Source organism: Camelus dromedarius, chromosome 13 (assembly GCF_036321535.1).
Source record: "Camelus dromedarius isolate mCamDro1 chromosome 13, mCamDro1.pat, whole genome shotgun sequence".
Taxonomy (NCBI): domain Eukaryota; kingdom Metazoa; phylum Chordata; class Mammalia; order Artiodactyla; family Camelidae; genus Camelus; species Camelus dromedarius.
In genome coordinates, this window is record NC_087448.1 from 61,315,736 (window position 1) to 62,321,372 (window position 1,005,637).

The 1,005,637-nt window shown below is 36.9% G+C and overlaps 2 protein-coding genes across 8 annotated transcripts; one reads left to right on the top strand and one right to left on the bottom strand.

The window, feature by feature from the left end:
- Nucleotides 1-32,933: 32,933 nt before the first annotated feature.
- On the bottom strand, nt 32,934-569,232 carry NBEA (neurobeachin). Of its 7 annotated transcripts, none has more exons than XM_064493203.1 (58): nt 568,497-569,232; nt 508,735-508,966; nt 505,138-505,238; nt 504,796-504,891; nt 499,861-499,982; nt 498,025-498,151; nt 493,040-493,159; nt 490,373-490,519; nt 474,109-474,306; nt 473,350-473,483; nt 459,886-459,994; nt 450,172-450,324; nt 447,797-447,965; nt 443,936-444,015; nt 443,180-443,242; nt 442,987-443,084; nt 439,268-439,360; nt 429,495-429,603; nt 425,522-425,603; nt 425,187-425,310; nt 424,144-424,336; nt 421,344-422,360; nt 419,439-419,656; nt 417,040-417,193; nt 408,929-409,109; nt 407,074-407,204; nt 403,862-403,969; nt 399,791-399,959; nt 398,249-398,344; nt 386,023-386,461; nt 375,744-375,880; nt 373,381-373,507; nt 359,404-359,531; nt 332,535-332,596; nt 316,759-316,823; nt 300,567-300,675; nt 297,041-297,207; nt 244,419-244,543; nt 229,911-230,054; nt 227,048-227,080; nt 209,786-209,922; nt 138,141-138,258; nt 137,707-137,809; nt 134,303-134,418; nt 124,141-124,253; nt 106,562-106,702; nt 98,310-98,429; nt 87,217-87,369; nt 74,887-75,054; nt 57,422-57,511; nt 54,769-54,961; nt 52,693-52,764; nt 50,675-50,830; nt 49,971-50,141; nt 39,587-39,688; nt 37,467-37,663; nt 36,624-36,775; nt 32,934-34,781 (listed from the first exon to the last, which is right to left on the bottom strand). In XM_064493203.1, the coding sequence occupies exons 1-58, from the start codon at nt 568,788-568,790 to the stop codon at nt 34,691-34,693; spliced, it is 8,847 nt and encodes a 2,948-aa protein (XP_064349273.1). In that variant the 5' UTR covers nt 568,791-569,232; the 3' UTR covers nt 32,934-34,690. The 7 variants fall into 7 exon arrangements, with proteins under 7 accessions (XP_064349273.1, XP_064349272.1, XP_064349275.1 ...); XM_064493202.1 differs by having other exon boundaries at nt 375,726-375,880; XM_064493205.1 differs by lacking the exon at nt 398,249-398,344 and having other exon boundaries at nt 375,726-375,880.
- On the top strand, nt 205,809-207,939 carry MAB21L1 (mab-21 like 1). Its single transcript, XM_010993996.3, has one exon. It carries the CDS (start codon nt 206,091-206,093, stop codon nt 207,168-207,170), a length of 1,080 nt encoding a protein of 359 aa, XP_010992298.1. The 5' UTR covers nt 205,809-206,090; the 3' UTR covers nt 207,171-207,939.
- Nucleotides 569,233-1,005,637: the final 436,405 nt, after the last annotated feature.

A 1,005,637-nucleotide genomic window follows, 5' to 3' on the forward strand; every position in this document is an offset into this window, starting at 1 on the left:
AAGGATCATGAAACTTTGATGAGTCCACCAGAGAGGCAGCTAAGCACCATTTCCACTGGCCTAGATTTAGCAGCGGGATGATGCCACAGAGACTAACTTGCTGCTTTGGCTGAATGGGACCCCAAGACATGGAGGGCCTTCTCCTCAGGGGCCCTACGGAGAGGTTAAAGCCCTGGGGGGAGGAGGAGGCGGTGGGCAACACAAGACCCTCAGTCAGTCCCCTCCCTGAAGCCAGATGGTGCTTGCCAGAGACTTCCAGAGGCAACGGTGCGAACAAGCAGCAGTGCTGCTGTGCGGACATGTAATATGTCTTGAAAAACAGCAACTGTTTCAGGAAACTGGAAAGGCACTAACCTGCTGAGAAGCCAGTCCTGATGTGCGGGAACCTGTGTGGGAGTCGCAGGGGCAGGCTTGCCCTTCTCTTGGGTCTCAGCCAGGCCCAGCCAAAGGAGCTACTGGACAAGCAGTTGAGTTAGTGTCACCTGTGTGTCCCACTCTGGTCCTTCCTTCGGCTTTCAGCTGTGCCTTCTAAGGGGTAGGCACGATGCTCCGTCCTATGGGGTGTCCAGGATGTAGAAATGGCTTGTGTTGGTTTTGCAGCACCCCCATTCCTTTGGGCGTTTGTTCCTTCGCCAACCCAATTATGTGATGCCGTGGGGCTATCCATCACAGGTTCCTAGCCTCCTAGTCAAGAGATGGGCATGACATTCAGGCTTGATTTTCTGCCCCTTCCCTGTGTGGCAGAGGTTGGGCTTGGGGTGGTCATGTGGCCTGAACTGGACCAATTAGAGACTTTTACTGCGACTTGTTAATTTGCAACCGCAGGTGTGATGGCTTTGTGGTGAACTTCTCTGAACTACATTTCCTAGAATTCCCTTCCCAGTATGTTTTCAGACAGGGTGGGCTATAAGGGATATTCTCTTGGGGCCTAGGGGACAGAAGAGAAGCAACAGCCATTTTATAGCACACACACACCTTCTCCCAGTTATTCAAACACTAACATGGGTGCTGCTGAGAAGGGATTTTGCAAATGTTCTTAAAGTCTCCGATCAGTTAGGGAGACTGTGCTGGGCTGGCCTAACTGTATCAGTCAGAAGGCCTTAAAAGAAGGCTCAAGCCTTCCCTGGACAATAGCTTCCACCTGTGCCTGCTGGTCTAGCTTACTTCTGATTTTCCCTTCCTAAAGGCCTCTGTATGGGCTTAGCCAGTCGATTCCTCATGATAAATCTCTAGGGTGTGTGTGTGTATGTGTGTCCATCCCCTATCGTTTCTCCTTGACAGAGTTTTGTATGGGTGATTATTGCAGAATCTGCTACTTGTCCCATGTATCTATTCTTTTCTATCTTTATACTAGAACTCCTGAATTTTAGCAAGGCTCATACAGCCAGAGGTTAAATTCAAAAGGATAGTACTAACCCAAGAAAAATAAGAATATATAGCTTTAGAAGGATGTCTATGCTAACATTTGTATAATTGCATAATTGCTAAGAACTAGAAATAACCCAGTTGTCAGGTAGTGAACAGATATATGGACCAGGAACAGCTGTGTAGTGGAGTATTATTCAGCAATAAAAAGGAACAACTGCTATGCACAAAACACATGGGTGAATCTCAACATCATTCAAAAGCTAAAAGAAGTGAAAAAAGCCAGTCAAAAAAGGCTCCATATTTGTAAATCATATATCTGATAAGAAATTTGTATCTAGACTATCTATGTAATTCTTACACTCAAAAATAAAGAAATGTAACCTGATGAAAAAGTGGGCAAATCATTCTAATAGACATTTCTCCAAAGAAGATATCCAAATACCAATAAGTACATAAGAAGGATGGGCAACATTATTAGTCATTAGAAAATGCAAATTAAAGTCATAATGAGATACTCTTTCATATGCACTAGGATGGCTAAAAGAAAAGAGAGAGACAATAACAGGTGTTGACAAGGATGCTGAGACACTGAGAACGGAACTTCTGCGAAATGAGGCCCTTCCCAAGGCAGAAAGAAGTAGGTTACCAATAGAGATAGGGAATATTCAGAGGTAGGAGATCCTTTACACTCCAGAAGAGGAAGGACTCTGGAGAAAATGTCCACAGGCAGCTGCTTCAGGTGCTGCCAAGTGGTCAAGGAGGATCCAGACCAGTAAACAAGGGCACGAACCAACCAAGTCATCAGTGTCCCCCAAGACAGCCCCACTGGCTATACTGTGCACCACCATGACTTGCAGAGTTGAGGGGACTGGGAGGGAAGGAAGGAGAGCTTGAAGAAGTCATAGAATTGAGGAAGCTCTATAGGAAGACCTGAATGTATTTCTGGGAACAAAGGGCCTCCCCAGAGTGAGTGCAGTGGGAAGAGGCCAAGAGCCAGGAGGACTGGGTGGGCTGAATGGGGAGTAGGTCCCATGATTTTTCCCAAGCTACAACCATTTCTCTTCTTTCTCTGGTAAGAGTTAGTAACAGACATCCTTGCTCAGGACATTAGAAGGCTTAGATTCTCAGAATTAAAAGCCCTTTGGTGTGATAATAATAATAATTTGATTTATTAGAGGTATGACTCACTGGGTATAAGGATGAAATGATTTTATTCCTTCCAATAACTTCCTATTGATAAGGTCCATACTGAACCCTCCTTTCTCACTGAGGGCCTGGTCTCTTCACACCATTTTGACCAGATTCCATAAGTTTCCCTCATTCTTGGTTACTAAAACAGTTTAATTTTGGCATTTAAGATTCAGTCTTTATCATTAAAATGTCTTCATTCCTAATCTGAGGCTGCTATGGCGGAGGGGTATGATCTGGCTCTGAAACAACTGCTCTCCAGTAAGAGCTGGCTCTCCCACAGCCAGGGCAGGAAGGAGGCAGAGCCTCCCCTGGTGACTGTCACAGGGATGCCCCCCGGCCTCACATGACTCAGTCGGCTTCTGTGTGCTCTGCGGGCAGCCTCGCTGTGGTGGTTACCTCCAGGTAGGTAGTATGGGGGTTCTTCCTGGAGAGCTGTTTAGTTTCACCTCCACCCCTCAGACTCATTCGGCCTCATCAGTAACACCTGTTTCCCATTCGTTCTCCAGATGGGGTGTCCCACTGACCTTGAAACGCCCTTGGCTCTTGTGCCTTCAATCACCTCTGTGCTCCTTCACAGCACAGAAACAACTAGGCTCCTCTTCCACAACCTATGAGGGCCATGAATGTTCATTCTGTTAACTCAGGCTTGGCTCCCTTAAGAAGCAGCTTCGTCAGACAAAAAATATTTGAAAATTTCAGAAAAACAATGCATAATTTTTTAGTATAAGTATATCCCATGCAATATTGGGGATGTACTTATACTAAAAAATTATGCATTGTTTATCTAAAATTCAAATTTACCTGGGTGTCTTGTAATTGCATTTGCTACACCTGGCAAACTGAGATGGAGACTGGCATGCAGGAAGTTTCTGGTAGGAAGGATCGGGGGGCAGGGGGGTTGTTCTCAGGATCAACACCCATGATGGGGAGAAGCCAGCGGCACTGGGCAGAGAAAGAAGTTCAACTGTGATGTAGCTGCAAAAAAGACCTCAGCCAACGCTCCAGGGAGCTCTGGAGCTAGGATGGTCCTTCAGAATTGCCCCACATTGAGGGGAGTTGGCTGAGGCTTTATCCTCCCAAACTGACTGTGTCACTAGCTGTGAGCTGACCCCGGAAGGAGGTATAACCTTGGGCAAAGCTGTGCTCTGCCACAGGAGCAAATCCATGCATGAGAGGCTCATCTGAGAGCTGTAACCTGCTCCATACTTCCCACATATGTAAGTTTCACCTCCATCACGTGGAAACCAGGTGCCTTTGGAACTCATCGCACAAAGGGTTCACGTAGATCAAACAGCAACTAGTGGCAGAAGAATTCGAATCATCACAAGGACAAAGGGCAAGAACAAAAGTAAGAAGAAACTGCGCCGCGGCACACTGGACCATATTCATGACAAAACCAGTGATTTAGTTTCAGCGCACCACCCGTATCAGTCACATCACGGGAATAAAATGTATATGAGGACTTTGATTTATCTTAGTTAAAACCTGTTAAGTCTAACATACTTGCAAGCAGGAGTTTTATTACCTCTTTACACTGAACACTGGGGCTCCAGAGAGTCCTCTCTCTTTAACAGGGGTGTGTGCTGAGCTCACATTTCAGAAGCAAGGCTGGAGACCACAGTGGGCTTCTGGGGGGGGGGATTGCTTCCCCTCCCCCGCCAGCGCTTATTTGTCCCCACCTCTGAGCCTTCACCCAGTCCCCCTTCTGCTCCCTCCTCCCCTCTCCCCCTGTGTCAGCCCTGCCCTCTCTCTCACTGGCTCCTCCGCCCACGGGCAGGATCTGTCTTCTGACACGCTGGACACAATTTTGGCTGCCTCTAGCTAAGGTCTCCGAGGTGAGGCCACCCCCTCTGGTGTCCCAGAATGACCTGCTTCACTTCCTACACCCCTCCTGTCTCCGAGAATTTGGCCACTCACACCCACAACCACACCCAGGTCTTGTCATCACCAAACAGCTCCTCAAAGACACCCTAGACGCCATCATCCCACCCACTGGCCGCAAGCCCTCACTTCTCTCCCTCCCTTCCTCCCCAGGGCCTGTTCCCTCAGCCTGAAGCCCAGGGTCCCTCCCTAGACCACAACCCCTCACTTCAGCCACTCTCACCTCAGCCTCCTCACGCCCCTCCCTCCATCCTGCCCCCCTGGGGCATCTCACCCACCCATCAGCCTCAACCCTTCCCTGGGGCTGCTGGAGGCGGTGGGAGAAACACAGACCAAGGTCTCCTTGCAGAGTCAGAGCCCCCGTGGTTGGCTGCTCTCTGAAAGCCACTCAGCAGCCATCTTTCTCCTGAGAAGCTCCCCCTCACTCCTTCAAGACCCTTTCTGCCTGCTCCTGCCAGCCACCCCTCCCACCCCCAGCAGACGGCCTCACCTGCTGCCTCAGAGAAAACATGGAGGCCCTGGAGGGAGCTGCCTCAGCCTCCTGCCGCGCATCCTCAAACTCACCCACCCCTCTGCACCCTCGCCTCCTCCCTCCGGCCTCAGAGGAAGCTGGGGCCTCCCGGGGTGAGATTCTGCCTTCCACCCGGACTCCAAACCCTCTCTCCTCCCACGCCTTTGCTCTCCTGCTAATAATGATTTCCTGTCCTACCAAACCACCTCCTTTCTGCTAGCTCTGTGTTGTACAAGCATACTCAGGAAGCTCCATGGCTTTAAAACAAATGATCAGTTGACCTTAAGCTTCCAAGAAGTACCACCAGGCCTCTGTCCTGCTGGCATTGGAATTCCCTTGGAGGATGACAGACACTTCAAGTGTCCACTTCCCCATATTCTATCTACAATTTGAGTCTTAGAAATATGCCTCCAGCCCCCACCACTTCCCAGCAATGCCCAAATCCTGGCCCGTTTCCAACTCTGTCTCACTGGTCTTGCTCCAGTTCTTGGTTCCGTTGACTGTTCTCCCTTGAAACTCTTCTGAGGCTGCCCTTCCTCAGGTTTTTCCACGGCTGACCGACACCTCAGTGTGGTCCAGGTTTCTCTGCTCCATTTTCATCCCTCCTCTCTCTGCTTGTGAGCTCATTTTCCTGGGGCTTAATTATTCCCCAGCAGGCCCACGACTCCCAAAGCGTCATCATCCCCAGTCAGTGCTCTCCTAGGAGCTCCAGCCCAGGCACCCAGCTGCTTCCTAGACTCCCCAACTGAGCATCCCAGGCAGGGGGCATTTCCTTAACCAAGCATGGGCTAAACCCACAGACCTTCTCCAGACAGGTCCCAGGCTCAGTGTGTGCACCACCTGCCACCAACGGGCTCATCACCAGAAACCTTGGGAGTGTATTTGATTCCTCCCTCTTTCTCCTTCTGTATCCAGTCCAGACAGAAAACTAATATACCAGTCAGCTGGCCACCACCTGAGGGCAAACAAGATGACACTGAGTTTCTTAAGCAATATTCCTCTACCATGACTTGCATCTGAGCACTCATTGTAGGGTTTGTTCATTCCTTTATTCTTTCCTTCACTTGTTCACCCAACCACAAACCAGAGCTGAGTGTCTTCCAGTGCTGGTACTGTGCTCCGCGTGAGCTGCTGCTTTTAGGGTCCTCCCTGCCAAGGGCAGAGAGACCTGGAAACAAGGTAACTGTGTGTGTGGACAAGCGCGAGGGAGTTCAACGGACGTCGACAAGGGAGAACACCAAGGATAATGCCTTTATAGACTCAGAGATTAAGGGTGCTCTTCAAAGCAGAGTGGACAAATTGTCTTGTTCCGCACTGAGGTTTAAGAGTCTGGAAGACTGGCATGTGGTAGGTGCTCCTTAAATATGTGATGAGTCAGTGGCTAAAAAAAGTGTGTGTGTGTATGTGCATGATTACTCTTAGTCTTGATTCTATCTTTGTAGTAAGTTTTAAAGTTGGGAAGCGTGGGTTCTACAATGTTTTTCTTATTTTTCAAAGTTGTTTTGGCTATTCTGGGTAGCTTGAATTTTCATATGAATTTGAGGATCAGGTTGTCACTTTCTGCAAAGGAGCTAGCTGGTCCTAGAAGATAATACAGGAGAAAACCTACATAACCTTGGGGATTTTAATGACTCTAGATACAACACCAAAGGCATGAGCCATGAAATAAATAATTGATAAGCTAGACTTCATTAAAATTAAACACTTCTGCTTTGCTAAAAAAGCAAATGTCAAGAGAATGAGAAGACAAAAACAGACTGGGAGAAAATATTTACACAAGACACATCTGATAAAGGACTTTCATCCAAAATATCTGAAGAACTCTTAAAACTCAGCCATAAAAAACAAATAACCCAATTGAAAAATGAACCAAAGACCTTAACAGATACCTCATCAAAGAAGATATACAGATGGCAAATAAACATAGGAAAAGATGCTTCACTTCCTATGTTACCAGGATAATGCAAATTAAAACAATGAGATACTTATACATATCTGTTAGAATGGCTATAATCCAAAACACTGATGCCAACAAATGCTGACAAGGATGTGGAGCAACAGGAACTCTCATTCACTGCTAGTGTGAATGCAAAATGGTACAGTCACTTTGGAAGACAATTTGACAGTTTGTTACAAAACTATACTTACTCCTGCCATACTATGCAGCAATTTTACTCCTTGATATGTACCTAAAGGAGTTGAAAACTTGTATCTACACAAAAACCTGCACAAGGCTGTTTTAGCAACATTATTAAGAATTGCCAGAACCTGGAAGCAACTAAAGTGGCCTTCCGTGAATGGAAAAATAGGCTGTCATACATTCAAACAATGCAGTATTATTCAGTGCTAAGAAGAAATGAGCTGTCAAGCCATGAAAAGACTTGGAGGAATTTTAAGTGCATATTACCAAGTGAAAGCAGCCAATATGAAAAGGCTTCATACTATATGACAGTCTGGAAAAGGCAAAACTATGGAGAAAGTAAAAAATCTGTTTAGCAAGGGGTTGGAAGAATGGGGGTGGCAAATCATGAATAGGCAGAGCACAGAGGAATTTTAGGGCAATGGAAATTCTCTGTATGATACTATAATGGTGGATACATAAAATTATACATTTGTCCAAATCTGTAGAATGTACACCAAGACTGCACTATAATGTAAACTACAGACTTTGAATAATTATGATGTGTCAACGTAGGGTCATTAGTTATAACAAATGTACCACTCTGGTGAGGAATGTTGATAATGGAAGAGGCTATGTATGTGGGGTAGGAAGAGGAACATATGGAAAATCTCTGCATCTTCATCTCAATTTTGCTGTACATCTAAAACGCTAAAAAATAAAGTCTTAAAAAAAAAAAAGAAACCATGAGGGACTTGGTAGGTAGGTTTGCATTGAAACTGTGTATCAATTTATGGAATAGAAAGTCTTAATAATATCAAGCCCTCCAACCCATAAACATTTCCTTCCATTTATTCTCATCATCTTTAATTTTTTCAACATTTTGCAGTTTTCAGTGTATAGGTATTGTACTGTTCTGTTAAACTGATACCCTAAGGATGTTATTGTAAGTGAAATTATTTTCTTAGTTTCATTTTCAGACTGGTCATTGCTACTGTATAGAACTGCAACTGATTTTTGTACACTGAGTACTTTCATGATGAAAGAGCGTTGGATTTTGTCAAATGTTTGGTCTGTGTCTATTGAAATGATTATACAATTCCTGTCTTTTATTCTACTATGTGGTTTATTACACAGATTGATTTTTATATGTTGAGCCAACCTTGCATTCTTAGACTAAATCCTATTTAACCATAGTATATAATTATCTATGTTGCTGGATTTAGTTCACTCATACTTTGTTAGGATTTTTGTATCTACAGTCGTAAGCAATATTGATTTACATTTTTTTTTAAACTTGTGATAGTTTTGGCTGGTTTTGGTATTGGGATAATTCTGTGGCATTCTTGCCAAAAATGCATAACTAACTCAATGATGAAGTAACATCAGACATTCAGAATGAGTCTGCAAAAAACCTTGCCAGGGCTCTTCAAAAGTGTGAAGGCCATGAAAGATAAAGGAAGCCAGAAAAAAATGGTCCACAGTAAAGAAGACTAAACTCACATAACAACTAAATGCAACATGTATTATTAGATTGGAAACAGGAACATAAAAGTGGCCTTAGTGGGACAATTATCGAAATTTGAAGTAGGTATGTTGATTAAATAATAATGTTAAATCAGTGTTATTTTTCTGATTTTGATAATTTCACTGTTTGCGGAAGATGTTAACATTTGGGGAATTCTCTGTACTACTTTTGCCAATTTTTTATGTCTGAAATTATTACAAAATGAGGAGGAATAGCAGGGTGTGGTGCAGGGAAGTTTGTTTACAGAGGTCTAATATGGGACCACAAGCTGAGGATGTGAAACCAGGGACATAGGTTATTTTTGAGGAGTTTGGCGAACGTGAAAGCAGGAACAAAAAGCACAGTCGGGATAAGGATGAGGAGCTCCAGGCTGGTAGGAATGGATGTTCCCAAAACCTGCGGGAAGGAGCCCAGCCCTCAGCCTTCCAAGCTAGCAAAAACACTGATGGACAAGTTATGGTCCTGAATACTTCTATCCTTACTGCTAAGATAGTCTACTATCTTCTGTTTAGAGTCTTAAAGCTCTATAACCAGAGCACACAATGACCAAGATAATTCTGAGCATTTTCAGGTCTTTTGTGTGGTTCCCTCTGCACAGTCCCGGACAATTAGGAAACAGAGCAATTGCAAGCATGGCCCCCAGAGACGGGATGAGATGACTCTCTTTTCTCTGGGGCAAAGAACTTAGTAAGTCAGAGAAGGGCTGTTTCCAGAATAAAAGCTTTTGGTGTGCCCCTATGTGGGCAAAACACCTTTCTTTCTCCTTCCAAACATCTTTGCCTTTTTTCAGTTGGTGAGGGCACAGGACAGATGTTTGAAAGATAATAGGATATGCGACGTCTCTCATTAATCAGGAGAAATTACAATTTGGTCTTGCCTTTCTGGGTTTAGTTTCTTTGTGCCTTTTAAAAACTGAAACAACTCTCGTTTTTTAGTTCTACATTCCTTTCTCTTCCTCCCCAGGTTTGTTTCTCTCCCTGTTCTGGGAGAGCTCTTCCTTGGGTTGTGATGGTCTGTATTGTAATTTCACCGTCTACTGCTTTGTTCTGCTCTCTGTATTCCAGCCCCTCCCACACACCACCCCCAGCCCCACTTAATGTTCTTTCCTATCCCTCACTTGGATAGGGAGAAGCCGCTCCCTAAATATCTGAGACTGTCTTCTGAGCAAGAGCCCAAGACACTTCCGGGGAGACCCCCGGAGTTCCTGCCTTCCCTGGGAAGGAAGCCCCAGGCCAGCCCTGGCTCACGCCCAACACAGACAGGGCGGCAACCCTCATCAGCCAGAGGCTGCAGAATCCCAGAAACACATTTGGGTCTGTCTTTGTAAAAGAAAATGATACTTCTGCAGGCAGGTGGTACTATTTTGGGGAACATTTTTATGTGCAATTTAGAGTGCACATTCTACACACAGCTCAGACAGAAATAATCAGTTTAATGTGTGTCTGCACCATCATGTGGTCAAGCTTTAGGTGAGAGCAGATTTACACACCGAAATCAAAAGGAAATAGCGGGAGCCGTCTTCTGCTACATTCCTTGACAATAAATGGTCACGCGATGGACGGCTGCCAACCCAATTCTCCACTCCTTTTATTCCTTCCCAGAAAGTGCATGAGTTTGAAAGAAAATTAGTTTCCAAGATGCTTGAGTGCATCTGTTAAATACAGATTTTATTAACAGGGGGCACATGTAAACAAAGTCTACATAAACAGAAAGACGCCTGGCAGCAACGGAGAAGTATGCTCAGTGTCAGGGAGTTTTTCTTAAAATGAAGTGTAAGGAAGTTTACAGGAATTCTTGAGCCAGTGTTTCAGTTCAAGAAGACATCCTGCTTCTCTGATGTCTGCTACAGGAGATAGTCAAACCCAAGGCTTCCTCTCTAGGGCACTGGGCATTTGATATTGCGTGTTTTTGTTTTAAAAAAAAAGCGGTTTGTCCTCTGAGGGGCTAGGATGCTAGAGGAACCACAGTAAATACAAAAGTAAAAACATAGTAAGGCTCACAGCACAATTTTCAGAAAGTTCAACTTTCAAATGAAAGAATCGTATTGAGGATCGTTTTCTAAGTAAAAACTCCACTGAAAGTGTCCACGTGTGAACACGTCAAGAAGCAGACGCTCCTTAAGTCAAGCCACAATGCAGATCTACACACAGGGTAATATTCAAAATATGTATGTGTCACCTTTGGCTCCCCAAAGCATGACTCAGTGCAGACTCTTAAAAAAAAGCAGCTGCACTGAGTCTGCGAGTCACCTTGGCCACAGCCTTCAGAGTTGGAGAGAATAAACTTTGGAGATTAAAGAGTAACATTCTCCCTCTGAAATGGAATAATTGTGACATGGGATTTGCTTTTTTTTTTTTTCTCCCCCTTCCAGTTTTGAAGAAAAACAATGTTCTTCCTGCTGTGATGAATTCATTCTGAGGTTTGAAAGGAAACCCGTGTCCCGCGAGGAGGAGGGCCCTGAGTCAGGAGGGCGAAGGCCGCCCTTTCCGCACATGTGTTCCCGTTTATCAAGGGGAGGGGCTCGGGTGTGAAGGAGGAAATACCCAGGGTGAAAAGATTCAAGGGGATCAAATTATTTTTCCATTTGTCTCAGAAGGAAAGAAGGAGAGGAAATAAAAGGGTGAAGGAAAATCATTTCATTATGTGGCGCTCCAATGAAACCTGGGCCAGCAGGCGAGTGGTGACTTTATTTTTCAGAGAAGCTCTCTCTGGGGTGCCCCGAGCCTCCCAGGGCGCGGGCCGAGGCTGTGGAACCTGCAAGCAGCAGGAGCAGGAGAACAGAAGTTGCACGCATGTCTACACTTGTCATCTCGCGCATGACCTCGGGGCTACCATCCTTCCTCGCCCCGCCTGGGCGGATGGTTTCCAGGGGAAAGAGGAAAGAGCAAACTGTTACACTGAATGTTCACCACAAGCTAGGCATTTCACACGCATGTTGTCCCTCCACCGTAAGTCTGCACAGTAGATATCATTGTCCCCATTTTGGAGGCAAGCACTAAATTTCAAATATTTCGTGGGCCTTGCTCAAAGGCCCACGGCTGATAATGGCGCCAGCCTCTCTGTTACCAAACTCAAGTTCTTTCTCGTTCTGCCGCTCGCACTGCCTTCCCGACAGGTGGCCCTGATCTGCGAGCTGGAGACTGCAAGGCCCACTTAGCATCACGGGATAGAGGCCTTGACGACCTCCCTCCACAGCACACACCCTACTGAATAAGGGACATCAACAGATTCCATGAATGTACTCAAGGGGCAGGAGCGAAAACAATGCATCCGGACTCGTTTAGGGGGTGGGAATGTGCCTTCCAGCTGCTGTGGGGTAAGGCAGAACAGGCCAGGCTGGGGACTCCCTAGTTCACTGTGGAAAAGATGGGGAGATGATTACTCAGCACCCACTGGTGATCAGCTCGGTGAGCCCCTGTTACTTGGTTGGCTTGGCTGTCCCATAACACTTGCTGGGGATCAGTTGTTCTGCCAACGTTCGAATACACCTGCACAGTGAAAAGCTCTGAAGCTTTTCAACCTGCCCGTCTCCTCCCTGGCCCCGTATCGTGGCTGCAGGAGCCTCATACAATGAACTCAGCCCTCCAAAATCTGCCTTGCAGGTTCTCCCGCAGAGCCAAAGACACTCATGAAATTCCTGTTGACTGCCGCGACTTTCTAGAATTCCTCAGGTGTGTCACAGACTGGGCTTCCCTCTGACCTTGAGCACGGGGTTGGGGAGAGATGTGCTCTGTACTCGGGTTCCCAGAAGAGAGGGTGAGAGAGTTCTCCAGGAGCCCGGGCCTCTGTGGCATCTTGAAACAGGAGTCTTCTTTGAAGTTTAAATGTGGTCCTATTGTTTTTTCCTGCTAAAGCAGGGTCAGGAGGGAGAAAGAACAGGAAGAGAAGGGAGGGCAGGCAGCAATCATGTCAAAGAAAAAAGTCATCCAAACTCTGCTCTGTAGGGGCATCGACGCGGCTCCGTGGCTGCCAGTGGCCAGGCCTCGTCATGGGAGCAGATGTGTCCTGCAGGCCACTTCTAGCCTCCACCAGCTCTGGTCACCGAGGAGTGGATGGGGTGGATTTTGGAAAGAAAGCAGGAGAGTCCTGAAATGCAGTCGCCAAGGGATGGGGGAAACCAGACCCTCAATGTGGAAGCTCAGGGCCTCCGGAGGAAGGTGACCTCTGCCGACCGGCCAACTGTGGTCAGGTGTCCCGGACCTGCAACAACTGACCACAAACCACAGGCTTATTTAGTCTAGAACCCTGTCCTCAAAATAGCAGAAATAAATGTTTGGAAAGAAAGGTGAAATGAGAGTGGCAGCTGGTGACCTGGCTCAGCATGTGTCACGGCCAGGTGGCCTAGCAACACTAGGGGGCCCTGGGTCGGGTCAGAGGGACAGAATCTTCCTGAAGGATGACAATGCATGCCTGGGCTGAGGACACCACGAGCCCAGGGAAGCAGAGCTGCTCCCCGGCAGCAAGAAGAGCAGGGGCAGCATCGGGGTGAAAGCTCGTCCCCAGAGCCCAGTGCTTCCCTGGGAGGGGAAGCTGGGAGGGGCTGTGGAGCCCAACACTCTCCGTTTATACATTACAAACGTGGTACTCAGGAAAGAGGCAGACCTGAGTCCAAGACCTCCTGAATATTAGCCAGCCGCTTCCCACCCATGAACGTGGGAACAGGAGTCCCTGCCTCGGGAGACTGACGCACGGGTCAAGTGGGACAACGTATGTCATCATTTGAATAGTCAATTACCTTGCAGTTATTAGCTGTCATTATGCAGATAAAAACTAGCTAAGGAGACCCACAAAGGTAATAGCCTTGCCCAGTCCATCAGTGGAAGGTCTGGGAAGGTCAGCGGAACGCAGCTTCCAAGACGGCCCCCATGACCCCCTCTCCTGGTGTGCACACCCTGAGGAACCTCTCGCATTGTATCCACAGATACAGCAGTGACTTTATACCACTTTGGAGATGAGGATGTTAACAGTCTGCGGCTCAGAGTAGAACAGTGGTTGCCAGGGCTGGGGGTGGGGGAAACGGGAGGTGTTTATCCACGGGCACAACGTCTCAGTTAGGTGAGATGGGCAGATTCCGGGGAGCTGCTGCATAGCCCGGGACTACAGCTGACAATACTGTATGGTATACACTTGAAATCTGCTACAAGGGTAGATCTTAAGTGTTCTCATCACAGATAAACACACACACACACACACATGCACACACAAGTTTAATGGAGATGATGTTCATTAGCTTGATGGTGGTGATCATTTCACAGTGTTTTTGTTTACCAAACATCACGTTGTACACCTTAAATATGCGCATTTTAATTTGTCAATTATACCTCAGTGAAGCTAACACATGAAGACAAACCCCAAAACAGCCTGTGGCTGCCATCTTGGGCTCTGCCTTGGGTCACCTGCTCTGGGAGAAGCCAGCCACCATGCCCTGGGGATACTCAGGCAGCCCATGGAGGGGCCCACAGGGTAGTGAGGAGCTGAGGTGACCCTCAAGGTCAGCGAGGACTGAAGCCTGCAGCAACTACTAGAGTGAGCTCGGAAGCTGATTCTTCATATTTTTTAGCCCGGCCCAGTCAACAGTTCGCCTGAGACCCAGCTCTCACTTCCTGTCCCACAGAGACTGTCAAAAGAATAAACTGTAAATTTGGGGGTAATTTGTTACATAGTAATGGATTAATACCTCTGTCTTTACATTACACCTTCAACATTACTTTCCATTTATGTATTCTTTCAAAGAACACTGAGTATCTGATACATGCCAGGCTTCGAGTTGGGCGTCCAAAGGAGACAGAATCCTTAGAGGGCTGGCAGGCACCAGCCTAGGGAGGGGTGAGAAGGCTCTCAGGAAGGCTTTCCTAAAAGGGAACTGAGATAAAGCCTACAAGGGGGAGAGGGGAAGGCATTTGGGAGGAAGGGCATTCCAGAGAGAGGAGCCAGAATGAGGGGTGGGGGAGACTGTACCATCAGGTACAGTCGGGGTGGGGGAAGGGGGAGAGATGATTCTGAAGGGGCAAAGGGGCAGCTGGACCCCTGTAGACCAAACGTGCCAAAGTATCAAGCCTCACACCTGACAAGCCCCACCCCAGACCCTACTGGGACCGCAGGAGGTGATTCCATCCAACAGCCGCACCTGGAAGAGAGGGCGGCCACAACAGCCACTCACCGCAAGGCAGAAACACGGGCGTGTGCTGTCTCACAGCTCTGCGGGCCAGCGGTCTGGGATCAAGGTGCCAGCAGGGTTGGAGCCTTCTGAGGGCTGGGAGGAAGAATCCGTTCCAGGCCTCTCTCCCAGCTTCTGGTGGTTTGCCTGCAACCTGTTAGAAATGTGGGTTACAGAAACATCACCCTGCTCTCTGTCTTCACCCTCACGTGATGTTCTACCTGTGTGCGTCTGTGTCCGAATTTCCCCTTTAGAAGAACACCAGTCACACTGGATTAGCGCTCGCCCTAATGACCTCATCTTAACCCGATTACGTCTGTAAAGACCCTATTTCTAAGTAAATTCACTCGCTGAGGTACTAGGGGTTAGGACTCCAGCAAACCTTTTTTTTTTTTTCGGGGGGGAACACAATTTAATTCGTAACAGAGATGTTGCAGATTATTGGAATAAATTGAAGGGAAATCTTTTAGAAATACCCAGAAGTCCATGAGTAATTACACAATGTCCAGATAGATTTTACAGTGTGCCCTGGGCAGTTGAGGCAGAAACTAAGCAACTGCACTTGTTAGAGAGAGAAGCCACATTACTCTCTCCAGGTTGGTGCTGGCAAGACAACAAGCCACCTTTAATAGGGACTGTGGGAGTGGTTTCCCTCAGCACCAAATTAGCTTCCTAGGGATGTCCTAACAAGATACCATGGGCCGGAGGGCTTAAACAACAGAAATTTACTTTCTCACAGTTCTGGAGGCTGAATGTCCAAGATCAAGGTGCCAGCAGAGCTGGTTTCTCCTGATGCCTATCTCCTCAGGGTGCGGATGGCCATCTCCCCCGTGTCCTCACTCTGGCTCAAACTGGATTGAGGCCCACCGTAAGAGACTCATTTTACCTCAGTCACTTCTTTCTTTCTTTCTTTTTTGTTTGTTTTGTTTTGGAGGCAGGGAGGTAATTACGTTTATTTATTTACTTAGTTTTGTTTTTAGTGGAGGTACTGGGGATTGAATGCAGGACCTCGTGCATGCTAAGCACATGCTCTGCCACTGAGCTCTACTCTCCCCCAACTCAGTCACTCCTTTAAAGACCTTATTTCTAAATATGGTTCCATCTTCTATACTGGGGGTTGAGACTTGAATGTATGAATCTGGGGGAGGGGAAGAGAGGGTGGGGACACAAATCAGCCCATAACATGTAGCTATAGAGGATGTCACTGTCCTGACCTACTGAGGAACAGGTCAGTAGTTTTGGGTTGTGTTTAATATGAGATGAATGACTTTCCCCCCAACTCCCCAGCGGAGACCCTGGGGTCCCAGACGGACACGTCTTTAATCCAGGCCATCCCAGAATGTCTCCTGACCTTTCAAAGTCCCATCCCGGCACCGCGCCTTTTGGTGTGAGGGATTCCCTGCCTTGCAGGTTCCTGCATCCGCCCCCAGGTCTGGAGGGATGGCTCTGAGGCTGTTCTGCCTCCCCTAACAGGGTGGAGTGACTTCGGGCCCCTAGGGCCAAGCAAAGAGGACTTCTGTTTTGACTCTTCGTTTTCTCACATTTTCCTTTTAAACATAGCCTGTCTTGTATCTCTTTCTTATTTTCGTTTCTAACCCCCTCTGTTCCTCTGCAATGTAATTTTAAAGTGAAAACACATGGCCACAAACCCGCGTCTCCCCATTTACTCAGCTGCACCTACTTATTCAATTTAAACTGGAAGGCTAGTTTACAAACTTTCAAAAATAAGTCCTGAGCCAACGTGGAGAACTGTATAAACACAGGTCTAATTTCATTTCTACTTGCTTCTTTCTTTTCTTTTTTTGTTCTCTCTCTTGCAAATGACCTTCCTAGTATAAAAGCCAAAACATATGCGTACACACACATACACACTTTTTTCTTTCCGGAAGTTCCTCCTTGATTTCTAATTCTGTAACAAAATAAACAGGTCTTGAACAGAAATTGAGGGTTTTTAAGAGACAGTTTCCAGCAAACTGTCAATTAACATTAGTAACATCATTCAACACAGTATCAGTTTAAAGGGCTTCAGGACGGAGTGTTTGATTGTTAGAAAAATGACTAACTGAGTAAGTGAATTCTGCTTTCTTTCCACGAAAGACATATATACCCTAGTTTGTTTAACTGTTACTCCTAATCTTTTACCACTTTTGGAAGGAAAAGGAAGGCAGCTTTGGGAAATAGGGCAAAGGACATGATTTCTGGCTGTCTAGCTATTCGTATTTTGGTGCAAGGGAACCAAAATGAGAATATTAATTAACCTTGAAAAACTCTTCAACTACAAGTTGACTCAAGTCACTTTATCCTAAAATGACCAGTATTGTAGCTATATGAGTTCCTTATCTGACCCCACCCAATCACATTGTATTGATTGTACATTTCTGGAACATAGAGAATGATCAGAAAGAGTCCCATTGAACTACAATGTGCTCATTTTCTTCCATTTGTAGAGCTCAGGAGTATACATATTCATGTAGTAAGTGTCCCTCACAAAGACCCTGTTAAGGAACTTGCCAAAGATCACTTCAGCAGGTAAAGTGGTTAGAAGATGCAAAGCCATGTCTTGTGAAGGCAAAGGCTTTTCCTCTCAACTGGGAGGTATATACAAGTCTGGGGTTTTGTCATCTTCCCAAATGTCACAAGTGACCCTCTCCATACAGCAATATTCTTGATTTGGATGGAACTGTATCCTCCTCAAATTTAGAGGTTGAAGCCCTAACCCCTAATGTGGCTGTATTTGGAGAGAGGGCCTTTAAGAAGGTACTTAAGGTTAAATGAGGTCATACAGGTGGCCCCTAGTCCAACAGGACTGGTGTACTTGTAGGAACAGGAAGAGATGCCGGAGACTCCCTCCCACCCCCACAACATGCAGAGAGGAGAGGCCACGTGAGGACACAGCTAGCAGACGGCTGTCTACGAGCCAGGAAGGAAGTCCTCACGAGAAACCACCCCTCACGGCCCTTTGGCATTAGACTTCTAGCTTCCAGAACTGTGAAAAAATAAATCTCTGTTGTTCAAGCCCCCCGTCTGTGGTGTTCTGTTATGGCAGCCTGAGCTGATGAGTGCAAAATGTGTTGGAGACTCTTGGTCTGGGGCTGCTTCCCCGGCTTTACCCCATCTGGAGAACCAAACCTTGCCCTTAATAGTGCCATAAATTTCTCTGTACAGAGGTCTCTATGCAAAACTTGGAGAATTTCTTGAACGTAGGACTTTACGTAAGAAATGAGAGATTAGATGGCTGGACCCACACTTGGAAATGAAAACCATAATCATGTAACGTAAAAAAAAATGCTACTAATAAGACACAGTGGAATTATAAAATTCACCTCGATTTCTTGCTTGATTTACAAATGTGTGAAAATCCTTCCCCAGGTGTGAGTTAGGGAATGAGACTGACATTCTGGCCACCTTCACCCCCTCATACGGTCCCCCTGCTCTTGTCCCAGCCCGGCCCGTATTGCAATGGCTGGTCTGTACATCAGAATGTGTTTTCTTGCAGAAGAACTCAGTCCCTAGTTGTGTAATTGTTAGGGATCATTTTTAGAATGTCATCTTACAAACATTATTTCTAAGGAGATTTCCTCCCTGCTGTATTTTCTGCTGAACATGTGAAACTGGCCACTCATTATTCCCTTCGCGAGCAGGACAAGTCTCTGCTCTTGCCTGTCCGTCGTCTGCTCTACCTCACCAGCTCTTCCGCACAAGGGCAATTCCTGATTGGGGTCCATCAGAAAACAGACGCCCCTGTCTGACCCCAAGCTCTCCCTGTGTGAGAGCATGTCACATCCTTCCAATGCAGACGTTCAGGGGTGGGTTTTTTTTAAGCCATTATGTGCCCGTTCTTACACGGGCCACCCCCTGATGAAGTCCAGAAAGACAGCTCTTCTTTCTAACTTCTGCTTTCCAAACAGCCGTGGAAAATAGAAGCCAAGGCCACTAATGCTTAGTCCCTGAGCGCTCTCCTTTCACTGGTCCTGCAAGGACTTCCCTCCACGGAGGCAGGTCTCAGTCCTCCAGTTCTTGGCTTAGTAACACCTGGAAACAAAGACAGGCCTTAGCAGGTTGAAGGTAACACTTCAAGTGTAACACCCATGAAACCTCTCCTGAGTTTATTACATCTAAGTTTTACTTTTCCTTAAGCAGAACATATAATGCATAACAGATGGCAAAGGGAAACCTGGGGTGTGAGGTTTTCAGCTAACAAACAAGATGGCATTAGGGACACAGTGGATTGTGATACAGATTTAAATGGAGGTTGTGGAAGGAGATTCCCCACTGACAATCCTGATGGTTTACTGATCCAGGACAAATGTCTGGTCCAGGACCTGGTCACCTTTCCCCATCTGATCAACCACCTGAAACTGAACAAAGTCCCAAAGAAAAATTTTGTATTTAGACTGTTCACTGGCTTGCTTGCTTTTTATTTTATTTTTTTAAAGCGGGCAACAAAAACCAGCTCTTGAACGCGTCCGTGTTATAGCTCTGTGTACTGCAGACCGAGGGTGGGGTCAAGGAGAGTAAGGGGTGAGGGCTTTCCATGCCTCCAGGCAGCCAATGGCTCCTTTTGATGAGGCAGGGAGATGGGCCTGGTTTTGGCCGCTTGTGGGTCCCAAGAAACTGAGTCTCCTTGACTAGCCTTTCAGAAGACAACGCAAGGATCCTAACCTGCTTTTACCACTGTGATGAACTGAACTGTGTCCCCCTCCCTAAAAGTCATATGTTGAAGTCCTAACTCCCAGTCCCTCAGGACGTGTCTGTATTTGGAATCAGTCCTTTTAAAGAGGCAATTAACATACATGGAAGTCATTAGGGTGGACCCTAATCCAGTATGACTGGTGTGCTTCTAAGAAGAGGAAATTAGGACACAGACATGCACAGAGGGAAGACGACATGAAGACATAGGGAGAAAGCCACCAACAAGCCGAGGGGAGAGGTCTTGGGGGGAACCAACCCTACAGGCACCTTGATCTCAGATTTGTAGCCTCCAGCACTGTGAGAAAATGAACTCCTGTTGTTGAACTTCTGTTGTTTAAGCCACACGGTGTGTGGTACTTTGTTATGGGCCCCAGCAAATCAGCACAACTGCCAATCTTCAGCCTCCCCACTTAACGAGAGCTTGGTTTCCACCTTAGCATTTACCCCTTATCAGTACTGTTTCACTCATGTGTTTGCATTGTCCTTTCACAGGATTCCTTCCTGCACGTCATACTTTTCTGTCTGTGATTCTTTCCCTCCTTCTCGAAGAATATTAAGTCTATCTGTGAAGGTCTATTGTGATTACGCACTCAGTTTTTGTTTACCTGAAAATGTCTTGATTTCATTTTTTGAATGATAGGTTTGCTATATATATCATATATCATATTTCATTAGTTGTAATTTTCCTCTCAGTATTTTGAAAAAGTTATTCCTTTGCCTTCTGGTTCCTTTGCTTTTCTCGTTGAGGAGTCCCCTTTCTGTCTCATTGTGATGGTCTTGTAAGGTGATCTGTCTTTTCTCTTTTGGGATCTTCCAGATTTATCAAGATGTGTATTTATTTATCCGGCTGGTGATTCATTTTGTTTCCTGCCATTGCAGATTCATGTCTTTCATCAATTTTGGAAAATTCTCCATCATTATCTCTTTGAGTATTGCCTTCTTCCCATTCTTGGAATTTCAGTAAGACATATATAGAAGTTTTTATTCTATTCTCCATGTCTTTATATTTTTCATCATTTCATTCTTTGCTTTCTGTACTGCATTCTAGGCAACTTCCTCAGATTTAAATTTCAGTTTGCTAATTCTTTCTTTTGCCAAGTCTAATCTGCTGTGTAACTTATCAGTTAAATTTTATATTTTACTAATTACATTTTATTTCCTTGAGGTTTGGTTGGGTTGTTTTGGAAATCAGCCTGGTCTTTTGGATAGCGTGTTATTCTTTTTTATATTTATTCTCCTTTCCCCTTTTGGTGTCCTTAAAAATAACCAACAGAATTTCAGAATGTAAAAATACATATTAAAAATATAAAGCATATTAAATAGTTCTAACACACTTTGATTCTGACAGTTCCAATATCTGTAATTTTTAGAAGTCTAATTCAGCTTGATTGATTCTTGCTCCCAGTGGCATTTTTCCTGCTGTGTGTGTGTGTGTGTGTGTGTGTGTGTGTGTGTCTGTGTGTGTGTCTGTGTGTGTGTGTGCGCGCGCATGTATTTCATACAAATTTAACCATGGGAAATTGCTAAAGTCTAAGAAATTGTTTCTCCAGGGACAATTTGCACTTATTTTTTTCAAGTGCCTAGAAAAGTCCCAAACTGGGGCCTCTTTGAATTGAAACCTTGGTTTGGGGCTTTCAGAATCATGCAGGTAGCAGGCTGGGCTATGATTAAGAACTGTCAATGGAGACAGTTTTTTTTTTTTTTTCTTTTTCTTTCTCTACATTGAGCTAATGCAAAACAGATAAATTACTTTGTTTTTTTTCAGGTCACTTTAAGGATAGCCTTTCATTTTAAGAATAGGAATTCTGGTTTTATACTTTATTGGATTGGGGAGGGCTGGCTCTGTTCCAACTCTTCACTCTGGTTCCAAAGTTTTTGTTCTGCACAGGGTCTTGGAAACTGGAGATTGGCAAAGGACCTTAGGGTAGTACTATTTTTCATAAAATTACCTCTCTGGATTCATGACTCAGTTTTGTTTTTGGCTTCTAGTGACCTCCCTTAGGTTTTTGTCAACTCCAACATTTTTAGATATTTTGTAGTAGGATGGTTTTTGAATAGCTAAACCTCCATATTGCCAAAAAAAAAAAAAAGAATTTAAATGATTTGTTCTGGTTTTTGCCAAAATGTTTACTCCTTCAATTATATGTTTTTCCTTATAAACTCAAAGTGTAGTCAACCCAGTTTTCTCAAAGGGTTACCCTGATATCCCTATGCCAATCTCTCATGCCTTTTCATTTACTTCAACAGCTTTCCCTCTAAACCTGTGCCAGTTTTCTCCTTAGAACTTCGGGTCTGGATTTCTCATCACCACATATAAGGAACAACTGGATTTCATTCCCAAATGCTGACCACTTCCACACTGCCTTTCACCTACTGCAGAAATCTGACAAGGATAATGCAACAACGATTTGCGTTTCTCCTTGGCCTGTCTGTGGACCAAACATCTATGCCCTTCTAAAATCTGCATTTTATATACAAACATCAGTGTAGACACTCGTGATCCTCTGACTTTGTAGATAGATCTTTGAGGTTCTGTGAAACATGGATTTTTTTTCTCTCTACTTTTAGATGAACTGATTGGAGGCCCCTCTGTCAAATCAAATAGGAAGATGATATTCTCCTATTAATGAATGAATTGTGAGAGTTTTGATGTTGAAGTCTCTCCAATAAGTAACAGATACTGTGTAAGGGAAAACTGGAGCTCCTGGTCCCAGTGGGATTGTTCATTTTCCCAGTGCTAGTTTGTTCTGCTTCCAGGGGCAGAACCAGGGGTATGGTCTTCAGTTTCAACGAGGTAGTTTTTTTTTATAACAAGAATAGCAAAGCAGATCTATCAACTGAGACAGGAGAGAAGGGGGCAGGACATGGCCATTAAAAGAATGACACAGCAATCAGCCCCAAGATGGCAGAAAAGCAAATTCCCAGCAGACCCTGAGGCCCAAGATGGCGGGAGGTTCGCCCTCCAGTGGACCTTGAGCTACATTATATACATTGTAATGTACTAGCATGATGAATGACACACCCACAGGCGCCATGACAGTTCCGAGGCTACCCATGAAAGATCAGAGAGAGGGCAGTGGCCCAATTCCTGGGAATCCCTGCCCCTTCCCCAGAGTAGTTGGGATAATCCTCTCACTTGTTAGCATATAAAAACTAGCAACACCACACCTTGCAGTCTCAGTCTCTCTTGCCTTCTGAGATGGCCCACATTCTGTCTGTGGAGTGTGTTTCTACCTTTACTTTAACCTTTACTGTTACCATCTCTGTCCCCCAACCCTCGGACATCTCTCTAAATGAACCTACTTTTACTCAACTATGGCTCGCTCTTGAATTCTTTCCTGCGTGAAGCTAAAGACCCTCACTTAGGGCACGTCCTAGGGATTTGACTGGGAACTGGGACACCGTCATCTTCACGGTCCCCCAACTCTTGTTCCTGTATCACAACCACATGGCAAGCTCCCTCAGAAAGCTCTGTGCTCAGCATCCCTACAGAACCGGGGAGGAGGCCCCTGTCTGGAAGCCGATAAAATCCATGCTAGTGATGAGGAGGAAAGCAGGCTTTCATAACCAGAAAGATATCACTTGTTCCTTCTTCATTAAAACATACTTACGAAACTTAGGAGTTAGGAAACCCACGACTCACCACCCTACACAGGTGGCTACGTTTTCCAACACTCATTTCTGAGTCCATAGAGAAAACCCACATGCTCAGAGCTGGGGGACACAGCAGAGACTTTGCTGCCTGGACCAGATGTGCTGTGGGATGCCCCTCAAGTTCTGAAGGGCGGAGTGCGCACTATGTAATATCCACTTCCAGGATCATCCGATTGGAACCACGCCTTCTGGGCTGTACACTCGTTCTTCTAAGAGCTAAGTGCTCGCTGAAGAGCCTGCTAGCTTTGTTTGCCGCACTTCCTGTGTGAAACCATGACACCGAAGGAGTAGCAATTCCCCCAAAGTGGGAGGTCACCACCTCTCCTCCCTCCCATCCTCTTCTTTCAAGAAGCTTTCAGGTCGCAGCTTCCTGTCACCACCACTTCCAGGCAGCCCGCTCCAGCCTCAGCCCTAGGCAGGAGTCCCCTCTCTGCTCCCCACGCTCAGCCCACCACTGTACTGAAGCCATGACCACAAGATCGGCTGGCTTCCGAGGCTCTGGCTTACCATGCGCTATTTAAGAACAGGGTTGCTGGTACTTCTGTTGATGCAATACTGACTTCTCAGAGTACGATCTTGATATTCACTTACATAAAATAAAAACATAGTGTCTTTAGTCTCAAGCTGAACAAAGGTGCACATGTTTAGAAAGTGCTCTGGTCACTTCCTCTCTCAGTTTCAAACCCTTCCCAGAAGACCTCAATTTAATTCCCATCTTTTTAGTTTTTTCATGTCTCCTCCAAGCAGTTTTAGGTTCCAACCTACTTTCATAGGCTGGAGAGTCAGAATGAGGGTGCGGCAGAAAGACCCAGTAAAGCAAATGGGAGGAGGGTGTGGTGAGGGGATTAGGAGAGAGAGGACATTGAGGGAAGAGGAAAGGAGGGGACGAGGAAGCAGGGAGGGAGAGGGGAGGGGAGCAAAGAGGAGGAAGTTCCCTGATCCAGTTCCCAGCCCTTCACTTGGAGCCAGACCCTGCCCTTCTCCCCAAAGGGGTCGATCCCCTCCCCTACCTCCCCTCCCTCCCCTCCCTTCTCAACTCCACCGGTCAGTTTTTCTTCAAACTGAAGCCAGTCCCTGAGGCTCTGATCTCTCCTGCCTAGGACAATTTATTTCAGCCTGGAGTCTCTTCCCTGATCATCCCGTGTGAAGAAAGCCACTGAAAGGACACAGGAGCCTCGGGCTGGACCTTAGACTTCTCTTAGCAAGAACAGAGACTGCGGACTAGTTTGGAATATTGTTATTTAGCTATAGTTTGGTTGTAGCTTATTTAAGAATAAAGTATCAACATCAACACAGCTTTTGTGGTATTGTTAGGTAGTTTAGATAGAAATGAGCACTGAGAGGGGGAAGGGGAAAGGGAAAATCCAGAACACAAGGAACCTGAGCTGTCAATTCACCAGAGCACAAGGAACCTGAGCTGACAATCAACCAGAGCGCAGGGAACCTGAGTTGTCAGTCAGTCAATCAATCAATCAATCATGAAACCAGGATATAAAAACAGGAAAAACAAAGGAACGGCGCCATTGTTCCTCTCTTAGATTGGCCCGCTCCCGATTCTCAGAAGTGTACCAGCTTTCACAATTTTTTTAATTCACCAATAAAAATCTCGCTTATATCATGACTTTTGTCTCTTGTAAAAAATTCTTTTTTTTTCCGGTGACTAAGAACCGAGGCAATTCTCATTTCCTTTTTCCTGGTAACAGTATCCCATGCTGTAACACCACGGAATGGAGACCTGGATTACCCAGTTCCTGCACTCCTTACAGCCATTGTACTTGGGACTGAAGTGAGTGGCCCCTTAGTCTCCCCACTGCACTGTCACCCCTGAGGAATTTGCTTGCTGCTCTGAACCCAGAGCCTCGCACAGAACTTGGCTACTATAGGAAAAGTAAAATAAAAACTGCATTCTCCTGTGCTGTAAAAACATTGAGCCTTAGACTTCTCGGTGTCCCATATATAAAGAGGAATTAATTTCAGAAACTTTTGTATGTCACTTTCGGCAAGACCCTCAGCCTCTCTGGGCCTCTGTTCCCTCCATGAACAACGGGGGTGACGGTGCCTACCTTGTGTGGCTGTTGTGCGTTTCAGTCACAGACGCACAGGCGCCCAGCAGGCCCTCAACAGGGCTGTTCCTGGTCAGTCACTGCAGGTGTGGGCGAGCGTCCCCCTTCTGTTTCTTCCTGGCACTGCCCAGAAAGTTCTGAGTGAATCTGCATTCAGTCACAGCAGCCATGGTCATGATTTTGGTTGGCATAGTTGCTTTTCTTTCTTCTTCCTGTTATTTTCCATTTTTAAAGCCCTGCGGTATGGACAGGTGTTTTGTGAATGTTATCATACTCACCCTCGGGCCCTGTCGTTTCAACAACCCCGTCTCTGTAAGGAAGCCACAGGTCTCCCATTTTCTCACACGAAACAAAACAAAGCAAGAACAACAAACCAGCACCCCAACAAAACCCTGCAACGCCTGTGTCCTCGGGCAGAACTACTGCTTGCTGGCTCCTGGGCCTCTGGGCCACCCCCAGGCCCTGGGCACGGCTGCCTGGTCATCTCCTTTCTTCTGGAAGCCACCCTTTGCAGGAGACCCAGGCTTCCACTTGCCCTTGGTGCCTACCTCTGGGGGTCTTTCCTTTGGTGCCAGCTCAGCAGTGCACTTACACCACGGTGTTCATATTTGACCCGACATTGGGAAGGGAGGTCCCATCCAGCCTGAACTGGAGGAGGCTACCCGGTCCCTCCCACAAATCATGCTTCTGTTTCAATTGCCCAGAACTCCCTCTGCTCATAAGTAAGGAGTCTGCTGATGGAGGGGACACTTCTCTAGGACACTTATGTGTTCCTTCTCCTTCTGTGACCCTGGGAGGGAAGTGAGGGCAGGACTTGCTTGCAGGGCCAGGATTTGGGGTGCTTGTACCCTCCATCCTGGCTCTGCAAGCCCTTTCCTTGCCTCTCAGGACTGGATGGGGGTGTGGACAGGGAGCCCTCCCAGGAGCAGCAGGGGATTTTTAACGAAATCTATGTTCGCTGCGGGTGAGGCTAAGCCTCCAGGAGACAGACATTTGGATCTCAGTGCTGCTTAACCATCTGCTCAGAAAGGAAGAGTTGGTTTGGTTTGGTTTCACGCTGGACAGAAGCTGGCACCCCTGGCTGGTGCCCACTGTGCCTCTGGCCTCTTCCGGACTTCAGGTCTGCTCTGCTCCTGAGGGAAGAGGTCAGGGCTGAGTCAAAAATGGGTTTTGGGATTTCAGGAAAGAGCTTCTCAAAAATGTTTCAGGCGCTAACTTTATTTGACCAAGAAGGGCATGAAACGTGATTGTCTACAGATTCCACAATTTCCTTTGAAAGGAAATGTTTAGCATAAAGAAAAGGCATCACCTGAGGGTAAGAATATTTGAGTGACTTTAGCTTTAGGACAAACTCAATCTCTGGCCTTTGATTTTGCTTTAGACCAATGGCATCTTCATCCTGGGCCTTCAGATCAGGCATGGGAAGAGCTAGTCTAATTACATGGCAGTGGGGGCAGGGCATGAGGCCTGTCATCTCCCCTGCCCTGTGGGGGAGATTGACCATGGTCACCTGCAGCTGGTGACACTGGCAGAGTGCCCAGGGCCTCCCTCATCCCAAACTCTCCAGCCCTGGGTGTAGGATGGAGGGCAGGGGAGCAGGATGGGAATCCACAAACTGTATGGTCAACTGAGGGAGAGGTCATGACCTCTCTGGCCATCAGCGTCCAAGCAGGACAAAGGAGATGAGCAGACCAGCCCTTCGACAACAACCCCAAGGGCCCAGGGCCCGGCACCCCAGCTCTCCCAGGCGTGGAGAGAGAGCTTGATTCTTCCTGAGGTCACTTTCAGCCGGAGGGGTGCTACCTTCAGAATGGCCCCCTGGGGACTCTCTTGTCACCAGAGCACCAGAGGGGAGGGAAGTGAGCACAGAGGTGTCAGAGCTTCAAATTACAGCTTTCCCTACCAGGGTTCTGGCCCTAGATGCAAACAGGAAAAACATCTCATTATCTGAGAGAACGATCACTCAGAGAAGGCCCTGCTAAGAAGCTGGCTCCCCCAGTGACGCTAAGTGGCCCCCTGTTTTTGTTTCTGTGTGATCGGGAAGGGGCACCACAAAGGAACAGAACCAAACCAAACAAAATCTTTCCTTCTTACTAGGTGCTGATCAGAACCGAAATCCAGATTTCTGTCTGCACGTGGTGGCGGGAAGCTGTGGCTCAGCCTCTCCCACAGAGAGCACAGATTCCAGCAAAAACCAGGCGCAGCCCCTCCTGTGCGCTTTGGCCTTGTCAGAAAAACACTCGACCTGGTGCCTGAGGGCTTCATTGTTCAGGGGCGAGACCTCACCGATAGGCAGTGCTTTGTGATCTGGAAAGCACACAGCCTGCACAGGGCTCTCTCTCTTGCACACCTGAAGAGCTGAGCCTCAGAAAGTTTTGACAGCCTGCCCAAGGTCCCAGAGCTCAGGAAGCAGGGGAGCTAGGGCTCAGACCCAAGTGCCCAAGTCTCAAGTTTACCATTCCTTTTTCTCACATGATTCATCCATTTACTTATTCATTTGTTTTCATATTTTCAAGGGTTTAGCATGTTGGTTCACAGTCCAGTGGGAAATACAGACACATAAATGACAGTGACAATGTGGTTTTGTGCTAAATGTCTGCAACACCAAAAAGAAAAATCCTGGCAGTTGAGTTGTCATGTAGTGGAAGGGAGATGTGTGTCAGTGAGCAGTGAGGATACAGGGAGATGGCGCCAAAGGAGAGGTGTGTGCAAGCAAACCCGTGCGCAGAGAGACGGGCACCAACTCGGCAGGGAGCAGGGGTGGGGAGGGGGCTTCCTGGAGGAGAAGGCATGGAGCCAAGGCTGTCGTTAGAAGAAAAAGAGAGCTCATCAAGGCAGGGCAGCCAAGATGGCAGACCTAAAAACCACAGGGGAAAAGAGCAGGTGGTGATGGTGGTCACTGGCTCTGAGAACAGGACCGGCTCAGGGGTAACAAACTCAGAGTGGTCACAGGAGCCAGTGTGAGGCAGGGCATATTTTTAACTTTTAAAAGTACATGTTTTAATTGAAGTATAATGTACACACAGAAAAGGACACACATCTTCACTGTACGGCTCGGTGAATGTTCACAAAGTGAATGTACCTGGATCACACACGCACCTCATGAGGAGCCCAACACTCCAGGATAGAACTCCAGTGCCCAGGAGCCCCTGCGTGGCCCTTACCAGTCACTATCTCCCGCCAGAGGTAATCACTATTCTGATTTCTAACAGCATGTATCAGTTTCACCAGTCTTTGTACTTTATATAACATGGAGTATGTACTCTTTTGTGCTGGGATTTTAAATCAACACCTACATTTGGTTATCAGGAACAAAGCTGCCAGTGGGGAGGGTATAGCTCAAGTAGCAGAGTGCATGCTTAGCATACACAAGGTCCTGGGCTCAATCCCCAGTACCTCCTCTAAAAATAAATAGATAAACCTGATTACATCCTTCCCCTTAAAATAATATAATAATAATAATAATAATAATAATAATAATAATAATAATAATAATAATAATAATAATAATAAATGTAGCAAAGCTGCCAAGAGCATTCTTTTCCCATGACTTGTTGATGGAAGGAAGCAGGCATTTCTTTTGGATCTTTACCTAAACTGCGATTGCGAGGTCATACCTAGACTAGGAGTAGGCTTAGCTTTACTACCACATCTGGTTTTGTCGCAGTTTTCCTGGCAGACCTAGGGAGCTGAGGGCAGGAACTGTATTAATTAAGGATGCTTTGATTTGTTCTCAAGCTCCAAAAAATACAGCTTGGATCAACTTGGGGGTGGGGAGAGTATTCACTGGCCATTGACTAAAGCAGGGGACCAGAACTGGGACATCTCTAAGAACGAAGGCAGTTTGGGTGCCTGGGAACTCTGGCTGGCAGACACGTGCTCCTGTTCCATCCGTCATCTCTCACAGCTTTATTTTCAACTATTGCAAATGGGCTTTCTAAATGGAGTAATGGAGAACTGGTTGCTGACAGCTCATGGCTTCTCAGTGACACCAGAGGAAAGAGGCTTCTCTCCATCACTTCAGAGTATAAAAAGTTCAGGGAAGGTCACTGGTAGATCTACCCTGAACAATCACTGAGGTCATCAGAGCGGGGGTGGGGGGAGTCACGGGGGGAAAGAATGGGTCCAGGAGGTCCCAGGGATTGGGTCCCAGTAAAACAAAACAAAACAAAACCAAACCAAACCAAACCACATGACAGGAAGGGGAGGAAAAGTTAACCCAGAAAGATACATAGCAGATAAACAGGGCAAGGGATGCCAAGAAGGCGAAAATGAAGCACGCCCACTAGACTCTGGAAGGCGATGGCCACATTCTGAGCTCTATGAAGCCTGACCTATGCTATAAACAGCACAAGGCAGGTATTACTGTCCCCATTTTCACTGAGGAGAGAACTTAAAAGTTACTTCGAGTGTGGAGCTAGTTAGGGGGCCCCTGCCCTTCAGTGGCTTGAATCGGCCAGAACATCAAGAGAAGCTCTTACCCCAAATCATCTGTCAGCTCCTGCTTCTTCCCACGGGATTAAGGTGGGGAAAGAGCAGCCACTTAAACATTTAAATGTTCCTTCTTTCGTAGCCTTGGGCATTAGTATAATCGGTAACTCGCTCAACCTTGATGGGAAAGGCCCGCGGCTGTGACCGGTCGGTGTTGGCCGTAAACATCTCTGCCGCAAACACCTTCCTTACGGCACTAGTTGGCCGTAAGGCAATTTGGCCGTAAAACATAAGCGAACTGGTTGGCGGTTTGGTTTAACACACATAATACAAAAATTGTGACAGGTGATGACGATGTGCCCAAGGGCTGGTTTCTTATTCTGAACCATATTACATCAGAGGAGAAAGAGGCTGAGGACCTGGAAGATGTGGAATTGGACCCACATCTCCCATAGAACTTTGTAAAGTCTATCGACAGACGTGGGACATGTGACAATATGCTGCGAACACAGGGCAGCGTCCACGGCTTTCACTACCCTTGTAACAAAGCTCAGTTACAAATATGCATCCTACTACTTGGAAACTGATAGCTGATACATCTTTTAAGGTAGGAAGACACTTCAGCGAAAAACTACGGTGCCAAAAGAGGGGATAAATCAACGAGCAAAAAAAAAAAAAAAAAAAAAAAAAAAAGTATAAAAACTACGAATGTACGAATGAGAGACTTAAAATCCAAGTGTTTAGGTAAAACCTCCAAAATAAAATCAGGTATTTGAGCAGTATTGCCATGAATCTATGAACGTTTTAAATGTATTCAAGTATCTGTGTTTCGCAAGTCTTTTAAATTTTGTTGATGATAGTTCGTGTTTCATTATGTCCTTTCTAATGCCGCTTTTAATTTTTCATTATCTTCTATGGCAAAATTGCCTTATGACCAATTAGTTATGTGGCGAAAACATCCCTGGAAAAGATGTTTACAGCAAATAAGCCTAAGGCAAAAATACATGGAACCACCTGTGGTGGTAAATGGAGAGTGGAGCTCTCTGGAAGGGCCACAGTGCAGGGCAGGACAGGGCAGCCTGAGGCTTCCAGTTATCAGGGCAGTGGGAAGAGGGTGGGCCCTTGAGCATTCCTGCCTACTTTGCCCAGGGATCTCGTATTCATCTGTTTATCCATAGATTTAGCAAATTTACATTTATTGACAATCTACTCTGAATCCAACACTGTCCTAAGGCCACAAGATAGAAGAGTCACATTGCTAAGAAGCTCACAGGAACGAGAGGCAAGTAAGCTGTGACAATGCACTACTCCTCAGTGACAGGGACAAACCAGGTGTGAGGAAGCTAACCCAGGGGTCAGGGGAAGCCTCGCAGAGGAGGGATGGGACCATGACAATCGTAGAAGTTTTATGATGTAATTTACCAGTATAGACAATGTGACAGTATGTGTTAATGGACTGCATGCTAGGGGCCAGTCAGTCGCCCTAATCAGAAATTTACACTCCAGATCATTTAGTCAGTAAAGTCAATGTGAAGTCAAGGACCAGGGCTCCAGCTTCCTTATCTCAGAGGAGACTAGAAGCGTTATGGCTTATGGTAGTGAAAGCTAAGACTGAGTATTCAGTAGGGAAATGATTGGCTTCTTAATTAGCACCACTGATGAAATTAGTGGTATTTAATGTATGTGAATTCAATATACACAGGCTGCAGTATTGTAGAGACCTTTCCCTTCTCCCCATGACCAAGGCGTAGAAATCTACTGAGGTCCCTAGCCTGTGCTCGTGGGGTGGTGGCCAAGGCTTGATGCGTAAACGACTAGGGTGGAGGATTCTGGCTGCTGGTGGCATTACAAGGCTAATGGGACCCTGCTTCTAGAATATTTGTGCATGTGTTTTCAGTGTGTCTTCTATGTAAACGGTTGTCAGATCACCTAGAAAGACACTGGTTTCCCACGCTCACAGAAGGGTTCTATGAATGAGCTCATGCTTGCTTCCTAAAATGAGTTAGATGAAATGTGTTGGATGAAAATATCTCCAAATGTGGCAGAAATTGGACCTGAAAATTGTTTTCCTCATAACATAGTGAGGATGTGGGGTTTGGGGACTTACCTTTACCTGCCAAAAAGATTGTGTGTGACCAAATTGGTTTAGGTCAATTTGCAACAAGGAGTTCCACCAGGTAGTGCCAGCTAAAAGGAGCTCTCTGGGCGGAGATGATACTAGGGACCAAGGTACAGGGTGGTGATCAGCCACGTGTAAGGAGGTGGGTTTGCCTGAGGTGCAGGGTGCCAAGGGAGGGACAGGTGAGAATGTTTCCTCTACTGAGTTTGGACTGCACCCCTCACATTGTCATTGTTGACAGCGTGCCCAGGGTGACCCACATCAGAATCACCTGGGGGATGGGGCCCTAGATTCTGCTATGAGAAATAAGCTCCCCAGGTGATTTTTCACCCACCAGAGTTTATGAACATGTGCAAGCCACTGCAGGGTGCCTGGTGGTGGGATGACTGGGCTGGGGTGTAGCCACACCCTCCAGTAGCAGTGTGGAGTATAGTGGGAGGGGTCCGATGTGAGGCCCAGATTCTGGTCAGGTGGTTTTGGTGTCAGTCGAGATGATGGTTCTGGAAGAGGGGCAGTCGGTTTAAAGAGATCTCTAGGTAGTAACACACCGATGAGTGGCTGATGGGCTGTAGGACGGGCTGGGATGAGGGAGCCACCCGGACTGGTGGTGACTGACAGGTGTCTGGTCTGGGGATGGGATGGAGAGAGATGGTAGCAAGTCCTTCTTAGGCTACTGCTGGTTGTGTCCTTCTGTCCCGAGAACGCGGATGGAAGCTCACCTGCAGTCTGTCACGCCCTGGGCCGGCCCAGGCTGCTGTGAGCCACCAAAGCCCCCTCCGCACTGCTCCTGCCACCCGCCTGTTTCGGTCTGCAGCTGCTCCCGTCCCGCCTGCATCATGCCTGGTCAGTGATCAACTCTAGAAAGCATGGCTCAAATGAAAACAGCATTACTGGGTAACTTTCACATAATAGGTCTTTACACCCTTCACCTGCATTTAGTTCCTTTTACATGAAACAAACCCCCAGAGTGGACCATGCAGAAGAAACAACAAGGGCTGCTTGCCTCTGGTCACTGGTGCCCCGAATCCCTGCCAGATGACCAAGCAGAGCAGCTCATGTTTCAGCAAATTACAGGACCTCATTAGGACTCTATTTCATGTTCTTAGATGCTCTCGGCCTTTATACGAGGTGACGCTGATTTCTTAAACTTGTATGACAACATAATGAATGCATGGAAGTGAAGTGTCCAACGAAATGTGAAACAATCAGTGAATTCTTTGCATATTTTATTTTTCTTTTTTTGATTTCCAACTCACACACATCTGGCATATTTTACATCTTTGCAATAAAACATGGTTACAATAGCTTAAGGAATTTATATATCCAAAATATTTCACCATGATCTCGAGATGAAATGAACTTGTCTTCCAGATGTTCATTATCTTCCCAATTCTAAGCTACAAAACTCAAGATATTGCTTACAGCCTGGTGATGAATAACTTAATCATTACGCCGATTCCCCCAGAATTTCAGAATCTCATAAATACAAACAACAATGAAGAAGGAATTCAGTGCTAAAACTTACTAGTACAAGGTGGATAACAAATAAGTAATCACATCAATAAATAATGATATGTTTCTGGTGCAAAGTGCCAATACAAAGAACCCATTATCTTGTTTTATCTTTTTAAATAAAGGACTGCAAGTGAGTGTAAATTCTGAGAAAATTACATTCCTGTAACATGCCTCATAGCCCTACCGACACAATATGTACATCTATGACGATACAGTCACCAAATATACAAAGAAGAAACATGAATAAAGTGTATATACCCCTGGGTGTGTAACTTGATCAGTACAATGTATGGAAAATCATTTGACAGCCATCATTGTATATCAGAAAAGATGAAGTGCCTTAGGCTTAAGAATGTGGCGTTAGGTGAGAATTTCACAAGAACCTAAAAGAATAACTTCAGTTATTGTTATAATAAAGTCTGACTTATTAGTAAAGAAACTAAGCTATTCAAGAACCAAAGAGAGAGAGAGAAAAAAAAAATAGCAAACAAAAGTTAGCATCAGATTCTCCTCCCCTAATGTACACATACTAAGCCAGCAGGATGACTCTGGAAGAGTTGCCCAGGAGTTAGGAAGTCATTACTACAGAACTAACGATCGGGACTCCAATTTATACAACAAAACCAGGACCTCATCCCTAAGCCCCCTTTCTGCTGTGTCTTCAAATTATGAAGGGTAAGGCTGAATTTTCTTTGTATAAAGTACCCCAAATGGCAAGTAATGGCTTAGTATCCAAATGCTTTATGAGCAAATTTCACTTAGAAGGGATGAATTTAGATTAAAAAGTGCAAACCATATTTTGGTGAAAATGTCAACAATTACTAACTGAGTCCAAATTCAATCCTTTCATACAAGCTGTGTCCTTGGACAGATCTTACGATTTCCTAGCATGAATGCACCTGTTCCATCAAGACATCAGGATTAAAGAACATGCAAGTTGTAACTCCACAATAAAATTAAGAAACGTTTTGTTCTTTATACAAGGTTTCACTTTTACAAAAGTATCCCTTTAAATAAGATGCATCTGATGTACAAAGTATCAAACGTGGGTTTTTTTTTTTTTCTCAGCTTGAAAAGAGGCTGGAAATGGGATGCCGGTTAGGTTCAAAGCTTAAACTTTGTGACAACTGGACACAAGGTTCCTCAGAATTGTCAAAAGTCTCTTGTGACACGTCCTACTACCTTTTCTCAATAAACAACAATATATGAAATAATTACCAAAACATCTCCTAATTCATATAATTTACATGATATAAGCTTGCTTGATAGCAGCTGGTGTTCAGTCGTGAAAAAACACACAAAGTAAAATGGCTGCTGACTACAATGTACAGCTATTGCTGGGTGGGATGGAATGTACAAACGGAGGTCGATGTAGACGAGTTTTTTCCACCAGAGATATTGCCTTTCCTCACAGCACTTGTGCTCTCAGCTTGAACTTGGCTTTTGGTTCTTCATTTGTCTTCAGTACCTGTTCTGATGCTCATAATGCCACCGATTAAAATCTATATTAAAAGCTACAATGCTCCCAGAAGCCATGCCAGTGATCAGAGTCCTGGAAAAGCAGAGACAGTAGTTAAGAGAGACACAAAATCCCTGACATGGTTCTACTTCCTACTAAACAACAGCACGATCTCAAAGTTCACCAAGTTTTAATCCTGTGCACTGAGAGAGGATGAAAATTTATTCTTGGTTCTCCTGAGAGAGGCTGAATCAATCCCACCAACACCTGGACGGCCAGACCAACTGCTGATTAACTTTCAATCGGATAACTCATCAGATGAACACTTTTTGAGTAGCCTCACCATATGTTGCTCTGTCAATCTGTAACTTATGTGCATGTCATGTGCTACTGTTCCAACATATATCAGGGACATCATAAAACAGTAAGAATGACTGAAATTAAGGATGAGATTGAAAAAGAGATAGAAAGTTGGTCAGTGTCTTTCCTCACTCCTCTGGAGACTGCTAGCATGAATGAGCTCTGCCTACCATCTCTCTTCCACTCTCTCCCCACGCCAAGTGAAGGATAAAGAGCTTATTACAAAGACTTTCCTGCCCTCTGCACCCCTCAAGAAGAGAGAATCACTTCCTTCTTTTGCTCCTGCCTCCCTCATATACAGTCATAATGAGTATTTGAGCTCTTTGGGTCAGTAATCTTGTCATGTACCCTCAGGACTGTGCACAGTACTTAATCCATGATGGTAGCAACAAACGTTTGCCATGTGAATATGGGAATGAATAAGACTATCAGGGAGAATTTTTAAACACATGTAATATCAAACACCTTCGAAACACCCCTGTATACACAAGTAATGACACAGCAAACCATTCCCCTTTATCATGAATATGGACTATAGCATTTTGGAACACTCTAATAATAAGCTGCTTAAATCTTCTTTAAAACAGGCTGGGCTGCAGATCAAATATCCCTTCCCCAAACTAATTTAAAGTCCATTGTTTTTCTCGATGACTTCAGTACCATTTTACTATACTGTGAAGATGCTTTGTTAAATTTATTATATAAGCCTTTATATTTATAATATTTTAAAACCAGTACTCTTATAAAGAATATACAAATAGTGAAATAAGTTGGTTAATAAGCTTTTCTTATTTGTTAAAATATAGCAGAAAATGAGAAATTACCATATTCAGATTATAGTTTTATTTTTTAAATTAGAAATTTTAGACTTTATAGTCCAAATACTCTTTTCACTTTATAATAAACCCAAAGGCAAATTTTAGAAAATAACAAACTCCTGTTGAAAACTGAGGAAAACTGGAAAATCATATCACTTAGTTAACATCCAAATCAACTCCTCCCAAGAAAAGATTACAGTGTATTAGGGAAATACGTAACATACCACCCAATCACATAAATGAGAGATACGTGAGTAAGAAAGTGGGGGTTTGGGACTGTTTCAAGTAACGAGCGCCTCCTATTTTTAAAAGCAGAGGCCAGCTGTGGTCTGCGCTCTGCCTTTGGCTGAAATTCATTAGTCAGACTTATGCCTCAAGCTGAGACTCACTTCTGTTTTAAAAAATGTGTCTCTTCCACATAATGTAAACCAAGGAGGCCTGTCTGAGACCAGGCAAGGATCTGAGGACAGAGCAGTTGGTGGGGATAATTTCACATTTGGGGCAGCATCTGGCTGTGCCTGGCTTTCTTCAGACCCATTTCTTCCCCCCCCCCCCCTTATTCTCTTCCTCTGTTCCCTTCTTACCAGAATCCCTTCTTAGGGTACTTACTCCTCTCCTCAGTTTACCCTTTTCTGCGCTTGTCTTTCTTTCATCTGGATGCTGGATTCTTATTCACAGCACATTTCACCCTGGGTAAAATATAAAGAACTTCCGAAGACAGTTCTTAAGTGATCACATTCTCCCTGACGTGGCTCACCTCTGGTCATGGGATAAGTCCATTGCTCTAATGCCAGCGTCACATCCGGGGTAAATGTACAGCTGCTTGAAGTCACAGGCCTGCCAGACCTCCACCACACCATTGTCCCCTCCGGTCACCAGGTTCTGGCCATCGCTACTCAGGAGAATGGCCTTCAGACAGGGCAGAAAAGCAACCGTTTCTCTCCGTGGTTCCCAAATGACCAACAGTCACTACTGAAATGCACTTACTACAGGTCCCTTGTCATTATTATCTGCTTTTAGCCATCCATCTAAGTTTTATAATAGACTTTCCAATGTGCAATTCATCAAAGTTCTTACGTAAACAAAAGATCTTATTAAAACCAATTTAGATTATAAAATAACAGAAGTCCCAAAGAATATTAACAGCATCAAGACTTTTAGAACAAATGGCAGAAGCATATTTCAAAACAGTTTTTAATAATGATAAACCAGCAATTAAAATTCATTTGTGTGTCATGGGCAATTGGGTACGTAATTTTGGTCTAGGTTTCGAAAGTTAAGATTCATTGACAATAAACTAGCTTTTAATGTCAGGGGGTGCAGTGCAGGAACTGTTTGTAAGAGGAGCCTAAGAAAGTCTCCCTAAGTCAGACCTCTAACCAAACAACAGCTGTCATCTCCAAAGTCTAATTCATTGCGTTAATTACTTGATATTAAATGAGCTTTGAGTTTTTCAAAGCATCCATCCACATGAATCTATATGCTTTTACAAACCACTGCACATTTGTCTGGACCCCAGAGAGATGTATTATGAGTCGTTTAGTGTAAAACAGCCGCGTCTCAGCCCGTGGATCCGGCCCCGCGCCGCGTGCGCACGTACCCGTGTCGCGTCGCTGACCTCCATCTGGGCCAGGAGCTTCCCGTTGATGCTGAAATTGCTGAACCGCCCGCGCTCGTAGTAGATGATGCAGTGGCCTTCGCTGGAGACAGAAATCAAGCGCGGGAACAAGCAGTTTTCCGGTCCCTCGAGGGCTCTCAGCAAGTCTCCAGTGATTGTGTGGACGAGGCAAGGGCCCTCTGCAGAGCGGGGAACATCAACGGGCACAGTCACGGGCGATGACCGGTCACATCGCGCCCGCACACCGCACCTGGACACGCACTCAGGTTTGTCGAAAGCAGGCGGAAAAGAACAGAACGATGCTGGCAAGAGCCAAGCGCCGAGGTTACATTTCATCAGAACCAAACAGTACAAATACTGTTCCGTGACACACACGTATCCTCCAAGCGTTTACCTAGGTAAAGACGTGCTTTTTCCCTTTATGAGAAAATATTCACTAAAAAGGATGTAGTTCATACATTACATGGGAATAAAAGACTGTATGTCCCAGTTTTCTCTTCATCTGCTTTTAGAAAATTTTCTTTAGAAAGTTTAGGACGATTTTCAAAAGAATTGCTAACTTTCTTTAGTATCATCAAAATTTTCACATTGTACCACATACATACATTACTAACAAATAATAAGTTTTACCTTTTCTATAGTCTATGCATAAAATGTAAAAGGCAAAATTAAGAAAATTAATCAAGTAATTCAGACTGTAGAAAACACTTTTTGTCTTTTAAATAAACAAAGAGTGAGGCAGGAATGTGAAAGTAGTCCGGAGAGTGACTTATTCTGCTCCAATTGTTTTTTTGCCAGGTAGAAGTTGTGTTAAGATAAAAGATTTATTAGTCAAGTTCATATAAATAATTGGTTGATACAGTTTGGTATTATCTGTCCCCCTACTCACTCCCCCCAAAAAACTGCACAAAAACTATGTATGAATTACATTCTTATTTTTCAATAAATTGATTCAAGGAAATATATATTTTACAAAACAAGTGACATTATAATGCTATACATAAAATTCTTCCTGATGACTAAAGTAGTAAGTGTGCATTATAGAAAATACAAAGAGTTAGACAAAAAACTAGCAATCACCTCTAACATCAACCATCATCTACAGAAAATTGTTTTCTTATATGTACTATGTGTCTTTTATTTTCCTTTCTTTTTTTTTAAGCTTTACATAATAGAATAATACTAGACATATTATTACCAAAACAGACATTAAAAGATATTTACTGAGATTATCCTGTGTGTCCATTCCTGGGCTATTGACTCTTAAATACAAAAATGAAGAACACAGTGTCCTACCTTCAGACATGATACCCATTATCTATCAAGCAGCCAGAATGAGCGCCTAATCTGATCATCTTATCACCTGGCTAAAAACCTCAGCAGTTTCCCACTATACCCAAAGTAAAATACAAATCGCAGATCCTCGAGCCACGGGCCCCACCTCTTCCGCTTTCTCTCTCCTTAACTCTGTGGTGTCCTCACCTCAGCCCCTTTGGTTTCCTTTCAGTTCCTCCCAAGCATTACGCTCCTTCCTGCCCCAGAACTTCCCATGGAGAACTGGAATCTGAGCCAGAATTAGAATCCAAGTTCCCTGACTTTGCCCCAAACAATACTTCTACCACAAAAAGTCAAAAGAACTAAGTAATCGTATTTCCTTTCCCACCTACCTCTACACAGCCCCAGGCCTTGAGAAGATGACTCGTGCAGCGGGTGGATCCAAGGCTGTATCTGATGCGCAACCTGACCCCCTCATGATCCCCCCACCGCCGTGACTGCCCCCCCACCCCGCGTTCTGGGTATCTTTCCCTTATCTTTTAAATGTTATTTTTAATGACTGCATCATACGGATATGCTGCAGTTTAATTTACCAGTGTTCTGGCTAGAGTGCTGGTGACCACAAGACACTACATAAAATTTTATGTGTATTTTATGTTAGGACTAGCAAATGTTATAATAAATAATAAAACTGAACAGCTGTAAAGAACCTAGGGATTACCTTTGTCTAGGAAGAGCCTCCTAAAGGAAATAAATCATAAATCACGGTTACCTCATGAGAATAGTACAGTTTTTAAAGGCCGAAAATGAAAGAACTGTCTTCTGACCTTTAGCACCACTGATAACAAGTCCAAGTTCTGCACAGACAGAAACACAGACAACTTCATGGTCGTGGCCGGTGAGGACAGCTCTTGGGGCAGGATAGTCACCTGCAAGGAAACAGCAGCAGTGAGTCACTACAGACCAAGAGCAGAAATGAAGAGCTACACCATTAAACCAAACATTTAAAATAAGAATCACTAATGTTTAGTAAGGACACTTACTAGCTGTGTGACCATGAGCCTGTTACGTAACCTCTCTGCTGCTTCCTCATCCATAAAAATGGGGACGACTCCTGTACCTCTTACACAGGTTGCTTAGATGACTGGGTAAGTCAACAAATGTGATGTGCTTATGACACCATGATAGGGGTGAGAGCTATTCTTTTCTTCCTGATTATTATTAAGAAATAGAAATCAAGCCTGTCAAAGCATTTACATGAGTAATCTCATTTAATTACGAGATTCATATGAGGACGGTACAATTATTATTTCTATTTTATAGCCTAGAGAGCCACGGCTTTGAAAAGTTAATCAATGTGTACACTTTCATAAAGGAGCAAGTGTTAGAACTGAACTCAGAGCTAGGTAGTTTTCAAACCTGTGTTCATATCCATTTAAAAATGCTCCTTAAAAATCTTCAACAAAACAGCCTGTGGTGCTTTGCCTTTTGGTTGGGGGAGGGGAGGAAAGCAGTGAAAGGAAGAAGAGATGATCAGATGATCATCTTAATTCTCCACTTGACTTTATTGGTGTGAACCTAGCTCAGGAAGTCCAGCTGCAAGCATTCTGCCTGCCGCGTGCTGTCACCTCTGTACTAAGTGCACGCCTTCGAAGTGACAGGCGTGCTTCTCAGCGGGCTAGGATTTGGGACCCATGAAACAACCACAGCACATCTTCCACAGGCTGACCACCAGAGGCACTCAACAATGACAAGTGGGAAGAACAAACGTATATGCACAGAGTGTAAGAGGGATCAAAAAACCCGCATACAAATGAACAAGAAAAGCAGAATATTGGTGAATAAAATGCATGCATGCAAGCCTGCAAGAAGGATCAACAAAGCTGAAAGGGCACATGCTCAATACTGTCTTATTTGGAGAAGCCACTTTGAGATGGAGATGAGGGATGGCTACCATCTTGGGGTGCAAAAGTGTGGAGGAAAGAAAACAACAGAAAGTCAGAGACGAATTCTGGAGGTGCATGGGGGTGGTGCTAGTCTGCTTTGGTAGATGGGAAAAGAAAGCCAGCACTGGCCATACTGGGCAGGATATGAGGGCCTGAAAGACTCTTAAGTGAAACTCCATTGAAGGCGGGTGATCGCAAAGAAGGACATGAAATGCTTATTTACAATGTCATTTGGAGCTGGACCACTCAGATCAGATTCCACAAATATTTATTAATACCGTGTTGTACCCAACTATTTCCACTTTCCATTAATAACATCACACTTATCAATGTCTTATATTGCCTATTTCTCTTTTTTAAGTTTTAAACAGTTCTAGTGGACTCATATTGTACGACACTGGTTTATCTGGGATGTATGTAACTGTTCAGTTGATTCAACAATATCATCTCAGCAAAGAGCAAGTATTAATATATAAATATATAAATATGCCCTTGTGTGTATATAAAAATATCATTATTTCATTTTAAGTTGCCAGTATCACTGATCATTACTTTTTCTGCTTGGAAAGGCATGTTGTAACTTGGTCTGGTGACTGCAACTCTTCCAGAATTCTTCCTATTCATCAAATTATGGCCTATGTACCCTGGGATCTGTGGATATTTTCTTGGGGGTGAAAAGTTCTATGAAAAATGTTACATTTCAGATTTGCACTTTGATGATACTCTACTTTTAACCAGTTGTAAAGATGAAATCTCTCTTTGCTGTCAAAAATCTATGCTGTGGCAATTTAAAATGGAAATATACTTAAAAATGAAGAAAAGCTAATTAAGTCAGTGTTTCTCAAACTAGATCCAAGGAGTCCAAGAACACATTCTAAAGAGTCAGAGATTTTTTTGGGGGGGGGGGTGGTTAATGACAATTTTGTTCTCTTTAAAAGGGGTCAGTGTATTACTCAAGTTTGAGACACATTATTATAGACTAATTTATTTTTTATCGAAATTCACAAACTCAAGTTGGCAGCTTCCACACCACTACCTGTATTTTCCTGTTTTTAGAATTAAATAAAAAACATTAATTACATGTTAAATATTTATAGCACATATAGAAGACTAAGCGAACAAAATGAACTCCCTTGTATTCACCCCCTAGCTTAAGAAATAACATTACCAGTAACTTGAATGCCCCCTTATATTTTAGAGAATATTACGCTTTAAAAAAAAAAGTTCTGTATTTTTCTCTTCTGTTCATTCGCTTGACCTGGTTGTTGAGTTTGTGATTTTGCCTGTGTAGTGCTTGAGTTCCTGCATGCTGCCTGTTTTCCTCTGTGAACTCATGTTCTGGATGGGGTTGACCCCCCCCTTCCCCATCTGATCTCTCAGAGAAACGCTCTATGCTTTCTGAGCGCTGCTTCCTCTTGCAATCCCGTGGCCCTCCCTGTGGAGGGGCAGTGGGAGGAGAGAACCTTTGAGGACTGGCACTTGTGCCTGCCTCCTGGGCAGCCCCTCCCTTGGCACTGACAAGATGCACAGCCCTGAGCAGCTGGATTGGTGCTCCAATTCCCTGCCCCACAGTGGCAGAAGCAAAGGCAACAATAGGTCATGGAAAATTCTGGGAAGAAAGCATGTAACTAAAATGCCCAGTGAGGTGCCCAGCGAGGTACCCACCACTCTTCCCCTCTGGTCCACCAGTGTCTCCTCCTGCAGACCCACTGGTCTCCTGTCTGCTCGGGACCTGCTCACAGTTTTCTGAGTTCTCTCAGGTGCATCAGCTTCCAGTTTGCTTTTGGGGAATTTCTTATTTGGATGGCATGTGGGAGGGAAGCTGAAATCCCATGTTAGTGTGTCGTCTTATTCTAAATTTATGCACCTTGTTAGACTGTGTTTGAATATTGGCAGAGTACCCACTTATATTTGTCAGCAGTACTGGATTTGTCTGAAACATATTTATATAATTGATAAAATTATGCTTCAAAGATGCCCTGAATTCCCCAGCAAAATGAAGATTAACTATTGATAGTATTTTATGTGTAATATTATCCTTAATTTTTCTAAGTGATTATTTTACCTTGGAGAGACTGATGAATTAAAAATCCTACAATTATATGCTTAATAAAATTCATACAGAGTTTTGTAAAGCTTTCCCTTATACGCTACAGAAAAAGTAAAATGCATCTAGTTCCACTGCAGGGAATTTTAAAGATGTGTAAAAATATTTCTTATGCATGTAATATATTTTCTATAAGGAAATACATTTTTCAAAGGCTTCTCTCTGATTTAGAAAGTTAAAAATGTTTAAAGTTTCATTACAATTCCCCCAGATCATCTGAATAAACTATGAAACCTAGGGGATTTTACAGGACCTCTGAAAGCACTGTTTCCCTCTTTAAACTATAGAAAAGTAAACAAAATGTTATTTGGGGGTTTCTGAGTTGGGGAACTGGCAGCAGGGAGAAAGCATATTTCCTGCATTTCATTTCACTGCCAGGGACAGATGTCACACACCCCAACAATCATTCAAAATCCTAGGAATATTCTGTCACTGTCACATCACAATTGATGGATGTAGCTGAGGGTTAAAGGGCCCCGCACAGAGGGAGGTGCAGGTGAGATCTCCCCTCCAAGGACCACAGCACCACTGCCCTCCTTCCCCAGCCATTTCCTCAGGAGAAGAGCTTTCTGTGTGATGGAATTACTATACATGATAAAGAACAAACACGTCCAATTTTGAGATTCCTTACAGGCAAGCAGTTGGAAGCCCCAAATGTAAAAGGCTTACAATACACAGATTCCATCTCATTTTTATCATAAGCCATTTCAGTATTTTTAAAATGGATGATGAGAAAAGTACAAAGGTATTAGATGCTGCCCTTTACACAGAACTGGCAAGGAGAGCTTCTTCCACGTGATCGTCTATGGCGTTCAGAGAAATGATCAAAGTAAAGATTACTCATGGTTCTTATTATTTTGAACCTCATTTATGGGACTACTAATGCACAGGGGAAGCTTTGGTCCTTCTGAATTAGAGCTAAACAAAACCAGCAGTTTTTCTATAGTCCTCAGTGCGGTTCCGCTGGAGTCAGAAAATGAACCTCTTGATGATATACGACATTCAGATTTTATCTGTGACCTTTGCTGAGTTACTGCAGAATCACTGCAGAAGGTATTTTCATTCATGTTTATACCTACGTAAAAATGATGGATTTTTGACTTGAAATCCCAAAATAAGAGATTTCAAAGGGTGTAGTAGTTTCATCACTACTCTGATTGCAAGATTTATTTGTAACAAGTTATGTTTGACACTTGCTGGGATAGCTCAGAAGAACCCCATTGGTAAGGAGTCCCTTACTGAGATGCTGGTCCCCAGCCACCTGAGGGCTGTTGCAATGGTTTCTGGCCCAAGTACCAGAGACGCTGGGGCCTGCATTTTCCACAGGTCACAAGCTAAGCCACATAAAAACATTCCACGGGTTGGAAAACGTCCCATGATGTGGTTTCACTTTATTGTACACTCACAGAGTGCTTGATGAGAAGTACGAGATAGAGATAAACCTATTTATTCATTCACCCTAAGTCGTTTTTTCCCTTCTTCAGAGAGGACACTGACCACACCTTCCTCTGAGCACTGTTGTTTCAGGGCAGATCTCTTTCCTTGAAGTCCTAAACCTGGATCCAGGCCACAGTACATTACCGCTCCACCTTTCCCACCCCCACATAATCAATAGTACAGTCTACTTGCCTCTCCCAAGGAAGTAGGTTCTGCGTGATGCCGGAGAGCCTGCCGGCAAAGAGCTGAGGCTCTCCGATCATGCGAACATATTAGGCACTCTTGTTTCTTATACTGCTTCTGATCCAGGACAAAGACCCTTGCACCTTAGTTCCATAAAAGGAAAAGAAAAGCAGAAACTGAGCGGCAAGCAGCCCCCTTCTTAGTCAGGAACTCTGTAGTCTCCCGACGTGAGGCCAAGGGGATGGGCGGGCCGTGGGGTGTCCTGTGGAGCGGGCCCCGTGCTGGGGATGTTACATTACAGACGTTATCAGAAAGCCCTGTGAGGTGAGAATTATTACACACCTGACCATGCTCCCTCTCAGGGTTAATGAGAAGATGGTTTAACGTTTCCTAAACCCCAGCTAAGAGTCTTTGCTCTGAGAAGTGAGAGAAATTAATATATACATATATATGTATTTTATATATATATAAAATTAGTATCTCTAGGCTGTTCTTTGTCCTGGCTTTCTTCAGCTCCTGTAGCACCACTAGTTAGTGGTGGCTATAGAGCTGGGCACCAGGATGGTCGTTTTAAAAGAAGGCTGGATGCAGACAAAGCGAGGGATGCGATTTGGCAGATGCTCAGTGACAGGTTGTGGCTGGCGGGAGGGTGGGTGTCCAGAGCTGAAGCGCACACAATGGGAGCCCAGGGAAGGGGTGTGCGCACAGCTGGAGTCTCCTTCGCCACAGGCTTCCCGTTTCAGAGCTTGCATAATGCTCACACAGGAGCTAAAAGACTTGTTTTCAAAAGTGAAATAGAAAAAGCACGACAACAACGTCTTACACATACTACTCAATGAACATTTGTCGGTTTGATATGAAAAGATGAACAGTAAATTCTCTTTCAAAGTTTCCTGCTGCAACGACTGTAAACATTTTCAACAAGCTTTCTATCAAGCACCTCTCATCTGGTATAAACATTCAAACCACACTCTTTCAATGCAGACCGGATTTTGAGCTGAGGTCCCCATGTATTTTAAGCGTCTGTTGAGACAATGTTGACTTGCCCCTCTTGTGACTATCTTGTTGGAAGCTACAGCACGTAATGAGAAATGTCAAGTCCCAAGATCAATGAAATTTGGGGCTCTAGGGATTCAACAGGAATAGCATTGATCCTTTTAAGAACACCAGTCAGAGACGGGCTGTAACATATTGCAGAGAAGGGCTCAGGAGGATAAGCGGCCAAGTCCAAGATACCTGCCTGACAAAAAATTCAATCAGCTTTTAGCACAAAGTGCCTGCTCTGCTCTCCCTTCTTTCATGTGATAGCCTGCTTCCAATTAAAGTGCGCAAATTAATTTTTATCACTTCCAAATTAGTTTCAGAATTTGTGTAGAAGTCTGTTTCAGATGAAAGCAGCTGTCCCTCACATCTCTGCAATTCTCTTATCTAGTTGGGGACCCTATTTCAATCTACAAGAAAACTGTCTGTGCTCAAATCACAAGTTTGAAAGAGTAACAATGAATATCTGCATTAAATATATTAATAAAACAACTATAATTCAACTGGAACCTACGCCTGACAGCCTTTGCTTATTTCTTTTATGGTCTGAGACTCTGTGTAATAATTGGTTTACACGTTCTTATTGTCTTTGCAGCAAATTCATTAACACTATAGAAATAATTAGAAAAAGGCTTATTTATGACATGTCTAGTTAGTGACAACAATATGTTTGACACAAGGAAACCATAAACTCTATGCCTACCTAAAAAAATTCACAAACATTATTTATTTTTTCCCCTCTATGGCACTAATAGAGCTACCTGTTAAAAAAATAATAATGACAAAGCAAAAGAAACATACATATATTAAAGCACTTGAATTTATCTCGGGAAAGTTTCAGTGATGTGAACATAAGGTGAGTAATGAATCCTATCACGTTATGGTGTTGTGCTGAATATATATGATTCAGCCCCTGACACACAAAGCGAATTCAGTGTCCACACCAAGACCAATTTCTGAATTCTAACAGCTATGAGGATATTATGTTTCATGCTAGGACTTCCCCCTTCAAGTCTAGGTTAATGTATACAACCCTCAAAACCTAAGGGCATTGTGTCACACACTGTAATATGAATTTAGACGTAACTAGCTTTTTTGGTCTTGAGTAGCAATGCATTATGAGATAGAAAACACGTATAGCCTGATTCTCTGACCTGTGAGTTGGTAGCTAGAATAGATTAAACTGAATCAGGGAAAAAAAAAAAAAAAGAAAAGAAAAAAACCCTTTTTCTCTCATATTGTGAGTTTTCTGATGGCAAGGACTAAGTCTGTGTTAACACCCAGGGCTGATCCCTGATGTGACGGTCAGTTCAGCGTGTGCTCTGCCTGTACAAAAAGTGAACTGACCAATATATATGGTCTCTAGGCAAGCACACATGTGCTGCCAGGTGGGCCATTTTAACAGATTAAGTGACTCATCAATCAGTCGAGTCAAAGCCATACTAAATGTGACTAATTATTTTTTACTATTACTATATATGATAAAAAGCTGAAACCAGTTTTTACATAATCTTCAATTTGTGCCCAAGAGGTAAGATTCAGCATTTTGGGGATACCCAAAGATCTTATGATACAAAATATTATCTGATAGCAATTCATGATTCATGTAATACTCAATACACTCAGCACTTCCAAGCAGGAAAAGCAGTTTTGTGCTCATTATAATATAGACTTTGTGAAGCCCAGAAAGGCAGAGGATTTCACTACCCAGCACTCCCAGCTGCTAAGACAGTACCAGCACACAGCAGGCATTCCACATGCTTGTCACTTGACTATTACTTTAGGTACCCATCCAGTTTGTTCTAGAAGAGTATTTTTTCCCTTTATGTTAAGGATAATGGATAAAATGGAACCATACTACACATGCCCACATTAAACGCCCAAGGAAGTCTTGGCAGGGTGGGTTTTATGGAAGTCCTTTAGATTCATAATGATGACAACAGTTTTTGATAAAAAACAAGTTCCTATAAATGGAGGTAATACTTTATGGATAATATTTTGCAATAATTTCTTAGGGATAATCTTGTCTTTAAAGTTTAAGTGAAATGCTACATTTAAATAAATCCAGTATTCACAATTCTGTTCTTAAGCATTAACATAAACATTTCCATTTCCAGAGCTCCTGTTGTAAGGGACTTTAAATGCACTAAATATTACTACATTTAACGTTTCTTGCTAAGTGAGGGAATATACCTACAATCAATTGTTAATCATCATTTGGCTTAAAAGATCATTAGAAAATAAAGTAGTTAACAGATAATTACTATAATTGACATTTTTCTTTAAAATTGTTTACCTCATAGCAGTACATTATATTAAGTATCTTCTCTGCTACCAGCTGGTAGTTTTTAAGAAATGAATTCTCTTTTTGGAAATATCATTTTCATCATTTCTGAGGTTCACTTTGAAGATGTTAATTAATTGGATTTTAAAAACTATTCTGTTTCTTTAGAAAAATTTTCTCTATCCGATAACTTCTAATTTTTGTCAATAACAGATGGAAGATACCACACAGCCCTGTTGCTTAGTGCTGGGTAGTGAAATCCTCTGCCTTTCTGGGCTTCACAACTTTTCTTCTAATTCTAATGAATGATACACTACTCTGGAAACAGAAATTTGGAAACATGTAAAAATACATTTAGATAAAACACATGTGATAATGTACCATGCTTGAGAATAATAAAGTCAACACTGGTAGATCAAATGTCTTTTACAAACACACATACACAAGAATTCTACTAAAAATGAAGTTTCTTTTTTTACGGGTATGGTTTAAAAAAAGAGTAAATTAGGAGGTTAACTTATCAGTATTCAGAGTATGATGTTTGCTATAACATATAATTGGTAGCTAATTATTTGAGTTGGTTGGAAATCAAGCAACACTGAATATGTGTTTTCTTCAGACCAGTATCAATCACATTTTAGTTCACAGCTCAGAGCAGAGGCTGAAACGTACAATCCACACACTTTCTCTTATTCAGTGTCCTCACTGTTAAGAGACACCACTTCCATACTGCACTTTTAGTTTCTTCATCTACTGTTCCTCCCCTCTAGCTGTGGGCAACAGGGCCGAAACATCACACATCACCTGGCCACCTAGCTCACTCTCTCACTACCTTCGTATGTGTATGTATCATACTCATCAGGACCTATGATAGGGCCTTTGCTCCTATCAACTGAAAGCCATTTATTTCTTTTTCAGTATTCCTGTCAAAACACGTAAGAGCTGGGGGTGGGTGGGACTTGAAGGGTGGCTGGACAGCTTGGGCTCTGCGCCCAGCTCTCTCAAAGGCTGAACAGACCAGGCATGCAGTTGCGACACGGTATTTTTGTCCATCTCTCACCTACTCTTACAAAGTTTCACTGGCAGATACACAGCATTCCTGGGAAATTCCTACCTCTGTTTTGTCATCAATATGCCCAAACTCATGTTTCAGTTTATTCTGGAGCACCATTGAAGCTGTGACCACTGTATGAATTACGATCAGAATAACCCTGGTTTAGGTATTTGCTATTATCAACACTTTACAGAAGTCATTCTCTATTTTACAGGAAATAGGTGCATTTGAACTATTGAAAGTTTGGTCATTAAAAACAGTAATTGTTTCTAGGAAATCTCGTATGTAGTTCTTTGGTCATTTCACCATATTTACTGAAAACCTATTACGTGTGTCTCTGTGCCGGGCACCAGAGACTTAAGACGGGAAGAAGGGACTCATGGTCCACTTCCGTGTTTCCTCAGAATGGCAGCTCCAAGGAATAATAATGGCTCTTTCATGAACAAAATGTTCCATGGAAAACACGTTTGAGAAGCTGTGAGTGACACAAATGTCAAAAGATTCATTTGCGTACAACGTTCAGAGCTCACCTTGAGGGCGAGAGTGTGTGGGGTGTTTTCTAAAATTACTTCACTCTGGATTCCCTCCCATTGTTTCCTACAGCACATTTTAGGGAGCACTTTTGAATAGAAAACACTCAGGAAATCATCCCAAGCAAAGAAATCATCATATTCAGTTTTTGCCTCCCCAACGCTTAATCTGAAGAGGGTACTCAATCATTGTTAAATAAACAAACAGAGATATTTACGACACCCTGTGGTAGAAAGTAGTGAGTGTCCTCATGGAGGCACAAATAAAATCTTCCGGAAATTCACAGAAGGGAGTGACTATACTCAGCTGAGAGAAATCACAGGAAGTTGAACAGACTAGGTGACACGGAAGGAAATTTCTGGAGGATGAGGACATCTGGAGATAGAGGAAGGCAGCTGAGCAGAGGGCCCGTGTGAGGGGACGTGAGGGCTTCCTCAGGCTGAAGGGCATAGAAGTTGCTCTGTTTTACACTTTGGACATAGCTACATTCCAATGAGATGTTTGCCACTTGAGCTTTCATATTTTAAAATTCTTACAACCCCGGGAAAAACTATTAGGGAAATAAAAAAGGCAAAATATATTTAGATGAATTTACAGTCTGAGAGGACAATTCTAGACAAATACTTACTGCTGTTTGGGTTGTCTCCTATGATATGGTGTCGCCCACTCCAATACCAGAGGAGCAGGGTCGCATCCCGCGACCCAGACACGATGTAGCAGTCCCCACCGATGTATGACTCAGACCTGGCCAAGCACGTGACCACATCCCAGTGACCAAATACAATCTGAGTTAGCTTCCCTGAAACACAGAAATGGCAGGTTGAACTCATTTGTTATTTTTCATTAAATGGTAATAAGCTTAACTTTATTTTAGATTTGTGAAAAGTGATTCTATAGACCAGTCCACTTATAAGGTAATTCAAATCTAGCTACAGATTTGGTTTCTTGAATGGCTTCTAAAAAAATGATACAAGAATGTCACTTGGGATTTTTTTTTTAAGGAAAGAACTTATAAAATAACACAATCATGATTCGTGATTTTTTTCCCCAGGGTTTGGGCCAGACTAAGGGGAGGCTTAAGGTCTTTTACTGGATCTGATTTGGGGAAGGAGATAGCAGTACCACTTGTCCTGTGAACTCAGGGCTCAGCTCACGCTAAAGTTCACAGTGGATGGAATTATAAGTAGTCAGTTACTTACAATGTGTACATTTAATTTGAGTCTTGGCACTCAAGATAAAAATGCCTACATTATTAAGTAGGATTTCATATGAAGCTTTGGGTGTAAAAGTGGACATTTTGAAGAGGATAAGGCATTTCATGCTTAAATTTACCTGTTTCTGTAGAATAAACTCTGAAACTCTTATCCCAGAATCCACAGATAAGAATATAGCGATTATCTGCTGTGACCACAAAACAATGGGCATTGATTTGTATGCTCTGGTCAACGAGGTCTGTGATCTGCCGCTTGTTCACGCCAGAGTTATTGGCTAAACATAAACAGAGAAAAGAATTCAAGGGAAGACCCCCCAAGAGTTCCAGTAAGCTCTTATAGAAGGAATATTTTTATGCTTTATTTATCTAGGAATGGGTTTTCAAGGCTAGAAAAGTTGTTAAGATCTTACGATTTCCCCATGAGGAATAGAAACTTTTTAGTAGCAGTGATTATTTATGAACCATATTATATATTTAGAAGTTGTTGGAAGTTTAAGTTCTTCCTCCACTGATAGGAATTTGAAACATAATAAAAATATTAAAATGCGTTTAATTCAATAGATGTTCACCACGCACAAGTTCAGTGGTGTCCAACAAATTCAATAATAATGAGGAATAAATACTGTATGAAATATGTTATAGAAGGAAAAAATGTCTTACTGTTTGCCCCCACCTGTCATTTTCTGATGGCATTTACAATTCACGTGAGAAGAAGAAAGCAGGGGTTTGAGCAAGGGGCATGTTATGTCGGCAGCCCCTCAGGGAGCTTTAGGTCAGCAACTTTAAAGACCTGGATTGTCAACAAACAGAAGCCTTTCCAGAACGGGCTGGCAGGGGAGAAGAGGAATAAGAAAGATGGGAGAGGGACTGGGGAGCAAAGAGACAGGCAGAGAATCAGCGGGTAGCCCTGGGATTGAATCTGAACAAAGTCAGGAACTCAGAGACGCCAGCTGATTTCCCTAGTGCCTGTCTGTATGCCAGCCTGTCCCTTACTCCACAGCGTCCTTTCAGGCTAAATCCCTGGGCTGAATTCTTAAACAGAAAATGCAGATGTAGGAGATCACCATCGCTTTCTAACACCAATTAAATCTAAGTGCTACTCTGTGGATATCGACTGACACTGTAATAATAATTACAAGAGAAAGTAAAAATAAAAAATTACTTAAAAAAAAACCAGCAAAGGAAGAGAAAATGAGAGGCTCCCGAGTCACTGGAGAACTATGTCATTGGTCCTTGATTAATTAGAGAACAGCTATTAATTTTTCCATGGTTACACTCTAGCTGTATGTGATTATTAACATCTTTTCAGCAGAGGAACAGCTAGACTCGGCTCTAAAAATATTCCTCGTCCTAAGGGTGTATCCTCCCAAAAGCATGTAAATGCTAGTTTGTGTAGGAGGATGAGTAACCAAACTAAACGGCTGCCTCTCATCTTACTTCTGGGTTCAAAGAGGAAGAGTGAATTAATCTAAGAAAAAATACTATAACTTGTACATGGCTTTATAACTTTTCATGCCGTTTTCAGTTTTTTTCTAATTTAGTTCTCTCTACGAGCCCATGAGATAGGCAGAGCAAACATTATTAGCAACCATCTCACAGATGTGAACTAAGGCCCAGGAAGATGAAGGTGTTTGCTCTGAGTCGTACAGCTAATAAATAGGTGTGATTATTCAAAAACACTTGGAATATCTGCTGTGACGAGTTACAGCTCCTGAGTTTACAATTCATATGAACCCTAAGAAAAATGTTTAGCCCTACTGGAGATTTCCACCAAATATATTCTTCAGCATTAGTTTTCTCTAATAATAGCTTTGGGTCCTTATATAGTTCAAATAATATGAACTTGTTAAAGAAGAGCTGAGGCTGGGAGAAAGAACACTTTGGAGTTCTTTGCCTAGTTTAGTTTGCCAACCTAAGTGACCTCCTAAAATACCAAGAAAACGCCACAAATAATTGTCTTAATACCACAGAGTTCTTAGATGGCTTCTTACGGCTCCTTGATGGTAATTTGACGGTCTTTGCACATGAATTTTGTGGCAGAAGAAAAATACTATTCAACTATCACTGGTGATAAGTAACCACATAGGAGTCCGTGGCTAGGCAGCAGTGTGAAAATGCACTTTTGTTGTTAACATACCGATGAGCGGATCCATTTCAATGGGAAGATGATGGGCCTGATCCAAGGAGTAGCCTGGAGCTCCTCTGAGGCCTGATGATGAATTAAAAGAGAAAATGACCATAAAATTCTCAGAAAGGAGAAATTTCCTAATAAGCAGTGTTTTATGATTACGCAAAATACAGATTTGCTTAAAAATTATTTGGTAAATTACTGTAAGAATGATTCAGTCCCACAACATGTTTTTGTAGACGGTCTTTTTTTTTTTTTAACAGTTTTTATTGATTTATAATCATTTTACAATGTTGTGTCAAATTCCAGTGTTCAGCACAATTTTTCAGTCATTCATGGTCATATACACACTCATTGGCACATTTTTTTCTCTGTGAGTTATCGTAACATTTTGTGTATATTTCCCTGTGCTATACAGTGTAATCTTGTTTATCTATTCTACAATTTTGAAATCCCAGTCTATCCCTTCCCACCCTCCACTCCCCTGGTAACCACAAGTCTGTATTCTCTGTCTGTGAGTCTATTTCTGAGATCGCTCATATGTGGAATCTAAAAAACAAAAACAAAAACAAACAAACAAAAACAAAGCGTAAATACAGGACAGAAATTTTGTAGACGGTCTTAAGCAAAAATCACAACAAGACTGCTGGTATGGTTTTCACTTAAGATGCAGAAAGCGAGGAAGAGTGCTGTTATCCTAACAACAAGAAAAGCTGAATAAAATGGAAGATTGTAACATTTCTCGAACCCATCAGAGACCTAAGGCTGCTGGGCAATCAGTGAGCCTGAAATCTAAGAAGAGGCCATGCCTGCGAGTAGGTGGGTGAGAGCACCTGCCCACCTGGGCCAGGGGAGGGGAAGACGGGGCGCCCAACCAAGCTGACTTTCTTTCAGTAGTTGGCAAGTCAACTGAAGATATAAAACTAAGCTACACTTAAAATCTTAAAATAAAATCTACTTTCGGAGGATTAATGTTTAGAGCTTGATTGAGTACACTGATCATAATTTTTTACATGTATATGCATATGTATAACATATAATACTTTTGACCAATTCTAAAGAAAAAAAATTAATTCTTTCCAGCTTTCTCTCAATGTAAAATGTTTTTAGAGGCTAAGATTCCTGTGAATAATAAAGTCATATTTTTAAAAGATGTCTGCTGCATATTTCTGATAGAATGGAAGTCGTTCTACCTCATGTTGAAAACATCACCAATAACCATAAAATAGGGGCATTGAGAAACCCTTAGGCGACTAATCTACAAGTCACTCTATTTTTCAGTGCGATGCAGAAGTCAGTAGAATAGAAAGATTCAGGTTAATTCAGCATGGCTCATCCACTCAGTCTTAGAGACAGTGGGAGTCCAGGGGTTCCAGGGAGATTTTAAGTGGTGAACTGGGCCAACTAAATCACTTAGTCACATTCACTCCTGTCCTGGTTAAACAAGTATCAACATGCCTAATTTTTATAACAGAATTGTATCACTTCAAGATGTACTGGCTGGAAACTTCAGGAATGAGTTCGGAGAAAACACACATGAAATCACCGAACAATTCTGATTTTGTTTGTTCTCAAAGATTCTAAGCTCTACAAAGAGAGAGATGTCGTTTGTCTTGTTTGTTGCTACCCTCCCAGCGCCCAGGAACACTTGACGCAAAGTGGTCCAATATTTGCTAAATAACTTAATGAAGTGGATGAAAGAGGATTCGAAACCGTTATCTAGAAAATCCAAATTCAAACTCACTTTTGTTTAATATGTCATAAAAGTGTTTGTTCTTTTTCTTTTTCCTGGGGGGTTAGCACTCAAATAGGGTAGGGAGACCTGAGTTATTTGTAGAATTGCTTCAGTTGATCAAATATTTATTTGATTCTTAACCATTAGCCAAGCGTTCTGTGAGGCACTAAGATACAGCAGCCGTGAATAAGACAGACTGGAGGTGTTTAGTTAGGTTTAGCAGTTATTCACTCTGCTGCTTTTTGTAGCTAATTTGGCAAACTCGTGAGCTCCCAGCACACTTATCTTCCCTTAACTTGATCCCAGCTTTTAAGACCCTGTTAGCAAGTGACTCACTCAGGCACACTTACCTACTGTGTTGTGCCATCGATTCACCGCAAACAGTCTGCTGCAGGTCACAGTCACCACCGCAGGGATGGTCAGGTGGGGGAGGGTATTGGCTGCCACATGGGTTACTGGAGAATTTGATGGAAACTTCAGCACCATGATCACATCCTGTTGCATCTGATCTTTAAACATGAGTGGACTCTGTGGAAGGAAACACTGTTGAATAGAAAGGGAAGAGAGCAGGAGAAAACAAAAGGAATAACACAGTTAGTGAAAGCTCTGGGAGAACGAGGTTACAACAGGCTAGCACGAGCACAAACAGAGCAGAGCCATCGGAACGCTAGTCCTGAGGGATGGCGCAGAGACGTGAGCAGGGACTCTGTGGAGTCACTGAGAGAGGACCCCCGATAATTAACGACCAGCCGCAGTTTAGGTATCGCCACACGGCGATAGGAGACATTAGCTTATAGATACATCCACGTGATGTTGCATAATCACTCAATGCAGTTACAACATCATTTTGGTGAAAAAATCAGTCCAGTCAGATACTGACACTGTGTACATGAAATATAAAGCAAATTGATGGATACTTTCGTTTTTCACCTGGTTGATCCGGCCGGGGTCGGGGCTACAAGACGGAACAATTCAAGTACCAGAGCCTGCCTTGCAGTGCTGTGCACACGCTTCTGCTGTGGCTCTGATGACTGCGGTTTAGGCTTCCTTCCCCTCTGCTAGACTGTCAGCTTCCTGAGGGTAACACTTCTCCTCTTTTCTCTTCTAATCTTTGTTTCTCAAACATCTAGCATATGACTTGATAGAAAGTCAATACTACACACACTGCTATTAAGTAGCATAAAGCACTAGAAAGATCATCACACAAAACACACAAAATAGGGATGGGGGAACAACCATTATTTAGCTTTCATGCATGTTTTGTAATTGTTGGAGATATATATTTATTTATGAATTCTCTGTTACATGAACTTAAAAAGCTTATTTTCTTTATGAACAGTTCCATGCCAATTTAGTCTCTGACAATTTCCCCTAGGAAAGTAATGAGTCCTGACTGGGCATTTCTCCAGGATAAATATTATTATTATTAAACAGAGAAACTGAATGCAGGAATAAAACTCTTCTGCCAAAGCATTTCATAAAATAAAGTGTAAGAGAGAGTCTCCTGGACAGTTGATTAAAAACGCTCCATCTCAGGTCTGGAGACTCCAAGGCCACAGCTGCACGTCACTGTGTGCCCAGGGGTCTGAATGGGGGCGGTGCACTGGGTGGAAGCCTTCTGCCTGGTCCCACGCGAGGACCCACTTCAAGCAGCAGAGTCCATGACTGACTCATCAAGGGGGCTGAAACTGGCTGAGCTATTGTACAGGAAAAACATGGTTTCAAAAACATATTTACATATGTGTTTCAGTAGGTGTCTGACTACCAGTTCCTTGAAGGGATGGAGTAGGCATCTCCTCTGGGTTGCCAAAACGCAGTGTCGTGCCTGGTGCACAGAAGGGGCTCGGGGCAAATTTGTTAAGTAACTGACAGAATAAATGAAAGGTGCGAACAATACCTCCATCATGAAACAACAACTTATATGTTTGTTCCTGCATTGCTCCGGAGCGTTTTACTCCAGTCCCAGGGTAGCTGGTGCCTTGATGACTGTCCAGAAAAACCGACTGCTGGACTCTAACTCATTTTGCAAACACATTTTTACTTCCTAGCATGTTTTTCCTTCAGTAAGAAATTTGTCAAAAATTACAGTTTAAAAAATAAATTCTAAAGTAGTTTCTCAGAAAAATTTTACCTTCTCCAGATTAGATAAAGAGGGAAATGTTTACTATTTGCTAAAAACTGAAAAAGGATGGTTTTGTTATGAAAATAGATTTTTAAAATTCAGACTAAAATGAAAAGAATATTGCCTTTTCCCTTGCAAAATGAGAATAAAAGTTTTTATATAAGGAGTTTAACCATGATGGTGATGACACCAGCTAAGATCTACCAAGGACCTGTATGCTAGGGGCTGGTCCAAGTGCCATGCACAGTGTTGAGTCCTTACGTTTTCAGAGTTGGTACTATTTTTACCCCCAGGTTATTGATGCTGAAATGTAAGAGAGAGTTCAGATGCCTTGCCCAATTCATTCATTAGTTAGTGGCAGAGATGGTGTTTGACCCAAGTCGGGCTCTGAGGTCCCTGCTCTTAACCCCTCTTCTCAACCGCCTCCCTGCAGTGGCTATAAATTATCTTTCTATTTCTTTTCTTTTCTTAAAACGAATTGCTCTCCCTACCTGTCCCACCTTGCCCCAAAAGATTAAATTGGGCAGCATCATATTGTGTTTATATTATATTTTTCATTCTGACTTATAAATCTATTCTAATTTCGGTGCTGGCATGTGTCTGAAAGGTTGTATGTGTATGGAGTTTATGCAGAAGCATATATTGTCAGAGAGGACGGCGATTTTTGTGAATCCAAAATTGGTCTAGCTTAAGCCAAACTAAGAGGTAAGAACTGTGTTCTTTTCTCTCTCCTGAGGGTGATAAGTCTATACTTAGGCTGAAGAGTTAACCAATAAACTGAGAAGCCTTTTAAAATGCTGCTAAAAAAAAATCACTATTTGATTTGATTTATACTCAGGTACAAAGAAAGGGAAAAATGTTCCCAAGCTGCGGTGTCTTACCAGGTGCATGGCAGAGCTCCGAGGTGGATGTGGCTCGATAAGCAACTGAGATGGCGTTTGTCCAAAGTTCTGTATCTGGGCCTCCATGGCCTGCGGGGGAAGGAGAGTGACTGTCACAATCAATATGCATCAACAAGAGAGGTCAACGCACTCTTTGACAACGCAAGTGTATCCCAAGTCAGCCATGAAAAAAGTCCAGAAAAATTCACCGGGCGCTCTTCTCCCCGGGTGCAGAATCATCCAAGTGTTAGTATTTTGTAGACAAGCTTTGCTTCTCCTTCCAAACATGCTTCCATTAACCAAGTCACTATTCTTATTTAGAAGCTGAGGTTAAATGTGGAAATGTTAACCTGTGCATACATGCATGCAGCTAGAAACCAAAGAATATTTTGAACACTAAATACAACACATATACCTTAATAAAGTCCTTTGTAAGAAGGAACGTATGGGGATCTCTAATGAAATAAGCTTCTGGAATCTTAACGGGAAAAAAGAATGAGACGTGAAGTCCACTAAGAATACAAAACAAAATTAAAAAAAAAAAATCACGTTCTAATCAATTCAGAGGGCAACCAGTAGAAAGAATACAAAGACTTTCGTGTAATAATTTAATACAGCAAAACTCTCACTACAAAAAATGTATTTTACTGTGCCAAGCTACTGTAAAATGATTCTGGAATCTTATTTATAAGGTATGAATTAATTTCTATCGAAAATTTTCTGAAATTTTAGAGAGAATTAACCCAAAGAGGAAATAATTCTTGGGGCATCCTGAGCTATGCAATGTCATTAAAGTCTATGCAGGTGGAAATATTAATGAGGTTTTGTGACTTCAGTGAATAGAAATAATTTTAAATCTCTAACTGTACGGAGTGTATATAATATGCCTTTTTTGTGTGTAGGTCAAAGAGATAATCTCATAAGAGATTTAAGTATTTCCTCTATACATAAATTTTACAGATGAAAATTTTAATATCTTAAGCTAGACTAACAAATATTTTTCTGAAATACTCTATGTATGTAATTTAAGTCAACAAGGAGAAGCACAATATTTATTATGATTGTTACTCTGTCACCATGCTAATTTTTCCCCTAAAATTGTGTGCTGTTTGGTTGCACATAAAAGTGAAATATGAAACTCACTGCTGAGTACTTGGGAGTGCAGGTAAGGTGGTAGATGGCTCTCGACACAGCACTGCCACCAACAGCATCACCATCTACAAGTCTCATTTATAAAGTCCTTAAATTTAACAATCTGTCCTCCTAGACTGCATTTCAAGAAAATGTTTATCAATAAAAATGTGAATTTTCAAATTTATTAGCAATATTAAACATGAATGCATCATTATCTGCCATATTTTAGCAACTGCATAAATGGGGTTTTTGTTCTTTTATCTGCAGAGGCTACAGGATGAATTACTGACTCTCTTAAAGTGCTGTCCAATTTTAATGTATACATTTATCTGCATGGTGTCCACTCATACACAAAGGGTGACTACTAAACTAAATCGTACTCATGTAGATACCATCATATTTTATCTCCCCAATGCAAGATTTATGATTAGGAAGGGGAGACACCATTTCTGGTTAGGTTCACATTATAAACAGTAAACTCTTGAGAATTATATGAGAAACACACAAACAAAAAAGCAGTAACTATATTGTTAAAGCTGCCCTGGTTAGAAAATGTCCAATATCTAGGTTAATGTACCATAAACTAAATCTCTCCAACAGCAAGTACTATTGCCTGTGTTTTTACTCCTCCAGACAGAGGACCAGGGTGGCGGTAGGGAAGACAGAAGTAACATCAAACACATTTAAATCTCTACATCAGTGCCTTGCACGTAGTAGGTAGCCTTTAAATGTTCACAGAATGAATTAGCAAACTTGGTTTGCTTGACTTAAACTTTTTTCTGAAAAGGAAATAAAAATATTAGATTCAAATATGTTAGGAAATGGATTTAATTTCCAGAAATCTTCTCTACAGTTCTCTTTAGTGGGTCCCGCCTCTGATCCTTTTGGACCGAGGCAGAATGTACACCCACATATCTTAAATGACTCTCAATGGCATCAGAGTAAATCTTAAATTGTGCTCAATCTCACCGTTTCATTAAGACAAGCTATTCCCAGCATTCAACATTTATTTAAGATTAAACTGAATCCCTGTTCCTTGTGATTCACATCACATGCCTTCATGACCTAAAGGTTCTTACTCCGATATTTATCTTCTAGCTACCTTGTAACCCTGCCTTCCAATAAGTCCTTACCCTCTGATGTTAAACTGAACAGGTCTTTCTGATCTTGAAAAAACATGCTGCCTTCCCAAAGTCTATTACAGTGTTTGAATGGGAAGGGAGTACCTACTGATTTTCTTGACTGGTTCTCCCTGTCATCTGTTTTCTGTGCTCCCTCACTTTTAGGACTCATCAATGTGTTCTTTCTCATCAAGAAGGGAGGTACTCTGTATGGGAGCATGCCCAGGGATATACACAGCCCATTCTGCAACCTATGAAGCATAGCAACTGAGTAGTTATTCTGATGTAGGAGGTAACATTTCCCTTCATGCTAACCTTGGGCAGGGTTCTAAATCCTTCCTAGATGCCCTAAATCATAACAAATGTTCACCATATTCTCACAGGATATTTTTCCCCTTTTTCCATGGAATTCAACAAGTAATACTTTATGTGTGTCTGTTTGCTTAGACTGTGAACCTCTGCCAGTCAGGGCTGTGATTTAGCCCTACAGAATCCAAAAATGTTTGCTGAATATAAATGTGGGGAAATGGTGGGGCATTTGGGCAAAACTGAAAGGTAGCCTGAAAAAAGAAAAGCATAGTTGCAGAGAAAACTTCAGAGTTCTTTACTTTTACAATTCAATATCACAAAAACAACTAAGTCAACAAACATCTGTTGAATGTTAACTCTACACCAAGGGATACAAAATCAGATATCAGACTGCCCTCCAGATGTTTTCAGCCCATAAGGACATGGGATGAGTACATCGTTGCCCACGGCAGGTAGGACCACGGTGGAGGCCAGCCCGGGGTGCCAGGGAGCCTGGAGGAGTGATGTCCAAATCAGACTCAGAGTGGAGGATGGGGTGGGGGGGATCGTAGGGCCTTTAGGGAAGAGACTTCCAGAAAAAGGACATGAGCTGAGGTTTGAAGGTTAAGTAGAAATTAGCTGGTCAACAACATGAAAAGAGTTTTTGCTATATGGACTTTTTTGCTGTATCATGGAATTTTTCCATTAATACAATTTTTCCAACTATATCAAGTTAAAAAAAAAATACCCAAACAACTACTTACAGTTAATTATAAGGTGGATTTTTTCCTGTATTATCAGAAATGGGATCTTAAAAATTTGACATCTTTCTTTTTCTCTATATATTCTGCATTGACCAGAGAGACCATGTTATTTATAAAACATATACTTACTGAGCACCTACTATGTACCCGGTACCATTCTAGATAGCTCTGATACTCACCAAACAAACAGATAAAGATGCCTGCTTTCCTAGAGGTTATATTCTAGCCAGGACACCACAGGGCTTACACTCAGCCAGATGTCACACATTGGAATCTAGAGTCAGCTCACAGACATGAGTCTAGTGGCCAACATTTATGTGTCAGGAAATTTCATATAGTAAATTGGATTTTTTGGCTTCTCTTGGAAAAACCAGAAGATCTGGCATTAACCCCATCAGCATTCCTGCATGCAACACGTGTCTGGAACCAAGGCACAGAGACTCTTTTTTTCATGCCCACCACTCATGTGACCCATGCATGCACTGCCTGCTGGCTTGCTTCCCTAACTCACTCCCTGCCTGAATGCTATAGACTTCAGTTTGTGAATCCTTTTAAAATCTAGTACCAACACTTCAGTTTGTGTTACAAGAAATCTATTGCTTTGTGTATCTATTGCACTTTCAAATGAAGAAAGAATGAACTAACATTGTGTGTGTGAGAGCCCATGAATTGTGTAATGCGTATGGCAGAAGCCTCAATCTGGGGAAATAGGTCTGTAAAGCTAGCTTACTTCATTGAATCTAAGATGTTATCCATTATTAGAAGCATCATTATTTTGTATACTCTCAAGAAGTGAAAAAAGTTGCCAATTAAACAACAATACATCATTGACTGTAAGGCACTGGGATTTGGAATACTGAGATATAAAAATGACATACATCTTAGAATCAGTGAGTTATAGTACTTTTTACATATAATAGACTGTGATGTTACAAGTCACATATTTCATACAAATCTAACATAGGCTTAAAACACTAGAGTTCTGAAAACCAATGTGACTGACAAAACCTTTGGTATTTTACAAATATGGAAGACCATGTATTCATTACTAGGTAACCTTTTGGTAGGATAACATCAAAATATAAATCTGCTTATAATTAAATAATAACCTTGTTTCACAAGCCATTGTAATTGCTGAATTTGCTATCTATTTTTTGAGGTTTAAGAAAGATAAAGTTCATGAAGTACACTAATCTTACGTGTATAGTTTGGTGACTGTATAGGTATGTGTGTGTGTGTGTACCTTTTTCGCCTTATACCACCACCCAGATCAAGACAGAGGGCTCTGGAACGGAACTGGAAAGCTCCGCACCTCGACCTGGGTGGCGGTTACTGGGACCGTACATATGTCAGGGTTGCCTCTTTTCCTGCCAGGCACTTATTTCCACTCCTCATCGTCTGCCAAGCTGATCACTATTTTGATGTTTATCATCATTGATTATTTTTCTGTTCTTGAACTTGTGATAAATGGAATCGTATAATATCTTTATTGTATCTTTTTCTGATCAACATAATGTCTGTGAGATTCATCCTTCTTGTTGTGTGTCAACAGGGTTTTGTTTTTCTTTTGCTGCTTAGTATTCCATTATGTTAATCTGCCACAACATATCAAGTCTCCTGTTGATGGATATTTGGGTTGTTAACAGTTTCAGGTTATTGTGAATAAAGCTGCTTAGAAAATTCTTGCACATGGCTTTTGAGAGGGGAGAAGTCACTTCTGCCAGGTGTATACCTAGGTATGGGGTTGCTGAGTCACAGGGAAGGAATTGTTCCTAAATTGTTCTTCAAAGTGATTGTGCTGATTTTGAGTATTTGTAAGTATCTGTGAATGAAGAATGAAAATGTCAAAGCTGTAAACAGAGCAATGATTTAGGCCGTGTGGCCTTTTACGGTACTGATATGCTGAAACTCTTACGTATCAAACTCAATGGTGTCTGATAAAATAATTATATAAGGAATACTGCTTTATTTCTTTACCAAGAATTGTGCAGATAGAAAGGGCAATTAAGTTAGTTTATTAAGAGATTTAAATTTTAATTGTTATATCAATTCTTACTTATTCTTATAAAAATTTTGTTGAATATTTGTTGAGCAGTCACCTTATATTTAGCATTTATTTTTCTTTCCAGCTAACATCTGTCAAGGAGTAGGTAGGTTAAGGGAGGGAGGGATAAATTAGGAGCGTGGGATTAACAGATACACACTACTGTATATAAAACAGATAAACAACAAGGACCTGCTGTATAGTACAGGGAACTATATTCAATATCTTGTAATAACCTATAATGGAAAAGAATCTAAAAACAATGTATAACTGACTCACTTTGCTGTACACCTGAAACTAACAGAACATTGTAAATCAATTATACTTCAGTAAAAAAATAGGTAGGTTATAAAATTAGAGGGGGAAAAAAAGACCTTTTCAACCCCTTGGGGGAAGTTTTAAAACATGGAATTCTGTAGGGGAAGGCAGAGAAGTGAAGGAAAACGTGAACTGAACTATGCTTAGGAGAACAACAGAAGTACATTTGCACGGTATGTGTGGTTTTCAGATTTCATACACAAATAAGACCCACGACTCAGTTTTACCTGCTTATCTGTAATATAAAGTTCCCACTAGGGAAAGTTCCTATTAGTTCCTATTAGGACAGTTTCCTTCTTGTCCCTTCCCTACTTTCTGACCGTCCCAGTCCTTGGTCTTGTTAGGCTCTCTTTGACAAATCCTCCAGGACACACCTGCCAAGTTCCAAGATTACCCACGCCTTCATCCAACTCTCCTCTCTCCTCACTTATTCTCAACAAGCTCTCTCCAGTCTTCCATCTTCCCCACAGATGAGGGCCACTGTGTGGCTGTGTCACTGATGCCATATGCAAAGGTGCCCAGTTAGGGGGCAAATGAGTGATGGAATTGACCCCAATTGCCAGAGGAAGCAGCACCTTTTAAAATTCATCCTCCTAAAGAGAGTGTCTTTTTTTAGTTTGCACAAAGAGGCCATATGTGTTTGCTATGCCTGTGACATGTGTATGCCTCATTCCTCTGACCTGTTGCACCTCTTGCTTAATTGCTTTTTTTTTTTCCTTCTTGCCTTCCCTCCCAAGAAAGTTCTACCTCCTCTATGAATAAAGATACAAGTCTGGGATTAAATCTTCAGAAGAGGAAGTGAACATGCTGTGGTTTATGTGTCTTATTTGTCTGCCTGTTAATGCAAAGACTTCACAGCCAAGGTGAAAGTAAACATTGCAGCAGCTAAGTCATAGTTTAGAATGACGTTCAAATTAATGATACATTCAAAATACTCTAAAAGAAAGAAATTACTGTTTAGGTGAACAAATGTGCTTTCTCCTTCCCTTTGTGTAGCCTAGTTATCTATTTACACTTTCTCTGGTATGCACCAGATTAAAAACTTAGATTAATCTTGTCTTTTCGTCAATGCAGGTAAATTTAACCCAGGTCCTTTTTTCTCCCATAGAATCTTCACAACTTCTAGTCTTTTTTGCAAATGCAGTTTAGTATTGCCTTTCAGATGAAACGCCATCAGGTCTGAGTGCCATGGGAGAGACAGTGTGAGGAGGCTAATGAGGTAGGCTGTCAAATGACTTGCTTCATCCATTTCTGTTGGTCTGTACAATCTTTTAAATGGTTTTCCAGAAAAACTGGCATTTTATAAAGCACCACAAGCTACACTACCCACAATGCAAAATACCAGACTCTGTCCAAACTGCGAGTCAGTTATTGACAATTTTCTGACAATTTAAGAAAAAAATAGTAAAAGCTTGGGAACACAGAAAAAGATTTTCAAACAACGTCCTTAGTATTGTGTTTAATCTCACTCCGCAGTTCTTACTTATAATGCTTTTATTTTAATGCTTGAGAGTGGATAAGCTTTTTTTTTTAACCAGAAACATACAACTTAGACATGCAGCTAAAAAGCATATGTGATTTTTTTTATCATCTTTGTGTTCTACCTCCAATTCTACCAATTCTATACCAAGTAGGAAAAAATATGGAATTTTGAGAAGTCTGAAATGATAAAAAGAAAGATTACTTAATGGAAAAATGTATTTTAACTGATAAGCTTTTGCTTCTGGTTTATTGTTATAATAAAACAAGATCATATAAAGCATTACTTTTTAATGCTGGAGAAACAAGCAAAATAAATCAAGCAAATAATATCTGTACTTTATTATTTCTTGCCTTATAAACATTTAACTATATAAAAAATTAAAATGCTATTTTATATTCAACTGCTTCTAGTTTTTCATAGAAACTACAAAACAGAAGAACCAGGATGTTTCCTTTGTTTTAACAATCAACTGCATTAAGGCTGCAAAATTATTTGCATAGTATTATGCAAAAATTGTTAGAATATTTAAGAAAATATTTGGTAATTCAAGTGAAAAAGAGTCACATTTCTTTAGCTATCAGATGATGTCAGACCATACTTGAGGAAGGGGGTTTGGATTTGCTCTTCTACCTGCCTGAGTGCTTGGTTGTATTCTTTTGGTATAAATCTAAAAAAAAATGAAGATGAGACTTATCCTCCTGCTGATTCCTATTTCCTCCTTGGAATGATGAATTGTAAGGATATTATGTAATTGACTAACGAAATGAATGTGAAAAAATAAGCACCATATTCTCTACATATGAGAAAGCTCTGTCCAGAACTTTTTTTTTTTTTAAATTAGGTCAGTGCCACTGGTGGCCAGCTCACTCAACCTTTCTACCTAAAAATAAATATAAGTCAAGTCAGGTTGAAAAAGCACATGTATTTTAGTGTAGCAGGTAGTGGCTGTCCTACCCTGGATGCCTTAAGTAAGTCTGCTCATCCTAGAGTGGTGACTAACTCAGAGGGGCAGAGAAGTGAGCTGGGTCAGCATCCTGGTTCCCAGGAGCCTGGTCTCCATGGACTACATCACTGGTACTCCCTCCCCCTCTGGCTTCCCACTGGCTTCAGCAGCTGAGAAGTCAGGACAAAAGAAAGGTGAATTTTTATGGTGTGTCCCTCATTGCCAAGTCCCAGTTTGGCAGTGGCTGGGTTGCACTTCTCTACCTAAGGCCACAGGTCCTGCGGGGTGACCACCTTCCAGGGCTACTTCTCCTGCCAAGCTCAGCCAAAAGCTCCCTCCTCTTATGTCCTCAGGCCTAGGTGTGGCACCTAGCTGTTAATCCCTGGAGGCTTTGCCTTCCTCGTCATCCACTATATCCTGCCCATATTTTTGTAAATAGGACTATAGTTAAACTTTTCATTATCCCTTTAAAGTTTTCTAAAATTGTAGTAAAATACACACAACATAAAATTTATCATCATAACCATTTTAAGTGTACAGTTCAGTAGAGCTAAATACATTCATACTGTTGTGCAACCAATCTCTGGAACTCTCTTTATCTTGAAAAACTGAAACTCTGTACTCATTAAATAACTGCCCATTTCAACTTCCCCTATCCCCTAGAAACCACCCTTCTACTTTCTGTCTCTATGATTTTAACTGTTCTAGGCACCTGGAACCATACAGTAATTTGTCTTGTTGTGACAGGTTTATTTCTCTTAGCATAATATTCATCCTCCAGGTTCATCCCTGTTACAGCATGTGTCAGAATTCCTTTCCTTTTTAAGGCTGAATAAAACTCCATTGTATGCATATGTCACATTTTGGTTATCCACTCAACCGCTGATAAGGCCCTTGGGTTGCTTCTACCCTTTGGCTATTGTGAATAATGCTGCTACGAACATGGCTGTACAAATTATTCTTTGAACTCTTGCTTTCAATTCTTTCAGATATATACCCAGCAGTGGAATTGCTGGATCATACAGTAGGTCTATTTTTCATTTTTTGAGGAACTTCCATATTGTTTTCCAGAGAGGCTGCACCATTTGACATTCTCACAGTAGTGCCCAAGGGTTCCAGTTTCTCCACATCCTTGCCAACATTTGCTATTTTCTGTTTGTTTGTTTGACGGTAGCCAGCCTAATGGGTATGAGGTTGTATCTCACTGTGGTTTTGATTTAAATTTCCCTAATGGTTAGTGATGTTGAGAATCTTTCCCTGTGCTTGTTGGCCATTTGTATATCTTTTTCAGAGTCTTCATTATCCCTTTGAGAGAGTAATGTGCTGAGACCCTGACTGATACAAGTAGAAATGGTATTTGTATAATATATAACAAAAATGCTGGCTAGTTTTTAACTTCATTTCCAGGTAGGACTGTCCAACATATGATTATATCCAAGTCCAAGACATTTCACTGAGGATTTAGAATATTTTGCAGGAAAACATGGTTATAAGCTTCTTGGGGGAGGCCATGAAGTCTCTTTGCCATGTATACTTGTTGATCCTCAAGAAGAGAATTAAAACACTCTTTTCTAGATGATTTAGAGACTGACCTACCTGAAACAAGGGTTTTAGCAGATGATCTCTTAAGGATGCTTCCAGGTTTTTGGTTCTTTGCTCACTTTTGGCTTGATCGCTTACTAGTACATAAGCAGAATACTCAACCCAGGAATGCTTAATGATATGTGAGAGGAATCAGTATTATGTCCCTGCCAGATTCTCCCTGGCTGAATGGATTTAGATGAAGCAAACTCTATGCTGGCTGATGCAGGAAATGGAGGAGGGACTGAAGTTGAGGAGAAGGCAGTGATGGAGGAGGAGGAATGAGAGAGAGACAGAGGTACAGGTGGTGACCCTTCTTCACTATATGAAATTAAGTTCACTTGGAATGTCTGATCATGCAAAGAAGATAATAATGAAAATAATAAAAGCTGAAATAGATTTGTTTGGTATGTGGGAAGACATCAAGACAAAGGTTCACCAGGTGCTGGCATAAACATTACAAAATGAAATCATGCACTTTTATTAAAGTAAATTCAAATTAAAAATAGTATTGCATGTATTTGGCAGATCAAAATGCTCTTCTTTAATTTGGCATAAATGGGAAACAATAATTTAGATATACTATATTGAGATCAAATGGCTTTAAATAGGCTCATTATCAGTATGTTTAAAACCTTTAAAAATGAGTCCTAAACATCTAACTGAAATGCTTAGGTACTTAGCTTGAGTAATATCTGCTTCAACAATCTGAAGCACGCAATGTGTTTTGAATCACTGTTAATTTATGCTAAGGTAACAACTGTGTAACATAGCTGAAATCTATGTTAATAGAAGATAAAGAAATTCCTTCCAGCAATTTCTACTACAAACAGCAGGCTGCAATTGTCATCCTTCTTCCGTGTGTAAAATATGACTTTAGATGCTTGCAAAAGCATTTGCTGTTAATTTCTGAAAATCGATAATTAGCACTTCTCAGCACCAAACAATAAAAATAACACAAAGAGGAGAAAAAGCACACCTCACATAAATGACACACATCCCACTTTGACTAGCTGCATTATTTATGCTTTTCTATGGACGATTGATGACCATGGACTAGCAAAGGACTGCAGTAATTAGGAGGAGAAAAGATAAACCTAAATTAAAGATTTATTCACTAATCAAAATTAAATGTGTGTCATTAATTTCCTTGATACAAATTCCTACGTAGAAACTCCTTTTGCTGAATCACCCCAATGCATGTCTTACTGCTGGACATTAACAAGTACATTTGAACCTATACTCATTAGTTTTAGGGGTCATAATACTCTTCTTGTTCCCAAAATGATTCTTTAAATTCAAAGAATACCTAATGTGTGTTTCCAGTCCTATAATTTAAAATATTGGCTTTTCCCTTCTGTTTTAATTTGGCTTTTGAATTTGTTAGCATTTTTAGCTCAGGAAAACTTCTATTAATTATAGGGGAAAAATTAAGGTGGTTTTAGGAAATCTTTATCAGCCTTTCTGTTGATCAATTGTTGGAATCATGTCTCAGAATAATTGCCTAGGAGAACATCCCTCCTTTGAAAACAATTCGGTATCATGGCACCAGTAACTAGACTACACTGTACAACTGCCCACTCAAATGACCCAAAAATGGGTGATCATATCTTTGGTCAGTTCAAAGAAAGAAGTCAGAAACAGGGAAAGGAAAAGACCAGAGATGACAAATTCACAGAAAGAGTAAGCAATGATTGTAGAGGCCATCAATGTTCTCACTACAAATGCCTTCATTTACATCATTGGGACTTTTGTGGGTCAATTTTGTTTCCTTATAAATTTTGTAAGTTCATCTTCTAGGAAAGCCAGCATTGCAGCTGTTTTTATTAAAGACATATCTGTCTTGTTGATTCTTGACAGCCCTATCATGTCGGTTCTCTGTAGTAGCAAGGAATGTTTCAGCAAGAAAATAAAAACTGAAGTGATCTATTCTGCTTCGTATGGGCATATTTTTACCATAGCAGAGCCAAAGGAATGCTTTGTTATCCCTGTCAGATCAAAGAATGAGACAAATGAAGAAGATATACTCCAAGACTAAGAAATATTAGTAACAGAAAATTAGACTAAAAATACCATATATTTATGACTATTGGCAACATTGAAATGTATTTAATGTTTTGATATTCAAGCATAAGTTGATAAATGTGTATATGCATATAAATAAATATTGCATGGCCCATATGTTTGAATAGCTTGCCAGCCAAACAGCCTTTTATGGTAGGCTTATGTGTATACCTCTTACAGTCAAAGAGAAGTCATCTAAATCATATTTCGGTTTGGCAGTGTCAACTATAGACAAGACAATACAGAGAAATAAATTATTAAAGCAGAAGTTCTTACAAGATACTTCATTTAATTATGCTTTTGGGTAATAACACACAATGTCTGTGTAATGCTTTCAGTTTACAAAGCATTTTCACATAGCTTTTCTTGTATGGTCCTCAAATACAGCCTTATGAGTTAGGTATCATTTCTGTTATCATATTTTAGGTGGTTAAACAAAGGTACATAAAAGTAAAGCGACTCAGTGTCACTCAAATAATAATGACGGGGCTCTGATATAACCTATTATCTGATTTCCACCTTTCCATCATCTTTTATTGCCAAGTATCCTATAATCATACTCTGAGGCAGACAGGCTTGAGTTATTCTATCCATGATTGTAAGAGCGATAATTTTTAAAAACAATTTTAGAGTAAAATATTTTCACCCATTATAAGCGTACAGTAAACGATTTTTGTGGCATTTAATTTGTAATCTCTACTAACCAAATACTAACTATGGCATAAACCCCTAGTGCCTTTGGAACTCTCGAAGACTGATAAAACCTACATTTTCTGGGATGTGATTAAAACAAATGATAAAATAAATGGCTGATAAAGGTTTCTTAAAGCTATCTTAAAATTTTCTCTGTAATTACTGGAAGTTTTACTGAGTTGAAATTTTTAACAAACTTAAAGGCATAAACAAAATAGAAAGACAACCTTATGGCTTAAGTTAGTAAAATGGAAATGCACATTATATGTCCCTTACATTTTTAAGAATCATTTTGGAAGTAAGAAGAATATCATCTCTAAAACCAATAAGCATTAGTAAGTATTCTGTTATTTATAAATTCCTAGAAAATAATGGGACTAAGAAACCTTGACTTGAGAGCCAGGAGACCTCATTCAACTCTTGCTCTGATGCTACGTATCTGTGTGTCCTTGGAAAAATTATTTAAAAGGGTGTTAGGCTAGATTAATGGTTTTCAATTGGGATTTGAATTGTATATAAAATGCCTGTAGAGAATATTTTTTCCAAAATAAACCTGACTGAACCCTCTCCCTGGATATTCTGAGATGCCCATGGGATACAGGAGGGGGCGGGGATGGAGAGTTGGATGGGGCTAGATGGATGTGGCCTGGGGATGTGAAAATAGAAGAGAGGGTAATGGTGAGGATAAAGACCCAAGAAGAGTTACAATTTTTGAAATTGGGTGACAAGTGCATAGGAGTTCATTCTGCCATTCTCTCTACTTTTGTAGGGGGTGGGAAAAAAAGCATTCTAAATCATTCTAACACGTTTAGTAGAGGGCTCCTTAAACTGTAGTGTCTCAAACAACTCACCTGAGGATCTCCTTAAATGCATGTTCAGATTTACTAGGTCGGGGAGGCCTGAGAGTGGAGTCTGAAGTTCTAACAAGTTCCCAAGTGATGCTGATATTGTTGGTCTATGGACCACATTTGAGTCGCAAAGAGTTAGAAAACCATGGGGCCAGATACTTACAAGCCAGAATAGCCTACTTCCTAAGCAGGTTATACGATGGAGTTCCTTCACCATCATTTGGAAGGGAAAAACATAAAGTAAATCAAGTACTTTTTATTAATATGTAAAAATGGATAAGGAAGATACTCATTATCATGCTTAAAAAAACACTGCTCAAATAGTCAGATGAGCTTGTCTACGAGAAAAGTGCCTAGAAGATTATGATATAAGCCAAGACTTAAGACAATCTAAATAATATCTAATATCCAACAGATCTAGTGTTTACATATTATGAAGAGCTTTGTACCACAACTGTTCTGTCATGTTTCTGCCCAGAGGCTGTCATGAAGAAGTTGATTATCAATTACTGCTTTACAAGTATAAAATAAGTTAAGCTATCATATTTCCTCAGCCAGAGATCCTAAACTGTCAAAGAATGTCAATTTTAAATCTGACAAAAAGAAGAAAATTATCTGTTATTCTGACCTCTAATTTCTTGACATTTTAATGCCATAATTGCTGTGGTTAGTGCTGCTTCATGATTTCACCTGTCAAGGGAGAATGAATCAATAACCCTAAGCTATTTCTCAAGTTTTAGCACTACCTTCAAAGCTCAAAGTTCTAGGCAGATTGTGGGATATATATATACACATTTACAAAAGTGACATACGTAGATTTTCAAATAATATTTCTCCTTTAAATCAGTGTTTAATTTAAGCATTAAAAATTCATCTTCCTAAGGCTAGCTGGAGTTTAGTGTAAGACAACTGTAGCCTTCCTTTGGTTTTATCTTTGTGAGATATAGTGATCTTCACATTTTAAAAATACTAAGATTAACATTATCAAATAAAAGGAATGCACTGAGCTCAACAAAAGACTTAACACTGTGAACCCTGCTTTTTTCAAGAGCCTCTGTCTGATCATTTAGGTAGATATTGACTCTCTCAAGTCATAGTACCACAGGGCAGAGCTCTGGGAAAATGCTGATTTTTTTAAAACATTTTTTTTGTTGAGTTATAGTCATTTTACAATGTTGTGTCAAATTCCAGCGTAGAGCACAATTTTTCAGTTATACATGAACATACATATATTCACATTTTTTTCGCTGTGAGCCACCACAAGATCTTGTATATATTCCCCTGTGCTATACAGTATAATCTTGTTTATCTATTCTACATGCCTGTCAGTATCTATAAACTTTGTACTCCCAGTCTGTCCCGTCCCACCCCCCGCCCCCTTGGCAACCACAAGTCTGTATTCTATGTCTATGAGTCTGTTTCTGTTTTGTATTTATGCTCTTTATTTTTTTTTTTTAAGATTCCACATATGAGCTATCTCATATGGAATGGATGTTTTGATAGAAAGAGCTGTGCCTTACAGACAGCCTTCTTACGGGGGGATGCATATGTAAAGGGGCATAAATGACAGCCAAATAACAAATATACTATATACTTCATTTCACTTATCCACAGAGTTCTTTTTTGTGACAGAAGATGCTAAATGCTTTTATGCTGGCAAACGTATGTTCTGTATTATCCCTCCTTTATAGAGAAAGCAGTAGAGGTAGAGGAACATTAAATGAGTTGGCCAGATTAGAAAGCTCACAGGATTCAGGTGGGTTCTCATCTTTTGCAGGTTCTTAAATGTTAATGCAGAACTTTTTTTGTGGAAATACATTAGTCATGGGGTGGAGGAGGTAAGGGTGGGGTATGGAGAGAGGGAGAGTTAACTTATATTCCTTGCAAGATCATTTAATCTATTAAGTCTACGACATACTAAGTGGTTCCCTCCTGGTCTTAAGGAAATAAAGTATCTTCATAAACAATTTTGAGTTGACAGAGGTCTACTGGGTCAGGACGAATGTCTCTGCTTGTGTGTGCATGAGCCTATGCTGTCTGGCGGGAGAAGGTAACAGTGTTCCAGGTGGGAGCTCTCTCACCTCGTATTCTGAGAACTGGCAGAAGAGTGTTTGAGTGAGAGAGGCAGGTGAGAGGTTTAGGAGGGAAGATATACATGTCACAGAATGACTCTGGAAGTTTCTCTAGTGGAAACTCAGCATTCAGCAATCTGTGCCCTCAGAATGGGAATGCTGGAAGGAGATTCCTGAAGTAGGGCACTCAGTCTGCATCACAGTGCAGTAATCGGAGCAGCAATGTATTACTGTTCAGATTGTCTATATAATAACAACATTGTGGCTGAACCGCTCTTACCCAACAAAACATTTTTAAATTACACATTTTCATGTAATGTTTCATTACGAAGTCCTACAGTTTGACGATTAAGGCCTATACATAGTTTTTGTCACTGTCCAAAGCAATAGTATAATATGTTGTAGGATCAGGTATTTTTATAGGATTCAAGTACACTATATGCATGTAAAGAAAGTCTCAATTCTAATCCTACTTTCTCTCTATTCTCCCATTTATATCTTTATTTACTCTCATTTAAATGTGAAAAATCTGCTATTTTTCTGTTAATTTTAATGCTGCCTTGTACTCTCATTATATGCAATATATTTAAAATATTTTCATTTTGCCCAAGAGGATTAACTTGCCACTTTCTTCATAAGGACAGCACTTTACAAGGGACAAAAAAGTATAATAAAATATTCAGAAGCAAAAATGTTTATAATATTTAAAAGTCAAAAAACAATTTGGAGTTGGTCTTAGAATAAAAGGGTAAGCTCTTCCAGGAGTTTTCTTTTTTTTTTTTTTTCCCCTGATACTAAAGGTATTAGTTCTGAGAAAAAAAAATGTAGATTGTAAGACATTTATAGATGTGGCATGTATTAAGCAAAAGTAGATTATTAAGAGAACAATTAAGCTCAGAATTAGAATCCCAGTTGTATACAAACCAATCAGATTATTCTGTAGAGAAAATCCTTTATTTCACCAACCAATCTTACAATATCTGGTTTCTCTCTCATTCATTCATTCTCTGTCCCTGTCTCTTTCTCCCAGCTTCAGGCAATAATCCCATTTACTGGTGCATACAACATGGTATAACCCTGCACCTAATAACATGCTGGCAATGTGTTCTTGCAGTATTTAGCCCTAAGGGTCCAATGATCAATGATCATGAGGCCCTTCCCTTCCCTTTCCTCTTCTCTGCTTGAGGCCATACAAATGGAGTCATTTTGTTTTTATAGACGTCTATAAGAAATAACTTTATGGATGCAAATTTTTCTAGTAGAGCTTTATTTCCCAAATCTATGAGTTTTCCACCTCTAAAATTAAAAATAAAAAAATAAAAAAAACATTCCACTGACTAGAAATGTAGAAATGATGACTTGTTTTGCATAGAGCAGATGGCAGATGTCTGGTAGAATGGAAGACTAGGGTACAGCTTCCTTGAAGCAAGACTCATCTAACAGCTGTTGCATCTTCACTCTTTTCACCTATCCGAAATAATTTTGCGCAATGTGGAAGTGATTTAAATAATATATTTTGTGAATACTTTCACAAAAAATACTTATAACACTTACTATAGTATATAATTTCCAACTGTTAGCTATAAAATTTCAGGGTGAGAATATACAGGAATTAAATACTATAACCTCATCTATTTTACTGATACATTTTGAGAACATACTGGAATAAAATATTATAACCTCATCTATTTTATTGATGCACTTTTTGAGTATTCTGTCTAGAAGGTTGTAATTTTGCTTTTATTAAAAACCCAGATACTGGCAGATTATTTAAATGTGAACTATTCATATCTAAATACTCAAGTAGGTTTCATCAATTAATAACATACATAAGGCATTAAGCATCTTAATGAAGATGCTGAAGTAAAACAAATAAAACAGGGATGCTGAAGTGCATTATGTATGTCCGCAATTCAAAAAGGAACGACATGGTGTTCTCATTATTTGTTTATGACATATAACACTAAGTTATCCACATTTGTCAAGAATGTGAATTCCATGTTTTATATAAAAATTTACCTTGAAAGGAAACTCACACAGAAAGAGATGGAAAGCCACATTTATGTTTACGAGATGACAAATTTTTAGAGTAACATGCAACTTATTACCTACCTCCCTCAGCACAGGGTCAGTGATACTGTCCAGGTTCACAGAGCCTTCGTAGGTCAAGTAGTGAAAAACATTCAGAGCACGGACTGCTTCTGGCCCACGCTGCTTATAGCCAAATATAAGGTCAATCCACTGATGAAGTTGGCAAGAAACAAATTCACTTTCCAGGGCCTGAAATGAGGCAAGATAGAAATAAGAGACCATATAAACTTAGTAAATCTCTCTTTTTCTTATTTTGATATATTCTATATAAATTAGTAGAATGATCTTTGCATCCCTGTATTTTATCTGTATGTATGAGACCTTCTACTCTTAGAAATGAGAAAACATAATTTCCAATAAAACATAGACCAAAAAGAAAATTTTCTTTCTACAATACTTAATGTTCTCTTGGCTTCACTGTGTATGTGATGTGAATTTTAATACTAAATATATTTCTCAAAAAGACACATTCATGTTTAAGAGAAAAATAATCTGAAATGCCTGCTTTTTAAAATACCATTTACAATAATTTAATTTCTAATTTTCAAACATCAGTTTGAAACTAGACACTTTTATTAGAAGCTTTGATATACACTTATTTTTCTGCCTAAAGTCTTCAAACTTACTTCTAACACTACTAAAGGGAACGCCTTCCTTCTGCTATGAATTAACTCTGCTATTATACAGGTTAGGAACCATTGGGTAATTTTAGATGTTTGCTAGCCAGTGGGAAATGAATGTAAATTACTAAGAGTCAGTGGCCATATGAAGCTTCCATAAAGAGTCAGGAAAAAAGAGGCGTTCTCATTTCTTAAGAAGCCATCATAAGCTTCCTAGAGGTGTTCTGACAGGTAGGCACGGAGTTCTGCTCACAAGTGTGGTATAAGCAGTGACCATCACGGTGTGGCTTACTATGCCCTGCGCTGCATTCATTTATCATCAATTTCTTATTCATTTTGAGGGCACACTGATTTCAGCAACATGAACAAAAAGCTGCAGAGCTAGCTTCTTAAATTTCAACTATGCAAAGCTGTATGAAACAATTTTCGAAATTACAGCTGTAACTAAATATGTGAATGAAGTCATTCTCTAGCTGCATGTCCCTGATTTGTCAGGTGTTGAAACCAGCTTGGAATTCACTTAATTAATACATGATTTCTTAAATTAGCCCTCTGATAGTTATATTTCATTTTTTTAATTTACAAAATATCTGAAGGGTACTTTTCAACTTTTCCCATAATCACATTTGACTAGTAATTTATTCCCCTCAACCTCTTTTTTGATTTACTTTTCAAAAATTTTTTGGTATTTTATTTACATCAGTTATTTGTGGGTGTTTCTCATTCAAAAATATAAACTATTAGATTTAATGAAAGGATAGTTTTCATACTAAAACTAAACAGAATTTCTATACTCTACATCTCATTGGTCTTGACATAATAGTCCAGACCAGAACACAAAAAAAGGGACTAAAAAACAAAAGAGATGTTGGTTCAAATTCTGTATTGCTTATGTCCATCATACTGGTTTGGTCAATTTGTATAAATGGAAAGTCAGTCACTATTCAGCACTGTTTTCAGTGCTTGGTGCACTAAATGAAAGGATGAAAAAATGAATAAGTGGCACTTCATTATAGAGTAGGCATTGCCCAAGTCTGTTCACTGGAATTCAAAATAGTAGTGAAATCAGATACATCACTTAAAGGGAGGCTTTACCAACATAACACATAATCAGCTAAGAGCAACCATTTCAAACCAATCTTATAGATACGACTAGACATATTTGGAAAGAAAGCGTCAATGAAATTTACTATTAAATCTGTTAGAATAAAACAAATTACTGAACTAAATGCCTAATGCAATTATGAGAGTCGGAAGGAATGATTACTTTTCACTAATTTGAGTTTTAAAACATTTCTTTATTCTTTTATCTCCATCCACTACTTTGATTTTCCTCTGCCAAGGGCAATGCCTAAAATGTGTTTAATGTTTCTCCTTTTGTTTGCATGTGTTTTTATAAACCATTACTCATGTAATGTATTTCTGCGTATATGCATTTTTGATTTATGAAAATGGAATACGGTTACAGATTTCATTTGTTTCTCACTTTTTTTCACTTAGCCTTGCTTTTTAGGATCTACCTATGTTGCTATAGGTAGTCCATTGCTTCCAGTGGCTGCTCAGAACTCCCCCAGTAAGGAGCACTACTCTGTCTCGAACTCGCCATGACACAATTGCGTGATTATGAATGTCCATTACTCTTTGCCCATTTTTTAATGAAGTTCCTTATCTTTAGTTGTCAGTCTGTAGAAGCTCTTCATATACTTTAGATAGCAGTTGTTTGTTGGTTTTAAATATTGCAAATGCATTCTCCCAAATGTCACGTGTCTATTAGCTTTATCCATGCTGTTCTTGGTTGAACAGGAATTCTTAATTTTGAGGTAATCAAATTTTTTTCTTTATGTTTATGCTCTCAGGATTTTGTTTTGAAATAGCAAAGCTAACTTTCTATAATCTGATGCATCAGCTTTATATTTATGGCTTTACTTTTCATATATTGCCCTTTAATCTATCCAGAGTCTACTTTCACTTACGTGTGGTATAGGTGGAGATCCTGCATAATTTCTGTTATGTATAAGGCAGTTTTTCCAAAACCATCTATTAAAAAAAACACACTTTACCTCAGTGACGTGTGCTGTCATGTGTAGTGTGTGAATATATATTTGAAATAAAGATATAAAACTGCTATTGTTACAGAAAATATAAGAATCTACCTACAAAAAGCAATACAATCCTTCCTTCCTTCCTTCTTTCCTTCCTTCCTTTCTCTCCTTTTTATCTTAATATCTGGTAGATTTGTAACCGAGCAGGACCCTGCGGGTCTTCCCAGGACAGACCCCTCCCGCCATGTCCTCTGCCTGCCTCTTGTTTGTAGAAAAGCTGTAGTCTTCCAGGCCTCCCCTGAGTCACAAAAGCCTGACTCAAGAATTAATAATTGAAAGGATGTGAACATGTAGTGACAAAAGCAGCATTTGGGCCAGGAGAACTGGTAACAATTTAAACAGTAAATTATGGCAGTCACAGAAATCTTTAGTTCCTCCCTGAAGTATCTAAATAACGGTTTCTGATGTGCATTCCCTGAGTTGTTTCACAGATCCTAAAACTCCCACCACATAGAAGAAGTTAACTATTTGATTGTGAGCATGTGGCCCCCAGACCTACTGGAGCCGGATGGTTGCTAATGTTAACAACCCCTGCGACACTGCCCTGTTACCTCACCATTAACCAAGCAGAGAATTGTGCACGAGCTGATCACACACCTTTTGACTCCCCTCCCTCACTGTGCCTTAAAAAGTGCTTCCCTGAAACCCATCAGGGAGTTTGGATTTTTTGAGCATTAACTGACCCAGACTCCTCTTCCAGTGTCTTACAATAAACACTGCACTTTCCTTCACCACAAACTGGTGTCAGTAGGTTGGCTTTACTGCCAGCGGGTAAGTGGATCAAAATTTGATAACAGATTTATTTTTCTTTTCAGAGTCAATTAGACTATTTGTGGACCTTTATTCTTCCCTGTAACTTTTACAGTAAGTGTATAGATACATAAAAATAATTTTGATTGAGATTCCAATACATTTATTGATTAATTTTAGGAAAATGGAAAAAATGGATATTAGGTTTTCTTATCTAAGGTCTCAGAATGTCTCTTTATTTATATAGATCATTTTCTCTGCACTTTATTTGAGTTAAAATTAATATAGTCTCCATAAAGGACACTGGCATTCTTGGTTAAGTTAATTCTCAGACAATTCGTAAGTTCTGATGTAATTATAATATTTGAAAATCACATTTTATATTTGGTTACTGATGATGTAGAAAATGCTATGCTATTGATGTCTGAAAGTTGATTGTGATCTTGGTGACTCTTATTAGTTAACTTCTTTATGTTTTTCTTATAAAATTGTTTTTAACCTTGAAAACTACATGAAACAACAGTGGTGATATGGAACATCCTTGTCTTTCTCCTGATCTTAAAAGGGTCGGTCTTGATGCAATACACAAAAATACACCATTCTACACCCATATCCACCCCCCCACCACCATTTTATATATAACACTGTTGGGTTGTTAGATAACATTTTATTTAGATTTTTTTTGTATTGATATCCATCCATGAAACGGCCCTATTTCTTTTTTCCTTTTCTTTCCTCTGGAAACATTTTTTGATTCTTTGGAATCAAGATCATACTAGCTCCCTAAAGTAAGCTGGATGGCTTGCTAGATTTTCTAGAACAATCTGCATAAGAGATGAATTCCTTATTGCTTGAATTTGGTAGAGCTCATTTGTAAAACAATACAGTTTTAGATATTTTTGGGGTTGGAAAATTTACTACTTAAATTTCTTTAAGGCTTTTCTCTATTTCTTCTGGTGCAATTTTGACATTTTATATTTTTCTCCATTTAATTTCAGTTTTAAAACCTATTAGTTTATAGCTGTTTATAATAATCTTTAATTAAATTAAAAATTTCTATGTCTATAGTTACTCTATTCTATTCTGTGTTAGGAAGAAGAGTGAATCAATAAACAATCAAAAAAATAATTTTGCCTCAGTTTTTTTTTTTTTGGAAGGGGTTATAAAATTAAATGACAAAGAAACAATAAGGTAGTAAATTAAACAGATAGTCTTATAGCTTGTCTTACTAGTTACCGCAGAAAGAAAAGAAAATCCAGTTAAAACATTTAAAAGCTAAATCTGGTTCTAAATCAAATGCATGTCTAAGAATTGAATTTTGGATGTCACATAATTAAAGCATGAAGACCTATCTAAAGCTGAAGCCTGACACTGAACTGAACTGTACTCTTAACAGTATTAATCTGTTACTAAATACATGCTATCTGCTTATTTGTTCTTTCTAAAACTATGTTTTCATGCACAAACCCATTTTGCACTTTGAAACAAGATTTTACTGCAAATACTTACAACTGAACTTTGAAACAAGATTTTACTGCAAATACTTACAACTGAAAAATATACAGAAATACTTGATTACTAAGCTATTAAGGTTATAATGGTCTTAATAGCTTGCTTTACCCTCTACTTGAATATCCAAAAGCAGAAGCAATTGCTTTAAGCCCGGATAAACCAATTCCCAATCCATAATTCTACCCTGGGGATCTGGGAGGAAGGAAATAAAGAGTGAGATTTAAACCAGAGAGGATATCTCTTAGATGAATAATAGTTACCTAATTCTAATTTCCATATTGTCCCATGGGCATTAGATCGAAGAGAATTCTTTCTCTAGCAGGTTTAGGATAAAGCAGCTCAGAAACTTATGAAAAAGGAAACCAGGTTAGTGAAATTAACTGTGATGAGAGAGAATGTTTATTTTTCTCCTGAATTCTTTTATTTAAGAACAGTGAATTTCTCTCTCTTCTTCTAGACTAGACCAAGAACTTTTCCAAGCCCTTTCTCTTATTGCCTCAAAAATCTGCTTCTGATACTGAAAAAATTCTCCAAATAGAGTTGCATATGTTCCAGGGGACAATTAGAAAGTCATGTTGCTGCTTGTCTGTCGTGTCTATGCTGGTTTCTTTCCATGATTAAGTTGAAGTTACAGATATTACCCAATGAAAGATTTAATTATTTTAAACAAAGGTAACAGTTGTTTTAAATGTTTATTTGGGGGGGCTTAAAATATTCTATTACTTGATTGCTTCTGGCGGATTATTTTCCATTCCCACCAGCACCGTCGCAGTCTCAGCTCCCACTGCTCTCCACGTGGGTGACTGCAATGGACTCTGACCTCTTCCTCTAGCCCAGGTCTTGCACCCTGCTGCTGGAACAGAATTCTGAAACCATCATGCTCGTACTGTCCAACTCTGCTTCAAATCTGCCAAGGTTCCTAGTGGTATAACTTCACTTGCCCCCTACAGCCTTCCAAACCTTGATCCCACCCTCCCCCTACTATTTCTTTGTGCTTCTTGATACAAATCCTTGGCTCCAGTAGCGTAATTTACATCCCTGGCACATAGCAACTGCTACGACCTCTGAACCTTCATTGTTCCTTTCTCCTTAAGGTGAAAACACTTCATCAGTGCTTCTGCTTCTTTCTCAAGTTCTAGCCATCCTCACTCAAGTCCAATGTTTGCCTCCTGAGTTCTCCTGTTCACACCCTATGAGGTCCTCTATGAATGTCTATGCCATCATCAGTACTCTCCTGTTTAATGTAGTAAATAATGTATACAAATTCACTTGTGAAAACCAATTTGCATATAAATTATAAAGTACTTGACAAAGGAATGGGGTTATTACCAATTAGCACTTAATTGTTTTAAACTTGCCATACTGTATCCTCAGTTGGAATATAAGCATTTTAAAGATAGGGACTATACCTAAAGCTTCTTTAGCATTTCCCGTAGCTCCTAAATAATACATGTTTAATAAATATTTACTGGTTGATTAATTTCACAGTGGGAAAGATGTGTTGGTCACAAGAGGAAGGAAGAAAAAATGTCAGGAAGTAAGGGTGGGTGGGAAAGAATTCATTCATTCATTCATTCATTCATTCATTCAACAAATGTTGATTGTCCATCTGCTAAGTGCCAGACACTATTCTAAATCCTAGGATTACAGCAGTGAATAAATGAAACCAAAATCCCTGTCAGAGACTTTACATTGTAGTGGTTTTGAACCGACAAAACCCAAGATAATTACTAATATAGAGAATGTGCCCGAAGGTGATAATTGCTTATGAAACGAAAAGCAGGAGAGGAAGTTAAGGCATATGGACAGATGCAGAGGGGACTGCTAATTTAGAGGAAGCAGTCAGAGAAGGCTTCCTAGAGTTTGTGACAAGTAAAGACCACAAAGAGGAAGTGAACTGAAAGGACATCTGAGGGAAGAGGATCCCAAACAGAGGGGATAGTCATTCATTAATTCATCATTCATTCATTCACTCAATATGGCACACCTCTACGTGCCAGGATGCATTCACGGGATACTGTGCTTCGCAAGACAAATCTCCGCTCTCCAGGAGCACATCCCACTAAAAAGCAAATAAACAAGTTAAACAGCCTAATGTCCCCAAATTACTGGCCACCTACCTACAACATGTCAGACTCTAGCCCTACAGGATATACAGACGCATAAGTATGCCATGTCCTCAAAAAGATCACAATTTGGTGGGAGATAAACATGTTGACTTGCGCTTTTCCTGCTGCTAGAATTTCCACTAAAAGTCCAATGTGATGATCAGCACTAACACCACCTTCCCAGCTCATTCCTAGGAGAAATGACTGAAGTGTAGTGGATCTGCCTCTGGGCTCCGGCCATCCCCAGTCTGCATACTCGCCCCCACCCTTTCTCTACCTGGCTCTGTAGGACTAGGGATATCTGAGGGAAAACGGTCACTATCAGGATGCTGCAGAAGGAAACTGCTGGCTCTAACTTTAAAATGTATCTACAGTCAACTGATTTCTACTACCTTCACTGCTACCACCCTGGTCCAAGCCCCCATCATCTCTCACAACACTTCCTAACAGATATGCCTGAGTCTACCCTTGTGCCTCAACAGTTCTTCCCCAGCACTGCAGCTGGAATGAGACTTCCAGAACACAAGTAAAAACAGAGTACTCTTCTGCTTAACGCACTGCAATAGATCGCCAGTTCACTCAGAGTAAAAATGCAAAGTGCTTCCGTTGGCCTTCAAGGACGTACATGACCTCAGTCCTCTCCTCCTTCTGTGTGCCCCATTTTACTCCACCCCAGCCCACTGGCTTCCTTGGCCAGCACATCCCTGCCACAGGGCCTTTGCTCCAGATGTTCCCTCTGCCTGCACTGGTCTTTTCCCAAGAGAGTCTCTGGTTCATTCTCTCACATCCTTAGGCCTTAGTTCACGTCTCCTCTTCACAGTGAGGGGATCCTGACCATCCACGTTTGTATTTCTGATCCCTTTACTTTGCACTACTTCCTTTTTCCACAGCACTGATTACTGGCTAACACACTAGATACTTTACTTATTTATTTCCTGTTTACTGTCTGTCTCCCTTTGATCAAAAGCAAGCTCTGAGAGGGCAGGGATGTGTGTCTGCTCACCCACCGGAATGCGGCAGGGAGGGCACTCACACACAAGACACCTACCTCAATATTTCAAGTGGCTGCCATAGACTCCCAACAATTCTTGTGTCATGCTCTTTGCTTAAGCTTCTTTTTTGAGCAAGGTGTTTTTTTTTTAGTACAATATACCCCAAAGGCAGATTTTTACCTATCACAAAAGAGACTTTTCCTTTACAAAGTGACAGTCTCATAAAGGATGTAATACCAGTCAAAGCGCTGTGCCCTGCTCGGCAGACTGAGAACGTTCTGCATTTGGTCCAGCGGCACCAGGGATGTGCTGAGCTGAGGGCTGGGGGAGATTATCAGTGCACATCCGTGAAAGGCCTTTTTCTAAAACAAATTTTTAAAAAAGGGCAGAATATGATTGATGAACCCAGCATTAGGGTAATGTTATCACAGATACTTTGTATTTCTGCCCTTTGTGAGGAGGTCAGATTATAATCATGTTAGAACTGAACACAGTGCTTTATTAATGTTTCATGAGTGAGTCGGATATAATCAGCCTAGCTTCATGTGGATAAATTAAACCAATTCTTGATGTAGGAACTCAATGCATTGAAAACTTATTGAAATGTCTACTAAAAGTGTCTATATCACTTTTCCAGGTTTGCTAATGAGACCAAATTTTGAATTTCACAGTTCTTCAGTGAAACACAATCTTTGTCACTGTATTTACAAAACACGAATAACTCTAACCAATGACGTATATTATTGTTCATAACTAAAAAACCAATGAACTAAAAGAAATATACCATTAAAAAAATCAAAGCACTGTTTCATTTTAAAAAATGAGAAAAGAAAATGAGGTTCTCAGCATGTAAAGGCTTCTACAAATGCATCAAATGCCTTTTTAACTGCTGGCATGGAATAATGAAACCAATCATTTATAATCAATGATCTCATCCCTTTTTATAGCATTATTTTTGTCTTCTTTGCCTTGAATTTCTTAATGACAGTTTGAGAGAAGAAGGACGAATATGCCTTTGTATGGATACAGAATACTAATCTACACAGGAGATGAAGGGTTTTCTACCACTGCAAATGTCATTTCTTTGGGATATATGACATTTTCATTTTATACTTTAGGCTCATTATAAAGAACTCTTTCAAATAACTGAAGATAATCCTGGCCAAATTAGAAATACACTAGAGCACATTTTCTCTAAACCTGCTTCATAAGCACTAAATCCTGTATGAGCTACCCAGCCAGTATGAAGTTGGAAACTTTCAATGTTACAAAATAATATTGAAAAGTGGATGTTGTACTCGTGGAACTCATGGAAAACTTAAGGAAAATATAAACACTTCCATATTTTATATTACCACCCAGGCTTGTATATTACAGAAATATTCATCAAAAAATATTTCTCCAGCAAAAAAAGAAGAAAATAGGTAGATAATTGGTCACATTTTCTATTTTTAACACAGATGGCTGACCTTACTTCCATGTGATATCTGTATGGTCATTTCTTACCAGGATGATGGGAAGATGGACCGGAGGTTGGAGCAAAGGAAACTATGAACAGGGTGCTGTGAAGGAAAACTTCAAGTTGAAGAAAAGTAGTACAGGAGACACTGAGACAGGAGAACTACAGACAAGCACAGCTACATTTTGTAAGTTGTCTTTTGATAGCTCTGATGCTTTAAGACTCTTCCCAGTGGCAGCAGCCTGGGTCTGCCCTTTTGCTCAATTTTGATGCACCAGGAATGGCGGTTCTAGGTAAAGAATCCTGTTGATACGCATGCTCGCTTTCCCTTCCTGTTATTGTGTAGAATCCCTTTCAGGAAAACCGAAGGAAAGAAGATAGAAAGAATAAACACTTCTCAAGCCACCAATTACGTGTTGGCTAGGCACTTCCTACACAGGATCGGTTTACCCAGGCACTGCGCCCTGGTGCTGCAGAGAACCAAGACTGGGGAAATTTGATTTTCCCAAATAAGCAGAATTTTGTGGGAAGCCTTTCATTCCATGAAGTAAAGGTTTAGTTCACAAGTCTTACCAGATTCATTTATGTCTATAAGATACCAAGAAACTGGTTTTGAATAGAGAAAAACCCAGTGCCTTGACTTTTATGATAAATAACATTTTTGGGGGAAAGATTCATAAGGTATACCCACTCTACAGATGAGAAATATGAAGACCAGAGATATTCCATAATTTATTCCGGCCAATGAAGCCAGCAAATATCAAAGCTCAGATTCAAGAGCAGGAAACTTTTAAACTCCAAGTCATAATCCTTCCAATATAACCACCTGGCATTTATTAATTATTAGCACATTAGCACATGAAAACCTATGCTCAATCAGTTGAGTTCAACAGCGTGCGCAAGAGAAAATTTGGTCCAACAGTTTTTGGCTACTTTGCATTCTGTTTCACTAGCTTGGACCTAACTAGACACCATGATGAAATCATTAAGATTATTACCTCTGTGTGATTCATTCATTCACTCATTCATTCACTCAGCAAATATTTAATGACTAACTACTCTTGCCAGGCCCAGTTCGGCGCTCTAGAAATACACAATGGCTGATGTGGCTGAGAGACACAGCTCAGTCACTCAGCCCAGACACAGCTCAGTATGTAGGGGTCTCTCGGGCTGAATTTGTAGGTCTGGAATCCTGACACTGACATTACAGCCAGTACTCGAGCGTGTAAGGATAGTCTGGTAATGGACTACCAGTTCTAAAAGTCAGTCTAGATTTTTAGAAGTATGCATTACTAAAGGATAAATTCTTCAAACTAAAAAGATAAGAACTAATCTGTTTTTCAAGGAGATTGTATGAAATTACTCTATAGATCTGAAAGTGCCAAGTTACAGATTGAGAAGTGCGAGAAATTGTACATAAATGTATGTAATACATGATGTTACCTCGGGGGAAATGAGATTGCAGATTATCTCTACAGAGCCTTAAACATAGGTCTACTGGCTCAGTAACAGCTTTCTAAAATAAAGGGTACTGAAAGTAAAATACTTCTTAGAGACAGAAAACAGAGCCTTGAAATTGAAGGAAGCATGTGACTGACAGCGAAAAAAGAGACACAAAATCAGGGGTTTGAGGAAAGAACCACATATTATATGATTCTATTTACTTGAAATGTCCAGAATAGGCAAATCTATAGTGACAGAAAGCAGATTAGTGGTTGCCTAGGGCCGGTTGGGGAAACAGCGAAAAACGGGGGGAGATGCTAAAGGGTACTGGGTTTCTTTATGGGGTAATAAAAATGTTCCACTTGATTGTGGTGATGGTTACATGACTTTGTGAATAGACTAAAACCCCCTGCTTTGTTTTTTTTTTTAATTTTAAATGGCTGAATTGCGTGGTATGTGATTTAGATCTGTGTGATATATGTGCATTATACAGCTCTTAACAGAAGGGACTAAGGGGGATGCTAAGTCCATTGTGATGTGGACCTTATTTGGATTCTGACTCAAATAAACAAGCTGTAGAAAATAAAATAAAACATTTATGAGACAGCTGGAAAAAACTGGAGGTAAAATAGGGGTAAAAACATATTTTGGATCATTGGCTTTATTGATATAATTCCTCACTTGGCCAAGAACAGCAGTACACCTGAGAGGCAGTTTGGTAAAGCAGTTTAGTTCCATATACCATAACCACACTGAGATTAAAATCTCCTTAAAAATGGATAGAATATATTAAAATCTATAAAATAACCATATGTAAACATTCTATTTACACATTTTTTATTTGAACACCCAGGCATCTGTCATAGAGATTTAAAAAGTAATGACATTTTCTTCCTATGAATGCTTACTAGATGGGCGTTCTCTTAAAGTCAAGCATATTATATTTTGAGGTATGTTTCACAGTTTATATTCTCCTACTTACAAATATATTCTGAATGTATGTTATTTTATTTTGAATATTTTATCAGTGAAAAGAGAGTGCAGATTTAGCCAGCAGACAAAAATAAGGAACGGGCATTTATTTCAAGCATTTTAGAATGCTGTATTCGTCAACAGAGGCTCATTTGATTTTTTCCTAAGGGAGCAAATGTAACTGAATTACCATTCCTTTATTGGTCCTCATGAAAGGAAAATCCACTCTACAGTAGAGAATGCTTTAAAAGCCATGCTTTTTTTTTCTTAAAATTTTAACCTTGCATTTACAGATGTTAAATGACAATTTGTTAATAGTTAAAAACAAAACAAACCTATGGAATATTTTTTACTTCCTTGTGACTACTCAAGCAAAAACAAAATCTCTCTTACCATCCTGTTGATCCGTACAAAGTCTTCAGGTTTCTTCGCCCAAGGGGGAAGATCGACATCATTTACCACCACTTCATCTTCTCTGACTCCAAGATTATATCCGTTACTGTTGACAAACATCTCTGGTAGGTAATAGAACTCTGGAATTAGTTCCTGCCAGGAATAAAAATGGAGAATATTAAACCACTTTAAAAATCAGTTGAAAAAAATACTAATTTATAACAACTATAAGCAGAATTAATTTCTTTACTCAAATCCAGTATTTTATTACTTAATTCTATTCTTCATTTAATTTTCCTTAAATAGTCTAGGAAGAGAAGACAAACATTTTTCTTGAACATTATGCTTAACAAATCAATTTATAAGATTTTCAATCTTACTTTGCCACAAATTAGTTTTAAGAAATGGGTTATAGGATCTATAGGATCAACAATAGTTCCCAATAGTATTAGTAAACAAAAATATAAAGCTGTATCTACAAGTCTATGTTGTTCAACAAACTTTTCCAAATATTACTAGTAAAATACCTAAATTAAAAACACTTGTTGCCAGTATTGGTTAAAAATCATGAAATCTCTTCTACTTTTTTTTTTTTACTCCACTGGCAATTATAACACATGATTTTTATGAAGAGACTAAGTTTCATTTTGTAATTTGGCAAAATAAGTTATTTTTATACCTACCACTTAGCATAATTGAGATGATATGTAACAAAACAGGTTTTAAATATGTGATACATGCCACCTAATAGTAAGTTCTTAATTTGAATGCAAAGACAACTTGTGCTACTTGTATGTAAGTATGGTATTAATAACTGGGTTCAAGGCAAACTTGTGTTTGATGCACAATGTCTAATACATGGTTTATATAACTTTAGAATGAATATGATATAGAAAAGAACTGATTTGATGACCTTAAAATTTTTATTTGTTCTCTTTTTAAATGAAAAAAATGAAAACAAAAAACACTAGTTTTTATGTATACCATCAATACGAAAAATACTGATCTTTTCAAATATCAAGATAAGGGTTAAATTAACTTTAAATTATATTGTGAAAGCATAAGAACATTTCTTTGTGTAACATGTCCAACACTGATGGCACAGAACCTGAAATTTGAGTCTTATTGTGGGATACATAGGGATACATAGAAAAACTTAGGGGAAAAAAAAAAAAGCCAGACACTGAGGTCTTCAAATAAACTGGATTCTTCAGCCCAAGAAAAGCATACACAAGAGTTTTTCTTTATGGGTTCTCCTACTAAAACCAATGTTTATCTGTTATAGCATAAGTAGGTGTTTATCTAGTAATACTCTGCAAGAATTTGATCATTACCCATTCTTTTGATGATAAATGTGAACCATAAGAAGAATATAACAATGTTTATTTTCTCCAGCATTATGGGAGCATGAACAGACTCATGTAAATGAATTTTCTGGATAAATGGAGCTTAGTTTTTTAAGAATCATCAGTTTTCTTCTATTTAAACCGTTTAAATAGAAAACTTTCTAGAATCCATTACGTAAGTCCCTGATATTTATTTATTCATGTAGTAAAATTGGAGTACCAGGCACTGTGATGGGTACTAAGAAAACAAATAATGAGCAAACATGGCCTTACTTTTGAGTAACTCATAGTTTGGTCTATGCGGCAGATGTGTAAACAGATGATTATAATACACAACAATAATAGCTGTGAAAGAAGTATAAACAAAGCACAAGGGAGCAGGAAGCACAGAGCAGGAACTCTGGGCAAGTCAGAAGAGATTTCACTGGGGACTGGACAGTGAGTTAGACCACGGCTAAGATAAAGATGGGAAAAGGGGCAGGGGGACCATCAGGGAGTGGTAAGAACTGAGTACAGGTGGAGTGCAGGACGTATTAGATCAAGACAGGGGAGGGGGGATGAGATGGTGGGAAGTACACGGAGTCAGAGGATGAAGGAAGTTTTATGCCAACCCTAAGCTGTCTGGATTTTTGTTTTACTGATAATAATTTTAAAGAAGAGCTACTGACATGTTTTAAAGCAAGATATTGGGTGTCAAAGTAAAGGATGAATTGGCGAGGGGAGAGACTAGGTCTATGTGTTGGAGGCGGGGGGAAGGGGCGCCGGCAGCAGCACGGAGGATGGGAGGGGAGTGGGAAGGACAATGGCTGGTTGTGTCGAGCAAGGGGACCTAGTGTTGGGCTGCACCAAAGAGGTCATCTGCAACCCACGTGAGGATGAGTGAACAAAGATGTGGATCCAGTGACGCAAAAGTGAGCGGGAAGTGGATGGCTCACACTGAGAAGCAAATATATATTAACAATAAACTGTCTGCAAGACATCAAGGGCACAATGAACTGTGGGAAAGAACTACAGTGAAATTAATATGTTAATGAAAAGTTTCAGTGACTAGATTGTGAAAGTGAAAGTTGAGAAGGGGCTGAAAGAAAAGCTAATAGGTAAACAAACATCCTTATTTGCAAATAACGATACAGCTTAGTTGGTGGCTAAAACAGAAGCTAAAGGGTGCTTTAGCAATATTCTACCAGCAATGACTATGATGAGTGTGATTTCTGGGCTGGGTAAGCATGAATGTACACCATATTGCACTGAGGGGGCAGTCTGGTAAAGGTGTGTGATCACTGATAATAGAAGGTAGAAGTAAAGAATCATAGCCAGTCTCATTTATTTGGACTCAATCAGAAATGTGTATTTGTTTCGGACTGAATATTTCCATTCCTCTAAAATTCAAATGTTGAAACCCTATCCTCTAATGTTGTGGTATTAGGAGGTGGGATCTTTGGCAGGTAGTTAGGATTAGATGAGGTCATGAGGGTGGAGCCCCCAAGAATGGGATTAGTGTCCTGATAAGAGTCCTAAGAGAGTTTGCTTCTCCTCTTTGCCATGTGAGGACACACAAGAACACCACCATCCATGAGCAGGAAGCGGGCTCTCACCAGACACAGAACCTGATTATGCGGGCACTTGGATCTCGGGCTTCCAGCCTCTAGAACCGTGAGAAATAAAATTCTGCTATTTACAAGCTACCTGGTTTATGGTAAGATACAGTAGCCCAAGCTGACCAAGAAAACAACAACAACAACAAAATTTTTTTTTAATCTTGCTCTCACTGTTTGGGAAAACATGGGAAATTAGTGCAGGAGATAGAGGAGATAAAGAGCACTGCTGTTTGCACACTGCCTGTTTTACACATGACACTGTGCAGCAACGGCATCCCAAATGGTCCAAAACGGGGAAGGGAATGCAGGCCCAGCTGCCTCGGTGTGGAGGGTGGTTTATATGTAAGAGGCTCACGTAAGTCGGGGATTTCCCTTCTGCCTTTCATCCGTTGTTTGTGTCTGTGTTCTAGCTTTAGAACTAGACTATGTAAGCTTCCTTGAGGATGGAGAGGGGCACGTATCCACTCAGATACAGCAATATGGATTTTTCTTTTTTATTTAAACAGCCCAAAGAGCTTCAGTTTATCTTCAAGTGTCTTGGTGCTCTAATGTTTTTCATATATACTCTTTCCCATTCTTTCCTGTGCAATAGGGTCACATAAAATATGCGGTTATTATTAACCTACTTGCCACTGCAATACTATTTCATTGAATGTCATTAAATTAGATTCACAAAGGCATAAGAAGCCCAGGGTTTTACATTATTAATAATTTGGGCAAAGCAGATTTTTGAGCCTGATTTTATGAGGTTTATATTTTGTTGAATCCCCCATAGTTCTTGGTGCAGTACTTTGTATGCAGCAGGTGCTCATTAAATATTAAACTATTGAAGACTTTAGATAAAGTTATCTTAATATCACTAGAAATCTTCTGGGGAGTATGCAGATGATTAGACGAATGCTTCAAGACAGGAAAAGAGCCAATGAAGTACTTTATTAAAGAAACTGGAGGAACCCAGAAATAACATTTGTACCTTTTGAGAGGAAACTTTTGCAGCTTAAAAAGCGTTATCTTGCTTATTCTAGTTATGCAAAGAGGTTCAAAAGTGTAGAAGAGTTCAGTTTAAATTTAGAAAACGTTGGTTTTAACGTTTGCCAGCAAAACTGTACCCAAACTGAGGAAGGGAAGGAAGCAGGTCCTCTTCATGTTACTTTAAGCACTCCAGAGAGAAGAAAGTCACCTGCCACGGAGGAGAGCAGAGCGAGGCTGAGGAACCTCTGCCCTGAGGGAGGGGGGAAAGTTCAGTAGGAACTTACAGGAAAGCTTGAGTCAGAGTCAATCATGTTTAAGTGGGATTATCAGGGCCTTCAGGATGACCCTTCAGTGAGACATTTTCTTCACTCTGGTCCTCACCTGGTCATAAATCAGGGTGTTGATTAAGATGTTGGTGTAAACTGTTGGAGGCTTGATGTTTGAGGGGGTGAAGAAATTCTTTCAGGTTCACCCTATCAATATTTTTGGATTCTTTAGGATGTAGATTAAAAAAAAGACACAATTTTAAAAGAAATACGAAGGAATTCCTGAAGCACAGTACATTTGCAAAGCTCCTTGAAGCTTCAAAAGCCCAGAGCTATCTGAACCCTGAAGTCCTGAGCTGTGGAAGTTTAATGCTTTTTGTCTTGTTTTTTTTTCCCCATGAAGAGGAGGGAAGAACAACTAAAATCATCAAGCATCGAGGGAGAAGATGCCAAAGCAGTAGAGTGGGTGCAAGTTGTTATGCCTCAATTTAATGTTTTAAAATCTTGTTTCAAATGGTATTTTTAAAGTTAGCATGTAAATACAGGGTGTTAGTTTATAATTTATAGTCACAGTTTTGTTATTTAAAAGATTTGCTTATTTAAAAAAAATTAATGAAGAAGAGAGTTTCTTCTCTGAGATTCAAATGTTAGGTCCGAGAAGATGACAATTGCTGTGTCTGGGCTGCAAGACAAGGGGCCAGCTGAAATGTCACGTCTGGCCCTTCAATCTTCAAACAGCAGGGATTATTTATTTGTCTCTTCCTGTGTCATGGCACTATTCTAAGCACACTTTAATCTTCACAAAAATGTCATAAGTAGGTATTCTCATCATTACCACCTTATAGACGAACACTGAGGCACAGAGAGGGTAAGTAATTTTCTAACAACTACACTGCAAATACGTAGTAAAGCCAGAAATCAAACCTAAACACTTAAAAGACAGGGACCTCGCTCTTACATTTTCTGTTTTTCCTTTTGAAGCAGCAACCTAGTCACTCTACATGACTTCATTATTTTAATTTTCTGCACAGTAATCCTTCTTTTCTTTTCTTTAAATTTATTTATGCTCCTGTGTCTCACTGCAGTGTAAATCCCATGACAGTAGCAATCTTGTCTATCTTGCTCACTTGCTCACCACTCACTTGCTCACAGAATGGGGCTTGACATAGAAACAAGTACTCAGTACATATTTGTGAAATGAAAAAATGAATCGATCATTGCTATATACTTATTGCATCCTGAATTTCAGGCATGAGATAGTGATAAAAAAATATTGAAGGCTATGGTTTTCAAACTGTGTTAGTTAAAGGAGAGTTACTTCAGGGCTACCAGTTGAAGTTGCAGTGAAGGGGGAGGCTGGCAGGCTGGCAGTTTCAGGATTGTCCCTTCTACCAGGGAAGTGCTACTTTCTGTGCACTGGAATCAAATAGTCCTGAACTGAAATCCAGAATTCTTGCTAGCTTGGCAAGTTTCTTAAGCTTTAATCCCCATAAAGGGATTCCAAGAATCTTAGAAGCATTATAAAGGGCATCCTAATCACAGCCTGAAGTAGGGAGGACCCTGTCCTGGAAGAGCTTGTGAGCACGAGTTTTTTGTGATAGTGAACAATAATGTTATCATGGGAAATCCACATATTTTTAAAGTTTCTGTATGAACTTGGGCAAAGGAGGCCTTGGCCTTGACTTTCTATGATGAGGAAGCATGTGGGGAAAAGCTACTCAGTGATTGCTGTGTACCTTCCGTACTGCCCACTTTTTGAACAGAGAGTATGTTGAGGTTTACCTGTTTCTGTCTTACCACTGGGTGCTGAATATACATGGGGCAGATAACTTGTCTTTTTAGCCTCCAGGTCTCCAAATTAGGAATTTATGCACCTTGTCTGTATCTGGACCTGTTATAGATTGTGAGATACTAGATTTTGAGCCTGATACAATAATGTGGGGAACAAGCTGAGTACATTTTGCTTGTAGGAGGAATGTGAATTGTGACCAGAGAGCAGACTTGAGTAGATTGTTTCCAAAGATGACCATGCAATCCCTGCAACTTCCATGTCCTTTTGAAATGTGCCACTTGCCACTCATGTCATCGGGGAGTGGAGTCCATTTCTCCTCTCTCTTAATTTGGGCTGGCCCTGAGACTTGCCTTGACCAGGAGAATGCCGTGGAGGTAACACTATGTGACTTCCAAGCCTAGGCGTTAACTGGTTTTGCAGCTCTCACTTTTTTATCCTCTTGGTAGGCAGGCACCTTGAAAACAAATTGTGATGATCTTCCCAGAAAGACTACAGAGAGAGAGAGGACCAGCCAGTCTGCAGCTGTTCCAGCCACTGGTGCTAGGGCACTGGACGTGTGAATGAAGTCATTCTGAATCTTTCAGACCCAGACAGGCCTCTCCAGTTGACCCCATATTGATCGGAGACAAGCTGTACCTGATGTACCTTATTCTGATTGCAGAACCCTGAGAAAATAAATGGTTGTTTCTTTTTTTAAACCACAAGTTTCTGGGGTGGTTTGTATACAGCAGTAAATAACTAGAGTATAACTTGATTGGTCAATTATTCCAAACTAGTCAATGTGGATCTGATTGTGAGATCATGAGAATTAAAGCAGCGAAACATCCAATTGATAAAGCCCCAAAAAGAACTGAATAGCTCTCAGGGCTAGCTCTGGCTTCCTCTTTACTTGCTGTGTGAACCTAGGCCAGTCATTCAATATCTGTGAACCTCCTTTACAGAACAGGGGTAATGATCACTATCTCAGGGGCTGTTTTGAGAACCATATCAAATAACCAAGAAAAAAGCAGGTTTGAAAACTGTTGACAATTATTCAAGAAGAATGAATTCCACTATTATAACTTATAAGTGTGTTCCTACAGAGGAACTTCAGGCACTAGCTTGCTATTTAATATAATAGCTCTTGGGTTTACTCTCTTCCCATTGATAGATTTCTGTTAATCAGCTTCTCTTTAAGGAAAGAGTCCCAAGTAGTTTAAAATTTCCTAAATGGAAAACAGTGCAGACACCACATATTATTAAAGAAATGGCAAGATAAATATTATTAACAGGCGTTTTGTGTCTGTAAATGTGATTTCTAGTTTATTTTAACAGCTATAGCAAAACCCCACAGTACAGTTAATAGTATTATACGCGTTCCGTCAACAATAAGAAAATATCCTCAAACACAATTTCTAATTTACAAGCTTATGACAAGTTCAAGCTGCTGAGAAATTGGACTTGAAAGTATGTCTTAGAATGATAGAAGACCACTATTAACACTATCATAATTGTATACCTATTGCATCAAATCTGACATTTCAGTTTAATATATTTTGCTCAGAGAGCATACCATTTTATGGCTTCCTAGTGAAATCAAATCCAACCCAGACGTTTTCACTTTTCTAATATAATTCACTGCAAGGTTTTAAAGCTGCCATCTCTTTTCTTCCTTTTTTCAAAAGATTGATGCCCTGGCATTCGTTAATGCCACAAGAGCTCATAATGGGTCAATGAGTCAGTGGCGAGCACCTCCATTAACTGTATTAATTTACACTATGTCACCTTAATGACATTTTGTCACAGCTACCTTTTCTGACATCTACATAGCTATTCAAAAGTAATATAACAACTTTTGAAGGCATTAAGGAAAATTAGCATAAGAACTTCAGTGAGTTGAATGTCATTGTTACCAAGACGATGCTAGAGGAGAAAAATAAAAAAATAAAATAAAGTAAAAACCAACTGGTCTGACTTAACTCGGGAGACCTCTCTCCTGAAAGGTCATTTCACCAACACTCCTGCTCTGCCCAGCTTGAATTCATTATCACAGGAACAGACTGACGTTAACAAAGAGAGACAATAAAACCATCTATTCTGGTCTAGTTCCCTCTTACATGAGAACTTACCTGACAAAGTTAGTAGATATTGCAGAGAGAGTTTTCTTCAGAAATATAAAAACATTCCATTAAAAGTATGTATCAAATGCTTTAACAGCTTAGGATAAGAAATCAAAAGCTTAGGTTTTAACACACAGTAAAACCGCTATTACTCTTGGTACCACATTCTTCCCTGCTAAATCAGGTATTATTGTAGAGGGAAAAGATACTGTACCTGTTAATCAATATTTTTAAACATGAATTTAGAAAATCTCAATTTTAAAACCATCAGGATTACCCAAAACTTTTAACATTCCCTCAATGATGACCCCCAAATCCTGATACTATATAGAGAAAGAATGATGTGTTTGGACACACACACACACAACCACAAAAACATAACTGAAACACAGCAAAGCTGAAAGACTGAGAAATCATACTTGCAATGCAACTTCCTGCAATTTCAGAAAAGAAAGATCTTTTTCACGTTGATAAGACAAAGACATATGACCCAATTGAAAAACAGGCAAAAGATATGAGCAAGCTAACAGGTCAATAATTATAGGGAAAATGCTCAGCTTCACCCATAATTAATGAAATGCAAGTCAAAACAAAGACAACTCCATTTTCCACTCACCAGATTTGTACAAATTACACTGTTTATAATACAAGTGATGGTTGGAGGGTAGGGAAGGAGGCATCCTTTCACACACTGCTGTAGGGAGTGAATTAGCAGCTTTGGGAATGATGGTTTGGCAATATCTTTCAAAATTAAAGATGTATATAGCCCTTGAGTCACCAGTCCCATTAACAGGAATTATCTTTTACATATACACACAAATTTCCTCAAGATGTCTATGGAAGGATGTTTACAGCAGCCTTGTGTTTAACAATAACAAGCAGAGAGAAAGACAAACTATCCATCAATAAAAGATTGTGTAAATAAATTATTGTATATATATATACACACACACACACACAATGTATAGCCTTCAAAAAGAAGGGGTCTACATGGGAGGATATTCAAGGTATGTCATCACAGAATATGAAAAGTTCAGGGTGGTGGTGGGAGAGAACTGAAAACGAGAACAATCCATGCAATATCAGGCTGAGGAAGCGAGTGTCTTGCGAACTAACTAAGGGGGTAATCTGGAGGGTTGGTGCCTGTTTGTATTAAGTACAGCTGCCTGGGATTTAAAAATAAAAATCTCCCAAGTTAGTGACAGCCGCACTGGTCTCTGTCCTTGATGATGTGCTCCCAAGAGCCGAAGAAACACAAGTAGTAACAAAGTGTTAATGTTTCTGAAAAGTTTCAGAACAGGGAAACTGCTGGGAGAGATTTGGGAAAAGCCTGGGATGGACATCAGTCATCAGAGACTGACACTGGCAAGGTATCTGGTGATCAGAAGCATCAATAACGTTCTCAGGATAGAAAGTACAGCCTGAAACTCTGTCTGCATACGTAAATCAGGATGACTGACTGTCGCACGTGTGGGCTTGTGGGGGTGAGTCTTTGAATTAAGCTGAAAAACCAAGTTTCTGTTTTGTGATGATGTCGAGAGTGAACAGGCATTTTCACTTGAAAGAGTTGGATATAATCCGGATACAGCTCAGAATTAAGATATAATCTTACATATGATAGGAAGCCTTAAAATACAGATGAGACTAGTTAATTCACATACGAAATATTTATTGAATGCTTTTTAAGAACACTGTGCTAATTCTAGAAGCCTACGGACTCCTTATTTTCTGTTAATTCTTAAATAAGAAATGGACCCCCTCCTTGATTTCACTGGTACTAAATGAGTTTAAATGATGGTTTATGGATCTTTTAGAGTTTCATTCCTCAGTGAAGTTATAAGTTGATTAGGAGAAAAATACGGGCCTTAAGAGTTTTACACAGTAAGAATGCATGTTAAATTATCTTATTTCCAAGTGTGAATACATTGCATGTATAAATTAATATTTATTTATGCAAACTTTGATGGCGATGGAAAAAACACATAGATATGCTTACACACTTGGATTAATTTCCTTTGTTTTTTGCTTTGAAAAAGAACAGAATAAAGGTTGTATTCATCCAATTTCTTACACTTCAACAACACTGTAACTGCCTTTTAAAAATGTTTGTAATAGCTCAGCATAAATATGTAAATGACAATTTTGACTTTAATTCATTGCCTTTTGTTGGATTAAGACCCTAAATGAAATGATACCATGACATTTGTATATTCAATACTATGAGTGGCAGTGATGGGAAAAAGCTGAAGAAAAGGGATTAAAATCAGAAACACATATACCTACGTAATAACCTGATCATAACATTTTTCTTAACAGGAAAAAATGGGAAAAATGAGAAAACAAACGTATTTCATTGTTTTGAAAACAACCACTTTTAAAAACAAAAGCCCAAATAAACGAATAACAAATCTTTATATTTAACAATAGTTAAGTAGTACCAACTGTAAAATTCACTCTGCTCTCAAGCTGTTCCTGGATATTGTGTGTGTGTTGGTTTAATCTAATGTGTATTGTTGCGTATTATCCCCAGGCATAGTCAAGTAAAAGCTAAGGCTGTACAGAAAAGCCTACATTTTAAATGGGTCTTGTCATTAATGCTTTATTAATTGCCCCAGGCTACGTAAACCCAAAGCTGGGCAAGCTATAACAATATGACACATTAAGGTCAAATCCAATTCCTGCTGTGTTTTATGGAATGGGCCAAATATTGAGTTAACAGCAGGAAAGGCAATTTATGGGTTTTTCTTTCCATCTCCTGATTATTCGATCTAAATTAGTTAGGAATTTTTTGAAATAAGAAAAACACCTTAACTGAACAATATAAAAGAATCCTGAATCATTTTCTGCGCGGCTCAAAATTCTTTCCCTTAGTTTTCTTTTAGGTGAGATGCACCACGTAACCTTAAAAGACGACGGACCAGAGCTGCAGAATAAAATGTCTTATATACCTGTTTAATTGAAACAAATCAAAATTTGACATATTTTGAAATTAACAAATATCAACAAATAAAAGAGCCCACCTTTACATCTGAAGTATCTCTCTGACTAGTTCTCCAAGACCTCGCGACTGATGAGAAGGTTCGATTAGGATGGTCAAATTTTCCGTCATTTGCATTGAGGAAGAAGGTTGTGAAAGGTTCCTAAACAAAAACAAAAGCAAAAACAAACAACCAAACAAAAAGAATTAAGGATATGACTCTTCTGAACACAATTGCTCTTGTTCCTTTGTAAAGTATGACTTTAAAATAAAAAAAACCCTTCTGAGGCAGAAACGGTGCAGGGTCCTGGAAGGATGCCCACACTAAGGAGTCAGGGGGTACTGGTCTGGGCCTGTCTGGGCGACTGGGTCACCTGTCACTCTGCAACCTTGGCAGATCATTTTGCTTCTTGGCCTTTAGTCTTCTGATTTGTAAAACGATGGTGACTTTATGATAAATGATTTTGCATGATTGTCAATATATAATTTAGAGTTTCTTTCTCATAACTAAGGCCATACATAGTAACACTGTAATAAGAAAAAGTTTAAACTACTTAATTTATCTTAAAAGAGCCTGAATGATCTAGAATCTGCTAAACTCTCATCTCTTACCGTCCTTAGCCCTCTACCCCCTCAATCCTGACTTGGTTAAGTTCTTTTTACCCTTTAAGTCTCAGCCAAGATGTAATTTTCTCTGAAAGGCTGTCCTTGATCTGCCAAGCTCTCCAGGGTGCTCAAATAGCAACAGGTATTTCCTCAAACACACCACTGAAGCATCTGTCACACTGTTGCTGACTTCTAACCTATTTTCCCCACTGCATGAAGAGGTTCCACATCTAACATATTCTCTGTTTGATGTCCAGCACTTAGAATAACTACCTCCTGGTACATAGAAGTTGCTTGATATATAATCTACTGAAGGAATGAATGAAATAAAGTTAGCATAAATCAGACTAGACAAACTCTAGTCCTTTTAGTTTTCTGTGACTATCACCTTACGATAACATGGTATAAATATTACCTTATGATAACACGGCATCTGTCACTGAGTATATGTTCCCATAGCAGGAAACCTAGGAAAATAACTTTATTACAGGGTCCTTATGCATTTCATTTTAATGCTTTTTCTGTAGTTTTTATGTTAGGAGAGAGGCATTATTTCTGATGTCATTAAGTTTGCCTCCAAATTTAAAAAGGATTAAATAACTGTCATTCTTACTAAGGATTTCTTAGAAAACATCAAGTATAACAAAGATGAACGTATATTTCCTTTCCCATGGTTCAATCCTTCTCCCTTAAGTCTAGGACAAATGATGTGTCACTCCTAGGTTCAATAATGCTAAGAAATCTTTCCTAAATATTTACTTTTTTTTCTTTAATATGTAAACTGTTCATTCTTTTATATCCATACAACATTATTTTGCCTTTTTAAACTACTCTTTTTGCCACTAGTCGTGAGGTCCAGCTGACAGGCAATAGCTACAAAAATTCATCTTCTCAGTATCTTCCTGAAATTCAGTGTGGCTAGATGTCATCAACTTTGTAAGTTTGTAATGTATCATCAACTTTCATGTTTAGTGTTGAATGACAGAAAAGTATGATGAAAGAGATGAGATGAAGGATGACGTAACACTATTCAGGTAAGTGGGGCATTACTGACTTACCTGAAACTCAGATATGCATCCAGGAAGTTCATACTGTTGTTTAAGATTTTAAGTGATACGAGAGACAAACAGATGTCACCAAAATTAAGTTAGAAAAAAATTATGAGATGTCTTTCACTAATTAATTTGCTTTGTAGATTTTTGACTCACTATTGAACATAAGGTAGTTCATGCAGTATATCTTATCATACTAAAGTAAATTAAAATAACAATTTTAGAAGTAGCAAGGGTAAATCGAATGAAATATGGCAGATCTTGGTGGAACCATTTACCTTTCTCAGGCTAGTTACTTAACCTCAGGTAAGGAGTGGTGTTAAGTAACTGTATCTCAGTTCCTTCATCTACTTAATTGGGAATGACAATACGTTGGGGGTAATTATGGGAATTAAATAAGATAAAATTATTTTGAGAAAGCTTGAAGTATCTTACCCAACACAGAGTTATGAAGATGGCTACCAGCCTCACATACTATATCAAGTATTCACTGCTGGGCTCCACCCCAGACTACCAGTTGGCTAGACCCCCAACCAGACTCTAAGGTCTTTAGGTCTTATTGACCCCTCTATCCTTAGTACCAAGCACAGTGCTTGGTTCATAGTTAGTATTTAATAAATTTCTGTTGAACATACCTAAACATAGAAGGTACTGTTGGGAGAAGGGGTGTGGTTGGATAGGAGTAAGATACAGTTTTTCTTGTCAGTTCTTAACCACTAGTTTGACCAAAAAGTTGCATCTTCAGAATCTACTTCTTCATTATTCTAGGATGCTGATGACATTTATTTATTCTCTGTAGTTGGTAGGCAGAGAACAATTTAGAGGGACCAGACTTGTCACCATGATTTTTACCCTATTAAATAGATGTGAGTAAAGACCTATTCATACATGCAAAGTCTTACTTCTTATCATCAGCCATTAAAAGCTGATCTTTACCTCAATCTAAATGATAAAATCCTTCCTTAGTTTTCATGCCTTAATGAAGGCTTGCCAAGAAAAGTGCAGATGGGCACAGAAAGTAAATCTGAAATTGAAGAATTACTATTTCTGGTCGTGAAGTTTATGAATTTGGTGGTACCTAAAAGCAGAGAATATTGGAGAATTCCAGAGTTAACTGTTTTATGTAGCTTTTAAAAAGATCTGATTAACAGCTGTTTTAGAGTCCCCAAATTACTTTACTGACACATACTCTCACTATTCCTGAAGGCCTCCAGCTGCTACAGTGGTAGAGAACTAATAGAAATGGATAACCTATTTGTTTATAAGTGGGTATTGATCTTGCAAGCTCTGATTACTGTGGAGATTACTTTTTTCCATGTATCTTCCTATTACCTTCAAGGCATATGCAAAGACTTTCTGTTGCATTTGACTCATGCCTGACTAACACAGAGGGTCAAGTGCTATATTAAGTTTAAGAAACTTTTATATTTATTCACCTGACATATGTTGATAAATCGTTTCCTCTGTGTACATTACCACATTAGATATTTTATCATTCTACTAGAAGAGCTTTTGGCTTAGGAGATAAGATAGACAAATACATAAATATTAAACAGAAATTTCAGAAATTAAAATACTTACACTCAGTGGGCTTTTAAGAACTTCAGGTTAGGCCCTGCAGTATGAATGAATGTTGATGGCAGACTTCCCTCTCCTGACTAGATCTACCCCAGCCTTCGGACCCTGAGTGTTATTCATCCTGGGCAATCAAAACCCGTGCCTCCGACCCTCTTCTCGTTGGCCAACGCCTTTATTCTTCTGTCTTTTATGACTTTGGCTCAGTCATCTCATAAGACTCTCTTCTTACATCCCTCTCCCCTTATAGTTTTCTTCTTTTCTTTCTCTTCATTTCATTTGAAACAACTCCATCCATGAGTGACAGGTAGTGCTTGGGACATAACTTTATTAAACAAAAGATGTAAACTTTGAAGCATTATGAAGCATAATAAAGACTAATGGGATGGGAAGTAAGAATTACTGAGCACCTTTCTATGCTCAGCACCTCATTATCTCAGTTCACTCAATCCTCACCATTATCCTTCTAGTAGGTATTAATCATTCCTGTTTTATACCTGAGAAGGATCACATTCTAGGAAATAGAGGAACCATTATTTCTACCATGCTTAGTCTAACTTCAGAAGTTTATTTTGCTTTTAAAAGAGACCAGAAGTATCTTTTAGAATCTTCAGAAAGTCTCCATTAACCTATGTACCTACTATACACCAGTCCCTTGGTTGAGAATCTTTCATCTTCTAAGTAAACATGCATTGTCCATAAGCATCAGTGAACAAGAGAAACACGACCACAATATTTCATATTCAACAGCATTATCTTTTCCTTTTAATTACAACACCTGCAAAAGTGTTTCTACTGTTTTTTTTCCATTACAAATATATACTGTCAAAGATCTATTATGGTTTAAACAGGCTCTTGGGTAGGCTTTCAAAGCAATCTATAATTTATAAAGTCCCAGATTCTAAACAACTGATTTATAAATTAACTTTTGCTGTACAACCTACTTAACTTCCTAAGAACTATGATCAAATGTTTGACAAATTTTGAATCGGTATTTTGAATATACTGAATTTGGAAGGTGAATAGGTTACTAAAGATGTAAAGGTCAGAGAGTTAAGATTTAATTACTTTTGTGTATATGTTATATATTCAGGGTAGGATTTAAAGCAAAAACATTCCAAGTAAAATGTGTTCTTTTATACTAGTTAATATCTGAAGAAACTCTATAAACTCTGCTATGATAGTTTATTCATCATTTGTCCAATGGCAGCTAGCAAAGAAACAGCCTTTTCAGAGTCTTGTAATTTAGACAAGTGACTCACCGGTAGTGTGTCTAAAATAATATTTTTAATTTAAAGTAATGAGGTATGTAGTTAATTCGCATTTTAAATCAATTATTATTATTGTCATACTAAATATATTGACTGAAACTCACAATGCGTTTGAAGGCTTTGGGTCTAAAAGGTTTGAAAGGTAAAGGGCAGATACTTATTTTAATCTGTATTTTGTTTTTATGAACAAATTCTTAGTGACAGAAATTTTAATGCATTTTCTACTTCATAAACTCCTTGGGATGGGAGTGAGGAAATCACAATTCCCTGGGCCATTAGGTTAAACGCTTAGTAAGCTATTAGCCCACGATACTTCTATTTATAACAGCATGACATAAGATGACATAAGACGTGTTGGCTAAATGAATCCCTATAAAAGCAATCCTATAGATCTGTTCTGTCAATAGAGTGGCCACCGGCCATGTGTGACTACTGAGTACTTGGAATAGAGCTAGTGCAAACTGAATTCTGGATTTCAGAGAATTAATACCTAAAACATCTAAAATACCTCACTAATAATCATTCTGTTGATTACATGTTGAAATCATAACATTTTGGATATACTGGGCTTTTTTTTCTCCTTTACTGAAGTATAATTGCTATATACTATTATATGTTACAGGCATACAACATAGTGACTTATAGTTTTATACTCCATTTATAGTTATTATAAAATATTGGCTATATTTTATGATATGCATGTGTTGTACAATATATCCTTGTAGCTTGTTTTGTACTTAATAGTTTGTACCTCTTACTTCCCTACCCCTGTGTTGCCCCTCCCCGCTTCCTAACAAATATATTTATAAAACTCATCTCACCTTTTTCTTTTTACTCTTAAATGTGACTACTAGAACGTTTAAATTACATACGTAAGTGGCTTGCATTAAATTTCTACACAGCACCACACAGACAATACTAAAAGGGCATGTGTGGGATAAATATGATAGCATTTCTGTCCTGCCCTTTAGAGTTTCAAATTTGTATTCCTTTTCACTGCAATAGGTCATCAACTTAGGGGTGAATTATGATTTATTACTTATAAAATGTTTAACTCATCAGGGATAGGAGAGTGTTCATGTAAATCAAGTTGCTGATAACAAGTATATGAACTCACACTTGAATTCTTATAAATCTAACTTCAGACTAATTTAATTACACAAAATCCATTGAATACCATTTTCTATATTTATATATAAATATAAACAAACAAACAAACAAATAAAAAATATACATATATAGCATGTAACCCACTTGATAATGTTTTTAAGAAATGGTTCTGACTTTTTTAATCCCCTAAAAACCCGAGAAAGGTGTCTTACACCCCTTGACCATGCTGGCTCACTATAGCAGTGATTGTTTTTTGCTTTTAGTTTTCTTGCCAGTATCTTTGTGAGAGCAAATGAAATAAGAACATACTTTATGCCCATGGTAAAGGACATCAGCTGTTTCAGATCCTGACTGGGAAATTTTTGTATTTAGTTTTGACCTGTGGCTGAAACTACAGGAGAGAAGCTATAAAGTTCTCTTTATGTACGTGTGTCTATAATTGAGAAACGCCTTTACCTCTTGCATGAGTGTGAAGTATTTTTTTTATCTGGAGTTTATTCCAACCCATAAACTACAGGGGCTCTGCTCTGATTGGCTTATAATGGTAAACAGGCATTTATATAAATCTAATATCCCCCCAGATTAACATAAAATAAATAGAACCTCTCATTCTTTAAAAGTGCTAAAGTTAAAAAATACTTCCTAAGAAACTGCTAGCTCAGAAACATTTTTATAAAAGAATCCAAGTTGACATAATTAAGGTGAGTTTCTGAACAAATCAGACCAGTAACTTTTGCCTAAAAAAGAAAGTTTTATGTCATTTCCTTTCGTTTACAGAGTTTTTTTTTTTTTTAAATAAGATTTCAGTTTGTTTTCTCACAGGGTAGCTAATCTAAACTTCTTTGATTTCTTATGTTGGTTTGGGATTATGAAAAATATAAAATATATGTTCAATTAAACTGAATCATAATTCTGACAGTTTTTTGGATACCAGTAATTGATATCAGTGATTTTTCAAGTTACCTAAAACATAACACATACCGCACATTGGCAGTAAGTTCAGTTTCTCTCCACTGTGGAGAGAATGCTTGAGGAAGACCTCCAAACCAAAGCTGTCATTCAGGCAGTGGGAAAAAGTACCTTGAAAAGCAGGAGGTGCCCTCCTGTGTATGCACGTTTTCATGGATGCTGCTTATCAATGTGTTTCTGAGGCAAAAAAGCCCCATGCAGCAGAGTGGTCTGAAGTCTATTTTGGTAATAGGCGAAAATATTGATGGGATTGATTTAGAAACCTGATTTAGCATTCTATAATACTTCTCAGTTGCTTACAGTTTGACAAAAACCAGACCATCTGACTCCAGTAGTTGCTCTCAACTAGGCTGGATCGGAGAAAGCAAGACAAAAGGCAAACAGATTTGCTAAGAGCTTTTGCCATATTCTAGATGAGAAATAATGCGAACCTGAACTAAGGAAGTGCCAGCATTAACAGAGAAAAGGAGATGGACTGTAGCTGGTAGGACCTATTTCCTGTGATGTCGGATTGGATTTAAGGGGCTGATAACCTAGAGAAAATATCTAGGTCAGGTAACTGGGTGCGAGATCAAGCCGATCATTTAGGTAAGAAATCGGTAGGAACCCCGGCAGGAGGGAGAGGAGGAGTTCATTTTGGAAATGGTCTTTACGGTATTATGAGACGTCCAGGTAGAAAAATCCAGTGGGATATAGACATAAACAAACAAACAAACAAGACCTAGGTCAGGAGTCCAAGAGAAACGTCTGCAACAAAGATAGAAGCTGGAAGTCATTAGTTTTTAACCGAATGACAGAGTCCAGATTAAAGGACATGGAAAAATCCTTAGGAATCGAAATACTGAGGAAGAAGACATCTGAGCATGAGACTGCGCAGGACAGTGAGCATGATAGGAGGGAAACCGGAAGAGGATATTGTCAGAGGAGCCACAAGAGGGAAGAATTTCAAGTAGGAGGAAGCGAGCAATGGTGCCAAATGCTTCAGATACATCATGGTAAGAAGTGGGAAGCTCTGTCACACGACCTTTGACCTCTACAGGGACAACTCAGTAAAGTGATGGGTGTGGAACCTAAGTCAACCAGGCCAAAGATCGCATGGGAGGTGATGAAGTAGAGACAAGCAGAGCAGAGCAGCACACTTGCCAACGCGGGGGGAGACATGGGAAGTCACTGCAGAGTGGGCGGGAGCTGCAAGTTGTGCGTATGTACATACATTATGTATGTATGTATGTATGTATGTATGTATGTATGTATGTATGTATTTAAAAGATTGAAGAGACTTGGATATAGTTATGTTTCAGGAGAAAGAGAAAGTAAATGAAACTAGTCTTCAAAACCATTTAGAAAACTGTTTTTAAAATATACCATCCAAGATGCAAGGTTGAGAGGGCTGAGGAGACTGCCAGCCTGTGACAGTGGGAAAGGAAACTTCAGATATTAAGGATGCACTCCAGGACTTTGGTTCCTTTTATAACTGGTTCAGGTTTAAGAAACTAACAATAATCTACCTTTCTAACCCGACTTTGCAAATAAGACAACTCATTAACAAAAAGGATTCAGGTTCTGCTAGAGGTTGGAATCTCTCATTTCTACTTCACTGGCCTCTAATCTTTGTTTAAAACAAATAGCAAGTATACTTGATTTTTATTTAATTTACTTATGTTAAATACTTTAAGATTTAAGGCAAACCACAACTTGATGAAGACACTCACAATTCGAACAAGCCAGGATAAGGTGGACGTTGCTGTTGAATAATGTGTGTTATAATGGTAGGGTGGACTTTGATCATCTTCCCACGTCTCGTAACGCTCTGCGTAAAACACAGCTCTCTTTGGGTTCAAAGCACCAATTGGCTGAAAAAAAGAAAAAGCAGCATTCTGTTTAATACAGTCATATTAGCTTTTCTACAGTATGACTCTTTACCTGAAAGTATTTACTGTTAATTCGTTTAATTATAGAACATAAAGAACTTATTTTGTATTACATTTTTATCTAGTTCGGTTCTGATACTGCAGTCAAATGCTCTACCACTGAGCTATACCCCTTCTGCTTGGCTCTGATACTGATATTTGATTTTGATAACCACTACACTTGCTAAAAATCACTGAAGATGATTATTTATGTATGCAAGGTTTCTAGGTTTTACTGAAAGTTTCAGTAAAGTAGATTACAGAGATGATCTAGTATAAACCGTTAAGGCAAAATCAGTATTTGATGTTATTTTCCTGTCTACTTAATCACAACCATAATGAACATTTAGCTTGATCACAGCAAATACAGTGAGGAGAAAGTGAAGCAGTTGACCACATGACAGTCACTTTGGAGAAAACCTTGTCTTAATAGCCTGTCACCCAGAGTGTGAAACACAACAATCACTCATATGGAAACCCTGTCGGAATGTTAATCCCACTCTGTCATTATACAGATGATGTAATATCCTTTTTATGAAGTTAAACTGCAAACCTAAGGCTCATGGGAATAATCCAGACAATTCAGATTCCCTGGGAAGCATTCCGCTAAGGCCACCAAGCCTTGTTCCATCAATTCCATCACACCACCATTATAACATTAATCCCTTTAGCTGAGCATACAGTAAAATGCTCAGGATACAATATATGTATTTTTTTTTCAATAAAGCATGTCTTAGTTGAATCATTGTCTCAAACTTCCAGCACACATCATTAAGAATTTCTAGCATATAGTCCTCATGATTTCAAACAGCAAATTGCCTTAGCTTAGGTTTTTGTCTGATTTTGGTTTAATGACATATGGAATACATTCATATGATACCTAATAGCAACATTATTTTGTTTTGGAAGGCATACTACAAAAAATAAATGTTTCTGTAGAAAACAAAAGATGAATACTAAACATAATATATAATCCCTTTACTTCAAAATTTAATATTACTAGTTAGCTATGAAGTTCCCCCAAGGCTTAATTTTAACATGAGAAGTAGTAGAAAATTAGTGTTTCAATGAGACAAATAATATTACACAAGAGAGAAAGATTCATTTATAAATTGCTTGCAAGCTTTTTCTTTTGGTCCCAGGGGACTAATTCAAACAATACAATGATGTCAGCAATTGTTAGTACTTTCCATGATAAACTCTTATTTGCAAATATTCTTATTCTAAATATTAAAAGTATTTACAAATTATGTTAATTTTCCTTAAACTTAATTATGACTTAACAAAGACTAAATTATTGAATTACTTAATTTTTTAAAACTTTGGTTTAAATGTATTTTTAAATATTCTAAGGCTTAAACTTTATTCTGTGTTAAATGTCACTGATCATTTTTCAAATGTTATTACTTGCATATAAAAAGGCAATGTGATTTCATTAAATGTCACATAAAATGTTAATAATATTTAAAACAAATACATAATTACTTTTTTGGTAAAAGAATAATTACTATAATGAAATGAATGTGAGTTCTGTTACTGGATTGATATAGTAAGTTTTTCATTTAAAATGGCCTACATATTTTATACTTTTCTACATGAGCAGGTATTTGCTCTTCTAACTCAATATTATTAAGTAAATTTTTTCAAAGCATTTAAAATGTTTAGTGCTTCATTCTGTGCTGAATACGCTCGAAGATCCTTCACATGCATAAAATGTCTGCACAATCCCTCAGGACTGCCCTTACCTGATATTGCTTGTTCTGTAAGACCTCACAAAACCAAAACCCCAAAAAGGGCCTCATGGCCCTTTCTCTTAATCTTTTCCAGGCTTCTCCTAAACTACTGGAAAAGGGATAAAATAAATATTTACAGTTTTTATTTTACTCAAGTTTCATCAAAGTCATTTTATTGGAGTGTTTTACAGAATAACACATTGTAGGAAACAGCTGCCCTGTATTAAAGTCTATGTATGCCTCCAAGAGTAACTCCTTAAAATACATGTCTAATTTTGAATTTTTATCTAGTGCATTTAAAAATAAATTTTATAAAACAAATGTAAATAACTTGGTTTGTATTCAATATTTTTCTATTATTTTGATCTGATCAAGAAGCAATAAATCATTCAAAGGAAAAATTCTAAAAAATACCTATTTGGGAAGTGAGAGTTACATCACAGATGACATCTTTCCTTATGAGATCCAAATAGATGTAATATCTAACCATCTACCTACCTATCTTATCTCCTACCTACCCTAGTAATTAATCATCCACCTATCTACTTAACCTACATATAAACTGATAAGGTTATAAGTTTGTTACTATTTTAAAAACTGAGCAAATAATACAATGTCAATACCATCTGGATTTAGTAAATAAATAAGGTAGAATTCTGGCAAAAAAACACTAAAACTACACTTAATGAAATTTATATTTATTTTGTTGCAATCTTTTTTAGTTTTTATTTTAATTACTGTAGCAATAATCAGTTTCATTTTCATTTTCGCTAAAACAGTAGGCTTTTAGACACAGCCACCTCTGTACTTTCAAAGGTTCCCACGTGAAGAGTGTAACTGCAGGTTTAGAACTTGCTATTGGATTTGTTGTTATTTTGTCCTTGTGAGTTTGTATGTTACAAGTTGACACTAACAGGTAACAGAAAATGATGCAGATAGCAATGCAAAATTAAAAAAAAATTCTACCTTTACAATGCTTTATCATTATAATTCAATTTCTAAAACTGCTATAAAGCTTATATAGATTGCAAAAAGCTCTATTTTCAACATAAAATTGATGGAAAATTACATGTGTAACATTACTATATCTACATCAAACTACTGAATTTATTGAAGAAATGATGTTGAGGATTTTCTGTTATCAGCTGATTTCTCCTTTTCGAATACAAATACATTTGTCTCTGCCTTAAATACCACAAATAGCTTTGTTTTCCTGATAAACTGTGATTTTATTATATGGAACAAAAATCCTGATAGATATTTATGGAGATTTACATTATATTAAAGGTTCTGAGAAATATTATTGTAAACAGCATTATTTCTGTTCACTCCAGTGTTTATCTGTCTGTCTGTCTATCTATCTATCTATTTTTACTAGACCCTCATTCTTCCTTTTGTTTTCCTGTTAACATGCAATAGAATTAGTGTTCCTTGTTATGTCCTTTGAAAAATTCTGGTTAGAATCATAGTTCATATTTTTGAGTGCTAAGTTTTTCTTTGGTTTCATTTTCCTATTTTCTTTCCCTTTCTGTTCTCTTAGTTTTGATCTATCAATGTTTTTCTATTTAATAAAACCATCCACGTTTTATCAAGTCTTTTCTATGGGATAGGTATATAAATTAAATAAAATAGGTAAAAAATGAGCAATAGAAATTATTTAAAAATACTTATTGGGTAAATGGTACTATATGAGACACTAAAAGGACTCTAGAAAATATCAAAGTCTGAGCATAGAGTTGGATTGATTTGAATAAATAAACAAAAAATAAATGTGGACTGATCAGAGATATGGGCAATGCCATTAAAATAGATTAAAAACTGTAAGAATAAAAAGAGTTTTCAAGGAAAAATCAAAGGTCCGATTAAATTAATAACACTGAATTCTAGCATATCAAAAAACTTGAAACTATGATATTCATGGCACTGGGATTCTATTTATATACATATAATGTTTAAGAGTTCACTATTGCTGCTGCAACTGCTAATGATACTAGATATTTGTGTAAGATATTGTCCACAGCCATTTTCTAGATTGATTTTCAAAAGTCTGTGAGGCAGACACAGCATTCATTATGAACCTAATTTCATGACGAGGAAACAGGAGGTACACCTGAGTCTCTGCTCTTTCCACAACACTGCACTGCTTTTTCATTGCTAAATATGAAATTCTGAACCTATGTCATTTTTTTCTTCTATAACTGCCTACAAGATTCTTCATCCATCATGGATCCTCAGAAATGGAACGAACTTTACAGGTTCAGCTCTCTTACGTTTTAGATAAGGGTAATGAAGAAAAGGAAAATCAAATCAAGATCACAGTGCTGGTTGATGGCTACACACGTTACAGAACCAGCTGAGGCTTTGTACAGCTGCTTAATTTGTTTGACTTCTAAGGATTGCTTTTAGTTAGTTCAACACCCACTACCTCTGAGCTTCTAAAATATCTAAGTTATCTTGTTATCTTGCATTATAATAACAAGGGCTTGGAAATCCTTAGAAGATGCTTCAAGAATTCTTGCCTTTCTTGTTTTTTCAGTCATGAGCTACCTATCGTCATTCTTAAAATCCTCAGTTATGACAATACAGAAATCATACCTACAGATGCTTCTGTGCTCAAGTAAATTCCCTGCTTCTCTTCTTATCTGACTGGGGAATTTCAACTCATTCCTCTGGAAGCAGCTCAAATACCATCTGTGAAGCTCTACATGTCACCATCTGGTGATAGTTAGGCAAGTTTATAACTTTTTTTATCCAGTAGACAAACCCTTCAAGGGAAAGCCCTACATTTTGTTCATCTCTGTACCCTCAGTATCTGGCTCTTTTTAGATGCATCATAAATCCTGAATGAATGAAGACTGATTGATCTGATAGTATAATACTCTAAATTTCCACGTGGAAATTTTAGACAACATTTTTAGGCAAAATCAAAAGACAACACGATGAAAAATATTTATAGCACATAAGATAAAAGGCTAGTTTCCTTAAAAAAAAAAGAGCTCTTACTATTCAATAAGAAACTAAGAAATGTTCTAATTAAATAAATGAGCAAATGAGATGTATAGGGAATTCACAGAAAAAAGAATGCAGATTTCCAACATGTGTAGAAAAAAAATTACCAGCTCATACAAGGTACTGGGTATCTTGTTTTTCTGTTGAGCATCCATTATTCCTTCTTCCTTTATGAACCACTCCTTCTCTACTCTTGGTCTACCTGGTTAGGGTGGGCTGAGTCTATCTATTTTCAGACCTTTTTGGTAGACATGTGATCCAGACCTGTCAGTCAGCATATTCTATTCAAATGGCCACGAATATCGTTACAGAAATGAGTATGTGATTCTCGTTATTCCAATGAAACCTTGCTGAGACAACCTGGGAAAGAAGCATTCTCTGTGTCTGGTGGGGTTACAAAGGCATCACTGCTATAACATAGGGAAGCCTGCCTGAGAATGATGCCAGTGCAGAAAAGTAACAGCGATGTGGCATCCTATGACACTGGTGAGCCCTTGGATCCAGTTTTCCTGAACTGACCCATCCCTGTATTTCTCAGTTATATGAGCCAGAACAACTTTATATTTCAAATTAAACCAGTTTAAGTTGATTTCCTGTAACTTACAACCAAAGATCAGAAGTACACTCAAAATGTGAAAAAAAATTATTTTTATTCATTAGATTATCAAAAATGATTAAGTTTCACAATATTCAGTGTTGGCCAGGGTATAGCAAAACATGACATCTCATGATGCTGTTGGTAGGAATCCAGTTGGTATGAATTTCTTGTGGTAATACTTTTTACAAAATGCATGTTTTTGATCTAGCAATTCCTTTTTGAGGAATTTACAAAATGGAAAGAATAAAATACAGGGATACTTTCACAGACTTGCTTGAAAAGGCAAACAAAAACTGGAAGTAGTTTAAATTTCCAATAGGGAACTGGTTACATAAATGATGATACATCCACAGTACTGTATATTATTCCACTAATCAAAAAGGCTGGTTAGAAAAAATTCCAAGATAAATTGCTCTTATAAATATTGAGTACCTACTATGTGTCAAAAATTGTGCTAGACCTTAGAATAAGACAAACGAGGTTGCTGTTCTCATGAAGTTTGCATTCAAATGCATGTGTGTGTGTTTGTGCATTTAAGTGTTTGTGTATATGTCTGACTGCCTGCCTGTAGAGACAGAGACAGACAAAATCTAAATAAACAATTTGGTAAATGAGAAAATACCAGAGATAAGTGCTCTACTGACAATTAAAACAGTAACAGGATAGCAGCAACTGGGTGATAGGGAAGGCATCTCTCAAGAACCTCTGGGAGAGACATGAATGACCAGAGAAAGCCAGTCATAAGAAATTCTGGAGTAAGAGAATTCAAGACAGAGAAAAGCTAGTGCAAAGGCTCGAAGGGGGACCTGTGACATGTTCAAGGAACAGAAAGAAAAGCAGTGTGACCTGAGCATAACAGACAAGTAGAAGACTTTATGAGACGAGGTGAGAAAGCAGGTATTGTTATATCATATGGCTTTGTAGACCAGAGTGATGAAATACATTTTATGGTAAGTGCAGTGGAAAGTCACTGAATGGTTTTAAGCAGGAGAGAAACACGATCCGAGTTAGGCTTTAGAAAGGTGCCTCCATGGTTCTGTGGAGAATGGATTATAGATAACATTAAATTATCATGACTAGTACCAGGATTGAAAAAAGTCAGTTGCAAAAACAGCATCATTTAGCATTATCAATGTTTTTTTAAAAATCCTATGGTATATATGTAATATATTTTTGCTTAAATATTGAGAAAAAATCTTGAAGAGTATACATGAAACTACAACAATAGTTGTCTCTGGGGAGTGAAAATAATGAAGATTTTTAGTTTTCTGTCACCCTTTTATTTACTGTTTGGTTAAGTATTTGGCTTATCACATGTATATAATTTTAGATGGCTCTTAAAATTATATGATCCAGAAATACCTTTCAAATGTGAACATTGCACCTTTCATAAATTTTAATAAATTATAATAACTTTGTATTTTAAATAGAAAACAATAAAGATCATATATTTCCAAATATAAATTCCTTTCATCCATCTTCACTGATATTTGCATATATAAACCATATATCAAAACTTTAAATGAAAATATAAAGAAAAACGACAAATTCAGAAGGTGGGATATTCTAAAGGAGAACTGGCATGGTTTCTTCAATCAGTCAGTATAATGGGAAAAAAAAGGGTAGTGGTTAGGAACTATTCTAGCCTAAAGGACACTTAAGAGACATAAGAATCAAACATACTGTGTCATCATGGGACTTAATGAAAATTTAAAGCTTTTGTATAGCAAAGGAAACCATCAACAAAATGAAAAGACAACCTTTGGAATGAGAGAAAATATTTGCAAATGGCATAACTAATAAGGGGTTAACAGCCAACATACATAAACAGTTCATACAAATCAATATCAAAAAGAAAACACCTCAATTAAAAAATAGGCAGAAGATCTGAAAAGACATTTTTCCAAAGAACACATACAGATGGCCAAGAGGCACATGAAAAGATGCTCAACATCGTTAACCACCAAAGAAATGCAAATCAAAACCACAGTGAGATATCACTTTATACCTATCAGAATGGCCATCATCAAAAAGACCACAAATAATAAGTGTTGACAAGGATGTGGAGAAAAGGGAATCCTTGTTCACAGTTGCTGGGAATGTAAGCTGGTGCAGCCACTATGGAAAACAGTATGGAGATTCCTCAGAAAACTGAAAATGAAAGTAACACATGATCCAGCAATTCCACTCCTGGGTATACATCCAAGGAAAATGAGAACACTAATTTGAAAAGATACATGCACCCCAATGTTCACTGCAGCATTATTTACAATAGCCAAGATATGAAAGCAACCTAAGTGTCCATTAACAGATGAATGGATAATGAAGATGTAGTACTTGGATGGAATACTACTCAGCCATAAAAAGAATGAAAATTTTCTCATTTGCAACATCACAGATGAACCTGGAGGGTATTATGCTTAGTGAAAAAAGTCAGACAGAAAAAAACAAATACTGTATGTTATCACTTATACGTGGAATCTAAAAAATAAAACAAAAGAGTGAATGTAACAAAACAGAAACAGACTCATACATACAGAGAACAAATTAATGGTTACAAATTAACAGTGAGGAGAGGGAAGCAGGAGGGACAAGATAGTTGTAGGGGAGTAATAGGTACAAACTACTATGTATAAAGTAAATAAACTACAAGAATATATTGTACAGCACAAGGAATATAGCCAATATTTTTATGAGAACTTTAAATGGAATATAATCTATAAAAACTTTGATTCACTATGGTGTATACTTGAAACTAATATAATTTTGTATATCAACTATACTTCAATAAAAAAGGAAAAATAAAAAAATGCTTATTTAAAAGAAATGTACTGTGTGATCTTTGACTGAATCCTGGCTTGAACAAACCAATTTTTAAAAACATACGGCAGGTAACTGAGAAAACTTATTATGGGTACAGTGTTAGATAATATTAGAAAATTGCCATAAGTTTTGTTAGGTGTGATGATGGTATTTCATTTATGCAGGAAAATGCTTTTTTCATACTAAAGGATTTAGGGATAAAGTATGATAATTTTAATTTACCTTAAAACACTTCAGTAAAACAAACCAAAAAAGCTAAAATGTTAATAATTATAATATCTAGATATTGAGTAAGTGGGTAATAATTCTTGTTGGTGCTTTTCTTCTGAAAATTTTTACAATTAAAAAGTCAAAATAAAGTGGAACGTAAGAACAAAGAAAACTCTTTCAAATTCCAACTAAAACATAAGGTGCTTCAGTTCTAGGTTGTTCTTGTTGGTGAGAAGGCTTTTAACTTGGAAATTTGTGTTTGTAGAATGTGTGAAAATTTTGTTCTTTTAAATAAATTAAACCTCCCCTCTGCAACTTTACGCACACTATTAATTTGCTTAATATGGATTTTCAGCATCAGGTGAACTTCTGCTAATCATAACACAATTTCCACATGTATCCTTAATAAATGAAACCTGAAGTAAAGAAGCACGAAGAAAAGAAAGTTTGTATTTTTATATAAATCGTGTATTTATATTTTGTTTATATTTTACTGGCTATATAATTGAGTATATTTCTTTTTATACTTTTTCACTGAGTGAATAAACACAATTAATTAGATTATGAAGAAAGATAAACTTTGAGCCAAAGTGGCATTTTGTATCTTGTAACAACCTCTAATGAAAAAAATATGAAAACGAAGATATGTATATATATATGCATGACTGGGACATTGTACTGTACACCAGAAACTGACACATTGTAATTACTGTACTTCAATTAAAAAAAGACCAAAGTGGTATTCTGATAAGCAAAATTTAGGATGACAGTCATAGGTAAATGGGACAGAAGTCTGCCTCTTCTGCTCATATCTGACGTGACTGTCCTTAGGGAAGGGCATATAGGAAAGGTGAAGGGAATCTAGAAGATAAGCCAATCACTAGGCTTCTAAAAAATAATATATTCTACCTACCTATGGTAGAGAAATAACAGGTAACAAACGAAAGGAAATACAACCAGTGCAATTCATCAGAGTTGTGAGGATAAAATGAGAAAATCTATGTACGATGCTTAGCACAACGTCTAGCATAATAACAAGTCAAATGTTGGCTGTTATTGTTCTCATTATCCTAGAATTATTTATAAGAAAATTGGTTTTAAATATCTTAGTGAGAAGTAACCGTTTTTACATAAAAACAATGGAGATATAAATAAAATATCTTAAATCTTCTCGTGTCAGTTCTAAAAGCTTTCTAAGTGTTAAGTAGCAGGATAATGAGCCTATGCCATCAGTTTCAAGATCGTCTCTACCGAACACTTTGTTTCTGCTGGGAGCAAGGTTAAAAGAGACTGACTTCAGCCTAATTTTGCCACAATAATGCTATACTTTCGGTGTGTCACGGGGCTGGTGAAATAGAAGCACGTGGGGCAGGCTCTCTTCTCCTTCCCCAGGAGTATTCTCCCAAGAGCACACGCGAGGAAAGCGCTCCCGTTCTTCCCAGTTCCTTCTTTAGCAGCTCAACGTTTGTCAAAGTGGGACAAGCTGCGGTATTTTCATCCCTCTAGCCCTCTTTCTGAAAGGCTGGGACGCTTGGCTAAGTGGGAAGACACGAGAAAAGAAGCTAAGCAGACACTGCAGACAGGAAAAGCAGGACTGGTTCAGGACTTCTGTGTAAGTCCTCTAAGCTCCCTGCCACCCTGTTGTGTGTCTCCAACAAACACCAGTGGAGAAAAAAATCAAACAAATAAAAAAAAATCTCACTATTTCTGGTTACCACAGAGAATGTGAATCAACTTCTTCCTTTGCACTTTTGATTAGAGACAAAAGAGCATAAAATACCCTTGGGGAAACAAAAAAATGACTGTAAACCCCTACAGGTAGGGGCTAGTTCTTACTGTTTTTCTCTCCAGTGCCTGGCACAGAGTAGGTGTGCAATAAATGCTTGTGTAATGAAAGAACAAGGGAAAGAGAGAATACACTTGCTAATTTAAATAAGTCCAGTCCTGAAACTGGTGCCCTTCTGCACTTCCCCCTTGCAATTATACCCTCGGCTGGGATTATTCCATGAGTTTAAGACAGTACCCAGATGCTGCCACTAATACCTTGTCTTAAAATAGTACTTATCCTCTGCACTGCAACAGAAGCCAGATTAACAAAAATGATTTTCAAATTGCATTGTATGTTGAGGAGACCCTCAACATACATTTAGAAAAAAATTTCATATTTAGTAGGATTTTTGGCAGATGGTAAATAATTAAATTTAGACATTCACATTTTGTCTTCTAATAAATTTTGTGTCATCATAGTTAGCAACCAAGGCACTTAGTAGTTTTGCCCATTTTTCACATTTTGTTGCTGAAACTCGAGCACTAGGTAGATTATATACTGAAGTAAATCAAACTAATTTCATTTTAGGTATTGTTACTTTATGATGAAAAAGCTGTAGGAACTTGCGCCATATTGCCAAGTTGAGCATTCCCCACCATAACAGCTTAAACTCTGTTCTACGTGGTACGTAGACACTTGGCAGTATCAAGGGTGGACGGCTGAGAGTTTTCACACTTCAGTGCATCCATTTGCATTATCATATTTCGAAGCCTCCAGGCATTATCACTTCCTCTTTTAAGTGGCATAATAATTTGGGAAAATGGTTATGCTTATCATCATCTGTCAGTCAAACAACTCCTGTGTTAACAAAATATATTTTTTCTACTCAATGAATGTGTGTGTGATGTCTTACGCTCATGTCAATATTAGTAGGACTTGGCCTTGTGATGAAACTGCTTCATTTATCAGAGGGCATGACTGGGAAATAGGAAAATTCCATTTATACTTTAATGAGCAGGGGCTGTCTTCATGTCAAAGTCATGTAACCACTGTAATTTCAGAGCAAAGTTCACATGAGTGTATGTAAATAAGTGAAGGAGTAGCATGTTTCATGTTTTAAGATAGATTTCACCACAATGTCACATCTCCACGAGGAAAATCTATATAAACTGGGAGAAAAACCTCTACACCCACTGTTGGTTGGGTATTGAAAAGATAAGTCAATGACAGATTGTTTCACGAGCTGTCCATCATGTCAAACAATACACATGACCTCTAACCTGGACATGTAGTGAATAAAACTTGAACCTGTGATGTCTAATCAGATGAGGGGGGTCTAATAAATTTTACTGATAAGGAACTTTCATTGCTTCTGTGCTCTTCAACTGTTTGGTTAAGTCAGCTAAGGAAAGAGTAAGAATATTATAAATATAATAAAAGATTTCATCTAAATAAATGTGCATCTTAAGTTTCCATAAACATTTAATTTAATTTCAGTTATTTGATGCTTAAGGTTTTGGTAATTTGGTAATTTAAAGAGATGAAAAAGCAATTATCACATGAAAAATATTACATATTTTATAAAAAGTTGTTGATTTTTATTTTATTAGAACAAAATTAAATAAATCTTTCACTAGATTTTTTTCAATCATACCAAAGATGGTGAACCCTCAACTGACAATTTTGGAAATCTTCTGTGTAGCTACCAGTCACTGAATGCCCCTGTGTGTTGGGCATTATACCAGGTGTCTCACCTACATTAGTGCATTTAGTTCTCTGTTATGTAAATACTATTGTGTTCATCTTAAAGAAGGGGAGACAGAAGTTCAGGGAGCTTAGGAAACACGTCTAAGTCTGCCCAGCATGCGAGAGAGCTACATCTGAACGGAGCCTACATTCTCTCCATACTCTATTTACTACCTCTCATTTTTTCCCTCTCAGGTTTAATGCTTATACAAATAAAGGAAAACTGAAAAGGTCTGACGATTCCAGGATTAACCTTTCCCAGCATTCAGTACAGAGAACAGAAACCTCTAGGATTCAACTTCCTCTGTGACTGAGAGCTGAGTGCAGCACGGACTTGGTGAAGAGCCAGACAGCCAGCTCCCACTCATTTTGTAATCCTGTCCATGTCATCTAAGCCCCAGGGAACGGACGTCTGGACAGGGACACTGTTTTTATTTACTTTCTCATTTTTGGTTCTTGCTTGCATAATCTTATACAAATATTGTTATTAATTTTTCCAACATGCTTTTGTTAAATATTAGATGCTACATAAAAGTGAAATAGAAAACCACTGTTTTGTCAATATTGTCAGAACACTTTGAGGAAGTATGTAAGAAACACATGTAAAAGTTGAATTATGGACCTAGATCAGATGTGGGAAGAAACAGATCCCGGTGTACCTGGATGTTTAAAACCCTCATGGACCCTCTCATGTGCTTCAGTGAAGCATCCAGGCCTCCTCAAGAGATAGCTCGTTCCTTTGCACTGAGGACAGATCTGGGTTTTATGAGATAAGCAATTTGCAGGAGAAGGGTTATTTAAGAAAATGAACATAAGACTATAAACATAAAATTAGGGACAAGGGATAAAAAGAATCCCCTGAAACTTGAGGGGCTTTGAAGCTTAAGCTGAATTAGCTTAATTAATCATGGTAAATTTACTTTGACTCCACTGAATGTCATATATTATAACTGTACATATGTACTAATCAACCTGCTGCCTATTGTTTTTTTCCCTTAATAAACAGTGACCATTCCTTGAGGGTCAGTACTATACTTCAACACCCTCTGAGCACTTTGCAAAGCTCCTGTTACATCATAACCATACATATACAAACCTGTAATTTATTTGCATTTCTCTAGATCATATAAATTATAAAGAAGAAATGTTCAGATATAGTATATTTGACACTTTATAATAATAGTTGTTTGTTGCCCATCGACCAGGCCCCCTTTCTTCAGGAAACAGGAATCCAAAGTTCCTCTGGCCAACTCTCAGCTTCTTGTCTGATCATGACTGTATTTACAACTCCAACCTTGGAAAATAACTGGCTTGTCTCCAATTAATAATACCCCGTCCCTCGTAAGCTGCACTAATGACATATGAGGAGACAATTTCTGGGATTGCTGGGAAAGAAAAGTTTCTTTGTCTTTCATGAGAGCTACTTGGGGAGATGCTCTCTTTCTCTGGATGGAATGATGTGAGTTCTGAAACTTGCAGCTATTTCGCTCCTAAAAAGGGAGTGCATGGAGCCATCCAGCAGAGGGTGAGTATGAAGCCCACAGTGAGGAAGGCAGAGTAGAATGGAAAGAGTGGAAAGAATCAGGTGTTTGGTGGCATTATCTGCATTACTGGAAAAATCTGGCTGAAAACTAAGCCTTCCTCTGAATTTTTCACTTATAAGAACCAATAATATTGATTTATTATTCAAGCCAATTGTTTAAGCTGGGCTGTCTAAAACATTCATTTAAAAGTCATGATAGAACACAGAATTTCATAAAGCCAATGTAATGCAGGGGTATAAAGAAAGAAAATAAATTATTAATTTTTTTAGGATTGCTCATTTCATAGGTTCTTAATTTTTTATGCAGTAAAGAATATAAAAAATTTGGGGCTCCAAATGTTGTTTACTGAAACAAATTCTAGAATTATTCATTGCTAGAAATTGTTACCTGGGTCCCAATCTCTGTTTAGGAACAACTTCTCTTGTTGTTAGAGATCGTCTAGAATGTTTCTGGTTAATTATATCATTCAAATATTCTAAAGGTTCCTTGAGCTTTTGAAGAATGAACAAACTCTCCATTAAAATTTTAATTTGTAGTACTGATTACAACTACAAGAATTTCATGTACTTCTCAGTGGCCATCTCTTCACTACAACAATAGTGTGTTATTAGCAGTTTTCCCTTCCAATTATATTATTATACTTCAAATGTCATTTTCCCATTAGGCATATAAAATGATATATTTTCACACATTAAAATCTTGTTTATTAATGATTTTTATACAGCATAGTCTTGGGTTTCTAGCCCATTTATAAGAAGTTCCTATTAAGAAATTCAATGAAGCATAGAAACAATGCAAGGGTAATTTATTAACATATCAAGAGGCTTTAATTTGCTACCATTTTCCTATCATGTTAGCCTGATAGAATATAAAGAACAAATTGCTAAAGCATGGAACATAGTAGAATTGGAAGAAAGAGCTATCTTTTAAGAACTATGAGTTCAAATGTTCACAACAGGAAGGACTCTGCTTGCAAAAGTACAGTCAGTGTTCACGCTGCCTAATTTATTTGGGCTGTCTGTTTATCTCTTCTGTTTATCTAACACTAAATAAACTTAGGAGAGCACATGTGGGTCACAAAGGGAAAAGTTCTGCCAAAAAGAATACAGATTAAATAGATCAGCTTTAAAAATTTGAAGAACGTTTACATATTCTAGTTAACTTAGAAACAATGACTTCCTCATTTATCTCATCTTTTCCACATGGATAAACTAAAAATCTATAATTACTAGATAATATTTTCCCGTATACCTTCTATAACCCATATTAGTCATAATGGAAGGCATGTTTTCTTTGGGAAAGTGTCTCAGGAACATTTGAGTCCAAATGTCTTCACGTACTTAAGCTTGCAATTTCCAATCTGCTACAGTCCCCACGTACCTATTGTCGTAATGCTGGCCTCACAGATTTCTGGTAACTGAGTTTTCATCTCAGCTCTAGAAGGGACTCTACCGAGGTGGCTGAGACCCTATTTTAGTAACTGCCGTCCCCTCTCCCACCTAGTACAATGCTTGACATACGCATAGTGAGTGTGTGGTAACTAGTCGTTGACTGAATGAAGGACTGAATGAACACATGAGTGGAGGAAGGAAAGGAACTCTGGTCTATAAACTTCCTTTTACCAAGATATCTCAGTTGATTTCAAAGGAAAAGGATCTTCTTTCCAGTTTAAAAAATAATCCAAAATAGCCATATTAGTAATCAGTTTATGATATTTTAACACTCTTTTTTCTGCCACATGAGAATTTACACCATACATTGTTATTGTATATATGTTTTACAATGTCTAATACACAATGACCATTCAATTAATGTTGAATAGAACATATGTAGATAAGCTTTTGTTAAAGAACTAGTTTAACAGTTTTCACCCTCATTTTAATAAGTTAGTTTGGTTTTGCTTCACACCCAAAGATTCCACCTCAGCCTTAGCAAGTCATGTCAGAAATGCATGTCACTCAAACATTCAAATTCCAGTAAGGATGTAGCAGCATATATTTATCATCATTATTTGAAAGACAATTCGAAGTCTACAGCATACAGCACTGATTCACTGCATTACCTCTACATACACGTATTAACTAGTGCTGATGCCCCAGGCATTCTGCTAAGTTCTTCATACTTAGTAACTCGTCAAATTCTCACTACAATCCTATTATTACTGTCCTCGTTATATAGGTAAGGAAACTGGGCAAAGTGAAATAAATAGTGGTTTAAGGCCCTGTTAACAGTGGTCTAAGGCAGGATTAGGATCTGAATTCAGGCAGTCTAGCTCCAGAGTTCCCGTTCCTAACCACTGGTTGTTGCCTCTCATGAAGTTCTCTAATATAGTACGTTCTTAATTTTGCAGAGAGCGCTTTTATCATTCAGATAATCTGTAACCAGATTTCCTTCCAGAGGGAGGGCCTTGTGAATTACTGTGCTTCTACCTCCCTGAGCTTAAATACTTACTTGCACATAGTAAATGGTTAAAGAGTTTTGTTCAGTTCAATTGTACTGCAAATAATTACTATATTTGCAATCATATTGAAATTCAATTGCTAGCATTATTTTTTACCAGCTGTGTGACTCTCAGTAAGATGTTGGCTAATTGATCTCTTAGGTCTCTTGAATACCTATAATATCATATGCTAAAATTAGCAATGAGCTAGCAAGTTTGATAAGGAAGTCACATAAAATATAAGAACCAGAGAGTGAATGACAGATAAGAATATGCAAAAATTAGTACACAGGCTCCAGAAACAAGCTAAGAAATATCCCATGTGTAACCAAGCTAATATCCACGATGTGCTCCTATGTTGCAAGTACTGCGTTACATTCTTTAATTGCACATGTCATTTGCTCTTTACAACTGTATGAGGTTGGAGAGTATTATTATTCTCATATTATAAATGGGGAAACTGAGGCTAAGAGAAACTGGCTTCTGGTCACACAGCTAGTGAAGAGTGGCATAGAGAACTTCAACTTAGGTAGAACTAGTTTTCAAAGGCAGGAAAAAGGCAAGAGAAGGTGTGCTGAGTTAAAAATCATCTATGAGATTAATTTTAAGTTGGTTTCACTGCATGCTTCCCTTCCTTGCAGGACTTGCGCTCCCCTGTCTGTGAGCTCCTCAACCCACCGCGTTCCAAAACCAAACGTATATACACCTGCCCACGTGCCTTTTCTCCTGCTGTGGAATGCTAAGCCAGCTAACCAACTATGATAGAAAAAGGAACAAAATGTGAAAGGGCTGAGGCTTCATATGGCTCAAGTATTACACACTTCAGGGCCTGGCTCTGACATTGGCTGAGGCTACAGAGCAGCTCTGGGGGCTTTGTTCCTAATTCTTCACTGAGTTTCAAAGAGTTTAGTATCCCACTTAAACTTCCTCTCAACAAATGAGGTGAACTAACCAAAAATCTGCTTTCTATTCTTATCACCCATTATGTATTTTTTTCTTGCCATTTTTGGGCCAAATCTTCTCTCATCTTAGCAGACCCTTGATAAATTATTGTGGCCTACTTTCTTTGCAGTATTAAGCTCCCCTACAGTGTGTGTGTGTGTGTGTGTGTGTGTGTGTGTGTGTGTGTGTGTGTGTGTGTGTGTTATGGTCAAGATAAAATGTCAGATGACCTAAGAAGTACATGGCAGAAATTATTCGCCATCATATTTATACTAATTTCAGGTTTCTTGCCTTGACTTTTAAAACCTAGGATATCAGAGCAACCTCTCCCTACATCTGCTTTTTCTCAACTATCCATTACATTTTACCTATATTTGTGCTAACTTATCTTCTTGCAGCTTGATTCTTATGCTAAGAATTGACAAAATTTAGATGCTGACTACAAAAATCGAAGACATCCAGGTTTACTTTCTTATAAACATTCATTGACTGTATATACTCTGGTAGAAATGCTTTTAGAATATAGTCTTTAACGAAGAAAATTGACTTCTATGTATTTAAAAGTTACCTTTGATAGATCCCTGAAGTTTCCTGGAAGAGTCAAATCCAATTCTTCCGATTCATAGTTTGTTAATACCCATGGAAACACGGGGTATTGGTTTAGATCATTATACGTCCGTCCTAGTAAAGAAAAAGAAATGAAAATCTGTGTACTAACTGCTTGTGAAAACAGTCCTACTCTTACAACAGATAAGGCAATGATTGCATTTCAGAGGAAAAGTAACTCCTCTGTTTATTGAAGTATGTCTCTTTGATCAAAAGCACTCTCATAACAATGTGTTTCAAGTGAATTCACTCAATAAAAATGAAGATGTGAGTAAATTAATTTTTTATGATATAAGCTTGTGGTAGAGATTGCTAGCTGTTTGTCATAGTCAGTTTCTCCCCATCCTGAGCTGGACCACACTTCTCAGTCTTAATTCTACACTACAGAATGTGAGCAGAGATGACATCCGCCCCTGCAGGCTTGGGCCCCTGCAACTTGCCACACGGGTGCTCCAGGCTCCAGCTCCCTTTTGCTGAGGATGCTATCGTCACCCTGGAAGCCACGCCTTGCAGGCCAGTGTCCCTGAGAGCGATGATGGAGGAGACTCCCCTGCTGGCCCGAACGCCTGCAGACTATGTGATGGTGTTCTACTATGGTAAGTACGTATCTAGAAGTTACACTGCCAGTATACAGACTACAATATTGTGCTTCTAATAAGAATCAATGCAGAGAATGTTCAAGTTACCAGAAGCCAGCATGAAAAAGCATGGACGCAGACGTCAGGCACATTTCTTCCACACCCTCAAGTTCATGAATTTTCCTTTTGTATCATGTTGTTTCAGTTTACTGGAGAGCTGCTGGATCTTAGGTTGACTTTTTTTTTTTTTCTGTTTTTTGTTTGTTTTGATAGAATGTTTAAGCTTTATGGGTGGGATACTGAAGGCCATGGGACTGTCAAAAGCTTAGAGAGAGCACAGCACAGACTCACCCTGATAAACTGATACTGAAATAACACATGGTCAGATGAAATTAACAGGGACACTATTAAAGAAACGGGGTCCAAAGGTCCAAAGAAAACTTTCTTTGGACAAGATTATTTTTATAAAAATGTGTTATGATCTGATCATAGGACTTTCTAAACTTCTATTCAAATCCATGCAAATAGCTGTTTCTCTGATACTCAGTGATGTGGATTTCATCCTGGGGGCCTTGCTGTGCAGACCGTGTTAGCAGAGCAGTAGCATAGATATGCCTACGTTATCTCGTCCGTCACCAACAACTGACATTAAAAGATACCTATGCTTGTAGCAATTGGTAAATGTGACTGTGAAACAGAAAAAAAACCAACCATAATCTGAGGAAGGCCTAAATCTGCTATTACAAACATCAAATCAAATTAATTAATTCGTTGAGTAAACATTTTATTGGTTGACTATTTTATCTGTTTCTTATAGGAATCTGCATTTTACAACAAAATTACATAGTTTTAAATGCATAAACTAATGTAGGTATGTATTATATATGTAGGCAACTGATAGAACGCAGAATATTGCTTCCACTTTGCATTTCCCGGAATGAGGTGAGAGAGCAGGGTTAGTGTTTGCTCTTTGTTCTCTCGACACAGCACTGCTGCAGACGTGTTACAGCCGATACACAGCACCGTTTCCTTGCCTGCCTCTCCACTCGTCTGTAAACTCAAGAATGGAGGGTCTGGGCTTAAAACAAACAACTCTGTGTATTGCCACATTCTCTTTGCCCAATAGATGTTTGTTGAAGGAATGAACACATGTGTGAACATACATACTACATATGTGATAAAAGTGGGATAAAATGAGCCAAATTTTAAAAGATGAACAAACAATGGCCAAATAAAGAAGGAAAATTGCAGGATAGTCTCTTTGGAGGATGAGGACCAGGCAAAGGCACAGAAGTGCGTATGAGAGAGCACGGCGTTGTCAATGAGCACAGTAAACCACCGGAAGGAAACATCTGCAGCTCCACAGCTCAGCCAATGACTGCACCTGCTTCATGTTTGTAAGTCTATTGTGAAGAATCATAGTGATGAGAATAAACAAGAATTTGGGACCTTTTAATTAAAGTCTTTCATATATGAAAATATTCTGCTAAAGCAGTATCATTGTAAAATATACGGTGTAAAATTCTAAAATTGAAAATTTATTACTGAGGGTTCATGTTTATGTTAATCTAGGACACCTGATTACTCTCAGCACATACACAGAGCGTCTAGGTTGGCTATGTAAAGCTATTTCTGGGATTCTAAGTAGGTCCATGGCATATTCTGTGCTCTGCCATTTTCTGGGTTACCATTCTACTTAAAAAATTAATAGATTTTAATGATATATGTGTATTTTCTAGAGAATAACTTGATGTTATTTATATAACATTTATATTACTTCTATAAATCAATTAATAGCTGAAAATTAGATACCATAATTGCTTTTAAAATTTCTGTAGTTTAACACTTGTATAGTAAAGAAAAGCTGTCAAAATAAAATCAATAAAAAATTAGTTTACATTAATTCAGTACTTAAATGTGTAAGTACAAACAACGTAAAAATAGAGACCATACTGGAAGATACCAGCCTTTTACTGGACGTCATTTTCTAGTATAAGAAAAGATATAATGCTATTTTCAGGAAACTATAAAGAAAAGAAGGCATCATCCTTAAAACACACAAACAAATTGATTGATGCCAACAGTCACAGCTCATGGCAATTAATCTGTCCCACATTTTTTGTAATTCATTTTTAGTAATCTTTGGAATGTTCTTTAAAAATAAATGCTTAGGAAAATTTAGTTAGTTTTAAATTACTAAAACTTTATAGCATATTTTAATTCTAATAAATACAATAAACTATATAAATAGATGTTCTGACATAGTTACATTAAAACCCTTTCTAAACAAAAATTTCCACATAAAAGCTTTGCAACATGGACAGTTATAAATGTTTTTGATTTGAATTAAAAATTCACAATGTACTTAAAAATCACGTGGATGAAAAAGAGTAAGTAGTGGTACTCTGGGATTTTGCATTTATTAAGTTTCAGCCATGAATTAGCATTATTACTTTAATTATTTTACTGAACACCTCTGTGAACTGAAAAAAAAAAATCCTGCTGTTTACTAACTTACCTACTAACAAAAAAGTGAAATATTTCCAAAGTAATACCTGTTAGGTTCTGGCACATGGAGGTACTTATTTATCAATTTTTAAATTTAGGATAATTGAAATTTAGTAAATAATCTTGTGCTGTAATTGGTAGGGTTTCTTCCTTTTCCAGCAGTAGTAAGTGCAGAATTCTTTTTACTTACTGTACTTTAAGGATTTATCTTAGAAGATGAATATTAAATATTGCAAGCCTGTGACACTAATCTACTCAAACAATAAAAGTGAAGCACAGTAAATGAGATCTCAGAAACACCAGATATGTTTCTTTATTTAAAAAAAAAAACCTTTTTAATTAAACCATCCAATTTAATGTTTTTATATGGCACTTTAGTTTTGAAGGTAAAGTGATCTAGAGACAGCTGACAAAGAAATTATAACTGCAATTCCTTGGTGAAAATGTTAATGACAGCAAAATATTGTTTAATTAGACGATTGCAGCATCTGGATTAACACTCTTTAAGAGCGATGTTCCTGTGCTTGTCTGCTTCTTCTCACTTTACAGACATTTTGTCATCTCTAGGTCATTAGGAAAGAATTTTTAATGATTTTTCTAGAAGCAAGCAGTTCAAGTTACATCTAATTAGATGACAATAATAAGCCCAACACATGCAGTAGCTAAATATATACATAATTAACCAGGGAGGGCTTGTACATCACAGAGTAAAAAAGTGGAAAATGCTAAACAGGAGAAAAAGGTTGGCGTTGGGGAAGTAGTACTGAATTCATTAGCTGACCATATGAAAAACAACTCAAAAATCTTAAAAAAAAAAAAAAAGCCCCCAAACCCAACAGGATCATTTACATGAAGCTAGTAAGCAATCACTCTATTTTTTTTTAAATACTAGAATGTCAGATTTTAATATCTTGTTCATAGTATTATTTAACAAAGTATAAAATGAGGCAGAAGTTGTATCTTTTGGAACACAATGAACAGAAACTAGGTCAATCTGGGAATCAGAGGTTGAACCCATATATCTAAATCAAACTCTAAGCACCATTAAAAGTCTTCCAAAACTTAGTGTTCTTTAAAAATTAAAGATCAATTGTTTCAGAATAGTTAAATAAATTACATCACAGTCCTAAGCCGACTTTCATGCAGTTTTAAAGGTCATGTTTTCAAAGAATATTTAATGGGATGAAAAAAAGTAGAATGTGAACCTGTATATGTAACAGATTCCCAAAGACTGCCACACATAGGAAAAAAACAAAACAAAACAGAAAAATCACCAAAGTGTTAACTGTGATATTTATGGCTAGAATTACAAGTGATTGGGTTTTTAAATTATACTTTTCTATGTTTCTAATTTTCTATCACGAGTATTTATTGAATTTATAAATACAACAAAATAAAGGCCATGAAAATATTTGTTGGCCTTTAGGTGTCTTTTAAAAACAGTATGTTTTCTGAGTATTTGACAAGCTTCTTTTACTACGTAAAGTATCTTTACAAAACTTACATACGTATAGGAAAATGTGTCTATTTCTATGTAATTATGTATATATACATGTGTCACATGAGGGTCTAAAACTCTACATACTGCATTAATTCTAGGACATTGCTGCTGTGTGCTTTATGGAGAGTCTTACTTTTAAAAGCATTTTGAAAGGAGGAAAATACAAATTGGCCAAGGATGAGAGACCTCAGAGGAAGAAATGCATCACAAAATGTACTTCGAATTTCATGTAAAGTGTAAGAGAAATACTGAATATCTTTGCAGAAAATGTGAATTTATTAGGTCACATTGACCTATATTTTTAAAAACATGAAGCCAGAAAGGGTTGTTTCATCTTCTCAATCAGACTGCATTTTGCAACTCTTCTTTTTAATCCAGGAAATTTAAATTTAAATTTAAATATAGCAATTCTAGTCAACTCACATAATAGACCATAAAATCATGCAAACACAGAGCATAAATATTAAATCAGTTCAATCTGATGGGTATTTATAGTGCAAAACTTTGACCTCATAATCCCAATGGAGAGAAGAAGACATAAAATGCTAAGGACACATTACTATAAGTGCCAACACGTGTGGCACATACAGTGCTGTGGAAGATGTGAATCCTATGGGACATTAACACAATTATGTTAAGGTATGTCTTTTAAAGAATATAGGTACAGGGCAGTGGTTCTCAAAGTGTGGATCTTGGACCAGTAGCATCAGCATCACCTGGTGACTTGTTAGAAATACAAATGCTTGAGCCCCACTCTAAACCTACTGAATCAGAACCTCTGGGGTGGGGCTCAATGCTCTGTTTCAGCAAGCCCTTCAGGTGATTCTGAGAACTACTCTATCCTGGAGTTGGGTTGGTGGCTGAGTTGCTCATGTTGTGGCTGGTGGTGTTCTCTAGGAGCCGCCACCATCAGGAGAAAGCCCTCTCACTCAAGGCCCTTTCCTTCCCAGGAGTCTGCATCCAGTGACCGCAAAGTGGAGGTAACGAGGCCGGGTGCCCTTGCTGCAAGGGCAAGACATCTCTGAAAGGTCATCTCAGCTCTCGCCTCCCTGTAAGATCTGCTGAGGTCTCTGCTGCACCTACTTTGAGGTTCAGTTTTTCCTTCTGCCAAGTTCTACTTTCTTTACTCCCCCACAGATGTTGATCCCAAGGACACTCTCCAATAAACTTCTTGCAAGAAAGTCTCTGTCTCAGAGTCTTGCTTCTCTGGATCTGAGATCTCGCTGAAAACAGTACCAGCTTGTACATTAGAGATGATAATTCTAGACCCAGATCTAATGGTAGAATATCCCTGTGTACAAAAGTCATAACCATAATAAAAATGAAAACAATTGTCTAAAAATCATTAATTGCTTAGGTCTTAAAGCAGTTGATAGATTAAGGCTGGTGACTGGAGGTGAAACTGAATGTCACTGTGAATATCCAGAGGCAGTATGCTATTGTAGTTGAGTGAAAGTCTATGGCCAAACTACCTACATTAGCATCCTGACTTCTTCACGTACTAGCTCTGTGGCTTGGGCAAGTTATTTACTTCTCCGTACTTCATTTGCCCATTGGTGAAATGAGAATAAGAACTTTTGGGTTATTGTTAGGATTAAATGAGTAAATATGCATAAAACACTTAGAACCATGATGGAACATTCGGAAACTGCTCGGTAAGCATTATTATTTACCATTTGTTCTCAATGTTGATATTGACATAAAAGAAATGTTTCACAAAGAAATAATAAAACTAGGCAAAAATAATAAAAATATTATTAATTTTTAATATTATTAATATTTAATATTATTAAATATTATTTAATTTATTTAATTATTTAATATTATTAAATATTAATAAAATTATTATTTTAATATTATTAATATTTAATATTATTAATTTATTAATAATAAAAATAATAAAAATATTATTTTTCCCTGAACCTTGATATTAAGAAAAATTAAAGAAATTTCCAGCTTACATGTTGCCTATAAGAAGCCTATGAAAATACTATGAGAAGCTTTTCCTGTAAATGTAATGCCTTCTGGATCTATGGCTTCAAATAGCTTTGTATATTTTCCTACTATAATAATTGTAACTTTTTACTGGAATTGCTGGTGTACGTACGTCTGTTTTCCTGACTATACTATGATCTCTTCCAAGGCAGAAACCATACTTTGCTTTCTTCTGAAGTGTCAGTGCCAAATAGAGTGTGTGGCACATAGCAGAAGCGTTCAGTAACATTTTATTAAAACGAGGAACAAGTCAATTTCATATCTAGAGTCCTGTAATGCTCTCCTGAAAGCTCTCCCCAGCTTTAGGAGATCTAGTTTCTGATTCATGCCATCCATAGTTATCAGTTTAATTTTCCTAAAACTCCATACTGCATTCTCTTCTACTATAAAACACTGATTCCTAGATTCAGGTTCTTTACAGTCTGGTTCTTACCTACAACTCCAATGTTATCTCCTATTATTCTCTGCTGTAGCCAAGATATGACACTCATGTCCACTGAATGCGTAACACATATCCAACTGGCAGAAATTTGTAAGGCTCTGTTCTTTTTTTGTCTCCCCCAAAACATTCTTAAAATTCTTCCACCCTGCTTAGCTCTTGTCGCATTCACTATTTATAGCACTCATTCAGCACTTACCATCAGCTGTCTCAAAATGCTCTTATGTATATTTCATTTACTCATCCAGTTGTAAGTGCTCTGAGTTTCGAGTGTCTATTTATACTTCTCTTCATCCCACTGTCTACAGTAGACAGACTTTAATATTTAGTTAGAGTCATTGCAAAAAAAATACCCAATAAATTCTTTTAAAAAACTCCCAGTGGTCTGTACATTCTTTGTGACACCATATAAAACAGACCTCAATTATTCAAAAAAAGATAGAAAGACACTCAAATTCTCCTTACAATCTGCATGCTCTGGCTCAGAAACCCGAAGATTATCCCAATCAGAAAAACAGCTGTATCTATATCGCTTAGGGACAGCTTTTAGGGATCACAGTGCTATCTCTATCCAGGCTGCAATCTTTCTAGAGCTAGACAGAGAAACAAACTCCCAGAAAGTAACAGGCATGAAGTGGGTGGTGGTTACAGGTGGAACTGAACCACACTGTGGGAAATGTATCTGACAGGAGTAAAATGCAGAGAAGAGATGAAGACCAGTAGAGGGGAAGTTATAGCTCACTGGCAGAGCATGTGCTTAGCATGCACAAGATCCTGGGTTCAATCCTCAGTACCTCCATTATATAAATAAAAAATAAACCTAATAGCCCCCCCAAGACAAATAAACAAAAAGAGTCCTTTAATACAATAAACCAGATAACGTTCCATCCAGAGGACAGAATCCCATCGTAGAACAGAAGAACCTTTCAGTAAGCATACCAGCTTGACTGGAAACAGAGTGAGATCACCCTGTTCTTCAGTTTTAATTCCAAAAGCTCCAAACAGGGAGCACAGTCAAGGGAAAAAAAAATCACGCTTATGTACGACATATGGTAGACAATGACTCGATAGATCTTTCAAGGACAATAGGAGAACCTAACTACAGGAAACATGAAAGAATACTGCAGAAGAATGTAAAGAGAACACTATCCTGAAAAATCAGGTAAAGATCCACGTAGTTGAAAATAACATACTGCATTAACGAGAAGAAAATTTTAATAGAGTTGAAATCCTTCCTAAGATGTAAAAATATGTGGGCTTCAAAAAATAAGTGTTTAATAATAATATGGATTCTGGTATTAAGTTACATTGATGAAGATAAGCAATAAATGAGAAGTAAATTGAGTTAATGTTCTTATTTTGCATAGGAGTGATTAAAAATGTTGATTCATTTTTGAGTTCAAAAGTAAGAGAAATATATTTTAGAAGGTTAAAAAAATTTAAACATATTAATTCTCGAAGAAAATTAATAACAAAATATCCTATGTTCTGAATTCTAAAATAGTGGGCAAAATTTTATTTACATGCCTGAAGAAAGACAAAACAATATGAAAAGCAAGAAAATATTAAAAGCAATGGTATAAGAGAAGATTATATAAGACCAAACAGATTAGTTATTAAAACAGATGCAAACATATCAAACATGGCTATTGAAAGATTTAAAGTCCAAGACAGAGTTAAAACCTGCAATTCCATCTATGCCCTAGGACATAAAGTTGGCAGATCTGGGATTCTATCCCCTTCACCTTGGCAATGAAGCTTATGCTACATCATGCTGTTTACATAAATATGCTAAGGAAATTAGGTTCTTTACATTTCAGATGTTTAAGTTCATTCTATCTTTATATGTAAGTAATGTGTTAATTAAATAGCATAACACATTTCTTTTATCTTCAAGGAAGTAAGCAGGTCTCTTTAAGATATGTACATTGTATATACTGGCATACAAATATATATGAAATATGTCATAAAGGTATCTTGAAGGTATAGTTATATAGTGGAGATACGTGCATGAAATACAGAATAACATTTAATATATGTAATAAATAGTTCTTTGGTTGCACTTCTAGTATACTATTAGCAAAGGCATTAAAATTACAATGTGTGTATTAAATAATTAAAATGCAAAACCATTTCAAATAATTTTTTATCCCTTTTTGTTGACAAATCAAGTTCTCTTGTCTATTTAATATATATCTGTATCATTCATATTTAATATATGCCCATAGCATCCATATTCACTTGTATATGATAGATTAAAAAAGACGAATATTACACAGTTACCCTTTCAAGCAATGAATCAGACCACAAGGCTCTAAACTCATGGTTCTGAGTATTCATTCATGAAAGAACAATAATCATAGGTAAGCATATATATTTAAGTAATTATTTAAATTCATCTGATTGCAAAAATTTTGGTGGAGCCTGGTTTACAGAAGTAAATTCTTTGTAATTCAACATAAATTAGGGCTTTGGAGCTTAATTCAGGACAAAAGAAAGAGCTACTTAAATCTCATAGACATGTACAGCCACTGACAACCACTGATTTAGCTGAAAAACAAAGCCACTATCTTCTTTTAATTTACAAGCCTGGTACTGCCGAGGCTGATGGCAGTTACTCATCATTTAGAAATGTAATCTGATTTTATATTTTCATTGGAAGATTTTAAGAAAAAAAAAAGATGCTGTAACCCAATCATGCCATAATCCAGGTGACATCTGTACTAGGCAGAATCCTGTTGTTATTCTCCTGTCTAGCTGCTACTGCTGAGAATGACAAAGTAGTGAAATTACATTTTCCCATTATTATTTCCAGACACTCTCTGGCAATGGTTTGTTGATTCTAATAAACCTTCAGACAAAGCTGTCAGCAAAGGAAATGGCAGAAGGAGAGCAAGGAAAAGCCTCTTCAACAATAAATGCATCTAAACCTTGGTACTTACTTGTGTAGTCTCTGATAACAATTTAATGTGAGTACTTCAATATTTATTCTAATGCTGTATTTGAATTCCAAGGAGAACGATGTACTCCATCAAGTCACATTACCAATGATTTTGATGAACAGAAACATATTACCTGATTAGAGAATGAGATGTCTTCTTACCTGCTATAGTGTTAAGAAACATCAGATATTCGAAGTTTGAAATTTCCCTTCTTTGCCAACGCTGAGTCATGTTGGAAGATTTATAAAGCTGTCGAGGAGTGGCCAGTGAGATCCTCCTAGCAATTAAGCAAACCATAACAGACAGTCTCTTTTAACTCATGACTTTTAAAAATTCAGAAATAACTAATATAGTAATTTGATTTTATTCAACTTAAAATAATTCATGGTTTTGATAAATGACAAAATATATTTTAATTGTAGATACTCGTAATATTTGAAAATTCTATTATAGAGAAGATACATTTAGTTACTCAGGGTAAACCACGGTGAAAGCTTCTATTTGGATGATATGGCTTCAAGTGGGTATTTTACAAGTCAACAAGAACAAAAAAGGTGAAACATTACTCAAAATAAGTCAAAGTAGCTTTTAAACAATACAGCAAATCTGCTGCATGCTAAGAAGCTAGGCAGACAGTCAGGCACCAGCATATGAGCATTTGACTTAAATCTTATATGATAATGCTGCCACTGAACTTTTTACATCTGCCCCACACACAGAGTGTGCGCATGTGCACAGCCTCTAACCACACGATACACATCCCTCTTATGAGGTAAAAAACAAACAACTGGGAACTTTGAAAATGTATGAATTGAGAAGAAGGGACCTAGGAATAGCTTAAGGGAGTGAATCAAGAAATTCTGTAAAAATTATGAACTTTTCAAGGTTCAATGTGTTTATCTAAAAAATAATGAAAGCTGACTGTATTTGTCAAAGTATGATAAGGCTAACTGAGTTTCCAAAACCACCACTTAAGACAGAGATTCCCAAACTTTTCAATTTACGCCACCCTTAGGGTCTCAGGAATTTTTTCATGGTGCCCCCAGCCCAAGAGAAATACCTAACAGTCCTGTTTATTAAGTAGTTAGGCCTAAATAGATTAATAAATACTTGAGTCTTAATAACTAAGTAGCTGTTTGAGAATATAATATTCATAAAATGAAAAAAAGTATTTTATTTCATTCTTAAATAACCACGATTGGTGGGAAGGTAGAGCTCAGTGGTAGAACGTGTGCTTAGCATGTGGGAGGTCCTGGGTTCAATCCCCAGTACCTCCATTAAAAAAATTAAAATAAATAAATACACCTAATTACCCCCTCAAATAAATTTTAAAAAGTTTTAAAAAGTGGCTTAAAAATAACAATGATTACTTACTAAAGGAATGTATTGTCCACCTGTTGGGCACTGCATAACTTCTTAAGCCTCAGAATCCTATCTGACATCACCACCTTCATTTCCTGTTCCTCATTAATTTTCATGCAGTGCTTTTATTTTTTTAAATCACCAGCAACTCCCTAAAACTTACTTTCACAGGCTAAGATATCATCAAAAAGAATGCAGTGCTAGCACACATTGAAACTTAGAACCAACCTAAGAGTTTGAGCAGTGTCTGACAGATGCTGCTGTGTTTCCCTAAAAAATATAAACCACCCTGCAGCAGCCCTGAGATGTTTACAGTTATGTCTCAAGGCTCTGCTTCTGCTTGATTTTTCTGTCAAGAAGAATCATCTTCCAAAAATCAAGGAGAGATCAAGTGTGGTTAAAAGTAAAATAATGCTCATAATAGGTAAGGAGTATAGTAAAAGAGCTTCTGGTTGTTTTCAATGAACTCAGGTCCCAACAAGTCCAAGAGTACTGAAGGAAATTACACATGCCATTGAGAAAACTCTATTGGTACTCTCTGAAGAATCATGGTCATTGAGAAATATGCCAGGAGGCAGAAGATTACTTTTAAAAAGGAAAAAGACCTATCAGTGAGTTCTTAATGTCAATTCCTGGAAAAATTCTTGAATTGATGATTAAAAGATTTGTAAGTACTTAGGAAAGGAAGTAATGATTACTATGAGTCAGCTGAGATTCAATAAGAACAAGTCTTGCAAAACTAACCTCATTTTCTTTTTTTGACAGATTAAATGCATTTTTCTTTTGACCTGTATTTTATATAAGTACCTCATTATCTACAAATGTCTTAATTTAATCTTGTCATTCAACTAACAAACATCCTGAGCATGTGCATACCTGTCAGTGAATTAGCCTTACCCTGTAAGCTTAATAGGAGAACAGATACCTCACAATGCAAGGTAATGCTAGTCGAGCAGCACTTATAAAGCACCTTTGCAATTAGGCGGTGTGCTAGGTGTCGTAGATTAAAAGATAAATAAGACACAGTCCCTGTCTTTTAAATGTCTGTAGCCTATTTAAGAGAAGATAGACAAAGATTAGTTTTCCTTTCCATGCATGCAGTGCTCTGCAGTGATTCCCAGGAACATAATGATCTATGTGGAAGAAAGTGTTGCTTGTCTGCCCAGTGCCGATAATATCTCTTTCCTCCTGAACAATAGAAAATATATTTTGTCCAGGAAGGAAGGGGCAGAGTTCAGAGGTATATTTTCCCTTGAATTCTAGGGGATGATTTCACATTAGTGTTCAGTGATGATTCTAGGGGCAGAAGGGTGACCCCCATTCTGGCCAGAAGGAACTGCAGTAAAGACTGCTGGAGGCGTCTAGATACATTCCTTCTTAAAACATAGATGTTCAAGGAGAAATCCTTTGTGTATTTTTCCTACTTGAATGTAGTTGTGTGAAGATGTGGTACCTGGAGCAGTAGTGGTTATTTTGTGAACATGAGACCAACTGAAAGTTCTGACATCACCAAACCTCTGAGTCAGTACTGGCAACTCCTCCTTAACTCCACATCTTTCATAAAACAGAACCGCCAAAGCAAAAAAAACCCTATTGTTTAAGCTACTTTTAATCAGGTATTCAGTTACTTGGAGCCAAAAACTGACTGACATTAGTGATATATATACATAATTATTGGCTATGTTTTCTTAGATTAGTATCTTTCAATGAAATAAGATTTCAAAAATGCTTTTAAAAATACCAAGATGAAAGAATTAGGAAATGGTTAAAATCATACCATAATTAATGACTATTAATCTCACTAAATTCTGAGAATTTTACTACTTTAATGAAGAAGCACTTATACATAGCATTTATAAAAAACAAGTTATATGCTACCACAACAATTAATCACAAACATCATGAAGCTTTTGGTATGTTTCTTGTAAGATCTTCAGTAAAAATGTCTTAATTATGTGTTAGCTGTAAGATGCTATCAATTTTTTAACTTCCTCATTCTATGTGTTAAATAAAATTATGCCCCATTCTGTCATCCTTCAAATAGCTATTTACATAACCTCCTTCCCTACAAATGACCTGCAGAGGGAGAAAATTCCTTGTTTCTTAAAATAATTATAATTTTATAACCCTATTTAGATTTCTGTCATATTGAGATTAAAATATGTTAACAAACCATAGATAATGTGTAATGCGATATAATTACCTGGCTTGTGGCAAACCGTAGCTGGTCCCTACTCCAACCCGAGGCAAGCCATAGACAACTTTTTTCACTGTTGCTTGATCAGGGAAATTAAACATAACCGAGGCTGTGGTAAGAAGAAAAAACATGATTTAGAAAACCACAAGAGAGCTAACCATCAATTTCAGAAATCACTTTCCAGAGCCTTTCATGATTTATTTGTAAAGGCAATGAATCAGCATGGAAAATCAGCTTTCTGTGTAACTTTATCCATGAGAAATCTAGGCTTAACTTTTTCAAATTAATTCTTTTTTATTTTTATTTTTGTTTTAGCGAGGGCAGATCAAAGAGAGAAATACAGCAAAAAAAAAAAAAAAATCAAGACAGTATCCGACCATGTAAAAGAACAACATCCAAAAATAAGTACATTTTCTTTCAAAACATTCAAGGGGACTTACTTCGGTTTGCCATAAATACTTCCAAAGCAGTATTCTGTAGAAGATAACGTCTTGAAAATACAGCCCGAATCTCGCTGAACATCCATTTTCCATGCAGTCCCTCAGTGTATGCGAGAACCTAAATTGAACAGTTGAAAGGGAAGTGTCAGTCAGTTGAATATGTGTTTCAGATTCAGTCTGATTTTGAAATGGGTCTTTTTTGGGGGGTAATTTATTTATTTTATTTATTTACTTTTAGAGGAGGTACCAGGGATTGAACCCAGGACTTTATGCATGCTAAGCATGCCCTCTACCTCTTGAGCTGTGTCCTCCCACCTCAGACCCAGTCTGACAATACCTTAGACAGTGCTGTATAAAAGCAAGTAAATTAGGGATTTTCTTCCTGAACTCATGATATATCACAATACTGCCAATCATCTGATTCTGAATATTTGCAAAATTTCTACCGTTCTAAATTTTCTTAGTTGGCTCATGAAGAAATGAAGGAGCAGAAAAGTTCTATGTTCAAGGTGACCCTGTGACTTTAAACAGAAAACGTACTACAATTTTTTGGTCTTGTATATGATCAGCTAGATCAGGTGACCTGACATACTGTTGGTTCTTTTCCAGTATCACTTTTCTTCCTTATTCTTTGCTTAATGGAAGACCAGTGAGCCCCAAAGTGCCCACGTGGTCAGCTTCAGGTGATGGGTCACGATTGATCTAACGTGGTCCAGGGGTCAATGAACATTTTTGGTAAAAGGCCAAATAGGAGGCCATCTGTCCTTCTCACAACCACTCAGCTCTGCCATCATAGTGTGCAAGCAGTCACAGACAATGTGTACACACCCGGCTCCCACAGTGTGTGATTGTGTTCCAGTGAAGCTTTATTTACGACAACGGCCTGATTTGTTCCTGAGGCCAGAGTTTGTCTGACCCATGGTCTAAGCCAATCATGAGAAAGTTATTCCTTGTTTTTCCCAAATTCCCTTGCAACTAGCGGTAAGGACATTTGACCCAGAACTGGCTAATGAGAACAAAACCAAAGTCACTCGGGATATTTCAGAAAAGCTGATAAAATGAGTCATATGTAGCTGGTACACTTCTTTCTCTTCCTTGCTTGAATGGAGATGAAATGGCAGAAACTGTAGCAGCAACTGTGTAACTGTAAGAGGAAGGTCAAGGGAATGTCAGCAAGGTCGGCCCTAATGTTGAGTTACTGAAACAGTCTCAGCATCTACTCGTATCTGGACAACTTCTTCCATAACGCAGACAAATCCATACTTGATTATGCTACTGTAGTCAAATCTGCAACAAGCACATTCTTTCCTGAGACACCGATATATATTAACAATTCATAAACACATTTTCTACTTGCATTGGTGTACCCTGTATAATCTGCTACACGTGTATTTGCTTTGGTGAAAACAGAAACTAGTTATTGAGTTTAACATACATGATATCCATGAAAACAAGTTATGAAGTCCTTTTTCACATTTCCTTCCTCTAGGAAACATACACACACACACACACATATATCACATATATATACACACACATATTATATATATATATATATACACACACACACATAAATACACGGTATATGATCTATTGGTCTTTCTATTTTTTGAAAATTCTATTTTCTAACCCCTTAATTCAGTTTTTGTCTTTCTCCAGGCACTGGAAGGTTTTTGGAGCCAGTCAGACATTTATTTAAATACTGAAGGATTTTGGAGCCAGTCAGACTCCGATTTAAATTTTGGCTCTGCTATTTGCTAGCTTTGGAACTTGGAAAAATTATTTACCTCTATCTAATTTTTGTAATCTGAAGAACAGTGATAATAATACTTATTACTGGTTAAGTGGAGACAATGAACGTAAAGTGCATGGCCTAGCTATTATTTACGTTCTGTTTGTAAGTTTATGTGTCCTTGCTGTTGAGCATAAAGTGACAACTGCTTTTCAGGTTCTAAATGCAAAACTTCTTTTTATACATTTCACAAAAGGATTATAGTGACTTGCCACAATTCCTATTAATATAGTCTCACTTCGTTGCAATGGTTTCCAGATTTGAATTTCACAGACCAGCACATTTTTTTTTAAATGGAAAGAGCAGTAATACAGCGTTGATAACTCTTATTTTGTCAAGTAAGAAGAATTTTAAGACAAATTAAGCAGCTACACAACAAAAACTATCTTTCACTAAAATATATATGTAAAACCCAAAGAATAAAATGAGCATAATCTCAGAAAAGGGAGAGACCTTCCCAATAAACCTGTGTGCTGTGTTGACACCCTTATACTAAAGCTGGTATGCCAGGAGGATGGTGGACATTACGTATATGTGTGTGTGTGTGTATATATATATATACACACACACACACAAACATACTAATATTTTTACTTATTTTTCTCTTTGGGAAACATAATGTGATGAATATTTGACCAAGTATTCCTTTCCGTTAAGCATGTCATCAGTTTATCAGCAGGCAGGTGGCTCACAAACACAAAGAAGTTGGCTTGACTCTGTACGTGCTCAATGCAAAACTGTCTTATCAACTGTGCCAGTTATCAAATTATTGCTTCCTGCCTCCAAATTCACCATTAATTGCTTATCCTGTGAAAATGAATCGTGCCCTTTATTTTTCCTTTGCTAGTGGACATGATGCCACACTCTACCAGGAAAGGACATTGAAGAGATGATGCAGAAGAAAGGGGTTTTCTTTCTGGTTCTGGCATGCTCAGCCAGCAGGTCCCTGCAGAGGACGGGGCTTCTCCAGTGCCCGGCTCCCGCAGTGTGTGATGGCTGACAGCACCCAGTGACTAGCAGTTTTCTCCAGAACTCCCCTGTCCCAGGCAGTTCTGTAGCAGAGTGCCTCTGGTAAGAACCCTCCCATAAACAGCTTCACCAACTCCTTAGAGGGTGGTTTTCTGGAAAGTTCCAAAGGACAGAGCTCCAGCAATCTCTCCCAGCAGGGCACCAGAGTGACTCTGCACCACTTAGGGAGCTACAGCCATGCCCTCCCCAGTAAGGCTTGAAGGGGCTCTTCTTGGGTTCAACGTCAGCTCAAAGACAGTGTCTATATACTGTTCCCCTACTCTGAAGAGTTGTTTTTACTTTTTACTAACCATTCCCTTGTTACTTCAATATCCTGTTATAATTTATAATTATTTCTGCTTTTATAAATTATAACACTTTTCCTGTTTAAATTGCTGTGTGGTTTCTTTCTCTTGACTGGCTCCAAAATGACACATGAACCCCCCTCAGTTCTCCTACCACCGTTCTCTTAGCTCCAGGCTGGCACCACGAGAGTCCTCAGGGACCCTCGGGAGCAAGAAAAAAGGAAACCAAGATAATCAGACGAAAGCAGTAGAGCCTGGAGGCAGAGTAAAGGGAGAGAGAATAAAACAAAAAGAAAATTATTTTGTTAGTAGCTAGTAAACAGCTCAGGAGGCAAATTCCAAAAGACAGACCCAAAGGTGCAAACTATTTTGACAAGGGCAGCATCATCCGAATGAGCATACAAGGGGCCATGGGAAGGAAAATTTTACTTCATAGTCACCCATGTTATATTTGAGCTTTTGAAATCCTTAAAAGGGGCGGATAAAAGACTATGTACCCTCTGAGCTGTTCATAATTCCCTGCCTGGAAACCCAGCAGAGCCTAGAGTCCTTTTTTTCACAGCAAGCCACCTCCTGCCTTCTCTTCTTATTTCCTTCAAGATTGATTATGGAACAAAACTCTCCTAAAATTTTTAATTAATTTGTTTAGATCCTTTCCTGTGAACTGATTTTCCTGGCATCTGATTTACAGCTATCATGTACTAACTCCAGTATCTCTTCCATTATACCTTCTATTATAAACATTTTAATTCTGTGCAAGACATTTTTTTGGTCTGTTTTTTGCCTATCCCCTCTGTGACATGAAAGTTCCATGAGAGAAGCGCCCTCATCTATCTTATTTACTATTCAAAACACAGTGCTTAAAACAGTGCCTGGCACATATGTGCTCCATACACATTTGTTTGTTGTATAAATCACTAGGAGAAACAGACAGAGATACTACATACGGGGAAGGTTACAAAGAGATCTTATGAAGTAATGCATATCTGACGCCTTTGCTGAACTGGAAAAAGCGTTCCGGTTTTGCCTTCAGACTACTCATGTTTATTATCCTAATGGGGGAGCCGCCAGAGGTCTCTCCTGACTTTAGATTTAATCAAGATCTAAACGAGCAACCTAAATAGAACAACTGGTTTCTCTTTTCTAGTAGCTTAATTTGCACCCACAGGCGACTCTAGACGGGGTTACACCCCATCGTGAAAGACCTTGTCCTGCATAAAAAGGGCTCCTTCACTCGAGAGGCGTTGTGGACGGTCTTCAGGTGAAGAAGTTTGACTTTATTTTACAGACTTGTGCCTCTCACTTAAGACAATGTATACTGAGGTGTGTCACAGAGTATCACTTGGCACCCGTCTGGAGCATCAAGCTTATTTCTGGTGAGCAATTACAAAGTTTCTGTAGTGAAATTAACACAGATAGGATGAAAAAGAAAACGTAAAAAAATGAACTGTTGAGATAAACCACTAGCATTCAAAGACATTTTCTGGCTGTCATAGCTGCCTGGGACTGTACCCCAATCCCCTTTGCTCTCCTCTGCTCATATGCAACAAGAAAACACTGGAACTCAGCATGAGGGGCGCTGAGGTGAGATTCCCAACACACACAAGCCGGGGCTCTCAGAGGGTGAAGTGGAAGGCTGTGAGACTGCAGGCAGAGGGAGCAGTCAGGATGCTACTTCAGGTGAGTGATGAGGCGTTTAACCAATCTGATTATACTTCAAAAATGCAAAGGAATATCATTTGAAGTTGACTAAATACTAAGTTTATGGCGTATTCCCTTAAAAATCTGGGCATCCAGCCTAGGTCTGAAATATGACCCGAGACTATAAAATTGCCTGTATTTTATTTCTACCTCTACTGATTACGTAGTGTTCTGTAAGTTTCAGGACCTTCTATAATAACGCTTTAAGTTAGTTTTTCATTGTCCAAGATATTTTTCTAAACCATATAAGTACTTTCGTCTATACTTGATGTTTGTGGCTTTGTTTTCTTTCCTGAGTCAACCTTTCCAGATCATCTGGTTTATGCTTGCTGGCTTCTCCAAATTATTTAATATACTGTGAAATCTAATCAACAAATGCTGACCAGCCTATTCAGTTTCATTTTCTGAAAACTGAATAAACGTAACTGTTATTACATCATAAACATCATAAATAAGAACAGTAAGGTGTCTTGGTCACAATTAGTATGGAACTTTGTGATTTTCTTAAGTGACCACTGAACTGTTTTGAGCAAAGGACTTAATAGCCAAAAGAAGTGAAGGGAGAAAGAGATCATGCTGGCCTTACACCTTGAGGTCTTCCCCACTCACTTATGAACTGAAACACACAGGACGCAACATAAAACAAATGTAATGGCGACCCCTTGTAAACCACCTGGCCCAAATGTGTGCTTAACACACTTTACTTGATAATCGCGGGGAAGGAAAATAGGGTTGCCGTGCACTCATGTGTATCAGACACGCATATGTTGTCAGAAACATGGGTATAGCTGTCAAATCAGTTTCGTCTTTTTTTCCTTTTAAGGCAGTTAATACTATGTGACCTCAGAGTACTTGGTTAGTGATAGCTTTGCTGATCTCAAATCATCTGACACATACATGAGAACAAGTATTTGGATATGAAAAAAACTAAATTTTGCTTCAAGGTCTATTATCTGTTAAGAATTGATGAAAACGCTGTGGAGGGCTGGAGAGCTGTGGCCTGCTCAGTGTTTAGGAGGCCGTCACATCCAACAGACACTTGCAGCTTGAGCAGTTTAATTAAAGGGCTGTTAGTGCAATGTAAAGCTGTAAGTCCACATTACTTTTATAAATCTGTACAAACTATCAGTGATTCTGGGTGTAACAAATATATTCAAGATGGAATAGTTCCAAAGTAATTTCTGGTTTACATGCATACATGATCATCCATGCTCTGTTCCCTTTTGTTGGCTGAATGGAGAGCATTCTAAGGCCCAGAAGGACAGCAGAAGCACAATACGGAAGCAGCTTGGTTTCTAAAACGACCGTGTGGGAGATCATCTCTGACTGGTGACTGCTGTCATGGTACACGGGCTGAGGATGTGGGGAGCAGGAAAGACAGCAGGATGTCTGGAACTCCCTCATCCCAGTTCTCATCATGTGTCTTGGGGATGTTGTTTCCTTACCAAAGGCATGGAGAGTAGAAGATATAAAAATAATTAGAGGTGTATGGAAAAACAGAAATAGCAACACAATGGATTATGCTGTTTTAATTGGGCAATGAATAACTTTCCAAGAGGTAAGTTAGGTATGCATAATTTAAGGGTAAGTTTCCATATTCTCAGCTGCTTAAAATCTATCTGCCTGAAAATGAACATGAGAGGGAAATACAGGTTCTCTTTTCCACCTACCTTTTCCCATTGCCCTTCTCCAATTTAGAAAAAAAAAAAAAAAAAGACGTGGGGAGGGAGCTCTCGCTGGTGTATTATCTGGTGTATAAGATCTGTTGAGGGGGTAGAAACCTCAAAAAGGGACAATTCAAAATACTGATGAAAGTGTTGGAAATGGTATGCCCTCAATGACTGGATTAAAAAAAAAACACTTTTTGCGAGTTAAATTGTTTCCCAATTCTTTACTTTCAAAGAGCTGAAGTTAATTTAACTGAGCTGCCAGTTGAAAGGAATTAAAAATAATTTTTGACCACAGATCACTAGATGAGCTTTAGCATACAACTTAGAAGTGGTACAAAAAAACTATGAATGTTGCCATAATAAAACATCTTTCCATTTATTTACAATTTACAATTATGAACAAGATTTTTCAACATATTTAGAAAAAAGAAAGTTAGGAGTAGCTTTAATATCGACCCCCTGTATTGTTCTAGCAATCAGTAATATTCATATGTGGATGATAATATTTGTAATAATAATTTGTTCCTGAATAAAAATGTTAAACACTTAGAATTTTATGGTCTTTGGAATTTAAAATGTTAATATTTTAATTCATTTGTGTACATGCTTTTTGCAGATAAGAATACAGTGATCAATATAAGACTTTCAAGAATAAAATATTTTTAGATTAGGTAACTTTTGGAAAGCGAATTAAATGGGAATATTAGTTGAAAGAGAAAGAGGAATTATATAAAATGTCCATTTGAAAAAAGAGATTATTTGTACATTTTAAAATAGAAGATAATAGTAACCAAATCATTATTCTTTTGGATATATTCAATTCTACTGAGTATATTTGAAAAGTGTGTAAGAACTTTATTTTAAAATATATTCTTTTGGATATATTCAATTCTACTGAGTATATTTGAAAAGTGTGTAAGAACTTTATTTTAAAATATCAACAGTTAGAACATACTAGACAATACATCTTTAAAAAATTTTAAACTTATGAAAAATTTCAGATGTTAACTTAGACATTAGTAATATGGTATGTAGTTTTATAAAATTATTTTATGGGGCAGGTGAAAAAAAAGTTAGAGGACATTTCCATGGATCGGCCCTGCACAATAAAGAAAACCTCAAATATCTGATGGAAAAGTCTCACTTTATCCTTTTATCCAATTAATAATGAACATTTTATCAAAATAAAACAGTCAGGGGTAGGCACTGTAATCAGTAAAATCTAATATGAACCAAAAACTGATCACTGAGTCAAATCTTTTCATTAAAATTTACACGAAAAATAATTAATCCCGATGAAAATAAATAATTCATGTAACATAAAAATGAAAATGAAAAAAACTGAAAATGACTTAGTGAAGTAAATGAAAATGATCAGTAAATTAAGCTGGCAAATGATGGTTTCCAAGAAATACATTTTCAATGAAAATTAAACAATGTTGTTACACAATGTTGTTATACTTCTGAGGTTAAATAGTCACAAATACAGCCATTATCACTATATGGGTTAAAACTGCCAGGTCAAATAGCCGATAATTGGGGGAAATTTAGGGAGCCCGTGTATAGGGAGCTTTTTATTGAGCAACCTTACATTTTGCTCTAGTTCATCAACTTAGGCACCAGCCTCTCCTAGACTTCAAGCCTCCCTAGGGTCTGCCTCTCTTACTGTGAGACCTCAGGCAGTTCACTTTCTATTCTTCAGCTCCCTTAGAAGATGGGGGAACTAACAGTACCTAACCTCACAGGATAGTTGTGAAGGTTTGAACAAAATAACTCTTAAAAAAAAAACAGTGCCTGCCAAACAGGAAGTGCTTAATAAATGTTAGCCTCCTACTCCAATTACTGCCGACTTCCCTGTGTGCATGTGTACAGACACACATGTCCACACACTGAGCAGATCTCTGGTTTTAACCTTCATTAATGACACTGCCACAAGGGATTAGAAAACTTGGACACAGCTATTGTTTCCTTAATGGAAGTCTGCGTTCTGGAAAATTTCTGAAATCACAGGACTAACCTCAAACTAGGAAGTTCAGCTATTTGGGACATCAGCTCCCACTCCCACTGCTAGTACTGACAGCTCCAGGAAGGCTTCTTCCATTCTCAGAAACAGCCTATACTTAAGCCAGCTCTTTGCTACCAAGCTTGTCCTCATGATTTATCAATTTTATTATTCTTTCCATAACTTTCACTTAACAAATACTTATCAATTGATCACCGTGAGCCAGGTATGAAGAGAGGCGGAGTCCCTGACCTCAAAGAGTTCACAGTCTGGTGGAGACTCACCAACAGTGGGGGAGGGAAAGCAGGGAAGGGAGAGTGTCCCAAGTGGAAGGAACACGTATGCAAACATGGTGCTTTGGGGACTAGGTCCAGGCAGTCTGGAATATGTACCGTAAAGAGGAGAGAGGTGCAAAGTAACATTAGACTAATAAAAGGTGGGCGGGGAACCAGGATGTGGGGCTGCATCATGTGATTCATTTTAAAGAGTTTGGATTTCTGGTCTGAGAGCGATGGAGATCCCCTGTGTTAAACAAAGAGGCGAGATGATTAAATCTGCACCTTAGATATCGCTGCTGTGACAGACTGCAGTGTGAAGGCTGTTTTGATGGGAGAAGGGCAGTGCTGTTCCAATAATCTATGCAAACGTTATGTTATACTCATTAGTAGAAAACCATGAATGCTTTCAAAAGAGTATTTTCATACCTCTCCAATAGTATCTCTCACACGACGGGAAGCATTTTTAAGCTGATCTATTTTATTAACTATATTCCCCTAGCTGTAGCATTCATGAGGGTGGAGACCAGCTGGTATTCTATTTTGTATTCCTCATAGAACCAGCACATGGAAGGAACTCAATCAATTTTTGTTGAATAAAATATTTTCAAATTTAATTTACAAACAAACTTTAAGATGCAGCTGGAGTCCTCTGTGCCTACTTCATCTTCAAGTGCATGTAAGCTCTCAAAATTAGAGTCAAACTCTCAAAATTAAAAAAAATGACATTGGCAAGGCTGCTTCATTTTTGTCCCACTCATGAATGTCCCCATGTGTAAATATTGTATATTTGGCTGTGTTTCCTCATTTCCTCAAATTTGGCAAACTCTAACATCTTGTGTTTGTCCCTCTGCTGTTATTTTACAAAGGGAAGGGATGGGGGAGGGAGAAGTCCACACCACTGGAAAGAAACTAATTTCTAGTTTCTAGTATTCACTTTCATTTCCACATGGAGTATGTGAACTTCTACTGCATTATTCTACATACTGACAATTTTTAAAGTTGTTATATTTATACATCTTTGAGGACCCTGCCCATCACAGCCATGCTATCATAGATGCTGGCTGGCTGACCCCATCAGAGAATCTTTCTCAGTGATTTCAATGTGAGATATTCTGAGACAACTGTAGCAGGAGGGTGGGAAGAAGCCAAAAGGCAGAGAAGGCAGTCACCAGAAACCACAAGGCAGCAGGAATTCTGAGGAAGCGGGGGCCAAGACGTAGAGATGAGTCTAGTGGTAGATGTAACCAACTTCTGCTCCAGACACATCTGGAACCACTGTGCTCTCCTGGCTCCAGTCCCACTGCTCTTCCAGTCCCTTGTCCATACCATGTTGTTTCCTGTCACAGAGCCAAGGTACAGATCTCCCATCTCTGGAAAGAGCTCCCCTCCCTTATTTGCCTCCTTCACTTCTACTCACCCTTGAGCTCTCCTTACTTTGTTTTCTCAACTGACCTCTCTTGCTAGGAAAATTGCCCCATCACTCCCTCTCATGGCACCATCCACAAGAGAAGTTCTCCTCACAGCATTACTACATGTGTTATTTTGCAAATTTATTATGTAATTTATTAATATGGTCTCCCCCACTCTTTGACCATTTGTTTCTACTCATTACTGTATCTCTACTGCTTGGCACAGTGCCTGCCACATTGTAGAAACTCAAAAATATTCTGATGAATGATTAAACTTAAGGTACATTTAGAGGCAGTTTGTAATAGCAAAAATATAAAGACAGAGAGTAACTGTTACTGTAATGTTAATGGATGGCAATGACTGAAGGGACATTTAAAAGATGGGGTCACTGAACTTAGATGATGTTCCAGTTTTTCAGAAGACTTGATGAGAATTCCCGACTCATACTTTACTGTGCTTTCCTACCATAAACCCTGTAGTAGACACTACTGCTTACCCACTCAGAATCCACTCCTGCATTCCTCTACCCTCCGCCTTCCTGATTAACTGACCCCTGACTGTTCAGTTACTGACTTCTCTCCCCTGCACTTCTGAGTCAGGGCACACTGACCCCATGGCCAGTCCCAGAGATAGATCAGGTTTGGAAAAGTGTCCCCAGTCTTAAGAGGGAACCAATGAAAGAGATGCTCCCTCCTTCCTCTGGACATTCCTGTGCTGTGTTGTTTTGGGGAGTGCTGAAGCCACGTCGCTATTGGTGTGAGGATGAGGACAAACGTAGGATGACAGAGTGAAGATGGGGAATGAACCTGGGTTCCTGAAAACATCCAGAGGCAGCTGAATCAACCAACCCAAGAGACTAGTATAATTCAGGACTTATACTATTTTATGATGTACACACATAAACATATACATATAAAGCCATTAGAATTAGGGTATCTATTACTTGCAGCTGAGTTTTCTGATGCAAACTTTTATTACCTGATGTAACTTTCATGCCTCTGTTATCTGAAGAAGGAAAAAGCCTGATTAATACACACACACCCACGCCCCAGAAATAGGAGCTCTCTGTACTATCTGCTCACATTTCTGTAAACTTAAACTAAACTAAATTAAAAAATAAAGTCTACTAAACATTTTAAAAAATATGCAGGCATTAAACATTTCCATACTTTGTATATGTTCTAGAATATCTTCCCTTCCTTGTCTGCCTGGTAAAGTCCTACTACGTATTAAAAGCTTACTGCTCAAAAAACATTTCTTCAAAAGGTATTTACCATTCATCAAGTATCTGTCAGGTAGGTGCCAGGCTCATCAGGAACCAGGAAGACAATATGAATGTAAATCATTTTTCAAGTTTTAAAGATATTTCTTTCTCAGTGAAAATCAGTAATGGAAAGCTATTTTCTTACAATACCAGTTCACAGTTCTCAAAGTGTGTTTTCAATTGAAAACCTGAGTACTCCTGAGCACTCACAGGTGCATCCTTGGAGTTTATAAGAATTTGTTTTTCTTTCTCTAAAAGCTAGAGCTCTTCTCGAATCTCTTTCCCAAAGAGCAGCTCTAGAATGAAGCCCAGTCTTCATGCAGGGAATATGCATTCGTAAAGTCCTTCAGATTGGGTCTTATTTAATGTGTGTCTGCTCACCACAGTGTTACCCTTGACACATTTCTTCACACTACCAGTACGTACCAATACGTGCGCACTTTATTAGCATTTAGTTTGGTGGGCTAAGATAATTTTTTATACATCTGTATGCCACGCTGGAGTAGAAAGAACTTGGACTTTAGAGTATGAAAAGACAGACTGATGTCTGACTCAACCACTCCTGAGCTGGGTAACTTGGGGAACATTTCCCAACATAACAGATACAATGTCCACCTACACGGAATGAAAATGATCATATCCATTGTACACAGCTGTTGCATTAAATGAAATAACCCATAAAGTGTCGAGCGGAGAGACTGGCACAAAGGTAGTGCTACCTAATTGTGTTGAACCGATGAACTTACAACCTTCCCACCAGGACCCTAGTGAAACCCAGTCAGGAGTGACGAGAGCAGTTCCTGCTGTGGTCTTGGCACAATAGCCTTTTCCAGGATGCACTGTTCTCTGATCCAAACCCTGCTTCTGCAGCTCATGTTGGTTCAACTAAATCTGGTTATTTCCAAGAATCTGTTCTTATATACCACTTCCTAGATGGCTTTGAGTGTTTTGTCTGCTGTGTTTGTAGTTTAATCTTTAAAAAAAGCAATTCTTACTGCTTCAGTTAAAGACAATTCAGCAACTAAATTTCTTGGGGTATTTTTACTTCTCTCAAATTTCTATATTAGGGGATAGTTAACAGCTCTCCAAAAAATGCAACTCAGTTTAAATGTAAACAGCTCAGTAAACACCGCTTGCTTGTACATGAATGTCTTCCACAAATATCTGTAGTTGTAGGTAAAGACAGGTTTCAGAGACCTCCCAATGTTTGCAGGCAATGAAAATAGTATTTATAGGGTGCAGAATCCCCAAAAGACTCTTCTACATCACCGTAATTCCCCAAGACTACTTTTCTTTCCTCTGTTTACTTTACACTCCTTGTTCATAAAACTGTTGATTTGTAGACAAAGACTACTTTGGTGAGAATTTGCCATTTATCTGTTCTACCTGAGCATTTTGATCAAGTACTCTGTCCCCAGGCAAAGGCTGTTAGCATCACATATCATTTGTTCACCAAGCAAAAATTTAGCACCTACGGTGTTCCAGATATGCTAGGTGACGGGAATACACTGTAAACAAGACAAGGATGAGCTCTCCTTTTATGAAGCTTATACTTCCTATTCATGTCTTTATAACTGATTGATTATAGTAGTTCTGTTTTACTGGGATGTTGAAAAAAATTAAAAGAATTACTGTATTTAACAAGTGTCCCCACTGTTAGTACTGGAGGTCACCTTTCAATAGCCAAGAGGCTGTCCAGAGCATTCCCTGCAGAGGATTAACTGAGACATTGATTTTAAACTTAGTGCTCAACGAATGAATGGTAGCTCCTCTGATGACAGTGATGCCATTGAGGCCACTGAAAGGAGAGTAGTTAGAAAATGAAAACTGCACTTTAGAAAGGCCCCTCTGGAAGCAGTGGAGGAAGGACCTGGAAGGGTGCTAAACTGGAAATGTGAATTGTGCCAGTAGGAAGTGAAGGGAGTCTAACTAAGAAAGCTGCCACAGGTAGGAGGAGAAAGAGACAGAGTGTCAAGATAATTATGAGAGAATTAACAGGACCTGAATATTTCTGTTTTGTTTTCTGTTGAAGTAAAGAAATGAAAGGAATTAAAGCTGTTGTAAGAGTTTCTGACTCCAGTGACTAGGTGAATGGTGCTCTCCACTATATTCTGGGCTTAGGATTTCTGGCAGACGACAAGTATTGTGAAGAAGATAAGAGGTACAGTCCAGACTTCAGATGTGACACCTGCTCGTTACCACCTATATAAACATACACTTGTGGGAAGAAAATGTGTTAACCACAAAAGCAATTAACCCATCTACACTAGGCTAAAAAATAACCAGTGAATAAAAATAAAATTAATAAATTAAAGTAGCTAATGTGTTATTAAAGTTTTGATCCCTACTAATAACATAAATAAATCTAACAACATTATTTTCTCCAGATACGGAAGTTACTTGTAAGTTTCAGTCTTAAGCCCACATTCACGCTGAGTGTTTCCCTTGGTGCTTGCTTCCATAGTGTCTGGGACACAGTGAGTGAGTGTAAGTCCACGGATGCCACTGCATGTTTCTCCAGTATTCTTTTTTTAGTAAGTAAATAAAAATCTACACTAGAGACATCCACATAACAAACTAATCTATAAAGAAGGTAGCCCTTGTGTACAGAATTCTATATAGCAAATACAAAGCATTACTATACTTAGCTAATTATAAGTGTTAATATATTTAGCTTATTATAAGTATTAACAATTTTTTTTTATGCCAGAGCAGAAAGATTCTGATTGGGTAGGTAGGTTAATTAAAAAATTAATTCTTATCCTCATGACTAATGCCATTAAGATTTGGCGGGGGTGGTGGGGGTTTCCGTAGAGGAAAACCAAATTAATCAAGGTGGGAGGTAGGGAGAAAAGGAGATACACACACATATATATAATTTTCATAATATGTAAGTCTCTACGACATCTAATATACAAAAACAGATACATGAGACAAACTATTATTTATCAACAATCTCCTCCTATAGACACTGTGATACAGTAAAATTCTAAAAACAGAGATAAATCACAGAAAACATTATATTTCTTGATTAAAAACATGATTAACTTCACCCAGAACAGAACTAAAACTATATGAAGATATTATTTTTATCCATGAGATTGGTAAAAATCTGGAAGTTTAATAATACGGAGTTTGCTGTGAGGAAAACAGGCAATCACTATATTGCTGGTGGAAGTGCAGGTTCATCAAGGAAATTTTGTCATTATCTATCAAAAATTTTAAACACATATGCCCTTTGACCCAGACATTTCATTTCTAGAAATTTATCCTGTGGATATACTCCCGGGAAAGCAAGGTGAAGTATGCAGAGATTATTCATTGTGGCATTGCTTTTAACAACAAAAGAATGGAAGAAAATGTCCATCAGTGGGAGGGAGGGGCAAGGTGCTAATTCAATAAAGTAAATTAAATAAAGTATGGAATAAGCTTACATTATTTGGAATGCCTTTTTAAAGAAAAAGAATACAAAGTTACAAATAACAATTATCTATGTAAATGAATAATTATTTAGAATGAGAAAAAAGTGAGGACAAATACTGACAACTTAGAAACTTAGTTTTTGTTTTTGTTTTTTTTTCCCCATGAGGTCTGTTAAGGCAATTGAGTAAAGTGAGACCATCATACAAATCTTGGCAGCTCTGATTTCTCACAAGGGCCTGTGGAGGAAGGGGCCCTAATGCTGGAGCTTCATTGGCTTGTAGATTCCAGTAAACCTACAAGTAAATCTAGGTGTATCTATGATGACGCAAGTCCTCAAACTAATATTTAATTATTATCAGAGTTTTACTTAATTTCTCAATATGTATTTTTGATTTCTTTTTTAAAATGTGCCAATACAAATGAGAAATCTCAGATATATCCTAAAGAGGTAATAACTTCCCTTAGTTCACCACATCTATAGCAAAGCAGAGATATCCATAAGCATTATATTTGGTGTTCACTTAATTACTTTAATAAACATTGTGGTTTTATTTCATTTTTATTAGTAGTAAAATACCTGATGTATGTTTAACATTATACTTCAATGTATTTAAAAGGTCTTTGGATATGCATGAAAAAATACCTATTTTCTTCCCCATTGAAAAAAAAAAGATTAATGCATTCTCCCCTAAGGATTGATGTGCCTGTGTTCAGCTGCTTTAAACTGGCTTTGCCTGAAAGGTATTTTTCACATGATGAGGAAAAGATATTTTAAAACATCATGAAATAAAAATTCTGACCTCTAATAAATACCTGAGCAACTGAGTATTAAAATGAAATTCGGTGGTAAATCAAAGCTAAATAAAAATTACATTTCCTTCAACTTTTTAGCTCCAAGATACGGTTTTACAAAGTAATATTAAAAAGGAAGTTTAATATACGATAGCTGACAATTTCAAACTAATCCCTCCTGTTTTCTTTTTCTTTTCTGAACCGCAAAAGCAAAGTCCAACAGACAGCGTTCAGATGAATCTCAGGTCTAGTACAAGCTTTTCAAGCCTAATCAAATGGGTGTTAAAACATATATAAAAAGATGAAAGTGCTCTGCTTTTACACAAGGCAAAATAAATCAGCGAAAGGCTGAAAAAAGAAGTGAGATGTTCCATAGGGGCAGGTTAAGTCTGATGCTAATGCTTACTTAAAATGGTGACAGTCTGGAGTGGTGAAGCCTTGCTGGGCTGCTTTAATTTCTCCCTGGAATAGCTCTCTCCCAACCTTCTGCAGCACATCAAAGTCTCAGGAGCTCAATTAAAATTGGATTATATTGAAATGCTCTATCTATGGGAACTGTGTGCTCACTAACACTTTTCTCTCAGTAATACTCCAGATGACAGTTGCCCATCCCAATTTAAACAGTTGTCATAGAGACGGGGAACTAAAGCAGCAGAAACTAACAATACAAAGGAAAGGTAAGGGCTAAGATTTCTGTGAATGAGGAGCTTGCTTTTTTTTTCAGCAACACTGTTTATTAACACCAAAGACAAAGTACAAGAGACACAATTAGTATTACATTTTGTGTGTTGCATGGGGATGTAACGACAGCCGATGGGAGCACTAAGATTACGTCAACATATACGGCCAAATGTTTTCTACCTGGGCATGTTATACTTACTAAAAATTAGATTAATTGTTTCTCCCAATGGAAAGCAGCTATCAGACAATATGAGAGTAAAGAGACCATGGCCAGCAAGTCTAAAAGTAATGATGTCAGTATGTACTTTTTAATTGTAGGTACAACCCAGAAAGAATAATTTCTTGGCTAAAGATTTTTTATTTCCTTTCCAACAACACAGTTTTCAAAGGTTAAATTTAGGGTTGAAAATGATAAATCATGACCTGTAGGCATGAATGTTTCAAATGTACACCAATTTCTGGCAAATCCAGTTACCTTTAAAAGGGGCCCGATCATTGACAAAGAAACATTTCTAAATTTGACTTTGGAATTATTTCTGGCTTTAATTAGCTGGTATTCTATAATCTTCTATCATTTCTCTTTCTGACATCAAAGCCTAACAGCACAGGGAGAGAACTCTGTCAGCTCCCTAGAACTCCGAGAATGAAGACAGCTTACATTCCTGGCCGTTCCGCAGAGCAGTGTCTGCGAGTGTGTAGACTGCTGGTAATGATGCTGTGTTCTCATGTAGATGGCTTGTTTCTGGCACTAGAAAAACTCTTAAACTTTCTTGTAATTGGCTTATCGCAAGTCCCAAGGTTGCTTTTCCAACCAGTGTGCAATCGCCACGGAAATAAACCAACTATCGCTATTGTACAGAGGACTGCACTGCGCTTTTGCTTTTCAGATCTCAGTACCTGTGGTTCTTTTTCTATTGGGAGGACTTTGTTAGGATTTCGAAGCAGCAGCAACAAGGCAGAGGGCACATAGTGCAGGCCAAGGGGGGAGGAAACAAAAATGTGTCAGAAAATCTAAAAACAGCACAGATCAAAATTTGTCAAAACAAGGCCCTGGTTTAAACCAACAAGAAGGGCCCCTTCAGCTTGGGCCTGGACAAAGCACGGGCTTATTTATTTATTTATTTATTTATTTATTTATTTATTTATTTATTTTTAGCCCAGCTGTAGAAAACACCATCTAATGAACCTGTCTGGGGCGGCTGTCCCCATCCTGTCAGGCATGTCAGGAAATGACAAGCACTGGGGACAGGCCGCCGCCAGTCATAGACAGGCCTGCCAGCTGGAGAGTTCAGCCCCAATCTAATCACACCACCAGAAAATAACTTTCACGCTTTCAGCTTGACAGGATGGACTCGAGGAAAAAAAAAATTAGAGCTGGAAACAGTGCTTTTCGTTTCAATTACATATCATTTTTACACAGTAATTAAAAGGAATCTACTAACAGACGCAATCCGTGTTTCTTCATTTTAATGCGACACAGTGTAAATGTCATTATTACAAACAAATATGAAGGTTGCTTTGATAATATGGACACAGAAAAGGGAAGTAAGACAATCTCTGTCTCCTTCCACATGTAAGCTGTATCACAGCAGAAATTCAGCACTGGTTTCAGCTCAGTGTACTGGTTTCATCATCAGTTATCTTCAAAGAATTTTCTTGGAAGGATCACCAGGTAGCGGTAGTGCTGGTTTTCGTTTTTGTGTTTTGAGGCCTAATCTGTGTGAAGAGAGTATAGGATGAAACTAGCACCTCCACATGGCAGTGAGACCACTTCCTGCATGTGAGCCGTTGGGGGAAAGCGTCGTCATGAACAAGTGCGACCCAGTGAGGGCATTACGACTTGATTGTGTTTAAACTATGTAACTTGACACCGGGGACTAAAAAGTGAAGAGTTGTGATAAAAATCACATTCTGATTAATTTCTGTGAATTGGGTGGCTGTTTCAGCAGGAGGTAGATCATCCTATAATTATGTACACTTTACACGTGACTATTCAAAGTTACACATAAAATGTGCACGTCAACACTTTGTTCATGATATGCACACATAAAAATAAATGATTATATAATAAAATGTACTTTAACACTCAGTAATGTTTTTTCACTCACATTTTCCATAGGGTGACTGCAGGTATTGGCACTGAAACCAAAAAAGCCAAATACAAGTTTCTTTGTGTGTTTGTTAGTGTATAAATGCACAGAACAGGCTGCAAGTGTTATACTCTCTCATGGCCAAAAGTAGACTCCCACTTATTTTTAAAGTTACAAGTTGCAAGATTCAATATAAATGGTAGCAATATTACACCAAATATATTTGAAATATATTACTGAAAATGTCACTACTAAAAATATGGAGTTGCGTATAATAGCTGCCACTTAACTAGTTTGGTCAATTTGGTCAACTTAAGTAACCTCTCTGAGCCAGTTTCCTCGTCTATAAGATGGTGAAAATGATGTCTGCCTCACAGGGTTGTTGTGGATTAAACAGCGGGCATAGGGCATCTAGCCCAATGTCGAGAACACAGTACATGATTAGCCAAGTTACTACCACATTTCACCCAAGAGTCCAAAGATCAGACAATTCAAAATTAGATTTACACCCAGCCAAATAATACTCCCTCTGGAGATCATACGGGGCTGGATATTGCTTCTACTGTACAAAGAACAAGTCTTTCATAATAACCCAGTCACACTGAAATCAAGGTCAGTAAACAGAATGCAGCAACCAAGACGGGAATATGTCCAAATCCTGGTTACCACTCCTGCTCCCCCAAAAAGGACCCTGAGAACCTAAATGAACAGGAGAGAATAATAACTTAGTTTCTCTATCCTAAGATAATTGAGGTGAAGTGCACAAGAATTTAAAATTTCATATTTTCGGTGGGAGGAAGGTATAATTCAGTGGTAGAGTGTGCTCAAAGTCCTGGGTTCAACCCCCAGTACCTCCATTAAAAAATATTAATTAGAGCTAATCACCTCCTGCCCCAAATATTAAAATTTCATATTTTCTTATACATATACATGTTTCTACCATATAATTTCACTTAAGCTTTCATGTATAATTTTGTCATTAGCTTGCACAGTACTGCTTTCTTGGTACATTATTTAATTCATTTCAGTCATGTAGAAGTAAGGAGAGCTATGGCCCACTGACCTCAATTTTCACTTGAAGAAACAAATTTCCTTTTTGCAAACTAAGACAATTTTTCTCCTGTCAACCTTGTTTTAAAATATTAACCTTATTCCCATTACAGTAAATATTCATATTTGTCATCCAGATTTGCTTACAACTGCAACTTTAATCAAGTTGTGAAATTGCTTCTGTTCTTAGTTTACCTATCCCAAAGAAAAGATGAAAAATCAGTATTTTCAATGAACTATCTTTGTGTAAATACACTTCAAAGAATGCCTTCTTTATTTCTTTTTGGCATCAACTAACATCTAGAAAGAGAACAAAACAAGGCAAATAGAGTCGGATTATAGGTTTTCTTGATGATGACTAGACAGTGTTTCTGGAAATACGTGGTCTGCCATTCTGTTAAGAGCCAACATAATGGGTGTACTCATTCTTGGAGTAAAATTGTTGGTTATATGAAAAACTGTGAAAATTCAGTAGGATGTCTAAATTGAACATTATTAAATTACTATAATGCATCCATAAAATAACGTAAAATTTCTAGGGAAAGAGGGAAGAGAATGGAATCATGGTAGAGTATAACTTGTGTCTGTAATGTTTTATTTCATAAAAATGATCAGAAGCAAATATGGCAGGATTTTATAGTATGTTAAAGTTAGGCATTGGGTACATGGCATTGGTTATGTTACTCTGATTTTTTTCTGTTGATGTGACTATTTCATAATAAGATAATTTAAAATATTAATAAAATTAAACGTACTGAATATATGCTGTTGTATCTGTATCTCCATAGGTTTGCCAACCATTTTCAAATGTTCAACTTTATTTAATTATCACAAAGTTACTGTGTGATGGGTAGGGACGGAATTTTTGTCCCCATTTTACCAGTGAGAAGGAAAAGACTTGGTGATGTTGACTTACTTCCATCAAGGTTACAGAAAACCTGAACGCTGGCAGAGCTGAGACTAGAACCTACATACCTTGTCTTAGAGCTCCCGTACAGAGTACACGTTCCCATAAATGTAGGCAAGTTTTTTCATTTGTTTCATTAATACAGTAATTTTACCAATGATTCCTGCAATCAATTAATGCACAGCTTGGTAAACATTCGATGATTTGATACACAAGGCACTAAAGCAAAGTAAGTAAATATACTAAGCAGTAACATTTTATGGGCTTTGACAGTAACTCATTTCTGATAAGCATTAATTTGCTTTAAATATCTTCTCAAACATGGTAGGACATGAAAAAAATAGAGAAGAATAAATTTTGCGATTTGTCGTAATTCTAAATAAATGACATCAATTTTAGTTCTCTAGATAAAAAAACAAAACATAACAAAACAAGTGCACATCAAGGATCGCAATACATTGTACTCTGCCTTTAAAATGCTGTCTAGATAAAACCCTCCTGATCATTCATCCAGGTAGGCTGTTCCGAAAATCATACCTTGCATGCTGACTAGGAACCTCCAGATATGTGCCTACAGTTTAACTCTAATATTGTGTAAACAAACCTTTATAAGCAAGGGAGTTGTTTTACACTTTTCTATGACATATAAATCAATAATTTTAATTATAAAAATCATATTTACATACACTAATTAATGCTATTTTTAATAATATAAAATAAAATCCAAGTGAGGTATTACGGCATTTGTGTTTTCCTTTGAAAATATTTAGCTTTATTGGGTTTGATGGCTATGTATGACAAACTCAGTGTAATGCACCAGGTTGAAATAAAAGAATTAAAAAATGACAATATTGTTCAATGACATAGCACCTGATACAGAATTTAACTGGAATAAATAATCTATGAATTTAGCACGTTGAGAATGGTCCAATAAATGAAGTTTACAGGAAACACTACTAGGCATTTGAGAGAGTGGGAGGAAGTGAGTAATAGGAGACGGGAAAGGGAGGGGAAGGGCTTTGGGGGCGCTCCCTGTACCCCTTTCCTCACTCACATTACGTTGTTCATTGCTGACTAGTTCTTTGGAACATATCCAAAGGATTTGATTTGTTCCTTTGGAGCATATTCACAAGAAGAAGGATCTTTCTCTCTTTTCTAACCTCTAGCACAGTTCTTCCTCATGGATTCTGAGGTGGCTGGGCAACTGGGTTGCGGACCTGCAGGGAGCAAGTGGGGCTCCCTGTTCTCCTTCTTCCAGTGCCCCAGGGAAAGAGCTTATCCCCAAAGACATCCCACCAGTCAGGTTCATCTGGGTGACTGTCACTCTTTCAGGAATGAGCCCAGAAACAGATCATTTAGGAAACAACAAATATTAAAACATGACCATGGAATGTGATGAAAACATACTGGTAATTTAGGTTTGTAGTTTTACATGTTTTCATCTATCAAAAAAGAAAAAAAAATGCATGAATCAAGCATTCAGTTTAAATCTTAAAGAAAGAACATTTCAAAGGAAAAGAAGCAGAAGGAAGGAAATGTTAAAATAAAAATAAAATAAGTTAAAAAGTAAAAATTTTGAAAGTCTTAAGAAAATGATTCTATGAAAAGACAAAGACAAATCACTGGTAAATATCTTTTAAAAAGAGGGAAAAATTATACAAATCTAAAAAGTAGAGCTGTAACAATGGGTACAGAAAGATGGTTAAAGTTAAAAATGAATACTCTGAAAAACTGTGTGTATTTTAAAATAATTTCTATTTTACAATGTTAAGCAGCTCCAAGGAGAGGCCAGTGTCTGCTTTGGATAGTAACTAACTGGGTTTCCACGTCTGGAGGGATTTCCTCCACCTGCACAGTTCCCACTTAAAGCGACCATCTCTCCAATCTGAGGGGCCGGCCCAGACCTTCCGTTAAGTCACAGACCCATCGCCCAGCGTCCACTAGCCCTCTTCAGTGAACTGGCTAACAGGAAACTCAATGCAATATGTCCAAAATGAAACTTAGGTTTTCCTTACTACTTGATCTTTCTTAAGGAAAGTAAACTTAAGTGCTCGATCATTCTGAAGTCAGAAGGAAATGGGTGTGAAAATTAACTTTGCGCTTTATGAGTTATGTGAGTACATGCAAAGTATCTAAATTCTTGAGGGCTTGTATTTCTTATCTATAAAATAATGAAAATAATATAAAATTCATAGAGACATTATGATGATTAAATAAAACAACGAACAGGAAGGTCTTCAGCACAGTGCTTCTGAGTAACGTAATTACTCAGAGACAGTGGTTACGATGACAGTGGTAAATTTCCATTATTATGGTGAGTGGCACCACTATTCATGAAGCAAAGAAAGCTGAAACTTTGGGACTTACTGTAAACCTTCTTGCTACTTCACTCCCTATCTCCAACTGGTGGCTGAATCTTGATTCTAGCTCCAAAGTACATTTCAAACTTGCCCTTTCCTCTCCATTTCCAGGGCTCAAGCCCTCACTTGGCCTGATGCAAGTCTCTTCACTGGATCTCTCATCTGTTCTAATGTAGCCTTAGCAACACTGCAGCCTCCAGGCTGTCCTGGCCCCCACCCCTGGCACGGCTGACATCCCATGACTCTGCTGCCGCTGGATGTCAGCTTCCTTCTCCAGGTTCCCCTCAGGCCACTGCTTCCCGCGCTCCACTGAAGCTTTGTGTTCTCAGAACCCCCTACGTGTTTCGCCCTCCATGCCTCTGCATCCTGTTCCTTCTATCTGTACAGAATGTCCTCCTCTGTCTGACCTCCTGTTGACTGGTTCACATCTGGGAATCTTCCTGTCGTCCTCCAAATTAAGAGGGTGTCCCTTCTTTCCTCCTGTATAGGATACCGAGGGAAGGAAGCAACAAAATAGTTGAAAAAGAGAGGGACGTTTTGGAGTGTTATGTCCCAAATGTCTTCCTTTTCTCTGAGAAGTTCCCCCTATTCTCAGGGGTGTACCCTGCAAATGATGTCTATGGGTGCCCCCCATTCTCCTTCATAACGGCTGATTAAGACCAGGGTGAACACCTGTTGCAGGCGCTAGCCAATCATATTCCCTCTCCTTGAAATTTGAAACTGAAATTCTAGCTGGTATTGGAGCAGCAATGAATTGTAGGGAGCCAGAGTGGCTACTTTTGGGTTTGGAGCAGAGAGATTCAGGGAAATCTAATCTGTAGAGAGAAACAACGATGAAGCAGAGCAGCGACAAGAGACCATATGGCCAAGAAAGGGAGAAATCTAGAATTTCCAATTCTAGAAATTTTAGGTTTTCCAATTCTCAGGTCCGAGTCACTTGTTGGGTTCCAGCTGTTCCTGTCACTGGATTCTATGAGCTACCCCTAATGGCTTAAAATGAATGGTCTTTCAGATTGAGCTAGCTGGAGTTCCATTTCTTGCAACCAAGTGATTCCTGAAAATCCAGACCTGTGGCAATAAAAGCTGCAGGCTTAGAACCTGAGGGCAGCACCTGCTGCTTAAACCCCATTGTATCCCATTTTCCCCCCTCAGGGTTCTCAGCTAATAAAATACACAACCGAATGGTAACAATCAGATGCGAAACTAAGAACTTTAAAAAACAGTATCCTCTCCCGTTGCTAGGCTATTCTGACAAGAGCTGGACTGAAGAATTTAGTGCGGATTTGAAGATAAAACAAGGCCTCTACTACCCAGCGTGAAGACAGCTTTGGGGGAATACATACCTGGATACCCCTGTGGGGGAAAGTGGCTGAGCTTCAATAGGGACCTAATTCAATGTGATGATTCTACAGAAGAAAACAGGCTGGCAAGCCTACCTTGAGGGATCAGTTCTGTCCAGATGTGTTTACCTCATGGGAGCACTGACAATTTAACATTATACTGCCCCTACCAACAGTGGATTTTTATGGGCCAATGAATACTTCAAATTCTGGAAAATCAGAGTAGAAATTCCTTTCCCGTGGGAAGAACAACTAAAGCTTAGGCAGTAGCTTCTTCTCTATGGACAAAGCAGAGATGTGAGGAAATAAACAAAAGGATCTCTCCTCAACAGAAGTCTCCTCAGGAAAAATCGTCAGAAAAAAAGTTGAGTTTATGGTGTGTCATAAATAAATCATGAGTTTCAAGAGCAAGCTCTCCAACTGAAGTAATGAAAACACTTAGAAACTTCCAATGGACTTTACTCTGGTTTAAGGAAGAGGGGAATTGTGAGAAGTAGGAAGACTGTGTTGTTTTCCTCTCTGGGGTCAAAAAGGAAAGAAAACCAGGGTGAAGGTGACAGATGATAGTATTGGAAAAGGGGCAGCCAGTTTCCGAGCTGTCAGGGGAAAAAGAGGCAGCTGGTCATTTGGTCGGTGTCCCTGCGAGTCCTGTTAGGATGTCCCAGGCTGACTGGCACTGCGCTCTTACAAACCCGGATGCTCTCACCTACTCCTCCTTAGTGTCACCATTGGCACATCTTTCCTTCCTACCTCTTCCTACCTTATTCTATTAAAACTCCCTGTCCTCAGTGTCACCACAGCTAAGGGGACAAAATGTTCCAGTCTCACTGGTATAAGGAGAGACATGCTACCTGCTGCATTTTTACTACTGAAGCACCATGATGCATGGTGATTTAGCCACTGGAACACTGCTATACACGGCGACTGTATCACTGTGAGGCACCCGAGGCATGCCGTCTACCTAGCCAAACCAGCAGATTATGTCAGGCTCTTCGCTTCCTCCCTGAAGCACATGGACTCCTGTCTGCATTATACTGAGTGCTATTTAAAAGGCTGAACTTATCTTTCAAAATAAATGAAACTAATATTTCATTCATGGATGCCTAGGAAATCTGAAAGTTCAGTGAGATAACATCATTATCAAAAGCTCTCCTATATAAATATTTGGGAAGGCCACTGTGACGGGCACTAAATAAAGCTGATTAAAGAGACGTGAGTGATCCTACCTTTAAGAGATCACACATTGAAATATAAACTAATCTCGTAAGTGCAAACAGTTGACTAAAACTAAAATCTTAACATATCTGATACTGAGGAGCGTCATTCTGTGTGCAAGTAAGTCGACTAGAATTTTGAAATTTGGGTAATGTGAGACCATGAGAAAATGTCAACATTTCTTCCCCTCCCCCCAAAAGACTGGATTCAAAAACAGCTTATAAGAAAAGACAAAAGAAGCTCTGATAGTTAAGGGAACTTTGAATTTAAAAAGAAAGAAAAATAAATCCAGGCAGTTTGAGAGGCTATAGTAGAGCTGCACTGCTTAATCTGTTGATGTTCGTTCCCATCTCCACAATCATCAAAACCTGCTCATTATACAAGTGAGAGAGGAGCTAATTCTCCTTCTTTTGTCATCTGCTATGCTTGATTTGGGCCAATGGTTACTGAAGAATTGCTCTCTTAGAGTCTTTCGAGCGGCAGCATGTGTAGTGGAAAGTGTCAGGCTCCGTGAGCCATCCCACAACATCCCCACCCAGATGCAGGATACAGGATGCATTCTCCCTGACTCAAATTACATCAGTAGTTGGAATCACGTGACTAGCACTATTGAGCAGGGGAACCACGTGTGCTCATCCTGCTTGGGCATCTGTGCATGAAAGTAGTATGTTGTTTTCATTCCTCTCCTAAAACCACAGGGATGTGCTTTCTGTAAGCTTAGTAAGTAATACTATTCTACCCATCATCTGGCGTAATTATGACTAATGCTTCCCGCCTTCTCTAAACTGAGGCGACTGGATAAACAGATAAGTCAAAGTTAAGATGGCCTGTCCTATAACATCTCTCTCGCTAAGTCAAGGACATGTAGAGCCACGTGGCACAGTGGAAAGCCTGGACTTGGGCATTAAATAAACTTCAGCTGCACTCCTGGCTCTGTCACTTTACTGCTTTTGTGCTTTGGAGCAAGTAGTTTGGACTCTAAGGGTCTGTTTTCACGTCTGTAAAATGGGGGTAAGTAATACTGGTTGTTATGAGAAATAAATAAATATAACATAATAAAGTGCTCTCTATATTTCTCTCTTTCCTTATACACCATAAATATAACTGTACGAGAATGCTGACATGTTTAATACATTTGATTTAAATGTTATTTGACAAGAGCACTATCCTCCCAGCCAACCACACAGGCAACTTCATGAAGGCAGGGACCTGTTCACTTCTTTATACCCAGGACGGAACAAAGGGCCTGGTCCACGAAAGGCACGCAGTAAGAGCACGTCCACGAATGGTAACTCTCTGATAATGAACTGGAATGTACAAATGTAAATAAACTAAGTAAGAAAAAATGCTCTGAAATGTTAAATAAATAATCAAAAGGTTAACATTAAATTTTGACATGGAAAAGTCAAAGCCCAGTCATGTCTAAGGAAAAATGATATAAATTAAAAATACTTGATTGAGATTGTTAGAGAATTTGATTTAATTCAATTCAACAAATATTTATTCAGCTTCTTGTTAGGTTTCATCAGCTCTGGCGGCAGGAAAACCTGGGTACAAATTAAGAGTTTGGAGATTCAAAGAAGAGAGAAATACACACATTTGATGGGTTTGGGGGAAATTTCCTATTAAAGATGATATTTGATATTGGCCTTGAAGAATGGCTGAAGTGCAAAAGATGAAGAGGGAGTGGGGGATAGAATTCAGCAGCCTAAAAAGACAGGGGAGGCTTTTAATGTCAGATCCAAAAATGGCAAACTAATTCAAATTGGCAACAAGACCTAAGTGATTAAGAAGAAGAATGGTTTCTTTTAAGATCAGGAAGTTAAGAGAAAATTTAGGAAGAAAAGGAAAATGGTAAGTTTGGTTTGGGGTAAGTAAAGCATCCGGAGAGGGCTCGTGAGCAGAGCAGGCAGCTAAGAATATGGAGCCACAGAGAGAAGACAGGACTGGGAGATATTTGGCATTATCTGTCCAAAGAGAGTTTAAAGCATGGAAAGGGACTTTGGGTATCTCCATTGGGTATATATTTAAGCTTGTAATTTGATCATATGATTTTCCTACCAGCTCAGTACACAGAAATATAGTATATTTTTAATGTTTCAGCAACATTTAAGGTTAACTCTGCAGCCGGAGTAAATTATAATCAGAAGGGAGTTCATGTCCCCAAAGGTTTCTTAGATTCCAGCAAAACACCTGTGTTACTATTCTGCAACCAGGATAGTGGTTGCTATATTATAGTTGCATCTTACTGTGCGTGATATAAAGTGTACTTTGGAATAACTGGCTAAGTGAGAAGTTATAAGAAACAGATGAAAACATAAGTGAAGACATAGTATTTAAAATTTTCAATTACTTACGCCTTCATTTGATAAAAGGAAATATATTTATTATTATCTAAGAAAAATAGGTGAAAGGGAAATGTGCTTAGAAAATGGAAGGAACAGTTAAACTTGATTATAGAATGTATAGTTTCCTTAACCTAATGATCTCAGGATGATCAAAACAACAGTCTGATGGATTTGGAAATGTTTCATCACTGAATGTGAGTCTTTAAATTTAAAAGAGCAATTTTGGGGGCAATGCATGGGAAAACACATCTTGATATTTTATAATCTTAGTTTTTTAAAGGTACAACTAATAATGAAAGCTGCTACAGACTAAAAGAAAAAATATTCTGCTGGATTTCTGTTGTGGCTTCAGAACATTCAAGAGGTAACAGTGATGATGTGGTTTTTGATAAGAAGGGAGGTGACTAAAAAGTGCCTTGTCAGTTTTCTACTCCTTGCCAGCTACATTAAAATGCAGCTCTGAGCACCTTTTTTTCCCCTCAGTCTGGAATTTCAGGAGCAGAGAGTACAAAAGAGCTGATGAGCAATGAATGCTTCACCCTTCCTCAATTAATCTTGTCTCTCTACCTTTGCTTTTGCTTTCCCTCTACATGAAGGTAATAATGACACCCTCATCCATTATCCTTTTATCCCTGTTATTCTCGTGAAATTGCTTAATAATATGTTACAGATTCGTCTTCACTCACATAATTCTTCCTGTCATTTGCAGTATATCATCCTACAAACATACAGCCCACTTTCACTGGCCGTTCTTTGAAGATTATTGTCAGTGACATCTTCAGGATGCGCTTGGAATCTGGAGCATCATTTCCGTTGCAATGGGGAATTACAGTGACTTATCTGTCATTGCCAAAAGCACAACAAGCAATTCAGTGTTAATGCAAAGGTAACACAGGTTTTTATCCTGCTGCCAGAACAAGAGCCCTTGTAAATTTATGCTAATACGGCCCTTTTAGAGTTTAATAACCTCTTACCGTACTGGAAAAAGACCCCCCCATACACAAACACATATGAACTCACACTCCCATATACTGGAAGGATGGCTGATCAATGTGTAAATATTTATTTTAAATCTGTTCTTCATACTCATGTTAATTTCACTTGGAATATTATATAGACATGCTACAGAAAATAGCAGGAATGAAAAGATTCCATTTCAAGCACTAACACGAAATTATTTTTGATGAAAAAATATTTTAACCTAAAGAATTGGTAAAAGTTCCTCCACGACTGCTGTGTTAGGTAGCTTTTCTATCAAGAGTTCAAGACCACTACAAATGAGCAGTTTTCCCTGATTGAGGGTGGCATTCCAGAGGGACCCAGGCAGTCCAGTGTGCGTGCCAAGTCTGACAACACATGACAAGCTGGTCGGCGTGCAGTAATTTGACTAATTATACCGGATTAGAGCATATTAATGCAAGCTGTTTTCTCCAGAGTTAATGACCTGCTGACTGGGTTCTGTTAGGCCCCACTAGGTCTACAGGCAGCTAAAAAACAAACCCTGTTTTGTAAGCCCTCGTCATTTCACATCAGCAAATGAGTATATCAAACGGTGGAGCAGCAGAATGTAAGCGACATTTCGTCTGCTGTAAACTCAGGCAGCCTTCCCTAACTTTCCACCTCAAGGGCTTCTTTTATATAAATTTGATGTCAGTTGTCTTTTTTTAAAAAAGGAGTAGCCGAGAAGTAAAGTCTAGGAGAAAAAAGAAATAATTTTAGGAGTATGTTATTGTTGGAGGGGTAGAAGCTACTGTTCTGAAATAGGGTTTATGGGGAAACAATTTAAAATGTATATTAATTTTATTACACTGCTACCTTCTCCATGACAAGAGTATGTTACAAATAATTATGATGAATTTAAAAAAAGATGAATGTATAATAAAATCTTTTCTATCTGAACTTTATTTGAAAGATATTTCCATTCCAAAGGGATTTTTATGTTTTAAAAAAGTGGCTGGATGGTTTAAAAATCACATAAATACAGAAACATGTAAGATATTAACATTTTCAAATTATTTGTCCATTTCTTTAAAATTAGGTCACATTTAACTGAAAACTAGGTAGGAACTTTAACAAGTCCTTGAGTGTGTTAACATTTATATATATAAACTTTGCTTCTGAAAAGATGTAAAGTGATTTACAGAAATATATAAAACATTATTTGAATTAGAAATACTTGAAAAGAGAAGGTCAAAAATGGAAAATGGATCTAGATGTAAGGTTAATAATAAAAATGAAAAAGCACAATAGAGTCATTTAAACTTCCACTGTTTGGGCCACAGATTTGTAAACTCCCAACAGCCAATGTGAAAAAAAAGAAGTAATAAATTCACCATAAAGTTAGTAAGACAAAAACAAGCAGTTCAGGAATAATTGCACAATTATTTCTAATCCTAAAGCTAGAAATAAATTAACGCCAAGGCTTTTCACAAAAAGGGTGCTGCATAGTGTTTAACAGTGATTCCACAATATCCTCACACTGAATTTGAGGCTTCCAGTATTTTCCCAAAGCACAACTCAAAAAAATGACTCCCACAGAGAGGTTGTGTGAGAGCCACCTTTGCCTTCTGAGAGAAAAGGGCTCATCAGTGTTTCCGTGCAAGGGGCTGACTTACGAGGACCAGGATGCGCCTCCTCCAGGAAGATCCATAGGTTTGCCAATAATCTGTGGTTTGGCCTGGCTCAAAAAATATGAGCTCAGTGAATTAGATGTCTGTAGAGAACCGGACATAGTAAACACAGAATGAACTATATAACTGGCAGTAGGAACTGAAGCCAAAATGTCATGACATAGTGAAAGGCCAGCGGAGCCAAAATGAGGTATGGGCAAGCTGCAAATTCAAGTGGAGCAAAGTTATGAACAAGTCCAGGAAGCTTATGTGTCGAGGGAGAAGAAAAGAAGTCTAGAAATTGGCAGACCAAGTGGTTTATGAAAGAGGGACAACAGAGCAGTCCCTAGAGTTGACTGAGTTCTTTACTTTTAATATTCCAGACCATAAATACATTTTCTTTACAATAAAGTCCCTATTTCTTGAGGTAACTTGAATAAAGTCTATTCCATGCAATCCAAGAGTTTAACCAGAAAAGAGGTCAACGTGACGGTCCAGGTTCACAGTTTCTGCTAATCAGGTTTCATCCAGGAGTACAGAATATTTAGGAATGAGTGGACTCCTTAACATTCAGGCAATCTTCTATAAATACAGTTTCACCCAGCCAAATTTTTAATTGATATTGAGTGGTGTGTGAAGATTTTGCTTTCTGTCATGTCCCTGTAGAGTTGTGTTAGAAACTGAAAGCAAAACCACATGCTTTCAGCAACAGTTCAAGACAGGGGTGAATTTGGCTCTTTTGGAAACCTAAGTTTTTTAATGCCTGCCTAAATAGAAGACCATCTCATTTCTGCTATGGGTAACCAGGAACAGAGCTAAGATAGTTTTGGGAAAATAAGTTTTGAGTCCCCTCTAATGCACAGACTGATAGAAAAATCTCATCTTCAAATTTTCACTCCATAGCTAATAGTTGTAAAATTCTTTGTTTTAAAAAAAACTAATGAATATCAAACTAGAGACAGATAAAAATATCAAAATATCTATGCTGGGCATTAAGATAATTTTCACCAAGGTATCCACAGATGGTGCAACTTCAAACATTATTGCCTTTTAGTCACCCTAAGAGAGTAACTATTTACAAACACAATCCTTTAGGCAACTCCTATTCAATGCCACTATTCCAGATTAGGCTGCCCAAAACTCTTTTGGTACTGTTATCTTTCAATTCATTCTCATAGTAAAGTCAGAGTAATTATTATTTGTAAAAGTAAATTTGCTTAAAATATTTTAACAGCTTCTTCTTCCCAATGCTTGACAATAAAGTATAACCTTCTCAGTATGGTCTATAATCTCCCTCAAAATTTGGCACTGCCCTTTCTAGTCTGATTCTTGCCAGCCTCCTATCCCTCATAACCTCCCAATATACAGCTTCTTTCAAATCCTTGAATGTATCATGGTCCTGCTGATCTCCAGGCCTCCCTATGTAGTGGTCCAAGGATGAGCACTGAAGTCAGACAGATCTGAATTCTATTGCCAGTTCTACTTATTTTTAGGTCTGTAATTTTGAGCAAATTGCTTAACTTTTCTGAACGTCTATTTCCTCATCTACCAGTTTGAATAATAATGTTGATCTCTAAGAGATTGTGGTGATAACATTGTGTAAGTAGGTGCTCAACAATCTAGAGTCACTATAATTACTTTAGTGGGGATACCAATCTATCAGCAATTAATAGTACAAAACATCAGGGAGTTTTGGTTGACTATATTCAACATTGTGATATATATACTAAAATGGTCCTTGCAAACCTAGGATAAATTGTTATGATGGAAAAGGGATATCACTGTAATAAGTTCAATCAGGCCATCTCTGAACATTACACTGTAAGGAGTCCATTTAACATGAAAGCATACCCAGAAGAGGCTAGCCCATGTGGTAGTTGTGGAGGTGGTGAGAAGAGGTCAAGTTATGGATATATTGTGAGGTAGAGATAATGATTTGCTAAGAGGCTATGTATGTGAGGTATGAGAGAGAGACAGAAGAGTCAAGGATAACTCCAAGGTTTTGGCTTGAACAATTGGATTGATGAGGTTATAAGAAACTTAGATAAAAAGACCATGGGGTAGAATAATTTTTTTGGATCAGGGGCAGAAGGAAAGAAAAACAGGAGTTCAGAATTGGATAAGGTACATTTCATTTATCTACTAGACACCCAATTAGAAATACCTAGTAGCCAGTTGAATGTAAGAGCCTGGAGTTCAACACAGAGATCTATGCTACAGATATACATCGTGGATCTCTCAGCACACGATGATATGTAAAGCCAGATGACTGAATGAGATTACCAAGGGAGTGATTGTGAAAAAGAAGGAGAAGTCTAAGAACTAACTATTGGGGTTCTCCAAGGTAGGACGGTTGAGGAAAAAAAGAAGACTCAGCAAAGGTGATTGAAAAGGAGAGATGAGTGAGGAAAGAGGAGAATCAGAGTAGGGTGTTCTGGAAGCCAAAGTAAGAAAGTGAGTCAAGGATGAGGACGTGAGAAATTATGTTGAACTGAGCTGAGGCTGGCCTCCAGATTCAGCAAAATTGAGATCACTGGTGACCTTGAAAAAAGCATTTTCAGTGAAGTGGTGAAAGCAAAAGCCTAGGTTGAGGGGATTTAAGGGAGAAAGGAAGAAGCCGCTGGAGACAGAGCTGTAAGGGGGGAAAGTGTATAAGCAGCTAGAAGAGGGAAAACTAACGGGAGATCCTTATTGCTACACACATTCAAAATGGCTGGGGGGATATTAAGAAATAGAGTCCTGAAAGGTGAAATTAGGTCAGATGACTTACAAAGTCCTTTCCAGTTCCATCGCAATGGTTCTATCATTTGAGAAATTTGAGTATTTAACTTCAATTAGCTGGAAACATTCTATAGCTGAGATGGTCCACATTCTGATTTTGTAATCTAAAATATTTCCTTTAAAATGAAGACTCATTCAGGACTGTATATAAAGAATGTGACATATCCCAATATCCAATTGAATATTCTTATTTGTTGTCTTCTTCCTACATAATATAGTTATAATATACATCTTCCCTGCTCTTTAACTGAAAGTAGTCCCATTTCTTTACTTCAAATGTTCACATTTTAAATTGGTTCTTGTTTCTTTCTCTGAGGGAGTAACTATAATTGGACAATGTGTCAACACTTCACTGGACAATTTCAAGGTTAAATCTATACAGTAAGGAAAAATTTTAAAGATTTTAAAGTATATCATTAAAGCCATCTGACAACAAATCAGTTAACAAAAATTAGTAAGAATGATAACATCTGAGATTGACAAGGGAGCAATGACATGTATAGTTGTAATGCTACTTTATACATGTGCATAACCTTTCTGGAACAAAGTTTTGAAAGCAGTACACATGAAAGCTTCAAAAACAAAAACAAGATAAACTCTCAATACCAGCAACTCTACTTCTAAGACCTTATGCTAAAGGAATCAGTGAGCAAGTGTACAAAGGGGTATTTACAAAATTATTTTTGTATGAACACTGAAACTATTCATTGTTTAAAGTAGAGAAAAATGTTTATTTATAGGTGATTGGTTATTATATTATGTCTATGCAATGAATATTAATTAGGTACCTGCTAAAAAGAATGATGAAGATTTATACTTAATGAAATATGTCCATATTACATTGTTGCGTGAAACAAGTTACAAAATTATTTGTATACTAGCATCTGTAAAAATACGTCTACCTATAGGTGGATACATACACTGAAAAAGTATGGTGTTATAAATGTTAATTTTTATCTCTGGGTTGTTGGATTATGGGTAGTTTTAATTTTACTCTTAATAGTATTCTAAATTACCTACATTTTAACATTTTGCAAATATCATGTACAGTAAAAGCAATAAATGCATTAGCTTTGAAAGCAAAATAAAAATTTGATTTATTATAGAGAAAAGATAAAGTATGATAAAAGTCACCAGTTCAAAGGCTAACAATATACCTTTAAATTTATATTGTCTACTATTACACTGGAAACTAGTAAATATTTACATGCAAAAGAGAATTATTTAAAAAAGGGAAGCATCACTGAATCCATGGGTAAGAGTTGTTACTCATTGTTATGTTAAAAGGTAAATGATATCACTAGCTGAATTTTTATACACTAAGAAACTGAATTTTGTTAACGGTAAGTTTTATACACTCATAAAACTTTAAATAATTAGAAAAATAACCTAAAACGTGACTTCATGTTTTCTAATTTCCACTCCCAGTTCCTATAGAGGAATAGAGGGAAATTTTAAGACTCTATGGACTCTTCCCAAATCTATCTGTAGGCCCAGACCCCAAGAACTGGATCAGATATAACCAAGAGTATGCTGATAAAGCAGCTGGGGTGGCCAGGCTTATCTGCAGGGCCTGCCACTCCTGTTGTATAAATCCTCACACAGTGGTGGATTTCAGGCTCCCAAGGCGTGGTCACTGGTTATGTAGCTGAGAAGAAATAAGCACATGTGACTCTCATAGCCTGTAGGAGCTAGCTCCAGAGAGCCGCTGGTTCCACACTGGAGATTTCCAGTCTGTTCCTACATGGTAAGCAGATAAATCATGTAATACACCTTGTGGCAAGAAGAAACAAACAAAAAACATCGGAGAAATGTAACCAACAAAAGATAGAGTTCTAGAGAAGTCACTTCACTTGCTTGTTTCCCATCCATGAATGTAGCCTAAAACTAGCCTAAAGTTTTCCTTTGATATTAAAATTATTTATAACTCATTCCAGATGATTTTTTTCTACATGTTCTATCATTTAATGTATTATCAGTAGAAACTTTCATTATGGTTGTAAATTTTGAATCAGAAGTATATGTGCAAATATTTTTAGTTCTTTGGAATAAAAATTAGTAAGTACAAATTTTTTTTTATTTTCATAGCAATGTGTCTTCAACAAGTCAATTCAAAGTCACTTTCTCAGGAAAATCCTCCCTGAACTTGCTGACCAGATCACATTCCCCAACAAGAGTACATTCACTGATCATAAATTTACATGTATTTGGGTGCTTATTTGATTTCTTCCTTTCTCCCCACTGCAGGAAAACTTCAAAGAGCAGGGAGGTATTGTTTTAGCTCTCTCTACTGTTCACCAGCACAGTCTCTGCACTAGCAGGGGATTTGAAATATTTTTTAAAATAAACACATAAACATGTTACATAAACACATAAAAATAAACACATTTTTCCTGCGGGAAGATATTTACATGCATATACTGATATGCGTGATCATGAATACACACTGCCCTTTGGAAAATGTGAACATTAAAATTCAGTGAAGGAATCTGGAGTTTAAAAGAATCAATAAGTTTTTTTTTCTTTTTCTTTTTTCCTTATATTGGAGGCTCTGTAGATGTACGAGAAATCGAGGAAATGGAACTTGGCAGGGAAAGCATGGGTCCCGTAGTAAATGATTTGTAGACAGTAAGAATTACATTCACCATCTACTACGTTTTAAGAAAGACAGATGTGTATTCAAAAGCTACAAAACACATAGAAAGGGTAGAGTGGGTTGCGAGTGCTGGAAGCTCTGTTTTGAGGCCCTTGTGGTCCAAACATAAACAAAGATGTAACCAACTGCATATAATCTAGCCTGATTGCTATTTACCAGGCTGACTCTTAATTTTCAGCAAATCAGAGATAAAAATACAGCTTTGAAAATTATCAACATTAAGAATACACTTATAATTAAAAAATTAATGGAGAACCCAAAACAATATTCTTGAGGATGAAGAATTACATCACCCTGACAAAAATTTTTTAAAATTAGAAAACTGTATTATTAGAAAGCAGCAAAATGGTTCACATTAGACACTCTACTAAACATTTAGCTGGAATTTTCTGCACATTGCTCCAGTGAAAAAGGGTAAGCAGTAAAAATGTGCTTCTGAGAGTTTTAAACCATATTGTACAGAAGTCACATCAAATTAATACTGAGGACCATTTAGAGCTTTTATTCTGAAAAGCTTTTGAAAGGGGATTAAACTATGAAAACTCATGATACTAAAGTACCTATTAATGGGTTGAAGAGGTAAGAAAGGAACAATGAAAGTGTTATTTTTAGATAAATCTTCACTTTTTGTGTAGCAGCACAAAGGTTGGCTGGAGAGCAGAGCAACATTCTCTAGCAACGTCCCACGCAAGCAGGCGCTGACTAGCGGGGTTCCGTGGCCTTTTCTTTTTAGAAATGGGTCATTTTCTTTACAGTGACGTAATATAGTTAGAGCACATTAACAAATATAAATGTAACTCGATGGTATGGACAAACCGAGACAAAAAGTGACTCTAAGCATCACAATTCTGAGAAGACTCTCACAGGCTCTTTATTTTCTTGAACAGCGGGGAGCTGATCTTTGCAGGGCCTCTAACAAGCCACTCTCCTACGAAATGAGCTTCCACTCTCTCTGATAATATTTTACAGAATGAACAATTATGTTTTCAATAAAAAAAAAAGAGAGAGAAGAAGCAGGAAACAGCTCCAAGGAGTGAGAACATGAACCTAGACAGTTGTCATCTCATCAAAAATAATGAATGTGCTCAAGACGTTTCAGCTTCCTGTCTTCCCAGCCATTGGTCCAAGCACAACAGGCTGCCCGAAGAGAAAAGAGTAGGCGAATACACAGAGTCTTCCCCCTCCGCCCCAGCGAGCACCTGTAACCTCCAAACAACTAAACACCAGCAGGTGTGACAAGGCAACAACCCCAAAGAACTGGAAACGTCGCTGCCGGCCCGCTGAGCCTCCATCAGTGAGGGGCGCAGCCCCGGGTGGGTGATGGCTTTGCACCTGTCCCAGCCGCGCGCAGTTTTCCCCCTCTTCCCTGACACACAGTCTTGCACTCACATAACAGTCTTACGGCTAATGATGCAAACATGAAGTGTAAAGTCTCCTTAATTTGACCCTTGTTAAACTCCTAATTGGATTGAAGCAGGCTCTGAGTGGAAAGCAACCCTGGATTATTCAGGAAAGCGCTTACAAAATGAAGCCCAAATGACAAAAGGTTGCTCTGGCTGCAGGACTTGGCAAAGAATGGGCAATGAACTGCAGCTGTCACTTAAGTTAAAAATCTAATCAATTGCTTTTTTGAAACAGGTAACTTTTAGAACAGTTTCTTCATTGTGATGCTCTTCAGAGTCCGCTTGACCCAAATTTAATAAGCTGCTATTACAGCAGAGGAGCAGCTGTAGAGCAAACACTGTCGAATGATACTGTGCATTCAGAGCCTTAATGATTTTAAAATGACTACTACCATGGCTTCATTCATGAGGAACAAAGCTCAGGCTCTCTGCTCCACAATGTCTTAACACAAACTGTCTGAGCAGACAGCGTTCGTTTGTCCTCTGTGAACCCCTGAGGTCAGCCACATTGCTGAGGATATCTCAACAGTTTAATTGTGTTTCTTCTGCAGGAGGATGGAGTGGAGAAACTTAGGATTCCTTGTGTACGAAAACTAGCTTTTCTGCAAGGAAATATACAGCTTCAGGACAGAGACAAGGGGGTGCCTGATATGCAGACAGGTGTAAAACATGAAGTAATTATAGAAGCTCAAATTAGTTCTTAGGCCTGAGGCAAAAAAGAGAACAAACAGTGCCTTGACAAAAGGGAATAGCAAATAAGGGTAGCAAACAAAAAATGGCTTGAATGTGTAAATTAGCAAGAAAAATGAGACAGAAAAGCAGCTTTACTCTACTATTATTCCCCACATGAGAACAGAGCAGCTGAACATGATCAAGAGAGCTTTGGCGGAGAGAGGCAGGCATCACCACGGACTGAAGCCAAAGAGTGGCAGCTCGGAGCTCGCTCGTCAGTCGCTCATTATGTGCTGAAGTGCCCGTGAGAAGAGCCTCGTATACTTGACCTATCATATTACTTCTTCTGTAAACACATAATCCCTGCTTGTTAGGTGGTGTCAACACTAGCATTCATTCATTGTGGTCGTCTTTTTGTGAATAGACACTTTAGAAGTGCTGCCAAAACCCAAGAACTGACACCATAATAAAACAATTTGAATTTCAACCAGGTAAACAGATCTTATGCTTTTCTGTAAAAAGCAGTGTAAAGGGCATTACATCAATTTTCTCTCATTTGGGGAAAAAAAAAAACAAACTAAAACAAAACTGCTTGCTTATGGCAAGACTTTTTTTTTTTCCTACAAGTGATTATGATTCACTCGGGTTACAGATCCAAACCAGGAATCATACCTACTCTTAAAGCGCTTGGTGTGGTCACATAAATTCCACAAAATTCTCTCTTTAAACAACGAAACAACACACTAATCTCAACTGAAAGGTCATGAACAACTCATTAATAATATCAGAAAGGTGTATGTCTGTATGTCCTTTGTACCAGGCGTGGCTGACCATAAGGTATTAGAGGAAAAAAATTAGAGGAGCATTTGGCATGCTGTGTTTCCATGAGTGAAGACAGGTATTTAATTCAACTATAACAGGAAGTAAACATTTAATGTAGCTAATAAATTTTTTAGTATTTTAAATATAAATATCCTTGTGGAGATTCAGATTTGAAGCAAAAATATTCTCAGGGTGCATTTGCATAAGTTAAATAGTCAAGGAGAAAGTACAATTTATTAAAGAGATGAGAGCACTTTGTTTTTGAACTTCTTTTCTTCAAATTATCTTGAAGGATGTTTCTTAAAAATGCTAAGTGTAATCTCTGCTCTCCTAGTGCTTTAAGAAAAGTATTTCATCATCTAACATTGCTACCACCATATCTGAAATAAACGAACCGTGATGTCTTCCCGGGTATAGCAGTGATGTGTCACTGTAGCTTATTTCACCCCATCAGCACCAAAGACTCCTGCTTTGGCCCCTTTACTCTGGGTGCCAGATAGGAACCAACCTGCCTGGGGGAGGAACAGACTGAAGGGTAACTAGCGATTATTTGCCATACCTCATGGAAGATATTTTGGTAATTTTTACTGGACACATAAAAGACAAGATCAGTAATGAAAAGTTTTCAAACCAGGCAGGCCTGGGTGTTACAAGTTAAGTATCTAACTCCTACATAAACAATAAATACCCATATAAGCAAGTAATTCTTAATGACCAGGGGAAATGTCTGCTTAGCATCTCCAACGCGTTTCCTTCATGAAATCTTATGTATATGACCCTCAAAGAATAGAGCTTTTGTACAAATCAAAACATGCTAAGATCTACAATGTTATAAAGCTATTATTAAATAATTTTGTTCCTAAAATAACAATTGTGTGCAGGAAAAAGGGTGCAAATATATAAAACAACATATGCAAGGTAAAAAATGAGCCAATCTTACAAAAGGAAGTTTAGTTAAGCCATAAACATAAATATTCATTTCAATATTTGGTAGAAAATTAATGGAAAAGTATACAATGTTTATATAATATTAGATAATATCATAAATAACCTGAAGTCTCCCAGATATATCTAAGACTTCAGATTTTCTCTTTAGAGAAATCTAACTGCCCATCATTAAATGAGACAATATACCATTTGTGAGGTTCAGGATGCTATCTAAATGGATGGACCCATATTTAAAAAACAGAAATGACTTAAAGATGCTGCACCACAGATTTATACTCATCTTCCTGGTATGTAAGTTAATCTCTCATACGTACACCAAACAATTTGGAAGCTCATTTCTTCAGCATGCAAAGGACATCAAGCAGTCACTGGAACAACAGATGCTAAAGGAACCCCAGGGTAGAAAAGGATATGTCCAACTCACTTCAACAGTGTAACTTACATTCTAGGAGAATATAGTAAATGAAACAATTTTTATTATTAAAATCTTTTTGAAAACTCTACTTCTCAGTAATAAAAAACATTGTCTTAATGAAGAGAAACACAGACGTTAAATATGGCAAAACAGACCCCCACTTTTCAGTCCGTTTGTGTGTATGTGTACATATACTCATACACAGAAGGAGCACCTTCTCGACTCCCCTGCAGAGGGTTCTTCAGAATTCTGGCTGAGTAACTTTGAGTAACAATGTTCACTACTTACGAGGAAACCTATTGCAGGTGATCTTGGTCTTTCATATTGTTACTTTCTGTCCAATTTGCATTTTGAAGATTTTACATGAACACACCTGAGTAACTTATTTAAATAATTCACAGTCTTAGTAACTGGAATACAGACTCTCTAGAAATTTAGGTAACTAAGGACTGGCTTGATAAAGTTCAAGAAAAGTTCCAAAACATGTGGAAATTATACAAGAATTTATTTTTAAATCTGTGAAATTTGTTTGGGGGGGCATATTATTTTGAGAAGGATGTGAAATGGGCCAACTCAGGTTCTAAGCTCTAGATCTGACCTTGGGAGGAGCAGAGGCTGCCTGCTGGTACCGCTACTAAGGATTTTCTTTGACTTTTCGAGAAAAGACGTTTTGCAAGAATCATAGTTATGTAATGCTTTAACCTTTCTGAGAATGGAGTCCTTTTTAAAGCACTGTAATAAATTATTGCTTAACTTTCTGATATAGGGCTTTTAAAAACACATTTTAAGGGACACAAGATACAAAAGTATAACACTGCCTATGTCTTATTGAAAAGTACTATTAGAATATTCTTCCTGCACTGTAACTTCCACCCACTGGTTCTCCTGTGTCCTCTGGAAGATCAAATATAAATATACTCCTTATTATAAATGACAGACTTTTTAGAGGAAGCTTCGATGTCCTACCTATCTTTACCATACAAATTAGTCTCTTATTACATAGGCTAAACTAGCCTCAGTTCCTTCAAGTCACATGATACGGTTTTCATGTAATTTATGACTTTTGATGTCATGTAAAGTATTCACTAACTCAGGTTTGTGTCACCTGTAGATTGATTTTTAATTTGATTCCATTGTGTCAGAGAAAATTCTTTGTGCTATTTAAATCCTTTTAAATTTAGTGACTCTTTTCTTATGACCTAGCATATGGTTTAGCTTGGAGAATGTTACATGTGCACTAGAGAAGAATTCTGCTGTTGGGTGGTGTGTTCTATAGATATCCATTAGGTCTCGTCTATAGTGTTGTTCAAACCTGTATGTGGGTTAATTTACTGTCTAGTTAGTTGATTCATTATTGAAAGTAGAATATTGGAGTTTCCATTATTGGTCTGTTTCTCCTTTCAAAGCTGTTAGGTTTTGCTTCATGTATTTTGGGCTTTGTGTTAGGCACATAGACATTTAGAATTGTTATATCTTCTTAAAACATTAAGTTTTTTATCATTATAAAATGTCTCTCTTTATCCCTAGTAAGTTTTGTTTTGTTTTGTTTTGTTTTGTTTTTTTTGTTTTAGTTTAAGAGTCTTCTTTTTTTTTTTTTTTGGTATAGTATAGCCACTGTAACTCTTCTATGGTATGTCTTTTTTCACCTTTTTATTTTCAACCTATCTGTATCTTTGAGTCTAAACTGGGACAAGGCATATAATTGACAACATAAAATTGCATGCAGACAGTACATAGTTGGATCTTGTTGCTTTAAAAAAAATCAGCCTGACAGTCTGTTTTCTGATAGGATTGTTTAATTCATTTACATTTAAATGTTATGATGGGTATAACTGGATTTACTTCTGCTATTTTACTTTTTGTTTTCTATATGTCACAGGTCTTTTTTCTTCATCTGTTCCTCCTTTACTACCTTCATTTGCATTAAATAGTCTTTACTACAATATTATAATTCCTTTAATGATGTTTAAAACTATTCATATTTTAGTTATTTTCTTAGAGGTTGCTCCAGGCCTGCAATATACATCTTAACTTTTCAGAATACAAATTTATTTTTTAAAAATTTAGATCCTATTTGGTTACCAAAAGGATTTGAGACACCCTTAAGTTTTTCCCCTAAGTCTTCATCACATCTTTGTTAATAATGTTGAACAAGAAGGTGCCAAGTAGAAAATTCCCTAATATTTTACCCTTATCTGGTCTTCTGACACATCTCACATTCTCTGTAATTTCTCAACAATGATTGGTTTTTCAATTAAACTTGAGTTCTTCTACTACCCTGAAGTCATGAACTCACTTAAAGTGATTAATTCACTTTCTTACTATTTTCTTATTTATCATGTTTTGTTTTACTCTTAATCATATTCATTACGTCCTTCCTGAAAGTATAAAGAAAATATATAGAATTCTGTTTTTTAAAATATTTAATAACTAAAGGTTTAATTTTAAAATTATACACTGTAAAGAAATAAAAGTATAAAACAACAATTTCTCTATAAAAGAATCATTATACGGGTCCTTGAAGAATAAACTCAAATAGATTTGAATATAACTCAAATGATAAAAATGTGATTTACTGGGGGTTGAGCCAAGATGGTGGAGTAGAGAGACTCGCAGCTCGCCCTCTTCCACAAATACACCAAGAATTACACCTGCAAACCCAATGAATCACACAGAACATCTACTGAACTCTGGCGGTGTCTCTCATTTCAAAATACAGGAGGATTCTCACAAAATCCGATAAACAACAAATTTATACTGTTTAGCAAAGGAAACTATATTCAATATCTGGCAGTAACTTACAGTGAAAAAGAATATAAAAACGAATACATATATGTTCCCGTATGACTAAAGTATTGTGCTGTATACCAGAAACTGACACAACACTGTAAACTGACTATACTTCAATAAAAATATACTAAAAATACGATTTACTGCTAACTTTTCAAGAATATATATGATAGAGTATACCTTCAAAGATCTGCTGATGTTTTGTGCTGACTTCAAAATTAGTTAAAATATAGAGAACTGAATGACTTTGGAAGTGAATGGGTATAAGAGGCTTTAGAAATCATCTATTCCAATGCTGTCATTATACAGGGTAGGAAACTGGACAGAGAGTTAACTAAACCCATTAATAAAGGTCAGATAGTTCATCTGAAAAAGACCAAGCCCTAGAACCCAAGTGTTCTTATTCCTAGTCACTCTACTGTGAAATTAAAGGAAGTTATGTGATAACCAAAGACTTAAAGGAAAAGTATCTGGGGGCAGTTTTACAAACCTAAAATGAGCAAGATATGATTGACTCCTATAAAAATATCCTGAGAGACACTTTGGTAGTACTGGAAACAGATATGACTAGTGGATTAAGACTTGGGTTGACCCCCTTAATAGACTTTCATATATATCAGGGTCTTTTAAAAGCTATGATTGCCCTGGCTATGGGAATACATTTAAATAAACTCCAGTATCATCAGCTGTTGATAAAACTTTTTTTTATTAAATATCTTAAAAGTATTCATAGCATCAAACCAGAAATGATTTTGTGCAGTTGACTTTGGCTTCCAATATTCCTGCCACCCTTCTTGGGCTCATTTATTTCCTTCTGTATAGCCTGTTTTTCTTGCCATTCACTCATTTTATTCCTTGTGTGTTTTCTTTCCCAAAGAAATCCATCCAAAATCTTTTCATCACTTTTAAAGAATTCAAGATTCCATATACTCAATATTCAATACATTCCAAGTTTAATCTTGAAATTCCTTGATTTCTCTGAATTCCAAGTCTCTATCTATAATCTATGGCCATATTCTGTTCCATGACCTACTTGGCCTCCTACCTTTAAACTATCTCATTAAGTCTTCTACTGAGGAATCTTCATCTACTGCTGATACTCATCTAGGGCTGCCAGATCAAGTACAGGAAGTTTGCTTAGACAGATAATGAAATGTTTACCTGAAATATAAGTTTAATTGGAAGTGCTGTATTTTCATAAGCTGAGACTTTGGGTGGAGCTGGAAAGAAGAACCTTTTCCTAAGCTAAGTGAGAGTCCTGTATTTCCATATGTTAAACCCACCCGACTTCCAGTTTCTTCATCATTCTATTTACTTCCACTTTATCAATCTGACTACTCATTTCCCCCTCCAGTTTAGAACCAGTAGTCTATCAGTCTAATTGCGTAAGTACCTTTGATTGTTTCACATGCATATCCTTCACCCATTAGCTCTCCGCAAATCCTCATCCCAATATATTCTCTAATTTAATTTCTCCCCTCTTCCACATCTGGATGGCTGAGTGCTATGGATGATTTTGACTCTATGTAAACTGGTATCATTACAAATTCATGGTTTCTACCATGGTGGACCTTGAATGTTCCTCTTCAATCTTTTACTTGTTGGATCAATGTATTACTGCCATTCCCTTCAGTGATGATATAAATATTCTAATTCCTCCTCAACCCCTACCTAAGTCCCAGTGCTCTCTACTGCCCAGGGAAAACTGAAGCCTAATTTATTTACTCCATCAACTGTTTAAGCCACCAGCTATACACTTCTCTCTCTTCACAATTACCCTCCACAATGCAACAGCTTCGTCGTCATATATTTCTAGACCTTACCTGTCCATCTCAAACCAACACCCTCATTCTCCATCATCATTATTATATATGGAATATAGAAAATGCAATGCAATATTAATAACTGTGCAGAGTTTACCTTCAAGGAAAACTGAACCATCTCTCAATTGTAGCTTCAAGAGAATGATCCCATTTCCTGCTGTTAGTCTTGGAGTTGGGCCTCCATTAGTTATCCCTCCCTTCTTCAATTCTGATCTCTCTTCTACTTCTCCTCTAAGTCTTAATATGTGCAAATCTCTCTTAAACTTTATCCTGCAGCACCCCATAATTGCCACCATATCTCTTATATTTCATTTTTATCTAATTTTCTTGAAAGTGTATTTTACACTTCACTTCTTCCCTCTTACTCTTCAACCCAACTGTAATCTGCCTGTCTCTACAACTCCACGGAAACTGACGTGAAGAGACAAAAAACTTTTCATTTTATGTGACCTCCATGTGGTAGCTAAACTGTTGTCCACTACCTTTTTATTTAAACTCTCTTGTTTTTGGCTTTTAGGACAGTCTTATCTTTTGGTTTTCCTTCTTCCTTCTCTGAACATCACTTCTCATTCATCTCTCCTGGGTCATCTTCACCGGTTGGTGATCCTGAGAATACTGTCATTGCACCTGTTCTCATTCTGTACTATCTCCTGGCATCTTTCAAGTGCTCATGCTTCTAACTATAAGAAATATGATGAGTCCTAGATCTTTCTTTTAAGCTTTAGAGAAAGCTTCTATGTCTCTCTCTCTACATATGTATGAACTGCCTTCTTTACTCTTCCACCTGGGTAACCCAGATTTCTGTGGTTAAAACTAAACTCATCATCTTTCCAGAAAACCTGTTCTTGCTCCAATATTTCTGTATCTCAATTGGTAGGGCTTCTGTACACCAGTCACTCAAGGTAGAAACTTGAGAATCATCTCAGGTGTACCCAAATACTCTTTTATGATTTCTCTACCTTTCTCATATAAATGCTTTTCATAGTCGATGTATGAGCTAGATAACCACTGTATTACAGTGCTTGAGAACTGGATAGAAAGAGAAAAAATGCTCAATAAATGTTTGGTGACAGGACCAATATATTCAACCTTCAGTTTTTCAATCAGCAAGACTTCTTGGATTGCATTTATATGCCCCTCCTTTTATGATCCCTAGTAAATCACTTAGTACTTAGCCCCCAGAACTGTAATTGTGTGCTCAGTTGATTATAATCTCCTACTAGCCTGAAAGCTCCATGAAGGCAGGGAAGGTATCTCCAGGGCATAGTAGAGAGCTCAAGAGATACTCAATAAATATCTGATAGTTGAATGATGTAAGAAGTTCTTTGCCTGAGCCCTCTGCAAGGAATTTTAAAGGAATGTTTTCCACATTCCTGATGTAATGTTGAGAAAGCATTACAACTGCATTTTTCTCCCGTGCATTCAGCAGCCCGATGATTATAACTGTATGATTTTCAAATTATTGCTTACACATATATCTATACTTGAGATATCATAATTCATGAATTGTTAAGATATTTATTTCAAATCTCTTTAAATTCTCCTGAATGAAGACACTTGAACAATTCACCTGAATTGTTTTGAGGAATGAGTGTCTTCAGGAAAGACTCTTTTTTTTTTAATGACAAAAGAAGGTTCAAGACCACCACTTGTGGAAATATAAGGCAGGAAAGAAATTCAGGAATTGTTTCTTTGTATAATATTATGACACCAAGATAACAGTGGCACCTTGAGATGGCTGTGCAGAATCTCAACCTACTTACCAAATTTTGGTTTTTAATAAGTATCAGGAAAGAAAATAGAAGCCAACCAGTTTGTTCAATGTACCAAATATGTCATACTATTATAGTACTCATGGATGAAACACAACGTATGAAGGCTTGTCCAGCTTATTTGTAATCAGTCTACAGATGAAATAGCTACTATGACCTTTGTCACCAGGTTTTTGTGATCACTAAACCTGCCCTAATCCTCTTCCTCCTTTTTGATACCTGAAGATTAAGGTATGTTTTATCACTCAACAATATGTACTGATCATCTACTATGCTTGTAGTCCTATGCTAGGCATTTGGGGGTAAGGGTAAAAAGAAGAGTAAAAATCTGCTTGTCATCAAGGAATTTTGAATCCACTTTGGAGACAAAAGACATTTACAAATTTAAATTACTCTTTTTTATAGCACTTATATACACTATACCAATGGTAGAAAAGTCCAGTGATAATGAAGATTAATGAGAAGGAAAAGACCATGTTTAATTAGGAAAATCATAGATAGGATACATTTGATTTTAAGGAGTGGATCCAATTCTGATTGGTGAAGAGTAAGAGGTAAAAAGGCAGAGAAGGAAATGGAAGAACTGTGTTAGGAGAACAATCAGTGTACAGCAGAGAATGCAAGTAAGGATGTCAAGAAGCTAATACTGGAGTATTGCTTTTGTCAGATAATGAAGTACTTTGAAAACCAGAAAAGGCTTCTTTCCTTCCCTCCATCACTTCCTCCCTTTCTTCCCATGAGAACCAGGAGTCAATCAAAGGTTTCTGAACAGGGGTGTAACATGATAGAAGTTGATCTGTGAAAAAGTCAACCCAGCAGCATTTTTTATGATGGACTAGAGAAGGGAAAGACAGAAGCAGATCCACAGTCTAGTAATGAAGTGACAAAGATCTTGAACTAGGGTGATGGTGGCGAGCATGACAAAAATGCACGTGAAAGATACTAGGTAAGAACGAGAATCCACAAGACAGGGAGATTAATAGAGCCAGAGAGGTGGCAGAGAAGGAGCAAAGGGCAAGAGAGGAGTCAATAACGACTAGGATGCCAATTCTTTGCAATTATAACAGTGACTCAAATCAACGACAAAAACAAAGGAAGAAATGAGAGAGAGCAATCCTTAAGAAAAGCTTCTGGCTTCTACTTGAGAGGAAGAAGGAACAATAATATGGGGAAGACAGGGGCATCAATTTGGAAAATGTCTGCTAGGATGTAGAAAATGACGATGATGAATTAACAGAGAGGTCAGGATTGGCGATACAGATTTGTGACACATCTACACAGAGATGATAACTCAAGCTGTATAACCATAAGACAACAAGAAATTAAGCAGCATACAGTTAACTCTTGAACAACGTGGAAGTTAGGGGCGCCAACCCCTCAGTGCAGTAGAAAATCCATGTAAAACTTTTTTATAGTCCCTGTATAAATATCAAATGGGTGCTTAGAGTCGTTCAGCAATGAGATATATTGCCTGTCATTTATAATAATTGCCAAATGGGACGACTTGTTCCCAATCAAGCTTCAATATGAATGCAGAGCACATGTATAGGGAATCTATTTTGCATAAAGAAAGGGGCTAGACCACATTTGCAATGGTATCCCAAATAAATGGATGTTTATTTGGTGCCCTTACCCCACCACCAAAATCATCTTATGATGAGCAAACTAAAACCCCTGAAAGATTTTTTAAAAACTTGCCTAAAAAGCCTGTCTTTGTAAAACCTGGATCAGAATCCAGATGTCCTACCTTCCCATCTAAGTGTTACGAATTTCTGACTCACAGTCCTTGACAGAAAGGTATTTATCCTGAACTAGAAACTCAATGAAGTATACCTGTCTGGGTATTAAGTAGTTGTTATATTATGTTTATACACCTGAAAATTTAGCTTGAGGAACACGTGATGGGCTAAACCTCAGATCAAGCAAAAGTTCATAAATTTACTCAAAAAGAAGTATCCGAAGTAGGATAATCAAGATTCTGTTGTACGTATGTATGTGTGTATATGTACATATTTATATATGTATGCATAGATTGAATGGGGGCATACATTATATATTCCTAATACAGTCTTTAGCTTGCTGGCTTACAAACACGTATTTTAGCTTTTCCTTGAGTTATATTACTGTAAAAAAAAAAAAAGGAACTGTGACTGATAGATTCCTGATTTTGCTGTGCTTTTCAATTTTATATTCCTACCAAATTCCTGAGTTTTTTAAAGTAAAATGCATTATCATTATTGTATTATCAAATTATAGCAATATACTGTGCAGGGTTATTTCACCATTTCTAAAAAGGATCTACTTCACTGAACATATAAGCAACCAGCCTTCTATTAACAAATGCTGCCTTGGCATCCTAATGTTCTACCATGGTCGTTCTGATACCATCCTGGGGTCCCATCAAGATGTGTTTTTCTCCATGGCAAATACACACACAAAAAAGTTGTTTGCTTGCCTTCTTTACTATGATCATCAAGTCACATTTGGCCATATGACAGGGATATGTGAGAAGCCCAGAAATATAAATTACAGGAATGAGAACTCACCTGGTGAGTCTCTGAGAAAGCCAGTGATCTAAATGCTAACTTCCTAACTGGGTGACTCTTGGTATTCTTGATTTATTAGAGGCCCTGGCATATTAAAAGGTGTGTGATTTCCCAAGCATATGTATGGCACTGCTTATCTTTCATGAATTAATGATCAGATAGTCCAGAAGAACATTTCCAACGCTGAGACTTGAACCCAACTTTACAAGACTTCTTTCAATAATAGAGACAAAGGTTATCCGGCAAACCATGCACCAGTCCAAAATAAATAAGCAAAAAAACAGAGTGGACTCTGTTGAGCATCCTTAATAACAGGCCCAATAATTTTCACTTGTTAAATAGAATTAAGTGCAAACGGTTCAACACAGAGCAAAATGAAATTTGCCATTGTGTCGGCTACTCTCAATGACTGATAGCTATGAATAAAGCACAACTAGGTGAACATGCAGGGAAGAAATCTTATTCCTTATCCCTTGGTGCTTCCTGAGTTAAGAAATAAACACCCTGAGGGCTGCATTTCCAACAGGACATCCTGAATCTCCACATCAATTCCAAAGGAGCTCCAAAGCAAAGCAGAGAAGAATACCCTCAGAGGATTCCAAAGGCCATGAGAGGAACCACTAGGCCCCAGGAGATACACCAGAAGCAAGAACTATTAGGAATTCTTCTCCAGGACCACCTTGCAACATCCTGTTGACATCCCAGAAAAAGAGGCGACCTCCTTGCTTAATTTCCCCTACCACCCTCAACTGCTACTTCTCTTCCGACATCCAACTCAAGCAATGGCATAACTGCAAGAGCTGGGAAGGAATGATGACTGGCCAGCTTTTCAATAGAGCTCCAGCATGTGCGGCACACCGCCAGGTCCTTATACCAGACTGCACACTCCTCGAAGGCAGGGACTTTGTCTTGTTCTCAGGTATATTCACAGAACCTAGAATACTGCCGGATGCCTCGTATATAGGTACTCAATAAATACCTGATGAGTACATGAATGAATGAATCAACACATGTCAGAGGGCAAGGGGCAGTAAGCAAACGGGAAACTTTACTCTGTGCACCATCTTGTGCACCATTTTCTTTACAAGTTCAAGCAAGCTGGAAATCAGAGGAAAACACAGTTGTTGATTCCAATGACTTCATTCACCAAGGACTAACCTGTGTCACCATCTTCCATTAGCCCTTTCTAGTTGCACAATTCCCTCGTTAGCCACAAAGTCTTAAATGACTGGGTTTACCTCATAAGCAAACAGCACATCAGCCACACTGCTGAATAAGGCATCTTTCTCATGGCCACGGGCTACAGCCCTCATCCTCACTGCTGACAGGCCACTGAGAAACCAGGCGAGAGAATGGAGAACCTATCATGAACCCTAATCTCTATGAAAAAAGTCAGCTTAGTCTCCTTTCTTTCAGACATAATATCAAAAAAATTTTTAAAAGTCTGACTACCTCAAGATTTCCACCTCAGTGTTGCTGAGTGTTGGGCTGGTAAAGGACCAGAGGTCCAGAAATTACACCCTAGAAGCCACTGGACCAAATCCAGCCTGCAGCAAAGTTTCATCTGGACCACATAGAGTCTGAAAAAAGATAGCCAACATTTTTTTAAGAATCAGGAGACTACAGATGAAAAATGGATTTTGACTTCTCTTTAAAATCTGAATAAGTGACAGTGCTGTTTCTGGAATGCCTTAAGACAACCACCACGTGGAACAGAACTATACCTGTCACCTCTGGACAAGCATGTGTTCACCACGGTCCCTCCTCTTCCTATGGCTTCTAAAACTCAACCTACTTTATTCATTTCTTTTTTATGTCTTCTTTAATTTTTTAATTTTTCTTGAAGTATAGTTTATTGACAATGTTTTAAGTGTACAGCAAAATGATTCTGTTACACATCTATAAACATGTATTCTTTTTCAGATTCTTTGCCATTATAGGTTATTACAAGACCTTGAATATAGTTCCCTGCGTTCTACAGTAGGTCCTTGTTGTCCACGTATAACTTTTGACTCCCCTCAAACTGAATAACTAATTGTCTACTGTTGACCAGAAGCCTTACCAATAACATAAACAATTAACACATGTTTTGTATGTTATATGTATTATATACTGTATTCTTACAATAAAGTAAGAGAAAACAGATTGTTATTAATAAAATCATAAGGAAGGGAAATACAATTACAGTACATAAATGTATTTATTGAAAAAAATCCACATATAATTGGACTCACACTTCAAACCTGTGTTTTTGTCCAAGCATCATCTGCACCCATATTCAGGAGTATGACCTTAAGAGGAGAAGAGACTAAACAGTATACTCATATTTAGGAAGTTAGAGGAGAAAGAGAAAAGAGAAGCACGTTAATGGTGAAAAATCAGTCAGTGGGATAAGAGGCAAAACAGGATAATGGATGGAGACAGCGAGCAAAGCCCAAGAGTTAAGTGCACGGATGCTCAAGTCATAAGGGACAGTTTTGAGTCCCACTCCAGCCAGAGGCCCTTAAATAATAAAAATAAGACAGTAATGTCTGTCCCTCAAAGCATTTCCCACTATCTGACATGTTAGATTTGTTTCCTTGCTTATATGTTTGTTAAGTTGGTGTCTCCTCCCTAGAATATAAGCTCCGTTGTCTAGTCTCAATTGTTTTCAGCTCTTTAGAAGATGAAACATTGGATGCTTCTTTGCTCTCAGCTCTGGACCCCAGATGTCAATTCTGGAGCCACGGAAAAACCCTACTCAGTCATGTGCTGCACACATCAAGCTTTTAGCACAGGGACTTACACAGAATAAGCGTTCAATAGCTGGTATTACTCCTTTTGTCAAGAGAAGAAATTTCCCCCCAAAAAGGAGGAGGTCAATGATGTCAAGAAGCCAATATGATTTGTGAATTAAGAGGTTATGGAACTTTTAAGTACCATTTCCATAGCATTATTACAAACATAATAGTCATCAGAATTAAATGATTGTCTCCTTTGATTCTTTCCTTCTTTCTAGTTTTTTCCCTCTATCCATCCCTTCTTTCCTTCCTCCCTTCCTTCATTTAAACAGGTATTTACTGAGCACTCATTTTAAGCTGGGCACTGTTTTAGATTGGGTATAGTAGCAATGAAGAGACCAAATCCCTGCCCTCATTAAGAGTTCAGATTTAAATTGTGGGAGAGAGACATCAATCATGATAAACAAGTAAAAACATATGTAACACAGTGATATGTGGTAGAAGAAAAGAAGACAGAGAGGGGAACAGAAGGAGTGCAGGTGGGGTGCTGCACTTTAGGTAAGTTAATCACCTGGAGAGCACAAGGGGAAAAGTCATGTAGATCCTGGGAGCAGAGCTCCGCACAGAGGAGCCAGCACACACAGGGGCCCTAACGTGAGTGGGTGCCAGGGCGCCTGGTGAAGACACTGCGATGACGACATCAGTAGGCAATGAAGTCAGAAATGTGAGCGCGGAGCAGTAGGGTGGGAAGTGCTGACTGTAGAGACAATAAGTCATTTTAATGATTTAGACTTTACGCTGGTATGAGAATTGTGAACTTAAGGGTGCCACCTGAGACAATCCAATAAACTTGATGTTTAGGGCAGTGCTTCCCCGCAACAACAGCAAAAAACTAACTGATCTGACTTCCTTTTATTTTTCATGGATCTTTCTGGCTGCCACGTTGAGGAAAGAGTGTAAGGGTACGACAGGAATGGGACAAGGAAGGAAACCAGGACACTTGTCGGATAACTAACAGTACAGAGAAGTGATGATGTAACTTCAGTAAGACCAAAGCTATAAAGTTGGTAGGAGGTGGTCAGATTCTGGAGGATTTGATTCTGAAGGATCTGATTCTGGAGGATTTGCTGATGTCGCTGGCTGTGGGGTACAAAACAAGAGAGGAGTCAAGGATGGCAGCCAAGAGGAGTCAAGGATGGCAGCCAAGTCAAGGATGGCAGCCAAGCCAAGGATGGCTGCCATCCTTCCCAACTGGGAAAAAGGAGTTGCCATTCACTGGGGTATAGATGATGGCAGGAGGGGCGGGATGGGGTTGACGAGCAGGGGCTCAGTTTGAGTTTGGCGTTGAGGGGAGAGGTCTTGGCTGAAGCTCTACATTTGGGAATCATCAGTGTATTTTCGAGGGGAGCACAGCATGAGTAATCATCCACTCATTCAGCCATCATTGAGTATCTGCTGTATGCTCTCAAAACCACCAGCAAAATTAACACGTTCTGCCATTGGGAAGTACTGGACAGATGATACTCATTTAATTATTTATTCAACAAATATTCACCCAAGTACTATGCTAGCTCAAGGGTCTAGAGGCAAAAAGAGCTGGGCTTGAAACCTAGCTCTGCAGTTCCCGTATGGACTTGGGTAATACAAGATAAAACTACCGTAAGCTTTTTACGTTTATTAATTTGTTTAATCTGTGCACCAAACCTATGATGTAGATATTATTATCCCTGTTTCACAGAGGAGAAAGCAAACAGAGGAAAAGCTTAATGTGAGACTAAGAAAGTGGGCTCCAGAGTCTGGATTCAGAAGGGCTGGCTGAAAATCCTCAGCTCTGCAAACTCTTAGCTCTGTAAACTTGGAGGAGTGATTTGACTTCTGTGTGTCTCAGTTTCCTAGCAATGAAACGATAGCAGCAGCAGCCACTCCTGGTGCCACGGAGGGGATGAAGGTGCAGCACCACAGATCACGGACCCAGCACAGTCCTAGTGTATGATGGGAACGCAATATTAACTAGCTTTATCAACTCACTTTCTGTCTCTCTTACAGATGTAAACAATTAAAAATAAAAAAAAAAAGATGTTCTTAAAGCCCAAGCAATAACAATGACCTGCAACTTTTCCCTTCAAGGTTCCAGAACATGCTGCTTGAATGTTCAGCTGGCTTCCAGGCAGATTGTTAGCGATAAGGAAGACTAATAATGCCTAAGGTCAAGGCACACAGTGAAGACTAGAATTTACAAAAGGCAGCATTAAATATCTTAATGAGTTGCAGGGAATCTCCAACTGGTTCCTAGGGCAGCACTTAGGCAGCAGAGTTGGTTTGTATTTGAGGTATTTCGGTACATCTAATCAAGTGGTACTTGCCCTTAAGGTATTTATTATCTGGGCTCTAGAGTATGTTGAATATTAAAGATCAATAGATATAAGTAAAAATTCTTAAAAACAAATTCTGCTACAGTTTCTAGAAAACGAGAGAATGAACAGAATATAGGCTACACGAACTACCTACCTGAAGAGACTTGGGTATTGCATTTACTGAGTGTGAGGCTTTAATAAAGCTGTAGCCTTCTTGTGTTGGCAATTGTGTCTGTCCTCATTCTAGTGTGCCCTCGGTAAGCTACCAGATCTTAACCTGCACAACAAAAGTGCCACTCATTGAAACAGTTATAACAGGAAAGGAAAGCAAGTTGATGGGATTTAAAGTGTTACAGGCCACTGAATCACTGACTACTTGGTGAGGGCATGTGGAGAAATGTCATTCTCAACAATGCGGTACAGTGAAGCCATAGTAATGAAACAGTTTTGAAACTTGAAGGCTATTCTTAGGATTTTAAAAAATCTTCTGATTTCCTTAGGAGATCTAATCCAGACACTGGAATCTTCCATTACTTATTTTCCATTATTTTCTGGGTGGGTTTTATTCCCCAGTGGTACATTTTTTAAGAGGCTCTTATCTCTTGATGTTTTCTCTCCTATTATTTACCTACAGACACCACAAACAGTCTGAGATATAAGCAAAAACAAAAAATGGCCAAGAAATGGGATTCCATTCAATGCTGGTGACTAACGAATAATATAAACTTTTACTATGAAATATGTTTCTCAGCATTTCAAATACCTGATTTATTTAATGCCCATCAAACATAGAGTAGCTGCATCAACATGGTGCTAGGAAAAAAAATAAGCAGCATAGATTATGATTTGGAGAATCTTTTGGAATCAGACAAAAGCATGAGAATAAATCATTTAGAGAATTAGCTGTGTTCCAGGCTTCATTAGTTCTAATTATCCCCCAAATATGCTCGGCAGAATGCACTTGGGTCAGCTGGGACTGACACACAGTAGAGCAGGGAACTTATAAACTCCTCAAAGCACAGGAAGAGTTCATAAAACAACTGCTCGTGCATTTAGATTCATGTGATAACACCTCTGATTGCATAAGCCACCAGATGAAACAGATGGGGCAGCTCTGCACTTGAGAATGTTTCTTTTGTAAAAGCACTGGACTTTCTTATTCTCCATTCAAGACACAAACCGCAAGAGAACTCAGCCTCAGGCGGGCTGTCTTTGTGTTTTACTGCCTACGTGTCACAACAACAGTACGTAAGGTATTAACAAAAAACCCTCATTCAGGAAAAAAAAGGTGGTAAACAAAGTCACGTGCCTACACTTAGGGAAATCTCAGGCTGTAAAATAACACGCTCACCCAAAAAGCTACTAGACTTTTTTAACAACCCATAGTGAAATAAATTAAAAGAAAGATATTTTGTATTCTATCAATTACTTACTTAAAAAATTTCTTAATATTGGTTGCCTTTTACAACTTAATCTTCTGAACATGGTTTTCCAGCAATGTATTCACTATTTAATGGAGGCTTCTTTACTCGGTATGATATTCACCAATTCACTGTGGCTTACTGTACATTCAGCTACTGGCACTGCTTTTGAAGAATGGTTTCTGACTGGTGAGACTACTTTAGCTTAAGTTTTCACATTGAGTTCGACTTGTTAAATACTTCACTTTTAAAAAGCATTTTTCCTCAGCTTATGGTAAATTATTTAGAAATTATTGCTATCATCAAAAGGTAAATATATTAATGGATAATTATGAACATTATTCCAACAATATTGTAAGACTCTATGAACACATTAATTTACATTTAAAGTTCACTAGTTTTTCTGTGCATTGTTTAAGCATATGGGAAATTTGCAGATTTCATTTGTAGACAAAAAATCTAATCACAGAGCAAAACTGATGAATATGTCAAAATATACAAAGTGTGCACTTCATACCAAATGGGGCTTAGCTATGTATTTTGATAAGGCCATGAAAACTAGTATTAGAATTTCAGGTGTTTGGCAAAAAACTATATAAAGGCTGTGGAGTATTTAATCTATTAATCTGTCTACAGACCTTATTAAGTAGTAAGCCTCTTAGTATACCTTGGCTGAGCAAAACCAGTAAATTCACTGTAGTTAAATTCTGTTTTGCTATGGATGTTCTACATGTAGCCTATGACAAATTTTAAGAAAGAACTATTATGCTCATTAATGCTTATTCAAAAGAACAACACATAACTTAAAAGTCAAACCATGGAAAAATAGCTAAAAATAGTAAGATAAAATGAGCTGGGAAAATAAGAAAAAAGTCATTTACTTAGGACCCCAGTAACATGTGTTTAAACAAATGAGACAGTTGTTGACACATAGCTCTGCATCTGTAAACAGAGCTACAGAGCTTCCCCCCAAAAAAGGGAATGCGGTCATGTTTCACTTAATAGGGGTCTCTCTCTACTGAACTTCCCCCAGTCCACTATGGGAGTAATGAATTCTAGGCACCACAGTTGAAGAAAACGATGTACGAGAGTGGATCCTGAATGATGAATTGACATAAAATATGCTACAGGTGTGATGGCTAAGGCCCGAGAGTATTCAACTTGACATTGTAAATGCTAATTTAAGGGCTTATTTTTGTTAAAGGGACAAGACTATAAAGAAGGCACCAAAAGGTAAAAGTGCCAAGAAGAGAGATTTTGGGTTCAACATTAGAAAAGCTTTCTAACAATTAGAACTGTCTGTAAGTGCAAGTATCCATCTGAGTAGGTAATGAACTCCTCATCAAGGGGATAAAAGTGGAGGCTGGATGACCATGCCTTAGGAATGCTGTAGAGAAGCTTCAGACAGTTAACGAGGAGGGTTACATAATATAATTATTCTCCTTGAAAGTTCTCTCCTGCCCTGATAAAAAATGTCTACTTATGAGGCAGGATTCCTTTCCTCCTTCCAGCACTAATTGCAGGGTACGTTTTAATAAAACACTCACAGTAAATTCTATATAATTTTTATATACAGTGGAATACTTACAACTTATTAGGCATTAGTAGTGACTAGTAATTATAAGTAATTCTATAATTAAAATACATGAGGATAGAGCATTTATAACATAATCAGATGTATCACTGATAAAAATCCTGATACTGTAGTATCTGTACCAAGAAAAGTTTAGTGAGGAATAAAAACAGTTGGTGTTCAAATAGATTTCTTGGAAATGATTGTATTTAAATTCTTGATAAAAGGGAGTTTTCAATGTGTCTTGAACTGAAAGATGTACAATACTGTGGCTTGTATAACTCATTGATGTCACAGAATAAAACTATATGTATAAAAAAGTATACAGATACTGTATTTAAATGTATTAGTAATTATTTTCACTTGTCTAAAGGTATATCCTTTTAATCTTAGGTTTTACAATGAAGTGATACTTTTGGTGAATTAGTCCAATTTGATATTCATTAAGTAGTATATACATCTCCTAAGTTTGTCCCTATGAGGTAGATGGATATATTATCATAAAATAAAAATTCATAGCATAAAAAGTGTCTCAAAATTTACTTAATTAAAAGGCTACAATAAAGAATGCAATCTTTAAAACTCATCAACTGTATTTTTAATGTAAACGTAAGCCTGTAGTTTCTTTTCAGAATAACTCTTACATCCTAGTAGCTGTCGCTAAAACTATATCTGGGTGCAGACAGGACACGCATGCGGGCATTCAGGCACACACACACACACGTATATGTAGCTCCACGATGCACAGTATACACACTCTGGTGCTGAGAGCAGCTGCAGTCAGACAGACTTAGTTCTGTAATGACTTATGTGACCCTTGGTAAGGCACTTAAGCTTTCTAAATCTTAGTCTCTTTATTTGTAAATGGGAATTAATATTTGTTGCAAAGATTGAAAATAGAAAAGACTGTTGCAATTGTAAGGTACTATCTCATTTAATAGGCAACTTATTCCCCTGAATTACATTATGGTTAATGGTGCTTATTATTGTTCTGAATAATCTGGGTAGGTAAAGTATATGGATCATAATATAATACATTTTTATAGCACAAATCAACAACTTAAAAGCTCAAGTTTGAAAGTACAGAAAACAATCATCAGTAACAATTATTATCTAAGTCACTTTGGAATAATCCATAGAATTTTAAAGAAATAATATAACCATTTATTTGGAACAGGCCAGGCCCATACACACAGCGAGAGAATAAAGGCTCTACCATACAGGTGAAGAGAAGAAAAAAAAAATTACATTTGCCCTAAAAATTTCACCAGCCTATTTTCTGGCCTAAATATTCTGGATGATTTTCTCAGGGATCACACTACCTGAGTTGAAGGCAGGGTTCAAATACACGCTCTAGAGTATCTAGACTTTCTTATTTAAGACTCACAGCATTCAAGGGTAAAGTAGTATAAATTATACAAAAATTGGAACATTTTTTCAAAAGTGAGTCAGTGTAATTTGATATTGTTCTGATTTTTTGTTTTTAAAGATACAGATATTGAAACTATCACAGCTGATAATTTCATTCTGACACGAGTTTAAAAGGTTAAGTTACTATCTGAAGAAAGGTAATCTGGTTGCCTTTCACGGCAGCCTGCAAGCTCGGCAATCTGCATAGAGAGGGGCATTTGTCATCATTAGCTGAGCTGTGACAGCTGGCACCCAGGGTGTCCCAGAATCAAGGAGTGGCAGAGACACTCTTGGTTTAGGCTGCCGTTAAGTCTAGTAGGTTTCTCGAGGATCAAGTACACTTTATGAAAAGCTTTGTGATATAACTAACAGCAGTGAACATATTTGAATTTTCCGTAACATGGATAATACAAGATAGCACATAATTAGCGGGTTGCCTCTAGACAACAAGATGCCAGATTACAAGATGAATAAACATCTACTGCCTGCTACTTAGAGAAGGAGAATTGTTTTCAGCACTCAAATTGCTCCAACAGAGTGTTTTTTTTCCCAAGGCTGAATTAGGGTGATCAATTGATTAAGTATGTTTAAGGAAACAGATTGAAGGTAGAAAGAATAGTTCTCAGATTAATTTTAAAATTGGTTGTAAACAATGCATAATGTCTCAGGAGTGAGCTCAACTGCACACACCCAATAGACTACCCATCCTTTGGATAACATGAATATGAAAATTAAAATCATTTGCACAGATGCAATCCTCCAACCGTTTGAGGCATATGCAGTTGATAATAAGTATTTAAAAATATTCCTCGGCAAAAGTTTAAAATCAGAATCAATTTACCAAATGAGTGCTACGATGTCTGGTTCTGAAACAGTTGTGGTTAATATAGCTAGAAAATAATTTTTCAAATTTTAGCATTTTATAAATATGTTTGTCTTGTATAATGCAAAAGTATATAAAGCGAAAAAAAAGTTCAAATTAAGAAATAGGTTGAGCAGACCTTTGAAAAATAACAAGACTACGATCCCTTTAAAAAAATCATCAATGCTTGGAAACATAATCAATAACACTAGGTTTTATATTATTATGTAAACTAGTTTTCCACAAATAAAACTAATTTTTGTGTTAATGTAAAATCTATGCAAATACATGCAGTCATTTATCAGGAAAGCTGACAAGCATTCCATATTGGAGGGGGAAATGAAACTGCCTCAAGAATAGAGGCAATTAATTATTTCTGTATTTTTTCTTCCTCTGTCTTGAGGCACAAAAGTTATCCATCCAGTTAAAACAGCAAATGAAATAAAGAGATTTTTTTTTTATTTAAACACATATGGCTTTTGCCTGCAATACTGATCACCACAAGGTCTACAGATGCCCGTGGCTAAATTGTACACTGGCAGATGCACTCAGGGGAAAACTGTGCTAATGCAGCGTGGAGAGCAAAACAAATGAAGAACTGAATTTGCTAGTAAAAAGGGAAAAAAACAACAACAAACCCCCCAAAACCCCCCCTTAACCAAAAAAACCCCCACGTTCCCCTCCCCAGTGAGTTATGCAATTTGCTTATCAAACACAGGTTCATGTTGCAAAAAACTTAACCTTGGTCTGTTGCAAAAAAGTGAAAATAGTTTTAAGTAAGTGCAGGTGTTTTTATGTATACACACACACATGATGTATGTGAGTGACTGAGTAATATATTTTTATTTATATGGACAGAATGGCTAGTAATCAACTGCCCTAGTGTATACTACCTAAACCGGGATAATAGTATAAAAACTGGATAAATACTGTTGAAACTTCCAGTTGTTATTATTTTAAAATTCCATTTAGCTGCAACCTCTTAAGATATTTTTGAAAACTGTAAAGGTTGTTACAGAACAATCTTGCAGATGTGATATTAAATCCCGGTGGTGACAAGAATCCTATATTTAGTGCCTGTTTTCCTTTTAATAGGTTAACATAAAAAATGTACACAGACCAATTCAACCTTTTACTATTTGAAACACTGGAGTGGTGTGTGTGTTTGTGTGTACGTACGTATAGTCTGCATGCATGGGCTATCTTGCAAACCATAAAAAGAGTGTACTTCCTAAAAATGGTTAAGATTATTAAGAAAGCAATAACTTGTTTCTTAATAGGCCTGTAAGCATGCATAACATTAAAATTTCTATTGTAATTGCCAAATAAAAATATAAAGCAGAAAGTATTTAAATAATTTTATGTCTTGGGGAAGAAAGAGAAGACTAGTTGTACTATTCCAAGTTGCAAAAAGGCAAAATACTTGAAAGGGCATCATTATCAATGAATATATTTGTACTACTACAATTTAATAATTCTTTGGAGTATTTCTAACCATCTAAATTTGAATGATAATGCATATTTATACAAAACTAGAATTTGAAGCTTATGTTCCAAGAATGTGTATATATCAATTAATATTAGCTCTAATAAACTCCTTGGCCTCATCCCCTACCACTCAAAGGGAGGATTAATCTACCAAAAATGCAAAGTAAAATGTAATTCAAATACTTAGAGGAGATTTATTTCTCTGATGACATAAAGCTAGTAACATTACATATATGCCTCAAATGCTGCTAACTTATAAGATGAATCCCTGTTTCTTAAACATATTTTGATGAGCCAACTGTAAACTATATTCCTCAGTCTAACACACATATTCATGCTAGCATAACAAATATTAGCAGTTCCCTTGAAAAATGAATCCTTTACCAATGTCACACATTAAAATTAAATAACTGTTATGTAAAACAAAAGTTATAAACCTATTGCTTGTATATCTGAAATAGCATTTTTTATCTTGCTGCTATTTTGGTGCTCTCTGACTAAACTGGTCTTAAATTAGAAGCATAAAGAAATAATAAATTCTAGAGGAATAAATAAAGGTGTTTACAGTCTAAGGATTTTTTGATATAAAATCAAAACACCCAATTTTTATAAATTAATCATAAATTTTGCAAGTTAAAAAATAAAATAGGGGCACAAGGAAACTTCTTTTGTGGCCAAGGAAATGTTCAATGTGCCAGATGTTATATGACTGTATATATTTGTCAAAGTTCATAGAATGGCACACTCATATGGAAAAATCACAGACTAGAACAGTAATGTCTGCAAAATATACATAATAAATCTGACTTTAATAATAAAAATAGATTTCACATAAAAATAAAATAATAATGCTATAACTTTTTTTCACAGGGTCCACAAGTTTTTATTAAGAGACACCACATCTTACAAATGCCTTATGCTCATCATGCTTTTGATTTGATGTAGATGGCTAGATAAAATGAATAAACATGTAGATTAAAAAGTATTAATAACTTCTTAGTACTTTTGACCTGACATTTTTGACAAGTCATATGGAAAAATTGTGCTTTTAAGAAGTAGTACACATAGGTACACTAAAGTGTATATTATTACAATAGTGAAAATAATTACACATAAGTGGAAATTAAATATTATTTAGGTGTTCTCATCTCAGAAAATGCTTATAATCTATTTCTATATGTAAACCTGTAAATTCCTATTCATAAACTGATTTCAATTTTTTCTATAAAGCATTTGTTTTATTGCATATAATATATGTGACAAAAGGTAATAGTTTTTTATTTAATGTGATTATCCTTTTAATTATTACTCCAGTTACTGATCATTTAAAAAATAAATCCTAGTTTAGAAGAATTGCTTTACTCATTAAAAATAAGCTCCTAAAATTAGGAATAGGAAGTGTTATTTTAGACATGCAATCACTGGAAGTTGATTATCTACATACCATACCCTAGTCTCAAGGTAACATTGCATATTTTCAGTGGTTTAATCACACATGGTCTGAGACAGTAATGAGAGCTGTGCAGTCCTGGATGACCCACTACAGATGTACAGATTAACAGACACTAATCACATTTGATTCCATTGTTTTCTTCAAGTGCAATAAAACTGCAGGGTACTAAGAGTACTAAGGATGTAGTCATATACGCAAATGTCTATAAATCTACGTTAGTTATGGGTTAAGGAATACCTAGTTTTCATACATTCATATAGAAAAGAATCACACGAGCCCATTTTTCCTGTCAGAATATGTCTACAATATCCAAATTAAAAACATAAGATGGAATCTTGTAAAATGAATTTAAATTGTATAGATTATAAAGATAACAGTGACTTTCTAAAGGGTCTATGAGGAACTGGAATCTTGGAATCAATGCTTCCGCCATAGTACTCAATAAATGAGAGATTAACCCCCAAATCCTTAAATGTTTGGAAAGGGTTAGAGACCACAATGGATTGTGAACAGTAACAAAGTCTTCTGGTTGATAACCCTGCCCTTCAAATTTGGCAGTTTGCAGATGCAACTTAAAATATCCTGTACCTTTGTGTATACATTCAAATGAAGTGAGGAAATTGAGACAATTATCTAAATAACCCAGATTTGAAATGTCTTTTTTCTACCAAAAGAAAGGTTTTGGCCAGAGTTATCCAGAGTTAACCTCAAATCTGCAAATCTAGTAGTGGTGCTAATTCTGGTAGAGTACACTTCCAACTTCCATCTTTAGTCTCAAAGTTACTTTCTTTTCAACATTTTTTAACACCAGTAACAAATTTACTAAGCAACACTATAAGAAAAAAAAGTATTCCCTACTACCAACGTGACTGTATGATCACGTACTAGAGGGATGAGGAAAGCTGAGGCAAAAGCCTTGAACATCAAGTGAAGAACTAAGGAAGTAATTTTTAAAATTTAACCACAATCACCAGGATGCTCTGGTTAAAGGAATAAAATAGGGTATTGTGCAAACAGTGACCTTAATTCTCTATATCGTCATAAGCCTGATACTAAAATATGAAATAATTATTTTAGGAAGTCACTGAAACTTTTGAAGCTCTCAAGCTATTTTGTTTCAAGTGTTCTTATACAAGGAGTCACAACAGGAAGAAAGGTATAGATGCCATCAAATTAGATTACCAGAAAAACTCCCTCTATTTTACTTTATTTAATGTGACACATAAAGAAAACCCTGCACAAATATCTGTCTTTAATTTCTCTGGTGTAAAAAAAGAAATATATTGTGTCTGGCAGAATGAAACAGATGAAATAGCCTGGGTGCATTTTAAAAAAGAAGGGGGGGCTGGCTAGAAATCAGACGCATACAATGAGCCTTCAAAGCCACTCCAGCAGTAGGGATAAATAATTTAATAAACTCAACTTCATATTCTTTTTATCTCCCCAGTGTAATAAGCACATATTAAAAAAATAAAACTTTAAATTCATGAATGCTTGTGAACAGAATAGCAGCCAGTAGATAATGAAAAAACACAAAACAATATCTATGTGAGCATTTAACATGTGTATGCATATCCTCTAACAGATATATTTTTCCAGATGAAAGGTCACAATTGCTTAAATTTATGAACATGTAATTCAGATTTAAATTAGGTTTTTCTAAAAACACAGAAACTTCACATTCCTCCATCTCTCAACATAATAGAGTTTTCCTTTAAACCTAATAAGGTGACTATTTGCACATTACTTTGTGTATCTCATAAAGTTAAGTAGGCTTACAGAAGGGAGAATAAGTTACCTAGGAAACAGAACTTCAGGAAAAATTATTTTGCTGTTGTTATTTTGAATGGTTGGAAGTGTTAAGGATCAAAATATTTAATTATTATATATTCATTAATAGTCCTAAAATTTATGATAATGGTGTGCTTGTGACTTTCTTCAATTTTTTTCATAATAGCACATTTTAAAGTAAGGCTGCCTAGTAAATTAAGTGAAATGAAAAAGTCAAATCCTTAAGACTTAAAATTCCAAATACCATTCAAATACAAGCATCTCAAATTGTCATTAAATTGTGAGATTCTTGTGGGTTTTTTTTCTTCAATTAGGTCAGTTTTCTTCAATTATCATTCTATTCTTAGCTCATGTCAAAGATGTCTGCACAGCATACCAATGAAAACAATTAAGCATTTATATCCTAAAGCACAGGACACACACACAAGCTTTTATTCTAGTACTAACTACTATGATTATATTTATAGTAAAAAAAATAATACAAGTAAGATTGGTGTCATTAGAGTTGTTTTATGAACTTTTCACCTAAGCAAATCAATTTATTTTAAGCTATCTCCATGTATTACACAATCACATGAAATAACTGGTTCAATAGGTCAAGTGATAGTTTTAAAAAATTACCATAAAACAGTTAAATAAATTGCTCCCATAAAACAAATCTATCTCCAAAGCCTGGGTGAAAATCAGCAGAATTACAGAAAATATACTATATATTTTAAATTCCTCTCCATTGGTCATTTCAATAAAAAAAAAATTAAGGGGTAGAAAACACTCCTCAGAATAGTTTAATTTTTCCCTTCAACAATGAGAGGTGTCTGAGATCACTGAAAGGATCAGCTACAGAAGGCAATTCATTTCACGTGTTCAGTGTAATAGAAAATCACTGTGTTGCAGCAACAAGAAGTACTTGCGCTGGAGTATTATTCCAGGGCGCCCAGTTCACCCACAGTGATAAGAGCGGATGGGTGAATCCTATGTTATGTAAATCACTGTCAGCTCCCCGCTTGAAGGGTGCTGAAGGAAGCAGCTCAGAAAACAGTCCTGGCGTACTTGAAACCGAATGACTTCACTTCCCCGCAACACTCTAGGACTAACGAGTTTCTTAGTCCTTTTCTCACCATCCATTTTTCTTCTTCAAAGTGCAAATCGTTAGTGAAAAGGCCCTGGTTATACCAATTAGTTTGCACAAAGTGCCTCGGCGTTTAGCTTCGCTTTAACCCAATTAAGCCGCACAGTGAGCCCCGAAGATGCGCCACCTGCGCGCCTGGCTCCAGCGCGGCTGCCCGGCGCCCCTCGCGTCCTTCGCGTCAGGCCCACCCGGACGGCCGAGCCAGGGTCCCCCAAACGGCCCCGGGGCCTCCGCCTCCCAGGCTGCCTCACATTCTGGACAATCGGGGGCATCTGCAGGTAGACCCCAAAATCGAGAGACCAGGTCTCAGCCAAGCAACTCTGACCTGAACGCCAGGGAAAGCGCAGGGGCCGGCGACGGCGACCAGGAAGCGCGGGGCTCGGCCGCGACCGCACGTGGGCCCAGCGATTTTCGGGCGGACGGGCGCCGGGGCGGAGAACGTGGCCTAGCGGCCGTGGAGAAACTCCCGACACCAAGTAAGGTTTTAAAATAACCCACAGGCGCGCGCGCACACACACTAAAGCTTATGGGACATTGAGCAGAGAGAGGAAAGAAGGATGGGCCGGGAGTGCGGAGCAGCGGAAGAGAGGCACCAGCGGGAAGCGCGCAGAACCTGCGCTGGGTGGGGACAAAGGTGGCTTTTCCTCAGAGACCACGACACATCTTCGCCTTCGTGGCCGCAGGTTCTGGGGCTCTGATTTGCCTCCTCTTCCTTCTCTTCCAAATGCCAAAAGGTAGCAGTGCGTTCACCCGCATCGCTGGCAAAGTGAGGACGGGCTGGCGGGTGCTCCCAAGCCCTGCTCCTAAGGGAATGAAAGGTTCTTGGGGGACAGAGTGGACAGATGCTATGAGCCCCGAGTCTAATGTACTATTTTAAGCTAAATCGGAATCTACCACTCTTGGATAACGAGAAAGTATGATGCTCTACCTGTGCAAAGAAGGAAAAAAAACATCAAATGCTTCAGTAAAAAGTGGAAGCCCTAAACAAGATCTTATTACAAGTGGCTCTGAAGGAAAGTACCTACAAACCGGTTCCAAGAGTTATAGGATTTTGTTGGAAAGATTCTTAATTTGAAAAAGACAGCATCTAATTTAAAGGTAGGCAATTAAAAATCTGCCTAGGTTTAAAAACCACTACAGAATCCCTAAGTCGTATTTCTTCTATTTCCTGTATATTAAGGAAACAATTGGTACCACCAGGAAAAAAAAAGTTCCACATAAATCCATTTCTCACTCCTGCTTCTAGGTTCCCAAATTTAGAAATGACTTCTTTCAAAGGTTTCAAAAATGATATTTAAATTAAAAAACCCTGGATGACTGTAAATTAATTTTCTTTTAAAACCGCAACCATTTTCCTGTAATCAAATCTATGAAATAATATAAGATTAGAAGTCTACTGTCAGGTGACCACTAAGGACACTTAGGAGAAGAGATATAGCCTTAATTATACATCTGTAAACAAGCCAGAAACCCCAAACCTGCAAATTTTCAGGATAGTTATCTGCCAGTAGGTCTCATCTCTATGATCTCTCCTAAATGTTCACCTATTAAATACAGCTCATTATGAACTCACACTAAAATAATCTCTCGATCACAGAGATAGTTTATTTCTCAAATATTTCTGCCAGTGCATACAAAACTTCATGTCCTGGTTATAATGTTGGGCAAGTCTATCGAAGTACAAAGAGGACTGCAGATGGGGGGAGGGGTGTACTAAACATTTTTTAAACATCCTAGCTTAAACTGGGGTAGACAACATTTAACAGCAGTAATTGTCAGATTCAACAACTACAAATGAGGAAAAAACAAACTAAACACTGCATAACATAAGAAAAAAATCATTCTAATATCGGAACATCCAGATCACACAGGTATTATTAGTCCATCTAAGCCAACTTGCATATACATGAAAGAGCAAACTCTCTGCCTGCATTCAGAAGGACCTCGAGGATTAACAGACATTAATTATCTTACTCTAAATGCAAGTTAGTGACTTTTGTTTTAGAAAATCCCATCTAGTTCACCAATTGATGGATGAACATTAGTACACCTGTATTTGCATTTCATCGGTAAAAAGACAAGCAGGGTTTTCAGCACAGAAGAGAACCACTTTGCCAAGTCTTTTCAAAACGTCAATATGCTTCAATTAATACCAAAGCCGAGAGACTCCTCTTGATTTCCAAGACTGTCTAGGTGGCCTGGGTGGTTTTCTGCCGGCAGCAGCCTCCTACCTTCAGTTTGTGTGCCTATATCCATGAGGGGGATTAATTAGCCGGGTTGGAGCTGACGGAGGCTGTCGTGACGAGCCCAGTGGCGATTGGCCGCCAGCCTGCCTGGCCCTGCCTTTATAATTTCCACACGAGTGCATCTGGGCTCTTAGACAAACCAACAGCAGCTTCTTCTGACACATACACACGCACACTCACCCCCGACACACACTCAGCACACTTTTCCTCCATCTGATTAACAGTCCTGCACACACAGTGATTACAGGAATGCGTAAATAAATACGGAAAGGGTTGATTATTTTGACTACTGGAAGAGCTTTGCTGGGTCTCAGCGCAACTTTTGTTTTTATTACTGAGAAGGTGATCTCTCCTTGCGTTTCTCTCACACAAGGATTCTGTAAAAGAGGAAGAGAAACAGAGGGGGTAGAACAATCTTTCACTTTAAGATCGGCTGGGCTCAAAGATAAAAGGAAGGGGAACGCGGCCGCTAGGAATCCACCGCTGCAGCACTTCGGAAAGACGTTTCTGATACATTTCTGAGCGCGGCGGCCCGTTTCTCCACCGAAGTTGGCTCCAGCTCTAGCAGCCGCATTGGATCCCACAGCTTACTGCGAGACTCCGGTGTACAATCCGGATCTCTGCCCCAACATGATCGCGGCTCAGGCCAAGCTGGTCTACCATCTGAATAAATACTACAACGAAAAATGCCAAGCCAGGAAAGCTGCCATTGCCAAAACTATCCGGGAAGTCTGCAAAGTAGTTTCCGACGTCCTGAAGGAGGTGGAAGTGCAGGAGCCCCGGTTCATCAGCTCTCTCAACGAGATGGACAACCGCTACGAGGGCCTAGAGGTCATCTCCCCCACCGAATTTGAAGTGGTGCTTTACCTTAACCAAATGGGGGTGTTCAACTTTGTGGACGACGGCTCGCTGCCTGGCTGCGCGGTGCTGAAGTTGAGCGACGGGCGCAAGAGGAGCATGTCCCTCTGGGTGGAATTCATTACCGCCTCCGGCTACCTCTCGGCGCGCAAAATCCGGTCCAGGTTTCAGACGCTGGTGGCTCAAGCGGTAGACAAATGTAGCTACAGGGATGTGGTAAAGATGGTGGCAGACACCAGCGAAGTGAAACTGAGAATCCGAGATAGGTACGTGGTGCAGATCACCCCGGCTTTTAAATGCACCGGGATCTGGCCGAGGAGTGCTGCCCACTGGCCACTTCCCCACATCCCCTGGCCGGGACCCAACCGGGTGGCGGAGGTCAAAGCAGAGGGGTTCAATCTCTTGTCCAAGGAGTGCCACTCCCTGGCCGGCAAGCAGAGCTCAGCCGAGAGCGACGCCTGGGTGCTGCAGTTCGCGGAGGCAGAGAACAGACTGCAGATGGGGGGCTGCAGAAAGAAATGCCTCTCCATCCTCAAAACCTTACGGGATCGTCACCTTGAACTGCCAGGCCAGCCCCTGAACAATTACCACATGAAGACTTTGGTTTCCTATGAGTGTGAAAAGCATCCCCGGGAGTCAGACTGGGACGAGTCTTGCCTGGGTGATCGGCTTAACGGGATTTTGCTGCAACTTATCTCCTGCCTGCAGTGCCGGCGGTGTCCTCACTACTTCCTACCAAACTTAGATCTGTTTCAAGGCAAACCTCACTCGGCTTTGGAGAACGCTGCCAAACAAACGTGGCGACTGGCAAGAGAGATCCTAACCAACCCGAAAAGTTTGGAAAAACTTTAGAGGACAATGTAATCGAGAGCCGAAATGTGATGACTATTCTCAAAGTTCTCACTGAGTGTAAACTTCCTGTTCGATTCCAACCTAGTGTTCCACTTGACAGTGCAAAGAATCTCTTCCTTAAAAAGGAGTACTCATACAATGTTGAGGCATCATCTCACCCACCCCTCCAAGGGAAGAAAAAGAAGCAGGGAAAGCGGATGGAGAAAACCCCAAACCCACAAGTATTAGAAGACTTCTTTACAAAGGATTTCATATCTCCCTTGAAAAGTACACAGTAACACCCGGAAAACAGCCTGGCTGTAATGCAAGACCACAATGAACACTGCCTAACTATCAAAGGATTATAGCAATCCTGGTGATTTAGATGCATCTGGCTGTGAGTAAACACGATTTGGATATGCCATCTGAAGGAAAGTGTAATGTATATTTTGATTTGTAACAAATATTGTGATCTCACATTGTCTTTGAAAGTGTGGATGTTGGTGTTTTGTGATTTGGTGAACAGAAGTTAAATTGCCATTTTGGATACTTCCAGACATTTTCCACTAACAAAGATTTAAAGGTAGATTTCCTCCTGGTACTTTGACCCATCTTTGGAAGTGTCTGAACTTTAAAAAGTTTACATTTTGTTTCAAATATATTGCTTGTTCTATTTCTAACATTCCATAAATATACTTGAAATGTTATTTAAATATATTCAAAGAAAGTTGAATTCAGCTTATATAATAACGCTTGAATATCTGAATTATATATTTGAAAAATGCACTTGAAATACACTGGATAATTACTTTTGTGATTTAGATTTTAATTTCTGTTGCTGGTTTTTATTTAATTAGAAGCTAATAAATGAAGTAAAATAAAAGTTGTTGTGTCTCACTTTAAATTGTTTTTCGGTCAGAAGATTAATGTTTCATTTTGAAAACTGAACCCACTTGACTATTTAAAACATTGTGAGAAATACGCTAATGAAATTATTAAAAATAAAATCTAAAATATTAGAGAAAAGCTTTTTGTATAGCTCCAGAAGACAATGATCTACTGTCAGTTGCTGACTTTTTATGAGACTATTTCATGCTACAACAGACACAAGTTAAATTTATCTCTGAAAGCTTGCTCTTCTGGGTTAATATTTCTGTAGAATCTTTGATAAATATAAGGATGACATATGTCATGACAGTCAAGGTTGCTGAGTTAAAAATCAGACTAACTCAGAGAAAATGAACTTAACAAAGTTCCAATAAAACTTCTGAAATTTGGATATGAAAACTAACTATGCTAATAAAATGAAGATAATTTCTGACCTATTTTATGTCAAACCTTATTTTATGCAGGAAGGGTTCCACTGGCAGGATAAATGAATCAGAAATCCAAAATTACTTTTTACTTCATAGAGCAAGCCAATGATAAAGGCATAAAGACAAATTTTAAATTATCTAAAATCAAATATATTACATTTAAAACTCATTTTCAAAATTCAATTCTTTTGGATCCAGAAGTGAAAGAAGTCCTGTGACTGTCCTTCAGAGTATTTTAATTGTCAACAAGTGCAGGAAGGACTAATCACCTATGGGCCTTAAGGTAGTTAGTTAATTCAGGTGGGGGTAAATTTTAGAATTTCAATTGCTATTCTACAAATAGTGTTTTATGCTGCTTTATTTCTCTATATAAATTAAATATAAATTATACAGTTCTGGATCTATGGGAGCATTTGTCTTTGACTATTTTAGAATAACTGCCTCTGAAAAATACTTTAAAGGAAGATCTTTGTAAAATGATGCTTGAATATCCAGCATGACAGGTTCTCTGAATTCTTATTCTCAGGAAAACAAGTTTACAAATTGCACAATAACAAAAGTTAAAACAACAGAATTGATTTTCAGAAGAGAGTGCAGAGTAATAGAGCTGCCAAAACCTCACGTTTTAAAAGTTACACAATAAGATATAATAAACATTTATGCATTTCAAATCATCCAAATATGAATTGTCTGGCATTATACTCACAGAAGAATACAAACTTTAAACATCTGAGTGCCAGTATATACTGTGTATACACATTTTAAATCAAAGCTTCTCAGAAAATCAGTTTCTCTTCCTTTTAAATTCACATATAAAATCCACTTTTATTTCAGGAGGTGAAAAAATGGATGTAATAAGAGAGATGAATTTATATCCAAATCCCTGCCCTTTTTCTTATAACCTTTCAATAAATAATAAGTCATATTGCAATGCACACTTTTAGAAATCAAAAGTGATTTTGGTAAGAAATTTCAAGAGACCTTTCCCAGTCTTCCCCAAGAGCTGGAGATGCTGTACCCCAGGGACTTGGGAGCAATTGGTTCAACTATCAAATCTGACCAAGTGCACACAAAGGCACTCATGGAAAGACTGTTAAAATGTACAAAATGTGCATGATCTGGTAATACAAGATTTTAAATCGCTAATATATTCTTCAATCCCATGAAATAGAACATGTGTGTTATTTCATTCATTTTACTTTCTGCAAGAAAGATGGGAATGTGCTCCCCTCCCCCACTGTCATTTAAAACCAAGCAAAATTGAAAACCACTTCCTGCCACAAAGCCACCAGCACTGCAAACGAAATTACTTTAACTCACTTTCGTGTCGATCTTCTTGAAGGGAGGATCATCCTCATCTACCTCGAAGTAGATTTCTGTCGTGGTGATGGAGAGAGTCCCTTTGGCCACCACCACGGGAGCAATGAGCTGGGCAGGGGTGCTGAGAACCACTGGGCCTGAAAGAGAGGGCACTGGAGTCAGGCTGCGCTTCTGTGCCCCTGACACTCCCTCCCCGAAGGGTACCACAGGTTTTGATTTTTAAAGATGCACTAAAAAAAAAAAAAAGTTGTCTATATTATGCGGCAAACTCCTTTCATGTGAGATGGGTCTGCTTTGCTTTTTATGCATTACCTTATAACGCGACTACAGATAAATAATTCTATAAAACCCCAAAAGGTCAGCATACCGAATATGTGACTTTCAGCAAGCGAGTCTGCACCCGCCGCCTAGAAATCCTGTATGGTTGGTGAGGCGCTGCCATTAGCTAACTTAAAAGTGCAGAACAGACTCCCCAAGGCCCCGATTCTCCATTGAGCGCCAGCCGCGTTTCCAGAGACCCTGGGCAGTCAGCACTGGCCCCCAAAACCACTCGTCGTGTAAAGCCCGTCAACTGGGCAACAGCATTCCCCCAGGATGGGCGGGAGGACGTGAAGGGGTATAGGGTCTAAACACATAAATTCCACTGCACTAACTAACGGGTTTGCATCTTGCAAGAAAAGGAATACCGGCGTCCTAAAGCGCACTGCACATCGACATACGCGCAAACATGGACATCAAATATTTCTTAGGCAGAAAAGAACAAAAATTGCAGCACTTATTTTTCTCACCGAAAAAAAGTCAAAAATGATGAAATTGTAAGACGCTTGAACAAAACGATTCTCAGAAAAGCATTAGAAACGTGCTGTTCCTCAACTTTTGGGACTAGAGGAACTAACCTTCCGTAAAAGATGTTCAAAACGTGTGCATACTAAGGTGCTTACTTCGAATTTCCACCACTTGAATTAAAATCGAAAATTACAAATTTCATGTATTAGAATATTAATTCAAAGGAGGATTACTTAACTGCCCTTTAAAATTTCCCGAAGGGGAGGCATTCTTTTCTATCATAGACTTAAAATTCAGACTTAGAAATCAGAAAAAAATGTATTCGTTTTTCAGCAGCAAGGGCGCATTATACTCCCTTCCACTTTCCCCCCCTCAAATGCACACAAATGAGTCACAACAACAGCAGGAGAAAGGCAATGAAAAGGTAGGTCCCCTGCGGCCCCTCAGGCCCGGGCCCCTCGGCGGCGGCTCCTCGCGGGGAGACCGGCCCTCACCGCCGCCGCCGCCGCCACCGCCACGGCCGCCTCGAGCAGGCCCGGCCCGGCCGCGCGGGGACTGCAGCGGACTTCGCGTTTCCAGGGAGCAGCACACACCGAATCCGCGACCGTCCAGCACAAAGCCGGGCGTTTCTGCTGCAGGAGGACCGGAGAGGAACTGGCCGCTTCTGTCGCGCTTAAAGGGGTGGCTATGAAGCACACTGTGTCAGTCTGCACCCCTGATCGTGACCGCCCGGGTCAGGCTAAGGCTAAGGCCCAGCTTTTATTTTACTGCTTTCTATCCCGGAGAAGCCCGCACTGGGGTGCCCGGGCTCGGGGCGCGCGGATTCCCGCCTGGGTCTCGGGCAGGCAGCTTCCGCCCGAGTCGGGCGGAGTCGGGGTCCACCTCGGCTCCATAAGGTTTTTCTTTCCAAAGGGCGAGGCGGTCGATCTGAAGCGCCACTTTAAAGGCTCATCAATCTTAATCTAGGTTGCTCAAGTAATTATACCCGAATCTCTTGTACGATTACAAGTGGATTTGGGTTTCTATTCCCCAGGCCCTCCTTTGTGTTTATTGGAGGGTCTGTGCGCGCGCTCGGCGGCGCCTCCTGCCTCCGCGCCCTCCTCCGAAACCCCCAACGCTCGGGCCGGTTAGAACCGCTCCCTTAACCCTTAAGCCACCGGGACGCTCTTCTAGATGCCACTTTTCACAGTTCCCTTCAGGAGAAATCCAGGTTTACTTGTGACTGGGGCGAGGTGAGAAAGGTGACCTGATTCACATCGGAAACAAAGTGTCTTCTTAAACATCACTGAACCTTGATAAAACCTCAGAAAAGTCGTCATTCTAAACACAGAAAGCTAGTGATTGCTGGTTTAACAGAGATTTCAAGCATCTGGAGCCAAGAATGGCCAAAAACATTAAACATGGCGAACTACTTCTTTCTCTTAAAAAGTAATTTAACATATCCAAACAAATTGGGAAAGAATTTAAAAATCACGATACAGAAACATACAAACTGACTTACCGAAATAAACAGTGTTACGAATTTTAAGTACATAATTCCGTGAACTTTTAACAGGGAACACATTTTCTCTACCTGTTTTTCTGCGTTTCTGAAAGGCGAGTGCGTTTCCTTTTGATTTGACTCCAATTCTCATTCTATTGAATGGAGACTTTTCTGGGGGTTCATACAAGGGCTACGAACCGGTCTTTCTTTAAGAAAGACACTCATGAAATATTCAGCTTTAATAGTGTGTCATTTTTACCCTTGTCCTTTGGAAATCTCCAATTACAACTTCCAATTCCATAGCATGTTTAAGAGCGCTGAGTCTTTTTGTTGTAGCCTTCAGGGAGCAACCAGCCGCAGAGAGAATAGAGTTAATCCACTACAGCAATACAGAGAGGGGATTATGTTTTAATCCCCTTTGGGGGAGCCTCTGGATTTTAGGGATCCGATATTAAAATGTTTACATAAGGCACAATCACAAACCAAAAAAAAAAAAAAAACCCCCCCAAAAAAAACCAAACCAAAAAAAACCCCACCTTGGATCCCTTTCCCAATGAAAATAGTTTAGAAAGGGCAGCATGTCTGGATGTCAGAGAGATGGTGATCTGGCAGATTCTGTCCTAGAAGATAACTAGGTACAAATTTAATCTCCTAACTTTGTTTCATGTAGTGAGTTTGTAGATATATTCATTCTAATGACTTCTATGGCAATACAAGGATAAATTATATCAATGTCTTTAAGCACATACAGAAGTAAAGTGATGGTTATTAAAAGATAGTTAAACAGATGGATGGGACAAAACCTCCTCCCCTTGTACTGCTGCATACAATGGTTTAAAATTCCACCATCTAATGTGGTAATTAAAGGAAAAAATAAGTGTTATTTACCTTTTGGAATTGGCACTGTAATGTTTAGGAAATATTGATCCATTCCTATATTTGAAAGAAGGATAGGGATATTACTTGCCATTAATTTAAATGCTAATTTAAAATCTGAACTAGAACAAAAATCACCCAAACATGATGGAAAGAGTCTTTAGAAGAAGGAACGTCTCTTTAGAGCCAAGGGATCTTTAATCAGTTAGGATGGTAAATGTAGAGCAGAAAATACATATGCTTTATATTTGAGAAGGGAACTGTTCATCAAACATATTTTAAAACTATAATGTTAAAAAATACTTGTGGGTTTGGAGGATTCTACTGACAACAAAATTGTAAGTCGAGAAATCTTAATAATAATCAACTTTTAAATAGAACTTTACAGTTTACAAAGTTCTTTTACATTTTTACTTAACTACTGGTTCAATATTCACAATTTTGGACATATGGATGTGTCAATACCCTCCTGCCAAAGACCACCAGGAGCACAACTGCAGTTGAGAAAGTTGGGTTTATTGCTCAACGCAGAGAGGGATATATTGGAACTTCGGGGCGACTGAGTGTAAAAATGGACTTATTGTAGGATCTGGGCTTTGGTTAAGTGATTTGGGGAAGTATTCAAGGACGCAGGGCTTTGCTCTGGACCGGGCTCTGTCAGGGAAGAGCGATAATTCTGTGACTTGGTGTCTCAATAAATCTTATCTAGGACTAGACCTAGGCTAAAACTAACTGGCAAAGAAGTAGCAGTCATTCGTACAATCAGGAGAAAGGGATGTTAATATTTAAGCAGTGTGTAAAGAGACCTTGTTTTTGTGCTTAGACAAAATTAAGAAGTTGTCTTTTGCCTCACATCATTACGTGACCTCGTCTGATGTTCTGTGAGGTTGTTTATGTCCAACAGGAGAACACCCTTGTCAAGCTGTGAGCCCCAGGCCAGCTCCCAGCAATACCAAGGCCTCCTTGTGAGGGTCAGGCCGGTTTCCTGAGGTCAGGGGCTGCTTTTCTTTTTCTCAGATATAGGAATTAATCATTTTTTTGGGGGGTGGTCAACAGCTTTCCTGCTATTAAAAGGCAATTATGGTGATTAAATTCTCAAACAATGCTAAAATTCTTTTCAAATTTCAATATAGAGTATGACAAAGAATATATATAGGGACAAGGAGTTGAAGTAATTAAAATTGGCATCGTTACAATTATTTGATGAACTTTCAGTTGGCAAAAACTATATTTACATGAAATTATGAAATTATAATGTATTATAGAGTCATCTGAATATTTGCTAAACTTAGTTTAATATTAATAAAAGTTTTATTAGCTATATGGATTAACTCCAACCTCAAGTACTTTGAAACCACATGTTCAATTTGCTTTTGGAACATGAAAAAGACCACTACTTTGGGATAATAAGCATTGACTAATCTTTGTAAAATTACTAAACTTAAAATCCTGAAATTATTTAGAATAAAACTAATTTGAAATCCTTTGTGTTTAGTGAAAAAGGCCATTATTCCAAAAAATCTTTAAGACAGAAATAAAATAAATAAATTTTTACAATGACTCCTATAATGTGATAAAATTTGTAGGAAAATAACTCACAGCATGAGTGACTGAACATATCTAAAATATTACCACTGCTTTGAACTTTAAATTAATAGTTCTATACTTAAAAATAATTTAAGAAAATGTTTGCCCCACAGAATTAGAAGAGTAAAATGCTTTAATCTCAAAGTAATTTAAAATAAATTATTGAAGAATATGAGAAAGTTGGAACTTTGTTTTGGGATTCTAGGAAAACTTCAGGCATTAAGAAAATGGAGATGTTTGTGCCTAGGGGAGAGGAGAGTTCGGGGGAAAATACTGCAGAAGATCTTAGATTCCCTTTATCCAGCACAGTTCCCTGGGTTTCAAGCATTTGAAATGCCTCAAGAAAAAAGAAAGCATAACAAAATCTCTACACAGTGCTGCTTTTCTTTATATAAAGAGAATATTTATAGTGGTCCAAATACATTATCAGAATAATGATCCTCTGAAATTTTCAAAAACTTCTTGCAATGAAAATAGTTACAGAATATTTTAGCTTGACTCAGAAAAATATAACTTGAACAAGTAATAGAATACATACTCCAAGAGTTAACAAATTTAACTTCCAGCATTGTTACCTCCTTCCCTAACACACACACACACACACACAGAAACTACCCATTATAAATACTCTAGAAATCCAAATTTCATACAAAGCTCACCAAGCCCAGGAAGTGACCTCTTTACACTCTTTGGTGACTTTCTGCACATAATCTACCCTTAGACTGAGATTAACAATAACCAATCATTCCCCCAGTGCAGTGGTTTCCTTAGATTATCACCATACAAAATGAGACAGGTGCTTAAGAACACATGTGAACCTTTTCGGACCTGAGCAAACCTACCTCTGGTAAAATTCAGCTTACCAGAGTCTGAAACAGGAACAGAAAGAATGGAGCCCTCTATATAAGAGCAACTGAAAACTGCATTTTAACAAAATACCTGTTCATCATGGTAGAACATCTATTTTTGCATGAATAAAATCTCATTTAATGTGTTGATAACAAATAATTTTTAAAAGTCCTAAAAGATAATCTGATAGGCTCTAACTTTAATGTACCATTTGTGTTTTTTAATTCCTTTGTGGAACAAATAATTCTTTATGTTAAAAAGAAACCAACAAAAACTAGTGCATTTTCTGCATAGGCAATTTTATGGAACAAAAAGCTTACAAAGCATATATATTTTAAGTAAAATATTACTGAGTTATATATACTAAATAATATATATATATATATTTTAGTATATATATGTATATATATACTAAAAAAGAAGGATGTTTTTAATGTTCATTGTGGTAATTTGCTCTGCCTTTTCATTTGCTAGGTGAGCCAGCTGAGATTTGTGTTTCTAGTTATATCACATTTAGTTCAACATGTGGAATCCATTTTTCACTTTCTGGAAGGGTATTGACTCTTTTATGGCACTAGGATATCATTTAATGATAAAGAAGAGTAAGTTCCTACTAGACTAGATGAGTGAATAAACCAGAGGAGATGATTTAAATCTACCGGACCAGGAGGACTTCATCTTTGCACCCCTGGCTGGACTAGTGCCTTGTCTTTATGTTCGCATGGTTTCCTCGGCACATCTTTATTGCAGCACTTATCGTATGTTGAATATATGTGTTTAGAAGTTTGTTTCTCCCATTTGGCATGAGCTACTTGAAGACAGGAGTATTATCTTCTTCATCTTACACAGTTTCTGTCACACAGTATGCAATCTGTGTTTATCGAACTAAATATAAAAAACGATACACACCATTGCTGCATGTATATGTCACAGTAAAAAGGCCAATTAAAATAAAAGATTACATCTTTTATATTTCTCTGGAATTGATTTCAAATTGTTCTTTAAAATTATGAAAGACACTGCATTTTGTAGAAAAGATAAATTAAAAAATATGCTGAAAACCAGTAAGAGTTATATAATGTAATTGGTCATTCCAGCTATATCACAGGCATGCTATTATTTTTTTAAATGGCATACTTTTATAACCGCCATCTTTCCTAGTGTGTAAGTTGTTCCCTTTTTGTAAATTAAATGCTTAGAGAGATATTTAACTCAGCATTCTTCATTCATTCATTCATGTAGTCAACAAAAACTATTCTTGGTTTTGTGCACTAAGAGATAACACAGTAATGTATAACACATCAATTTTTCCCACAAAGAGCTTATAATACAAAGTAAAGATGAGACATATACAGGGGTAAGTATGCCATTTGGGAGAAAGGGTTTAGCTAATCATTATTAAAACACCTGACATATGTTAATCTCATTTACTTCTCGTAACACTCCTATGAGATCAGTACCACTATTATTTCCATTTTATAGATGAGAAGGTGAGACTCCAAATGCCACTGCATTTGGAGTGAGCTGTGATAGCTAGGTAGGAGCTGGAGAGATGTATATGTGGGGGAAGAGTGTTGTAAGCAGGGAGAAGCGTGAACAAACAGACAGATGCAGGGGATGAACAAGAGTACGTAAGACTGGTCAGCAATTAGGATGTGGCAAAGGGGAGCAGTGGGAGATGAAACAGAAAAAACACACGAAGCCTTGAATGTCAGACTTTTTAGGTTAAGGAACCGAAGATGAAAGCTCAGGTATTACAGTATGAAGTAGTGGTGTTTATCCTTTTTTGTGCTCACACATCTCTTGGAGAAGATGATTAAATATATGGCCCCTTCCTAGAAAAATTCACATTTGAACATTTGTCCATCCTAACTGTATAACAAATGAAGTATTTATATTTTGGGGAAAATTAAATTTGGTTATTTATTTTGATGTCTTCCTCTATCTAAAGATTTTTCTGCCTCTGCATTTATTATTATCTCTTTTTCTCCAGAAAATATATTTTTCCTCCTGTTCAAGTCAGGTACTCACTCTACCTGGCTTTCCGTCCCCTCCTTTAGCTACTCTCTGACCTTGTACTCCCCTCCTCTGTTCAGCTCCTAGACTTCAGTGCCTACCTCTTAGTCCCTCACTCCTTTGGCTTCCCCCTCAGCCTCAGCCCAGGTGTTAGGGAAGCACATGTCAATATGCTGAAGGTTTGGAAAAGTCCTTCCATCAATTTAAATAACAAAATCTGTGTCATATTTTATTTTTAAACCCAGAATTTTCCAAACACATTTAACTATACTTTTTCCCTGTAGAATATTTCAAAATAATTGTTTTCCAAGGGGTATCAGGTTGAAAAATACTGAGCAAGAGTTCCTTGATTTCCAGGGCATGCTACAGACATAACTCGTTTTACTGCACTTTGCAGAGTGTGTTTTTTTTTTTTTTTTTACAAATCGAAGCTTTGTGGCAACCCTGTGCCTACAAACTCTATGGGTGCCATTTTTCCAACAGCATTTGCTCACTTCAAGTCTCTGTGTCACATTTTGGCAATTCTCATAACATTTAAAACTTTTTCACTATCATATTTGTAATGGTGATGTGTAATCACTGATCCTTGACACTACTACTGTCATTATTTTGGGGTACCATGAACCCCACCCATAGAAGGCTGAGAACTTAACTGATAGACGTTGTGTGTGTTCTGGTTGTTCCACTGATCAGCCTGTTCCCCTGTTTCTCTGCCACTCCTGGAGCCTCTCTATTCCCTAAGACACAATATTGAAATTAGGTCAATTAATAAACCAACACTGGCCTCTAAGGGTTCAAGCGAAAGGAAGAGTCACATGTCTCTCACTTGAAATCCAAAGCTAGAAATGATTAAGCTTAGTGAGGAAGGCATGTTGAAAAGCAAGACAGGCCAAGAGTTAGGCTTCTTGCACCAAAGAGTTAGCCATGTTGTGAATGCAAATGAAAAGTTCTTAAAGGAAATTATAGGTGCTATCCCAGTGAACAAACACATGAAAGATAAGAAAGGGAAACGACCTTGTTGCTGATATGGAGAAAGTTTTAGTGGTCTGGATAGAAGATCACACCAGCCACAACTTTCCCTTAAGCCAAACCTAATCCAGAACAACACCCTAACTCTATTCAATTCTCTGAAGGCTGAGCGAGGTGAGGAAGCTGCAGAAGAAAAGTTTGAAGCTAGCAGCGGTTGGTTCATGAGGTTTAAGGAAAGAAGCCATTTCCATAACACAGAAGTGCAAGATGAAGCAGCAAGTGCTGATGGAAGACCGCAGCAAGTTATGCAGAAGATCTAGCCAAGGTAACTAATGAAGGTGGCCACGCTACACAACAGATTTACAATGTAGATGAAACAGCCTTCTACTGGAAGAAGATGCCAAGTCGGACCTTCATAGCCAGAGAGAAGTCAATGCCTGGCTTCAAAGCCTCAAAGGACAGGCTGACTCTCTTTTTAGTGGCTAATGCAGTTGGTGTTTTAGGTTGAAGCCAATGCTCATTTGCCATTCACAAAATCCCTTAAGAATTATGCTAAATCTATTCTGCCTGTGCTTTATAAAATACACTAACAAAGCGTGGATGACAGCACATCTGTTGACAACATGGTTTACTGAATATTTTAAGCCCACTGTTGAACCTACTGCTCAGAAAGAAAGATTCCTTTCAAATTATTACTGTTCATTGACTATGCACCTGGTCACCCAAGAGCTCTGCTGGAGATGGACGAGGTGACTCATGTTGTTTTCATGCCTATTAACACAACATCCATTCTGCAGCCTGTGGATCAAGGAGTCATTTTTACTTTCAAGTCTTATTCTATTTATGAAATGAATTTCATAAGGCTATAGTTGCCATAGATAGTGATTCCCCTGATGGATCTGGGCAAAATAAATGGAAAATCTTCTGGAAAGGATTCACCATACTAGATGCCATTAAGAACATTTGTGATTCATGGGAAGAGGTCAAAATGTCAACACTAACAGGCATTTGGCAGAGGTTGATTCTAACCCTCATGGATGACTTTGAGTGGTTCCAGACTTCAGTGGAGAAGTAACTGTGGATGTAGTGGAAATGACAAGGAACTAGAATTAGAGGCAGAGCCTCAAGATGTGACTGAATGGCTGCAATCTTATGATAAAACTTGAATGGTTGAGGAGTTGCTTCTTTTGGATGAGCAATGAAAGGGGTTTCTTGAGATGGAAACTACTCCTGGTGAAGATGCTGTCAAGACTGTTGAAATGACAACAAAGGATTAAAAACGGTACATAAACTTAGTTGATAAAGCAGTGGAAGGGCCTGAGAGGACTAAGCCCAATTTGAAAGAAGTTCTACTGTGGGTAAATGCTATCAAACACCATTGCCTGCTATAAAGAAATCGTTTGTGAAAGGATATCTTTTTAGGATATTGTCACAGCCACTCCCGCCTTTGGCAACCACTACCCTGATCAATCAGTAGCCAGCAACATCGAGGCAAGACCCTCCACCAGCAAAAAGATTACAACTTGCTGAAGGCTCAGATGATGTTAGCATTTTTAGTAATAAAGTATTTTTAAATTAAGAAATGTACATTTTTTAGACATAATGCTATTACACACTTAATAGACTACACTATAGTATAAACATAACATTCTATGCACTGGGAAAACAAAAAATTTGTGTGACTTGACTCACTGCAATACTTTTGTTGTTGAGGTGGTCTGGAACTGAACCCGCAGTATATCCGAGGTGTGCCTGTAATTCTCTCTTGTTCTTTTACTGCCTGACTTCCATCTTGGTACCCTGAGGAGCTCTCCTTCACTGGCCAATTAAACCTTGTTCTGCAGGAGATTTGACTTTTGCCTACTGATCTTTCCTTTCTATTTTGTCCATTTCCTTGGGTGATCTCAGAGGTTTGAATTATGAACTCCATGCCCAACTTGGCTCTCAAATTTCAAAACTTTATATCCATTTGAACAATCTGGATACCCAACAGTCCAAGCTGACTTCATTCCTGTCTCCCCTAAAGCCCAGCATCTTCACGTTATCAAACATGTTTAACAGCTTCTACATCATTTCTTCTCCCAGGTTAGACTCTCCTCATTCTTACTTCTCACAACCAGGGAATCATCCTGGTCCTTCACATTGTATCTCCTAAGTGTGTCTGAAGTTGCTCCCTTCTCCTTCCTGCCACCACCAATTCAGTTCAGGCTCCCATCACCTCTGATTTGGTCAACCACAGCCTCTTGCCTCAAGTCTGTGCATTCTAAAACCATAATCTGAACATTGGGTGAATAATTTGTTTAAAAATATAAACTGGATCTTTTCATTGCCATACTTAAAAATCCTTCAACTCACTGTACTTTTCAGGATAAAATATAGGCTCCTCATGGCACAGAACACTCCCTAATAACACTGTCAGTCTCAACCGTAGAGATCTTCTGCCTCATGCTTCTACCTGAATAATTCAGAACTACTGTAGTTTCACGCAGAAGGTGGTATTTTAGCATCTGATGTTTACCATTGTCTGTAACAACTCCAAATCTTTCTAAATATTCTTACTTATGATTCCAGACTCAAGACAGGAAACACCCATTCTAGGAAGGCTTTCCAGAACCCACATGGTGTATTTTGTGCTATCATGGCTTACTTTGTATATCTAGGATTTTTTTTTTCTTTTCATTATCTGTTCTCCATCCAGATTATAAACGCCTTAAAAGCAGGAACTTTAAGCATGTGTCTTTTTACTCCAAGTACCCACCTTAACATCTTGCATATAGTAGATATTCAACATTTGCATTTGTTTTGCTTGAATAACCACATCCAGTCTGAGTCAAGCTGGGATCTGGCAGCAGAGAATAAGGACCCAACAGGTCCTTCCAGTTCTTATCTTTATTGTGTGATGAATTTTGACATTTTCTATTTGAATCTTTTCTCTTTTATTTCATTTACAAATAATGCTGGTCATAATCCAAGTAACTGATATGCTAACCCTCCAATGGGTTACAATTTAGAATTTAAAAAAACCAAACATGATGTAGTGGAATGAACAAGGGCTTTTGGAGAAAGACAAGTGGGTTCACATCTTGGCTCATATCTTCGTTATGTGATTATGAATAAATAGCCCAATGTCTGACCTTAAGTTTCCACATCTTAGAATAAAGTATAATACCTAATTCATTGAGTTGTAAAGTTATCAGTCTGCAGAACTGTTTTCTGTCAATAAATATGGATTATATCTCCTGGCTTCATCTGCCCATCCAGACTTATCTCTTTACTACGTGTATAGTCAATTCCCCACCCCCACCCCAAAAACTAGCTGGTGAATGAGGACTTATCCTCACAACCCGATCTTTGATCCAAGAATTTTTTTTTTTAAGTTTTCTGTGATATTGGGTTCTTAGTACTCCTGTTTTAGATACAAATTGAACTGAAATAGTACTGCAACTCTATTTAGCTGCTTCATCTGTTAGTAACTTAAAATGAAGGAAAAACATCAACAGAACTTTTGAACAAAAAACACACAAGACATTACAATCAGTCATCTTCTGATCAATAAAACATTTTATCTGGAAAGAAGATAATTTAAAAATATTCAGACAGCAAACTCAGTCTGACTCTCTCTTCTTTTTAGCTGATAAAAAGTTCTAGATCTGTACCTACTGGACGGATGATTTGAACTGATGAAGCAGATTCTACTTGAATAACTGCTTAAAAAATGGATTTCCCTCTAAAAACTTGCCCTTAGTGCTGTTTGTTTAAGTACCTTCTGCAGTTTCTGGGCTCTGTAGCACTGAGCCATTGAAACAAAATAATTAAATAAAAAAATATTTTCGACATGCAGAGACTTATTTTCCTTTCTGTATAGCACTGCTCTAAATGTAGTGGCAAAAATCAGCTTTTCCGCTAGTTGTGAAAGAGTGCCGAAGTCTCTGAGAGGGGCCACCAGAGCTCCCGGCGGGGAAGCAGTGATGCCAGGATGCATCCTCACCCCTCCCTCTTCTCTAAGGTGCTGACACCCACAGTTTGGCACCGGGAAAACAGTTTTGTTATCTCACATTTTTTTTCCTCCAAGTATGACAAATGAGGTGACCCATACATTTTCCATAGGTGATTAATATCCTTCCTCATCCATGTACTTTTTAAAAAAACATGGCATATGAAAATTTAGCTCCCTACAAGAGGAGAGAGATAGTCTATTAATAAGTGAGTCGGGCTGTTCACTGTCCTTATTTTTCAAGTTGGTAGTAAGTATAACTATAAATCTTTAGAGGGATTACTTTGTGAGAAACTTTCCGTACAGAGAAAAAAGTGAAAACTAAAAATGGGTTTCAACTAGAACATTTATTAGAAAGAATCAACCTCATCATTGTGGTCTGTGAAAGATTTGCAGTATAACAAAGAATGGCTTATTCTTAAAATAAAAAAGATGTAAGAACATTATGTATGATTTGAATCATGGTTGATGTCTAATAAACAAGACTAGAATTATGCCCTTTTATTATATTCTAAATTTACAAAGGTTGGTTAGCAGGGATGTTGTGATACTTAAAAGTATCTTAACATTTCTACAGACTACAGAATCCTTGGTTGGAGGGGAAATACATTTTTGGAAATACAGAAAGATGGATACAGTAAGATATTTGCAGACTCTAAAATGGTCTTGTAGACATTGTAAAAATAATGAAGATATGCTAAAAAGGCTAAATATTTATGGTGAAGCTTTTATTGATTTTCAAACTCTTCAACTGAATTAAAAAATTAAGATAGAAATTTAAATATTTTAGCTTTTGTAAGAAGTGGGCATGTGCTAATGTTGTCTCTAAGAGCTTTGTGATTTCTGTTTTTGAAGCTGTACATGAACCCTTTGAGTATACTATTTATGACTGCAAAGCAACTTCCTAATTCAAAGAGAGAGAAAAAAGACTTATAAAGGCTCATAAGGCTTTTTCAACATCAAATAGCTTTTACTAAACAACATTTTGATGAGTTAAGTGTGAGTGAGTCAGGGACATATGGATTAAATTTCCCTTAAAATACACATGGGTTTAAAAATTAAGGGGAAAATCCTGAGCAAAATGCATTTCAGAGAATCCAGAATGCTTAGATATTTCCCCCTAAATACTAGTATCAGGTTGAGGCCAGTCTACTCAGACTTTGTAATTAAAGGCATAAATGTGGAGGAGTCTTTAAAAAAAAAAAGCTAGATTCGCCAGGAATAGTATATTCATTAACCATATTAGAATTGCGTTGTATGGAATAGTTAGGCTTAACTTAAGCAGACATGATCTGAATCAGAGTTTATCTGCATCTATGAAACACTGACTGTGGTCGCTTCTACAGTATTTATTCTTTTATTCCTTTAAACAATTACAATAAATATTTTCTGTGCTTTTGGCTCATATTCTTTTTTCTTTTGAAAATAACCCATTTCTCTGAAAACCTTAGCTTTTAGAATTCTGCTGTTCTTTTAATTTCATTATAATTTCCTAGACTCTTGAGTTCTCCCTTCTTGTATGCTCCATCTATTGCTTTATCCTCCTTTCTTAGCTGTTTTTAGGTAACATTCACTCTCTATACAAACAACTTTGCCTCTGGTATATGAACATTCTAAGTAAGAACATTTAAAAGACTAAATTAAGTGATCATCTTAATTGTCTGCTTTCATTTATTAGGGTAGACATGTTTTCTGCCATAATTTCCTGGTTATCTGAGTTACTGAGAGGTAGTGTTAGCAGAGCTAATCCTCCTGATGACTTTTTTTTTTCTATCAGTCTCTGAATCCTAGAGTTCTATATATTCACTAAGTATTCAATATATGTTAATGAGTAAGTAAATGACTATGTGAAATGCAGTCAAACAGAGATTTAGGGAGGTAGGAATGGTCAACCTTGAAAAAATTCTAAGCAAATGGGTGCGGGCGTCAACTGTACAGTGACAGATGTAACTAGAACTGTGGAGGTGATCACTTCGTAGTGTGTACAGATGTTGAATTATAATGCTGTACACCTGAAATTTACATAATTTCAAAAAATTCTAAGCAACAATTTCCTTCCCTGCCCCCATCATTTGCTACCTGCCTTCACTTTGGATTGGTAGAACAAAGACTGTACAAAATGCAAACAATTTGACCAGTTAACAGCAAGAAAAACAGTCTTCAAAATCATGTCCTCTAAACATCAGAGAAAGTGCACCTGGGAACTATGATGAGCATTAAAGGTGAGTCACAAAGGGAAGGTGACTGTCATTTAGGAGAACCTCCCGTTCAGTAGATTCTGCTTCTCGTGGTAGACCTTCTCCTTATTTCTATATTTTTCTCATTCTTAAATTCACATAATGCATTTCTTCAAAGTTTCAGATTCTTTACTTCGATTAGAGTGTGCATGTGTGTGCATGTCTGTGTAAAGGACTGTAAACCTACCACTTTGAAAAACCTACACACAAAAAATCAAAATCTTATATTCTAATAGTTTTTCCCCTTGTTGCCAGTTTCCTATACTAATAAGTCTTTTTAAAATATTCAAAATAAGATTATAATCCATTGGTTATAGGACATCTTTTCCACATGATAGAGAAAAAAAAATTTTTTTGGATCAAGAGTCACAGTGGTATCTCAACTCTAAATAAGGGAACCTTAAAAGATATTTAGTTAAAATGACACAACTAGTGCAAGTTGGAATGAGACAAAGATTAACTAACTTTAGGTGTTCTTACCATGGAAACGTTGAGTGATGAGTAATTATTTGAATAATTCAATCATTATGAACAGATGATCTGATAATTCAAGCACCCCAATACTTAATTTCAATAGGTCAAAAGATGTTTTGTTTTGTTTTGTCTCCTGGTTTTGGTATAAGTTAACTAGATAATTATCTCAGCTCTCCAGTTCACTTTACCTACATGAACTTTTCCAATGGGAACGTTTTAAGGGCAAGTAATTGTGTTAGAAGATTTCTTCATGGTTCAAAGTTATATGGGATGTGCTTGCTAGCCTTAGGAATTTACAGTCTAAAAGGAGAGAGAAAACATACAGAAAAGCATCTACAATACAAGGCTTTATGTGGCAAGTGACTTAAGAATGATACAGTTAAAATTTTATAGGGTGGCTATAATAAAACAGATAGAAAATAACCAGCGTTGCAAAGGATGTAGAGAAACTGGACCCTCACATGCTGCTGCTGAGAATGTAAAATAATCCAGCCACTTTGGAAAACAGTCTAGCAGTTCCTCAAAAAGTTAAAAATAGAGTAACTATTTGACCCAGCAATTCCTGCCTAGGTATATACTCAAGAGAAAAAAAAAATATGTTCACATAAAATGTTGTATATGAATGTTCATAGCCACATTAATTATTAATTATAATAGACAAAAGGGAGAAACAAACGAAATGCCCATCAACATCTGAATAGAGAAACCACAGTGAATGGATAAGCAAAATATGGTACATTCATTAAATGGAATATTATTTGCTATAAAAAGACATACATGCTACAATATGAATGAACCTTGAAAACATTATGCTAACTAAAGGGAGTCACAAATGACTACACATTATATGATTCTATTAATATAAACTGTTCAGAATAGGCAAATCTGTTGAAACGTAAAGTAGACTAGTGGTCCTCTAGGGCTGTGGAGGGAGGATGGGAAATCTGGGGGGAACAGCCAAAGGGTGTGAGATTTCTTCTGGGGGGTGATGGAATGTTCTAAAATTGTGGTGACAGTTGCATAACTCTGTGAAGATACTAAAAATCATTAAACTGTGCACTTCAAATGGGTCAGCTGTATGGTATTCAATTATATGTCAGTTAAGTTGTTACCAGAAAAGTGTTATGGGGTAATAAGACTGGCCAGTGAGTATTTCATAAAGTATTTTAAACAGGTAGAAAACACGGGTAGAGGATGAGATGAGGGAAACAAGGGAGGAGGAGAACAGAGATGTGGAAGGATATTTCAAGGAAAATCAGAAGGTTGGGCGTTGGCGGTGTGGGCTTGTAGAAAATCTTTTATCTGACATTAAAAATTCAGGTGGATTGTTGGTGATAACAGCTTATATATACATAAAACATTTGTTTACAATTTACAGAACTGATAAAGCATGAAGGACCATCTTAATCAATATTAACTTAGAATTCCCTAAATTATCAAAATTACTAGCATTTAAAGTGAAGAAAAAAGGAATCTTTACGAATTCTGATTCTATCACGTAAATATTTCTATTGTCACTCAGTGTATGTGACAGAACTACCTCTCTAAAAGAAATGAAATACATTTCATTAGTGGGACACACGTCTTTCATCAATTGAATTAACTCATTCACTTGTCAATTCACATAAATTTGAGTTAATTTCAAAATTTTAGTCAATTATTTGAAGAGACAATTTGCCAAGCAAAATTGCAAATTAAAATAAATAACTGAGATTTTAGATCAAAATCAGTTGAATTACACTAATTAATTTTAATGTTTTAAGTAACAATATTATTAGTAAACTGGTATTTTTAGTTACATGTGAAATCTTAGACGCTAATTCACTGCGGTCAACCATTACAAAATAAAAAAAGCAATTAAACTGAATTAAGTTAGGTGTTATCAATATAATAATTACTTGATTGGCATAGTTCTATATTATAATCATATTAGCCATTTGTTATAATACATAATCAATTGAGTAATTAATAATCACACACATTTAACTTGCCTCTTGAGACGAACAGCTTGGGAAGAAAAGGAACTAAAAGTGAAACAGAAAATTGTATGACATTTAAAGTTGCAGAACTTGGTGGAACATTTTATCTTTATTAAAACTAGAAAGCTACAAAGAAAATGGAGAAAACACGAGAAACGGCCAATATTTAAATATAATTGTGTGAAAAAATATTCTATCAGAATTTAACTTACCAGATGATTTGGGGGAACACATACATAAAACTAAAATTAATTATTATGCTTATTCATAGGCTTGCAAGTATAGTATAGTGGAGCCAGTGTAAAAATTGAGTTATAAACTGAAGATGTTGTTTTTACATCATTTTAGAGGAATTTTTAAGTATATACACGTATTTATTTAAAGATACTATTTGGTATAGTTTAGTACAAGCCATATACTATGTATTTTTAAGGAAGTCTTTTACATACTTCTTAATCTTACTCAAGCTCCTTAAATCTCTCTTGGCCTCTATATCTTCATTTGTAAAATTAAGGTAACAGCAGTATCCACCTCACAGGGCTGCGGTAAATATTAAATAGGCTGCTGCACATGAAGCCCTCGGAACACTGTGGTTCCTAGAGAGGCACGATGGCTGTTCTTCCTCTTTCTCTTCTTTCTCTAAACAGAAACTGATCCTAAGAAAGACACTATTACTTTACAAATTTTATTTTCTGAGACAGAGATAGCAATTATTTGGACAAGAATTTGTTAGAGCAACAAAAAAGTTATACATGAATGTGCTCTAAAACTTTATTAAAAGCTGATTTTTTTAAACCTAAGAACACTGGCTGGTAATTAACTCACACAATTTTTTTTATGTGACACTGTCACTATCCTGACAGTCTAGATTAATAAACAGACTTCAGCATTTACAAAATGACTCTATTAGATACCTTCATATTATGTAGACTATTTCTGTGATCTCTACTTCTCCCGCTAGAAAACGCCCACCCCCTACTTCTTTTCTGCTGTATTCCAAGGCCAGGGTCACATTTGCGCACTGCTGATTTAGAAATGAACACTGCAGACTAATATTTCAGGACAGTTTGTAAGATTTTTCAGACATGAGAATTCCACAAAAGGAGTGTGAGTTAAGACCAGGTAGAGAGGAAAAGGAGCAAATCTGCTCAAAGAAAAATCTGTGTAAAAGACAGAAGTTGGAGGAGTACTGATAGAGTGAATTGATTAAGAGCAGCACAATTCGATTCCTAAACGATTTATTTCAAGCATACTTTCATTGTTCTTTAAATATTTTAACTTAATGTTATTTTGAGAATTTTGCCTATTAACATAAATTAATATGAATAATTACTCTAGCTATCATTGTAAGAGAGAAATACAAAGAAGGTACTTATCTTTATCAGATTTTGCCTCTGGTATTACTGGACAGATCTTATTACAATAAACTCCAAGACACTAGTCAAACTCGATCAACTAATTAATTTCCTTTAGTGGAAATTACAGACCAGAGATTCTAAACTAAATTGTATAATTATTGGACATAACTGTTAGGATATGTGAATTGAGGAAAGGCAAAACGTAATCTAAAAAGGCCAGGAATTATGTTTGTGAATTTCCTCTAGTTCTTTAGGATCAAGAATAAGACCAGAAAAAGAGAAAACAGTCTGTGGCAAAAAGAAACAATGAACTTCATTTGTCTACACTGCCAAATAGCCTCAGATAAAAATCTCTGAACTATTAAAACAAACCACAAAAACAACAAAACCGAAACTTGAATATTTACTTAGCAATTTGAGGCAAACATTTGTTCATAGATATAAGATTAGTTTTAAATAGGAAAAATAGATTTTACGATACAGTAATGCTAATAACATTGGCATATCCAGGAACCTGTGTTAGAATAAGCTTATTAAACATTTTCTAGGAGAGGGAGGATAATGTGCCATCTCTAGTTTACAGTTTACAATAACAACTAGTCATTGGTAAAATGACAGATTTCTAACTGGTAGAAATATCATTGGAGGCTTTCCAAAAGAATGCCAGGTAATTTTCAGCACACTTCTGGAAACAGGAGTGCTATTTTGTAAACAGAATAATGAACAGAAGTCCACTTCTATAATGCCATCTGCTAACTCTAAAGCAGGAGTTTTTAGCCTGAGATCAAGGATATGATTCCACAGACTGGTTTCCAGGGGTCCGTGAACCCTCTGATATTATGTACAAAACTGTACGTGCACCTTCTGGAAAAAATCTGCTTTCATCAGATTCTCAAAAGTGGTTTAAAAATCAAAAATGGTTATGGGCCAAAATTCTAAGATATCTATATCCCATCTGGCCACTGCAGATGCTGCTCTGAATTGACCACAGACGAGCACCAGGACAAAGTGGAAACAGAGTGGGCAGGTGAAAGAATGTCTCCTGACACTGGGGATTAGCAGCGTGCAGAGAGAGAAGAAAACCAGGAATTGGGAGGGACGTTCCCAAGAGTGACAGCAGGAAGGAAATGGTTAATTCAATGGTCGCCTGGCTGAAGTGGCTATTTTTCATAGCTGTCAGCATGTTAAAGTCACATGTAAGTCTACTACCCTGCCCACCCCCCTCAGTTATTTAGGCAGTTAAGTGGGAACAATTTATGCTAACCATTATTTCTCCTGTATTAAAAAGTTGCTCTTCATTACACAAAAAAGTAGATATTATTCATTCATTGTTAGTTTGATATGTATTTTCATCTTTTCAATACTAGAAATGAGATAAAGTCAATTATTACTGTTCACAGGATTGAGCATTGTTCCAACCACTGGCACAAGCTTATTTATCAGAAGATAGATTTTAAATTTGGTAACTTTTTGTGCATTTATCAGTTACAACAAATAGAAAATATTTAAAAACTTACCTGCAAGATTGTCGATTTCTTTCTCTTGGAGCAGACTGACTGCATCGTCATCTCCTTCCAGCATAAGTTCTGTCTCTGCATTCTGATTCACTATTGCCTGACTTCGGAACGTTTTCTTTGACTTTACTACATCTTCTTCAGTGCCTAATCACAATCAAAATATAATAGTTTAGGTCACTGTGATTGTTTTGCTTTCAGTGAATATCAGAAGAAAAATCTATTGCTTTTTATAAATATAAGCTGCATTTACATATTACTTTCAAGTTTAGAACATTTTTACCTTCTTTATCTTGTTTGGTCTAAATAACTCTGTGAGAAAGGCAAGGGGTATAATCACCTATCCTTATGTTACAGATGAGGAAACAGGCTGAGAAAGCAACATGCCTTATTGGGGAACCTAAGACTTGGCTAGCAGTAGACAAAGAACTCTGTAACCCATGTCTTGGGACTCTAAGACCACTGCAATTTCTACCCAAAACCTGCACTTCACCACAAACTTGGTTTTCTGATCCACAAAGTTATACACTTTAACACAATCATACTTCAGTGTGCATTAGATAATCAGCTGATCAGATCATTTTTGAAAGTAGGTAAGTATGAAGAAAACAAGAAAACATTCACATTTCTGCAGCCCTGGTGCCTGGTACCAGCGGGTGTGCCACCAACCCTTGCTGAACTGAAGTTCAAGTCTACCCACCCTGGGTTCCTGTCTCTGATTTCTTAAGCTGGGTGTGCTCTTTCCCTTATGCTTCCACCACATCTCACGAGTCCTGCTACTAGAGAAGTTGTAGGTGTTATCCCTGTCTGTGTGCTTGTTATCTCTGCATGGCCGGGAAGCTCCTTCCTTGATGACTAGCAACATCTTTCTGCCTTTGTATTCCTGGTTCTTAGCGTACTGCCTGGCACAGAGCAAGTCCCCATAAATACTGACTAAATGAATAAACTGAGACATGAAAGTTACCTCTGGATATCCCTTAACCTGAAGATCCCAGGATAGCTCAGAATTTCTTGGTGATTTACCTTCAGTTTGAGGGTAAACTGAAGAATCTATGTATTCACACAAAAAGGAACTTGGGTCTTTACATGAAATAGTCAATAAAGCCCTTTATGCATGAGTCAGTCTAATAAAGCAAGTTTTTTTTTCTCATATCACAACCATGTGCTGCTTTGTCTTCCAAAAAAAAAAAAAAAAAGCTTTACACTACCCTTGTGTTATTAAAATTAGAATCTACCAATAAAGAAAATGAATTCAAAGGAATGTAAGCTCTCAAATGTATATTAAGTTTTCAATTTTATCCCCTCTAGTTTTAAAGCAGTAAAACAATTATGTCTTTAAAAGATGTATAGTAAACAAATCCCTATCAACACAATGAACTTACTGTCCATGTTGCAGTGTTACCAGTTAGCAGCTCAGTAAACTTCCTGATTTTATGGTACCGCACCAAACATTTATCTAAATTAAAGTGTACGAGATCCAAAGGTGCTTTTCAATCACAATATCCTTTATGAATTAGAGTTTCATTTATCAAAATTACAGGCAAAAAGAGGTAAGGTCTCAAAGGGCTGTCTCATTACAAGGCTTATAAACACTGTCCTTAGAAAGAATTGGTTTAACACCCAACAAATCACAATCTGATTGGGAAGAGAATTTATTTGAGATCATCTATCTTTAGAAGACATGTTGGACTGAGTGCACTTCTTGGCCTTTTTAGCCATTCATCAAGAAATTAACAAGCGAGTACCACAAACCACCAGAACACATTAGACTTGAAAATGTGAATTATGTGTAAAGCCGGACAGGATAGACATATATGCTTATTTTCTAAGAAAACATTAAAATGCCATAAAATTTGAAAGGTTTCAGAATAAAGTAATTCCATAAAATTATAGATTAATGAAGCCAAATCTAAAATTACACTTACATTATTTTCCACATCATGTTACAAATAACAATACAGGAAAGCATCCTATACATATTAGATTTCCTTAAGCAACAAGGACCTACTATATAGCCCAGGAAACTATATTGAATAGTTTGTAATAACCTATAATGAAAAAGAATATGAAAAATAATATATATGGGTATAAATGAATCACTATGCTATACTCCAGAAACTAACACAAAACTGTAAATCAACTATACTTTAATAAAAAAAATGTAAAAAATAGATTTCTTAGTAAGTATGCTTGAAGCTCTGTATGTGGAAATGTTACCTAGTATAGAAAATTGCCTTACATGAACCTTTTATATAAAGCTTCTCTTTTATAATATTTCTCTTAATAAATAAGGATCCATGTAAAACAAAGTATGTTTTAAAAGTGAACTAACAAAAAAAGTGAAGTAACAAGAAAACTAAAGTGCTTCTAATTTTAGTACTGTTACTATACCTTAGCATTATTACTACCATAATTATTATTATTATCATTTTAAAGTTTTATTGCTATTTCAAATAGATATAAATTAAAATACAAAAATGACAAGTTGGAGACATTAACTTATCTTAATAATATTCAAAGAATATGTCTAATTGGAGAGTCTGGACAATCAAGGCAAAGAAATTATTTCATTTGCCCAGTATGTCCTTTTTGATTGATAAATGTAAACCATTACCGTAAAGAAAAATATTATGCAGTAGTTTATTTCTGTTTAAGAAATTATTCTATAGTCAACTTTAAAACATCTATGCCAATAAAGAAAAAAATAATTTATAACAATAGGTAAGCCATAAAGCATGTCTGTGTGGCTAATGCACAAAGAGAAAAAATATAAAACCGTAACAAGCCAATTTTAGTGTAGCACAGCATAGTGTACTATATTACTTATTTTGTATTGAGTTTGGAAATATGGCTTTAATTTTCATTTATTAAAAATAATATATGAATGTATACATGTATCTATCTATCCACCTAAATTATATATATCTACTATGTAAGAATATATTTTCAATGTTATTTTATTGGTACAATTTAAGTACATGGGCCATGACTCACAATTTGGCCCTGCTTATTTAATCTCATTAATTTACCGATTTTGACTTTTTCACACATTATAGTCCCCAAGAGCTGAATGCTTTTGCTCCCAAACATGCCACACTGTTTCAAAACTTTATAAGTTTGACAAATGTAATTTCTTTCACATGGAGTTCTCTTACTTGCCCTGTCCTTTAGGATTCAGTTTAATTGATTACTCCTCACTGTATAATTTTTGAATCTTGTAAGTCATAATATATTATCATTATATTTTCATATTTTTGAAGTCTTTTATTTAGGTATTCTTGTATTAGACTTTAATTTCCAGTGTATTAAGTATCAAAAGTGGCCATCAATAAATATTTGTTGAGTGAGCGCTTGAAAATATAAAGATAATTCACATATTAATCATTTTATATGCACAGTCCTTAAGTTACTTTTTTCGTTATGTCCTTTACAGTTTCCTCATAAATAAGCAAGGTGGACTGCATATTTTGCAAGTCTTACTTTATTTTTCCTGCAAACATCCGTTAAGAATATATTAACAAATATATCCAGACCAATCTCCGTTTCCTCGCGTGTTGTAAGAGGACTAAGAATTTATCAACTGAACTCTCACAGGATTATGGCAATGTTAAAATGAGACAATGGATGCTAAAATACTTTGAAATGTATGAATATTATTTATATAGTTAGCTCTCAAAAATGTCTGTTAAAATGTTGATAAAATAAATTTTAAAAAAAACAAGAGTATTGAAAAAGTTAATTTAAAACTGAACAAGATCACAGCCAGTGCTTTAGTGCTTACAATTACGCTTCTGAAGATTTATGTAAAAGAAAAAAAGCAGGCTGATGTCAGGATTAAAAAACTCAAGATAATGAATGTGTCTAAGGTCTCATTAGCACAATACTCAATGATGGGTATTCAACAAATAATGGTTTCCTTTCCATCAGTTGAGATTAATCTTCTTCCCTCCACCATGCTGTCTTAACACTGTTTAAACTCATTATAAGGCAGTATGACTCTTTGACTCCTCTAGACTGAATGCTTCCTGAAGACAGCAAGGATAGCACGTTGGCAGGGGCCATAAAGTGTCTGTAGAGTTGAATGGAATGTAACTAGCTTACATTAAAAATTGTTTTCCCTCAAAAACCATATTATTCATTTAAATATATTATTAAATACAATTATATAAGTATTAATGTATTTGATACGCATTTTTGATTTTGTTTATAGGCATCTTAAGAATGTAAATATTCTTAACATCTTAGATAAGAAAAAGAACAGCTTTCTCAACAAAGTTGATACCATAATTTGTTTTAGAGGATTATAAAGATGATCCATTGAATATATACTTTCCTTTCATCATTGGAAGGAGATGGGAAGAATGGAAATTTAGTTTCATTTTAATTTCATCTAAATGTAATATTAGGAAATTCTAATGTTTTTAAACATCCTAAAATCAGTTTAAGGTGGCATTCTTTTTTGAAGGAGAAATTCTTTTCAATATATAGCATTTCACAACATTTTTAGCCTGGAAATGTGTTTTGACAAAATCTACCCCCGTGTAAGAAAGAGAAAATACTGCAACTCACTTTCAAATGTAAATACTTTCTCTTAGAAGTATTAATGACACATGAATACTTTGGGAAATTTTTAAATAAAGATTACTTTTCCTCATTAAAGCTGAAATCAGGGCAACAAATACCTTTACAGAACAGTGTTTTACTAACCCCAAATGATATTATTTAATTTCCACTAAAAGGAAAAGATTTTAAGATAAATATACCTCTCAACTAATTACATTAGATATGGTGACATGATCTTGTGTAATAGTAAGTATGAATCAATCTATTACTAAGAAGTTTACAATTTTGAGCATTTCAAAAAAGAGGAAAGAATGCTTTTTATTATACTGAGAAACCTACCATTCAAAAATATTTTATGTCAATCTCAATGTGAGATAAAAGCAGTAGATACATACACAGAACAACTTTACTGTAACAATAGAGGTTTACTAAAAAGTATTTTTCTTTGTAAAGAATTTAGATTCAAAATTAAATTTTGCTTTTGACTTTATACCACAGACACAATATTTCCTTTCTTAAGAAACATAAAGATGATGACATAAAAGGAAAGACCTTCTGAAGATCAAGGAATGAAAAAAATAATCTGTATGGAACAGGATTTTTTTTTTTTTAAAAACAGACTTTGCAATAGAAAAATCCTAATGGTAAAAACTGTTAGTGATACTGAATAAAAACACTATTGTAAAGAATGACTGGAAATCTCAAGTCTCATTTTCCCTCTTTTGTACCTGATGCTGAGTCAGGAGGCTCACTTCATCAATATAAATTCATTTTGTGAAAGCAAGTGTTTCCATACATGAAATAGACTGTTTCTACTCAAATAGTTTCTATTTGTTGTTTCAAACACACTTTAAGTAAAAATCTGAATAGTTATTGACCAAATTTAATAAATACAGATTAAAAAACCCAGACTTCTTAGATACTAAATTCTTTCTTAGTTGTGGATATTTTAGTCTGAATGCGCTGGGTTTAACCACGGTTCTCACTTTAATTCATTTTTGTTGACAGAGAATATATTTTATAATTCAAAATAGATATTATCTATACCATAAAATTACCAAGATACCAGGTTCACATTTATAATGGATTTGATTCAGGTATGGTAAGCCTTTTTTGAATCAACAACTGATGTTACTATTTATGATCCATTTTAGCACATGATTATATCACATAAAATTAGAGCACAGCATCCTTTGTGTTTTTGCCAATGAAGAACTTGTACTGATTTTTGATTGTTTTAAACTAGACGTCAACATTATATCTGCAGCTAGGCTGTTCTCTGAAAAGCTCGAGGGAAATATTTCAGTGGCAGAGTAAACTTGCAGAATTAGTAATATGGGCATTAATTAAGATGGAATGTTCACAGATTACTATTCTAAGTGGTAAATTCTTATTCAGATTAGTTATGCTTGTAAACGATTTACTGGACTAGGAGAAATACAAGAAGATGGCTACCCAGCATCAACAGTCATTGCTCTCTGGGAAAGGGCATCAAGGACACTTGCAAGTAAAAGAATTGGATCAATATTAACGTGATTTTCATTTCATGCTTCCCCAACTCCAGTAAGCTGACAATATACTCTGATTATGTGAACTGTCTCAGAGTAACACAGAAAAGGTTATTAGAGCAAGAGGTGGAAATGGAATGCACTTTTTATATTGACAGGCCTGCTAATAGAGTATACTGATTTTCAAAGACATGCAATGCATTTTTACAATTTGGTTCTGACAGCAAAAACAGAATTTCATTTATTCTTAATTCAAAATATTCATATGTAAGCAATATTTCTTAGAACAGACCAACAAAGGGGATATTCATAAACAGCACTTTTAAACAGAAAAAAATGCAATTAAAGAGGTGCAAGAAAATGTTATTGAATTTAAGTGCACCCCTATATACGTACGAAATGCTAACTTAATAATCTTCTTAATGGAGTGGATGTAGAAAACTGCATTCTATGCTTTTTAAATGAAATTTGATAAGCCGTATTTTAAGAATATACATGATAATAAATGTAGAATCTCTGCATTTTATACTGAATATTGTGTGGTAGGATTTTGATTAGCCATTTAGTTTGGGTGATTTTAAGATATTTTAAATAGGATTTCATTACACTAAAAATCACATGGCACATTTGACTTGTGGAAAAAAATGATAAAACATATCAAAAACTTGGGCCAGTTTGGACCCTCTAAATATCATAAAGAGCAGAGATAATGCATTATTCATCTTTGTGATTGTTTGAGTACATAGCATATCATCTGGTCCCTAAGATTAAGCATGCTTAGAAAAAGACTAGCAAGAAACAAATACATCAAAATGATAAACCAGCTATCTTTACATGGTTGTCTATAAGTGACTTTTCCCCATTTCTTTAAAATTTTTTTTTTTTGGCATTTTCTAGATATTCTACAATGAACATGTTTCTTTTCAGGAAGGAATGAAGAAAGGAAGGGAAAAACAAACAAAGGGAAGAAACCTTTCATCATGAGTCAAGAGGGGTAGATGGCGGATGAGCAGCAGAATGGAAGGAAGGATGTTTTGGAATTCCTAGAATGAAAGCAAAGATGAACTGGACAACTTGAATGAAGGCTGACTGGGTGGGGACACTTCTCTGAAAGTGGATGGCATTAACCTGGGGAATGATGCTTGGTGCTTCTTTTTAAAGCCTGTTGCAATATTTAGTGTGGAAAATTTACTTTAAAACTCTGAGAAATGGGGGAGGAGATGTTTTGGATAGGTAAGCAATCAGCTCAAAGACATGGAAGGAAGGGGTAATTAACAGGAATTTATCTCTAATGATAAAAAAAAATAGAAGAGTTAAGAGATGATGCTGATATAGGTTATCTAAAGCACTTAAAACACCAAAAACATTTAAAATTACATTTTTATAGATGGCGTTGAATGCACAGTCTGTGAATGACACTACATTCACCTGTACTGACATAACCCTGTGACGGACAGGCTATACGAGTGGGCTAAAATTTATCAGGTAAACTTTAGAGAGGGGACATGTTCACTAATGCTCTTGCACTTAGGAAAGTTCCAAATGCATCTGTATGTACAGGAGGAGAACGGTATTTAGATTGACTTTCTGTTCTACCTACCATTTATTAGTTATCATGCCACTTAATATCTATGGTCTGTCACTTTCCCAAATAACAATCCTTAATGGCTCTGTCTATTGACAAATCCCTTTATGGTATGGCTCCAGTCTTTGCAGCCTTATCTTCATATGATCTCCTCACACTATCTTGTGTTCCATCACACAGCACCATCTTCCATTCCCCGGACATAGTGTATTATGCTGTGTGGTCCCTTTCTCTGCATTGCCACCATCCCACTTATGGGCTTGGGAATGTTTCCATTCTTCCTTTCAAGTCCAGCAAAAATTCATTTCTTCAGTTAGGCAGCACCCTTCACTGAGCTCACATAGTATTTTTTAATACACCTTGGTGAAAATATCTATCAATCATACTGTATTGCAATTTTTAATAAATGTAACATTGTGCACACTTCATAAAAAATTACTCTGAAAGAATATAAGTAAGATTATGAGCAGTTCTGTGCCACTAAGTAATAGACTCATTAATATAATTTTGTTAATTTCTTATCTTTAATAGCTTTTGGTGCTTTAAGTAGAAATAAGTACAGACATAAAAAAAATTTCAGAATTTGAAAATACCATACTTATAGACCTATTCCATGGCATATCATCCTTCAGTGCTGCTACTGCAAGAGATAAGTGAATGTGGTTAAAATACTGTGTGCATACCTTGAAATGAACCAATTATCAATTAAATAAAAAACATCAACCATAAAAGTATTTAAAAGGGTATAAATGTGGATGCTCTAAATGGAATAGATGGAAGGGGGTGGGGTACAGCTAAGTAGTAGAATGTATACTTAGCATGCACAAGGTCCTGGGTTCAATCCCTAGTACCTCTGTTAAAAAAATCCAATTTAAATGGAATAGATGAAAGATACGATTCCTGCCCTCAAGTGTTTTTTCCTTTATCTCAGGATATGAAATGTCTAAAATCAAAATATTTTGTGAAATCTCTACAAGGTGACCTATAACCAAGTGCAAAATATTGAAGCCATTCAAAAAAGTGAGTTTAGGCCCTTTTATGCCTCTACGTCTTGGTAATTTCTGTGACGTCAACTGTAATGCACTAGGGCCGAGTTAGTCCTCTTTCCCTGTGTTCTTTTATGCACTACCTCCCTCTACGGTAACTGCTTACTTCTTTCCACTAGACCAGGGTTTCTCAACCTTGGCACTACTGACATTTTGAGCTGGATTTCTGTTGTCATTCTGGGGAGCTGTCCTGTGAGTGGCAGGATATTTTAGCAGCATTCTTGGTCTCCACCCATTAGATGCCAGTAGCACACTCTGCCTTTCACCCTTCTTGAGAGGTACTACCCGAAACTATGTGCTGTTAGAAGGTAGAAAATTTGTCTCAGTCTCTGAATCCAACATGCAGCACATGCATGGCATGTAGGAAATATTCAATAAATGCTTTTAAATTAATGAAGCACTTGATTCCTCTGAATCAGTTTAAAGCCTGCCATCTGAAGCTTCAACATAAAAACAGAGGAGTGGTTAAAACCTTTGTTGGTATGAAAATGCTGTTATATAAAACCTGTAAAATGCATTTATAAACATATTTCATAACTTAGCATTTATATAATCCATTTTAATTATTTTAAGAAGAGTATAAAACCACAGGGTGAAGACAAGACTATGATATAAAAATACCACACGCATCAAAAAGAGCTGACAGATGACTCCATGTATGTCCTCTCTCTTAAAAAATTTACACCATTAACTTTTCAATATATTATTTAACAATAATCAGATCATCTATTTTATTTCAGATATGAAGATGTAATTAATAATACACCAGCTAAAATGGATTTATCAATGAACAATAGTAAGATGTTTGCTAGAGATGCTACATGGTACAAATAATAGATTATTAAGGAAAAAAATCAAATCATCTTTCCCAAATATGATAATTGTAAACTCTTAAAAAATTGAAGGCAGAGAAAAAACGAAGTCAGATAATTTGAAACTCCTGTCTCAACTGTATATAGCTGCATTAGTAATTTTTATTCTCAGTGCTTTTCTTATTTCTTGATGACTGCAAGTAGCACATTACAGTAGCCATGCATATACCATCAAAACTAATTTAATTCCAGATTCATTACAGAGCTGCTTTTTATTCATCAAGGTCATATCTTGATGGCTTCACAAGCTTAGATAAATCAGGTGTTAAGCAGACACATCTCTGAGGAACCTAAGGATGTTCTCATTTGCAGTTCTCAGCATATCTTATTATTTATTGCCAAAGAAATGACTGATTAACTTTGTCATCTTTGCTCCATGTGTTTTTTTTCCTCCAGTTGAAGCAGCCTGCCCTCTTCTGCGATGCCTGATCAGACCTATTTAAGGTGTTGTCTTTGATCACAGACATGGGGGAGCTTGAGATTTTAGCCTTTGATGAAACATTGTTCCACTATAATTTCATGGAAGGGAAACAGAGTCCTAAATGATAATTGACATTCAACAAAGACAACCAAACTTATTAAGACTTTATACTATTCTTTGACAGCATAATATTTCAGCACCAGAAATGCACTAGAATTTAACTAGTCTAGGTTTTATTTAAACATACAGACAAATACAAAACCCTCCTTTTCAATCATTTCCTATTAGCTAATTTGCCTTGAAGAAGAAAACCCTGCAGGTCAGAAGATGAATTTATGAGCTTTAAGACATTTTCTTTATATTCTTCCATTGCTATGGTCTGTAAAATTCCTGGTAATCAATTAAATTTACACTTGTATGAGATTTTATTATTAGAAAATACCTAAACAACACATTCAATACACATGAAATTAGAACATTAAACATTAGGAAAAAAATTACATGCCTCCAGGTTTTTATTAATCACATTCTAACACCAGAGGCAGAAAGTATATCAAATCACACCAAATCTTGTGCACATGACAACCTCATAAATTATTCAACTCATTAGTATTACTAAGAAGCATGAAAAACTCCATCAGTGTTAAGGATGTTTTGCAACTGAAAAAGGTCAACCAAAAGTTTTAATAATGAAGAGGAACAGAAAGCTTTTCAAAGTAAATATGAAATAAAGTAATTGTCCTTTACATCTCCTTGAAAATATTTCCAATTCTGATTATTTGCTCATTTAAAAGAAAGCATTATAAATACACTTGTTTTGTGGCTCCAAATAAATTGCCTAAAAAGAATGTCACGAAATTTAAATCACAGCTAAATGTTTCTGCCCATCACATGAAAGTTTGAGTATAAATAATCTAAAATGTTTGAATTGAGGGAAAAGTCAAGTGATTCAAAACATTTTTATTAAAACACTAAATTTGCAAATTCAGTTTCACTTCTATTACATTAACAGGCTCGCACTCTTGAAACATAGTGTACTACAGGAACAGACACACATGACCAGTGATCAAACCTCAGGGATGGTCATGTAAATATTCCCTATTTAAGTACTTATAGGTTATTCCCTTGTACAACTTATTTAAAATTCTGAAAACTTTAATTACTGATTCAAATACTTCTAGCCATACTGAAAGTTTCATTCAGAAAATATTCTTTTGTTCCTAAAACAATTTTCTTGCCATAATATAGATGAATAAAAACATTTTTGACCAAAGACTATAGCAGAGTTTTTATGCACTTAATGTTTTAATTTTCAAGATAGAATCTGAAATACAGTAATTATTAAAAATAGAGGAAGGAATACATTGAATTTCAATTTGTTCTAGAAGCTCTCTCAAAATGTATAGGTTTGTGCTATAAATATACCCTTTGTCTACGTCTACACAAACCAAAACATTAAGTCATTCGGATGTTAGTCTACACACCGTCAGACTTTAAGGTACTTAAAACACATTTCAATGCTTCATGGCAGGCAGAGCGGCCAGATGATGGTCTGAGTTTCGTTACTTTTATATGAATATTCTGGCGGTACGTGAATACAAAAGTTTTCTCTAAAATATACAAAATATGTTTTCAATTAAGTCTTTCAACATCTGTTTTTATTGAAGTGCCTTGTAATAATTACTGACACTTACTTCCTATTTCTTCTGAAGAAATACTTTATACATAGGTTGGAAGGCACATTGAGAGTCTGGAAGAGGAGAACTACAGTTTTTCTCTTGGTCTGTACTTCCTCCTTCCGCTTCTACATACAGATCCCTCCAGGGAGCGCTTTTCACTCACCTCTCCACGTCCTCCATATTTCACTCCCTACTCTCTATCCACTTCTGAAAGTCCACAGATGTGATGTTGAAGAGGCGTGCTCTGGAATTGCTTTTGGAGGCAGAGTTGTTTGAGTTCTCTTTTGTCCTCCACTACATGACTTTAGCCCTGAGAATGACCAAGGAGTAACTCCAGCATAGGTACCATGTAGATTTCCTGAATACTGTATGGCATACACGTGGTCTTTGTTCTAAATATGCATAAACTAGAAACATACCCTAGTTTCCTGTTATCAAAGAATCAAACTCAGGAGGGATAATAAGTTCTGAATACTGCTGATGATCCAGTATTTAAAGTCCAGAAACCACTACAGATTGTTAAATACATTTATATCACACACAAAGGACGTCTAGTATCACCTACATCTTTCCTCTATTTCAAAATTAAAATATTCTTTTTTAGTTTAAGTTCATTAACTATGGTTATTGTGTTTCTAAAATATGACAATCAGCCTTAAAAAGATGTTAATATCAAATTTTTAAAAATGTGTCTCTGGTAGGCTTTGACACTGGTTTAATTAATAGAGATACTATACAAATTAAACATACAAAATATGGCATCAATTTTTATAGAGAACCAAAAGAAATATTTTTCTAACAGATCCTTTTTAAGATAGCAACCTGCAGAATGCCAAATGTAGTATAATATGGATCCTACATAGTTAAAGTTTTGGCAACTCAGTATGACTAATGTATCATTCTTGCCTGACCTCTGTTACAAATTGCCTCTAGATGTTTCTAATTTCAAATGAGATGAATTCAAGATGAACTGGCAAAAAAGCCTAAATTGTTGGGTGTAAGAAATGTAGTTTAAAAAACTTTAAGTTCATCTTATAAAGCACGCCACTTTATGTAGATAGTTCAAAGAATCTCTTCTGTAGACCATAAATAAAGTAACTAATTTTAAGTTGGTGTGCTAAAATCCTTAAGTGTTTTCTTTGAGTTGATTAAAGAAACCCTCTACAGTATAGGTCAACTGCGTGTTTTTTTTTTAGCACATCCTCTCCTGTACCTTCTTTTACTGTATAAAGTTACTTTGAAGCTTTACCTTAGGGATAATAGCTTCATATGAAATCCTCACCTATTTATGTTTTGAGCCTTACTAAATTATATCAATTCACAGACTATTTACATAATAAATTTTAAAAGCTGTGTACATTTTCTTTTCACTAGGATTAAATATTTCCCCTGTTCAATCCATCAAGAATATGAATGGCATTCTATGTTATAAACTATGGTAAATTTTAAAAGATATGGCTCAATGATTATTCTCAAATAAATAAAACTAACTTAAAAAAAACCAAGTAATTGTGAGAACAGAAGTAGTTAATAACAAAAATATACGGACAGTGTCCATCAATGGTATTTTCCAAGTGTATTTGGTATATAAAATTTTGATATGATCAATGAAGCTGAAACTTGTTAGAGCATTTAAAAATAGGTGAATTATGAATTCATCTTCAAAACACAAACAGACTCGCACACTTAGTAAACAATCTTATGGTTACCGGGTAAAGGGGGTGGGAAGGGATAAATTTGAGAGTTTTGAGTTTTGCCAATGTTAGCCATTATATATGAAAATAGATTTTTAAAAAGTTTCTTCTGTATAGCACATGGAACTATCCTCAGTATCTTGTAATAACCTCTAATGAAAAAAAAATGGAAATGAATATATGCATGTATATGCATGACTGGGACATTGTGCTGCACACCAGAGACTGATAAATTGTAACTGACTGCACTTCAATTAAAAATAAAACAACAACAACAACAACAAAAATAGGTGAACAGACAGACTAGTCCTAAGCATACTTCTTGGTGGACAGCAATCTAAAGTAGTGGCATTTTTAATAAATTACAAAAAATTTTTTGACATTTACTATTTATTGTACATTTTATAAAGGACAATATAGGGTACAGTTCTACTGCAGTGTGACAGTTGATGGTGCCTTTACCATGGGATAGTCTTTTTCAAACTTTATTTGCAATCCATTGTAGGGTTGGGAACTTAAATGGGCATGTTGAGACATGACTTTTAATTTTTTTTAGACTGAAAGTAATAGAATAGAATAGGGTTAAAATAGAAAATGTCATGTAATGAGATTATTAATAAGACATTTGTTTCAGTTAAATACACAAGTATATGCATATGTATGTATATATACAATAGTATACATACTTGTATATATATTTCATGTCTATATGTATATTCATGCAGTGTACATAAGTGTGTGGCTTGCACACATTTACACACACAAATTATACATACAAATGTGTAAGTCTGAATATGCAATTACATCAGTACTTTTTTTCACTTTGGTTAAAAAGGTTTAAAAGATCAAAGTCTGAAAGACACTGAACTGATTTTACTCCTGTTTTATGCTGTATGAGAAGGATGTTGGGTAATAACCTACTATGTAGAGTCTTTTAATATATCATGAAGAAGTTGAAGAATCTGAAATACATCAAGTAGGGGAAATACTGGACTGATTAAGTGTAACCTAAATGATGCCTTTGAAGGTTAAGCAGAACATAACATTTTTGACTTATTACACGGGGAATTTTAAATGCTAGTGAAACAAATGAATTATCAACCACAAAGAGTCACCTCACGTCCAGGAGTGTTTGGTACTCACCATACTCGATTGCAGCTTTGAGCAGTGCTTCAGCATGAGTGGAGCCAAATGCATTACGGACAAACCGCCTCCTTCGACGAAGGTCATCTTCCCAGTAATCCAAACGCCAGAAATCATGCAACTGGCTAAGAATGGGAACATAAAAAACAAAGTAACTATTAGTAATAACATATGACTGGAAATACATTTTTCAAGTTATATCAATTCACAGACTGTTTCCACAATAAATTTTAAAAGCTTGGTACATTTTCTTTTTATTAGAATTAAAATTTTCCTCTATTCAATCCTTCAAGATTGAATGGCATTACCTATTATAAACTATGGTAAATTTAAATATTTTACATGAATAAATAATAAAATTAAATCTGTATTTCTTTGGTCTCATTGGAAAATTAAGATTATTTTTGAGATATTTATATTTTACAACCGTGTTTGTATACATATGTTTCCTCTACAAATGAACAAAACTTAAAATAGTAACATTCTCATATTTTACACATTATAACACTCAGCTCTGCTCTCTTTACAATGTTCTTCCTTCTACTAAAAACATTAATCGTTGAGAGTTTGGTAACAAAAGCATCATCAAGTTACAAGTATTAATGGCACAGTTTGCATTCTTTTACACTGTTTTTAACAAGGCTTGTAAATCACAGGATAGACCTCACTCCAAACAGTTTGCAATTTAATGACCATGGTTTCTTAGTAGACTGAATTAAGAACTATAAAATATTGCCCACTTGGATTTGGTGGAACAATGATTAAAATAATGTACTGAAATATTCATTGAAATAATTCCCTGCTACCCACAGCAACCTGAGAAAAGTGCAATTTTATCCATTATTAATAAAACTGAATTAGAGCTGCAAAAAATTCCAGTATGTGGTAATTGTCTTGGTAAATTATTATTCTAACACCAGCAGAGTTCTTGGATGATTTTACGGCTTTCAGCTAATATAAACCATTAACAATCACAGCCACCATTGGGTAACACTGTCTAAACCATGTTATACTTTAAACCAATATTAAAAATCTGTGAGATATTTTAAAAATTACTGAAATATGTTCATTGTATATCAATGGAACATTTCATGGTATCATTTTTGTTTTCAATTGAATTTTAATAAACATTAGTGACAAATGCTACTTGAGAAGTCTGTTTTTCTCTGTTGGTGTAATATACTCAAAAGATAATATTTTAATTTTTCTGAGTTGCACTATTCATAAAAACATATAAAATGCTTTCAAAGAAGATCGAATTCATTACTTATTTTGGTATTTTATTGCAGGAGAACACCATGTTTGATTAAGGCAGAACTGTGTATTTTGTTCAATAGACCTCTAGCACAATGTATGGCACATACTGTTTTTAATAAATATTAAATGAATTAATTATAATACTTTTTTTACTTTGAACATCTACAGATATATATAGTCACTGAGAAGAATAATTTACTTTTGAAAAGTTTTTGGATTTTATGTCTATTTAATTTGTTTTTTATAATTCAATTGTAAAAGAACATAGCAATGTAGGGGATATATAAAAAAGAACATTGAAATCATAATTATTTGAAATTTATTTTAATATAATTGCTTTTCTAAACATTATAATTTAATTTTTCTGTCAAAATGATTACCTGGTGATTAACTGCTACAAGTAGTGTACCTCTGTCATTAATTTAAAATAGAATGATTTCTATCCCTACAAATATAGAATAATCCTAGTGGCTTAAGGAAGATCAAACTAAAAATCTTAATACAATGATTTTCTTTAAAAGTATATTAAAATCAAGTAGCTGAATTCACCAGGAGAGAACTAAGATCTAAGGTTTTCTCAAATTTCCAACCACAGACTTACTTTCCTCTATTCCTCCCATTAAGTACAACTGGAAATATTCGGACACTATATAGAAAACAAACATAACAAAACTCTGCAAGTGGAGAGCAGAAGGCAGACTGGCTAAGGACTGGCGGTGAGTTCCTTGGGTTATCTTTTTGTCTCATGTATCCTAGATTTGGAGGCAAAGAGGCTGGCAACCCAGATAGGCCAAAAGGTGCACACCTGTTTCTCTAGCCAAAGGACCAGGAAAAGGGCATCCTAGGAAGACAATTACTGCACTCCAGCCAAACACTACAGATAAATTGTGCCCCCTGCCCTCCCCCTGCCCAACACACAGTAGTAAAGGCTGAGTGGGAAGCCTAGATATGAAGCCTCATGAAGGTGAAATGAGGTGTCCTAACATCCTCACTGGGGTGGTTCAGAGAAGACCAAATAGGGAGCCAGGACTTTAATCTCTGCAGGCTAGTGATAAGATGCCCCACCCTCAAGGAGTCAGTGGAGACCATGTGAGGGGCTGGATTTCCATCCCCATTGGAGGCATCCTTCTCTCTTCTCACTGGGGTGGTGTCAGGAGGAAGCATGGTAGAGAGTCAGGACCTTTACCACTGACCAACAGCAATGAGGACACCCCACCAGTGGACCCGACAGGGTGAGTTGGCACTCCCACCCCTGCCAAGCAGTCATGAGGAGCTGCCCATTCCTTGGATGTCAATGGAGGGAAAGTGGAGAATCTAGATTTCTACTTCCACCTGGCAGTGAAGAGACAGTGCTCCTCACTTCTCCTGGTGATCAATGTCAAGAAAGTCAACGTTAAAACAGAATATTTAAATGAGATTAAAAAAAATCAGAAAATAATTTTTATAAGTCCAGATTTCAGTCTCAAATCACTTGTCATACCATGAACCTGGAAGATCTCAAGTGGAATGTAAAAAGATCATCAATAGATGCCAATGCTGAGATGATAGGGATGTTAGAATTTTCTGACAAAGATTTTAAACCAGCCACAATAAAAAATGCTTCAGTGAACAATTATGAACATGCTTCAAAGAAAAAAAAAAGAGGCTCAGCAAAGACACAAAAAGTCTCAGCCAAAAAAAAGAGAGAAAAAGATGTAAAGAGGTACCAAATGGAATTTAATAAATAAAAAATACAGTAATCAAAATAAAAATCTCAGTAGATGGGTTCAACAGCAGAATGGAGAGGACAGAAAAAAGAACTAGTTAACTGGAAGATAGAACAATAGAAATTACCCAATATGAACAACAAACAGGAAATAGACTAAAAAAACTGAACAAAACAAAGCTCAGAGATTTACGGATAATAACATCTAACATTTGGGTTACTGGAGTCCTGGAAGAAGAAAGAGAGTAGGACTGAAATAGTGCCTGAAGAAATAATGGCTGAATACTTCCCAAATCTAGCAGAAAACCATAAGTGCACAGATTTAAGAAGCTGAGTGAACTCCAACCATGATAAACCCAAAGAAATTCATGCCAAGATATGTTATAATTAAACTTCTGAAAACTAAGAGCAAAGGAAAACCTAAAAAGCAGCCAAAGAAAAATGACATCTCACCTACAGAGGTAAAACAATTAGAATGACAGCATATTTCACACTCAAAGCTATGGTAGCCAGAGGAAGTGCAAAACTTTTGTTTCAAAAGAGAAGAACTGTCAACTCAGAATCCTACAGCCAGTGAAAATATCCTTCAGGAATTAAAGGAGAAATAAAAATACTTTCAGATGATGGAAGAGAAAGTATTCGTCACCATTAGAGCTAGTCTAAAAGAATGGCTAAAGGCAATCCTATAAATCATAAGGGAAGCAATAAAAGAAGGAACATTAGGGCACCACGAAGGAAGGACATAAGCAAAATATCAGTAAATATAATAGGCTTTCCTTTTCGTCTTGAGTTTTCTCAATTACGATTTGCTGCTGAAGCAAAAATTGTAACACTGTCTGATGTAATTCTAAGTGTGTGTAGAGGTAATATTTAAGACAAATATAAGTGAGGGAGGATAAAGGGATGTAAAGAGAGGTAAAGTTTCTATACTTCACTTGGATTGGTAAAATGACACCACCAGTAGACTGTGATGAGCCTTGTAGATATCATGTAGTAACTAGAACAACCACTAAAAATCCTATACAAAGACATATACTGAAAATCACTATAGCTAACAAACTATCAGAAAGAGAAATTAAGAAAAAAACCCCATTTACAGTTGTATCAAAAAGAATACTATACCTAGAAATAAAATTACTAAAGAGGTGAAAGACTTGTACAATGAAAACTAAGACACTGATGAAAGAAATTTAAAAAGACACAAATAAATGGAAAGATACTCTGTGCTCATGGATTTGAAGAATTGATACCGTTAAAATGTTCATACCAAAGCAATCTACAGATTCAACACAATCTCCATTAAAATTCCAATGGTATTTCTCACAGAAATAAAACAATCAATCCTAAAATTTGTATGAAACCACAAAAAACCTAAATAGACAAAACAATTTTGAGAAAAAAGAACAAAGCTGGAGCAATGCAATGCTTCCTGATTTCAAATTATATTATAAAGCTATAGTAATCAAGACAGCATAGTTTTGCAATTAAAAACAGACACATAGCTTAAGGAAACAGAATAGAGAACCTAGAAATAAAACCGTTATTTTTATGGTCAATTAATTTAAGACTAAGGAGCCAAGAATACACGATGTGGAAAGGACAGTCTCTTCAACAAATGGTGTTGGGAAAACTGGATAGCAACATGCAAAAGAATAAAACTGGACGAATCTTACACAACACATGAAAGTCAACTAAAAATGGGTCAAAGACTTTAAAACCTAAGTCCTAAAATCATAAAATTCTTAAAAGAAAACACAGGCAGTAAGCTCCTTGACATTTGTCTTCGCAATGATTTTTTTTTGATTTGACACCAAAAGCTACGGCAAAAAAATAAACAACTGGGAATTTCAAACTAGAAGATTCTGCACAGAAAAAAAAAATCGACACAATGAAAAGGCAACCTACCAAATGGGAAAAAATATTAGCAAATTATATAACTGATAAGAGGTTAATATCCAAAATGTATAAAGAAGTCAAAAAATTCAATAACAACAAAAAACCCAAACAACCTGATTAAAAAATGGGCAGAGGATCTGAATGGACATTTTCCCAAAGAAGATATTCAGATAAATGAAAAGGTGCTCAACATCACTAATCATCCAGGAAATGCCAATCAAAACCACCATGAGATGTCATCTCACACCTATTAGAATGCCTATCATCAAAAAGGAGAAGAGATAACAAGTGTTGGTGAGGATATGGAAAAAAGGGGACCCCTGTTCACTGTTGGTGGGAATGTAAATTGGTGCAGCCAGTATGAAAAACAGTATGAAGGTTCCTCAAAAAATTAAAAATAGAACTACCATGTAATCCAGCAATTCCATTTCTTGGTATTTATCTGACGGAAAACAAAACACTAACTTGAAAAGATATCTGCGCCCCCATGTTCATGGCAGTATTACTTACAACAGCCAGAACTTGGAAGCAACCTAAGTGTCCATGATGGATGAATAGATAAAGAAGATGTAGTAAAAATAAACCAAATCAATCCCCCCCCAAAAAAGAATAACAAATCCACCACACAGACACAAAAATAACCCTCCAAATTCACAGATACAGAGAACAGAATGGTGGTTGCCAGAGGTGAGGAATGTGTGGTGGGTGAAGGGGATCAAAAGGTACACTCTTCCAAACATAAAACAAATAAGTCACAGGATAAAATGCACAGCATGGTGACTACAGTTAATAACTCTGTATTGTGTATATGTAAGAGACTAAGAGTAAATCTTAAAAGTTCTTCTCACAAGGAAAAAATTTTGTAACTAGATGGGACAATGAATGTTACTAGAGTTATTTTGCAGTATGTATGAATACTGAATCATTATGTTGTACATCTTGAAGCTGTATAATGTTATATGTCAATTATATCCCCATAAAAATTAATTCAAAAATAATTAACAAAAATTTTGCTGAACATTTAATTCTGATTTCAGGTGAATAATTTTATTGATTCTCTTTTGACTTTTAAAAAGGAACTAATTAAAATTATGCATTTGTTAAAAATTTCTACTATATTAGCACCTAAAGAAGAAAAACCATATGATCATATAACCAATATAGAAAGAATCTGACAAAATTCAATGCCCATTCATCATAGAAAAACATTTTCAAAAAAATAGGAACTAGGGGCAACTTCAACTTCATAAAAGCATCCACAAAAAATCTAAAGCTAAAATTATACTTAAAAGTGAAAGACTGAATTCATTTCCCCTAAAACTGAGAACAAAGCAAAAGTGTCTGCTCTCACTATTCTTATTCAACATGGTACTGGAATTTCTACCCAACACAATAAAGAAAAAAAACAAATAAAATGAATATAGATAGCAAAGGGAAAAATTAAACTGTCCCTATTTGCAGATGACAGATGACATAATTGTCTATGTAGAAAATCACAAAAAAAAAACTATCAAAAAGTCCTAGAACTCATTACTGAGTTTAGCAGGTCACAGGATACAAGATAAACACACAAATATCAATTGTGTTTCTATATGCTAGCAATGAACACATGGACACTGAAATAAAAATACAATTTAAAATCATTCACAAAGAGAGAGAGACTTAGGTATAAATCTAACAAAACAGTACAGGGCTTATGTAGTGAAAACTATACGATGTTGATGAAAAGAATAAAAAAAAATCAAAATAAAAGGGAAAGGCATACTATACCATGTTCATGGCCTGGAAGACTCAATATAGTAAAGATATCAATTCTCCCCAAATTAATATATAGGTTTAATATAATTTCTTTCAAAATTCCACTAAAAGTGTTAGTAAATACAAACTAATTAGTCATAAAATTTATATAATAGAAGGTTAAAGCAAGAAGAATCTGTCTTTCTGATATCAAGACTTAATATATAGTTACAGCAATCAAGATCTCATGATTAGGTCAAGGGAAAGACACACAGATTAACGAAACGGAAAAGAGAACCAAGAAAAAGACTCACACCAGTATGCCCAACTGATTTTAATAAAGGTGTGGGAACCAATTAAATGGAGGAAGGATAGTTTTTCAATGAACTGTGCTGGAACAATTGAACATTCACAGGCAAAAAAAAAAAACAAAAAACAAACAAAAAAAAACCCTGACCTAAATCTCACATCTTGAAGAGAAATTAACTAAAATGGATTAGAAACAAACAATTCTAAAACTATAAACGTTTTAGGGAAAAAAGAAGAAAATCTTTGGGATAGGGTGAGGTAAAGAATTCTTAGACTTGACACCAAATGCACAAGCCCTCAAAGGAAAAATGGATAACTAGATTTCACAGAAATTAAAAACATTTGATTTACAAAAGAACATGCTATACTTTACAGTAACTTTCTATGGAACATATCGTATGAAAATATCGAATTACTATGTTGCACACCTGAAACCAATACTGTAAATCAAGTATAATTCAATAATAAAAAAAACATTACAAGGATGAAAAGAGTGAGTGAAAATATTTGCAAGCCATATCTGACAAAGGACTAGTATCTAGAATATATGAAGAATTTTGAAACTCAACAGTAAAAAAAAGCAAACTATATAACTGGAACATGGGAAAAGACATGAAGATACATTTCACTGAAGAAGATATACTGATGGCAAATATACACATGAGAAGATGTTCAACATCATTAGCCATTAGGGGCAGGCAAATTAAAACCACAGTGAGATATCACTATGCTTCTGTTCGTATTACTAAAATAAAACATAGTGATAATACCAAATGCTGGCAAGAAAATGGAGAAACTGGATCTCCCATTCATTGCTAGTGGGAATGCAAAACAGTCACTCCGGAAAACAGTTTGGTACTTCCTAAAAAAGAAAAACCATGTAACTACCATTTGACCCAGTAATTGTGTACTTGTTTATAAATGGGCATTTATCTTAGAAAAATGAAAACTTACGTTCACACAAAAATACGTACACAAATGTTTATAGCAGCTTTATTTGTAACAATCGCCCAAGCTGGAAACAACCCAGATGTTCTTCAATAAGGTAAATGGTTAAACAAATGTGGCACATCCATACCACGGAATAGTTCCAAGAATAAAATGAAACAAAATATTGATACAGCCATCTGGATGAATCTCTGACAAATTATGCTGAGTGAAAAAATAAACAATAACTTTGTATTTAACGTTCTTAAAATGACAAAATTATAGAAATGAAGAACAGATTAGTGTCTGCCAAGGGTTAAAGGAAAAGATGCAGTCATGAGGGGGATGGATATAGCAATAAAAAAGCAATGTGATAATGGCAATGTTCTGCTGTCTTGACTGTATCACTATCCTGGGTGTTACATTTTACTATGGTTTTGAAAGATGTTACTATTGTTAGGAACTGGATAAAAGGCACATGGGATCTCTTTGTCTTATTTCTTAAACTGCATGTGAATCTACAATTATCTTAAAATAAAATTCAATTAAAAATGTCATCCTATCAGAACCTCAATATATGTAAAATTTCCTATACTCACATATATAACAAAGTCAAACAAAATAAATTGTTAATTTCCAAATTCAGCACTCTATACTTTCATGATATTTACTTTTAATGATGAAAAACGAATATTTCCTTCACTATTTATATTCCAGAAACCACTCTGCATAAATACTAATCTTAGATCCTTAGTCCTAGGGTTATTTTATCTTAATTTGGGTATCAAATCATGTACCAGTACTCAGTCAAGCGGCAATATTTATGGGCACTTATGGTAGGGAATACTGCCTATGAGACAACTGAGGTCAGAGAGGTTACTGGGGGAACAAATGATAAGGGATGCATCACTTTCTCTGTGTTTGTTTTGGGGAGGAGGGTGCACAGGAGAGCAGTCAGTTTGGATTGCCAGCTTATTCCCTTCTCTGCTGGAGAGACACAGCACTTAACAGCTATTAGCCAAATTCAATGAATAAATGACAGAGTAAATGATGCATTTCAATGGAAGTCATTCTTCCCTCGAATATCATAAACTCTTCTAAACTGTGATTGGGAAACACTGTATTCTATCATGCCTACCTGAAAGAAATCATCACTGGTAATGTTAAAATCTACCAGTATCTTGTTCATTTCAAATGTATTTTCTATGTTTTGTTCTATTTAAAATATGTTTCTCCTTTACCTTTTAGATCAAAAACAGTCTTTGTGTAAATTAACAAGTAAATGATACACTTCTTGGCTCATAACACAAAATTAGATTTAAGCAGAAGTAACAATGAAAACTCTTCATCTGCAGTTTCTTTTTTTAATCTTTTATGGAGGTTCTGAGGATTGAACTCAGGACCTTGAACATGCTAAGTACATGCTCTACCACTAAGCTATATCACTACCCACCATTGTTTCTAAAATCTGAAATCCACCGTCCTGTTGTTTTTTGTTTTTTTTTTTTTTTGAGGGGAGCAGGGATTGGAAAATTTAAATATTGTTCTCTGATTTCTTCTTCTGGTATTTTCTCTGTCATCTATGTGGAAATTACCTTAATATTACTGATAGTCAGGCTTTGGTCATATTTGGGATTTTCAATATGCAAATAGACATAAACTTAAAACAAAAAGCCCACACTTCTGTTCCTTCCAATTCATGCTTGCTTTTCTGTTTACAGTTTAAAGATAGTGGGACTGAGTATAGATGAAATAACAATAGGTATTGAGAGTCATGCTATTTTTGGATCATCTTCTAAAATGACTGTTAGTCCCCAAGCAGTAGGGCAATCCCATGGGTATCATTCAGCTAGACTGATAGGAATGGTGTCCCCGAAATTACAAAGTACGTCAGCAGTACCCTTCTTGTCCTCGTTCCACATCCGCTATCATGTGGGAGGAAGTGGTTTTCCAGCCTCTTCACCACTGTTCTTTTTTCCCTTCCCTTCTTCAACTCTAGTAGAAAAAGGACTATTTTTCCTTTTTTAAAAAATGTAATTAGGTACTGAGAGATAGTACTAGCAAAAAGAATACTGGTTTGTTTTGTAGATGCTCCATTCTCATGAATCTGAAAATCCTAATAAACCAGGTCCCTAGAAATGTGGAGATTACAGCGATCCAAGAAAACTCTTCCAACAAGACACCAGTGGAAGCATCTCTGTGGCTCTAACCTTTATATAATCCTGGAGGGTAGAGGAGAAGGCAGAGGGTAGAAAAGAGGATAAAGACTAGGGACAGATGGGACTAGAGGATGTTCATGAGAGGTTGATTATATGCGCTAACAGCATACTTTGTAGGAAAAGTAAAGCGATATTTTGCACTTGTGCACTTTCTGTGGCCTCCTGGATCAATGCAGAGGGAGAGTGTGTTGTCCTGGCCATTGTGGGACCTGATGAAGGAGTTACATTAGTTTGTATACTACAACTTAGCTCATTCCAGATTTTGGTCTTTCTGACATCTATCTCACAGGTTTGTGTTGCTCCTTTGCATTTATGCTCCTCTTGACATTTTTCTTTTGTGCATGTTTTTCACTCATAAGTTTCCTTTTTGTTGGTATTTTTCTTCTATTGTATTTTCACAATTTTATTTTTAAAACCTGTCATAAACATTGAAAGTTATTTTTTGTTGAATTTTTGGTCATAGAACTTGTACGTTTTCCCCTTGTTTCCAAAATCTGCTTTCCTACATGATTTATATCTAGCATTCCTATCACTGAAAAAGAAGTGTGTGGTAATTTACTCACCACTAACTCATGGATGAGTTTTATGGGTCCACACAGCTCCTGAAATAGTATGCAGAATTTTGTGGGATATGTAAATATGAGAGGGAGAGGTCCACAGTTTTCATAAAATTTTCCTCAAAACAGTTTCTGGTCCAAAGATATTCAGAAATACTGTTAGAGTATATAAATAATTCTCTCTTTGCGTCCTCATTTTTTCTGATGGATAATACTGTTTATCAGCAAGTTAAGAATTATCAGAGGTTCTGCAGGCAGAACGATATGCCTACAAAAGGCTTATGTTCCAACACCATTATATCAGCATCTGTGCCAGGTCACCAAGCTAGAAAATTGTCATTCTGTTTTCTATTCAAACTCCTAGTCATTTGTTTCCTTCTCTCTTCCTTCAATGTTTCCATTCAAAAAGATATATACTGAGTACTTATCATATGTTAAGCAATGCTCTTGGTGCTGAAGATACATTCTAGCAGCATAATATATATAACAAGATAAAATTCCTTTCCTTTTATTCTCACTCACACGTTCTTCACTCTGCTTTCCCACTGAAACTCATCAGTATATAAGCCCGCAAACTCAAACTAAATTGCTCCTCCATCACTCCTCCTATTTAATATTTCAATGTAATAAGATACACCTTGCCATATTCTTCTGTAACATGTGAGCCATTGCAGGAAGAAAGATAATAACAGAGATGACTCTGAAGAGTTTTTAGTAAGTTTAAACTCTAGATGCAATTCTTATTAATAATTTGTAAGCATGATCCAGAATTTTTAGTCTGTGATATGCCTATTTAGGTCAGTATATTTTGAGTACTCTAAGAGTTTCTCTAAATATGCTAAGTTAGGTTGACAAGTACTTCTTTCCATGAAGGAGGGCTAATTTAGATTCCTGTCCTTGGAGAGCAGCCAGGTGGACACATCTGGGAACCACTAGGCCATCACCTCCATGGTTGTATAGCCATGCTGCACTGAAATTCTGCTTGGAATTGCACGTTTATAGCAGCTAATCTCATGTGTGATACCTCTAATGATGTCAGCTAGGAGGGTGAATGTACTATCATATGTACTATTTCTCATTATTTATTTATTTGGGTCTTCATAGCTTTGTTTTTGACCTTCATGGCTGAATTATACAAACATTGAGTATCATATGTATGCTTTGTTCAGGAGTGTGGTTTTATAGGTACAGTACATAATTGCTGGAAAAGAGTAGGTAAACAGCCAGTAATTAATACAGGGAGGGTCCCCAGTTAGGTTGTATTATGATAACTGATGCTACTATTGCTATAATGGTGTTCATTAATTGGAATTTGGTGTTATTTTAGTATAAATAGGGTTCAGGAAATCATAAATTTTCCTCCAAGAAATTTCTGATAATTACATTTTGGACTTAGGAGAATGCACTTAATTTTCTGAAAAGGGATCCCTCCTCCCCTCCCAGGATCAACCACCTTCATAAGCCAGGGGGAAAACTCATTTGCCTGGTAAAGTATGACTGAACTGTTCACTGGTTACTTGATATTTGATAACAAAAACTATCCAGTGGTACAGAAAAAAGCATGAAGGGAACAAAGGATCGTTTTGCTGAGCACACACACAAAGTGCAGTGAGAACTTTAATTTCTGCTTGACTAAGGAAACGGTGGTGATCGCTGAGGTCAAGACTTCTGTGCATGACTTCTAATCCATCTTTGTTCTGAGATGGAACAAACACACAAATGCTAACCGACAGACTAACAGTTAAAAATTGTTATCCTCTCTTCTCTGGACACATGCAGACTGTACTTCTCCATCTGTTTTGAAATAAGGCATGCCTACGTGACTTTCCTCAGCTAATAAAATGTGAGAAGTGAGTCACTTCCAGGCACAAGTTTTGAGAGCCAACGAACAATCTGCCATGTTCCCTTCCCTCTCCCGCAGCAATCCAGAAAATAAGCATTGATGTGCAGCCTCCACCATTTCGCATCCCTGAGTGACTCTGATGGGCAGAGCTTCCCTGCAGTTGCAAGTTGAATATGGGTAAAAGTGAGAAATAAACTTTTCTTGTGTTGAACTTCTGAGATTTGAAGGTCACGTGTCACTGCAGTATACTCTAACCCCAGAACTGAGTAAATTCCAGGATAATAATACTTACAGAAGGGCTAGTATTACTGAGAGCTCATTGTGTTCCAGGTACTTTTCTAGGCATGGTGAATGTATTAAGTCGTTTATTCTCCCAAAATTCCCTTTGAGATAAGTTATCAACTCATTTTACAAATGAAGAAATGGAGATGCAGGGAGGCTGAGTAACGCGCCGGTGATTAAGTAACCAGTAGGTGGCAGAAGCAGCCCCTGTCCCCAGGCTGTCGGGCTTCTAGCTCACGCCACACAGCCTCTCACTGTAAAGAAAGTGACCAAGGAAATGGACTATCCTGCTTCTCTGTAACCAGAACTGATTATTCTGAATGAACAATGATAACTGAAATATGTAGAATGCTCTGTGTGTGTTGTGTATGTTCATTTATTTAGTCAACACATAGTTACTGAACACCTGTGAGCCAGGCTAAGTATCTAGCTATGCCTGGATGAATAAACTGACATGATTCCCGCCTCTGTGCAGCTTTCAGTCTGTTTCACAATGGAAATAAATAAATGTATAGTTAAAATTTTTGTGAGTGTTAAGAAGGAAAGAGATGAGATACAGTAATAAAAATGGGGGAACCAACTTACTGAGTAAGTAAGTGTACCATACACAAGCGTGAGGATGGTAATGAAACAGGATTACCAAGTATGTTGGCCAAACCAATTCTGTATTTACTGATGCTCGTAGTTCTCCTCCATAAGAAAACTCATCAGACTTTTTTTTTTTAACATGACCTGTGCTACTTAGTCAATTTCTAGTGATACACACTACCTAAATGCTGCAAGTACATGTCTGTATATGCACTCTTATCTAAAGTATACATCTACACATATACATTTGACATATGTCTTAAGCCATTAATACTGTTCTGACTCTCCTGTGTATTACTGAGTACTTCTTCCAAAGTCTTCTTTCTCTGACACTCTTACGTCCTCTCTGCCCTGAGATTGTATCTGGTAATTTAAATGACAAATTGACTGGTAAAGCTCCTGAAAAATGCATCCTTCCTACCTTTGAAAAGTGAGTCTCACTTCCTGAAACTGTAAAGTCATAGTTCACAAAGCCAAATCCTAGTCCTCAGTCCAGTCCTTTAAAGCCAGGCTAGTTTGTTCTCTCTCCCAGTATTGCTGAACCTGGAAGAAGGGACAGGATTCCAAATACACCACTGGGAATGCATTCCAACCATCTGTCTATACCATTTACTCCCATGAATATCAGTGGGGAGTAGTTACTGGGAATGATGATTCTTGAGAAAAGTCTCTGAAACAATTTGGATTTTCAGAGACGGAGACAGTGATTGATGAATGTATGTGAATTAAATGGGGTTTCCAATTAAGCATAATGAAATTTTAGATGAAAAAACAGTGAATATTATTAAAGTGTATGTTACACTGCACAGGCTCTACTTAATAGTGAGAAATGTTTTGTTAGCAACCAAATCAAACACCTAAAGGTATGAAAAAGAAAGCGGATAGGAAAGTAAACTTTCTGTCTAAAATTTGCTTCTTATTTTTGCCTGAGTTATGATCTACTTTTTGTGTCTATTCTCTCTAGATGGTCCCATGTGTAGCTTCTGCTACCTTCTGCCCTTCTTTCTCCTTGTACTGTTTACGGCAGTGACAATGCATTGTACTCTTTTGCATCCCTTATGCTCATAATTTGCTTTTTTATCAGAAAGAGGAAAAGGTAATATTCTTTGGTTAAAGTATGACAATATAATCTTAGTCATATAACATGAAAGGTAAGTCCTTTCAGCACAAAACTACACAAGAAAATTCTTAGCTTATTCAAGGTGACCTCGGAAAAACCATGTTGATGTTGTCCAGTAATTTTTAAAGAGGGATATATTTATATTGTAATTTTGAAGGCAGATACATGCCTATTTGATAAAAGGCAGAGCAAATCATTCAAGAAAAAGCTTTCATTTTGTCCTTAAAATAATTAATCATATTTCTTATATTTCTTTTTTTTAATGTTGCTGGGAAAGAGGGCTTTTATTTCTTTTTTGTTTTTTAGTGTTGCAGAAAGAAAAGTCTCCTAACAGTATCTGATGTCTTATTTGCACTTTCTTTTCTTTTCTTTTTTTCAGGGAAAGCATTTTTCTGAGGACAAAAAATATTTCGGTGAATCCTTTTGCTTCATGGTGCACCACCACTCCTTCTGAGCCTGGCTTTTTGGCAGCGTAAGGAATCCAGTGGTTTTATAGTTTTAAAGGGATAGTTTTCCATGTGAAAATGAGAGATGCGAAAAATAAGCCCATAAGCATCTGGCCGGGTTCTATATGACACCAGCGCAGTTATTTTAAGTGTGTTACCCAGGAAACGGGCTGAGTTCTTACAAAATATTTATTTACAACGTTTGTAAATTCTGAATCTCAACTAAAAGAAGAGGAACAAAATTAGGAGTTGAGTATTCAGACATAGCAGGGGAGTTGGATCTTGAACTTCATCTAGAGCTGAAGAGGCAGCACCTTCCTTCCTGGGCCAGAGCACTAGCTCATTTCTTATGAGGGTTATATTTCCTAAAGGGGTTGCCAGGTGAAGCTGGGGAAAAGTTTGGTTCCAGCAAATGGAAAGATTTTAATGATAAAACAGTTTAAGGGACATTTTCATTTTTATAGCTTTCACTTTTTATGCTTTTTCACTTCATTAACATTTGCCAAAACAAACAAACAAAAAAAAACACAATGGTTCCAGCATCATTAACAATTAAACAATGAGGCAGGGCTACAGAGTAGAAAAGATGGTTTCTAAAAAGGAAAAAAAATTACATTCAGTGAGCTCTCTATTACCCACTGATCAGCAAATACTGAACTGCATTTTCACTCTTTGCCTTTGCATCTTTCTTTTTTTTAAACTAACTATTCTTCTGACTCAGTCTTTATTTATTTACTTATTTTTGGGCGGTAGCATACCAAGCTTTTTAGTGCATGTCTACAATCCCCTCCTTTTTTCCCTCCCTTTTCCAGTGAAGCTGGAGTCTCAATTTAACGCAATCTTAGGGTAGGAATAATTACTTTGATCTTAATTAAGAAAATTATAAAATTACTTGTGAAGCATTTAACTCTATACAGCAATTATCCCACTGGAGGAAAACAGATATCCTTTCATCCTGACAATTACTGCTATTGTGAATAGGCTTAAATATTTTTAGAAATTATAATTAAAAATTTCCCCTTAAGACTTCAAAAATTGATCACTATAAGAAATCACACAGAAATGGATTTACTTAACTTTGAGAAATATCCTCATGATAAATTGTACAATTTTCAATTATCTTAAAAATTGTATCTATTACTACAAAGTAAATTTTTTTTTCAATAGCATTTTAAATAAAAGGTATCTTATCAGTTATATAACATATACAAGCCTGGTATTATTTAAAATTAAGTTTATGATTTTCACTGTTGCATTTTCTAAACCTCAGTTCCTTCATGTATAAGACGGGAATTGTGAGGAACGCATGTAGTGTGTTCAGCCCAGTACACGGGACACAGAAGTGAGCGCCAGTGGCAGGAGGCAGGGTAGTCAGAAACAGGTTCAAATCCCAGCTCAGCCATTCACTAGGTGAATGACGACTTGTCTGAGTACTAGTTTTCTTATCTACATGGGAGTAATAGTTCTCATTAACGCTCTCTGCTCTGTGCTTGCTACAAGTCCGCCAGCTGCTATACAAATTAAAGTGTATATAGTCGTGCACTTATATCAAACTAAACAGGAAGTTTTCCAGAAATTCAGATATATTTTTTACAAGCCTAACATTTTTTTAATGCAACATCTGACTGAAGTGACAGACATGGAGAAGTATATCTTCTATCCTGCTTTGTGTGGCCCACTGAGTGGCCCTCTTTCCAATATCATCACCCCTACTGCATAATTTAAAATCTCTACTCCCCTCGACTGTCCCCCAGATTTGTGCTGTTCATTCCTACTGATGTGCTGTTCCTCTCATGGAAATGTTCATGCTTATCAATTAGCATGTATTACTCTTTGCTATGTTTCTACGTATGTTTTGTATCACATGCTTTTTTTCTTCTAAAACATCCTTGCTTGTAACTTTGGCAATTAAACATTTGACCATATTCTGGTAGATCTCAATTCTTCATTTAATCAAGGATTTATGCCTTGACTCTCTTACTAGATTGGAAACAAGAGGCCAGGGTATGTGCTTTATGCAGCTCTGCAACCCCACAGTACTTAGAACAGTTAGCAAATAACACGTATGCCACAGCATTTGTTGGTTTAATTGTCCTCTCATGGTGTTTTCATGTAATAAAATTAGAGTTAACTCTTAAAATGAAATTATGACAGAGACAAGTCTTGAAAGGCAGAGCAGAGCTACTAATTATTAAACATGCTAATAAATTTTAACAAAGCCATATATGGCCTATTTGGCTTTCCCACTGATTTCATATTAAATGGGCTGGAAGTCGTTTTCAAACTACTGATGATGGAACTAAAAGTATCACTTTCTTAGCAGCTTATCCTGCCTTTGTAGAAGGGAATGACTTGCCAGTAAAATATTTAACCCAAATAGTTTGAAAATATAACAACAAATTAAGAACACAGTGACAATTTATTCTGCCTTTGTGAAGTTTGCTTTAGGCAAGATGATCATTTCAGTAATCAAATGCAAGCTGGTCCGTTTCTACTTGATTCTTTCTGTTATTTATGAGGTATGCCAAAGAAAAATATTTCCATCCCAGAAAAGTTATCTAACACATTTATTTTAAATTAATTGAAAAAGTATGCTTACTTGTTTCACAATTAACTTTCTCTTTATAAAGGCTCTCAATGCTTTTGGGACTTTCAATTTTGCCAATTCAGAAAAACAACAAATCCTACACACACTCCCACCTTGTTTTTTTTCCCACAAATACGAATCCTAAAAGAAAGAAAGCCATTTTTAAAGGTAATCCCCCCCTCCCGATTTATATAATTGTCACACTAACAGACAAGAACGAAAGTCCCCCACTAGTTCAGTACCCACACAGCAAACACTTCATGATATGTTTACCCCCTAATTCTCATTAATGTAGTTAAATATTTTTTAAAAACTGTATTTACAATAGAGGAATGATTTTGTGATTATTTTAAAACTGATATTTAAATACAACATTTCATTTTGAATTCATTTTTAAGTGTTCAGGTATAGAATGTTTTTCCAAAGGGAGCATAACACGTGCTTATATAATTTAAGTATATTTAAATATTTACTTCAATATTCATGCCTCAGTTATTAGATTACATTTAAATTAAGTTTTCTATTAAAATGTGATATCTGAAAACTTTCTTGTTCATTTTTAGAATGGTTTTAAACTACCTTCCCAATTTAGATAAGTTTCATGCATTAAATTTCACTTTTGTTTATTTTGACTCAATTTTCAAAATTTAAATAGTTCATGTAAATTTAATAATTAGGACATATTAATAAAGTGAGATGTTCTATGCATCCTTTAATTACAGATGGGCAGTTTGTATTCAGTATTTAATCAGTTTCATATTTCCTCTTTTACACAGAGGCAGCTTATATGCTTAAACCAATGACATAAAAACATGAATAGAAAACTCAGCACACAGTTTGCAATTCATCAATCCACGTCCATGGATTTGATCTTCAATGTAAGTTTTCCTGAATTTAAATATAAATAATGAGGATAAAGTGATGTACAGTTTAGCTAATAACAAATGACCTCTGTCTTCTCTGAATCCTTTCTAAAGCAATACAGATATGACTGATTAATGATCTATTTAAAGATGGCAAAAACTTCGCAAAATACCAAAAAATTTTTCTCTTACAATTGCCTCAAGACAGAGATAGAGACTATTAACAAATGTTTTAGAATACTCTCCCATATAGAAAAATTCAATAAACAAAGACGTTTAGGGGTTCTAGTGAAGAATTTTCTATGTAAGTGGAAATCTGCATTAAACAAAACTGTTTAATTTTCTTTAATTCAACATCCCAACTCACATCCCAAACTCATCTGACCATGTAATATACGCAGATGGAGTCCCCAAAACAGAAAGAGTGCAGCAGAAAAATATTTAAAGAAATAATGGCTCTAACCTTTCCACATTTGAAATGATATAAATTGACAGATTTAAGAAGTTGAGTGATCCTCTACAGGGTAGAGGTAAAGAAAACCACACTGAGGAACATCAGAGTCAAACTGCTGAAAAACCAAAGATAAAGACAAAATCTTGAAAGCAGCTAGAAAGAAGGACACATCGCATACAGCGGAAAACATAACAGCACAAAAAACAGTGGGAATACTTCTTTAAAGTGCTGAAAGAAAAATAATACACTATCAATTTAGAATTTCATATCTAGTGAAGATATCCTTCAAGAATGAAAAGAAAATAATCACTTTTCTGCAAAAGTATGAGAGTTTACGGATAACAGATTTGCACTATTAGATATGATAAAGGAAACTGTCAGTCTGAAGGAAAATACCAGATGGAATCTTGAACCCTCTAAAATGAACAAAGAGCATTAGAAATGGTAAATGTAATATAGATAATATATTTCTCTCTTAATTTCTTTAATGTATCTATGATTTCAAAGCAAAAATTATGATATGTTCTTGTGGAATTCCTAAGGTATGCAGGTATAATATATATTACCCAAGAAAGACAGCACAAAGGATTCTGGGTGGGGAATGTGGCAAGTAAATGGATCTATATGGCTACAAGGTTTTTATATTTTGTATGAAGTGGTAAACTATTAAATCTATGTAGACTGAAAATTAAGGTGTATAAAATAACCCCTCGACCAACCAGTAAAAAAATTAAATGCACAGAGGTAAAGCTAAAAAACCAATATAAAAATTAAAATGAAATTCTAAAAAAATTCAAATAATCCAAAAAAAGGCAGAAAGGGGGAACAGAGAAACAAACAAACCAAAACATAAGAGACACACAGAAGCAAATATTAAAATTACAGAACTAAATCCAATCATGTCAACAATTACTAATTATTAAGTGCTCCAACTGGAGAGTAGAGATCAAAATGGATTAAAAAGCATTACTCAACTAGATGCTGTGTATAAGGGATGTACTGAAAATACAAAGACATAGATGGGTTGAAAGTAAATGTATAGAAAGGATATATAAACAAACATAAGATACTGGAATGGCTATATTATTAACAGGCAAAGTTTGTGTTAAAACAAGGAATATTACCTGAAATAAAGAGGGATATTTAATCTTGATAAAGGAGTCAATCGTTCAAGAAAACATAATATTTCTGTGTATTTAGCTAACACCAGAGCCTCAAAATATGTGAAAAAAAACACAAAAGGAAGAAATGGATAATCTCACAATATTAGGGAATTCTACCACCCCTCTTTCAAGAGACAGAACGAGTAGACAAAAAATCAGTCAAGACACAGACCATATGAGCCACACTTATAACCACTATGACCTAATTTAAATTTACAGAACACTATGCTCAATGACTTGAAGAATGCACATCATTTTCACATGCACATGGTATGTTCCCCAAGATATGCCATATATACTGGGTCATAAAACAATCTTTAAATTTAAAATAATTGAAATTATATGGGATATATTCCTTGATTACAATGAAATAAACAATAAGATATCTACAAATACCCCAAATACATGTAAATTGAACAACATACATAAATAATACATAGGTTATTAAAGAAATAGCAGTAGGAAATATTTCAAACTTGATGATAATGAAACAAATGTGAGGTGCAGCCAATGCAGTGCATAGAAGGAAATTTACAGCTTTAAACACTTATATTAGAAAAGAAGAAAGGTCTAAAACCAATAACCTAAGCTTGCATCTCAAAAAACTAGGAAAATAATAGGGAAATAAACTTAATATGAGTTAAAAAAAGAAAATAATAAAGGTAAGCGCAGAAATCACAAATTACTATCTAGCAGAGAATCTGTTACTCTAGTTAGACCCAAGTCTAGCAGGGGTTTGCAAATCTCCCAAGACTGAGTCTGTGTTCTGTGTTTATGTGCATGCATATGTATGCAGAGAAGACATCAGGATCTAAAACACTAGCACAAAGAAAATGTCCATTTCTACAGCAAGTTTGGTTAATAGAAGCTCTTGCATGCATAGCAAGAAAAATAAATTTATATTAATCTTAGAGTTTATTGGTAAATGGGAATCAAACCACTTTTCATTTATTTGGAAAATCTTTATAATAACAACTTAAAAAACTCAAACTTTTACAATATTATAGCTTTACTGTGATATATACATTTTCATCAGTGATTATATACATACTTCAAGCTCTACTATAAGACCATAAAGAAAGAAGGAAGGAAGGAAGGAAAAATGAAGGAAAGAAAGGAGGGAAGAAATGAGAATATAGAATTATGTCCTCCCTTGTGTCCTGACAAGATGATCCCTTTCTTCAGAGGTAAAGAAATACATAAGTTTCTGTTCCTAGAAGCAGTGCTTTCACTTCTGTATAGTGTTCCCCTTAAGTGCTCCATCATACGGTAGAGAGAGACCAATCCACCAGGGATGGGGAGGAAGATAGAAAATAGTTAAGACAATTTCTGCAATCAATTCTCTCGTCCTTGGCTATACAAAGACACATGCACAAGTTAAACAAAGAATCTCTTCCTTTTTAGAAGGTCAAATGTGCTATTTCCCTACAGTTAATACGTCTGTCTAGGTGTGATGATATAAAATAGTTCAAGTAGGAAGGTAAGCCTTCGTTACTATGATATGCTGTATATGACATTAGAATACTTACAATGGGCTCATGGTCTGTAAGATAAAACTCCTGGCAGCAAAAGTGGTAGGTGTATGGTTTAACAAATATCCACAGGGACCATGAGCCACGTAAGAAGACTTCTAAAGGTGCATAGGTTTGCATTAACTGAAAACAAATCGAAATGAAAGGGAGGCAGAATTTGAGGATAGACAAGGTATTTTTATACCTGTTTCCTATAACTTTGAAAAAGAAATTAAAACTGTATTTTTAGTTGTCTCAGTGTTTTAGTGACTTCAAAGCTGCAAATCAGCATTTCATTGGTAGAATTTATATATAAAATTTTCAAACGAGGAAAATGGTATTTTAGAATTTTCCAAAACTGCTTGAATCTGAATCAACAAAAAGGACATCTATGTTTAAATTATTCAAATATGATCATCAGAAAAATTTTTGAAATAAACAATTGTTTTAATGATACTTTGGATTCCAATTTTTTGACTAAACATGTTTCAAGAGGAAGTGTCCACCACTGCAACAGGTTAATGCACTAAGGTGCTGTCCAGGGCTCAGTTACCAACCGCAATGACCATCCTTCAACTGGACAAACTGTACTGATTAAATACAATTTGAAACCAATCGGTCATAGTGACAGGGCTAGTCTAGTGAGGCTGTAAAGAAGCAGCTTCTCAGCATGTGTGCTATCATCACGAATAGGACTCAGCTAGCAGTCCCAGCTAGCTAGAAGTACTAGCTCTGGAGAGTCAACCAGTACAACTCTGACAGGAAATAATTCCCAATGAAACGCTCAGTGGTCACCTGGAAGGTCAATAACAGTCACAATGTACCTATCAGGACTCCCCCTTCTGAACAGTGCTGACTTACTGTCTTTAACTTGAAACATCTCTGGTTATGGGCAAGGTTACCATTCTTAATTTAAATTATCTAGGGAAATCAAAGTTCCATTTATCCAGACACCTAACTTTCTTATTTTCCTTCTGATCTCTCCAGGTTTCATGGCAACTTTAATCTGCTATTTGCACTGTTAGTATGGTTCCTATCTACCCTTGGGATTGAATATGTTTCCAAACCATAGTTTTCTGGATGTTAGAAAAGTAGTATGGTGCAGTTACTTTGCATTGCATATCTCTCTTGGGTTAGTATTCCATCATCAAATAAATTAGTATTTCTGTAAAGAAATGTGTAAAGATTTACACTAACTTGGATGAATAAAGACAGTAAGTAGCCACATATTAGTTTAAATTAAGTTTTGTTGGCAAATGTTTTCCACAAGCATATGAAAAATTCATAGTTTTCATGGCTTTCAAAAGGATTAGACCTGTAACAAATCCTAGATGTGAAGCTCTTACTCCCATTTGGTCCACATGCTAAGCAAATGCAAAGTATCTTTAATTTATTTTGTTTATCAATATTACTCAGTTGCCATTTTATAGTCTTAATAGGTGAATGCAAACCTTAATTATGTGTGCTTTACTTTACAAATGACAAAATCATAATCTTATTAGCCTACTTGAGTTCCTCTAAATGAAATTAATAAAAATATTGGATATAAGATATGAATGATGGCATTTGCAGAAAAGTTCGTTTTTATTGATTTGGTATATAACATCCGAGAGAAACAGTGTGCTTGTGGTGCCTCCTACCAAACCGATTGCTATTGCCCTAATGTCTCTCCTACATAAAGATTCCAACACCAACGATGGCTAGAGCCAGAGCACTGAAAGTGGCATCAAATTTACGTGGATACATTCGAGATCTGCGGAGAAACTAAATTCAGTCATGTAGAAAATTGATTTACAAAACGAACAGATTTAATTATATTTGAAAATTTGGTAAGAACTAAGAAATAACTTCCTGATGGCCTAGTTTGACAATTAATGACAGAAATAAAGTCTTCAACTAATACACATAAATTTCTTGATTTCATTTTTCTGGATGTTTTAAGTATAACTCTTATAAAAACTATGGGAAGAACAGAAATTTCCTTTTTGAAACCCTTTCATGTTCCACATTTCCATAACTCTTACATATTTATCTGTATGCACCCCATGCACCTACAATTTTTATTTATCTGTATAAATCTACGTAAAATATTAGCACACACACATAGATACACACAATATTCTTTTAAACAAAGCTTAATATTAAATTAAAATTGAGCTAAATAAAAAAACCGGGTAAACTTGTAGAATGTATAATGATTTTGTACATTTTTAACTATCATTATTCCCAAAGTCTTTCTAAATTATGTCTCTCATTTATATCTCTAGAAACCTTCTAACTACACATAAAGCTTTTTATGGTATTTAACAAGTGATTTAAGGCTTTTCAGGTAGGTTTCAGGAATAAAACTATTGCTCCAACTTTGTATAGCAACAGTATTAACAAAATAACAATATGAACATTAAACACATGGGATATAAAAAAGTAGAGATAATATGATTTGAAATTCTTCCAATAAATCTAAAATCTAAAATTTAAAAAGTGGTGCTTCCTTTACTACTTTGATAAAAAAAAATTTTTTTTCTAAAACATATTCTTGGAGACCTATTATGATCAAGATACGTATCAGTACAAGGTAGTTGCCGGGTTATTTTTGCTTTTAGGAAGTTTGTAATCTCTAAAACAACATTACCACTCCTTTCCCGAGTCTCCTACTTCACAAGAACGAGGTTTCCTGAACTTCAGGTTTCTCCCTACCCTGGCATCTCATTTAGTGCCTTAGTGCCTTTTCTCTGCAGGCATGGGTTCCCTAATTGCTTACTCTAGTATTTTAGCAAATATTGTAGTTCTACTAGTTGCTAGTCTGGAAAAGGACAAAAAAATCTACTTTACTGTATTTTTGCATCTTTCTAAATATTCTGTCTTGCATTTTTTGCATCACGCTTCAAACGGACAAAAGTCTCAAAAGAAAGAGTGTTGTTAAGGCCTGTAACTTTGCCTCTGAGGAATTAGGAAAGATCCAAAAATACATCTACCCTGAGTGATAACTGTACTGATTTTGATATAAAGATATTAGCACTGAATAGGTCTTAAATCTGACAACTCCCTAGGTATTTATTTCATTAAGATGGTTTCTACTGTAATTGGAAGAATAAATACATATGAACTAAAAGCAATAAATTAATGGACTCATACAGCAATAGTTTTAAACATAAAAATATAGATTAATAATAAAAAGCCATCTAAAAAGAAATACTGTACAAATGTAACTTCTAAAACAAAGACTATATATCCGAGTATTGAGTGCTACTGATTTGTGAACCTTCCCTCTTTCAGAAAACACACACGCGCGCACACACACACACACACACACACACACACACACAGAGATCCTACAAAAGACATAAACCATAGAAAAGACTAGAGGACAGGTTATTTATCAGAAAAAATTGTACCCTCAGTCACAAAAACTACTAAAGCAAATGAACTAAGATAGAATAATAAAATTAGTATACTTAGCTAGCAGTTGAACCATTTACCAAAAAGGATCACTTTATCTGTGCTCTTTTCTTCTGCAGAATCCAATAAACTGCCATTATATTCCTTCTAAATGGTTCCATTACAAGGATTCTATAACAACAGCCTAATCTCTTGATAATTATAATAAATGCTTGTAATCAAAGAAGGAACCATTTAAAATAGGAAGGAGAAAGGCTGTTTTCCATCAAACTCATTGTAGTTCTGTGACCTTTGAAGCGTTCAGCTACAAAACAGCTTCTATCCAATTTTGTTCAAATAAATATTTAAGCAAATACTAGCTCGACAATAATTTGGATTGAGGTATTTTAACATTTTTTGTTTCAAAATTTTAAAATGTGTTAACATTAAGAATAAAGAGGCACCTTTGCTTAGAGTATAAATTTCCAGAATTTAAATGATAAATGATATGGTTAGATTTGTATTATTTCCTTTGGGGGAACAAAAGCAATAGTTATTTTAGAAAATATAATGATGAGCTACTCACAATGCTTATGGCTTTAAGGAAGTATTATTTTCCTAGAAGACAGCACATCTCAACACAGAAGTTGGGCCTGTATTTACTTGAATAAACAATGATTTCCAGAGAGCACATAAGTAACTGAAGGCTGATAAAGTTACGGGAAATGACTATATATGATCAGAATGGCTTTCATCTGCATTTTGTTAGACCAAGCATTGATTTCACTTTTCAGCTGTGAACAGCAAGAGGCCAGCTGTGGCCAGAGTGGGAGCAAACTGTGCACCAGGGTTACACTAGAGGGGGAATTGTTTAAAAAAAAAACAAAACAAAAAGTAACACTTTTTAATAAGTCTCAGCAAAAAACTACTCGTTTTAAACGTTGGGAGAAATATATACAGGGGCTTCCACACACTGTCAAAAGTGGTGAATCTAATTTATGACAAATGAGACCTTTGTGCTCGGTTGTGGGAATAAACAGAATTATGAGGCGAAAATAAACAAAGAGAAGGAAAATATAAAATATACTGCCTTCAAGGCAGAAACAACTCCATTTTACTTGGTATTCCCAGATGTGCTAAGAGGAAATTTATGACAGCACACTGAAAAGCAAGATTCCCTTTGTGAAACCTTTCACATTTATTTAACTAAGCACAATCATTGAAAATGACCTTTATCCAAACCCTTCACAGCGGTCTTAAAATGATCTAAAATGACTGCCAGATATTCTTTAAATAACATTACTTAAGTAAAAGTCATTACCCAAGGGCAATATTAAAGTACTGGCAAGTAAATACAGATCTATTTTCAGCAAAATATAACATAGGCTTAATGAAAAATTGATAGCACATTAAACATCTTTGTCAAAAAGCTAACAAATAACACAAATTATCTCAGTTTTTCAGAATTGGTAGGGAATATATGCTTCCCACATTCAAAGCATCTTTTTTGTCTCTTAATGAAGACAAGCATCATAGAAAAAGAATCTAAAAAAGAAATGTTGTTTAATACTTGAAGTTGTAAAAAATAAGCATTATATCCAGAGAAGGCTTTCCAAAACATGTTTTAACTAAATAAACTAAATTTTTGTATTTGCCAAATGTAGAACACTTCAGAAAACTAATAAAGGTATTTATTTAATGATTCTTCCTGTTATCAAAAAAACTGTAAGATTTGACCATCTCTGTCCTTTTCTTTTTAAATATACATTCAGTGAAAGATCACAGGCTACCTAGTAGACTGGGAATGGGCGGATGAGTAAAGAAATAGGTCAGGAATAATTGACAGTTGATTAAAAGTATATCTTGTGGACCCTAAAATATGAAAAAAATTCCAACATTTCATAATGCATTTCTGTTTCAAAAAACTGGACATACTCTGGTGGGGGGGAGAGCATTTCCTTTATTAAGAGGATGATTAGTTCAGTAAATCATGGCTTTGAGATTAAGATGATTACTGTATCTCCTTGATGGGAAAAGGAGAAGGGTATAGGAGGTTCATTTCACCACAAAGCAATTATGCTGAGCCAGAACGTTACCATTTATCATGGCTGAAAGATGACACTCACTGTTAGCCAAGGGAAACTGCTACGTACATGCTCCCATCTAGATCAATATGCCATGGTTCTTTTTTTTTTTTTCCTAGCAAAAAGTAATTATACAACAGAAACTTCACAATCAATACCTTCTCAGGCTAACTTAAAGTCGCCTATATAGGCGTGAAGGTATGGCAGTGTCAGCTGTCACTGAAGTCTACCCCATTAAATCCAAATTAAGTCTGTTTTTCTGTGCTGCTAATCGAATCTTTCCTAGTGTTATTTCAAGTTCTCAATACTGGTTCCTTAGAAATAAAGTCTGGTCAGGTTTTGTTTTTGTTACAAAAGCATACCAAGTTACTATTGGCCACATAACAACATAGGAGGGTTGCCATTAATTAACCCATTAGTACTTTCCAAGGAAATAAAAAAAAAAAACAACGGAAGAATGAAAGAAAGGAAAAATCAATTCACTGGGTAAAAACAATCAATGTCCCTACTCAGTGAAGACTAAAGTACCTTTCTGTAAGCATGTTTCCTAATCTTGCAGTTGAGGTTCTAACCTTTGAACTTCTGAGATCCATATACAGCACAATCTACAATTTTGTAACATGCAATTGAATTTTTTCAAGATAAACAATCTTTGCAATTAGAGAGTTAGATCACAGATGAGTATACATATGCTTATTTTATACACATGTATAAAAATAGGTGGTACAGTATTTGAAAATCTATCCAAATGTCAATTTGACAACTGCCTTCTGTAAGATAGAGCTTAGTCTTATAAACCAATCTAATATATCAGAAAAGGTTAAAGGGCATGGAAAAATCACTCCTTCGTTGAAAAAAATTTTGACATCCAATTTTCAAGCTGATTTATCAGTGGAAAGCTAAAATTGATAGGTTGCCATTACTGGGGAGTAGCCTGTCTAAGAAAGCCGTTACAAAACCTCTCATTTTGATTTAGCCACATTAATCAATACAAACCTATACTGTTTCAATTTTTAAAACATTGATCTTCTGCTATAAGCTTAGTGCAGCCACATTTATCAACAATCATAGAAAAACTCAATATATTTTTAAACAAAGGTTCAGAAAATAAAATGATCAAATGAAATTCAAGTTTACTTGACTTGTTTGTTAATCACTGTTACCAAAAAAATTGTTTAATCTAGTCAATCAAGATACTGAGTTAATTCTTTTTTTTATACTTTAGGAAATAACTATTACTTTTGTTCTTTGTTCTCAATTTTAACTAGTCCAGTAGTATCTCCTAGGGCTCTCAGTGATTTAGTCCTAGTATCAGATTATCCTAGAGTTATTCTAAGTTATTCTAAATATTTACAATTAAATAGAGATAAAAATTAGTGTGACTGAGTAATTATTTAATATAAAGATAATATTATTTGTTAATAGCTAAAAGTGACAGCAGAGTGACAAAAAACATTTTGAAAGAATTTCAGACTGAGTAGTAGAAATATGGGGGGACAGAAGACAAATATTTCTTAATTTAAAATTGTATGAATGAAAATTCTGCTAGTAAAATGGGAATTTTGCTCAAAATCTGTCACTGTGTTCTGGAAGATACAAAATAGAAAAAGTAAAAATCAATATGCTTTGCAAACAAAATGTCAGTATTTGCTGTCATTTTTACTAGTATTATATTATAAGTGCTGTTAAGAATCTAGAGAAAAATGAGCAGAAGGAAATATTATTATGGAAAAATCCTTCCTTTAAAAATTTTTCCAAAATAAAAGCATTCAAATTCAAGTTACAGCATATATTTTATAAATATATTTATGTTTCATGGTTAGAAGTACATATGTTCTATTTTATATTTAGAAAATACATATTCATCTTATAAACTTGTCATATTAATGCAATTACTTACGCATATATGAAATACCATCACGTTTACTGTGGATCTCTATTGAAAAGTATACAAGACATAATAAGAAAAATGGAAAGGAGTGGGAAGTGATCTAAATCATACATGCCAACTGTTATTAGGATTTCCTTTCCACATGTGCATATCATCGTGGTGAGTCTTATACTAAGCCAGATAAATGGATTCAGTCCCTTGCCTATTCAGTATGAAACCAGTAACATCAAAAGAGATTTTACTGTATTAGACACATACAGCAGATAAAACATGTCCAACTAACATGTTAAGTAAAGAAAATATTAATGTCTTGAAGTTGTTAAACCCAGAAACATATGCTTTGTATTTTTTAACTAGGTAGAAGTAAAATGGTTAAATAAAAGAAAAGCAAGACAGAAAAATCAGTTACTATAAAAAAATTGTAAAATTAAAACAAAAATATTTAAAATTCACACCATAGATAATAAGAAAGTACTCTGTAGATAATATGTAATGAATGCCATGCTAACCTTAATTTACCAAAGTGTAAATTAATAAAGCTGACCCACTCACTGTACAACCTGTTAAAACTTTTAATACAGCAAAGACTCAAAAAGGTTTACCTAGAGAACAAAGAAAATGCTTGAAGAAGAAAAAAATGTAATCTAATCAAAGCAGGCTTTCAAATCTAGGATATCTGAGCCAACAGTGACACTTTTTTTTTTAAATGAAGTATACCTGATTTACAATGTTGTATTAGTTTCTAGTGTACAGCATAGTGATCAGTTTTATATATATATATATATACACACACACACACATATATATTTTCATTACAGGTTACTATAAGCCATTGAATATAGTTCCTTGTTGATCCTTGTTGTTTCCAGTAGAACCTTGTTGTTTATTCTGTACATAGTAGTTTGTATCTGCTGCTCCCTAACTCCCAATTCATCCCTCCCCCACCTCTCTGCCCTTCCCTGTAACCGTAATTTATTTTCTGTCTGTGAGTCTCTTTCTGGTTTTTAAACATCAACTTATTTACAAAAAAGTATACTTCCGAAAGAGAAAGGTAAAAAAAGTGGGAAAATAAAATCTTCAAATTGAATTCTATTTGGTGACCCTTAAGCAAGCTCATAATTAACATTAGGAATGGTGCAATATTATATTCCTATTACTCTAGAAAAAGTAGTCCATTTGCAAAAGTAGTTCAAATTGCAAAAAATGAATAGGTAATTTTAAAAATTTACAATTCTAGTTTGTAGGTGCTAAAATACTCTGATTTGTTAAAAAGCATAAGAAAGGATTGACAAAAATAGGCTGAAACCTGCTGAATGATTAAATTATCACTCCTTTGATTACATATCAGGCACTTTTGGAGATGTATTACTCTTACATATATCAAGGGTACTACTTAATGCTTCTGAGATGTAATGTGTACCACTCAGAAATTTTTACTAAAGGCAGGAAGAATCTATTTAGGCATAAAAGTCTAGAATAAGTAAATACTCTTTAGAACATGACAAATGATTCAATAATAAAGTGCTAATATAACATTAACATTTAAAATCGATACTCACAATGTTCATGGTTTTTCTATTTTCTGGCCTTTTCTTTGGTGTTAATGAATAAGCCATTGCATGCTTTTCCCAATCAGTATGTTTCTGACTGGGCCTGGGTATTAGAATCTCTTTTCTTTTCAATCTTCACCTTAGTTCTTGAAATCACCTGGGCCTCTGTGCTAGATTTACCTTCCCAGATGGGACTGTCATATGACCAGCCAATCACACCACAGGCCAATACCTATTTGCCTGGCTATTTCATTACTGTCCCAAACATGGAAGAAAATACCTATTTTTCTCCAACGTATGAGATATGTTTAAACATGCACACACGCAAATTTGTATCTTTTCCTGAAATTATTTTCTCCAATTACCATTTAATACACTAATAGAAATTTTATCACCGTTATTTTTGTCATTAGGTCAAATTTTATTAATACTTTTAGTAATTTTCCACTTTTAAAACTTTTATATATTTACCGGTCTCTTTCCATGTCTTTTTCAGCAACAGAGGTATGTAAAAGATGTCCTGTTCACTGCCCATTGTCCCTGGGCTAGAAGAATGCCCACAGTGAGGCAGGTCATAACTCCTGGCCATCCCTGACCTGCTCACCTGCAATGATCTCTCAGTGTTTTTTCCCTGTCTTTTCCAGTCAGCCTAGAAGTTCACTTAAAGGTCTTCTTTTCAACCACACACTCCGATGACTGCCCTGAGCACGCGGAGCCCTGTAACTCTCTGAAATAGACTAACTTCTTACTTCTGCTTTAAGGAATGACCTCTGTTTTACTTCCTCATTCCCCCTAAGTAATGCTATTTATAGTTTATACACTGATTAGGCATAACTTGTTTCTGACTGACATTATTTTATTCTGACTTTAGACAATATATTTCCTTTTATTCCCAACTGTGATTGCTCTTAAAAATTCTACCAGTCCTCTAACCTCCCTCATGTTAAAGTCACCTAATTTTCCTAATTAAGGAAGTCTTTCTAGCTGGGCAATTTTGATGAATGCTTTACTTGTCTCTTCCATAGGCTATGTTTAAATTTCTCTTCTACTGAATTCTTCTGGAATTCAAATTTTCCCAAATCTCTAAGGTACTGGTATGTATGATCACTTACAATGAGATGCATATTCTGACAGTATTACTGTGTTTAAGGACAGAAGTCAAAGCAACTATATTATGCATCAGTATCTGCTGGTCCCCAGATTACATAAAGGCAGATGGCACAAGAGAACCACATGCTAAGGTGGCATTGTTTGTACCAGACCGATGACTCATTTGTTTCTAGTACAAGTTCAAATTTGAAATACAGCCCGTAGAAGTCTAATCTAGGAGCTAAACTGAACTAAATATTCCCTTGTTGCCAAAGTTAAGCATTTTCATTTTCAGTTTAATTCAACTTAAGAATTTTTAGTTCATGTTATAAAATTTAGATATTTTTATTGTTATAAAAGGGATAATATTATAAATAACCATAACACTTTCTGAAAATGTAAGTCTATTACAAAGTTGAGAGTGAATGAGAAAAGAATAATGCCTTATTTATTTCCAGGCTTATGAAGGAATGATAATGACAATTCAGTTATTTTATACATTGATTCATTCATTTTACAGTCATCTATTGACCATTTTTATGTGCACTAATGTTTTCTGAAATACATAATTTACCACCCAAGAGCCATTATGCTACATAAAAATGACAACAAAATTATTAACTCCAAAATCCACTTAATATTTTTTTCTCCTTTTATGTTTCCTGTACTTCTGACTATAAATTAAGGCTAACCTTTGTGGGGCTTAAATATGTGTTAAAGAAAATAAAGACAGATGATTTGCTCTGAATATTAAGATAAAAAGGACAGTACAAAAAGGGAATAGGTAATGGCATTTTCATCATTCCCAATGAAACTTGTGGCCATTTTCCTCTTGTTTAAGGAAGCATTGAGCTAATGGTGTAAAGAACTCATCACGAAGAGATTCTATAGGATTCTGGTATCATGACTACTGCAAAAAAACCTTGTTATCATGTCACCAGACTTTTAGCACTAATTGATAAATATCCTGGTTAGTACCCTACATAAGATGTTTCCCTCACATTCATCAGCCAGGGGTCCTATATGGTTTGTTTCCTTTTCTCAAGTGCCCTGTGACCTCATTTGAACATTCAATATCATATGACATGAATGCCTATTATATTTGTCATGGCTAAAGAATAATTGCTTTTTTTCCCCCATTTCTCATCAATTTAGTTTTACAACTGAGTTTAATTAAACATAGAAGAATATAATTTAAAAAAGACAAGGAACAATATTTTATGAGTATAAAGTAACACCATTGTAATAATTAGTCAGAGAAACTAGTTTGGAAGGGGTAGAAAATTTCATTAAGGATCAAGAAGATTACATTCTTTTTCTTATGAACTTCAGTTCTGATTTTATGTCATACACAGGCAGGTCATGACCTTTCAAGACATTCTCTTATCTGTAAAATTGAGTTGCCTACACAACCAGGTCTAATCTTTAGCTGGGCATTCAAGACCTTTCTCCATTGAACTTGAACTCTCTTTTGCAGTCTTATCTTTAACTACTACCATTCTTATACTTTATTCTGGAAAAGTTAATGTAATAAAACAAGTCTGGCTGTTTCAATCTTGTGCTATTCTTTGGGACTGGAAAGTCTGAATATTCATCTATTTCTTTATAAAGCATACAATCCAGTTAATGGTTCACTCAAATATTATTAAATATTGCTTTATGTTAATATTATAATTACCTAAGAATTGGCATGATCTCACAAACTAGACTATAGCTCCATGGATCTTTTTCATTATGATATATGTACTTTTCATATATGTCATACTTTAAAGTTAAAAAAAATTGCTATTCCTCTCATGCCTTTTGTTTGCCTTCTTCTCTTGTGCTACAGTAATCTATGGTTCATTTCACTGTTTATTTGAAATTTAAATCTATCAACTTGATTTACCTATGGAGTAAAATCTACCCTAGAACCCAAAATCCTTACCTTAACTGCATTCTTTACCAACATCCAAAGATGACAAAGCTAATTTTATAAGCAGAGGATGTTAAAAGGCCAGCCAATGTCATGATGTAGTTTACATGTACCAGGAAATCTCCAAAATGTATTTAGAATGATCAACTGCATTTTCTGGAATTTGACTACAGACATTGATTCCTATAAGTTATAAACCTTTCTCTATCTTATAGCTTCCACTAGCAAAACAGACTTGTGTCTATGAGGGAGAGAGATTTTATTGAAGTTTTGTTTTTCAAAGGCCGTGCCAGCCACCTCCGAAATACAAGTTGCAATGAAACAAAAATAGATTGACCTTAGTTTCTGTAGGTCTATTCCTAGATACACACACAAGCACATTCCTCATTCTGTATACCTAAATTCCTTTTTTTCCCATGACAGTAAGATTCAATGATATATCAATTCAAGGCTGATATATCATTATCAAGATTATCATTATTATTGATACAATATCACTATACCATAAGAATGAAATTTTATCCTTCTAATAGTAAAGCTACACTGTAATCAGAAAAACTATGATGGTTCTTTGGAAAAAAATACTATGATAGGGCATTATCTCTTCTAAGTTGCTTTCTTAAAGTGATTAGTAAAGAGCTTGAAAAGGCCAGAGTAAGAATATAAGATTTCAATGAAAAGACCCAAATCAGTGTTTTTGTTTTTGGTAGGGAGTGAGATTGTGTACTTGTGTATGTTTGTGGTGTATTTATTTGTTTTGATTGGATAAATTAAAGACAGGTATAACAAAAGTCATAAAGACAGAACTGTACCGATGGAAAGTATCAGAATTTAAATGAAGTGACTATGAAGGCAGAAGTCAAATGGCTTCCAAGCACTGGGTCCAAAAAACAATTCAAAATCAGTTAGAGACAACTGGAAGGCTAAACAGGAGGATGGATAGTTGAAAGACCAATGGAATCTGAGCTAGAGAATTACTCATTGGAAGAGGTAAATTTTAACAAGGTTATGAAATGAGAGGCAGCACCTTGCTGCTTCATGACAGTTAGATGCTTCAGATGCAAAAGTTTGGAAGCATTTATATTTGGGGAAATTAAATTAACCATCAAAATTACAGAAAATAAAGATTACTATTATACAAGAAGGATAGCCTGTCAAACCCTAATCCCCAAGGGATAATTCCTTCTCTCCGCCAGCCTCATCAGTCCAACCTAAATGGACATTTCAGTCCTTCACTGGCAGGGGACTGGGTTCTTCCATGTGTCTTCCTCCACAATCACAGATCAATATTTGAAAGAGCTTCTTTTTCTACCCGATGTTTCACCATATCTGCTGCTGGTCCTTACTGTTCATTAGTTTGATTCTCTATTTGATCAGCATCAACAACCTGTTACCAATGTAGCTCACTCCCATAGTTGGTAGGGAAGTCTGTCTCTTCTCTTAGTCTCCATTTAGTAAAAATGCAAAAACAAAAAGAAAAAAAAATGCACTCATGCACACACACGAAACAACCACAAGACAAAACAACTCAACCTCAACCTGGCAACAAACAAAACATCTCACAGCATAAACGTGGTTCTTCTCAGCTCTTTCCCTATTGCTTAGCTCTTTAAAGAAACATGAAACAAAGGGTATTTGATTGTCACAGTCTTTTCATTACCATAGAATTTATCTTCTCACCAGGAAGCAAGGAGGCCTGAACATTTGCTAGGAAGAAACACTGGACAGGGCTGAGGAGAATACAGGAACTCCCCAGCCTGCTCATTGGGGAACCACACCGGTAACACTAAGCAGGCTAACAGCAGCTTTTCTGCAGTCTCCCTTTCCTGGAGCATGTGCCCACAACTTCACAACCCCTCTTCCTAACCACAACTAAATCCCCCCTCTCTTTCAACAGCCTAACTATCCACAAGGGAGGGTACCCTATTTCTTCCATCATCAGTCTCCCCCTAAGAGTCTAACCTCCTGGAGACCATTCCTCAGGTCCCACATCATTCTAGACAACTGGGATAATTTATAGAATTAACGAAAAGAAGGGAAAAAAAAGTAAAAAAGAACTAAAGGACATATGTGACAGTAAAGTATTTGCTTTTTTTCTAAAATAAGATTTGTCTTTTGCAAATCTGGATTTTATGAATACAAGTAACACTATAATTACATTGTCACTAAAGTGACAGAAATTCTAAATAAGGAAAAAGATTCAGGCTTATAAAAATGTTTACAGACACTTAAACCACAGCAGTGAAGTGAAATTTAAATTCAAAATGAAAGAAATAACATTCTTAAAAAGTGACGAAAGCTTTCATTCTGGAATGACTGCAACATTCAAATACAGCAGCCATATCAATGAACAAATGCCAGACAGCAAGTTCACAGTGCTTAAGGGCTCTGTATTTTACAGCAGTCCCCTTAATGGAAAAGTTAATGTAGCATTGAATAAAAGTGAGCTGCTCAGCTGCTGCACTAAAACCTTCAAATCACGGAAATAATGGGTCATTTTTCTTTCCCTATTCTTGACCAAAAACAAAAGTTAAAAAAACCAAAAGAACTTAAAAAAATAAAAAGTAACAACAGTGGGGAGGGTGTAGCTCAGTGGTAGAGCACGTGCTTCCTATGCATGAGTCCTGGGTTCCACCCCAATATCTCAATTAAAAAAACAAGAAAAAGAAGAAAAAAAAAGTAACAATAACAAACAATAAAGATTTATAGTTTATATTATCCAATTAGTCTCTGACTAATTATATCCCAATTTATATATATTTCCCCTTAAAACACTTCTAAGGTAAAAATATTTAACACAGAAGTATTGCTTTTCAAATATTCAAGAATCAACAATTTATTAAGTAACTGGAAATAACAAATATTCATATTAATTCAGGTAACTATGAATAAAAAAATTCACTTAGGAAACATGTCTAATGGTTTTCCTAAATTTCTTAATTTTTATGAGTTAATATATTCCAGATAACTTATTACTGCAAAGTCAACATTCTCTCATTTAATATAAATTTCAGCCCCCTTAAGTGTTATAATCTCACACAGTTTCTGAGAACATAAGTTAACTTGCCACCTTTCTAGATATTTGCAGAACACTGACACAATATGGTATTATATAAAAACACTGTTGCACATGCCTTTTATGTAGTGGAAGTAAAGAATGAAACATGAAAATGTGTGTGCTTAACTATGATTCACTTAAGACGGAGGGAGGAAAAACAAAAAGTCAAAGTCAAGAGGATGAGGCTTGACATAATCTCATTCTTTGAATAAATAGGAGAGGATTTCCTAAGTCTTCCATTTTTTTAAACAAGTACACAAAAATATCATAACCATCTTAAACGTCACATGGCAAATTTAATAAAAACTTGCCGAACAAGTAAAAGAGCACATGACAAACGGATATGAAATGGCCTAGAGGTGAAATGGCATGACTGACAACTCTTGAATCAAAATAGATGTTTCAGGTTCTAATTCAAAATCAAAAGAAATGAATATACATCATGAATTTTGAACCAGATTTTAACTAGGTAAACAAACATCATCTAGAAGTATCTGAAAGTTGTATATGCACTTTTTTGAAAGGCCAGGAAAGTAACACCAAGGTGATTAATAATAGTTAATTACCCAGAAATGAAAAAACAAACCTAAACACATTTTAAGTTTAATAATTTTTTAAAAAGCTGCCCAAAGGTTTTAAAACCAAAGGCTGAATTTCTGACTTTACAGCACTGTAGGTGATACTGTTTTTCTTGAAAAAATTTACTAATGAACAATACTCTGCCACAACTTTATTTAGGAAAGTTATTTCTACTAAATATTCTAGCCATGTATTTCTATACAGTTGTAGAAATGCAATGCCAATTAATAATTGCTTTCATTTGGGTAACAGTGAGAATTATAAAAGAAGATCATAAGGTAAATTATTAGAAATCAGAACAGTAAAGATACTATTAAGCTTATACAGATGTTTTGAGCTTAAAATATGCTGATGAATATTCCAAGAATTAAATATAATATGGTACATATTTAAACTAGAAAAATAAACCAGTAAAGATGCCAATAAGTTATTCCTTAGGTTTCCTTCTACATTATTACCAATTTGAAGTACTCATTTATTTAATAAACATTTGATAAAACTGTAGGATTTTGTTTTCTAATTTATGTTCCACAATTCTATAAAGTATTTATTATGCCATATTTTACAAATGAAAAATATTGAGGCTTGGAGAAGCTTAGAAAACTTACCAAAGCTATAGAAATCTGAAGCTTTGGAGACGAAAATTGAATTCAAGTCTGTCAGAATCCAAAGCTCGAATATAATACTATCCATATAGTTACCTAATACTTATAATTAATGTTAATACACTTAAAATTTACACTTATCAATTTAATTTACTTTTCTTATGTTCAAAGTTTGCCAAATGATGTAATGAAAATTAGAATTCTACCAAATACATAAAATATTATAGTTAATATATTCAAAATATTCTGAATAATAGTATTATTCATTCTTTCCATATCTCAAGGTTAAGCAGAAAGAAGTGGAGGCAGAAGTAAAGTGTATTCTTATTCAGTTCTTTATCCAAACTTAAAAATTTCTGAAATGTTAGCAAAAATACCTAAATAATATTATTATTCTTTTTTGGTACATCTGCTAATGTTTCAGAATTTTTGAGGACCAGTTACAGGTACTTTGAAGTCTTGCGTTCATTCATTTTTTCATTCATTCACTTTCTTACTTAGTAATATTTATTTACAGACCACCTCTTACATGTCGGTCACTAAGATACACACTAACAACTTCAACTCCTGAGGAACACAGAGTTTGGCAGTAAAAAGAATAAATATACAATATACAAATAAACCAAGTAAGAAAGTATTAAAGACAGAGAGAAGGAAAGGGCTAAACCAAAAGTGTAACAATTAAGGTCAGCTTTATTCACTTTAAGACCTCATAGGATACCTGGTTAAAGACGTCAAGTAAACAGTTGTAAATTCTGATCTGACCACGAGGGATTTTAACAAATTTCAGTCAGTGGACATCAAATATGTGCCTTGGATGATTCAAGTGTGTTTGTGTCCAGGCAGAGCTGGGTTAGTGGACTCTTCTTAACAATGCTTTTCTAACCCCAGCATCCGAAATGCAAAACACACTGAACTGAGTTGATATAGCACACTTTAAGTGTAATTTAAATACTTTTGGATTTTTATATAGTTAAGAAGTTACCTCTTTGGGGAAATATAGAGTAAGGAGTGATATAATCATAAGGTTATAATAACTAAGATCTGCACTTAATATGTTTTTAATCTTCACAACCTACTTAAGAGATGTGTACTGTGTATTAACAATAATGTAAATTTTAAATGTTAAAAATATCATCAGAGAGGTACATTAAAATATCTGGAGTTGTAGATTGTTTCAAAAATGAAACAAAGAATACTGGTGTTAATAATGATAAAGGGATTTATAATAAATATCCAGAATAGAAACAAGTAATCTTGGGTTGCAGGAACATAAATGAGACTGTAATTGGCTTCAACTGGGACAGAATAGATACTGAAGAAATTCAAGAAATATAAAGTGACAAATCTGAGGCATTTTACTCCTCTAGGTCCTAGATTATACACCAGTATTGGAAGAGCAGAGAGCAGCCACAAAGTTTGAGTCAGGAGAGTATGTAAGGTTGTGAGATGACTCAATTTATAGATGGAATCTGAGTTGGCCAAAGTTGAAGTCTCACGAAAATGATGTGGAGAGTAATGGGTTAAGGCAGAGTAGAAAACCTTACTTTTGATACAGACTGAAGGATCTATATGTGAAGAGAATTACAGAAAAATGAACTAATTTATCAATTTTACTTTAAACTAAACTAAGTATATGTTCCTTCAAGGGAACAGTCACAAGGTTCTCCATCAATTAAGTGCCCCTGAACTAGAAATACTTGAAACCAATACTCACATAACTCTGACCATGACACCATCAAATCTACTGGAAGGTAAAAATTTTAATTATCCACTTAATTATCAAATTCATAATGACTGCTTCTAAAGAAGTTAACAAGGTATTTTGCTAGCTGTATTTTTTATGTTTATTTATTTACTGCTTAATAATGTATCTTACTGTGCCCTAGAACACACTCAGCTTCTCAACTGGATGAATCTAGCTTATAAGATTTAAAAATGCCTATGTGATAGTTTATATTTGGCATATTTTATTGCCTAGACCTCAAAAGTCTTTCTTCATACAAAAGCCAGGCATACTCAATTTTTAAGATTTATGTTGACTCCAAAGGCATAAAAATCCTTCTCATGGAATGCCCTAGTCCCTGGCACTGAACAGTATCTTCATCTGTAGTGTCTGACTGCAATTTGGTTAACTCTTAACTGAATAATGATAACAGAAAAAAATCCCACTTAAAAAAAAAAATTCTGTCTTAACACTGTCCACAAAGAGACATTACAATTTGTAGCTTCCACAAAAATCATATGAATCAAGTTTTTAGGGCATATATTAGCTTGAAAGGCTATTAAAACAGAAGAAAGTCTTCTTAGGGCTCAGTTGTCTACATCTAAAGTAAAGGAGCTGACCATTCACTTCATGATACACATCAACCTTCTCTTCATGGAAGACTGTTTTGCAACTTGATGCTAGTGGTCTAAGATTCAATTAGTAAAGATACATGATTCATATTATTTTTCTGGGAACGTGTATCATATTAGTAATTGGCCTCCTTTGCTGACAGGCTTCAGAGTTTCACTTTCTGTGTTTCCTGCCTGGATTGCCACTAAAAATGCTTATGAGGGTATGTTTTACAGATTTGTTTTGTTTCTATAATAATCTTTGTATAAAACCATAAATATTATAATCTTTCCCATAGATTTTACATTTTACTGCATACATTTGGTGTTTAGAATTTATCATTACCATGCAAACTGGATTAATAGTAGCCAAAGTATGAAATCCTATTTGAAAAGAGGATTAGAGGTTTTGCCACACCAAACAAAACTGACAAAAAGTTTTATACATATGGAAATTGGTGGGAGACAAATGTAACATGCTTTAAGATCATTTCATCCTATAGGTCTATTGTCTAAGCAACGAGAACATTAATAGCATTTACTTTTACAAAATGTTGAACCAAAGTTGGATTTTCTTCCGGTTTGTGGAGATGGTCTCTGGCATGTAAGTACAGTGACAAGTGAGTGTTAGGTTAGGTTCTTTCAGCTTCTTCCATTAATTTATCCTAATGCTGCAGGTTATTTATTTATTTTTTTCTTGAGTGCCTCAATGCCCTCAATTTTTCCCCCAGAATACCTTGCTTACAAAAAGGTTGAGGTTAAAAAAAATACTGATGTTAAGACTTTATGCTTTAGGAACTACATAATCTTAAATATTAAAAAGAGTGCATACATAAAAGTTAATACAGGGATGTAGTACAATGAAAACATAATATAAAATAAAGCTACATTAAAATATCCTTGTAAAAGCCAACTTAAGTGTGTCAAAAAATTTAAACTTCTTTTAAAAAATAGTCACATTATGTATATTATTTGTATCTATTTTCTTTCTCTTAATGACTATTAAAACTGCAAATACTATCTGAAAATAGAATATAAATTATAACAAATAATTATTTTCTAGTATTATTTGTTAGAAAAAGGGAGAGGTAAAATGCTTCTGTAATATTACTATCTGGGCTATATTTATTCCATCACATAGTTAATTCCTAAAGCTGAAACAATCATTACATTCTGATGTTCATCTGTTTTACTGAACTACCCACAGGGAGATTTATGGGAATGCTATCATGTCAGGGTCACAAGATTAAGCGAACAGTGATGACAGTAAATAAGCCATTTCTCTATATTCCAAAGGGTTTAACTCAGTTACTTAAAATGCCATAAACATAAATAGTCTTCCTTCTCTACATTGTATCCCTGACAGATGACTTCAGAATACAGCACTCTAGGGCAATGGTGCTTTCCAACTAAACAGGCAACCCTTCTTATTGACAAAAGACACTAAACTACTTGTGAAAACAAATATAAAAAAATATTTCACATCCTAATGCATAATATTTTAGTGTGCATAGAATACAGAGCAATCTCATTGTAAATGAATTTATTCATTTCATTTGTAAAAACAAAAAAGGAGATGTTATAAAAAGAGGATATAAAAAGAGGAAAATGAAAAACACTGCTTCAATTCAAATTCCTAAATGTTTGTAATGTTTTCATGTCTTTTGATGAACTTCAAAAAGTCAATGAGTTGAACATATTATTTTAGGGAGTGTAGTGATATTTAAGTAAAAATGTCTAACCCAAAAAGCAAGCTTATAAAAACAATCACATCAAAGGAGTCCGGAGAGTTTCCTCAATAGCCTAATAAAGTACTATCTTCAGTGATTCCAACAAAATTGCCATCTGCCAAGATACCAGATGTTACTGCTTGAAAAACATTTTCTACAGTTTGGTATGTGAATATTTTAATTAGCAGCCAAATAAAGGACTGAGGGACTGTGATGAACTCACTTTAACTCTAGGCACTTGTTGCAAATGGTCAAAAATTTTAAACTTTATGCCATTTGTAAGCCAAGGAGAAGTTTCGCTACTGTGGAGATCCAAAACACAAATTTTTATTTTAAAACTAATGATTTCCATGGCTGAGCAAGTACTCTAATTTTTGTGAGATTTATTGTTGTATATGTGCATATTGATTTTCTTCATTATCATCATTTGTGTATTTTAAGCATTTTACAAACTGTCTTACTTTGAAGAGACTTACTATAATCACTCTATTTTTTAAACCTAATTACCTCCCCCCAAATATATAAATATAATTATACTATTTTTTAAAAATCTATATATTTTAGGAAAAATGGCAGCAGAAATGATGTTGATAATCATTTGGGTCATAGAGGGTTCATCTCGTCCACTTACACATCCAAATAACAGGCATTTCTGGTCCTCATCCATGCAATCCCTATTGATCTAAAATGACCCAGTCCTTTCAAATTATTGCACTTACCTTTATGACCTGCATTAGAGTTCAATCAGGGAATATGATCTGACGGGGGGGCTGTTAAAGCTTTATCACCTTGTAGTATATTTTCTACACTATTCATTTTTGGACCTGATATATATATATATTTATATCTCTCTCTATATAATACATATACTTTTTTTTTTTTAACAGGAAGATGAACTTTGAGACTCCTTTAAGGCCCTTGACGAATCTGAGTAATGCCACTTTTGTCCCTTCCCCATTTGGAGTACTCTACCAGCCTCCCAAGCTGTTCCTCTTATTTACTGAAAAATTAGATGTTGACAATCTTCATTTCCATCCCAAATACTGGGATTATCTTGCGTAATTCAACATAAGTGCCACATGCAAGATTCCATCCTGTCAATTTCTTGATCTTTACTATGATTTTCAACTCAGTTCCACTTAACTATTTTCATGACCACATTCTGGATTTGTCAACTTTGTACTAACGTATTTGTGAACTTTTAAATTCAAACATCCTAGAACTTCCATCCTTTCAGTTCACTATTTCTGTTTTCTTGACTCCATTATTGTCTGTGTATCAACACCCTTCTTTCTTTACTTCCCTTCCTGAATTATCTTAGATTAAGTCTATCACTTATTACTCTAACACTTCAACCACTTTCTTACTTGTTATCTTAATATTCTGGCTCCTCTGTCTTGATGAAACTATCCAGTATTACATAATCCTGGAAGAATTCATATTCTAAATATTTTCAGTGTTTGGAAGAACTAAGCATATAGAGGTATTCCTGACAGGAACTAGTGAGGGACAATTTGTGTATGTGTTGTATGGGGAGAGGGAAGGTTGAAAGAAAGAAGTAAATCAAGGAATAGGAGAGACAAAATTTGTTAGGGACTGGAAAAATATGTTTTGGCCATGTCTAAGGTTAACACAGACATAAGCAGTGACCTGCTGTCATATGGAGCTCTATTTTCTTCTTTCTGGTGGACATTCCCACTAGAATATGCCCCAGGCAAGGCAGACTCAACAATCATCTTTCCATCTACACCACTTCCTTCAATGTTTTTCAGTTCTACAGATGGTACCACTATTCCCCCCAAGGAACGATGACAGCAACTTGTGCAACATCCTTGATTCTTCCCTAACTATTTAATCATCAGGTCATAAAGACTCTACCTAATTTTAGACTTATGTTTTCCATTAGAGTAGTTAGAACTAATAACCTCAATCAATTAGAACACAATGAGTTGAACATCAAAGATTCAAATACCCAAGGAAAAACAAAACCTGTTCCATGGTTATAGAACCTACAGATCAAACAGATATCCAGGATGACTGCAGAAAGGTTTGGGCCAAGTAATGAAAATGGATCAGAGAAATAAACAAAATCCCCACTAAACTCTACACCAACTTCTTCAAAACAAGCAGGGTTTTGAATCTAGGAGATCTGAGGCAACCCTAATCTTTTTAGCAGATGAGATGTTCCCTTTAAAAAGTAGCTGAATTATCCCAGGAGAGATGATGGACATAGAGACTTGAGGGGTAAAGAGATTGAGATATCCAGGGTTTGGGTAGTTTATTCCAAAACTAAGAAGATGATGTAAGAAGAATGTCTTGAAAGTGGACGATACATATACTTTCAATGAAATGAAATAGCAGGAACATGTATGGCTGGTACCCTAGGTACCACAGCTCCTTGAGTTAATATAGAACCCAATGCCTAATTTTTCCCAGAAATATCCCTGCCTTCATGAATCAAGCATATTTCTAGAGCCCAGAGGGAAATGAGGATCCTGAGCTTTATATTAATAAGATTACTAGAATCTGTGTGTAATCCTGAAGTGTGTGGGAGGGTTCCTATTAATAACTGAGATTGAATTTTCTAACAACCCCATGGAGGGAACTCAGGGCAAATTAAGTTGGACTTAAATACCTGAGTACAGTGGTTGCAGTTCATAGCTATTACAGAAGACAACAGTGAATGCTTTAAGATAAAGGAAACAGAAATGGAGCCAGGAAGTGAAAGTTAATATGATCGTTTCAGAATATTCCAGATCTAGAATTTGTTTCAAAAGCATACCATTTTCACTTCATAACACTACGTACTCATTCATTGCTCTATGTTTCAGTGTTTAAATTTATGGTACTTTATTATTTTGTGTTTGTAACACTTATTTTGTATTACTTTATTGTTTTGGCCTTAAATTCTTGAAACAGTGAACAGGTGAACTCTTGTTTTGAAGTGTAGAATATCAGATTGAAATCCAATAGGTATGTCATCTTCTCATTTGAACCTACTGTTTATTTATATAACTCTTATTACGGTAGAGCATTCTACGAAGCCTCATGGCCATTAAATTAATATGAGCTATGATGCATATATATTTAATTTCTATGCAGGTTTTTTTGGGTCCTCTTAGATCTCACAGTGTTGACGAGATCACAATTAGTAGATGATTTAGTCTACCCCAGTAACTATCAATATACTTGGTAACACAAATTGTAACAACCACATTCATTGAGTATACAGCACATTCCTAATTTAAATCTTGACACTTTAAACTACTTGAAAATTGCTGGAAAAAACTTTCTTTTTCTGCCTCTGAGTACTTCATGATCTATGTAGAGAACAGTATATTTAGTACATTTACATAAGGATCTTGAAACTATATAATTAAAAAATACATGTAAAATTAATCCATTTACAAGTAATTAGTTGTAGGGAAATGCAATTTTATTCTGCAGAGTATATGACAAATATACTTGTGTTAGCATGGAAATAACTAAGATAATGAGTTGTTATATCTTTAGCTTCTAAATAATAAATAATATTTGATTGTAGTTCTCTATAGTAAAAATGTAAGTTTGTTAAATATTAGTATTAACGGCTCAAGAATAATCTATAAAGCCTTCTCTAGCCCTTTTTTTAAGTTTTAAAAAATTTATGAATTTATATACAGTAAAATTCAGTCTTTTTGGTGTACAGTCCTATATATATTGATAGTAGCACAGTCATGAATCCCATACCACAATCAAGATACACAACAGTTCAACCATCCCTCAAAAACTCCCTCACGTTGGCACTTTCTAGTCAAATCCTCCCTCTACTGTTAATCCCTAGAAACCAACAATGTGTTTTCTTTACCAAAGTTTTTGCTTTTTCAAGAATGTCATGCAAATGGAATTATACAAGGTATCCTTTTGAGTCTGGCTTCTTTTATTTCGCAGAACGCATTTGAGATGTATTCAGACTGTTGCATTATCAACAGTCCATGCCTTATTATTGCTAAGCAGTATTCCACTGTATTGATGGGCCACAGTCTGTCACCCACTCACCAGCTGAAGAACACTTGGGCTGTTTTCAATTTTTGGCAATTATTAATAGAGCTGCTATAAACATTCGCATACAAGTTTTTGTGTAAATGTAAATGTTCACTTCTCTTCGGGTAAATACCTAGGAGTAGGACTGCTGTGTCATATGGTAACTGCATGTTTAACTGTAGAAGAAACTGCCAAACTGCTTTCCAAAGAGGTTGGACCATTTTGTATCTCCACCAGTAATGTATGAGAGTTCCAGCTGCTTCACATCTTTGTTAGCTCTTGCATTACCAGGTTTTTGTTTTTTTTTAGTTTTACTCATTCTAATGGTAGTGGTATATGATTGTTTTAATTTTAATTTGAATTTCCTTAATAGCTAGAGACATGGAGTATCTTTTCATGTGCTTATTTGCCATCTGTATGTTATCTGTGGTGAAGTATCTGTTCAAATGTTTGCTTGCTTCCTTACTGCAATGTTAGTTTTCTTATTAGGTTTTGAAAAGTTTTTTATACATCCATATATACATATATTATATACACTTATACTTGTATACTTTATACTCATAAGTAATTTATAAGATATGTGACTTGCAAACACTTTTTTCAGTCTGTGAATTTTTTAAAAATTTCAGATATCACATTTAAATTTTTTAATTTATTTTTATTCAGACATTACATTTTTCATTTTCATTCGGTTCTTTTTTATACTTTCAGTTACTCTGCTGAGATCTTCTATCATGACATTCATTTAAAGAATACTAACTTTACTTCAAGGAAGATGGTCATAATTGTTGCTTTTAAATATTTATCTAATAGTACCGACATCTGGGTCATCTTGGAATTGGTATCTGTTAGTTGTCTTTTCTTGAGAAACATTAAGATTTTCTTGGTTCTTTGCATATTAAATAATTTGGAATTGCATCCTGCTAATCTCCTATGGAGAATGTCTATTTGTTTTTCTTTTACCAGTCAATCAACCCTGTCAGGTTCAGACTGCAAGCTATATATCATGACCTTTCTGAGTAGGAGTTCCAGTATCAATTTAGTTTGGGTCTTGAACTTGTAAAACATTGAAAATATTTTCTAAAGCCCCAGATTTTTGAGTCTTATTCCTGTTTAAGAAGTTCTTTTATTTCTTTATCCTAATTTATAATTTTTATAATTAATACAATAATTAGTAATTAATTTCAACACTGGAATGACCATGGGCTTTAGGGTTAGAGAGATTCAGATTAAAATCCTGCCCCTACTATTTAGCTATGTAACACTGGGCAAGCTATTCAACTTCTTTGAGATTCATGCCTACCTTACAGTGTTGTCAGAATGAAAATAAGACATTCGATGGAAAGTATGAGGAGTTACTACCAACACATAACTGCTCTCAATAAATGTGAGTTTCCACCAACATTCTATCAGAAAACAAATCTCAATAGTAATGTTTATATGATAATGCACACTGAAAATTGGGGGATATGTGTGTGTGTGTGTGTGTGTGTGTGTGTGTGTTTTACTAAAGAGCCTATTACAACCTCTTGATTTTAATTTAAGTTGTTATGGCTTATGTAGCTTTCCCTTTTACCCAGTTTTATTGAGTTATAATTGACATACAGCACTGTTTAAGGTATATGGCATAATTAAATTACTTGACTTAACACATACTGTAAAATGATTACCACAAGTTTAGTTAACACCTATCATCTCTGATAGATACAGAAAAAAAAAAAACAAGGAAAAAAGTTGTTTTTCCTTGTTACAAGAGCTCCTACGATCTACTCTCTTAACTTTCCCATATACCAATCAGGAGTGTTAACTGTAGTCATCATATTGTACATTACATTCCTAGTACTTATTAATCTTTTAACTGAGTGCCTTCATCCAATCCTCCCTACCCTCAAACTGTTCCTCTGGTAATTATAAGTCTGATCTCTTTTTTTTTCTATGAATTTTTTCTTCTTTTTTTTTGGTTCCACATACAAATGAGATCATACAATATTTGTGTTTCTCTGTCTGACTTATTTCACTTAGTATAATATTAGGTCCATCCACATTGTTGCAAATAGCAGTATGTCCTTGCTTTTTGATTTGTGGATAATATTCCATTGTATATATGTAGACCCACAACTTCTTTGTCCATTCATCCACTGATGGACTCTTAGGTTGCTTCTATGTCTTGGCCATTGTAAATAATGCTGCTATGAACATGAGGGTGCAAGTATCTCTTTGCCGTAGTACCTTTGTTTCCTGCAGGTATATTCCCAGAAGTGGAATTGCTGGATCATATAGTAGTTCTATTTTTAATTTACTGAGGAACTTCCATACTGTTTTCCATAGGGGCTACACTGATTTACAATTCCACCAGCAGTGCACAAAGTTTCCATTTTCTCCAGGTCCTCACCAGCACTTGTTATCTCTTGCCATCTCTTGCCTTTTTCATGACAGCCATTCAGACAGATGTGAGGTGACATCTCATTGTGGTTTTGATGTGCATTTCCCTAATAATTAGTGATGCTGAGCACATTTACTTGTACCCAGTGGCCATGTGTATACCTTCTTTGGAAAAATGTCTATTTATGTCCTTTGCCCATTTTAATATTTCCTCTATGTAGTTTAAGGAACAGGAAATATGACCCAAAAAGATAAAACAAATAAGGAAACACTGTTTGTAAATACTAAATATCATGTAACAAATTTAGGTCTTGAATATGCATTTTAAAAAGCTCTCAAATCCTAGTTTTTCCTCAGGGAAGAAATAAAGGTCAGTAAAATTCAAAAGCTAAAATATGTTACAGCCAGCAGCACCACCGAGTCAAAAGATAAAAGCAAAAGGAATTATATGTTAAAATTAAACACTTTGTTGTAAAACAGGAAGCCGAACATTATACAGGTGAAATTCTTCAGGTTTAACATATATTTGATGATAGGGATGTAACTGTAAGTACTCTTTAACCCCTCCTCTTAGGAAGCAACAAGTCTACTGGAAAATTCACATAGCTATAAAACATTAAGTGATATATCATAGATAGCTGCAATAGTAACAACAAAACACGAGGACGTAGGCTCAGGAAAAATAAAGAACCCAGGAGATGGTATAGAAAGGGTGACATCTGAACTCAGCTATAAACAGGGTGATTGTACTTTCCTATTTCTTCCACCATATGTCTTCATAAAGCAGCCAGACTAATCTTTTTAAACATAAATCAGATCATGTTACTCTTCTGCTCAAAACCCTTCACTGCTTTTCATGCCACTTAGGATAAAGTCACAAATCCTTAACATGACCTACAAGACTTTAAATCATCAGGCTCATCTGTTACCCTCCAGCTTCATCTCAAGCCACTAACCCACTGCTCACTGAGCTCTAGACATAACTACACCCTTTCTGTTCATTTAATTATTTCTAAGCTCCGAGTCTTTGTAATAATTCTCTCCATAATGTTGGACACCCCAGCGTTTGCTGACGATCTTCTCATCCCTTCAGGACTCAGCTTAAATCCATCTTCTTCAAAAAAAGTCTTCCCCAAATCCTTAATCTAAAATAAAGATCCTCTTCTATACTCTCTCTTTCAGAGTACCCTATATTTTTCTTTCCTAGCATTTGCCAAAGTTTGTTATTAACACCTTTTATTTCTACAATTGTTTAATATCAGCCCCTTCTACTAGACTATAATTATGTGAGGGCAGGGAACAAGTCTGTTTCGCTCACCACTAGGCTAGCACAAGTAAGAGCTCAAGAGCGATCTATTCATTAAATGAATAAAATAAATAAATTGTAACTGTATATTGCAAGTTAGATGGTGACTAAGTGGCATGCAAAATTACTTTAAAAGACTTTGGAAGGAGAATAAAAAAGCTGGAGGACTAGTGCTACCTGACTTAAAGAACTTAAAACTATAGTATATGTACTGCACTATACAGCTACAATAACCAGGACAAAGGGGTGAAAGATTAGACAAATAGGTCAATGGAGCAGAACAGGGAGCCCAGAAATAGACTCCTATAAATAAGTCAACTGATCTTTGACAAAGGAACAAAAGCAACACAACAGAGCAAAGACAGTCTTTTCAACAAATGGTTTTGGAACAACTGGACATCTCCATGCAAAAAAATAAATCTAGACACAGACTTTATGCCCTTCACAAAAATTAACTCAAACTGGATCACAGAGCGAAGTGTAAAATACAAAACTATAAAGCTCCTAAAGATAACACAGGGGAAAATCTAGATGAATTTGGGTATAGACCTCTTAGATACACCACCAAAGGTATTTTCCATGAAAGAAATAATAGATAAGCTGGACTTTATTAAAACTAAAAGTTTCTGCTCTACAAAAGACACCATAAAGAGATAAGTCACAGTTTGGGAGAAAGTATTTGCAAAAGACATATCTGATAAAGGACTATTCTCAAGATATACAAAGAAATCTTAAAACTCAAAAATAAGAAAACAACCAAACCTGGTTAAAAAATGGACCAACACTTTAATAGACACCTCACCAAAGAAGACTAATAGATGTAAAGTAAGCATAGGAAAATATGTTCCACATGATATGTCATCAGAGAAATGTAAACTAAAACAACTAGATACCACAACACACCTATGAGAGTGGCCAAAATCTGGAACACCAATAACACCAAATGCTGGTGAAGATGTGGATGACAGGAATTCTCAGTCATTGCTGATGGATTCACAAAACGCTTACAGCCATTTTGAAGACAGTTTGGTGTTTGGTGGCTTCTTACAAAATAAACATATTCTTACTTTACAAACCAGCAGCTGCACCCCTTGGTATCTATCCCGAGGAGCTGAAAACCTATGTCTACACGAAAACCTGCACATGGATGTTTACAGCCATTTTATTCATAACTGCCAAAACGTGGAAGAAACCAACATGCCCTTTACTAGGTGAATGAATAAATAAACTGGGATACATCCAGACAATGGAATATTATTCAGCACTAAAAGAAATGGGCTATCAAGCCATTGAAAGATATGCACGTTACTAAATAAAAGAAGCTAATATGAAAAGGATACATACTATATAATTCCAAGTATATGACATTCTGGCAAAGGCAAAACTACAGAGATAAAAAGGTCAGTGATTGCCAGGAGTGGGATGAGGGGAAAGATGAATAGCAGAGCACAGAGGATCTTCAGGGCAGTGAAAATTCTCTGTATAAGATTATAGTGATGAATATATGTCATTACACGTTCGTCTAGACTCACAGAATATACAACACCAAAAGCGAACCTTAAGATAGACTATGAACTTTGGGTGATGATGCCATGTCAAGTTAGGCTCCTCCTTGGTAAAAATGTATCATTCCAGTGAGTGACACTGATAAGGGTGGAGACTATGCATGTGTGAGGGAGGGAGCATATGGGAAATCTCTGTACCTTCTTCTCAATTTTGCTTTACTCCTAAAATGACTCTAAAACCACAGTCTTAAAAAAGGCTCTTTGCAAACAGCTAACATAAAAAGAAAAGAGAATGACAAATATGAAACAGCTACTATGTGTCAGACACTGTGCTAAGCATTTTGCATATAACATCTCATTTTACCATTAAAATAACCCAATGAAGTAGAAATTGTTCACTGCATTTTCTGGATGAACTTGACCTATCATTTCATGCAGGGGTAAGTACTTTTTGTCATTTATTAAAATTATTTCATTTAAAATATAAAACTGTCCCAGACAATAGACTAAGTTGTTTTTGTATTCCACTATCAGTGTCATCCCTGTAATTAAAGGGTATATACACCAAGTACTCATTTATTAACTTATTCAAAAAACATTTATTTAGCACCTACTGTGCATCAGGCATTATTCTAGCTGCTCAGGATACCAGTATCAACCTTAATAGAGATGTTCTGAAGATTAAACAAAATAATATATGTAATGTTCTTAGTATGGTGCCTGGTACACAATAAATATTCAATAAACGTTAGATGTCCTGGTATGGCTATTACTATAAGAGACAAATACTGAGCGTTGACTATTTTTAAAGACATGATGTTATAATTCTACTTTAAATTCAAATAATACAGTTTGCTTAAATTGATCTTATATTTGAAATTCCAGGACAGTTGGTCAAATACTATCCTGGCGATATTCTAGACATTCTTCCCTAACTAACAGAATCAATACTACCAGAATTCTTCTTAATGTCCTGTTTACATTTAACCAATCCCTAAACTCTGCCAGTTTAGAGTGACACTGAGATCAAATAAAATGAAGATGTATTCATTAGTAATCTAAATACAGTGACCTCCTTCACTACTCTTTTTCTTAAAAACTTTATTGTGAGGGAAAAGAAAAACAATTTTATGTCTATAAAACCCTAGGAAGAAAAACACTTGGAATGCAAAAACAACCAATTTTGGCTTTATTTGTATTATAAAACCACAGATACCCTAATTTGAGATGAAAACTTCTCCTGACAAAGACTGAATAGAGAAATATAGAAGAAAAATTTTTAAAAGAATGTATTACTTTTCCATCGTGAATGATTATATGATTACTACCTGTGTATAAGAAAAATTAAGAATGATATAAATTTAGTATGTAGAAGAGTTGACTCTGAAAGATCAAAAATGAGATAGTTCTTATAACTAACACCCATGTGAGTTATATGGGTTATAGGAGAGATAGTAGTCTAAAATACTTGCCTAAACAAATTTCTTATTATTTTACATATTATTACAAACTGGAAATAATTTCCATTCGATTGTTTCTAAACGTTTAGGTTTTCTTCTAAACCGTTCTAAAGAGGCATTTCTAAAGATTTCAGGAAAAAATTAAGCAATTTTTTATACTTTAAAATCATAATTTCTAAGTAATTTTTAAATTTAGAGCTTTTAAAAACATAACTATTATAATTAACCTGTAAGTTATTATTTACCTGCAGTTTTTAACAACTCACCTATGAGAAACGGCTCCCCAAGCACCATGCTTATTTGTGAGAATGTTCAAGATCTTCTGTTTCAGCTGATTTGCAGTCACGTGGTCTCGATGTTTTGCAGCACCAATGAGGTGGTCACACATCTTTTCCTCCTCTCTCCTGTCAGCAGCATACTGGGCACACTGCGACTACAAAGAAGCACACACAATGCATAATAATCTACCTCTACCGTGTGTAAGAGTGGAATGATAGCTAACCTTAAGATCAGGGTAATAAGTATCAATTTAAATTTAAAAACTCAGATAATGTAATCTGTTGAAAGTTTATTCTAAAAAAAAGTTTATTCAAACTGGTAAAATTGTATTCTTTCTATGTTTATATATAAAGTATATGTAAAATAATTTGGATGTTATTAAGTAATATTGTTAAGCAATTAATGACTTTTAAGGTTCCTTCCATTTCTGAAATTCTGGTTTCAATATATTCTAAAAATAAGTATTTTAGAAACAAAATAGTTATTAAAAATGTAATTCTATTTATTATTTTAACCACTATCATGTATATCTGACTTAAAATAAGAGTTATGTGGAATATATGTATATGTATTATATATTATACATAAGATAATTATATATAGATCAAAACTTGCCATTTAATTTATAGTTTTCCAATGAGGTGTAGAAGAAAAAGCAATGGTTTAGGAATTTAGATTTGGATTTAATTTCACATCTTATACAAATTTTACTTTTTCCATTGTATTCTTTTATATTTGTAAAATGAAGGCCTAAGACAAGCTTTTCTCTGCAGTGTCCCCCAGCTCTAGAATTTAATATGTTCAATGGTTCTCATGATAATTACTATCTTAAACTTATCTTCCCTAATAACCAGTTGTCCTGTCACCTATCTGTATTCACGCTCATTGGCATTAGCAACATTGCTAATTAATCTCACTATGTATCAAAAAGGTTCAATACAAACATGAAGATGAACATTTCTTAAATCATAAGCTTGATTTTTTTGTATAGGATAAAGTAACTGTAAATTTTAATGTTACCAAGTATGAAATACAACTCATATAACTAGGAAGAAAAGAGTTTCAGTCATCTAAAAAAATATATGTAACGAGTTCACATTCATCATTCCAAAGTAAAAATCTGTTTCATGGAAAGTGTGGACATATTCCTTCCATCTAGCTGTTGACACAGACTACCACCACTAGTCATCTATTTCAGGGAAATAACCCTACAGTAACCTAAGAAGGATTAATTCATCTTCCCATTTATGTTTTTGTACAGGGAATCACCAATTAGTACAATCATCTGCCTCCATAATGAGGTTAATATTTCATTAGCTCATTGGAGAGTAAAATTAAATTTTCATTTTTCTTCCTTAACAGTTACAGTGGTTAACAACAACAACAACAAAAAGCCAAAAAACAAAAACTTAATTGTGAAGTATCCATCTTAAATTAAATATACTTTTTCTCTTAGTTACAGGCTTATGCAAGCGACAGAAATTCCTCAAAAAGTCCTAGTATAAAATGTCATGACTTCTGTAAAATCTTTGTAATTTAAAAGCAGTACATGTGTAGTAAAATACACAAATCAATGTATTGATTAACATGGGTTTAACCTATAAAAAACAAAGAGAAACACTTGGCTTTAAAAGCGATGCACATTCCTTAGTAACAATGGTAATACTCTCAACATTAGGTTTATATTAGTATTTCAGTATGTGTAACATAGTGTAAAAAACCACTGAGTCTTCATGGTCCTTTCACAGCGTCTCTATCTCCCTTAGCTGTGCATCCTCAGTAGGAGTCATCTCATCCCCAAGGGGGTGAACACTGGCGTTAGGGGTGTGTGAAAAAAATCTTACACTTAATGTATGAAGCACAGACGCATATTCAGTACACAAACAGATATCCAGCAAGCTGGTGGTAATAGGATTTCAAGGCAGGGGAGCTATTAGAATGACGACTGACTAAAGTTTTTTCTCGGGGGGCAATAATTTTTTAAAAAGTGGAGAAACACTGCCCTTAGCTTAATATCATCTTGGTTAAATATACGTTAGAGCTTATAACTAATATTTAGATGCTTGAAAATCTATTGTAAATGTTTCTGCATGACAAATATTGGTCTGCTTATATCGCCACAAAACATCTTGATTTTCTTAGTAGAAATATGAGCGACTGAAAACTGATTCTGCAGGGAATTCAGTTAATATTCTAAATCTTATTTACTAACAAAAGTTGAGTTACTTGAACATTCTTATTTTGTCTAGAGTTCTGATATATCTTATACCTAAATGTATTATTCAAAGAACAGGTAACTCAGTCTCTTCTTGCCATCCAGATCACAGCACGGTTCCCTGATAAATACCCGACATTATTTACAGTTGAAGGGACACGAAACTTCACTTTGAGAAATGCTCAATTACTGAAGTACTTTTATCAAAGTTTAAAATATTTGTTTTTGTTTTTTTTTCAAAGTAAAGTTGCTGCAATCCCATATGACAAGTGTGTGCTGCCTCGTCTGACAAACCAAGCAGAGGCCACGGGTATTAAAGCAACAACAGCTATTTCTCTGCCTCATGCTTTTCAGCTAGTCAGGTCAGAGATCACGAGACCCAGGACATCAACTTGCATGGCTAGGAGAGCTGCTACACCGAGATAACAACCTCATCAAAACCGAAACTGTGGGCTCTCGTTTCCAGCCACGCCACCCTTGTTCCCATGCTGCATCAGGAGAATAAACTGGTGGAGTTACTTATTATTTTCAAGGCCACTGAAGCCCAACCTAAGCCAAATACCAGGTTACCTGAATATTTCTGAAACCAATGTTGTTGAACTAAGGCAATACAAATAATGGCAAATAATTATTGACACGTTAGAAATATAAAAATAATATTCTTAATTTAAAAACTATTAGCATGTAATAATACTACAACATCCTTTAGTTTTTGAAATAGAAAGGTAGTTAATTTGTTCTTTACTTAAATGATAGTTAACTTGTACTTAGGATTTTTAAACTATTATATTCCTACATATACATATAGATCTACATATATGTCATATAATCGCATTGCTTCACTTGTCAATAAAATATTAATTATAAAAATGAAATGTGAGCTAAAATGATCTTTGGTCACTCTGAAGATGGATTCATTAATAAATAGTAAATTACTGGATGTTTGGTCAAACTGAGTTTCTTCATATAACCCCTGTGATACCCGTATCTAATGGTGTGTAAAAATATGATTAAAAATTACTAACATAGTTGCATTATAAAATTGTATGTGCCTTCAAGAGTAAGTTAGAACATCAGTCTACCAAGTGGTTAGGCACATGGCAGGAGGGATCTCTTCACACTGCAAATAAGGTAAAAAGAAAAAAGTGCTCTGTGTTTGACACTTAATAAAGTTTTTAAAAACAACTGAAATGCCTTCAGTGAAATTTTCTTCTTAAAGAAAATTTTGTAAGGTTATCATTGGTGATGACTGACTAATAATACAAAAACAGAATTTAATCCACTCCCCAAAACCTTACCTCAAACTCTGCATGTTTATGTACATCCTCTGCTCTCTGTCTGTTCAAAATAAATTCAGCTTCATTTGCAACGCGAACTATATGGTCCTTCATGGCATGGCATAGCAATCTAAAAAGGAAAATACCTTTGGAATTATTATTCCTCATAGCTTTGCTTAATCCAACTTTTTTCAATAATCAAATTTCAGTATGGCAAATTATTAGTTATACATAAATTTTAGATAAATTTAGCTACCTTATACAATTCATATAGTTTAAATTATAATTCACTGACGTTTGAAATAAGCAAGTGTGCATAAAACCTTACAGCAACGTCTCTTAAATACAGTATCTTGTGAACAAACGATTCCGTTAATTCAATAAAGGTAGTTAATGCAATAAAAATCAAGGATTTTTGACACTGTTTTAAAATGATTAAAACAACAGAATTCACTATCATGGAAGTAAATTTTCACACAAAAACTGGATGACCATACATTAGGAAATCTGCAGACTGAATTCTTTAATTAGTACAGATGATACGACTAAATGACATCTGAAATTCACTTCAATGCTAGGATTCTTTAAGACGGCACTGCCTTGAAGTAAGTTCTAAGCAGCACTGATTTCAGGATCGCTCTCAGTAGAAATCTGAGATTTCATTATTTACAGAAACCTCCTCTGTAAATAATGTTGGAGGGCAAACAGTCACATAGATAGTCTTAAACTCAATTACTGAGGGAGCCTAGGAAAAATAAGCTAAAGACTATAACTTAGACTCCAAATACTAACTTCGATGACATCATTAGTCTATATGTTATAGATAGGCTTCAAAAGAGAAGAGAGCGTGAGATATAAGAGTATTTCAATCAGTGGCTTTGTCTAGTGCATGAAGACTGAAGAAAGCCAGAAAGAAATCTGATATGTGCAAATTAGTGCAGATTACAAAATTTAAATAGATTAACAGAAGACAGCAGGAAGGGAGAGACTCATGGTCTGTCTGGTTAATAGTAACTATTGCCGGGATCGAAATAGTGGACTGACTGGCAAAGCCAAAAGACATGGCGGCAGAGGAGGGGTTGGGGTGGGGGAGATTCATGTCTCAGAAACACAAGAGAAATTGTATCAGTTGTCTGAAAGTCTGTCCTAGCTCTGACACTTATGAGTCATAGACCAACTAGTGTATGATGTTTTATATCCATGTATCTTCTTACCTGACTCTTAAGAGTGATTCTCGGTGACCTCATTAGCCATGTGGAAAACCATTCATCACGGTGCCTCACAATTTCCTGATCTTTTTAAGGCGAACTACAAATCCCTAAATCCAAGATTCCCTGTAGAATCTTCATTTCTACCTCACTTCAGGAAATTATTCTACCGGCCATAATCAGCTTCACTCCTTAAATCTTTAAGTCCCCACAATCTACTCTCTGGTTACAATCTCCTACCCTCACAGCTCTCTCCCCTGTTCAAAATTATTACAATAAAAACAAAACAAAAATAAAACCCAAAAAATCCCCATGTCTATTAGCGGTTAGTCCCAACTTCCTCTCCTTCCTTCCCTTCAATCACCTGGCAACCAATAATCTACTTTCAGTGTTCACAGATTTGCCTAGTCTGGACAGTTCATATCAAAGGAAACACGCAATATGTGGCCTTAGTTTCTGGCTTCTTTCACTCAGCGTAATGTTTTCCAGGTTCATCCATGTTGTTGCATATATCAGTACTTCATTCCTTTTTATGGCTAAATAATATTTCATTGCATGTTTATATCATATTTTGTTTATTCATTCATCAGTTGGTAAACATTTGCTTTTTCCTACGTTTTGGCTATCATGACTAACTCTGTTATAAACTTTTGGGTACAAGTTTTGTGTGCACAGATGTTTTCAGTTCTTTTAGGTATATACTGAAGAGTGGAATTGCTGGGTCATACAATAATTCTATGTTTAACTTGTTTGAGATTGCCAAACTGTTTTCTATTGGATGTATCATTTTCCACTCCCACCAACAACTGTGACAATTACAGGTTCCAGTTTCTGCACAACCATCCCAATGTATGTTACTGTTCATTTAAAAAAATTATACACATTCTAGTGAGTGTGAAGTGGTATCTCATTGTTTTGATTTGTATTTTCTTAATGACTAATGATGTTCAGTATCTTTTCATATGCTCATTGGCCATTTGTATATCTTCTTTGGAGAAATGTCTATTGAAATCTTCTGCTTAATTTAAAAATATTTGTCATTTTATTGTTGAGTTGTAATAGTCCTTTATATATTCTGGATACCAGACCCTTATCAACACATGATTTGCAAATATTTCCCCCAATTCTTTGGATCATCTTTTCACCTTCTGATAATGTTCTTTGATGCACAAAAGTTTCCAGTTTTGATGACTATCAATTTATCTTTTTTTTTCCTGCTGTTTGCTTGTGATTTTGAGGTCATATCTAAAAAAAATTACCTAATCCAAGGCCACGCAGATTTTCACCTATGTTTCCTTCTAAGAGTTTTAAAATTTTAGTTCTTACATGCAGATCTGTTACATATTTTAAGTTAATTTTTGCATATAGTGTGAGGAAAGGGTCTTGACTCACTCTTTTGCATGTAGGTATCCAGTTGTTCTGGTACTATCTGTTGGAAAGACTATCCTTTCCCCATTTCAGTTAGTTGGCACTCTTTAAAGTTGATTGACCATGAATGTATGGGTTTATTTTTGGACTCTTAATTCTATTAAATTGGTCTGTTACATATATCCTTATTCAATATCACACTGTCTTGATGACTGCAGCTTTTCTAGTGAGTTTTGAAATCATGAAGTGAGTCCACTGATTCTATTCTCCTTTTTCAAGAATGTTTTGGCTATCCTGTGTCCTTTGCAATTCCATATGAATTTTAGGATATGTTGTAAATTTTTGACAAAAAGACAGCTGAAATTTTGATAGGATTTTATAGAATTTGTAGATAAATTTGGGAGTATTGACATCTTAAACATTAAATTTTCTAATCCAGTAACATGGGAGGTCGTTAGATATATTTATAGCTTTTTTTCCCCAAAGATATTTTGCAGTTTTCAGTACACAAATCTTGAACTTGTTTGGTTAAATGTACTCATTAGAATCTTTAAAAAAAATTTATAACTAGTCAAATAACATAACATACAATTTACCATCTAACCATTTCTAAGTGTGCAATTCAGTGGCATTAGGTACATTCATATCATTTTGCTATCATCATCATCCATCAATCCATTCATCATTCATCTTGCAAAATGAAAACTATGTACCTATTAAACAATAACCTCCCCATTACCCTATCTTCCACCTCTATGGCCCTGGCAACCACCATTCTACTTTCTGTCTCTATGAGTTTGACTATTCTAGGTGGCTCAAGCAAGTGAAATCACACAGTATTTGTCCTTTCATGACTAGCTTATTTCATTTGGCATAATGTCCTGAAGGTTCACTAATGTAGCCCATGTTAGAATTCCCTTCCTTTTTAAGGCTAAATAATAGTTCGTTGTATGTATACGTCACAATATGTTTATTCGTTCATCTGTCAACAAACAGTTTGCTTCAGCCTTTTGGCTCTTGCAAATAAATGGGTGTACAAAGATCTTTTTGAGTCCCTGCTTTTAATTCTTATGTGTATATAATTAGAAATGGAATTGCTGGATTATATGGTAATTTTAATTTTTTGAGGAATTTCTGTATTCTTTTCCATAGCGGCTGCTCCATTTTATAATCCTACCAACAATATACAAGGGTTCAACATCTTCACAAACACTTGTTATTTTTTGTTTTTTGTTTGACTGTTATTTGTTTTACAATAACTATCATAATGGGTGTAAGGCAGTATCCCAATGTGGTTTTGATTTGCATTTCTATGATTAGTGATGTTAAGCACCTTTTTATGTGCTTATTAATATTTTTAAAATTTTGTTATTATAAACAGAAACATTTTCATAATTTTACTGAGTCTGTTTTAGCACTGTTTATGTTTCTAAATTTTTTTTTTCATTTCATCTAGGTTACCTAATTTGTTGGCATATAATTATTTATAATACTCCTTATAATCCATTTTTCCTTTTGTAAGGTTGGTAATACTGTTCCCACGTTCATTCCTGATTTATTTATTTTAGGATCATCTTTTTTGTTTTTTCTTGGTTATTCTAGCTAAAGTTTTATCAGTTTTTTTGCTCTTATCAAAGAACAAGCTATTGACTTCATTGATCTTTTCTATTATTTTGATATTCTCTACTTTGTTTATTTAAACTGTCATCTTTATTACTTCCTTTCTAAAGATTGCTTTAAATTAGTTCTCTTTTTCTAGTTTCTCAAGGTGGAAGTTTAGGTTACTGATTAAAGATCTGTATTCTTTTTAAAAAGTACTTTACAGCTCCAAAATTTCTAAACTCTATACTTCTGGATTATATGGTAATTTTAATTTTTTGAGGAATTTCTGTACTCTTTTTAATAATTTCTATTTTCACTGATACTCTAAATTTGGTTAAATAATGTTCTCATATGTTCTTTTCTTTCTTTAGACATATTTCCTTTAATTCATGGAATATATTTTAAATAGTTAATATCCTTGTCTAGAAAGTCTACTGTCTACTTCCTTAAGTGCAGTTTCTGTTGATTTTTTGAAAATTTGACATTTTTAATATTATAATATGGCAACTTTTGAAATCTGATTTTTCCCTCTCCCCAGCACTTGTTTTCTGTTATTATTTGTTGCCTGTAGTTGAACTGACTTTTCTAAACTAATTTTATTAAGTCTGTAGTCTTATTCATGTGTGGTTACTGAAGTCGCTTTTTCATTATCTTAGTGGCAGCTAATGATTAGGCAGAGATTTCCTTCAATGCCTAGATCCAGAAATGTCTCCTAGACTTTCCCCAGGAGCTATGTATGTGTCTGGACAGCCCTTGAACACTCAGCCAGGCAGGTTTCAACTCTACCTTTGCATTTACTTTCTGCTTCCATAGAGTCCCAATGTCAGCAGAAGGTGAGAGTTTAGAGCCTTCTCAGGTTTTTCCAAAGCATGAACACAAAGTTAAGCATGTGCATGGCCCTTTAGATTTCCAGGAATATGTCAGAGCTTTTCAAAGCACTTGGGTACATCTCATTCCCCTGTTGTTCCTCTCAGGTTTTTTGGATTGTCTATCATTTGCCTCAACTGTTATCTATCAGCTCTGGGAGTGGTAACCGAAGACATTAGCCTATAAGTATTTTCAATAAAAGCCCTCAGGACAGCAACTATTTTTTTTAAACTATAGGACAGTTCTAAATTAGGCAAAATAAGACAAATCTTTTTCTGGGGGGGGAGAGGAAGGTAATCAGGTATACTGATTTATTTATTTTTTTTACAGGAGGTACCGGGGAGTGAACGCAGGACCTCGTGGATGCTAAGAAAGCACTCTACCACTTGAGCTATACCCTCCCCTAAAAATAAGACAAATCTTTTAAGCCATTCTTCCAGGGAGTCACCAGACAGATCAAAATAAGTAAGTGATTAAAATTCTTTGCTGATGATGTCTCTTTTGCTCTCTCTGGTACAGTGCTTGTAATGTGTGCTATTTTTTATGGTTTCCATGGAGTTGAGGAGCAAAGGATGGGACTAGAGTAAGTCAAAATGTCACAAAATTACTCCACCATCATCCCTCATAATTTAAAAAAAATATTTCTCTTGCATATACAATTACTGAGAATTCTTTTTTTCAACACTTTGAAAGTAGTAAGTTACTTTCTTCCAGCTTTTTTGGTTGCCATTATTCTAATTTTTTCCTTTTTATAGATGATCAGTTCTTTACTTCTGAGTGCTTTTACCTCTTTATCTTTGGCATTGTCCAGTTTCAGTATCATGCATTTAGCATGGATTTCTTTGTATTTATCCTACTTGAGGTACATTGTGATTCCTGTATCACTATATTCATGCTTTCAATCAGCTCTTAAAAATTCACACCATCTTTTAAAGCATTTCATTTCCCCTACTCTGTATTTTTTGCCTTCTCAATTCTGATGATTTGTAAGTTAAACTCTGTATCTCTTAATTTCACTTTCATTTTTCATTTCTCTCCCTTCCTGCAAACAGTACTTTCTGAACAAGAGGCAATATGTCCAATTGTTTTTTCCATTATTTACTATTTCCTATTATTAAAAATGCTGATGAGAACTTATTAACTTGATTTTGTGTCCTATAATTGGTCAAGATAATAGTTTAAAAAATATTGGTGAGAAGAATCCTTCCTTTTAGCTTAACCATGGGCCAAATAATCAAGCTCCTAGCTTAAGTTTGAGAGTCTAATTAAACAGCTCAGAGTTGTAATGTCCAGGAGAATAACAACCAACACTAAGAGGTATACAAAACTCTGAAAAGTGATGGAATAGGGATTGTGAGTTGAGAAAAAGTGGCTCAAAATCAGAGATGTGGCAGTGACTAAAGAGAAGAAAGCTAGCTAAAAGCTTTTTTATTCTAAAAGCCATTTTACTCTATTTAACTTCTAATAATAGGAATGAAGAAACATGGATTAATTATATGAAAGAACATTTTGGACAAAAATTTGGAAGCAAATGAAGCATAACGTCGTAAGTAGCCACAATAAAGCACAATGATGCCAGGAAGAAATGTGTGCTCTATGACCTTCTCTTTGATAAATTTCCCAAGCTCTTCTGTGCTCCTTCAATGGTATGGGTCCTTTTCCAAGGGAAAAGGACAACAGTGTTGCAAATACTATAAATAGAAGTCCCAATAAGAGCGTTTTCCTTGATTAAAAAATACAATTTCTACGGCTGAATCTACCAGTATAAATTCTAGGAACTAGACAATAAAGCAATCTAAAACACATTTCCTTTGGAAAAGAAAGGCGACACTAAGTAACACATGGCTTTTATCTTTACTTTTCCCACTTGTAAGTAGTGCAATGCCCCAGGAAGCCTCTAAGCAGGTCATTATCACCACTCTGTCCTACTACTTGTGTGCATGTGTATGTTAGTGTTCTGCATAAAACGTGCTATAGACAGAGGGAGCAGTGACACACTGTATTGCGAACACAGAAGACTCACTGGTGCTTCTAATGGGATGTGTAAAGTAATCTAGTTTCTTCAACCTCCTTTGTCCATAGCCTTCAAAACCCAGCCCAAATGCCACTTAAATAAATAATAATCAAGGCAAATGTTCATTTCTTGAGTCCTTACTATGTGCCAGGAACATTGAGAATTATTTACCAGACTAAGTGCATTATAGGTATCATTTTATTGGATTTTTCCTTCATTTGATATCTTATTAGATAAGCATAATTAGACCCATTATACATATGAAGAAACTAAGGCTTAGAGAGATTAAGTAACTTGCCCAAAGTCACACAAACAGGCAACTGTGTTTAACTTGTTTGGGAAATGTGGCTTCTGACAGGGCATTCCAGAGTGAGAAAAGGCAAGGGACACACAGTTAGGCAGTCATTCACTCAACAATATTTCATCGAGGGCCTTCTTTGTGGTGGCAAATGACAATGGAATGTAAGTGTGACATAAGGGTACTTTAGCAGTAAACAGAGGGTGCCTAGTTCAGTGCGGGGAGGTAGGGAAGGCCAGGTAAGCAAAAGCCTTGCAGGTTATGGTACAGGACTTTACAAGTAATGAAGCACTACTGTAGGGTTTTGTTTTGCTTTTTAAGTCAGGTTTATTGAGGTATACTTTACATACAATAAGGTTAACTCTTTCTAAATGCAGTTTGATGAGTTTTGACAAATGCATATTTAAGGCAGCCATCATCAGAATCAAAAACATTACCATCACCCGAGGATATTCCTTTGTGCCTTTTATCTGCCATTCACAAGAATGAGGGGACTGTTTTCTGTCCCTGTAATTTTGTCTTTTCCATAATGTCATATAAATGGAATCATATAGTATGTCTTTGCGCTTTGGCTTATTTAGCTTCACATAAATACTTTTAAGTTCTATGTATGTTGTGTGTTATCAGTAGCTCAAACCTTTTTATTGCTGAGTAGTATTTCATATAATGATATACTTTTATCAATTTACCAGCTGATGGACATTTGGGTTATTTCCTGTCTGTGGCTATTATGAGTAAAGCTGTTATGAACACTCACATATAGGCCTTACTGTGCACTTATATTTTCATTTATTTTAGGAAAATACCTAGACTTGAAATTATTAGGTTACATGCTAAGTGAATGTTTAACCTTATAGGATACTGACAAATGGGGTGTACCATTTTGCACTCCCACCAGCAAGGTATAGGTGTTCCACTGGCTCCACATCCTCACCAAGGCTTAGTGTTGCTGATCTACTAAATTACCCCAGTGTAGTAGATACATAATGTTATCTCACTGTGGTTTAAAAGTGAATTTCCCAACAGAAAACTATGTGGAGCATCTTTTCATCTGCAGATTGGCCATTGGTGTACTTTCTTCAGTGCAGTGTCTGTTCAAATCATACACCCAATTTACATTGGGTAGTTTGTCTTTTTATTATTGAGTTGTAAGATCATCTCTCTTCCCTTCTATTGATCTATTTGTGTACTTTTACAAAAATCCTCCAACCCTGTTCTTTTTCAGTTTGTTTTGGCTGTCATAAATCCTTTGTATTCTCACAGAAATTTAAAAATCAGCTTGCTGGTTTCTACCAAAAAAACAAAAAGCCTGCTGGAGTATTGATTAGGTTTGAGTCTATAGATCAGTTTGTGGAGAACTAACACTTTAATCCTATTGGGTCTTCTGATACATGTACACAATATATTTCTGTATTTATTTGTTTTTAATTTTTTTGCAGAAATATTCTGTAGTTTTTAATTGTACAAGTCTTTCACATATTTTACTAAGTACATCCCTAAGTATTTCATGTTTTTGATACTATCATAATGGTTTTATTTAAATTTCCAGTATTTCACATATATTATAAGTGTTACAATTTATTTCTTAATATTGACCTCATATCCTGCGGCTTTGTTAATTCACGTATTAGTTCTAGTAGCTTTTTTTTCAGGCAACTTAGAATTTTCTACTTGCCTGATTTAACTTGCTAAGACATCCAGCCCGATGTTCAACAGAAGCAGTCAATAAGAACATCCTTGACGTGTTTTTGTTCTAGAGGGAAAGAATTTAGTCTTTCACCATTGAGTAGGATGTTAGCTGTATGTTTCTTGTAGATACCATCTGTTGCATGGAGAGAGTTTAATTTCTAGATTACTGAGAGTTTTTATCATGAATAGATGCTGAATTTTTCAAATGTTTTTTCCTACATCTAATAAAATATCCATGTATATTTTTTCTTTTTTAATCTGTTGATACGGTATTTCACATTGATGAATTTGTTTTGATTATCAAACCAACTTTGCATTCTTGGGATAAACACCTCTTGCTCTTGATGTAATCTTTTTCATATATTGCTGAATTTGATTTTCCAAATGTTGTCAAGGATTATGACACCTATATTTATGGTTTGTATTGGTCTGTAATTTCCTTACTTGTAATGTCTTTGGTGTTGTTATCAGGTCTCATAAAATGAGCTGTATAGTGTTACCTACTCTTCTGTTTCTAGAAGACTTTGAGTGTAATTAGTATCATTTCTTCCTTAAATGATTGGTAGAAATATGTATATTTTTAACATCAATCTGCTCTTAAGTGAGTGAAGTCCATTGTTTTTCTTACATTGTGCTAAGAATGAAAAAATCTGAACTTTGGAATAATGGACTGTTTATTTTGGAGTCTCATTTTTAAGTATGAGTAATTCTTTTTAAAAAATATGTCAAAGTTCCATATTCTTTGTGATACAGAAATAAACTTTATAAAATAAGCAGTAATAAGAAGATTATTGGTCATCACTTAAAAATTAGGAAAACTTTGACTCTATTTAAATAATATAAAGCTCAAAGAGAGATTATAATGTTTAAAATAAAATTATGTCCATATTTGCTTTATTAGATAATAAAGAATATAAATGTATTTTCTATTGTTTTAAATCTTAATTTTCACACAAAAAGCTAGGGTTGATTTTTTCTTTTTATCCCACACAGTGTGTCTATACTTATTTAGGTCCTGTCTCCTAAAAGACGCCTTCCACTATCATTGGTGTCCACTGAAACAGGTCCTTCTTCTAAAGTCAATGCAGTTTTTATATCACTATTTTGTACTTGGTTATACATTGTCTATGACATTTTGAACTGTTTAATTTTTTTCTGCATGTAAATCCTAACTTCTCAATTACAAATTACTTGGAGATGAAGATCAGATATAAAATGTATTTGTATCACTGCTAAAACTAATGAATATTTCATTAGTATTTTTTCAGGGTTTTATTTTCTGTATGTACTGTAATTACATAGGTGTTAAGTACTTCAGGAATGCCTGTACAGGTATTACACTACCTTTGGTAATTAGAAAATAACAACCATGTCCAGCTTGGACTGTGACTTTTTGTAACAGTCATGTTATAACATAAGTAATCTGATTTTTCACATGTTGGTCTGTACACAGCAACTGAGGGATATAAATCATCTTTGTATCCTTACTTTACCAACATGGGAACTAAACAGCCTATAATCAATGCTTCAATTCTCTGGAAACCTTGGTAAGAGTTTCTAGACTTACGGCTCAGGCCATGACTATATTCTTGTCTTATCTGGCTTGCTCAACCAATTCCTTTTCCTTTCACCTTTAGTGTATGCTTGGACTGACCACATACACTATACCTTCATATTAGCATTGGTTCTCCTGTTAGTTTACTTCTCCCTGTATCTGTTCTTTAAACAACATACCAGCCACCCAATGCAAAGGCCAACTCTACTTTCCTCGTTGCCAACTGATCCTGGTTGTGTCAGAATGGTGCAGAAAGTAAATTAAAGTTTTCTAATATAGACATGGATCATTTGAATCTCAGCTGGCATTTGTTTGCAATAATAAGCTAAGAAAAACAACAACAACAAAAAACCTATATGTCTCTAAAGAAATGAGGGAAATAAGGCACAGAAATTATTATACCAAAGATAGGGTTCTCTCTGCCCTTTTTTTGTTCTTAAATGCAAAGAACTATGAGTGTTTTATAAAATATTACTTAACTCTCACCAAAGTTAAAATAATGGTGCCCAGAAGGAAACTATATTTAAAGTTCTCAAAGAAAGAAAAATCTCAATACACATGCATATGTAGTATATTTTAAACATGGTTAAAAATGTAATTCAAATAAACTTACAGTCACTAATTTTGAAATGTATTTCCTTTTTACTTGAAATCTAGCCATTATCAAATGGGACTTGGTTATTTTAGTTTTAGGTAAATAGCATTTTATTTATTATCAATGTCTAAAATTATAAGTCTATAAATTAGCAATTTTGTTTAAAATCTATATAATTAATTTTGTAAAAGCATAGTTTTTTTAAACCTATTTGTTTAGAAAACTTAACATGTTTAATAACTTACTAAATGTGTAAAATGAGTAACATAGTAGTAAGAAAAAGGTATAGATCAAACATTTCATGAAAAAAATACAGAGGAAACTGTTTTCTAGGAGTTCCCAGGTTTCTTGGTTCAAAATTTAATCAGAATCTCAACTCTAAGAAAAAAGTTTCTTTATCTTTCAGTTTCGGTTCTATTTTTTCAACACAGTTTTGGTGAAATCAAGTTGAAACAAACTCAAGGAATCCAAGCTTATTTAATTATTAAATAGCATTTGTTAAATTAAAGAGGATATTCAAGTTTGGGCCACATGATCACTGAAGAATTATACTTGGATGCACAATGCTTCTCTTCTTCAAAACCTAAGAAATTCAGGGTATATATTTTTCCCTATTTTAAAGGACGAAACAAAAAAGTGTATTCTTGTGAATCACAGATTAAATTCAGCGCTACACAAGAATACATTCTGGCTGGTTATGAATATTCATTACTTACATCCTATATGCTTCCATAAGAGTGATAAAGGTTTATTTTAGGCAGATGATTAATTTATTTCCAAAGATCACTCAAATTCCATAATTTAAAAGTCTTTCTTATTTGCTTTACAGTTCAATTCATATTTTAATAATTTAAAATCCAATTATTATTGCCAAGATATTATAGGCAATTTTACATCCCATTAACCTTGCTTTGTTTTAATTATAAAGATCCTTTGTTAGATTCCTCTAAATGATCCAGTTTATAATTTCAGCCTGTCCTAGGGAGTACTTTAATTCAGCTGCACATTCATCAACTGTTTTTGTCCTGTTAATTGTAGACAACTGCACAATTGCTTTCTCCAGCTATGATTGATGAATTATATTTGTGAGTGTAGCTGTTAAGTAGGATAAACATTTATAACAATTTCCACTTAAAGATTTTTATCTTCATTCCCACAAGGACATTGGTAATTAAAGACTGATATTCTAACAACCAAGAGGAATATTTTTTATATATTTCATTTTACACTATTAGAAAAAGTTAAGAAAATGTATGTCCATACAAATGAGATAGAAGTGTGTGTAAAGAATCTAATTTGTTTCTAACACAAAGTTGGCATCAACAAATAGAAGCCAGATAAACAGAGTAATGTGTCTTTACTGTAACTACACTCCAACTATCTAAACATGGTATTTTTTTTTGATCTGGAATTCCCAGTTCAAATTTATAAAGAGAAGGGTCTAAACTGAAAGGAAATGGACTAAGGATGAGAGTTAGCAAAATCCTGAATATAAATTATATGCAGTAACAAAACATAACCAAAAACCTTCCATTTTTAAGTGTCTATATTGTAGCAGTTGTAATCAATGTCATACATTACTTGCAACCTTCAGAGAAACAGGGCAAAATGTGAAACGATGTCAGAAGGAGATTGTGTTACATGCCTAGAGTCTGACAGTTTATCAACAGAAGAACTGGTATTTGAACTTGGTGCAAATAATATACATATGCTACATATTATAATAGGCGCTGTGGAAACAGCCTTAAAAATACACTATAAATAAACAGGCACTAACACTGACATTGTTTCACATCTTGCCTCATTTCTCTGAAGGTTGGAAGTAATATAAGGGTTTGGACAAATGTAAAATGATACGTATCCCACTATTATAGCATCATACAGAGTAATTCCCTGCCCTGAAAATTCTCTGTGCTCTGCCTAGTCATCCCTCCCTCCCCCTAATCCTTGGCAAGCAGTAATCTTTTTACTGTGTCCACAGTTCTGCTCTTTCCAAAATGGCAGTTAGAATCATATAGTAGCCTTTTCAGATTGGCATCTTTCATCTAGTAATATGCAATTAAAGTGACTCCATATCTTTTTATGGCTTGACAGCTCATTCCTTTTTAGTGCTAATTAATAAATATTCCATTATCTGGATGAATCACATAAATAAATATTTACTTATCCATTCACCTACTAAAGGGCATCTTGGTTGCTTCCAAGTTTTGGCAGTAAACATCCACGTGTAGGTTTTTGTGTGAACATAAGTTTCTAACTCCTTTGGGTGGATACCAAGGAGCACAACTACTATATCCTATGGTAAGAGTGTTTAGTTTTATAAAAAATCACCAACCTGTCTTCCAAAGTGGCTGTACTATTCTGCATTCCCACCAGCAATGAATGAGAACTCCCACTGCTCCACATCCTCACCGGCATTTGGTGCAGTCAGTGTTCTGGATTTTGGCCATGCTAATGTATCTGTAGTGGTATCTGATTGTTGTTTTAATTTACATTTTCCTGATGACATATGATGTGGAACATCTTCTCCTATGCTTATGTTTCATCTATTTATCTTCTTTGGTCAGGAGTTTGGTAAGGTCTTTGGCTCATTTTCTAATCTAATTGTTTGTTTTCTTATTGCTGAGGTTTAAGAGTTCTTTATATACTGTAGGTAACAGTCCTTTATCAGATGTTTCTTTTGTAAATATTTTCTCCGGGTCGGTGGCTGTCTTCTCATTCTCTTAATATTGTCTTTTGTAAAGCAGAAGTTTTTCCTTTTAATGAAGTCTAGCTTAGCAATTCTTTCTTTCATGGATCATGCCATTTGTATTATAACTAAAAAGTCATCACCAAACACAAAGTCATCTAGACATTTTCCTATGTTATCGTCTACAAGTTTCATAGTTTTCCCTTTTACATTAGGTCTGTGATCCACGTTGAGTTAATTTTTGTGAGGAGTATAAGGTCTGTGTCTAGATTACTTTGGTGCCTGTGGATGTCCAGTTGTTCCAGCACAATTTGTTGAAAAGATGATCTTTATTCTACTATATTGCCTTTGCTTGGATACACATTTTGAAAACCCTGATAATCCCACCAATGGAAGAATGCACCCATCCAGATGAGGCTAAGTGCCCTGCCTTCTACTTGCTTTAACACCTATCCCAGCTCTATCACTGCATCCTTGTGTTACTGTACGTGCTGGTCTAATGTTTGTCTTTCCCTCTAAACTTAGAAACATATTTGTCTTATTCACTTCTCGATTCCCAGCTCCTAGAATAGTATTTGGTACGTAGTACTGAATAGACACCTGCTATGGTAATGTACACATGGTATGTTCTTGTGTATTTACAGCTAACCAAAATTCAGTGTTTGTTTAAAAATTATCTTTGTTGGAGGAACAATTAGTATAAAAAATGAAAACAAATCTAGAATGGCAGAAGGAACATTATGGTAAGCATTTTTGAGGCTTTTATGAATTTTTTTTAATTATAACTCTTTTCTATAATTCCAATTTCTTTCCTAAAACAAAACAAAATAAACCCCAAACACTATGACTGATCAACAAAACAGTTTCAAAAGCTAAAAAATCTCTGTTGGCAAATTTTTCACTCATCTCCTTTTCTAAGACAATAACTATAATCTTAACCTTAATGCTGAAGGTTCAGTCTGCTAACTCTTCAGGGTTACTGATGACAACAAAATTTTTGTTTTTTACTTCACAGTTGAAACAAATTAGCAAAACTAGCATGTATGTGAAGTGAGAGATTTCTATACGTCAATGAGCTAGCTGCCTGGACAAAAAAACTTTTTTTCTATTTTATCATTGCCTGAAGATGGGTAATAATAATTACCAATTCTTACCACAATAAAGTTTTCTAAGAACTATAGGGTATTATTATTTTTTATTTATTTTATTTTTTATTTTATTATTCTTCTTCCTGTTATAAAAGAAAACTGATATTTTCCTGTATCATTTTCTTGGCAGTGAATGCAAATTTATTTTAATATATAGAGTTATAATATCATGATTAAAAATAATTCAATCATGAAATATCTAAATAAGAAATACAAAATAAAATGAATTGTTATGAAAACAGAGACTATTTCTCAGAATATAATGCAGTGATGGAAAAAATACTAAATTGCACTTAAGTTAATTTTTTAAAATAGGTTTTTATAGCATATACAGATGGAGTATCTTGCAAAATATTCTTTCACAACACCTCCCTTGAAAAATATTAAGTTTTATATAGAGTAATATTATTTCCTTATCAACTTAATTAAACATGGTTTCAAATAAGAAATAGATTATGTCAAATCTTCCGTCATTATTTTCCAAAGAATGCACAATATCACAGAAGAAACTCAAGTTTTATAGGATGCAGGTCTTTCGCTATAGAAGCTGTACATGTTACATGTCAAAATGGTGACAGTAACATCTGTCTTAATGTATCCATTGCCAATAAATTATTAGAAACATCACAGTGAACAACAGTCTATCATAAAGTGATAAATGCAATAAATAGGTTCAAACATAATTTCACCTACAATATCATTTTAACAATGGTATAAATAAATTCCGAACCAGACATACAGTTCCTATATTTGCCGTCCCTCACGGTTTTAGTTGGATCCCAGCTAGCATGACATGTTGGAAAACTATTTCACATGAACTGAAATGGGCTGAGGGAGCAAAGACAGAGTACGGCTCTGAAAACAGATGGGGTGGCAGATGGGACTGCAAACTGGGTTCACTTGATCTGCGTAAAACAACTTTACTACTTGGTAAGACGTGGCTCAGATCTCATATAAATCTTATAAACTTTGTCCCTTTATTTCATACATGCTTCCTCCCCAATAAATATATTTAACATTTAAAGCTTTGTTCCTTTAAAGCTTAAGTGTCTGTGTGATAAATTATTTAACAAAAATATATTTTCTTACACATTTTGGGAACAGATGGCAGGAAAGAGCAGTTGCCCAGTGGAATAAAATGTACACTGACTAGTTGTCTAAAAATTGTAAAATTAATTACCTTCCTTCATTGATGAGTTCAATAAATGCAAGTCCTGCATTCTTCTGAATAGAATTTTGCCATTCCTAAAAGGAGAAAGCAAACCAAGTGTAAGAAAAATGAGCATGTACATGAAAGTAACATCTGGTTTAAGGATCATGTTGTTGCTAATAACTTCCACGTGATAGTATTTATAAGTCTTTCTAAAAAATTTTTAACAAATGTTATTTTGTAAGAAATCACATTTTTAAAAGCAGCCCTGTAATACTTAGTTTAAAAGGTGTTTTCTGAATTCCTAGTAAATTCCAGGCTTGATGCAGACTGAGATAGAAAGTGCGATCACAGGGACAGAGGGCTCTCAGCTCAAAGCTTCCTTCCAGAAGAGACCAAATGATCAGTAATGGAATGACCCAGGGACCAGAAGCATTTGGGATGGAAAACTCCAGTCTCTAATACAGAGATTTTTCTTGTGATTGTAAGATGAAAATGAGAAATATAAACAATGTATTTAGATTGATTTGGCAATAAAAGGTTCCAGTGACATGCATTCCAAATGACTGAAGAGTACATAGAAAAAATGTTACAAATTAATTCTTTTGAAATCTGTAAAAAAAAAAAAAAAAAGAAAAGAAAAAACTTAATATTAAAATTTTATCCAAATGCCATCTCTCTTTGCTGATTTAGATTAAAATGTATTTGTGCATCTGGCAGTTTCCTAGTTTCATCCTCATGAATACAAGTGACTGTTATATAATATTTTGAATTAGGAAAGTATATTGCTCAGTTTACACTCATTCTATGGCATATTTAGCATAAGTTTTAAACAATTTTTGTTATTAATTTATTATAGTGATTTCATTTTTGGGGTCTTTTAATTAAGCTGGTAAATCAAAATTTTTTGGATTAAAACATATCCCTTTCAATAGTACTATAAATAAAAACTTGCTTACTACATTTTTATTAAAAATCCTTCTTGATCACTCATGCCCCTCATCTATAGACTTTTCCTCCATGCTTTTCTACTAATAAAGTGCTGGCCATGAATTCATCTTCATGAAACACAGTCTCCATGTCAACCCGTCACTCTACTCCTGATCACATTCCCTTTGAAGGCTCTGCACACGTGCTGGGAATAAATGTGGTTCCCAAACTTAGGTACTTGGTAAGTAAATAATCCCTGTTCTAAGTAAATTTTTGAAGAAATTAGAAGAACAAATCCCGAATCTACATTTTCCCAGGAAAAAGAATCAACAATTTGGAAAAAGGGATGTGGTCGTCTGGGGACAATAATGACCTTTAAAAAGGCCTAAATAACTCTGTTTTTAGCAAAGCCATAGTGTTTTAGCTACCATAACTTTGACCTGAAATTAATCCAAATGACAAGATCATTACTGCATTTTACAGGCCTTATTAAAACTTCCAAATAATTTCTGTTGAAAACAATTATAGGCAGTACTTTTCCCCACATTTTAACAAAGTAACTTACTACCATCCTCATACGTTTTGTATATTCCCATTACATACAATCTATTTATTGAAAAACAATATCCCACACAATATGCAAATTTCTCAGGAATACTTGACATTAGCTATCATATTAGCTAAAGAGAAAACTGATTCTTATGTAACAAGAATCATGCCACTCTGAAGAGCAGGTTCTCACAACTTTTTAAACATGATATTCTTTATGATGCTGTTGTACACCAAGTCTCTTTTATCAATACAAACTTCTCACGTGAATAGGATTTTCAAGAAGATATTTCACAAAGGACATATTCAGGTATTACATACCCATCCCAAATTATTCTGTGTCTAAAAGATCACAGTCTGACATGTTTTAAAAACCTCTGTTCTGATCAAACAAATAAGCTGTGGCGGTGCCTTCAGCCCATGAGATGCTAATCTGAAACTGCTGATAGAGGAACTTGGAAATAAGCGTGAGCTAAGTTACAGGTACTAGAGGTTAAAGACTGTGAAAGCCAACGGAAGTGTATGACTGCAAGACTTCATTCAAGAAATTAGTTTTAGAAGCAAAAAGAGGAAATAATAGGAGACTGTTTTATGTATCTTTCCAGAAGAGAGACAACAAGCACCTAACCTAGTATTCAAATAGGGAAATGGAAAGTAAGAGACATTACAAAGGAGAGAGGCCAGACTGGATGAGAAACCAGATTTTAGGGCTAACGTAGAAGACTGGAGTCTAATGAGGTTACCATGGTTTTGACATGGATGACTGGGAGAACGGTAATATTATTATGAAAATATTCAAGAAGAAGGGTACACATTTGGGAAAAATTGTAAGGTTGCCTTAAGTTTATGTCTCTTGAATTTAGAATGATGTTAGTATACCAAAGAGGACTGTAGAATTTGAATTATTTACAAAGAAGTATTAACCGAGGCACAGCATTAGGCAAAAGTCTTCAAAGAACAACAAACAAAATGAGGATCAAAAGACCTAGGCTGATTCTTGGGAACCATTCACGTTTTTAAGATTAGAAAAAGAAGCAGTTGAAGGGGATAAGAAAAGATCTAGCCATATTTAAAACCAGATGCAAAATATTACAGCATTGTTCAGAAGAAAATAATCCACGTGTGCATATTGCTTGGGAAAATTTTAAAAATACAAGATTTTAAAATCTCTAATATTATTTTCTTTTTTATTAATGGTAAGAAGTAAAAATTTTAATGTAACACACCCAAACAAGGCACATCATCAGAAAATTTTAGAACACCAGGATTAAGGAAAAGGCTAATAAGAAGAAAAATATTTATACAAAGAATAAAGAATCAAGAATCAGAAAGACACTAGACTTCTCAACGGCCACACTGGAAGACAAGAGAAACGAGAACAACGCCTGCAGCATCATGAGGAACGTAACACTAAGTACGCTATTTCCAGCCAAACTATCCATAAAAAATGAGGACAGAAGAGTTACATTTTCAGACATGAGTAAACATTTATTTTTCATCCACTCTCTTTCAAGAATCTACTGATGGTATGCTATGCCAGAAAAACGAGTAGATCAAACAGGAAAGACAAGATTATGTTGTGACAGCCCCCCAAGTCTCAGGGGCTTAAAAAACAAAGGTTTGTTTCTTGCTCTAGGTCCACGTCCACTGCCTGTGTTCAGCTCTGCTTTGCCATCACCCTCGCCCTGGGAGCTAGACTGACAACGTGACCACTGTCTGCAACATTACAGGCAACCTAGGTGGAGGGGAAAGAACATGGATTAAGGGTCACTGGCTCTTGTAGCTTTTGCCCAGAAGTAACACATGTCACTTCTCACATTTCTGGTCAGAGAAAGTCACATGACCAAGCTTCAGTTCAAAGGAGCAAAGGTGTGCGTACCCACCAAGTGCTCAAGGTATAGGAAAGAACCAAACATGGGAACAACCCTAAACATGAGTCCAAGGGAAGGTATCAGATAAAAGGCAGACACAGATCTAAGAAACAGTTCATAGAACTATTGTAAAGTTAATCCAGTTTCTGTGAAGAATCAGGAGAGACCTGGACTATATGCAGACTAACAGACTGTCAAAAAGGAAAAAATTTTTATCAGGTTACAGAGAGGTTTTGAATACAGAAGACGTCTTTTGAATGAAAATTCAGCATTGCAGTGCAGATCTTTTTTTTTCCTCCAGAACTAGTTTTGAAACTAAACAAGCAATGTAATTCTTAAATTTCTTTGACAGCAGTGTGATGCTACTGAAAGGCTTTGTATTTGAGTTCAGTTCCTTCCTCAGAAGACCTAAAATTACAGAACAGCTATTCTCTCAAAGTTTCTTACCTAAAGAAGAGCTTACATTAGAGAGGAGGGCTGAAGTCTTGCCCGAGAGAATTTTCTTGAACCTTTTTGTGATGGTTGAGACTGTTACTTTCTCACTTTATTCTCCCAAGTTGTTCAGATTTTTTTTTTTAAAAAGTAAGCATTAGAAACCAATCACACTGTTTGCACCTTATTACACTGTCAATTTCACCACCTGTCAGAAAGGTCAGGTATGACAAAAACACAAGAGAGTTCCCTGTCTTTGGTGACTAGGATGCAGTGGGTGGAAGCCTGATTGCACTGGGTTGGTGAATAAAAGGGAATTGAGGAATGTACTCTTTCAAAGAATTCTGTGGTGAAAGCTAAGAAAAAACAGGATAGGCGGCTGAGAGAAAGACAGGTTCATAATTTTTAGGGTAAAGAGTTGTAGATTACAGAGAATGAGAGAGTCAGAGAAACACTGATTACAAGAGAGAAATGGTGACAGGGAAATCTTGAAAAGGCATTAGAGAATAGGGTGTCTTGGAAAGGAATAAGGTCAGTCCTCACTTCAGAAAAAGAGTAAAATAAGTGTAGATGAAGTTTTTCTTTACTTGTTCACATAGAAAGTAGTCCACATTAGTATTCAGGAAGGGACTCTGACTTAAGTAATACAATTGTCAACTGTTCAATAATTGTCTTCTAAAAGAATGCGAACTCCTTGGTCTTTCTGCTTTGGTCTTTTGAAGTGAAACGTGGTTTTAAATCCTAATATTTAATTTTTAGCACCTGCTACAGCATAAGACACCTAAGTACTACTCACTAAATACAATGATTAGTGATTTACTGGGTGAGCTGCAATTCATATGCAATTCACCTCTCGTCATTATCAGAGATGTGAGGTCATATGATAGGTAATAAAACCTCTTAAAATGTTCCTATGAAGGACACTCATAACTAACTGAACATAGTGTTCCCCTACACCTATGGAAGCATGATCTAACTGGGTTCTTTTTCTGGGGAGACCTGAGAGAGCATTCTAAATGGCAAAAAGAAGAAAGGATCTCTCTCTCTCTCTCTCTCTCTCTCTCTCTTTCTTCCTCCAACCATAGGAAGAGAAGATACTTTCTGTTCTCTGCGTCCAGGCAAGAAAGCTTACAGGCTCTGTGTATCCTGCTCTTCCGCCACCTCTAATATACTGCTTTTCCTTCCTCAGACCTAAGTAGTTTATCTAACACTTATTACAGGATGTTAAGACAACAAAAGCTGAAATACCAATTCTCCAATAAAAGAGTTTAATTTAAAACTTGCTAGCTTAACAGTATTTTCCACATGCCTCTACAACTTCACTTTTATGTTCTATGCCCAAAATATACTATTAGATTTTAGATACTGTAACTTTGAGGGAAGAGCTGTATTTTATTCATGTGGTAACCACAGAACCAGAAGACAGACGATGAAATTTTCAGTGACTATACTACATCATTGAGGCAATCAGAGTGCCATTATAGAAGTTTAGTGACATTAGACTGAAAACAGAAAAAAATTAAATTTTATCCTTATATATAAAAGTTAAGAAATATCTCCTGGTATTTTTTCTTGGTTCTAGCAGCTATTTGCTTGCCAAACATGAATATTTTCTTTTCTACCACAGAAGCCTTCTGGGTATGCTTTACGATGTGAAGGCTGCGTGGACACGAGTAGTTCTGCAGGCCTGGACCTAAGCAAAGATCAAAGTGGATGCCACCTAAGTTAAAAGAGTTTATGTTATCCTTAAATCAGTGGGTTCTCAATTCTGACTGAACAAAAGACTCAATAGGAGTGTTGTTAAGAAGCACCAGTAGTATCAGAATAATCTCTAAAGATGGAGCCCAGACATCAGTATTATTTTAAAGCTCCCCAAGTAGTTCTGATGTGAAGTCAGTGTTGAGAACCACTGAATTAGGTCACTTCTCCCTCTCAACAAGACTGCACACGCACAACCCTCAGAGTTCCTAACTTGCCAGCATGGAGTAATTTAGTGTTATGAAGCAATGTGTATATTTCTCTTTAAATTGTTCAATTACTTAAATTCCTTCTACTCATTTGTAAAATAGTATACTACAGCATTATAATTACATCATAATTATTGAAGCATCCACATCTCCGAAATAAGGCCATTACTGAAGTTCTTTACAGCTCTGACATGCTATTTCATTTCTATAAATGTAAGACTGAAAGTGCTACCTTATAACAAAGATGTAAAAAATGAGTAATGAAAGGTTATGCAGTGATTATATCCCTTGGCACTGATACACACTTGTTTTTGCATTTCAAAAAGTATTTCTTTAATGCATATTACTATGTAACTGATTCTAGGAGTTCAAAAGAATAGTTAGGTAAAATATTGAAAGGGGAGTTACACAAAGCTTTGTGACAGGACAAGTGCACAGCACAGAGGAGGAAATGAGTGTACGCTGAGAGTTAAGAAATGGGATATAGCTGGACAGGGAAAGGACACTTTAATCACTGTCCTCGCTCCCTAACAATTCTGACATGTAGACTTAGAGAAATTACTTAAAACAAGGCAAATGGATACATGAGAATGTATACAACGGGATAATAATAATAATTTATCATCATTTCAACAAAGACAGTCTCTTGGCAATGACAGGGAAAAAATGTATATTTAAAAACCTTACCTACAAATCATTCCAAAGTCTTTTTTCGCCTCTTGAGAAAACACACAGACACACACATACACTCACTTGCTCCACTACTGAAGAAAACGAACAGCCATACAAAAAGGCGTAAATTAAAAGTGGCCATAAGATTTTTATCTTCATGGGGAAACATACTAAACTGGCTTCGAATGCCTGCAGAGAGCTGCCAAGTCTTTGGACAATTTTGTCACAATTCTTAACTCTTCTACACGGATGCATAAAATTTCCTCAAGATGAAGGACTTTTTCAGAGAATTGGATATCAAGTTAAGGACCCTTTGAAACTAACACTTTGAAGACAAATAGGTTCCAGAAGGATGACAATGAAATCCCTATGTTTTCTTCATAATCATTTTATGGTAGTTAGATAACCCAGTAGAAATATTAGACCCAGCCCACAGTTTTTCCCCCATCAGTTTTTCCTCTTTTATGTCAGTTTAATGCACATTTCTCATTCCCTTTTGCTTTGTAGACAGTTAAGTAAACCAGTGTAATGTCCTTAAAGACTTAATTCTTCTCATATTTTTTGAAAACATGGAAATATTTCAAGGTAAACATGGGAGGTCATATTGAGATCTTAAGTCTTCTGGAACTCCATAATCATTTATTATTTCCTATATCCTTAATGTCTACTTATCATTAATTGCCACTAAAAGAAGTAGGTACATTCCTCAAAAGAGTTTATACAAATGTTCATTATAACTGGCATGTTTATAAATTCTGTGCAATAAATTAGAGAAGTTAGTAAGTACAGGGACTGAGATAAATAATACAACGCAGAGCAAAAAACAGGGATGAGTAATGTTTTCAATGTATGCAAAAATAAAAACTAATAAAAAATGAAAATATTCAAAGTATGATTTTTTTCACTTTCATTGCTTATTTTTATAAACATCTTACTAAAAGCACTGTAGGAAAAAACTAAATGTAAGAAATGAATAATCAATGATCGGTACAAAGAGATTATCGATATGAAGGTCAACCATAGAAAAATGATTAGGCAATACGCAAATATATCTAGTTGATTACTAAAAGATGAGTTAGTGCATCACATAAAGATAAACATAATGAGGTTTCCCAGGATCTCGGTAGATTGTTAAATTGTGTAAATAAATTTAACACAATTTTTTATTGTGCATATTCTTATGAATATATAACAGATACACATATATTTATGTTTGTATTTATAGTGAAAAATAATCTAGGTTGTTTTACAATATATTTTTTAAACAGAGCATTTTCTATAACTATGAATATATGATCATATTTATATTAGACATATGAGCATATTTATATTAAATTGAGCTGTTGAGAATACTTCCTTATTAAGAAAAACTTGCTACTAGAAATGATCAGAAGAAATCAAGGAAATGATAACTTTATTAAATAAAAAAATAAAGAAAATGTTTCATGTTTTAAGATCTATGTAGGCAGGAAAACAGTAAAAGCTGGAATAGGGTTTTTTAAATGTAGTTTTGAAGAAAAAGAACTTTTAAAACTTAAAAACAATAAAACAAAATCCTATTCTAGTCTATAATCAGGGAAGTAACAATGACTGTTTTTCTCTAATTTCTATGATTTATCATGAAAAAGATAATTTACATTTGTTTAACTGAACACATTTCTTAAGACTTTACCGTGTATCTGAGTCATGACCAACGTTCAACTACTTTGTCTTAATTTACACTGTACTGTTGGTATCACTCTTCATGATGGCCTTTAAATGCCATATTTTTCTAGAGCTAAGAACAGGTGTATCAACAGAATGATACTCAAAACTTTATAACTTAAGTATAAGACACAGTAAAATATAAATATAAGGAAACTATACCATTAGCATCAAGAACTCTAGCCTATATATAACTATCACAAAAGTGCTCAGTATTATTAAACTGCTATGCAAGTTTAGCTTGTCAAAAAATGTCCATAGATAACCTAAAGAGAAAATAGACATTTAATATTTCTCAAGATGTACTTTCTGACACCTTTTATGTACTACTCAATTATTTTAGTTGTATAAGCCTAAATGAAAATAGATTCAAGTAGACATTTGTAGGCCAATGTTACGAGCAGCATTATTCACAATATCTAGAAGGTGAAAACAACCCAGTGTCCATCAAAAGATTAATGAGTAAACAAAATGTGCTATGTACAGTATACACAGAATGGAATATCATTGACCCATTAAAAAGAATGCGGTTCTGATACATGTTATAACATGGAAGAGCCTTGAAAACATGATGTTAAGTGAAATAAACCTGGCACAAAAGGACAAATATTTTATGATTCCACTTAGGTGATACAGAGAGAGAATAAGCAAATCATAGAGACAAAAAGTGGATTAGAGGTATCAGAGTCTAGGAAAGGAGACAGGGAAAATTGCTATTTAATGGGTAAAAAGTTTTGGTTTGGGGTGTTGAAAATTTTGGAAGTAATTTTGGTGATGGTTATACAACATTGTGAATATAATTAATGCCACTGAATTGTACACTTAAAAGTGGTTAAAAATGCACATTTTATGTTGTATATGGTTTACCACAATAAAAATAAATATATCTAATCATCTTGGGGACAGTGTTTTTCTTTCACTCATGAATTAACTCAATTAGTAATGAATAAATATCTATACTAAGTGCTGGACACTGTGCTAGGTGTGGATGACACAGTGAGGGCAAAACAGAAGACATCACTGGCAACAGAAAAATGAAATGAATTTTGTTTTGGTGTAAATCTTAGTAAAATTGAAATGAATAACACTCATAATGTGACCTTGAAGACTCTAAGGCTTTGTCATCCTTAAGTAGTCTTTCTTTTTGGATAGTTTTAAATAAACATTGTATAATTCAAAACTCATTTCATTAATGTTAAGTAACTGATGAGACTATACAACATTTATTTTCTCTAAATAAATTTCGGCTAAATGAAATGCTTCAAAAATGGAGGAAATACTTGACATGATGCTTACTCTAATGGAAATTCCAATGTAATGGATAAAGAAAATCATGTATTCATCACCTATAAGAGCACCTAATTAAGCATGTAAACAGGTATCTATATTTACTATCTAGATACATGGACTTCAAATGCTAAAGGGAAAGATGGAGGGATTATAACCATATCATAGTAAACCAGAAAAGCCTCATGAAAGAAGAAAGTTTGAAATCGTTGGGAAGATGAGAGGTAACAGCAAGAATTTTATATTTTGATAGTAGTATTGGTTACATCAATGTAAGGAATGAAATTGCATAGATCCATATACACAAATGAATGCACATAAAATAGTGAAAACTGAACAATATATGTATCTAGTTAAAAGTATTGTACCAATACCAATTTCCTACTCTTGATTCTGTATTACATTTATATATTATTGTATTATTAGAAAAAGTTGGGAAAAGGGTACATGGGACTCTATTATTTCTGCAGCTTCTTGTTAATCTGTAATTAGTTAAACAACAACAACAAAATCACAGGAAAGTGTCTGAAGAATTTATACAATATAAACATAGAAAAATAAAAATAGGGGGAAAACAAACAAACCAAAGTAACTGGGAAGACAGGAAAGGGGTGGGCATTGTAGCAAAGGGTGGCATGGGTCTTAGGGCAGGAGATGGTCTGCCTGTGATGCAGGGGAGTCTGTTTACCTCAGAATAGACTACAGGCCCTCTCCTCTGCCACAGAAACCGTAGCACTCTTAAAGATTATCCACAGGTGGCCAAGGCTTACCAGCTGCTTTTTGCCCAATTTTAGTAGAATTATGAGAATTCAGACATAAGAAAAGGCTTATTGTTTCTCCTATATATTTTACTATTTTCACACAGATGAGCTCAGAACTTTTGTTCACCCATCATTTTCTTTCTCCGTTTATACATTTGGGTTGGATATGAACTAACTAATATAAGGATGAAAGTGTTGCATCATGTATGAGTAATATACATATTAAGGTAGCAATTTTATAACACAAAAATGATTGACTCACTGAATTTATTATACCTGCCGATTTCTCCAGAAGTTGAAATAAAGAAATCAACACTAAGAGGCCTCATGGAAGTGATCAAAGCAATCGGAGTTACATGCTCTTTAAATCTTGGATTAAATTTTCATAGGGGGATGGTGTAAATAATCAGGTAGATCGCAGGTACCTGAGTCTGCTCCACTGCTGCAAATGTTCAACAGGCATTTGCCCCAAGACACTTTAAACAGACGTTTTCTGATTATTTCATACTTCCATCTTCTTTTTTCTTTAAAATATGTACATTTTTACTGTATAATTTACTCCATATTTTCTAATAATTTAAAGTCTTTCTTATGACCCTTGTTGAGAATAATCTCTATGTGTCACAACATTTTCAATTTCCTGCTTTACTTTTATTTATACTTAGGATATATCACAAACTTTCTAGCAAGAAAGATGATATAACCATAGCAACTCCAAAAAACTTTAAATGCATAATTTGCCCCTTTAATTTTGAGATGACTTATACCACAGATGAGAGTTGAGGTCAGGCACTGTCAGAAAAAAAGGCAGGGATTTCTTAGATACTTAGGAATAAAACAGTGACTTTATTCCTTCTAAAAACAGGCAGAACCTGTAAAAGCAAACACCATGAACTACTGAACACGATTTGCAAGTTAGAAATTTCTTATCAATTTCAATTCTTGGCTATTAACATACTATAACATTTATCTTAGAAAACACCCTTGAGGAAGTATTGTTTCATGTATTACCTGGAAATGAGTAGTTCCCTACGTCACACATAAACCCAGATAAATATATTGTCTGGCTGCTTGATTACTGATACGATCCAAATGAGGCTGGCTACTGGTCTGAGCATATAGCAGGTTCACTTCTCTCCGGATCTTTGCTCAGACTGAATCTCCTTCCCTGCTTAGGCCATGTAGAAAGTCTATTAGCTTCAAGGGGTCCATCTTTAGTTCACCTTAATAAAACTTTCCATGAAAATCTAATTTTTGATTCACAGGGTCAATTTTCTGAACCACACATGGTTAGCAGTTGACTATATTCAATTTCAAATATCATGCCACAATTTTTTATTCTTCCTCGATTTCAAATTCAGCTACACAACAGGCAAGTTCCATAGACAACATCAGATTCTTTAAGAATAAATCTTTAGGAAATACTACAATGCTAAAATAAAAAGCAGTCACTAAATAAAAAGTAACATTATTCCATTATGATAATTAGGATTTCGTATTTCCAAAGATGCTTGAAAAAGTTTAGTCCATTCTTAGTTTTCTTACATTTACAATCTTCCTATTTTAAACACTAAAAATCCTTTTAACATTGAGTACCTATTCTTTAGTAGGCCTCCATACTCATCTTATGTATGTCTTTGTGTTTCAATCTTAGGTTTATTATAGTTAGAAGAAAAGCATCCCTTTTTCTTTTGTACCATCTGAATAAACTGTATCAAATTGGAGAAAAATGAAAAATTTAAATGTTCAAAGGCCAAATCATTTGAAAAAGGAAGACTGTTCTTCAGTTGTGGTTCTTTTGTAACTGTTGTGTTTAGAAGTCCTGGGTTATGGCCTTGATCACATCACTGAAGTCACTAGAATCCTTTTTATTTAAGTATATGAAGTATTTAAAAAAGCATAAAGGCAAGCAAAACCACAAAATAATTCATGTTAGTAACTTCATATACAGATTCTAAAGAGACATGCAAGGCTGACTTCTATTTTATGTTATTTATATATTTTTAGGTTTTTAATGAGAATAAAAATGATTTATTAAGCACACATTTGCTTAATCAGTGCTTCAAGTCAGAAAGTCTTTAAATACTGAAAGACATTATTTTTTTTACATAAAAGCTTCTCAATTTATAAAACATTTTTATTGACAGATAAGGCACAGAAAAATGCAAGTGACATCTGCTAAGCTTTACTTATGAAAACTTAAAGAAATCCTATGGGATAACATCACTCAATTTTTCCTGGAGTACCTCTGATGGAGACTTCCTAAAAAAAATCTGGAAATAATTAGAAACTATTATAGTACCTTAAAAGTTTACTTGAAAACGAAATCTGCTCTTCATCAAAGAGCACAATACACTCAGAATAATGTAATCAAAAAATAAGGTACACATACAGGATAATGAAAATCACCTCAACCACATCTGATTGTAAAACTTAAAAAAAAAAAGTCAGAGGACAAGAGCTGACCTGTGAGATACTCAAGAACTCTGGGGGAAACACTGTATTAACTGATTAAGGACTGATTTTTCAAAACACTATATATTAGTTATTTTGCTTCAGTTCACTTTACTCCTATTAAAAAAAAAAAGATACTACCAAATGCATTTTCATACAAATTGAAAGGCGAGAAGAATAGTTCATCCTAAAAATTTATTTCTATGTCATAAGATCTACATAGAAAAGAAAAATATCCATACACAGTAAAAAAATGCTTTGGGTATTTATGGAATAATAAATGCAATATAATGATAATGCTAATAGCATCTTAAAACTTAAAATATGTTTTCCACAGAGACCTAAAATTCCACGGGGGGGGGTGTAGACTGGATGGCATGTCCCTTAGAGTTTAAAAGACTGTCCATATGAACTGAATTATCCTTGACAAGTACCTTCAGACACTTGTAATATGATCTCATGTAAATTTAGACCATATTTTGCACACAAACCACTGGCAACAGTAAGTTTATTCAGGAGCTCAGATTAAAAGGAAAGAAAAGCTGATATCCTTAATAATATGTAGTAGTTAAAATGAAATTTCCGAAATGAAAAGCATAAAAATAAAAGCATCTAATGTGTTGTAACAAATGAAAGAAAAACAAATTCTGCAAGAAATGGTGCATTTTCCTTTCCTTTTTCAACTCTTAGCTACCTCTCCAAACAAAATGCTATCCTTCTATGTTTTATCCAGATTTAGAAAAAGAGGACATTTTAAGCAAATGAATAAACCAGAAAATTCCATTTGTATTGAAAACTTATTTCAATTAAGAATTAAACCAAGATAATATCTCAGTTCTATTTCCCACTGTGGGAAAAATATATACAGTTCATCAAGATAGTTACTTATTCAGATTTTCAGCTATCTTATTAGCACTAAGAACTGCTGATCATAATAATATGGAGGTATCAATAGTTACAAAGGACTGACTGTAGAATAAAACAAAAAGACCACTCAAAACTCTGCATCTTAAAGATTCTTCAGCACTGTGTCTGCCTTGGCACAAAGGCAGCCTATAGAACCATGCTGAGTCTACAGGGACCAGCTTCACTGTTGAAGAGATGCATTAAGGCCTCTAGAAGAGAACTCAGCTTTGGAGGGGCTGCTGTGTCAAGAAATCTTCACAGCATCAGCAACTGTACGTGTTTCTATTTACTGGAAGTCTGCTACTGCTATGGTCGCCTGGCTAATGGGTGGAAACAGGATATAAATCACCATGAATTTGAGCAGTAGAGAAAAATGACAGATTATTTCAAGAAACTTTCAAGACACGTCCATTTTTTGTGTGTCCTCAAAACCAAGGTTTTATACATCTGTGGAACAATTAATGATCTGCAAAAGATGTTTTTATAAGCTAATTTAAAAGTATAATAGTAAACTCCTCACACTTACATTGCACTGAAGGAAGACCAGTCATTTGTTTCTTTAAAAATATTTTGTGGAAAGCAAAGTTTCAGTTTAAATCGAAAATAAAACAACTGGAATTTCTTTGTTTTTTAAACAAACACTTTAAAAGTCACTTAAATGAGGTATATTTAATCAATTAACCACTTGAATATTTAAAACACACTGAATTATTTTAAAAACTCAACTTAAAAATCAAATTGAGAGACATGTTTATAATACTGCTTTGCTGAAACACTGAAAGAAAGTGCACTGCATAGAGAGCTTAAATTTCTCACTCTTCCTTTCAATCAATATCTGAGGCAAAGTTTCATCTCTAGGGCCCTTAATGGCAGGAATTCCTGGAGCCAGCAAATGAGTAATGTTAAACCTATGATTAGATGATGAGGCCATCAAAGACACTAAACCCTAATGCTACATTCTTCTTTATTTCTCTGAGCTGCAGTGAAACCAAGAGCTAAGGAAGAAGCAATTTTACACTATTTTTTTCCCCAAAAAAACATTTTTTAAAAAATAGGCATCATCAAGAACCTCAAAGGTCCAGAGAGAGCTCACAGAATGTCTTCTGAACTCAGGACTCTGGCATTAGGTAACAATTTTCAAACGCCCTGCAGATGAACTCCTGTTTTCTCTAACTTCTTCCTTATTAATATTCTTCCTGGATGAAAAGGGGAAAACGGACCTAATGATTTCCTTATGAATATATTCTTGAAGAAAGCAAACCTGAATACTGAAAATCAATAGGTAAGTTTTTGGTTGTTTTGTTTTTGCTGATGCTTTAAAGGGTCAATTGAAGCCATATTGTTGTTTATTTGGAAGTTAGTTGTGGTTTTAGCCAGACCTTGGGTCAGTAACTAGAAACGGTACCTCTCTACTGAGGAAACTAGGGATAAATATAATAACTACTTATTACAAACATACATAGAATCTTTTTTCATTCTCATATTACAAAATATTTAATACTTATGTGAAAATCAGCATCACTAGGAGACTTGGCAAAGCTGGCAAGAAGAAAGACGATTAGGTCCCTATTTTAGTTATCAGAAAAATGTTACATATATACAGACATACGTATGGTTTCTTATAATTGCTTTAAAAATACCCAACAATTACAATTCTATTTTTAATTCTGATTAGTAAAGATAAATGGTATAAGATTTTTAGAATTTAAACTGAAATGTACAAATTACATTAAAAAGGGGAAAGCAGTAAGGAATTATATCAAAAACCACTCACTAATGAGCTGCATTTTATACTTTGGCTATTGCATAAAAAAACTCTTGTTTTCATTATCTCTAATAGTGAAAAAGAAACCATGAACATCAATTTTATGAGTATCAATGAATATCATTTATATGAATATTAATGAACATCAGTTATAAATATTAGTGTACCATCTATAAAAGGAGGGGTGTAAAGAAGGGTATCAAAATATCTGTAACAAAGTACATATTTTTGCAGACATTAAAAAATAGGGAACAATAGAAGGCTAGGTAAAGTGGGAAAGAGTAAGATAGCTAAAGAAGCGGAAGGGAGAGGGAGACTAATTCAGTATTTGCGTGGTAAGATCATCTGCATAAAATATACCTCAGTATGATTTGTTTTATCTATGAGATGATAGATAGAAATGTTTAAAAATATATAAACACATAGATAGATATTCATGTCCATCCTCTTTGTGACACAAAACAATCCTCATATAGTGTAATGTAATCAAACAAATGAGATTTCATACCTGAGAACAAAGCAGCATAACAAGCTCAACCACAGACGTGCTGGACTTCATACAAACAAGGCCTGCAGCAAAGAAAGGTGAAAAAAAAATGAAATTACAATGGTAGAAATCATCATTCCAAGTCAATTCATAATATAGTTTTAACTTATAAAATCTTACTTTAAAATCAAATTCCTAAAATAAAATGAATGGAAACATTCAGTAAACATATTTGTATAGGAACACATTTTCACACCATTGATTTCCAAATATTCAGATACTCAAGAAGATGTGAAGAATACTAAAAAATTGACTTCACGCTTGGATTATCTATTTGGTGAAGGCATTTCCTATATTTAAACAAGGTGAGGGTAGTTATCAGAACTGATGAGTTGGTTAGAGCTCCTTTTATTCCAATGGCATTTGCTATATGATTGTCTCTTGGAGTACAGGGCAATAGTCACTGAAGATCTACCTAAATTTTCCTCCAAAAGACAAAATTAAAAATATTTACAAACAGGTAATCCTTCATAGGTTGTCAATTGTTAAATAAATTTTATAATATTAAAAAAAGAATTTCACACACAATTAACATATTATGCAATGCTTTATAAAATCTTCCATTGTTCTGCTTCCAAAGTCTCTGACTAGACATCAGAAGAAAAAAGAATTAAATGTAATAATATATACATAATAATGGCTGTGACTCACTGATTACTTCCTATGTGCCTTGTTAAGTGCCTTATGTACAAGAATTCATTTAATTCTCACTTACATTCTGTCACCTACTGTTATTATTTCCATTCTACAGGTAAGAAAATACTCTTCTTAAAAACATTTTAAACACTGATTATTCAGCAAGACTTTTTCCAATTAAAAGGATGACCGCTGTATAACACATAATAAGAAGGCAGATCATGATTAGCAGTATTTTTGAAGTGCCAACGTAGAGAAAGCTGTAACCAAGGATTAATAACAATCTCTGGAGGAGAGTATGTTAATCATGATGTTCGCTAATTTATGATATTTTTTTTAAAGTTTTTAACTGTTTTTTAAATTAATAGACTCTTTTTTCTTTTTATATGAAGACAAATACAATCAGTAAAAGCACTGTATAGTAAGAAATGCCAAAATCCTACATTAGCTGTTGCTAAATGGAAAGTTGAAGCAAAACCAGTTTTCTTCTTAAGGTGATTTCAATAAAGAGTCTCAAATGTCTTCCAGACACTAGCATGTATATTTATTGTAAGGAGTGAATAAATACCCTTTTGTGCCCATTCTGCTAATAACCCTATCCTTAATGTACAGACCCACAGAACAAGTTGTAAAAAGGCACTAGTATCCCATCTTATCAGATCTTTGGGCAGACAGTTAACTAATGAAATAAGAGGCAGATGTGAAAAGCTCATTTAAGAGACAATTGTTGTAATTGATCAGCAATTCTCTTGCTCAGGAGTTAGAGAGTCAGAAAGATTAATGGGACATTTATCACCTGTTGGCTAGTCAACTATTTGAAATTCTGACAAAGAAAAACTAAGCAAAAGGCCAAAGGCCTATGCACAGCAAAAGGATCATAATTAAAATTTGTACTCCATATCAATTTAGATTTTAGACTGTAAGGCTATATGAAGAATGATTAGAATACATGGCTATACAATTTATGACTATATAAAGAATTATTCACCATATATTCTGTGTACTAGAGATTTTTAATACATAACAACTTGAAGTAAAAATTAGAAAAACACAATTACATTCATTTTTCATAGACTATTTCTTAAATGAACTTCTAAAAAACTGCTGTGTTGTAAGAATATCTGTATTTTTTCCAAACACTGTCATTCCATCATAAGGAAAACAAAACAAATGCTCCACCAATGCTTTGTTAAAAGAAAGTGACAACAAAATGATAGGACAGCAAAACTGCATTTTGCAAACAGCACTCCAGGTTTTTTTTTTTTTTTTAATTCTTCCTTTCTTTTTTAATTGAAGTATAGTCAGTTTACAATGTTGTGCCAATTTCTGGTGTACAGCGTATAACAGTTCAGTCATACATATATTTGTTTTCATATTCGTTTTCATTATAGGTTACTACAAGATATTGGATATAGTTTCCTGTGCTATACAGTATAAACTTGTTTATCTGTTTTATACATAGCAGTTAGTATCTGCAAATCTCGAAAAAGGCCATCATGATTTCAACTCAATAGACCCTTCACCTTTAGTAATGTGATTTGTCTGATTAGTTTTGAACACAACGAACTGAATGATAATCTATCCTCCTCAAAAAACAAAATGAAACAAAAACAAAAAAACAACGACAATGAGAACACAAGCAGAGACGATTTTGGAACACTTACCAACCTTCAAAAATAATCATTCTGGTTGGAACTATTTCTAAGTGTTAACAAAAGTATTACTAAAACAAATAGATTTTTTATTTGAGATATAAGAGATATTGAAGATATTCAGAGATATTAGTGATACTGAGATATTAGAGATATTGAAAATACAAGCATTGTCTGATGAAACCACCTTTCACATTCCAAATAAAAAGGCACATACATTTGAAAATTTAAGGTGCAGGAAATATGATTAATGTGATTAATGTGATTTTGTATAACTTTAATCTTGTAAGCTCAAGAAAGCCAAATTTATCTAGTGATGCTATAGGTAACTCAGGCTGTATATGCAAAAGACAAATATTTTACAAGTGTATATCTTATCTTAAATAGGTTGAGTTTTTCTTTTTTGTATCTAGCAAGACATTCGTAATCAAATCAACTTATTTGATAGTTCCTCGTATGAGTAAGGATAGTGTTAGCACTCAGGAGTTTACAGCAGTAAGACATTAGCTTCACCTTCCCAAGTGCTCCACTTTTAATTCAAATCTAAGATTATCTAACATTTACACAGGGCTTTATCATGTACAAATCACCTTTATATATGCAGTCTCATTGGGATTCTCTTAACAACTCTTTGAACTAGTTACTATTACCTCATGTGACATATAAAAAATGAAGGGATTCAGTGAGTAGCCCAAGGTGTTTATTCAGTAAAAGTGGTGGAACTGGGACCTGAACTCAAGCTCTCTCACTTGAAAACTCATTTCATGTTTGCTGCAAAGCTACTTAAATAATTTGACATTAATAGGATGGCAATATGTGACTACAAGAAAGGTCATAATGGTTTATTCCCAACTTGGGTCATTTTGACTGTTTTCTTGGAGAAGGTAGCATATGCTGGCCAGATGTGGGGACAAAAAGCACTAACTTGAGCAAAAAGTACAGAGGCAGCCGGGGACCAAAAATCCCTGAAAAGACTTTTATAGCTTGGGGAATGTATGACTAGAATATAGGGGGTATGTGAAAGTAGGACTAGAGGGCTAGGGTAAAACTCAAAGACAGATAAAGATTAAAAGGAATGAAATTATATATGTGTTTGAAAGTCAGGAGGAGGAATACAGAGCAGGCTACACAGTGGGAGAAAGGATACTACGGATCAGTTATGGCATTCCTGCTCCATGAGGACTTGTCCCACCTCGTCAATTAAGAAGTAGCCCCCGAAGGGACTACACATATGGGCCCCGGCAACAAAAATCAGTTAGAAGTGCTGGCCAATTAATAAAACATTTTCACTGGCAAATATATATTCACCAGGAGAGATATTCTGACTAGAGATACTAATCCAATTCTGTGTACCATACTAGCTCACCAGTGTAAGATGAACCCACGGAGTGTAGACAGTAAACATGTAAGAGAAAGACGCTTGAATATGCAGGAGGTGCTCCGTCGGTGAGGAGACTGGCTAGCACAAGCTTTTGAATATATTATGAACTATGCTGCTGAAAGATAAGGTTGGCTAACTGACTGCCCAAGATACAAGCACTTGAGAAGATGAATTAGGCGGCCAAATCTGAGGTGGTCCAGATCCAGGCAGCAAACGCAAACTGGGAACAGATGAGTAACCCACCATCCAAAACACTGGCATTTTTTTTGAGCTTCCACTTACTAGGGGTAAGAAGTCAGCTTCTACTTGCAGAACTACATTCCCTTGCCAATAAAACAAACACATAACAACAACAACAACAACAGAAAAGCCCACCAAATCCCACTAAATCCCACTAAATTGTAAAATGAGCATGAAGTTAAAAGTTTGACCTTAAGAGTAAAACTATCTTTCTTTAACACAAGGAATACTTAAAGGTATTATGATGCTCTTTTAATACAGAGCCGTTAGACTTTTGATTCAATGTGTGTGAGTCTGATCTCATGTACCTACAGGATCAGAAGATCAAGTTAAAAGACCCTTTACACTTTAAAATAGTGTGGAAAAATTCCATCTCCAGCTGGGTGCCCCTTATGGTGGGAGGTTAAGGGTATGAAGGGTTACACTGACAAGCAAGGAATCGTCCTTAAAAGCTGCTGAGTCCTGCCTCTAAGTAACATCCAAGCTCTCCTTCCGCAAGGGCCCTCTTCCAAGAGAGGAGACCATACAACACACCCATGACTAAGGCAGGGCTCTGAGTACATTCTCCATACATTTTAATTAAATGAGTAAATCTAAAAACTATCATTCACTGAGTAACTACATAGTTGACATATATTTATACAAATAAATATAGTTGACAGAGAAAAAAGATTTTGAGAAAAATTAAGAGTATTTTTTAAGAACAAGAGCACAATTCATTCAAAAAGCATTTGCTGAGTATTCTATCTTATGTGCCAGATCCCATGCCAGGTGCTGAGTTTAAAGAGAAGTGAGGAAAGTAGGGCAGTTTATATAAACAAATATTCATGACATAGATTCTAGGAGGTACACTGAGAGTACAAGGTGTCAGACACACAGAAAGTGGGGTGAGCAGCTCTGCTGAGGAGAATGTACAGGGAGTGTGACATCTGAGCTGGATGATGCCAACCCTATCTAGGCAGAAAAAGGGAGAAAGGAAAGTCATCTGAGGCTATAGTGGTATTAAGGCTTTATAAGCGGTAAAAAGAGGCATGAAATAGCCAGTAAAGTGCAGGTGGAGTGTTACACTGTGTAGTGCAGAGGGTGGAAGGGGTGAGTGGAAATGAAGAGGGAGGTGACAGGAAGCAGAGCCATACGTGGCATCTGGTTCCTACTGGCAACAGGGAAAGGCTGAAGGATTTTAAGCCCCAGAGTGGGGTGGAGGTGGCAAACAGAATTCAGTCTATTTTGGGAAGATCACTTTCTGTCAGTGGACCAGGAAGAAACCCTTAACCGCAAAGTCTCGCCACGATGATGAAAGCCTGAACTGAAGGCAGTGGCAGTGTGAGCAGAGATAGTTTGAAAGACATCTTGGAGTAAGACAATAAAACATTTTAGACAGCCGAATTCTAGATTAAAGGACAAGGTAAAGGAGCAAAGTGTGAATGATGAAAACTCTGAGACAGGAAAATACATGAAGAAGCAGGTTTGCAGAAAGAAAGTGAGTTTCATTCTGGACAAAATTAGGAATATAGGCAAAAAAATTAATTTTGAGCTTTAAGATTGTTTGTTTTTTGGGTATAGATATTATAACTCTGACAAACCTGATATAAATAAGTGACACAGATAACACAGCACTGAAGAAAATATAACTGTGGAGCCCCACTAGCAGACAATCAGTACTAATCTTACCAGTACAGTTTTAAGATTTAGTTTTTTTACTTCTCCTCACAATAAAATATGCTAATTTATTTTCCATCAAAAAGGCATGACTATGCTGATAATTTGAATTTGAAATATCAAGTCTTCCCAGGACAATTTAGTTTTTAAATGAGTTTCTAATGATTTTAACTTTTTTAAAATTCTAAAATTAGTAGACATTAATGGCACTGAAATAGTTGAAACAGTCTCATTTTAATAATAAATGCTAAATAAGAACCATAGCCCTTGAAAGACATTTTGTATGCTCCCTATTCTTCATTTGCTTTAGTTTCAGTGATGTGCAGCTGGTAATTTGAATTTCTCTGCTTTGTAGTTTTCACTTTGTGTTAAGAAGCATTCTAAGACATAGTGTATCACTATAAAGTGTATATCTCATGACTTCTGCAATGCTTACACAACTCTATCAGCATAATAGCAATTTCCTGTGTTTTTTAAACCTTTCTTTTACTTTTTTATCTGAAATGTGAAATTTATTTTCCTATTTCATCAATGTGATACTGAATTTACTTTCAGTATTACCATTGAAGACATTTCAATTTATTAAAGTCAAAAACTTCAAAATTAGCAAACTGAGAAATTAGTGTGGCTTTCTAATTTAAAACTAAAAAACCAAAACCAAACAAAAATCAATAAACATCATTTGAAATAACAATAATGGTTTAAATTGTTGTTATTATTATTAAAACTAACATTAATATCTGTATGGGCAGTATTACATCCTATTTTGATTGGACATTTCAAGATTTCCCTACACATTGTTTCAGATATTTTACTTTAATTTAAAACTGCACTACAGATAAAAACAACTGTAATGAATCTTCAAGAACTAAAATAACATTAAGTTCATTTACTAACACAAAGCTTTTAAAATGTAATTAAATCATTATAGTTTATTATTACATTTAGATTTTAAGTTTTAACTGAAAGACACCTTCAAAATATTGCTGAGATAGGATGAGTTCATTCTTTCATTGATTTACTTTAGTTGACTAAACTAGGTTATCACAAAGTTATGGCAGTCTCACTGTCTTTAGAAAAGAACAGAATTGAAGTCCCTGGATGTATCATATATATCAGGGGTCAGCACACATTTTCTGTAAAGGCTCAGATAAAATATGTTAGGCTTTGTGGGTGGGGGCCAGAGGACAATGGTAACTTTCTGTCACAACTACTCAACTCGGCCATTGTAGTGCAAAAGCAGCCAGGTAGGACATAAACAAATGAGCTTGTCTGTCTTCCAATAAAACTATCTCCTCTTCCCAAGGTGTGTGTGTACATGCACATATGTGTGTAAGAGAGAGAGAGAACATACACATGTGCACACATACTCACATATACACATCTACAGATTTTTTAAAACTGTAGGGGAATCATTTTAGATGTATGTCTATGATACTTTATAATTCCAAATCCAAAAAGCTCTGAAAAAAGCTTTCTTGTACGACTGTCGTAAATTCCATCAGCAAAATTTCACCTAAATAATGTATGCTATTTACAATCTTTATTCTATGTAGTATGACTACCCCAAAGTATTACTGTAGACGTATAACTGTGTTTGAGTAATGACCTATCCTAGACCCCCCTGAAGATGCAATAAAATATACATAAAGCCACATATTACCTTTCTTAAATCTCCAGATATCTGAATTACAAAATACATTGGGCTCTAAGGTTTTGAATAGGGATTTTAGGCATTTATTAAAATAAAAGAAATGTGACAGCTTCTAAAAGTCAGAAATTAGCAGTATTCACTCACATGAAATGCTTTGGAAGATTAAGAATTTAATACTAATATAAATTATAATCTCAAAGTAATTTGATATTGCACCTTTTCCCATGGAAATTCCATATGTTCAGAACTAAAAATCTATTTCCATGTGAGAATGGCTGGATAGGTGCTTTTAAATTGTAAATCAAGAATATTTAGATCACTCACAAACAAGATTAACTGTAACTGTAGTCACATAATACCCTGAAGTTTTGACTGATTTACTAAAATAAACTGTAAATTCATATTGTTTTGTTTTGTTTTGTTTTTGTTTTGGATTTTGGTCGTTCTATTGATGTAACCTAGGAATTGGCTCTGGATGGTTTTTCTTTTTTAGTTTTACTTCTGCTAAGAATTCTTGTGCAGTGGTAGAGCTGAAGTTCAAAAGACTCTTTAGTAGGTCATTTTTCCACAAAATGATAGATTACAATAAAAAATGAAGCCACAGTGATGGTTCCTAGATGATATTTACTAGTGCTTTGACTGAATGAGCTGAGCTGAAGAGAATATTCTCGTGGCATTATTATTAACACCTATTAAATGTGCAACACTGATGTAGATTTACTCTTTTTAAACTTCTGCTTTAGAAACCATGTTTGTGCTAGTACATCAAAAATGTCGTATCAAGGGAAATAGTCCAGCAAATTCTTGGTATTTAATTTCACTTTTTTTTGTTTCTATGTGACTTTCACTTCCCTTTGCACATTCCATGGAAATACCATTTTTCATTTACATACACTGAACAGTAGATTAAAATTTCCAAATCACTTGGAATTAATTAAGTTTTAAGTTGGCTGTCTCTTGAGATATTTTCATTTAAATAATTTAAGGAATTCTAAGTAAGCCACTGCTATATCACAGAGACGACTCTGTCTTTGACCTCAAGGAGCAAAAAGCCCTGTTACAAAAATAAAGCACAGAAATACATATATGAAGGTGTCCAGAGAGAGTACAATACTGAAGAAAATTACAACTAGGCATTATGCCTCTAAATAACTTAAAACAACTACTGTTGAGGTTTTTATTAAATACTTTTATCCACAGTATTTGACTCAAGTTTCTAGTAAGAATGATTGACCTGAGTGTCTTGCCCTTTCTTTGACTTCCTGATTTAATCACAACAGCAATGAATAAGGATGAAATAAGGGAAATAAAAGACATATTCACTATCATAAATCATCTGGATCCCTCAATTCTCTTTGGGTTAAATTTAATTATAGAATCAATTGTTATTCCTGTATCACTCTCCTGCACCAACTTTCCTCTCTTCTCCCTGTGCTCCTTCAAATTCCAAAAGCCTCAATTAAATTCTAAAACTACTGAACTGTGTCTGATTCAAATTTTGACATTATCCAAGAAAGACTCTGATACTGAATAATTATTAAGAATTAGATATGTGTTTTAACTATGTATTTTATTTCAAGAAATATTAATAATCAAAAGAGAAAATATATACCAAGATAGTCATACAATTAAATCATATGAATAGAGTTGAATAAAAGTGGCTATACTAAAGCCTTATTAAAAATAAAACAATGATTTATATTCTATAAAACATGGGATCTTCCTTTTAAACACAGTATGTATAAACGAATAATTGGTATAGTTATAGTTCCAAACTATCCAAATTCTGACTTCCATTTTTTTACAGTCTCAAATTAATATATTTAATAATTTTAAGTTCTCAGTTTTGAGTAAACTTAAATTAAAAATTGCTTTTATAGCAATATACATCTTTAAGTTTTTTATTTTTGTTTTCAGAAAAATATTGCCTCTTTTAAATAATGCACAATGGAAATACTATGTATCACTTTTCTTAAGAATGCATTCATAAAGTCAAAGATAAAAATCTAAAAACATAACTAGTAAAAGGAAATTATTTGGTAAGTATTGTGATTAGGGCATAAAAAGCAAAAAAAACAAAAAAACAAAACAAGCTACAGGTTAAGGTAGGCTCAAGTAGAGGTCAGGCAGGTGAACCTCACTTATTTTCAGGAGCACATTAACTTTTTATCCAATAATTACAGGCTTAAATTGTTGAAGCACTCTGAGCATTGACCTTCAAAAAACTCCTTATCCATGCACAGAGCAGTAAGTTCTCCAATCTGACCAAGGAAGAGTTTTCTTTACTGAATTCTCCACTTAAAGCAAAATGTTAAATAGAGATGAGTCATCAATCCATTTTTTTTTTCGTTCTTAAGAATGAAATAGAAAGTTTTTAGAATTTGGAAGAACTTGGAAATTGCTTCCATTTTACAACATTGAAGATACTGTCAAAAGTGACAGAAATTATTATAAGCATATATTCCATCTAAGCATTCATTTATAGTGATTATATGTCAAGGATTATATAAGCAAAAAAGTATAGATCACTGAATTAACAAGATTACTTTGTCTATCCTAGAAAATTCTACATCAAACATACAGCTATCTGCAATTCAGAGTGATATCTTGGTATCAAATTATATGGTTATATATGTACCAGAATACTATCCAATAATGATACAGTAGAGAGGTCAGTATGTGAATTGCTTTGCAATAAAAAATAACATTTCAGCATAAAATATTAGCCCTATTTATAAAAGTAAATGGTGCTTTTATTTCTTCTAATTCTTGTTGTAATAACAGATCTATTATAAATAACAGCTATATTTTGAAACAGTATGAACTGGGAAATCTACAAAATGGAATCAAATAAATGGTGATAAAAAATGTCTGACAAAAATAAGGAGCCAGTCATTCCCAAGAATTAAAGACATTTAATGATTCAATTCTGAAAACAGCATTGCATACTTCCTGTATGCCAGGGCACAAATTTGAAACAGGTATGTTCCATGTCCTAGACAAGCCTGTATTCTAATGGATGACACAGCACATAAACTGATAAGTTTAATGTGAAGAGAAGATGTGCTATCTCAGAACCATTACAGGATGCTGACTTGGTAAACAAGATAAATAATTTCATTAAAGTAATTCCTATTGTGATTACAGGAACATGGTAAAAGTAACAACAGGAAATATTTAACCTGCAATAATGTTGTACAGTTATTAATTTCTTGGGAAAAACTGACTTAGAGATCACTCCAAGATCAGCAATCGCAAATGGTATTTCGATTTGTAAATCAGAATCAGTTTGTTATAAAAAAAAAACTATCTCTACTGAGGGTATCAAGCCCCAAGATTTTTCCATATAACAAAACAAACACATTAACTGAAAACACAAAGTGAGAATATTTTCTAGTTTAAATGTTGCAAAGTACAGCTGTTGAAATAACCTACGTAATCTTTTTAAGTAACTATTTCAAAGTCAAAATAATATTCTTAATCAGAAGGTTATCTTTGGTTGGACTTAGGTAATTACAACAACTCTACTGAGTACAGAGAGAACAACATTTCAGGAATAGGTAATAACATGTACGTCATATTTTCATATGGAGAAAGAGGAGAAAATAATCCTCTAGCAGTTAAAACTGGTATTATAAGACTAAATTGGAGATTTCATGGATTCTGTTATGCACAATAGAGTTTATGTTTATTTAATATGCAATCCAGTAAATTTTGTTACTGGATATCAAGCAAAAATAGATCAAAAGCACTGATTCTACATGTAGGGGCAATGTATACACAAAAGAAAGTAGTGGAAACAAAGAATTTATCCAGGAAAATAAACTTTAAAGGAGACACAGAGGGAAAAGCTTAGTCCTCTGGGGAAAGTCCACAAAGGTAACAGTTCTACACACTGACTTAAACAGTTGAAATGGAAAAATAGTTGATCAAAATCTCACCATGTTTAAAAAATTAAACAATCTTGGCTTGCATATTACATAGGAAAAAATTAAAGACAGAATCATTATCACACTGTCCTTTGCAATAATGGGACCAGAAATAGTAGGTCGATGAAGTACTACAATTTCCGAAGGATATAATGAAATAGTCTATCTGTAGGAAAAAAAGTATCAGGATGGCAGAAGGTGAATTCTAGGAAATACAGGAAACCAAAGATGCTCACTTGGCAAATGAGAAGGTTTCTGAGGAAAGAGTTACTGCAGAAAGGGCTTATTTCTCTTGTGATCCAGGGTCCACCTAAATTGTGGCAACTCTACCTAATTAAAGGGCATCTGTAACGTGGAAAATTGTGTCTTGATACCTGAGAAGGACAGACTGGAGACTGATGGTCAAGGGTGACATGCCCTGGGCCTGACCTCAATCTCTGAAACTAAAGACAAGGAAAAACGTATCTGGACAGCAGAGATCGTGGTCCAGGAAAAGTCTGCCTGTGTGTATTCTCTTTAGTTGTAGTGGTGTTTAAAATACTATATACGCGGATATTAGTAATTATCTGAATGTTAGTAACAAACCAGTTAGTTCTTATAATTTTTTCCAAATATTTTAATACTAGTGTTTAGCCTGAGCTCTCAGAACTAGGCAATTTTATTAGCATTACAAAATTCTTTATTCTGGGTCTAGTCTTTAATTAAGTTGAAGAAGCTCTAAACTGAAAATCTGAAGACATGGTTTTAGTATACAAACTAAACAGCTGTGTAACCTTGAGCTAAGACACTTGCCTTTCTTGATATCAAACAATCTTTGCTGATAAACAACAGATTAATGATTTTGAAACTTTGTTTTTACCACAACCTAAAGGAATACATTTTACATCATGATCTAGTATATATAATTAAAATAAATGTTTGACAAAACAGCACTCCCTCTCACCGAGTGCAGATATTCCGGCCTACGCTATGCTATGTCATGGCATGCTTTATTGATTACACTGTGTCATTAACGGGTCACAATCGGCAGCCTGAATACCACTAGAGCCGGCCAGCCTCCTGGCTCGAAAGCTAACAACAATAGTTTTTACATTCTGAAATGGTTGGAGTTAAAGGAATGAAAAATATTTCATGATACTTGAAACTTATAAAATATTCAAATGCTGAATAATCAATATTCAAATTTCATAGTCAAGCTCATTCCTTTACATATTGTCTGCAGCTGCTGCCTCACTACAATGCAAAAGCTGAGAAGTTATGACAGAGTCAAAGTTGAGAAGCCTAAAGTATTTGCTTTTGGCTCCTTAAGGAAAAGGCTACTGACTCCTACACTAAAGGACACCTATAGTTCTTTCTTGCTTGCATATCCATGATTCTGAGTCCTTCCTTCACGTCTTACTGGGCTAAACTGGGACCAGATGAGTAGTTTGCATGATAGTGGGCAAAATGATATGGAAAATTATGGGTTCTTGGTCAGATATTTAGGCCTGAGATTTCTATTTCATCCTGTACTTGAAAACAAGAATGAGAAGTGAGTAATCTGACGGGTAGTACTCGGTGTTGGTATAAAGATTTAAATCCTTTACAGTTTATAGGGCTTTAACTTACAGCCCTTAAGTGTTTCCATTTTATAATGGGCCTAGTAAAGGATGGTAGTTGTTGTAACAGGGATTAGTTTTACACATCAAATGGACAATTATGCTGCAGCTTTTTGGTATGTACATGTCAAATTCCCAAAGACAGAAGAGACACTGAGTAGAGAAAATGAAGCCAGAGGCTTTTATATACTTTATCTGAGTTGAAATTGCCTTTCAACCGTCTTTTTGAAAATTTTTGGTTCACATTAGAATTTCATTTAAACACTATCTTTATTCAATAAAATCTTATTTGCTCTATCTGCCTCTAAACTTTCCTATTTAAAACTTGCTGTATACAACTGAGAGACTGTATTTTAATCATATTAGATTTTTCTCTCTTTCTGTTCAAAATCCTCCCATGCACGTAGGATCTAGGTTTTTTTTTTTTCTGTCTAGAATATATGTATTTGGCAAAGTCAGTGTCTCTGCCTTTCCACAATTTTCAATAGTAGTCATGAACAAATATGTCTTCTTCTGGCCCTGGTGTCTTCACTTTCCTTACATACATGGTTCCTTTGTCAGGTTTAAACCTGACCAACGTGCACCCAAAGTTGTGTTTTGTGTATGTTGTACTGTTATTTCACAAAATTTTGCTTTACAAATTTAGTTGAAAATAAAGCAAGGATAAATATCAGCTTTTTAAGGCTATACATAAAACTTAAGAGTATTGTACTGAAATATATTATTTCATGGGCAATATTTAAAATTGGTTACTATCACCATCACTCATGAAATCCTCAGACAACACTGGAATAAAGTAAACAAGGGATTTTTGCTTTTTGCTTGCTTCAAAAAATTAGACCCTTCTCTTTTATCATTCAGACCAATTACTGAAAGCTACTTGACTATGGAAAGCAATTTCATTTGTTCTACCATCCACTTACCCACCCACAAGTGTTCTTTGGATACATAATTAATGCCAGGCACTCTGGCAGGTCCTAGAGTCCTTGTGGAGGTTAAAGGCTGGTGGGTGACAGAGACCAAGTAATTATACAAATATGGGTTACCAATTACAATTTTCATACATGCTCTGAAGAAAAAGTATACTATGTTATGAAAGGTTTAACAAGGGAAACTAACTTAGTCTAGGATATTGGGTAAGTCTTTCCAGAGGAAATTTATGATACAAGAATACAAAGCAGTCAGCCAGGCAAATGGAGGTAAATAGAAAGCATTTATGATCATTAAAAAAGAATTCAATAACGTAAAGACTTTTCTGAATTCCTCATATTCTTCTATGACTAGAAATAAACTGATTTCATTGAATTTCCTAGCTATAACATATAAAACCTATAAATCACTAACGGAAAATTCTAATTTATCTGATATATATATATATAAAGTATTGTTGAAATGCATGTAAGGCTTTACATTTGTTGGTTCTATAATTAAGTAAAATGAAGGATTGTATAAGTAATCCATGAATTAACTTCTGTTTCATTACTTGGATCAATCATTCTACCAAACAATACACAGGATATGTACATGGGGCAAGCACACTGTCCCTGCATTGCTAGCCCCATTCCCAGATGCTGCTGTTCCATAATTTAAAACAGCAGTCATTTGTTCTTAGGTAGGAATTTTGTTCATAACTAGTTGAGTTTTATACACAGGTGTCTCCATCATCCTCATGTATCCCTGACACCATGGGCTACAGACGCTTTAGTTCCACTGTAACTACTGGGAGTGCATGCTTTCTATAAATCTATTAAAATAGAAGGAAACAATAAGTAATACTCAAGTTTGTTCTCAGTATGTAATTTAATATTCTAAAATTTAAAAAAAATTTATAACAGTTCATACCTAAAATGATCAGAATTCAATTTTAAAAAAAATGTGGATTTGCCTTAGAGCAACTTAAGGAAGGACAAAGAGAGCTGTCAGCTACTAAATACATTCAGGATAATCTACATTTTTTAAAAAACTTCTGTTTTAATCCAAGACACAAAGATTATGCACTACATTTATTTAGTTGTCATATCTTTTTAGTGTCCCTTGATCTAGAACAGTTCACAGCTTTCTTGTACTTTAAAACTTCCTAATTTAAGTATCCAGGGTGTGTTTCTTCCCCAAAATATTCTTCTACATGTTTAAAAGGTGTCCCCATGTTTAATCTCGGGCTATGTGTTTTGGCTAAGGATACTCAATTTCCTGGTCTACTCTTGATTTATACACTGTTATTCATATCTCCTATTTCTGAAGAGATGCATTCCTGTATGCTCTACTTCTAACTTCTCTTCTGGGAGACAAGGGGATGATGTGTTACCTCTGACTGTATTTCTATAGTATACCACAGAACACTTAATGTAGTATAGTATATATACCAGTATCCTTGACTTACTACATATACTATATTAAGTAAATCCTTCTAGTAAATAAGGTTTCTCTGACTTTTCATCAGTGCTTGATTTTACATTAGACTGCCGGAATATAGTTCCAGCTCAGTTGGTCAATGAGTATATGATAAGAATCATAATAATTTTATGAATGAAAAAATAACATTGGTTTGAGGGCGTTAGTAAAATCATTCTTCTTGACGGATCATGTTCTTGTGTTAATCATCTTTATTGGCTCAAAGGAGATTTCCATATTGAAATACAGAACTGTGCAGTTTGAAAATGTTTTATTTATGATGGAAAAGTAAGATTTCTACTTCTAGAGGATATTGTTTTCATGTTAGAAGTTATCTGTGATGGAAAAATCTTTGTTAACATCTATCCTTAGTAAACATTTCTGAGTTTTTTTCGACAACTTAACTTCCACTTATTTGTAAGGAAGAAAGTAATTTGGACAAGATGCTCAGCAATTAGGTCAATACAAAAAGCTATTCCTACTCAACCTTCTCTATACCCCTAGACCCAAACAACCTCTGTCCTGTACTCTACACTATAAAAAAGATTTCTTCTGTGACAGTGCTTTATAAAAATGAAATCATACAATATGAACTCGTGTGAGCCAGGCTTCTCTTGCAAAATGTTTCTGAAATCCATGCGTTTGGCTATGAGTATCAGTAGTTTTATTTATTTATATTGCTGGGCAGCAATCTCTCATATGAACATAAGCATTTGTTTATCTTCTCATTTTTTGATGAATAGTTTTTCCATTTTGTGGTTATTATGAATATTGCTGTGAAATTTTGTATAAGTCTTTATGTATATATATATATGTTTGCATTTTCCTTGAATAATAACAGTAGTGGAATTTCTGGGTCAAATTTTAGATGAATGTTTATTAATTATGAAACATTGCCAAACTGGTTTTCAAAGTTGTACCATTTTATGTTCTGAATCAGTAAAGCATGTGACTCTTAGGATTTTCCACATACATGATAATTTCAACTGCAATTAAAAAGTTTTACTTCCTCCTCTTCAATCTGCTTCTCTTTTATTTTTATTTCTTGCCTTACTGCACTACTTAGATCCTCCAGTAAAATGTTGAGTTCAAGTGGTGTGAGGCAAAATCCTTCCCTTACTCCCAATCTCATTTGCTTTTTCATTAAGTATGACATTAGTTTTAGGTTTTTCATAGATATAAATTTTAGGTTAAGTTTTGTTCTCTTTGGGACCTATTTTTCTCAAAGGCTTTATCATGAATGAGTACTGAATTTTAATAAATGTTTCTCCTGCATCAATTTATAATGAGAAAATATTTCATATGTATCCATATATTAACTATTTTTTGCACCCTCTTTTGTGTGAATTTAAGTTTTCAACTAGTATCATTAACCCCCTGCTTAAAGGATTCCTTTTGACAGTTCTTAAGGTTCAGCTGTGGTGGTAATGAATTTTATCCTCTTTTGTTGTCTGAAAAAGTCATCATTTACCCTTCATTTTTGAAGAATATTTTCACTGGATAAAAATTTCAGGTTTAAAGTCTTTTCTATCAACACTTGAAAGACATCCCATTATTTTCCAGTTTGCATAATTTCTGACTAAAGGTTGATGATAATTTTATTTTTGTAAGTAATGTATTTTTTCCTCTGACAGCAATTTAAAATTTTTAATTTAAATTTTAAATAATTACAAGTGAACACACTTTTTTACTTTGTGAACTCTATGAGATTTAGCACATGTACTGATTTATGTATCATCATCATCCCAAGGAATCCCTTGTACTATTCCTTTACAGTGACACCCCCTCCTGCCTATAAACCCTGGCCACCACTGATCTGCTCTGAAAATGTCCCCAAAAGGGAAACATAACAGATACCACCCTTGATATGAGCTTTTCTTCCACACAATAATGTTGAGATTCATCCAAGTCGTAAGGTTTATCAATAGATTGCTCCTTTTTTCTGCTGTCTGAATGCACCATAGTCTATTCTTTTACTCACTGAAAGACATTTGAGTTTCTCCAGCTTTGGGCTATCACAAATAAAAGCTGCTATGAACATTCAACTACAGCTTTCTGTGAGAAGATAAGTTTTCATTTCTCTAGGGAAAGTATCAAGGAATGGGATTACTGGGTCCCATGGTAAGTGAATGCTTAACTCCATAAGAAACTTCCAAATTATTTTCCTCAGTAACTGTCATTTTGCATTCTCAAAGCCATGGATGAGAGTGCCAGTTGCTCCAAATTCTCCCGAGCATTTGGTAGTAGTAGATATATATTTTTTAAAGTTTAGCCATTCTCATTTGTTCGTGATGTTGAGTCATGATGGTTTTAATTTGCAGTTACCTACTAGTAATGGTGTTGACCATCTTTTTCTGTGCTTATTTGTCATAGTAGTGTGATCTTTGGTGAACTATCTGTTCAAATCATTTTTAAATGAGCTGTTGCGTTGCTTAACGTTGCTGACTACTTTTTGAGATTCTTCTCTTGAATGCTGGTTTTGAACAGTGTGATTATGATGTTCCATGGAATTTTTTTCTTTGTGTCAATTCTGCTTGTGGTTAGCTGAATTTCTTGGGTCTTAGGATTTATAGTTTTCAAGTTATTTGGCTATTATTTCTTCAAAAAATACTACACACATATTGTCTTAACCTCCTTCTTGGACTCCAATTCCATGAATGTTAAACTACTTGATTTATCATATAGACTCCTGTGCCTCTGTTATCTTTTTATTTATTTAATTGGTTTTTCCTACTTCAGTTTGTAAAAATGCCATTCTGTACCTTCTAGTTCACTGTTACTGTCTTAATCACTGTATAATAAGCCATTAAATCCATCAAATGAATTTGTCAATTTAGTTACACTTGGAGGGCAAGTCCACTCCATGTTATTCTATCATGACAAAAAGTGGAAAAATAAATCCATTTACTAAGGAAAACCTTGAGAATAAATGTTCCTTCAAAACATTATGCCACTACCCCTTAATTCCTGTTCCTGTTAATAGCCTATGCAGACATCATATTCAACCTAGATTATTAAAGAAATGTTACTCTTGACTAAACACTCTCGTCATCTCATGGATTTTAATTTGATCTCCCCATTTTTGGAAGCATAGAGAAGGCAAATGGGATCTTACGCATTTAAAATAAATCCTTAAACACATACAGTATACTATGTAACAGATACTCAAGGATGTTCTGTTCTTCATGTTAGATCGTAATTTTTATATGAAGGCCATCTGGCTGTCACAATTTGTAAAGCACAGACTGTCATGATGAGTCAAGTGATACAGCTAATCAATCAGGCATCCCTTTTCCACTCTGCTGATTCATATGAAAAAATCCTTTTTGAAGATGTCATTTCTGAAAGATTGTTTCTTTAGTTAAACTTATGTTATACTACAATCTGTTCACATTCTGACAACCCAAATAACTCAAGTATCTAAAAATTTTCAGCAGCTATTTGAAAATTGTAATGAGAGCCTTTGATAAAACATCATTTAACTATCATATTTGTAATAGTTCAGGTGATCATCTGTTTATATACCAACAAATACCTCTAAAGAATAATTTAGAAAGATAAAAAATTTTAAATTACACACAAAATATTTTACTTGAGTAAAAATGGTTGATTATAAATTCCTAAATTTTTTGAGATTCAGCACAGTATGTGAAGTATTTTCCCCCTAATGCAAAAATGTACCTATCATTTGCAAAAATGTGGAATGTGAAACAAAATATCACTGGTACACGTTTGTGACCATTTTCTTAAAATAACATCACTAGTAACAACTTTAGAAACTAAGGACACACAGTGCTGCTTAGGCAAAATTATGCAAAAAAAATGGACAACGGCTCCTAAGTGGCAGTTAAATAAAATTTACCAAAAGTAATCATCAAAAACAGGAAAAGAAATGCTTTCTGCAGTCAATATAGATCAATCTTAAGCAACAGACCATTGAATCATGGTTGGTTGGAAAATTATACCAGTTGAGCCTGGTTCGCAGCTAGAAGAAATGAAACCTGTTGTTTTAAACAAAGTTTTCAAGGAGAACAGGTATCCAGGATACCATGTAATGAATACAATAAGAGAAAAATGTCTTCCTATAACCATTTGCTAAGGAACACCTTGAGAGTAATTAGTATAGAAAGGAATTACCGATACTATATGAGACTTTCAACTTGCACCATCATATAGAAAAATAACCACAGTCAATTAAGTGGGAAAAAAAAGACTACTGTTATCAGTAGTATCTAAATTTAATTGTTCTTTTGATGATGCCATTATCTCTTAGTCTACACTGGGGTGGCAAACTACAGCCAGATACAACCTGCTGCTTTCTTCTGCATGGCCAGTAAGCTAGGAACAGATTTTACACTGTTAAAGAATTGTAAAAACAAAACAACACACAAAACAAAGGACAAGTGACAGAGACTGTTTTTTTGATCCACAAACAATCTAGATTTTAAGGAGAATGTTTGCAGAACCTTGCTCTAGAGTACTTCTGGATTTAAGATAAATCCAGAGAGCAAAGAGAAATGCTGAATTCCTTAAAACAAAAATTTGCATTGTATATGAAATTCACTAAAAATAAAAATATTAAGTATGAAAATCTGTAGAAGTTGCTCATAATTCAATTTTGTAATAGATAAAACTTAAGAATATAGAGCTTGTGTACCTTCCTGCATAAGGTAACTGGTGTTAGACTCTTAATTCACAACTTGATGTTAGGTAGCAATAATTAGTCAAATATGAAAGAAATGGAGAGCACCCATTTTACATGGTAGACTTTATTCAATTCTTTTTTATTAATCAGATCTCTGTAAAACACAGAGAAAACTGGTATTTATCCATGTTAGCATTCAAAGGGCCAAATAACTCAATGAAATATACAAAGTTGGAGTGTGTCACATTGAGAACTACATTTTTTTTTTATTCTTTAAGAATGAGTTTCAAATTATGGTTAACTCCTTATGTACAATTTCTCCTAAAGTGTTGTTGTTGTTGTTGTTATTGTTGTTGTTGTCAGATTATTCATCTATGCCTAGAGTAGGACTTACCTAAATTCTTTTTCTAATTCCTTAAGGTGAGACCATCATCTTGTGCATTAAAACTTAGTTAAATTTGTGTAAAAATTGAAACTTTAAACACACAAAGTATTTTTCAATGTCTCAGGTAGTCACTAAACATAAGCACAGTTATCACGTCCATTGCTACTCTTATAATGAAGTTTTAATAGCAGTGACTTTTAATAGGTGACTACTGCTCTGTCACCTCTCAGAAGTGATATGGAAATTAATCATATATATAGTATTTTAAATACATTCACTATAGGATACTGTCAGGAGTTAGCAAGACTGAAACTGAAAAATCAGAACTGTTAGCATAAAAAATATAATATTTTTACATCAATAATCTTTAATGATCATTTGACTTACAGAATCCAGTTCACAGATTTATTCTTATCGATTAGAAATTTAGGATGTAACACTGCCATAGCACCATATTTTCATGAATGAGATATACTTACTACATCTATTTAAATAAGAGAATTTAGACTAAAAGTAATTATTTCAACACTTATGAGCAAAAGAGATAATATAAAGATAGTTAACTAAACCGTTATTTTTTATTTTGGAAAAGTGATTTGTTAGTCTGATTTCAAGAACAGAAAAAAAGCCTAAGTATTATTTATATTAACACTGCTTTCAAAAGTAAGGAATAAAAGTTATAGAAACTTAACAGTAAATATTTTTGAAGACTATAATATAATTTTAATTGTTTGAGAATTTTATAATAAAAATACCACCCTTGAAGATTTTGGCTAGAATTGGAACAAACATCAACCAAATGCTTCTATACAAGGGTCAAGAATTTTGAAAAAAATCTGGAAAAAATTTAACCCCTATATAAAAACTGTTTGAAAAAAGTCACCTGTCCCAGTCTTTAAGAACTGTCTTTGTATAGGGGAAAGATGGTCACTAACTAGCCAGGCTTAAAGGCTGAGGGTCCCTCAGACCTTTTCCCATAAATCCCTGCTCCCAATCACCCACAGGTCTGCAGGCCTCCTGCAGCTCTAATAGGTCACGCTGCCTGCCATTTCTTTCAGCAGCCTTCAATCTAGCATTGAAACTCTGCCTCCATTCTTATTAGTACTTTGAGATAGGCAAGACAGAAATTAGTCCTTCGGGCAACCAGTAGAAAACCTAGAATGCTGCAAGGAACTTGCACTTTATCTCTTCCATTCCAAGGGAGGAAGTGGAAATTCAGTGATTTCCTCCTGACCAGGTGTACCATACTGCACTGGGGAAGAGATGGCACAAGGCAAACAAAATGTCTTAGAATTTCCAACCATTTTCAGGGTTTGCCTGTTTGCTGCAGGTTCTTAACTTGTTTCTAGAGTTTTAGTAAAGCTCTTTTTTATCAATATATTGTGGTTTATTCAGTATTTCTGTGGGGGAATGAGGGTCTGGAGCTTCCTAATTCACTATCTTGCAGACGGCACTACCTTTTCACTTTTTAATGGTTTCTTTTGATAAACCAAAATAATTTTAATATCAGATTTATCAACCTCTACATTTTATGCTTTTGTGTCTAGTTAAATATTTCCTGCCTCTGGCAGTACAGATATTTTGCTATATTTTCTTTTTCTATAACTTTTGAAGTTTTGCTTTTGCAACCATTTTAGTAGTGATGTTTTATGTATTAAGGAAGGAAGGAGTTCCACTTTTTCTTTTTTAATTAACAGCATGAAACCCAATTAACCTACGTGCACTCATCCCATTATTTGTCTCTCTTTGCAAAGGCAACATGATCACATGATGTTACTGTGTGTGTGGGATCTGGATATTTATTCTTACACAGTCATCTGTCTATCTCTCGGCCATTACAACACTTTTTAAATTACAGCAGTTTGTCCATCTTCAAAATTATCTTGGTTATTTTCAACCTTTCATTCAACTATAGAAATTTAAGAGAAAACTCATCAAGTTCCTTAAAAATAACCTGAGATTTTTTTGAAATTAAAATTTTTTGGAAATTGATGGGTAATCACGGACAGAATCTACTTCTTTGTGACACCATCTTCCTATCACGAACAAACAGTTCACCATTATTTATGCCTTTAATACCATTAAAATTTTTATAACTTTCTCCATAAACACATTAAAAATAATTTTACAAAATGTAACACAGATATACAAAATGTGTCTATATATGTATGTATATCTGTAGAAGTAGACATATAGTCAGTCTGGATGGATGACGGTGTTTTCCCCATCTGATTGTCTAGTGTCTCTCTTTCTGTGATGTTAACAGCAATTGATGCCATCTGTTAATTCCTGAGTGGATGCTAAAAGGCACTAAATTAACTCAAAAATCCCTCCACCATTTATCGGATATATTTATATTTCTATAAAGAGAAAGCATCCTTCACTAGTTTCTTTTTTTGTTCTTTTTATTTAGTTTTTTTGTGTGTGTGGGGCAGATAACTAGGTTATTTAATTAACTTTTTTTTTTCTTTTATGGAGGTACTGGGGATTGAACCCAGGACCTCATGTATGCTAAACATGTGCTCTACCACTGAGCTATACCCTCCCCTATCACTAGTGATTTGATAACAGAAATGACAGAGCTTACATGGGAATGGCAAGATAAATCTTTCCTTTTATTGATGAGTTTTCAAAATAATGAGTTGGTTCTCTATCCTTGAAATTCAAACAAATCATTTAAAAACCTATTCTTATGATTCATGGAATTAAACATGTCATGAGTTTAATGCATTGCAGTTACTATACTCGCTGAAGCTCTAATGCTCCATCTTTAACTAATAAGGGCATCTTAAGTTAGCCCCTGAGCCTTTTTGACAGTATTTGATGTCTTCCTTGGTTTTACAGTATCACCAAGTGTTGCAAGCAAATCATGAATACGTCTTGCCTTAGCCTTGAAATCATCCATTTCTCCAACGAGCTCTGGTTTCTCTCAGTGGTAAATAATATTTCAAGACTGCAATCTGGACTGTAGGTGTGCTCACTGCTATTGACTTGGTCATCGTTTCTATGTAAAACAGTAGACAGAGCTAGAGTATATACGTGAACGTGTGTCTACGTGTGTGTGTGCATTGTACATAATAATGTAGCTTTTATAATGTTCAGTTCAAATTCAGAACTAAATGCTTTCACTTAATCTTTTCTACTTTACATCTGGACCTCGTTCGTTCAGTGAGAATCCTGATTTCAAGCACATGGGATAAAATAATTAGAGTATCAATAATTACTAACTGATTTTACCCATCGTTATGCAATAGTTTTATAAAAAAAAAGTACCAATAATCACTACAAATATAAATCAAGAAAATGGAAGGACATTATTTTAGTATGTGTTTTAAAGGACACAGACAATATAAACTACCAATAATTAATTATTCTGGAAGAAAAAACAAATGGATACATGTGTAAATTAAGAAAAAACTAAATATAAAACTACAAATAAAGATGCAATTCAAATATATTTTATGATTACTTGAAATTAAGAGTAATTGCCTTCTCTTCTCATAAGACATTAAAATATCTTCAGTTACATAAATCCAGTTTTGTTCCTACCATACGTAAATGTATGATAGAATCAAAAGCAATGAGATTTGTTCATCAGCAGCACTATTTTTAAACAGAAATATTCCACAGCTAGTGTAAAGATATTTTTCTCATGTCAATCTCCTGATTCTTCACAACAGTTTGACAATTTTTCTTCTCAGAGAAGAGGAACAGTGCATCAAATTATGGAAAGAAGGGAAATGGAGCAGAGGGAAAAAGAGAGAATGATCAAGAGTACACGTTCAAGAATGAGAACATGACAGGATATGTACTTCCAGAGGGAGGGGTGGAGGGCAACAATGCTCCTAGGATGAGGACAGCAGCCAACTCATGGGTATGGATGATTGACTAATTTGGGGAATTCTCACCACAGAACACAAACATTTTGGCTATCTTCCCTTATTTTCAAAACTTACCTCTATCAAACATCATCAGTAACACAAATAATGTTCTATTCAAGTACAAGGAAAAAATACTCAATATTATGTACCAGAATCGAAGCTAGACAATGTTAATAAAAATGATAAAATACTTCCTATTTATAAGTGAAAAATAATTTTATTAATATTGTATTTAAAAAATGGCACAGGAGCACAGAGGAGAAGGCATTAATTTAGCATAAGGAACCTGAAGCAGGACTCAAAGGATGAGAATAATTTGGGGGAGAGAAAAAAGGAAAAAGATCCAAAGCAGAAGGAAGAGTGGTACAAAAACAAAGAAATGTGACAATGCATAACATCACGTGTTAAAGGAATGTCTTCTATAGCAAGATTCTGAAGACTAGCTGAGTCCAAAAAGGAAGGGTTATGACTAAATTGTGAGGGATACTGAATGTCATTCTAGTACACAGCTGAGGTTTCTAGATTTTTGGACTGTATGGCCTCGCAAAAACATAGAGGACCATATCCTAAGGTTGTCAACTTTCTATTTTGCCAAGTAATGGCATTTAAAAAACAAAATTCAAAACCTAAAAATCTACCATTTGCATCATCATTGTATTAAGAAAAACCATTTTAACACAAAAAGAAGGGGTATGAACATTACATCAACATAGTTTTAAAAACAGGTTATGTTAAAATTCTTTGGATGTAGAAAAGTGAAAAAAATTAAATTATATTCTGCCAAGCAAACAGAAAGTGAATTTTCAATATATAACTTGTTCTAATGTTTCATTTTTAGCATAGTAACCTTGCTAAAAATCTAAGAGGAATATTTTTAATTCTCTTTCAACTCAATTCAGAGTATTTGAGGCAAATTTAGGGAAGCCCAAGAACAACAGTTCTCAATTACCAGGCTATTTCTCCTGCCTTCTCTCTGCAGTGCTGGGAAGAAATAAACAGTTCAGATGTCTGGCCACGGAGAATTTTGGAAAGAGGGTTACATATGCGGGATTCTGACTGAGCAACACAGAACAGTTAAAAAGTCATCTGACAATGATTCCTTAGAATTTAAAACTGTCACAAACAATTTTCAAATAATTCCTTCCTTGGTTTCGCTGCTGGAAAACTTAGCGCTGAATTTGTGGCCCAGTTTTAGTAACAGTACAGGAGCCATCACTAACATCACTACATTACTAACTGTATTCCGTGTTTATTTTAGCATGTCTCTGTCCACTACTTATGAATTTCTTCTGTAAATCTGTCAAATCATTTCTGGAAAATATACACATAAATATAGGGAAAAAACACTTTTAGGGAATAAAGCAATATTTGAGATATATTTTTTTGATAATGTTTATTGAATTTTTCTTATTATAAAGGTAGCGCATGCTATAGAGTCACTGCAGTAACTACCCTCTTGGCCTCGGACACTCTTCTAGTAAGCTGTATGGCTCACTTCCTTTAAGTCTTTGCTGAGATGTAACTTTTACTATTGGTTTATTTAAAATTAATCACCAACCCTGCCATTTCTATAATCCCCTGTGTTTTATTTACCCTTTTACCTAGCATTTATCATCTTCTAACATGCTATATAATTTAATTATTTATTTTGCTTGATGTTTGTTTATGGTCTCTGATAGAATATAAGGTTCCCAAGGCAGGGATCTTTGTTATTTACTAATATATTCCAAGTAGCTAAGATAGTGCTTGGCCTGGAGCAGGAACACAATATTAAAAAAAATGGATAGCCCACCATGTGTCACTGTTCTAAGAGCTTTCTATGTATTATACCATTTAATCCTCACAAGAACCCTTGGAGGGAGGCATTATCATTGACATATCTTACTAGAAACTAAGCTACAAAATGGCTAAGTAACTCACAAAATTCTAGAACTAAGAAAGTAATGTAACAGGGATTTAAATTCAGGTTATTCATTATTATTGTCTCCCCTAACAGAAACATATTTGTAAAAGCAGTTGAGAAAATAAAAGAACAGACACAGAAAAATTTCTACAGTAAATAGGAAGTGAAAAACAAAAAATACATATATATATAAGGCTGCTAAATCCAAGAAATGGCACCTAAAGCCATTACTTACAGGATCATCTAGATAGTGATTACCCCTTTCTGAAGCTCATGATTATTTATAAAACAAAACTTCTTTTTAAAGAAATAAGGCTTCAGATAATCATTTTCGAAGCTCCTAATAGAGGTGTATATATTAAATCTTCACAACAGTTAATTTATCTTCTTTGCCTTCTCACTCCATTTAAGCTGCTATTGAGTGGAGGATAACAGTTTCATCAATTCCCAGATCAGTATTCCTTTACATGCTCTCAGTTAAGGATTCTCACATTACACGAGTTATGTGTGAGTAAGAAAAGTCACTTAAAGATGCATGGCTCTTAAGTTAGTTTAGAGATCACTGCTTAGTAAACACGCCACCCCACTGAAGGATATATAGCCCACCTAACGGACTGGGATTACAAGGGCCAGAGCTTCCCATTCCAACACTTGTTCAAAGTTCTTCATTCTGTTATTAGTATTGACTGTGCAATTATGCTATTTTTAAAAAATGAATAAGGAGAAAGCATATATGTATATGTTACTAGAATTTGTGGAAGCAATGTCTTTATATTCTTTTGGCAATACATATTCCTCTAGTAGCACAAGTTATGCCATGATTAATAGATACATTATAAGAAACTAAAATAATTAGAATAGAGAGAGAAATCATACCTTCTATCAATAGCTCTTGTCCATGACTGCCAAGAAGTGTACGAGATAGGAATGGGGCAAAGTCTACAAAAATTTCACGAAGAAGAGGAGCAACTTTTTCTAAAGCTCTTTCAAGTTTTGCAGTGATGCTGTTGAAATTAAGACATAAAGACTAGTAAATATGGTTCCATAAAAAAATCAAATAAACTTTACTTCTAAATTAAACCCTTTAAAAATCATAAATGTCCAGTTCTAATCCAATGAATAATAATAGCTTCATGTAGAAGGGACACTGTTCAGATTCACATCAGTCATAAGACTACTCAAAAGATTGCAGTTAAATCACAATGATTATCCTGTGAAAAGGAATCGGGAGCCTGTTACCCACAAGGGCCACAGATTCTGTCTGTAACTCAAGAAAGACGACCTTGTACATCCTTCTACCCACTTACTACTCAAGTCACTGTGCAAGTTACAAAGAATTAGCTCTTGTTCTCAAGAGTTCCCTGAAAATTTCCTTGCAGGACAAATAAGGGAATAACTGGAATTCAGTTTGATACAGTCAAATTACTTTGCCAAAGTAGGCGTTTTCTATTTCATAAGCCCACTTACTTTTATTTACCAACCATTGCATCATTATTTACATTGTTGAATATCAAATTTCAAGTTATATGGCCTTACATATATGACATTCTTGAAAGTACCTCAAGTAGTAGATGTAGAAGTAAAAGCATGGATAGAGAAAATGATTCTGCTCAAATAAGTAATTTGGTAACATCTAACTGTCTCTGTTAGAAGTAAGTACTTTAGAGCAAGACTGCTCACTCTGGAATGCTTGCTCCATCATGTGCTACCTAGATGACCTTGGGAAATTCGGCTTCCTATGCCTGCAAAAGGAAGATGATAATACTACCTTCCTGGTGAGGGTTAATGAGCTAAGGTGGTCAAGTGCATAGGAAAGTACCTGGCACACAGTGAGAGGTCAACAGTGATAGCTCTTGTAACTGCTACTTTGAATAAAACAAACCTATATTTACTCTTACAAAATGTGACTCTGATATATTTAAACAGAAACAAAATCAATATAATAATCTTAGACGAGCACACATTCTTCTACACAGAAGACAATACAGTCAGGAATTAAACAACACTTCAACATGAAAGTTCTGCAACAATGCTAAGTAACATTTTTGTTATATATGAGGAAAACATAAATGGCAAAAAGGCAATTAATCACAGAATAATTTGCAATATAAGACTAATATTTAAAACTAAACTATTCCATGTTTTTAAAGCGATTAAATAGGGATTAGGGAATAATCTTGGGTACCTTCTTTCCTAACTTGGAAACAGCATGATCTGAATCCTTTGTGTACACAAAGCCTCAGCATTAGCACTTCAATTTGTCTACTTCATCTGGGTCAACAGCGTTAGAGAAAGAACTCAAAAAGGAAATTGAAGTTTAGGAACTTACACAAACACTTAAAAAGAATATTCTGGAGGGACTTTATTAGGCAAGAAAAAGGGAACTGGGTAGGCCTTTGCAGACTTGCAATACCCTCTCCCACTCTTGTTACTCCTCCAGCAAGAAACCTACATTAAGGTAATGGTTCTCAGCCCTCAGCATCACCTGCAAGACTTGTTTAACCCCAAACTGCTAGGACCCCAGCCTCTGAGGTTCGGCAGGTCAGGGTATACTGATGGAGTATGCACTTCTAACATTCTCAGGTGATCCGATACTGCTGATCCAAGAAGCACAATTTGAGAAAAAACTGTTTCCACTACTAGTAAGTTGTAATAAAAGAGGTAGCAAAGGAAAAGATACCTGAAGTCATAAGCATCATCATAATGAGTTAGCTCTGAATTTTAGTGAATACAGATAACTTCCTTTTTAGATTCATTATTTCATTCATTCCTTCTAATTTCCAGGATCATGTTTGATCAAGCTTCTCAGCTTAAGTAATCCTAGTTATGCTACTGGATTGTAATATACACTACTATCTAATTAAAGCCAGAAGCATTTTCCCTAGTTTAAGATTTTTCCATATTTTACAGGTTTCTGTACAATTTAGAGGCTTCAGAATTGTGTAAATACTGTTCTTGCAGATTAAATTTAAATTAAATAGAAACTTTAATTAATCTATTCAACTAATTACATGTGTGTATGTAAATATTTACTAATTACCTTTACTCAAGAGTAATGGACCAAAACAGACATTTCTCAGTGAGTGAATCCCTATAAGATATTTTGCAGCTCTTTTCTTATAAAATGTAATAGAGCACTAAATGATGCTCTTACACAGCATTCTGCAACTATAATTTAAATATTCTAATAAAGGGCAAAAATGTAACATTTTAACCAGCAAGAGATCAAAGGTTTTATATACAAAAAGCATTATCAAATAATACTGCTAGATTTCTCCATCAAACAACAAAAATATTCTAAACAGAAAAGTTTTGTTGCTACATTTTTACAGTGAAGAAAATGGACGTATAGATTCCTCAAAATGTGTTTTAAAGTAAATTTGTATAAAGTATGTGATCTTCATTCTTATACAATTTAAATTCTCAAAAGAAATGATAAAAACATAAATCTTAGCTTTATATCCTCCTCTCTCACCTGGCAAATAACCACCAATTACAAAAAAAAAAAAAAAAAAGCATACTATGCCTGTATTGCTAATTCAATTCTCATCTAAAATAAACACACAGTGTAAAACTAATTTATTAAATTAATTTCTCGGTTATTTGCAAGTTTTCATTTATTCAAAAAACATTAACTTAGTCTAAGACATTTTGTGCAGAGAAATAATACAAAGGTAGACAAGATGGAGAATTTGCCCTACATAGTCTCAAGTGAAGTTTATAATCCTAACACTCTGTCTAGTAACTTCTTAATATTCTGAAAAGTTCTTGGTGCCTAAATAGAGAATTTCTCAACTCTAGGCAGAAGTGCATTCTCTCAAGTGACTCATTCCTCTCTTCCTCCTCTATTCTTTCTCGTTCCCTTCAGTAACACTAATTATACTTATGACGCTATTTTGACTTTGGCTATTTTTCTTGATAGTAAATGCAAATTCTTTTAAGAAAGAGTTATTTATTTCCACGAACAAAATTACAGTTACAACTTGGGAAATTTATCAACCACTCTAACAAAATGACCAATGAAAGGAAAACAAAACATTCAAAGGAAATAATAATGCTTTAGATAAAGTCCTATAGCTGCAATCTGTGGATTAAAACAATATGACTTAAAACACAAGAGTTTATTATTTTGGTTTAAAAAACACAATTATGTATTGGCTTTTACTGATATTAAGGAAGTCACATTTAGAAAGATTTAGATAGCCTAAGAAATTTATATGAATAAAAATATAAATAATCCATGAGAGAAAAAATATATGAAAATTCATGGCTGCAAGTATTATCGAATTTTACCAAATGTAACTGACCTTGATACATATCCAAGGCCAAGGCAACTGCAAATACATGAATGAATAGGAAAAAAAGTAAGATTTTTGTCTCCTGTTTTCTAAATGAATCTCCTTAAAAGCATGTTTCACATCCAATTGTTGATTATTTTTATTTTAGAATTATTACTTTAGAATTATGGAAAAACATAATAATTCTTTTATTTAGGACCCTCCTTACAGAGTAAGGGGATGAAGAAGTTTAACTGGATGAGATATTAGGACTTACATTACATTTGACAAATTATTTATAACTTAAAAAGTATAAGAAAACTAAGTTTTCCCATGATGTAATTAAAGGACAGAGTAAATGGGTCTGAGAGTTCAGTTGAAAGAAGTGATTTATAAAACTAAGCATTTCAATGCCTATACTCAAATATAGGATGGTAAGCAAGCTAGCTATATAAAATAATTTGGATTGCCACCTTCAGGAATAGGTTGATTCTCCTGCTAACAACAACTAAGAAAGCTGGATAAAAAAAACCCCAAACTAAAACATATCTCTGAGGACAGTGGAGAGTTAAGACAAAGATCAATTGATCTTTACAGAGAAGAAGTCCTAAAGAGGTGATTTGGATATTTGAGCCACTTTTCTCATATGCACATTGGAAGAAGCAGTTCAATGACTTGGCAGTTGGAAAAAAAAATTTAACAAACTTATGGCAAAAAACTGACATTTAAGGTTTACTAAAAGGGAGGAAAGCTTAGAAAAACCACTGTGATTCAAGTTGTAACTCTGTAGAACTACACCCTAAAGTAATGATGAACCCGAAAAAGACCAGCCGTATAACTTTGACTGCATTATGGTCATCCAGGATTGCTACTGCCTACCAAAAGCAAATGCAGTTTTTTTTTTTTTCTGGGGGGAAAAAAGCCACCATTTTTTACCTTTAACATCTGTCATATACTAGGTTGTTCACACTGTAATAAAAGCAAAAGATATTAAAGTAGACAAGAATATATTACTGAATATCAAGAGAAACACAAAATCATTGAGGTAGGCCTAAGAGAAGTCAAATAATGAAACAAAGACTAAAGCATCTATATCTCATACATATATGAGATTATATATATATATATATGAAAGTTAAAGACAATACAGAAAACTGGAAGAGAATATTATAATAAAAAATCAAATGTAAATTCCAACACTTACACAAAAACTGAAATTAAAAACTCAGAAGATTAGAAGCAGCTAAAAACAGAATCAGTGAAGTGGACTAAGGTTAAAAGTAAATACTAGAATACTGGAGAGAGAATATAGATAGATAGATGAGAAATACAAAAAATGTCTAATATTTGTGTAATTAAAGTCCCAGAAAAGTATAGACTGGTTCTGAAGCAATATTAGAAGAGATAATGGCTAAGAATTTTCCAGCCACTGATGAAAGTCATCAAATTTCAAAAATGAAAAGCTCTACATATCCCAAGCTGGATAAATACAAAGAAAAATCAAAGAGCCTGAGTATATCATAGTAAGATATACAAACACCAAAGATAGAGAAAATCTTAAAAGCAGGTAGCAGGGGTAGAAAAGGCAGGGGAGGAGCACAGAAACAGCAATAAGACTAGAAGTTACCTTTGTTTAAAAAAAAAAAGGCAAAAAAGGAAAGAAAGCACCAGAAGAAATGAAAGGCAAAAGACAACTAAGTAATATCTTCTAAGTACTAAAACAAGTATCTGCAAACCTATACACTATATTCGTTCAAAACATCCCTCAAAAAATTGAGGTGAATTTCAAAGATTTTTAGCCAAGTAAGAACTGAGAGAATTCATGAGTGGCAGGCTAAATAAAATACTAATGGTGTTCTTCAAAAAGAAGGAAAATGATAGCAGATGGAAGTCAGACATTCAAAAAAGGAATAATGAGCAACAAAAAATGATAAATATTTGGGTAAATCTAAATACATGTTAACCAATAAAATAGTAACTACACTCTCTCGTGGCATTTACAATTTTACATGCACACACACATATATACGTATGTACGAGTGTGTTTGCAAAATTTGGAGTAAATGAAGTTAAACTATACTTAAGACCCCTGCAGTGCCTGGGAAGAGGACTTATATAAATCAAGAATTAATGTTGCACTCTAGAAGATGATCACTTAAAACATTATTTCTCAAAGTGTGTCCCCCAAATCAGGAGCACCAGGATCACTTAGTGTAATGGTTAATTTCATGTGCCAACTTGATTGGACAACAGGGTGCCCAGACATCTGATTAAATATTATCCTGAGTGTGTCTGTTAGGGTGTTTCTGGATGAGATTAACATTTGAGTGGGTAGACTGAGTAAGCAGACTGCCCTCCCTAATGTGGATGTGCCTCATGCATTCAACTGAAGACACGAACAGAACAAAAGGCTGGATAAGAGGGAACTCCTTCTGTCTAATAGTTGGTCTTTGCCAGCCTCAGATTCAGATGAAACATCAGGTCTTCCTTGGTCCCGAGCCTGCCAGATTTCAGACTGGAACTTACACCAACTTTTCCTGATTCTCAGATCTTTAACTGGAACTACATATTGCCTTTCCTGGGTCTCTAGGTGCTGACTGCATATCGTGGGCCTTCTCAAGACTCAGGAGATTCACTGAGTCAGAACTCTGGGAGTGGGACTTAGCAATTTGTTTTAACAAACCTATGTAACTTTGCTGCATGCTGATGTTTAAGATCCACTGCACTAAGGAAAAGATAATAAGGTATAGCCTTCAACCTAACAATGGCTCTAGTGAATGTTTGTTTCTTAATGGCAATATGAATGAAATTGATTAGTCACTGCCAAGAATTAGAAGGAAGGAAAGAAGAAGGAAGGAAGAAGGGAGGAAGGGAGGGAGGAAGGAGACATAATAAATATCAGGAATATAAAGGAGGGACTTTCTTACAGGTAATATGAATGTTAAAAGAATAAGAAAATATTATAAGCTACTCTATGCCAATAGAATCTACCAAAACTGATACAAGACAAAAACAAAATCTGGGGAGACCTGTAACTCTTAAATTGACATTTTAATTTAAAAACTTTTCTCAAAGAGGAAATTCAGGATCAGATGTCTTTGCATGTGAACTCTACCAAGAAGTTTAGGAAAAAACAAACACAAACAAACAAAAAAACCCACTAATCTCACATGAGCTCTTCACAAGATAAAACAGATTTTATATCACAAAGAAACTGGATTTCTTCCAGGAATTAAAGGTTTGTTTAGCATTTTTAAAAAAGTCAGTATCATAGGTCATGTTAGCAGAAAAAGGTGAAAAACCACATGGCATCTCCGTGACCCTCACAAAAAAGAGATAAAATTCAATACCGATAATGACTGCAACTCGGTTTATTATAAGAACATGAGAATTACTACATTTGACAAAAAAATATCTCTAGTAAATAGACAGGAAACATCATAGTTAATGATAAAATGTTCAAAGCTTTCCATCTGAGATGAAGAAAAGAATGCCATTCTAACCACTTCTATAGAAAATTGTATTGGAGGTACTAGGCGATACTTTAAGTCAGCAAAAAGAAATAAAAAGGTACAAGGATTTGTGTAATGGGCGATTTAACTGTCAATATTTACAGAGCAAATAACTGCCTACATACATGTTTATTTACAAAGTATTATAGGTAAGTTAGGAACAATAAGTAGTTACAGGTTTCAGGATATGAGCCCAATATATTGAAATGAATTATATATACCAGCAAACAATGAAAAATGAAATTTATAAAATAAAAATTTGTAACATTAAAAAATATCAAATTCCACTTTTCACCTAGACGGGGTAAGATGGTCTAGAATTACCTACTGTGCTAACAACTAGAAAATTGTACAAAATAACAAGAACGACTATTTTCATATAAAACACTCAGTAAAATATCACAAATTCCAAGGAAAGAGAAACAAATGAGGTGAGTTCTACCATCACTAAGATTTTCTACCTGAGGCATTTCGCATATTAGGGCAGATACAGAATCCAGCAACCTTTCTGAGTCAACAAGACTAAAACTGTAGTTCAAGGAGGCCAGGGTGAATAGAATTTGGAGATACAGTACCCAAGAGGAAGGCGCTACGGGGAGAGAAACAGTTCTAGTAATTTTTGGCTCAATAACAATCTATGTATGTGATACCTGAAAGGTCCTAAGGGGGGAATAAAACAACTTCTGAGGAAAGAACAATTTTGGAGAAGTTGTAACAGACATCTACATCTCACACAGGGTCAAGAACTGTCTGTGTTCCCTCTGGCCAAAAAAGAGAGGCCTCGTTAGATACACTGAGCATTCAGGAGAAATTCAGCACACTTTCTCGGTGTGGCAAAATTAGCCCAAGAAGAAAGGCCACCCTACGTCTGCCTTAAAAGATACTTCATGAAGAAGAATAGTCTTTTGAACAAACGGTACTGCAGCAACTGTACACTCAAAGGCAAAAAAGTAAACCTGGACTTAAACCTCATACCTTACATAAAAATTAGCTCAAAATGGAACCTTGACTTTAAACTATTAATGAAACCACAGAACTCTGCAGGTGACTTAGGAGAAAATCTTCAGGACTCAGGGTGAGGTGAAGAGTTCTCAGACATGACACCATGATAAGTTACATTACAACAAAAATGCAAAGTTTTCCTCTGCCAAAGACTCTATTAAAAGGAAGAAACACACAGGCTACAGTCTCAGAGCAAATACTTGGAAACAGCAATTCTGAAAAAGGACCTGTACTTAAAATACTGAATTCTCAAGGCTCAAAGTTAAAAAGCAATCTAATTATAAAATGAGCAAAAGACATAAGCAGACATTCACTGAATAGAACATACTAATGGCAAATAAGCACACAAAAAGATGTCCAGAATCATCCATTAGGAATCGCAAATGAAGACCACGATGAGATATCACTGCATACCTACCAGAATGGCCTTAAAAAAAAAAGACAGCACCAAATGCTGGCAAAAATGAGGAGAAACTGGACTATTCATTCATTGCTGGTGGGAGTTTTTTTTTATAAAACTAAATAGGTACTTACCATATAAGCCCAGTAATTTCACTCCTGGGCATTTATCGCAGAGAAATGAAAACTTACGTTCACATAAACAAGCGTCTATTGCAGCTTTTTTTTGGTAAGAGCTAAAAACTGGAAAAAATCTGAATGTCCCTTAGTGGGTGAATGATTAAACAGACTGCCATACATCTATACCATGAAATGCTACTCAGAAATACAAAAGGAACAACGCATTAATACACACAACACTCGGATGAGTCTCATGGCATTATATTGAGAAAGGTCAATCTCAAAATGCACCTTTGAAATACTTAGGGATCAAAGAAGAAATTGTAGAGAAACAGAAAAAATACTAAATGAGAATTAAAAACAATATAACTAAATTTGTGAAACACAGCTAAAACAATGCTTAGTAGAAAACTTATGGATTTAAATGCTCCTAATAGAAAAGAATAAATCTAAAATCAAAGATCTAAGCAAGGACTGGCAAATGTTTTCTATAAAGGGTATGATACTAAATATTTTATGATTTTAGGTCATAATATCTCTGTTGTAACACTTAACTCTGCCATTGTAATGTGAAAGCAGTCACAGGCAATATTTAAACAAATGATGTGACTGTATTCCAATAAAAATTTATTTACAAAAAGCTTACATATAAAGTTTATGATGGCAAGCAGATTTGATCCCTGGGCTGCAGTTTGTAGAATCTTGATCTAAGTTTCTCTCTAAGAATCTAGAAAGAGAAAAATCAAGTAAAACTGAAATAACTAAAAGGAAATAAAAAGAGCAGAATTCAATGTAATAGAAAACAGAAAAAAAAAATTAATGAAACCAACACCTAATTTCTGGAGGGGAAACTATAACACTGAAAAATCAATAGTTATTCTAATAATGCTAAAATGAGAAAAGGCATAAATGAACAAAATCAGGAATGAAAGAGGGAACACCATTAGATATCCTACAAGCATTTTAAAGTAAAAAAATTATGAAAAATTTTATGGCAATAAATCCAACAACTTAGATAAAATGGCTGAAATCCAAGAAATCACAAATGACCAAAACTGATGCAAAAAAAAAAAAAAAAAGAAAGAAAATCTGAATGATCACTTATCCATTAAAAATTTTTAATTTCTAAAACTTCTCCAGTAAAAAAATTCCAGGAAGAAGATGGCTCCAATGGTGAAATCTCAAACATTTAAGGATAAGTGACACTAAAGCTACAAGTAACATTATCTTTCACTAGATAATATTAGTATGAGTTGAGAAAAGTCTACCAAATCATAGCTTTTGGCATGATCTACAATGGCTACTAAAATCAGGTGGATTAAGCAAAGTTGCAAGATATAAAATCAATATACATAAGTCAATTGTCTTTCTATATACTAAAAACACATGATTAAAATCTTTCCTTTTTTCTCAGTTCTACTGAGATATAATTGACACAGGCAGTCATCAATATGCTCTCTGTTAAGAAAAATTTATTTGCATATTTTATCATTTTATACAAGTGGAAACATGCAGGATTTACTCATTTCTGTTTGGCTTCCAAGTAAAATGCTGAATTTAGAGAATCATCAAAGGCATGAAAAAAATAAATTAAAAAAGACAAAACTAAGCACAAGACCTTTACAGTGAAAGTTACAATGAGTTGCTGAAAGAAATTAAAAATCTTAATGAATGGAGTTACAGACAATGTTTGTAGATTGGAAGACTCACTATTATTAAGATAGCAAATCTCCCTAAATTTAATTAAAGATTCAATACAATCTTAATTAAAATTTCAACAAAATTTATTTTTTAAAAAATTGTCAAGCCAATTCTAAAGTTTATATAAAAATGCAAATTATCTAGAAAAGTCAAAGCAATTGTAAAAAAGAACAGAGTTAGAGGGCTTATTCCACCTGACTTCAAGATACACTATCAGCTATAATAATAAAGTCAGTGGAGTATTGGCATAAGAACATCCACATAGATCACGAAATAGTATGGAGTCCAGCAACAGGTCTACACAAAGACGGTCAATTGATTTTAAACCAATGTGCGAAGATAATTCAGAGGAGTTGAAACACTGATATACATACTGATTAAAATAAACCCCAAACTTTACCTCATCATACACACCAAAATTAAGTGAAAATGGATCACAGGCCTAATCATAAAAGTTAAAACTACAAAGCTTTTAGGAAAAAATACAGGAGAACATCTTTATGATTTGGGGGTACGTAAAGTTTTCTTAAGACATAAATTCACAAACCATAAATGAAAAGACTCTTCAAAACAATGGACTTGGTCAAAATTAGAATCTTCCTGTTCTTAACACTTTTAACAAAATAAAAATAAAGCCTCGGAATGGAATACCTGACAAAGGACATATATTCAGGACACATAAAGAATGCTTACATTTTATAAGAGAACAACCTTATTTAAAAGAAAAAAAGCAAAAGATTTCAACAGTACATTAACACATTAAAGAAACATTCATCTTTAATCATTAGGAAAATGGAAAATAAAACCAAATGAGATATGATTATGAAGCAAAGTTTAAAGTACAAAGTTTTAAATTAAAATATTTGACAATACCAAGTGTTGACAAGAATGTGGAACAAAAGAAACTTTCACACGTTGTTGACAGGAATATAAAATGATAGAACCACTTTGCAAAACAGCTCAGCAGTTTTTATAAAGATCATCCTATACCTCTATTCAATTTTACTCACAGTTATTTACCCAAGATCATATGTATGTCTACACCAGACATGTACTCAAATGTCCATAGAATCTTTATTTATAATAGCCCCAATCTGGAAAAAACCCAGATGTCTATCCACAATTGAACAGATAAATAGTGGGACAGCCATGTAATAGAATAACACTTAGGAATAAAAAGGACTGGACTACTCATGAAAAGAAGACATGGATGAACCTCAAAATCTCAAAAGTTGAACAAAAGAGGGCAGAAACAAAAAGAGTATATTTTATATGATTCCATCTATGTGAAACCCTAGAAAAGACAAATTTAAATTGATATTAAAAAGCACATAAATGTTTGCCTGGGGAAGGATGGGGTGAATTACATATGGGGCACAAGGGAACTATCTAGGGTGATGGATATATTCTACATCTTGATTGTGGTGGTGGTTATATGGGCACATAGACTGATCAAAACTCATTAAAGTGTACACTCAAATGAGTATTTTTTATTGAGTTACAACAATATAAAAATGGTCTCAATAAATTTAATTTGGAAACTAACTACAGAAATGAAGATACAAACACAAAATATTAAAGTTCTGAGAATACACCACATAAGGAACATGTAAGACTTTTACATAATAAAACAAAAATCATTACAGGGATATGTTTTTTTAAAAAACTAAAGAAATGGAAGGAATATAAGATGTTTATAGTTTGTAAGTCACAATATTGAAAGAGATCTATAGATGAAATATAATTCCAGTTGCAATAGACTTATAAATTCCATTCCTTTTCAAAACCCCAGCAAGTTGTTTTTAATATGGACACTGACAAACTGATTCTAAAATTTAAAGGGAAATGCAAAGCATCAGTAAAAGCTCAGGCATTCTTGGAAAAAAAAAAAAAAGAACAGTATGGGAAGACCTTACTCATTCAAATATTGATCCATATTAAATTTCAAGCTAATGATGACAGTATGTCACAAGGGTAGACAAACAGACAAACTGGGCAGAACTGCGTGGCAAACCAGAATCTAGTACACAGGGACACTGGATTTGTGACAAAAGTGGCAAAGCACTGGAGACAGAAGAGTTTTTCAAATAAATGCTACTAGGTCATATTGACATCCATCTTCCTCCTACCTTCATAAAATTCACAAAAGTCAATTCTAGATGAACTATATAGCTAAATATAAAAAGTAAAAACAAAGCAGTCATAAGATGAGGTAGGGAAAATGTAGGAAAAAATTTCATCTACAACACTAAAAGCGCTAAAAAAACAAAAATTTGATAAACTGAGTCTAATTAAAATTTACAACTTCTATTGATCAAATCAGATCATATAGATAATAAGAAAAGCCACAGAATGGGAGAAGATTTACAAATGGCATATAATTATCAAAGGGCTCATTTTCAAAATGCATAAAGAGCCTTTACAAATTAAGAAGAAAACAAATAACTCAAATTTTTTAAATAAATGAGAGATTTCAACAGGCAAATCACAAAAGAAGAAAGAAAAAGAACAGTAAATAAATAAGAAGGTGCTCAACCTTGTTAATTATTAGGAAAATGCAAACTTAAAGTATAATGAAATGCCCCTATACTTCCACCAAAATGGCTAAAATGTAAAAGTGACAATATTTAGTATTGTTAAAGAGATAGAGACTTAGGCACTCTCATCTGCTGCTAATGAGTTAGTAACATTACATTTAATCACTTTGGAAAACAATTTGGCATTATTTAGTAAAATTGAGCATGCACAAACACTATGAATCAGCAATTCCACTCCAAGTTATTTACCCAACAGACATGCATACAAATGTGTAGTACACCCAAGAGTAATGTACAAGCAGCACTGTTATGTAAAAAGCATCATTATTTGTAATAGACCCACATGGGAAAATTCCAAATGCCTATTATCAGCAAAATAAATTAATAAATTGTAGTATACATCCACTAAGGAATAAAAATGAACAAAATTACTGCTACATGCAATATAGATAAATTTCATGAACACAATGTTGAACAAAAGAAGTCAGAGACAAAAGGATACATACTGTGTAATTCCATTCACATAAAATTTTAAAAAGACAAAACTAATCTAGTATTAAAAGTCAGAGTGATGAATTTGAAAATGAGCAAGAATACTGACAGAAAAGGAGCACAAGGTGGGGACTTTAGGGTACTTGCAACATTCTATGTCTTGACTTGGGTGATGGCAACATGACTGTGTTCATTCTTTCATTACGTTTTTACACTGTAGTTGTGTGATCCTTCAATTCAGAATGTGAACACACACACATACTATGTGTATGTGTAATTTAACTCCAAGAATGTGGGCCAATCTTTTATAGGAATGCTCTTTGATATGCTACTACAAATCATTTTTATCTGTTAATTGCAATAGAAAAGATAATGTTTGGGTACTTAATTTCCAATTATATATGTTATATATAACTTTGCAAAATTATTTTGAAAGTGTTTACTTTAAACTTTTCATTGCCACCCTAAAGTTGCCTAATTTTATCATGGTGTCATGTGTGACTGTTTTTAACATTATAGGAAACGGTAATATGTGTTATATGACAATGGATTATAAACTCAGGAAAGTCAGATCTTGAAAAATCTTTCAAGAGCTCTTAGTTTATAGACTCTGAAATATAATAAATAATTTTTATATAATGAATAGCTAAAATATCAAAACAATGGAAGTATGAGATGCAATCACAAAACACATAATTAAACATTCTTAAGAATTTCTTAACTGTATCTTTGTATTTATTGTATACTGTGTTACTATTTTTAAGGGGGAAGGAAAGGGGTTAAATAAGTGAAAAAACAAATAGTTATATATACCTCATGTTTTCAGCTGAATCTTCTGGCATTGGAGCAACAGTTTGCACAGCTGGAAGGTTTTTGCTGGTAGCACCATTCACAAAACTAGAAGAGGAGGAAGAGGAGGAGGACCCTGAATCCACGGCACCTGTTTCCAAAATAATAATTTTTAGCCTTAAATATATTTATTTAAAAAATATTTTCATTATATCATTATTCTCTAGTTTTGAAATAAAATCATCCAAATTTCAAAATATCATTTGGCAATTAAAAAATCATATGGCCATTGGTACACTAATAACTCTATATAATTATAAAAAATTGCTACTGCATTAAAATCCAGTTTATTTACTTATATTACTCTAACAAAACTACATATTACAAATGGAGTATAAATAAAAGACATCAACAAATGAAAATAATTTTAGATAAAATGAGGCTGATAAAACAATGCAAATTTAGATGTGAAAATTTATCTGTTTTTACTGCTATGTTGTAATATTTTTAGTTTTCATCATCCAATATATAATTTACAATAAACTATCTCAGCATAAATTTGTGGCACTGCAGCATCAAGTGCTTGTTTTGATAAAATGCTTGTTCAAGGAGGGCTATAATAATGAATACAATTGTACCTGACTTTAAAATAAGGAGTTCTCCTCAACAATATGAAGATGCTGTTTTAGAACAGATTTTCTATAATACACCACACTTACATGGATATGAAATAGCCATGGAGTTGAGGGACACCTAGTGTTCCTAAAAATTATCTTTATCTTATCCTACACTAATTCTTATAAAACTAGGATTTCCACAACACTTATACAATGTGTTATGTGCCAAAATCTAAACTAGTCTAGGTCCCAGTTTACATGTTGGCCCTCAATTTGTGTGTGTGTGTCTGCATGTATGCATTTTTAAGGAGAATGTTCATTACTTACATTTTTCATTATAATATATGCTTTATACTATCACTTGCTACCACCACTTCCTATATCTATTACTAATTCATAAAATAGAAATTAAAGGAAAATATTATAACTTGTTCCAAATAAAGATAAAAAAGGGATGATTTGCTTTTTTATTTACTTATCTTTTAAAAGTTAAGGATTTAGTCAATAAACATCAAATGTAGATTTTTTTCCTATTACATGCATATATTTTTAAAATCTTAACACTTTTTTGAGTATACATTTTGGTAAAAGAAAAACATTTTGATTCCAAATTCTAGAATGCAAAATAAAGAGTAAGACTGTAAAGAGGATAGAAAACACTTTATATAAAGTCTTCAGACAGGTCAGATACAAATATTTGTAACGCATATAAATCAAAGATTATTTATATTCTTTAACACAATTCTATTAATGATGTTTACTTGTTAGTATAAATATGTTTGATAGTACATTCTACTTACTACACCCCATATATATGCTGTTCATGGTATGTCAGACTCAGGTGGTATGATAAACAAGATAAATACAGAAAGTACAAAGAAGAGCTATGAAATTAATAAAAATGGGAATAATCTAAGTAATGATATTAGATGGAAAAGTTCAAGGCTATACAGTTTGGAGAAGAGAAGGCTACTGCTACTATAGTCAGGGAAGAAAAGTCAGGTATCATCTTGCGTTGTATAAATACCTAAAATGGAATCACAAAGATTTGGGTAAGGATTTATTTAGCTAATAATCAACAGGAACATTTCTGGAAATTTACAAAAAAAGGTTATTTTAAGCAGGCTTTAAAAATTTGTAGTGATTTGGAATTTTTTGTTCCTAGAATCATGAGGAAAATGTTGGACAATGAATTGGATATAATTGTAATATAAGTATACAAATTAATTCAGTGGCAAACAGTGGTTCTTATTCACATGCACTTTTATCAAATTGAGGCTGTAGCATATCATCAAGGTTCTTAGGGGAGCTTTGTAAAAAATATACATTAAGTTTCAACCAGTAAGTGTCACTAAATTTATTTTCTCTCATTAACATATTCAGTATACCTTGATATTCTTGATACAACTTATTAATTTCTAGATATCAAATTTCAGTGTTCAAATTATCTTTTGGTTTTGCTCCCCAAATATCTTTCAGCAATCTGAGTTCAGTCTGAAAGTAAACAGCATTGTGTTTTGAGAAGACTCAAAACAAAACCCATTGTGTTCTCTAAAATGACCAAAAAGTACACCCCAGAACTAAAGACAAATTCTGAAAGATAATATAAAGAATAACCTTCTTAAAGATTAAGATAATCTCATATGATCAGGGTATTTTTAATTTTTAAGATCAAATAAGCAGAAAAAAAATGAAGATATAGAGAACAGAAAGAAAAAGATGAGGTATCACAAAAATAGATAAGGACAATACCTGTTGTATTAATCATACTTTTTGGTGTAGCTCCAGTAGCAGCAAATATATTAGAGGTACTGCCTGTTGGCAGCCCACTTCCAGCAGCAGTGGCTCCTACAGTGGTTACAGCTAAACTACCTGGAGGTGGCTTCTTAACAGGCACAACAACACTCCTGCAAAGAAATGATTAAAAAAAGAAAAGAAATTGACACATTGTAATTGATTATACTTCAATAAAAAATTTTAAAAAAAGAAATGATAAAAAATAACAAACACAAGGTCTAAGATGAATTCTAACCCTGCTGTAGCAAATAATCAGGATCATATTTTCTTTTCTTTCTTTTTCCTTTTTTTTTTTTTAAACTCCTGATTCCAACTGCATTGGTGAAAAGGATATAGACTTTAAGGATAGAATGTAAAGTGTATTGACTACTATAATTTATTTGGCAAACATTTATGTAGCATTTGGAGTTTGCAGACCTTTCTTAAAATGACGTGGGCTATAATCATGAATCCTGGAAAACTGGAAAAATGTGTGCTCAGGTTAGAGTATTTTCCATATTCATATAAGGATTTTTGTGCAAACTGTATATAAAATGTCCATCTTATCTGTATTATACTCTCCATGTGGAAAACAATCATAAAAACATAAGATTTGAAAGCCAAATTCTGAAGCTTCTTTATAGTAAAGCTAAAAATTAAACTAAGAAATACTGAATAACATCTACAGGCATAATAGAATTAAACTTTGTTTTCCTGAACAAAATCAAGCTGCTTTTCATGGTAGGAATGCTATTACAATGAAAGACTGAGAGGATACACTAGATACACTATATATTTGGTTTAAGTTCTATTTAGCTTTTATACCTTGACTTTGTGAATCTATGAGTTGAACATTTTCCCATGTTTCGTTAGCATATTTAAATAAATTTCATAAAAATATTTCTGAACTTAACATTGTGTTATCTTTAAATAATAAATCGATGTGAAAAGTAGTCAATTTAAAATAAATATTTTTATTTCCTTTCAGTGAAGTTTTATTTTTCTCAAAATTTACAGCACTCCAATTCCATCTTTCCAGCTTTACTCAACCATTATTGAACTTATCTAGAAAATAGATGTATGAGATATTTTAAGTTCAAATGTTAGTTATATCTGAAAACTAGTGACTGACAGTAAAAAATATCCAATCTAAACTAGGTTTTTTAAATGTATCTATATTTTATAATTTTCACATTAAAATCTCTACATAAAGAAACCTGTATCAATGGCTCACTCTCAAATAAGTCCATGGCTTAACCTTCCTTAATACTAATAGTTTTTTTTCAAAGAAACACTTTTCTGAATATCTTCAATGACTTCATTAATGTCAATAATCTAAATTTATAAGAATTATTATGTTCAATTTTAGGAGTATTAGAACTTTTTTGTGACCAAAGTAATTATAATCTCAATTTCACTCATACCAAAAATATTCTTCATTATCTCTTTCTGGATACTTCCTTTTTTTTTTTTTATGAATGGAGTCAAATTTATTGGACTCAACCATGACCTTTTAACTATCTTATTAAATTTTTAAAAGCATGCATTATGCTTTTTGCCTTCATTGACCATTCCTCATTGAATACCTTCATTTATTTCATTGAGAAGTGGTGTGGCCATATGGAGAGAATTCAGGATGTGAAATTAGAAGATGAAAGCTTGAGAACTAAATCACTCTCAAGCCGTGTGATATTAAGTTGCAGTTTTTCAGTAAAAATGGCAAGACAAAAGGCACTTATTTCACATATAACTGGGGAAAATGAATGTGACTGTGTTTAAAAGGACATCGTTAATTATGAGATGCTTTATAAATGTTAATAGTTGTTACCACTGTCTAAAGTGAAATAATTCTCTGCTCACAAGATAAGGTATTTAGTTATAACGATCTACATCAAAATCAATAGAAAAAAAACCTAACATTTTGGGTTTATCATCAAAATTCTTTCCTAAACTTCTAAAATATTTCACTGACTAGCAAAACAAACAAACAAATCCAAATTATCAATTCTTAATTTGAAAAGAAGTCATTAGTAAAACTATAATTTTTCCCCCAAATCTCTCATTAAAATTGTTATGGATAAAATAAAGAAACACAGGCTGATTGACAGTGCTGCGAGACTGAGAGACAAATTTCTAGGTAGTAGAAAAAACTATTACCAAAGGTTCCTGATTAACAGATCATTACAAATTTTGGACAAAACATCTCTGAAACAGGTTATTACAGCCTTCTTGTCAAGTACTGAGGGTATGAGATACATATTATAAAAACTAGTTATATGGATGAGGGAAAAAAATTTTCATCTCAACAGCCTGTAATGATGACTTGTAAATAAATGCAAACAACATTAAATGCCTTTCTACTTAAAAAACTTCTGAAAGCATCTGATTTAATAGCAATTGATGTGAAAACCTCCAGACACTTCATTGACAGCAAACTCAGCAGTCTGATAGTGCAGCATGGAATATAAATAGAGTACACAGTGGCAAGAAGTCCAGTTTTTAATGTCAGATAGACCTGAGTTAGAATTCTACCTCTAACAATTACTAGCTGTGTGATATTAAGCAAGCAAAACTCTCTAAGCCCCATTCTCCTCATATTTAAAATAAGACTCCTAATAGTTTGTACCTCATAAAATTGTTATAAAGATAGAAGGATACACTGCATATAAAGTGCTCAGCACTTTACCTGGAATATTATAAGTGGTCAATACATTTTAGCTATCATTAGCATTGCTATGGCTCAAGGAAACAAGATGAAACTTCCATGTATCTCCAAATACCAGATTACGATCAACAGGAGAAAGAAATCTCTAGTAATTTTTATGAGCTCCAGTTTCCAACCACTGGTATACTCAAGGGCTAGGGTGACCATGTCACAAGAGTGGTGTTGAGAAAAGCGGGAAGCTGGATATGACTGATTTCTGAGATTCTTTCTCAATCCACAATTTTACGCATTTGTAAGAACTACTATCTCCCCTTTAATCACTAAGGCCAAATTGTTTATCTAGAATCAGAGGACTGTCTGTATATTTCTGTCCTTAATATCATTTCTTTACCAACACTACCTATTCCTTAACAGCTCAAATCATTCTCTCTCCCAAGCAATCTATTTTACAAATTATTAGTTAATTATCAATATGTGTGGATAACACATCAGTTATCTTCTGGAATGTTATTATGTATTTGCAACTACTTATATATGAAAGTAAAAAGATTTCAACTCTTACAAAATCTTACTCAACATTTCTCACCTGCTTACTTATTCTACCTACACCAAAAGGCTTACTCAGGAGTCTATGTACCATAGGGTGCATAAATACACAAAAATCTTTAGAGTATATATAGTGTGAGCATATAATTTTTATGTGGCTTTCAAAAATATAGCCACAGAAAAGTTAAGAGCCACCAGTCTAAACTATTCATGTATTCCTCTCTTCTACGAGATCTACTATTCGTACTGATGGAGATCTAGAACACTCTATGCGTCACACACTTTAAAAGCGCATTACTATATTTTGAGAATATTCTTTCTGTATTTTCCCACACAGTTCCACACTTCTGTCCCACACTTTTAAGATTGAAAACTATAAAGAACTGGATAACTCTGTACTACATATAATCTATATATGCTTCAAGGTTGTAAAGGTTATCAAAAAAGTGCAAGCCAGGAAAATACTCAGTCTAATTCACTTCAAACAAATGTTTCATTGAGTGATTACTGTATGCTTTATAATACACTGAGTGATACAAAATACATGTAAGTGTAAATTTTTCCATCACTGAATTGATCCTATCTCAAAACCAGAGATATGGGATGTGATCTACAGTTCATTAACAAATATTTATCAAGCACTATGATGTGTGAGGCACTGCCCTAAATTCTGAGATATAGCAATGTACAGAACAGACAAAATACCTGCCCTCATGAAACTTACATTCCAAAAGAGAGAGACAGAAAATACAATAACATAAATGCTTAAAAACAGTACATCAAATGGTAAGTGCTATGAGAAAGATAAGCATGGACAGGATAAGGAGTATTACTGGAAAGGTGGCTAAAAGTTGACTCATTAAAAAGGTGGTATTTGAGGAAACACTGACAGGGGTGAAGCCAGGAAGGCATGAAAGGAAGTGTGTCAAAAGCAGAGGGAAAAGAAGAAGGCTAGTGTGACTTTAGAAGATTGACTGAGGTGACGAGTTCTAAGGGACAAGATGAAAGAAGTTACAGGGCCTCAGGTCCTCGCAGTCCACTGTAAAGACGTTGCCTTTCCCTCAGAGTGGGATCAGAAGCCATTAAAAGCTTACCAATAGGGGAGGAACATAATGCTGGCTATAACAGGATCACTCTGGCTTCTATGTTAAAGATAGACAAGGGAAAAAGGCAAGTAGGGGGAGACTGGTTAGGAGAATATCACAACAATCTAAGCAAGAAACGATGGTAGTTTGGATCAGAATGGCAAAGTGAAACTGGTGAACAGTGGGTCAAATTCTGACTGTTTTAAGAAGGCAGAACAAACAGGACTGCAAAAGACTGAGGATGTGAGTATAAGAGAAAAATCAAAGATGATGTAAAGATTTTTGCCTTAATCAATTTGAAGGACAGAGCGGCCAACTACAATAGGGATGGCTGTGGTTGGCGCAAATTTTTAATAACTGTTAAGTTATTAATCATCCCAGTAGTAATGCTGAATAAGCAATGGGATAGATGGGTCTTTAGTTTAGGGGAAGGGTTTGGGCTGAGATATAAATTTTGTAGTAATCTGCCTATATGCTATTTAATGTCAGGAACGTGGATGAAGTGAGCAAACAAGTGAGTGCAACTGGATGGAAGAAGTGGTCCAAAGACAGAGCCTTCGGGTCTTCATCAACTAGTTCTCTGAATTTTGGGAAAATGATACTACTTTATCTGTATACCTTAAGAACTCCTAAGTATAAAGTGAGATACTGAAGATAAGAAGTGGCTTTTAAATAGTGATTCATTAAGATAAATGAGTTTTATAATTTCTCATGGATCTTATAATAATTTCTTTCTTCTTTTCACTCCCTCCCCCTTTCCTGTAATACTTACTGAGCACCGACAGGTCAAGAGAATACAACTACAGTAACAAATCTGGAGGATACCAAGACAAATAAAACATAACCCGTGCCTTAGAGATACTTGAAAGAAATACAAGAGATAAATAAATTAACTGTGCAATATATTTCAATGACTGCTCTGATTAGAATTATACACAGGACCTTTCACTAACCAAAAGGATGTGCATTATCAGGGAAGAGTGAGCGGAATCTAAAAGGATCCATGGGAATTAGCCAAGAGGAGAAAAGTTCAACCGTAAAAACTTCATGAGGCAAAGAGACGAAAAATCATAGAAGACTAAAGGACTGCAAATAGATAGTTATGGCTGATGAGAGGTGAGAAACTTCTATTCCAGACTAAGAAGTTCGTCCTTTATTGTGATATAACGAGAAACTGTTTCAGAATCTTCTGAAACAGTTTTGTGTTTAAGAAAAACCTCTATGGCATAAATGTGGAAAATGCATTTGGTGGGAGGACACCTGGAAACAGTGAGGCAGTTAGGAGGTAAAAGAAGGAATGAATACACCTGAGAGATGCCAAGGGCCTAAAGTGAGGGGACAGCTTGGGGACTGGGCATGTTGAATATTTTCTGGGATTCAGGTCTTTTAACCAAATTCATAACCATATGCTACTTTTTTGAGGTTAATTATAAGGCCATTTCATTTATGATAGGATTTTGGAATTTTATGGGCCTTTTTAGAAATAATGCATTATTCTATATGTTGGGAAACTGAGTCTCAGAGAGCCAGAGAGAATAGATAAGGGTCACACTAATTACAAAGAGACTAATAGCCAGCTCTCCTAATGTCTAGATCATTACTCTCTCTCTAACAAGACTTACTGTCAAACATTTATCTTGAAAGAAAGAAACGGAAGCTTTGGAGAAAAACAGTTTGTTTCTGATTTTAAGGTGACATTACAATCTACTGCAGCTCATTGGAAATCACAAGTTTATTTATGATGTTTTCACATTGCATCAGTCACTATTTTGTAAAATATTTAGAAAAGCAATAGAAAAAAAGAGGAATTATGAAAAATAATTGAGTATTTCATTAATCTTCCCTTTAAAAAGAGATGCTTTTTTTCAGCTCCCTGAACTGTCTGTGGAAATGCCAGGAGAGACAAAGGCAACAACATTGGGGAAATTACGATACAGCCATGCTGAGTCAAAACTGCATCTTCTGGCAATTGGCTTTAGAATACAATACCTAGGACATTTGGAGCGTAATAAAAGCGGGGATTTCAGTGACTAGATAACATAGAAACTTTGAATAGCAAAGGCTGGCAAAGTTATTATCAATTTGGCTTACATTTACTTGCTCATCTTCTAAATGGTAGAATCAGAACACTTTTTTAAAAAAAAGTCATAAACTACAAGAACAGAAATGGAAGTACTCAGCAGTAATTAAAAATTTTCGCATTCTTACTTAATTCTAAACTTAAAGCTATCAAAGTAGGAGGGTTCCATCATCTCTACTAAACATTCTTTATACTAAACCGTCATCTTTAGCACTCATGTTAAAAAAATCAATGCTAAAAACTAGAGAGAAAATACCTAGACTGAGCTTATACTTCAGGTTTAATAACATGAAAGTTACAGATACACTGATTTTTAGTCCCATAATATTTGTAAGATCTTTTTTTAATTTCAGAGATTTTCTTTGTCAGAGAATGAAACACTTGGAAGCAAGAGTATTAAAAGTCTGAAGGGAAAAAAATACAAACTAATTTGCCTGAACATATCAAACCCAGTAATTTGAACATAACCAGGTTTGTAAAATCAGAAGAAAGTATAAATCATAAGACTGATGCTTGTTAGCCATAGAAGCAACACAATTCTAAACTTTTTATGATATTCCAGAATTAAAACAAGTTTCTGAAATATAATAACAGTTAAAATGTATGGAGAAGCATACTGTCTTCTGCCTTTTTTTTTTCCCGTCTTTGGTCCAAACTAAAGGGGGTGTCTCAGGAATCCCTGGGGAATTAAGACTGAGCTAAAACCACATGTATATATCAAATTCTCAAAAGAGTAAGAGCATTTGGATCTATAAAATTAAATTTTAGTTTCAAAGATATGCTAAAGCTTAATTGGCAGTTTTAGAGAAAAGCACCCCCTCAAACTAAAGGTTACAGTTACTAGTATGTAAAAACCACAGCTCAGCTAAAATACTTTATAAACCATACATTGACACAGAAATCTATCACAGGAGATAGTATTGTTGGGGAACTTTGCAATTAGATTTATAAATTCTATGATGAGATTATTAACTCTTCTCTTGGAAATAAAACCATGATAAATATTTCCCTTTGTTTCATAGTAACAGAACAGTAGAAAAAAAGCTCCTATAGTTTTGTAATTATATTTTCTCTCTATATATAGTTTCCTCACTATAGAACAGTACTAGGGGATGTCTAGCATTTTCAGTGCTTTACAATTCATAAATATACATTTGACAGGGTCACTCAGTGTAATCAAAGACAGATACTTAAATCTGCACAGATGATGACTGGGGGAAATGAAAGAAAAAGAATCAGCATGTTCCATAAATGTAGATGAGAATATTTACATAATATTTCATAATACAACCTGAGAAAAGATTTAATACTAAAAGAAAAAAGGTTTATTTTATGCATGTCTAAATGTTTCTAAAATTTGATGTGGCAATATACCTAGTGGAAATGATATTACAAACTTCCAAACACTGAAACTCATCAATGCTCCACGCTAAGCAGAGAGAAACTCCATATGTAAAGCATAAGTCAATATAACTCAAATGACGTCAGTTGTTTTAGGAAGTTATTCCCAAACTTACAATCTAGAATAAGTACAAAGAACACATTGTTAGCATGTTTTCAATAGAACCAATGAACTATTGGCTAACAAAAATAAAATCCTAGGTGATTTCCACTGGGATTGGACGATATTATTATGTATGATTTAGTTACAAAGAATGAGCAACTGAGTTTATAGCTGTTCTTCAACTAAAGATAAAAATGAAAAATACATTACTGGTAAAGTAAGACCCATGATAATTCTATGTTGGAAACTGGCAGCATTCAGGACTTTGCTTCTAAAGCCTGTCATCGTGGATCCACTTTTCAAGGAATTCAATCTGATGTTAAAAGACATGTCATAACTTGGATTTCAGATTTTAGTGCTTCAGAAATATGTTTATATACCTCATAATGTAATTACAGCTACCTTAAGACAGATAAGGCAAATCGTAGCAATATATCGGAAATATAATTGAAAAATGCACTTGTCCAGAAGCACTTGTGGGGATGATGTCTCTGAAAAGCTGCTCAAAGCTCCAGAGTTTGAAGTTAAATTTTTGATGTTGTCACTCTCAATCTATTGAATGGCTGACAGACAATCAAACCCGTCTGGCTGGCTGGCAGCTCATTTTGCTGGCAGGTGGCAAACAATTAGACACACCAATTTGTGCCTCCTGATGACATTAAAGCATGAAACTAAGTTGTATGCAGGGCCTAGTGATTTGTGTGAAAGCATTTCAAAAATAATACTCTTTGCCGTGGCAACTCATTTCAGACTGCCACCTCCCATTATGGCTTTGAGCAGTGAAGACGACAGACTTGAGTTACGTGCAGTGCAAGGCCGCTTCTGTTCAATCCGTCATCAGCGCCCCCTGAGACCTCAATCCCCTCCTTTCATCAATATCACCTCATCATTTACATTTGATAGTACTTGAGCTACTGCATATATTAACTACACTGGAGACCCTTCTCCTAAAAAGAATTGAAATATGCTTTGTGCTCTTTTGATTTCATTTCTACTTATGCAATTTAAAATAATGATTCCACTCCCATTGCATTTTGCACAAATGCTACCAGGAACAAACGGAAAGTTCTGTTTTTTGTAAAACAATATTCTCAAAAGTGTAATAAATTTTTAGTAGCTAGTAATGATTGGCACTCAGGTGACTGCTTTGTTGAGTTTTAATGAAAAACTGTTCTAACAATAATCCAAATTAGAACAGAAATATTTTACTTAATCTTTATTTCATTGGATTCTCTTATGCAAATCACAATGATTCTCTGTACTTACTGTTTTATATTTTAACAAGTTAGATAATGTAACTTAAAAATTAAATGGAACATAAAACTTCTATGACCCCAAATTAAATTACTATAACATTTACCTATAAAGATTTATAGATATGTACAGTTACAAATACTTACAAGCTTATGCTTATGTAAACTTATAAACACATATATACATATCTCTTGGGAACACAAACCAAATAAGAAAATAGAGGACATCAATACGAAATGGCATAAGAAACATCCAACGAACTATATTAATGAAACTCCAAATATAATATTAACACAAACTATTGAAAAAAAAGAAATAATTTCCTAAATTTTATACCCCTTTTTTTAGTTTTTAAAAATTTTTGACACTTAACACATTTTATCTTATATAATAATTTGCAAACATTTTATCTCCTTTTACTACTTTAAGTTCAGAGAAAACAAAACTGATTTTACCTACCTTTACATTTGACATTACTAATGCAATTTATATTTTCACAATAAATTTTCAAGAAATAGCTGTAGCACACTGGTTAAAATGTTTATCGGCAAATTTTAAATTATACTCATGTTTGAAAAAGACAATTCATCCTAGCTGAAAATGGCTTTATTGCCACACCTCAACCTATAAATTCTAAAAAATTACTGTCTCTAACTCGGACAAAGCAGTTTGGCTATTTTAGAGAAAGTAATATGGAATAGATACTACATTTTGACTATATAGTTATTTTGACACTCCAGTTTAAGGAACATTTGTTTTCTCTCTAAAACAAAAAAATGATTACTTGCCATTTACCTCATACATATATACATATAAATATACATAATATAAAAAACATATATAATGACTCTCCAATGTACTGTAGTCACTTGATGACAGATGATAATCAGAATCTGCATTTTCCTGTTTCCAATTCAATGTGCTATCCTCCATTTCATACTGAACTCCTTTTTGAGATGTATTATTAAAATGCCTGACTATAAGGTCAAGCAGGTTGGCCTGTCACTTTGATAGGCTTTGTAGTAAGAATCTGCAGTAATAAATATAATGTTTTCAAGATCTTCCTAATATTTTTAAATTAACAGACTCTAATTTTCTTCTATGCAAAGAGTACTCTGAATAACAAGTTCAGTACTTACCTGTCAAAGGAATGAAACTGCATAGGAAGAATAGCTTGAGCTTCTCTCTTCAGTGCTGGATCTGGGTATGGGATAGGTTCAGGGCCACATTCTGCAATTTCAACTGGGGCAGCCACAAGACTTTTCAATATTTCCTTGACATTGATGCCTTTGGTTTGACTAATACTAGATATGGACGGTGCAGGCTTCAAAATTTCATTGGGGTTCTCAGTTAAGCTCTCCTGTGATTTTTTTACTTCAGATGACAAAGTGGATAACAGTTCACTCATGGCATCGGGGCCTGTGGTAGCCTCTAACTCTGCCCCGTTCAGGATGCTAGCCACTTGCTCCTCTCCAATTCCTGAATCTGTATGAGGAATGGAACTTTCTAGCTGAATATCTTCACCAGGGGTTGGTGTTTCTTTTTCCTTTATCGTGTCTGGAAATGCAGCAGGTGTTTCTATAATGAAAGAATGTGGTTTAAACAAAAAGCTTCACAGGTGAAAACCCAGTATTATTAACAAAATACACTCACATATTAGCACAGAGGAAAGAAAACTTATAAGAAACAAAAAATCTGCTAAATGGATGTGCGTAACAACACAATTGGGTTAAAACAAATCACCCATATGCACCTGTTGTTTTGTTCAGTAAGCATCAACAGAACCCTGTTGTTTTTTTTTTTAATAAATCACCTGGCATTTCAAAACTGATGCCTTTATAAGCATGGAGAAATAGTTTCTACCATGATTTCTCATAGCAGCTTATAAATTAATATTATATAAAGCTCCCCCTTTATTTTTTTCATTGTTAGTCACCAATCATGCAAGATAAATCCTTATACTTCTCTAATATTTTCCTTAAAAATATGAAGTCATTTTAAAATCTTTCTTTGTACTTCAATAACCAATAACGAAATGTCTAATTGAAATAGTTAAACTAGTTAAAAATATTTTTATTACATAGAATACATAAAATTCTAAAGAGTTAATTTCAAAAAGCATGTCAAATGATTAGCTCAAAAAGGTAAATGTTTTTTTTTTTTAACATTTTTTATTGAGTTATAGTCATTTTATGGTAAATGCTTTAATAATAGAATAGTGAGCCCCCAAAATTTAACCTGTATGTACCTTTAAGAACAATTATTTTGGATTATGCATGCTGATTCTTTCAAAATTAATATATTTCAACTTGTTAAAACTGAACCACAAATGGGTGTGTATCAAATACATATATAATATTACCAATTAAAATACATAAAAAGAAAAACATCTTTAAAATATTAAATTCCTATCAAATCTCATTATACAAAGGTTACTATAATAAAGTTGTCTATGCAATAAAATGTTACCAAATTCTAAATGATACTCTTGAAAAATTTATCTAATGTAGTATAATGGGCATAATAACAGCTTTTAACTTAATAAAGTGACACTGAAGAGGAAAATAAGATACTACAGGTAAATTACTTGCAGTTTTTGTATAAAATAATACTTAGTAAATCATAACTATCTGTATTAAACAGTTATTCTTTGTAAAACAAGAAGGGCAAACTAAATTATTTCTATTATTTCTTCATAATTAACATCTGTAAGTTCTATAAAACTGCCCTGTGGAGTCTTTTTTGTCGTTGTTGTATGTTTCTTTATTTTGAAATGTTATTAGGACAGGAAACAGGGGAACAGGCTATTTTGATTTCAGCAAGACATCTCTTAAAACCTTTGGTGAAATTTCTAGTGAAAACACAGAGAAATGTTGTTTGGGTGATACTATTGTTGGATGGGATCACAGCTTGTTCTGTGTTTAATACACAAGTGCTAAAGGATTAATAATATTGTAAAGGGATTTCTTTAGTAACAGGGCTCAGTTCTTAGACTCTATTAGACAGTTCTGCTAATTTCATGAATGTAGAGTAACGTCATGACATTCAAATTTACGGAGGCTGTGAATTTATTATTTTTCCCCTGGTAAATGTAACAATAATTTTGTCATTTTCAAAAAAAAGAAAATTCCTTTTCTTTCTTATGATTCTCCTTTCCTTTTGATCCAGATTATATCTATAAATTAATTTAGAAATAAGTGTCTTCATTTATTCAATCTTCATAATATACAATATTCATTTAAATTGACTAAAAATATACGTCTCTCACAAGTCAGTGTCATATTGTGGTTTTCCTCATATTTCATTAAATAGGTCTTAGTTTTGCTTATTTGGGCAAGGATGTTAGAATTGAATGAAGAAAAGATTACTCTGTAGAACATGATAATAATATTCAAACACTGGATGAACAACATAAAAAATACAGTAGACTAATACTTAGCTGTTCCCAAAGCTAAAAATTAAAACAACTGCAAAAAGTTTTTTTGAGAAGACAGACAATTTCAATAATATGATTCACAAAGCACTACAGAAGGAAAAAGGAAAAAGGTAAAGATAACAGTGTGGCTTTTTTTAATAAAACCTTGTGAGAGAAGATTAAGACTTATATTAGAATAATAGCATTAAGAATAATAAGAAAGGGAAAGAATCAAGATGCCTCTGGAAATTCTAGCTTAAGGGAAAAAATAAAAAAGAACGCTGATACACCACTAACTAGAAGAAGAAAGCTAAAAAGAAGCAAGTTTGTTCAGGAAAATAATGAATTAAATTTTGACTCAATTAAGTCATCAGAATCTATGGGACATTTATACCTAAGTCAAGGAAACCACAGCCATATAGTTGAGGATCATTCAAACTGAGGTGATAATCGAAACTTTGGAAACTGATGGAATTACCTAGGAATACAGAATGAGAAGATAAGATGGCTAAGTCAGCTATTTCCACTCTTAGAGATACTACTGAATTTTTTAAACGCATGTTTAATCTATAGATCATATCCCTTGAAGAGAAAACAAGTATAGCAGAAAAATCAGGAGAAAATTAAACAGAAGTAGCAACATTTCTATGACAACAGGACAGAGAACCTAAATATAGAAACAAAATAACTCTAATATCAACAGAATATCACAGTGCAATAGTGACTAGCATAGGTTAACTCTTCTTACAGAGTTTAATTTTCAAACGGTATATAGTCAAGTCTAGGACTTAGTCTAAATTTAGCTAATTTATAGATTTGGTCTACAGATTTGGCTTTCCCTAATATGATATCTCACAATCATTATTTATGGTGTGTCTTACGTTAAGAGCTACCAAAAGAATGTAAACTTTTCAAGTTATATTAGTCAGAAATGTAAGCATTTTGCTAGCAAATAGAATATCTAAGAAAATAAAGTATTTGATTTGTGTTCACAAGGTAGCACACGAAAAGATTTTTTCTACCAACTATACAATTTTTTGCTTTTCTGTTCAATTGACTCTTTCAAACAGACAAAATCTATAACTCTGTAGCTAGATATGTGGAACTCCAATATAAATGTTGGCCTTGGTTATAAAACACGATTAAAAGTTTATTAAACTTGAATATTAGAGTATTTTCAAATGACTTATCAAAATATTTATACAGTATTAAAACCTTAATTTTACTTTTACTGTGAATGACAAAGACATTTCATAAAAGCAGTAATTTTTATATTTCAATAAAAATTCCATTCAAACAAGCAAGTTCTGTAAAGCGTACCCTGTGATGTTATTTACATAGAAATAAACAACAATGAAAATTTTTATAATAGTGACTGTAAATAGAAAACACATCAGTATTCAAAAAACCTACCTTAATATCCCATTATGCATTAACCTCTTTTACAGAACATGCTCTCAGATGATAGCATAAACTTCTGTTTAGATAATTTACATATTTCCAGAATACTTCTTTGTAATACTAAAGTACTTTAAGGACTTAACCCAAGTGACTTCAAGGAAAGTTAAGCATAAACAGCAGAGAATGTACAAGTGATTGCATCTGTGCAGGTTAAATTACTGACAGTAAACTTGTAACTTTTCAGTGGTTTCATCAGTTTTTGTGGAAGCAGGCCATGTCAGTACACAAAACAGAAACATTACTAGCCTGAGTGATCTTAACCTTGTCAGAAACAGGCAGTTGGGTGCCAGAAGCCTCTTTTTCTTACTGTTTTTCATTGAAACTAATGAGTTCATCTAATGCATTTTGGGAAAAATATGGGGTTGTGTTCAGCAAATGACTTGATTTTTACATGGTGACCTCATTTATCACATTTTTTCCTCCAAAAATCTTGTTTTACAGTGATTTATGAAGTGTTTCAATATTTCTTACCTATTAAATTACTCAAATTGTTATTTTCCAAACTATCAGAATAAGAAATAACATGAAAGGAACATACAGCTCCTTGTTAGTATAGCTTTAAAAATTATAGTAAGATTAATTATTTGCTCTTCAAATAGTAATATTAAGCTAACTATTCACATTAATTTAAGATAAACATAAAAATCTGTATATAAATAAATTGTATATCTTGTTTATTAAATGCAACTTAATTAAATTGCAAAAAATTAATCATAAAAAGAACTCCAAATAGAAAAAAAGCCATGCATAGAAAGATTTAAAATCATTAATCTAGCATAGTTCCACTCTATATATTTTGAATATCAATTAGAAATTGTAATGAAAATTCACATACATATTTTGCCTTCCTCTTGCCCTAGCTTGTATTTGCACTTTTTTCTTCCCAAAGATAAAAAACAAACAAAAAACTACTTTTCCTACTGAAATACAGTGTGCATTTCAGTAATGTTATGAAGGCAACTATTAAAACCAGTAACACATGCCTAAATTCTTTCCTTGAGTTGCAGGAACAAAAGTATGGTATCACTCTGTTAATATCAATTAGATAAGCCACAATCAGCATATTACATATGGTTAACAGTTCAGGCTTTGAGATTAAGACTGTTTGACTTTCAATCAAGACTTATTTACCACTTATTAGCTTTGTGATGTGGATAAGCCATTTAACTTTTCTCAGCCTCTTTATCTGTAAAATGGGCATAGCAACAGTACATATCATACATTATAGAGTTGTTGTGATAATTAAAGAATATAATTCATGAATAGTGCCTAGCACAAAGCAATCCTACTATAAATTCCTATGCCTCCTAATCCCATTATTAATTTTACTGTTATCATTACCATCATCATCACCATATTCCTAAAAAATACAGAGCACAACCAGTCTATTAGTTATTCTCTCTACCTATCTTCAATTTCTGTGTCTTGGCCCAAGCTCTGGCCCCCTTATCTGCAGACCAACATATCCTATCCTAAAAGAACAACCTCTCACTCCACAGCCCTTTATATTGCTAACCCTTAAGCTACTTTGGGTGTTTCTCCTTCCTTTCTGAAGAAAATGTGTCATAATGGAAAGAGCATGGGAATGTAATCAAATTGATCAAGATTTCAATTCTGGCTTCACAAGTTTCTAGTTTTCCATATTTTCTTGAACAACTTAGTTAAGTTTTGAAAAGTTGCAAAACCTGCCCTAGAAAAATGTGTATCTTAAGTGTGCTATGAGGTTTAAATGTGGCAGGCTATCACTTGTAACGTGCTTGCCTGATTCAGCTTTCCAAAGGCTTAGAAGATTTCCACAGACATTTCAAAATTAACACATCTAAAATGGAAGTCTTGGTCAACCTCTTCAAATAATCTACCTCCATTCTTGTTTGCTTCCATAAATGACGATTTTATCATCCCAGTACTTCAGACCAGACAGCCAGGTGTCACCTTTGAAAACTTCACAGACCCTCATGCCCTACATCCAATCTACCACCATATCCTGTTACTTTTATTTCCAAAGTATGTCTCTAATTTACAGAATACTCTTAAAATTGTACCAGGCTACGATACTTACAGCAGGCAGAAAAATGCCCCCTCCCTCCCAATTGGGTCCACATCCTAATCTCCATCACCTGTGAATGTTACCGTACATGGCCAAAAAGGTTAGACGTGAAGGTGTTGAGGAGGCTAGCCTGGATGATCCAGGTGGTCTCAATCAAACCTCAAAGCAGAAAGCCTTTCCTAGATGTGCTCAGAGGAAGATGCTGACTACAGACGAGTAGTCTGAAGGACATGCAATTCTTGCTTTTCAACACAGAGGAAGAAGGAAGAAGGCCATAGGCTAAGGAATATGAGTGGCCACTGGAAGCTGGAAAAGGCAAGGAAAATGGATTCTCCTCAAGGGCCTCCAGAAAGGAATGCAGCCTTGAGGATGCCTTGACTTCAGCTGGGTGAGCTCCATGTTAGACTTGTGATCTACAGGACTGTAAGATAATAACTTTGTGTTGTTTTAGACCAGTAAGTGTGTTGTAATTTGTTATGGCAGTAATAGGACACTAATATAGTAATCCTCTGCTTAGTTTAAAGACCAGATCCTTAGGCCCTACAGGATTTGGTTCCTGCTTACCTATCTACATTTATGGAATGCTTCTCTTTCCCTTGACTCTTACGTTCCAATCACACATGTTGCCAAAATACACCAAGGAATTGCTCTGAATATGTGGCTACCAATTCAGGAATGTGCTTCCACTGTCCTGATTCTTTTCCCCAAACTAACAGAATTCATCCTTTGGTTCCAGGTTTAAATGTCACTTCCATGAGGCCGTTCTCAACCCCCAAATTAAATTAGGTTTCTTCTTCTGTACTTTCTCATAATAACCTGTAATTTCATTTCTTAGAATTCATGGCTTATGTGGTTTCTAAAAGTCTATCTCCCTCACTAGAATGTTAATTCATAAAGAGAGGGACTTTTTGCTCACCATTATATCTCCAGTACCTAGTATGTAACAGGAAACCATTAATTTATTCAGCAAATATATAATTAATGAATCATAAGGTAAATTGAAAGACTAAATTAGAAGATGAAAGAAAAAAAGAGAAGAGGGAGGCTTCTGTTAGTACTTTTACTAAAACTGAGAAGAGACATTTATTTTAAAGTTTTTTTAAAAAATATTTGCTAGGAATAATTGGGCATGAGTTTCACTTGTAATTAATTAAAATATATATTTGACAACAGTAGCCAATAAGAATTCTATAAATAATATATTAATGATAGTATTTTAGAGTACTTGCAAAATAAATTAAAATTCCCCCACATAACAGATTACAATGAATCCATTAAAAATGACTCCAAAGCAAGAGTAACAAATGCACAATATTAAAAACCTTAGTGTTTAATTATATGAATGTAACAATTTAATAAATATTAATTTTAGTTCTAAGTATGCAATAAATAAAAACTAAGTGGTGAAAATATTTGTATATAAATTATTCGTATATCCTTCATTGTTTCCTTAAGATACAATTCTAAGAATAAAATCAGTAGATCAAGGATTATGCATATTTTTATGATGTTAAAAGTGCACATTTACATTCTCATCCTTCAGTTTTGCCCAATTTGAAAATTATGATACTTTTTTGTTTCAATATAAATTTGATTATTAGTAAATTTTTAAAAATTTACCTTATTTGTACTGTATATTGCCTTTCTTTTGTTAGCTGTTGGGTATTTTCTTACATTTTACCATTACTGCGATACATCCTTTTAATCGATTTATAAGTTATTTATTTATTAAGGCTACTGACTTTTACATGAATATAAATTTCTCTTTTTCTTTTAATTGTGTTAATATTTTTAGACAGGTAGATATATAAAACTTTATATTTAGTCACATCTTTTACTTTACAACTTCAGCCTTTGATGTTATGATTTAAAGCATTTTCTTATATAAATAGTAATTTAATTTTCTTCAACTATGTTGTCTAATTTTTAACTTTAAATTTTAATACATGTGGAATTTATTTGACATGATACATGAAATAAGGATAGAATTTAATTTTTTTCAATTGGCTACCCCATTTGGTAATCCCAATACCATTTGCAAATACCTCCACTTCCATTTGACTAGAAAAGTTATATTTATTTTATATGAAATACTCATACAAATGCCAGCCTGTTTATAATTTTTAATGGCATATGTCTATTCTTGTACTAATACCACATTATCTTAATTATTTCCTGTGTACATAATTCTTTTTCCTGACAATAAAGTTTTAGAGGAAACTAATATACCATATATTTATTTGTAAGTTCACCTAAATATTAACATTCTTCTTTTTAAATGTAAAGTGAAGTAATTAACATAAAGCTTCTACAGCTTCTAGGACAAGTTACCAAGAAAAAATTATTTTCTCTGTTTTTAGTATGTCTATTAATGAAATACATTTTATGGCTACCATGAGTACTCAGCTTTTTAAAAAATAGTTTAGTTTTCTCACTGTCTTACTCATTTACTTAACAAATATTTACTGTATTTACTTCCAAGTGGCATGCTAGACAGGGTCACCTTCTTGAAGTATATATTACAATAAATGAATAAATAAGTTGTATGAGTGCAAGAAAGGAAACGAAGATAAAACTATGATAGAAAATAAGGTGGTTGTGGGGGGTGGAAGCTACTTGGCTGTAGTAGTCAGGGAAAGCCTCTGTGTGGAGGTGACCTTTAACCAGACACATGAAGGATGAGCACTCTACAGTCATACAAAAAATAGAGAAAAGAGAGAACAAAAAAATAGGAACAAAATACAAAGATCACGAGGCAGGAAAATGCTTGACTAAAGAACTAAAAAGTAGTCTGACTGTAGCATAATGAGCAATGGAAAAACCATGTAAGATGAAGCTCGGAAGGTAGTGATTATTTTACTCTAAATGTTATGAGAAAATTTTACGTCAAAAAGGGACATAATCTCACTTATATTTTACAATAAACTGCAGCAAAACTATAAAAAAAATAGAATTAAGATCAGTAAGTCAATTGGTGAAGAAATCCCTTCAGAGGCAACAGTAGTAATCCTGGTGAGTTAGAGCTAGCGCAGTCTTGCCCCCATTAAGACATTTTAACTTTGTTCCCCAAATTATAGGAATCCCTTAGAGATCTTCAGAAAGAAAAATTAATTTATTACATTTGTTATAAAATATTTATTATATGAATGTATTATATTCAATATAAATTATATTCCGTTACTTTATTATTTTATATATTAGTGTTATTTTAAAAACTGTCATCAGTAAAAAACTAAATGTTTAGAGACAAGAAGTCAAACCAAGAAACTATGCAATACTCGAAGAAGGGCTATGACTTTGAAGAACTATCAAATTTAAATAGAAGAGAGAGGCCAAACAGCTAGTTTAGGATTTTTAAAAAGTCTCAATAAGGAGCTGAAAGAAAGGAGTAAAGTGTCAAGGAGTTGAAAAGTAGTCCAGATCAGTCTTATCGAACTATTTGTAAAAATTTACTATTTTTTTCAATCCATCAATAAATGACATTTTTTGAAAATGAAATAAATACAAATTATTGAAAAAACAAAAAAAATTGAAGTACACAAAATAAAAGCATAAAAAATTTAATTTGCCTCCATAGACATAGAATTAAATTTCAGTAAATATAATCAGAACAAAGGTAACATTAGGAAAAAAATTACAAAAACTGTCCACATTATCCACTGAAATTGTGTGTATAGATGATCAATATAGACATATGTTATTACACTTAGAAGTTTTTTTAGTACCTATCATAACTAAACAAAAAGTTTTGAGCAAAGGGTGATTACCCAAAGGAAATGCCTACATAAATATTTTGAACAAATACTGTGAATATGAATATTTAAAGTTTATAGTGTGATCAACTTTTGCCTATTAACTTTATCTAATCCAAGTAGAAATGGCAATACTACTACTCACGGGAGTAGCATATAACTAACCTATTTTGTTTTGCTTTATTTTGCTTTAATAACATGCAAAGTGGAGGAAGCCATGTCACAGAGGTATGCTGATAAAATGAAAACTTAGAGAGCTCAGAATATGTATTCATTTTACACTTTTACCTGAAATGAAACTAGAAATGCTATATATTCAAAATATACCCTCAATATTCATCAATGCTCAGTTGCAGTAATTTATCCTATATAGTTATAATCAAATATTAATTATATTTTAATGAAAGAAATAGATTCCTGTTCTATTAATTTTTTATATATGAATCTTCTTTTAATCTTCTTTTAATAAAATACAAAACATTCTATCAAGTATATGAAATGATAGGAGCTTTTCAAGGCTGAGCCAAATCAAGATCACTCTTAAAGATCACGAAACTTCATAAAAATAACTATTAAATAATAAATAATATTATTAAACAATAATTATCAAATTATGAAGCATGTCATAGAAACTATGTTCTTCTAAGAGTCTAACTTTTTTTTTGTCCTTTGATCTTTTCTGCCAATAAAAATACACACTGCAGTACTTTCTTGTTGGAAGTACTGAATTCATTTGACAAATTTTATATGTCTGACAAAGAAGCTCATCCTATTAATCTTTAAAGAGTGGAATGAAACTGGTTTCTTATCCTGTAAAAACACTAAGAGTTGACTGTGTATTTCCAACATCATCAACAGAACTTCTCTCAATAACCACTGCATCACAGCATGCAGTAACAGTTAGCATCACCTTCCACACCACCACATAATAAAGAGAATAGGAAATTTACCACATCAGCCTTAAAGTAATTCAGAATTTATTATACCATGAAGACCACTGTATAGTTCAGCTAAAATTGTTTCATGGTAAACCTTTCTTGATAAAAGCAGTGCATAGATATTCTGATGCACGCTCCTTAATCTGGTTAACTACTCCACAGTATATTCCAGTCACTACAGCTAAGCTCTTGGAACACACTTCTACATAAAACAAACTCCAGACAACATGTAATTAAATCGAACTGAATCAAATCGACCTGAATCAAATCAAATTGAATTAAATCCTTCTTAGTTTATAACAGCTCAGAGTTGGATGTGTTTGTAAGCAATAAAGCTAAAAAGAATTTGTCTTTCATTTTATCATGATGTTCAAAGTTCGCACATTTATAAAAAATATCTATGCATTTATCAAGTTGTAATAAAAATACCTTGCTGCTTTATTTGTTCTATTAGTTGGTCATCCATATCATTACCCAATGTAGGAAGTACACTGAACAGTGGTTATTATCTGGAGCTGAGGGCCCTCTCTACACTTACTTCAGTCATCGGCAGAATTCAGTTACTTGTTGTAGGTTTAAGTCCCCCCACTTTCTTGCTGACCATCAGCTGGGAGGTGCTGTCAGCTCCTACAAGGTGATCTCAAGTCTTTGTTGCACAGTCACCTCCGTCTCAGAAGTGAAGAACTTCCTTATGTCAAATCCCTCTAACACTTTGAGTCTCTCACTTCCTGTTCTAAACCAGCCAGAGAAAACCTTCTGCTTTTACAGGGCTCATGTGATTGGGTCAGGGCTACTTGTATAATCAGCTTTTCTTAAAAGCAACTGTTCTGACATATATAACTTAGTCACAAGAGTAAAATCCATCATATTCAATGTCCCAGGAATTAGGCAGGGTGCGTATATGGGAAAAACTTGGGGTGGAGGGATGGGAGCATACTTTGACTCACCACAATCCTGTGTTCCGCAGAGACTAATCTCATGTTAACATTACCCAGAGATATCATTATGGCTATTTTATTTTTCATCTCTCAAGATTCCAATTGGTTCTTTAGAAGAAAAAAAAAATCCTCCATTTTTCTCATTATATTCACTTTTTCCTTTAGATTGAAAAACATCCTAAACATACTTAAAATAGCTGTTCGGGTGTCCTTATCTGACAATTTGGCTATCTCTATCCTTTCTGAATCTGTTTCTATCGACTAACATTTTTTCTTCGGCTTATGCGTCATATTTTCTTGCTCCTTTGCACATTTAAACATTTTTATTGAATGCTTAATGTTGAATTTTACATTGTTTGGTGAAGAAATTTTTGTATTCCTTTAAAAAGAGTTAGAACTTTGTTCTAACAAAGCTAAATAACTTATAGGTCAGTTTGATGCTTGCAAGGCTTGTTTTTAAATTTTTCTTGTGAGGCTACAGTGGCCTTTATTTTAGGACTAATTTAGTCCTGCTAATATAAAGTGGGACTCTTCTGCAATCTCCAGTGAATGCTACCATTGTGTATATTATTATACATATAATTAGGTATCCTTAATTTGCAGATGATACTTAAAGAAATATGATGGGATACAAATATAAAATCTCTATTTTGCTCTCAATAGCCAGGTATAAACACAATGTATCATATCTCCATGACACCTGAGGTATATACTTCTTTATAAACAATTACATTATGGATGTTTATTGTATAATAACTGATGAAAAGGTGAAATAAGAATACCCAAACAGGTCAGGAGATGAGGTCAATATTACCTTTGTAAAATGAGTGGGCAAAGCTCTGCTCAGGAATTAACTTGGCAAGGAATCCATGGTTCAGACTTGGATGAGGGATAGATGGTATGACCACAACTGTGGAGAAAATCATGGAGTCAAATTTGAGCCAGCATGTAACAACCTGCAACATGGTCCACTGAAGATCCAAGACAATTCTATATCACTGCAACATGCAAACAGTACTAGCAATAAAGACTGCATCTCTGGAGGAAGGAAAGAGGTATGTATTAAGAGTAAGGAAATAATATACTTGTTAAGTAGAACAATTTTAGCAACATACACAGAGACATACAAACACATGAGAAAACCAGAACTGGAAGGTTCACTAAAATATTGCTTGTTTTATACATATATGACTGTTATGAATGCATTAAAAATGAAGAAAGTTGACTAACATATAAACTCTCAGTGTCTTCAATGGTTAAAAGACATAAACTGGAATGGAAGGATAACGTTTAATTTGAAGAATAAAGTTCAAAGTAAAAGTATACTCCAAAGAAATAACATCATGCTTATGTACTTAAAATAAATACAGCATGCAACACCACAGTACTGTAGTTAAACATCTGTATTTCCACAACAGTAATGAAATGTAAATGAAATATGACATGATTATGGAAGATAAAATGCAGAGATTTGACCACTAATTTCTACTTATTTTTAAAAATATTCATTTTATTTATATATCATATGAATTTATTTAGGAAAGGTAATTTTATTACAAATTAATCCAGTGGCACAGGAAATAACCACTGGTTATTACAGTTACACTGCAAACAACAGAGAAATAATCTTGATGTAAACACCTGGCAGGAAATGCAATTGATAAAAGGAACCCCATGATATTAAAATATTAATTGCCAGAAAATGTGTTAATCATTTTCAAGTAGAGGAGACAAAGCTAATAATACACAAACTCCTACAACATGAACATCTTCTATAATGAGAAAGACATGACCCAAGATTTGGGGTCATTGCTGTCTACAAGTCTTTGTTTTGTATAAAGTTTAGAATGTATGTTTAATTATGAATTGCTAATGTAATATTTAGATACTGAAATAACTATACACAGTGAAAGAAAGGGAAAAAAGGAAGAAAGAAAGAAAAAGAAAGAGGGATGCTATCTTTGAACTTGGCTGTAAAGATTTCTATTTTGGCTTATTGTTGGTCATGAACTAACTACTCTGTTAGGACTGTCTATTTGCATTTGTTTATAAAGGTTAAAAATAACATTTAAAATATATGAGTTATTTTCACGTTAAATGGGAGTATAAATGATTTGTATTAATAAATGGAAAACTTAAAACCAAAAATCTCTGAACAAATGAGAATATAGTAAATATTATGGAAATATTCATACATTTTTATGTAATTTAAAATACCAGATTGGCACTTATATACCACCTACTTACAAATCTTTGAGGTTATTATGACTAGGACCAGTTTAAATCTGGATGTAAAAATGAAATAAGAGAGATAAATGATGATGAAAATTCAAATAATTAGACAAATATTAAGTACCTGTACTTGTTGGCGAATTTATTTCTTGTCTGATGTTTCTACCTGGCTGGCTTCCAGCTCTTGCAGTCTCTCGCTGGGGCTCCAAAATGTCACGATACTTGGAAACCATCAGAACGGAGATGAAGTAAACGACAGCTAGCGCTAAGAACTGCGCCTGCTTACTATCGTCCTGCGTGAAACCAAAGGGCAGCTTGACACTCAAAATTTTAAAGTATAAATTCTAAAGAGCACAGAAAGCTATTCCTGTTCCATTTTCTGTATGGAAGCAAAATATGACATTTAACTTTTATTAAAACTTGCTAGGTATGTATATATATATTATTGTTTAATAACTATCACTTAAGTCTAGATGCAGAACTCCAGAAATATATCCTGATAGGCTGAAATGTAACTTCAAAATATGAGAATGTTAAAATTTTGCTGAATGTGCCACAAAATTTTATTCTTTGTCCTCTTCACCCCTATTATCCATTACTTTCGTAACAACTGAGAATGAATGTTTATGAAATATGCAGATGGTACAACCTTGAAAAGAATAATTTAATGGCTGGATAAAAAAGTCAAGAGTTTCAAATGTTGTAACAAAAAATTAACAGAATAAAATTACAATGGGAATACACATACAATTCTAACATCACTATTTGAGCAGGAAACAATATGCGTAAAAAAAAGAAAGATAAAAATGGGGATGCATAAAACATGAATTTTATACAAGTTCAGTATGAGCTAAAAGTGTGACATGGCATCTTAAGAAAAAGCTAATGCAATGTTTGACTATATAAACAGATAAAAAGAAGTAACGGTCCCAATATTCTGCACTGGAAACCTCTAAAACATTGCCAGTATTTGAGGATCCCAATTTCAAAAGCTTAGGGACAAATGGAGTTTTTCCAGGGGAGAACAGCAAAGTGTAAAAGGTCTGAAAAAGATGGGCCAAGTTAGGATAAAAAGAATAGTTTTAAAAAAGCAGGTTGCAGTCTAGTAAGGAAGATATTAAGTATGCTTTACAAAAATATAAAGAGCTGCATATAACCTTGAGAGCTCTATCCATAAAGCCTAGACAATCATCCTACAGGGAAAAACTGTTGAGAAGGCAAATTTAAATGATTTCTAACACTACTTCCAAATTAGACCGTTATCTAAGGAATCATACACAAATGGCTATTAAGCCTGTTTTCTAGGCTAGGTAAAATTGATGCTTCAAACCGAAACAGCAAGTAATTACTGTGGCCCACGGATAGCAGGCAAAAAGTAGCATGCTGGGAATAAGGAAAACAAACACACATTGACACCTAGTGTCTCCAAAACAGGCACTTTATAATTTTACATCATTTAAGCACAATGTGAACAAGATTCAAAATTTATATGCAGTTGTCAGAAAAGAAAGCAAATGAGAAATATTTACTGATGATTTATACTATGAAGCAGAATTAGTACAGCTAGTGGAGAAAATGACCAAAGTAGATTAATTTTGTTATGAAATATTATGAATTTAGTATTTCATATTCTGTGGGTAATAGACAGCTTTTCTATATACATATACATCACATATTATACACAGTATATTTTCCTTAGAAATCTAATTTTTGATCTTACTTGCTTTTGAAATTAAGACAACTAAAAATGACTATTGATTCATAAAAATTTCAAAAGTCAAGGAGAAATCTGAGTATATCTACAATTGACTATAAAGTATAGCAGTTGTAAATTATATTTGTTATATGAATTTCTGAATTTCAGAGATTATTTACAATGAAAAAAAGAAATGTGTCTTAGATTATGAAGTATGCTTTGAAAAAATCTACCTTGGGATTCTGACTTTCACACTAGCTGTGTCACCTCAATGTTTCTGAACCTTAACTTTCTCTTAACCTTTTACTGGAAGCTTAGGATAATACATATTGTGTCTCATACACAGTATAAACTCAGTGAACACAAGTTATGTTACCTTGATCATGTTTGGAAGGTACACCTGAAACACTACTTCCCTTCCTTCAGGGAGAAAGGTAATAAGCACCACTGCTTGATTATCCAACATAGATATAAAACATGTATGAATATTAGAATAATTATCATAATCTACCTCAATAACCCAATGCAGAATTTACTAACAATTTAAATGCAACGTCACTCTTACCAAAAACCCCTTCTACATTAGGTCTGAGTGAGTCTCCTGGAGATGAAGACATGCTCCTTGTTTAAATCATCCTTCATTTAAAACAAAAAAACATTCTTTCCATAACACATTTTTTTCAGGATAAATAATTCCCATTTCTAAACGGTTAAACTGTTAGTAAGTAATTCTCTTCCACGTCCGGATTCAACTCCAGATTATGGAGAGTTTCTTTCTTACATCATGGTTTTTATGCTATTATGTCTTTAATCTCCTATTTTTAAAAATTCCTTTATTTTTTGCTAATTACAAAAACAGGTTTATTACAGAAAATTTGAAAATACAAAAAACCTACCAAACAAAAACTGTTTACCTAGAGATAATAGCTGGTAACATTTTGGTGTATTTTTCCTAGACTTTTAAAAAAATAAATAAAGGTGCACATGTGCATGTACGTCCACTCAACATACAAATATAGCTTTTGTGTAATATAAATACTTTTGTATAGTGCTGCTTTCTTTTAAAATATATCATAAGCATTTTACATGTCACTAAGTTCTCCTCAAAATTATGATTTTAATAGCTACACGGTTTCTTGCTAAATGAATATACTATGATTTATTAAGCTCTATGTTGGATATTTATAATGTTGTCAATTTTCCTGTAGGCAGCTCTGATGAGCACATGAGGTTAAATAGCTTGAGTAGAACCACTGGTCATCAGCATCAATATTTCTAAGATTTTAACACACATTGATGAACAGCTATTCAGAAAGTGTATCCAGTTTATACTCCTACCAGTGATAAGTGATGGAGCATGTTTCAGTTCACTCTTGTAATAATAGGTATTATTATACAAAAATTTTTGTTTATTTAATAGTAAAAATATCTCACTGTTATATTAATTTGCATTTCTTTGACTACTGGCAATACTAGCTTTTAAATCATGTGTTTGTTACCTTGTTTTTCATATTTTATGTTCACTGCCTATTCTTCTGTTGGTATGTTTCTAAATTTCCTAGTGATTTATAAAAACTGTTATATATTTAAGAGAGTGACAATTTTTTCTATCCCATATACCATGCAGCATTATGCTGTTTTTAAATATATTTTAACCACTTTCTCAAGTATAAAGTACTCCATCCAATTTATTGTTAAATGTAAATTTAAATCTAACATGTAACATGTTACATGTAAAATGTAACATGTTAAATGTAAATTTAAAATGTAAAATATAAACTTCCTTCTACGTTTCATAAATCATCAATTAAAATAAGATAAACAGGATCCAAAATGGCTAGTAAATAGTAACCAGATTAAGGAGCACTGCCGATAATGAGTCTGCTGTGAAATGCTTTGTATGCTTCTACACAACTTGTGGAAAGGCCAATTTTATTTTTACTTACTATGAATAAGTGATCATATATTGGGAGGGTTCCATGAAACCATTTCTGTAAGCTTTCTTTTTCCTTAAGCTTTATTAAGCAACTTAACTCAAATTCCCGTTGATAAGTATATTTTTAAATGCAGATTCTTCTCTCAAAAGTAACTGCCCCTCAAAGTAATTGCCAATAACACCTTAATGAATTAATTCCTTCTATCCACAATACAAGGAACATCGATAACAATACATTCAGTATCTAGAGATGGAGCAAGGAATTCCAAAAGACAGGAGTAGCAGATTCAAGATAAAGTCAATTATAATTTGCAAAGTTATTCCATTTCTTAGTATACATACAAATGAAACAACATTGTCACATTATTAAAAAATTACATATCAATAAGTTTTCAGAGAAAGCTAAACGCAACCATTTTACAAACAGAAGTATTTTATAAACCTACAATCCCTGACACTAGGGCATTTAGTTTTAACATGCAGCTTTCTTCTAAATTTTAAATTATTTTACACAAATGTCAGTGGAAAGCTTTCTTCTGGAAAATCAGGCGGGCATAACTTACCACATCCCGAAAGACAACAGCACGAAGGCGATTGATATCCACATCCTGAAGAAGTCTATCGGGATCCTTAATCGGAGACAGGTTACCTGGAACATTCTCTAGGGGAGTCTTGAAAAAAGACAGAATTTTGAAAAAATAGTATACTGCAGAAACTTATATAGCAGTATACTTTCTAATCTCTTTAATTTAGGCATTAAGCTGGCCCGATTCTTCCCTTCCCCTCATCACTGAACACTCACTGACAGCCATGCTCTATTACCAAGCCTCTCCCGTTCCCCTCTACTCTTGTCCTGCTTTCGCTTCCTAGTGTTCTTCCCGTTCTTTATCAGCACAGCTACCACTATAGACTCAGAAAGGCTGGGAGACTGTGGCAGAAGATTGATCTTATACTCTGGGCTCAAATCTCCGCTATGTGACCTCAAGCTTGTAACTACATTTTTGTGAGCTTCACATTCTGTACCTCTAGTTAATAAATCTCTTTGAGTCATCGGGTTCATTTATCCATCATGCTTTTATAATGTATGAGATTATTATATTACATTATTACATGAGCTTTCATGTGTGTAAGCATTTCATGATCTACAAAAAGTTAGAAATGGTAACAAAAAAATTTAGTTGTAGCCTTAATATTAAAGCTGAAAGATATTAAAGATAATCACCTTAAAAATCCTTCCTATAGTTGAAGATACAAAAATCCACAAGTTTTAGGTAATATGTCACACAGCAAACTTGTGAGACAGAATTCTGAAACCCAACCTAGCATTTTTTCACTTACAAAATATGTTAAAAATTGTGTGGATTAAATTAGATGATATATGTAAAGTACCAAATACAATTCCTACACATAGAGTAATTTGTTACTCTAATTAAAAATAAGTAATAAGCCTCCTTCTATTTCTCTATAAGCCTCAATTATGCTACTTCACTCTTAAATTAAGACGTTTGATTCCTTTGCAGCACAGCATAGTGGAAAGAGTATGGTATTTGAAGGTTGATAGTTATTTGGCTTCCTTCACAATTCCAAAATTTACCAGCCATATGACCTTAGGTGAGATATTTAACCTCTCTGAATCTCAGCTATATCTAAATAATAGGCTAATTATCTTTATCACAGGATGATTAAAGAAAGAATACACTATTAATAGCATAGATGAAAAAATTTATATAATTTTAATTTATACACTATTTTACAGTTTATAAAGTATTTACATGTCCATAATCTGAGACTTTTTTATAGGAAAAGCTTATATCATTGCTCTTTTTTACAAAGTAGGAAAAATGAGGCCTGATGAAAATGTGTAGCTAATGCAAGTCCACACAGGTTAGTAATACACCAAAATTAACTATGAATTTACTTACTCAGTTGCCACACTAAAAATGCATAAAAACAGGGAGAAAACCCAACTAGGTTCACTGATTCTCTATTCTGAAAAGTGTTTTTGTACCAACTCAAATTTTCCCCTAGTATTTCTATATCCATCACTTATCCATTTTTCATTGCCAAAGTCTTGCTAGAGAGACACTGAATAGCTCAACAAAGTTACTATGAATTTCCCTCTCACTGAGCTTTTCTGTCCATTTTCTATAATCATCAGTGTGATGCTTGATTTGACAGACTTGAAAAACTCCCTATTGTCCACTGACAGAAACCTTTAAAATCTAAGTTCTCAAAAATACTAATTTATTCACTTCATGAGTATATATACGGAGTAGCTAACTCCTAGAGAGAGGAAGGGAATTAGTATTAATTGACTTTTCACTGCATTTCTGGAATTACTAAGTACTTCAACACATTATTGTGTTTTATTTAATTCATACAAATACCTTATAAATTAAGATATATACCCATTTTAAAGACTGGAAAACTAAGGCACAGGAGACTAAGGAATTGGTCTTGGGTCACAAAACCACAAAGTGGTAGAGCCAGGGTACAAAGTCAGAATTGTCTGATTCCAGACTTTGTGCTCTTTTGATAAAGTACCCATAGGGCCATACACGGTGTATATTTATAATTACAAATGTGTATAAGATATGGACATGTCCTCAAGTAACGTACGGTCTCCTATCCCTACACAAATAACATGAAACATTACTGCTGATGTGTTTATATTTAATTTTCTAAGCAACGGAGAACCTTGTCAGCAGTTAAATAATATATGGCCTAATTATTTCAGGAATGTTTCTCTAACAGTAATGAAAAAGTGAGGTTGCAATACAATTATACTAAATGTGTGGTTGTTTTGCTTGAAAACTGCAGAAGTTTGAAGCCACAGAACTTTTAATGAATTAAACTTTTACTTCATGTCTTCACTCATTGAGCAAAAAACCACTGTGTCGCTATCAAACATCTAATATAAATACAGCAAGTGATAAGAGGCCTACTGGATTTTAAGAAAATATCAAACAGAGGAACCTCCCCTAGCTTGGGGTGCCAGTGAAGCTATCAGAAAACGTTTCCCTCAGAGAGTTAAACTTAAGCTAAGGCCAAGAGTGGAACAGATGCAATGGAGTGAAAGATAAGGATGGACATTTCAAGAAAAGGGAAGCTATGCCAAAGTCTAAAGATTAAAAAAAAAATTCTTCTGATGAACTGCATGAAGTCTACAATGTGACTAGAATGGTAAAAGCAAGGGTCAGGAGATCCAAGCTGTAGCTGAAGTTAAGCAAGGGTCAGTTATGTAGGACCTAAAAGTCCTGTAACTGCAACTCTGGAAGTGATGCAAATGGTCAGCTAAACATACAACAAAGAGAACTAACAGAATGAGAACCACTGAGGCATTCCAAGATACTGTAAACCATTCATTCATTTTACGAGCATTCAATACATTTTTGTTGAATATTATGGGACTTTTAACCCACAAAGCATATCCACTTAAAAAGTACATTATTCACAAATTGAACTCTGTGAGAATATATGTAACTATTAAAAATAGTAATAATTAAAAACTCTTCAGTGCTATGAATATAATCCTTATAAGAACCCTACGAAGTAGAAATTACCAGTATCTTCATTTAGTAACCACAAACTACCAGTCTCAGAGAGGTTAAGTAATCTTGGTAACAATTCTGAAGAGGAGAAGCCAGAACTGGACTGTATAGCCATCCGATTATCAAGCCCTCACTCTTCCATGAAGTGATACCATGTCACTTTGTTTTCATAAACTTAAAAAAAAAATTATAAATTATACTGAACAGAGAAAATGTCTAATTACCTTGGAAGCTGCTGTGGCAGTCACACCTTGGGGAGCTTCTTGAGGTTTACTGCTTCCATGGGAAGGTTTGGTCCCCCTGTCTCTCTGTCTCTGCCGACATTCTAAACAGTTTCTCACAGCAACACAGCAAACTTTTTTAAAAAACAAAAACATTTTATTAATATAAACTATTGACTTTGACACGTTTTAAATTTTTTTTAATTTTATTAATATAAACTATTGACTTTGACATATTTAAAAAAATTTTTTCTTCCATTTTCTCCATCCCATTATTCTTCTTCAAATCAATCAGATTAATAAATGTTTTTTAATTATAAAATGCAGTAATGAAAAGTACATACAAAACATTCATGAAGTCAAAAAATAAAAACAAATTACCCGTAAACTACTAATCAGCTGAAGAAACAGAATTTTATGAGGGCCTCTGAAGTTCCCAGTATATCCTTTCTTACTCTATCCCCTTCAACCCTTCAAAATTCTGGAATTAATGGATCAATAAAAATTTTTAAAAACTTACTCACATTTGATAATTTTTTAAATAATAAGGATATTGTCCTTATTTGACTATCTTGGTGACCATATAGGGTACAACACTGCCAAGTCAGGCGATAATTGTCAAGTCTCACAAGTCTCAAAATCCACCTGTCTTCATGGTAAGAAAGCCTACGGCCTTTGTCAACAAGCATTCAGGAAGAACAAGCTTTTCATTCACTGACTTATTTTAAGAAGCAGTAAAGCATAGTAATAAACAGTACAAATTTTGGAATCAGGCCATCTGAGTTTGAATCCTGGCTATGAGTTGTGTGGTCTTGGGTCAGCCGTTTAAACTATCTGTGCCTCAGTTTCCTCATTAGAAAATGAGTATATACTGATTAACTGAATCAGTATATGAAAAATCCTTGGACAGTAAACAGCACATATCGATATATAATTGCTTCATTATTATTCACTTACAAAACTTGACTGTGGATGATAAAAACTAAATCTGCTAGGAATCATTACAACAAAAATGAAATCAGCAGTAAAGCCTTGGAATATATTCAGAAATAAAGGTTTAACCAAATAAATGCTGTTTTCAAGACACTGAGGCATTAAAAAAATATTTGTCTTTCTCACAAAGTTCAATCTGTCACCTATTGTTAAATATCAACAGAAATGCTTGTGATGGCCCGCTGTAAATTTTCCCACACCCCCTGGTTGACAGAGGGATCTCTTTGTGGTCAGTCTCTCCCTTACAATGGATAGGAAATGGTTCCTCTCAGGAAAATACAAAAATGCAAAACAACATAAAGAGCATGTTTCATTCCATTATTCTTAAAGCAAGTTCTTACTCCTTCCTTGGTTGAGAAACAACCTCTCCCCTGAAACTACAGACGTGTAGATTTTCACACAGTTTGTTAAATTATGGGTAAAAAGACAACGTATCAAGGATGTTGGCAGAGTCGATTTTATCCTTTAGCATTACATGCATAAAACTATGTCATTAGTTTCCTAATAAGCTTGTAGGCTCAGGACAGCTATCCTCTGTTTTAGTTTACCAAAAAAAGGATTCATAAATGGATTTACATTAAAATCACTTTAATGAAAAATGTTATAGTCCTACTGTGTTTGAAACAATTCAAAATATATTTGACTTTATTGCAAATTATAATCCATTAAAGATCAATCCCATAAAATCTCCAATGTGAAGATACTATGATTTTTCAGTTTAGGAATTCTGAAGAATTACAAGGTAATCTTTACATTACATAATCATCAAAGTATATCATTAATACTTTATGTATCACAGAGCATTAAAAAAAAAACAACCTGTAGGTTATTATTTAACATGTGGTGTTATTCTTAATAGACTTACCAAGCCTTAGGCACTGTCGCATTAAACCTCCAGAAGACATGTTTTTTTCAGCTTCAATCTCACTAAAATTTAGAGAGCTAGCAAATACAAGTACATCAACCATGGCCATCAATCGGCTGAGGAAAGTTACTGCTGTCTCAGCTGACATGCCTTGCGTCACTTCAATATTTTCCAATTCCGTCTTTAAGAAAGTAGAAAATTTAAGCCTTGTTTAAAATTTGGAAATAAAATACATGTATATACATACTTCAGATTAACAGTAGTTTAGTATATTTTGTAAACAAAGTAAGTTATAAATCATAAACTAATTCCACGTATCACAAGAGCTGGTTATCAAATTTAATCAGTTTACCCAGAAATTATCCTTAAATAAAAGAAACGTCTATTTTTAAAATCAATGTTATATTTAAACATCATTACTTATAGAAACTATGTTCCAAACCTAAGATCATTTCATAAAGATATTTAGAAATAATCACGTGCATATATTTATACCAGTTTTGTTCTATTTTTTTAGTTAACAAAGACAAAAAAATTGATAATTCTTTCCTAAAATATCACTCTCATTTATAAAATGATATGAACTAATTTTTCTTTCCCATAAATGTATGATGAGTAACAGGAAAGATATATGGCACTTTCATTTGGCATCAAAATGAGACAACTGTCAGATTAGAATGTATGACAATTTCTTATCCATTTCAGAATGTGAAGCTACTAGGTATCCTGCATGTATGGTAAAAATTTAAGGTAAAAATACTCAAGAAGGTAATTAATTCCTCTTCTGATATTAATTTACAACCCATACAAGACACTCGCAATAAGAAAAATCAGTAGTGTTCTAGATTGGTGAAGCTGTACTTTCACTAAAATAAAGTCTATAGTAAAATATAATTTCCCGCTTTGAAAGGGAATCCACAAAGTATTCTGTCTCGTAAGATGTCCAGCTTTGTCTTTTATAAGCAATAGCAACATTTCTTATTTTACTTTTCATTGTGAACTATAGAACAGTTTAATTATTTTGGTTCATTGTGATTAGGCCTCATTTTCTCAGTGCCTCAAAAACAGAAAAGTAAGGAATGCCTTATAAATAAAAAATATCACTTTTTAAATTTTCTTAAAATGGGCACACTAGCCGTATTGATTAACCTTACTTCTGCATCAAATGATAAATTCAGCTATACAGTAAGCATATTTTATAGGCTACCTGCTCCTATTTAAGGTCTCATTTTGACATTATTTATACTCTTCATTCTACTTAAACATATTGCTATTCACATTAGCATGTGTCAGCAGGAACACTGAGTTAAAACACACACACACACACACACACACCTCAAACACTTCTTGTGTACAACGTGAATAAGAAAAATGATAGCTGACTCCACTGCAAGCACTATATAACTGAACTCAATTATAAGTGGAGTATAAAATGTAGTCTTTCTCCCTTCCGTGTAACATCAAAATAGTGTTACAATCATTCTCTCTAAGAGGAGCTTGAAAATAGACAAAAATTTGTTTTCAATTGTTGATTTACATTATGCCAATTCGGTATCCACGGCCTAAAGAAATGATTCATTCATTACTTGGAGTTTAAAAAATAAAGATCCCTTATTTCCTAGTACTTCACTGATATGCAGCATCATTTCATAGCATGAATTAAAAATCTGTGACCACGACACACTAGTATATAATAAAAGTCAAAAAATTAATTTTATATAAAGCCTTCTTTTAAACATGTTATCAATATAAGTGTGTTATAATGGGCTGGAAGTCCGGCCATTGCTGAGGTCTATCAAACATCCTGAAAAATTTTCAAAATACTAGAATTTTAGGATATCTATACATGCATTCTCACAGAAATTCTTCATTATTTTGAATTACTAAAATTATGAGAAATTTAACTCATTTTACTAATTAATGATCTTATTTTTAAGTCTTTTGGGGTCTACAAGGCCTAAGCTTCAAAGTATGTTTTCATTTTTAAATGAGTAAATTATAAACAGAAATTATAAACAGAGTTATTAGTCAACCATGTAATTTGCCAGATTGTTATTTTTGACTAAGCAAAATAAGAAAGCTTTTTATTTTAAAATTTTAACACAACCAGTAACCTAAAAGGGAGTTCTTATTAATTCTATGTAAAAGTAAATTATAAATATGAAGAAATGTTACATAAATATCATAACATAGGTTTAATAATAAAGATTACCCACTTAGGATTATTATTAAATCTTAACATAATATTCCATCCAATTTTCTTTCATTGGAACCAGTTAGCACTTGATTGTACATATGACTGAAATACTGTTGTTTTCACTCTATTACAATAGTTTAGTCTAAAGATTACTGTGAATAATAAAAAATTAATTCATCAGTGCATTGAGAAAATAATCCTCCTACTGAGTCTTCTAAACATATCAAAGTATACTTAATGTTAAAGATGGTATGGAAACTCAAAGTATAACTAAGTCAAAAATTTCATAAATAAGCAAAAATAAAATTTAAAACTGAAAACCTGAAAATTACTTAAGCAATACTAACCTTAGAACCCTGGACATGCATTAGACAAAACAGACAACAGACCAAAAAAGTACAAGAAAAGGAAATTATTAAAATTAAATGAAAATACAATGTAAAATTGAAACACAAAATAATATACTAAAATTATATTTGATTATTTTATTAAAAGCAAAAATTCTCAGAAGAGATATTCATTTTATAAATTACATATGATTAAAATTAAATATCAAATAGACTTATATTTATTTTTTCATTACGGTAACTGCCCAAATAATATCTATGTAAACAGAGTTCATATACTAGAAATTATGCATATTCTACTTTACAAAATAAATATCTTTTCCTAGAAGATGACTAAGGAAACATTTCAATAAATAAAATAACAATGTCTCTGTAAAGGCCCTGAATCAGTACTGGTTTAAGCAGAAATGACTTAGGAAAATAAACTATACCAACCTACCGGAATTTTCATTAAGGAATCATGTCATTTTGTTTCTTAACATATTTGGAACCTTTTCTATAGACCAAAACCCCCAGGAGTTAATAACATAATAAAATATTTAAGTGATTCTAACTTAAAAACTGCTTTCCCTTGCTAGAAAAGAACTTATTGATACACTAAACAAGGTGGCATGTGAACAAAGATAATCGCATAGATATCACACTAAGTTTCAGAGTCTTATTAAGAATTATATTCAATATATTAAAAATTTGGATAGAATTAAGTTTCATAATAAAAGTCATCAACTGTTTCCATTCTCTGCTTTTCGACAATGTACGTGAGCATAAATTTCAAAATACACTATTTTCATGGTACATTGTATAGGAAAACATACAACAGCATCCTGAGAATACTGAAGTATAATCAGTGTTACAAGATAAACAAACAAACAAAAAATACTAGTTTCTCCAAATCTATTAGCTACATATCCTGATAATGATAAGAAAATGCAAACTAAAATTAAGACCTTGTCATCATTTTTGACAGAAAAAGTTGTTCTTCTTTCTTATGATTATGAAACTATTAGGAAAGCCAGAAATATCAGTCTCTATTATTTGTCTATAACAGAGAAAATGAAAGCATACAGTACATGACACCAAATTATATTCTAAACATCCAGTGTTCTGGATGGTTGACCAAAATGGTCAACTTAAAATGATTATGCAATTTGTAGTTGATACGTGTTCTTTGCTTCTCTTTATTTTTTTCTCTAATTCCTTGCTTTCATTCATGACCAACTTGATCAATGTACAGAATATAAATGACAATTCAAGTGACTAGTCATAGAAACATTAACTTCAAAAACTCAACAAGAACAACAAAAAGAATACTTCTTCCCCAAACCAAAGACTTGGTCAAACTACACACTGAAATCAGGTCTATTTTTCTTCCTGACTACTGAAGTTAAAACTATTTCTCTAATTTAGAGACTTGAAACTATTTTATTTTTGTAATTTATTTTCTATGCAATATAAGATTTTCAGTAATCTAGGTAAAACTGAAACTCCAAAAAAATCCTACTCCTTCAACGAATTTTAAGTTCGAGGTGTCATTATAATACAAACACTGTATATCTATATTCTTTTTTCCGTAAGGTTTCCATTGAAATATTTCCTTACAAGTAAGATTAAGCAGCTCAAAATTTCTCACATAACACTGCAACAGCAATACACAAATGTTACCCTTAGCACAGATTACTGTATTCATATAAGGTCCAAGGGCAGAAAACAGACCACTACTATGCCAATCCCATGGAGATAGCAGATAAAAAGATCACACCACTTTAGACTTTTGCCATCAAAATGGATCACCTATAATAACTAAATTTGTCTCAACTATCCTATTTTAAATTTCAGAATTCTGAATGGGACAGGCTTGTTGCATAAATAGGAAGATTATTCTATCATGATACAAATCTGAATAAAAGGTTCCAAAAGGAAGTGAAGGAGGGAAACATTCAGTAAAAGCCTTCTCCATCCAGTGGTATTACTTAACTTAATTTTCCCAAACTCTCTGATGGGTAAGTAAAAGTAACACCATTAAAATGAAGAAACTGAGGTTGAGGTCACATCTAGTAAGTAGTAGAACCCAGGCTAAAATATAGATTTACCTCATGATAAAACCTATATGCCTCCATTAAATCATAACTTCAGAAAAGTCGTGTCTAGGACTCGCTGATTATTGGAAAATAATTTTGTTTTTGATGAAAAGGAGTATACTGTCTGAGATCCACACTTATATTGAGAAATTGGAAAGACATTTTCATGGGTTGAATTTTTAATAGAGAATTATAAAGAACATTTAACATTCTACTTACCCTTTCAAAATTAAGTACAATTTCAATGTTAGATGTATCAAAGCTAAAAAAATTTAGTATGGCTGCATGTGAAAATGTTACACACCTTCTAATAAAACATAGTGACCACAACAATCAGTAAAATTGTTTTAAAAAAGTAAACTACAGTAAATGATCATTAAGTCAAATGCAAGCTCTTGATTAACAGGAAATAATAAATATATCTTAAGCTCTAAATACTGAATTTTCAATGGTCAGCAATAAGTTATAAAGTTTCATACCAAAATAAAATTTAGTTTAAAACTAAAACTATACTGCGACATTTGTATTTTATGCGAAAATGGTACTGTAAGTCAGTGGTCAGCAAACTAGGACCCACGTGCCAAAGATAAATGAAGTTTCACTGACACACCCACACCTGCTCCTCTACGTGATGGTGTATTGCTGCTTTTGCAAAACTAGCAGATTTGAGTAGTTAGGACAGAACATATAGCCCACAAAACTGAAAATATTTACTATATGATCCATATACAGAATAAGTTTGCCATCCACTGCAATACCATTATTACTCTTACTTATTTGTCAAATACATATCTGTATATAATGTATAAATATTTTGAAAAACTTCACACACCTAAACAAAATTACAGATCACTCAAAGGTTAGTTGCAAATGTTTGTATCTCTCATTACATATCTAGGATTGACATTCTAAAGGCATCTACATGACAGTGTTTCCCTTTGATAATCTGTATGCTGTCAATGTTTCCTTTTTCACTCATTCTATATAAAATTCTCTTTTGACTTTTTATATTTTAAATCTAAGTCAAAAAGTTCTCTATCTTCCATTTTAATGTCTTTTTTTACTCAACTTCCCCCTTCCTAATTATTTCCCTCTACTACATTACAGTTTTTAGCAAGAATATTATACAACCAAGTAATAGAAAACATGACTCAACAGTCGGCACCAACCATGTTTTCTACCAGAATGAAATGGGAGAAAAGGGTCTCTTTGTTTCTTTTAGGGAAGCAATTTATCAAAGAACATAAAATAAGCTATGTTGCACAATGAAGCATCAGTACAATTAGTTAATGGACCAAAATAACAGATTCTAGAGACAGAGACAATGAAGAAAAGTTTCTACAATTGAATGAATTCACAAGTCTGTTGAGAACAGTCTAAAAAATAAGTAAAACAGTTTCAAATTCCACTACAGTGGTTTTAGAACTGCACAGGTGTTAATTTTGGAAGTCAAACCTCAAAATGTCATTATCTTCATTAGGAGATAAAAAATAAGTAAATTTAGGTAGCAATATAGTATTTAAACCATAATGTTTATTGATACGTTATTAGATTAATTTAGTATTTATCTTGATAGAGAGCTTTTAGTTTAAAACTTTGGAATACTATTTAGTAATGTGAATATTTCAAATCTAGACACATTTTAATGTCTACTGCTAATTTTATATAAAGATCATTTTTGTTCTACAGAAAATCTTAAAGCAATACTATATTTTAAAGAAAATTTCAGTATAACCTTTAAAAATTTCCTGACAACAAATTATAATTTATAAGATATGAAACAAAATTTAAACAATGAAGAAAAATGCCAGGATGAAACATTGATTAATTTTGTTTTTGATGTATAAAAGAGAGGGAAAAAACCCCTCTTCCTGCCCAAGTATTAGAATGCATTCTTTATATATATTTTATTATTAAAGTATAGTCAGTTTACAATGTTGTGTGATAGAATGTATTTTCTTAAATTATACACAATTCTCAATTTACCAGAATTTGATACATGTCATGAGAGGAAATCAGAGATTAAAGAGAAGGGATGGTATGTTAACCTCGCAGGCTATCTGCACTCTTCACACACCATTAACTATTTTTCTTCCCGCTTCCACTTCCTCGGTCAGTTACTAATTCCATTTAGTCCGTAAAGAACTGTTCTGGGGCTCTCCCTCCTGAAATAGCCTTCTTGCCTTTGGAGACTCTTTAATAAATATTCGGATGAAATAGAAGTATGTATGCCTGTGAAGGGGAGGTGTATTGAGGATACATTCTTTTGATGCTAATATTTAAGTTTCAATGCTGCTTTGGGGATGGTGGCATTGACAACGGGACAGTGAGAAAAAGAGTCAAGTAGGAAAAGCTTGTTAATGATGAAATAAAGCCAGAGATCAATTTGGAAGGACTGTCTCATCAAGTAAACATCTTAACAAAGCAGTAAGTTTCTCTCTGGAAAAAGGATACATATGGGCTAACGGATAAGTTTCCAACATGACAGCAAGAACACAGTTAATATGGGAAGCCAGGTTCCATGTTCTTTCCCAGCTGAGCAATTAGTGGAGTGTGTTCTGTTTTATTTTTTAGTATGAACCAGAGATATTTTTAAATGACTCTTGAAATATAGTTATTCTTATTTAACTATTACACTTTAACTGACATATAAATAACATTAAATGCCTTTTAAACATATATATTAAAATACTTTAATGTCTTATATGTAGACAAGTCTATATTTTTAAAAAATGTATGTTGACTCAATAAATCAAATCAGATGAAAATGCTATAAGATGCCATATGACTAACAAAAGTTTGTGAGGTTTTTAAGGATTATGAAATTTTTCTAATGCAGAAAAAATGTTATTTATACTTAGCGGAAGTACCTAAGTTTTAAATAAGAAACACTCTAAGAACTCATTTGATACCCTTTTTGAGGCAAATTAATGGCTTCAAGATTAAATCTCAGAGAACAGAAACATACAACTCCTATATATAGTTTAAAATAATATTAAGTTTAAAAATATTTCAAATAGTTCATATCAGACTGCATATCTAATTATACCTTTTTCTAAATTTAGATTCAGGACTGTGATTATTCTACAACAACCATGTACTTTAGAACTTAAAGATCTACAGAACTAGGATTTTGACAGTTTATTACAATGTATATTTGGAGAGATAAACAATATATAGAAAATAAAGCTAAATCCTTTATGGTCACAGCTCTTCTGAGAAGTATTTTTATAAACACACATAGCTGGAACCCAACACTGACAATTAAAAGAGATAAGAATATATATATATACACACACACATATATATATCTGAATATATATATATGAGATAAGAATATATATATATATACAATTTTAAATTATATGGTTTAAAAGTTTCCTTAGGTGAACAAGTGTTAAAATTCATGTTTACAAAACGTACCACCACTGACCTGCTCTAGAGATGTAATTATAAAACATAACCACTAGATGGAAGCAAAGTACTTACAGTTGGTGATGTAGCAGCTGAGAGCAAAGGTAAAATTCCTCCACAAGCAATGATGATGTTGTCTACCATTTGGGAAATGAGGTGAATGGTGTTATGTACAAAAATAATGTTTTCATTGCTATTGACAAAATCCATTACAGACTTTGTGGAATGGCTAAAATAGCAGAAAAACAAAACACAAATTAACATTTCTTTGGTTTAAAAAAAAGAAGTTAAGGCTACATTTTATAAAGATATTTTTCAAGTAAAAAATAAGAGCTAGGCAAATTTAAAATAGAGCTATTAGAAGAGAAAATAATTTACCATTAAGATATCATATTACTAAAAACAGCATTCATCTCTGCATGGATTTTTTGTGTATGTACCCAAGTACATTAACTCATTGCTTTGTTTCACTTAAAAAACTCAGTGTATTAACTAGATTCAAAGACATATGACTAGGTCAATTAATTTGGCTAAAAGAATATATTTTGTTTTATACTGAAAGGGAGAACAAGTGGATAGTTAACTGACAATTTGATCCAGCAGCAGAGTGCAGCTCCTGCTCTGACCAGCCATACTGAAAGTGTATACTGTTGGTCACAGAAGAGATGTGATAGGGGAGTATAAATGAATGGGTAAAAATTCAAGTACTTACTGAATAAAAAAGGGAAAAAGATCTCAAAGGTCAGCAGTGAACCTCTGCTACACAAAACATACAATTCCCAGATGCCCAGAGAAATACACTGCTTCAGTTTGCTGTCAGTCAAGAATATGAACTATTTTCTAACAGAAAAAAAAAGATTACTCCATGATCAAATTTAAGTCAATGATTCTCATCTTTTTAGAACTGCAAAATATCATCTATTATATCTTAGATCTCAAGATGTTATCCTGTCTTAAAAATTAAAGTGCTATCTATCTTTAAATTTTAATTACTTAGAATTCTATTTGGGAAATTTTATGAGAGCCCATGAAAGAAAACACAGAAAGACACACACTATGTTAAGGCAAGGAAAGCTGAGTATCAGTCACCTGGGGGCTACTGATATTGTAATTAATAAATTACACCTCTTATCTCCATACTTTGATATTCATGTTAACATGAATGTATTTCACAGTATTCCAATCTCCTTATTTACCATCACCAGGTAATTTAGCACATCAATGGAAAGACCATTGCATCTATCATTGCTTCTGCAGACTAAGGACAAACTGACCAAATAAAATGAGAACTAAAATCTTTCTATGCCAGACACTGATTGCTTCTATGATAGTCATTCCTGATTCCCTGTTAAAACAATCTAGATTGTGTTCTATCATTGAGCTAGGTCAGGTAAAGGAAAGACTGGCTTCACCATAGCTACTAGGTTTGTAACCAGGACTGCGCTTATGTAGGCCTGACTGACTCAAGAAGAGCACAGGATCCTGCTGACAAGTGAGACCTAACAGGGAAATTTCTTCAGGGGCTTCTTTTAGGAAAATAATAAAGAAGAAGAGAAGAGGAGGAAGAGGACAAGAAAGAGGAGAGAGAGGAGGAGGAGGGAGAGGAAGACAAGGAACAGGAGGAAGGAAGAAGGGAAAGAAAGAGAAAGAAGAGTCCTGGCTTGGTAAGTTCCCTGTGTTGAACTGAAGCTGGGAGCAGAAGCCTCCTCTGAATCTTAGAAGGGAAATAAGGAGAAGCAGAGAGGCGCACTCGCTGATGGGGGGGGGGGGGTGCTCCAGTACATACAGCCATCAAATCCCTATTTTATCTGCATGAACATGTAAATGACACTCTCAAAATGATTAATTTATTGCATATTTGCCGTTAGAAAATTAAATTGAAAGTGAGGTAAGGTAATTTTTTAAATTATGTAGAATTGTTTTGTTTTAATTTAGTAAATTTATTTAAACTTAAATAAAACAACTGAACTATGTTTTTTACTTTGTTTTCTTTAAATGAGTATATTTGAACTGATACCCACTTGCCACTTAAATGGTGTAAGTTCTAAAAACATGTCATAAGGTAATTATAAATTTTATTTTAACATTATATGTTATAATCTTTTTACCAAAAATATATGTACTATATAGTATTAATTTTAACAGAAAAAGATAAAAATGTGGAAATTACTTTGAACCAATACTGAACCTTTTTTTTGGTTAAATCTCTTTTTCATATAGAATAGGCAATGCCGGATTTTGCTTTGTAATTGTCTTAAGCCTAAATTCTTGGATACCTTTTAATTTGAGATACCCAGCCTTATAGCCATTATGAAAATATCTATGTTTCCATAAAAATTTCAATGTTTGATTATTTTTGATAGATTTAATTTGTGAGATTTTTAATGATACGTCTCTTTTAGTTGATGCTGCTCATTTAAAATATTCATTTTTTCAAGCGAAAGTAGTCATTTATAGAAAAAAAGTGTTCCTACCTCCTCCAAACATGTACATCTGTTTCTAACGCAAACAGCAGATCGGTGAGCAGCCGCTGGTGCATGGGCGACCATTTAAACTCAGGAATACGGAACATCGTCGTGCGTGGGCCTGGGCTGAACTGGCGCCGCTGCTCCTCGGTCATCGGCATTCCTCGAAATCCTAGATCCACTCGGAGATCTCTATCTTGCTGTGTGATAGACCGACCCTGAACAGCCTAGAGACAGACGAGGTGAACGTGTGTAGAATGCAAAAGAAATAGCTGATTTCAAAATGAAAACAGTGAGTACAGTTAACTGGGTAAAGCTTCTGTATCTGACTACAGTAGGTTAGTATATTTTACATATATTATGCACCTGGTGACTCCCTGCAAATAACACTTTTTGAGAAGAAAAGGCTACTCTTACTATTTTTATTTTGCCATTTCAGAAACTAGACAAGGTAACTAACTACTTAAGTTTAACACCACAGTTCTCATTGCAAACCGGATCCTCCTCAGTCCTCTTAATGCGTCCTTACATTAGACCATGTGTCCTTATGAAAGTGAGCATATACGCTAGTGCAGGATACTGGGTCTATGTCACCAACTAGTTCTAATTAGAAACACAAGACTAAAAGAAATATTACTTGAACAGATTCCAGTTAACTTCAAAGCCTGCTTTACTCACAGTATTTCAATTTAGAAAAACACACACATTTTATAAGTTAGAAAACCAGATAAATGCCTGTGAAATCTGAGTGAAAACCAGGCAAGTCTAGTGTTTACTATGCTCAGTAAACAATACACCATGCTTTCCATTGTTTTAAACCTGCCCTTAATTCAATATCCCTATCCCCTGCAAATTATCACTATAGTACAACCGCCACAAAATGGAAATTGGAAGTAGTTAATAGAGAAAAAAGTAAAAATACCTTTTCCACACGAAGAACATATTTTCAAAGAATCTTATTAGAGCACAAAGACACCAGTGAGGTGTGGCTTACTCTCTGTGTCATAACTCTAATGGACACATGTTAAATTCTTCTTTGATGACATTAAAAGGTGAATGAAAAACCCAGACAACCAACAACAAAAAATAAATCATTAAGGGTTAAGTTTTCTTCAGCTCTTAACCATAATTTAGCCTAGAAAACAAGTAAGTAGAAACCAAAAGCTCCACAGTTATATCAACGTCGGAAAACCCTGCCTGTTTTTAGCTTTGGCATGCTGAGGTCACAAGTACAGCACCACCATTTCCTCACCAACTAAGTCTTTAGTTTTCTCATACCGATACCTATCCATGTGGTTGTAAAAGAAACTTCTCACTGCTAATATTCCAAGTTTCTCAGCCATGTTACCGACCTCACAGGGCTACTGTCAGGATTAAATCTGAAAACATACAGCACAGTGCCTGGAACACGGGAAGCACCTGAAAATAACAGTCCCCTTTTCCCTTCCCCTTCATTTCATTTACCAGCTCCATCTGGGCTCCAAGTCCTCTTTTCTATAATCCACAGAGTAGGGTCGGGCCTGAAGCTTGAAAGGTTAAATTAATCAAGTATTCAGAATGAAGATCTCAAGTACAAATGTGTCAATGTAGTCACAGAACCATAAAACGTTACAAGTGATAGAGGCCTTAAAGGTCATATTTCAAGCGGTACAACCTCTTGTACCATTTTAAAAAATTCAGGCCCAGAGAGGTTGAGCAAAGTTACACAGACAGTATGCGACAGTTGGATATATGATTCAGATATTTTAGGTTTCTTTTACCTAAACCAACCACCACACCACTCCATTTTATACATTACTATTACACCACAATTACACATAAACACGGTGTAACTAGTAAGAAACCACTCTGCTTTGGCGCTGACAACTCCATATCTACTCAGTGCATTTTTAGAATGCAGGTAGGATGACTCACTTGTGTTGTAGCAGTGGTCTGGATTTTTCGGATTTCCTTTCCTGATTCTTTGCCATCGTCAGATCTCTCAGTGTCTGAAATTATACTTCCTGCATCAACATTAGGTACAATTTTGCTGCCAGAAGATTCAGTTTCCAGAGTCGTAGCAGTCATTTCAGCATACTCTAACCCTTTAGATGATGACGCCAGGTCTCTTTCAGAAATACTGCTCATTCCATCTGAAGTTGTATGGATTTTGAACTCTTTTTCTTCTATTATACTTGATGTACAAGTTAAGTCTACACTACCGGTCATGTGAGCAAGTAATCCAAGATCATCACCAACACCAAGATGTACTTGTGTGTCCTGAATATTTGGAATTATGTGATTGCTGGAAAGTTCAGGAAGGAGTTTCTCCTCCTGTTTGGGTATTTTATCAAAGAGAAATGATGAGCTACTGTTGGGAAGTTCATCCTTCTCATCTGCTAATGTTATCAATGGACCATTATCCTTTTCTTCATTTTTTTTAATGATACCAACACTTCCATGTACATTGTTCTGGAGTTTCTCAACAGCAGCACTATATACATTATCCAACAAAGATTCAACCTCCACGAGAGCACCATTCTCTCCACCTACTAGAGTCTCTGGTGATAAATCCATATCATCAAGCTTTACTTCTGTTGCTTCCACTTTCTCTGCTTTTATGTCAACTAAAAGATCATGCACTTCCACATGCACACCACTTCCTGGTCTATCTGCATTTCCAAGAATATCATCCGACACTTTTGTTGACATGAGCAGGTCTCTAGTATCTGTGCTGACAGGGTAATCTGTCTCACTTTCTGGGCTCTGGCTTTGTGAAAGGTCTTCGATCTCTCGAATTTCCATTCCACCTTTTGCTCCTGTTGTCTGTGATGAAAGACCAGAGATGGTGCTCACATTCCCTTTCTTTCCCTTTTTAATGTTTTCCTCCTCTTGTCTCTGATATTCCTCGTACATTTTGGCTAGGTATTCCTTATGTGCTTCATAAGTGACCTTAGAAATAGGTAAAGAACACATTAAGACATTCTGTATAAATTAAGAAGAAAAAAATTATACAAAGAAAATCATCATAATAGCAAAAATGGTGCTAATAATTTTAAAATTTCAAATACAGTGGATATTAATCCTAAGACAAATGCTTAGTTTCATCAAGAACTGGAATATCATCAAAACAGTCATATATGACTTATTATTTGACTTGGCAAGAGACACAGGTAGGTAAACTAGCAATATTAAAGTTTTAAATAAAATGATCTATTCTTTTTGGTTAAGTATTTCAATGTTAAGCTAGTTAATATGCCAGCTGAACTTCTAAATATTTGAGTTATCTGAGCTAAAATAGAGAACTGGCTACTAATATACAATGTCCAAAGGACTATTACTATATCAGTTTTCACCATCTATTACTCATATGTGTGCCTACTGCAACAAATGAGGTCAAAAATAACACATATCTATAAATAAATACATTTATAAACTGTTAAAACATTATAATTTTATCTTTATATAGGCTACTATAATTTGTTACTTTGCATAGGCTTGTTTAGGAATAATCAGGATATACATTTCTTGCACAAAGATTTACAATAAGTTTTCCTATAAAATACTATTTTCAAGCTTATTAATGAAATTATAAAAGTGAGGTGCCAAGATATTATAAAATGTAAATATGTAACAGAAATAAAAGGTCTTCTAAAATTTAAAAAAACTTCAAAATCCTTCCTTATAGACACATATGACATTAGTTTATATTTAAGTGATAGGATGACAGAATTTTAGGTTGAGGGACATTCCTCTGAAGATTATCTTAATACAAAACCCTTTATTTTATGGAAAAGGAAATCAAGTTCCAAAACCAGGGGCTGGCAAACTATGGCCCATGGGTTATACCCGCTGATAACCTGTTGCTTTGTAAGTAAAGTTCTGTTACAGCCACGTTCATTCCTTACATTTTGTCTGTAGCTATTTTCACACTGCATGAGAGCTGAGTAGCTTCATCAGAGGCTGCACAGCCCACAAACCTAAAATATTAACTGTCTGTACCTTTAGAAACATCTTTCTAATCCCTGCCCGGAGGACTAAATGACTTTCCCAAAGCCAACAAAACTGAATTGTGGCACAGACTGGAGCAAAAGCCAACTTCTGACACCCAGGGTCTTTTCATGGCACCACATGATGAGAAATCTTAACTCTGAATTTCCAGAATCTAATGTGTACATACTGTAAATTTTAATTTACTACTTCTTTTTATCAAAAATCAGACAATATTTAAAATGTAAATAAACATATAGATTCTTAAGATTAAAAATAAAGATAATGCAATGAAAAACAACACTAAGCTTGAATACTTTAAACATATTATTCACTTAGAAATAAAAACAATTTCTGATTACTCTTTAAAAGGCTTTATAAGTATACTTCAGATTCTGTTTCATGAAACATTCTTTTAAGAACTAGTAGGTTTGTTTTAGTTAAAAGACTCAAGTGTAAGTTCTCAGATCTACTATAAAACATATGTATGACGGTCACCTTTGGAACCTAAAATTCCTAACTTACATACTCAAAGTTTCAATTATATGATCTTCAATTATATGATACTGCAAGCTTTAAAGGTGTATGAACCCAAGAAGAAAAACAAAAACAGAAAAGAAAGGAAACTGGGATAAAGGAATCAGCCATAATGCAAGATGCCCACAAGATGGCACCAGATGAGTGTTTACAGACATTAATCCACTGCTGAAACCCCGATGATGTAAAATGCTAAATCGCTTGTTACCTTGGAATGGGCTATTGAGAGCGTATCCACCCAGACTCTCCAGCCTCCCCATTCATATTTTATTGCGTGATACAAAAGAATCCGGAAGATATTGTAGACCATCTCTGTAATCTTCTGTTCCTCAGAATTTTTAGGATTGATATAGCCAAGAGAAAACATCCAATCCTGCCACACTGAACATTGCAATAAGCATCTAGTGGGGGGAAAAAAACATTAAAAATTCCTAACTTATATTGGAATTTACTATTTTTAAGTTGTGATAAATAGTGAAAATATGTTTAGACTTAAGTAAAACAATATATACAGTCATTCAGCACATACAATATTCTATACCTAGAATGACTTCCCCTGTTTTTCTACGTGGAAAAACCCATATTATCATTTAAAATTGCTTTCCCAACTCTTCCAGTGAGATTTAGTTACTGTTCAATTCCCTCAACACATGTAGCACTCACAATGCACTTAACACATTATGAATTAATCACTGCTTTATTGTTATCTTTCCCACTAAATTGTACTGAGACTATACAATAACAACCTGTGCAGCACAGTGCTGCTTTATACACAGCAGACACCCAATCAACACTTGTTAAATATAAGGCTCAGGCAGTAACCACGGCTTCAGACTGAACCTCGTGTCCTACTAACCAGCTTAAAAATGCGTGACAATAATCAGCTATCAGACCAGTGTGAGGAAAGCACAGATGACATACGCAAATCCAAGACAATTACATTTAAAATACTGTTGGTGGCAGCCAGGTATCAGGAAAAGGAATAGTGCATTTTAAGTAAGGGTTTGTGGATTTGTATATTCATATATACAATTAGAATATAACATCTACATAATCAAAATCATACAAAAATAAGTAGAAGTATAATGAATGCAGGTTATATCAAAAAGCATAAACACCTTTTCTAATGATGAAAAGTACCTAGCAATAGGAAAGATTTGAAATTTTTTCTTTGAAAGAGACTGAAAACAGAAGAGAGGAAATAAGATTAGCTCTGGAATAAAGTTTTATTCTAGTATTCAAACTGCTTACCTTCTATTTTCTCGGCTGTTACTGAAAAGTTTTATCATATCAGATAAAAATAAACGACGAACTTCCATCAGTTCTGCACTTGGTGTAGAGTTTTTTAACAAAGTTGCCACCACCTTAAGAATCACTGTAAACAAACAAAGTACAGTAAAGGTTTGCATTATATCTTCTTCTCAAAAAGTATTTCATGATTTTTAACTAAATGCTTAGTACTGTGGTAGGTGAGTTATAAGTGTCATAACTATGTAAACCCCAGACTGGTTAGGAAAAATTTTGATTTAGTCTCACGTGTTACCATGTTACTATTGCGTTACAATATAGAATTGTTGTTTGCTCACTTGGATTCTGAATTTTCACTGTAGAATCTGGCTCTGGATGTGGTTTGTGTACAACTTGAGTACATACTTGCTCTGTCAAAATCTGAAAGATGAAGAATTTGAATTTCATTTAGAAAATAAATTCATAATTGCAAATTATAGATATACAAAGAATCTGCAAAAAATGTCAATTTGTTCAAATCAAAAGAAACGTCTCTTCTAAAGGGTCTTCTAGTGAATTCCACATGCTTCTAAACTCTTTCTAGTCTTCAATTTTTGTTTGTTATAGGTAAAGACAAAACTAGGACCAATATCTATAGAAGGAAAGATTAATTAGGAATTCTAAGAATTAATTCTGTTTGAGTACAACTTTAATACATTTAAATTTGTGAATTGACAACATCTGACTGCTACTTCATCATTAATGAAAAAACTTAGAAAATAATTTAAAAAAATAATGTCTGAGCCTGGGTCCTAACTTCAAATGAAGTGTGATAAGGGGAAAATCTTTATTAAAAATGTAGCTCATTCACCAATGATTTTTTTAATTTCTTTCAAATAACAAAAAAATGACAAAAGTTGACCAAATAAAGGAAAGACAGAATTCTAAAACATTCACTAATTTTTCCATTAACACCCAAACTCTATGAGTGCAGGACTCTTATACATCTTTTTCAATGTTACATTCCTAGCAATTAGCACCGTGCATAACATACTGCCAGCAGTCAATAAATATCTGTTACATTTAAGAATGGATTCATTACATATAAAATATGGATATACGACTGTTCACTGTATTTTATGCTATAGCCTAAGTTTGTCTATTCTTGCATATATTAAAAGATCCAATGAGACTATACTTAATAAATATGCCATTTTATATTGTGATTTAATTTCCTGTTTAGTTTAACATGCTAAGCTCTGAATGAAACTTTTTAAATAGTTCAACCTACAGTAAGATGCAAAAACATTCAAGGAAACCATGAAAGGTGGCTGAGAGCCCAGTTATATGTAGCTATGTTGTAAAAACTGGGATGGAGAATAAATTAATCAAGAGACAGGAATAATCCTTTCTGATTAGAAAAAGATCATGACATCCAGCAGTGGCATTTTCTTACCTTTGTTCAGACTTTAAAAAAGAAGAAGAAAAAGATAGAAAATTTACGTAGGTATTAAGAATGTATATGAAGGTATTGACTTGAAATAAAAAGTAACCTACTATTATTAAAATGACAAATGTAGGGCACAAGTACCCCTCTCTTCATGCTCATACTTTTACTGAAACAAACACTTTGTTGCTGCAACTAAACAGTGCCTCAGAATTTTCTTAACAGAGCACTGCAGACATGCACTGCTAATCAGATGGAGCTGACAGATGAGATTAAAAATTTCTTTGAAAACCACATACCAAAAATCAACTAGTGGTTGGTACGTGCCTATAAGAAGTTTCACACCAACCTGCCCAAAAGGCCCTGGTGTAGACCTACAGTCCAGCAGACAAGATCCCAAGAATTCTGGTTACAAACAGACTCAAAATAACTGCAAATATGTTTGGAAAAGACTAGGCCACTCTCTTCCATGACAGAGAATAACCAAGACTTTCTCATCCCTAAAAGTAGGAATCTCATTGCACAGAAAACAAAATTTACCTCAAAGAACCTCCAGTTTTGTACTGTTGTCCTTTCAAGCCCCTATTTGATCATCTAACACCAAGAGTCCTAATCGCCTTGCCTACCTAATAAAGGGGCTCGGAAAATCAAATAGGGATCTATATGTGAAAGTGCTTAGAAAACTGTATGTCACAGTTTTATTTAAATATGAGTCTTTATTTAATTACAAAAATATATTTAGCAATTCAATTCAGGATGTATTTATTAGGAACCAATTATGTGCCAGCACCCTGCTACACATTTGAAATGGGAAACACAGTTGTTAGGTGGAACTATTTTTCTAGAATAAATTATTTAATTATTATTTAATTCCAGAGACAGGCACAAATCCATGCCCTTGTGGTACAGTGTCTGTCATGAAGAACCTATGCGCATTTTTAAAAGGGAGGGGGATAAATAAGGAGATATAAATAAGGAGAGATAAATACGGATGTAAACATTTAATGAAAGGATAGGATTCAAGATGGGCCATGAAGTTTGACTGGACTTGGGCTCAATAGCCAAATGTGACAAGTGGCTATCATGTTGGACAGGGCTGGGAAACAACAAGGAATTAAAAGCATGGAGGTAACTTGATAAACACGCCATTTATAGACATAGATCTGAGTCCAGCATTATACATTTGTTTTATTTTATATTTATTTTATAGATGAAATAATCTCGTAATTCATGGGTCACAGAGAGAGAATTTTAACTTTGCAGCAGAGGTTTTATAGATAGGTAAAATAGTAAAAATTTTAGCATTTGTGGGCCATGTGGTGTCTCTCACTACTCCACTTTGTCATTATACTACGAAGTCACTCATAGGATAACTAAACTTAAATTAATAAGCATGGTTATGTTCCAATAAAATTTTTATTTCACATCACAAAATATTCTTTACTCCCGTCTTTAAGAATATAAAAACTATCCTCTTCTTACAAGCCATGCAAAAACTAGAATTGAGCTACATCTGGCCAATGGCTTACATAAAAAAAAAAAAAAAAGTGGTATTAGAGGAGTCTGAATTTGTCCCATATTAATTTTAAGTTGTAGTACAATTCCATTAGAATCTCAGCATCTGCACTCCTCAAAATCATTTCATTTTTAAAAATTTCTTTGAAAAAATCTGCATAGATGAGATACTGTTTTATATTTTCCAGCCATTGTTTTTCTGAGTTAGGAATATTATTAAGAGTGTTTAATCTAACAATGCCAATAAATATTCTTTTAGCATAACGAGAGTGTCCTTGTGTAACAGACACAATGCTTTACCATCTACATCTGTAACAAAATAATCCACACTGCACTGTATGTTAAAGTGTGAGATCTGAAGTCCACTTTTCTCTTATTTTGACATGATGGATATGCACTGGTATCAAAAAGAAAAGAAAGTTAGGTTGGGCAACACAGGCGGTGTGTGAAACATTGTCAAGTTACTGAACTGCACCAAGCAGCAGTGCAAAGGGATCCCTGTTGCAACTACTCAACGCTGCTGCAGTAACACAAAAGCAGCCACAGGCAGTGTGTAAGGAAGCGAGCCTGGCGAAGTTCCAACAACACACTGATGGACACTGAAATTTGAATTTCATGTAAGTTTTACATGTCATATATTCTTTTTCTTTTTTGATTATTTTCAATCATTAAAAAATATAAACACTATCCTTAGCTTGTGGCCATATAAAAGCAGGTGTTGCTAGTTCGCTAATCCTTGAACTAGAGAAAAGAAGTAGGACCTCTGAACATCAGTTACAGGAAAACAGAATTAAGGTCAATAAAAGGGAACATTCCTAGTATTTTACTGGTATTTAAAATGAGAACAGTAACTCTGGGAAGTAGTACAAGCATTTCATAGAAAACACTGAACCCAAGTTGTATTAGAGATAATTAAGAAAAGAATTTCTGAATTGAAATGATGAGATCTAAAGCTTCTCCAGACATCATTTACAAAAATTCTACCTACATTTTATCCCAGTCTCAACTCTAGGTGATTGTTGACAGTTGCCACATATTAGAAACAGAGAGAGAGAAAAGGGGAGAGGGTAGGGACAGGGAGAGAACAAATGTATATAATACACAATGGGTGTGATTTATGTGAGAAAAACTCTGCAAAGCCAATCAGCTGACCCATACTCAACGAAAAGGCCTAGGACCAACATAAGAAGACTGGCAAGTCAATGTATGAGAATATGTTTTAAAACAAAATTTTTAAATGTAAGTATGTGTTCATCTTTTTTGAGGATTATTGCCTTTTTAGATTAACTGACCAACTACTATTCCAATAACATAGAGGGTTTCCACTGCATACATTTAAAATTATCATCACGCATTTTACAAGTTTTTACCTCATAAAGTGTGTTGTAAGTGGTGACAGTCACAGTGTTTGTATGCAACATCAGCCTTTCTCCAAGAAGAGTGAAAAGACTATGTGTGTGCATAATTTCAACTTTTCTCCTGGACAAAAAGGGGGAAAAACACAATATTATGAAACACATTAGATTTTCTAATCACATGACTTTAGGCTAAGTAAGTAAAATCTATACCACAGACACAGAATCCTATAGTTATTTTTACTAACTTCTATCTATAAAAAGAATTGACAATTTATATAGCACAGCTATCTTCCAAAATGCCAAGATTACTATTTAAACACTTCTCAAAAAAAGTCTGCAAAAACTTAAACGTTGAGATACAAATTAGAAAATACTATATAAATGTTGACAGCTATTATTTTCAAATTTCTGGTAACTAGGAGTTATTTTATTAGGTTAAAATTATGGGTTTCCCTTAACACAGACACCATAGAATTTTTCAAATCCTTTCTGTCCAAAGTCTGTGAAATAATCTATGTAAAACTTGAATATCAAAAACTTAAAATTATAGTTAAAAGTAAGTACAAAGCAAAATAATGTGACAAAAGTAAAGAGGGCTCGTTACTGCTTGTGTTTGTGGCTCATTTAACTGCTGGCTCGTTTGACTGCTCCGTCACCAAATACATAATTCAGACAGAAGGCTCCAGTAAAGGCTTCCTGGAGCACTGAGCTGTAGCCCAGGAATCACTACACGCCTCTCATTCCTGTCACTTCTTTTCAAGATCTGGATCTTCTCGGCTCCCAACCATCAGTATTTCATTTCTTACCTTGACTTTCTATTGTTCCCTGTTTGGCAACTGTGACATAAACTGACTAGGCCACCACCAATCTTCTGTTACCTCCTTCCTTCCTGCCTCCTCCACAGCGTTCTCCACAGCTATAGGATAATTCCAGCCTCTCTTACAGCATGGTGTGGCCATTTAACTGAGTTCTAGCCAATGGAATGTGAGCAGAAAACTCGTGGACCTTTTTTAGTCCTGGCCTACAGAAAAAGCACTCATACACATCTTCCATGCTCTTTGTCAAGGCATGGCACCAAGAACACTCATGCAGAAGTATACATGTGAACATACGATGCCATTTTTCTTGGGCAGACACCTAAGTGTAGAAATGACAGGTTGTGTGCTAAGTGTTTGCTACATTTTTTTAAGAAGTCAGAAAACCCTCCTGGAACATGGCTGGAGGATTTTACATTCCCATCAGCAATGCATGAGGATTCAATTAACTGTTACGTGTTGTGGTTTTGCTTTTATTCAAATCAAATAATTTTCTATTTTTCTTTGTGATTTCTTTTTTGACTCAGATGTTACTTAGAAGTGTGCTGTTTACTTTCCAAATATCTAGCAATCCCTCAAATCTCTTTCTGCTGTTGATTTCTAATTAAATCTTGTTGTAGCCAAAGAACATATTTTGTTTGATCTCAGTTCTCTCAGGTTTACTGAAACTTGTTTAACCTATTACAGCCCAACCTATAATGTATTCTGGAGAATGTCTGCAAATGCACTTACAAAATAATGACGACATAAAAAGATACAAAGATGTTTCACACCCAACTCATACCCCTTTCTCCTCATTCACACCCCTCCAATACAACTACATATTTTCTTAGTTTCTTATTTCCCTATCAGCTTCTACCCACACACATGCTTTTAAGCAGATTTTAATTTTTAGAGCAGTTTTAGGTGCACAGAAAAATTGAGCAAAAATTGAACAGTATAAAGATTTCCCATATACCCCTGGCCAGCTCCATGTATACCATGTACGTATTGCCACCTCCCAACAGACTGGTACATTTGTTACTGCCGCCTATCAGTTCCATCCTCCCCAGCTTTACTGAGATATAATTGACATATAACAACATAGCATTAGTTTAAGGTGTGCAACATAATGATTTGATGTATGTATATAATACAAAATGATTACCACAATAAGTTTAGTTAACACTGTGATGGTTACATAGTTGCAAAATTTTTTCTCGTGATGAAAACATTTAAGATCTACTCTCTTTGCAACTTTCAAATATACAATACAGTATTGTTAAGTATAGCCACCATGCTTTATATTTCATCCCCAGAACTCATTTATCTTACTTGCAACTGGAAGGTAGTCCCTTTTGACCACATCTGCTCATTTCTCCCATTCTCTACTCCTCAGCCTATGGGAAACCCTCATCTGTTCTCTGTTTCTATGGGTTCTGTTTTCATAGATTCCTTATGTAAGCGAGATAATACTGTATTTGTCTTTCACTAATTTATTTCACTTAGTATAGAGCCCTAAACGTCCATCCAAGTTATGGTCTATGACAGGATTGCCTTCTTTTTTATGACTGAATAATATTCCATTTTATATATAGAAAGAGAGAGATCTGCAACTCCATGTTAATTGTAGGATTATTTACAAATAGCCAAGACACTGAAACAACCTAAGTGTCCAAATGTTCTTTATCCATTCATCCATCAATGGACACTTAGGTTGTTTCCATGTCCCAGATATTTGTAAATAACGCTGTAATGAATATGGGGTGCAGGTATCTCTTTGAGATAGTGATTTTATTTCCTTCAGATATATATATATTCCCAGAAGTGACATTGCTGGATCATATGGTAGTTTTATTCTTAATTTTCTGAGGAAACTCCATACTGTTTTCCATACTGGCTGCACCAATTTACATTCACACCAACAGTTTACATGTATCTCCTTTTCTCTACAAACTCACCAACACTTGTTATCACTTGTTATTTTTGGTACTAGCCATTCTAACAGGTATGAGGCAATATCTCATTGTGGTTTAGATTTGCCTTAGTACACATTTTCATGTACCTGTTGGTCATTCGTATGTCTTCTATGGGAAAATATCTATTCATATCTTCTACTTTTTATTTGAATTGCTTGTTTGTTTGCTGAGTTGTATGAATTCTTTATATATTTTAGATATTAATACCTTATAAGAGATATGATTTGCAAATGTTTGCTCCCATTCAGTAGGTTGCTTTCTTATTTTGTTAAGTTTCCTTTGCTGTGTATAAACTTTTTAGTTTGACATAATCACTTGTTTACTTTTGCTTTTGTTGTGAAATCCAAAAAATCATTGCCAAGACAAGGAGCTTACCCCTTATGTTTTCACGTATTATGTTTAAGACTTTAATTCATTTTGAGTGAATTTTTGCCTAAAGTGTAATATAGAGTTCTCATTTCATTACTTTGCATGTGGCTGTCCAATTTTCTCAACATCATTTATTAAAGAGACTATTTTTCCTCATTGTATATCTTGGCTCCTCTGTCATAAAGTATTGACTACATGTGCATGGGTGTACTTCTGGGCTCTCTATTCTGTTCTATTGATTTATTTTTTTTTATGCTAAGACCATCTGTTTTGATTACTGTAAGTTTGGATTACAATTTAAAAATCAGGAAGTATAAAGCCTCCAGCTTTGTTCTTTCTCAAGATTGCTCTGGCTATTCAGGGTCTTTTGTGGTTCCACACCAATTTTAGGATTATTTGCTCTATTTCTATGGAAAATGCCTTTGGAATTTTGATAGGGATCACATTAAATCTGTAGATCACTTTGGGAAGAATGGACATTATAACAATATCACTTCTTCCAATCCATGAGCCTGGTGTATCTTTCCATTTGTCTGTGTCTTCTTCAGTTTTTTTTCATCAATGTTTTACAGTTTTCAGTATATAGATCTTTCACCTCCTTGGTTAAATTTATTCATAAGTATTTTATTCCATGAACTCTTTCATTCTTTGTCTATATCTTTAACCTCCTTTCCTATTTGTCATCTTTGTCTCTTGGTGCTGCTTCTTTGTAATTTCTTCATTTCTTCCAGTTCACGAATTCTTTCTTAAATTCTATATAATCTGTTTAACATGCCCATGGAGCTGTTAATTTTAGTTAGTACCTTTTCATTTCCAGAAGTTACTTTAGATTTTTTATTAAAAGCTGAAAGATTTGTTTCAATATGATCTTGTTTCTTAAGAATTGTGTCTTCTATTATGTTTGAAATTCATTTTTGGCACATTAGACTCTCCCTTACTTTTGTGTACCCAGCTATACATCTGAAAGGATTTGTGATTTTTCTAAGTTTTTAGTAGTACAAGTGTTTCAGGATATCTTGTTTCACCCATCATCTTTCTTCTCTAAGAATCTGTATTAGTTACACGTTAAGTCTCCTATGCCTTTACCTTTCCTCTTATTTCATGTTTTTGGTCCATGCATTGAGACGGTTCAGTTCACTAATTCATGATATCACGACATAAGAGGCAGAATATCACCTTTGGTGCTCTACTTGAATTTCAAATGCACTTTTCAAAAATAAAATTTAAAGGTTCCACCACAGCCTCCACACTAGTTCTATCTCACTGAGTACCTAATTTGATGATTCTTATCTTGTCTCTGGTTGCCATGCTCCTTCAAACTAGCTATTTTTCATTTTCACATTGTTGCACTCAGATCTCTCTGCTGTGAATTTTACATGATGAGATCCCTGCAGGCACTGTAAGGCAAAGATTCCTCTAAAAAACTGACCTGTAGTATAAAACTTAGCGTGCGTGCTTTAAGTCCTGAAGCCAGCATCCCAGCATGCCAATATCCTTATACTCCCACGAGTTCAAGGACAGGGAAATTCACCTGGCTTTCCAGTGGTAACTTACATAGAAGCCAACGTTAAGATTTCTCAGAAGGCGGGAAGCAGGGGAGAGGGAGAGAATAGTAGGTAGGAATCTCTGAGATCAAAACATCCCTCAGGATTTGCTGCTTTTTAGTCTTTACCTTGGCCCCTAACATAGTTCTTCAGCTGACTGTCATTCCCATGGGAGAAAGAACCCTCATCAGTTGTCATTTTTCTCTGCTGGTACCACAACAGAACACTGAGACTCATCTGTCTTGAAAAGTTCTGATTTTATCAAAACTGCACTGAGTGTACCTCTTACCTTTCTGTTAACTGTTCAGATTAACACATGGCAATATACTGTGACCTCTTTACATCTACTATATCGTTTATCCTTAAAATTCAATATGAGAGGCAGAATAATTTTATTCATTTATAGGGTAAAAACTGAGTATCAAAGAAGTTTCTAAGACCACTCAAAAAACATGTAGCTAAGCCAGGATCCAAACCTAATGTGTACTTCATTGGTTCTCCAACTTGAGAGCCATGAACTATGTGTATTTTACTAACCAATTATCTCATTTAACCATCAAGGTGTATATGCTTTCTTTTATGTGTTATTTTTGAACTAAATTTAACTTCACAATCATATTGATAGGAATCATTTGGACTGTGTAGCTAAGTAGTTAAATTAACATTTCAGTGTTAGCCTTAGTCCTTTTGCTCCATAATTGCTCCAGTAGACAACTCTTCATTGATTTTACTCAATCTAACTCCATTAATATATAATTACTGAAAAATTTTCCAAGATTTTAAGTTGCTTTTTACTTTTAATATTTGTAGTTTTTTTAAATAATGTTTTTGTTGAAAAATTGTTTCTACAGGTAACATTCACATGATTAAAATATTAACACAATCCACATCCATCTTCATTTCTATCAACTTCCCATTAGAAGCCACTACTCTTGATTCTTATTTCTTATGAATTCTACTAGACTTTCTCACTAGAAGTGTAAGAAGTATTATATTCTCATATTCTCTTTTTTATACAAAATAGCATCCAATACATACTCATTTATACTAGTTATTTTTAACTTTTAACAATATAGTTGTGATACCTATATATAAAGAATTATCTCATTAGTTTTGTTTATAACTGCATAGTATTCTATTTTAAAAATGAACCATAACTTATTTTTAACAAACCCCCTATTAATTAATGGAAATTTAAGATTTCTGATAACATTTACCACTATAAACAAAACAACATTGAATAAATCTTAATAGCCATCATTTCACATGCATGCAAGTGATAAACTGCTGGATTAAAGAGTATATATGTTTGTAATTTTGACAGATATTGATCAAAATTAATACACTGTACTCCACATAGGGTTATACTAATTTATGTTTCACTTAGCAATGTGTGAGATGCTTGCTCTTCCTTCAAACTTGCTAACAGAGATGGAGGTTGAATTTTGAGATTTCTATCAATCTAATATGTGAAAAATGGTGTCTTACTTTAGTTTTAGATTTCCCTTATTACAAGCAGAATTCAGCTATTCTTAAATGTTTATGTGCCATGTATATTTTCCCCTACAGACTATTCATTTACATCTTTTGCATATTTTTTCTCTGGTTGTCTTACCAATTTCGAGGGAAGGCTATGCAAAGTTATCATGTAAGATTCTTTTAAGTTCCTCAGTTTCTACACTAATTATGAAGATTATCATTTATTTTGTACATTCATATTTTTGTCCTTTTTTGACTTAATGATGCTTTATCCATTTCTATCATGATTTTTAAAAATCAGATTTTTAAATGATTTTCCAGCTTCTGAATAATTCCTACTTTCCTATTATTTTCAGTTTTTGTTAATATTTGTCTAACTTTTACATTATAATTCTTTTTTTCTGTATTTCTTTTCTATTTACCCAAAGCTACAATATTCCTCTAAGCACTTCTTTAGCTGTATCCCACAGATTTTTTTGAAGTTGTTTTCTAAAAATCCTGCAATTTCTATTTGACACAAAAGTTTAATAAATTTTAAATGTGAAGGTAGAAGAAACTTTGCTGTCTGATTTTGTTCCTATTGTCTAATTTTTTTGCATGTTAATAAGAGAATCTTGTCTGCTTGTTTCTATATTTTGGAATTTTTCTCTGATGCTTACTACACCATGTCAAATTTTCATGCAGGTTCCATGAGTACTTGAAGTTATATTCTTTATTAATGTGGTATTGAGTTCAAACTATATTAATTAGATTTATCTTATTATTTAGATTTCTCTCTCCCTTGACTTTGTATGGGCTGGGATGAATTAAAGTTTGTTTTAATGTTTTAAGTTATCATTGATTGTGTATTTCTCCTATAATTTCTGTTTCATCAAAGTTTCAAGCTTTAATATTATAAAGTGTCTTTCTTTATAATGTTTATTGCATTTCAGCTTGAATTCTAATTTGCCCAATATTAGGATCATGATTCCTGCTTTTTTTCATTTGTATTTACATAGTATAACTTTTTACTCATCCTTTTATTTTCAGACTTTCTAAATCACTTTGATTTTTAGTATCTTTCTTGCATTTAGAACTGGGTTTTATCACTGTGATCAACTGTGATATTTTTCTTATCAAAAAACTTCACATTTAAAGTAATTAAAAAACTTCTACATTTATTTTATGGCAGATATGTTTGCTGTTAGATATGTCACATTTTATGTTATGTTTCCTGACTTCTATAGATTTTTAAAAACTTCCATTACATGCATTGTTCTCAGTTTTGTTCATACCCTTTTTTTTTTTTTAATATTTTGACAGCATTACAATTTTGTTTAACTGCTTATCTTTGGAACTATAAAGAAATAAGAAGTCCTCTATGTGTTTATTAGGAAGTATATTTCCCTACCATGAGCAATGATAAACTCAGTATATTTACTCTTTATTTTCCCCCTCTCTTAAACCATCAAATTTTATTCAGTAGGCCTACATTTCTAATATTACATTTGTCAGCTTATAGGATATCCTGACTCTTTGAACTACTCTCCTTTCCCTAGTCTTTTTCCAACTGATTATAATTATAGCATTTTTACCTTATTAGGGCATATAAAAAGGAAATTCTGGTATGTCACTCTAACTCAAACATTTGTTTCAGCCTTAGTTTTACTGTTAAATTAATTCAGTGTTCACCAGTGGTACTTAGCTGTAGTCTGTCCAGTCAATCCTTACTGGCTGAACTTCATCCCCCAGCAATTTTCTAAAGAATTATTCAGAAAAACAGTTCATCATATGGTTAAAAATTGTTTGGCAGCACCTTTTTTACATAAAGGATATCTCGGCTTCCATTTTCTTCACTTGAGGATCTTATGGTTGTTGCTCTACATTTTCTATATTGAAGGTCATTGTAGAGAAGTCTAAGGCCAGACTCAAATTTTTCCCATTAATTTGTGCATTGCAGAACAAAGGATTTTATTAAAAACTTATATTTAAATCCTGTATTTTCATGCTGTCCATTCCAGGAAAATTTTTTCTGGTACATTAAAAGGGCACAAAAGTATGCCTTTTAATACAGGTGGCAAAGTCTATATTAGGACCTCCATGAATTATAGCTTTAAATATTTACTTTAGTTACACTTGCACTTTTCCTATTTGGAAATTTCATTTATGCCATTTTTGGATTTCTGTGCTTTTTGTATCAATCATTTGCTCTTTAATCCTTCTGAACCCTTATACATTCATCCACACACATTATTTGCTTTGTTTTCATTTTTATCTTCTGAGTATCTTAGTATGCTACCCGCAGAGTTTCTCTTCCTTGAGTTTCTTCCAACTTCATTTTTATTTGCGAGATAGTTTTTTCCTCAAAGTTTTTCAAAAGTTTTGTTAGCTCATGACAGAACACTTCAATGTCATTCTACCATTTCTTCCAACTTCTTGAAATTCTGTTTAGTAGCTGCCCTTCATCAGAAGGAATTCACTTATTTTTTACTTATGGTAAAAATTTAATTCATATTTATTATGTATTCCATGGGAATATTTTCCAGTGAGTGTTCTTCGTGTACTAGTTGGTTTTGTTTATCTTTTCCACATTTCTATATTTTAAAATGTGTTTTCTTGACAATATTTTAAAAAGTTGTAACTAGGACTAGAATCCTCTATTATTTCCACGCAATTTCCTTTACTTAACAGAGCTAAATGCATGATCCTAATCTCTTCACATAAAAAGTGATATGCTCTTACTCTCAGTATTCTACCACGTAGTGTATTTATAGGTCTTCATATACACATGACTCTTTTCTACAACCCTGGACTCGTTGTACTATCCCCTATAATATCTCTATTCTCTTTTACTTGACTATTGATTTGATGCCAAAATGAAAATAACATCTATTCTTCTAGACTATTTAGCATGTTAGAGATGTTTTATCTGAATGTAGTGCAGTTTTCAACAGTGTCATCAGTAAACTCTTGGTAACTCAAAAATAGCAAAAAGAACTGGCAACAGTAAAGTTCTGAGAGAAACCCCACTTATCAATACTAAATGGCAACACTACCTTCTTGAAGTCATTTGTATAGAAAACGGATTTAAACAAGACTATTCATGCACAGGACAACATAGTATGAAAAACACTCACTATGTCAGCAGGTGGTTTTAAAAAGTATCTAAATTCTAGACTTTGGTAGAAAAAAGAGATATTGTAGGATCTTCAAATCACAATAAGCCTCAACGTTAGAAAAAAATACAAACAAATATTAAATATTTACTTAGCATGTGAGCAAAATAGCAGCTCTCAGGGAGACCTCAACATACATACATGTGTCAAGAAAGTTTTCATTGAAATCATATCCCTATGTGCTTTGTTTTATTTGATAAAATATTTTATTATATCCTTAAAAGAACAACACTTCTTTCCAGCAGGCAAATAGGAATAAACTATATTACTTAAATGTAATTTTGTCCTATAATCTACTATTAAAAACATATTATTTTATAAAACATTTTTAAAACTTCTACCACAAGAAGCTATTATTTTCCATTGTAAGATAATTCCAAATTCATATTTACATTAAATACAAAACTAGTAAAAATGCAATTTAGTAGATATTCCTATAATTCATTATGAAAAATACCAACTTACTTGTGACCTAAATGCTTCAGAAAGTATCCCAGAACCTTCAGAGCTTGAACCCAAATACTTTCACTTTTAGAGGCCAACAATTTGTAGATTACCCTAAAACATAGAGGTGAATGATCTTTTAAGCACTTATAAATATTAAAAACACAAGCACTGTATACTTTACAAATAAATTATAAACACATAAAACAAAATATCTCTCAGGATTTTAAATTTTTTGGAGAAGTTAAAAATAAGCATATTAATTTTTCTTTAAATTTGGCCTTCAAATAAATACTCAAAAGGACAATGTGACTGGTTGTTCTTAAGTATTGCCTTCCAGCACAGTGAACAAAATTTTCAATTTTAAGACCCATGCTTAGTTAAGTCACATCTCTTCTTCCATTAATTTCCCCTGACATATGCACGTGATGATCTTTTTTCTTGGTTATGGCTAATTAGACCATAGGTACATATCTGACCAATAATTTTGCTTTTCTGAGAATTTGGAATGAGTTCTGAGAAACAATATCTAGTCTTTGCTAGGCTCTTGAATTAGGAAATGATTTAAAATAGGAACTATAGGACACCCTTGTTTTGTTCACAAAGGCGTCTATACACAGAAGGAATAAAGCACTACACAGAAAGTAGCAGAGAAAGCAAACATGATTTCTCACAGCTTTCCAATTCCTGGTTCCTACCCTAATGTGTTTCTATAATAAACACATTATTCTGATTTTACTTAAATTAGTTAGAGAAGTTTTCTGTTACATTGGGCAAAAAAGTCTCTTCTAACACATGACCTAACCTAATATATACAGTCACTTCAAATTCTATATGAAAGCAGGGTCATATTCATTATAATATTTAGAAGTACATTAGAAATTTCATCCCATAGTTTTTCAAAAAAGAAAGCAAATATTTTTTTCTATAAAGTAGAAGGGAGCAATAATAACACTATATTCTTTTGCAACTAATTCTATAATTTAAGAAGGTTCTTTGAGGGTGGCAGTGGTTGAGCATTATTCTATTAAATACTTTTACAAAATAAGACAAGTTTTATTCTATTAATGTCTTTTTTAAAAATGTCATTTATACTTTTAAAAAATAAAACGTCATTTATATTTTGAAGGTGAAGTAATCTAGCCTGAACAAAAAAAGCTCGTAAAAGAAGATGTAGTATAATTTTCCTAACATTTCAGTGACATTAACAAAGGGGAACAAATAACTGAAAGTTAATGACATCTATTTTATATTTATCAGTATCTTATACTATTAAAAATATTATTGATAATGCTTCTCTTTTTTGTGTTACTCTACTGAAGAATAGACTATGAGAAGAAGTAAACTCAAGAGTGATTATTTCTTTTGGAAGATAAATTTTTTGAAAGCCTCAAATTTCTAAATGAATATATATTTATACTGAAATCTATTTTCAGATCTTTCAAGGACCAATATCAATAATGAAAAAAACACAAATATGAGGATAGAAAAGTTATACATGTCAAAAAAGAAATATTCAGGAAATCATAAGAAAGAACATTTAACAGCAAAAGTAATCTTGAGAATCAAAGTAAAACCTCACAGCCTAAAAATGTGGCTATATTCGGATATATAATAAGACACTCACACAGAATTCCCATTCTCTAGAAATAATTTTGAGTTAAAAGGATCAACAGAAACTATGATTTAACATTTAAAATATGAAAACATCTAAGGCCATCAGACATCTATGCTACAAAGAATTTTCTTCACAACTAGACAAGTGTTTCTTACAAAACAAGTTACAGAATGAATAGGAAATTTACTGACAAGTCAGTTAATGACTACTTATTTATGATAAGATAGGTCAATTCTAATTCATTTGCTCCAGATTCCTATATTCAAGTCAGAAAATGATCTAAACTATGTGAAACCAGAAACTGTCTAATCTTTTCTTTAAAGTTTTTCAGATATAAAAACATCACATTTTTAATATTCAGTTCAGTGTTGTATTATCACAAGCTCTTCCTTAAGTCCAGTTAAAATAGCACGAGAACAAAATAAGTGCATGTGTATGAATTATATAACTGTTACCCTTTAATATCTATTTTCTAAGATAGAATTTTAAATACTCTATCTCATAGGCCAATTTTTTCCATCTGTTAAACTAGAGCCTACATTCTTCACATTGTTTTGAAGTGCAAAAACTGAAGTAGCAAATTTTCCATCTTTGTGACTATTCTGAACACCCTGGTAACAATGTGGCATGTTCAGCTGGTGCCAAACATGAGTAACAAGGCCTTTGTATTCATTGTCCTTAATCAATTCTTTTATTTTATACATTTAAAATACTATTTCAGTCCTCCTGTAAGATTATTACTTCCAGTGTGTCAAAATAATGTTATTTCTGCACTTCACCATTATTAATCAATCTAAAGTTAGTATCATCTACAAGGGTGATGAGTGTATTTTCAATTGATTCCTTAATTGATCAGTTAACATAAATAAAGCAGGTACTAGATCTAAGTTCAAGGATATACTATGTGTTCTATCTAAATATAATTTAAGAATGAGTATAATTGTATGTATGTATTATATTATTAGGCTGAACAGTATGAAATTATCATTATTTGGTAAAATCAGTTAAGTGTCAGCAATTGCATATAGTTTAACCACACAATAATAAAATACTTGTAGTTGTTAGTAATTAAATGTATAATTCTCTTAAATAAATAACCCATTGGTTATAAACTCAAAGGTAATAGTGATTCACAAACTGAATATTCATATAGAAATAAAGTGATTGCTTCTCTGATTTGAAAAGGAAGTCCTTCTAGACTATAAAGTTATTATTTGCTGATATAAATGGACAAGTAAAAGAAGCACTAATAAAATCCCTCCACATTTACTGATATATTATTTCCAAACTTTTTATAACCTGTGTAAGTTCACTGAGGCGCACATGGCATAACCTAGATTTCTTCTTTATTCAAATAACTCAGACTCCAGAAAAATAAAAATGGAGAATCCCTAAGGGACTAGGTTATAGGTTTAAGTTCATAAAAATACTAACCAAGAAACTATGTTTTACTCATTTACATAATTACTTTACAATCACCTAGTTCTCAATTCTTTTGATTTTGGCTTCTTGTTCCAAAATACTTTCTCTCCATTATTCCAATTGCACTGCTACTGCACTAGCACATCCTCCCATTTATCCCACTGATAAATGAAATACTCCCTCTACTGATCCTGCTACATCAGTTTTGTCCCTTTGCAACTCATTTTCCACACTGTTGATTGTAAATCTAGCACAATGGAAAACTGAGCAAATCTTTAATTTTCATCAACAACAGAATGAAGCCTAAACATCTTACTATTTATTACATAGATCTTCCAAATTTGGCCACTATCTAACTCTTGAGCCTAACTAAATTCAGAATATTCTTGAACTCTCTTTTGCTGAAATATATCGTGCTCTCTCTTGGCTTCTTGCAAAAAAAATCTGCTCTTCCACTACTTGAAATGTCTTTACTATAGCAACAACAATATAATTACCCTTCTTGAGACTTGAGACCCATTTTCTATACACTACATCAGTTTCCTTGAGTATTAGAGAATTAATAACACCTTTCTCCCTCTATACCCTTCTTACGTGTAAGATTTTGCTATATTTACTTAAAAGTTAATTCAATAGGGGTTATTCTAGGAAGCACAATTGTACTTAAAGTCCATTAATAACACTAATGTTATAATCATACCTTATTCCATTTCTTTGATCAAATGCTGGTATCATTGAGGCTGGGTGTTCTGACATTAAAGCCACTAGTAACTGTAACACATCATGAATATTTTCATCCTGCATAATAAGGATCATCAATATTTATTTTTTATAAATGTTTTCTCATGCATTGAATAAAATTGTTAAAACAGAAGACCCAGGCCATGTCCTACCTCATGCATCGTAAGTAGGTAATTTAGTATACTCTGAAGTTCATCTTCCTTGACCCCTCGATCCTAATTTTTAAAAAGAATTACTTAATATAAATCTAAAATTAAATTTTTAATTAAAGACAGGCATCAAAATGATCACTTTAAAAGAAAATATGAATAGAAGTAGTGATGTTTTAATTAAAATATCTAGATATTTCATAATTCATAGGCTATATTATTATAAGCTAAATAAGTAAATATTTAGAAAATTGTATCTATTCTAACATTGCTAATATTTGATTGACTTTCACTTTCAAAAATTATTATATTTTGATCATTTATTATATTTATATTACTACTTTCTAACCATGTATTCTTTTCTTAAAATAATGCAAATTACCAGAAAGCTTTACAATGTCAATTGCTGTGTACTTGCCTTTACTTTCTATTTGTCTTTATCTTAATATTTTAAAAATCCTACTGTGATAAATACATAATGTAAACCTTCTCAAACAGGGACACAGGTCATTTACTAGAATAAAATCTATATGCTCAATTTTCATGCATATGTTCCTCATCCATTTCTGCTACACCCATATGAAGGATCTCAAAGATTTAACAAAAAGTGAAGCTCAACAAAAGTTAACACTAAGATTTTGAAAGCAATTCATGCATTAAAGGTAGTTACTACTAATTTTACAGTAATGATTTAAACTATGCCAAAATTTTCTTTTCACTTAATATATTGTAATTTTTAATTAAGTAAAATCGTTTTACCTTTAATATAAGCTGTTTCAGGAAAAGTAGCATAAAAGCACGCAGTGATATAATTTCTTTTTGTGATGGCCGGGGACCATCTAGAAATAAAACAGAAAATAAAAGGAAAAAAAAATTCCACTTATTATTATTATTTAACAATAAGCTTAATGCGATTATGTTGGGATATCACGGAATTCTTTAAGTTATATTCACTATAATTACACTTATTAGTATTAATTCTGTACAATTTCAATACAATCAGAGAATATAAATATTATTTTCAGATTTTTGGCAAGTAGTATGATCAGCAGTAAAGAAAGAAATGGGGTTGAGGAGGTGACAAGGGCTATTCAGTGTCAGAGCTGAAGACAGTCAGAGCCAACTAGCAATGTCAAAGCTGAGAAGGTGATGGGTCACATGTCAGAATGTTGGTTTCATAAAGTAGAATAAGTAAATATATAAAAATATTAAAGATAATAGGAGCCAGATTTCTCACTTTTGAAGGAAGAAAGCTGTAAATGTAGTAAATTTGAAGCTAGACTGAACCATGGGTTTTGGATTGGAATTGAAGATACTGGTATGAACTCATGGTTATTAACAGAGATCAGTTTAGATGTGTGTGTGTATATATGTGTGTATACATATATATGTGTGTATACATATATGTGTGTATATATGTATATGTATATATATATATGTGTGTGTGTGTATATATATGTATATGCATTTAAGCTTGTATTTTCAGGATCTGTCCAACAAGAATGCCTAGAAGCAATGACACCCAGAGAGCAATAAACACAATAAATACACCTAAAACCCAGACCTTCCTTGGTTTCCAAAAAAACATATCTACAAAACAAGCTTCTTGGAAAAATGGCTAATTCCAGAACTGAGATAAGAAAAATATAAGATGAACCAAAAATATCTTGCACCAGAAAGCAAGCAAGTACTAAAAAATTATAGACATTTGTCATAAAGGCCCAAGAACTCAAGTGAAGGAGCTCCTAAGAGAAGAAGCCAGATCTCATACAACTTGAACATCAAAATAATGATCCAACTGAGGGGACAGACATTGCACTAAATCCTTGCAGTGGCTTGTTTTTTAAGTTTCACTGGAACAAACCACACCCATTCATTTACATACTGTCTGTGGCTGTTTCTCCGATACAGTGGCAGAGCTGAACACATGTAGCAGAGATCTATGGCTTCCTAACCCTAAAATATTTATGGTCTGGTCCTTTGCAGAGAAAGTGTGCCAACTGTTGATATAACATACCAAATAAAACAGAAATCCATGAAATTTACACTGAGACTAAACAATAAACAAATAAAGTAGTAAATGAAGGAGAAAAATAAATTCCTCCTTATGGCAGAATCCAGATTAATAAATATCTTAGAAAATGTTGCCATTTGACAACCATCACAGTAAAAATCAATTCTGACAAGAGTCATCAAGATCTAAAACCAGCAGGTAAAAGTTTGTTGAAGAAAAGGATATTTACATAGTCTCCACGTATTTCTCCACCCAGTACTTATGATCACAGAGGAGAAAGTGGAATTTTATAGTAAAGAAACCTGGTAGACACCAAAAGTTAACATCCCTAGTGATAAAACAACTCAACATCATGTGCCTTTTGACATGGTAACAACGACACAGAACTTGTATGACTTCTGTGTGATTCCTTCCAAAAATGAAAAACCTGAGTCATCATGAGGAAATATCAAATAAATTCAGATTAAGGGACAGTCTGAAAATTTGCCAATATTCCTCAAAAACATCAAGGCTATGGAAGACAAGGACTTACAAAAAGAACTATTCTAACTGAAAAACATTAAGGCGACAAGACAACTAAATCCCGTATGATCCTCGACTGGGATTCAGGAAAAGAAAAAAAGACTAGAAAGCATATTATTAGAATAATTGGTGAAATTTGAATGGGATTTTTGGATTAGATGATAGTAGTGTATTAATATTAATTACCTGATTTTAACAGTTTCCCTTCATTATCTAAGACAGTGCCCTTACTTTTTAGGAAATAAACATTATTTAGGAGTAAGAGGGTACCATATCTATAATTTATTCTCAATTGATTCAGAAAAAATATGCATATTTGTTTATATAAAAATAGAATGGTTTCTACATGATAAAATGTAGAATACTGAGAAATATGGTGGGGGTATGTAAGAATTCTTTGTATAATTCTTGCAACTTTTCTGTAAATTAAAAATTAATTTTTTGAACCATAAATGAGTATGTGTGAATGTATGATTTGTCTAGAGTAGAGAAAACTCTATCAGAGTGTAATTTTAAAAAATAGGGCTCTGAATCAATAGACATGATTTAGATTTTAGATCTGTTACTTTGTATCAACTTTCAGTTTCCTAACATACAAAATGGGAGTGATATTTACAACATAATTATAGATAGATATGGTCCTATGTGTATTTATAAATATGTTTATGTATATATAATTATATTACACATAAATGATTCAAAAAAATTAACATGTAGGGTACTTAGCATAGATTCCAACTCATGGTAAGTATTAAGTTAATTTCAGACATTATTAAATCTAGCAGCAATGGATTGGGAGTTCGAGATCTGCAGATACTAAGTACAGAATTTGCAGAGAGCAACATATAAAATAGATAAACAACCAGTTTATTCTATAGCACAGGAAGTATATTCAATACCTTGTAGTAACCTATAATGAAAAAGCATATGAAAATGAATATATGTATGTATATGTATGACTGAACTATCATGCTGTACACCAGAAACTGATGTAACACTGTAAACTGACTATACTTCAATAAAAAATTTAAATAAATAAGTGAATAAATACAAGCAAAGGAAAAAGCCATAAATGACAGAATATAGATTTGAGTGTAAATAACACAATTTTAAAGTCACATTGATAAAATGAAAGACATAAAAGTAATAATAAGTGAATACTAAAATAGTGAAATTTGATTTTTCCTTATCAAAAAAATTTTTATGAAATTGTAATTTTCAATGCTATTATGAGTATGCTGAGAAAAGCACCCTAATGTACTGCTGGGGAAAACTGTAAGCTAGTACAGTATTTCTGAAAAAATTCACAATATTTGTCATGAAGCCATTTCTCAGTAATTGTAAACAAATCAAAGATGAGGTGAATAATTACAAAGGAATAGATCACTGCATTATTTATAGAATCAAAACTTTAGAAACATGTAAATGGTATATCCTCTTAGATTACTATGTAGAGCTGAGGAAAAAAACACAAGAAGAAAACAAGAAAATTTAAATTCTGTGAAAGAGTTTAAATATTTCACATGTTTATGCAACAAAGAATAGGAGAAGCACATACACCAAACTTGTAATAGTAACTGTTCCTGGGGTTTGGGTAATGAATAATTTTTTCTTCTATATTATTTTATTTTATATGAATACATGCTCAAATAATTAGGAAAACTGGCAATATTTTTAAAACAACACACTACTTTGAAGAATTAAATTAGATTCTACTACACTTGGAACAAAGAGTAAAGTTTAGGGAAAACATATAAAGAAAGGAAACAATCCCAAAATGTTTAAACAACTGTATTAGAACACATTGGCTATGATCAACATCATTCATCTGTTTTTAATATTATGTTATCTTCCTGAATCACAACAACCATATAGGCTATTTATTTTACCTACCTTTATTCCAAAAAATAATTTAATACCAAAGGTATAAGCTTCTTCACCACAATAAATTCTCAATATACCAGTCTACTACATAAGAAAGACAACAGGTCAGAGTTAATTTCATAACCATGCACATCTGTTCACTGTAATAGCACTCAGGATACAGAGCAATCACAGTACAGTGTAAGAAGTATTGTACTTACCTAAACCTTTGGGTGTAATGCCACTACTGTCAGCAGGATTAATGACCCAGTAATAATATTTTAGTGTGTGCATTAGCTGTAATACTGTTCCTACTCTGCGTATAGTGGTGTAAATGGTAGCAGTTCCAATAAATTCAGCAGACAAATAAGTGTACAGGGAAAGTTGAACCTAATACAGAATATGAACAAAGCATTAAAATAAAGTTAAAATGCCTGAAGTGTTTATATTACAAATATACCTTCTATTCTAATTTAAATGCAAATTATTAAAGGCCGAGAATCATTTATTATGAGATTAAAAATAACTACTTACTAAATGTTATTTGCATTAAAAATAATCTACAATCAACACATTATAATAAAATTTATTTTAATAAAGGTAATCTAATAATTATTAATAAAATAATTTAAATGATTCAATAATTCCATTGAAGTATCTGATATATCAAATTATTTAAAAGGCCAACTAGACTAAAGAGATTAATCAAAGCACAGTGCAGCAGTTCAAAGGAACAGAACTTAATGTTAGTCAGCTACATCATACTTAGAATATACTGTTGTCATAGATCCTACAAGTTTATGTAATTTCAGATCTTCTTAATCTATTGCCACAGTATCAGAATCTAACCATGTAAATAAACAGAAGGCAAGTTTAAACACCTTGTTTAAAGAGTGAACAAATTTCAAGTTTGAGTTTTAGCACAATTACTATGACAAACTTTGTTTAAAAGTAAAACTTAAATATTATCTAACCAAGGTTATGTGGGAGATTTGAAGATTATATGGCAGCTCAAATTCATAAAAAATGTCCCTCATTATTGACTTCTTCCAGAATATAAAAGGTCTAAATTTAGGTATGCAAAATAATAAAAATTTTGTTGATATTTAGAAAAAAATGTATGTATATATTTATTTTAAGACAAATACTTCTACATATCATGATATAAACTCTATATTCACAATACAAGCAATTTTTCAGCCATAATAATGACAATTATCATAATCTAACTAGTTATCTATTATTTTCTCTTTTCCTTTATTTAATAACCAGTGTACCAGATTCTCTTTCTTGGAAAGGTATGAATCACATCTAATGACTTCAGAATGCAGTCATTACATCCAATTATTTTTTACCGTTTTAGAGTTGATTTTCAAGAGTTCCTTGTCTATTATGAATTTTATTTATTGATATTTTCTCCAACTTTTTATTCTGAAAATTTTCAGACTAACAAAAAAATTGTTTACATCATAACAAATTTACCAACTGTTAATATTTTTCCATATCTGCTTTATTTCTATGATATTATATATAGTTGTATAAATATATTCTGATGAAATGTTTCAAAGGAAGTTGCTGACATTCAGACACTTTACTACTGAATACTTCAGTGTAAATATCCTAAGAATAATGACATTCTCCTACATAGACCATAATACAATTCCTCCACTCAGTCAATTTAACTCTTTCACAATGCTAAGGTCTAATTTAGCGTTCATACTCAATGTTTCCCTTTTGTCCTGATAATTTTTGACATTGTAAAAAGCACCTCCTAACCTATCATCTGTTTATTAACATTATCTCTGAAGGTCATTTAACAAAATCTTTCATTTTGATATCATCAAATGCATTAATTGTTTCCCCTAAATAGAAAGGTTTTGAAGGTCATATTTAAGAACTTTTTGACTATCCCCAAACTGCAAAGATATCTTTCAACAATTTCTCCTATTAGTTTTACAGTTTTTAACTTTTCAAATTTAGGTCTTAAATTTAAATGGGGTTCACTTTTGTATAAGGTAAGAAATAAGGCTTCAACTTTTTTTTTTCCTTTTTATGAGCAACCATTACCACTATCTAGTTCCAGAACTTCCTCATCACTCCATAAGGAAACAATTTTTAACTATAGTTTCATTTTATTTTAATATTTACATATTTACCATTTTGTATTTTGGTACGGCCTAATACAACTGCTTTTTTTTTTTTGGTTCTGCAACAAAATTTATTATACAAAGAAAGAATACTTTGAACAAATAGACCCTAGATATTTCTATTAATAGTATTTGGTTTATTTAAAAGGCATTCTGGTTGACTATCAAAAGAACTGAAAAATCCAAATATTTTCTTTTTTTAAATTTTTCTTTTTTTTTCCTTTTTCGAGGGGCAATTAGGTTTGTAATATATTTATTTAATTACTTATATTTATGGGGGTACTGTGGTTTGATCTCTGGACCTTGTGCAAGCTAAGCATGTACTCTACCACTGAGCTATTACCTCCCCAAATGTTTTCTACTGTATAATCTAGGTCTAATATCTAGAACTTATATGTATAATTTATAACATTACACTAATATGAAATGAATGATAATAAAGTGTATACCTTTGCAGGTGTATGTATCCAGATGGCTGGGTTGAATAAAATGTGATCACAAAGCTGCTTCAGCAAAGGTGCTCCATGAGATAAACCATCAAGGTATTTTGCAAAGGATAAAAATTGCTCCAGGACAGCTCTAGTTATATGAACTCTTGATGACTAAAGAAAGAAAACAGAAATTCCAGCTGGAAATATACAGATTATCAAACTGTAAAACTGCTGACTTAGAATAAGTACATACAAATTTGTCATAACACCTTTCTTAATACTATAAATAGAGAATAGAACATTCTATACTTTCTTTGCTATTCAAAATTTAATTAGATTTAGAAACCTAGAATTTTAAGATAGTTCTCTAAATGTTAGTTTATTATTTGAAGTTCTTTCGAGGACAACTGCAGATAAATAACTCAGGTTAAATAACGCCACTCTCAACTCAAGCTAAAGAAATAAAATAAGTTGCAAATAAAAATAATTTCATTTCATTTGTGTAGAAATTTACTAACAAGTAAGATCTTAGACAAAGAAAATTAAAATGGAGTGGAATTACTATCATGATAACACACACACACACAGAACTAGGGAAAGAGAAGTGCTTTCATTAGCTCTAAACCAAAGTGAAAATAAAGTGACCCTACCATTCCAATAAAACCTTTCTTGCAAAAGATAAAATTGAGTTTCACAGGGATGAACGCAATGCATCTGGCTTCGCATAAAACCTCCCCGGCCTTTCAAATCCATTATTTGAAAAAGCAGATCTCACTCTCCGGGAAATACTGCCTCCCTTGGCATTCATGACCCTCATATTACTCTTCAGCATCTTTTGTTTAAAAGATGGAAACTACTGAAGATTATTTCTTTGGCCTTCTCTTCATAAATACACTCTCCCTAGATTATATTTTTATGCTTCTACAGCTTTATATAACCCTATCTCTAAGCTAAGTACTCTCATCAAGAATTTTCAACTACCATCACCAATATATAACCTATCATCAATGGTAGTTAGATAAACAACAGATTTCCCAAAATTCAAACCAAACCTTCAAGCTGCACTGTCCCATACAGTAGCCACTAGCCATAGGTGGCTACTGGGCCCTTGACATGGAGCTAGTCCTAAGTGATATGTGCTGTAAGTGTGGATGCACTGGATTTTTAAGGTTTCGAATGAAAAAAAATAATGCAAAATATCTACTATTCTTTTTGTTGTTAAGTTTATGTTGAAGTGATAATATTTTGGATATACTAGTTTAAATAAAGTACATGATCAAAATTGATTTCATCTGTTATTTCTTATCAGAAAATTTTAAATGACATATTAGGCTTGCATTATATTTAACTAGACAATGTTACCCTAGCGTATAATTTCAGAGAAAATATTATAGTGGAAATGCTCTTTGTAAAAACTAGCAATTCAAATATATCTTCCTATGAAAAATTTCTTTTTTGTTAGCTAGTGATCTTTTTGTAGTATCACCATCCTCCCTAGGGTAAAGAATCACCTACCACTCAACCCTAAAGCACAGGTAACATCACATCTTTATCTCCAAGATCCATGGATTGAAGTCCAAATATCAGTATAGGATGAATTAAGATCCAAAAGGGACTAAGTTGTCTTACCAATTTTATTTCCCATATGACCTGCTTACATTCATCATGCTCGTAACAAGGGCAACGCAATAAAATTGACCTACACGTGCCACGCATTTACATACCTCCACATAAGGGGTCACAAACTCAAATGACTACGATATGCAAGTGGTTAACAATAATGCATGAATTAGGGCAGGAGACAATAAAGAGTAGTGAGGCCTGCCTAAGGTACTTAAAGGAAATAAAATTCAAAACTAAAACACTTTTCACTGAGTCAAACAAAATACTTCTTTGGGCCAATTTCATGTGCACACCAGGCTGCTTCACCGCCTTTCTCTATCATGCTCCTTCAACTTGTAAAACCCTCACATCCATTTCCTTTTCTTTAAAGGCAGAGTTCAATGCTTTTCATTTAGTCCCTCAGAAAATATGCATGTTGGGCACTTAGTATTTGCCACGTACTCTCCTTGGCATTGTAAAAAGAGCAGTTAAACAAAACTGAGGAAAAAAAATCCTGTCTTGGTAGAACTGACATTCTAAGTGAAGAGACAGTAGAGAATTACAGCAAATAAATAAAAAGGCAAAATATGTAACATATTAAATATGGTAAGTGCATAAAAAGAACACGAAGTGGATAGAAAATCTGTGGAAAGGTGGTTTTTAACCTTTAGACTTTTTAAGGTTTTACTGAGAAGGTAGCACTTAACTAGTTTGAAGTATGATAAGGCTGGCAATGATTTTGTGCTAGCAGCTGTGTGTCTGACAAAACATGATGGTGAGTAGATATGCAACAGTCCTACAAAATTCAAACCAAGCCTTAGATCATAACTTCACATGAAAATTTCCTAAGATGGAGGAAATGATGCTAACAAATAGCTGTTATTAAAAGGGGGACAGGAGACAAAGACAAATGTTTGAGCTAAAAAAAGCAGATAGGGCCCTCACTTTAAAGGAACTTTAGTGAAAAATAATACTTATAAATTCTAAAATATTTTATTTATGGATAGGAGAATAAAATTAAATAAGAGAGCACGGGTTATTTAAACCTTCAACCAGCTCCTTCACCAGTTATGATTTCATATAGCTTATCTTATACATTCTATTTTTATTCAGTAATAATGATTTCAAGAACATTGTATAATACATTCTACTTTCATGCTTAAAACCGAGAAATAGAACAGTTAGAACTTGTTCCTAAATAGTGTTATAGATCAGATTTTAGCCTATAAAAATTGTAATGTGTTTGTAAACAAAAGCGATATAAAATCAGACTGACCATTATTGACACATTCATTTCAGGAAGTAATTCATAATCTGGAAACAAGTTTTTAACTTTCTCCATATTACTGAAAAATATGCTAGAGTCATCACATGAGGGCTTCCATATTACTAAAAAATTCCCATTTTTCATAGCATTTAATGCTGTTGGTTAACAATTTTTAATTCTAAAATTGATCTTCAGGAAATGTTTTTCTAAAATTGTTTTTTTAATTGGCCAACTCAAAATCCTACCAGGCATAAAGTGGATGTTCACTTCAATAGTATGTCACTTTTACCTGTAAGTATGTAGCACTTATTCCTTCTGCTTTGTATTACTGTTAGTTGCTCACATACCTTTCTTTCATGATATGAAAAAGGACACTATCTTATTCATCTTTTATCCATAAATCCTCAGTAAGTGTTGAACTGAATTCATGTCAAATTCAAGAATAGAGTAAGAACAGAAGAGGTAAGACAAAACTCAGATTAGAAGCGAATGAGAGAAGGATGTTCATTTCTGTTTTCATGTGTTTACTGTGACTGCTTTAAAATATTTTTTATTTTGATATTTGGTTTCATTTTTTCAAGTAAAGTCATTTTCAAAAGAAATTTATACTTGGACAACTTACATTTATAAATCTGTAAAGTGTAAGCTATGGAATTTAAACTGTATGACATTACTTTGTGTGATAACAGTACATAATTTGCAAAAAGTACTATATAAGGTACAACTAAACATATTTGGAAGTAGAATCTGAAAAGCTAGAAAAAACAATTATATATAACATCTACTCCTGAAGTAACTAAACCAAAAAGGAGCAATGGATTTTACAGAGAGAAATTGTTACTCAGTAAAAAGAAGTCTTTCCCATACTTAGAGCAGCCCACAATAGAATGCATTGCCAGAAATACTCATTTTTATTAGAAATGTTTTCTATAGAATTCAGTATGTGTGTGTGTGTGTGTGTGTGTGTGGAGAGAGAGAGAGAGAGAACATGCATTATATATTAAGCAAAGTGTGGGAAATTTTAATTAGTAGAGTTATATCTAAAAGTAGCTGATCTTCATTATCCATTTTGCTCCTCCCAGGACACCAAGATTGAGGTCCAAAGAGCCTAACCCAATGTGAGTAACTTATGGGTACTGTTGTTCTCTGGCAGGGGAGGGCAGAGGCAGACAGCAATTAGTTCAAAGACCATCATCAAACTTTTCATGACAACAGTTGGTTCAAAGTAGGCCAAGACCTAAGCTAATCAATCAAGTTGGAGGGAAGGACCTTGTTCAGTAATTGGGAGAAAGACGCTCTCTGTTTCCATCTGGATATGAAGGCTTATAGAATCAAATCCACCTGGCAAGCTTGTATGTAACCGCAAAGGATAGTAGCTATAGCAAAAAATCATAACTGCAGACAGCAGAGCAGAGATATTGAAAAAAGAAAACCTGGGTCTCTAATGATATAACTGAGACTCAGACAACCAAACCCTGAAGTCCAACTCACTAGATATGTTTTCCTGACGGCACCGTTCCACTTTCCAATCTTTCCCATCCTATTTCTGTGCTGGGGAGACTCCCTTGTCTACTGGCTTCCAGTTGGGTTTGACTAGTTGGAAACTCCAGCGGGAAATTAAAGGATAGGAAGAAAATGATGTTTGTGGTTCATTTCCCTGGTTTCACCCCTTCAGGTCAATACACTGTATTCTTTTATTAAAGACCACACTTCTCCTGTAGTTACAATAACTTTCTATATGAGTTATGCTAAACATTCACTCCTCTCATCTCTTCAGACTTTGCTAATTTCCCTTAACGGTCACAACTTTTTAAAGAGCCTTGCATCAAACTCTTCTCGATAACCAAGTTTGAATGTGGCACCTGTTTCCTACCAGGGCTACAAATGATAAGCCACCTATGGCTAGACCTCCAGTTACATTAGCAAGCATGATTCCTTAATGTTTAAGCTCTTTGAATCAAATTTTTGTTAACCACAATAACAAATAATAAATGCATTCAATTACCTCTAACTTTTTTTTCAAACTCACATTCTGGCAAAATAAAACAAAACAAAAATACCTTAAGAGTTTTTCATGAAACAATCTAAATGTGATGAATAAGGAGGCCACTCATTAGACTACCTTTTTGGTAACTAATTTACATCTTCTAAGACAAGGAGATAAAGCTAAGTGACAGTTAACCATTAACTTGTTTTTAGTTGATGATAAAATAAAAAATGGAACCTTATCTATAATATTTACCTGGCAGATGATTATTTAGAAATAAAAATCTGTGGACATTAATCTGAGAAAAATGAAAAAGGTATTCTTTCTATGTAATCAGATAAAAATGCAAGTGCTTTTCATTTATTTAATTCAATTTAACAAACATTTATTGAAGGAGGCACACTTTTAGGTGCTGAAGATAAAGCAATAAGGTAAGAGAAAAAATATGGTCTCTGTTTTCTTGAAGCTGAGGCTAAATTCAAGTGGAAGGAGGCAATAACAAGTAAAAAATGTCAGACTGGTGCTGTAAAAAATTAGCAAAGTAGGGAGACAGTCATTGATGGTTATCAAAGGAGTACTATTTTATTTAGAGTGATCAAGGAAGACTTCTTTTATAAGATGTCATAAACAAAATCCTGAATGAAATGCAGAATCAAGCCATGTGGCTAACTACAGAAAGAGTGACCACAGCTACAGAAAGAAATGCAAAAGTCCCGAGATGAGCACATGCTTACAATTTTAGTTTTTAAGGGAAAGGCCTGCAAAGAGGCCTTTGTATGGTCAATATGGCTGAAACAGAGAAAGAACGAATGAGAATGGTAAGAGATGATGTCATAAGTAAGAGACTTATAAATTTACTTTGAGAAGGATGGATTAGTAAGATTTGAAACATCTTCAGAGGACTAGTCTGACTGCAAGTGAAAAATGGACTATGGGTAACTAGTGGTGAAAGATAATGATTGCTTGAACAAAGATGGTAACAGTATAGAAAGGAGTAGTAAGCAGGAAGCAGTCATTGATCGTGGATATGTCTTGATACTAAGACAACATAATTTGCTGCCAGTATGAATTTAGTGTGTGAAAAAGAAGAGTCAAAAAGAATGAACATTTTTGGTCTGAACTACTTGTTGGATGGTAATGTTAGTATCTAAGAGAGAGAAGACTAAGGGGTGTAAGATTTAAGAGGAAAATCAAAGGCAGCAGCTTAGATAATTTAGATCTGTGAAGCTTATTAGACATCCAAGTGGGGCCAAATATGGGGACTGAAATTCAAAGGAGAGGTTGTAGTTGGAGATACACATTTGATAAGTAGTATTTACAAAATAAGGAAAGCTAAGGAAATGCTAAGCTCAATTAAAGTGTAAACAGAAAAGTGAAAAGGTTTCCAGCAGTCTTTAGAATTTAGAAAGAAGAGAAAAACTACTAGGAGAGAATAAAACAAGGCCAAGGAAACAGGAAGAAAGCAAAGAAAGAATGTTGTCACAAAATACAACTGAAAAAAGTATTTCAAGAAGGAAAGAATGTTAAACTAAAATGTTGTTACAAGGTCAAATAAGATGAAGACTTGAGAATCATAAGATTTAAGACTGTGAAGGCTATTAGTGACACTGACGTAAGCCATTTTAAGGGAAGTATAAGGATGAAAGCCTGATTAGAATGGAAATGGATCTCAGACTACACAGGATTCCAGGAATATAAGAATACTTAATTTCAAAAATCAATTAATATAACTCATTAAACTAAGGAAAAAATGTAGAAGTATAATAATTATCTCAAAGTAGAAAAAGCATTTGATAAAATTCAGCATCTGTTTATACTGATAAAACACTTAGCAAACTTGAAATAGATTCTTTATATGATTTTTAAAATATACAAAAAGTAATCTACAACATATATTATACCTTTGTCTTTTATTGAAGACTTTGCCCATAAGATCTGGAACAAGACAGGGATGCCCAATATTACAATTTATATTACACACTATATTGGAAGTCTTAGTGCAGTAAGTCAAGGAAAAAGACATTAAAAGAATAAATATGAGAAAGGAAAAAATAATTCTCAGATGGTATGCCTTTTCACAAAGAAAAATTTCTGAAGAATCTACAAACTAGTAGAATTAATAAAATAGTAAAACTGGTATATAAAAGGTCAATATAAGCACAAAATGTATTTCTATGTACCAATGACAAATTAAAAATTAAAAATTTTAAAACTTCAAGTATCTAGGAATAAATCCAACAAAAAGACAGAGAATTTCTTATACAGAAGACTAACAAAGAGACCTAAACAAATAGAAGGATATATACTAAGTGCATAAATTAGAAGATTCAGTATAAAGATATCAACATAATGTAAGGACCAAAAAACACCCAAGGCAATCTTGAAGAACAATACAGCTAGATGAGACACTATGAGATAGCCACATGTACTAAAAAGCTATACAAATTAAGACAGTGTTGTATTGCTTCAGAAATAGGAAAAAGAAAACCTGTAACAGATTCTGGAAATGATCCCACTTATATATGGTGACCTGATTCATGATAAAGATTAGATTAGATACAGGTGTGGTAGAAAATAATCTTTTTGGTAAATGATACTAGGTTAGCTAGATAAATATACACCGTAAAAAAAGCCCTTTGATTCTTATACCTCATGCTATACACAAAATTCAGTTTCAGGAGAACTGTAAATTTAAATGTGAAAAATGTAACAAAATTTTGAGGAAAAAGTAGAACAGACTGATGGCTTTGGGAATACATACGAATCTAAAATGGACTAATCATAAAATAAACTGAAAATTTGACCTACATTAAAATTAAGGATTTCTGTTCATCAAAAAACACCGTTAAGATAGAGAGTGAAATGGCAAGTCACAGAAAAAGACATTTGTGATACATCCCCAATAAAGGACTCATATCCAGAATACATACAGAATTCCCAGGAATCAAGGAAGACTACTCAGTGAAAATGACAGACAACCTAAATGAAAAAGGGCAAATGCTCCAAACAGGTATGTAGCAAAAGAACACAGGCAAAGGACAACAAATACATGAAAATGCTCAACCTAATTTGTCATCAGGGAAATGAAAATTAAGGTATAATGTAATTCACAGAATGGAAGACTGTCTTGGCAAATCATATATCTAATAAAGGATCAGTATATAAAATAAGAATCTCCTACAACTCAATAATAAAAAGACATATCCCAATTTTTTAAAATGGTCTTCTTAATAAACATTTCTCAAAAACTACATAAATAGCCAATAAGCACATGAAAAGATGCTCAACATCATTAGACATTACAGATGTGAAATACAAAAATGATAAACCATTGATACCCACTAGAGCAGCTGGAAAAAAAAAAAAACAGGTAACAACAAGGGTTGCCAAGACTATGAAAAGACTGGAAGCTTCATACACTGCTGATGGGAATGTAAAATGATAGAGCTGCTTTGGAAAACATGTGGCAGTTTCTCAAATGGATAAACACAGAGGTACAGTAGGCCCTAACAAATCAATTCATAGGTATCTACCCAAGACAAATAAAAACATGCCAGCACAGAAAGTGTAAAAGAATTTCCACTTTAGAATTATGCTGGTAAATCCTCGGTAAATTGATGAAAAGTACATTCAGGAGGTAGTTCTGGATAGCTATCTTGTCATGCACAGCAGCGTTACAAAGGTATTTCATAATATCTAATTCATGTAAAATATAATTTAACATAACTCTTCTAACTAATTCTTAATATTCTAGATATAATAGGAAAAGTTTTTCATGATTAAAAAAAAAATAAACCAGATAGCCTTAATGAAAATCTTAGTAACGCTGCTGAGAAAATATCTCAATTAAGAAATGCTGCCTATCATTGATCTACTTACTAATCTACCACTCCTCAATCACCAATCCTTCAAGAAAGAAAAGTACTTGTTTCAAGAGAAGACGAGTTAGAGGAATTTCAAATGTAGAACAATCTGAGGGGAAAAATTATCTCCAAAAGCCCTCTAAATTTTATTTCCCAAAAATAAGTTTATTCCTCTTATTTGAGGTCTCAGGGACTTCTATTATTTGTCAAATAGTTCCATTTACAGAGCAGCTGAATGTTAAAAGAGTTAACTGATAAGAAGAGGTTTGGGAGCACTAATGATCGTGATAGATATTTCTTTAGGAAAAAAAACACTTTTATTAATGAAATCTCACTTTAATTTTTGAAGGAAATTACATGATACAACCAAACTCTCAATAATACCATAATCAGAAATCCAGCACTCATTACCATAATGGTATATAGTTGAGACTAAAGCAAAGAAGGTCATTAAAATAACAGGGCATAATGACACAACATGGGAAAAATTAAAGTGATCTAATGTGTATTGTTTACACTATGTATTGACTAGAAAAAAAGCCATTTTAAATATTCAAATATATCAAAATCAGATACAAAGTAAAAAATGTTTCTGTTGCTACAAATTCAGATTTTTTTACGTATTAACTGAAAAAATAGAGCTAAAACAAATTAAATCCATTCAAACTAAAATTCATAAAATTTGGAAGAAACTTAGTTTAAGTATAAAGATAGTAAAGAAACAATTTGAAAAAAGAAGAGAAAATACAACTTTGAAAAAAATAAATAAAATAATTTTTCTTTACTTTCTGTTTTTACTAAACATTTCTTAATTATACAGATTTCAAACACTCAATATAGTTCAATGTCTACACATAGTCCAAGTGCATAATACAAAAATATCTGTGCCTTAACCAACAACGTGGCCTCTGCACAGTCAATGGAAAGGGAAACCATGGAAAAAATATAATTAGTAATTGTCAGATGTCTATCTGTGAAGGCTACACAAAAAATCATCAATACATATCACTTACCTTTTCAAGTAAGTAGCCAATGACTAAAAAGCCTTTTCCACCCAGCATCTGTTCTTGCATGGCTACTGAACTTTTAAGTAGTTCAACCAGGAATGCCAAAAGAGTAGCACTGCATGTAAAGTACAGATAATTCCATTATGTAATCATCAAATATTGTCATAAACATAGTGTTTCACTTCAGTATTTTATTATCCCAAAACGTAACAACCATACTCAAATCTAAATGCTATTTTGCTATCATGACTTATTATGCAAGAATGTATTTTCTCACAAGCAGGAGAAAAATAGTTTTATCTCGTTAAAATTACACATTATATAGAAACATAACTGTAGAGTTTTTTTAATATTCCAAGGTAAAACATCAAAGTTTACCTCTGCATACATATTCCCTGCTTCAAGTAAACCTAACATAAGAAACATACCCACAAATATTGTACCTCTCCACAATAAAGATTATCATAACATTCTTTTGAAGAACACGGTATCTTAGAAAATTTTAAATATGTACATATATTTAAATATTGCTTTGGAAGAATACATTTATTTTTTAAATAAACTTTTCATTTAGACCTATGTTTTAAAAACAACATATATATTTAAATATCCAGAGAAATATGCAACATGTTACTTATGTCCATATATGCCCTCAGAAAAGTTCATGAGAGCGAAGAAAATAAGATGATTTATGTAATACTGAAATAAAAAGTGGCAATTAATTACACAATGTATACACAAACACATAAAAGCAAGCAAAGATATGTGCCAAAGATAAAGTACTTGATATGTCTGTTGAATAAAGGAAGAAACAAAAGAAAAATAAATGACTGCATTACATTAAGCTTTTAAAATATTACTTCACAAAATTACATAGAACAATTTTCAACCAGCAGAATTGATACATGACAGCATTCCTCATTAAGAAAATATATAGTCCTTCGCTGTAGAAGCTTACTGTAGTTTGTAACAATAAGTGACGATAAGTCAGACTTCTTCAACAATTAAAATAATATCCATTTATTCTGCGTTATAATGTACCCCAAACTGTCTATTTACATTCACATAAACTTCTGAATACATTTTAAATGCACTCATCTCTATATGAAATTAAGAAAATCTGGTAATGAGAAAAACCTGAAAATTATTAAGGCTTAAAAGGAATCTAACACTATTCTATTTTCCGAAAGTATACTAGCTCTTCAGGTTTCAATAGGATTGACAACACTTTTCTCCGATAATGCAGCTATTCATGTTCAAATCAGAAATATTCTCATTAAAAGAATCAACAGGAAAATTAGCATCATCCTTATTATTATAAAAACTGATAGCTTAATGGATTACATGATATCAGCTAGAAAAATATAGTATATATCTGTAAATAAAGTATTTCATTACAAGAAACTAAAATTCAATTATATTAACTGGCCGTATATCTTTGAACCACAAAATAAACCCCAGTAAGCTAGTATTGCAAATCAATGATACTCTTTTACTTTGTCTCAAAGTCAAAGATAGACATTTAGAAGAAAAACACAACTACCAAGGAATGCCTTGGGATTTTTTTTTAAATGTTTCTGTAAGTAAGAACAGCTATTAAGCAATCTAGTTCATTTTACATGAATTATATCAATAGTCAAAGCCACTCCACAAATAACTGCTTCAACACTATTACACATAATACTTTCACCTAAATGTCTGAAAAGAATAAAGAAAACTACTGCATAGAGATTACACAATTTCCTAAGCTGTTCACGGAATTCTTACCTACACCTGAGTTAGTGATTTAGGGGGAAAGATGACTAAAACTCCTAAACATCAGCACTGCCCAAAACAAAGACTAGAAATGCTATGGTCCCTATAGTCCATGAAAAAAAATAATTTTTCTTACAATAAATTACCCTCCTGTGTAGAACCATACAAAATGACAAAGATGCTGTGGATTTTCTTATTCTTTTATGTCAGAAGGACTGCTCTTTCTCAATATCTAATGAATTAACTCAGACTTCTAAACACAGTGGAGTTCCATTGCACAATCAGAAATATTAATTTTATTGTTCTAAAATATTAATATACGACTATCCATATAATGTTAATTTCACTCAATTTTAACTACAAAAAATCACTAACAAAGTATTTTTAATATATACCTAAACCCAATGCAATAGCAATACTACATCTTTTCAAAAAATCTTTAAAAATAGGTATATTTGACATGGTGGACTTAATAGTAAATAGATGGCCATCTTCGAAGAGGTACATTTTCAAACATAATTTAACAAACTTACCAGTAACTAAAATGCATCGGATTGCTGCAGGGCTCACAATAAACTTGCAAAATTCTGTGTACTGCCATACAAAATTTCTCTCCATTCTTGCCTATTTCCAACTCCCCTAGATACAAAGGCAAATATAAAGGATACTTCAGCCCATTCCTATATCTCCTACATACCACTTCCTGTCTAGACACATCAGTTCATCTGCAGAGGATCTAAATATATAGGATAAACCAAAAAGCAAGTATCTGTATCAGCCCAAACTAGTATACACAACATAGAACATTCTCTTGAAAAGTATAGCAATACCTAGAAACGGATTTTCACCAGAATATTCTACTTAAAAGACAAAATGTATACTGATTTTTATCTCATTAGTAAAATTGCTAAACTTTTCAATAGACAGTACTATAACATATGTTCTGTAAGTAGCAATTCTACTTCAGGAAGGGTTAAGGGTTTTTAATCCTGCCTCCTTTTAAGGAAAATGACACTAATGATCTATAGGATTATTTCTTCAAAATAATTACCATCTTCCAATTCTTCATAAGCTTCAATTAAATTAAGAAATAATATTTATTTCAAATATCATACTAATAAAGGGCTAGACCTTAAGGAAGGAAATAATATAATATTACCTCTAATGACTTAGCATATTTATGATCTCTCCAGAGCTTTCTGGTCCATATTATTAAAGAATTACCACAGTAGTCTTGGCCCACAAATACCTGAGAATATTTAATAACTGTGTATGAACATGATTCATTTTTGTTCCTAATGGAAAAATACGTAGTACATTTAGGATCCATTAAAATTTATGTAAATATAGATTTTGACTTAATAGTAATATAAATTAATCCATTTCAATTTGTCCAATACTTATTTTTTAAAAACAACTAATGGAGATAACTCATGTAATGTGATCCCAAAAGTTTTATTATCTTTGAGGTATTTTATTATTTAAAGGTGCAAAATATCATAAAGACAGACCTAAGTTACAACCGAAATGATTAAGATTGAAAATATAACCTACATTCAGTTCAAAGGCAGCTCTTTGAGTACAGAAACTGGCTTTTCAATTTGGTTTGTACTGAAACAAACAAACTACCTCAGCTAGATGGGCTGTTTAAATATATTTAAAAGGATGGAATTAATAATGCAAAACTCGAAGATTCCTCCTGAAATTCAACAACTCCTCTTATATAAGGGTGTTTTTAATCTCTCAAGAAACATTACAGGCAAAATAATTGTCAGAATAAATTAAGGAATAGATTAAATTCCAATAAGGTTTAAAGTACCAGTCAAGCGGGAATTTTTTCTGACTTTTTCATAAGGTTTCAACTCTTAGGTAACTTAATTTAGTAATTTAGTATTGAGAAACACTGAAATCTTGCTAAAATGATATAATTCTATCTAATTCCAGTTTCTTTGCTCTTTCTTTCACTACAAACTCTTCCAAGATCAGAGTGGTCATAGCAGTAATAAAACTGTAAAAGAAATCAACTCAGGTCCATACTCAAGATAATTTCATTCTCAACCTAATTAATTTCCAGTGACGTTCAAAAATATCTCACAATAAGTTAGAAGAGTTAAATTCCTTCACAGTTCAAAATTAGAAAGGTCTAAACCAAAAGTTTCTAACTGCGGGTACATTTAGCTGTCACTTTTAGACAATGTATTTCTGAAGATGCTATCTGAAAACACCACTGCCTAACTGCCTACCTATGCAATAAACCCTAATACACAAACTGTCACATTCATCATTTCCGACATCAAGTGGAGATACATGCCGAAATAAGTAAAATACATTTATCTGCAGAGTCAAATAAGGAAAACAGTGAAATGCAGTACAGTAAAATGTGAGGACAGATGAAATACACTGGGTAGCACATGAAATTACTAAGCCTCCCTTAGCCATAAAATCTCTCCTCAGTAATTTCTACCTTTTCTTTCAGCCTGATGAGGAGACAGGCAGACTCATAACTGAATTGCTACCACTGTCATGACTACTTAAGGACATTTTCTAAAGGCCCTATTAAAATTTAGTCAGGCTATTATACGTTTATACTTTCCTTTATCTGGTAATAGAGTTTACGTTTTATCAGCCTATTTCATTTCTAACAAAATATATTATAGTCAAAAAATAGACATTTATAAAATTGTGACTGAAATGTGTCAAAATTTGTCTTAAGAAGGAAATGAAATTTTAAAATTTGTACACGTAAAGGAATTAATTCCACATCTTTTATGACATCATTATGTTTTGGAATATAGCATTTATCAGTATTTACATATTTTGACAGTCTTTTGATCAGCTCTATTCGTGGTTCTCTATAAATAACCAATAGATATTTATTAAAAGGCTCCACTGTAAGAGAAATATCTCTCAAAGGCTACTAGTTTGTAATTTAACCCCAGCCAACAATCACTTACAATGCTCTAAATATCGAAATCTTTTTACAAAGGCTTTTTGAACATGTTACAAGTGACAGTACCACTATAGTAACCATGCACACATGAGAACTTTAGAAATGTAGTGATGTAAATCCCCAACACCTAAGAAGTTCAAAGTTTCAAAGAAAAATAGAGACAGGTTACAAGAACAAATAGGTGATCACAACAATATATGCATACTCCAATTAGGATTATTTTGCTAGTATAAAGTACTCTTACTACTTTAAGTGTATAGTGTTATTTGATAGTAGATTTGAATTAGTTGGAAACTCCGTGAAAACACCTTAAAAACTGGGGGGAAAAGTACAACTGATTATGCTGAGAGAGAGAAAATGGAATTATATAAAATGCTCAAAGAGCAAGGCAATAAATAGAAAATGAGAAAAAAAAAGGTAGATATTAATCCAATTATATTTATAATCAATTTGAATGTCACTGTCTAAATGCACCAATTCAAAGAGAGAAATTCTCAGAGTGCAGAGTGGACCAAATAACACAACCCACCTATTGTCAAGAAACTCACTTTAAATATAAAGTCATCAATAGATTAAGAACAGCATTACATAATTATAAAGGAGTCAATTTTCCAAGAAGACATAACAATTCCTAAAGTGTATATACCTAACAACAGAGCATCAAACTATGTAAGGTAAAAATTGCTCTAAATTTAAGGAGAAATAGATGAAATCACTATCACAGTTGGAGATTTCAGTATCTCCCTCAGAGATGGACAAGTATAGTAGTGTACTGATAAATAACACATGGGTCACAGAAGAATTCTCAATAAATATTAAAATGTTTTGAATGAAATGAAAATGAAAACACACCTTATAAAAATGTGTGAAATAATATGAAAGGAATAATTGCTGGGAAATTTATAGCACTGAATGTTGTGATATATAGTGATTTATAATAAGAAATACACATAATTGCTCCTGGTCCCCATTTCTGGCACAGATATCCTAAAACCCCTGAAATTTCCTAAGGGACAAGAGCAATAAAAGTCTTTTGCCATGTTAATGAAGTGACTTTTGGAACAGCTAACCATATACTTACAGGGTTGAAACTTTCAGTCCAGCCCCACTATCCGCACATCTACCTCCAGGGAGGGGAGAAGGGCTGAAGATTGGGTCCAGTTACCAGTGGACTATGGTTTAATCAGCCATGCCCATGTAATGAGGCCACCATAAAAATTAAAAAAAAAAAAAAAAAAAAACCAGACATGGTTGGGAGATCTAGGTCTGCGAATATATAGAGGCACTAGAAAGATGGTGTACCTGGAGAGAACATGGACGTTCCCTGCCCTCTCCCCATAACTTGACTTATGTATCTCTTCCATCTGGATGTTCAACTGTGGTCTTTACCATATCCTTTTACAATAAACTAGAAATCCAGTAAGTAAAATATTTCTCTATACTCTATGAGCCACTCCAGCAAAGTAACTGAACCTAAAGAGGGGGGTAGTGGGAACCCCCTTCTTATAGCCAGTCAGTCACAAGTACAGGTAACAACCTGGACTTGCAACTGGAACCTCAAGTCTAAGGAAGAGGTTACTGGAACCCCCATTCTATAGGCAGTCAGTCAGAAGCGCAGGTGATAACCTGGACTTGCAACTGGTATCTAAAGTGAGGAGGACCAGTCTTATGAGACTGAGCTTTTAACCTGTTGAATCTGATGCTATGTCAGATTTGAGTGTCAGAATTAAGTCAAATTATAGGATACCCAGCTGGTGTCACAGAGAATTTCTTGGTGGTGTAAGGGGAAACCACACCTCCACACGCTGAAATTGGGTGCTCAGACCTCTATAATGCATATTAGAAAAAATTTAAAATCAGTAATCTAAATTTCCACCTTAGAGAGGGTAGGGGTATAGCTCAGAGGGCGGGCTTGGTGTGCCCAAGGTCCTTGGTTCAATCCCTAGTGTCTCTGTTAAGGATGGATTAATTAATTAATTAATTTCCACCTTAGGAAACTAGAAAAATAAGAGTAAATTTAAGAATAAAGAGGAAGCAGAAGAAGAAATAATAAGAATTAAGAGTACAAATCAAAGAAACTGAAAACAGGTAATCAGTAGAGAAAACTGTTAGAAACAAAAGCTGGTACTTTAAAAATATTAATATTTTTAGCCTGTAGGTCAGGCTAACAAAAAAATGAACAAGATGAAATACTAATATTAAGTAATGAAAGAAGAGACTTAACTATAAATCCCACAGAAATTAAAAGAATAATAAAGTATACTATGAACAATTCTATGCCCACAGATTTGAAAACCTAGATGAAAAAAAATCATTCTTTGAAAGACACAGTCTGCCAAATGTCACACAAGAAGAAACAGACATTTTAAATATACCAGTATCTATTAAATAAATTGAATCAGGAATTAAAATTTTCCAAAACAGAAAGCACCAGGCCTAGATGGGTTCACTGGTGAATTCTACTGAACACTTATGAAAAAAAAAACTATACCAATTCTCTGCAACTCTTTCAGAGGATAGAAGCAGAGGAACTATTTCCTAGCTTATTCTGAGGTCAGCATCACTCATACCAAAACCAAACAAAGTCATAGTAAGTAAAGAAGACTACAGACCAGTATTTCCCATGACCATACATGCAAAAATCCTCAACAAAATATTAGCAAATTGAATCCAAAAAAGATAAAAATAATTATACACCACAACCAAATGGAATTTATCCAAAGTATGCAGCTCAAGCTCTGAAAATCATTTAATGGAATGCATCATCTACCCCATCAACAAGCTAAAAAAGAAAAATCACATGTTCACATCAATAGATGCAGAAAAAGCATTTGATACAATGGAACACCCATTCATGATAAAAACTCTCAGGAAACTAGGAATAAAGGGGAACTTTCTCAACTTGATAAAGACTACCCATAAAAAAACTACACCTAACTTCATACTTAGCAACGAAAAACTCAAAGTTTCCCCATTAAGATCAGATACAAAGCAGGATGTCCCCTCTCACCACTCCTTTTCAACATTGTACTGCAAGACCTTGCTATGTGGTAAGACAAGAAAAGGAAATAAGACATAGACAGATTGGGAAGGAAAACATAAATCTGTCTTTGGTTACAAATGGCATCAATATATAAAATACATTATATTTTCCATATGTTTCAGGCAGAACACTGAATTTTAATTTTTACTTACAAATAAATTTTCACAGTGAATTCAATATAAATTCCACTTAACTCTAACTAAATCTCACTAAATAAATTATTACTTTTTTTCTCCTTTAATAGTAGTAGTGGTATATTATTGTCAAATACACATTCTGTGTCTGTTTCACTTCAAAGAATATTTTCATTACTAATTTTGTAAACTTTATAAAAACATAAAGTAACAAATATGCATGTAAAGAAGAAATGTACACTTTTTCTGAAAAATATAAAGAAAATAAAAAGATATAATTCTATAGATATATATTTTTAAATGTTTAAATACTTCTGGAAACCAAAATAATGATACTCTACACGCACAAACAACCTCCACAAGAGAGACAATCATTACAAATAAGTACTAATTTCACTTCTCTCACCTACTGAAAGCAATCACATTTCATCTTTTATGTCAGTTGGGTTAAAAATATATAGCAAAATTTTGACATTATATGCTAATAGGCACTTTCCCTTGAACTAAAAATCAGGAAACATAGTCAGACAAAGGATATTTATGTCACTTTGAAGTGTTAGGGGAAATTTAGATTGTTAGACACTGAAATGCTGAAATTTCCAGGTAATTTTGTTGGTTTACATATGACAAGAGTGCTAATCAAGACTTTATAATGAAAATTTTAATTACTAAGGGGGCTATAAAATTCAAGATAATTACAAGAGTAACTCTGACTAGCAAGACAGTTTTTAAGAAAAAATATCTGGATTTAGCCCACTAAAATTAATGAGTCATAAATATTCATATCACAAGAGAATTCTTAACTATAGGATCACTGACATAAATGCTTTATGGGATTTTAAAAAATTTTTATAGCTTATATTCCATCAAGCAGTCTATCAAACAATCTGTATCATAATTTGAAAAGAAAGAGAACATTATTCTAAGAATTATAAGAATTAAGTTAAATTATCACCAGAGGCTGGTGTTTAGTTTTTTAAATTTATCAGAATTAGAACAGCATTAAAAATAAATTTTAGAAATACCAAATTGCATCACATTAATAGAGTACCTAACATTTACTGAGGAAATAAAGAAAACTCAATAAATGTCTACTATATACCAGAGGCTATGACAGATACTTTATATAAACTACCTTACTTTAATTAATATTACAATCGGATAAAGTTGGCATTATTAAAATCATTCCACAGCTTGCAAATGTGACTCACAGAGTTATTTATGGTAGTTTGGAGTGAGAGCTCTGGATTCAGGCTTTCAGGATTAGAATCCTGGTTCTTACCTGCCACTTAAATCTCTGTGACCCTGAGCAAGATACTGTTTTTCTCTCCCTCATTAGCAGAACATGATTAAATGAGATAATGCAATTACAAGCAGCTACTGGCACACAGTAAGTACTCAGTAAATGCCTTGTGCTACTACTACACACCCTCAGACAGCCCATCACCTAAGAACAGATGATACACAACAGAATACCAGTTTGAGCATTAGTCTGACACCAAAAGAAGGCTTGCTTGTTGCACATACTGTCTCTAATGAAAACTACTCTCTTAGTGTATTTTTAATCATTTGATATACAAAAGCCTACTTATATCTTGTGCTAGAAAACACTATTTCTTCAAAGCAAATTCTTCCTAAGTCAAACACTAAGGAACATTTTGTTTTATATCACCTATAGCGTTTAGTAACATACACTCAAAAAAAAAAAAAAAAAGGGAGGTTGGGACCAAATTGGAGAAAGATGTCATTTACAGTCAAATGTAATTTGTAATTTACTGAGTTATTCCTTGACACAAAATATAAAAGATATAATTATTTCAAGTTAGAGTTATACTTCTAGAAATCATTTATTAAACATTTATTCATTTTTTATTCACTGAATAAATATTAAATATATAGTGAAAGGCAATTTGTTTAGTTAGTGCTCTCAATGGTCCCTGAACAGAATGGGACTGACTAGTCCAATTTAAAATAGTATTAATCCCCAAGCAATAACAAAATCTCCAAAGAGCTTTGATCACTTGGCAGAATTACTCCAGGTGATCATGGTGCTTGAGAATCATTAGGAATAGGGTGGAATCACTATGAAACCTACCTACTGGCTAATTTACTCATTCAAACCAAATCACGTTAAAACTACTGCATGTGTTGCCACAAGCTATTTCACTCAGTTCAATAACATTTATCTATTCTTTTTGTGGTTCATTTTTGTTCGTTTGTTTTCCAATAAAGGCTAAAATACATGTTAAAAGAAAAAGCAATAAAAGTGTTATTCCTGGAGATTTAAATACTAATGGTGAAGCTACAAAATCCAAAATCTAGCTAAAGAAAAATCATCTTAAACCCTTGCAGGCTTTCTTTGATTTGGCACTGGCTTCAAAACTTGAATTTACATATTCCTCAATTTTAAACCACTATATTTAGAAAATGGATAGACAGTTCACAATCAGTTTTCATCACTACAACTGAAATTCAAAATATAAGTCCTACTTAATCACTTAAATAAGTAATTCTCTACTATAAATAACATCTTTAGTAGAAAAGTTCAAATATAAAGTAATATGGCCCCTATTATAACAACCAATCCTAAGATTGACTATATACATATTTAAAACTGTAGCATTAGAGATAATCTTGTAGATTGCCTAACCTACTGTCATCATAATAACAAAACCAGGATGTATTGTCTTCTATGCCAATCTGCATATTTTATTGAGTTTAATTTAAATAGTCCAGTGAGCTATTATTATTCTAATTTTATAATTGTAGAAAGTGAAGCACAAAAAAAAACCACACTCAATGTTCCGTTAATAATAAATAGTAAACTAGGGATTTGAATCTTACTTGAAAGTCCACACGTATAACAACTATAATATGCAGCCTTCATGATAAAACAGTCACAAAAATTCTCCTGCACAAATAAAGCGTATTTTTAAAGACTAAAGAAGATATGTTTATTCCTTCAATAAATCATTTTAATATTAAACCCCCTAAATACAGTAAAACTCATCAATGATTATAGAAATAATAAAGTGCCAACAGAGGTGAGGCTTATAAAAACAATGAAAAGCTTCATTAACAGGGACTACTGAGTGGAGAAAAGTGCACGGAAACTAAGATGCTTCAGCTTGAAACACAGAAGTAGAGAATTAACTTATTTTAGAGTTTAGCTCAATTTCTCCAAAAAGTAAACAAGAACTAGATAATATTGCAATTTGGGGTATGTATTTATTATACCAACAGATTTTCAAAAGAAAAAAGTGTATATAGAATTTTGTCTGGAAGATTTTTAAAGTTCAAAGCAATTCTCATTCATCTAGAAGAGTTTAAAACTGACTAAAAATAAGATGACAGACATATCCTATTTTAAGGTGTCATTCATATATATGAATTTATGATATAGCCAGAAAATAAGAAATTCTATCAATCCTTACCCTAAAGCTAAGAATCTACAATCTACACCTCAAGTAGAGGTGGGCATCCCATTTAACAACTTGCCTTTAGTATTTTAAAAACTGAAAGACAGTATCACTGATGCATATGTGTCTACAAAGGTTCCCCCTTCAAAACTTTAAATATAACAAAAAACTGTATTACTGACATAAACAATTGTCCACTAAAGAGCCAACCTCAGATATCAAGGGCTTTGAAGCAATGAAAAAGTATCAGATTAGAATTCAAAATAGCACATATATGAATCACAGGGTTGCCTGAACTTGGGTATATAGTATTATTAAAAAGGAAAGTGATAAACTTCTAATTATATGTTTTCTGTTGGCCATAAACTAAGAACATATATATCACCGAAAAAGTTAAAGTTACTACATGGAGAAATTAAGATGAATGATATAAAAGAACTAAAAAGAAATCAAAATGAAAACCAGAATGCTGAGCCCTTACACTGTCTTTTATCTCCATGATGAAATAAACACAATTTAAATATTTAAATATAATATAAACACTAAAATGAGTTTTGAAGACATGCAATGAAAAATAACCATGTGCCTTGGATGAATGGACCAGATAACCTGTTAAACATGGTTTTAGCACTAAGATTTTATAATAACCACTCATGATGATATAAATTATTATGATCATTTTAGATATAACATTTCAAACTGCATAATCTTTCTAATTTTTCTACACAAAGCAAAAATTACATTTCAAGTTAAAATAATTAAGGGCTTAATGTTAATTCATACAAAATATTTAAATTACACATAGAGTTTTCTAATTGCTACTTCATCTCTAGCTTCTTTTCACAGCACTTACTAGGCTTTAAATTACTGATCATAATGTGTACTGGTTCACTTAATGATACAGAGCAAACCATTTTTAATTTAAATTCAGGACTGGAATTTAAAGTTTCATTTTTCCACTAAGCTAATATGCCTCCCAATAAAATTATTTAAACTCTCATAACAAAGTAGTATCTCAGCAGGACGTGGCCTCAGGATTCCTTTTCACTTCCAAACCCCAACCTTTACACTACACTGATATAAAAGAAAGCATGATCCATAGATGGAAGCTGACTGTTGTAAATGTACAGGTCACATTTATATTTGCATTTATACTTTACATAAAGATGGTTCCAATACAGGGACAATATTATTAGCAATACTAAAATAGAATTACGTTAATAGCTAATTTAGATCATTAATATGAGAAAATCATATGTTACATCTCAATGGACTGTAAACCTTTCCCATATTGGTTTCATTCACTAGTTTTTCCACCAATTCAAAATTGGATGACCCATGAAGAATCTCATGTATACATGTACACACTAAAGAAGCATTTCTGTATTAATTCTGGAGTAAAAATTAACATTTACCTATATAGCTTTCCCTCTAAATTCTCCAAACATAGCAATGTATGCAGTCAAAATAGCTGTTAAAATTCACATTTAACTTATGACATATATGATTCTAAGATATAAGATTAAATCAGAGTTGATGCATAAGGTAATTTTTAAATAAAAAAGGAAGTTACAATAATTGCACATAAAATCAACCTAATTAGAAGATACTGAATATACTGAATTTTTACATAAACATGGAATATATCACTGGTTAGATTTAAGTTCTAAAACATGAACTATATATAAAAAAAGTTAATATCAATTAATACTGGGCTAGTCTTTTGATAATAGCACTATAGATTAAGACCAGTATTTAAGATATAAATTATATAACTATCATTAAATACTATTCTTGAGAACAATCTTTACTCTGGTAATTCTGTTTAATCTGATAGGACTTCATGGACAATCCAAACCATGAGCATTTGCAAAGGGTAAAGTTAGGACTAACAGTTTTCTTCAACTGCATAAAATAATCTTTATGCTACAGGTGGTGAGAATTTCTAATTTATTATCAAGGAAGTCACTCCTTTGTGATCATAAAAATCTAAATGCCAAACTTTTTTATATTGTGTAAATATACATCTGCCTTAGTCCGAAAGAAACTTTTATTAGCACTTCAAAAATAAAAACCAGTATTATAATACATTTACACAGCACCAAGTGCACCATGCATAATCTAAGTGTGTGAAAAACACCATAAATTACATATTCAAAGAAAACTTACCAGACAGTTGTTTCTACTTGACTGTCATTGAGCTGCCGATTGTCTAGTTGTGCAAAAAGTGGGAAAAGCACTTGAATCCCTCCAATTGAATGAATTGCACTATGAATTGAATGTGTTACTATAGCTTTCACATCCTATGTTCAAAAACAAAAGTGTTTATTAAATTTTTCTGAAGTATAACATTATCACTATTTCCTTGTTCCAAATAACTCTGTAAGGAAATTAAATTAAACAGACATTTAAAAAACCCTCAATTGCATACACATAAAATAAAATACACATAAAATAAAAACTTGAAATGTCTTTGCTAATCACTTTTAAATGTTAAATTTTAGGTTGAGAGATTTTTACACTGAAAATATGAAGCTACAAACCAAAATGTATTTTAGAATAGGAGATACTGTTAATAGATTTAAAGGCACTCAGGTAATTTTGATGTTGGGGAGTTATACACTCTTAAAGCAAAGGTTTTTTTTTTTTATGTCTACAACTATCTCTTTAGCTCATTTACTGATTTTATTTCAAAGGATATAGAACATATAATACAACAGAAAAGATAGATTTCCTACTAAGGAGACAAGTCCTAGGTAAAATATATTGCCAAAAAAGGTAGAAGGCAAAAAAACGTCATTCAAAGAACTAGAAAACCAAAAGAGAAAAACACACAGCAAAGGGGGTTTATAGATGAACAATGTTTAATATGTAAAATAAAGACACAGTGTTGATGAGAAGATGAAGACTAAGCTATTATTCACCCACCTGGAGCATCAGAGCATGTGGGGAATGCACAAAAATCGATGCATTTTCCTTTGGTGATGATTCCAGGCAAAGCTGAGCATCAGTGGCCTTAGCGTTATACGTAAATGCGATACTACTTGCCAGCTTCCCATCATACAGAACCTGTTTATGATGTTCTGCCAAATGAATATCACTCTCAGATTTAAACTTGAAGGTGCTCTGAAAAAACAAAGCCTAAATTAAACACTCTTTAAATGTAACATAGTAACATAGTTTTAAAGCAGAGAAACATTTAAGATAACAGTTTGTTAGGACCCTCCCATGTGTCAGGCACTGGTTAGTGGCATATATATTGCTTTGTTATTCTCAGTTCAGTTCTAGGAGTTAAATTTTATTATGCTAATAAACAAACTCAGATCTTCATATTCTCATTTTTATTGTTTTTTATTATTTATAAAATAGATTTATTAGAAAAATATAAACCCAGATGATATTAAATGTAAATAGGATCTACCTTAATAATTTATAACATAAATTTAATTTTTCTGGTTAACACTTTCAAAAGTATTTATATAAGTAAATAGTGCCTCTCACATGAATTACTAATACAGAAAAATGGCTATCATTTGAGACTAAAAAATATTAATTCATAAAAATATTTGTCATTACTATAATAAGTATATCAAGATAGTGAATATCAATGGTACTCCACAAAAAAAAAAATCACAATAGCCATTTTAAACCCAGAAGAGATATTCATTAAAACATGTTACCATTTCATACAAAGGATGAGAAGATGTGCTAGCTGCAATAAGAAAGGCATCGTTAAAATTGTTAGAAATAGTTTAAATTTCTCTGCAGAAACTGAGTAAGTTCTGGGTCCATAATTATAGCATGTTGATTATAGTTCACAGTACTATATTGTATATTTGAAAGTTCCTAAGAAAGATTTTAAAAGTTCTCAACACATGCAAAAAATTGTAACTATGTGAGATGATAGATGTGTCAATTAACTTTAATGTGATAAATCATTTTGCAGTATAAACATATATCCAATCATGTTGTACACCTTAAACTAAAAAACAAGTTACATATCAATTATATTTCAACTAAACTGGACAAAAAGTTTAAAAAATTGAGAAACAAAAATTATTGTGTAGGGGGAAGGGTATAGTTCAGTGGTAGACTGCATGCTTAGCATGCACTAGGTCTTGGGTTCAATCCCTGGTACCTCTGTTTAAATAAATAAATAAACTAAATTACCAACCCTTCCCCTGCAAATTACTATGTTGTCTGTACAGTACAGTAAAGTTAAAAGCAGGAGCTTCAAAACCAATTAGACTTGAGTTTGAATCCCAACTCTATCACCTGTAGATGTGTCTCTATCCACAAGTTATTTGCCTCTTATCTGCTACATACCCAACACATAAAATAATGTAAATAAAACACTATGAACAATAACTGGTTCTTTAAAAGCAACTCAAAATGATAGCTACTATTAGCACTACATCCTTTCCTACTTAATATTATATACTTTCTATGTTAATTTTTTTATTTTCTAATAGACTTTTATTTTTTTAGAGCAGTTTCAGGTTTACAGCAGAATTGAGCAGAAAATAGAGTTCCCACATAGTCCTCCCCATCCACACACATATACTCCCCTTCCCTCATCAGTGTGGCATAATTTGGTACAATCCATGAACCAACATGGGCACATTATTATCAACCAAATTCCACAGTTTACGTTAGGGTTCACTCTTGATGTTGTACATTCTATGGGTTTTGACAAATGCAATTTTTTTCATAAATGTTACTCATAAAACATTTACCATAAATTTTATGGTAATGGCATATTGCATTGATGACAGTTGAATTCAGGTAACTGTGACATAGTTGCTTGAGGCAAAGCCTCACTGAGAAAAGTTTAATAATCCAAACTGGAATTAATGTAAATATGAGAAAATGCACCACAACACTGCTAAACTAAAGAAAGCTAAGTTCATCTAATTGTTATAAGAGCTGAGGCATGTAATTTTCTAAAACTAATCTCTGAAAACTTCACCAATGACAATATAGCCAATTTTTCATTGAATTTATGTTGGACAAATCTATTGCTTTCCCCAGAATCACTATGTGACAAATGTTACACAGTAATGACACTGCAAAATTCAATGAATCCTATTTCCTGCTGTATAATTAAAACAACGCTGCCCCTTGTACATTTTTCTCTTCTAAATGAATAAATAATTCATCTGAATTCATTAAAAAATAATCATTCAAACTCTAATATCACCAAACTACTCAAGGAAAATACATAAATATAATCAATCTAATTTCCTGCTAAAATTTTTTCGATAATTCCACATGAATGGAAAACCCAAATTCACCACCTTGATATTCAAAGGCTTTAGTAACTGGTTTGAACCTATGGTAATCATCCTTGCATTCCTCCATAAACCACTCCACTCCCTCTACTCTGTAGTCTACCATGAAGCCATGCCTGACTATGGACCAATCCATAAACACATCCTGTGCTCCCTTGCTCCTCTCCCTTGAATCATGCCCTCTGTCTCACATTATATCATCACATCCTGCTCATCCTTTCAAATTATTTATTTTTCCAAGAACTTTAAAATTTTTCCTTTTCTATGAAGAGTCACTAAAACTTCTATAGCTGGAAATAATCATCCTTCCAAAAAACGTTAATAGTATTCTCATTATATTTCCCTTGCAGTACACATATCAACTTTAAATTATAAACATTTACAGATACAATTATCTTCATTAAGAGAGTTTAAGCTTAATCATTTTTAATCCCCAAAGCTCAGAACAGTTACTTGAATATAATAATTATTCAATATATTGTTGAATTTTATTTAATTACATGCCCTACAATCCTTATTACCAGCCCTTAACAAGGAAGAAAGTAAAGATTATAGTCACAAGCATGCTGCAAATGGCACATGGATTAGCATAGAATATTTCAATGTGTGAAGTCAGTACTTCGACATAGTTGAAAATGACTCAACCAATCAAACCTCAAAAAGTTATGACATATATCAAATTAGCAGGAGTGCCAAGTACCAGCACTATAATTACTGCAATATTTTAAATATTAAACAAGAGAAACACATCACTGATACAAACCAATATCCAAGAGTATTATGTTTAATACCAAGAAGCTGCTTATATGAAATTAAGCAATCATTTGTGAATATCAAGCAATTTTATTTAACTCATTCTTTTAACATAAGCAAAAGTTCTTTTTTAACATGCATGTAGTCGCACAGAAGAATGGATATTTTGGCAGGTTGGAACTTTCAAAAATTAAATTGCAATAGTAATTAATATTATAGAATGATAAAAGATCAACTTTTTAGAAATGATTTGATAGGGAAAATGTGTGAATGATTACAATCTAGTAGAGGAAAACCCCTGGATTGTTTATACCACTAGTGTCATTGATTTGATCAGTGATTACTGAGCACCTGAGGATGTGGGCATAAACATCTTTTCTCACTGGGCTGGCTTTCCTAAGTCTCAAAACAACGGTGTGCCTTCTGGTCCTTCTCTTCTGTTACTGGCAACACCTGCTTTCTTTTAGGGCTCATGGCATCTCACACTGTACATGTACAGCACTGTCCTTGGCCAAGGACACACAGGGAACCCTGACAAAGACTTCTACCCCTACCCCAAGAGCTTGCTCCTTTTCAGCACCCTGCCCCACAAGTTCCAGCTGTTTCAGAAGCCCTGAATTCTGATCTCCACCTCAGCTCACCTGGACCACCTTACTACGCCTGATCTCCACCTCCTTGTGCCTCAATAAAAATATTGGCCCCAGCCAAGGCTGAGGTAATTATCAAACTCATATCAAAATGTTTTTCTCCTCTGAAGGATCTTTGGTCTGTGCTATGTGTATTGACAAATATCTAAAAAGAGATGTTTTATATATTTTGCCTATTTTTATAGTTATTTACAATTGTACGGCAAATCTAGTACCACTTACTCTATCACTGGAGTAAGGATGAAATTTTTTTCAATATTTTATTTATTGTTTGTTTTTGTTTTGTTTTGGGGGGAGGTAATTAGGTTTATTTATTTCCTTATTTACTTTAATGGAAGTACTGGGGACTGAACCCAGGACCTTGTGCATGCTAAGCATACCCTCTAACCCAGGATGAATGTTTTAAAAATCAATTAATTAAACAATAAATTTTGTAAATTGGATAGCAAGTTTTAAAACACTGTTTATGAAATCTAACTGTCATCCTCATAGGTAAAAGGAATCAGTTAAGGAGTACCAACTGAACAAAAAAGAAAAAAAAACAGCATTTTTCAGTTGGATGGATTCATAAAAGGTAATCAAGGGAAGATCAATCCCCACTAAAAGAAACAAAAGTCACTTAATTTATAGGAATTTCAAACTAATCTTAGAAGCTTCATGGACCTCTCTGAACTGGTTTTAAAGCTATCTTCTCTTTGAAGTATTTTCCAGTTCCTACAGTCAGAACCCTTCTCCATGATCACAAAGGACTTAGTGTTCACAGATTTTTATCATAATTATATGTTGATTCAATTTTACTTTTTGTTTTTTGTCTTTCTCCCTTTACTTCTCTGTAAGATCTTTAAAGATAATTTACAGTTTTACATCTTCCATAATGCCTATAATAGTGCTCTGTGCACAGAAAAGCTTTAATGAATGTCTTCTGAATTGTAAAATTGTATGAGAAAATTCATCCTAATGGAATCATTTTAGTTTTCCTCTAGTCAATTAAACACTACTTTTAAATGACTTTTTCTTATTCAGGAAAACTTCAGAATTTAGAATAAAATCATCCATCCCTAACTCTTAACATTAAAACCACACTACCCTATTTCATCTTCCTTAATTTTGGTCTTCCTTCTGGACACTAATCATAAAACTGTAGTTTTTCTATTATTACTAAAATCTACCATTTTCAGTTTTTGTCTATTTAAATATTTTTCTTTGGCTCTGTTCAGAGAAGCTGCACAGTTTTCCTTTATATATTGTATGTATAAAATAATTGGTTGTTTTGAGAAACAAAGGGGCCGTGAAGTATAAATACGAAATCACTCATGTCCTTTGTCCAACACTGAACTTGAAAACAAGCATTTGAGCTGAAAGTCTTGTACTAATAATTACTGATACACTTTATTTTATAATATTCAATGAATTTAAGTGAATTTAAGTAAATTTGGCTCATGATTACTATCCTTTAAAGACAATTAGTCTAAAGTAGTTTATTGATACTTCTTATCCTTTTCGTTTGTTTGCTTTTGGTGGTATTACAACTATAATACTTAAGAACTCAGAGTATATGGTTTCTAAAAATAATGATTGAAATAAAATACTGCAAAATGTATTGTAAAACACAGCTCTCCATGTCTGTATTTTAACACTGCTGGAATGTATGTACATTCCATTATCAGGCAAAAAAACTTTTAGTTTCATTTTGTTCATACTGCTTATAAAGGAAAAAAAAGTTTAAAATATTCTCTTAAAAGTTATAAAATATTTAAACTGCCTACTAAGATCTAACCTTATTTGGGAAAAAATGATCTTAATTTTTTCAGTCCATACTACAAAGATCATTATTCCATACTTTGGCTTACAGTAGCAAAACAATTTCGTATCACAATTAATTATATGTAACACATTAAGATTTTTAAAAATATGATGCAATTTAAATGACTGTATACAAACTTGTGGTTGCTGGGGGTAGGCAGGTGGGAAGGGACAGACTGGGAGTTCGAAATTTGTAGATACTGACAGGTATATATAGAATAGATAAACAAGATTATACTGTATAGCACAGGGAAATATATACAAGATCTTGTGGTAGCTCACGGTGAAAAAGAATGTGACAATGAATATACGTATGTTCACATATAACTGAAAAATTGTGTTCTACACTGGAAATTGACAACATTGTAAACTGACTGTAACTCAATAAAGTAATATTTAAAAAATAAATGACTGTAACCATATAATCCATTATGTAAATATAATAATTTTCTTATCTTAATCCCAGTTGTAGTATACAGATCACTTCTAAGTCTTCAAACATATTTTAAGGTATAGTAAGCAGATTTGTGCAAAAATATCAATATTTATTGGATTATTACTTTAAGGATTTTCAAAAAGAGAATTGTTACATAAAATTATATGAGTAGGATGGGGAAGAGAATGAGGAATGACTGCCAACAGCATGTGAGATCTTTCTAGGGTGATAGAAATGTTCTAAAATTGGATTGTGGTGATGTTTGCACAACTCTGTAAGATTATTTAAAATAATTTACTTGTATACTTGAATGAATTCTGACATGTAAATTATACTTCAATAAAGCTGCTATAATTTTTTAGAAGAAAAAAGAGGATGTGAACACATTTTTACTAGTTACACTCAAAGGAGTAATATATGACACAGCTTTCTTAAGTATAGAACACTTCAGTATATTTCAGTATGGAACATTATATACAACAAGAGCACATACATATTCTTTTCAAGAACACATGGAATAACCAGCAAAGAAGACACATATTTGAGTTCATAAAACAAACTTTAGCCAACTTCCAAAAACAAAATCATATAAATGAAATGTATACATTCTTTAAAAAGTAAAATTAAAAAACATTCAGAGAAGAAATACAAAATATGAATTCTGTGACATCAATTTACAAATCTGTATTTATAATTTTTAATTTTAATATAGAGAATACTCCAGGTGCAGATTCAATGGTGAGTTCTTGCAAATATTGAAGAAAAAATATTTTTTAAAAGAACACTAAAGTAGTCCATCCAGTAAATAAACAAATAATAAGCTCTGGAGAGGGAGGGGGGTATTAGTACCCAGACACACAACAATACATTGTCTAAAATGTCCATTTTCAAACCAAGCATTGAGAAACATACACGTTAAACAGGAAAACATGACCCATACACTGGAAAGGAAGCAGGCAACAGAAATTGCTAGTGAGAGCAACCAGATGTCAGATTTTAGAGAAAAAGACTTCACAGCAGCTGTTAAAAATACATTTGAAGAACTAAAGAAACCATAGTTAGGGAAGCAAATATAGTTATGATGACAACGCCACAATAGAGTACATCACTTAAGAGAGAGATACCGATATACACAAAAAAGAACAAATTCTAAGAGTTCTCTTTACAAGAAAAAAAATGTTTTCTTTTCTTTTCTTTTTATATATTGTATCTATATGAGATGATGGATGTTAGCTGAACCTTCTGTGATAATCATTTCACAATATAGGTAAATCAAATCATCATGCTGTATGCCTTAAACTTATACAGTGATGTGTGTCAATTACCTCTCAATAAAACTCTAAATACTGGGAAAGTATTAATAAAATTACTATTGTATTAAAATATTAATAAAATTGGTACTTTAAAATATTAATCAAATTGAAATTTAGTATTATTTTCTAAGAGAGAAAGATACTATAAAAAACAATCCAAATTGAAATTCTGGAGTTGAAAAAGGTAACTGAATTGAAAAATTCTCCAGAGGGTCTCAGCAGTAGATTTGAACAAGTAGAAGAAAGAATTAGCAAATATACAGATAAACTGATAGGGATTACACAATCCAAAAACCAGAGAGAAAAAAGAGTGAAGAACGATCAGAGCTTAAGAAAAATTTGGGAAATAACCAAGTAACATATGAAGAATGAGAATACCAGGAACAGATAAGAGAAGGATAAAAGCAAAGAAATCCAAAACAGAAAAATCATAGTGATACTGAAAGGTAAAGACAAGGAGAAAATGTTAGAAACAGCATGAGAAAAATGACTCTTTACTTAAAGAGAACAACAATATGATCAACAGCAGACTTCTCATCTGAAAAAAGCAGAGGCCAAACACAGAGGAATAAAACATTCAAAATACTCTAAGAAAAAACTATTAACCAAGAATTTACAACCAGCAAATCTAGTTTTCATATCTAAAAGGAAAGTAAGATACATTCCCAAACAAATAAGAACTGAGATAATTTGCTGCTACCTGACCTATCTTACAAGAAATACAAAGGAAGTCCTTCAAGCTAAAAGTAATTGACTCAGACAGTAATTTGAATCCACATGAAAAACAGAGCACTAGTAGTCATAGTTATAAAAGATGGTATAAATGCATATTTATTCTTTTCCCCCTCTTAACTATTTCAAAGCAATTTTATGAAATAGTATGTATACAATGTATGGTTTTGCTTATAACACAGAATTGTAACACATTTCCTAATAACAACACAAAGGAGATGGGTGGGAAAGCCATAATGAGCTAAGGAAATGACTCCAGGTGGTAACTGAACAAATGAGGAAATCCATAAATGAAAAATAAAGTTAATATAACAAAAGCTATAAACATACAGTTGATTTTCTTTCTTCTCTCAGCTTCCTTAAAAGACATTCAATTACATAATGTAATAATTACAATAATGTAATGTTGGGTTTGTAACCAATACTAATATGTACCATGTGTAACAATATCACAAAAAGAAGAAAAACACAATAGATCTATAAGGAGAAACATTTCTGTATCTCACTGGAATTAAGTCAGTGTAAGTCTGAAGCTGAGTTTGATAAGCAAAAATGTAAATGCTAAGTCAATGCTACCATTAAGTAATAAGTAAAAACAAAAAAAAGGAGTGAAAAATTATTAAATGAAAATGCTACATTAGACAATATTCAACTCGAAAGCAGTAAAGGGGGAATAAAGGCATAAAAAGAATATGAGATAAGGGTAACAAAAATAAAATGACAGATATAAGTCCAACAACATTAAAGGTGAATGGAATAAACAATCCACTCAACAGGCAGAGATTATTAGACTGGATAATAAAATAAGATCCAACAATGTATTTCTATAAGAGTCATACTGTAGATTCAAAGTCAAAAACAGATTCAAAGTAAAAGCAATGGGAAATTTATCAACAAATCACAAGAAAGCTGCAGTGGCTGTACTAATATCAGAGAAAACAGATTTTAAAGCAAAATATTAGAGGTAGAGTGACATTTAATAATAATAATAAGAGTCAATCTATCAGAAAGATAATAACATATGTGCACCTAACAACTGAGCACCAAAATACATGAAGAACCTGACAGAAATGAAGGGAGAAATAGACAAGGTAATAATAATAGTTGAAGACTTCAATTTCCAACTTGAATAGTGGATAGGATAACTAGGCACAAGTCAACAAAAAAACAGAAGACTTGAACACTGTAAGGTGATTAGACCTAAAAGACATTTCTATAACACTCCACCGCAGAACAGCAGAACATGTAATTCTTAACTGTACATCAAATATCAGATAGACCAATGTTAACCCATAAATCAATCCTGAATAACTTAAAAGGATAAATATAAAACAGAGTACATTCTCTGACCAAAATGGAATCAAATTAGAAACAAATAGGAAGAAATTTCAGAAATTCAAAAATATTGTAGAAATAAACACCAAATTGCTAAAAAAAAAAGTGTCAAAGAAGTCAAAGGGAAATTATAAAATATTTTGAGATGAATGAAAATAAAGATACAAATATCAAAATATAAGCAGGGTCCAAAGCAGTACTTTGAGGGAAACTTAGCATTATAAGTACTTATAATAAAAAAGAAGACCTTAGATCAAAAAGCAAGTCTTTCACCTTATGAAACTGGATAATGAAAGAACAAACTAAACATAAAATAAGAGGAAGGAAGAAAACACTAAGAATTCCAGGAAAAATTACTGAAATAGAGAATAAGAAAAACAAAAGAGAAAACACAACAAAATCAAAAGCTGGTTCTTTGTAAAAGTCATCTTAATAAACGCAGAAAGGGCATTTGACAAAATCCAACACCCTTCTATTTTAAAGAATTCAGCAAAGTAGGAATAGAATGGAACTTCCCCAATCTGATAAAAAAGTATCAATGAAAAACTCACAGCTAACAATACACTTAAAGCTAAAAGACTGAAAGCTTTGACCCTAAGACCAGAAACAAGACAAGGATACCTGCACTAATGTTCTTTCTGTTCAACATTATACTAGATTCTAGACAGGACAATTAGGCAAGAAAAGAAATAAAAAGCATTCAGATTAGAAAGGAAGAAGTAGAATTACCTCTATTTGCAGACGACATAATTTTATATATAGAAAATCCTATAGAATCCAGACATACACACTAAAAACTATTGGTGCTAATAAATTCAGCAAAACTGCAGGATACAAAATCAAAACACAGCAGGATAGGAAGCACAACTGCCTAGGAGGGTACCTGGCATGCGGTGTCCCAGAGTCCCAGAGAGGTGACATGACATCTAAACAAGAGGGCTGCCCAGCAGCAGGTGAAGAAGGCTGCAGAGCAAGAATAACATGGTGGTGCGGGGTGAGGAAATCTGCTGAGAGCCTGGCCAATGTGGGAACTGGAGCAGATGAAGGATTAAGAAGGCATCTGTGAGGGAGTGAGAGGTGGCTAGCAAATAATGCCACAGCCTGCCTCAGGTGAAAAGGCCATCCATATGGAAAATAAAGGAAAAACTGAGAAACTGTTCTACTGAGCAGACTAAAGACATATTATAATGTAAGTGCTGTGAACTAGATCATTTTCCTATAGAGGACATTATGGGACAACTGGCACAATTTTAATGGGGTCTGAGAATTAGATGGTGGTAATACACTGATGTTAATAATTATGTGAAGAAATGTTCTTGTTTGTACAAACACAACATTCAGCAATGACTGGACATCATGTCAGGGGAAAAAACTGCTTAGTCCTATGCTTGTAATTTTTCTGTAAGTTTCATTTTAAGTTTAAAAATGAGAAAGAAATAAAGGAGATGAAAATTCAAGAGAAAGTGATAACATTAAAGATGAGCAAAATAAATCAAACATGTATAGTAAAGTCTCTGAAGAAAACTAAAGCAGAAAAAAAGAAAAAATTATAAACAATATAAAATATTTCTTAAAATATAAGAAGATACAAGACTGCGTATTAAAAAGCCCATACCACTTAACTGAAATCAACTCAGAATAACCAAGATATAATCTAGCAAATCTGCAGCATTTAAACAAAAAAGGAAAAAAAAAAATCCTTTGAACATGTAGGCAAAAATAGCAGGAGCTTTACAACAGAAAGGATATTAGACTGTCATCAGACTTTCAACAAAAACACTTTAAGCCAGAAGAAAATTAGTAACATATTTGAGATGTAGAAAGGTTACCCAAGGATTTTATAGCCTAGCAAATGGCTATCAAACAAAATGGCCCTCAATAAACCAATACTGATTACACACGTCTCAAAAAATATTATTCCATGAGTTCTTCCTGAGGAATGGGCTTCAGATACCCAAAACACATCAATATAAGGAATGTGATGACCCTTAAAAATATAGGTACTTACAGAACTATGACTAAATAAGACTTTAAAGATGAAAGAATAATATGCAATAACTATGTGCACTCACAATGTAGCTAATCCCTTGTATTCGTTTGCTAGGGCTGCCATAAGAAAGTACCAGAGCCTGAGTAGCTTAAACAACAAAAATCTATTTTCTCAAAATTCTGAATGCTAGAATACAAGGTCAAAGTATCGGCAGGGCTGAATTCTTCTGAAGTCTCTCTCCTTGGCTTGTAAATGACTGACCCCTTCTCCCTGTATCTTCACGTGGTCTTCGGTGCCTGCCTGTGTTCTAATATCCTCTCCTTATAAGCATAACATTCATATTGTGTTTGGATCCACCCTAATGACTTAACTTTACCTCTTTAAGGACCTTATCTCCAAATATAGTCACACTCTGGAGTTACTGGGAGTGAGAACTCTAACACATGAATTTTGGGGGTATATAATTCAGCTCACAATATACCTCAAAAATTCAAAATGGCAAGGAGAATAGAGAGAGCATATGCAGAACAAATTAACTTTTTTCAGTAATTACACCAGTAGGGTATATTGGTATTGCTGTTCTTAGACTGTTATATGTGTAATTATGGGCTTTTCTAACATCATCTGTTTACTTGCCAGTGAGAATTCTCAAAGGGGAAGAAAGGAGATACAGATTTAACGAAGACAAGGTCAAGATGAAACACAAGTCCTACATTCACCACTAATAAAAACTAGGGGTTCTTGAAGTAATGGCTGATTTCAGGACTGAAACAACAAAATGTTCAGGATGAGCCAGAAACAGCGTCATAGGAACTAGCAAGGAAGCTATCAAAGATACAAGGTCATCTCACAGAATACAAACTTGTGGTTGCCAAGGGGGCGGGGGGTGGGAAGGGACAGACTGGGATTTCAAAATGTAGAATAGATAAACATGATTATACTGTATAGCACAGGGAAATATATACAAGATCTTATGGTAGCTCACAGCAAAAAAAAATGTGACAATGAATATATGTATGTTCATCTATAACTGAAAAATTGTGCTCTACACTGGAATTTGACACAACATTGTAAAATGACTATAACTCGATAAAAAAAAATTGTTAAAAAAAAAAAGATACAAGGTCATGTCAAATGGACTAAGGGACCAACCAGAAGAGATATCCATTTTCCAGAGTTGGAATAATTTGAACTTTCAAAAAACAAAAAAAACCCAACAACTTATATAGCCTGAAACACCTCAAATACATTTAAATCCATGAATTTATAAATGACACTTTAAAAATACTAACTGGAGGTCTTTGACTAATAAGGGAACAGCATTAGACTATATTATTTCCCCTCAGTGGTCACTAGGCAGCATTATTATTCTTAGTTGATAGAAGAGAAAGTTGTTAGTATTTACAAAATGTAACTTAACTGGATTAAAAACCTGATAGGAAGATAGGAATACCCATTTTAAGTCCACTGGGTAAAAATTTTATTTAAATATGGATAATAAAGCTTGCTGAGGGCATTGCACTGGGGGAAGGAAACCAGAACATTAGAAAACCAGAGCACTTTTCTTGTCATCCACTGAAATTCTAGTATTTTAAACATAGTATAGCTATAAAGTAGTATGCCTGATATTCTAAGGCGAATATAGCTAAACAAAGATGATCAAATGAGTGGTGTACTTTGCAAAAGAATCACCTTATAAGTACTTATACCTATATTCTATAACTCAAAATGTTCCTTAGTTCTAAATTTTTAAAAAATATTTTCAGAATCTACAGGGTTTTTTTAAAGACCTTTATTAATAGATGTTGCAGTTTGTTGATCTTTTTTTGAAAAAAAATCATGCTGTAAACTTTTATTACAAATTAAAAATGAGGCTCTTCACTCCCTTACACTATACACAAAAATAAACTCAAAATGGATCAAAGACTTAAACATAAGAAGAGATACAATAAACCTCCTAGAAGAAAATAAAGGAAAAACATTATCTGACATACATCTCAAGAATGTTCTCCTAGAACAGCCTACCCAAGCAATAGAAGTAAAAGCAAGAATAAACAAATGGGACATAATGAAACTTACAAGTTTCTGCACAGCAAAGGAAACCAGAAGTAAAACAAAAAGACAACCTACGGAATGGGAGAAAATTTTTGCAAATGAAACCAACAAAAGCTTGATCTCCAGAATATATAAGCAGCTCATACGACTTAACAACCCAATCCAAAAATGGGCAGAAGACCTAAACAAGCAATTCTCCAAAGAAGAAATACAAATGATCAATAGGCACATGAAAAAAGTGTTCAATATCACTAATTATCAGAGAAATGCAAATCAAAACTACAATGAGGTATCACCTCACATCAGTTAGAATGGCCATCATTCAAAAATCCACAAATGACAAATGCTGGAGAGGCTGTGGAAAAAAGGGAACCCTCCCACACTGTTGGTGGGAATGCAGTTAGGTACAGCGACTGTGGAAAACAGTATGGAGATTCCTCAAAAGACTAGGAATAGACTTTCCATATGACCCAGGAATCCCGCTCCTGGGCATATACCCAGAAGGAACCCTACTTCAGAGTAACATCGGCACCCCAATATGCATAGCAGCACTATTTACAATAGCCAAGACATGGAAACAGCCTAAATGTGCATCAACAGATGACGGCATAAAGAAGATGTGGTATATTAATACAATGGAATACTATTCAGCCATAAAAACCAACAACATAATGCCATTTGCAGCAACATGGATGTTCCTGGAGAATGTCATTCTAAGTGAAGTAAGCCAGAAAGAGAAAGAAAAATACCATATGACATTGCTCATATGTGGAATCTAAAAAAACAAACAAACAAACAAAAAAACATAAATACAAAACAGAAACAGACTCATAGACATAGAACACAAAGCTTGTGATTGCCAAGGGGGCAGGGGGTGGGAAGGGATAGACTGGGATTTCAAACAGATAAACAAGATTATACTCTACAGCACAGGGAAATATATACAAGATCTTATGGTAGCTCACAGAGAAAAAAATGTGACAATGACTATATATATGTTCATGTATAACTGAAAAATAATCTGATTTTCATTTGCATCTTCTTTACTTTCCTACACTCTCTGAATTTCCAGAAATTAACTTTTGAATGTCAAAATTATTTTGCAGACACCGGTCTGATAGTAATTGCACTCTTTAATATTTAAAAGTTGAGAAAATGCACATGCACCAATGGATACAATCGACCTCCATTAACAAAAGGGGCCCAGTGGCCTATGCCTATAGGCTGGGAACTTTCATAACTGAGAAAAATAGTTTTTCATGTGATGACTCAAATTTATAGGTATTTTCTTTTAAAAGATCTGACGCTGATAAAGGTACTCTATTGTCCATGTTAGGATGCAAGGGATAGATTCTTTATCACGTGAGTACTTCTGTACAGAACACAGTGACACAGGGTTACTACTCACTTTCACTGGTAGTACAAAAGAACAGGATAAGAAAGCCATATGACAAATAACTAAGTTTGCAAAGTGGTTCAGGACAATGTTTGCTCCTTTCTGAATGTGGAAAATATGTAATTGTTTATGTTTAACCTTTTTTCCTTTTTGTTGCCAAAAGCTCCCATCAATTCTGAAATTTCACTATAGCAATCATAGTGTATTTACGGTTTGCATATCTGTATTTTCTTGATTTTCTACCTTTATTTATATTTCATTGGCTTTTCACTTTAATTTCATTGTTAGTGCTTGAAGAAAGCCACTTCAAATATTAATATGGAACAAAGCAAAGAAATATGAAAGGAAGGCAACTTGCGTATTAACCCAAAAATCTGGATTACAGAAACACTCTCAATGCACAGTCAACAAACACGTGGCGGAACTAGGACTCAAACCCAACAAAAGGACCAATGAAAGAAAAACTAGCTATGTCAGCACACATTCATTTCTAGGAAGAGTAAAACAAATAAAATGATATGGACAAAAGATGGTAGCAAGTACCGTTCCATTGACATAAAAATGATAGCACTTTTGTCATTCAGTATTATTATGGTTATTAAAATCACTGGGACCAGAAATATCTTTTAATTAAGAGTAAATTCAGTCACATGTCCAATTATATAGAACAGAAAAATTAAAACAGAAATATTAATGCAAAAATACAAAGGCAAAAGAAGAAATATTTTTAGTGTTTTGTACTCCTAAATTTCCATAACACAAATTTCACACTAATTATTTAAACACTAAGTTTAAAAAAAAAATGAAACACATGTACTTCAGAATTATAAATACTGTAGTTCCAAACAGCTTGGGATATCACAATTCCTGATATGATTTAAACAAAACTCATGTATTTCCCTAGCCAGGTATACTGCCCATTAAAAACTAATTCATCTGTGTAAATGTAATATCTTGCTTAAAAAAAAAGTCACTCCTGTACCCACTTCCTTGCCATAGCAAAGGACAAACAAAAGCAGGATATAAAACTGAATAATTTCAGCTACATATAATATTTTGTATCATTTTCCCTCTGAATCAATAACTATTCTTTTTGGGTTATCTCTAACATTTCAGTTGTTCATAATATAGTTTATAAATTTCAAAATTTGAGATTTCAAGGATCACATTTAAGTAATAGGGTTTTATAAAATTTATTATTTCAGAACCATGTCAACAAAAGCTACAGCTTCAACATAAGAAAACATTCTAAAGAATAAAAAAAAAGTTCGTGAAGGGAAAATAGTTAAAAAGAGAAAAAGCTGAAACATATTAACTCAGCTCCAAAATAAAGGAATGACTTTTAAACCACAGTAAAGAAAGAAAATCACTATATATTCTATCATATCACGTTTCTTATCTAAAACTTTCCATAGAATTTATAATAAAATGGTTTTACTACCTTATATCCAGGTCCTAACTGATGAATTGCAAATATCTGTGCAGGGTTGAGGGCTTCGCTGAACACATACACGGCACCAAGCTGACCACAGAATACCCTATTTGCATCGGCAGTTTCTGAAGATCCGAGAAAGCACTTGTCATAGCTCTATTTTTAAAAAGGTCATAGAAAAATCAAATGTTTTATTTTGTAATGGCAAAATACTTAAGGATACCTGCCTTCATTATCAGGAATACCATAAAGCATAACAATAATATCAGAATAAAGTAACAGTTAAGACTCTATGGAGTATTTAATAAAAGCCAACTAAAGTTTTCATAGGAAAAGTTAATCAGTCAAATGTTACATATTTCAGGGGAAGCAAACAAACAATAATCATTGACTCAGCAATCACTTGACCAGCTTTCTAAATTGTACAGCTAAAAGCAAAAGGGCTTATAACTAATTATTTACAAACGTAAAAGTAATTTTAAAACTGTTATGATTTCAATTGTCCATACAGTTACCTGAATCAAGAGAATGACTATTCTAAATTTTAACCGTAAATACATAGGACTGAATTTTTATATTTTACCTAATTTCTCCACTAGGGATGTATTTCTCTATTTCTCTATTTCACTCTTACATGAGTACGCATTATGCAGACTCAAGTAAACAATAACCACCAAAATTTGCTCACTACAGTGCTCTTCATCTGGGGAGTTCAGCACCTAAGAAGTCACATTTGACGAGACTCTTAAAATCACTTCTTAAATCACACCTAATACTTGGCTCCACCTATCCAGACCAGTGAAAGTAGTCACTGTCCAGTTTCCTTCTCCCATCCTCACATTCTATACCTGAATCATAAGTAATTGTGAATGAGGTACAAAGAAAGAATGTCCTCATAAAATACCTCATCTTTAATTAAAAGTACAGGATCTCACGACTGCATAATGTACATGCACATATGTGTTACTGTCCAGGCCTCTCCATTTCTTGGAATACTATTGCAAATAATTCAAAAATCTAAGTCTTTTCTTCCTTTCGTTTTTTGTTTTTTTTTTTTTAATATGACTATAGAGTCAGTGACAGTCAACAAAATAATTCTATAATAAAAAAGACTGATCTCTTTGGAGGGCAAATATAAAACAGAATTTCATCTGAATATTCTAATTCTGACAAAATCATTCTCAGAAATATTTACTGACTGTGACCCAACTATGAGTTTCTAGGAAATAACAAGCAAGCTTTTCCTGTAAAGGAATAGATAGTAAGTATTTCAAGCTCTGCAATCCACATCTGGTTTCTGTCACAGATTCTTCTTTGATTTTTGTTTGATTTTGCTTGTTTGAGTCTTTAAAAAAAATTCAAAAATATAAAAACCAAGATTCTTAGTTCCTAGGTCAATCAAAAAGATATCAAGGGTCAGATTTGGCCCATTGGGTACAGTTCGCCAACTCCTGAGCTGGGGAACAAACTATGGACTATGCACACTTGCTATTTAGGAGAATACAAGACAGAACAAGACCCAATCTCCCACCCTAAGGAGACTGAAGTCTAGAAAAATGAGAACAATCTTGGGAAGTGAATTTTGTTAAAAAGATGCAAGTTTTTATAAAACCATGCATGCCGGTAGGGTTGTAATAATAACTGGGCTTGGAAGTCCTTTGGGTATTAGAACATATCTCTTACCTTGTCTCTGACAGGCCAGGATGGAGACAAGGAAAGGCCCAAAACAGAGAAATAAGAGCTCTTGAGGTTTTAACCCTAGACATCCTCTGTCTAGAATCCAACTGTGCTACCTCCTCCACAGCTAACATGCCGGCTGAAACTAACATTATCACTTTGTAATTATCACAATAATTTATGTAACTTATTTCCCTGCATCTGTCATTATTTCCCTTCAAAATAATCTCAATACTGTAGCCTGAATGATGTTTTTAAAATATTAGCCAGCATCATGTCACTTGTCTGCCTTAAAACTTTCCAAAGATTTTTATGTTGGGTAAGAAAAAAATTCAGGCCTTATCTCTGCACATAAAGCCCTAAATGATTTGCCCTTCTCCTGTCTGGCTAACCTCATCATTTAACATCATTCTCTCCTTCCTCCCTCTGTTCTACACAAACTGGCTGCTTTGTTATTCAATGAACTTTCCAGTTCTGCCTCAAAGCCTTTGTACTCACTGTTTCCACTGAATGGGAATTTTTCTCCACATGCCTTTCTCCCTCCACTCTTCTCACTAAGACCATCTCTAGACCATCTAGCTTTTCCCTTTCCACATCTACATTCTTTATACATGTTCCCACTTAATTTTTCCCCATGGTATTTATTACCATTTATCTTATAAATGATAGGAACATGTTACACTTGTTTATTCTGTTTAAGGTCTTCCTTAACATCAAAATAAGGCATAAGACATCTTTTAATGCCTGAGATTCTGAAAATAACAGAATACTGCATATATATATGTTTGACCTAATACTTAATAATTTGGCCAAGTAATTTTATTTTTTTGCATCATTAATCACGTCTTTCAGCAATTTAATTATACTAAATTAAGACTTAAAAATTCACTTAATAGAAAAATACTTTTGAAGTAAAACTATTACCTTTCTAACAAACTATTATTCAATTCATGTTATAAACACTCAAATACATGAAAACACAGATAAATAAAAACTTACATCATTTGTGTTAACATGCCAAGCCATATCACCATAGGATACCAGCTGTCCATTAACATAACACCGAATTTCACTGTTCCTCCATCGATTGTAAATGTGGACAATGCTGATCATATACCACTAAAATGAAAAAAAAATTAGAGTATCAATATGTAATGTTTAATTATTACTGTCTAAAAAGTAATCATAATATTTACACTACACTATAAAAAATTGCTTGAAGGAATATTAATGATCATCCACTACCATTTCTTCAAATTCCCTCTCCCATTTCTCATTTTAGAGATGAAAGAAATGACTCATAAAGAATAAATTTGTGATGGAGAGAGAGCAAGGACCCTTTGAACACGAATAATATTTCTTCCATTCTACGAAGATCCAAAAATTGTGAAATTACAATTGCATTTGTGCTTATTCATTTAATAACATTAGCACTGCACCAGGCACTGCAAACACCCAGCTTTGACAGACAGACCATAAGGTCCAGCTCTCCTGGAATTTATGGAGCAGTGGAAGAGCCATACATTAGACAAGTAAACAAATACAGAAGTATAAATCCTGGTGATTACTGTGGGGGAAAAAAGAACAGTGTAAACTGAGAAAGAATAACCTAGGATTCTTTGTATTGCATGCTCAGGAGAGAGCTGTCAAAGGAACATTTTAACATTTCTAAGATTTCGATAATTTAAATCCCACAATTTAGAATTATTAAATCCAGGAATAATTATACATTTTAAGTTAATAATGTATGACTATTAATTAAGAAATAAGGAGTGAGTTTATACTGAGCTCTAATTTTACAGTTACTAGTGTCAACAAAAAGCATTTTAAAGTCTATTTTGATACGAAATGATTTAAGTTCTATAATAATTTGTGGATCCAACCTTTAGTCTCTTCAGAGTTAACAGCCTAATGCAGAGAATATAGAAATATTATTTCTAAACTATAGAAAAATACAAATGACTTATAGATACTTAAACAATTATGCTTTCAGTTGGAGAGGAATTATACTAGTTTTCCAACAAAACATAAAAATATAAAATTCAAACTTTTTGTTCTCCAGATTACTTAAAAGCACTATTCAATTATTTCATACATACTTTGCAAAACATAAAACCATAATAGTAACTCTCAACCACTAAAACATTATTTATTTCAAGATATCTGAAATACTTTGAACAAAATTCAATTTCATGCATTTTGATTTAGAAAATAAAAATAGCACACTGAATAACTCATAGAAGACAGTAATACAAAATTACACTCTTCCTCAATGACAAAAAAAAGTCAGGTCAAAGCTTTTAAAACTCCTAAAACACATGTCTTTTTTTAAAGTTGCTTTATTCTGGATCATCCTTAATTTATTGCAAACTGAGGCTTTTACCTGATCAGAAAGTAACATATATGTTAACTCTGATTAAAAAATCAGAGTCAAAGAAAAAAATCTTTAGTCATTTAACAACTCATGTTTCTAAACATTATAAAATTACCAAGAAGAAGCCATAAAATCTGAGCTTCAAATAAATTTAAGAAAAATCTTACAAATTGCATGTGTAAGAATTAAAATTTATCCATATAACCTTCACTGAGTTTGAAAATTTTTAACCAGAAATATCATCTGGATAACACAGGAAATACAATCTTTATATTTTGTATAAATTATATATATATCTTTATATTATATATTATAAATGTTATATTTAAAATTTAAATTTCTAAATAGATTAGACATAAATATATGTCTATATAGAGAGAGGGATTTTCTGTTGCCCCAAAACAATTTTAAGATAATAAATAATGTATGAAAACTATGAAGAACTGTCCCTAAAACATATTTGATACCCATAAACAAGATACCATGAACTAAATTCCTATTTATTTTTTATCTACTACTTCTTTATCATGAGATTTTTTTTCCGCTAAATTGATATTTACTCCTGAAAGTCATTTATTCATTCAAAAAATTTACTGCAAGCCTACTTCATGACAAGTATTCCTCAAAGTGTAGGCATGTAAAGAAATGTAACATATACACCCACAAGGTTTCATTAGAGAAACAAACATGAAAACAATTATAAAACAACAGATAACATCTGAATTACAGACATGGGAGCAAAAGGAGTAATGACTAACTGTAGGTGGGGGAAAGGAAGGACAATTCGAGAAGGATGGCTAACAAGAGTTCACTAAAAGAGTAAAACAAAGCTTAGACTAAGCTTGAAGGATGAATAGAACTGTTGAATAAACAAGGGGGAAAGAAACATTCCAGGCAGAGGACTCTTATTATGGTACATGGAGCACAGCAGTTTGGCAAAACTTTTCTCAGTGTTCAGGTTTAGTGGGAAAACAGACAAAGACTAGTTCTTAAAGAGACGGACAGGACACCTTTTGTAATCGGCCTTTATTTTTGCATAATACATTATGCAAATACATTATGCAACACTAAAGAATTTTGAACAGGAAAATGAAATGATCATCTCTATAATTTAGGAAAATAACTGGCAGCAGTGAGGAAGTAGGATAGTTACGCAAGTGTGGATGAAGATAAACGGGAAAATTACTGCAAAAGTCCAGGTAAGAAAACCATAGAAGCCTAAACTAAAAAGGCACTGGTAATTTAAAAAAGGGGGGGTGGGGTGGGCAGGAACTAATTAACAGAACTGACTGGAAGTACTAATATAGAAATACAGTACTAATATAGCTATTTTCTAAGTATGTATTAACGAATTATTGTTAAATTGACATTCTTTAACATAAATAATTATTAAACTATCCCTCACATAAGGAAATATTTTATTAGACTCATCTAAAAATAAAAACAGATATTTAACAACTCCATCCAAAATAATATTTTCTTCAGTTTCTGGCACATGGGATCATAAACAAACAAGAAAATAAATGAAAAAGAAAGAAAAAAAGAAAAAGAAATGAAGACATTCCCTCCACGTTCTGTGGGCTCATCAAACCTGTTAGGGCTGTTCCTGTGGATTAATACTCCTGTGGATACGAGGCAAGGTATGCCCTGAAGAAGGTGGACAATCTCACTGTCATATTCCTAAGAAAGACTCTTGAACCTGGAAGTGGAGCGGGGGGACTAGGCCGCAAACGTGGAAATAACAACTATACTTCTGTCCCTTGTTCTTTCAAATGGATGGTTACTCTGACACAAAGATGGAATTCGGTAAACAGGCAGAAACATCTTTCAAGTAAACTCCAGCAGATAATAAGTAAATTATATCTATATATCTACTGTTATAGTTGCATATTTTCTGGTTTTTCTATTCTTTATCTTTTGAGCCGAACTTTTAAAAGTAGGTTTCAACTTGGTCTCTGAATATCCATATTCAAATAGATATTAAGCAAAGGTATATTTCATGGGTCTAAATATTATCAGTAGAGCAACATCCCTCTCCTTGAAGCCAGCATTATTGAAGAAGTAGAATCTAGTGAAACCTTCAGAATCAGGAAACAAGATTCAAGACTACGAGGACTAGCTGAATCTCCTTAAGGAATGTCTCTCTGTATCAACAAATCTGAAGGTTTAAACCTCCATTTAACTTACAAAAAGAGTTAAGTATCTGTAAATCCATAGTCCACAACATACACACACATACACAAATCAAATACTCTAAAGTCTGCACCTCTAGTCTAAAAACTGGTTCTTACCTAAACTAAATAAGGTTAGAGGAAGAAGAGGGAGAAAGAACAAGGAAAGTGGAGAAGGGAGAAAAAAAGAAGGAGAAACCTCAACAGTTACTAAATAATGCACATCCAAATGAATAATAAAGGTTTAAAAGAAATAACTGCCATTAGAAATACTGAAATACTATGCTGTAAGAAAGACTATATGGGGAGCAAAGCAAGGCAAATCAGGGAGAGATTCCATAGAAACTGTATATGAAATGGAACATGACAATGGGGTGGGATTTAAAGATCCAGAGCTGTAAGAGGACAAGTAAATGATTTCATGCCAGAGATCAAACATTTGAAAAGGAAGAGATAAAAAAAAAAAAAAAGTGAATCATGTCTTACTAGTTCAGTTTTGCCAAAATAAAGATTTCAGTGAAAAGCTAAAAATAAAATACAAATCATGAAGGACTAGGTTAAAATTTTTCATTTATTCTATAGTTAGTAAGACGTAAATAATTGGTTTGAGCAGTGAAATAACATGATCAGGAAAATAAATCAGGTATTCGTGTACAAAATAGTTTGGAAGAGGTGTAGACAGATAATCCAAGATAAAATGAGGGCAACATGAAGAATTTAAGCAGTAAGAATTCTACAAAGGTGACAACTATATATTAGAGATAAAAGTTTAGGACTTGAAATTTATCTGTCTGATATAAAGATCCAAAAGGGGCTGAAGAACAAAGCTGACTCAAGTGCCCACTACTAGAAAGATGGCAGCATCTTAATCAAAATAGAAGACTTAAGAATATGAATGGATATGGGATTGGGATAGAAAATTCAGTGTTATACATTCTGTGGTTGAGAGGCCAGAAAGACACCCACAAAAGCAATATCTCATATGGATGTGAGAAAAATAAAGCTCTAGGGATAAGACTAAGAGTGGAAAGCTATCAGGAAACTGAATAAAATTTCTGAAAAAATACAAGGTCCACAAAAGCAAGGATGTTGCCTGCTTAGTTCACTGTCATATCTCCTGTGCCTCCAACAGTTTCTGGCAGTCAGTAAATACGTGCTAAATAAATTAAGTGCTTACTGGAAGAATGCCACAGAACAGATCACAGCAAAAGAGAGAATGAGAGAGTGAGAGAAACAGAAACTGCAAAAGGTTCTGAGCTTTTTACGTCAAAAGTTAGGCATAAAGTAGAAAGAAAATGCAGACAAAGATAAGAGAAAAACATTAGCAGTCATGAGAAACCAATAAAAGAGAGTATTACAGAAGTCATAACAAGTGAGTTTTAAGACAATGGGAATGGTGAATTGTGTCATTCTCAATACATATATTTACTTATACCTACCTTGCGTGGTTGAAAATCATATTTGACACAGTGCTGAAAACCTTTTCCTTTGGACTTCAATGATGTGACTATCAGACAATTGCCAACGAAATGAGCAGAGTAACCAACTCCTTTGCTAGTACGAAAACTGTAAAGAAAACTGAGAATAGTATAATACCCTCTAATATAAAAAACAATATATCTAAAATTATTATTATTATATGATAATATAAAAAAATTATAAAAATAAAACTTATTCCCCTATATAGTAGAAGGGATATTACATGTACCAAATAAAGACTAAAGTATAAAACGTGTCGAACAACTAAAAGAAGGAATTTAAATTGGGAAAACAGAAGACTAGAGAATATTTTAAAATTTCAATTTAAAATATCATAAATACATAAAAACGAACTAATGAGCAACAAAAGCCTACCAAGTAGATTTAATATTCCTTCAATGACCACCTGAAAATTACAAATATGGAAATCATTTATATAGTAAATGTTCTCAAAAACAACTTGCTCTCTAATTCTACTTTATCTTTGAAAATAGCTTACAAATTCATAAAAAATAAGAGGCAAGTATGATAAATTATGCAGTCAATTAAGAAAAGGAGTACATTTTCAGTCAAAAAAAGAAAAAAGATATGACTAAGAAATACAGTTATTTTCCTCTAGAAGAGCACTCCTCCTAGCTGTGAATTCAATCACAGTACTAAAACATTGTAAATGCTTCAACAAATGACAATATTATTGAAACAAATGTATGATCTCCCAAAATGACCTTTCTCAAGTTCAACCTCACTTATGTTTAGAAGTTCAAATGTTCATTAAAACTTCCCCTCATTACTATCTATGTATAATCTTTTTTATAAGAGATTTTATAAGCTATTAATAGCTCACATTTTTCTACATTCACATTTCTGAACCAGTCATTGTACAAAAATGTGCTCTCATTAATTCTTATGTGACAGGTACTATTGTTATTCTCATATTACTGCTGAAGATATCAAAGCACAAGATAAACAGTAAGCAGTAAAGGCAGGACTTAAACTCAGGCAGTCTTATTTCAGAGCACTGAAAGTATTAAATGAGATAACGCATGTAAGCAGTTTAATGCCCAGTACATAGTAAGGCAGTAAATGAAAGTTTGAATTCTTATTACTTAGCATTAACAGTAAACTAAAATTACCAAGTTCTGAGTCCTTACAGGTCAACCCATGGTTGACAGACCTATATTCTGTCAGTTATCTACCAAATAATTAATCTTACCTGATTAATTTCTCACTTGGTTATCAATATTAATATCTTTAAAAAGATTTTTTGAGGGGAGGTAATGAGGCTTATTTATGCATTTATTTATTATTATTATTTTTAATAGAGGTACCAGGGCTTGAACCCAGAACCTCACACACGCTAAGCACTGCATTCTTCCACTGAGCTATACCCTCCCCTCCTCAAAATCAGTATTTTTAAAGCATATCTTAACTATGCTCACAGCACTATGTAACTAAAAAGGCAAAGTGAATGAAATATGGTAGGAGTTTGGTTTTTTCCCCCTCCTTGATTAGGGACTAGCATATTCACTAAGAACCCACATTTGATCTGTGCAGACTAGAGACAGGAGGTCTGTAACCCTTGATTCTTAAACTGTAATTGAGAGGGAAAAAAGTGAGGTAAATTGCCTAGAATCAACAACAAAAAATGAGTAAGATAAACTAACTTAACTACATATTTATAGTTTTAACATATATATTTATTTATTCTATTCAATATGTTGCTCTGATACTATGTTACATATTTACAAAATTGAAATACTTAAGACAAAAGTACTAAAATTAAACATATTACTTACCAATAAAGATAAGGTTTATCCTTATCAACATTAATGTTATTTAATGGATCCATACGAAACCAAGTGTTTAGGGTGAAGCCATTCTGATAAGGCCACTTTGCAATAGGAGGCAACGCAATTGCCTAAAAGGCAATGAAAAAAGACACAAAAGTATCAGTTACACAAAATGTGATGGTAACTAAGGTCAAATATGGTTCTTATAGATTAAAAACAGTGACTGTATAAATATCAGAGAATCATGGACAAATATAAAAATAGAAATTATTGTCTTATTAATTTATTAATATTATTTGTTGACTATTGAAGCATTAAATTTTCAAATATTCAATAAATCAAGTTTCATCTCGAAGATACGTAGTAGAGTTCAGACTATACTCCAAGAAGTCCTCCTCCAATTTCACTAATATATAGTCCCTTACACATATGTTTAAGAATTTTCAGCTTTCTATGGTTTATGTTAGGTTTTCAGTAATATTTCACTTGATTAAAGAAGCTAAACTTTCAAATCCAAAAATAATTGTCGTAGAGGTATTAATCAAATCAAAATTGAAGAAATATAAGTATTAGGAAATAATGCTCCTAATAATAATGTTGGTATCCACAACTGGGTGTCCCTCATTGTGTGAGTCCACAAGACTCTGGAATCTGTATCTGTCAATGTTTCCTGGTCTAGTTGATTCCAAAATTTATGTTCTTATCTGCTATACCTTGCAAGAAAAAAAGATTCTGATGTTCAGATAGGGAGCTTTCAGTTAACTATTTCAGTGAATGAAACAGTGTACTATTTCTTAAATGAAGCAGATTCATGAAATAGGTCATAATCACAAAAAGCAAATTTAAATAGTATATCCATTGAGGCCACACAGCATGTAAAATGCCATCTTACATTTGTCATTTACCTTTACATGAATCATGTAGAATTCACTTAGCTCTCTGAAGGAGTAAATGTTACCAAATGGCTCATTTGGAGGCAGCATAGCGCATAGAAAGGCATTTCCACAATACAAAATACAATTCAGAAGGCCTAGTATATATGCTTATTTTGGAAAGAAAGCAAGTGGTATCACAATTTTAATCATCCAAAGGCACTGCTATGAGCAATGGTCCAACCAGTAGGCACCGTCTTGTTACCAGGGTGCCACTGGTTCATGGTCATCCAGAAGCAGATTATCAAAAACATTGTAATTATAAGGATTTTAAAATCAGCTCCCATCTGAATTTTTCAGGAGTTCACTAGCAGAAGTAAGATGCCTGAAACTAAGCCAATCTGTTGTTAAATAAAACGTGGATTTAAGGTCAGGCAAATTTTGGTTTGGGTTGTGTCTCTACTTTATGACTGAACAATGTTACATTGCAGAGGCTTAGTTTCCTCAACTGATGTAACAACAGTAATATCATTTACTTTATATAGCTTGTATGACTCAAATGAAATAATGATTATAAAAGTTCTAATTCCTTCCCTGCCTTCTCCTCTACATAGCATATATTTTTGATCTAAACTACCCTTCATGAAGATGAATGATGCAGGGAAAACCAAGAAAAGGAGAATAGGTAAGTCCATCAATATCCCATGAGCAAAAACAATTCAAACATTCACTACTAAAAATATATAAATAAAATTGTGTGTGTGTGTGTGTGTGTAAGTAAAATGCATTACACGTTGATAGAAAATATTCACAGATAAAAATATCAGGCAACTGATGGCCAAATGGCTAAAAACAGGATGAACTGCAACCTTAACTGAGGCAACTCAGGCAATTTATTAAAACAGAGTTACACTTTCTGTTTTAGCTAATTTTTGTTAATTCTATGTGTAAAACAGCAACTTGCTTACATTTCAGTCAAAACACTTTGCTCCTTTCCTATACCTTAGACTGAAGTCTACCAGGTTATCAGATCAACAGCAGTTCTGTAAAATGTATTAGAAATGTATATATGTATGTAAATAGAACTATTACATCTAAGAGAACTCCTACCTCTTAGGGACAGAGACAGTATTTTCTCTGCTAAGTACTATAAAGAATATTTTATATATGTTCTATTCTAACAATCTGATACATAAAATTATTAGCTTCCATCCTGAAAGTGGTTTTTTTAAACTTTCCTATTTTTTTCATGATTGGTGGAAATTGTAACGTAAAATAAATTAATAACAAAATTTTAATAAAAAAACACAAAATTAGAGAAATGGTTGATGAAATGGAAGATTGCAAGGACATTTAAGTACTTATTATGACCAAAGAGCAATAAATACATGATTTTTTTGCAACTTTATAGTGCTTAAATAGGATATTATTTCATTATAGTCTCACAATTACCTGAAAGGAAGCCAAGAAACTTTAAGGGACTAGCCTTCCACAGCAATGAACTACAGAATTCAGAAATGAAAACAATTCATCTAGCCAAAAATTCTACATACTCTCTACAATGCTACTATGTAGATTAAAATGATGAAATAAAGCAGGTTAAGAAAGCTAGTACTTTGAAAAGAACAACAAAACGGATAAACTTCCAGCTAGACCTACTGGGAAAAAGAAATCTAGTAACAAGTATGAAAGAGGAAACATCACTACATATCCTACAGACATTAAAAAGTTAATAAGAAGATATGGTGAATCAATCAACATATAAGTTTATGCCAACATATTCAACAACTTAGATTAACTGGACAAATTACTTGAAAGATACAAACTACCAAAGCTTCCTCAGAACAAATGTTCCCTATGTTTACTATAGAAATTAAGTTCACAGTTTAAACCTACCCACAAACAAAACTCCAGACCCAAATGGCTTCAATTGTGAATTCTAGTATACATTCAAGAATAAGTATTATCAATTCTATACAAACTCTTCAACAGAGAGAAATGAATACTTACCAACTCATCTTATGATGAATTTTTATAACATCAAAACCAGAGAAAGATATTACAGGAAAAGAAAAATACATTCCCAAATCACTCATAAATACTACAAAATTTCTTAGCTATATGTTATCAAATCAAATCCATGCTACATGAAAAGGTTAATACACTGTGATCGAGTAGTTTTTATCCAGGAATGCAAAGGTGATTTAACACTGAAATATCAATCATTGTAATTCACCACATTAACAAAGATTAAGAAGAAAAATCACATGATCATTTCAATAAAATCAAAAAAGCAGCTGACAAAATTAACACTGATATTAACATAGTGATGATTTTAAAAACTCCCAGCAAATAAGAATATAAAGGAATTTCCTCAACCTGATAAAGGACATGTCTTAAAACCTAATGCTAACAGCATACTTAATGGTGAAATACTTAATGCTTTCCCTGAGACTGAGAATAAGTCAAAATAGTGTCATTCAACTAAAGGTCCTAGCCAGTGCAAAAAGGTATAAAATGAAATAAAAAAGCACCTACTAAAAAGTGCTAGGACTAATAAGTGAGTTAGCAAGGTCAGGATACAAAGTCAATATACAAAAAAATTGCATTTCTATATACAAGCATAAAACGATATGGAATATTTATAAATAAATTTAATAAAAACGTTTAAGACTTTAATGCTGAAATTTACAAAATACTGAAAAATCAATGAATACTAAATAAAGGAAGATACATTGTGTTCTGTGAATTGGCATATTCAGAAATAGATCCACACAAACATGGTCAGATAGTTTTCAAAGAAAGGTGCTAACATAATCCAGTGTGAACAGACTACGTCGTCATCAAATGGTTATGAAACAGTTCAATATCCATATGTAAAACAAACAAAACTTAACCTCCAACTTTCCCTCACACCGTATTTTAAAAACTCACACAAAAGGGATCACAGACCTAAACGTAAGAGCTAAAACAACACAACTTCTGGTAGAATGCATAAGAAAAATAAAAATGTTGTGATCTTGGTTGATCCTGATTTCTTAGATTACAAAAGCATATTACATACAAGAAAGAAAATTTTAAACAGACTTCATCAAAATTAAAATCTTTTGTACTTCAAGAAATATTGTTAAGAAAATAAAAAGACAAGCTTCAAATTGGAAGAAAATGTTTGACAAATTAATTTATATCCCAAATATATAATGAACTCTTAAGATACTGAGAAACACAAAGTGTTAACAGATCTAAACACAAACATCACAAAAGAAGATGCAATAATGGCCAATAAACACAAGAAAAAATGCTCAACATCAGTCATAAGCGTGACACAAAGTTAAAACTCCAATGACATAACCATTTATATGCCTCAAATTAAAGAGACACAATGTTCAGGATGCAGAACAACTGAGATTCTCATATGTTGCTGATGGGAATGCAAAATTTTCCACTAGGGGAAACAACTTATCTGTTTCTCATGAAATTAAACACTTAACATAAAACCTAGCAATCTCACTCTTTTGTATTTACTCAAGAGATAAGAAAACATTCCTGCAGATCTATGTTCAAATGTTCATAGAGGTTTTAATTTGCAATAGCCAAAAACTGAAAACCCGAAAGTCTATCAACTAGTGAATGGGTAAACTGTAGTATATCCAAAAATGTAATACTACTCAGAACAAGAAGGAACAGAATGCACTACTGAAAAGCTACAGCATGGATAATCTCATAAGCATTATGGTAATTAAAAGAGGCCTGACAGAAAAGATAACATTCTATATGATTATATTTATATGAAACTCCAGAAAAGGTAAAATTATACAAACACAAAATAAATCAAAGGTTGCAAGGGATGGGCTAGGGAGAGGGAACTTGCTTCAAAAAGACACAAGGGAATTTTGGTGAGTGATGGAATTGTTCTAAATCATGACTGTTGGTGGTAGTTGCAGAACTATTCAAAACTCACCAAACAATATTTTTTAAATTGGTGAATTTTACTGTATATAAGTTATATCTTCATAGAGTTGACTTAAAAATAAATAAATAAAAATAAACACATGAATTTAAAACTTACTGCAGCACTACAACCGGGGAAGTTGAAAAAAGTATCAGGACCATGTCTTTGTGGCATCTGATTAAGAACTGATAATAATTTTACTGCATGTCTTGGCTGAGGAAACAAGAAAAAGAAATATCACTGTACAAATTTAGGGAAAAAAAAATACCTAATTCATCAGGTTAACCACTGGACTGTTTACTAACTAGAGAGAAAATTAATTCTAAATCATTTACTAAACTGTTTAAGAGGAACAATTTCCATTATAAATTCAAGTTTATAGCTCTCTAGAGATGAACTGTTGAACATTAAATATTAATGCACAGATATTGAATACTTTTCCCTCTGACCACAGCTTACCCAGATTCCACTTTCTCCTCGAAGCATGCTGAACAAAAGCTTCAACTCCTTGACAGTGATGCTGTAGCTGGCAAGAACCCCCAACATATCAACTAGAAGATCTTCAAAGGAAAATAAAGTTATTCTGAACTCTAGTCATGAGCTGCCATCTGTCAAGGTAATATACTTTCGAAAGAACAAAAGTTATCTTGTTATTTCTACATATATATGGATATCTAACATAGCTAGATGTCCTCATGAATAGCCATTCTAACAGTTTTTAAATCATCAAACAACAAAAAAGTAATATTTTAATTATAGGATTTTCCTACCAGAATTACCAGTTGAATTAAGTTCTCAGAAGAATTATATAAAACAGATTTCATAAATTCACAGAACACACACCCACCCACACACACACACACACACACACATCTGCTATACACAGGGAAAGGCAGGCAAAAATATAGAAAAGTACAATAATTTAACCTTGTAACAATTTAACGAAATGTAAATTTGACGTTTTCAACTGTAAGAGTGATGGCTGACCTCATTTTCTTTTAGAATTATCTACTCTTAATAAAACATATTTCTGAAATATTCGTTGGCCATTAACAACAATTGTGAACACTTACTCCTTGCCTGGCTTTATTCCAAGTGGTTTACATGCATTAACGTCACAACCTCATAACAAGCCTGAGTTAAGTATTATTAATATCCCCTTCTAAAAATGAGTAAAGTGAGGCACAGATAACTTAACTGTATTGCCCAAGAACACATTCTAGTAAGTGGTAGAGTCAAAATTCAAGCCCAGGCAGTATGGCTCCAGAAGCTTCACCCTTACCCATTACTCTGTAAATGGAAGTACCATTTCAACACATGACTAGTGATATCCATTATGATAATGAGTTTATGTGCATATAAGAGACACGTCAGCTCACCGAACAATAAGAAAAATCATACATTTAATCTCTTATTTCTGATTACTCTCTCATCTGTGGACATTGTGAGTAATAGTACCTCTATCAATTATTCTTTGTAAGAAATTACACATCTAAATATATACTTCATTTTCTCAATTTCTAAAGCACTTCCTAAGAATTAAAGATACTGTACAAGTTATTACAATAAATACACATATACATTCTAAATAATTTATCATCAATTAATAAAAAGATTAGGTTAGGATAAGTTGAAATAATTGGTTATTGATATATATTACACAATATCAGATTAAAGGCTGGAATTTAAGACTTTAAAAATATTTATTATATATGTATTTTAAAATAGAAATTTAATATGGTTATTTTCATCAATAAATAGTTGACAGACTTTTACCTAACACCATTAGAAGTAAGTAACCTCTATGATAAAACTGTAACTGTGGAAATGTCATTTTAAAGAAAGATCTTTAAAGGAAAGGTCATTCACCATTCAAGTACCAAATATGTTCATAGTTATTACAGATTAGTCAGAAGATCTGCATCTAAGAATTCTAGATAAAAACCAAGCCCCTTAAAACTCTTAAGTTAATATAAAGCATTTTAAAGTAATTAGCTGCAATGGCAACCTTCAAAGAATATTTCTTAGTTTGCCTATAAGGACTATTTTAAAAGAACTTCTATTTCTAAATCTTTACCTCATCTCTGATATGACACAAAAGTGATCTATTATATTTGTATTTAATTACATAATTATTAAAATTTCTTATTTATTATACAGATAACATAACCAACTATCTCAGTTTTTAATTTTATAACAGATCTTCTTTATCTGTTATAACAGATCTTTTCTGTACAAGATTTTTAAAGGAGGAAAAATACTAAGCCTATGAAATTCTTTTATCAGGTTACTATAGATGTTCAACCACCTTCAAGTGAAACCTTCACATTATTAAATAAAAAGAACCTCTTTGAACTTAGCATGCTACAAAACACTCAAGAGTGAAAACTTAGTAGTGTTTTGGTGGTTACTGATGGTTCATTAGTATATTATCTAAATTTTAATTTCTCTACTGAAAAGTAAGGTAGAGGTATTTTTCTAAAACTTAATGCTTAAAATAACAAAGTGAAAATTTTGTGTTATCCATTTTATCACTAATGAGAATAAAGGGAAAAGGAATTAAGAAGCTTTATATAATAAAAAACACGAAGATATAAGCTTCTGTGCTATTATCATGCTTACTATCACCTCACATCTTAGTGCTTATGAATTATGTACCAATAAACTAGTATGTACATGTACATAATTGTGGCTCATTTTCTAAAGTACACTCTATAAAGTAGACATTTTATTTACAAAAAAGAAAACTAAAGAGAAAAAATCAAGGGCTTAAACCCAGATATGAAGATTCAAAGATCACATGTTCTATACAATATGTGTACATGTAAGTTTATACAAATAAATTCCTGTTAACACTAAAATTTACAGAAATGGTACCAGACCTTCATTAAAAAGATGTTTTACATTTGAAACTCTTTTTCATCAAGTTAACCATTAGTAACCAATATAGAGAATGCTAAATCATTCTAAATAGAGATATATGTCACCTTGAAAGCCATTAGAAATGATTTTAATATATTCTATAAGAAAAACAAAAATTCTGAAATATTGTTTACGTTAAAAAGCATTCATCTTTATTCTTCATTCCATTCTTTCCTGTTTAATGTTTTGCTCTACCAGTATTATAACTAATTATGCAAAAATTAAATATTATAGAGGATGCTCTAGTATTTCAACTACTTTTAAGATCATAAGATGATACTGTGAGGAGTCTTATTAGTACTTTTAGAATTGTGAAAAACTCTTTCATGTCAGAAGAAACTTATGCTGAAAATCCATGGCTTAAGAGAATCAACATTTCAAACTCTAAACTTATTTTTGGGAATATTTTTGGAAACTGTTGTTCCAGGAGCACCTTTCAAAAACTTTCTACTAATGTTCATCTAACTACAGAGGAAAATGGACTTGCAGGTGGGTAAAGGACTGACGGTGAAGAATTACAGATGTCAAAATTATTATTTGAAATAACACAGAACAAGCACAAAATTACTATTTTTAGCTTGAAATTTCATGCAAATTTTATGTTCTAATCCACAACTATCTGTGTTTATCGTAATACAAAAGTTCCTCCAAAAAATATCAAAGTAAAATGGACACTTCCAAAAATTACAGCATGCTTGTCCTAAAAGGCTTTTAGCATATCCTATCATATTTCCATATATGCTGGATTGAAGAACATGGAGCTCAGATATTTTTAATAAAGTGATAATTTTATAGAAATGTGACATGTAGTGTGATATTTTACTTGTGTGAAGGTTTAATTAAATTCTACAAAGAAAAGTACTATTCATTTTTCCAATAGATTTCATAGCACTTATTCCACATTACTGAGATTTTTCTAAAATCTGGAAAAGCAAAATAGTAATTATGTTTGTCTAATACAGAAGTCATCTTCCATTCTTCAGGTTTTCTCTTAATATAAAAGGCAAATTTTCCAGACATTTGTACTTATTTTAAAATAAGAATTTATAAAATTCTGTTTATAGAATATAAACAGAATTGTATGAATCTTTATAAACATTTAAAGTATACGTTTCCTGTCAGATAATCCCATACCTGCTATCATGTCATCTACAGCACTCATTTTCAGCAACACTTGCTCAATTAGCCCAACTTCTGTGCTAGTCTGTAAATTCCGAACACTTTTTCGTAGGATGGCTGTAAACATGCTCCATATTTCTGCTTGACATGTGACATCACAGTGTTCCAAAAGCTCTGTCATGCATGTTATACTCTCAGCATCCTGGATAATAAAGTTCATCTCCAAGTCAAATTCTCCACCAACCAGCTGAAAATAAACAGAAAAAAATCACTAATGATAATGTGGGAAGTTGTATCTAACAACAAGACAATATAATACCAAACATTTAACTAGCAAGAAAGTATAGCTACTCTAAAAAATTTCAAGTCTTCCAGTCTAAAACTAATTTTGATAAAAATTTCACTACAGATAAGTGAAAGATGCTGTAAAAATTAAAACTCACATAGAGAAATTTAATTTTTTTTTGCAAATGGGAAAAGACAATTTCAAATCTAGAAAAGCCAAACAGAGCAAATGACTATGAAGTGGGATTCAGGACAAATTCCCTTAAAAAACAGTTTGGTTCTTAAAAGTGATAAATACTAGAAGATGCAGCGTTCACTAAGGGTAAATTTTAAGACATAAAAATTCATTTTCTTTTATATTACTAGGCTGACAAATAAAACACATGTAACAGAAAAAGAAAAGCTGGGTCTCGTCTGCACTTATAGAATTGAAGAAATATGAAATTGACATTAGCAAACTTATACTAAATGTTGAAATTATAGAATTAATGCTAAAAATGTTTAAAAGAGAAACATCTAATATCTTGTAATACTTTTTTAAAAAAGACATGTGAATTGGGAAAGTGAGTTGATTTAATGGCAACATATTTGACTTGTAGCATTACACCAAGAGTCAAAAGTATTACTGTCCCTCTTATTCGCTACTGATCAAACCACACATGAATTATTTTATTCAGTTATAAGTACCATTCTTAAGAAAGAACAATGAAAATTGGATCTTTATTGGTCTAGAGAAAATGTGGAAAATTCAAGCAGAAAATAATAGCCATACACAAACTTCCTGACAAATTTGAAGTCATTTATTTATTCATCAAAATTTTTACTTATTAAGACTAGAAATTGCTGCACTAAGAACTAAAAATGTATCTGTGGACAAGAAAAAAAAATGTACTAACAGAGCTAAATTCTAGAAATAAAGATGCTTATATGCATTTATGTATATTCCACCTTATTCCAAAAAAGGTTGAAGGTGGCTTACAAGTTACATAAAGTATAAAAAAGGACATAGTGAGTAGTTGAAAAAGAGGAAGCAAAGGAAAATAAGATTAGGGACAGACAGGGACTAGTTATTAGATTCTAGAAGTAGAATTAATTTTCCATCAGTGGAAGGTGTTCATTAATATGACGGATGACCATGTGGTATAAATGTGATATAAACAGGATAAACAATGGTAATAATAATACCACCACCTCACCTCACATGCCATTAAATACTATTCTAAGTGCTTTACATGTACTGAATAATTTAATTCTCACAACAACTAATGACAAAGAAGCTATTATTCCCTTCATTTTACAGGTAAGGAATCATAGGCACAGAGAGTTTAAGTAACTTGCAAAAAGGTCACCAAACTAGTAGGTAGAGGACCCAGGATCAAAACCCAGCAGAAGTCTGTCTTCACACAAGTCTATACAAGCAATGAAATCTCACTTAAGAATATTTTTAAAGTCTTCTAAAATTTAAGAATTTAAAAACAAAATATCCTCAAATTTTAAAATATTATACTCTGTACATATTTTTCTTTATAATAGCTCCAAAATTCAACTTTACAAGAAACTAGCCCTTCATGCTCACTTCCAACCTTTTACTGATCTAGATATTCTCTAGGTAAAGGTTGGTTTTACATCTAAGTGCGAGACAACTTCAACTCCTATTATTTCTAGTTTATTAACAAAAATAACCATGAGAGTGGTTAAGAGATTGGCTCTGAGTTCAAACTTCCTGATTCCGATTTTAGCGACACCACTCACTTGCTATGTGACTTTTAATGATGCTACTTCTCTAAGGCTCAGTTATTTGATCTATAATAGGTAATAAAAGTTCCTATCTAATAGGGTTGCTGTGAGGATTAAATAAAGTAATCAGATTATAAGCACTTAGTTACAAAGTCAGGCATATAGTTAGCATTCAGTTAACATTAGATGTTACCCGTTCTCTTACCCCAACTTTGAGCTAAAAAATGTAGTCAACTAATCACATTCATCTAAAGTATCATGAAACAGCCATCTATGCCTAATTTCCAGCAAATGGTAAATTATTGTAGATCATGTAACTCTCTTAGATATTACTTGTAGACCTATCAAAACCAACTCAAACATCATTTTCACCATGCCATCATCTCACCAAAGAACTACTTACTTATTCATATTTATATGTCCAATTGACGTGAATTGCTACTATTAAATACATAGACCCATGATTAGTAACTCAGAAGAGGTTCTCTAGAAGTCAACTATACAGAGAAATAAATAGGTTTGAAAAACAATGATGTGGACACTTACTGACTGACCTAAAAGAATTAGATACCAAAGTTTAAGTCTATGAGCCTCTGAATAAATTAATGTAAGAATTCATATACACTAAAATGAGATAACACCGAAGAATTGCTTAGAATAATCTCCTTAATGAGTTATAAACGCTTTAGTAGAATCTGGTATACCCAAAAACCATTATCAAATGTGTAAATAACACAGATGGACTCAGTGGTAACAAAAAATATTCTGCTTTTAAAGGAATTAACAATTAAAATGTGTAATTCTAACAATCAGCCTATTATGTGAAGCCTAAGGTTCCAACTTTCACAGTTAAAAAAACAATGCCCCTTTCTGTACATCATTTAACTACAAAAGAGTAAGTTATGGCTCCCTGATTTCACTGCCAGAAGCTATAAAAATATTTATTTTCAATGTTCTAGAGTAGATCTATGGTTTCAAATGGTCTTTTTTACTTTTATTATAATTTTTAATACATTAGTGCTAAAGAGGCTAACTGCTTATAAGACTATCATTCCAATATTAGGGAAATATTTATTCCTCATTTGTAATGAACAGTTCAATATTTATCAAGCATATAAATATTGCATATATTTAAAGCATATAGGAAAAGGTACAAACAACCGGTCTTTTATTATTTAAATAATTCTCTAACAACTCTATGAGGAAAAAGCTTAATTATCTTCATAGAAAGAAACAAGATAAATGAGGTTAAGCAACATAACTAAAGTCACACAGAAGTAAATGGCAGATCCAGGATTCTAGTCTAGACTAGAAAATGCACCTAAACAACTTGCTATGAAGTTGACGGTGTAAACTCAAAAAATAGAGATGTAATTGTGTCACAGTAGCTCTATGAAGAAATTAGTGTTTTACGAACAATATGTGGGTAAAATGAGTAAAGACAAAAACGATTTCTGTGGGTAAGAAAGAAAACATCCAGATGTACTAATAAGTCACAATAAAGAAAAAACGACCAATTTATTTAAAGTTATTTAAAGACATTATTTCAGCAGGAAAATCTAAGACTTTGAATGCTCAAGTACAGGAAAATTAGCAATAAACACAAAAAAAGAAAATTCATAGGGAAAACATTTTAAAATGCCAACAAAGTGACACAACAAGCCAAAAAGCTAAATCAAAAAAAGCTAAAATCAGTGTTACCATGGTATAAATGAGACTTATAAATCAATTGAGACTTGCTAAAAATCTGAATGTGTCCATGTGACACTCTATTTGCACAGTTAAGGGTGTTCTTTTCCTCCAGGACTTCTCCTTAAAATTCTAAAAGGTATTGCCACTGCAAGAAAAGTGGCCGATAATGGTGCTTCCTACTCAAGAGTCGGTCATAAATGAATAAAGTAAATAGCATAGCTGAGCTTTTTAAAGAACTTTAATTTGCATAAAAGCATAAAAATTACTGTATAAAAATTAGGAATATAAAATGCTGACCTAGAAATATATTATCTTCTGAAAGTAATATGGTTCATAATTAGCAATATAAGTATCTTTTATTTTTTTTTTAAGTATAGAGTTTTAAATATCTTTATTTTGAAATCTTTGATTATAAGTTAGGATCATATGGGATAATACAGTGTACATTAATTAGATCAAACTGGATTAATTATTAACCAGTTGGATTTCTTTGCAAAATCTTTGCAACTCTCAACTCTTCGCTCCAATTCAGCACCCTACATTCAGCTTCCCCTACTCCTCATTCCCTAGCTACTGCCAGAAAGAACATTTCTGCAATGCCATTTCTCACTTCATCTAAAACTCTTCATGATGTTACTCTCCATGCATGACACAGGGATCCCTTCCAACCCCTAAATTTAACTTCCAATAAACCTCCAAATATCAGTTTAGATACCGCTTAATCCAGAAAGTCTTCCCAGGAACCACAAAGACTGCCTTTCTCTGAACAACAATTACAACCCATCCACACCACAGCAATCATTTCAGTATATCATAGATGTTTACAGATTACTTTCTATTACCCACTTTACAGCTTTGTGAGTGTAAGAACCATTTGTAACTCTCAAGCATATCTATATCACTAGTACACAGCTAAACCCATGCAAATTATTCAGTATTTCACATGAAATGGGAAGATGGCAGGATGAAAGGACAGAAGAGAGAGAAGCAACCTGGCAGAAAGGCTTCACTAATTCACGGTCAGTCGCCAGGCTACAAGCTAGATCTGTCTAAAAGTAGACCATGTTCTACTTTTCTGTTTTAGCAATGAATTGTTCTCAATGCCATATAACATCTTTAAAGTTCCAGAGATGATCACAAAGGCAAAGAAAATGTTTTCTCATCCCTGTTTATGCCCCTCAGTTGCTTTCCTTTTTCTTCTATTACTACTTGGAAAATATGTGAGCTTTCACGGTAAAATTGGGGAGACATCTAAATAAGATCTAAATACACTACACACAATTTTTAGTTATTAAAATCAGGCTTAAATATATTTCCATGTCCAGTTTCTAACTATTTTCAAGTGAAATCAGTTTACAACATCTTCCTTTGAAAAAGAATGTTGGGAGTGACATCACCAAAAAACAGCAGAGTGGGCAACTATGTCCTCCCTAAAAAAACTAATGATCTGGCAAAAACCTGCAGAATCAGCTTCTAAAGAATTCTGTAATCAAGTCAAAAATGTACAGCCAAGGTAAGACTTACTGAGAAGAAGCTACTGTTTTGTGGTGAAAGGCACGGTCCCACCTTCAATCCCCCACAGCCCAGGTTGGCAACAGTCATGAGGACGCCAGCCTGCACTGGTGATGAGCGTTGCTAGTCCAAATGGAGCACTACAGATCTTATTCTCAAAGAATTGTGGTTGTGGGTCTGAACTTGTCCAGCAGCTCCCTCAAGGATAGACACAGAGAATTTTCTTTGCCTCATCTAACTCAGAATGTTCCCAGCTAGGACACTTTTGCTGAAAGCACGTAAAGGCACACGGATTAGCTTCAGCAGCCTGGAATAAGACAACACTTGGGACAAGCAATAGACAGACCTGGAAGCCTGGGAAGGAACATGTAGGGAAAGAGGATAAGTGTGGGTATAAGGTCTTTTAAAAGCTCTCATGTATACTGGGTAACAGAAAAAGCCACATGCATGCACAGGGCAGGCTGCACATTCAAAAAAGACCTAAAAAGACCCTACGCTTTTACCTGTAGCTGGCCTTTAGAGTCTACAAAAGTAGAAGGTAAAAGTTAGGCAGAGTTGTAAACAGCTTGACTAAGCACTGAAGAAATGCACAGAGCAAAAGATAGGAAGAGTATTTTTCTCTTTCTTTTTTTTTCTTTCCTCAGCTCCAGGCACTTAAGGTAACTTTGTCAAAACATCAGCTGATCATCAAACTAAGAATAAAGGCTTCAATGGCCAAAAGTGGCAGAAAACTATAGACCTTAAGAATATACTTTAGAAAAGTTACTAAACAAATAGCAATAACACAGAATAGCAACTACAAACACAAAGAAGTAGGGAAAAGAATTGATTTCCAGAGTTTTCACACTACAATATTCAAAATGTCTAATTTTCAACAAAAAATATGAGACACACAAAGAAATAAAAAAAGGATGGCCCATCAAAAAAATTACTTTAGTGTTGAAAATTTGAAAACTACATTTGTCTTATCTCCTTCCTCTATTCTGTCTTCCTGTTAACATTTTGTTTTCTATTAGTATACGGATGTCTTCTACTATTAGCCAATCAAATTACTTTTAGAAGCAGAAACAATCTAAATTATAAAGCTTTTGAATTATTAATTTCTAAAGAATAGATCATCAATATAAAGCTATATATACAATTTTACAAAGAAATGAAAGTGAAACATGATAATTAAGAACCACCATCCTGTGAACATTTATTATATGCTTAGTAATTTATGTGTATAGCCTCATTTAATTCTTATAACTCTGTGAGACAAGTATCTCAAACAAGGAAATTGCAAGGTCCCTAAGCTAGTGTCAGCATTAGAATTGGTCTTGTCTCATCAATATCACAAAGAATTAAAATATATATCATTACCAGAAAGATCACCACCCTCAAGACATAATTATGTACTTCCACCAGTCATGTAGCCTTCAATATCTGCTATTAAACATTAGCATGCATAATGAATGACTTTTAGGTAAGTGTTTAGTAAATAATAGGAAAATACTTTATAAATTTGGACATGAACATAATAAAATTTAATGATCCTAAACCCAGCCAACAAACCAAGGCAAGAAAAAGAGAAAGTTACGTCTTTTATTCCTATTTCTTTCATACCAGTCCTCTCTACAAGTAATTTATATTGGCAATCTTTCTGTGGTATAGAAATAACTATACCCAAGAGTATAACAAGCGCTGCTACAATACCTCCATAAAAACTCTAGGGAAGGGAGGAGAAAACAAAGGGAATGACTATCATACAATAAGTGCCTTCTTTAAACTATATTTTAAACAACATGCAGTTTATCAAAAGCAGTATAACCACTTTTATAACTGCCTTATATGACGATAACAAACACATATGATTAATACACCTGGCTACTAGGTGACAAGTGACATATGAAGGAAAATTAAATGTGTTAATTGCCAAACCACTATATGCTTTTAAATTCTCCCAGCCTAACACTGAAAACCCTAAGCTATTTCATAAATAAAAACAAAATAAAGACTTTTTCAGACAAATAAAAGCTTGTAGAGTATATGTTGCCTGCGGACTTTTACTACAAGAAATGTTAAAGTAAGTTTTTCCAGCAGAAGGAAAATAATACCAGATGGAAATCTGAAATGACACACAAAAAAACTGAAGAGTGCCAGAACTATTAAGTCTGTTTTTAGATACAAAGATTTTTTTCTTCTATTTGGAAAACTCTTTAAAAGATAACTATCTAAAGCAAAAATAACAATGCATTAAATGATTTATAACACATACTGAAGTAAAAACAATGACAGCAAGAACACAAACGCTAGGAAAAGAGTACGTATACTTTTAAAAGTTCTTTATCCTATACTTACAGTAGTATAGTATTTAAAGATTGAGAGTGATAAGTTAATAATGCATATTGTAAGCTCTAGAGAAAACACTATATGTAAAAAAGAAACAAATATGAAAGACCTTAACTGACACTTTACTGAAGAAGATAAACACATTGTAAATAAACATATAAGATGCTCCACATCCTATATCACCAGTAAAGTAAAACAACAATAAGATACCATTACACACCTACTAGAATGGCCAAAATTCAGAACGCTGATAACATCAAATGCTGGTGAGGCTAAGGAGCAACAGAAATGCTCATTCTTTGCTGGTGGGAATGCAAAATGGTACAGCCACTTTGGAAGACAATTCAATGGCTTCTTACAAAATTAAATATACCCTCACCACACAATACAGCAACTATGCTCCTTAGTTTTTATTCAAAGGAGCAGAAAACTTAGGTCCTCACAAAACTCTGCACACAGATGTTTACAGCAACTTTATTTATAACTGCCAAACCTGGAAAGCAACTAAGATATCCTTCATTAGGTAAATGGGTAAGTTGTGGTACATTCCAAACAAAGGAATATCATTCAGCGCTAAAAAGAAATTCACTACCAAGTCATGAAAAGGGGGGAAGGGTATATAATTCAAGTGTAGAGCACATGCTCAGCACCCAAGATATCCTAGGTTCAATTCCCAGTACTTTCTCCAAGTGGAAATCAATGAAGAAACCTAATTACCTCCCCCACAGGAAACAAATAATACAAGCAAGTCATGAAAAGACATGAAGGGAACTTACTCGCATATTAGTAAGTAAAAAAGCCAATGTAAGAAATGCTACATACTGCATGATTCCAACTACATGTTGTTCTGTTAAAGGTAAAACTATAAAGACAATAAAAAGATCAGTGGTTGCCAGTGGTTGGTATGGGGAAAGACAAACAGGAGGAGCATAGAGGATTTTAAGGGCAGTGAAAATACTCTGTATGCTACTACAATGGTGGACACATGTCATTATACATTTGTCAAATCCACAGAATGTATAACACCAAGAGTGAACAATATATAAACTATGGACTTCAGGTGATTATGATGTATCCATGCAAGTTCATCAACTGTAACAAATGTACCACTCTGGTGGGGGAAGGCTAAGTATGTGTGAGAGCAGAGAGCATTTGGGAAATCTGTACATTTCCCTATTTTGCTGTGAACCTAAAATAGCTTTAAAATTTTAAATTCTTAATTTAAAAAAATTTTAAAGAAACAAAGAGGTATGGTTAATAAATCAATAGTGGATACAAAATAGAATTCATACTAAGTATTCAATTAATCCAAAACCAAACATGAAAAAGAAAAAAAGAGAAACAAACAGAAAAAGAGATGTGATAAATAGAAAATAAATAGCAAAAATAGCAGACTGAAATGTCATATTAATAATTAATAATAATTACATTAAATATAAATAATCTAAAACCACCACTTAAAAGGTACAAACATAAAATATAGCAAGATCCAACTATATTCTACATAGCAAAAAAATTATAGAGGTCAGCAAGCTTTTTCTTAAAGGAACAGATAATAAAGATTTTAAACTCCCAGGCTCTGTGGTCTCTATCGTAACTACTGAACTTTGCATCTCAAAATAGCCATACACAACATGTAAATGACAAGGTGTAAGTGGGTTCCAGTAAAATTTTATTTAGCAAATCAAGTAGCTAGCATATGGACAATAGTTTGTCAACCTCAGAATTAAAGTATAAAGAAACAGACAGGGCAAAGATACACTATGCATATACAACAGAAAAGTAAATGGTGTGGCTATATTAGTATAAGAAAATGTAGACTTCAGAAAAGAATAATAACCAGAAACTTTCCATAAGGAGAAAGGAGCTGATTCATCAAAATGACACAGCAATCCTAAATATGAATGCATCTAGTAACAGAGCTTCAAAAAGCAGGAAACAAAATCTTGAACAAATGAAAAGAGGAACAGACAAATCTAACTTTATTTGGAAATTTCAGCACTCCCATCTCAGTAATAAGTAGATTAAGCAGACCCAAAAAAAAATTCAGTAAGGATATATAGTTGACCCTTGACCAACACAGGTTTGAACTGTGAAAATTCACTTATACATGAATTTTTTTCAATAAATACTACAGTACTATAAGATCCTCTTTGTTGATTGAATCCATGAATGCAGGAAGAGTGGATACAGAGAGCCAACTATATGATTTGAGCAACTTCAAATTTTGGTATCCACAATGGGTCTTGGAACCAATCCTCCACAGATAACAAGGGATGACTATAAAAGATGACTAAAAACATTATCAATCACCTTGATCTAATTGCTATAGAGGCATATAAAACACTTTACCTAATAACAGCAGAAAACATACCCATTTCAAATGAGCATCAAGTATTCACCAGGATGAGAATATCCTGGGCTGTAAATGAATTCTCAATAAAGTTAAAAATTCTGGACACAGCAGAATTAAAATAAAAATCTGTATAAATATACATTATTAAAAAAAAAAAAAAACCCTAAAGAATCTGGAAAGTCATTCTAAGTAAACTGTGGGTCAAGAAGGAGTCATCAAGAAAATTATTTTTTTTATCTAAATAAATAGGAAAACAGACCATATCAAAATCTGGGAGATATAGATAAAACAATGCCTCTGGGAAATTAATAGCATTAAATGTTTATATTACCAAGGAAAAAAGATTTCAAATCAATCACATCAATTTCCACATTAAGAAACTAGGAAAAAAAGAGCAAATCATACCCAAAGTAAGACAAAGAAAAAAATATAATTAAAGCTAGAAAAATCAAAGATATAAAAAACAGCAAAAATAGTGCTGAAACAAAATGCTGGTTCTCCAATTTACTTAACCAAATGAATGAAAGTTGAGGAGGGTCAAGGGAGAATCTTGGGAAAGGCTAGAAAGTAATACAAATTAGCATTAACACACAAAAAATGAGTTATTACTAAAGATCCTACATATACTAAAGGGATAACAGGTGACTCTACTAAGCAACTTTAGGTCTTTAAATTTGAAAACTTAAATAAAATTATTTACCAAAGCTTACTTAAGAAGAAACAGGCCACCAAAATAGACTCATGTCTACTATAAAAATTAAATTTGTAGTTACAAATCTTCCCACAAACAAAACCCTAGATCTAGATGATTTCACAGGTGAATTCCATCAATTATCTAAGAAAGAAATACTACCAATTCTATACTATCTTTTCCCAAAATTTTAAAGAGAGCAATTCCAAACTCACTTTATAAAGGGCCAATAACACCATGATAATAAAACTAGAAAAATATGTCAAGAAAAAAAAACTTACAACCAAATAACCTTTTTGAACATAGACACAAAAACCTTAACAAAATACACAGCAAATCCAATCCAGCAACATGTTTTAAAAAATCATAACCAAGTACATTTTTTCCCAGGAATGCAGGTTTAGCTTACCAATCAAAAAACAAAACACTATAATTCACCATGTTAACAGACTAAAAAACAAAAGCCATATTATGATCTTAAAAGACACAGAAAAATCATTTGACAAAATTAAAATCTATTTATTATAAAAACTTTTCAGTAAACTAGGAGTATAAAGTAACTTTACCTCAAACAGGTAAAAGGCATCTGTGAAAAACCTACAGCTAACATCATACTTAACGGTGAATGACTGCATGCTTTTTAGGAATAAGGTAAGGATGTCCTCTCCAACCACTTCTAATTCAGCATTATACTCGATGCCTAAAGCAATGCAAATGCCAAGAAAAATAAATAAAAGGCCTATAGATTGGAAAGGAAAAAGTACAACTATCTTCATTTACAAACCTCATAATCATCTACATAGAAAATTTTAGGGAGTCTACTAAAAACTTCTAAAATTAATAAAGATTTTTATTAAAGTCTCAGGATTTAAGATCAATATACAAAAATCTTTATTTGAATAATAAATTAACACCAAGAAAGAATATCATTTAAAATAGCATAAAACATGGAATACTTAGACATATATCTAAATATTCTTTTATAAGGTCAATATACTTAAACTACAAAACATTGCCAAGATTTTTATCAAAAAAGAGAAAAGAAAACTAAAACCTAAACAGATGTAGAAATGTACTGCATATTAATTCTATCCAAATTTTTACAAAATCCAAATCAAAATTGTGTCTCTCTTTTCATTAAACATTCACAAGCTGATTTTGGACAATAAAATTAAAGGGGCCCATATGAGCCAAAACAAATCCAAAACAGAAGAACAAACTTGAGAGGCCCTAAACTACTAAATTTCATGACTAAACTACAAATCCACATAAATCAAGACAATGTGGTATTGCTGGAAGAATAAACATTTGCATTGATAGAACGTAACAGGAAGTCCAGAAATAGACCCACACAAATCAAAAAACAATTCAGTCACTGACCAGTTGATTACAGATAAAGATATCAAGATAAATAATGGAGGAAGATCAGTATTCACAAATAGTGAGGAAGAACTGGACATCCATATGCCAAGAAATGAACCTTGACTCTTACTTTACACCATTCACAAATGTAAGAATTAAATCTATAAAACACCTAGTATCTTTCTGACTTTAGACTAGGCAGGTATTTTTAAACAGGAAACAAAAGGACAAACTACATAAGAAAACACTGATAATTCGGATTTCTGCAAAATTAATATACTATTTTGAGAACAAAGAAGCAAACCACAGCCTGAGAAGAAATATTTGGAAATCATGTATCTGATAAAGGACTTGTATCCAGAATGTATAAAGAGCTCTCACATCTTGACAATAAAAAGAAAACCAATCTATTTTTTAAATAAGCAAAAGATCTAAACATAGCTTATAAAAATATTCTATAAACATATGAAAAGATGCTCAACATGATTTGTCATTTATGAAAACGCAAATTAAAGCCATAGTAAGTAACCACTATAAACCCACTAGATTCAAGTCAAAAAGACTGACAAGACTAAGTGTTGAAGAAGATATGAAACAGTTGGAACTCCTACACATTTCTTGTGTGAATACAAAATGACATAGCCACTTTGGAAAACAATTTGGCAAGTTTCTTATTATGTTAAACATACATTTACCCATACATCCCAGCAATTCTATTAGGTATTTACCCAAAGGAAATGAAAACATAAGATCACACATTTTACTAATAGTCTACAAAATGGAAACAACCCTACTAGAAACAACTAGAAACAAGACTCTCCTGTTTAATTGTAGTTTCATCACTTTATTTAATAAACTGCTGTGTAGTTACTGTGAACAAAGCACTATACCACCAGATCTCCACTTCCTTTGTCCCTGTCCCTTTCTACTACAGTCTGAAGATTTTGTTAAAACATAAATGTCACTCCTCTAGGTTACAGCCTTTCAACAGCTTCCCACTGCTCCTGTACCATAATATAAGCTCTGTCCCACAGTCTGTAAAACCTGAACAAATCCCCATGTCTACCTCACTACTTTCATCTCACATTGCTCTCCCCTTTGCTCATTATAGGCTTCAATCACTCAGATTCTGATCAGTTCCTCAATAGACCTTGTTTCCTCCAACTCCCTGGCCTTTTGCTCATTGTTCCCTCTATCTGCAGTGCTCTTTTACTGGCTCTTTGCATGACCAGTTCTTTCTCATATTTCAGGTCTCAGTTTGAGTTGCCATCTCCTCAAAGAGGGATTCACTGGCTACTCTACCTAAAGTATGTCTCCATTATTCCATAATAAAATACACTATTTCATTCATAGAATTAATTACAACGTGCACTTGATGATGTATATATTATCCATATCTCATTAAAAAAAAAAAAAAAAAAAAACGCTAGTAGAGGACACAGTCCTAGCCTTTCTCTATTACACATCCTAGTGCCTGGCACATAAGGTAACTTTCATGCAAGAGGTACAAGAAATCCAAGCAGCTGATGAATCAATTAGATATATTAATATTTAGATTCTAACACAAAGCAATAAACTCCATTTTTCACCAAAAAAATTTTTAAATGCCTTCACAAAGACTCTTCACTATATATTTCAGTGTGTAAATATGTACACATAATCACATATGGCAATCTCTGTTTACAAAGTAAATGTATGCAATCAGCCACATCAAAATCTAACTCACAAAAATTATATGAGAGCGTTTTCATTTTATTTCTAACTTTTTAAATTCTAACGGTAAATAATAATTGAATATCTGAGGGTTTTAAGAGGTTAACTGCTTTGATATAAAAATATAACTTTATTCTAGTTATTCGCCTCAATTTAAATGTAATGAATAATGATTTTTAAATGGATGAATAAAAGATAACAAGAGATTATATAAGAAGAAAAACTAACAAACATCTACATCCCAATCTTTTATCTGAAACTCAAAATTCAGTCCAAAGTGTATGCACCATTTTGCGAAAAGACAAAATCTGCACACATAAATCACTGTTATACATATTGCTTGTTAAGTAAGGTTATCATGTAAGTTCTCTTACAGAGCACACAGAATATCTTTTATAATATGGGTTTTACATATGTGGAAACTTTTGAAATGCAGAATTTAAATTCTAAAATAATTTTCCAATTATAATTATTTTTAATTTTAATAATGTTATTAAGGCTTAAAATATGTGGCTAGCACAATAAAACATTACCCTTTGATTTCTACAATTCACAGAAGCTGCAATGAGATAAAAAGAAATTTTTTGGCAATAACCAGGATAGGAATGTGACTTCCCAAAAGGCTGTTTATATCCCAGTGAGACGGCATTCCTACTTTAAAAGGCTCTCATTAGGAAGCAACAAAAAATTAAAAATAAATGAATCAAGCATTTAACTCAAAAGGTTGGGAAAAGTTTTTAAAAAGCAAATCTGAGTAAATTATGATGTATTAATGTTAAGGCAGAATTTCATGAGTTAAAAAACAAAAACAGTACATAGATTTGGTAAATAAATTCATAACATGATTCATAGGAGAAAAAACAATGTACACAACCCTCAGATAAAGAGGAAACTCTGAAAATCAAAAATGAGACATAGCAAGTAAGTAAACTTTTCTTCTCATGAGATATATGTTCCATCTGTGCTAATAAATTTACATAGAGAGAAAAGGAACTAAAGTGTTTCTAAAAGTGTATTTCTGAGTTGTAGGTTTGTAAAAGCTTTCCTTTTTATCTTTACATATTTTACATATTTTTTGATTCTATAAATTTTATAAACAGAGAATCATTTATTTTTACAAGTAGAGGAAAAAAAGAAGTTGGGGGGACCATAGTAACTCTTAGTTTCAGGGGTTATATATAAACACTAGACTATCAACTCCCTGAAGATAGGACCATTTATGTCTTACTGACCAGTCCATGAGCAGCACCTATGCAGTATGCACTGCAACATGTGAAACTATTTTATATCTATTAAACAAGTATTTGATATAGTTTTCAAGATATCAGTATATTTAACAGTGAGTTTTAAGTAATATTTACATTTTTAAAGTTTTCAACTTAATAGCCCTTTGGCCTGTTTGATCAAAGAATTCCTGCCAATTTGTCTATGAAAATAAATTATCCCTTAGGTACAGAATCCAGAGCAAACCTAATGCCATTCAACTTCCCACTTCTACTTCCACTCCATAATACCCCAAAGCGGTCCCTTCCTTATATTTCTCTTCTTCCCATAACATGGAAATTGATCAAATTCCTAATCAGAATATGAAGTAAAAGCTAATTAAAGGAGAGTGATAGAGTCCAAGGAGATACTGATTAAGGATGACACAACCAAGAAGAAAAGGAACAATTCACTACATAAGGCTAAATAACCAGTTTTGTTTTTAAATGCTGTGTAAAAGTGGTTTTTACTGATCCACAATTGATCAAACACAAATCTGTGGAGTTGGGCTAACTTGGAACCAAATGTTGATTGTGCCACTTACTAAATTCTTGGCTTAGCAAGTTAGCTTCTCAGTATAACACTGCCTATCTCACAGGGATGTTGGATGATTAAAGAAACTATTGTATGTAAGTGCCCAACAGTGACCGGCTTAGACTAGGTACTTAATAAATGTTAAGTTCCCTTACTTTTCCAGGATGAGATGAGCAGCCAGCAAAAAATAAGGAGGAAAACTTACTGGTTTACACGGGAGTAATACTCATGACTTTAACTTCATTAGCACCATGCATAGATAAACAGAACTAAATGACAAGTGATTAATATTATTTAAAAAATATAATTGCATCAAACGAATTGGGAGCTCGAGATTTGCAAATACCAACTATTATATACAAAATAGAGAAACAAGTTTATGTTGTATAGCACAGGGAACTATATTTAATATCTTGTAGCAATCTGTAATGAAAAAGAATATATGTATGTGTATATGACTGAAACATTATGCTATACACCAGAAATCGACACATTGTAAACTGACTATACTTCAACTAAAAAATAAATAAATAAATAAAAGCATAATCTCTAAATATATATGATTGTAAAATCGTTTAAAAAATTACCAAAAATTTTTAGAGATAGTAAAGAGTATCACAAGGAAAGTGTTGGTTTTGCTTTTTAGAAAACACAAACTCACATTTCATACATAGGTATAAAAGTTAAAATTCCCTTTATAAATGCAATACCATAATTGTGAAGGATTAAGCCTAAGTAAAACATCATCTAGCCTAAAATGAATAATCCTTAAAGTGAAGATACACATCTAAACTCAAGCTTCCATAAACATTTCTTAGAAATCCTTAGGAGTATTAAGAGCAGTATCTTGTTCATATAGGAATTTCCAACTATGAGTAATTACTTCAGTTTTCCTCGATCTACAGAAGTCAATATCAAAACAATTTTTACTTGAAATAAAGATTGCATTTTCATGTCATATTTACATACTAAGGTAATATATATGTTTACATATAATGCAAAGAGTTGTTTTTACTGTTTGAAAATTAAGTCACAGCAAGTAACAGCAATAATCCATGTAGTTTCAGCATGTACTAGTCAATTACTTACTCATATTGAAGGGAATCAGGATATGCCACCCAAAAATGGCACTATAGCACAAAGGTTATTTTAAGCTGAAGGCAATTACGAATCAACAGATACAGGAAGAGTTCTCTGCTTTCCCCTTATCTACCTAAAAGCAGGGCATAAATCTACCATTGTGAAAGTGGCAGAAATATCCCACTTCTCCTGTGCTAGGATGACAAGAGCAACACTTATTACTGAAGATGGAGAGCTGGCCCTAAGACGAGTCTGCATAAACCAAATTTTACTAAAATAACCTCATCTTCCATTATTTCTCCCACATATTTCCTAGTCTATGTCCTCACAAAGTATCATCCCTTGGAGTCCAAACCCTCTTTCCTTTGCTAAGAAGGGTATATAAACTCTTTGAATTTCACTTATTTTCTGTGAATTGTTCCCAACTTCTATGTCCCTGCATCACCAGGGTCCAGGTCATCCCCTCTACTGGGACATTCCCATGAGCATGCAAACACACTAAAATCTACCCCTTCTTTAAAAAAAAAAAAAAATGACCCTCTCTCATTCTTCAGCCACTAGCCTACTTCTCTACTCTCATTTATTGAACCCTCCTCATCCCTAGGACATACAGAATTTGAACTGCCCCTAGTCCCAGTACTTGTCACTTCTCTGCCCATACCATGACTTCATTTAATCTCATGGCTTTTAGTACAAACCAGATACTGCTGACTCACAAATAAATATCTTCAGCTCAGACCATTTGCAGCCTCCTATATCCAACTGATTTCCTGTCATCTCCTCTGCTATGGGTGATAAACATCTAAAACTTCACAGGGCCAAAAACAATCTCCCAATCTTCTCCCCATTGCACCCACTTACTAGATCCTCAAGCAAACTTCCCAATCTCAGTCAATGGTAACTCTCCATTCTTTCAGTTAGGCCGAATTTGAGTTACCCTTGACTCCTCTCCTTCTCACATGCCCACATCCAAATGTCTAGCAAATCCAGGCAGATGGACCTTCAAAATATATCTAGAATCTGATCAATTCTTGCTATTTAATACTGCTACCATCAGGATCTGAAACAGTACCTATCTCTCCTCGGTGTTACTGAAAGAACCTCCTCAATGGTTTCTCTGTATCTACTCACACCACCTAGGATTTATTCTCAACACTGGTTTTAACAGTATCAATTATGAGTGCTAAGCAGATCATGTCTCTCCTCTGCTTAAAACACTCCACTGGCTTCCCAACTCAGTTCCAACACAGTCCAAACTCATATAGCATTCTACATAAACTGCCCTGTCCTCTACCTCTCAGATCTAACCTACCAAACTCACTTCTGTTCCAAGCATACTATTGTTTTGACACACTCCACACATTTGTGACTATTTGCTGTTCCCTCTGCCAGCCACGGTCTTCGCCTGATATCCTCATGCTCCTTTCCTTTCAGGTCTTACAGACGTCACTTTATCAAAGAGGGCTTCCCTTAACTACTTTACTTAAAACAGTTAACATCCCAGAATTCCCTCTATTCTTCTTTCCCACATTATTTTCTCCATAGAAAGTTACAGTTATGACATATTGTGTATTTTATGTTCATGTTTATTTCATACCAGCTGTCCCTAGAATGTCACCTCCATCAGAGGAGAGTTTTGTACACTGCTATACCTCTAGCACCTGGCACATGTCTGCTTTTCAATAAATACTGGTTGAATAAATGAATTCAACTGTTCAGCAAAATTTACAGAGCCCAGCCCCACTGTGCTCCCACTGGGAATTAGAAAAAAAAATGGACAAAGTATAAAAACAGTATTTGAAGACATCAGGAACTACCAAAACAATGAGGTACTGCCAAGCCAGATCTAGAGAGGATGAAAGCTCAGAGAAGTAAATAAGCCCAGTATTAGAGCTATTTTTCCCCTCAAGGCAAAGGGCCACTGTAAAAGCAACAGCTGAAAGGCTGAGAACCTGAACGTAAATTTTAACATACCCCTGGAAATAGACAGAAACTATGTATGGTTCAGAGACTTACAAAGGAAGAACCCTTACAAACAAGGACCTCTTGCTCACTACCATGAAGAGCTACTTCCCAGAGTAAGGTGAAATAAGAAAAGAAAAAAAAAAAAAAAAAGCCCAAACATGGTAAGTAAAAGAAGCCAGTCACAAAACACCACATATTGTATGATTCTATTTAAAACAGGCAAATCCATAGGGGCAAATAGTAGATTAGTGGTTGCCATGGATGGAGAGATGGGGGGTTGGGAGTTACAAGAGCTTCTTTTGGGGTAATGGAAATATTCTAGGATTAGATAGTGATAACAGTTGCACAACACTGTAAATGCACTAAAAGCCATTGACTGTACCCTTTAAAATGGTTATGGTGAATTATATATAATGTGAATTTTATATCAATTTTAAAAAGAAAGAAAAATAGACAATCCCATGCAGAGATAAAGTACATTCAAACCATCTCAACTTCTGACTGGATTATGACGATCTGAGACTGTTAGGATCTCAAGCCTGGGTGCCAACCTAAACCACAAGTAATCTCTAGAGGAAAGTAACAGCATCCAAAACCTCAAATCAGTTCTACAACTTTTTATGCTTTTTATGTACTTTATTCATGTCTCACTCAAAAATAGCCAGTCATGTTAAAAGGTAAGATGGGAATAAAAGCCAAGGAAAATAACAGACAAACAGGTAACTACATAATGAAACAAATGTTTCTGCTCCATTATCTGGATAACTGGACAATGGAGTTATCAAACTCAGAATTTAAACTAGTCATAACTAATATGTTCAAAGAATTAAACAACAAGATTTAGGATTTCAGCAGCTAATAGGAAACTATGAGTATAAAATGTACTTTCTAGAACCGAAAAATAAAATAACTGTATTTCATAACTCAGTGATGAGTCTGATAGCAGATTACATACAGCTGAAGAAAGAATTAGTGAACTGGAAAATGTATCCCCCAAAATGCAGACATATGCACACAGTAAAACAAGGATTAAAACAGAGGTGAAAAAAAGATGTGAAAGACAACAAGTAGATCTGTCATATGGATAATCAGATCTCCAGAAAGACAGGTGACAGAAAGGAGCAGAACACTGTTCGAACACAGTGAGGCAAAGAAATGTTCAAAGCTATTTAAAGAAACTAAGCCACAGATTCAAGAATCACTTCTGTCATTCAGTTCACTAACATTAAGAAAATCACTTTTGTGTACATCAATAAAACGTGCTAAATATGTATATGTAAACAAAGAAATAGCTTAGAAAGTAGCCAAGGGAAGAAAACATATTATTTTCAAAAAGTAGCAACATATTGTTTTAAAACTGAAACAACAGAAGTCAGAAAACAACAATAGAAGTCATTTTATCTTCAAAGTGAAGAAAGAAAAAAATGACCAACTTTTATTTTATATATAGAAATATATTCTACAAAAATGAAGGGGAAAATAAAAGTTTCACATGCACATGTACATACACAGAGACACAAAGAGAGACTGTGACCTGTAAATTTTCAACAAAGAAAATATACTTTTAAAACACTAAATGTATTTTCAAACAGAAAGTAAATAATCCCAGATGTAAGCTTAGAAATGCCAGAAGAAATAAAAGTTAGGAAAAGGGTAAATATACCAGTAAATCTAAATAAGTATTTGCTATGTATATCAATAACAACGTCAAGAAAGGCTTAAAAGACATAAAAGGTTAAGATTTTTTTAAATTGACATATGGTTGATTTACAATCTTGTGTTAGTTTCAGGTGTACAACAGTGATTCATTTATACACATATATACATATTATTTTTCATATTCTTGTTATAGGTTATTACAAGATAATGAATATAGTTCCCTGTGCTATACTGTGGGAACTTGTTTTTTTAATCTATTTTATACATAGCAGTTTGCATCTGCTAATCCCAAACTCTTAATTTATCCCTCCCTGACTCCTTCCCCTTTGGAAACCATAAGTTTGTTTTCTATGTCTGTGAGTCTGTTTCTGTTTTGTAAATAAGCTCATTTATCTCATTTATATATAAGTGATATCATGTGAATATTTGTCTTTGTCCAACTTACTTCACTTAGTATAATAATCTTTAGGTCCATCTATGTTACTGCAAATGCATTATTTCATTTTTTATGGTTGAGTAGGACTCCATTGTATATATACACCACATCTTCTTTACTCAGTCATCTGTTGATGGACATTTAGGTTGCTTCCATATCTTGACTATTGTAAATAGTGCTGCTGTGAACATTAGGATGCATGTATCTTTTCAAATTGGAGTTTTCTCCAGATATATGCTCAAGAGTAGGATTGCTGGATCATATGGTAACTCTACATTTAGTTTTTCAAAGGAATCCCATACTGTTTTTCACAGTGGCTGTGCCAAGTTACATTCCTACCAGTAGTGTAAGTGTCCTTTTCTCCACGCCCTCCCCAGCATTTATCATTTGTGGATTTTTGAATGATGGTCATTCTGACTGGTGTGAGGTGATATCTCATTGTAGTTTTGATTTGCACTTCTCTGATGATTACCGATATTGAGTATCTTTTAATGTGCTTATTAGCCATCTGTGTATCTTCACTGGAGAAATGTCTGTTTAGATCTTATGCCCATTTTTTGATTGGATTGTTTGTTTTTTTGTTATTGAGTTGTATGAGCTGTTTGTATATTCTGGAAGTTAAGCCCTTGTCAGCAGCATTGTTTGCAAATAAAAACGATTAAGGTAAATAAAAATAATAGCACTGAATTTGGGAGAGAGAGAAAAAGAATGGATTTTATTTCACCCTTTAATAAATCAAAGGTGTATAATGTCTCGAGTAACCACTGAAAGAAGAGCAAAAGAATATATTTCTAAAAAGATAATAGAGAGGGGTAAATAATAATAAAAATATTTAAATCCAAAAGAAGGCAAGAAAGGTAAGGAAAACATGCTCAATAGGCAAGACAAATAGAAAGCCAACAGTAATATGGTATGTTTAAAGCCAAATACATCAGCTGTTACATACAGAGATTAAACACTCCAATTTAAAGATAAGGATTGTCAAACTGGATATATTTTTAAGAACAAAACACTCAACTATATGCAGCTTAAAAGAAATGAAGAAATGTTTAAGGCATACAACACAGAATAAAACCTGTGGGAGATATATAATGGTGCCTGTCTTCCAGGAACTTAAAATGTGAATTAAAATTCATAAACACAAAACAAAGAGAAGCCTAAAGCAATCATGCACACAAATTTAAAAAATATAAACTCTTTCCCATCCCTGTCTTCTGCCTAGCTAACTTATTCTCTTCCTCTAGGTTTCATCATGTCAGCTCCCTCAGAAAGCTCTCTTTGACTCTCCTTAATCAGATTAGCTGGGTTAGGTGTTCCTGCTAGTACTTCCAAACTAACTGAAATTCTCCATCACAACAATTATCACAGTGTAATTAACTGTTTCACAGTCTCTCTCTTCCACTGGAAAACAGATTCTGCAAGATCAAAAACCCAGAATCTACTGGGTCAAGAACTGTGAAGGGTCTGAGATTTTGCCCTACTTGCAAACTAACAAATTAGCCTGCCCATTTCATAAAGCTGGCAAAAGACAGGAGGCTACTGTGTCAGAGACAAAGGATTTCATTACTCAAGCACATCAGCCTGTGTGATCTTCATGTCTACATCGGTTCCCTCTGTCCCTCAGAGTCCCAAAAGGCTGATGCAGAGACAAGTCCGGGCAGCTACCAAACATGCAGAAAACTCCAATCTTCTATGGGGACTGCTAGCAAGCCTGACCAATCTTTGCCTTAAAGGGACACATCTTTATTAACATGATTGGGAAACAAATCTGCTCTGTGCCCTAAATATCTCTTTCAAGGCTGTTTACTATACACAAATCCCTGAAAAGAATAAAAAGATTCAAGGATTCAAAAATCCTTGAAAAGAACAAACACTGATACAAAATATGCCAAAAAACAAAACAAAAACAAAAACAATTAAAAAAATGGAGAACTGTCTCTTAAAATATAGTTCACCATTTAACCTGTAACACTCAATTGCCTGACACATAAATGTTAATCAGTATTAGCTGAATGCATGATATATAATAAATGAAGCAATGAAAAACTGGGAAAGATAATGCGTCATGATAATTTTTTTAAATTCTTACACTTCTTAAAAATAAAGGCAACAGCTCTATCTTGATTCTATCATGTACATAACTGCATTACATCAACTTTGCAAATTCACATTTGTTCTATTACTCTTTTTAGATGAGCAATTTCTAGGCAAGCACTGCTTATTCTAACGTCTCTTTATTTTGGATCCTCAACCAGATTGCACCTTTATAATGTCGTGTACCCAATGGGAATACCATGACCATTCTATTCAATGGTAGACTTGCTGAAATAAATAAGTTACTACATAAATCAAATAAGTGCACTGGTATCTTCTACAAAGGAAAAATATAGGCATTTCCCTAATCTACAAGAACTGCTTCCCAAATGGGACATTAAAGCCTTAAAAGGCATTAATGAAACAAGAAACTATTCAAGAGGAAAAAACAAAGCTTGGTAGTGGCATACCAAGTCCAGCTGTCTAGTGTTTCATTGTGGTGTTGTGTTGTTTTCACTTTTATTTCCTTTTTAATCACTCAAAGTATTTTGAACATCCAAAAATTCACAAAAGACTTGAACAGCCTTATGATCTAGATTAGAAGATAAAGCATGCTAACTCTAAATCAGACCAACATTCAATTTAAGGAATAAAATGTACACGGATAAAAATTTCAAAGTGTAATGTTCCTGAATCATATGGGAACATACAGGCAATCACACACTTGGTGGAATTAAAATCACTTACGTTCTTTCCACATTCTTTTTTTTAGCTATTTTAAGTGAATGGAAACGTAATCATTTAGTGATCCTCTTTATCCTTACCTTGAAAGCAAAATTGTGTACTTTTAATAAAGTTACCTAGCTTTTGTTGGGGGGGGGGGGTAGTGAAAAGTACTGCTAATCACCTGGTTCATTTTCTATCCTTTTACCAATTACACATCTCTTTTAAAAAGCATATACCTGAATTTTCTTTTCTTTCCCACATTACAATCTCAATCATATACTATTATATGCACTCCACTGCCATTTATTTTGATCACTAATATATCAATTTTTTTCTATCACTTTTGTGCTTTCGATTGTCAAAATAAATTTCTAGGCCCAAGATGGATCAGTTTCTGCCCACTGTGCCCCATCAGCAAACCAAACTCTGGTGTTCCTGTAAATGCTCCCCTGGATCAAAAATGCATTTTATCTAGTTGGCTGAACCCCAAATGCCAATGCAAATCTGGGCTCTATACATACTTCCTTGTTCTTTAATTTTTCTAAATAAGGACAGATATCCAACCCCAACCAATCATGCTGTGTTTCCACACTGCAGCTGTGGAAACAGCGCTATATAAAAATCCCTCTTGTCCAAAATCCCTCTGGAAAGAGCTCTGCTTGTGAAGCTCTGCACTTACTCCCCCAATCCATACATTGCTTCCTTTTGAAGAAAGAACATCAAACTAAATACTAAATTGTTTGAGTTTCATCATTTGATACTATTTATCCAAGGTTTTCTGTGAATCACTTTTCTCCTTTCTTGCTGTTTTTAGATTGAGCTTGTTCAGTCTTAACACATTGCTTTATGATCAGAAAATACTCTTTTTCTCATCTCTATTCTTTGGAAATCACTGAGATTTTTTGTTGTTGTTGGCCTCTGACATGTTCAATGTCCATTCATTCCATGTGCACTTAAAAAGAAGACATGGTCCCATAGTGTCAGGGTTTAGAGTTTGATATAAATAAGATCTATCCTTGATCATATTTTAAGGTAGTCTACATACTTGGTAATTTTTCACGCACATGATCTGTGCTGGATGAAGAGGAAGTTAAAGTCTCTGATTATTAATGTCTGTCTCTTTCTCCTTGAACATACTATAGTTTCTGCTTTTTGAGAGCTGACCTGATATGATACTCTGATTTATAATAAATATATACACTTGACCCTTAAACAATGCAGGGGTTATGGGAGACAACCCTCCAAGCAATCGAAAATCCACATGTAACAATCTGTAGTAAGTCCTCAGTATCCCTGGTTCCTCTGTATCTGTGGTTCCTCCATATCCAAGGTTTTGTATTTGTATATTCAACCAACCCCACACAGTATACAGATGTTAATAAGAACATTTGGTTAATCAGAGAATGGGGAGAGCCCAGGGGAGAGTCAAGGGACCTCTCTCAATAAACAGAAATTTTTAAACAGCTACTAAAAAATAAGGTGAAAGAAGTAAATATCGCTAGGTGCTAAACAAGAAACTAAAAGGGGAGGGGTCACAGGACTCATCCCAGCAGGGTAGAAATCTTTCGAAGGTTATTAAGAAATAGGATAAATAAAACAAACACTGATGAAGTTAAAAAAAACATGTTTTAATACAGAATTACCAAAGGTTGGGTGAGCCAGAGACCTCTGACCCACTGCTGGACTCCAAAATTAAAGGCCCTCAAACAAATCCACCTATTTACCCCAGTTTAAAAAAAATGTAAAGGCAGAAGGCAGATTAACATGAGAAATCTGACCTGCAATATTTTAGGATGGTGGTTGGCAGATTAATTAAAATAAAGATTCATAAAAGGGCAGGGTCCTTTGGCTCAATCCTTTACTGGAGACCAAAGCCTTCCGTACAAGAGTCGGTAAAATGACAAGGGGTAGAAAAGAGAAGTTTCCACAACTCCTTTGTACAACAGTCTCGCAAACTGTGGTACCAAACCATTGATGAAGCCCTTACATGGGCTACAATTAGATTGAGAGTACACAAAAATGTAATGGATGGCATGATATGACATGAAAGTTGAAATGTTTAAGTAGGTATTATGTAAAGAAGTTGTATCAACCTCACCTGAATGTTTTATGGAAACAGATGTTATTCATGTCTGGGTAGGAACACCTTCCTCTACCTAGTATTGTAAAAGTAAAGCCTATGGATGAAGTCCTATCAGAAGCTACAATCAGGAAAGTAAGAGTTGATGGAATTAAGGTAAAAGTTTGTAGGAGAACTGGTATGTTTGAACAAGCTTTATGTGAAGTGGCTGTACATCTTTAACCTAACTATATTATGGGGATGGACACTGTATCTGACTAGGAAACACTTCCCCTATGTAGCATTGTAAAATAGGCATGTAAATCTGCCCTTCAAGGAATATTAATTGGACATGCTAAACAGGAACCAGTAACACTGCCTGAGTGCACAAAGTGTGGAACAGAAGCCAGAGTGCTGGGAAGGACAAGTTCTTTGTGAGAAAGCATTGTGTGCAGCACAGACTGGCTCAGGGCAAAAGCCTGTGAGTGCCTCCCAGCAATGACTACTGGGACTTCAGACTGGAGAATTTCCAGTTAAAGCATATTTACTACCTTGCTATTGGACATTATTAACTGAAGCTACCCCTACGACTGAAGGACATAAAACAAGCTTGAAACCTGAAATAGCAATAATGTCTAGGATGATGTCAGAGGAACACTCTAATGGGAAAGGCAGGGCCCAGAACATAATAAAATGGATATAGTTGATACATGCTGCCTGGGGAATGCAAGGAGGACAATCTCAGCAGGGAGCCTCTTTGCCCCATAGGATTGACTCTGAAACTGTGTGAGGAGGTGCTAGATTTCACTGTCACTTAGGCAGTGCCCTACGAACAGTTCTTGATGACCAACAATCAGCTGCTTGGTTTGTGAATGGCAGTTCCAAGGAGAATGGACAACATCCTGTTTGGACAGCCACCACGCCGATCAAAGAAGATAAAAACAGATTAGCCCAGTGTGCTGAATTGCATATTGTTTTCCTAGCGGTGAGGGTAAAACTGAACAATAGTAAAAGCCCTTATGTTTGGGTTTTTACTGACTCATGGGTAGTGGCCAATGGTCAGGCAGAAGGGCAATGGAAACCTGGCCTATTAAAGGGATGCTCATATGGGGAACGGCCCTATGGAAATCACTACGGAATCTGAGGGGTGCATTAGAGTAGCACATGTTGATGCCCATCAGAAGAACTCTCTCCCAGATTCAGAAGGTGACTGTAACGGACAAGCAGATATCCATCCCCGTGTACTCACTCAAACTGGTCACGAATGTCCAACAATAGGCAGAGAGAGAATCTCAGAGTGATAGTTTGATAATTGAATGCACAAATGAAAACACTGGTATAAAACAGAGGGCTTGTTACACACCTTCACAAGTGTGTGCTCACACTCAAGATAATGCCTCTGCATATGTATCTTTATTTTTTCTTATAATTTCTGTAAAATGTTTACAAAGTATCTACCGTGTGCTAAATGCTTAGTGTAGGTGGTATTAGTAGCAGCAGTAGTCGTTTTCTCCTAGCCAAATCTGATGCTGGCAAGTATACCTGCCCTTCTCCCAAACAGGACCAGAACCATAGCTTACTATTGTGTTCTTCTACACTTCCTCCTCTCCCAACGCCCCATGTAATTTTTTCAATTATATTTAGGTTTAACAACATATTTTACTGCTTTCTTTGTGGTTCAGTACATCTCATATCCCACTATTTTACCTTGGTTCACTGCTCCCCATGCTAGAGCACATCGTTATGAAGTCTCTCAGCAATGGACAGGACAGTTTCTCAGTCACTGTATGCCTGAAATTGTCTTTTTTTCTGTCCTATTCTAAAATGGTAATTTCTCTGGGTAGGCCATTTCTAGATTCAAAGTTATTTTCCCCTACCCCTTTTATCAGTTCACTGTCTCATGGAATCTGATGTTGCTCATAAGGAATGTGCTGACCTGTCCATCTGATTCTCAATCCTCTGCAGATAATCTGTTGGCATTTTAAATACATGTAAATATTTGAGAGATAAAAAGTAAATACATACAGACACATCCATGGATGGTGAGCATCACAGTTGAATTTGCATTGCCCTGACTATTAGTGAATGTGAGCACTGTACAATGCTTTAAAGTCTGGAATTTGAGATAGAATGCCTGGGTTGAAATCTAGATACTGACACTTACTGGATGTATAATCTTAGGCAAGTTATTTAAACATACCTCTGTGCTCAGCTTCCAGATCTGTAAAGTGTGGGTAATAATAGTATCTATCTCATAGTGGTGTTGTGAGGTTTAAGGAAGATAGTCAAACCCATGATATTGATTTTTTTTTAATCAGAAAAAATCACTATATTTGGCTTCCATTTTTATAAAGCATGTATATTTTTAAAACCTTAATTAAAAAACAAATGGCTGAGGTACACATACATGTTTTCTTTTTAAAAAAAACATGTAAAAAGGCTTGGATGATAAATATAATACTGACAAAATTTGTTATTCTAAGGAAGATGAGGAAAATGGGATGGGGGAGTAACACAAAGGGAGCTTCGACAATACTGGTATTATCTAGATCACAAGTTGGAAGGTGGGTTCAAGAGTATTATTTTATTATTGAGAATAGGGATTGGATGAGGCACAGAAGATAATCAACAAATACATAATATCCAAGTTTATCTTACAGCAGCACACCTGATCACGTCTTCATACACATTAGAAAAAGCCTGATGGCATATACAACCAAAATTAAAAACATTTAAAATTATGGAGAGACATTAAAAAGCCAGATAAGACAGAAGTACATGAGTTTCTAATAAACCAGTCAAGATGATTACATGACTCCACTCCACCCACCCCCACCCCGCAGCACTGCCAGGCACACTTACAGCTACTGTAGAGACTATGTATATGTTTTTATGGGATTATCAAAACAAAAAAAAGAGTGCCGAGGTCAAAGAAGCCAAAGATTCTCACACATGTGCCTAACTGAAACAGTATTCAACTGACTCTGAATTTGGTAGAAAGAAGAATGAAGTAAAGAGATTCAAGACACCAGATGTCTCAACGAGGGCAGAAGTCAGGTTACTGGGAACGGAACATAGAAAGGTATGTTGATATCAGAATAGGTCACTGTAAAATCAAGATTTTTAAAACAATAGTTCTGGTGATTCCAAAGTTTGATATCTGGCCATATATGCTGGTTGCTGAAGTGGCATGAAAATACAAGTTGTTGGAATAGGAAGGAACTGAGAGGCCTGCTCTGCGGGAGACATTTCCCTGTGAGGTGAATTCATCCGTGAGGCTTAGGAGAGAGGCTACAAAGGAAAACGGAGAGCTAGGTGGCAAAAGTCCTTGAGGGGTATCCTGTAGGTTAACAGATAATGGCAGTAAGTATAGGAACAATTGCAATAAAGCAGGGACAGCACAGATTTCAAGGTGAGAAGGAACTGTGGAAAGATGATGATGAAAAAAAGTGATCTGGAAGCAAAGTATTTAGAGAATGCCAAGTTCTTTGCTCATCTTGAAGTACACTGCACTTGAAAAAAATGAAAAAGCACTTAGTTGTCAGGTGAGGTAAAAGACACCACTGGAGGGAAAGACTGAGAATACCAAGAAACGTTTTTACAGAAAAGGAGCCAATGACAGGGAAACAGGGCAAAGAAAGAGAAGGTCATGTTTTCTTATAACTCTAAGCTTCTGCACATGCTTGAAATGTCCTTTTTAATCCCCTGGATCTGGCTGACAGGATTCAGCTCAGGAGTTATTTCTTAAAAGGAAGCATTTTCTAACCCATATGCCCCATTCAGTGTCATTTCCTATGCACATATAGCTTATGATTATATTTATGAAAGCATTTATCAATCTGTAATCATTATTGTTTTATTATCTGTCTACAACTAGAGTAATATGACCTGAGTAAAAACCATGTGTTTAATTGCTTCAACTCATAATAGTGCCTGGCAAGTAAGTACTCAATACACAGTGACCACGTGCTGAATCACTACACTTCACCAAGTTTACAGAAGAGAAAACTTGACCACAGAGGTTTATATCTTGGGTTATGCCCATAGAAGAATGACATGCAGAACTGGAAGAAGTGAGAATATGGCTTAGAATTAATCTCAAGGTATGCAGTGCTACCAGTAAACTAGCACTTCAGTCAAACTGAATACAAATCATTTCAACTATATGAGTGCATTTTAATTCTCAAATCTGTACTCACATTTTAAAGTACTGAACTTAACAAAAACTAAGGTAATAAGCCTATTAAATTAATTAAAATGTTATTTTATTATTAAAATATTAATTAAAATTACTAAAATAGCAAATTTAATTTCTATACCCACGTTATACATAGCTTTGTGATCTCTGAGTCACTGAGAAAACACAAGAAATGGATTAAATAACTCTCACTGAGTTATTACATTTTAAAATGTTATTATTAAATTACAATAAATAAATAAAAATGTTATTAAAATAACATTTTAAAATGTTATTATTATAAATAAAGTTTTGAAGAATAAGTGCAGGACTAAATTTTACTCCAGTTTTATTTGTTTTTTGTCAGAATAAGTAAAATATTTCTCTAATTCTACAGTAAGGTCAGAGATGTGCCTTTTTTAGTACATGACTTTATTAAATCTACACTGAAAAATATCTGATAAGCATGAAGCTGGAGTATGTCTACATAAAAAGGAGTAAAAGTAAGCTAATGGCGCTATGAAAAAGGTACCATGATGTATCTCATTGGTTTAATCAGAATAAGGTCAGTTAGAACTGGCACTAAGCAGGAAAATATAAACCCTTTGGATACTAGAAAACCTTTCTGTCACTACTTACCACTGTTAGTACAATATACAAGCATCTGACAGTAGAAATAGATAGATATGCTGCCAGAAATTCCAACAATGAACGCAACTTTGAATAACAGCTTCATAATACTCAGCTCCAAAGTGGGGCTCTTAAAAGGTAAAAAGATTTTTAATAATAGTTTCAGTAATATTTGGTTGGGAGAAGGTTGGTAAAAATACAAAGAATAACTTCAGTTTTTCATAAAACAGATTACTGGCCAAAGAATAAGTCTGAGGGATTATCATGTCTGTAACTCATAAATTATCTACATTATACAGTGCAAATATATTAAAATAACTATAGTCACATGCAAGAGTTTTTGGTATATCAGCTTGTTGGTCTGGAAAGCAAAATAATAAAGAAGAATTAGGTGGGGGATAATAATAAAGATGAATGAGTTCATATACCAATGTGCAATGGAATTAGAATATCAGCTCTTTTAACCTGAAAAGAATTTTATCACAGCCACCTACTCCAGCTGCTCTCTTCAGTGGAGACCCTAGGCCTTTACAGAGTCAAATGGGCAATGCTCAACTTACTCTTTATATTTCAAAAAAATCTAACGTATCATATTTCCCAGAATTAAAACTGTATGAGTTAACCTAAACATCATATGTCTTTGTTCTTCATTGGGCATTTACTTCACTGGAAATCAAAGTAATATTTATTTAATATTTATTTAATAAAAATAATTTATTAGAAATTGGGACAGAAAGAAGGGTAAGAGAAGAAATCCTTCATTATTTAAAAAAAAAAAAAAAGAGAGTCAACAACTAAAGGAATAGACAGGCAGAACATCCAGGTTTCATGATATGTGGTCCAGCGGTCTTGCTTCCACACCACTTTGAATACAGAACATAAATAATGGCATTTAAAAAGTAGCAAAGTGTTTACAGTGATTACTATGGAGCAATGAGATGACTGGTAATTTTTAGTTTCTTCTTCACATACATTTTCAAAATGATCTGCAATGAGAATACATACTATTATAATCAGAAAATACACACACAAACACACACATGCACTTAAGAGTGACCTTTCCTAAATCCAAATCTGGTAAATACACAAATCATATTCAAAAGTATGATTTTCCAATGTGCCCCTATCTTCAATTCACTTAACCTCCAGAGTATATTTCCTTTCTTATAAAATAAGGACAACAGTTGGTTCTCACTTCCATGTTTCACTCATTATTGCTATGACGATTTGAAAGAGTAACTGCAAAAGAAGTCTACTACAGATCATTTCCAAAACCAAGTTAATTTTCACTTCGGTATAAATCCCATCTGATCATGATTACACAGATATATAACTTTTTGAAAGGTCCAACTCCCCTCACTACCATTTCAGGTATCAGCATTCATTCCACAAAGATTTATTGAACCCTAATATTGCTACAAATTCAATATGGTGTGGCAAGTAAATTACCTGGGGTAAAAATAAAATTAAAATAAATAATAAAAACCATATCAATTTTTAATTTTTATGTAATTTTATATTTAAATATCTCAAAATTCACCTATGCAAGAATGTTTAAGTATCAAGTTGTATTTTAGGTTTTATAGCAGTAATATTAGAGTCCAAGTATATAAAATAATTATTCAGCTAAAAGAAAAATGCCTAAAATTGAATAATTTCTCCCCAATTCTATATTGTACATAGTGTTGTTTCTACATAAGAAGAAATTCTTTTCATCAAAACCATGCCTATTTGCATCATGCAAACATCTTTTATATCTTATATGATGTACTAAAGGGAAGGAAAAGATAGGGAAATATAAACCAGATCTTAAAAATTTACAATTTAGTTGGATATTCCTAACATAGGCATAAAACAAATATAAGGAAACTTTAAAATTCAAGACATAAAGTAATTATCAAGTTGCTATAATGCAATTTGATACCATATTGTATTAGTTTGCTAAAACTGTGTTAAAAAGGCACCACAAACTAGGTAGCTTAAACAACAAATTTACTGTCTTACAGTTCTGGAGGCTAGAAATCTGAAATCAAGGTGTCGGCAGGGTTGTTTCCTTCTGAGGGCTAGGAGGGAGGGATCTGTTTCAGGTCTCTCTCCTTGACTTACAGATGACCATCTTCACATCATCTTCCCTGTGTCTCTTCACATCACCGTCCCTCTATGCATGTCTGTCTCTGTGTCCAAATTTCCCTTTTCACAGGGATACCAGTTATATAGGATTAGGGCCCATCCTAATAACTTCATTTTAACTTGATTATCTCTCTAAAGATCCTATCTCTAAATAAGGTCACATGCTATGGTACTGGAGGTTAAGACTCCTAACATACCTTCTTTTTTGGGGGAGAGGCGGGGTGAGTATAATTCAACCCATAACACCATACCATGGTTGCAACATCCAACATATATACAACATGGGAGAGGCTGCCTTGTATTCTGCCTAATGTCTATCCAAGATAGGAAAAAAAAAAAAAACTAGATGGAACTACTGTAAATTATAAATGTCAACTCTCTATAACAGCATTATGAATGACTATTACTTCCTAACAGTCTGAATTTTTCACTAAGGGTTTTTTTTAATTAGAAAAATGTTCAATTAAAAAATATTAGGTTAAAAAATATTAGGACTTCATTGGTCTCTGACCCCAAACTTCCTAATTACTAATATCTTCTGGCAAAAGTCTCTTCTTCAGGACAGAAGTCTAAAAGGCTTGGATTCTTCCTGCTTCTGTAACTTTCTAGAGAGAATATAAATCATGGGGAAAATTTTAAGAAGTCTAGTTAATATGAAATGTTTTATCTCAAATTCCAAATAAGATCAAATCCCACTTTTAAAAAGTAAATCTCATTTTTAAAAAGTAATCCCCTTATGAAAACCACTATAGAAAAAAAGAGGGAAACCAGGGAGGAGAGGGGTGAGGAGTGATAGATTGGGGGTTCGGGATTTGGAGATATTAACTACTATATATAAAACAGATAAACAAGGTCCTACTGTATAGCACAGAGAACAATATTCAATATCCTGTAATAGCCTATAATGAAAAAGAATATATAAAGGAATACATATATATACGTATAAAACATTGAATCAGTATGCTATACACCAGAAATTAACACATTGTAAATCAACTATACGTCAGTAAGAAAAATAAATAAATAAAATTTTTAAAAGAGGGAGAGACAAAGTATAACACTCATGTACTGCATACACATGCACACAATTGCTCTCTGGGAACTTAAAAAAGTATATATATATATATTTAGTATGTTATTATATATATTTATATATATAATTTTTTTAATGATTAAGCAACTAATTATATATGAGTCACTGAAACTAACAAGTACATTAAATAAAACCAGGCAATCACATAATCACAACTAAAAATAGCTGAGAGATCCTACCCAAGCCAGTTGTCTTTATTCAATTCGGTATTTTTAAACTAATATTTTCCTATTTTCTTCTTAAAAGGTCTTCAAAGATGGACTGTGAACATCCTCACTTCCTAGAAAATTTTGAAACCCTCAAAATATTTCTTTTCAGGTGAAATAAATTTCTCCTGCTGAAAGCTGAATTTTTCTTTTCTCATCTCTTCATTAAAGTAGATAATAAATGACTGGTATAAACCCCTTTTACATCATTGAAATTTAATACAGGCACTCTTTGAATTATTTCACATAAACCATCCAACTTCATTCAATCTCCTTTTCATATCCTTACCTATGTGACCTTTAACTGGTTTCTACCTATCTTTCCAAAAGAATCATAATCGAAACTGGATTCAAATAGCTAAAAAAAAAAATCAAAAACTAACTAATGAAGGGTACAGAAAAGAACTACAAAGCTTCTTATATATGAACATGTTTGTAACAGACTGAATGAAAGTCAGATATAATGTTACTCACTGTACTTCAGTTCAGTGTATGCACAGGGCACCATCTACATAATAGGCACTACTCACTGTGTTGTAACCAGGATCATACTCAATCGATATGACAATAAATCTCTAAAAGCAGTTGTCATATATCTTGGTTATTTAGTTCTAGAGACCTACCTCCTCACTCTGATAAGAAGAGGTAGGAATAAATGATTCACACTAATCTTCAAAAATTTAGTTCTCACCGAAAATTAGCTAAATAGAATTCTGAATAATCAGCTCATCTTTGGACTTATTCATTGTTATTCATTCAGATGTTTACTGAGCATCTACTATATGCAAGAGCCTATATCAGGTGCTCAAAGAACAGTAGTGGACATAAAAACTTGACGCCATACAGCTTAAATTCTAGCACTTAGGCAGATTATTAGCGCATAAAAACCTTATTTGGAGAGGTCATGAAATAACTGAAAATTTAAAATTTAGCTGAGATCACTGGGGAAGGAGAAAGTACCAACGGGAACATGAAAGAAATGAGGGAAAGAATTTTAGGCAGAGATAACAGTACTTATCAAAGCCACAGAATAGGAAAAACCTCTAAATAAAGATAACAAAAGATGACCATTGTGGCTGGTGTGCAGAAGGCAAAGGTGAAGAGGAAGGAGTGATGAATGGAAGAGTAGCAGCAGATGAGGCTAGGGAGCTATGCAGGTATCTGATTACAGAGGGGCTTAAAAGTCATACCGAGAATTTCCAGCTTTACCTTAAGCACAATGGTTAACCACCAAAGGGTGCTATTTCTCTCTCAAACATCTCTTAACCAAGTCAAAAACTGAATACTTGCTGATTTGTTTATTTCATTCTAGCTCCTTTTCTCCCCATTAAGGAACACCAGATTTCCAAATTGAGTCTAACCTTCCCCAAATGGAAGGCTAAGATTTTCTTGGTTCTCAGCGACAATTTTCTGAGGGGCCCAGCAACTGCTAGACAGTTAATCTCGCCATTAAGATGAACCTGGAACTGTTAGCAAAAGTAAAATGTACTAATGGGCTTCTAATGAATATCTGTTGAAACTTATGTACAAATAGAACAAGGATCCCTGATGCAAACAGTTGACAGCTAATAGTAGATTACCTGATCACAGGCCTTAACACTGTTGACTGATGCATTCACAAACAGAAATTAACTCTTACTGGGAGTTTACCACTGTGATCTAAGAGTTACGATCTACATCTGCTGTCTCAGCCATTTGAAAGGCTGACAAATTTCAGGACCAGCATTTCTTATGTTCTAGCCCTCACTACTCCCCCGTTTCTGAGCCATTAAAGTGCTAATCTGAAATATCTGTAGAACACAGAGGAAATTGGCCATTCACATTGTAATTTTATAAATCAGTGGGGCAGTCACCCAATGATTTAAGCTAGGGGAATCAAAGCCAGACATAATAGAAGGAAGGGCAAAAGAAGGTAAGGATGGTTTTAAAATTTCCAACCAAATGTGGCTCTATGTTTCACATCATCTCCTTTGTCTCTTAAAAATGAAGCGCTATCCTCCTCCATTTACCTGCAAACATCTAATAATCCTTCAAACTCCAAGCAGGATGTAATATTCCTTCAGACTGTATTCCTCCTTAAATGACATCCCTTCCTCCAGCATGCCCATGTTGCCTAGCCCAGTGAGAATCAATCACACTTTCTTTCCAAGCGAAATCTATTATTGTATTCATCACACCTGTTTACCTTATTTTCTTCTATAAATATGTGAAGTTCCTGAGAGGAAGGATCTATGTCTTTAATATTTATACTTCCAACGCTTGTCAAGCACACATAAGGGACTCTGTGATATTTGTTGAGTGAACTAATGGCATAATAAAGGATTTTGTTTGTTTTATAATTTAGGATATAGGCAGGGTCTGATAATATGGTGGAGTGATTCTTAACATAGCAAAAATCAGAACTATAAATTCTAGACAAAATATTAAAAAACAGCTATCTGAAGGCACTGAAGAACAACCAAAGATAGATATAAAGAAAGAACATCGACAGGTGTAAAAAAGTAATGATATTATGTAAAATTCTTTCTTATAACTTTCAGTTTAGGAACAGGCCCAAATCCACATCATGAACCAGAAATTAGGAATAATCACAGCAGTTTGAATATGATATAAGCAATTCTAGAAACGAAGAGCACAAGAGAGAGGAAGCCCCAAATACAACCTGGGCAAATGTCTGGCTGAACCATGAACTACTCACGTTCATTAGGTTTCAACTGCTGCCAGCTATATGAGAGAAAGTTCTGCAGTTTGAGTTCAACCAAGTAAACTGACACCTTACCTTTTTAAATAAAATTCATAGAAACATAACAAAATGCATGGCATTATTCAGTGTTAAGGATACAATTCAAAATTATGTAACATATAGTTAACAAAAAGAATACAGTCCATACTCTAGATAAAACATAACCAATAGAAACCAACAATTAAATGACCCTGATGCGGAAATTAGCAGACAAAGATTTTAAATCAACAATTGTAACTATGTTCAAAGAAGTTTTAAGAAATGTCATGATGAATGAAAAGATTAGAAATCACAGCAGAGAAGTACAAACTATAAAAAAAGAACCAAATACAAAATCTAGAACCAAAAGCTATGATACTTAAAGTAAAATGTTCACAGGTTGGGCTAAACAGCAGATGGGAGAAGAGTCAGTGAAATTAAAGATAGATCAATTTAAATACTTAATCTGAAGAAAAAAGAAAAGAAAAAAGATTGGGAAAAAATGAACAGGGACCTGTAGGACAAAAATCAAAGATAATTGTAACTGCAGACCCAATAAAAGAGGAGGATGAGAATAGAAAATTTAAAACATTTATAGAAACAATGAGTGAAAATTTCCAAACTTTGGTAGAAGACATTAACTAACAAGTTCAAAAAGCTCAACAAAAACAAGCTTCAGCAATGAAACATCTGAAAATCAAAGACAGAAATTTAAAAGCAGCCAGAGAAAAAAGTCATGTTACAGACAGACAAACAATGATTGAATGACACTTTATTCTCATCAGAAAAAAAGAGGCCATAAGGCACTAGGACAACACCTTTAAAATGCTGAAAGAAAAACCGTCAACCCTAATTTCCATACACAGCAAAAGTACTCTTCAAGAAGAAAGGCCAAATAAAGATATTTTCATATTTTAAGAAAGTAAGAATTTGTTACTAGTATTTAAAAGAAATGCTTGTAAAGTTTCTTCAAGCTGTACAAAATTTATACAAGATGGAAATTAGAACTTCTGGAAGGAATAAAGAACACCAGAAATGAGACACACATGGGTAAGTATAAGGGGATATTTTTCTTACTATATATTTAAAATATAGATGAACATTTAAAGTCAAAATTATAGCACTGTGTGGTGTGGATAAATAATGTAGATGTAACAAGTATGACAACTATAGTAGAAGAAAAGGATAAATGGATATTTATGACTGCAAGATTCCTACTTTTTAAATGATAGAGTACTACATTAACTCTAAGTGGATCCTCAAAAGCTAAAGATGTACATTACAATCCTCAGAACAACCATAAAAAAGAATACAAAGAGGTATGACTAAAAAAATAAAGTAATGAAACTCAAAACTATATTCAATTAATTCAAAAGAAGGTAGAAAAGGAGGTACACAAAGACAAAAACCGGCAGAGACTGACAACAAAAACTGGAAACACCTCAGAGTTCTATCAACAACAGACTGGATAAACTATAGTATATTCATATGATGGTCTGCTACTAGGCAATAAAAAGTAACAAACTGCTGATAAACACATGAACAAATTGCAAAAGCATTATGTTAAATGAAAGAGGCTTCATTTAAAAGAGTTCATTCGTATCATCAGATTTCATTTATATAAAATTCTAGAATACCCAATACAAATCTAGGGTGGGAAAAAACTCAATAGTGGTTGCCTCTGGGGATAGTGGCAGGGATTAATTAGGAAAGGGTTAATTACATTAATTAGGAAAAGTTCTGAGGTGACTGTGATGTTCTATATCTCAATAAGGGTTTGGGAACCTAGGAACATGCATTTTTCAAAACTCATTGAACATTATTCTTAAGGTTGATATTTATTCATCACACATAATTTTAAATGAGGGCAGCAGGGTTCATAACCAAACAATGAATTTGAGCTATTAAATAGCATGGCTTCAACCTCATTTGAAATAACATAAAAAAAAACAAAACAAAAAACAAGATGGATTGATGATGGATGAATATGCGACAAAGCAAGTTTAGTAAAATGTTAACTGTAGAATCTAGGTGCTGGGTATATGTGTGTTCACTGCAAAAGGTTTCCAATTCCATCAGTAAATATTGATTATCAGAGGCTAGTGAGCCAGCTCTAAACGTTATCATTAACAAATAGGACAATGCAGACTTTCCAAATACTTCCCAAGCTCTTTGTTACTCATTTTTTCATCAGCATTGCTTAAAATATGCCCCTCTACAGATTAGAATACTGATTAAAGAACAACTTTAAATGAAATGCGTATGCTTCTATACTTCCCTCTCTTCTTCCACACTGACTGAAAGCATAGTTTATAACACGCACAGGATACAAAACAAAATCTTAAACCTTGTGAACCTTCATCTGGAAAGGAAAATTACTCCAATTTTCAAGATGGATTAGATTTCCTTAAAGTACTGATTAATGTTAGCATCTATTCTGTGCAAGGTAATTGTGCACACTCTACTTTATCTACATTTACACTTAGATCCATAAGCACAGGCATGTAAACAAGTAGAGGGGTAGAGCAGTAGAGCAGTACTAGAGAAGTCCTCTAAAAAACACAACCACAAAGCCTCAAAACTGCATTTTTTTTTTCCAGAGAAGAAAGCAGCATGGAATAGTTTGCAACACGCCACAATGAATAAAAAGATTAGCTTTATGATCAGATAATCTTCATGTTGCAACTTAATATCCAACATCTTCTGTGCTCAAGCCTCACCTTGTATTTTTACATCATCTTCCATGTCTCTTCTTTATGACACTACCTGAGGCTCCACTTCCCAAACAAGATGTTATTTACCCCTTCTTGGAACATATATAATTTTTTATATTTCTCTTATAAAACTTATGAAATTTGTGTCTATTAGAAAGAAACAGACTGTTAAAAGGCTTAACCATCAGGCAGCCAACTTTACCTGCAGAATCTTGTTTCATCACGTGTAGACTGTGGATAAACAGGACTATCTCACAGGGTTATTGTGAGGATTATTATACTTAGCCTCCTGAATGGACTCCTGGATAAAAATTACTATTATTATTATTCTATTATTATTTCCATATGAGCCTAACTCAGTACCAACAACATTTAATAGGCATTCAACTTAAAAAAATACTTTAATTGAAAAAGCATGTGAATAAGCTATTCATGTGTTACTGACTGACTATTGCTGTGACCCATACATATAAACATGTTTAAATAATTGTCCTTTTATATTTAAAGATGATACTACTAACTCATCTGTGGTTATCGACAAAAAACTGAGCTTCCCTTTGATTCTTCTAAATTTTGCTTTTATTTTAGCCCTAAAATATTAGATAATTTTTCCATTACCTACATTTTCATCATCATTTCTGCTATATTCATTAGGGCAATTCTTCTCCATCACTTAAGCACATGAATAAAAGCAAACCCTATCCCTATTAAAACAGTCAGTTCTGGACTGCTCCCAGTTTTCCATGTTTAGAGGCTTTCCAAATGTTCATCTTCATGAAAATTTGAAACTTCATATATACTAAGACAAAATTAACAAGATAAGTTAATAAATTTTTATCAGCATGATTATTCATTCCATTGTGAAACCTTCAAGCAAGAATAGGAAACAATTTATGATCTGGCAAAAAGGGGGAAATAAAGGCAGAAATCAAGTTTTTAAATGTTCATGCCTTGATCTGCATTACACAGTAAGAAGTGTCAGATTTCTATTCTCTCATCAGACAGCTCTCATAATGTAGAACTTGCAGAGGCTCCCTTAAGTCAAAGGGACAAAACTCAAACCCAAGGCTCTAGTTCCTTTCATTAGAAAACAAAAGAGTGGGACTCAAAATAAAAATGGCAGAAGGAAAACAGCATTCTAATAGCAACAGATTAAACAAATTATTACTACAAGGAATATGATAAAAATCATGGTCACTCAGCAAAATAACACCTATCAGTTGTTACTTGATAGGTAATATTCAAACCTTCTTACTTACAGGCGCTAAAAGGAATCAATGTCTGAGAAGAACTGAAGACTTTCTCAACTGATGTTAAAACACATTAGTAATCAGGGCACATTTGTGGAAAAATTTCCTTGCTCACTTACCAAGTACCTTAAAAAAAAAACTCTCTACTTTTAAAAGTTTTTATTTTTGGCAATAAATAGCACAACATAATCTCAAAAAAAAAAAAACAAACCTCTCTATAGATAGTGCCATTGAACTATAAAAATTTTCCCTAAAATTACATCACTAAGGTTGTAATATATCATTTTAAAAATTCTATAAAATAGTATATAACATCAACAAAAAATTTTAAAGAAATAGAAGATATAGTTTAAATGCCTCCTTCTTGGACAAGTCTTTCCTATTTTTCTAGAGCAAGAGTCTACAAATTACTGCCTACAGGTCAAGTCTAACTTGCTGCCTTATTGTAAATAAGGTTTTATGAGAACAGAGCCATGCCTGTTTATTTACATATTGATTAAGGCTGCCTATACTACAATTAAAAATAAATATATTTGGTTTTTGCCCTCAGTTCCTGGAACAAAGCTTCAAAAATCCTTGGAATTTCATGAGTAATAGGATTTTTTTTTATTCATAATTAACCTCTTTTGATCATATTTAAGGTTATGCTAACAAGGTGACTCAAGCTGGGCACTTAGATGGTTTCAAGAGACAGGATGGCCAATGACAGACCAAACATATGAGTAGAGGGCTGGAGACTGAGCTCAATTATGTGGCCAATGATTAAATCAATTATCCTACATGATGAAGACTCTATAAAAACTCTTGAACAATGAGGTTCAGGGAACTTCCAGGTTAGTGAATGCACTGATTGATGTGCTTCTGGGCACAGAAAAGGCATGAGAGCTCTGTGTGCCCACTCCAATATCTTGCCCTACATCTCTTCCATCTGGCTGTTCCTGAGTTGTATCTTTTATGATGAAACTAACTGTCAGTATGGCGCTTTCCTGAGTTCTGTGACTCATTCTAGCAATTTATTGAACCTGAGGGGTTGCAGTCAGCCAGGCAGAAATGCAGGCATCCACGTTTAACAGCTGGCATCTGAAATGGAAGCAGACATGTGGGACTGAGCCCTTAACTTGTGGGGTTTGCGCTAACTCCAGGTAGTTAGTGTCAGAATTGCACTGGATTCTAGGACATCTAGCTGGTGCCAGAGATTTAGTGTTGTAAAGCTATGTATTTTCATTTAAATACTGGTTATGTCTGCCTTTCTACTACAATTGCAGAATTGAGTAGTTGTGACAGACACCATATGGCCCACAAAACCTAAAATACTTGGATCTTTATAGAAAAACTTTGCCTACTCCTGTTCTAGAGAATTTGTTTCTCACAGCCTCCTGTTTCAACATTTTTGGTCCATATCACTAACACATTACCTATTCTTTATATACTTACATGTATATGTACAGCTGACCCTTGAACAGCATGGGTTTAAACTACACAGGTCCACTTATACATGGACATTTTTTAATAAATACTATACTATTACTCAATCTGTGATTGGTTGAATCTTTAGATGTGGAACTGTGAATTTGGAGGGCTGGCTATAAGGTTATATGTGGCTTTTTGGGTGCTCAAGGGCCGGGCACCCCTTACTCCTGTGTTGTTCAAGGGTCAATCATATTCTACTTACTTGTCTACCTTCCCCAGGAGATGACTACTTATGAAAAAAAAGCCAGTTTCATTAATCATTCTATCTTTAGGAACAATTTCTTGGCATATGATTGACTAAAGTTTAATAAAAATATCTATTCCAAAAACAAGCTTCTTAAAGCATGTTTCTATCCCAGTGCATCTTCTCATTGACTTTAATATCAGGTCTATGTTCTGGTTCTTAAAAAAAAAAAAAAAAGAAAGAAAGAACTACTATTTAAAATCATAGAGTAATATCATGTTAAAGCCTGAAAGAACCACATATATCATCTAACCCAATCTTTATTTTCAGTCAGGCAAAATAAAGTCTGTAACATGTAAATAACTTGCCCAACTAATTAGTAATAAAGACAAGATTAGACTCCAAGTCCAAAAATCAACATTCTTTTCACTAACAATAGCAAACTTATCTAATACCAGAAATGAAAAGAAAAATGTCACAAATAAACCTAAGCTTTGTTCAGAATGTACCCTCAAAGTAACCTCCATTCAAGCTACTCAGAGTACCAGGCAATGAGAAGGAGACTGAATCAGGACATGAATTAACACACTGCTTCCTTCATCAAGGAAGTCTTGCTATGGGGGGAGGGGGGAAACGTTATTTGAAATAAACAGTGTGCTTATTGACAAAGTTGATTTACATTCTGGCACAAGCTCCTCATCTCATCTTAGACCAACAAACATTTCAAAAATATGCAAACCTGGTCTATGGACTACATTTTGAATAGTAACGTCATTAAATGAACCTCCTGTACAGTAGCAGAAACTGTTAATAATATAATGATCTGTCATCTGTATAATTCATATACACAGTTCTCACTTAAGAATAAAAGGGAAAATAGCATCATTTATTTTGTTTTCAGATATACGAAGTATGTATGTATATAGACACAGATAAAGAAAAACAGATAAATAGACACCAGAGGGGAGAGAGAGAGAAACAGGCTCAGAGAGATGAAATACTTGGCTCAAGGTCACTAAGCAAAGAAAAGGCAGAGCCAGGATTTGAATTCAGATTAGTCATACCACAAAAGCCAAGCTCTTTACAGGAAACCAGGATTCAAAAACGAATTTGACTCAAACATCATTTACACATTAATTTATAAATCTAAGTACAGAGAGTCAAATACATCAGTTATAGTTATAAAAGTCTTAAAGAAGCAGGTACAAGATGGAGCTAGAAGCAGCACCAATTATATACACTTCACCACTGAACAGGCTGTCTTCTCTGACAATCTTGTTGTTTCAGGAGAGAACCAGAAAAAATACTGAAAAGAGTAAGAGAACACCAGCCTGTCTAATCAGATCGACGTACATGGAATAAACATACTGCTTTGCTCACCTCTCTCTCTTGCCAAAACATCTTGCTCCATATCACCCAAAGTCCCTAGGATCACAAAGCTTCACTTTTCTCAAGTGTAAAATGGGGATAGAAATGCCTCTGTCATTGAGTTATAGTATTAATGATAATACTATATTTTCTTCATTGTAAGGAGTAATTTCACAAGTTAACATTTCTGAAATCAACATGTAACTCATAATTGATGTGTACATTTAATGTGGTAGTGCTTTTTCTTTCCCTATCAAGAGCTGTTATTAAATCAGTACAGTCAACAGCCTAGCAGCATACCCAACAAAAACTTGTAACCACTATTATTTTTTTATTACATTTGATGCAAACAAGCACCAGATGATCCTAGTTTGTTTTGGAAACAGCTGCATTTTAGAACTTTTCTTTTATGTACTTATATATAAATATATACATGTTTGATACATTATTTTTATTTCTCCTTTGCTTATCATTTGTTGTCTAGAGACTTTGACTTTGCCAATTGCAGTTTTGCCAACCACATTACATTTCAAGAATGTGACTTCTGAGGGTGTTGGGAGACTGATGTACTTACAAGGCGCCAATAGAAAGCAAAAATGGAAACACTTAACTGCCTCAAAACTCTCTGTGTAAGAGAAGGATCCATAGTAAGAGACAGAAGCTTTAAGTTAAGTCCAAAAGGATAGGTAGGAATTTGCCAGAAGGAAAAAGCATTTGTAGAAAGAAGGTTAAATATACTGTGCTGATTCAAATTTCCAGACCTGGAACGCCCTAACTCCACCCTGTCCGCAAACTCAGCAAACTCCTGCTCCCCTTGGAACCCACTTTCAAGAGAATTCTCCACCTTGAAGTCTTTCCTGACTCCTGCAAATAGTTAATCACCCTCTCTTCTGCGATGCTTTACTCTAATACATACTTTTACTCAAGGTCACAAGACAAAAAAGAGGCAGAGCCAGGATGTGAATTCAGGTTAGTCATACCACAAAAGCCTGATCACATTATTTAGCATTTTTTTTTTCTAATTTATACAGTGGTCTCTCTTACTAGAATTTAAAGTCCTTAAAGGAAAGAATTATCTTTCCAATCTCACTCTGCCCCCAGGTTTGATCACACTATCCCTCGGTATGGGCACTTGAGGTCCTAACAACTACCTAGAAATAAAAGTATGTTTAAATTAACCTTCCTCTCACCTCCATCAGATATGATTATTTTTACTGTTATTAAAGGAGAGTGAAGATCTTGATTTTCTACAAACACTACAGCAGATATAAAACTGTAATTAGCTGAAAAAAAGAGTCAAAACTGGATAAAGTAAATATGTAATGCCTTTAGATGCACAGACGAAGGCATATGAAAATAAAAATATGAGGAAGAAGGAAAAAGTAGAAGGAAAATGAAAAAAAAATTCAAAATAAAGTAAGGGGTTCGCATGATGGAAAATATTGTCAAGAACTTCTCTGTGCCTAAGTTTCCAAATTCAAAAAACAGATAATCTTTGAAATCTTATCAAGATAAGCACTAACATTCCAGAATTCTAGTATGCTAGTATTCAATCCAGAGTCTTATTTAAAATATGGTACTCCTGACAATTCTAAAATTAGCAACCTAAATACAATAGGGGACTCTTATTCCGATAAATCAAGTAAATCTTCACAAAGTGTATGTATTCTGCTTTCCAGATAAAGGTAAGGTTACTTCTTAATTTCCAGTTTTGGTAAACAGGGCATACATGGATTTCCAGAAAGTGTATTTTCACATAAATATTTTTAATAGTTAACCTACAAAAATCATTGTTTATTTCATTAAGAAACAGTCTAGCAAATTTTATGTTAGAAATAACAGCACTGCATCCAACTCCTACAAAATAATTACATTTTATTTTGTTTCTTCAACTGTGTAGCAATGTTTACAATTTGCCTAACGAAGTATCTGCTGACAATAAATGCCAATAAAATAATTTGTTGCCATATTGATTTCCATGAATTATTTAGGAAACTTTTACCAGGGCAGGGAGAACAAGTTTTTCCCCAGTGATATGTGGTTTTTAAATTGTTGCTATTAAGTCAATGCATTAGTTTGGATGAGGTTTACTGACACCTAACAGGAAAACCCACAATGAGTGGCTCAAACAATACAAAGATTATGTATATATATGTGTGTATGGTATAGACATAGGCATATATACACACATATATATGCATATATATAAGCATGCATATTTTAAAAAGAGAGCACGCTAGGATATCTATTAGTTTCTTTCCATACTTCCAGTGGTTCATCTACTTTTGAGATGTCTCCTCTAAACCAGTGCTGTCCAATAAAATATAACACAAGCCATATTACATAATTTTAAATTTTAATTAGCCACATTAAAGTAAAAATTAAAAAGGGCAGAGCAGAATAAATATTATTTAAAAATATGTATGTAAAAGAAAATAGATGAAATTAATTCTTATTTAGCCCAATATATTTAAAACAGCATTTCAGCATGTAACAAATATTTTTAAATTATTAATGAGATATTTTACACTTTTTATACCCAGTCTTTAAAATCACATGTAAATTTTATGCCTATGGAACATTTCAAGTGCTCACCAGCCACATGTGGCTAGTAGTACCATATGACTGCACAGCTCTAGACAGAGCTAGCCATCTTTCAAAACTTAACTCAAACATCACACCACTTTATGAAGCCTTCCCTTGACTCCCTTGGTACATTTCTCCATTCAGTGTTGCCCACTATTCCCTAATTTATTTCCATCATAAAATTTACACATTTCATTGCCTATATTTTTCACTCCCTACAATACTATAAATTTCTGGGCAGGGACTGTGTCTTGATCATTGTATCCTCAGTGCTTAGCATTATACATGGTGTAAGTATTCAAAAAAAATCTATGGAATAAAATGGATATATGATCAGGAATGACATTAGACTGAAGATGAGTATATGTATTCAGACCCAACAGAACAGTGTTTAAATAGTGGTGGGGCAGGGGGAGGAGAAATAGCCATGAACGAAAGAACTAGAAAACCAGCAAGTTAAATACAGTAATCTATCTTGAATAATTAAATCAATTAGAAAGTGATAATTAAGTCAGCTGTAAAATGATATAATTCAGTAACAGTGTATTGTAAACATTAATATCCAACTATCATAAAGCAAAATGTTAGAAGTTCTCTAGTTTTTCCTCAGGAATAAACTACATTAATAGAGCCTCTCTTTAGCAACTAGTAACATGTGCCACAAATGTGAAACATCTAATTATTAAACTTTATTCTCATAAACTACCTCACTATTAATATGCCTTTATTCCTTTTACATACAAAGATATTAAATTAGGGCTCTAAGGAGATACAGAATGCATTATCATATTGATCCAAAACCCCAAGCACTCTTTCACTGAAGTGAAATCTCTTTTGTAAATGTCTATATCCCATATTTTCTAAGCAGGTCATCTTCAATTTATCTCAGAGTTTGGCAGCATAATTTTTCAATGTAATTGGGTGCAGCTGTCATTCTGAATGACAATTTGTCATGCAGTAACTAAAATACATTAGTTTACCTTTCAGAGTGCAAATCACTAATCAGGTTAAACACTATTTCTAGAATAAAAAAAGCCCAGTATAATTAATGAAAGAAAGCAGCAAATCTGACTAAAATCTATTTGCTCAACATACCTCCTACAAAAGTACCTTAATGAGTATTTTCACAGAGGAAAATGCTTCACAGCTATTCCATCCATCCATCCCAAAAATAAGACAGTCAGTCATCTAAAAAATGAGTGCTTTTGATTCCAAGGCCCAGGATGAAAAAATGTTAATGGCTCAAAACAACTCCATGACCATTCAGGCAACTTTTTTGAACTGTGACCAATTAGTGTAGTCAGTCCCTGTGTGGTACTAATGAAACCAAAAAAATGGGTTACATTTCCTTCGGAATCTAAACTTAGTATAGTCAATGGTTAAAAGACTGCATCTACAATCCCACCCAATTAGGGCCTGCTACCTGCCAGGTGGATGACTTCAACAATAATAGCAATGTGAACATATTAACACCCAGAAAACACACACACACACACACACAATTCAAGCCTTAGCATATTTTATCCATAGGAACAGATACACCAAAGAAACTTACAATGTAAAAAGTCACACTTTGGTGAAGATGAATCATTAAATCTCAACTCTTAAAAATCATGAAAAGTAAGTAAACTACTTTATAAATACTTGCTGCATTATTATATTATTTGATCTACCACCTGACTTTTTTTTTCTGGAACCTTCTTTCAGTTTTGGAATGTTGATAAGTGAAAAATTATAATTTGATTTGCAGAAAGGAAATGTCCTTTAGGGGGTGGGAGGAAACAGGATATCCTTACAGAGGAAGGAGTTTAACAAAACAGTACTAATACTAGACCAGTTAAGGGAAGAAAGCTTATTCATGGTGCTAACTGAAAACTGACACTTGCCATCTGCCTCTACAAGTATTGGATCATGTTGATACTTGTCATCTAACTCTGCTTGGATTAAATCAAGAGTCGCTGCAGCCACTGACCTCCAACACAGCCTGAAAGGAGTGCAGGATGGAGATCAGGAATAAGGCACTCTGTGCTCTGGGAAAACTGGCTGATCAGGCCTTCACATAGATATTTTCAGGAGATTTTATGACCCCAATTCTTGCATCTCCTCATATCTAGAAAGGCACTAAAATCATTAACGGGGACATCTGCTCCTCGTGACTAGCAGCAGCCTCTGCCTCAATGTGCACCTGACTGCATTTACCCCTCTTCACTGAAATCATATATAATACTGAGTTTTCCCACTGCTTCTTGGAACAGTTTCTCAGAGCTTTCTGGGATGCTGACTCCTGGGCCATGGTCCTCATTTTGCCCCAAATAACACTTAACCCACAACTCTCACATTGTGTGGTTTTATTTCAGTTGACATTGGTGATAGTAATACAGAACTGTATCAGATCCATGAATTTTCTTCTAGATTTCAGATAACCATTAACTCTAATAAAATGTTACACTTCTAAGAATTCTGATTTTATAAGACTGACAAAATTAAAAATAATTTTCAACACCCTCAGTTCTTTTCCTTTCATCTCTTCCTCCACCTCTTCTCTTATTCATGAACCACAAATGCCTACACAAATAGAGCTCCTGAAATAATTCACTGAATTGGACCCTAATAAATTTTACCCTGAGCAAGCCTGAAAGGATTAAAAAAAATTAAGTCAATGAACACTTACAGAATTAAAAATGGAGGTGGGGGAAATTTTCCACAAGAAGAAATAAAGCTGATTTAACTGTAGTTTATAGTTGACACTGTAGGGGACATAACAATGGAAAGACTTCCTCATGATCTGTGTCCTTGGACAAGCTATCTCCTCTGTGTAGAAAGCTTTTCCATGCCTGTCCTTTTTATCCTGGGAAAGTTATTTGCCCTTCAAGATCTAATCCAAAATCACCTAACCAACGATACCTTCCCAGACTCCTCCAGGCAAAGGTAGTGGAACCATTAATATTTCCGTAGCATTTTGTTTAAATCTTTGTAATATTACTTTACCACTGTAATTTGTCTGTCTTTTCTTTTTCTGATATTGAACTTCCAGTTATTTAAGGTAGGGACTATGTAATTCCTTTAAATATTCCCAGTGAGTATCTTGACTCTGGCAATAAAACACTAGGTTAGGATTACTAAGTAATTTATTTAATCATCACTTTAAGTGTTCTGAGAGTACCTGAGTTAAAAAAAAAAAAAAGTATGCTTCTTCATGAAAGTTATAACCCCAAATGGGTTGAGGTAAAGTAGAACTACAGGCACCAAGATAAAATGAAAAAAGCACTGGACTTGGGAATCTAGGTGATAAATCGAAGTCTGTGAAAGACTGTAGGATCTTAACCCAACCGGTTATAGAGTCAAGTGATAGAGTCAGGCTATTCACCAGATCTGAAGACCTTATGACTCTTTACCCATTTCAAATAGCCAGAAAACTTTCTTTTAAACATATAATATATATATATTTTCACCTAAATATCTCTATCCTTCCCCCTCTCCCAAAAATAAGATAAAAACTAAAATGTTAAAGCAAACACAGAAATTAAAAGAGCCAGACAGAACAGCCTGGGAAGACAAGATTTGTACCCAAGCCAGAAGTAACAAAAATAAGCAAACTATATCAAATGTGAAAAAAAAAAATGCTTATTAAAAAAAAAAGTTCACTAAGCAGCACAAAATTCTAGATTCTATGTTAAGTACTCAGTATTATCAAGGTGAAAAAGACAACCTTCTGATCTCAAGGGATCAGAGACTCTAGGGTAGTCTGACAAGTAGACAAACAATTAAAATAGAATGGGCAATTGCTAAATTTGAGATATGTACAAAGTGTTATGGGAGAGCACAGGATAGGAAGAAGAGCTTTTAGGAGGAGATCAGCAAAGGCATCACTTAAGTGGGGGACAAGAGCTAATCCTTTGAAACATGAGCAGGAGGTCTTTTAAAAAATGAAAGAACATGATGACTTTGAGAAATGCAATAATTATTTAGCAAGTAACAGTAAAGACAGTATAATAAAAGAAACATTCTTCCACTGATGACTCATATCTCATAAGCTTTAAAAATAATTTAAATACTTCATTTATATTCAAGGACTTTTAAAGGGTAATCAAGTTATAGAAAATTAGTACAAATCAAGTAAAATAACTCTATGACATTTTATAATAAAATATTGTTTATATAATTAGAGCTGAAAGCACTTCTCCTCTTAAAATACCAGACTTAGTTTAACTTAGAAAGACAATGACTATTTTAATTTCATTGAAGATTTTACATTCCAGGTAAAGATGATAAAATAAGATAAAGCATATTATATGCTTAACGTAGTGTTTAGCATGTAAAGATTCAGTAAGTGTAAGCTGCTATCACTGTCATCATCATGATTAAAGAGCAACAAACCTAGAAACGGAATCTAGCTTTGAGTCTAATTTCTGCAACTAAACTGCCTGACAACCGTGGACAAGCCCTTTAATTTCAGTCACAGTTTACTTATTATATTAAAGTAAACCCACATTTTTTTCAAAAGGGTTGGTAGAGGATATTAAAAACATAAGCTATGAAATCAAACCCAATTCTATAAATGCCAACTCCCTCCCCACATGTGAAAAATTTTTAAATAACACTGGAAATACTTACATACCATCTTTAAATCAGCTGCAAGTTATTTCATTCAGAAAATGAAAGTAGTTGCTAAAGAGAAATACATCTAGACATGACACTTCCATAAAATTTCATAATAATCAATATTTGCTCTACTTTAGTGAACTGGAAAGGGAATCACAATTATTGGAAATTATATCACCTAGAAGCTAGTATACTAAATTCCTTCTATAACTCATTTGTTTCATCCAAGTAAACATGGTATATGTGGTGGTTCATTTGACTAACACTAAAATAAAACAAATCTATTCTTTCTATATAAAATAAATATATTAATGCACACTATTATTTTCTTGCTCAGAATGAAATCTAAAATATCCACCTTTTGCCTAGTGAGAAATTACACAACTCAAAGCTAGTTATCATTTACTAAGACTGTATAACCAATTCCCCAAAACTCAAAAATTAATTTCACGACATAGGTGGTTAAATCATTTTGTGTACAAATCCATCAAATTGTTCTACATTCATTTATATTTCCTGTGCACAGTATGTCCTGAATTCTCTATGGGCAGCATTCTCTGGCACAAAATCAACTCACTGAGGCTGGTTGGTCCCTCCCCTTCTGGTATCATCTCTTCAAATAATGCTAGCCTTTGGGATAATTTCCAGGTAGCTACATTTTGTTTAATAATGGAAAAGACTCTAGCCTTTGCATCTGAAGGCCTGAGTCCCAGCTCTGCTACTTAATAACTGGCTAAACTTGTCTAACTACTTCACATTTCCTGCACTCTCAGTTTCCACATCTGTAAAGAAGGAATGGCATGTGAAAACAGGATTCTGAGGATTAGTTAAGGCAGCACAATTTCACAAGTATACTGTATAACAATTAAGAGTTATTAAAATATACGATAATATTATTTTCTAAAACAACTGATCACAAAATAGTTTTCAGTCTTCTAACTTGCCCCTTAGGTTTGGTTACTCAAGTAATCTTCTAAATACTTAAGCTAATACTTCCAGGGGAAGGATCATTTACCAAGGATCACCCTTCATGTCCTGGTACATCTACATGTGAAACTCTGCCATGTGAAGGAAGGCAGAGATGGAATGGGTTCCAGGCAAAGGAACTTGTGTCACCTCATGCCCTCCCCAGTTTTCCACCAGGAGAAACCATCCCAGGCACTGTCACAGACTAAGCAGGACTCAGGAGAACAGACCCCGATGTTTCATCAGGAGAAGAATCCCTACTCTAACAGCTTCACCAGCGCAGGTACTCTAAGCTAAAATACCAACAACTTGGTTGTAGTTAGATCATTATCTTTTTTCTAGGATCAGGTGATCATCAGGTTCAAGATAAAGATAAAGATAACAATAGTAAGTACTAAACAAAGTTAGCTTTGTACCAAGCACTTTACATATGTTAATTCATTTAACCTGTACAACCTTATGAGGTAACCCCTTCTACACATAAGGAAACTGAAGCACACAAAGTTTTAATGGCTGTATAATATTCCATAACATAGATGTAAAATAATGTAACTTTTTCCTATTGTTAAACATTTAGGTTACTGCCCATTTTTTATATCATTAAACTACATTCAACCCTTATACTTATCCACAGATAATTTTTCCTTAGCCTAAAGAACTAAGGATTAACGACAAAAGCCTCTTTAAATTTCTTGATGTATATTGCTACAATGTCATTCAGAACAGCTGTTAACATTTTACATGCCCAACAACATTATTTAAGATTACTTTAGCATGCTGAGGAAATACTGGTAATTTTCTTTTTAATCATTTCTTTTTCATGGTATCTCACTATTATCTTATGTCCTAATTTAGTGAAGATGAATTTTTGTAATAATTAGCCATATCTATTTCTTCTTTCTTGAAATGCATCAAGTCCTTTGGCAAGTTAATGTTTCTTATGATCTGTCCTATGACATTTAATACCTAAGTTTTAAAAAAATTTAATTCTGATTAGGCAGGAATCACTGAGGTACAACAGATAGAAGCCTGACTCAAACTAGTTTCAGCAAAACAAGAAATGTATTAGCTTAATGCACTGCAAAGCCTGGCAATATAACTGACTTCAAAGGCTCAAGAGATGCCGTCACTAATCTCTTGGTTGTCGATGCCTCTGTCATAGTTTTCCATTCACAAGCATACTCTGCCTTCAAGGTGGCAGAGTGCCAGTCAAATCTAGTGTTACATTCTAACATCTTAGCAACTCCAGTGATGAGCATTTTTTCTTTCTCCAGCAGAATGGAAGAAGTTAGCAAGCTGTCTCAGATAAGCAGGTATATTTTTAACCAATATCTGTTTATGATGGGCCAGGTAGTTTCTGTTTCTGGTCCAGGAAAGCAGAGAGGGAAACCTTAAAACATGTAAGCCAAGAATCAAGAAGGGATGACTCCCCAGTGGAGTATCAAAAAATTTAGAACTATTAGCAACAGAAAAAAATGGATGTTAACATAGCTAATAGAAATCTCTAACATACCTGCCCTTGGCTGCCCATCCACCTTACACACTCACTTCTTTTTATTTATACATATATATATAATTATATATATATATATATCTTCTTAAATATCCATATTTAACAATGTTACTGTCTTAACTACAACAGAAAATGCACTCATCGCCTCACAGTGGGCAGGGGAGGCACAGAGCAAAACAAAGATAATGTCAAGTTACTGGATTCAGCTACAAATCAGAAATCTTTGTGCTATGAATATTATTCTTGGTCAGGTCCAAACATGCATATGGTGGTACCTCATGGTCTGACAATATATATCTATGTAATAACTTAACTATCTCCCCTATAATCAATATACAATGGTAAAAGAAAAACAAATAATAATAATCTCCACTTAGAAGAGTGGAGAAAGTAAATGTGGAGGAGATAATCAAGAGGGCATGACCATCAGCTGACTCACGAGCTGGACCGGGGCAACCAGAGACTCCTCACTCCCTCCCCTTTCCTTAAAATGTACACTCTACCTAGTGTTCCAAGCGGGAGCGGTTCCAAGGACATAGCCTTGAAAGAGTAAGGTGCTGTTGAAACCTGGACAGTATACATGACTGAACTCAGTTAAGGCCTCTTTACAAACTTTTAAAACTCTGGCAGGCAGGTGTGCAAGATTCACTCATCTTGCAGCCACCCAAGACAAGCCTCACAGGTAAGTTCCCTTGCTTATTAAACCTGCCACCTACCAATCTGGAGTGGTCTGCCTCTTTTCTTCTGTCACCCCTTGCTCTCTGTACATGGTAGGGGAGAGGGGAATTTGCAAACCAGCAGTAAACAAACCATGGTCACTAATTCAAAGTATAGACCATATACTACTGGTCACAGTAATAAGAGTTCCCTGTTGTGGCAACAGAGTTTCTTGATCAGCCAATTTGGATGCACTTATTACCACCATCTCAGGAGGCCTTACTTGTCTGTTATTCTCCACAGCCTCAAATTTTCCTTCTAGCAGCTACACTGGTTTAGCAGCCCACTTTCTCTTACTGAAGCTGAGAACTGCCTTAGAGGAAAAAGAACACAGGTCTTCATTTACCAGGCTTGAGGTTACCTGGAGAGTTTCTCTAAAAGCTCAGTACACTTTGGGTCAATTTACTTCAGTCAACTGGTTGAACCAGCAGCCAAAACCAGAGATCTTGTCAAGATACAGTTAACCAATCCACCTTTTCAGTTTCACAGCAGTATTCAGTCTCATAGCAATAGGCCCTCACAGTCCTCACCCTCTAAGCGTCTGCATAATGACTTGCCCTGAAGCAATGTGGGACAATAAGCTAGATGAGGAGGCTCAGCTACTCAACCATTCGTTCCTTGGTTGCATCCTCTTTTAAAGCTCTTTAGTAATAAGTTCCTTAGCTAGGAAGCTGGGAGTATAATGCATGAGGTGTTCGAGAAAAGTTTATAAAAGAGAACTTTTATCTGATTCTAATTTAAACTTATATCTTTCCTTTTACCATTTTTAGCATGGTGTGGAAAAAAATTGGCCTTCCAACCTTCCAGGTTCTTGATTTTCTAATTCTCTGCATCTTGGATGGTAGCTACAGGCAGAAAAGAGCCTCTCTTACTTGAAAAGACAGTATTTTCTTTCCTCTCTGCTTTCAAGTATGCCAACTTGGACAAAGCAAATTCCTTTCTTGTAAGACATTATCAAAGGCCCCAAGAAGTGTGTAAGATACTAGAGCACCCCTTAAGTTCCAGCCTCAGTTGCTCCATGGGCAAAGATGACACAGGTGACAACTGAAACAGCTGTTCTGTAATTCCTAAAAAGAAACTGCTAGGGGAAAGCGAAGTCCTCACTGCCTGGCACTCCATTACAACATTCAACGTCTGTTCCTACAATGTCCCACTTTCAGTTACTAACGTCTATGACAGCAAGGATTCTTTCCATTTACAAGTGACAAAAACCCAATTTAAACTGCCTTGAAGCTAATAACAATAATAATAATAATAATAATAACCTTTAAAATGGAGAATTTAACGATTAGAAGATAATTGCCTCAGACACAGAGAACTCCAGATGCTCAGCAGAATCAAGAATATATTTCTCTCTCTCGGCTTCACACTTGGCCAAATTCTCATACAGGCACCCACACAGCTATAGGGTGAGTCTACCAGTTCAGCATCCCCAACAGGAAGAGTTCCAGCCCAAGTCCTATGACTGACCCTGTGGCTCTCCTCACGTTAAATGTTCATCCCTGAACCAATCATGGTGATTCTGGATTTGTCTCCGCTATACACCAGCCCACCTGAAACCACCTAAACCAGCTGAATTAAGAATGGAGGACGAGTGGTTCATTAGACGAAAACTGAGGTACTCTTACCAAAAAGGGGAAATGCTTGCAAGACAGACAAAAACAAAAAAGTCCACTATTCCTGGTAATACAACAAATGCTAACAAAAAAAAAAAATTTTTTTATTTCTATTCAATGTAGTATATATATTTTTTGTTAAAAATAATGTTAATAATAATGTATAGCGAAAGAGGGAACCTCGAGATGCATTTCATTAACCACACAGTATCTGCCAAACACTGACTAGCAATATACAAAACACTTATTTAAAATTAATATAACTTGATTACAGACTGGCTATAGAATATTTGTTGTTTAACATCATTATATGCCTAAATTAATACTTTGGAGGAAAACCCTGGACTCAGTAAGATATTGAAACCTCCAGTATTTATATATGCATTCCTAATTTAATTTTCAATACCTGACAACGAGAATAACACATAATTCAAGTCAATATGAAAAGATTTACATATCAACCTAAACTAAAACGTAGAAAATTCTCTTTTAATATAAATAAATGTGGTTTTATTAATAGTAAGTACTTCCATGATTCTAAAATGCAAATACATATTTTTTAAATAAATTTAGTTCAAAAGTAGAATACATCTTTTGTTTATAAAATTATAAAAATCTTTAAAATATAAATTATTCTATCAAGCTGCAAATGAAAAAACTCTAAGGAAGAAAACTTACTATCACATTTAAGTACAAAAGAATAAGTTTAAAATTTCCTTTTAACAGTAATACCACCATGATCTGTATGTCAAGAGAGGAACTTAGCCCACAAAATCCCCTCCAAGTATTTTGTTATGCTTTTAATACGATATACAGGATGCCATTTAGATTGTAAAAAATTAAAATTATCAGAGGAAATATTTTCTACAACTAAAGATATACTAATATATTGCACAGTAATTTGTGAAAAGAAAAACTTAAAATTAAATGCTATAGAATTATACTAAGACAGCTATTAAAAAAAAAAACCCTAATGTGAATTCTTTGGTTAAGTAAATATTAATCCTTTATCTTTTCTAAAAATTTGTTTATATTAAAACCTGTGACAAATAAGAAATTTCATGTTACAAACAAAGAACACATGATATATAAACAGAATTTAATTCAAGGAAGGAAAAACCTTACATAAATATACGTTAAGTGTGTTTACAGGAAGCATTGGATTAAGTAGCATGCCTGTTTTATAACTGAAACAACCAACAAAATTCCTGTTCTATAGTGAAATGTTCTTATGCTGCCATATTAAATAATTCCTCCTAAAGCCAGAGTTTGTTGATGATCAGCTTCTGTTCATTGGTAAAGCTACAATGCAAAATTCGTGATGATACACTCTCATTATAACCTATGTACAAACTAACTTACTCATCTTCCTGATCCTATCCATCTCATATTTGAATGTTTTTAAATCAACTATAATATCATTGAACAAATACATTCATCTGTACAGAAATTACCCATTTTATTTCTCATTCCATCGGTGATTCTTCAGTAAACTCCCACAATCCAACTAATAGTGAAATCAATCTCTACTTTTGGCAAAAAAGAAAAAAAAGGCACAAAAATTACAAATATGGCTGTGTTAAAGAAGTTCTATATTTTAATGTATACTTATGCTTTACTCTGCAGAACTTTTAATTCTTTGGGCAAGGCATGTGAGAAAACTAAAACCAAGTATTAGTATTCTCATATTATATAAAGAAAAAAAATGTACAGGAAAAAAAGAATGGAAAATATTTTGACAAAGGTGACTGAGATAGGGTTTTGCTAAGATAGAAACTGTTTTGTTTTCAAGTTTCATTAGTTTCTCTCCTTTCTTTTCTGTCATAGAAAATTAAGATTGAAACCTGAAAAAAAAAAAAAAACTCATTTTAGAGATAATAGTAGAAGTTTCCAACCTTTAGCAAGTCACTGAGTGCCCTAAATGGATTTTACTGACTTACTCATCAAGTAAATAGGATCAAGTTTTGATAATTATTTTTTAAATGCCAGTGATTTCCAGATATTTTCAGAATCAGCTTAAATTTTCACAGGACATTTTCATCTTGAGCATACTGGAAAGATAAAGCACTAAACCCAAAATTCAAGAAATATTACACTGCAAATGACTAATGTGTATTCCACAATCAATATAATTAACAATTTAATAGTAAACAGCTCCTTTTGTCATTTACTCTTTCCCCCAAGTTTCCATGTAAAGATCAACTGCGTGCTTTACTACCTACAAAGAAATTTTAAACCTAACTTTTTTAATTCCAAAAATCAATGCAGTTACAAAGTCTTAAGTGGATCTGGGGATATACCATATCAGTATTACTTTATTTCTAATTACTCTAATTAAACTTAGCAGTAAAGTTAACCTTCAAAACAGCATTTGCATACTGAGACTTCATGACAGATTTTCACTGCACTGAAGAGAGTTAAATTTCTTTTTTACCTCAAAAGAAATATTTCATTTCCTTTCTTAACCTACTGTGTATCTATAGAACTCCATCTGTTAAGAACTGATCCAGCATACATTGCTTCTGCTGCAGAGTCCAAACTGGTTACACATTCAAATCAGTTTCCAGCTTGTGAGAGCCTCTACTGCCTCTTATCACGTTAAGATGTATTAAGTAAGCATAAAAATACTTATTAAAATAATCGTATAGCACATCATCTAAAGTAAAAACGGTATTAGAAATCTGGAAAATTGTAAAACACTTAAAATGTTTTCTTTTAAATCTACGGATACAGCACCTGCTGACCTACTAACATATTTTGAGATTTCATCTCTTTTCTTCTAAAAAGGAAAAAAAAAGGCAAGTACTGACCTATTTGTAGCTGGTTAAAATTAAAACGTCAAAACAACATTTCTATTAGTGTTCTGAAAAGAATTTTGTTATACAAAGGCAGTGATACTCCCCCAAACTTACACTTTCTGTGGTGATTTGTTTGAAGGGTACATAGAATTAGAAAGAGGTGTTTTGTATTTAAACAGTAATAAATATAACAAAGACAGATATGCTCCTATCTTTTCACGTGATATCCTAGCCAAAAAACCACCCCCCCCCAAGAAACAAAAAACAACAGCTTTAACTTTTCCGTGAATTAAAGAGGTACATAAACCATAGACATTATTTAATCCATATCTCGGGGCACCACTGCTGCAGCTGCAGCTTTCTTTCAGGTTTCCAATAGATCAAACAAAAATAACTGCTTAGGCAAAAAATCTGACTGCATGGGTGTTATAAAATCTCCTTGCAAACACATTTTTATATTCCTGTGACTCCACACCAAATACAATAGTCAACTGATTGCTCCTGATTTAAGCCTTACCTTCCAAAACCCAACCTTACAGTGGGTCAAAGACTAGATATTGCAGAAGAAACTGTTTAAAAAGCTTTTCTGCAGCAAAAACTGCATCTACAAAGCATTAAAAAATGAACTAGTCTTAAATGAACTAGTCATATTATCCGAAATTTATGATTCTCTTCTCCTTATTTCTTCCCCGTGTCTTCCCCTGACATCTTGAACGTTTCTTAGCCTCTCCGTAGATAGATAACGCAAAACATTAAGTCATACACAGTTCTGCAGTAACTCTTTCTTATCACGAAAGAAATCAAAACCTAGGGCTGAATCTAACACCTTTCCTCTAGTCTTTATCCACATGCCATGCTCTCTGAAGGCAACCACAGAAACCAACCTGTATGATTTGGTGCCCTCCCATTTTAACATCTTCTGTGCACAGAAACAAACAAAAAAGACTAAGAGGTCAGCGTATTCAGGGCAATATTACAAAGAAAGGAAGGGTACCTCAAAAGAGATTGCGGGCGGGCGTGGGGGGGTGGGGTGGATAACAACCACAACACTGACACAGCCTCGTAATATATTTAAAGGCAGATACAAAACTGCATCATTTTCCTCCTCACTGGAAAACATCACACCCAGCTGCTCAAGTTAGAGCTAATGCGCTTCTCGCATTTCAGCAGCACGGGGGAATTTAGGCTCCAGGGGAAAGGCTTCATCCTCGGAGAGCGACACCACGGACAATTAAGAGTGTGGGAGAAAGAACCCCAGAGAAAAGGAGGCCTTCCGCTCCCCCTAACTAAACTCTCGAGTCGACCCAAAACCTGCACGACAAGGGATGCCTGACTCCTCATAGTCATGAGAAGTGATAATTGCTGTGTTAAGTTGGGCACCGCGCTCAGGTGGCAGGAGAGGACCAGAGGAGAGCGGGGAGGTGGCGTGGCTTCGGCAGCGCGCAGGCAGGTCACCCGCTGGGCAGTACCCGCCGGACGATCTGTGCTCGCAGGGACGCGCTGCGCGTGTGACCGGGGGGTGGAGGGGTGGGGAGCCAGCGCCTGGGGAGGGAGGCCATGGGGGCTGGGAGGCGGATGGCGAGCACGCCTTTTCCCTTACCAGGTTGAGCACCGTCTCCACGATGTCCCTGTTGCTGACCTCTCCGACCTGTATGAGTCCAATCAACACTGCGAATTTCATCCGGATGTTGCGGATCGGCACCGAAGGGTTGATCATCCCCGCGGGCAGCACCACCGAGCCGGAGCCGGACGCCCCCCTTAGCTCTCCCATCCCGCTGCCCCCGCTGCCGCCACCGCCGCTGCCCCCGCCGCCTCCGCCTCCGGCCCCGACGGCGACGAGCCCCACGGGCTGAGGCTCCAGCCCCGGGCCCGGGCCCGGCTTCTCGCTCGCCATTTGCCCCCCTCCTGAGGAGAAGGGAAGAGCAGCGGCGCTGCCTCCGCCGGTACCGTTATACCTGCTTCGGCCCCCGCCCCCCGGCCGTCGCCTCGGAGCCCCAGCATCCACCAGCGCCGCGGCGCCGGGCCCGCTCCCCGCCTGCGCCTCAGCCCGGCCCGCTCCGGCGCCCTCCCCGGCGGAGGCGGTGGGTTATTAGTCTTATTCCTGGCGGTGGCGGAGCCGCTAACCGCTGCCCGGCGAGCGGCAATGCCAGCCCAGCAGCTGTGCCGCTGCCGCCGCCGCTGCCTCCTCTCTCACCCCCTCCCGGTCCGTCCGGCCCGGCCCGCCCCCCGCGGAGATGCTGCCGCCGCTCCGAAAAGCCCTGAGGCGCCAGCCGTTGGCCGCGGCGCTGGCGGGTGCTGGAGCTCAGGCTGTGGCCGCCGCTACTGACGCTGCTGCCGCCACTGCTACGGGCGCCACTGTTGTTGTGAAGCCCCGACGCCGCCGCTCACTCCGCCATGTTGCCGCCCCCTGCCTGCGGTAGCGGCCACTGCGCCTGCGCAGAGCCTCTGGGGGGCGGAGCGCTTGGTACACCCCCTCTTTCGCCCTGCCCTCCTTCTCCTTCCACACACCCACCCCGACACCCCTCGTCCCTCCCCCAACCACCCTGAACGGATAGACAGGTGAGCAGGTGCATGGGGACCGCTGCCAGACACTGGGGCAAGCTGGCTGAGGTGGGGCGGGCGGTGGCTTCCTCGTAGTTTTTCCCTTGAGGGTGAATTCTCCCTGAGGGGAAGGACACAGAGTGTGTGTCTTGCCTTCGCTACCAACTCATTCCCTTAATATCCTCTTGCTAGGAGGAGGTTTTCATCATCTTCGTCGTTGCATCCAGTAGCTGCTACTGCCAGTGCCACGTGCCTTGTAAGGTAGGGGAGTGGCAGACGACCTCTTTCTGCCCCTCTTGGCCCTTCCTCACAGTCCTGCCCGCCTGCCCCCTCCCCCTCTCCGGAATTTCCCAGTGAGAAAGTGGCTGGCAAAGCAGAAACAAACGCACCGTGGGGAATGATCCTGCATTGTCGTGGGGAGGGATACAGATGGAGTAATGGGTCTTTTTCTACAGCCATGAAAGAAGCTGTCACCTGCACACACAGGCGCGACTTAAAATAGAACTTGTCAAACAGTGATCCGCTCTGGATGCAGCTCTGAACAACAAACAGTTCTATAAGTCACCTCCCAGCCTAAAACGCCTGTGCTGTGTGACACTGTGGGGTAGTAGTTTGGTGAGAGCGACAAATCCCACATTTTAAAAATCCCTAACGATCCTCAGGTATGATGCCAATTAATGACCCCTCCCTTCTTCTTAGATACGTACAGTTCAGAGGATTTTGAAATTATCTTAAAATATAATTAATTCTCTACCAGCCTTGATCTGTGATAAAAGTAGATTTCTGTATCTTCACATATATAGAACGAAAAAATTACTTTTAGTTTAAAAACTTTAAAATGTACACAGCAATCTGCTGCTAGTGTTGAATTAAAACCAAATAGACATGACTGCTGTTTTCTTCCTCGAAATGAAGGATGTAATTTTCTTTAATATTTCATGAGATATGCCCTTTTCAATAAAGATCCATTGTAAGACACCAGAGCTATTAGGTATCTTGAGGTATATTCAAATCATTTTAATTGTCATCTCAAATGAAAACAGTCAATATACAAATCTGTCATTATCTGGTTTGTTATTACTCTTGTTTAATTGGATTGGCTAGTCAAGTTAACTGTCAGGATATTGAAACATGTTAAAATTCTAAAGTACCATAGGGCATGCATAACAAAATTCCTCAAGACCAGTGCTTAGAATTAGTTCATGGTTGTGTGTGTTTGTTTAAACCTGCACTGAAGTGATTGAATTATTAAAACAGTTAAGCAAAATTTCTGAAAGAAGTGGTAATTGGTATGTCTATTTACATTAGGTAGCAAGTGAATTATAAATGTTAGTAAGATTGAAAGTGTATGGGAAATTTACAAAACTTCTTAAATCTTAACAGTGTGATTTAGATATGCTGTCACTGAAAAATCCTGTGACATATATCCACATACAGCGTTTTACCTATCCCAAGTGAGTAGTGTCTACTTTTGCAAGCATTATTTCCATTTGCTAATTTTAAATGATATATTTATCTTAAATGTGTAAATCCAGGCTGAAAGGTCATCACACTAGCTTCTTTCCACCCCATTGAGCATATATATGGCAGCAGGTTCTATCTTTTGCTCTTTTTAGACTTTGAAAAGTGTTCTCCAGTTCACTGTCAGCTCCTGGAAGGCAGTGTGGTACTGTGGAAAGTGCACAGGCTTTTGAATCACACAACTTACTACCTGTGTAGTGTACTCAAGGTACTGAATTCAGTCTCCTCATTCACTAGCAGGAATGAGAATATCTATCCCACTGTGAGAATTCAATGAAATAATTTCAACTCAGCAACCAGCATATAGTAAATGTGTCCTTGTACCCATGGTATACATGAACAGTCTGTGTTGAATAACCTGTAAACACATGTAAGAACAATAATAACCACATAGAAGTCTTTATAATTTCACAGTTACATGTTTTCAATACTGTCCCCAAAAGCGTAAAGTTTAGAAAATTCAAGCAGACCTGTTTCCTTTTAGCCTACAAAGCCTCTTTTCTTGCAAAGGTACAAATAACTTAGCATTTGCATTAACAGTATTTTGAAATAAAAGATAGCTATATAATAAGAGAGGCTACCTATAATATTTGTTTTTAAATCTCCAGGTTAAAAAATATATTTTATGTGGTGAATATCAATTTTCTATAGCTTTTTGCATTAATAGATGCATACCCATACTTCCAAACAAAAATCTTTCAAAGATAAGAAGCCCATGAATTTGAGTTTCAAGAGACAATGTCGTGTAGTGGCTGAGAACACGTCCTCCAGACTCAGTGCAGCCTGGGTTTGGATTCCAGTTCTTCTTCCCACTCATCTCTGTGATCTTGGGCAAATGACTTCTCCTCAAAGCCTTATTTTACCCAACCCAAAGTAGAGATTCATAGGATTAAACGATGAAAGTAGCTAATACATTTAAGGTACTTACTGTAGTAGCAAGTGTCGATAAATAGTATTTCCCTTCGTTGGCAGAGGGAAAAGACAACATTTTAATTATTTTTTGTTTTTTCAGCACCTAACACTCCTGGCTATAATTTACATTTAATAAAGATGTTAAACAATGAATGAATGAATGAATGAAAGCAGCAGTTGTCCAGGCTAAATGCCCTCATTCCTTTCACTGGTTCTTTGAAGAGCAGGTTTCTTGCTTTCCTCTAAAGTTTATCTGAACAGGGTACTCCAAATCCTAGCCAGGTTTATACAATATGAAACAGAGAGGGAGGGGGAGGGTATAGCTCAGTGGTAGAGTGTGTGCTTAGCATGCAAGAGGTCCTGGGTTCAATCCCTATCCCCAGCCTCCGTTTAAAATAAAAAAGAAGGAAGGGAGGAAGGAAGAAAGGAAGAGAGGGAAACACCTCAATCTTTAGAAGCGAAATTCCTGTTAATGTATCTCCAAATTGGTTTGGTTTGGTTTAGTTCTGTTTTTTCAGCAACATGACACCAGTGATTCTTATATGCATCATGTGTATGTTTGGCACATGGTAGATTCTCAAACAATTTTGGTTCCATTCCCCTCTCTTATTAAAATTATTGTCAGCTGAAACACCAAGGTTCTGTTTTGCTGTTATTGTTTTGTTTTGTTTCTAGACAGGCTGCTGCCAGGCAGCAGCACGTATTCAATACCGAACTTTACAAGTAATTTGGAGATATGAAGTGCAGAATTGTACCTATCTTAGATTCAATTTCATTTTTATTTTATTTAAATTTTCTATTTAAAATTAATTTGCTAGAAGTTTCTTAATCCTTATTATATCAAGCTAACATTTATCTTCTTATTATCTTTTTATCTTCAGATTTGAGAACAATCTTTTTATAACATCACCCAAATATTTTATTAAACAGGATAAAAACAGTGTGTAGTTCCTAGAAACCTTGTGATTGAAATCAATTCACATTTTCAAACTATGGGTCCCGACCCATTAGTGAGTTAAGAAATAAATTTGTTAAGTTGCAAACAGCAGTTTTTAATGAAATAAAATAGAAAACCATAGAATGGAAAACGTCAAAGTACATCCGTTATTTTAATTATACACACATATATATATGCACATGTATGCTTCCCAGGTAATATGAAAAATGTATTTCTCCTTGCAAATCATAGTCAAAAAGTTTAAACCACTGATTTAAGTTGCTTGTAAGTACCTGTTTGGTATAACTATTAAACTTCAAATATTAAATAGCTACCATCCTGTGCTAACAACTAGCCCATATTTTTCTAACTCAGCCAAAAAGATATAAGGGACCTTGACAACTGACTAGTTAAAGTCTGGATACACTCTTGTCTCTGTATCTGAACAAACTTAAAGTAAAAATAAATAGATACGAATTATCAGTTTTTCTAATAACTAAGAAAATGTGTTTGATTTGATAATAGGGCTTACTGCTTCCTTTCTAATGAATGAACCATTCTATAATCTCACCTAGAGGTGATATTAAGCTACTTGCTCTGGGTTATCAAGAATTTGTCCTCTCCTTCTCCCTTTGGTGCTTTACTCCTCTGGCACATCTACTTCTCTATGAGTCCTAAAGACCACTGAGAGTTGTTCAGTGATCTAGTTTTCAGATTCTTTCGGGATCAATGGGTATAATTTGTCCTGCCTTGGGAACTTGAAACCATTTAAACTAGCTTGGTGCCTATTTACAATTTCTTCACCAAACTTAAGTTCAGTGTCTTCCAACTATTGTTAGTTCTACCTTTTTCACTCTGCTACTTTTTCTCCTAAGCAGAAAACACAGACACAAAATAGAAATTCAATATTTGTTAGTGAATTTAAGCCAGTTTTTAGATGGCTAAAATGTTGATGCTTACCAACCAACACATATCTGAGTGCCTACTGTGTGCAAGACCAGTCGAAATGAATGTTTTCAGATTTTCCATTTAGAGAAATATTGTGTTTACATGTGGAAAGTTAATCAGCAAGTCAGCACATTAAAAATATCAAATGACTGGTACAGAAATAATAAGGGCTCTTGAATTTCAAAGGAACTAGACGTCATATAAATGTCTTACTGTACACATACACCCTCAAACATCCACATAAATCTACATTCAAATACATATATACTCACCATCAGATTAGCCCCACCTCTGCCCATCTTCCTTGGCAATATGTGTGGCATTTTTCATCCCAGTGAGATCCTGCTCACTTCATATCTAGTCTCCTTATCTCCATACTCACTCTTCTTCAGTCCATTCTATACGCAGGTCATTTTCCAAAAGTTCCACCTTGATGCACAAATCAGTGCGGTTCAGGATTTTTAATTTAATCACAATAGCTTCTACATACATGCATGCCATCTGCTCAGAAAAATTCACTAGTAGTTCTCTTTGCCTAACAAATTAAACCTGGAGTCCTTATCTTGGTACCAAAAGCCCTTCATATTTTATCTTACTTTCCTGTTTTACCTCATACTGTGCCTGACAGGAACCCTGTAACAGTGGTTCCCAACTTATTTGTGTGTGTACAACTCTTCTCATCATTAAAAAGAAATGCAAACTCCTAATTATAACCTCATTATAAGTGGACCCTTAATCAAATATGTTCTCATAAGAGGACAAGAAATACACAAACATGCACACAAAGGGAAGATAATGTGAAGATAGACACACAGGGAGGAAGGCATGTATAATTATTTTCATAGTAACAGAGACCATAAGTTTTTCTCTTTGTTTCACACAATGGCAGCCAATGCACTGTCATTGTTGTTGTGTTTGGTATACATGTGTTAGAGGAAGCAAAGAAATGTTAAATGCAGTTGATTATTTTTAACCATGATACCTGTTGTAATCCTGTTCATCTTCTGTCTGCCATGCAGTTTTACATGTATTATTTCTAACCCTGATTTCAGTTCTACAAGTATGATATTATTGTCCCCATTTCTCAAAGGTGGAAACAAGTATGAGGAAAGGTGGTTAGTTGTGCAAATCCTACTATAGGAAGTGACAGAATTGGGATCTGATCCCAGTTATGGCTGGCTAAGTCCTCAGGTTTACTCACTGTCCCACATGGGCTACATTGGGACTGACACTGAGGCCGTTATTTCATTTTTACCAAATTTACTAGATAATAAGACTGGGAAGGTTCATGTAGTAAAAAGAACAAAGTTACCATGTTTTTGCATGTTTTGGTGAAAGCGGCCCATGAAGAGATGATCTCTACTGGTTTTATATCTCTGTGCCTATAAAGGTTCAGAAAACTTCATTAGCCTTTTTGTTTCCTGGGAATCATTTTAATTCTAGACAAAAATTACTTGGAATAAATAGATTGTTTTTAATTGTGTTCATTAAGATTAACTAAAATTTAATTGCATAGTCCCATTAATATATCACTCCTTATTAGGCTTTTCTGGTGAAGATTTTGTTACGTGTCTAACTAACCATTAATCTCCCAGTCCCCACTGAAAGTATTGTCATAAGTCTATATGATTATAATAAAAAAAAACCATACTCAGGGTAGAAGGAGGAAAAGAATGCTGGAGGTAATGTCCAGAGTCCTTTAAAATAGTTATCTCATTAAAAGAATGTTTGCAAAGTAAGAGAGGGCATCTTTACCAAACTTTAGGCCAACTAAGAAGCGGTGCCTAGATTCAATCTGAGCCTAGTCCTTGTGCATAAAGCTTTGGGTTAGAGCCTTTCTCTAGTGGTGCCAGAAGCCATGGATTAACGAGTGGAAAAATGGCTTGAAATAACTACCTATTGATGAATTAGCAGGTAGTATGTAGAAACAATCTGAGACTTATGCTTTGATTTCCTGTGGCTATAGTACACCTGTCTTCACTTAACAGGTACAAGAGTCAAGATCAGAAAAGAAAGTAAAGGAAAAGTAGAACAGACTAGACTGTAGCTCCTACCTGAGAGTTTAATCGTATACATTTTGAGCAATTCATTATATTCAGTGTCTTTGTTGTTAATGTGAAAACTAATCTTAAATAGCACAGATAATCATAAAGTTAAAAGATATCTCGAGGAATCATGATGCTTTATGACATTTAATGTTTGGGTTTCTGTTAAATATACATGAATGTGTATATAAAACTTTATTTCTGTTTGGCTGATCTAAATTTGTGAGAGGTAGATTGAATGTCCTGTGTTGGCCACAGCTTTATCACTGGTTTCTTTGTTTATGTTAAAACAAGCTCAGCCTGATTTCTTTTGCAGTGGCAAGAAGACATAACAGAGCATGTTTCAGGGCTGTTTGCATTCAGTGAAGCATATTAAGATGATGGCCACATGATTTGCCCTCATAATTCACACCATGGTATTTTCTTTCATAAGCACAATGGAAAACTCACATGGTTACGTGATAAAACATTTCTGCCAAATATTTCACTGTTTTTTGTTTTATCATTACCATCCTAATCCCAAATAATCCTTTAAAGTAGGTATAGTGGTTAAAAGAAGGGTTTTGAAATGAGATGGATTGGGTTCAAATGCAGACAAATTGCCCTTGAACCTCTTTCTACACCTGTAAAATATAACTGCTCATATGTATTGTTTGGAATACTTAAAGAGATTAAAGATAAAAAGCATTTAGGACAATGCCTGTAATACGTACTCAATAGATGATGGAAATTGTGTGTATACATTATCACAAAAAGGCTTTTAGTAGAATTTTGTGAGTTTTCAGATTATATAATTGAGCACACTAATACCCACTTATTTTCTCTTCATTCGTTGACCTGATTTTCCCTTTTTCAAAGAGCAAATAGAACAGCATTTTCTTCTTTCATTTTTTAAATAGCTATACATATTCTGTATTTGTTTACTTTGCAAGAATTTAAACAATTTCCCTTTCTATCTCAAATTTGACTGTTTTATCTCTGTTAAGTACAAAAAACCTGATTAGCAGTATATCTTTTCTTCTTTTTCACTAGCCATAGAGAAAGAAGGCATATTATTAACTAGGAATTTTTCTCTGAGATTTTATGAAAATAAAAAAGCCAAAGGATAGCAAATAATAATAAGATAACCCTTTATAATTTACCAGCCCACAAAAGTGAACAGTCTACCAAAATGTACCTAAGGGTTTAAACCCAACTTTTATCCTGTTGTTTTAATATCTGTTTCTCTACTTTTCATTTTCACTAAACTTTCTGTTGTTGCTTTGTTGTAAATAAAGTTTAGTATTTTAAGTGCCAAGACAGATTTTTCCCTGATTTTCTTTTTTAAAGAGACAGTGGAACTTCATGGGATTAACTTTTAAAAATTATTTCTTAGTTATATGTATTTAATTTTGACACTGACTGGCAGGAACCCACAACATTAATGGCATCATTCATATACCATAAACTTCTTAGCAATTGCTAAGGTTACTTATATAGCTTCTAGTTATTAAAATTAAAATGTGAGTTGACAATGGATATTTATGTATCTCTACTTTCCTTTCCTAGCTACTAGTTCTTTGGAATTGTTCTAACCTGGAATATTTATAGAATTCATAATGTCTTTTGTCTCAATACCTCTACTAATGCCTAAACTGAAAGTGTCTTATATTGAATCACTGTAAAGCATACACTAACTTTTCACATGTGATCAGTACTGTTAATTATTTTGAAAGTGAACTAGAGAGATATGGTCTCAGCACTATAGAATTGTAAAATGTAATCTATTTGATGTTTGAATAAGGAAAAGTCCAAAAGAAATATAATCATATATAACAGAATAGAGTAAAAACAGTGATGCAGTGGAACTTCGAACACAGCAACTATAAAAATGAAATAGTCAATATAATTGAAACATGAATCCTTTGAGCTTTGTGATCATCTACCACTCAATAGGCATTAACCAAAAATGAAATTTTGTATCCACTAATAAATTAATAGGAACGTATTCCTCCAATGTAATTACATAAACAAGTAGTAACTCTGTAATATTCATTAGAGATTCATCAGAAAGCATACTAAGGAGTCTCAAATAATGAAACTATGAAAAAAGAGAACTTTAAAGAGATATTATCTAACAGTGCATATTTGTTGTTAAATAAATGAAGGGAGTTCTGTATTTTAAAGATTGTGTGTCTATTGAATAATATAACACAGATGTCCTGTTTGATAAGGGTAGAAAACATTTTTTAAAGAGTTCAACTTAACCAAAACTTTAAGAAAAATACATTAACTCATACATCTAGTAAGTAGTCTTCATTCCCTGGGCACACAATATAATTAAATTTTTTAAAGCCGAAAAGAAAATGAACATCTTCTTCCTTACTACGTATATCTATTGAGTACGTTCTGCAAGATATGGATAGTTTCAAGGCACAGAAAACGGAACAATGAATAAGACAAAGCCCCTGTCCTCATGTAGGTTACATTCTAACAAAGGATACAGACGATAAACTAATAATGTTTATGTAAATAATATGATTTCAGAAGATGATACTTTTAGATAGTAATTATTTTTATCGAAAAGATATAGTGGTGTAATGATTCGTTATATGTTTTATCATCACTAGATCCACAGCTACTTGAAGGCAGGGACTATGTCTCACAAATAAACCCTTTAGCGAGGTTTTATTTGTAAGATACATGGTAAGCACTCAATAAATGTTTGGATAAAGGAAAGAAGGAGGTAAGAAGTTAAAAGCAGAGATTTTAACAATTAAATAAATTCAATAATGTGATACAAATTCAGTATTTAGTTGGCTCAACTATTGAAAGAAGAACAGACTTTTAAAATCAGAATAACATCATTCTTCTAAAGGATTCTTAAATCTCTTAAAATATGAATTTTGAGGAGTGTTAAATTCCTTAAAACTAGCATTCAAATTATTGATTCTTCACTGTTGAGTGTTCCATAAACTATCTGACCTCTTTGAGTCTCAGCTTTCTTGCCAATGAAATGGGAATGAACAACTCTTATTATATAGTGAAATTGTTGAAATCACAAATGAGTTAAATTGTGGTCATGCTTTGAAAAGTACAGAGTATTACAGAGAAAACAGTAGTATTAATTCTGGCAGCAATCTGAAATGAGTACTACTTTCTCAGTTCTGGGAATGCAAGCAATAGTGAGTCATAAATATAAACTTACAGCAGGAAACTGGTTTTGATAAAGTGTGTGACATGCTGAGGGTCACTGTTAAAAGGAGGAGAGGGATGTTCAATGCCCAGAGCTAGAAAGCTGACAGGAATCAAATGGTCAGGAATCAAAACTGAGACAAGCCAGAGTCAGGGAAAACTTGAAAAGGAAAATCAAGGCAACCACAAATCCTCAAGAATAGAGCAAGAAGGCAGTCCAAAGTTGGGGAAACAGGCAAGAGTCTGCAAACACCAGTGAACAAAAAGAAAGGGAAATGTGAGACCGAATTTCAGATCCTCAACTTTTATGCCTCAGTTTCACTGCATTTTAATGGTTCCTTGGAGGAAAGCATCAATCCCTCAGGGAGGGATGCTCAGGAGATCTGAGGTCTGGGAATATAGGTGAAACTAAACAGCTAGTTTGTCTCAAGAAGATTCTGGCAATAAATATCTTAGCCAGTTTTTAGAAGCCTTTTTCCTTTTATCCATTTTCTAATTGGACAGCAAGGAAATGCTTGGTCAAATCTCTAGACAGATTTCCCTTGGACTTACATCATGTTTTCATGATACTACAAAATATTTTGAAAGGAAAAAAAACCCCTGGAAATCAGTGACTTATGCACTCATTATTACATGCTCAGTATGCATGGTTTGAGGTGGGACTGAAATTGCTGACTCCACTCATTTCTCATGCCGTGGGTTTACTGACTTACTGGCTAGAGTTAGTTGGTAGATAAACTGTACTGTAGTGATGTGCATGGCAGTGTGAAGCAAAGCCCTCAACCTTGTGGAGGGGGACAAATTGCTGACATCAGGTAACTGCTTGTTTTCCACCTCTGCATTCAACAGTGACCAACCATGCCACTAGCTAGGCATCTGTAGTGATCACCTGTGAACCTCAGGCCAGGCTCACTGAGGATCTGTGCTCTACAGGATGGAGGAGTGACGTGTAAGGGGTCAGGACTTAGCATCAAGTTGCTTTTTCTGCAAATGTTGTGCATTTCTTCTCTCAACAACTTTCTGCCCTCTGTTGATGGGAACTATTATAGGCTGTTGAGTTAATGAGCCATTTGTTTATATACTAGTATGTTTCTTGAATTCTGGCCATTCCACCATGCATTCCTGGTAACTGGGTTTCTAAGTTCTAGTATTGTAAGTCGCATCACATTTAGATGCCTGTTAAAATGTATATTAGTCTAATAATCATATGTATAATATAGGATAAATCCACCCATTAAAAATATGTTGGGTATTGGTAGCAACAATACATTTTTATATTTGTTGTTGGTATATAAACAAATAAATGGTCATATGCAAAATTGTGCAGAACCCAGATTACCATTTCTAATGAAGATTATATATTAGATCAAATATATGTTCACATATGAATGGCTTAATCTTGAGAAATGATGGTTCGTTGTGCTATATTTTAAATTAATATATATAAACAAGAAATATTTAATTAGGGTCATTAATTTTCCACATTTTATGGGTGTCTGTGACTAAGGAAAAACATAACTATTTTTTATTGCATCAACTTCACATATAACAAGAATAATAGCAAAAACAATAACAAAACATTTATTGAATGCTTTCCTCGTACCTGTGCTCTTAACTATCATATTATATTCACTCATATAAACCTAATAATTAATTTAAAGTTAGACACCTAGCATTTACTTATCTGTACTATGGCATTCACTATTATCCTGGAAGATTACTATCCCTGGTGCTGAAATTGTTCTGTGTATTCCTTGTGGTTGAAGAATGAAACAGTTTCTCTTAGGCATACCCTTTCATTGAAATTATGAATTAGATAAATGTTCATATCTTAAAGGAAGCGTTAGATTTCATGTATTTTAATGTCTTGATTAATGATTATGAAATCAATACTTCATATTCTATTTATTACTATATTTTATTATCAGAAAAATTTTTCAAGAGGATAATTAGCAGTTCAAAGAAAAATGTTAGTACACAGGACATAGAGAAGTCAATAAATGTTCCAGATATCAAAATAGATCACCACTTGTTTCTTGTTAACTAGTGTTTGATTTAATGTGTCAGAATTAAAGGATTTGTTTTAGAAATAAATACCTGTAGTCAAATTGCCTAACGTGTATTACAGCCCGCTTGATTATAGGTAGGGTTTATTCAATGCTTATGATGACTTACATTTATGGAAAAATGGGCTTCCTTCAAGAGAACTGCTTTGTTGATCCTGAGTAGGGGTCACAAATCAGGGAATAGCCATGCTTTTATATGTCCCTGTAGACAGAAGTACGTAAAGTGTGGGTGTAAGTTCTCCATAGATAGGTAAGCTCAGAGTAAATACATTGGCACCTCAAGAAAACTACCTTATAGATCTAGTGAGACCCTGTCTTGTTCTGACAGTGTCATCTGCATTTATGTGCCCACTTGGGGACTTTGGGAGCCATAGGACTCTATGCTGGGATGTGCAGCATCTATTCTGCTTGATGTGGCCAACTAATTTTGCATCCTTTACTAACAAAATCATAAGTATAATCCTTCCTTTTTGTGTGTGCTATCTTCTTGTGAATTTATACCTAACCTAAAAGTATTGTGTTTGTTGGGGGATGATATATAAAAGTTGAACGTGAATAATATTAAATGAGTTATTAGTTTTATCCAATAAAACGTCGATTTAAGGTTTTTTTCCCTATGACTAACTTAGCAACATATTTCTTTATTTTTATCTTTAAACTTGAAGCAAGATTCTCTAGATTGCTTTTTCAAACAGAATAGTACCTGTATTTTGCGACTGAATGGGATAATTTCTTTTACTGTTTTAACAAGATGTGACTTTACTATATAAGCATCTTTTTCAAAGCATTCTTCTCCTATATTTCTTATCTTTGGTATTGGCACCACCAACCCCTCTGCTCTCTAACTGTTCACCAGGTGCTACTGATACTAACTCCTAAGTGTTTTCCAGGTCTGTCCTTCCTCTTCATCACTACTGATTCAAGTTCAAGTTCAGATCCTTATGGTACCTATTCTGGATAATTGGAATAATCAGAGAGTCGATCTTCTTAACTTGGGTCTCACTTCTTACCTGTTCTTCACACTGACATCACAGAGATATTTTTATAAAGAAAGAAACACATATAAACATAAACACACACTTAAAATCCTTCACTGATGTTCCCAGTGACATAAAATAGGAGGCACGCATGATCTGATCTTGACCTTTCAACCCCAACTTGTCTCCTGTCACTATTTCCCTTGTTATATTAGATTCCAGCAATTTCAGAATAATAATGTGTAACACTCATGGAGCCTTCCCTGGCTTCTAGCCACTGTGTAAAGTACATTACATGTATTATGTCATTTAATCCTCAAGAACTTTATTAAGTAGGTCCTGTTATTATCCATATTTTATAGTTAAGGAAAGAGAAGTTAAAGCATACATTTAAGAAGTGCGGCAGCTGGGATTTGAATCTAGGCAGCTTCTGAAGTCTAAAATGGCTTTCATGTGCTAAAGAGCTTGTAGTTCCCTAAACTTGACATTTCTCACAAGCCTCTACGTCTTTCACATGTTCTTTTCATTGTCTGGAAAGCCTTTCACAACCATGAATGCCTGTAGGACTCATGCTTATTCCATAAGACTTGACTCCAGCTATACTTTTTTCCTGGAAGTTTCTCTGCCTCCTTGGGCAGGGTTAAAATCTTGGCACCCATGGCACCTTGCAAAGCTCAGGGAGGCCACTGGGTTTAGTGGACAGAATACAGTTGTGATGTGAGACAAGCCTGATCTGGCTTCATGGCTCTGTTGCCTATTGGTTTTGTGACTTTAGGAGAGTCACTTCGTCTCTCTGAATGCTAGTTTCTTTGGGGATTAATCATACCTTTTTCAAGGAGTTGCTGTAAGAACGAAGTGAGTTAATTTCATGAGAGACATCTACCACAATGACTAGAACACAGCAAGAGTTCGTTAGTTTCCTCACTGCCTTCCTCCGCTGCAGCTGCAGAACCTGAGCGGTCACTGCCCATCTCCTCAATGGCCTGTAGCCACTTCCCCTTCCACCTGTGGTTCTGGTAGGCGAAATGTGTGAGACAAGTGAATTCACAGCTGAGTGTGTGATACCTAGTGACGTGACCAGATGAATTCTTTTGTTCAGTTTGGAAACCTACAAATTCATATAATTAAGAAATAACAGCTGGCAAAGAAGAGGAACCTGAGCTGTATTTTGTCCTTTCCTCACATAGTATCTAAGACTTTCCCTCTGACTGAAAAAATTATAACTACCAGGTCTCTTTAAATGTCTCAAATTTTACGTTAAAAAACAGTGATCACAGATCAGTAGAACATTAAAAGATTTTGTGATTTTTAAAAAAAAATCAGTTAATAGTCTTATAGTCTTGGAATAGAAAAAATATATATGTATCTTCAAATATGTTGAAGCTGCTGCTTTTTGGAGGCTAGTTGTTTTATTTGTTAAAACGTCTGGCATTGCTTGATGTATTGGGCCCAGGTGTTTACGATTAGGAGAAGAAGTGTTCCAGGGACAGCTCCCTAGGATTTTGAATCATGATATATGAACCTAGAAGAGAAAGATGGCAGTGTAGGTGGAGTGTTTGAGAATGCTGTATGTTAATGCTTCTTGCATCAACGTATACTCTCCCTTTTTCATATCTGTTTAATATACATTCAAGAACCAATAGCATCTAACATTAGAAGATGCCACAGAGGAAAGGACACAGAAGGTCATTCTAAACGTGAGAAAGTAAGAGCTCTGCACAATTAGAGATCATCATAGCTAGAGTCCAGACGGGCTTAATTGCTTCCTCAGGAATTAAACTATAGATAATCAGGTGACAGGTTGAAATTGATCATGATTTCTAAAAATAAGTTTATGTAAATTACCAATAGAAAACATTAGTATTTGGATTTTATTTGAAAAATGAATAGCAGGTCCTCAAAATAGCCTGACCTGTAAGTGTATAGAAAGTGCATGGGTTCAGGAGCAAAATTCTTATGAAGCTGCCAGGTATAGTTTCTTCAGTAAGATGCCTCTATTCTGTTTTCTGAAAATATCTATTACATTCCTATTATAAACCTTTTAGGGAGTTAAAAGAAAGCCTCTTTTTTTATTCTTCTTGTAGTCCCTGCTCTCCAATCCTAGAAGGCTAAAAATAGTCAGAAAATCTCATCTTTACTTCTAGAACATTTGGGTGCAGGGCCAAGACAGGCTGTGAAGTGTTGAACCTGATAATCTGAGCTCCCTTTTCCTGATGGAGTTGCAGTATCCCTTCTCAGATACACGCTCTGATGAAAATGGAAGTTGAGATGGTATGCACCCAAGTTAACTCCTTAAGTATATAAAAGGTCATTAAATTAACTGAAGAAAAACAAAGCATCTAGTAACACAAAAGCGGGCAGTCTCTGTTCTCAAAGACTTTATGTCTCAGTATTATGGCAGTCTCACATACAATTCGTGAGCACCAAGCCTTCCATAAGGGAAGTGTAGAGCCTGAGGAATTCGTTTTGGCTAGACAACTGAGAGACATTAAATTTAATAGAGGAATTTGTGAAATAGCTTTTTATAGAGATGTTTAGATGAAAATTATCCATGATATTTTAAATGCAGGCCTACCCAGAGACAGAGGGAAGAACAAAATAACATACAAGGTTTTTTTTGTTTGTTTGTTTTTAATTCAGTTGTTAGGAAAGTATTTTTGAAGTAAAGTCAAATCCACGTCTTCCTATCCTGCTGACCTCTGCCTCTCCTCTCTGTCAGGCTGACACTCCTGAATTAGGCTCACATAATTGGAATGAAAGCATTCTCTAGTTTTGTTTGTGTATTTTGTGTATTTTTTCTTTAATGTTCCAACTCGTAATTATAAGTTTAAATGAAAATTAAAAGCTATAAATCTCAATAGCTGAGTAAGATGAGTGTGGCCAACTGCCTCCCCACCCCCAAGGTCAAATTCTGGCTACCCAGAATGCACTGCATGTTTCCCAGCCTCTCTTACAGCTTCTTAGTGGCCATGTGAGCCAGTTTGGTAACTGGTGTGTGAGTGTCAGCAAAATGGGTCCTGCTCCTCTTTTCTCAGGCTGCCACGCAAATACGATGATAAGCCCTGTTGGATCACAAGAGTCACGCTGTAGTGATGGGGTAAAAACGAAATAAAAGGAGCCCAAGTACTGACAACCGTGTAAAGCTGCACTGCTTCACCAGCTTGTTCTGTTATATGATAGGGAAATAATCTTTTTTTCTTGTTTAAATTGCTCTTATTTTGAACCTCTATCACAGCTGCCAGACTTATACCACAGCTAATGCAAAACTTGGCACTTGAAAGAGAAGATGAGCAGACAGACTATGAAATGTATGGCATCACATTAGGGTTCCCCAGCAGGTGACAACGATACAACTGGGGAGTCTTGCTAGGTCATGGAAAACTATTGGATAAAACTATTGCCTGTGTTGTCACAGAAGGCAGCCCACATGCCATCTGAGTCTATAACTCCAAAGAAAGTAGATAAAAACATTTCGGATCTTTGGTAAGTTGGCTGCTTCTTGCTAATTTTAGCAGAGCCTCCAAAAGAGAGAGGAACTCTGGCTACAGCTAGTCAACCAGAGCAGGAAAGAATCATAGCTACACTAAGAAGGCTCTCTGCCCCCGGCTAGCCATCTAAATTAACTGGGAGGGGCCTCACAGTCAATCTGTCAACACTTCTATGCACCAAAAGTTGCTATTCAAGGTGGATCTTAAGAGGCAGTTTTAGCAGGAGATAAAAATGTAGCCTCAAGCCACGGCAGCTAGTGAGAGCCAGCTCAAGGGTTAAAAATTAGATTAAGGATGTTGCCTTCATATCCAAGACAATTGTTTTGTCAGGTCTTAAACTGCTGCTATTAAGTTGGGAGGTAGGGCAGGAGGGGTTGGAGCCCAAAGCCCAGGAAATAAAAGTCGGGGAGTTCTCAGACTTCAACATTTTTACCTAAATAAGATCTTCGGTTGAGTTGACTTGCTTATAAAATTGATCAAAGGAAATATATTGGGAGTCTACTACAATTTTGAGGGAATTACATTGCCAAAGAGATGACAAACCTGCCTTCAAAAGCTTTATGATAGTTAGGTCCTGGACCCCAAACTTGCACTATCAGGAGGCAGCTGCAAAAGTTGTGCCCTTTTCCACCAGTAGGCACCCCCCCACCCCACCCCCACCCCGCCCAAGGATCTATTCCCTCTGCCCATTCAGGTAGTGCCACAATAGCAAGTGGACTTGGAAAGTATTTAATTGTTTTACTCTGAAAGTAAAACCAGGGACCATGGAGGACAACAAATTCCTCCAGAGAACAGATCCAGAGGCTGAACAAAGAACTCTACTACATTTCCAGCACAGGAAGTTAGAGGATTTGATAATTTCTAGGACTTTATAATTAATAAAAACCAGAAGTGTCTGTATGATTCCTAATTGTCCCTTTCCAAAAGGCGGTTATTTTAGCTATCTTATTCATACTGTCTGATTGTTATATATGATTCAATATGGTGGAAAGCTTATAATTTTTCTTTCAATTTAGAAAGAGCCACCTCTGGACTTTATAGAGGGACCATATATATCACTGTCAAAGATGTAAACGTATCCTTTGTTTAGTAAGAAATGTGGGTATGGATATTTGATATCACTAAAGCAGTGATATGACAGATTGCTAAGTGTCTGTCAATACTGTTGTCCCCCTTCTTTATAGTTATAGAACCCCAGTTTTTAGGTGGGTTCCTGGACATTCAGAATAAAGATTGCACTTAGCAATTACTAAGCCAAGAGACTACTAGCCAATTAAATGTGAGCAGAGATGAGGTATTCAACTTGTAAGACAAGCCTTAATGGTATCCGCTCTGCCCTCCCCAGCGGTTAGTGGGTCTGGGAATAAGCCATCTTAAGTCACGCAGGTGAAAGCAGCACCCTAGTCAGAGAGGAACAGTAAGAATCCTGATCCTCTGACGACTTCATGAAACAGAACCACAATACCAGCTTGAACTGTTAAGTGAAAAAGAAACAAACTTCCTTCTTGTGACCTTACTGTTAATTTAGACATGTAACCCATCAACCAAAGCTATATCTTAACTAATAAGACTGGTTTAATTAAGCATTCTAGTAGAAGTGACAGAAGGTATTGGAAAGTCTATCACAGAGCCTCATACTAAGCTTCCCATTATTTTTTGGAGGAAGTATTATTCTCTCTTTAAGATAAAACTAGGAAATTGAGAACACAGAATCATTTACTTCCCAGTTTGTAAGCTCACCTGATTAAAAAAAGAAAGACTTCTTTCTAACGGATACCTATTTGTTCTAGAAGTGTGTGTATACATTCATATGTATGTAACTGAGCCCAGTAAAATAAAGACAGCATCCCAGTGTTAATCTCATGTAAACTGAGGAACGAGAAACTCAGAATGTAGGAATAGCCTTTTTCTGTCATCTATTTTTGTATTCTTTTTCTGGGAGTGACCCCAAGGTTTGTAGGTGTGAGTGGTGGTCCTCTGTGAGGTAAAATTGACCGAGATTGTAATGCTTCAAATTATTTCTGGCTTTTCTTAATTTCTTACCATGATTCTATTCAAACTCTTTGTTTAGTAATACTGGGTTATAAGCAGACAGAATGTAAGTAATTACAAAATAGTGTATGAAAAGAAGTATGTGATGAAATCAAGCATAAACTGAAGGAAACCAAAATAAATAGACCTAATCAGACCAAAGTGAGGAAGGGCAGAAAGTCTTCTAATGAAAAAGATAATTGAACTGAATCTTAAAGAATGAGTTGATATAATCCATGTGATGAAAAGACTTGGGTGAAGGCATTGTCTTGAGAGAATCTGGCATTCTTGAAGTCCTACAAGTAGCTAGAACAGCTTGAGAACAGGGTGCCTGGGGGGATGCTTAAGAGATGAAGCTGGAGAAGGATGAAGAATTGAGGCTATAAAGGGCCTCTAGATCTTGTGGAAGAGTCTGAATGTTTCCCTGATTTCAATTGAACCACTGAAGAAATTTTCCCCAGAGAATTAGCATGTCCAGATACGCATTTTAGAAAAATCAGTCTGACAGTAGGGAGGAGCTGGATTGGGAGATGCAAGCCTGGATGTAGGCAGATCAGTTAAGGGACTATGAACAGCTCTAATGAGAGAATAGGTAAAGTAGAAAGATTGCGCAGACTTTTGATATGGAGACTTAAATGCAAATGTACACAGACTGAGATGAATTAGTGAGACTTGATGACTTAATGGGGGATGGGTGAGATGGTGAAAAAATAAGGGACGGGGAGGATTTAAGGTCGACTTCCAAGGTTCTTGCTTAGACTAATAGTGTCTTTAATAGCCATATCATATCCAGGTATAGAATCTGAGTGGGTTATATGGTTCATATTTAAGGATTAGATAATGGATACTCCAAGTGGAGTAGTAGGTAGACAGTTATCTACATCAGATCTGGGGCTCGAAAGAAGTAATTAGTCTGGAAATTGTCAGAGTATTGGGGTAGTGGTTGAAGCCAAGAAAGTAGTTGAGATCCCTCAGGGCTGTGTACAGATAGAAATGCGTTAAGGATGGAATCCTGGGGAAAAGCAACATTCACTGAATCAAGAGACTAAGGAGAGCCCCAAAAAAGACTTATAGAAAGGACAATGCAATAGAGACTGGTGTTGCCAGAGTAAAGAAAGAAAACAGTTTTAAGAGGAAGTAGTCAATATTGTAAATGCTGCAGAAAAATCACATTAAAAAGGCACTGGATTGTTCCTGTTGAACTAAACAAAGGAGCAGGAATCTCTTCCATAGAATGAAGGTGTGAAAGCTAGAAATGGATTCAGGAGTTAGTGGGTAATGGGCAATGGAAAGAGCGAGCATCTTAAAGATAGCTTGACTTTGAAAGAAGGAAGGATTGGTGGGTAAAAGTTAAAGATGGACATGTGGTTGAATAATTTGTTTTTAAGATAGGAGAGACTGGGCCTGTTTATATATTCTTTAAGAAAAAAGATCCAGAAAAAAGAGTAAGGTTAAATATCAGAAAATGAGAAACAAACAAAAAATGTGGCATGTCGAAATGGTATCCAAAGAACAGGAAACAGGCTAGCCACAGGGAGGTGGTGGGATAGAATTCCACTGAGATAGGTGGGAAATAAGAAAAAGCCCATAAAGATAAGTTTTTTGGAAGAGTGGGTAGCAAGATGCTAAAAGAAGCTTTGTTTAATATGTTTGTGTTCATGTCTATCTAAGGAATTTTACCTCTAACTTAAGGTGGAAGAAAATGTGATAGATGGTCTGTGGGGAATAAAGGAACATGTGGTGGAGTGGGACACTGAGTGGTGTTAAAAGTGTGAACAGAGGCTGCGAGAGGAAACAGAATAGCATCACATGAAAAGATTATTGTCATTCCTGAGGATACTGTTGGGATCAGAGATTGCACATTTGTGTTAGCACCAGCTTCTGGGCTGCTGGCTTTTCTCCAGCAGTATTCAGCATCTTGACTGTAGGAACAGGAAAGTCCACAATAGTATTGATGCAGGAGTAGGATTCCTCTGGACATTCATGTCAGATGACAAAGGAAGTTAATGATATTAACATGAGTGTGGATGTGGCATGTGTTGTGTCTTGTATCATGTGATTTAGTCAAATAAGAAAGTTAAGACAGGAACAGTTGATAAATTTGGAAAATGGATAAGGGGTCTAGATCATTCTGAGATCAGAGAGCAAGTGAAATAGAAATAAAGAATAAGATATTTTGAAGGACCAAAATAAGAATTAGAGAATTAGGATACTGAAGCTTATGATTTTTTTAATTGTATAGTTCCATTTATTTGACATTCTTACAAGGGTACAATTGTAAGATTAGTTCTTGAGAGGGAATGGAGTTGTTTGGAGTTTTTGTATAGTAAAGAGCATGGGAGATTTTTTGGGTGAAGGAACTATTTTAAATCTCTATTATGGTGCTGATTGCACATTGATCTACATTTGTTAAATGTCACAGAGCTATTCACCAAAAAGAGTAAATTTTGCTGCATGTAAATTGAGTGAAAATAAGGACATATTATATCAAAATTTGTTAGTTTTAGCTAAATTGCTTAGAGGGAAATTTATAGCATTAAAGCTCATATTTTAAAAATGAATCTTCTCTAATCAATGATCTATGAAGCTTATGATTTTTGTTGCAAAACAGTCAGGGCCATAAAAATGTCTAGGATATAGGTGGTAGGAGGTTGAGTTGATGAAGAAGTACATGTTGTCAAAGCTGAGGAAATCAAGGACCTCTGAGGTTAAGATGTTGGATGTGGTTAACCACGTGTTAACCACGTGGGCACAGAAGGGAAGCCAAATAAAAGAATGCTGGGACTTGGGCAGAGAGGAAATTCTTGGGCAGAGACAAAGTTAATGCAGTGGTGGTTATTAGAAAGTGATATAACTGAATAGAGAGATCCTTAAGATAAGGAGCAATGACTTGGAATAGACAATTGGAGCTAAAAGCATGCAAACCCACTTTTAAATCCTGTGTTAACCTAACCTTTAAGAAAATAGCCAGCTTCCACTTGAATACATTTCAAGGGAAACAATGTCTCCATAGAGAAAACTGAATTTTAATTAAAGCAAAGCAATGATGTGAACATTCTAGAATGTTTCCAGAGGTCACAGTGGAAAAGTTTGGGAGGGAAGGAAGTTTGATTTAGAGGTAAGACAAAGTACAGAGATAAGAGAATGGAGAGGGTCAGTGACTGGTGGTTACCCCCAAAACAAGATTATTTTGTAGTTGCCTGTTATGCTCCCTAGTAGTTCTTAAGAAGATGCAACTAAAGGGTCTCCAAGGAAATCCTAGTCTCTGTCCACGTAGACCTGAATAAGTTCATTTCCAAGATGCCTTCCTGCAATAATTAATTATTTGACTAGGGCAGGAGACTGAATGTAAATAACAAAAAACCTGTCTCTAATGTTATTGTAAAGAATAAAAGAATTTCACTTTGTAAATAAAGTAGAATCTTTTCTGCAAAGAGTACTGACCCAATGTGAATTTTAGGACTTGCCTTACAGTTCAGAAATGGCTTCCCCATACCACCTAATAGGGCCCTTTTCCAGGAGAACGAAGTGCTGCCTTCAGGGAGCACACCTCCCAAGAGATCGGTGAAATCAATGAGAAACCCAATGTCTCTTTGTCAGTAAAGATACGTGAAGTTTGATGTGTCTTTTGGGACTGGACCACTGGTTAAAGATTCTAAAGCAAAATTAAGTGAGCATAGATGCCAGGAATCTCAAGAGATCTTTGAAGAATAAAATGTGAAAGATGGAGACAGATTTAGGGAATGGCTGCTGGCATAGACCTGAGCCTCCTGAAGAAGAGGGGAGGGGAACAGCATACAAAGAAATTTTTGTAAAAAGATGGAACATTAGCCCTTGATTGCCAAAAAGAATAAGCAAAAAGGTTGAAGAAGGACCTTTTAAAATATAGCAACAAATAAAGAGATGCAATTTGAAAAAAATATCCTTTTGGCATTTTTAAAAATCAGTCATTAATAGCTACTGCCTGTCAACCCTTGGATGAGTACGGATTTCAAAATCATTATTATTATTTCAAAAAGGTAAACATTTAAATATGTAAATTAGGAGAAAACCTTTTCAAATTATCAAATTTAATTTTATCGAATGCTTGGATCTACTAATGAATATATATTCATAATTTGAGATTGGTGTCTAGGCCCCATCACCCTAATGATTTCTTCATCCAGCTTCCTAGTACCTGCTATGGGCTACAGTGCACATGCACTCACGGTCTCCTCTTAGAATCTGATATGCCTCAGGTCGTCTTTTTCTCATTCATAGGTAGTAAACTATAGCCCTCTTTTGTTAGAATCATTAAAGAAGAAATATTACTTACTTAAAGTCAAAGACCAACTTAGAGGTAATCCTTTTGTCACAGTAAATGGGCTCACCCTAGCAGCTCTCAAGTATTAAGAAATTTAACACAGTTTAAAAGTGGGTAACACAGTTTGAGTCCAGATTTAACTAGGCAATTTACAAACTGTGCATTTAGGGTGTTACAGAGTCTTGGTCACATCTTTCTGGAGGCAGCAACAATTGTAGTGCATATGGTTCTTTCAGATGTTCTGTTTTCCTGTTACTGGAGAGGTGATGCTTGAACCCATAATGATGGCATGCCTATATTTTGTGAATATTCATAGGCAGCACTAAATAAGATAAAATCCTTAACAAAGAGATCCTAAACAAAATCCAATCTATTGTCACTGAAGTTGTAATCAAAGCAACTCAGCTGTGAAAATAAAGGACAGCAGGATTCTTGAGTTTCTGCCTCAGGATTCAGTTAAGTGAGAAAACTGCAGGTAGAGAGGAAAAACTCATAAAGACATGGTAAGACACCACATTAGTCTGTATTTGTCAATGTCCAAATCCAAATGAGAGTAAATCCAAAAGTTTTTGCAGATGTTCATTTCAACATCTTCTCTGTGCCTTGGCAATGACCTACTTCATTTATTCAGTCAACAAATACTTGTTGAGGGCCTGCTTGTTCCAGGGATTAGGGATGTACCAGTGCATAAGCTGTAGGAGTTCTCTGCTCTCATGGACCTAACTGATACATCTTGGGAGCAGATAATAAGCACATAAATAAATCAGGTAGTGATGTGTGTGATGAAGAAAACTAAAAAACAGGATGAAAAGATAGAGGGTTCTGGGTGAGATGGCATTCCTTTAGATTGGAGCGGCTTTCTGAAGAGATCATACGAAAATAAAGAATGACAACAGGAAGAATTGTAACGACATTCTAGGCAGAGGGAACAGTTCATGCCATGATCATAAATGGGAGTCAGTTTGGCTCCTTCAAGGAACAAAAAGAAGGCCTGGGGTGTATTGACTAGGTACTAACCTATCAGTTGCCTTAAGTATCATACATGTTACCAAATTTTCCAGGTCAGTCTATCAACCATTTAACCAAATATTTATTAGTTTTATTTTTAAAAGTACCTCTATGGGTAAAAGTGAGAAAACAAAGAAAGCTAGACTGCTCTGTCAAGTAAACATTAGGAGCCTATATTTGCAATCTTCCAGGAGGCAGAGTAAGTGAATTGTAGAGCTGGGGTGGGAAGAGTGGGATGTGACTTGGAGAAGAGGAGACACGGGTCTGCAAGGGGCAGAGAGAGGTGGACGGACCTTGAGTGAGGGAAACAAGTGAGGCTGGAATCACGAATGTGACCAGCAGAAAACCCCTATAAAAGTGTTTATTTTTTCTTTTGGTTTGTAGAAACAATCATCATTAATACCTAAGCTTGAGATTTTTTTCCCCCTATGTTATTATATCTTCAATTATATAAAGCCTTCAAAAAAGTTTCCTACATGCAACAGCTTTCTTTTAGTAGGGCTTGGAGAATTAAAAATCAGAGCTGATGCCCCATATGGGACAAATTATACGGAAAAAAAAAGATAGTAATTATAGGAGCTGTTCTGGTTATGTGGCTCTTGGCTCTCTGCTCCGTTCCTATCTCCTTTGAATCACAGGGGGCTGAAAGGTTGCAAATGATATTGCCCAGATTCTCTTGTCTGAGAGCGTACACTGAAGTCCTGCCCGTGGTCCCTGGGAGGCATTAGGTGGGAGGTTAGAGAGAGAGTGGAAGCGGGAAGAAGCCATTTTCTCCCACTTGTGGCAGCACTTCGGGACAGAAGGAGCAGCAGGCAGGCAAATGTAGGCTCCTGGGTTCCTGCCCAGGCAGTGGTTTCACCGGCAGAGTTCACAGCATAGCACTTGCGGGCTCTGGCTGAGCGGCAGCGGCAGCAGTGCTGGGCATCTCCCAGCCTCCGAGCCCCCGGGGGGCAGCGGGATGCAAGCGCATGGTTCCCCACAGGGTAGGAGCCCCACAGCTGCAACAGCAGCACCCTGGCAGCTTGGGCATCACTGGGATGTGGGGTCCATGTGACACTGTTTTCTCTTTGGTTCTTCCATGCCTGAGTACATCTTTCTGTTTTTGCTCCTTTAGCTTGGCTAACATTTTTCTGACCAATTTGTCATACAAATTTCCCCTATTTGAGAAACTACGATGGTTAATTTTATGTGACAACTTGACTGGGTCCCAGAGTGCCCAGATATTTGGTCAAACATGATTTTGGATGTAACCCTGAGGGTGTTTGGGGCTGAGGTTAGCATTTGGATCAGTAGTCTGAGTAAAACAGATTGCTCTCCCTAATGTGGGTGGGTCTTATACAATCAGTTGAAGCCTGAATAGAACAAAAAAACTAACCTCCTGGGAGTAGGAGGGAACTCTTCCTACCTGACTGCCCTGAGCTGGAACATTGATCTTTTTCTGGATTTTGGACTCCAAATGAAATTTTAGCTCTTGTGTCTTGAGCCTGCCAGCTTTCAGATTGAAATTTATACCATCGGTTTTCCTGGGTCCAGCTTGCTGACTGTAAATCTTGGAACTTCTCAGCTTCCATAATCATGTGTGCCAATTCCTTATAATAAATCATTCATGCATATATACACACACACATATTCTTGGGGGTTCTATTTCTCTGAAGACCATGACTAATACAGATTTTGGTACCAAGAAGTTGGGTGCCACTCTAACAAATTCCTAAAAATGTGGAAGCACCTTTGGAACTGAGTCATGGGTAGAGACTGGAAGAGTTTTGAGGTGGATGCTAGAAATAGCCTAGATTGCCATGAACAGAGTGTTGGTAGAAGTATGGACGTGAAAGGTCATTCTGGTCAAGTCTTAGAAATGAGGAACAGGTTTTGGGAAGCTGGAGTAAATTTGATCGTTGTTATAAAGTGGCAAAGAACTTAACTGAATTATGTCCTAATGTTTTGTGGAAGGTGGAGGCCATGAAAATTGGATATTTAGCTGGGGAGATTTTAAGCAAAATCTTGAGAGTGCAGCCTGATTGCTTATAGTAAAATGCAAGAGAAGATAGATGCATTAAAAATGCAAAGAAGAATCAGAACTTGAGGGTTTGGAAAAAATCTCAGACTGGACATATTGCAAAAAATAAGAAAGTGTGTTTGGAGAAGAACACCAAGCCTGTGGCTGGACTATCACTTGCTAAAGAGATTATGGGATATTATGAGCAGAAACGTTGCTAGTTTGAATTGAAAGGACACAGGATGAAATGAAGGAAGGCTGTCAGAGTCCACAGGGCAGGACAGTAAAGCTGTTTGGGTGGGAATATGCTTTATCCTTCAAGAAGAGATAAGAATGACCCTGAAGGTGATTGAGAGACCATGAGGGCTGCCACTCCCACGACAGACCCATGGGGCAGGGCTGGTTCTCCCCAATTTCCTCTTCTGTTGTCACACCTCCTGTCTAGTGCCTCAGGTGTGGGGCCACGCTCACAGAGCCATTGGAGCGGTACAGCCATCCCAGTGGGCCTAGAGGGCAGAACTTTGAACCAAAGGGATTATTGCTGAGCCTTATTTGGAATGGGAATGTCTCCCCTATACCTATCCTATCATTGTTTTTTCAAAGCCCATAACTCGTCTGGTTTTGCAGATTCACAGCTGGAGGGGAATTTTGCCTCAGAATGAACTAGAATCTCACCCATAACTGATTTAGATGCTGTTTAGATGAGACTTTAGACTTTAGGCTTTACAGTTGATGTTGGAATGAGTTAGATTTTTGGGACAGGTGGGCCAGAATGAATGTACAGTAGTCCCCCCTTATCTGCAGAGGATGTATTCCAGGACTCTCAGTGGATCCTGGAAACTGTGGGTAGTACCAAACCCTATATATACTATGTTTTTACCTATGATGAAGTTTAATTGACACTTAAGGCACACTAAGAGAACACACCAAATTGCCGGCATCACTACTCTTGTACTTTGAAGCCATTATTAAGTAAAATAAGGGTTATTTGAACGCAAACACTGTGATACCACTGTGATACTGGTTATACAGTCAGTCTGATAACCCAGATGAGTGATTAAAGGGTGGGTAGTATGTACCACATGGATTCCCTGGACCAAGGGATGATTTATGTCTAGGGGAGGACAGGGTTGGGCAGAGCAGGATAGTGCAAGATTTTATCATACTATTCAGAATGCATGCAATTTAAAACATAAATATTTTATTTCTGGATTTTCCATTTTATATTTTCAGCCCACCATTAACCATGGGTAACTAAAACCACAGAAAACACGCGTGCAGATAAGGAGGGACTACTGTATTTTGTTTGTGAGAAGGACATCAACTGGGGGGAGCCAGCAGTGGAATGCTGTGGATCTAATTGTGTTCTCCAAAAATTTGTATGTTGAAGTCCTAACCCACAAGGTGATCATTTTTGGACTTAAGTGCCTGTAATGAAGGTTAATGAGGTCATAAGAGTGAGCCCCTAATCTAAAAGGGCTGGTGCCCTTAAAGCAGAGGAGGAGACACGAGAGCTCTCTCTTTGCCCTGAAAGGAGTCAGCAAGAAGGTGGCCGTCTCCAAGCCAGGACAAGAGCCCTGACAAGGAGCTGAATGTGCTGGCACCTGGGACTACCTCCAAGGACTACTCAGCTTCCAAAACTGTGAGAAAACACGTTTCTTTTGCTTAATTCATCCAGTCAGTGGTATTTTGTTATAGTAGCTCAAGCTGACTAATATAGAAATCTGAACAGGTTTCTGTTTTTTTGACTGGGTAAAAACTAATATAGAAGCCATACATAATGGTTCAAAATCAAACAACAGTGAGAAAACAGCTGCAATGTGGGCAACTAAGAAAATGTGCATCTGCTGGAAGTGGAAGGAATTATCGATGGAGGGGAAGGGATGAAGCTGGCATCCCTGAAGTGTGTGAAGTAGGAGGAACTGTTTTATTTAAATATTATAAAAAAAAAATGACATCAGAACTTTAGGCAATTTGGGGACATCTGTATTACAAATGCTTACTATAACATAAACTAACCCTTGCCCTTAAGTATATAGAAGACCATAGTCAGATAAGTCATTATTTCTCTTCGGTAAGTCCCCAGTGCAAAAGTACAATTAACTGAACAAAATGATGACTGTATACTTTTATAGACACTATGAGACATTATATTCTGGAATTGCAATATAATTATTGTTAAGTTGTGTGGTGCATTCAGTCTCTTCAAGTTTGCCATTCAAGATAGCTGGTGTTCAAAATACCCTCTCAAACACGCAAAAATGCTGAGAGCCATAGTTTTACATAATGGACATTCAATAAACATTCATTCAGTGACCTCCCAACTTTGGATTATCTAAGAGGTTTTGAGAAAGCGATTATAAGCAAAACATGAGTATATTTTTTCTGTTACCTAAAGAATGTTTCAGTTTATGCCTCAGTAAAACTAACATTTATAGTAAACCATAATTAAGAAATTGTATCACTAAGAAAAATAGAAAGACACAGAGGGGGAGGGTTTAGCTCAATTGGTAGAGCACATGCTTAGCATGCACGAAGCCTTGGGTTCAATCCCCAGCACCTCCATTAAATAAATAAATAAACAAACCTAATTACCTCCACCCTCAAAAAATAAAAAATATTTAGAATGAGACAATGAATATATGTATGTTCATGTATAATTGAAAAATTGTGCTGTACGGTGGAAATTGACACAACATTGTAAACTGACTATAAATCAGTTAAAACATAAATAAATAAATAAATAAATAAATACATAAATAAATAAATAAAAACAGACACATAAAATGTTATTAATTACAGCATGTCTTTGGCATCACAGCGAATTGTATAAAATGTCCATCTATAAAGTGGAACTAGTGCTCAAAAGGAACATTTAAATTTAACTTAAGATAATGTAAGTTTTAATTTGTATTGAATGAATTAAATTGAGAACATTATAAAATAATAGAAATTATTTTTTAATTGAAATTTTAAAATAGAAATAAAAACATCAACTAACTGACAATTATGGTTTTTAGAGTCTGTGAATGAGTGGTTACAATACAGCAGAAGACTTATGGGGAACTGGTGGAAAAGACTATAAAAATGCTTTATATAAGCCATTAAAATGGCTGACTACATGATCCTTTATATTTAGAAAATGTGATTTTATTTCTGGACCCTCTAACAGCAATGATGAATAACTAATACTGTTTCCTCTACTGGTAATTTTTTGGTGTATCATTTTTTTTCTTATATATTTTTATTGAAATATTATTCACATATCTTAAAATTGACCTGTTGAAAGTACACCATTCAGTGGCTTTTAGGATATTCACAAGGTTGTACACCCATCACCACCATCTAATTCCAGAACATTTTTATTAGCTGAAAAAAGAAAACTGTACTCATTAGAAGCCACTCCCCATTCCTCCAGCTCCTGGCAACCACTAATCTATTTTCTGCCTCTATGGATTTGCCTGTTCAGGATACTTAATATGAATAGAATTACATAATATATGTGTGTCTTTTTGTCTCTGGCTTTTTTCACTTTGCATATTGTAGAATCTATCAAGATTTTATTCCTTTATGTGGTCATACTGCTATTTTATGACTGATATCACTCAAGTCAATGTGTCAGCTATTAGCTTAATCATGAAAACTTTCTTGATGTGTTCCCAGCCAGACCCCTTGTACAGCAGCCCTCCGCCTTACTTACCTGTGGAGACTGGACATCCACTGGATGTTATTTGAAGAGTGCTAAGAAATTCCCTGTAAATTTTATCTTCCTCACCTCATGCTACATCCCTTCCTCCTGCTCTACTTCTTTAAATCCCATCACTAAATAATTCTGTTGTCTTCATAACTGCTTTGTCTGACAATACAAATATCCTATAGAAGTGTATTGAACTGTAATTAATTAGCAAGTGATTATCTCAGTTTCATCACTGACAGTGATCTAATAGTGCTGCTTAGAAATTGGGATTTTTTTGTAGAGAAAGGAATGAGATAAAAATAATTTTGGAGTAAGGTGCTTTTCTGAAGCAAAGGTGGTCTGGAGTCTCTGAGCACCTGATGAAGGGAAATGATTAGTTTTTTTATTCACCCAACAATTATTTATTAAACTCCAACTTCAACAGAGTCAAACCTTGCTCTTAAAAATGAGGACATAAGGATGTATCCCGTCTTTAAGGAACCCACAGTCTTGTAGAGGAGACAGACATATAATCAAGTCTAATACAGAGTATTGAATGCTGGGATAAATGTTTCTGTAAAGAAATAAGAAAGCATAGGAGAAGCTAAATCAGACTGAAGTGGAAAGGTCAAAGAAGTCTTCCTGGAAGAAGTGACATAGGAAGAGTTTTTTAAACTGTCTGTGTTGGCTAGATAAAGAACAGGAGAAAGGCATTACAAGCAGAGGATGCAACATGATGAGAAACCCCCAAAGAATGAAGTCACAGGCTGTTCTCAGAAATGTCAAGTAGACCAGTATGACCAAAGGGAAGGAAAGAGAAGGATTAGAAGGATGGTGAAAATGATAGCTACTGTCAGAAATGAGTTGTTTGCTATGTGCTAGGCCCTGCGATAGCTACTTTACATGTCTCTTCATTCAATCCTCCCAACAATCTTACCACATAAGTGCTGTTTGTGTCTCTGCAGATGGAAGAAACCAAGGCATAGAAAGGTTAAGTAACTTGTCTACATTCTTGCCGCTAGAATGTGTGATGCCAGAGTATGACCCTCTCGCCACAGCATCACGATGAGCCTTGTGCCCGGCTGAGGAGTTTGAAGCCTGTCCTGAAAGTAATGGGAGCCTGAAGGATCTGAAGCAGGAAAGTGACCTGCCATGAGCAGATTTACAGTTTTAGAAAAGTCACCCTGGAGATTGGGTAGGAGAAACAAGTTTTTGCAGCTTAGAGGGTAAGAGGGCAATACTCTGGGCAAAAAGCAGTAAAAGCCTAAGGTCATGCAGTGTGAGAGGCAAGAAAGAGAAGGAGTCCTAACTTAAATTTAGGAAGTAAAATCAGACTCTTAGCAGATGAGAATAGAAGAGACAGAGTCTAGAATGACTAGAATACTAGGTCACTGGGGGAATGATTGGACCTTCACGTAGGGGAATTCAGAGGGAAAAGGGGTTTTAATTACTAAACGATTGGGCAACTTTTGGTTAGGCCTGTCCAATACCGAGCAGCAGTGATGTCTGAGCTGGGCATGAGGAGTTGAAGGTACTGGGTCATAAGTGGTCCTTGAAGGAGAGCAGAGACTTAAACATGGTGACCAATGAGAACGCATGTAGACAGAGGAGCACGAGACAAAGAATCAGGCCCTGAGCAGTGGTGGCAGCATCACTGAAGCATCACTGGAAGAGCTTGCTTTGCAAGAGACTGAACAATGATCAGAGAAGGAGGTGGGCAAGCCTGGTGTCACTAATGCTAAAGGCGAGTTTTAAGGAGGGAGTAGACTGCAGTGTCAAATGCCACAGTGAGGTCAAAGGAGACCAGGGCTTAAACTGTCACTGAATTTGACAATTTGAAGATAAATGATGACTTTGTGGAGAGGAGTTTCAGGGTCAGAGTGCAACAAAGAGTGGATGTGAGGAGAGGAGGTCAAGAAAGTGAGCACAGAGTCACTTGTAAAGCATGGCTATGAAGGGGAGGAACATTGGGAGGGGGAAAGAAAAGGAGCAAAAGATGGATTTGAGTGCCCAGATTTATTGTGACCACACGTCTACACATGGGAACCATATTCAAAACCATCATTTTTTAGTTTTGCAGCTATAGGCAAGTAAGTCAGAAACAGATACGCCAATTTTACCAGTTGTCAAAGCAGCGTATGACATTGGGTCTTCATTTTAGGTCTCACACCACACAGGCGATGGCCCTCAGGCCTTTGGAGACTTAGCTGGATAAAGGGCGTCTTAGTCCATCTGGGCTGCCATAACAAGCTACCATAGACTGGGCTGCTTATAAACAGCAGAAATTTACTTCTCATAATTCTGGACGCTGGGAAGTCCAAGATCAAGGCACAGGAGGATTTAGTTTCTGCTGAGAACCTGCTTCCTGGTTCATAGCTGATCGTTTCCTCACTGTGTCCTCACATGGTAGGTGGCTGGGGGGCTCTCTAGGGTCTCTATTAAAAGGTCACTAATTCCATTCGCATTCAAGGGCTTTGCCTTCATCACCTAATTACCCACCAAAGGCCCCACCTCCTAGTACCATCACATTGGGGATTAGGATTTCAATATCTGAATTTGAGGGGACACAAATATTTGAACTATTGCAGAGGAGGAGAATTGTAGGCAGAGAGGGAACACTCAGCTGGACAGTGATAGTTAATGATAAAAATAATACCGGCACTGGATTGAATATTTACCCAAGAGATGCTCAATTTTAAGTCAGAAGCAACTGGAAAATTTACTGGACTAGACTAAGTTTTCTGGTTGGACCAAATTTAGTTTCTCTGCTGCTGAGCAGTAATGGGAAAGGAAAGTAGGTGTTGTCATAAAAATAAAATGGGTTTTATGTTTCCCCCAAGCTAATTGGTGATACCCAGCGCAAACTCAGCACGTCCGCTGTTAAACGTTGCAGAGGGGCTGCAGCGCACGTTAGGGTGCGGCCAAGAGAAGGCTAAAAGTCTGACTCTCAGGAAGTCTCAGAGGTGACATTACCTGTGGTGAATTTCGCAAGACCTTCCGACTGGCCTTCAGCCCCATCAGTTTCTCAGAGCTGAAAAGCCTCAGGAAAGGTGATTCATGGCAATTGACTCACAAGAGGCCTAAGCAATTTACCGTGTGAGATGTTCAATTCTAGTAGGTGGAATGCATGTATTTTCCATCTGGGGCAGTGTACCTTTGCTGGAATTAGGGTGCTTAGTAAGATAAACTAATAATGAGAGTGTTGATTAGTGAGCGCCGGGAAAGATTTCATTAGTCTGTGGCAGGTCCTAGTCAATCACCTCTACTCGCAGAGACGCTTTTCCTGTGACTGGAAAGCTCATCTTGGCCATATTTGGTATTCCTCTCTGGATCGTGCTGAAAAACCACTACCCAGTTCTCCCTTAACCCTTCCCTTCTTTCTGCTCTGTGCTAAGGCTGCCTGGGATCCAAAAAGCCTCATGGGCTCCCTTAGCGTGCTCTGATCGTGTACAGACCACAGTGTATTTTAATCATCTGTTTGCTGGTATGTCTCCCTCTTCTGACTGTAATACCTTTAGGGCAGGAGAGTAATGCTGTCTTCTTGCTTATTCCAGACTATTCCCCAATCGTGCAAAACCCCTCTTCCATTTCCTGCATCACCCTTCAAGTTTCTCTTCTATAGTCATGGGAGTTTCTAACCTCTGGCTCTAAATCTTCATCTCTAGTCTTCATCTTTAGTCCTGCTTTATTCTGGAGAACTTCAGTTGCCCTGTGGCTAATCAGTGGATAGTCTTCACCTCCATTTCACTCCCACATCACTTCACACCTCTTCCACCATGCCATGGACTCTCCATCATCTGGAATTGCTCTTTTCCCGGGGAGGCAGGGCTGAGCTGAGTGAGAGGCTGTCCTGGTAGCAGGGTTGAGGTTGATGAGAGCAAAGGTTAAGCTGAATTGGAAGACAGGTGTACTGAAGGAAGCACTGAATGTGACAGCCTGGGGCATTGGCCCAGTCACCCTGTTAACCATTGATGTTACATTGGAGAAACTCTTTGAGGATTTCAACCATGTGCTTTGACTGGCTTTTGCCTGCATTGGTAGATGCTGGAGAGGTGAATTTATTCTTGGATGGCCTTTAAAAGGGTTCTTCAAAAGTGAGAGGCATACTGGATCCCTTGGTCTGACATATGAATATGTTAGTTTGCTAGAGCTGCCATGACAAGATACCAGAGACTGGATGGCTTAAAACAATAGAAATTCATTTTTCAACTGAAAATAGACTTACTGTATGATCCAGCAATCCCATTCTTGGGCATGTATCTGGAGAAAATTCCAATTTGAAAAGATACATGCACCCTAATGTTCATAGCAGGAGTATTTACAATAGCTAAGGCATGGAAGCAACCTAAATGTCCACTGACAGATGCTTGGATAAAGAAGATGTGGTATATATATACACGATGGGACACTACTCAGAGTATAAAGTCACATCGAGGCCCTCTACCACTTTCTCCATTTACTAAAGAGTTTATTTTAGTACTGAGTTAGCAATGATTGGAAACTGGGAATTTGTAGACTTTCCCTTATTTTGAATAGAGTTTTGGTACAGCATTTATTAGGAGGAAAACAGAGTGAATTAACAGATAAGAACCTATTTGATAGGTTTGCTACCATTTTCCTGTAAAAAATTTCCTTCTGGAGATCAACAGAAATAGATGTATGTTAAAAAACATTTTTCTAAACACCCAAATACCCTTACATCTAAGATATTCTTGTGGAGGGTAACATTTTTCAATTGCTTTCTTGGTTTTGGTCTCCTGATCAAGAATTAAAACACTAATAATAACTATCTCTCAGGATGCTTTCCAGTGTTGATTTTTATTGTTCTCTTTAAAATAAAATATTTGGACTTTGTATTAAAGAGCATTCTAAATCTGAAGTGCAACCATAGTTGGTAAATTAAAATCAGCTACAATATTGATACAGATAAAAATATTTGATGATCTGAATCCTGATTGGTCTAGAGTAGTGGAACTTTGCTGTGATATTTTTACACCACATGCACTGAATAAATTATGTCTTAAGTGTGTGACTGATAGATCAGATAGCTTGCCCTCCTCCTTTAGTGATAAATATGTTAGCTTGGTTTGTTTGTCCTGAGTTGCAAGCAAAGGCACCTGATCACTGGCAGGACCCTCCTTTCTTTGAAAGTCAGCACTCTGTTTTCCCAGGCTCTGGGGAACTTGAGAGACACACACCTAAGATGACAAGTTAAGGAAGTGGAGGCAGCTGAAAACATTTATTCTGACATCCTCAGCACAACCATCATGGGGATAGTCTGGCTAAGGAATGGCAAATACATGTCTTATGTACCATTACTCAACATTGATAATTCAACACAATATTTTTTCTACTGACTCAAAATCCTAAACATAATACGTAAGGCAGCCACTACTAATAAATCAGTGGGCATGCAATTTGGAAATTATTTGCCATCCTTGCGCCATCTCTCAATTTTGAATGTCAGTCTCCCATAAACACTATGAACTAGGCAATGAGTGATGGGATCCAGAAATCACAGAATAGGGAACTTCAGGCAGAACCCAGACTGCAGACAACACATTTGGCCTGACCTAATCAAACGGTGGTTTTGTTTGTTTTTTTGAGTTACTACTTGCCAACGTTAAAACATCAGGAAACATCATAGAAATACTTAGATTTATGTCTTTTCTTTAAAAATCAGATTTAGCAACACTGGATTTTTATGGCCATGTTGTAACCTCTGACTAGATGTGAGAATTGGCTCTCCCCAAAAGATATGCAAGCTCTCAATTTTGCCGTGGACCCCATTCATCCAACTCGGCTCATTTACATGATAAACTTTGAATGCCTACCCCTCCTTGTTCTACTGTGATTTTAAATGCCCTTGGCTCTTCACTCTGTTTGATCTCCCAGAATTTCTAGGCTTGGAAGCACAGAGGCAGGGTCTGAGGGCCCCTTTTGGTATTAAGGCAGCTTTGGAGGTGAGGAATGAGAGCAATAGGAACTCCTGTAAGTTCCCTTCTTCCCTTGTGGTTCAGGCCATCAAAGTAGGGCACGGATTTCTCAGCCAGAACTGAAGTCCAGAAGGCCAAGATCCCCTCAGGTGCGGAATGATTTCGTTTTGGTAAGATTGGCATGAGGTCCGCTGCCTTCAGCTGTCAGTGAGTTGTCACCTCTAAGCAATTAGGGACACAGCAGGAGTGGAGGATAAGAAAAACCAAAATCAATCCAAAAAGTGTTTTATTATGTCCTATACATTTAGAAGAATCAGATATGAGATGGTTGCTCTTATGGCCTAAGCTGCAGGAAAGGTCGGAGGAAGCTTCTAAAACCCTCTGTGTGCTAAGGAGTTCTTAAGACAGCCCAGGGATCTAAGATGCAGTAAGAGTCAAGGAAGCTTAAGAAAAGGAGGACTCTTATACTTTTATTTTGTATCATATTTGTCTTGATTTGAGGAAAATATTAGTTATGAGTGATCTGAGAGCTGTGTTTCTGGGTTCTTCAAGGCTTGTACTGGTTGCTCTCTGTGCCTGCAACTCCTTCCTTCAGGGCTTTGCATGGTGTCTCAAAGCTATTGTCACATCATGCTGACCTCCCCACCTCCCTTTCCTCCTTAATTTTTCTTCCTGGTGCTTGTAACTATCTAATATATATTATATATAGAGAGAGACAGAGAGACAGAGACAGAGACAGAAAGACTTAGCTTCTTCATTTCATTTAAGGTGAGTATTCCTTCCACCAGTTGGATAAACAGAGAAATTTTTGTTTTCTTTATTCACTGATGCATCGCAGACAGAGCCAGGTCCACAGTAAGCATTCAACAAATATTTGTTGAATGACGTGAAAACTGCTTCGATGCAGTAATACATAGCACCAAGTCTCACAGACTGTAAGAAGTTGTATCAGGTTTCCCAGATCCCACAAATTTCAAAGAAAACTGGGGCAGGGACGACAGAGTGTCATTTCCCCAATGTCTCAAATTTCATTATTTAAAAACTGCAAGAAGTTTTTATTAGGTGGAAGATGGAAACTCCAATACAGCTTCAAGGCAAACTGTTTCTTTACTGTGGAGATAGACATCTTTAAGTCATAGGAATGTAAAGAAATGGCATCTTGGAGTAGAGATGTGGATCAAAGGACTTTGCTTTGGGGAAGAGAATGAAAGGGCACAATGGTTCGAGGCAGACTTTTCACTTTCTTTGCTTGAAGGAGAAAGAGACAGGTGGTCTTTTTGTGGAAGGCAACATAGAACATTATAAAATAAATCAAAACGTGCAAGTGGCTCATTTTAATCTCTGGAACAAGGTCTATATTTTATAGTTTCTCCAACTGTTATCTATAGTTTTAACAGGGAGGAAAGCCAATCAATGACAAAATGAAAGGCGTTTTAAGCCTCAGCTTATGTGGCCAAGGAGCTGGAGCTTGAAGATGCACCTTGGTCCGGTTAATGGCTTAACTAACTTGTTCAAGAATCTGCTTAACTTCAGTAACTACAGGTCCCAGCACCAAGGCAAGGAAGGGGTGGCAGCTGTACTGTGCTCGAAGAAAAGTTGCTAGGTTGAAAAGAGTTTCTCTAAATTTACTTGTTAATCCGTCTTGGAGAAATCTATGAATGTGAATTATTTTATATTACAGGTCATTATCATTTAGTATCCAAACCTTAAGCACCAGGCAAAGTCTGTTGGAGGACTGACAAATACTTTGAAAATGACTTGTCCATCTATTTTAATAAACTGTGCAGTGATCATCAGAAGAGGTTAACAAGAAAAAAATCAAGGATGACTACAGAAAAAATTACTGTATTCGGTGGTACAAGTCTATGGCATTCTAAAAAGATGGTGCAGTGGGGGATATGAATACCACAGCATCAGATTATCCCTTATTTCCATACAGTAAAAAAAAAAAAGTGTTTGCTAAAATGGGAAAATAACAGAATCCAGTAATTTAAGTTCTAAAAACAATGAGGCCTATTCAAAACTCCATGCCCAGTGAACTAATATTGCAACATCAAAGAGGAAAACAGACCCAGCAATCTGGAGAAGAAACCTGTGATGCCTGAAATAGTTACTGAAGACTGACCTGCACATGTAAATCACTCACTATTCTTGAGAAGTAATAAAGGAGAAAACAAGGACTGCAGAAAAAGATTAGCTATGACAATGAAAGACGAGTCTGAACCAGTTAATACTACAGATGAACTAAATGTATTTCTGGAGGCTGTGAAGAGTATAGTAAAGCAACGGAGAACAAACTAAACATCTCCTATCATGGATAAAACTTATAAACTAATTACAGCAACACACGGGGAAATGTCAGGCCTAGAAAACAGGTCAAGGAAATTTAGTATACAAATACTATAGGTAGTTGAGGAAATGTAAAAATTCACTGATGTAGAAAGTTTCATTTGAGGAATAATTAAACTTTTTCTTGAACTGGAAGAATATCACATCAAAAGAGTATCTGAACCTCTGGAAGATATCATCAAAGACAGTAAGAATGTATTTGGCTATGTTAACTGAAATTTAGAAAAATAAATATTAAGACTAACAGAAACTTAGAATGTGGCTCAGGTAACTGATGTAAGCTTGTTACTCAAAAATACTTTTCTGCCAATTTTATGTGCAAGGTCATGAATACTCAGAGTCCATGTGACAAATTGTCAAGAGAGGGAAAAAGATTTTAGAATCTTAATTTTCCAAAGAATAATGGCATACTTCTTTTGTGTAGGAAAACACAGAAACTCAAAATGGGAGGAGGGGGAAAGTTTAGAGCAGAAGATTTTTCAAAATATTCATGAAGCATTCTCTCCTGCAGTTTGAAAATCACAGTGTGAAGTGAAAGAAAATGTTGAAGGAACTGAGTTGTGTTTGTGACGGGCATGAAGCCAGAAAAAGAAAGATGAAGAATATCTAGTTTTCACACAAGAAAAAATAAGCAGTAAATGACCATTAAAAGTACACACTTTTGTAACTATTAACATGCAAATAAACAGTTTTAAGATATAATTTAATTAGTAAAATAAGATTCATGATTTTAAGAGCTTGTATGTATGTAGATCAGTAGTATTCAGAAGTAACATAAAAATGTAGTTTAATTACATACAGGTTTTAAATTCATATGTGTGTAGGTCTTTATTCATTTGTATATGTATATGTCTGCACACATGTATATACACATATATGTGTGAATGTATATACATATACTCACACATAGAGAAAGAGATACTTTCTTATTAGAAAAATAAGTAAACAACGCTTTAACTACATTTTATTTAATTTATTTTTTTTTCCTTTAACTACATTTAAAATTCCACTCTAGTAGCATTTATTTTCCCTCGGCACTTCCCTATTGCTTTCTTTATTTGTGAGGTGTAATCCTGAAAGTGATGCTATGGGAAAGGAGGACAAAGAATCGGGATGGAAGATATCACAGGGCACAAAAATAACTCCAGTACTGTTTGGGCTGTGGCCACACTGGCTGGACTTCAGAACATGTTTCCTTGAGGTAAATGTCCCTGAAATGCTCCAGGAAAAACTCTGGAGATGGTTTAAAATCATACCCTTGAAATTCATCCTAATCACGAACTTGCTTTTTTCTAGGAGAACCTGCAAGTGAAAGGATTTCATAGGTGGTGGCAGATTTAGAAACTCTTTAGTGATAAGGCAATAATCCAAATTTTAGCTTTCGGTGAATTCTACATGGTGACAAATTTGGAGAGAGGGGGATTGGAAAAACAAAATGGAATCTATCAGCTTCACTTATGATACCAAATCTCATGGAGAGGACATAGTAAGTGAAAGATACAAGAGCCATTCTGAGGAATTCCTACTCATTCCTTTGACTCTATCTACTGACAGTTTCCAGATTTGAATTCATCTAAGACTTTGTGAACTTAATTCTTACAAAAGGTCTCCCATAGTTTGAGAGAATTAGATGCCTGTTTTGACTAACTCCTCATTGCAGAAAAGATTTATCATCTTTTGTGAATTTATTTCTGTGTCAGTTACACAGAGTACAGCAAAAGTACCATTTTTTAAAAATAAAAAAGGCCATTTTACAATAGGAAACAGTATGTTCTTAAAATAATATAGATATTGTGTTATTAAAATTTTAAATGGCGCACAAAATTTCTAAGCAAAACAAGGATTTGTAATGATCCTAAAAATGCATCTGCTATACTTTAATACAAACTTTGATTCTGTTTTGTATCTGTCCTTGAACTTGGATGCTCTGTGGTTAGAAGAGATACTTATGGAATGAAAATTAGAACAAATACAATTTTCTGCAAATATCCTGGAATCATAGGAGCAGAGGGGTAAAAGTAAGTTGCCAAAGAACTACAAAGCATGCTTATCCTGCTGAAGAAAAGATTCAGACTTACAGATTACATTTTTGGATTTAAAAGTGCTAACCAAACCTTAGTGAAAACATAGAAATATTGGTCCAAAGAGATTTAAAGGGAAATCTTGAGTCATAAAAAACGCAGAGGAGATTCATAAAGAAAGACATGTAGTAACAAGTCATAAGATGAAATTTGTCTATACTGGCAACACATATGCTCGATAAAGTCTCCTGGGAATTTTATAGAATATGCAAATTATAGTGGCATTTTAAAACTAAAAAAGTTAAAAGTTGAAATAATTTATAGGAAAAAAAGGCAAATGTGAACTGGTGTATGGGATGAGAGATGGTAGATATGTGAGTCTTTGTTTTTGCACCAGAAACAGCTTCAAATGCATTTGTATAGCTTGCATTGGTCGTGTTTTGGGCAGAGTGGACTTAAGCTCTTCTCACAGAACAGGGAGCATTCACTGGAATCCAAAGCCCTCAGCTCTTTGCCATTCATAGCTGAGCCATTTGATTCCTTCCTCTCTGAATTTTAGTTTTAAACTTACAAAATGAGGGCTAGATGATTTCTAAGGTTCTTCTTGGGTGTGATTCTGTGTATCTTGTCCTTAGGTTGTTTGACTAAACGTAAACATGACTGTGTTAAGGAGAACTGACTTGGACATACTGGATTTTGTCCATGAGACCAATAGAAAAACTCTCAGAAAGAAGGCTTGTTGTATTGGCTTCGGGAGTCAATGATGGTTCAAGAATATTATTCTTTTAAGTCAAGGTCTAGGGTTGATATTATAATCACAGAAATAAATTATGGGTACTCTGTGTGGCACAGTACTTAACATACCCATCTGGATGTTCAGTTGCAAATTTTTTCAACCCCCGCTGCTTAAACCTCTCTCAATCCTTAGACACACTGAGTCTTTTCTGGTAGGGCTCCAAGGTTCAATCTCCTGGTATTTAAAAATCAAAACTGTACACTTTGCAGCCACTGATCGTGAATTGAATTCTTTGTATAGATCCTGAAACCAAAACACTATACTTGTTTTTATCACTCAGATCTTTTAAGCTAGGTCAAGTTTTATAAGAAGCTTTTTTCATTTAGCCTTGACTCTTAGAGCTCTATTAAAATGCCCTATTCTTGTTGGCTCCCTGGAGCTCCTAAATTTGTGTTGACTTATTTTTGCTTGTTTTAAGGCTACTCCTACGGATACCCTCTCCCAAACTCACATAAAGGAAGTCTGTTAACCTCCTTGTCTGGTGGTATAATCCTCCTCCACTCCTAATGACCTGATTTGTTCATCATGAATGGATGAAGAAGGCAGTTCTAATGCAAATAGGTAAAAGGGTTTAGATCATTACAAAAGCTGGACTAGAAATTTGACTCTGACCTTCATGATAGCCAAACTTATATGCTTATTTGTATATGGAAGACACATATTAGATCTTGAGAAAATAACTTTTTCTGGCATTAGATTCTGAGTGACATTTCTGGAGTATGACATCACAGTGAAAAATTGTCACCAAGTATAATACATTTTCAAGTCTATAATTCCCTCAATATAAGGTAAGGACAGAGAGCTCCAGTGGAAATCAGTGGAAGAATTTCTGGGAAACAAGACAAATACAAGCATATGAAGTTTTCTATGATCTGATCTGGCCTACTCTACAGGAAAGTAGACTACTCTTCAAGCATCATTCTTTATCATCTCTCTCAGCGAGGGTTTTGATGGAAATTGGACAGCAAACTGGCTGGGGTTACTCAGGTCTATACTTGTGATCCCCAAATATTATGAAGAGGATTCAACACTTCTTAAAATTCCTCTTTATCTCCCATCTGCTTTCTCACCCGACTATCACACCCATCTCAATCAAAGTCTTCCTGAAAAACTTGCTTACCAGCTTTTGCCTATGTACCACTCCTCTTTCTATCTTTTCCTCTTTTCTGACTCTGTCCCACCCTAATTCCAAATAAGGAACCTGGCAAAGGCACAATCCTCCTTGGAAGCAAAGGAAAAGAGAGTAGATGAGATAGAAAGACAGGACCCTCTTTAGCAAAGTTAGTGGTTAAGAACCATCCTCTGTTAATAATTTTTGTTCAATCACACATACACCATCACTGATAAACTTCACAGTAATGCTGTGTGATATTCATTGATTTTCTGTTCACATGCAAGAAACTGAGGTTCAGAGAGTTTACAGAATTTGCTCGGAGTCTCATAACTAGCAAATGGTTCAGCTGACATTGTGAACCTTGGTCTTGCAAGAGCCTGAATGGCAAGTTTTCTATGGGACTTGTTAAGGTCAGATCCATGCCCTGTAAAGATTGGATGAACCAGTGGTAATGTTGGTATCCTTTTATCAAAATGGGGGCCCTGACAGGCTGTCACCTGTTTCAATGACTTGATCGTATACATATCACACCTAAATGAATGTAATGTATGGCAGAGAAGAATATAATGATTACACATTAATAATTCGATGGAGGAGTTCTATCACATCTTACATTTTCCATTCAGGTGTATTAGCACAAATATGTGTTTGGGGGTCCCCAAGACCACCCTCAGTTTCAGTGATTTGCTAGAAGGGATCACAGAACTCAGAAAAGTTGTTAAACCCACAATGATGGTTTATTACAGCCAAAGAATACAGATTAAAATCAGCAAAGGCAAAAGGCTCATAGAGTGGAGAGAAGAGACCAGGAATCAGCTTCCAGTTGTCCTTTCCCACTGGAGTCATATGAACAGTGCTTAATTCTCCCGGCAATGATATGTGGCAGTACACACAGGGTATGGCCAACCAGGGAAGCTCATTTGAACCTTGATGTCTAGGGTTTCTAGTTGGGTGTTGTCACATAGGCATGGAGCGCCCATGTGACTGACCTTTCTTATTCAGTCTCCAGCTCCCCCAGAGGTCATACTGATTCAGCATGGCCCAAGGCCCCCACCATAAATCACATTGTTAGCATCAACTATCTGGCAAGTCCCAAAGCTCCAGGTATGCAGGCACTCTTATCAGATAGGACATTTCAGAGGCTTAGAGGTTATCTCCCAGGAGCTGATCAAGGGCCATTCATTTCTTTGGAAGGTATTGGGTTTGAATACCCAAGCCTGCTAAGTTAACTCTTCACTGCACAGTTAAAGTAAATCTAACAGTCATATGCAGAAATGAGATGACATAAAATTGTTCACCTAAAATAGTGTAGTTTCTTAGAGTAACTTTGAAATTAATTAAGTAATTAAGTCATTTTAATCACTTACACAGTAACTATTTTGAGGGGCATAAAATTTGATTTTCGTATAGAAAGAGTTATTCAACACAATAATGGAGAGAAAATATAATCTTTTGGAATATTTTATATTTGTAAGAAAAATCATTCCGAGCTAGAGTTCACATAGACTAGTGATTTTAAAGACTATGATTCAAGGTTTCTGAGGCACCATTGGAGATGTGGGTCTGAAAAGGGGACTTGGTGGGTGAATGGGCAGGCTTCTGAGTGCCTGCTGTTCCTTCAGCCAGCAGCTGTGTTTTAAACTATTTTCCTGATTTATACTTCTGGGTAAAAGCTCATCTGAAGAAAAGCCACTTGGGTTTAAAAATGCAAAACAAAACTGAAAACCCATTGTTGGGGATTTAATTGTGCCTCTCAATAACATATTGAAGCCTGAACATTCAGGATATCAGAAAGTGAGCTTTTTTGGAAGTAAGGTTGTTGCAGTTATAATTAGTTAAGTCAAGATGAGGTCATACTTGAGTGGGCAGTATGTAGTGGGCCCTTAATTCCATCTGAATGGTGTCCTTGTAAGAGGAGGAAGATACATGGGGAGAAGACAGCCATGTGAAAACAGAGGCAGAGACAGAAGCAACTGTAACACAAGGAACACCAAGGGCTGCTGGCGAACACCAGAGGCCAGAGGAGGCAAGGGAATACTCAGATCAATACGTTTCAGAGGGAGCGTGGCCCTGCTGACACCTTGATTTTGCACTTCTACCTCTCAGTGCTGTGAGACAGCAGATTTTTGTTGTTTTAAGCCACTCCATTTGTGGTTGTATGTTATAGCAACCTTAGAAAATTTATACAGCGACTAGTCTAATTTCATTCTACTGATCAAAAATGAAGACCAAAACATTAAGCAAGCTTCTGAAGACTGAGAGCACCAAAGAGGTTAAGAATCTACTGTATCTGTTCAAAAAATATTGTATAATTCTGTATGTTTTAAATGGATTGCATTAGTTACTTAACAACAGCAACAATGAAATTTTTTTTGGAGATACATCCCTTACGAAATAGACTTTATCAAATCATTCTATTGTATACCTTAAATATATAAATTTGTATTTTTCAGTTATCTGTCAATAAAGCTGGGGAAAAAAAAAAAGAAATAGCCTGGCTAATAAAGTTAGGCAGCTGAAAGCAGTGCAAATTTTTGCAACTGCAAGTAAGAAGTGCAACTACATAGCAATCTTGCTGACCTGAGTTAACAGAAAATAGGCGAGTTGATTCTTAATCCGTTCAAGTGCTCATTCATTACTATTTTCACTAGAGGGAAAAAGAAATGGGTGTGGGAGTAGAAGTGGTGAACAGTGTTTTCAGGAGTTGACTTAAATTTTCAGTGACAAAGCACATGCAAGAGAAAAGAATGTCATAGTTCTGTATTAGATGTTAATAGCCCTGTTTGGGAAATTTATCTAATGTTAAACTTAAATTTTGCATCAATTAACTGTTGCTGTATAACAATGCATCCTAAAAAATCAGTGGCTTAACAGAAAAAAACTTAGCATTGCTTGTATCTGCAGGTCAGCTAGAGATTGGACTTGGCCGATGTGGATCTGCTTCAAGTGTCTTTCAGGCTCTTTGGACTGGCAAGAATGCTTTAGAGAATGTTCCTCTCATATCAGTGTAAGAGGTATAAAGGGCAAGTGAAAAAGTGAAATTTCTTAAGCCCTAGGCTGGGGACTGGCACACAGCTATTGCCAGCCATGGTTTGTTGGGTAAAGGAAGTTACAGGTATGTTAGTTTGCTGCTGTAGCAAATTATCATAGACTAGGTAGCTTAAAACAATGGAACTTATTGTTTCATTGTTCTGGAGGCTAGAAGTCCAAAATCAAGGTATTGGCAGGATTGATTCCTCCTGAAGGCTGTGAGGGAGGCATCTGTTCTAGGCTTTTCTCCTTGGCTTGTAGATGGTTATGTCCATGCTCACATAGTGTTCTCCCTCTATGTGTGTCTGTCTTCAAATTTTCATCTATCTATATATATATATGTGTGTGTGTGTGCGTGTGTGTGTGTGTGTCTGTGTCTGTGTGTGTGTATGTGTATATATATAATTATGTTGGATTAGGGCCCATCCTCATGACCTCCTTTTAACTGGATTAACTCTTTAAAGACCCTATCTTCAAATGAACTCTGAGATACTGAGCATTAGGACTTGGACATATGAATTTTTTTGTGCGAGGAGGGAACACAATTCAACCCGCTGTACACATTCAAGCTCAAAATAAAGGTGTTACAAACTGTACCGATAATGAAGACATGGCAAGGATATGGATGCAAGAAGGGGTGAAGAATGAGAGTCCTCGTAGTTTTAACTTTAAATCAAGCACAGGAGGTGGCAAGCTATGACCCACGGGCCAAACCTGGCCTGCTGCCTGTTTTTATAAATAAAGTTTTATTGGAATACAGGAATATTCATTTTTTAATGTATTGTTTGCTTTTGTGCTACAATGGCAGAGTTGAGTAGTTGTGACAAGAGGCGTTATGGACTGAAAAGACTAAAATAATTATTATCTGGCCCTTTACAGAAGAAATTTGCTGATCCCTGATCTTGCCAAAGCAGCAAAGCCTATAAATATAAAGACTTGTCCTGAATTCAAGTAACTGTTCTAATGGAGCAGTATGAAAAACACTGTTTTGGGAGTGGGTATTGTCTCCTGGCTTCATTTTTGCCATTAGCTACCTCTGTGACCTTGAGCAAGACCCTTAGTCTCCCTGTTTCCGTTTCTCACCTAAGACGTCAGGGAATCGGTCACACTACTGCCTACCTCTGCTTCTACTTTATTATAGCTAGACAGTAAATCTTTAATGACCAAAAAGGACTACATCGCACTGTTCAAAATAAAGGGAGCAGAGTTGTAGAAGAATATAATTTTTCCTCATGGTCCTCAATCTATTGTTTTAATGTCATAGAGTTACATTTTTTTCTGAATTGGAAATCCTGCTTACCATGGAATTAAATGATATTTGAAATCATTTCTTCTTTTTAATACAGGATTTTACAAAATGAAATATTAAAGGAGGGTAAATGTATAAGACATAGCATTAATAGATGGAAATAAGCGTTGTTGTGACAGAATTTTATTAGATCAACCTCATCCATTTTGTCCACTCAGGGCATCAGATGGTGTCAGAGAGGCCATCTGGTCCTGCTCTCCATACATAAAAATTGGAAGAGCTTAACTCGGGATTTTATGAAGAAACAAAAGAATGTGTTAAAAAAAAAAAAAAAACCAAAAACTGCAGGTCCACCATGAGTGGCAGATTGGAAAATATAGGCCCAATATTTTGTAGAGCTACCCTTTAAGAGGTGGAGTCTTTTTTCCTGTCTCTTGAATCTTGCTTTGATTTGTGGAAAACAATGTTATGCAAGTTCTGGATCTTAGGACTCCAAGGCCTTGCAGCATTTGTCTTTGCTCTCTTGGAATGTTCCCTAAGACCACCATGTAAAGAAACTGGTCTAGTATGCTGGAGGATGAGAAGCCATGTGGAGGAGAACCAATTTCTCTAGTCTCTATACCAGCTGCCCCCAACTCTCTGCTTCAGGCTTTATTTTTTGTAAATTGTAGAAAAATTTTACTGTTTCCTTTTACATGAACTCAAATTACAAAACTTTAATTACAGAATTCTTAATTAATGGATTTATATGGGAATCTGCTCACTACCTGCTTTGGCTGGGGTATGGATTGCTGAAGTTCTCTGCCCCTCTAACCAGAACACGCAGTGCCGCGTTCTCCCAGCAAGATTAGCACACTCTTTAGTGCAGTGATGGGAAGGGCATTTATACCCTTGGAGAGAAGAATAATTTCCTGCTTGTTGTCTGAGCTGGAAAAACATCTCTCCTTGTGCTAAGAACATCACGTAGATTTCATCTTGTCTGCTAACTGTGATTTGTGGTGACTGCCTGGAGCAATATTGAGAAATATTGCAAGGCCACATCCAGGCTTAGTTATAACTGATTGGCAATGTCTTTCCTGTAGAGGAAATGGGCCCTGAGTATACCTACTATTGTCTTTTCTATCACTACCACTGACCATGGTACTTTCTCTGAAAACAATTAAACAGCTCCTTTCCTCTAATAGTAGTAGCACTAGGGAATTTGTTTAATCACTTTGTACCCAGTAGGCATAGTTTATAAAGTTACATTAGCTAGCCTAGATAAAGCTTAATAAAATTCACTAATAACAGACATCATTAGAGATAGTAATCTCATCCAAAGTGCGGAAGCTATTATTTTGGTTATTCTCATTTATGCAATTTCTTAAATAATCATGTATAATGTTTACTTAGTCATTTAATCCATGGCAATATTTTTGCAATAAATAATATTTTTAAACTGTAAAATAAAGCTACAGTGAAATTGTGAAAAATTGTGAAAGACTGTAGGAGTTGAATTGAGAGGTGGGGTACTGTAGGGTTAGTCAACTATGGTCAGCAGGCCACATTCAATCTGCCACTTGTTTTTATAAATAAAGTTTTACTGAAACACAACCATCTGGTCTGTGGATGCTTTTGCTTCATGATGACACCACAATGCATCACAATGACAGGATGCAGTAGTTGCAGTGAGACCAGCAGAGTTGAGTAGGTGCAACAGAGACCTAATGGCCTGCAAAACCTGAGATATTTACTATCTGACCTGTTACAGAAAAGGTTTGCCAACCCCTGATGGATTGACATGGTTAAGGATCTAACACTTACTGACCACTCTCCATATTCAGGGAACAGGGATGGACATAACCCTTTGAAGGGCTCCTTCCTCTCTAAAAAAAGGCTGTAGCAAAAGCAGCAGTTTTTAATCCTGTCTGCACATTAAAATCAACTGGGCAGAGTTGTTAAAACTACTAATACTGGGATATGACCTGTGTGAGAAGTGGATATGGTGTATTTTTGAAATACTCAGCTGAATCTGACATGCAGCAAAGTTACGAAGCATTGATCAGGTTATTATTTTGCATTTCAGCTGTTGACTCTTCTACAGGTTAAATGGTATAACTACCCAGTTTGACTTATAGTGATTCAATTGTGATAGAAACTAAATCTGAAATAACTTAACTAAATGGAAAATAAAATATTTCAAGGAATGTTCACTGCTTATTCAGACAGGGTGAACTCTCTCAACGTCCCAAGCCAATAGAATTTTTGCTGATAACAAGTTTTTTTGTTTGTAAAGTATTATCATTTCCTCCACAAATCTCCAGATTTAAAACTAATTGTCAGGCTACCAAAAAAAGTCACTTAAGTCTATTTTTTGTCTGTGTGCCTTACTTTCTTAACACTCTTGAATCATCTACTTTAGAAAATAAATCCTAATGTTGCTCTATTCTGTCCTGCTTTTAGAAATTTTGTTCACATTGAAAAACTACTTAGAAAGTACTTGGAAAACTGGATAAAGATTAAAGAAGGTTAAATTTTGGTTAGGTAAAGACAATTTTTTCCTAGTTCAACATGTGGCAAATTATAATAGCCCAGAAATAGTGGCTCAGGAAGTTCTCTCACAGCTCTGGTTCTAAGTATTACAAGGATATATATTCTCATTGTCCTGTCTAGTGCACCACTGACTTTTTATGGGTTTAAATATTAATTTTAATAATTCATATACCAAAAATTTCTGTAGACATCTGAAAGTAAGACCTATGTGAATTATCGGAATTACACACAGGGAGAAGTTATCTGTAGTTGGAGAAGCTCACACTTTAGGATACTTATCCCAAAGCTGTATCTTGAGAACTTCCTAGGCAGGTTAGTGCATCAGCAGTAAAAGTTATACATTTATAATTTAATATTTCACCAGCCCAACAGCTAGTTCGAGCATATGTAGAGATGAAAATTTCCATCCATTTTGCCAAAATCACACTTTCATCAGTCTGCAAAATCTGTCTTGGCTCCGCCCACCCTTTTTGGTGCCAGTCTCTTCTTCATTACTATCTTCTCAAAGCCTGAAATTTCTTCTCACATCAAACTAGGAAAACTTGGAAATCTCTCTTCTAGCGATAACACTTACAGATCCTTTAAAAATGCAATTCACACAGAATATAAGGATCAGAAAAATCCATATTTTAAAAAATCATTCTTTTATATTCTCTTTATAGTCTTGTACTCTTATTTTCTATAGAAATGGCAATGCCGTGATGAAAACCATTCTGCTTATCATGGTCCATGAATATCTGTTTTCTACTGAGACCAGCTTTTCTTTAAATGATGCGTAATACGTTTTCCTTTGCAGAAGACTTCAAAATTCTGGGTCTGTTCCCTAAATTGCCCGTATCTGGGGGCAGGACCGCAGAATGTACCAGAAGTAACATTCATCATGGTGATACATATAAATACTTTCCTGACATTCTTATTCCCATTTTTAGAGACAAAGTACTAAGAAGCCCAATGTAAATAATGGTAATAACACAGGAAAGAAACTAGTATTTATTTATTACATAATATACGTAAGGCCTTGATAGGCACTTCACATATGTTATTTAATAGTCACAAGAAACCATCATATGAGTATTATTCCTATTTTTACTGATGAGTAGGTGAATTTCTCAAGGTCACAAGCTGGTAAACAATCTGGTTTTTTGTAGTCCTAGAGAGCTAACAAGTGATCAATTAACATTAATTATAAATCAGTGGATTCTTAATTAATGAGCCTTTGCTCATTAAATTTGGAAATCACTTTTCCTTTTTACATATATGTCTCAGAATATACCATAGGCATTTACGAATGGATAATTTTCACCTCCATGTGAGAAATATAGGTAATTATCCAAAAATATCTACATAACGCAGAGTAGCTTCCCACTACTTCCTAAGAGTAAGTTAGGTCTCTTTGGGATGTCAACCATCTGAAGCTAAGCCCCTTTTCTTTAGTTGAAGTGTGCAACTTGGAAAATTACTGCAGTTTGATGTCTTACAACTTTTTGCGGTTCTCTGCAAGTTCAGGCATTTTCTGCGGTGAACAGTACAAATGTAGCTAAGTGTTAATTAAAAAGAACATCTTGAGTGTAAACATTAAAAATTGATCACCTTCTGTGAGCAATTTAATTTATGAGCACTAACATATTCTAAACTGATGTCTTGAATTTTACTACAACATCTCTTGGTGCATAATGAAGGGGAAGAAGGAAGAACTTTTAACGTGAACGTACTTACATTTCTCTTTTCTCAGTCACGGTGGGTGTGCGAATTCTAAGAGGCAGCTGCTTTCCTGTTGCTGGAACAGCAGCAGCTGCAAGAGCAGCGGCCTCCAGGCAACCTGGCCCCCCTGCAGTCGGGTTCCCGCCATCAGCCCTGCGCCACTGTAATTGTTCTTGGCAAAGTGAGAGACCTGTGGAGTGGCTCCGGCAGCTTTCCTTTCCTTTTGGGTGACACTAAATCATTAATGAATGCATTTATTTATTGAATTTTCAGCTTGCTCAGTAAGGTATAGCAGAGTGTGCACATGAGAGAATGGGAAAAAGAACAAATTAAATTTCATTGCCGAAGTCAACCAACTGTCTCCGTGAGCTTAATTAGGGGGATGATTTTTTCCCCTTAGCTCCAGAGCCTGTTTTCAATGTCATGATCCTGATGTTACATTTTGAAAATGTTTCTAAGTAGAATTAGTGCTGTTGAAAATGTGAAGTTCCTGAAATTTCTTGTGGGTTTCTCTTTCGATCCTTTAACACTTCCTACCTTTTATTGAATCCCTTCCCTAGTCCCAGGAGTCTAGGACTTTTCTGGCGCTCACTAGCTTCTCAGAGCTCCATGCAATCATTCTATACCTTTCTTCTTGCCTCTCTTCTACCAAAATTCATTGATTCTCTGTTCCATTCCTTTAGAGTTTCACTCTAACAGGAAATCTGATCTGTTCATCCATGGCCAGGTGTGAGCAGTTGACAATGACACTGCAAGGAGGTACAAAGTTTCCTGCTTTCAGAGTGTTGAGTGACTTCAGTTTCAAGAGATGAGGAATCTTCAAAATCATCTTGCGTAGATAGTGACTTAGACTGCACACAGAATTGAGGCTGTTGTGTCTGTGTGTTATTTAATGCTTAATCTTCGTATAGGCAAGATGGAAATAAGTTCAGATAAATTCGTAACTAGATTTATTTTATAATAACCAAAAAAAAAAAAAAGGGTTTCAGAATGGGTTTGGAAAAGAATTTTTAGATTTACTTCTTTTGTTTCATATACTAAGTAAGGTAATACTTTAATAAAGACATTGTGTTTCATGAACACAGACATAAAGACTTAATATCTGATCCCAGCCTATGTTATGTGTAGCAAATGGCAAGACTTAGACTTTAAAATAAAGCTCTGCCTAATATCTTATCAAAGTAAAAGTGTTTTGAGTGGTGATGGACTCTGGCTTATTTTAGCAGATTACTTAGTAGAGGGCTTGCTAGTGTATAATTGTTGGTGTCATTCTTCAAAAACTGACATAAAAATAACCAAATAACCATAAAAGTATCCAAATGGAATTCTAAGGGAATAAAAATATAATGGAGTTTGAAAGAGAGAGTTTAGTTTTATTAAGTTGTCAAGAAAATAAAGTGCAGCGATTTATTTTAACATAAACTTAATCATCAGTGGAATTTTAAAATAAATAGTATTTTAAATGTTTTATCCAAGTTTAATATTTCTTTGGAATGTTTTAGGGTAATGGAGCAAAAAATTAATTCTGTCCCCCAAATCCTACAGCTTTAAGGACCAATCTCACAGCAGTACAGGGAATTTTTTATTAAAAAATTAATGGTGACAGTTTTATATGTTTTATTTCTAACTCAGGGCTCCTGTATAGTTATGAAAAGTAGGAGTCTGGACAAAAGCAATCTTTCTGTCCATCATCTGATGCATACCTATGTGTGACCATTGCTGAAACCATTTCCAGATATTTTTGTCAAGTTTCCAAAAAATATGCATTTATCCACTGCATTAAAAGAATAATTTGGCATGATATAAGGTTCTTGAAAAGTTGGATAATACTATTAATTTATCAAAAATTTGCATATGAAAATTAAACTAGCTAGGTGATAAAATTTATGTTATGATTTTAATTCCTTAAAAAAGATAATTACACAGATTCATAATTTCCCAGTGGGCATTTTTCAGTGGGCACCCTCAGGGACTAGGGAGCTAGAGGCTAATTATAGTGGCACTGGTCTGAGGGGACTGGTTTGAGGGGAGTAGGAATCAGAGATGTGCATCGGTTCCAGAATGACATTCCAAGTTCCAAATCAATCACTTTGTAGCTGATCAACCTTAGGATACCACTGCAAAATGGGGATAATAATACTCACCTCACAGAAGTGGCAGGAGGATCATAGGCAACTATGTGAGGAACTGTACTAGGCAACGGAGTTATTACAGCCTGGGAAAGAGTAAGGGAAAGATGGGGCAACTTGTCCTCCACACCACCCACCCCACTAAACCATCTTGGTCAAGGATTATTTGTGCATGAAACAGATACTTATCCAGAAAAGCTGATACTGAATAATGAGGGTATTTTAGTTGTGACTAAAAGCAACTCATTTAACTTAAGGGGGAAAAAAAAAGGAATGTATTGGCTCAGGTAACTAACAAGCTTTAGAGATGCTGAAAAAGATGTCATCAGGAATCCTCATCCTCAGCATCTCTCAGCTCTGCTGTCCTCTGTGGTGTCTCCATGCTCAGGCCAGCCTCCTCCGAATGGTGGCAAGAATGGTCCCAACAGCTGCAGCCTCGTAAGGCCCTTTGTGCTTGAGGTCTCAGAAGGACAGAGACCTTCAATTCTCCTGTCAGTCCCCAGAAAAGGATTCTGAGTCGCCCAGGGTGGGTTGTGTGCAACTCCCCCACCAGGAAGAGAAGGGACAGCTCCTAAAACGACAGCACCCAAAAGGGTGGTGAGCAGACAGACTGTGTCTGATGTTTAGAATGCTGGTTCAAGTGAAGAAATACTTTATTCTGGAAGGGATAAAGAGGCATCTCATAGGAATCAAAAGACAGAAAATGAGGTACACAAAAGGATTGGAACTGGAAAGTCTGCCCTAAGGCTAGGCCAGGTTGGATTCCCCAGTTTGATGTCCCCAGGACATCCTGAACTTTCCGTCTCATGACATTTGTGACATTTCCTCATCATCATTTCCTCTCGGCCCTTTTGGTAACACTTGGGCTTTTACTGTCCAACCTGCTGCTGACTCCCTAGCGCCTGGGGTAATGGAGGGGTCCTCGCAGGTTCAGAAGATATTTGAATGGGTGGATAGACACATGAGGCTGCTCTCTTAATCTCTCGTGGTGCTGGGTAATCTGTCATCCTGGCCTGCCTGCTCCATTTACCCCCTTCTTTCTGCTCTGCATGGGCCTCTTTGTTCTCTGAAGTATGCTGGTTGTTGGCTCTGTCCTGCTATAGCAGTGTTTTGGCCCTGATTTTGTATGTTTTTTAGGCTCTAGTGTCTTTCAGTGTCTCAATTTCAAATTTAAGAAAAAGAATAAAATTAGACACATTTGGGTCGGGGTCCACACCTTATCTAAGCAACTGCACGTTGGAGTGGGGATGTGTGGTCAGAAACTATATAGGGCTGTGTAAACCATCTCTTCTGCAAAAGCTCTCGTTATAAATATACTTTTCCCCCAACCCTCAAGTGATCTATAGAGGAAACGTGATATCATCAATTTGTTTCAAATCAGACTTTAATAAATAAAACATATACCAGTACCTTAAAAGTCATATTTACTAGCTCCCATTCCCTTAAAAGCCTTGAATGGCTTAGTATCTTGAATATTAGCAAAGACTACTAGGAGGTAGCTAGATCTTTCATGTATCATAACTATCATGCTTCCTCTCATCTATTCGTATATTCAATCAATAAATAGTTCCTGCAGAAGCAATAGACTCTAGACCCTACTCTCTAGATGTGGAAGATATTACATATGAAGTAAATGATGGTGACTGTGTCCTTGAAAATCTTGCAAGGGAGTCATTTATTCATTCAATCAATATTGATTGAGATTTGAGCCCCTCCTGTATGTTAGGAGATATGCAAGGAAGTAGGGGTGAAAGAGAGTTCCTGGTTGCAGAGCCTACCTTAGTGGGAAAGATAAACAGTTAGAATAATTATCATGTTAATGCAGGAGAGCTATGAAAGAGGGAGAAGCTAAAGGGAAACAAATAAGATGCGGACTGAACCTCAGCTAGGGGACTAGGGAAGTCTTCCTGAAGAAGTGGACTGAAGGTGGGCATGGGAAGAGAGATTAGGACTTGATAAAAGGGGAGAATTGGAAGGATGAGCATTCTAGGCAGGGATGTTCCTTCACAGGGAACCATATGTGAAGAGGCCTGGAGGAACTGAAAGAAAACACACACACACACACACACACACACACACACACACACGTTATGGGTGTGTATTCTTTTTCTTAAAATGAAAGTGACTCTCCTAAAACCCTGATTTATATATATATGGAATGAAATCTTGCCTTTGTGACAACATGAATGGACCGTGAAAGCTTTATGCTAAATGAAATGTCAGATAGAGAAAGACAAATACCATATGATCTTATTTATATATGAAAATCCTAAAGAAAACCCAAAAACCAAAAACCAAATTCATAGATCAAGAGAACAGATTGGTGGTTGTCAGAGGCAGGCGGATAGAAGGTGGTGAAAGGCTGAAGGAGGTCAAGAGGTAGAAACTTCCAGCTATAAAACCAGAGTCATGAGGGTGTGATGGAAAGCATGGCGACTAGAGTTAGTGATACTGTATTGCATTTTTGAAAGCTGCTATGAGAGTAAATCTTAAAAAGTCCTCATTACAAGAAAAAAATATTTGTAACTATGTATGGTGGATTTACTGTGGCAATCATTTCATAATATATAATCGGAAATTAATATAATATACCAATTATACCTCAATAAAAAACTAATATACGTACAATTGTTCCCACCAAATGCTATGGCATTTGCATTTTCACCAATTTGGTTGGAAATCCTTTTTATAGCATCCCTAACAGCAATAAATATAATCAACATTTTAAGTTACTGTTAGTTAAGTGATTATTGCTTTGGTTATATTTCTCTGAATTCTTTGGAGGTTAAAGCTCCTTTCATATATATACCGCATTTTACTTTACAAACTATTATTCGGTTTTCCCTTTTAGCATAACTGTTTTATGTCTGGAATCTTTATTTAGGATATATTTCGCACATTCCCAGTTATTAGCTACTTAAATTTAAATATGCATGTTGCAGGTTAAAATTTCACTGCTGTTCCTTTCATCTGCAGCTTTCCTTCCCTTAAGGTCTTACAATTTGCTGACTGGTTGTAGGTTTATCTCCAGTACTCTTCTCAATGGGAGTTCTCTGAAGTCCTGCTTTTGGCAAATATTTTCCTTTAACCTGGCTGTTAAGTGATATCTTGGATGGCTTTAGGATTCTTGGGCCGTGTCTTTTTCTTATTACATCAGTTGATAGTAGTCTGTCATTTCTGGATTCCTCTGTCGTGTGTAGATGAAAAGCCAATCCTTTCTGTTGATTTGTTTTGAACTTACTCTTTTTTTCACAAAACTCTTGTAAAAGTTTTCCATAAGTTCAGGAATTTTACCCTCATATGTATGTTCTGCTTGGAACTCAGTGAGACCTTCAAATCTGTTCTCTTCCATCAACTCAGGGATATTATTTTTCTTTTATGTGCGTAACTACTCCCTCTTCTCAATCTGTAACTTTTCCCCCTGGAATTCCTGGAATTGTATCTCCTGGATCTGTCCATCTAATCTCATGTTTTCTCTCATAATTTCTAGCCCTTTGTAAATTTTCCTTTTTTTCCCCTTACTTGATCTTCTAGGTTAATCATTTGGGCCTCCCTTTTTTTTTAAGTTCGAAAATCATAGATTGTCATTCCTAAATGTCTTTTTTTAAAAAAATACATGGTGAAATTGAATTTTCCCCTGTCCTGTTATTACTATTGCTTTTGGTGGTGGTGGTGGTGGTGGTAGCAGTTGTAACAGTAGTATATTTTGGTTTGGGTTGATATCTGTCTTCTCTTGCAGTTCCATTTTGCTAGAAGTTCTCTCTTCTGGATATTTTAACCAAGCTTCCTCTCCCGGTTGCCGTGTCACTGTTGGATGGGTTTATTGTTTTCTTTACCCTGCTGCTGGGTTACTATGACTAAACTTCTCGGCACCTAGGTCAGTCTCCTTAGCTTTAAAGGCAAACACTTCATCAGTCTCAGAGGCAAAGAGGATTTAATCTTGGGGAATTAGTTGTTGTGGAGATGATATGAAATTTAGCTGAATAAAACTTAAATGAGTGTATTCACTTCTGAAAATTCACGAGTAAGAACCAACTAATTTCCCACTTAAATATTATTCTCTATGTGCTACTGAAACTGCAATTAGCTTTTATCTGTGTATTATGGGCTCCTAAACAAAGCACTGACTCCAGGGACCAGGTCTGGTCCAGCCTTCCCTGCTAACCGTCGAGGATGGGCTGTTCCCTGATCTCGGCGTGCCCCAGTTTCTTTACCTTTAACAAGTAATAATAATACTTGTCCTACTTCCCACACAGAATTGTTATGAGGCTAAAATGAAACAACAGAATAAATTTAAAGTGGTATAAAATATACAGTTATCATAGAACACTGGCTTAGTGCATTTTAAACATGAAAATGCAAAAACTCTTTCTCACGTGAGGTTTCTATATTTTACATGTCTGTACTGTTCAATTCTTCTTGCTCCTTAGTTTTAACCTACAGAAGAAGGGAAAAAAAGAAACAAGTGTGTGAAAGCCTTTTGCTCAAAGACAGGTGTCCTTTTGTACAGACTGTTAGTTCCTAACATTGCTATCTATGTGCTTCATCTTCATTTGTATCATTTTTTTTAGATTCCACATATAAGTGATATCATATGATATTTGTCCTTTTCTTTCTGACTTACTTCACTTAATATGATGACCTCTAGGTCCACGCATGTTGCTACAAATGGCTTGGTTTCATTCTTTCTTATGGCTGAATAATATTCCATTGTATGTATTTACCACATCTTCTTTATCCGTTGCTCTGTGCATGGACATTTTGGTTACTTCCATATCTTGGCTATTGTAAATACTGCTGCTGTGAATGCTGGAGTGTGTGCATCTTTTTGAATTAGAGTTTTCTCTGGATATACGCCCAGGAGTAGGATTGCTGGATCATATCGTAAAGTCTATTTTTAGTTTTTTAAGGAAGCTTCATACTGTTCTCCATACTGGCTGCCCCAATTTACATTCCCACCAACAATGTAGCAGGGTTCCTTTTACTCCACACCCTCTTTAGCATTTATTTGTAGACTTTTTAACGATGGCCATTCTGACTAGTGTGAGGTGATACCTCACTGTAGTTTTGAATGTCTCTAATAATTAGTAATATGGGGCATCTTTTCATGTGCTGTTGGCCATCTCTATGTCTTCTTTGAAAAAGTGTCTATTTAGATCTTCTACCCATTTTTGGATTTTTTTTTAATATTAAGCTGTTTGTATATTTTGGAAATTAATCCCTCGTTGGTCACATCATTTGCAAATATTTTCTCCCATTCCGTAGGTTGTCTTTTCATTTTGTTTATGGTCTCCTTTGCTGTGCAGAAGCTTTTCCATTTAACTAGGTCCCATTTGTTTATCTTTGCTTTTATTCCCATTACTCTAAGAGACAGCCAATAAAAGTATTGCTGTGATGTATGTCAAAGAGTGTTCTGCCTATCTTTTCCTCTAGGAGTTCTAGAGTACCTGGTCATACATTTAGGTCTTTAATCCATTTTGAGTTTACTTTTGTATATGGTGTTAGAGAATGTTCTAATTTCATTCTTTTACATGCAGCTGTCCAGTTTTCCCAGCACCACTTATTAAAGCGACTGTCTTTTCTCCATTGTATATTCTTACATCCTTTGTCATAGATTAATTGACCATAAGCTTGGAGGTTTATTTCTGGGCTTTCTATCCTGTTCCATTGATTTATGTTTCTATTTTTGTGCCAGAACCATACTATTTTTGATTACTATAGCTTTGTACTATAGTCTGAAGTCAGGGAGCATGATTCCTCCAGTTCTGATCTTTCTCAAGGTTGTTTTGGCTATTTGAAGTCTTTTGTATTTCCACACAAATTTTAGAACTTTTTGTTTCACTTCTGTGAAAAATGCCATGGGTAATTTGATAGGGATTGCATTGAATCTGTAGATTGCCTTGGGTAGTATGGCCATTGAAAAATATTGACATTTTTCTTTTGAAATCACCTTTTAGTCTAAAGTCATTTTAGACCACCAACATCCCTCATAGCAATTTTAACAACTGCCAGCTTAACTAGCTTCCCAGTCTACATGCCATTCAATCTATCCCCTTCTTTGCCTCCAGAATGCTCCTTTTATTGTTTTTTTTTTGAAGGGGCAGGGAGGGAGGTAATTAGGCTTATTTATTTACTTATTTTTTAGAGGCAGTACTGGGGATTGAACCCAGGATCTCATGCATGCTAAGCATGCACTCTAGTGCTTTAAGCTATACCCTCCCCTCAGAATGCTCCTTTTAATCTGCAGATTAGATCCTTTTTTAAGAATTCAGCAGCTATCTTTTGCTTACAGAAAGAAGTCTAAAGGCTTAAATTGGCCAACAAAATTCTCCACCATCTCTTCTACCTACATTGCACTCTATCCTCCGTGTTGAACTACTTGGAGTCCCAGAGTACATCATTATTGTCCCATTTATCTGCACCTTTGAGTTTTTCTATGCCTGGAGTTCCATTCTACCCTCTTCTTCAAAGCAAGTTCTGTTCAATGTAACAGCTCAGTTCAGAGACCACCATGAGCTTTCCCAAACCTCCTTATTAGATCTGATCACTTCTTTCTTGTGTGTTTGTTTGTTTCTTGTTATTATCTCTAATGTTGCACTTATCACACACTATAGATGTACATTTTTATTAACATGTCTATCTCTTATACCAAATCAAATGCCGTTTGAGCCTGGAATATAGCTCAATAAATGCTTGCTGTGAAAGACTACACATGTATATGTAATAAATGAAGGAATAATGTGTGATTTGTCTCATACTCCCTTTAAGCCTATTTCCTAAATTATTAAGTATGTTCTCCAAATTTGTCAAACAAAATTTAACCTAGTATTTGTACTAATGCCTTTCTATTCACCCCAAAAGTTTAGGCCTCATTAGAGTGGGGAATAGAACAGAGAGAAAGAGGAAAGAGGAGGGGAGAATTCCCTCAATCTGCCTTTCTGGTGTCCCAGGTCCACTACGAAGGAAGCTTGTTATAAAGAGTGGCTATTTGGCCACATGGGAAAAGAAAGCTTACCCACTAGTGTGTTGCTCACTGTCCCACTTCCACAGAGAGGCTGCCAGTCTGAGGTGGGATGCAGTTTCCACCAGGTCAAGCCACTCTATAAAGAATCTATGCACCGAAGCCCAGATGCAGCCTCACACCTCCTGCACCTTCTGCCCACTTCTGTTTATCCCATTTATGTTCCGATGCTAGTTTGTGCCCTTGTGCGTTTATCTTCTGGGGGCTGAGAAGCTTGCTGCCAATTATGCTCATCTTCCTACTATTCTTTGAGTTTAATTGGTGCCTTTTGATGTTACTTTCAGGACAACCTGGACTAGGGGTTTAATCTCTTGCTTGGTTGGCTTTACACAGGATCACCTACCGTCACAGAGATAAATACAGTGTGGCCAATGTAAATCAAACAATTTCTGAATCATTTGTGACTTGGTCTTAAGATGATTTAAGATTTGGCTCTTTTTCCCCCCAAGAAATCATAGTAATATCTAAGAGCTAAGAGAAAAATAAAAGAAGAGGGAAGATTTAGGTTTTATTGTTCCATGTATGAAGAAAATGTCCATTAGTTAGAAAACTGCACAAGTGGATAAATGTCACTTCTGCCAAGCAAAACATAAAAATTTAATAAATCGATTTTAGTTAAATAAGTATTTTCTTTTTAAAGATACACATACAGAGATAACATTTAAACATTTTTTAAAATATTCTTTAATTTGGATAAGCTCCTTTTCTCCTTAATGCTCCATGAGGACATTATTAAACTTTAGTTACAAAGAAATGGTTACCCTTGAGACAGAGAATCAAGCTTTGGCAATATCTTTAATTTTACATAATATGCTATATTACATGCTTTCCTACATGTATATATTTTGGTAGGTATTTATATTAAAAAATTTAAATCTCTCCAAAGATAAGGAGAAATAGAATGCAGTTTTAATGCGATTACGTTTTACATATAAAGTAAAATTATCTAGCTTAAACATTTCATGAAAATTTTAAATAAGTGCAAAGAAGAGCTTTTCACACTTAAGGGTATTTGAGCTTAGATCATTTTTTAAAAGCCCACAATTTGGAGATACGGACATTTCCAAACGTGATGTAATGCAGCCCATGAAAACTCCTGTCATGTTGCTCTTTTGTCCACCCATGAGGAGTGGGTGTAGCTCATGCCTGCACAGGGTAAGCATCAAATGCTGCTAGGGATACAGAGTCAAGGAAGAAAGGAAAGATAAAGTGAGCTATGCAGTGGTATAATGGTGGGCCTGGTTTAGATTGGGGAATATTCTTGGCATGCTTAGGTTTTCCCCAAGAAGTTATATAGACTCTATCCAATAACTAGTTCTCAAACAAAGACTGTTCCCACTCTTGGTCCCAGTGGTTAATTTTATCTTAACACATATCTGTGTTCCTAGGAACATAAATACATATTAAAGGAGCAGAGAAATGCAAATCAGCTGTGAGCAAGGCGACAAATTCACTCAGCTGTGGTTGAATGCAAATTAATAAGAGGCAACCTGTGATTGTCTTGATGGACTTCAGTTTTGAGAGAATTGGGTGAGGCTGTGGGAAACTACAGTCAGTTATCCTTCTCCTGAAGCTCCCCGGGGCCAGAACTGGACATCTTGCTGACACTCTACTTCTGAAATTTGGGACAATCCCACTTAGTTTACTTTTAGAAACTCAAACATCACTGACTCCTTGGCTGCTGGTTAACATCCTAATTATCAGTTAACACCTTAGAAAGGAGTTGTACACTGTCATCTGGGAGAGAAACCCAGTAGGAAGTATGGCCTCCTGTCGGATTATACATCTTGCATCCTTTACCCAATTTATCCTCACATATCATGCCCTGGAGGACAGTAACAGTATATTTTCATATTACGAATGTGGAAATTCTAAAAGGGAACAGAGAAAATGGCTTGTCTCATGTCACAGAGCTAATTAAAGAGAGAGCTGCATCTGGGCCCTTTGTCCCTGACTCTCTGAAGCTTATGGTTTCCAATTCTGAGACTCAGCCTCAGGAGGTGGAAAAATTTAGCCATGAAACCACACTTACTTGCTGCTTCACCTGGTAATTACTTTCTGCAAAGAAATCAGAGCTTTGAAAATATCAAACCCAGCTTTAAGAATGGGCATGACTCAGCAGTATACATACGAGTAAAAATAATAAAATAAAAATGTCATCAATTGTTTCAGAACTTTAAAAGCTCACCATAAGACTGATGCTTTCAAATGCAATCTTATTATTTCCAGACCCTTGGCTATTTATACCGACAAAATTGATTCTTTTTTTTTTTTAAACTCATTCACAGAAATCTTTTAAGTGCTTGGATTTCCATAGGAGACAAAAGGTCACATTCTTATTCATAACCAAATTTAAAGAGATTTAGAGCTCACCTGTCCTGGGAAAGATATTCCTAACTCTAATAATACATTTACCTCCTGGAAAAAAAGAAATGAAAGTACCTACAAAAATCTCTCAAAAATGTAATAGCCTGTGTTTTTATTCCCCAACCCCTGCCCCTTTCCCCCCGAGTGAATGTAGCATCCTTTTAAAAAAAATTTCTTGAACAATTTAAACATCTAAAAAAGAAATTAATACAAACCCAATATGTATTTAATGTAGAAAATTTGAAAACTACCAAAGTATTTTTTAACAAAACCAAATCACCCTAGTATCACAATCTAAAGGTAGTTATGTGGCTACAATGAAGTGATTTTACACACGCACACAGAGCATCTGTACATGCTGATAAACGATTGGGACCAGAGTGCATGTACTACTAGGGATGGCAGACGTGGTGCACGTGGGCTGTTACTCCCCAGCTTTTATGCTCGTGGCACATATTCGTGATCATGGCTTCTTTCCTGCTGAGCCCAGATGCTGTTTCAGAACATCCTCCAGACAGCCGCTACCAAAAAATTTCAAAAGCTATCACTGTTGAATACTGTTTTGTATCCTGATTTTTTTCTCCACTGACTTTTTGTATGAATTTTCTCAAATCATTAAGAACTATCTGAAATTTTTGTATGACCGCATATTATTTTGAAACATACAAAACTCTATTTTATCCTTAATGTTGAGTAAATGTTTTTCTATCAATTTTGCTGTTATAAATAAAGTTAGGGTAACTATCTTTGTACTTTAACTTTTGAGTGAAACTCTGATTTTTTTCCCTGAGGAAATTTCCCAGGTTTTCTTAGAAGGGGACTCTATGGCTCAAGGCTTAAGGATGTTTCTATGACTTCTCACTTATTTTGCTGAAATTTTTTCCAGAAAATTCGTACCACTTTTATGAGAGGGTATGAGAATCCAGTTTTAATGAACCTTCAACAACATAAAATATTAACATATTTCACAATCTTTTTTAATTTGCTGAGGGGAAAATGATATGTAGTTTAAATTTGCAATTATTTTTTCTACTAATAAGGTAAATTATCTGTGTATATTTTTAGACCATATTTCTATTGAGATGCTAGAGTTTTTATTTAATGATTTATATGAACTATTTGTATGCTATGGATATAAATGCTTTGTGGATGAAGCTATTTCTCAGTATTAATTTAGCTTATGGTGTTTCATAATATATGAAGATTTCAATTTTTATACAGTCACAGCTGTATATCTTTTACTTTGTGATTCCTTTTATTTCTTTATGCGTAGAAAATTCTTCACCATCCAGAGAGGAGGAAAATATTTACCTAAAGTTTCTTCTAGAACTAGAATTTTTCTAGTTATGTGAAGAATGAAATACATCTTGAATAAGAAATAATTTTTTAAAGAAAGCTATGCTAATAATACCTTGTAAAATTTGAAACCAACAGGCCAGGCTTGGGGGAGAGTAGCCTTCTTTATACTGTGACATAACTGAACTGAGAAAATCTTGCTTCAAACTGGCAGTCTCCTCACCCATCACTGCATTATTATAGATTTACTCTGTGAGACCATGAAGGTTCTTTGTCTTTTAAAGTCTTTTTCCATTAATGAAAGGTATCATCTCAGAGTTCTTAGCTAAAATATTGATCATTGATTAATATTCCAAAGGACTTGCTGTCCATCTAATAATTTATTAGCATAAGGTCTAAAGGGAATGATACCTAGAAACTGTACTCTGGGTACCAAGGAGAGAAAGAGGAGTAGATGCTGGAGGTTGGAAACAACAAAGCTGGATGCTGCTTGCTTCACAGTTGCCAGGATCTGACACTAAGAGGACAGTGGCCAGAATCTACGATGATTTAGTGCAGTTCTTATTCCGGCTTTAGAGCAGATGTGGAAAGACTTTCAGGAATCCCTCTGATTCTACATTGAACTTTTAGTAACTTGTACTCCCTTACTGTTTCACTGGAGCCAGGTTAAGTTACCTTATGTATTGCTGTCATCTCACCCCAACATGTAAACTCTATTTTATTGGAGTAGAACTTGTTCACTTGTGCTTTCTGTCCCTAGTAGTATCCTGTTTAATAATAATAATAATAATAATAATAATAATAATAAAGAAGAAGAAGAAGAAGAATACAATAACAATTAGCTGCCATTTATTGAGCACATTGTTTATCTATTGTTTAATCCTAATAATCACCTTAATGAGGTAGATATTATTTTGTATATGAAGTTCTAATTCTCAGAGTGATAAAAAGCCTATCTAAAGACATGTAACACTTCAAAAGATATTTGCAGAGTGACTTCTCAGTGCCAGGCAATGTTCTAAGAGCATTATCTCATTTAATGATCATAGAACTATTCTCAGGCCATTCTAGGAATGGGGAAACAAAGGTTAAGTATCTTGCTTCAGATCATGAGCAGCTGGAAAGTGACAGAACTGAGATTTAAACCCAGGAACACAAACTCCATAGTCCCTCCCCTCCCTCATCAGCTGTCCTATTAACATGTAAGTAAGTAGCAGAGGTGAGATTCCATGTCAGCTCTACTGATTCCAAAGCCCATGCTCTGGGTTCTGCATCTGGGAGACTCCCGGATGTGGTGAGTAAGCAGTGATGTTCTGCAATCACTTGTGAACTGTGTTGCATCCCATTGAGAATTAAAGTTAATCATTAAGGCATTAAAGTTTGTGAATGCTGAGCTTTTAAAATCAATTAGAGTGAACTAAAAGTTCCTTATAATGTATGTCATTTTACTCATTTTCATTCTAATATACCTTCTTAAATGGGAAAATGTGGAGTAATTCTGTTCATAGATTCTGTGGGCCAGGAGTCCAGACAGGGCAGAGCGAAGATGGCTTGTCTCTGTCCTATTATGCTGGGGTCTCACCAATGGTGGTGGCTCCAATCATCTGCAGCATCTCAAAGTGTAATCTCCAAATCACCGCAGAACTTAGAAAAGCAAATTATCTGGTTCTACCCTAGATCTACAGAATCAGAAGCTTTAGCAGTTGGGCTGTGTGCTTTAACAAGGCCTCGGATGACTCTGATGCATACTAGAATTTGAGAACCACTGGCCTAGAGGCTTCTTCTCTCACATACATATATCTCAGCGAGGTGACTCCAACAGAAGAGCCAGCTGGTGGCCGTCAGCCAAACCACCCCTCTGTGAGTTTGGGCTTCCCACATTGTAGTGCTTGAGGGTCCCAGAGAGTTTCCTGAAAGGACACATCCAAAGAGCAAGAGTGCAAAAGAGAACTAGGTGGAAATGCTGTGGCCTTTTCTGACCTGGCCTCCGAAATAGTGTCACCTTCCCTCTATCTAATTAACTGAAGCAGTCACAAGCCTGCCCAGATTTGTGGGGTGGGGACCCTCTTCTTGATATGAGACATATCACAAAATTTGGAGCCAATATTTTAAAACTTCCATAGTCTGCCCTTTGCCCTCTGCCCTCTGGACTGACTACCATTTGTAACGTCCATTCTTCCTTTTTCTGTATTTAACACACCATAACAATGCAAAAATCTCCTATAAATCATATAAGGCATGACATAGAGAAGCTATTACCCTGGATATCTCCAAACACTATATTTCTTTTAAATAATTTTCTCTTACAGCTGAATGAGGCAGTGGTTACTACAGTCTGGGAGAATAGAGATTGGTGACCTTTTGACTGGATCATTGAAGCTTAGATGAAAATAAACTTACTCAAGTGCTTGTAGTCACATTTTCTAAATTCTAAGTAATAATTTAAATTTGTCTTCTTTAGGGCTCATACATGAATTGTCAGGCATTCAGTTTTCACATCAGTTCTCAGTTTGATTTCACAACCCAATCTAAATGAGGAGGTTCCAGAATGTTTACCAAGAGCTCAGTCCATATGGAGGAGTTAACCTGGAGCCTTGTTATCATAACAAAATAAAGCTCTAGTATTATGGTTTTTATTATGTACTCAGTGGTTTTATTAGCTGGTTTTGGACTCGTAGTAAAGGGGCCTTTGTGTTCAAACAAAGCGTTGGTAGGTCATTCCTTTGGCTTCCTTTCTGTGCTCTGAAAGCTATGCGTCTCTGTTCCCCTGCAAGTGAACTAGATATATGGCTTTAATTCTTAACACATGATTTCTTTTGAATTGTTACGTTTTCTAGAACCATACAATAGATATTTAGTTGTGTACAGTTAAGAATTAGCATAAATCTTGCATCTTATGTTTTAATATGTTTACGTGCATAACTGGTAAAAGGGAACATGGAGTGTCATTGGAGAAGGCATTGGAAGGTAAATATTTCAAACAGTCTGTTGAAGGACAAGACAATTGCATAGAGATCAGGTTTGAATTCCAAGCATTTTACATTGCCATCATCACAGCTCAGGACTTCAGAGAGATTGAAAAAAAAAAGTTACTCTGTCCAGGCTACCAGTGATCTCTACAGAAACTACAAATTCCCAGTGATTGTTGCTTAAAGCATAATTCAAGCTAGTCAGTGCTCTTGCAAAGAAAGTCTTGAAAAGTGTGAAATATTGTGGCCATCTACAATGTTACATTGTGTGTTTGTGCATGTGCACACATATATATGAGTAAGTTATAAATGAAGGGGAGCCAGGCTCAATTAAGAGAGAGCAAACAGCTTCCTAAAATGTCTCTTAATCATTTGTCATATTGGGTCTGGATCCAGATTTTTTTGTGGTCTCTGGTAGTTTCCATTAACTTTTCAGTTTTGTTTCTTTTATTTTGTCTCCTTCAGCTTCAAAGAAATGAAACTATTTCTTTAAATCAATGAATTTAATTGTTTGTTCATACTTATTTATTCATACACGCATGTATTCCACCAACAGAACCAAATAAGAGGTTGAAAGTATAAAGATAAATAAGACATGATTCCTGTTTTCCAAGGGCTTACATACACATAGAAGTAAACAAATATATATTAAGGTGTGGTGAAAGCTGTGATATCGGTAGAGACAAGGGTCAAACAGAGATTGGATAAATATGTCTATCTGTGCCTAGGAGTCGGGGAGAAGGAAAAGCTTCACTGATAAGACAGCTGAGTTGAGTTAAGGTTGAAGAGACTGCTGAGGTAGGATAGAAATATCAGGCATGCACGTTGTTACTTGGGAAAATACATTCTGAGTTTGATCTGTCATCTAGCATATTAGTTATCCCTCTCTGTTTTGTCATCTACATGTTTCATGGCTTCTCTGTATTTATTTTTTGCTGATAAAAAATATTCATCAGGTGAAGATAAAGACAAAATAAATTCTGAGACATACTACTGAAGATTTCCTCCATTCTATAACCATCTATTAACCTATCCAATTATTCTTCAAACCACATTTCTCCATCAAATTCACAGGGACATTACAAGAGATCTCTCGAATGCTTTGCTGTGATAAACATATGTTCTGTAATAGTTAGAATGCAACTTTTCATTTGCTTTTTGACTGCAAATAATAGAAAATTTGCATTTGAATATTACTCAATTGTCTTGAATAATAAAAATGTGTATTAGCTTACATAGTAATAAGCCCAGAAGTAAAGCAGCTCCATGGTTGGTTAATTCAGCAACTCATTGACATAAAGAACTGAGTTCTTTCCATCTTTATGTCCTGCCATCTTTAGTATACTGGCTCATTTTTAGGCTAGTGCTCCTCTTGGTCACAAGATAGCTGCAGAAGTTCCAGTCATTACATCTGGACAAAACACTTTTTAGTATAAAAGTGTATATTTTTCTGTGTCTTTTTGTTTTTCAAACCATTGAAGAAGTCTCCACAGTAGACTTCTATCTTATATTTCATTGATCAGGATTATACCACATGCCCATTTCTAAGTTAGACACTGGTGAGGAGTTATCATGACTAGCATGACTACTCAGTATTTGTTCCTCAGCTGTGAATTAGAATATCCTTCCTAAGCACTTGATCCTAGGAAGCAGGGTGGACAAGTGGAACAAAACAAAACAGGAAACTTCCAGGAAGGAAGGTGTTTGGAGAGGAATGAATTTTTGGTAGGTAACTCTTAGGGCTTCTCAAATATGAACAAATGGTGTGCTTCCTGTATAACATGACATAGTTTATACAACACTGGTTATGTCATTACTTCCTGGGAACAATAATGTTCCTAGCAGAAAATGTGATTTTTCTGCCTGCTTCTACATGTCAAAAGCAATTAATGTAAAATTTTAAGAGATCGTATTTCTGAGTTTTCCCACTATTATTTCTTTATTTACCATTTTGTTCCCTGTTACTGATTGGTAGTAGATGACTGGCTATGACTATCAAAGGTTTTTTTAAGTATAGTGGAAAATTATGTCTATAGACTTTATGTTGTCATGACTGGAGTGTTAAACTCCTTTGGTATTATGGAGCAGTATGAATTCATTATATTTTAGGAGTAGCAGCTACCCACTTGAGTTATTTATGCATATATCTTGTCTACCAGTTTCTGCTTCTTCCTTTTAGTACAATCCTTATACATGCCCAGCATTTAATTTGGTTGAAGGGTTTATACTTGGGATACCAGGATGTGTATTGGAACATTTGCGTTTTTATAAAATTTAGGACTAGAAGCCTTACAACATAAAGCAAAGAACCCCAGACGAACGGAAACAAAGACTATTTCCAAGTGTGGAATTTCAGACACCGATGAGTAGAGATGAGGTCGGTCTTGGCCCTTGAAAACTTATGCCACGTAAGATGCCTCCTCCTTCACTCACTGGATAAGGATGCCCTTGTTGGGTGTAATTACACACTGACCAGGAAAGAACAAAATGGTCCAGGGAACACTGGGGCACCACTTCAATGTCTCCTCCAAATTTTGAAAAAATAATTCTACAATTGGAAAGTCAATTACATTTTTTTTCTTTTTTATGATAATGGAAATGAAAAAGCAAGCCTCCGTGTGATTTCAACCTCTTGTTGGAAGCTGAATGGTTGCTGATTGCTGAAAACTAAATTCTGTTTTATTTACCTAGTATTACTGTTGTTACTAGGAAACCATGTTTCATAGTTTAGCATTTTATTGTGAAAAATAAAATGTCCAATTATTGCAAAGGTATCTTGATGTGTGATTTAGCCTTTTATGTTTGAAGCCTCTGCATGTTTTTCAGAAAGTAATTTTATGGTGAATTGGGTGACACGTATTTAATTTCTTTTCAAAATTATTTATCGGCCTCCTTGAAGCTGATTTATATTTTACATCTTAACCAATTTATCTATTATTTTTTTAAAATTTGCAAAAGTGTTCCAGAATTGAGGAACTTCTCTAGTGAGTCACTAGTTTTAAGGTCATTGTTATATTTCTCTCTACTTTGGCTACCCCAGAGCTGTTTGGTTTTTTGGTGTTCAGTGCACTTCTTTAATGAAAACTGTGTGAACCCTGAACTACTCATTGTGTTAAGTGCAAAATTTATTGGTCCTATTTGATTTATAGTGATTTATTATTCTTACAATACAGTATACCCTTGGGAAACTACTTTGCAAGCATGTATGCATTTTCACATCTCTGTTGAAATTTCCTGTAAGATTACAGATGAATCTGTCATTTTCCAAACTAACTCTTCGGAATGTTCAGGGGGGTTTTAAAGCAATACCGATACAGTAACAACAGCGACAGTGGTGACAGTGATATCTCAGATTTATGTTACTCTTTCCGAAGAATTATCTCACTTGATTTTGTGCTTATAATAACCCTATGTAAATATGTGATGAGATACTATTATTCCTGTTCTTACAGGTAAGAAATTGGATACTAGGACAAGTTGAGTGAAGTTTCCAACATCAGACAGCTGGTAAATGGTGGAACTGGGACTTGAACTTAGGTTTTCTGACTCTACACCCAGTGCTGCTGTCTACTTCTGTGATACTATTACTGCGTGTTTAATGTATGTGGTTGTTTATCTGTATTCTCTAAATTTTGGGGGAAGTGTTTCTTGTTGCAGAGATTTTACCTGAAATATTTATTTTCAACCAGTGACAACTGAAATAGATTCAATTCAAGTATTTATTGAGTGCCTACAGCATGCCAGGTTCTGTGTTAGGCTCTTCTGCTTACATTTCACCTATACTACCTCATTCAGTACTCTTAAGGGATCTGCCAATTCCATTTCAACTCTAGGACTGTTTAATTATTGAATGTCTGCTGTATAGAAGACACATGTTTGTAGAGGCTCTTAACTTCTGCAGATAATGAAATTAGTTAGGCTTTAATGTTTATTCTGCTTAGAAGTTAGGCCGGCAGCTCTAAATTTTAAAATTTAAATGACCTCTTTGAAGAATTCTAGTAAGATTTATAGACAGATTTTTTTTTCTATAAACTTGTATTTGCAAGTCCTGAATTTCTAATTCTTCATTTCTGTTTGGAATTTTAGTAATCATATAAAGATAGTCTATTTGCAGTGGAAGTTACAGTGAGATTGGACACTTACACGTCAGTCTGTAAATAAAGATCTGGAATGATGGTTTGGATTTGGTTATCTGGCTTTTGTTTGGCTATTTTTATTGAAAGAGATACTGATTTTTCAAAATATAAACAATAGTAGTGTCTCTGCCAAATGATTAAGGTGATTGTTTGTGATTAGGACTACTTTTTTTAGCCTCTCAGCATATATGCAGCCACAGAAGCACACTAAAATCTGGCAGATATATTTAAAATTGGAATTTGGTGCCTTGCTGCTGGGCTACTGAGACATGAAGACCAGAGTCAGGGATTCAGCACCTAGCATTAGGAAAGGTAGGTGGCAGAAATGCAAACATTAAAGGACATTTTTTCAGCAGTGGTAATTAGAACCCTAAGTGGGTCACCCTAAGTGGTCTCATTAGCTATTTAAAAAGGGGTGCTATTACAGTCCTCTGCCAGGTCAGGGATGTGTGTGTATGTGTGTGTGTGTGTAGGGAATGGGTTGCAAATATTATGATCTGACTCCCTGTAAATAAATCCCATAGGAAATGTCTGTCTGTAACAAAACCCTAAAATGTGTGGCATTGGCTTTGGGACTGCGCTGCAGTCGGAAGCCAAAAAGGACCTTGAGTAAAATGTCAGTAAAATCCTCAAGTGTGTGGAGAAAAGCGTCAGCAGAAGTCTAAGGGGCCGGGTGGGATGGTGGTGACAGAATGCATCACAGGCAGACGTTCTTTCCCAAACTGCTTATATCCGAGAAAAGAAAATGACTTCAGTTGAGGCTTCTTTTCAGTGGATAAAAGCAAAACAGTGTTACTCTTTGGGTTCTGAGTGAAAATAGCCTACATTCTCTTCATTTCTGATTTTTGCATATCAGTTATTAGCTTTTTAAAATAGTTTCACTTATATGATCCTATTCTATATCTTAAACAGCCTGCTGAAGTAAGCAGAGCAGCGTTCGCTGTATGATCCCACTTTAAGAGAAGCAGATCAAGAGGATAAATAAGAAACACGAGTCATGTAGTTATCTCAGGGCAGAGGCAGTACTAGACCTGGCTGTCTTCAGTCCTGATCCCACACAGGATGGTTCCCCATAGTGGGTGGTAATTTAGCACTTGCTACCATTTGCACAGGGGCAGGGGTAGTCCGAGGGGCTAGGGAACAAAAGACAGGCTAAGCAGACCCCATCTGACTGCCTCTCAGTACTTCCTTCTCAGAACACACATTCTGGGAGAAACAGAACATTATGGTTGTATTGACTTGTTTTTCTTTCCTGTCCTAGCTCTTTATATTCTGAGTACGGTTCCAAGTAAATGTTGCAGGCTCTGGAGGGTTGGATTTTGCTCCAAGAACTTCAATATTTGACAAGTCTAGAAACTGAGAATCTGATAAGAAACACCATCAATACAAATTGCTATTAGATTGCTTTTATATGGTTTCCCTACCATTCATACTTAAACGTGAATCCTGGATACAATTCATTGGTCCAATTATATGTGGTATTGCTTTTCTGCATAGGAAGAGCCCTCAGAGGAGGAGGGCAGCAATTTGGGGATGGGTCTTTAAAGCAGGTACCTTTTGCAAGGCACCTGCTCCTTTAAAATAGCTGTAAGACTGATTACAGGTTATTTTTTAACCTCTGAGGTGATGCAAATAGAGTTTTACTCATACTGGAAGATATCAAGAAGTTTGCAATAAGGAAGGGTAAGAGGTAGACTCTTGAGCTTCGGATCATCAGAAAACTACAGGATAGTTTCTGAACTGTATTAATCTCTTCAGTTTTCTCCTTTACTGGAGGACTGGGCCACTGCTTCTCCAGACTCCTGATTTTCCAGAGCATCCCTGTCCTGAATGTTTTCCTCCAGTAAACACTAGAGTAATTTTTATCATTTACAAAATCAAAATTGAATCATGGATCACATGTCTGGCAGCCTTCTGCCTTAAAGAAGTAACACCAGCATAGCTGAGAGCCCAGTGAGCAGAGCCCTGGTGTCAGGGCAAAGGAGGTGCAGCAGAAACAGCTGTCAAGACCTTGCAAGGGAAGCCTGTGCTGTGTGTGTGGCCACTGCGGGTTACCATGTGAAACGATGCCGTCTACGTGAGAGCAGTTTGTAAACTATAAAACGTTCTACAGATAGAAGCTGTTAAATAAATCGATCTCAGAAGGGTGTTCTGAGAGTTCAGACAGTATCTGTGTCCTCTGGAGCCAACATTATGTATGTTAATATTGTAATGAAGATCAAATATGAAGACAGTCACCATCAGTGATGTCAATTATATTTAACAAATTAAGTTGGTGGCATTTGCTGAAAAGCATGGAAGGACAACATGCCATTCTAAGTTTGTATAAGTCAAAAAGTCAATAAAGTACCTCAATCCCAGTGGAAATTTGTGGAACAGTGGCTTGCCCATATTTTACAGAGAAAATGAGGTGAAGAATGTGTACTAGAAACTTTCACTTCCTGCTGCCTGGCTCCTTCGGGTGGACCTCCTGCCTGTGTGACCACACTCTCCCTGTCTGCGGGTGCTGGGCCAAGGGGAACTCCTGGCTCAGGATTGGTCCACTCATTGCTTGCTAGTGACCTGAGACTCAAGTAGCTAGTCTGGCTTGAAAAGATGAGCCACTACCATCTGCTGTTTTCTCTCAGGACAGGGAACCGAAAAATGCAGCAGAAAGTCACTAACTTAAGGATCTACAGGCTTAAAGAGGAAGCTATGTTTATGGTCATGTTTAAGATGGGTAAGTAGAGAAGCTGAATAGTACAAAGGAGAATGAAGGAGGCATTCTAAGATGCACAGAAGTGGCAAGAGAAATGATGTTTGGAAAGTGACTCCTCCTCAAAGTTACCTTGCATTCAACCCATCCTCTGGCCTGAGTGTTTCTTCTTGGTTTCCTATGATGATACTTCATTGAATTTGAAATAAATTCCCCTCCTTTCTTAAGAGAGTTTGAGTGATTCTTGATTTATAAGAGTCTTAAGTGGAAGAGAGAATTTATTACTGGAGATTATCGTGTTAATGATTGGGGCAAAAATTGGGCATACATCACCTTAAGACCTCTCCTAGCTCAAAGCTCCATCTTTTCTCCCAAGAAACTTTCCCAGTGTTTCCTAGGATCCTCCTGAAAGGCTCAAAGAATGGGTCAGATTTTGTGGATTCCAAGCACCATAACAACTCCACTAAAAGAGAAAGCTCCGGGCAACCTTCAAATTAAGCCACGTAGGCAGTCACCTACTTTGTTAATGAACATTGCTGTTTCACTGGTTTTAAGGTAAGTATAATTTAGATCAATGCCTTGAAGAAACACTAAATTATCACTTGGAGAGCTTTTCATTCTCTTTCAAGAGCCACCCCTATCTTCACTGTAACAACTGTGCTTTTTCTAGGGAGACTATGCCAGCAGTAACTCTTCATGTATAACATCATAGGTTTCTGTATCACTTTTGTTGTAATGTAATCCAATTCATGTTTATTCTATTTTACAATTAACTTGGGGAAACCAGGAGCAGTTGAACCACTAGAATGAATTAAATCTATAAGAAATTTTTCATCTTCAAGAAATTTATTCTGAAGTGCAGTTCTTTAGATTTCTGACATATTTGAATCAAAGATTTGAGAACACTAAAGTTACTGTCAGTTATCACCAGGGAATGCATTTAAAAATATTTTTCAATTTGGTGATCACAAAAGAAATACATTTAAAAACTGTCAGTTCATCACCTTGTGGTTATTACTAAGGATAAAACATGTTGTAATTTTACATGGCAGAGTTTGTTATAGAAATCAATTTTGCCATTGTCTTCTGGGTATTGCAAATACAAAGACCATATTAAAGTTGAGAATTTATATAATCTTTTGAAAGAACTCTGGGATAAACTAGACTTGTGAATCTGTATGACATAGACATTAGACATGTGACTATGGAGTTTGTGGATGAATGGTAGAATCATTCAAATGTCTTTAATCTCCTCTCACACCTTCCCATTCATCATTTTGAAAATGGTGTGGAATATGACCATCATCTATTGTGCAAAATGGCTTAGGAATCACAGTGGCTACATTTTCTAATGTGCATATAGGGCATTTATTCTTGCATATTTAAAGGCATTAAATTAAAATTGAATATATTAAATTTAATTTTACTTGCATTTTTAAAGAAGAAAAAGAAACTGAAGTAAAACTTAAGAATTTTCTTTGCTTCAGGTAAATCTTTTCTCTTTTTCCTTAGAAGTAGTACTAGTTCCTCAGAGATTCATCTGGCCTCTGGTTCAAGATAGAGGACTAAACATTCCTTTATTCACATCTCTCACTAAATTCCATGGAGATGCTAGGTAAAACACATAAAAGGAAACAGAGTCATTATAGGCAGTGAAGAAGGTGATGCAGTCTAGGGTATCAATTAAACAGACAATTTAGTAGAGAATTTCTAGAAGATTGAAAATGATGGGATTATACTGAGAAATAAACTATACTGGAGGGCACTTCACGTATGCATGTATGCACAAAAATCTGCAGTGGAGACTGACCCTTTGCAGGGAGAATGGTTCCTCACTGAGAGACTTGGAGACAGCATAAAGACAGAACCAAAGATGCTAGGAGGGCCCTATAGAAATGATGAGTTGGAAGAACAGATGTGCTAGTCTTCCCTCCTCCATCTTTCCTTCCTACTCTCCTCCATCATCAGTATACACTATTGATCAATATACAACCGGAGTTCCTGGCCTCATGTGTTTAGCCTTAGACTAAACTCTGGGAACTGTATATTAAAGGAATTTATTGCTCTATTGAGGTGTAGGATTGGTATAGGCACAATGGATATAACCCTTATAATTTTAGCCTAATGAGAGAGGCTATGTGAGTTGAGGTGGGTGTTGGCCCAAGTATAAATGGCTGCTTTATCTCCAAGCACCTCCGTAGAATGCTTGCTTGCAGCCAGCCCTCCCATTAAGGGAAACAGATCTTTGTACTTGCAGAGATATGCCATCCCCACTGCCTTCATTCATTAATATGAATGGGTATCTTAGGACTGCCAGACATTTGAAGAAATAAATAGCACAGAGAAGCAGCAAAAACAAGTGGCTCAAAAAAAGAAACTGACAAATCTCGGACAATGAATAATTTTTAAAAAATCATTTACTTGATATTCACTTAACAAACATTTCCCACCTATCTGATGTGTTCCAGACATGGTTACAGGCATTCATCAGTGAATGAAACAAAGATCTCTGCTTCATGGAGCTTACAGTCTAGCAGGAGAGACAGAAAATAAATACATAATAAACATAAGGAATATATAATTTATGTAAGATAGTAAAGATGAAAATAGAACACACAGAACCGTATAAAAGGGATAGAAGTATTGGCGTGGGACAGAATGAGTTATAGCTTTAAACTGAGTAGTCAGAGCAGGCATTCTTGGGGAGATGCCTTTTGAACAGAGTTGAAGACAGTGAGGGAGTCAGCCAAGATGTAAGCACTTTCCAAGAGGAGGGAACAGCCAGTGCGATGAACCTAACAGAGGAGCGTTTTCCAGTATCTTTCAGATAAGCAAGGACACACCACTTTCAGTTGCAGCAGAGGACTGAGGCAGAGTCAGAGGCGAGGAGGGAGATAACGCAGCCAAGATCTTGTAAGGATTTGTAGGCTTTTACTCTGAGTGAAATGGGAAGCCCTTGCAGGAAAAGGAGCCCAGAGTGTTAGGGCTCCTTTTGACTTCATATTTAAAAGAATCATGCTGACTGCTGTGGGGAGGGCAGGGCAAACAGAGAAGCTGGAGACCGTTCAGAGGCTGTTGCTGAAATCCAGGCGAGATATGATGACGACTGGGACTAGGATGTTAGCAGTGGGGACCTGGGAAGTGGCTGTATTCAGAGTATGTTTTGTGGGTAGAGATGGCAAAGAAACATCACACCCTTCTTAAGAGGCTACAGTGACCTGATGGAGGAAGTCCAAGGTCAGTAACCAGGTGACATGAGCTAACAGAACAATGGAAAAAACTTCGTATATAAAAAAAATGAGAACCCTCGGAGAGCTGCAATAAAATCATAGAAAAAGCCTTTCTGGATATAAGAACCCTCTAATTTCCAAAATTAAAAACTCACTAAGTGAACTGGAAAAGAGCCAATCCATTGCTGGTCGTTATGGAAGATAGATGAAAGAAATATCTTAGTATGTAAGGAAAAAAACACAGAGATAGAAATTAGGAGGGAATCATATAGACTTGGAAGATAGGTTCAAGAAGCCTAGCTTGTGAATATTTAAGGATTCCAAATGGAGGAAAATATATAGATTGGGAGGGGAAGCGAAAATTCAATAAGTTCTAGAAGAAAATATCTCTAAGCTTAAAAATAAAAAAGTGGAAAAAAGAGTTGATATATATTGAAAGGATTGACAAGGTCCAGGCATAGTAAACACACTTAGACATATCCTGATGAAATTTCTGAATTCCAAAAATCATGAGAAAACCTTTTAGAATTCTAAATTCAAGGAAAAACAAAGGAAGGATAACCAGCATCAGATTTCCATTTGCTACACTGAGAGCTGAAAGGCAGTCTTCTGGGAGAAACAGACTGTGATCCTAGCTAGGATATTGCTTCTCAACAAGAATAAAAGAAAGTCAATTGATTATCTATCTATCTATCTATCTATCTATCTATCTATCTATCTATCCATCTTCTTACCTCAATGGATAATGATAATATTACTGAAAACTGACAATGCAAGTGTTAAGTAGACTTTAAATTAAGAAACATATTCTGAACTATCTTGGTAAAATCCAGGAAGAAGTTGAGGGTTGAACAAGGAAAGGGAGCTGGTGGTAGGAAGTAAAAGCAATCTCAAGTTTAATTTCCAGAGTTGGAGGAATGTTGTCAAATATAATATCTTGATGGAAGTAATACATCTTGTATGTCATCAGCCAACTTGAAAAGCATTGGAGAATTTCCCATTAGTATTAGTAGGTAGAGGGGAAGGGATTAAAAAAAAAATGACCCAGACAACAAAAGTAACAAAGTGGTTAAAAGGAAACCACAAAAGCTACAAGTAAAAACATAAAGAAGATGGAAAACAAAATGAACTATGTTACTTTTCAAGATAATTGTGAACTAACTAAATCTACCTACCAAAAGATGGACAGCATTAAGCTGGAATAAAACGTAAATTCAGCTATATGTTCGTTTTTAAAGAACCGACTTAAATCAAAGTGACAAAGGTCAAATATAAAACCCCATTAAAAAAAAATACAACATTTCTTGCCCTTTCAGGGCACCAATAGTTTGTGCTTAACAGAATGCCCATGAGCAGTTCAAGATACTCCAGCAATATATCCATGTGGAGCAGAGTTCTGGGTTCTAAATCTTCCTTGGGAATTCTCAAGACTTAATCTGATCCGAGGGTACAGAAACTGAACCCATAATTAGCCAGAGTTCCTACAGGTTGAGAAAAATAAAGAAGAGTTAAACTGTCCCATTTTTGTGGGGACTTTCTCTGTCAGTCGGTTCCACTAATAAAGACTGTGCCCTGGTCTTCCACTTTCATAGATTTTTCAATATAATCACATTCAGATGAGGTTTTGGAATTTGTAATTTTCATAAGCTCCCTGGTGATTTGGAAATGCAGTTGGGTTCAAAAAGAATTCTTCTTGGTCCAGATGCAGCCTATGCTAGTGTTGTACAAGGTAGTAAATAGAGAGCAGAAACAGCACCAGCCTGAACTTTGTATAAGTGATCTCGACAGTCCCAGAATATGCCCTTTGCTTTATGCACACCCAGTAGACATTGCATGCATCAGCCAGGTAGGGGACTCTGGGTGTCTCTGGCCTGACAGTTGACAATGTACCTATGCTGACAGGATTGGGCAGCCCTTAAGGTTAGAAAGATTACTCCAGTTTCCTAAAACTAGATGCTCAAAATAAAGCAGAGAATCACTGTTAGCAGGTAGAAAACCTCTATACCACGTTGATTCAATTAATTATGTTTGCTCAATGACAGAAACCTAGAAACAGGAAATATGTGTTACAAGTTAATTTTTGCTATGTATGCTAGCCAAATGAATGCTGGCATCACTTTCTCTGTTTAAGGAACCATTGCTACTTTTCAGTGTGCTCCTTGATATGCTATATAAACTGCATTTTAATTATTCTCTTTCTTTGGCCTTTGCCCTCTCAGGCTTTTTACAAAAATCAACAGGAGCCTTTACAAACATCTGATGTCATTTAAATAATTTTTTAAATTGTTTTTTAATTGAAGTACAGTCAGTTACAATGTGTCAGTTTCTGGTATACAGCACAATGTCCCAGTCATGCATATACATACATATATTTGTTTTCATATTGATGTCATTTTTAAGAACTAGCTGGTTTGCCAGCATGCATAGTATTATGAAATTATACTTAGCCTGCCCATGGAAGTTTTGGGGGGAAAGATCTATAGTCTAGCCATCATTTAATTTCAGGCTTAGAGTAATGGAAGGGGATAAAATAATGCATAACTTCTTCCTGTTCTCCACAATTCCCCCCACACTGAGATCTTGCACTTCCAACAATGACTATAAGACTCCCCCTGGCTTGTGAATCCTTCAATGTCAAAAATTCTATAACCTTCTCAAACAGCAGGTCGTCAACCTTTTATGTTTGCATCATACTTTTGATAACTGAACTTTTTTTTTTTTGGACACAGTTAAGAGATTTACATATTCAAAATGGGATATTTGCAAGGTATTACCCCAATTATTTATTGTTCTCACAGAGCTCAATTTTAGCATCAAAAATAGTGGGACAACCCGACATTAAGGGCCTCCTGATGTGATGCATGATGAAATTCACAGCATCGCCTGCGAAGTATTCTTGCCAAAAATACTTAACTGAAACTAATCAAGCTTTTAGCTCTAAATTCCAACCTACAGGAAAGACAAGAGAAGGGAAAGAGAGGTAAATGATTGTTGTATCTTACTCCCCATAATTCTTCACATATTAGTGCCTTTCCCTCCAGCCTCAAATCTCTTAGTCTTATCTGTTTTCATTGTACTTGCCTGGCAAAACCCAGCTTTGCTTAAACCCAATATTCCGTTCTCTGAGCCAGCTGCATGCCTACATATGAGCAGCTGTTCATGGCTGGTAGAAAGCACAGAACCGTGCTGACTGGTATCATTTGGAATCTCCGACCACAAACCTCAAGTGAGCCCTCGGGACTCCTTGGCAATTCTACTTTCCTCAGACCTCCAAAACCACTTTCCTCTTCCTCACTCTCAACCCATCAGCTTGCTTCTCATTTTACTGAGAAAATAAAAGCAGTCATTAGAGAACATCCTTGTCTTCCCACCACAAAATCTATTCTTCTACCTTCACCTTTACCCTAAATTCAGCCTTCCCTTTTCAAGGGTGATAAACTTACTGTGTTCTTCTCTAGGGCTAACTCCTTCCTTTCATCCCCAGGCAGTGCACAGGGGCTTTGTTCCTGTAACTTTCCCTCTTTTTTATCTGTCAAATTTCCCCATAAATTGGATCAGCATCAGGAAGGCTGTAATATTTTTATCCCTTAATCCTATTGCTATGCTTCACATTATAGCAAAATTCCAGGAAAGCCTTGTCTAAATGCAATGTATTAACTTCTTAACCTCCCATTTTTCCTACTTCACCCCCCACCCACACAAAAAATAAGGAAAATAATATAGTGAACATCTATGTCCCCACTGCCCCACATCAGAAGTAAATATTACAAAGACATTTCAAGCTCTTTTGTGTCTCCTGGATCACAGTCCCCTCCCTTATGCCCTACCCCAGAGGTAGCTCCTTCATGTGCCCCCCCACCCCCAGAAAACTGGGATACTCAGTTCCCCTGCTGTAGGAAGACGAGTTGATGATGGCCTCAGATGATTCCCTTCTGAGTTTACCCCCCAGGTTGCTCCCAGTAACAGCTGTGCACAGTGGGGATACACGTTCCCATCCGTTTCTGTCTGATGCAAGGCTTCTCTTAAAGATGACTTTGGCTTAAGGACTTGTCATCGGCCTGGCCAGACATTCTTACATCCCTGCTGCATCTTCTTTCCCTGTTTTCTTTCATGGGTGCCAATCCTGCCCCAGGTTATGGAGGGTTTTCCTGATAACACTTGCTTCTTCCCCTTTGTCCTTCATGACCATTTTCCCCAAAAGTTTCTCACCATCTAATCCTATTTTGGAGTTCTACAGTAACACAGGCACTCTACTGATTTTGGTGATTCTTATTTTCGTGTCTGTCTGTCTTTCTGTCTGACTTTTATATATTCACATATTGTTGTTTTATGTTATTAAGCTTTGTAGATAGCCTTCTGTAACTTTTTTTTTTGCAAGATGATAGTTGTTTAAGATTTATGTTGAATTATGTAGCTGATAATTCACTTTGACTGCTGTATTAATTCATTATATAAATATAATTTATTCATTCATTCTTCTGTTAATGCACATCTATGTTGTTCCAAATGTTTGCTATTGTAATGGTGCAATGAACACTCTTATCTACCTCCATTGTACACTCCTGTAAGTCTTTCTCTGTGATATATAGGAATTAACTGCTGAGTCGTATGTATGTGCATCTTTGACTTGACAAGATGTTGTCAAATTGCTCTCCAAATGGTTGTTTCAATTTTCACTCCTACTAGCAGCAAATGAGCTGTTCTTGCTTGACTACATTCCTGTCATCTCTTGATATGTCCAATTTTTTTTTGGTTTTGGCTAATATGATGGGTGAAAAGTATCTTACTACAGTTTAAATATGGATTTCCCTGACTACTAGCGAGATAGAGCATCTTATCATATGTTTACTGGCCCTATGGATGTCCTCTTCTTTGAAATATCTATGTAAGTAACACTTTGGCCCATTTTTCTACCACTGGTTTTTCTTACTGAAGTTAGAATTCTTTATATATTCTGGATATCAATGTTTTGTCAGTTACATTTATTACAAATATATTATTCCATGCTGTGACATGTCTTTTCACTTTGTTTATAGCATCTTTTGAATCACAGAAGTATGAAATTTTAATGTAGTCAAATATTTCAATCTTTTCCTTACAGTTCTCTCTCTTTCTCTCTCTATCTTCTTTCTTCTGATGTGCCTAGTTTTAGAAATTCTAGTCTATCTTGAGATCTTAAATATATTCTCACAATTTCTCCCAGAGAATTTAAAATTTGCCTTTCACATTTAGGAATTCAGTGTATCTGGAATTGATTTTTGTGAATAGTTAGGTAACAATCCAATTCAGTTTTTTTTTTTTTTAAGTTTGAATAACTAACTAACCCAGCATCGTGTGTTGAGTAGTCTATTCTTTCCTTGCTGATCAGTGATGCCACATACCAAGTATCCATATGTTTGGATCTGTGTATGAGCTCTTTATTCTGCTTTATTGATCTCTTTGTCCATTCCAGCACCATTATCACACCTTTGAAAAATTATTACAGTTTTATGAGTGTTGCCATCTGTTTTTCTTCTTCAAAACTGTCTTGGCTTTTCTTGATTTTTGCATACCCATACAAGTTTAAAATCAGCTTGTGATGTTCCTTGAGAAACCCTGTTAAGAACTTGACTGGAATAGCACTTAAGTACCTAATAAAAATGTGGAAAAAATGGGCATCTTTACTGAACTGACTCTTTCTACACATGAACATTGTTTCTCTCTTGATTTATTCAGGTCTTTAATTCTTTCAATAAAGTTTTACTATTTTACTTCTAAGTCCCTTATATTTTTGTTGCTATTGGAAATGGCCTTAACATATTTTTCACTTTCCCTTTATTTTTGTGTGTAGTGAGCCCATGGATTCTTATACATCAATCCTGTATCTATCAGTATCGATGATTTCTCTTATTGATTGTAATACTTTGACTATATATTCTTTCAGTTTTTCTATCTGTGAATAAAGACTGTTTTATTTTTCTCTTTTGAATAATTATGCTCAAGCTAACAACTCTAGTATCAATATCAATTTAATCAGGATTTTATTCTCAATCCACTGAAACCTTCTTTTAAAATCAGAGTTGTGAATAGCTTTCATGTTACCAAATCCAGTGGTTGAATCTCTCAACATCGATAACTACTATGCCCTCTTGTTCTGAAAGACTTTCTTCATTTATTTTCTGGAACAACATATTCTCCTGGTTTCCTCCTGCATCTCTGGATGCCTATTCTTAGTCTTATTCGCTGGTTCCCTCTCACGTCCTCATCTGTTAATTTAGAATGGCCCGGTACTGGATCCTTCAACTTCTTTTTTCTGTTTGTACCCACTCTCCAGTTGATCTCATTCAGCCCCATTTGCTGATAACTCAAATTTCTATCTCCAGCACCAGTCTCTCTTGAATGCTACACTCTTTTATCCAGTAGCCAACTCAACATTTTTACTTGGAAGTCTAACAGATATCTCAAACTAAACAAATCCAAAATACACATTTCCTCTCCATCCCCACAATAAGACCCCTCCCAAGGATTCTTTATTTTGGTGAATATCAGCACTGTTTATGTGTTGCTGGGGCCAAAACCTAATCGTCAGCTTGAATTTCCTTTTCTCTCACATCCAACGTTCAATTTATTTGCAAGTCTTATTGGCTCAGCCTTAAAAGTGTATTAATCTGACCACTTTTCATCACTTCCTTTGCCCCAACCTTGGTCTGAGTGACTGTCGTTTTCTTCCTGAACTAAGACAGTGACCTCCTAGCCGGTTTCCTTGTGTCCACCATGTCCAGCTACAGTCTATCTTCTATATAGCAGTTAAAATGATTTTTGTTTTTAAACAGAGATACAATCTGGTCATTTCCTTGCTCAAAACCTTCTGATGACTTCCTGTCACACCTGGAATATAATCCAATGTCTTACTTTGGTAAAAAAAATTCTCACATGAACTCATGCTTGGTAATTTTCTGACCTCATCTTCTGCCATCCCTTCATTTATTCCATTCAAGCCCTATTGGCCTATTAGCTATTCTTCAAACGTAGCAAAGTCGTGCCACCTCAGAGCCTTTGTACTTACTACTTCCTCTGCCTGGGATGCTCTTTTTCTTCCAGATCGTTTCATGAATCTCTTCCTCACTTAATTGAGATCTCTACTTGGATATTAACTTACGAGAGAGGACTTCCCTGACCACTCTCTATAAAATTCCTGCCCCCTCCATCTTTCCTCTTATCTTCTTTATTTTGATTTTTTTCAAAGTACTCATCACTCTTTGACCTATATTTTGTATAGTTATGTGTTGCTTGTTTCCTCAACCAGAATATAAATTCCTTGAAGGAAGACTCTTTCTGTATCTACACTGCTGCATTGTTAGTGCCTAGAGAATTATCTGGAACTAGTAGGGGCTCAGTAAATGTTTACTGAATCAATGGATGTGTGATGTCTCTTAGGACTTACAAAAATGTCTACTATCTTTCTTTCTTTGTACCTGTTTTCCTTTCAGCTCTATGTCACAATTTGAATAGAGCAATTTCCTGTCCCACATATATTCATAGCGAAATTCTCACCTATTTTAGTAAACACACCAGCTTCCTCTAGTCATGATTGGATGATAACTGCTATCTCTTTATTCACAGCAGGTTTTACCTTTGAAGTCTAATCTGCTCTTTAACTCAACATTGTATTTTATATAAAGCACTTTGACTAGAAACAAAAACAAAGTTCACACAGTGGTCAGATTTGGTGGCATACAAGTGAAGGGCTGGCTGTCTAGAATGTGATCTCGGAGAAAATATTCTCAGTGAGAAAGGCTCATTTCTGAGTGTTAAGGCCACAAAAATGAGAATGAATTTTTATATCTTAAAACTACGCTGTAGGAAAATGGTGAGGATGTATTTATTTTTGGTGTTGACTTGGTTGTCTGAAGCCAGTCATCATGGCTGATAGAAGGAAAATCTCCAGGTGGCCTCTTTGTTTTATGGACCATCATGCCCTCAGCATTGTGTCTATGTAATCATATTGTAGTTGGCCTATGTATTTACTCACACTATGGCTGAAATGTGCAGAGAAAATCTAATTTGGTTCCTCAACACTTTACTTCCCAAAACAAATCTAATCACCACCTTGAACCTTTCTGTGTTGCAGAGAAAGTCGTGAGCTACCAGGAATGAGGTCTCTGTGTCTTTTGCTTTAATGCAATATTGTACTTAAAGTGGTGGCTCTGTGTGTGGAGCATGAGTTAATTGTGGGCTTTTAAAAGACATTTGTTATTAATTCCTTTCAATAAATGATTGAAAAGCCTGTTATTTGTAGATAAATGTTCAGTGTGAACATCTTTATGGTGGCTCTACGTATGTCTTTGTGTTACCCTCTGGGTAACCTGTGCTCACCTATGCCATGACGGGGGTGTCTCTTGTTTCATTGGCCACTGCTTCCGCTGGTGGCATCTGCTACTGACCTCTTCCCCTCTCTGCTGAAGGGACCCAGCTAAGTTTCACAGTCTCCTTGGCCTTTCTGGTGATGACGTCACTTTGTTCTTGGTTGTAGAAACTCCCTCTAGGAAGTTTCGTGAATCGATTCTCCACCACTTTGCAGGGACTTCTGAGGATTTTCCATGCTCTGTGGAAGCCAAGCACATCCCAGGGCATTAATTCAGACTTTTAGCTTAACTCTGCTGCAGGACCACTGCCATCTCCTGGGGCTGCCTCCAGGAGGTGGGGGGTGAGGGCATCTGGAGAGATAGTCCCTGCTCTAAGGCTACGGATGTGGCACGGGGAAAATTATCTCTGTGCTTTTGACTCTTCCCCCCTGAATCTCACTGGCTCATTAACTCGGACTGGGGTGTGGGGAGACACGAGATGGAAGTTGAGGGGGAACCCCTGACAATCATATGACTGTTTTCCTCCCTCTTCTTCTCCTTCTTCCTCTTTCCACACACCCCTTGAGCTTCGTCTCTTCTTCCTTTCTAACAATGACTTTCCCCATATCATAGCCTCTCCTTCCTTGTAGGGAACTTACTCTGCTACCTGCCTTCGGGCCACAGTAGTGGATAGAATTCAGGAAGAGAAGCCACATTTCTGATTATAAGAGATCCAAAAATCTTACCTGTGTTATATATGAAAAGAGCAGTATTAAAAATATTTTATTGTATTTCATTAAAATAGCATGCTAGGTGTCTTGAAGTTTTAGCCTCTGTTCTATGTACAGTGGAGCTACTAAACGTGCATTTAAAGGCTATTGTGAGACTTCAAATGAAAAGAGCAGTGGATGAGCCCGGGAGAAGGGCAGGCTCATAGAAATCGGCTCAGTACTGGCTCACTGCCTCTTTTGCTCCCTAGGAGAATAATGGAATGTTATTATTTTTTTCCTTGAGCATGAATTGTTTTAATTATGGATGTTTTAAAAATGTTTGTTATTAATCCTTTTCTATAAATGATTAAAAAGGCTGCCTCTCTTCTCTGTGCACTTAGTTAAAAGCTTTTCATCCTTAATGTAGGCTCTGCAGAAGAAAATGTTTGAAAGAGGAATTGTGTGCAGGAGATGCCAAGAAGCTATTACTGGTTAAGTAAATGGATACTCAATGTGATTAAGACCCACAAGTGCATATGACCATCATCTCACCAATCACCACAGTTCTTTGTCAGTTAGGAAGAAAATGCCTTATTTTCAATATGAAAAAAGCTGAGAGAGAAGTTATGTGCTTTGCCCAAAATCAAAGCAAATTGATTATTAGAACAGAGTTAGTCTTCACTGACTTATAATCTGGTCCTCTGGTATTTTACATCTATAGGAAGAGTACTGAATTTTGTCCATGTTTGAACTAAATAGCAAGTAGATCCTTTTAATTATTTTACAATTTAGGGCTGAGTAATGCTAATTTTGATTTTAATATTTAACAAAAGCAAAGAAAATCTGTAACTATGACAAAGAAATAGTGCTACACACAATTTCCAAGCCTTGTACTCACCCACTTCTCCAGGCATTTAGTTAAAAGCATTTTAAACTTAATGTAGTCTGTAGAAGAAAATTCTGGAAAGAGGAATTGTGTACAAGAGATGCCATAAAGGTGTTGGTAAGGAATAGCTCCAGGAAAATTGAAAATAGCCTTCTAGAAGTTGTAGAGTTTGGGAGAAGCAATGAATGTATTTACCCTCTCTTAGTTGAAAGTAAATAGTCAATGCTAGACACTGAGATTCCCTAAGTGATTTGATTTTTCTGCTTAGTGGGAGTAAATATGGCTAGGAGGACAATTAGGGTGCCTAGCTCATTCTTCAGGGAAACAATGCTTCACTATACTTTGAAGATAGGGCAGACATAGAGATAAAGATTCAGTGTTGCTGCCTCTCCTGCAGCATGGAGCAGACATTGAATTGCAATGACTAGGGTGGGTCACTCTGTTAGAATAATTTAGTATTTATTCATTAGTTAATCATGTGTTCATTCCTTCAACAGACACCATGCTATGAGCTGAGGATATTAAATAAGACCTAAACTCTTCTTTGGGGATGAGTTTCTGTGTGTGCAAAGATTATCTGGAAAGGTGGAGAGTAGGGCATTAAAAGAGGACATCATTGATCTGAAATCTTGTAGTAACAGCTGTGGCCGCTGGTTGTATAGACAGATGTTTGATACATTACAAGGGAGGTCTGGGCCCTCTTGACCAATCCAAGAGGTATAATAGGTACCCTCATGATCCAAAAAAGAGAGCACCTCCAAGTTGAAGATGTTGAATCAGGTAAGCAGAGGACAACATGAATAGTCATGTGACTTGAATTCACACTTCAACTGGAGTAACTTCTTGGAGAAAAGAGAGCAGCATATACCCTGAGACAACTCCAACAGACTTCTGGCTCATGGGAGAACTTAGTACTAAAATATTTCTCATACTAAGCCAGCACATGATAAAGAAGGGTACTTATTCTTGTACATTGGGGAACATTAGGTGGTTATAATATCTATAGATGACATATAACATTTATTTCATTTTAGTCCCAGTAAAAATATCCTTCTGAGATTTCCTTTGGTTTCTGAGTTGCAGTTTGATCAAAAGCCAAGTATGAAACCACTATATATGTGCAAGGAAACTTTATGTGGGAAAACCATAAATATTGACTATAAATAAAATGTCTTAAATTCCTTACTTATCCATCCACCTATCTAGTCATCAATTCATTCATAAAGTATTTACCAAGCATCTCTTCCATTTCAGGCATTGTGCCTACCACTGGAGATATGGCAGTGAACAACATAGACACACTATCTTAACAAGTGCATAGTGTTGCTCCCTAGACTATTAAATTAGGCTGGACTGAAGGAAGAGTATTGTGGAGCCCCCTTCTTTCAAGGTGCATCTACTAGGTGGATCTAGAAGCAGAACCATACGATTCACGGAAGATTGTTTCTCTCTGCCCCGCCCCAGCCTGCTTCGTGATGATTCCTTCCTTCCTGCTGCCCCAAAATCCTGCTGGCCTTTCTGAACTTCGGTTCTTTAGATTTTCCTTTAGCTCTGTGAGCTACTTAATTTCTTTCCCATGGATTCTTTTTCTTCTTCCATTAAAGAAGCTCAAAATGATTACTGTTGGTTGCAACCAAAGAACACTTACTGATACTTGTCCTCACCCCAAGTGAGAGGCAACTAACAGTGCCTGCTGACTCACAGCTTTCATGGGGATGTGGCTGGCTGCTTTCCTTGTGAAACGGTGTTTGTTTTCTGGGGGTGTCCAATTTGAAAGGTGAAACTAGACAACTCTTCTGACTTCTACCTGAATTGGAGCATGTACCCATCTGGTAAGGGGAGTAGTAGAGAACTAGACACTGATCTTTGGGAAGGATGGACATGAGAGTGGGAGAGTGTGATGAGAGCTGGACAGAGGGCTAGGGTCCTGGACAAACCATTTGGAGTTCAGTCTCACTAGAAACTGAAATTCATTCCTAAAACCAAGGCAACAAAAACTTAAGAGTATTGGAGATATCATTACAGCTTGGGAGGCACAATCCCTGCCTCCTCAGGCCCATCGAGTCACGAAGACCAATTCAAGAATGAACCCTCTGGGGATAATGGAGCGTCTAGCAGAATGACTTGAAGGAGTCTCATAGAACAGGGTTCAAAATTTAGGTTGAAAATCTGAGTTCTTCCTCTGGTAATGGTGAGACTGTGGAGGAGTTCTTTATGGGTGAGATCCATGTGTCTTCCTCTGGGATGTTTTTCCTATCATTTCCCCTTTTCCAGCTCTCCACCCTGTGTTGCTGTTGATGCCTCTACCATGTGCCCTGTTGTAACCTCTATTTGCCTTCTCCTGATGCCTATAAACTTCATGTTATTTACTTGTCTCCCCAACCAGACTGTCAGCTTCACAAAAGAACAAGCTTTTCCTTTCTTCTTCATCTTTGTATCCTCAGTGTCAAGCACAGTGCCTGACACTTAATAAAAATGGGTTGAATATTGAATTAATAAAAAGAAAACTAAGGAATGTATAAGAGAGGTAGAAGGAGATTCTGTGAAAATCCAGGCAGCGAAAAGTCCTTTGTCACTTCTTGAAGTATTATATTAAGTAACGTACTTACAAGGTGTTATATGTGAGGTCAATTTTAAACAATAAAAATAAGAGTCCCCTGGCAGTAATTAGGAGATTTTTAATAATAAGGTAAAGCTTCTCTAAAGCATGCTAAATCTTTTTACATGGGGAATTTTTTAATTTTACCAGACCAATCAGCTAATGTATGTTGGAAACTGTTTTGCTTCACAATGACATATAACAATTTTAATAGCACCTATTAAAGTGCTTTACACATAATAGTTGTTCAGTAACTGTTTGTTGACAGAGCAAATATATTCAGCAAAATTGGCCTCTTTTTCTAAAATACTTTAGGGCTAAGAATATCTACTCACTATTTAATTCTATAATAGCTTACATTGTACCAAAAGATTATGAGAATAAAAAATACTCTCCATCTTTTCCTGATACAAACTTTGTGTCGTAACTTATTTTTGCTCTTCCAGCCAATGAGGTCTGGATTTTAAAGTGGATTGCAACACACTTGACACAAAGAGCCTTTGATAAATCTTAACTGCACACAGAAACTGGGTTCGAGTCTTAATCCTACATGAAAGAATAGCTCCATTTACCTAACAAGAAAGAGTCACTTTCTTCCTCTTACTAGAAAATAAAAGCTTGTGATATTTGAAAAGGTAGACTCTGCCGGTGCGCTGCTGTCTCTATAAATCATCGTAGACAGTGATTCCTTGCAAAACAGGTTTCATGTAATATTTATGTAAGCTGCACATGACCTTGAGTGAAAGCAAGTTTTAGAAGAAACAGTATTCTTACTGTTTGGCAGAACGCTGCTCTATTTTGTCAAATATTACTTACTCAGGCCATATGTGCATTTTTTGGAACTGAATAAAGTTGTTTATTTTAAAGCTGGCTATAGGGAAGTATGGCATTTCTTGTTAGAGTCAATACTATTTCATCTGGTACTTGCAGCAAATCTCTTTAATAAAGCAAATAGGAATACCAGCAGCAAGGCTGGGTGTAGAATGAATGTGGGTAAGTAGAACATTAAATTGTCCTCTTACTATTCATGGAGTTGATTCTGGAAAGAATCATGAAAGCAGATGGAAAAGATCAGATGTCTGATTGGTAGGGGGCAGGTTTCTGTGTTTGATAAACATGGACCTGTATCCAGTTTTGCAGTGCCAAAGTAAATCTGTATAGTAAGGAGAGACTGTGATACTGGTTCCAGCCTGGCCTGTAGGATTTATTAGCTGTAAGACCTTGGGCAATTCATTTAACTTCTCTGAACTTTTCATTGCCCGTAAAATGAAATAAAGGGTCCTTAAAGGCCTCTCCTACCACTCCCTTCCTAAGTTCCAGTACTCTAAGTTCCAGTCGTATTCAACTCCACATCATGTCCTTTTATTTTCTTGATAGGACTCTCTGAAATGACCTTGTTCATGCATTTTTCCTTCACTAGAATGTAAGTTTCATGATAGGAGGATCTTGGATATTGTTTTATACCATATACCAATCACTAGAAAAATTAATTGGTACCTAAAATGGTTAGTGAATGACTTCCAGCAATATACCCAAAAGAATTGAATGCAGGGACTTGAACAGATACTCGTACGCCTATGTGCATAGCAGCATTATTCACAGTAGCCAAAAGGTGAAACAATTCAAGTGTCCATCAATGCATGGATAAACAAAATGTGGCCTATATGTACAATGGAATATTATTCAGCTCTTAAAAGAAAGGAAACTCTGACACATGCTACAACATGGATGGACCTCGAAATAAGCGCTAAATGAAATAAGGCAGACACAAAAGAACAAATACTGTATGATTCCATTTATATGAGGTTCCTAGAGCAGTCAAATCCATACTGACAGAATGTAGAATGATGGTTGCCAGGGGCTGGGGAGCGGGGGAAATAGGGAGTTGTTGTTTAATGAGTACAGAGTTATAGTTTGTAATGAATTAAAAATTCCAGAGATGGATGGTAGTGATCATTACATGACATATGAAAATACTTAATGTCACTGAACTGTACACTTAAAAGTGGCTAAAATGCTAACTTTTATGTTATGTATGTTTTACGACAATTAAAAAAACTTCATGAATCAGTCAGTGTGGAGATCCTTCACAGATGTGGTTCTCACTCTCTGGAACACTGTCCTCTGTCATTCCTCCATCCCTGCTGCATCCTCCCCTCATCCCTGCATCTAGCCAACTCCTAGTCATACAGCAGCTCAGCCTAGATCAAGCGTCCTCAACTGCAGCATGGTTGACATTTTGCACTGAATAACCTTTTTTGGGGGGGACTGTCCTGTGGGTGAGACTTGTAAAGAGTTTTAGAAGCATCCCTGGCTTTTAGTCTCTAGAAGCCAGTAGCACCCCCACTACTGCCTCTAAAAAATGGGACAATCGAAAATGTCTCCAGACATTGGGAAGTGTCCCAGAGGTGGGGAGGGCGGTAAAATTGGCACCCGTTAAGATGCTCCTTTTACTTTCTGTGGAAGTCTGCCCTAAGAGCTGCTTTTGTACGTCTTTTCTACCTTAATGCCCCTGTTCTACTCTGTACTTTTCTATCATGGCATTTATTACACTCTAATTACACTATCTCTACACTGTCTAGAGATACTGTAACGATAACTATCACACCTAACTCAGTACCTGGCCTGTAGTAGGTGCTCAACATATACATATATATATACATATTTTTTTTCAATGATTTGAATTCAGTTTTCTCATCTTCAAAATGGAGATGATACCTGATTATTTCCCAGAAGTGTGAACATGTTTTAATGAGAGAAACACTTAAAAATTATAAGGTATTATCTCTTCTACCAGAGTTTTTTACGCCTAACCTCTAACACTTCCTATAGTTCACTTGCTGTACTTAAACCAAGTGCTTTATCTTACATAGTTCACCTGAATCATTCAGTGAGTCAGTGGCTGAACTGGGATCGTGTGAGTCCTACCACTGGGCATAATTTTATCTTCAAAAACTCAGTCTGGGTACCTAATAGTCATGCTTTGGAAATGCACTAGAAGATTGCTAATCTGAGGCTTGATCTTTGGGAAACAAAAGCTAAAACACAGGTAAAAAGCTGAATCCATTTAGGCTGTGAATTTTTACAATAGAGTTCTATACATAATATACCTAAAATAGATAACTTAATTGCCATCAATGTGCTATAAAATTCCAAGTACAAAAAAAAATCAAAATTATGTTCAATTTATCTGTTCTGACAGAAATAACTTGGAATTATGGTTTCACGTTTGAAAGAAACTTTTATTGTTGCCGTTAGTCAGAGTCAATATGTGTTGTTATAATCAGAGGATTCATGTTCCTGCACAAATGAAAAGGAATGGAATATATTTCAAATCACAAACTAAACTGGAAGAAACACCTAAATAGTATGAACACTGGAAAAATTTAGAAGCTGATGATGTACTAAAGACAGAGCAAAATAAATACTTGCCTGAAAAGAATAAATAGTTTTGAAGGAATAATGATATACCTTGTTAATCATAGCTAAATTTGAATTATTTAAACAACAAACTATGGAGGAGTTAAGATGATAATTGTGACCTTTATATTTCTTCCTTCTGTTGGTTCATTCCTCCTCATCATTTATGAGGCATTTATGGGAGAGGAACTGCAAAGTGGCTCCCTCACCACCCACTGCAGCCCCCTTATAGGATGGCTTCCTGAACTATTGAGGCAGGAGGGTTAAAACTACATTCCCCAGACTCCTTTGCAGCCAGGATTCCACAGATGACCTCTGTTGTCTCAGCATCTATAGCCTGTGTGAAGAGTGCCTCAGCGTATGGCTTCCAGGCTCTTTGTCATGTCATGGCACCCTCTGGAGCTGTGCAGAGTATCACCCTTTTGGGGGTGAGACTTGGAAGGAAGAAGTGAATAGTGATTGGTTGGTGTGAATGCAGGGAGATAGACCTTCTGGTAAGTATGGTGGTGCAGTGTCTGCGTCTCCTGGGAAAGCTTTGATAAAGGAGCCACTGGTCATGTCATTGGCCCAGGGCAGTGAAAGTGAGATTTCAGCTAGGACAGCTCCTTACAGGGACCACGTGTTCCACTGCTGGTTGAGTAACATCCAACAACCTGCCTCTCCTAGAAACTGTGTTATTTGCTCTACATGTTGTAATAATTCCCTTTTTGCATGAAGTAGCTAAATTAGATTATGTGTCCAGAAACTATGGACTCTGACAGATAACATCTGCGATAGGTATTGTAGATAGAAAATGGATTTATGCCCAGATCTTCATTCTTGCTCACTGATGTTCATCCTGAAAGGCTTTGAGGTCTTGTGGAAGGGGGGAAATAGGCATGTAAATAAACAATAACTGTAAAGTGTATTTATTTTTATTATTTTTAAAAAGTTTAGTATTATTTAAAAAATTTTTACACAATTTTTAAGGGTTACTTTCCATTTATGTCATTGCAAAATATTGGCTGTATTCCCCATGTTGTACAAAACATTCTTGAGCTATCTTATGCCCAGTGGTTTCCCTCACCCCTATATTGCCCCACTCCACCCTTCTACTGGTAACCACTAGTTTGTTCTCCATATCTGTGAATCTGCTTCTTTTTTGTTATATTCACTAGTTTGTTGTATTTTTTAGATTTTACATGTAATGATATCATACAGTGTTTATCTTTCTTTGTCTGACTTATTTCACTTAGGATCATGCCCTCCAAGTCCATCCATGTTGCTGCAAATGGCAAAATTTTAGTCTTTTTTATGGCTGAGTAGTATTTCATCAAATGTATATATTACATCTTCTTTATCCTATCATCTGTTGAAGGACAATGGATGCTTCCATATCTTGGCAATTGTAAATAATGCTGCTATGAACATTGAGATGCATCTATCTTGTCAAATTAGTGTTTTTGTTTACTTTTTTTTTTCAGATATATATACCCATGAGTGGACTTGCTGGGTCATACGGTAATTCTATTTTTAGTTTTTTGAGAAACCTCCACATTGTTTTCCACAGTGGCTGAACCAACTTACATCCCCACCAACAGTATACAAGGGTTCTCTTTTCTCCACATCCTCACCAACATTTGTTATTTGTGTTCTTTTTGATTATAGCCATTCTGACTGGTGTGAGGTGATATCTCATTGTGGTTTTGTTTGCATTTTTCTGATGATTAGTAATAAAATAACAGGAACATTTAATAGATGCTGTTATTGGCTTGAAATACAGAGTGAGGAGCACAAAAAAGGCAAAATGGCCTACAAGAGTAATTGGCTGAGAAGGGTCATTGGACCAAGAAAGATTTCATAGAAAAGGTATCATTTGCACTGGATCTTTAAGAATGAATAGAAGTATGTCAGATGAAGAAAATGGAAAGGATATTTCAAGAAGAAGGAACAGAATGTTCAAAGTTATGGAGTGATGAAACAGAGAGGGGCATTCAGTAAAGTGTTATCAAATTTTTGCTATGTAAGTAGAGTATAGAGTTGATGTCAGGGAGATAAATCTAGGAAAAAAGGAAGGGCCTTGTATGCCAGACTGAGGAGTTTGGCTTTGAGGATTTTGAGCAAGGGAATAGCATATGTTTCAGGAAGATTACATGTGTAGGATAGATTGAGGGGTCAGTATTGGAGGCAGGATGCAGGGAAGGTTTACTGCAATGATCTATGGAAGAAATGGCGAGGCTGTGGCACAAGGAATGGAGAAGAACAGGAGGATCAGAGAGATACTGTAGCTTCTGGCCTGTGGCAAGAACCCAATAAACATCAGATAAATGGGATACAAGGGGGGAATGGTAAACAGAACTGGAGTTCTTGGCTCTGGTGAGTCAGAGGAACAGGAACACGCTTTTCAGCAAACACACAGAGGGTGTGCCTTTGGTGCTGTTAGTCTCTGCCTCATCTGAAAGCAGAAAAATGTGATAATGTACATTCTAATATATTTACTCACTTTTGTCCATCCATTCACTGGTTCATTCAATGAGTATTTGCTGAGTTCTGTTGGTGTGTTACACACTGGGCTAGGCATTGTGGAATCCATGTTGACTTAGTCGGTCTAAGGGAGATGGCAGACATGAAGCAAATAATGATCGAGTAATTAATTACAGGCAGGATGAGCACTCTAAAGGATAAGTCAGGGTATTATGTGATAGGGACAGTTTAGGGACATGGGAACCAGAGGGGAGGTGCCGTGGAATAGTGAACATTATTGGTGTAGTGAGACTAAACTTGTTGTTCCAAAGAGGACTGTATCTTTAAAAATCTATCATTCTATCCAGATTTCATAAAGGCCATTGTTCTTACGTCTTTAAGGCGTTACGCTCTGGTGTCACTGTTGGAAATCTCTCTCTATGCAGGGCAAATCTACCCATTCATTCTCCCTTCTGCCACTATCACTAGAGACTTTTCTGATTAATTATTAACTAGCAAATGTATCTCTAGAACACGGCACTAAGTGGTAACATATTAATGAAGATGAATTTGAGGTCCTAGTCGCACTTCTTGAGGGAAGTAAGCTGGGCTTGCTGACCACCAATCCCATTAATCACTTTCTGTTAGATTTACTGTGTGATTTAGTTTGTTTTTTGGTGGGGATTCTTTTTTCCATTTGAAAATAGATACTTTCTGCAGATAAAGGAAATGCCTTCGAGATTTATAGTGACACCAACCGTGCTAATTTATAGAGAAAGGCTGCGTGGGTTACTAGGAAGAACATTTATGGGTGGGTAGACCGATATAAGTCATAGTCTTGGCTAGCACTTCATAAGTGATACAGTCTGTCTCTAGGTGTATCAAATTAATTGAAGAAAACTGAAGTAAAGTATAGTGTTTAATTGGGCTAGTGCAGTGTTTTTCAAATTACAGATTGGAACTCATTTGTGGTTTGTGAAATCAGTTTAGTGGGTTGTGACCAGCGTTGTTTAAAAAAGAAAATAGAATAGGAAAAGTAGTAAAAATAGCAGACAATATTGGATATAGATGGGATAAGTAATGTTTTGTACAACTTCTGTTTCACATATGTGTATGGATACACACATGCACACATATACATATACACACACACACACACACACACACACACACACACAATTGTCCCTTTGTATCCACAGAGGATTGGCTACAGGACCCCTGTGGATACCAGAACCATGAATACTCAAAGCCCTCACAGCTGGCTATCTATATTCACAGGTATGGAACCCATGGGTATGGGGGGGCCGACTGTACATTATATTGTATATATGTATGTAATATGCAATATGTATATATGTAAAACTTATTCATGTATGTATATACTAGGTCATTATTTAAACATCAAAGAAGTTTCAAAGCCATAGATCTGAAAAATGTTCTAGAAAAAGGCCCCTTTCAGTTAGATCTTCCATTAACATGTCTATCTCAAATTAATTTCTTATTGCTTAAAGCACATTGAAAACTATTGAAACTATTGGAATGAAGAATTATTAACAAATTTTAGCTCTGAATGAAATCTGGGTAAAACAGGGAAGTAAAGCTACTCTTGGTTTGGTTAATATATATTTAATATATTAAATAAAAGTGTTTTTAACTCTCAAGTTCTACTAATTTTGTTATTTAGAAAGAGTTCTAATTCTTTTTACACTTAAGGAATTCTGTATCAAATATGTGGGAGAGATTGACTCATTTTCATAAGTACATTAAATATAGTAACCTGGAAGAGATTAGAGATTCAGACTTTGAGTTCTGTTTTTATACCTGACAACAGATTGGTTTGCGATCTGTGAATATTCATTATGAATGCCTTCTTTCTGACCCACATTTAATCATTTATAAATAGAAATACAATTATTTAGTTTATTTATGGTATTTTGTAAATAGTAATTTCTTTAACATAACATTTTGGGGTTGCAGTTTTCAAGGCATAATTGTTGGCATTCTTTCCCATTTCTACCATATGTAAAAGGCAAAGCTATGGATAATGTTCTATTCTGTATCGCTATGGCCATTCTCCAAAGACTCCTGCTTTTGATTTTTTACAGAAATGTATTTCATTACTTTGTAACATCAGTCCCATCATTTTCACTCTTCTCTGCCTGATCTCAAATTCAGCCTTCCAAGGCAACAATTAAACCCGATAAGCAAGTGGCTACTTCTGTATAAATACCCAGGGCCTTTTCTATTCCATAGTATACAGATGCTGGCCACTCCATGCCTTCCTGCAACCCCATTTTAGAAATCTTCCTTCACACACAGTCCAGAAGGGGCGATCTTATCACCATTTGATTCTGTCCCCTGACCAGAGCTGACTGAAAAGGGGTGGAAGCCTGGGAGCTGGGCCAATCAGAATGGAGGCAATGTTGAGTATTGAAATAATTAGTCTTAGAGAACTAGGGTGTGAATCTGTACCATGGAGAACCAGAACCACCCGCCTATCAGTGATTCGGGAAGGAATAAACAATAGTTTTGAAGAGAAAGTTAGAAAACTAGAGGCCAGAGCAGGGAAGTAGAATGGAGGGGAGCCACGTGGCTCTGTCTGGTGCAGAGCAGTCTTGGTCTTCATCTTCCATTCCAACTCCCAGCCCTGTGTAAACCTGGATTTCCTTCTCTGGAGCCTGTGAGATCCCTCTTTCTTTAAGCTACCTTGAGTAAATTCACATTTCCCAGTGTGCTCTGATTAAGACATATCCCTTTGTTTGGTTCACTTTGTTTCTCTCCCAACCCAGTCTTCATGCTGTTCAGCTCTGATCCTTTCTCTGGGATCACAACCATCTTATTTCTTCTGTGCCCTGTAATTTTGTAATCTGTCTGTAAAGTCCTATTTCTAATCAGATATAGAAATACTGGCAATGATAGGAAACAGAAATAAAAGCAGAGAAAATGATTATGTTATTTTAGTCAAAGTTGAACTGAAATTTGTTTAAGGTTTTAAATTAGGTAAAAAAAGAGCTATTAAATCCCACCACTTGTTCAATACATAATAGGAAACTCCACCTTTTTGTTTCTTTTTGTTCTAGTATTTATCCTAGGCTTCTCGTAAACATGCTGCTTTCAGATCAACCTATAAAACTTAAGATGTATTTTCTACAAAATGAGATAGTGTAGAACAGTGAAGGTTTTTCAGTTGGGATTGATTTCTTTCTAGAGTTTGAAATCGCAGTAGCTTTGGACAGGACTTTGCTTTAAAAAAGGAGTTGATTTGATACCAAAATTGAGTGGTCAGTATCTAAGAATAGGATTTTCTCCTTGATAAACAACCAACCTCCAAGAAACACGATTTTCAATAACTCAATATGATGATATTTAGTAAACTGTTTAAAAATATTAGCTTTGTGGAAATTTTGGGGTTTTTTTTGATGTAAATATGTATTTATTCTAATTATTGTCAGTATTTTAAAACTCTGATATTTTAGTAGTTTTTGTGGCCTAGCAAGCATTGAGATAACTTTAAAAAATATCCAAATCTTCTGTCTTAGCATTTAAGAATGATTAATAATGCTCAATAAAAACTCCACATATAGCCAAATTACAGTAATGATACTCATAAAAAGGACAGAATTTTTAATCCATTCATCAGATGCTCTTCAACTATTTCAGAGATCTTAAGTAATTATGCCATTAGTTATTCTATCCAGGCCGTTTTGTGAAGAATATAGAAGCAAGTGATTTCTGGGAAAAAGTACTGATAATACATTTACAAGGTACACACTTTCCACTAAGTAGGCAGGACTCATTCTATGGCTTTCATTGGCCAAGAATTTTGTGTGTTACATCTACATTTAGGAGAAGAATGTATCTTAGAAATTCTGAATTCAGATTTCACCTGTGTCGTAGACCTTATGTGTAGTCAAAGTTAATTTTTTCTTCATATCTTGATTTATTCTTCTATGTAGTGAGTAAAACTAAAATCTGTTTCTCTCATATGATAGAAGGTGCTTTGATAATAAGAAACATGAGATAAATGTTAAATATTTGCACTGAGCTATAAAAGTGGAAGAGGATGTGATTTACGGTTGTTTGCATGCTAAAAAATGTTTGCCCTGCTCCTGTGTGAAGCAGAACTAATATGCTAAAAGGAGTTAGGCGGGATTAAAAGCAATAGATACACAGCTAGGCATTCCCTAAGGAGGAGGCTATTTGCAGTTTATTGTCCATAAAAAAATCATCATGTGATCTATTGAGCTACTTTTGTGTATTTTCTTTGCACAGTCCTTGATTGTGAGGTGGAGAGACCTCACCGTTGTTGCCTTTTGAGTGTCAGGAGTAAAAATGGCTGGAATTTAACGGCAGAGGATCCTCTGAAAATAGTTGGTCATTGATCCACATTGAAATGAGCTTTGTGAATGAGACTGATGAAGTCCATTACACCAGCATATCTAAAATAATTATTCTATTCTTAAGATCACCTTTTGGAAGAACTAGCCTTGTAGATACCAAAAAGACAGAAACAGTTGGGGGCTCTTCTAGTTCATGTGTGTTCACTGCTGAAATCTGGCCATCATTGTAAAGCATTCCTTTAGTCCAAAGTAAAGAGATGTCATCTCTGCGTCTGTTCCATCCTATTTATAAGTACATCATCCAATAGAGATTGCGTCTCTATTTACCATCTACAACCTATAGCCCTCCTGGTACTCCGTCCTTAAAGAGAATACTGTATTCACGTAGGAGATTTAGGAAGTGTTGAATGTGTGCTATTGTAGACACCTGTTTTGTGTATTTTCTCTGTTAAGTGTTGGTGACTAAGAGGCAGAGGTGGGTACTCTGAACCACAACTAGTACTTAGTAGGCACTTGAAAAACAATGATGATGGATGTGGAATTGTGCTGATTACAAAGATGCCATGAGAAAGAAATTACTAGAGTGGATTCCTGACTTTATCTTTTTAAAATATTTTGTTTATTTGTTTTAAAATAATTAAAATACTCTTGTCAGTGACAGAGTCCTGTTAACCACAGCCTTTTTCACATGGAGAGAAAATGCATTTGCTTTGCCTGTTTAAATTGAGAGCTGAGAGCTTGCCAGAGGACAAGACTGGAATTTCCCTGAAGCAATAAATATTGCTGTGGATTAAAGAAAGAAACGTTGCTTTTCTCAAAGTGCACCCTTTGTAAACAGGAAGCAGATGCAGTAAGAGAAGGGTGAGATATTACTCTTTCTGAGAAGGGGAGCTCAGTGGGAGGCTCCAGGACATCAGAATCCAGAGATTACATCAGAAATGGAGTCAACGTGGTCAGAGATCTTTTCTGTAACAACAAACATTTACAGTAGTCATAGGCTCTGCTCTGTTTGCATGATAAACATTATGAGTATTTAAATTCCCAGTAGAAGGCATATTGTCTCCTATGGGTTACAGAAGAGAGCTCATTGCCGGTTCACCTTTGTTCAGAGACTTCAGTTTGTTCCCAGGCTCTGACAAGGCGTGCTTTAAAATGGCTGTGAACTGAAAAAACTTTCTGGTAACCATCATGCAAATGAGCACCCCAAACATTCCTCCCCAGTGCAGAATTCAGTGTGGGTTGCCTGGAGTGCTTATTTGCATGTCAATCGCCATGGTCTTCCTGCTCACTGTTATTTCACTTGCGAGCTAGGTTTTAGTTGGAAGAGTGAATTGGTGACTGGAGAGCATTATTATGGCATTGGTGCCTGCTCTTTACCTTTTGGTAACTTGCCCCATTACCTTTTTTCTCTGTTGTAGGTGTCCTTCCCGATAAGCACCAAAGCCTCTCAGTAGTCTTGGGAAAACTGTTCTACCGTTCTAGTGTTTCCCCCGTCTTCATTTCACTGCCCATCAGTTTTTCAAAGTACATGTTGTGAGGAAGGAAATAAACTTTCCTCTATTCTTCTGCATTCTTCTGGCAGGTCTAAGAATTACATTGACATGAGACAGATTAACAGGAGAAACTAAAATGTAGTAATTTATGTATGGAGACTCCATAATTATATGCTCCCAGGGACAAGTTAGGTAATTGAAGCTTATATGCCATCTGAGAGGAGAAGCAGGTTGGGGGTTGGAACTTCAAAGGGAGGGGGGCAATTTACAGGAAGATGATGTCAATTGAAAAAAATTGCACAGCATTAGAGTTGTGAGTTAAGTTTTATTTGGGGCAAAATGAGGACTATAGCCTGGCAGAGAGCCTCTCAGATAGCTCTGAGGAACTGCTCCAAAAGAGGTGGTGAGGAAAGTCAATATATATGTGATTTTAGTGGAGGGGGTGTGCCTGCAATCAAGCACATATTTTGGCAGAAGGTTGCTGCTGGTCACAAGGTTGCTGCTAGTCATGAGGGGCAGATGTTTCTGTTAATGATTTCAGTGCTTTTCTAGATATGAGAAGATGCAAGAAATTGGGCTCATAAAATCTTCTCCTGAAAATATATAACTATCTGAAGGCGTGCTCTGCCAGTATTTTTCCAGAGCACAGAGTGCCTAATTCCTGATCTCCACCCTGAAATCCCTTCAGGATGTGTTGAAGGTCAGTAACTGCAGTGACTAGTGACTTCATTTTTATAGAACCCCGTGGTGAGTGACAATCTTTAGCTGACAGTGAAAAAAGCAAATCTTTGGCAGACAAATGTTTTCCGGGCCATGCAAGGACAATGGGACATGGATAACACTTTGACCAAAAAGACTGCTGTTTTCCCCTAGTCATATTACACTTCAGTAATCTATGGTGGATCTTGTGGTATGTGATAATAGTGACACAATATACCAAGAATATAGTAAGAATGTACCCAGAATATATCAAGAATATCAAGTAGAGATTTAGTGAATCTGGAATAGGTCCTACATATCCATATGTTAACAGAACACCATAGATAAGTGATGCAAATCTCCAATTGGAAACCACTGATTTAGAAGAAGCTAGAAGTTATGCCTGAGTTAACGTTTTAAAAATAACTGAAATTATGACTAATCACACTGAATTGTTATTGTCTAACAACAGGCAAAGCAGCACCAGGACTCTAATAAATAGAAACATATCCCAGACAGCAAGGGCATTAACAGTTCTTTAAGAACTTTCCATACAGCACACAATTGCTGAAATGGTTATATTTACAACTTTTACCCATACAAATTTAACCTGGGGAAGGCTAAGCATTTCTTCTAATTTGACAGCTCTTTCCATGTAGCTCACCCATAGCAGCATTCAAATAAGCCTAATTAATTCCAGTACCTCGCTTTTCACAAGGTGAAAAACAGATCCTTGGTGATTTTCCAGAGCTCTTTGGGACAGCTCAAAGATAGTTTCATGGTGTAAAAGATACCATTTAGGTTTTGATTTGAGGAAACTGAATGCTTGATTCAGCTAGGATGATGGGATGCCTGGCTCTATAAGAGTAAGGAATACTTAAATACCAAAGTGACAGTGAAAGATTTTAAAAGTAAACATGAGAGGTAACTTGAACAGAAAGAACCTAAACTTTTTCCTAAGTGAGAAACCTTTGTTTTCTTAAATAATCAAAGGAATAATAAACATAAATGTGAAAATTAGTACGTAAGTCGCAGAATCTTTGTTATCTACACAGATTACATAGAAGGTAAAGAATAAACTTTGATAACTGTTTACTAAGACCTAACCAATAATCTAAGAAAAATTTTGTCATTTTAACAGAGAGAAAACTAAATTTGTCTTTTACATCAGCATAATATTTGATACTAAAACTCTTTTTGAAAATCTTATAAATAAAACCGTCAAACTATAGCCTGCTTTGGCCAGGACAAAAAATAGTTCCCTTTTCTTGAACTTCAACAACTTCCTATATCCTGTATATCCCTTATATGCAGGTTTTCAAAGTGGCAAAAATGAACACATTTGTTAAAATACCCCCAATATATAGAGACTTTATACCCTCAAAAATTAGAGATAAAAGGCATATAAACTTAGAATTATGCTTAATAATTAATGCTTCAGAATTCCATCTTACTTAGAAATGCTCTAGTTTCTTAATGAATGTCCATTAATTTACTCAATTTGGTATCAGTCCAAGATTTTAAATTATCTAAAAATCTTGAAAATTATCATCAAGCTGACATATTATAAAATATAATTAATGTTGAAATAAAGTTGTTAGAATAATAATTGAATTTGGTTAAACACAAGTTTCCATTATTCATAATCTTAAATGTTTAGTAAAAGTAATGTTAGCTTATTCCATCAGTAAACCTGTGTAAGTTTAAGAACTACCCAACTAAAATAAGATATAATATTGTTTGATACTTAATGCTGATAACTCTGTGAAGACATAACTGTTTTTATTAAACCAACATATTAAAATTAGTCTTGTTTGCAAGAACTTATCTAAATTATATGAACTTGAATTCCTAAATACTTAAGTTAGTTTCATTAAGAATAACTTTTTTTTTTTAGCACACTGAAATTATTAGACATTCAGTTTTGTTAATTTCTGGGAATTTTAGGAATATTCAATTTATATAAGCACTATTTATCTCTATAAGCCAATCAGAATAGAGCTCCTTTGATTGAAGAAATTTCACAATCTTATCTATAAATATTACACACTCATTCAAAACTTAATGGTCATTCTGTATTATAGAATATAAATATATAGAAAAGACATATAAACATATTTATATGTTTGAAAAGAGCTTATTATAGCTCGAATTGTAGAATTCCAGGCACGTGTCGAACATACATACAGAAATACAAAACTTACAAGTCCAGATACTCACTTCCCAATGGGCATGACATTCTTAGCTGGTTTGAGCTCAAAATAGACAAATAGACAAGTGTCTTGAACTCATCTCTTTTAATTCAGATTAGCAAGGTGAAGCCCTTGAACTTACAAAAGCACTGGAGCTAAGAATTGTTTTATACTTTTAAAAGGTTGTTAAAAAAAAAACAAATGGCGACTACATGACACAGACTCTCTGTGGCCCACAAATTCTATAATATTTACTATCTGGCCTTTAACAGAAAATGTTTGCCCACCCCTGCAACACAGAGGCTTCCAAATGATCTCAAGAGAATTTGGATTCTTCTCTTCGGAGGACAAGAAGGGTATTCAATTTTTGAATTTCAAAGCAGGCTCTGAAGCCCACATCAGAAACAGTGGTTTCTCAAATCAAGGCATTTCATTCTCAAGAGCTTAGTTTGTTTGAGAGTGAAAAAAAAATGCTTCTTAAAACTGAAGAGAGATGTTGGTACTATTATAATTTATTTATTCTGCCCTGGCCCAGGGAGATCAGAATAATATTGGGTTGTGCTTTGAGTGGGGTGTGTGACCTGTCCTTAGAGGAGATCAGTGGACCTAAACTGAGGAGCATCTGGGTGACCCCAAGGATCACATCGGTCTACTCTTGGGAAGACAAGCCAGTGCCTGCAGGCCAGCTGCGATTGGAATGACCACTTCACAGTGTCTGAGCTGAGGGGTCAGGTGAGCTGTCCCTTACTTGGGTATAAGGGTCTCCTTCCACAGCTGGCTATAATAGCCTGTAATCATTCAGCAGAAGGTGCACCCCAAGACTTTGTGGAGCCCCATTTAAAATGCCTTATGTGGACACCCCTCCTTTTTAATGGCTCTGAAAGATAGAGATTAGAAATGGGAGTGGGGTACTGGCTTTAACCCTAGAAAGATGATGATCGTGCAGAAGACAAAATGCATGTGTGCATTTGGGTAGATCTGCACAATAGTGAAACTTAATCCCATTATATCTCTGGCAAAAGGAGGATAATAACCTCATAGGGTTGTTGCAGAAATTAAATGAGATAATAAATGTAAAACGCTTAGCACAGATCCTGGCACATAATCAGTGCTCAATAGATGATAGCTAGTAGTAATATCTAAAAATGACTTTTTAAATTAAATTAGGGCCATAGAAAACAGAATGTCTGGGAAATGGTACTTCACATACACAGAGAAGGCTTCACTGAGTTTCATTCAATTCAGTCACTCAGCCAACATATAATTATGTGCAGAGCACTAGGCTCTGTGGAGACCACGGTGATATAGACAGTCCTTGTGCTGATTGGAGTAGGTCAAAATATGTTTTTTAAAAAGTTTATGTGAGACAGTATGAAGTAAGTACAATGACAGCCATATAATTACTTCAGTGAATTAATATTAAGAACTCTTTAAGTTAATCTCCCCAGCACTTTTTCATTTAGCTAGATTCCATTTTCTTTCTAATGGGTTTCTTAAAATTCAAAACAAAATGTGTTTTCTTTGCTAATGAGAATATTAATAAATTTTGTATCTTTATTCGCCATATTGGGTGATGGTTTATGGCCTTTACTACATCAGCTTTGTAAGTAGGGACTATCTATGGATGGACTGTTCTTCTCAAAAGTATATAGATTGCACTGCATAGAGATCCTGCAAGAGTTAAATATCTACTTTATGAGACCAGATTATAAGAAGTCAGGCTTTGGATTCCGGGAGAGTATGATTGCAAAGCTGATGCTCAAAGGAATTTACAGTGTGACTTGTGCTCCCTGTGGTTACCATGCTCTACTCCAGAAACAAACTTATACTTCAGTGGAAAACTAAGCATTGCCCATCTTCCAGGCTGTCTTCTGCTAACTCCGCAACAAACTCTAGATTGCTGTCTTTGAGCTATTTTGCAGAGTTTGTAAACTGTAGGTAACTGATAGATATCAAACTCTGTCTTTTCCAGTAGATTTCCCTGCCCCTTGAGAAAAACCAGTTTTGCCCCTGTTTACAGTTTGATCCTTTTACTCACTGAAGTTTGTGTTTTTTGATTTTTGCCTTTGAACCAGTTAAACACCTGCCTATGTTAAAGGAAAAAAAAAACCAAAACCTTATTCTGACACTTGTTAAGATGGAAAGGAAGACTTTATTCAGGACGATTGTGATGGGTGTCAACACTACTGCAATAGTGGAGAGATATTGGGTTCAATTCCAAACACGGCAGAGACAGCCGGGGATTTGTAGCCAACCAGCTGAGTGAGGGGCGGGCAGATGAAAAATCACTGAGAGGAGACCCCAGGCGTCCAGGGAATTCCTGTTAAATGGATTTAACGGGATTCTTCCTGAAGTCAGGCCAGGGTCATTAGAGATCACGAATGAGGGATTCGCTCTAAATGGATTTAGGATTCTTGCTAAAACTGGGCTATGCAGGCCCATTAGGGACCATGGCCCGAGGCTGAGGCCCAGTTAAGAAGGGGCTCAGTGTCAGAGAGAGAGTCTTTGTCGCCGGGTTCTCTCATAATCAGTAAAGTAAACATTTTAAACACATATTCATTTTCATATCTGTATGAGAGAAATGATTTTACCTTTTTCTGAAAATTATCTTTTAACACAGATAGAGCATTTCTTGTGGTGTTTACCAAACACATTTAGGACATACATTAACTAAATTATCTTTTAAAAAAAGCTCTGAATTCTCAACACTATGAGAAAAGTATGTCAGTTTTTATTACAAAACATTCAAATATTAAAAGAATGTATCTTATAAACAATAGAGCAACAAATACACCACATCATTTTCCCTATGCATAGCTACAAAATTTAACAAAATTAGTTTTAATTAAAAGAAGAAGATAAAAGAAGATACTACATGTAACTTATATACAAAAGACATTCACATAAGATGAACATTTCAGGAAATAGAAGGTCTTAAATGCTGATTATGCCAGTTCCATTTAGCAAGAAAATAGTTACCATGGAAACAGTGAGTGTATATGGTATTTCACTTCCACATTAAGACAGCTTCTAAAAGAAATGCATTTAGTGAACACTTGTTCTTGACATAGTTTGAAAGTAGAAGTGGCTCATAAAGAATGTGGCATTTCAATTTAGAGTAGTTACATTTGTATGTCGGTTTGATTTTCTCATTTCAAGAGAAAATAATTTGAATAAACCTGACCTGTTCTGGGGATTTTTATAACATTATGTATTTTTACTTCCACACTAGGGCCATAGCATCTTTTCGATTACAGATTTTTATTTAGAATATCACGTTCTTGGATGGACTTCTACTTCCAACTTGCAACATTCACATACAGTTAATCAGTTAAAAGACATTTGATAAAGATGTTGATCTGAAGTCAGAGGACACATAGAATATAGGGACCCAGACTAGGAAATTGGGTTTCCTAAAGGTTTCTAAACTCTAGGTTCTTATGCTCAAAGGCTCAGTCACTAATGTTATATCTACCCCCCGCCTCGGTCAGGCCACAACACAGGTCTTAAGACCTGGATGGGCTGAGGCTGGCTTCAGCCCCTCATGTTCCATTGCAGGCTCTCCACCCTCCCCAGCCTCCTGTTTCCACCCTCAGCAGTGCTCAGCTGCAGTGGCTTCTCCGCATCTCTTTTATGTTCTGTCCAAAACCAATCACTCATCTTTGCCAAGGAATGTATTGATTCTGAGTAAGTAAGTAACTATTAATTTCATGATTTCAGCTGTAATGTACCTTTGGGGATAAGAATGGATTGCTGCTTAAAATGTAGCTTCTCTGACGTTCTGTAGATCTTTAGAAGGCTGTTTTAAATATTTACAAGTACACGCCAAGTTGAAAGATCCGTACCATATTAGAAACCAGAAAGATTCCAGTTCTATCTCTGCTACCAATTAGCTAAGTAACGTGGGTAAATCACCCTATTACTCCCAGAAAATAAGGAGGGCTGGAATACCCCTTTGACATATTTCTTACACGAACTTTAGAAAGGCTTTAGATATCAGAATGGAAAAAAAGACATTAACACAAGCCAAAGCCTTAACCATCCAGATTGTCCTAGCTTGTGATTACTCATTCCATAAGAGCAATTAATGTAGTCTTGGGCTCATGAGTAATGTTTGAATGGTTAAAGAATGAAGGGGAAAAAATACAGTTTACTTCCTAAATATGTCTTGAATCTGTCACTGCCTGTCAGCGCCATCACTATTTTTTCCCCGCACTGCTGACGGGCCGCTTACGGGGTCTCTGCCCCTTTTGCTATGTCTCCTTACACTAGCACTCTCCGCTACCGTCCACATGCCAGAACTTATCTACCCACCTGTCTATCCGTCTGCCTCCTGCTCATCAAGCACTTACTTCTCAATACGTTTAATATGCTACTCAACGTCCCTCCAACCCCAAACCCCGTTCCTGTGCTCCTGACTCAGTGCAGACACCAGTAGCTACAGAGTTGCCAAGCATGAAAATCGTGTCACTGACCCTTAGAGTCAGGCCCCAACAAGGGTCCTTCTGCCTGACGATGCTCCTGCCAATAGAAAGAGACCGAGTCTGGGTCAGAAGCAAAGGAAAGATTAATTCTTCGATCGAAGAATGGAGAGGTGTGAGCTCAGGGCTCTAGAGGGCAGGCCCTTCCCGAGAGGCCCTGGGCGCGGCTGCTTCAGAGGGCGGGGGCGGGCTTCCCGCGGGGCGGGCGCGGCCGTGGCGCCCACGCTCCAGACGCTTGCGCGGCCCGCGTCTCTGCACACCGCCCGCCGCCGCCATCTTGGGCTGCCGCATCCTGTGTGGACAGGCAGCCGAGCCAAGGTGCTGGCGCAGCCGTTTGGCACCAGGAACTCCGGTCTAAAGTGTCGGGGCGAGGCCTCTGCGCGTGGGACTGTGTGAACAAGTGAAACTAGACTAAGCACAAAGAAAAAAAAAAGGTTGGACTTTATTTTATTACCCAGATTCTATTTTTATTCCCCAAGAATTGTTAATGGGCGATGCCAGTGACAGTTGGGAGCTGACTTTGGCTCCTCCTTTCGCATCCCAGCACTTTCTCTAATTAGTCATCAGTCCAGTTAATTCTCCCCATTCTTAACATCTTTTAAATATGCCCCCCTCTCTTGTCCACTGCTGCTGCCTTAACAAAAGCCACGGTCATGTCGCCCAGGTGTTACCGTAGCAGCCTCTGAACTGGGGGCCTCCTCCTTCAGTATTTGCCCACCTTTCCCTTCTGTGAGGGGGTGCGGGCAGGTGGTCTCCACCCTAGAGGAAAGTTTATCCCATAAGTTATAGCCAGTCAGTAACTCCCTTACTTCGCTTTGCCTTGTCTGTATAAATGTCCCTGCTGGTAGAGCGTACCTGACTGCTTCTGGCTTGGCGCTGCCCGATTAGAATTGACTTTTGCTGGGATAAACTCTTAAAATTTTAACATGTCTCAGTTTATCTTTTGACAGTGGCAAGCCCAGTCTTCCAGGCTCTGGTCACTCTGCCTCCGGAGCCTCATTCTCTTGTCCCTCTTGGCCTTACACTTTGTTTCACCCCCATAACTCCCAGTAGTTCTTCCAAACCCAGATTATAAAGTCCTGTATTTTAGGCCTCCACCTTCCTCAGGTCTTGCTTCCTATACTTCCTTCAGTCCTCAGATCAAGTTTGACATCTTTCAGGCTCAGCTCTGACTGCTCTCCTTCCTCCTCCCATAGGTGCTCCTGTTTATGCCTCCGCCAGGCTCTGTTCACATCTCCATCATTGCGGTCGACATCTTCTATTACAAAATTACCTGCTTGTTTGTCTCTTTCCCTGACTGCGTGTGTGCTCCTGAAGGCAGGGGCTGTGTTCTGACTTCTGGCAGAGGGGACTGGTTATGGGTAGGATTGTGAGACTGCCAGAACTTCCGTACAGAAGGAGCTGAACATTGGGAGAAGGGGTTGGGAGATGAGGTCAGACTGAAGTGTGAGTAGTGGCCAGACTCTGAGCGCCTTCCAAGCAGTGGTTCACTTCTGACTTGTTTTCCCTCTTGTTAATGGTCATCATTTGGCTATGCTTTTCCAGATAAAAATGAAGCAGATAATAAATGCAATGTTTTTTGTCTATCAGAGAAGCAAAGAAAATGATTTGTCTCTTCATTTGGGAAAAAAAAATCAGCTAACAAAAAGAGTGGTTGTAACCAATAGAATTAATTGCCTCTCCTAGGACTATTATTTGGTATCTATTTAAGGCTACTAGATTTTATTTTAATTACTCCATTGTGTACCCTATTTGCATATATTTGAATACATCTCAGTGATGCCTTTAAGGAATCTAAGATGACTTCAGCTGACTTGCAAGCCTTGCCTTCAGAGCCTGAAAAATAAAATAGCTCACAGAGAACAAAAGCAAGTACCTTAGGGCAGAGATATGGCAGAGCATTAAGGGTTCTCCTGGGTGTTACCGAACCCAAGTTCATGTGCCCGAGAGGCATGGTGAAGCCAAACAAACCTAAATGTCGGAGATTGGAGCAGAGAAAGTGTATTGCAAAGGCCACGCAAGGAGAACAGGGCAGCTCATACTCAAAAGACTCAGACTCCTGGATGGGTTTCTGGGAAGCATTTTCAAAGGCAAGGTGAGGGAGAGGAGTGGAGGAGTTCCAGGATGTGTGATCAGCTCATGAACAATTCTCTGATTGGTTGATGGTGAGGTAACAGGGTGGTGTCACAGGGGTTAACATTATCTATTGATCCTCGGGCTCTAGTAGGCCTGGGGGCTATGTATTCATGGTCATCAAGTAGTTAACTTCTACTTGGTAGGGATGGTTTTAGCATCTGTAAAACAACTCAGGAAATGTGCATCAGATAATGTTACCTAGGTACTTCAGGGAGGAACTAAAGATTCCGTGACTGCCATGAGGCTGATATACTGTTTAAAATGTTACCAGTTCTCGTGGCCCAACAACGCTACCTTTGTAAATACATGTTCACATCCTTTCAATCACTAATTCTTGAATCAGACTTTTGTGACTCAGGGGAGGCCTGGGAGATGACGGCTTTTTCACAAACGAGAAGCAGGCAGAGGACATGGGGGGAGAGATCTGTCCCTGGAAGTCTTCATAGGATCCTGGTTATTACATGGGGAGAACCTAAAGAAAAGGCCAGGTTCCTTGGCACCAGGGCCTTCCTCTCTGCCACAGCCTGCAGACCAGACCCCTTTGAGTGACCCAATCCTTAGGGCCTTGTCCAATTGGATAGCCCCTTGGATGGGGCTAAGTTATTAAAGTAACAGTGAGTTTCATTTTTTCCACCAATGGAGACATGAGCTGCTTTTCAGGCCTGAATAAGGCTTGTTACTTCAAGTCAGTATTGTCTTTTGAGGCTCAGAGTATTCAAGGAGCCAGCAAACCGAAGCCTCATAGAAAGGGATGCGAGGCTACATCCCTTGGGGGAAACCATTCTCAGCTGTGAAGAAATTAATGGTAAAGAAGCACTCCTAGCAGGATTTCTTAGTACTAATGTGGTTTAAGTAGTCTTTTTAGGGGAAAGGGAGGAGAAATCTATTCTTCATGAGATGAGTTGAGAAGCCTGCAAGAGAGGGAAGGGGGAAGTAGGGAGTCAAATGTGTCAGAAAAAGTTGGGAAAAACTTGTAAATGGGCTAACTAAATTAATAAATGAAGATTGAGTATCCTGTCTAGTAACCCAGGGTTATCTTTACCTTTCATTGACTATGAGCAATTTACAGCTGGGTTAGTTGTAGTTAACTAACCATGCAAATGACTCTATAAACATGCAAATAAATTACGTCAAATGGCGAGACAACTAATTTCCCCTCCATACCCCCACCCAAAAGAACCCAGTTTCCTTTGACACTATTGGAATATGTTTCTGGTTCTCTTATTAATGAATACATTAAATAGAATCTTTGATATGTGTTCATTTTATATTTGTGCGAGGGTTATGATTTTACCTTAAAAAAACACAACAAACTATCCTTTGATACAGGGCAGGTGAGTTTTCAAGTGTGATCTTAAATAGTCTCTAAGGATTATTTTTGATCACCAGAAAGAGAGGCTATCACTTTGTGTTTTGATCTGATTAATTTACATAGATTCCATAGAAGTCTTAAAGAGATGAGCCTTTTTGAGGTTAGCAAATGTAGAGTCAAATGTGTTGAGAAAATTAACTTCTGTCTGGAAATTTCATAAGGAATCTCATGTCATGGCCTCTGTTATTCTAAAGATTGAACAAAAAGCCTTATTGGTTCTTGTATTCTGACTGTAGAAAACCAAGCCTAAGAAATTAATCTCAACAGTTTTCGCCTGCAGTAACTATACCTTAGGTTGAGTTCTCTTCTTGAAGTTCCCACAATCTGCTAAACTTCCTGACCTCTACTGCATGTAAATCTAGGAACTGAAAGCCATAGAACTGTATCAGACCATTTCCTGGGAAGTATTTGTGAGCACTGGTTCCACACATGAAGTCAATCCTTGTTCCTCAGTGATGGGCTTGTCAAAGCTCATAAAATGTGTTTTATTTTCAAATATGATGTTCTAGCTATGGCCTCATTGTAAACACTTGTTAAAATATTTCTTTGTACAAAGGAGGATAGATTTGTGTTGATTTTATGCAAATAACTACATTGCTATGAAAAGGAGACTCAATTAAAATTTTTGTTCCTAAATTCTGAAAACCAGAATTACAAACTCTGGAGTCATGAGAACCAGATACCACTTAAAGAATCTTAAATTTCAGTTATAAAAGTGTAACTTGAGAGTTAGAGATAGATTTTAAAAAGATAAAGGGCTTCCTCATATATGTAACAAAAATACAGTATTAAGAATAATTATAAGGATAGTCTCTCCAAAATGCTGCATGCAATTTCCCTCACTAGTTCAGCACATCCTATGTTCACTTAAGTCTTGCTATAATGGATCTTGGATCAGCAGAATGATTTTCTTGAAAGTCATCTGCTTCTGGACTCAAATGCATCCTGGATATCTTCATTCAGTTCTCTGTACAGATTCATGGTTGGCTAGGTAATGTTGAGTTAAGCTCAAAGCCTGTACCCATGACTGTATGTCTTGAAAAGTCAATAGTAAAGAGGACCTGATTCAGTCCTTCCCACAAGGCTCCAAGACTGTTTTTTGTCAGAATTCATTTCTGTCTTGAGTATTAAGTCTTCAAAGAACAGGGAGAAACAAAAACCACCTGTTAATGATAAGACTGAATGAGTATGGCTAATTTATTTCAGTAGCCAATAAACAGAATAAAAGAGTAAAATCTTCTGTTGGGGTATAATATATAATTCGTTCTTAAGAATTTGATCGATGTTTCCTCTGGGCATAAGAACATATCATGTATAGCAAAGGCATTGACAAATCTTCCAAGTCTTTCAGCCTGCCTTGTGAAAGTGTACAATCTAGAAAACATATTTATGCTAACAATGTTTTACTTGTCCAAAATTAACCCAAGGAAGGCTGAGCATCTTTTATTTAACAACTTTTCCCTGAAGCTTTTACAATGATGTAGAGCTACTTAAGAGGTGGGGAGTTTACCAGCAAACCTAATTATTTCTGATACTCCTTTTTACAAGGTAGACTGGATAATGGGCTCCCAAACATCTTCATGTCCTAACCCCCAGGACATATAAATATATTACCTTAAAAGACAAAGGAGTCTTTACAGACATGATTAAACTAAGGATTTTGAAATCGAGATTGTTCTGGATTATCTGAGTGAGCCCAATATAATTATAAGGATTATATAAGAGAGAAGAGATTGTGATGTGGTACTGGAGGCAGAGATTGGAGTGATATGCTTTGGAGACAGAGGAAGAGACCATAAGCCAAGGAATAGGGGTGGACACTGGAAGCTGCAAAAAGTAAGGAAGTGGATTATCCCCTCAAAACCTCCAGAAGGAACCATCCCTGCCAAAATCTTAATATTAGCCTACTGAACCTTATTTTGGACTTATACCCTACAGGATGGTAAGGGGATATCTTTGTGTTGTTTCAAGCCACTAAGTTTGTGGTGATTTGTTATAGTAGCAGTAGGAAATTAATACATAAGTTAAAAAAAAAAAACCCAACCTAAATCTTTGTGATTTCCTAGGATCCCTCTGGAAAATCTGAAAAATAATTTAGGTAGTAAGAGACATCTTAAATTTTCTTCCCCAATTTCAGAATATGATTCTGAAAGAAAAAAATCAAAAGTTTAATAAGATGTAGTCACTTACTAAGAGAGAATCATAGATGCCCAAGTACATGAATAGTTTTAGCCAGACTATTTATTCATCAGAGTGACAGTGGCATGTATTAAAGGCAGAGGATGTTATCATGACTTTAGCTTGTTCGGTGAGGATTTTTAAAAAAATAATAAAGGGCATCGCTAAATCAGCTGAAGCATAGAAAATTATTCTAGTGAGATATGGAATCTCTGTTATCTGAGCAGATTCCATAGATGAAAAATAATAAGCTTTCTCACTCCTTGTTAAAAGCAGACCAAATACCCCAAGATCAATTTTAATGGAAAGAAGACCAAAATCTTAATTTTGTGTTAACAAAATATTTGGCCATAAAGGATTAACGGAATTCTTTCTTTTTTTAAACATGAATTACTTTGTCAAAACTGAGCCAACTGTGCCAAATTTTGAACATGTATCATTGCTTATTTTTAGGTTCATTGTTTGTATTTATTATAAACCAAGGCAGCAAAATCATCTGCATTCTTTTTTTAATTTTATACATCCAGTCAAGTTTGAACCTTCACTATCTGCATTCACATTTTAGAATAAGATGCTCAATTTTAGGACAAAATTCTCTCAATTTTTTCTTTGTAAACACTCCATTTTTAAAAAAATTGAAGTATAGTCAGTTACAATGTGTCAGTTTCTGGTGTACAGCATAATGTCCCAGTCATTCATATATATACATGTATTTGTTTTCATATTCTTTTTCATTAAAGGTTATTATAAGATATTGCGTATAGTTCCTTGTCCTATACAGAAGAAAATTTTTAAAATCTATTTTTAATATTTAGTGGTCCATTACCTTTTATACACAGTGATACATCTCTGCCACCCTTTTCCTACCAAAGTCTTAATCACTCATTAATTTCAACTTTTAGCTGAAATAACTAACTTCTACTTTCAGAGAGAATGGGGTGGGGGGATGAGGAGTAGATCCTTCAAATTTCAGCCTTTAGGAAAGTCAGCAGAGTAAACCTAATATGACTCCCAACAGTCAAATGGATCATTTTATCACATTGTTAAAATGGTAAAAACAAACACCTTCATTAACACAGTAGTTCTAATTTTTTTTTCCTCTGGGGGATATTTGCCAATGTTTGGAGACATTTTGATTGTTACGACTTGGAGGGAAAGGGCAGTGCTAATGGCATCTAGTGGGTAGAGGCCAGGGACTTAGACATTCTACAATGCACAGGATAGTCCTCCACAGCAAAGAATTATCTTATCCAAAACACCATAAGTACCTCTGTCAAGAAACCCTGTGTAACATGACCTCAAGGTATAGCCACAATGTAATGTATTATAATATATGAGAGATATATGTGTATATATACATATATGTCTCAAATTGGATGTTTATCTGTGCTTATTATAATGATATAAAACTATTCTTGCTGACCAATGTTACAGTATTCTAGCTTATTAGGAATTGTCTAGGTATCCAAGATTATTCATTAATTAACGCAATATCATCTTAATTTCTTAATGTTAAAGATCTTGAAAATTATGTGTAAGCTGATGTACTATAGAACACAATCACTGTTAATATTAAACAATCGTCAAAATTGTAACTTTAATTGTTAATGTTTATCATAACCCAAAATTTTTATGTTTTTCATAACCCCAAATTCTGTGTGAAATATGTTGGCTTGCCTGATCAGTAGACCCAAATAAGAGTTTTGAGGAGTTCAAATGAAATTGTTTATTCATGAGAAGACAAGTAGAGATCTACTGTGAAATGTTTTCATGTATTATATTCTGCATAGATAGAGTCAGGGAGAAGCTACTTTTAACCAAAGTGATCAAACAAGTCTAATAGGTCTAGTGATTCACTTTGATTATATAAACTTGCATTTTCTATAAAAATGCTTCTGAGTTAACAGTTTTCGTGCTAGAAGGTGGTTGGTTTATGGATTTGGGGGAATGGGTGATAGCATATTTAAAATATTAGAAGTTTAATTTGCTTTGCAGAAATTCTGGTAACCTTAGGTTTATATAAGTGCTTATTATTATTTATCAGAACAGAGTTCTTTTATGACATTTTATAATCTATTTTATTAATTCTTGCCAGGTATAGTTACATATTTCAAACTCAGGCAACAAGAGAAAAAGGTTTTCTCAATTACAAACAGCTGGACAAATAGCTTGACTCTTCAGTTCTACAGTAGCAAACGTAGGTCAGAAGTAAACTTAGAATCACAAAAAGTGAGTGGCCCAGGTCACAGAGTTGTTCCCCTTTGCAATGGGCACTTTTTAAAATTGATTTGAGCTTGCGAATAACCTGACAAAGAAACAAAAATACTAACATTACTAGATTTTCTGCTTTTTACCCGATCTCCATCATCCATTTGCAGATCTTGGGAGTATGTCTCCGAAAACTTTCAAAATATTATCTTTAAAATGTTACAATATGACTCTCATACAAATATAGAATAAACACATGTTAAAGATTTAATTAACTCATTGATGAGGGAACCAGCCAAGTGATAAGTCTGGTTCAAAATGCATCTGAGATACAGTGCATTTAAAGACAATGAAAAAAAAAAAGATTGCCAGGATAGATACAAAACCATTATATGTCCAACAGTGTAATAAAAGTGTAACTTTTGGGGTTAGTTTTTCATCTGCACAGAAATTATTTACTTTCTATCAGCCAAAATCTGAGAGTTACCATGTAACTTCTTAGCATCTGAACCCTTATCAACAGTAAATGGTATGACAAATAAGATATAGTCATGAAGAGTTAAATAATCCCTGCACGGGTCTATCAGACGGTGATTCAGTGCCACATTGAATCAGGACAGGCAGCCATCCTTTTCCCTCATTTCCAAGTTTTTGTTAATTTTCTTAGCACAAGATGCTCTTGTAGTTGGCCCCTGGGAACTTACAAGGAAATGTAGATTTCCAAATTCAGAAAAGGAAGGTCTCTTTCATTCAATCAACAAAAATATTTGACATTTATTATGTACCAGGCACTGCACTAGGCCCTGGGGGTCTAGCAATGAACAAAACATACAAAATCTCTCGTGGTCTGTACATTCTAGTAGGAGGAGGTAGATTATAAGCAAGAGGAGTGTACATATTAGAGGAGACAAGGCCTATTGAGACATGTTATACAGTAAGTTAAATAATGGAAAGCACTAAGGAGGATCAAGAAGGGTGGGGGAATGGGGAGCGTTAGCACTTTTAGGAAAGGCGACCAAGAAGAAAACTCATGGAAGTGTGACACTTGAGTAAAGATCTAAAGAAGGTGAGGAGGAAGCGTGTCGAGGTTGGGGCATGGGGAGAGGACGGAGTCTGTACTGTGCTCCTTAGGAGAGAACAGTGTGGAGAGGGAAACTCTGAACAGCCAGGTATGGGCTTAGATCCCATTTGAGAACTTTGGAGTTATTATTGTCATTATAATCATTGTGTGGTTACACACCATGCAGTAACCATACATAATAACCATTAGATGGTTCTAAAGAAGTTTGGTTTTGGTTTGGCTTTATTGTTGTGGCTGGTAAATTTAGGGTTCCCATTAATAATGCAATTTGTGGATCATAAATTATATTTGGTTAATTTTAAATGATAAAATCATTTAAATGAGAAAATAATCATTATATTCTTTTAGGGATTTTTAAAATGACATAATGGCATAGATGCTATTCCACCTCCTGCCTTAAGTTCTCTTGGGAAAGAAAAAAGGGTGATTTTTAAAAAGTGCTACATTATGCCTTAGTCTTTCACTCTCCTTTATAAGCCTATCTGGAAAGTATACCTGCCATTGATTTTGGTCTCAAAAACTCTGTCTTTTTTACATAACTTAATTTCATTTCTACACAAGTGAAGTACCACTTGTAATATTGTATATGCCACGCAGAAAAGAGTGGAAATATTAATTGCCAGTGCTTCAGTCCGATTTGTGTGTCTCTGAGAAATGTCAGTGATAGGTAGCATGTACTTCTGATGATGGGTGAGTCAGCAGAACGGAGAGGGCTTAAATAGAAACAGCCCAAGCACATCATAGAAGATACTGTGGACAACTGGCAAAGTTGGTAGGGTAGTGCACCAATTAGCTTCATCATATGAAGATACGCAGAAGAGTATGTTATGTTGGAAATACTACTGGAACAAACTAGTCTTAAAACTGGCCCCTTAACATCTTTCAGGGTGATTTTTTAAGCAGCAGCACCAGGTCACAGCCTCTGCAGTGTTATGGAGTAATGGATCTGAATCAGCAACCCAAGGGGAATTTCAATTTCAATTAAAATTCCTGCTTGACCTTAACCTCTTCTCTCTCTTTTCAAATCAAATTCACTCAAGTTATTTGCGTACTTACACAATTAGAAACTCCTTGCGGGCACCCAGTGTGTCATAGGTGTACAACCAAAGTTTCCGGAATTGAATAGCAGCACTGCCACTAACTCTCACATCACTCACGGACACTGAGCGTGACAGTAACTGCTACTGAGTACCACGTGCACAGTGCCAGACACTGCGAAGGGTGCTACGTAGGTGTGCTCTTACCTAATCCTCTCAGCGACTTCAGGACTAAACCTTAAAGATAAATCCGTGACTCAGAAAATTAAGTAGTTTGTCCAAAGCTATGTGGCTTTGGTAAATCCTAAGCTTGGGGTTTGAATTCTCTTTCTACCATGCTAGTTACTCTGCCCTCAGATAATCTTGGCAGTTTTCCATAAGAACCAAAACAAGCAAAAGGAAAAAGAAATATTTAAAGTTCTTTGCATATTATAATTTTAGGTTAAAGCACCAAATAAGGTCACACATGGAAAGAACCTTTAGTGTAGATTGAAAAATGAGGACTTTTTACTTTTATAGCTATGTCCCACTTAGAATCATTTTTCATCTAAAAGAAAAAAAAAAAGAAAGCAATTTCATGAAGTGCTAATTTTAATCAACTTGCATCTGCATGAGGACCTCCAGCCCTCCTCCTGAACATGCCGTTATATAATTCTCCCCTTTCCAAGCACGACATGCTGAAAAGATTTATACCTGGACTTGTAGTTCCATATACCAGTAAAAACATAGGATGTTCCTTCCAATTTCCAATACCTTCTCTTTTCCTGAATATTAGTTTACAGGAGGCCTTAACGAGTACCATAACACATATCAAATTACATTAAAAATCAGGGTAAATCTCAGGCTCTTTCTGCCTGTAAGAGAAGTTTGTTTATTCTGCTGGATTTCTCCTAATATGGTTACAAATTTCAGTAATTTCTGAACTGAGTGGAAGAGATCGAACATCTTATCTCTCAGTTTTTTTCTCTTCATAATTGGGATATGCTATAGAGGCTACTGGAATGGTCTTCACCACTCAGTACAAATGTTATAGCTTGATGCAGTTGTTTTTGCTAAAGTATAATGGCCTTTACTGCCCTGAAACCACTTCACTAAGGCTCAGAAGGAAAACTTTTTTTTTTTTTTCTCAGAAACAGTTTTAAAATACACCCTTTGGTTTCAGTGGTTAGGGGCCAGGTTGGTTTACAGCAGATATAAATGAAAACCCCTTTTTCAGAGGCACACATCTCCCTTCTGAGGAGTCCTGGCACTGTCACAAAGTTAGACTCAGACTTGCTACTCCTTGTGTCACGAGAGGTACCAGCTCGTTGGTGGTACTGCTTTCTTCGTGGGGCCTATCCCTAGAAGATGCATCAGTCAGGATTCCTTGTGGTACTGACAGCGCATCTAAATAGGGTAATTGAGGAAGGTTTAATGAAGGGGCAATTACCCAGGATTAGGAAACAAATGAAGGATGGTGAAGGCAATCAATAGGAGGAGCATTTACTGCGCAAGACCTGTGGGGGCAAAGGGAGGGGAGTGACTGTTAGACCCTGGAGAGAGAGAGAGCTGTAGGTGAGGCCCCCGGAGAGGAGTGTGGCTTTAGTAGAGGAACCCAAGGTAAAGCAGCCTCTGCCAGCTATGGCCTGGCAGGCGGGGAGCTGGGGAAGTAACAGCCGGTCCCTGTTCTACCATGCTCTAGTCCCTGCTCTCCAACCACGCCCTGATCCCTTGTTGGTGCTTCCCATTGGCTGAGTCTGACCAGAAGACAGATTGAATCCTTGCTTGAAACCTCTAGGTTAGTGCATTAAAAGTGGATTTGTTAACTCAAGGATGGCCATTCATTCACCCATTCATCCAAGGAAAAATGTGTTTGTTTTTTTCTGGCTCAGTGTTTGGCAAACTGTGATGATGAGCACTGGAATTACGAAGATTAAAAGACACAATCTTGCTCTCTTGAAGTTTACTATTTTATAGAGAAGGGCAGATAATTAGGCAACTAACCAGCAGCAAAGTTACAGCGCAGTGCTGAGGTAGGAGTTTAAGCCAAGTGCCATTGAATTGTAATTAAGGCAAAGTGTCAACTGTCAATTCTCCGAAAAGATCTGTTGAGTAAGCAAAATTAAGTTTATTAAAAGAGTCAAACTACCAGTGTGCAGAGTTTTGGACATTATAGTTTTGAGTTGGGAAGCACACAAGGAGGCAAGGGTATTGAATAAGTCTTGATGCACAAACTGTCTTAATATATAAATTGTTCTAGTTGGCTCACAGTTGTATCTTCTAGGAACAAATATTTCCTAGAGCAAATAGCTGTTATTTTTGCTTGTCTTGATATTTCTTAACATAGGCAAAGGAAAATATGCTTAGTCCCAGGATTAGTTAGCAAAGAGACAGAAAATTAATTCAATTTCAGTCTCAGAGTGGAGACGAACGTAACATTTATTAAACATCAGTTATCAACCAGGTAATGTTGCATGCTTTAACCCTCACACTAGCCCTGAGGAGTCAAGTAGTATTGATCCCTGCTTTATAGATGAGGAAAGTAAGACCCAATCACCCAAGGTCACAAAGTGGCTAATAGTGCAGGAGTTTACTTTCCTATGGGGATGGAGAGTTGGGGAAAGATTCTAAAAGGAGAGACTATTCAGAGGTGCAAAGGATTTCAACAACTTGGGAAGATAATATGGGTGGTTATGGGGAGAAGGAGTTCGGGGAGAGGGAACACCATGAATGAAGTCCCCAAGGTGTGGAAGTGCCCGGCGTGTTTTAGGGAATGGGCTGCAGGTGTGTGGGAGACTGACGTGGATGATTTGGAATATTAATTAGAATTAGGGCTTATGTCTCTCCTCATGCTCCTTTCACCAATGTGTCCACCTCAGGAATGGACTGGGGAAGCAGCTTAAACTTGAGCTGTCACTCTCCTCACAGGAAGGGGTGACTGAGCTGGTCAGTGAGACGGTGAAGCTCCCTGCGCTCTTGGGCTGGAGTCCTGAATCTTGTTCTCTCACTGAAAGTGGTGGCCTGCCTTCTCCCCTCCTCTTGCAGCCCCAGCTGCTTATTTATTGTTCTATCTCCAGCTTAGAACAATGCTCTTATCATGTTAAATATACACCTTCTTTGACAAACATTAATTGAGTAATTAAGTGAATACGTGGACTAAAACATAACCATTTTGGGGGTGGGTGTTAGATGAAATAAGAATGATTGTATATGATTTTCCTCATTCCAAAAATATGTGTTCTCTTACTCCTTTTAGGCTCCAGAGGACTTCATGAGATTTCTGTGGTTTTCTTTGGTTTTGTTTGTGATGCTCCTTCATTGTTAACTTGGACAGATGTCACTGTTGGTTTGTTCCAGCTGTGGATTTCAGGCAACTAAAGCTAAGCTAGGTGTCAGGAATCACTATATTTGGAAATTATCTTGATTCTTCCTGAATCATGGGATGAAGGTCTGCCAAGCATGATCTTTCTCCCAGGTTCCTCGAGGTGTCTTTTCGATCATCCTCTTCTCTCTCCTCTTCCTTCCCCTTTTATGGGACAGGCAAAAAGAGACCTTCACAGGCATTCCGCCTCTGCTTTGTCATACACACACACACACACACACACACACACACACACACACACACACACACACACACACTGTACTTGGGTAGGTCGTTGATAGGTGAAAGCAGCTTCTCGAAGCAGCAGCTAGTTCTCTCCTTTCAAGGTGATGAGCCTGGTTGAGGCAAAACACTGTGGGGGCTGGAAGACGTTTGGGTTTGCAGGGTCATTGTTCTGTGTCTGGGACTACACTTTACTTCGACCATTTGGACATCTTCAGTCCTCTCTTAGATCTGTTTGTTTTTCCCTGCCTGGTAGGACAATAGATCTAAATGTTCATAAAACAACCATGGGTATTCATTTTCAAAGTACTTAGTTTGTGTTCCAGGCATAACAAAAAAATTGATTGGATAATTGCTGGTTGACGGCAAGTATACCCAGAGGTGATTTAGTCTGGTTTATCTTCTCAAGGACTAGTCATTTAAATATAAACCTCTTTAGAATGTTTAAGACACCACATGAGTCTTCACTAAATCTCCAAATAAATGATACCCGCCTGTGTTTACAAAGGCAGTAAAGAATGAACTGCAGGTGATTACCTGGTCAATTTAACTAAATAAGGATGAATTGTTTTAAAATTAGTTTTGTATCAGTCCTTAGGAAGACAGATTTAACTCTCCCTCTCCAAAATGTAGATTCTTACTATCTTTATAATCCTAATTCAAGTTCTTCATCACTCAAATGCAAATATATAGCATGTCTCTGTCTTTTTAAAAAATAAACCTATATTTTAAAAAAACCATTTTAAATGAATTAAATTTTACAACTGTGTAAGCAATTTGAACAATTATTTGGTTATTTTGTTTACCAAGCCATTGGAAACAGTTATTTGTTAATACACTGGGAGATGAGCCATTTCCAATTCAAACAGGTAATCAGATATTTGGGAGAGATATCTGCCAAGCTGTGATGGGAGGATAATACCCATCACCAAGCATCATTAGGCATTTAGTTTTACTTAAATAAGACAATAAACTTACGGTTTTTGGACAGAAATCTTTACACAGAACCAGCATATCTTCGTCTGACCTTAGACTACGTTAGGCACAACTACCATTTATTGTGGGGTTTGTATATATTTTCAGGCTAGTTACTCTTATTATTCCCACTCTGTAGATGAGAAAACCAAACTATGTATCTTTCATTTTCTTCTTGGTCTTCTCTCTGGAGAGTCAAATTCACAGTTTGGACTTAACAGGGCCTGTCTACCTCCTACTGTGAAAAGTTTTCTAAAGAATTAAATTAATTGTAAAGAATTAAATTCATAAATGAAAAATTTGTGAAATTTGTGAAATTAATTAAACTGAAACTTCAAAAGTTGAATAGGGCTTAGTGAGTTAATGCCTTCTTGTGACATTAACTTGGAAGAAAAGAGCTCTAAATGTATAACCTAATGTACAACATAATTGGAAATTATAGTCTTTTATCCTGTTTGGGGAATTTTAACAAATCTTAAATGAAAAAGCTTCCACTGTACAGTGGAACACTGTAAACTGTAGATATGAGTAGGGGTAGAAATATATTTATTTACTGAACTGAGTTTTCCATATTTTTAATGTTTTATTATGTATTGATTTCATTGAGGTCCAGTTGATTTACAATATATCAGTTTCAGGTGTACAACATAGTGATTCAAAAATTTTTTCAAGATTGTACTCCATTTAAAATTATTATAAAATGTTGGCTATATTCTCTGTGATGTGCAGTTTATCCTTGTGGCTTATTTCTTTTATACATGGTAGTTTGTACCTCTTAATTCCCTGCTACTAGTTTGTTTCTGTATCTGTGAGTCTGTTTCTGTTTTGTTATGGTCATTCATTTTATTTTTTAGATTCCACATATAAGTGATAACATACAGTATTTGTCTTTCTCTATCTGACTTCTTTCACTAAGCACAGTATCCTCCAGATATTTTTGATGGAAAAACATTTTAGAAAAAAATCTAATGTTAAATTTAAAAATTGATATTTTAATCATCTTACTCCAGCTTAATTTTTTGGAAAACATGATGCATGTAAAATTACAAAAATTTAAAAATACATGAACACAAAAAACAAGTCTGCTTTCTGCTATATCTCATAATTCTCAGTTCTCTTTCCTAGAGTCAGCTGTTATAATCAGTGTGCTATGTATCCTTCCACAAAATTTTATTCATAAGCAGATACAGAAGCCCAGATCTTTTTTGCACACAGAATATTAGTATGCTATACAAACTGCTCCTCACCCTGATTCTTTTGCTTAGCAATATAGCTGGTAGATTGTTCCTTATTGGCTCATGAATTTTTTTAAATCTCTTTTTAAACAGCTGCAAAATATTCTCTTGTATGAACGAACTATAATTTATCTAACATGTCTCCAATTTAACAATCATCCCAGATAAATAAACAAAAAGACTTTTATTTTTTCTCTCTCTCTTCCTTATTTTCTCATGTGTTGGGCTTTGTCTTGTCCTGATACTTGCATCCCTTCTCTGCTCCACTATGCCTCAGCAAGCAATCTATATGACATGTGTTTACTTTTCCACATTCCCACAATCGCAAATTCTGTTTGCTAACTTAGTTTGACAATGAATAGAGGGTTTGGGATCTTTGTCATAATCTGTTGAAAACCAAGTTGAGGTTCACTGGTCCAGGAGCCTTGAACCACTGTGTCATTGAAGTCATTTTCATTCTGTCAGTCCTGCCCAGGAGGAATTCAGTGTTTTCCCATGGCAGTCTCTGTCTGGGAAAGTGATCTAATCCACACAGTTTTTAAATCAAATTACTAGTGGCTGTGCTGATGAGCTTTTTCAGAATCAATATATAAATATCAGTGTGTAAATAGTCAAGTTATAAAAATGCAGTATAACTTATTCTTCAATTCAGAAAACACATTAAGTATCTGCACCGTTACTGGTAATAGGCTGAGTATGAAGATACAAAGATAAATAGAGCATGATTTTTGCCCCAAAGGACTTACATTAAGGTTTCAGAAATAGACATTAAAAAGAGGTAATTTCTGTTTTTTCAAAGGTGGAGGCTTGATTTTTGTCTTATGGGGTTTTACATTTGTTGAAAGCTTGCATACACCAAAAAAACTTGTGTTAAACCAAGGTAATTGGGGTCTAGTTGGATTATTTCAATCAGTTCAACAATTATAATCCTCTAGTTCAGACCTATCATATAGGGAATTACCTTGAAGTGTTCTAAGTACAGTATGAAGCATGCTATCTTAGAAGTCATAGGGTAGACAGGCTCACAGACCACGGGGTTTATTAAAACAACTTAATGCATACAACAGCAAGCAAAGGTAAAGAGATGGGGTAAGTGAACACTCTTGGATTAGGGTACAAGCAAATGGAAGGACCACAGTACCTGAAACCTAGGGCTCCCAAGGCTCACGTATCCTCTCCCTTCTCCTCTGTCTCTTTGCCACTGTTGTCCTCCCTGTCCATGGTGTGGTTATGAGGACCAGAGTGGAGGTTGAGGTCGGGGTTCACAGACAGGAGGAGACCTGGGCCAATGCTACACCCTTGTTCTGCTGGAGACACTCAGGGCCAAGAACATTTGGTCACGGCTGTGGCTTGTCAGCCTCCTAAATAGCCATAGATCTGATGTGTGTTTCTTGGGTAGAGTACACATGGAGCCAGGATGAGACCATACTAGATGTCACCAGTGGGTGATTGAATTTGAGGGTGACATTGTATTCATCCCAGAGGCAGCATGATTTGGTCTTTTCCTTCCTTCCTTCCTACCTCCAAACAACAGTTTTGTTTGTTCTATCATGCTTTTTATTTATTCCATTAATTGTTGGCCGATCTTACAGGTTGCTAACTTACTGTCTGTATTAACATATCACATGAGTTCTACTTGTGTCTCACAAGTGACTTGCTTACTCATTTTGTGTACATAAAGTATCCTACGAGTTTTACCTATTTTTTAATAGTTTTATGAACTGTGATTAACATTTCTTATGAGTTCAGTCCATCCTATGTTTTCTTGTCTTCTATAGCAGAATTGAATATGATAAAACAATATAGGAAATGTGTACTGTAAGACTTTGCTACAAATGGGTGTTGAAACTCAGTTTCAATAATTCCAAATTGAGCTCATCATCTTTCACTATAGACACTTCCTTGGTTATTCTATAATGATTATTGGCATGAATTTCCACCCCAATCTAAAAATTCTCTTTACCTCTTCCCTCTTTACCAGAATCACCAAAGACTTTTGCTATTACCTCAAAATGCCTTTAAGTCTTTTATCTTCTGTTTCCACTCTTCCAAGACTCTTACCCTTGCTGCCAGCTTTATTTTTCTTCAATACAAGCTGATTCCTGATTTCCTGTCCAGCATGCTCCCATCCTAATCCCTCCCCCGGTATTACTTGCAGTTTTTCCTAAATACCAATATTCATACATATGGACATTAGCATATTAAACATTTTAAAAATTGGAAATAATGTAAATTCACAGGAAGTTGCATAAATGACATAGAGAGGACTTGTGTATCCTTCATCTATTTCCCCCAAGTACATGTTCTTTTTATGTTTGGAATATCACTCCCTCCCTTAATTACCTGTCATATTTTTAATCATCCTTTAATATCCAGCTTCAAAGTCATATAGCTTACCAGACTTTTCCCCACCATTGCTGAATTGATCGCTTCTTCCTTAGTGCTGATTTTTTTCACATGGTATCATAACTGTCTTCTCTGACAATCCATAACCTCTTTGAGGACAAGGACTGTGTTTTATTCATCTTGGAACTCCTAGGGCCTAGTCAAATCATGGCACATATTAAGGGTCCAATAAAAATATCGTAAATATGGTAAATTTAATTTGTTATATTTCATTTCAAGAAAATAGAGTGTAAAAATCCAATTGTACAAAATAGATACATTTAGTGGATGATCTTTTAATAAGAGGTGTTATTGCAGATTCCTATAAATTTATTTCTTACAGAATTTAAAATATAATTAAATTAAAAAAATTACTATGATGTTCATGAGCACATCTACTGAGTAATAAAAGATAAATATTTAAACAAATATTCAAATGAAAAATTCCAATCTAAAATTTGGAACCAGTATTATTCTCTGTCTTTCTTGTTCCCAATATGTAGTGATAACATGACTCCTGGGATTGGGGATTCTGAGTTCATGGTCTGTTGACTCCAGCTTCATTCTCTGGTAGAAAAGTCGTATGTGATCTGAATGCACGTAGATCTCTCCAGGCTCTGCATATGAATGAGGAGGCCACGTGAACATAGGGCAACCAGAGCCCCTCCTCAGAGTCTCCTGAGCTTTGTCTCACTTACGCCCTCGGTCAAGACTTCGAATCTCCCTCCCTAGCTTCTCAGCAGTTCAGCTGAAGGAGGCAGCTGACCACAGTGGCCGCACCTGGTACCCATTGTGCTGGGGTGAGGGGCACTTCCTGGTTGATGTCCATCTATACCCTGTAGCTTGCACTGCTGGACAGAGGTTGTGACAGAAGCAGTGCTTCCCATCCATCACATTCATCAAAAGTGTTGTCATGAACAACTTCAGAAAAGGCATTATGTTGACATTGCAGTGGTTAAGACTGTGATGGCAGGTAAATGAGGAGGACTTTGAAGACAAAACCATGAGACAGAGAGAGGAAATAGATAAATGTGGTGCTGTATGCTCACTTCCTGAGCTACCACTGATGGAGGACGCAGCACCACACCAGCCCGCCCCTGGCTGCCTTCACCACGTCTTAGTACCTGCTCATGCCTCTGGGCGCTGGTGGAGTCACATTCTGTCCCTTAGACTCTCAGCGTTTGTATCCAGAGTCTCATAAGTTTCCTTATCAAAATGGCATTTCCATCCCTTTCTGAGGAAGGTTAGAACTCGTGCGAGGGGCTGGTTGGAATATATGCCATCATGTCCTATTTGTGTGTGTGTGTCTTTCCCAACTTTGTTTTTCCCTGGGGCCCCTGCAGAAGCTCTTCTCACCTCTGACAGTACAAATATGAAAAGCCCTCGTGCAGCTGTACATTAGGCACAGCAGGGAGGTCCTGCTGCAGGCTGGTTGAGTTGGAGGCAGGAGACAGGGTTTTTATTCCCATGATCAGGATCCCTATTAATGAAGAAGTCCATGTTCTGAACATTTAACACAGATTCTTTTTGCCTTTGTTCTCTCATTAAATTAAAATAATAAAGTATGGATTTTTTTTTTTTGACAAGAGAAGTATTTTAATTCACCTGTGAATTAGAAACAGAGAACAATCAGACCTCATGTCCTCCTGCTGACCTCAGTAGCAACTGGTGTTGTTCAGAAATTGTCACACAGGCCTTTCTACTTTTGGGCACTGAAATTACTTTTCTCTTTTAATTCCCTGACATCTTAGAAGGGAAAACAAGGACTTTTCATCTGTTTAGGGACAAAGAACCAATGGAGTGAGTGACACAGCATTTTTATTCTTGACAATACTTGATACCAAAAGAGCAGTGGGAGATAGCTTTCAAGTGGGCTTTAGGAGAAAATCCGAAGGACTGCCTGTCTGCAGGGTCAAGTATCTCTATCCTGAGTAAATCATTCAAAACAACAGGGCTGGAGGCAGCGGGCACGTTCAGTGGCACATGCTGGTAGCTGTCACATTCTGTTCTGTTATGCAGAAGAACTTACAAGAATAGTGATTCATCGAATAGAATAGTTCATTAAGATAAAATTAGATGGTCAGTAAGTTAAGTCAGCATTTTAGAACTGTTACTGTAAAAAAGTACTTAGTAATATGATATTTTAGAATTCATATCCTAAATAATATTATCCTGATTATCTGTGGAAGGTATATCAATGAAGAATCTTAGAAGCAATCTGTTTTTCTATAGAAGCCTTTTTTTCCATCTATTTCTCTACCAAGCTGGTATCCTAGACTGATTGTGAAAATGCAGCACTAGAAAAATAAATAAGGTGCTAAATTTTAGTTCTTTAAAAGAGGTTATTTTGGTCATATTTCATCCCAAGTTTAGTTACTGTATCTCACATGGGTCTCATTCTCTTGCTGATTCTGCTATTTTTTGGTCATCTATTTCCCTCCCAACTTATAACACTGCATCTTGCTCTGCACACATGTAAAATCTTCTCTTTAGAATCAATGAAATTAAAATGAAATAAGCAAGGAGAACAATAGGACTTGGGTATATTATTTCTGTATTTCTTATTAGATTCTTTAAAGTAAAATCCATGTTTGGAGTTTACAAAATGATTTTTCAATCTCATGTTAATCTCCAGTACACAATTACATTTATTGATTACCAGTGTTAATGGTGATAGGTTTCTCAGAACCCCGAAGCTGATAATTGTCTCTGAGGATGACAGGACTCAGAGATACTCAAGACCAGCACTCTCCCATGGAGATACAATGCGAACCTCATATATGATTTAACATCTTCTAGTAGTTACATTTAAAAACCTAAAAAGGAATATGTTAATTTCAGTAGCGTATTTTATTTAATCCAGTATATCTAAAATATTATCACTTCAATATGTAATCAAAATGTAAAAAAGGAGATATTTTACATTATTTTTTATTGTACTAAGTCTTAAATATTCAGTGTGTACTTTATAACATCTAAATTTGAACTAGCCACACTTCAAAATCTTAATAGATCTTGAAACCACATGTCTTTAGTGGCTACCATATTAGACAGCATAGCTCTAGGAGATAATAAGTAATAAATTAGTACATGTTCTAAATATATGCATAACTATAATTTTAAAACATTTCATTCTTCCAGCAATGCTGGGTTTTAGGAACGTAATTTTTTTTTTTAAATTAGATTCTGAAATCTCACAAGTACTAAGACAGTCATGTTATAAGTGATGAGTATATAAAATTAATTTAATTTTAAAATATTTTTAAAAAAATACAGGTACAGCTTCTTTTCATGTATGGATTTATGCATATATAGCAATTGAGTTTCTTTGCCTTTTCTTAATATTGACCTATAGTTAATTTTTGCTAAGTCTTCATCATTTTTTAATGGCCTAAGCTTCTTTTCTTAATTTTTCTTGTTAAAAATGTATTGAAAGAATGCATTCAAGAGCCTAGCGTTTTTAGAGCCAACATTACAAACTTTTCACTGTTGGTTGGATGCCTACTCTGACAGGTGTGATTTTTAATTTGCATTTAGAAATGCAATCATTTGCTTTTCTTTTTGATTATTTGATTGCTATTGAGATAAATGCAGCATATTCTTCATTGGTCTCACTTTTTCTTTCCGTTTAAAATTCTCTTTTAAGTCAAATTCACCTTTGAAGACTCACACTGGCTCATATAAAACTTCTGCTAAAATAGACCCATACCATTCTTGACTTTAACATAAACAGTCTCATTTCCTTTAAATATTTTAGATACATTTTCTTTAATAGTGAAAGAAAATCACTGTGATTAAGTGACATTGAGGGCAGGGAGTGAACTTGGGCTTCACTGGTTGTGAGATTAGAATGTGGGAATTAGTCACTAAACTCTGGAGTGAGTACAGCCAACAACCAGGAGCTTGTATCTTAGTCCACTGGTTTTCCCAGCTTACCTTTGTGATGCACTAATTCTCGTGAAGAGATACTGTCTTTTTGTGAAAAAGGCCCCGGGGTTAAATGGCATTCAAGTGAAATTTACTAGGGAGACAAGTGAGAAGAAATTAAAGAGTTTTAAATAGTTCTTTGACAGAAAATACTGTATTTGGATAAACTGAAAGTGGGATGTTGAATATTAATGCATAGATGTTACAGATTGCCATATGGAAATGAGAAAAAGTGTTATCTGAAATCAGTTCAGGTAGAATTCTCATAGGTACAAAGGCTGCCATCTTTCAAGACAGGGGCGAGCAAACTTTTTTCAGAGAGTAAGTATTTTAGGCTTTGTGGACCATATGGTGTCTGTCAGAACGACTCAACTCTGCTATTGTAGCTCAGAAAGCAGCCATAGACAATAGGCGGATAAGCATGGCTGTGTCCCAACAAAACTTTATTTACAAAAAGGTGCTTGGCTGACTTTGGCCCATGCAACCCCAGCGTAAGAAATAGTCTGTTGGGTAGCTGCACTGCTGCACTGCTCCCTTAACCTTCTTGGATACTTCTCAGAAGTATCTACATAATGGAAATGACTTTTTCCTGAATCCCATTTCCCACAGTGAGGCATTTTAATTGTGCACATTCCCGTGTCTCACAGTACCTATTTTATTAGAGAGGTCATGGGTTTGTTAGCTCTAAGTGAGACCTGAAATTACAGTGGGTTAAACATGACAGAGAATTATTTCTGTCATGCATAACTTTCCGTAAGAGGTGTAAAGCTGATACAGTGACTCGAGGTGTTATCTCATCTTCATCCCCTTCATGGCGCACCATCACCCAGTCTGCCTCAGGACCAGTTGGAAGAGGCAAAGAAGACAACCTGGAAGTTGGTCACATCACTTCTGCTCAAATCTCATTGGTCAGCACTTAGTCAAATGGCCCCATCCATCTGCAAGAGAGGCTGGGAAACAGAGTACTTATTCTGGGCAGCCATGTGCCCAAATAAATTTTCAGAGCTCCTACTACTACAGAAAAGATGGTTAACAATTTGAGGGGTGGGATGTAACTGCAACTAGCTTTTCTGCTGTAATCTTGTGTTTATAGAACGGTTAAACACCTGAAAGGAGTTACATTTTAAAGTCATATTTTACTGTGATGCATGTGACAGAGTATATGCTGTTGTATTATTTAAGAATAGAGGCTGTCCTAAGGTCTTCAGGCATTTCTTCAGACACAAATAACAGGTATCTACTATACTTGGTTAAAATACTGTTTTACAACTTATGTGGCAAATATCTTGCATACCCTAACACTCATCCTTTCTGAGTCCATGGTGGATATTACTACTAAATCACAGCATTCTTTCCCACTGAACTCAGACTTGCCTTTAAACCCCTCTCTGTCCTGCTCTAGACAGCTTCTACCAATCAGGTAGAGATGGCGTGCCATCCGCAATTTACTTGCTCTTCTTGGTTAAAGTTTTATTATTCTTCTTTTTGTGTCTTTGACATCAATCTTATCTGTAGATGATGGTGTGGCAATATATAAGTTGAATGTTGTTTTTTGTCTTTTAGGTCAAATCTCTGCCCTCTCTTAAACTGTGTCAAATGTTTATCTTGTTTTTATTTCCAGACCATGTTTTTATATTTCATTTTTATATAACTAACTTTAGTCCCAAAATCAAAACTGGAATAACTTTATTCAACCTCTCAATTTTATAAATGGAGATACTGGAACTCTAAAAGATGAAAGGACTTGCCCATGGGAACACAGCTAGATAGCAGCAGCACTGGAACTGGACTTCGGAATCCCTGGTTCCTACTCTAGGACTCTTCTTTTGCCAAGATCAAATCAGTAAGTGATGAGTAATTAATAATCAGGAGTAATTATGACAATGATTGGGTAAGACTGATTAATACTACAACTTTAATTTCTCAGGTTTCTGTTTCTTGCATTTGTAGGTAAGAACCAACAAACTTCACCTTTTTTTTTTAATGTAAAATAAATGGTATCCTGAGAAATCCTTGCTCCAGTATTTGGATACTTCTAAGACTTTTCAAATTTTATAAAATGGATTTGACATTGTGAAAAATAGGATTTGAAGGCTGCTTTCTAGGACATACTCGTTTTAGTTACGCTCTGAAGTACAATGCAGCTGTTTTTGTGATACCTGGGCATTTCCTGTTTCAATAACATGCCTTTAGGTGAGATTTAAACTGTTGACTTCTGTAGAATATTTTCCAGACTAATTTATAATAGTGATTTTAAATTTGTTTTAGTATATGTTGATCCATAGGTCTATCTCATTTTATTCAGGTCTTTTCATTCATCCAGAATTGCCTGGACTCTCTCAGGCAAGGCTATACACTCACTTCTCTATAAGTGCGAACAGTTTCTCAGCAGGTGTGCTCCTTATAACTCCTGTACATGAAAACCCTCATCAACAGGCAGGTGGAGTTAGATTATCTTATTCTTTCAAGAGCAGGAAAAAAACCTCAGCAAAAAATAAGTTCAAGAGAAAGAGATCAATCATAGAGCAAGCCAATCTAAGTACAGTATCTGTATCTAAGAAAGTATAGTTCAAAAAAAACATTATTTCGAAAGATTAACTAAATCTTCCCATTAAAACTTTGAGTCTTCTAAGTACTAAAAATTATGGCATTTTTCACATGACAGAGAAAATTAGTTTAGTGCAATAGACCAAAGGAAATTTTGATAGACCCATGAGTCAAAATACACTAAAAAGAATTTTGAGGAACAGCTTGAAAGCAGTGAGACTTCATGACTATAACTAAGAGACGGAACATAATTTCAGTATGACGGAGCTAAACTGTGAGCTTGGCTCATTTCCCAAACCTTGAGAGCACTGTAGGCTTAAACACAGAGAGGATGAAACCCCCTGCATACTGAAACCATGCTCAGGTAAATTTGAGAATGCCTGCTCATCATTTGGACACCCTCCCTGGATGCATAGTATCCACTTTTGTTTTGGTACTTCCAAGATGGCCCTTAAAAAAACACTTCTGATTAGATAAGCAATGACTTACGTGCTCATGTGGCTCTTTCAGTGGGTTCATTTATTTAGCAAACATTCAACAAGCATTTACTATGAGTTAGGTAACAGGGAGCCTAAAGTCGGAAAAGTCAAAGTCATAGCCCTCAGAAACCCACCATCTAATGTGCATGATAAATAAATGAGCAAATAATTTCTGTGTGACACAGCTGATTGCTGTGGAGACAGCCAGTTCTGCCTGAGTGTTGACAGAGGAGGCAGGTGGAGCTGGCTATAAGGCTCTGGGGTTCAAGAAGTGGAGGAGGAGGGGCAAAGAATCCGAGGTGAAAACAACATGCAGTAAGTCACAGAGGTGCAATGTTTGGTGTGGCAGGGGGAGGGTGTGGCAGGGGATTGCGCTCAATAATTCACCAAATATGGAATGACTTTTTCACCTGGGCACTGAGCAGGGACTCTTAGGGTGAAAAGATAAATTCAGCTTAGTCCTGGACCTTGAAGAATTAACAAATTAGATGTGTGGCACAAATAAATTACATTTGGGTGGTGTGGAAAGTGTGACAATAGGTGTGTCAAGTTCTTTTTCTTCATAGACATCATGCTGTTGAGAGGGTTACCTGCAAAGATGAGCTGCAGCACACACTGCCTGCTTGCTAGGACCACACAGTGTAATGCGGGAGCAGTTACAGTATCATGGGCACACCAGCAACTGTGACAAGTGTCATCCTTAAGGGACAAAGTCCTAGAGAACCTGCAATGCAAGATGATGTTCAAATTAGGGAGGGCAGGGAAAAGTGTATTTACCGCCAGCCCTCTTACACAGTCATGTCTTCATGCTTGAATTCTTAATTTGCTTTATCCACCTTGGAGGTTATTTCAAGTAAGTTTTGAAAGAAGGTTACCCGAGTAACAGATTGCTGGAGCCCTTGCAACTCTGAAGATATTTGTCTTCCACTTTCATAAATAAGCAACAACATTGTAGAAAAGTCTTAAGTTACAACCCTCTCTTCTCTTGAAATGCTCTGTAATTTGGGTCCTTGTCCTTTGACAATGTGATTTAAAATCGATATACAACAGATAAATCCTGATGTTTCCTTTTAGGAAGTTTTATTTTTCTCTCTGAATCTTACAGTTTTTTTTAAATATTTAAACAATTATAGCAGTTTCTTTAAAAACTAAACATATTCTTAGTATATAGTCTGACAATCACATTCTTTGATATTTATCCAAATGAATTGAAAACTTGTTTTCACACAAAACCTATACACCAATGTTTACAATAACTTTATTCAAAATTGCCAATACATGGAAGCAACCTAGATGTCCTTCAGCAGGTGAATGGATAAACAAACTCTGGTACATCCAGACAATGGAATATTACTCAACACTAAAAAGAAATGAGCTGTCAAGTCATGAAAAAGATGAAGGGAGGGACCTTAAAGGCACATTACTAAGTGAAAGAAGTCAATCTGAAAAGGCTACATACTGTATGATTCCAATGATATGACATTCTGGGAAGGGCAAAATTGTGAAGATAAAAAAAGGATCAGGGGTTAAAGGGAAGAGAGGGAACGAACAGGTGGAACCCAAAGGATTTTTAGGGCAGTAAAACTATTCGTATGATACTATATCCAAAGGCATAGAATGTACAACACCAAGAGTGAACCCAAATTTTAACTATGAGCTTTGGGTAATACTGATGTGTTAATGTAGAGTCATCGACTGTAACAGAGGTACCATTGTGATACAGGATGTCAATAGCAAGGGAGGCTGTGACTGTGTGGGGTCGGGGGTAAATGGAAATCTCCAAGCCTTCTGCTTAATTTTGCTGTGAACCTAAAACTGCCCCAGAAATAAAATCTATTAAAAAAAAAATAAAGCAAACAAAATTCTTTGTAAGTAAAAACACCTTACTAGGAAATCTGTATTTTGCCTGGAGTGTACTGTATCTTCATAGGTATTTTGGCAGGAAGCTGGAAACACTGTTTTGAGGAAACCTAGTCAGATGAAATTCTCAACCAGGCTTTCCCTCAACTGTTACAATCATCTTATTATGATGTTACCTTTAAGACTTGAAGAAGCAATGCATAGCCCTAGGAGAAAACTTTGAGTGCTGCCGTAGCTTGAATTTGTTTTCATTCTACTACAAATCCTTTAAGGAGAAGGTCTGTGAATACGTAGCTTTCTCACATAATTGATGAATTATTCCCTATGTAAGAATTACCAGTATATCTCAAGTTAAGATTAATGTTCTCTTACAGTTCTTGCTGCCAGCAGGGGAAATATTTTTAAGTGACATATGCTTCTCACTCTTATCCTGGAATCTTGTAAATTCCCCCTCTTTAAATATGTGGCATTTGGCTCTCAAGATTATTTTTTTTAACATCTTTATTAAGATATAATTCACATACCAGAAAAATCTAGTTATTTAAATATTCAGTTCAGTGGTTTTTAGTATATTCAAAGAGTTGTGCAACCATCACCAACATATGTTAGAATGCTTCATCACCCCCCAACCCTAAATCTCACACATATTAGCCGTTACTACCATTGTCCCTTCCCTTCCCTAGCCCTAGGCAAACAGTAATATACCTTCTGTCTGTAGATTTCATTCTAGACATTTAATACAAAAGAAACCATAACATCAGTGGTCTTTGTCCTTACTTCTTTCACTTCGTATAATGTTTTCAAGGTTCATCTATGCTGTATAGCATGTGTCAGTAATCATTCCTTTTAATTGTCAAGTAATATTTCTTTGAAACAGTTCAAGGAATGCCAAACTGTTTTCCAGAGTGGCCCTACTATTTTATATTTCTGCCAGCAAAGAATAAGGGTTTCAGTTTCTCCATGTCATCACCAATACTCGATATTGTTTGTTTGTTTGTTTGTTTGTTTTCAAATTATTGTAATAGCCGTCCTAAGTGAGTGTGAAGTGGTATTTCATTGTGGTTTTGATTTGCATTTTGATAATGACTAATGATGTTGAGCATCTTTTTTTATGCATATTGGCCATTTTTATTTTTTCACTGGAGAAATGTCTATTCAAATCCTTTGCCTATTTAAATATTATTTAATTATTATTTATAGTGTATAAATAATTATTTATATTTCTGTTGTTGAGTTGAAAGAGTTCTTTATATATTCTGAATATAAGTATCTTAATAGATACATGATTTACCAATATTTCCTCCCAGTCTGTGGGTTGTATGTTCACTTTCTTTATAGTGTCACTTGCAGTACAATGGGCTTAAATTTGATGTAGTTCAATTTTTCTGTTTTTTTTTTCTTTTCTCATTTGTGTTTTTGGTGTCATATTTAAGAAACCACTGGCTAATTTAAGGGCATGAAGATGTACTCCTATGTTTCTTTTAAGAGTTTGATCATTTTTACCTCCTACCTTTAGAATTTTGATCTATTTTAAGTAATTTGTATATGAGGTGAGATAGTCCAACTTTATTATTTGCATGTAGGTGGATATCTGGTTGTCCTGGCACTATTGAAAGACTATTTCTTCCCCTTTGATTTATCTTTGGCACCCTTTCTGAAATACTATTGGCCATGAAAACATAAGTTCATTTCTGTCTGGACTCAATTCTATTGTGTTGATGTAGATATCTATTCTTATGCCATGCCACATTGTTTTGATTACTGTAGCTTTGTGGTAAGTTCTGAAACTTGGAAATATGGAAAACTTGGAAAAATTCCATCCTTTTAAAAAATTTTTATTTTATCAGTTTTGAGAGTCTTCCATCTTTTTCAAAATTAGTTACTCTGAGTCCCTTGGATTTCCATATGAATTTTAAGATCTGTTTGACAATCTCTGTAGAAAAGACAGTTGGGATTTTGTTCAGTATTACAACATAGCTGAAGACCAATTTGGTGATTATTGATATTTTAACAATATTAAATTTTAAAGTCCATGAATATGGGATGTCTTTTCATTGTTTTAGGTCTTCTCTAATTTCCTTCAATAATGTTTTGTGGTTTTCAATGTAGAAGTCTAGAATTTTTTTGTTAAATTTATTCCTAAGGATTTTATTCTTTTTTGTGATATAGTAGATGGAATTGTTTAAATTCATTTGCAAGTTGTTTGCTATTTATATATAGAAATAATTGCTTTTATATATTGATTATTTATCCTGCAACTTTGCTATAGTCATTTATTAGTTATAACAGTACTTTACAGGATTTGCTAGGATTTTCTCTATACAAGATTATGTCATCTGCAAATACAGTTTTATTTCTTCCTTTCTAAACTGAATACCTTTTATTTCTTTCTTGCCTAATTGTCCTGGATAGAACCTCCAGTATAATGTGGAATAAAAGAGGCTATAGAAGACATCTTTGTTATGATTCTGATTTTAGAAAGAAACCATATAGTCTTTCACCATAAAGTATGATTTTAGCTCTAGGTTTTTCACTGATGTCCTTTATAAGCTTGAGAGGTTCACTTCCATTCCAAGTTTGTTGAGTGTTTTAATCATGAAAGGGCACTGAATTTTGTTTAATGCTTTTTCTGCATCTATTGAAATGATTGTGTTGTTTTTGTCCTTTTATTAAAATGGTTAAAATTAAATTGTTTGATTTTTCTACTTTGAACCAACTTTGCATTCCTGAGATAAATCTCTCTTGGTTATGGTGTAAAATCCTTTTATATGTTGCTCAGTTTATTTTGTTGGGAATTTTTGCATCTATATTCATGAAAGATATTGGGATGTAATTTCCTTTTGTTATGATATCTTTTCTGGTTTTCATGGAACTTTAGTACGGATCATATGGAATGAATTGTGAAGTGTTCGGTTATATTTTGGGGGAGAGTCTGTGAAAGATTGACATTAATTCTTTTTTAAATTTTTGCTAGAATTCATCAGGGAAGCCATCTGAGCCTAGGCATTAATCTGTGATAAGTTTTAGTATCATTGTCTCTGTCTCTTTATTTGTTGTAAGTCCATTCAGGTTTTCTATTCCTTCTTGAATAAGTTTTGGTATTTTGTATCTTCTAAGAGTTTGTTCATTTTATCTAAACTATCTAACTGTTGACATACATTTTTTCATAGTATACCTTTCAATCTTTTTGTTTCTGTAATGTTAGGTTATTGATCTGAGATTCCTTTTAAAAAATATATAGGTGTTTACAGCTGTAAATTTCCTTCTGTATTGTATTTTTGTTTTTATTCATATCAAGTTGTAGCCAGCAAAGAAACTGAGAAAGAATGGGCAGTGAGTTAGTAGGGAAACCTGAAGAGTTGGTTTCAAGGAAACCAAGAGGTTAAAATATTTCAAGGAGGAGAGAGTTTTAACTCCACAGAACACTGTTGAGAGAGTCAAATGAGGTCAGAGAAGTGAAGATTTTCTTGATATTAAGGAAGTCGTTGATGGTTATGAACAGTTCTGTTGGGTTGGTGGGAGAGACTGAAGTTCTACTGACAGGGCCAAAGAGATGATTGGAAGTGAAGGCATAGAAGCAATCAACATTAGATGGCTACTTTAGTTAAGTTTTGCTCTGATGTGGAGCAGAGAAATGTGAGCATTTCTTGAGGAGGGATGCAGTATACAGAAACACTTATTAAAGACGGGGGATCCTAGAGCATGTTTGTATGCTGATAGAAATGAGAGAGAAAGGCACTAATAATTCAAAAGAGTTGCAGAAATCCTTGAGAAGCATAGAGAGGATGGAATCCAGAGCACAAATATGTTAGCCTTTGATGGGAGGAAAAAACACTTCTTCCATTGTAATAGGAATAAAGGCAGAGTATTTGGGTACAGACACAGGTAGAGGTGATGCTGGGAAGATGAGAGAATTCCTATATGGTTATGTGTAGCTTCTTAGTGAAATATGAGATGAGTTCAACAGTTTAAAAAGTTAGAGTGGGTTAGAGGGAATATTGGAGGTCAGAAAACAGATGAGAATGTGTTAAATGGACCTCTTGGAGAATGGGGAAAATTTGCTTCTAGGAAACATATTAGGCTCACTGGGCATTTTTGGGTACCCATTTTGAATTTAAGAAGAGCTCAGTCAGCCCAGCTATGTTCATTTTCTGTGGGACAGGCTCCCAGTAGGTGAACAGTTCAAGTAGAGTTGGTTGTTTTCCCAGGTGAGTAAATTAAGCATCGTCAAGTAGTAATGTGTTCAGTGTGCTTTTCCATGCACACTGATGTAGATACACACAGACACAGCACACTCATTCACTTGCTTACTACCACCCCACGTGGATGCATGCACATATGCATGTCACACTTATACACACACCCTCACCACACTCAAGCACTAGCCCACTTAATTTTTACAGTAAATCCCCAACAGCATTTTACTACTGTTTTTGAAGTGTGTGAAGATTAAATGGCACTTCTAGTTTCCTCTGTTTGAATCATTCTCCCCACTGTCCTTCAAATGTTTTCAACATGATGATGAAATAAAGTAGAGCCAACGTTAGGAATCTGTTATATCCATTTAAGCCATCTCTTTGGTGGACTTTGCATTTGGAGCTTTGTCCTCTGACACCTAGCCTATTACTGCCCTGACTGTCCCAGGACCACCCCATGCAGTGGACCTTCTCCAGACTTTCCTTTCCATCCACCCACCATCCCTATTCACTCATCAGTGTTGCTAGAATTCAGGCTCTACTCCTCATTGGCTGTGTGATCAACTGTGTAATATGGGAGCACTAATAACTTATTGTGAGGGTTAAAAAGTAGAGTGCATGGAAAGTGCTCAATTCTATGTATATGGTATGTATTCAAAATACCAAATTGATCTTTGTCTCTTCCTTAATCTCAATCTCAATATCTCTTTACCTGTTTTATCTGTTCCGGCCATATTTCCTTAAGGAACTTCATTCAGCTAAGCATTTTTCACTAGTATAATTTAATTAATTCATGATAGAATTTTTAAGTTTAATAGGGTTCTTCTGGAAACAAGGTCAGAATCTACAATCAACTCAGATAAGACTTCAGGTGGGCAGAGGTGTTATATTTGGGGCTTGCAGATTTTTTTACTTGACTCAAATCATGCGGAAGAACTGACTTTGATAATCCTGAATTGAACCGCACTATAACATGGAGCACAAAAATGATATTCTTGCCCTGGTTGTTGAAGTACTTCAGAAGTAAAATGAATTACTAGGCCTTTTGAGATAGCTTTGAAGTATCACAGGTTTGTTCTGTATCCAAGGATTCTTGACAGTATAGCAGAACAACATTGCAGTGTCATAAAAAGGTGTTGTGTCACTGGCATAAGCTCAGAGGGCATGTCTTTCAAAAGCACCCCCTAGGGAGTGTGGTTGAGCCCTTCGCTCTCACTTCACTTTTGGCTCCTGTGACATTGGCTGTCACATCTGCTCAAGTCCCAACGGGCAAGTCACTCTTGATCTCCAAGGACAGAGGATTTGAGATAAATGCACCTCATTTACTAGTCTATTTTTCCTGCATTGATTGTTATTCACTGTTTTATTTTGAAAACAATACTAATGACTAAGGTTAATCCTGAGTGGTGGTGGAAAGTAACAAAATGAACATATCTCTGATTTTTAGAAGCGGTAGTATTGAGCACATTAGCTTTTTGTCATGTTGGCATATAATTGTTGTGAGGCAAAGCTGAGACTTTATGTTTTGACCTTTCACATTTTCCTTTTATTTCTTAGTTCTTAGAAACGGTAACAAATTATATGGTATCAGTGACTTTAAACTGTGTATATTCACAAGTGCAAGTAATACTACACTTAAGTGGATTAGCAGTGATGGCTCATAATCTATGTAGACTATAACCACCCCCACTGCAGGCATTATAGTCCTGTAGTAGTATGCATGCAAAACTATGTTCCTATGGTTTTGATGTTATGGGAAGTAGCAGACTGTTTTCTTAATTCTCATAAGTTGAATTTCCCTCTAAAGACTCATTGTGGAAAGGCATGTTGAAACGTGTGGTGTTATTACAAGATTGTTCTCGCTTGGCGACAAGCAACAAAAGGAGAGGAACGTTTCTGACAATTTCTGAAATGTGATCATTAGAAATCACTCTCTGAAATTAGTGAGATGCTAGAGAAAGCCAAGAGCTTAATAGATCATATCGTGTGTGCAACTTGAGGAGGGCGTTAAATGGGGATGTGATTATTTGCCAAGTGAAAGCCACAGTTTTCATGATCAACTGCTTTCTCACTAATTCTGCTTAATGAAAGTCGAGCAGATCTACAATGATAGACATTGAGATGATTACAGAACATCCTGGCCCTGAGGAAATTATATGTAATTAACAACTAAAGCTTTGGTGTTACTCACCTAAATCGTCTTCTCCTTATTATATTTTATTTTATTTTATTTTTTTGAGATGAGGAAATATTTTAAAGATCAGCTAGAAAGTAAATTCTTCCACCCAAATAATTGATCCTCCCATTTAGTGTTTCTTGTTTTTCCCCATCTGTTGACTTGTGGCGTCTCCCCTGCTGCTCCTGGTCCCCACCTAGCCCTGTCGTGATTCTTCTGTAGAGCGTTTGTCTCCATGGAGACCGACTACTCCCAGGGAGGAGCCAAGCGCAGCATCCAGGCACACACCTCACTGGAAAATCCCTCTGTGGATCAGCCTCGGTTTGATCACAGTGCAGAGAGAAGGAGAAGTTACCTCATCTTTAGATGAGCATAAATGTATCTGGGACCTGAATTCCTCGTCCGTGTGGGACCTGAATTCCTCCCTCTGTGTGGGTTCTGTAGCTGCTGCTCGATAAAACCCTGAGAGGAGAGCTGGGGCGCCATCTGTTTCCCCTGCTTCGGTGTCAGGAGAGCCACGACATTTGTTGGGAGGACCCAAAGGGGAAAGACAGAGAAGGACAGAAGATAAGAGAGATAAGAAAATTTAGGATTCTCTAACGAATTTACACCAGCAATCCAACTGTGCAGGGGAAAGGTTAACTAGAAATTCGAGAAAAATATGGTAACTGTGTATTTATTCCTTTATAAAATACATAATTGTTCCAAACAGAGAAGTACTAAAATCCATTTAAAAATGTGTCCCTCAATGACGAGAGGAATTGAGCCATGAAAAAAATGTCAGAAAAATTGCTTATTTTACAAAGAAGGCATACAGGTTTATAGGAAAGCATAACATCATTGAAAGCCTGTTGTTGGGCAATGTCTCACCCCAAGCCCAACACCCGAGCCTTTTTATTTGTCTCCACCAACAGTATTTCTGATCCAAGTATATCTGGAAAGTTTTAGATTGTTTTAGACCTGAATAAAAAGCTCTAGTTGCCTATGTGATACATAATAGTGTTAAAGTTTAAATTAAAAAATTAAATAAACATGGCAGACATTGAGTGATGCCACTGCATATAATTTCTGGATGTCAAAATCACTCTGATATTGGAGGCACCAGAATTGAGAGCCAAATTCTTTTGTCTTCTAAACAAACTTATGCAGAAAGACATTATTACCTTCCTGGTATGCAGTGATGTCTCTGGATACCTGGCTAAATCCAGGATTTGATTTTCAGTCACTCTGTCACACTGGAATTCACTCTCACTTTGCAGTTATAGCTCTCTGAATTACTCTTTTTAAATTGGGCATTTTCGTATAATTTAGATCTTTACCTTCTATATATATAGAAAGAAGCACCTATAAAACAATAATGAATAACATGGTAATTTGTTTTACAATTTACAGAGCCTCTCAGAATATACCTGACTTAATCTAGATCTTAAAAGAAGGCTAACAGATGAGACTAGTTATAATAACTGAGGCTCAGAGAGGTTAAGTGATTTGCCTAGAGTCACACAGCTAGGAAGTGCCAAATCTCAAACCCAGTTCTTTTCACTCTAGAGCCTGTGCAACCCTACATGCTTATTAACAATTTCTTAATGCTAGGCATGGCTACTTTTTCTTTAAAGAGTCACTCAGGTGTTAGATTATAAATCACTAGGAAACAGAAACAGCATTCTATAGTTCTCTAAGAATGCATTCTATAGTTCTCTAAGAATGGTGCCTCAGTACTTTTGTCTGCTGTGTGCTCTCCAGGATAAAGAGAATTCCAGCTATACCCATCCACCAAAAGACAATAATTCCTACGAATGTTCTAGGATTCAAAATAAAAAATACCTTTACTTTCAGCACTGTTTCTTTGGTATTCATACAGTGCCTGCTGAAAATGGATAACCTGAAATAAGTGGGCCTTGGCATACTGGAATCTAAGAACGCTGTTTTTCTCTGTGTTGCTAGGTGGAGTGTATGTGTTACTGAGTTACTCCTGTCTAGGCAGGCTCATGGCTCCATGGGCTAGGAAGCCCTACAGACTTTTCCATGTGATTCTGTAAGCAATCTCGGGCTAGTCATTCCCATCCCTATGCTTCATAGTGCTGGTGGGCAATAAGAAAGCCTGTCCAATCGGCTAGTGACTAATAGGGCTCATTCATCATTTAGTTTTCTCATTGTTAATAATTTAGCAAGCATTAATTAAATACCTGCTGCACCAGGCATTGTGCTCAGTAGATATATAAAAAAGAATAAAACATTGTCCTTAGCATTAAAGAGCTTACGGTCTAGTGAATTTGCCACCCATATGAACTATAAATCCTGTTATTGATGGCTGTTTCTGAGATTATGAAAAAGAGAAGCTGAAACACTAGGAAGTCTAACACCTGGTCATTTAAAATCACATGAACTAGTGACAGACCTAGGAAAGGGATTGTATATGTTCAGGCTGATCTTCAACGCTTGACTACCTTGTAAAGTATGATTGCATCATTTCAGGATGAAGAGTAATGCCGATTATTGGCTAATTTTGGCTCACTGTGCTTTATTATCAAGTGCACTTCCTGAGAGTCCTGCATTTCCTGGTTTAAGTGTGGCTGATGACGTACTTGTAACCAAGGGACTCGGTTCAGCCAAGTGCTTCTCTCTGAGTAATAAGAAGCATGCCAAGTAAACAAGCACTTGGCTGTGCCATGTCTAAGGGAAGGAATGCAAAGTTTAATTCACTGGCCCTAATATCTTTAATCCAATGATTCACAAACAAAACGATGCCATTTGGATTTCAGTAACTGTAATGATACAATGATTGTTGACTTTTATTAGTGTATAATTAATGCTGTAGCGTGTCAGGATGACAGTGGTAATTTTCTGTTCATTCAGAGATGCTCACAGACTTCAGTATTCTAACCAGTTATATTATATCCTTTCAATACTTTGATGGTTAATGTCAACATTTATGATCATGTTAACAGCTAATGGTGACAGGTGTGCCTATTTCATTTCACAGAGCGTTTATTTGTGTATTTAATCCTCAACAGTTTCCAAGTTCAGAGGCAAAGCTGGAGGGTGGGATTTGGAGATGGCATTGCAGCGGGTGAGGGGAGAGATGTGTAGTGAGTCCAGCAAGCCAGGACTTCCAGTTTCGGGACTCTGTCATCTAGCCTGCCTGGCTGTCATTCCAAAGATGATTTGATTCGATCTACCAGCTTGCTTACGCGTGAAGCCTGTCCTGAATGATCCAGTTACCGCTCTCCACGTCAGATCCTTTCTATTCCAGGACTGTCAATTCTTGAGCTCTCCAGAGCATTGTTACGACTTTCGTCACTGTTTTGGAACTGGCATGTCCACTCTAATGACAGCTGCAAGCCACTGCCAGAACAGGATGCTGTTGTTACAAGGGCTCATAGCTGTGTGTGCGTCTAGCACATAGGGACCTCTCTTCCCAGTGTTTCTCCTCTTCTGGCCTCTATGCTGTCACAGTGTGGTGGGCCTCACGAGGTACCCTGGATACCATGTTCCTTGTTATACCTCTACAGTGCAGGAAGAAGACCAAGTCAGCCTCATGCTTTACCTATGGTACATTTCAGTGCCATCTTCAAAGTCCAAAACCACTGAAGTAACGCAGAGGCCACTGATCATGGCTAGGCTGCAAGGAGATATGTCTTTTCTCCTCTCTTTTTTAAAGCCTCTCTTTCCTGTTGTAGTGGCCACTTCCACGTTACTTATTACCCCTATAAGGTGAGTTGCCCTCGTTCCAAAAGCCCGGGGCCTTACACAGATAGGTGACAGATTTCCAAAGTCTCTATCTGAACCCTGGGCTGTTCAGAGGAGGCCAGGAAGTTGTTTTTATCAATAATGGTCCCAGTGTTCACCAGTGTGTAATATACAATTAGTAGTCATAGCATATATAGAGTGAAAGTTACTGGCCTTTGATGACTTAATTGAACTTGAGACTCTAACCTATCTTTGCACTCAGAGCAAATAGCATCTGGCTCATATATCAACCTAAAGTTTGTCAAATTCATGAAAACTTTTGAGATCAGTTGATAAAAATGAGCAGAGATGGAAGCTCAAATTGTTTTCTGGGTAATAGATCTTGTTTAGGCTTTTTTCCTTTAGTGCAGCTTGAAAACCACCTGACAGTAATTAAATTATTCTAACATCTCACTCCCACCACCCACACACATTTTCCCCTTTTGTTTTGTTATTTGGTGGTGTGTGCAATTATCTTCTTTCAAGAAACAAGCACAGCCACCCACAACTGCACGTGTTAACTGTGACTCTGAACTTGTGGCAATGAGAAAGAGGCATCCTTCTCCCTTTTTCTCACAGGTTGTAAACTGGTTATTCACATTTTCTTTGATGAGAATTTTAAGCACTGAGCTCTGTCTTCATAAGAACATGCAGCAGATGGTTGGAATATTGTGTGATAAGGAAAGCTGGCCGTTTTCTTTAGTTATTTTCACCTCCTGAACACATTCCAGAGAAATGCAATGGCATATTTTAGGGCGTGTCTTTACAAGACCTCTTTCCTTAAATATGAATATAATTTGCTGATATGTTCACTTTAAGATGGATTCATCTGGGGGATGTCCGCTGTAAGTGATCTTATAGCATTTTCATATAAAATTAGACTTCTGTTGAAAGCTCTCCTGGGTGTTGCTGCCCAGGAATTAACCCAGCTGTTCCTTCCCTTCACCCAGGCAGTCTACGAGGCACAAGGAAATGAAGCCTGATTTTTAGATGTCCTCTAACGACCTTTGTGCGCATTATCTGTGTGATGAGATAATCTGTGTAGAAGAGGAAAGAAGCTTCCAGGTTACTGACTTGCTCTGTGAACTAACTTCAGCTTTTACTAGCTTGGGGGCTTCAGCCATGGTTCTTAGACTCCATATCTTTCTGTAAAATGGATAACCATTATGACCTCTTTGGGTTTATGAGAATAAAAAGACTTTAGGAAGTAAAGCTCTTTTTTCCATAGAAGTGCTCAATCAAAAATAGTGAAGCTGGTGGACAAATGATAGAGAAATAGGGACATACACCTGGTGGCTGGGCACAAAGGCTTTCTTGCTGTGGAAACTCTCAGATTCTTCCTGTAGGGAGAGTCCTCTGATAGCCAGGAATGCCATACAGGGTCTCAGCTCAACTGAAAATGCTCCTTGGCCTTGTATTCCTTCCTAATATGCTCCCTTGTCCCCAACTATTGCTTTCAGAGAACATGCAGACTATAAATTGACTCCAAAGTTGTAGATTCAGGGAAGATTAGAGTAATAGACTACTGTGGTCAGAGAGGGCTCCCAGTGGGAGTGGGGGGCGGATAGTAGCTGCAGTAGCAGTAAACCTCCAGGGACAGAGCACTGACTGGATAACAGATCACCCACTATTTTGGATTGTCTGAACCACTGGTGGATTCAGCAATCAATGGGCAAAGACTGTGCTATTTTACTGTGTCATCACTATTTCCATTGACATAACCAGCTTCAGTATTGTGTGTTTTTGTTTGTTGGCTTGTTTGTTTTAAAGATATCCAGGCCTCCTCATCTCCTGATTTTTATGTATGTTTATACCATTCACACAAAGGATTTTCAGAATTTATTTACCTATGTATGTATATGCATATCTTATAAGGACAAACTACAGTTTTTTGGAATGTGATTTAAATTCCTTGTAAAGATTTGTCCTTGGACTTGAATATCCAAATAAAGTGTTAAATGACCTCTAGTAAATTCATTTTTAATTGTTTCATTTGTATAGACATTTTCATCTCTTCAGTCCAACGATTGTATATATAGATTTTTACATTTAAAATGTTTGGATCAATTTTCCTTAACTTTGGAAAAGTGGTAATAATTCATCCATTAATACAATAATATTAGAGAGAAATGATCAGTTGTTTAAAAAAAGGTAAGAGTGATTTAAAAGAAGTAATAAACCAACTACTTTTTCTGGTTTGAATAGTGATCGAAAAGCTGATGCAAATACAAATTCAGGGAGAAAGGAGGACTTGGAGGAAGTTAAAAGTTTGTATTTCCTAATGACAATTCTAGCCTCACACAGGTTTGGAAATAGTCCACATTTTTGGTTCGTTTGGTATCAGGTTTCTGTTCCCTCTGTCCCTGAATCAGTTAAGATGTTTAAGAGGCCATTGTCAAAATGCAGATGGCTTTTGTGTTATAAGCCTAAATGAACACCTTAGATGACTTAGGCAAATAGAGAAAGACCTCAGTGGTCCTGGACTAGAAATTCTGAAGGATCTGAAGAGTGAGCCTGGTCTGTAATTCTAGTGCTATACTGTCTGATACAGTAGCCACTAGCCAAATGTGGCTATTGAAATTTAAATTAATTAAAATTAAGTTGAATTTAAATTTAATCATCAGGGAAACTGATAAGACTACAATTCTTTAGAACTTTTGGAGGCATTTTTCTTTCTCTGTATTCATGCTGTCTCATTCACTTGTTCGTTCACTCATTCATTCATTCAACAAGTATTCACTGAGTGCCTACTGTGTGCCAGGGGATACAGCAAAAAATGGACAAAATTCCTGCCTTCTAAGAACTTATCCTTTAGTAAAGGGAGACAGACAACCGAAAAAAAAACTAGCAGAATATATCATGCATCAGATGGTAATAAAAGCAGAGAAAAATAAAGCAATGTAGGGGCCTGGGGGGGATATGATTTTAAACAGTCTTAGCACAATGGTCTCGGAAGACCTCCGTGACGTGAAATGTGGATGGAGACCAAAGCAGGAAAGAGACAGTCACATAGATACACGAGGGAAATGAACTCTAAGCTGAGTGAAGAACTGGGTCAGAGCACACTTCGCTTATTTGAGGAAGAGCAAGAGGCTGTGTGGCTGGAGAGAGTGAGGGGAGGGCATGGTGGCAGGTATCACTAAAGAACATGCCTAATGGTAGCAGGCCAATAAGAACTTTCCCCTTTTCTCCAGATGATTTTGGAAGAAAGTCTTTGGAGGATTTAGATCAGAGGAGTGATATGACTTGATTTACATTTAAAAAGAATCACCCTGGATTTGGCTGGGAATATTATGCAAAGAAACAAGATGAGAGCAGGGAGATCTATTAGAGGTTAATGCAAAAATTCAGCGAGTGATGATAATGGCTTGGAACAGAGTAATAACAGTAAAGCAGTATTTCTCAAACATTTTGGTCTTAGAAACTGTTTATACTCCCATGAATTATTGAAGACCTCAAAAGGTTTTTGTTTATGTGGATTATATTTATCAATATTTACCACATGTTAAACTAAAACTGAGACTTTTAAAAATGCATTTATTGATTCCCTTAAAAATGACAGTAATAAATCTATAATATATTAATATATTATTATGAAAAATAAGCATATTTTTCCAAAAGAAAAAAAATGGTGAGAATATTGGCATTACTTCAGAGATTTACAAATCTCCTTAATATCTGGCTTCATAGAAGACAGTGGATTCTAACATTTGCTACTGCATTCAACGTGTTATGATATGTTGTTTTGGTTGAAGTCTGTGAAGAAAATTTATTCTTACAGAGATACTTGGAAAAGGGAACAGTTTTCAGATAATAGTGGATATTCTTCTTAGATATTCCACCAAAATTTATAAGTAATAGTTCTTCAAGGTTACTTGCAATATGCAATGTAGTTTCTTTGAAACTATATCAGTAAATTTTTTGTAATCTGTTTCCTTAATACCCATTGGTCTATCTCCTACTGTGAATACATTTTTACTCATCCCTAATTTGATGACATCATGAAGAAAATTTGGAAAATATTAAATACTGAGTTACGCAGATTTCCCAAATGGTGATGCATTTTATTCTATAAAAAAAAGCCACATTCACTCATATTACCACCAATCTCATCAAAAAAAGATTTAACTATTGAGAAGCTCTCAAGCCCGCAGTGTTAGATATGAACTTTTAGAAATTCTAATATTCCTATAAAATCTTCAGTTTTATCTTTGGCGCCAATTTTCTGTGGTTTCTTTTCCTTGAAAAGTGACAGGCTCACTGTTCATTTTTAAAGAAGATATCTGCAAATAACCAATGTCAATAATGATGATTTTTCTCAGTGTTTCTTTTAAGAAAAAATGATGTTCCTAGGAAAAGTAGTTAGTTGAGCTTACAACACAAACAATTGTACAAGTGTATTTTATCATGTAACAAAGCGCTTTATGTATGTTTTCTATTTTATTATCTAGAGTCTTATAAAAGCATGAACTCAAAGGTTGATATTTAATAACAATAACATTAAAAATTGGTACTATTTCATTAAGGACATTCTTAAGTGAAACTGGCTCCCTCTCCCTTACTCCCTCCCACCTTGAGTGTGTGGCCCTGAGGAATACAGACCAATAGTACAATTTAGTGCCATTGCTTAGATTTTTCTTAAGACTCAAACAGTTTTATCCACCATTGTTTTTGTACCATCTCTGCAAGCATCAATGCAGTGAAGAAGTCAAAAAATATTTGAGTATTTTGTATTTTTTTTCTTTGAAGTGACAGGCTCACTTTGTTGGACTGTCCCTTTAGTGAACATTTTGTGGACTCTCTCTAAGGGTCTTTGGGACTTCAGTGGAAGATGAGATATTGTCTGCTACTGAATGCATTCTGGGGGATTTGATGGTGTTTTAGATGTGGGATATGAGAAAAATAGAGGAGGCAAGGATGACTCCAAGACTGACGGCCTGTGTAACTGGTGTCCTTATTTGCAGAGATGGGGAAGACTAGGAAAGGGGCAGATAAGGGGGTGGAGATGAGGGAATAGGAATGAAAAGGATAGATCAGATAGAGAAGATGAGGAGTTAGGTATTGAACTTTCTGTCTTGGGAAAACTTGTGCTCTACTTTTTTTTTTTTTTGGTTTTGAAAGTTTAGAAAGGAGAGGATTTAAGATTTATCCTGACTTTTAAGCATCTGAGGTGTTTTTGATCTTTGGTAAATTTGTGGAAGTCATCTGACTGTTCTTCATAGCTAATGTAGCTTTCTTAGTTCTCTAAGAATTTCACTTTCCTTTGGGAAACTTTAGCACTATATAGAGAAGTGGTTTATAATGTTAGCATTTGGGTCAAAGAGCCCTTTGAAAATTTGACAACAGATACACAGCTAGTGTGCTGCCCTGCAATTCTGATGTTAACCATCCAGAATTAGTGTCAGACTGCACAGGTTTAAGGGCACCACCCCCAGCAAGGCTGTCCTCACTTCAATGTCCATTGCAAGTTTGGGGCTCCCAGGAACCCTGCGCTTCTAACCAACTGGCTGCAAATTCAAGGATTTTGATAATTCACTAGATCAACTCATAGAATTCCGGAAAGTATTATACTTAAAACCATCAATTTGTTATAAAGGATACGAATGAAGACCAGCCAAATGAAGAGACTCATAGGACAAGAACCGAGAGGTCTCAACATAGTTTCCATTGTCATCTCCCCATGAAGTCAGTTTGCATTGCTTCCTGCATATCAGTGTATCAATGTGTTCAACAACCAGGAAACTCACCTAAGTCTTGGTGTCCAGATTTTTACTGGTGCTGCATTACATGGGCTTGATTGATTGAACCATTGGCCACAGGGCTGAACTTGCTCTCTAACCCTCCTCCCATCTTCAGAGGTCAGGCTGGGTCCAAAGCTCCAACCCCGCAATCACATGGCTGTCTTTTCTGGTGAACACCCCCATCCTGAGCCATCTCATTCCTGTAAACTCAGGTGTGATGTAAGGAGCTCATGAATAACAAAAACACTTCCATTACTCAGGAAAATCTGAGTTTTAGAAGGTCTGTGCCAGGAACCCAGGACAAACACTAGATGAATTCTTTATTGTACAACAACCTTCTTCACAGAAAACATCCTTAAAATGTCAAGGGTTAAATGGATACCTGGAAAATCCCAGGGTAAAAGCTCCTGGTTATAGAATCAAAGACAGGCTTTTCAAATGCAGAATTTAGGCCAGTACCCAATTCAGCCTTAAACTTTTGGGTGCGTGAAAAAATTTCCAAGCTTGAGGTCCAAAGACAGCATTCATAGCGTCTTAAGAATGCTTTTACTAATCCGACCAAGGATAATTCCAAAAACATTGCTAGTTTTTATGCTGTATTATGTTGGTTAATAAAAAGCGCTAATTTGTAGGACAAACTGTTGGAGGGAGCAGAGGTTTTTAGGAATTCTGATTGATCTAAATATTAAGGGTGACAGAGTTTCTGCACATACTGCTTAAAGTCAAGCTTTTAAAGCAGAATTCACAGTAACACTGAATTTAACAACCCCCTGAACAACCCTCCCGCACGGCTGATCAGGCTTTCTTAATACGAGGCACTCGATACATTTTTGCTGATTTATTATAGAAGGGATTTTTGGTAAATGAGGTGAAGACTGTTCTTTCCACGGACCTATAACCGGTGACCGGTACTGTGCATTAGACAAGGGATTGCATCTGACTTCAGAGGACCTCTTCTTGAGACGATTTGTACTTGGGGTCATGAGTTGCTATTATACTCCCTGAGCTTATGGGCCTGGTGACACATTTTTGACAAAGCTATGGTATTAACTTAGCTGCACTAGCCAAATTCCAGGCCAGCTAATTACATTCTTTCTAACTTAAATTCCATTACTTTTCACAAACTCCTATGAGGCAGGCATTTTAAATACGTAATTATTTTTTTAAGTTTACATCTTGGAAAATAGAAACACTACATGTGTGAGGTGAAGTAGGGAATGAAGTTTATTATCCTGGTCAGATAATTGATGTAATGTTTTAATTCTGTTTTAATTACAAAGATAATGAGTTTACTTCTCTATTTTACTCTCTCTCAAGAAAAGGATTCATTCTGTCTGGAAGTGCAAGATACAGTCTTTAAAATGTAAGGAGGAAATCTTACAGATACTGTAGGCTATTGAGGTGATAACACTAGGGTTCAATTAAAGAGGAGGTACCAGTGTGATTGTGTCATGGAATACATGCTTGGTTGGGCATGGTTGGTCAGTCTTATGTTAGAACGTCATATGAAAGTAAGGCTAGCTCTCAGTATCTGCTTTGTCAATCAGTTTAATGATTCTACACCTCTTCAACAGAGTAGTCCTTTGAAGGGCATCACTGGGTCCCTCTTAAATTTATCATCTTATGAGAAATAAAGTCATTTATGTCCATGGCAATGTATTTTATTCTTTTTCTGATTTTCAGAAAGACATTGTGTGAGTGTAAAATAAGTCACATTTAGTGAGGGTAACTCCCATCTCTCTTGCCTCACTCTCTTCCCATCTGCCTGTGCTCCTGCCCTTTCAACCCAGGACTCTACATTCCATTGATGTGGAACTCGCATTTAGGGATCATAGATCTTAGTTGCTGCAGGATCTTTTCCAGTAGCAACTATATGCTGGCTATGTTTTTTAGAGGACGTTGACACATGATGTATCCATCATGACTAGTTAATTCCATCAGAAGAATAGTTTACATACTGATGTATGAATGGACTCACATTTATCCATAAGAAATGCAATGTGCATCTCTTTTGGTTTTTATAATGATAAACATTAATTTAGACTTTTTTTTTGCTTGTTTATGTTGCTCACTCTCCTGGCATTCTGTGTAACTGAAGTTACACAGAATGAGTTAACTTATGTGAGCACATGAACCTGGTGGTGGTGGGCAGCCTGCTGCTCCTGCTGAAAGGGTCAGTGGAAATAGGAATGCTATTTTAGAGGAATTTTTTTCCTGTTTTCATGATCCAGTTGTGTGTGATTCTGGGAAGAGTAAAGATACGGTAGAGTTATTGAAAAATTTAAGATATATTTTTAAGATTTAAGATACATACTTAATAATTGTTCTAGTCATTTACTTTCTTAAGCAGAAAAGAACTGTTTTGCTGAACACCATTTAAGGGACCCTCCTTGCTCTTGGTGTTACTTATGTTTTATTAAACTAAATTCTAAGCCTTTAAGGGCAAAAATGTTAACATTTTTAACTCTCATGATGCTTTAAACTCAGCTACTATTAGATACTTAAGACTAATTATGAAATAGATAACTTGAAAACAGGGCTTCCAGACCAAATAAAATGAAGGTTAAATGGTAAAAGTTTAATTATCATAAAAGATACAAAATTTTTGTCAAGAGATTCTACTTGATGCCTTTAAATCACGTTGTCTGCTCTGATCACCCCTAAATTAAATACATACTCTAAAATACTGGGCATGCTAGGAAATCTAGTATCCAGGTTTTTCCAGGGCCCAGAAGTTTGAAAAATAGTTTGGGGATTTACATTACTAAATGCAGTAATGCCATCTGATGTAATTTTACTTTTTAAAAAAAATAATCAAGCATAAATATTATTATCATTTAAATCTTAACCTTTTGAAGGTGGAATTTGAGGGCCTCTAAGTGCATATGGCAGGCAGCATCTAAGATAGACTCCAATAATTCTCATCTTCTAATATTCATACTATCAAATTGTATTGAATTCCTTCATTCATTCAATGAATACTTATTAAGCAGTGATCTGAGCCAGGCACTCTTCTCGACCCTGAGGGTCCAGCAGGAACAAAACAGAGATATTACTGCCTCTGAGAAGTTTATATTCTCACAGGGGAGAAAGACAATAGAAGGACACATTGCTGTCTGTTGCTATAATAACACTGCATAACAAATTGCCCTAACGCCTCATAGCTTAAAATCACCACTATTTATCATTATTTCTCATGTGTCTAAATGTTGGCAGGGTTGGGCTTGGCTGATTTCGCCTGGACTTGCTCCTGTGTCTGGATCTGACTGGGCCAAGCTTGTAGTCACAGTAAAGGCAGAAGAGAAAAGCAAGAGAGCAGCAGTGCACAATGCTTCTTGAAGACTTGAAACTGACTCACTGTCATTTCCTTATTTTGGCCAAAGCAAAAGACAAGGGAAGCCCAGGTTCAAGGGGTGGGGAGATAGATTCAGCCTCTTGATGGGAGGATTTGCTAACTCACACTGCAAAATTTGTAGATATGTAAAGGCAGTAATTTTGGTCATTGGTAAAATCAATATGATACACTAAATAGGTAAAATGAATAGCATGTAAGATAATGTTGAACGTTACATAGAAAAACAAGGCAGAAAATAGGATAGGGAGTGAAGTGGGTGCCATTTGGGTAAGTCTCTGAAGAAGAAAAGAAGGCAAGCTGTCAGGTGTCTGGGGCATAAATGTTTCAGGCAGAGCAAGTCAAAGAACCCGAAGTAGAGGTGGGGCTGGCATGTTGGAGTAGGAGAAAGAAGGAGCATGTGACTGGAGTATGTAATACCTGGAAGGCCACTGTAAAAACTTTGGCTTCTATGAGGGAGCCACTGGAGAGTCTTGAGCAAGGAATGCCATAAGGTGCTGGAGAATGTGTTAGGAATAGGCTATAGAAGGGGGAAAGGGAAGGAGGGAGAACAGGTGGAGGACTATTGTAAAATCCAGGGCACAGATGATGGTGATTTGACTAGAGTGAATGATGAGGTGGTAAGAAGCAGTGAGGTTCTGTATACATTTTGATGGTAGACCTCATGACTCAGTCACTCTTGTATTTATGTTTAGAAATAGAACATAATACCTATAAAAAGAAGCCAGTTGACTGCTTTCTTTTCCAAATACAAAGATCACCAATATCATAAACAAATATAAACAAAACATTTTTTTCTTTTTTTTGAGCCATAACTAAGTATATTTTAATTTACATTTCAAAGTTTTATTTATGTCTGAGAGATGACGTATTTTGAATTTGTTAATAAATAGTGTTTAGTTCATATAGTAAATTTAAAGTAACAATGTGTGTAATAGAAAAACTACAAAACATTGCTGAAGGAAATTAAGGATGACATAAATAAATATAAACACATCCTAAGTTCATGGAAGAGGAAACTTGATATTATTAAGATGACAATACTACCAAAAGTGATCTACAGGTTTAATGAAATTCCTATCAGAATCTTGATGACTTTTTTTTTTTTTTTTTTACTGAAGTAGTAATGTCCATTCTAAAATTTATGTGAAATCTCAAGGGACCCAGAATAACCAAAACAATCTTGAAAAAGGAAGAACAAAACTGGATGATTCACACTTCCTGATTTCAAAACTCACTACAAAGTCACAATAATCAAAACAGTGTGGTAATGGCATAAAGTGAGACATACAGACTAACGGACTAGAGTAGAGAGCCCAGAAGTAAGTCCTCAGATACATGGTCAAATATATGACCCTTTGACAAGGGTGTCAAGACTGTTCAATAAAAAAAAGAGCATCTTTTCAATAAATGGTGCTGGGAAAACTGGATATCCAAATGCAAAAGAATCATATTGGTCTCTTATCTAACACTGTATATAAGCTACAAGAATTAGTTCAAAATGGACCAAAGATCTAGATGTAATATCTAAAACTATATAACTCTTAGAAGAAAGTGTAAGGCAAAAGCTTCATGACATTGGATTTTGCAGTAATTTTTTTCTGTATGTAACCCGAAAGGCACAAGCAACCAAAGAAAAAAATAGACAAATTGGACTTTGTAAAAAAATTTTTTTAAATTGCACATCAAAAGACCCCATCAACAGACAAAAATGGCAGTTATGTAAAGGAAGAAAATACTTGCAAATTATATTTCTGATACAGGATTAATATCTAGAATATATATAGAATTCCTAAAACTCAAAATTAAAACCAAGCAGCCTAATTTTAAAATGATCAAAGGACTTAAATAGAGACTTCTCCAAAGAAGATATACAAATGACTAATAAGCACATGAAAAAATTCTCAACATCACTTATCATTAGGGAAAAGTGAATCAAAACTACAGATACCACTTCACACACATTAGTATGGTTACTATTAAAAAACAACAGAAAATAATATGTATTGTTGAAGATGTAGAGAAATTGAAACCTTTGTGCATTATTGATAGAAATTGAAAATGGTGCAGTTGCTGTTAAAAACAGAATGATGGTTTCTTAAAAAATTAAAAAATAGAATTACCATATGATTGAGTAATTCCACTTTTGAGTATATGCACAAAAGAATTGAAAGCAAGATCTCAAAGAGATGTTTACACATGTGTTCATAGAAGAATTATTCACAATAGATAAAGTATGGAAGCAACCTAAATGTTCATCCATGGATAAACAGATAAACAAAATGTGATATATACAACAAACGTAGCCTTAAAAAGGAAAGAAACACTGACATATGCTACAACATGGATGAAGCTTAGAGACATTATGCTAAGTGAAATAAGCCAGTCACAAAAAGACAAATACTGTATGATTCCACTCAGAGTACTCAAAATCATAAAGATGAAAAGTAGAATGGTGGTTGCCAGGGAATAGGGAAAAGGAGAAATGGGTACTTATTATTTAATGGGTACAGAGTTCAGTTTTACAAGATGAAAGGGCTGCAGAAAGGTGCTGGTGACAATCACATAACATTATAAAAGTGTTTAATTCCATTCGATTGTACACTTAAAAAATGATTAAAATAGTAAATTTTATGTTATAAGTGTTTTACTGCAATTAAAAAATTGGAAAAAAACTCTATTTCTTCTTGAGCGAGCTTTGGTATTCTTTGTCTTGCAAAGATTTTGTCCGTTTTATCTGAGTTGTTGGATTTATAATACTTCCTTGTTTTCCTTTTAACATTGTGAATCAGTAGTGATTCTTGACAATGGTAATTTTTGTCTTCTCACGTTTTCTTCTAATTTGTCTAGAGATTTATTAACTTTATTGATCTCAAAAAACAGATTTTTATTTCCATTCTTCTGCTTACTTTGGCTTCATTTTCTCTTTTATTCCTTTAGTTTCTTAAGGTAGAAGTTGAGGTCATTGATTTAAGATCTTTATATATTTCTTATATACAGTTTTAATACTATGCATTTTTCTTTTATTGACAACCCACAGACTTTGATATCATGTGTTTCACTTTCCATTCAGTTAAAAAAATACTTTCAAATTTTTCCTTTTGATTTCTTCTCTGACCATTTGATTATTTAGAAATGTGTTTTTTAGTTTCCAAATACTTGGAATATTCTAGAGATACTTCTGTTATTGATTTCTAATTTTATTCCATTTTAGCCAGAGTACATAATTTGTGTGACTTGGGTAATTTGAATTTACTGATAACTTGTTTTAACGTCCAGAATTTGGTCTATCTTGGTAAATTTCCAAATGCACTTGAAAAGAATGTGTATTCTACTGAGTGATGTATTCTAAATACATTAATTAGGCCAGTTGGTCAATGATGTAATTTTCTGCCTCCTTGTTCTCAGTTATTGACAGAAAGGTATTGAAATCTCTGATTATAATTGTGAATTTCTCCTTGAATTTTTATCAGTTTTTCTACATGTATCTTGAAATTTTGTTATTAGGTGCATAAATGTTTGAGTTATTCCATCCTCATGTAGATCGATTGTTTTAACATTTTAAGATGACCTTATTTATCTCCGATAAAACTCTCATCTCTGAAAAAGAGAATAGTAACTGACATTAACATAGTCACTCCAGCTTTCTTTTTGATTAGAATTAGCATGCTATTTCTTTTTCCGTTTTTTACCTATTTGCATCTTAACATTTAAAGTACATTTCTTATTGGCAACATACATAATCTCTGCCCTTTAACTGTGGGAAGTTAGGCATTTTACATTTAATGTGATTATTGATATAATTAGGTTTAAATCTGTTATCTTACTATTTGTTTTTCTTTTACTGTTTATTCTTTGCTTTTTTCAAGAAGCTGATAATAGTGTAAAATAAAACATGAATGTAGATATATTTGAGTAGACTTAGCCAATATTTAAAGTTTTATATTTTCCAAGTGCAGTCACAGCTCATCCTGGAGAAGGATGCATTGCAAAGAATTTAGAAAGTGTACCTGGAATTGTAGTATTAATTTTTTGTTTGTTTCTGTATTTTCCTTGTTTTCACCACTAGAACATATGCTTCATACAACCACAGAATTTGTCTTTTTTTTAATCTTGCAATCCCTAGCTCATATAAAGTGAAGAATAAATATTTGTTCACTCATAGAGATTTAGGAATTCTTGGATTGGTTGTAGGGAGAACATTTGAGCCAAGTACAGTAAAATGGGAGGAAAGCCAACAGTTGAATGTTTTTCAGGTATCTGGTATCAGAAAGCAGTTTTAAATAAAAGCACGAGATCATGGCAAGAACCAAGGGCTGAAAAAAAAAATTGCAATCACTTGGAAGGAACTGGTGAAGAAAGAGAGCAAGAGATACCAAAAATTACATATGAGAGTGCCTGAAAAGCTGCTTGAGTGCTATTCTGCTTTTCAAACTCTCTTTTGGTGGTCCACTGCCCCACTACCAATGCTGTGCCTCCTTTGCTCTGAAATACATTTATTTGTCTATTAATTTGGTGAAGATTTATTGGGTACTATTTTGTTGCTTCAAAATTAATGGAGAGTTGTCACAACTTAATAAGGAGACAGATATTTGCGTGTGTAGATAAATTATTATAAAGCATAATGAAGAGTATAATAATGGGGTGTGTGTGCATTTGGGATAGGACTGTGGAAGACAGGGAGGAAGACTAATCACCTTTTCTTGGGAGGCAGGTCAGAAAGGATTTCATAGAGAAGTCTTAAAGAATGAGTAGGAGTCTCTAAAGTGAACAAGGTGTACAAGGCAATGAATGGTACTATAGTGAGATGAAAGAAGACGTGAAAATCCCCAAAGACATGAAATAGCATGGCCTAGTCGAGGTATAACAAAGAGATTAAGAGAAGGACCTTAGGTGTACTACTTATTAACTGTGCATACTTGAGCAGTTTACTTAATATCACAGAGCCCCACTTCTTCTAGCTGTAAAATGGGAATAATAGTACCTGCCTTGTGGTGTTATTATGGACATTAAATGAGATAAAGTATTTAATATTTTATCTCTCATATAACTGATGCTCAGTAAATGGTCACTTGTATTGCCACAACTATCTGTGCTACTACATTTCTCTTAGCATTGCTGGAGCATCAAGCGTTAAAAATATTTCTGGAGCAAGATTAAGCTGGGAGGGTTGGCAAAATCCAGACCAACAAGAGCCTCATATGCCACGTGAAAGAGCTTCAGCTTGATCTTGAGGTTTCTGGAGAATTTGTTCTTAAAAGATTTTAGTATTAATATTAAGTTTTAATATTTTTGGATTAATATTTTTTCAAAAAATGGCTATTCAGAGCCTTGCTACTGACACCAATATATAGGAGGTGGTTGGGAGATAGTGGGAAAGGCTGGGGAGCCTGAAACAAATCAAATCTCAGAAGAGTCCACTCTTGATGAAAAACTTGCTGAAGATAATGTACGAAGCAGACAGTTGCAGGTTGAGAACGTAGTAGGCCAAACTCATGTGAAAACTCCACAAACACATACATAGAAAGATTAGTAGATGGAACTTCAGTGTTGACTTATATTCAATAGGTGATTCACAATTGTCCCAAGATCTCTTTTCAATGGAGTTACATGAACCAGTTATTCCTATCATATTTCTGCCTCCTCCCACAGCCTCCCTACCTCAGTATAAAAAGATACACTGTACTATGCTTTATTGAATGTTTGGCTGCTTCTAATTGTGAAGTTACACTTAATCAGAAATGCCGGATTCACACCGAAGTGATTGACTGGCTAATTACTCTTCTGGGAATGTGGCCTTAGATTAACCATTATAAATAATGGGAAACCAGATAAGCTTACTCTCGCATCCAAAACAAAGAAGAGGAAACAGTATTATTTTTTATGGTTTTAGCTTCCCTCACTTTCTAGATACTGCAGCTGTGTCCTCATTGTATTTTATGGCCAGAAAAAAAAAATCACCCCTCAGCAGTTCCTATAATTTCAAATTTATAACTATGTCCAGGGTAATTCACCCGTAAGCCAACTAGAAATAAAAATCGAGGAGATAGGCCCATCTGTTGGAGTGATTTCTCAACTGCAGAAAACATTTTCCTTTCTTTAAAAGCAAAGCTGTAAAATCTGTATAAATTCCAATTCGTAAACCATGAAACTCTAATTTTTCCACTTCTCTAGTCACTTGGAGTAAATGATTTTGCATATGTGGGATGTCAAAAATCAACAGAATGGTCCAAGGGAGTGTGAGAGATTGATTTTGACTACATGAAAGTCTTCTAAGTGATGGCAAAAAGATTCTTCAGGTAAATTAGGACCAAAAAGAATTCTATTATGCTTGGTACTGAAAGATCCCTATCTTCAGTTAGTATTTTTTTTCTGCTGCACAAGTGAATTTCAACATCTTAGGTAATTAATTTTAGTTAATCAGGATTTCTTTAGTAATTTAAAAATTAACCCTCTTTTCTTAAATCTTTTATCTCTATTCTTAAAATAAGGCCTCACTTAGAGATACTAATAGGGCTATTTAAATAGCCCTGGTAAAGCCATTATTTAAGGGGGAAAATGTCTTAACCTGAATAATTCAGACAAGAATCATTGTTTTGCTTGAATATTCTGGCTATGATTCTATCAAATTCCCTCTTATTCTGCCTGTGTAGAATAAACTTTAGCTAGCAAAAACTGCTTTGTATTTTATGGAGAGTGTGACCTTGATTCCTCGTGTGATAAATCCAAAGGTGAAGCATATGAAGCAGTTACCACTTGTGCAGCAGAAACTCCTCTGCTCGAAACCCACACATCTACGTTCTGTGAAATGAAAGGTTTTTTCCACAGAGCACCACATAACACCAGTGCTTTCGTTTTTCACAAGCTGGTAAAAGCAAACACGATGAAGCACAAGTGATTTTCCGATAATGTCTTACACCACTGCATAATCCTTCCCCACCATTCTCAGATCTCAGAGTGATGAACAAGAAGGCTGAGGAACGCCCGGCAGTCTTGCTGCAGCTGCACCCACACCATTAGTGGAGCTAGACTGAGAAGTGCCACTTTCTAATACAATGTCATCACCCCTCCTGGGCATCCCCCACATCATGGTTGGTCTTCACCAAGTGAAGAGGTCTGACACAGAGGAAGAATCTTCAGTTATATTTAAACTAAATGTTGAACCGTCATGGGAAATGGTTTTACTGTAATCAGAGTATTTGCTTACCAGGTTGCTTCCCTTGCTTTTTTATGTTCTTTTGTTTCTTTGTTCTTTCACTTATTCATTCATTCATTCAGTAAATTCTAGAGCTTTCATAGTCTGAAGGGCCCAGACTGTATTGGTAGAATTCAAGACCATCTGAGAAAGCTTGGTTTCTTCTTTCCCAGCTTATCAAAAAGCTGGCTTGAGAACAACTGAGTTGACACAATGGATTGAACTTTAGAAACTTCACTGAACACTTAATTTAAACATAAGTGGACATGCAGTGAACTACGGTTTCTATAAAGATCTGATTATACACGTGGTTTGGATGTCAATTGCAATCCTTTCTCATTGGAACTCAAGGAATCGACAGGTAGAAGGATGAAGTTTAAGACTGAAAACATTGGGGGAAAAGTCTACCAACTCTCTAGTCAGCGTCAATCCTTGACAAACTGCCAAGTAAAGAGAAATGTGTCCTCAGTTCCTGCCAAATGTTTATGTCCTTTCCTCCTTTCAGGGTGAATTCTTCCACACTCCTACAGGCAGCTCAATAACAGAACAACTTTTCTCAGGAAAGAGTTGATATCAGTTGATACTATTTTTACTTTGGTGTGAATTTAGACCTCTTAGAGCTGTTTGCATTTTAACAGGAGTTTGGAAACAAGATCGTATTGTACTGAAGGAAATTCAAGAGCAAATGACTCTGTGAGGGAGACATTTGGGCAGGTGAGCCCATTCCTAACAAGAGCAAGTAACTTCTTTACGTAGACTTAAGATTACCACCCCGCCCCCTCCCCGCAGCATTCGTTGATGGGTTAATCGGTGTAATGGGCTTAATTTTCCTTCTGTCTGAAGTGAAGCCAACCCTTAGGATCACATGAGATTAACTGTGTCTTTTTTCAAGTAGCATTTGATGAGATTTATTCAATCAAAAACATTTCTCAGTATGGAATAAATGATTTGTCATAGATCTAAAAATAACGGCAGAGATGTGTTACCAGAATGACTTCAAGGAAGAAATAATCGATTGTGATTAGAAAACAAACCACATACCAAGCACTCAATCATCAGAAATCTTATAGAAAAGGGAATCTCTATTAATAGTATATAACTACACATGGCATTCACACACCTGTTGTTCCATTTATAGAATCCTTTGTCTTTTAAAGAATGACTGGAGTGATACAGAAAACATATATATTATACATATGTATTTAGACAGAGTATAATAGGAAATAGTAGCACTGTAGTTTGTCCTGACTTCTGCACAAAATCAGTTTCCTGTAAAATCAGTTTTAACCTTATTCAACTGCACAGAAACTCTCTCATGTGCTGCTTCATATACTAAGAAACCTTGCGCCTTACTAGTTTGTATCCTCAGTGTCATGCAATTTGCCCAGAATTAGGTGCTCATCTAGTATCTCTTGAAGGCTGAATAAAAGTGTGAATGTTGAAAATAGTCAACCAAAATTTGAATGAATAGTTAGAGAATTAACATGAGGAAAAAAGAAGAGGCAGGGAATTCATGAAATAAATAAAATAAAATAAATTCTACCTCTCTTAAAATCTAATGTATCGCCATCATTATCTGAAGTCCCTGAGGTGGAAACTCTCAAAATTCTCAAATAAATTGTTGTCTTAGGGTGAATTCTGGGTGGAGAATGTTCATAAGAAATTAGATTTTCAGTCATTAGATTATTCTCTCTTTTTTCTTTGCATGCACACAATTTATTAGCTTCTCTCAAGCAAATAATCAACCACCAAGTATGCATTTTACACTTTCAGCTTGCTCAGCGTGGTACCGCCATTGAAGGACACATCTACAGACATAGGAAACACAGTTTTATTTTGAGATGCATACACTATTTGGAAAAACAGGAGCACCACAGGGAAAAGTAAAAAACAAGAGAAGGAAGAATGAGTATAATGGAGAAGGGCAGCTTTGAATAGCCCTACATTGTCTCATCCATGGCTTTTCTAGATAGTCAGGTCCCTGGCAATACTGATGTAACTTGAGGTATTAGAAATTACTACTAGGACAGTAAAGGTGTGGGATCAGAAGCCATGCTGACTTTACTTGCCACTTCAGCTGTCAAAGTTAAACTGTCCAGGGAAGTTTCATCTCCCTTATCATCATAGTATTTTGTACACATTCTTATTTCAGGTTCAAAATAAGAGACCGTCACAAAAGCGACACTTGACTTTATCACCTTGAGAAAGCACACACACTTAAACAAGACTGTGAAGCACCAGGTCTTTTCTATACCAACAAAATTAGGGTCATTGAGACAAAAACCCATCAAGACACAGTGTGACAAATGGATGCTCTAGTTAACTTGTAAGTTACCTTCCTTCTCACTGGTAGGACTTCCTGAATCTCCTTTAGCTTGGATCCTTTTTATTCCTCTCTCTCTCTCTCTCTCCCTCTCTCGCTGTCTCAAATTTGTATTAGTTCATAGCAAAGTTTTGTTTTCTAAATTTAAGTGTAAATCATTTTATAGCTAATCACACCTTCTAATAATTTTCTATCAAGTAACTTTTGTATCTCATTGTACGAATTTGTATACCGTTTTCCTGAGGGTTTTATTCGTCTCTACTGAGGAATACCAAAAGTGCTAAGTGAATGACATATAACAGGAACACTATGCCAAATGCCTGAATCAACACAAAAATAGGGCACTATATCACTGTAACAAATAGCTAATGGTTCCTACAAAATAGGTTCCTTCCTTTGGTTGCACAGTCTCCTTGTAAAGCCCCAACTACTAAATTAATGCTTTGAGCCCTGGAACTTCAGGATCGTGTGACACGCTCCTTGGAGAGGTCCTTGACAGTTTACAGAATGGTAAATTTCTGAGAGATTATTTATCACATGATCAGAGTCAACATTCTACACCAAATGCTAGATGCAGTTTCTTCTACTTTAAGAAAATGGACTTGCAAGTGTTATCTTCTGGATATTTAGCTGGATAATTATTTCTGTATTAGTCAGAGACTCAACAGGTGTTTATTAACCACCAACTCTCCCTTCTCCCACCTGCAGCTTCATTTGGTAGGGTGTGGGAAGCCACAGGAGAGCACGTCAGGCTTTCTGTTGCTTGTGACCTTGCCATCTTGTTCAGCTAAGACCTACATGGTGACTTAATCAGGGAACAATTAATGTAAAGCGAGGTGGCACTTACCGTATTTGCACTTGGAATGGAAGGGAGAAAATGATGGCAATCGGTAAAGTCAACACAGGCTGTGTGGAAAGCCCTGTATCTAAGCTGTATCTCGAAGGACTATTGGAGCTTTGATAGGCAGAAGGAAGGAAAATAGTCATTATATGTGGAGAGAACATCAGGGAGAGCATAACTGGCAGTGAGCAGAAGGCATAGAAAAACCAGGGCGAAGAATGCACTAACTGGAGAAAAACTGCCTGTTGGTGGCTGTGGAAAATAATTCCAGTTGTCAGGATTGTGTCTGATTATGGAGTCTTACTGGAATCCAAGCTGAGGAACTCAGGATTTATAGGGCAGCAAAAAGGAGACACCAAAGGTTATAAGTAGAGAGGTAACATGATCGAAGCTGTGTAAAAGGGAGACCAGAGTGGCAGATAGAACAGTGGCTGGAAATCAAATATAAAGCACTGTTAACAGCCAAGGTACTGTGTGTAATAAATAACCAGTACACCATGCTGTGTACCAACTTTGTCCTTTGGTTTCGCAATGATTTATTTGCTATACCACCACCCTCATTATCTAAAACAGAACACTACAATTTCATATACCATCTGTGAGCTCCAAATGGTCATAATTAACAGTCACAAATGTTGTAAAAAGGTGATGTGCTAAAAATAACCTTAGTATGCTCGTCAGCAGGCTGTTTCTGTGAGTACCATGACATTCAATGAAAGAACAAACTATATTTTGTTATGCCTTCACATGATTATATTTCTTACACAGATTATGAAACTATGAAAACATGCCTCTTGAATTAAACATCTTGAGGTTTAATATTTCGTCGAATGGTCAATTAGGGGCAAGACCAAAATAGCAAGACCCTATCAAAAGTAAGTGTCCTTCAAATGAGATCTGGCTGCTATCGTGTCTAGAACACAGTAAATATCCTCCAAAATGCTTGTTGAATGTAGGAAAAATGTCGGCCATTTAGGCGTGTTTGTGGCGAGTGTAAAGGGCTATTTCATTACTTTGTCACCGAAGATTCCCATTCTTGATTCCTAAGGAGAGCTCAGTAGAGAGATCATGGTTTGGTGCTGAAGGAGAATGAGCCCCATTTACAGTGTGCACCGAGATTCCTGCAGAAGCTGGATGGTCTCAGCAAAGTCAGGATTGAGAATTTGGAGTTTAATTTTCACCACTGAAAATGGCCATCTTTGTTACACATACTTATGGCTGCCCAAACTGTTACAGCTAACTACAAAAGCAGTGAGCCAAAAAAGTGTATAGAATTTCATCCAATTGAAGGTGCCACTGATTGTAGGATGCATCATTATCTTATATTCTACTTAGAAAGATAAAACATTTCAAATTAAACCATGGCACAAAACTACCTATTTAAAAACTTGTTTTATACTTAAAGATATAGAAGAGCTCTTTTAGACAGTTAAAAAATCATGATCACTCTTTTCGTTTAGAAGGAAAATGTAAGTTAAATGGATTAGATAAACTATTTCTAAACCTCCCCCCACTCACAATCTGACTCTTCTAAATGAGTTTTGACTCATCCAGCAGTGCCTGTGTTTTTCTTTACAATGTCATTCTCCATGCTGTCAAGAGCCTTAGTGATGCAGCCTTTCTTAAAAGAATGCTCCACTGTTTTCTCTGGGATTTTTCTCCAATCCACCATTAAGTTTAGTGCTACCATTTTGTTGCTTTTGCTAGAACTGTTTAGACATGTCTAAAAAGCATCAGTAACTACCACACTTGATGGGTTACTTAGGTGCTTCTGGGCCTCTTTGGTGGAATTTAGCCACTCAGCTGTCATGTGTACTTTGTTTAAGGGCAAACAGTATTTACCTGGTGGGGGTAAATTTCTTATTCTTAGGTTTTTATGCTTTACAGTTAAATATAGAGCCAAACTTTTGGCCATTGGAAATTTTGCACAACATCACAGTGATAAACTACCCAAACTCATGGTTTTGATTTCTTTATTTCTTAGCATTGATAATATAATTTCAAGGCGTGTCAAAAAATTCTAGAGTTTCATTATGGTTTTCTATTTGACTAAATCTAATTCCATGATTCTCTCAATTAAATCACTTGTATTGGAAGTTACATAGTTGATGTTCAAAGTCAGAAGGGAGTGTCTGACAAAATAGTGTTTGATGCCTTAATGCTAGTCCCGCTGGATGCATGAGTCACTCACATCAGCTTCTCGTTGCTTTCAGTTCTCCTTCATCCATTTCTGATGTTCTGAGCAGTTTCTCCTCCCTTGCTTAGGTGTGATTGTCAATTCTTTTCCATTTTCTCAGTAACAAAAGTAATGTAGATTCATTTAGTTGTAGGTGTCTTTCTTTCTTAGTTCCTACAAAGCACTTGGTTATTGTTTTTGCAAGAAAATATGGAATTGCATCTGTCCTTCCAATGACAAATTTTTGCTTTGCTAGGACCAAATTTATGTTCAATTACTGTTTCTGTTCCTTCCTTAATATACAGTAGCTTTTAATATCAATGCTGAATCATAGTATAATCTTCCTGAAGACATTTTAAATGGCAGTTCAATTCATTGTGTTTATAGAGCAACGTATATCACTTAACCGAAGGAACCACAATATGAACAGCTCTGACCGAGTTTGTATAAGCACAGCTACATCACGACTGGCCAACAGCTATTACAGCATAAAGTCAATGTCAGACTTACAATGGGGCTGAAGAACCACCTATGGAAAAATAACACTTGGCCTGCATCCTTGATAGACAGATTGGGTCAGTATAAGAATAGGAGCTTGGGGATGAGGGAGGGAATTGAGCAGCAGAAGTCATGTTGCAGGAAGCAACGGCAAAGTCCCTGTTGGGGGAGCTCCCCTGGTTCTGGTTATATAACCAGTCTCAGACTTAGTGACAAGGTATATGGGTCAGGGGAGAGGACCCAGCAACCCTGCTATGTGGGCCCCACCATCTTACCTTAACCTCTACCCTCTCTCCAAGAGGAGAGAGGGCTTGTTGAATTTTGCGTGGTCTAGTGTAGTAATAAAAGATGAAGAGCAGCTATCTCATTGGTTAGGCAGATGCTTGTAGAGAAAAGTGCTGGTTAGTGAGAGCATCTTGACTCAGAATAAAAGAGATTATTGGCAGCATGGACTAAATCAAGGATTTAAGACACCTCTTGGGGACTGTTCAAACAAATATTTTTTGACCAATTCTTGAATATAAGGTATTGCGCTTTTTAAAGTACTGAAATTCCTGCATCAGCCAAATTCCTGCGGCTCTAACAAGGGTGTAAATGTAATGTAGCATCCTCTATATCCGTATAATGGTGATGCTTGACAAGAGTTGGATTAGCCCTTTCAGTATTTAATCTCTCAGGATTTATGAAGAGACAGCAAAGAAATGGATTTTTCCTTTCCTTTCTTTTAACCTCTTAATAGATTTTGCAATTAAATCCTGAAGTGTTTTTCTCTAGTTTTATTGAGATAAAATTGACATGCAGCACTGTATAAGATTGAGGTATAGGACATAATGACATGATTTACATATATTGTGAAATGGTTACCACAGTAAGCTTAACATCCATTGTCTCACAGGGATACAAAGGAAAAAAAAGAATACAAAACAAACAAACAAAAAGGTTTTTTCCTTCGTGATGAGAACTCTTAGGATCTACTCTCTTAACAACTTTCAGATATACATCTGTGTTAACTACAGTCATCGTGTTGTACTTTACATCCCTAGTACTTATTTATCTTGTAACTGGAAGATTGGACCTTTTGACTGCCTTCATCCAATTCACCCTCCCCTCACCCTCAACCACAAATCCAATGTCTTTTTCTATGATTTTTCCCTTTTTTTGTTTGGAGTGCACATATAAGTGAGATCATACTGTTATTTTTCCTTCTCTGTCTGACATACTTCACTTAGCATAAGGCCCTCATGGTCCATCCACATTATTGCAAATGTCAGAATTTCCTTCTTTTTATGGCTGAATAGTATTCCATTATCTATCTATCTTTCTATCTATCTATCTATCTATCTATCTATCTATCTATCACTTCTTTATCCACCCATCCCTCAATGGACACTTAGGTTGTTTCCATATCTTGCCTATTGTAAATAGTGCTGCTGTGAACATGGGGTACAGATGTCTCTTCAACATAGTATTTTTGTTTCCTTCAGATACATTCCCAGAAGTGGAACTCCTGGACTGTACGTTAGGTCTGTTTTTACTTTGTTGAGAAACCTCCATACTCTTTTTCACTGTGGCTGTACTAATTTACATTTCTGTCAGTACTGCACCTGGGTTCGCTTTTCACCACACCCTGGTTAACATTTATTATCCCTTGTCTTTTTGATGGCAGCCACCCTGACAGGCGTGGGGCAATATCTCATTGTGATTTTGATTTGCATTTCCCTTATGCTTAGTGATTTTGAGCACATTTTCATGTACCTGTTGGCTATTTGTGTATCTTCTTTGGAAAAATGTCTATTCTAAATACTGAGTTTGGATGCTGCCCTTATATGTAGAGGAAACTCCTCTTTCTGGGATTTCTTTTATAATCAAATTATTCTAAGAGAGGTATTGAATTAATACAATACATGCTACCTATTGGAGTTCAGTCATTAACATTATAGTGTGAATTATTTTCATAGATGACTGTCCTCTGAGATGGTGCAATGAGCAGATGTGATGGCACATATAGTTTTAATTAAAGTAAGAGAACTGACAGGACATATGAATAAGAGGGCTGATGAGAACTGAGATAAAATCTAGTTTTAAACTTGTTGAAACAAAGAGACCACAGAATACAGTGGATCAAGGATTAGAGAAGTTTGTTTCTCTTTCACATATTGATTCCAAGGTGAATGTCCAGGTTTATGAGCTATTCAGTTCTGTAAAGACCCATTATTCAGGAACCAGGTTCTTTTCATCATGTAACTGTTTTTGTTACTATATATAATGACCTGTCCTTTTCAAAACCCAGTCTAAGCCATAAGTGCCACACATCTAGAGCAGTGCTGCCCAGCAGAACTTTAACAGTGATGGACATGTTCTCTATCCGCATTGTTCAGTAAGGTAGCCACTGGCCACATTTGGCTATTCAGCACTTGAAATATGGCTAGCATGGCTGATAAACTCAATTTTAAATTTTGTTAAGGTTAACTTTAAATTGCCATATGTGGTTAATGGTACCACACTGGACAGCTCAGAGCTGGGTAACAGGCAAGCATATTAAACTGTAAGCTCGGGAGGGCAGGGTTTACACCTGTTTCCCTGCTGTGTTGTAGTGTCTTTCATGGTACCTTGACCATGAGGGAGATTTAGTTCATTGTTTCATCTTGCTCTTAGAGACAGACTCAGACATGGTAACAAGGCTTTGATTTGGTGGGGGGCAAAGATTTTTGGTAAGTATGGTAGATAGTACTTGAACGTCTGTCCCGAGGTGAAAGAGGTTTAGATCTACGGATTTTTTTTTTTCCTGATCTTCATCTTTCATCGTTTGCAGTTTCTCTGAAAATAACCCATAAGGTAACCTTATGAAATTATTCTTTAATCATTACTAGCTTTACTGACATGGCAAATTGAGAGTTTTTTTTTCCCCTTGGGTTTTAATCTGTGAGAGATACTTGTATTTTATTTTAAAGTAATTTGCCTAAGAAGTAAATCTCTTTAACTATGTTTCATGTTCAGGAAACCTACACAGTCCCTTAAAGAAGTAGAGTTAATTAGTGCTAGTTGGTGAGATCACAATGAGATATAAATTGGTAGTTAAAATTAATCTCCTATGACAACTGTGGTTTACCACATGATAGAACACACATAATTTTCTACCATAAAGAGTTTAAATAGTTTCCTATAGAAAAGAGTCTTGTGTGAAGGTTATAAATCAACAGTTCTTAGGACTCTTAAAACAAACCCTTACATATTAGGAAAGCTCTTTTCCCTCATTAGCAAACAGGCTGACACAGAAATTCAACTTTCAGGTAACAAGTTAAAGAATATGTATGCATTTATTTAAATTTCAGGATAACAAATTTGTAAAATTTCACTAAAATTTTCCTCATCTATCTAATAAGACATAATGGCTAGCTAAGCATGTACCTTCTCAAAGAACCTGTTTCAACCATATTTCATTGTTTCAAGGTTTCATTAAATCTGTGAACTATCTGGCTTCAGTTATACCTTTTAAATCAAGGCTCTGTAAGATCTAGAAGAAACACAATAACATAACTAGAAAAGGGTACAAATGAAATGAGAGACGAAGCACACTCAGCAAATGCAAACAAAATGAAAACAGGAATGACACTGCAAATTTCTAAAAAGTAGTATTTAAGTCTCAAAGACTTAAGTGGGATCTAGAGGGTTATAATATAATCATAAAGAATATAATCTATGAAGATGTTATCATTATTTTAAACTTTTCTGTGACAAATACTAAAGCAGAAAAACATAAAATAGAATGTCCTGGAAACACAAGACCTTGATAAAGCAATCATAGTGAGTGTACAGAAGTATACCCCAAATTCAGAACAGAAAATACAAGGGTATTGAATATTTCAAACTTCTTAAAATGTCAAATAAAAAATGTAGTATATGGTTGTTGTACAATATGTTTAAACAATATTGAAGTACAAAGTAAGGAAAGAGGACATCTCCATCACAGCCCCCTAATTCTACAACCTGCCCAGAGATGCATCCTTCTAGAACTTTTCCTTATGTATTCATGGATCTCATCAATTTGTGAAGATAAGCTTCCTTGATTCATGGTAGGGATTTACCAAAAGTTTGAAAACTCGTCTAGTGATGCATTTTAAGTTTCCAATGAACTGAGATTTTGGTTTTTTTTTTTTTTATTATTATTTAACCTTGAGTACACACATTTCATTTTACTCTAGAAACAAATAGCAACCCTTCTAATGTTTCACTATGTAGTTTGTTGAAGCCTTCTGCCAGTCACCTATTACCAAATTAGCTGCTATAATTAAGGAAAGTCAAATTCATTTGGAAGTGTTACTGAATTCATTTATAATGTCTTACCCTATATTTTCTCAGTCAGTTAGTATTAAGATATAATTCCTCCATCATGAAAGTAAGTTGAAATTTACTAAATGTTTTTTTGCCATCCTTCAAAATGATCTATGGGTTTTTCTCCTTTAATCTGTTCATGAAGATTTTTCTAATATTAAAGCATCCGGAAATAAGCCCTACTTAATCATTGTGTATTATTATTTAATAGAAGGATGAATTTAGCTTATTAATGCTTAAAGTACTATATGTTTGTACTATATTCTTAAATCATTAGTCTATTATTTTCTTTCTTTCTTTTGTTCTTGTCCTGTTTGTTTCTTTCTTTTGTTCAAGTCCTGTTGTTTGTTATTCTTTACGAGTCTTGAAAACTTAGCTGGAAAACTATCTTTTTCAATTCTCTGGAACAATTTGAATATGATAGGAATTACCTATTCTTTGAAGGGAGAGCCTCTTGGAATGTGGCTACTTACGAACTTTTTCAGTACTGTCTACGTTTAATGGCCACTTAGTTTTTCTATTTCTTTTTAAATCAATTTTGATGATTTGTATTTCCTGGAAGGGGCTATAAGTGTCCTGTAAGTTTAGAGGTTTTAATATGTAACTTTCTTATGCGTGTTTATGAAATATTGTATTTGATTTTTCCTCTCTAATCCAGGTATTAGTTACAAGGATGTTTTCAACTTTCTCTGATATGGTTGGGCTGCTGCATATACCTTGCCTCTCTTGACCTTTGTTTAAAACTCTGTAGTCAGAGAATGGACCCTCCAGTATTAACACAATAGTTCCTAACTTTACAAGTATGAGACTCTCACTTTAACAATTAAATACAGCTGTGCAATTCTTGATATGGAATATTTACATTTTAGTACTTATTAATTGAGAAAATATAAGATACTGGGCATGAGTTTAATAGTACTTTTAAGTATGTAGAAATTTCCCTAATCACAATAGAACCTAATACATTTGAAAGACAGCAGTATTATTCATGTGTAGGGGTGTTATTTAATCTGTCTGCTGGGAGCCTGATCCTCACCTAGATTCACAGACCTCTTGCAATACCTGTGTAGCCCCCGATCTCAGACCCACAGGCTGAGAACTGCTATTCTGATTTCTACTCTTCCTCTACTGAGGCTGATTACCTGTCTCCCTCCTGCTTAAGTCATTCCTTGGACTTGAATATTCTTTCTGCTCCCATCTCCCCGGCTCTCACTTCACTGAGATATAACTGACATATAAAATTGTACAAGTTTAAGGTATACAATGTGTTGATTTGATACACTTACACTTGTGAAGTGGTTACCATAGTAGCATTAGTTAACATCTCAATCAAGTCACATAATAATGACCTTTTTCTTTTTTTTTTTTTTTTTTTGTATTGAGAACATTTAAGATCTAGTCTCTTAGCAACTTTCAAGTACATAAAACACTGTTGTTAACTATAATTACCATGCTGTACATTAGACCTCCGGAACTTATTCCCCTGGAAGTGTGTACCTACCCTTTGACCAACATCTCCCTATTTCCCCAACCCCACAGTCCCTGGCAACAATCTTTCTAGTATCTGTTTCCATGAGTTTGGCTTTTTAAATTTTTTTTGATTGAAGTATAGTTAATTTACAATGTTGTGTTGATTTCAGGTGTAAAGCAAAGTGATTCAGTTATACATACATGTTTTTTCAGATTCTTTTCCATTATAGGTTATTATAAGATATTGAATATAGTTCCCTGTGCTACACAGTAGGTCCTTGTTGTTTACTTTGTATATAGTAATGTGTATCTGTTAGTCTCAAACTCCTAATTTACCTTTACTTTTGTTTTCTATGTCTGTGAGTCTCTTTCTATTTTGTAAATAAGTTCATGTGTATCATTTTTTTTAGCTGTCTTTGTTTCTCAGATATTTAATTTTTTGGTGGAAAAAACTGTAGTAATTTTTTTTTTGTAGGCAGGTAAACTTTTTTATTGCATATATGTGTGAATAGATGTTTATATCCACATATATATGCATTTTATTTTATCTCCTCATTTGAGTGATACAGAATTCTAGTTTCAAAATTCCCATCCCCGCCCTCTCCCAATATGAAGATTTCATTTCTTTACCTACTAGAGAGCAGTGCTTACTGTTACAATTGGTACTAGAATCCAGTGTTTCTGATGAGAATTATGGTATCAATCAGATTATTATTTCTTTGAAGAAACATGTTTTTTCACCTTTTTGGAAGCTTTTTAAGTCCTTGCTTTATCCTTGCTCTGAAATTTCATGAGGATGAGATCCATTAATCTTGCCCACACTTTCCATCTAAAGATGCCTGGGTTTTTCTCTTAGCTCTAAGCCTACTTTTTGCTGTTGGCTTCGGTACCAGCCAGTACCTTAAGTTCAAGAAAAAGTAGGCCGGCACATATTGCCAAAGAGAGAAGTTGCCAGAGATTTGCATTTGCCTTGTGGTCAAGAGAGAGTTTTTAGATGGTATAAGTAAGAGATGTCAGTGGGAGGGTAAGGACCCTTTTTGGAATCCAGAGGCACCAAGATTTAAGGAATAAGTGTTTGCCTGAGAATCATGAAAATCAGATTCTAGGCTTGTCCCTACTTTCCTTATGAAATGGAAATGTGGAACCTTGATGACCTTGAAGGTCCTTTCCAGGGGTTTAAAGTTCTTCTCAGTGGTTCTCCAAAGGGGGCTATCATCCCCATTAGGTAGAATTTCCAGGTCACTTTGGGGATTTAGTATGCAGGGGCCAGGGATGACAAACATTTTACAGTACATGGGAAAGGTTTGCAAAAACAAACAAAAAAAGAATTGTCTGGAAAAAAGTAAAAGTCCGTGGTCCTCTGGGCAACACCAGGAACAGCCAGCCATGAGGTGATTTCTTCTGCTTCCCAGCGTCCCTTGTCCTTTCCTGCGGGACTGGACATGATGGATTCCCCTCGTGGCTGACAGAGCAGTCTAACCTTGGCTGCAGATGAAGCTTGCTGCTTCTTTGCCTCACAGATTGCTGGAATTGAGGCTCTCCATCTCCTTGACTTGCAAGGTCGTCCTTCTCTTTCTCCAACGATCAATAACTATGCCACATTACAAGTTTACATGTTTCTGTGTCATTTTTCCTATCCATCTAGATATGCCCGTTCCATTATATCCACGTTCTTGAAACCAAAGACTGTGGCACACAGATGTCATTCCCCGTGGCTGAAATGAGGAAGACCCGGTCCAGGAGGCCGGCTCTTCCTATGTGGAGCCAGGGAATATCAATGGTGGTTTAGAAAAAGGAGGCCTCGAAGCAGGACAAGGTCTGGCATGATGATTTTACGTCTGTTCAGCATACCTGAGGGGAAAGAACTTCAGATTTGTTAAAGCAAAGCACAGAAGATTAAGAGCTACTCATTGGGTCTCCCCTTTGCTGCACTTTCATTAACTTTGTAACTTGTATTGACTTAAATATAATTTGAAGATTCACCATTTCATTTTAAAATATGTGTTTTGTATGTTGAAGCCTGCTACTGGCTTGGCTCAAATCGTCCTTAGAGACACATTTTAACTGAAACAGGCCATTCCAAGGGAAAGCTAATTATTCAGGAGCAAACTTGCACAATTCTCTCTATAGCACAATCTGAGGAGTTGGGGAAGAAGCATCCCTTGGTCATGCCACCTGCTTTTTGCTTAAACCCCACCTGGGGGCTACTCTGGCCCTCTGCATGTTCTCTAACTCGGGGCCTGGCTCCCTTGGACTCTAGGAATAGAGGTCCTGTGTACCTTTACATTTATTTCCTCCAAATCCTTCCCCGCCACCCTCTTTTAGTTTAGTTACACTTAACTTCCGTATTTTCCCAAATGAGTTTCATCTCTCAAAAGCTTGGTCAATTCTTAAAAAAAAAAAAACAAAACCAAACAAACAAATAAAAAACTCGGTCAATTTTGTTTTTCTATGTGAGTGCTTCTCTCTTCATTCCCACTCTCTCTGCCTAGGTAATAATTTCCACTGGTCCTTCAACACTCAATTCAGGAATCATCTTCCCAGGAAGTCTGCTTTTCTGTTCCTAGATTTACTTCTCTTATAACCTTTCTCCAGGTGTGGTCTAAGAGAATCATCCCAGGAAGTCTTCCTAAAAGTGTAGATTCCTGGCCTGTATCTCAGCCTTACTGAATCAGAGCTGTTGGTGAAACCCGGAATCCACATTTTTCATAAGCTGCTTAGACCACGGTGGAGTGGTTTTGAGTGTACTTCTCTGTCTTTTATATTAAATCACGAACAGTTTGAGGGGAGTTGTGGCGTATTATTTACATTTGTATCCATAGTATCTAAACAGTGCCTGACACATAGTAGATATTGAACATAATTTTGTTGTTGTTGAACTAATGATCAAATCACACCAGAAGTGCAATCAAAGACCTGTGCTTGAGTTCTGGTTCTACCACTTGCTAAATGTGGGATTGGGAAAAGTTATCACAACTTTCTGACTCTCAGTTTCTTAATCTATCAAATAGAGATAATAATACCTACACATCAGTCTGATAGACTTTTAGATGTTTTTACATCTCCAATATTAACAGGCTAAGAAGAAACTTCTAGGAGTGGAAGGATTTCTATGCAGTGACATTTCAAAACATTGTGTGAATTGAAAGGTTTAGCAGGTTAGACCCAGAAATGAAAGACTGACCTGCTTGATTATCCCAATTCTCTTGCATTGGTCTGCTGGACTGATGATATTCTGGTTCAGCATCTCTGATATTCATAGTCTTTGCACGCAGATAAACGATGGTGAACAGGTTGTTTATGTCTGTACCTACTGAGCTGTTTTCCTACTGTCACCAGTTGTATTTCAACAACGCATCCCTCTCTCCATCCAGTCAGCATCTACTGAGCATCCACATGTTCAAAATGCTACTAACAGTAATAGTAGCTACCATTTTTTTGAGCCTCAACTATGTAGTAGCCACCTTGCCAAAAATTTTATGTGCTTTCTCTCAATTTTCACAGCAAACTAATGGTATAGTGCTGTTATTTATCCCCATTCTACAGAAGAGGATCCTAAGCATACAATTGCCCAAAATCTTACAGAAAGAAATGATGGAACCAGGACTTAAAACCAAACCATCTTACTCTAGGGCCCTCTCTATTAACTCTTATAATACCCTGCTTCTACTGACTTCATAGTCCTTAAATCATATGCATCCAGGAAGAAACACAATGTAGGAAAAAATAACAGGAAGAAACACAACCGTGACCAAAAAGAAAAGCAAATTTATTCCTTCTTGATTCCAAAAATCTCCTTCTTCGCTATCCTTTAAGGGATTAACAAAGTCAATTACTTGTTCCGTTTGTGCAGGCTTGTATTTATTTTGACTTTGTGTTTCAGATTTTGTTTAGTTACAACTTTAGAGAATGGTGGAAATAGTTATATTGGCTTGTCAGTTTTCGATTCTATAGCTTTTTAATGCTGTGTCTGTGCTCGTCGAAGCACTGCTGAATGGGTTGACTCTGGAATGTTGAACCAATTCCAATTTGCTCCCTAAACCCAGTTATTTCCCCCACTATTATGGTTGAAAACAGTTCCTTAGAGTTTTCACTAGAAGTGGTCTGTCTGTTCTTGGTCAGATTGGCCCTTCACAGTCGAGGTAGTGTTTTGGTGATTGCCTTATAAGTGCCTCGTTCAGTTTCCCAAGCAGAAGATGTTGCAACTTATTGGGGATTTGTGAAATGTCATAGGGATGATTAACATCTTGTCTTCTAAACTCTGCATATCAGAATTGGCTCTAAAATGTGAAGCATCACCAGGTGTTTGGTGTTGCCTTTCCCTAATAGATTATTTAAAGCTTTTATCGGTCATGACAGATTGAGAGGGTGAGGTTATCTTGTAAATCTTTTAGTGCATATTGAGGCAATAAATTAAAACACCATAGTGTGAAGCTTCCATACTGGATTAAACAAGTAATTAAATGATTATAGGCAGAATGAACAGCTCCACAAGTCAACATGAAGGATACAGAAAAACTAATACATTAAATTCTAAAGCTTATTTAGAAAGAAAAAAGAAAAAAGAAAGCAGTAGGTTTTCCACTAAAGTGGGTTTTATGTACTTGAAGCCACAAGTAATAAAATAAACTTACTTATAATCATTCCTTTTCAAGTTAATAAGGAATAAATGAAAAATATTAGATGTTAATATATACTGAGGAGGAAAGAACTATTATCAATTAGTATTTATTGAATACTAATAAATGCTTAGCACAGTGACTTAACAGGGACTTAATCATTCATTGTCAAATCTCCCAAACTTACACATTAGAGAGAAAATGTGTAGGTTAGAGGGAAAAATGCCTAATCCTCAAAGTTTCCATGCAAGAACTAGTCCTATATAAAGTTACAATAAAATTTTGTTTTTTACTTTATTGTTTTCATGATGGAGAACATGTCATTAAAATGTATTTGATATTTATGAAGGCACAATCACTAGCACAGGATGATCTATTAATATTAGTGATTGTAAGATTAATGAGATTTTAGAATTTATCTAATTCTTTTGTAAGGAATAGTCCAGTGACATTGGCTATCAACATTCTTCTTGATTTTTTACAGTGGATTTTTTTAGCATGTGAGCAAATACTTTTCTGGAATAAATAAGGCTATGGTCTTCATCCCTGTAAGAATAAGTCAGACAGAATGAATTTTGACATGGCTAATTTAAAGGCTCTCCATCAAGCTCAGTGCCATGAATAGGATGGTAGTGCTAACTAGCAGGACCGTTACTTCTGCGGATGATGCCGTAAAAAGATCTTCATGGTTTCAAAAGAAATTGTCTTCAGTTCACAAATCAGAACACGTATTATGACATGCAGGGGGTAGAAGGAAGTAAACAGAGATTTATTAAAGCATTACTTGTGATGAATAAGCAATTTCCAGAGGTAAATTGATTTTGCATGTATATGAATTGTTCATCATTTTATATTTTTCATGTATGTGAGAGTCTAATAAAATATTCTGTATGATATTTCCACATCATACATTTAAAAATATTTTTGTTGGGATGAACTTTCGCATTTGAATAAAGATCTGCTTTACTAAGCTTTGTAGTGAGTTTATGTTATGCAATTAGCTTTGTTGCTAGGCAGCCCCAACAGCAGTTTTGATGTGTAGTTTGCTTGAAACCATTAAAAGGGCTTTGCTGAATTTTTGAAACCATCTGAATTAGCCACAGACAGCGTTAGGTGTTTCTATTTTAATGAACTGCAGCTTTGCATTAGGGATTAAGTTTAGTGAAACCAAAATAATTTGGCACTTTGGGAAATGAAATCTGTTGGACAAAGTTGAGAGGAATTTAATATTCACTCTATCTCTTCGGGCCTACCCCATATCTTAATTTGGAACCATTTGTTCTTAAAGTGCATGCTGTAAATCTGGCTTTGCTTTCTTCACCCCATGCTGTGAAGTTATGGACAGTATGAAGAGGCAAGACAGGAAGTTTCAGTTTTTCCTCAATCTTCCTGCCTCCCGTCTTGGAGCTGAGGGGCCATCCCAACATCTTGTACAAGGTTTTCACCTCTGTGACCAAGCCTTTTATCTGATGCTTGATTTAGACTTTTGAAATTCTGACTTTGCTAGAAAATTATCTTGGTCTCCTACATGTTGCTGTTTTGAGGACTCGGACTCACCTACTTCACCTTGGGGACACTTCCCAGAATCCTGCTCAGGTACAATGGCCAGGCTGTCGATATTCCAGTGGTAAAATCAGAAAGCTTCTCTCTGCCTTATTCCAGAATGGAATTTCCAGATAACTCTTGGCCTTGGGTGATTTGTAAAACCCCTGCTAGTACAGATTCTAATCTGAATGTTCTTCTTGTTACTTGGAAGACTGCTCTATAAATCAAAATATGTTTTTTGTTCCATTAGTTTCTTCTTGAGTTTACTTATTAATTTTTTTTTCTTAGCAGCAGTTGCATGAATCTCTGCTTGGTGCGGGTCTGGGATGTTGCTGCTTAAAGGCTGAAATCTTAGCACATGCAATGGTTATACATAGCTGAGGCATTTGTCTATATACTTAGTTAAGGATGTGAATATATTATTTCTTTATAAGTTGTTTTATCATGGCCCTGAGTTTTCTTGTAAAAGGGAAAAACAGAAAGAAAAATATGATCGAGGCCACTAAAATTTTTGCTAGAGTCATTTTCCCATGATCACCCTAATTTCTGATGGTAATAGTTTCATATAAAGTTATCATTTTGTTTTTGTTATTGTTATTTGTGTTTGTTATTGTTATTTTATATCACAAATGTTTTGATTAAGAACTGTAGTCTAGTGAATGATTTGTTTCTGAATGCACGTGGCTTAGACCAGTGTTTCATCTGGATGGAGTCGATGAATGCCCAAGTATTTCAATTTGAACAAATCAGGGCAGGGCATTCAGATGTAGAGATAAAACCCATATAATGCCTGATACTCTAAAATCAGTGATTCATAATAGTGAGTTAAGTCTTTTATTTTTAAGAGTGCCTAATAGTGTAAGATTTTCCAATATGATGATGTCTTAGACTACAAGCCATTAGCATCTCGGCAAAAATTCATTTATCAGATTGTTTTCCGATATAAGAGTTTCTGAGATGGAGCAGTACATACAACTGGAAAGTTTTGAAAGGAGTATAAGGGAAAGTTTGACGAGTAGCCCCATGTTTTATACTTATCCTTACCTTCTTGTTTCTTTTTATGTACTGAAGACAGATCTTTTATTCATATTTGGGGTTTCTCATAAGATACTTTTTCTTTTGTAAAAGATTAAAAATCCTTTAATGCTAACAGTGAAAAGTGGACATGACTCATGATTTTTTTTTCATGCAGACAGATTCTGAACTTCCCAATCTGGGCAAGTTTCAACTTTGTTTTTAGCAATTAACATTTTGTTATAATTATTTATTTAGTTATCTGTTTCCCTACTGTACTGTGAGCTTCTGTGAGCCCCTGGTTGCTAGAAAATCTGTTACATTGAACACAACAATTAGCCCATAGTAGATGTTTAGCAAACTTTTTTCCAAATGAATTTATTAAAAAGCCATGCAGTATTGAGTCAAAGTAATTACACTATTGAGTTTCTCTTCCATTGAAAATATCCTCACTGGCAAACAAATACATTTATATCTGAAATAGTCTTTTTCAAAATGTCTGTCCACAGCAAATCAGCCTCATCATTAGGTTGGTGGCTTAGTTGTTCGTCAAGAAGACAGCTTTATGATACATAAACACATGCAGGACTTGATTATTCAGCCTTTCAAAATGTGATGGATTGTCTCTTTCCTTAAGAGGAGAGTAAATCATCACAACCTCATAAATCTAGTAATCAGTTTCCTCCTAGTTTTAAGAATTTTCATGAATAGCTCACAGGGGGTCCATTCAACAAGGAGGAAGAGAAATAGAAGAGAAACATGGAAAAATAGGAAGTGAAAACTAGAGTTAAATTGAAAAATGAGAAGGGAGTGGGTAAACCATTGTGTGTGCTCAGCTGACATGGATGTAATGTGATTTCTGTGCTACCTTGGCCATGTGGCATTTAGAACTAGGCTCCCAAAGGGAAGGACCTTAACTGAGTGTTGAGTAGATTGCTTACCAGCAAAGAGGGCTGCCTGGCTCTCTCCATTGCAAGGCTCTGGCTGGAGTGACTTCTTGGGAGTTTCCATCTTCATTCCTGGGAGGAGCAACTGCAGGAAGTTTGGGACCTAAAATGTACCTGATGGATGAATCGCCCAAGCCCCAGAACATATTTTATATGTTAACATTTGCCTTTGGTGTCATGTGGACTTGGGTGTGGAAAAGTATTGTCATGTAGTGCCGTGCAATTTGTAGTCAAAGGAAGTGTTTTGGGTTTTGGTATCATTTTGAATTTGTGTGCTGGCAGCTGCAAGGCTTATTTCTCAGAAACGAGGAAGAATAGAAGATACAAAGTGCATTTTCTCTAATGACATTCCTCATAACTTTTCTCCCTTTTGATGTAGCACCCAAGTCCATACAACACCAAAGGTGTTTGACTTTTTCTTATAAAGGAACACTCAGATGTTTCTGGTGGTCACTGGCTTATTTGTAACAATAGCAGAGTTTAACTAAAAGAAAGCATTTCAATTGAGTATGGGGCTTTTTTGTTATATGCTGAAGTGGCATGGTTTTGACATTCAATAATATTCATTGAATAAAAGTTTATTTTAAGAGTCTAGTATGTGTCAAATCCAGTGCTAGGCACTGGAGATTGAGATGCCAGTAGGAAAGATTATATTCTGCCATCCTGGAACTTCAAGTCCTGTGGAAAATCACAAACAACTACTAGGTGATTTTAACAATCTAATCTGTTTTGTTTAATGCTCTACCCCCATACTTTCAATAGTGACTGGTGCATAATTAGTACCCAGGAGGTGTTTATTAATTGAAGGCTATCTGTGAGGAAAGTGTTATGATGGGGAAGTGAAGTGTGCCATGGGGTCAGGGATGTCTTTCCCCCACCAGCCTTATTGAGGCATGATTGATAAATACAGTGGTTATATATTTAAAGTGTACAATGCAATTATTTGATATATGTATACATTGTGAAATGATTCCCACAGTCAAATTAAGTAATACATCTGTCGCCTTGAATAGTTAGCTTTTTTAATTTTTGTTGAGAATTTTAAAGATCTACTTTCTCAGCAAATTTCAAATAAAATATACAGTGTGACTAACTAGAAGCACCATACTATATATTAGAGCCTCAGAAGTTATTCATCTTATAACTTAAAGTTTGGGCCCTTTGACTCCTCATTTCCCCCACCCTCTTGACCCCTGGCAATCATCATTCTATGCTCTGTTTCTATGAGTTTAACTCTCTCTCTATATATATATATTCCAGATGTAAGTATAAGTATCCATACAGTGTCTTTGTCTGTCTTATTTCACTTAGCATGATGCTCTCAAGTTTCATCTATGTTGTCACAAATCATAGGATTGCCTTCTTTTTCAATGGTGAATAATATTCCATTATACATTTTTATACTGCATTTTCTTTATCCATTCATACAGTGATAGACACTTAGGTTGTTTCCATACCTTGAATATTTTAAATAACACTGCAATGAACATGGAAGTACACATACCTCTTTGAAATAGTGATTTCATTTCCTTTGGATATATACCCACAAGTGTATGGCTGGATCATATGGCAGTTCTATTTTTAGTTTTTTGAGGAAACTTTTATAATGTTTTTCATACTGGCTGTACCAATTTACATCTCCACAAACAGTACACTAGGGTTCCTTTTTCTCTCTGTTCTCATCAGCATCTCTTTATCTCTTGCCCTTTCAATGATAGCTATCCTAACAGGGGGGAGGTGATATCTCATTGTGGTTTTGGTTTGTATTTGCTGAATATTGGCAATATTAAGCATCTTTTCATATACCTCTTGGCCATTTGTATATCTTGTTTGGAAAAATGTCTATTCAGTTCCTTTTTTAATTGTTAATTGGGTTTTAATTTTTTACTAGTGATTTGTAAGTGTTCCTTGTATATTTTGGATATTAACCCCTTATCAGGTATGTGATTTGCAAATATTTTCTTCCATTCCATAGGTAGCCTTTTCATTTTGTTAATTTCTTCTTTTGCTGTGCAGAGGCTTTTTTGTTAGATATAGTCCCACTTGTTGATTTTTGCTTTTTTTTGCCTTTGATTTTGGTGTCAAATCTAGAAAAATCAATGTTGAGATCAATGCCAAGGAGCTTATCCCCTCTGTTTTCTCTCAAGAGTTTTACAGTTTCAGATTTTATATTTAAGTTTTTAATATATTTTGAATTGATTTTTGTTTGTTGTATAAGCTGAGTCCAATTACATTCTTTTGCATGTAGATAACCAGTTTTTCTAATACCATTTATTGGTGAGACTGTTCTTTCCTCATTGTGCATTCATGCTGCCTTGTCAAAAATTAATTGACCATAATGCATGGTTTTATTTTCTGGACTCTATTCTGTTCCATTGATTTATGTGTCTGTGTTTATATCAACTCTATACTGTTTCAATTACTAAAGCTTATAATGTATTTTGAAATCAGGAAGTGTGATGCCTCCAGCTTTCAGTGTTTCACGGTTGAGTATGATGTTAGCTGTGGGCTTGTCATATATGGCCTTTATTACGTAGAGATATGTTTCCTCTGTACCCAGTTTCTTGAGAGTTTTTATTACAAAATAATATAGGATTTTGCCTTGCACTTTTTCTGCATCTATTAAAATGACCATATAGTTTTATCCTTTGTTTTGTTAGTGTGATATACCACATTAATTGATTTGTAGATGTTGAACCATACTTGCATCCCTGCAATAAATCCCACTTGATCATGGTGTACAATCCTTTTAATGCATTGTTGAATTCGGTTGGCTGATATTTTGCTGAGAATCATTGCGTCTATGTTCATCAGCAATACTGGCCTGCAATTTTTTTTTCTTGTTGTGTCTTTGTCTGGCTTTGGTATCCAAGTATGGCTGGCTTCATAGAATGAGTTTGGAAGTGTTCCCTCCTCTCCTATTTTTTTTGGTAAGAGTTTGAGAAGGATTGGTATTAATTCCTCTTAAAGTGTTTGGTAGAATTCACTAGTGAAGCTATCTGGTTCTGGACTTTCTCTTTTTGGGAGATGTTTTGGTTAGTGATTCAATCTCCTTACTAGTAATTGGTCTGTTCAGATTTTCTATTTCTTCATGATTCAGTCTTTGTAGGTTGTCTGTTTCTAGGAATTTATCCTGAGCTTCCTTAAAACAACTGCTTTCAATTTTTTGTCAAGCAAAAGGCAGATCTCCATTTCTTCAGGGTTGTTTATTAGAAAACTTATATTCCTTTGGTGGCCTCATGGTTCCCTGATTTCTCATGCTCCTTGAAGCCCTTTTGCATTTGTAGAAGCAGTCACCTCTTCAGTCTTTACTGACTGGCTTCAGAAGAGAAATCCCTTCCATCAGCCTTGTTAGGATTTCTGAGGCTTTCTCAGACTTTTAAAATAGATACCTGTTCTATACTTCTTCTCTCTTGGAGGGGAATTCTTAAGCTTGTATGCCTTCTCTTGATCCTGCCTACCCAGGCCATGTGCTGAAAGTTTCTCTTTTGCTTTCCCCGGGGTAGTGTTGAATGCTTAAGTTAGTGTGTTTTCTGCCAGTACTGCAGAGTGGGGCCAGCTTTCTGCATGTGCTCACTAGCTGTCTGCAAAGACTCTCCCTCCCCACTTTTGCCCTCAGGAACATGCACAGAGAGCCAACCATAGGGTGTGGTGTGGGTGTGGTGCTAGGAGTGTTGGGGATGCCCTTGAGCCTGCTGGAGAGATCCACAGGTGAGACATCCCCAGTGGCTCGTAGGCGAGCTTCCTGATGGAGTCCATGAAGCAATTTGTAGGATCCATGTCCCTTTGGTATGTTCCATCTCACTCCCTGGCCACCCTTCTCACAGGGGCTCACTGCCCCCTACTCCTGCAGTTCACAGCTCAGTATTCTGGATGGGGCCAGAAATAAATGGGCCTCTTTGGCAGCATCCTGCATAGCTGGAGAAGCCTGGCGTTCTCACACATTCTTGTTTTCCCCCATGGTAGAACACTCGGCCGAGAAGCTCTCTCTTGGCACTGAGCTCTGCCACCTTGGGGCACCTTTTTGTAGGTAGAATGAAACTATTCCTCTTACCCTCTTCAATGTGTCCAATATTGTTTTTTGTTTTTGTTTTTGTTCCAGTGATGTGCTGGAACTTTTCCACCAGTTTCCTAGACTTCCACAAAGGCACTCTTATCTGTTGACGATTGGTGTTCTTTGGGTAGGGAGACAGTGGAGAACTGTACTGCCATTTTGATGATGGAACTGATGAAGGATTTCCTTAAGTGATTTTCAGTGCTATGTGGGAGCAATGTAGTTTAGTTAAGAAAAGGGCTTCTGGAGTAAATTTGCCTGGATTTTCTCTCTATAACTTCTTTTTAGTTGAGTGACCTTATCTAAAACTACTGGGGCTTTGTTTCTGTCTGTTAAATGGATAATAATAATAATATTTATACCAGATAATAATACTTATACCAGAGGTTTGTTGAGAACATTAAAGAACATATTAGAACAATACCTGTTACACAGGAAATACTCAGTAATGTTGGCTAATAGGTTTACATGGCAAATGACTAAAAGCTTAGGGACAAATCAAATATATCTAACCTGCTACTCCAATTTAGTTTCTGTTTTTACTCCTTATTTTTATGTATTTTTTATTCAGGTTCAGAACTCCTTAAATGAGAAACTTAGATCCACATATTCTTATAAATAGCCTTACTTCAGTTCAGGTCAGTTTTTCCATCAAACTAATTGAAGGGAATCCAGGCTATGTCTTTAGACAGTTCTGAAAAGCTGCTTTCCTCTCCTCCTGAATTCTTATGTATTTCACAGCCATGGACCATCCACTGTAAAGATCACACCTCTCTGACTGCTTTTTTGATGTCTGAGACAGGGTACCAGAATAGTCAGTTTGCCAATTATAACTCATCGGATACTCCCTTAGACATGTGCTGCCCTCACTGTCCATAAAGCCCCTCCACACACATACAGGAATTGTTTAATGATCTTGGGGTGATGTGATATATCTATTTCTTTGACATTGTGAAGTATATCCCACTCAGGTGATATAATGACTCTGTAACATCACTGCCTGGGACCCATTTAGATTTAAAACAACTTCTGGTTCCATTTAAGAGCAAAAACCCCCATAGATCTTCAAAAGCAGTGAAGTATAATGAGAGTTGAACACTTTTTAAATCTTTTATCTCATTGCATATCAGTGAAGGGAAATGCATAAGCCTAGAAGAGGTTCATGCCATATGGTTGTAATAATAGGGACACTCCAGCAGAAAATGGATCATTCAGGAGGAGCATGTAAAGAGGAGCAAGCTGGATGGGTCAGGAGAAACACCCATTACCCCTCACCTCTAACCCCTGCTTCTTACTACTTCTGATCCCCATAATAGGGTTCTTGCCCACATCCTTAGGGACAACGTCAACTGAACTATTTCCCTTTCTCTGTTCCTATTTCAAGGGTACAATTATATAGCCCTTACCCCTCCTATGACATCCTTGTATGCCTCATATTTATAGGCATATATTCCCACATAAAGATATAAACAAATGCCACATGCTTAAGAAGGAACCTGCCTTTCTTTATGGACAAAGTATATTTAAGACATGTGATAAACCTTGAAGATCTTCTGCCATGTGAAATAAGCCAGACACAAAAAGACAACTATTGTATGAGTCCACTAATAGGAAGCACCTGTGGTAGCCAAATTCATACAGATAAAAACTGGAATAGTGTTTGCCAGGGACCTAGGAGAGGAGGAATGGGAGAGTTACTGTTTAAGAGGTATATACTTTCAGTTGCAGATGATGAAAATGTTCTGGAATTGGTTTGTGTTAATTGTTACACAACAATGTGAATGTACTTAACACTACTGTACACTTAAAATGGTTCAAATGTTGAATTTTATAGTATGTATATTTTACCCATACACAAAAAGACAATGAAGGGCAAAACTAACAGTTTGAAATATAGTGAATACCCTGGAGTTGGAACAAGTCACATCCCTTCAGTCACCAGAGTGCATGCCAGGAGACTGCAGGCCATTCTGACTACTTCACCTCTTCTGTTGCATCTGGGTGCCAATTACAGACATGTCCACACACCCGAAAAGAGAGAGATCAAAGCAGAGGCTTCTGAGCACTCACCACACCATTAAACATCGACCTCAAAGAGGAAAACTTTCAACACAGACATAATCATTTTCCTTTGTTTATTTCACATCACATAAATTAGGAGGCTAAATGAGATGAGAAATATTTCATTGATAGAGTATTAATCATTAGATAGTAGACACCATGAAAACAGCTCATCAGGATTCATTAATGTTTTGTTAGTCTCATTTTTGGGCAAGATTTTTTTGATTTGATAAAAGAATGGTGTCTTCCAGCATCTGGTAACGTATGGCTGTGCTGCACAGAAAGCACAGAGGGCGTTAGACACATTACGTAGAGTTTTCATTGTTTAGTGTTACAGGTACTCCAGGTGTTGATGCCATGAGCTCGGAGGTTCCTTTGGCACTTCTGTCTGTAATATGATTTTTCAAAAGATTCAGTGGAGCACCGGTTCTAGTGGCAAAGAGTTATAAATCAGGAGTCTAGGCAGGAAAACTCAATTTCACCATCTCTTGAAAAACTTATTTGGGCCCCAAAGTGGGAGGCTGTGAGGCAGCACTTGGCTGGCCTTCCTGGCTTCTCCAGCACGTCTCATAGATATTGTCTCTCTTTGGTCCTGCTATTCCCGTGACAGGAATGTTTTCCCAGCTTCTGTTTGCCTGTTTTGAATCCTAAACGATCCCTCAAGGCTTTTTGGGAGCCCTGTCAGCACCACGACCTGATGAACCTAACCCTCCTGTGATGTTCTCGTGCAGCATGTATTTTCTGAGTCACCCACTCAGAAGTATCATTCACAGGACTTGCACATTTGCTCTTTGTGTGGATGTATCTGTGTTAGCCAGCTGCCAAGTTGGCCCCCAGCAACGCCCGCCTCCTGGTTTTCACACACTTGTGTAAGCCCCTTCTACATTTTATCAGAGTTGATCTGTGTGACCACAGTCTGTAAGTGATTGTATGTCACTTCTGATACTAGGTTGGAAAAGACTGTAGCTTCCGTCTTGGGTACGTTCTCTTAGATTATTCTCCCCAAGGGAAGCCAACTGCCATGTCATCAGACCACTCAGACCACCCACAGAGAGCGCCATGTGGTAAAGGACTGAAGCCTCTGGTAAACGACCAGGAAAAAACTGAGGCCTCGTAACCACCACTGATTGAGATGGGAAGCAGTTCCTCTCTTGGTGAATAAGACTGCAGCTCCAGGGCATGTCTTCCCTGCAACCTTCTCAGATACTTTCAGCCAGATTAACCCAGCCGAACTGCTCTCAGCTGCTTGACCCACAGAAACTGTGAAATAATAAATAGTAAGCTACTAAATTTGGGATAATTTGTTATATAGCATTAGATAACAGGTACAGTATCTTATCTCTCCAGCTAGACTGTAAGCTCCTTGAAGAAAGATCCTTAACTTTCTGATTCCTCACGCTGCTCACACTTACGTGTTCAATTCAAGATAGATAGATAGAAAAATATTTTTATCTATTTGCTTAAACTTTTTTACAAGTACTCACGATTCTGAGCAATGTTCTGTGACGTAGGTAGCAGAAAACTGGCACTACTAATCCTGTTTCAACGTGAATGGGACAAATTGAAGAAAATAATTTGACTGTAGGTCTAAAACTTAGCAGAAGCTGATAGCAAAGCCCTGCTTTAGAATAGAATCTATTAAGTCAATGTTGTTTAAGTCTTTTCATTCCATGAGCTCCCTGGATGTACCATGATGGCTTCTTCTGCTGCTGGTTCTTTTGTAGGCACTGCTGTCATTAACCTGCTCTGAGTGCTCTGGCTTCTGCAACCCTTTTACTCTCGGTAGCATCACACTGCAGACTGAACAATGCTTGACTCTGGCCCATTACATCCATCATGTCATTCTTTGGTATTGGCACTATGGTTTCAGATAAAGATAACACATCAAGCCTGTTACAAAAGAAGGAAGAAAAGAAAATGCACCATCATGTTGAAATGTTGCTAACTAAAAACTGGAGAGTACTCCCTCTGTTTCTTTATCTTCCATCCCTGTACACCAAGGTGCTTTGGCAAGACAGGTACTTTGGGACAAACAGGAACTGATATGAGGGATACATGTTGATTTGCTGCACCTATGAGATATAACTAATAACAGATGGATGTTATTTATAAACAATTACATGTTTATCCTAGTTCTTTTGAACTCTTTTCTATTCTGAGTCTCTCAGCTGCTGCTGTTTGGATAATTAATTACACAACCAAGCTCAGTTTAAAATTTTGAAATGCACATTTCCTATATGATATGCATATTGGATTCCCTAGTTCATGCTGTCTGATGTATTATATGCTACTCACTGCCTAAGACACACACACAAACACACATTATGTGTCGATTAGTTTTTAAAACGTCATGTAAGTTTTTCTTTCATTATAGTCCTTCTCTTTTTAAAAATCTTCCCGAAACCCTGGCCATACCTGTTTCAGCCTAAAACAGAACCAATACAAAAAAAAAAAAATGTGGCCTAGAGTATCACACATGTTTTTAAGTGTTTTTGTATAAAGTTATTATTAAATAATTTTTGATAATGTGGCTTATAATGAGAACACTGTTGAAACAGAGAGAGAGTTAGTTCTTGTCTTCATGACAACAGGTGAACAGTTGTGCCATCAGTACAGTGACGCACGAACTCCCCTTATCAATTCTGGAGTCAAGGCTCTATCTGGGTAGGGCAAAGTTAGGTTGGAAGAAGAGTATTTAAATGTCATGGAAGGTCAGGAGGGGTTGAACCAGTTCTGACTGGCGCTTAATTTTCATCTGAAAAGCATTCAGATTCCGAATTTCTTCCTTTTTGAAGTTATCAAAGAATATCAAAGGAATTACTTCTGAGTTCATCTTTATATCCAAATGCCTGTGAAAGCACATAAGTGAAACCATTATCAATGGAAATGGAGTTTTAGTCAGCAAGAGTTCAGAGTGCTAAATCATCATCAAAGTTGCTAACAGGGTAAATAAATAACCATAGAGATGAAAAAAAAAAGTGTAATATGTTAAATATAAATTTAAAAAATAATTTGTCATACTCTTAAAGAATTCTACCTCTATAAAATTTATTATCAAAGGAACAGTTTTAAATTCTGCCTTAACAGTGAGGTGCTTTAAAAAAAGTAAGTTAAGCAGCCTTAACTTAGACAGTCAGAATTAGAGCATGTAGGAAACAAATGTATATTTAAAAACTGGCCAATGGCCTTGCCTGTAGTTTGAGACAGGTAGGGTAAGGGTGTCTGAAATTATTCCTGTTGGCCAAAGTCCTTAGATTATTCATGCTTAGTAATGTGGAGCCTGAAGCTCTACACAGATTCAAAAATTCTCTGTTACAGTCAGCCTGCCCTTTCTTACATGGTAATTGTGACCCTCTATAATTCTGAGATTCTAGGTGTCTCTCATTCTATAATTATTTTTTATTGTTTAGTACTTCTATAAAATTAACCACGGGTTTTTCTATCAAGTTTGTTCCTTAGAATGTATAGATATTATATACAGTATATTTACTCCTAAATATTTACAGTTTCACTATTTATATACGTTTGATCTTAACTATAACTGGTTAGACTTAGTACATATTCTGCAGCCAGGAGAAAGTGCCTGTCTGTGAGGTCTCTCCTTAGAGGACTTTCTGGAAAGGCAGTGCATAGGAAGGTAAGGGAACAGGTTTGGGATTGAATTATACTGGTAGTAGTAGTAGAAGGTAGGGTTTAAGAGTGTGGATCCTGGCATCAGACTATCTGGGCTCAACCAAATTCAAGTTCCACCAATTATATGTGCTGTATGGTTTTGCATATTTCACTTAATTTATTCGTGTCTTTGTTTCCTCGAAGGTAAGTGGGAAATTAATCATAGTTTTTACCTTATAGAATTGCTGTGAGAAATTAAAAAAACACACGTAAAGTATTTAGAGCAATGTCTCGACCTACTTAGAATGCAATCAATTGCTGTTTATTCTTCTAATTGTTATTATTAAATGTTTCAGATTCCAGCTTTATCACATACCAATATGCTCCTGTGTAACGTCAGTTTGTCCATCTCTAAAATGAGGATTATAAGACCTATCTCACAGGGTTGGAATTAATGGTGTATTATGAAAAGCACTGAACAGAGAGTACTCATTCCTCTAACTTATTCAGTGCCTTAATATATTTCTGAGAATCCAGACCAATGAAGTTCAAGAGTGAGACTGAGTGTGAGCTTTATGCAGGGAAATATTCTGCATCACCTTTGAAAAACTAAGATACGGTTTTACTAGAGTTGAGGAGACTCAGTGAAAAACCCCTTCCCCCAAGCCAGTCACTCCAGTCTGGCATATAAATCAGAATGCTGGTAAGAGAGATGGCTGAATGAGGAGACTGCAAAGAAGGTGAATTCCTTTTTCTCCAGTAGGATGTTTCACCTGGGAAGTCAACACACCCCCAGATAGTTGTTTAACTGGAATCATCAAGGACGGGGCTCTGCAGGGTGTGCTCCAAGTCCTTAAGACCCTCTTAAGTGTCTGTGAAATCGAACCATTTTTATAATATTAAGAGGCTATTTTTCTTTTTCACTCTCCATCATGAGTGTACAGTGGAATTTTCCTGAGGCTACACGATATGTGATAATGTCATCATTCTGACGGTTAATGGGATTGTATGATTAAGTATTTTGCATTTAAAATTTTTCTCAATTTAATTTCTATTATGGTAAATATCAATAGATATAACTCACATTAAAAAAAAAAAAGCTCTTTGGGGTCCTCAGTAATTTTTAAAGGTGTTGTAAAGGGGTCCTGAGACCAAAACGTTTGAGAATTTCTAATCCAGGAGAAAAAGACCATTTTATTTCTGGAGTGGGGCCATTCTCTAGCTTATGTCTGGGGTATCTGATGCTAGAAACTGCCTGGAATACTCACCTGTTTCCCTGAATCTATGCTTCCCTTTCCCCAGACTCTTATGAAGACCATCCTGGGTGTGTTGACTCATTCTCCTCCTGCAAATTGCAGTGCAGTTGGTTAGCTGTCATTTTCTTTGACCACAATCATGTTTACGCCTTCCTGAGACCCTACCCGAGTCAGTTTGATTGGACTGCAGCCACATTCTGGTATTCCTGATTGGAGTTTGGATACATCCTGTCTTTCTAGTCATCACATTTACAATCCACCTCTCAGAGTGAGAGTGGGCCATTTGGTTTGTATTTCTCAAACTTAGTCCCAGAGAGCATCCTGGCCTTTCAAATTCTAGGCCTTTTTAATGGAGCTTCTACCATTGTACCCACTGTACAAAGTCATAAATAGTAAATGCTTAAGAGGAAAAGCAAATATGGAACTTGTTAAAATTGTTCTAAGTTAAGTTTGGTATTTGTTCTTTTCTATCCTGAATTGATGTAATCATTAAGGTCTGGTAGAATTAGTCAGACACATGAAATGACATCTGGAAAACAAAGCTGTGATACTATTCATTTGAAGTACTTATGAGAAGCTGTTAAAAAGTGAATAATTGGAAGAGCTTGGAAATATTTTAATACCATATGAGGCAATCATGCAAATTAGTAGGGACCCATAGGTCCTGGGTCAAATTGGATGAGGCCACAAAAGAAATCTGATTTTGAACAAGTAAGAATTTTAATAAATCTTAACAATATTATCTACATTTATTGACCATAGAAGTTTACTTTTGTTACATTTCCTTGCCTCTAACTGTAAATTAGAAAGACTAGTAAAATATAACAAGGCTATGAATTTTGAATTTTTCTATACTACAAAATTTAATACTTAATTATACACATGATCATATTTTATACTCAAACTTATTTTTCAGTCTTTTTTTGAATATCAGACTAGAGTTTTGAAGGTTTCTAGTTTTAGCTCCGTTACTAGCTATACAAATCTCAATTTTTAAAACTTTAGAGTAGAAATAATAACCCTTTTTCTGCCATCAGATGAAGTAGGCATCAAATTATTCATAAAAATACTCTGTTCTGAAAACTGAAGACTTTCTGAAGGTCTCCCTGGGAAAGCATAGGCTTCGATTTGGGTTTAAACCCTGGTTTTACCTCTTACTGGCTTATTGGCAGCTTGATTTTAGATAACCTACTTAATCTGTCTAAGCCTCAGTTACTTCATTGGTGAAATGAGACTGAAAAACAACCCTGGGAAAACTCCAGGTCTCTCTTCAACTTCTCTCGAACAGTTTTGGTGCTTACAGAGGTGCCAAAGGTATGCTATGAAATGCTGCTCTTACTTATCTAGAACTCCCCATTTCCCTCTGTACTCCTCTGCCTCAAGGAAGCACTGTCTCCCATGGCTACAGCAACTGAGGATGTATTATTATCTGTTACTGAGTAACAAAGTACCTCAACAATTTTGCAGATTAAACAATAAACATTTAGTATCTCACAGAGTCTATGGGTCAGGCTTTCAGAGGTAGCTTAGCTGGGTGCTTCTGGCTCAAGGTCTTTCATGAGGTTGCAGTCAAGAGTCAAGCCCTAACAGTGGGGCTTGCTGTCATCTGAAGGCTTGAGTGGGGCTGAAGGGTCTGCTTCCAAGATGGTTCACGTACAGCGCGCTCAGTTCAATGGTGGGCTGAAGCTGGCTCATACCTGCTTTTGAGAACTAATTGTTAACATGAATTTTGCAATCCATTTGTTAAACACAGCCATCATTAAAAATGAAATTATGTAAGTTTAAAATCAGCTGTGCTGGGATTATTTATATTATGGAAATCAGCAAACACTACATATCAGAACTTGATTAATCATTTTATTGATTGTTTAGACTTCAGGAAGTATAAATTATATCCTATACATCTTTTATAATGATAAAATTACATATATACATATATATGTATACTAAAATAGAGGAGTCAGGGAACATTGGGGACCCTTTTGGAGACTGACTGCTAGTTGCCTCTTAGCCTCTGATCAGTCATGTCTCTTCCACATGCAAAGTGCACTCACACTTCTCCCAAAACACCCCAAAACCTCAAGCTATTACAACCTCAGAATGAAGTCCAGAATTCTATCATATGAATCAGACCCAGATACAGATGCAACTCCTTGGGTGTAGTTTTTTAAGTACAGCTCCTTGAGTACAGTTGTTCTTGATCTGAATACCTGTAGGCATAAAGAGACAAGTTATTTCCCTCTAACACACCCAACATACAATAGTGGGATAGGCGTAATGTAACTGCTACAGTCACACTTGTTTAAAGATGTGGTTAAGAGGAGGCACACAAGTGCCAGTGTTTTGAAATCTAACTGGGTGTATTTTGGAACTTGCTTAATTAGAGTGTAGCCCTACTTCTTCTCCAGGGTCCATGGATCTGCCCTCTGGGCTCTAGGTTCTGCTCTCTGAGTCACTCATCCTTTTCCATGAAAGGTAACTCAGGTTTGCAGCTGTGTAGCTTTCAAGCCTGTTCCCTGCAGTTGAATTTTGAGAGATCAAAGCCTTTTTTTGTTTTGTTTTGTGCTGTGCTGTTTCTGTCTCATTCAGTCCAAGCTAGTGATGTTTCTGCCAAAATAATTGCCTTCAAAACTTTCTGTGTTCCTTGTTAGACAAAAACCATGTCTGAGAATCTTTTTGAGATAAGTTCTTCTTTAACTTGGGCTTCTGCTGAGGTTACTGAGGAAATTCACTCTTAAGTTTCTTAGAAGCCCTGTTGTGTGACTGAACAGTTCTCTGAGGCACCACAGCAGATCTATATGAGACCATATTTTCCTGGAAGTGTCTTGGACTTCATCCTTGCCTGGAAGCCATTCCTTAGTGATAGCATTGTTAGTCATCTGGAGAGGCTGGGAATTTTTAAAACCAGAAAGTCCTTGTTCCTTTTTGTGTAAGTCTTTCTTTAGCTTCTCTCTCTCTGCTTACATTTTGCTATAAGCAGCAAGGAGCATCCAAGCAGCACTGTAAACACTGTAAACACCTGCATTGAAATCTTCTTAGCAAAGTCTTCCCATTTTACATGGTTCATTTTCTACTTCCCATATAACTGCAGGAAGCACTGTCACTAAGCTTTGTGATGCTACCTAACAGCGTCCCTTTTCCTCCAGTTTCCAGTGGCTTTTTCGCACACCTCCTTTTGGCCCTGACTCATACCTTCCTCAAAGGCATTCTGGCTTCTGCTAATAGTCTGTTCACTGCATGTGAGGCTCCTACTCATACTTTCCTCAGAGTCTTTGCTGCTTCTGCCCACTGTCTTTTCCAAAGTCATTTCCATATCCTTAGTTATCTGTTAGGCTGATACTCCCCTTCCAAGTACCAGAGTAACAAAATCTGTACTTGTTATCTATTGCTGTGGAATCAGTTACTCCAAAACTTAGTAGTAGCTTAAGTTAATAAACTTTTTTTTTTTTTTTTTTTTTTACCATTTTTGTGGGTCAGGAATCCAGATCAGGTAGGCTGGGTAACTCTGGCTTGAGATCAATAATGAGGCTGAAGTTAAATTTTTGGCTTGGGATGAAGTCAGCTGAAGGCTTGACTAGGGCTAGAAGATCTGCTTCCAAGATGGCTCACTTACAAGGTTGTTGGCAGGAAGCCTCAATCTGTCACTGGCTTTTTGGCAGGAGTTCTTAGTTCCTCACCACATAGCCTATCCATAGGGCTATTTGAGTGTTCATGGCAGCTGACTTCTTACATAGCAAGTGATCCAAGAGAGAAGAAAGAAATTATAGCTGCAGTGTCTTTTATGACCCATCCTGAGAAGTCAAACACTGACATTTCCACAATATTCTACTAGATACATAGATCAATTTTATTCAGTGTACATAGGAGGGACTTATACATGGGCACAGATACCAGGAGGCAGAGAGCACTGGGGATATCTTGGAGGCTATTACAGGTACCAAATTCAGCATTTATGCCACAGATGTTCACTGAAAATGTCTTGCCACTGAGACTTCCTGTATAAACCAAAGCTGTATTTAGGTGCTGTGCTTGGTGCCTGGGCTGAAGTTGAGAGTCTTTCAGTTTGAGGTTGCTGATATCTCTTAGATAAATGCAATGTATATAAAGCACTTACTTCCTGGAGCTCCATAGGCATGGCAAAAATAATTTTTTTGTCACTTCTATTTTATAGAAGATTCTGGATCAATTTCTGGCCCAGAAATGCAAGGAGAAGCTTCTGGCACAAATATGGAGGATAGTATGGCCCCCTCCATGCCCATTAAAGTTGTAGTTTAAAAAAGAAGGAAAGAAACAAAAGAACTGGAGCCTTTGTTTTCTCTTGTCCCTTGTCATAGTCCTTTAACTGAGTGTCTGGGGAGTTGGGCCCGTGGACCATCAGAATACTGGACACTGTACTTCCCTTCAGTCCAATGACTGGCCTCTTAGAATCAGGTTTTGCCCCCTGCCACTTACTCTCCATTTCCCCTAAAAATTAATTGTTGTCACGCCCCTGAGCCTCTAAAACTATTCCTGCAAGTATTCCCCAGAGGCTTCCCTCTAGCTCCAGGCTTGCTGTTACATGCCCGAATCGTATTTGCACTTCAGCTAGGACATTTCCTGCTGTTGACGCCAGAAGGAACTAAAAAAAATGATGGTCAGGGGGAAAGCTAAGCTTAGGATAGAAAATTCTTGGTTGACTGAACAAGCAATGCTATGTTATCAAGCTAGGAGGCTGATTCCTTCTTTTCTCGTCTCTAGCTCACCTCTGAGTAATCATAACCAACCCTAAAACATAAATGATAACCATTTTTTGATCATGTTTGTTGGAAGCAAAAGATATCGCCTTAAAGTATACTCATCTGTTTGATTTCTGATGAACATTAGAATGAGCACCAGGAAAGTGTGGAATTGTTTGAAGAGTTTGATGCCTGACATTAAAAAGAAATCTCTTTCTGAAAGCCCAGTTGTTCAGTCAGGGTAAAGAATGCTGCTCAGTGCACTACTTACAAGACAGTTGAGGTGCATCTTTTTGGAATCGTCTTGTCCTGTGTCTGTATCCACCACTGGAACTCCAGCAATTCTGTTTTCTCAACACTCTGTGGAGCCCCATACACAGGCACAATAGGCTCCTCTGAACTGGAATCATTCTACAGGAAATAGATGGGCAATAGCTTTTTAAAAATAGTAATAGTGATCACATAGACTACAGATGACAGAGATAAATGCTACCCTTATTTTTAAATACTAAAATAATAAATTATTTCACAAAAGTAACCTAGAATAGTTTAAATCGGGTAATCAGAGAAGAAATTAATTATTAGGACGAAAATTGACACTGAAAGGGACCTTGATTTATGATTTGGTCTCATAATTTTAGGTGATTTGAGTCAGATCAACCAGGGGTTATCAACTCTTTTTATGGTCTCTTTGAAAGTATTATGTGAGGTGGACTGGGGCACAAGGCCTTGCAGAAGCATGAGGGGGAGTGGGTGATTGGGAGAATTTCAGGAAAAGTCAGAGAGAAACCACAAGTGTGAAAAACTAGAGGGCCTGGGGGTCTACTCTGAAGAGATATAGGGAAAAGAAAAACTGGGAGAAAGCTGCTGTATAGAAACTCAACCCCAGGCACATAGGAATGGTAAGTGGTGGCGAATGCCTTATTTAGCTTGTTGGTCCAAGTAGATTCATTTGTTCATTCGTTCATTCATTCATTCATTCATTCAGCCATTGACTCATTCATTCTTGCCAAACTTTTTTTTTTTTTTTTTGCACAGTTACTCTGTGTCGGATTCTGTGCAAACTGTGCAGAACCAATCCCACTATTTCAGACTTTAGGTTTTTATCTCCACCATGGCTAACATCTGTCAAGTCTAGTTCAAGGCATTGCCCATTCATACAATCAATATCTTATATACCAAATACAGTGCACCATAGCCACCCCCTAACAGCCAAATGTGTGTGCTTTTGAACTTCAGGACACAGAACAGACAGAGAGAGAGCTTCAGATCCATTCCTTTAAAAGCCAGTCTTCAGGTAGTCCAGCCTATTTCATATCTCAAAGGCAAAAGGCTGTGTGAAGCCAAATAAAAAGAGGGTAGAACTCTGAAAACATTACCTGGGGGGTTACGTTAAACCAGCTGTAGCAAAAGGAGCGATGCTGATCTTTGCTCTTGAGAGGTCAGAGCTGGTTTTTAGCTTTCGCCTCTGAGATGATTTTCACTGCTGACATGGTTGCAAGTTCTCTGTCAAAGGCAGATGGCTCACTGGAATATATTTCATTTTCTACATCTCTGCTCACTAGCATTAGCAATCCTGTGGGTGTGCCTCCTACTTGTGCTTTTCTCACCCTAGAGGTGTGCAGTAACAGGTGCTCCCAGTCTGTTTTTGTTCCTTGGCTTGGTCTTTGCAATATATGACTTTATTAAAGAGCATATAAAAAGGCAGTATGGAGGTAGAATCAAAGCCGTAATTTTGCATAGCCATTATACTCAAGCAGTCATGAATCTTGGTTAAATATTTTCCAAGAGTAAAAGGAAATGTGAGAACAATTCAAGCCCTCCAGACCTCTTTAGGAGGGGAGCTGCAGCTCTGACGATGGAGAGAGCCTGCAGGCAGAAACAGCCCTGATGTCTCATACCTACGCTGTGTGGGATTGTGCGCTGCAGCCCTTGGAAGTTATCATTGTTACAAAATGACAGCGTGGAAATTAAAAAAAAAAAACTATTTAAAATGTATTGCAGCTACTATTCTTTGGATTTGTGTTTTAGTATCTCTATATTGTTGAAGTGCATGGGAAAATTTCCCTATCTTGAGTGCCATTTTTGCTCTGAAGCTAATTATCCTTTAATTGACACCCTTAATTGTATTTGACAGGCCTTAAAGGGCTATCCAGGATGGGGAAAGCACAGCTTGTAACTATTCTGCAATTCTGATTATTTAAACACCTACATTTTATAACTATACCCTTGTATAATCATACTTTTCATTTTCAGAAAGGTGGTTAATTTGAACTCAAGCAGCTGAAACAGTTTCATTATTTCAGATAATACTTGCTCTCTTTCCTTTTGTTTTTAATTACCTTGTTGAACACTATGCAAGTCAGTGTATCAAAACCAGAATTGGTGTGTACATATATAAGAAAAAGTGTATATATATAAACTTGAAAGAATTGAGCAATTAATTGAGAGTCATTGCTGTGCATTTAATTATATTTTACATTAATTAGTAAAATAGACTGTGAAGGTTTCTATACAAATCTCACATTAATTATTTGATAAGGTCAAGGAAAGCTTGACCCATCTGAGAATTTGAGTCAAGTATCTGCCCAGAGTGATGATATTAAAAAAGTAAAGAAAAATATCCTAACATTTTAGGACGTAAGGCTTGAAGGACTTCAAGGTTGCTTAATTTTGTTCCTTTTCTCAGCTAGAAATGTATCTTAGGCAAAGACAACTTGTTTTTGGTAATTTTTCTGCATTAGTTTTCTATGATTAAGTGTTATTCTTCAGCAATTTCAGCTAATTATCATTGTCTTCCCCAAAGGCTGATGAAACAAGGAGTCTGAGCAGAACTAGGCTAATTTTACTCCATGGCTTATTAGGCATCCGCATGCATGTGTTACTGTGCTAAGTACTGTATCAAGCAAGTTAAATAGCTATTATCCCTGCCTTCCACACCATCCCTCCTGAAAATTCACCAGGACAACCTGCCGAAGCGTAGGAGAGGGTAAGGAGCTGTAAGAACCATTTCCAGGTACCCTACGGAGGGTAAGTCAAGGTACGAAGGAACGTAGCTCAGGAAGACAGAGGAAATACTGACACTATTTACCTCTTTGAGTCATCTCCCCTCTGAGTCATCTCAATTCTTTGTGTGGAAGTGTAAGTTGGTACACTGGCTGTTTGGAAGGAGGTGGATTGAGAGAATTGTCACTGCTGTCATTTCATCTGCAACAAGATCACCTGCATCTCTGCCTGTTGTCTCTGGGCTCCTGTCTGAGCTCGGATGTTTATTTCAGGTCACGTACATCCTCCATTCTCTTTCCTGGTGGTGTCTTTTCTGTGTATTGAGGAATGATGGAATAACTAACTTTGCTTTCTTAATTGTGTGCAGCACCCTGTTGTTGCCTTGTGCGTGATGAGTCATCTGAAATGCACACTGCTCAGAGTAAACATGTTTAGAATGGGAAGATGAATGGAAGGTCTATATTTTGTTTAGTCACTTTTTGAAGTGTCTGCATCAGTAAATTTAATTATATTCCCAGCCAAAAATATAGTAATTATGGATATCAAGCTTCCTGAGTGAAAAGAGCTCAACAAATAACCTAAGTAAAAAATTTTAAAGTGATCCATGGCTCTTTGAGTAGATCAGTGGGTCCTTACCACAGAGATTTGGATTTAATTGGTTTGGGGTGGGGGTCAGGCATCATTAGGTTTTTAAAATTCCCGAGGATTCTAATGCTGACCCAGGTTGAGAACTACTTTAGTACAGTAACTAGATCAGACTTGCAGTATTAGGATTAGGACCAATAAACACGTTTTCTATTACACTGATTAGTGGGAGAAACCTGAGAAAGATTTGCTAAACTAATTAGATTTTCTAAATTACAATAAAATTTCCGTGTAACAAACCCTACTCACTACTAAATCGATCATCTGATATATAGGTGATCTGACTTTATTTCACTTAAGGGATTATAGCAAAATTAAAGGAATTTGAAATGAAAAATTAAATTGTTTTATAATTATATCACCTGAAGAAGTCAAACCTTTTTCTTTACTCTTGGTCCCCTTACATAGTTGTCATCATAGGAAATAACTTATGCATTCACTTTGCTGCTTAAATCAAAAGACCAGCGCTTTATTTTCCCAGTCAGTGCATTTATTGCATTCCATTGTAATCGTTTCTTCACTTATCCATTTCCTCCATTAGACTTTCAAAGCTCCATGAGACCAAAGGTAACATTTCCTTGCTCACTCTCATATTCATAGGGCCTAGCATGGTCCTGGTACAAGTAGTGAGTGAGTAATATTTGTTAAATGATCTAAATATTCCTACATATTATTCATATTAAATGAGTTAAGCTGACTAAAGTGTTCAGAATAGGGCCTAGTGCATGAAAATTATAATAAATGTTAGCTATTTATTCATCTTAATGAATTATAGTTCTGCATGACATTCTATAAAGTATGATTTCTTGACTACTTCTTTGTTTTTATATATTTGGGCTCTTCCCAATTTTTCCAACATTATAAATCAGATTAGAGGAATATTTTCTTGCATACAGCTTATTTCCTCTTCTGACTGTTTTCTAGGATTAGTTTTTCAGAAGAGGATTGACTAGATCAATGAACAGATCATTTTTTATAATTTTTGAAAATGGTTACCATGTTACTTAAAAAATACTTGCAGAAAATTTCAAACATATGCAAAGTAAATAGAACAGTATCGTGAACCCCTATGTATCTATCATTCAGCTTCAACAACTTTCAGCTTTCTACTATTTATATTTCATCAATGCCTTACCCTATTCTCCCATTGGAAACTGTTATTCCAGTTTGTTTATCTAGTCACCTGTTGATGGACATTTGAACTGCTTCTAGTTTAGCTCTTATGAATAAAACTACTGTAATCATTCATGTAAAAGTTTTCATCTTCACAATATGTTTTCATTTTTCTGGGGTAAATACCTAGGTGTGGAATTTTGAGTTGTATGGTAAGCATAATTTTAGGTTTATAAGACACTATAAAGTCTTCTCCAAAGTGGTTGTACTATTTTATATTCCCACCAGCAATACATGTGCATTCCAGTTGCTCCATCTCCTCATCATCACATAGAGTTGTCAGACATTTTCAGTATTAGCCATCCTCATGATTATATTGATACTTCATGGTTTAATTTGTAATTCTCTGACGATGATGATGTTAAACACCTTTCCATCTTCTTATCGGCCATTCATAGATCTTTTCCAGGAAGTAATTGTTCAAATCTTTTGCTTATTATTCTCATTGGATTTTTGGCTTTGATATCATGAGTTTTGTTAAATGTTCTGGATACATGTCCTGTGTTGGAAATGTGTACTGAGAATATTTTATCCTGGTCTCACACATCCTTATCACTTTGTTCACAATGTCTTTTGAAGACCAAAAGTTTTAAATTTTGATAAGATTCAATTTATCAAAATTTTTTATGCTTTACATTTTTAACGTCCTAAGAATTTTTGAGATGCTAAAGTTGCATGAATTTTCTCCTATATTTTCTTCTAGAAGTTTTATAGTTTTGGAATTTATGTTTGTCTATGAACCATTTAGAAATAATTTTTGTATTCTGTGAGTAAGCATTTTTTTTAATATAAATATCTGATTGTTCCATTACTACTTATCAAAAAGATTATTTATCCTGCTTGGTACCTATATTGAAAATCAATTCACCACATATGGGGTTTTTACATATGAATGTGCATTTATATGTAAACAAAATGAACACCGCTACCCATCACCCAGCTCAACAACTATCAACATTCTGCCATTCTTGTTTCATCTATGTTTCCTTCTTTTTCTACCACTGATTATTATTTTTGATATTTTTTTTGAGATAAAATTTCCATACATTTCTTTTAAGTGTTATAGTTTTAACTTTAATGTTAGGTCTATTATCCATCTCAAATTACTTTTTGTATATGATATGAGATAAGGGTCAAAGTCCATTTTTTTCATATGGCTATTAAGTTGTTCCAGTATATTTTTAATAAAGATTTTCCTTTCCTGATTGAATTGCTTTGTTGCTGCTGTTGGAATTCAGTTGGTTGTAAGATTGTAGATCTATTTCTGGTCCTTCTATTCTGTTCCATTGATCTATTTGTGCCGTTACATTTTAGGGCCAGTTTTTAATGACATCAGCAATAAAATTTTAAGAGTTTAAGGTAGTTTCTTCGTGGAAGGGAAGTTTGGGATGGAGTTTTTATGTAAATGATTTATTAAGGGTGCACTCTCAGGAGTAACCTGTAAGAAACTGAAGGAAACAGGATTGTACAGAAGAGGTAGCTAGGCGGAAATGTGGCTTCAGGAGTTGTCCAGCCTCAGCCCAATTCCACAGATATCTCTGGAGCATGAATTGTACCACAGAGGTGGTTTTTCCCAGAGGTAAGGGGGCTGGGCCGTTATATCCCACGTCAGTTGTTACTGACTCTGGGCCACCTCTGCAGGGAAGATGTCACCTGCCAGGAATCTCCAGGTGAGTTGGCTTCGCTCAGTCAAGGGCAGTCTCTGGAGTAGGAAGAGGTATGAGTCGTTAGCCCTTAACACCCACACAGCTAGGAGATGACTGGGTCTCCCCTGAGAAGCACGTACGAGCACTAACAGCATCCGTGACAGGAGTACTGTAGAGGATGGCACCAGCAGAATTTCCAGGATGTTCCTGTCAAAGCACCATTTGTGACTCTGGGGATGCTTGGGTGCCATTTTGCCTGCTTATTTCTTTATTTCTGTACTTTTGCTATCTTAAGCCTTTCTTGTGATTATGGAGAGAGTTGAAACTGTTCAACATTTAGTAGGTTAATATGTGGCGTTTTAATGTGATACATAGGCAAATAAATGGTGATCTCTATTATTGTCGCTGTGTGTAGTTAAGAAGTACTCTTGTCTATGAGTTGAGGAGTAAGTAATTCTAAAATCACGGTGGTTCTTAATGGCTCTTAGAAACCCAAAGTTAAATATGGAACTTAAAAATTTACAGGGATCTGCTGTACTGACAGCTAAACGAGGTACTTGTGGAATCATTAGATTTCTCTTTGGTGTGAGACTTGACCTAGCAGCTTTCATCATGAACTCAACTTTTTTAGTGGATAGGAGGAAGCACTTTTGATTGCTTGAATCTCTATTAGAGTTCTTGAGTTCACTTTGAATGAAACCAAAAATAGAATTCTGTGTTGCTTTGGATAAACAAGGCAACTGTAGCTCTTCACTGTTCTGAAGCAAAACCCATTTATTAAGGAGACTGTCATGTGCACAACTAAGCATTCAGCTAGCGTGGCTCTGTATTTTTATCTTTTTAAGTTCATTCAGATTTCTAAAATGTCGGAAATGAAGTGGAAAATATTTCTTGATAGACTTACCTATATTTTTAAGTGTTTGAAACATCTGAAGTAACATCTAAAACTATTAATATAATAAAGCACGTGAAATTGCTTTGTAAATAGCAATGTTCCATACAAATTTTATGTCCCATACAAATTATTACTATTACCACCTAAAATTAATCTACAGGATTTGATTATAGTTGAAGATAATATACACTTGTTTCATTTATGAAATGAAACAATTTGACTTAGAGTTCCTAACAGTGAAATATTTGGTGAAAATATAATTCAGACTAAATCACTCCAAAATCGATACTTGAAATACACACATTGATGATATTAATGAATATAACTAGAGAAACTTTAAATAGGTTTAACCAAAATATGTTCTCACTAGAGAAGGCATGAGAGGTTGTCCAGAAATAATGCCTATCTAGCCATGTGAGTTAGCTCAGCAAGAAAAGAATGAAATATTATAAGAATCCAATTTAGAAGAGTGATCGATACATTTTTTCTGAGTTTCATGAGAGTTCAGTATTTCCCCATGGCTGTAGACGACACTATCGTTCCATTGCTGGTTGAGGTAAACGGACATGGCCACAGAGGCCAGTGTTAGCAAATGTACTCCTGCCATTTTTCTCAGTTTTTATGACTAGAGAAGATGCTACTAATTGATCATGGCCTTTTCCCCACTGAGCCTGCACTCAGATTCCTAAATAGTCTCAACTTGCTGCTTCAAGGACCCACTACAAGTGGGTTAGACTTGGCAAATAAGAAGGAAGCTTTTTATCATCTTTGTTTTAGGTAATTCTCTAAGACAGTGTTTTCTAAGATTTATTTTATGAAATATCGTTTGCATAGGATGTTAAAAATTATTATGGGATAAAAGGAGTTCTGTGCACAAATAAATTTGGGTGATATTGGGTTAAACCAAGGTAAAGAGGACTCAAGACCTCTCAGAACTTTCATAAAATAACGTGAATTGTGTCACATCAAGAGAAGGTCATGAAATTTAATGAAGTAATACCAGTCATCTTAATTTTCTCCCCATAAAGTATCCGTCAGATCTAGCATTTCTAAAATATACATTGTGAGAAAACACGTATTTTAGAATAAACAAAAAATTGAAGTCTTTTTGTGTTAATATATGTGAAGCATCTTGATATTTGCAGAAGAGTTACTGATTTTTTTTGTGTGTGGTGGCTTTGTACAGCTTCAGCTTACCTGAGATAGAACTACATTTCCCTGAAATTTCCCTTCCTATATGTTCCTGAGTTAACACTGGATGTAGAGTTACTTTGTACAAGATGCGGAAGGTAGATGTGAAAAAGAAGCTACATTTTTATCATTTGGAAGGTCAGTTTAGGGCCAGGCACTGTGGCAGTCCTCATGTGTTCTAGATCATTTACCTGCTCACCTTGTTGCACTGGGGCAGCATCTTGATGGTGGTTCCTTCAGATCCTGAGAGATGAGCCAAGTGATGTGCAGCTTTATGGGAAAAGGCACTGGTTTCCCCTGCAGGTCACCTAACAGCATTGATGTGGGAATTGGTGAGAGACTTGGCTTCTAGTTTTCCTTTATGAATTTGAGTACTTCCCTGTATGGTCCAGTTTGTCTTTGCTCTCATCCGTATCCAGCTCTCTTTCCTGACTTCCAGACTGGCTGACATAAAGCAACATTAGGCTCAGCGTTAGATGCAAAGGCAACAGTTTCCATGGACTACTCCATTAAGTCCCACAATTCAATGAGGGATTATAATAAATATTTTAGTTTATATCATACAGAGCAGTTTTGCTTCTCTAGTTAGAGTGGAACTGATATAGAAATTGTACTAGAAGTGCTTTTGGAGGAACAGAACCTTAGAGAGTACGTGTCGGGGAATCTCTAAAATGGTTCTGGATTCTCTGACATTGATTAGATTTAAAGGCAGTAGCGACCTTGTTTCCGCTGCTAAAGGGAGTAGTCCAGCGCAAAACAGTAACTTGAATTACTCCCTCTTGTAAGCAAGTACTTATAGAAAGAAGGTAAACTTCTGTGTGGCCATGTATTGGTTCCCGTAGAGTGTTTGTTTTATTATGAATAAAGAGTACACTAGATCTGACTGGTTGATTCGTGTTCAATTACTAGTGAACTTAACACTTTTTCAGAAAGAAAATTAAGAGGCCAGAGATTTAAATTCAAAATGAAGACTAGTCACCAGGAATTTTCCATGATTTCCCTAAAAGAAATTCTCATCTTATGTGTCACAGATTTCTGAAAACCAGATTCAGAGACTAATTCAATGGAGGGCAGAATTGCAGTTTATCTGTAAGTGGTGATGAGCAACAGCACGACTGCTGACCGGGGTGGCCCATTTTATACGGCATACACTTCCCTCCAAAGGGGAAAAAAAAAGGTAATTCTTACTGATGTAGCTAGTGAGACACCATTTGCAGGATTCCTATGTAATTTTTAACCATGATGTTTGACAGTAAGATTTGGAGACCATTATATCTGCAGTAGACCTTGAAAATATTTGCATCCATAAATTACAAAAAAAGATAAATTCCGAGGCCAAAGGGAAAATATGTGCCATCGATGGACCTAAAGCAATATGACAAACAGCTCAGCTTGCCTTGTTGAGGTTGTGACCCATCCAGGGCAGCCTTGGACACACAATGCAAAAACATAAGTGACAACCAAGTGAGTTCAAAAAATGGCTTTTGATGATAAAATTCAATCTAAGGCCTATATTGTAAACATTTAATGGTTCTACGCGGTATTTAAAAATGAGCAAGATAAGGGGTAGTGTGCTTTATAATGGAAAAGACAGAGCCAGACTGACCTTGTTTTGGATCTTGGCTCCAACATTTATTAGCTGTGTAATCTTTGACAAGGTACTTAGTTCCATCACTGTAAAAATGGAAATAAATCTACCTTGCAGGGTTTTTAAAGATGATTAAATGAGGTGAAGTCTAAAACTGCAGATGGAAAGTGTTATTAACTTCTCTCCCCAAACTATTGCTCAGTTTTCTTCCTAGGTATTATTTTAGGCAATTAGGGAAGAGATTTACACTTTTTAGTCCAATCAGCTAAATCAGTGCTTCTCACAGCTTAACATGCATTTGATTTACCTGGGATTTTGTTAAAATGTAGATTGTGCTTCAGGAGGTCTGGGGAAGGGCCTGAGATTCTGCATTTCTAACACTCCCAGGTCATGTCAACTCTGCATTCTGCAGACCTATTCTGAGTAGCAAAGTGCCAAATCCTAGTAACTGCTTTTGTGACACAGTGACAATACCCTTAGTATGAAAATTAATAAACAAAAATGTCATTTAAAATGGAGTCAGGAGGCCAGAAGGTGGAGCTCCTGCGCACTACCCTAGAGGACAAATGTAGACCCAACAAGAAGAGAGGTACCTTTGTATCTCCAACAGGAAGAAGGTTATTACTTTACCATTCAGCAGGAGAAAGGAAAAATTACTCCCTGCCCAGCAACAACCCAGCCAGTGAGAGACTGTCACAACTCAGCCAACGAAAAGCCACTCCTCTTTGAACTCCCACTGTTCTTCAATGGACTGTTTATAACAGCCCCTCCCAGTTCCCCTGTCATTTAGAAAAGAAGGCTCCCCTCCTTTCTCCAGACTTGCCTGTGATTTGCCATAGATTGCATTGCTTGAATTTCAGGTCTTTGCTTTTCCCTGTTAAACCCATTTTGCAGGTAAAATAAATGACTGTTTTATTTTATTATTTACTTTAAGTCAACATTGGGTAAGGACTTCATGCTGCAGGAATAGGCTGGCTTTCAGATCAGATCAGATCTTGGAGTAGTCTCCTTGATCACTATATAATATCCTGTGATTCCAGTGAAATGATGAGTACTTGATTGAGTGGACCAGAAATTCACCCAAAATATAAACAGACATTTATGTGTATACAATCTTAACTCCCAGTACAAAATTGAAATAGACTTAAGTTTGTGATATCCTCTGTCACTAAAATCTACCATACCTGGTTTAATTTTTTGTTTGTTTGTTTTTGTAAAATAAAGAATCATGTATGCTGGTAAGTTTCTTTTGTTTTTTGTCTTATCCTTTGATAGAGTTAGTGATGCAATCAAGGCTTTTAGAAAGGAGAAAAACCCAGTTTTAGTTGAGATTCTTTTTGGTAATTTTGAATTGCAGTCTTTTTATTTTTTTTTCCAAGGCCTGAGTTGCAGAACGTTGATAATACCAACTAATTTCATGGTTCATGATTGAACATACGGCTTTAATTCAATTGTGGACATTTAAAAGATATTTTAAACAGCAAGCACAGTGCAGATTCTTAATATTCAGCCAGAAATGAGGCATTGTTATTTATAATAGCAGCAAAAAGATTTGCAGTCACCTAGTCATTAGGTTTTTTAAAAATCTATCACACTGGAGAAGACTTAATTCATGCAATGTAGGAAGAAAAGGATTACTGTGAATTGAATTTTAGAGGGCAGAGATTACTAAGTGGAAACTACCACCCTTACTGTGAAATAATCATCTTAAAAACACTAGAGGCACACAAACTCTATAAATACAAATGGATTGATGTTTTCATGAATCTTTATGATTTTTATTTATAATCTTTTAAACTTCATCTTTTTGCTAACTTCTAGCTGCATTTTGTTCTGGAAGAAAAAAAATTAAAAGTAGTATTTAGAAAGATGGCTAAGGACCAATTTCCAAGTGTATTCAGCAAAAGGAAAATATTAAACATTAAACCTCCTAGCTTGGGCCTCCAGCTGTCTAACAAAGCACACACATCCACTAAGCAGAGTGTATGAGTTAGAGTCACGTGGTTTTCCTACGATCTACTTGACATCAAACATCCAGGTGGAAGCAAAAAACACTTCACCACTCAGCTTTTTCTAAATGCTATATAAAGCTTCATGTAGAAAACAATCTTTGGAAGGCCAAAACATTTTCAGTTCTTTTGTGGAGGTCATAATGTCAATTTAACATCCAACTGAAAAAAAAAAAATCTAGCTTTAAATGAGCAAGTAATGTTAAAGCTTTTGGCCTTAGAAGGAGAGCTTCAGGTAGCCCACCGCCAGAAAAGTGTTTTGCTTTTTGTAATTAAAAAATTAAGCCTAATAAAAATGGAGCTTTAATCCTTTTATTTATAAAAGTTACAGGTTACATGATTCCAGTTTTAAATTCCCATTGCAGTTTTTCACTCTGTATATAGTATTGCATAAAAGCCAAGCAACCTTTGGTTCTCATTCAGTTCCTAGCCCTTCTGTCATGAAAAAGAGTAGGGGGAGGCATATCTGAATACCCAATCCCAGGCCTAGCTTGACCTGGTTATAGGACCCTGGTTATGTCACTACTCCACCCTGGACCATAGGTTCCTTATATGTGAGACAATAATTTTGGTGATAATAAAAGCAACATAATTTTCAAGTAGTAAGTTAGTAAGAAAGAAGTTCGAAAGCCGTGAAGCCAGTCAGATCCCACGTCCGTATTCGATCACTGTGCTATCCTGACTCAGGTGGGCTAGCTGATATGTGCAGCTCTATACTGATGTGAGACCATATTTCCATTTTTCCACCAGGCAAATATCTACCCAAACTCTTAAGCAAGATGGTTTTTCATCTCATTTTTTAAAATATTTCTAGGGATAGCATTTGAAAAAATACATAAAGGAAGTCTTTTTGTACAGCCACAGTTATGGCAAAAGCATTTCTTCTTGTTCAAATATACTCTTTTGACACAATTCTAGCACATTTCTTTAAATATGCCTACTTATAATTATGATAATGTGTTACGTATGTGAAAATAGACTATCTTATTGCCTGTCTTTTCTAGGAGAAATATTCTCAACATTTTCCTCTTTTATCTTCACAAATTCATGTCTCTTCTTGTAGCTTTGTTTCCCCTTACCCACCTCCACCCCCCAATTTTCCTTCATTCCTCTTAATCTATTAAATAAAAATACACACACAGTTAAGTGTTCTACATGTCAGGCATTGTCTTAGGTACTGGGAAAATCAAAATGAACAAGTCCTCCAGAAACTTATAGGCTAGTAATCAAGACAGGCAAGCAACTGATTGCTATGTTAAGAGTGATGATTTCATGTGAGGGGTGCTATACAAATACAGAATGAAGTATTACTTCATTCACTGGAGAGTGCAAGGAGGTTCCCCAGAAGAGGGGATGCTTGAGATGAGTCTTGAAATGAGAAGAGGAGGAAGGGCAGTCGGAACAGCAGGGGCATCACGTGTGAGCAGAAGAAGTATGAAAGCACAGTGTGCTCAGGAAATAGACAGGTCGCTGGCAAGGGCTGCCTCCGAGAGCTTGGGTCAGGAATGGCAAGGAATGAAGCTGGAGAGGTGGGCTGAGTTCAGGTAATGAAAGGCCTGTGTATTCAACCAGCAATTGGAAACTTGACTCCCCACACTTCGAGAACACCGAAAGATTTAAAGCATGGGAGTGACACGATCAGGTAGCCATTCTCTAATAAACTTCCTGAAAGAGAAAGTGCTAGGAAACATCAAAGATGGGGTATAGATGAGAGTTTCCTTTTCTATACTGATAACTACGCCACAGCCAGTTCCTGACATTGCAGGGAGATTTCATTCAGAGGACACTCTCTGTGTGGAAATCATTATTTCTCAGAATTAATCCATTTTTCCCAGGTTTATTGAGATATAATTAACATTACAAATATTATGTAGGTTAAAGGTGTACAATATGATTTGATACATGCATGTTTTACAAAATGATTACCGTAATAACCAACAGTGCACAAGGATTTTCTTTTTTTCACATTCTCTTTAACATTTGTTGTCACCTGTCTTCTTGATAATAGCCGTATTTCCAGGTGTGATGTGATATCTCTTTGAGTTTTGATTTGCATTTCCCTGATGATGAGTGATGTTGAACACTTTTTCATGTACCTGTTGGTCATTTATAAATCTCTTTTGGAAAAATGTTTAATCAGATCCTTTGTCTACTTTTTTTTTTTCTCTTCTCTCTTGAGTTGTATGAGTTCTTTATATATTTGGGATATTAACCTCTTACAGATATATAATTTGCAAATATTTTCTCCCATTCAGTAGGTTGCTTTTTCATTTTGTTGATCATTTCTTTTGCTGTGCAGAAACTTTTAGTTTAATGTAATCTCACCTATTAATTTTTGCTTTTACTGCTTGTGTTATTGGTGTTATATCCAAAACATCATTGCCAAGACCAATGTCAAGGAGATTTCTCCCTATGTTTTACTCTATGAGTTTATAGTTTCAGGTCTTACATTTAAGTCTTTAATCCATTTCAAGTTAATTTTTGTGTAAGATAGGAGTTCAGTTTCATTCTTTTGAATGTGGATAAGAATTGATCACTATTGTCAGGTACCTGTGAGGGCCAGCAAGTCTGATGAGGAGATGAGGCTGGTGGGAAGAAGGGAGTCACCTGGGAACGTAGCCAGACTTGGGGGGTAACCTGACTATAGCTCTGGCTTATCATAGTAGCTCAAATCAATATTTTATTGTAATCGATCTGACTTGATCCAGTTCAGTTCAATATCCAAGTGTCCAGTATTGGTGTAGGAGCTGAGCAGGAGTGTTTGATCTGAGTTATACTCATAGCTGCATTGGTGGAAATTTTGTGATTCCAAGTGAGTGTCTGGCTGTAGAGATGAAGGATTCCTGCCATTGGCTGGGGGTTTGCAGTGTGATATGCAGCCTCTTGGGGAGGGGGCCAAGGACCATAGGTGCTTGGTTGGGTAGGGGTCCAGCAAAAGTATGAGAACTAGGGTTTATTCACAAAACCAGTACAGACCCTGACCATGAGGGGTGAGAAGAAAGTCTCAGGATTGGCAGTACCTAGATATCAAATATGTTTTTCCTTAAGCTTTCAGGACTAAATCCCAACCCCTGTCCCTGGTGGAGGTCTTCTGCTGTCTCACCTGGTTATACTTGTCTCAAGAGCTGAGTATGTAAAGATCTTCAATGCCTGCCCCCAACTGGGGCTACGTAAGTCGGGTTTATTAGTAGAAAAGTCATTGTGTGAATCACTCAGGTGCTGACAGGGTCTGTTGACCCAATTGATCCTGATTGAAAGGCTTAATTGACGAACATTTAACAAGGGGTTATTTATAGGAGAGTGGGTGAGGTTAAGGGACTGTTCAGGGATGCTGAAGCACCGAGGTGTTAGCCAGAGCAGAAAGAGATTCCTCCTCCTGGGCCTGAAGAGCAGAGGAGGCAGCGTTGTCGGCCCAGGGGAGAGCTGTAGCCAAGAGAAGGGCCACCCACAGACTGTGTGATCACAGGTCAAGGAGCCCAGCCCCAAACCATGGCCCAGTTTTCTCCCAGGGTCTTCAACTGGTCAACCCAAGGGGAAGCCAGCAGGCAGGACTGGTGAAGTGGTTGATGGAAGTCAGCTTCCCAGGCCAAGCAGCACAGGGAAGGATGGAAAGCTGATGTAGAGGGGAAACCAGAAGATAACCAGCGCTGTATAAATGAATCTTACACAGACCAATTTGTGCTTCGACCTGCTCCAACATGGGTTCAGCTCTCAGTCAGCTCTCGTCAAGGTCACCAAGATGCTCATGCTGCTGAATCCGAAGAATACATCTCTTCCTTTATCTTGAACTCCAGGAGCATCCGGCACAGTTGCCAACCTCCTCAAGACAGCACCCTCTCATAGTTCCCCTTTCTCTACCCAATATCTGAGTGCTCAGAGGCCTCTGACAGAGGTCCACGTTTGTGGCGCCTGAGGCATTTACAGTGCAGGGTGCATTCTTTCGGTAAAAAGATACAACATTATAAATACAAAATTAAGTATGAAAGTAAATATTCAGAAAGAGAAAAGAAATTACAACATATTTTTAAGTGTTTATAAATACCAAGACATCATGAAATGGAAAAAAATTTAAATTAATTAACCGTGTGACATGCCTTCCTAGTACTATCTTCCTCTACAGTTTTGCCGGCATAATTTTTGGTCACCTGTTTATATGACAGTGATTTTTGTAACATTTTCTGTAGAGAGGCTAGAAAAAAATTCACTTTTTCTTCTGTTGAACAGAAATTGTTTTATATTATATTTAGCTTAGTGACTTTCTTTCAGCTTTATAAGTTATTATTGGTAATGCCGTATAAAATTTTAGGACAGTTAACCTGTACAATTTCTATCAAGTTTCTTTCATATTTAAGCTATAAGGTTTTATGACATTTCAAGTCTTCTTGTACAGTGACTAATTGTAATTACTCTGAAATGACAACACTCATTAACCATTTGTCATCAATGTCCTCATGCAGTGGAGTTGTCTGAAATTTCCATTGTCTTGAACATTGTTAGTATTTTGCCCCAGATCAGCAGGAGCTTTCATTCCTTTCCAACGTGTTCCTAAGATTCACTTCTTGTTGTTAATAGGATTGTCAAACAATTTACAGTCTGTTCTTTGCTTCTATTCTAAATTTATCTTTTCCTCTTAATGAATAACTTCTCCTGGTATGATATGAAATTATGTTTGTTATCATTTGCTTTATGAGATTAGAATAACTTCTACTGATTTCATCTCTCATCTTTATTGTTTTTAATTTCATATTCCATCAATATTTTTACCTGGGTTTACCTTTCAATCCTTTAGTAAATAAATTTAAAGATAACAAAAGAAGGAACTCTTCATATTAAGCCCAATTCAATGTGTAGTTTCTCACTTATTTTACTAAATTGTTACAAATGTCTTTCATTCAAAATTGCAAGTAAAATAGTATGTTCAAACATTAGTAATTTTTTGAATAAACTCTTTTGCTTCTTGTATATGTTCAAATTCCTCTTCCAACTCTTCAAAATGTATTTTAGAGTCCTCAAAATATCATTGTATCTAGGTTGTAAGGCTGGAACAACTTTATAATCGTGACCCCATCTTGTTACACTTAAATTCTTAAAAAACAATTAAGATGACATATCCATAACTGTTGCAACCTACTGAGCAGTCAACAGTTTTAGGTATTGTGGCATTAGCTTTTTCTCCAGAATGAGCTATGCAAGGCACATATTATAAATACTTATTAAAATTCTTAAACTGTGCTTGCAGCCCTTTGTCCTTACTTTTCATATAGTCACATTGTCTTACGACCATCCATGAACTGTAGTTCAATGGCAGGATCCTACTGCCCAGAACTTGTTTCACTTTGTGGACTCAAGAGGCATTTTATGTTTTAGGTATCTTCCAATGGTGATATGGTAACAACTACCATAAACTTTTCCCCTTATAAAAGTAGGGCACCATAATTGCCAACTGACCTGTGCTTGTCACAACCAATTTAGAATCTACAAGTAAATAAGATGGTGGTTAGAGTGTCCCTGCAAGCCGTTCCCATACAGAGATGTCCAGCAGTGACTTAACTATACGAGGAGGAGACTGTGAGCCCCAGAAATATACCTTACTGAACCTACTAAATATATTCATAACTCTACCTCCCATTAGCTAATTTCCAAAAATGACCCTGGCCATGCCAATACTACTTACTTGACTAAGTAAAAGTTTTACTAAGGCCAACCCTGGTTCTTGGAAGGGGCCAGCGTAAGTGAGTCCTTTGGCCCTGCGACTCAGTTCTTGGTCAGATTTTCTTTTCTATCCATTCTCTCTTCCTGATCTATAAACTTATCCAGTCCCAAGACTTCAAATCCCTTCTATATTCCAACAAATTTCAAATTTGTAGTTGTAGGTATAGTCAGTTGCCAACTTGACAATTTTATTTGGGTGTCTAAAATTCCTTTCAAACTTAGTATTTCCAAAATGGAGATTTTGATAGCTATCTCCCCAACCCATCCCTACACCCCCACTATCCCTGTGCCCCAAGTCACCTCCCTTCTCAGTCTTCCCCTTTCCTGTGTATGGTACCACCAGTCACTTGGATACAAAGCCTCAAAAGCAGGAATTATCCTTGATTCTTTCTCTTCCCTCTCTTCCCCCTTCCAACAGCAAGTCCTGTAGGTTTCATCTTCAGTGTATCTCAGATTGTTTTTTTCTCTCCATCTCCAGGCCACCACCTTGGATCCGGCTGCCATCGTATCTCACTTCTTGACCTTCCACTCTTGACCTTCTCTAATCTTTTGTTTGCAGAGCAGATGTGAATTGGATTATGTCCCTTCCCTGCTTAAGACCCTTCTCTGGGCTCCTTCTTCCTTCAGATAAGGAAGCCCTGACGATTTACTGTGGTTTACAAGGTTCTGCTCTTCTTTCCAACCGCACTTTATTCTACTCTCCAATTTATTCCCTAAGCAACAGCACACTGGGTTCTTTGTGTTCCTTAAACACACCAGGTCCTTTTCTGCTTTGGGCTCTTGTTTCCAACGTGGGGCTGGAATGATTTTTGCCACGTCTTTCATCCTTATTTTTTGATCCTCAAGGCAAAGTTCACCTCTGCAGGGAAGCCTTCTCTTAGTCCTTTCTCCAAAGTGGCTTCCCCCAGGGACTCTAGTTCACTTCTCTGCCTATTTCCTTCATGGCACTGAAACTGTAATTACGTGAGTCATTACTTCTTATCCGTTGACTGTTTACCCCACAAGAAGGTGAGTACTGTGGGAACAGAGTCTTGGACTAAACTGCTCACACTAAATCCTCAGAGCCTGGCTTAGTGCTCATATCGAATAAGGGCTTAATAAATGTCTGTTAAATGAATAAATGCCTGGACCATATTCTTTTCCCTGTAAAATAAGTAGCTTAGCTCTTCCCCGCTCGCAGGAAGGTGAGAATTAGTGGAATCAATGTTTTCATGAACATGATGAGCTATTTTGTTTTTCTGACAAAATTTATGCCCTTAGGTTTTCATTTTCTTTCCCCTCTTCTCCTTCCTCTTTCATTTCTGGGTCCGCTTCCCTCCCACTGTTCTCTCCTAAGTCTGTACCTATTATCAGTGTCTTCTGAATCTGCATTTCTAGTCCTCACCTCCATCCTGAGCACAAACCTGTGTTCCCAACCAATGCAACATGGAATTAAATCTTTCCCTCCAATAAATCCTTGTCTTCTTTTGTTTTAATAACATCAGCGTTTCTCTGAGATACTCAGGGTGTCATTCTCAACCCTCCTGTTTCACCTTCTGAAACAAACTGGTTAACAAGACTATTGCTCTGTCTTCCAAATGTACTTTGAATTTGTCCAGTCCTTCCGATTCCCAGGCTTCTGCCCAAATACAGAACCTCACTATCCAGGACCCCAGGTGTCAGGCCTTCTAACAGGCCTTTCCGAAATCAGTATTTCCCCTGATCAGAGTGTTTTTCCAGTTACTACCTAGACTATCTTTTGAAATATAGATGTTGCTACTCTGTTGCTTGGAAATCTTTGAAGTTCCCTTAGCTTCAGAGTATAAACCAAACTCCTTAGGAAACCCTTCAAGGCTCTCTGTAATCTGGTCTCAGTACATTTTCCAGTCATCTTGTCCATGATAATCCATTGCAACTGCACTCAGCTGCAGTGGACACACATTAATGTCCCTCACTATTTGAATTAACTCATGCTTTAATCTATGACAGGATTATCTTCTTCTCAAATTTGTGCCAGTTAAAATCTTATTATTTTAAAGGGCTAACATCCTCCCCCAAAGCCACTCCTAGTTGGTTTTCATCTGTTATTTGTTATTTTACTATGAAAGCTCTCATCACATTCTTCCCTGTATACTGTATTTTTAACCCTTTGGTTTTTAAAATGACAGCAGAATACAAGTTCCTAAGGCATTTTAACAATTAAATAATTCAGAAGTATATTGAATAAGTTGACATATTTCCTGTTTTCTTTCTTCCTCAATCTCATTTATTTCTTAGAGAAAACTAGTGGCAAGTGTAACTTCCAGGACTTTTTCCAGGCGTTGATAAATATATATCTTTTTAAAAGACATTATATAGGTGGTAATAGACATATGACTCCACAACTTGCCATTTCACTTGGAAATATGGCTTGTGCATCTTTCTTGTCAGCATGGAGGGGTTTCCTTCTCCTTTCCAACTGCTTTATTGTAGGTGTTGCAGAGACTACTAATTGTCTTCCAAATAGCTTTATTTTTCCTCCCATAGTAATAGAACCCATGAGTCTTAGCAGGGCACAGGCATGACAAGAATGAAGGCTTTGTGTTCAGCCTTTTTTGTAGCTAGGTGTGGCCATGTGAGCTAGGTCTGGCCAGTGGGATATAAGAGGAGGTGATATGTGTAGTGTCTGAGAATAATTCTTGAGGGGAGATGTGTATGCTTCTTCTCTTCCTTCCCTTCTGTTGGCATTAATATCTGTGTGGTGACTGGAGCTGGAGCAGCCCTCCAGGTCTCTGACAATGTTGGGAATGGAGCCCATAGATGACAGCCACAGTGTGAAAGGAGCCTGGCCCCTTGACTCTGTAGAAGAACACCACTCCAGCCCTGGACTGCCTAATTCCATATTTTTAGGTGGATAAAAGATGAAATTTAATCTTGTTAAGCCACTGTTATTGTGGATATTCTTCCCATTTCACTTGAACCTAATCCTTCATAAGTAACTATATTTTAAATGATCCCATTTTGTTCATTATTTGCATCTTTTTTCTTCCCTCCTAGACCCTTAAGATCTTTGAAGGCTTGCCTATGATCTCATTCATCCTTATCTTCCCATAAGGACCTAGCACAGTGTCTGGCCCATAGTCAAGGCTCAATTGGTATTTGTTAACTCAGACTAAACCTGTTTATTGCTGACCATAGAATTTGCTAATTCTTTGAACTGTATGCACAGGAAGAAAAAGAAATTTGAAAGAATAAAATTTCTGAATTACAATAAGTAAGTGAACTTCCCTCATCTTGAATTAATCTCACAACACTGCCTCAAACAAGCTGTTGCTTATGATTATAAGTGTCTTTTAACTTTGCAACAATATTGGTATTGGTAATTAAAATATTTATCTTAGTGGAGTCTAAAGAATTTTGCTTGATTTTCAAATCTCTGTGTTACATAACTGCACCTCACTTTTTCAAATAAAGGTATCACATACATTTTTATGGCTTGTCAGCTTCTATAAAATAATGGCACAATAATTTTTGTGTGGAAATGGAGGGTTGGACCAAATTAGTAGTTCTTATCCTTTGGTCAGCCAAAAGTAGGGAGACCGTATAATTTATCAACTAACCTAAACTTTTCGGAGTTAAATGGGCATTCTTAGTAATGATGCCAGCACGTGGACATAAATATGACTGCTCTATGCAAACTGATATTCTCTGCTTGTCATAGGCCTCTACAAGAATATGAAAAAAACCCTAGGTTTTCTCCTTAGAGAAACACACACGCACCCTAAATTTTACATATAATTTGAGTGGTCCGTGAAACCACTTCAGTGCATCTATGGAAATGTAGGAGTCTCCTAGATTAAGAAAGAACTCCTGGGCAAAACTACCCCAGGTTCCTTTATTAAAGTGCTATAATTCCATCAGTCTGGTATGCTGATGCCCATGAGTCATTACGCGGCTGATTCTGGGCAATTCCCACTGTAAGTACTCAGCCCTGGGCTACAAATCAGCACCTGGTGTCTCTTACATTTAGGGGGCTTGACATTTCACACTTACGGTGTAGCCTCCTTCCACAGTCACCTATGGAAAAGGGGAACTTGGACCCACCGCTGCAGCAGCCGCATTTCTAGTCATACAGAAGCTAAAAGCAGAGGCCACGTGCTCCCAGAAACTCTTTGCCTAACTAAGGAATAGAGCTGGCTGAGCGCTCCATGGAGCCCCCTCTCCAGTTGCTCCAACCCCACTGTTGCTGATAGTCCTGCTCCCCAGACCGCAGTCCTCCTGGAATCCCCAGCCCGGGTAGCTCCCAGACACAGTAGGTGTGAGTGGTGTCTGTGCAGGTGGAAGATGATGCTCAGTCACAGGACTGGTTGAAAAGCAAATGCAAATGTGTACTTCTCATTTGCATATAAAATCCTGGACTCTTTTTTCCATTTGAATAGAGCAGGTGAGACATACTGGCAGTTAGAGAAGTATTTAGAAAATGGAAATCAGTATGACAAAGGAAGGAGTAACTTTCAGCTCACAAAGGGAAGAAATGGAAAGGTGAGGATACTTGAATGAAATCCAATACATAATGCGGAATAGAGATAGTTATCATTTGTAAAGATTTGAGATAATTATCATTTTGTAAAGATTTGAACCCATTTTTCTATTGCCAAGGCAACCATCACATTATGGAATTGCAAAACAACAAGGAAAAAGCAACAATAACCAGAACACCAAAACTCCAAATGAGAAGGACAATTTGGGTACAGATGAGAATTTAATAAAAAGGTGAAAACTGCTTTGTTCAAACAACTTTTGCTGGTAAGCAAAAGAAAATGTATTTGGAAAAATTAACATTCCTTTCTACATTTTCAGAAAATATCAGAGAAAATATACAAATGCCATTTAAACTATATATTAAGTCCTACTGAATTCATATGGGGGTTTTTTGGTCCTTTCTCTCAAAGATGCGGGCATTTCATACACAGTGATATTTAATATTTAAAGCTCGCAGCGTGATAAGTATTTTATTAAGTTACTTCTTTCCTCCAGAAGTTTGAATTTTAATTTAAACAAGTGAACAGATTTGAACAATTTTTATTTATTTACTTCTTCTTTGTATTTGTGGGAGGCACTTAATCAAAGAGCTTAGTACTAAGCATTTAAGATAAATTTTTCATGAGAACGGTGACTGGGTAATTTCATAAGGAATATAATAAAAAGCTAATGGGATGTTAAAGGTAATGGTCATCGCCTGGTTTTTACTGAAGGCTAAATAGGACTGTAGTATGTGTATTTACATAAAATTGACATCAGGCTATGTAGAAGCACAGACTTTTTCCCCAGCTATTTTCTAAAGCTCTTAGTTTTTCTTTTGCTTTTCTTTCTACTCATTCTAACCTTGATCCTCAATTCCTAATACCCACACACACGACACACATGAACACACAGCTCATGGTTTGGGAAGAGGTGACAGAGGGTAAACTCTTAACTTGAAAGACTTAGGGCTTTAGGGCCAAGTGGGAGAACAATCCTATAATGTTGTATTGTTCAGATCAGGATTAGCGGCTGCCCAATGTCTTTAATCCTGTTAATGGTAGCCTTACTGATGTGTTAGTCCAAACATGTTGTCATATTCATGTGGGCTGTTGTGACAGATGTACCATAGACTGAGTGATTTTTAAACCACAGAGATGTATTTATCACAGTTCTGGAGCCTGGAAGTCCGAGATCAGGGTGCCAACAGAGTCAGGTTCTGGGCAGAGCCCCCTTCTGAGCTGCAGACCATTGACTTCCAGCTGTTTCCTCAGGTGGCAGAAAGCAGAAAGAGGAAGCAATTTCTCTCATGACTCTTTTAAGAGCACTAATCCCATTCGTGTGGACTCCACTCTCATTACCTCATTCAGTCTGAATTACCTCCCAAAGTCCTACCTCCTAATACCATCACACTGGGAGTTAGGGTTCAACACATGCGTTTGGGCAGGGACACAAACATTCAGTCCATAGCACATGTTTTGTGTAGCATCCTTATTTTCACGTCAAAGTTCTTAGCATCTAGTTGAATAGAGGAAAGCACAGTGCAATCTGCAGTTCTGATGACCAGAAGTCCATAATCCCAAGGATGGAAATACTGCATTTAGGATATCTGAAAATTGAGACCTCCCTTGTGGATAGCTGCTGTTTCTATGGCTGGACCAGTAAAACTCAGCCAAGATGGCAGAAAGTGCATTGTCAGTGTCACCCGGCACCTGCTTTCTCTAGTTTGTATCTGTGCCACACGGGGTCGCCTTTGGTTCCTGACCCAGTTTGTCTCCTAGATTTTGAGAAAATGCCTGTCCCAGAAGTCAGCTAGCCACAAGGACCGTTGCTGTAAGAAAGACCTCTCGACTCCCTCTACCCCGCCTGGTTTCACAGAATGGTCAGGACAGGAAACCCTGTGCCCCCGACATTGAACAATCCTTTCTCTTTTGAAATGTCCTCAAATGAATATTTGCCCCTTGTAGGCGACCAGGGACTATCGCATGTACCCGAAGACCAATAGAAAAATCTCCCCTCTTCCAAAAATCCCACCTCAGCAGAACACTTGCCAATCAGACATGCTCTCAGCATTTGCTCTTTTTACTCCATAAAACTCACTCTCCTTCTAACACCCTTGAACTGCTGCTGACTTGGGAACGAGGACAGAGCTGCAGGTTTATGAATAAACAGCCTTTGTCAGTTTTGCCTTGGACTTCGTCACGCCTCTGACACCTTCAGTTGTGCTCCTGGTCATTACGTCAGTTTTTGTTTTAGGCCCATGGAACGGCCCCGCTGGGCCTCACCTTGTGCATATAAACTGTCACTGTACTTCTCTTCTGGGACTGGTATGGAACTCAGAGCCACCCTGTCTCAGAGTCACAGTGAATGCAGCCAAGACAGTCAGGGTCCACGTTAGCTGGCCAGTCTCAGTCTAGGTGGGTCGGGGGTGGTCGGCTGTTTCTCCAATCCCTTTGTTGCTGTTTTCATGATGGTCCCTTCCTATGCAAGAAATGGGGCCTCTTTTCCATTTGTATATCCTCCAGGCTGGTTTTATGATCTTCCTGATTGTGTGAGCTACGTGGTGTGTTTTGATTAAATCTCCTTTCTGCCTACATTAGCCTGAGTTGGGCTGTTTCACTTGCCAAAAACCTCCGGATAGATGGTCGCTTTGAAATGAGAAGGAATGCAACGTCCACTTCTCTTGGCCTCACCAGGCAGGTTGCTTCCTGAAATGCTGACCTCACTCCTTAGGAGGCTGGATAAGCATTTATTCATATGATGGGATTGCAAGGAGGGTGGAAGCAGAGCCGTGAAGGGTAGAGCCAGCGCAGAAGGGGCATCCAAGTGCTCCAGGGACTTCCTTTAAGCCTGTTCTGCTTCCAAGAAATGAAGTCTGAGAGAGCGGAATGAGGAGGAGTCCGAAAGCTCAATATCACATTAAGTGACCTTCCCATAAGGGACTTACTTGTCTATTGGAAATGAATCTGTCTGAATGTTGTATTGATCTTTTTGCCAGGTTGGAGAAAATCCCAGGGAGAGGATTTACCACTGAGGATGGCGCTAGGTCCTTGCTCTCATAATGATAATCCATTTTTAGAAACTCCTTTGGAATTTTGGGAATGTTCGAATAGAACTCCTGTTTCTGGATCACTAAGCAGTGAGATATTTTACTTTGGCTTTGGGAATCAGAACTGTGGTTAATTAATGCTTTCCTTATCACACCTGAGGCCGTGTTCAACTCCAGATTAGCATATATTACATGAGTGATAACTGAAATTCTTCTAAAAATGCGTAGTGACAGATTCAAACCAAATCCTGTTTGTGACTGCTTTGCTATCTGTGAAATATTCAGAATGTGGAAGAAAAAGGCAAGTGAAGATAAATGACCTCAGTTTTATTATTCTGCACTTGTAATCATCACTGTATCTTAATTACTTTCCTTAAAGTATGTATTTTTGATATCAATTGATTAAAGTTTTTTTATTTTTTGGTTTGGTTTTGGAGAGGATCTTGATTTATGGTAAGATAAGCTGGAAGAAATTATGTTGGAAAGTTTATTGTTGGTGAAATGATATACTCTAGTCTCTAAAGATTTACTTTTAAAGGAGAATTATTGAAATAAAGAACTTGCATTTGATTTTTCAGCTTGTTTGGATTTTGTTATGCGACCACTGGAAAGCATGTTCCTTAAGCCAGCACCTTTACTTTCTGGGTATAAAATAACTGAGTTGTGTTTTTACCTTTTCAATCAAATCTTCTTGTTAAAACCACTGAAGTGAGAGACCTAACAATCAGAAAGGGCCTGGCATTCTTGGGAAATGACAGGGGCGTTCTTCAGCACTGTTTTTGTCCAGTAGAGAGTTTTGAGTACTTTATAAGTGCAATGCTGTGCATTAAACAGCATAGTAATTAAGCATGATATGTCATCAACTTTACATGAAAACATAGATAACAAAGATTTTAATTTAATGTATTTTTGGAGGACAGGAGCTGTATAGTGTTTATCTCTGTATTTCAGGCACTTGTCCAGTAAACTATCTGACCTGTAGTTTGCACTCAGCAAATACTTGAGTAGGTAAATTATGCAATGATACTCGAGGATACAGCATAAGTCAGGGTTTTCACCTGTTCTGTAGACATTTTTTCCCCTTTCTTTAGTGATTCATTCAGCCAAAGTGGTTTGAGAGACCCCTTTGTATGAAGGACCTCACAGGTGACATTGAACCAAACGGGAGTCTCTGCCTTCTGAGATCTCACACAGTGGTGGCCACTTGGGAGGGGACATCTCTGTCAATCTTGTCAGTTGCCTTTGAACTAGCAGGTCCCTCACTGATCAGCTTTCAGCTGAGATGTTGGAAGAATGACAGTTACGGGGGAGTGGGTAGTAGGAAGGTTCCTGTTTGCTTGGGTTTTACCTACATGGGGAACTGGCACATTTGAATTTAAATACCCTTAGTCACAAAAGTCCCAAGGGAAAATAATACAATGAGGTAAGAAAAGAAAGTTGCTATGAACCAAGTTCAAGTTAGATTAATCAACCAGAAAGAGGAGATGCTAGGTGACCCAAAAGCCTTGATGAATACTCAGTTTCTCCTGAGACGCCAGTATTTCCTTGATTACTTCTCTTGAAAAGAGTGGGCATCCTCTTCTTATAAAGATTTTATTAATTAATATGGAGCATGTTACTAAGAATGCTTGTTTAGATTTGCTTTTTTTAATTAACTAATAAAGCTCAGGTAGAACAGAGAACCAAATCAGGTTTTTTTTCCTTAAAAAAAAAAGACTCCTGATATTACTGCTTATGTTGAACAGAACTCTTCTAATTAACTGAGACCATCTGAAAACTGTCTCAAGCATAATCTAGGGATTTGAGTAGAATGCGTAATTGTTTACTGAGTGGAATAATGTAATTTCTGATTGACATATCTATTTGTTAATCTTTTCGAGGAAATTTCTCTTTGTTTGAAGGCATACTTTCTTTTGGTTTCTCCTGACTTATTTTTCTACTTTTTATTCATTTTTCATCTGTTGGGGCTGACTAGTCTGAAACCCATCATTTTCCCTTCCTTTGCCCCATTCTCCAGCCTTGCTGTGTACTTAATTCCTTAGTCTTTAAAAGATCTATAATCTTCCCCCTACTCTGGGCTCAAAAGTCCTTTGGAGCCCCTTTTGTTTTAATTCCTCATGTCCAATCAGATTTCAAGAACTCCATACTGTACCTGCAAATTATTTTAGCCCCTGTTCACGTCCTTCCATTCACATTCCCATCATCCTGTAGCCTCATATCCTCTTGTTTAGACAATTACAATATGTTGACCTGTTTCCAGTAGCTTCCTTCTCAGTTCCATTTTCCATGTCAATATTTGAGTAATCCTTAAAGCAAAGCTGTAGCTTCCTGTCCTCAAATTTTCCATGATAGTTTATATCAAAACAAATACAGATTCTTTTGACTGGCACCCTGACTTCTGATCTCTAGTATCAGGCTGATTTTCTACTGTTTCCTGAAACACATCCTGTATTCCACCAAACTGGACTTCTTGTTACTATAGGACTATACTGTCCAGTGCTGTGGCCACTGGTCATTAGTGGTATGAGAACAAATATACAGATGATAGACCAAGTATGAAAATAGAACTCTGACCCACAATCTGCAGAAAACAGCCCAGAACACCAAGCCACGATCTACAGTAACCAGCCTATCTAAACATCATATTTATAGGAAATAAGGCCACTGTGTCTAGCAAGCTAAACAATAACCCCTGCAGGAGTAGTTCCCAAACAGCCAGGATTTGACTCATGACTGACAGTTTCTCTATGTTTTGTCTCTACTTCCAGCTTAGGACCAATCAGAGAAATCCAGCTATGCATCCCCAACCAACCACATAGGTTGCCCCACATCTAATTAGCCCACCTACACATTCTCCATGTCAACAGCCTCCAGTCAGGGCACACCTGGAGCCTTTCCTTTTTTCCACTATACAGCTTTCCTGCTCCTCTGTCTGCCTTTGAGTCTCTGTCAGAATACAATTAACAGTGGCTGACTCCCTTGTTAGAGCAAACTCTGAGTAAAAGGCCTAAGCCTGTCTTCATTTGGTTGGTCTTTGTTTATTTCCACAGTGGCTAGTTAAATTTAATTAAAATTAAAAATAGAGTTCTTCAGTTCACTAGTCAACTTGAAAGTGCTCAGTAGCCCCAAGTAGCTTGTAGCTACTATACTGGACAGTGTAGATATGCAATATTTCCAACATCTCCAAAAGTGTTATTGGACACTCCACACATGTCTATGGTTTCCCACCATATGCTACTGCCTCTGCTAGAATAGTCTTCCTTCTACATTTTCACCTGCCAAACTCCTGTCCAGCCTTCATGACATTGCTTACTTCTTCCCTCAGGAAGCCTCCACTGAGTCCTCTACTTAAACATCATCTCTCATTTCTTAGATTATACCTTTCTTATGACACACATTACAGTCTTCCTTCTTGTTCTGTGATCTCTTCCATCCAGCTATCCTTCTGTATTGTAGACTCCTTGATTTTAGTTATTACTTTACTCTTGCAGGATCTCATGCTTTCTTCAGAGCAGCTCCGTAGTAACTTTTTTTCCCCCTTAAATGTGGTTTGGGGAAAATAAAGATCAGATTGAATTACTCACTTTAAGAAGCCATGGAATAACAGATGAATTGGATTTTATGTTTTTTATTTGGGGCATACAATGTACAAACAGCATTGCACATGGCTTTGTTCTTCCCTTTCTTGACTCTGCCTCTGCCATCCTCTAGAGGCTTTATTTAACCCGAGGAGGATGTTTATAAAGTTAGCTGGGGACGATCTCAGTCTCCCATTGTTATTTCTCAAAAGTCATGTGGGCCTTCAGGAGTCTTTTCATAGAGCAGCAACTGTGGAGGAAGCTACAGGTCTAAGATTCCCCAAATATTTTTAGAATGGTTGACTTTTTATTAATTAGTTAATTAATTTATGTGGGTGGGAGGTAATTAGGTTTATTTATTTTTGGAGGAGGTACTGGGGATTGAACACAGGGCCTCATGCATGCTAAGCATGCACTCTACGACTTGAGCTGTACTCTCCCTGCAGAATGGTTGACTTTTAAGAACGTCTTCAACACACCAGGCAGATTCATGCCTCGCTCATCTTTTCCCCTTGATTGAAATATGACCCAAAGTTTTCCCGCCTTTGTAACACCTCTGTTCCTGGTGAAGGTCCTTCAAATGTCAAGTTAAATACCACATTGTCTGTGAAGTCTTTCTTATTCTCACCAGAGTCACTCCCTTCTCTGGCTGTTTATCAATATCTGCTTGGGCATCTCTTTATTCTCAGCGTGGATGAATGTGAATACTAACTCTTAAAGTAATGTTACTTGAACAAACACACACTGCTGGTGGAAAGAAGTTAACCCACTTACATCTCTGAGTATTTTTTTTTTCAAATTTTTGAGAGGGAGGTAATTACATTTACTTATTTATGAATTTATTTTTTTTGGAGGCGGTACTGGGGATTGAACCCAGGACCTTGTGCATGCTAAGCATGTGCTCTACCATTTGAGCTATAGCCTCCCCCCTCCACTTACATTTCTTTTAGTGGGGTTGCTATTGCTGTTATATTTGGATACTTGAGGATAAAATCACTACACCCCAGAGAGAAAGCTCTACTATTTCTCCCCCTTCACCACCAACCTAAATCCAAGGGTCATGAGCACATTATTTCCTAAGTGGGGCTAGCAGACCCTCTCTTCACTTTGTAAACTGGCAGAAATTGTGTCTAAGAGAAAGTATTTGCTATTCACTGGGTGCCTGAAGTTGTGAAATTTGCAAGAAACAGAAATTGACCATAGTACTGGGACTTTATATGTTAGAGGGTATGGGATATCCTGGGATAAGGGGGAAAAACAGTGATATTAAGTCATAGCTGGGGACAAAACTTCAAGGGGGAAGACAGTAAGAAGAAATTAGAGTGAGAGAAGAAAATGAATCATCCAAGCCTTTGAAAGAAGTGCCTCTTCCTCTTTAGGGTTCAAGAGAGTGAGGTGCCCATTGGCATGGTAATTGATTCCATCCATCACCATCACTCCCCTACTCTGTCAGGTTTTGGAGAAATTACCTGAACATTTTAACAAAGAACTACCTAAACCTTCATTATTGTTTAATCATGTTTGGGGAGGAAAGTATCTAGAATGGGTAGGAGGTGCCCTGCTCTGATGTTCAAACATTAGTCCACAGTCTCATTATGAGCTACTGGGTGCCAGCATACTAACACCCAGCCAGAGAATTACAAATATTCTCTTTATGTTACCAACCTCAGAGGGTGCTGACAAGAGGTAAGAATCTTCCCCTTAGAAAAATGATTACAGAGTCACAATAATTATTCATTCATTTATGCAATAATATTTGGAGTAGATTTTGGAAAAATCATTGGCTCAAGCTAAACTGAGTAACTTGAAAGTAGATACTGTGTCTTATCTCTGTACCCTGAATGCAACCACAGTCTCTAGATACGTGGTGGGTGCTTTACAAAAGTTATGGAGTGAATTACTGCACCTGTTGATCAATGAGGCTCAATTATTGGGCTAGAATTAAATACACTAGCTATTCCACTGGGGGAATAATAGGAGAGTTTCTTTTTCAAACTCATGGGCTTTCTTTTTTCGGGCTGGAGGAAGAGATGTAGATATAACTTGAAAAGCTGTGGCCAGGATCCTCCTGTGAAGACAAATTGCAGAATTCTGAGATCTCCGAGCTGAGAGAATCTTAGGATGAACTTATTTCTATGCTTTTATTTTGTGGATGAAGATGTATCAAGATTCAGCTAGTTTCCACAGAGCTTGTAAAATGTAAAAATATTCTTTTAGAATCTTGCCAACTGCCAGGCTAATTTAAAGGTTTGGTCTTTGTAGTTCAAGTTTCCATTTCATTTCTCTAAGTTCATGAACCCTCCCGACTGGGATACAGGTCTGGGTGTGGTGCCCATTGTTTCCCACCCTTTCATCCTGCTTCTTACTGAGAACTCAGCTCACTCCCACCTTTGCCTCCACCTCTCCTGCTGACTCTGGAAGAAGCATGCATTCCGCCTCCGCCCGAGGACTCCCTCTAATTTCCCCCTCTACCCTTTATTATCGCCCTGCTGCAAACGGCCCCCCACAAACTGAGAACTTTGGGGGAAGAGAGTGTCTTTTAATTATGAAAACACATAGTTCCCAAATCTGAACATTTTCTGAACGATAGTTAAAGGAGTTTTTGAAAACTACTGTAGTGTTTTAAAAAATACCTTGTTCATTTTACCAGAATTGGAATGGGTTGTTTGAGGAATTATGAGAAGCTGGTCTGCATTGGTTTATGGAGTAGGATGTGTTGCAGTTGCAACACAGATGTGATCGGATGTTGCTGTACTTTCTTTTGATTCTCCTGGGGTCCAAGTCAGAACTACGACTTTTCCTATTATACTGTGGGTTGGGGGTAGTTATTTTGCGTCCAAGCACAAAAGAATGAGCACAGTGAATTATGAACTCTCTGCTTTAAGTTTCAGAAAATGCAACCAATTCAGAGGCTTACTTTTCTCACATAACTATAACCTTGGAGGTGAGGGGGGAACCGGGTCAGCTGGGTGGTTTGGTGATGTTGGAGGTCTGGAAGGAAAACTTTTTCTCTCCCAGTTGAGGTCTGAGTGGTAGTGGTCAGGACCTGCAAATTAACTGACAATCTGAAATTTTCTTCAGGTTAACGGGAGAAACTGTTACTACACACGCATGCAGCAGCAGCCTATGAGAAGAAGCTCTCCAAATAGCCAGGGATAAAGGGTCATATACTTAAAGGGGTGCTGGTGGTTAGGGCTTCAGTGGGAATGTCCTGATATGGGAAGTTCCAATAAGGCTTGTTAAAAGATTTCACATTTCTCGTCCAGGTGCTGATGGTCATTCCTTCCTGGCTGGAAACTCCCTGGACGAGGATTTGTGGCAGCATAATTCTCACATTCTCTAGGTGCTCAGGGTAAGTCTCCTCCCTCTTCCTGGAGGCTGAATTTTCAGAAAGCTCTGTTAAAACAAGGGAATTTTAGAGTTTTCTCTCTCAACTGCTGTCTGTTCAGGTGTTTTCATTTTGAGGTTCGGCCTTCCCTCTGTATCCGTGAGTTCTGCTTTCCAAGGTTCAACCAACCTCGCGTGGACTGTGTTAGTTCCCTGAGTTTTGAACATCGTGGGGTTTTTCCACTCAGACTAAGCATTGATCAGGGAGTCCTGATGCTTCACCAGTTTTCTCAAAGGTTGAATGTAATGTACGTACTTGTATCTGTGTGAGCTCTTAGCTGGTTGGTCCCTGTGGTTAAAAATAAAAGGTTGTAAAATCCCTTTTATCTCCAACAAGGCCATTATAATCAGTAAGATAATAATTTAGGAAACAACGGATGCTTTGTATTCAGTTTGAGGTGATATTTTAGTAGGATTGATAGGGGCTTTTTGGGCAAATGTCCATTTTGTGGATTTTGAAAGGAACAGAGAGGTGATCTAAGGTGCCTGCGCACACAGACGGTGAAAATACTGAGCAGAGAGTGGCCATGTGCGCTTGCGGTTATCAGGATGCTGATCAGAAACAGACTCACCTCTGGGAGACGGGAGTGGAGGGACAGTTCTGCAGGCTGGGCTGTGTCTCCACCTTGGCTTCTGAGTGTCCCACTTGTATAATGATAATCATACTCTTTGCTTTAAATGAGATAATGTGTGCAAATCTGCTGAGTAAGCTGTGAGAAGAAATTCTTCACGATTTTTCAGTACAAGCACGGGGAAAAAAAAGGTTAAATGAGTTATTCAGAAGGGTTTGCCCAGGGTCTGAATGGGAGTCCTCACTGCTCTTCTGTCTTTCAAGAGGGTATTATCCTACCCTCTTAGTAATTTTCCATCTACCAACACCCGCCACCCCCCCCCCAACAATTCCTTGGTTGTAAAACCCCTACTTTTTCTTCTTAGATTCTGACTTGACCCAGGTCACTCTCTCCTACTGCAAAACCCCACTGCAGTGATCCCTACTGCAGTGATGCTGAGTAAAATCTACCTTACCATTCCTTAACAAGTGTCATAGCAAACTTTTTCCTTTAACATGTTCTGTGCTTTTCTGAGAGACAGCAGTGTTGTATCTTATTTCACAGGGCAATTTCTGATAGGTAATTTTTTCTCCCCCCTTTCCTTGCAGAATGTGTATGTGTAGTGAGATGAACTTATATAACTATTTCCAGAGAAGAATATAATTCAGACTGTTTGTTCCTTACATTTGGTATACTGGTAAAGGAAATAGGCAACAGAAATGTAAAATTAGTCTATTCTTTGGATAGTAAAAGTCTATAAACAGGAACACTGGGATGTCTACTCAAGTGTGCCTGTTGGAAAATATAGATCAAGATAGAGTGGCAGAATGTGAATTGCCTCATCTAAAAATGACACAACCATTTTAGTATAATATGGGCTGCATCCTTGTCTTCTAAGCCTGGGTTTAAGAATATTTACAACCCAGTGGTTCTAGAGTCTTGAGGGGTTTTACTTCCCTTCTATTCCACAGTTGCTGGTTTTTCTAACATCGATGTCTGTAGCTGTCCTTGGCTTTACCCAGCACAGGTGGACTGTGGTTTCACACATTGTAGACAGATAATACATTTCTAGTTTTTATTTTATTTCTATAGCCATGAGGCACTTCCAACAAGTCTCACCTAGTGAAATAGCTTATTTTCCTGAGATCAGTTGCATATGTTGGTAGCAGAAGAAGCAAGAGAGATTTAGAAGATTTTTTTTTTTTGGTTTGTTTGCTTGTTTCCAAACTTCATCTTGTTCAGTAAGTGCTGGGAGGACCTGAAGATCCACAGCTCAGTGGAGAAAGCAGAGGGGTAGGGAAGGACTGCCCTTCAAGGCAGTTCCCTGTTCCCCAGCCATTTTATGTTTACAAGCTCTCACATTCACAGAATCTCAAGGGGATAACTTTTTGCATAGTATAAATTTAATTCTTCTAACTGTAGGTGGAAGCGAGTGAAACTCACTAAATTTGATTTTTTAGCTGTGTTTTTCTTAACTTTACCTCATAAGCAAATTTACTTTCAAATTGCTGTTTGTTTATGATTCCAAAATTATCTTATGTTTAAATCTATTCTAATTCATTAGCTGCTTTTGGCTCTAAACATACTGATACTCGAAATTAAGAATTTTTCGTTTCATGCTCACCTCCCAGTTTGGAATCCTAAGTACATCAGGGAAGCTCTCCTGGTAAACATAGGAGGCTCAGGGGAAAAATCACGTTGATAGAAGCTCCTTCTCAATAATTTTCGGAACATGAAAGCTGGAAGATGTCTAACTGTCAGGAGCGAGGTGAGCAGCCTCATTCTTTATGTACTTTGGTGGCTGCCTAAGCGGTATTGGATCAGAGCACATGCCTTTAAAGCTATCATATCTTCCTGCTAAAGAGGTAACATGGTCGTCAAGAATTTCTGTGTCTCTGTGGGTTGTATTGGAGGCCAACCAGCTTCCCCCTTCCAGGACTCCTAATTATAGTTTTACTATGGGAAAATGACTCTAATAAGGAATCCCTTTCCTGGTGCAGATATTTTTAGAAGCATATTTAGATGACAGGAATTCTGTTCAAGTATGTCCATTATGTTTAAAGGTGACCTGAGGGAGGGTGTATGTTTTCATTATTTCCCGACAGTAAAGCCAGCCTTCTGCTGGTGCAGTCAAGCTGTCACACCTGGCTCCCTTGTGATCAGAGAAATTCCAGGAGACAGAGTGACACTCACAGGCCTGGAGAGCAGATCCAATCTGTGACCTTTGCCTCATTAGCAGCCTGACCCAACCAATCGGAAAAAAGCCTGCCTTTGATTCTGTAGCACAGACATGGCTGTGACAAGGACAGTGATCACCTTCTTCGTGTAACTCCAAGAGGAAGCCCTGGTTCTCTTTGAAATGCTTTGTCAATGCAGACATACCAATACAGGGTGTCTTTTACTGTCTGTCTTTCTGCCTCTCTGGATCTCATTCCCTCTTTAATTAAAATGCCAAGATGCTCAAGTTACCCACTGATCTTATGTAAATGCAAAGAGTTTTGAAATCTCTGTTTCCTTTTTCTCAGAAATGTATCAAATGCTCACAGATATGCAATGAAATCCAATATCTAGATTTTCAGATATTTTTAATTAAAAATTTTTTGACTGTTCTTTTGAAATAATCTGACACTTACAAAAAGAAATGTAGCAAAATAATACAAAGAATTTCAATATACCCTTCACCTGGTTCCCCCAAATGTTAATGTCTTATATAATCTTAGTATAATGATTGAAACCAGGAAATTAACATAGGATACTATTAAGAAGTCTACAGAGCTTATTAAAATTGTTTTCCAGTTGTCCCACTAGTGTCCTTTTTCTGATCCAGAATCTAGTCCAAGATCATACATTGCATTTTGTTGTCCTGATTTCTTAGTCTCCTCCAATGTAGGACAAATTTTCAGTCTTACATCTTTCCTGACTTTTGAAGAATACCAGTTAGTTATTTTGTAAAACATCCCTCAATTTGAGATTGTCTGTGTTTTCCTCGAATCAAATTCAGATAATGCATTTTTGGTAAGAATGTCACAATAGTGATATTGTGTCCTTCTCAGTACATCTTATCAGGGGGTACACAATGTTGATATGTCTAACTACTGGAGATGCCAACTCTGATCACTTAAGATAGGACTGCCATTATAAAGGGACTATTTTGCCCTTTGAAATTAAAAAGGGTGTTGTGGAAGATACTTCAAGATTATATAAACATATGCTGTTTCTCATTATATTTACTTATATTTTTGGATTTTTGCAACTGAAAAGTGTTGGATGATCAAAGAATAACTAAACAGATGCAGAGACATCCCATGACCATGGATAGGAAGACTCAAAGTTGTGACATCAGTTCTTCTCAATTTGATCTATAGAGTCAATGTAATCCCAGTCAAAATCCCAGCGGGTTATTTTGTGAATATTTACAAACTGATTCTAAAGTTTATGTGGAAAGGCAGAAGACCCCAAAGCACCAACACAATATCGAAGGAGAAGAACAAAGTTGGAGGACTTATGCTACCTGACTTTAAGATTTACTATAAAGCTTCAGTAACCAAGACAGTGTAGTATTGGAGAAAGAATTGACGGACAGATCATGGAACAGAAGAGAGAACCCAGAAATACAGCCACATATATATAATTAAGTGACCTTTGGCAAAGGAGCAGAAGTAATAAAATGGAGCAAAGATAGTCTTTTCAATAAACGGTACTGGAAAAACTAGACATTGACATGCAAAACAGTGAATCTAGACATAAACATTAACCCATCCCCAGAATTAAGTCAAAACAGATTATAGCCCTAAAGGTAAAACCCCAAACCATAAAACTCCTAAAATCTAACATAGGAGAAAACCTAGATTACCTTGAATATAGCAATGACTTTTTAGATACTACACCAAAGGCACAACGCATTAAAGACTTAATTGATAAGCTAGATTTCATTAGAATTAAAAACGTCTGCTTTGTGAAAGGCAATGTCAAGAGAATGAGAAGACAAGCCCAGACTGAGAGAAAATACTTGCAAAAGACACACCTGATAAAGGATTGTTATCCAAAATATACAAAGAACTCTTAAAAGCTCAACAATAACAAACAATTAAAAAATGAGCCAAAGGCCTTACCAGACACGTGTTATCTGTAGATGATAAATAAGACCAACAAAAGATATTCCACACTGTATGTCATCAAGGAAATTTTAATTAAATAAAAATGAGATGACGCTATACAGCTATTGAAATGGTCAAAATCCAGAATACTGACAAGACCAAAAGCTGACAAGGATGTGGAGCAACAGGAACTCTGATTTACTGCTATTGGGAATGCAAAATGGTACAGCCACATTGGAAGGCAATCTGGCAATTTCTTAGAAAGTGAAACATACTTTACCGTATGGTTCAGCATTGGTACTCCTTGGTATTTACTCAAAGAGTTGAAAACTTACGTCTAACAAAAACCTACACATGGATATTTATAGAAGCTTTATTCATAACTGCTAAAACTTGGAAGCAACCAAGATGTCTTCAGTAGGTGAATGGGTAAATAAACCGTGGTACATCCAGACAATGGTATATTTTCAGCACGGAAAATAAATGAGGTATCAAGCCATGAAAGGACATGGAGGAACCGTAATTGTATGTTATTAATTGAAAGAAGACAATCTGAAAAGCTCACATACTGTATGATTACAACTATATAATATTCTGGAAAAGGCAAAACTATGGACAGAATACAAAGATCAGTGTTTGCCAGGGGTTAGGGGTTGGAGAGGTCTGAATAGGCAGAACACAGAGAACTTTTATTGCAGTGAAAATTCTTTGTTTGATACCATAACGATGGATACATGCGATTATAGGTTTGTCTAAACCCACAGAATGTCTAATACTGCATGAACCATAATGTAGACTGTAGACTGGATGATAACGGTATGTTATCATAGGTTCATCCGTTATAACAAATGTACCACTCGGGTGGGGGAGTGTTGATACGCAGGGGAGGCTGTGCATGTGTGAGTGCAGGTATATGGGAAATCTCTCTACCATCCCCTCCACTTTGCCGTGAACATAAAACAGCTCTAAAAATAAAGTCTTAATAAAAATAGTGTTCGTGAGACCATGTAATATTATTTTAAAGATATGCCCCCCAAAATTAGGATTATAGAAGTGAGAATAAAGAGATTTGGGCTCAAAATCCCACTGTCATTTTACTATTGGTCTTTGTTCCACCAATATCAATGTTGTAGCTTGTCATCTTTGGCATTTTCTTAGATTTTTTTCTTGGTTGAAAAAAAATCCAGTATATGATACATGAAGAAGAGTGCTGTTTTAAGCATTCGTTGAAGTATGTATTTACTTATTCTGCATGTCTTTCCTCCCTGTCCCCCATTTTACATAACATTAATTGAGCCGTGCTGTATGCCAGGCACAGGTATGAAAAAGTGAGCATGACTTAGTCCTGACCTCATGAAGTGCTATGCTGGAGGTAAAGGGATGGCAGTTTTTAGATTGGGTCCTGGGAGTATTGGTTGGCTGCATTTGGCCTCAGACCCATTTGTCCTGAGACCACAAAGGGAACATCAAGGTGCAGCATTACAAAGGCTTAAGATGAAATCAAGATGAAAATTGAAATCTGACAAAAGTGATGCTTAGTGAAAGCGATTCGGATTCACCTATCTCGCCTTTCTGGGTTTTGCTGCTGTGTGGTTCAGACTCGGCTAGTAGCTACTGGTTTCTACGGAGAAAAGGAAAATCCAACGCACTGATCGTGAATGTGGCTGAGTGAGTGGGCAGCCTTCCTCCAGAGACACTGAACCATCCGCAGCATGGCTGCTTTCTGGGAACCAGTGCAGGGAGAAAGAAGCCAGAGGAGGACCCTCTTTGAAGTCCTCAGACCATGACTAGAGGCTGGCTTTTCTCTATTTAATCCTCAGTCATTTGGGAAAGGGCAGCTCGAACATATTTTATGCCTTTAAAAAGTCAATGAAAGGGTCTCATAACCTATGAACTTTGTCACATTATTAAAGCATGCCGACTTTTAACCAGTAAGGGATGGATCTTTTCACTGTTGGTGATTCAAATAATTCCTCCAAAAATCTCATTCCAAGAATTCCTAAAAAGGATTTCAGGCATCTCTTCGTGCATTTTCAGTGCATTATTTTTAAAAAATTATTGTGGTGAAATATATAAGCACAACATTTTTGTAACAGCTAAAGAGGTCAGTTCATCCTATATGATTAATGAAAGAGCTAAAATCGTATTTGTATCAGGTAGATGTGCAGTAACATTTTTAACAGGGATCACTTCATGGAGAAGAACTTAAGAAATAGGAAAAAATAATACAGCGTATCTGTAAACAGTGGAATGCATTAATAATTATTTGTTTAAAATGGGGATTCTATTTTTGGATTTTTTCTGACTACATAAGACAACGGGAAAAATAAATACACTATTCATTTTTCTCTGCCGTTATATATCTGTCAGGTCACTTATGAGGATAATAATGCATATTCTCAACCATTTCATCTCCTTCTGCCTTTTTGCCTCTGATTTGGCCACCCCCTTTATCTGTTTTTATTCTAAGGCTGAGTAGACATGGATTAGTGATCGGTAGAAAAATGGTGGCCAGTTCAATGAATCAAAACTGTCACTGCCAAGTCTTCAGAAAAAAGCTATGACTTCCTGTGGATCCCATGCCCCCATCTCCCTGCATCCTCTTTGAGAAGCGGGCTCTGTTTCCCAAGGCAGCTCAGGTCGCCCCACTTGCTGCTAAGCAGGTTGGCAGTTGCTGGGTGGGTAAAGGAGCCCCCTTTCCCCTAGCGTTTCACCATGCTGTGTGCTTAGCGTTCCGTGTCAAAGGCAGTAAACATGCCAATCACCAGACGTTGTGAATTTAGTTCTTTTGAAGTCTCTGGGTAGATAATCATATTGTTAGTTATTAGAAATCTGATACTCCGCCTAAGTGTTTATTAACAGAGCAGTTTTGCTTGCTCAAAAATACAAAAAAGCTCTTTATAACATGTTTAAATTGAATACAAACTAACATTTATGGAGAGGTTAGATGTAATTCAACTCCATTAGTAAAATGGAATGCTATTTACAAACAAAATACTCAAATCAACTGTGGTCTATGTTGACTGAAAAAAATGCACAACCTAAAAGTTGAGAGTTATATTTTATTCTGCAGACTTTCTGAGACTCAAGCCCAGGAGGCATCTCTCAGATAGCGCTAAGAGACTGTTCCAAAGTGGCAGGGAGGAGCCAGGATGTATAGGAGTTTTGCTACAAAGACCAGGTAGTTGGAACATCAAAAGATTACTGTTAATTAAAGAAAACCAGGTATCTCAAGTTAAGGAATTTAGTGATTTCTATGTATGGGAAAGTGCAAAGGTCTGGATTCATTGAAATCATTCCTTTGATAGGCACCTAGCTACCTAGGGCCAGTACCCTGTTAATCACATCCTGAGTTCAGGGTGCATGGTTGGGAGTGGCTGCAGAGGCTGGGCTGCCTCCTTGTCTGCATCCTGAGTTCCCTCTGCTCACTTTGAAAGAACTAAATTCACAATGTCTGGTGGCAGTAGGGGCTGGTGACTTGATGGCCACAGTATCTTTTGTTTACTGATGTGACTAGCAATATTTTTCATTCACATCTACATGATCTTCCCCACCCTTTCTTATCCCTTTTTCCTGTTAATGTCTTCTTGAACACTGTTCAAAAAGTATGACTAATGGGTCTAACTCTAACATGGTTAGATCTCCCCATCTTGTTTCCTTGAAAAAGTAGGCTGCACTTTTTTTCTATTTAATCTGAAGCTGTAATAAGAATGACTATCAGTTACCAAGTAGGATTATATGAGGCAAATGCTAGCATTTGCAACTTGATCAGTGGCAACACTAGAGAAAAATAGCCATGTGGATGTACTACCCAGATCATAAGTGACCGTGAGCCCCCAAGTGTCCCCACACCTTTAGTCTGTGAGCTGAGTAAGTGATGTGGCTGAGGTGAGTGAAGAGAGGGGTGAGGGAGGGAAGGTATTTTTTGGTGGTAGGAATGAGCTTTCATCAGAATATGTGAGAACAGTTTCTGTGCCCTATGGGTATTACCAAAGATACTTCCAAAGATGCCTTATAGCAGCTGGGGAGCAGAGTAGGTCTTGTGAGGGCAGCTGTCCGCTCCTCTATACAGCCACAGGAGGGGAGCTGTGGCCGGGGAGGCTCTTACCTCAACTGCAGACTGTGACCTTGACTTCCAGCCAGTGTCCTGCATAGGCTGCGAGCACGTTTTAACATACACCAGTCTTTTCCCTGTTCCGGAACTATATTTGAGTGCTTTTATTTTTGGGAAATTTACTTACCAACTAGATATGGTAAGGTTTCCAATTAATGCAGAGGTTGTAATAGATAAGAAACCCAGAAAGACTAGGCAAGCTTTTAAAATATTCTTGGCAAGAAAAATAGTGAGTGAAGAAAAGGGTGAATTGCTGTAAAGTATGGCCCCAAAAAGTAAAGGCCTTTTTGGGGTAGAACTATTCTGACATTTTTCAAATAAAAAGCAAAGTGAGAAAAGAATGCAAAAATTGTACACACACTGTAATCATGACTCCAGAAAATAAACAACATTTTCCATATTACTACGATTGGGAAGAAGCACAATAAATGTTGAAAATGTGACTTCTGCATGGTAGGGAATATGGATGAATTTCATCTTCTTTCATTTTTTCTTGTTTCCCACACTTTCTATAAGTGTGAATATCTTGTCATAATGAAACAAAATGAATAAATTAAGACACATACACACTCGCACATGTGCTGAAAATATATTTTCAAAGAGATTTTAAATCATAATAACTACTGGGTTTATTGGGAGCCTGAAATTCCCATTATAATCTCATTTTGGGTTGGAAGCATTGTCTTCAGGAGAATCTCATTTTAAAATATAAAATACTGCATAATAGTGGGTAATATTCATCCATCAGCACCTCAGAACAAAAAGTGTATCTGATTTTCTAGTCTGGCGGACTGCAGAGAGCATGAACCTACATGCATGGGGGGCATACAGGTAGGTTTTGATGGAAAAAGGCCCAGAAACTTTTGGCTGGTGGAGGGCACAGCTCTCCAGGTAAATGCCTGGCAGAAAGTGACACTGAAGAGGTTTTCAAGGTAGAGAAAGGTGGTCTGGCCTGTGGGAGGGTTAAGGAGAATGGGCCGGGAGGAATGGTGAAAACAAACTTGCTTTATGTTTTACCCAGGTCTCATGCTGCAGGGAACACACTCGTTCATAAATCTTTGTGCAAATATCTGACTGTTTCTTTAGGATAAATCCCTGGAAATAAAAGTACTGTATCAAAGGGTATGGATGATCTAAGACTTTTGATAGTCAATTTCAGGCACATTCTAGGTGAAAAGTGCTATTTAACATGTGCCAGATTGGGAACACCTGGCCCTAAAGCATTTCCATGAGACTTTGCATAAAAAGGAAAAGCCAGTCACTACTCAGGACCTCCTTGCTGACTTTTCTGAAAGGGGCCAGCTAAGTTCTACTTTGGTGAATGTTAGGGCTTTTCAGGAGGCTTTAAATAGTAGCATAGAAAGTGATGGTCAAGTCCCTTATTCAGAGGAACAGCCCCCTTAATGTGAGAGTGAAACATACACCGTCACCTGGGTTCTACCAACCAGCTTGCATCTCATCTGGCACATTCAAGCAGACCTCTTTGTTTATAGCAGTCAAATGTGACTGTCTACTGGGGATCAAATTAACTGAAAATAAGCTCTGGAAGGCTGACAGATTTAATTGTCATTTAATAGACCCATTTCCTAAACTCCCTAATATCTAGTGTTGACTGTGATCGTCAAGGGTCCCACGAGTAAATCTAATTTAAATTGATGCTTAATTTGGCCAGGATTGAAGAACTACTGGGTGGCAATTGTGGAACATAACTGGATAAAATTCCTTTCATCTGTTGGTGGTTAAAGTATTTGAACTTTAATACTTAAAATACAGCCCATCTGGAATCCTTAAATGAAAGCTTTAATTCTCAGAGAAAGGAATTGAAGGTCTCTTTGTCTTCCATGGAAGGTTTTAAAAGGCAGTCAGCAATTAATGAGTGAGATCATGGGCAAAATAAAATTCTTTTTCAAACTGGATTTTAATAGGCTCGTATCTCAACCTTGGCTTGGTGGTGTTTAGGATGAAAGGATGCTGGTTATTTGTATGACCTCTGGGAGACCTGTGATGATCAGGGGAAAAGAAATTATAATCCTTCAGCTATTCATGCTCGGAAGATTACTTTCAATAGGCATGTAAATTATCCATGTCGCACTTTTCTTTGGGGGAAATTCAGAGGCTATTACAGTAACCAGGAGGTATATAATGGATCAATACTTGCTGGACTGGTCTTTTTTTTGTTGTTGATGCTGTTTTCCCTCACTCTCTATTAGGGTCATTCTTGTCAGTTAAAAAAGTCTGGATATATGTTCTTCACATAAGGTATTCCTCTGCTTTCCCTGAGCTATCTTCTGTAACAGATGCCAGGCACACTTTATACTGCATGAGTTTCTCGTTAAACTTCATATGAGATTGAGTCCTGCCATGTAAATTAGTAGAGCTTCTCTGAGACATGCTTAAGGATTATGTCCCTTTTATTGCCAGCAATCCAAAAGCATGTTCATTACAAATATGAGACAGGTAGGAGACACTACAGTACACTCCCATCAAAAGCCTTAAGGCTGCTTCTCCAAACTTTAAGAAAATGTAGTACTTTGGCCGTGACAGAAAGTGAGAAATGATGTCTCCGAATCCCTAACACACACGTTTACATCTCAAAATTCTCACTAATGATAGTTCCACTGAAGAAGTCACTGTCCCCCAAATTTTGTGGGGATCAATACAGTGGTGCAGTCACTGAGAACCGGGGTTAACAAACCATCCTGAGTTACAAGAAGAGAACGATGTGGCAGGAAAAAGACTCAATAGGTGATATCTAATATGAAAGATAAAATGAGTTGAAAGATGATTTTGGGGGTACATGCTTGATTTTTTTTTCTAGTTCTGTATGGGCTTAATTATAAGCTCTTTCACAAAGCACCAATTGGGATTTAAATATAAAACCAACAGAATTTGCTGTGAGAAAACTTATTGACCTCAAATTTGCTGATTGAATGAGAGGCTAATATACAAAGGGACAGATTTCATTTTTACTTATGTAAATAGAAGATGTAAAAAATAGTAATGTGAATCTGAAATAATTAGTTATTTTTTAAACTGCTGAAAAACCGCCTTACTATGTCCCTGTGGTTGAGAAAGATATCCTAGTTTCTTTTTCAGGATTCAAAAGCAGGGGCCACGAGCTGGAGCTATTTGCTCATTTGAAGTAAATTGCCTTGACAGTGCGTAAGAGAGAGAAGAGCACTGAGATAATTGGGTTCAAAAGAAGTGTTTGCAGAGTAGAGACTGGAAGCTTTTTGTACAGATGAAAAGATGTGTAAATGAAAGCTTGGGTTAAAGGTTGTATCCAGGAAAGGATACGAATGGGGATCCTAATTCAGTTAGAGCAAAAAGGGGGAGAGAATATCTGAATATACACAACAACCTACTGTGTGCACAGCTGAGCACGTGGTGGAATTCAGGCACGTACTGCAGCAGGCACCACAGTCGGAGCCGTGTCAATCTCCCCCACTCTCTTGAAGGTTACCTGCAGCTTTGCTGAGTGGTTCCTGACCACAGTGAGGACTTTCTCCTGTAGCATCAGGGTCTTTGTGCCAGAGGATGTTCTCTCACTCCAGGAGCGGCCCTGCCTGTGCACCAGGCAGGCTAGAAGCTCTGGGGAGTTGAGGAAAGTCTCAAAAATAACCTTCAAACAATGAGAGATACGAGTTGGTGGATCAATGTTCCACTGTGGGACAATTTGGGGATGTGAGGTGCAGTATTTCAGAAGGTCCCAGCGGGACAGAGGCACAATTGCCCGCAGTGGTAATCCGCACACCGATACACCTTCCTTGGCTTGCAGAGATACACTCTGCGTCCTAGGATCACTTCCCAAACAAACTACTTGTACTTGAATTTTTTCCCCAGGCTTTGCTTTAGAGGGAATCCAAACTAAGATACATACTGAATAGTTATTTGATGGAGAAAAATTGGGAGGCATTTTTATTTAAAAACATTGATCTTGTTTGAATTGCATTCAGAACAGAGTTTAATAGGAGTTGAGGGTATTTTGAAGGAAAGGAGCGAAGAAAAGTCATGAAGAAAAATATTTCAGGGAAATTCTAAATTTAGTCCCAGAGGGGTTGTGATATAATTGATTAACAGGTCGCAATGGAGTGTGGTTCTTAGCTCTGGGCATTGTCACGGAGTTGGCATATCAGCAATGACTGGCAATGGAAATAGGAAGAAAAGATTTGGGGGGACCCCACAAGGAATAAATAATTGTGTTTAGCATGTGAAGTCCTTAGAATTTCAGGTCTTTTCCCTCAACTTGCTATATCATTATTTTCTTCCCAATAGGAGTAGTGAAAACGTTCACATGCACATCCACAGCTACAGCTTTCCCTTCTCTTTAGAAAAAGACTGATGTGAAGAAATGAAGGCAAGGAAACTCAGTGTTCTTGGGTGTCTAAATGACCCCAGGGTATGCAGTGTGTGTGTGTGTGTGTGTGTGTGTGTGTGTGTGTGTGTGTGTGTGTGTGTGTGTGTTTTCCGCCTGCCTCAAAAATCTCAAGAAACAAACAAAAAATGCCTTGTTACAGAGCAATACCTCCTGTGTGGTTCAGGTCGACAAGGACACATTGGAGCTGTTTATTTTGATAAGTATCTTCATACAGTTGGATCCTCTAGGCTTTCAGTGATATCTATTAACCAAGGCATTTTTTGAAGCTGATGTTACAGTGTTTCTTATATTTTAAAGTTCTTTCCCTACTTAGGCTTTTTACAAATTTATAGTTCTAGTTTGGATGAGTCAGGAAGTTCCCTTTCTGGTTTATAACCCACAGGGTCGTGGTCTGCTTTCAAGGTTACGAGTTGACTTAGGAGATGATGGGATGACAACAGTAAAATAAATGGAAATGATTTTCCCCACCAGCCTCTCCCCCATCTGATGTGTAGAATTTTTTCCAGCTTTCACAGCTGAGGCATTGCTAATTGTTGAATTTGCATTAAGATGGTAAGCTCTGGCAAGTCTGAAGTGCATTTTGGCTCATTTCCTCAGCCTCGTACCACAAATAGTGTCTCCAGCCCTGAGCGCTGAGGCCAAGGGAGAAAGGTCCTGAGAGGTGTTAAGACGTGACTTTGGCCTTTTCCTTACTGTGGAAAGATGCATCTGATAGAAGTAAAATGAATTCTAAATATTAGGAAATATTCCCTTAGCAACACTTTTTATACGTGCCATTGTAGACTAAATTGTTTCACATTCTGTGGAGAAGGGATTGAGTTTTTCTACATTAGGGCAGTTTGGGCAGAGGGAAGATTAGTTCTGTGGAGGGAATTTTGATACTTCCTTCCGGCTTCTTTCAGTTCCAGCAAAAACTCAGAGATGATGGCTATGTGGGAGGTCGGACTATGTTTAAATCAACACTGACTCAACAATGTATTCAAGCCTTTCTCCAGAATTCATCATGTGGTGATAGCAAAAACAATTTCAAGGGTAAATGAACATTTTTTTGAAGGCGGGGGTTTTTTCATGCTGAAGATACTGCATTAAATGATCGTGCTTCTCTGAGTTATAAAGAGCTAATGTGGACAGGTTTAAACAGTGTGATTTTTTTTCTTCCTATAATCATTTCAGTTGATTTTACTAAAAATGGGATCAGGAGTGTCACAGAGAGGAGTCAAACTACAAACCCACCCCCACTTCTTCCCTTCTATTAATCACATGCAGTCACTTTCCAGAGAGCAATTAGGATAAGCAACAATTTCATCTTAAAATTATCTTTTAAGAGCATCCATCTGTGTTCAGAGATTTGATAAACACATCCCAGCTAACCACCTACATCTACCACGATGTTACAGCATTCGATCCCTTGTCCTCTGTAGTTTTCCTTGACTGATGAGCCATTACTATCTTCTTTTCTTAATGATTGAAGTGCCTTTAGATATCAGTTATCAAAAATGCAAATAATCCTGCTTAATAGCCAAGATAAGAACAAAAGAGAAGAAAAAAAAAATAAAAGACAAGCCATCGCTTCCTTCAAATGAGAAACTCAAAGAAATATGGTTGGTTCAATGGATTCTGGGAGAAAATCACTGATTTTATTGTATGTCTTGAATTTTGAATTGTTTTGGGATAATATGGAAGCAATTCTAAACAGCTGAGACAGTTCAGTTCTTAAACAGTTTACATATAAACAAGAGGAAAAGATGATCATACTGGGGTTATTTACTTCTTGATGAAGTGAGCAGAAACAACATTAAGACCCTGTGATCAGATTCTCGGATGCCTCAGTTTATAGTATGATGTTAACATCGAAGGAAAAGAACTCAATTTGTAGACCTAACTTTGAGAACTCAGACTTGAAGCAGAATTGGGGTGGAGGTGGGGAATAAACACTGGTGTTACAGGTTATCTGTTGCTGCGTAATAAATCACTCCAAGACCGAGCGACTTAAGCAGCGATCGTTTTATCATCTCTCTTAACTTTGGTGAGTTGGGAATTCAGGAAGGACTCAAGCGGGTGCTGCTGGCTTGAGAGCTCTCCTGCCATTGCAGCCAGACAGTGGTCGGAGCTGTCACAGTGAGGAGGCCTGGGGCACCTGAGCGATGGCCGGGCATCCCCCTTCTCGGGCTTCTCCATGCAGTCTTTCCTCAAGGGCTAGTTTGTGCTTCTGCACCGCATGGCAGTTTCAAGGCAGTTGGGCAGCTTACCTGGAGGCTCAGGCTGCTGCGACAGCTCCAGTTGAGCAAGGTGGGGTCAGTGTTTATGACCTAGACTCGGAAATCATTCAAGGTCATTTCTACTGTGTTCTGCTGGTTACCAGTAAGTCACAAGCCTGCCCTAATTCAAGGGGAGGGAAAGTAGAATCCACCTCTTGATGATGGAGTATCCCATTCCTAGGAAGGCGTGGGAACAGGAGAAACTCCAGGAAAGGAGCACCTCTGCACCCAGCCGGGCACCCCTCCACACTGCACAGCCTCTGCCCCTATTCTTTTAATCCCAACCTGCTTTGCTTTGTTTGTATTTTACTTGTTATGAATTTGTGGACCCACATGTGGAAGTTGTTGCTCCTAGCTCCTGGGTTTGTGTCCTTCCTAAATTGGGTACCAGCTCCCCGTACACTTTCTGGTTCAGCCTCCTTTTCTAGAAGCGTTCTGCGTGAGCACTTGCTGCCTTAGTCCTTGTTCCCAAATGACCTCATCCCTTCTCCCACCTTGCTACGTCAGTCCCTGTTGCCCTGGTGAGTGACATGGGAGATCCAGAGGAAGTAGGAAGACGATATTGACTGAGTCAGGACTAGGGAGAGACATTTTATCCTTTGCATTTTACACCATCTGCACCTCACAGTTGAAGGAATGGGTGAAGACAAAGCTGAAAAACAAGACAAAAGCTGAGTTTGTACATTAAAAGTTAGGGCTATAAAAAGTCCAGCCTGTATTCTATGGATGAGAGAACCGAAGCCTGGAGAGATCTCATGATTTCCTCACTAGCACTAGCACCAGGCACTTGAATTCCCGTCTCCAGACTTCTGTGCAGACATACATAGAAACAAGTTTTGGATGCACCAGAGTCACTAGCAACACGCTTTTAATCTTTTTTAAAAAAATTGAAGTATAGTTGATTTACAATGTTACATTAGTTTTACATGTACAGCATAATGATTCAGTATTTTTACAGATTATACTCCAAGCGGGAGTTATTATTAAGATGATGGCTATAATTCCCTGTGCTATACAATATATCCTTATTGCTTTTATGTTTTTACATAGTAGTTTATACATAGTAGTTTGTATCTCTTAATTCCATACCTCTAACTTGCTCCTTTCCCCTGCCCTCTCCCCTCTGATAGCCATTAGTTTGTTTTCTTTATCTGTGAGTCTGTTTTTGTCTTGCTATATACATTGATTTGTATTATGTTTTAGATTCTACATATAAGTAATATCATACAGTATTTGTCTTTCTCTGACTTATTTCACTAAGCATAATATTCTCTAGGTCCATCCATATTGCTGCAAATGGCAATATTTCATCCTTTTTAATGGCTGAGTAATATTCCATCACACACACACACACACACACACACACACACACACACACACACACACACACACACACACATACGCCACATCTTCTTTGTCTATTGATGGGCACTTGGGTTGCTTCTATGTCTTAACTACTGTAAATAGTGCTGCTGTGCACATTGGAGTGCATGTATCTTTTCCAATTAGTGTATTAGTTTTTTTTCCAGGTATATGACTGGGAGTGGAACTGCTGGATCATACGGTAGTTCTACTTTTTTGAGGAAACTCCATACTCTTCCATAGTGGCTGCTCTAATTTACATTCCCACCAGTGGAATAGACTTTTTGATGACAGGTATGAGGTAATATCTCATTGTGGTTTTGATTTGCTTTTCTCTAATAATTAGTGACATTGAGCATCATTTCATGTGCCTGTTAGCTATCTGTATGTCTTCTAACATACTTTTATTCTCACTTTATTTTTAGAAGAAACTATCAACAGATATTCAAATACTTTTGTTTGCATTTTTAGCTTCCAAAAAATAGTACTCTCAGAATTTAAAACACAAGAGCTACTTAGTTACCGTGAATGGCAGGAACAGATTCTTTCCTCTTGGGCTGACTTTACAAGGGACTCAGGAACACCTGCACTGGAAGTCCCTCATCTTTAGATCTGTCCATCTACTCACAGATTTAGCTAGTACCTGAGGTCTGACTGAAGTGAGTTGGGATAGACATTGGTGATGAACCCTCATCCTGCTCCCTTGGACAAAATTCATTCTAGGCTTCAGCCAAAATTAGGGACACTTTTGAGAGTCAAGCTTTCGTCCAGTGGCCTTTTCTTGCATACTCAATGTTGAGGTCTGACCAGAGGGCAAACGTTGTGGATAGAGAGTAAACTGCTGAAGAATTATAGAAGAACCTCCTCTCCTGCCCCAGGCTTTTCAAAATAGAGATGTATCAGAGATGGCCAAATGGTCCCTGGAGTAATATCTTATTTTCTTTTCTCAGGCAGTTCAATGAGATAATGTGTTGTCCGTAAATGTTAAATGGTTAGACACAAGTTAGTTATTGCAGTGGAAGCAAATTGTAAGGGAGAAAGTATGGCTTTTGGAATCGTGGACCTGGGGATTGAATTTTAGCTGCACCATCTAATGGCTGGTGAGCTTGGTAGTGCAGTCCTTTGCTTTGCTTTGCTTTGCTTTTAGGTTCATAGCCTCTAAAGTGAAATCACGCCTATCATGGGCTGAATTGTATCCCCTCTTCCCCAAACTCATATGTTGAAGTTCTAACCTCCAGTTCCTTAGAATGTGACTGTATTTAGAGATATGCCTTTTAAAAAGTAATTAAGGTAAAATGAATTTATATGGATGTGGCCTAATCCAATATCCACATCCTAATCTAAGTGGTGTCTTTATGGGAAGAGGCAATTAGGACATGGGTACACACAATGGGAAGACCCCCAATGAAGATGGCCATCTGCAAGCCAAGTGGGGAGGTCTTAGAAGAAACCAGCTATGCTGACACCTTGATCTTGGACTTCTACCATCCAGAATCATAAGAAGATAAATTTCTGTTGTTCAAGTTGCCTTGTCTCTGTTGCTTTGGTATGGCAGTCCCAGCAAACTTATGCAATGCCTTTGGGAAGTTTTTTTAAAAAAATTAAATCACTGTATAAATATAAAATTATTAGTAAAACAATATTAGTAGCTACTGTCCCTAAAAATTTTGTGACTGAAGGAATTTGAGACTTGGGGAATTGGGCAGATCTATAAAGTGCCCAGGTATGGAGATGTCTCTAGGATTCCAGTAATCAGTGTGTCAAAAAGGGTGTTTCTTGACCTGGGCTCATTTAATAACAAGATGTGATGGAAACTGAGGCAATTCCTAGGTCTAGCCAGGCTCTGTCAGGAAACCCAGAAGGAAGAAAAAAAGGAAGCTCTTTTGTTATTTTGTGCTCCTACGTTAGTTAATGGCTGTCTTTCAGCCCAGAAGGGGAATCCAGTTCCCTCCTTTTCACCTGGAATTCCCAAATGTAGTTGAGTTGTCAGCCAATTTTTAAGAAAGAATTTGAGCCATGGGATGAAGTATGGTTATTATTTAGGAAAAGGGAATCACCTTAGGTTTTGTAAGGAGCAGAATAAAAGCTCTGAAGTCTGGATGCTTATTTTTATTTGTGTTGTATAGAAGTAATTTTTCTAGTCAATACTTTTCAACTCAATGTTTATTTAGTCAAGCCCTTGGAGTACTGGGCACTGCCCTGAGAGCATTATGGGGTAGACTGAATACACAGAAATCATGAGCCCTTATTTTTGCAGTCGTTACAACATAATTTGTGTGAGACAGGCTGCCAGCAGCCAGGCAATCATGCATTGAGTTTGCAAGGAAAATAAAAAATGTGTAAGGTTAAGTTGGGAGAAAATTTCTGTACTTTTGTCTTTTAGTCTCAGAAGCTCTGCATAGAAGACTCAGTCATTTTCTATTAAAAAGACTTGGAATCTATATCTGAGGCGTTCACAGCAGATTTTAATTTAGTATCCTCCTCTTCTCCTCTCCCCCACCTTCCTAAACCATGTCATATTTTCCTTGTACAAGTTTTCATGAGCTCTGACCCCATCAAGAGAATTGTAATGAGAACCCTGGCAAAAAGGATTATCAGCTTGGAAGTTGAGTATGAAAAGAATAGATTCTTCAGAAACTTTTGTGACACCCCAATTTGTAATTCAGTGTTATTTTAAAAAAAAACTGTAAGAATTAAAGCACTTAGTTTGATAGCAATAAGCAATGCAAAAATTATACTGAATCAGAACAAGTTATCATCAGTGGAATGCTTTGATCAACCTAAGATGAAGGCAATTTGTAACTATAAATGGTTCCTTTTTAATCAGATTAATTGTGTTGCTCTCTGTTTTGAGGGTGCAAACTGTGGCACCTGAAATTCAGGATTGGTAATGATGGTAAACATTACCAAAGGAACAATTATCCTGTAGGCTTTGCCAGGGCATTTCATTTCTATTACTTACAGAAGCAATCATTTCATTAGGAATTTTATCACTAATTTCATTTTCTAAAAATGAATCCTTTAGAGAAGAAGATGAGTTAAAAGTGCTTTCACAGAAGAAGGCACAGACTTAAAAAAATTTTTTTAATTGCATTTCCAAGTTAGAACTCATTGAGATCCGGGTGAGGTGAAATATGTAAATAAAGTAGGCTGGGGAGAGAGCAGCGATGGTGGAGGCTTAGGGGAGATTCAAGCTGGACTTCGATGGGACTTGACATAGTATTTCCCTTTTCTATGGCTGCACCTGAGCAATCACTCCTACTACTGAGGAAATACCATTATCATCTTCGCCTTCTCCTTCCTCCTACATCGCTCCCCACGCAGTCAGGAAGAACAGTCTGGTAGCTGATTTTCATGGCTTAGTCTTTGTTCATGTGCCAAGTGCCTGGACCTACTGCAGATCACTGGGGAGTTTGTAGAGGCTCCGGTACCAACCCACCTGGAAATGACTTAGGACGAGTGGGATGCAGGTCGAGACCAACAGACCTGCTGAGCAGTGGCAGGCCGGTGGGTATAGCTATTAAGAGGTGGGATGGACCAGTAGTGGTGTTATTTCTTTTGAATTCTTGTGAGCAGCGAGGCTCGTGTGAGTTTTCGTAGATGTGTACACGAGGAATAGTAGGGTTGGCTTAGCCTAGATCAATATGTGCATTAATAGAGAAACACTTTATTAAAGGCTTGCCTGTACCTTGCCTAATATACTGCTTCCCAACACGTCTTTTGGTGAGCAGGTTGGAAGGACAGTAGACGGTGTAAATCCTGTCATAAGTACTTTGGATAAGCGCTTGGACGTAGCTTTCCCTCAGAGACTGAGGGGGACCCTGGCTGGATATGAGGACATGCTGGTAAGTTCGAGTTCTGTCAGCCAACACTTGAAGGCACATGCTCAGAGATTGTTAACATATTTTTGTCATTATTGCTTTCTCTTACAATAAAAAGAAATAGGTCCTTTTAGAGCATTGAGAAAATAAAGAGAAACAAAAATAAGATGATAGGAGTGTATACAAAAAATATATACGTTCATATATGACTGAACCGTTATGCTGTGCACCAGAAATTGACACAATATTTTTTATACTTCAATAAAAATATATATACAAAAAAGGTGGATTGAAAACTTTCCACCTGAAGAGAGCCACAATGAACATATAAGTGCCCATTCTTCTGATCTCTTTTCTTTGCATATACATTTATACACACACAGAGCAAATACAGATTTACCCAAATGTAATAATTTTATAGCCATTATTTTAAGGGTTGCCTAATAGCCATTCTAAGATGATACCATAACTTACTTAAACAAGACTATTGTTTGACATTTCAGTTGTTTCTGTCTTTCTCTGAGTATAAATCACATTGTCCTGAACATTTCTGTAAATAATTACATGCATATATCCCTTATTTCCTTGGGACGAATCTCTAAGGAGAATTAAGAACTTCTGATACATGTAACCAAATTTCCATCCTAAAAATTGGTGTTCATTCATTGAACACACGTTTACTAACTGAGCACTAGTCTGTGGCCAGGATGGGGATATAAGCAGTCAATAAAACAACACAAACCTTGTCCTCACAGAGACAGCCGTTAAGTATGTAAACAGTCATTAAATATTTGGGATGCCATACAGGGGGCGGCCCATGGGCTGCCGCGGCTTCTAGAACCACCCCAGGGTCCCCAGCAATGTGTGGGTCCTTGCCAATACATTCTAATATCTTCTCACTTGCATTTTGTAGGGAAGTAAACAAAAACAAAGATCATGGGTAGATCTGCGCTGTGCATTCGTACATCTGGACAGTCCAGTCACAAGGCTTGATATGATCTTTTATGATCCCTGTCCCACATAGGATTCAGTCTTAAGAAGCACCTTGTTCAAAGATTTGAATTTAATAGATTGAATCAGCAACCCGGGGAGGTAATAGCTTTGCAAGTTACAGAGCTGAGCCGTCTTCTCTCAGCACTGTGAAGGGGCCCCCACTCCTCCCTGACAGAATGACTCACCTGCCCTTCTGTGGGGGGACTTTTGATCATCCTTTTCTTAGGGAACACAATGAATTCATTGTATTATTCTTTTCCTTTTTATAGAAGTGTATTTTTTCCCCCTAGATGTGAGTAACTTAATGAGTTGTACTTATATTTCCTGGATCAGGAACTCAAAGATGCTCAGAAGATGGCTGACTAATTGACTGACTGAATGATGGCCATTTGACTGTTTTACTACTACCTGATGGCATTAATCGGAATTCTGGGTTTAAGTTATAGGACTCGGACTTGCCTAAAGAATCTTTTTTTTTTTTTAAACAAATATTAAGCTTATCAGTTTAAACGTTTTTCTCAAGTCTTTGACCCCCTTAAAATCTTCCTTTCTTGTCCACAGTGGAGAAAGATGACTCATTATCATTTTAATGACATAGCAGACTTGAAAGTCAGGCTTGGAGAAGAGATCTTAGAGCTTTATATGAGGGAAGCCTGAAGTCATGCGAGATGGAGAAACTTCTCCTTCCTGCTACAGGTTGATAGTGGAAAACAGAGAAAAGATCAAGCTGGCCACGTGCCTGAGAGGGTCAGGTGTGCTAGGTAAGTTGAGGGAAGCACAGAGGAGAACGGTTTTCTGCCTGATACCCCGGGAAGCCGCATGGGCTGTGGGGAGACACCCTGGTCCCAGAGGTCCCAAGGAGAACGTTACAGGGGCTCGGTGTAGGCCGTGAGGCTGAGTGGCGGGAGAGCAGAGGCTAATGGAGTGGAAGCAGAGGGAGGCTCGGGCATAAGTTACACACTTCCGGAGCTGCAGCTGTGAGTGGTGTCAGCGTAAGCAGTGGTCAGGTGGACAAGAGACACCTGACAGAGGCCAGAGGAGCCATGGAGATCTAAGGACCTCTGTGCTCCAGAGCCCCAAGGCCATGGAGCCCTCCTCCCTTTATTCAACCCAATACCATTAGGAGGGAGCTTGCAGACACAGGCAAGAGTGAGCAATTATCCCAGATTAGAGAAAGTCAAATACATTTTCTCTCCACGAAGATCAGACACAATTTATATTTTCTCTGCATCTGAATGGTACTGTGAACAAGTTTGCAACTCGTCTAGATTAGTTTATCTGTGAGGGGGAATTCATTGGTTCACAGAATCCAAAGGGTTGTAAAGGACACAAACTAAGCTGTGAGAAGGGGATGCTCTAACCCAGAGGCAGGAGCTCAGCTTTCTCTCTTCTTCACTCATCTCTGCTTTGTTCACACTGACCTACTTTCTCACTACTGACCAGATCCTCCACATGGAGAAGTTTTATATTCTATAATTCAACCATTAGAAGAAGGGAGACTTCCCTCAAGTTTGCTTATTTTGATCTCAAGTTCAAAATCCCAGGGAATGATTGTATTCACCTAAGAGTCGGGTGTCCCGCTTGGACCAATCAGCTGTATAGTCTGGGAGATGCTATTTTCACTACCTCCCTTCACTTTGGTCAGTTGCTTGATGCTGAACCAACAAACCATGGTTAGTGAGTGAGGGACACAGAAGTCTGGAGTGGTTCCTGAGGTGGCTGTGTATTGGAGGGACAGTTCCCAAGAGAAAGGAAGAACGAAGGCAATGTTGAAAGAAAGCACCAGCCATACACCAAGGTGACACCAGCCCTCCAACAGGTTGTGCACTCCCCGGGATGTTCTCGTTTGGAGCAATGCTATATTCAGTGGCTCCCTCTGAATCCACAGAATCATATTGACCCCCAGGATGAACCCAATGATTCTTCACACATGTGATAAACAGAACACAGTGGAGTAGATGGCATATGGCTTTGGAGGCTGGGTCATAAATGGTATTGTGGTTCCCACTTGCTTTCATGGGCTGCCTGCTCTGGTTGTGAGGATACTGAAGCAGCCCTGGGAGAGGGTTATGTGGTGAGGAACTGAGGCCTCCTGCCATTAGGCAGCCCCACCTCGCCCGTCTTGGAAGCTCACCCTCACATCTTCAGATAATGGCAGGTCTGCCTGCTATTCCATGATGGACTTCTCTAGGTCAAACTGCCCAGCTAAGTTATTTCCAAATTCCTGGCCAGGAAAAAAAGGCAAAGATAATAAATACTTACTATTTTTTTAGGCTACTAGGTTTTGGAGTAGTTATTATGTATGATTAATTAATCTGTGTTTGCTCCCAAACCAGGCAAGTCCAGTCGGGGTAAACCTTCCAGGCTTGATGTAGGCATGATGCCCATCTATCATGAATCAAATAGAGAGGAAATGGCCACAGAATCCTATGTTATTTTCCTTGGGTTCTATAGCTTGTCTGTCAAAAAGAAAAAAAGAATACAGAAAGCAAAGAATCTCTGATGCGTATTTCTCCTCGTCTGCTAATATCACTGGGACATTGGGAAAAGAAGTGTAACACAGCACATTGGTGGGGGGTGGGGGTGGGAAGAGACCCTGAAAAAGTATTCAGAATCTGTGTTTTCATCCCAGCTCCTGGTCAAGTCATAACCCATTCTTGCTCCCACCTCCCTGGGTGGCTGGAGGGTCACAGGAGTTGATGACGGTGAATGCACTCTGAACATTTCAACACCTTGCAGATACCACGTGTCATTGTTACAGCCATGAGGACAAAGAACATGGATGTGGGTTAGAATCAGAAACTGGGAGAAAGAAGACAGAGAAGAAATAGGTGAAAATCTGCTTATTTTCCCCCCAACGAAAATAGCATCCTAATAATAGGAAAATACGTTTTAGTCAATTTTGATATTCCCTTAATATTGTTTGGGAATATCTTTGTATGTAGAGAAACTGTAAAGTCAGATTTCCACAAGGCCCAGAGTTGCAGGGTTGGTAATACGCGGATTCCTAATAATTCTCAGTTTCCTGGCACACTCCTGACACCTTGCAGCATACATAATGCAAATGCAGCTGGATGTGAGGGTCACAGCTCTCGCTAATCCCGTGATGCTCACTGATGTATGACTTCACCCTCTGAATGCGTTATCTGTATCAGTCTTCCCATAGGGACCTCGTACCTCAGCAGGTATATTTCACGAGTAGAGGTGTGACTGATGAATCTTCTAATTTTATAGTCTGAAATGGGGTGATAAAATGCCAGATTTATAGATATTGTTTCATTGTGCACAACACTCACGTTTCTTATTCCCATCTGGTGTGAAGAAAAGAGATTTGCTCTCCCTTTAACGTGTCATGCTGTTAAAATGTATGTTGCTTAAGATCTTGAGGAGTTGAAACAGAGCTACCCACCAGCATAAAAGATACGGTGCTATGGGCAGTGCTTTAATGCAAGCAGAGCTTAACCCAAGGCTTTTTTTTTGCCATTGAAGTTATTTATTTATTTTTCATTTTGGAAGGGGAAGATAAACCTTTATATCCTGGTTTATTAACAAAACGTGTCCTCAGATTAGGATGGGCTTTCTTAGATACCCAGTTAGCTGCCAATTCTTCTCCAAATTTCATCCTATTAAGTGAGCAGACTGCTCCATTGTCACAGTGTATCAGAAATTCTGCCCAAAGAGTACATTTTCAACTGCCGCCTTATCAGGTGGCCTTCCTAGGGCCACGCAAAATGGCTGATAGATTTGAAGGACTGGAAAAATGCAGGTTTCTCTCTCTTGAAACCAGAACCAGAATTTCTCCCCTGTACCTAACAGGAACTACCCTCCTGACTCCCCAGATTCCATAGAGATACCATTTTTTTCATGCATAGTTGTATATTCAGCATACTCTCATTAACATGTCATTTCTCTTATGGGAGAACAATTAGGCATTCATCTTACGGCAATAGAGGATACACAAAAATACGAGAGTCACAAAGGAGATGAGAGAGGAAAAATGCAGGAAAAATAATGTGTATTATTCAAAATCACTGCATTCAAATAATACTGGTCTTTACATAACTGAGACCTCAAAAAAGAAGAGAAGACAATGCAAAATGAATATGTGAAAGAAATTTTCAAAGGAGTGGTAAGTATCAAAGGGCAAATCCTCTCTTTTTGGGGGAGGCAGTGTAGAATGTCAGATAGGAGGATTTGTCATGCTTTATTAATATCAGTGTATGTGTGGTTTTTTTTCCTGACACCAGTTGATCCTACCTTATGTTTGTTTTACTTCTCATTATTTGACTTCCTAGCACTTTTTGTTTTCTGGACCAATATCTTTCAGGAACCTCCTTAATTTTACCTTTTTATATTGAAAATGACAAGACCTTTTCTGCATGACAATACGTGACTATTTATGAGGGACTTTTGAGAGACCTCAGAGTAATATTAGGAAGATAAAAATTTAGCAGAGAGTTATCATTAAGGGAGAATAATGAAAATTGCAGTTGGCATTGGTTCAGCACTCATTTTGTAAAACCAGGCATATTTATATATTATCTCATTTAATACAAATTATCTCGTTTAAATGTCACCATTATTCTCACAAGATTTCCATTTGACAGATAGAGAAACAGAGGCTCATGATAATTGAGACACTTGATGAATAATAAGGGTATAAACTGGGTAAAATGATAGTGACTTGGGAGATAGGGTCTGAGAAGTCTTGTTAAGGAGGCAGCAATTGGAGAAAGTTGTTGATGGGGAGGATGGATGAGATGGGGTTGGTCTGGACATGCGACGTGTGCTCTGACTTTTCCTCAGAGTGGTGGCCATCACTTCACTGGCTGCATAGTATGCTGCATTACCATCGTTCATGACGCCTCTTATTTTTATACACTTAATTCCATTTCCTGCTGCTATAAACAATGCTACAGGGAGCTGCCTTGGTCACACATCCTGAGTCCTCCTATTTCCCTTTGATAAATTCCCAGAAGTAGGATTTTGCAGTCAAAATATGTAGGCCTTAAACATTTTACCCAGAATTCTACACAGCCCTGTGTGGCTTGTAGGTGGCAGCAGCAGGACTCAAACCCAAGGCCAGCTGACCCAGGGCAAGGTTCCAACCACTGACTCTCCTAGAGTCCATTGGGAGCCCCTCCACAATCTTTTTTTTTTTAATCTTTGCATATTTGCCAATCTGGCAATTAGAAATTTTGCAAATTCTTATCACTCCTCTTCAACATGCTCGATACCAAAGTCATTATCTTCCTCAGTAACCAAAAAGAAAAAAAATCCTACCTCCCGTCCTGTGTTCTTGTTTTGCTCATGGTCACCACCATCCATTCAGTCACTGAGACTTGCAGTCTTGTTAGCCTTGTCCCTCCTGTTCCCCAAGCACATCCCATCACCACCAAACCCTGCTCGTCCTGCCTCCTCGCTCTGGAATCTGTCCCTCTTTTCCAGCTCTGCTACCACTGAATTCCTGCAGGTCCTTCTCATTTTTCATATAATCTGTATTTCACATGTTCTGTATCCAGTATTTCTTGGTGTCTAGAATTACAAAACTCCAAGAGTTTTTTGTAAGAGGAAATGTTGGGGATGAATCATGTAAAAGCCCAGCTTAAATCCTTTCAATGCCCCTGCCATTGCCATAATCCCTACAACATCAGGTGCAGACAATGTAATTTAGTGCTCTGGTCTTTCGCAGTCTGGTCCTAGCTGCCCCGTTACCTCCAAGCCTGCCTTTCTGCTCTGTGTTATTCCCTCAGCTTCAGCCCTTGCAGTATTTCCGGTCCCGAAAGGGCCTCTGTGCTCTGGCCTTTTCTGATTTGCTCTGCCCAGTGAGTCTTTATCATCCTGTAAGACCTGGTTCACACTTTCTTCTCTGTGATGCCTTTGTTGGCCTCCAGAGTCATTGCTGGGCACCTTCTCCTTCATGTTATCTGTGTACCTTGCGCACACTGCCATCAGAGCAACATAAAAGAGATTTTGTTTTCCTTGAGGCCACACAACAAACCTCGGTCTGGGCAACAGAAGGAAGAAGTGATGTGAATTTGTTTAGTGAATTTATTGCGTAGGGCTAACAAAAATTCCTGCATCATCAGGAGGCTGTGGGATAATGCATGTAAAACAGCTAGATGCGTGTCTGGCTCACTATAAACACACACTTGGTACGTGTTTATTACTGTTGCTGTGGTTATTGTGATTCATTCATAAAGATTTCTGATCCACGGATATTGTAATAAGAGGGACAAAACAAATTTACAGTGGGATGGTAAAGGAGTACAAAAAGCTGTAGAATAAGAGGAGGGCTATTTCTTTCCCAAACGATATCGGATAATGCTACTGTGCTTTAATACAGAAATTACCTTTAGTGTCTAATAGAATGATAATAATAATCCTTATTGTGATAATAACAACAGTAACAATGAAAATAATGTCTAATAACCTTTCATTGCTTATTCTGTACCAGGCCGTACGGAGTAAGTATTCCTTATGAGTTATTTCATTTCCACAGAAGCCTCTCAAAGCAAGTATTTTTGTCTCCTTTTGGCAGATGAGAACCCCTGAAGTTTAGAAAGGTCAGTTGCCTTGCCTAAGCTTCCACAATCGGAAACAGTGGAAGGAGGGTTTGAAGGAGGTGAAATTCATGGTAATGACACAAAGTCCTTGATGTTGCTATGCCTGACCACTGGTTTTAGCCTCTGTTGGAACTTTACCCTCAGTCTCTATGTGCAGAGGTCCTTCCCCTTGGAGACTAATGAAAGGCACACTCACAGCATCTCTTCATTGAAGAGAATCAAGAATCACCTCCTGGGTGATCACCCATGTGTACTTTGAAAAATATTTTTGAGAATTCCAGGGGACATTATGAGTAATTTGTCTGAACTCTCAGCTCAGCCACTGTGGGCGTTAGAATTCTTTATGACTTGGGACTCTTTCTGTGCTTCTGGGTGGACTTGTGTAGCTAGAGAGGAGGTGTGGAAGCCCCCTCTTTGTAGGCTTTGCATCCAGTAGATGTTGAGCAAAGGTCAAGTGGGGAGAGAAGGTTGTATTTGGAGAATGTTATTCAGCTGTATCTTAAAATAGGACATTCAGAAAATCATGCTAATGCTTACTTAGTAAGGTATCTATGCATTGAAACTTACTTCCAAAAGATTATAGGGTATGCTATAGTTTAAAAAGAGTAAAAATAAAAACAGAAACTCCACTTCTTTACATATTATAATTTAATTTTTTCTTGTATTTATTAATTTTTTCTCTTATTTTTGAACTGAGTAATGGAAACTATTTCCAGTAATTTGTATGCTTATTGCAGAAATGCTTGGTAAATACATCTGCTGTCTACTGTTTAGCTGTCACTGGAAAGCCAAGTTTTCTGGACAAACTGTTCATAGATATATATCAGTTCATAGAGATATAGAACCCCTGTCTCTCTTCCAGTCTCACCAGAATATCCCCACATCTAGACTACCACAGAGCCTGGTAGCTGGGCAGTGAGAATATGTGTGTTTAACGGAGCTTTTAATTTTGACTGTGTTCAGCAGAGAGTCTCTGACTAATTGGAGATCAGTGTTTAATAGGGGTGTAGACGGAGCAAGGTGGGAACAGATGTATAAACAACGGCCTGTGACAGCAGAGGGGATGAAGCGCTGGACGTTTGGACTTTTCTGTTTTTCCCTGTTACAAGTAATGTTGCTATAATCATTCCGTACATGTCTTTTGGTACACATTCCTGTTGAGTTTGCACCTAGAATTGGACTATCTGGGCAACAGAGTATCTGTTGAGCTTTAGAAGATCCTGCCAATTTTCCAACATGGAACCCCTTTAAATGCACTGATGACAATTCCATTTGCTCCCTCTCCTAGCAACACTTGATATTGTGTATCTCTTTTCATTTTTGCTATTCTAGTGTTTATATCTTACTACTGTTTTAAATTACAGTTTCCCTGATAACTAGTGATGTTGAGTACCTTTTCAAAAGCTTACTGACTGTTTGGATATCATCCTTCGTGAAATGCTTGAGTAAGTCTTCTGACCATTATTTAAAAAGTGGGCTTTTGGTCTCTTTCTCACTGTTTTGTAGGAGTTCTTTGTAGGTTGTAAATATGAGCACTTTGTCACACATACGGAGAGCAAACATTTTCTCCTTGTCTGAGGCTTATCTTTTCACTTTCTTGATGATGTTCTTTGGTGAACAAAAGTTCCCAATTCTATGAAATCTAATTTTTCAGTCTTTTCCTTTATAGTTAGTAATCTTTATGTCTTGTGTAAGAAAGTATGCCCACCTTTAATGTCATGAAGATATTCTCTTAAATTCATTTCTAGAAGTTAGTTTCCCTCCTTCTTCCCTTCCTTCCTTCCTTCTTTCACTTCATTTTTAAAATTTCTATTTAGGTTTGCAGTCCACTTGGAATTGATTTTTATATAGAGCATGAAATAGGAACAATAAATTTTTTTTCAATTTCATTTTGAAGTCTGTTTTCTCTGGCTATAAGATTCTAGGTTGGCAGTTTTTTTTTTTTTTTTTTTCTTTCAGCAGTTTAAAAATGTCATTTTACTGCCTTCTGGACAAGACATAGTTTCAGCTGGAAAGTCAGCTATTAGTCTCATTACTGCTCTTTGAAGGTAATGAGCCTTGTCTTACAGACTTCAGTTTTCAGCAGTTTTACTATGGTGTGTCTAGGCGTTGTTTTCTTTGTATTTATACTGTTCGACAGTGGCAGAGTCTTTAGAATCTAAAATGTCTCTATCAGTTTATGTCATTTGTCAGTTTTGCAAAATTCACAGCCAGTCTGTCTTCACATATTGCTTCTGAGCCATTATCTCTCCCCTCTTCTTCTGAAACTAATACTCATAATTATTTTGTTTTTGTTTTTGTTGCATGTTTTTTGTCTCATGTATTTCTTGTGTGTGTGTGTGTTTTTTTCTTGCAGTCTTTGTTGTACTTGCCATTCCTTAAGTCTCTCTGTGATTTCAGTCTGGGTATTTTCTATTGGCTCATTTCCAATTTACTAATTCTTCCTTACACCATTTTTAATCTATCATTTAACCCATTTATCACATTTTCAAAGTTAGGTTATTATATTTTTCATTTCCATAATTCCTATTTGATTATTTTTATAGATTGTGTTATCTGATGGAACTGACCATCTTGCCACCGATTTACTTAAATAATAATCACTGGCATTCTAAAATCCATGTCTGATAACTCTAATTTCTGATCACTTAACAGTATATTTTTAACTTCTCTTGATATGTGATCATTTGATCTTGCATATTTGGATATTTTTCTTCCGCTCTTGATTTTTGGTTGACTTGACTGCATGCCTTGGTCTTTATTTATTTTTTTTTTAATAAAATTCCTGTCTACTGGAAACATATACATTTGACCCATCATAAATGGAAATGTATCTTCACTCTATTTCACTTAGCTCTCTTCCCTTTATATTTTCCTGTTGTGAGTCAGACTCAAGCTTACTTTGTCCCACAAACTAAGCCACACAACAAGCTCCATGAGTTTTCTCCTTGAACTTGTCTCTTTATCTCTGAGGTAAGGTGGGTGGAACATCTCTCTATTTCTCCTTGTGGGTAGAGAAGCAAAATGTCACAGCACTCCAACAATACTTTCCAATGAAATTTATTTGCAGTCTCAGATCTCCTTTTTGGCCTTAATAAACACCTTGATAAATAGTTTAGCACCTCATTTTGAAATGGGAGTATACTGACATCCATTGTCTTGTGGCCTCCATTGAAATGAACAGAAAGTTCCTTTTTAATAACTTGTTACAATTTGAAACAATATTATCCTACTTCCAGACATAAAAATATTATTGATATTTTAACAATATTTTAAATGAAATGTTTAATTTTAAATTTTTTAAAATCATGATGAATCCCTATAAAATGTAAAAATATTGGTCCATGTGTACCAATGAAGTATTTAGCCTATGGGTACTAAAAGTCTGAGAAACACTGCCCTAAATTTTTTTGTCATTGAACACAGTCACATAATTTACCTGCTAAGAATCGAAACTACCCATCTCTGACCCACTGTAGTCATCTGCTTTTCAAAGTTTTGAATTTGAGATGTCTGGAGAACATCAATATTCAATACCAATAAGCAGTTAGAATTATGAGTCTAGACCTCAGATATTAGGATATTATGAATACATAGAAGTCATAGAAATGGCTGACACACTCAGGTAAAGCATGTAAATGGAAAGAGACCAGAATATATAAAACTCAGATGATGGTCCTAGGACTTCATATTTGTGAAGAATATTTACTCTTCTGAGATTGTATATACTCTGATATACACATATCATTTTACCTTTGTGGACCCTTATCCCTCTTGCTGTAGTCCATAATTCCATGACCAAGACTAAATATGTATATGTATTTTTTTTCCAGTTACTTCTAAATTCACCTACTGAAAACCAAATGGGAGCTTAGCAGAGTCTGAGACTAAATCATTTGCATGTGTGTGGGTGTGTGTGTGTGTGTGAAGTAATCCTGACCCAGTGACTGATAATGATTACTTAGCGATAGAATAATGATGATGATGATTATGGAATAAAATGCCATTTTAGCTAAACTAAGCCTTTCTCTCTTCCTACAGAGACAGGCTTCTGCGTCTCCTTTTGCTGTCACCTTTGCTGATATCTCATGTATCTTAAGCTATCATCACTTTGACATTCTGTCACTGCTGCATGCCATTAGCATCCTGTTTCATAGGACTTTTGGAGAATCTTGACTGCCCTGTGAATTGACCCAGCAATTATGGCCAAACGCTTTAGGAATGCTCCTGTACATTATAAACACATCAGTGGGCATGCTGATGTGATAATGATGAAATTACACTTTCTCACTTTCAGTAGCTTCCAGAAAGCCACTCACATGGGGATGCTTCCGGGTCTAAAGTGAAACTCCCTGCCCACCAGTCCCTGCAATGTCTGAGGGAATTGAAGTCCAAGAGATGGTAATCTTTGCCTTGGTCTTGATTCTGCTAATTCAGTGAGAGACATAAGCATATTATTACTAGAACCTTCCAAGATCCTTACGCTCATTGAGTTTACATAATTTATTAAAACCAGAAAATTCCTTTTCTCTTGAATGAAGTTTCCCACTTGCTAGAGATTGTATGTTGATCACTTATATGGACCTAAATGATTATAATGCAGAAATAAAGTAGAGTCAAAATCCCTGCCTCCACCTTCCACACCCAGGAACCATCTTTGGGATGATTCTCCCAGGTCCTGAGAACTGACTCCTTGAATTCTCTCTGATGATGTCAGTACCAGTCAAGGCATGGTTAACATTTGAATTTGGTAATGTCTGTGGGTTTGAGTGTGTGTTGGGAGTTTGGAGAAAGAAGAAGTCAGATGCAGAAGAAATATTCCTTTTTGCTAGAGACTGATATATATTGAAAGTATGTAGGTGCTTTAACTGGGGTTTAAACTAAACTTTCAGAATTTTAGTAAGAAATATTGCTTTCTTTATTCTTTATACCAACTGTGGTCTTTTTCCATTACAACCCTGCTTCTTGTTGGTGGAAAAAAATACACTATAGTTGCCCTAACATTAAACGTGTTCATAGATCCAACAAGGATCTTCATATTTAATTCTGTATTTTGAGCCTTGCTAATGTTATCTAGGGCAAGACTCTGAATCTCTTTAGACTACTATAGTTTCTCTTCAGTGAAAACAAAAGAGTGGGAAAGTGAGAGAGCAAAAAGAAAGATTCTTTTTTCTTTTACACTTTCTTTCATCATTTAATGAAGGAGCAGGAGGTATATCAGTAAGATACAGACCAGCTCACCAAAAGACTTCATTGTAGAGTAGAAAAAAGAGGCCCATGAGCAGTGGACACTTACATAATATGAAAAATGCTGTTGTAGAACCATTGCAATATACTAGCAGAGCACACTTTCAGGAATAAATTCTGCTTAGGAAGATATTTGGGAAGATTTCCCCAAAGAATATGCCAGTTAGGTTGGGATTTGAATAATGATTAGAATTTGATCCAGTGAGGTTGTGGAAAAGCAATTCCAGACAGAAGAAAGGGAATAAGCAAAGTTTTATACAAGTTTAAGGAGTGATGGGTCCTTAGATTTTACTAGACAGACTATATGCATGATGGGGAGTGGCGGTAGATGGAATGTGAAAGCATATGGCACAAAATCATGCGGGACATTGAATGCCACGCTAAAGAATTTAAGAGATCATTCAAAAGTCCACAAATGATAAATGCTGGAGAGGCTGTGGAGAAAAGGGAGCCCTCCTACACTGCTGGTGGGAATGCATTTTGGTGCAGCCATTGTGGAAAACAGTATGGAGATTCCTCAAAAGACTAGGAATAGACTTACCATATGACCCAGTAATCCCATTCCTGGGTATATATCCAGAAGGAACCCTACTTCAAAATGACACCTGCACCCCAATGTTCATAGCAGCACTATTTACAATAGCCAAGACATGGAAACAGCCTAAATGTCCATCAACAGATGACTGGATAAAGAAGATGTATATTTATACAATGGAATACTATTCAGCCACAAAAATGACAACATAACGCCATTTGCAGCAACATGAATGTTCCTGGAGAATGTCATTCTAAGTGAAGTAAACCAGAAGGAGAAAGAAAAATACTATATGAGATCATTCATATGTGGAATCTAAAAAAAAAAAAAAAAAAAAAAAAAAAGAACACAAATGCAAAACAGAAACAGACTCATAGACATAGAATACAAACTTGTGGTTGCCAAGAGGGAGGAGGGTGGGAGGGTATAGACTGGGAGTTTGAAATTTGTAGATACTGACAGGTATATATAAAATAGATAAACAAGATTATATGGTATAGCACAGGGAAATATATACAAGATCTTGTGGTATCTCATGATAAAAAAGAGTGTGAAATGAATCTATATATGTTCATGTATGACTGAAAAATTGTGCTGTACACTGGAAATTGACACAACATTGTAAACTGACTATAACTCAATAAAATGAAATTTAAAAATAAATAAATAAATAAAAGAATTTAAGAGAATGGGAAATAAAGTGTTGTTTCTCTCCCTAACTCTAAAAGCAATATGACAATCACAAATAATGGAAACCAAGATAATTCCTTAAAATGATAAATCTTGATTGAGTTTCCTCTTAATGAAAAATAAATAAGTAGAAATATGCATCACACTGTCTATCTTTAGTGCACTGTGGATTCAGAGTAAGTCGTCTCTTTCAAGTGTTTGCCTCATCTGTTAATGTTTACCATCGTTACTGGTATTTGGATTGGCTTTTGAACTATCCTGGCATGGATTCATCTTCCCAGACAGCTGCTCCTTTGAAGCATCATTGCAAGATGCTTATCTAAACAGAGTGTACACTTGTCCATCAAAACATAAATAGCACCCAAGTAACCTGTATGTCCAGAGGCTGAAGGAGACACAGGGCTGCTTTCCCATTGAAGATATGCTAAGTTCTGAATGACCAGTTTCTTTGTAAGCTTTCTGAAAATGCAGACATGGACCCCCTAATATGAAAACTTCTGCTTCTCAGTCTTTGATTCACACTCTTTACTATTCTAATAAGAAGTCTCTAAAGGGCTTTCCACGACTACAAACTACTATACTGCGATGTTGTACCTGCTTTGGGAGCAGCTGAATATGCTTTTCCATTGCTTTCCCTTCTTCCATATTAGCATTAGAATTTTTTGCTTTCTTCCTAGCACCCTTCACCCTCAACTGTTCAGGCTTGAAGTTTCTCATTATTCAAGCTGAGTCCCTTTCTCTAGTGACCCACAACAAAGGCCTGATGGGGTCTGAGAGAGGATCTGTGAGGACAATCAGTGGGTGTCTTCCATTCACAGTGTCTGAATCAGAGCTGTCTTGTAAGCCAAGGGGGAGATTGATTCTGGGAGTTTATGGAAAATCTTCAGTAGGACTTGTGATGGTCCTGTTGCTTTTCTTAAAATGCCTGGAAGGTAGCAAGTATGACTCTTTGTGTCTCATGCTCTCTCTCCCTTTCTGAAGAGCGACTGACCAGCAAACAGAAAGATTTGGCAAAGTAGGAGAGGCTGAGTGCCACTGAAACCAAAGAGTTTCTGGTTCAAATTTGTTTTCCTGTCAGGTACTGCTGGGAGATCCATCCCCTTCAAACCACTGCCAACTATGTGAACTCCAACAATTTGGTTAAGCAAAGAAATCATTGGCAAGTACAGCACAACAAATTGTTGGCTAATAGCAAAAACTGGAGATGACTCTGTTAACAGATCCAGCAAAGCCTTTTGTCAGCTGGGTGAGAAGTCTCATCTAAATTGCAGAAGACAGAGGACTTGTTTCCACCATTAAGAGCTGTTTGTTGTTTGGAAAGGACACCCAGGCTTAGCGTCCATTATGGAAAACAACGATGTGATTGGATGCTGAGAGCCCCAGTGCCCGGAGAAATGGTAGGGAAAGAAACAAACATGGACTCTGTGCTAGCATCTGCCCTTAGAATTTCACAGACTTTTCTCACCAGTTCTTTGACAAAGAAGAAAAGATATCACAATAATTAAAATGTGTCATTCCTTGGACCTATCTCACAGAAATGAGATGGAGTAGGAGTGAGATGTTGATAATGTCAGTTCTCAGAATGCATTGCTGTCATTGCCTAACCAACTCTACAGATTTTTCTTGTGTCTTTTGATGTATAATGTCACTGTGTTCAAAATGTTTTATTTGTGGATACATATTCACGTACATATTTAGATCAGGAGCATCTGAATTTTGTTGGACACTTACAGAGAAAAAAATTGTTAATTACCATTTGTTAGGGAAATTCCTCACCATTTGTTAATTTATTCATTCTGTCTGTGAATATTTATTGGGCACTTACTATGTGACCAGCATTGTATTAGGTGTAGCAGTGAGCAAAACAAAATAAAAATCCCTACCATCACAGAGCTCGTATTCTAGTGCGAGGAGACAGATGATAAGCAAATATCTAAGTAAAGTATATTCTGTATTGATGATAATGAGTATTCAGGAGGAAAATAAAGCAGAAAAAAGGGACAGGGTGTTGCGATTTTAATTAGGGTGGGAAGAAAAGACCTCACTGATCAGGAATCATTTGTAGAAAGATTTGAGGGAATTGAGGGAGCAAGTCTTGTCAGGGGAAGAGCATTCCAGAAGGAATCACAGGTTCAAAGGCCTGGACTGAGCCTGAGGCACACCTGTCATGTTTGAACAAGAGCAAGGGGGCCAGCATGGCTGGAGTGACAGGGACAAGAGGGAGCATGTAAACCTCAAGATGAGATCAGAAGATTCCCTGGGAAGAGTGAGCCTGTGATGGGACACCATGCAGCCGTCCCCAAGGACTTGGGCTTTGATGTAAGGGAGTGTGAAGTAGTGGAGAACATGACTGAAGTCATGCTTTAAAGGAATCATTCAAGGCTGTAGGGGGTCAAGGGCAGAAGGAGGGAGACCAATTACACAATTATTGCAAGAATTTAGATAAGATGCTGGAGGTGTGGCTCATGGTGCTAGCAGTGAAGGTGGAGAGACGGAGTTGGATTCTGAAGCTATTTCGAAACTGGATCAGTGAGTTGTTGGAGTAGGCAAGCCTCAGGGAAGACAGACCTTGGGAAAGGCTAGCGGCAATTCCCAGAGTGGGACATGAGTGGTGCTCACTGCTGGGATCCGGGAAGGTGAGTGACTTGGTCCTCTTGGGAGCATCTGGACACCTATTACATCTCTTTCTACACCTTCTGGTGAGGTAACCAGAGTTATGATCGTTCTTGCCACTTTACAGATAAGAAAACTGAGGCTTGAAGTGATTAAATAGTTTACTCAGATTCTCAAGGTTGCAGATGATGCATCTAGGTCTCAAACAGGTCTTCTGATGCCACATCCTGCCAACACTCTTCCCTCAATCACACAGTCCACCCACCACCTCCTTGTCACAGGTATCTACTTACTAAGTTGAAGACCAGATTCCACCTGCAGTGCTGAGGTGCCTGGTCTTAGAGTGAGCTGCTGTGATGAAACTCCATGCCCTCATGTGTGGTCAACCTGAAGGTCTTTGGCCTGAGCACGGGCATGGGCTGGTGCACACCTGGATGTGAGAGGGCCGGCACCTTGCCTCCTCTTCAGTCCTCCCTCCCTCCTCCTCCTCCCTTCCGCCTCCTCCCTTCCTCTTTTCTTTCCCTTCCTTCCTCCTTCTCTTCCTTCCTTGTTCCCTCCCTTCCTTCTTCCCTCCCTTCCTTCCTTCTTTATCTTGATTATCTTGTAATAATGAAAACTGTTTTGTGTCCTGCAAACTGCTAACTGCTCTTTATGCATTTTCCTGTTTCTTTATTACTGAAAGCATGAACAAAATTGCTGCTGCAGGAACCTGAATGTGGAGCCTTGGAGGGAGGGCGGAGGAGGTTCCCCTTTTGAACACATTCCTTTAGAGATGTCTGTGGGGCATTTTGGTTGAAAGATACAAGGTTTAGCTCAGAGAAGTCTGGCTGGAGACAGGTTTGCGAGTTTCTGAACAGGCTCTTCTAAAAGTTTCTTTCCTAAACCTCTGACTGGTAATCTGTGAGTTGGTTTCCTGCCTCACCTTTTCCTTCCTGTGTTTTCTAACTGTGCATGAACGTAACAAACAAGACTTGTGTTTAGAACAAGCAAAACTTATTTTGCCTCTCACTCTCCCTTTAAATTTTATTCGGTGGAGGTTTTCTTCTTCTGATGCTGGATGGAGATGCTGGCAGATCCCAGAGCTTTTCCGTTTAGTTTTAGAAAATGCATCCTTCCGGTGACTTTTGGGTTGCAGGCACAGTCTCAATTTCAAACATGTCCATTTAATACTATTCAAGACGTCTGCCTTGGTTTAACGTTGAAGCCACAGGCTTTTTCTGGCACAGACTTGGGTCAAGCAGGTGCCCCCTCTCCGCTAGCTGCTGCTGTTTCCTGCATTGGAAAGAGGGGAGGGGGTGAGATAAGGGGAGGGGGCCGTTCTGATTCTACTGGGTGCTTCACACCCTGAGCCTTGCCGGTGGCTGGGTCTGGTCCTGTTTGGGGGGCATATTTTCGGCCCTCTGTAGGTTCCAGGTTGGGGCCCTCTCACCTGAAACTGCCTTAAGAAGGAATGAGTCTCTGTTTCGGGTGGTGACTTGTGGGTCCTTCCTCAGCTCAGGCATTGGTGGGATCCCTATCCCAGCCCCCAGCAGCCTCTTTCTGCAGACACCGGCTTGCCTGTCCAGGCAACTCTGTCGGCCAGGACAGGACCCAAGTCCTAGACCATCTCTGCCGGTGTCCTGCCTGGCCCACGTCTGGCCCACGTCTGGCCGGGCACAGGAGTGCAGGCTGTGGTGCCCAGTCCCAGGGCAGTGTGCTGGCCCTGCCCGGCTTGCTGGATTTCCCATGCAGGACTCAGGCCCCATCTCCAGTCCTCTTCAGCTTCCTCGAACGAGAACGGGGAGCCAATTCCTGCATGTTGAATCTTCAGGGGATGCAGGCCAAGCTCTCTGAGGCGAGGGAGAAGCTGTGTTTTCCTAAGGAAGTCCTCTTCCCCTCCTTGAGGAGAAGAGTGAGACTGATGAAAGCATCATGGGAAATCACCCTCCGTCCTCTCCTGTGCCTTCTCTGCTCCTCACGTACATGGGTAAAAATACCCCGAGTGCGAAACAAAAGTGACACGAGGAGTTTGTTCAGGCAGCAAGTCTGAGGGGGTCGGGGAGCTTCCGGAGGAGGGCGGGCTGTGATCACCCCCAGAGGAAGGAGCTTCGGGGGAGCTGGAGGAGGGAGCAGGCTGTGCCAGCTGTCGCCTCCTCCCATGCTCAATCCTCCCTTTGCCTCTAACGCCCTGGGCTGGGGGTGGGGACTCACTGCATGCTGTGACAACCCTTAGGCTTCGGGGTGCTCAGGCAGCCGGCAGTGAGGAGAGGGGCTGGGGCTGGGCTGAGGCCCCGACCCTCAGAAGGTGCTCCTCAGGCCTGTGCATTTTGCTCCTTCATAACTGCTAAGTAAAGGGAAGTAGGTACTTTTGTGAGTGGGAAAACCATTCTCAACTGCAAAAAAAATTTGCTTATAAGATTCCAAGAATTTCAGCTTTCAAGTCAGAAATTTCACACCCAAAATGAAATTGGCGAGAAGCCCAGAACACGCCATTTTCACTTGAGGTACCAAAATTCTCATGTGAGTTTATTTAAAGAGTAACCAGGGTATTAAAATGTCCTTTGGGTTTTAGATTTATTTACGTATGGTCCATTGGCATGATTATTTACTCCCCAAATGAATTCAGAGTTGGTTTTGTTGTTTTCAAACTGTCCAGGAATCGCACATTCATTTATTCCTAAGACGGTTTATGATCAGGCAGCACTGAAGTTCTTACAAAGAAAATGTACATAATTAGTGATCTGTTGGCATACTTTCATATCTCACATATTCTTTGTAAGAATCAAATATTATAGCATTTTCCCTTAACTGGATGTGCTGGAATCTTATTAAGTGGTTAAGTCAGTTGAATAAGAGTCTTAGAAGGCTTAATCCTCTCTAATTGGATATGGTAGTTTAATATTTTTTACACTCCTACAGAGGGTTGTGAACTGCATAGGATAAACTGCCAGGGCCCACTCCCCACGTCCAGTACATATGTACGTACATACACACCCGCACACACACTCCACATAGGCAAGAAGCCTTTTAACAAATACAGTTGGTCCTCACCATTTGTGGGTCCTGTATTTATGAATCCCCCTACTCACTAAGGTCGATTTGTAACCCCAAATTCAGTATTTGCAGCATTTTGCAGTCATTTGTGGACATGTGCAGAGCAGTGAAAACTCTGAGTTGTTGGTGGAACACGTTCCCAGCTGAGGCCAAACTAGATGACCCTCTGCTTCTTGTTCAGCTCACGGTGGACAGCGTCCTTTTCACAGGTGCCTGGGTTTTTGTACTTACGTAATTTTTATAGGTGACTTCAGTGTTTAAAAGACCCTAAATGTGGTCCTGAAGAGTTAAGTGTCCTGAGCACAAGAAGGCTCAGATGTGCCTTGTGGAGAACGAGCGTGTGTTCATTATGCTTCATTCACTCATGAGTCAGAGTCGTCTTCCCTGAGATCAACATTATTGAATCAACAATAGGTGTTAAACAAGGTGTCTTAAACACACATAAGACAAGGTGATGTATTGATGGGTTGATGAAAATGTGTGACTAGAGGCTCCTGGAAACCTAACTGTATTTCCCTCAGGAGCAGTGGTTCAGTATTCACTAATTCAGTGTTTACGGTGGTTTTACAGAACATAGCTACTACAAATAACAAGAATGAACTGTATCTGGTGTTGACTAATATATTCACTTAGGTCTGGCATACCGTTTGCCTACTGGATTTGATATATTTACCTAGGCAAGTCCAGTTTTTCAGTCAATACAGTTTTACTAGGTGCTTCCTACATGCCAGGCTGTGTGGGTGTTGGTGGTAAAATTGGGGAGTGGAAACAGCGGCAGTCCCTGTCTCACAGGCTGGAGGGATGGACTGGATATAAACACACAGGTGCACGCACAGTGACGAAAATGTGACAACTCTGTGGGGCAAAGCGCAGGGCACGAGGAGAGCAGAGCGTGTATCAGAGGACCCGCGGTCACCGGTGGGGTTAGGGCACGAAGTTCCAGTTGAGGACCGAGGGAGGGGAAGCAGTGAGGTAAGGGTAGTGGAGAGGGGTGGGCGAGATTCCCAGGCATGGGAGGCAGCGCAGACACAGGCTCTGTGGCGGGGGGGGGGGGGGGTGGTCCATGGCATCTCCAGGGAACTGAAAGCACGAGAGGGACTGGAGCCTGGGAAGTGAGGAGGGCCCGGAGTGGGCTCCAGCTCCAGCGGTGAGCAGGGAGCAGGCACATGGAAGCTTGCAAGATCATCTGAGACTCTGGCTTTTATCCAAACATCCTATGTTAGTCAGCAAAAGGTTTTGAGCAAGGACATGGTTAGATTTGTGCTTTTAAATAATCACTCTTATTGCAGAGGAGAGAAGGATTGGGGAAGGTGAGGAGCCATAGAAGTCAGCTCTTGTAGAAGTTCATTCAGGAGATGGTGGTGACGTGAGGTGGATGGTGTGGGGCAGACAGGGGAGCAGGTGTGTTGTTAACCACGGAGGAGGCAGCATCGCTGTTACTTAAAGCGGACTGATAGATGCTGAATGACAGCAGGTGCAAGAGACCAACCGTGACCTACCAGATGCCAGCTATGCAAGTGTGGCATAAGAGGACAGTAACATGCGATGCTCCCCTGCCCGGAATGTGTGGAGATTTGTGAGACTCATGCATAAATATGAGACCTGGGGCTTTGAAGCTCAGTTTCCACATTTGCATGTAATTCCCCTCTAAAATTGCTTTCTTTGAGTAAAGTAGTTTTTCTGCTTTTGAGAACGTGCTTAGAAAAAACATACAGGGCTGTGCTAATAGGGCTCCCCCCCCCCATATTTTACAAAACAACACAAACACAGATGAGAAAATGCAGCTTTAGAAAATTTACTGGCCATTATGAATTATTATGTAATCGAAAATTATAATACTGATTTTATGTCTTCCTTCATGTCATGGCACCATCTTTTATTACTCTCTGATGTGTTCATAGGGTATAAATTAGGTTGTTCTAGTTCTTGAAGATTTTTCATGTCAATAAAAAATTTTTAAAGGCGTCTGATATTCTAAAAAGTGCTTTCCTAATTGTTTGATGAAAGAATAAAAACAATTCAATCTTTGAAATCTAAAGATAAATGGATCTATACTTACTTGAGGTAATTTCTACCTCCGAAAAGTATAAATTGACATTCTTTTGGTATTATTTTCTCTTCCCATCCATTTTGAAATTGAATGGATATACAAGAAATAAATCTGGCACTGCCCAAATATGCCTTTCCCTTTTTTGTTGAAAAATATCTGGGGAGAGGCCTTTTATATAGAAAGTGTTTGTGATCCACAAGTTAGATACAAGCTGAAAATATTGCTCAAGATCTGAGGTTTTGGACTCCACTTTTGTTTCCCTTGTCAACTTATGAAATGCTTAATTCAGTTACAGAACCCCACGAGGTTCTGGAAATACAAATGTCAAAGGAACACAGTCTTTGTTCTTTGGGGTTTACTGCAAGAGATGAATGTGGAAACTAACCAAGTCTGATTATTTACTGGGAAAAGTTTCCATAAGCTGTGGCAGCACAAAGAGGAAGTATCAGGAAGGTTTTCCAAGGGAAGGGCCATTGAAGACTTGAAGGAAGAGCTGGGATTGGCCATACAGACAAAACAGGCCAAAGCAGGCGGGCTTTAAAAACAGCACATTTCAGAACTGCAAGAATTTGGAAGATGGTCATGAATGAGCAGAGAATGATGAAAATCTCCTATCAGAAGACTTTTTCATTCCCCAGAGTGCATTTTGGCATGGAAAATTGTGTTGGCTGTGCAAGGAGAGACACTGTGAATAAAGTATTTGATCTAATTTCCTTTAATTTAAATTAATTGGATAATTAATAGTGTAGACAATAGGATAATGCATTTGGACTTCTTATAATTAATTTAGAAATCTTATACCTGCTGGGATGCAGATGAAATAATTACAAGGATCTGAATGTCTTGGTAAATTGCTTTCACATTTTTGAGTAAGCCTGAAATATCCTCTGTAAGCAGGTCTATTCTCTGCTTTCTCTTTCTCGTTTTTTTCGTTCTTCTTCAAATTCAAACATGATAAAGATCAATATTTACCATCTTTTTTAGTTTGAAAGGTAAGACTTGGGTTTCACTGGTGGGGGGAGATCATGTTTTAAAATAAAGGCTTTCTTTGTAGGTTTTTACTTATATCAACATCAATTCATTCTTACAATCTAAGAATTAAAAGTTTCCCCCTCAGTCATATTTCCTATTAAAAAAATTGTATCTGATTCCAAATTCTCTCATAAATATTCTATTTCAGAAGTAACTGCCAATAGAAAGTTGTTTGTCCACAAGATTTCTAAAATCAAGCTTTTAATTAAGAGCTTACTTTAAACAGTATTTCACAGAAAGCAATACTCAGTGTTAACTAAACCATTTAATATAACCATCTAAGCACCTGCTCTGATTACAGAAATTCAAAGATCTTAAAATAGATTTCATGCAAAAAGCCTAGGTCTTCTCCTATTGAGGAAAACAACCTTCTACCCAGGTTTATTATTCTAAAAGGTTTTAGGTTTTTCAATCCAAGTTGGATTCAGATCAAACTCCTAAACAAATGAAACATCTTTTTACCTCTTCTATAAGCTGTTCTGACTCTGAAGGCCTTGGTTTCCTTGGGTTGGAGTTGTTTCAACATCTTGAAGTGAAACGACTAATTAGAGTGTTTTTGCTTTTGGCTAAGAGTCTTTCTTTCTCTCTGGCTGGAGTTCTGTCTTCTTCAGTTGCAGCCAGTGCTGCATATTCCCATTTCTGAATTTCGGTTGGAAAATAGCATTGGTTGGGCAACAACAAAAAACATATGAATGAAGCTTTTGACAATTGATTATTTATCTTTCTCTGCCTGATACCAAGTAGAAGATGTGCCAAGAAGCCATTGTCACTTTCTTATAACTTCATACCAACCTGGCCCTGTAATAAAATAATCTGTATGTGTCTTTATGTAGGATCTTCTGTTCAGCGTTTATGAGTGCTCATTGATTTTAGAAAAAATAACTTATTTTGTTAACATTTTTAGTGGGTGGGGGAGGGAAACAATTAGGTTTATTTATTTATTTTTAGAGGCGGTACTGGGAATTGAACCCAGGACCTCATGTATGCTAAGCATGTGCTCTACTCCTTGAGCTATACCCTCCCCCATTAACATTTTTAAGAGCCTATATTTGCCAGGTTTTGAGGATATCATACACTTTGATATTATTTCTTGTTTATTATTTGCCCTCCCCACACTAGACTGTAACCTGAAGGGAGGACCCACCTTCCTGCTCACTGTTGAATCCCTCTTATAGGGTGTAGTGTCTGAACATGGTTAAGTATTAAAAAAAAAAAAAAAAAAGTAACTGAATGAATGAGTGGATGGGTAGTAGAGACAAAGTCCTTGTACTTGAAAACAACATAAAGCAGCACAGAGAACCAAACCAACAGAGGAATTCATGAAAAGCTATAATACGCCAAGGACAGATCAATTCCTATGTATTTAGGAGGGACGGAGATGTCAGGAAAAGATTCACAGAGGAGACACTGTCTGAATGTTATCTTGAGCAGGCCTGGAACAAAGAGAGGGGGAGATATAGGCTGGACAAAGGGAACCATGCTGACAAGGCATGCATACTTCATGACAGTGTTCAATTTGAGGTATTTGGTGGGTATGAAGGGAAGATGCCCAGTGGGCTTGGAGCTCAAGATAAAATCTTGTAATGTAAGATCTCTGCGTAATCTTCAATTCATATCTATATGTAAAATTTTCCAAATATAGTATTAGGGACCTTGTGAACACTAAATATTTAATACGTAATTTGTAAACTGATTAGATTTAGCTTAAAGAACACCCATGTACAATAGTGTAAAATGACTTAAAATTTCAGTTGAGAGAGTGCAACAAAATCTTTTTTAAAAGGTCTTCCAAATATAGTTGCTCACGTAAGAAGAACTATGACTATGGGTTGACCATCTCATTCCTATACATGAGAAGCAACATTCCTTCCAACAATTTATTTGATATGGGTAATGTCAGATATTAATAATTAGGATGTTGGAGGTGTTATTCTTCTTATTTAAGAACTTACAATATAATGTGTACTTTTCCATATGAAACATAAAAGGACATAAATGAAGGAAAAGCATTGGAAGTAGGTCTACCGTGATGGCTTTCATGATCTTAAAGACAATCAAGAATCAGGAGTAGAAGAAGCTCAGATACTTTGAGTCCAACCTTGAGTAATTGGTCAACCCAGGAAATACAGTTGTTTTGTGTGTGCTGACCGATATGTAAAAGCACCAGGGACCAGTGGAGCCTCAGGAGCTTTCTTGACAAGAGGATGGTTTGGGGATATATGAGCAAGAGATGGCTGAGTCTGGAAAAATAGGGGGTGGGAAGTGGGTGGCCAATTTTGAAGGAGGGCTACATGTAATTGTGGCCAAAAGAAGTAATCTAGGGCACTGAGGGAGAAGTATTTGGAGCACAAGGAAAGGGATCTGTATGTTATCTTTAGTCCAAAGGGGATTACAAATATTTAGTAAGTTTCTTTTTTTTTTTTCAGAAAAAATATAATGATAAAAGTACTATAGATATGCAAGTAAACTTTCGGAATTATATATCCACTTATCTACTCAAATCCTGACTTTGAGATGTCATTGTTTTAAAATATCTTTCTCAGGCAGGGTCATTCAGCTTGTTAGAGCGTGGCAGTATCTACCAGAAAATCCCTCTCCATGTGTATTGTGCTAAGCAGATGTGTTTCTATTTCACTGTGGGCATCCTGAGATCTTGTTATGTGGGAATCTTGAAAGTTGGCCTCCTCTGATTATGCTTTAGCCAGAGAATCCAGGAAGTATGGGAACTAAGAGTCCTGTTCCAGTGACCTGTAGAATATATGCTATGTTTGTCTTCTCTGCTGAAATAGTCATCAATTATGTGTGCTCTAGATGCATACTAATCTTTCCTTTGGAAGAAGGGTAAAGGATGTCAGGAGCATACCTCTGTGCTCCAGCTTATGAAGGAGAATGAAAAATCCCTGGAGAAGAGGATAAGAAAATAATTCAGGAAGCATGCTAAAAATAAAAATATATATTCTAAAGACGTAAGAGTGAGTACTAGAAAAATCAATACCAGTGTTCGACAGTACAGGAGTGAATGAATGTGACATGGGGGAATAAGGCAAGGAAAATCATTATCACCAGTACGACATGACATTAAAGTCTGCCTGAAGAGGAAGCAATGCGCTATTTTTCTGGGAATAAGGATTTCTAAGTACTGTTAGTGAGTGAGCAGAATCCTGCGTAAACCTCAGGAGGAAGTGATCCCCCGCCTCTCCCACACACATACACACAGTGGTGGATGACAGTGGATAACTCCATACCAATACATATGTAAGTCGTAATATAAGCTTGAAAGGGAGGCTGACAAAACCCAAGGCCCCTCCTATTTTCAAGTACCCAGAGCATTTGCTTTCTGTGCACCCATTTGGGTAAGCATGTTTCTGCAAAAATGGACTCAGGATATAGTTCTAGTGATTTGAAAGATCTGAATAGGAGGCTGGTGGACTTAGAGGCATAGAGCATGTTATTTCTCCTAAAGTCAGTACTTTCAAAGGAAGATAGAAAAAGGTAATTGGATGGCAAGATATGAGTGGGAAAATAAATGAATTTGATTCCCTAGTGTGCGGTTTATGATAACAAAACGGTAAGGAGCAGGTAGCATTCCATGATGACTGGGAAGAAAGCGTTCAGGAAAGGAGCTGACTGAATCTCTTGAGAACAGGACCCTATTTTATTCATGTCTGCATCTTTAGCGTCTAGTGCAGTGCTCTACAAACAGCAGGAGCTTAATATTAAGAGCCTTTAATTTAAGAGGTAGAAAGAAGAAAGTGTTATAAAAAAGAAACCACAAATCACAATTCTATAAATGATAATAGGTTTAGGACAGAAACAAACGAACAAAATAACAACAACACGAACTAAAGTGCAGGAAGTATCCAGTTACTCTTATAAGGAAACAGCAGGGAAACAGGTTCTAAGTGCAGTAACTTACGGCCGAACTTACCTGCCTGTAAGAGCAGAACAATGAGGAAATCAAGCAAAATGAGCTTGAGCTGCTAATACAAGGAAGCATAAATTACCTCTCAGCTGTCACTGTATCTCAGTAAACCACAATGAGAGAAGACTACACACTATTCCAAGGAAACACATTTGATACAGGCTGGGGGTATCACAGGGCAAATCCAGAACACAATTAATTCAGATCAGTACAGTGCCTGTGCAGAGGCTATCAAGATACAAAGACATCTAAGACATAATATTTGATATCAAAGAGTTCCCAATCACAAGTGTACATGGATGCATAAATGTTTAACTAGAAAGAAGTGATAAGAACTCTCACTGATATGCCTGAAGGGTCCTCTGTTCCTTTCCTGTAGCTGCCATCACAAAGTACTGCACACTGGGAGGCTCACACAACAGAATTGTACTGTTCCACAGCTCTGGAGGCTGGAAGTCTGAGATCACCATGTGGACAGGGCTGGTTCTTTCTGGGACTGTGAGGGAGAATCTGTTCCATGCCTCTCTCCTAGATTTTGGTGGTTTGTTGGCGACCTTTGTCATTCTGGCGCTCATAGAAGCATCACTCTGATCTCTGCCTCATTTTCACATGGCATTCTTCCTGGAGAATGTGTCTGTGTCCAAATTTCACCTTTTTATAAGGTTACCAGTTATATTGGGTTAGGGCCCACCCCAATGTCCTCGTCCTTGCTTGATTTACAAAGACCTTGTTTCCAAATAAGGCCACATTCATAGGTACTGGGGGTGAGTAATTCAGTACCCTTTCTGGGTGACACAATTCAGTTCGGGATAGACCACGAGAACACGAATCATTTCAGCATCTTCAGCTTGGTGGACGTTGGTAAACATAGACCTAAAAAATTGTTTCAAAATATAGAATTGGCACAAAGGTGAGAAATAAAATGACTGGAAAGAGGGAAGACTGCCTTTTCAGTTAAGAAACTGAGTTTTTTTTTTTTTTTTTAGCTTAACTTATTAAATTCACTAACCATTTACTGACAATGACTACGGGCCAGATGCCAGAGATACAAAATTATTAGAGTCATCATACCCAGAATATCTAATAAATATTTTTGGGGAGTTGAAAAATTTCTCTCTCAGTACATAGAAAAAATAGTTCAACTGTGAGTGGAATTAATTCCTATTACCTGGAAATAAGGAAAGAACTTACTTCTGATTATGTGGGAAATTGGTGAAAATTTCAGAGGAAGCAGCTATGTCATTGAGAGATTTTGTTAATGAGAGAAGGAATGTTAGGTATACTCAGACATACCCCCACACTTTAAGAAAGCAGATGTTATGCAGTTCAAGGAGAAAATAGTTAGTTCTATGCCTAGAGAGAACCGTATGATGTTAGAAGTCTCTGCTGACAACATAATCCCATGAGCTGCCCGAGGCTTGGCGAGGTGCCCAACAGATTATCTGTCTCCCTTGCAACCCACGGACTGGCTTTCACATCCAGCACCTGGGGCACTGTAGAGCCTGAATCTGTCCTTGCTGAATAATTCTAACTGTTGATCTGTTACAAAAATAGTGTGGAACACATACACGCACACAGATAGAAATACAAAATCACATTCTGACATAAGATTTTGGAAGTTTGGAATCAATTTTGGACATTCAAAAACTTTAAAATGTGACCATTTATTTATTTGCAGGTTTGAATTATTAGAAGCAATGCTGATGTGAATTCATTTTTACATGTGGGCGTTGGACATTTGTCTGCCTGTTTCCATAGGATCTGTATTCCCTTTTAACTGCGTCCAATCTTACGTTATATCTCTCTTCCCTGCTGCAGCTGGGTGAGCCGTGACACCGGTGTCTCCCCACGGCCTGCAGACTAAAGGTTTACAATATGTCTCATGACTAGACCTAACCTCAACACCTACACTTCATCTTTAGTTGCATCCAACAACTCTGCCTGTGCTCCTGCTATTTCCCTTCTATCTTTACTGATTCAGTCTTTCTCCCCTTCCAAGATTCCAGATACTTCCCTGAACTTCCAGATTGGGTAAAGTGTCAACTCTGACTCCACAGCATCCTATGTAGAACTGTAACTCAGCAAAGGCATCAAAATGATCTCTGTGTGGTCCTTCCATGCCCCTTGAGGACAGGGACATGAGTAACCCTTGTAACCACACAATACCGAGCATGTAATGTCAGGCTTAATATATGTTGGATATTAATATTCGTTACCACGGAAATAAGCTCACTATCTGTGCTGATGGGCCATCACACGCACTGCCAGCAATTAGTTTGTTGGGGAGAATTGACAATTTGGGACAAGGAACACGTGATAGGTCGGTAGCTTTTCAAAACATTCCGGGAATGAGATCACCTATGTGGAAGAATTAACCAGAACTTTGTGGTCCAGTGTGAGTGCTCAATAAAAATTTGCTGAAACTGAATGAAATCAATCATTTATCCATTCATTCAAAAATCTTTTACTCAGAAATTGCAATGTCCCAGTACTAGTGCTGGGAAAACGAAAAGCTATGAGTTGAGGCAGATATGTAAGCAAAGCCTAACTAACTATGCAATATGATGGATGTTATAATCATTCTCTAATGTGCTGCAGGGAAGGGTGCATAGGATAGGAGTGAGAAGCTTGCTCCTTCAGAAGGAAAAGAGGAGGTGGGTGGCTTGTTTGCCTGTTTCCTCTCCACGCATTTTCTGCCCTTCCCTGCCCTGCGCTGTAACTCAGGGAGCAATATTTCCCAGCCTCTCTCCTCTCCTGGCTCCCAAGGAGGCCAGTGGGGAGGCAAGGTGGAAAACTGCCGGGCCAGGTGAAGAGCTACATCACAGCCTTTCTCCCCCAGCTCTCTGCTGCCCTAGCTGCCGGCTCGCTCTCGTGGCTGCAGGCCCCGCTGGGCACGCCCACTCTTCCAGCTCCCTCCAGGCTCCTCGGCTCTGGAAACACCGACTTCTTCCTGTCTGGCGCCGGCCTTTTCTAGTCTCTTGGCTGCCGGCCCACTGCCCCCTGCCCTGCCTCTGCCACCCCAGCAGGCTCCTTGACTTTTCCATCACCGGTGAAATCCATACCCGACAATAGAGTCATTGACACACCTTTGGTGCTCTTCCCTGGCTCCACTTTGGCTGATTCAGATGCTTCTCAAAGAAAAGCGCATTTAAAAGCTAGTGGAATAGGGCTGTTTCTAGAGATTTTATCCCTTTATACTCAGTATTCTATTATTGTCTTGTTTGGTGGCTGTGGAGAAAATTTTGATTCACCCTGGACTCAGATGTCTCACCTAAAAAAAAAAATTAGAAAAATGTAATGTATTTGGCCATCTTGGAATTCATTCATTCATCCAACAAATTTTGTGGCGGCTCCGCTCCCTGGAGTTGCCATTGGATAAGAATCACCATCAGGACAGAAGTGATCCCTGCTCCAGAGAGCATCACAGACGAGGGAGGGGTGTGTGTGCGAAAGATGTTGGCAACAGTCACTAGCAGTGCCTTAATAGTTGCAGTTCCTTTAAAGCATCCATTACCTTTCCAAATCAGCATGAGTAAATGACCATGTAATTGTTTGAGGATCACAAAGCATGTGGAAAGCTCTCATTAAAACTAGATGGAGACCATGGATGTCTTTAGTCCAAAGAGCTTTATAAATGAAACTAAAAGAAGTGTAAAATCTATCCAGTTTTGAATAACCCCAAAATGATTTGCTGTAACCTTCTTAATCAACAGACCTGTAACTAGGGAATAAATGTGCCTTCTTTGTGACTCACTCTCTGAATGAAATGTGTTTGGCAAGAATTTCTTTTCAGAAATTGCTTTGGTTCAGGAAATGCTTGCCATTTCTTTGTATGCCAGGCGAGGGTCTTTTACATTTTAACAATAGATGGTTATCTCAGAGGGATGAAGGATGAACTTAATCAATCCTTTATTCTGTAGGTGGGAATGTATCAAATTCATTTCATTTTGATCAGAAGGAATCTTATTTTTACATACTTTCAGAATATAAATTTTAATATCCTCCAGAAACGCATTTCAGTGTCAGGCAGTTTTCTCATCTTATCTAAATCTCCCAGGCTGTTCTGAGCAAAGATGAAGGACAATTGGCTACAATCCTCTGTATATCAGACTGAGATTATAACTATGTATATATTCACTCTTTCATTCAACAAGTGTTTATTGAGCATCTACTACTAAGAGCCAGACCCTGGGATAAAATAGCAAAACCAGGTGTGCCTCAACCCTTTAAAATTACTTTCACAGCCAAAGCATCTTTGCTGCTGCTTTTTTTTTTTCTCTTAGATCAGTTTTTCCAACCTTTAATTTCTGTTCCCACCTGTTGCATTTACATGCTTCATGGGATTGAGCAGGCTGATAACACTCTGTAAAATAAGTTTTCTGAATCTGTAAAATGGGACTGATGATAGCACTTACCCACATAGAGTTGTTCTGAGGCTTGAATAGGCTAATAGATGCTCAAAAACTTTAGGTCTTCCCACAGCCACTGTCATTTCAGTGGAGCCTCTCCAGGTGCACTCTGCAATCAGTACAGCCACTAGGACATGTGACTATTTAAATGTAAATTCATCAAAATTAAATAAAGTTAGAAATTCAGCTCCTCAGTTGCCCTAGCAACATTTCAGATGTTCTAGCAACATTCAGTAGGAATGTGTGGCCAGTGCCAACCATACTGGATAGTGTAGCAAATATAGAACATTTTCATCATTACAGAAAGTTCTGCTGGACAGTGCTAGTCTCTAGAGACCTTAAATGAGAGAGCGAGAGAGAGAATAAAGGACATTGTCCCCAAAGATATCGACTGGTACATAGAGTCAGTAAAATGGGCCAGCCTTATTTCTGATAGGTTTGCTGCAAGTTCCTCCTGTACAGGGAGCCTTTTCTCTGTTCTGTCCCTTTTGATGAGCTCTCTAAAACAGCGTTCAAGAACACAAGCCCCAGAGCTATATTGCCTGGGTTTAAATCCTGGATCTACTACTTACTAGCTGTGTGATTTGGGACAATTTTTAACCTCTCTGTTCCTGTATTTCCTCCCATGTAAAATGGGGGCCATTACAGCCCCTACCTCTTGAATGAATCCATATAAACCACTGAGAATTGTGCTTGGCCATGCAAAACCCTCAATAAAACAATATCACCAGGAACTCTCATGGGCATGTGTCGTCTGTACAAACGTAATTTCCACAAATGCTGAGCATGGCCAGTTTTGCTATTTGGGGGACTATTTTTAAAATGATTCTTCGACTTAACTGTTCTGAGTCTCAGCTCATTTATCTTTAAAGTGAGAATAATATTATACTTCCCAGGGTTGTGTTGAGTGCCAGGTGAGACAATGTACATGAAAGCAAAGGCACATTGTAAGCATTTAACAATTTTATTTCCTTTGTACCTTTTACAGAAAAAAATTAGAACCACTGAATAGTACAGGACATTCTGATTGCTCTCTAGAGTTCTCTAACCTTGCTTGTGAACATAAAAGAGAGAGCCCTGTAAGAGACAACACACAGATTTTGTGAAGCAGATAATCCGTTTTCCTTCCCAACGTTCTAATTCTGATTTTGTGTGCTCTTAGGGCATCTCAGATTTTAGTACGTTTTCAATGACCTAACCAGTAGAAGGGAGGAATCTAATATGACTGATAAACCAAACCACGGATGGATGCAAAAATCATTAATATTCATTTATTTTAAAATGTTTGCTGATTCACTGCATGTTTATCAAAAGTCTTCCAGGTGAAGCATTGTGTTGGGTGCTATTTGTTTCAGAATAATTCTGGCAGCAGGTTTACCCTAGCAATTGCTTATTTTGGGCTTAGATTTGAATTGATTTATATTCCCTACGCACAGCGTGACTGATGTTAAAAGATGTGGTCACCTAGGGTAGAGTGGTAACAGGAGGAAGTCAGGCTGAGATCAGGGATTCACTCCATCAGTAGTCTGTGTGTGATTTCATTTGTAAAATGATGACCTCCCAGGAAGGAAGGTAAGTTCCTTATTTATAATATATATACTTCAGCTCTTTGTGAGTGGTACCTTCAGCTTCGGAGAACCTGAAGGATGCTTCCATGTGACTGAGCACTGCCCTCTCTTTGTAGGCTGCAGGGATGATCCTCAGTCAGGTGCCTCCAGTGGGCCATGGAGAGACTGCTAAGCACAGGGGAACGGACATTCACACAGCGTGAACGTACAGGGAGCATCAGGTGCTAAAACAATGATATCTAGACTTAGCCAGATCACCCTCTTGCTCACGCGATTCTCTTCCGAAATGGGGGATGACATGACCAGCCAGCTCTACAAAGAGGACACCAGCTGACAAGCAGCAGTGCGTCTCCTCTGTGATTTCTTTAAATTGGCCCTGGTAATTTAAGATGGAAATATCTGTTTATTGGATTTAAATTTAGGTCTCATTTGCTGGTGCCCCAAGCAGATTTGGGAAATTAAAGGCAACAAAACCATAGCAAATTCATAAAATATATGTCGGTCTCAACAGGAAAGCATTTAAAATCTGTGAATTGTGATTTCAGACGTCAGAGTGCTTTAGGGGCTGGGACAGTCAAGTTCCATTTCTCTCTTTAGTAAAGATACGTGTCGTGTTGAAGTATCCAGCCAAGAGCATTGCATTCTCATTAAACGTCCTAGCAATTAAGAGAAGTATGTACTTCTTGTTGGACAGAGTAAGAGGAGGAATGATAAAATGTGCAGTTTGACGGGAGAACATTGAGCACGTGTGCACTCCTGGTAGGGGGAAAGGACTTACTTGCATTTTGGCACAGTCACTGAAAAAGTTAGGACTGAATGGACGAAGACACTTTGATGTGACATTTATGTGCAGCTGAGAGTTCAATGTCGAACGCTTATAATTAGGATATTGGGAAGCGTGGTTTTGAGCATTTTTCTGTTTCACTTGTGACGTACATGGGGCAGAACGATTAAGGGTCCCAGCAGCCCCATAAGGCAAACAGAAGACTAAGGGAATATTTGCATTTTTCGCTCATGCTCCCTCATCAAAATGCTTCTTCTGTTTTCCTGTCAAAAATCATCAGTGTATCAGGGAACACGCATCTTCATGATCTATCTGAAATCCAAATAGGATAAAATGAAATGAGTTTTTTTTTCCTCCTGTTCAAAAATCCTTTTTTATTGCACAGTGGAGAAATAAATGTCTACCAAAGGAAAATGAAGAGGAACTAAGGGGAGAATCTAATTGCCCACTTCAATCACTCCCACACAGAATGCCTGGCTAAAGGATGGGCAGGCAGGGCTGCAGCGTATTGGCAAAATTTTTAAATAAAAAGAAAAGCAAAAAAAAAAAAAAAAATTGTTCCAGCAGGAGTTCTGTAGAAAAATGAAGACAGCTGTTGCATTTTCTCCAGCCTGCTATCTCTTTCAGCCAGACCCAAAGACAATCCAGCTCTTGGCTTAATTCATCACTTGGTGTTTTGATGGGGGTGGAAAATGGGGCTCATTCACCTACTGCTCTCTAAGCCAAGGAACAAAGTTCCCAGAAAGAAGTGGAATGCATATAAATCCAGGAAAAGAACCACTTCCAGAGGAACCAGAATGTGAATTCTTTCTTGGTGTTTCCTCCTCACTAGCTTTCACTTTCATTTCAAGGCAAGTTTGCACAGAGCCCCATGCGCAGTCCATTCTAACCTCTAAGCAACCACGTAAATTCAAGTTTAGATCAACGAAATTGTTTTACAGTTGTGTCCTGATCTCTCCTTAAAATTTCCAAGCCCTCATTCAAATAGTTTATGAGATTCTCTTGCCTCGATAAGGCCTTCCTTGGTTAATTAAAACATCTGCATTATCTGAGCACCTGAGGGCCAAGGTAAAGGTGGTCTGAGGAAGAACACTGGGATCATGTCTAGACCAAGCCTGAGCAGCTGAGACCAGAAGGATGAGAGCCAGTCAAAGAGGCAAGGAAAGCTGATTTTTGAAAACCAGCAGAGTCAGACTTGAATGCAATTTAGAGGCTGCAGTTAGGACACAAGGCTAGGGCTGAAACTGCATGGTTAAATCAGGAAGCTAGGTTTAATGCCGTCCAAGACTAGGTCAGGGTAATGACCTTGATAGAGATGAAATCCCCAGGGTTCACCCTTGCTGGTGGCCAGCTTCAGCCTGTGGAATCAGAGAGTTGGAACCTCTAGGGTTCTTGAATGGCCCAGCTTACACTAAATACTAATTAACTCACTTTCTGTTTTCTCATGTAACCCTGATAGAACACTGGTTTCTGTTTCCTTAAGGAGGCCAAGTTGGAGAGGCTCAGTTTGTGTCCAAATAGAAATAAAAAAAGAAATCCACTTTCTACCTGCATCTTTGAAAGAACTTTTAATGGGATCCGATTCCACATTGGACTCTCCTTTTCCTTTCTCCCAGCCCCCAGCCTTTCCCATAACAAACTCCAAACCTTCCCTCACTGCTCAGCCTAGCAGGGTTTTCTTCTTCTGCCCTACCCTGCCTGAGCCCTTTACTGTGTATGCTGTGAAACCTTTCGCTTATTCTTACAGGTTCCCTCTCAATCTCCTGTTCAGTCCCTCTCAACCCATTCTCCAAATTCCATATCAGAAAGATCTAGAACCTGGACCAGCCCAGCCTTGTCAGCAGGCAGCAGGCTGGGGAAGAAGGCAGCAGACAGTGGCTCATTAGCGAGTCTTGGCTCTGTCTTCAGGTTTTTCTCTTTTATGTCCACCCACGTGGATCTTGTAGTTTTTAATGAGCCCTGCATTTCTGACCCCAGTAAAATAGTCTGTCTTGTCACTATGACCTTTCCAAATTTAAATTTCTAAAGGATAAGGTCTGAAATATTAGGCACTTTTGAATCACTTATAGGGTGATGCAAACAAGCTATTAATAATCAGAATGGTGGATCTAAAATAACTTAGAGAAAAGTTGAAATAAGAGGCTGAATCTCATTGAGCAGGTGTCCAGGGGGGTCAGGGGTACTAGTAATGCATGCTGGCATATCGTGCAACTTCTTAATGATCTTTTCACTGTATCACTTTTGTATGAAGGCACAGGTAAACATACTTCTGAAGAGTAGGAAACACTTAAGGGGGAGTATTAGTGATAGACACCATTCAGTGAACAGTCACTATAGACTAGGCTTTGTTACTTATGCTTGATAGTTTTAACCTTGAAATGTAGCTATTTGTCCCCATTTTACAGCTGTAGAAAGTAAATCTCATTTTGAAGACTTTTTCTAAGGTCATGCAAGAATGTATGACAGAACATTAAATTAAACCTATATTTCCTTCACCATTTAATCTTTTTTTAATTTTAAAAAATTAAGTGAGGTATAGTTGATTTACAGTGTTGTGTTAGTTTCTGATTCCCCATTTAATCTTGATGCACAAATACATCTACCCATACCCAGCATATATGCCTCATGTGACTGCACGTACACAAATTTCTCACCTCTAGCACTCAAGCCTCCCCAGAACCACACTAGCCACATTTCTCTCTTCGCTTACTGTCTCGCTGGTCTCTTTTCTGGTTTGGTCCAAATGATGAATCCCTATCACTTTCTCCATGGACTCTTCTTTCTTACCTTTATTTCCAGGCATAGCTGAGCTCTCTGTGTTGTCTAGTTTTTCTTATTTCACAGTACTTCTCTTTCTTTTCAGCTATGGCAATTCATGGATCACATTTTGTGGCTCTCTTGCCTTTCACTTCTCTGGGCTCAGCACACCACCCTCTAAGCCATCAACACTGGCTTAAAGTTCTCCTTTCTTCATTAATGTGGTTAAATGTAGAGTCAGTGTGGCTCAACCTTCCAGCTTTAACATTGGAAGGCAGGGCACTGAATATTTTCACTCCGTACCTCATAGGGTGGCAGTGAAGATGGAATGATATGACAGAATAGCTTAGAATAATGTAAGAATGTAGGAAGCACCCGCTAAACATTAGCAGGCATTATCATCATTATTAGTTTAGTTTCGCTTAGCTCTGCACTATAGATCAGTTCCTTCTTGCATCACAGACCAGTTGTATTTGTAGATTAGCTCTTTTGATTGTGGCTGCTTCATTTTCCTTTTCTGTAGCAAATCCGTATCAGTGTAGACTACTTTCAAATGTGAGTTCTGCAATTCAGTGACCAATGTTTCAATTAGTGTCTGGCACAGGACAAAGCCCTTAGGGAGATTTATAAAATACTATTCAAGTATGATCATTCTTTAATAAGAAAAATTCCAAAGAAGAAACTGTTGATGCCTTATGCCACCTTCATCACACTCTTTTAACTGTCATCTTAAACCAGGGTCATCACCATACAGGGACTGGAGAAGGGTGAGTCCGCCCTACTCACCAACGCATGGCATGATGCACAACATGGAAAACACATTTAATATGTGTCACTGAATACATGAACAAGTGAATGAACAAATGAATACAGGGACCGTAGAGATATTTGACTGTCTCATTTAATGTAAAACTGTGACTCTTACTTTTCAATCCTCTGCTGAGGCAGGTCAGATTGAGCACATCTCCTGAATGTCCTCTCCATGGAAGTCTGCCTGAGGCCGTGCAGCTTCCCAAGAGTAGGGGTAGAGCTGGGAGTGTCATAGCTGCTCCATTCTCTCTTTTCAAGCTCTACAGGGGCTAATTTATTACACGTTAGCTCATTAAGCCTTTATTCTAATAAAGTAACTGCATCTTTGTTTTCTACTTAGTGTGCAAATTATGAAGATTGCTCAGAATGTGAAAATTGGTCTTTATTTCTCTTCCAAACAGTTTCCATACAATCAACATCTCTTTGCAATGTTATTTGGAAATACATTTGAGGCATTAAAAAGCAAAGAGATCTAGCATTTTCTCACTCATTTTCTGCAACAAAATCCCTACCTATTTTTTTTTTTTAAACATAAAAAGACAGCTCTACCTCATCCCCAAGAACAGTTTTGGGACACACTTACAGGATGCAGATGAGTAACCCGTGGTGGATATTGTTGGATTAGCTAGCTACCCGGCATCCACCTGGCTTTCCTGCTAGGAGAGAATCCCATAGAAGAAGGGAGGCAGATAATCCCCTTCCCAGCTACTTGGCTGCTCGAAAGTGAACAGATGAATGTGCCTGCTGCATCCCTTGTCCTCACCAGGGTACTGAATCCAGAGACTGCAATGTAAACAGGTGGGGATGACTAAGATGTCTTGTTGTGGTGGTGGCCACGGTACCCTGGGTTAGGTTGCAGAGTTCCATGGTAGCAACATTCCATATTCAGTATTGGTCACAGTGTCTGTGCCTGTGACGGCGATGTGCAGTGTGACCAGCGGCAATGACAGCAACATCTTGGCAGACTCCTCATCAGGCATGAGTAAGGATGTATTTCTGGCTGCCTGGACATTCATGGTTTTTCATGACATTTTCAAACCTGATACTATAGCCTTCTCATTCATGCTGGAGGAAGATAGTCTTCCAAAAAGTTTTAGTGCAAAGCAGATAAGAAGATGAGGTGCCCAGCTCCTAAGCACTTACAATTACAGATAAACCTCTCTTGAAACAACTTTTATAAAGTATGTGAAGATGTAAATTTACAGACTTGATAAATTAAGTGGTGCTTATTTCTTTTGTCTTAAGGTTTCCTCTAAATTGTTCACTTCCCTGTGAATTCTGAATAACGTAGAGATAAAATGGGATAGACAGTAAATTAAGTAGATAAGGCTATCAAAATAGGCCAAAGAGGACAAATTCAGTTTAAAAATATGTGGGTTGCAATGGCTGTTTTCGGTTATGTCAAAATCTTGGGAGAGTGAACAGATCTGAACTGTGGAGCCCTGAAGTTTCTCTGGAACCCCTGGTCTTCTCACGCTGACTTCCTCAGGTCTTTCCCTTATGCTTGGATTCTGGGTCTGCACCTCTCCAGCTCAGCTGCCGATATCATGCTGCCTTTAGAATGAAGCACTCGGTTATCCAAGGATGGGTGAGAAGAGGTGGCGGCCAGTTTTAGAAGCCCCACCTTACTTGATTTGCCTTCAAACTATGCATTTGTTTCTCTTTGAAACATATGTACTTATGACATTTTACTGTAATCAAAGAACCAAAAATAACTCTTAAATGGGCTTAGCATTTTTACTCCAGGTGTGGATTTGTTTTTGTTGCTTTTTTTTTTTCTGTCCTTAGGCCATGGTGTAAGAATCCACCTGGTTGATTAGATTTTTGCTATAATGTCAGATGGTATGCATCCCGTCCCTGCACCACCTAGTCGATATCTTAATTTTTAAATTATCTCAGATAGAGTCTTTTAAAGGGAAGTCAATGGTGAAAATGAAGAAACATTATTGCCCCATTAGGAACTGATAGCACTTCATTTTATTACATGGAAATTTGAAAGTAGTATTAACAAGAGTAGTAACTGAAAAGTGTAGTCTCTGTATTAGTGATTTTCTTAAACCTTAAATGATCCCAGATTTGGGGGAGGAAAAAGTAAAAGGGACGTTTGCTAAGTTCTGACATATACCTTTCTCCAAATCTCCATGCCTAAGAAAAAGTTCTTATTAAAAAAAAGTGCACCAAATGCATCCCCCTGACATAAATAGGCACAGCTCTATACCTGATGAACTTTTCCTTGATAATTGTGCTCATGTGTCTTAATATCAACATTTTAAAAACTACTGAGATGATTTCAATTCGAGAAGCTTTAAAGATAGATTTGACATTCCTGGAGTCTTTCTTGTGATTCTGGGTGATGAACTGACTCTTCTCTGAAACCTAACCTTCTTCCATTAAACCTTCATGCTTTCCAAGTACCTTTTACAAAACTTTGCTTTGGGTAAGCTGAAGTCATTGGGGGAGCACATTTTAAAATTCCTTCCCTGATACCTATGAGCTCCTCCCCTCCTCCCAAATTCAGAGGAGTGAGGGGTCTCCTACTGTCCGGCATCTGCACTGTGAATCCCATACCCTCCACACCCCAGAGACCCCTCTATCAACCACCTCTTTTTTCTTGAACCTCCATTTTCTACTGACATTCCCCCCGTCCCTTGCCTCCCACCAACTCTTAACATAGAAACAAATACTCAGTTATCTCCCAAGTGAGAGTCAAAACAGACATTTTCTTGAGCACCAAATGCCTTCTTGGTCAGCTCTTTAGAGGGCAAGGCCACCTTGCTCTCTGTGTCTTTTATTTCATTCTTACCCTATGTTCTGACTTCCGATGCCACCTGCTCCGAGAAGGCTGAGCCAGAGCCAATATTCACATCCCACTAGATCTCCCTGCTATTTGATCCTAGAGGCCATAACCTCCATTTAAAACTGTCCTTCATCGGCTCCGCTGGCATTTCTCTTGAGATTTTCATCCTTTCTCTCTGGCCTCTCTTTACCACTTTTATAGATTCACTATTGCTAGCCAAACTTCAGTGTCTCTGAGGACTACGTCCTTGAACCTGTACTCTCCTCCGTGTAAGTATTTCCTACTGAAGCCCGTGGTTCCTGTATTACTGATTTTCTGGTGACCCCCTGAGATGCACAGTCTATTTAGATCTTTCTGCTGACCTCCAGACTCGTATTCCCTGTCATATGTGAGACAAGTCCAAGAGTTTATTGCTTTTTTCTCCAGACCTACTTTTGCCTCCCCCAGTGACTCTAGAAAGAAACTGAGAGACAGCTTAAAACATCTTAGACATTTTCCTGTCACAAACTTTATTCTGACTCCACCGTGTTTCTGTTATTAAGTCTTATATTCTGCCTGAGGTCAAATTCTCTCTTATCCACAATTTCTTCTTTATCATTTAGCTTTAGTTTCAGGATGTATTCTTGATCACCTTAACAGCCTCCTGAGAACTGATTTCTGTCTCTTCTCTTTCTCCTTTTACCACAATGCTCGTTAAGGCTGCCGTGGTGGAACTTTCTGAATCACAAAGCTGCTCATGTGGCTCCTTTGAAAGCTGTCACGGTTCCTCAGGACGGTCAGGGTAAAGGGCCAGTTCCTTAGTTTACTACCCAAAGCCTTTATGTTCTGGACTCTTCTCATTTCTCTGTTTAGTGTTTCCTGAAGTGCGTTTCTAGGAATCCTGGGAGAAACGGAGAGAAGGGTTCTGTTCACTGTTAATGTGGCACAGGTGGGTGAACCATACAGTGTTTCTCAAAATTGTTTAGTCAGGAAATCTTTTTTTCCAAGGATGACTTCAGAGTTGTGACAGTCCATGTGACACATTTTGGAACATCCTCTTTCAGCCTAGTTTTCTGACACTTGCCCTTGTACATTGTACTCTAGCCAAATGGAGATCCTTGAGGTTCCCAGAATATACGATGCTCTTCCTCACCTTGTGCCTTACACAGGCCTTCCCTTTGCCTGGATTATCTTTCCCTGAGTTATTGACCTAAATAGCGCCTTTTTTATTTTTTTCCAGCATCAGTGTCACTGCCTCCAAGCATTCTTCCTTGCTTTCCTTCCCCTTCTGTCTCTGATTTTGAATTTCTTTCTCTGTGTGTCCATTATACTCAGTCACAGTACATACACGACCTATTCACATCTGACTCTGTAACAGAACTGTGTCCTACTTTACTTTGTTTCATGGGCATCTAGTACATGGCCTGGCACAGAGCAGATGTTCAATAACTGCTTAATTCAAAAATGACTTAATGGATCAAGCTGGAGAAGATGAAAATCTGACCCAAGAGGAGAATGCCAAGACACTGCATTCTTATAGAAAGGTCTGTGATGAGGACAACGGCTGTAAGCAGCTGTGCACGGCTCAGGAAGCTGTGCTCTTCTGGAAGGTAAGGAGAGGCATTAGAGAGGGCTTGGGATGTTCTGGAGAAAGAAGAGAGGGAGAAGCTGTCCTTCTGTAGAAGTAGATTGGTTCCTGGCTTCCCTGCTATGCATAATAGATAATTTAACAGAATTAGATTTTTACATGACTTTTTTGTGATAATAAAAACCATAGATGTTCATTGTAGGAAATTAAGGAGTCATGAAAAAGCACAGGGAAGGAAATACAATCCTGTTACGCAAAAAGAATCTTTGTTAAGATTTAATGTGAAGCTTTAGGTCAGACTCAACAAAATTAAATTGTAGTGTGAAATTATTTTGAGTTATGCTTTTCTTTATTTAATGATGTTCTATAATAATTTCTCCAAGTCATTTTCTGTTCTCCCACAATTTGATTTTTTTAAATGACTGTGTGTATTCTAGTGTATGCTACCTTTAACTTTGTTTAATCATTAATTATTGTCAGACACTAGGCTGTCCAAATTTTTTCACTACTTTAAATAACATTGTGGAATATACTTGTATGTGAGAAATTCCTGAGCCAAAAAGTTTGTTTATTCTGATTATTTTGAATTTGTACTTCCAACTTGTCCTCTAGAAAGATGATATCAGTTTATACTTTAATCAACAAGATACAGATGAGAATGATGATTTTCATCAATTGGATTCTTAAAAAAATTCTGTGCTATTTGGAAGATGAAAAATGATATCTCCTATAATTTCAATGGTTTTTATTATTAATGATGTTGTATATTTACTCATTAAGTTTTTGACCATTTGTATTTATTCCTTTAAAAATCGCCATTTCCCCTTTTGTACTGAGATATATATTATTTTGATTTTACTGATGAAGAAGTAATGAGGTTTAACTTTTAAATTATCTTTTGAAACAGATTAGTGCTATTAAAATGGTTAATGATAAATATGACAGATCTTCTGAATCTAAAGACTTAGATGTCAAAAAGTTCTTAAGACTAGATGGTGGCCATTTAGGTCTTTGTAGTTCTCAAGAATGAAACTGTAGAACTTCTGACCAAATAATTGCTTCCCCCTCATCTGTGTTCTCAGAATATATTTTAAATCACATCATATGCAGTTATCTTTATTGTGTTTTTACCAGCGCTTTGTGTGTGTGTGTGTGCGTCTTAATGAAAGACCTTATAGGCTTTGGATTAAAAAATAACTAGGTTAGAATTCTTGCTCCATTTTTGTGAGTTTTGTGAATTTGGAATTCAGCATCCCTGAACCTGTTAGTTTTGATTTCTGTAAAATTGGGTGAACAACATCTTTGACATTGGGTTAGTGTTTAAATGAAGTGGGATAAACTAGAGCAAGAGTCTGGCTCAGTACTTCGAATGTGGTGGAGGTGCTGTAATGAACCTAGTGATGGATACTATTTCCTGATTGTTCACCATGTATGATCTGGACCAAAAAATGATGTGTAAGCTTTGTGCAGAGCAACTGAATGGCACCAGGGGCTAGTTGAGTCACAGAGGAAAAGTGCTGAAGACTCTGATGTCCAAGGAGCCTCTGAGATTAAGGTAAGAGTGCAGACCTTTCCACTCCAGAGCTCTGTCCTTGCCACATTGCAGGAATTTTAAACCAAGCTTACCATATATTTTCTAGCCTGAGTGCTCTTCCCAGTGGTCTAGTGTCTGTGAGCAGCATCACTTTGGATCCATCTCTATTTGATTTATCACTCTGCTGGGCTTTTTGAAATGTTTGTTGGCATCTCCCCTTTTCCGTTGCCATTTCTGCCCCCGACTCTAGGTGCACGTCGATTTTGATCCGGGTAAATGTAGCTGCCTACTGGTGGGTAGTTCTGGCTTTAGTCTCTCCCAACTGCAGCCCATCCGTGAAGTGACTCTTCAGAATCTACCACACCAAATCCACGTCCCCTTGTTCTTTTAAAGCCCTCTGTAATTTGACCCCCATACTCATATGTTCAATCGTAATTCCTCATACTATCCAACACGCCCTTTCTGCCCAGCATAGCACAAGTCATGCTTGTTTTGGACCAGCCTGATGCTCTTTCTTCTGCTCCCAGCAACCTATCAAAATCCTGATCACCTTTCAAGGCTTAGCTTGAGGTCTTTCCTCTATGAGTCTGTCTCAGATTTATCTCTTAATTCTCTGAGTTTCTGTTCCCAGATAATTGGTACAATGTTTAGGGTTAATAGTATTGTGTGTGTTGGTTTTCTCTCTGCAGCCCTGCTGTGAAAACTCTGGAGGGAACACTCATGTATCCACATCTAAAATGTTCCCGGTGCCTGGCCCAGATCTGGCCCAGCAGGCCCACAGTACCTTTTATCAATCACTTGTGAGCACGATGTGATGGCTCTGGGGTGGCCACTGAAGTCAAAGCCCTTTCTGCCTCTGAGCCTTCACTTACACTCTTGCTGCTGAGAATGCTTTCTTCCTCTAGCATTTCCTATTCAATCCTTGGTCTGATAACCTTTCTTTCAAACCACAGCTCTCTTTCTCTTTATCTCTCGTGACTATTCTTCCAGTCTATAACCATCTCTGCCCTTATGCCGCATGGCACAAATTGTCAGCTCTTTTTCTGACGTAACCATATGCTGTCAGTTGTTGCTACATCAGTGCTTCCTGTTTGGTGAGCCGTGAGCATTTCCTTCTTTGAATCCTGGGTCCTATTTCAGGCTGGGGTGGCTCCTTGCACCACCCCCTTCCACTCCCAGGCCCCAGGATTCCTCAGCCTTCCTCTCCTCTTTGCAATGATGTCCACCCACTTTATCTCTTGGGTTCTTCTACTACTAAGACTTGCTGAAGAGTCAGTCTCTGGTATTGCTGAAAACAAACATATAGATCCTTTAGACTTTTAGGGTCGAGCTCATTAATAACTAAAGGGAAAATGAAGCTGGAGGAAAATACAAGGGGATGCTCCATGGATATGAGAAACAAGCCACCCAAATATGAGATATTCTATAATTATTATACTCACAATATCTTATTTATCATTTCTGGTATTTTTTGCTAGCTGGGGCCCAGAAATCCTGCTTGTCTCTAGTGTTTCTCTTATAATTGAATAATTTTGTTAATTCCACGATGGTCGGCTGTGTATCAGGCACTGGACTAGGAGCTGGGGGTGAATAAGTAAACAAGATGAGTAAGAGACAGTCCCTGCCATTAACCTATAAATATGCTCAAATCCTTATACCGGAAAAATACAAAATGCTTCTTAAACGCCCTCATTTCTTAGAACTTCTAACCTACGTTTTAAAGTCATTTTTTCCTATAAAGCTCTTTCGTCCTGAAAGTATAATTAGAGGTGGGGTAATAGGCTCTAACTAGCATCCTATAGTTGCAACTTCAGTGTAACTGTAACATGATGAGTTTGGTATTTTAATAAAAATGGTGGAAGCTATACATGGACATGAGATTTATCATTCTAAGTAACTCCCTTGGGAGGCGACACATTTATTTCACTGATGTTGCCATTGCTAAAAACACATTTAGCGTCTTTTTAGATATTGTTTCCAAACCAGTCTGATCACTGTTGAGGCAAATTATGCCCAATGCATTTTAGCTGCACCTAATTTTATATTCTAAACAGTAGACTCTAATCATAAACCTTATTTTTCAGACTCAGCTTAGAATAACTTTTGGCTGTTTCCAAAACACATATAGATATACCTCCCAGATGGTAAAAATTTGGCAGTTTAGGCTAGATCTCCCCCAAAATGTGCTTCTGGTTCTAAAAACAGGCTCTCAAATGGAATTCTCAGTAGATTCTGAGCAAGAGCAGGATCACTAAAATTTGTGTAAAGCTTCCCAAAGGGACCAGTTTGACTGACAAGCACACGTTAGGTTGGGTTACCTGGAAACAGAGAGAAACTTTGAGAGGTAAAGTTTCTGGGGAATACTCTTGGGAAATACACTCTAAGGAATTGAGAAAAGTAGGACTGGGGAAAGGGGAGAAGCTGACCCTCAGTGCAATTGTTACACGGAAAAAAGAATTTAGGATTCTGAGAACCATAAAAATTACTTTCTTCCAATAAGTCATATACCCTGAATATCACTCTAATTGTACAAAAGATAGAGACAACTTAGTAAGGAATGCTGTTCCCTGAATACAATAAACTGATAATCTGCCAGGAAGCTTCACATTTGCTATACGGAGGCCTACTCCCACAGAATGAATCATGCCGTCCAATAAAGTGGCCAACAGAGGGCATCCAGTTAGGGAATCCCAGTGTAATTTACATTTCTTAAATAGACTGTAATTATATTATAATTGTAGGAATTATTTCTTAATTTCTCTACTTAATTTGAATTGGTCCAACTTCATTACTTGAAGTATATTTTGATTAACGTACAGTCTACACTAGCAGGTTTACCTGGAGAAAGGAGAAAGACATACATGCTAATCAGTTCAGCCAGACTCAGTCACTGCCTGAAGGGTAAGGGGCAGCTGAACTCCTGCCTCGCAGTTGGCATTTCAGTAGAATCCTTAGCCTTGACTGATGCTTGCAACTTCAGAGTAGCTGAATGAATAAATGAATGAATGTACATTATTTTACTGGTTCCAGTTTACTCTCAAACAAGAAGGAGCACCATGGAAGTTTAGCTCGCACCTTTAGGCTGTATAGGTAGGATGCCCTGTTAGAACCTGTCTGGCTAAAGGAGCATAGAGGAGCCTTAGTCCCTAAATCTGATAAATCAGGGTGCTGTCTGGATGTCCACCATGTCCACAAATGCTTTATCAGGCTCCCTTCTAGCTAGGTCTCCTGTGTTCCCATATACCTGCACATACCTCTCTCACAACATTTAGGCCTCGGTGTGCCTGTTTATCTCCCCACTGGATTCTAAGCTACTCAGTGGAAGCAGCATCCAACTACCCTAATTAGATAGTAGAGATTTTAAGACCATCACTTTATAGATGAGAAGGAAACACTAGAATGTTCTCAAAGTCTCATAGCTACTCAGAGATGGAGCCAGGATTCAAACTCAGGTCAGTGGAACTCTCTCCTCATTCCTGTTTGTGAAGGGCTCTGACCACATCTGCCTCCCCAGTGATGAGAAAGCACCTGGCATATAATGGACCTACAACAGGTAGCTTCCGGCTGTCCAAGTAATTGAGAGGCCTCTGTAATATACTCAGCCACATCAAGGAATACAGGTGACTGTAACCTAAACAGGATTTCTTGTCTAACTGAAACTGTATCCCACACAGACAATCCAGTAGTATTCTCTGTCCCTTATTTTAACTTGTGAGATATAGGGACTATTAACGACTGTTAGGAAGTACCCTTCCAACCCGTAGCAGGATCCCTCCCTTCTTTTTTCCCTAGAGTTGGAAATTTCAGTGGAGAGACTGCCTTCAGGAGGAGGGGGCGGGGAAAAGGCAGCTATTTTTTGGCACCTGAATTCCACTTAGCTTTTCAAATCATTCATTTACCTTTTCTTTTATCCCCTTTCTGCATTAGGACTATCACTAATGACTACCATGCTAAGGATAATCTCTGTCACACTCCTGAGAGAGCACATGAATAGGGAATATCAACATTTGTTCTCTGATAGAGATTTTGCCGTCAGATCTCCTGATCTGATAATGAGTGGAGAGGCTGCTGGGGCTGAGTCCGAGATGAAGAAGAGCACAAGAATCCTGAGGAACAAGTTGTGATCTAAACTATTGGTACCCTCCAAGACTCCCACATCTACCTGCTCTTATCAGGGTTACTAAGAACACTTGGATAGAATCCTTCAAGTCTTGCGTGGACCCACCTGGATAGAGTAGTCAACTGGTCTACCATGTTGTAGCAGTGTTCCAAGATAAAGAGAGAGCAGCCAACTGACTTTCCATTGGAACTAGGTCCACTGGGTGGCAGATCACATTGGTGCAATGGTTTTTCTGCCAGTCTCCTAAAGGGCATACTGAACTTCTTAATTTAGTTTTCTATTTCGTTATCACTGCATTTTGTGCTGCTGAGGCAGCAGAACTTCATGACAGCTTCCTGATTGTCTGGGTAAGGCTGATTGAAATCTTTGGTTATCCATTGGTTTCTCTGGCACAGGATGCCACATAACCTTGCACAACCCTGATCCTCTCCAGAATTATTAAGCCACCCTGTTTGCACTGTCCCACATTGTGTCTGTCACAATGTCTAAATTCTTTGCTTAATCTCTTTGTGCCTGGAGAAGAATGAGGACTGAACTGAGATGAAGGATGTATTACAAAAACACAGGAGTTAGCATATAGCACTTCCTGAATAACAATTTCCAGGACTTTAAAGTTGAAGGTAGCTCTCTGGTGTATAAAAGCCTATTCTGACATTAACTTATAAATATTTTGCAAATTAAGTTAAAAATAGAGTGCTAGCAAAAATCACTCCCTGGAAAAAGAAAATGCATATTCAGATTGATGACAGCAATGGAAACAAAAAAATCAACAGAGACATTTCCAATGGTTGCTGTAACAAACTATCACAAATTTAGCGACCTAAAACAACAGAAATTTATTATCTTACAGTTTTAGAGGCCAGAATTCTGAAATAGTACTTATGGGGCTAACATCAAGGTATTGGTAGAGCTCTGTTCCTTCTGAAGGCTCTATGAGAGAATCCATTCCTTGCCTTTCCTAGCTTCAGGAGGCAGACCACATTCCTTGGCTCATGGCTACATCTCTTTGACCTGGACTTCCATCATCTCATCTCCTTCTCTATCTCTGCCCCTCCTGCTTCCCTTGTGATTGCATTTGGCTCATCCAAATAATTCAAAATAATCTCTCTATCAGAAGATCTTTAATTTAACTACATCTACGAAGTCTCTTTTGCCACATAAGGTGACATATTTATACAGCATCTGGGGATTAGGACATGGATGTCTTTAGGGGGTCATTTTTTTCTGCCTACCATAAATACTATTGCTTTTGGTGTTGGATAGAAATTTTATTTGGGTAGATAAGAAATATGACCTTGTACATTTCCAAAAGACAGAATGAAGTTAATTAGTAAATCACTCAGTCATTTCACCCTGCTTCCCTCTCTGCTGCTTGTCAGCTGTTGTCCAACTGCTTCAGCTACTAATGATATATTGACATTTTATTTGTGCATGTGCTTGTGTATCTTTCTATCTTTCCTTAGCTAGAAACAATAATTAGGCACTGCACTATGCGTATGTCCACACATGAACACACAAGCCCTACAAAGACATCATTACAGGGGCAAAAGTGAACTCCCTCCTACATACGTAATAATTTGGCACATGTCTTTGAGCTGTTCTGCAGAAATTAAGACCCCACCCAGGTGGAGGATAGTGACTACGTACAGACTACAAACATGTAGACCTCAGACTGATTGGAACCAAAAGGTTGATGAATAAGTGTCCTGAAACATCACCACCATCCTGTTACCTCACCACTAGCAAATCAAAAGAAAGCCCATGAACCACAACCCTCACCTCAAGTGCTGCTTTTCAAAACCCTTCCCTGAAAGCCATTGAGTAGTTTGGATTTTTTTGAGCATTAGCTGCCCATTCTCCTTGCTTGGTGCCCTGCAATAAATACTGTACCTTCTTCACCATTTGGGGGAAAAAGAAAAGTGAACTCCCTTCTGAAGCACTTTCCTGGTAGCATCTGTGGTAGCTGAGTACTCATCCAGCTTGGAATTTCTCCAGTCTTGAAAATTGTTTAGGTAGGAGATCATGGTCAGGATCTCCCTGAGAACACTGCCAGATCAGGTTAGAGTTTGGGGAATTTTCTGACTATATTGTACTAGAGTGACTCTTCCATTCGTGGAATATCTAAATTTTGTCCATCTCCACTCCTTTATTTCACAGCTCTAGGCAGAATAGAAGCTGGGTAAAATCTCAATTTATTTTTAATGGAAGCAAACTTTAAAGTTCTAGTTATATTGGTGCCACAAAAATATAAAAATCAAAATATGCACATACATTTATATATACGAATGTTCTATATATGTTAAGTAGTAATTGTACATTTCAGTAAGATTGAATGATTCATAGGAATTATCAGAAAGAAGCAAAAATTTAACTCTTCAATCTTCTAAAAGATCTTTATGTTTTCCCTTAAGGAAAAACGAGTTTACTTTTTCTAAGTAGTCTTTAATTTTCTTTTTGATTTAGGTTCTACCAGATTTATATGATTTCCAGTGTTCAAGATATTTACTATTTTTTTCTGTATGGAAGTGATATAGTGTTCCTGTATATTTTAATTAATGACTTAGAATTAATCACATTTTTATTTCAGCAATCGAACTATTAATTTCTAAAGGGGTTCCTCATTTAAAACTATAGTCTTAGGGTATTAGAATAGAATTATTCATTAAACTAGTTTCCAAAAAACTAAATATTAATTTTTCCCATTCTCAATCAGAGTTTTCTGGAATGTTTATGATATAGAGTAGCAAGAAATGGAACACAGTGCAGTATGATGTGTTCTCTATCATTCAAGGATCTTTCCTCAAGTAGTGGCTTCAGATACTCTGTGGCTTTGTGAAAAAGAACTTGAAGCTATTCTTTGCTTTTCCTATTTATAAAGCTAAGAGCACTGCTTTTGTTTGTTTTTTAGAATAATAATTTGGGCGAGTTCATGAGGAGAAAATTGCAGTAATAATCTGCTGTTTCCATATGCTTTAGGAAAATGAAAGATTTACTGTGTTCACCAGCAGATTCATTGAACACTAAGAGACAGTTCTGGAGAATGGTCTAGTAGAGAAGATGATTCATCAGTAAATAATTCAGAGTGCTCTGTGGTTGTGCACTGATGGCAGTAAGGATTAAGTGCTAACATAGCGTACAGGCCAAAATGCCTCATTTTGTTTGGGAAAACTAAGGAAGTTTTCATAGAAGTGGTATTTGAAATGTCTTCGGATTTTTTTGCTTTTTCAGATAGGGATGTTACTGGGGGAGGGTGCTGTGGATTGACAAGTCAGCCAGAGAGGCAAGATGGGACGTTTTTTCTCATAAAGATCATAAAACTGCTGCAGGCATGATGAAGAAGTGATACAGGACTTCAAATATATAGACATGTTCTGAGAGTCTCATTCTGCTAAAAGAGGAGCAGCTGATAAGCTTATGCCTGTTTTTGCTGGCAGGTTCATCATTCATAGGCAGTAAAGAAAGAAAAATGTTAGTGAAGTAGCCTGTCCAATTTGAATAGTTTTCTGACATTGCAGAAGAAATTTATCAGATGATTTGATGACTGTAGTTTTGCTCGGTAATAAACCACAGACTCAAGTGTCAACTGAACCTGGGTTCAAATCCAAGGTATATCATTTACCAGCTGAACTTCCTTGAACAAGTTGCTTAACTTCTTTGGGTCCTGAAATTTTCATCTGTGTGATAATAAGGATCCACACCACATAGGATTGCTGTCAGGTTTAAACAAGATAGTGCTTATAAAGTGCTTGGTTCATAGTAGGCACATAAAAGTTTGTTGTTATGATTAAAAATAACTTTAGAAATTGGTAAATGAATGAAACTTGCTTAGACCTTCTTGCTGTGCTGTATTAAAAATAAGTTTAGAAAGAGATAAATGAATGAAGCCTGCACAGACCTTCTTGCTACGCTGTATTCCTCAAGAACGTTACCTTATTTTACAACCTAGATGGCTGGCATAAAAAGGAGAAACTGTCTTTGAGGAATTGGAATCAATTAGGTGTTAACAAGACCAGTGGGTACTTGGAGTTTTAACCCTTCTGCCATGAATTAATCTGGAAGCTATGCTAATAAAATTTAAGGGTTTTTTTCTTCTTTTAAAACTTGCTGTGGATTGCATCTAAATTTACAATAAGTAGGCTATCAAAATCTTCCACTTTTATTACAAAAGACTTGTGTAGCAGAGAGAGACAGTTTAAATGCACAAGGAATGAGGTAGAATGACTTGGGGCATATATTCTGATAATTACTATTTCCTTTCCCTAAGCGCCCCTGTGATAAATGTGCTGTCTTCTTAAACTTCATTAACAGGAGGTTACAAATTTTAATGGGGTACAATAATTTTACCTTAATTTTAGAGCAGTGTATTTTAGGTATATTTTCTTCATGAGTTATTTTCCCTGAAATATCTTCATGATTCAGAAAAATCCTTTAAGAATTGTAATATTATATAGTGTTGGTTACCAAATGGATTTATATTTTAATTCTCATGTTAGAGATTATGAAACTTTTAATATTGCAAGTGAAAAAACAGATAATTTTGTTCTTATGCACAATAGATAATTTTGTTCTATCAACTTTTAAAATTTAAATAGGAATGAAGGTTTTCTTTGCAGTGTGTGTGTCTTAATAGAGAATGGACTTAGAAAATCTGGCAACCAGTGCTTAACCAGCTCTAAGTGCCTAAATTGCCTGGGCTATAATTCAAGAAAACATTTGGACCATTTTAACATTTTATGAAAAATCACATCAATAGTGAATAGGTTTTAATGCTGAAAATGGCAGTTGTCCAATTCAGAGACCACCATAGACATATTCTGGCCTTTCATTCATTAGTCTGGCATCTAGTATTTGTAACATTGATTTTTTTTTCTCCTGAACATGTTTCATATTCAGTGATGTTTTTAAACCTCTGAATTTGAAGAATGATAATCTACTGAAGCAATTAAGTAAACAGATTATGCAAGTTTATGGAAAATCCATTTCCAAAGTTTAAGTAAGAGACAAAAAACTTTCCTGGAATGGTCTTGGGTTTAGAAGGAACTTTGAAGGAGGAAAACAGAAATTTCCCTCCAAGAGAAATTGTCCTTTAAAACTGTCAAGAATAAACAAACAACAACAATTATTCTCTGGTTCTCGCTTCTTCAAACACTAATAGTTCTGCAGATTGGTCCTGTGGGTTATGAGAACCCTCTGCATTTTCTCTAAGTAAGAAGTTTTGGATTTAACTTCATACTTGTAATTTTTTTTCCTGTTTCATCATGTTATCAATTATACTCTGAGGCATTTTTTAGCTTCTGTTTAATTGATTCCCATACTGTTCTGTAGAGACTGTCACTGGTTATCAATTCCTTCAGGGTTTAATTTAAAAAAGTTTTTTTTTTTCAATTTCCAAGGGGAGATGAGTAGGGCAGGATAACATTTTAAAATATTTTATTATGAATCTTTGCTTCAATATTACTTTACATCCAGCTGATCCAAGAGTTGAAGATGTGACATTTCTCTTTTTTTGTGTACATCACTCCAACGTATCAGCTCAGGGAAAGGGCACATTAAGATAAAAAAAAAAAATTAGCAGAATCATTTAGTTGTTTCTCAGCCAGTTCATTGGCTCTCAGGAATTTTACTTGTAGAAAATTATGTGGCAAATTGCTTTAGAATAATCGCGCCAGAAACTGCCTTGTTCTCCAGCCCCTTCCCTCTCACCCAACGTCATGAGACCTTGTCTCCTGGGACCTCAAGGGCAACCACCGTCTGAAACCATTACTGCCTCTGCAGGGAAGTATGGCATGGAAGGAGTCCCAGTATATTAGACTGGGAAATGCAAGAGATTTGCAGTTAGATAAGTTGGAATTTCCTTGATTTTCTTATGGTTAAAATGAGTGACCTGGAGGAAAAACGTTTCCTCTACCCTCTTAGTTTGGTGCTTGGGGACTGCAAACTAACAAAAGATTAACAGGAGAAAAAGCACACAACTTTTATTAACTTTTACATGCACGGGAGGTCACAGAAAAAAAAGTGAAACTCAGAAATTATTAGACTTGGGCTTATATACTTTTTAACAAAACAAAGGGGATTTGAGCTTAAAGGGTCAATAAACTGTGGGGAAGTAACTAGGAAATACATGGGAGAATTAATGGAAAATAGGTGAGGTCTGTTTATGCAAACTCATTTTGGTGTCAACTGCCCCCCACCCCCCCCCCGTCTTCAATGATAAGAGTTGCTCTTCTTGCCCTGGAATTTGGGGGTGGGGGTGGGTGAGGTGAGGGGGCTGACAAGGGAGGTATCTTCCTCAAAGGGAAATTTAATGCCTTGCTGTTAGGCGGGGGGGCGGGGGGGCGGTGAAGAACTGTTCCTGCACCTGTTGATTCTCAACTGCCTTCAGCCCAAAATAATCCTTATGCCAAAGTGGCATATTTTGGGATGGCATATTTGATGCCTTTCATGAGGGTAATTGTCAAATTCTTTCCCATTTAGCCTCCATCTTCACTGTCCCAACCATGTCTCTTCCCCTCATCTTTTCACTCTTGGCTCAGATAACACTTTCCCAGTGTCCTGGTCTGGTTTCCTCCTTTCTGTGATCTGATTTTCCTGGTACTGAATCCTACCCTTCTTACCCTCCTTGTATCCACAAATAAACCTGACTTTCTCTTCCTTATCTGGCTTTGCTGGGTTTGATGTGTGATCTCAGACCACACCTGACTGAGTGCACCCTTAGGCCTGATATTGGCACCTGCCCACTTCCCCAGCTGTCGTTCAGTGTAGATTACAAAGTCAAGGTCCCGGGATGCCTCTTGTCAAAGCATCTTCATCTGTGATGACATTACCACCCTCTGAGAACTTCTCAGTGAAAGCAAATTAACAAAACAGAAATCTCTCCAGTATTTTATTCTTTACGTTGAGATACTTTTGAAAATTATGTGACGTGTAATGTATTATGAGTTTTCATCAGCAGTATCAGTTTTTTCTTTCTAATCAAATAGCTATCAACCCATTAACTCATGTTCAGTTCTCTTATTTCTCCATAATTAGTTATAAGCAGCCCCTCTTAAGGTTTCTTCCAGATATTTCTACTTTAGACATTTCTCTCCTGCCCCAGACCATCCCCACCTCACCTCCTCTCTGAATATTGCCTTCAGTGTTTATACATTTGATTTTTTGCCTCTCTTTCCATCCCAGTTTTCCAAATTGATCTTAATACACTACTTTGGCATTTTGCTATTCTACTCAAATTCTTTCAGTGGTTCCTCATGGTCCAAGAGATAAAACCAAACTTGCTAATTTTGTGTTTAAAATATTCTACAGCCTGAACCCTTTCTCCTTCTACATTCTTATGACACACTATGCTTTTGGGAGAACCTTTGCACAAGGACTGTTCAGGCTTCTCTCACCACAGTTCCTAAAACCACTGCATGGCCCTTGGCCTTCACCTTTCATGACATTTCTGCCATTTATTTCCCATTTGTCCTTCTAACCTTAACTTAAGGGTTTGCTGACAGCCCTTTCTGACCACATTGGTCTGGAAGGTACACAGTTTATACCCATTTATGCTCAGCATATTTAGTAAGAGTACCCTCTTTGTCATTCAGGAGTGCCCCAGCTTGGAAGAGAAATGAGATGATCACACTACTTAGGGATCTTGCCTTTTCTATCCTAAACCACAATGATTATCTTCCTCCTCTGAAATCCATTGATTCCTTTCTGTCTAAAGCCCACAGAATATATCATAATAATGTGCCCACTCTCTGCTAGAGGCTTTAACACACTATCTTCAATCTATAATTGATTAAATCTACTTTTTTCAGATAAGCAGAAAAATACAAAGAGCGGTTTTAAATAACTCACCCATGGTCTCAGAGACTGTCATAGAATTTTGGTTTACACTTGTGCTTGGTCCACGACACAGAGTTACCAGCCCCTCCTGGCTTTCCCTGAACTGAAAATCCCACATTCCTAGAAACTCCTTCATCCCTGGCAAGTTGAGGGTGGCTGTTCTTCCTACCACTACATCTTTGGCTTTTGCAGTGACACTGTAATTATCTTTGAGAAAAAAATTGTGTCATTTTCCCTTAGTGTCCCCTGTGCTATCAGCTCTGTGCTTGACCTGCAGGTAATCAACACATGCTCGCTTGCTGAATAGGAGAGCTTAAGGGCCTCTTTTTCTGAACATCCAGGTGTAAATGCCAGCCTGTTAAACCCTGCTTCAGCATTGTAAACCATCCGTTCCCTGCACCACTTCTGATCTCTCCAAAAACATATTTCAGCACAAATGGGGTATGGCCCCTTGGCATCGCAACCAAGGATGCAGAAGTACCTTTGAGAGTCAGCCCTTCACTATATTCTCCTGGTTTAAACGCCAATAACAGTTCTGTTCCTCTCAGCCTCCTGATAGTCAAACCAAGAGAAACCGCCTTGTAGGTTTCCTCCTTACCCCAACACAGGTGAGAACAGAAAGAGAGTGAATTACTGCGCAGGCTTAAACTGGAGGATTTATGGAGCGTGTCTGCCCCAAAGGAGGACTTCATTTATGCCCATTTGTTGGCAAACCTCCTTTGATGGTGTTTGTGTCCTGTGCTAAGTTTGAGGGCTGCGTTCGAATGAATCCTTTCCTTCTTGAATGATACAGCTCAACTAGCTCAGTTACCTCCTTTCTCCCCCAAGTCAAATCCAGGGACAAGCACAGTTGCTGTCCTTCATAAAGCCTCAGGCGCGGGCTGCAGGAGCTTCTCCGATCTGATTCTGGAGCTGCAATTCATGGCTCTTTTTTAAGCCCCATCTTTGCTCTACCTCTTGAGGCCGCCTAGGGAATCAGATAGTCTGAGTGAGTGAGTGAGTGAGTGAGTGAGTGAGTGAGTGTGTGTGTGTGTGTGTGTGTGTGTGTGTGTGTGTGTGTGTGTACACGTTAGAAGTGCCATTAACCTGTTGGGAATTTCTTTTTTCTTTTTTCATTCCATTGCTGTGCTCACTGGGGTTTCAGATTTATACAATTAACCCACCCGTCTACACCTCGTCAGAAATTTACTGATTTCAGAGCTTGCTGAGGAATACAGCCCTATCAGTTGAAGAGTGTTTGTATATTTAAGCTCCTCAAAAATAAAAACCCATTGCTGAAAGATGGGGCTGTCAGCAATTGTCTTATTATGCAAACTCTGCCTAATAAGTTGAAATAACCCCCTTTGTCTCTTCAAATGGAGGTGGACAAAGCTATTAATTTTCTGTTGTCCTTGTGTCCCTTCACCTATTCTTTTAAAATTTTTATTAGGCGCTTTAATGTGTGGGTTGAAATCAATAGAGGACAAGCTATTAAAAATTATTGGTCGGCTGTGGCTCCTCACTAAATATTAAAGCGCATACCTCTAAGGCATTAGGCCTGAGAGAAATAATGGTCTAGGCAAATAGACACTATAATCCAAATAGAAAATACGGCCAGTGTGCTGCTTTGGGTTTCTTTTGGCTGCTGTTGTTCACTGTTAACATCATTCTGTTTTTTGCTTTTATTAGTGTGAGGAGACAGGGTGGGAGGCATTAACTGTTGGAAAGATCCCTTTTAAGGATGCATGACATCAGGAACTAGCTATCAGAGCAACTGGGGAGAAATAGAAAACAGGTGCAGACACAGGTGAGTGGAGTATTGCTTATAACTGCTCTGGATTAAGTGCCTGGGAGAAATGGGCAATTTTGCTGGGTGCTGTGTGCCTTGTATTCTAGAAGGACAGATAGACAACCTGTTAGTGCAAACTATATGGGGAAGATTGTCAACTGAGAAGCTCAGGGCAGAGGTAGGGCTGTGTAGGCAGGAAAGTTATTTTCTCAGGTGAGTGAAGAAAAAATGTGCAGAGGGCGCCTGACTGTGTGGGTACCCACTTGAAGCTAGAAGATTCTGGATGGAGAGTTAGTTCTGACAGGGATGGGGTCATTGAGAAGATTTGGACGAGGTGGGAACTACCCAGAGGTCAGAGAAATTGGCTTTAAATCATAATTCCTTTACATACCATTTTTATTCTTTGTAACTTCAGATACACGAGTCAGTGTGTCAGATCTTATTCCTAATGAGCAAAAGAAAAAGACAGAATCCAAGAATGCATCCCTCCATTTTTCTGATTATGAAAGTTCAGGAATGAAACAGTATCTCCTGGGTCCCCCTGGGTAAAATGAGGACTTCATGGTCTGTTACTCTGTCTCCACCCCAGCAACCCCTAGTCCTTGCTAACTTCATCTGGGTGTGGAAACAAGATTACGTTTTGCACCATGTTTCTTCAAGAAGAATTTTTTTGTGTTGACATTTTGTTTAGAACTTGTAACCACATTTCCAAAGTTACTGAGATTTTAACTCTGTTTAGTTTATAGCTTACGTGGCATTCCCCATTTGGAGATTCTTAATTTTTTGTCTGTTTTTTTTTTTTTTTTTTTTTTTTGGTCAAATGAATTACGTTAAGTCTTTCTTAGGAAATTATGTGACAGAGACTATTTGTTTTTATACCTAAACAACAATTTGGCTGAGCTTGAGATTCTTGGCTTCTGATGTTCTGTCAGTGGTTTCATATGTATTTGCTCTGTCGTCGTCTAGCATTTCATATGGAAAATGAGAGCTCTGGGCCCCACACCTAACTGTTTATTGTTTGTGTACTTCTGTCAACATGTATGGTGGTTCTGTTTTATCTCTTAAGTATAAACTTCACTATCCAGTATAGATAAATACTTTCTCTTCTAGCACAAGTAGGGGAGGATGGATAGAAGGCACTGGGAATAAACCAGAGTTCCAGAAAAGTATAGAAACTTATACTATGAAAAGGACTGATGGAGACTGAGGGTCACACATAACAACCAGGTGCAAGGAGGCCCACTGTTACGTTGTACGATGAGAGAAGAGCCAAGTGTCCCAAGAAGAAAGCTGAGCGCCCACCATAGCTCCTAGGAGATAAGTCTTCTGGATGATTCTATGAATTATAATGACAGGAGGATGTAATATAACGAGAAATAGTGATGCACAATGACGTAATTACAAAACTGAGGCCAGACATCCTATCACAAAGCAGAGGGGGACATTTAGGTAGAAGAGGAGAAGTTCCAGGGATGGAAAATCACTCAGAAGTATTATTTTCAGCTCTCCCAATATCTGACCAGAACAACAGGTTTGCAGTTCTCAAAGAGATCATTTGTCATGGGCTTTGAATTAAAAATTAAATATTTTTCTTTATGCCTTTGTCAGTTCTTTTGGACTAAATCACTGTATCCTGATACTTCCAGGAAACTTCCTTTCTATCTCACTTGTAGCCACATGTCTTGCCTTTAATGATATCTTTTATGATGTAGCAAAACATTTCAACAAAATTTGAACCCCTTAAGGACACAGGTTGTATTTTTCTTGTGACTTGGTAAATATCTGCTGACTTCTGGGAGTTTGCTCTGGTAGGCAATATCTTGGCAGAAGCAAGACCATCTCAGGTCCTTTAATTTGGTGACTAGTCTCTCTTCCTTTTTATGACATCTTTAATCTGGAAAAGTTAAGGGAAGTGAAGTATGAAACAAACTCTATTTTATTTTTAAAAATTATACAAATAACTTTTGGTAAAATGTATTTTACTTTGAGATATATATGGTATGAACTATATATGTGACATACATAGGATATAGAACATATCTATAAAATTTTAGATTTGTAATTTCCTATTTCTCATATACCTTACCTTCTTTGATTGGCTATTTTTATGAAATGTCAGTCTTTTCTATCCATTTTTATGAGTCTATATTTTGTTATCATATTTAAATTCCAAGTTTTAGCTCTTTTTTAAATATTTTTCATCTTGTGCTCTCTGTTACAGTCTCCTGCCCACATGTCTTTGCTGGCTGCTCTTCTTGCTGGCATCCAAGTTCACAAGTCATTGCCTAAGCAGGACCATTCCTGACCCCTCATCCTAAAAACAAAATCTACCCCTATTCTTGTCATCCTATCACATAGCCCTGTGTTAGTTTCTTTATCCTAAAAGGTATAAGAAATGAACTTATTAATATCTTTGTTTCTTTGTTTATCCTGTACATCCCGCTCCCCAGAAGCTCACACACCAGAATGCAAGGCCCAGGTAGTCAGGCCCTGTGTTTCTGTTTTCAGGCTGCAGCTCCGAGCCTGGAGCAGTGAGTGCCCGTTCCACTGTAAGCCTTCAGCATGTGTTTGTTCAGTGAAGGGAGTATAAAATCAGGCTCCCCAAAGGTCAATGAATCTGAAAGGAAATGTTTAAATTTACGGTGAAGAATGGGTTATCATAAATGATAAACCAACCCCAAGCCTCCACTGAAATCCTATTAAAATAGATGAAGGCCCGAGGGCTTGTGTGGGTGGCAGCTGCTCTCATTGCAGAACAGGCCTGGTTCCTCCTTCAGCCGAAAGCCCTCAACGCCGTCTCTCCCTCACAGCTCCATCCTCCTATAATCCTTTTTGACGGAATTCCTTGTCTCAGCCCCGTCCAGCGACATTTATTTCATGGCTGGGCTGAGTGCCAGTGGCCCAGATAAAGGCAGAAACTCGAGTGGAATATTTCGTTCTGGGGTAGTTTTCACCTTCCAGCTGCTGCGTCTGCCGGCCTGTGCTTGATGTGGAGGTGGAGAGGTGTTTCCACGTCCTCACAGCCTGTCTGCGATGGGCCCGGGCAGATCCTTAGGCACCCGGGGGTGAGCCAGTCTTCCCAAAAGCCTGGGAAGGCCAGAGCGTCCCCGGTTGTGCCATTCACACTTAAGCTGCCTCGTGAGAAACACGCTTTCATTATTCACGCTCAAATTTCCCTTCCCAGTCAGGACTGACTTCCAGGAGTCTCTGAGTAATAATGACAGAAAGATTATTTTCTTCAGCCTTTCACGTAGACCTCTCACTGGCGTAAGGCAGTGGTTAGAAGCAGCTAATTCCTCTGACTTCAGCACGGCTGCAAAAAAGGCCATCGTGAAGTCATCCAGTTGGAAAAATAACATTAGGGCTCTCCAGAGAGTACAAAAGCGGCGTGAACGGTGCGGTTTCTGCAAGCGGGCAGGTCCGTTTCAGCAAGGAGCCCTCGGGGTGCTAGTCCGAGGTGCTGCGTGGGGTGGGAGGGGGCTTCCGAGGGCAGGAGGTGGGAGGAGAGGAGGGAGACCCCAGAGGGCGTCTGCGCTTAGTTGCTGATGGATGGAGAGTATCTTCATGTCTTCCTGTCTTCTCCAGGAGTCGCCACTTTATGCTTCCAGGTTTTCCGATGGTCTGTTTCATACATTTATATTTTGGTCGACCTTCTGACGTTCTCACGGTACTGTTCTGTGGGGGATAAAAGGCTAATCTGAGTTTTTTCCGGCTAGTCAAGGAATTTTTTTTTTCCTTACGAAATTTCCTTGTATCTCCCCTTCTCACAGAATGTGAGCAATCCAGATATTGTCGAGATCCTTTTTAGAGAACTGACCTTTCTAGGCTGTTAAATTTCAGCTCCTGGAAAAATAGATTACTTTAGATGAGGTCTGAAGGGCTGATGAAAGTCTTAAACCTACTACAATTCCCACAACTAATGATTCTTTTATAGAAGCCTTTCACTGGCTTCATTGTTTGAATGAATAACTAAGTCGGGGGAGAATGGACTCACTTGGTTGTTTGCCTTCATGCATATTAATTCATAAAACTAAAGACCTGAAGGGAACATTATGAGCTGAAAACCCCCATCCCCTGCCTCCAGGGAAGAATTCATTCAGATACCTCGAGACATAATGTAGACTGCACTTAACCCTCTCCGTAAGGAACTCTGCCACTTCCTTTAATAATATGCTCCAGTGTCTTATCAGTCCTTATAGACAGGTGATTTTCCATAAGCCCTGACATAAATAATTCTAAAACTAGGTAAAACATGCTATTGTCTGTTTCACTCACCCGTGAAGCCTCGATTTCTTGAGAAAGTGATTGGCCTCTAGTAGGCACTAACAAAATATCTTTTGAGTAAATGAATAAATAACTGAATAAATAAATAAAATTAAGTTCTTACAACAGAGAAGGTGACATAATTGTTCCGGTTACCAGGTATTACTGAGAATTTATTCTACACATAGTGCTGTTTAGGCCCTGTATGAATTTTGAAGATGTAAAAGGGAAAATAATCTGTTAGACCCAGGTTCTGACTATTTCTCACAACTTAATAAGGGTATATCTATATATACAAGTAAGCCTAACCCAAAACAGGTTAAAAAGGGACTACCACTATAATCCAGAGTATACTGAGATAGCATGAAACAGGCGTGTTTGTATAAGATGAATAATGATGGCCTAGAGATAAGATCACAAGTGGTTGTGAATTATTGGTAGGATTCAGAAGTCCTTCTGGGTAGAAGTGATGCGCAAAGCAAAGTCATAGAGGCAGGAACATGCAGGATTGGATCCAGAACCACAGAGCAATCTGGTGTGTCCTGAGGGTCATATGTGTCTGTCTGCTGGTGTACTGATGAAGGTGGCGGAAGCAGGTGGGAAGAGGCTGGAAAGGTTTGCTGGAGCAGCTGAAGACAGCCACCAGAGACTTTGGAATAGAAAAAGATCATCCACGTCACACGATACCACGTCGTAGGCACTATGAAGTGGAATTTTTGTCCATTTTGTCTACGATTCTATTTGTGGTGACTGGAATAGTGCCTGGACCATAGTGGGTGCTCAATAAATGTAGAGTGACTATGAAATACTATTACTGTGAGGATGGCAAACCTAAGTTATGCCTTTGTGAAACTGTTCAACAATTATTTTGTTTATACTTTCTCTGCCAAAGAGGCAAAATTCAAACTGGATAATGTGGGACATTATCAATAAAGGGCATTTACAGACAGTAAAATAAGACAAGTAAAATAGCATCTAGAATCTTACAGTAATTTCAATATTTTGGACTTTTGAAAAATGATGTATTAGAGCACTGAAATAATTTCAGTGGTAATTCCACAACTACTATCAATAACTTTTTGAGAACTCATGGAGAATAGTAAATGTGACGAGAAAAATATTTAGGCTAATATTGGCTCAGTTCTTAAGAGCAAATTCTACCAAACAAGATATAAATTTTGGTTCCTGGCTAAATTCTAAAAGTCTAGATTATTATTAAGTGGTTTATTTGCACGTATGTGGGATTGCTGATTGTACTAGTTACTGTGCCACTTCCAGCTGGAAGGTGGTAGGAGAAAGAACGGTGGATGAGAGGTGGGTCACAGATACAAGTGTGTTCAAGCTGTGCACTTTCAGAACAACATAGCAACAGTGAAACCAGTGTGGTGTATAGTCATTGGAAATGAAGTGGGTCTTCTAGTCCAACGGTAATTAATCAATCAGTAAGACAGTAATCACACTGTAGATGGGCTAAGTTCTACAAACATAGACTGTAGTTTTAAAAACAAAGGGTAGTCTCTAATTGGAAATTACTGCTGAAACCATTGTCTGACAAATGCGTACATACACAGTACCAAGGAACAGAGGCAACAGTCAGACTACTTTGAATTAGTTCTTAATATAGCTTTGAATGTGCAACCCAGGCTCTGCCACAGAAGTCCCACTTTTAGGGTTATTCTGAGGTTCAAACAAGGTAATGCTTGGAAAGTTCTGAGCACAGTGTCTGATACAGAATGAGGACTTAATTATTAACTATGTATTAGTAGTACGATAAAAATTAAACATCTTTAAAGTAAAACCTTTATCAAAATTCCACTTGTAATTAGAAAATAATAAATATCTTACTTTTCATGAATTAAAAAGTGGGAATAAATAATGAAAATATCTGTTGATTTCTATAATTCCTTCATATATCCTGTCAACAAACATTAATTAAGCAGCTTCTATCTGCTAGTACTTCCCCAGACACTAAGGTTAGAAAGCGAATTAAGACAATGTATTTATTTTAAGGAGCTTGATATAGTGTGGCTAAAAAACTTTATTACGCATATTTGATTTGTAGCTATCGTCATTAAGATTGTAAGCTCCTTGAGGACCAAACTGTTTTATATCCATCTTTACACCTAGAACACAGCCTGCCGCCAAATATACACTCAATTTAGGAATGATGACTTCTGACCACATTAAAAGGGAGTCCAGCTATAAATACCTTGAAATGCAGAATGTGATATAACAAACATTCTTTTACATGCATAGCTGAGCATGCAAGAGAGAAATGAAATTCTCCAGTTGCCAGGATGAAAGATAGATTGGGAAACCATAGCTGTAAGCTGATGAGTTGATGCCGCAGCTACTCTGGGTGATGGTGCCAGTCTCAGCAACAGAGGATCTGGGCTTTAATGCCAAAACTCACAGGAGTGAACTACTAAAGAATGGACTTCATGAAGGAGAAAATTGAGTCCAGTGGAATGATTGCTAGATAAGAAACAATTGTGGTTGGAGGGTATAGCTCAAGTAGTGGAGTGCATGCTTAGCATGCAGGAGGTCCTGGGTTCAATCCCCAGTACCTACTCTAAAAATAAATCAACCTAATTACTGCCCACCCTGCCAAAAAAAAAAAAAAAAAAAAAAAGAAAGAAACAATTGTGAGCCGAGAAGTTGGTAAAGATGGGCAAAGGTAAATAAGCATTGACTGTATAAAATACTGTCTATAATGATTGATCTGGAGGACAAAGAAGCAAGGTGAATATAAAATATTGACATGATTGGCACGTGAGATAGAGGAAAAGATATCTCCTAAATTTGATAATGATCAAATTTAGACTTTGTTAGGTCAAGTGTATAAACTAAAATTTTAAGGGTAACCTTTAAGAAATAATTATATAAATATCAAGCTAGTAGAGAGCAAAAAAAAGAAAGAAAGAAAATAATCATTGACGAAAGGCAAGAAAGAAGAAAAAAAAGAAAAAGGTAAATTTAAAGCACTAAATAGGATGGTAGAAATTAATCCCAGTCACAAGTTTTAAATAAAATAAGTACTAATGGCTTAAATTTGCAATTAAAAATAGAGATGTTCCAACTGGATTTCAAAAATCTAGGAGATGCTCTTTACAGACACATACTTATAACAAAAGGGCTCAGAAAAGGTAAAAAAAAAAAAAGTGGAAAAAGATGTACTAAGCAAATACTAAATCAAAGGAAACTGATATATCTTCATTAATATATGTTAGAAAATGCAAAGGCTTCAGTGTATATAGTATGTTATGAAGTCAATTATAATTTTAAGGCTTATATAAATTATATTTGGAATATAAGTGTATGTTGCACTGGTGAGGAATTGCCATTTTCAGAGCAAAAATCTTAGACTTCATGAATTCAACTCTGGGTATGAGTTATGGTCAAATATACTGATAGAGTGCTAAGAACAATAACTGAACAGAAAAAATATTAACTAGTAGGATCTGCCAGCCACTATGTAAGTGCGTTTTATAATTTAAAGTTTCACAAATCCTCCAAGATAGTTATTCTTACTAACCCCCATTTTAAGCATAAAGAAATAGAGCTTTATGGAAATGATGAGATTTTTCTCAGTGATATGAGCCAACCCAGCGCTCAGACCTATGCCTGTCTGACTCCATAATTGTGATTTTAACTATGACACTCTGAGGCCTTGGTCTGCACAGAGACTTCTTGATGGATGTATGAAGAGTCTTGGGGACTGGTGGGGCAGCACGAAGTGGAGATAAAGATCCCCTGCATGAGATGCTACGATGAAACATCCACCTGTACGTAGAAGGACTGGAGACAGAAGGACCTTGCTGCTTTTAGAGTCCCTTATTTCAGCTGGGGACTCAGTTGGAGCCCAGGAGGCCATGGAAATCTCCTGGGATGGAAATCTTGATTGCTAGCTGTAAACTCAGTTTCTTCTGAAACTTCCTGCTATTTCCATGGCCACCACAAATAATTACCTCCTGTGTAAGCAAGACTGGACAAGGGACCCATTACCTGAAGGAAGGGAATTTTTCTAATTCCACACAAAGAGACTGAATGGGCCGATGGCATTCCTGGCTGTTCCTTTTAGCTCTGGGAGCACAAGCACCCGAGATACGGCCAAGTCCTAGTCCTTCCCACACATAGACTTTAAATTTAGAGGTCTATCAAGTCTGCTTTGGAGACTTGCCTCAGAAGGATGCCTAGAAAAGTCTGCTTCAGTTATAACACCTTAAAAATGAATGTCGTCTGATTGGCATGAATCCATTTAGGCCCTTCTGGGTTTCCCAGTTCAAATGTCTAACATGTTTGAAATTAGAGTTGTCTCGGACAGCAGTGAGTGCTGCTGAAAGCATCTTTACCATCAGTCTTTCAACGTGGGGAGAGGTTTTTAGATGGTGCATGCACCTGGCCTCCTTTCCTGACCCCATTTTTCAAGCAGGATCTAATATAAGCCATACTTCTGACACTTGGGATCTCCTTCAGCATTTCAATTTCTACTTTTAAGGTTGTCTAATTTCATATTGAGCACAAGTTCAGCACTTGTCTCTGTCACTCCCCTTCATGTGGTCCAATGCTTGTTTTACTTACACGTCTATGTCTTCAGAATTTACTTGACTCCAGAGGTCAGGGAGGATGATGTCATTCACTAGTTCAGTAAATATTTCCTGGGTGCCTGTTATATGCCTGGCACCCTTCTAGGTTCTGAGGATACAGTGGCAGACCTGGCAGTCAAGTTCCCACTGAGTTGAAGACAGAGAACAAGGGAACACACAAATACATACTCTATGAGATGGTGATGAATGCCATGAGGGAAAATAAAGGAAGCTGAAGTGGATAGGGAGGGTTGGGGTCGGGAACACAATTTTATGTTCGGTATTCAGGGACTGAGGGGAGGTCTTCCTGGTATTTGACAGAGAGAGAGAGAGACAGACAGACAGACAGAGAGAGAGAGATTGAGCCATGTGATGTGGAATCTGGGGGAAAAGCATCCCAGGAAAGACAAAAAGAATTGCAAAGGTCCTGAGGCAGGAGCCTGCTTGGTGGTTTCATGGAAGAATAGGGTGGCCACTGAGGCTAAAAGAAAAGGAGAGATGGGAGAGCAGAAGCATGGGGTCCAAGAGGGAGCGAAGTGTGTGGGCCCTGTAGAGCTGGGGAAGGACATCTGAGTGCAAGGGAACCATCCCAGTGTTTCCTTTCTAGCTCTATGCTGAGTCTAAGGTCAGTTTCTACAAGCCTCAGATTTTTCATCTTTGATCACCTCCCTCTGATGAGATGTACAACCATGGGAATCTTTGAGCAGAGTAACAAGGCCTGACTTAGCACTGAAAGACTCCCCTGGCAGTTGCTAAAGGCATATTTTCCATATAGTAAGTTTATTAAACAAACACAGTAAAATAAAGGGAAATTCTGATTTTCTGGGGTCATCTCTAGCCATCTTTATTCGGGATTTACCAGCAGTAGGTGAACTGATATTTAAAATGGCTCCAAATACTTACTATCAACACAAAGTAAGCAGTCGACACCACAACAAAAATAATGAACTCTGATTCTTCCATTTTTAAATCCTCCATTCTAGATTTATAACCTAGTCAAACTGTCCTGGGAGATAATAAAATATATTTGAGCTGAATAAATGGTATGGTATCAAATATAGGGGCTTGTTAAAAGGCTGTTAAAATCTGGGGTGTATCACAATTAAGTCAAAGAGTAAAAAATAGAACTCTAACACATATCTGAAAAAATGATATTATCTTAACTATTAATGACCATCAGTTTTGGAAATATTGATTGTTTACATTTTCACTCAATTTGAAATTCAAATAGAAAATTATTTCTTTTCTGCTTTGCTTGAATCAGGATGATATGTCATAATATCAAGATATTTTTTCTTTTCTTTTTGACTTTTTGATAACAGTTTTATTCCTGTACACAGGAAGTTTATTAGAACTGAAAGTAAAATATGTGTGCCCCAGGGAGGTTGTTAGAAAATATTGATATTGTTTCTTTGAGCTGATGTCTAAGAAATTGCCTTCTGGTGGCAGAGCATTTTCCTCCACATGTTACTGTATTTTCAAAATATTTTCTCTTAATTAATTTAATTCAATGTATATTGATTTGCACATTTTGAATGTTTACCTGTTTTATATTACAGTGTGCGTGCAGGTAGAAGGTGAAAGAAAAGGGCAGTGGTGGAGATCCAGCCAGCTAGTGTTCTTCTGAGAAAGAAATTTTAAAACAAGAAACATTCAATTAGATTTCAAGACGGCTTGTCAGAAAAAATGCTGCCAATAAACTGTGGAAGTGCAAACAACAGACTGTGGGAGCCAAGAGGGAAGAGATAAGGTCGGCAGAATTGCTGACGGTGCTAAAAAATGCTGAAGAGATTAGAGGGAATAAAAGCTTTTTCAAATATATTGGAAAAAAGAGATAGAGCACCCGAAAGGAGGGCTGCAAATGAATAGGGAGGGAGAAATCCACGTTATGAACTGCTTTTAAAACTCTGTGTCTGACAAGGCAAATACGCTTTGGGCAATTGGGACGTAACGAAGACCTGGTTTATTAGAAAGTGACTTAGGCAGCTGATGGTATTTCTGCATACTAATGGGCAGAATTTAGAATCCTCAAGGATGCCTGCTGTTACCTGTGCTAAAATGTCTATAGAGTAATTTGCCATCTAAGCGACTACTTTTATCCAGGAGCGAAACCTGAGTTTGCCTTCAGCCCCTGAACACCTCCATGAAATTAAAAAAATCAAATAGAACGTATGAAGTCTCGAAGGACTTATACAAGTAACAGGATACTAAGGCCATGAGTTTTAACCCTCCTCTTGCCATCAGCTTCCCCAATGTCATCGTTGCCTCTCTCTACATCTTTCTTCTGATCTTTAATAAGGATGATATAGTCACTTACCAACAATATGTGGCTTAAGAGAGTTTAGTATGTGTCATAAACATAATGTGTTTGTGAAATATACAATTTGGAAAGAGAATGGATTCGAGGCAGTAAGAATTAAGTTGAAAATTCTGTCAACGCACAGGGGTAATGTGGGTAAGTGGTTACTGGCTAGTTTGAACAATCCCAGCAGGCTTTGGGATTTGGGGCTATCCCTCATTGGCTGGTACCTGACCCTGGGTTGATTAGTTTGCATATGGAAGACGTGCTCCTGGCAAGGACTCTGCTATCTCTAAGAATTGGCTAAACCTGGCAAACTCCCTCTAGTCAGTCAGGCCAAAAATACCAGATCATCAAGAATACAGAAAATAAGAAAATATGATTAATACAGTTGGCCCATGGTGAATGGATGCCAAATAGACAAATACAGAATCTGAGAAAAGAGAATTAGAACAATTATAAATAAGCAAAATTGTCTAGTGTGTTATAAGGTGATAAATGCTACAGAACAAAGAAAAATAATTGAGCTGAGCATAGGACTTAGGAAGTGCTGGTGGGTGGCACTGACTTTGGACATAATGTGATTGAGATTCTTATGAGACACGCGTGTGGAGAGTTCAGGCAGGCAGCTGAGTATGAGAGTTTGACCTTGTGAGGAGGGATGTAGCCTAGAGATACAAATTTGGGAGTTACTTGTTTCTATATGTATAACTGCTGTCAGGGTTGGCGTCAGATTTCCAGCAGGGAGAACATGGGGTGAGAAGGACGACCCAAACCCTGGAGCACCTGACACTTCACATAAGGCGCGAAGGATGAACCTGCAAAAGAAACAGGCACCCAGTGTTCTTTGGGCTGCAAACTTCAAGGTCGGCCCAGGAGAAAGGATGGATGCACGAAGAAGCTGTGTCCTTTGACTGCACTGATTAGACCTGATTAAAACTTCTTTTCCAGATTCAAACTCTGAGCCTGCCACCCCCACCCTGGAAACCCCACTGAAACTTAGCCTTCCTGCTCGCTGCTTGAAATACCCGATTGTTTGTAAATGAGACCTTTATCAGACCTCTCCCTGCTAAGGCTGGCAGAGAAAGTCCGTGAGCCCTGGAGCAAACCCTCTTTCCTCTCCTCTGCAGGCCATTTCCAGGTGAAAGAAATAAAGAAAATCTCTCATAATAATGTGCTCTTTGAGCATTTTCAGCTTCTAGACCCATCAAGACATTCGTTGCTGGTCTCTCTGCTTTCTGCTGGGAGAGGAGGGCAGTATAGGCTGGACATTAAAGCAACCAAAGCACAGGCTTTCTAAGCAGACAAGCCCTGGTTCAAATCCCAATTCTACAATTAATTTAACTGCGTGGAGCCTGGATTTCCTCATTAATAAGATGAAAGTGATCATACCAACCTGTTAGGTTCATTAGGAGGATTAAAGAAGACAATATGGGTGGCGGAAAAGGAAAAATCTTCCCATCTACCCTTCTTGGTTCTGTGGCTGGTCCAAGAATTAAATTGGCATAAAGCAGATAAACAGAAGAAAACATGCAAATTTAATTACATATGCATATGCGGGAGTTTCACAAAGATATGAGATTCGAAAGGCAGCTAGATAACTGAGAGTTATGTCCCATCCAGATCTAAGGAAGCTGATGGGTGTTTGGGGCTTCTAGGTGCAGGGAAGGTGAGAGGAAGACACGTGTGGTAAACAAATGTCACCTTGTTATGCAGGTAATTCTCTCAGGTGGAAAAAATAAAAGATATCTCTGGTAGTAGCTCGCTTCCTAGAACAGGTGCTCTTTTAAATGGAAATTTCCTTTATAAATATAGATTTTCCTCCACAAATAGGGAAGTCTGTATTTTCTTTCAGGTGGTTATGGGGGAGGTACTAAGAGCTTTTGCTGAGTCTGGTGGGTCTTGATTGGGTGGGTCTTTAGCTTGATCTGGTGGGTCTTCAGCTCAGAACAATCCACTTGGCAAAGCGACATATTTTAGGGTGGCAAGGTCTGAACCCCTTCAGGGAAAAGTGCTTTACCACAGTGCTGAAACATGGTATGTGTTCAATAAATGAAAATCATGGCTTTATTCTTCACGTGCATTCTGGTTTCCTGCCGTTTTCAATCTGAAAACTGCCACATTGTAGAATTGAGGGGATGATGTAAAACAAAAAGTCAGTATTCTCCTAAACTGTGAGATGTTTTGGAAGGGTGGGAAGAGGAAGCACCATGAAGCTTAAGTTTTTTAGGAGCAGATTTATTAATCTCAGAGTTTTATTCACAGTCTCACGTGCATGTAAACCTACTTGGGCTCATGTATGCATGCTTCTGCACAGGAATTTCACGGTTATGAAATCCATCCAAAGGGGCCAGCTCTGACATGGTCTCTGGGAAGAACCTCAATAGAAATTTGCGTGAAAGATCTCCAAGCCCTAGATCCTTTTGCTATCTCTTACGTGGAATCCAAGCAGTTAACTTTATATCACTTTATGGATGGTAATTTTACCAACTGATCCAGGAGTGTCAGAATCTGTTCAATCTGGCTTGACTCTACTAACCAGCGTTAGGCCAGTGATGGGCTATGACTGATCTTTGGATATCTCCAGAGCCTTGTACAGGATTGCCCCAGTGTTTGTCATTCATTCCTCCCTAGTCCAATTTCAATTGCCAGAATTAATTTACGAAGTCATATTTTAGGCATTCTCTGAAAAACCATTCATTAATTCTTTCCACAAACTTCCATGATTGATTATTGGCATAGGTACATTTGTTAAGTTATTATTCCTTAATCACTACTAATAATTCGTAGTGTGCTCTGCAAAGGTAGTTGTTATTCTTAACTTTGCTCTAATGATTTATCATCAATGACCACGTGCTTCCATTGCTGTTGTAAAGTTAGTATTAAAATCTCCCTTAAAACCGGCTGGTCTACATAGAATAGACATTTCTCCTTTGATCTAGTTTTCTTTGTAGAAGCTCTAATTAATGAACCAGGTATGATCTTTTTGTAGCGGAAGACACATGGGGTAGTAGTCCACTGATTCAAACTTCAGTTTAAACTCCTCAAAACCACTCTCTCCCACACCTATTGACTGATGATGAAATAGCTTTTTCATCTCCTTTTTTTTCACATCTGCCCAATCTTCGTGAGGAAGTTTTTAGGCAGTGACACAGTCTTGAAGGGGACCCACAGAAGTAATGGAAAGGCAAAACATAATCTTTCTGTAAAATATTTAGGCTTTGGATTTGGTGTCAGAACTCCCTGGCGTGTGACCTTGTGTAAATCTGCACTAAGTCTCGTTAATAAATAGGAAGGAGAATGCCTGTTCTAGCCTCTGAGCCTTGTGGAGGGTATTCATTGAGAAATGCAAACTAGGTAAGTTGTCAGGGCCTAATATACCTGTAAATCGTTACCCATCAACTTTCCTTTTCATCAATACGTCAGGAATTTAAATCATATGTACATATCATTGTGATCTCTGTATGTTCTTTTTAGGTCCTTCCCTAATTACCTGTGGCCTTCCCTTTAATCATAGATAAGGTACAAATGAACTAACAGAACACAGGGATCTTCCCGGCACATATACACATGGGATTCTGCAGAGTACGGCTTCCAGTCAAAGATTAACTACAAAGAAACTCAGAAAAGAAGGAGAATCTGCTCTGTACTACTCTGTGTGTCTATTTGAGATTTCTGATTAGCCTGTTCCCTTATTCTGGTTATTTTTTCCTAATTTCTCCAGGCCTTTAAGCCTATGGATTAGAATTTTGCCTACTGTTAGTTTTCCAAGTGGAGTCATCTTTATGGTGTGGTAATTGCATATGAATTAAGAACAAGACAGTGCTCAAGATTACCAATAATTCTTCCAGTCCAAGAACATGGTCTCTCTTTCCATCTGTTTGTGTCGACTTCAATTTCTTTCATCAGTGCCTTAGAGTTTTCCAAGTACAGGTCTTTTGCCTCCTTAGGTAGGTTTATTCCTAGGTGTTTTATTCATTTTGATGTGTGGTAAATGGAATTGTTTCCTTAACTTCATTTTCTGATATTCCATTGTTAGTGTATAGAAATGCAACAGATTTCTGAATATTAATTTTGTATCCTACAACTTTATAGAATTCATTGATGAGCTCTAGTAGTTTTCTGGTAGAATCTTTGGGATTTTCTATGTATAGTAACACGTCATCTGTAAAACAATGACAATTTTATTTCTTTTCCAATTTGGATTCCTTTTATTTTTTTTTCATCTCTGATTGCTGTGGCTTGGACTTCCAAAACTATGTTGAATAAAAGTGGGCAGAGTGAATTCTTTTCCTTTTTTCCATTCATCTTTCCTCATGGGCTTTATTTGAACCCTTCTTTTAATGACGCCTTATATTTGGACAGTGCTTGGCACGTTCCCTCAGGTAGAGAGGATTATTAAATTAGAACCTCAAAATGACAACATAATGAGGTTTGTAAACCAGAAATGGCCATTAGCTGCTTTGTTTTGTGAATAAAGAATCTTAGTTTTGATCCTGTTTGCTTTCCCCACACTGGCAGCATGGGAATTAGGATCCCCTTTGCTGACTTCAAAATGTTTTTAACTAGACATAATATTGAGCTAAAATATTTCACCTCTCCTTGTTTCATTCTCTTAATTTATGAAAAGAAGGGGATAGGATCATCATTTGATGATCTCCAAGGTCCTTTCAGTGTCATTATTTTTAAAGTTGGGTTCTAAGTCATAAAATATTTACTGTTCCCCTGTGTTGTAGTGCTTCTAACTCTGGAGATACAAAGAGTTTATAGTACCCTCCCAGTCTTCTAATAGCTTATAATCCAGCTAGAGGGTTAGCAGATGCTAATGTGAAGAGAACTAAAGATTCAAGGTCAAATCTGCTAAGTCCTATATGACTGACACACAAAATTAGTGCTGTAGGAGAGGAGGAAAGTTACTATGTCTCCAAACTATTGGCACATGGATTGACATGTAGAACTTGCAGTTTCAAAGTAAGGGAGAAATCCCTCACTTTAATATTGGTTACAGGACAAAGTCAACTGAAAAGGAAAACGTGGGATTGTGGGAGCAGTGTCATTCAGTTTAAAACTAGTATAGAACTTATCATAGAAAATCTATAATGAAAGACTCCATTTTTTCTTTTTACTTGTTTCAGAGTTCTGTATTCGTTGAGCAGTGCAATGAAAATAAAAATCAAAGCAAAGCTTTAAAAGAACAGACATATGCAGGCTAATGGACAATTTGTCTGAGGGAATAGCTTTTAGGGCTGAAATTTCTCTGTGTGTATTTTTCCTAAGAATTTAATGTTTTTAAAGATGGTGCCCTGTGAGTTACCATGACAACCTGTAGATAGCATCTCGAGAAGGCTAAGGCTACAGCTCTCAGCTCAAAGTATTTCACACACTTTTACAAAAAGCCTGTTTATGCACTATAGATGGGCTGAACAAAACATGGGACGCTTGATGCTATTATGGGCCATTTCTTTAAAATATTATTAGTATGGCTGAAGAGGCTTCTATAGTGTTGAAGAACACGTTCCCTCCCATTTCATCATTGCCTTTCGAGTCTGAAGCATGCTTCATTTCAGCTCTTTATTGAACTTCTCTCGAGACAAGGTGGCAGTAAAGGCTAAAGCTCATTTCCTCTTTTGTACCTTCTTTCAAAAGGGAAAAAAAACTCAAGTGTTGTTGGTCATACTGCAATTTTACAGCTGGTCTTTGTCCTTGAGCTGTGTTTTCTCAGGATAGTATCCTTGGTAATAAAACTAATAAAGCTAGGTAAAGGATTGACAGCTGATTTGCAGTTTTGAAGAGAAGGACCGGAAGGAGGAGGTAAAAGGTGATTTTCCATCACGTTCTGTCACGGTTGCAGTGAAGGTTGGTGCTTATAGCAGTTTCCTTCAAAGACATTTGGATTCAGCAAATTTTCCAGATGGAATAATGATTGTGATGATGTGCTGTTAATGTGTTTTCATTGATTAGACAATGGGGTGGAAATTGAGATACTTTGCCAAGTGATTGAAAACAATTATCTTCAACTAGTTAAGGAAAATTGAAACATTTAAAGAAATACTATTTCAGAAGATATTGATGATGCTCATTATTGGGTGTGATTGTCATGCGAGCAGTCTAAAACTGTCAGTTGCTCTGAGGTATTGGGTAGGTGACATGGAGTGGAGTGACATGGATTTTATTTTTTACAAGGCTTTGGCTTACAGGGCATTTCTTTGCACTTACAAGGGCAGATTTGGATTTCAGATGTCACATGGGCAGCAGAACCTTGCCAGCCCAGAAGCACCACATAGCCACGTTCACTGTCATTGATGGACTGTGATGCATTAAAGTTCCTGCAGAGGAGTAGTGTTGTAGTTTATAGCAATGATAATCTCGTGTCTTAAGGATGCCAAATTATTTGCTGAGTGTGAAATAATTTGCTCTTGCTTTTAGTAAATTTTTGGTCATTGTTGAGGGGTTTTTTTGGTGATAAAGACTGAACTATTTAAATATTGAGTATCCAATGTGTTTTATTTGTAAGAATAATCTTAAGTATATATAACATAATAGCTTTGCAAGAACTTAATGAGAATAGGTGAACAGCCATAATTTGGTGTTATTAATGAAGCAAAAAGGCCTTATTTTAAGGTTGTTTAACTGATGTGACTGTTGAAGTAATTGAGCTGATTTTAATGGGCTTTGGTGTTGTCTTAGCATAAATCGGTGTTCATAAAATTTAATGGTTATTATGTTTTTTACTTATGAGAATTCACTTAACAAGAGGTTTTTCAAGAAGAAATTATCTCCATGAGGTGGAGTAAAAGTGTGCCCGTCAAAATCATTCACTTAGATAAGTGAAGAAAGGCTTGAAAAGTCTGCCTTCCATTTCAAAAGCATTGCTACTGAAAAATGAACAGACCATGAATAAATTAGAAGAATATATTTAAAATAATTTCCAAATTCAGTCTAGATAAAGTTATGTTACGGCAAATGTTGCCGACATTACCAAATAAGGCAAAATAGTATTAGGCGAGGTGGAGCTAACAGCCCAATCTCATTCTCTCGCTTTCTTCTTGTCTTTCTCTGTCTCTCTAATGATACTTCAAATCAACAATGCAACACAGTAGAGTCATTTTATTTAAGTGGCCTGGCATAACAATTGGAGAAAAAGACATAGAGCCAAATATTGACAATAACAGTTTTTAATTTTACTTTGAATTCTACCAGGATACATGATTTTTACCTTGTCACTCTTTCTTAATATTTATGAGAAATATCACCAGCAGTTACAATGAATTTGAGCAATAGATTTGCCTTTGGCAAACTGAGCAGTTCCATCGTGTGACGATATTAACAGATGAATAATTGTTACTGCTGGGAAAGGAGAAAGGATTCAGAGTTAATGGGAAAGAGGGTTAGCACTGGGTTTGAAAAAAATATTGTTATATTCTTCCCCTTATAAAAGGAAATAAGTCTGTATTCAGCATTTGTTGTTTAACTCCCTTTCTTGACAGTAGCTTGGATTTTTATTTGGGTATCTGTCTGGGTAGAGCTCGCAGAGAGCCAAGGACAGAGCACATGACCTGAGTCAATCAAGTGCTTAGTATTCTCCTGACAAGCAGTGGGTTCATTTTGAGCACGTGACTCAAGGCAGACCAGTCAGAATGGATCTTGGGCATTTTGCTGGGCATGTCAATTTGAACTTGGAAATATTTAGTCCCTAGAACTGGGACCCCAAGGGGGAATCTTTCTGAGAAGGAGTCAAAACAGGAAATGTAAGAGGAAAGATATTGAATCCTGGATAAATTCCTTTGAGCCACTGTATTTGGCTACCCTTGAGGCAATGCCTATCCCAGAATTTTGTATCTTGAAAGCCAATACATTTCCTTTATTTCTCAAGTTAGTTGAGCTGAGCTGCAGTCAGATAAATCTCAATTGATATATTGCTTTCTACAGGAAAATTGGAAAACACAGAAAGGTACCAAAACAAACAAACAAACAAAAAACAACTAAAATCACCTTTTATTCAATTTTGATATATCTATTTCCTATTCTTTTTCTTGTCTCTTCATAAACAGAGGTGACTCTGATTACAATTTTGATGTGTTTTTCCATTCTTATTCTGACCCCTGCATAAACAGGAAGATTTTAGTGTTTGTGAATTCAGGATTATTTTTGCATATGTGGATATATGTTTCTACATATGAGTGTATATATTTTACAAAATTAGTATTAGATTATATCAATAATGTTATGACCTTGTTTTCACCTAACATCGTGTCATGAGCACTTCCCAATTTCATCAATCTTTGACACTGCAATGATATTCCATAGTAAGCCTCAGAGACAGTGCTAGCTTAGTGTCAGATCACAGCAATAAAGTGGATGTTGTAATAAAGCACATCCCATGCTTTTTGTTTCTCAGTACATATGAAAGTTATGTTTACACTATACTATAGTAAATTATGCGTGCAATCATATTATCTCCAAAAATCAGTGTACATACCTTAATTAAAAGGTACTTTATTGCTGAAAAATGCTAACCATCATCTGAGCCTCCAGCGAGTCATAATGTTTTTGCCGGTGGAGGTCTTGCCTCAGTGTTGACGACTGCTGACTGAGATCAGGGTTGTGGTTGCAGAAGGTGGGGTGGCTGTGGCAATTTCTTAAAACAAGACAACAGTGAAGTTTGCCACTTCATAGACTCTTGCTTTCACAAACAATTTCTCTGAAGCATGCAGTGCTGTTTAATGACATTTTAACAGAACTTCTTTCAACATTGGAGTCAATCCTCTCAACTCTGCTACTGCTTTATGAACTAAGTTTATGTAATAGTCTAACTTCTCTATCATCATTTCACCAATCTTCACAACATCTTCACCAGGAGTAGATTCTACCTCAGGAAACCACTTTCTTCGCTCATCCATAAGAAGCAGCTCCTCATCCGTGAAGGTTCTATTAGGAGATTGCAGCAATCCAGTCACATCTTCAGGCCCTACTTCTAATTCTAGTTCTCTTGCTATTTCCCCCACGTCTGCAGTTACTTCCTCCACTGAAGTCTTGAACCCCTCAAAGTCATCCATGAGAGTTGGAATCAACTTCTTCCAAACTCCTGTTAATATTGGTAATTTGATCTCTTCCTATGAATCATAAATGTTCTTAGTGGTAAATCCTTTCCAGAAAGTTTTCCGCTGGCTTTGCCCAGATCCATCAGCAGAATCACTTTTCATGGCAGCTATAGCCTTATGAAATGTATTTTTTAAATAATAAGAAGACTTGAAAGTCAACTTCCTCCTCTATCCATGGGCTGCAGAATGGAGGTTGTGTTAGTAGACACAACAACAACATGAATCTCCTTGTCCCTCTTCATCAGAGCTCTTGGGTGACCGGGTACATTGTCACTGAGCGGTGATATTTTAAAAGGAATCTTTTTTCCTGAGCTGTAGGTCTCATCATTAGGCGTAAAATATTCAATAAACTATGTTGTAAACAAATGTGCTGTCATTCAGGCTTTGTTGTTCCGTTTATAGAGCACAGGCAGAATTGATTTAGCATAATTCTTAAGGGCCCTCAGATTTTCAGAATGGTAAATGAGCATTGGATTCAACTTAAAGTTGCCGGTTGCACTGGCCCCTAACAGGAGAACCAGGCTGTCCTTTGAAGCCAGACATTGACTTCTCTCCTCTGGCTATGAAAGTCCTGGCTGGCATCGGCTTCCTGTATAAGACCGTTTCATCTGCATTGAAAATATGTTGTTTAGTGTAGCCTCCTTTATTAATGCTCTTAGCTCGATCTTCTAGATAACTTGCTACAACTTCTACATCAGCATTTGCTACTTCACCTTGCATTTTTATGTTACAGAGATGGCCTCTTTTCTTAAAAGTCAGCTGACAATCGCACAGGATTTCCCTGTCTGGAACTAGTTGCTTTTCTCTTGCTTATTTTAAGATTCTCTCTTTATTTTTTTTTTATTTTTTATTTTTTACCATTTTAGTTATAATGTGTCTTGGTGTGGACCTAGGGTTCATCTTGTTCGGGACTCTGCTTCCTGAAACTGGGTATCTGTTCCCTTCCCCCGGTTAGGGAAGTTTGCAGCTATTATTTTTTCACATAAGTTTTCTGACTCTTTCTCTCTCTTCTCCTTCTGGAACCCGTATAATGAGATTGTTAGTGAGCTTTTTGTTGTCCCAGATGTCTCTTTAACTATCCTTGTTTAAACAATTTTTTTTTTCTTTTTCTGTTCACCTTGGGTGATATCCACTGTTCTGTCTTCCAGTTTGCTCATTGGTTCCGTGGTATAATCTAATCTACTATTGGTTCCTTCTAGTGTTTTTGTTGTTGTTGTTGTTGTTTTATTTTGTTTTAATTTCAGTTCTTTTTCTGAGATTTTGTCTTGTTCCTTCATTTGACACATATTCCTCTGTCTGCTCTTTTTGCCTAATTCTCTGTGTCTACTTCTGTGTATTAGGTAGGCTGACTTCATCTCCCAATCTTGGAGAGGTAAGTCTTATATAGGGTCATCTTCTGTGGCCTGGCAGCATGCTCTCCTCTGGTCACTAGAGCTCTGTGCTCTAGTAATGCCCCTTATGTGGGCTTTTTTTGTGGCAGGTCAACTACTCTGGATGCACCAGTAGGCAAGAATGCTCCCCATTCCAGTTGGCTGCAGGGCCCTGCCTTGTGCAGGGCTACAGGCCTGCTGGTTTGTGGGCAGGCTCCTTGCATGTCTGGCTCCGGGGCCCAGGGGTGCATGGCTGCTGCTGGCTTGCCGGTGGGTGGGGCTGGGAAGTTCACCACGTTGTATGGCCACACTTTATGATGCCCTCAAACAGTTACAGTATTAACATCAAAGATCACTGATTATAGACTACTGTAACAACATGTATAATAATAGTGAAAAAAGTTTGAAATATGTGAGAATTACCAAAATGTGACCTAGAAACACAAAGTGAGCAAATGCTGTTGGGAAAATGACACTGACAGACTCGATCGACACAGAGTAGCCCTAACCTTCAATTTGTAGGAAACACAGTATCTGCGAAGTTTATAAAGCAAAGTGCAATAAAATGAGGTCTGCCTGTATATGTAAACCGTACTTAATTTAAGCTCTCCGTTATTTTTGGACATTTAAGCTGTTTTCATTTTTTAAAACTTGGTTGTTTGTTACTGGTAAGTGTATCTTTGTTCAATTTCCTATTTCCTTAGATTGGTTTTCTAGCAAGGACATTGCGGGCCTAAAGTGGATGCGTTTCTAAGGACTCCTAATATATATAGCAAATGGTTTTCAAAAGACATACTAAATTATATTCCCAAGAACCTTGCCAAACTCAGGCATCAGTATTTCTTACCATATTTACTAATTTAATAGTCAAAAATGCTCTAGAATTTTTTTTTTAATTACTGGGAGGGAGGCTGAATTTTTTTTCATATCCTATTGATAATTTCCATTTCTTCTGTGAATTGTTATTCATGTCCCTTTTCCACTTTTAAAATTGTCACTTTAGTTCTTTTTTTTTTTTATTGATTTTAGGCTTTTCTTTTTCAAAATCAGTAATTGTAATAAGTAGTATTGTATCGTTAGCTGATTTAGTGCTCACTGGTGCATCACAAATAGAGTCCCAGGACTCTCAACAACCTTAATTCCAAACTAAGCATGAAATAGATTTTTCTTTCTTAAAAGTAGCAACTGAATTGTTTTCTGAATACCAAAAACCCAAATCAACTCTTTTTTTTGTAAAGCTGGAGGTCAGGTAGTGAGTTTGGCACCAAGAGTTAAAGCATATGACTTCAGCATTGCCTATTGTTCTTGATTTAACTGCACAAAGGAAACTTGTGTAGTGCTCATTACGTGGCATTTTATCTCACAGTTGTGGTTTTTATTTAAGGCATTTATTCAGTGTAAAATCCTGCTGGAGGGTTTGCAACAACTCTTTCTTCCCATAAACTGTCATCTACCAGCCTGCAACGTTATTTACTGGAAAGAACATATTTTTCTGAGGGTAGGGTTGATTTTTATTTTTTTTTTCCAGAATCACAGTGTAACACCTTGTCAGTTCTTACTCAAAGGTTATTTCCTCATATTTTGATGTTAGATCATTTGCCAGGGATGAGAGATAGGGAAACAGCTTCTAAATTCAAGGGTACAAAATCTCTTTTTTTAAAAAAATTGCTTTTATTGGCTGAGTGAGTAAACTTGGCATTGGATTTTATTGCTGTGTAGAAAAGAAATCTCAACCTAGGGAAAAGAGGAAGGAGGAGGAGGAAGGGTGGGGGAGAAGAAGAAGAAAGGAAAACCTTGCTCCACTAAAATTTTTATGAAAGGCCAAAGCATCTCAGATTACTTTTCTTCTGATGAAATCTTTTTTTCTTTTGTGTATGTGTGTGTGTGTGTGTGTGTGTATAATTAATTAATTATTGAAGTATAGTCAGTTTACAATGTTGTGTCAATTTCTGGTGTATAGCATAATGCTTCAGTCATACATTATGATACATATATTCGTTTTCATATTTTTTTCACCATAAGTTACTACAAGATATTGAATATAGTTCCCTGTGCTGTACAGTATAAACTTGTTGTTTATCTATTTTATATATATTAGTTAGTGTCTGCAAATCTCAAACTCCCAATTTATCCCTTCCCACACCCTTTCCCCACTGATAGCCATAAGTTTCTTTCTATGTCTGTGAGTCTGTTTCTGTTTTGTAAATAAGCTCATTTGTCTCTTTCTTTTTCTTTTTCTTTTTCTTTTTTTTTCCTTTTTTGATTCCACGTATGAGTGATATCATATGGTGTTTTTCTTTCTCTTTCTGGTTTATTTCACTTAGAATGACAATCTCCAGGTCCACTCATGTTGCTGCAAATGGCATTATTTTATTATTTTTATGGCTAAGTAGTATTCCATTGTATAAATATACCACAGCTTCTTTATCCAGTCATCTGTCAATAGACATTTAGGTTGTATAGCTCAGTGGTAGAGCACATGCTTAGCAAGCATGGAGTTCTGGGTTCAATCCCCAGTATCTCTGTTAAAAAATAATAATAAATGATTTTCTTCCTACACTGCTGGTGAGAATGTAGTTTGGTGCAGCCACTATGGAAAACAATATGGAGATTCCTCAAAAAACTAAAAATAGACTTACCATAAGATCTAACAATCCCACTCCTGGGCTTATATCCAGAGGGAACCTTAATTCAAAAGATACATGCACCCCAGGATTCATAGCAGCACAATTTACAACTGCCAAGAGATGGAAACAGCCTGATGAAATCTTAATTGCTGACAAAAAGTTGCTAATTTCATGATGATAACCCATATCATATGTAAAGCATAATTTTTAAATAAAATATTTCCTTTTTATTACCTTCTTGACCACACCTAATAATTAATAATCTAAAGAAGTTTAAAAAGTGAAAGTCATAATATTTAGTACTGTTGCCTCATGTGAGGTACATCAGTGGGGTTTCTTCAGTGCTAATTACCACAAACCCTGAGCATTCCTCGTTACCTTTTCCTCACCATTTATTTTATGTCTTTGATATCTTGGTTATATTTACTACAATATCTGTTACATGTTCCTTTTTGGAAAGTTAAAAGGCATGGGTTATGAAGAAATACAAAATCTTTTCTTTCTCATGGTTTCAGCATGTATTTTAGCACTGATCAGCTTGGATTGGCTGTGATATCCCTCTGTCACTTTTATCTAATATATATGATATCATATAATATAAATATATATATGCGTTTCAGCTTAAAATTTTCTGAGAAGATGATAGGTAAGTAAGCCAACAATTACATACAGTGGGAGAAATGTTATTCCTTCGTTAAAGGAGAGAAAATTGGAATTTATGAAATCAAAAGAAAGAGACAGAAATGCTCATTTCTTTGCTTTTTCCTGCTATGGCCTTGGGGCTGTTGGTTTTCTTCTGCTTCCTTCACATCTCCATCCAGAAGTGCATCAGGGTCTGACATCCCCTGAGCAGTCAGGAAAGAGGCAATAATAGACTTGAGGAAATATGCAGTGGTGATGGTTACAGATGTGCTGAGAAGCAGCGGAGCTGTGGCCAGATGAGGACATGGGTTCATGGCCAGGTGAAGAGAAAGAGGGAGGGGAAATGGAGAGGGGGTCTGTTAGGAAGGAAAGGGAGCAAGACCTAAGAGAATTCAGAGTTAGAAGAAGAGAAGACTGGAGAGCTCTGACCAGGTGCTGCACAGAGTGGGGCCAAGTCCATGCGGAGAGGGTTCCCAGGCCCGCTGCCTGGAGCCCAGCTACAGCAGGACGGGCTTTGACTCCTCCTCCTCCCTCATTCACCACACTCTACATCCTGTTCATCTTACCCTCTTCACACATCTCAGGTCCACCCTATCTAAGCCGTCCCGACCACCAGTGCGGTTCTGGTCGCATCCCGTCATTCGCTCTGGCTCCCTGAGCCACAGTTCTTTCTGCACCACAGGACTCTTTCTGAAATGCAAATCAGATCTTATCACCTGCTATTTAAAAGCATTTTGAGTGGGCAAAAAACTTGAATAGAAATTTCTCCAAAGAAGATATACAGATGGCAATAAGCACATGAAAAGATGCTCATCATTACAATTATTAGGCAAATACAAATCAAAACTACAGTGAAATACCACTTTATCTTATTAGGATGGCTAGTTAAAAAATAATAAAATATCCAGTATTGGTGAGGATGTGGAGCAATTGGAAACCATGATGCATTGCTGGCGAGAACTTAAAATGTTTCAGCCACTGTGGGAAACAGTATGGTGGTAGGTATCTCAAAAATTTTAGCATGGAATTTCCATTTAATTCAGCAGTTCCACTTCTGGGTGTACACTCCAAACTAAAAGCAGGGACTCAAACACATAACTGTATATCCATATTCACAGCAGTGAGGAGATGTACAGAAGTGTATGTCCTGTGTGGGTCAGAAGATGTCTACTTTTGCCTTCAAGAAATAAGGGAAGATCATGAAAGAAGATCTTGGAGAAAGGGATAGCTTCACCTGAAAACACAGAGGAGCATTCAGGGAGCTCAAATGTAAGAGCAGAGAGAGGAGATGACCTGGCCTTCCAGCTTCTGTGATAGGATGGCAGAGGGCCAACAGCCTGGGGACTGAGAGGGTAGACATTTTGTAAGATTCTGTGACACTGCTGATTTCTCAGTGATTGTTTTTCTAAAGCAATTAGAATACAAGTCTGAAAACAAGAAGGGGCCTGTATGCTTGACTTTGGAGCTGCAAAGAGGGAGGAAGCTGCAGAAACTTTAGCCCTTTGCATTGCCTGGAGTATGTGTGTGTGTGTGGTGGTGGTGGTGGGGGGGGGTGCCCAGTGTCAGTTACAAAGTGAAGAGAAAAGCAGACTGAGTCCTGACCCAGGACAAGGGGAAAGAAAAGGAATCCAAATGGCCTCAGGGCTTAACTGTAGAAGGACACACTTGTGTGATCGCGGGGTGAGCACCAACAGGGGGTCAGCCCGAGAGCAGACCACAGCTCTGTACGAAGGTGAGAACACACCTCTGGGCATTTATGAAACTTTTGGTGGTAAGCAGCTTTCATAGTTTGCCCCATAAGCTGTGACTGGAAGGAAATGTGATCCTCTTTCCCCATAAGTTTTCGTTCACACTTTTTATGGTGGCAGAGGCCATGGTTCACTCTGCCATGCCCCTAATAGGATCCCCTTGGCTGATGGTGCGGTTCTGACATCCCTTGAGCAAGCAGCCAAAGGTTACTGGGAGGAGCAGTGATATGTGGAAGATGGAGTTGAAAAGAAAATGTAACAAAAGACAATAATGTTGTAGAAATTTCAATTTGGTTGTGTCCAGGAGCTATTCAGGAGGAGGATATTCAGCCCCGGGAAGGGACCACAGGGCAGGTGCACGTCCTACCTACCCCCTCTATTTCACTTGACAGCTGTCATCTCTGTTCAAGCTGAGACGAGAGAGCAGGGCTCATGCTTTACTTTACGATCCAGGCCATTGTTCCCTTCTATCAGTGAGGACACTGACCAGAGTTACACCTGCTGCTGTAGCTCCTATGATTTAGACTCTGTCTACATGAACCTAGAAGAACTGGGTCACCCTGAAATTTACTGAGTTCTACAGCCAAAGTTTTAGCACGTTGTGTGAATATTAAAGGTAAGAAAATAGGTCAGTGAAATGCAAAATGATAGGAGTTGTCTAATTTCTGGTGTTCACACTTTTTTTGAATAAATAAATCAGAATAATAAATCCTATAATCGTATTTGTTATGACTATAGCTCTATATATTCAGTATTTATTTATATGTAAATTTCAGATTCATATTGAAGCATTCATTTTAATACTGTTACTACAAAGTTAAATTTATATACATAATTGAAAGAGTAACTACAGAATCCAATTCTAAGATATTTTTGCTATTGTATTGTTGTTCATGTGATAAACAAGCTTTTCTGTCCTGTTTTTCCAAATATTAGTACTCTTTTAATTCACTTTTTTGGGTATATATGGACAATTTGATCTCTTAAAAAACACAGGTTTTGATATATTTATCTTTATATATTCACTCACAGTCCTGAAAAGAGAAGAAATCTATATTCTTACATGCAAGATTTTATTCTCATACACATTTCATGCTGAATCAGAGATTTCTTACTTTATCTCTTCCTTTCCTGAAAAATAAAATAGTTTTATGTCCCAGAAGGTCCAAACAATTAAACAAAGAGTTAAATATGTACCTTAGTGTGATTCCAAACCATCTGACACAGAGAAAGGGGACAGTATTTTGTGGTGTCAGATTAGATTCTGAATCTCCAACACTTGTATCTTTAGTTTAAATAATAGAAAAGATACTCAAAAATAGTAAAGACAATTAAGAATTTTCGACAACTTTCATTTTGAAGAGTCTTTTCTAAGCAAGAGAAGAAGAAATAAAAACACATTTAATTATGTAGCATTTTTATTTTTTCACACTCAGTTGAATCTAGCATAAATTCCAAGGACAAACAGTAGACAGGGGAGAATATTTGCAACGGATACAGCTGTGATGGATGACACGATTTCTGGTGTATTTGGTATCCAGCAGCAGAGAGATCTTTAGAATTAAATCATGTCACTCTTCTGATGAAAACCCTCACTGGCTTGCCGTTTCGCTAAATAACAGCCGGAGCCATTACTGTGGCTGAGGAGGTCCAGTATCACCGTCAGGCAGCTCCTTCCTGCCTTCATCCCCTGCCTCTCTGGGCCCTGCCCCTGCTCACGGGGCCCCAGCAACACCGGCCTCCTTGCCGGTCCACGGACACCCCAAGCCCCTGTCCCCTCAGAGCCCTCTGCTCATGATGGCCCCTCTCCTCAGGTGCTCTTCCGACAGGTATTCCCTTAGCCCCACCTGAAGGCCTCTTCTCAGGTGTCCTGCTAGCAGTAAGGCCTTCCCTGAGAAACCTGCATGAAAAATCAGCCCCCTCCCACGTGGACGCTTCTTTTCTCTGCTTTATTTTCTCTGTAGCACTTTGACATATACCCTTTACTCTTGTTTGTTTGCTTTGAGTCTGCCTCTCCGCTAGGAAGTACATTTTGTGAGGTCGGGGGTTTTGATCACTGCTCTGTCCCCAGCCCACCGAGCTGCCCTGGGTAGTGGAGATTCCCAGTCTTGTTTGAATGGAAGGATCACACCATATGAAGAGTTTCTGTAAACTGATGAGGGAAAGATTAAAATCCAATGGAAGCATGGCTATGAAATTCACAGAAGAAATCTAAATGGCTAGTAAACATATGGCAAATGCTTAAACTTATAGAAGTAAAGGGAATATACAGTAAGAGATACCATATGTTTACCCATCAAATTGGCAAGACGGTTGAAATGCAGAAACATCCAGTGCTATCAGTATGTGAGCCATTGGGCTCTCTCCTACCTGGTGGAGATGTGTGAATTGCTGCTAGATTTTGGTATTTGTTTAAACTAAATATATTTGTTAAAACTAAATATATACAAACTTAGGGAGGTTCTGGGTTTCATGGGGCCCAAAGATTAAACTTCATTAGCTTCTTTCATTTTAGTTTTCATTCTTCAAGAAAAATCACAGAAAATCATGAATAAAAAATTAAGTCTAAGGTCATTTAAGAGGCTTGAGTAACCAGGACTTTTGAAGCTGACACTTCTTTAACTTCCTGGCAAATTCTCCCCTATTGTACATGACCTTTGACCTGCAGTCCCACTTCTGGGAACATGTGCTGTAGGAATGAGTCCCAGTGCATAAAAGATGTAGGTACGGGGCTATTTACTACAGAATTGTTTACAGTGAAATAGAAATTGGCAATAATCTTAATGTGTTAATAATGAGAAATTCAAATAAATATAGTACATCCATTTTATAGATTATCTAGTTATTAAAAATAATAATATCTATCCTATATTATGTAAGAAAAGACAACTGTAAAAAATGTGTATAATATCCAGTTTTGATAAAAGCAACAAAATAAGCAAGAGCAAAAAGAAAAGCAACATCACATTTGTCCATCTCTATATATATTTGCATAAATATGTCTGTGTAGGGCAATATAAAGCTATGGAAAGATACATTATTAATATGGGGTACCTCACGTCAGGAGTGGGGATGGGAATGAATGGGAGAAATGAACAGTAAATTTTTCTTTATGCATTCTAGAATAATTTGACTGGCTTCAACAATACATTCATATGTTTCCAGCATTATTGAGATGTAATTGACATATAAAATTGAGTAAATTGAAGATTTAAAATGTGTTGATTTGATTCAGTTACATGCTGCAAAATGATTAACACAATAGTATTAGCTAATATCTCATCCCCTTGCATAATTATTTCTTTTTTGTGCTGAGAATATTTAATATCTGTTCTCATAGCAACTTTCAGGTATGTAATACATTGTATCTCCAGAACATGTTAATCTTGTAACTCTAAGTTTATATACCCTTACCAATGTCTCGCCTTTTCCCCCACCCTCCAGCCCCTGGTAATCACTACTCTACACTCTTTCCATGAGTTTAGTTTTTTTTTTTTAGCTTCTGCATATGAGTGATATCATACAGTATTTGTCTTTGTTTGACTTAGTTCACTTAGCATAATGTCCAAGTTTTATCCAATTTGTCACAAATGGCAGGATTTCCTTCTTTCTCATGGATGAATAATATCCCATTGTATATATAGACAGCACACATTCTTTATCTGTTCATCTGCTGACAGACATTTAGATTGTTTCCATATCTTAACTACTGTGAATAATGTTGCCGAACATGGGGGTGCAGATATCTACTGGAGAACGTGCTTTCATTCCCTTTAAATATAGACACAGAAGTGGGATTGCTAGATAATATGGTAGCTCTATTTTTAATTTTTTGAAGACCCTCCATACTGTTTTCCACAGTGGCTGCACCAATGTACATTCCCAGCAACAGTGCACATGGGTTCCCTTTTCTCTACATTTTCTCCAGCACTTGTTACCGCTTGTCTAATACATTCATACTTTTATAATAAAAAGAAATAAAAACATTAAGAGAAAAAGGAAAAAGACAGTCCTCTTATTAAATATAGTGATGATTTTATGGTGAAGATGATGATACTGATAAAACATTTTTGATTTGTTGCTCTTTGGCATAGAGCTTAGTAAAGTCTGGCTCCTGCTCTCAGGAAACAAACTGAGACAAAGAATTGTTAAGAAATGAAATGTTTGGAGTGTTCATTGAGGAAACAATAAAATGCCAGCCGTGCTTAAAAAGAAGAACAAATGAAGAACAGGAGATAACATCGCAGCAGAGAACTGGCATAATCATCAATAGCAAACAAGTTTGAGAGTCGGCCTCCCTGGGCAGTGTCCTCAAGAGGGGCAAAGAGTCTTAGGTCAAGGTAGAAACTGACTGGATGCACGAGTGATGATTCATCACCGGTCTTAATGAGGGCTCAGCACACGCCAGGCACTGTGTCAGTTACTATGGCTCAGCCCCTCTGATTTTCACATGGCTTATGAAATGAGTGCTCTTATTATTCCCATTTTACAGAAAGGGAGATTGATTCAGAGAGGTTCCTATGACTAGATAGTAGTGGATCGAGGACTCGATCCCAGGCTTGTCTGACCCAAGCCCTTGTGCTTAACTACCATGGTACCTCGCCTCCTCAGAGAGTAACGGGTACCTGTGTTTTAGGATCCTACACTCTACATCTATGGAGCAGGAGGTATTAAATAGTTAATAAAAGGCCAAGCAGGACTAAAAAAAAATACTTTTCAATATGAACTTGCAGTATTAGAGATATGAAATGTGTAACTTTGTGTAAAATGTCAAGGGGAGGTCACATCTGGTTTACCAGTTGTCTTGTCTTGCCTTGAAATGGGGTATGATGAATTTCACTGCAGTGCAGATCATAGATTGAAAAGTAGGTTTTATTGGACAGGTGGAAACTTACACAAGTAAGAAAAGGAATCACTCCTCTTATCTGTCCATTTAGAGGCATGAGTCAGGGTCTGGCGCTCTGGACCTGCTATGCAGGTCTACGTACACCTATAGAGATGGCACTCCTGTGACTTCTGTCATTATAGGATGAGCAAATTTACTGATAGCCAAAACCAGGCATACAACATGGGTACAAAGAAGACTGGAATTTCTGACTTCAAAGAATATGAAGTTTGGTTGGAGAGTCAGGCTAGGCGGCAGTTATTATGGTTGTGATCTAAGTGAGAGGACAAAGGTAGGCCCTGGGTTCTTGGGGTGGAAAAGAAAGGCATTGGATCCAACTCGACACCATGCATGGAGGGCTTCCTAAGAGACAGCTTCTTCAAAGTGAACCTTTACCTCATCTATTTGAAGTCACAGGACTGGACCAAATGACCTCTCTAGTCCTTCCACAGAGCTCTGTGACACTGCACATGGTGAATGAATCTTACAAGAACGAGGACTTCAACTCAACTGTTAGGCTTCCCTGATGAAGGTAAAAGAACAAAAGGGCCATGAAGAGCCATGAGAGATTAGCTAGAGTGACCAACTCTTTAGGGCTTTGTTGGAGACTTTCTGAATTTTAAAATCCTAGACCAGGCAGTGACAATTAAATTGTTAACTGCTGCAATAACTACCTGCTCAATTTTTATGGGTTCTTTGACATTGTCAGAGCTTCTAGAATTGAGGAGGTGACTCTATGCAGGTCTGAAGTGACTCTTGATCCAGAGAACACAGAGAATCACAGGTCTTCCTTCAGTCCTCCCTGGATTATGCATTTTCAGTTCTACTTGTCATCTGTTTCTTTCTAGAGAGCAGGAAAAGAGCAGCCTTCTGGACCATCAGACTTGAGCAATAGATTGTTTCAGAGCCATCAGCTATGAAAATGAAATTGTTTACCCATCCTTTCTGTGGCTTTCAAACTTGTTGATTAAAAAAGAAGGGAAAAAAAATCAAGACCTATGTGAACACAGAAGGAGGACAGGGGCATCGAACAGATGATACTTATGACTGACTGAGAATTTCAATCTCAGCAACTAAAATGATGAACTTGGGATCACTGGAAATGGAAATAGTTGACTTAACAGATGGTAGGCGACTCTTGTCAGGGAAGACTGTTCTGAGTGTGAGCCTAATTGAGTGGTTCATATCTGTATAAATTAACATTTTTTAAAGCTATGATATTCTCAGGAGAATTTTCAGGATAAACATTTAGAGTTTTCCAGGTCTCTTCTGTGAAAAACTTATCATTGGACAAAGGTTAATTTCACCAATTCAAAAGTTATACATTGGAAATTCAAAGGGACCATGATCTGTCTTAAAAATGACACAAAAATGTGGTAGCTGAAGACGTACTCTTTTTCTGGCTCTCACAATGTTCTTCCGTAAGTTCTGTTGTTTGAACAGCTCCTTGGGGCAAACATCTGCCTACCTGAAATCTTATTAGGAAAATAACTTCATTTAAATCTTTCCTCATAGCCCTCTTATGCAAATTTCAGTGTACAGTCAAGCAGACTAGGGAAAATTGAAGCAATTAGGTATGTCTAAATTAAACTCTTTTTTATTTTTAGGTATATTCTATAGTAATTTTTACATACAACTACATGTTTGACACTGAATATCTGTTATTTTCTTCTTCAGATTCCCGAAGACTGGTCCAATAATAACTAAAGCTCATGTGGTTCTGTGTTGGGCATGGTTGTTCCTGGGAACTGTAAAATGAGATATTGATAATAAATGAGCATGTGTAAGTCCAAGTGTAAGGCTCATACAGCAGACGGGAAACACTTTTTTAATTTCTAAGAGAAGAAAACCACATAAGGCAGAGAAACAAAAAAGACCTGCTATTGCCAAGCCATTAAAATGAGAAGGAAGAGAAATCCACAGCAGCTTGTAGTACTTGTAGTTTTCCTAAGAATTCTTGGGGTCAACAAAGAATTAATTAGTAATGCTTGTCATCTGGGCATTGAGTAAAATTCAAATGATCTCTCTTTCTATTTTTAAATTTCAACAGAAATTATTTGTCCATGGCTAAATATGTTCAGACTGAATAGAAAGACATAAAGTAACATAAAAATGTCTCCCCCAATCCTCACAGATCCCCCCCAGATCCAAGTTTCATTGCTCAGAAGGCACAGCTTTTAGTCTTGTCTCTTTTGGTTCTTCAGTGGCTGCCTCATTCTATCTAAATCAGCTGATTGCAGCAATAGCACTGGCTGTAGTTAAAAAAAAATTAAATGTACCCTGTAACTTCCCATTATGAAAGATGAAGGATTCAACATACGTAAGCTTCTCTTTCCTTCTCCTCCCAATTCCCACGTTTTGTTATTTATATTACAAATTTTGGATCTTGTTTTGGTTACCTCTGTACCTCTAAACAATACTCTCTCCCCTCTATTCATCCATCAACTTTAGACGGTATCTCCAGACACCCATTAGGAGAAGAAATACGGCTTCACACACTCCCCTGGAGAAGGAGTACTTTCACACTGTCAAATTAAGGGGGCCTGAGCAACCCACAGGCTAGTACCCCCAGCCCACCATTGGTGGATTATAATTTTTTTAAGGAGCAATTTCTCAGTTTTAGCCTGGAGGTAAATACCACTGTTGGCAGGGACCTGAGAAAGCAGTGGGGAGAAGGACTCCTGGTAGGGCTTTTTCACAGTCAGACCTTCAATTACCACCAGATTTTCCCCTTACTTCTCATTCCCATTCTCTCACTTGCTAGTTTGGAGCTTTGAGCATCTCCTGAGCTTACCATGAACAGTGTCTATATATATAATGGAGGTACTGGAGATTGAACCCAGGACATCATGCATGCTAAGCATGTGCCCTACCACTAAGCTCTATGCGCCCCCCAAAAGTATCTATATTTTTGATGTTCATTGGGGACTTTCTGCATTGTTTTCTTATCCACAAATGTGGCCTCATTAAATTTCTGAAATTTTAACAACTTTTGAAAATTTATCAGACTCTCTGGCTGGTTGATCAACTCACTCTCATTCTCAGTGATTATGGATCTGTTGCTTTTGTACTTCTTTGCGAGGAAAGGGAGTGAAACATGGGCCACCATCTTGAACAGAAAATCTCCATCTTTCATTCTAATTTTCACTCTTTAGCCTGGGCATTCAGTTCCCTTTTGTTTATGCAGAAACTGGAATAAATGTAGTTCTGGTCAGTCAGTGTCTGTTCAAAGACATGGAGTGTCTTTCCAAAAAAGTCTTCACCCCTTCCTAGTTTATCAGTCCTCTCAAACTCAGAACCAAACCAGCTGAACTATAGCCTTGCTTCCCATGACTTCCTCATGAACCCTTTGCTTCAATCAAACTGAATTGCTCACCGTTCCCTGAAGACAATTTTAATTTTCTACTTTTATTCTGTTGTTTTCCCCAACCTCTTCCCGTGCATAGTGCTTCCCATCTCAACATCTGCCCCTCCAGGTGTGATCTAGCCTGCAAGGGCACAAGTCAAAATCAGCTACTTTGATGAGCTTCCTATGACCCCAGCCTGTGACCTCCTAGAAGGTTGTAGCAGTTCGTACCTCTCTGTGGGATTTCTCACATTCACGCTGAACTGTGGCTCTTTGTGCAGTATCTCATCTTCCTTCACCATAGCTTCATAGAGGACAGGGTGTATGTGTATCTGAATCATGTTGGGATTCTGTGCAATGCCTACGGCAATGAGAGCTCAAGCACATGGCTTTGCAGATTTCTCACTGGAAGAAAATGCCTACTTTTCTGCTCCCCTACACTTGGCCAGAGATGTTTCTTAGGGTTCCTTCTGTATCATAGTCATTGTTTTCTCAACAATTTATCTTAAGAATTCTTAGTATCACTTCATTTCTACACCCAATGATGTTCCAGTTAGATGTTCTATACAAACATTGGATGGCTCCTGGTTTCAGTGTGGGGTGGCTTGTGGTGGGGTTGATGAGAAGAGATTAAGAAATAAAAGCAACCTGGGAAGATTGGAGAAGAACATCTAAAGGCAGGTGGGGCCATAGCTGAGAACTTTGCCACTGTCCAGATTAGCCCAACCCTGGAAACTCCATGTGTTGGTCAGTTCTGCTTGGTTGGGCTGCAGTTACAAAGAACTGTTGGTGACTCCCACGCGACAAGTTTAGTTCTAACGCACTTTACATGTCAGGTACAGGCCAACCGTGGCTCAGCGTTCCGTGTTCTCTTCATTTCAGGATCCAAGCTGAGAGACTTGGCCCTTTGGGATGTGCCAGTCTTGTGACGGTAGAAAAAGAGCAGTGGAAGTGCTGCATGATGGCTTCACAAGGTTCTGCTCTAAAGGGGCAGGCATCGCTTTGTCTTACAGCTCATTGCTAAAAGAATTCACATGACCAAGCCTGATGTCAAGCAAGGCAAAGAAATAGAATCCTCCCAAAGGGAGGGAAGAGAATAACTGGGAAAAAAATCATATAAGCTATGTCACCCCAGAAAATAAATATTAGCAGCAATAAAAATAATAATAAATTAAAAGTGAATAATAAAAGCTACAAGTGTGTATCTCTATGGTCCAGACACTGAGTAACATTTTATTTTATCCTTGGACAGCCCTGCCAGGTAGGTGGTAGGAATCAGACTCAGAGAGGTTAATTTATTAGCTGAAGGCCGCCCAGCTACTTAGGTGGAGAACCAAAATTCTGAACCAGGTTTCCTGGCTGTTGGTAAGAAGCAAATAAATTCCCTTGTTGAGGCCGAAGTAAAGCCACTGGAGCAGCGCACGGCTATCCCAGCAACGTGTGCACGCGTGCCCCCACAGCACTGCGTCTCTCATAGTTCTGGCTCCAGTGCTAGCTGGAGCTGCCTTGACAGCCTCCCACCTGCTGGCTCTGGTCTCATACCATCATCACCCATGACACCGGGGCTTGTCATTGTTTTTGTTTGACATCACCTCTTGGGGAGGGCTGCTTTTCTGGCTCTCCTATCTTCTGTTGCTCTGAGTGATGCTCCGGGGCCCAACTGCAAATCTCGAAATCTCCCTCCTGTACCTGGTGATGGCACTAGCAAAACCCGAACCCCATGGAACCCTGAGGTGGCTCGCTTTAAAAGAGGTTTGGTAAAGTCAAGCTACAATCAGTGACTCCCTATAAATATTCATAGGTAAGGATCTTTCTGATAATTTATTATGAATAGAAATTGTTCCCCCTCAGTTTCAAGTTGTCATCTATTAGGCAGTCCTGGTATTTCATTTTAATGTATAAAAGATCACTTAGTGATATACTCTGATAATTCCTGAAATCTGTCACCTATCAGAGGAGAATAATATTGGCGGTCCTCCAACACTTACTGGAGGCAAAGCACAATCAGGCAAGAAGGTAAATATTCAAAGTCTGGAAGGTTAGTTTTTACAGTGAACGACACTGAATCATACATTGCAAAATGTTAATTTAATTAGTAGCCTGTTTATCAACTCGTCTGCATCATGGGGGTGTGGAGGGCTATTGACAATGAAAGGCCCCCTTTACTTGATGACTTAAGTCGCTTGTATAATTCATGAGCAAAAAGCAAAGTGGGGACCAGAGCTGAGGCATGAGATGGTTCTGCAGACACCTGTAATGAGTTTAAGAGCATTCTTTCTTCCAGCCTCTGCCCTGACTGTGTGCCAGGCAAGCAGAGTTGTTTTGCTTGGCGTTCACTTGAACCCTGGTTTTACATCAGAAGTGGAACATCACTTTATAACCATTAAGTGTTTTGCTTAGATATTAAATATTAAAGTTCCTCTGATTGCTAAGCCCATAATTAAGAGAGGAAGGAAACCTGGAATGTTACAGGTTTTTCCCATTTGGTAATCGTGTGGTGAAAGTAATCACGTATAGAAATATTGTGGTTGTTCAGTATACGTAGGAACTCCCGGGGAGCCTCGGAGAAAATAAACAAAAGCCATGGAGATGTGTGCTGGCAAGGCCGAAGGAGAGCGGAATCTGCCCGGGAGTCAGTCCTTACTGCTGGGGGCCTGGGGCACACTGCTCAGGGCTTCACTCTTCTCACCTGCAAAATAAGGATAATAATGTCTGCCTTAGACCGATTTGAGAATTAAAGGAGGTAACGGGTGCAAAGTGTTCAGCGTTTGAGAACTGTAGCTGTCATCATCCCCGAGCCTATGACCTCCATGTGAACAGGGATCTTGTCTGGCTTCCTCGCTGCCACATTTGTGGCCCCAGAATGGTTTCTGGCTTACAATGAGCCCTCAACAAACAGTTATTGAAATAATGAATAAAAGAAGAAAGTAAAAAATGAATAGAAAAAAGAAACTTGGAAGAAAACAGTGTATCAAAGAAACTGGTTTAGGAGAAAATTGAGAGAATTCTGGTTAGGTCACAGGAAACACGCATGTGAAAAGGTAATTCCAGGACAGGGCAGACGTGTTTTAAAAGACCTCATAGAATTAGCAGAAATAAGAGTCTTCAGGGAAAGTAAAATTTCTGTATTATCTCAGGAGACGGTTTCAGGGTTAACTTTATGAGTCTACTGAGTGATGTTCCACAGTGAAGGTAAAGGCCGTTCTGCTGGGAGGACAGTTAAAGCTGTAGGCACATATAACAAGGCAACGCCACGCTGGGCTGGATGAACCACTGCACCAGATTGATTTCTGCTTCTGATTCCAGCGCTCTGAAACGGTAGACTGTCCTCCCAAGAGCCCCAGAAAGGTAGACTCTCTGACCAAGGTTTCAGCCCTGTACTTACATATGCTCGTTTGAAAGCCTGACAGCCCAATCTCATGGTGATGCGCTTGCATGGTTATAGTCGGCTGCTGTTGGAAAAATCCCCCAGAGTTTGCTGCTGGCTCTGCAGTCAGACCCTTGAAGTGCCCTGAACAGTCATGCTTTATTCTTGACTGTTCTAGTCTTACAAGAAAATACGTTAAAGTTTTGGAAGAATGGGCGGGAGTTAACTCTAAACCAACCTAAAGAGAAGTTATGGGATTTTAAGCTACTGCAAACTAGATATGAGATGTAAAAACATTGTTACAGTATTTAGGTCAACATTGTAGCTTTGAATAGGGTTCTAGGATTTGCGTTTCCACAAAACCAAGTTTTCAATTAGAGGGTTAATACATTATTGTGATCAAAGTAAAAGTGACATGATATTCTGGAATATCTGCAGATGGCTTTCTGATGGCTGCACATAGGATTACTCAGTGCACATTCAGTATTAGGTTATATAGAGCTTAAGGCAAAGCAAAGTGAAATTACTTGCATTTTGTTGAAAAATGAGTCACTAAAGGCTCCAGAAATTGGAGTCTAGATAGCATGAGTGAATAAACCAGGCAACAGAAGGGCCAGTCATTGCAATGGACCCCGACAGCTTCGCCCACATTGATCTGCATTGCTGAGCGAGGCCATCAGTGTGACTGACTCAGATGGGCAGTTCTCCTGTTTCTCCAGGTAGGACCTCGGTTTCATGCATCTGAAATGAAGCCACTAGAGGAAGAAATGAAGCTTAAACAGCATAGCAGCATTTTGGCTTAACAACACCTTGAATGGTGATGCTACAGGGGACAGGACTGAGGGACAGATGTCAGTTAGTGCTAGAATTTGGTGATTTTTTAATAAGAATTGATCTGTTCACAGGTCAAATGGTATTTATGCATTTCACAGTCACCACAAGCTCACGGGGGACTCACAGTGTCTCTTCTAGTGTAAAAGAGCTCCTCTCTTGTGCAGGTCATGCTGCATCTGAAAGGAAAGACGGAGTTTTGACTTGGGAATATAACCCCCTCACAGAGGCTGAGAGAAATGCAGTTGTCTCCAAGTTCCTAACAATTAGGAGGCATCTTCTTTAGAACCAGGAGGCAAAGGCGCAGTCTGGTTTTGCTCGCTAGTCCCCTGTGGTTGACAGTGATGTTGTTGTTGCTTCATCTTGTTGAAATTCTTGGGATGAGTAATATCTAGTCTATTCAACAGACATTCTTTAGGAAAGGTGATTTCTGAAAGAAAGCTGCATTTCACTTAAAGATACTTTGTTCGGCCACATTTAAAAGCAAATGCCAAAGTCAGTGCTTGTTCTGGCTTGACTTTATAAGGTTTATTTCCTTTCTGCGTGAGTTTCCTCATCAGTGAAAGGGAGATATAAACACCACTCCTGCCAATCTTTTGATTGCGTATCAGAGACATAAGAAAGCAAAAATCCTCAGCTGACCAATAAACCAGGCAGGGGACTGAACAGTTAGGTGCCTCCCACTGGCTCTAAGGCGGGGGCTGGGAGGAGAACCTGCAGGTGGGGGGCGCTGCTGATCTAGGCTGCAGCCCTGAGTCCTGCTTGCTCTGAAGCGTCTCACTGCTGCTCTGGCTGTTGCTGACCAGGCTCCTGTTGAGGTCTCCCACCTCTTACCTCACCCGGATTCTCTCAGTGAGATGGCTAGACATTTTCCTGACGCTCTAATAGACACAGAAAGGAGAACAAGGGAGAAACAAGAGACGCTTGTGCTCAGGACACGGTGAATCGTGGTGCTTTATTTTATACTAAATACATCATCCACACAACAGGAGCGAGAGCCTGGAAGTTTGGGGAGCGTGTCTCTGTGGGCAGGAGGTGCAGTCCATTCTAGAGAAGGGGCAGTTTCTGGAGCTATCCAGTTGCTGATTCAAAACCAGGGGCTCCTGGTACCTGATGCCTTCCTCTTCAGAGCCTTGCCTGCTGTCCCCGGGATGAGGCTGTGCCTCACAGCTTAATCATCTGGGCAGATCGTGTTCAATCCAAGCGTCTGAGAAGAGCAGCTCTGAGCAGGGGCAGGTCTGGTGGATCCCAGAGGGACCTGGGGGAGAGCAGGTCCTGACAGAGCAGGGGGTGGTATGTGGGCTTCCGGCTGATGAAGTCTTTTAGGAGGAATACAGAGAGGTAGGACAGGGCTGAAGGAAGGAAAATGAAATGAGGCTAAAGCCAAATTTGTCCTTTTTCAAAAGTTGTCAGGAGATGACTTGGAGACAGGAAAACCAGAGGAAGTTGATTTTCTCCTTTTATTTGTCTTCCTTTCACCCACATAACCCCAGAAACAGGATGCAACTACCTTACGGGTTAAACAGGCACTGTAAACTTGGCTTGGGGGCTTGATTACTATGTGGGATTTTGTTCCCATGAGAAATAAGTTCCAACTTCCAAACAACTGACTTCAAGAGGCCGCTCTTCAAAGTATCAGGCTGCTTCCCCATGACTGGCTTTTAAAGGAACTCGTAACTGAACAGTAAGCATTCAACTTGTGAGAGTTGTAATTTTGGCCATTTCTAGACTCTTGACTTCATTAAGTAAATTTTTGACTCTTTTTCTTTTTGTGGTGCCAAGCTCTGAATATACTATTTATGCTGACATTTCTAAGCTGACTTTTAAGAAAAGCTCTATATTTTATCAAAATCGTGAAGCATCTGTACTTTGGAAAAAATCTGTATTACATAGTATAGAAATAATATGGTTGTATGGTTATATGTGATCGTATATGGTTATAGAGAACTGACAAACAATGTGGATTAACTTTTCATTAGAGCTTAAATATTAATTGTCAGTGTGGTCTGTTTTGACGAGCCCACAAAACTTCAGTGGGCCTCAGATCTCTCCTCCTTCTATGAGCCCACTGCAGAAATTATCATCGTCATTCTTTCATTCTTAGGTTCGGGGTGTTTTATTGCCAAAGAATTCTTAGGTGGTAAGAGAGGAAGAACTGAGTTTACTCTTTAATAGAACGTGGCCAGGAGTACCTGTCCTCCTAACTCAGGATGAAATGAGATGATGTCTGTGAGCACACGTTGTGTGTTACAAAGTATTTTTAAAGCCCACACGTTCAAAGGGAGCAAATAATTAAACAGCAAAGTCAAGCCACTCTATGTAGGGGAAGTTTCTTGTAGTGTGACATGAGGGAAGTAACAGAGATAATAACTTCCAGGCAATAGAATGAGTTTTGTTATTGTTTTGTCTTTGCTTTTATTTTGTTTACCTTTTTTTTTTTTTTTTTTGGTAGCTCTCAGCCTAAAAGTTATTTTCTGTCCTCTAAAAAGTAGGTTTATATGTATGTTGGCTTATGTGCCAACACTTTATTGAAGACTGAATCCTAGGAAAGCAGGAGTGAGAAAGAAGTGGAGTGAGGCGAGGACGGAGAGTGAGCACACAGAGGGGAGTATGTTCCTGAGGTGCCCACACTTCGTGATGAACTGACTGCCTGGTGCCGCAGGCAGCTCTGGAGAGGATGCTACCGCATCTCCCAACAACCTCTCCAGAGGGAGGAAGGGACAAGAATTATTTTACTGGCTTCCATCTGCTGTTGACTGAAACTTGCCTCTGTAGTACATTAACACCCTTCCCTTCTCAGTCACACAACCGTACACACTGAGCAGCAGCAGGGAAGTGCGAGGGTACTTGCAAGGTCTGGGTGTAAAGGGAGGCACCCACACAACAAGAGGGCTGCAGCCCAGGGCCCTGGGTCTGTAGAAGAAGTAGCAGCAGCAACCAGGCTCCGTGACTCTAAGCAGCTCCAAGGCATGCTTGTGGGGTGATGCATAAATTTTATACTATAAAATATAGCATCGGGGAAACTACTTTAGATCATTTCTGCTGCCACTTTCGCTGAATGCACTTTTGAGAAGGGAGGACATTTTTGGTTCTTGCATTGCAGGGCTGTGTAGAAGCCAACAGTGTTGGAGATAATTAGAGGTGTGGGGTAGATCACAGCTTGACCAATAATGAGCACTTTGAGTAGTTGCAACAGAGAGATCTTTCTACAAACCAGTAACTCAGATATGATGCAAGGGAGCAACCTGGTATAGGTCAGTATGACACGGACAAGATGCAGGGAACAAGATGAGCCATTGATTCAGAGAAAGATCGCGAAGAGCAAGACAGGGTGGTTCTAGTGCTGGTTAAGCTTCATGCAGCCTTAGTAGCATAATTTTACTGAAATGTCTGATTGATTTTTGGTATCTATATGGAATGTGTATATTTATTCATGCAATAGGTATTCATTGAGAGCCTACTGGAAGCTGAGGTCCGTCCTAGGTGCTGCCCACTTAGCAGTTTCTTCCTTCTTGGCACTTAGATTCTAGTGGAGGAAGACAGACTATAGCATGTCAGAAGGTGGTCAAGTGTTGTGAAGAAAAATAAAGCAGGGCAGGAGTACGCATGGTGAAGGGGCAGGAGTTGCTGTTGACACAGGACAGGCGAAGGAAGCCTCACAATAAGGCAACATCTGAGCAGAGACTGGAAGAAGAGGAAGGAATGAGCTGAGTGTCTGGAGGAAGAGCAGCCCCACCAGAGAGAACAGAGAAGACAAAGCCCGGGGAAGGGCCAGGAGCTCTTGCTGGGGAGACAGACCTTCATGTGATGAGTACGTGCACAGGAACACATTTTTCCCAAGTGAAAAAACACAGTCAGCTACATATAGTTTATTTAATATTCTTGTCCAGATAGTCTCAGTTTTACTGTCATCATAAATGTCAGAACAGAAGACACTCTTTGTGCTATTATCCAAAAGAGATACCTGAAAACAATAGAACCCGTTAGCAATTGCTGTCAAGATCCTGGATTCCATGAGCCATTAATAGTAACTATGCAAATATGATCATCTGGACAGGGAGGAAGGATTTGCCCATGGACGGGTGTGACACACAGCAAAGTACAGATGGCAGATGCGTTCTGGAGGGACAGGACACCAGGCAGGTGTGGTGTAAGATTAAGTTGGAAAAAAAGTCCTGCCTATGGTTGTTAGCTCTATAGCTCTAGGCCTGAGGACATGTTTTGAGGATGTTTGTTTGGCCTAAGGAATATACAAGTTTATAAACTGTTGAATGTTTAAAATTTGTTTTGAGTTAGAGTGCCTTTGGTCATGTATGTACCATTGCAATCAGCTGTAGTGGGGCTGCAGACTCCCGGTACCCAGCACTGTGGGGGCAGTAGTAAGGCAAGACTAGTGGCATCGTCAAGGATGAAAAAGGCACTTAAAGTCTCACATGGACCTGAGTAATACACTCCAAAATGTGACCACAACGAGCTTACTCAGCTCTCTCGATGTATCCTCTGGCCCTAACACATGACTGCTTCAGTCATTTCTAGTGCCTGGGACTTGGAAGCTTGTGAGACGTGGTCCACAGGAAGGTGAAGAGGGCATGGCCTCGCCCTGTGGTTGAGGACCCTGGGGACCAGTGGAAGTCAGGGAGCACTAATGATAAACGAGTACTTTTGTATCACGTGGAAACTGCATCTCTCAACATAAGAATGAATGTTAAATATGTGGAAAGAAGTAATAAGGCAAAAGTCCAGATGTTGTACACAGACGGGGATACACACTTGGATGGAACCAAAAGGGGTGTTTTGACTACTGAAGAGCCACTGCAGTGCATCTGTGTTTACTTGGAGGTCTATCGAGGCTATTTTTCAAGGTTTATAAATTGGCTATAAAAATGTATTTGTGACATTTGAAGTCTCAGCCTGAGAGCAAATTTTGACTTTTAAATTCAAACTTACCATTCCAAAACTCATTCTGGCACCTTTCTAGGGCTCGGTGAATTGTTTCAAAGATGTTTATTGCTTTAAAGTCTCTGTTTTATGGCAAAGCTTGTAATACGTAAACTACTTTGAATTTTGTTAAGATGGTGAGTGATTAAGCAGTGACATGACTTGAAAACAGGAAACAGCAAAGAGATTTAACTGGATTAAGAGAGAAGAATAGTACATTTTCTGTAGTTAGGCTGTTTCTACGAATTAAAATATGCCTCCTCTGGGTATGTGTTTCCATCATGTAACATAATAAGAGAGCTCCAAAAATACCACTGTGTTCTTTGAAGAAAGGGTAACAGTTTGTTCTGTATCAACAGCAGTGTTGTGTATTTCAAACAGCTTTCAGCTGGGATCTCTAAGTTCTGTACAAATATCATCCAAACCACCGAATGCAGAATAGATGTCGCCATGGTTGATCACTGATTGGAGTGGTCGGTGGAGAGCTGCATTCTCTCAAAGCTGGCTCGACTTCTTCTGCCCCAAAGTCAAATGGCTCAGAACATCTGTGTGCTGCTCAGGCCAAGAGCTTCTTTAAACTGCCAAGCTCCTTGTCAAGTACCTGACGGCCTTCAAAACTCAGAGCTGTACACCTTGATACACCCTAGGATTTTAGGATTCTGATTGCAAGTTATAAAAATCAACCGAGATAAATAAAGTAAACAAAGGCAATTTATCATACAGTGCAGGGATCTCACAGAACACGAACACAGGAATGCAGCCAAACCGCAGGAAGGCATGGGGACCTGGCAAGCGCGGGGAACCTAGACGTATTCTCACGCAGATTCTTGTCCCTCCTCCTCTCCATACATCTTGTCCCTAATTCTTTTTTTTTTTTTTTTCCTCTTAAGACGTGTTTCTCTGCTCCTTAATTTACATGGCATAATGTGGCCATCCTCAACTGGCCTGTTTATATGTTCTTACTTTTGCTTCCCCAAAGGACATCAGCTCTGTTCCTCTGTATTAGTTTATCTATTGCTGTATTAAAAATTACTCCAAAACTTAGCCACTTAAAGCAACAAACATTTATTACCTTACTGTCTTTGTGAGAACAGGAATCCAAGTGTGGCTTAGCTGAGTGCCTCATCCTCAACAGTTCACACAAGGCGGCAGTCAAGGTGTTAACTGGGCTCTTCTGAGGGAGGATTGGCTCCTCAGTTCACTCACATGGCTGTTGGATCCCGTCCCTTGCAGGTGGTTGGGCACACTGGCTGTTGACTTCCCCCAGTTCCCTGCAACATGGGCCTCTCTGTAGGGCAGCTCACAAGACGGCAGCTGGTTTCCATCAGAGGAAAGTTGCAAGAGAGGGAGAGCAAGAAGTTGCTGTCTTTTTTAAACCTAATCTCAGAAGTGACATACCATGATTTTGCCTACGCTGTTTGTGACAAGCGAGACACTATGTTTCAGTCCACACTCAAGGGGAGAGGGCAGAAATTCCAGGGTGTAGAGAGCACCAGGAACCTTTTAAGAGACTGCCTGTCACATCCTCTCTGTCGTTGTCTTTCTCCTAATTTCAGTCATTGGCAAAGGCCTCCCACTGACCCAACTTGGGTCAAGTGCCTGTTGTTCTGATTAGCTGTAGAGGGAGTGTAGACTCACGGTGTACGTGTTATGCCTGGTGGTGGTGGTGGTGGTGGTGGTGGTGGTGGTGGACAAGACAGAGGGAACTTTGTCTGGATGTGGATGAAGAAGGAAGTTAAGGAGTATGAACCTGAATAAAACTTTCCAAAATGTGACCATAACAGATCTACTCAATCGCTCTTTCTTAATGGAAATAAAATTTCCAAGCAGAATACGCACCTCTCTAACAGACTGAATCTGTGTGGGCAGATTTTCTGCATTATTCAGATGCTTGAAGCCTTTAATCCTAAAATTACATATAAAGTGTATCTGTAACTAAGTTAAAGTATGTTTTTAAAAATTTATAGTATGTGCCATTATTCTTTTTTAAATTTGTTTTCTATTTTTCTAACTATGGTAAAAAATATATAACACAAAGTTTATCACTTCATGGCTAGGAGTCTAGCCTTCTCCAGTTCACCCTGGGCTAGGGTAAGTTGTAGCTTCTTTGGCCTCTGTAAACCGATTCTCTGACCTTGGCTGGGCCTAGGAGGGAACAAAGTATGAAACTCTGTAGAGGAGCAGTGTCTTAGTACGTGACAGTGTCCAGCAGTGGAAGGGCTGGCTAGGCCGTTGCAACTCATCCAGCTCGCCATCCCGCGCCCTCCCATCCCAGACCACGCTGTCATCATGCGCGCTCGGTAGATCAGGCCAAAGTGCTAACAGGTGGACTCAAAGAATAACAGCTCAACAAAAGAGAAGTTTTTTGTTTCTTCCCCCTCTGACAAACTCTGATTCATTTCCAAATGAAAACAGGTCTTATCCTCCAGAATATCTTAATGAGAAATTAGTATTGACATGGAATTGATAAAAGCCAATGCTCTCTGCAACGGACTGAAGTTGTTTCTTTGTTATGGGATATGGGGCAAGGATTTGGGCCTAGTTATGACAAGCCATGGCTATGCATGGAAAAGGAAGTTTCACTTAACATTCCTTTAACCATTTTCCAGTTTTTTATTATATTTATGTCCATAAATTCATTTGTATAAGCTCCCACTAAAGGAATGGAAATACTTCAGTTTTTCAGGCGAAATGGCTCACGAGGATCTCAGCCTGCAGTGCTTTCACAGACAACTCATTATTTCAGATGGTTTCACACTTCTGGGTACAGCTGTGTCATGACAATGTGGGGGCAGTGAAATATTAGGGTTAAGCTGGGCCATCCATTATGAATTCCTGTTTTAGCTGCTTATTAGCACCCTCCCCCAACCCCTGCAATACGTGAATAAACCCCTGACATCCCATTGTTTGATATCATACTCAGGGTTATTCTTCAGAGAAATTAAAAACGTTGCTCAGTTTTGCTCAGTCAGTATTACTTTTCCCCCTCAGAGTGGTGAATTGGTGGGAAAGTGTTCAGTGTGGTAGACGTAGCGTCCTAGGGAACAATCATCTCTGCTGTGGATTAGGATTCATCAAATAGCCTGAAGTCCAGGTTACTTAGTAGGCTCTCTAAGGCCTTATTTTAGGTTCCGACTAAGGTTGCCCTGATTCCAGGGGCAGTGAGAACAGGGAGCCAAGAAGAGAGTAAAGAGAGGGGTTAGTGGCTGATCCCTTTGCCTATTCTCAAGGTATGAAACACTCTCCCAAGGGCATAGTAATACACAAAATTAATATGGAGGCTATGGACATATTTAGAGATGGAACCAATATCCTAAAGGCTTGGAATACAAGCAAAGCTTTGAAATTAAAAGACAATCAGAAAATACCTACTTTTGTTTTTCATCAAGGTATAGGCAAATGTGACCTCTGTGAAATACAGGCAAGTAATCACAAGGAACCACCTGGAGGAGATAAAATGATGGGTGCATAAACTGCCCTCCAGGACACTCTGGGCTTTGAGGGACCAGATCCAGGCAGAGGTTCCAGAATGCCAGGTCAGATTTGAAGGGGAGGCAGGATTAGTCTACCAGTTACAGAGCATGAGGCTACGGAAGTCCAATAAGAGCTAAGTAATCCGGTCCAAAGTCATCAGCCCGAATAGACTAGGCAGAAGGGCAGACGCCAGGACTGATGGCTCAGGCAGAACGCAGGGGAGGAGCCTCAGGTGAGTCCCTCTGTGCTGATGCTTCCTCAGGTACTTCATTGGATTCCCTCTGACCTCACCCTACAGGCGAGAAGAAACCTGCCAGGCTCTGAGCCAGTTCAGAGAAAGACTGAAACCTAGGGTGAGATGATAAGGAAATAATATAAGGGATTTAAAAAGCATAACTGCAGAATTATAACTCCATTTTAGAAACAGCAAAATGTCGTCTTATCTCTGCCACTAACTAGCTGTGGCTTTTTGAGAAATCAACTAATTTTTTTGGATCCTTACTTTCCGCATCTGTAAAATAGGGTCAGAATTCAGTGGAAGTCCTCAGTTCTGATGTAATCAGTAGTTTAACTAATTAAAAAATCAATTCAAGTGGGGAGCCTTAAGCAGTAATATGCATTATACCAAGGATATTATTCTGAACAGAGAAGAGTCCATTTGTTACCCAGTATCTTGGTGCAGCGTTAAGGCACTTTTCTGAATAAGGTTGGAGTCCTTCCTCTGTCCTGCAAAAGCACCAGCCACAATGAATTGTAAGTGATGTCATATTTTTGGTTTTGTTTTTGCATGGACTGAAATCGTAGGCTTCCGTTAAGATATAATCATTCTAGATCTTCCTTCCCACTCCCATTATTTCCACTCCTTTTTTTTTTTTTGTCTGGCCTGTGTCAAATTTGATTACAGATCATTAAAAAAATTAGTTGACTTGCCTTTAAAATGAATTCTTTGAAATTATTCAACTTAGTATTCATAGAAACAACAACATTTTTTTTTTCATTCTATTTCTTTGATACATTATGATACATTTCATTAGGTTACCTAATTATAACTGCAACTGGTTTATGAACAAATGCAACTGGTGTTTGGCAGGCAAACAGCTCAAATGGTGAGAGCAGAAGCCAGGGAACATACAGGAGAACAGTCTCCCAGCTGGCTATTGACATCTGTTGGCATACGGAGAGAACGAAGAACATCAGTCATTTCCATAAGTCTGTTGAGTGAAGACATGTTGAGAGTGTTTCTAATGAACCTCCTAAAATTATCATGGGGATTAAAAGAGAAGCTCATGGAAGCCTTGTCAAATGGCTCATGCTCAGTAGAAGCTGATTCCCTTCCTTTCCTTCAGAAGTCTTCCTAGCACAATGCCTTGCACAATGGTGATTCCTGTATGAGGAAGTCAACTTGATAATTAGATGCTCAAGACCATGATTTAAAATCTCACTTCCTTTATGCCTCCTACTCTGTTGCTTTAAGCACACCAATCTGTCTCACAATTCTGGACAGTCTTTCCTCCCCGTGCTGTAGGGCCATCTTGTTCGAGCTTGGTATCCGTGACGTGGCAATGCACAACTTTGTCTTTGGGCTAAACTGGTGGAACGCTAATGTCAGGCTTCCAGAGCAAATTGCCCGGGGGGTTGCTCTTTAAAGGTTAATGGATTTGGAGTTTCATGTGATTTTGTTGTAGGCCTATGGGATATTTATAGCTGCTTTTGATGTTCTATGACATTTGACAGTAGAGTTTTCAAAAAGTCAAATAGGATATCCACCCATGAATTGGGTGCACAAAGATCCCAACATTGGGGAGAAGTCGTGCTCTTCATTTGTAAAGTATTTTGCTTTAAAAGGCACTTTCCATATTGGCAAAACAAAAAGAAGCAAATGGAAGGTAGGCAAATGTGCTTTCTATTTCGGATGAGTCTGATTTTCCTTTTCCTGGCTCAGCAGGATCTGGGCTGCACACACTCCCGAATGCCCCTTCCTTTCTTCCAGGAAGGGTCTTCTGATACATTTATATCTGGACAGAGAGGAGAAATATTAAAAGCCCCATACACCTGCCCACCACTTGTCTAGGTGCTTAGAGAAAGCACCTAGGTTAATTGTTCCACCAGCCAAGTGAGCTGTATTGGAGAACTTGGCAGAGCTAAGTCAGAAAACGACCTCTTTTTGGCAGCATCCTCCCTTGGCTGTGCATTGAGGGCTATCGTTTCTCCGGTTCTTTGTGCAAGAGATCTGGCTACTCTGCAAGAGAACTAAACCTCTGTGTGAGGCTCTTCCAGTGGCCACCACAGCCACAGAGAGGTTCAGTACACGTGGGAAAGCAGCATCCAGTGCCTGCTCTTCCTCTTCTAAGCCATTAAAGGGGACTAGCAGCAAGCTCAGAGGAGGTCACCGTCTCGTGAGTGGGAAAGAAACTCTTCCACCTACAGTCTTTTGAGACGTGATTGAGCAGGAATAAAGAGTAGTGGAGTTTCTTACAAAGATGCTACCTCCAAATGTGTCAGCAAGATTGGATATATCTCTACTCTGGGCATAAGCAAGCCCTCACTACAGGACACTTCACAGTCTTCTCTGGAAAAAGCATTAAGATGTCTTAGTGGGGAAAGAGAAGAAAAAGAAACAGGCTATCTAGTCCCCAAGTGAAATTTCATTTCTGATATCACTTTGCATGTATCTGGTTAGGGGTAAGTTGGGACCTGGAAGGATGAGTTTATACATTGAACTCCACTTCGCCCCGCCTCAGCTGTGACTGTGAACTCACAAGGCAAACTTGTGGGTCACAGGATGGCATCCCTAGCATAGCACATACCACTGCACAAAAGTTTTGGTACTTAAAAAATACAGGGAAAGCATCTGATGACTTTACGAGGAATGTGGCTTCTGAGTAAGAAAAGGGCATGGGGCGTAGTAAGACAGGACATCCATAGCTCTTGGGAGCTACATCACCTTAACTTAAAGACAAACTTTTTAATGATGAAACTAAGCAAGAATTAAAAATTACTCAAAAAGAAATCAAAATTTTAAGGATCTGTAAGGTTTCATCTTTGCATGGCCTAATTGTCTCTGTCTAGACTTGTCCCAGCAATAAACGACCTTCGGTTTCAAAGCGCCTCAGGGACTCATGGGTATGCACTGTTCTCTGAAGCCCATGTAACAAGAGATACATGGGAACAAACTCGATGACCTCAAAGTGATCTGGGTTTAAAAATTGGTCAACTACTGATCTCAGCAAACTCACTTTTGTTTTCTTTTACCTTTAGTTTGTAAACAGATTTTATTGTAATAATGGCACATGTTCTATCCTACGTCTATTATATTGAATTAGAAATTTGAAGTGCAAATTATGGTGTTTTGGATTATAAAAACTGTCAAGTAACCACAATTCTAACATCTCTGATAGGAATTGACAAAAGAGATCTTTGTACTCCAGATTTTCCTGTATAAACTCCAAGATACACAGAAAATCTCCAGTCTCAGTTTTAACAAAATCAATAGCCAACCTAAAACATGTTTACTTTTGGATGACTTAAAATTACTAGATGGTTAATACTTCTGTTCTCAACCTGCTGTCCGGAAATAAGAGTCCTTTTATTTCAAAATATTATTTTAAAATTAGTCCTTGGTACTGTGAGATTTGCCATTTTTGAGTTGGTATTTTTTAAGTGACTGCTTATTTCTTTTCAGAAACTTTTCCTGCAATAAAATAAAATGTAATCAGGGGGCATCTGGGACTCATCTCATCTTCCAGCAGGAGGGGTTGATGATATTCACAGCTTTCTTGTTCAATTTTATGTTAAAACTTTAAGCCTCTTTGGTACCTTTAGTATTAAATTATTATATGAAACTTAAACATTGAGTAACCAGACATCCTATGATCACAAGTGTAAATCTGTTGCCCTGCATCATCCTGTCTAGTGTTCATTATAGATTTATTATTTTAAAATACAGTATTATTATTTAAAGTTGTATTAGAATAATCCTGGATGGGTTTGATAGACCCTCATTTTGTCTTTCCAGCTGGTGTCAGCTTGTAATATATGAGAGGTGTGTACAGAAAAAAGAATTCTCAATTTAACACATGGCTGAATTGGGAACATGATCCATGTTCTTTCCCAGATCTTTCCAGATGCACTCAATTAACTCTTGCATTTTACAGACAGCAAACAAGTCACTTACTGATAAAAGGAAGCATACTTGGACATTGGAAAATGCTTAGGTGGTGGTGGGGGAAGCAAGCTGTGTTGTGGCCTTTGCCATTCCCTGTGAGATGTATGAAGACACCAGGCTGCCAGTTGGTAGAGTCAGTTGGAGTCAGTTAAAAACATGGGAAGTTACGATCTAGGTGTACATGAAAAGTGTCTGGGAAATAGAGGCTGAGAAGTTCTGCAGTTGAGTGTATCAAACACAGTCTGAACACACTTGCTTCGGTGGTTTTGTCAATAATTCTAAGGTATAATTCTATAACTGCTTCTCATTATTTGGTAATACTTTTTTTGACAGCAAAGTGCTAAAAGAAAAATGAAAATGTATGTTTTGTTAAAATGAATTACTGACTTTCTATTTCCCAAGAAAGTGATAATAACTGTGTAACTTAAGCAAAATATTTATGAACATTTGCCATCTGTTATGGGTGTCATAGTGATGTCACTAACTACAAGAAAACCAGAAGATAAAAATTTCCTACAGAAGGAACAATATATACTTCAAAAATTGATATATATTTTTTTAATGCCCAAGGATGATAATTTAACATGAACAGTTTCAGGAAGTGTGTTTAATTTTCATTGCATGATTTTTCATTTAGATCAAATGATTGTTCCTCTAAATTTATTTTACTCACTTTAGGTTCTATGGTTTCCTTTGTATGCATGAAAAATAAAAGATAGCTTTTAGCAAATTGGCTGTATTTTTAGAAGAAGAACTTAACAAACAACTGAGTGATGTGAGTTTTATATCAGTGCCATCAAATGTTTCAAATAGAAAAATCAGTCAAATTAATTCTAATTATAGCCCAATATTTTCAACCAATTTATGCATCAAAATAAAGCTCTGAATGGTCATTAAAAAGAAGATAAAACACCTCCAATTACTGTAAATTTTATTGTAAATTTAGTTAAACATTTCAATATTGAATATAAATTCTGGTGTAGTGCAGTCTCTTGGTAATACAAAACGAAACAACAAAAAAAAAAACCCAAAACAAAAACAAACAAACAAAAACAAAGAAAACATCTCTGACTACAATAAGAGATTGATCAAGCTGAATCGTGTTTAGAATTAGTTGTAATGCACACACAACTAATGGACATCAGCTCAAACAATCTTTGATACTCTACCACTGAGGTAGAAATCAAGACTTGTCAAAATTTACAAATATCTTTATATATACATGGATTTTTCCTTTCCTTGGAGGACTTATTTCAATCTTCTGGATGTTGACACTCTTTCAATTTTTTGTATCTCTGTTTTTCTTTTGAATTTTATCTCTTTATCATTTCCTGGTGATTTCTGGGATAGTATTTTCTGAGTCATAAATTTCCATTTTCATGGGATATAGCTGACTAAACTTATTTATTGTATTCTTTATTTTAACTATTATTTTGTTCACATTTAATGAACTTAATGAAATGTTTTCTCTCAACATTTTAACATTTTCTGTGGATATAAAGGTAAATAATACATACTGTTTTTCTGAAAGATTATATACTCAGAATAAAGCCAAGTTTCAAGGAACACATGTCAGTCTAATTTAGTACTGAATCATCAATTCTTACTTCACATTGTTTTATACATTAGTCCCCAAAATTTCAGGCTTGAGTAGATTCCTTCTTTTGCTATGTACCATGAGTTGAAATGTCCCCTTAAAAGATGCATTCAAGTCATAGTTCCCAGTACCTGTGAATGTCGCCTTATTTGGAAATACAGTTTTTGTACTTATAAACAAGATAAGGTCATACTGAATTAGAATGGGACCTGAACCCAGTAACTGGCATTTTTATAAGAGACAGGAGAGGGAGACTTGGATACAGAGACACAGAGAAAGTAAGAAGGTAAGAAGGCCATGCGAACATGAAGGCAGAGATCGCACTGATGCATCTACAAGCCAAAGAATGCCAAGGACAGCCACCAGAAACTAGGAAGACGCAAGGAAGGAGTCTTCCCTAAAGCCTTCAGTGGGGACATGACCCTGCCAATATCTTGATTTGACTTCTAGCCTCCAGAACTCTGAATAATATTTTTTTTTTGTTGTTTTAAGCCACCCGATTTGTGATAATTTGTCACGGCAGCCCTAGAAAGCTGGCACACAATGGAAGGAGTTTTCAATAGTCAGAAACCCTTCCAAGCTGTACAGAGTTCTTGAATTTCAGCAGCTTTGTTGACAACAATACTCCTTCAGGGTTTGTTCATTTCTCTGTGGAGAGGAACTTCATTATCTGTTTAAATCTGATCAAAATACAGGCTTTCGTTTGCATTAGATAGTTCCCTTTACAGTCCAAATTTCTGCCAGATTAATGATTATTTCAGTTTAGCCTTGTTTTTTTCATGTCCTCTTGGCTTTCATAACTTTGCTGACATTGTATCTAAAAGAAGAAACAGAAGATTGTGAGCTCTTTGGACAGAATGTGAGCAGTGGAGGGCACTGACCTGGGTGTCTGATTTATGCGGATGTCCTCAGTACCCTCAGCATCCAGCACACAGAGTGGTTTAAAAATAATTTTTTTTTGCATTGACTTTAAAGTCAGTAGGGTACTTGTATACCATAAGTGTAAAACTACATGTGTGTCTTTTTCTAAGTACTGAGGGATGATTTTCCTCTTTCAAACTTAATTCTGCGATAGCCTCTTAATGGTCCACAAACAGTATCAGACACGTGTTTGTTTTTGCTGCACTGCAGAGTTAGTTACCTGGTCATCGCTGCAATAACAGCACTTCATAATAACTTGAGTGCGTTCATAATTTACTAAAGTTTTTACACATATTATTTGCTCCCCTAAATAACCATGGATTATTTATCACATTCTGTTGTTACCTATCTATGAGTGGAAACCAAGACTCAGCAAGGGTTAGATATTTAACCTAGGTCACAGAACCTCATTTCAAGGCCCTGTTCAATACAGTATTTCAACAAAACGTTAAGAACTGTGAGTGATACTGAGAACATTATTTTCATCTTGTTGCTGCATTTCTGGTATATATAATGGACCCTGGTTACTGTAGAAGATAATTTTGTTTTTCAGCCTCAGAGCCTGTCCTCTTTGTTTTGTGTTGTAGAGAAGAGTACACTTCCAGTGGAGTAACTGGGAGAACTAACTTGAAGTGTGTCATGAGGTAGAGCATTTTTTTTTTTTCCAGAAAATGGGAACTAATCTGCTCAAATTTCTTTGACAAGGTGACCAAAATGAGACAATCACTTTGGCAGTAATTGATGAGAGAGACTTACAAGATGTCTTATTTTAGTAACATTCTTGATAATGTAGATCAGCTGCTTTTATAGCTTTAAAGGAATTCCAGAGACAGCAAATGTGGGCTCAGCCCTTATTTTGAATAAATGCTTTCCAGTGAGATAAACGCCCACTGCACTGCCCCACTGAAAGCAGTTACCCATCAGCTAGCAACTGCTTAGACTTCTTAAGGTCATTGCATGATTTGGAAATATTTTCCTGCACCCTAGGAAAATTCACTTAAAAAATGGCTTTCCATTTGATTTTATAGAGATTGAAAATACTTTCACCCTCTGGATTTTAAAAACTTTGTTTCAAGTAATTTTCTTAAGCTAAAACTGTACCTGCATCCTTGCTATTGATGATTGTCTTAGAGATGAACAAGAAAGAGGAAAATAGCAAAAGTGGTGTCAGTACATCATGAACTGATACAGTGAAAATGTACATGAAAGATGAGCCAAATGAGAGGGGGGTGAAGCAGTATGTCACCTGTTGTGGTTCTAGCCACACTTCCATCCTGTAGCCCAGGATTTCTCTGCCCACTGGACTATTTTATGTTTCTGTTCACTTTGCACAATCCTCCACATCTCTAAGTTTTTCTTACGTCCTTTATAAAATCATTTTCAATGGGACTAAGTTTGCTAAGGACGACTATCATTTTTCCTGAAGAACATGCATATTTGAAATGGGGAAGGTCTAACTAAAGCTTTGCTTTTATGACACATTGACAATCATAGACCTGTATAATGTTGAGATGTTGGTCAGGATTGCCATTCCAGAATGATACTGTGCTGAAAAGGAAAAATTAAATCAGATGGGTGGGATTTCTTCTGACAACTTCACTCAAGAAAAAGTCCAAACTCTGGTCTTAATGTGAATTCTAAAAAAAAAAAAGTTATTTTATTATAACATCAAACATTGATTTGCTAATTATGTGAAGTTTGATAATGAAGACAATGCAATAGAGAAGACTTTTATGTGAAAATACATTTTTAGATATTGTACACGTTATCGACAAATTCAAGAAAAATATAAAACAAGATGTTTATTTTTAATCGATACCACCTACCAAATGGTGTTACTCTGATTCAAGAAAGATTTAATATTTCCTTTCCATTTAACTTCTTTTATTTAGTAACAAACCTTATTGACTGATTACTTTTATCTTATTTATATATATTGCACTGAAAACTAGAAAATGGCCTCATACTTTTCATAGGTATCCCTACCTGAATTCCTTGCAAATCACTGAGAAAAATTCTATTTAAAAATTCTCTCATCTTTTCATGATTAAATATACAAGTATTGTAAATTGGTAATAAAAAAGTCTACTTGGGTTGACTTAGTAAATATAAGGGATTCTTATTTATAAAATAAACATGTTTCTGACATTGGCAAACAAATAATATCCTATCACTTTAAAAATACTGGAAATTATTTGTTCAATGAATAATATTCATAGGTAAATCTTATTTTAGATGTTCAAAGGGAATTTTTAATGGAATTTCTTTGTACATATCACTTTATTTTTGATAATTCATTATTTTTATAGATCGAGTTTACATCATAAATGTATGTTATATAAATAATTTATTAAAAACTATCATTCTGTCCACTTCTACCTGAGACAAAAAGTACTATATGTTTTCTTTATTTTCCCCAATATCCTGGCCGTCCCCAGAATTTCCTAAGCCCAGAGCCTGCATGAGCCTTGGATAGAAGGTCTGGAATCTGGATGTCCTTATGTCCCATACACCCCATTTGCAAGACGACAGAGGAAAAGTGAGTCACAATCTCTGTAATCGCTCATCAAGAGAAGCGTGAGAGGTCTGGAAAGAACTCAGCCAGGACCTTCCATGTGCTTCTTAGAACTGTATAGAAGAGAAAATGAATCCGAGGTGAACACCAGGCTCCATAGTGAGCTGTTCTCTCCTTGGGATCAGACATGACATTTCATTTCTAGGAAGCACAACGTGACATAGTGGTTAAGAGCACAGGCTTTGGATCAGACAGCTCAAAGTGCATGTCTGACACTTACAGCTGTTTGACTGTGGGTAATTTGCTTAACCTTTCTTTAGCCTTCACTTCCTCACCTGTAACAGAGCCTTAAAATAATACCTGCCTCCTAGAGTTATTCTGAGAGTTAATGAGATAATACATGAAGTCACTAAAACATTTGGCATCACCTAGTAAAAACTGAATAAGAATGTTGGGTTGCTGTTGCAACCAACCAATGATTGCCTTGTTATCATTATCATCCATGGAAAAATATAGGAGAAAACAGAGTCCTTAACCTTCTAGAGTTAGAAACATATCATCACTGGCAGAGAAGGGCAGTTCTGAATTCAGATTAATCGCAGTGTTCAAGATAAGGTACGATTAAGGTACTTTTCTCCTAATAAAGCCTCTTGTTACTCAAATATATGCTATTTGTGTAATTCATATTGTACGATAAAAGACAGTGTTGGAGCAATAAAAATAAGACTAGTCTAGAGGCTGACTGAAATGTATAGTTTGCAAATTTTCCACATTGGTTCAAAGTATCATATTTCAGAGTCAACAATATTCAGATGTGTAGAAGTGGTTGTTGTCTTCTGAACAATAAATGTCTTGAGAAACATGTTTCCTTAGGTTTCTAGATAGTGAATTATCTCTAAGGAGACACCTGTACCACTTATGCGGTCTTGCACTAGTCTAAATTTTCAGTGTATCTGATTTATTTTAGATTAGCAGATGCAGTTCTTTATTTTAGTTTAGTTTTTCATTGAACTTTTAAGAAGCAATCTAGTTGGGAAAAAATTGGAAAGAGTCTGTTAAAAATATTTTAGATATTCATAATTCCTAATCATTCAATATCCATATCCTATGACGGCTTGCGTATCTCTACATGAGGTTATTTTGGTTGATGACTTTATGTTCTAGTATTCATCATCTTTGCTCTGATAGGGTGATGAAACTTTCTAGGAAAAAATATATAACTTTTGAGGAATAAGGGATTCAGGGTAAAATATCTTTATTGAATTGTGACTTTTACAAATATGGCTCAGGCAAAAATAGATCTGCTCTTGCTATTCAGCAATTTCAATTCATTTTTAAGAAAATAAGAAGGGCTATTGAAAAGTACTGTACATGGTATTACTTTTTTTGTGTTATGTGCACTGTCTCAATGCAATACTATTAGGTAATTTATATTTCTTACGAAAATCACCTGGCCTTGTCTAATATCCATTGATGTAATTGATTTAATGTGAAAGATCTGCATTCTTTCCTTAGAAGCTTTCTAGAATTATTTTTACAGAAATAACTTCAGAACTTCTGTTGTTCTATCCATCACAAGACCATAGGATGTAGAATGAGAGTTAGAAGCATTCGTCTTTGAGATTAAGCCCTTTGGTTCAGTAAGAAGGGTCTTGCATATTTAGAAATCTGACTGAAAACCTAATGCAGGATTTGAAGTGTGTCTGATGAGCTTCGCCTGGTCTTTGTGGCCATTGTTCATCACATCCATTACACACATCTTTCAAATCTCTTTTGAAGGAGAGCACTGACAAATGTTCTCCTAACTTATATTGTTGTCATGGCAGTGGTCCCAAAATCATAGCTCCAGTGAATGGAAACAAATGATTTTCAAAGTATATAAGTAAGAGCTGTATGTGTATATCTCGTGAGGGCTTTAAAGTTGGGCTGTTGGCACTAAATAGTCTAACAATGCCGCACTTCCAGAAAATGTATGTGTGTGTGTATATGTGTGTGTCTGTGTGTGGGATTGTTTTTTCTACCATATGTTATATGTATTTATAAAATACATGCGTGAGCTTTGCTTGCTTTTTAAACTAGAGTACTGTACATAACTTTTGGCTTAGTGCTCCTTCCCCTAGATCAGTGGCATTCAAACTTCTTGAATGCACACTCCATCAGTGAATTTTTTAAAGCAAATATTCTTTTTCTTCACATTTATGTTATAAATTCTTTGTACTACTACACTAGTATGCATATTACCAAATAGAAAAAAAAAACCTTACAAAGGATATTTCATTTTATTAACACTGCAGGAAAACTTTCTCACGTTTTGCTCTGTGTGCTTTGAAAATTTGGAAAATCTTGGTTTTATACTTTTTGATAGCGTTTCAAAGGTCTAGGTGTAGGCTCATTTTATTTTGATACTTGCTTGTAACTAGCGTTTTTATTGGATATAGTTGATAATCTACTTTCATCCTCCCTTCCTTTAAATTTTGCATAGATGCTACTAGTCAGCACAAATGTATTCAGTTAATATTCTGAACCTTAGCCTCAAAAGAATCTAGAAAATTTAATTCTTGGTTTAGCAAGTTTTGAAGTACATAAAACACCCCTGAGAATTAATCATGGGCTAGGTCTGTGGATACTGGGAGCCTGTTGTGAAACAGTCTTGGGCTGAAACTCTACCTTTTTCTGTTTCCTGTTAGTTTCAACGATGCCTTCACTAAATGAAGTTGAAATACCAGAAATGCCCTAGATAGTGTAGAGGAGGAATCCAAAGACTTAGGGGATAGGAATTTCTGAGGTTTGCTCTGAGACTTTTTCATCTTCACCTTTACCACGTGCCTAGAAAGGGCCCCAAGGACACTCCCTTGACAAAGGACTGAAATATGTATTAGCCATGTAAGGACTATTTTTGAAAAATGCTAGGGAACTAATTCTTCTAGTAGAGATCCTGGCTTTGAAACTGGTTCCCGGAGCAGGATGGGATCTCCAGTTGGCCGAGTCCCAGCGGCAATAACTAATCACCAGAAAACGGTCATCTGTCGCTGAAATAAATAGGCTAATCACAATAGTTTGACCCATAAGTGTCTTTGTCATGGTTAATTGAGCATGGGATCCCTGGAACTCTAGCAAATGGGGTAGCTTGTAAAGTTGGGCTTAATTAAAATAAACAAACAAAAGAATCTAAATCTGGAAACGAAGGTATGATTTGAATTACATGAGTCAAAGTCGTGGTCGCTCTCTTAATTTCCACACATGAACCAGTTCACAAATTCTTGCAGAAAGACCCTAAGACATTGGAATAATTATGTATTGTACAAATTTCCTTCTATGTTCTCCGTACAGCCATTTATCAGAAAACCTCTTGAGTTGGGGAAATAAATACCATGAAACTGTGGGCATTATTGACTACCGACTCTGAATTATGTAAATCCCTTAAGACACAGAGTACTATTGTGGGGGCTTTTGGAGATCAGAGGTAAAGTGGAGTTGGCCCCCAGCTGTCTCGCAGTGGGTCCCAGTGTCCTTGTACACTTTCTATACTATAGTTATGTCTCTGGTTCCTGAAGGCATCATTGCAACAGACAAATTTGGCTGCTGACAGATTCCCCAGAATAACTCTCTGATGAGAAGAGTGAAGGCTATTATGGGATGGAGGGCCAAACATAAGACTCTGGAACTGCACCTCTGACTAAAAAAGTTATACATAAGCAGTACTGCATTTCAAGGTGAATTGCAACAGACATTAGTGCCTCATACAGAGCCACAAAATATTCAGAGATTGATATTTCATTCCCAAGTAAGGCACATATTTCTCCATGCGGAAGATGAAAGGGTCTAGAAGAATGCTAGGGGACTGTTGTAAAACCCATCAGGTGGTGATTCAGATTATACTTACTGTTCTAAGTGTAGTCTGTTTTGTAAAACAAATCGCCACTGCCCTGTACCTGCTATGCAGCTATTCTTCTGGAAAATGCTTTAAAAAAGTATTCTAATAAACAGAGACTACTGGAAGCAAAGTAGTACACTTGAAAGGGCAAAGCCAGCCTCTCCTGTTGCCCGTCATAATCTAATCCGTCATCATCTCATCATTCTATTTCACCCTGGTCCTCTATATTAGTGTTACCATGTTACAGCTCTTTTTCAACAAGAATTAGTAGATGCCCTTGATACTTGATTTGGTAAATTGTATTTTCCCCAAATGGCTTTCAGAGCAATATCTCCAATCTCACATACTTTTCATAAAATGGGATTCTGACACTCCTCTCACTGGAAGTAGAATCGATTCTATGTTCCCTTCCCTGAAACTGGGCAGGGAGGCTTTTCTAACTGCTTCAACCAGAGAGCACATCAGAAGTGGTGCTGTGTACCCCATTAGGCTAGGTCATAAAAGAGAAAATGATTTCCGTTTTATTCAGTAGAAGATTTGTACTTGAAGCCTTCACCTGCCATATAAGCAGAAGAACTCGATGCTGTAAGGAAATAGAAAGATCACCCAGAGAGACCTGAGGCTGCATGAGGAGAGAGACCCCTGAGCTTCCTCCAGCTGCTTCAGCACCCTCCCCGTTCCAGTTCCAGCCACGATCTGACGGCAACTACGAGAGAGATTCTGAGTCAGCACTGCCCAGCAAGCCCTTCCCACGTTCTTGACTCGCAGAAACCTTGAGAGATAATGAAATGATTGTTGTTGTTTTAAGTCACTAAGTTTTGGAGTGATTTGTTACACAGCAATAGACCCCAGACACCCAGTAAGACATATACCTGTCCAGGGTGGACTATAAACCCAGTGAAAATGTATGTGCCTGTCATCTCAGAGAAATTTCTGGTACTCCTGTAATACAGGGCATGTCAGGATATTACATCCAAAGTGAAGACAAGTTTCTATATTTTGCAAAACTCCCACCACTTAAGAAAGGAGCTTTGGGGAGTTTGAAGGCGACAATTTATCACATTTGGGAGCAGCTAAGCCAGGCTGCATTGTAAGCGTCTCTACCTCTTGGACCTCATGTCATAGTGCATGTAACATTGTTCAAAATTCACTATGATAGACTGAAATGCTCTAGGGATTTTGTGGGAAGCCCCATTAGGAGAATCACAGTGCATGGAGTTCCAGAGCAGAGCTGTATTTTTCTAAGGGAATATTTATTCTCTTTTAAAGAAATAACCCCTGGTTTGCTGTTGCGCTCCAGAGATACCAAGTGGCCATGCAAATCGAATATCCATCATATGCAGGGTATTATATGACCCACTGAGTTATAAATTTGGGTAGTGGGTCATCATCAGTTATACAATTAGGTTCAAGTAGGTACTGAAGGCACCCATATGCCACATTGATCAGAAGGCTCAGAGCCTTAATGCATCTGCTTTTGTTGCACTGCCTACCTCTCCCTCACCCGGCAACTATGACATCATGGGGACTGAAGAGAATATTCAAGCCTGATTTAGGGATATATCTGTACAATATGCTAGAACCAGTCTGAAGTGGGATGCTGCAGATTTATACCTTAGTTGAGGAATATCCCCACACATGTGACTGGGAAGGGAAATTCTCAGCGGTCAGAATTTCAAGTGATACATCTGATTGTCTGCTTTGCTTAGAAACAAAGAGAGATGAGCAGAGGTGTGGAACTATAGATTCATGGGATGCTGTTAATGACTCTGTGGCTTGGCCTGAAATTTGCAAGGAGGAAGACTGAAGGATTGGTGATAAGGAGGCTGAGAAAAGAAGTATGTCAATGGAAGTCTCAGAGGTGACCCGGAGTGTGAGCATATTCATTTTCCATGTGAATTCTCTTCAAAGGGCATTCCCAGGGGTCCTTGAGATATTTCAGATTGTCCACAAATTCAGAACTATTTTCAAATTAATACCAAGATGTTAATTGCAGTTTTCATTCTTAATCTTTCATGAGTGTAGAGTGGAGTTTTCCAGGGGCTACATGACATGTAATAATTCAATATGCTGACTATAAAACCAGCTATGAGACTTCAGCTATCTTCTGGTAAGCCAGACATTAAAGAGATTTGCAAAAATGTAAAATAATGCCATGCTCACCAGCCACTATTTTATTTTTCATAAAAAGTTATGTGTAAATAAAGGAATTATTTAAAAATGAATTAAATATATTTCAAATTTTTCTCGGTTTAAATTTGAATATATATAACCCATACCAATAAAGCACTTTGAAGTTCACAATAGTTTTTTAGGGAATGAAAGGGTCCTAAGACCAAAAAGTTTAAGAGCCACTCTCCTAGTCTATCACCTGCTTTGTTGTCATATTTACTTGTGCTTTTTGGTCCACTTTCCTAAGCATTTGTCTGCTGGATTGTGTTCTATTAAATTATAACCATTTCTTCAACTTATCGAGGCCATTTGGATCCAGATCTTTATGAGTAAAGATTCACTGTTTCTCTTTCCCCCAGTTTTGATCACTCTACAAGTGAAAAGAGCTGCTCCCTATTTTATCAGATAGCATCTTGATGAAAATATTTTCTCACCCTGGGCACAGATGGATCATGGCTGGGAATCCACTGATAATTATTCTTCATCACGGTTCGACAAAAAGATGGTGCATCGGTCCCACACTTAATGTGGTCCAGACCACATTTTCCCACTTTATTACTGATCTGCTCTTCTGGGACAAAAACCAAAGCCACAACAAAGTTACACTGACTGTACTAGATTGCAATCTTTTAATACCCCATGTTTCTCTTTCTAGTCTGCAAGGTTATTGGCAGGACTCAAATGCCAAATTCTTTCTCTTCTGCGAGTTCTTTTAGCCTTCCAGCCATTGCTTTCTGCGGGCCCCTCTGTAGTCTCCTCCGGGTGTGCACACTTAGGGGTCAGCCAAGGATTTGCCAGTTGTTTGTATGTAGATTTTGTGTATTTTTGTAGCTATAGCCTCTCCAGGATTTGCCTCCTTAATCTCCAGCTACTCTGATAGCCTCAAATACCATCATGTCAGAACACTTCATACTGTAAGAATGTTACTTTCTGCTTGAGTTGTAACCATCCTGTGCTTCATGGAGAAGGGAGTCTCCTCGAGAGAGAAATTATATAAATGTGGATCTCACCCCAGGGCAGTCCCTTCCTTCACAGGCCACCTCCTTCCCACTCCCAGTTTTTGTCTGCTGGATGCTTTCAGCACCTTGAAATAGTTGGTGTTTTTTTTTTTTGTTAACAAAATTTGTAATAATTATCTGCTTGGAGGTTAGTTCATTATAAGATAAACCACCATTTATCAGGCTGCCATTTGATTTTAAAACTTTTTTTTTTAACAATTTTTAGCAGTAATTTTTACAATTTTAACAGTAATATAAATTTATTTATATGTCAGGTCCTTAGGATTGTGAATAAAATGTACTCCCCCTAAAGTTTATGATCAAGTAAAAATTATAACTTAAAGTCATTGCTAATCATTTGTTTCTATTTTGTGATTAGTTGTTTATTTTTTAATTTTGCATTGTTTTATTTTTATTAATCATTTGTCTTATTTTTTACACATACACAGACACATTTTTATTCTTGAAGACAGAAATCTATTTCTGTGAGGACTAAATTAATAATGGATAGTGCTTCTTGGGGGAAAGTAATAGTTAAGGGAATTTCAACTCTTACACCTTCACTCCTAGAATACTAGCTCCTTTCAGGACTGTAATAGTCAATTTTGTTTTTCAACTTGGCTAGGCTAGAGTGTCCAGTTCTTTGGTCAAACACTAATCTAGAGGTTGGTGAAGGTATTTTTTAGATAGGATTAACATATATAAGCTTTAAGTAAAGCAGATTCTCTCCATAATGTGGGTGGGCCTCATCCAATCAGTTGAAGGCCTTAACAAGAAAGACTGTTTCTGGAAGAATAAACTTTGTCTTAAGACTGCAATATAGAAACCTTGCCTGAGTTTCCAGCCTAATGGTCTGCTCTAGGATTTTGGACTCAAAATTATGACATTAACTCTTACCTGAATTTGCAACTGTCTGACCTGCCCTTCTGGTTTTAGACTTGCCAACCTCCACAATCGTGTGAGTCAGATCTTCAAAATCTCCCTTTCTCTCTTTGCCTGTATATCTCACTGATTCTGTTTCTCTGGCTACAAGGAGAGTACTTAGTAACTCATATTGTCTATTAGAATTGAGATGCTGATGCTCATTTTTGCCAAATTATAAACTGCTTCATCCCCATTTCAGAAATGCCCTTCGACTTCTATTGACTTTGTGATTACTTTCAGTGAACATTTTTATATCAACACAGAAATTACATAAATAAAAATATCAAAAAATTAACACTTACCGACATAAATTTTTTTTTACTTTTGAAAGAATTAAGATAAATGGAAGGAATTGAAGAATAATCATTTTTTACTTTACAATTAAATAATTTTATATTAAAAGGAAGTGTTCAGATATATAAGAAATGAATGAATTACATTAATTTCCATAAGTTTAAAATCAAAAGGAAATGCATCAATATTACACTTTCACAAAAAGTTCTAAATTATTTACAAACCTCTTTTTTGTTTTGTTTTGTTTTTGAGGGTTAAAAACCCTTTTATTTAGAAATGTTGAAATGATTGTATGCTAATTTGAATGGGGAGGTTGTATAAGAAATGACTTTAAAATTCCCTTTCTGATGTCCTCCAAGAGTTGGATTCTATTATATGAGCTTTATTCTTTTTTCAACCCTTTAATTTCAGACTGGAGTTGAGTAGAAATATGGCTTACAGCTTCCCTCAAAGCATGCCTGGGCTCCAGACAAAGTGCTGGACCTTTGAGCAAATAAATATGTTACTGGAAATAGTACGTAGAGAAAGACAAAACTGTGGGTGATTCCTTACTCATATCTCCCAACTCTGCTCTTATCCAGTTTATTCTTAATTTTAATCCCAAATCCAGCATCTCCCTAGTCAGTTTGCTTTTAAATATCACACAAAATAGAAATCAAAGAAGATAATTTCAGTTCAATTTTCTGTCATTTTCTTTCCTTTTCTTACTACTTTAAAAAATTTCAAGATGTAAAGTTTTTGTTATTTACAGGAAACAATAATGAGATTTTGAACTTAAATCTGGGGTTAAATAATGCTAGTGGCATTGTGTCTTTTCCTTAAAGGTATGATGGAAAGGAAAAATTCCCATTAACTCAGAATGACTGTCCTGACTCTACCGTTTCATATGGCTGCGGCACGTGGCTGGTTGTCATACTAATGTCCGGGCTGGGCTGATAACACGTGATCTTTTCACCACTGAATGTTCAGTTCATGAGCATTGCACAGGTCACAGCTCATAGGTCAATTTATGTGGGTTTTTTTTTTTTTTGGTGAAAATCAAGAAAAATTAAATAAAACTTTATCATCTTTTCAAGGGAAAGTTTCTAGGATTTGAATTTGAGGATCTCTCCAGTGAGTTTTGAGAAGAAAACATCCATTTATTAGCTGTGGAATATCCCTCAACCATAAACACAGAAAGCCCGCTGACTCCCTGCGCTTGGCATGAAGAGAAGGCATCCCAGCCTGAGCAGCAGGGAGATGGGGACTGTCCCTGCTGGGGACATTGTCACCACGGCTGTTACCTGAGGTGTTCCTTCCCTTGTGCTTCTCTAGAAGACAGGGTGCCCTGAACTTTTATTTTCCATCAGAAGTGAAAAAATTGGGAGTCATTCTTTACTGCTTGAATGGAGAATTATACAGATGTCCCTTTGCCAGCCAGCAGAAGATAGGCCCAGATGGGCCAGCCTGCCCAGAGTGCAGAGCGGGCTGTGGGGGGGCCGGGAGTGATTTGGAAAACAGCTGAGTGTGTGGCACCACTAATCTCAGTCCAAGTGTAATTGTGACTAGTTGTGTTGAGGCTGGGAAATGTACTTGACCTGTTTGCTGTTTTTTCAACACCCTGTTCTGCTTTCTTAGAGAAGTTAATTCACCAGAGTAATCACTAAAAGAACAATAAAGCTTTCAAGAAATCTGAGATCAAGTCTATTTATGGCTTACATAGTAGTAAGGAGTTTTCTATATTCATGTGAAGGCAGGCTTTCTGATAACAGTCATTTTATAAGACTTGCCCTGAACTGAATGACATGGAGGAAGGGAAAATGCTGTTGGCTTTTCATTTGTCATTTCCTAGCACATCCCCAGGGTCTAGAGCCAAGACCTAAGGGGAGGGGGCCAACCTCCGCATTCTGGAAGCTGTCGCAGCATGGCTCCAGTTCGAGTAGGACCCGCAGGCTCTTTGGAGGTTATGTAACTCTGGGGTGATGAGAAATGGCTCTCTAGTCTCTAAAGCCCTCTTTCCACAGCTCCCACTGTAAGGGACGTCAGTAAGCAGGTGCTGCACAGAACCCTGAGAGAGAGAATCATGAGCAAACGGGAAACACCCCAGAGGGTCTCGGGAGAGAGTCAGGGTAACTGGGAAAGTCTGTGAGGATGGCCTGTTGTACGGGGAGCCTGTCATCACGCAGGCCGGCAGGAGCTGGGAGTTCGTGTCCATGTGATCTCAGCCCAATCCAGAGCCTGGGCTGGCCTGGGGACATCTGAGTTATAGACATTAATAAAATGCATGAACGTTTACTTTTCCCCATTACTTTACTGAGTGATATTACGCTAACAACTCTGAATTGCCTTGTAACTTAATGTCACTCATTACTGTTCATACATTAACTAAATATACTCAATTGAATAATCTTACACTTGACTTATTTCTATTTATTTTTCTCACTGCTAGCAGCTTCTGTGGGTTTTTATTTTTTCTATTTCTCTAGCACATACGAAGAGTTATTTACGAACTTGCAGTGAAACAAAGAAATCTGCCTGAAAACTAAACTCTGGTCATAGTAATGACTTCTTTGCATATGTATGTTATATTCTTTGGGGGGAATTGGACAATAATTAAAAATAAAATGCATCTGCATTACAGTTAAGGTTGCACAGCCCTTCATAATGTAGATCTCAGTCTATCTTCCCCAGACTCTGAAATCTGGGTGAGGCAGATGTTATTATTCCCACTTTATTAGTAAGAGACACAGAGTAGTTTGATTGATCATCCTGGACAAGAAAATTGCTGAACAAGCCTAAGTCTTGAAACCAGGGTATGGGAGAACCAACGTGATTGCTTCATTTAAGACACGGTAAGTATTTTTACTGTGTGTTCCGAGTACTGTTCTAGGTGTTAGTGGACGAGCAAGACCGGAATCTCTGCTTTCTTGAAGCTTTTACATCGCAGGGGGCGAGACACAGACCACAAGCCAGTAAGTGAGTGCAATGCACAGAGTGAGGGGTGGTGACGTGTGCTGGGGGGAAAATGAAGCAGGATGAGGCGGAGAGTGTGGGTGGGGGGGCAGTGTTTGGGAGGAGGGGTGGTTATAAACTGGGGTACTGGTTATGAACAATGAGCTGGGATCAAACTCAGCTTCCCTGCCTCTTTTCAAAGCGAAGAAATCCAAATTTCACCTTGGGTCTAAAAATGTCCTTGCAAGGCAAAAAAAAAAAAAAAAAAAGTCACTTTGAAAAAGATATGTCAATGAGAAGTCGGAAATCAAAATTTAATGACCGCTGTATACCTCTCTGATCTCATGTCTCTCCCTCTCCTTCTTGTTTTGGTTTGTTTTTTCTCCCCTAGCCTAGGCCCCATGATACTTATCTCGCACACCAGGCAAACCCTGGGGCTCTGTGCTGGCTACTCCTCCTGCCTGGCACGGTCCTCCCCCACATCCACACAGCTCACTCCCTTGAGTCTGCCAGGTGTTTTCTCCTTGAAATCTTTTCTGGCAACTGGTTTAAAATACCACCCCTTGCCTCAAGGTCTTCCTTCCTTTCTAGACCGTAGACTCTGTGAGGACTGAGGCCACGAGCCTGGGCTGTGTCAGCAGCGCCAACACAGTGCCTGGCCCACAGTGGCTTGGAAGCTGGTCTTTGACGCCATTGTTGAATGAATGAAGGGCAAGGAGTTAAGCCACCATCAGCTGGTGGTATTTTAGCCGACACGTGTGGCCACTGTGTCGTCAGAAATCCCAGGGCAGTGCTGACAGAAGGGGATTCCAAGGAAGGCACCTGGTTGGGGGAGAGGTTTGGTCTGAACTGTGAGGTGCTCTCTGGGGAAAATGGGTTCCAAAGGGGAGCTCTGGGAGAAAGGGACAGCCAGGAGGGGGCTGGCCTTTCAGGAGGAAACCGAAAGGCAGGAGCCTGAACTGCAAGTGGAGGGCAGGAGCCCCCAGGCGATGTTGGCCCATCTGCCGGGGACGTGGTTGTGCACGATGGTCGTGCTGTGGTGGGGGTCAGGGGAGCATGCAGTTGGGGCTGAATCCTGTCTTCCACAGTTGGCTGTATGACCGGAGCATGGTGTTCAGTCTTCTTGAAGCTCAGATTCCTTTTATAGAGAGTGGGAATAGTTACAGTACCTCATAATTGGAGCTAAAATTTGTTGAGCATTTCTACAAGTTAACTCTTAATCTTTGCAACCACTCAGTGCAGTCGGTGTTCAGATCTGTTTCACAGCAGAGACTCATTGGCCTGCCGGGGTCATGTAGGGAGGTAAAAGGTGGGGGTATGGGCGTGAGCCGTCTGGCCCCGGGCCCAGAGCTCTTTGCCGTGATGTTATACCAGCTCCCGGTGGGGGGGGGGGGGGGCTGTGAGGTAATGCATGTAAAGCACCCAGCAAGTGACTAAATGATGTCACACTTTTTTGAGGACCAAGCTGGCTTCAGGATGTGAGAGAGAATCCTAGCACGTGGGCAGGAATTTGGGGGTGGACACCCCCTCTCTCCTGTTTCTGTTTCTTTCCCTTGGGTGGGAAGTAGGTTCTCCTAACTCTGCGAGGTTTGCCCATTAGCCTTTTCTCACCTGGCATTAGCCATATCCCTATTTCCAGAAAGAAAATTGCTGTTTCAGAGTCAGTGGCCTTAATCCAATTGTTAAGAGTGATGTTTCAAACAGCCCAGTATTAGCTTCAGGTGACCAGCCTCCTGTCTGAACGCCTTGAAGAAAGCGCGTGAGTGGACGGGCAGAGTCCAGGCCATTTATGTTTCTGCAGGTGAGGTCTCCACCCTGTTGTTTTGATTCACAAGAATACCACCTTTCTAAAGAGTTTCTGGCAGGCTCCTGACATAAAGACAGTGCAAAAGCTCTGTGCTGACTCCAAGGAACAGCCTCTATTAAGAGAGTGAAGGTGGGCACGTCTCACCAGGAACGCTTTATCTGGGCTGTGCAGGATGAGCGGTTCACAGGGCTGGGCGGGCTCACCTGGTCGTGGTCGCAGAGAAACCATGGGAACGGAAATCCAGGGTGCGTCCTCCCGGGGACTGCAGCAAGGGCAGCCCCTCCGGGACTTCGCTGCTGGGCTCCTTGCCCCACGAGCTCTCCCTCGGAGCCTCAGGAAAGGAGACTGAGGCGACCACGGGTGCTGTGGTCAGGGTCAGGATCATAAAGTGACCTTGACTTCCAAGGCCACAGGGTTGCCCTTCATTTCTTCAGCGGTTCTGTTCTAACGCCTCGACTTGGGCTGGCTTTCTCCCTGCTGTTCAGTGAGTTTGTCAGGCAGCAAGGCCTGTCCTGCTGTAGGCCTAGGAAAGTCACGTGTGTCTTTGTGCAGAGTGAAAAGTGGCCTGTTACCGACTGAATTGTGTTCCTCAAAAAGATAAGCTGAAATCCTCACCCCCCCAGTTCCTGTAAATGTGCCCTAATTTGGAAATAGATTCTTTGGAGATGTAATCAGCTTAAGATCAATTTAATATGACTCATGTCCTTGTAAGAAGAGGGGCATTTAGACTTGGACACAGAGAGGAGAACGCTGTCTAAAGGCACAAGGGCACACGCACAGAGGGAAGGCAGCCGTGTGAAGGTGGAGGCTACTGCAAACCGAGGGACACGTGGGGGCTGTGACACCGGAGGAAAGATGAGGAAGGGTCCTTCTCCAGAGGCTCTGAAGGAGGCCCGGCCCTGCCAACAGCTTAGTCTTGGGCTCCCAGGCCCCAGACTGTCAGAGAACACACTTCTGTTGCTCAGGACCACGTAGTTGTGGTGCTTTGTCGTGCGGCCTGAGGGAGCCTGCAGGGTCCATCCTAGAGGGGACGCGAAGCCAGGGCCTGAGCTCTCAGCGAGCGAAGGGTGCCCTCGTGAGCTGCAGAGCGTCTTTCTGCCATCAGGGTGGTGACCGGGCGGGAAGCACTCTTCTGGAACTCTGGGCAGTGGCAGAACCAGGGATGGTCTCTCCCCTCGTGCAGTGAGGGTTTTACTGTGGTGTCCCCAGCCCTCCGTGAGGCAGCCCGGCAGCAGTGTCCCAGCAGCGGCGTCCCAGCATGCAGTCACCTTCTGGAGCCCAGGCTGCTGGCTGCTGTGCTTCAGGCTGCAGGCCATCCCTCTGCTCCTTACCTGGTGGAGAGAACCTGTCATCATGAACCGCAGGGGTCCAGAGAGGCAGCCTGGCCGGTTACCTTGACAACTTCATGATGTAATGCTTTAAACCACTTCCTGGCTGCAGGTCTAATGAGATTCTAGACCCTGCTGGCTCCTCCCAGCCCAGGCGGCAGGCAGCTAAAGTGAGAGCAGACAGCTCACTTTCCATGATCCCTTTCGTAATATCTAAAGGATGCATTTGCATTAGCAATGAAAGAGGAATCAGCCTTTCCCATAGCTGCACGGAAGTTTTGCCCAGGGGCCCCGAGATTACTGCTGGCAGATCGGCATTGGCTGCGGGCACCCCCAATCCGCTCACCTGGGGCGAGGCTCACCTCATTCTCCTCGTGATGCTTTAGTTCGGATTCCCTGCAGCAGTTCAGCAGAAAAGAATAAACCTGACCCTCAGTAAAATGGCTTGCTGGGAACTTCCCACCAGAACTGAATCTGGAGTCTGTCAGAGAATTATCCTAAGGGATTTTTATAACAAAGCACTTTCTCTTTGTGTCCAGCCCTTTCTCACCACCTAAAAATGTTTAGGGTTTTGAAAGCATGTTTTTAAAAAGCAAAGGCCCTGGAGCGAAGTCGACACCCGCACTTTGCATGCAGGACTTGACAGTCCTTTCTCTATAGTCCTTCTGAAAAGTGCCCCCCGAGCCACATCCCGATTAGTCAGAAAGTGCGGGCTGGGGTGGGGGCCTTTCTCCATCTGCAGCTGTGCTTTGACAGAGGCCGAAAGTGGGTCCATGCTTGGCTCTGTGTGTGAGAGATTTTATTCTCTTGTCTCTTTCAGTGAGTAAGTGGCCATTCATCTGCTAACAGCAGGCAAGAGAGGGGGTGAGCAGGAGGACCCATGAGCTGTGTCTCTCCAGGACGGGTGTGAATGTCAGCTGCAATACACTAGCAGACAAGGCTGAGAAGCGGATGTCAGAGCTCCTCCTTCTGGGTTCCTGTGGGCTGAGGGCCAAGTTGGGGAGGGGGGCCATTTTCCGAGGATTCTTTACCTGCTCAGATGGGGAAGGGGTCCTGATATGCAGTTAGAATGCAAGAGATGGTGGCTGACAGTCCTGACGTCTGAGGTCAGGGGCTCCATATCATCCTTGAAAGCCATGCTCAGTGTCAAAGCCATGAAATCCTTTGTTAAGAAGCTCTCAGGTCCAGAGAGTATTTTCTGGGTGGTGGGAGGAAGTAAAGTGCCATGTGGTTCAAAATCTCCTCAAACGTATGGGTATGATTTTCCAAAACCAAACCAAGTTTACAGTGGCAACAGCTTCCTAACACCCACGGTCATTCTGCCCCTGTAGCTATACCTTTGAAAAGATGACTTGTCATCTGGCTGGATCTGGGGTTGGGGGGTGTCTCACAATCTAGGCCACGGAAGAATATGAGAAAGGAGGAGTCAGAACAGAAGGCCCTTGAGTCTCAGCATGACCCCCACGCCCGCAGGACTAATGGAGTCTGCTCTTGGAGGAGACACAGCTGTGATCTCCAGGGACACCTTTTTGCTCCTCTCTCTTGGGTAACATCCTGATGTGTCTATAAATGAACACTGACACGTTTTCATTCGATTGGGCTTCTCAGCATAAACTGAGACCTCAGGACACAGCTACATGCTGGGAAAGCATTTGTATTAGTAGGTCACAAGTTGTGGCCTTTTTTATTTTTCCTGTGATTAGAACTAATTATATCAGAGTGTTGTGTACCATCTAGAGATTTGCCTACAAACTGAACATTGCCCCATGATTCCAGTGACTGCTTTGCACTTTCATTTATGATCTCCTTTATGCCAAGTGAAGGCAAATGATATCATAGCATTCTGAGAAGGAAGATTTTACAGAGGTTCAGATCAGACAGAGGATAGGGGAAATGAATCATTTGGGGGCCTACAGAATATAGGCATGCCAAAATCTAAAGAATTTGTGCTGTGGCAGCCAGTACCATATTTATGTTGGGAGCAGATGTATTATGCAGATTCCATTTTTGCACAGGCAAACTTGCAGCTATTCATCAGCAAAAAATGTAGCAGTAAAAAGGCAATGCAGAATTTTCTGTTGATTCTAGCAGTAAGTGGATTAGAGATCTATTTAATGCAGGTTTCAATAACACTGCAATGTGAAACTTATCTTCCAGGGAGCAAACTAGATGGTTGTAGTTATCAAGGGACACCTTATTAAAGTTTGTATCCCAGGATTGACAAAATTTTGGATTTTTATGAGGCCTGATTATTCTAAATGAGCAAAAACAAAGGTTTAAAAAGTTATAGTGTATTTTATACGACTTATTTATGCCAAAGGCGTTTGTACTTAGCTTCACGTTTTGCAAGTTCAAGTCACAAGTAATTCACACCACACTAGGAGGTCTGTTGAACTTGTTTTTCCTTCACAGGGAGTCATAGTAGGCGATCTCTAAGGCAGCCCCAGTGGCCCAGCTCCTGGTATTCACGCCCTGTGTGATCACCTCCCACACTGCCGGTCTGGGGGACTAGGAGAACTGTAGTAGCGATGGGATGTCATTTCTGAGGTTGAGTTGTAAAGCCCCAGTGTGACGTCTGCCTCTCCCTCTCTCTCTCTCTCTCTCTCTCTCTCTCTCAGATTACTTTCTCTGGGGGAGCCAGCTGCCATGTCCAAAGACCCTCTGGCTGTTCTCTGGAGGAGACCACACGAGGCACTCAAGCCTTCTGCCCACAGCCACGTGAGTGAGCATCCTGGAGGCGGATGCCCCAGCCGCAGCCGTTAGGTGACTGTGGACTACAAGCCAGCAGCTTCACTGACACTGCGTGGGAGGCCCTGAACCAGAACTGCCCAGCTACCCAACTGTGCTGCTCTGGGATTCCTGATCCTCAGAAACTGTAAGGTAATAAGTGTTTGTTATTCTGAGCCACCCGATTTGGACTGGTTATACAGCAACAGATATCTGATGTGGGAGCCGGTACATGACTACTGACTGAGAAGCCCTGTGAAATGTCACTTCCTGAATTCAGGTAGTTACTGCTCAGTCACTGGCCAGGACTTCACCACGAGCATTATTTGTTTAATGATATCAGCCTGGTCTCTTAAGGTGAGCTAATTAGTGACATTCAATCCGTGTTCATGTCTCCTTTCAAAAAACGCACATAGGAACAGAGTCAACTTTTAGCACTGTCATCCCCCATCACTGGCAGGCATTACCCCATTCACGGCTTCATCCTGAGGAGGAACAAACGCCTGGGACATCTACTGGTCCCTCTATCCTTTCACACTTCTTATTTGATTTAGCTCCAGGGTAGGACCGCGAATTTCACTCACACCGCAGCTAGGATATGCAGAGAAAAATGTAGCTCTGTATTTCTTCCATAACAAATCTGGTTTTCTTGCCACTGATTACCGGGGGACAAACAAACCAAGACAATTGACGACTAGCTTTAATACTTTGGTTAAAACATAAATCTGATTTGCAAACGTAAAAGGCACTTTCCACTCAGACTTTTAGGAACAGAAACCCAGCACGACTTGTCTCTCAGATTGTGTCCCCAGCTTAACACCTCGCTTCATTTCAAGAAGGCATCTGGGTATGTGGCGGCAGTGGTGAGACTTACACGATCTTGTGGTGGAGGCAGAATCAGGGTCCTCAGACATGCTGTCCTCTGGCTCTCTGGCTTCTGGGGTGAGGCCTCACGTCCTGTGAACCTCTGTGGCCACTTCTGGCTATTGTTTCTTCCTCTTTGTCTCGGTCAGTGCCTGCGTGTTCTGCAGGACACAGCCTCCAGCTCCGTTCCTGTGGGTGCAACGCACCTCTGAGTTCTGAAGGTGACTCCTATTTGGCTCCTGTCTGGGTCACATCCTCCAAAACTCTCAATGCAGAGCCACCTGGCCGAGGGAGGGTGCTACTCTTTGCCCCAGCCAGATTCTCAGGTATACCTGGGTCCTGTTTATGCTGTTTGGAACCACGAGTGGCCCAGGGAAACTAAGTGGCCCAGACTTAGACCTGCCTCTACCTAACCTCGCCAAGCCATCAAGCTGATTTTGGCGTGGCTGTGTACAGGCTGGTACAGCACAGCTACAAGACAGCGTTCTTCTGTCGTCCTGGGAGCCCCCACCTGCCCTCAGCCTGAACGTCAGTGACCTGATATCTGATATCCACACCCAGACTAGGCTGAAGCCCAGAGCAGTCAGACGGTCTGTCGCACAATGGAGTGGTCACACAACGTGATGGCCTCCCCCTCCTCCCTTTCTTTCTGTCTGGTCTCTTCTATCTTCCCGGCTCCCACCCGCTTCTCCTGTGCAGTGTCCACTGCAAGTCCCCTGCAGGCCTGTGAGCCTTATTGCCTTGCTCCCCGAGTCCCAGCACAGCTGGAAGGATTATCTTCTTTATACCCTGGAAGAAGAAGTGTAAAGAATAAAGGGATTTTGAGTCTTAGTAAAGCTCCATGTTGCTAAAAGTTCCCATCTTGAGTGTCAGAAGCCAAGTATAACCTCAGTCTTTTCCTGCTCATTCTGAAACAAATCTTAATTTCTCATGCAGATGGTTGTCTTGGGCCAAGTTGGGTGAAGATCATGAACTCAGAAAGGCAAAGAAAAATTCACACTTGTAATTTTCAAAATATTACCTCCATCGTATCTGTCTGCTCTTCTTCTTTATTATTGGTTGCCCATTTATAGATTACAGTTTGTGAAATGGAGGCAGTGACAGTCGATTTTCATTCAACTCTATTCCATTTGCCTTCCAGTTGCCTTGGAAAAGCCCCTGTGAGTCTCCTCCTTGTGTCCCCCTCCATCCACTTTTCACCGACACAGACCATCCCATTTTCTGAGGGCCCTAGGGTGTCAGTGTGTAATGTTCAGTTGGGCTGATGTGCAGTGAGACTGGCTCTTTTGTCCTTGGGCAGTTGGAGCAGCTGCACATGCATGAAGCTCCCGCAGGAGAGCAGGATGGTGATTCATTGGGGGGCCCTCGGGACACTCAGCGAGAGACGGCGGAGCCTGGTCTGTGTCTCCTCCACGTTCCTGCTCACATCTCCTCCCTCAGCTGCAGGAGATGAAGGGGCCCCACCCAGTCAGTTAGTCCTGACTCCGAGAGTCCTCATAGCATCAGTAAAGCACTTTCCCGTCAGCACCCCAGCAGCGCAGAGCCCCCCAGCCCTCAGTAGCTCCCCTTGTGTTTATTTCATGTTTATTTCTGTTTGTTTGTTTGTTTTTGTTTTATATATACATATTTTATTGAAGTATAGTCAGTTTACAATGTGTCAATTTCTGGTGTACAGCATAATGCTTCAGTCATATAGGAACATACATATATTCTTTTTCACCATAAGTTATTACAATATATGGAATATAGTTCCCTGTGCTCTACAGTACAAACTTGTTGTTTATCTATTTTATATGTATTAGGTAGTATCTGCAGATCTTGAACTCTTACATATTTCTTAAAATCAGACCTGCTTATACCTTCCACATGTGACTAGATCTCTTCCTATTGCTTTCACGTTAAGTCAAACTGCATAAGACTATCTGGAAGAAGAGTCTTTATCACATTCTTTCATTCCTTCCTTATCAGTGGCTCCGGCTGCATTCCTGGTCCGGCTCCTGCAGCTGCTTCTCTCAGAATCCTCCGCCCTCAGGCAACTCGCTGCCATGCCTACAGCTTCCATCTTTCCTCTTTGTAGGTGATGGTACTCAGTGTCTGCTCCTACTTTCATTTAAAGGCGACTTACAGGGAACATATTTGCTGAAGGAGACGTTAACATTTGCGTTAGTCAGCTCCCGGCTTGTCTGTGTTTAAGGCTATGGTAAATGGTAACCAGCAGTTACTGACCATTTCCTGTACCTGAGGCCAACCATTTAGAAGCGTGATTTCATTTAGTCTTCACTGAAAACGCTAGTTATTATTTTCTTTCCATTTTATAGATGAGAAAACTGAGGCTTGGATAGGAGAGTTAAACAAATTGCCCAAGCAGTTGGGCAGTTCTCTGAATGGCAGTGCCAGGGTTCACACCCAAGACTGTCTGTCTCCAGAGCTTCTGCCCCTCCCTGGTCAGCTTAGTTCACATCAAAATCTCAAGGCTTTGTCAGATACATGTCTTATTAAAAGTCACAAATGAAGAGGAGTCAGCTTCCTGGAGACGTCCAGTTGTTCGATGTCTTCTAGGCACTACCAACTCGGGTGATTGCCAGTGAACCCATTAAGGTCTGGCCTAAGCCCATTCATGTCCCTGAAAATGAGCAGCAGCATTGGCCTCTGGCTCTTCGAAAGCCCCTATTCCTGTGACAAGAGCCCATAGAAGCATCTTCAAGCAAAAAATTGGTGCGTGCCTTGTCACAGTGGGTGACGCCTCTTCACCTCTCTGAGACTAGTGCCCAATAGGAATCAACTCTTTTAGGGCAATGTCTTCACCCCACATCACGGCATAAACAATAATGCAGGGATCGGTGGTCCTTCATTCCTCCTCCTGGATTGCCAACCCCATGTGTGACAACTTTCTCCGGTTTGCTCATTTTGGCTGAAAGAGGTTATTTGGGGGAGGCAGTGAGGAGTGAGGGAGGAGCTGGGTGTTGAACAGAAAGAGGTGATGAGTGAGGAGCTGAAGGCAGAGCTGTTTCTGTTCCCTGGCTGGCCCAAGAGCTGGGCTCTGACTCCTGAGAAGCTACAGGGGCCGCTTGACAAGAGGCCTGAAATCTCTCATGGTGTGCACAGTGCTGCATGAAGGCCCAGGTGACATGATATCTCACAGAATTTGGGAGAAGCACATTCTTCTGTTGCTTTGCAGAACACAACGGCTGCAACCAAAGGGCTCTGGAAGGTTTCTGAAGGTGGAGGTGCTGGCCACGCCCACTGGAGCTCATTTCTATAGAATACAGCCAGCAGTGGAGGGGAGGTGTTCACCTCACAAATCTGTAGCTTGCAGCCTAAATGATGAGGCCTGACAGTAAGGGAGTGTGTGTCCTGAGGAATTCCTAAAAGCAGCTGAGGACATTATAAGGGATGGAGTTGATATCAGAATTATGTTGGTGGGGAATCTGAACTGGCTGAATTGTAGGACAGCAGTTGCTGAAACTGTAATTTGGCCAGGAAACTAGAGTGGCATGTGAACTTTCAGGTTTCTGCATCTTCACAGCAATTATAAATACCATGTGTGTGTAACGGCCTCTTCTCTGTTGGATATTGATAAAAACCCCGTGTTCCCAATGGCTTGACTAGTATTTCCCACTGGATCCCTTTGTTCCTTTGTAGCCCCAGGTCCTGCTTGATCTTTTTTTGCTCCCACGTCAATCCACATACCACGATGTCCATGCCGTGTCGACTAACTTCAAAGCTTGGAGCTCATACACTGCAAAAATGCAAAGAATTTTGTCTGTGGTTGCTTAAACTTCTTTCTTCCGTATAAGAACTTTCTGTCTTGCAATAGATCGTGCAAATCTCTCAGCTACATTTTGTTTGCATTGCTCTGTTTTTAATGGCTTTATTTCTGAGATTGAATGCTTGGTGGGAAGACTGGAGAGTGTGACTCTCCCTTCATGGTAACAGCTGAGCTGGTGCTTTCAGCTAAAATACCTCTGAGTATTTTTCATGGCTGCTGGGGAGAGATGATCCTTGCCTTCCTGACCTTCAATTGGAAGAAGATGAACAGCCAGGTTATGAGCTAGCTGAAAATATCTAGTCTATTTTTCAGAAGCTCTTTCCTCTATGGTGGTTCTGTGTCCCACAAACACCCTTTCTTCTCCTTAACACTCCCAGGTTGTATGAAATTTATATGCTCTATTAAAAGGAAGAGGTACAACTTAATTATTTCATCCTACTTAGATATGGCTTGTGCTACAAGTATTCATGGAAAATAAAGTACACCAATTCCAGGTAGCAGTTGACTTTACAACTGCCGTCTAAGGTGACAGTTTCTCTAGAACAGTGCCTTAAAACAGAAATGGGCATCATTTATTTCCCTGCACTCTAGGTAAATTTGTTACAAAAGGAGTTTAAATTAAATAAGAACAGCAGCAAATACTTCCCCACTTAACCTTAATCATAGACATTTTGATTATAGAAGTGGTTTATCAGCAAATGCAGTTTGGTTATCATTTCTTTTCCTGTCTTGAAAACTGGATCCCATGCACCATGAAGGCCTCAAATGGCTTTTGCAGCTATTGGATTATTTTAAACAAAAAAAGGAAGCAGCCACAGAATAATTGAATCAGTCTTGTTAGATAGATATAGCTCCCGGCCATTTCTTTCATTCTACATTCTTGTCCTGCAAAGACTCCTTTCTGGGCACTATTTCAGTTTTGTTTTGTTTTGTTTTTTCCTGTTTCCAAATTCGCTGTATGTTCAAGATAGTCTGCTTTATCTTTACATTTTACATTCCGAGAATTCATGTTTAAGCAACACACTGCCTTTAGAAGAAATCAGAATGCATTAAGTTTCACTGGTTTCCTTTTGCAAAGATTCCTTTTCCTTTTAGCTTTGAGATTGTTAGTCAGTGAAGTCAAGTGGTAAATCTGTCCTCATCTGCGGTGTGTTCAGACTACTGACTGGAACGCTTTGGGCTGACATGATTAAAAAAAAGAGCCCCAATCCCAGTTTATTTGGCTTTACTTTCCTTTGTTTTCAGTGATGTATGAAATTTCTTTTAGGGTATTACAAATTTTCTTCCAAATTTTTCTTCCCTTGTCAGCTGAAGAAAGCTCCCTTACGTCACTTTTGCCATTGGGGCCATGGCATGCAGATTTAACAAATGCCTAAAAACATGTGTCTGATGTCTGTCCTGGAAACCCAACGCAGCCAGCTTGAAAACGTCTCTGACAGAGGCAGGACAGAAATAGAGCATGTTTTCTGTCACATTAATCTTAAATAATGTGGCTTTGTTAGAAGGAAAAAAAAATCCTTCTAGAAATGTTGCATTGAATTTATGTTACAACTGTTAAGTTATCTATAACGTTCTAATTGCATTTTGAAAAGCAGTTCCATCAAAACACACTTTAGAAGAGTAATTTTCTACTTACCATTTCATTTGATATGGGATGTGGGGGTCATTTTTCAAGACAGAACAAATTTAATTTTCTTTTTACTTTTGACTTTTTATTAATGAAATACTCATTAATTAAGAGACATTTGTGAAATTTGAAAAAGAGGCTGATAGACTGTCCAAGAGCACTGAAAAAGACAATTAGTTCTGTTTCCACCAGGTTTTCTACATTTTATTTTTCTAAATCATTCACATGGAGTTCATGGTTGGCAAGTTCCAAAAGTACTTCTTGCTTCCTCTTTTTGAAAAGGGAGAATGTTCTCATTTTTGTGAGAATGTCTTGATCTTGTTTTTGGAAAGAGGGCCATGACCAGAATAATAGAGTGTCTTTTAAAGCCTAAAGCAGAGATCCTGATGCCAAATTGGCAAAACTAAAGCAGCCTACTTCCAAATTTAGTAACTGCTTTCTGGCTGGTACTGAATTCACACTATGCTATTTATGTTTCCATTTATTAGTGTGACTTTTTTTTTTAGATAAAAACTCTGAGTTGTGACCATTAGAGCAGGCAGTCCACGGACTAGACCAGCAAGCTGGGATGTACGTTGGCCATTATTCCAGGCTCCTGATCCAAATTCTGTCTCAGGCACTTGAACAGCTACAGATTTTGTACAAAAGACCTTGAAATCTCAGCTACTCACTGTCCATCCCAGCAACAAGCAGACCTCAGGCCTGGGCAGCAACTCTGGAAGACTGCATTAAACACGGTGCTTCAATATAGACTAAAATCATCATGAAGAAAATAGATATTTAAGAAGTTTGGAAGTTCTAGGAGTATCGTGGTTCAAAAAGAATAGAGTCTTTGTCTTCAGTTACTATATAGCATGCAGCGATAACTCATTATATCGAGATTGTACAGAGTGTGGTGGGAGAAATGAGGCAATTCTCTGAATAATATGCATAAAAACAAAGCTACTTATAATTCTCTATGTGGCTGTTCCTAGGGGTAAATTTTTCTAGAATATCTAGGTAAAATGATTCAGAATGGTGGTTTCGATTCTTTGCTTGACATCTTTAAAGTAAATTTATTTGCATAACAAATGCACTTGCATAAAATGCATATAAAAATACTCAGTCCTATGTGCATGACTAGATTAATTACAATGAAGTACGCAAACCTGTGTGACCACCCTGTCGGTGGTCTGCGCCCTCAAATGCCCAATTCATGCAGATCCCCCTCAAGAGCACCTATTACAGGAGTGGAGTTACCAGAGCGCCTCCTGCTGCTGCACCTTCAGGATCCACTGTAGGGTTCACACCAAGGCTGCTCTCAGCCAGTGACCACACGTGCCCAGAGTCTTGGACCAGGCCACTCCTGCCCAGTGAAGGACTCCTTCGTGGCCAGTCTCTGTTCTGGAGCCCCTTGCAAGTCTGGCCATGGTCTTTTCAGAGCTGCACTGCAACCCAAGGCTCTTCAGGCCAAATTCTCCTTCTCTGCCCCTCTTTCCTGGTGGAAGCATTTCTGGAATAAATCTTACTTGATTATGATGCATTATCCTTTATATATAAGACTGGATTTTATTTAGTATTGTCTCATTCAGAGTTTTTGCAATTTTTTTCATGAATGATATTAGTCTGGACTTCTTTCTTTTGGCTGGTTTTGTATCAAGGTTATGCTGGCCTTGTAAACTGGAGTGGAGCATATTCCCTTTTCCCTTATTTTTTGGAAGAATTTGTGTTATTCAGTAATGTTTCTTTCCTCAAAGATTTGGTAAAATGTGTTAGTTAAGCAATATAAGCCTAGAGCTTAAATTTTAGGGGCGTGGAGGTTGCAGTGAAGGCTTTAAATTATGGATTCAATTTGTTTGACAAACACAGCACTATTCAAATTTTTAATTTTTGCCCTTGATTCAGTTTTTCAACTGTAGTTTTCAATTAATTTTCCTATTTCATCTAAATTTTCAAATTTATTGACATAAAATTGTGCATGATACCCTGTGAGTATTCTTTCAATGTGTACAGAATCTCTAGTGATACTCCCTTTTTCATTCATATTATTGATAAATTATGCCTTCTGTATTTTATTTTTTCCTATTCAATCTTGCTATAGTTTCACTTATTTTATCAGTCTTTTCAAAGAATTGACTTTTGGATTTATTGATGTTTTCCTATTATATTTTTCCTCTAATTCATTAATGCCTGCATTACCTTACTTCATATCTTTAACTTTCTTTGCATTAACTTGTTATTCTTTTTCTCACTTCTTATGGCAGATATTTAGATTATGAATTTTTAACTTCTGTTTCTTTCTAATAATTATATTTAAGGCTATAAAATTTTCTCTTAGTTTAGATTTTTAGATGCATCCAACAAATTTTGATAAACTGCACTTTCAGTATTACTTAATTTAAAATACTTTCTTCTTTGACTCTGAATGGGTCCTTCAGAAGTGGATTGTTTACTTTTGAAACAATTTGCTAGTTTTCCATTTATCTCTTTTAAAATTGATTTCTAACTTAATCCCAATGAGTTCAGAGAATATTCTTTCTATGATTTCAATCTGAAATTTATTGAGACTTGCTTTTCAGTCTAATGTATAGTTTATTTTAGTAAATACTATTTTTACACTCCAAAAGAATATGGATTCTGTAGGTGAGGGATGCAAAATAAATTAATGAGATTAGATTTGATAATTATGGTCCAAATCTTCTCTATCCTCAGTAATACTTTGTTGTTGTTCTTCTAATTATAGAAAGAGATACATTAAAAGTGCCCAGTATGATTTTGAATTTGTCTTTTCCTCTGTATTCTGCCAATATTTTTAAAATATACTTTGGAATTGTGTGATTAGTAGCATATAGATTTTAAGTTATTGCAATTTCCTCTTTTGTTTTTATAAAATTTGATATTCTATCTCTATTATCTACATATTGGCTGCAAGTCTAAGTTTTTTATGTTAGTATAACTATAACAGCATTCTTTTTGTCATTTTTTGCATGATACATTCTTGTCTATTCTTTTACTTTCTTCCTTTATGTGTCCTTATATTTCAGGTGAGTCTACTGTAAGCAATGTATAGTGTTTTTTTTTTTTTTTAATTCCATTTGGCAATCTTTGTCTTTTCATTGGAGAATTCATTCAGTTTATATTTAATGCAACTACTGGTATATTTGCCTTTAATTCTACCACTTTTTATTTGTTTTTTTCTCCTTAATCAAGTAATGTTTATTATTCAGTTTCACTACTGTATTAGCCTTTCAGTTATACAATTTATTTTTACTGTCCCTTTAATTGAGCTGAGATTAAAATATGCTTGCTTGTTTCTTAAAAATTCATATATATTCGTACTTTTACAATCTTCTTTGACAATGAAGGCTCTTAGACCACTTTATTTCCTTTTCACGTTTAGCACTATCATTGTGCAGTTTAATTCTGTGTATATTAAACTTCACTATATGCTATTTAACACAATGTTCACTTAGATTTACCCACATAATTACTGTTTTTCAATGCTTTTTATTTCTTCTTGCTGGCCTGTATTTTTTTAATCTGAGATAATTCAACCTGTAAATTTCTTTTAATACTTCTAATTGCACCATTTAGAGGCTGAATGACTTTGGGTGTACTCTAACTTCTTAAGACTCTGCCAAGTGGGGATAAACTGGTACCTGATTTATGTAGCTGAGTGGTTGGAATAAGATTCTGCACATACAGGTTCTGGTCACTACCTGACACTTAGTAACCTCTCAGTTAATAGTAACTGAAATTTTAATTGATTTCATTTTTACTATTGTTATTATTTTAGATTTAACTATATGTGTTTGCTTATGTTTCTATTACTCAAGTTAAAAAAAAATAATATTTTCATCTAAAATTATTTTGCTTGCTGCTTCTTTGAAGCTTCCATCCCAAACAATAAATCAATTTAAGACATATTTTGAGACTATTGAATACTGTAACAAATCAGTTTATGTCAAATAGCTCCTTCAGAGATAATTCTAGAAGAGAGAAATACTTGGAAAAATCAAATGATTAAGTGGAAACATGGGCGTTCCTTTGCATGGTCAACAAGATGGTTTCATATTTGTTGTAAAATATTCAAACCCTGTGGGCCATCGTTTTACATAGCAAAAGCGAGACAATATTATATAAAAAATGAGTCTCAGGTGGAGAAAAATCACTTTGATATTTCAGGTCACTAGTAGCAGTTCAGGTTATTGACTGGTTCATTTAAAAATGTGATTATCATTTAAGATGTCAAAACAGTTGTTAATTTGATGTCAAATGTGGATGTAATAATTATTATTACTATTTGGGCTCTAAAGGGCAACACTTAGTTATTCCAGCTTAATTCAATTAACCTTTGAAGAGCTAAGTGCCATTAATGTGAGGACCAATTATCATTTCGTTTTTGCAGTTTGAGTTTGGCGACATATCTGGACGCCAAAGCAAAGCAATTGTTTGTATTGAGTTTCTTAATTAATAGCCTGACATATGTTTTTAAAAATATAGTAATTATACATTCAATATATGACAGACATTCTACCAGATTCTGGAGATATAAGAATAAAGTATACCCCATGCTCTCAAAGATCTCATAGTCTAGTGGGTATGCTGGACATTTAATTTTAGGCATTGAAGTGTAAATCTTAGTGGTTACATTCCTCCTCAAAAATATTTATATCCTAATTTATAAAAATAATCCTTGATTCTTGTGATAAGTTTATGTGTCAACTTGAATGAATTTCTGGGTCTGTCTGTGAGGAAGTTTCTGGAAGAGATTTGTATCTGAATGGGTAGACAGTAAATTGAACCCCCCGCCCCCCCGCCCCGGCCATGTGGAAAGTCATCATCCAGCTCTCTGAGGGCAGGAATAGAGCCAGAAGGTGGTGGAAATGAGGATTTGCTCCCTTTCTGCCCGACTGCTTGAGATGGACATCAGTCTTCTGCCCTCGGTGCCCTTGTTTTTAGACCTTCAGTCTTTGACTGGAAATTACACCATTTACCTCTGGCTCTCAGGCCTTTGAACTCACACCACTGACTTTCTTGAGTCTTCAGCTTATAGAGGGCAAATCATGGGGCGTCTCAGCCTCCATAACCCTGTGAGCCAAGACTTCTAATCAGTCTCTTTCAGCCAATATATGATATTGATCTGTTTCTCTGGAGAACCCTGACTAATACAATTCTTAAACCCAATCTGAAACAATCAAGATTTCAATTAAGGATGGGACTGATACTCAGATAGGCATAGGAGTTTAACTAGTAAAAACTTAAAATTTTTAAAAAAATGTATTCAACTATAAATTTTCCTTTTGAGTATTTATGGTCCCTGGGATGGAAATGAGATGAAGTGGGATTTATGTACAGTTTGTCTTTGGATATATCAAAGTCACAGAGGACATAGACACACTGACATTTTTAATATTTTCATATTTAAAGTATGTTAGGAAAAATATGTATTACCACATTGTAATATTATAATGAAAGGTCTATATTTTAAGTTATATATAATAAGAGATAAAATATATCAGTATCATTCATATATATATATGTGTGTGTGTATATATATATGTGTGTGTGTGTGTATATATATATATATATATTTGTTCTTTGTTTTTGGCATACAGTTTCAAAAACCCTTGAAATTTTCTAAGTCTTATTATTCATAAGAATCTCCTTTCAACCATGCCCGAGTTTATGCTAGGAAGAGGGGGCTCTAGACAGCTTGAGGATAGAGGCTGGTCACCGGTAAAACTAACCATGTGATTGGAGGGTTGACATTTTCAGCCTCATCCTCTGCTCCTCCCCCCGACTTCTCGTTTAATCTCAATGTTTGCATTACTAGCAGATGTTTCTTTCACTACCACTTTATATGTAATGTTTGCCTTATGTAAGAATAAGACTTCTCACAAACCTTTAAGTAATATGGACCCTGTGGGTTGATATTCCTGTTTTATTCCATGGCTTTTGTCCTCTTGCCCCAAACTACCCTCTAAGCCCATGGGTATCTTCTCTGTACCCCCACCCCCGTCCCTAGGCTACACGGGAAACGCAGCTGGAGGAGGAGAACCCAGTCTGCAGAAAGTGGTTCTGAAACATCAGTGCAGATCAGACTCACCCTACGGAAGTTTTGTAACAATGTAGATTTCTGGATTCTAGCCTAGAAATTCTTATTAATAGTTCTGGCAGTGGGTCTCAGGAATCTGCATTTTACCCAATACTCAAAGTGTGCCTAACACTGATAACCATTGGACTAGACTGAGCAAAACTGTTCTAGGTTTGGTCTCAGAAAAGTGCATGACCTGATTCAAGGAGTCAACCTCTCCAGTCCTCCCTTCCTTATCATAAAAAGAGAGGATTGATTAGATGTACTTGACCATTCCTTCCAGCTCCACAAAGTTCTCACACTCCTTGATCTGTCATACTTGACTGCAAATAAATCATGAGGAAAGCTGTAAGATAAAAAATAAAGTCCTCCCCAGTCGTGGGGTACAGATACTGAAAGATAACTCTGCTTTATTCATAAATAATGCTCAAACTTCCTTAATAAAGTCCTTTCCACTTTAAAAAAAACTGTACTTTATCATTCCAGTGCACTAAGTTTTCTACTTTTGTGGCTGTGAGTCATTTAAATTAAATCTAAGATACTGCTAGAGTGTAACAGTGTAATTGGTCTCATGTATTTCATTATTGTGACTGTCAGTACTGTATCTCAAAATTTTCATCAGCATACTAATAAATGCCTTAAGGAAATATAATTTATTATTTATTCATTGGCAGAGAAACCTATGAAAATATTTTTATAATAATTATGTTTTTAAAATTCTCATTACAGCATTTATATGATTCTCAATGAATTATTTTATTCCTACCCTCCCTCCCCCACCAAAAAAAATAAAAAACAACCCTCCATATTGCTATATCTAGGGTAATCACAAAGACACAGACTTTTACATTAAAATTTAAAACTTTGGCTGGGGAAGGGAGAGCATATAGCCAACAGGGAGGGGCTGGTGCAGAGAAGCCAGAGGATGAGGCCTTGAAGTTCCAGGTATGTACTTGTTATTTTTCACTTTTAAATGTGGACATTGGCAATAATATACAGAACACAGAGAACAAAGAAAGTAGAAAATCTAGATCTAATTAATAGCTGGCAGTAATAGTCTGTGTAGGCAAACAACTCTTATGCAAATACATCAGTATGCCTGCCTGTCCCCCTCGCTCCCCATTTCTAGCACACTCAGATCTGGAACACAAGGATCAACGCTCCTTTCCCCTCAAGAGACTGTTAAAAGATGTGAAGAAGAAAGAAATCAAATTGTGGAGACAAGCCCACCAGCAGACCCGTAACAGAATAGAGACCCCAGACAAACACTCACACATACATAGTCAACTAATTTTAGGGGTCAAATAATTTGCAGGGAAGAATCAAGTGTTACAAAGACTTTAGAAAATGAGTCAAGTGTTACAAAGACTTTAGAAAATTTTGAATAATGTGGGCTTCCAATGGGATACTGTGTAACTCCTGAGGAGCTGGGGGGGAACGCCCTTTCCTCTGTGCACACACATCCTAGACGTTTATCTGCTCCTTAGGAATGAAGGGCTTCGGGAGTGATGTCCTTCAGTGGGTCTCTGGCTGCGTCTTGCAACATCCTACATTGTGCTAAATCTCTTGTTTTCTTTCTTCTTCCGTGCACACGCCCCTCTGACGAGGTTAGATTGATGCAAGAGAAAAACTGATAGTTAATTTTTTAAATTGAAGACAAATTACTGGGAGGTTGCATTTTTCTGCCCATTCAATGCCTGGAAGAATTTAGTGGGAGGCAAGGGAAATTCAAAGGCATTTTTTGAGCTCATGGCCTTGCCAGCACCACACTCCTGAACAGGGTGGCAATGTGCTGCTCCCGTTTCCACCCCCACATTCAACCAGTTTTCGTCTCCTTCTGCATGGGAAGTGGTGTTATCAATAATACGAATAATGCGGTGTTACAATATTGATTACTATATCGGGCAGGAAACAGATGGCTCACGTCAAAGGGATGATTGAAGAAGGCTGAGTGAAGGGGCTGTTTACAAAGGTGCAGCACTGGTGAAGGAAACTGACGTGCGATGCTCATCAGGCCAGAGCCAGAAACAGGACCAGGGTTGGGGGGTGTCATCACCATTCCGTGGCCTGAGAGGCAAGAGGAGAGAATAGCCATCAAAACCCAAAGAGAGCTCAGCTGTAGGACAGGGCTGCCCGGCAGAGCCTGGTGCAGAGAAAAGCAGTGATGTTAACCCCGCTCCGGCGTGGAGGGAGCCCAGGCAGACCGCTCTGCCTTGCTGCTCTCAGGAAACCTGATGGTTCCCTTCTCCCCACCCACAAAACCCCCATGGTCAGACTCTCAGGGCAGAGGGCAGAGAGTGGACCTTGAGGGCAAGTGGAGAATACTCTGCCCAGCGGAAAGATATGTAAAACCAGACCTTTACAAGGAAAAATCAAACAGACCTTTCAGAGCAAATCTGACAGCAGCCCTATCACCTCCTTATCTGTGTGTAAAGACTGGCTGGCCTCACTTCTCCTTTGCTGCTTATTTGTGGCTTCTCTTCAGCTTTGAGGGAGAAGAGGTACAATAAGTTCTGGGTGGGGAGCAGCAGGAGGATGCTGAGAAAGTTCTGGGGAAGTTTTTACTTTCCTGATAAAAGTTACAGAGAAGGTAATGTTGTCTTTCTTTCTTATTCCTGCTTGTAATGGGTACTAATGGCCAGCGTGGAAATAGCCATCTTTCAGCAATGAGGTAACAAGACTGAAGGATGCTGGTCCTGAGATTGTTAAACCATTGATCCAATGTCAACAGTGCCTACTTCCAGATAGTTTAAGTGGGAAAAATAACCTCTGGTTGTTTCCCAAGTCTTTGTCCACTGGGAATGTGGTACTTGATCAGATAATGGGCTGAGTGGAATGGGTGTGACAGTGAGACTGATGTCAGGAGCATTTACAAGAAACTGGAACTGAAGCAGATTTGGAGGCAAAGCTCAAACATCTAGACTCAGACAGGCTGAATTAGGGCATCTGTGAGACATCTGTGTGGAAACATAGAATGAGAAGTTGCATTTATGTGTGTAAAAGAAAGGCCTAGCCTAGAAATAAAAATTTAAAAATACATGTTATATAATGATAATACATGTCTTAGGGATAAAATGAGAGCCTCTGTTTTCCATGAAGAATGTCAAGGACCAAGTTCCGAGAACTCCAATATTTAGAGCTTAGACAGAAGAAGGGATGCTCCCAATGGTAGATTTAGCAAAGAGCCAGGTAGAAGTTAAGAGAAGAATGAATTCTTAGAAACGAACAGGCAACAGTTTTTGGTGCAATGGAGAAATCAAGTAAATCAAGGAAGATGCTTGTCACTGATAATATTTAGAAAAAACTAGTTATCGGTGGTTGATCTGATAGTTCAGGAAATAGGACGCCATACCCAGCACGGCTTTTCTCTATGAGAACAGTGCCCCCAACCTTATTTGTTACTGGCACAATTTAAATATTAACTGAGAGCAAAAGCAAGGAGTAATTCTCTTTTGCTTCTAGTTTCATCTGTAAATGCTGTTGTTTTCCAAGTCTGTTGGAATATCTGTTAATGAAAAAGTTACAATAAAGAGAAGGAAGGAAGGAAGGAAGAAAGAAAGAAAGAAGGAAAGAACTAAAAAGAAAGAAAGGAAATGTAAAGAAAACAGAAAGAAATGAGGGACTAAAAGCCAGTTTCTTCTTACTAGATGTTACAATTGGATTAAAATAATGGTCCTAAACATTGAGTTAGAAATGGAAAATTTTAATTAAGAACTCAGATGCTTTCTCTGTTCTTTGTCATTAGAGTAACAGGTCCCAAACTGGAAAACATGCTGAAAGTGGACAAGGACCGAAAGCTCTAACAGGATGGCATTAGAATGACTGAATCTTATAGACAATGATTTGATCTGCCTCTTATCAAAGAATTATTTCAAGAGAGCCAATCTCTCTGAACCTTGAATTTCTCATTTGTAAGATGGGAAAGAATGACCGCCTTGAAGACACTTGTGAGGATAAACTATAAAAATGGGGGTGTTGAACTAGTTTCTAAGACCCTCCTCAAATGGCTTCACTTGAGCCCTGGCCTTCAGTACAGGTTCTCCTGTCACCCAGGAAGCACCGCATGATTTGCTCCTCATTGTTCTGAGTTTGGCTGTTTCTTTTCACTTTCGTGGCAAGTAAGCCCTTGATTATCCTTGAGTGGCCTGGGAGAACTGAAATTTGGAAGGGCCGAACAAACTATTTCCTCTAAAGGAATATGCTTCTGGCAGATAGTCATCTCACCTGTGATGTCTTAGGGCTTAAAAGTGAGCATCTTCTGCTGACATCAGTTCTAATACTCACTGTCAGCTGCTGCCGGCGTCAGCGTTGCGTGAGAGTCAGCAGTGATATTATTCTATTGTTGATTTACTGCTGTTTCTGCATGTGTGGTGCCGAACCACACTTAGGTTTACTTATGGTTATATTTAGCCTTCTTCTTCTCATAAACCTTTTAAGGCACTATAAAAAGGAATCCTTTCTCTCAGTGAGATGGATTTTTATAACAGCTTGAAACTTCAGAGTTTTTCGGGATTCAATGGGAAGATGGCATGCTTGATAACTCTAACCCTGGGTCAGCACTTTTAAGACGTGGTTCTCATTCTTCTTCGGCCTTTGCCCGTGGTGCCGTCTTGAATCAATAAACGGGAACTTTCTTATTTTCTTGAGCAGAAACATCTGAGGTCACGTGTATTTTAAGGAAATTGTCAAGACACTATCTCTATAATCCAGAAGTAAGAAACACTATCCATTTGGCATACTTAATTTTTGACTGTCTTTATAGCACTGTACTAAATACATTGAAGATACAGAAAATAATCAATAGATCCTTCCCTTTATATGCTTATGTTCTTTAGAATAGATAAGACCAGCAATGATGTCGCACCAACAATATAGCAAGTAACATATAGTCTGTAAGGGGGTTCAGAGAGAGAAGAGATTATTTCCAGTGGAAAAGACTGCAGCTACAAGATAAAATTTAGATTCCTTGACATCTTAACTACATTACAGTCTTTTCTTCATCACTCACCTGCTTATTTTCCTGTGGACTTGTCTATAAGTATTCCCCTGACATACTCTCTGCTCCCAAATAACCATATGCCTTGGCATCTAGAAGTCCTTACCCATGCTGTTGCCTTCTCCTGAAATGCTCTTTTCCACCTGGTAAAAGCCATTGGTTCCTTAAAGGCTGATGATTTTGTTGCTGCCCATGTGATGGTTCCACTGACATCTCTGTTAATCATTTTGAACTACGGGGCCCCAGAATACATTATCAATAACTGTTAGCTGTTATTTCATGACAAATCATTTTTCATGATGAATGATAAAGTTATCGTTTTAATATGTGTCTCTCTCCCTTCAAAAGTGAGAGCTCTGATAAGGAAAGGACTTTGAGCTATTTATCATTGTATTCCTAGCAAGTAGCAACATTCTTTGCAACTTAATAAATATACATAGTAAATATCTGTGGATTAAGATAGTATTTATATTAAGATAGCATAATGGCCAGACCAAGCAGAGTGATTTCCAGGTACCCTAACCTCTCCAGGAAGAATGCCTTTTATACCCACAACCTTCTTCTGACTGGCTTCATACAAACAAATCACCCCATAGTCTTTCTATCCCAGCCATGGCTTACTGGAGCAGGCACAGAGACTGAGCCCAAAGGCCTTCATTTACCCAAGGGTCACAGGTTGTTGAGTATATATAACTGCCCTTTACTGGCTGGGTGAACCAATCAGATCCTCTCAAGGAGCTTCAGCAGTGTCAGCACATTTTTCAGTAGAGGCAGAGACAGAGTTGCTGATCCATCTATGATGAAGCAGGAATGTTGAAACCACAGACTCCTGCTGTTGAGCAGGCAGTCAGTTACCCTGGTTGCTGGATGTTCATGCATCCAGAACCACATTCAAGGATCCATAGTCCTGAATAGACTGATTGCAATAACACTGAGTTGTTTTCCTGTTTCATGATACTTATATAAAGCCTAAACAGGTAGAAAAGAGGATGTATGAGTAATAATAAAATTTATTTTTATTGCCGTTATAGAGTTAATGTTTGTCCCCCTTCCCCAAGGTTTCTATATTAAAGCCCTAACCCCCAGGGGAAATACTTTTGGAGATGGGGCCTCTAGAGAAGTAACTAAGGTTAAATGAAGTCAGAAGGGTGGGGGCCTGATCTAATTAAGTTGCTGACCTTATAAGAAGAGACACCAGAGAACCCCCCCTGCGAACAGTATACACCCTCTGTGTACATGCTCCAAGGAAAGGCCACGTGAAGACATAGTGAGAAGACAGCCATCTACAAGCCAGGAAAAGGGCTCTCACCAGAACCTGAACCCTGCCAGACCTTGATCTGGGAATTCCAGCCTCCAGACGATGAGAAAATAAGTTTCTGTTGTTTGTTATGGCAGACTGAACTGACTAAGACAGTTGCTTATAAAATAATATATATTGATTATGGCAAATTTGAAAAATACAGAAACACACAAAGAAGAAAAATATTAGCCATCTAAATAACCACAAGAGATAAGCACTGTTTACATTTTTGGTGTGTGTCTTATAAATACTTAAAGGATAAATGCAAGTTTGGGCCCTTTATTGTTTAGCTAGTGGGCAACCATTGAAAGTGACAGTCAAAATTATGCTTCAGGAAGATAGATTTTTCTGTTCTCTAGATAGAATTGGAAAGTTTGAAGATACTGGGGCAAGTTAGAGGTTATTGTATCAAATTAGGCTATGCCAAAAAGGCTTCAGATAGGATATTGGAATAAGAAGCGTGTGACATATACGTAAAACATTTGAGAAATACAAATGCTACTGCTTAACAATATCTGGGTGTGAGAACAAGGGATATTAAGAGAAGTCAAATATGAACCTTTGGGTAAAAATTATATATAAATACTAAAAAAATCCACATGTCTATGAAAAAAATGTAGGACTATTGCTAAAAAGTTAATGCTTTATGCATATAATTGCATAATAATACATACACATCACAGACTGGTGCCGGAATACTACATGGTCTTCATTGTCCAGTGCTTACTGTTCCCAAGGAATTTTGGAATCTAGCAGAGGAAATCCCATTAGTTTCTCAAGTCATGATTTCCTATTGCTTGAGGCTCTATCCTCTGGTCCTATAGTTCCGTCCCCTGCGCCCAAGGCTCAGGCCTCTGCAGATTCAGCCTCTTTGTCCACAGCCGTGGCCTCTGCTTCTGCGCCTGTGCCTCTGTTCTGAGTCATTCTCCTTTTTTCTTGAAGGGTAGCCTATGTTTGCAGCTAAATAATTTTTTCAACCTTTGTCCTCCATATAGAATTTTTAGGAGCCCTCCAACCTTCTTACATTTTATTCTGTATCTGCCCCTTCCTAGTTCAAGATAACAGCATTTCTGCTGGTATAATATTCCCAAAAACCTTGCGAGTCTCCTGTGTATGTCACCTGGATTCACACTATTAGACCAAATGGTCTTCCACAGACCTTTCTGGGTAACCCCATCTCTATTTCTGGCTTCTTCTGAAATGGTTGTGTGGATTCATGAGTCACATGCCTAATGTCTTCAGCACTAGAAAAATGTTGTCCAGCAAAGCCTGTCAGATTACCTTCCTTTTTATGTGTGTTAAATCTTTCTCTGCTTCTCTCTTATAAGGATACTTCTGACTGGATTTAGGACTCACTCAGATAATCCAAGATAATCTCCCCATCTCAAGATTCTTAGTTTATTCACATCTTTAGACCCTTTTTCCAAATAAGGTAACATTCACAGGTTCTGGAGGTAAGATGAGGACACATCTTTGAGAGCTGTTATCAGCTTACACATCATTTATATCTATTGGAAAGAATTTAGTCATGTTTTACAGCTAGAAGAGAGGAAGGCTGGGAAGCACAGTCTACCCAGGGACCCACGTGCCCAGCTAACACTCTAGGGTTCTATTGCTGAAGAAGAAGGGTACAATGGATACTGTGGGGAGAATTAACTGTTTCTTCCCACTCACCTCCTATGTATATGAAGAAAAGTGTTCTTGGTTCTCTTGGACATTAAAAAAATAAATCACACCCCTCCCCAGTTTAGGGGTCTCTAGAGGCAGTGGCCACATTCTCTCCCTGAGGGGGCCCTGTGTCCTCAGTCCTGGGGACTCCATGTCTGGAAACATCCTCATCTTCCGTTCCTGCCAGACCCTGTGGGTCACCCTCCCACCCTGGTGTCTGGAAGCTCTGGCTTTGCCAGGCTGGGACGGTGGGGGTGGTCCCTTCCTGTTGGGCTGGACGATACATATGTTGATAGTGCAAACCCAAAGCCACATTTCTATGATTGTGATTAAACTTCATTGTACAAAAAAAAATCCATTTTTTTCTCTGGGGAAGGTACCATCTTGGTACAAAGACAAGTATCTGCTGAGTTAAGTCACTCTATTAGGCAGTATTGAATTAGGTTCCAAATTGTGGCCCAGTTGGCAAGTAGCACATTTTCAGAAAATAATATGATCTCTGTGGGTTGAAGTGTTTTAAGGAAGCCTTTTGGGAGTAAATGAGGCTTGAAATAATAAGCCTTAGAGGATAAGCAGAGTTTTAATCAGGTAGAAAGGGCATACTAACGGGGATGGTCAGGATGTCCACACTGGGGAATGAAATCTTCTGCAGAAGCCTCCCTAAAGCTGGGCGTATCTAAGTTTCACTTGTTCTTCATCAGTCAGGACCTGAAGCTTCTTCTGGCCATATCAGAATATCTTGATGAAATATGAAAATTATCTTAGGTGACAAAATGGGTAGTGAGAGTCCCGTGACTAGGAAAAGTGAATATTGTGTTTGAATCAAGAAAATAAGAGCAATTACTGAAGCCCTGAGATGGATTGCCTGAGACTGGAGCTGGCAGAATCGTTCTACAACCTGTCAGGTGACACGGGGCAAACCCCAGCCCTTTGGAGCAAGCATGGGATCGCGACCAAGGAAACGGACACCTAGAAATCTGCGGCCTCAGCTGGTAGTGCCAGCTTTCTGCTTACACGTAAGAGGTGTGTGTTTCTGAGACAGATCCACTGGGAGGAAGGGGCGTATTTGTTAGCATATGCAAGAAACACAAACCCCAGCTCTGTGTGTGAGCCCCAGAGCTTGCCACTAGAGATGGATTCCCCTCTGAAGGACCATTAATCAAGGCTGAGGCAGGGTCTGGGAATTGTAAAAGGAGAGAGAAAAGAACAGAGGCGCTGAAAGACTTCCGTGCACCCTAGTAGGAAGAGGACAGTGTCCACGTGATAGAAAGGGAGTCCAGAGAAATCAGGTCCACAGTTTAAGCACCATAAAAAATTGGCCTGTGTCACAGATTAGTGTAGATAGATGATTTATAGAGTTTCAGGATTAATAATTCAAATGCCATAGTATTATACAACATGATTTAATTATGTACATTCTCATTTTCAATGGAAAATGAAAATACTTCATCTGATTTTTAATGGAAATGCAGGGGGTATATTTAAGCATAGAACTATTTAAGTGGTATCTGCTGTCATATCATGGTTACTCACAAACATATAAGGAAGTGGTGGAAAGTGATAAAAATGCTATTCTTCAGGTTATGTTAACACCTTGCAACAGAAAACTCTAAGACTGGGTAAATTAAAAAAAAAAACACACACACACACACAATGCATGAATAAATTACCTGGGAACGGGGCAGAGAAGGTAGCCCTATCCTTTAACATCCTATGTAACTGCTTTTGCCCAGCCCAGGTCCTCACTGCTTCTGTGGACCCCGTAAATAGGGTCCTGAGACCTGCGGTCTCTCCCCCTGCCAAGTGACCCTGATAACCACACCCTGTTTCGTTCTGAGTTCATGCTCACAAAAGCCCTGGGACGAAGGTAGGGCAGGCATTATTAGCCCATTTGGAAGCTTAGAGAGATTGAAGCCCAGGTCATAAGAACATTCAGGCCAAGGCTGGGAGAACTCAAAGTCTTTGCTACACCCGGTGCTTAGGTTGTACTCCCATGAACGTTCTGATTACGCCATTGTTCTTATTAAAAACCTTCAATGATCCCATTTTGAGTCATCAGTTCCCCTCAACCTTCAGCATAAAGTTGTTTATACAGCCGCTCAGTCTATCTTTAACATCACTCGCCCCACGCCCTGCTCTCACTGAGAAGTCCAGACCTGCCCCGGTCATCCCTCTTTCCGTGCCCTTGTTTATGTTCTTTCCTCTTCCACAAACCCCTCTCTCCTCTGCACACGCGTCTCATGTCCTCAGACGAGAGTCTTACTACTCTGATTGCTTCCACTGCATTTAGCAATCGGTTTTATTTTAGCACTCACTGGAGTCGCTCTTGAATTAGAAGTACTCTTACACTACATTTTTACCCTTCACCAGCCTGAGTTCTTGGCCACAGATCCTGCCCTTTATGTTCTTTGTATTGGGTCCCCAGAGTTCCTATGAAGTGTGCCTTGCTGATAGCTGCTCACTACATATTTCTTGAAATCTAACATCTGTTGGACTGTTGTTTTATTATTTAGCTTGTCACTCATCCGTGCTTTTTCCACCCAACTAAATTGCATACCCTTTGGATACTGCTCTCCTACGTTGTAGGAGCTTAAAAGTAGGATGATTGAAATTTGGGTAGTATAGTGAGAAATGATACGTGCAAGGTTGGCTTTTTCAAAGCTAATGTGTGTACCACAAGTCTGCGCATGTGGCTGATATAATCACAGTTCCTGTGCTGTCCCTACCCACTGCAGCATGGGTAATGAAGGGCACTATTTGTTGTACTTAATTATGGGAATTCCAACAGATAATAAATATTTTAAGCAAAGAGGTAATGAATATCTTACTTGACAATGATATTAGGATTTTGCCAAGATTCTTGTATTTTTTGGAAAATGGCATCTGGAATTTACTAAAAGGATATGAGATTCTCCGTGCTACCAAAGTGTAGGATATTGCAACTTTTAGAGGAAACATCCTCTAAAGTTTGCACATAATAATCACTGACATATTTTGAGGGCTTATGATGCATTAGGCACTCTCGTAAGAGCTTTACTTGTGTTATTTTATTTAATTCCTATGTCAACTTAAGAATCAGGCTCAATGATTTTTTTCCCATTGTTTTACAGTTAAGGAAGCGGAGACACCGTGTTTCTATAATTTGCTGCAAGCCCCATAGTCACTACATGGCGGAGCTGGGATCTGAGTCCCGCCAGCCTGACTCTAGGGGCTGATATCACAGGAGGGAGGTGGTTTTCCTTCTGCATTTGTGGGCAAGGCCAGCCATCCTCAGAAGTCATCGCTGCCCCAGGTCGGCAACCTGGGTGGTGTCTGGCCGCAGGGCAGCCCTGTGATGCGCCTACAAAGCTCTCTCCTGCTTACACACCGTCTGTAGGGACTGGTGTGTGCAAATTATTGCTGGGAAGCTAAGCAGTTCCTAGAGGGCGTAGTCACTTAATAGGAAAATGATTCCATCTTCAAGTGAAGTCCCAAGTTGACCAGAGTGGATTCAGCTTAACGAGCCGTCAAGGTGTAAACCAGGATGCTGATCCCACTTTGTCCCTCCAGCCATGACTCCTACCCCCTCATGGAAGCTGGAACCTGAGGGCGCGGGGGAGGAGTGCTCCGAGTCCCCCAGAGCTGCGTCTGCAGGGCTGCTTCCCTCGCTCCTCCCATTCCCACCGGTGCCTCCACCCTGCCCCCCATCTGCGATCCTTTCTGCCATGTTCAGCCCCAAATCATGTAAGAGCTAGTGTCAAACTGTGCTCAGGAAAATACTGCATTAAGTTAAAATTGTACAGCTTCCGTTTCAAATCCAGTTAGCTAATGTTGAATAATTGCAGCTCGTGTCATCTATGTTGTTATTACTAATTTTTAAGGTTCACTTTGGTTATGCGTATGGCTGCATAATATAAAAATATATATATATATAATGTGAAAAAAACCTGTGTGGTGTGAGTATAGTATAGATGGCTTGTATAATGATGTATAAATACATGATTGACACCAAGGCTGGATAACAGATATCAGATAGATCATTTGTCTTAACTGATTATTCAGCTCCAATACACCCAGGTTAGAATTTCAGTTCTGACATTTACTAGCTTACTGTTAGCTCTTTAAAGAACTTCAAACTCTAAAATGGGAGTAATGCACCTACTTCATAAGAGTATTCCATTGATAAATTAGATCTTTTTTTTTCTTTCCTGGATATTGAGTTTCTTGACTTTTAGAAAATTTGAGTTGAGGAAATTCAGGATCTCTGACCTTGAAATAAAAATCCTGCCCTCGTAGGGAGAGACCCAGATGTCAACCGAAGAGGTAACCATTCAGCAGCAATTCCATCAAGCCTTCTATGGCTAATTTCCCAGGTTGATCTGGAATATACATGACAGATTGTTGGTGCCAAAGGCCAACAAACTCCATGTACGTGAAGTATGAGTCTTTTGAAAAACAAGTAAATCCAATTAAAGAAGAAAACCCAGGAGGAAGAAGACAGAGGGTTTAGGTTTGTTGTGTTTATTATGCCAACTCAACTAGAATGCAAGAATCAGAAAGTCTGGATCTAGATGGGTTAGTAAAAATCCATGCAGAGGAGTCTCAAAGCTTTGCTCTTCATTTATGGGTCTCCACCCTCAATTATATCCCCCCTTTCAAGTCAATGGATTCTTCTTCTTTTTTTAATTTAGCTCATGGACGCACACTCCAAAATGGCAGAGGCATAATTCTAATTTATTTCCATTTCAGATTTTATACCTGTAATTATGTTTGCGTTAAATTAGATGAAAATGTCAATCTACCAATTTGCTTCTTCCTTTGTAACCTTTTGCATACAGAGTTTATCATTCTGACAAATAAAAGGGCTCTCCAACCTTGACATCAAAGAAGAAATGCAAATTGTATTTTCCACATTGGAAAACAGTTATCAATCATGTCACTTAAAACTTCGGTGAGATACCCAATGAAGTTTGAATTCTTTACCTGTATGGAGTCTTTTGGATTAAAATATGACTTAATATTAAAAGAGCAAAATTAGTGTGAGTAGATGTTAAAATTGTTAATTCAAATAACCCAAATATTGATTGATGGCTGGAGTAAACCGCAGATTCCATGTTAGGAAAAGCATTTTGAAACTTCTCTTGGTTTCTGTAGTGTTTGAATAACTCCTAAAATACAGAACTCTAGTTCATTTCAATGAAATAGAAGATAGCATTTTCCAAGATATCTTACCCTAGTTTCCTCCCTTCCCAGGAACGACCCCACTCCTTATTTTTATGTAACATTTCATTCCACGGTTGTTCCATGAACAATGGCCTTTAAAATATGAGTACTGGGTTTCCCAGCTCCTAGCTGCCCAAGAAGGGTAGATCTTCTGAAGTCTCAAGTCCAGCTAACGCAAGTCCCAGGGAAAAGGCACTCACTCCACATCTCCTTTCCCAGGCTGAAGGTGGGTTGGGGCCCCAGCAATTTTCTGTGACTACTTTTCCAACACAAGCCTTTCCTTTGCTCCCCCTGCTCTGGAAGAAAAGAGGATGGACACTTCTTGTACAGACCGTCCTGACTGGAATTAGCACCAACATCTCCAAGATGACCACTTCCCCTGAATTCTCTGTAGGCAGATATTATGATTCTTATTTCACAGGTGCTAAAACCAAAATACAGAGAATTTAAATGACGGAGCCAAGATCATCATGGAGAGTGGGGGAGCAGAGGTGAGACAAGAAGGCACACATTCAGGGTTTCAGGTTTTCCATTTTTCAAGGGCAGGACCTGTGTTTGTTTCTGCTGTTTTGTGCACTTCCTATGAAGCACTCCCTCCACCACTCCCGTCACACACGTAGGTTTTTCTTAAACGATGATGCTGTGCCTTGGTGTGAGTGATGCTGACAGCTGTCTTGTCATCTGTCCACCTAGCTCTCTGCCTGTTCCAGCACAGTGCCTCTGGATTAATTTCTGTCTTCAGCATGTCTATGCTCAAATGCAAATAAATTTCACCAGAAACATAACAAATTATTCCCCTTTAAATTTAACATGTCACTTAATTATATTGTCACAGAAAAAACGTAGAGTATAAATCATATTTTCTTATTTTGAATCCATGGATCTAAGATGGGAGTGGCTGAGACAGACATGTGGGTATATTTAGTTCTGAAAACCCTCCCTTGAAACTATATTCACAATTTTGAGTTTATATGCTTTTTTTTTTTTTTGAGGAGTCAATCTATCATTTTCATAAGATTCTTGAAGAGGTGTGTGATCCTCCAAGATTTAAAACTTGAATCACATAGGTCAGCTACAGTCACTGGATTTAAGACCACACCTCATCTGCCTTCTTGAAATCAGGAAATCCTGGAAGCCCCCCTTTCGGTCCTCCACGAGGCTCACGGGCACTATTTGCCTTGAGCCAACTCGAGTAATGTTAGGCCCTTTATCCCTGGGTGTGGGCCGGCACAGCCCGAGTGCAGGCCACCCTTCGTCTCCCGCACGGGACCCCGTGGGCTCTGCACGTGCCTCATTCTGCCTCTTCCAGGCACTCCTCCTCAATTCTCGATCCCTTCCACTGAGCTTGCTGGAAATACAGGTCCATTATTGGCAACGTGCTCTATATCCTCCACTGATTTTCTGAATGTTTTTCCCACCCTCTGGCTAAAGGGCTGACTCTCCCCTGAGGACCCTACTTTCCTGGAGCCCCTTAAAGGCGACTGCTGCGCCTTCCACAGCCCTTCCACCTCTGGGCTTGGAGAAGAGGCTAGCTAGACCTCCACGTTTCCCCTCATAGCTGTATTCTGTCTAGTTCCTCCTCCTCCTCCCGGAAAACCTCTTCTCTATTTCCATCATGAGATTACTCTGCCCGCTACCTTTCCTTCTTGCTGTCACCTGTCCTCTCCTGGGTCACTCTCTCTTTTTCTCAGGAATTTCAGCTCCAATACCATTCTTGTCTTAATCTTGCTGAACTCAATATATATAGAGAGATGATCATCTCAGTATCCTGGTTTCTCTGCTCCTTGAGTTTTTTAAAATGATCTTGTTTTCTACTTCAGTCAATTATTCCCTTGGCCATACCCTCTAGTTTTTCACCAAAGGGGCTCCTTGTCTGATCCACAGAATACCGTAGGTGATTCGAGTGAATATTTTCTCAAATTTCTTAAGGAGGGTACAAAACTAAATTCATAGGTAGGAAGTTAACTCATTACATATTTTGGATACATTAGGGAGTGAAAGCTTAATTCTCTCAGGGAGCTCTGGTTGAGAACATCTGGACTAATGATTGCAGCTTTCCGTAATCCTAATTTCAGGCACTCTGTCTCTGACAATAGCATTCTGTCTTTCCAGCGTATTCCCTTAGGAGGTTATCACTGTACCTCAGTGTCCTTGACTCAGTGACAACTATGAAGCCCTTTTAGCCATGGAAAAGTCACATATTCTCAGGTCCTAGGAATTAGGAGGTGAACACCTTTGGGGGCTGTTACACTGTCTACAATATAGCCCAATTTCAACCATCATTATCAAAATTATAAATGGTAATATTCTTTTATCCTGTTATATTTCCTTGCTTTCATTTCTTCTTCAGGGATTTCTATTGTTTGGATTTTGGGTTTTGTTTATCAATACTTGTCACTTCCTCTTATAATCTTCTTATCTCTTCATTTCTTTTATGATTTTTAAATACTTTCTTCTTTTCACATTCTGTTTCTCTTAGGATATTATTTCATCTTGTATTCCTTCCAATAGTCTGGTAAGATTTTTAGTCTAATAGTCTGAAATGATTTTTTTTTCCTTGTATGTCTGATTCTTTACTGGGTTGTCACTTCATTTCATAATTTCTATGGTTTTGGTTTGTGTTGTTCTTTGATGTCTTATGTCAGCTTTTCGAGGTCTTTTGCCTTGTTTTGGAATAGTAGGTGCAGACTTTATCTGTTTGGTTATGATGACTCTCTGGTGTGTCCCTAAAGATACCTTATTCCTTGTTATCCACCTCATCATGGCTTTGCTTGTTTTGTTTTGATTGTTTTCTGTTGCCCACTTGTGAGAATTAAGTTTTTGAACTTTTGGAAAGATCTGTGAAACAAAATAGTTTAACTTCAGAGACCACCCTCTTCTATTTTATTTTGTTTTATTTTGCTTTTCTGTCATATAGTATTAAAAAGTAGGGCAGCTTTCTTTCTGAGACTTCCTGGCTCTGGTCTCCCTTCTTACTTCTGTTTGGAAATTCTCTCTCTTCATCTTTATGTCTTTATTCCTCTCAATTACAATTTCAGTTCTAGCAGTCAGTCGTGCCCCATTAGGTGGCCAAGTCATAGAGGAGCCCTGGCAGGTCTGTCTGGGCAGTCAGGGTATCTCATAAGGACACCGACCGCTCCTGTCCCTTCACACGTCATGGAGGGGTCTTCGCACTCCCCCATTATTGGATTGGGCACAGCCTCTCCCAGCTTGAGGTGCACTTCCCAAATTAGCTGATCATGTCTGCCAGTGAATACATGTTGGCTGCTTGGGGATTCTGTCCTCAGACACATCTGATGCTCCCTCTGCTTCTTCCTGCACAGATTCTGGTATCACTCAGTTCTGGTGGCTGTCGGTGGTTTATTCCCACCTGCTTCACCTGTTTTTATGCGGTGATTTTAAGAAATCAAAAATTATCATGTCACCATCATCTTCCTAGAATGCTAGATTCTTCGCCATAGATAGATCAAGAGAGAAGTTTATTTATTAAAATGATATATGTACATTTATTTATTAAATTTTTATTTTAAAAATGAAAATTCTACTTACTAAAGTATTTATTTTGAAAAGATATTGAAGTGATGTTTTGATTTTTATTTATTAAAATTATACACATATATGATATTTAATAAACTTTTTATTGTAAATAATTTTAGGTTTACAGAAAAAAACACAAAAGTAGTACAGAGAACTCCTGTACCTTCCACCTCTCACCCAGTTGCAGCTTCCCTGAATGTCATCATCTTATATTGCCATGGTGTATTTACCAAAACTAACCAACCACCTTTGCTCATTACTCTTAACTAAATTCTAGACTTTATTTGGGTTTCACCAGTTATCCAAGGTTCTCATACCACATTGCATTAAGTTGTCGTGTCTTCTTAGTCTCTTCTGCTCTGTGACAGTTTCTCAGTCTTATTTTTCACGTCCTGTATATTTTCATGAGAACTGGTCAGACACTTTGCAGCACGTTCCTCATTTTTGTAGAATAGTCTTGTTTCCTCATTGTTAGACTCTTTTATTTTTTGGGTTGTTTCAAACACCACGGAGGTGACGTGGCCCTCTTGTGCCATCATATCTGGTAGCACATGATATCAACATGACATTAATAGTGATGTCCGCTTTGATCACTTGCGTAGAGTTCCATACATTTTTGCTGAATTATTAACTGAAAGTAATTTCCTCTCAACCTCCTTCACACAGCTCTGAACGCCACCCACTCAACAGTGTCCTTGGCCTCCTTGAAGACATTAGGTACTGCAACTTTCTTCTTCTGGGTGGAGGCATGCATATTGTAAATACTCAGAGTTTTAACTCTTTACCTAGAGAAGGACAGGCACCTCCATGGCTGATGTGGTGTGGCCATGTAAGAAGCCTCCCAAATGCTCTTCCAGGAAGACTTGACTTTTTGATAACCTTCAATTCACAGTAATAAAATTCATATGAGGTGTTTTCAGAGATTACAAATTGTAAAATTAAGAGAATGTATTGAAAAGTTTAATCACAGATTCACTGCCAAGCTTGCTTAACTGACATCTGCCAAGATCTGGTTTGATTTTAATGAAGGCCCGGCTCCCACTGCATCTCTCTCCAAAGGATGTTTCAATGACAGCAGAAAAGTGAGGATCTTACTTCCTCCTGACCCGTCAGATTCAACTTGGGCATACATGATTTACTGCTCGCAATGTCTTTTTTCCCACCTTTAAAATAAAAAGAAAGTGGGACATTTCAAATACATCACTGCCATTAGTTCATCAACTGAAACACATTAGAAAATGGAAAGTTAAGATTAATCACACATAACCACCAGCATTAAAAGCATTGCAACAACTTTGCTAGTCCAGTGGAGAACCATATACTGTTTTTGAAGATGATGTTTGTACAAAACCTGCTTGATTTTGTGAGTTTAAAATAGTTAATCTATAATAATAAACCACACATTTTTGTGGAACTTCAAAGAGTAAGGGATGCTTTTATATTTGCTGCCTCATTTTATTCTCACATACCTCCCGTGAGGCATGGATTCTTACTCCTGTCTTACAAATGAGGAAGCTAAGGTTCAGAAAACTTAAGAATGGTACCCAAGGTCCCATATTTCGCCACTGATGCCCACACTGGTTCACTAAATGGCTCTTTCTTTCCATCTAAGATTGATGCTGTGTTTTGCCTTCATCAATGTGATTTATTTCCCCCTAGTGGAAAATAAACTTAACTCACCGATTATGAGAGAAGGATCTAAATGAAAGGAAAACCTGAATAAGAGATTATATAGCACCTATTATTTATTTAACATTTACTGTGTGCCTCTATAGTTAATTCTTAAACTACTCTGTAAGTTAGATACCATTCTTTCCTTTTTATTAATGAGAAGTCATTGAAGTTCAAGTGGATTAATTAATGCAAACGATGCTAAGTGCTGTAGCACATAAATCCCAGTTTTAGTGTTTAAGACAATAAAAGTTAATTTCTTGCTCCTGTGGAGTCCAATACTAATGTCCCTGTCTGGTGAATGGCCTTCTGTGCGGTCAGTCAGGGTCCTGGCCTCCACCACCTGTCAGGGAGTTGCCGTCTTCTGTTGGGTGCTCTGTGTGTTCCTGTTAGAAATACTGTTCGTACAGTTAATGAAGGCTGTGTTGGTAACTCCAAATTAGATTTTAATCTGGCTCCTTCTGAGTTATATCAATTTCAGATTGATGTTCCAGTGAATGCAAGCTTCCTGGGCACAGGAAGTTCTAGTGGAGCAGACCTGGAGGTGGCATGTATTACTTCTTTCTGTCCACGGTGCTCAGAGCTCAGTCACAGGTTCAGTCTTGGCTGTCAGAGAGGCTGGGAGGTATCATCAAGGTGTGTGCTCAGATGGGAGGGAAAATGGGTTTCAGGGAACACACAACAATCTGCCACATTGCGCACCTGCCCAAAGCCATACAGGTAACAACTGACAAGAGTCAGAGTTAAATTGGGTTCTGATCCAAGGCTTGTGCTCTTTTCCCTGTGTTATACCTCTTCCAAATATTTAAAAAAATAAATTTAGTTTTATCACGTTCAGAAACAGATCAGATTTTCTGTGGCAGTATCGACTACGGATATAAATAATGCCATTATAACTGTAATAAGCCATACTTAGCTGAATACTTAAGCCTCATTCCTCTGTTCTCACAAATACCTTCTCTAGCCCCCACATTGTCCCTTGTCACCCACATATATGAGTCCCATGCATTGGGAACATGGCCTGACAACCACTAAATGGGAACCACCTTTTTCTTCCTTCCAGAACCACCAGTGATGGAAAATCATGGGTGCCTCATGGAAGAAGACTTTTTCCCTTACCTTTCCTTCCATTTCACCACCTAATGAATCATCTAATGGGACCAGAGTCCAATGCCTGACAGAGTCATCACTGCACGTAGTTCCTTCAGGTTCTGTCTACTGCCCCTCTCTCCTCAGTCTTCACAAAACATCCAAGAGGCTGCCAGAGAAGTAAATTCTAAAAGATACATATCACTGCCCTCCCCATCAGCTACTGCTCTAGGGTGGATCCTTTCCAACTATGAGCCCCTGAAGAGTCAATGCAGGTCAATGAACTCCTGGCAGGCCCTCCCCATCAGCCCAGTTCACCTGCCCACAGTTCCCAGTCCAAGTAATTGATAATAAGAAATATATACTTGATCTTCATCCTATTTCTGATACAGAGCTCCTAAAACTCTTGGGATTTCCTATGATAAGAGTGATAAGGTTGTCTTTTGTTTTGTTAATGAGGTGACTTCTGGAAATGAGGGTTAGAACGTTAGGTCCCTGCCCCACTCTCTGCCCTCCATCTCCTGGGAGGGGGAGAAGTGCTACAGATTTAATCAATCGCTAATGGTCAATGAATTAATCAATCATGAAAATGCAATGAAGCCTCCATAAAAACCCAAAGGATGGAGTCCAGAGCGGTGACCGCATGGAAACTGAGGAAGCACGACGCGATCAGAGAGGGCACGGAAGCCTTCCCTGTGTGTTGTCCTGTGTATCTCTTCCATCTGGCTATTCCTGAATTACTTACATCTTTTTATAATAAACCAGTAACATAGTAAGTGTTCTGCATTCTATGAGTTACTCTAGCAAATTAATAGAACCCTAGGAGGGAGCTGTTGGAACCTCCAACCTATAGTTAGTTGATGAGAAGCACAGTTGACAGCCTGGACTTGTGATTGGTATAGAACTGTGTGGTGGAGTGGGGAAAAGAAACTCACATGTTGGAATTGGGTGCAGAACCCTTAGGTTCCCATTATCCAAGGACACATAGTCCCAGAACACAGATATCCAGATGTGTTCTTAGGAGACTTGCTTTGATAAACACATAGGAATAGCTTGTTTGGAAAAAAGAAAGAATGCTTTTTAATTGGCATTATCAATCATTTGAAATTGGAATCATGAGGTTACTTAAAACTATTTTCCTCTCATAAGCATTTTACACATTCTCCCTGAAATGTTGTTTGTACAATTAATAAAGGCTTTATAGGCAATCCAAAAATAGGTTTCACTGTGGCTTCTTCCAAGTTGTATCAATTTGCAGATTGATGTTCAAATTAATGCAACTGTCCCAGGTGGCCTACGTTGCAGTTTTCACGTATACAAACACTGAAGTACACACACTCTCACATAAAAATACTCACTGGGAGTCATGAGGCACCGCACGGTGGTAGATCAAAGTCAGGTTCCCTGAAGACTCACTGTCTCCGTGTATGCACATTAAATGAATAGACCTTCCACTGGCTAATCTATTAATTCCAGCCATTTAATGATCAATGAAGATTGCAGAATGAGCGATCTATGGCAGTGATCAATATGCACCATGAAGACAGCTGAAATGGACACCGGCCACATATTGCTGTGGCCTGAATCAGAGAAGAGTGTGGCCCAGCCCTGGGCAGACTGTCTGAGATGACGTTTCTGCCTTCGAGAAGACGGTCCTGGACACGCCCTCTAACCCTGAGGTCTCCCGCTGTGCGAGGACTCAGTCTGGACCTGATCTTCTTCTTTTTTTTTTTGTTTTTTTTAACATTTTTTTTTATTGATTTATAATCATTTTACAATGTTGTGTCAAATTCCAGTGTTCAGCACAATTTTTCAGTTATTCATGGACATATACACACTCATTACCACATTTTTTTCTCTGTGAGTTATCATAACATTTTGTGTATATTTCCCTGTGCTATACAGTGTAGTCTATTCTACAATTTTGAAATCCCAGTCTATCCCTTCCCACCCTCCACCCCCCTGGTAACCACAAGTCTGTATTCTCTGTCTGTGAGTCTATTTCTGTCCTTTATTTACGCTTTGTTTTTGTTTGTTTGTTAGTTTTTGTTTTTGTTTTTTAGATTCCACATATGAGCGATCTCATATGGTATTTGTCTTTCTCTTTCTGGCTTACTTCACTTAGAATGACATTCTCCAGGAGCATCCATGTTGCTGCAAATGGCATTATGTTGTCGGTTTTTATGGCTGAGTAGTATTCCATTGTATAAATATACCACACCTTCTTTATCCAGTCACCTGCTGATGGACATTTAGGCTGTTTCCATGTTTTGGCTATCGTAAATAGTGCTGCTATGAACATTGGGGTGCAGGTGTCATCCTGAAGTAGATTTCCTTCTGGATACAAGCCCAGGAGTGGGATTCCTGGGTCATATGGTAAGTCTATTCCTAGTCTTTTGAGGAATCTCCACACTGTTTTCCATAGTGGCTGCACCAAACTGCATTCCCACCAGCAGTGTAGGAGGGTTCCCCTTTCTCCACAGCCTCTCCAGCATTTGTCGTTTGTGGATTTTTGAATGACGGCCATTCTGACTGGTGTGAGGTGATACCTCATTGTAGTTTTGATTTGCATTTCTCTGATAATTAGTGATATTGAGCATTTTTTCACGTGCTTTTTGATCATTTGTATGTCTTCCTTGGAGAATTGCTTGTTTAGGTCTTCTGCCCATTTTTGGATTGGGTTGTTTATTTTTTTCTTATTGAGTCGTATGAGATGCTTATATATTCTGGAGATCAAGCCTTTGTCGGTTTCACTTGCAAAAATTTTCTCCCATTCCGTAGGTTTTCTTCTTGTTTTATTTCTGGTTTCCTTTGCTGTGCAGAAGCTTGTAAGTTTCATTAGGTCCCATTTGTTTATTCTTGCTTTTATTTCTTCTAGGAGAAAATTTTTGAAATGTATGTCAGATAATGTTTTGCCTATGTTTTCCTCTAGGAGGTTTATTGTATCTTGTCTTATGTTTAAGTCTTTAATCCATTTTGAGTTGATTTTTGTATACGGTGTAAGGGAGTGTTCTAGCTTCATTGTTTTACATGCTGCTGTCCAGTTTTCCCAACACCATTTGCTGAAGAGACTGTCTTTATTCCAATGTATATTCTTGCCTCCTTTGTCAAAGATGAGTTGACCAAAAGTTTGTGGGTTCATTTCTGGGCTCTCTATTCTGTTCCATTGGTCTATATGTCTGTTTTGGTACCAATACCATGCTGTCTTGATGACTGTAGCTCTATAGTATTGTCTGAAGTCTGGGAGAGTTATTCCTCCAGCCTCTTTCTTTCTCTTCAGTAATGCTTTGGCAATTCTAGGTTTTTGATGGTTCCATATGAATTTTATTATGATTTTTTCTAGTTCTGTGAAATATGTCCTGGGTAATTGGATAGGGATTGCATTAAATCTGTAGATTGCCTTGGGCAGTGTGACCATTTTAACAATATTGATTCTTCCAATCCAAGAGCATGGAATATCTTTCCATTTTTTAAAGTCTTCTTTAATTTCCTTCATCAGTGGTTTATAGTTTTCTGTGTATAATTCTTTCACCTCCTTGGTTAGATTTATTCCCAGATATTTTATTACTTTGGGTGCTATTTTAAAGGGGATTGTTTCTTTACTTTCTTCTTCTGTTGATTTATCGTTAGTGTAAAGAAATGCAACTGATTTTTGAACGTTAATTTTGTAACTTGCTACCTTGCTGAATTCTTCAATCAGCTCTAGTAGCTTTTGTGTGGACCTTTTAGGGTTTTCTATATATAGTAACATGTCATCAGCATATAATGACACTTTTACCTCTTCTTTTCCAATTTGGATCCCTTTTCTTTCTTTCTCTTGCCTGACTGCTGTGGCTAGGACTTCCAGGACTATGTTGAATAGGAGTGGTGATAGTGGGCATCCTTGTCCCAGATTTTAGTGGGAAGCTTTTGAGTTTTTCACCGTTGAGTAATATGCTGGCTGTAGGTTTGTCATATATAGCTTTTATTATGTTGAGATATGTTCCCTCTATACCCACTTTGGTGAGAGTTTTTATCATAAATGGGTGTTGAATTTTATCAAATGCTTTTTCTGCATCGATTGAGATGATCATGTGGTTTTTGTCCTTTCTCTTGTTGAGGTGATGTATTACACTGATTGATTTGCGTATGTTGAACCAGCCTTGTGTCCCTGGGATGAACCCCACTTGGTCATGATGTATAATCTTTTTTATGTGTTGTTGGATTCTATTTGCTAAAATTTTGGTGAGGATTTTGGCGTCTCTGTTCATCAGTGATACTGGCCTATAATTCTCTTTTTTTGTAGTGTCTTTGCCTGGTTTTGGTATCAGGGTGATGGTGGCTTCATAGAATGAGTTTGGGAGTATTCCCTCCTTTTCAATCATCTGGAAGAGTTTGAGAAGGACTGGTATGAGTTCTTCTTTGTATGTTTGGTAGAATTCCCCGGTGAAGCTGTCCGGTCCTGGACTTTTATTTGTAGGGAGGTTTTTAATTGCTATTTCTATTTCCTTTCTAGTGATCGGATTGTTCAAGTGTTCAGATTCTTCTTGATTCAGTTTTGGTGGACAGTATGTTTCCAGAAACTTGTCCATCTCCTCTAGGTTATCCAGTTTGGTTCCATATAGTTTTTCATAATATTCTCGTATGATATTCTGTATTTCTATTTTGTTTGTTGTAATTTCTCCATTTTTCTTTCTTATTTTGCTAATTTGTGCTCTCTCTTTTTTCTTCTTTGTGAGTTTGGCCAGAGGTTTGTCGATTTTATTTACTTTTTCAAAAAACCAGCTTTTGGTTTGGTTGATTTTTTCTATGGTCTTGTTAATCTCTATTGTATTTAATTCCTCTCTGATCTTTATTATTTCCTTCCTTCTGCTGCTTTTTGGGGCTTTTTGTTCTTCTTTTTCTAATTCATTCAGGTGGTGGGTTAAATTGTTTATTTGAGATTGTTCTTCTTTTTTGAGGGAGGCCTGTATCGCTATAAACTTCCCTCTTAGCACTGCCTTTGCTGTGTCCCATAGGTTTCGAGTGGTTGTGCTTTCATTATCATTTATCTCAAGGTATTTTTAAATTTCAACTTTGATTTCCTCATTGATCCATTGTTTTTTCAATAACATATTGTTTAATCTCCATGCTTTCTTTTTTTTCTCCTTTGTTTCTCTGTTGTTGATTTCCAGTTTCATGGCATTGTGGTCAGTAAAGATGCTTGAGATAATTTCTATCTTCTTAAAATTGTTGAGGTTTCTTTTGTGCCCAAGTACATGATCGATCCTGGAAAATGTTCCATGTGCACTTGAAAAGAATGTATATCCTATTTTTGGGGGGTGTAATGCTCTGAAAATATCCACCAAATCTAGTTTTTCTATTGTAGTATTTAATTTCTCTGTTGCCTTGTTTATTTTCTGTCTGGAAGATCTGTCTAGTGATGTTAATGCAGTGTTAAAATCTCCAACTATGATTGTATTCCCATCAATATCCCCCTTTATCTCTGTTAGTAATTCTTGTATGTACTTAGGTGCTCCTATATTGGGTGCATATATATTAACGAGTGTAATATCCTCATCTTGTATCGCTCCTTTAATCATTATAAAATGTCCTTCTTTATCTTTCTTTATGGCCTTTGTTTTAAAGTCTATTTTGTCTGAAATCAGTACTGCAACACCTGCTTTTTTGGCTTTTCCATTTGCATGGAATATCCTTTTCCATCCTTTCACTCTCAATCTATATGTGTCCTTCTCCCTAAAGTGGGTCTCTTGTATGCAGCATATTGAAGGTTCTTGCTTTATTATCCAGTCTGCCACTCTGTGTCTTTTGACTGGAGCATTTAGTCCATTAACATTTACAGTAATTAATGATAGATGTGTGTTTATTGCCATTTTGAACTTATCTTTGCAGTTGAATTGGTATATCCTCTTTATTCCTTTCTTCTTCCTTTTGTGGTTTGGTAATTTTCCTTTGTATTATCATGGATTTTATTTAATTTTTGTGACTCCTTAGTAAATTTTTGGCTTGTGGTTACCCTTTTTTGTAAATCTACCAACCCATTACTATAACTGTTTTTATTAAACTGATAGTAACATGATCTCAAACCCATCCTACTGTTAAAAAAGAAAGAAAAAAATATTCTATATTTCCCTGCCTCCCTCTCCCACTCTCAGTGATTTGTATGTCTTCTTTTATAACTTCATGTTTACTTTATTTGTAATTCATGAGTTATCACCTTTCCAGTTGTGTGTTTCTCATTTCTGTAGCATCCTGCTGCTTTTCTATTTAGAATAGCCCTTTCAATATTTCTTTTAGCATGGGTTTAGTGTTGCTAAACTCCTGCAGCTTTTTTTTGTCTGTGAAACTCTTTATTTCTCCTTCTATCCTCAAGGATAGCCTTGCTGGATAAAGGATCCTAGGCTGCATCTTTTTTTCATTCAGGGCTTTGAATATATCTTGCCACTCCCTTCTGGCCTGTAGTGTTTGTGTAGAGAAATCAGCTGAGAGCCTTATGGGGGTTCCCTTGTAACTTACTCTTTGCTTTTCTCTTGCTGCCTTTAGAATCATTTCTTTATCCTTGACTCTGGCCATCTTGATTATGATATGTCTTGGTGTGGGTCTATTTGGGTTCTTCCTGTTTGGGACCCTCTGAGCTTCCTGTACTTGGATATCTGATTCCTTCTTTAAGTTTGGGAAGTTTTCAGTCATGATTTCTTCAAAAACCTTTTCAATCCCCTTTGATCTTTCTTCTCCTTCTGGGACCCCTATTATGCGAAGATTGGGACGCTTTATATTATCCCATAGGTCCCTTATGCTATTTTCATTATTTTTTATTTTATTCTCTTGTAGTTCTTCTGAATGGGTGCTTTCTATTGCCCTGTCTTCCAGATCACTAATTCGTTCCTCTGCATTATCTAGTCGGCTTTGCACAGCTATTAGATCATTCCTCATCTCTGTCAATGAGTTTACCCATTCTACTTGGCTCTTCTTTATAGCTTCAATTTCATTTTTGACATATTTTATATCTCTAAACACTATCTCTTTTAATTCCTTCAGCAATTCGATCACTCCTTTTTTGAAATCTTGATCTAGTAGGCTATCAATGTCTATTTCGTTGATCTTTCTTTCAGGGGATTTCTCTTGTTCTTTTAATTGGGAAAGGTTTTTCTGCTTCTTCATCTTGCTCATACCTCTCCGGCACTGTGGTTTATGGAGTATCAGTTGTTTATTTTGGTCCTTAAGGATTTTATCTATCTGATGCCTATTTAGGAATAGAACTTAGGAAAAAAGAAAAAAAAATAAGAGAGAGAGAAAGAATTTTAAAAGAAGGGAGAAAGAGGGTTTGAAAACAGTGTATAATGAATAATAGAAGAGTGAGTTGAAGCAGAGTATTAATCGGGTTGAGACGTCCTTTTAAAACCTTTACAAAAAAAGGGGGGGAGATGAATAGATGTATTTGAAACCTGTGTCTAATCAATAGCAGGACATCAAAACCCAAGAGAAATAGAAATGAAATAAGAAGTAAAGATTAAGAGAGTAATAGAAAATAGAACAGGTAAAAACAGATTTAAAAAAATAAAGGGGGGGGGGGAGTTTGTCGGTGTTCTCCTGGAGTCTGTGTGCTTTTAATGTGAAGTCTTTCTGTCTTCGTCCTGTTTTGGAAGCTCAGCTTGCTGTTTTCAGAGGCCCTCCGTTGGCGCCCTCTTCTGTGCTGCTCCCAGCACCTGTCGGCAAGCAGATCGCGCCTCCTCCCAACACTGGGTCAGGTGCAGCTCTCCTCTGCTGTGGGCGGGCGGGTCGCTATCCCCTCCGGATGCCGCAGTCAGATGTTGCAGACTGGCCGGGTAGGAGGGCGGGTCGTGCCCCCTCCCAGCACCTCGGTCAGGGGCTGTGTTCCTGCCCGAAAGGTGGGAGGGGGGGCCGCTCTCCCTCTACCTGCACCGCCTGTAGTTCCGCTCTCTGTGCGGCTGCGCGCTCCGCCCTGGTCGGAGCTCCGCGGGTGGGCTCGGGGAAGACCGAGGGACAGCCCTGTCCCTGCTCCGAGCCAAAACCCAGCTCCTTGTTTGTCTTTGTGGAGCAAGTTCTCTGAGGGACCAGGATGGAAGGATCCTATCTGCCCGGGGCTGCAGGCCAGTCTCAGTCTGGCCTTTGAGGCTGCAAAGCCCTTCGGTGCGGATGCAGGTTTCGCCCCCGCCCCCGCCTGGGTGCTTAGCGTGGAGGATATGGCGGCTGTGCCTGAGCCCCGCCTCTCTTCCCCCGAAAACTTTCCGCGGGTTTTCAGAGATGGGGGTGTGCACCCTTCCCCCGAGAGCACATCAACCTTGCTGTTTTATGGAGGGCCCAGGTTGTTCTGCCCTGTGCACCCACAGCCACGGCGCGCAGCTCCTTGCGTTCCCCGGGGGCTGCCTCTGTGCAGCCGCTTCCGTCCTCCGCCCGGCTTGTGCAGCCTGGCCCTGCCCGCTGCTCCCGGCCCGCATCTCAGGCTGGGTGTCGGGGGGACACTCTGTGCCCGTTTAACTTAGTTCTGTCAGTCAAGGGCTGCTCTGTAGATCCGAGCCTCAGGAGGCTCCCCCTCCGTCCCGCTGGCCTCTCAGTTGGAGAGGGGAGACCCAGCGAGCGAGCGCCAGTCCTCCTTTGCCGCTCCCTCCCCACGGGACCCGTCCAGCGCTGCTTTGCCTTTTGTTCTTTCTTTTTTCCTTTTCTCCTACCAGATTTTTGGCGTCTTTATCTTTTGAAGAGGGCGATGTTCTGTCGGAGTTCCACAGGTGCTCTGGTTGGCTGAGTGGGTCTGTAGATGTGGGTCTTGGTGTATTTGTGGGAGAGGGTGACCTGCGAGCATCCTTCTACTCCGCCATCTTCTCTGTCTCCTTGGACCTGATCTTCTTAATTCTCCGTCTTTTTATCTCCTACTTCCCTTTCAGTGACATGTGCTCGCCCCAAAATTTTAGGGCCCAAATCTGATTTGGGGGCTATTTTGAAAATTATTGATTGTTGCATACCTATCTTTTAATTAAAAAAAAAAAAGATTTGATGCTTGCGGAAACATATCTCATATAAAAGATAGAGTCTCAAAGTGAAGGAGTGGGAATTTCAGGGGTATGGGTGATGGTACCCTTGAGTAGAAGGTCCCCGAAGCTGCAGCCAAATCACCGCATTGTAGGCCCCATCTATCAATGCCATCTACATAGAGACCTAGCTGTAGTCCAAACTTTACAGGCTGTTGCAGTTACAGGCTGTTACAGGCTCCCCCCAAAGTGAGAAAACAAGAATTAGTGATACTTAGATCTACATCTCAGGGAGATTACAGAGAGTACCTGGGAAAATACCGAGTTTCTTGGCAGTGAAGAACTATCTAAGACCCACGAGCGTCTCACCTGAGCCCTGAGAGGGGGTCACTGTCGGTCTCGTCCTAACTGCCAGCTCTGCAGAAAATTTGTGATTTCTCTTAATAAAAGCCTAAGAATTCAGGAGTGCCCTGGTCCTCGGATTAAGCCTCATCCCAAACTGACAGGGCAATTACAAAAAGGACAGAGAGTTGTGAATTAAAGCATGGTGAGCATTTTGTTCCTCCAGTTTTTCATAGAGCAAACAGGGTCTTGCCCCTCATTTCTGAAACAGTCAGGTGCTGGTTGGTCTTAGCATCTGGGGCAGAGCTGCAAAAATCTGAGGGGAGCAGGAGGAGAAGTCTCCAGCCCCAGAGCTGGGTTTGGAAAAGCTCAGGAGGCAGGCAGAGGAGGTTTGCTTCATGCAGAAACAGGGACTCTGGCAAATCCAACCAGCTAACCTCCCCAGCACCCCGGAAGGGCGGGGGCCCGGGCCCCTGGGGGCCCCACTGTGCTGCGCTGGAAGGGGCTCTTCCTCCCGTCCTCACTGGCCTCAGGGGTCTGACGAGAAGAGGCCGCTTGGGTTCTAATGGCTCTCATCCCGGAAGAGGCAATATCGTCAAATATGTTTTTAAATTAGTTGCCATGGAAATACGGTTTAAAGATAGCTGCTACTACCAGGGAAATCTGACAGGCTGTGATGGCCCATCCGGCTTTGATCTAACCTCCTAATACGTTTGTCGAGCAATTTCAGGACAAGTGTGTGCATAACATCGAGGTTTCAATCTTTGCCCGGTTTGCTTGAGAGTGTGGAGAACGCACAGTGTGTGAGGAGCGTCTGTCCGCTGCTGATTATTCAGGATGCGATTATGAAGCTGGAGGGTTTTTTTTTTCAGTGCGTTGCTTCCCCCTCCCCAACCCTCCTCCTCCTCCTGTGTGCTCTGCTTTGGCCATTTCATCGCTTAGCAGCTCTTCCACCAGAGAGTGGAGAGGATACAAAATTCCAATCAGCCTGTTAGCAGCTTTCAGGAGAGGTCTGCCGAGGAAAAACACTTAAAACCATTGGCTGAAATGAGGTTTGCAGATTATCTATGGATTTCATGTGTGATTTCTCTGTGAGTAATTTGATCATGTGGTGTTGGCTGCCTGTGGCTCAGATGAAAACAGCAGCTTTGATGAAAACAGCCTTATAAATATGCACATAGGTTTCTGTCCACACTGGGTTAAGTAAATAAATGTCTAGAAATCCTGATTTATTAAAAATAAATGTGGGCAAAAATGCAGATCACTCAGGCTTCAGAATGCGTGTTGTGACATAAAACATCTGTTTGACCATCCAGATTGTTCGTATTTACCTAATAATTGCCAATAGGACATCAATAGGTTTAACAAGAAAAGAGGAGGAGAAACTTCTGAACTTTCATTGAGGTTCTGACTACATATATGCATACACGCATTATATATATAGTCAATACACACACACACACATACATTATATATCTCTATATAGATATTGATCTATATAGAGATACATATGGCAGAGCTTTTTTATTACTTTAATTAATGTTTCTCATCCATAAAATGCAGATTGTGGTTCTTTGCACTGTAACCACGCAAAATGAGTTAACATCTGCAGAAGTCTTTGAAAATGAACATCTTCCTTCCAGTGCTGTTATTCCTACCCCTCACCCTTCTGTGGAGTGGTCGTTGCTAAAGTATTTCTTGAGATGTAGACACTTACAACCAATTATCTGTGCACCCTCGGATGATTCATTTTTCCAATGGAAACATTTCTCATTCCTTTTTTTTTTTTCCTGGGCAGAATACAAACTAGAGACCCCTGGGGTGATTCCTTACTTCAATTAAGAATCACCTGAGTCAGGTATCCTTCACCTGTTTCTTTACAGAAACTATTTTTTTTCAATTTGATTAATACATTTTATTTAATCCAATGTATCCCAAATATTATCATTTTAACATATAGTCAATATTAAATATACTCAATTTTAAAAATTATTAGTGAGATATTTTATGGTTTTTTTATTCTTACTACGTCTTTAAAATTCAGTGTGCATTTTATCCTTAGAGTACATCTCAGTTGGAGCATTACATTTCACTGCGGATACCCTGATCTGTATTTAGATTTCACAAGAGTTACATTTGAGAGTAGGTGATCATATCCACATTGGTCCAAACATACTGGAAATTTTTCCAACAACTGAATCAAGTTTAAGTTTTTAAAATCAAATTTAAATAAACTAAGCTAAACTAAACTAAAATTTTAAAGCCAATTTCAAGTGCTCAAAAGCCACACGTATGTGGCTCGTGGTACCATCCTGGGCAACGTAGCTTTATCCTGGCCTTTGACGGCAATTTAAGAGGTTTTTAAAATGCAACAGGACACACAAACTTTATTGACAAGGTTTCAGATTCTACATTTGCAACTAACTTTTAAGATATCCCTTGCTGAGTTTTGGTTCAATGGACAGAAGGATGTCCCGAAAAGGCTATTAGAATACTGCCCCCTTTCCCAACCACATACCTGTGTGAGGGAGGGCTTTATTTTTCTTTTCAGTCTTTTTTTGGTTGTGATTAAAGATATGCAACATAAAATGTACCGTGTCAACCATTTTTAAGGGCGCAGTTCAGCGGTATTGGAAGTGGTATTTAAGTTGGCCCTCCCCCAGCTTCCCACTGCCAGGGATCAATGGATCTGGCGGGGGCTTTGTTGTTTTGCTGACTGATAAAGCAGTGTCTTCAGTTCTTGCTCTGGGAAAGTCCTCCTCTCCCCACAACACACACACACACACACACACACACACACACACACACACACACACACACACACACACACACACACACACACACACACAGAATGTTTGTAGGGAGCCACAGAACACCAGCAGAGAGTGGTTCTGTTCATTGAGCTTCTCAAGGAAAGCATTTCTATCAAATCTAATTATAGAGAAAATCAGACTTCTAAAAGTTCTCTTGTGCATCGCTTCATTTAAAATCCCCCAAATATATGATGGTTTATCAGCGTTCTTACTACGTGGTACTCAGGTGAAGCACACCCTTTGATTTAATGCGTTTTGTTGATAAATTATTTTATTCTAGGAAATATAAAAGACGTCTATAATTAAAATGTTGAAATGATGGAATGGACATTATCGATAAAGTCCTTTTTCACTTAAGCGGAGATCCATCCAAATGAGAGCTACTTCAGTAAAAAGCATTGAGCTTTACTCATCCATATTTTAAAGGACTTGCTAATTCATCTGTGAGGAACAGCATGGATAAGTGTTAATATAAAACATTCAGATTACTGTACATTCCTGTTTAAGACATTTCTGATCCATATAACTCATGTACCTGAAATAAACATCCTTTGAAAGAAGAGAAAATGAAGCTTATGCAGAAAGACAAGCAGGTTTTTACAGTTTGTACCTTTCCTTCCCGCAGCCTCCTCTCCCTCCCCATCTTCCCTTTGCCTCCACCCACCAGCATATGTTTTCCAAAGGTAGCAAGTAGAGGGTTGGCGCTCAGCACACAGTTCATGGTGAAAACGAAGTTTCAGATTCTCTGAATGAATGGGGTGAAATCCTTCCCTCATCATTCAGGTTATGGCAACGACTTACTGCTAGTACAAATATCCAGATCCAGGTTGTGTTCTCTGCAGTGGTTTAACACCAACATCTGAAGGTGCTTATACCCCTTCCCATATGCTTCTGTGTTCTCTCCATTTCACAGACGGCAAAACTGAGATTCAGGGAGCTGGCATTCCTTATTCACAGACACACCATTAATAAGCAAGATTCCATCCAATTTTTTTCTGGCTCAAAAGCCCGTCTACTGATTGGCCTGACTCTCACCCTGCTGGTGCAAGGAGGATTTTTGGCAATTGTTATCTGGGGGCCTGCCCTGTCCTCTTCCTCTCTGTCCCTGTAGGGACTGATCACCCACAAAGAAAAGCATAGCCTACTCAGAGATTTCCCCACCTTACAAACTGCAACAAGCTACTGAAAGACGTCTGTCCTTTCCCGGTCTTTACCAGCCTTGCTGTGAGCCCTTGGGGGGCAGGGGGGCTTGTTGGGGGGCAGCCTGTTGGGTGATAGACCCTCAGGACTCTACCTGCTGCAGGTGACAAGGTCGGCAGGCACTGGAAACAGCAGTGAAAACACCGGCTTTAACAGTTTGGGGCAATCAGTTAAGCCTCATTAAGTCCCCACAGCATGTAGAATAACTTCCATGTTCGTGACAGTGAAACTTTGCCATCTCTTAGGTTCATTAAACTATTTAAAATTTCAACAGACAGTACTTTAGGAGTCACATGTTTTACCCATCTGCAAAGATTTGCCAATTTCACTATTTCATTGACACAAGTTTCAGCATTCAAAGGCGTACAACTCTTGATTCTTCTGAATTAATTGATAGGAGGAATTCTATAGATGCACAGGCTTGTTTATGACTTAACGGCTTCCTTGGATTCTTTACAACCATATTGCATATCTATTTCTGGAGGTCTGTGTACACACATATAGATATGTGCTCCTGATAAAGAAAAAATACAAACTAAAATGTATAACAGCAGGGAGAAAAAATGATCAGATTGTTTAAATTTAGTTCCACTTACTACGATTTGTGTGACTAGGTTAATTATTGTTTGCTTAGCTAGGTCATATGTCTGGCATCGATGTCTCAGGCACATGGAAGCGTTAAGTAAGCTTGGATTTCTGGTATTAAATGTAGTCATTTTAAAAGCCACACATATTTGCTGGAAAACTCTATTTGCTTTTATCACCAGACTATTAAAATAATTAGCTCTGGATAAAGACATTCAACCAGAAACTGAGTGACTTTTTTGCTATTGTTTTACACCTGTTGCAGACATTAGATGCGTCTGGTCTTAACTTACTGGAGATACGATTTATTTTTATGCTTCATCTGATGTAATTTACTGAAATATTTATCGAGGACCTACTTTATGCCCGCACTATGTTACGCGGTAGTTAATTGAAGAGCTATTAATTTGTCTGTGAAGGAGCCAACAAACCACGTAAGAATATAACAGATTATGGTGAATGTCGTTTGAAACTGAGCAGTAAGACAATGGGCACATTCCCAGTGAAGGACCCCCCAAAACTGAAGTCACCCTCCCTCTCAGCTCAGGAGAGAAACTCTTCTCCTTCTGTTTAGCAAATAATAATTCTTTGTTTTGTTGATGTCTGACCTGGTGCCTCTCCCTAATGTTTGGTTTTACAGAGGATAATCCTCACTGCTTATGTGTGTTAAGTTCCTGTAACGTCTGATGGCCAGCCTACATTCAGGGGTTCCCGGGTCCCACCGGAACAAAGCCTGGAATCCTCCATCTGGCATTCACAGTTCTTTGTCAGACTCCAACCTTCTGTCCAGCCTCACCTCTCCCTAATCGTCTTTCTGTACTTTAGTCTCCAGCCAATTTGGGCTACTCGCTTCTCCCCGGCTTGAACAGGTCCCCTTCACTTGCCAAAATGTCTTCTTGACATAGAAGTCTCTGACTCCTCCTTGTCTATGAAAACTCTATCCATCCTCTGAGACAGACCCAGATCTAGCTCCTTGCCTGGTGCAATCACTCCCTGGTCTGAGTTCTGACAGGCCTGACTTGTCAACTTTTATGCTGTGTATTCCCTAGTCTGCAATGCTTTATTGTTTGAGTACTTGTCTTAGTTTTGGATTCAGTTGTAAGTGTTTAGGGGGGACAAATGCCTTTATCTCATTCATCTCTGGATCCCCTGTTGAACTCTATATTAAGGTACATGGTAAATGTTCATCGAATGAATAAATGAATGTATGGGCCTCACTCCCCATCACCTTCAGCCCTATGTTTATGAACATGAGAGACAGTATATATTTAAGCTTACCATTACACCTTGCCTACCTGCATCTGTGCAGAAGTGTCCCTGTACTGAACTGTCCAGTCTATTTCAGACAACAAATAGTAAGTGGCCAATTTTTAGGTCTTCCTGGCGGATGCCCATTTATGCCAAGATCTCAGGGGATGGTGGACTCTAGGTGTCACAGGTGGAGTGACAGGTCATCATTGCCAGTGGAATGGCCAAGAGCAGAGCAGCCCCCAAGAGAGGTAGATGTTTCCCTTCTCAGCCGCACGCTCACCCCCGTAAGCCTGCAGAGGGACAGTGTCTGTGGAATTCTGATGCTCTCTCTCCACTCTGTGATGGAGAGAACTGGGCGTGTACTGGGCCAGCCCGAGTCAAAAATAGGGAAGCAAAAGTACGTCTTCCATTTCTCTTTTCTGTATCCCCCCACTTCCTTTCAGCATCCGACTTTTTAGGCCACCTCTAATTCATACTGAGGTGTTAGGGGTAGAAATTAACTTACTATCCTTCTCAACAGTATTTGCAGTATTTAAAAAGAAGGTCTAGAAAAACAACACTTTCTGGAAAGAAAAGTTTTTTGGTGGACTTGTCAATATAATTCAGTGATAAGAACTGTGGTTTCATGTGACCTTGCAGAAAATACACTAAGCCAGTGTAAAATGGTGGAAATAACAGTACCTTCCCAAGGTTGTTCAGAGGACTAAATGAGATATTACTTCTGTCAAAACCTGGGAAGAGTCTGAGAATTTGCTCTGCCTGCAATCTAATCAGTCTGATGAGTCAGCCTGCCACAGTTTCATGGATGCTGGCAGAAGGCATGAGCCTCCCGGGTCAGAGATAAAGGACTTTCTGACCCACAGCAAAAGCAGTTGCCAGAGTAGCTCATTCTCTTGTGCCCCACGAAGAGGGCCAGGTGACATCTGGACACATAGAGTGGGCACCTCCCAGAACTCTGAGCTTAGGGACCCTGAATCTTTCAGGATGGGCAGCAGCATGTTTGTCCTCTGCACCAGAGAGGGACATAATGTTTATCATATTGGACAGTAAATCTGCTCCTTGCTCTGGAGGGAGACACTCTAGCTTCCGAAGCTGTTTTTCTAGACAAATATCTTAAAAAACAAATCATCCAGGACAAAGCAGTCAGCGTCTCTACCAGGAGGACACGCGGCAATGAGAGCAGCCCCTGGAGACTCGACTCCCAACTTGTGAAGCCCTCGTGATAGCACCTGGCACAGAGCGAGCCCGCAGTAACCGTGATTGCTGCTGCTACTAGGTCACGAAGACAATTCCACCTCATTAAGAGATGATCTCGTTCAGTGACTGGTGAAACGAAAGGAAAATGCAAACAAATCATCATGGAACCTACATGTTTTAGAAACTGAAATAGATGCTAATTGTTCATAGGTACCCAAAACGGAAAGCTTAAGCAGGGGCTTTACTTTTCCCTCCAGTGCATTTGGTGTTGGCGTTAATTCTGCACTTCCAGGACACACGACAGATGCTGTGTAGTTCTTGGGAGAGAATAGATAAGCGGGGGCACTGCCCACTCATTGACAAGTTCAATCTTTCCGCCCCTGGGGTACCGCTCACTCAGAGCCGTGGCTTGCTGCTTCTTTGCAGGATGGATGGGTTGTGGTCCATTTCCTTCTAAAAATAAATATGCACCTGGACATTTCGTCTTTAAAATGCCATTGGGTTTTTCCATTAACTTGAAATGACAAAGGATGATTTTGAATGGAAATGGAAGCATCAACACCTTGATGAGCTCCGAGAGGCAAGTTGGGTCAAATCAAGACAGAGCGGAGGGTCACATGCAGGAGGAGCCCTTCTCTGTCCCTTGGATGATGCTTCCTGCCAGAAAGAAGCCTGCTGTTCTCTGAAGGCCCAGCTCTCTTGTCTCCAGGGAAAAGCAATTCATTTACACTAAACTCACTTACCCCTAGCAGGATGCTATGGTCCTATGGGGGGCACGTAATACAGGCTCATTAAAAATGTCTTAATTTTTTGATTAAGAAGTAAGGGGCCCCATGTGCTCTCCTTCCCAGGCAATGTTTGAGTTTCAATAAAAATGGCACCACTTAGGCAAAAGATGAGGGTCTGAAAGGATGAGTCTTAACTGTGACATTTCAACACGAATGAGAAAGCTAATTTGGGACAAAGGTGGGCGTGGGTTTGTTCTCCTGGTGCTCTTCAAATCCTGTGCAAGGACTTGTCCTGTTTATATCAGGAGACCATCCACAGCCAATTCTTCTCCAGTGTAACATGTGCATGAATCACTTGGGATCCTGTGAAGTGCACACTCTGATTTGGCAGATCTGGGTGGGGCCTGAGCTCCTGTCTTTCCTTCCAGCTCTCAGGCGATGCTGAGGCTGTTGGTCCACCGAGGAGAACTTGAGCATCACTGATTTGGAAAACTTGGCTACAGAAGGCTTGAGGTGCTGGTGGGGAGTCTTGGGGCTGCCAGACTCTCAGACGGGGCGTTCTGCAGGCTTCCCTGGCCCCAGAAGTCTCCAGGGAGGGTGTGAGCCCCCATGCTTACTCCGCTGCTCTGCACCTTCCCAGCTGAGTGCAGAAAAGCGGCTCAGGATAAGTGCTGGTGGTTGGGGGCGGGTAATGGGAACAACCTAGACAGCGCTGCTGTGGTGAGCGAGCTAGCACGGAGTCCCGGTGCCCTGTGGCTGGTGCAGCTCAGGGCTCTGGGAGCAGATGGCAGGCGGGCAGCGCCAGGTCCTGGGGAGGAGCCCCAGGCCATTCCCTCAGCGCTTTCACACCTCCCTCCTCAGCTCCATCCCAGGATGAGCGGAGAATCACCTGACAAGCAGACTGTCTGCTGATTATTAATCACGTTCCCAAGTCCCGGTGCCCATGCCCAGACACCAAGCTGGCTTTACAGAAACCTGCTCCAGCTCCAGAGAGCCCGTGGTCCCGGTCCTGTGATGTCACCCTCACAGATCTGGGGTGACACCTCTGGGCTTCAGAGCGGAAAGCAAAGAAACCAGTGTGTTCTCAGGCCGCATACAGCTTGTCCCCTAAAACCAAACCAAAGCAAACATAACGAAACTGAAGTAATTTCTGGTGCGGCGCCTGGAATTATGATGCAGCTCAATTCGATCCAAGTCGATTCAGCAGATATTGGCTGATGGGTTTCCAGTGCTCAGCCAGGGTCTGCCCAAGGTGGGTGGAGCGTACCATTTTCCCCTTGGATTCGAGGGCAGGGGTGTCCCCAGGGTCTTGGCCAGCCTGCCACGTCCTCTCGCCGCCTTCCTGTGGCTTTCCCTACTGGGCCTCCCACACATGCTGGGCTGGGTCTCTCTGGAAAGCAAATTCGCAACCGTGCTTTGATGTGAAGGGCAGCTCGCCATGTCCTCTGAGAGGCTTCATGCAGATAATCCTGCGTTGATGTTTCTCAAGGAAGGGCAGGGGGCTCGGGGAGACGGGGGCAGGAAGGGCTGCTTTCAGCCCCCTCCAACCAGCCTAGTGGAGTGCTGCCTACAATGTGTAGCACCCGGACAAATGGAAGGCGCTCTCGATGGACCAGGAACAGCAGGACCAGCCTGGGGCAGGGAGGGTGGTGGGCGCGTGAGCTGTAACATGTCACCTCGGGGGTCCTGGAAGGCAGCCCTGGGCTCAGAGATCTTTGGGGACAGAGTGGGGCTGAGCTGGTGCATAGTCTTAGAATTCCTCAAACCACCTGGCCAAGGTGACCCTGCCCTGTTTCTATCAGTGGATAATGCACTCAGGCTAAAATGCTCCTGAAATTAGTGATCACCAACGAGAAGAGCTGTTTTCAAGTTCCCGGCCTCTTTCCTTCCCTCATCTCCTCCTCCTCTGCCCTGTGTTCTGTCTTCTCGGGACTCCAGGGCACACAGGCTCTTTCTTTCCTCTCCCTCAGGGTTGCATCATTCATAATCTTTCTATCATAAATGATAACTTTCTTCCAGACATTATTTTATTTTCTAACCAACCTTGTCATAGATATTTGAGTTCAATTCCTACTTCAATTTTTTTTTTTTTTTGAGAAATTTGTGCCCAGACATTGTTTCAATTTTCAGGGAAAAGGTTGATTTTCATAGAGGCTATGACTTAGGCATTACAGGGTGAGCGTCATCCCTGCAATGCCCTAAGGCATTTGTCACCGCCACTGTGTCCCTGTGCCAACGGCGAGGAGCAGGGGTTGGGGGACAGCTCCCCGCAGAGGCACCGAGAAGTCCCACAGCTACCGAGTGGGGCTGCTCGTGGTTCACGGCCAGGACTCTGACTCCAGGGCCTATGTCCTTAATGTGGCCTCACCCCCCTGTCATCTACCTCTCAACCCAGAATATAGTCTGTAATATATTTCCTCTCCAAATGCAGTGGTTTCAGGCAGAGACCCCTTGGCCTCAGGATTTAGAAGGACCTCAGGCTTATTGTCACCAAAAATAGTGGGAGGTGAGTTGGGTAGGTCCTTCCACCTCGTTAATTCTTTCATCTTCCAGCTAGCACAGTTCCTCCTCCCACCCACCCTCTTAGCTGTCCGCGCACACACAACTCCATCGTGCTTTCACTCCCCGCTCCTCAGCTGCCGTCACCACCAAACAGGCAGCAATTCCTTTCAGTAACAGCTGCTTTTATGTCACCGGGAGCCTCATCACGGCGACGAATTTCAGAGGAAGTTTGAGGATCTGGACTTAGAGACTGGCATTGGGTGTCGCTGAGCAAACAGCACAGAGATGTTAACGGGGGCGCTGCTGTTTAGGGTGGAATTTTCCTGAAAGTCTGTCAAGGAGTTTAACAACTAAAATCAACTTTGTGGCATCTGAGCCAGAAACACACTCTGTGCTTCATTCTCGTCTTCCTACACGATCCTGTGTGTGTGTGTGTGTGCGTGTGTGTGTGTTAGGGATGAGGCCAGACATAAAATGCGCTTCGGACAGCAGTAAGAAAGGGCGGCGGCGTGTTAACTGATGCTTCTCTCACCAGAATGTACCCAGGGGATAGCTCATGTTACAGGACTCAGGGATGCTTCTGGACTGTACTGAGTTGAAAGCAGAAGCCCACCTTGGCCAGGTTTACTCCAGGGAATGGAGTCAGTCACCAGCAAGGGTGGTTGTAACCTGGTGGTAACCAGGCCGGAGGGGATGTGGGAGAGAGCTGGGTCGGGCACTTCGTCCCCTGGGCTCTTCCAGCTCGGGGCGGCCGCATCCCTTGACTGAGTTCACCCCCATGTCAGGGCCCTCTTACGTATCGGCTGCCTCTTCTTGCCCCTTCAGGCCGTTGGGTGGCAAGAGCAACTAACTGCCTTTCCCGGCCCCGGCCTCCTGTGCTGTCCCCAGTGGTCTCCCTACCCCTTGTCCGGGCCTTTGTAATAATTCCTTTTATTTAAAATTCTCCCATTTCCTGCCGGCATCCTCTGATACACAGATGAGCTAGCTATGGAATCCAAAAGCAAGTCCGTTAACCTGTTTAGTGTGACTTTCCTCCATTGGAAGGTACATAACACCAGCCCTCCCCTCTCACCAGGATGTTGTAAAAGCAAGCTGAGAAGATAGAAAAAGAGGCTCTGGAAGGGTTAAAAATAAAAAAGCGATTCAAAAACAAGGTGGTAATACAACTTAGTGTGGCCATCTCTTCATCTTTCCGGCCGCGATAACAGGCAAGGGTAAACTGCTTAGTCACTGGCGATCCCAGGAACATGCACCCTGGGCTGCTTTCTGGGAGGTTTTTCATTAAGCAGCATCTCACTTTCCACCAGTAACTCAGCCGAGCGTGGAAAATGTGGCACACAAACTCCAAACGTCATCAGAACATCCCCACACTTGGCCAGATGCCCCCCATTTTGTGGTCACAGATGTCCAATTGCTGAGACAGATGAATCACACTGGTAATCTGTAAGTGCAGTTAAGACACCCTTGACTTTGTAGAGAGCAGCTCATCTGTGTTCCATGTTTCCTGGCCCAATTCAAGGAGGAGCTTTCCTCGGCCTCCCAGGGCACAGCCTCTTCTGCTGGTTCAAACCACCCCACTGCCCGGCATCCATGCTGCTCGAGGGCACACGTGCGCCCCGGACCACTTCCTCGCATCCCTTGGACCTGGCCACGCGCTGCTCTCTGGCCGGCTCGCCCAGCGGGGCACAGGGAGCTCTGAGGCCCCAGTGCGCACACGTGAACATAGGGGTGAAGTTGTTCTGCCCTGGTTTCTCAGGGGTTCTTTACATACCCGAATTTTCCAGAACTGCTTTGTGCCTTGTCACACACCACCCCCACCCCCACCCCTTTAAGCCTGGGTCTGATCTTTTACTAAAAGTCCAGGCCCCGAGATCCACCTCATAAGCTACAGACACTCAAAGGTTTGGCCAGTGCAGGAGCGCGGTGTGCAAGGCATAGCAGGTAGACGCTTCCTGGCTGGTGCTTTTCACTCCTTCTAAGAACAGAAAACTAATCTCTAGGCTGAGATTAGGGCTGGAGAGGAAAGAGGAAGGAGAATCTTGAATGTTCTTGGACTTTTTGCTATGGTTTGGTAGTGACTTCTAGGTGTTTGCATGGCTGTCCAATCGAGAGTAGGAAAACAGGGACTTAGCACAAGGGGGCTGCGGCTTGCTGGAGCGTTCTGCGGCGTTCAGGGCCTCCTTACAGAAGGGTCCTCCTTACAGAAGGGTTCCAAGCCAGACAGCAGGGTCCGTGCATCAAGGCCTCCCTGATCTTACCCCCACAAGCCTAGATGTTGCCTTGAGAGCCTCCATAATGCTTCCGGGCAATGCCCACGGCATCATTTCAGACACAGCTTCTGGATTAGCCCCTCCCCGCCACCCTGTCTCCCCTCTTCTTAGCCGGAGCAGTAGGGACCCAGGGAGGACAGAGGCTGCGTGTTCCTGATCCTTTCAGGCTTTCTGTGAGAGTCCAGTCCCTGTCCTGACAGACTTTCAGGTTTACCCCGCTGATCTGTGCAAATGAAGTGAAGCGTGGTGGCCCCTCGCTGGCGTGGTCTGTCAGCTTGCCTGGAATAGAAGGAATCTCCATTAGGGCCGTTTGCCTCCTCTGGCCGCTCCAACTGGCAAACAGGCAAACAGGCAAACTGGCAAACAGGCAAACAGCCCCTTGGCAGCGGGCTCCCATCTGCCCCCTATTGGTCTGCAAATGTGACCCTGTTTTAACGCTAACGTTCAGCAGAGACATGAACAGCCACAAAAGCCATATGGATTTGAAACATTCGCTTTGGAAAGTGACACTTTAGTTCAGTCATTTAGAGCCAGGATCTCAACCAGTTTCATTAACTCCCCAGTTTGCTGATGTCAGATGATTTAAGCCAAGAAATTCCCTCAATTCGAGGTGGAGAAGGTCAGAGCCACTCAGTTCAGTACACAGTTCTCTTTAGTTTCTCTTACAACACCCAAAACAAATGTCCAGGAACTGATTCCATGTTGTCCTCTGAAACCATTTACTCAGCATGTTGGTGGCATGGTACAAATCCATCCCAGAAAGGAAAGGATTCACAGGAATCATCCAGTTGAAACCAGCGTTAATATTGGTCACCTTCAGTGTCTCAGAGCAGGACTGTGTGAGTTCTTCCCAGTGGAGACAGTGAGTATGTGGATTAAAAGCCACCAGCCATATATTGCAACGGCTCTTCCTGTTTTAAGAAAGCAAGGCAGGTGACATCCTAAAAGCAGACAGATGGACTGGAGGAATCTGTCAGAGTCTCTCTGGTTCTGGAACAGCATGTCAGCTCTGGTTTGCTCTTCTGCCAAGTGCATTTGACAGGATCTTTGGGGTTACTACAGACGACAGAGCAAAGACATGTGACTTTGCTTATAAAACAACACAGCAACTCCCTGTCGCCCTGCACCCCTGGGAGACAGAGCTGGTGGACCTGTATCGGGGCAGGGAAGCAAGGTCCCGCCTCCCTATTCCCCCCAGTGGGTTAGGAAGGGACTCTCACTGGGCCATAGTTTACAATGAGCAGAGCCCAGGAGGGTATAAATACACATAGGGGACGCATCCTTTGCCTCTGTTTACCCTGACACTGGCCCTGTGGACTAAAAGATCTTTGAGAATATCGCAACATTAAATTCTCCAGGAGATTCTGAGTTGTGTGACTCGCTTCCACGCAGCCTGACGAGCGACCCTCACTGGCCAGAGAGATGTCACTGTTGTTTGATTCCTGGTGCCATTTGCTGTGACAGATTCCATCTTGCCGAAAAAGGAGGATCCAGGGATAAAATTTTGGAACTCAAAAGGAGAGCTGTGTTCACAGATCTTTGGGAGGGACCATGGCAGGAGGCTCGGGGGCAGAAGGCCTAGTTGGTCTGTTTCTTACCTTTCTTAAAAGTGATCGAATGAGCATAAAACTATTTGCAGCCTTAAATAAACCTTCTGTTCAGGACACTGACGCATACGTGATGCATTCCTCTCAGTCGAACATTGTATAGGCAGGCATCTGGAGATGTGGTCACACAGGATTGGTAGGGTAATGATTAGGATTGGCATAGATAGCGCCCTGAGAAACAGCTCAACACAGGTTAACACTTTAATATGAATAACTTTTTTTCTAATTAAAAAAAAATAGAGGAACAATGATTTCTTAATATACTTTGTTTGTGCTCCTCCTGTCTCAGTGTACCCGATCCTACATCTCAGAGTCTGTCCTCATGTGCATATTCAGATCAGATATATTAAATATGCAAATCTCAGCCCCCTTAGGGTCCTGTTGCCCAGAAGTGAGATGTGCAGAGCATGGTGGATGGATGGCAGCCTATAATTATCATTATTATTTTTGCTGATGGCTACTTTGACACCTCAGTTTTTAATGCTCAGGACTTGTGCTCTGGAGCTTTTAAGATTTGACTCATACGATCTTATATTAGGGATATGCATTATCCTCTGAAGAAGAAAAACACATGACTTCAGGAAGCAAATTTGGACTCTGGGGGTCCTGGTTTAAGCTTCCCGAAAAGCACCGCCTCGTGGGCTCACAATCCTGTGCCTTCCATAAAACATTTCTCTGCTGCAGGAAGAAAATGCGTAATTACCAGAGAGAATGTCACTGTACATGATGTACAGGTGATGTGGGGATGAGGCACAATCACAAAAAGCGGCGAACGTCCCCTCATAGTCCCTCCTCCTCTGTGCCTCCTTGAGAGCCAGGTCGCCTTGTGCGGAGCAGACCTGTCCCCTAGCAGCACTTGCAAGGACTCCCAGCCCTTCTTACATTTGGCTTCAACTGGATTCAGAGTTTTCTTGTCAATTAAAAAATGATAAATCAGCTTCTCGCAGGGCAGACGAAGATCAGCCAGTGTGAACCACATGGAGACCCAAGATTTTAGATGAATCAGAATCAGCCTGAAAAATCCGCCTGGCCGCCCCTGCGGACCGACCTCTACCCAGGGGAGCAGCTGAGATGCCGCGCTTGGCTGCCAGGCATTCTGAGGAGCCACCAGCATGAAGAACGTTGCAGCAGCATCCCCCCCCATCCCCGCCCTGCCTCCCGCCTCTCACAGTGTATCCTTCCTTCCAGGCTCTTGGTTAGAATGGCCAGCTACACCCACATTGGTCTACCCACCGCCCGGCAAATCCAGGACCACATTCAAGACAGATGTTTGTCCTTTTCAGCTTTTATTTTCAGAAGCACATTGTCTGGAAGTGATACCCGTTCACTGTTTATTCATTTTGCTTTCTGCTTCAGGGATGTTGATATAGAGTGTGGATCTAAATAATTGCTTCCCCTCGGCCAACTCACAGAAGGTGTCCTGCTGCATTTTATGTCCTGAGGGCAAGTGAAAATTATGTGTCGTGTGTGGCAATTATTTTCTATGTTGCTGCTCCTTTCCTGGCATATGGATGTGTCCAGAGGGTGACTGTTTATCAACTGGGTGGGG

Bases quoted from the DNA above. Each gene is read 5' to 3' on its own strand.
- MAB21L1 (XM_010993996.3), top strand. From the start codon at position 206,091: ATGATCGCGGCTCAGGCCAAGCTGGTCTACCATCTGAATAAATACTAC.
- NBEA (XM_064493202.1), bottom strand. From the start codon at position 568,790: ATGGCGAGCGAGAAGCCGGGCCCGGGCCCGGGGCTGGAGCCTCAGCCC. The intron at 409,110-417,039 runs GTAAGTACTTTG...ACTTTCTTAAAG, and splicing joins CAGCTGCTACATCACCAACT to ACGGAATTGGAAAATATTGA. The intron at 106,703-124,140 runs GTAACTTTTAAA...TCTTTTTTTCAG, and splicing joins ACTTCAGGGATCTATCAAAG to CCAATTGGTGCTTTGAACCC.